The 1,153,433-nt window shown below is 42.7% G+C and overlaps 2 protein-coding genes and 1 long non-coding RNA gene across 10 annotated transcripts; 1 reads left to right on the forward strand and 2 right to left on the reverse strand.

The window, feature by feature from the left end:
* The first annotated feature begins 6,195 nt into the window (after positions 1–6,195).
* On the forward strand, positions 6,196–936,561 carry UNC5D (unc-5 netrin receptor D). Of its 8 annotated transcripts, none has more exons than XM_077263128.1 (17): positions 6,196–7,163; positions 293,631–293,849; positions 315,250–315,393; positions 317,136–317,239; positions 503,295–503,475; positions 537,084–537,251; positions 551,373–551,537; positions 607,019–607,051; positions 689,032–689,217; positions 730,022–730,399; positions 803,481–803,565; positions 846,358–846,530; positions 851,741–851,964; positions 864,257–864,406; positions 895,364–895,528; positions 912,656–912,834; positions 932,659–936,561. In XM_077263128.1, exons 1-17 carry the CDS (start codon positions 7,073–7,075, stop codon positions 932,861–932,863), a joined length of 2,850 nt encoding a protein of 949 aa, XP_077119243.1. In that variant the 5' UTR covers positions 6,196–7,072; the 3' UTR covers positions 932,864–936,561. The 8 variants fall into 8 exon arrangements, with proteins under 8 accessions (XP_077119243.1, XP_077119244.1, XP_077119245.1 ...); XM_077263129.1 differs by having other exon boundaries at positions 846,358–846,526; positions 851,737–851,964; XM_077263130.1 differs by having other exon boundaries at positions 551,376–551,537.
* LOC143773387 (uncharacterized) lies at positions 240,445–260,834 on the reverse strand. Its single transcript, XM_077260850.1, has 4 exons — positions 260,424–260,834; positions 259,714–260,222; positions 258,006–258,958; positions 240,445–240,647 (listed from the first exon to the last, which is right to left on the reverse strand). Exons 2-4 carry the CDS (start codon positions 259,839–259,841, stop codon positions 240,445–240,447), a joined length of 1,284 nt encoding a protein of 427 aa, XP_077116965.1. The 5' UTR covers positions 259,842–260,222; positions 260,424–260,834.
* LOC143775241 (uncharacterized) lies at positions 732,654–733,859 on the reverse strand. The gene is made up of 3 exons (XR_013215603.1): positions 733,812–733,859; positions 733,593–733,655; positions 732,654–733,495 (listed from the first exon to the last, which is right to left on the reverse strand). It is a non-coding gene; the product is annotated as an uncharacterized LOC143775241 (long non-coding RNA).
* Positions 936,562–1,153,433: the final 216,872 nt, after the last annotated feature.

Consider the following 1,153,433-nt stretch of genomic DNA (forward strand, 5'->3'; position numbering starts at 1 on the left):
ACCAATGTAGATAGCTTCTCATCAGCACTGGACAGCTCCTTAAGGCAGTTCCTACCAATGTAGATAGCTTCTATTCAGCACTGGACAGCTCCACAAGGCAGTTCCTACCAATGTAGATAGCTTCTAATCTGCACTGGACGGCTCAATAAGACAGTTCCCACCAATGTAGACAGCTTCTTATCAGCACTGGACAGCTCCACAAGGCAGTTCCTACCAATGTAGACAGCTTCTCATCAGCACTGGAATGCTCCACAAGGCAGTTCCTACCAATGTAGATAGCTTCTCATCAGCACTGGACAGCTCCTTAAGGCAGTTCCTACCAATGTAGATAGCTTCTATTCAGCACTGGACAGCTCCACAAGGCAGTTCCTACCAATGTAGATAGCTTCTAATCTGCACTGGACGGCTCAATAAGACAGTTCCCACCAATGTAGACAGCTTCTTATCAGCACTGGACAGCTCCACAAGGCAGTTCCTACTTCCTACCAATGTAGACAGCTTCTCATCAGCACTGGAATGCTCCACAAGGCAGTTCCTACCAATGTAGACAGCTTCTCATCAGCACTGGACAGCTCCTTAAGACAGTTTCCACCAATGTAGACAGCTTCTAATCAGCACTGGACAGCTCCATAAGACAGTCTCCACCAATGTAGATAGCTTCTCATCAGCACTGGACAGCTCCACAAGGCAGTTCCTACCAATGTAGATAGCTTTTTATCAGCACTGCACAGCTCCATAAGGCAGTTCCCACCAATGTAGACAGCTTCTCATCAGCACTGGACAGCTCCATAAGGCAGTTCCCACCAATGTAGACAGCTTCTAATCAGCACTGGACAGCTCCATAAGACAGTCTCCACCAATGTAGATAGCTTCTAATCAGCACTGGACTTCTCCATAAGACAGTTCCCACCAATGTAGACAGCTTCTCATCAGCACTGGACAGCTCCATAAGGCAGTTCCCACCAATGTAGACAGCTGCTCATCAGCACTGGACAGCTCCATAAGGCAGTTCCCACCAATGTAGACAGCTTCTCATCAGCAATGGACAGCTCCATAAGACAGTTTCCACCAATGACGATAGCTTCTAATCAGCACTGGACAACTCCATAAGAAAATTCCCACCAATGCAGACAGCTTCCCATCAGCACTGGACAGCTCCATAAGACAGTTCCCACCAATGTAGATAGCTTTTTATCAGCACTGGACAGCTCCACAAGGCAGTTCCCTCCAACATAGACAGCTTTTCATCAGCACCGGACAGCTCTATATCCAGGGTTTTGCTTCAGATTGTTCTCTATTTCTATTTCAGCTGTGGATGGCATTGTATGCAGGTCTATAGAACAGTGTGGTGTTGGTATCTGTACTTCTGTAGGAAACTGATGAATATGTCCACTACTTCAAAGAAGGTGCAGCACACCACAGACCAATTGGTTCAATTGAATGTGAAATGGATTTTTATAATAATATAGAATTGGACCAGAGTAGTTAGTATAAAAAATGACGATTTTGAAAAAGGAAACCAGGCATTAGAATAAGGATTATAAGATGCGAAAATGGAAATTGTGAGCAAATACAGAAAATACATTGTGCAAAAAGTGACCATAATAGTGGATATAAAGAAACTCCCTGCTTTCCTAGAATTCTGATAAGCTCTAGAAAGCTGAGTACAGAAGATAAAAAAATGAGACATTTGAAAAAAGGGAACACGGCAATAAAAAAGACAATGAGATGTAGACACTTCTTGTTCCCTTATACATAAGCGACAAAAGGCAAATCTGCAATGGTTATAACCAATCCTATCTAAAGTAATGGTACAAACAATCCTATAGAAGTAAAGTGCAAGTAATTATAAAGTGTTCTAGGCAGGTGAGGACGTAAAAGAGTATACAGACATAACAGCAGGGGATCGCAAACAATTCTTTATTTGAAGTAAAACATTGTTTAAAAACAGGCAGGGAAATGTTTTACCTCACAAAACGAATCAGCTGTGATCCCGTGCTGTCCTGTCTGTATACTCACTTTTGCTTCCTCCCCAGCCCAGGAGCTGTGTTATGATCAGACCATGCTCCTGTACGGTCAGGCACCGCCATTTCACAGTACACAGCAGGGGCACAGTGATAAGATTATCTCGGCACAGGAACATTTTATTTAAACACATCCAATTGTGGAAATTATTATTATTCCAAGATCTGTTGATTAAAATTCACTTTTATTAATGAGAAAACCTTTTAAATCATAAATTATTAGAATCCCTAGAAAGCTGGCACCTTTCTATAACAAATAATGTGGTCCCAATTTACATTTATTTTTTCCTCTTTTGCGTCTAAACTGCCTCAAATTTGATACTTTTAATTTTTATCATTAGCCCCCAGCTTTCTAGTGTCTATATTAACTCTATGAAAGCTGTAACTTTTTATTCTAACATTGCATCCTATTTACTCCCCATATTCCCCAAATTGTACTCTCCATACATCTGTTATTGCGTCTACCTTTCAGAGCCGTAGGGAGGTTGGATCACTGGCGAACTCATTTCAATAGACCACAGCCGACAGCTTTGTTTAACACTTCACATTCCCTCCAGTCATTTGCCCAGCAGTGTTGTTAGCAGCATGCTGCTCAATGACTCCTTTCAGTCTGGCCAGGCAGCCGCGACCAGCAGCTAGAAGGAAACAACAGACCAATGAAGCCTGAAATTTGGATCTGTTGCTAGGATAAGTGAATGGTGTTTATGCACAGTGAGTTTTGTACTATTTGTACTTGCAATTTGTTATTGCTGTTTATATTGAGATTTAAAAAATAAACTACATACTGATGTGAACCAACTGTTCTGCGGTGTGCTGCGCTTTCTTTGAAATTTCCAACATTTTAAGCAGTTTCCCCTGTGCACCAACGCCACACAATCTGATTGATCTTCTAGCAAAGTTGTCAATTAGATAGTAAAGGACCTAGAAACTTTCTAGCACAGCAGAGGTTCAGTGTCAGACCGTTCTTCAGAACAGCAGAGTTGGAACTTTAGACCGTTCTCCGACACAGCCTAGGTGCAGGTTTAAACCGTTCTCTGGCACAGCACAGGAGCAGCTTAATACTTTTCTCCAGCACAGCACAGGTTCAGCTTCAGACCGTTCTCAGGCACAGCACAGGTATAGCTTTACACCGTTCTCCATCACAGAACAGGTGCACATTCAGACCGTTCTCTGACACAGCACAGGTGCAGCTTTAGGCTATTATCTGGCATAACACATGTTCAACTTCAGACCATTCTCTGACACAGCACAGGTTCAGTTTCAGACCATTCTCAGGCACAGCACCGATGCAGCTTTAGGCCAATCTCAGGCACAGCACAGGTGCAGCTTTAGGCCAATCTCAGGCACAGCACAGGTGCAGCTTTAGGCCAATCTCAGGCACAGCACAGGTGCAGCTTTAGGCCAATCTCAGGCACAGCACAGGTGCAGCTTTAGGCCAATCTCAGGCACAGCACAGGTGCAGCTTTAGGTCAATCTCAGGCACAGCACAGGTGCAGCTTTAGGCCAATCTCAGGCACAGCACAGGTGCAGCTTTACACCATTCTCTGACACAGCACAAGCATAGCTTCAGACTGTTCTCTGGCACAGCATAGGTACAGCATCAGACCATTGTCTAGCACAGCTTCAGATCATTCTCTGGCACAGCACAATTACAGCTTCAGACTGTTCTCCGGCATAGCACAGGTGCAGCTTTAGACCATTCTCTGGCACAGCACAGGTTCAGCTTCAGACCATTTTCTAGCACAGCCTCAGACCATTCTCTGGCACAGCATAAGCACAGCTTCAGACTTCTCTGGCACAGCACAGGTACAGCTTCAGACTGCTCTCTGGCACAGCACAGGTACAGCTTTAGACTGTTCTCTGGCACAGCACAAGCACAGCTTCAAACTGTTCCCTGGCACAGCACAGGTACAGTATCAGATCGTTCTCTGGCACAGCACAAGCACAGCTTCAGACTGTTCTCTGGCATAGCACAGGTGCAGCATCAGACTGTTCTCTGGCACAGAACAAGCACAGCTTCAGACTGTTCTCTGACACAGCACAGGTACAGCTTCAGACTTTTCTCTGGCACAGGCACAAGCACAGCTTCAGACTGCTCTCTGGCACAGCACAGGTACAGTATCAGAACATTCTCTAGCACAGCTTCAGACCATTCTCTAGCACAGCACAATTACAGCTTCAGACTGTTCTCTGGCAAAGCACAGGTGCAGCTTTAGACCATTCTCTGACACAGCACAGGTTCAGCTTCAGGCAGTTCTCTGGCACAGCACAGGTTCAGCTCCAGACAATTCTCTGACACAGCACAGGTACAGCATCAGACCGTTGTCTAGCACAACCTCAGACCATTCTCTGGCACAGCACAAGCACAGTTTCAGACTGTTCTCTGGCACAGCACAGAAACAGCATCAGACTGCTTTCTGGCACAGCACAAGCACAGCTTCAAGCTCTTTTCTGGCACAGCACAGGTACAGCATCAGATCGTTCTCTTGCACAGCACAAGCACAGCTTCAGACTGCTCTCTGGCACAGCACAGGTACAGCATCAGATCATTCTCTGGCACAGCACAGGTACAGCTTCAGACTGTTCTCTGGCACAGCACAAGCACAGCTTCAGACTGTTGTCCGGCATAGCACAGGTGCAGCTGTAGACCATTCTCTGACACGGCACAGGTTCAGCTTCAGACCGTTCTTTGGCACAGCACAAGTATAGCTTCAGACTGTTCTCTAGCACAGCTTCAGACCATTCTCTGGCACAGCACACTTACAGCTTCAAACTGTTCTCTTGCACAACACAGGTGCAGCTTTAGGCCATTATCTGGCACAGCACAGGTACAGCTTCAGACCATTCTCTGGCACAGCGTAGGTGCAGCATCAGACCGTTCTCTAGCGCAGCACAGGCACAGCTTCAGACCATTCTCTAGCACAGTACAGTTACAGCTTCTGATTGTTCTCTGGCACAGTACAGGTACAGCTTCAGACTGTTCTCTGGCACAGCACAGGTACAGCTTCAGACTGGTCACTGACAGCACAGGGGCAGCTTTAGACCTTTCTCAGGCACAGCACAGGTACAGCTTCTGACCGGTCACTAACACAGCACAGGTGCAGCTTTAGACCATTATCTGGCACAGCACAGGTGCACTGTTAAGGTTTAAGCACCGGGCAACTCCAGTCTATAGAAACCTGTATCTGGCTTTAGTGGTAGATATCTTTGTATATGGGTTTTAGTGTTTACAGGTGCAGCTTTAGGCCATTCTATGACACAGCACAGGTTCAGCTTTAAACCATTTTCAGTCACAGCACAGGTACAGCTTTAGACTGTTCTCTTGCACAACACAGGTGCAGCTTTACACCGTTCTCTGACACAGCACAGGTACAGCTTCAGACTGTTCTCTGGCACAGTACAGGTACAGCTTCAGACTGTTCTCTGGCACAGTACAGGTACAGCTTCAGACCGTTCTGAGGCACAGCACAGGTACAGCTTCTGACCGGTCACTAACACAGCACAGGTGCAGCTTTAGACCATTATCTGGCACAGCACAGATGCACTGTTAAGGTTTAAGCACCGGGCAAGTACAGTCTATAGAAACCTGTATCTGGCTTTAGTGGTAGATATCTTTGTATATGGGTTTTAGTATTTAATTCCTACAATCTGTTAATAGAATTATGTCTCTTCCTGGCTTCAGAGCTTCTTATCTTAGCATACTTTCGGTTCAGATACACATCCATGTAGCCCTCACTGACATAGCATTGGACAGCCGCTGGCTTCAGCACCATATAGCTGTAAATGGAGGTTTCAGCACAGAACAGCTCCCTTTCTAGGATGTAGAGCTGCAAAGGCGAGTCTCAGCAGCTAATGGCTATTTGGCAATCAGTCCTATCAAGTGCACATTGAAATGTACTTAAAGTGTGTTTGTGTACATATATATATATATATAGTAATACAACAATCGTTCCATATAACAGAATAGCACAGTAATACAAAGCATCTCCTAGTGCAATGCTTCTAATGCAGCTCTCTGGATGCTGACAAAAGTCAGCCAGCAAAGACACATATTCTACTCTATGGACAGCAGCAATCCTTCAAGACACACCCGCCACACAGCTTCAAAGCACCTATTGGCTGAAGGCAAGGGCATAGATCATTAAATATTCAACAGCTTCTTGTGGTCTGTGGCGGAGAATGCTGAAGCTTGGCAATGCTGCCAAGGGAAGAGAAGAGGAGGGAGGTATACTACAAGAATTGTCTGAGCCAGCGCAATATCAAATCCTTAGGAGTATGGCTTGCAGAATAGAACTGTAGGCAGTCAAACTTGTGAGAAAAACATCGCAAAGAAAATACTAATGATTCTGTGTCCAAGAAGAACCAAGAATTATCAGTACAAGAAGCCTCAAGCATAGCAAAGAACTAATAAACCTATCCAAAGGTGATGAAGAAATGCAGCACTACAAGCAAAGTACAGCACAGAGAACTGAGGAGACAGTGAAAATGTAACACTTGGTATTGATGGCACTGGAATATTTCGAGTGTTCCTTGGTCAGCAGCAATCAACCAGACCAATAAAGGCTCTCCAGGGACAGTGGTGTCTCTCTTGGCCATCATATCGGAGGAGTGTAACTCTCCTTGTGTAGAATTTATCAGGCCATTGGATAAACCATCTATCATTCACTAGATTCGTCCAACTCTTTGTGTTTAGAACAAATCTACGCCAGCAATGTTTGCCATAGTGCACATACGGGATCACATAAAGGAAGAGAAAGAAAAAAACAGATGTGTACAGAAAGAATGACTCAAGTGATCCTTGAAAACACGTATTGCCAACAGACTGAGCAAGGAATAATCGCATGCTTGTTTTGAGAACTGCTTTCATCCATCCTACACCCAGCTCTGAAATGCTTTCAGCTGAACAATTGCCCAGCTAGGTGCTCGCTGAATGAAGTATATTCTATAAGACGACTGCAGCATTCTGGGGTTTGAGATCCCACACTAAGGCTGCAGTGTTCCAGAGACTGGGGATAAAGAAGACTGGAGATGGCTGATGGTGACCTGTGATGAGGATGGAGACAGAGCCTCGACATTTCCTGACTTACCAGATACTCCTTTTAGCTGTAGGATTGTACTTAGCCGGAGCTGCACAAAGAGGTACACATTGATCTAAGTCCATCATCAGGTGTCTTTGCTTGTGACGGGGTATGCAGTAATGCATCATTTCAATATGCTACGTTGGATCTGCTTGTGTGTCTGTCGGAATATGCTTCCCTATGTGTGATGACTACATGACTTATGAGCATGCAGCAGACATTGACTAACCGCCTCATGCTAGAGATGTATATGTGAAGTATGTTGGCATGGATTTGTATAGGTGTGTGCAGAAATGCCATGCTAACATTGAGGCTGCACATATACTATCCGCAGTCAGATGCTACTTGTGGCTAACAACGATTAGATGAATGTGCAGCACAAGGCTGTGGAGCTGTACTGCAGTTTATCTGCTTCTTCCTACCACCCTCTGCACAAAGAGTTAAATGCTTTGTGCAAACCGCTTCCCCCTGATCTACCTAAGGCCATATTTAATTTCTACTTAGGCCACGGGGGAGTCAAAGCAATAAGACCCAGTTATGTGTGATAACCGATATTAAACAATTCATATATGAACCCAAGGCTAATGAGTTGCAGGCTTGACTAGTTCAATTTATGTGAAACATGTGTGGGAAGACCAGGCTCAGTGCATACATTATACAAGGTGCTGTAAGGACTTGGAGGGATTCAGGTGGCTACAAGAAGTGTAAAGTGGACATCGGGAATTAGTAATCTATACAAATATGGTGGATTTATACATGTAGGGTTCCATAGTATATCCACAGGTTATAGGACAGGTTACGTCCGTTCTCACCGAAACTCACCGGAAAGCAGTTCCATTGTAAGTGCCAAATGTTCAGCAGAAATGGATGAGAATATATGATGGGGCATAATCAGGAGGGACAGATCATTGCGATGATATATAATGTGGGGTGTGGAGACTGAGTGGGAAACAACTCTACGTTCCTCATGGTATGGACGGTTCATGGTGTAGAAATAAATCACAGTTTGCGAATGCTGCATTTGCTTTACAGTAAAGTAGAACTTTCTTCAGGGGTAGGATGATTGCATTATATGAATTAAATCACCTCCAGAGCCACAGGTTGGCTCTAATCCCTAAAAGCACAAAGAAATTATCTAAAAAAACTGTAGGGACCTGGATGACTTTCTTGGAAAGTATAATATTGCAGGCTATGGGTAGACTTTTATGATGGGACGATGATCCGGGGAACCAATCTGACTGCTGGATGTGGAGTCGGGAATACATTTGTCCACTATATGGGGTAATTAGCATCTGTCTCGTGAGGTTATTGTCTTCTTCTGGATCAACATGTTAGAATATAGGTTGAACTCGATGGACTTTTACTTTCAACCCTCAAAAAAGCCTATGTATGGAAATATTAACATTGTCAGGAAACTAGGTGTGTTTTGCTGCCCCCAAAATGAAATAGATGTTCTTGAGTTTCCGCTAAGCTGTTGTCAGCCATTTCATTATAATGGAAGACATGACTGAACTAAACTTTAGCATTGAGGGAAGAACAGTGACAAGTCTATCAGGCATTACACCATTTAGACTGTGTGTCCCCTACTGCCGCTGGATCCAGTCTAGTCTGGACATCTTGCTGATTGCTGCAGTTCTTCTATGCATCTATCGACACACAGTTTTCTTTGAATGGTGAAGTTCAGAGAACTACATTTCCGACCTCCTGGGAATTTTGACATTTCAATGCTCAGTCTTGACTATTGTGTCAGCTTTCTTAACCAAAAAAAGCAACAAAAATCTGTGGTGTAGTCTAGACATTTATTTCTGTCTAATGAGAGGGATTATAGAATGCAAAATTCAAAGTATATCATGGAGCTGAAAGAGAAAAAAAACATGAGACAAATATCATTGTTTAAAAAAGGGCAAGTTCTTCATCTCGAACCTGATCATCCCATCTATCACATATGATTCCAACAAGAAGTCCAGTAGGTGCTCTCTGGAAGAGCTCATTTACTGTATGTGAAATGTGGTCACATAGTTCTGCCAGTTATGAAGATAAACTAGACACTTTCTATTACTAGACTTGATGCTTTACAGATCAAGGTGCCTCTTTAGTCTTTGTGGCAAGTGACCTACTATTTCCTTCATAGACAAGGAGTCGGACTAGGTTTAGTTTAGTATTGTAACAGAAAATCTGCTGTTTAGAGTTCATAGGAACTTTTAGTCCCATATTGACTCAACATCAACCAAGACGGGATGCCACGTCTGATCTAAAGATGGAAAAAATAGCGTACTACTGTCTTGACCTAACATTACTTCGATTGATAAAATCTGATTGCTTTATATGTATGATTATTTTTTATATTATTTATTGTCTATACTATTATTTTCTCCCTCTCTTTATATATATATATATATATATATATATATATATATATATATATATATATATATATATATATATATATATATATATATTTTTTTTTTTTTTTTTTTTACACAATTCATATTATTATACTATATTATACTATTTTCTAGATAATTATTTCTTGAATTTCTTTGTAGATTTAATATAACGGATTTATAGAATTTGCTAAATTATTATAATATAACTATATTATCATAGTTATAGAGATAGAATAAACTTCATTGGTTCGATCTTTACTGAAAATCACAGCAATTCCAACATTAGAAACCAGAACTTTTCAGTCTTCGCTCCCCTACACAGATGCTTTAGCAGGTTGATTCTTCACATTTTTTGAGAATCAACAGAGAAGAGTGTTTTTATTTTATATTTCTCTGCTTCCCTTAATCTTAAAATTGAAAAAAAAAATGGTTAAATCAACTTTTGTTTCCCCTTCAAAGACATAAGAGCTGAATTGAATCAAATAGCAGGTGCTACGGGAAAGACGCTGTGAGACAGAGGAGGGCAGCACTGGGTAGTTGTTCCAAGGTAATGTCATGTACGTATTGCAGTGCCGTGTATACATGGGAGAATAATACTGTACATCGCATTTGTAGGATGAGATTATTTTTATGAGCTTTAATTGCCGATTGTAATTTTTTTGTTCTATTATTGATATCTGATATTTGATGTCAATTGACTTGGCATTATATAGATGAGTTTACTAATTTGTGTTTTGCAGTGTTTTTTTCCATTATATAACATCTAAAGATAAATCTGATGCCATTCATCCAGCCTGGTAGTCCTCAATATGTTTACACATAGAGAGTATCTAATTTTTCACCTAGTAGTTAGTCAGCGTTAGTTAAGGTGTTTATGGTGATTTACTATAAGCAATGACATGTGAACACATTAAATGTGCCCATGGTGGGATCAGAAGACTTATTTTTAGTAGGTTGTGAAATATATACTTTAACGGCAGCACGGTGGGTCTGTGGTTAGTGCTGCAGCCTTGAAGTGCTGGGGTCCTGGGTTAAAATCCCACCAAGGACAACATCTACAAGGAGTTTGTATGTTCTCCCCGTGTTTGTGTGGGTTTCGTCAACGTTCTCTGGTTTCCTTCTACACCCCAAAGACATACTGATAGGGAATGTAGATTGTGAGCCCCAATGGGGACAGAGATCACTGTAAAGTGCTGAGGTATATGATGGTGCTATATAAGCAATGCATAGTAAATAAATAAGACGGTCTATAACAAATTTGCACCAAGAGGGCTGAACATGATCCAATAATTCAACCAATGAAAAGCCTAGCTATCAGTAACTATCCCAGAACTTCCCACAAGTGTAAAACTGGAACGATCCTAATGGCACGTGCGCTGTCCTTCATATTGTCTTCTTGTCAACATGGTATGAAATGAACAAGGGGCATAACTATGGTGGGGGAAAAGTTGTGGAGCCTAGAGGAACTCTAACAATCCCCATGCACATCAGCATTAAACAATACTATAGTTGAGGGCCATACAACTGATCTTTCTAAAAATGACCCACTTGCATCTTTAGGGTGACACCATGAAAAGAGCAACTCTGGGTGTATGATCCTACTGTGACCTTACAAGCTATGACATATATTAGCTGATGTGGATCAGTGATCCCAATATATGCAGCAAATGCCGGGATTACGGCATATCACAGCAGCGCAGTCATGTAATCACCTGGAAAGTACACGGCGTCATGTTAGTCTCAGGTGGGAGAAATGTCTGCAGGATTGAGGCTGCTTTCATCAGACAGCCACATACTCGGGGACAGGGATCTGCGATCCTGCTGCCAGCACCCCATGCCGAGTTCTGTCAGGAGCCCTGCGGGAGCATCTACTGTACGTGTTCACTACTCCCCACACAAGTGTCTGAGCCAGCCCTTTATACCCTATGTGTGATAGACGCAGCAGGGCTACTTCTGGCTTTATGACATCAGATACTGCTGTATCTCCAATGAAGGTTTGCATTCCCAGCTTAGTTCTTCATAGGATGTTACTTTAACCAAAAAAATCAAACAGAAGCTACTTGCATATATAAGTCCTCAATCAGCTTTATTAAAGGGAATCTGTCACCAAGATTTTTCTGCCCTATCTGAGAACAGCATGACATGGAGACAAAGACCCTGATTCCAGTGGTTTCTCACTTACTGGGGTGCTTGCTGCAGTTTTGATAACACTACTGAGTTCTCTGCTGCAGAGCTAGCACTTCTCTGAATACTGAGTTCTGTGTTACCCCGCCCACACCTCTGATTGGCAGTTGTTGTATACACTTTGCATAGGTAGAAAGTTACCAATCAGTGGTGGGGGCGGGGTTATGCAGAGCCTATGAACATAGAGGACTACATGGCAGCAGATTGACTAGTCCTCTATTGATAATGAACTGGTTTATAAGCAGAAGATAATCTAAACTACAGCAAGTGGCTCCATAAGTGATATGTAGCTGGAATCACGGTTTCCATGTCCACTTTTTATGCTACTTTCAGATTAGTTAGCAAAAACCTGGTGATAGATTCCCTTTAAGTTATTATAAGCGTTAGAAATAATTAAAAAGAAAAGACAAACAACTTAAAGGTAACATGTCAGGTCCTCCATATCTTCCAACCCAGCAGCATTCACATTTGTATGAGCAAATTTCCGGTCTAAGCAGCCCTGTATAATGTTATTGAGTAGAAACAAGGTATAAAAAACATTTATAATGTCCCCATTTCCTATGCTAATTAGGGTTTGACAAGTCGATGGGGTGTTGACCCAGACTAGTTAACACTCTTTCTATGTTATCACTCCCCTGTTGGCGTGATAACATAATTTGCACAAGCGGCGTCATAGCTGTTCATGCAGATCTTGCGCATGTGCACCACTCATTTCAGCAGTGACACAGAGGCACAGAGGCACAAAGGCACGGAGCTCATGCAAATTATGCCGTCACACCCACACAGGCGTGATAACAAGGAAAAAAAGCTGACTAGTCTGGGGAAACTAACGCCCCATTGAATAGTCAAAGCCCTCATTAGCATAGGAAATGTGGACATTAAAAATATTTTGTTAATAATAATGTTATACAGGGCTGGTTAGGCAGGGAATTTGCTCATACATAGATGATTGCTTCTGGGTTAGAGGGCATGGGGGACCTGACGGGTTCCCTTTAAAAAAAAAGGAGGAGTTGACGAGACAGGAAATAGATACAGTGGTGTGCTGCAAAGATCGGGAAATTCACTACTATGAAAGCGCTAATGCAAATACAATCCAGGCTGTAATTAAAAAAGTAAACAAGCCAACTATAAGAATAATGCCTAGTGCAACGGTCTGGAAAGAGTATGAAAGAAATATCGACCATTTTGCTCAACCTGAACTGGGAAGAATGAGGTAGAAGAAATCTCACAAAGACAATAAGACCAGAGTAAATAGTGGCACCCCAACACGCGCCTCTTCAAAGGAAATGCATAAGGTGGTGGTGATAGTTTGTTACTTGTAAAGCTTTCATAATTAATCAAGATTGAAATGTTTCTATGGTTTGAAATATGGATAACAGCAAAAGACCAGACTTTGCCAATGGCACAACCTGAGTTTTAGGGCTGGCGGAACGCACCGAGTAAATATAGATATTATTATTGGTGCGTTCGCAGCCCAGGGTCCACCGTGCAGGAGGAACCTGCTGCTAGCAAATGACGGCACTATATGGCAGTATAAGCGAACTCTATTACTTCACAGAGTCGCACAGAAAGAAGACACTGTGCCCTGTTAACGTTACAGGGGAACACAGGTAACTGCTGAGCTGATGGCAGTCAGTGGTCACGCACTTAGAGAAGCATACAAACACTCTCTAGAGGCTATGAGTCAGCCCTGAATACATTCATACAAAATTCCTCACCGGAGGTGCCGGTATTCTAGGGGCTTATTTCAGCCAAACCCTGTCCACATTCAGCCATAACCACAATAGCAAAGCTCATACACATGTTGATGCGGCCATGCGAACCTTTAATAGCTGCAGCAACTTCAGGACCTTCCTAGAGGACCAATGGGAGCTGCCACAGGACCTGAGCATGTGACCCCTGACCTCCAATGAGAGATCTTACCTTGGGCATGCTCAGAAGGGCAAAAGGAGGACTCAGTCCCAGAGGCGTCTGCTCGCCGCTGACCAGTACTGGCTATAATGGCAGAACCTGGAAGAACAGCAGTAACCAGGTGCAGAGTATCTGCCTGAGTCAAATGCTGGGACCAACGTCTCTGCTGAGTAGGCTCCACTGCATCTGGAGAAGGATGGGAGACCGCAGCAGAGATGGCTCGAGATTCCCCCTGTGCAGAGGCAGAAATGCGACACCTAACACTGAGCTTGTTAATGGAGTGAACCCCTCCATGATATCAAGATGCATTTCTGTAAAAAAAGAACAGTAAACTTACTGACTTATCTTAGCTCAGTGAATGATCTCTGGACACTGAAAGTCCAAATGCTATTTTTTTTAATAAAAATAACACATCACACTTACTGTATATTGTCAATGGTGGATACTTAGAAGGAAGGAGCCCCATACCATGCATAATGTCAATAAGAACAGATGAGCTCGCTGCTTGTCACCCTCCTTCTAATTTTGTTATCCTTTAAATATTCTCCATAACCAATAGCAAAAGCTTGGAAAAAACAAAAGCAACATTTTTCTGTTGGTGCCCAATAGCAGCCATTGAGCAGCCCCTGATATTACACATATGTCCTTGTTAGTGTTCAAAGAGAGCATAAAAATGGAATGCGAAAAATTCCTGCCTTGAGATCTCAAAGATCATCAGCAAAATGGATTGACTCTTGGACTCTGCATATCAATAAGGGCTCATGCTGACATCTGATTTTCAAGTACGAGCTCCATATTTTTCCACTACAGTACTCGTACCTGCAATAGTCTATGGGGCTATTCACATGTTTGAGATTTTTCATGGATCAAGTGGTCCACAGAAAATCGCGGAGACATGTCTGATTTTCAAGTACAAGTGTTATCCATGTTTTTCCTGGATAGTACTCGTACCTGCGGTAGTCTACATGGCTATTCACTTGTTGAGATTTTTTGTGGACAAAGTTATCCACCAAAAATCGCAGACACATGTCTGATTTTGATCCGAGGATCGGATCAAAATCGTCAATGCAAGTCAATGGGTACTTGAAAATCAAACTGCTCTCGGATGACATGGATTGACTGAATTGAGAAGGTGGAGAAACTTTTTTTTAAATTTATCCACATATGAGAAAAAAATGGATAACAAAGTCTGATCCAAATAATTGGTCTGTTTTTCTTGTACGTGGAAAAATCAGACTTGTGACTGAGCTCCCAATATGACCACTGCACATTGTCTGTTACTACGTTGTTATGTTTGGGGGGCTGTGATGAGCAGAGACAAGAAGGTGCCGTGGTAAGTGTTAAAGCTTTTCGCTGTGTGTGCTTCGTCTCTGTACAGCATGATATGACCGCTCTAGTTTGGGTCTGATTGATTTTCCCTGTATCCTCCATGTTGTTGATTATGAAGATAGTCACTTCTGCTGAAAGGTGAAATCTACAATACACCAAAAGACAATTTGCATATGTGTAATATAAGTATACAAAGGGTATAAAAATGCTCCAATCCTATTCAAATCTTTGTACTCTCCGTAAAAAAGTGAATTATAATAAATATATCCTGCACAGATTTAATTAGGCTTGTCGCGGCCATATAAACGGAAGAGCTGTACATGGCTCACTTGAAAGAGAAGGGGTTAAAGCAATCGTTGTGGATCCATACTTGCACACGTCTACGGTTAAGCAGCCAGCTGTAGAAGTGAGAGTCTGTGCTTACCATTCTGTGTGATGCTTCCCTGTATAAACCATTAACTTGGCGTTAGGGATATTGACAGTGACTGGGCGGCGATAGTATTCTGTGGTAGACTATTTTGAGTAGAAAGATGAATCTGTTCTTTATAAATGAGCTCTTTGTGATCCTTTGGTTTTAACCACAATACACAAGAGCTGTTTAAATCAGAGCTTCTTGGAATTGTCTTACATGTGTACAGTGCAAAGATAAGAGCTGGAGATTTCTGAAGATGTAGGAAGGGGTTGCCATCCAAACGAGTTCTCATTGTGTAACAACTTGTAAGCTGTAGTGTTCATTGGATATTGATAAGTCTGATCTTTAGAACTAGAATCTATTGTACTATTTTTATGTTAGTAACAGAATATTTTTAGATTTTAAGGGAACCTGTCACCCCCCCTCTGGCGTTTGTAACTAAAAGAGCCGCCTTGTGCAGCAGAAATGCAGCATTCTGACAAGGTGGCTCTTTTAGTTATGATGCCTGCACACGCTGAAATAATCACCTATAAAATGTGCCCCCTCATACCCTGAAATTGCCAGGGAGGCGGGTCTTTCCTTCCTAATTAGACGCAGCACAGCCGTCATTCCGGGCCTGTGCGCACCGGGCGCCACCTCCTCTTGCTGCATTATCGTCTCCGGCGCCTGCGCTGTAAGTGCAAAGGGCAGCACAACTGTGCATGCCCGAAAAAAAAACTTAATGCGCAGGCGCCGGTGTTTTATCTGGGACATTCAGAGAGAGTTAGGGTCAGCAGCCGTGGAGCGGGGGCACCAAAACCTTGTCAGTTAGGGTGCCAAGCTCCACTGTCAGGCAGAGTAGGAATATGGATCTCTCAAGGATCCATAGGCCACAGGTGGTGAAGCCTGAGATCTTTTAGTACTCCACAACCAAACACATCTGTTCCTCTGAATAAGTGTCTTTTATCTACCTGATATTTTACTAATCTCATATAAGGAAGGGGAGACAGAATATGTGTTGGTTGTTGGATTCATTAACTGGTAGGGTTTGAATTATCCCGATTTCCATTTTTTTGGTCTCATAATTCATTCCGGCATGTTGTACTGCTGTCCACTACAGAGTTTTTCTAGGTATTTTTTTAAGAAAGTGAACATTTGGCTTTATAAAAAAAAATATATACATATAATCTAATTGGTTTCTATGGGTAATTTCTCCACTTTTGCATAATTTTTTTATAACCCCCCCCCCCAGTGTGTCTATTCAAATTATGAGTATGGTATTTAGCTTTATTGATCAAACCTAGCATAATGGATATGTATTTGCATGTATGTGTAGATTTGATCTTACTCACTTGGATTATTTTCTCTTGCTTACAATGAATGTTAAATCCCATGATGACAAGTAAAAATAAATTGCATGCAATAGTTTCAAGGGTATTTTATGAGGCTGGCAGTCAAGCTTTGTAAATAACTCCCAATGTAAACAATGATGCTGAAGACTATCCTGTCGTTCATTCCTGAGCCTCTAAGGGTACCGTCTCACAAAACGATTTACCAACGATCACGACCAGCGATACGACCTGGCCGTGATCGTTGGTAAGTCGTTGTGTGGTCGCTGGGGAGCTGTCACAGAGACTGCTCTCCAGCGACCAACGATGCCGAGGTCCCCGGGTAACCAGGGTAAACATCGGGTTACTAAGCGCAGGGCCGAGCTTAGTAACCCGATGTTTACCCTGGTTACCGTCGTAAATGTAAAAAAAAAACAAACAGTACATACTCACATTCCGGTGTCCGTCAGGTCCCTTGCCGTCTGCTTCCCGACTGACTCCTGGCTGTAAAGTGAAAGCAGATCACAGCGGTGACGTCACCACTGTGCTCTGCTTTCACTTTACGGCCGGGAGTCAGTCAGTGCAGGAAGCAGACGGCAAGGGACCTGACGGACACCGGAATGTGTGTATGTACTGTTTTTTTTTTTTTACATTTACGACGGTAACCAGGGTAAACATCGGGTTACTAAGCATGGCCCTGCGCTTAGTAACCCGATGTTTACCCTGGTTACAAGCAAACGCATCGTTGGATCGGTGTCACACACACCGATCCAACGTGGACAGCGGGAGATCCAGCGACGAAAGAAAGTTCCAAACGATCTGCTACGACGTACGATTTTCAGCGGGGTCCCTGATCGCTGCTGCGTGTCAGACACAGCGATATCGTATGGATATCGCTGGAACGTCACGGATCGTACCGTCGTAGCGACAAAAGTGCCACTGTGAGACGGTACCCTAAGAGAAAGATTATTGAAAGCAAATTAGAAAGGAAAGGCAGGAATCAGATACAAGCATTCTTAATACTATAAAGACATACCAACTGCCCCTCCTCCCCATTATGTAGCAATGTTCCCCATCCTGGGCTCCCTCCTGGTATATATGTCCTCTATCTTGGGCCGATTTTAGTATCTATGTCCCCCATCCTTGTATATATGTCCCTTATCCTGGCCCCATCCTGATAGATGTGACCTTCATCCTGATATATGTGCTCTCCATCCTGGTATATATGACATCCATCCTGATGTATATGTTCCCCATCCTGGTATAAATGTTCCCCATCTTGGGCCCATCATGGTGTATATATTCCCCATCCTGGTATATATGTTCCCTATCCTAAGCCCCATCCTAGTGTATATGTTCTCCATCCTAAGTCCATCCTGGTACATATATGTTCCCCATTCTTGGCCCATATATACTGTATGTCTCCTATCCTGGCCAGTGGCCACATCTTGGCATATATGTTCCCTATTCTGGTATATATGTTTTGTAGCCTGAGCCAGATCCTGTTATTTACATATCCCCCTTCCTGGCATATATGTTTTCCATCTTGGGCTCATGTTCTGTAATCCATATATAAAAAAATGATTGGACTCACCTTTCTTGCTCCCCACCGCATGGCATCCTCATCTGAGATTGGTAGCTGACTTCAGTGTGCAAGACGTCCCTGCCATGCACCCCCAGTCATGTGCATGCCAATGTCAGCTGTAGGTCTTTGATTGGCTGGCAGCATGTATTGCAAGGCACGGACCCAGCAAGTCCCCTGTGCCACAATACATTTCAGCTGAATGTGTGCCTGAAGATGCACATCCGGTTGAAGTTTGCGCTGGCGTTGGCTGATCCCCCATCCGCATGGGCACAGTCATGGTTGCGACCGTTATGACTGCGATCATTACACCACTGCAAACAGTATAATATTGAAGCCTTGTGAGTGTTTGGAGTAAGAGGAATGTGTCAATGTTAAAACTGCACTTTATCGTTCTGAAACTGAACCTTTCCCCAAAGAAACATTCCAGAATGGAAAATTCTCAAATTACTTCAACCATCATGCCACCATTTGTACTCTCTCCAGTGTAAGAGACTGGTGGCACTCTTCCCAGAGAATTCATTGGAGTCGAAGTGCTGGTAGTGTGCCATCAATATGCAGATGTAGTGTATTCATCCTTTGACTGACGCTTCTGTTCCCATCCATAAATTTCTCATTAGCTTGTGAAGCTGGTAAGTGAATAATTACAATGGGAAGCTCCAGTGTCCCTTATGTTGCTCCATCCACTGTTAAGATGCCATCATTCCATGAAACTTAAAAGAGTTGTACGATTCTACTCAAGTCTACATCAGGATTTGCATCGACTGATATTATGGGTGTGTCTAAAAAATAGTGCAGTTTTGCATGACACTTGGTGATCATGGATGCATCTCACCAGGAATATGCAACTGCAACATAATTTGTGCCACTCACCTCTACATGTACAAGTGAGCGGTACTGGACAATCCCTATGAACATGAAAACCAGTGCAGACAAGAACTAGAGGTGTTCCTCGCAGCAAAAATCTGCCTTATTAAGGATGTCAGCATCTCCTCCTTGTGTGCTAATCGATGAAAGCACATAAGCCACATAAGTTTGTGCAATATCCCACCATTAAGAAATTAATTTTCTCTTGCTCCAACTACTCAAAACAACTTAGCAAAAAAGACCCTGGTGGGGTTAAAATGTCTTAACTTTGTCTCTCATACCCAGAGCTATAACTTTGTCCTTACCCGCTTCCACAAATTTTTTGCACTTATGAAATAAAGACTGTGGATGAATTTCTCTTACTTCAAATTTTAGGAGTCATGTACCCAGTTACACCTGCAACTCGACAACTGACCGAGTGCCATCCTCTGAATCTAATCTTTATTAAGGGCTTCAGCATCTCCTCCTTGTGTGCTAATCGATGAAAGCAAAGAAGCCACATGTAGTCTTTATATGGAAACAAGATTATTCGAAAGAAGAATGTGTCTCTCTGAGAATATCTCAGCTCTTCCCAGGGTTTCTTAGATTATTTGTTAATGAATCAGTCTACTGTGGACTAGTTTACAATAATTTTGAGTGAATACTAAACGTCATTTGATTACAGATGAGCGAATCTTTGGAAATTTGAATTCACTGACTTTGATACATTTTGATCCAAAATTTGATTTGTGGAGAATAAATTTGTATAAATCTAAATATTAGTAAACTTGTCATTGCTCAGAAAAAAACACTTGGGGTAAAGAGACAGAAAGAACTCTGCTTACCTTGAGAGTCTACACTCTACAGAAGAAAGAGACCTACCTAGTTATTCTGGAGAAGGAGGACGACTCTGCCGTCATAACTGTGCTCCACTGGGAACTGATCTGTGATGACCCAGGTACTGACCACAATGATAGAAGACATGATGATCTGCTAGATGTCATAGCTGCAGGGTAATATGTGGAGGTCCAAACAGCAATGCAGAATATTGCTAGCATCAGTGGTGTGACAGGGGTGCCAGCCGGGCAATTATTCTTTTTTGTGAACTGCAAATCGAATATCAAAATGTTTGCATTCACGAGAAATCACAAATTTCAGGAAATTTGAATCGAATGTATCCTCAGAGGATCAATTCTCTTATCTCTACTTTTGATCCCCTTTAGATCTTTGATATAGCGGGAAGGCATCAACAAGATGACTGTGAAGTGCTACAGGGATAGCAGAAGGAGCCATGCTTTTTGCATCATTCACCACAGAATCACAGTGAACGAAAACACTGGCACTCTACACATCAGAAGTGTAATGGCTGACACATCTATTTAATGATTTCAGTGGAATAGCTATAGTGCTGTAATACATGCTATACTTCCATACATATGACTGTACAACATTTATTTTTTGATGCCTTCTCCCTTTCAATATAATGTTTCAACTCTTTTTATAATGTCTTGTCTTACATCACATATATTCAAAGTTATCATTCCGTAAGCTCATGTATCCCATATGGTGACTTAAAATTGTGTTTCATTAAAAAGAACATTATGCTCCAAAATCCATAATCATAAAACTCTACACTCAGTGCTACTCAGACAGATTTTTGATCCTTTTATGTATTTGCAATATACTGTACCGTGAGAATGAATGTGGGGCATAAGAGAACTTAAAAAAGAAACAGCAATATCATTTGTAAAGTGTCATAAACAATTTGCAAATATGTTTTATCTACAACCGGTGCCTTTATATCAAGAGAACTCTTCATGTCTAAGTTTACAGAAAAAAAAATAGAATTACAGTTAAACACCATTCATCAATAATAAACCTGTTATTGTGCAGTTTTTGTTTTTGATACTGAAGTATAATAATAAAATGTCGATAAAAGTCCTAGAATAAGTTTAAATTCAATGATGCTTACTTTCTATTTGTTTTCCTCCATGTTTGATACTTACCTGTTTTTTTTACAAAATCACATTAGATGTTTTTCACTTATAAGTAGAAATGTGAGAATCGATTGGTGTCCACCATTGGTTCAGCCATAGAAGGATAACGGGCCGTTACCGCAGGTCACTCTCATGTTGCATTCCATATAAGAATGACCAGAATTACATCGAGTCGTTTTCATTCAGCAGCCAACAAGAATATCGTTGAGATTCGCAAGTTGAAGTGACTTATAATTATTTGTCGGCAGCTTCAAACCAAGTTAATCGATTTACTCATCTCTAATTAAGAACATCTTCGATTATTCTTATCCTTATTCCTTCCAGGTATCTTCTGATAAAAAATGTATTTAGTGCATAGTCCGTGAACAGCAATCTAAATATTTAGAAAAGCAAAAAACTATTGGCATTAGGTTGTCCATATAGCAGATTAAAGGAGTCAACTTTTCCATTTAGAAATCAATGATTTGTCAGTGATGTTGCATTAAATTCTTCGACACAAATGCTGGATAAATGTTCTATCTGCGCTTAAATAAAAGACCTGTAAAATATCATTTATTTTTCCTCATGGAACAGGGTCCCTGAGAAGAGATGTCGTAAGTCCTATTGTTTTAGTGAAAAAACCTTTATAGGGGGTTGGCCATTTTGTAGTCAGACATAAAATTGCCTAAAATGTTATCCCCTGATATAAGCAATCATAAATATCACCATTGTTTACTCTTGTGCTACTTTTTAATACCTTGTTGTTATACATGGATCAGTAGCAGGGGTGTAACGATCTTAGTCAGAGAAGATGCGACTGGCTCCCATGTAGGAAGAGGGCACGCCAACACCAATTACACCTGGATGCGCATCCTCTGACGCACATTCAGTTGAAATGCATTGCAGCACATAGACCCACCATTTCCTTGGGCTGCAATACACGCCACCGGCCCATCAGAGGACAAAGCTGACGTTGGCTTGCCAGTGACCAGGAAGCTCCAGGAAGGGGCCCAGCGTGGGACAAAATGTTATAGCATGGGACTAAGGATGGGGAAATTTTTACAAGGAGCCAGGATGGGGGACACTACTACATGGGGGGGAGGACATGTATGTCTTTATAGGATATAGAACACTAGAAAGGCCCTTACATGCAGGTGGGGGCCCAGGTCCAAATTTGTCACCTGGGCCACTGATCACTAGTATTAAAAGACACTGTGTACTTTATTCAAAGCACTCAATATAGCGAGCCAATAAGATTAAGATTTACTCACATGATTGCTTCCTCAGTTAAGTCCATTTCTCCACTGCTGCTGAAAGCGTTCATCTGTTGTACAGATATAAGAGATTTCGCTACTTGTATATTTCTATGCACTAAATGTGTTTGGCACATGGACAATAGAAGATTGAACTGGGGGGACTGATGAGCGGTGTGGGCTCAGTGACTGCCACTATCGGGTTTTACATTTACCCCTCAACTGTGGGCAGCAGAGCAGCACTGAAACACAAGGATAGGCTATGGGAGGTTTTATGATTGCTGCAACAATTTAGGGCATTTTATAAACTTGCCTAAAAAGTGTATCAATATCCCACTATTGGGCATTATACATAAAATATTTATAGATTTAGTTAATAAAAAAGAAATATTCTGACGTTTGTTTAGTTTGGGTTTTTTTTTTCTGGTGACACTAACTTTTTAGATGATATGGAAGATAGTAGAATGACAGACTTTTCCGAAGCGGTCTCGATACTCCTCGACTAGCATGACGTTTTATGAAAAGGCCTGGGATAATTCTTTTGTGATTTTCACATCTGTTCACATCTTAGATGCAGGTGCAAAAATTGCTCATGGACTGCTGTGTCACATTAAACTCATTAACATACTCTTACTATTTTTTTTAATGGCTGTGTATCATCTAATTGTAAAAAAGGAACAGCGGCAAAAATAGCGCTGACTCAAGGGATACATTTTGGCTCCAGCATGCCTGGCACCAAGCACAATAAAATCTATGCTACGTGTACAACGGCCCAGATTATTTAACTAACTGAATTGCTTGTTACGCCATTATATAGTCTGGCAAGGATGTATTAACCCTACATCACCAGTGTAGATCTGAGTCAAATAATGTGATAAGATAAAAAATATATTAGATTTTTTTTCTGTTGTAAGTAATGTCAGTCTAATATATGATAGAATATTGTATTTATTCAACTTTACCATGTTATCTATGATAAGTGCCATTACATACGGCTTCTGCTTACCACTCATCAAATGAGCCTCTTTGCCTCTTCTTCCTTATCAGTTAACATGGACAGAGACTCAACAGCGTAATATTTAACCCCTTTCCGACATTGAGGGTAATAGTATGCCGATATCAAACTCCCCGTTTGGTGCTGGCTCCGGCGCTGAGCTCACACCTTTCTGGGCACAAGACAGCGGATCTATACAGCTGACATGTGCCTGCAACAGCCATACGTGGAATCACGATCCACCTGCAGCTGTTATCTAGTTAAATGCTCTGACAGCGGCATTTAACTCACGCTTACCAGAAGCGCATCATAAATCCCGCCTATCGATGACACCGTCACATGATCGCAAGTCACCGATGAGTCGACATAAGAACCAGAGATCTTATGCAGACATCTACGTTTGTCATTGCTGGATTTCTACGAGCGCCGCCCTATGGTCAGCACTCATAGCGAGTGAGCAATTCTGCTACACATAGGCGATCTGATCATCGTCAGTGTATAGCAGAGGTGATCGAAGTACTGAAACTTCTCAATAAAAATGTCAGCTCGGCGCGCAAAAAATAAGCACTCATCCAGATCATGAAAAATGGAGATGCCTCAGGTCTCGGGAAATGGCGCCAAAAAAAAAAAGAAATGTGAAATTGCACTTTTTTTGCAATTTCATTCCATTTTTTTCCGTGTTCCAGTATACGATATGCTAAAACCAATGGCGTTGTTCAAAAGTGCAACCTGTCCCATAAAAAACTAGCCTCATGAGGCCATTTTGACCAAAAAACAAAATAGTTATGGCCGTAGGAAGAAGGGGAGAAAAAAATGGAAAAGCAAAAAGTGGAACTACCCCTGGTCCTTAAGGGGTTAATTCCCTGGGCTCACTTTGTTTACCTGTGGCCCTATCAAGCTTGACAGCTCCCTGTGCTTTATTATCTAACCTCACAGCCAGAGCTGGCACGCTCCATTCGCCTCATTCAAAATAAAACAACAACAAAAAATCAAATATACACATACACAATCACCCGAACTATCAATATATAAAAAGAATTAACCCATCCTGTAAACGGCGTAGCGAGAAAAAAAAAATTGAAACACCAGAATTACATTTTTTTGGTCGCTGCATTGTTGCAATAAAATGCAATAATGGGAGATCAAAACATCGCATCTGCACCACAATGGTATCAATAAAAACATCAGATCAGCGAGCAAAAAAATAAGCCCTCATCCAGCCCCAAATCCCAAAAAATGGAGTCGGAAAATGGCAACTTAAATAAAAAAGAACCTAGACATGTTTGGCGTTTGTGAACTTGTAAAGACATGGAGAATCATAATGGCAGGTCAGTTTTAGCATTTAGTGAACATAGTAAAAAAAATCCAAAAAACAATTGTGGAATTGCACTTTTTTTGCAATTTCACCGCATTTGGAATTTTTTTCCCATTTTCCAGTACACAAGATGGTAAAATCAATGGTGCCATTCAAAAGCAGAACTCATTCTGCAAAAAACAAGCCATCACATGGCCATTTTGACGGAAAAATAAAAAAGTTATGGCTGTGGGAGGAAGGGGAGCAAAAAAATGGAAATGCAAAAATGGAACTACCCCTGGTCCTTAAGGGGTTAATTCCCTGCACCCAGTTTGTTTACCTGTGGTTCTACCAAACTTGACAGCTCCCTGAGCATTACTGTCTAACCTCACAGCCAGAGCTGGCACCACAGGCCTCAATGTTTTTTTTTGTTTGTTTTTTTCCCATATTTATTTTATTTTCAAAAAGTAACACATGACAACAAAAACATAAATTATTTCCATTGCAAATTATAATTACATAATAAAAAAAAAAATAATAAAAAAAAAGATTAACAGCTATGTTAAGACAAATAATATTTACTCACAGTCCAGGTTTGCCAAATCTTTGCTACCTTTTTTCTCCTAGTGCGAGACTGAGACAACATTAATTATAGTGCTTTGGAACAAAGCACTATACTGTTATTCCACCGTGGTAAACTTCTTCTTATTCTTATTATTCAGTCCGCACGTAATGCGGCCCGAACCGCTAAACTCACAGACTCCAGTGAGGTGTCATTTCGAAGCCAGCGTCCCCAAGAGGTGTGCTAAGTATTTTTCGTGTCGATCGGATTTGTAGTATTTGCGCAATTTGTGTTTGAAAAAAGTCTTTCAATGCGTTTCAATGGAGAAATTGTCCCATACGTTTATAATGGGCTGGTTTCTGAGGCAATTTCTAAAAATAACTGCCACCTGGCTGATTAGCTCATTGATATGCGCAGTCAGACACAGTTACTATGCCAACGCCTATGAAATCTACATCAGCTCACCAGGTCACAAGTTTTGTCAGATAATATCAGCTCTTAAAGTGACAGTACAGCACAATTCCAAACCACTATCCGTAGTCTTATGATTATTAGACTGTGGCCCGATTCTAACTCATCGGGTATTCTAGAATATGCATGTCCACGTAGTATATTGCCCAGCCACGCAGTATACAGTGCAGAGCCGCGCAGTATAAAGCGCAGAGCCGCGCAGTACACAGCGCAGAGCCGCGCAGTACACAGCGCAGAGCCGCGCAGTACACAGCGCAGAGCCGCGCAGTACACAGCGCAGAGCCGCGCAGTACACAGCGCAAAGCCGCGCAGTATAAAGCGCAGAGCCACGCAGTACACAGCGCAGAGCCGCGCAGTACACAGCGCAGAGCCGTGCAGTACACAGCGCAGAGCCGCGCAGTACACAGCGCAGAGCCGTGCAGTACACAGCGCAGAGCCGCGCAGTACAAAGCGCAGAGCCGTGCAGTACACAGCGCAGAGCCGCGCAGTACACAGCGCAGAGCCGTGCAGTACACAGCGCAGAGCCGCGCAGTATAAAGCGCAGAGCCGTGCAGTACACAGCGCAGAGCCGCGCAGTACACAGCGCAGAGCCGCGCAGTATAAAGCGCAGAGCCGCGCAGTACACAGCGCAGAGCCGCGCAGTACACAGCGCAGAGCCGTGCAGTACACAGCGCAGAGCCGCGCAGTTTAAAGCGCAGAGCCGCGCAGTACACAGCGCAGAGCCGTGCAGTACACAGCGCAGAGCCGCGCAGTATAAAGCGCAGAGCCGTGCAGTACACAGCGCAGAGCCGTGCAGTACACAGCGCAGAGCCGCGCAGTACACAGCGCAGAGCCATGCAGTACACAGCGCAAAGCCGCGCAGTATAAAGCGGAGAGCCGCGCAGTACACAGCGCAGAGCCGAGCAGTACACAGCGCAGAGCCGCGCAGTAGACAGCGCAGAGCCGTGCAGTACACAGCGCAGAGCCGCGCAGTATAAAGCGCAGAGCCGCGCAGTACACAGCGCAGAGCCGCGCAGTACACAGCGCAGAGCCGTGCAGTACACAGCGCAGAGCCGCGCAGTATAAAGCGCAGAGCCGTGCAGTACACAGCGCAGAGCCGTGCAGTACACAGCGCAGAGCCGCGCAGTACACAGCGCAGAGCCATGCAGTACACAGCGCAAAGCCGCGCAGTATAAAGCGGAGAGCCGCGCAGTACACAGCGCAGAGCCGAGCAGTACACAGCGCAGAGCCGCGCAGTAGACAGCGCAGAGCCGTGCAGTACAGAGCGCAGAGCCGCACAGTATAAAGCGCAGAGCCGTGCAGTACACAGCGCAGAGCCGCGCAGTACACAGTGCAGAGCCGCGCAGTACACAGCGCAGAGCCGCGCAGTACACAGCGCAGAGCCGCGCAGTACACAGCGCAGAGCCGAGCAGTACACAGCGCAGAGCCGCGCAGTACACAGCGCAGAGCCGCGCAGTACACAGCGCAGAGCCGCGCAGTATACAGCGCAGAGCTGCGCAGTACACAGCGCAGAGCCGCGCAGTACAGAGCGCAGAGCCGCACAGTATAAAGCGCAGAGCCGCGCAGTACACAGCGCAGAGCCGCGCAGTACACAGCGCAGAGCCGCGCAGTACACAGCGCAGAGCCGCACAGTACACAGCACAGAGCCGCGCAGTACACAGCGCAGAGCCACCCAGTATACAGCGCAGAGCCGCGCAGTACGCAGCGTAGAGCCACGCAGTATGCAGCGCAGAGCCGCGCAGTATACAGCGCTGAGCCGCGTAGTATACAGCGCAGAGCCCCGCAGTATACAGTGCAGAGCCCCGCAGTATACAGCGCAGACACGCGCAGTACACAGCACGGACACGCGCAGTACACAGCGCAGAGCCGCGCAGTACACAGCGCAGAGCCGCGTAGTATACAGCGAAGAGCCGCGCAGTATAAAGCGCAGAGCCGCGCAGTACACAGCGCAGAGCCGCGCAGTACACAGCGCAGAGCCGTGCAGTACACAGCGCAGAGCCGCGCAGTTTAAAGCGCAGAGCCGCGCAGTACACAGCGCAGAGCCGCGCAGTACACAGCGCAGAGCCGTGCAGTACACAGCGCAGAGCCGCGCAGTATAAAGCGCAGAGCCGTGCAGTACACAGCGCAGAGCCGCGCAGTACACAGCGCAGAGCCGTGCAGTACACAGCGCAGAGCCGCGCAGTATAAAGCGCAGAGCCGTGCAGTACACAGCGCAGAGCCGTGCAGTACACAGCGCAGAGCCGCGCAGTACACAGCGCAGAGCCATGCAGTACACAGCGCAAAGCCGCGCAGTATAAAGCGGAGAGCCGCGCAGTACACAGCGCAGAGCCGAGCAGTACACAGCGCAGAGCCGCGCAGTAGACAGCGCAGAGCCGTGCAGTACAGAGCGCAGAGCCGCACAGTATAAAGCGCAGAGCCGTGCAGTACACAGCGCAGAGCCGCGCAGTACACAGTGCAGAGCCGCGCAGTACACAGCGCAGAGTCGCGCAGTACACAGCGCAGAGCCGCGCAGTACACAGCGCAGAGCTGAGCAGTACACAGCGCAGAGCCGCGCAGTACACAGCGCAGAGCCGCGCAGTATACAGCGCAGAGCTGCGCAGTACACAGCGCAGAGCCGCGCAGTACAGAGCGCAGAGCCGCACAGTATAAAGCGCAGAGCCGCGCAGTACACAGCGCAGAGCCGCGCAGTACACAGCGCAGAGCCGCGCAGTACACAGTGCAGAGCCGCACAGTACACAGCACAGAGCCGCGCAGCACACAGCGCAGAGCCACCCAGTATACAGCGCAGAGCCGCGCAGTACGCAGCGTAGAGCCACGCAGTATGCAGCGCAGAGCCGCGCAGTATACAGCGCTGAGCCGCGTAGTATACAGCGCAGAGCCCCGCAGTATACAGTGCAGAGCCCCGCAGTATACAGCGCAGACACGCGCAGTACACAGCACGGACACGCGCAGTACACAGCGCAGAGCCGCGCAGTACACAGCGCAGAGCCGCGTAGTATACAGCGAAGAGCCACGCAGTATATAGCGCAGAGCCGCGCAGTACAAAGCGCAGAGCTGCGCAGAGCTGCGCAGTATACAGCGCAGAGCCGCGCAGTATACAGCGCAGAACGCGCAGTACACAGTGCAGAGCCGCGCAGTACACAGCGCAGAGCCGTGCAGTACACAGCGCAGAGCCGCGCAGTACACAGCGCAGAGCCACGCAGTATACAGCGCAGAGCCGCGTAGTATACAGCGCAGAGCCGCGTAGTATACAGCGCAGAGCCACGCAGTATACAGCACAGAGCCACGCAGTATACAGCGCAGAGCCACGTAGTTATACTGCCCAGTCACGTAGTATATTGTCCAGTCACATAGTATACTGCATATCCCTGTTAAAAAAAAAAAGAATTAAAATAAAAAAGTTACATACTCACCTCCTGGAGCGGCCGGTATCTGATGGTTGTTGCACCTCCTAGAGCGGCCGGTACACGATGCTTGTTGCACCTGGAGTGGCCGGTACCCGATGCTTGTTGCGCGCTCCGGTCCCAAGAGTGCATTGCGGTCTCACGAGATGATGACGTAGCGGTGTTGTGAGACAGAAAGACGGAAGTGCCCTTAGATAATTAGATAGTAGATTACCCCGCTCACCAATTCGGAACCCGAGAGGCCCGGCCCACCAAATCGGACCCCGAGGGGCCCGGCCCACCAAATCGCACCCAGAGTGACCCCGCCCCCTAAATCAGACCCAGAGTGACCCCGCCCACCAAATCGGACCCAGAGTGGCTCCGCCCACCAAATCGGACCCAGAGTGACCCCTTCCACCAAATCAGACCCAGAGTGACCCCTTCCACCAAATCGGACCCAGAGTGACCCCTTCCACCAAATCGGGCCCAGAGTGACCCCGCCCACCAAATCGGACCCAGAGTGACCCCACCCACCAAATCGGACCCTGAGGTGCCCAGCCCACCAAATCAGACCCTGAGGTGCCCAGCCCACCAAATCGGACCGAGTGACCCCACCCACCAAATTGGTCCCTAAGGTGCCCCGCCCACCAAATCGGACCCAGAGTGGCTCCGCCCACCGAATCGGACCCAGAGTGGCCGCGCCCACAGAATCGGACCAAAAGTGACCCCGCCCACCGAATCGGACCTAGATTTACCCCGCCCACAAAATCAGACCCAGATTGACCCAACCCACCAAATCGGACCGCCTGAGGGGCACCCAAGTGTGAAAGTCTTGCAGGGGCAGCCCGGGCACCATTCCAAAGCACTATCTGTAGTTCCTTCAGGAAATACCCATCTAGTTCTTATTATTATTCAGTCCGCACGTAATGCGGCCCGAACCGCTTCACTCACAGACTCCAGTGAGGTGTCATTTCGAAGCCAGCGTCCCCAAGAGGTGTGCTAAGTATTTTTCGTGTCGATCGGATTTGTAGTTTTGGTGCAATTTGCGTTTGAAAATTTTTTTCCCCCTCATTGTAATGCATTTCAATAGGGAAATTTTCCCATAGGTTATAATGGCCGGGTTTCTGAGGCAATTTGAAATGTACCTGCCACCTGGCTAATTAGCTCATTGATATGCGCAGTCAGGCCCAGTTACTATGCCAACGCCTGCGAACTGTACATGACCACACCAGCAGTTTTGCCAGATAATATCAGCTCTTAAAGTGATAGCACAGCACAATTCCAAAGCACTAGGCCGCCAAATCGGACCCAGAGTGGCGCCGCCCGCCAAATCGGACCCAGAGTGGCGCCGCCCGCCAAATCAGACCCAGAGTGGCGCCGCCCACCAAATCAGACCCAGAGTGGCGCCGCCCGCCAAATCGGACCCGGAGTGGCGCCGCCCGCCAAATCGGACCCGGAGTGGCGCCGCCCGCCAAATCGGACAAGGAGTGGCGCCGCCCGCCAAATCGGACCCTGAGTGGCATCGCCCGCCAAATCGGACCCGGAGTGGCACCGCCCGCCAAATCGGACCCGGAGTGGCGCCGCCCGCCAAATCTGACCCAGGGTGGCGCTGCCCGCCAAATCGGACCCAGGGTGGCGCCGCCCACCAAATCGGACCCAGGGTGGCGCCGCCCGCCAAATCGGACCCAGAGTGGCGCCGCCCGCCAAATCGGACCCAGGGTGGCGCCGCCCACCAAATCGGACCCAGAGTGGCGCCGCCCGCCAAATCGGACCCAGAGTGGCGCCGCCCGCCAAATCGGACCCAGAGTGGCGCCGCCCACCAAATCGGACCCAGAGTGGCGCCGCCCGCCAAATCGGACCCAGAGTGGCGCCGCCCGCCAAATCGGACCCAGAGTGGCGCCGCCCACCAAATCGGACCCAGAGTGGCGCCGCCCGCCAAATCGGACCCGGAGTGGCGCCGCCCGCCAAATCGGACAAGGAGTGGCGCCGCCCGCCAAATCGGACCCGGAGTGGCATCGCCCGCCAAATCGGACCCGGAGTGGCACCGCCCGCCAAATCGGACCCGGAGTGGCGCCGCCCGCCAAATCTGACCCAGGGTGGCGCTGCCCGCCAAATCGGACCCAGGGTGGCGCCGCCCGCCAAATCGGACCCAGGGTGGCGCCGCCCGCCAAATCGGACCCAGAGTGGCGCCGCCCGCCAAATCGGACCCAGGGTGGCGCCGCCCACCAAATCGGACCCAGAGTGGCGCCGCCCGCCAAATCGGACCCAGAGTGGCGCCGCCCGCCAAATCGGACCCAGAGTGGCGCCGCCCACCAAATCGGACCCAGAGTGGCGCCGCCCGCCAAATCGGACCCGGAGTGGCGCCGCCCGCCAAATCGGACCCGGAGTGGCACCGCCCGCCAAATCGGACAAGGAGTGGCGCCGCCCGCCAAATCGGACCCGGAGTGGCATCGCCCGCCAAATCGGACCCGGAGTGGCGCCGCCCGCCAAATCGGACCCGGAGTGGCGCCGCCCGCCAAATCGGACCCAGGGTGGCGCCGCCCGCCAAATCGGACCCAGAGTGGCGCCGCCCGCCAAATCGGACCCAGAGTGGCGCCGCCCGCCAAATCGGACCCAGGGTGGCGCCGCCCACCAAATCGCACCCAGAGTGGCGCCGCCCGCCAAATCGGACCCAGGGTGGCGCCGCCCGCCAAATCGGACCCAGAGTGGCGCCGCCCACCAAATCGGACCCAGAGTGGCGCCGCCCACCAAATCGGACCCGGAGTGGCGCCGCCCGCCAAATCGGACCCGGAGTGGCACCGCCCGCCAAATCGGACAAGGAGTGGCGCCGCCCGCCAAATCGGACCCGGAGTGGCATCGCCCGCCAAATCGGACCCGGAGTGGCGCCGCCCGCCAAATCGGACCCGGAGTGGCGCCGCCCGCCAAATCGGACCCAGGGTGGCGCCCGCCAAATCGGACCCAGGGTGGCGCCCGCCAAATCGGACCCAGGGTGGCGCCGCCCGCCAAATCGGACCCAGGGTGGCGCCGCCCGCCAAATCGGACCCAGGGTGGCGCCACCCACCAAATCGGACCCGGAGTGGCGCCGCCCGCCAAATCGGACCCAGGGTGGCGCCTCCCACCAAATCGGACCCAGAGTGGCGCCGCCCGCCAAATCGGACCCGGAGTGGCGCCGCCCGCCAAATCGGACCCAGAGTGGCGCCGCCCACCAAATCGGACCCGGAGTGGCGCCGCCCGCCAAATCGGACCCGGAGTGGCGCCGCCCGCCAAATCGGACCCAGAGTGGCCCTGCCCACCAAATTGGACCCAGAGTGGCTACAACTACCAAACCAGCGCCTGAGGGGCACCCAAGTGTGAAAGTCTTGCTGGGGCAACCCGGGCACCATTCCAAAGCACTATCTGTAGTTCCTTCAGGAAATACCCATCTATTTCTCTCTGTTATCAGCCATTCCCCGTACTGCTGTCAGTCTATTTCTCTCTGTTATCAGCCATTCCCCTGTCCTGCTGTCAGTCTATTCTCTCTGTTATCAGCCATTCCTTGTCCTGCTGTCAGTCTATTCTCTCTGTTATCAGCCATTCCCCCATCCTGCTGTCAGTCTATTTCTCTGTTATCAGCCATTCCCCTGTCCTGCTGTCAGTCTATTTCTCTCTGTTATCAGCCATTCCCCGTCCTGCTGTCAGTCTATTTCTCTCTGTTATCAGCCATTCCCCTGTCCTGCTGTCAGTCTATTCTCTCTGTTATCAGCCATTCCCTTGTCCTGCTGTCAGTCTATTCTCTGTTATCAGCCATTCCCTTATCCTGCTGTCAGTCAGAGTGACCCGGCCCACCAAATCGGACCCAGAGTGACCCGGCCCACCAAATGGGACCCAGAGTTACCCGGGCCACCAAATCGGACCCAGAGTGACCCGGGCCACCAAATCGGACCCAGAGTGACCCGGCCCACCAAATCGGACCCAGAGTTACCCGGGCCACCAAATCGGACCCAGAGTGACCCGGGCCACCAAATCGGACCCAGAGTGACTCGGGCCACCAAATCGGACCCAGAGTGACCCGGCCCACCAAATCGGACCCAGAGTGACCCGGCCCACCAAATCGGACCCAGAGTGACCCGGCCCACCAAATCGGACCCAGAGTGACCCGGCCCACCAAATCGGACCCAGAGTGACCCGGCCCACCAAATCGGACCCAGAGTGACTCGGGCCACCAAATCGGACCCAGAGTGACCCGGGCCACCAAATCGGCCCCAGAGTGACCCGGGCCACCAAATCAGACCCAGAGTGACCCGGGCCACCAAATCGGACCCAGAGTGACCCGGCCCACCAAATCGGGCCCAGAGTGACCCGGGCCACCAAATCGGGCCCAGAGTGACCCGGGCCACCAAATCGGGCCCAGAGTGACCCGGGCCACCAAATCGGGCCCAGAGTGACCCGGGCCACCAAATCAGACCCAGAGTGACCCGGCCCACCAAATCGGACCCAGAGTGACCCGGCCCACCAAATCGTACCCAGAGTGACCCGGCCCACCAAATCGGACCCAGAGTGACCCAGGCCACCAAATCGGACCCAGAGTGACCCGGGCCACCAAATCGGACCCAGAGTGACCCGGGCCTCCAAATCGGACCCAGAGTGACCCGGGCCACCAAATCGGGCCCAGAGTGACCCGGCCCACCAAATCGGACCCAGAGTGACCCGGCCCACCAAATTGGACCCAGAGTGACCCGGCGCACCAAATCGGACCCAGAGTGACCCGGGCCACCAAATCGGACCCAGAGTGACCCGGGCCACCAAATGAGACCCAGAGTGACCCGGGCCACCAAATCGGACCCAGAGTGACCCGGCCCACCAAATCGGACCCAGAATGACCCGGCCCACCAAATCGGACCCAGAGTGACCCGGCCCACCAAATCGGACCCAAAGTGGCCTCAACCCTGAGGGGCTACAACTACCAAACCAGCGCCTGAGGGGCACCCAAGTGTGAAAGTCTTGCAGGGGCAGCCCGGGCACCATTCCAATGCACTATCTGTAGTTCCTTCAGGAAATACCCATCTAGTTCATATTTACAATTCACATTCAGCTTTTCGGTCAGCTCTTCTAGGGTTGGAGGAAAGGTCTCCTTCCATTTTCTAGCCAACAGTATCTGAGCCGCTATCAATATATGTGATATCAACCCTCTAATTTGTTTAGGAAATATTTCCAATCCAATATGTAAAATCGCCATTGAGGGTGTAATTTGTGCCATTACCCCCGTAATCTCCATAATCAGCTTCAACACACCGCCCCAGAAGGATAAAAGCTTCGGGCACAAGTACCAGATATGTCTCTGGTTGCCTACTAATCCACATCCTCGCCAACATAAATGGGAGGATTGCGGATTAAATTTTGCAATTCACAGGCCTCAATGTTCAGCACTGCCATTTGCCCATCCACTGCACACTCATTTGCTGTCAGTAATCTGCCACTGCACTGACCAATGTCATAACTCCAGTATTGGAAATAACAAAGCAGTGCCCTGTGTCTTTGGAAAGCAACACAATCACTGCACTCACATCCACAGTGTTGATAGAGCTTCACATGTCCCCACATCACATCCACAATGGTGACAGAGTGTCATATGTCTCCACATTACATCCACAGTGGTGATAGAGTGTCACATAGCCCACATCACCTCCACAGTAGTGATAGAGCATCACATGTCCCCACATCACATCCACAGTGGTGATAGAGCGTTACATGTCCCCACATCACCTCCACAGTGGTGATAGAGTGTTACATGTCCCCACATCACATCCACAGTGGTGATAGAGCGTTACATGTCCTCACATCACATCCACAGTGGTGATAGAGCATCACATGTCCCCACATCACATCCACAGTGGTGATAGAGCATCACATGTCCCCACATCACATCCACAGTGGTGATAGAGCGTTACATGTCCCCACATCACATTCACAGTGGTGATAGAGCATCACATGTCCCCACATCACATCCACAGTGGTGATAGAGCGTTACATGTCCCCACATCACATCCACAGTGGTGATAGAGCGTTACATGTCCCCACATCACATCCACAGTGGTGATAGAGCATCACATGTCCCCACAGCACATTCACAATGGTGACAGAGTGTCATATGTCCCCACATCACATCCACAGTGGTGATAGAGCATCACATGTCCCCACATCACATCCACAGTGGTGATAGAGCATCACATGTCCCCACATCACATCCACAGTGGTGATAGAGCATCACATGTCCCCACATCACATCCACAGTGGTGATAGAGCGTTACATGTCCCCACATCACATCCACAGTGGTGATAGAGCGTTAGATGTCCCCACATCACATCCACAGTGGTGATAGAGCATCACATGTCCCCACAGCACATTCACAATGGTGACAGAGTGTCATATGTCCCCACATCACATCCACAGTGGTGATAGAGCATCACATGTCCCCACATCACATCCACAGTGGTGATAGAGCGTTACATGTCCCCACATCACATCCACAGTGGTGATAGAGCATCACATGTCCCCACATCACATCCACAGTGGTGATAGAGCATCACATGTCCCCACATCACATCCACAGTGGTGATAGAGCATCACATGTCCCCACATCACATCCACAGTGGTGATAGAGTGTTACATGTCCCCACATCACATCCACAGTGGTGATAGAGCGTTACATGTCCCCACATCACATCCACAGTGGTGATAGAGCATCACATGTCCCCACATCACATCCACAGTGGTGATAGAGCGTTACATGTCCCCACATCACATCCACAGTGGTGATAGAGTGTTACATGTCTCCACATCACATCCACAGTGGTGATAGAGCGTTACATGTCCCCACATCACATCCACAGTGGTGATAGAGTGTTACATGTCCCCACATCACCTCCACAGTGGTGATAGAGCGTCACCTGTCCCCACATCACATCCACAATGGTAACAGAGAATCACATGTGTTAGGCACCAGGATTCTTCCTCTGCACAGAATGGATCCCAAGCCTTGTCTTCTCCTGCAGTCCCCCATTTAGTCTTGACCACAGTGAATACTGCTGAGCAAAGACATCCATCTCAGCATTTTGCTCAGATCCGGGCTGTACGCTTGGTTACTGCTACCTCTCCAGGTTCAGCTATAGTAGCTGCAAGGGTCCTGCTATCATGAGGCAAGTTGAGCACTTTGCCTCAGGCAGAGGTGCATCCCTTAAGCCAGGGGGTGGCAGAGCGGCGGTCAGAACACGTGGTGCTGTTGCCGACTCTAACTGTAATCCCTGCTGACCCTTGCTGACACTCACAACCTAACATGACTGCTACCTTACCAGCAGCGGCGCCCTGTCTCCCGACCCTGGGGACACACATTGCTGATTTCTGGGACTTGCAGAGCAGTAAGTAAACATCTCCTGCCCACGCTCTGCTGCTCTGCTGTATGAACCAGATTAATTTCTACCGATTTAAAAAATTTACTATGGGGGGTGTCATTTTGCAGTTCGCCTCAGGCGGCAGAGAGGCTAGGTTCACCTCTGAGTAGCTGGCAATACTCAGCAGCGAGCAGTCACTCCTGAGACAAAGTCCAGGTTTTCGCTCTACTGTTCATGGTCGTGGATCAACTTCTCGTTGGTGGTCGCCCGACACATGCTCAGGTCCTGGTCCAGCTCTGACTGGCCAGTGAGCAAGGTCCTGTCAGATTGACAGAAAATATAAAAGGATCTTTGGCGTGCCCGTCGGTGCGCTAAGATCATTTATGTTTGGTGTGTGTGTGTAACCTAACAGTAGTGTGGACTCAGCTGTGTGCTCAGCGCAGGCTCACTGCCTTTAGAATTCCGGCTTCTCCGGAGAGGAGATTGTGTGGTTAAATTCTGGGCAGGCGCCTCTGCCTTTAGAATCCTGGCCCCTTTGGAGAGGAGTTCTGTGAGTGTTTGAGTCCACTACCGGTTCCCTTGCCTCAGTCAGATAGCGAACACCTGTGAAATCAACATTGTTCATGTTTAGCATTTAATCATGCTGCGGCTGTTTGCCTTTAACATAACCCTGCTGCAGAGCATCTTTCTGTCAATGTGTGCGATTGGCACAGCCATGTGCTATTCCACTGAGTGACGTTAACTCAGTGCGAGTCTGTTACGCTTGCTGCAAGTCTCGCCATTGTCCTCTTAGCTGCAGTGTACCATCTATGCATGATGGACCCCGGGTAGTGTTGAGCATTCTGATACCGCAAGTATCGGGTATCGGCCGATATTTGCGGTATCGGAATTCCGATACTGAGTTCCGATATTTTTGTGATATCGGAAATCGGAATCGGAAGTTCCCAGTGTATGGTTCCCAGGGTCTGGAGGAGAAGAAACTCTCCTTCAGGCCCTGGGATCCATATTCATGTGTAAAATAAAGACTAAAAATAAAAAATAGGGATATACTCACCCTCTGACGCGCCCTGGTTGTAACCGCTGCAACCGGCAGCCTCCGTTCCTAAGAATGAGCGAGTGAAGGACCTGCGATGACGTCGCGGCTTGTTATTGGTCACGTGACCGGTCACATGAGCGGCCACGTGACCAATCACAAGCTGCGACATCATCGAAGGTCCTTCACTCACTGCAATCTTAGCAACGGAGGCTGCCGGTTGCAGCGGTTACAACCAGGGCATGTCAGAGGGTGAGTATATCCCTATTTTTTATTTGTATTCTTTATTTTACAGATGAATATGGATCCCAGGGCCTGAAGGAGAGTTTCCTCTCCTTCAGACCCTGGGAACCATCCAGGAGCACTTCCGATATTTGTGTCCCATTGACTTGTATTGGTATCGGGTATCGGTATCGGCGATATCTGATATTTTTCGGATATCGGCCGATACAATCCGATACCAATACTTTCAAATATCGGACGGTATTGCTCAACACTAACCCCGGGTGGCAAACACACTTCATTATTATAATTTATTTATTGCGTTCTGCCCACCCTAACAACATATCCTTACACTACCCCTGACATACAAGTACTGTAAAACATCTATAGTGATGTGTGTTATGACCTGGTGGGTACGGAGCGGTACTGAGATGACCTGGTGGGCAAAACCAATCATGGACTCGCTAAGGAGCAGCACTGAAATGACCTGGTGGGTAAAACAAAAATAGGACTAGCTCTGAGGAGGGGGTAACTTTACTGACCGCAATCCCTACTCCTAACACCAACACTAGAAATAGCCGTGGAGCGTTCCTATCTCTGCCTTGACGCCTCTGCACAGCCTAAGAACTAGCTACCCCTGAAGATGGAAACGGAAAGCTATCTCGCCTCAGAGAAACCCCCAAAGGAAGATAGCCCCCCACAAATATTGACGGTGAGTGAAGAGGGAAAATAACAAACTCAGAAATGAAACTAGATTTTTTAGCAAAGGAGGCCAATACTATCTAAATAGACAGAGATAGAAAAGGCTACTGTGCGGTCAGTATAAAAACTAAAAGTCCACGCAGAGTTTACAAAAATAACCACCACACCGACTCACGGTGTGGAGGGGCAAATCTGCGACCCCAGAGCTTCCAACTAGCCGCAATATTTCATAATGACAAGCTGGACAAAAGAGACATAAATTGAACTGAACAGAAGGTCATAAGCAGGGAAACACCCAAAAAGTAGCAGACTTATTTTAAGCTGAAAATGGACTGGCCAACAGAGAACTTCCAGGAAAGGACAGAATCCACAGGAAATACATTGACAGCTGGCATCCACTAAAGCCAAAAGCCCAGTTAAATAACAAGGCCAGGAAACCGATTAGTGAAGGCAGCTGCTAAGTACCACTTGAAACCACCAGAGGGAGCCCAAGAGCAGAACTCCCAAAAATACCATTTGCAACCACAGGATGGAGCCCAAGAACGGAATTCACAACAGATGTGTATGTATATTTACACATATACCTAAAAAAAAAAACACCTCAGCTGATGCAGAACCTCAGTTTATAGTGATGTTTACTCACTTTTGTAGAAGCCTTTTCCCTCTTCGCTCATCCAATCACCTGAGTTATTCCCCTGCTGCCTCACATTGTGTGCTGCATGGGATGCTGGAGCAGGAGGCAAGAGGGGGAAGGTTTGGGAGAGACTAGGAGTGGATACAATAAGTCTCTGCCAGACAGGAAAACTCTAGTCAAGGATTGAGCAGCTCCTCAAGAATCAGGAGACAGCTGCTCACATCACTGTGTGTGATACCTGGGACACCATGCAGAATGCTGACAAGGAGTATATTACAAACTTTCAGCATCTTGCATCCTAGGCACACACAGAAAACTATACAAAAAGCCAGAAAAAAACCTTTAACTCTGCCCCCAGTGGTTGTAGTATTTACCAAAATCTGTTATCAACCACTTTTAACTTTTAAAGGGAATCTGTCACAAGGTTTTTTGCAACATCATGTAAGGCTAGTTTCACATTTGCGTTCGAATCCGCAGCGTTTAATCCGCATCTGCAAGTGCTGGAAAAAACGCATAGAAACACGTACAAATGCAGCGTTTTTTAGACGCATGTGGGAACGCATGCGGTTAATAAAACGCCGCGTTTTCACGTTTTTCCATGCGTTTTGTCATGTGTTTCTGTTTTTTGTGTGCATGGTGGTAAATTTTACAGGAGAAAAATCTAGATAACCAGACACCGCCAATGGGACTACAGAGGGTGCGTATTATGGGATATCTATACATAGACCCTAAGACTGCTGAAATCTTAACAGTGTGCTACTGTATCCTGTGTCATGATGGATCTTCACATGGAGAGCTTTTATTTCAACCTGGATTTAAGCATCAAGCTGTTTCTTGCTTGTGCGTTTGCTTGGGAGCAACACAGAAATCGCGAAAGATGGAGAAGGAGACGGCGTAGGCGTTTTTGGCGACACCCCGTTATCGGACTGCATGAGAGCCGTGGAGCCTATCACACGCTGTATGGCAAGCTTAATGCTAACCCGGACAAATTCCCGGAATATACAAGGATGTCGCAAGACTCTTTCCGGGATTTGCTTGCTCGTGTCCAAGGAGCCATCCGGAGACAGGACACCCAGCTCCGTAGAGCGATTCCACCAGAGGAACGTCTGCTGGTTACATTAAGGTACGTAACAATTCTAAACAAATGCCAGTCCTAATTTTGGTTGTTCTGACATGTATTCTTTGTATTTTCCTTTATGTCTTTAGCAGAACAACACCATAAATAGAATTGACTGTTAATTTTTTTTTTTATTTATTTTATTACAGATTTCTGGCAACCGGAGAGAGTTTATCATCCCTCCACTTCCAATACCGGCTTGGAATTTCCACCCTGTCCGGAATAGTTGCGGGCACCTGCCAGGCTTTCTGGAATATTCTCCGGGATGAGTTTATACTACCCACCGCGGACATGTGGATTGAAATTGCTGAAAAATTCTGGATTGTGTGTGATTTCCCCAACTGTTTGGGAGCGGTGGATGGAAAGCACATCCGCATTATCAAACCAGCCAGAACAGGATCAGAGTACTTCAACTATAAAAAATATTTTTCTGTTGTGCTCATGGCAATAGCAGATGCGGACTGTCGCTTCATCGCCGTGGACATTGGAGCTTTTGGCCATGGCAATGATTCCCAGACTTTCAAGAACTCGGATATGGGCCGCCATGTGTATGGCAAAAATTTTAATTTTTCATGGCCACGACCTCTCCCCTACACTCAAGGTCCACCGATGCCATTTGTTATGGTTGGGGATGAGGCCTTTCAGATGTGTGAAAACCTACTGAAGCCATATTCCAGTCGGGACTTGAACCACACTAAAAGGATCTTTAACTACAGACTGACCATGACCAGGGCCCGAAGAACAGTAGAGTGTACCTTTGGGATTCTAGTCTCAAAATGGTGCATTCTTGCAACAGCCATTAATCTAAAAATGGAGACAGTCGATGAGGTGGTCAAAGCCTGTGTGGTTCTCTACAATTACATAATGTCTAAGGAGCAACCCAACATTGAACTGGATGAACCAGTTGGAAACGCATTGCCAGATTACCAGCATCACCCGCTGCGGTCAACTGCTGTAGTTGGCCACATGCGGGCCAATTTGGTGCCTTTTTTGATTCTCATATTGGACGTGTGTCATGGCAGGACAATGTTGTGTAAATGTCCTGTTGGGATTTGGTCTGTACCATTAATTTTTTTAAATGTTCCTAATATTTGTTGTTAATAAACTTTATTTTTTGGTATCTTGACCATGTCTCCTATGTATTTCCTCTACAAACCAAGGCTGTCGTCACACTAGCAGTATTTGGTCAGTATTTTACATCAGTATTTGTAAGCCAAAACCAGGAGTGGGTGATAAATGCAGAAGTGGTAAATATGTTTCTATTATACTTTTCCTGTAATTGTTCCACTCCTGGTTTTGGCTTACAAATACTGATGTAAAATACTGACCAAATACTGCTAGTGTGACGGCAGCCATAGGTTGTTAGTGGTAAGGTTGTTGACATCATTGCGTCCTGATTCTGTTCTGCAGTATCTATTGGACGCAGACTGAAGAGACGATGGCTGTTTAATACAAAACAGATCTATACTCATCAAGTCAGGTGTCAGAAATAGTGAACTCATGATGCACATATAACAGCCTCATGAATTCACTATTCCTGACACATGTCCAGGTGAGCATAGAATGCCTTGTATGACCGCCATCGTCCCTTCACTTTGTGTGAAATAGATAACGTACACAGAAGAGAAAATGGAGGTTATACAAGGCAGTTCTCTACTCATCAGGTAAGGTGTCCTAACTAATGAGTTTTTGGACACATGACCTGTTGAGTATAGTTCTGCATTGTATTGCCGCCATTTTCTCTTCAGTCTGCAACACTAGTCACAGACTAAGCAGAAGGAAGAGATTATGTAGAAAATACAAATATAAATTTTTTGGCCCACCTCATATCTCTATACTAAAGACACACAAAGCATGTACTTGCTAACTACTGGAGCTATGATGTGGCCAAAAAATAAAGTGTGCGGCACAGTGTTTTATTTGGCGCACGGTGTGTGTTGCCGGCGGCGAAATACACAATTAACCAAACATTTTTGGGCGCAAAAAACATTATTATTTATTTTGTTAACAAAAAAAAATTAACTGAGCCTGCTTGGGGTAGAGTGCTGGAAACGGGGGGTATGTAGCTGTGAAGCTTGACTTACTGTGGATGACGCAGGGGTGGCAGGAGAAGGAACAATTAAGTTACTGGGGTCTGGCAGATCGGGGATGGGGCTCGATGCATGAGAGGGCTGAGACACACTGAAAGGGTGAGACAAACCTGACATTACAGACACATCGGGAGGTAAGGTGGGAGGAATAGAAATAGTCCGCCTTTTTTCGATACCTTTTTTGGATTGACGCTGCGGTCTTGGGAGCCTCAGCTGGCTCATTTCTTGCGGCCTGGTCATAGTGGCTGAACTGTCAATGTCTTTGTCCCGCTGCTGCATGGTTGCCAGGGTCCTGCTGCATCGTGGTGGTGGAGCGGAAGGCCATGCCAGGGTCCTGCTGCATCGTGGTGGCAGAGCAGAAGGCCATGCCAGGGTCCTGCTGCTGCATGGTGGTGTCAGTGGAGGAGGTCCAAGCAGGAGCAGCAGTTGTCATGGTGGTGGTGGTGGGCTGTCCTACAGCACTTGGCATGGTGGTGATGCTGTAGTGGTGTCCGGCAGTGCTTGGAATGGAGGTGGCTGTGCAGTGGTATGCAGCAGAGGTCGGCATTGAGGTCAAGTGTGACAGTGTAGGCACAGGTGGATATGCCACCGCTGTCTGCTGAAAATACCAACTCTGCTGCATAGCCTGTATGTAAGCAGCATTGCAGGCCTGCATGACACTAAGCTGGAGATCAGGAGTAAGGTATTCTGACATGCCCTACTCAATTTGGTTAAAAAAATGATGTGCTGGCCTTTGGAGGTCAGCTTTTACTTGATTAAGGCTTTTGGTGACCTCCTGGATACGTGTATTCATATGGCTAATGGCAGTATCCAGTCGGTCACCCAAAGCCTTGAGTCCATCGTGAAAACCGAGCTCAAGTGCAAAAACTCGGGCATGAGTGACCTGTCCAATGCCCTCTACCACACTGCTGGGAGGAGCCCCCCAAAAAAGGGGCAGAGGCAGAGGACTGGGAAAGGGGAAGACCTGATGGACTAGCTTGCTGGTCTCCAGTTAGTGTGGCAGGCCCACTTGCTGCAGCGCTGCTGGGTGGCTGGGACGAGTCTGTGGCTGTCTGATGAAGGACCGCTCCAGAACCTGGGTCAACAGTGCTGCTCCATGTGCTGTGAAAAAAGGAAAAAAAATGAATACCAACAACTTAAAAAACGCTAACTCCTGTTGAATAGAAACATACAGATTATGGCAATACAACACAACCTAATACACCGGAAAAATACTTACGTTCTCTGGGCAAGGACCGGTCTTAAAAATGCCAGAATGCGGTGGTATTTATACTTTCTGATCCTTGCTCCAGAACCACTGGGAACATGGCGCTCTTGAAGCAGGTCCTTGTTGAAGCGGTCCTCCATCGAACGCCAACGTGTTTTGACTTTGAGCACTGTTGAAAAAACAAAAAATAATGGTTAGACAATGGACTTTTGGCCGTGCTCACACAACTGTGTGTGATGAGAGAAACTCCTGAGAGTTTCTCTCATCATACACAGTTGTGTGAGCATGGCCAAGGTCTCTGCTACTTCACACCGCATTGCAATACTTACAAAATGCATTTTGGACCCGAGTCGGGGTGTTGTCCCAGCCATCCCACATCGCTTTGGCCACCTCATTCCATAGCCGCCGGATCGTCAAGTTGTCCGAGTGCTGTGGAACTCGGGTGTCCCACCACCTCGTTGAGCTGGATTTCTTCTATATTTTGCATTCCTTACGCCTTGACACAGCGTTTCCGTGCTCCGAGCCTCCAGGGACTACAACTATGGTGAGCTGGATTTTTTTCTGGACTCGCTCATGGACCAGGGAGATGAGGATATCGTTGGCAATGAGGTCCTCATCCCGTTCTGGAACCTAAAAAATAAATTAAGACATTAATGTTGGATACATTAACATAAGGAAAAGAAAGAAAACAGAGGCTGAGAAATGGCATGAATAATGAAAGTCAAGATAAAAAAGGAGTCCAGAAGAAAAATTTAAAGAAAGAGGAAAGTAAAGAAAGGAAAAATCAAGAATACTAAAGTGAGGATACAGTAAATAGTCAGCCAGGTATACTTACACGCTGCCACATTGCCACCCGACTGTGACCCCGCTGCTCCTGCTCACTCTCTGTCGCAGTGGAAGAAGTGCTCTAAAAAAAGGGAAAAAAATTGTCACATGTGTAGATGTGACAGTGAATACTTACCAATCTGAAGAGTTGAGTACTCACTTCACTGACATGTTCGGCTTGAGAAGGCCCATGACGTTGCCCCTCATCAGAAGAAGAAGTCATTCTGATGCATGCAGAAAGAAAGAAATGGCAGCAATTAGGACATGTAGAGACAGAAAATAGAAAATAAAGGCATTGGATAGGATATACTCACATTGTTCAGTCTTGTTTCCTCCAAGGTGCTTTTGGCGTTCTGGTCTGGTTCTCTGTCTGCTGTGTAGTGACCTGCAAATGTCCACTCCCTCCCTTTATCAACTTGTATGTGGGGGGTGGCTAATTAGTGTCTAGACATGTATTTCTCTGGTGCAACGCATGCGTTCACAAAGGCAAGCAAACGCATGTGCTTGCGGCCGCATGCGCTCACATAGACAGCAATGGGTTTTTTGCCACATTCCATTCGCTAACAACCGCATACGTTTCTAGGCGGCAAATTGACGCCTCTAAAATTACTACATGCGACCCGTGCATCCCTAATGTTGAATATAGGAATACACAACGCATGCAGATAATTGCGGAAGAAACGCTGCGGACACAACCGCAAATGTGAAACCGGCCTAAGAGCAGCATAATGTAGAGAAAGAAACCCTGATTCTAGAGATGCATCACTTAGCTTACTGGATGCAGCAGTTGAGACACAATTAGACTTTTTAGATGTAGGCTGTAGCAGAGCTCAGAAAGCTGTCCCTGTACACAGTTTTCTGTGTACATTGTCTATTGACATTGAACTATTTATCAGAGGAGGGGGTGTTTGGCCTACCAGGGCTCACGTGCGCTGTGATTTCAGCAGTGATAATCTCATGGTGATAAAACCTTCATTGTATGGAAAAAACAGTACATAGTTAAAGATTTATACATCCCAGAAATCAGCATCTTAACTGCTACATTATGCTGTCCTCAGAGTAGATATCAAAAACTTGCTGACTGATTTCCTTAAACATTTGGGGCCACTCATTTCATCACTGTCATAAACTTTAATACGCACTCCTCAAATCAAAACATTTATCCTCTTAAAATATTGCAATCATCATCTCTCTCTCTCTTTCTCTCTCTCTATCCCTCCTCCTTGGAACAGGAAGTCCAAACTTTATCCCCGGGTAATAAAAAAAAACGTATCCAGCAAAAAAATTGATCCGTTGCATCAGTTTTTCACAATTTGCGCCGGATCTGTTTTTTTCAAAATTCGCCAGATTGTGCCTGATGGCAAAAAATTGATGTGTGAAAGTAGCCTAAGCTCTATGTAGGAACAGGAGGTTAATTTTTCCTGCACAAGTTATGAGTCACTGCAAAAGTCTCTGGCAGAGGGGAGGAACAGGTGGCTGGGTCAGGAGTTGTAGAGAGGGATGATAAATGCAGGGACAAGAGACTTCCTGTTTTTACATAGAGCAGAGAAAGGAGAAGAATTAGCTGGGTAGAAAGGCAAAAGGTGCAATTGTAAGTTCACAGTGCTGCATAATATGATGATTGCTATATATTAAGAGAATATAAACTTTGATAAGAGTGCTTCTTTACTTAAAGTCTGATTTCATGGGAGGGGTTCTCCACACAATTTGAAGCCCCTGGTATCTTCACAATCCTGGCTCTGGCCTGTAGCGGCTTATACTGCATGTTTGTCTGCTTTATATTTAGCACACACAGTGAAAGAAAGAACATTCTCATTTCAGATGGAATGAGATGTTTTATTATTAATCATCTCACCACCAGATGAATAATTTGAGTCATAATAGTAATAGATCAATATTCTGTACAGATTAAGTTGGAGCAAATTAATAAGGCCATCATTTTATAGAGATTGAACGTCAGTAAACTGCAGCATACTGCCCTGAAAAATAGATGAGGCTTGTTGCTGAATGGCCACAATTAAACATAAGAGAACATTGCTGTTTATTTCATTTGGTAAAACAGCGTCATTATCACATTTAACGTTTTAATGACTTTCATGACTAATACAGAGGTTAGTTACCAACTGCAAGTAAAATATTTGACTTTATACAGTAGGTAAAAGCAAAAATCCCATGAAGAATTTCTGGACCAATATTATTTACTGTGCCCTATGAATACAGATATTGCAATAGCTATTGGATTAAAGTGGATCTTTCACCAAATGTCCATGTTTAATTGGACACAGAAATTAATTGTGGCTGCAGAATGGAATAAATATTTTCTGTTATTTTCTCTCTCTGAAGCATCCCCAGATCAAGACCTGGTCATCTAATGGTTAGACGGAGACCTGGAGAAGCGTACAAGCCGCAGAGTCTTGCACCCACTGTGAAATTTGGTGGAAGATCGGTGATGATCTGGGGATGCTTCAGCAAGGCTGGAATTGGGTAGGTTGTTCTTTGCGAAGGACGTATGAATCAATGATACAAGGTTATCATGGAAAAACTGTTGATTCCTTCTGCTCAGGCAATGTTCTCCAACTCTGAGGACTGTTTTTTCCAGCAGGACAATGCGCCTTGCCTCAGAGCTACGTCAATTAATGTGTGGATGAAGGACCACCACATCAAATCCCTGTCATGGGCAGCCCAGTCTCCAGACCTGAACCCCATTGAAAACATCTGGAATGTAATCAAGAGGATGATGGATACTCACAAGCCATCAAACAAAGAAGAACTGCTTACATTTATGCGCCAGAAGCAGTGTGAAAGACTGGTGGAAAGCATGCCAAGACGCATGAAAGCTGTGATTAATAATCATGGTTATTCCACATAATATTGATTTCTGAACTCTTCCTGAGTTAAAACATTAGTATTGTTGTTTCTAAATGATTATGAACTTGTTTTTTTTTGCATTATTTGAGGTCTGTAAGCACTGCATTTTTTTTTTATTTTGACCATTTCTCACTTTCAGAAAGTAAATACAAAATGTTTTGCTTGGAGATTCGGAGACATATTGTCAGTACTTTATAGAATAAAACAACAATGTACATTTTACTCAAAAATATACCTATGAAGAGAAAAATCAGACAAACTGAACATTTTGCAGTGGTGTCTTAATTTTTGTCAGAGCTGTATATATGTATATATATACTGTATATCATATCTGATGTATCTTTTTGATTTAAACATCCACTCTAACACATGGGAGAGGACGTCTCCGGCAGTAATTTACAATTTTTATTATTTTATTTATCCTTCAAACCCATAGTATTAGGCAAATTTTGATTATTATTGTCTATTCATGGTTTGGTGGATGTACCAATACCCTTCAGTACTTTTTTCTCTGTCCCTTGTATGTATATATATATATATATATATATATATATATATATATATATATATTGAACGCTGTTCAGCACAGATGGCTCTGTGTAAGGACAGATGGCGTACGATTGGGGACAGCACTGGCCTACTGATATAGGGTGCCAACCTCCATGGTTAGGATGGGGCAGTTTACGGGATAAGTAGTATCAGTTTTCCCTTTTGGATACCTTATAAATGCACAAACCTGGGACGTCAGTGAGTGGAAACCTAGCCTCTGTGAAGTGGTGGCAATATTGTTGACACGTCATGTTGGTTCGAGGGGTACAGTCTAAGACCTAGTGGATGCATCTTATCCTCTATAATCATTCATTCATTCTCCAATTGCATATTTTTTCTTGGTCCTGAACCCACTTACCCTGTAGGGACATACAGGGATGCCAAGGGACATGTGAGTGGGGGCGCTAGTGGCGTGCTGAATTAGAATGCCAACCTTTGCGGACAATAAGGGAAATTTAGGGGAACCTAGAATAACAGTCAATTCCCTTTAGTCTCCTATATACCTTGAATATATTGCTAAGCGGTTTTTCTAAGCACCATACCACCACTGAGGGAGCAGATAGAATCCACTGAGCGTTATATCAAATTTTAATGAAGTTCTTGTAAGCACTTTATTCACTCATAGGTGGTATTTTTTGTTTGGAATATTTTAAAATCTAATATATAAAGCTGAATGTGTGTATGTGTGTATGTATGTATGTGTGTATGTATGTATGTATGTATGTCCAGGATTGGCATCTGAACCGTCGCAGCTACAGCCACAAAATTTTGCACAGTCACACGTCTGGACCCCGAGAGCGTCATAGGCTATGTTGTGAGGTGAAATTTTAACCCCGCGCTTTCCAATTCACCAAACAATTTTGCCCCTATCTACATAATGGGGAAAAAGTGAAAGGAAAAGTGTTGGAGGCGTCGCAGCTACAGGCACAAAATTTTGCACAGTCACACGTCTGGACCCCGAGAGCGTCAAAGCTAAGTTGTGAGGTGAAATTTTAACCCCGCGCTTTCCAATTCACCAAACAATTTTGCTCCTATCTACATAATGGGGAAAAAATGAAAGGAAAAGTGTTGGAGGCAAATTAACAGCTGCCAGATGTGAACAAGGGGGACTTAAAGAATGAGAGCGATGGCGCCAAAGAGTATATACTGTACAGTTGCTAAGGTGGGGCCCCGACATGGGATAATCACCACACCACCACGGGGATATGAACACACACACAAAATGCGCCACACACTACCACGTGCTCAAACACATATACCACCCTCAGCGCACATTTCACCACACATACACCAACCTCGCAACATAAAAGTCAAAACACAAGTCGCCGCTCAAAACTCGCCACACGCAAAACTCTCCACATGCAAAACTCGCCACACGTGCAAAACTCGCCACATGGAAAACTCGCCACACGCAAAACTTGCACACACAGAAAAATTGCCACATGCGCAAAAGTTGCAATACATGCAAAAGTTGCCTCACACAACTTGCACATACTCAAGAGGCACCACACATAAAACTCGCCATGCGCAAAACTCGCCATGCGCAAAACTTGCTGCACACAACTTGCTACACTAACCTGTCACATGCAACTCGACACACAAAAAGTTGCTACACGCATATCGCCACACAAAACTCATCTCACAAAAGTCGCTACATGCATGTCGCCACACGCAACTCAACACACACAACTTGACACACGAAACTCGCCCTAAAACACACACAAGTCTGGTATTATCCTTCAAAAATAAAAATCTGATTAATAAGCAGACAAACTACAAGAGCAGCAAATGTACCATATAGGAATCCGGCAGCTGTCAGTCACATGACCAGTCTATTATGTGTATGTGTGAGCTAATATATACTGCCAGGGGGTGGGCTTCCTTTAGGCTGGGGATTTATCAGGCTGCCAATTTAGCTTACAAATACTGAGGTAAAAATACTGACCAAATAACGTGTGAACGAGGTCTAAAACAGGAGGAGATGACATACAGATATATACTATATACAGGAGGAGATGACATACAGGTATATACTATATACAGGAGGAGATGACACACAGGTATATACTATATACAGGAGGAGATGACACACAGATATATACTATATACAGGAGAGATGACACACAGGTATATACTATATACAGGGGAGATGACACACAGGCATATACTAAATACAGGAGAGATGACACACAGGTATAAAGTATATATAGGAGGAGATGACATACAGGTATATACTATATACAGGAGGAGATGACACACAGGTATATACTATTTACAGGGGAGATGACACACAGGTATATACTATATACAGGAGGAGATGACACACAGATATATACTATATACAGGAGAGATGACACACAGGTATATACTATATAGAGGAGGAGATGACATACAGGTACATACTACATACAGGAGGAGATGACATACAGGTATATACTATATACAGGAGGAGATGACACACAGGTATATACTATATACAGGAGCAGATTACCTACAGGTATATAGTATATACAGGAGGAGATGACATACAGGTATATGCTATGTATAGGAGGAGATGACATACAGGTATATACTATATACAGGAGGAGATGACACACAGATATATACTATATATAGGTGAGATGACACACAGGTATATACTATATACAGGAGATTACATACAGGTATATCTAATATATAAAGCTAAATGTGTGTATGTATGTATGTGTGTATGTCCGGGATTGGCATCTGCACCGTCGCAGCTACAGCCACAAACTTTTGCACAGTCACACGTCTGGACCCCGAGAGCGTCATAGGCAAAAATAAAAATCTGATTAATAAGCACATAAACTACAAGAGCAACAATTGTACCATATAGGAAATATGGCAGCCGTCAGTCACATGACCTGTCTATTATGTGTATGTGTGAGCTAATATATACTGCCAGGGGGGAGGGCTTCCTGTTGGCTGGGGATTTATCAGGCTGCCAATAGCAACCAATCACAGCTCAGCTTCTATTTTGCTACAGTTAATTAATCTGAGCTCTGATTGGTTAATATAGGCAACAAATACATTCTCAGTATAACAAAGCTAATATATGTTAAGAAATGCTTCTATTAGCTTAGTTTTTGCCTTTTAATAATTACATTTCTATCTATTTGTTTTGTGGTTTTTGTGTGCAGAATAAATTTTTGTTATCACATTCTATTTTGCTAACAGCAGTCATTAACACGGGCGAAGCCGGGTAGTACAGCTAGTATATTTAATAAAATTACATTTTAAAGGTGTCACGTTAAAAATGACATAACTAGAAAAAAAAATCAAAACACCAGACATTTTCCTTACCACCGCAACATTGCAATAAATGCAATAACAGGTGATCAAAACATTGTATCTACCCCAAATATTATCAATAAAAACATCAGCTCAGGTGACAAAAAGTAAGATCCCACCCAGCCCATGATCCCGATAAATGAAAACACTATGGATCACGGAAAACGAAAACGTAAGCAAAATTATGTTTTCTCATTTGGATTTTTTTCACGTTTTTCAGTACACTATATGGTACAAAATCTATGGTGTTCAAAAACTAAAACTCTTCCCACAAAAAACAAGCCCTTGTACGGCTATATTGATGTAAAACAAATAGTAATGGATCTTGGAAGAAGGGGAGGAAAAAATGAAAGCGCAAAAGCGGAAAATTGCAAGGTGATGAAGTGGTTAGCTCACCAACATACAAATAGGGCAGACAGTGTTATGATCCTAGTGGCTGAGGATCACAAAACGGACTAGCTAAGTTTATGAACATAGACACGAGCTCTAGGGAGGTGGTAACTGGACTGACCGCAAACCTGATCCTAACCAATACACTAAAGGAAGCCGGTGAACGTGCCTAAAATCCTGGACGTCTCGACGCAGCCTGAGAAACTATCTACTCCTGGAGGGAAAGTAAGACCTCACTTGCCTCAAGAGAAATCACCCCAAAGATATAGGAAGCCCCCAACAAATAATAACGGTGAGGTAAGGGGAAAACACAAACGTAGAAATGAAAACAGATTAAGCAAATGAGGCCCGCTAATACTAGATAGCAGAAGACAGATAGGGAACTGTGCAGTCAGTAAAAAACCCTATGCAAAATATCCACGCTGAGAATACAAGAACCCCCACACCAACTAACGGTGTGAGGGGAGAAACTCAGCCCCCTAGAGCTACCAGCAAGCAAGGAAATCACATATTAGCAAGCTGGACAAAAATAAACCAATAAACATGTGACCACTGATGGTCAAAAAATGAACCAAGCAAAACTTAGCTTCTCTTGAAGAGACTGATAACGAAGGACTGCAGGAGAGCTCCAAAATAGCACTGAAGACATTGACAGCAGGCATCAACTGAGAGTCCAGGTGAACTAAATAGGGACAGCTGATCCTGCCTCAGACCTGCAGAATGACACAAAGAACCACCAGAGGGAGCCCAAAGACAGCACTCACACAGTACCAGTTGTGACCACAAGAGGGAGCCCAAAAACAGAGTTCACAAGAAGACAGTATAGATGAGAAAATGTTTTGAAAGTCCATCAGAAGAAATCATTGAAGGTATTATAAATGCATTAAAAATCCAAAGTGCAGAAAGCAAGGTGCAAGCTAGGTGTCGCTTACATGTTTCAAGCTGCACTCAGAACTTAGTAATGGGTGAGTACATCATAAAATGTAAGTGACACCCAGCTTGCATTTTGGATTTTTAATACATTAAAAATAAATTTGATGTTTTATCATGATGCGAGACTCAATTTTCCACTAATTTACAAATTAATAATACAATAAAAACATTATCTAACCCCATTGGTTAAACCATTGCTAAATTCACGGTTCAAAAAGCACTCCTCCTCCAATCAAAATTTTTATCCTAGGAAAAACAATGCAGTAATCAAATTATATATTTATCCTGAGTACTTACAATTGCTCCTTTTGCCTTTCTACACAATTATTCTCTTTTCCATTTTGTATAGGATCATGTGATAAAAACTGACTAGCTGAATCCTTCTAAACACTATGTAGTAAGAGGAAATCTATTTTTCTTAAACGAGTCATCACTGCAAAGTCCTTTGGGAGGAGGGAGGAGCTGAGTCAGGAGTTTAAAAGGGGGTGGAGCTTGACTGCCAATGATTTTGCACTGATGTAGAATTGTATTTCTAATGATGAATCATACAGGGAAAATTGACTTCCTGTCTCTACATAGAGCTTAGAAGAATTCAGCTAGTCAGTTTCTAAGCACATGATGTCATAGATCTAATGAAAAAAGAGAAGCATGAACAGGATAGAAAGGCAAAATGAGCAATTGTAAGTATATAGTGATGTGGAATATCAGTGTAATATATTAAGAGGATAAAAACGTATGACGGGCGTGCTTCTCTTAATAAGGAATTTTCTCTTTACTTTTCCTTCCTGTTTGAATGTTCATGTAAACATTTCCTTAGGACAGTACAACTAAAATACATTTTCAATTAAGCAATAGTTCATATCCCTTGTACGATTCACTAGAAGCTTCTCTTGCCCTAAGCGGATAAAACTTGGTGTCAGGACACCGATTTCCGATTATTGCTAATCTTGTATTCCTCATATCACTGTGTTTAAGTGACTACAAATTCATGTCCAGCTTCATTCCAAGAGATTTTGCAAGCCTGGCTATCACGAAGATGGAAAATATAAACCCGATGTAGATAAAAGGCTAGAGAAACAAAGTATTCATGTCTCCTAGAGATGGATACAGAATCCGATCCCTGAAATACTGCAATCCTGTTCCAGCTAAATCAAAATGCAAATACACAGAGGAAATGTCGGCATTGATAAATCCTGCTGGTAAAACTCATATCATAGAAGTTGTACTATACCATCTGGTGCCATCGCAATGTATCACCGCTACATACAGATACCCTGGCAACCCTCATTCATCATTACACAGACGCCAAACTCTGCAAGGCCAGAGAGGGACTAGCAACCACTCTTGGCTTTGTCAAGCCAAGTATCTACATTCATGTGGCTTCTGTTTTTCTACTTATAATGCTCGGCGGGTTGTCATATTTACCGGCTCTCCAGCTTTCCTGTGGATTTTGTCTGGATCTTGGTAAAGTGTCAAGTTATCAGGATTTATATGCAGACAACGAAGCCTATAGCCGATGCAGCTGGACATGTACGTCGTATATTGGCCATATAGAGGGAGGGAACTTTAAAGTACACAATTTTATGCCTTAGATACATATATACATACCTCCAAGATATTCTCTTTGATATTAGATAGTCAGAATCTATGCAGGATTCAACTCTCCGGTAGAACTGCACTATTAGTAAGCAATGTTAAATGCAACAGGGGCACAAAAGTCATGAAAATGGTATAAAGGGCAGAAAAAGGCCTCTCTAATGCATAAAAATATTCTGTGTGATACCTTAAAGAAGCACTTCCATCAAAATACTTATATTTCAGTCATCATATTATATAACACTATGTACTTACTATTGCTCATTTTGCCTTTCTACCCAGATAATTCTTTTCCATAAGAACTATCACATGATTAAAAACTGCCTAGCTGAAGAAAAAGGAAGTTTATTTTTCCTGCATGAGTCATCACTGTAAAAAATCCCTGACAGGGAGAGGAGGAGGGAGCAGCTGGATTAGGAGTTGGAAAGAGGGATGACTCATGCAGGGAAACGAGACTTCCTGTTTCTACATAGAACAGAGAAACAAGAAAAGAGAAGAATTAACTGGGTAGAAAGACAAATTGAGCAAATGTAAGAACACAGTGCTATGTAGTATTACTATTGCAATATATTTAGTGGATAAAAATGTTGACGAGAGTGCTTCTGTAATAGTGATGGGGTTGGTGCTTATTTTAAAATATTTTGACATTTGCACATTACTTGTTGAGCAATTTTAGAAGTGCAAAAGTAAAGGCAGAACTAGGGGCTAAAATCCTTGCGTGAAGCAGATGGGATTGGGCTTTGTATAGAGTCAACAGCAGAATCTCCCACTTACCCGCCCTTAGGATCAAGTAGTGACGTAGATCTTACACAAAATCTGGAGTGAGTTACTGTTTAGTTATGAAAAGGGAGTAGTTAATGAATGTTGTGTGGAACAGTAGGTGGATTATTAGAAGAGATAACAGGAGAGATATGGTCACAGTAGTATTGGCAGTGTGGCATCCTTGGAGGTGGTGGAATAACGGCTCCGGTAATTTGGTGGAAGGATCAAGTAAGACTCTGTACTTCCCAGTTGCGGTAAAATGGATGGTGGTCTGGGGTAACACTGTGGGCTAGTGTTGGACTTTTGCTCATGATTGTTTGTTTTGAGCGATCATTAATACAAGGACCTCCACCCTCGGTGGGTTGATACTTGGGTTTCAAATGGTATTCAGGAGATATTTTAGTTCTTAATATTCATGTTATTTTTTTAACAAAATGGTTTATAAAATCACTTTGTGGAGTCTTTAATGTAGTTAGGGGGGAGGGTACAGGATAAGGAAAAAGGAGCAGAACAAATCTAAAACACGCTAGTCATGTAGCAACCGGCAAATGATCTTCCAAGGAACACCAGGGTGCTCAAATAAATGAGCCATTTGTGCACTAAAGGTACCGTCACACTAAGCGACGCTGCAGCAATATAGACAACGATGCCGATCGCTGCAGCATCGCTGTTTCGTCGTTGTGTGGTCGCTGGAGAGCTGTCACACAGACAGCTCTCCCGTGACCAACGATGCCGAAGTCCCCGGGTAACCAGGGTAAACATCGGGTTACTAAGCGCAGGGCCGCGCTTAGTAACCCGATGTTTACCCTGGTTACCAGTCGTCGTTGCTTTTGCTGTCAAACACAACGATACACGCCGATCTGACGACCAAATAAATTTCTGGACTTCTAGCTCCGACCAGCGATATCACAGCGGGATCCTGATCGCTGCTGCGTGTCAAACACAACGATATCGCTATCCAGGACGCTGCAACGTCACGGATCGCTATCGTTATCGTTGTTAAGTTGTTCAGTGTGAAGGTACCTTTAGTTGTAGAATGCTATCATATTAATGTACAGCAGGCTATGTTAATAAGGTAGAGTCTTGTTAAAATCATAATAAGATTTTTGGTGACTGATACAACAGGACATTTCATTATTTATCTTACTTTGATCTTGGGTTATGACTTGGTTTGTAGTCCAGAGCAGCATTCACACTACTGAAACTTCAGAGCTGCATTTTGTCAGCATTCTGTGTCATCTGTTTGTGGAAGTCATCAGATAAGAGGCGATTCTCAGGCTGATTTCTGATGTGGTCTGTAGACTTGGTCCTCAATCAATTCTCACCAACTCTAGATGGCTGACACAAGGGTATATTGCATTACCTGACTTTGATCATGGGTTATGACTAGTGTTGAGCATTCCGATTCCGCAAGTATCGGCCGATACTTGCGGTATCGGAATTCCGATACCGAGTTCCGATACTTTTGTGGTATCGGGAATCGGTATCGGATCCATATTAATGTGTAAAATAAAGAATTAAAATAAAAAATATTGATATACTCACCTCTCCGGAGGCCCCTGCACCTTACCGCTGTTAACCGGCAGCCTTCTTTGCTTAAAATGAGTGCGTTTAGGGCCTTCCATGACGTCATGGCTTCTGATTGGTCGCGTGCCGCTCATGTGACCGCCACGCGACCAATCACAAGCCGCGATGTCATTCTCAGGTCCTAAATTCCTAATTCTAGGAATTTAGGACCTGAGAATGACGTCACGGCTTCTGATTGGTCGCGTGCCGCTCATGTGACCGCCACGCGACCAATCTCAAGCCGCAACGTCATTCTCAGGTCCTAAATTCCTAATTCTAGGAATTTAGGACCTGAGAATGACGTCACGGCTTCTGATTGGTCGCGTGCCGCTCATGTGACCGCCGCGCGACCAATCACAAGCTGCGACGTCATTCTCAGGTCCTAAATTCCTAAACGCGCTCATTTTAAGCAAAGAAGGCTGCCGGTTAACAGCGGTGAGGTGCAGGGGCCTCCGGAGAGGTGAGTATATCAATATTTTTTATTTTAATTCTTTATTTTACACATTAATATGGATCCCAGGGCCTGAAGGAGAGTTTCCTCTCCTTCAGACCCTGGGAACCATCAGGATACCTTCCGATACTTGGTGTCCCATTGACTTGTATTGGTATCGGGTATCGGTATCGGCGATATCCGAAACTATCGGCCGATACTTTTCGGGTATCGGCCGATACTATCCGATACCGATACTTTCAAGTATCGGACGGTATCGCTCAACACTAGTTATGACTTATAATATAGTCCAGTGCAGCATTCACAATATTGATGCTTCAGAGCTGCATTTTTCCAGCCTCCTTTGCTGGTTTCCTATCTAAAACTAAACTGTACCAATATATTAAACTATAAAATAATGATCAATTAGGAACTTATGCTCTCAAAATATGGAAAAACATTGGCTCCTCTTCACTTATTGTCTCTAGAAAATCTAGAATTAGGAAGAAGAAAATGAAAACCTCCAACAACAGAAAGAACAAAATGATAGTAAATCCTACCAGGCTACAGGAAGAATTTATGAAAATAGCTATTAGGCATAGTTTTTTTTCAATGGAAATTGTAAATTTGGTCTTACCCAAGATAAAAGTCCTTTTTTTTTTACTTTGTTATATCCAAAAACATTTGGCTCACAATTTCAAGGAAGATTGAAGAGACATATGTGTCTGTCAAAAGCCTGAGTCATTAAGCAGAGATTGATTTCCTTGATCTAGTTAATGGTGGATTTACCAGTGCTTACAGCCTTAGTCATTACACTAGCTGAATAAGCTCGAGTCAGTTGGGCCTGACATTGCTGATAATCCTCTAACATCTCATTACACAGAAATGAGTTCAATTTCAGCATTAAATTACAGTGCAAACAAGGAGACAGAGACTGCGATCTGTTCAGTCAATGTAGCGACAAGAAGAGTATTGGTGCACACCACAACCGGAAGAGGGCGAGCTCATGGGACTGCAGTACTGCTGTATGAAAAAAGCCAAACATTAGGATAAACTTTCCAATTTATAGAATAGATAGTCCATTATGAGAATTCAGTGTTCTCTGGATCGTTCTCTGGGTATGTTCAGTTAGTTTAGAGATGTGAAGGGTGTTCGAGCTTTTGACCAAAAATGGTCCCAGTTTGGTCGAAACAACATGTATCTGCTGATTAAGATATGTACAGGGGGCTTGGCTTTTGATTCATGAGTCATGATTACTGGTGCACCATCATGTAAAAATGCTTTTATGGCAAGAAAGCCAGCTTTAAGAGAGCATAGGGACCATTTACTTTACTTGCACTATGGCCCCTTGATGCCTACGTCCCCCTCTGGACAATTTGCTAACATGTTGTAACTGTACCATGGCAGATTTCAGATCAAAAGCAGAAAATTGGAATTCTTAGAAATTGTGGACAATAAGTTGCTTTTATGATGCATTTGGGATGAAAATAGGAAAAAGAATCATCTCTCTGGTGCCTTGGAGACAATGTGTCTCTGAATTTGCTGGTAACTTGGTGGGATGTTGCCCCAAGGAAGCTCGGAGCCTGTGGAGTGGTGCAAAGAGAAATACCGTTACGGACACCATACTACCTACGACCATGGTTTGATTAGAGTGTAGATTGTAAAATTGACTCCATTCTCTCAAATGAGAGAATTTACGCTAGTGTGACCCTAGCCTAGCTCTGTAGGAATTGGCACATCTGTGTATGATAAGGTTGCTGATTGATTTCAATGGGGACTGTGTAATTCTTCATTTCTCCTGGGGTGGCGCTGTAGAGAAATGTAAACACTTATTGCTAGATGTCCCAGATATAACTTATAGCTAAGAATACCAGTAGTAGTGAACTCTGAGATTAGCTTTGGGGACCCTTTTATCAAAAATGATTGTGTGAACTGGAGAAAAATTTTGAAGGGGTAATCCAAGAGTGAGATCCTTTATTTTTGAGACATGGATGGTTTTAAAATAATATATGAGGACTTTCTCACTTTTCATCACCCCACAGATCCAGCGCAATCTAAACTGCACTAGTTCTGGAAGCAATGTCTTCCCTCTTCAAAATTCACAAGATTGCTGCAGCCTATGATTGTCTGCAGTGGTCACCTTTCTAGAACAGTGGATCATTGGATGTTTTTTGGCTTCCGAACAGAGCAGACATTGCTACCGGAGTTGGAGCAGACCTCCAGAGCAGCCTAAGCTGGATCCTTGAGGTCTTCGAAAGGTGTGTATGCCTCTTTTTATTATTTTAAAAATTATCCTTGCCTGCACAAAATATATATATTTCACTGTTGGGTAACCACCAAGGCATGGCTTTTATCTTGCAATTTATTTGATATATAAATATACTTTTTGCAGGGATGGATGAATTTATCTATTTTCTAATTAAGAAATCACAGTGTAGTTGTATTTTTGTGGGAAGGTAAAAGCTGACTTATTAATGGGTTTCCCTGGTCTTTAAGTGTTTTATGAACCTCCTGCTCAGCAGAACTCACTAAATAGGCACCTGTTATATGGCTATTTAAAATATACTCAATCTGTTGGTATTTTGGCAGGGAGCGTGCTCCAGCACTAAAAAAAAAAAAAGAATGAAATAAATAAAACGCTATTTATTTCTCTAGCACACAGTGCTCAAATGTGCCCTGGAGGCCCATTACAGACACATTATGGTGCATTATCTGCAGATGATCCACCTCGCCGCCTTAGATCAATGAGTGGCTAGACCCTCTGGCAATGAAAGGGTAGGAAGGCATATCTCTCGTCAGCATGTAAAGTGATAGCAATTAACAACTCAAATGATTTATTAATATTTCAGCTATTAGTATTTTGTTTGATAGATTCTCGGAGGGGAATGCCAGCCCTTCTGGAGGATCAGGCTATAGTGTCCAAAGTGCAGCAGAACCTCACAGCAATGTACGCTTAGATTGTATTTCCAACATGTCTGTCGCCTGCGCTTATCAAAAATGGTACAATATATAAAGGGTAACAGACAAAAATGAAAAAGGAGGTCAGAATTGGTCTCCAAAATCGTCTCTAAACTTCCAAGGATATATCTTGAAGTTCAAGAGCGCCAAAGCAAAATCTGTCAGAGCACCCCTGCCTATGATCTATTTATAATATCCATCTTCTTAGGTAGCAGAGGATCCTTTGGGTTCCTTGGGCAATGGATCTTAAATGGAACCTATCGTTAGGTTTTACCAATATAAAGTAGGGCCACCACCTTCAACGCCTTTTTTTTAAAGGATTCTAGGAAGATGTAAATGAGTCTCCAACCTACTTTGCATAGCCCCTTAAAGCATGTCTTTTATAATGCCACCATATGGCTAATGGGCGTCTCTGGTCTTAATCCGGCACCTCCCCTCTAGTCATCCTTCTTCCCTGCTTTATGTGTCCAATGTCATCCACATACAGTAGTGTCCCCCAGTTGGGCTTCTGCTTAGTCATGCCTCGTTCTGAGGGCAGAGAAAAGTGCGGTAATGCGCATGCTCCGGCTTTACTTCCGGGTCATTGTCGCTCTTTGGCCTGTCCTGGCGCATGCATTTTACAGTGCTTTGCTCTGCCCTCTTGTGAGCAAAGAGAAGTCCACCTGCGCAGGAGCATGACTGCGGTACACTGTGTTGATGACATAGGACTCGTCATTGTCATGAACGAGGGAAGGAGAACAGCATTGCTGTTCACAGAAGAGGCGCTGGATCAAGATCCAAGATGCCCAGCGGGACCGGGCTGCGTCATATGGGGGCACTATAAAATATATATTGGGGGCTATGCAGAAGGAGTTGGAAACTCATATACATCTTCCTAGAATACTGTGGAACAGGTGGTGGCTATAGTATATATTGGGAAAACCAGGTAACAGTGTCCCTTTAAGAGCAACTGCTACTTCTGTACCCCTCTAACTCCACTCAGGGGTCTGTTATTTTTAATGTACTTGAACTTCACTACTATTTGTGATGTTGGCTATCTCCATCCAAACCTCATCAAGTTTTAGGTTGTTTTGTTTTTACGGGATCCATTATGTATCTTAATGACTTATTTTATTTGATTTTATTTGATTTATAATGGATCCCAGAGGCTTCCATCAACATTCATCACAGAAGAAGGACACCTGATACAATGGACATCATGACACTAGTGTGAACAGAGCTTTAGAGATTTAAAAGCCACAAATATATTTTTGTGATACTCTGTCGGGAGTTGTTTTGCTACATGTGTCTATACGCTGCCACTCAGTGGCGATGGTGTGAATTGCAGCCATTGAAGATTTTTTTTTGTTTTGCCAATATATCAAGAAAATGTCTTGAATTTCTAGGAGAAAATTTTAAGAACATTTGTGGAAAGATAAGGGAAGGGGGGAGTCTCTATAATATAGGGATGGCAAGGCATGCTAAATGAGGCCGATAGGGTAGGGTTATCATCGCAACTCCACAGGAAAAGTGACGTTTTTACCCAATGCAACCAATCACATTCCTGATCAAATATTTCCTTTTTTGATGAAACCTTCAACTTGATTGGCTGCTATGGTCAAAGGCACCGTTTTTTTTAGCATTAATTAAGGTTTAAATTCGAAACCTGAAACATTTGGTGTCATGAATGAAATCGTATCCATCATCAGTTAGTGCCATGTTCTGAAATCATCTTTATAGTCATTATTGTGCTAGTTTTAATCCTTAGTAAAGTATATTGTGTTATTCCTTTCATCTGCTCTGTTATGACTATCCTACATCTATGCTTCCGTACATTGCCATTTGCTACATGTAGCATCTGTACTTTCATGGCTTTTCATTCCTTGCTGCTGAATTTATTATGCAATATGGCATACTAGATTTATTTTATTGCCGTAATGGCAGCAGCATAATAACTTTTACAAGCACTAAAAGGTGTTTGCATGTGTAAGCAATAAGAAAAAGTATTGGTTAACCGTTTAGGTGCATGGCAGGAAATGTGTCAGCTTGCTCTCCTTCGTTGTATCTGTAGGTCATACAGGTTATGCACAGACAAGCTTTACCCTGAAGGACCCTGTTTATCTAAAGAGACAGTTCTTCTATGTTAGGAAAGGTAAGAAGAGGTGGATCCGGCCAATGGGACATATACTACATATGGCCCTGAAATGCAATAAATGTAATAGAATGTAGTAGAAAAGCACTATGGTATCTAGCTTATCCCAGTCTAATGTGTACAATATCTCATTGCTGAGCATGTAGTAGACCAATATCTTACATAAGACTGGGGTGAATTCCATATCTCCAATACATCTGTCTGGGTGTAATGACCATCATCTGAATTGTGTTATTTGTTATATGGTGAAATGATTGAGAAAACATCCTTATAGGAGTTTTTTTTTGCTATGGACCTAAGAACTAACAGGCAGTTAGTTGCTATCTACCTCTCTTTTGTGCCCGATGCTGATCCCTGCCCTCACATAGCTGTCATAGACTTCTCCCAGCGGTGATTCAGCAGCTCACATCACGTCGAAGAGCAGTGGCTCCTTTTCCACTCTGCTCTTTTGATGGGACGGGAGTGCTGACGTCATGCTGATTGACAGCTGGCTCCCTGCTGCCTAACTGCGGGGAAACGGCTGTCAACCAGCATGAGTTTGGCAGTAGCACCCTGTCAACAGAGCAGCCTGGAAGAGGACGAAATGTTCTGTTGACATGGAGCATTTGAATCATCAACAAGAACAGTCGCAACTAGTGATGAGCGAATATACTCGTTACTCAAAATTTCTCGAACATGCTCGGGTGTCCTCCGAGTATTTTTTAATGCTCGGAGATTAAGTTTTCATCACCGCAGCTGAATGATTTACATCTGTTAGCCAGCTTGATTACATGTGGGGATTCCCTAGCAACCAGGCAACCTGTTGTGAATTCCATTCTTGAACTCCCTCCTGTGGTCATGAATGATACTTCGGCGAGTTCTGTCTGTGGACTCCCTCTGGTGGCTGTGAGTGGAGCTGCTGGTTCTGAGGTCGCTTCCTCAGCTGCCCTCGTTTGCGGCTAGGCTGGCTTCTCTATTTATCTCCACTCAGATCGTTACTCCATGCCAGCTGTCAATGTGTTAGCACAGGTTCAGATCTCTCTCGGATCTTTCTGATGACCTGTCTACTCCAGCAGAAGCTAAGTCCCTGCTAGTTCATTTGTTGTTCATTTTGCACTGAATATATTTCTTAGAACTTGCTAAGTTCTTGTCCAGCTTGCTAACATGATATTGCCTTGCTAGCTGGAAGCTCTGGGTTGCAGAGTGGCACCTCCGCACCGTGAGTCGGTGCGGGGGTCTTTTTGCACACTCTGCGTGGCTTTTTGTAGTTTTTTGTGCTGACCGCATAGATCCCTTTCCTATCCTCAGTCTATCTAGTAAGTCTGGCCTCCTTTGCTGAAACCTGTTTCATCCCTGTGTTTGTGACTTTCCTCTTAACTCACAGTTAATATATGTGGGGGGCTGACTTTACCTTTGGGGAATTTTCTCTGAGGCAAGGTAAGGCTTATTTTCCTATCTTTAGGGAAAGTTAGCTCTTAGGCTGTGAAGAGGCGTCTAGGGAGAGTTAGGTACGCTCCACAGCTATTTCTCTACCAACTCCAATATCCTTTCTGGCCGTGATCCTGTTCCTGTCCTACAGCTACTCCGAGTCTGTACCTTCATCCCTGTTTCCTTGGAGTCTGCTGCTGCCGTTCCATGGTCTGTCCTGGAGTGGTACCTGGCTACCACCTGCGGCTCAAGTGTAACCACACCATCAGGGCCTCTAGTGAAGAACCAGGTGGTCACTTTTTATGCCCCTCTCGGTTCTCCCCATTTTGCTGCTCAATGTGTCCAAATGTCCAAACCCTTCAGCTTGACAATCTGTTTTTAAAAAAGTGATTTGAAGCAAAGAAGTTTTCTGAAAGTATTCCGACCATTTAACTGCGACTTTACATTTCAATCCAATATTTCTCAGGAAATAAGACCTTTTTTTAGAATCATTCATTCAAAGTCTGAAGATCTATTCCTGAATGTCTACTTTTTATCTGAAGATAACATGATGGTGTTTCTCCTTTTCATACCCTTTAGTACAGGTCTCGGACAAGCGACACAGTATTTATAAGAAATCCCTGCAGATATAAAAATCGATGGCAATAAATAAATAACACACTCAGATATGATTTATGGGCAGCCCGAACAAAATCACTCTGAAGAGAAAATGGAGAAAGCGACATTAGCAATTTAACTCTTTTACTGACTCAGTGAAGGATTTTTTGATCTTTAAGGTTAGGTTATCTTGATTTTAACGAAGTAAAATGAAAAGTTGTTCAATCAATTTCTAACCAGAAAAATGTGCAGATAATAGATTAAGTACCCACTAGTAGAAGACAGATTACAAGGACCCCAATACTGCCAGATGACTACTATATATCGAACAGTGCAGTCATACATAAAAGGATTGCAGCAAAAATCAAACTTTTGTAGACTGCAGATTATGACACTGTGGCCACAGTCCTACTGATGTTGTTTAATGTGGTTTTGATCCACACATACACTATATGCTCCAGCCTTTTTATGCAGCCCAAAATATTGCTCTCATTGGTCATATAGAAGCCAACAGTACTATTCTAGCTACTAACTAGGCAGTAGGAAAAAAACATGAGTACAAAGACATACTGATAGGGAATTAAATTGTGAGCCCCATCGGAGACAGCGATGATAATGTGTGCAAACTGTAAAGCACTATATAAAAATAAAGATTATTATTATTATTATAGTACATCCCTTTGGAAAGTAAGATTTGAATTAATATTTCACTGAACTCAAAAACTACTAAATCTAGTATTTTGTGACCTTCATGATTTGTAAGGACAGAACCAAGTCTTCTGGGCATGAAATTAACAAGTTGGTGACATAATACAACATCTTTCTTTTTTCCATTCTTCAATAACAACCTATTTTATAGCCTGGATGGAGAGCGATGACAACTAGTCTCTTTAGAGTTCCTCATAGGTGTTCGATTAGGTTCAGATCTGGAGATACTTGGCCACTGAATCACTTTCAGCCTATTCTTCTTGTTTTGTATCATTGTCTGGTTGGAAAAGTGCACGTTTGCCAAGTGCATGGAGTGATGTTAGCATTTTCTCTTTCAATATAGAGCAGTACATCTATGAATTAATGATGCCATCAATGAACCGGAGCTCCCCAACACAAGGAGCGCTCAGACAGCCCCACATAAGGACACTGTGAACACCATGTTTCACTGTAGGCACCATGTTAGTTCATGGTGCCTACAGTGAAACATGGTGTTGACAGTGTCCTTATGTGGGGCTGTCTGAGTGCTCCTGGTGTTGGGGAACTCCGGTTCATTGATGGCATCATTAATTCATAGATGTACTGCTCTATATTGAAAAAATTACGCCCACTGAGGTTTAGACGCCATATCGTTGGACATACAAGTCTCCACATATACCACCAGGGTAGGCTCCCACCGTACACCATGGGACATACTGTATGGCCTATTGTCTCATTATAATCTTACCAAGATACCTTTTTACAGGCCCCTGTCACAGATCTACCAATCACTGGCAAAGAATATCCCATGACATATGACAATCAACCGAATTGTCAGGGTAGGTCTCAATTACCCCTCTACATTGTATCATGCACCATGGTGAACCCCTTTCCCTTGCTCTTTTGGGAGATCCGCATACATATGCCCCTTTCTGTATATTTTCTTCTGACAGGGGATTACATTTTCGTATTCAACACTACCATCCCAAAATCAAGATAGACTCTCCATATTGTAGGTAGGCCACCTTGTTGCCTTATTCATATGTTTTAGCACAGACATCACTATATGCATTTCCTTGGACTTATCTCTCGTCACACATATGTCTTATTGTTTTCCTGATCGACGTATGTTACCCTATGACGTCTCTCCACAGGGTCACGCAGAGACATTTCTCTGCACATGAGTACCACATTTGTATATATTGTATAAAAGTGTACATTTCTTGTTATATGTATATACACCAATCGTTGTATATAGCTAATTGTAAATATTTGTATTTTTTTCAGCGACGTTGTGACCAAGGCTATATACTAGCCGAAACGTCAATGCTTACCAGTCGCTTTTTCTGATAAAATAACCACTATAAATAAAATTTCCACACTAAGCATACCTTCAACTTGTACGTGTGCAGTGATCTTCATATCTACTATATTGAAAAAAGACATGAACATCTACCAAGTGCACAGAGTGATGGTCACATCTTAGAATATAAAGCAGTACATAATTAAATTCAAGATACCATCAATGAAATGTAGCTCCCCAACACAAGCAGCCCCATATAAGGACACTGGCACCGCCATGATTCACTGTAGGCATCTTGCATTTAGAAAATGAATCTAGAAAAAACTGCACTGCTGACAGAATTTCTTTAAAAATTACATGAGATCAATTTGCATTAAATTGATTTGCTCACAGCATCTAAGAAACTGTGTTATTTAGTTAACCATGTTTCCTATGACTATTATTACACTAGATGGTGGCCCGATTCTAACTCATCGGGTATTCTAGAATATGTATGTAGTTTACAGCCACATGTAAATATAGCACAGCCACATAGTATATAGCACAGCCACATAGTATATAGCACAGCCACGTAGTATATAGCACAGCCACGTAGTATATATCACAGCCACATAGTATATAGCACAGCCGCATAGTATATAGCACAGGCACGTAGTATATAGCACAGCCACGTAATATATTGCACAACCATGTAATATATTGCACAGCCACTTAGTATATAGCACAGAGACATAGTATATTACACTGCCCATGCAGTATATAACACAGGCCACGTAGTATAGAGCACAGCAATGTGGTATATTGCCCAGCCACGTAATATATACCACAGCCACGTAGTATATAGCACAGCCAATATAATATAGCACAGAGATGTAGTATATAACACAGCCCACGTAGTATATAGCAATGTGGGCACCATATCCCTGTTAAAAAAAAGAATTAAAATAAAAAATAGTGATATACTCACCCTCCGTTGGCCCCCCGGATCCAGCCGAGGCATTTACCGATGCTCCTCGTGTCACTCCGGTCCTAAGAGTGCATTGCGGTCTCGCGAGATGATGATGTAGCGGTTTCGCGAGACCGCTACATCATCATCTCGCGAGACTGCAATGCATGGATCGGTCACCGGAGCGTAACGAGGAGCGGGAAAGGCCTCGGCTGGATCCTGGGGCCCACGGAAGGTGAGTACATAATGATTTTTTATTTTTTTGATTATTTTTAACATTAGATCTTTCTACTATTGATGTCGCATAGGAGCATCAATAGTAAAAAGTTGGTCACACAGGGTTAATAGCAGCTTTAACAGAGTGCGTTACACCGCGGCATAACGCGGTGTGACACAGCCATTAACTCTGTGTGACCGCTGACTGGGGGGGAGTATGGAGCGGGCAGTGACGGCAGCGGAGTAGGGAGCGGCCATTTTGCCGCCGGACTGTGCCCGTCTCTGATTGGTCGTGGCCATTTGCCGCGACCAATCAGCGACTTGGGATTTCCGTGACAGAAAGAAAGACAGACAGAAGGACAGACAGAAAGACGGAAGTGACCCTTAGACAATTATATAGTAGATATGGGTTATATAATAAATTATACAGTAATATTTTGTAAGAAATCTAGATGTGGCAAATGCTTTCTCATAGCACTACAGCATGCTCAATGTTATATATTAATATTAGATACAAAACGAACATTCACTAATAAAGACTTATGAGTATGTGCATACATAGGCAATATATCATGCACCCTACACAGGCCGTAATATTCAAGACCATCATTTCTAATTAATTAGACAACATAGTGTAAAACAGCAATTTGCATATAAAATAAAATAAGAGCTTAGGGGTAAAAAAAAAAAGATCCATACTGAGAAAATAAAGAATAGTCTGTGCCCATTCAAGAGGCAAATGTACAGATGGGCATAAATAGTCATAACTATATCATTCACGTAATCATGGCCAGACCTGAAGAAAATACACGGCAGGTAGTTCGGCTTTCTTCAGTATGGCATACAGTACCCTGGTCACTCTAGCTACATTCAATGTGCACTCACCCCTCGATGTCAGGTGTGCCACTTATAAGCCACTGGGCAGGAGGTTGGCATTTACACTCCTTGCAAAATTAGCCACTAATTCTTAAGGAAATAAAGTATTACATGCTTTAGAGAGTTGTCTTACCAGCACCATCTGTTAACAAACCTCCTGGGGTCTTGTAAAATTCCCAGTAGAAAATAAATTGAGGCAAAATAGCCTGAAGCTAGAGATTGGGAACATGGTAATGTCTGTGGTTGGCATCACCTGTCAATGAGCTAGCTGAGATTGCCTCAAGGCTTAACCCCTTACCTGCATAAAGAAAGTCAATCCACTCAAAAATGCGACATTACTGCAGTAACAACTTTTTCATGGTAAAACTGGATGAGAGCTGAACACAGATGTCCACCGGCTATTTCATTTTGATGGATCTCATCATGGATCTATTGTTTTGGCTATGTTGGAAGGAATTAGGGGAGGTTAATTACCATGACTGCTTTCATGCAAAAACAGCGCCCTGGTTGTCCACAGGATGGGTCTGGAATTACACATAAACCCCCGTTCATTTAAAAATAGGAGTTAGAACATGGCCATGAATTACAATTTTGTGGAAGAAAGCAGGCATGTGTTTCTGATCCTATATATTCCCTTTAATGATGCATCAATATCTCATCTCCATTACCCCATGAAGACCCAAATATACGGACACATGACAGCCTAGTACATGTAATCAATATCCCAGGGTTATAAGCAGTTGTAACAGTTTCACAGGCTTTTCACTGCCCTTACAGATTGGTCAATACTTACCGGTCACCTTGGCTCAACATAACCAAGCACAAGATTCCCATCTTTAGAAGAATATGATATTACAGTACTCTGTCATAAGATGCTTATGTTATATGTGTACAGCTGACCAAAAAAAGCACTACATTTCCAAGAAGCTGGTCCTGCAGCCATGTCGGTAATCCATGGATGCCAGACTAGAGTCTTGCAATCCTCCTTTAACCTCCCAACATATTTTAGGATTCGAAGGCTTGTCATGACGCATGCATAATGTAGTTCCGTCCCTAATTTTCAGAAGTGGTGCCATGAATATCGGCAGGTAGGAGAAGGCTAGCAGGGATCCAATCTGGCGGCCACCGACTATCAATGTGCCCAATGGATCATGGTCAGGCAGATCTTTTACTCAACTCTATACATATCTATATGTGACCACCCAGTGGTTATAATGTGAGCTTTCGATACTTTTGCTTGTCTGTTATGATAATGGGGAGATTTACTAACAACTTTTTCCAAAATTCTGTCTAAAGTTGAGACAGAATTTAAGGCTCTGAAATGCCTCATTAGAAGTGAGGAGGCTGGTAATGTGCCTCTGTCTCCGTATTGGTAGGGGTTCCACCAGTGATCAGTGGTGGGAAGATAGGTGATAACTTGCCAAGACAGTACCTTGCAGCAGATATTGCATGACATGTTTAGATAGGGGATTACCTATGGGGTAATTGCAGGAATAATATTTCCTCCTGAAATAAGCTTTATTCTATCATGTATTTTGTCTTGTTTTTTAGCATGATAAAAAACAGACTGTTTTGTGCCTGATCCGATATGAAGCCATTTTTTGGTCCATATGCCAGTTTTTTACATCAGTGTGGCATGAATTTGTGCAACATGCGTCTTTAACCCATTAAACATTAATATGAACAGCACTAAGATGGCGCATGGATGGTATCTGCATGCTATTCATATTTTTCACAAACACATTGACCAGAATAGAAGGTCTGCAGCAAGGAGCAAAAACAATTACATCTCTGTTGGTTTCCTTTGGTAGACACTTGGTCCACAAAACAAAAAAGGTCATGTGAACGGACTATAATGAGTATGGTTTCTATTAGTGACACACACAAAAATGTATGTCAGACACTGATGTCTGAATGAAGGCTAAGCTTTAAAGGGGATGTCCTCTTTCAGGCAATGCTGTGAACTGGCTGCAGTTTGTTAAAAAAACAAAAACAACGCCCTGTACTGACATTCTGGAGGTCCACCAGCAAGTCTCCGCAACTGTGCCTGGCTTTAGTTACGGCGGTGACATCATGTCAACAATTAGTGAGTTCAGTGGCTATCCCCATGTATATGTAATGCCCTTTTCAGAGCTGATTAGCTCACTGATTGGCTACCAAGAGTGTTGATGACAGTGACATCATGTCAACAGCCAATCAGTGAGTTCAGCGGCTCTACCCGTGTAGATGTAGTGCGCTTTCAGAGCTGATGAGCCCACTGATTGGCTGCTGAGAGTGTTGACGGTGGTGACATCATGTCAACAGCCAGTCACTGAGTTCAGCGGCTCTACCCATGAAGATGTGCTGCCCTTTCAGACCTGATGAGCTCACTGATTGGCTGCCAAAAGGGTTGTGGTGACATCATGGCAACAGCCAATCACTGAGTTCAGCGGCTCTACCCATGTAGATGTGTTGCCCTTTCAGAGCTGATGAGCTCACTGATTGGCTGCCGAAAGGGTTGTGGTGACATCATGTCAACAGCCAATCAATGAGTTCAGCGGCTCTACCCATGTAGATATACTGACCTTTCAGAGCTGATGAGCTCACTAATTGGCTGCCGAGAGTGTTGACGTGATTTCAGTATAGCAGCCAAAGCCAGATACTATGAGCAGAGAGGTCACTTGCTGGTGAACTAAGGGAAGTTGAGAATAGTGCGGTATGTTATTTTTTTAACAAAAGACAGCTGGGGCAGAACATTGTCTGACAGGGAACGACCCCTTTAAAGTCGCTGAACTTAACAGAAGAAATTTAATTTCGTACCTTTCAATCTTTTTTTTTACTTCTACACATACTATAACCTGATGCCACTGCATTCAGAATATTAATCAGGAATATATGGGATATTGATTTCTTAAACTGTGTAGTGATCCGTAAACTGTCAACAATCAGGAGATGCATAAAATCAAAGAGGATTTTTTAAACCCCATAAGTGCGCACCAGCCGAGCCGTCATTTTCCTCTATTAGCGACGTAGGTTATTTCTTTGCACTCTAGAACAAAACACGGAAAAGCTTTTTAATGTCAATTTACGGAGAGATTAGCCCCTGTTTAAAGTTATTCCCACTTATTTGGTCTTTAAAGCAGCTTTTTACATCACACGCACTGGCAGCTAATGAAATCAAGACCTTTATCACTGAATAGACTAGATTTTAATGATTAAAATATGGAACCTTATTACTTTGAAAGAATGTTTACACAAAACGAGGATTTGGCTTAATATCCTACATATAGCAATTTGTATTTCATGGACTCTGCAAATATGGATTTCATTATGTCTTGTGTGCTGTCAGAGAGATTAAAGAGAAGGTTTAGAAAACAGAGTGAGACAAATTTCATGGTGTCAACTCCGGCAAAGCTACTTAAAACTCCTCGCTTAATGAGAAAGTGTCACTTTTTACAGTATTGTGGATTAAAGTCACATTTTATTGTGATTAAATTGTACGTAATTTTCTTCTATGTGGAAACAATAGCAAAGTCCTGATTCATGTTTCTGAACCCTGGTATAAATGATGGGAGAATCTGAGTCCTTTTTTTTTTTTCCAACCACTTTCCTCAATATGATGCCCTTAATTTTATATGTGACACTCCCATAGGTCTCCATTGAAAAAGAAATACCGGTAAGTATATGCTCACATTATATGTTTCCTCTTGTGGTGGCCCTCTGTATAAGGCTTAAATCAGATGTTATTTATTTTCATGTACGATAAAAATGAGCATTTTTTATCAGATTTTCAAGTTCTTCTCTGATAGGAAAAAAATAAAGTTCCTCCAACTTCTCATATCAGTACACGGGTGGCATCCAAGCGTTGTCTGATTTTTTATGGACCCATAGATTTGCATTGTCAAATTTGATCCAACTCTTGGATCAATATTGAACATACCTCTGCAATTTTTGGTCAGAGGAAAAAAAAATCAGATTTGTGAAGTACCCCATAGACTAGTATGGCCTTTTAATGAGAAAAACTAAAGTCTAAATAAGGCGTTAGAAAGATTTTTTTGTGTAGGTTATCTATGCATACCCAAACAATTGTTAAAAAGGTATGCCACTGAGCTACCCCGGTACCCGTTCTACTGCTGCTGAGCAAAACAGTTGTAGTGTAGTAGTAGATCTGTTCCAGTGTGCCGGAATTACCTTGGCCCCTTTGAGTTAGTGGAGACTGGGGAGAGACACAGGAGAGACGGGGGAGACTTTGTTGAGACTCATGGAGACTCAGGGGAGACTCGGGGCATCCTGGGAAGAGATTCAGGGGAGACTCTTTCCCCTGAAGAAGCTGCCCCTTTGCAGTGATACAGTTGTGCTCAAAAGTTTACATACCCGGCAGAATTTTTTCTTTTTTGGCCTTTTTTCAAAAAATATGAATGATAACACCAAAACTTTTTCATCACTCATGGTTAGTGGTTGGGTGAAGCCATTTATTGTTAAACTACTGTGTTTTCCCTTTCTAAATCATAATGGCAACCCAAAATATACAAATGACCCTGATCAAAACTTTACATACCCCATTTCTTAATACCGTGTATTGCCCCCTCTAACATCAATTACAGCTTGAAGTCTTTTGTGGTAGTTGTTCATGAAGTTCTTTATTTTCTCAGGTGGTAAAGTTGCCCACTCTTCTTGGCAAAAAGCCTCCAGTTCCTGTAAATTCCTGGGCTGCCTAGCATGAACTGCGTGCTTGAGATCTTCCCAGTGTGGCTCAATGATATTGAGATCAGGAGACTTTAATGGCCACTCCAGAACCTTCACTTTGTTCTGCTATAGCCAATGACAGGTCAACTTGGCCTTGTGTTTTGGATCATTGTACATAGATACAGCGGGAGAGCAGCAGATACCTTCTGTGGATGACAGCCATTTTGCGCTAGCTGCGCTTCAACAGGTCCTATGTTCAATGGGTCCACATAGGACCTGTTGAAACGCAGCTAGCACGAAATGACTGTCATCCACAGAAGGTATCCGCTCCTTCAATGTTATATCAATGTTGTGTAGAAGAAAATTATCAATGTTTATCAATTTATCAATGTTGTGTAGAAGAAAAGCTATCTTTGTTGACAATAGCAACCAATTACAGAGCAGCTTTCAATTATCCAGAGCTGTTCAAAAGCTGAAAGTTGGACTCTGATTGGTTGCTATGGATAACAAAGGTAGATGTTCATTTAGATAGATTTGATAAATGATGCCCATAACTATAGTAAAATGGAAAAGTATTACGAGGATTCTTATCACCAGTAATTAGAGAGATAAGGGAGTGAGATCTGAGATTTTTTTATCAATTAGGTTAGACCTACACAATGACATTGACTGACATTGACTGCGGCACAGGTCACATGACCAAATATCTCTGAACAATATGATGCAGGTGAATGGGGTCACATTGTAAACCTCAAGGACACAGAAAATCTGTAGCAGTTGAAGCCGCAATATTTTGCGGGTCGCAATCCCACCCCATTTTCTTGCATCACGCTGTGATGTATTAGTGGCACAAAGCAACCTTTGTGTTCCGAAAAGTGTTGTTGTATTGTCGTTTTTTGTTTGTGTGCTGAGCAATTCTAAATGCTTTTTGCCTGATTCATCAATTCCTTATTTTTAAAAGTCGCAAAAGTTGGCACATCTTCACTCCAGACCCCCCAAATCTGGTATGTTTTTGAGTACGCCAAAGAGTTATCTTAATTTGTTTTACTACTTTTGGCGCCTATGTGTGAGTTTTCAAAAAAGAAGTCTAGCACTCATCTTCAGCAAACGTGGAATAGATTTATTTGTAGCACTTGAAACGTTTCAGTCCAAAGGGACTTTCATCAGTCACGTGCTAATGATAGCCAGTAGGGCTGTGTTCATGGGGAAAGAAACAGTACCCAATCAATGTACAAAGACGCCGCCACACTATAGGGCACAAAGGATAGGAGTAATATAACTTAGGCAGAGTGCTAGTATGGTGGGGCGATGACCACCTATAAAGTAAAACACCTGCAATCTGAGGATGATGGTAACAGGAGAAAGCGAGGAATGGCCTCCAGACACGGAATCCACCGCAAGTCCACTTGCGGTGACCTTGCGCCAAATTCATGAATTGCGTTATTATCATGGATTTTGCGCCCAAAACAACTAATACCACAACATTAAAAAGGAAAGCGACTTAAAATAAATCCAAATGAATCCGGGCTGACATGTCAGCCTATTTTGAGAGCTCAATAGGCAGTGAAAACTGCAAGTTTTCAAGATTTATTACATTATTTTTTCATATGTATGGCGACATGGAAAAAGAGTACAAATTTTTGAAAATTTTATTAAAGACCCTGCATAAGGAGTAGACATCAGGGAGAACTTTCCTTTCTGACATCTACCTAATATGAAAAAAACAGAGACACAAGAGTCAGATTACTTCCCCCTATCGCTGGCATATCTTACGGACACAACAGACATGTGTTCTGTGAGTCGTGGTGATAAACTGGCGGCTGCAGACAGCGCCAACCAGCTGTAATAATGGGCCTGAAATGTAGAGTGTGTACAGATGGCACAGCCAAGGCTTGCTGCACCTATGAGCTGTGAATGCTGAGCAGACCCACCTCAGACATCTCGCCTTTTTTCTAAGCAGATCAAGAATACATTAGAGGAGGATTTTGCTTTTAATAAATATTTCATGCCTTTCATCCTCTGGCGCACAAACACCCGTGTACCACACAGCATCGCTCACAGCTGGATTATGTTGGGAAAAACAGATTTAGACCAGCTCAGCATAACACAGTGTTCCACATAGAACTAACCTCGTGCTCCCTGGGGGCAAGCTGCCCCACTAAATCTCAGCATATCACAGGCTCAGAACCATCTTAAAGCAACAAAAATTCTTTACTAAGTTTTAATGAGGCAAGCTTCCATTATATGTACCTGCAAGGATTACATAAGAAGTTAGATTGGAATTATTCACAAATCACAATAGCTTTTGGAAGATTGAAAGTAGCTTAATTCCCACAAACATCTCATATGTTTGTTCTTGGATATATCTAAGCTAGTCAATTATTTCAGCAATGACAACCACACCAACCAGCAGACTGATAGCATAAAAATGGCTTTCCAACGAATATCATTCCATTTTTTTCGGAATTAGTGAAATATTACTATTAGGATTAGATAAAGTATGGTTTATTTAGCTGTTTATGGTGGGGTCTCATGATCTGTCTTAAAGGAGCTTGCTTGTGTCCCTTGAAGGACATCTATTTTACTCAATGATGGACATGCACAGAAGATGACCCTTGTGCAAGAACAGTGTATGGGCCATTTGCAGGCCAATAGCTCATCACGATGTACAATTCCACCTGTTTTGAGGTGTAAGTGGGACCCCTTACCTCTTGGACCCCTTTGTGACTGCACAGGTTGCACCAATGATTTGTCCTCCCCTGAATTTACTACTAAAACTTGTCATATGGCTGTAAAGGTCACAATACTCAGTAAAAATGATACCTGTTTTCGAGTGACCTGATATAATAGTGCTGAGAAATAAAGCTTTGACTGAAGCCATCTGCAAAGTAGTATTGAAGTGTGTTGTTGGCCTATTGGTAAAGTACATCAACATGTCCTGAATGCACTTCCAGGCTTCAAAATATGATTTTTTTTAACACACTGAATTACAATAGTAAAAAAACAGGAATCATTTTAAAGCAACCCTCCACTCAAACGGGAATGTTAGTGGCAATACATTTCTATTGTATAGTCACTAGAGGTGGTGAGAATTGATTGAGGACCAAGTCTATCGACCACATCAGAAACCAGCCTGAGAATCGCCCCTTGTCTGATTACATCCACAACTCTTCTTTTGATTCGTCAGCCTGGCTCAACATCTAATGTGCAACACACAGCAATGATGATGTTGTATCAGACTGGGTAATGCAAACAATGGCAACAGATGCCAGGAGATAGCAGGCAGATCTCTGGGTTCCCATCCATAGGGAACAGATCAGGAACGTGGCCACTGGACTAGGTCCTGCAAATGGATTTACACCAACTGTAATAGTCACTTTATATAATGGCCTCTGCTCTGCCTACATAGCTGCAACATTCTTGTGTTTCCTTCGTTGAAAACAGCTGTTGTGATTTTCATTCTAAAATAACACAAAGATAAATTAACATAACCAAAAATGGAGGGCAGGACAAGCATCTCCAGGACCCAACAAGGGGAAGAGGAGGATCTAGGTTGCCACCCGACTAATATATCAGGTAAAGGGGGGTGGGCGGCTGACGTAACACCACAGACTCTCATTGGCCATCGCAAAGGGGGAAGGAGGGGGCTATACCAACATAACATTGACCAATAGGGAGGGAGAGGGGTGAACCACCCTGGACTGAATGAAGGGGGAAGAAAAGGGGAGGGGGCACCGCAGTCAGTGGTGCATTCTCTAACCAGTGCCGTGCCATCAATAATGGACTTTTACTTCTACATCCAATAGTGACGTAACTCTTGAAGGTCATGATTCTTAATACATAATGCACAGAACGCTTTATGGTTGCAATACACACCTATTAGGCATATGTGAAATTTGCTCAGAAAACATACCTGATTAATTGAGGATCTGCTGCTAATGTATTTTCATGCCACGGGACACTTTCACAGGTCTTGTGAAGTCTGTGCCTCAATGGGTCAGAGGTTTTATTTGTATGTCTGGTCAGTACACTCTTTGCCCCATCCATGAGTCTGAATGTTGTGTAAGCTATGTAAAACATTCTGTAATGTCCTCCTTTATAGTAAAAAAAATATTATGTGGATGAAATCTGCTGCTTTTTAATGGTCATGAAAACAGCTATCCAGCTGTTGTATCACCTCATTAATGTGACTTGACCACTTTGAGAGATCACTGCTTTTTCTGGAGCACACCTTGAAGAATTTCTAATTGTTAATAAACCTGATTTTATACTCTGTTTACTGCATTATTTTGCACTGGTTTTAATTGTAAGAACAGACAGATCAGAAGGGTTTCACATTTTTATGATTATTGCATGCAATATTTGCTGTTAAATAAGTAATAAGATTATCACCTATTGATGGAACGCGTTGAGTGTGATCTCTTATGGGATATTAAACAGATGGCGGTGTATTTTTAAACATGACACAGTTCTTGATGTTTGCTTTGTAAAATCTCACTAAAAAGAGGGTCAGTACTAAAAATAGTTCACCAACACCATAAGACAATGATGAACAATTGACACGGTGGCCAGATAATTGTATAGATTTAGGGTAAGAAAGGTATATAATCTTATAACGAGAAATAAACCTAGAAGGGAACTAGGTCACACAATATGAGATACTAATACTCAAATAAGGTTGGCCTGCTGTATCTGAGGGGCCAACTACAGAGCACGGAATTAATACCTCTACAACAAGATTAATGACAAAATTAATTTCATTTTTAAAGAAAAATGTTATCTGGATATAAACTTTGAGCTCAACTAAGTCATGAAACTCAAAGGCCATACAAGTATTGCTAGCCATTTATGATTTGCCATCAAGTGGATGTCAAAATCGAGGTGGACATCTGGAGCTTACATATTATGGAACTGAATTAATGTCCAGGATTTTAACTAGTAAACAATGAAAACCATATAAATAAATAAATATATATATATATATATATATATATATATATATATATATACACTCACTGGCCACTTTATTAGGTACACCTGTCCAACTTCTTGTTAACACTTAACTGTCCAACTTCTTGTTAACACTTAATTTCTAATCAGCCAATCACATGGCGGCAACTCAGTGCATTTAGGCATGTAGACATGGTCAGGACAATCTCCTGCAGTTCAAACCGAGCATCAGTATGGGGAAGAAAGGTGATTTGAGTGCCTTTGAACGTGGCATGGTTGTTGGTGCCAGAAGGGCTGGTCTGAGTATTTCAGAAACTGCTGATCTACTGGGATTTTCACGCACAACCATCTCTAGGGTTTACAGAGAATGGTCCGAAAAATAAAAAAAATCCAGTGAGCGGCAGTTCTGTGGGCGGAAATGCCTTGTTGATGCCAGAGGTCAGAGGAGAATGGGCAGACTGGTTCGAGCTGATAGAAAGGCAACAGTGACTCAAATCGCCACCTGTTACAACCAAGGTAGGCCTAAGAGCATCTCTGAACGCACAGTGCGTCGAACTTTGAGGCAGATGGGCTACAGCAGCAGAAGACCACACCGGGTACCACTCCTTTCAGCTAAGAACAGGAAACTGAGGCTACAATTTGCACAAGCTCATCGAAATTGGACAGTAGAAGATTGGAAAAACGTTGCTTGGTCTGATGAGTCTCGATTTCTGCTGCGACATTCGGATGGTAGGGTCAGAATTTGGCGTAAACAACATGAAAGCATGGATCCATCCTGCCTTGTATGGAGCATCTTTGGGATGTGCAGCCGACAAATCTGCGGCAACTGTGTGATGCCATCATGTCAATATGGACCAAAATCTCTGAGGAATGCTTCCAGCACCTTGTTGAATCTATGCCACGAAGAATTGAGGCAGTTCTGAAGGCAAAAGGGGGTCCAACCCGTTACTAGCATGGTGTACCTAATAAAGTGGCCGGTGAGTGTATATATCTACATTTTATATCACATATGTATATATCTTTTGTTAGAGATGATCATAAATAGAAAACTATATGTTTGATACAGTGTTTCGATAATGACGGGACTTATGGGATTGGCTTACAGATGTGTGCACACTTACTTTTTCTTGATGTGGATAAGGATTATAAATTTCTTATGAGACAAATTCAAGACATTATGATGCCATGCTAGCAAACTACTTGACTAACCATAATACACAGCACAATTACTGGTTGGGGACATGCAGACATTTATAGCATGATCGTCTCCTGACGGATAGGGTTGAACGACCTTAACTTTTATAGGATCGGGTCGGGTTTCACGAAACCCGACTTTCTCAAAAGTCGGGTCGAGTGAAATCGGCCGATCCTATAAAAAAAGTCGGGGTCGGGGTCGGCCGAAACTCGAAACCCAATGCACTGCAATGTGATACTATGGTTCCCAGGGTCTGAAGGAAAGGAAACTCTCCTTCAGGCCCTGGGATCCATATTTAAGTGTAAAATAAAGAATTAAAATAAAAAATATTGATATACTCACCTGTCCGGCGGCCCCTGCAACTTACCGAGGGAACCGGCGGCCTGCTTTGGTTAAAATGAGCGCGTCCAGGGCCTTCCGTGACGTCACGGCTTTGTGATTGGTCGCGACGGCCCATGTGACCGCCACGCGACCAATCACAAGCCGTGGACGTCATTCTCAGGTCCTAAATTCCTAGAATTCTAAATTCTAGGAATTTAGGACCTGAGAATGACGTCCACGGCTTGTGATTGGTCGAGTGGCTGTCACATGGGCCGTCGCGACCAATCACAAAGCCGTGACGTCATCTTAAGGTCCTTCACGCACTGATTCTTAAGAAGGAAGGCTGCCGGAAAGAAGCAGGGCGCGTCTGAGGGTGAGTATATTCCTATTAGGCATATACTCACCCTCGGCTTCTTTCCGGCAGCCTTCCTTCCTAAGAATCAGCGCGTGAAGGACCTTAAGATGATGTCACGGCTTTGTGATTGGTCGCGACGGCCCATGTGACCGCCACGCGACCAATCACAAGCCGCAGACGTCATTCTCAGGTCCTAAATTCCTAGAATTTAGAATTCTAGGAATTTAGGACCTGAGAATGACGTCCGCGGCTTGTGATTGGTCACGTGGCGGTCACATGGGCCGTCGCGACCAATCACAAAGCCGTGACGTCACGGAAGGCCCTGGATGCGCTCATTTTAACCAAAGCAGGCCGCCGGTTCCCTCGGTAAGTTGCAGGGGCCGCCGGACAGGTGAATATATCAATATTTTTTATTTTAATTCTTTATTTTACACTTAAATATGGATTCCGATACTGATTCCCGATATCGCAAACATATCGGAACTCGGTATCGGAATTCCGATCCCAGATTCAGAAGATCACCGACCTCATGGCCGACCCCACACAGGGGTTGGGTTTCATGAAACCCGACTTTGCTAAAAGTCGGCGACTTCTGAAAATGGCCGACCCGTTTCGCTCAACCCTACTGACGGAGTATCAGGAAATCATGTTTTTTTAAAAGCTAGTAATCTAATACCACAGATCTTATGAGAGGTTGGGATAAAAGATCTAAGGAGATAAATATTTCTAATTATAGATTCAGGGACCCACAGCAATTGTCAGATTGGAGGTCCTAAAATCTACTGTGTAAATGGATGGATAGTGCATATGCTTGACTGCAGCTCCTTTTACATTTTCTAACTTTTCAACTTCAAGAAGGGTCTTGATTGCTTTCTTGAAAAATCTATTACAGGTTATGGACACTACATTCTATGATGGGATGTTGATAAAGAGAACTAATCCCATTACTATATGTGGAGTCGGGAATTATGTTTTCCCCTAATAAGGAGCTATTATTGTCTACCTCATTGGGTTTTTACCTTCCTCTGGATCAATATGTTAGACTATAGTTTGAACTCGATGGACTTAAGTCTACCTTCAAGCTTAAGACTATGATATTATAAGACTTCATTCTTTTAGAACATGTAACTAGAGATGAGCGAACCCATACTGTAAAGTTTGGGGTTTGTACCTTGTCTGGTGCTGAACTCCGAACACGGACTTCTCCTGGAAGTCTGTTTTAGTGTTTGGAGTTCAGATGCTGAGTACCGAGAGAAAGAGAGATAGCCTTTTGAAGCCATCTATCCCTTACTACAACCATCTTATAGCACCAAAGTTTGAGTCCCCATTGACTTCTATTGGGTTCGGGATCAAGTTCGAGTAGAGTTTGGGTACCCAAACTGAACTTTGAACTACGGTTGGCTCGAAACCATCAAACCCAAACATCCACACATAGGTCTGCTCATCCCTATTTGTAACAGCAAGCTCAGCAATCTCTTCTTTCATATAATGGACTTTGAGAGTCCCATTATTGTGATTGTAGGGTGACCATGCGCCCAAACAGTCACTTATCCTATAGGCAATACATTTATTTAGTAAGATACCAGATTCTTTCAGAATGTTGTGGGAGCCCAGGAAATCATTATTCTCAAACGGAATGCATTTAAAAAGAAAATTAAAATATATATTTTCATTTGGATAAATTTTACTTGTGCCGAAAGGTTAACAAACAATACCTAACTTCCACATTTTCTTATCCAACTGAAACTACACCCACCTGAGTGGCCTAAAGCTTTGCAGAAGAGCGTCTCCTAATTTTGTCTGTGTGAATTTCCTTGTGCTTTATAAGCTTTCTCTCGCTTCAGGACCCCATCACTTAATCACCCACCTCACACACAGGTAAGAAGCATTTTAAAGATTCAGCTCGTGAGTGTTTCAAGGGTTGCAGGTCTCCAGCTACCCTTGAATTTTAATGCTGGTTTCCATTTTCATAGTAGGATCAAACTCATTACTTTACTCTGACAAGCCTGTTTGTCTAACCTGAGCATCCACAGCCTTTCCAGTGTAACTAATTCCTCCAAGGAATTAGTTTCAGATCTGTGAAATTCCAATGTATGCCACTTTTTTCAATGCACGTCTAATTTGATTCTTAAAAAGTAGCACAGTCACTCACCTCTGACCCGCAAATCCATCAGGCAGGAGGGAGATAGGAGGAGGGTTACCGGAGCTGCTGCAAATTACGCTGGATTTTTCTCTTATTTGCTTAGGCTGTATCTTCACAATATCTGCATGCGCAACCTGATCTTTCTTTTCTCTTACTTAAGGCCCCGTCTCACATAGCGAGATCGCTAGCGAGATCGCTGCTGAGTCACAAGTTTTGTGACGCAACAGCGACCTCCATAGCGATCTCGGTATGTGTGACACGTACCAGCGATCAGGCCCCTGCTGCGAGATCGCTGGTCGTGTCAGAATGGCCTGGACCTTTTTTTGGTCGTTGAGGCCCCGCTGACATCGCTGAATCGGTGTGTGTGACACCGATCCAGCGATGTCTTCACTGGTAACCAGGGTAAACATCGGGTTACTAAGCGCAGGGCCGCGCTTAGTAATCCGATGTTTACCCTGGTTACCAAAAAAAACAAACAGTACATACTCGCCTTTCGGTGTCCCTTGCCGTCTGCTTCCTGCTCTCACTGACTGCCGGCCGTACAGTGAGAAGTGAGAGCACAGCAGTGACGTCACCGCTGCGCTCTGCTCTCAGTGTACGGCGGCTCAGTGAGAGCAGGAAGCAGACGGCAAGGGACACCGAAAGGCGAGTATGTACTGTTTGTTTTTTTTGGTAACCAGGGTAAACATCGGATTACTAAGCGCGGCCCTGCGCTTAGTAACCCGATGTTTACCCTGGTTACCCGGGTGCTGCAGGGGGACTTCGGCATCGTTGAAGACAGTTTCAACGATGCCAAAGTCGTTCCCCTGATCGTTGGTCGCTGGGGAGAGCGGTCTGTGTGACAGCTCCCCAGCGACCACACAGCGACTTACCAACGATCACGGCCAGGTCGTATCGCTGGTCGTGATCGTTGGTAAATCGCTTAGTGAGACGGGGCCTTTACTGCGAAATATAAAAGTTGGCAGGAATATATGGTGATTCCTTTTCATGTCTACTCAAGTGAGTAGAAATAGAATAATGTCTTTTTGTGAGCAATTTTCCCCTGAATTTCTTCTCTCATCCAAATTCTAAAATGTTATCAGTCAGTGTATTTGTAAATTGTTTCACATATTTTTACATAAGACTCAGCGCCACTCTTGTCCTTGGGCATGTCTGGTAGTGCAGCTCAGGCTCAGGGCTAATTCACACATCCGATTTTCACAAACAAGTGATATATGTGTTTTTCACAGATCACACTCCTACCTGTTATAGTCTACAGGGCCATTCACATATTCGTGATTTTTTTTGCAAATCAAGTGGTCCATGGAAGACTGGGGAAGTCATGTCCTATTTTGATCTAAGGGTCGTATAAAAAGCAGCAATGCAAGTCAATGGGTCAGTGAAAAATTGGACTGCATTCAGATGACATCCGAGTGGTGACTGATTTTCACTGTTAGAATGGAGAAAGTTTTGGTGCAGTTATTGCAACTAGAAGTCAGCAAATAGATATTAAAGTTAGGGGGGCAAAAATATTTTACGGAGGGGGATATGAGTTTTGGTTAACAATATTGTGTTAGTAATAATAATAATTTGCTACTTTTGTCCAATATCATATTTTAGATTAAAGGGATATTGAAAGACAATCATGAGTTATGCATATACACTCACTGGCCACTTTATTAGGTACACCTGTCCAACTTCTTGTTAACACTTAATTTCTAATCAGCCAATCACATGGCGGCAACTCAGTGCATTTAGGCATGTAGACATGGTCAAGACAATCTCCTGCAGTTCAAACCGAGCATCAGTATGGGGAAGAAAGGTGATTTGAGTGCCTTTGAACGTGGCATGGTTGTTGGTGCCAGAAGGGCTGGTCTGAGTATTTCAGAAACTGCTGATCTACTGGGATTTTCACGCACAACCATCTCTAGGGTTTACAGAGAATGGTCCGAAAAAGAAAAAAAATCCAGTGAGCGGCAGTTCTGTGGGCGGAAATGCCTTGTTGATGCCAGAGGTCAGAGGAGAATGGGCAGACTGGTTCGATCTGATAGAAAGGCAACAGTGACTCAAATCGCCACCCGTTACAACCAAGGTAGGCCTAAGAGCATCTCTGAACGCACAGTGCGTCGAACTTTGAGGCAGATGGGCTACAGCAGCAGAAGACCACACCGGGTACCACTCCTTTCAGCTAAGAACAGGAAACTGAGGCTACAATTTGCACAAGCTCATCGAAATTGGACAGTAGAAGATTGGAAAAACATTGCTTGGTCTGATGAGTCTCGATTTCTGCTGCAACATTCGGATGGTAGGGTCAGAATTTGGCGTAAACAACATGAAAGCATGGATCCATCCTGCCTTGTATGGAGCATCTTTGGGATGTGCAGCCGACAAATCTGCGGCAACTGTGTGATGCCATCATGTCAATATGGACCAAAATCTCTGAGGAATGCTTCCAGCACCTTGTTGAATCTATGCCACGAAGAATTGAGGCAGTTCTGAAGGCAAAAGTGGTCCAACCCATTACTAGCATGGTGTACCTAATAAAGTGGCCGGTGAGTGTATATATATATATATATATATATATAGTATATACCGTATATATGATGCGACTCAACGGTGTTTTATATTCCCTATCTTTAAATGTAGTAATGTCCTTCCTATGTTCACAGAGGACAGTCGTCTCTATGTTAAACACACCTGTACACTATAGACTAATATTGGCCAGAACCACAGATATCAGCAGACTTGGCCAACATTCTGGTGTGTACGGGGCGCTGGCTAAGTGATTGCGGGGGAAGATGTCGATTGGGCATTTACGATTTAGGATTGGGCATGTCCGCATGTCTTTGCTTTCCCAACTGAAACCGCAGGAAGAAATGTCAGTCGGCGTCTTTCTCATAGAGAACACAAGAGTTCTTGGCTGAACGAGAAACTCTCTGTATGGGAGGGATGGCTGGGCTGGCCAAGATAGGCAACTGAAGTACCATTCAACTGACAGCCATTTAATGAGTATGAGGCTTTTACATTGTACTATATATGACGTGTGTGATAATGGATATATACATATATACAGTTTATATATATTATTATTATTATTATTATTATTATTTATTTATATAGCACCATTAATTCCATGGTGCTGTACATCAGAAGGGGTTACATCAAAATACAAATATCACTTACAGTAAACAAAACTAACAATGACAAACTGGTACAGAGGGAAGAGGACCCTGCCCTTGCGGGCTTACATTCTACAGGATTATGGGGAAGGAGACAGTAGGTCGAGGGTTGCAGTAGCTCCAGTGGTGTTGAGGTGGCTGTGTGGTCTTTACAGGCTGTAAGCTTCTTTGAAGAGATGGGTTTTCAGGTTTCATTTGAAGGATCCAAAAGTAGTGGATAACCGGATGTGTTGGGGCACTGAATTCCAGAGGATGGGTGATATTCGGGAGAAGTCTTGGATGCGATTGGGTGAGGAGTAGTGTTGAGCATTCCGATACCGCAAGTATCGGGTATCGGCCGATACTTGCGGGTATCGGAATTCCGATACCGAGATCCGATACTTTTGTGGTATCGGGTATCGGTATCGAAACAACATTAATGTAATAATGTGTAAAAGAGAGAATTAAAATAAAAAATATTGCTATACTCACCTCTCCGACGCAGCCTGGACCTCACCGAGGGAACCGGCAGCGTTGTTTGCTTAAAATTCGCGCGTTTACTTCCTTACGTGAAGTCCCGGCTTGTGATTGGTCGCGTGCCGCCCATGTGGCCGCGACGTGACCAATCACAGCAAGCCGTGACGTAATTTCAGGTCCTTCAGGATTTTAAAATTACGTTCTGGCTTGTGATTGGTCGCGTCGCGGTCACATGGGCGACGCGACCAATCACAAGCCGTGACGTCACGGGAGGCTGGACACGCGCGCCTTTTAAAATGCGCGCATGTCCAGCCTCCCGTGACGTCACGGCTTGTGATTGGTCGCGTCGCCCATGTGACCGCGACGCGACCAATCACAAGCCAGAACGTAATTTTAAAATCCTGAAGGACCTGAAATTACGTCACGGCTTGCTGTGATTGGTCGTGTCGCGGCCACATGGGCGGCACGCGACCAATCACAAGCCGGGACTTCACGTAAGGAAGTAAACGCGCGAATTTTAAGCAAACAACGCTGCCGGTTCCCTCGGTGAGGTGAGTATAGCAATATTTTTTATTTTAATTCTTTCTTTTACACATTAATATGGATCCCAGGGCCTGAAGGAGAGTTTCCTCTCCTTCAGACCCTGGGAACCATCAGGGATACCGTCCGATACTTGAGTCCCATTGACTTGTATTGGTATCGGGTATCGGTATCGGATTGGATCCGATACTTTGCCGGTATCGGCCGATACTTTCCGATACCGATACTTTCAAGTATCGGACGGTATCGCTCAACACTAGTGAGGAGCGAATAAGCGTGGAGGAGAGGAGGAGGTCTTGGGAGGACCGGAGATTACGTGAGGGAAGATATTGAGAGATTAGTGTGGAAATATACGGAGGAGAAAGATTGTGAATGGCTTTGTAGGTCAGTGTTAGTAATTTGAACTGGATACACTGAGAAATTGGGAGCCAGTGAAGGGATTTGCAAAGAGGGGAAGCAGGAGTGTAGCGAGGAGAGAGATTAATTAGTCGGGCAGCAGAGTTAAGGATGGACTGGAGGGGTGTGAGAGTGTTAGAAGGTAGGCCACAGAGGAGTATGTTGCAGTAGTCGAGGCGGGAGATGACTAGGGCATGCACGAGCATTTTGGTAGAGTGTGGGTTGAGGAAAGGACGGATTCTGGAAATATTTTTGAGCTGGAGGCGACAGGAGGTGGCGAGAGCTTGGATGTGCGGTTTGAAGGACAGGGCAGAGTCAAGGGTTACTCCGAGGCAGCGGATTTTGGGGACAGGGGAAAGTGTGATTTCATTTATTTTGATAGATAGATCAGGTAGGGAAGATATGCGAGATGGAGGATAGATAATTAGTTCAGATTTGTCCACAATGAGCTTGAGGAAGCCAGAGGAGAAGAAGGAGGATATGGCTTATAGACACTCAGGGATTCTGGAGATCAGAGAGGTGACATCTGGGCCAGAGAGGTAGATCTGAGTGTCATCGGCATATAGATGGTACTGGAAGCCATAGGACCTTATGAGTTGTCCCAGGCCGAGTGTATATATTTAGAAGAGTAAGGGTCCTAGGACAGAGCCTTGAGGGACACCAACAGAGAGGGGGCGAGATGAAGAGGTAGTATGGGAGAAGGAAACGCTAAATGTGCGGTTGGCAAGGTATGAGGAGATCCAAAATAGGGCAATGTCTTTGACCCCAAAGGAAGAGAGGATCTGTAGTAGGAGGCAGTGGTCAACTATGTCAAAGGCAGAGGACAGGTATACAGTATATACATGGAGCGTATAGTTATTATTGACCATATTGTGTGTATCAGGCTTTTGTGTCTTACGTTAGGAAGTTTATCCATGTCCATGGCAATTTAATTTATTTTTTCTCCATCAGCATGGCTCGCAAATTTGTAGCCAGCTGGGAAAACTGCTTCACAAATAATGATATTTGTTCATACAAATGTAGCCACCCTTACACATACAGGACAGATACCATATATAGACATACAAGACATACAGTATGATGCAGAAAGACAGAATGCCATTGCACTTATTAGATCAAATGTTGAGTAGCGCTCTTAGTATTCTGCATCGTGATATCTTTGTCATGACTACATCAAGAATACAGCAAAGTAGTATAAATTATGACGGAAGAAAACTAAATCTATCAGATCTCCAACATTTCTACACTTTTTGTTATGATTTTTCTCCACAAACATTTGTTGTGGCAGAAGCAAAACATGACCTACCAGCTTTGGGCTATAGTACGTTAAGTTCCTACTGGACAACTAGAGGATCCTCCAGTGAGCTCTGACATGATGACAAGCCCTAGTAAAAACAGTAATATACAAAAGATGGCAGCACTCCTTAGTCGCAGAAGAGAGAATATAATGTTTTGATCTGTCAGAATGTCATGTTTAAGAGCACCACACTTTACAAATTGTCCAACGTTTTTGTTTTTCCAACCTTGATCACGACCTGTTAGGATCAATGTTGTGGATGCCAAGTTTGTTGTTAGCCTTTTCACTGTGCATTCATCACAATGTTTCTAATAGGCCCTGATCAAGGTCTGGGAGGGCCGAAACATTAGCCATGTTGTAAAGAGTGGTCCTCTCGGACATGACATGCTGACAGATCAAGAAATGATATTCTCTTCTATGCAGCTAAGGCATGCCGTGGTCTTTTCTATCTTACCATAAGGGTATTTATGCTACCACTAAGCACCATCAACCACCCTTTACCAATTACAGTGGGTACGGAAAAAAATTCAGACCCCTTTAAATTTTTCACTTTTTGTTTCACTGCAGCCATTTGGTAACATCAAAAAAGTTCATTTTTTTCTCATTAATGTCTACTCTGCACCCCATCTTGACTGAAAAAAAGCAGAAATTTAGAAATCTTTGCAAATTTATTAAAAAAGAAAAACTGAAATATCACGTGGTCATAAGTATTCTGACTAGTGTTGAGCATTCCGATACCGCAAGTATCGGGTATCGGCCGATATTTGCTGTATCGGAATTCCGATACCGAGATCCGATACTTTTGTGGTATCGGGTATCGGTATCGAAACAACATTAATGTGTAAAATAAAGAATTAAAATAAAAAATATTGCTATACTCACCTCTCCGACGCAGCCTGGACCTCACCGAGGGAACCGGCAGCGTTGTTTGCTTAAAATGCGCGCTTTTCCTTCCTTCCGTGACGTCACGGCTTCTGATTGGTCGCGTGCCGCCCATGTGGCCGCGACGCGACCAATCACAGCAAGCCGTGAAGTAATTTTCAGGTCCTTCTAGGCATTCAGTATTTTAAAATTACGTTCCGGCTTTGTGATTGGTCGCGTCGCGGTCACATGGGCGACGCGACCAATCACAAGCCGTGACGTCACGGGAGGCAGGAGACGCGCGCATTTTAAAATGCGCGCGTGTCCAGCCTCCCGTGACGTCACGGCTTGTGATTGGTCGCGTCGCCATGTTGGCCGCGACGCAACCAATCACAAAGCCGGAACGTAATTTTAAAATACTGAAGGACCTGAAATTACGTCACGGCTTGCTGTGATTGGTCGCGTCGCGGCCACATGGGCGGCATGCGACCAATCAGAAGCCGTGACGTCACGGAAGGAAGGAAAAGCGCGCATTTTAAGCAAACAACGCTGCCGGTTCCCTCGGAGAGGTGAGTATAGCAATATTTTTTATTTTAATTCTTTATTTTACACATTAATATGGTTCCCAGGGCCTGAAGGAGAGTTTCCTCTCCTTCAGACCCTGGGAACCATCAGGGATACCATCCGATACTTGAGTCCCATTGACTTGTATTGGTATCGGGTATTGGTATCAGATTGGATCCGATACTTTGCCGGTATCGGCCGATACTTTCCGATACCGATACTTTCAAATATCGGACGGTATCGCTCAACACTAATTCTGACCCTTTGCTCAGTATTGAGTAGAAGCACCCTTTTGAGCTAGTACAGCCATGAGTCTTCTTGTGAATGATGCAACAAGTTTATCTTACCTGAATTTCGGGATCCTCTGCCATTCTTCCTTGCAGATCCTCTCCAGTTCCATCAGGTTAGATGGTGAATGTTGGTGGACAGCTATTTTCAGGTCTCTCCAGAGATATTCAATTGGGCTTAGGTCAGGGCTTTGGCTAGGCCAGTTAAGAATGGTCACAGAGTTGTTCTGAAGCCACTCCTTTGTTATTTTAGTTATGTGCTTAGCATCATTTTCTTGTTGGAAGGTGAACCTTTGGCCAAGTCTGAGGTCCAGAGCACTCTTTAAGAGGTTTTCATCCAGAATATCTCTGTACTTGGCCGCATTCATGTTTCCTTCATTGACAACCAGTCCTCCTGTCCCTGCAGCTGAAAAACACCCCCATAGCATGAAGCTGACACCACCATGTTTCACTGTTGGGATTGTATTGGACAGGTGATGAGCCTGGTTTTTCTCCACACATACTGCTTAGAATTATCACCAAAAGTTCTATCTTCGTCTTATCAGACCAGAGAATCTTATTTCTCATAGTCTAAGAGTCCTTCATGTGTTTTTTAGCAAACTCTATGCTAGCTTTCACATGTCTTGCACTGAGGAGAGGCTTCTGTTGAGCCACTCTGCCATAAATTTGACTTTGTGGAACTTTCTCCCATCTCCCTACTACATCTCGGAAGACTTCTGGTGGTCCCAAACTTCTTCCATTTAAGGATTATGGAGGCCACTGTGCTCTTAGGAACCTTTGGTACTGCAGAAATTCTTTTGTAACCTTGGCCAGATCTGTGCCTTTCCACAATTCTGTTTCTCAGCTCCTTGGCCAGTTTCTTTGACCTCATGATTGTACTTTGGTCTGACATGCACTGTGAGCTGTGAGGTCTTATATAGACAGGTGTGTGCCTTTCTAAATCAAGTCCTATCAGTTTAATTAAATACAGCTAGACTCCAGCGAAAGAGTAGAGCCATCTCAAGGAGGATCACAAGGAAATGGACAGCATATGACTTGAATATGAGTATCGGAGCAAAGGGTCTGAGTACTTATGACCATGTGATATTTCAGCTTTTTTAATAAATATGCAAAAATTTCTTAATTTCTGTTTTTTTCAGTCAAGATGGGGTGCAGAATGTACAGTACATTAATGAGAAAAAAAAGAACTTTTTTGAATTTACCAAATGGCTGCAATGAAACAAAGAGTGAAAAATTTAAAGGGGGTATGAATACTTTCCATACCCACTATATATTCTTTCTACTCCCAGTCAAAACAGTATTCATGATCATGAGGTATTGCCTTGGATTTACCTTAAACTGATACTTGCTGTTTGGTATTTTTACTAAAGTACATATTATGTAACTTATCTTTCTATCCTTAGTGAGGGTTTAGACATTACGAATGGTATGTGAAATCATAATGGTGGGTGTTTGTTGAAAAAAGGTAGCTGGTAGTAAATTTATTTAGAGGATGAGCCCTCAAAAAATTCTGTGTTGAAGCCCAAAAATGTCCAACACTGATGGCATCTGCATATGGTAATATATGGATGACCATTATAGATCCACTCTACTCTGGCCTGTATCATAGTCTTTCATATTGAGAATATCATTATATATGGGGCATGTATAGCCACCAAAACTAGTGCCCTCCTCTGCTGCCATTTATACAATTATAGAGCATTTCCTTTGAAAGCAGGAGACGGCATTAAGAGGGCACCAAGTTTGTTGGCTACACATGCACCATTTTTAGTCAAATTTTCAGGTCCCACTGTGTGAGGGGGGAAGATTCACCATAATATATCGAATTCGGACACAATTTTCTGTGGAACTGCAAGATTTTTCATAAAGAGCTATGCATGTGTAAATGATTGAAATGACCTTCTTTCAACCTTTCAAGTAGTGTTTGGTTTTTTATTTTTGGATGAAAAAAATTGAGGATTATACTATGTAGAAGCACATTCTTCAGAGGGTGAAAAAGGTACCCCTTCTCCTTTAAGTGTGTTTGTGATTTGTATTGGTGGAATGTAATGGGATTTAGTTACAGATGAGCTGCCTTGGATACCATTCAATAAGTCTGGGGTCACTGGGTGTTATAGGGGGCACTGAGCGCCTATGTTAAAGCTTGATATTGAGTAACCTCCTGTGGAATCACAGGCTGGATGCTGTAATGTAATGTGCCTGGTGTTATGAAAAGCTAATTTTGGACTGTCAGGGAACTGTACCAATCTGTCCCTTTTCGCAAACAATTTTTCCTGGGAGCTTGACACTCCATCAATACAAATAATGGGAAAAGTCTCCCTGAAGTGAATTTTTAAAAGTTGACATCTGTGTTCTTACCACTGGCATTCTATATGGATCTAAAATTTCATTTATCAACATCAGTTACAAAGACAAAAAAGAAAACGGAGACTTCTCTGTTGACAAAGTGACGTTCTTCATCACCGATAGCAACTGGAGGAGAATCGTCGCCCTGGAAAACAAGTTAACATGTCATACACCAGTATATTCTACCTGATGATCAAATATCACTAAGATCAAATAGTCACTATTGGCCTATGATGACACTTGGGAATGTAATTCTGATGCGTGTTTCCACGACAGAAATCTGAGACTAACCCTTATATTCTGCCGTGGATTAGATCTTCACCAGAATCAGTCCTGTTCTCCTTCAGTAGAATTTATGCGAAACATAAAATCCGATCAAGATAAGTAGCGTGCTGCATATTTCCACTACAGATTTTCCTTTTTTTGGCTTGCCTATTATTCTGAAGTTTTATGTTAACGGGGTTGAAAAAAAAACATTTATATGCATGGGATGCCACAGAATCCATACCAGAAATCTTTCCAAATTCCAATCTGTTGTCTTCATATAGCATCAACAAACTTTGCGGTGCCGTACAACAGTTATACTGTTATGCTCAGGATTAATAATATATAGCAGAGTTAGGACTAGAGATGAGCGAATTTGATCTGGTCCTTGCTTATTCGGTAAGCTATAACCTGTGTGTTGGGTTCTCCATGCATGTGCTGTGACTGTCACAAGGCTGTGACACATGCAACTGCGGCGCCAAGCAGCTGATCAGCCAGTGCTCTCCATGTATCTGGGTTCCTGCTGTAGCTTATTCGGTAAGCGCTCTAGCTTGCCGAATTAGCAGGGACCCGAGCAAATTTGCTCATTTCTAGTTAGGGCAGGTTGCAATAATTTTATTTGGGCACCAAATCCTATATTGTAAAGTCAGGCATTAATAGAGGTTAATTCACATGGCACATTCAAATGCCAAGCCGGGTTTTTGCCTTCAAAAGTTAAGTACAATGCATCTTACCAAGTTGGTTATTCTCATAACAGGCATACCATTGGTGCAACCTGTTCAGCCACACAGGGACCCAAGAATAAAGAGGCCCAGTTCTTTCTCCAAGGCACGTGGAATTGTACATTGCGATGAGACATTGAGCTGCAAAGGGCTCATATATTGTTATTGGAAAGGGGTCCTCTTATGTCTATGGAACATGTGGAAGGTGAGTCTTTCAGCCCCTTTCACTCAGTGTTAGCGCAGAGTGGTGGTCATTGATGCTGTGCCTGTGTGGTGGTGTGGTGGTGTTGCTTGGATCTGTAAGGACTTTGCCTTGCAATATGGTTGTTGTGGGGTTCCTCTGTTGGTGTGCTGTAACATCAATGGTGGTCGGCTCGTGGCACCGCTCGTTTTAGGTTAGGAATTAGGAACCAACTAAGAGAGGTCTGCCATGACTGAGTAGTGGGCTTCATACAGTCTGATCAGAATGCTAAATTAAAAACCTGAAGTTCAGTTTTGTAAATTTTCACCTATCAGCATTAGATCAATGTATGGTCTTTGGATGTGCGGCACATGTCTTTTTCTTCAGTTATAGCTCTGTGTCTGCCCCTGGATAGTCTGTTTGCCTTACATAAATGCAATATAATGTTTGTGTTTGTTACAGTAGGTCACAGGATAAAGCTTATTGTTCCAGATACATCTCTGCAGTTTTTTTTAATGCTTTTGAAGAAGTGTTTAATGGTCAGGCACCAGAGTTTGCATAAGTAAGTATTTCTGCACGGTGCCATAAGAGCCCAATTTTCGCAACTCCGGTACAATTTAGGGTAATTTTTGTGTCAAACGTCCTGTTCTTCTGTTTATCCAAACATATTTAAAGCTATTAATAGAAAAAAAAGAGCAAAACATATTTTTTTGCTTGTATACGGTGAAAAGACAGCACATAGTTAAGAAAAAAGGAAGACAATACATTTTTATTACTGTCAGTACAAGGATAATAAAAAAAATATATGTTGCTGATTGTTCTCTTTTTTTATAACTTATATCATTTTATGTTTTCAAAACAAAAACAATGTAAAAGTTAGTGAATTTGCTGTTAATCGTTTATGTAGGGCAATTTAGTACTCTCCAAAAGCCCTGGATCAAATTACCAAAGTTGCAAGGTGACCAAAAATGAAAGCAACAGGTAAAAACATTTTTTTTTTAGTAATTGTGGCTTTTATATTTTTAGGCAAATTGTTTGTCTAAGAAAAAATTCCTTTACTTACTGTATGACATTGACAGCCAGATGTATCAGAACAGGTACAATCCTACTGCCCAATGTCATAAAGATGAAGATATTATAAAAGATATATTGTCAAACCATCAGTCCATGGTTATTGACAAGTTATTTAAAGGGCACCAAGATGACAGCAGTTAAGATTAGAAGACTATTTTGGAATTTTCAGCAAAGTCTCGATAATTTGGGATCTTTTCCCAATTTGTTGATGGTCTTTGATTACACAGAATCATGTGCAGTTGGGATTAAATTGTCTCATACAGGCAGTGCCTTGATATTTATTGCCCATGTGGATATAGTGAAGTGCAACCCTCAACTGTCTCTTATTCTGTAACAAATGCCATTTATAGGACCCCCTTCAAGACTTCAAGACCCTCCTTCAAAACTTTTATATTCCTGCTAAATTTTGTTACAATGTGGTAAGGAAAATCATAGATGGAAAAGTGAAGCCTATGGTATTTTGTCAGAATGATATCCAATAACGGAGGATTGAAAAGTCAAGTTATCACTATTTTTTTTATGAAGGAAGTTTTAGCTATACAGAATTATATTAAGGGTACCCACCCAGGGCAAGATGATAGCATGGGCAAAATAGTAAATGCCATAGGTATTCCATCAGATAGGAATCTCCATCATTTTATCCCTGGCAGGTTATCACGAATGTATGTAAGGCAAATTCATAGTATTGTTGCACTTTTGGCATTGCAAAATGGTATTATTTGTGGAAGACTCAAGTATGTGGGAAGTATTATGACAGTACAGTTTAAAGAAACCTATCACAATGAAATTAAAGTCCAGTGGGTCCAGTAGGCAGTCCTATCCGTGACTTATAGGACTGCCCACTGGACCAATATTACTTGAAAAGCAGAGGTTTAAATGATGAAAACACAGGTTATAGTGAATCTTTTCTCACAAAACTATATATCATCAACGTGCTCCACTCATCCTGCTCTATAACATCCTGCCTGCAAATTGGACGGCATTTTCATGGTGACAGGTTCTCTTTGATATTCAGCCTTCTGCTTTTCCAAATATGGGAAGGAGCCTCTATATAAAAATAAAACCGCCACTTTAATCACTCCTCATGGGCAGATTGAGAGGTCAACAGTCTTCTGGTGACCATGGGGCTGTTAGATTGTTATTTCATTATTTCATGACCCCATATTGTCTTATAGACGTCTCTCCATTACTAAGTCATGTGCTTGATATCAGCTGTCATAAATAGCTGACATCAACCCCAAGTCTATGTCTCACTTGCCACCGCACTAAGGCAAGTGGGAAGAGGGATGTGTCATTTCTGGGGTGGCTAGGAGGTGATGTTCTTAGTCTGAGAGGGGGACAATATCCATGACCTCTTTCCTAGGCTATTAATATCAACACACAGCGGTCTGTTTAGCCTTCTCTGGTTATTGAATAAAAATAGTGTTGAGCGATACCTTCCGATATTCAAAAGTATCGATATCGGATAGTATCGGCTGATATCCCCAAAATATCGGATATCGCCGATACCGATACCAATACAAGTCAATGGGACACAAATATCGGAAGCTATCCTGGATGGTTCTCAGGGTCTGGAGGAGAGGAAACTCTCCTTCAGGCCCTGGGATCCATATTCATGTAAAAAATAAAGAATAAAAATAAAAAATATGGATATACTCACCCCTCCGACGGACCCTGGCTCTCACCGATGCAAGCGTCTGCCTCCGTTCCTAAGAATGCAGTGAGTGAAGGACCTTCGATGACGTCGCAGTCACATGAGCGGTCACGCGACCAATCACAACACCGCGACGTCATCGCAGGTCCTACACTCACTGCATTCTTAGGAACGGAGGCTGCCGGTTGCACCGCTGAGGTCCAGGGTCCGTCGGAGGGGAGAGTATATCAATTTTTTTAATTTGTATTCTTTATTTTTTACATGAATATGGATGCCAGGGCCTGAAGGAGAGTCCCCTCTCCTGCAGACCCTGGGAACCATACGCACCGCACACGCCTGGGAACTTATAGGAACTTCCGATTCCGATTTCTGATATCACAAAAATATCGGAACTCGGTATCGGAATTCCGATACAGCGAATATCGACCAATACCCGATATTTGCAGTATCGGAATGCTCAACACTAAATATAAGGGGACCCACATCATTTTTTGGGGGGTTCCCCTTATATTAACCAGTAAATGCTAAGCAAACAGCTGTAAGCTGATATTAATAGCCTGAGATTCTTTATGGATATTTACACTTTCCCAGAATATTTACATGAGCTGTCAGCTTTCCCTCAGTTGGTTATGAAAAATATGGTGACACCATGCCATTTTTTTCATTTCTTTAAATTTATTCAATAAGTACATTGTAAAATAAAATACACATGCACTGATTGCACTATTTCACGCTGACATCCTTATCATAATGCACAGGCGCCTTCTGATGAGAGTACTACTTTCATCAGCGTCACCTGCTCTCGCTCCTATCACTGAGAGCAGGCATACGCTGATGAGAGTAGTACTCTCATCAGCCGATACCTGACCAGTGGTAACCTTTTTTACTGCCGGTCACAGCTGCTGGGCTGGCTCACATACTGTCATCTGTTTTACAGTGTGAGAACTGCAGCGCTGTGACGGGCAGTAACGTGTAATGTTACCGCAGTTCAGAGATGCTGTTTTTCACGCTGTCATACAGATGACAATGTGGGAAATGCCTGATGTTCGGGCCCCCCATTCATTTAAATGGGGTTCGAGTACCTTTCTGGTACCCAAACCAAACTTTTTTAAAAAGTTCGTTTGAATCTGCCGGACCCGAACATTCATCTGTTCACCCATCACTAGTGCCATTGATGCACATTATGCTCAGTACGCAAGTCAAGCAGTCCAACGTGCTCTGTTCGAGTACTGAGCACACAAGCAGTTTACTGCTAGCTCATCACTAATAGTATGACTCATCATTAATAATAATATATGTTCATGTCAGAAGGGACAGAACAGTAACCCCCCAATCAGAGATTAGGTAGTAATTAGAATATTGTACATCAGAACTGTAAGTTCGTTATTTAACTGCTCATTACACTATGCACTACACCATTTCATTTTTTTCTCTGTAATGAATGTTAACTGATAAGTTTAGTACTTATTACTACCTAACTTAGCTATTTGTAAATTTCGTACATTTAGCGATACTCGCTTTAAAGAAAACCATGCATGCAGCCTATTAGGCGCTGAGTCACCGACTCATACCGCGGCCGTGAATATTTTTAGCTATATGCTGTTCTAGAGTTACAGCCCTGGAGGGAAGCTCCATAAAGATTATGATTCAGGGACGGTCTAACAATTATTAACACCATGATTTCCTAGGATCCTGAGAGGTTCGTGTAAAATAACAGAAACAGCTAGTGACACAGACCTGAAATCACACGAATGTGAGGCCCCAGGAGCACAGGAAGCAGAAGATGGCAGCAAAGCTCGAAAACTTTGCCATCTTTAACTACTATTGCTTTGTCAGCAGCCTGAATGCTCCGAGTATATTGACTGTACCATTACGACGAGTATAGCAGGATCCATGTAATCCTTTATTCAACCTTGCTTTGCAAAATCAGTGGATAAAAGCTGTTCAATTCCCTAGGTAATTCCCATCCATTCAACGTCAGGAGTAGTCTCCGCAAGATAGCACATTATATAAGAGATGATTTGAGTTTCATAAGTAGATTTTGTTATCCTATACTGAGCCTTTACGGCCTGTTACACGCCTCACGTTAACAATGACAATACTGCCTACCTCATTAGCTTCCCATACCACAGAAATGTCTTTTCACAAGGGATCATATCTCAGCCGCGGCGAAGTATAATTCTTATGGTTGGTCCAACAAAAGGTCTAACGAGAGATATAGAGAATCCAATTTTCTCTGAGATCAATAGACCTTCTTCTAATATACTGCATCACGAGACCTAATGCTGGGAATTGCTGGAACGAGGGAAAGTGGAGTGAGGTGACAAACTGCTCTGCAATTCCTTAGTCCCTTCTCGTGCAGCGCTTCACTCTTCGGTGATAAAAGTTTACATTGCAGAGAATGAATAAGACAGTAAGCCTCTTTAACTATTGGTTATCTACTTTGTTAGCCAAGTTCATTGGTCAGGTATCTAACCACATCCATTTTTATGTCTTAAATATAGAGGTTTAACCAGTGACGGACTGGGTTGCCAAGGGCCCACCAGTAACATTGAATTTGAGGAGCCCACTTTTCACCTGCATACAATTACTACACTACCCTCGTTCACAAATTTTCCTGTATCTCTATATAATAGTGAACTGGGTAGTTTGGTTAGTGAATAATGAGATGCTGCTTTTTTTCTGTAAAAAGTGAATCAAGTGAATTAAGCCAAGTACTGTCCATACTGTGGGGTTGGGGGCCCAGATCTGCACAGGGGCCCACCAGGGGATTCCCCTGTTACTCTATGGGCCAGTCTGAGCCTGGATTTAACTATATCTGATCCAGTAAGGTGGTTCATTGAATTAATATATGCCAAAGCTCCTTAAAATACAACATTGTGGTTTGGTTCACCATTAGTGGGGCTATACATTGATTTTTACTGCTAGAACGGAATTTAAAGGGAATCTGTCAGCAGCTTTTTGCTGTGTTATTTGATAGCCACATGATGTAGTGCCTGAGAGTCTGATTTCAATGATGTGTCACTTATCAGGCTATGAGTTGTTGTTTCCATACAATCAGTGTTTTATCAATAGGAGATTATCATTATAGGACTAGGTGTTTCATGCATCCTAGTCCTCCTGCTCTATGTAACCCCGCCCCTTGCACTGATTAGCTGCTTTCTGCTCACATACAATGTACACAGAAAGCTACCATTCAGTGGTGTGTGGTTGGGCTCATACAGGGCTCAACATTCTGAGCACTGCTAGATTTGCAGCAGAGAAAACAATGATTGTATCAAAATGACAGCATTCACAGCAAAATCCTGCTGACAGACTCCCTTTAATGATAATTATCTTCAGTACGGGCCCCCTGGTGGTGACTCCAGGCAGTCAGAATATTTATTAGTGGAGAATTTATCTCTATAGCTGTGTGATGGACAGAAGGGGATTGAAAGCTCTGCTTAAAAAGAAAAAAATCAGAAGTGAATCTGCCAGCAAATTTGTACTTATATATAAATTTAGGAATAAAAATATAAATAATATATAATAAAGAGATAAAAGGAAACTATAGATACTATTTACTTTGTTGTCTCTGGTTTGCAAGCAATGGTTGTCTCAAATGAAAATAGCTAAAATCCTCAAAGCTAGTCTGAAGTGTTTGATATTGATTTGCTTTTTTAAGCTTTTTACATGGTAGGTTGCATGAAAAAATAAAAAGACTTTTTAGAACTCCAGCCTACAGTAATGTTAAGTGTCAGTGGTTAAGGTTTGTGGTTTACATCAATAGACAAGTTTACCTTGGTGTTCGTCCCAAGATTGTATATGTCTTTGCTCTAGTAGGATATCATCATCTTATAGGGACTACGGTACTGGCAGCGTACAGTATTAGGGAGATTATATTGAAAGCAGAAAATTCAATATAAAATATATTTGTTATTAACATAAGTATAAACATCTAGCCATAATATTAATAAATGGTAAGAGAAAGAGCACATGACCATAGGCAGAAAAAAACCCAAAAAATAAAGCAGACGGCCAAAGAAGCAAACATCACTTGTTCAATTCTAATTTTCCACCATGGGGTCCCCATACCCTAGTTATAGATAGGAGGCCTAATCCATAGTTTGCATTGCAATCTAAGTACCTATAGACATGGAGGGGCACGAGGAGAGATCACTGTGCTAGCAACCCGAGCGTTTCACTTCTTCATTAGGAGGAGATTACAATTGAAAATCAGAACCTTTAAAAAACCCCATCAATAAATGTCAGTCAATGACCCAGAGATAACAATGACATCATTGTCCTTCCGCGTCACTTTGCAGATAGAGAAGATAGAATCACCCATGCTGCCACTTCCACCCAAACCATAACTTGTGGTTGAGCTGTAGCCAAGATTACCGAAGTGCATTTATGTTAGCCATCCGCTCCATTGATAAAAGTATATTGTGGAAATGTCTAACTAAATGTCCACACCCTACAAATCATATTATGATCACTGGACGTTCACACATAGGCTCAAGTAGCATCAGTGTCGGACTAGGGTGCTAAGGGCCCACCAGTAACAGGATTGTTAACCTGCTAAATTCTGCTATCAATCTCTGACAACGGCATCTAACACATGCCAACATGGGGCACCTATCACCGCGCCTGTGACATAATTGCAGGTCACTGATGGCTTGCTACGAAAGCTGGGGGACTGCTGAAGACCCCCATGCTTCTTATTGTGATGCTCATTAGAGACCCTGCCTGTGGCTGGGCTTTGATGTACACTGTGATTTTTGCCATATGTTTGCAATATTGTGGCATTGCTGCATATAGCACAAGCAATCAGACGATTCCCCACTTTCCGGTACAATTCGGAATACCTGAACTTTAACCAACCAGAACCTGAACCCCATTGAAAACTAGGAGGACGAGAACTTTTGAGCTGGAAAACTCTCTCTCCTCCCTGGAACTCCAAACATTAAAACGGACGTCTGGTAGAAGCCTGTGTTCGGAGTTTAGCACCGAACATTAAATATCCGGTACAACCCGGGGTTTGCTCATCCCTAATTCTTATTCATCCGTAGCCATATCATGGAGGAGTTAAATATCAAAGCGGTATAGTGTAAAAGAAAGATTCTTAGTTATCTCGTTCTTAAGATATGTCAAGCCAAGAGAAAAGAAAAAGGAGGACACATTTATAGCAATTTTAATGCTCCACATCATATCGATTTGTGATATGACACCTATAGAATTCTAAGGGCCTATAAAGTATAATTTATATACCTTTGATTTAGTTCAGAGGCAAACAGAGGATTATTGTTTTTCACATATTCACATAGGTGCATGCCAAATTACTTTGATAGTCCCCCCTAGCAGCAGCGTGGTGCCTCACGGAGGCACCATATGGTGGCACATGGGGTACCTGTAAATGCACACTGGTATACAAACCTATAGGAGATGGATATATTTCTATTGAGAATCCCGGAGAGCAACTGTCAAATAAAGGAAGACATAAAAAAAACTTTTAATAAAGGTAAAACAAACACTTTTTTCCCCAGATGATGCTAAATAACAATGGCTCTGCCTATAATCATGTTATTTTCTTCATCAGTGTCTTTATATTCGGGAATTTTAGCTGTAATTCTACATAAAGCGCTGGTACAGTGCACACTCAGATGGCTGCAATCACAGCGGAGGCTGATTTAATGTTTGTATTACTTTCTGTTACATTGTTTTAAGATGCATCATTTTCAGACACATATTCCACGTCTGTCTCAGTTGCTGCGTTTTTATGATTTCTTCTTCCATTATACAGCTCGTAATTGATTTCTCGGATACAGTTTGTCTGGAAGACAGAGCACACGCTAAAGCAGTAGCAGCACCTGTTACAGAGTTAATTACAACTTCAATAAAGCCAAATTGCTCTCACATACAACACTTGCTCCGCTGTCTTAAGCGCAAGGTTCATAAGATATGTTAATTAGCTTTCTTAATATAGGCAGAATGCCAAAGGCCACAATACATGAGGTTGAAAGTGTATCCTGTGGTTTCTGGGGCAGGACGGCGCCCAATTAACTTGCAATATCTTATGTAAATGTATGAGATTGTCTTCATTTTTTGGCCCCATTGGGAGATTCACGTCGTCATACGTCTTTTATATCGTATGGAGGAACATTTCCTAAAAGAGACAAGTTTATCTTTCCCAAAATGACATTCCTAAACAAAACTTTTCAATGCCCCCTCTCCTGTAAGTCACCATCCATGAGCTTTTGTTAATCTTGTCTATCTTGTCTTAGTAAAGCCTATGCATAAGGCCTCCTTCACAAGTCCTGATATTTCCAGTACTGGAAAAAACAGTATTGGTGTTATCCGTTTCCGTGTTTATGTGAGTGTCATTCAGGGTACCAGCCAAGGTAAAGCAGACAGCTGTGGGCTGATACTACCAGGCTGGGAAGGTCCCTGATTATTGGGCCCTTCTCAGCCTAAGAATACCAACTCGCAGCTGCCCCAGAATTTCTGGCGTTTTGCTCTGGTGCATTGACAATCGGGGTAATGGCAGTTGGGGTTGATGTTAGCTGTGATTTGTCAGTAATTGGGGTTGATGTTAGCTGTAATTTGTCGGTAGGTGGGGTTGATGTTAGCTGTGATTTGTTGGTAGTTGGGGTTGATGTTAGCTGTGATTTGTCAAAAATCACAGCGGTCATCAAGCCCTGCAGTTAGCAATGTAGAGGTGTCTATAAGACACCCCCATTAATAACCCAGTAATAATAATAATAATTATAATCTTTATTTATATAGCACCAACATATTTCGCAGAGCTTTACAGTTAAACAGTTTCAAACACAACAGTCATAAAAGATGGCGTTAACTATAATAAAATGATTAAAGTAAGATAAAACAACTCTGCTCGTGAGAGCTTACAATCTATTAAAAATAAAAACACACAAATAGTTTACTTGAATAAATACTCTCCCACGCTATCCCTGGTTCACCAATTTATTTTGAAAAAAACAACAATCAGGTCCGATGTAGTGCTTGGAATCTGACGTCGTCCAGAAATGGATACCCGAAAAACATAAAAAGAGAGAATCTACACCGGTGTGAGCGAGCCCTAAAGCTGGATATAGTGGCACCATCTCTGACAGTCACTGGTGAAAGGTTACTGTGGGCAGGTGTTGAAGTTCCTTTTCGGTCCACCTGACACGTACGCGCACTACTCTACTCTCCTCCTGCCAGCATTGATTCTATGTCAGCTGCCTTAATATTGATCAGATGGTTAAAAAAGAAAATTGCTTTTATATAGTTTGAAAGCAGCAGACGCACAGCTGGAAGACTTAGCTATTTAGAAAGCGCCTCTGAAAATTAGGATTTTTGTAGGTTTTTTTTGTTTTGCAGCCCTTTAACCATATGGAATTTAATAGAAGGCCTACAGAAAGGACAATCATGCCGTTGTTAAGGAATGGTCCCTTCAGGATTGGCTGTGCTCTGCAAATTCCAAATGGATTATTTATGGGATCCACTGGTTTATAATATTGCTCTGCCATGCTTTAAAGGGTTGTCTGGCCTTTAACTAAAAGTCTGCAGTCACTCTACGTGCATAACCATCATTGTAACCCTGCCTCTGATGATAAAGAACAGAAAGCATGAGCATACAGTAAAATAGCCTCAAAGGACAATGTGAAAATTGCAAGGTTTCTAAAAAAATGTAATCATGTAAAAAAGATGAGCCCAAAGCTAAAAAAAATACACATAAAGCAAAATTTAAATTATTAAAATAATTAATTTAATTATTTAATAATTTAAATAATAATTAATTTCCTGCTGATACATCCCTTTAAAGGCTATGTACATCTTTTTTTTTACTGTTCATTGCTTAATACAGATTTAATTTTTTCATACGTACCATCCGTGTGCTGTCCGTATGAAATCCGTTTTTTACAGCAAAAGCTATTAACCATCTAAAAGACCATATACAGTTTCCTACATTACACAATTGCAATGTATCCATAAAAATCAGGTGTCATACTGTGGAATTCAATTTTTTTCTCAAACCCATAGATTTCTGAAGGAAAATCATGCATGCTGCAAATTTTCATACTTCATACAGTCAGTGAAAAAAATCACTCATTTACACTGCCCCATTGAATAACATTGCTCTGTGTGCAATCCAATTTTATTTCTCACACCCATAGACTTGAATGGGTGAGCCTCATCTAATTTCCAGAGTCAAGTCGTACATGCTGTGATTTTTTTTTTCATAAGCCGAATCAGTAATATACACAGCTCCATAGACTAATATTGCTCCATTCCGAGTGTGATCCATTATTTTGTCGGATCGCACTTGAACAAAAATACGCTCATCTGCAGCTGCCTTTAACCTCTTCATGACAGGCGGTATTTTCGTTTTTGCGTTTTTTTGTGGGACGAATTGTACTTTTGAAAGACACCTGGGAAACTGGAAAAAAATTCCAAGTGCGGTTAAATTGCAAATAAAGTGCAATCTCACAGTTGTTTTTTTGTTTTGCTTTTTTGCTATATTCACTAAATGCTAAAACGGACCTTCCAATATGATTCTCCAGGTAATTACGAGTTAATAGACACCAAACATGTCTAGGTTCTTTTATATCTAAGTGATGAAAAAAAAAATGGCAAACTTTGTTAAAAAAAAAAAACACAATTGCTCCATTTTCTGATACCGGTAGCGACTCCATTTTTTGTGATCCTGGGTTGGGTAAGGGCTTATTATTTGTGAGCTAAGCTGACATTTTTAAAGATACAATTTTGGTGCAGATACGATCTTTTGATCGCCTGTTATTGCATTTTAATGCAATGCCTCGGTGACCAAATAAACGTAATTCTGCCGTTTTTACTTTTTTCTCGCTACTCCATTTAGCGATCAAGTTAATCCTTTTTTTATTGATAGATCGGGCGATTCTTAATGCTGTGATACCAAATATGTGTATGTTTGATTTTTTTATTGTTTTATTTTGAATGGGGCAAAAGGGGGTGATTTTAACTTTTATATTTTTTTATATTTTTAAAAACATTCTTTTCACTCTTGGTATGCTTCAATAGTCTCCATGGGAGACTAGAAGCTGCCATAAGCAGATCGGCTCTGTTACATGCAGGTGATAATCAGATCACCTGCATGTAGCAGAATACCTCACGTGCTATGAGCGCCGACCACCGGGTGGTACTCATAGCAATTCAGTAGTGGTTGTCATGCCAACACATCGGTTCACCGATAGGCAGAATTCTGGCAGGATTGCTGGAAATGCATGTTAAATGCCGCTGTTAGCATTTGACAGTGGCATTTAACTGGTTAAAAGCCGCAGGTGGATCGCGATTCCACACGCGGCTGTTCCGGGCACATGTCAGCTGTTCAAAACAGCTGAAATGTGCTGGGAAAGATGTGAGCTCACCGCCAGAGCCCACATCAAAGGGAGGGAGTCTGACGTGAGCGTACTATTACGCCCAACATCAGGAAGGGGTTAAACTGAGATAAAAGAAATCAACTTACAGGCAAACTGCAGCAGCAAAGTAGTTGAACATTTTTAAAGCACCACTCTAGTGTTTCTTTTTAATTTCACCTTTTGTGTGGTGCCACTAATGTATACTTACCAACCACTGTCTTCTGCTTTTCTCGGTACCACTTTGGTCCCATGCAACCATCTTGTGACCACAAGTTCTAAGTAACCAGAAGTCAGAGGTAATCGGTCAGTTTATTGCTTTAAACTAGAGCAATATGGGATGGAAAATACAAGGCCAGAACAAAATATGCAGCTAATTAATTATTTTGAGAACCCTGCTATTAGAAATGGAAATAAAACAAAAACAACAAACTCTGAATTAAAATGGAAGAGCAAGAGAAACCAGCTACAAACTAAAATGTGTCTATACAAATGCATAGAGCATGGGAAACAAACAAGTAGAATTGGAGCTGCTAACATATGAAGAGAGATATGATTCCATATGCGTCACTGAAACTTGGTGGGATTATACACATGATTGGAATACAAACCTTACTTATTAGAAACAGAATTAACAAGAGGGGAGGAGCAGTTACATTGTTTGTTAGGAAAACTTATATCTCTACAGAGATCCAAGCTTCAGAGACTGGTAGATCTGTAGAAACTGTTTGGGTAAGAATACAAGGAGTGAAGAACAGAAAGAACACTATTGTAGGTGTTTATTATAGGCCACCTGGACTGACTGAAGATATTGATGACCTATTTTTAAATCATAAATCCCTGTCCTCAAAAAGTACAACATAGTGATCACGGGAGATTTTAACTATCCAGATGTTTGTTGGGAATCTCTCTCAGGCAAAAGTAATAGGTCCAGAAAAAGCTTGTTGTCTCTTGCTGACAACTTTGTCTTTCAAAAGGTAGAAGAAAAAACAGGAGGATCTGCAATCTTGGACCTAATTCTTACCAACAGGGAGGAAATGGTTGAGGAAGTAAAGGTGGCTGGGATTCTAGGAGGCAGCGATCATGCTTTCCTCGAATTTCAGATTACAAGAGGAGGAAGACCAGCAAGGACTCATACTTTATAGTTGGACTTCAGAAAGGCAGATATAATGGATTCAGAAAAAGGGTAGGAAAGGTCCAGTGACTAGATGTTCTAAAGGACAGAAATGTCCATGATGCATGGGAAATTTTGCTCAATGACATTCTCACTGCACAATCGATAACAATTCTGAAAAGAATTGTAAGCATTTAAAGATACCAGGATGGATGAACTCAGAACTTAATCACTTCTTACAAAGGAAAAAATAAATGTATTTTAAATGGAATGAAGGGGCATATCTAAAGAAGAATATAATGCTGTTTGCAGGGAATGCAGGGCAAGCATAGCATTAGTAGAGCTAAAGCTAGTAATGAATTAAGGCTTGCAGAGACCAAAAGCAAAAGAGAAGTCAAAGATTCTATAAGATTTTTACAGGGAGAAGAGAGTGATGTGGTCAAAAATGATATAGAGAAGGCCAAACCTTTAAATTTCTATTTTGTATTTGTGTTCTGTAAGAAAGCAATTGTAACATCAACAGATCGTCACAGTGCCATCAAAGGAATAAAATAATCCACATTATCTATAAACAGAGAGATGGTGAGGGAACACTTAGCAGATTTAAATTAATTTAAACCTCCTGGTCCAGATGAACAGGAGAAGTACCAGAACATTGGAGAAGGGCAAATGTTCTCCCTATCTTCTAAACAGGAAAGAAGATGGAGCCAGGATGTTACAGGCCAGTGAACCTTACTTCTATACCAAGAAAGATATTTGAACAAATTATTAAATAGCATGTATGTAAGTACTTGGATAAAAATACAGTAATTACCCAGAGCCAGCATGGGTTTGTAGCAAAAAAGTCATGCCAGACTAATCTAATTTCCGTCTATGATGGAATCACTGACTGGGTGGATCAGGGAAATGCGGTTGATATAGTGTAATTCAACTTCAACAAAGCAATTGCTAAAGTATCTCATACTATCCTTATTGAAAAACTAAGTATGGGATTGACAAAGCTACAGTTAGGTGGATTCATAACTGTCTCAGTGATTGTACTCAAATATTGGTAATAAATGGTTGCACATTCAGTTGGAAGAGTGTTTCAAGTGGGGTACTACAAGACTCAGTCCTGGCTTCAGTGTTGTTTAATATTTTTTATAAATTATCTAGATAAGGGAACTGAAGGTAAACTAATCAAATTTGCAGACAATTCATAGCTAGGAGGGATAGCTAACACCAGAGAAAACAGAGAATCTAAATGCTGTGGTGAGTGGTGACATCAGTAATATCTGTCTATTTATCTATCTATGTTCCTCATAGCTATTTATTTCTATCTCTGAACATTTTTGATACATAGTGCTCTTTAATTTCTCTGCTGCATTTCATTCCATGCGTATCACACTGACAGCACACGGACTCACAGATATGGACAGCTAGATAGATAGATAATAGATAGATAGATGGATAGGTCCTCCAGTACTTTTTCCTTATGTAGAAGATTTTTCATTAGAAAAAGTTTCAAGCAGTTTCTTTCAATAATTTATCATTTTCTGAAACAGCTATAATTATCATTTGCTTCTATTTTATGTTCTATGAAGATGAAATATTTTATTGCAGTTTTATCTGTTACTTTAATCAATGGTAAAATCAACAGCTATTATAATGTAGCAGAAATCCCTGTAGCATTGCTTGTCCAGTGAAACATTCACAGGTGTGTAGCACTGTGTAGGTGTTTATAATTGTGCAGATGTGTAATGTAATTGTGTGTTTCATCAATCATTTTGTTCCATTGTCTCCTAGAGACAGATAGTTTCATACCTTTATCTTCAAAGGGTGATATATGCAGTACTGTGCAAAGATTTGACAGGTGTGGAAAAATGGTGCAAAGTAAGACTGCTTTAAAAATTAGGAGCTGTAATACTTTATTTTTATCATTTAACAAAATGCAAAAGTGAATGAACAAAAGAGAAATTAAAATCACATCAATATTTGGTGTGACCACACTTTGCCTTCAAAACAGCATCAAAGCATGAACTCTTCTAGGCACACTTTCTCACACCAACTTTCAAACATCTTGGAAAACTAACCACAGATCTTTCGAGAATGATCCAGCAGTTCCATGAACAGAAGAAAATCAGTACCATTGTTGCGAAATTGTCCTAGAAGACAAGCTTATTTCTTTGATAACTACTGTTTATTCTTCAATAAAAACAAGGCATTTTGGGAATCTTCCATAGTCAAACATACTAGCTAGATGTATTGACTTTTTCTCCCTGTCTTTTTGCTTTCAGCAATTTGCTGCTGTGGATATAGGGTTGCTCAAATTCTTCTATCTCTTTATGTTTCACATAGACTTGACGATATTGAGATCAGGGCTTTGTGGAGGCCATATCATCACTTCCAGGACTTCTTATTCTTCTTTATACTGAACATAGTTCTTAGTGACTTTGGATGTATGTTTGGGGTCATTGTCCTGCTGTAGAATTGGAGAATCAAATGCCTCCTTGATGATATTACATGATGTTTAAGTAACTGCCTGTTTTTCTCAGCATTAAAGACACCAATAATTGGATAATGTTGAAGGCTGCAAATGCAGTGGCCAAGGAAACTTAGTGCAGCAGATTATAGACACATCATGCTTGCTTCCCTTCTAAATCGGAAGCTGCCCAGCAGTGCCATAAGGTCAGAACGGTCAACAATCAGTGAGACACAACACATGTACTGTTCAGAAAAGTCTAACCACAAGTAGTCTTCATGAATTATGTAATGCCAAAGACCATAATTTTAAAATAGAAACAAGGCCACCTGATTCAACTATTCACGATAACATAGGAACTAGGGTGCAGAAAATTTGCAGCAGGTGCTCATGACTGGAGTTTCTTCACTAAAGTGCTGGAGGGTGGTACAATAATGAGGGTTTGCATGCAACAGTAAAGTATGATGGAGGTTGTTTGTAATTTTTCAGCTGCATTTCAGCAAATGCAGTTGGGACTTTGTCAAGAGTAATGATATCTTCAAAGAAACAAATTGTGAGCCAATGCAAAGTCCCAAACCACGGTACAACCTTCAAATACACAGCACTGTATTGTGGGAAATCGAGGATACTGTTAAAGGACACTGGTGGCACAACATCACGTCATGGGGATAATAGCAAACTCCTTTATGGAAGAAAAGAAACATGACACTCACCAGAATTCTTTAACTTTTTATTTATCCAGTGGTCAAAAAAGTCTGGTGAGTGCCATATGTATTCTTCAAAAAGGAGTTAATGATGTCTTCATTGCTAAGAAATACATACTGTAAGCCTATTTATCCATTATGCAATGCCATCTGGGAGACGTCTGACTGGATCCAAATGTATTCTGCAGCATAGCAATGAACCAAAATATACAACCAATGTCATTAAGGACTATCCTCAGTGCAAAGATCAAGGAGACTTGGAAGTGATGACATGGTCCCCAGAGAGCCATGATCTCAACATCATCAAGTCTATCTGGGACCACACGATTAGAGATAAGGAGTTTTGCGCATCTATATCCACATAAGATCTGCGATTAGTTCTCCATGATGTTTGGAACAACATCTTTATTGAATTCTCCCACAACGGTATGCAAGTATAACTCAAAGTATTGTTGATTTGATGAAGGTTATAGGCGGTCACTAGGGATGAGCAATTCAAATTCAGCAAATTACGCAGATTTTACAGCAATTTTCCACTTCTGACTCTAACTTTTGTACAGTACTATATATATATATATATATATACTTGTATATTTTCTTAGTTTTATAATACTTTTACTTTCACAGAAAACAGTGTTACATGGTTCTGACCACATCCTTCGCCTCTGTACATTTTCTGGCAGGTAAAGTTATTTAGTAGCATAAAGTAAGCTGTAAAAAAATAAGCAAATCTTAAGCGTTCAGCTAATGGAAGACAACCATACAGGATGCAAACACCCATTACGAGTCGTAACGCAAAGCCGTTTGGTAACAATCATCTTTCGCAAGGTTATTTCTCTTTATAGAGGGCTGTGTGTCTCTATTATACCTATCCATATTTCCTGCACATCAGAATACATTATGTCTGGAGTGGATGTTCCCAGAATGTGTCTTTCTCAGCAGCCGGCAATAAAATACACAGTAATGTTTGCTCTGCTTAGAGACTTTTATAGGTGTTCTGGAATCTAATTTTTTCTATCTAATAGACAGAATTACATTTGAAATTTGGTTTGTTTGGAACGAAAAGGAGCCAAAAGACTTACTTACACCCATAAGTAAACCTGTAAGTTATAGATTTTGATACAATAGCGATATTTCTATTCATATGTATTAAATTGATTACTTAAAGGGGTTTTCCACATTCAGAAAACCTGAAAAAATCTCTTTACAGGTGTACTTTAAAAAAAACCAAAAAAAAAACCCAGACTTATCCTTACTCAACCTCTCCAGGTCCAGCTCTGAGTCACCACTACCGCACCTGATATTTGTTATTAACTGCATCGCTGACTTCACATTAACAGCACTGCAGTCAATAAGTTAGCTAATTGGCTCCGCCCAAGTAGGTGGCACGAGGCTCTAAAAGCCGTTGAGCTTACTGACTGGCTGCAGCGGTGCCAATGTGATGTCAGTGCTGCAGACAATAAAAGAAAAAGGGAGCAGTGATGGAGGCTCAGTGTTGGACCCAGGGATGGTTAGTAAAGAACAGTTGTTTAGTATAACTGAGACCTCTATGTTATCAGGATATTATCATTGTCCAGTTTGGACGATATATTTATTGTCAATAAAATCTTCGCTACAAAAATGATAACAGATTGTTCTGCTGCAAAGACTCCAAGTGATCAGCTGTAATTTGCAAGCAAAGTGATCTCCTCCTTGCAGCACCCCCACAGGAAAATGGTGCTTTGCATGGTACCCAATGGGCTATCCAAGTATTGCCTTACAATTTATGGAACTCCACAATTTGGAACTTACTTCTATTAGAGAAATGGATGATTTGAAATAACTTTTATAACCAGGGAAACCCCTGTAATGAGCTAACTCAAGGTTCATCCTCATTAAGAGTCCTGCTTCTTCGCTGGAATAGAAGGTCTTAGGATCAGCTAAATGAAGTAAAAGGGTAGGACTAAATTAATAGATAATTAATACATTAATGCATTTTTTTTTAAACATTTCCAATTTTATTTTCAGGAAGCTTTATTTTCCTGTTTTATATAGAGTAGATATATTTTTTAAACTTCACAAAAAGAGAAGTGGAATTTTTCTTTTGATACTTGGCAGCCATATTTTAACAAGCTTCTGTTAAACTAATAAAAAACAGGGTATTGTGTATTCTGCCAAATCATCATGCAGATGTGTCCTTCCCTAAAGGGTAGTCCCTTTTATAATGTTATTGCACCATAGGGTCATAGAGGCCTAAAACAACAAACAGATTCCATGATTTTAAGTAATCTGGAATAAATAAAATTAAATTTTTACATATCGTGAATAGTGTTGAGCGATACCTTCCGATACTTGAAAGTATCGGTATCGGATTGTATCGGCCGATATCCGAAAAGTATCGGATATCGCCGATACCGATACCCGATACCAATACAAGTCAATGGGACACAAGTATCAGAAGGTATCCTGGATGGTTCCCAGGGTCTGAAGGAGAGGAAACTCTCCTTCAGGCCCTGGGATCCATATTCATGTAAAAAATAAAGAATTAAAATAAAAAATATGGATATACTCACCCCTCCGGCGGCCCCTGGACCTTACCGATGTAACCGGCACCCTCCGTTCCTAAGAATGAGCAGTGAAGGACCTTCGATGACTTTGCGGCTTGTGATTGGTCGCATGACCGCTCATGTGACCACTCATGCGACCAATCACAAGCCACGACGTCATCGCAGGTCCTAAACTCACTGCATTCTTAGGAACGGAGACTGCCGGTTACATCGGTAAGGTCCAGGGGCCGCCGGACGGGTGAGTATATCCATATTTTTTATTTTTATTCTTTATTTTTTACATGAATATGGATCCCAGGGCCTGAAGGAGAGTCTCCTCTCCTCCAGACCCTGGGAACCATACACTGGGAACTTCCGATTCCGATTTCCGATATCACAAAAATATCGAAACTCGGTATCGGAATTCTGATACAGCAAATATCGGCCGATACCCGATACTTGCGGTATCGGAATGCTCAACACTAATCGTGAATGGTTGTGCATTTCCTTTCCTTGACCCTTTGGCTGAGCTTCACCAGCAGGACCGGCACCGACACATAGATTTTAGCCTCCAATATCGGATGACATGGCATGGTGAGCTTCAAATATCCCCACCCCTCTTCCCAAGTAACAAACAGAACAGTTACTCTCCTCTCAGGATACAGCACTGCTTATCCATTGCTGCTCCAGTATTTGTTGATTGATTGCCATGGTGACATCATGTCTTCAGTGACATCACTAATCTTAGCGACTTCTACTATCTACATCAGCAGAGTTGCTGAGTCTTCTGATTTGCTATGGAGCCACTGAGTCTACTGAATGGCTTCAGTGGTTATGAGTGCTATAGACAAGTTTTCACCACTGCAGCACATCAACAAAGACCAGAGCAACTAAGCAGCAGAAGCAGCCCACGGCCTGGTGAGAGTAACAGCTCCATATGTTATTTTAAACCTCTGTAACTCTATGGTATAATAACATTTTCAAACAGACAAACCTTTCGTCTTATCGCTAAACCCAACATATCACAGGTAGTATGATTCAGTTTTCATTTAATGGTGTAGTTGAATAGTTTAAGTCACTAGACCAAACCTGGGAGACTAAAGTTGTAACTAAAGTGACCTGAGTAAAAATAAATATCTTTTCATAACCAAATGGCTCTATGAGAGGATGAATCTTTTCTACTATGTCCAATCGATGTGAATACTTTTCTGCCCAATAATGACAGAAGTATTCTAGGAGTGATACCTTTATTGGCTAACCAGAAAATAATATGTTTGCAAGCTTTCAGAGCACAGTGGCTCCTTCTTCAGGCAAGATTACAAATAGATTAATAAGAAACAAGCACAACATTTAAAGAATACTACAGGAGGACATTTGTTAGGGGGTGGGAAGTGTGATGAATCCATAGATAAGCCAAGGTAATCAAATTAGGCATTTTCTTACAAATGGAGAGGCAGTGGGAAAAATGTTCTTAGTTATCTGGAGTCCATCTGTTGGAGGTATGAATTGTATCCACATAGTGACTCATAAATCCAGGTGTTAAATTGAGTCCTAGTGTCAACGAATTAAACATATTAATTAGTTTGTATTCCCAAATTTTTCTTTCCCTGTGATCCTTAAAATTACCTTTTAGTATTAAGACTTTTAAGTCTGTCATACTGTGTCCAGGTCCAGAGAAATGTTTTCCAGATCATTCCTGATTGTGTGTCTGTGTAGATTCATCCTAGTTTGTAGTCTTTGCATAGTTTCTCCAATATAGATACTTCCAGGGCACCTCGTACATTGTATCATGTACACCACGTTGGAGGATGTACAAGAAAAGGAAAAGGAACAGATATAGTCTGTGTACCAAACACAAATCAGGACTATAAGGTCATGGGTTCCTTTTCTTGTACATCCTCCAACGTGGTGTACATGATACAATGTACGAGGTGCCCTGGAAGTATCTATATTGGGGAAACCATGCAAAAACTACAAACTAGGATGAATCTACACAGGCACACAATCAGGAATGAAATGGACACACCTGTGGGAAAACATTTCTCTGGACCTGGACACAGTATGACAGACTTAAAAGTCTTAATACTAAAAGGTAATTTTAAGGACCACAGGGAAAGAAAAATTTGGGAATACAAACTAATGAATATGTTTAATTCATTGACACTAGGACTCAATTTAACACCTGGATTTATGACTCACTACATGGATACAATTCATACCTCCACCAGACAGACTCCAGATAACGGCCATTGGAACTGGTTCAGACTTCTGGCCTGGGTATTAAGCCCCCACAGGTACCGCCGATACAGCCACAGGGTACAGGTATCGCAGATGCAATTTTGAGATTTGAACACAACTGAAGTGGTCACAGTAACCAAGGACAAACTATGGCGGACTAATGGGAGCACAGGATACGGGATACTAACAGACTAGGGATGGGGGATCTGGCAATATACAGTTGCATACACACCAACGACCTAACACAAAACTATAGCAGTTGCTCAAGCATCTTCCAGTTGAGAGGTAGACTTCTATACAAGGTGCCTCCAAAATATATATTACAAATTATCTTCATAGATATGTAAAATGTAAACAAAAATGTAAACATTTATATATCACCCCACTTTTCCCCAAACAAATAGCAAAATTAAAAAAAAAGAAAATGTATTTGGTATTGCTGCCTGTGTAATTGTCTGAACAAATAAAATATTTAAGAATTTATCCCATAATGTGAACTCTGGAACAAACAAAAAAAATGGTTATCAATGTCATATTACCACAAAATGGCATCAGAAAATGGCAACATAAATATTGTTTTCTGAAGTTCTGAATATTTTAAACTACCAAAATATTTAAAAAAATGAAAACGTTTGGCATCACCGTACCACTATAATCGTACTCACCGGAAGAATAATTTTTCCAGGTCACTGTTATCGAACAATGAACGCTGTTAAAAAAAAAGGCAAAATTGTGTTTTTTCACCATTTCCTTGCACTTTTTTATTTCCTGTTTTTCAGTACAGTTTATGTTAAAATGAATGGGATTATTAAAAAATAATACCTGTCCTTTCATTAATATATCAATGTAAATATTAAAGTTATGGTTCTCGGAAGAAGGGGAACCCCCCCCCCCAATGAAATAACAAAAAATGAAAAACTGTCCAGTCCTTAAGGGGTTAATAGCACTTCAGCTCTTCATGTGACATTTCTAAACAGCAAAACAACAATCTTTAAGATATTTATGACTTCATATTCCATTCCATTATGCTAGTGTCAGCAAGACTGTCACTGATCACTAAGGTGTGAGCGGGAGAATGGGTGCACAGAGGTGGAGGACACGGTGTATTTGTAAATCAAGGCAACGTGCAGCTACTGATTATTATGTCTGCATCTAGCAGTTAATGCTTCAGAGCATCAGACATTAAAATTTAAAAGGAAATATCAAGGTGCAGCTTTTTCCCCGGAGCTGGATTTCTACCCTCTCACTTCGCGAGTCAGCAGGAAATCTGTGTTGTCTTTATTTTATTTTTTTGCCTGCTGTTTTATTTTTAAGCTTACTTGCTTATTCTCTTCATTTTATCCCCCTCGGTGTTATGTTTACATCTTGCCCCTGGAGGTTTGAGCATAATTGGCTTATTGGGAGTGGGGCACCTGCCCGGTGCTGCTCCATCAGCACTTATGTCTTTCCACATTGCCGCAGATCATTGCTCTTTTGTTTTGACACATATGGAGTATTTTATGAAAGTCTCCCTCCTGGAATAATCAGCAGATTGTACTTTTTCCTTCAGGACCTTTTGTAGCTTTGGGATTCTTAATCCAGTCTGTAATAGATAAACTACAACAAATACCCTTGGTAATCTGTATTCATTCAGCAATGTGATGGTCTATGTAATTGTTAGCAGGAGGAAATACCATAGAGCAGAGAGTCAGGAAATGTCAAACATGATTGATCAGTGTCAGGTTCTCGATAAACAATTCTCAGTATACTCAATAAACGACTCGCTGAGGCGGGAAACTGGCTTTTTTTTATAAGCACTCACCGGAGAGGGACATTCTGACATTTATTTAGATCAGACGCAGAGATCAGTGCTAAATGGAGAAGGCCTGTACATCCATTTGCTTTTCATACTACGTGTAAGAATACTGTAGATATACCATAATGTTACCAATACTACGTGTAAGAATGAATAAACCAGAATGTTACCAATACTACGTGATGACCGAGCACTGAAATACTTGAGTGTTCGTTACTCAAATCGACCACGTTGGACATTCGGACAGACTCGAGTTAAGTAACGAGCATAATGGAAATTAATGGGAAACTTGAGCATTTTTCCGGGGGACCCTACCTAGAGAGAGAAATAGAGAGACGCGCAGCTCAGATGATTACAATGAGCTTCTTACGGGGACCTGATCACTCGAGCACCACAGGAAACTATGCACTCTCGCCCATCACTAGTTGTGGATAGGATCATAAAATCATAGAATGTTAGAGTTGGAAGGGACCTCCACGGTCATCGTGTCCAACCCCCTGCTCAATGCCAGATTTACTAAACCTTCTCAGGCAGGTGTCTGTCCAGCTTCTGTTTGAAGACTCCCCAACTAATTAATTATTACAGATGCGTCTAACCATTCCTTTCTGTAAACATCATAACGACTCCGAATATTTTCAAAATGCAAACTCAATATATTTCAACATTCCAGCAAAAATCTGTCTGCAGTCCACATTACAACCACTAGGTGGCCACTTATAAACACATGCAGCATATGCAACTCCCAACAGAGTAACATAAAATATTTATTTTCAACCGGGAACCTTGCATTTGTCATCAAGGGAAATGTGAGACAAAATAAAATATAAGCAAGGGCACATTTTCTACTATAATTAAATGTACAATTATATACTAGGAAATGGACTAGACAAGCAGCAGGGGACTGCCAAAATAACTCCGATTTATTTTGCTCTTCCACAAGTAGCCTCTAGGTTTGGAAAAAAATGACCTTATGACACAATTGTCTGTATGACAAAAAAAGTCACCAAAACTGCAAATACAAAGCATATTTACAAACATCCAGAAATATTTTCCCTGCAGTTACACACGTATAGTGTATGGATCTATTACATGTATGTATATCGACATGTGCACTGACCTTTTCATTTTTTGACACATTTTTCTTTATTTTTTGGACTAAATATGTGATTAGACTGGCTCCCCATTGCCCAGAGACTCCAAAACCCTAACCATGACATACAATGCCATCCACAACCTGTCTCCTCCATACATCTGTGACCTCGTCTCCCGGTACTTACCTACACGCAACCTCCGATCCTCACAAGATCTCCTTCTCTACTCCCTTCTTATCTCCTCTTTCCACAATCGCATACAAGATTTCTCTCGTATATCACCACTACTCTGGAACCCTCTACCACAACATATCAGACGCTCACCTACCATTGAAACCTTCAAAAATACCTGAAGACCCACCTCTTCCAACAAGCCTACAACCTGCAGTAACCACCGATCGACCAAACCGCTGCACGACCAGCTCTATCCTCACCTACTGTATCCTCACCCATCCCTTGTAGATTGTGAGCCCTCGCGGGCAGGGTCCTCTCTCCTCCTGTACCATTGTGACTTGTATTGTTCAAGATTATTGTACTTGTTTTTATTATGTATACCCCTCCTCACATGTAAAGCGCCATGGAATAAATGGCGCTATAATAATAAATAATAATAATAATAATAATTAGACGTCATCTTAAAGTCATTATGGAAATATTAAAATTCTCAGTGTTTTTTGTGTCATTTTTTTCTTGACTTATGGTTCATCTTTGGGGCAACTGCATTTTTTTTCAATATGCAGTATGCTTTAGATATGTCATTTTTAATTCATATTTCCCTTAGTTTGTCTATAGGGTTTAAAAAAATGTATGAAAAGGTGAATGAAAAAAACACACCTTAAAATAGACATTGCAAAAGCACTAAAATTTGCAGCATTTTTATTAAACAAAAAAAAACTGTATATAGGAACAAAGATAAGACAAAATAAAAATAATCGGAAGATTAAGAAAACTGGAATATTTTTCACCTTTAATTATATGCCGCACGCTAGTAACGGAGCCCTCTAATGATTTATTCCATATGCTACCAGCTGTACTTTATAGAGATCCTCTAAGAACTCTTAGTAAGACTTCACTGCATTAACGTAAAATATAAAGTACAAAGAATCGTTTTACAAGAACAAACTATCAATTTATCATTTGAAGCCTTCTATCAATTCTACCTCCAAATAGGAATGCTAAGGAAGAACTATATACCGTATATACTCGAGTATAAGCCGAGATTTTCAGCCCAAATTTTTTGGCTGAAAGTGCCCCCTCGGCTTATACTCGAGTCACGGTCGGTGGTGGGGTCGGCGGGTGAGGACTGTCATATACTCACCTAGTCCCGGCGTTCCTGGTGCTCCCCCTGCCCGTCCCACGGTCTCCGGGTGCAGCAGCCTCTTCCCCTGAGCGGTCACGTGGGACCGCTCATTAGAGAAATGAATAGGCTGCTCCACCTCCCATAGGGGCGGAGCCGCCTATTCATTTCTCTAATGAAGCGGTGCCGGTGACCGCTGATAGAGGAAGAGGCTGCGGCACCGAAGACCAGCTGTCCGGAGGAAGGAGCGGCACGCCGGGAGCAGGTAAGTATCGCATATTCACCTGTCCTCGTTCCACACACCGGGCGCTGTCTCCATCTTCCCGGCGTCTCTCTCTCTCCTCACTGACTGTGCAGGTCAGAGGGCGCGATGACGCATATAGTGTGCGCGCCGCCCTCTGCCTGATCAGTCAGTGCAGGGAGACGCCGGGAAGATGGCGCCGAGGAGCTGCAAGAGAGGTGAGTATGTGTTTTATTATTTTTATTGCAGCAGCAGCACAGCTATGGGGCAATAATGGACGGTGCAGAGCACTATATGGCAGAGCTATGGGGCAATGGTGCAGAGCACTGTATGGCACAGCTATGGGGCAATAATGGTGCAGAGCACTGTATGGCACAGCTATGGGGCAGTAATGGTGCAGAGCACTATATGGCACAGCTATGGGGCAGTAATGGTGCAGAGCACTATATGGCACAGCTATGGGGCAGTAATGGTGCAGAGCACTGTATGGCACAGCTATGGGGCAATAATGATGCAGAGCACTGTATGGCACAGCTATGGGGCAATAATGGTGCAGAGCACTGTATGGCACAGCTATGGGGCAATAATGGACGGTGCAGAGCACTATATGGCACAGCTATGGGGCAATAATGGTGCAGAGCACTATATGGCACAGCTATGGGGCAATAATGGTGCAGAGCACTGTATGGCACAGCTATGGGGCAATAATGGTGCAGAGCACTGTATGGCACAGCTATGGGGCAATAATGGTGCAGAGCACTGTATGGCACAGCTATGGGGCAGTAATGGTGCAGAGCACTGTATGGCACAGCTATGGGGCAATAATGATGCAGAGCACTGTATGGCACAGCTATGGGGCAATAATGGTGCAGAGCACTGTATGGCACAGCTATGGGGCAATAATGGACGGTGCAGAGCACTATATGGCACAGCTATGGGGCAATAATGGTGCAGAGCACTATATGGCACAGCTATGGGGAAATAATGGTGCAGAGCACTGTATGGCACAGCTATGGGGCAATAATGGTGCAGAGCACTGTATGGCACAGCTATGGGGCAATAATGGTGCAGAGCACTGTATGGCACAGCTATGGGGCAATAATGGATGGTGCAGAGCACTATATGGCACAGCTATGGGGCAATAATGGTGCAGAGCACTGTATGGCACAGCTATGGGGCAATAATGGTGCAGAGCACTGTTTGGCACAGCTATGGGACAATAATGGTGCAGAGCACTATATGGCACAGCTATGGGGCAATAATGAACGGTGCAGAGCACTATATGGCACAGCTATGGGGCCATAATGAACAGTATGGAGCATCTATTTTTATTTTTGAAATTCACCGGTAGCTGCTGCATTTTCCACCCTAGGCTTATACTCGAGTCAATAAGTTTTCCCAGTTTTTTGTGGCAAAATTAGGGGGGTCGGCTTATACTCGGGTCGGCTTATACTCGAGTATATACGGTATTTTAAAATAACAATTAAGAATTATCCAATTGTAAAAGCAGCAGACATCTACCCAAAACAAAACAAGAGCAATTAATCACCCTTTAAAATGATAATTAACTAATTAAACATAATTAACTAATTACAATTAATAAATCAGACACCCAAACTGAAATGGAGAAAAACACAGGAGAATTTGCTAATAAGATCACGTATCATTGAACTTAACAATGACAATAATCAGGGATGATATATAAATTATTATTGGCAGCCGATTGGAGAGAAAAAATTGGGAAAATAGAACAAAAGGCTTAGGACGTGGTTGGCATAAAAAAAAAAATCTGTTCTAGCTAAAAGGAGACATGTCTAATAAAATCACATTTCTTCATTTGGAAAACTTTCATTCTTCTTTGAGAGGGTTATCCGGGGTTAGAAAAACATGGCTCCCTTCTTCCAAATATAGTGCCACCTCTGTATACATTATGTGTCTGGTTTTGTAGCTCCTGTTATGGAAGTTAAAGTGAACCTGTCCTTAGGATTTTGCTAAGTTAGCTACAGGCATTGTCAGGTTGGTGCCATAACACTGATTAAAATGATATCTTGGTTTGATGAAATCCATCTCGTGGTTGTTGTTTGATTTGTATTTGCAGTTTTTCGTTAATTAGATTCTTCTGGTACATGGTGGCATGTGGAGGGTCTTTTATTGGTGCTGTGTTCACATATTCATCTTTATGGGCTCAACCGACTCCTATTTTAAATACCACATATAATAGTGTTGGCTTTGAAAAAAAAAATTACCTCAAGCAAAATGGCTCCAGCACCTAAGCTTACCGATAGATGCTACTGCACATGCGTTGCTGCCATCTTGCTGGAGCCCAATTTTTTTTTGCTCCAACAAAATGGCAGCAGTGCAAGTGCTCTAGTATCTAATGCTTCCCGATAAATGCTATTGTGCATGTGCCTGCTGGCACCATTTTATGTAGGTAAAAAATTGGCTGCAGCAAACTGGCTCTATTTTTTTAATCTTTTACATTTTAAAAATTACAAAAAGTAAAATGGGCCATTGCAAAAGTTTTGGCAACTTGTATTGGTTAGTACCTAGTAGCACTCCATTTTGAAAGTATCACAGCTTGTTAATGCTTTTTGTAGACAGACAAGAGTCTTTCAATTCTTGTTTGAGGGTTTTTCATCCATTCGCCCTTGGAAAAATCTTCCAATTCTGTGAGATTCCTGGGTCATCTTGCATACACTGCTATTTTGAGGTCTATCAACAGATTTTCAATGATGTTCAGATCAGGGGACTTTGAGGGTTCATAGTAAAACCTTCAGTTTGAGCCCTTTGAGGTAGTCTATTTTGATGTGCATTTGGGATTATCATCCATTTGTAGAAGTCATCCTCTTTTCAACTTTTTCAGCTTTTTTACAGATTATGTTATATTTGCATCAAGAAGTTGTTGAAATTTCATAAAATCCATTCTTCCCTCTACCCAGGAAATGTGCCATTGGTTGCAGCGCAACCACAAATCATAAGAATTCCAACTTAATGCTTAATGGTTGTCGAGATGTTCTTTTCTTAATTCAGAATACCACAACTCCAGAGTCTGCTAAAACTTATCTTATCACCTCAATCCATTACAGATGATCGGATACATAATTTTAATTTTATGTTTATTAAAGTATTTAATTCAAGATCTGTCTGCTTTTGTTATCTTTTGATATCAGGAGAGATAAGCCACCAATGGTATCTGGCAGCAGCTTACTCTGCTCTACCCATTGTAACTGAATGTCAGCTTAAATCAGACCAGGGGGCATGTGTATAGATAGACCTGGCGGAATAGCTATTTGCTAACTTGGCATTCCTTCGACTCCTCTTCAAGGGGAATAGAAACGTTGAAGGAATTAACAATGTATATAAGTAAGGCCATGTTCACATATTCAGTATTTTGTCATATTTTCTTACCTCAGCATTTGCAAGCCAAAACCAGGAGTGGGTGATAAATACAGAAGTGGTGACGTGTTTCTATTATACTTTTCCTCTGATTGTTCCACTCCTCCTCTTGGCTTACAAATATTGATGGAAAATACTGACCAAAACTGAACGTGTAAATGTGGCCTAAGACGATCATTTGCCAATGTTTGTTAAACAATGGAACCAACCTGTACATTGGACAGGTCTCATGGTCTTATGGTCTTAAATTCTAAATACAGTAGAAGCACATGAATCATTGAGCTCTATATGGAAGCCTATGCTCCTGTGCCAGTGCTTGCTTTAGTTCACTCTTTGTATGATAATGTCTTATGTATTTTATAATTGTCCTTCAGAGCAATGGTGAACTTTTCCAGACTTGACCTTTAACTACATCAACCAATCTGCACAAAAAGAGCTGCAGTCTAAAGCATGGCCAATAGACAGTCCAACTGGTATGATTATCATGAGGGATTTGTTACTCGACCTTTAGAATCTCAAGACCCAAGGTCAGCACTATACAGAGTAAAGCAGTTCTCCAATAAGGAGCCTCTTATTTTGCATAGAGGCAGCATTGAATGTGAAATTATAGTAATTTTTACAGTGAAAATAAAAGTGGAAATTTCCAGCTGTAGATGAAGAAGGTCATTTGCTTTACAACGCTCCATTTCCACCTGAAAGCATTGCTGCAACTTTCGCGACATTACGTAAGTTAGGGATGAAATGAGCCTTCTGACATATAGTGAATTTCACAAACATCTGGGAAAATGAGGCTTACAGAAGCATTAACCTTTGCAGCAAACCTTCCTGCTACAGAACAGATGTAAAAGAGTCACCAAGGTGCAACCCAGAGAGAAAGGGCCGTAAATCCCAAGGTGTTCAGGCTGAGTGACACCTCTCAGTGTGCTCGCAGTGCAGCTGTAGGTGGGAGACATTTATTCCCTGACCCCATAAATAACACGCACTTTAGCACACGCTGACTCTTTTTTTCTACACATTTTCTCCTGACATTTTCTCACAAGTGTTCTATATATTGACTTTGAAATAAAAGTCGATGTGCTTAGTCATTTAACACTTTGACTTCCACCTTCTTTTACACGTCTGCAAAAAATTCTAACAGAAAGTTTCTGGAAAGTTGTATTTTTCCCCTCAAAGAACTGGGACAATGTCAGGCTTTCTCTATGACTTGTATTAAATCTACAATATGTTTTTGAGAAAACAACATGTTTTATTAAATGCTTTATTATTTAAAATACCTATTCGATATGATGGCCTAGAAAGGCACATGAAGGGTCCATGGCTGAAACCATGTGTATGGTAATTACATGCATGGCCCCGCATTTTCTTCCTTATACTGTACATCTATTGGTAAAATGTAATGGATCTACTGGACAAATGGCTGATATCAATATTCTGCAGAGATGTCGATTGTGCTTATTTGATTTTGCGCTGTCAATCGGATTGTTAAAAAGCCACCAGCCGACGAGTCAGCTGGAGGATTTCTCCTAGACAGCACAGGAGCACTTGGCCGAGCGAGCTCTTTTGTGTATTGGAGAGTCAGCTGAGATGAATATCTGTCGGACAAATGATTGACCATATCATTGTTCGGCCAACAGCCCTTTAATGTGTATGACCAGATTTACTCTCCACTTATCACATGAGCTTTTCAGAAAAATAAGGTCTACCATTGTTACTTAAACATTTTAATGGCATATTCCTTGTCCAAACATCTCAGGTATCAGGGGCTCGTATTGTACCGTATTTATATATCAGTTTTCATAAATTTTTAAGGTAAACCTTGCCTTCAAAAGTCAAATTTGTGAAAAAGGTGCGCCTTTTTCTTGACACTCAGAAAATTTTAAAAGTGCTGACAAAAGTAGACATTTTTTTTTCCAGGAAGTTGCTGTCGAAGTTTTAGACAGATTTACTAAGATTAAAGCTAGAAAATGGTGCAAATTTTTTGGTTTGTTAATTTATTCCTGCTCATTGCAAGGTGTGATTTCATAGCTTTTTAGACAGTCTAACAAAATTAGAAAGCATTTTGGTGGAAAACACAATCATGGTCTTCATCAGCTTAATTTTTTTTAGGTCATTCTGGCCGAATAGAGTGCATTTTGGAGACAATATGCACTGTCTGAGCTTTTTAATAATGGGGTATGGCTTAATTTTGTGTGGGTATGATTTCACTGACAAAGTGATGGGACTTATGGTAGGGTCAAAGAACCGATTTGTCCACAGCTGTGAAAAATGGTCCAATTATACTGAATAGGCTTTGATCAGAAGTTGATTAGAGCGGTATCAGTTTTTCTTGGTCACGGAGAGCAGAAAAAAAGTTTCACGACTTTCTCCCTTCAGTCAGTCTGTGAAAATCTGACCAAATTTTGATGGCATTCAAATGCAATACCACTTTTTTCATTGCCGATTTTGATCTGACACTCGGCTCAAAATTGAACATGAGTTTGATTATTTTTTGCAGACTACGTGATCCGAGGAAAAAATTGAACATGTGCATAGCCCCATAGAATATCATAGGTATGACTGCTCTCTATGAAACCCAAGGATAGCACTCATCCAGAAAATCGGTCATGGGCGTGAGCCATTGAATTGAGAGCCAAAATTGGAAAAATTAATGCACAAAAAATTAAGCCATTCAAAATATGCTGTAAAATTAGAGAGAACGCAATAATTGTGTGCCACATCTAACATCCAGAGTGAGCCACTGTGATAAATCCGACATATTTTCTGGTTTTGCTGCATCATGTTCTTATGTTTGTTACACAGCACATCATTTTTAGTGAATTGGTGGCATACTGTACAAGACTGAAAAATGTGTTTGCAATGACAATTATCATAATATTAATAAAGTGAATCAAATAACGCACATATGTCTAAATAATACAGAAGCAACCTGCAGATATTCATCAACTGAAACAGAGCCCTTGGATTTTAAAGCTTTACAACTTCCAGTACGGCAACTGCAGTGATTTACACCATGTGTCAGGCTGGGGAAGCGGAGAATAGGGGAAAAGTTTGTTTTATTGACAAAATATTTCTGCAAAGTGTTACCCTGCAGTGCCTTGAAAGTCTTCATAGCACTTAAGGGACACCGACCCTTTTGCAACCATCTGATGGAGGGTTTAGTTATTGACAAACTCCTGTTAAGTGACTGCAATGTGCTTTCTCAAATATCTCAGAAATGAATTATAGCAATCAATAAAATTTCAGCCACTGCACATGGCGGGAGGTTCAACAGCTCAGCTGGGTTTGCACTGGTGAACAATGCTAAATTGATTGGTTTCAATCCAATGCTCCCTAGAAGCATCTGTCCTAAAAAGCTATCGAACTGCTGGAACAAGGCATAGAACACAGTGTATTATCTGCAATGACACAGTCTGACGTCTCATCAGCCCCACAAACTAGAAACCACTTCTATAAAATGCCGAATCAGCAATGGGGCTATCCTAATTAAGTCAGAAGAGATGAAGAGAGAAGATCATCAAAATATTATTATTTTTATTATTATTATTAGTTTGCATTTTTATATGACAGATAAGTTTGTCCTTTACATATCATGGTAGAAAAAGACTTTCCTTGCAAGATGTAGGCAGAAGTCGAAAATGCTTGATCAGTGGGTCACTTGCTAGTTGAATGAAGAATCCCCTTTACTGCATTGTCCAGCACATCACAGTAAATATGAGTGAGGTTCCTCTCATTGATTTCTGGTGAGGCCTCTGTAAGTGGGATCCGCACAGATCATACATAGATGGCAAATCTTAAAAAAGCACTACCATCAAAATTTGTATAATCTTAAAATATTGCAAACATCTTATTGTATAGCACTGTGTACTTACAATTGCTCATTTTTCCTTTCTACCCAGCTAATTCTTCTCTTTTCCATTATGTCTGTGACATCACATGATTACAATCTTACTAGCTGAATCCTTTTAGGTACTATGGAGAAACATGAGTTATCACTGCAAAGATCCCTGACAGGGGGGAATAGGGAGCAGCTTGGTCATGAATTAAAGAGGGGAATGATAGATGGAGGGAAAAGAGACTTCCTGTTTATTCACAGAGCAGAGAAAAGAAGAATTAACTGGGTAGAAGGTTAAAATGAGCAATTGTAAGTACACAGTGCTGTATAATATGGTGAGTGCACTATTTTAGGAGGATACAAACGTTGATGAGAGTGCTTCTTTAAGGACAGACTATGAGTTGACCATCATGGAAAACTCAGAACCCAACAAAGCAACCACCCCTCATTATAATTCCCATGAAACCTCACTTGATCAATGAACCGATAGAAGACTGAGTCATTTAACCCTGTTTATGACCAGCCGAATTTTAGTTTTTTTTTTCATACATGCGGTTTAATTTTTTTTTGTCATTTAGACTTTCTGTTAGTTTTTGTGTTTTTTTTGTGACATATGAGGCTTCATTTTTATGTCACTGTCATACTGTCAAACTGTCTATGCCTTCATTACGGGGACTCTACTCCCACAGTTACATGATTGCGCTTAGCTGTGCTACCATGCAGATGTTTAGAGTCTATGGGCAGTCTACAAGAAGATGAACAGTTTTTCATTTTTACACCCCTTAACTTTAACCCCTTGTCTTATTTCCTGTTGCAGAGCTAAATTACTCATTATTATATAAGACAACCAGGATAAAAAGTGGATCAAAGTTTTATTGTTTGTCTCTGTTTGTGTTTTATGTGACAGTCAGTATATGGCTTTATAACAGGAAATCCACTTGTCAATCAAATGTCAGCTAAAGCAATTTTTGCCCAGCCCTATGTCACATCCCATGGAACAGAGACAGCATTAACAAAAATTTGTATAATTTTGATTCACCAAAAATGTATGTAGACCTTGGTGCAAAAAATAGTTTGTTGAAAACATGTGCAACAAATCAAGCCTGGAGTGGGCATCTAGGGAACATTGACCTGACTGTACAGCATTGTGGCCACTCTTTTATGACTTTATGCCAGGTAATTTACATACATCCTGTAACAACTACAATATATTAAATTACTCATAACATGCATCTTAATAAACATATTAACACCATAGATCATAGTATGACAGCATTCATAGTCTGTAGAAATATGTAAAAATAAAAATCAAGAAGCGCTAACTGTGTAACACCATCTACAACAGGTGAAGGTGAGTCGGAGGGCTGGTCGCTCATCTGATCAGGTTGTGCGAGGTTCAACTACATAAAGAGTGATGTATAATCCAATCATGGCTGCTGCCACAGCGGCAGCAGCATGGCGGACGGTCACTATACTCACATCAAATGGAGAGCGCACATAACAAGTAAAGGAGAGGAGTGCGGTGTGATGGATCTTGAGCAGAACACTGACAATAGTTAGTCCAAGTGGTAAGTACTGTATAAAAAAACTTCCAATTTATAATCAACTAGCTGAAAAGCCTGGCATTGCCTGGGCATAGTAAATATCTGTGGTTAGTTATAGCACCTCACTTCTCTTATTTTCCCATCACACCTCTCATTTTCCCCATCACATCTTTCATTTTCCCCCTCACATCGCTCATTTTCTCCCTCACACCTCTCATTTTCCCCCTCACTCCTCTTATTTTCCCCTCACTCCTCTCATTCCCCCCTAACACTTGTCATTTCGACCTCACATCTGTCATTTTCCAATCACTCCACTATTTTCCCTCACTCCTCTCATTTTGCACTCACACCTTTTCATTTTCACCTCACACCTCTCATTTTCACCTCAGTATATACATGTTTGTCATCTCCCTTATATATAGTATACACCTGTATGTCATCTCCGGTATATAGTATATACCTGTATGTCATCTCCCCTGTATATAGTATATACCTGCTGTGTGTCATCTCCCCTGTATATAGTATATACCTGTATGTAATCTCCTCCTATATATAGTATATACCTGTATGTAATCTCCTCCTGTATATAGTATATACCTGTAGGTAATCTGCTCCTGTATATAGTATATACCTGTGTGTCATCTCCTCCTGTATATAGTATATACCTGTATGTCATCTCCTCTTGTATGTAGTATGTACCTGTATGCCATCTCCTCCTCTATATAGTATATACCTGAGTGTCATCTCTCCTGTATATAGTATATATCTGTGTGTCATCTCCTCCTGTATATAGTATATACCTGTGTGTCATCTCCTTCTATACATAGCATATACCTGTATGTCATCTCCTCCTGTATATACTATATACCTGTAGGTAATCTGCTCCTGTATATAGTATATACCTGTGTGTCATCTCCTCCTGTATATAGTATATACCTGTATGTCATCTCCTCCTGTATGTAGTATGTACCTGTATGTCATCTCCTCCTCTATATAGTATACACCTGAGTGTCATCTCTCCTGTATATAGTATATATCTGTGTGTCATCTCCTCCTGTATATAGTATATACCTGTGTGTCATCTCCCCTGTGAATAGTATATACCTGTGTGTCATCTCCTCCTGTATATAGTATATATCTGTATGTCATCTCCTCCTGTATTAGACCTCGTTCACACGTTATTTGGTCAGTATTTTTACCTCAGTATTTGTAAGCCAAATTGGCAGCCTGATAAATCCCCAGCCAACAGTAAGCCCACCCCCTGGCAGTATATATTAGCTCACACATACACATAATAGACTTGTCATGAGACTGACAGCTGCCGGATTCCTATATGGTACATTTGTTGCTCTTGTAGTTTGTCTGCTTATTAATCAGATTTTTATTTTTGAAGGATAATACCAGACTTGTGTGTTTTAGGGCGAGTTTCGTGTGTCAAGTTGTGTGTGTTGAGTTGCGTGTGGCGACATGCATGTAGCGACTTTTGTGAGATGAGTTTTGTGTGGCGACATGCGTGTAGCAACTTTTTGTGTGTCGAGTTGCATGTGACAGGTTAGTGTAGCAAGTTGTGTGCAGCAAGTTTTGCGTGTGGCGAGTTTTATGTGTGGTGCCTTTTGAGTATGTGCAAGTTTTGTGTGAGGCAACTTTTGCATGTGTTGCAACTTTTGTGCATGTGGCAATTTTTCTGCGTGTGCAAGTTTTGCGTGTGGCGAGTTTTCCATGAGGTGAGTTTTGCACGTGTGGCGAGTTTTGCATGTGGAGAGTTTTGCGCGTGGCGAGTTTTGAGCGGCGACTTTTGTGTTTCGACTTTTATGTGGCGAGGTTGGTGTATGTGTGGTGAAATGTGCGCTGAGGGTGGTATGTGTTCGAGCACGTGGTAGTGTGTGGCGCATTTTGTGTGTGTGTTCATATCCCCATGGTGGTGTGGTGATTATCCCATGTCGGGGCCCCAACTTAGCAACTGTACAGGATATACTCTTTGGCGCCATCGCTCTCATTCCTTAAGTCCCCCTTGTTCACATCTGGCAGCTGTTAATTTGCCTCCAACACTTTTCCTTTCATTTTTCCCCATTGTGTAGATAGGGGCAAAATTGTTTGGTGAATTGGAAAGCGCGGGGTTAAAATTTCACCTCACAACATAGCCTATGACGCTCTCGGGGTCCAGATGTGTGACTGTGCAAAATTTTGTGGCTGTAGCTGCGACGGTTCAGATGCCAATCCCGGACATACACACATACACACATACACACATTCAGCTTTATATATTAGACTAGCTGTACTACCCGGCTTCGCCCGGGTTAATGACTGCTGTTAGCAAAATAGAATGTGTTAACAAAAATTTATTCTGCACACAAAAACCACAAAACAAATAGATAGAAATGTAATTATTAAAAGGCAAAAACTAAGCAAATAGAAGCATTTCACAACATATATTAGCTTTGTTATACTGAGAATGTCTTTGTTGCCTATATTAACCAATCAGAGCTCAGGTTAATTAACTGTAGCAAAATAGAAGCTGAGCTGTGATTGGTTGCTATTGGCAGCCTGATAAATCCCCAGCCAACAGGAAGCCCTCCCCCCTGGCAGTATATATTAGCTCACACATACACATAATAGACAGGTCATGTGACTGACAGCTGCCGTATTTCCTATATGGTACATTTGTTGCTCTTGTAGTTTGCTTATTAATCAGATTTTTATTTTTGAAGGACAATACCAGACTTGTGTGTGTTTTAGGGCGAGTTTTATGTGTCAAGTTGTGTGTGTTGAGTTGCGTGTGGCGACATGCATGTAGCGACTTTTGTGAGATGAGTTTTGTGTGGCGACATGCGTGTAGCAACATTTTGTGTGTTGAGTTGCATGTGACAGGTTAGTGTAGCAAGTTGTGTGCAGCAAGATTTGTGCATGGCGAGTTTTGCGCGTGGCGAGTTTTATGTGTGGTGCATTTTGAGTATGTGCAAGTTTTGTGTGAGGCAACTTTTGCATGTGGTGCAACTTTTGTACATGTGGCAATTTTTCTGTGTGTGCAAGTTTTGCATGAGGTGAGTTTTCCATGAGGTGAGTTTTGCACGTGTGGCGAGTTTTGCGTGAGCCTAGTTTTGCATATGGCGAGTTTTGCATGTAGCGAGTTTTGAGTGGTGACTTTTGTGTTTCGACTTTTATGTGGCGAGGTTGGTGTGTGTGTGTGGTGAAATGTGTGCTGAGGGTGGTATATGTGTTCAAGCACGTGGTAGTGTGTGGCGCATTTTGTGTTTGTGTTCATATCCCCGTGTGTGGTGAGTATCCCATGTCGGGGCCCCACCTTAGCAACTGTACGGTATATACTCTTTGTCGCCATCGCTCTCATTCTTTAAGTCCTCATTGTTCACATCTGGCAGCTGTCAATTTTCCTCCAACACTTTTCCCTTCACTTTTTCCCCATTATGTAGATAGGAGCAAAATTGTTTGGTGAATTGGAACGCGCGGGGTTAAAATTTCACCTCACAACATAGCCTATGACGCTCTCGGGGTCCAGACGTGTGACTGTGCAAAATTTTGTGGCTGTAGCTGCGACGGTACAGATGCCAATCCCGGACATACACACATACATACATACACACATTCAGCTTTATATATTAGATATACCTGTATGTAATCTCCTGTATATAGTATATACCTGTGTGTCATCTCACCTATATATAGTATATATCTGTGTGTCATCTCCTGTATATAGTATATACCTGTATGTCATCTCCTCCTATACATAGCATATACCTGTGTCATCTCCTCCTGTATATACTATATACCTGTAGGTAATCTGCTCCTGTATATAGTATATACCTGTGTGTCATCTCCTCCTGTATATAGTATATACCTGTATGTCATCTCCTCCTGTATGTAGTATGTACCTGTATGTCATCTCCTCCTCTATATAGTATATACCTGTGTGTCATCTCTCCTGTATATAGTATATATCTGTGTGTCATCTCCTCCTGTATATAGTATATACCTGTGTGTCATCTCCCCTGTAAATAGTATATACCTGTGTGTCATCTCCTGTATATAGTATATAGCTGTATGCCATCTCCTCCTGTATTAGCCCTCGTTCACACGTTATTTGGTCAGTATTTTTACCTCAGTATTTGTAAGCTAAAATGGCAGCCTGATAAATCCCCAGCCAACAGTAAGCCCACCCCCTGGCAGTATATATTAGCTCACACATACACATAATAGACTGGTCATGTGACTGACAGCTGCCGGATTCCTATATGGTACATTTGTTGCTCTTGTAGTTTGTCTGCTTATTAATCAGATTTTTATTTTTGAAGGATACCAGACTTGTGTGTGTTTTAGGGCGAGTTTCGTGTGTCAAGTTGTGTGTGTTGAGTTGCGTGTGGCGACATGCATGTAGGGACTTTTGTGAGATGAGTTTTGTGTGGCGACATGCGTGTAGCAACTTTTTGTGTGTCGAGTTGCATGTGACAGGTTAGTGTAGCAAGATGTGTGCAGCAAGTTTTGCGCATGGCGAGTTTTGCGCGTGGCGAGTTTTATGTGTGGTGCCTTTTGAGTATGTGCAAGTTTTGTGTGAGGCAACTTTTGCATGTGTTGCAACTTTTGTGCATGTGGCAATTTTTCTGCGTGTGGCAATTTTTCTGCGTGTGCAAGTTTTGCGTGTGGCGAGTTTTGCACGTGTGGCGAGTTTTGCATGTGGAGAGTTTTGCGCGTGGCGAGTTTTGAGCGGCGACTTTTGTGTTTCTACTTTTATGTGGCGAGGTTGGTGTATGTGTGGTGAAATGTGCACTGAGGGTGGTATATGTGTTCGAGCACGTGGTAGTGTGTGGCGCATTTTGTGTGTGTGTTCATATCCCCGTGGTGGTGTGATTATCCCATGTTGGGGCCCCACCTTAGCAACTGTACAGTATATACTCTTTGGTGCCATCGCTGTCATTCTTTAAAGGGAACCTGTCACCACGTTTTTGGAAGATGGGATAAAAATAGCGTTAAATAGGGGCAGAGGTGGGCGTTACATTAGTGTGTGTGTTATGCGTTTATTACCCACCTAAGTTGCCGAAATAACTTTGCAAAGTCTCCGTTTTCGCCTGTCAATCAGGCTGGTCAGGTCGCATGGGCGTTGTCTTCCCCCAGATTTGGCGTAGTTTTCCGTTGGTGGCGTAGTGGTGTGCGCATGCCCAAAGTCCGGAATCCTCTTCCAGGGGATTTAAAATAGCGCGGTGTTCGTTATTGCATTGGTGATCGGTGGGCGCGGCCATCTTCCTTTGGCCGCGCGTGCGCAGAAGCGGCGCTCTGCTGGCCGCGGCTTCAGGAAAATGGCCGCCGCGATATCCATCTGCGCACGCGCGGCATCCCGCGGCCATTTTCCTGAAGCCGCGGCCAGCAGAGCGCCGCTTCTGCGCACGCGCGGCCAAAGGAAGATGGCCGCGCCCACCGATCACCAATGCAATAACGAACACCGCGCTATTTTAAATCCCCTGGCAGAGGATTCAGGACTTTGGGCATGCGCACACCACTACGCCACCAACGGAAAACTACGCCAAATCTGGGTGAAGACACCACGCCCATGTGACCTGACCAGCCTGATTGACAGGCGAAAACGGAGACTTTGCAAAGTTATTTCGGCAACTTAGGTGGGTAATAAACGCATAACACACACACTAATGTAACGCCCACCTCTGCCCCTATTTAACGCTATTTTTATCCCATCTTCCAAAAACGTGGTGACAGGTTCCCTTTAAGTCCCCCTTGTTCACATCTGGCAGCTGTTAATTTGCCTCCAACACTTTTCCTTTCATTTTTTCCCCATTATGTAGATAGGGGCAAAATTGTTTGGTGACTTGGAAAGCGCGGGGTTAAAATTTCACCTCACAATATAGCTTTGACGCTCTCAGGGTCCAGACGTGTGACTGTGCAAAATTTTGTGCCTGTAGCTGCGACGCCTCCAACACTTTTCCTTTCACTTTTTCCCCATTATGTAGATAGGGGCAAAATTGTTTGGTGAATTGGAAAGCGCGGGGTTAAAATTTCACCTCACAACATAGCCTATGACGCTCTCGGGGTCCAGACGTGTGACTGTGCAAAATTTTGTGGCTGTAGCTGCTACGGTTCAGATGCCAATCCCGGACATACATACATACATACATACATACACACACACACACATTCAGCTTTATATATTAGATTTCACAACAAACTACCTTGATTCTCACGTATAATACTCATTTTAAAGCTGTTTCAAGTTTGAAATATAGCCAATTGTAACTTACGTATTCTCAGAGATGATATTATTATGGATTCCATACTAAAAGATGGTATAAAAATTGTTTCTAGAAGTGCACCAACCATTGGAAAGCTTTTGTCACCAAGCCTATAGTGTTTGGAAACACATAACCGTCCTCAGCATTGGCATTCCATCAATGGTTATTTTAAATATGGTCAATCCCCTTGTAAGGCATTTGTCTATGCTGTGAAGAAGCGAGATGTGCAGCATCTGTAACAACGGATACTGGAAGCCTGTGCTAGCATTTCTTCTGTGGTGTTGCTATCCAAGTGTGTCAAGAGTGGGAGAAGAGGGTTGCATTGACAATCCAACACAATGGGCAACACTTTGAACACATTTTGTAAGTAGTTATAAACTTCCAAATAACTAATGAAAAATAAAGTTATGTTAAAACAAAGCACACCATTGTTTTTCTTGTGAAATTCTCAATAAGTTTGATGTGTCACATGACCCTCTTCCCTTTGGAAAAAATAAAGTTGGATCCAAAAGGGCCGACTTCGAAATGGCCGCCATGGTCACCACCCATCTTGAAAAGTTTTCCCCCTCCCATATACTAATGTGCCACAAACAGGAAGTTGAGATCATCAACCATTCCCATTTTATTTCGGTGTATCCATATAAATGGCCCACCCTGTACTTCTTGACAGGTCCAGGGTTAGGCCTTCTCAGATGCCTGGTAATTAATTAGAAAAATATTTAGAATTGAGAGTCCTCAGTGGTTGATACCTTTTAATGGCTAACTGAAAAGATGGTAACAAATTGCAAGCTTTCGAGACTACATACGTCTCTTCATCAGGCAAAGACTAAAACAAATTCTGAAGAATCACATATTTATGCACAACATAGTATAGAAAAAAAAAAAAAAAGAGGGGAAAAAAAACCATCGATAAGCTAGGTGACATGAAGCAGAATTACCATGGGTGATAAACAGTTACGTCCATAAATATTGGGCCAATTCTTAGATAAGGATTGTTTTATTGTCCTGTGATTAGGGTCTCGTTCTGTTGTGATGACCCCACATGGTCTGAGGGGCAAGTTCATTAGTTGATGTAATGTGATGTATTTTTCTATCTACTGGCTAACACGGTACCAAGATATATTTCTTTCCTGTATGGTAATTAATTAATGATTCTAACTATGTGGTTACTTTGAAATCCCATCCTGTCTGACTCTCACTTCATGAGGCCAAGTTTATCAATGCAGTAGTTGTTCGAAACACGTCCGGCTTTCACCACCTCACACCCTTATCACCAAGTATGCCTATCTCAAGGCATGCCAAAATGTTGCCACAGTATTACTATGCTTATTTTATTTTAGAATTTTGATTTTCTGGATCGAAGCTGGATTCATTTCCTTCACAAGTGATTCTTGTTATGCCTGAGGAAGGAGTAGGTTTTATTCAGAAACGTGTTGCAATAAATTTGAAGTTTTTTATACTTTCTGCCTGGATTAACCTTTGTCATCAGCAGTGCCCGGGATCCACAACACTCCTCTCTCCTTTAAGTATGGAGAAATAGGAAGAGGTCACCTTTATATGTGAACTAAATGAAGTGACTATAGCATCCAAACTGCCCAATCTCTTAGCTGTTGATGAATATATATGAGAATTAAAAATGTTCCGCCTTTTTCAACCTCTTCTCCTACAGACATATAAATAGATTCAGGGCACTTGCTTTATCATTGTATCATTGTTTTCTCTGCTGGCGGAACACTTCCAGAGAATTACACATGAAATGAGAACAAGGTGATAAAATCTAAAGTATAAAAACTCAAAATACATTTGTAATGCAAACATCTAAAATAATATAAAACAAATGTATCATAATAACTGCAAAGTGTGAAATTATAATTGAAGGGATAAAAGGAAGTAAAGTATATAATTTGATTTTCCAGATGTGGATGAAGTGTAAAGGTTTCTTTTTTTTTTTTTTTTTTTTCTATTTTAGCAACCAATTCCAAATGAATACAATTATCTAAGCTGGCAAAGGGGCTGGTAAAAGAAAATAAAATGTGTGAGCTGAGTTTTCACACAATTTAAAGAACTGGAGAATAGCAAAAAATAATTAATTAATAATTGAATCATCTATACTGATATGAGATATTATCAGGGACTATATAACGACTTGGGTTTTCTTTTTTGACTTATAAGACCATATAGGACAAGAGGAATTTTTTACTACCGTGTTCATTGACTATTATGAAGTTCGGATTTGTGTTTGTGCTTTTTTGGGTTAAAGGACAAGTAAAACCATTTGGATAATGCAGTCATAGTCAATCCCCAAAATAGTGCTGGTTTATGGTGTTGAAATGTGTCAACTCTTTCCACTATTACTTTCTATTTCTAATTATCCTAATTTTTCATTGCGACATATTTGCAAATGTCCATTAAATGTTCCTTTGTAAGCTGCTTCCAACTGCTGCTTAGCAAGCATCATACACCACATTTAATCATACATCTATGTACAAGAATTACTCTGTCTGAGTATGGGGAAGAAGAGAAGCTCAGACAAGGAAAGTCTTGTACAGAAGGTGTTGCAGTTGAGAGCAGCTTCTAAAGGACCATAAACTGGGCATTGAAACATTAAAACAACACTGAGGCATAGTGCTTGGAACAGAAATAATCAAAATCAAAGTCCTGGAGGATATATATATATATATATATATATATATATATATATATATATATATATATATATATATATATATATATATATATATATATATATATATGTACTGTACATATGTACACCATGTTCCTAATTATTATGCAAATTATATTTTTCTCGGATTTTCTTACATGGTCTGTGCAAATGGCAGTCAGGCTAATAAAAGTAATCACCCATTAGAGTATACATCAAATTTTGTTGAATAAACCTCCCAATGATAACAGTATAATCTCCAAAATGAATGAAAACTCAAAATGCACTGTTCCAAATTATTAGGCACAGTAGAATTTCTAAACATTTGATATGTTTTAAAGAACTGACAATGCTCATTTGTGGAATTTGCAGCATTAGGAGGTCACATTCACTGAACAAAAAGCTATTTAACGCCAAAACATCCTAACAGGCCAAGTTACATGTTAACATAGGAACCCTTCTTTGATATCACCTTCACAATTCTTGCATCCAGTGAACTTGTGAGTGTTTGGGGAGTTTCTGCTTGTATTTCTTTGCATGAAGTCAGAGGAAAGAGGGAGACACAAAAGCGCAAATAGGGTCTTATCAAACTTTACACAGAGTTGCCCACCAAGAGAACTACTCACCTGGTGAGATTGAAGGAAGGACATATATTAATGGCAGCTGCTGCAGATCCACAGGTCAGTGCGAGACCTGATTGAAACATACACTTTGGTAGGAAAAAAGGATCATCCCTGCGCTGCCGCAAGAAGAATTCCAAAAATTGTAGAGGTTTCGACGTGGTTTTTTCTATGCGTTTCAGGGTTCAGGTGACCCCTTCATCAGGACATACCACAAATATTGCATCCATTGAACTTGTGAGTTTTTGGAGAGTTTCTGCTTGTATTTTTTTGCATGAAGTCAGAATATCCTCCCAGAGCTGCTGTTTTGATGTGAACTACCTTCCACCCTCATAGATCTTTTGCTTGATGATACTCCAAAGGTTCTCTATAGGGTTGAGGTCAGGGGAACATGGTGGCCACACCATGAGTTTATCTCCTTTTATGCCCATAGCAGCCAATGACTCAAAGGTATTCTTTGCAGCATGAGATGGTACAATGTCATGCATGAAGATGATTTTGCTCTTGAAGGCACATTTCTGCTTTTTAGACCATGGAAGAAAGTTGTCAGTCAGAAACTCTATATACTTTGCAGAGGTCATTTTCACAACTTCAGGAAACTTAAAGGGCCCTACCAGCTGTTTCCCCATGATTACGGCCCAGAGCATGACTCCTCCACCTCTTGCTGATGTCGCAACCTTGTTGGGACATGGTGGCCATCCACCAACCATTCACTACTCCATCCATCTGGACCATCCAGGGTTGCTCGACACTCATCAGTAAACAAAACTGTTTGGAAATTAGTCTTCATGTATGTCTGGGCCCACTGCAACTGTTTCTGCTTGTGAACACTGTTTAGTGGTGGCCGAATAGTAGGTTTATGCACCACAGTAAGCCTTTGAAGGATCCTACACCTTGAGGTTCCAGGGACTCCAGAGGCACCAGCAGCTTCAAATAGCTGTTTGCTGCTTTGTAGTGGTATTTTGCCAGCTGCTCTCTTAATCCAATGAATTTGTCTGGCAGAAACCTTCCTCATTATGCCTTTATCTGCATTAACTCAGTCTCTGTTCTGTTTCAGTCACAAATCTCTTCACAGTATGACGATGACTCTTACGTTTTTGTGAAATATTTAATGTTTTCATCCATTGACCAATGCATTGCACTATTTGATGCTTTTCGGTAGCAGAGAGATCCTTTTTCTTTCCCATGTTACTTGAAAACTGTGGCCTGCTTAATAATGTGGAACATCATTTTAAGTAGTTTTCATTTAATTAGAATCGCCTGGAAAACTAATTATCACATGTGTTTAAGATTGACATCAGTGATCCATTGAGCCCTGAGACCCAATACCATCCATGAGTTTATTTGAAAAACAAAACAACAAAACAATTAAATCTTTATGACACTTAAATCCAATTTGCATAATAATTTGGAACACGGTGTATATATGTATATGTATATGTATATATATACACTCACTGGCCACTTTATTAGGTACACCATGCTAGTAACGGGTTGGACCCCCTTTTGCCTTCAGAACTGCCTCAATTCTTCGTGGCATAGATTCAACAAGGTGCTGGAAGCATTCCTCAGAGATTTTGGTCCATATTGACATGATGGCATCACACAGTTGCCGCAGATTTGTCGGCTGCACATCCCAAAGATGCTCCATACAAGGCAGGATGGATCCATGCTTTCATGTTGTTTACGCCAAATTCTGACCCTACCATCCGAATGTCGCAGCAGAAATCGAGACTCATCAGACCAAGCAACGTTTTTCCAATCTTCTACTGTCCAATTTCGATGAGCTTGTACAAATTGTAGCCTCAGTTTCCTGTTCTTAGCTGAAAGGAGTGGTACCCGGTGTGGTCTTCTGCTGCTGTAGCCCATCTACCTCAAAGTTCGATGCACTGTGCGTTCAGAGATGCTCTTAGGCCTACCTTGGTTGTAACGGGTGGCGATTTGAGTCACTGTTGCCTTTCTATCAGCTCGAACCAGTCTGCCCATTCTCCTCTGACCTCTGGCATCAACAAGGCATTTCCGCCCACAGAACTGCCGCTCACTGGATTTTTTTTCTTTTTCGGACCATTCTCTGTAAACCCTAGAGATGGTTGTGCGTGAAAATCCCAGTAGATCAGCAGTTTCTGAAATACTCAGACCAGCCCTTCTGGCACCAACAACCATGCCACGTTCAAAGGCACTCAAATCACCTTTCTTCCCCATACTGATGCTCGGTTTGAACTGCAGGAGATTGTCTTGACCATGTCTACATGCCTAAATGCACTGAGTTGCCGCCATGTGATTGGCTGATTAGAAATTAAGTGTTAACAAGAAGTTGGACAGGTGTACCTAATAAAGTGGCCAGTGAGTGTATATATATATATATATATATATATATATATATATATACTTCCTGCTCACCACCAATGGGGGTGGTCTTTTTTGTCCTTTCTCATTCTCGGGTCTTCTACCAGAAGCCTGGGAGTTTGAGGGATCTTAGTTCCCAGCATTGCGCTTTTTTGGACAGAGATTTCAGATATTGCTCCTGGGATCTGTTGTAGCCATTTTCCCAATTTAGGGGTCACTGCTCCAAGTTTTTCCTATCACCACTGGCATCACTGTTGCCTTCAGCTTCCACATCTTCTACAGTTCTCCTTTGAGGCCCTGGAATTTCTCCAGCATCTCATATTCCTTCTTTCTGATGTTGCTGTCACTTGGCCTGCCAAATCTGCTGTCTTCTGATCCTTGTCTACTATCACAATCTCTGGTTGGTTAGCCAACACCTACTTATCCATCTGGATCTTGAAGTCCCACAGGATTTTAGCCCTTTCATTCTCCATCACTTTTTCTGAGGTCTCCCACCTGGACTTAGCGGGACTTAGCCCATATGCTGTGCAGATGTTCCTGTATACAATTCCCACTGCTTGGTCATGGCATTCGGTATATACTGTTCCTGCTAGCATTTTGCATCCTGCCACTATGTGTTGGACGGTTTTTGAGCTTTCTTTGCATAGTCGGCACTTTGGGTCTTGTCTTGTGTGGTAGATTCCGGCATCTATGAATCTGGTACTTAGTGCTTGCTCTTGTGCTGCTATGATTAGTGTCTTTGTGCTGTCTCGGAGTCCAGCTTTCTCCAGCCATTGGTAGGATTTCACCTTGTCAGCCACCTCCATTATCTGTCGATGGTACATCCCATGCAGCGGTTTGTCTTGCCATGGTGCTTCATGTTCCTGTTCTTCTTTCCAGATCTATTGTTGTTGCTGCCTTAGGCTTTCTCTCAGCATATCATCTTTTGGTGCAATTTTTCTGATGTATTCCTGGATACTCCTTGTTTCATCTGTGATGGTGACTTGAATGCTTATCAAGCATCGACCGCCCTCCTTTCTGTTGGTATACAATCTTTGGGTGTTAGACTTAGGGTGGATCCCTCCATGCATTATGTGGAGCATTCGTGTATTCACATTTGCAGCTTGCATCTCTACTTTTAGCCAGCACACTATGCCAGCAGGGTATCTGATATCTGGCGGGCATATGTATTGATGGCGTGGATTTTATTCTTCCCATTGAGTTGGCTCTTCATGTGCAACCCCCTAAATATAAAACTTTAGTTACTCTTTAAGACCTATAAATTGTGAGATTTAGGCCTCTATTGATCTGACTTGTTTTCCAGCAGATCTCGCAGGCACTCAATCAGCTTGAGATCTTGGTCGGCTAGAGACTGATATTCTCTCACATTTTAATTTTCTAGATGTATACAGAGGTAAAGTGAATATGCAAGAAGGGACCATTCCTTTCTAAAGTGTAAGGCTATGTTCACACTTTGCGGTTTTTGCTGCGGATCCGCAGCAGTCTTCCATGCAGGGTACAGTACAATGTTACCCTATGGAAAACAAAAACCGCTGTGCCCACATTACGGAAAATCCCGGAAAAAACGCGCGGAATTGCTGCGGAAAAAAAAGAAGCAGCATGTCACTTCTTTCTGCGGATTCCGCAGCGGTTTTCAACATGCACCAATAGGAAAGTGCTGTTGAAAACCCGCAGAGGAATCCGCAGAAGAAACCGCAGGAAAATCCACAGTGAAAACTGCAGCGGTTTTGCACTGCGGTTTTTCAAAATCCGCTGCGGAAAAATCCGCAGCAAAATCTGCAAAGTGTGAACAAGCCCTAACACTGACATATCTTTGTGATCTCAGCTTTCTGTTCTGCTTTGAACTATTACCAATGAGAGTTGGAATAAAAAAAAAAACTGAAATGCAAAAGTGAGAAAAGCAGTCTTTTTAACCCATTCTGCCAGGGTTAATGGATACCGCATTGAAACAGCTGACACACAACAGCCATAATTTCATTTCTGATTGTACTTCATGCTATCCATTTTCTGGGGAGTGCCTATAAAAACCGATCACATTTCTGAAAGCTTGAAAGCAGTCCAGCTTGTAAGGCAGAGTATCGGCGGACTGAATTATACCTCATCCCCCGCTCCTTGATTACCATATACTGATATTGCTGCAGGGTGTAATATAAAAACCAATGAAATTGAACTCAATATGAACCATGACAGTCGTCCTTTATGTGCTTTGCGCCTTAGCCTTGAATAGCAGTCTAGCACTTTATTACTCTCAATGTGGATAAAGTGATATATAAGGTTTCTAATGGCTGAGTAAGTGAAGCACATTGTCTTGTAGCAGCAGGTGACGGAGTACCAGGACAGGGAGGGAGAAGAGGCTATGTGCTTGGTGTTCATGTGGTCATATACCGTGTGAAGGAATTCTGTGTTTCCTATCTGTGGCCAAATCCAGGTCTACACACACAGTATGTGCATCCTACAAGATATGCATCCTTCTATGCAAAGACGTACCAGCGGGCTTGTATACCTGTAATAGACCAGATTGTGTTTTCTATGGAAATGCATATAGCTAATTTATATTTAATGTTCCCATGATTATAACTCCAATTAAATATATATATATATATATTGTAAGGCTGCAGTAGCATCGCACGCAGTGAAGAGGCAGTGACCCACAAAGTTCCAACACAAAAGTATCTTTAATATGTTTCCTCACAGCATTAAAGTCCAATTCAAACAAATGCATATAACTTCAGTGTATATTATCAGTGTTCAGTTCTCACCAGTTCATAGCAATGCATATCATATGGCTTTAGATTTGCAGTCCCTAAACAGGCCAGACTTCCCTTGTCCAGTTTCCCTGGGCAACCGCACGCCACATTACAGTCTCCATACACACAGCCTCATATGTTGCAGACACTACACATGCCAGCCCCCTCCGAATAGTTTCCGTGAGGGTCCTGCATCACTATATCACAGTGTCTCAAAATCTCTTTACTCATACAGCCGTACACAGCCCAAGATATCCTCTGGATAGCAGCTGGGCAACATATCCATCCTGTTTGCAATTGTTATACATGCTAGTCCTATTTTGGGCACAGGACATCCACCTCTGGGCAAAGGACTGCCACATCCATCTCTTTTGGGCACAGGACATCCACCTCTGGGCACAGGACTGTCCACATCTGACTCCTTCGGGAACAGGACATCCACATCCAGGCACAGGAGTGTACACATCCGAGACCAGTACCATGGACGATTTGCATAGCTGTATACGCTGCGGGTGCCAGGCTTTTCAGCTGCCCTGGGTGCTGGCTCCGCTGGCCTGTGCCCCCATGCACTCAGCCAGCACTCTGCAGGCCTCTGCTCGCACCAGACTGACACTGAGGTTGCACCTCACATACCTGACACACCCACACCCCTTGCTGCAGGGCTTTTAACACATGTAAACCTGTGGCCTTCAGCCACATGTAAAATCTGGACCGGAAATCCGTGACTCCCATGCACACCTATGGACTTCATCTGTCTGCATGCACAACCTGGGAAGAACACACAGCGACCCCCACCTGTGACACAAGTAACTACCTCACATTGCAATCACAGCTACACCTGCGACTGCCATGCAAACCTATGGCCTTCATACGTCTCTGTTTGCATTCTGGGGAGCACAAACAGCACCCCCTAGCTATAACAGGGGGAGCTGCCTCACAATATATATATATATATATATATATATATATATACACACATTACATTGCAATTCGGTGTATGCATGTAATGGTGAACTCTACATTTATTATAGTGTGCAATGATGTGTTGTGGCGGTCAAACTGTCAAATTATTATTAGTGTCATAAGGGACTGAAATTATATTGTTTTGGCTCCATTTACTTCTACTACTATATTCCAACACCATATGTTGTTTATTATGCAGTGCCATCTAAAATCATGTAGAATTAGAGGACACATTAGAGATCTTGAAACACAAGTGCTACCTAGAGAAGGAGTGTGCATGATGGCTACAGCTTTACAGCTGTTCAACATTTAATAATGGAAGGAAATTGATTTGTACTGCCATAAACTGATATGTATATATATACAGTATATATATATATATATATATATATATATATATATATATATATATATATATATATATATATATATATATACAGTCATATGAAAAAGTTTGGGCACCCCTATTAATCTTAAGCTTAATGTTTTATAAAAATTGTTTTTTTAGCAACAGCTATTTCAGTTTCATATATCTAATAACTGTTGGACACAGTAATGTTTCTGCCTTGAAATGAGGTTTATTGTACTAACAGAAAATGTGCAATCTGCATTCAAACAAAATTTGACAGGTGCATAAGTATGGGCACCCTTATCATTTTCTTGTTTTAAATAATCCTACCTACTTTTTGCTGACTTACTAAAGCACTTTTTTTGGTTTTGTAACCTCATTGAGCTTTGAACTTCATAGCCAGGTGTATGCAATCACGAGAAAAGCTACTTAAAGTGGCCACTTGCAAGTTGTTCTCCTGTTTGAATCTCCTCTGAAGAGTGGCATCATGGGCTCCTCAAAACAACTGTCAAATGATCTGAAAACAAAGATTATTCAACATAGTTGTTCAGGGGAAGGATACAAAAAGCTGTCTCAGAGGTTTAACCTGTCAATTTCTACTGTGAGGAACATAGTAAGGAAATGGAAGAACACAGGTACAGTTCTTGTTAAGGCCAGATGTGGCAGGCCAAGAAAAACATCAGAAAGGCAGAGAAGAAGAATGGTGAGATCAGTCAAGGACAATCCTCAGACCATCTCCAGAGAGCTGCAGCATCAACTTGCTGCAGATGGTGTCACTGTGCATCGGTCAACTATACAACGCACTGTTTTTTGCCGCCATGCATAACGCCTTTTTGTATTACCAAACAACTCAATCTTGGTTTCATGAGTCCACAGGACCTTCTTCCAAAAAGAAATTAGCTTCTCCAAATGTGCTTTTGCATACCTCAGCCGACTCTGTTTGTGGCGTGCTTGCAGAAACGGCTTCTTTCGCATCAATCTCCCGTACAGCTTCTCCTTGTGCAAAGTGCGTTGTATAGTTGACCGATGCACAATTACACCATCTGCAGCAAGTTGATGCTGCAGATCTCTGGAGGTGGTCTGAGGATTGTCCTTGACTGATCTCACCATTCTTCCTCTCTGCCTTTCTGATGTTTTTCTTGGCCTGCCATTTCTGGCCTTAACAAGAACTGTACCTGTGTTCTTCCATTTCCTTACTATGTTCCTCACAGTGGAAATTGACAGGTTAAACCTCTGAGACAGCTTTTTGTATCTTTCCCCTGAACAACTATGTTGAATAATCTTTGTTTTCAGATCATTTGACAGTTGTTTTGAGGAGCCCATGATGCCACTCTTCAGAGGAGATTCAAACAGGAGAACAACTTGCAAGTGGCCACTTTAAGTAGCTTTTCTCATGATTGCATACACCTGGCTATGAAGTTGAAAGCTCAATGAGGTTATAAAACAAAAAAAAGTGCTTTAGTAAGTCAGTAAAAAGTAGGTAGGAGTATTTAAAACATGAAAATGATAAGGGTGCCCATACGTATGCACCTGTCAACTTTTGTTTGAATGCAGATTGCACATTTTCTGTTAGTACAATAAACCTCATTTCAAGGCAGAAACATTACTGTGTCCAACAGTTATTAGATATATGAAACTGAAATAGCTGTTGCAAAAAAACCAATTTTTATAAAACATTAAGCTTAAGATTAATAGGGGTGCCCAAACTTTTTCATATGACTGTATATACATGTATATATATATATATATATATATATTATATACATATATATATATATATATATATATATATATATACACTCACTGGCCACTTTATTAGGTACACCTGTCCAACTTCTTGTTAACACTTAATTTCTAATCAGCCAATCACATGGCGGCAACTCAGTGCATTTAGGCATGTAGACATGGTCAAGACAATCTCCTGCAGTTCAAACCGAGCATCAGTATGGGGAAGAAAGGTGATTTGAGTGCCTTTGAATGTGGCATGGTTGTTGGTGCCAGAAGGGCTGGTCTGAGAATTTCAGAAACTGCTGATCTACTGGGATTTTCACGCACAACCATCTCTAGGGTTTACAGAGAATGGTCCGAAAAAGAAAAAAAATCCAGTGAGCGGCAGTTCTGTGGGCGGAAATGCCTTGTTGATGCCAGAGGTCAGAGGAGAATGGGCAGACTGGTTCGAGCTGATAGAAAGGCAACAGTGACTCAAATCGCCACCCGTTACAACCAAGGTAGGCCTAAGAGCATCTCTGAACGCACAGTGCGTCGAACTTTGAGGCAGATGGGCTACAGCAGCAGAAGACCACACCGGGTACCACTCCTTTCAGCTAAGAACAGGAAACTGAGGCTACAATTTGTACAAGCTCATCGAAATTGGACAGTAGAAGATTGGAAAAACGTTGCTTGGTCTGATGAGTCTCGATTTCTGCTGCGACATTCGGATGGTAGGGTCAGAATTTGGCGTAAACAACATGAAAGCATGGATCCATCCTGCCTTGTATGGAGCATCTTTGGGATGTGCAGCCGACAAATCTGCGGCAACTGTGTGATGCCATCATGTCAATATGGACCAAAATCTCTGAGGAATGCTTCCAGCACCTTGTTGAATCTATGACACGAAGAATTGAGGCAGTTCTGAAGGCAAAAGGGGGTCCAACCCGTTACTAGCATGGTGTACCTAATAAAGTGGCCGGTGAGTGTATATATATATATATATATATATATATATATATATATACATATATATGTATATACAGGTGTATATAAAGTTAGAATATCATCAATTAGTTAATTTATTTCAGTTCTTCAATACAAACAGTGAAACTCATATATCATGTAGAGTCATTACAAACAGAGTGATCTATTTCAAGTGTTTATTTCTGTTAATGTTGATGATTATGGCTTACAGCCAATGAAAACCCAAAAGTCATTATCTCAGTAAATCACAATATTTAGTAAAAAAAAAAAAAACACCTGCAAAGGCTTCCTAAGAATTTAAAAAGGTCCTTTAGTCTGTTTCAGTAGGCTCCACAATCATGGGGAAGACTGATGACTTGACAGATGTTGCAGGAGGCAGTAACTGACACACTCCACAAGGAGAGTAAGCCACAAAAGGTCATTGCTAAAGCAGCTGACTGTTCACAGAGTGCTGTATCAAAGCATATTAATGGAAAGTTGAGTGGAAGGAAAAAGTGTGGTATAAAAAGGTGCACAAACAAATGGGATAACTGCAGCCTTGAAAGGATTGTTAAGAAAAGGCCATTCAAAAATTTAGGGGAGATTCACAAGGAGTGGTGTCATGGTTCCCAATGGCAGGGGAACATCAAAACACAAAAATAACGGACTAGCTCTGGGTGATGGAATCTCGAGCTGACCGTGAGCTAAATCTACCACACAACTAATAGCAGCCAGGGAGCATACCTATGATTATCCCTAGATGCCACGCGCCAGCCGGAGGACTAACTACTCCTGGTAGAGGAAGAAACAGACCTGGCTTACCTCTAGTGAAATACCCCAAAGATGATAGAAGCCCCCCACATATAATAACGGTGAGTTCAGAGGAAACTACATACACAGTATGAAAGTAGATTTAGCAAAGAGAGGTCCACTTACTAGATAGCAGAAGGATACAAAAGAGGACTTCACGGTCAACTGAAAACCCTTTCAAAAAACCATCCTGAAATTACTTTAAGACTCCTGTGTCAACTCATGACACAGGAGTGGCAATTTCAGCCCACAAGAGCTTCCAGCTACAGAGAATTACAAAACTGCAAACTGGACAAAGATACAAAAACAAAAGGACAAAAGTCCACTTAGCTGATCAGCAGACTAGTAGCAGGAACATGCAACCGAAGGCTCTGGTTACAATGATGACCGGCAAGGAAATGACTGGAGAGCAAGGCTAAATAGGAAACTCCCAAACACTGATGGGAGCAGGTGAACTGAGACCGCAAAGCACACACAAGTCATCAGTACCACCAGCAACCACCAGGGGAGCCCAAAAGCGGATTCACAACAGTACCCCCCCTTAAGGAGGGGGCACCGAACCCTCACGAGAACCACCAGGGCGATCTGAATGAGCCCTATGAAAGGCACGAACCAAATCCGAGGCATGAACATCAGAGGCAGTTACCCAAGAATTATCTTCTTGACCATAGCCCTTCCATTTAACCAGATATTGAAGTCTCCGTCTGGAAATACGGGAGTCCAGGATCTTCTCTACAACGTACTCCAATTCACCCTCAACCAGCACAGGAGCAGGAGGTTCAGTAGAAGGAACCACCAGTACCTCATACCTCCGCAACAACGTCCGATGGAATACATTATGGATAGCGAAAGATGCCGGGAGGTCCAAACGAAAGGACACAGGGTTAAGAATCTCCAAAATCCTATAAGGACCGATGAACCGAGGCTTAAACTTAGGAGAAGAAACCCTCATAGGGACAAAACGGGAAGACAACCACACCAAGTCCCCAACACGAAGGCGAGGACCAACACGACGACGGCGGTTAGCAAACTGCTGAGTCCTCTCCTGGGACAACTTCAAATTGTCCACCACTTGTCCCCAAATCCAATGCAACCGATCCACCACAACATCCACTCCCGGACAATCCGAAGATTCCACCTGACCAGATGAAAAACGAGGGTGAAACCCTGAATTGCAAAAGAAAGGGGAAACCAAAGTGGCAGAACTAGCCCGATTATTAAGAGCAAATTCTGCCAACGGCAAAAAGGCAACCCAGTCATCCTGATCCGCAGACACAAAACACCTCAAATAAGTCTCCAAAGTTGGATTAGTTCGCTCAGTCTGGCCATTAGTCTGAGGATGGAATGCAGACAAAAAAGACAAATCAATGCCCAACCTGGCACAGAATGCCCGCCAAAATCTAGACACGAACTGGGTTCCCCTGTCAGAAACGATGTTTTCCGGAATACCATGCAAGCGAACCACATTTTGAAAAAATAGAGGGACCAATTCAGATGAGGAAGGCAACTTAGGCAAAGGTACCAAATGAACCATTTTAGAAAAACGGTCACACACCACCCAGATGACAGACATTTTCTGAGAAACAGGGAGATCAGAAATAAAGTCCATAGAGATGTGCGTCCAAGGCCTCTTCGGGATAGGCAAGGGCAACAATAACCCACTAGCCCTAGAACAACAAGGCTTAGCCCGAGCACAAACATCACAAGACTGCACAAAAACACGCACATCTCGAGACAGGGAAGGCCACCAGAAGGACCTAGCCACCAAATCTCTGGTACCAAAATTTCCAGGATGACCTGCCAGCGTAGAAGAATGAACTTCCGAGATGACTGTACTGGTCCAATCATCAGGAACAAACAGTCTACCAGGCGGACAACGATCAGGTCTATCCGCCTGAAATTCTTGCAAAGCACGTCGCAGGTCTGGGGAGACAGCAGACAAAACCACCCCATCCTTAAGGATACCAGCAGGTTCAGAATCCCCAGGAGAGTCAGGCTCAAAACTCCTAAAAAGAGCATCTGCCTTCACATTTTTAGAACCCGGTAGGTATGAGACCACAAAATTAAACCGAGAGAAAAACAACGACCAGCGTGCCTGTCTAGGATTCAGGCGCCTGGCCGACTCTAGATAAATCAGATTCTTGTGATCAGTCAAAACCACCACCTGATGTCTGGCACCCTCAAGCCAATGACGCCACTCCTCAAACGCCCACTTCATGGCCAAAAGCTCCCGATTACCAACATCATAGTTCCGCTCGGCGGCCGAAAATTTTCGAGAAAAGAACGCACAAGGTCTCATCACTGAGCAGTCGGAACTTTTCTGCGACAAAACCGCCCCTGCTCCGATCTCGGAAGCATCGACCTCAACCTGAAAGGGAAGAGAAACATCAGGCTGGGGGCAACACAGGGGCAGACGAAAAGCGGCGCTTAAGCTCCCGAAAGGCCTCCACAGCAGCAGGGGACCAATCGGCAACATCAGCACCCTTTTTAGTCAAATCAGTCAAAGGCTTAGCAACGCCAGAAAACCCAGTTATAAATCGACGATAAAAATTAGCAAAGCCCAAGAATTTCTGAAGACTCTTAAGAGAAGTAGGCTGCGTCCAGTCACAAATAGCCCGAACTTTGACAGGGTCCATCTCAATAGAAGAAGGGGAAAAAATGTACCCCAAAAAAGAAATCTTTTGAACCCCAAAAACACACTTTGAACCCTTTACACACAAAGAACTAGCCCGCAAAACCTGAAAAACCCTCCTGACCTGTTGAACATGAGACTCCCAGTCATCAGAAAAAATCAAAATATCATCCAAATACACAATCATAAATTTATCCAAATATTCACGAAAAATATCATGCATAAAGGACTGAAAGACTGAAGGTGCATTAGAAAGGCCGAAAGGCATTACTAAATACTCAAAATGGCCCTCAGGCGTATTAAATGCGGTTTTCCACTCATCCCCCTGCTTAATTCGCACCAAATTATATGCCCCACGAAGATCAATCTTAGAGAACCACTTAGCCCCCCTTATGCGAGCAAACAAATCAGTCAGCAAGGGCAACGGATACTGATATTTGACTGTAATTTTATTCAGGAGTCGATAATCAATACAAGGCCTCAGAGAGCCATCTTTTTTAGACACAAAGAAAAAACCGGCTCCTAAAGGAGATGAAGAAGGACGAATATGTCCCTTTTCCAGGGACTCCTTGATATACTCTCGCATAGCAGTATGTTCAGGTACAGATAAATTAAACAAACGACCCTTTGGAAATTTACTGCCAGGAATCAGATCTATGGCGCAATCACAATCTCTGTGGGGAGGGAGTGAACCAATTTTAGGCTCCTCAAAAACATCACGATAATCAGACAAAAACGCCGGAATCTCAGAGGGAGTAGATGACGAAATGGAAACCAAAGGTACATCCCCATGAGCCCCCCGACATCCCCAGCTTATCACAGACATTGTTTTCCAGTCAAGGACTGGGTTATGAGATTGTAACCATGGTAATCCAAGCACTAAAACATCATGTAAATTGTACAACACAAGGAAGCGAATCACCTCCTGATGGTCTGGAGTCATACGCATAGTCAATTGCGTCCAGAACTGTGGTTTATTCATAGCCAAAGGTGTAGAATCAATACCCTTCAGAGGTATAGGGACTTCCAGAGGCTCTAAATCAAACCCACAGCGCCTGGCAAAGGACCAATCCATAAGACTCAGGGCGGCGCCAGAGTCCACATAGCCATCCACGGTAATAACTGATAATGAACAAATCAAGGTTACAGACAGAATAAATTTAGACTGTAAAGTGCCAATTGAAATAGACTTGTCAACCTTCTTTGTGCGTTTAGAGCATGCTGATATAACATGAGCAGAATCACCACAATAGAAGCATAACCCATTTTTACGCCTATAATTCTGCCGCTCGCTTCTGGACAGAGTTCTGTCACATTGCATATTCTCTGGCATCTTTTCAGAAGATACCGCCAAATGGTGCACAGGCTTGCGCTCCCGCAAACGCCGATCAATCTGAATAGCCATTGTCATGGACTCATTCAGACCTGTAGGCGCAGGGAACCCGACCATAACATCTTTAACGGCATCAGAGAGGCCCTCTCTGAAATTTGCCGCTAGGGCGCACTCATTCCACTGAGTAAGCACAGACCATCTACGAAATTTTTTGGCAGTATATCTCAGCATCATCTTGCCCTTGAGATAGGGCTATCAAAGCTTTTTCAGCCTGAATCTCCAAATTAGGTTCCTCATAAAGCAACCCTAAAGCCAGAAAAAACGCATCCACATTGAGCAACGCAGGATCCCCTGGTGTCAATGAAAATGCCCAATTTTGAGGGTCACCTCGCAGCAAAGAAATTACAATCTTAACCTGCTGGACAGGATCTCCAGAGGAGTGAGGTCTGAGAGAAAGGAATAATTTACAATTATATTTGAAATTCAGAAACCGAGATCTATCTCCGGAAAACACCTCTGGTGTAGGAATTTTAGGTTCAGACATAGGAGTATGTATAACAAAATCTTGTAAATTTTGAACCTTAGTAGCAAAATTATTTAAACCTGCAGCCAAACTCTGAGGATCCATCTTTAAACAGGTGAGATCAGAGCCATTCAAGGATTAGAAGGAGAGAAAGGCAAAGGCTTTAATTAGAGCTGAAATACAACTGATCCAACTATGGAGCAAGCATAGGGGAGAAAAAAAAAAATCTGCAGACTTCTTTTTCTCTCTTTTCTTCTGCCAATAACTTTAACACATGGCCGGTCATACTGTCATGGTTCCCAATGGCAGGGGAACAACAAAACACAAAAATAACGGACTAGCTCTGGGTGATGGAATCTCGAGCTGACCGTGAGCTAAATCTACCACACAACTAATAGCAGCCAGGGAGCATACTTATGATTATCCCTAGATGCCACGCGCCAGCCGGAGGACTAACTACTCCTGGTAGAGGAAGAAACAGACCTGGCTTACCTCTAGTGAAATACCCCAAAGATGATAGAAGCCCCCCACATATAATAATGGTGAGTTCAGAGGAAACTACATACACAGTATGAAAGTAGATTTAGCAAAGAGAGGTCCACTTACTAGATAGCAGAAGGATACAAAAGAGGACTTCACGGTCAACTGAAAACCCTTTCAAAAAACCATCCTGAAATTACTTTAAGACTCCTGTGTCAACTCATGACACAGGAGTGGCAATTTCAGCCCACAAGAGCTTCCAGCTACAGAGAATTACAAAACTGCAAACTGGACAAAGATACAAAAACAAAAGGACAAAAGTCCACTTAGCTGATCAGCAGACTAGTAGCAGGAACATGCAACCGAAGGCTCTGGTTACAATGATGACCGGCAAGGAAATGACTGGAGAGCAAGGCTAAATAGGAAACTCCCAAACACTGATGGGAGCAGGTGAACTGAGACCGCAAAGCACACACAAGTCATCAGTACCACCAGCAACCACCAGGGGAGCCCAAAAGCGGATTCACAACAGAGTGGACTGCTGCTGGAGTCATTGCTTCAAGAGCCACCACACAGAGACGTATCTAGAACTTGAGCTACAAGTGTTGCATTCCCTGTGTCAAGCCACTTCTGAACCATAGACAATGCCAGAAGAGTCTTGCCTGGGCCAAGGAGAAAAAGAACTGGACTGTTGTTCAGTGGTCCAAGGTGTTGTTTTCAAATGTAAGTAAATTTTGCATTTCATTTGCAAATCAAGGTCCCAGAGTCTGGAGGAAGAGTGGAGAGGCCACAATCCAAGCTGCTTGAGGTCTAGTGTGAAGTTTCCACAATCACTGATGGTTTCGGGAGCCATGTCATCAGCTGGTGTAGGTCCACTGTGTTTTATCAAAACCAAAGTCAGCGCAGCCATCTACCAGGAAATTTTAGAGCACTTCATGCTTCCCTCTGCTGACAAGCTTTTTGGAGATGGAAATTTAATTCTCCAGCAGGACTTGGCACATGTCCACACTGCCAAAAGTACCAATACCTGGTTTAAAAACAACAGTATCACTGTGCTTGATTGGCCAGCAAACTCACCTGACCTTAACCACATCGAGAATCTATGGGGTATTGTCAAGAGGAAGATGAGAGACACCAGATACAACAATTCAGATGATCTGAAGGCTGCTATCAAAGCAACCTGGGCTTCCATAACACCTCAGCTGTGCTAGAGGCTGATCCCCTCCATGCCATGCCGCATTGATGCAGTAATTGATGCAAAAGGAGCCTGACTAAGTATTGAGTGCATTTACATACATTTCAGTAGGCCAACATTTCAGATTTTAAAATCATTTTTCAAGCTGGTGTTAATAAAGGCTTTGACTACATGAATAGTCATCAATATGTCTCATTTACTAACTGATCAAGAATCAACCTGTGTATGTAGCAAATTGATACTCCATTAGAGTGATGAGACCCACATTGGCTTCAAATGCATATTAACTTCATCCACAGGCACAAAATTGGTGAGAAGAACAAGAGAACAGCACTGGCTTGAGTCATAAAATAGCTAGGTAGGAGTGGAAGAGGGTCTCATTTTTTCCTAATGGCCCAATCTCCTTTTTGCATTATCTTTTAACTCATCAGGTTTGGACAGAGTAACCAAAACATGCCATATCTGAAAAAAAATACCATTGTGTGTCTTCAATTTGTCCAAATTGCTTGAAATTCCTTTTTATTCTGGGAAAATTTAGTACACTTTTCGATTTTTACCTACATTGTTTTTTATTTTATTGGTGCTTTAAAGCCCAACATCATGTTTCTTTCTCACTGTAACAAGGAATAAAGATTTCCATGAAACTTTTTATGGATAATGATGTAGATTCCTAGTGCCCCGTGTAACCTGCCTCATGCACCCACTTCTTCCAAGCGCTGGATGTTCACATCTACTGTGGTTCCATTTTAGAGCCGAATTACATATATAAGGGTTCAAAGTGCTCTTATTTAATGAGCAAAAATAGTACTGCATGTTCAAGATGTGAAGGACACAACTAGGTAAGAGAATAATCTCTAGGGATAGGATCGGGTGTGTTATAATATTTTGATACCGAACAAAAATCTTTAACTTTTCTTCTTGTGAATGGAGAATATTTTATAGATATATTGGATCTGCTTACCTTGTAACCTTGTCATAACTGTTAGAGCTCAGGCCAAGTCACAAGAAGTCTCCTCCAGCTCTCAATCCGCATAACAAAGTAGTCAGCGTATCACTTTTTATGGAAGCACTCCAATATAACTAAAAGCCTACATTTACATTTAATATCCCACAATAATGGATCATCGCTTACACTTTATAATGTGGAAGAACTTGAGAAGTTTAATAGATCACGAATATGGTTTTATCCACTGTATTATATATTTTTTTTAAAACTGTCTTCGAATTACTTCTCCAAGAGGCTCATCAGCTTGATTCTTTGCAAAACTGCAACAAGGTGAATTCATGTAGATTATATAAAATAAATCATAACCACATACAGTATATATATAATTCTATGTCTGAGATGAGCCAGTTCAGACTGAGCAAACTACTTCTACCATTCACAGAAGTGTACTTCCAGACTTGGCTTCTTACAGCAAAAAATAAAATGGTCAATAGTCAATCCATACAGATTCTTCTACAATTTTTTGTTAAGCACTCCAATTTCTTGTAATCATCGGGTGGCCAAGCATAGGCACATATAACATAAATATCTACCGACTGAGTTTAGACATTTTTTTTTAACTGGTTATCTCCCTGCGTCATATCACATGATATGTCGAGCCAACAGTGAAGGTAACAAAAGGCGCATCTGTAGAAACAACTAGTGGTAAAACATGAGATATTGATATAAATAAATGACAGAAAGCAGCATATATATGACATTAAAATATGGCAATGACATTATATTTTAAAAGGGTTGTGCAGTCAGCAGATACTGATGATCTATCCACAACTATTGAAAGATAAAATTCAAGAATGTAGGGAGTTGTTCTGCATTACCAAGTAGCAGCCACTTCATATGAAATGGGGATACACCACTACTGGAACTATAAATCAAAATTTTGAGGACAAATGGGCTTTGGAGGGGTACATAAATTATTAACAAATTGGAGAGAACCCCAAATAAACCTTCACTTAAAAGCCTAAAACTAAATTTTATTAATTATTATTATTTAAAATTCAGGGAGGGTGGGGTAAAAAAGAATGTCCCAAATCTGACTGCTTATTCATCTATTTATAGTGAGCTCAATGCTATTTTTGTACAGGCGGGTAACACCCCGGGGTTCTCTCCAATTTGTTAATACTACTGGAACTAATAACAGCTGATAATGAGGGTGCCGGGTACTGTCATTCCCCCACCGATCTGATAGTGATGACCTATTCTAACAATACAATAGATCATTAGTACCTTCTGACTGGACATCCCCTTTTACTTGTCAAACATGTTCCTGTGATTGGTGAGGGTACCTTTGATCAACAACTTCTCACTTATTTTATAGATTGTAAGTGTGGGACATTAGCTTTTAAGGGCTTTCCATGTTTTTAAATTATTTTTTTAAAGGCTCCTCTAAAAATAAGCTAATGAAAAGCTGTCCTTTCTTGAACCCCAACAATTTTTTGTTGTCTTCACGGGAACCCAAATGTAACTTATTTCCTGGCAGCGCCACTGCGGGTAACATAAAACACTATACAGTTCCCATTGATATTATTGTCATACTTGGAGTTACCATGTCCTCCAGAAGTGAGACGTTTATGTGCTCCCTGATCTAGCTAATTTATGGAGGTTATGATTGAAATCATGTTATAATAGGGTATTCATCAATGTTTTCTTAACCGTACAACCCAGGGGCGGACACTAACAGCTTGGGGCCCCTGTGCAGCTGCACCGGCTGCACATGCGGTATGTCCGCCCCTGATACAACCCTTCATACCATGTGCAAAATCTAATTTGTATTTTTTCCATATGCTTTTAATTATAGTGAATGCTTTGCTTTCTACATATCCACTCCATTAATTAACCTTCATTTCAGTAAGGACAAAATGCATCCCCCCCTTACCTGCCATCTTGTAGCGTGACCTTTGATGGTATAACATTCATCTTTGTGAGTGTTCATATTAGCATTCAATTAGGAATTTATAGCTGTTTGCACCCCTGAGAAGCAGCAATGCATCATATCACCTGGTAATCTCTGAGAATAGTATTACAGTATATGAATGTAAATATATACTCCTATACATTGCGTTCAAGTTAATGATGCAGACTCAGTTATCTTTGCCGGCATATGGCGGTATTTGAGTTTATAGCAACAGATGGATTTGATCTGTGCATGGATCAGCGGAATAACTTTTTAATATTTAATTTCCATTGAATCTTTAATATCACATCTAACTAATTGTACTGCCGTATTTCTGCCAAGCCGCTTCTATGCAAGAGACGGAAAGTGAAAAGTGACAGGAGAGTGGTTAAATTGAAGCAGTCATTGCAGGGAATAAAATGTAATTACTTCAGAGGGGATTCTTTAACAAACTTGTTTAACTCTTTCTGTAGCATAGATGGAAGCTAAAATATAGAAATCGGGAGAATTTCTTCCCTATGTGCTTGTCCGTAAACATCACATTTATTGCTCCCTTTATGGTACCTAATCCAAATTTTCTACATAAAATCTATCATCTCAAAGGAGACAAAGATGGTGTGAAGATCTGGGGTTGTGTGTTGTAATAATTACCTAGGCAGGTTAGCAATGCAACTATTTTTATTCCTTACATTCATAGTCTTACAGGAATTCCGGGTAGATGGTCACAATGCAATGTCCCAAGCACACAACCTGTTCTCACATTCCCTAATAGCTCAATGTGTTATTCTGTTGATTCCCAAGTGAAAGGTCATTGGTTTGAATCGAGGAGCAGCCATGAAAAAGATTTCCCAAGAAAAGAGAAACGGCATCATCCAGCTCATCATTGTCGGTCTCTTGGCCAACAAAATTGCCAAACTGAATCATAAGTGCCATGACAGCTGGAAGAATACAAAATGAAGTTCGTCCATCCATTCAGAAGCCAAAAGGTGGATATCCAGGCAAAATATCAGAGTCAACAAGTCAGCTTATCCCAAGGTCTATCAGTTCTGGTGCAACAAACACGGCAGTGAAGGTGGCTCATATGCTTTATAATAGTGAGATCACAGGCAACGATCCAAGCACTGTGCAACGCACATTACACAAGTCTGGAATGATGGCCCGAAAAAGGTAAAGATGCCTCAAATTCAATATTGTCATAAGAAGCATTGGCTCGAATTTGCAAACAAGTACGAAAAGTGGATATTTAAAGATTTGAAATGAGTCATTTGGAGCAATGACACAAAAGTCAATAGACTAGGCTCTGATAGGTGCAAATGGGTCTGAAAGAAACAAGGGAAAAGGGGGTTGACGTATTGAAAAATTGAAGAAAATGTCAAGTTCAGTGGAGAAAGCTTGATGATATGAGGGTGTTTCACAGACAAAGGAATTACATGCTTGATCAGGATCAATGGTGGTCTCAATGCTGAGCTATATGTGAGTATCCTGCAAGACGAGTTACTTTGTACACGTCAAGATTGGCGAAAAAATGGTTTAATGACAATGAGGTAGAGGTGCTGGAATGGCCCCCACAGTCCCCAGACCTCAACCCAATCAAAGACTTGTGGATAGAATTGAAGAAAAAACTGTATACATACCTAAGTGAGTCGACCTGTATGCACCAACTTTTGGAACTTGTAGAAGAGACTTGAGATCCAATTTCGATTGACACATGCTGGAATCTGATCGAGAGCATATCCAGAAGGATTCAGGCAGTGTTGAAAGCCAAAGTTGGATTTACAAAAAGCTAACAAAATAATTAAAAAAAATTAAGATCTTTAGGGACAAAACAGTGACATGACGAGAATCTGCATAACTAATCATATGCTAATTAGTTGCAAGTCAATTTTAAGTATGAAATATCCAAGATGATTGCCCATAAAATGATTATAGTCTCAAGTTCAAAGCAGAAGTGGATGGTGAGATATGGAGCCTGAAAGTCAAAAGTTCAAACCATTGTTTCCCTTTAGCTCTTCACTGTATAAAGAAACATGCCTTACTTGATGTTATCCATTGGGCATAGATCGCTCATGGACTTCCATGTTATAAAAGAAACATTCCTATTTTTCAATTGAATCACATGAGATTTTATTGAATTGGCCTCATAGCAAATTGTACAACTTAACGTAATTCATGAAAAGTTAAAAGGTTGTTTAAACTGGAGGACAGGGCTCTGGGACGCCCTATGGTAATGGAGCAGTGAGTGTTCATGTCTGTGTTCAATCAATTATTTATAGGACTGCCCGAGATGGCAGAATGCTGTACTCAGTTATCTTCAGCAATCACTTAAACATTCAGTGAAATGGTGCCTCAGATGCATGGCCAATAAAAAAGAGCAAATCAATTCTACACCAAATAATTTTGCTAGGAATTTTCCCCAAAAATTCAGATCCTATCAAATTTGAATCTTTTGCACTTGGTTTTTCATAAAGCCCAATAGTGGGCAGCCTGCTACCATTCTCCTGAATCATAAGGGCCAGGAAAGGGTTAGAAAAATCAATAAACTATGCAACTCCTCAACTCTTTTAGGATCTGCTTCTTAGTACAGATCTCCCTGTGGGTGCCACCACTGACTAAGCCCACCGTGGTCATGGGGGCACAATGCACATCAATTATGCAAATAATATCTCATGTGACCACGTCAGGGGGCAACACTTGTCATTTATATCAATTACATGTGTAGGCATGTAAAGTGGAGTGGCAGAGTAGGTATGGAGATGGCAAACGGGAAAGGGAATCTGACAGCAGGGTTTTGCTATGTATTCTGAGGACAGAATAAAGTAGGATTTAAAGCACTGCATCCAGTAATGTGTCACTTATCAGGCTGTGTGCTGCTACAGTATTTACTTACAATGAAGTTTTTATCACCTGGACATTATCATTGCTGTGACTAGCTGCCGTGTGCCAAGACTTCTGACCACACCCCCTTCTCTAATAAGCAGCTCACTGTCAATAGACAATGTGCATAGAGAGCCTGGTGTGGGCGTGGTTAGCTTTCTCAGCTCTGCTTCATGCTGCATCTAAGAACTCCGATTGTGTCACAGTTGCAGCACCCAGTAACTTAAGTGATACATCAATGGATTCATTGTCTCTGCACCTACATTATGTTGCTTTCAGACGAGGTAGCAAAAACCTGGTCCAGATTCCCTTTAAGAGTTTACTTTTTCACCTCAGTCTGGCAGTTTCACTTAGCAGTGAATTTGATGTGATTTTGATGGTAATTAAATAAATCACCTCAAAAATGTAGCAAATATGTCCTAAACGAATTTCAGGGGATTCACTCAACTGCAGTGACCTCTACTTCATTACTTCATTTTTAGGTGTCCTAGTAATGGGTCCCCGATCTATCAGAAAGATTTTATTTATCCCATAGGTTGGGGATAATTTATTGAGTTTGGAAAGCCCCTTTAAGAATGGACACAACCATAATCCATACTTTTAGTTTTTGCTGGAAGTTACAGACATCTTTATGATTTTTGAATAAACGCCTCAAATAGATAATTTCAATTTCCACCTACGGAGGGAGAAAAATATTGCATTTATTATTACTTTTTAAAGAGAAACATTTTGAGTCCAAATATCTTTTCTCTGCAGCAAAATTGAAGTAATAGACCAGATGAGCTCACACCTCTCATAGACACCTCTCTACAAAGTCCATTATAACCCGGCTCCTGGAGCCTATTACATATAGTTTCTCTTGATCGTGCTATTGCATGCTATAAATGTAACTGCTAGGACTCTCGATTATGCCTTGTGATGGTGGGAAATAGCCATCAAGCTATTGCTCCCTTGGGTTTTCTGCTTCCAGTTTTATAAGGCACGCTCAGACAGGCCGTGTTTTATGTTCCCTGGAGGGAAAACTTTCAATGAGTTCTAATAACAGCAGCAAGCACGCTGCAAGCTAATCCTGTCTAAGTTAACGTTAATGCTAGCTATGTATAAATAATGAGCAGTGCGGATGGTAGATGAGATAAGTCCGTGTCTATAAGGCCATTTACAGAAAAGTTATTGCTGAAGTGTTAGCTAGAAAACAAGTCGTTCCTTCCCTTATTAGTCACATATACATTTGTGGATTGTACTTAGAGACCAAAAATAAATCATCAAGTTGACATAATATCCCTGATATAGTGAAGGATATATTCCAGTATTTCAGCAGGATGTGACTAAGGCTTCTTTCACACTAGCGTCGGGCCGAGGTTCCCGACGCTAGCGTGGTCTCCGACGCACAACGGGGGCAGCGGATGCATTTTTCCAGCGCATCCGCTGCCCCATTGTGAGGTGCGGGGAAGTGCGGAGAGGTGGGGGCGGAGTTCCGGCCACGCATGCGCGGTCGGAAAAAACGGACCGTCGGGAGCAAAAAACGTTACATGTAACGTTTTTTGGTCCCGACGGTCCGCCACAGCACGGCGCAACCGTCGCACGACGGTTGCGACGTGTGGCAATGCGTCGCAAATGCGTCGCTAATGTTAGTCAATGCTGAAAAAACGCATCCTGCAAGCACTTTTGCAGGATGCGTTTTTTCGGCAAAACGACGCATTTGCGACGTATTGCAGTTAACGCTAGTGTGAAAGTAGCCAAATATGTTGAAAAAAATGACTTTGTCGTTAACCAATTGGAGGAGTACAGATCTGGTTTTAGTTAATCGCATGGTCAGAGTTAGTAGGGATCACCAAGAAATGGAACGCAAAGTGATATTACAAGATGACACACTGTAATGAATTTAGCTCAATCTAATTAGATTCATAATTACAAAATTAAGGAACTGTCCTCACTGAAGCAATCTCCATCATCCAGCTGCCAAATTGCATCGAAACCAAAAGCTGTGGTTAACATGACACAATGTAGCAATAATTGGGTTTGATTTTAAAGAAATATGTCATAAAAAAATACTCACCTATTGTTCAAATGGAGTTTTTGTGTTGTAGGTATATTCTCATATTATTAAATTGCTTTAGCTAGTTAGCTTTACAATAGGCAAGTTTGCAATTAACTAGCTTGTTCTATTTACTTTCATTTTTCTGCTGAGAGAGCTTTTATCTTACATAGTGTACAGCTTGCATTCAAGTAGTGTGGTCACAAGAGCCTGATCAAGTATGCTCAGTAATTACATTATAGGCTGAGGCGTTACTACTTAGATATCAGTTTACTCTCTTATTTTTCTATACAGCAGTTGGGTGCTCACCCCTCTACACTCAGCTCCATACCGAGCTACTTTTATCAGTACTGCATATTCACAATATCCCAGCCCTCAGCATCTGCAGTTTACAGAGCAGTTCTCCTGATCATGTCTCTCACTTTGCTGAGCTATGTGCTTGTCCAAATGCACTGATATCTCCATATACAAGTGTAGTGATAAAAGTGTAGACTTAGAACAATAACAGACAAAGAAGCAGCCAGAAATTTTTCTCAATGAGGACTGCCAACCCCTGTTAAGGAAGTAAAGAGACTGCAGAGGGGTGAGCTGCTTAAGAGATAACTTTACAATACTCACTTAAATGTATTTTTTTAATTGCTGACATTGTTTTTTGTCATATCACAATCTGTGCTAAAAATAAAAATAGAAATCTTGCAATTTTCACATTAACCACTTGGAATCCTGCCTGTGATGGTAATGAGATATCTGAAAACCCTTCCTGAAAGAATTGGAAGTATAAGCATAAGATTATTATTATCTTATTTAAAAAATATCATCACATGAATAAAAAGCTTACCAAAAAGTGTAAAGAACACATTTAACACAAAAATCAGATTTAAGCAATAGGTCACTTTTTGATGAGACATTCCCTTTATTATATAGATGATATGTTGCCTTGAAACCTGGAAGTATTATTTCAAAGAAAACTAAGTATAGTGACCATCCAAGCATAAAGGGTTCCTGGAAATAATGCAATAAATGATTTACTCTTCTTTTCTTTTTCCTTCTATTCGTGACTGTAATCTTGGATAGTTTAGACTTTATTGTAAGAGGTTTAACAGGTTCTATAATTCCGAGTATCTAGGACTCTTAAATTTTTGCCCAGCACTATTACTGTAATACGTGATTTTGTTCATGTGTAATCAGGAAAAAAGAGTTAAAGCCTAGATGCCAAGTTTTAGGCCACGTTCTAATTGTAACAAGTGTAAGTCAAGCTAGTCATGGAGAGCTCAGAATAAGTGGTTAATCATCAATTACTCTACTTGATGAGTTATGTGTGTCTCTTTCGCCATCACTTCTATGGCCTGCGGTATTACAAAAACTACAGACAGTCAGTAGAAGAATTAAACTTAATTCATGGTATGGAATAACTAATCCCCCATTTTGGTTCATAATTCAAATTTTGTTATTTCATTGTTGTATAGCTGGCATATCAGGGGCGGACCTACCGCCGGTTCAACCGGTGCAGCCGCACCGGGGCCCGGAGGTGGAGGGGGGACCTTGCAGGCAGGGACATACAGGGGCACGGCTTTATGCTGCTGCAGTAGATCGGTGCACGGGTGCAGGGCCCGCACTGTATTAGCAGTGTACAAGTGCCGGCCGGCATCCTCCTATTGCAGACACAGCAGGAGCCTGTGTGTCTGCTGATCTGACGTCACCTGCGCGCCGGAGAGGAGAGATGAAGTTAGTAGAAAGCCATGGGGTCCCGGGCAGGAGGTATGTGACGGGCTTCATCTCACTCCTGCTTTCTTATCTGCTTTCTGTAGAGGATCTCTCTGTACTGTGAGATTTATTGCACCACCTTAAGTTTACATACAGATAAGGTCTCGGCTCCAGCGTCACCCGATCTGCATGTAAGCTGAAGCTGCAGCAATAAGTCACAGTGATCCTCACCCTGCACTGTGTGACCCTGAGCCCGGCTCCAGGACATCCCACATTATATATCAGATATATATTTGTACTATGTGCACATATATAGTGTTATGTGCACTGAGCACTGACCAGGCTGCAGGAACTCACATTATAATATAGTATATTATAATGTGAGTTCCTGCAGCCTGGTCAGTGCTCAGTGTATATAACACTATATATGTGCACATAGTACAGTGCACAGTATATACAGTATGGAGCCTCATGTGCAGTCATTATACAGTATGGAGCCTCATGTGCAGTCATTATACAGTATGGAGCATCATGTGCGGCCATTATACAGTATGGAGCATCATGTGCGGCCATTATACAGTATGCAGCATCATGTGCGGCCATTATACAGTATGGAGCATCATGTGCGGCCATTATACAGTATGCAGCATCATGTGCGGTCATTATACAGTATGGAGCATCATGTGCGGTCAATATACAGTATGGAGCCTCATGTGCGGTCATTATACAGTATGGAGCATTATGTGCGGTCATTATACAGTATGGAGCATTATGTTCGGTCATTATACAGTATGGAGCATCATGTGCGGTCATTATACAGTATGGAGCATCATGTGCAGTCATTATACAGTATGGAGCCTCATGTGCAGTCATTATACAGTATGGAGCATCATGTGCGGCCATTATACAGTATGGAGCATCATGTGCGGCCATTATACAGTATGCAGCATCATGTGCGGCCATTATACAGTATGGAGCATCATGTGCGGCCATTATACAGTATGCAGCATCATGTGCGGTCATTATACAGTATGGAGCATCATGTGCGGTCATTATACAGTATGGAGCATCATGTGCGGCCATTATACAGTATGGAGCATCATGTGCGGCCATTATACAGTATGCAGCATCATGTGCGGCCATTATACAGTATGCAGCATCATGTGCGGTCATTATACAGTATGGAGCATCATGTGCGGTCAATATACAGTATGGAGCATCATGTGCAGTCATTATACAGTATGGAGCATCATGTGCGGTCAATATACAGTATGGAGCATCATGTGCAGTCATTATACAGTATGGAGCATCATGTGCGGTCAATATACAGTATGGAGCCTCATGTGCGGTCATTATACAGTATGAAGCATCATGTGCAGTCATTATACAGTATGGAGCATTATGTGCGGTCATTATACAGTATGGAGCATCATGTGCGGTCAGTATACAGTATGGAGCATCATGTGCAGTCATTATACAGTATGGAGCATCATGTGCGGTCAATATACAGTATGGAGCCTCATGTGTGGTCATTATACAGTATGGAGCATCATGTGCAGTCATTATACAGTATGGAGCATCATGTGCGGTCAATATACAGTATGGAGCCTCATGTGCGGTCATTATACAGTATGGAGCATTATGTGCGGTCATTATACAGTATGGAGCATCATGTGCGGTCAGTATACAGTATGGAGCATCATGTGCAGTCATTATACAGTATGGAGCATCATGTGCAGTCATTATACAGTATGGATCATCATGTGCGGTCAGTATACAGTATGGAGCATCATGTGCAGTCATTATACAGTATGGAGCATCATGTGCGGTCAATATACAGTATGGAGCCTCATGTGCGGTCATTATACAGTATGGAGCATTATGTGCGGTCATTATACAGTATGGAGCATCATGTGCGGTCATTATACAGTATGGAGCATCATGTGCGGTCATTATACAGTATGGAGCATCATGTGCAGTCATTATACAGTATGGAGCATCATGTGCGGTCAATATACAGTATGGAGCCTCATGTGTGGTCATTATACAGTATGGAGCATCATGTGCAGTCATTATACAGTATGGAGCATCATGTGCGGTCAATATACAGTATGGAGCCTCATGTGCGGTCATTATACAGTATGGAGCATTATGTGCGGTCATTATACAGTATGGAGCATCATGTGCGGTCAGTATACAGTATGGAGCATCATGTGCAGTCATTATACAGTATGGAGCATCATGTGCAGTCATTATACAGTATGGAGCATCATGTGCGGTCAGTATACAGTATGGAGCATCATGTGCAGTCATTATACAGTATGGAGCATCATGTGCGGTCAATATACAGTATGGAGCCTCATGTGCGGTCATTATACAGTATGGAGCATTATGTGCGGTCATTATACAGTATGGAGCATCATGTGCGGTCATTATACAGTATGGAGCATCATGTGCGGTCATTATACAGTATGGAGCCTCATGTGCAGTCAATATACAGTATGGAGCATCATGTGTGGCCATTATACAGTATGCAGCATCATGTGCGGTTATTATACAGTATGGAGCATTATGTGCGGTCATTATACAGTATTGACCATCATGTGTGGCCATTATACAGTATGGAGCACTGTGTGGCCATATTTTTTTTATTTATAATTATTCTTTATGAAAGTGCGATCAGCAGTGCTAAATGGGTGTGGTTGGGACGTGGATATGGGTGTGACTAGTTATGAATGGGTGTGGCCAGAGGCGTGGCCTAAAATTTGCCGCGACGCGCGTTGCGCGCCGCAAGCTTTATCCCTCTTTCCCATCTTCAAAAGTTGGGAGGTATGATGCTGGGCAGGGAGGGGGGCCCAGACACATTTTTTGCACAGGGGCCCAAAGCTGTCAGTGTCCGCCACTGTGGCATATCATGTAACAGGAGAAAGGCAACAAACGATTCCTTCCATCATACTGAAATAAGGAAAATTTTGCTCATCCTTACCTTTGCTCTGGGCTTGAAATATTTTACGAAATTCATATCAGAAGATGGTCAGCTTTGGGAAAAAACAATTTCTGTCAGCAGTTGTTTATGCAGTATGTATCTACATGTGGCCAACTGTAGTTCCCTGTACATCTGGGTGGCCAGGAAGACCACATCACCTTGGCCTCTTTAATTGTAAGAATGATGAGGGTCTCAAATGTCAGCCCCCAGCCAAAGATAAAATGCTGGTATTTCCTAGCGATATAAGATGAGAAAAAGCCATGAGAGCTGGCACACAGTGACCAGTGTTATATCTAGAAAATGGTACATTTCTACCCAAGACTGCTCTATTGATGCCTCCTTCTGTAGCCAGGAGTCGCCTTTTTGTACCCTGTGTGCAGCTCTTGTATTGGAGGAGTCATCATAATCAATGTTAGCTCAATGGAAGTCATCAGGATACTGCTGTGGGCAGTGGGGCAGTAAACGACCCTACGTAGACTCCCAGCTTTTTGCTGGGCGTTGCTAGTTATTGTTTTAGGTTCTCCTGGTTCACTGATGCTATTCACGATGTTCTTCTCCTGATTTTTACATAACTTGTAATCCTGACCATTGTTTTCTGTAGTTCCACCTGACTCTGACGCTGGCTAGCTTGACTTCACTTTGATCAACCATCTTGTATCTCACACTGGCTTTTTACCAGCATATGATTTCTCTCTTGATTCTGTCCGTGGTTCTGTTCCTCTGGTTGCCCACCCAGCTAGTTAGACTACTCTGTCCTCAGATTTGCTTTTCTTGCCAGCAACCATTCTGTAGTTGCAATCCATGATGTCCTGTTGTAAATCCAGAATAGGGATAGTGAAAGTTGGGGTTTTCCTAGAATCTGACAGTTGGAGTAGCAAGCATGAAGTCTGTCTGAGGTAGCCTTTTTATGCTGATGGCCATAGACAAACTTAAAAAAAGTAACAGCTTCCTGTACCCTAGAACTAGTTTTGCATTAGGGCACAGAAGTTGCAGTCTAGGTGACAAAAATAAGTCCCAGGAGACAAAACAATCTATGCAGAATTCCTTCAGGTAATCTTTTGAATTCACTCCTAGGACTATAATCCATATGCAGAAGTCAGATAGTGTTGGGTTACAGTCATGTGTTGCAGACACTACAGACTAGACAACCTTTTAGACTTTATAACACTAAGAAAAGCCTTTTAGTGGCAAGATACAAATCACTAAGACTTGGCAGAACATAGACCCTTGTCTGTTGCTGTGAGGAGGCAGAAGACAGAGCAGTAGTTACAGATGTGTCAGCTCGGTGTTGTCTTCCTCACAGTCCTAATCAGTCTTTTTGGCACACAAATGTTTGGGGTTTTTCATTAACAACTCATCGTAGTGTAATACAACGAAACAGGCTTGTAGAGATGGGCAGATAAATCAAAGAGTGCAAAAAAAGATTGTAATAAAATATTGGGTTAATCTAAAAAGAAAAGGTTTGCATTAGTATACTGTATGTTACCATTGGGACTTTATCAATGCTACACTGGTTTCCAGGTCATTCAGTACCATTTGAAGGCTTATCACTAGTGTTGAGCGATACCGTCCGATACTTGAAAGTATCGGTATCGGATAGTATCGGCCGATACCCGAAAAGTATCGGATATCGTCGATACCGATACCCGATACCAATACAAGTCAATGGGACACCAAGTATCGGAAGGTGTCCTGTATGGTTCCCAGGGTCTGAAGGAGAGGAAACTCTCCTTCAGGCCCTGGGATCCATATTAATGTGTAAAATAAAGAATAAAAATAAAAAATATTGATATACTCACCTCTCCGACGCAGCCTGGACCTTAGCAGTGTAACCGGCAGCTTCCGTTCCTAAGAATGAGCGCTTGAAAGACCTTAGATGACGTCGCGGCTTGTGATTGGTCGTGTGTCGGTCACGTGACTGCTCACGCGACCAATCACAAGCCGCGACATCATCTAAGGTTTTTCAAGCGCTCATTCTTAGTAACGGAAGCTGCCAGTTACATCGGTAAGGTCCAGGCTGCGTCGGAGAGGTGAGTATATCAATATTTTTTATTTTTATTCTTTATTTTACACATTAATATCGATCGCGATACCGATTCCCGATATCACAAAAGTATCGGATCTCGGTATCGGATTCCGATACCGCAAATATCGGCCGATACCCGATACTTGCAGTATCGGAATGCTCAACACTACTTATCACAGTTAAAAGCAATAATGGATAGGTGATCATTCCTAGACGATTAGTGAGTCAATAATTGAGATTTGCTCTGATCTTTATAATTTTTGTTCCTATTTGAAAGTAGTGGAAGTTGTGCATGCCCTATGCCACTCAATATATTAGCTATGGAACCGCCAGAGATATTGTAGCTGAGTATACCATTAGCTTATCTCTGGCAGTTCCATATAGAAGGAATAGCATGGCCACCACTCTGTTCCTATGAGGATTTCAGAACCCCATTCTCAGTAAGTAATCTTATAGGCTATGAGCTGCCAAACTGGGAATAACCAATTAACTAAGACTACTCCATGATGTGTACCACCTTTGACTTCAATAACCAATGAAGTAGGAAGAAATTTAAGCACACCCCATTTAAACTGGATCCACCTTAGCAGCTTGAGGGGTGAAAATTGCATAAAGAAATTTTGGGTTACTGGACTAAACAAAATACCAACTTGACATCAAAGGAGTCTGTACATTACATTAACTTTTTGTCTCAACCTACAGTATCCGAAGATACTAAAATGACCAGCTTTGAAATACAAAATCATTATTTTTCAATAGTCTGTTGGGAGATGTTTATGCTATGTGTTTCTATAAGTGGCCATCCAGTGGATGTAATATAAAGCATATCAAGGGTTTATCTAATATGACACAATAGTGTACTACATTTTTATTGCAATGAGATTTGTGGAACGGTAAAATGGAGGAACCATCGCTACACAGAAATATTATTTACATATCATTACATAGGGCCTGATTCATCCAAGCTTGCACAGCAGAATTCTGACATAAAAGGCTTTGAAAAGTCTCAAAGTTTTTGTGCAAGGAGAGGATGCGCTAACATTTTGTGATTTTTACTGTTTTTGCATTATTTTCACCTAGCTCTGACAAAGTGGGGCAGGACAGGGCGCGGAGAGCCTTGCTCATGAAATTCTTGGCAAGCCGCAGCATATCCTATGCCAAAAATGTTATTTCAGTCCTGGATTGGAATAAAATTTGTAGTGAGGCACATATAGGGGCGCATAACATACCATTTTTCAGATGCTCCTGATTCATTAAGAGGGGTGCGCCTTTTAGGCCATGTTCACACGTTCATAATTTGGTCAGTACTGTACCTCAGTATTTGTAAGACAAAACCAGAAGTGGGTGATAAATACAGAAGAAGTGACGTGTTTCAATTATACTTTTCCCCTGATTGTTCCTCTGCTGGTTTTGGCTAACACATACTGAGGTAAAATACCGACAAAGTATTCAACATGTGCACGTGGCCTTAATGAATCAGGGGCGACTGATTCCAGCAGGTCCCTTCATCAAGACTAGGAACAATTCCAGCATCCAAATATTCATAAAATCACTCTTTATTGTAGAAAATATAAAAAATTCTGTAGCTAACTATTACAAGCAAACACATTTCAGACTGCTGTCTCATATTCATGGCCTGAGTATGGACCACAATGTTGGGACCAGCATTGGGACCCCTGCCTTAACTCAACTCACCTCCCTCATAAAAGTCTATATAGCTGTTGATTTCTGATCAGGAGACCAAGAGCCGGTCTATATTCAGACTGTAAATATCGGAAGTGTGAAACCTGTCTTATGGCTCTTTTCATTTTAAAAAACAGCACTGTAGATATCAATGTCCGCATGTACGTGTGTGTAATACTTGTGGCATATGTGTGAACACTGTGTGCTGCCCATGTGCTGCATCAGTACCACACGTACTGGCACCTGGGAAGCAGCGGTACTGTTCGCGCTGTTCCCCGGCGCTAGATGCTGAAGACCACGCTCATCATTCTCCCACTCTTGCGCTGCAATCAGCACTAGCAGGGGACAATGTTGAGAGTTGCATTCATTCAACTGATAATAGTGACTATTCATCAGCCTACACCTGCGCTATAAATAAATATTTGTAAAAAACAGCATAGTTCCCCTGTATTTTTGATAACCAGCCAGGCAAAACTGACAGCTGTTGGCTTCAGCAAGGCTGGTTATCATGAATAGAGGGATCTCGTTGTTATCAGTTGAATACATATCTTAACATTTTTCCCTGCTAGTGCTAATCACCGGCAAAGCAGGGGAGAATGATGAGAGAGATGTCTTAAGCACTCGACGCCTGGGAACAGCGCAAATTGTGCCTCTGCTTCCCAGGTTCTGGTACGTGTCACACTTTAGACACACAGATGTCATCCATGTGTCATCAGTGTGCATGTATGCAGGACATTTTGGGGCATGAATGCAGACATGTCAGCATATTTTGCCCACAGGCACACGGTCAGTGGAAATACACTGACATGTGCACAGACCCAGTCACAGGTCTACATGTGTAAGTGTCCCCAGTATGTGTGAAAACTGTGACCGCATGTCCTGGACACACAGAAAGAGCCCTAAGGATGATATATATTGCTTCCCTTGAACATCCTGGGATTGCATGATAAATAGTTACTATATATATCTCAGTACTATGAGTATATCTACCCTTTAGCTGAGAACAATGAGTTTTTTACGGGTTTACTTAATTTATTTGATGTGATATAACGTGACAGCACATATAAAAGTAGCAGATCTGAAGATGATACCTGATATCCTCTTTGACATGGGCAGGTTAACTGACTTTATTATTCTGATTCACTGAGTTATCATGACGTGCAGATGATGCAGCTCCATAAAGAAAAATGTCACATTCAGTTGGTTGCACCTGTATTTTCCTCACTCAATTTATATTTCATTTTATCCTCTGCCATCTGTAGTAAGCCTTACTTCACTGCCAATACTCAGCACACATGCAGCAATGGTTAAAAAAAAAAAATCAAATTTGGAAAGCTGGGATATTCCAATAAATATGTATGGAAAAATAAGAGAGGGTTCCCATTGACCTCAGAGATGTGATAGGCTGTGACATGTAATTACAAATATTCTAGAGTATACCCATATTTATGAAGGGACTGATGAGATATTTAGTGCACTATCAGGGTCCCATCTGGTCCCAAGATAGGGGTCACCGCATTCACATTTTGTTATTATGCCTTGATTCAATAGCCCTATAATATGTCTACATTTACTTCCCACTAGGAAAACTGGTTTGAGGAAATGCGTAGACTCAGTAGACCTAGTCCCTCTAGTAATATAATCCTTCAATTACAGAATAAAATATTAACAGCGAGCAATGGTGCAGAAGCTGATATTGCTTTACACACAATACAGTAGATTCATTTAATTGCAACCTCATGCAATCACATTGGCCTCTGAAGCACTGGAAGCATTCAGATTAGGATCAGAAGAGCGAAATGTGACCCTGGTGCAAACTAAGGTGTGCTGCTTCAAGGGCGGTGAATTCTGACAGTTGACATGCATTATTCACAGAAACCCAATCCACGGTATAGCAGTTATCTTACAGATCTAAAAGCTACAGTCTGAGCTGAGTAACTTGTAGGAAAAGTCAGTGATAGATAAAACAGCGTAGGGGACATTAAAGAAGATTTTGGGGTCTTCTGTTTGTGCTAATTTTTGCCATCACACTCCATCATGCACCCTACACTTGTTGCTACCTCTGTACTGATGCACCGAATCACCTGTCGATGTGGTCAACATTCTGTTCTGTCACATTACTCCAACAACTCCATCAGTCAGGTGTATACACTGCTGTCTCCCTGCAAAAAGGGCTAGCAAGCATCAATGACCTTTGACTTTGGCCATTGCCCATGGGATTTGGGATACATATGGGATTTGGGATACATAAGACACCCTGCCTCACACTCTAGGTCTAAACTATGAGGTTTGTTTAATTTAGCCCTCTACTAAGGTCTTATACGTTTTATTCTACATTTGGCTTCTAAATTTGACCTTGTCCATCAGTCTTCGGCCTGTAAGGATTATTCCATGCTGTCTGCCTGAAAACTATGTCCTTTGACTTGATGTCATCTGCTTTGATTTACATCAACTATTGCTAAAAACGACTATGCCTAAATTGCTCCCTACCCCAATTGTGAGGTTTAAGGTGAAGAACTCATAGAGACTCCCATGTTTAGGGCTTATTCAAAGTCAAATTCTTCAGCAACCCTGAGATTGCACATCTTACAGCCTCACTATACTCTCACATGCTTTTAATTACTAGTATTACAGAATAAGTATTTTTTCTTATTGAGATACTGTATGTCTGTCAGATTCACAGACACCATAAAAAGGTATGTTGGCCCTCTACTTGAGCTGTGTGGGCTTCCTCTATGGTACATGCTAATGTAGGTATATTTGTGAGGGCATATGTAGGTATATCATTTACATAGAGAGCATACGTAGGTATTCAGCATTTTCATTGTGCAATAATAATGACCCAGGTACGTCATTCCCCAGTTCAGTACAATTTTGGCAATACTAAATATGTAAAACATTTTCTTTGATTTAAGGTGTGAAGTAAAATTAGGTAGGGAAAAAAATCCGAAATTAAAGAAAAAAATTGTTTTGTGCTTTTCTGAAATTCGTAATATTTTCTTTTCTCCATAACTGGAACTTTGAACAAATTGTTTTTGTGGGATGAGCTGCCATTTTTATTGGTACCATTTTGGTGTGTATTTGATGATTCAATTGCTTTTTATTGCATTTTTTGTGGAACGCACGATAATTTAAAAAATGGCAATTCTGGCATTTCAATTTAGAATTTTTTGCATGACGGCATTTATCATATGGGTTAAATAATTTTATATTTTGATAGATCTATCTTTTATGAACATATTAATACAAAATATGTTGTTTTTTTAAACTGGGAAAAGAGGGTGATTAGAATTTTTAAAAACATACCTTTTTTTCATTACTTTGTTTTTGAGTCTTTTTAGAGGATTTGAACCTGCTATCGCTTTTTTTAATATTCTGCAATGCTAGTGTAAGTAGAGCAATGCCCTGTCCCTGCCCCTGAGGACAGCATAGAAGGACAAGAGTAGTATTGGGCAGTTTTACTGCGTTTTATCGTCCCATGTGAAGTGTGTAACGTGTCATGCTGTTTTTAAGCAATGTAATGTAACTAATGTATAGGTTGCAAGTAGTGATGAGCGAACATACTCGGTACTCGAGATTTCCCGAGCACGCTTGGGTGACCTCCGAGTACTTTTTAGTGCTCGGAGATTTAGTTTTTCTTGCCGCAGCTGAATGATTTACATCTGATAGCCAGCATAAGTACATGTGGGGATTCCCTAGCAACCAGGCAACCCCCACATGTACTTATGCTGGCTAACAGATGTAAATCATTCAGCTGCGGCAAGAAAAACTAAAACTCCGAGCACTAAAAAATACTCAGAGGACACCCGAGCGTTCTCGGGAAATCTCGAGTAACGAGTATATTCACTCATCACTAGTTGTCAGTACTAATGCTGCTGTGTGAATACTATCAAGGTAATAATGCCTATTGTAAGTAATATGCACTCTTCTCAGGTGTAGGGAAAGTATATTACAGAGATAGTGACTGTAGATACAGTGGGACAAGATACAGTTAATGTTTGGGACTACCCCAGATAGAGTAGGGCTAGGGCAAAAGGGACCTTCTTCCTGGTTTAGTCAGTAAGAGAGAGTCAGTGAGAGAGTTTATGAAAGTGTTTGTTGGAGGCAAGGTGAAGTTCAAGGTGCACTGGGCTGGAAGAACGGTGTGTACAATACAATCTGGTGGTATGAGGTTATAGAAAACTCCCATGTGGACATTCCTGCAACGTCTAAAGTTCAAGGCTTGAGTCAGGGGCTATGGAGAGCACCGACCACCCTTCCGTACATAGGAAGATGAATGTGGATCCATGTGAAGGAAACATAGCGGATATCAGAAATACTGAGATGCCGGACTGTAAATCCCTAGGACTAATAGGATCTGTTAAAATAGGGATACTCTGAGGTGAATGTAAGAAAATAGTGGAAATGTACTGTGTGAACGATGCAAATGGAGACGGGTGCTGTGCCCGATACTGCGTGTTAAAGACTGATGTAATTGAACTGTTCGGTAAAGTTGAACTTGTTAAAATGAACCGGGTGTCCCTCAAGTGTGTCCTGGACTAAGGATGTGGAGACAGAGAAAGCCTCCGGAATGCAAGTGAGTGTAACTCACCTATCACAGCACAACGCATGTGGACTGGGACACAATTTGTTTGTAAAGAGCCAGGGCGTTATGGAGCAGCAGCTCGTCTATGCCCACCATCCTGTGCACCTTACACCAGAGTATTGCAATATGTAGGGAAATGCATGGTCTAGGCGTCACGGCAATACCAACTTGGCAGCCACAGGGGCCTTCAGCATGAAACAGTATGACACCGGGATCACATACCCTAATATCTGGTGACAGTGGCATTAAAGGAGTTAAGCAGCAACGATCGGCAGTCTGTGGAATGGGCTCAGCTTCTGAGTCTGCTCTATACAACTGGCACCCGACATGTACATCCCAGGTGGGAAATGAGTAAATGAGGATCTATTGGCAGATTTCACAGTATAAACTGAATAGATTATTAAATAAATTATGAATTTATGAGACATCATCACTTTAGGGAAGGAAAATGCTGGCCGGGACCACCGCAGTCTCGGCACTGGAGCTGCAGGTGATTGCATAGTGGGAGTAATGGTTATTTTTTGTTTTATCACCTTTCTTGCTGTCAATTATATATATTTTTCTATATCCTGGACTTCCCCTGCTAACCTTACCATGTTATTATATTCCTGCTGTTATTATATAAAGCCTGGACATCGCTTCTGGTCCAGTGTCCAATTACGAGCACATGAAGGATGTTCTGGGAAGCTCACTACAGTTAAATCTGCAATTGTTATTGTGGAAATCCAGATCTCCAATTCTCTCGGTCAGCGCTTTCGGAGGACGATGAGGAATTCCTTGTCTCAGCAACTGAGAAATAACGGATCTAATCAGTTAGTGTTTAAAAGGCAGAGTCCGGGAGCAGATTACTGCCCGCCGCCTGCAATGTTTTCTCATTCCACATCGGAGTGTTTTTTCTGTACTATAGTGATTGCACAGCACCGGGCTGACAACGTCTGCCATACTGCATTTTTCTATGACATTTGACATTTTTGTTAAGGCCCTGAATAAAAGACCTTAAACACCTTACACCAGGGCTATGCTATGACATTAATTACACCTTACACCAGGGCTATGCTATGACATTAAATACACCTTACACCAGGGCTATGCTATGACATTAAACACACCTTACACCAGGGCTATGCTATGACATTTAATATACCTTACACCAGGGCTATGCTATGACATTAAATACACCTTACACCAGGGCTATGCTATGACATTTAATATACCTTACACCAGGGCTATGCTATGACATTAAACACACCTTACACCAGGGCTATGCTATGATATTAAATACACATTACACCAGGGCTACGCTATGACATTAAATACACCTTACACCAGGGCTGTGCTATGACATTAAATACACCTTACACCAGGGCTATGCTATGACATTAAACACACCTTACACCAGGGCTATGCTATGACATTTAATATACCTTACACCAGGGCTATGCTATGACATTAAATACACCTTACACCAGGGCTATGCTATGACATTTAATATACCTTACACCAGGGCTATGCTATGACATTAAACACACCTTACACCAGGGATATGCTATGACATTAAATACACATTACACCAGGGCTACGCTATGACATTAAATACACCTTACACCAGGGCTATGCTATGACATTAAATACACCTTACTCCAGGGCTACGCTATGACATTAAATACACCTTACACCAGGGCTACGCTATGGCATTAAATACACCTTACACCAGAGCTATGCTATGACATTAAATACACTTTACACCAGGGCTACGCTATGACATTAAATACACATTACACCAGGGCTATGCTATGACATTAAATACACCTTACACCAGGGCTATGCTATGACATTAAATACACCTTACACCAGGGCTATGCTATGACATTAAATGCACATTACACCAGGGCTATCCTATCACATTAAATACACATTACACCAGGGCTATGCTATGACATTAAATACACCTTACACCAGGGCTATGCTATGACATTAAATACACCTTACACCAGGGCTATGCTATGACATTAAATACACCTTACACCAGGGCTATGCTATGACATTAAATACACCTTACACCAGGGCTACGCTATGACATTAAATACACATTACACCAGGGCTATGCTATGACATTAAATACACCTTACACCAGGGCTATGCTATGACATTAAATACACATTACACCAGGGCTATGCTATGACATTAAATACACCTTACACCAGGGCTATGCTATGACATTAAATACACCTCACACCAGGGCTACGCTATGACGTTAAATACACCTTACTCCAGGGCAATGCTATGACATTAAATACACCTTACACCAGGGCTATGCTATGACATTAAATACACATTACACCAGGGCTATGCTATGACATTAAATACACCTTACACCAGGGCTACGCTATGACATTAAATACACATTACACCAGGGCTATGCTATGACATTAAATACGTCTTACACCAGGGCTATGCTATGACATTAAATACACCTTACACCAGGGCTATGCTATGACATTAAATGCACCTTACACCAGGGCTATGCTATCACATTAAATACACCTTACACTGGGGCTATGCTATCACATTAAATACACCTTACACCAGGGCTATGGTATGACATTAAATACAACTTACACCAGGGCTACGCTATGACACTAAATACACATTACACCAGGGCTATGCTATGATATTAAATACACCTTACACCAGGGCTATGCTATTACATTAAATACACCTTACACCAGGGCTATGCTATGACATTAAATGCCCATTACACCAGGGCTATGCTATGACATTAAATACACCTTACACCAGGGCTATTCTATCACAATAAATACACCTTACACCAGGGCTATGCTATGACATTAAATGCCCATTACACCAGGGCTATGCTATCACATTAAATACACCTTACACTAGGGCTATGCTATGATATTAAATACACCTTACACCAGGGCTATGCTATGACATTAAATACACATTACACCAGGGCTATGCTATGACATTAAATACACCTTACACCAGGGCTATGCTATGACATTAAATACACCTCACACCAGGGCTACGCTATGACGTTAAATACACCTTACTCCAGGGCTATGCTATGACATTAAATACACATTACACCAGGGCTATGCTATGACATTAAATACACCTTACACCAGGGCTACGCTATGACATTAAATACACATTACACCAGGGCTATGCTATGAAATTAAATACATCTTACACCAGGGCTATGCTATGACATTAAATACACCTTACACCAGGGCTATGCTATGACATTAAATACACCTTACACCAGGGCTATGCTATCACATTAAATACACCTTACACTGGGGCTATGCTATCACATTAAATACACCTTACACCAGGGCTATGGTATGACATTAAATACAACTTACACAAGGGCTACGCTATGACACTAAATACGCATTACACCAGGGCTATGCTATGATATTAAATACACCTTACACCAGGGCTATGCTATTACATTAAATACACCTTACACCAGGGCTATGCTATGACATTAAATGCCCATTACACCAGGGCTATGCTATGACATTAAATACACCTTACACCAGGGCTATTCTATCACAATAAATACACCTTACACCAGGGCTATGCTATGACATTAAATGCCCATTACACCAGGGCTATGCTATCACATTAAATACACCTTACACTAGGGCTATGCTATGATATTAAATACACCTTACACCAGGGCTATGCTATGACATTAAATACACATTACACCAGCGCTACGCTATGACATTAAATACACCTTACACCAGGGCTATGCTATGACATTAAATACACCTTACTCCAGGGCTACGCTATGACATTAAATACACCTTACACCAGGGCTATGCTATGGCATTAAATACACCTTACACCAGGGCTATGCTATGACATTAAATACACCTTACACCAGGGCTACGCTATGACATTAAATACACATTACACCAGGGCTATGCTATGACATTAAATACACCTTACACCAGGGCTATGCTATGACATTAAATACACATTACACCAGGGCTATGCTATGACATTAAATACACCTTACACCAGGGCTATGCTATGACATTAAATACACCTCACACCAGGGCTACGCTATGACGTTAAATACACCTTACTCCAGGGCTACCCTATGACATTAAATACACCTTACACCAGGGCTATGCTATGACATTAAATACACATTACACCAGGGCTATGCTATGACATTAAATACACCTTACACCAGGGCTACGCTATGACATTAAATACACATTACACCAGGGCTATGCTATGACATTAAATACACCTTACACTAGGGCTATGCTATGACATTAAATACTCCTTACACCAGGGCTATGCTATGACATTAAATACACCTTACACCAGGGCTATGCTATCACATTAAATACACCTTACAGTGGGGCTATGCTATCACATTAAATACAACTTACACCAGGGCTATGTTATGACATTAAATACAACTTACACCAGGGCTACGCTATGACACTAAATACACATTGCACCAGGGCTATGCTATGACATTAAATACACCTTACACCAGGGCTATGCTATTACATTAAATACACCTTACACCAGGGCTATGCTATGACATTAAATACACCTCACACCAGGGCTACGCTATGACATTAAATACACATTACACCAGGGCTATGCTATGACATTAAATACACCTTACACCAGGGCTATGCTATGACATTAAATACACCTTACACCAGGGCTATGCTATGACATTAAATGCACATTACACCAGGGCTATGCTATGACATTAAATACACATTACACCAGGGCTATGCTATGACATTAAATACACCTTACACCAGGGCTATGCTATGACATTAAATACACCTTACACCAGGGCTATGCTATGACATTAAATACACCTTACACCAGGGCTATGCTATGACATTAAATACACCTTACACCAGGGCTACGCTATGACATTAAATACACATTACACCAGGGCTATGCTATGACATTAAATACACCTTACACCAGGGCTATGCTATGACATTAAATACACATTACACCAGGGCTATGCTATGACATTAAATACACCTTACACCAGGGCTATGCTATGACATTAAATACACCTCACACCAGGGCTACGCTATGACGTTAAATACACCTTACTCCAGGGCTACGCTATGACATTAAATACACCTTACACCAGGGCTATGCTATGACATTAAATACACATTACACCAGGGCTATGCTATGACATTACATACACCTTACACCAGGGCTACGCTATGACATTAAATACACATTACACCAGGGCTATGCTATGACATTAAATACACCTTACACTAGGGCTATGCTATGACATTAAATACACCTTACACCAGGGCTATGCTATGACATTAAATACACCTTACACCAGGGCTATGCTATCACATTAAATACACCTTACACTGGGGCTATGCTATCACATTAAATACACCTTACACCAGGGCTATGTTATGACATTAAATACAACTTACACCAGGGCTACGCTATGACACTAAATACACATTACACCAGGGCTATGCTATGACATTAAATACACCTTACACCAGGGCTATGCTATTACATTAAATACATCTTACACCAGGGCTATGCTATGACATTAAATGCCCATTACACCAGGGCTATGCTATGACATTAAATACACCTTACACCAGGGCTATGCTATCACATTAAATACACCTTACACCAGGGCTATGCTATGACATTAAATGCCCATTACACCAGGGCTATGCTATCACATTAAATACACCTTACACCAGGGCTATGCTATGACACTAAATACACCTTACACCAGGGCTATGCTATCACATTAAATACACCTTACATCAGGGCTATGCTATGACATTAAATACACCTTACACCAGGGCTATGCTATGACATTAAATACACCTTACACCAGGGCTATGCTATGACATTAAATACACCTTACATCAGGGCTATGCTATCACATTAAATACACCTTACACTTGTATGTTGACGTGGATCTCAGTGACTGCACAAAGGGAAATAAGACAACAATGAATGCGCCCCAAGGTTGCCATCCCTCCAGAAAATCTAGGTCAGTCCGTACAAATAGAGCACTTTTTTGCTTTTTAAATAAATAATTATTACGGCATGATTTTTTGGAAGCTGAAGAACAGTAATTTATGCAGATAATTTTGACTGTAGTTTTCATCCTTTTACAGTTTGTAGTGCATGCCACTGATGTCTACCCATCAGAGTTGTGGGCAGCAGACATATATCACTTAAAATCATAATCATTTATTATAGTTTTCCAATGTGTTTGTGAAAAATATTGTCTGTTCATAATTTTTTGATAAGCTGTTCGGAAAACATGAAGACTCAAGTTGGCAAGCCTCATGAGCCCTGTAATTAGGAGAGTTATCGGGATTGGGAGGATTATGAGATATGATAATGTTGACATGATTTCCCATAAAACATATAAATCTCACTGAAGGAGTTCACATTTATATGTAGTGTGCTGAATATTCAGATTCAGACACTCTTCTATTAATTATACTCAGTAATACTCAAGAAAAAACAATGGAGGGCGATTCATGAAGGTACTAATGCCAGAAATCTGTTATACACACCTTAATAAGTCACAGACACGCCTGATTCATTAAGTGGCACACGCCCCTAAACCCCTTGACGTCTGTGGGATTTTCCATTTTTGAGTTATCGTTTTTTTGTTCCTCTTCCTCCCAGACCCATAACTTTTTATTTTTCCATCAATATGGCTATGTGAGGGCTTGTTTTTTTTGCAGGACTAGTTATACTTTTAAATGACACCATTAGTTTTACCATATAGTGTTCTGGAAATCGGGGAAAAAAATTCAACAGCGATGAAGGTGCAACACTTAATAATTCACTCTCATAGTGTCAAAATCTGTTCTTTGATGAATAAAAGGAGATGGACGTTTCTTGTTGACTGCTATGCTGCTGGAAAAGTAGTCATTCCACACTGTGTATCAAGTTTGTACCAAATTCTTTTTAAAAGAATAGACTCAGCACATATACTATGTAATATACAAAAGATATGGAGTCTATATTTTGAAAATTAGTTTGTTATGAACTTGGAACACATAACAAAGCTAATATTAAATACTATACAGTGTGGAACAACAACTTTTCTAGCAGCAGTGCAGTCAACCAGAAATGTCCATCTCCTTTTACTCCTCAATATATTTGCAAATGAAAATTTCCTTCAATTGATGGGTGTGACTGCAGCGGCTATATACTCTATGGGCAGTTAATGGGGTTTTGACATTAGATTAACCCCTATCTGACCTCGAATGGATAGTACGTCCGAGGTCAGAGCCCCTGCTTTGATGCGGGCTCCGGCGGTGAGCTTGCATCAAAGCGAGCCCATAATAGTGGCGAGTGGAATCGCGATTCACCTGCCGCTATTAACTAGTTAAATGCCACTGTCAATCGCTGACAGTGGCATTTAACTAGCGCTTCCTGCTATCCGGCCAGAAATGCGCACATTGCTGACCCCCGTCACATGATCGGGGGTCAGTGATGCATCGGCATAACAACCAGAGGTCTCCTTGAGACCTCTATGGTTGTTGATGCCGGACTGCTATGAGCGCCACCCTGTTGTCGGCGCTCAAAGCAAGCCTGTAATTCTAGTACATAGGAGCGATCTGAGCTTCGCTCCTATGTAGCAGAGCCGATCAGGCTATGCCAGCTTCTAGCCTCCCATAGAGGCTATTGAAGCATGGCAAAAGTGAAAAAAAAGTTTTAAAAAATATGAAAAAAAAATATAAAAGTTTAAATCACCTCTCTTTCACCCCATTCAAAATAAAACAATAAAAAAAATCAAGCCTACACATATTTGGTATCGCCGCATTCAGAATCTCCTGATCTATCAATAAAAAAAGGATTAAACTGAAACGGCGTAGCGAGAAAAAAAAATTGAAAACGCCAGAATTACATTTTTTTTGGTCGCCGCAACATTTCATTAAAATGCAAAAACGGGCGATCAAAAGAACATATCTGCAGCAAAAGGTATCATTAAAAACACCAGCTCGACATGCATAAAATAAGCCCTCAACCGACCCCAGATCACAAAAAATAGAGACGCTACGAGTATCGGAAAATGGCGCTTTTTTTTTTAGCATAGTTTGGAATTTTTTTTCACCACTTAGATAAAAAAACAACCTAGACATGTTTAGTGTTTATGAACTCATAATCACCTGGAGAATCATAATAGCAGGTCAGTTTTAGCATTTAGTGAACCTAGTGGAGCGCCCCCACGTTAAGGGCAGTGGGGTACTCGGTACCGGGTCCTTCGGTTCGGGGCATGTCACGGTGGCCTGGCCCAGTCTGTGGCCCTTTTGAGGGGTGTCCAATTAAAGGTGTAATTTGTCTAGTGTTCGTGACACCACCTGTGGTATTCGGTCAGGGTGACCGACGCTGCTAGGGGTCCGCTGGGGTGATGGAATGGCAGCTAGATAGTATACCTTCCCACAGATGAAGTATGTCCCCAGGGCTTCCCAGATGTGTAGGTGGTGATGGTGGACGATGTAAGGCGCAGTGAATAACGAGGACACAAGTTACAGTCTCTTTACCTTTTACTGAAGACTTCAGCATCCACAGCCCAGAGTACAGATCACAGGGCAGGCAGAGTCCGGCCGGTCTGAAGGCAAATCCAGAGTTCACTCATCCAGGTGGAAATCAATAGCCTTCCTACTATCGCCCGTGTGTTCTAGTACTTCCCTGCTGAGCACCACGGGATAGTCCTCACAACCTTTGTAGATATTCTAGATGTTATTTCTTCCTCTCTGTCCCCCAGATGGTATGGATAGGACAAACCCATTTGACTGATGGCCTGAGGCTTGTTTATAGGGACCCTAGAGACGCCCCGACCCCCACAATTTGCCACTGTGTCTTCATAGGTATTTAGGTCGGGCAGCCAACTTGGAATCGACTGTCCTGCCGGTCTCTGAAGTAATGCGTAGAGTCAATTACTCCCTCGGTGTTCCGGTCACCGGCTACACGCCTCAGAAGGAGGCAGCCTTTACAGGGCAGAACTCCTCCCGGTGTTTTCTCCTTGTGCTGTGACTTCGTTTCTCACTCTACAATACAATTCTCTTCGTGTCCTTTCTTAGGATGCTGCCGCACGTGGGGCAGGCGCAGCTCCGTAGCTTTCTGTCTCGTGCTAGGCCTCTGCCAGGATCCCACCTGTTGTGTATCCGCTTTTTGGGCTCCCCTGGTGGTTGCTGGTGGTACTGGTGACTTGTTTGCACTTTGCTTCTTCTGTTCACCTGCTTCCATCAGTGTTTGGGAAGTTTCCTATTTAGCCTTGCTCTCCAGTCATTTCCTTGCCGGTCATCATTGTAACCAGAGCCTTCGGTTGCATGTTCCTGCTACTAGTCTGCTGATCAGCTAAGTGGACTTTGTCCTTTTGTTTTGTACCTTTTGTCCAGTTTGCAGTTTTTGTAATTCTCTGTAGCTGGAAGCTCTTGCGGGCTGAAATTGCCACTCCTGTGTCATGAGTTGACACAGGAGTCTTAAAGTAATTTCAGGATGGTTTTTTAAAGGGTTTTCAGTTGACCGTGAAGTCCTCTTTTGTATCCTTCTGCTATCTAGTAAGTGGACCTCTCTTTGCTAAATCTACTTTCATACTGTGTATGTCTTTTCCTCTCAATTCACCGTTATTACATGTGGGGGGCTGCTATCATCTTTTGGGGTATTTCCCTAGAGGTAAGCCAGGTCTGTTTCTTCCTCTACCAGGCGTAGTTAGTCCTCCGGCTGGCGCGTGGCATATAGGAAGCCGTAGGTATGCTCCCTGGCTACTGTTAGTTGTGTGGTAGATTTAGCTCACGGTCAACTCGAGTTTCCATCACCCGAGAGCTCGTTCGTTACTTATATGTTTCTTACGTTCCCTTGCCATTGGGAACCATGACAGTATGACCGGCCTGTGTTAAACTTATTGGCAGAAGAAAGGAGAGAAAAAAGAAGTCTGTAAATTTTTTTTTTTTTCCCTTTTTCCTCTATGCTTGCTCCATAGTTGGATCTGTTGTATTTCAGCTTTAATTTCAGCCCGCAAGAGCTTCCAGCTACAGAGAATTACAAAAACTGCAAACTGGACAAAAGGTACAAAACAAAAGGACAAAGTCCACTTAGCTGATCAGCAGACTAGTAGCAGGAACATGCAACCGAAGGCTCTGGTTACAATGATGACCGGCAAGGAAATGACTGGAGAGCAAGGCTAAATAGGAAACTTCCCAAACACTGATGGAAGCAGGTGAACAGAAGAAGCAAAGTGCAAACAAGTCACCAGTACCACCAGCAACCACCAGGGGAGCCCAAAAAGCGGATACACAACAGTACCTATTTTTGAAGAGCCTAAGATTGGTTCACTCCCTCCTCACAGGGATTGTGATTGCGCCATAGATCTGATTCCTGGCAGTAAATTTCCAAAGGGTCGTTTGTTTAACCTATCTGTACCTGAACATGCTGCTATGCGCGAGTATATTAAGGAGTCCCTGGAAAAGGGACATATTCGTCCTTCTTCATCACCTTTAGGAGCCGGTTTTTTCTTTGTCTCTAAAAAGGATGGCTCTCTGAGGCCTTGTATTGATTATCGTCTCCTGAATAAAATTACAGTCAAATATCAGTATCCGTTGCCTTTGCTGACTGATTTGTTTGCTCGCATAAGGGGGGCTAAGTGGTTCTCTAAGATTGATCTTCGTGGGGCGTATAATTTGGTGCGAATTAAGCAGGGGGATGAGTGGAAGACCGCATTTAATACGCCTGAGGGCCATTTTGAGTATTTGGTAATGCCTTTCGGCCTTTCTAATGCACCTTCTGTCTTTCAGTCCTTAATGCATGATATTTTCCATGAATATTTGGATAAATTTATGATTGTGTACTTGGATGATATTTTGATTTTTTCTGATGACTGGGAGTCTCATGTTCAGCAGGTCAGGAGGGTTTTTCAGGTTTTGCGGGAGAATTCTTTGTGTGTAAAGGGTTCAAAGTGTGTTTTTGGGGTTCAAAAAATTTCATTTTTGGGGTATATTTTTTCCCCTTCTTCTATTGAGATGGACCCTGTCAAGGTTCGGGCTATTTACGACTGGACGCAGCCTACTTCTCTGAATGGTCTCCAGAAATTCTTGGGCTTTGCTAATTTTTATCGTCGATTTATAGCTGGTTTTTCTGGCGTTGCTAAACCTCTGACGGATTTGACTAAAAAGGGTGCTGATGTTGCCAATTGGTCCCCTGCTGCCGTGGAGGCCTTTCGGGAGCTTAAGCGCCGCTTTTTGTCTGCCCCTGTGTTGCGCCAGCCTGATGTTTCTCTTCCCTTTCAGGTTGAGGTCGATGCTTCTGAGATCGGAGCGGGGGCGGTTTTGTCGCAGAAAAGTTCTGACTGCTCAGTGATGAGACCTTGTGCGTTCTTTTCGCGAAAATTTTCGGCCGCCGAGCGAAACTATGATGTTGGTAATCGGGAGCTTTTGGCCATGAAGTGGGCATTTGAGGAGTGGCGTCATTGGCTTGAGGGTGCCAGACATCAGGTGGTAGTTTTGACTGATCACAAGAATTTAATTTATTTGGTGTCTGCCAGGCGCCTGAATCCTAGACAGGCACGTTGGTCGCTGTTCTTTTCCCGGTTTAATTTTGTGGTCTCGTACTTACCAGGTTCTAGGAATGTGAAAGCAGATGCTCTTTCTAGGAGTTTTGAGCCTGACTCTCCTGGGAATTCTGAACCTGCTGGTGTCCTTAAGGATGGAGTGGTTTTGTCTGCTGTCTCTCCAGATTTGCGACGTGCTTTGCAAGAATTTCAGGCGGATAGACCTGATCGTTGTCCGTCTGGTAGACTGTTTGTCCCTGACGAGTGGACCACTAGAGTCATCTCGGAAGTTCATTCTTCTACTCTGGCAGGTCATCCGGGAATTTTTGGCACCAGAGATTTGGTGGCTAGATCCTTCTGGTGGCCTTCCCTGTCTCGAGATGTGCGTGTTTTTGTGCAGTCTTGCGATGTGTGTGCTCGGGCCAAGCCTTGTTGTTCTAGGGCTAGTGGGTTGTTGTTGCCCTTGCCTATTCCGAAGAGGCCTTGGACGCACATCTCTATGGACTTTATCTCGGATCTCCCTGTTTCTCAGAAGATGTCTGTCATCTGGGTGGTGTGTGACCGTTTTTCTAAGATGGTTCATTTGGTGCCATTGCCTAAGTTGCCTTCCTCATCTGAGTTGGTCCCTCTGTTTTTTCAAAATGTGGTTCGCTTGCATGGTATTCCGGAAAACATCGTTTCTGACAGGGGTACCCAGTTCGTGTCTAGATTTTGGCGGGCAGTCTGTGCCAGGTTGGGCATTGATTTGTCCTTTTCGTCTGCATTCCATCCTCAGACCAATGGCCAGACGGAGCGAACTAATCAAACTTTGGAGACTTATTTGAGGTGTTTTGTGTCTGCGGATCAGGATGATTGGGTTGCCTTTCTGCCGTTGGCGGAGTTTGCTCTTAATAATCAGACTAGTTCTGCCACTTTGGTTTCTCCTTTCTTTTGCAATTCAGGGTTTCATCCGCGTTTTTCATCTGGTCAGGTTGAATCTTCGGATTGTCCTGGAGTGGATGCGGTGGTGGATCGGTTGCATCGGATTTGGGGACAAGTGGTGGATAATTTGGAATTGTCCCAGGAGAGGACTCAGCAGTTTGCTAACCGTCGTCGTCGTGTTGGTCCCCACCTTCGCGTTGGGGACTTGGTGTGGTTGTCTTCCCGTTTTGTCCCTATGAGGGTTTCTTCTCCCAAATTTAAGCCTCGGTTCATCGGTCCTTATAGGATTTTGGAGATTCTTAACCCTGTTTCCTTTCGTTTGGACCTCCCGGCATCTTTCGCTATCCATAATGTGTTCCATCGGTCGTTGTTGCGGAGATATGAGGTACCGGTGGTTCCTTCTACTGAACCTCCTGCTCCTGTGCTGGTGGAGGGTGAATTGGAGTACGTCATAGAGAAGATCTTGGACTCCCGTATTTCCAGACGGAGACTTCAATATCTGGTTAAATGGAAAGGCTATGGTCAGGAAGATAATTCTTGGGTAACTGCCTCTGATGTTCATGCCTCGGATTTGGTTCGTGCCTTTCATAGGGCTCATCCAGATCGCCCTGGCGGTTCTTGTGAGGGTTCAGTGCCCCCTCCTTAAGGGGAGGATTCTGTTGTGTATCCGCTTTTTGGGCTCCCCTGGTGGTTGCTGGTGGTACTGGTGACTTGTTTGCACTTTGCTTCTTCTGTTCACCTGCTTCCATCAGTGTTTGGGAAGTTTCCTATTTAGCCTTGCTCTCCAGTCATTTCCTTGCCGGTCATCATTGTAACCAGAGCCTTCGGTTGCATGTTCCTGCTACTAGTCTGCTGATCAGCTAAGTGGACTTTGTCCTTTTGTTTTGTACCTTTTGTCCAGTTTGCAGTTTTTGTAATTCTCTGTAGCTGGAAGCTCTTGCGGGCTGAAATTGCCACTCCTGTGTCATGAGTTGACACAGGAGTCTTAAAGTAATTTCAGGATGGTTTTTTAAAGGGTTTTCAGTTGACCGTGAAGTCCTCTTTTGTATCCTTCTGCTATCTAGTAAGTGGACCTCTCTTTGCTAAATCTACTTTCATACTGTGTATGTCTTTTCCTCTCAATTCACCGTTATTACATGTGGGGGGCTGCTATCATCTTTTGGGGTATTTCCCTAGAGGTAAGCCAGGTCTGTTTCTTCCTCTACCAGGAGTAGTTAGTCCTCCGGCTGGCTCGTGGCATATAGGAAGCCGTAGGTATGCTCCCTGGCTACTGTTAGTTGTGTGGTAGATTTAGCTCACGGTCAACTCGAGTTTCCATCACCCGAGAGCTCGTTCGTTACTTATATGTTTCTTACGTTCCCTTGCCATTGGGAACCATGACACCCACCCCTGACAGGGACCCTCTGTCTGCAGCTCAGATGTTCCTCCTTTCCCCCTGTCTGCCTGACAGGTGTTGCCTGGGCCTAGCCCAGTCAGCTTCTCACTGACCAGATGTTACCTGGGCGAAGCCCAGTCTGCTTCTCTCTGACTTCCTATCCAACCCACCAGTTTTACCCTTCTGTGAGGAGTGCCCTACTAGATAGGAGCATGGCTCCCCCTGGTGGTCTGGAGTGTGAAGTGTGTTGTGATGCTGTGATACCTGGAAAGATGAGCTCCTTTATTACCTTCGGATGTAATTTCACCCCCCCTGGTGGAAGAATAATATTACTGCAGCAACCAGGACTCTGGGGCGACGCACTAGCAAAAAAAGCCAAACAAAAAACAAGTGTGGGATTGCACTTTTTTTGCAATTTCACCGCACTTTGAATTTTTTTCTGGTTTTCTAGTACATGACATGTTAAAACCAATGATGTTGTTCAAAAGTACAGCTCGGCCCACAAAAAATAAGCCCTCACATGGCCATATTGACGAAAAAATAAAAAAGTTATGGCTCTGGGAAGGAGGGGAGCAAAAAACAAAAACAAAAAAACGAAAATACCCCGTGTCATGAAGGGGTTAAACTCTTTTTTAGAATTCCCATCCACTACCATTGTATCTCTGGAGCACCCATCCCATAGGTGGAATGCTGTAAATGACCAGCTCATTTATTTCAATGGTTCTCATTTATGGAGCTTGAAAACTTTCTGCCAGGTTCCCCATTAAAACGAATACCTGAGGTTCTGAAGGATAATGTGTAGGATACACGACACTCCATCCTAGTGGGTGAGCAGGTAGGACACCAATAATAAGGAGATGAGCAAAAAAGACCCCAACATTCTTTTTGTGTAGATAGTAAAGTTTCTTTTAATATGCAATCCAACAGTACACATCACCTTTGAAGCTACGTTGGTAGACATTCATCAGATAAATTGCCACAGCAGATCATAGAATGTAGGCTGATGAAAAACAGCGATGTCAGGGATATTGATGACCATTGCCAGCAGCTACAGCGCTTCACCCAGCACCATCCTTGTGAGACACAGTTCACACACAATGATTTTTGGAAGTTTTCCTGAGCTCTTTCAGTAATTTACATGACCAATTCATTTCTGTTTTTAATGCATTGCTGACAAATGGCCCGTAGATCATGAGCATCCAGCATTGACCATCAATCTTGTCGTTTGTGCATATAGATTTCTCCAGATTTTACATTGAGGAACATTTTTCAACCATTGTTCCCCAATTTTTTGATGCAATTGTTCACAGATAGATGAGCCTCTGACTATCTTTGCCTCTGAGAGACTCCACCTCTCTAACCTGCTATTTTTATACAGCCATATGACTTAGTTGAACTTAGGCCCTTCACCTCTTTTTCGTTAGTACCATTTAGTTGTTCGCCTTTTATTAACAATATCCCAACTTGTTTTGCGATGTGTTGCTGCCATCAATTTCTAAATTAGATAATATTTTGCAAATTAAATGGAAAAATGCCTAATGCTCAGCTTTTGATCTGTGATCTATGTTCTGTCATGAATATAAAATATGGCTGTAAGAAATTTCCAAATCATTGCATTCTAGTTTTCTTTACATTTCACATAGTGTCCTAACTTTGAGGGAAATTGGGTTGTATATCGATTTACTGAATATGACAATAAGTTATATGTTCATTACAATTTACATGACATATTCACATCAGGCATCTGTCACCTATAGTGTATTATGGCATCTGTTTAAATGATGCAGCATGCGAAGCTCATGATGCCTATTAGAGATGAGCAGATCTTTTGAAATTCAAATTTGCTGACATGGCAGAATTTTCCTCTAAAAATTGATTCACGTTGAATAAATTCACAAGAATCTCAATATTGGAAAGCTTGTAATTTCTCAGAAAATACACATGATGAACAGGAAAGAGAGAAGCTCGCTCACCATAAGAGCTTGCACATTACAAGTGAGAGAGAACCTCGCTGACCATAAGAGCTAATATACTATAGGAGTGAGAGAAACTAAAAGAGATTACACTCTACAGGAGAGAGAGAGAGAGAAGGAAGACCCTGCTGACCATAGGAGCTCACACTCTACAGGAGAGAGCGCTACCACTGACTGCAAGAGCGTACACTCTACAAGGGAGAAAGAATGTACCTCACTGACCACAAGAGCTAACGCTTTACTGGAGAACGAGGACCCTGCTGACCATAGGAGCTCACACTCTACAGGAGAGTGCGCTACCACTGACTGCAAGAGCGTACACTCTACAAGGGAGAAAGAATGTACCTCACTGACCACAGGCGCTAACGGTTTACAGGAGAGAGAGGACCCTGCTGGCTGTAAAGCCTACACTCAACAGGAAAGAGCATAGACCCTACTGACTATAAGACCTTACGCTTTACAGGAGAGCGGACCCTGCTAACCATAAGAGCTTATACTCTACAAGAGAGAACGTCTTACCCAGAGACTCAGGAGATAAAAAAAGACTATACTGAATACATTTTGATCCACTGAGAATTGCTGATCTGTGATGGGCCAGGTATTGACCACCACTATACAAGGTCTGATAATCTGCAAATTTTCATGGCTGCAGAGCATTATGGGGAAGCCCGCTTGGCAATGCAAAATGATAATAGCGGGCAATGTGGAAGATGGTGCTGGGAAGGTTTTTTTTTTTGCAAGCTGTGAATTGAATCTCGAAATGTTCGAATTTGCGTGAAACAGCAAATTTTAGACAATTTGTGTTGGACTTGATCCTCCGCAAATTGTTCTACTTATTTGTAACGTCTAGATATAATGAAGACACAAAAGAGCATAGCAAAACCAAAAACACTCAGTTTCAAAAAATCACAGTAATTCGCAAGTGCTAGTAAAAAGATGTAAAAAAACAGGGTATTTGGTTGATACGGTTTTTGCAAAAAATGTATAGTAAGCTGCTCCACCAAATGTCAAGGTATACCCATATAGAGCAGTCCTAACTGATGTATGCAATCCCTATCTGATGTATTTAAAAACCTGATCATCTGTATATTACCTGTGTGAACAGGGTTCAGAGAGGAAATGTCCATGTGGACACGCTGAGTGAACAGCTTTTGTGCAGATAGCCCACAAGGAGTGGTGGGTAACTCCCTAGTCTAGATATAATGGAGAATTGTGATGCATGCAATGAGTTTACCTCCAGCACCCATGGGTTACTTTGTTATAAAAAACATATTGCGTGGTATGGCTTTTTTTAGTTTAGCAAAGCATATTTGGCAGACAGAGGCCAAAAGGACTCTCTTTTGGCTTTCGCCTAAATAATGGACCATTATGGACACGTTGAGCAAGATATCCAAAAACATTTCGGATGTAAATTTGCTGAAACATGAACAAGAAGCCAGTTGTAAAAAGGCACATAAACTAATAAAACCTCTTTACAGACTCACTGCTACAGTGAAGAGAGAATGATGGATTATTATTATACATGCTTTACATTCACATGCAATAGTAACTGTTGACTAACCGAGATATTTATTGAATGGAAACTGTAACCTATACTAAAGTGAGGCATTGCTCAAGCAGAAAACAAGAAAATCAAAATTCAAAAGAAAAGTCTATATTGTTTGTTTTCGTCATTTTGTGATGTCTTTGTGTTTTCTATCACTTTATATATAGAGGCACTTGGATTGCACCCACTCCCAGCTGTAAAAAGTTGGCAGCTAAAATAATAGGAAGGTGGCAGGAGCTGAGGATGTAATGTGCTGTCTCCATGGCAAATTACAGAGAAGTATGGAAGATGATACCTCTTGAAGTATGAAGGCCATTTTGCCAGAGCCATGGGATGGCCAGAGTCGTGGAAGGGCATAAGGCTTAAGTACTATTATTAGCCGAGTTTAGGCTTGGTGTTTCTTATCACTCTCAGGGCAGTGATAACATTTATTATCACTATTCCTGCCGGAAGGGTCTGACTTGTGCAACCAGCTCCTTCTGAGATTTATGGTTACAGTCCTCACCAAGAACAGTCATTCTGCTTCCGTGGCTTGGCTCCAAACAGCCACTTAACACATTGCAATTGATTTCTCAGGAACAAACTGTGTCTCACGAGGTGTTTAAAGGTAGAAAGGGCTTGTCCTCCTGTCTGCAAGCCAGCTATGGTTGCTCTTAAGTGTTGTCCCCTGGTCTCCCCTGCTGAGATGTTCATATTGTAGTGTGGAAGCTTTTGTCTTTTAAGCTGTATAACCTTCTTATTTCCATGGGGAAGCTGAAAGCAAAGACGTTGTTTCTTTTTTTTTATATACTTGCGCCTTTATAATGATTTCTCTATTGATGCATGAAATGGCTCAAAATAACAGACAACGGCACTTTTGTGCAATCAGAGGCCTCCTTTTATGGGTTAATATTTCCTGTGGTGAAAGCACTCAGGAGTTAGGAGCTGTTAGCGCAAAGCCATAAAATCGGGATGTTTGCTAGAAATCTCATTCTAAGTCTCAGTGTCAGCAAACGCATGTGACCTTAAACATGTCACTTTATTGCTGTGTGTTGTCTTAACAAGGAACCTAACACAAGCCAAGAAGTGAACAGAGACGTTCTAATATCTCATTGACATTTCAATGTCACAGAAGGAATCTTGTATTTCAGATGTGGGTATTTGACTATTGTATGAGGACCCATTATTTGCATTGATATGTAATATTACTTACTAATGACAATTTAATCTTCTGCTGTATTAATCTAATATTATTTTAATGTTTTCTTACATTATAAGGATAGTCTACAGCCACTTTATTATTGGGACAACAAATGTGACTTGACCAGAGCTTAAGCTTTTGGATACATGACCTCATATTTGACTCTAAAATACTTTAATATATATAAAAGTTCATGGACGACTCAATGACTTTGAAGAGCCAGGTCCTATGGGTGCCAAAGAAAACCAAATCATACCTCCACCATTATGATCAAAGACATTCTGGCCAAACATCTCCATTGGTCTTTTCTTTCAGAAATATAAATATATTTCTGACAGTGTTACACAAATTGTTACTTTTACTAGCAAAAGATGATCAAATCTGCAGATTCAAAGTCAGCAAATCTTTTGAATACCGTACGTCAGTGAAATTCGATTTGCATGTTCCTTACTATGCATAGAGGTCTTTTTTCATAGACTGTAAAAAATATTGAATGCTCAAGTCACCGCTTACCTATCTCACCACCCCTCGCCATTCAGTCCTCTGCACCTCCTCTTTTTCCCTTCCTCAGTTACCTACATTTTCATCAGCCTCCTTCATTCTGGGCCACGACTAGGCCTCTGACACTCTTGCACTCCATGCCATCATAGTGAACATAAGGGCAACATGGTGGCTCAATGGTTAGCACTAGAGATGAGTAAACTTGTTTGGAAAACATTTGCCAATCTTTAATTCTGCATGAAGTTGCACATTTGGATTCATGTTGGGATTCCCAAGCTTTTTCCCTAAAAATGAGCAAAAGTAGGCCAAATTTCGGTAAATGATTGAGTTCACTAAGGGCTCTTTCAGATGTCTGCGTTGCCGGTAGCTGCATGGGCCTCAAAATGTCACGCAAATGGGTACACTGATGACACATGGATGACATCCATGTGTCACCAATGTCAGACGTACCGGCATCTGGGAATCAGCGGTACTGTTTGCGCTGTTCCCAGGTGCCGGGTGCTGAAGTGAAGACAGCTCGCATCACTGTCCCATGTTTGCGCTATGATCAGTGCTAGCAGGAGACAATGTTAAAAGTTGTATTCAATTGTTAACAGCGAGAGCAGGCGGTGGCTGATGGGAGTATTTAGCGTGGGCTAAAAATAAATGAGTAATTAAAAAAATTAGTTGGTTTCCCTGTATTTTTGATAACCAGCCGGCAAAACTGACAGATGTGGGCTGCAACCCTCAGCTATCAGCTTCAGCAAGGCTGTTTATCAAGAATAGAGAGGTCCCCAAGCTGTATTTTTTATTTAAATAAATAATTTTAAAAAATGATGGGTCCACCCAATTTTTGACAATCAGCCAAGCTAAAGCAGGCAGCAGGGGGCTGGTATTCTCAGGCTGGTAAGGGGCCAGGGATACTGCCTCCCCAGCCTAAAAATAGCAGCCTGCAGTCACGCAGAAAAGGCTCATCTATTAGATGCACCAATTCAGGAGCTTTTTTCCACTTGCCCCGTGGCAGTGGCAAGTGGGGTTCCTATTTGTGGAGTTGATGTCACTTTTTTATTCTCCGGTGACATCACCATTACTAATACTATAGTTTTATTGTAAATAAACACACACCCAGAATAAAATCATTTAATTGAAAGAATGACACAGACTTCTTTAATGACTCTAAATTTAACCATACTCATGTCACCGTCAAGTCCACAGAAGCCATGGTCTCCTGTCCCGCAACTGGTCTAGCTCTGTTGCATGTAGATGGCAGGCGACATTGTTGCATGATGCGACTATACAGCATGTCATTCAGCAGAGACACTGAGCAGCGTGTGCTACCAGCTCAACTCACTAATGTCAGCGTGAGCGCCTTGGAAAAAGTTGTGAGGAATATTATTTTTTATTAATTTAATTCTGTTACAAGAGACATTGGCTTCTGTGGACTGAGCGATGACATAAGTATGGTTTAATTTACTTTCATTAAAGGAGTCTGTGTCATTCTTTGAATTAAAGGACTTTCTCCTGGGTGTGTATTTTTTATACAATATTACTATGGTTTAAGTAATGGGGGTGGCTTTTTAACCTATTGTCGGTCTGCTATAATTCAGTAAAACAGCATCCAGCTGGCATGGAGCAAATAAAAAAAAAAAAAGACCGTATTCTGGAGTATACGCATTTTTGTAAATTTGTAAGTAGAATTAAATTCTACTTGAATAAATTCACTTATCCCTATTGCTTTGGTCTATTCTTAAAATATTGCCTGTGAGATACATATTAAAATTGCAGCAAAAAATATATTCACTGTAATATGTTGAACTTGTAGCCAGTCATTGTCTTATGTAACCAACAAAAGCGAAACGTTGAGTCAGCTGCTTGACGCAATATATTTGTTGCACTGAATAGTCTTGTCTAATGTTATTAGCGAATATAATATACATTGTCAAGGACTGGCCTTCAAACTATACAATAAAGTGACCTAAGTCCTGTGGGATGACAGCAACAAGAACAATGAGGCATGTACAATATGGCCTGCTGAGTTTGTCCTTCGGACTACAGGTTATTGCAGCAACATTGACACTGAAAAGGCGTATGGCCCATTAAATGTGATCCTTTTACAGCAGAGCAATGTGGCAAAGCAGACAACATAGTCATCAAAGGATGCTTCACTCAGCTGTGTCCCTCCTGTTGAGTCACATTGAAATAAGCACAAATAATTCTATTTCCCAGTGAGTCTATGGAATCAGAGAATGACAAAATACATGACCCATGAAGTTTATTAATGATATCGTGCACAGCCGAGAGGAGTCAGGACACATTTTACTGCCTGGTACTAGAGACGGATCTTAGCACTATATCATAAATGCGACAATTGGCTTTTATTAATGTTGTTACTTATGTAACACCAGCATATTTTGGATCACTGTACACTTATACCAATACCTGCCTTCATGAGATTGTATGTGTCCGCTCAGGAGTCCATACTCATATCATTATTACATAAAAACATGTCAAAAGTTCTAAAAAACAAAATGAGCATATACCCTGTAGTAAGTAAATAAGAAAATATTAATAGTAAATGTATATAATATAGGGCACGTAGTTAACACTATTTTGATCAAAAAATCATAACCATCCCACCGCGACAAGATGCACCCAAGCTTGTGGACAAGTGTATGGAGCAAGGCAACACCCACTGGCCGGGCTCTGGCCGGGAGTATGTACAGTATAGCGCATAAATACCCTCTGGCCCTGGCTCAGAAATCGGCAAATCTCCGCACACAGTGTGCGCACTGGAGGGATTCATAAGTCTGCAGCCCCACAGAGTGACTGCAGACTTGTCGGTTTGGACCGGACAGCCCCTTTAAGACTTTATATTAGTGTGGTGTCTAATTTTTCTCTCTTCGTCTGATTATGTGGCTGTCACTGAGTTCAGCACTAGGATATTGTGGACAGCTCCTGTGCTCACAGACTGTGGCTCAATACATCTTACTACTGTTCATCAAAAAATAAAAATAACGCATTGGTCCACAGGGACTAGCTGCCATTTTTTGGTCTGTGGGACAAGCCCAAAGTCCTGCAGCATGAGTGCCACAGTACAACTTTAGACTTGGGTCTCTTCTAGCACTCGGTTAGAAATTAATCACAAATGGTTTATTTACTGTTAATAGTTGCAGTTTTAGCAAAATTCTGCAGCCACTAACAAGCCGGCAAATTGCACTTGTGCAGCGATACGGTAGGAAGATGAAGATGCATACTTCTACATGGCCGCATTTTAAAGCTTGTGGAGTGACTGCAGTTATACTCCTCTCAGCCCCCTCAATATGCTATCCCACTCTGTAATATGTCACACCTCAGCATTTCTATATACAGCCCCCTCCTGCAGTACATCACTCTTTAACCCCTCTTAATACAGCCCCATCACTCCTCCAACACACCACCTCCATTTGCAGTGCATCAGTTTTCATCCCATGTATAAACATCCTCTAAATGCAGGACTTCACTCCTTAGCCCCTTAATACACTGCCTCCATCTGCAGTACAGTACACCTCATCCTCTGTGTACACAGCCTCCATCTGCAGTACATCCCTCCTCAGCCTCTGTGTACACAGCCTCCATCGGCAGTACATCACTCCTCAGCCTCTGTGTACACAGCCTCCATCTGCAGTACAGTACACCTCATCCTCTGTGTACACAGCCTCCAGCTGCACTACATCACATCTCAGCCTCTCTATACACAGCCTCCATCTGCAGTACATCACTCCTCAGCCTCTGTGTACACAGCCTCCATCTGCACTATATCACATCTCAGCCTCTATATACACAACTACGTCTGCAGTACATCCCTTCTTGGCCCCTGTACATAGAGCTCCATCTGTACATTGCTCTTCAGCCCCTGTATACACAGCCTTCATATGCACTACATCACATCACTAGTTCAACCATACTTAGAATACTGTGCACAGTTCTGGTCTCCGGTGTATAAGAAAGACATAGCTGAACTAGAGCGGGTGCAGAGAAGAGCGACCAAGGTTATTAGAGGACTGGGGGGTGTGCAATACCAAGATAGGTTATTACACTTGGGGCTGTTTAGTTTGGAAAAACGAAGGCTAAGGGGTGATCTTATTTTAATGTATAAATATATGAAGGGACAGTACAAAGACCTTTCTGATGATCTTTTTAATCATAGACCTGAGACAGGGACAAGGGGGCATCCTCTACGTCTGGAGGAAAGAAGGTTTAAGCATAATAACAGACGCGGATTCTTTACTGTAAGAGCAGTGAGACTATGGAACTCTCTGCCGTATGATGCTGTAATGCGTGATTCATTACTTAAATTTAAGAGGGGACTGGATGCCTTTCTTGAAAAGTATAATGTTACAGGTTATATATACACTAGATTCCTTGATAGGGCGTTGATCCAGGGAACTAGTCTGACTGCCGTATGTGGAGTCGGGAAGGAATTTTTTTCCCCAATGTGGAGCTTACTCTTTGTCACATGGTTTTTTTTTGCCTTCCTCTGGATCAACATGTTAGGGCATGTTAGGTTAGGCTATGGGTTGAACTAGATGGACTTAAAGTCTTCCTTCAACCTTAATAACTATGTTACTATGTTACATCTCAGCCTCTCTATACATAGCCTCCATCTGCAATACATCATGGATACTTTTGCTCCCAAATCTGATGTACATGCCATGTAACATATGTATTATATGATTTAGATACGTTCTAACACTCACTAAGCAAAATGGTCTAGTCTAGAATAGAAAAGGTATTTTTTCCCAAAAACTAAATTTCCAAAATTGAAAACAAATCGGTGCTAATTTTGTCATGAAATCATTCAATCAATAGGAGGTTTAAACTTTGATAATAATATGTAAAGATGCATCAAAGTTTAACGAGCGGCATGAGCCATTGCGACCAATTTGGCACACTTCTAGACTGCTTTTGTAAGTTTATGCTGTCTGAAAATTTATCAGAATTGATAATTAAGTCTTCATGTACCCTCAAAGGGATTTTTTAGGTTTGGAAAACTCATGTCACCCGGCTGCAGTTTGTTTTAATAAAAAACAATCTGCGTTTGACTCACAACCCCTGGGTCCAGCGTTGAGTCTCCGTCACTGCTCCCGCTGTCTGTTATTGTCTGCAACGCTGAGGTCTCGTCAACAGCACTGAAGCCAATAACTGATCGCGTTGGCTCTGAGCAGCTCGTGCCGTCAACTTGAGCACACTTATTGGTAGCGGCACTGTCAACGTGATGTCAGCGCTGCGGGCAATCACAGACACTGGGAGAAAGCACTGGACCAGTGACGGGTGAGTCAAGACAATTTTTTTATCAAGCTGCAGCCAACGGCCAGGGGGTTGCGATGGGCAAATAGGGCATTGACTTCTCATAAAGTTTACATTTTGGAGGAAGAGAAAGTAATAGTAAAATCCCCAAAACACAAAAAAATATATTATGAACAAATTCATATCTAGTTTAGTTTCATTATGTTGCATCTATAACCAAGGGAGATCATCATGAACAAATTCTGGACATTATGTCACAATATTATGTTCTTTTAGATTTCGCCATAATCGGTGCATGTAAACACCCACAAATAAAGCGTCCCATTCATGGGCTATAATTGCACTTCATGCCGTGTTGCCATATGTCTGGATTCGTTAGATTTGAGGCACTTTAATAGATCTGGCTCAGTGACATACAGTAGATAATTGGTAAGCCTCCACTTAGTGACCTGACATTGAATTATGATTTCTTTTTCTGATACTGACATGGAACAAAATGGAAGAATATTGTGTACATGAAAGATTAAACCTCGGGCATAGCTCATGGAAATCTGAGCGCTTGTAATTACCGAGATGGAATTCTGTTGCTGATGTTTTTCTGTGTGTCACATTGGGAGACGCATTAATTTCTCATACTAGTGTTAGCACCCTGCTCTTAGCGGGGGGCACAGATTTATTAAAATACTGCTGGCACTGGGAATCATGTCGCTTACTATGCTATGTTTTCCGACTAGCTTCTCAGCTGAACATCGAGAGTTTTGTGCAATGCAGCAACTAGGTTCATTTACTCCATCCCAGACTTTATCCTTTGAGGCTATTGTACTTTGCGGGGCCTGTCTCATGTCATTATAAAAAAATAAAGCGCTGTGTTAGATATCTATTAAAAAATTGCCTGATGTTTTTGTGACTGGTTACAAGCAAAATAAGGGTCATATCAAGGAAGGATGCAATTCCTCTGCTCACCTCATTTTATCATCCCATCCTAGTTTGTGTTAAACTTCCTTGTTGGCACGTTAGGTGATTCATCATTTTGCTGTTCATTAGGATGCCTTTCGTTTTTTATGCCAGGAACTTTAATTTATCAGCATAACATGTTGTCTATAATAGGGTATACATAATCTTGAAAATCCCATAGGTTTAGGAAAATAAAAAATGATAGCTAAACTACATCTTTTATGCGCGTGTAAATATTTCTTTGAATTGACAAGGCTGTTGATCACGTTTCTGGAACGTAGACCTAACATTTACTAGAATGAATAGTTAAAGGCTATACGTAGATACGTTTACATATTTTCTTTTTTTTTATTTGCATACAATGTATTCAGTAAAAAAAAAATCCTGATTTTCATTAATTTTCATTTCTTATTAATTAATCATTTTGTGTGTGTAGCTTGCATGTATTTCAATACACTGCATGCTGCTCAATGACACTCTGTCTGATGGTCTGATGCAAATCTAAGGTCAAGTGTAATATAATTTAATATGATCAGGAAGTAGTTTAGAAGTAAGGAGATTGGATTAGGATTCTGGAAACTGAGCTAAAGAGGAGCCTGGCTATTGGAATTGTCACTGAGCATCGTCCAGCAGCTTACAATGTATTGTTTTACATGCAGAAGCAAAACTATGTGCATGCGGAAAAATAAAAGCCAAGCAGAATGGGACTAGTTTGTAGAAGAGCCTCCCAGTGGACTCTTCGCATTGTGCCCAGACTCTTCTTCACTTGGCTGGCCCAAGCTGTTTTCTCTGAAATGCCATGATGTTTACTAATAAAACATACAATTGCTGTTCATAATGAGAAAGCTAATCAGAATAAAGCGGCAGACAAGACCGTTTTATTATCTTCTTATTATGACAAATAATTTGTGACATATTCTGCAGTATTGGAAACATTTTACATACAGCTCTGGCAAAAATTGAGAGACCACAACATCAAAACCCCTGTCATGGGCAGCCCAATCTCCAGACCTGAACCCCATTGAAAACCTCTGGAATGTAATCAAGAGGATGATGGATAGTCACAAGCCATCAAACAAAGAAGAACTGCTTAACTTTTTGCGCCAGAAGCAGTGTGAAAGACTGGTGGAAAGCATGCCAAGACGCATGAAAACTGTGATTAAAAATCATGGTTATTCCACCAAATATTGATTTCTGAACTCTGAGTTAAAACATTAGCACTGTTTTTTTTTTGTTGATTTTGACCATTTTTCTGTTTCAGAAAAAAATGCAATTGGGAATTCGGAGACTTGTTGTCAGAGGTTTATAGAATAAAGGAACAATTTACATTTTACTCAAAAATATACCTATAAAGAGAAAAATCAGACAAACTGAACATTTTGCAGTGGTCTCGTCATTTTTTGCCAGAGCCGTACTGTATGTGTTTAGTATATCCAGTATACGGTGTAGAGTATGGTATATTTTGTGATTGTTTCAAGAGGCGAATTAGATTAATATACCGTAAAAATGCAATGCATAAATCTTTAGTAGCTGTCTTATAATTCTTTCAAGTGTTAACATACGGAAATCCCATATAGATAAATCCAGCAGAGTAGAGGTTAAGCTTATTTACTATTTCCAGGATTTAACAAGTTCAGTGTTAATGGTGCATCCTGCTGGTTTTAATTAGTCTTGCTCAGCACCAGGATGGGTGTTGAAGGGGCTGGGGGATTACAAAGCCTAATGATCTGCATAGGTTCGTCTATGGCTCTTTAACAGCTTTAGCAGTCAAGGGGTTATAATTCACTATATGCCATCACCTTTAACGAAGTGGAGTCCCCCACTGAGGCTGTTTATAGGCAGCTTTATCAGAGTGCTGTCAGCAACGGTTCCAGCCACAGGCACCAGCCCGCTTTCCATCTGCAGTGAGCTGGCCGGCATTACCAGTAAGAACCAACACTGCCTTGTTCCTACCTGCAGTACAGGCCTACATGGTCAATGTTATTAGGTTTGTCACAAGCAGTTGGAAATCTTTTCCTGCATCAGTCCTCTCTCCCTCCTCTGTGAAGACTCTGGAATTATGGTACTTCATCACATATGTGCTGCCGCTGACATCTTCTCAATTAACCTCTCACGATAACTACAGTATCTTTCTCGCTACTAACAAATCGTTTACCAACAATGCATTGTAATGGATAATGCATTACATATTTCATAGGGTGACAAGAATGGGATATATGGACGTTAGTTTGATATAGGGTACTGTGCAAAAGTTTTAGGCAGGTGTGTAAAAATGCTGCAAAGTAAAACGTATTCCCAAAATTCTTTGACATTTTTTTCTCAATTAATTTTTTTTAAGTAAACATAAAAAGTAAAATCTAAATCAAATCAATATTTGGTGTGTCCAACCATTGCCTTCAAAATGGCATCAATTCTTCTCCAGTAGGTACACTTGCACACAGTTTTAAAGGAGATTGTAACACACATCTTGGAGAACCACAGATCTTCGGTGCATGTAGGCCAATGATTCTGTCTCTTCATGTAATCCCAGATAGACTTGATGTTGCTGAGGTCAGGGCTCTTTGGGCTCTATGCCATAATTTCTTGGACCCTTTGGTCTTATTTACATTGAAAATAGATCTTAATGACATTGGCTGTAAGTTTGGGGTCTTTGTCCTACTGCAGAATGAATCTGGAGCCAACCAGATGCTTCCATGGTGGTATTTCGTAAAGGGTGACTATCAGCCAGTTTTTCTCATCATTGATGACTCCATTAAGTCTTACACAATCGCCATCTCCATTTTATGAAACACAGACCCAAACTTGCAAAGAATCTCCACCATTCTTCACTGTTATCTGCAGGGTACAATTCGATCCCACTAGTTCCTGCCACATCTGAGCTGATGGCATTGCTAGATATTTTTCAATTTCACAATGAAGTGTGTCTTTCATCTGCTTCACTAAATTTCCTTGACCAACCACTGTGTTTATGATCCTCAACTTTGCACATTTCTTGGCTTATTTTCAAAAGAACTTGAAACCTCAGTCTGATTTGAAATATTCACCTGAGAAAGACCTTGCAGATGAAGTATAATTACCTTTTGTCTTGCTGCTGTGCTTAATCTTGTCAAGGTCTAGGACCAGTGACATGAAAAATCTGGCTTTCACAAACTCATTTTGGTGGCATGGTTATGCTTTCTTCCATAAGTTTTTAGCTTTTTACACAGCTGTTTTTGTTTCATTTAATGGCTGTGTTTCAACGTACCGTACATATAAAATTATGATCATTATCACGTTTGCTATAATTGGTTACATACTGTATATACCTAATTATAATCCTACAAAATGTACTGCTTTGAAAGCAACAGGTGGTCACAACAAATATCAATTTGCTTTATATTTCTCTTTTGTTCATTTACTTTCCATTTTGTTCATTAATAAAAATAAAGTATGCTATTTTTTAAAACAATCTTACTTGCAGCATTCTTTTAACACCTGCTGAAAACTCTTGCCGAATACTACAAGGATTTTGTCATGTCAAAAAAATCAAAGCAATGAAAATCATATCAAGCCTTTTTCCACCTTTAGTGTCACATATAACCTATACAATTCAATTGGTGGAAAAAAGAAAAAAAACCTGAAATAATGTGGTTGCATAAACATACACACCCATAACCCCTTAACGACCGCCAATACGCCTTTTAACGGTGGCAGTTAAGGGTACTTAAACCACAGCGCCGTTAATTAACGGCGCTGTGGAAAAAGTGAATAGCGCCCCCCAGAGTCAGATTTTCTCTGGGGTCTCGGTGGCCGGGGGTTGCCGAGACCCCAGAGAACATGATTCGGGGGGGTTTTACCAACTCCCGAGTTGCGATCGCCGGTAATTAACCATTTACCGGCAGTCGCAACAACAAAAAACGCGATTTGCCATTTAATTTCTCTGTCCTACGATGTGATCGCACATCGGAGGACAGAGAAATGGGGTCCCAGATCGGCCCCCGATACTTCCCTATCTCCACCGGAGCTCCTCGTGGCTCCCGATGGGCGCCGCCATCTTTTTCCGGGGGTAGCCGAGACCCCAAAGAACATGATCGGGGTCAGGTTTTACCGACCCTTGTTTTGCGATCGCCGGTAATTAACTGTTTACCGGCGACCGCAAAAAAAAAAAAAAAGCGATGTTATTCTCTGTCCTCTGATGTGATCGCACATCAGAGGACAGAGAAATAGGGGGATCAGCGATCCTGTTATACTTACCGGTGTCCCTGGGTCCTCCTGCTTCTCCTGCTGGCCGCTGGCTTCTTGCTCCGGTAAGAAAATGGCGGGCGCATGCGCAGTGCGCCCTCCATGATCTGCCGGCCAGCAGAGGAAAATTCATCCTCTTGTTTTATTTTGGTCACTTTGAGATCCTATCACAGTGATCAAAATAAAAAAAATAGTAAATAACCCCCCCCCCCCCTTTATCACCCCCTTAGTAAGGAAAAAATAATAAAATAAAAAAAATGTATGTATTTCTATTTTCCAATTAGGGTTAGGGGTAGGGTTATGGGTAGGGTTAGGGTTAGGGGCAGGGTTAGGGGTAGGGCTAGGGGTAGGGTTAGGGTTAGGGGTAGGGTTAGGGGAAGAGTTAGGATATGTGCACACGTAGAATGGTTCTCTGCAGATTTTTCCGCAGCGGATTTGATAAATCCGCAGGTGTTGTGAATTAGACTTTTTGGCTCCCTCTTGTGGTTACTTGTGATATGACTCTGGGATTGTCTTTCCTCAGTTTGGCACCCACCTGGGTCGTTAGTCCAGGGGTGTTGCTATATAAACTTCCTGGATCCTTAGTCCAGTGCCTGGCATCGTTGTAATCAGATCCTTTCTGTTTGCTCCTGTCTGCTGGTCCGGTTCGTGCAAAATTAAGCTAAGTCCTGCTTCTTTGTTTTTTGGTTATTTGCTTTGCTCTTATTTCTGTCCAGCTTGTACTAAATGTGATTCCTGACTTTGCTGGAAGCTCTAGGAGGCTGGTGTTCTCCCCCCGGGCCGTTAGACGGTTCGGGGGTTCTTGAATATCCAGCGTGGATATTTTGATAGGGTTTTTGCTGACCATATAAGTTATCTTACTATATTCTGCTATTAGCTAGTGGGCCTCTCTTTGCTAATACCTAGCTCATTCTTACGTTTGTCTTTTCCTCTTACCTCACCGTTATTATTTGTTGGGGGCTTGTATCCAACTTTTGGGGTCTTTTCTCTGGAGGCAAGAAAGGTCTTTCTTTTCCCTTCTAGGGTTAGTTAGTTCTCCGGCTGGCGCGAGACGTCTAGAACCAACGTAGGCACGTTCCCCGGCTGCTGCTATTTGTGGTGCTAGGATTAGATATATGGTCAGCTCAGTTACCACTGCCCTATGAGCTGGTTTTTAGTGTTTGCAGACTTAGTAATTATTTCTGAGACCCTCTGCCATTGGGGTCACAACAGTATGCCAGGCCGACATTGAATGTTTAATGCATTGCAGAAGTGGGATAATAAGAAAGGAAATTCTAAGTTTTTTTTTTTTTTTTTCCTCTCTTCCTTCCCTTTACCTCTGAGTGGCTTGTGCTTGCTGCAGACATGAATGTCCAGACCTTGATTACAAGTGTAGACCAGCTTGCTGCTCGTGTGCAGGGCATGTCTGTCATCTGGGTGGTATGTGATCGCTTTTCTAAAATGGTCCATTTGGTGCCTTTGCCTAAGCTGCCTTCCTCTTCCGATCTGGTTCCTGTGTTCTTTCAGAATGTGGTTCGTTTACACGGCATTCCTGAGAATATTGTGTCTGACAGAGGATCCCAGTTTGTTTCCAGGTTCTGGCGATCCTTTTGTGCTAGGATGGGCATTGATTTGTCGTTTTCGTCTGCCTTTCATCCTCAGACTAATGGACAAACGGAGCGAACTAATCAGACTCTGGAGGCTTATTTGAGGTGTTTTGTTTCGGCAGATCAGGATGATTGGGTGACCTTCTTGCCGTTGGCTGAGTTTGCCCTTAATAATCGGGCTAGTTCCGCTACTTTGGTTTCGCCATTTTTCTGCAACTCTGGTTTCCATCCTCGTTTTTCCTCGGGACATGTGGAGCCTTCTGACTGTCCTGGGGTAGATTCTGTGGTGGATAGGTTGCAGCAGATCTGGAATCATGTGGTGGACAACTTAAAGTTGTCACAGGAGAAGGCTCAGCGTTTTGCCAACCGTCGCCGCGGTGTGGGTCCCCGACTTCGTGTTGGGGATTTGGTATGGCTGTCTTCTCGATTTGTTCCTATGAAGGTCTCCTCTCCTAAATTTAAGCCTCGCTTCATCGGTCCTTACAAGATATTGGAAATCCTTAATCCTGTGTCCTTTCGCTTGGATCTTCCGGTGTCGTTTGCCATTCACAACGTGTTCCATAGGTCTTTGTTGCGGCGGTACGTTGTACCTGTGGTTCCTTCTGTTGAGCCTCCTGCTCCGGTGTTGGTTGAGGGCGAGTTGGAGTACATGGTGGAGAAGATCTTGGATTCTCGTCTCTCCAGACGGAGGCTTCAGTATCTGGTCAAGTGGAAGGGCTATGGTCAGGAGGATAATTCCTGGGTGGTTGCTTCTGATGTGCATGCGGCCGATTTAGTTCGTGCCTTTCACGCTGCTCATCCTGATCGCCCTGGTGGTCTTGGTGAGGGTTCGGTGACCCCTCCTTAAGGGGGGGGTACTGTTGTGAATTAGACTTTTTGGCTCCCTCTTGTGGTTACTTGTGATATGACTCTGGGATTGTCTTTCCTCAGTTTGGCACCCACCTGGGTCGTTAGTCCAGGGGTGTTGCTATATAAACTTCCTGGATCCTTAGTCCAGTGCCTGGCATCGTTGTAATCAGATCCTTTCTGTTTGCTCCTGTCTGCTGGTCCGGTTCGTGCAAAATTAAGCTAAGTCCTGCTTCTTTGTTTTTTGGTTATTTGCTTTGCTCTTATTTCTGTCCAGCTTGTACTAAATGTGATTCCTGACTTTGCTGGAAGCTCTAGGGGGCTGGTGTTCTCCCCCCGGGCCGTTAGACGGTTCGGGGGTTCTTGAATATCCAGTGTGGATATTTTGATAGGGTTTTTGCTTACCATATAAGTTATCTTACTATATTCTGCTATTAGCTAGTGGGCCTCTCTTTGCTAATACCTAGCTCATTCTTACGTTTGTCTTTTCCTCTTACCTCACCGTTATTATTTGTTGGGGGCTTGTATCCAACTTTTGGGGTCTTTTCTCTGGAGGCAAGAAAGGTCTTTCTTTTCCCTTCTAGGGTTAGTTAGTTCTCCGGCTGGCGCGAGACGTCTAGAACCAACGTAGGCACGTTCCCCGGCTGCTGCTATTTGTGGTGCTAGGATTAGATATATGGTCAGCTCAGTTACCACTGCCCTATGAGCTGGTTTTTAGTGTTTGCAGACTTAGTAATTATTTCTGAGACCCTCTGCCATTGGGGTCACAACACGCAGGGCCAAAACGCTGCATTTTTCCTGCGGATTTACCGTGGATGTACCGTGGTTTTTGTGCGGTTTTACACCTGCAGTTTGCTATTATGGAGCAGGTGTAAAACCGCTGCGGAATCCACAGAAAGAAGTGACATGCTGCGGAATGTAAACCGCTGCGTTTCTACGTGGATTTTTCCACAGCATGGGCACAGCGTTTTATGTTTCCCATAGGTTTATATTGTACTGTAAACTCATGGGAAACTGCTGCGGACCCGTAGCTGCGGAAATACTGTGGATCCGCAGCAAAATCTGCAACGTGTGCACATAGCCTTAGGGTTAGGGCTAGGGTTAGAGCTTGGGTTAGGGCTAGGGTTAGGGTTAGAGCTAGGATTAGGGTTAGAGCTAGGGTTAGGGCTAGGGATAGGGTTGGGGCTAAAGTTAGGGTTAGGGTTGGGGCTAGGTTTAGGGCTAAAGTTAGGGTTTGGGCTAAAGTTAGGGTTAGAGTTGGGATTAGGATTTGGATTAGGGTTGGCATTAGGGTTACATTTGGGATTAGGGTTAGGTTTGGGATTAGGGTTAAGGTTAAGGTTGGCATTAGGGTTAGGGGTGTATTGGGATTAGGGTTAGGTTTTGAGGTTAGGGTTGAGATTAGGATTAGGGGTGTGTTGGGTTTAGGGTTTTGATTAGGGTTATGGTTAGCTTTGAGATTAGGGTTAGGGGTGTTTTGGGGGTTAGGGTTGTGATTAGGATTATGGATCGGGTTGGGATTAGGGTTAAGGGTGTGTTGGGGTTAGGGTTGGAGTTAGAATTGGGGGGTTTCTACTGTTTAGGTACATCAGGGGGTCTCACAGCCAATTTTGCGCTCAAAAATTCAAATGGTGCTCCCTCCCTTCTGAGCTCTGCCGTGCGCCCAAACAGTGGTTTACCCCCACATATGGGGCATCAGCTAGATAAGTTCCTTGGGGGGTCTAGTTTCCAAAATGGGATCACTTGTGGGGGGTTTCTACTGTTTAGGTACATCAGGGGCTCTGCAAACGCAACATAACGCCCGCAGACCATTCTATCACAGTCTGCATTCCAAAACGGCACTCCTTCCCTTCCGAGCTCAGCCATGCACCCAAACAGTGGTCCCCCACACACATGGGGTATCAATGTACTCAGGACAAATTGGACAACAACTCTTGTGGTCCAATTTCTCTTGTTACTCTTGTGAAAATAAAAATTTGGGGGCTAAAAATCTTTTTTGTGCAAATTTTTAATTTTTTTATTTTAACGACTCTGCATTATAAACTTCTGTGAAGCAAGTTCCATGGAGGGTCTAGTTTCCAAAATAGGGTCACGTGGGGGGTTTCTACTGTTTAGGTACATCGGGGGCTCTGCAGACCATTCTATCAAAGTCTGCATTCCAAAATGGCGCTCCTTCCCTTCCGAGCTCTGCCATGTGCCCAAACAGTGGTTTACCCCACATATGGGGTATCAGCCTACTCAGCATAGATTGCACAATAAATTCTGGGGTCCAATTTCTCCTGTTACCCTTGTGAAAATAAAAATTTGGGGGTAAAAAGATAATTTTTGTGGAAAAAATATGATTTTTTTATTTTCATGGCTCTACATTATAAACTTCTGTGAAGCAGTTGAGGGTTCATAGTGCTCACCACACATCTAGATAAGCTCTTTGGGGGGTCTAGTTTACAAAATGGGGTCACTTGTGGGGGGTTTCTACTGTTTAGGTACATCAGGAGCTCTGCAAATGCAACATGATGCCCGCAGACCATCCCATCAAAGTCTGCATTCCAAGCAGCGCTCCTTCCCTTCCAAGCCCCGATGGGTGCCCAAACAGTGCCTCCCCCCACATATGGGGTATCAACGTACTCAGGACAAACTGGGCAACAGATTTTGGGGTCCAATATCTCCTGTTACCCTTGAGAAAATAAAAAAATGCAGGCTAAAAATCATTTTTGAGGGAAAAAAAAGGATTTTTCATTTTCACGGCTCTACGTTATACATTTCTGTGAAGCACCTGGGGGTTTAAAGTGCTCACCACACATCTAGATAAGTTCCTTAAGGGGTCTAGTTTCCAAAATTGGGTCACTTGTTGGGGTTTCTACTGTTTAGGAACATCAGGGGCTCTCCAAACGCGACATGGTGTCCGATCTCAATTCCAGCCAATTCTACATTGAAAAAGTAAAACGGCACTCCTTCTCTTCCAAGCTCTGCGGTGCGCCCAAACAGTGGTTTACCCCCACATATGGGGTATTGGCGTACTCAGGAGAAATTACACAACAACTTTTGTGGTCTAATTTCCCCTGTTACCCTTGTCAAAATAAAAATTTGGGGGCAAAAACATCATTTTTGTAGAAAAAATGCGATTTTTTATTTTCACGACTCTATGTTATAAACGTCCGTGAAGCACCTGGGGGTTTAAAGTTCTCACCACACATCTAGATAAGTTCCTTAAGGGGCCTAGTTTCCAAAATGGTGTCATTTGTGGGGGGTTTCCACTGTTTAGGCACATCAGGGGCTTTCCAAACGCGACATGGCGTCCGATCTCAATTCCAGCCAATTCTACATTGAAAAAATAAAACGGCACTCCTTCTCTTCCGAGATCTGCAGTGCGCCCAAACAGTGGTTTACTCCCACATATGGGGTATCGACGTACTCAGGAGAAATTTAACAACAACTTTTGTTGTCTAATTTCTCCTGTTACTCTTGTGAAAATAAGAATTTGTGAGTGAAAAATCTTTTTTGTGTAAACAAATGCGATTTTTTATTTTCACGGCTCTACTTTATAAACTTCTGTGAAGCACTTGGGGGCTCAAAGTGATCACCACACATCTAGTTAAGTTCCTTAAGGGATCTAGTTTCCAATATGTTGTCACTTGTGGAGCTTTTCCACTGTTTAGGCACATCAGGGGCTCTCCAAACACAACATGGCATCCGATCTCAATTCCAGCCAATTCTGCATTGAAAAAGTCAAACGGCGCTCCTTCTCTTCCAAGCTCTGCGTTGCGCCCAAACAGTGGTTTACCCCCACATATGGGGTATCGGCGTATTCAGGAGAAATTGTACAATAAAATTTATGGTTAAATTTCTGTTTTTACACTTGTGAAAATAAAAAAAAATGGTTCTGAATTAAAATGTTTGCAAAAAAAAGTTAAATGTTCATTTTTTCCTTCCACATTGTTTCAGTTCCTGTGAAGCACGTAAGGGTTAATAAACATCTTGAATGTGGTTTTGAGCACCTTGAGGGGTGCAGTTTTTAGAACGGTGTCACACTTGGTTATTTTCTATCATATAGACCCCTCAAATAGACTTCAAATGTGATGTGGTCCCTAAAAAAAAATGGTGTTGTAAAAATGAGAAATTGCTGGTCAACTTTTAACCCTTATAACTCCCTAACAAAAAAAATTGTTTCCAAAATTATGCTTATGTAAAGTAGAAGTGTGGGAAATGTTATTTATTAACTATTTTGTGTGACATATCACTCTGATTTAAGGGCATAAAAATACAAAGTTTCAAAATTGTAAATTTTTTTGCCATATTTCCATTTTTTTCATAAATAATCACAAGTAATATCGAAGAAATGTTACCATTAACATGAAGTACAATATGTCACAAAAAACATTCTCAGAATCAGCGGGATCCGTTAAAGCGTTCCAGAGTTATAACCTCATAAAGTGACAGTGGTCAGAATTGTAAAAATTGGCTCGGTCATTAAGTACCAAATTGGCTCTGTCACTAAGGGGTTAAACTAATAATTTGTTTAAGTAGCATTTCAATTTATAAAACCTTTCAGACTTTTTGGATAAGAATTTGCCAGCATGGCACATCTAGAATTGGCCATCTTTACTTTATCTTCCTTACATTAGTGTTCCAAATCTGTCAGAATGCTGTGGGAGCTAGAAGAAGATGTTGGGTCAATAAACAGATAATGTGAATAGTATTATATATGAATGTTTTATGGTTACATCTTTTTGATAAAGAGTTTTGCATTTTATCCTTATGGCCGTTTGTGCCTCAGTTTTCCTGGAGGCTTTATCTCAAGGCCATTCCTGGGGATTGGAGAGGTCTCTCCACTAAGGAAACTATTACAAATCATAGGGATATAGTTTGTATCACTGAGGGTAGTATATCGTTAACAGCAAGGGAATATCCCATACACTGGAAGGGGTTAGATCAAACAAGAAGGGGAAGCATTTCCTCATTTAGTCAGTCAAGGAGAGTCAGGTTGAGAGTCAAGTTCAGAGTCAAGTGCTGATGGAGTTCAGTCAGAGGATGTACTAGACAGAAAAGTGTTTGACAGGTTTCAAGGCAGTGAAACAGCAGCTGCAAAGTGGTCCTGTCAGTGCCAAGTCTCCAAACAGTATGAGGATGCATCTGAAGCTTTGTTATGATCCCGGGACAGTCTTGGGCCTAGGGCCAGGAAGAGGCATTGTGTGCCATGTCTCTGTCGTCTCTGTCTCCTCTATGAGGAAGATGTCAGCCGGTTCTCAGCAATAGGGAAGGATGGTGGGCCTCAGCGAAGCTGTTCTGCCACATAACAGGTCCCTGGTACCAACAGGAGCTGTTGAGGTGGGGGCAAGTTGGGAAGAATGAAGTCAAGGACTGATAGTACACTGGACAAAGGGAATATCATCTGGTGGGGATGTTGTCTCATTCTGTGTGCCGCAGCCGCTTGTTTCCAAATTACACAGTAAAGCTGATCCTGTTGAACTGGACCTAAGGTCTCCTGGCATGTCTCTAGCTGTATTTGATCCCATGGATGTCGGGGTAACAGGGACTAGCGAACTACAAGTGAATAAAGAAAGCCCACACAACTCGGATTCCTGTTTAGAAGAGGGTATTCAGGGAAAAGAACGCTCTGTTCTGGCCCACAGCAACCAGCCCTGGGCCCCCTTCAATGCAAGGAGATCTTTTGTGCACAGCGCCCTCTTCAGGTCAACCTACAGGTTTTCAGTTAGCGTTAGGTCTGTGTTCTGGCTGCGCTCTTCCAAAACTTTAATCTTTTTCTTGTGAAGGTATTCTTTTGTTCACTTGGGGGTATGCTTAAGGTCATTATTGTGCTGAAAGGTGAAATTTCTCTTCATCTTCAGTTTTTAGCAGAGTTCTGAAGGTTTTGTTGCAAAATTAGCTAATATGTGAAAAGTTCGTAATTCCTTCCACCTTGGCCAAAGTCTCAGATTGAGCTGCTAAAAACCAGTCCCAAAGCATAATGCTGTCTCCACTGTGTGTAAGCTGTTCTTTTGGTGATGCATATTGTTGGCCTTGCACCAAAAATATCTGTTGGAATTGTGTGTGAAAAGTTCAACACTGATGAGATAAGACCATAACACATTTTCTTTCCCACATGCTTTTGGCTTTTTTACTTGATGCGTTTTTGGCAAAATGTGGCTGGACTTAGATTCTTTTCTTTGTAAGAAAAGGCTTCCATCTTACCCACTATCCCACATGCCAGACATTTGAGGAACACGGGAGATTGTTGACACATTAGGTACATAACTTGTGTTTGACAGAAATTCCTGCAGCTCCTTTAATGTTGCTGTAGGCCTCTTGGCAGCCCCTAAACCAATTTTCTTCTTAACTTTTCATAAATTTTTGAGGGATATGCAGTTCTAGGTAATGTGTCTGTTGATTGTTGTGTCATAATTAAGCCACTTCTTGATAAGCGTTTCCATAGGGTTCTATGGTATACTAGCGCATTTGAGATCTTTTGTACCCTTCCCTGACTGATAACATTCAATAATGAGATCAATTTGCTATGTTGTATGCTGTTTATTCACCATTTCCTTGCTTGTTTAATACAACTTAGAAATTATCAGGAAAGCTTTATATGAATTTAATCACTATATATGATTGCAGCTGTGTACCGAATGCTATTTAAAACAAGTTGAAATGTTTTTGGCTAATTCTAAACACAACTGCATCCAACATTCACACTTATGCAACCACATTATTTAAGATTTGCTATTTCCATTTTCCTCCTCAAAATAATTTCAACTTCTTTCTTAATTGATTTGTGAAGATTATGATCTACAATAAAGGTGGGAAATGTTTTGAAATGATTCTTCCTGGTATGGTTTGTTGACGTTGTAAAAACCTGACATAGTAACAGGGACTTTCTACATCCACTGTATATGTACAGATAAATACAAGTGAAGGCACTTGTGAGTCTTACATTGACCATTCAGTTGCAATCATTCTGGGTGACTGTACACAGCTCACTACTATTTAATGAAATGACTTTACTGCGCAGGCAGCTGAAGAGGGTGGGCGATCAGCCCCTGGTGGAGTGGATTTATTTATTCACCAAATTAAAAGGCAGACAAGTCAAAGCAGTAGTATTACTCAACTGAGTTTATTGACTATCCTTGTGTGTCTGGTTAACCAGCTGCCAGGCTGCCGGAATATGATAAATAGGCCTTCTGTCCAGTCACTTAGCTTTCCTTGAGGTGAAATATGTCTGGCGTGATTTATCTTTCCACTCTTACCCCCACTGCTTCAGTAGCCCCCTCTGCATTATTCTATTCTTTCCATTGCATTTTCACATTTTTTTCATCATAATTACTAGAAAATGCTTTCCTTTGCTAGTATAGGAAATACAAAAGGTAGAAAATATAGGACAGGACATAGTTTGCGTTTTCCAGGAATCTGGAATCTGGGCAATAAGCATATTGTTGAATATTAAAAAAAATTGCCATAATGAATTTGTGTTGCCATCAACATGCCATCAACATTTTACTGAGCTTCCCCAAATAGCAGAACCCAATTTCTGGTATTTGGGAAGGCTCAGTATAATGTGGATTGTAATGCGAGAGTTTGCCAATGTGGATGTCAAAGAATAATGCATTTTATAATCTTCAGATAGCCATTAGAGATGAGCAGATCACTTCCCACTATCTTGGTCCATGGTCTAGGTCAATAGTCTCTAGGTATGTACAGGAACAGCATGAACTTCATTTACTTTTAGGGTTCATAAGCTAGGTTTATGATTAGCCGGGCTGGTGTGATGTGACCTGTGAGCCGCATACTTCACGGATGATGTCACGCCAGACCGGCGCATGAAATGCTGCGTTGGGTTAGCATTACCAGAGAGCATTGATCTGGACCATGGATCTGGGTCGCAGCTGATTAATCTCAGCTGATTATTTCTGTGAGATGAAACATTTTCCTGCCTGTGTTTAAGCAATGTTTTACCTCACAGAAGGCAGCAGCTGTGATTCCCTTCTGTCCTGTCTGTATACTCTCTTTTTCTTGATCCCTTGCCCAGGAGTTGTGGTATGATCAGACCATGTTCCTGTACGGTCAGACACAGCCATTACACAGTACACAGCAGGGGCACATTTATAAGATTATCTCAGCACAGGAATATTTTTTTAACACATCCAATTGTGGATCTTATTTTTTTTCCCAAGAACTATTAATTAAATTGTACTTTGTTCATGGAACAACCACTTTAATGAATCAGAAGCCTCACACTCCACCACGCCCCCTCATCGAGCCCACCATGAAAACTGCAAGTTTTGATAAATGGGGATATAAATATTTCTAGCAAAACAGCTGATTCCTAGTTCATGAAGAAGTGTGGCATAACCTAGTGTACAATATTTTTCTGTAAAGAAAAAAATCCTCCTACTTATGGGGGATAATCAAAGGACTGTACTGCTCAGTATAGAAACAGTAATAAGACTTTTTGGGCTCAACGCAACAAACTCTTGTGCTTCCCATTTAGTTAGTTATTGCCATGTTAGCCGTAGTCATAAATTGCTGATCGGTGGGCCATTGACTGGTCCAAAAAATATGGCTTTGAAATGAAAAAGTGATGATGTCTATTCGCTGTCATTGCTGCATTCAAGGATGCCACATAAGAGCCCCATCGCCAAGATTGATGTCCAAGCAGTAAGACTCCTTGCAATCCTTAGGATAGCTGGTAAGTTGCCAAAATGCAAATAACCCGTAATTCAAGGTTATGCTAATTGTAAGGAAGTGACCACTATACATACAGCATTACTGGCATCATTCCACATATATATTGTTTTGTTAGTAATGACTGAAATTTTTCTGATACTGCAGGCAAGAATTTAGTTTTCTGTGCTTTTAATATTGAGCTATGAAAAGGATGTGGTCCAAACGGAAAGGTGCCGGCACGCACAAGTTCACAGTACAACCCCTATAAATCAGACACGCTGGTGTCACGGTGAAGTGTCCTTTACACTCCTGTCGTTTGTATAATTGTTATCATTATTAATAAACCAATAGAGGATCTCTCCTTTTCGCAGTTTGTGTGTGAAATCAATAGGAAATGTATATGGATCACAGGAAGCACTTAGCTGTGCAATAAAAAAGTAGAATAAATGGTTATAAGCTGCAAACACGAGTGGGCAGCTGCCAAGAGAAAGAAGCACAAAAAGGTACAAGATCAGAGATTAAAAAGTAATTGCTGTTTTATTGTATAAGGCATGAAGTCACAAGATATAGTCACCTCCTTATATCAATGGTGGGGTCCTAAAACGCAGGGAAATTCTAGGTAAAATAAATGTACTGTCACGGCCGAGAGGGTTGGCACCCATCAAATTGTTCCAGAAAATGAAATATTTCTTCAAGAAAATTATTGCAATTACACATATTTTGTTATACAGGTGTTTTTTTTCTATGTGTGTATTGCAGCAACATGAGAAACAGAGAAAAAAAGGCAAATTTGGCACAAAAACCTCCAAAATAGGCCAGATAAAATTGTTGAGAGACGCAGAGATATAGCAAAAAAATCAAATGTATAAATTTATCTACAAAAATAACATAAATCTCTGGATAACCTGGTGATTCAATATCCAAGTTATGCTGTCCTACAGAATATAAGCTCTATTTGCTCTAAGTGGGGCATCTGTGGATGGTTAGGGAAGCATCAATAATAGTGATGAGCGAATATACTCTTTACTCGGGATTTCCCGAGCACGCTCGGGTGTCCTCAGAGTATTTTTTAGTGCTTGAAGATTTCGTTTTTCTTGCCGCAGCTGAATGATTTACATCTGTTAGCCAGCCTAAGTACATGTGGGGATTCCCTAGCAACCAGGCAACCCCCACATGTACTTATGCTGGCTAACAGATGTAAATCATTCAGCTGTGGCGATGAAAACTAAATCTCCGAGCACTAAAAAATACTCGGAGGTCACCCGAGCGTGCTCGGGAAATCTCGAGTTACGAGTATATTCACTCATCACTAACCAATAAGATTCTTTATCGACCCATAATGTGCACTGTTCAACAATATAAGACAATCGGCTCTCGTTAACAGGCTCTCTTCCATAGCTGATTCAATCTGCGTAAGACCAAATATACAAATGTTTGGTTCCTGTAAAATTTGCATGTTGTCAGCTGCTGTCAATAATTATTTCTTCAGGCATAAAAATTTCAATTAGCTAATGGACAAGTGTTTGCTCAATTATTAGCTGTTTATTGCCCTGTTCCCAAGATGTTCTGATCAGTAACAGGAAATGTTATGCTTAATTGACTAATTATAGGCCCAAAAAAGTGCCTTAAAGGCATTGTTGAGGTTTGGCATGAAAGTCTGTAGTCACTATATGTGACTGCAGACTTGTGAGTCCTCACATCATGCACACTAAGAGATCAGGTTTCTCTGGTGTAATACTCCCAGCTACATTCTGACTAGATGTGCGCTGCCTTGCTCAACACAAGTAACTTGATTGAGGCTGTGCACATCTATTCGGAATATGGCCAAGAGTGTGCATATCAAATACTTGCAGTAATGTGACCTCCAGGTCGTGCCGCTGGCATCGGATGATTCTGACAGCAGGCACTTTGCCCGATATGAGGATTCACAAACCTCAAAACACCCTTCAATCCCAAATTTTTCTCATTGCTTGGACTAAATAAACCAAGTAAATCTATTCATCTATATGAGAAAGTGTTAAATTAACTGCTAGTGTGTTAGTAACTGGAAGAAGCAGTTGGGTTCATTACAGAAATAAGCAAACTTTTTCAAGTAGAATTGTATTCTGCTTAGATTTTTTGTGATTTGTTCTGAGATTTCAGCAAAATGGTGTCAGCAGGCCTCCATTTTGAGGAATTGTAGAGGGTCGACAAAAGTTTAAAAAAGGAAAAATTGACAACACCTCACGGCTCACCTGTTTTGCCATCTCCATAGCCTGTCGTCCCGTTCTCTGTGCTTCTCCCCGCCGTCCCCCACACCACACATCCTTTTTGGCCTGCTTCACTCTGTGCAGGAATTTCTGACAACCAAGCCTCTGACGCTACTGTGCATCATGCACTTTGTCACATCATAACATGTAGGCCCGAGGTGCTGAATAGGCCACAGGCAATGCACGTCAGGACATTTTGGCGTCACAACGTGTACCGCGACAGCACAACGTGCAGCAGTATAAGAGGCCTGGTTAGAGTGAAGGTGGCCAAAGAGGACGCACACAATGGGGGAGTTCAAAAAGATTTCAATGAATAATAATTTTCCTGTCAAATTTGAGTGATTTGCTGAATTTGAATCTCGACAGATTCGATAATCTCTGGTTTATAATTATTCAGTGTCTTTCTGTACTGCACATATGTCGGAGAACTTTCTTCTGCTTTTAACTCAATATATTTTTCATTTTTTGATTTTTTAACCATTGTTATTTTCTCCATATGATTCCATAAATGTTAGAAAGCGTATCGGGTCTATTGTCTGTGTATTTCTCAGTTGCTATGCAGCTTTTCTGCTTATTGATTTCCAGTCACTCCGGTGCGGTCTGTTTGTTTTGGTGTGAGTGACTGGCAGGGGCTGGCTGGCAAATTTTAGCCTGGGGGGCAACCACACAGCAGTGGCCCATGAGTCGCGGCCCATCCTTAAAGGGGTTGTTGGATCTTAAGCTACATGTCTACAGTCACTGTGTGTGAATCCCCATATCGTGCGCACTGTGAGGATTCTCTGGTGTCGGCGCCGGGAACAGGTGGTCTTGTGACTGCAAGCATGTGAATGAATATAATATATATATATATATATATATATATATATATATATATATATATATATATTTTTATATATATATATATATATATATATATATATATATATATATATATAACACACACACAGTCCTACTGTATACAGTGACAGTCACACACACAACCCCACTGTATAATGACAGGCACAGCCCCACTGTATAATGACAGGCACGGCCCCACAGTATAATGACAGGCACAACCCCATTGTATAATGACAGGCACAACCCCACTCTATAATGACAGGCACAGCCCCACTGTATAATGACAAGCACAGCCTCACTGTATAATGACACACACACGCACAACCCTACTGTATAATTAATGACACACACACAGCCCCACTGTATAGTGACACACACACGCACGCACAGCCCCACTGTATAATGACACGCACAGGCCCACTGTATAATGACACGCACAGCCCCACTATATAATGACAGGCACAGCCCCGCTGTATAATGACACACACACGCACAGCCCCACTGTATAATGACAGGCACAGCCCCACTGTATAATGACAGGCACAACCCCACTGTATAATGACACGCACAGCCCCACTGTATAATGACAGGCACGGCCCCACTGTATAATGACAGGCACGGCCCCACTGTATAATGACAGGCACAACCCCATTGTATAATGACAGGCACAACCCCACTGTATAATGACAAGCACAGCCTCACTGTATAATGACACACACACGCACAACCCTACTGTATAATTAATGACACACACACAGCCCCACTGTATAGTGACACACACATGCACGCACAGCCCCACTGTATAATGACACGCACAGGCCCACTGTATAATGACACACACACGCACAGCCCCACTGTATAATGACAGGCACAGCCCCACTGTATAATAACAGGCACAACCCCACTGTATAATGACACGCACAGCCCCACTATATAATGACACACACAGGCCCACTGTATAATGACACGCACAGCCCCACTGTATAATGACACGCACAGCCCCACTGTATAATGACAGGCACAGCCCCCACTGTATAATGACAGGCACAGCCCCACTGTATAATGACAGGCACAGCCCCACTATATAATGACATGCACAGCCCCACTATATAATGACACGCACAGCCCCACTGTATAATGACAGGCACAGCCCCACTGTATAATGACAGGCACAGCCCCACTATATAATGACCCGCACAGCCCCACTATATAATGACAGGCACAGCCCCGCTGTATAATGACACACACACGCACAGCCCCACTGTATAATGACAGGCACAGCCCCACTGTATAATAACAGGCACAACCCCACTGTATAATGACAGGCACAGCCCCACTGTATAATGACAGGCACAGCCCCACTATATAATGACCCGCACAGCCCCACTATATAATGACACGCACAGCCCCACTGTATAATGACACGCACAGCCCCACTGTATAATCTCACACACAGCCTCACTGTATAATCTCACGCACACACACTGTATAATCACACACACAGGGCCGGACTGGGACAAAACAAAACATCCCTGCCACACAAACCCCACCAGCCCACATACTATAACACTCCCCATCCCGATCAGTGAATTTTGCTATACTTTGTCCTGCCCTCCAACACTCCTCTTAAAGGCGTTATTTGAAGAGCCACATGTGAATGGCGCCGCAGTGCGCATGATCGAACACAGGTCCATTTACATGGTGCTCTTTACACTGCAGGCAGGTATCAGGGACACCATGGGGATGAGGAGAGCCCAGAGGATGGCAGAGGACTGAGGAGGACAGCGCCCAGTGACCGCTCTGCAGAGGACTCACAGCAGAGGCGCCATCTCCCTCACAGGGGACCAGCGCTCCTCCTGCCACCCAGCAGTCTCTGCTCTGGAGCCAGGCGCCTCCTCCTCTCCTTCATTAGTGCCCCCGGCGCCTGCGTTGGAAGTTGGAAGGGCAGCGCAAGCTGCGCATGGCCGAAAAAAAACTTACAGAGCAGGCGCTGGGGACGCTAATGAAGGAAGAGGAGGTGGCGCCTGGCACTCAGAGTACTGAGGGAGGCGTTTGTGTCAGGGGGGAAAAGACATGCCCGCCTGACAAACTACAGGTATGACAGGCAAATTCTAAAAATGATTACTTCAGCGTTGGAAGGGACCAGAACTAAAAGAGCCACCTTCACAGAATGCAGCATTAGAGCTGTACAAGGTGGCTTTTTAGTTAAAAACGCCGGGGGGGGGGGGGGTGACAGGTTCCCGTTAATACAGGTGCTCATTAGGGTGGAATAACACTAGCGTATGGCATTGGATGTGATCTGCCAATGATACTTGGCTCTTGCTCTGCTGTGAGCATGATCCGAGTGTCCGTGCTCCAATGCTCTCGCAGCACAAGTGTGGAGGAGACGGAGAAATTAATTTCTCCATCTTCTCAATGGTCTGACTCGCCGTGTATCAGACTGCAACATCTGCTGAGAAAAAAAAAAAACTACTGCACACGGACAGCAAGTGAGAAGAGAATCGTACCACTTTTGTGGAAGAAAATGAAACCGATTTTTTTTTTATACTCTATATTAGTCCATGTGGCAACATTTCACTTCCATATCAGAGAAATGTGCAGTTATGGATCCGAAACGTTGCCACATGGGTCATTAAGGAGTACGCTACTTTTCTCACAATTAATCGGAGTGATAGACAGATACACACACATACATAATAAGAATAGATACTGAGAATTACACCATTTATGCAGGACAGTAGAAGTATACACAGCTCCACAATATACGGTATATACTTGAGTATAAGTCGACCCAAGTATATGCCGAGGCACCTAATTTTGCCAGAAAAAAACTGGGAAAGCTTATTGAGTTGAGTATAAGCCAGGTATGCATTGTCTCCACATCCCCGTCCTTGTATGCATGGCTCCCCTGTCCCTGTATGCATGGCTCCTTATCTCCGTCCTTGCATGCATAGCTCCTCATCCCTGTCCTTGTATGCATGGTCCCCCCATCCCTGTCCTTGTATGTATTGCTCCTTATCCCAGTCCTTGTATGCATGGCTCCTTATCCCCATCCTTGTCTGCATGGCTCCCCCATCCCTGTCCTTGTATGCATTGCTCCTTATCCCAGTCCTTGTATGCATAGCTCCTCACCCCCATCCTTGTCTGCATGGCTCCCCCGTCCCCGTCCGCATGGCTCCTCATCCCAGTCCTTGTATGCATGGCTCCTTATCCCCGTCCTTGTATGCATGGCTCCTCATCCCCGTCTTTGTATGCATGGCTCCTTATCCCCATCCTTGTCTGCATGGGCTCCTTATCCCCATCCTTGTATGCATGACTCCTTATCCCCGTCCTTGTATGCATGGACCTCTTATTCCCATTTTTGTATGCATGGCTCCTTATCCTCGTCCTTGTATGCATGGCTCCTTATCTCCGTCCTTGTATGCATGGCTCCTTCCTTGTTCATGTATGCATGGTTCCGATAAAAAAAAAAAAAAAACACATCCTACTTACCTTCCCTGCATGCCCTCGCAGCATCTCGTTTTGGTGCCAGCAGCTCCTGTGGCCGGGTGATCACGTGTCCCCCACTCATTAAGGTAATGAATATTTACCCACGCCTATGGGAGTGGAGATGGGTGAATACTCATTACCTTAATGAGAGGAAGACACATGATCGCTCGGCCTGAAGAGCTGCTGGCGCCGGAACAAGATGCAGCGAGGGAGCGCAGGGAAGGTAAGTAGGATGTGTGCTGGAAGCCGGCGGCTGTGGCTGTGAACGCTATAAGAGAAATTAATATTCACGGCACTGGAATATTCTGTGACTCGCTGCTCCCCCTCCGTTTTTCTGGGACAATGACTCGTGTATAAGCCGAGGGGGGTGTTTTCAGGACAAAAAAAATATGCTGAAAAACTCGGCTTATACACGAGTTTATACGGTATACTAAAATCTATTATATACACTGAGGCATATTATATACCGTGTTAAGGAATATAGAGCGGTGTATATATTATACTAGATGGTGGCCCGATTCTAACGTATCGGGTATTGTAGAATATGCATGTCCACGTAGTATATTGTCCAGCCACGTAGTATATTGCCCAGTGACGTAGTATATTGCCCAGAGACATAGTATATTGCCCAGCCACGTAGTATATTGCCCAGTTACGTAGTATACAGCACAGAGCCACGTAGTATATTGCACAGCAACGTAGTATACAGCACAGAGCCACGTAGTATATTGCACAGCGATGTAGTATACAGCACAGAGCCACGTAGTATATTGCACAGCGATGTAGTATACAGCACAGAGCCACGCAGTATATTGCCCAGCCACGTAGTATATTGGCAATCACGTAGTATATTGCCCAGCTACGTAGTATATTGCCCAGTGACGTAGTATATTGCCCAGCCACATAGTATATTGCCCAGCCACGTAGTATATTGCCCAGCCACGTAGTATATTGCCCAGCCACGTAGTATACAGCACAGAGCCATGTAGTATATTGCCCAGCCACGTAGTATATTGCCCAGCCACGTAGTATATTGCCCAGTGACATAGTATATTGCCCAGTGACGTAGTATACAGCGCAGAGCCACGTAGTATATTGCACAGCGATGTAGTATACAGCACAGAGCCACGTAGTATATTGCCCAGCCACGTAGTATATTGCCCAGTGACGTAGTATATTGCCCAGTGACATAGTATATTGCCCAGCCACGTAGTATATTGCCCAGCCACGTAGTATATTGCCCAGCCAGGTAGTATATTGCCCAGCCACGTAGTATATTGGCCAGCAACGTAGTATATTGGCCAGTCACGTAGTATATTGCCCAGTGACGTAGTATATTGCCCGGTGACGTAGTATACAGCACGGAGCCACGTAGTATATTGCACAGCGACGTAGTATACAGTACAGAGCCACGTAGTATATTGCCTAGTTACGTAGTATATTGCCCAGCCACGTATGTCACAGGTTAAAAAATAAAACATAAACATATACTCACCTTCCGAGGGGTCCCTTGTAGTTCCGTCGCCTGTGTGCTGTGCAGGCGGCAGCTTCCGGTCCCAGGGTGTGATGGCGTCGCAGTCACTTGACCGTGACAGGTCCTTCTCGCAGACCATCCTTGCCAACGGAACCTGCCGCTTGCATGGACCGGTCACCGGAGCGTCGCGAGGAGTGGGAAAGGCGGCGGAAGGTGAGTATATAATGATTTTTAATTTTTTTATTATTTTTAACATTAGATGTTTTTACTATTGACGCTGCATAGGCAGCGTCAATAGTAAAAACTTGGTCTCACAGGGTTAATAGCGGCGGTAGTGAAGTGAGTTACCCGCGGCATAACGCGGTCTGTTACCGCTGGCATTAACCCTGTGTGCAGTGACTGCGGGGAAAATGGAGCGGGCGCCGGGCACTGACTGCAGGGGAGTAGGGAGAGACTAATCGGACTGTGGTCGTCGCTGATTGGTCGCGGCAACCATGACAGGTGTCATGGTTCCCAATGGCAAGGGAACGTCAGAGAACTTAAATAACAGACTAGCTCTTGGGTGATGGAATCTCGAGCTGACCGTGAACTAAGCCTACCACACAACTAACAGTGGCCGGGTGACGTACCTACGTTTTATCCCTAGATGCCCAGCGCCAGCCGGAGAACTAACTAACCCTAATAGAGGAAAAAACAGACCTGGCTTACCTCTAGGGAAATTCCCCCAAAAAGGAGACAGAAGCCCCCCACATATATTGACGGTGAGTTCAGAGGAAAAGACATACGCAGTATGAAGGTAGGTTCAGCAAAGCGAGGTCCGCTTACTAGATAGTAAGAAGATACAATAGGGAACTTCACGGTCAGCTGAAAACCCTATTAAAATACCATCCAGAAATTACTTTAAGACTCATGTGTCAACTCATGACACCGGAGTGGTAATTTCGGCCCACAAGAGCTTCCAGCTACAGAAACATAACATAACTGTGAACTGGAACAAAAATGCAAACAAACTTAGGACTAAGAGTCCAACTTAGCTGATAGTAGTCTAGAAGCAGAAACATGCAACAGAAAGGCTCTGGTTACATTGATGGCCAGCACTAAAATAACTGAGCAGCAAGGCTAAATAGGATACTCCCACATCCTGATGGAAACAGGTGAACAGAGAAAGTGAAGCACACAAGTCCAGTACCACCAGCGACCACCGGGGGAGCCCAAAAACCAAATTCACAACAGTACCCCCCCCTCAAGGAGGGGGCACCGAACCCTCACAAGAACCACCAGGGCGATCAGGATGAGCCCTATGAAAGGCACGGACCAAATCAGAGGCATGAACATCAGAGGCTGTCACCCAAGAATTATCCTCCTGACCGTAGCCCTTCCACTTGACCAGATACTGAAGTTTCCGTCTGGAAACACGGGAGTCCAAGATCTTCTCCACAACGTACTCCAATTCACCCTCAACCAACACCGGAGCGGGAGGCTCAACGGAAAGCACAACCGGTACCTCATACCTGCGCAATAATGACCGATGGAAGACATTATGGATAGAAAAAGATGCCGGGAGGTCCAATCGAAAGGACACAGGGTTAAGAATCTCCAAAATCTTATAGAACCACTTAGCCCCTTTTATTCGAGCAAACAAATCAGTCAGCAGTGGCAGAGGATACTGATATCTGACTGTAATTTTATTCAAGAGTCGATAATCAATACACGGCCTCAAAGAGCCATCCTTTTTAGATACAAAGAAAAAACTGGCTCCTAAGGGAGATGAAGAAGGACAAATATGTCCCTTTTCCAGGGACTCCTTAATATATTCTCGCATAGCAGCATGTTCAGGTACAGATAGATTAAATAAACGACCCTTTGGAAATTTACTGCCCAGAATCAGATCTATGGTACAATCGCAATCTCTGTGAGGAGGTAGTGAACCAAGCTTAGGCTCCTCAAAAACATCACGATAATCAGATAAAAATTCCGGAATCTCAGAGGGAATAGATGACGAAATGGAAACCAAAGAGAAGTCCCCATGAGCCCCCTGACATCCCCAGCTTAACACAGACATTGCTTTCCAGTCAAGAACTGGGTTATGAGATTGTAACCATGGCAATCCGAGCACCAAAACATCATGTAGATTGTACAACACAAGGAAGCGAATCGTCTCCTGATGGTCTGGATTCATACGCATAGTCACTTGTGTCCAGTATTGTGGTTTATTACTAGCCAATGGTGTAGAGTCAATACCCTTCAGAGGTATAGGAACTTCCAGAGGCTCTAGATCAAACCCACAGCGCCTGGCAAAGGACCAATCCATGAGACTCAAAGCGGCGCCAGAGTCGACATAGGCATCCGCGGTAATTGACGATAATGAACAAATCAAGGTCACAGACAAAATAAACTTAGACTGTAAAGTGCCAATTGAAATAGACTTATCAACATTTTTTGTACGTTTAGAGCATGCTGATATAAGGCTGGTTTCACACTTGCGTTTTTATCTGCATGCGTTTTTTAAAAAAACGCATGTGTGAAAAACGCATGTAAACGCGGTAAAACGCATGCGTTTTTTAGACGCATGCGTTTTTATAGAAAAACACAAGAAAACACAAGAAAACACAAGAAAAAACAAGAAAACCCTAACCCTAACCCTACCCCTAACCCTAACCCTAAACGTGACTGAAATACGTGGCACTGAAATACGTGCAACTGAAATACGTGGTACTTAAATACGTGGCACTTAAATACGTGGCACGTGGCACTTAAATACGTGGCACGTGGCACTTAAATACGTGGCACGTGGCACTTAAATACGTGGCACGTGGCACTTAAATATGTGGTACTTAAATACGTGGCTCTTAAATACGTGGCACGTGGCACTTTAATACGTGGCACGTGGCACTTAAATATGTGGCACGTGGCACTTAAATACGTGGCACGTGGCATACGTGGCACTGAAATACGTGATACGTGGCACTTAAATACGTGGCAATATGACTGTCAGAAAATATTCATTAAACGGTTAGGGGTGAGGTTAGGGGTAGATTAGGGTTAGGGTTTGGATCCCTTTATCACCTTGATGGTGGTGGGTGGCTTTTCAGTGTGTTTTCTGGTTTTTTTCTATAAAAACGCATGCGTTTTTAGCGCAAACAAAGGCTACGTTCACATTTGCGTTGTGCGCCGCAGCGTCGGCGCCGCAGCGCACAACGCAAACGAAAACGCGGCAAAACGCACGCTAAAACGCTGCGTTTTGCGCCGCATGCGTCCTTTTTGGCCGAAAGTTGGACGCAAAAAAAATGCAACTTGAAGCGTTTCTTGCGTCCAACGCTTGCGGCCATGCGGCGCAAAACGCAGCACAACGCATGTCCATGCGCCCCCATGTTAAATATAGGGGCGCATGACGCATGCGGCGCCGCTGCGGCGCCCGACGCTGCGGCGCTGACCGCAAATGTGAACGTAGCCAAACGCATGTGCTTAAAAACGCATGCGTTTACATAGACAGCAATGCATTTTTTTGCCGCGAAAAAACGCATGCGTTTTTTCGCGGCAAAAAAACGCGCAAGAAAATACTGCAGGTAGCATTTTTGAAAATGAACGCATGCAGACAAAAAACGCATGCGTTTGAAAACGCGACCAAACGCATGTGCAAAAAAACGCATGCGTTTTCAATGTTAAATATAGGGGGGAAAAACGCATGCGTTTTTTGTGCAAAAAATGCTGCAGACAAAAACGCAAGTGTGAAACCAGCCTAACATGAGTTGAATCACCACAATAGAAGCACAACCCATTTTTTCGCCTAAAATTCTGCCGTTCGCTTCTGGACAGAATTCTATCACATTGCATATTTTCTGGAGCCTTCTCAGAAGGCACCGCCAAATGGTGCACAGGTTTGCGCTCCCGCAAACGCCGATCAATCTGAATAGCCATTGTCATGGACTCATTCAGACCTGTAGGTGCAGGGAACCCCACCATAACATCTTTAATGGCATCAGAGAGACCCTCTCTGAAATTCGCCGCCAGGGCGCACTCATTCCACTGAGTAAGCACAGACCATTTACGAAATTTTTGGCAGTATATTTCAGCTTCATCTTGCCCTTGAGATAGGGCCATAAAGGTTTTTTCAGCCTGAATCTCTAAATTAGGTTCCTCATAAAGCAACCCCAAAGCCAGAAAAAACGCATCCACATTGAGCAACGCAGGATCCCCGGGTGCCAATGCAAATGCCCAGTCTTGAGGGTCACCCCGCAGCAAGGAAATTACTATCCTAACCTGCTGTGCGGGATCTCCAGCGGAGCGAGATCTCAGGGAAAGAAATAATTTACAATTATATTTGAAATTCAGGAAACGAGATCTATCCCCGGAGAAAAATTCTGGTATAGGAATTCTAGGTTCAGATATAGGAGCATGAATAACAAAATCCTGTAAATTTTGAACCTTCGTAGCAAGATTATTCAAACCTGTAGCCAAACTCTGAGGATCCATTTTAATCAGGTGAGATCAGAGCCATTCAAGGATTAGAAGGAGAGAGAGAGGCAAAGGCTGCAATTAGAGCAGAAATGCAACTGAGTCAACTATAGAGCAAGCTCAGAAGAAAAAAAAAAAAATCTGCAGACTTCTTTTTCTCTCCTTTCTTCTGCCAACGGTTTTAACCCTTGGCCGGCCATACTGTCATGGTTCCCAATGGCAAGGGAACGTCAGAGAACTTAAATAACAGACTAGCTCTTGGGTGATGGAATCTCGAGCTGACCGTGAGCTAAGCCTACCACACAACTAACAGTGGCCGGGTGACGTACCTACGTTTTATCCCTAGACGCCCAGCGCCAGCCGGAGAACTAACTAACCCTAATAGAGGAAAAAACAGACCTGGCTTACCTCTAGGGAAATTCCCCTAAAAAGGAGACAGAAGCCCCCCACATATATTGATGGTGAGTTCAGAGGAAAAGACATACGCAGTATGAAGGTAGGTTCAGCAAAGCGAGGTCCGCTTACTAGATAGTAAGAAGATACAATAGGGAACTTCACGGTCAGCTGAAAACCCTATTAAAATACCATCCAGAAATTACTTTAAGACTCATGTGTCAACTCATGACACCGGAGTGGTAATTTCGGCCCACAAGAGCTTCCAGCTACAGAAACATAACATAACTGTGAACTGGAACAAAAATGCAAACAAACTTAGGACTAAGAGTCCAACTTAGCTGATAGTAGTCTAGAAGCAGGAACATGCAACAGAAAGGCTCTGGTTACATTGATGGCCGGCACTAGAATAACTGAGCAGCAAGGCTAAATAGGATACTCCCACATCCTGATGGAAACAGGTGAACAGAGAAAGTGAAGCACACAAGTCCAGTACCACCAGCGACCACCGGGGGAGCCCAAAAACCAAATTCACAACAGACAGGTAGCTGGCGAGACCAATCAGCGACTTGGATTCCATGACAGACAGAGGCCGCGACCAATGAATATCCGTGACAGACAGACAGAAGGACAGACAGATAGAAGTGACCCTTAGACAATTATATAGTAGATAGTGTAGAGATGTGGCAGCAGTGTATATATAGTGTGAATTCCACACTATATACATAGCGCCATACTATATAAACATCTCTACACTATACAAACATCTCTACACTCTCTCTCTCTATATAATATATATATATATATATATATATATATATATATATATATATATATATATATATATATATATAAAAAATATATACACACACACATCTCTACAATATACGGTACTTAGGACAGCATTATACTATGTTATGATGGATACATCACGTAGGAGACACCGAGGCTGATGTACATAGGAGACACCACGACTGCTGAATATATATCACATTGAAGCTACTGTATATACAATATATAGTTGACACTGCGACTGATGTGTATAGTTGTAGTATCACCTATATATTGTATGTGATACTGTGACTGGTGTACACACATTATATAGATGAAACTGAAAAAATAAAATTATATGTATGTATATATATATATATATATATATATATATATATTAGACACGGATAGATAGTGCTGCTATACACAGCAGTATCACCTATACAACGTATATGCAGTAGTGTATACATTATACAGGTGATCCTGCAAATGTTGGATACACGATATATAGGCGATACTGCTACTGCTGTATATAATGATAGTATCACCTATAGATCATGTATACAGCAGTCTATATACATTATATAGACAATACTGCTACTGATGTGTATATATGTTATATATAGGTGATACTGTTGTGTATATATGTATGTGTGTGTGTGTATACACACACACACACCAGTATCGCCTATATAACGACATATATACACAGCAGTATCACCCATATGCACATCAGTAGCGATATTGCCTATTGCCTATATAATGTGTATAGACTACTAAATATACATTATATAGGTGATACTGATGTATATAATCACTATACTACCTATATAATGTATGTACAGCAGTCTACAGCTTATATAGGTAACACTGCTACTGATGTGTATATACATTATATAGGTGATACTGCTGTGTATACATGTACATATATGTGTATACATACATGTGTGTGTACAGTATACTGTATATACAGTATGTATACACACACACTGCAGTGTCACCTATATAAGGTATATACGCATCAGTAGCTGTGTCACCTATATAATATATAGACTGCTATACATACATTTTAGTGGTATAGTGATTATATACAGCAGTATCACCTATATAACGTATATATAGCAGTCTATACACATTATATAGGTGCAACTGCTGTATATACATTAAAAAATCATCTTGGGACTCACCCAGGTCCCTGAGATTGGGGGGGAGGTCGGGAGGATGAAGGGCTGAGGTGGGTCGGGTCCTCTCCAGCGTCGGCGGTGAAGAGGATCCCAGGCATTGGTGAGCAGTCTTCTCTGACGCTGGTACAGGCCGGCCAGCGTCAGACACAGTCAGGTGGAGGCGTCCTATGCGCGCTCCGGCCTTTTCAAATAACATGTGCGCGCATGGTCTCCTGCTTGCCCGCGCTGACACGGGCAGCAGACGAGCATGCACAGGAACTACGACCGCGGCCGTGCTCGTGCACTAGCGTGGGCCGCCGCGGCCCTTATCAGCGTGGGCAACGCGCGCACACAGGACCTGGCTTAGTTTTAAAGGGCCGCTGGAGGGATGCGGCGCTCTATGTATTAAAATCGCTGCCGGTCCTCCAGCGGCCCTGTGCAGCTGCTCAGGCACCGGCCCGGGGGGCATATGCATTCCTGCCACCCGGCCCAGTCCGCCCCTGGTGACTGGATTGTCCGGCTACCTCAGGTGCTGGAAAACACAACCGCCGGCCTTTATATTTTGCTGCATTAATACCAAGGTTACTTGGCTGGCTCGGCTTTCTGTGGAGTAGGTTGTATGCTTACAAAGTCAGTGTTTGCTCAGTACGTCTATGCCGAATGCATTGTATTTACATCCACAAATACATTGTGCTGCTTACATTCTATGTTTTATGTGTCTTATCACCAGAGCTATTGGCTTTATTGAAATAGCATTTTTTATTTTTGTTTTAGACATGGCTACAGTATATGAGGCCTTGTTTTGTGTGCTGTAAATTGGATTTCATTTTTGACACAGTTTCGGGTTCAGTACACGTAAATTAGATAATACAGCATACATTTCAGCATCGCTATTATGCTTTCACATTAAATAACGTGTTATTTTTCTAAGCTATTTTTGTCATGTATATACCAAATATATGTATAGCTATTGTATTAACGTAATGTACTGAACATTCAGGAAATTATATTATGATATACAAATTAATTTTACATTTTTTATAACATTTTTAATTTTTAATTATGTTTTCATTAGGTTTTATGACATTTTTTAAACTACATTAGGGGATTACTATATTACAAATACATGTGAAACCTAGATTTTATAAGCATACCCCTATATAGTGATACATGATAATCTGTGTTACCTTGCCACAGGCAAGTGTTAGAAGCAACACTCGCCCTAAAAGCAGATCAGTGTATGAACAGCTCTGGGGTTCTTTCTAGACAGCCATAACTTATGACATTATGATTTGATGGTCCTTGATTGTTTTCCATCAGGTCACCAAGTTTCGATAGTACAGAGTCCTCCTCGACCATGACACCATGAAATGGTAAAAACGAATCTGTCAGCCTGTATTCCTATGTAATCTGAGAGCAGCATGATATAGAGGCAGAGGGCCTGGTTCCAGCGATGTATCACTTACTTGGCTGCTTGGTGTAGTTTTGATAGAATCCCTGTTTTGCCTGTTGTAGATGTAGCAGTGGTCATAATGCTGATCTGTATATAAACCCACCCACGTCCCTGATTGGTAGCTTTTTTTGTAAGCTGGGGTGGAGTTACACAGATTAGTCTGACTGGCCAGCATGTGAGACCTAGTCAGGCAGTGATAATCTCCTGCTGATAAAATACTTATTGTATTGAACTTACAATTCGCAGCCCAGTATGTGTTACATCCCTTGAATCAGGTGCTCTTGCTCTGTATTATGTTGCTTTCAGAAAACATCTGCTGACAGATTCTCTTTAGATAACCAGGATCAGAATGTTTTCTGCTGTTAGAGCAGGATCTATTTTATCACTAAAAAACTAAGTGCGCGCATCAGGGTAGCATAGGACATCAATGTAAAACTTATTTTACAGCTGTATAAAAATATAGCTCTAATATTGAGGCCTTCTTATGACCAATGATAAGAGGAATTATGTCAGTAATTCTTTACTATCACCCTCTCTTTTGGCAATCCTTATAACCAGGCCCAAGCATATGTGCTTCCAACCAAACCCTATAATGCCTCAATCAGACGTCAGTCTTTCAGGTAGAGGGGTTTTCACAGATAGAATATGAACCTTTATAGTCTATGGGGCTGTTCACATGTCCGTGTTTCTTTGCAGACAGTGTAGAATATTTGATTAATTGATGCGTAATCAAAGATGCTTATTTTTTAGCTCCTTTTGTGCCTTTCTATAGTAAAAAATTGTAATGTCCTTTCAACAAGCTTTAAAATGCTGTAAATTAGTAATAGTGTACCAAAGTACAAATGCACAAAAATGTTTGAGAAGCTTCAAATGATCAATAAGGTGTCAATATATTGATAACCAAACCCACACCTACAGTGCTGAACAAAAAAAAAACGCAGCCAAAATCATATAAAGTTAAACTTTAAAACAGAGCACAAATGAAATAAAAAATAAATGAAAAAATTATGAAAAAATAAAAAACAGACTTCTAGGCTATGTGCACAAGTTTTCTTACTATGTTTTTAGAGCAGAAACTAAGCAGAGTTTTGAGATTGCAGGAGGATTTGGGGAGTTTCTGCTTGGTTTCTACTTAGTTTCTGGTTCAAAAATTCTTCATCAAGCTCAGTGCACGTAGCCTTACTCCAGAAAAAAGGCACAAAAGAAATGAGTCATCACCTCCTAAATGACACAGTAATACAGTAAATCTGTAATAAAACAAGTATGGACACAATAACAAAAAAAAACATGTGTGGAAGGAAACCGGAGAACCCGGAGGAAACCCACGCAAACACGGGGAGAACATGCAAACACCATGTAGATGTTGTCCTTGGAGGGATTTGAACCCAGGACCCCAGCGCTGCAAAGCAAAAGTTCTAACCTATGTATCACTATAAAAATTATGTAAAATTAATCACCCCCAGAATGTTAAAAATGGGCCTAAATGAATCAATTCCATGTCTTGTGTCATACCTTTGTATCATTTTTGCAAACTGTGCCGATTCAGCTTCTGTAAAAACATAGAAAATAATTACCGTTCACAAACACTCAATACCTCTTATTATTTTGCAAAGATGAAAGCAATTTTGTAAAGATTTGGATTGAACCAGTGTTTGCACCGGGTTGTTTAACACGCATAGAGAGTCATTCTGCCGAATTAATTTATGCTAAATGACTTTCATCACGAGAGACCCATTTTAACAAGATGTGGAAGTCGGAGTCATCAAATGAAAGCGAAAAAAAAAAATCTTGAGGAAAAATAATTGCTCATCAGCATTGGGTTGGCAGGACAGTGTCTCTTCTAAGCGTAGGGCTCGCTGTAATTAACACAGTGACGTGCCCCCGTGTTTTGTAATTAATAGCATGTTAACTGAGTCTTTGCCATTCAGGTCCTGGATACTGAATTACAGGGGTTTTTTCAGCTTTTGTTTAGAATGGGAGATAAGCAGTGAGTGTGAGAATAGGACACCTACTGATCACAAAATATGGTGTCCTTTTGGAACCATATGTCTTTAATCTTCTTTTCTAAAGTTATTTGGGTGCATTGGCTTTGCATGTGCAGTGTATATTTGTTATAGGCCATAGAAAAGCTCCCAAATTCTAAATCAAGTGCATTAATAACCCCCATTCACAAGACTGAAGCCACATAGTGAAGTCAACTGTATGAAAACATACCATTCAAAAACATAAAAAGGGAAGCCTTTGGCAAGTACATGTCACAGCATGCCTACACAGGAACATACAGATCTAGAAAAAGTTAACTTGACTCAGATAACACAGCACTGGGGTACAAGAGCACACAAAAAATGAAATTTTGACCCCTAATTTGATATGGGTCAATGGCTTTTGCAGTGTTAAGTTATCTCAATCCTCTTATGTCGGATAACCTTCGGTGACAAGTTATCAAGATAGAGCCTTATTAGTCATGATAACCTGTGTTACATTTATTTTTTGGAGATATAAATCAATAAAGAAATCCTCCCAACCTTTAGCCCTTATATTCACCTGAATCTTACAAGAGAAGAGATTCCTAATTTTTCTCATCTTACTGTACCCTCTTCTGCCAATAAATGGTCTGCTCCTATTCAAATTGCTTACAAATGAAAGTGTCCCCAAAATTATTTATTAAAAAGACTTCCTAATGAATAATTACCACGGAAACGTTAAAGAGGTTGTCCACTACTTTTACATTGAAGGCCCATCCTTAGAATAGGTTATCAATGTCCTATCGGTGGGACTTTAACATCTGATGCCCCCACTGATCAGCTGTTGCCGGTGTCTGGTCTCTGAACTGCTCAGTTACCGAGCTGCACAGTACTGCTTCATCAACTCTACATTGGTCGTGGACAGATACTGCCCCTTATTCAAATCAATTAGGGGCTGCGCTGTGCAGTTCCGTAACTGAGCAGTTCTGGCCGCCACCGACACTGATAACAGCTGGGTGCCGGGTGTCTCACGTCCACCATTCAGACATTGATGACCCACACTAAGGATAGGCCATCTTTATTTTTATTGGAGTAAAAAAATATATAAAACCAATAAAAATTGCAGTTCTTTTTTCAACTGTATCTGAACTTGTGTACAGTAAAATAGTTAATACAATACGAGCAATAAGTCATGGATACATGGAGCAGATTCAATTACACAAAACCTCTTGACATAAGGCACTTGCCGCTTGCATGGAAATGAAGGAGCAGGAGCAATAAGACTTCCATTACCTGTAAAGGCCATATCTGCTTTCATCTACAAAGTCACAATGAAGAACCATATGAATTAAACAGGAGCTCCTGTCATTACTGCCTATGCTAGATATTTCATATATGGCTTTTTTCCAAATGCTAGATCAAAGATGTCTCATGACAAGGGTTGTATTTACCAAAGAGGCTTAAGGATACATATTCCATGTCCAGCCTCATTAAAATAGAATTTTCATCTAAACACGGTAGATCTTGAAGGCCTAGACTGTTACAGAAGTTTAAGAACTGTGGATGGAAAAATCAAAGATAGTGCCAATACAAACTAATGAGACTTTAAAGAAATTGTGTAGAAATAGGAAAAAATGATGTTTTTTTTTTTTTCAAAGAAGCGGCACATTTTTCTGTTGCTTGTTTCTGTATATAAGCTGAGCTCAATCATTTCAGGAAGTTTGACTGAAACAAGGAAAAGACTGCATTTGTTGTCCTTTCTCATGGTCTGGAAGACCCAGCACATTGATGTAGTCTAAAGGAATTGATCTCTTAATGTAAGTTAAGCTAATCGGTGGTTGTGCCATCCTTTGACATGATGTTGCTCATAGAGATGGGCCAATTGGATCTTGGTGTCCTGGTCCGGCATCCAATCCGGGATTCTGCGGCAATCGGCCTTCACTTCTGTGCCTGGCATACTAGGCACCTCTAGTGCTTCCTAGGCAGCACAAAATCATGATGTTACGTAGCGGTTGTATGTTGCAACATGATGCATTAGGGCCCCTTCACACTGTGCAATCAAAGTCTGAACGAGCGTTCGATTTGTGACGTTTATCCGTCCTCGTTCCGAGGTTGCAAAGTGTGACATGGCGTTACGATTTGCGACGCAGCCCAGCATCGTACGATGTGAAAGAAAGAGCAGAACTTTCTTTCGTCGTAAATGTCTCGCTGTGTCGGTCGAAATCGTAGTATGTGACGGCGGTCATACGAGCTCGTAATGCGACTACGTGGGTTGGGCTTCCGCATACCTGTCTCCTGATTGGGCGTGACGTTTTAGCACGCCCATGCTGGTAATACGTCACGCTCGGAGTCGTAGGACTATGGCGGTGTGAAGGGTAGCGTACGATTGCGACGCGTGACGTTCACATCGCAACTACGTCAGAAAAAGCGTTAACATCGTAGAGTGTGACCGCTGGCTACGAGCTCGTACTGCGATGTCGAATATGACGCAAATGCGTCGTAATCGTAGCAGAATCGACCAGTGTGAAGGGGCCCTTAGTGTGGAAAAACTCCCTTAAATTATTGCCAAACTAATAAGATATTTCCCATAGTTGTTTTTAGCAAGTTTGAGTTGAAAAATGCAGATAAAAAGGAAAAGAGAAGATGGATATGAAACGCAGCAAAAACAATCATAACCGTGACATACTGTATAACTTGGAATATGCAACAATGAACCGAGACCTACGGAGGAGAATCAAGCTTTCTATTCAATGATATATCATAAATAAATACCCATTTGTTTTTAGTGTATGGAACAAAAATGTTACCTCTTAATTGTCAAATTTTTCATTTTTCGGCTTCCATGCCAAAGGCATCCGATCAAATGCTAACCAAAAATAAACACATCCTGTAGAAAAAAAATAAGTAAAAAAAAAAATCAAGAACCTTTATCTGAGTATAATGGTTATGTGGAAGCAGTTCTACAGTGTGAAGATTTTCTTGGTACTAAATAGCTCGAGGGAGGGATTTGCAAAATGGGAGAAGAAAAAAGAGAACTTTTATCAAGCAAATTTAAATTACAAAACAGAAAAGCGCCATGTGAGATTCCAAAGCCTTAAATGCAATCTGTCTATTTAATTGCACGCTTTTGCTTAATTAGCATAACCGCTAAGCCTGGAAATATAATGACTCATCAAAACAACAACAACAAAAAGGCAGAATCTAGATTGAGACCCCAACACATCCTGCATATCTGAGACTCCGTACCCATCAGAAACTAACACTGTGCCTACTAATCACATATACAAGAGTAATAACTCATGTCTATGTCATATCTGATTATACTGGAGACAATTTGGCCAATAAATTAACACAAGACAGTGTGGACTTAAAATATATGATATGGTCAGGAGTGCTGCTAGGGTCCTAAAAGAACAGGGGCGCAAACCCCAAGTTTTGATATAGGAGAGGCGGCATGACAATTTTCATAACACATAATGCTCAACTCAGCTCTGAATGGTGAAAAGTGTTAACAGCTAAATCCAGTAATCACTCCTTTGTAGTCATCCTGTTTTCCTTTTTCTGCTCTCTCTGGGCCCAGACCACCATGAAGACTTCTTCCAGCCTTGATTCATCACTGCTACAGTGAGGGAAATAAGTATTTGATCCCTTGCTGATTTTGTAAGTTTGCCCACTGACAAAGACATGAACAGTCTATGATTTTAAGGGTAGGTTAATTTTAACATTGAGAGATAGAATATCAAAAATAAAATCAAGAAAATCACATTGTATAAATTATATAATTTTATTTTTCTTTGTCAGAGGGCAAACTTACAAAATCAGCAAGGGATCAAATACTTATTTCCCCCACTGTATCCACCTTGCTGCACTTAACATTTCCTCAAAGTAAAAGTGCTCCCCTGTGTACCCCAAACAATACTAGTGCCCGCTATTTTGATCCACATAGTAAAAATCCCACCACACAATAATACCCCTTCTGTGCCCCCATACACTAACACTTAAGTCGAACGTGTTCGGAAAACATCTTATCCAAGCATGCTCAGGTGTTATCCGAGTATCTAGGGTGTGCTCGTATATTATGTTCTTGTCCCTGTGGCTGCTTGATTTGCAGCTGTTAGACAGCCTCAACACTTGTAGATTCCCAAACAAACAGGCAATCCTCGCTTGTGTTCAGGCTGTCTAACAGTCGCAAATCTTGCAGCCACACGTACTCAAACATAATATACGAGCACACCCTAGATACTCAGATAACACCTGAGCATGCTCAGATAAGACTAATCCTTAGTCTTATTCTTTAACTTAACTAAGAATGTCTAGTTCTTTCTAAAAGATACTCACTTTGTGCCCTTTGCATTTTACTACTGACCTCTTTTGAGCTCCCATACTAATACCCCAATATTTCTCCAAATAGTTATCCATCGTTGTGTTTCCAGAAATTAATAGTGCACATTTTTGTGCCCCTGAAAGTAAGATTATCCCCTTTGTAGCCCCAAAAAGTTATAGTGTCTCATCTACAGCCCCAAAATTAATAATATCCCTTCAGTAGCCCAAAAGTATTTATGCCCCTTGAGCAATTTTCCCTTTGATTCCTTCATTGTGTCATTCACAAAATACTAGTGTCAGCATTTATACTGCCAAAGAAATAAAATCTTATTTTCACCTAATTCTGATCCCACATTGAGCAAAACAGCTCTAATTTCATACAACCATCATTTGGTTCCGGCCAGGTGTAGGCATAATGCAGTAAAGCCAATGCACTATCTGTGCCAACTCTTAGGACTGGCGTAACACACCAAATAGTAATAGAGAATATGAGGTGCGTTCGCAGTCCGGGGTCCACCGTGCAGAGATGACACCTGCTGCTGAGTAATGGCGGACGGACACTTGCTCACACGTGGGTTTGACCTCACCCAGTGTGAATAGAAGCGAACTCGGTTGCTTCACTGAGCCGTCAAACCAAAATACGCTGCGCCCTGTTAGCAGTCAAGGGGAGCAGCTGAAAGATACTAGTGGGATCCCTATGAATCACCCCCACTAAGCTGGTGATTGAACCCGCTCTGACCCTCGGTAGCTTTTGAGATCGCGCCTGAGGACGCCCTGAGTCAGATGCTGAGTCCAAGCAGGAATTCCCACCCTACACTGACAGGCTGTCAGGAAAGCGCACTGATTGCGCACGGTGCTGAATAAGCGGGCACTGCAAAGGCACTGTAACGTGTGCTTGGTGTGCAGATGGCACTGTCGAGCGCTAGATAGCAAACATCCACCATACGCGAGCAGACAACAAACTAGAAAGGGGATGAGTAAAGAGCGACTTACACACATCAGCACACACACGTTTTCAAGTATACACTAGTGCATGGCCGAGCGGCCATGCGAACCTTTTATAGCAGTAGTGCTACGGGACCTTCCAGATGGTCCAATAGGAGCTGCAACAACACCTGAACATGTGACCCTTGACCTCCAATGGGAGGTCATCCCGTGGGCATGCTCAGTATGGGAAAAGCAGGACTTAGTCCCTGAAAGACCTGCTTGCTGCTGATCAGTGCTGACTACAAAGGCAGAGCCTGGAAAGGCAGCAGTAACCAGTTGCACAGTATCAGCTTAAGCCAGACGCTGGGACCGACGTCTCCCCTGAGCAGGCTCCACTGTGGCTGGAGAAGAATGGGAGACCGCAGACATGGTTCGAGATTCCCCCTGTGTGGAGGCGGGAACTTGACACATAACACCAACTTTGCAGCTTATATCCTCTAACACCCAGTGGGTAGAGGAATCCCAAATATGTCATTGTATAATGGCACCTGTGACAGTCGCATATAGTCTGCAATAAACTGCAATTCGAAAGTACTGGAGCCGGAAATGAAAACAGTTGATTTGTGGCGATGCCAAATATTGGACCCCCTTTCTGATGTTACATTGATGACCTATCCTAAGAATTGGTTAGAAAAATAATTGGCCTGAAAATCTAGCTGTACAATTTAAAAAATATCACATTTTGTCCAAACTGGAAGATACCGTTGGGAAATTTCTAGTTTTTTTCCTACAACACAGGGGGTCATTCAAAAATATTTTTGAAAGGAACTAGGTGAGGTTCCATAAGGTCCCCAGACAGCCAACAATATTACACTGAGCCCTATCCCTGCATTTTATTCAAGTGTCTAGTGTGACAAAATTTGAGAGCTATGATGGGCAAATACATTTTTTTAACCACTTATGATATGCTAATTGGCCAGGACTAATATGGTGGGGTATTTATTCCTACTGACCAGTCTTACCCTCTGTAACAACCCTGCCAGCATCACTGCATGGCCTTCCATCCCCCACCTGCCTGATACATCAACTCACTCACCCCGGGCCATGCTGTGAGTTCTGTCTACTGCCGGCTCCATGTTGTGTGCCTCATAGCTGCTTGCTCTGTGTACACTTCCTGGCTGTGTGCATAGGGGGGTGGCGCTGGCAAATCCAGATTCTTATTGAGACTGTGTGCACCTCCATTAGGTGTCCCCAGCCAATTGCCTAGAGGCCTCTGATACTTAAGCCGTCCTCACCCATTGGAGGGCACCTGAGCAAACTATTTCCCTGGCAGTTAGTATTTGCTACTGAGCTGCCAGGTCGTGTTCTATTTCCTGTCTCTGAGGGCTGCAATACTCAGACCTATCTGTGTCCAGTTCTAGTATCCATGTCTGTTCCTGTCTGAACTCTGGTCTATGTCCGTTCCTGTTGTTTTGTTGTTTGCCATTTCCCACTCTGCTGTGCGGACCTCTGTGGTCACTCCTTTGCTCGCCACTATCCATGGCTCTGCACTTCTCTGCTCTGCTTGCCACTACCTGTGGCTCTGCACCTCTCTGCTCTGCTCGCCACAATCAGTGGCTCTGCACATCTGCTCTGCTTGCCACAATCAGAGGCTCTGCACCGCTCTGCTTGCCACTACCAGTGGCTCTGCACCTCTCTGCTCTGCTCACCACAACCCGTGGCTCTGTGCTTCACTGCTCTGCTCGCCACAACCCATGGCTCTGTGCCTTCTGGATCTTGACTTTGCCTCCTGGTGTTCTGCTCTTGGCTCTGCCTCCAGCTGTTCCGCTCTTGGCTCCACCTCCTGCGGTTCCACTCTTGGCTCCGTCTCCAGCGGTTCCGCTCTTGGCTCCACCTCCAGCGGATCAGCTCTTGGCTCTGCCTCCTCCTTCTTTGCTCCTAGCTCTGCCTCCTCCTTCTCTGTTCTTGGCTCCGCCTCCTGTTCTTGGCCCCACCTCCTGCATTTCTGCTCTTGGCTCTGCCTCCTGTGGTTCTGCTTTTCATCTGCTCTTGCGGTCTTGCTCTATCTCCGTTCAGCAACTGTCAGAACAGGTTCCTATCTGTTCCCATCTACTCTCCAGTCTGGACAGGTTCTTACCTGTTTCCATACACCCGCCTGTATACCGGTTCCTACCTGTCTTACCAGAGTATCAGCCCTGTCTGCCTGTCCTGCCAGAGTACCTGCCATGACCGCCTGCCTGCCAATATCTCTGCCGTGCCCGCCTGTCTACCAGAGTGCCAGCCGTGCCGGCCAGCCTGTCAGTGTCTCAGTCGTGCCCGTGTTTCCGCTAGTTTCTCTGCCATACCCATCCGCCTGCCAATGTAACAGCCATGCCTGCCTGCCTGTGTTCTGTCACCTGGTGGTATCAGCAGCCATAGCCAGACACCACCCTGGAGTGGTACCTGGTAGCTACCTGCCGCACAAGTCTGATCTCACCATCAGAGGCTCCAGCGAACACCTAGGAAGCTACTTAGTTATGCCCCTTCCAAAGTAGTCTGGTCAGTGGTCCAGTGGGGCCACACCCCCGGACACCCGCGCCTACCAGTCTGGGCATGAGCGTTACACCCTCAGCATGATTTATTTCATTTTCAGTCAGAATTTCAGTGCAGGAGCTCTAACCTATTTCCATAAAGACTAGATCCTGCACTGATACTACGAGGGAGAACAGTAAATATGTCAGTCACACAGAATGGGCATTATTACAGCAACACAGCCTAGGACTAGTCCAGGGGTATAGACGCCTCACCTGACTAAGGCTCAGGTCACACTACCATATTATTTCTCATCTGAGAGAATAGAGCTGATTATGGTGATCACACTATGGTCAAACTCTCATCAGAGTTTAATAAGAGTGTGCTCAGAGTGTGATCCAATTTTCTCAAATGAGGAGAAGGTGGAGAAAAAAAATCCTCCATTCTGTCAGTCCATGAAAATTGGACTGCACTCAGATGTCATCCGAATACAGTCCAATTTTTCCCATTGGCTCATTGACTTGCTATCATGAATGTACCGCATTCTGCTGGGACCTGTCGCACATCTGAGCTTAGAAGATTGCGCCGATCTCAGGTCCTCTTTAAATCTACACTGCCATTAATTAGCTAACAGGTTTCTTGTGGCATTGAAAGGGTTTTGAGTTCTTCCTGGTCTATTGGCTGTGCTGCTTATTGGAACCACACCCTTCCATTATATAAACCTGTGCCTGGCTTCCCTCCATGTGAGCAATAGAATCTTCATTCTGTTCCTGGCTTAATTGAAGAAAGTGTTCTGGAGAGTCGCTCTTGTCAATCGGATGCAAGTCGAGCCCCATAGAATAACTTTGGTCCAGATGCAATCCAATATTTTGTCGGGCTGGATTCAGACAAAAAATAGAGTCATCAGAGCAAAACCCTAAAGCTGGCTAGCTAAAGTCAAGAGAGGCAAAACAAAAGGTTTTTTCAGCTCTCATAAATCCAGAGTTTTCTCTCTCCAGACACCTGACTAAAATGTAGGGGTAGAGCTCTTTATGATACTGTTGTGGCAGTTTGGGGCTATAGGCAGCCTGACACGTTCCCATTAAATACTGGACATCCTCTATACATTGAGCATCTGTAAATGCATAATAAATGATTTAGCCATTTATTTAGAATCCTGCATCATCAGTGAATAGGTAAACTTGCGCTGAATTTCTGAATTTTTTTCCCATAATCGTAAATAAATTACAGATATGCTGAACTTTTTTTTTTGCTGCTGCATAAATACACATTTCAGTTTAATGTAATGATATGGAATCAAAAACAACAATTTGCCGGAAATTCTGTGGAATCTGCAATGTACCAGAACACAAATGAATAACAGACATGCAGCGTCTGATATTCTTAGTACTTTTACAGATCTTAATATATTCACATTATAATAGGCAGTCTGCAAAGCGAAAGCACTATTTAAAGGTTCCTGTAGGGAATTTCTGTGCTAGAGCGGATAATTGAGGGGAGGGAAAGTTTTTCCCACAGATTTTCATTACATTAATAAGACAGTTTAAAATGGGGCACTGAGGTTTTTCTCGGCATGTTGAATACATCTTTGGTAAATGACTCTTCTGCGAGTACGGCAAACCGAGCCAATGCATTCTGTGGAGTGAAAGTGCAGATACATTTGCTGGAGCTCTCTGAATAGACACAAACGTGTATTGCATGGCATCTCATATTGTAATTATTCAGAATTACTTATGGAATGAATGCTTTCCTCACGTTTTAATAATTCATAGCTCTCATGTCAAGTGGCACGGAAACAGAGAAAGTTATGAAATTTTCATTGTGGCTTTCTAGCACAAATGATATTCGTTCTTGGACACAATCAGAGTTTGTGCGTTAGAGAGGATGTTTCACCCCAATCATATCTTACCATATTTCCTAAAGGACCTATAGACATCACAGTGATAGCTCTATGTTCAAAATCTACCGAAAGTCCACAAGCCAAGGAATTATTTGAATACTTATACAAATGAGGAGCCCTTTTTATTAGATATCGTCTGAACGCCAGTTCCCTCTCCTAACTCATCACTTGGCTCAGTCTTGTATTCATGTATTTTCAATGGGAACAGAGTAGAAATCTGCTCTCAGACACCTCTGGCAACTGAATATCTCTTGTAGAAGCAAAAGGATCAGATGTGTAAGCTCACACTATCTGATTCCTCTTTGCCCTGACATCATCTAGGAGAGATCATCTCATTAGATGGTCAACCAGTACCACTGATAATGGAGACTTCAGACAACTTTAATCAGAGTAGAGAAGGGCAAATTCATTCTATGCAAATCAAATTTGTGTAGAATTTTTAAGAATTTGCTGATCCAGGTGGATTCAAATAATTTACAATTAACTTTGTGTGAATGGCCTAAAATGCCTGCCTCCATTTTACACATTGCAGAAGACTGCATCATCCAGAAAGGAAGGCTGACATGACCTCAAGAATAGTTAGGCAGGCTTCTTCATAATTCCTTGCAGCTATAACATCAGGGGAATAAATTGGATCTAACAATGCTGTGAGAGGAGTGCTGCAGCAAAAGAGAAGTTTGTAAGGAGACAATGCTCAGCACTGCTGTATGCTCCTCCCCCACACTGACTGCTGTGAGATGAAAGCTGAAGTAGTGTTAGTAATCACACATATTTCCACTTTACTCCAAGCACTTGTAATCATTCTATTTATGCAGGCAGCAAAGTACACACTCTCAGAGAAAAATCTCTGGTAATGCCCACATGGATTTATGATAAACTATAATCTAAGATAATATCTTCACAACTGGGAGGACAAAATAAAAAATGAAAACTACATTTTACTCAGATTTACAGCCACTATTTCATGATGTTGCCAATTGAGCAGGCTCAAACTGGTGAAAGATCCTGTCTAAGAATGTTTAAACTAAAAGGACATACTAATATAGCATGAGATATTTTCCTAATTGCAAAATTAAGAACAAATGTGCTTTCCCTTAACCTTTTTACAAATTGTTTTATGGACTCTAATCTTCTGCTCTACGAACAAAACATAATATTACATCATGCAAGCAAAACCTTTGAAAGGCTGCAAAGCACGGTAGAACCTACTGAGTGGTTACATACAGACACATATAGCACAACTATCTCCCAGAAAAATCATGCTTCTTTTTTGGTATATTTTTTTTACTGGTCAACATACAGTTGGGTATATCAAGGAAGGAACATTAACTATTTCTTCAGCTAACATATTTTGCATTCAACATGCTGCTGGGTAAGAGAAGTGACCAGTGTATAAGAATTTTTCTGGCACAGAGGTGCAGATCATGTTTAGAGGCAGTTGATCAATAATGGTGGAACCGCTCCAACATCCTCATAGTATCTCTGTGTCCTATTCTTCCATCAATCAGTTGGTTGTCGCACAGAGAACCAATGACATCTCTAGGTCCAGTTCATCATCACATAAAATACAAATCAGTAGTAATGACAGAACGGAGGCATAAGACACCCATTTATCATCGAGATTGAACATTTCCAGTTCATTAGTACTAACCTTCAGAAACTAGCATAGAACAAGAAACGGCATCGCATACATGTAGAGCCACATTCATATTCTGTTTCCTATGTGAAAACTCCTAAGTCAATCAAAATGCTTATCTCAAGCTACTTAAGATTTCTTCCTCTTGCAAAGAAATTGACAGCAGGTTTTAGAACTGTAGAGTTACGGAAATAGATGAGTGGCCTTATACATGCGCTGAGTTTAGGATCCACTATTAGTAATTTCATACATAAATTGTCTTTGGCCAGGCAGGGCTAGTTCTAGGACCGCCTAGTGATTCTATAATTTTTTCCCTATACTTGGTTTAAAAAGTAACCATTACTGACTACCACATTTTTTGTTCTTGATTTCTTTTAGTGTTTCTTAAAGCCAGAAAGTTGCCATTTGAAATGACTTTATTTTTGTGCCATGTCTGTGATCAGCTTTTTTTCTACAAAATTAAACAACTGAATTAATATCCTCCAAGGCCGGTGATTCCATAATTTTTGTCAGGGGATGTAGCTAATTTTCCAATACTTATGTTTGTGTTTGTCCATTCCCTCTATTTTCCCCATTATCTAATATACAAGTTTGTCAGGAAGACTCAACTGAAAATATCTCAAATATTCTCAAACTTTTTTCCAAAATAGTTCTACTTTAAAGTTTTTCTCCTTAGGTCCAAGATTGCAGATCCTCTTGTTCTGTCTTCTACCTTTTGAAAGATAAAATTGTCAGAGAGAAGATAAGAATTTTCTGGACCCATTACTTTTGCCTGAGAGAGAGCCGCAACAAATATCTTCCATGATCATTATGTCATACTTTTTTGAGAACAGAGACATCTGATGTAAAAAGGTTCATCCATATCTTTAGTCTGTCCAGGTGACCTATAGTAAACAAGTACAATAGTGTCCTTTCTGTTCTTCTCTACTCGTATTTTTACAGAAACAGTTTCTACAGAGCTACCAGTCTCTGAAGCTTGGATTTCTGTGGAGATATGTTTTCTTAACATACAATACAACACCTCATCCCCTCTTGTTAACTCTGTTTCTAATAAATAAGTTGTAGTGAGTGAGCAGTGATTAAAATATATAACTTACGTATTTAATTTATAATTTACATAACTTAATTTTCTTTGTGGAGACAATCTAACATGAATTAAAGAGTTTAATTTTGTTTTGTTTTCATAAATCAGCAATACACATGAAAATAAGAAACTTTGTAAGATATCTTATTATAGAAATCTGCTTCTTTCTTCACCAGGAATGATCATTCATTCTCAGAGCTCTCATTACTGAGATAGGAGATGACAGTTGGTGCTCATAAAGTTCTATGGAAGTTGCCACAGAATGTCTGTCTTTATTTTTTTCCTTTATTCTCTCCATAGAACCTTGTGAGCAATATCTAATATTTTCAATCTCAGTAATGTGAAATCTGTCTTTTTCAAATACAGCAGATTTTGCAGCTTTTATCCATCCTAGAGGAGAAAGAAGCACATTTCTCTGATAAGATAAATTGCATAGTTGCCTTTTTTCATGTGTAGTATTGATTCATAAAACAAAAAAATAAAATGACTGTTACTGTTTAAATACTATTGAGTTGATTAATACTTTTTAATGACTAACTGAAAAGATGGTAATAAATTGCAAGCTTTCAAGACTACTCTGGTCTCTTCAGCAGGCACAGTATGTATGTAGTTCTGCTATGCCTGATGAAGAGACCTGAGTTGTCTTGAAAGCTTCCTATTTATTACCATCTATTTAGTCAGCCATTAAAAGGTATCAACCACTGAGGACTCTCACAATTTAATATTTTTCTATCTACTGTCTAACAAGGTACGAACACTTATTTTTCCTGTACTATATCTGCTGGTAATTCCTTGGTGGACACAAATACAAGAGGGCCCCTGTACAAGAACAATATATGGGCCATTTTTAGCCATATAGCTCATCATAATGCTCAATTCCTAATGCTTTGATGGTGGAAATGGGCCCCTTACCTCTTGGACCCTTGTGCAGCTGTACAGGTTGCACCGATATGTCCACTCTGGCTTCCTTACACATCATGGTTGCTTTTCTTAATATTTCAGACAAGCACTTTCTGTATGAAGACTCATTTAATCAGAAATCACACCTAAGTGTACGCATCCTAGAACTAGGGTGCAGTAAACCATGATAAGGAATGGCTTTGTATCCTTCCCTTGTCTTATTAAAGTAAAAATTGGCATTTGTTTTTTTGCTTCCAGATTATCAAAAAAGCAATTTTATCTTAAGACAAGATGCTAAAGGAGGTAATGGAACTAAATTGTATCAGTCAGGTCCCTCTACATCGGGCAGTTTTCTGCCAATTAGATCCGATATTGTCTCATCCTAGTTTGGCCCCCCTAATATAATCCTGCTTTTCTCTGTCTCTGTTACCGATTTTACATTTTGAATTGTTTTTGTGTCTTGTTCTGATAACATAAAACTTAGCTTAAAGTCAAACCTAAAGGTGTCATTTCACAATGAGCTGAAAACCATTTGACTTGTTCAAGAAGTTGTCTAAGATTACGATACTGATGAACTAGTCCCAGGATAAAAAATAAATATCAGACCATTGATGGTACAACAGCCGCTACCTGGTTAAGCTTTTTTTGGATCATGCCCCAGCCACATGGGGTATCCATGAACAACTCAAATCCATACACTGTGAAGTGCCTGTTCTCTAGTACTCTCTGTGCCTGTTCTCATGTACTACTGATCAGCTCCACTAAAGGGAATCTGTCAGGTCCGATAAAATTATGAACCTACAGATATAGGGTAAATTTGCAGGTTAATAGCAATATGGAAGTGCCCGGCTGCAGTACTGAAAGTGCGGCACATGGAGAAAAAAAACCTTAGTTCTCCCAGGAGCCACCAGCTTTCAGGCACTCAGGCTTGCCTGTAGCGATTATAGTCACCACTCACAGCATTGAAAGCGGCAGCAGTAAGTATACCCTGGCATTGATGTAAAGCTCACTGTCAGTCAGTGCTGGTACGTTCTTATGGATGTGACTCTCAGTCTGGTAAGCGGTAACTGTAGCTACGCCATCACACCTGTACGACTGAAAGCCGGTGGCTTCTAGGATAAATAAAGTTTATTTTCTCCCAGCTACTGCACCTTCAATACTGCATCCAGGCAACTTTATGACGCTGTTAACTTGCAGATTATCCCTATATCTGCAAGTTAATAGCGATATCAGACCTGATAGTTTCCCTTTAAGTGAAAGGGTGAAATCTGAGTATAAAACATATATCTTCCATTCCAGTTCTAGTATGTGTAAATGTACAGTGCTCAAAACAATAAAACAAATGAGGAGGCAAAGCAAGGACAGCTACTGTTTTATCGGAGTCAATATGTTACACGGACGGACATTGGTTTGAAATGACTCCTTATAACACTAAATTATTGCAATTATAGGTTTTTTTTCACCAACTAAAGCTTGCTGCTTGGAATAAAGGAGATGGCTGCTTTGTTACAAGTTTATTTATTTAAATAAGTAATATAAAGTTATGTCACTTCTAATGTGAATTCTGCTGCATCCACAAAAGTCCTAATGCTGACCATCCATAATAGCACCACGCTGTATTCATCATGCATCACTTCTCATGCAGTGCATGTGTATTAGAAGCATAAGATAGTGTGACACAATGTCTAGAGAGCATGCACCGGATGATAGATTCAGAGCATGGACATGTGGGTCATGCGATTGATCATCTGCTCCCTCAGGGCTTCATGTCACATGGACTGGAGCCCTTGAATGATTAGTAAAGAGGGGACTGTTTATGAGGACACAACACTAAGCAAGGATGGGACTTTGGTTGGATTCAAGCTGAAAGTACAGTCTGTAAACAAGTTTTATAACTTTAGATCATGTATTCTATTAAATTAAATATATTTATAACAAAGCAGCCACATCTTTAAAGAGACTAGATCTAAAGAGATCAGCTGATCTAGGACAACTGTATTGTAAGAAGGAGTTGTCCAGCTGATATAACTGCATTTAACCAAATTTTTGAGTTTGTATAGTACAGGTAAAAAGTATTGAGACCAATTAATTAAGACCGATGTAGCACATGTTCAAGTTATGCCAGTCATGCTGGAGTCCAGGGCACCAAATTTATTAAGAAAGCAAACACCACTTAATAAAATTGGCACAATTCCCCTGTAGGTGTGCTCCTCTGTGCACTTTGCCAGAAATGCCTCTCCAGTCAGGATCAGAAATAACATTTTTGGCACACAAACTTAGTACCGTGATGAATTTGATGAGCAGATGTGGCCACGTCCTCGCCCCACCAGGTTCCTCTCAGCTTCATACATTTCTGTGGAATTGATTCAAATTGACGTGACAACTCCAAAAGTCAGAACACTTTTTAGCAATCCCTTGTTAGACATACATTTTGCAAATTTTCAAAACTTCTACACTGATTTTCTGTCGTAAAAGCTTTTGATGAATTGGCCCCATAGTGTTCTGTTCAATGCTAAAAAGTCTTAAAACTGAGAAATTATATGTAAAAGTGAATGTAAACAATAATATTCCTAAGTAAATAAGGTCCCGAAATTATAACAAGGAAGCTCTCATTAGCAACTCATACTACAATGTATGATCAAGATATTTGTGATTAACAAAAGCTTGCTAAATGTTTAACAATGTAATTTTCCCTTTCACAAGTGAGCAATTGTTATGGAAATGGACTACAGAACTATAGAAAACAGAATATAAAATAAAATTTGTTTTGTTTCTAATCTACAATAGTTTTTCACTAATTTCCCTCCAGCAGAATGACGGCAGATCAAAGATTGACTTTTCTTTGTGCAAACAAGAATGGTTTCGTAATGAAAGTAGTTCCTGTAGAGTTGGTTGTAGCTCATTCAACCGATCTCTATTAAAATATATATGAGCTCATGTATTTATTCATATATGCCACATTTGGGAGTACTGAGCCTGGAAATTATTTGATTCCTGTAGATTGCATAGATTTTGGTTGAGGCTCGGAAAGAAAAAAGCTGGTAATCATTCAGCAAGAATAGAAAGTAAAATAAACCAAATAAAAAAAAAATCTACCCTTCACATACGCATACTGCGCATCGTAAACTTTTCTAACAACTGAAAACCATTTCTAGCATACATGTCCTTGCTTCTTCTCCTTTTTAGGTGCCTGCTCTTGCTGATCTCAAAACAGCCCAGTACATTCTTTCTTTCTTTCTTTGAAGGGCCTACAAATAATACCTAGGTCAGCTGATAGTCTAATCTGTATTGGGGCTTCTCAACTCTCCCTTGACCAGATGATGTTGGAGGAGAGATGGATCCGACTTATTGACTTTCAAAGGCCAAATCCATTTCCTCTCTTTGGAATAAGTCATCACCAGAAGAATTTGGCAGTGGTTCTCTCATAAAGAACATGGCATTGCTTGGTTGAAATGGCACAACACTGTGTTTTTCGGAGATGTGAGTGATAGCTGTTGGCTGATAGCTATCGAATGTGTATGGGGGATGTGACATGCAAGAACAGCAGACCGGTGAACTATCAAAAAACTTTTACTGGGACTGGGAGAATATTCCGCCAGACATAGACATGTCTAGAGTCTGCAATACACCTGCAACAAAAGAAACAAATCCGATGATGGAGCCACCTGGTAATCTGATGCCAAGGAAAATGCAACACTGATCCATTGAATAGCTCCTCTAATCTTGCAGGGTATCCAAAGTGGGTGACAAAATACTTTGCAGATGATCTCCAGTCTCTAAATGCCCAAGTAGTGGTCTAAAGATCTGGCCTCAGCAGTAAATTCTAGCCCTTTTAATATAAAGCACCAATAATGACCCCCCCCAACATGTGTCTTTCCTTTTATACATTTTTCTTGGAAATAATCAAACTCCACAATTTTAAAAATCTGGTACAAGTTCAAAAAGTGAAAAAAGGTCCCTAAAATCTTGTCTTAAGGTACCTTCACACTCAGCAACTTTACAACGAGAACGACAACGATCCATGACGTTGCAGCGTCCTGGATAGCGATCTCGTTGAGTTTGACACGCAGCAGCGATCTGGATCCTGCTGTGATATCGCTGGTCGGAGCTAGAAGGCCAGAACTTTATTTGGTCGTCAGATCGGCGTGTATCGTCATGTTTGACAGCAAAAGCAACGATGTCAGCAATGTTTTACATGGAGCTAACGACCTGTGAGAACGATAAGTGAGTCACCGTTACGTCACAGGATCGCTCCTGCATCGTTGTGGAGCTGCTGTGTTTGATGTCTCTACAGCGACCTAAACAGCGACGCTCCAGCGATCAGCTCGTTGTCTATATCGCTGCAGCGTCGCTGAGTGTGACGGTACCTTTAGGCCAGTCTGTAATGTTGTGTATGATGGAGGCCCCCTGCAGACAGAAACAAAGACACAAAAAAAACTATTAGTTGCAGGACAGTGAATGCTAATGGAGGTCTAATTCCATTATGCTCCATAGGGCCTAATTACGTTATGGTCCATGGATGCTGATTGTGGTGACACATTGTTACAGGGGGCCTTTCACCGACCACTTTCAACAAATTCCTTACTACCTTTTCCACGTAAGATTATAAAATCTATCATTTGGTTAGACTTAAGTCAACGCTAAATGAAAAGTCTACTCTCCAGCATTATCTAGCTTTGAATGACTGTTAAGCTGGCTGCACACATAAGATTATGATCAGTCAGAATGTAATAAATCAATTGCTCATTGGATCATTCATAAAGAAAAAAATGATAATCAACTCAGGTTAAACTAGGCGATCAAGAAGAATGTATGTCATGATCCAAGCCGGGTTTTAGTGTTATCTTTCCTTTCCCGGGCTGGTCATGTCAGGGGTTAACTTTCACAGCTTTGTTCCTGTGTCCTGTCTGCTATATATCTGTGCTGCTACCTGTTGTTCAGTGCCAGCTATATTGCTTGCTTTCGGCATGCTAGCTGGCTCTGGTGAGTTCCTGATCTGTCCTGCTGCATTCAGTTAACCCGACCCGTGTTTATTTATCTCCTGTCTACCTGTCTCAGCTCCTGACTTCCCTGTTTGTTTGGATTTCCCGCTACCTGACTTTGGCTTGACTCTGATTTGATTTTGTCTCTCTCCACTGGTATTCCTGCTACTGACCGGAACTGACCCTTGCACTCCTCTGACTCTGCGCCTTGGTTTTTCCCTTTTGTACTGCATTTTCCTCTGGTATTGACTCGGCTCTCTGACTATTTTACTGCCACCTAGTGGTGACTTCACTGTACTGCTGTGGGTCTGCTCCTCATCAGGATATTCAGCTCAGTCTCCACTCTGTTGCCATCTAGTGGAGCTTGCATTACTCTGCATTAATCCTCAGGAGTACAGCGTGACAATGTATCAATGAAAACAGAGTGGCCTTTGAACAAGGTGGCAAATGATCAGGTGAACATGGCCAATTATACCAGACATGTAGCTTCATACAACCTGACGAATCCTATTTTGGCAGGCAATACTATCTGTCATTGGCCATTGTGAATGATTGCTAGTGTAGATTTCACAACTAACTGATCTTCTGCTTAAATTGTCAAATATTGTCAATTTTGGCCTTTTTCATTAGATGAGTTTGGGCAGTTTTATAGTAGCACCCATTTAGATAAGCTATTCTTTAAGGATGATGAGAGAATATCCAAATACAAGGCATTATAACATGATAAAAAGTAATAAAACTGATATTAATAATAGTGCTATAAAATATAGTGTTCCATAACAACTATAAAAGTAGAGGAAAAATTGGAAATTTCTAAGACAGGTGGTATGTCCTAACATTTGCATGTCAGGCATGTCATTCTCCACAAGGAGAAACCTCCCACTTAGAACTCAGTCAGAAGCCTCCCATACATCCAAATCAGATCTCATGCTTTGCACTGAGGAGGGAAAACACCCCGAAACATGTGCCTGCCAATTGAGATTCTGGTTTTGCTTTTATCCTAAGTCATATGGCAAGGCTCAATAAAGAGTTGATATCGACTTGTAGGATCGCTACTTTCAATAGGTGGCACTAGAGCTCAAGTCCTCTTCCTCTCTGCAGGTACAATTTGCATATCTACATCTTAAAAGACACGTCAGTAATGGCAAACGTGGAAAGATTCCAGAGATCAGTGGACATGAAATACTCACAGGGTTCTGGGTAAGTATGCTCTACGTGACACCACTACCCCAGAAGACTACATACTGTACATTAACAGATACATAGTACAGATATATCTACTCTTACCCTGCTATGATTTTGGTAAAGACTCATTTTTTTATAAGTGAATGTATAATGTTTAATAACCAATACAATAGTAATCATGACTGTAATTCTTAGCAGGAGACTTTAAGTGGAAAAGAACAGTTGTATGTTCTATCGGAGTTAGATACAAGGACAATATATCTGTTGTCTTGCTAGATCATGCATTTGTTTTTTGCTGTATTAGTTTTTCTTCCTTTTATTGCGTATTTTATCACCAATTGACCTTATTTCTCTCAGAGTAAATAGCACAAGTTCAATAATCTGATAAATCATGAATGGTGGATACATTAGCAGAGCACAGTGATCACACAAGTGTTGTTTTGAGCACTTGCATTGGGGCTGATTGATAACTGTGAAAAATACATAGGGCAGGAGATCTCCGAGTATACGTGGACATACAGTAAGCCAAGTGTGTAATCTGATAATGCTTTGAGTGTAGCAAATCACATTTACAGCTAATAAATGTACATTTAGAATTTATTCCTCGGGGGAAATTTGAACAAAATTAATGTTGTCTTAAATTACTGGAGTATTAAAACAGTAATTTCCATTACTGCAAGCAGGCAGATTAAGTGTAAGCATGGAGTAAGCCAACAAAGATGTATGGCCAACAACAATACCACAATGACTTGCAGTCTCTTACAGTGGGGAAAATAAGTATTTGATCCCTTGCTGATTTTGTAAGTTTGCCCACTGACAAAGACATGAACAGTCTATAATTTTAAGGGTAGGTTAATTTTAACATTGAGAGATAGAATATCAAAAATCAAGTCCAGAAAATCACATTGTATGAATTATATACATTTATTTGCATTTTGTAGTGAGAAATAAGTATTTGGTCCCTCTGGCAAACAAGACTTAAAACTTGGTGGCTTGATGTAGTTGATGATGAGGTTTGCGCACATGCCAGGAGGAGTTTCAGTCCACTCCTCTTTGCAGATAATCTCTAAATCATTAAGATTTTGAGGCTGTCGCTTGGCAACTCGGAGCTTCAACTCCTTTCATAAGTTTTCTATGGGATTAAGGTCTGGAGACTGGCTAGACCACTACATGACCTTAATGTGCTTCTTTTTGAGCCATTCCTTTGTTGCCTTGGCCATAACCCATTTTTAATGCCGTGGTGGAGGGAAGGAGGTTATCACTCAGGTTTTTACTGTACATGGCTCCATTCTTTCTCCCATTGATGCGGTGAAGTAGTCCTGTGTCCTTAGCAGAAAAATGACCCAAAACATAATGTTTCCACCTCCATGCTTGACAGTGCAGACGGTGTTCTTTGGGTCATAGGCCACATTTCTCTTCCTCCAAACACGGTGAGTTGAGTTAGTGCCTAAGAGCTTAATTTTTGTCTCATCTTACCACAGCACCTTCTCCCAATCACTCACAGAATCATCCAGGCATTCATTGGCAAACTTCAGATGGGCCTGCACATGTGCCTTCTTGAGCAGGGGGACCTTGAGGGCACTGCAGGATTTTACACTTTTACGGTGTAATGTCTTACCAATGGTTTTCTTGGTGACAGTGATCCAAGCTGCCTTGAGATCATTAACAAGTTCCCCCGTGTAGTTATAAGCTGATTTCTCACCTTCCTCAAGAGCAAGGATACCCCACGAGGTGAGGTTTTGCATGGTGTCCCAGATCGATGTCTATTGACAGTCATTTTGTATTTCATCCATTTCCTTACTAGTGCACCAACAGTTGTCTCCTTCTCACCCAGTGTCTTACTTATGGTTTTGTAGCCCATTCCAGCTTTGTGCAGGTCTATGCTCTTGTCCCTGACATCTATATAAAGTTGTTTGGTTTTGCCCATGTTGTAGAGGTTACAGTCTGACTGATTAATTGAGCCTGTGGACAGGAGTTTTTTTTATAAAGGTGACTATGTTAAACAGCTGTCTTTAATGCAGGTAACGAGTTGATTAAGAGCATCTAACTGGTCTGTAGGAGCCAGAACTCTTAATGGCTGGTAAGGGATCAAATACTTATTTCTCACTGCAAAATGCAAATACATTTATATAATATATACAATGTTAGGGGTCGAGTTCCCACCTCTGCACAGGGGGAATCTCGGGCCATCTCCACTGCGGTCTCCCATTTTTCTCCTGCTGCAGTGGAGCCTGCTCAGCGGAGACGTCAGTCCCAGCGTCTTGCTCAGTCCCACTCTGTACAAAGAGTTACTGCTGCTTTTCCTGCTTCTGCCATTGAAGTCAGTGCTGGGCAGCGGTGAGCAGACGCTTCTGGGACTAAGTCCTGCTCTTCTCATTCTGAGCATGCCCTGAGTAAGATCTCTCAGTGGAGATTGAGGGTCACATGGTCAGATACTGCAGCTAAGTCCATTGGTCCTTTCAGGAAGGTCCTTTAGGTGCTAGGACTAAGTCCTGCTTGGCACACACTGAGCATGCCCAGGGCAAGATCTCTCAGTGGAGATTTAGGGTCACATGTTCAGGTATGGCAGCCTCTCATTGGTCCTTCTGGGAAGGTCTTTTACTTGCTGCAGCTATATAAGGCTCGCATGGCCGCACGGCCATGCGCTAGTATTGCTTCATTTATGTACTTTGCGCCAGTGTGGCCTTGTATGTGTGTGTTCAGGGACCCGGCTGAAATAAGCCCCTAGAATGCTGGCACCTCCGGCGAGGAGTTTGTATGCTTGTGTGCTCAGGGACCTGGCCGAAATAAGCCCCTAGAATGCTGGCACCTCCGGCGAGGAGTTTCGTGTGCGTGCAAGACCACTGACTGCTCTAGTTTAGACAGTTAACCTGTGCCACTGTGGAGTCTAACAGGGTGCAGCGCTTTGTGTTCATGGCTGCTCTGTGAAGTAACAGAGTTAGCTAACACCGTCATTTAGTTCCGCTATTTACTAGCAGCAGGTTCTCCTGCACGGTGGACCCCGGGCTGCGAACGCATCTATCCTAATAAATATATACTTTCATTAGGTGCGTTCCGCTAGCCCTATCATAACATACAATGTGATTTTCTAGATTTTATTTTTGATATTCTATCTCTCAGTGTTAAAATTAACCTACCTTTAAAATTATAGACTCTTCTGGCCTTTGTCAGTGAGCAAACTTACAAAATCAGCAAGGGATCAAATACTTATTTCCCCCACAGTACTATCATTGTCAGGGGAATATTTTTCTATGTCTTGGGGCTACAGCAATTTTGCTCTGGTAAAATAAATAGTACAACTCTGAACATCGATATGACAAGGCTTTTTTTATAACCTAAGACTATTTATAGTGATGGGTTACTGATAGCGTTCCAGGTCTTGGATGTGATATGAATGATAACCACTTTATATGGCCAGCTCGAGTACTCATCACAAATATGTTACTAATAATTTGTCTTGTGATCTCTCCTCGCACTTATCTGGTAGCTAAGGCTACTTTCACATTAGCGTTTGAATCTGCAGCGTTTAATCCGCAAACGCAAGGACACGAAAAACGCATGAAAACGCGTGTAAACGCAGCGTTTTTAAAACGCTTACGGTTACCGCATGCGTCATTAAAACGCAGCGTTTACATGCTTTTGCTTGCGTTTTCTATGCGTTTGAGTTTTTTGTGCGCATGTCGCAAAATTTTACCAGAGAAAAATTCTAGATGCAAGAACCAGCCAATGGGACTACAGAGGGCGTGTATTATGTGAAATCTATATATAGACCCTAGGACAGCTGAAATCTTCAGATTTTGCTCCTGTGTCCTGTGAGAAGATGGATCTTCACATGGATAGCTATTACTTTAAACTAGATCTGAGCATCAAGATTTTTCTGGCATGTGCGTTTGCTTGGGAGCAACACCGAAACCGGGAAAGACAGAGAAGGACAAGGCGTAGGCGGTTTTGGCAACACCCCATTGTAGAACTGCGGGAGAGCCGTGGTACATATCACACCCTGTATGGCGAGCTCAATGAGAACCCAGAAAAATTCCCAGAATATACCAGGATGTCACAAGACTCTTTCCGGGATTTGCTTGATCGTGTCCAAGGAGCCATCCGGAGACAGGACACACAGCTCCGTAGAGCCATTCCACCAGCGGAACGTCTCCTGGTTACCTTAAGGTACGTAATAATTCTAAACAAAAGCTAACCAAAATTTTTTGCAGGTCTGATGTTTTTTTGCCTATTTTGTAAATTATTTATTCTTACTACAGATTTCTTGCAACTGGAGAGAGCTTGTCATCCCTTCATTTCCAGTACCGCCTTGGGATTTCCACGCTGTCCGGAATTGTTTTTGAAACCTGCCGGGCTTTATGGACCATTCTCCGTGAGGAATTTATACCCATACCCACGGAGGACATGTGGAAAGAAATTGCTGACAAATTTTGGACTGTTTGTAATTTTCCCAACTGTTTGGGTGCGGTGGATGGGAAGCACATCCGGATTACCAAACCAGCCAGAACGGGATCACAGTTCTTCAACTACAAAAAATATTTTTCAGTAGTTCTTATGGCAATAGCCGATGCAGACTGTCGCTTCATTGCTGTGGACATTGGTGCTTTTGGCCGTGGCAACGATTCACAGACTTTTAAAACCTCTGATATGGGCCGACGTGTTTATGGCAAAAATTTTAATTTCCCACAGCCACGACCACTCCCCTACACTCAAGGCCCACCGCTGCCATTTGTAATGGTTGGGGATGAGGCCTTTCAGATGAGTGAAAATCTCCTGAAGCCCTATTCAAGTCGGGACTTGAACCGCACAAAACGGATCTACAACTACAGACTAACCAGGGCACGCAGAACAGTAGAGTGTGCCTTTGGGATTATGGTGTCCAAATGGCGCATTCTAGCAACTGCAATAAATCTAAAAATGGAGACAGTGGATGAGGTAGTTAAAGCCTGTGTGGTTCTCCACAATTTCATTCTGGCTAAGGAGCGACCCACCATAGAACTTGATGAACCTGTTGCCAACCCTTTGCCTGATTACCGTCATCACCCGCTGCGGTCAACAGTTGAAGTAGGCCACATGCGGGACCAATTTGCAGCGTTTTTTGATTCTGACATTGGACGTGTGCCATGGCAGGACAATATGGTGTAAAATGTACTGCTGGTTTCGGGTCTGCAAATTTATGTTTGGAATGTTAATGTTTTTTCAAATAAAATAATTGTGATTTACTTTCTTCACCATGTCTCCTATCTATTTCCTTAACAAACCACTTTGGGTTTTTGGGCTTAGGTTGTTGACGTGAGTCCTGTCTTGGTTCACCATTAGCTTTTTGCCGCAGACTGTATAGACGATGTCCGTTATTGTCTCAGTATTTGTCCAGTACTTAACATCAGTATTTGTAAGCCTAAACCAGGAGCGGTAGTTAAATTCTTTTAGTGGTGCATATCTGTTTAATGTACTTTTCCTCACATAGTTCCACTCCAGGTTTAGGCTTACAAATAGTGCTGTAAAATACAGAGCGAATACTGACAGTGTGATGGCAGCCTACACCAGAGATCTATAGTCATCAAGTCAGGTGTCTGAACTAATGAATTCATGATGCTATTTGCTCTTGAATTCATTTTTCCTGACACTTGTCCGGGTGAGTATAGATTTGCCATGTACATTGTTCCTTCACTTTGTGTGAAATATATGTATATGTACCAATAAGATAAAATGGAGGTAATACAATGCATTTCTAAAATCAGCAGGTCAGGGGTCATAAATAATGTTTCGGATAAGAAAGGACCTGTTGAGTATAGTTGTGCTGTGTATTACCACCATTTTGTCTTCTGTGTGCGACCAAAAGTCACGGAGTAAACAGAAAGAACTGTTTTTGGAGAAAATACAAGTGTTATTTTTGGGGGCAACCTCATATCTCTCAACCAAACACACCAAGCTTCAGTGTTCTGCTAAGTAGGTACTGGAGGTTGGAGGTGGCCCCCAAAAATGTGTTTGACGCATAATTTGTTATTGGCGCATGCTGTGTGGTGACGGTGGCGAAATACACAATTAACCAAACCTTATTGGGGCAAAAAACACAGGTTTATTAAACACACACAAACCAAAAAATTAACTGCGCCTGCTTGGGGTTGAGTGCCGATATTGTGGGGTGTTGAGTAGTGAGGTCTGGCTTACTGTAGCCGACATAGGGGTGGCAGGAGAAGGCGCTATGAAACTACTGGGGTCAGGATATTCAGGGATAGGGCTAGACACATGAGAGGGTTGAGACACACTGGAAGGGTGAGACAAACCAGACATTACAGACACATTGGGAGGTGAGGGGGGAGGGATAGCTATGGTTTTTTGTTTTTTTTTGCCTTTCCCCTTCCTTGTTTTGCGCGGGCACGTTGTCGTGGTGGCAGGGAACGCCAGGGCAGGGTCCGGCAACAGCAGTCTGGTAGTGGTGGTGCCAGAGAACGCCAGGGCAGGGTCCGGCAACGGCAGTCTGGTAGTGGTGGTGCCAGAGAATGCCAGGGCAGGGTCCGGCAACGGCAGTCTGGTAGTGGTGGTGCCAGAGAACGCCAGGGCAGGGTCCGGCAACGGCAGTCTGGTAGTGGTGGTGCCAGAGAACGCCAGGGCAGGGTCCGGCAACGGCAGTCTGGTAGTGGTGGTGCCAGAGAACGCCAGGGCAGGGTCCGGCAACGGCAGTCTGGTAGTGGTGGTGCCAGAGAACGCCAGGGCAGGGTCCGGCGGCGGCAGTCTGGTAGTGGTGGTGCCAGGAAACACCAGGGCAGGGTCCGGCGGCAGCAGCATGCTGGTGGCAGTGGAGGAGGCCCAAGCAGGAGCAGCAGTTGTCATGGTGGTGGCGGTGGGCTGACCCACTGCACTGGGCATGGTGGTGGTGCTATAATACGGTCCGGAAGTGTTTGGAATGGAGGTGGCCGTGCAGTGGTATGCAGCAGATGTCGGCATTGATGTAAAGCGTGACAGTGTGGGCACTGTTGGAAATGTCCCCACTGTCTGCTGAAAATACCGACTCTGCTGCATAGCCTGCACGTAAGCAGCATTGCAGGCCTGCATAACAGTAATCTGGAGCTCAGGACTAAGGTGTTCCGACATGCCCTGTTCTATCTGATTAAAAAAATGATGTGCTGGCCTCTGGAGGTCGGCTTTCACTTGGGCAAGGGCTGTGGTTACCTCCTGGATACGTGTGCTCATATGACTAATGGCAGTATCCAGTCGGTCACCCATCGCCTTGAGTCCCTCATGGAAGACCGAGCTCAAGTGCAAAAACTCGGGCATGAGTGACCTGTCTGCGGCCCTCTGCCGCTGCCGGGAGGAGCCCATAAAAAATTGGCTAGAGGCAGAGGACTGGGGAAGGGGAACACCTAATGGACCAGCTTCCTGGTCTCCAGGTTGTGTGGCAGGCCCACTTGCTGCAGCGCTGGAGGATGGCTGGGACGGGTCCGTGGCTGACTGATGAAGGACCGCTCCAGAACCTGGGCCAACAGTGGAGCTCCAAGTGCTGCGGAAAAAAAAAAAAAAATATTACAAAACATTTACAAAAAGATAACTGAACAGTTAGATACACATTCAGATAGGGAAAGGTCACACTACTATTTGTAGTGAATTTTACATCAGAATTTGCAAGCCAGGAGTTCAACAGTAGGAATAAAAGTTTCATAAAACAACATGCTATACTTCTGCATGCATCGACCAGTCCTTGGGGATTAAAAAAACTGATGTAAACTATGAAGAGATGATGGAGACAATACAAGCCATATCTCTATACAAGGTATTGGTATGCCAAAACCTGGAGAGGAACTATGTGAGGGAAAGTATTTAAAGAACACGTACCCCACTGCTGCATCTATCAATCAATCAAGGTTTCGGATTACAAATACTGATGGGAAATACGAATTGACGACAGAGGACATACAAGCCTCCTGTATACTCACCAGGACAAGTGTCAGGAAAAATGAATTGAGGAGCCATTGGCATCCTGAAATCATTATTTATGACACCTGACTTGATGAGTATAGATCTGTTGTGCAGGCTGCCGTCACACTCTCAGTATTTGATCAGTATTTCAAATCAGTATTGGTATGCCAAAACCTGGAGAGGAACTATGTGAGGGAAAGTATTCAAAGAACACGTACCCCACTGCTGCATCTATCAATCAATCAAGGTTTCGGATTACAAATACTGATGGGAAATAATGACCAGCAACAAATTGCATTATACACCATTTTTTTTTTCTTTTTTAACCAATATACTTACGTTCTTCGTGCAAGGACTGGTCTCAAAAACGCAAGGATGCGGTGGTACTTGTATTTGCGTATCCTTGCTGCAGAACCACTTGGAAGCCGGCTCTCTTGGCGCAGGTCCTTGTTGAAGCGGTCCTTCATCGATCTCCAACGTGTTTTCACTTTTGACACTGTTGGCAAAACAAAACATAATAGTTAGGACAATGGTCTTTTGACCATGGTCACACAACTGTATGTGCTGTGAAAAAGTAATGACTTTCTGACATCATACACAGTTGTGTGAGCATGGCCAAGGTATTGACTACATCACACTGCATTGCGATACTTACCAAATGCAGAACGGACCCGAGCCGGGGCATTGGCCCAGCCATCCCACAACGCTGCGGCCACCTCATTCCAAAGCCTCCGGATCGTCACATTGTTGGCGTGCAGTGGATCCCGGGTGTCCCACAATGCGACTCGCTCGTGAACCAGGGAGATGAGGTGTTCATTCTCAATTAGGTCCTCATCCTCCTCTGGAACCTAACAACAAAAAGTACATTAATATAGGAGGCGTTCACATACGGAAGACAGAAAACAGAATCAGAGGAATGGCATGAATATTGAAGTAAAAAAAAACACTGGTGCTGAAGCAAAAGGGAAAGAAAGAGAGAAGTAGAAAGAAATGAAGATTCAAGAATTATAAAGTGAGGATACAATACACATTCAGCCAGCTATACTTACACGATGCCGCCGTCTTGCCCGGCCATGACTACGCTGCTCCTGCCCAGTCTCCTGCCCAGTCTCTTCCGCTGTAGAAGAAGTGGTCTGAAAAAGGGAAAATATACATTGTCATATGTGTAGATGTGACAGTGAATACAATCTGAGGAGGTGAATACTCACTTCGCTGACATGTTCCCCTTGTGCAGGCCCAGGCGTTTCCTCATCAGAAGAAGAAGACATTCTGATGTGTGCAGAAAGAAAGGAATGACAGAAATTAGGGCACATAGACACAGATTATAGAAAAGAAATGCATTGGATAGGATATACTCACATAGTTCTGAGGCTTGTTTGCTGATCCAAGGGGCTGTGGGGCGTCTCGTCTGCAAGGCAGTCTGCTGACTAGTGACCTGCAAATGTCCACTACCTCCCTTTATCACCTTGTATGTGGGGGGTGGCTTATCAGTGTCTAGACATGTTTTTCTCAATTGAGACGCATGCGTCGGTAAACGCAAGCAAACGCATGTACTGAAAAACGCATGCGTTTACATAGACTACAATGTGTTTTTTGGGCGCAAACCTTGCGCAATCAGCCACATACGTTTCCAGGCGGCAAATTGACGCCTCTAAAAATTACTACATGTTGCATTTCCGCGCCAAGACGCAGACGGCTAGACGACGCATGCGTCGTCAAACGCGGCAAAACGCGAACATAGAAAAACGCATGCGTCGTTAATGTTAAAGATAGGAATACACAACGCATGCAGATATTTGCGGAAGAAACGCTGCGGACACAACCGCAAATGTGAAAGCGGCCTAACCGCACAAATCAACCAAACACAGTGGGGAGAAGGAGTTAAAACTTTACAAACATTTTAGAAGTAAGATGCAGCACCACATCTTGTTTATTCTTTTGAATAATGAATAATGTTGAACAAGATATGGCTGAGCACCTACAGGTCTTCTTTCGGCATTCATCATTGCTGCACTCCTCATAGACATCTACAAGGGAGTGCCAACTGCATTTAGATAGATATCAGGTAAAAGCAAATTTTTCATAATGGCTAGTCCTTCTGACACCCCTAAATGCTTGTTTAGCTAAGGTCTTGAAATCTAACATATTTGATCTTTCTCATATACTGTACATACAGTATCATCTGATTCTACTCTAATATCACTTTAAAGGAAGCCTGTCAGTAAAAAAGGGTTATTCAAATCAAGATCATGAACTCTATGCACCTTTGGTGTGGCCAAGAAGTTCAATGTGCCTTCCTGGTTACAAAAGTAAAATAAGTAGAAAGGCACCTCCATTAACCCCTTTCTGACATTAGACATACTATCCCGTCGAGGTGGTGTGGGCCCGTATGACCACCGATGGGATAGTACGTCATATGCGATCGGCCGCGCTCATGGGGGGAGCGTGGCCGATCGCGGCCTGGTGTCAGCTGACTATTGCAGCTGACATCCAGCACTATGTGCCAGGAGCGGTCATGGACTGCCCTCGGCACAATAACCCCCGGCACACCGAGATCAAACATGATCCCAGTGTTCTGGCGGTATAGGGAAGCATCGCGCAGGGAGGGGGCTCCCTGCGTGCTTCCCTGAGACCACTGGAGCAACACGATGTGATCGCGTTGCTCCGAGGGTCTCTTACCTCCTCCTCGCTGCAGCAGGCCCGGATCCAAAAAGGCCGCGGCATCCGGGTTCTGCAGGGAGGTGGCTTCACAGTGCCTGCTCAGAGCAGGTGCCGGGAAGCCTCCAGGAGCTGTGCATGTTAGATCGCCGATCTGACAGTGCACAGCAGAGTGTCAGATCGGTGATCTTACACTATAACATAATGCCCCCCCGGGGTAATGTTATAGTGTAAAAAAAATAATATTCACATGTGTAAAAAAAATAAAAAAAAATTCCCCAAAAAAATTCCAAAAAAAAAAATTATATATTGTTCCTATAAATACATTTCTTTATCTAAATAAAAAAAAAACAATAAAAGTACACATATTTAGTATCACCGCGTCCGTAACGACCCGACCTATAAAACTGTCCCACTAGTTAGCCCCTTCAGTGAACACCGCAAAAAAAAAAACGAGGCAAGAAACAATGCTTTATTATCATACCGCCAAACAAAAAGTGGAATAACATGCGATCAAAAAGACGGATATAAATAACCATGGTACCGCTGAAAATGTCATCTTGTCCCGCAAAAAAATGAGCCACCATACAGCATCATCAAAGAAAAAATAAAAAAGTTATAGTCCTCAGAATAAAGCGATGCAAAAATAATTATTTTTTCTATAAAATAGTTTTTATCGTATAAAAGCGCCAAAACATAAAAAAGATATAAATGAGGTATCGCTGTAATCATATTGACCCGAAGAATAAAACTGCTTTATCCATTTTACCAAACGTGGAACGGTATAAACGCCTCCCCCCAAAAAAATTCATGAATAGCTGTTTTTTGGTCATTCTGCCTCACAAAAATCGGAATAAAAAGCGATCAAAAAGTGTCAAGTGCCCGAAAATGGTACAAATAAAAACGTCAATTCGTCCCGCAAAAAACAAGACCTCACATAACTCTGTGGACCAAAATATGGAAAAATTATAGCTCTCAAAATGTGGTAATGCAAAAAATATTTTTTGCAATAAAAAGCGTCTTTCAGTGTGTGACGGCTGCCAATCTTAAAAATCCGTTAAAAAACCCACTATAAAAGTAAATCAAACCCCCCTTCATCACCCCCTTAGTTAGCAAAAAATTAAAAAATTTAAAAAATGTATTTATTTCTATTTTCCCATTAGGGTTAGGGCTAGGGTTAGGGCTAGGGTTACAGCTAGGGCTAGGGTTAGGGCTAGGGCTAGGGTTAGGGCTAGGGCTAGGGTTAGGGCTAGGTTTAGGGTTAGGGTTAGGGCTAGGGTTAAGGCTAGGGTTAGGGCTAGGGTTAGGGTTAGGGCTAGGGTTAGGGTTAGGATTGGTGCTAGGGTTAAGGCTACAGTTAGGGTTGGGGCTAAAGTTAGGGTTAGGGTTTGGATTACATTTATGGTTGGGAATATAGTTGGTATTAGGGTTAGGGTTGTGTCAGGGTTAGGGGTGTGGTTAGGGTTACCATTGGGATTAGGGTTAGGGATGTGTTTGGATTAGGGCTTCAGTTATAATTTGTTTCCACTGTTTAGGCACATCAAGGGCTCTCCAAACGCGACATGGCGTCCGATCTCAATTCCAGCCAATTATGCGTTGAAAAAGTAAAACAGTGCTCCTTCCCTTCCGAGCTCTCCCGTGCGCCCAAACAGGGGTTTACCCCAACATATGGGGTATCAGTGTACTCAGGACACACTGGACAACAACTTTTGGGGTCTAATTTCTCCTGTTACCCTTGGAAAAATACAAAACTGGGGGCTAAAATATAATTTTTGTGGAAAAAAAAGGATTTTTTATTTTCACGGCTCTGCGTTATAAACTGTAGTGAAACACTTGGGGGTTCAAAGTTCTCACAACAGATCTAGATAAGTTCCTTGGGGGGTCTAGTTTCCAATATGGGGTCACTTGTGGGGTGTTAATATGGTTTAGGTACATTAGGGGCTCTGCAAATTCAACGTGACACCTGCAGACCAATCCATCTAAGTCTGCATTCCAAATGGTGCTCCTTCCCTTCTGAGCTCTCCCATGCGGCCAAACGGTGGTTCCCCCCACATATGGGGTATCAGCGTACTCAGGACAAATTGGACAACAACGTTTGGGGTCCAATTTCTCCTGTTACCCTTGGGAAAATACAGAACTTGGGGCTAAAAAATAATTTTTGTGGGGAAAAAAATATTTTTTATTTTCAAGGCTCTGCGTTATAAACTGTAGTAAAACACTTGGGGGTTCAAAGTTCTCACAACACATCTAGATAAGTTCCTTGGGGGGTCTAGTTTACAATATGGGGTCACTTGTGGGGGTTTCTACTGTTTAGATACATTAGGGGCTCTGCAAACACAATGTGATGCCTGCAGACCAATCCATCTAAGTCTGCATTCCAAATGACGCTCCTTCCCTTCCGAGCTCTGCCATGTGCTCAAACGGTGGTTCCCCCCCACATATGGGGTATCAGCGTACTCAGGACAAATTGGACAACAACTGTTGGGGTCCAATTTCAACTGTTACCCTTGGAAAAATACAAAACTGGGGGCTAAAAAATAATTTTTGTGAAAAAAAAGGATTTTTTATTTTCACAGCTGTGTTATAAACTGTAGTGAAACACTTGGGGGTTCAAAGTTCTCACAACACATCTAGATAAGTTCCTTGGGGGTCTAGTTTCCAATATGGGGTCACTTATGGGGGGTTTCAATGTTTATGCACATCAGTGGCTCTCCAAACGCAACATGGCATCCCATCTCAATTCCTGTCAATTTTGCATTGAAAAGTCAAACAGCGCTCCTTCCCTTCCGAGCTCTCCCATGCACCCAAATAGTGGTTTACCCCCACATATGGGGTATCAGCGTACTCAGGACAAATTGTACAACAACTTTTGTTGTCCAATTTCTTCTCTTATCCTTGGAAAAATAAAAAATTGGGGGTGAAAAGATCATTTTTGTGAAAAAATATGATTTTTTATTTTTATAGCTCTGCATTATAAACTTCTGTGAATCACTTAATGGGTCAAAGTGCTCACCACACATCTAGATAAGATCCTTAGGGGGTCTACTTTCTAAAATGGTGTCACTTGTGGGGGGTTTCAATGTTTAGGCACATCAGGGGCTCTCCAAACGCAACATGGCGTCCCATCTCAATTCCAGTCAATTTTGCATTGAAAAGTCAAATGGCGCTCCTTCGCTTCCAAGCTCTGCCATGCGCCCAAACAGTGGTTTACCCCCACATTTTGGGTATTGGCATACTCAGGACAAATTGGACATTAACTTTTGGGGTCCATTTTCTCCTGTTACCCTTGGTAAAATAAAACAAATTGGAGCTGAAGTACATTTTTTGTGAAAAAAAGTTAAATGTTAATTTTTGTTTAAACGTTCCAAAAATTCCTGTGAAACACCTGAAGGGTTAATAAACTTCTTGAATGTGGTTTTGAGCACCTTGAGGGGTGCAGTTTTTAGAATGGTGTCACACTTGGTTATTTTCTATCATATAGAGCCCTCAAAATGACTTCAAATGAGATGTGGTCCCTAAAAAAAAATGGTGGTGTAAAAATGAGAAATTGCTGGTCAACTTTTAACCCTTATAACTCCCTAAAAAATATATTTTGGTTCCAAAATTGTGCTGATGTAAAGTAGACATGTGGTAAATGTTACATATTAAGTATTTTGTGTGACATATCTCTGTGATTTAATTGCATTCAATTCAAAGTTGGAAAATTGCAAAATTTTCAAAATTTTCGCCAAATTTCCATTTTTTTTCACAAATTAATGCAGGTAATATCAAAGAAATTTTACCACTATCATGAAGTACAATATGTCACGACGAGAAAACATTGTCAGAATCACCGGGATCCGTTGAAGCGTTCCAGAGTTATAACCTCATAAAGGGACAGTGGTCAGAATTGTAAAAATTGGCCTGGTCATTAACGTGCAAACCACCCTTGGGGGTAAAGGGGTTAAAAAATCTTCAACTTTATTTCATATCAAAAATGGAGAATAAAATTTCAACATTTTGGCAGTAGAACACTCTGACACGTTTCTGACACTTGGTTTGCCCTTAGTCTTAGAGCCTTCCCACCAACTTCTTTTCTATCTATCTCTGATTCTGTCATAACTGTCCATCAAGAAAAAGGGTGTGGAGATAGATGGAAAACAAGTAGGTGGGAAGGTGCACTGAACTTTTTGGCCACACCAGTTCTGTACCCTGTGCTGACATACTCACTCAATAGTAGCCTCAATATATGTTTCATATTTGTCCTAGAAGAAGGAAACCAAGCTCATTTTTTTAGATATCATCTCACTAGGCCACGAGAACACAGTTAATCTTCCAAAGAATGAGCTGAACAAATAGAGATACGAGAAGAACTCAACCTACTGTACATATCAATTGACTGGAAAAGTTGCTGTATGACAATACTCTCAGATATGGGTTGCCTCAATGTCAGCAACAAGCAGTCACTAAAAATGTAACATCCTTGACAATAATAGCTCTTTATTATAAAAAGACCATCTTCAAGCCTCTTGACCCAGCAAGAATGTAATTAACCTCCTCCAACTGCTCAAAATCCAGACTTCAGGGGGAAAGAAAGCAATGTGTCATCTTCTTTTCCACAGAGATTTGTTGTAACAGCAGCTTCATCTCGAAATCCATATGGAAGCCAGGACCCTCCCCAGTTGGTGGAGACATAGATCTCACAGATTTCCCTGACATTGTAGATTAGTGAATGATTCATTAGGGAAACATTAAAAATGAGTGGGTGCCGATAGTGATATTTTTATGCTTTTCTAGTAAATAGAATACTTTTCTTTACTACTGCATTAGTAGTACAGTGAGTTTTCACTGCAGCAAGTTATTTAAGCACACTAGTCCTGTTACTTTTTCTATATGTTATCCAGGACAGAAAGGAAAGGTTTGTGGATGGTTTCCAAGCTTGCTGATAAATGATGAGACATATATCCCAGAATGTCAAATGAAAATTGTAGTTTTTTCTATGCATTTCAAAGTACAAAAGACTTATTCATCAGGAAGGACCACAAGTATCAGTATACATGAATGGGAACAATGTTTTTCTGAAATGTATGTGGTAGAGGAACATGTAACTCGTATATACAGGTGCACAAACAGGAGCCCAGTCCGTAGCAATATGTGATAGAAGATCTTGGCACTCTAATCTTAGGAATTCAAGGGAATTCATCTGAAATTGCAATCCACAGTGAAAACGTAATGTTTCAATATGTTCATAGACCCTCCTCAGATATACGGATTGCCACCAAAGAAATGAACAGTGCTGTGAAAGACTCCAGCGGTATACACCTCTATAGAAGAGTGGAAATCCATTGTAGGTGTGGCACCCTTGGAAAGCTTTCACAGCAATGTTCTATTCATTTCTCTGATGACAATCCGTGCATTTCATGAAGGTCTATGAATGGACCAAAATGGTATGTTTTCACTGTAGATTGCAATAGACGCACCTGACAGGGCCGTGCGGTACCCGGCATCAGACCGGTCAGTTCTATGGGGAAGTTTTGCAGAGAATTTGGCCAAATTGCGTGAGCCCATCAACCAGCGTCAAGGTGGCCTCATTAATCTGATGGGTCCCTGACCTCCCTGTCCAAATGTGAACACTTACCCTAGGCTAATGTCTGTATGCATGGGTGAATGTGGACACCTTTCTCAGTAAAGCCTACATATATGGGTTGGCAGGAACCAAGTGTGATTAGATGTACTTAAAAACCACATGGTGACGGGAGGAGTGCTCAGTCAGTAAGCTAACATAGAAATGACAGAAAAATGACTGGCACATCCAGACTAGTGTGAATAGGTGCATACCAGGAGCAGCTACATCCATATACAATATACAAAAAAAGGTTGCACTCTATCGTGCCAAAGCATGTAGAATATGAAATACATGAAATATGAATAGCAAAATGGCTTTTTGAACATTAGGAAAAATATTTATGAGACACTTTGCACAGAATTTGGCCAAATAGTGTGAGCCCATCAACCATCGTCAAGGTGCCTCATTAATCTGATGGGTCCCTTTTTTTGTATATTGTATATGAGGCAGCTTCTCCTGGTATGCACCTATTCACACTAGTTTGGATGAGCCAGTCATTTTTCTGTCATTTCTATGTTAGCTTACTAACTGAGCACTCCTCCTTTCACCATGTGGTTTTTAATTACATCTAATCACACTTGGTTCCGGCCAACCCATATATGTAGGCTTTACTGAGAGAGGTGTCCACATTCACCCATGCATACAGACATTAGCCTTAGGTAAGTGTTCACATTTGGACAGGGAGGTCAGGGACCCATCAGATTATTGAGGCCACCTTGATGATGGTTGATTGGCTCAAACTATTTGGGCAAATTCTGTGCAAAGCGTCTCATAAATATTTTTCCTAATGTTCAAAAAGCCATTTTGCTATTCGTATTTCATGTATTTCATATTCTACATGCTTTGGCATGATAGAGTGCAACCTTTTTTTTGTATATTGCATATGGAGGTAGCTGCTCCTAGTATGCACCTATTCACACTAGTTTGGATGTTCTAGTCGTTTTTCTGTCAGTTCTATGGGGAAGGTCACGGGGCCATGATCCGTTTCCATGGTCCTGGCCATGTCATAAAATGGAGGATAATTATGTGGTGTTTGGTCGTGACACCACCCGTGATGTTTGGCAATGGGTGGCCGATGCTGCGGTTTAGGTCAACTGGGGCTGATGGTGACACAGCAAAGATGGTTCAGCTTCCAAAGGGTAGAGTGGGGCACCGGGCAAATATATTTGATTGTTCAGATGGTGGTGAATGTTAGGATGCAGAGAATAAGTAAAGGACACAGAGAGGTACAATTTTCTTATCCTTTTGCTTGAAAGTAGATGAAATTTGGGTACTAATTACAGATGATGGATTGAGTCCAGCTTGCCTGGAGGCTTTCAGAGGATCCATCCTGTTCCAGGCCAGAAAGGGGAGCTTCCTTATAAATTCTAGCTAGCAGGTGGGGTTAGTGAGTGAAAAAGAAGTCAGCTGAGAGAGTAAACAGGGGAGTTGTCATGGAAATGGGAGCCAGCTGGAGCTCCTGACAGGACAGTGAGAGAGGAGAGTTGGCAGTTGGTCTGTGGAGAGGGAAGGGCCAGCAGCAGAGACAAGAGCTCAGGGGAATAAAAACTGAGTATAGCTGACCCCAGAGTGGAGCGCTGATAAAAAGGGACGCCAGAGTCCTTGGCTGTGCGGGTGCTGTATGCCCTGACAGCTGAATCTGGATGGCAGGGGACTGCAAGTTCCCTGGCCACACCAAACACCTTAAGGCACAGTAGCAGTCCAAGAGCCCGGGGCTGACAGTGAAAAGGACAGTGCCCGTGAAATAGGTTCATGCTGTCTGCCATACAGGTTAGAAATCATCATGCAGAAGAGGGCCGCATCTCTCTCAGTGTCCAGTGTCTGTACTCCCAGCCCATATGACTGACAGCCTGAGCTTGTCTTGGGCACTGCCTTCTCACTGGCAGCCCCAGGCTCCTGACCTGCTGTGTTGCCTCCGGGTGTCATTTGGGGCCAAGAGACTTGGAATCTCCTGCCCCCTGGATTTGTTGCTGTGTATACAATCCTCTCACCACCACAGACTCCGGTGTCAGGTCTCTTTGTGCTTTATCTTGGGGTGAGCCCAATTGCAGCTCCCCACCCCAGGCTTCTCTCTCTTCTTGCCTCCTCTCCCTTCAGTGTCTCACACAAAACTCTCTAACTCCACCTCCAGACCAGAATTTATAGGGAAGCTCCCGTGAAGGTGGGTTTAGAGCTCCCCTTTCTGGTCTGGAGTCAGGAAGATGTTACATGTAATTGTTACCTAATTAGGGAATCCCTCCTATCATCCAGGCATGACATCACCCCCTTCCCCTGTGAGGAAAGCAATGCCATTGTGGCAACCGGACTCCTGGGGTGCTACACAATTTCAAATAAATGCCCTTGAATTCCTAAGATTGGAATGCCAAGTTCTATCACATATTGCTACGGATTGGGCTCCTGCTTGTGCACCTGTATATTATTATTTTTATTTATTATTATAGCGCCATTTATTCCATGGCACTTTACATGTGAGGAGGGGTATACATAATAAAAACCAGTACAATAATCTTAAACAATACAAGTCACGACTGGTACAGGAGGAGAGAGGACCCTGCCCGCGAGGGCTCACAATCTACAAGGGATGGGTGATGATACAGTAGGCGAGTGTAGAACTGGTCGTATTCCTCTACCACATAAATTTCAGAAAAACATGCATCCCATTCTGTGGATTTCTCCAATTATTTCTATGGAAGTACTGAAAACATGCTCACTGCTGAGCTGCCATAAAATGTCTGTTGAAAGCTGGCCTATTATCAAGGCTTAGGCTTCTTTCACACTTACGTCAGTATGCGGCGGTCGCTAAGCTTTGGCGCGACTTACCGACTGATGTTGTGAAAATTCGGCACAATGTGGGCAGCGGATGCAGTTTTTCAATGCATCCGCTGCCCACTCTAAAGTCCCGGGGAGGAGGGGCGGAGTTTCGGCCTCGCATGCTCGGTAGGAAATGGTGGACCCGACGTACGAAAAAACGTTCCCTTGAACGATTTTTCGTGCTGACGGTCCGTCAAAACACGACACATCCAGTGCACGACGGATGCGACGTATAGCCATACGTCGCGATCCGTCGGCGATACAAGTGTATGGGAAAAAAACTCATCCTGTGGGCACATTTGCAGGATGCGTTTTTTTCCCAAAACGACGCATTGCGACGGAGGCCAAACGATGCAAGTGTGAAAGTAGCCTTCGGTGTAGAGATGAGTCCCACATCTATTCAACATTCATGACCTATCTTATCAATAGGCCATAAATATCCCAAATAGGATGACCCCTATAAGTGCCATGTAACACAACTGCCCTAGCACTTCCAAATCGGAGCAATAGTATTTAGATAAAATCACAGACTGAGGTACCATCTTTTGCCTAATTTTATAAAATAATATATTTTTTTAAGCATAAGTTTTAACTATAATTAATGGGGTTCAAAAATAATTGATGGGTTAATTGGAAAGGACTATTTGGGAATAGTACCATTTCAGTAGAAGGAGATTTATTGACCATGTTTTTACAAATAATTAAATCTTGTCCATGTACCAAAAAATACAACGTTGTGATGCCACTTTATGGTACATGGACAACAGGTAAATGCTCACTGGGTCTTTAAACAGTACCGCCTGTATGGCCCTGCAATACCAGTGTAACCAGTCCCCATGTGTAATATTTTACAACAAACATATATGATGATATATCATAGCGACTCCAGCATTGACCAAACTGTTTATTGCTCTCCACGGAGACCAGAACAATGGTGTTCCTCCACTTTTTTTTTATTTTTTTATAAAACCATCCTGATCCTGTGTGTTCCTATTTGCAGGCAATATCTTCTTCCTAGCACAGAGCTGAAAGCTAGTCTTACTACCTGGCAATTGTGCATGCTTATTTCCCTGCTGAGAGTAAGGTATGATTCACTCAGCCCAGTGGTAGACCACTCTCCACAGCGGAGGTAACAGCGGTGCCCCTATCAAAACGTGTAATCACAGTGAGTCAGTTCCTCAGACTGGCCACAGCAGAATTATGCAAAACCTGGAAAACACTTAGCCCTGGAGATCAGTATGGAAAAATATAATAAGCCAGCAAAACAATATACATTCATTATATTTCATATTGTCCCGCTGTTCACAGCTGTAAGGCTCACAGACAAGCACCGAAATGTTGTGTTTAATGGTAGTGCACTTGGCAACAAATCTGAATCCGATGATATTTCTTTCTCTCGTTTTTATTTTTCCGACGGTCAGTTTAGATCATTTAAATGCTGGCATGGCAGTACTTTTAGACATTTTTCTGCAGGGGGTTCACTGTATATCTAAAGAACTTTATAGGACACAGCTGCATTAACAATGAGACAATGGCTTCATCTTCCTCTGTTGATACAGTCCATTGTGTATTAACGCCTTTGCCACTATTACTATTATGTATCACTCCCTCATTTTTTAACATTTCATTTTCTCCATACATACGATTTAAGTGATTAATGAATATATAGGTTGCAGTAAGGTATCATCAATTGTACATGTCTACAGAGGATTAATTACTCTTTAGATCTTAATGCATAAAAATTCCAATAAATCTGAAAAAAATACAAACAGAAACAACCAGTAACTAATAATGGATAGTTAATTAATCAAGACATTAAAGAGCAACTAACTATGGTTTTGTCTCATAAATAAACAGTATCAACAAACATACAAAATTGTGCAATATTTCTAATTAGAGAAAAAATGCTTCTTTTCCACTTATTACTCATTTCTTCTCTTATCCCATCCATTTTCTGCATTGATCATCAAACTTGTCTTTGCATCTGACTTCAGTGAGGGATCAAATTACTCTAAAATCTATTTAGGAGGCTGGGGGAGAAGTAAGGCAGAGACAGAAGCAGAGATCCCCAAAGAGACACTGCTGCAGCTTCTAGTGTTTATGTCTCCGGAAGAGAAAACCTTTAAGAAATGCAAGAAGCAAGTCGGAAATAGTGTTATTCATCAAGTACATACACAATAGTTTCACAGAAAACCCCCACAAATATTAAAAATCTCTTTATTATCCAATAAATTAAAAATCTAGTGTATACAAAACCATCACCAGATAATCGACACTTGAAAATAGAAAAAGAACCTAGGGAGGTGCCTATCCCTATTACCTATCACTTGGAATACACCCTAGCTATCAGCGGAGGTTGGCACCCTAAACCTGCGCTGTGGCGCCCCCACTCACCGTCGACTATCCCTTCTGATCTAGAATCCCCTGATTGGGAAGGGAAGAAAAAATGTATATGTAAGGTGCTAGGAGGTGGGCGAAGATGGATGCTGTCCCTTAGAAATCACCCTACCTACCAGCGTGGGTTGGCACACTAGACCTGCGCAATGGCGCCCCCGCTCCTCGACGGATGTCCCAACAGTAGATTACCCTATTCCCTTCCCTTCCCAATCAGGGGGACATTAACCCCCGGCACACCACGATCAAACATGATCGCAATGTGCCGGCGGTATAGGGAAGCATCGCGCAGGGAGGGGGCTCCCTGCGGGCTTCCCTGAGACCCCCAGAGCAACGCGATGTGATCGCGTTGCTCCGAGGGTCTCCTACCTCCTTCCTCCCTGCAGGTCCCGGATCCAAGATGGCCGCGGCATCCGGGTCCTGCAGGGAAGGAGGTGGCTTACCGAGTGCCTGCTCAGTGCAGACGCTGGTAAGCCTGCAGCCCTGTCAGTGAGATCGGTGATCTGATAGAGTGCTGTGCACACTATCAGATCATCGATCTGTGATGTCTCCCCCTGGGACAAAGTAAAAAAGTTTAAAAAAAAATTTTCCACATGTGTAAAAAAAAAAAAAAAAAATCCTAAATAAATAATAATAAAAAAATATATATTATTCCCATAAATACATTTCTTTATCTAAAAAAAAAAAAAGAAAACAATAAAAGTACACATATTTAGTATCACCGCGTCCGTAACGACCCAACCTATAAAACTGCCCCACAAGTTAACCCCTTCAGTAAACACCGTAAGAAAAAAAACGAGGCAAAAAACAACGCTTTATTACCATACCGCCGAACAAAAAGTGGAATAACACGTGATCAAAAAGACTGATATAAATAATCATGGTACTGCTAAAAACGTCATCTTGTCCCGCAAAAAACAAGCTGCCATACAGCATCATCAGCAAAAAAATAAAAAAGCTATAGTCCTGAGAATAAAGCGATACCAAAATAATTATTTTTTCTATAAAATAGTTTTTATCGTATAAAAGCGCCAAAACATAAAAAAATGATATAAATGAGGTATCAATGTAATCGTACTCACCCGGAGAATAAAACTGCTTTATCAATTTTACCAAACGTGGAACAGTATAAACGCCTCTCCCAAAAGAAATTCATGAATAGCAGGTTTTTGGTCATTCTGCCTCACAAAAATCGGGATAAAAAGTGATCAAAAACGGTCACGTGTCCGAAAATGTTACCAATAAAAACGTCAACTCGTCCCGCAAAAGACAAGACCTCACATGACTCTGTGGAGCAAAATGTGGAAAAATTATAGGTCTCAAAATGTGGAGACACAAAAACTTTTTTGCTATAAAAAGCGTCTTTTAGTGTGTGACGGCTGCCAATCATAAAAATCCGATATAAAAAACGCTATAAAAGTAAATCAAACCCTCCTTCATCACCCCCTTAGTTAGGGAAAAATAATAAAATTAAAAAAATGTATTTATTTCCATTTTCCCATTAGGGCTAGGGTTAGGGTTAGGGTTAGGGCTAGAGTTAGGGTTAGGGCTAGGGTTCGGGTTGGGGCTAAAGTTAGGGTTAGGGCTAGGGTTAGGGTTAGGGCTAGGGTTGGAGGTAAAGTTAGGGTTAGGGTTGGGGCTAAAGTTAGGGTTAGGGTTTGAATTACATTTACGGTTTGGATTAGGGTTGGGATTAGAATTATGGGTGTGTCAGGGCTAGGGGTGTGGTTAGGGTTACCGTTGGGATTAGGGTTAGGGGTGTGTTTGGGTTAGGGTTTCAGGTACAATTGGGGAGTTTCCACTGTTTAGGCACATCAGGGCTCTCCAAACGCGACATGGCGTCCAAACGCGACATGGCGTCCAATCTCAATTCCAGCCAATTCTGCGTTGAAAAAGTAAAGCAGTGCTCCTTCCCTTCCGAGCTCTCCCGTGCACCCAAAAAGGGGTTTACCCCAACATATGGGTTATCAGCGTACTTGGGACAAATTGAACAACAACTTCTGGGGTCCAAGTTCTCTTGTTATCCTTGGGAAAATTTAAAATTTGGGGGGCTAAAAATCATTTTTGTGAGAAAAAAAAGATGTTTTATTTTCACGGCTCTGCGTTATAAACTGTAGTGAAACACTTGGGGGTTCAAAGTTCTCACAACACATCTAGATAAGTTTCTTGGTAGGTCTAGTTTCCAATATGGGGACACTTGTGGGGGGTTTGTACTGTTTGGGTACATCAGGGGCTCTGCAAATGCAACGTGACGCCTGCAGACCAATCCATTTAAGTCTGCATTCCAAATGGCGCTCCTTCCCTTCCGAGCTCTGTCATGCGCCCAAACAGTGGTTCCCCCCCACATATGGGGTATCAGCGTACTCAGGACAAATTGGACAACAACTTTTGGGGTCTAATTTATCCTGTTACCTTGTGAAAATACAAAACTGGGGGCTAAAAAATCATTTTTGTGAAAAAAAAAAAGAGAATTTTTATTTTCACGGCTTTGCGCTATAAACTTTTGTGAAACACTTGGGGGTTCAAAGTTCCCACAACACATCTAGATAAGTTCCTTTGGAGGTCTAGTTTCCAATATGGGGTCACTTGTGGGGGGTTTGTACTGTTTGGGTACATCAGGGGCTCTGCAAATGCAACGTGACGGCTGCTGACCAATCCATTTAAGTCTGCATTCCAAATGGCGCTCCTTCCCTTCTGAGCTCTGTCATGCGCCCAAACAGTGTTTCCCCCCCACATATGGGGTATCAGCGTACTCAGGATAAATTGGACAACAACCTTTGGGGTCTAATTTATCCTGTTACCCTTGTGAAAATACAAAACTGGGGGCTAAAAAATCATTTCTGTGAAAAAAAAAAAATTATTTTCACGGCTTTGCGTTATAAAGTGTAGTGAAACACTTGGGGGTTCAAAGTTCTCACAACACATCTAGATAAGTTCCTTGGGAGGACTAGTTTCCAATATGGGGTCACTTGTGGGGGGTTTGTACTGTTTGGGTACATCAGGGGCTCTGCAAATGCAATGTGACGGCTGCAGACCAATCCATTTAAGTCTGCATTCCAAATGGCGCTCCTTCCCTTCCGAGCTCTGTCATGCGCCCAAACAGTGGTTCCCCCCCACATATGGGGTATCAGCATACTCAGGACGAATTGGACAACAAATTTTGGCATCCAATTTATTCTGTTACCCTTGTAAAAATACAAAGCTGGGGGCTAAAATATCATTTTTGTGAAAAAAAAATATATATATATTTTCACGGCTCTGCGTTATAATCTGTAGTGAAACACTTGGGGGTTCAAAGTTCTCAAAACACATCTAGATAAGTTCCTTAGGGGGTCTACTTTCCAAAATGGTGTCACTTGTGGGGGGTTTCAATGTTTAGGCACATCAGGGGCTCTCCAAACGCAACATGGCGTCTCATCTCAATTCCAGTCAATTTTGCATTGAAAAGTCAAATGGCGCTCCTTCCCTTCCAAGCTCTGCTATGCGCCCAAACAATGGTTTACACCCACATATGGGGTATCAGCGTACTCAGGAAAAATTGCACAACATTTTTTGGGGTCCAATTTTTTCTCTTACCCTTGGGAAAATAAAAAATTGGGGGTGAAAAGATAATTTTTGTGAAACAATATGATTTTTTATTTTTACGGCTCTGCATTATAAACTTCTGTGAAGCACTTGGTGGGTCAAAGTGCTCACCACACATCTAGATAAGTTCCTTAGGGGATCTACTTTCCAAAATGGTGTCAATTGTAGGGGGTTTCAATGTTTAGGCACATCAGGGGCTCTCCAAACGCAACATGGCGTCCCATCTCAATTCCAGTCAATTTTGCATTGAAAAGTCAAATGGCGCTCCTTTTCTTCAGAGCCCTGCCATGCGCACAAACAGTGGTTTACCCCCACACAAAAATTCCTGTGAAACACCTGAAGGGTTAATAAACTTCTTGAATGTGGTTTTGAGCACCTTGAGGGGTGCAGTTTTTAGAATGGTGTCACACTTGGGTATTTTCTATCATATAGACCCCTCAAAATGACTTCAAATGAGATGTGGTCCCTAAAAAAAAATGGTGTTGTAAAAATGAGAAATTGCTGGTCAACTTTTAACCCTTATAACTCCGTCACAAAAAAAAAATTTTGGTTCCAAAATTGTGCTGATGTAAAGTAGACATGTGGAAAATGTTACTTATTAAGTATTTTGCGTGACATATGTCTGTGATTTAAGGGCATAAAAATTCAAAGTTGGAAAATTGCGAAATTTTCAAAATTTTCGCCAAATTTCCATTTTTTTCACAAATAAACGCAAGTTATATCGAATAAATTTTACCACTAACATGAAGTACAATATGTCACGAGAAAATATTGTCAGAATCGCCAAGATCCATCAAAGCGTTCCAGAGTTATAGCCTCGTAAATGGACAGTGGTCAGAATTGTAAAAATTGGCCCGGTCATTAACGTGCAAACCACCCTCGGGGCTTAAGGGGTTAAAGATCATTAGTCCAATACTTATCATTATAGTCAAGTTACATTAAAGGGGCTGTCTACTTTGGGACAAACCCATCTTAATAGTTTCACTGCCCATCATAAAATAAAAAAACACTGTATACAGTACTTATGTCACAGACTGGAGCAATTCCTCCGATGTCAGCGCTGTGTTTTCTATGGGTAATGTGACGTTGTTATGTCACATGACAACTGCAGTCAATGAATGCTGCAACCAATCAGATTCCAATTTCTCTGAATGGCTGCAACCTACAATATTCTGCCAGAACAAAACTATGGATGGGTGTAACCCCTTAGTGACCACTAGTGATGAGTGAATATACTCGTTACTCGAGATTTCTCGAGCATGCTCGGGGGTCCTCCGAGTATTTTTTAGTGCATGGAGACTTAGTTTTTCTTGCCGCAGTTGAATGATTTACATGTAAAGCATAAGTACATGTGGGGGTTGCCTAATTGCTAGGCAACACCCACATGTAATTAAGCTGGCTATTAGATGTAAATCATTCAACTGCGGCAAGAAAAACTAAATCTCCAAGCACTAAAAAGTACTTGGAGGACACCCGAGCATGCTCAAGAAATCTCGAGTAACGAGTATAGTCACTCATCACTAGTGACCACCAATATGTTTTTTACTGACCTGAGATATAAGAGAATAGCATCCCCATACAGGTGACAATCCAGTATATTTCAGCTGTACACTACAGCTGACAACTTGCTGCATGAGACACTATCAGAGTTCGTACCAACTATAGTCATTTAATCCCTTAAATGCTGATGTCAATAATGACTTCAGCATCTATACGCTGAACAGGGTGTGGGGCTTCCTCTTTAACCCCATCGGCACCCTGAGATCTTGATCGTGTTTTCCTTATGTTTGCTATAGCAATTCATGGCCAAATAATGGCCTTAGAGTCTGCCGGCTGTAGTGACCTGTTCAGAAGTTCTCAACATTTAAATAGTGAAAACACATTTCTTCATTCCTGTTATGTCACTTAGTATTAATTGATGAAAAGCACCTGAAGGGTTAATTAACTACCTGGAAGCAATTTTGAACACATTGAAGGGTGCGGTTTTTTTAAAATGGTATCATTGGAGTTTCCAATATATAGGACCCCCAAAGTCACTTACAAAAAAAAAAACTTAATTGGTCCCTAAAAAATATTTTTTGGCAAATTTCCTTGAAAAAATGAAAAATGACTGCTACATTTTTAAACAATGCTAACAAACTAAAAGAACATTTTACAGATGGGGCTGATGTAAAGCAGACATGAGGGAAATGTTATTTATTAATGTTTTTATGTGGTATGACTATCTGGATTAAAGAGATAATCAGTAAATTTTAAAACTTGCTAACTTTTTGAAATTTTGGTAAAATTTCTGATATTTTTATAAATAAACACAGAAAATGTCGACATAAATTTACCGTTATCATAAAGTACAATATGTCATGAAGAAAACAATCTCAGAATCAATGGGATGTGTTGAAGCGTTCCAGAGTTATTACCACATAAAGGGACACTGGTCAGATTTTAAAATTGTTTCTTTCATTTTTTGCCGTTAGGGTTAGGGTTGGGCTTAGTTTTAGGGTTGGGCTTAGGGTTGGAGTTTTTTAAAAAATAAAATAAAACATGATTTCAACATGATGACCTAATATTATCAAATTCTGTGTAGTACATAGGTTCAAAATGCTCACTATACCCTTGGATCTAATCCTTGAGGGGTGTAGATTCCAAAATCGGATTAGTTGTAGGGGGTTTCTGCAGTTGGGCACCATAGGGGCCCTGCAAATGCAACATGATGTCCACAATCTTTTTCAGGCTATTTGTTTTACAAATTACAAATATTTCTCCTTCCGTTCTGATCCGTGCCATTTGTCCAAACAAAACTTTTTTACTAAATGTGGGGTATTGCTTCGCTTGAAAGAAAGTGAGTAACAAACTGTGGGGTTCACTTTTTAGTCTTACCTCTTACAAAAGTGAAAAAATTGGGGCTAAAGCTACATTTTAGAGGTAAAAGTTAAATTGATTTCTTTTTCATTCCACTGCATTAATTTCTGTTTAGCACGTGAAGGGTTCAAAAATTTCTTGACAACATTTTAGAGGTATTTGAGGGGTGTAGTTTTAAAATGGCATCAATTCTGGGGAGTTTCAAATATATACGCCCCTCAAGGTCCATTGAAATCTGAATAGGTCCTTAAAGAAACCGATTTTTTTAATTTGTTGAAAAAAAATGAGAAACTGCTGCAAAATGTAAAATCCCTCCAACATCCTAACAGAATAAAATGACATTTGAAAAATGATGCACATGTAAAGTAGACGTAAGGGAAATGTTACTTATTCATTATTTTGTACAGCAAGACTAACTGGTTTAAGGATATAAAGATTAAAATGTATATTTTCATGAATAAACACAAGTCATATTGAACAAATTTTACCTCTATCATGGCGCACAATATGTCACGAAAAAACAATCTCGGAATCAATCACTGGGGTATACTGAAGCATTCCAGAGTTATTATTACCTCATAAATTTACACTGGACAGATTTTTAAAATTTGGTCTGGTCATTAAGGTCAAAATTAGCTCAGTCACTAAAGGGTTAGTGAATAAATGAGCATGTCGAGAATTGAGGTCTAGAATCTCTGTTCTAGACTACAAGGAATGATACATTTTCAAGAATCATTGTGTTTTCTTTGCCCAAACATCTAGATTATCTCATCGAAATTCACAAAACCTTGGAACACAATTTCCCTAATTCCATGATGCCCTTGAAATTCAGCCTCTTTCATGTATTCTCAGTTGTTACTCATGTTCCCGATGTGAGTCACATCTTTACAGGCAGCTCCAGGGGGCTGATATAGGATTAAAATATGGTAATGAGATATTGCCGGTACTGGTGCCAGAAAACGTTGAGTATCTACATGAATATGAAGCAACAGATGTTTATTCACAATGTTTTCTTATTGTTCGTATCTGAAATGATGGAGTAAAGAAATCATTTCTATCTGATCTCTCTTCCCAAAGCTGAATCCAAAAGTACGGCGGGAACCTACCCACCCTTATATCGATGTGCTTCACAGATCTCTCTATTGCTTGATACGGGAAGGTATTCTTCTCTGTCTTAGGCTTGAATGATTTCGACAGAGCTCAGCAATTTCATTAGTCAGCTAGCTGCATGACTGTGTGTTCTGTACAAAGAGCAGCGGATCATTAAAAGTATGTGTAATTACGAGTGCCATCAAGCATCTCAATGACTATCATTCCGGTGGACTTTTTCCAGATTCTTTCTCGTTCATCTCCTACAGAACAAGTAATAAAACCCAATGTGGTGGTAAGCCAATTATTTGTACACCTTCTGATTGTGATGGTGGGGTGGGGCATGCACTGTCAGTGAGTGCGGTGAAGTCCAGACCTATATCTTACTACTTGATGCAAAATCAATCATCTGTCCATCTATGTTTTTATATACTGTATATTGAATCTGTCATCATATTTTTGCCACATAATCTGAGATCAGCATAATGCAGAGACGAAGGCCCTGATTCCAGCAATGTGTCTCTTACTAGGCTGCTTTACTGTAGCTTTTGATAATATCACTGTTGCATCAGCTGCAGAATATCACTAGAGGAATTGTGCCCTGTAGTCCTCTATATTCATGAGCACTATATAACCTGACCCATACCATTTTCTGTCTATGCACAGTGCACACAGAAAGCAGCTAATCAGTGGTGTGGATGGGGTTATACAGCGCTCAGCATTTAGAGAACTGCTGGATCTGCAGGAGATAAAAGAGTGACTTTATCAAAATTGCTGTAAGCATCAAAGTAAGAGATACCTCATTGGAATTAAAGTCTATCGCTCTATAGCAGAGGTCATCAACCTTTCTGACCTTGAGAGCCACATTCAGCTATGAAAGAGGGTCTCCTTCCACACACACAGTAGTGACACCCAGAGCCCCCATTATCGGTATAATGACAACCAAAACTTTTCCACTGAAATCAAAACAAGGTAGTATGCCAAGCTCCACAGTTTCATGTCTCACCCCATTCAGATCTATTCTTCTGTACAGGGCTACACACAAAAGTCACCATCTAGAAATCTGCTCTTAATAGCTATTTACACTTGATGCTAATGCACCCAGCTGGCAGCCAACCACGAGCCACACATCACGGGCCCGCGAGCCACATGTGGCTCCCGAACTACAGGTTGGGGACCCCTACTCTACAGCATGCTGATCTCCGCTGGGGTAGCAAATACCTGGTAAAAGATTCCCTTTGAAGTCAATCTCAAAGACTATATTGCACTGCACAGAGCAGGCTCAGCTCCTGAGCCTGCTCCATATTGTCATAGGACACGGCCACAATACATTTACAGTGGATGTCATAAAAGGGTTGGCTGGATAGATAATATTCATGATCTCTCTGGAGAATAGGTTATTAATTTCAGTTTTATGTCACTCAACACCAATAACCCTACTGATCTGCTGTTTTCAGCATGGCAATGACCAATTGTATACATTGAATGGTGCTGAACTCCACAGATCTGTGCAATGTGTATCAACTGCAGAGCAGATTAGCTCTCTTTTTACATAATATGGGCATGCAATTCCTTTCATACAACAAAGGTAATATAAATTGTGCCAATTGCTTAATGAATTTCAACACTGTCATAGGATAATTTGACAACCATAATGTGGTGGTGCACCATCTTGGGTGTCAGGTCCGAGCATTCCTACATGAACAGTTTCCTGGAAAGTGAATTGGTCATCATGGGCCAGTTGAATGGCCATGAAGGTCTCCAAATCTAACCCCCTTAGACTTTTATATTTGGGGTCATCTGAAGGCAATTGTCTATGCTTTGTGGATACGAGATGTGCAGCATCTGAAACAACGGATACTGGCAGCCTGTGCAAGCATTTCTTCTGTGGTGTTGCTATCAGTGTGTTAAGAGTGGGAGAAGAGGGTTGCATTGACAATCCAACACAATGGGCAGCACTTTGAACACATATTATAAGTGGTCATAAACTTGTAAATAACTCATGAAAGAATAAGGTTACATTAAACCCAAGCACACCATTGTTTTTCTGGTGGGTGAAATTCTCAATAAGTTTGATGTGTTACATGACCCTCTTCCCATTGCAAAAACTAAAGTTGGATCCAAGATGGCTGACTTCAAAATGGCTGCCATGGTCAACACCCATCTTGAAAAGATTTCCCCCTCTCATATACTAATGTGCCACAAACAGGAAGTTGATATCACCAACCATTCCCATTTTATTTAGATGTATCCATATAAATGGCCCACCCTGTAGTCTTCAGACAAGCAGATGGAGGTGGTGCTGGGCAGGTAAAATAGCTGGAGTGACAGAAGCTTCACATATAGGTTTTCAGCCTCATTTTCATATCAATTCAAACACTTACCATATTTTGCAGATTATAAGACGCACCAGATTATAAGACGCAGACCAAATTTTGAGGAGAAAAATAGGAAAAAACCTTTTTTTTTAATAAAATAGTGGTGCTTCTTATAATCCACGTGTCTTACCGGGGATGGTGGCTGCGGTGAAGCGGGGTCCCAGGGTCTCTGCTGGAGGAGGCAAGAGTTGAGAGTTGCTGCAGGCCGCAGGCTGGGATGAGGGGGTGTTCAGATATGCGGGTGTTTGGTGTCGCAAGGGCTCTGTCGACATTTACAGAGTCCCCACACTTACATGGTTTACTATGCAGTGGACTCCAGGAAAATGGCTGCCGGGGGTGGCGCATGCGCAGATTGAGATCTCGGCATCAAAATCTCTGGAGATGAGATCTCAGAGCTGATAGGATGGACCCCCTTTGCAGTCTACTGCTAATTAAAATCACCTGTGCTACATGGGAGGAGCTCACGTCTGAAAAAGAAAGGACAGATCATGCAATTAGATAAAAAACAGAATGACAGCATCTCCAAAACTCATACACTGATTTAATGCCGCTAGGCAAAAAAATATATAACCGGACATGAGGTTTTTAGTTTAACATTCTGATCAAACTTTATGAAGCCCACTACACACAGTTAAGGTCCATCAAGCGGTAAATCCTATTGCTCACCTCTCCAGCCACTCCAGTCCTCACTGTCACAATCTGGTTGTTGTTGTATCCTCTGATCCACACCACTCGTGTTCAAATTCCCGGGCCTTTCACACTAAACCAGGAATTCTGGCTCTGATTAGGCAAGGAAGAGTTCTGCGCAGGCATGCGCAAGGTTGAGCCACACTTCCTTATATCATGACCTTTCGCGTGCTTACACAGAACCCATCCACTTCTTTCAATATTTAATAAAAATCCCAATACTCTGACCAGTTTTGAAAAATTGAGGACTTTTTCTTTTGGCTTTGGGAAAGGACAAACCAAAATTGATGGTAATTTTGTCATCAGGCATGGATGGAAAATCTGGACTGTAAAGGGTTATTTTGCATGCAGTGAGGCAGTATCAAACATCATAGAAAGTCAGCTTGTGTCTTACAAATGCCTGATCAGGTATAATTTGATCGTTAGTGAAGGTATAAGCTATCATAAGATATTGACGTGTATGTTTCTTATCAGACAGTAAAATCAGCTGTGGGATAGAGAAAGTGAAGCGATCGGATGACTTCAGAATCATTACCAACCACAAATCACATACAGCTCGCTTCGAAAAACATGTCAACCCTACAATTTAATGGATAGACACTGGACCATGAGAGCATAGCACTAAAAGCTGTTCAGCTTTATCATCTATTTTTCAATATTTCTCCAATTAATACTATAGCAATTTATTGTTTGCCAAGTAATATTTAGTGTGGCTAGCTGATGATACGGCTGAGACACACCAGCGAATGATTTTGCTGTAGTGGTCCAGCGAGCCAAGATTTTATGGAGAACCCTGTCTCTTCATCTCCTACTTCTTTCCCCATAAGACGGGAAAGATTAAGTTAAGCGTAGGTTCCTTTCCAAAATGCTGCAGCTGTCACCACGCCGATCCTCAGCTCTGGCCGTCATCCCTGCCTCAATGCTCGCTTTCCTTCAGCTCTCCCGGCATATGTGGGTTGTTCACTTCTGAAGCCAGCTGGCAATGCCAGTGGTTATTTTTTAAATATTAATAAGAAGAGTTCTGAAATATATCTCCCATTTACAGTATTGACTCATAAAGAGAGAGGAGGCTGGATTAAACCATGATTTGCAGAAATGTATTTATCATTTCTAAGGTTTCAACATTTTTGTGAGTTATCAGCGCACGCTGAACAGTTAAATTACAAAATTATGACCGCTATATCTATACTAAGCGGAAATGGATTTGCTCGAAAGAGAAAATTATATTAATGACTTATTTTTCATCTATACGAGACACGTTCACTTTTAATTACATCATAATCACTGCTGCTATTATTGCACACTAGATAAGAGCGAATCAATTCGGAAAAAATCAAGTTCACCTCAAATTTTGCAAAAAAAAAAAAAAATGGGGGGGGCATTTGCTTCTGTTATTTTGCTGGATTTTAAGCATGAAAGGGTTAAAACGTTTACTCATCTTGATGTCCACCTGTCCCACTTTTGCAGTTCCTTGACGACCAGTCATTAGATCTTTCCCTGTGGTTTTATTGTCTTGTTTCTTCAGGTCTAATGATGGATATTGTCTTCCAAATCTTCAGTCTTCACCAACACTTCTGTTGCCGACTAAGCCTCAATGACGCAGTCATGACCTCACACTATCAAGATGTGCATCACCACACACGTTGACTTTGGATGACACACGTCATGATATTTTGATGCCGTGATGTCACAACGTCTTGACGTGTGCTGTAAGACCTAGTCAGTAACAGAAGCACAAAGACGAAATAACTAGAGCCAAAGGGAAAAATCAGATGACTGGTAGGGAGCTGAAGTGGTGGGACAGGTGAAAGGCCCCTGATTATGATAAGACACATTCAATTTGCATTGAATAAGCTCTATGCAATTCGAATTTCCTGGCCAAATTTAAGAGAACACATCTTTATTACACATATATCATCATTAAGTTTTTATGAAGAGACCAATACGAAACGACCTGTGTGTGGCTTATAAATAAGTGGCAAATGGCATTGTCAATGTTGTTTACATAGATAGATCGATCGATAGATAAAATGTGGATCTTGGGTACACTTATAAAAAGTCTTCTATTACCTGTGAACTAAAAAAAATTGGTTTCATTATTAAACAGTGTCCTAGACCCATCGCTTCCACTAAGCGCTTATGACTGAATTCACATCATCTTCTCAGCCTGTTGGTTGTTTTCTCAGCTTTCCCTCATGCGTGAGTGTTTCAGTCTATTATCTGAAGCGATGTCATCCATAAAGCATCACGCCTGTCAGACTCTTAACTTTCCCGTTGGAGAGGACATGAATCTTGCTTCGGCATAATACGACTTTTCAGACTCATGAAGCCTGCTGCTGCTGCTGAGGCTGTTGCTGCGCTCTTCTGCTGACGAGGCAGCCATACCAACCGGTTTGAAACTCGGGCTGACGTCTCATAAATCTTTACCGTTTGACTATATGAACAGCTATATCTTGGCAGGAAACTCACAGACGACTGAATGTCTATAAATGGGCCTTATTCTCACATGAACGAAAGACGCAATCACATTTCTAGGGGGCTTGATAAGCAGGAGTGAGACATTTACCGACACGCTGTATGAATGTGATAACTTTTTTTCCCCTCTTTTGTATAATAATACAACCAGATACCAACCTCATGTCGATGAAGTTTTTTCTCTGCCACAAAATTGCAAGGGGAATTGATTTTTTGTCCTTCATAGTTGCGCAGGTGGCAGTGCAATTTTCTTTCTGTCACCCGGGTATTTGATGGGAGGAGTGTGACCTATGCATGGGGACGTTAATACATTCTCGGAAAATGAGCAAAGACAGATAAAGGCTCATGTCCTGATAGAGAGGCAGGTCAATTTAGTGTATGAGGCCCATGCAATTTTCGCTCAGAGATACCGGTGACAGAGCTAAACTAAAGGAACCGCTAGCGTCAAACCAATTTTAATAATATTCAAGTATTGTAACTCCTTCATGTCTAAGGGGATTAAGTTTATCCCATTAGTCATCCTTAATACAGCCTAAAACAAAGGTTGCAGAAGTAGAAACTATCAATTCTTACTTGGGCAAAAGACTGGGCAAAAAAGATTGGCCGTAGAAATTTACAATGGGCTACAGTCAGTAGTGGAGGTTCTGTAGCAGGTCCAATTCTTCTTAATCTGTTTATTAATGACATTGTGTTACGCCCAGCAGTGGCACATGTGGATTTGTGGAAACACTGTGCCAGAGGGCCAGGCCTGCCCAGGAAAGGAGGTAGATAAGCGGCTATTTGGTGTTCACTGGAGCTCCTCATGGAGGAGTCAGACTGGGTTGCAGGTAGCCACCAGGTACCACTCCTGAACAGAGCCCGGTACTGCAGCTGCTGACCCCAGGGGTCAGGTTCGCTGACACTGATTATGACAAGTTCTCCATTCAGATTGGTAATTCCTGGCCCCTCTACAGAACAGTTACTGACATGGATTCAGGCTCAGATCAGACCCATAGGTCTAGGATACTGTTTCAAGGATTGGCTGCACATGGACCATGGGACAATGTTCAGACACTGGCAGAACATAGACCAGGTGATGAGGTTCAGGCAATGGCCGCTCCAGGACCAGGGGATGAGGTTCAGTCACTGGCCGCTCTGGGACCAGGGGACAAGGTTCAGGCACTGGCTGCTCCAGGACGAGTGGACGAGATTCAGGCACTGGCCGTTCCAGGACCAGGGGACTTCGAATCCAGGACTGGCCACACCAGGACCAGGTGATAATGTTCAGGGCATTGGTAACACACCGAGACCAAGGGACCCCACAGCTCGCTATTAGTACACCTTACTCACTAAGAATTCTACATGTTGCTCAGCGGCTTTCTTAGGTGAGAGGGAGTCTTTTATGGAAGATGCTTCCTAGCTATTGGCTGAGAGCCATCATGCAGGTGCAGTAAATTGTACTAAATGCCTGTCAGCTACAAGCTGAGGACATTTACTATATGTGCGCTGCCAATTTAAGAGCAGGGGAGTGTGTGCACATGCGTAATAGGTGCGCCGCCAGAACTGCGGTGCCCACACAGGAAGCAGAAGCACGCCGGGGACCGCGTCAAGGGCCGGAGCGGTGAATAAGCCAACATCCCTGCATGGAGAGAGAAGGGAACACCATGCAGGGGCGCCGGAAGCAGCGCTACACCTTGTAATTGGAATTCAAACAGTTTTTGCTGATGAGACAAAACTATATAAAAATATGTAAAACTCAGCTTAATTGTAAAATATTACAGAAACGAGCTGACAACCTGGGCAAGTACACAGCAGATAAAATGGCTTAATAATATATGTATAGGAATACATATAGGATGCACTAAAAAGATGGATGTATATACATTAAGAGTAACTTAACTGAGGCTACCATGGGAACAAGGAAAGTTTTGGGGTAAAATGGTAACCAGTAATCTAAGTAGGTCAAAGCGAAAGCTTTTGTTATTCTCAAGTTTGGAAGTTATCCCTTATTTATTGGATAGTGGATAACTTTGGGATCTGACCACTGGGACCTCTGCTGATTTCGAGAAAAAAGAGCTCCAAAGAGCCTTGTAAAAAGGAGCTGTGATTGATCATGTATTCTGCTTATTCCGTTCATTCTTTTGAGAGTGTCAAAGAGTCAGACCTGCCAAGAGCAGCGCTCATCTATCTCCTGTGCTGATCCCATTAAAGGGGTATTCCCATCTCCTTTACCCATATGTAGTAGGTGTAGTAATGATAATAGTAGCAAATATCTCCATTTAGAAATGTAGTATAGTTCTCCTGATTAGCTATGTCGCTTTCCTTATGTGCAGGGCATTGCAGTAGCTTAGGTATCCATGGTTACGACCACTAATGTAGTGAAAGCTAGTAATTCAGTTAGTTGTAAGTGGTTGTAGCCATGGATGCCTTGCATATGCGGTAAGCAACATAGAGAATCAGAAGAACTACTACTTTTCTATTTGGAGGTATTGGCTAACCTACAACATATTGAAATAGAATCTAGGAGATGGGAATACCCTTTTAAGAATGAATGTGTGTGATTGACCAGTGGTCCATTCGCACAGAGCTCATCAGAGCCTCGGTTCTCTGGACACAAGTGATCAGGAAGTTACTCACTACTCAATAGTTAGAGGATAATGTCAACACGTGAGGATAACCCTCAAGCACAATTAACATTTTACAAGCCATTGACCGATATCACTATAGGTGTCAAATGGTACTTTTATATTCCATAGTATCCCACTTCTGTGTTTTCTGAGTACTGGTAACCATTGCTAAGTCCGCACATGTGCAGCCATACAGTATTTATGCATATTTTGCAAAAGTGATAAAAGTTTTTCCCTACCACATTATGATATATGATGAATACTGTACATTATCTTACAGACTCATTCCCTATGGGATCTTGGGAAGATGGGGTTATTCCAATTATTTTTTTCCCTGAAGTCATCTAATAGATATTAACCTTTCACAAATTCTTCTTACACAATGCTTTCTATAGCTTTGTCAGAGCACATCATGTCACCAATTACATTTTAGCTGCCCTGGGTGATGCAGAACTCCTGAAGCGTAGTCTGACCTTTCACAGCAGTAAATTTCAAACACTATAAATTGAATGTTGGTAAGAAGTCCCTCACCAGTTTTGCATATGGATATGCCAGGTAAAATAATATAAATGATAAGAATTATGGTAGGAGAGATTTTAATATCTGGTTAATCGCTGCAACAAGCAATGACCCTCCGGGAATTCTAGTGTAGTTTGTATCCTGGGTAAATGGGTGATACTGTACGAACATATAAAGCAAATTTTGCCCAAGTCAATAGCGATTGCACAAGGAAGGTGACCAATGTTCGGGTGATGTTCTGAGCTCCAATTATCGTTTGCAAAAATGGCACGGACGTCAATTATATAAGGATTATATATGACGTACATTGACTTTTACTTAACAGCTGTTACCCTCTTAAGGGCATGACGGCCAATTGTCAAAAGTAAATAGCTGAAAATAGGATGTGACTCACGTATTCTCAAACTATTAGATTACACTCATGTATCTAGGAAATCACTGGATGCAATGGACAGTGTCATTCCATCAGACATAAATGGACATACAATGGTAAATATATACAAGCATACTCAGTCAGCACCAATCAAATGTGCTGCGCAATGTGTATATATATATATTATATATATATATATATATAGTAGCAAAGCCAGGAAAGTCTGGGTTAAATCCTAGTACTGCAAGACTTAATTAGATTCACCTGGCTAGCTTTGACTATGAACTAGGAAATGGTTTCACCCTGTGTCGTTCTGCTGGATATTGAGCAGAGCGCAGGGTGTTGAAGCTGGTGAGTGACCAGCCAAAATGTAAGCTATAGAGACAAGCCAGGGTTTCTTTCTGAATGGAGACTGCATGGGTCAGCTAAATAAGCTGAGCAGTCTGTGTGTTGCAACTGCAGAGTACCGTGTAGAAGCTGCAGCCTGTTCAATGTAAACTGTGCCTGGAGTTGAACACTTCTGTTTGTCGCTGAAAGCTGCTGAAGCTCAGACTGACGGTGATTCTGAGACTGGTAGGACCATACCTCTATTTGTGAGTAAAGTTTGCTCCAAGAGAAACCAATGTAATCTGTCCGGGTGAGCCTGCACTGACATAAATGTGCCTGCTGAAAGAACTGTTTAGTTTCTTTTAAACCTTTGTGCCCAGAAGAGGCTGTTTTTGGTTTTGGAATCTATATATACTTCATACCAGTCTGCATTGTAGGGATTTTATGGGAGAAATATTATTGTTTTTTTTTTCTTCCTGTCTGTTATATTCGCACTATAACCTGTTTTGAGGAAACACAGACATATTCTTTTTTTCTATTATTTTACTGAACAGAAGAGTCAGTAGCCCAAAAAGATGCATGGGGTGTTTATATATGTAATTATTTTTACATGGGCTTCTTAGAATAATAGAATGTTAGAGTTGGAAGGGACCTCCTGGGTCATCGTGTCCAACCCCCTGCTCAATGCAGGATTCACTAAACCATCTCAGACGGATGTCTGTCCAGCCTCTGTACGAAGACTTCCATTGAAGGAGAACTCATCACCTCATGTGACAGCCTGTTCCACTCATTGATCACCATCATCTTCTTTTTAGAACTAGTGAATAAATGCATGTTACAAGAGGGGGAATAGATAAAACTGCACAACAAAACTCCTGTGAAAAATGTTTGAAATTCAGAGCATTTTTTACAAGCTGAAAATAAAGTTTATGAAGGAAGTTTCAAGTTTTATTCTGTCGCTTCTGTTTCACAGGTGGAGTCAGGGGAAAAAAGAGCTCACGTCTTTATCGGAATATTACTATAGACACACTTGAAAATCCATGTACAGATTTATATCCTGTCCCCCAATAAGGTGCTTTGCTGTTATGTACAGCGACAAGGCACAATAACAAATCAATATAGAGATAGTGCATCACTGATTGCCTGCCAGTCACACGTGGTCATTAGTCTTCTTATCTTCCCATTACACTTCTCTTATGACCCAGATTTATATTTGGGTGTAATCGGATAATTAGGCTTCTTTGACATTTCTGTTAGCCAAATAAAAGAATGTGCATCTGGACCCAATGATGTATGTTTCTAATCTCCCAGGTTAAAATAAATATAAAAATCTCTCCCTGGGCAAGAGATTGTCTGATGTGTATCTTAATAAGGCATCTATCAGTACGGTCTGGGAATTAGGATAACATGAGAGACGTGTGTGTCCTAAGGAACCAGAAGCTACAGTATACTTGCTTTATAGATCATGCTTTATTAAATGTAGTTGGTGTCCAGTAATTGCTGCACTCCCTGCCTGGTTGTGGTTTTTATCTAACATACATAAGATGATCATTCAATTTTTAGTATAACAACCAGATCTAAAAATTATAGAAGCTATTGAACACTTCTGTTACATTTTATAGGGTTTCTGCTTTACACAATTTGTTTTAATAGAAGGGTCTTCAACAATAAGCTTTTCACAGGTTGTGCTGCTACAAGATCCCCAGAATACAGCTGTCTAATTAATCAGCAGTGCCTCCGCAGGAGAAATGAAGAATTACACACTTCTCTTAGTTACCATTGGGCTATCCATTTAACACATGGGCATGTTGGATCATTCAGTCTCATATGTTCAACATACTCCCTCTCTGTTTTGGCTGCTAATTGATAGCCCTGATCACTGGTCGCTAATAGGATAATGTTTAGCCACACCACCTGTTTAAAACATAAAGTCCCCAAAATCACAGCCATATGCTTTGGCATCTGAAGGACAGGATTAAAGATGAGTGAATTGATTCCTAAAAAAATTAATTTATGATGTATATCCCAAAAATATTTCTTTCACCAGAGTCCCACATTTTTCCAATTTGATATGTGTGAATCTAGCAAAAACAAGGCCATTGGGCCAAATTTTGCTGGGTTCTTTGGAAAGCTTGGAATGGTCTAAAAACTAGTTGAAGATTATACTCATCTGCCCTAGGTCCACCCCTCACCTGTCCTGCCGCCTTGGCTCATATAGTCTTCTCACTGTGGATTGTTTTTTGGTCATGATCTTTTGATGCCGACTAGGCCTCATGCTGTCACCTAGGCACAATGCACATCATTGATGGGGAGACACGAGAGGTGGATGGTAACAATTGCTTTAGTTATTTGGACCAGCCATAGTGTAAGGCTCGGGTGTTCATGTAAAGCTGCATGAACCAGTTAACAGCCTAAGTATGTAGCAGTACAGACACAGAGGGCTATTAACTGCATAAAGTGTATGAGAACACGATGCGAGGAACCTGATTATGTGTTTGTTTGTTTTTTTTTCTATTTTTAATAGGCCACACAGGGATAGTTAGGTTAATGCGTTGAGGCGGTAGGCCAGTCTGAACAAATGCGTTTTTAGGGCTCGCTTAAAACTGTGGGGATTGGGGATTAATCGTATTAACCTAGGTAGTGCATTCCAAAGAATCGGTGCAGCACGTGTAAAGTCTTGGAGACGGGAATGGGAGGTTCTGATTATTGAGGATGCTAACCTGAGGTCATTAGTGGAGCGGAGGGCACGGGTAGGGTGGTAGACTGAGACCAGAGAGGAGATGTAGGGTGGTGCTGAGCCATGGAGTGCTTTGTGGATGAGGGTAGTAGTTTTGTACTGGATTCTGGAGTGGATGGGTAGCCAGTGTAATGACTGGCACAAGGTAGAGGCATCAGTGTAACGGTTGGTGAGGAATATGATCCTGGCAGCAGCATTCAGGACAGATTGGAGCGGGGAGAGTTTGGTAAGAGGGAGGCCGATTAGTAGAGAGTTACAATAGTCCAGACGGGAATGAATAAGAGAAACAGTAAGAGTTTTTGCAGAGTCGAAAGTAAGAAAAGGGCGAATTCTAGAAATGTTTTTGAGATGCAGATAAGAAGAGCGAGCCAGTGATCGGATGTGGGGGGTGAATGAAAGCTCGGAATCAAGGATGACCCCAAGGCAGCGGGCATGTTGCTTTGGAGTAATGATTGAACCACACATGGAGATGGCGATGTCAGGCAAAGGTAGGTTAGTAGAGGGAGAGAAAACGAGGAGTTCAGTTTTTGACAGGTTCAGTTTCAGATAGAGGGAGGACATGATGTTAGAGACAGCGGTAAGACAATCACTGGTGTTTTCTAAGAAGGTCGGAGTGAAAGCAGGAGAAGAGGTGTATAATTGGGTGTCGTCAGCATAGAGATGGTACTGGAAACCAAATCTACTGATTGTTTGTCCAATAGGGGCAGTATACAAAGAGAAGAGGAGGGGGCCTAGGACTGATCCTTGAGGAACCCCAACAGTAAGGGGAAGGTGAGAGGAGGAGGAACCAGCAAAACATACAGTGAAGGATCGGTCAGAGAGATAGGAGGAGAACCCTTTTTTGAGCCTCTCTGTTTAATGATTTGGCTGTGGAAGACCATGGAAAATAATAAACGTCTTTAAAAATTCCACTTAGACTGAATTTTATTTGGACCAAATCAAATTTATCTGTCAATTGAAGCAATTCTGTCTGAAACAAATTTGAGGACATTCACATATCTCTAGTCAAGATGTAGTGAACTATTTTGTCTTCTGTATGTAAAATGTTAGAATGAAACTTTTTGTGAAGTAATGAACTTGAGGCAGTTATACTTTAGAAATTTAATTCATACATTTTATAATGTCTACAAAATTTCCTTTTTTTTTTTGCCAGGAAACAACAATGGAGAAGCTGTACCAGACTCTGCTCCCTCTGGGCTTGGTACCCTTCCCTACTTCCAGATGGAGCCTGAAGATGCCTACATTATCAAAAGTAATCCGATCATCCTCCGCTGCAGAGCCATGCCAGCAATCCAGATTTTCTTCAAGTGTAATGGAGAATGGGTGCACCAGAACGACCACTGGTTTGATGAAAGTGTCGATGAAGGCTCTGGTAAGGACTCGAAGATGTTTCAAAGAGACTTCTGATTGTTAAGGGACTATCACTTTCCAATGTGACACTATTAGAAAGTAAGGCACTACAATTAATTATGTACCATAAAAATCGACGTGAAAGTAAACGTAACTAGAATACGGTGAAATCTTTTGACCAAGCTTTTTCTGAGACAAGCGTAGAGATACAGGATATGTATTCAATTATAAAAAAAAAAAGCGACGCATTGTTCCTGTGATTTATATTGTAAAAGTGAAGAACCTGAAGGATGGATGTCAGTGTAGAATACACCTTGCTGTGTGGTAGTTTCTCATAGTTAACAATCTCCATCATATGAGTAACCGGGAATGTGTCACCAAGCTGCCTGAAAATAAATTCAATTAAACAAAATCTGACGTCCAAGCATTGTTCAGCCGCCTGCAGGATTGACGAGGGAACATCCTTTTGACAGCGGTGATTAACGAGGCAGGAAAGTTTGCTTCCACATCAGAAAGTTAGCACCTGTCATATTAACTTCTGCCTCATTAAAATAAGGAACAACAACAAAAAAAATGGAACAAAGAAACAAGGGAATGCTTGATGATGCACCCCAAAAGATTGGGTGAAAAAAAAGTCATAAAGAATGATATCAGTTATCCATGGGTTCATCATCGTATTAACATGATAGAATGACGGATGTTTCACTCAGTCGACAGTCAGGATGTGCAATGTTTCAACTTTCTGCATGGAAGCCATTTATGGTAGACGACTCGGAGATGTCATTTTATAAGGAGATATGCAATTAACTGTTCGTAAATTTAATCAATTAACCACAAGTCTGTTTTCGAATCATGAGAACGGTCCCATGTTTTCTGTGGACCAGTCTCCTATTTTGCTAATAATGCAATGATGACTGGGATACTGGTATGAAATCAAGGTTGCCCACCATCCATTAATAGAAGTCAAATTTTAACATTGTAAGAATTAAAGGGAATCTGTCAGCAGCACGAGGTAGGGACAGAGGACTGCAGTGATGAATCACTTATTTTACTGGATGGAGCAGTTGTGGTAGAATCACAGTTTTCTCTGTTGCAGATTTAGCAGAGCTCACATGCTGTGCTCCGTATAACCCCGCCCACACTACTGATTGGCAGCTTTCTATGTACAATGTACTGTGTATTAGCAGAGAGCTGCCAATCAGTGGAGGGAGGCGTGGTTGGACTAGGAGACACGAGACACCTAGTCCTATAGTGATAATCTCCTGCTGATAAATGATGATTTTATTAAAATGGAACCTACCCTAGCCTCATAAACAGTCACCATGTCGGTATCGCACCCTTTTCCAGCATTTTAACAAGCCACTTTATGTGGTTATCAATTTCTGTATCAATATGAAATTAACTTTAAAGCTGATCTTGTGCTATGGATGATTTTTCCAGATCAATCCTCCCTCTTATCATGTAAGCATGCCCCGGTGGGCGTGAATAATGTGAAATGACCAAGATCGTTGCTGTGGAGCTTCACATTTTACTTGCCAAAATCTAAGGCCGGTCTTACGGAGCCCATATGCCACCAATGAAGCACAACAATGAAAACAATACTTACACGGACATTTTCTGCCGTTATATGTGGAGCTCCTCAGTGGCTCCAAGTCCTACGTCACTGCTGCCCCCTAGAGCGTGCGCAGTGATCTGATGAAGCCAGGTTTCACTAGGTTTCACCAGGCTTCACCAGGCTTCATTTACACATTAAAGAGAAGAGAGAACATGGCGTCCATTCATCATTTTTGCAAGAAGTCGGCAGTGATGTCACTTTTGAAATCATATAGTTCACGATCACAGCGGTGTGCCTACATGATGAGAAGGAGAATTAGTTTCCCTGACTACTCAACAGGTTTACCAACCTGACCTTTTATTTTCTCTGGACAGTTTATGAAAAAAATCATGGACAAAAATTTTTATGGACACATTGGAAACCAATAATAATGTATGAGTAATCCATGTCTACAGTTCATAATACACTATCTACGTTCACTGTCAACTGCAAAATGAAGATAGCTGCAGTAAAAGTAATCTGTATAAGTTTCTACCGCTTATAATAAATCACGGAAGCCTTAAACTTTTTTTACGGACAGGGTAAAAAAATTAAACAATTTTTACAGACTGTCCTCGAATTTCTGGATAGTTGGCCACCAGCTACTCAACCATTAATATTTATAGTGCAAATGTAGATTCAAAGCTACTTTTATATATATCCAGCAATCTATAAGCCACATAGAGGGCACATATAGGGGCTTTGTTAGAATGCAGGAAAATTTGCTATACATACAGTTTATGGTGTGGCTTTGAGGTAGCTGACAAGTTCCTTTTAAGAAGGCTGTCATACGAAACATCATCTGGTCAACAGTTATCTCTCCCAACACCCTTATATAGTCACATGGCTAAACTTTAGGTCCACTTTTTTTGAAGATCACCATAAATGAGTTTTATTTGCTGCAAACTTTAGTTGCAGCCTATTCATGTCTAATGAAGATGTGGAGAAGCGAAGAATAAGGAATATAAAATATAGCCTGATCTTGGCAGAATTCAATAATTTATCATTCTTTGACGACATGATTTTCACATTAACTTCATCTGTACAGTTCAACTACCCAGAGAAGTCAACTTTGCTAAGGGCGACCTTTAACCGGTAAGGTTCTATGAGGGAAGGACCACATCCATTACGATACAATGACATGTCCTCCATACAGTCCTTCCTCGCAGAGTTTAATTTCTCATCATTCTATATTACCACGCGCTTGCTATTTTAGCTTGCCTTCAGACGTGGAGTTGCTTAGCAATTGTGTGACTAAAATCATCAAAGAATGTTCATAAACTATATCAAGCCTTTTCATCTAGATCCTTCTTCACCCTTCTCCGCAGATTACAGATAAGAAAACACACAAAGGGTTATGCCAACAAATTTTACACTTTCCCTTCAGCATTCCGGAGCATTAAATAATAATGGCACCAATAATATAAAACCCATAGAATTATCATACAACCTCCAGGTAAAGTAGCCTATAAAGACCAAATGCAGCATAACTAATCCAGCACAGTAACAGAATTCTCTTCGTAGCTACTGTATAAAATAAAGGAATATCCATGGAAAATAATTTTTATTTTCATTAAATAGTCCAAAATATTCAATGCACATCAAAGTCTAATTATAGGCAGATTCCGATGCGACTGATGACGAGTAACGTCCAAACGTTGGCAATACTTAAAGTATAGTGTTATTAAGACTCATGGGGCAAGCAAAATTATTTAGAGATGAGCTTAGTATACATTCAGAAGTTATTACAAGGAATCTGTCTCATATAAATTACAGCCATCACTTTTAAGGCCTCTTTTACAGCATTCGGGTATGTTGCATGTATGTCCTCAAACCCCTCTTCAAGACCTTTTCTTATACTCCCATATGGTGCGGTCCAGTACGATGGCCATCTTTGTTCTTGACCAGGCGCCTCCTCTCTTCCTTCAATTGTCGACCTCCTTCCCTGCTTCATGAGGATGACGTCCTATATCATCCACACGGTGTCCTCCATCGCGCTCCTGTGCAGCCGCACTTCTCCCTGCCTTGCCAAGGTCAGAGCAAAACTCTGTAGTGCGCATGCAACAGGAAAGGCCAAAAAGTTCTGATAAACCGGATTAAAGCCAGCGCATGCACATTCTTTCTAGCTACTTTTCTTTTTCGTTTTGTGGTATTCGTTGACTTTTTTTGTACCACGTTCTTCAAAATAAAGCAAGGGGTTCAGAAACAAAATGCATGCAGAGGATCCATTGCAAACAGCACCAGATGAACCCCATTGACTATAACCAGGGCCACCTGCGTTCCATTATGGTGTCTGTCATTTTATCATGGTGAACTTTTTTCACCTAAAATGATGGACACCATAATAAAATCCCGGCAGACCATAGTATAGTCAATCAGGTCCATCTGGTGCCAGTTGCCTCCATTATCTACCTGATTCAATCATTTCTCCATTCCTAGGATGCAACTGAGAAAAAGATGTTCAAAACAGAACTTTAACTGTTACGTAGCATTAGTGTTTGCAGAGACGTTCAGTACCAAGTAATATGCTGCATTTCAAAGCGTGGAAGTTAAAGAAGCACTTCTCCATCAAAATTGCAATGCTCTTGATATATGGCAATCAACATATTATATAGCACTGTGTACTTACAATTGCTTATTTTGCCTTTCTAGCCGGTTTTTGCTTCTCTTTGCCTTTAGGTCTGTGCAATTACGTGATTAAAAAACTAGCTGAATCCTTCTAAGCTCTTTGTAGAAACAGGAGGTCAATTTTCCCTGTATGAATCATGAGTGACTGCAAAAAGTCCATGGCGGGGGGAGAAGGAAGCAGCTGAGTCAGGAGTTGAACAGGGGATGATAAATAGAGGGACAAGAGACTTCCTGTTTCTACATAAAGCAGAAAAAAGAGAAGAATTAACTGGGTAGACAGGCAAAATCATCAGTTGCAATTACACAGTGCAATATAATATATTAATAGCATAAATATTTTGATGGGAGTGCTTCTTTAAGATCACGCAGTTGCAAAACAGATGTAAAGTAGTTGGTGGTTTCTGAAGCTGAATGTACAGTGAAGCTTAAATAAGTAAACATCGCCATCTAGTGGCCAGAGATTGTAAGAACAGGAACAAAAAGAGAGGAAGCAGGAACTGCAAAGCGAATCGTGAGTTTCCTGGAGGGAATAGATAAGAAGACACATCAGGTCAAGTGATAGCTGTTTTGCAGTTAGTAAATATAAAAACCCATAAGGCCAGGACAGAGAAGAAGTCATCTCCTGGATCTGTGTCCGGTCAGATGTGCAGTATTAGCTGAACTGGCTTTCAGACACATCCTAAAGAGTTAAGAACAGCAGGATGGGATCTCTGGCCCAGACAAAGAGGAAGCCTGGTTAAAGGCAGGAAGCCTATTTAAAGGAATGGACGATCTTGTGACCGATTAAAGGCAGGAGGTCTTCTTAAAGATACGGACAGTCGTGTGAGTGGGATGTTCAGGAAGCCTTCTTAAAGAGATGGTTATGTGTGCGGGAAGTACAGGAAGGCTTCTTAGAAGGACAGTCGTGTTTGTGGGAAGAGCAGATGACTTCTTAAAGGGACAGTCATGTGAGCAAGAAGTGCTGGAAAACTTAAAGGGATGTCGTTAAGTGGGAAATGCAGGAGCTTTCTTACAGGAAAATGGACAATCCAGTGAGCTGTTAAAGGGATACAATCGAGTCAGTGGTTAAAGATTTGGATGACCCAGTGAGCTGAAACCCAGAGACCTAGGCGAAGATACTAATGTACATGGTTTGTTGTGATCCAAAGTCAGACATGCTGGATTACTAGTGACGCCGAATTAAGAGAAGAGGCAATGAAATAACGAACGTTCGCACAAAAGAATGCACACTTGTTGTGAGCAAGTCATTTTTTGTTTATTCGTACCAGAATGCTGTCACTTATACCATTTACAGCATTGTAACTCAATGTAACTTATGTAGCCCCCCCCCTTTACCCAGGTCATGATGACTTTATTTGCCATGCACCCAAAACATGTTTTTGCAAAATCTTAAAAATGTTGCATATGAGATAAGAAGTATAAAATCCTTGAATATGAGACTTTAAGGCCACATTCACACATTCAGTATCTGGTCAGTATTTTACATCAGTTTTTCTAAGCCAAAACTAGGAGTGGGTGATAAATGCAGAAGTGGTGACGTGTTTTTATTACTCTTTTCCTCTGCTTATTCCACTCGTGTTTTTTTCTTACAAATACTGATTAAAAATACTGACGAAATACTGAATGTGTGAACATGGCCTAAGGCTGGTTAATATTAAAGCAAAATCTAGAAGAGAAAGGAAAAACATTAACACTTCTAAATCAATTCCAAGAGGACCTGAGCTGCGTTGTAGGAGATGGAGGCAGCTGGAAGGACATGTTGGTGAAGTGATTCATCAGTATATTACGGCAATAGACCGCTGAGTCTTCCTCCTTTGCGCCATTGCATCTGCATACCTGTTTACGCCGGTTTCACACATCCTGATATTTCTGGTACTGTAAAAAACGGTACCGGAGATATCGGTATCCGTGTGTCTGTGTGTGTACTACGTGCTGCACACGTGTGGCAACAGTGTGCCACCCGTGTGCCGCATCAGTACCACAGGGACGGCCACCGGGGAAGTGGCGCTACTGTAAGCGCTGTTCCCCTGCGTGTGGTTCTGAAGCCAGCTGTCATCCCTTCTCCCCGACGAGCAGCGCGAGCAGGAGAGAATGAATGAATGATACACAGTGGTCACAGGCTAGGTAACTAGCGGTGACGTCACTGAGTCTGTGCTCATTCGCCAGCATGAACTCCTGCAACCTCAGGACCGTGGGAGAATGCAAGTGATGAGGTCACTGTGACAGAGCTTGAACTGTCGTGACCTCATCACTTGCATTCTCCCACAGTCCTGAGGTCACAGGAATTCATACTGGCGAGTGAACACAGATTCAGTGATGTCACCGCTAGTTACTGAGCCTGCGCCCGCTGTATATAATTCATTCCCCAGTAGTTTACAGTCGGGCTGGTCGCATTAGCACCACTCCCAGTTGTAAACTGAATATACCCCAGATATGGATTACGGTGTGGGACTGACTTAACGCCGGACAGGTATGGGTATATTGTTGGTTTGCTATTTTTATTTTTGTTACAGAACACCATCTGGTATCAGAGGCGTAGCAAATGAAGGTGCAGAAATTACACACCTGGGCCCTGGAGCTTAGAAGAGCCCCAAAACACACCTTTTAGTCCATAGGAGAAGACCATTACTATTACAGACCAATTACAGTTGGGCGCCCTTATGGATAATTTCCATTGGGGTTCTTGAAGTTGAAGTTACGCCACTGCCTGGTTTCCAGAATTTTTCTGGGGGTTTCATACCATTCCTAGTACATTTATATACAGTGAGCACTGATAAAATGTCTTCTGAATATTCTCTTTGTTGTCCACTGCATCCTTTGTAAAACATCCTCCCTCCAAGGTTATAAACAATGGTGGCAACATTAATTGTTACTACCGAAAAATCTATAATATGAAATTGCAGGAGTTGTTTTTGCAGCATGTGCATGGATTGCTGCATACTTTCCTGTCTGATTTCCTAGCATGTTTTGGTTCTGAACACTTGCATATAGATAAATGTCCATTTTCAGATGCATTGAGCACAATGAGAAGCTCAGCCTGCAAATGGATTTCTAAATTGCTGGGGGCGAGACATTCAGGTTAAATCTGTCCCTTCTGAGTGGATAATTTTATAGAGAAGAAACAACTGCATGCGGAGCACTTAGCAATGGGCAAGGAGTGTGACAAAAGGGACTGGTCTGACATTTCGGAGGGTTATTAATTAATTTCTCCACTTATAACCTTTGTTTATTTCAAAGCAGAGGCCAAAAGCTGACAATTAGACAAGCTAATGGAGGCCAATCACGTATGTCATTGTGAAGGCAATACAGTGTATAGATCTAGACAAGTGAAGCGCAGCTCAATTGATAAAGTATCTTTCCCGAGTGCTCAAAATACTAACGTTGTTGAGAATGTCATGCTTAAAATGCTAACTTTGCTGAGAATGCTAGAGTAGGTTGTCCTTACCTATGGCTGGGGAGCCACATGTGGCTTGTGTGTCCATATTGTGTGGCTCACAGCTGTCTGCCAGCTGCATTAGCACCAGGGCTTACAAACAGCCATAAAGGCATTTTTTCGTGGACACACAATCAGCAGCGCAGGCTAACTACATCTCCTACCACTTCACAACCTCTGGTTGTAGATCTAATGCCCATTTGAGTGGTGGGGCACAAGTTCTCAGTGGGCTTTCTGTGAGAAGATTTTGGCTCTCAAAGTAAGAAATGTTGGTGACCATAGAGTTAGAGTAATCCAATACATTTTACTTCAATCTTCTAAAATACCACTGATAATATTGTGACATCATGCTGAACTTAGACCCATGTATCCTTCCTTACGTTTCATCTTGGCTGAAGACAGCCTGAGATAAAAGACATTAGATGACAAATTTAAAAAAATGATTTTGTGATACTCTGTTTTGAGATATTTATGCTCTATTTGTCTATAGTATATGTGTCAATATGTGGCCACCTAGTGGTTATGATGTGAGTTGCACCCTGATTAGTGTTTACCTGGCATGTTGAGATAATATAATGAATTAGCTTCAGTCATATGAAATAGCACTGATCACATTAAAACATCATCACAAGCTCAGAAAAGCTACAGTTATTTACGTGAGCCATTCTCAATCTTTTTTTCTCCCAGCTCAGTATATCCCTGTATAAGTGGCCTGAGATAATCAACAATGAGGAAAAAAACATTATTTTACATAGCTCTGTTCAGAGAAGTGTACAATATATATACAGCTCTGGCAGAAATTAAGAGACCACTGCAAAATTTTCAGTTTGTCAGATTTTTCTCTTTATAGGTATATTTTTGAGTAAAATGTAAATTGTTCTTTTATTCTATAAACTTCTGACATGTTTCTGAATTTCCAAGCAATAAATTTTGTATTTATTTTCTGAAAATGAGAAATGGTCAAAATAACAAAAAAATGCAGTGCTTGCAGACCCCAAATAATGCAAAAAAAAAACAAAACAGTTTATAATCATTTAGAAATAACATTACTAATGTTTTAACTCAGGAAGAGTTGAGAAATCAATATTTTGTGGAATAACCATGAATTTTAATCACAGCCTTCATGCGTCTTGGCATGCTTTCCACCAGTCTTTTACACTATTTCTGGGTGACCTTATGCCACTCCTGGTACTTGTATGTGGCTTGATTCATACGACCTTTGCAAAGATTAACCCGCCCAATTCCAGCCTTGCTGAAGCATCCCCTGATCAACACCTGGTCATCTAATGGTTAGATGGAGACCTGGAGAGGTGTACAAGTCACAGTGTCTTGCACCCACTGTGAAATTTGATGGAGGATCGGTGATGATCTGGGGATGCTTCAGCAAGGCTGGAATTGGGCAGGTTAATCTTTGCGAAGGACGTATGAATCAAGCCGCATACAAGGTTATCCTGGAAAAACAGTTGATTCCTTCTCCTCAGACAATGTTCCCCAAGTCTGAGGACTGTTTTTCCAGTAGGACAATGCGCCATGCCACACAACAAGGTCAATCAAAGTGTGGATGAAGGACCACCACATTAAATCTCTGTCATGGGCAGCCCAGTCTCCAGACCTGAACCCCATTGAACAAAAAAATGCATTGCTTACAGACCTCAAATAATGCAAAAAAACCAAGTTCATAATCATTTAGAAACAACAATACTAATGTTTTAACTCAGGAAGAGTTCAGAAATCAATATTTTGTGGAATAGCCATGATTTTTAATCACAGCTTTCATGTGTCTTGGCATGCTTTCCACCAGTTTTTCACACTGCTTTTGAGTGACCTTATGCCACTCTTGGCACAAAAATGTAAGCAGTTCTTCTTTATTTGATGGCTTGTGACTATCCATCTTCCTCTTGATTACATTCCAGAGGTTTTCAATGGGGTTCAGGTCTGGAGACTGGGCTGCCCATGACAGAGATTTAATGTGGTGGTCCTTCATCCACACTTTGATTGACCTTGTTGTGTGGCATGGCGCATTGTCCTACTGGAAAAACAATCCTCAGAGTTGGGGAACATTGTCTGAGGAGAAGGAATCAACTGTTTTTCCAGGATAACCTTGTATGCCCTTGTATGTGGCTTGTCAACGCTGCAGTCCTTCACAAAGATTAACCTGCCCAATTCCAGCCTTGCTGAAGCATCCCCAGATCATCATCGATCCTCCATCAAATTTCACAGTGGGTGCAAGACACATTGGCTTGTACACCTCTCCAGGTCTCCATCTAACCATTAGATGACCAGGTGTTGATCAGGGGATGCTTCAGCAAGGCTGGAATTGGGCGGGTTAATCTTTGCGAAGGTCGTATGAATCAAGCCACATACAAGTACCAGGAGTGGCATAAGGTCACCCAGAAATAGTGTGAAAGACTGGTGGAAAGCATGCCAAGACGCATGAAGGCTGTGATTAAAATTCATGGTTATTCCACAAAATATTGATTTCTCAACTCTTCCTGAGTTAAAACATTAGTAATGTTATTTCTAAATGATTATAAACTTTTTTTTTTTTTTTGCATTATTTGGGGTCTGCAAGCACTGCATTTTTTTGTTATTTTGACCATTTCTCATTTTCAGAAAATAAATACAAAATGTATTGCTTGGAAATTCAGAGACATGTCAGAAGTTTATAGAATAAAAGAACAATTTACATTTTTCTCAAAAATATACCTATAAAGAGAAAAATCAAACAAACTGAAAATTTTGCAGTGGTCTCTTAATTTCTGCCAGAGCTGTATATATATTGTACACTTCTCTGAACAGAGCCATGTAAAATAATGTTTTTTTCCTCATTGTTGATTATCTCAGGCCACTTATACAGGGATATACTGAGCTGGGAGAATATAAGATTGAGAATGGCTCACGTAAATAACTGTAGCTTTTCAGAGCTTGTGATGATGTTTTAATGTGATCAGTGCTATTTCATATGACTGAAGCTAATTCATTATATTATCTCAACATGCCAGGTAAACACTAATCAGGGTGCAACTCACATCATAACCACTAGGTGGCCACATATTGACACATACCGATATACTGTAGACAAATAGAGCATAAATATCTCAAAACAGAGTATCACAAAATCATTTTTTTAAATTTGTCATCTAATGTCTTTTATCTCAGGCTGTCTTCAGCCAAGATGAAACGTAAGGAAGGATACATGGGTCTAAGTTCAGCATGATGTCACAATATTATCAGTGGTATTTTAGAAGATTGAAGTAAAATGTATTGGATTACTCTAACTCTATGGTCACCAACATTTCTTAAGGCCCCGTCTCACATAGCGATTTACCAACGATCACGACCAGCGATACGACCTGGCCGTGATCGTTGGTAAGTCGTTGTGTGGTCGCTGGGGAGCTGTCACACAGACAGCTCTCTCCAGCGACCAACGATCAGGGGAACGACTTCGGCATCGTTGAAACTGTCTTCAACGATGCTGAAGTCCCCCTGCAGCACCCGGGTAACCAGGGTAAACATCGGGTTACTAAGCGCAGGGCCGCGCTTAGTAACCCGATGTTTACCCTGGTTACCAAAAAAAACAAACAGTACATACTCGCCTTTCGGTGTCCCTTGCCGTCTGCTTCCTGCTCTGACTGAGCCGCCGTACAGTGAGAGCAGAGCGCAGCGGTGACGTCACCGCTGCGCTCTCACTGTACGGCGGCTCTGTCAGAGCAGGAAGCAGACGGCAAGGGACACCGAAAGGCGAGTATGTACTGTTTGTTTTTTTTGGTAACCAGGTTAAACATCGGGTTACTAAGCGCGGCCCTGCGCTTAGTAACCCGATGTTTACCTTGGTTACCAGTGAAGACATCGCTGGATCGGTGTCACACACACCGATTCAGCGATGTCAGCGGGACCTCAACGACCAAAAAAAGGTCCAGGCCATTCCCACACGACCAGCGATCTCGCAGCAGGGGCCTGATCGCTGGTATGTGTCACACATAGCGAGATCGCTACTGAGGTCGCTGTTGCGTCACAAAACTAGTGACTCAGCAGCGATCTCGCTAGCGATCTCGCTATGTGAGATGGGGCCTTTACTTTGAGAGCCAGATTCAGTTCAGATGGATTGTAACGAGCAACATCCAGCACCACCCCACAGCAGTGACACACAGAGTCCCCATTACCAGTATAATGAAGGCCAAAATCTTCTCACAGAAAGCCCACTGAGAACTTGTGTCCCACCACTCAAATGGGCAGTAGATCTACAACCAGAGGTTGTGAAGTGGTAGGAGATGTAGTTAGCCTGCGCTGCTGATTGTGTGTCCACGAAAAAATGCCTTTATGGCATAAAATAAATACAAAATGTATTGCTTGGAACTTTGGAGACATATTGTCAGTAGTTTATAGAATAAAACAACAATTTACATTTTACTCAAAAATATACCTATAAAGAGAAAAATCAAACAAACTAAACATTTTGCAGTGGTTTCTTAATTTTTGCCAGGGCTGTGTATATATAGTCATCGAGTGGCTATGATGTGGAATGAAGCCTGTTGAGGGCTTTGCCTGTATGTTACCATATTGTATTGAATTTCTTTCATGCAAATTGCCTCTTCAAAAACTAGGATGACTCGATCTCTAGCGCCAATTATTGGAAGTAGCAATCTTAAAAGTCAAATACTTACCCTTTCACATGACTTAGGACAAAAGCCAAAACAGACACCTGCTTTGTGGTGCTGCCCCTCCTCAGTGCAAAGCTTAAGATCTGATTTGGCTGTATGAAAGGCCTCTGACTGCAGTTTAAGAGGTAACATCTCTCTTTGTGGAGAGATATATGCTTGACATGCCAGTTTAAGGAGACTTATAGGCCATGCAATGTTCCTCTGGGAAATTTATATTGTAATTCTTTGACAAACTTCACAGAAAAGTAAAGGTAGATACATTTTTATATCCGTATGGCACCAGAGTGATGACTTGACTTGAAATGGTCTTTGTATTGTAATTGTGGATTACAATGGCTTCCGCATTAACATGCAGACGTCTGCGCTCAGTGAGCCTTGTAAACTGCTTTGAAGACTGGAGAAGCTGCTCCATTTATCATCCCTGTGCCTTCACAGCCCAAGCCAGGTGCAAAGGAAGAAAACACATTGGCATGAGAAGCCCCAGCACACCGCTGCTGATGGACATTTCAAAGCAGTGATAATGAGCAGGAGATAAGGGGATTATGGGAGCATATGCTTGGAAGAAGCCTTGTGACTACTAAACACCAGGTTTAGGCCAAGCAAGGCTGGTGTCCACATACAAGATAAAGGCCGGCTTTTCAACCTGCAGACCTGGCACTGAGTCATCCATCTTTCTGTTTGGGGGAAGGAGGAAGGTTGTAAGCAGTGGATGTGAACAGTTGCTTTCATGTCCCTTATAGCTTGCATGTACAACACATCCTGCATGCCGTCATTGCATAGATTGCATGGAAACCATCATTTATGTCTATGATTAGATAGCACTTTGTTCTGCTACCTGAAAATGAAAATTGAGGGAAAATTTGGGAGGAACTCGTCAACTGTTATTTTATACACCCGTCCTAAAGATAACCTGACTGTCCTCAATGACTAATATAGAGATTTCTAAAATCAGATAAGGTGTTTTATTAATCTTATTATCGCTGCAGTGTTTGAAAAAATAACTTTAATCCTGAAGTATGGATACGCTAATAAGACAGGACTAGTTCGGGTGAGCGCCTATTCCCTGGACTAGTCCTACCAAAGATTGTCTAATCACACCTCTTTGGGCATGAATGACAACCTGAATAGCAGCGCTACCATAGCTGGCAGTGTGCGCAGGCTGTCAGTCATTCTCAAGGATGTGTGATCGTACAATCCAAAAAATAGGCAAGGGAAGAGGCGCACCCCCTGTCTCATTAGCATAAACAGCCATGCCGGATCATAGTTATGGTGTTAAACTCTCCAATGTTTGTGAACCCCATGAAAGACCTTACCTGAATTAAGAAATCCCAGTGCATTCCATTACATTAGTGGGTAGGGGCAGTCAGGGGACCTGATAGATCCCCTTTAATGAAGATTCTGCTGGGATAAGATCTACCAAATTCAGTAAGTGATGCAAAAATGTGTTTCTTTGTCAATCCCCTTTCTTTAAATGGTTAAATATCTGTTTTAAAAGGGATTTTCATCTTTTAGCATTTCTGTCTGAGTTAGAAATCATAGAAACAGCCTGTACTCACCTTCCCCAGGTCACTGCATCTCCACTGCTGTTCTTGTGATTGCTTACTGGCTGCTATGGTGATGTCACATCAACAACGCTGCAGTCAATCACTGATTAGTGATTGACCGCAGTGCTGTTGATGTGATGCTACTGCAGTGATGGCAGAGATGTAGCATTTGATCAAGGTAGGCTAAGTAGTGGCTGTTTCTAATATTTTTAACACAGACTCGTAGATGGCGTGCGTTTTTACAAATGCTCATTAACCAATTATTGGCTCTTGTAAATGGTCCTTTAGCAAAGCCTCTGCTCCAGGGTAATCATTTTCCTGCTATGCCTTTGTTGTGATATGTTTCTGATGATGGGTAAATGCTTTTGATTGACCACTAAATGAGTGAGTCGATCTGCGGAGGATCAAGTCTGAGTCTAATTTCCTGAAATTCACAGTTTCACGCAAAGTTAAACATTTTGAGATTTGATTTGCAAAAAAAAGAAGGAAAACACTTCCCCAGCACCATGTCCCATATTGCTGAAGCATCAGAGAGCAGTGTAACATCATTTTGAATTGCCAAGCGGGACTCCCCATAATGTCCTACAGCTATGACATCTTATGGATTTTCATATCTTGTACAGTAGTGGTCAGTCCATGGGACATCATAGATCAGAGGTTCCCAGTGGAGCACTGTTTGCATGGCAAAGTAATTTTCCATCTCCAGAGTTAATGGGTAAATCTCTCTCTTCTGTGTAGGGTAAGCTCTTATGGTCAGCTGGGTCCTCTCTCACTCTCCTGTATAGTGTAAGGTATTCTGGTCAGCAGGTCCTATCTCTCTCCTGTAGAGTGTAAGGTCTTATAGTCAGTGGGATCCTCTCTCTCCTGTAGAGTGTAAGCTCTTATGATCAGTGGGTCCTGTCTCTCTCCTGTAGAGTGTAAGCTCTTATGGTCAGTGGGGTCCTCTCTCTCTCCTGTAGAGTGTAAGCTCTTTTGATCAGTGGGTCCTGTCTCTCTCCTGTAGAGTGTAAGCTCTTATGGTCAGTGGGGTCCTCTCTCTCTCCTGTAGAGTGTAAGCTCTTATGGTCAGTGGGGTCCTCTCTCTCTCCTGTAGAGTGTAAGCTCTTATGATCAGTGGGTCCTATCTCTCTCCTGTAGAGTGTAAGCTCTTATGGTCAGTGGGGTCCTCTCTCTCTCTTGTATAGTGTGAGCTCATATGGTCAGCTGGGTCTTCTCTCTCTGGTAGAGTGTAAGCTCTTTTGGTCAGTCGAGTCCACTCTCTCTCTCTCTCTTGTAGAGTGTAAGCTTTCATGGTCAGCGGAGTCCTCTCTCTCCTGTACTGTGTAAGCTTTCATGATCAGCGGAGTCCTCTCTCTCCTGTATGATGTAAGCTCTTATGGTCAGTGGGATTCTCTCTCCTATAAAGTGTAAGCTCTTATGATCAGCGGAGTACTCTCACGCTGTATTTATCTCACATGTAGATTGTAAGCTCTTATAGTTAGCAGGGTCCTCTCTCTTTTTCCTCTAGTGTGTAAGCTCTTATGGTCAGTGAGGATCTCTCTCTCCTGTATAGTGTAAGCTATAATTATGGTCAACGGGGTCTCACTCTCCTGTGCAGTGTGAACTCTTATGGTCAACTGGGTCCTCTCTCTCCTGTATAGTGTGAGCTCTTTTGGTCAGTGGGGTTCTCTTTCTTTCTCCCCTCTCCCCCACAAGTACCGTATTTTCTGAGCAACTACAAATTTTCCAGTATTGAGATTTGTGTGAATCTGTTTGGCACAAATCAAATTTTGCGAAGTCAGCGAATTTAAATTTTTAAAAATCCGTTCATCTCTAATGACCACCTCTGTACTTACTTAGGTCTTTACCAGTGTTTCCAGTCCTCAGTTATACCCAGCAGGTGATGTTTCTGGCATTTCCACAGGTGATAGAATAATTGTCAGTGTATCCGGCACTGCCATAGATGTTTTCCTATAGAATAATGTTGAGCTGTATCTGTATGGTGAGTACTTGTTGGACTGGAGCTGGGAAACACGGGCCAAAGATACTGGTAATAACCATTACATATACTGTATATGGAGAAACTCAGACACTGGCGCAGTATTACAGTAACTCTATATTCTCTCATTATATTGCAGCGATGTTCAAAGAAGCATTGTGCATTTGTAAAAAGATAATAAAATAATATCCTGATCACCTTAATACACAAAAATTAATTGAATTTCATACAAGCTTTGATATAACCATGCAATTCCAGTATATCTAAGGAAAGGCTTCATTATTTCCCCCCTCACCCTTTACACTCCTGCATTATGTTGTTGCTATATTTGCGCTTTATGAAATCTTTTGTAATTTGCTATAATTACTTCTAGAATACATACCATATATAAAGACAGCTCTTTCATGTGGTGTGAGCATAAATATGAGCTTAATCCAAGAACTGCTCATTTTTAACATAGTACTAATGCTTTATTAATATCCTATTGAATTTCATTGCTGCAGTATATACAGTAGATGTATACGCGGTATGGGGGTGCATGGGGGACAAATCGCTGCATAGCCTCAGTGCACTGTCTCAGAGGCTCGATGGACCCCATACAATTTATTTAAACTCTCTGCCTATCTCTGTGTGATCTCAGAGGAAATCCAGTAGAGGCCTCAATAGCAGATCCATTATTGCAACGCAGAAAAGGAAGCCATGATATGGCTTTGTGCATGAGAGAAAGCTGTATTCATGCACTATGTGGTGATCACCCAAAGCTTGTATGTGCCAATTCCCACTGTACAGAGTCAATAGGATATTAACACATTGATGGGAAGGAAGGAAGTTAATGTTTTCCAAATTAAAGGGGTTTTCCCACTAACAAAGTTAATTTTCATTAATATTTTAATCAGTAGATCTTTGATTAATAATAAGTTCCACAATTGGATGCGTTTAAATAAAATGTCCCTGTGCTGACATAATCTTATAAATGTGCCCCTGCTGTGTACTGTGCAATAGCTGTGTCTGACCGTACAGGAACATGTCTGATCATGCCACAGCTCCTTTGCAGGGGAGGATGCAAAAGAGAGTATACAGACAGGACAGCATAGGATTGCAGATGATTCTTTCTTTGAGGTAAAGCATTGCTTAAAGACAGTCAGGGAAATGTTTTGCCTCACAAAAAAAATCATTTTGAGTCCCATGCTATTCTGTCTGTATACTCTCTTTTGCTTCCTCCCCTGCCCAGGAGCAGTGGTATGATCAGACCATGTTCCTATACGGTCAGACACAGCCATTACACAGTACACAGCAGGGGCACATTTATAAAATTATCTCAGCACAGGGACATTTTATTTAAACACATCCAATTGTAGAACTTATTATTCTAAGATCTATTGATCATTGTGTACTTTGTTTGGGGAACAACCCCTTTAAAGACCTTCATACACTTTGGCATAAAGAGGACCTGACACTGGGTCAAAAGTGGACAGTTTTTGAAAAATGTTTCTGTTCTTCACAAGGAGGCAGGACTCACATGGTAATTATGCAGAACACACTCTCAGGGAATCTTGTGAGCCATAAGACCATAAAAATAGGCACAAGATAATGAGGCGCATATCTCTGAAACCATATGGCCAATTAAAAAAAGAATCAGAAAGACAGAACACTCAGGGGATCAGTGGGAATGGAGTTAGAGCACATACTGGACACGTTTTACCTGGTGACAGGTCCTCTTTAGAGTATGTTTCTGGTTGAATGATCATAATGCCAACACAGCCATACACATGATAGACCATGGCACTCATTATGTTTGTCAAAACTTGGCCATGGATATTTGATAACCAGGCAATGAATGAATGATCTTAGAAGTATTCTTTCAATAAAAGCTCTTTCCTTCAACTTTGGAAAGAAAAAATTTAAACCCGGCCCATTTCATTTTAAAACATGACGGTCTGCGATTTTTATGTTATAACTTTGTAAGCTTAGATCATATTTTTCCAAAAATAATCTCTTTTCATCAATTGTAATTAGATTGTCCCGCTAAATGTTTTCATCAACACGGTGCTTCCATGCCTCTTTGTGTCCTCTAGCTGGGAGTTGGGCAATCCTGCATAATTGATTGTTCAAACTATCGTTACGATGTTGTCCCCAAACTGTGCCCTCATCAATGTTATGTGAGGAGGTTTGGCTTCTGCAGAATTAGAGGAGCACATTAGCAGTGAAGCTGGTTGGGATGAGAAGCTAGCAGTACACTCCAGCCATTCAGGCCAGCTTCAGTGCAGTGCTTACAAGCTCACTATGATAGATTATAAGCACTGCTTATGTTCGGCCACTTCTGCTGGACTTTGTCAGTGGCCAGTAACCTAGACAATAAACCTCGAAGGGTTGTCCACTTCTAGGACAACCCCTTCTCATTTGCCATGTTTGGCCCTGCTAAAAAAAACCATCTAATCTCACCTCCCGTGCTGTCATCTTTCCAGCGGTGTCGTCACAACCTCACATGAGCCCAGAAATGGGAGTGCCGACACTACTGGAATGGCACTGGCACAGGACATGACATTAGGGTTTTTATCTTAATGGGGCCAAACATGGTATAACTGTCCCCGCCTTCAGACATGAGAGCTGCGGCTCACCGTTCATTTCCTGTTGATTACTTTTACTGGTCAGAAGGTGGTTGAGGACAGTGACATCAGCATTGATTGGCCTCCAGGAATGTAAGCACCGACACCGCGATAACAACACCGGCATGGGAGACGAGTATAAACTTTTTTATTTTAACGGGGCCAAACATGGGGAATGAAAATTAGTTGTCCAAGTAGTGGACAACACTTTTACATGATAAAAGAAAACAATTGCTCTATTCATGAAAATGAAGAGGAATTTTAATAACAAGTAACTCGCAAAGTTGCTTGTTTGTACAAGCAATTTGTAATTTTACTTATCTAAGATGATAGGAATAACCCTCTAATCCAAAGTGTATGGGACCCTTAAAGCATTTACCACCTATCATCTAAATGCTAGATCAGTAATTATCTAACTTTTGGGAAATCACTCGCCCCAATCACTGAAATGGAGAAACAAGGTCCCCCATTGCATCCAGCTTCAAGACCACACCCAGGAGGAGCTTTACTGGATAGGTAGTCGAGCAGGTGTCCTATCACTTCATTTAGAGTATAAAAACCCAAAGGTATGAACTTGGATAAAGACTGGTGTGCATGCAGCGTGTAAGTGCATGTTCACACTGGCCACTGAACAGAAAAAAAAAGAGAGAAACTTAATGATTAAATACCCTGCAGTAAATAAATAAATAAATAGCACAGTGCATGAAAATAATATATGGTACTTAGTTAACATGTTTTTTGATAAAATAAAATTTGAAAGCCGTCTCCCCTCTTCATGGTGACCAAAACTGGGACAGTCCTTTTTAATATTAGAGTTAGGACTGTCCCAATTACGGTCACCATGAAGAGGTGGGATGGCTTTCGCATTGTCTTTGTTTTTTTCTGTTTAGTGGCTAGTGTGAACGTATGCTTACATGCTTACATCAGTTTTTATCCCAGTTCATACCTTTTGGGTTTTATGCAGCACTGAGAGTAATACATTCTTAACATTTCAGTTTTCTTTTTAAGAACTGGGAAAAAAGCAACAATTGATATTATTCTTTTAACAGCAAAATTGTCTGCAGTCATAAGAACCTGAAGACCTACCTCTTCCGACAAGCCTACAACCTGCAGTAATCTCCGATCGACCAAACCGCTGCACGACCAGCTCTATCCTCACCTACTGTATCCTCACCCATCCCTTGTAGATTGTGAGCCCTCGCGGGCAGGGTCCTCACTCCTCCTGTACCAGTTGTGACTTGTATTGTTCAAGATTATTGTACCTGTTTTTATTATGTATACCCCTCCTCACTTGTAAAGCACCATGGAATAAATGGCGCTATAATAATAAATAATAATAATCTACTATATAATTGTCTAAGGGTCACTTCCGTCTGTCTGTCTGTCATGGATATTCATTGGTCGCGGCCTCTGTCTGTCATGGAAATCCAAGTCGCTGATTGGTCGTGGCAAAACGCCCACGACCAATCAGCGATGGGCACAGTCTGGTGGCAAAATGGCTGCTCTTCCTCCCCGCAGTCAGTGCCCGCTCCATACTCCCCTCCAGTCATCCAGTCAGCCCTCACACAAGGTTAATGCCAGCGTTACCGGAGCGCGATGTAACGCACTCCGGTTACGCAGCTATTAACCCTGTGTGACCAACTTTTTACTATTGATGATGCATATGCAGCATCAATAGTAAAAAGATCTAATGTTACAAATAATAATAATAATAAAAAAGGTTATTCTCACCCTCCGACGTCGCCCGCTGTCCTCGGCAGTGCAAGCGGCAGGTTCCAGTGCCAAGGATGCTATGCGAGAAGGACCTGCCATGACGTCACGGTCATGTGAGCGCGACGTCATCACAGGTCCTGCGCTCATACCAATCCTGGGACCGGAAGCTGTCACGTCTGTTTATCGTGGTTTTTGGTGGCTGGCACTGAGGTAACTTGGCAGCGGAGTCCTGGAATAAGCCCCTGAAGCAGTGGACTCCAAGACCCGCTCACCTACCTGGAGGTGAACCGGGTGTTCGTCATGGTGAGCGGGTGTCTTCCCTTCTCCCTACAGAAGACACTGAGGCTCTGTATCTGTACTGCAGGTCTCTGCTGCGACCCAATGTCTGAGCTAAGGCTGGAAATGCAGTGAGGCACAGACTCCAGGAGGTCCAAGTGTCTAATGGGCGAGGGCAGGGTATGATGGGCAAAGTTTGGTGTGCAGGGTACAGTGAGAAAGGTACGGTGGGCAAGGTGCTGTGTGTAGGGTATGGTGTGCAGGGTATGGTGTGCAGGGTACGGTGGGCAAGGTGCGATGGGCAAGGTACGGTGTGCAGGGTACGGTGGGCAATGTGCTGTGTGCAGGGTATGGTGTGCAGGATACGATGGGCAAGGTGCGGTGGGCAGGGTACGGTGTGCAGGGTACAGTATGCCATCTCACAAGGATCTCATCTCCTGATGGTCCTACATGATAGGCTCTAGGAGAACTGATCTGTGACTACAGCAACAGTTGGCATCAATGTGGCTGTTTTTCTCATCCCCTTTGGCACATTTGTGCCTGTCTGATGCTTTTGTGACCAGACTGTGCAATATACTACGTGGCTGGGCAATATACTACGTGGCTGGGCAATATACTACGTCGGCTGTGCAATATACTACGTGGACATGCATATTCTAGAATACCCGATGCGCTAGAATCAGGCCACCATCTAGTAATATTAATAATAAGGGCTCGGAGTAACTGTTGTTAATTTGGTAAAAAATCATGGGTAACTACTGTAAATATAGAGAGTTGTATAATATGTTAATCATGCCTTGTATTAAACTCATGTACAGCACAGGGTAGATACACTGGAGGGATCAAATTGTCACTAAATACTATAAAATTACATTATTAACAGTGTGGAGTTAGATCATCTGGATATAAAATTCATAAAACTGCTTTTACTATGGAACATTGAGGATTCTGATTATTTTATATCTTGTCTTTTCTCTATGCCCCTCCAGGTCTCAAAGTTCTAGAGGTTCTGATCAATGTGACCAGGCAGCAAGTGGAGGATTTTCATGGTTCTGAGGATTACTGGTGTCAGTGTGTTGCTTGGAGTAATCTGGGGACCTCCAAAAGTAGACGGGCATCTGTGCGCATAGCTTGTAAGTATTGTGATGGCAAAAGAGAAACTCTCTCAATGCTTCTAAAATAAAAATAGGAGACAATGTCACTTCTCCCCCTGCATGATGTTAACTAGTTATAAACAGGCAATCACATGTGATGGAAAAATAAAAACTCCCCACAATAGCTTAGAGCAGATTTCTCAGTGTGAGACATGTAATGACAGACGGTCTGATCTCCACATTGATCTCTCTGCAAAGCTGTGTGTGATTACAAAATGCCGGTAGTAGAGCAGAGATTACTTATGCCTTTCAGCTTTTATCTCACAGTAGCCAGTGTCTGGGGAGGGGCAGGATTGACCTGACCGCCGCTGCTACTTCTACAGTCCCTATAACTAAACTCCTGCATTAGTGATTGTGCTTTAATTCTGAACTACAACTTGCATTCATTTTTAACCTCTCCACAATATATTTAACCATAATGGAACAAGCTCAAGAACTGAACCGGAAGTGGCCAGTTGGGCTATTGAAACCCCAGAATAATAAGGGTTTTTTTGCCACTCCTTTGCATAGCCACAAAAAATGCTATGCAAAGTGTTAAAAATATGTGTAGAGAAGATGAGCGGATCTGGCAAGATTCAAATTTTCCAAGTCATGCAGATTTTAAATAGAAAGACCTAAGGTGTCCCAGGCCTAGTTGTAGCCGGAAGTCCCGGCCTAAAGTGTACATCACTTTCAAATAGCAACATGAGAATATATTGACCGGTTTCTTGTTTGTTTGTTTTTTGGGTGGGGGAGGTTGTAGATCATTCTTACATATATCCTTTAAGTTACATTCAGATTTCTGTTATGGGAAACTGCATAGGAGCCATCAATCCTGTAGGCCGAGGCACTACTGCAAATTCAGCCGAGCTACTGTTAAAGAGGATGTCCACTACTTTTTCATTGGTAACTCATCCTAAGGATGGGTCATCAATGTCTGATCGACCAGGGTCCCTCGATCAGCACCCCTGACTATCTTGGCGACGGTGGCACCCGGACAGAAGAACTCGCTTGTGGAGCTGGCAGTCTTATCATAATGGCCGCGGCAGGGAACTGCACATCCTCCTCCTATTGATTTGAATAAGAGGTGGATGTGCAGTACCAAGCTTCAGCCACTATCAGAAGACAGCCTGCCCTGCAAGCGGGTACTTATGGCCGGCTGCCGCCGCCACTGCCGACATGGTGACAGCTGTTTGGCAGGGTATCGGGTGTTGTATCCCAGTTGAACAGACTTTGATGACTTATCTTTAGGATGGGTCATCAATAAAAAAGTAGTGGACAACCTCTTTAAAAACAATGAGTTACTTGGAAGATTACAGCTCCAGAGCTTGCAGAATTGAATATAACTCTGTCTTCAATATATTGTAAAAATGTATGTTTTATGTAGATTTATTCTATATGTATTAGTGAAAGAACTTTAAAAAACTTAAAGCAAATTGAAAGACTTTTTTAGAGCTTGTTTTTATTTTCTATTGACCTTGAATGTATGTGATAAGCTGCGCTAAAGACATGTTTTTCCATCTGATGCTCTAAAGCAACAAAAAATATTATATTCATGGCTGGAATCGCTCAGTCAAGGCACATTGTCCCCAAGGCAGCTATTTCTTCTGTTATTGCCTCTACGGCCCCGGATTCAAAGTATGTATGTGCTGAATAAGAAATGTGTAAAACGTCTTGTTTTCTACCACAAAAGCTCATTTCAGTCACAGCAAGTCTGTAATTTTGCCCTTTTCTCCCTACAGACTTGAGGAAAAATTTTGAACAAGACCCTCAAGGAAAAGAAGTCCCCATTGAAGGAATGATTGTTCTCCACTGTCGACCACCAGAGGGGGTACCCACAGCTGAGGTTTGTAAATGACTAGTCTGTGCGATAATCCACGTTCTAGCAACTAATGGTTTATGCAAATGACTAATAACACAGAATACAGGAGCTTCTTTCTGAAAAATGACTGTTCCCGAATTCAGGAGAATATCAGCAGGGAAATTCTTCATGTTAATATGATTTAAGGTTGGAGAGCATCCTCAGCAAGATTTAATCCAAATAACACAATGATATATAGCGTTTATTCTTTACACACTTTTCCTAATTTGTCCAAAATTGTGCAACTCTTCTGACTTTAGTTTTCATGAGATGCTTGAATTTCGAAGGACAATTCAATTTGCATTAAACAAAATTGGTGCTAATCAAATTTGCAGGGAAAGGGTTATAGAATATCTCACAATCCCTTCTTCCACCACTGTTAACCCTCAGCTACTCTGTTTTCTATCTTCTTCTCATTCGGTTCTCTGGTGCTGCCGTTCTTCACCAGACCGTCACCGCATCAATGACAAGAATTACGCCCCGCGTGACAGCATGTAGGCTAGTGAAGAACAACAACTGGGGGGCTCAAAATGAGAAGACCATAAAGGAGCAATCTGAGAACGTTTGACTTTTAGGGCTCATGCAAATCAGTCCGAGAATGGACCACAATCCGGGCACTGGCCTTGGATCTCCAGACCTTAGTGTCACATCCTCATAGACGTACATGAAACTATTACGCTCAGATTGGGAGAGCCGCAACCTGTCTATGCATTGTGTGCTCACGTTGCATGGGCATCTGCGTGAGTCCTAATAGATTAATGTTTTTCAGAATTCAGGTAATTTCAGCTGTCTGGCAGCTTTGCTGCATATATACAAATCGAATCACTGAAAATTCTGATTTATTAGTAACTGAATTTTTGGGGAAGTTTCAGTGAATTTGATAAGTTTATAATTAATTTGCTCACTTCTAATATTGTTTTTTGACTGATCTGCATAGAACCCAAACTGGTGTTTTTATGTTACTGATGGCTTCATATACACAATGGCAGAACTGGATAAGGAGGCTAAGAGGCAGCCGAAAAGGACATTATAGGGCTACGTAATACAGAGTTGCAATGACTTCTTGTACTGTCGTATTGTTTACTTGCATTTCTAAGCTAATGAAACGCTAAAATAATTTTTTAGTAGTATTATGATAGCTGTAAAGTAATGGTAACTAAAAGGCAATAGTCTTCCTGTGTAATTAGTTTTCTTACACTTAAGTTGTGCACTTACATTTTGAACACATGTAATAGAAGCAGCTGGGACGCGTGATCTCCAGTGAGACTACCAATCCAGTACACGCTCCTGTACTAACTCTCTGTGAACTATAGGATGTCATCATAACTATCAAATCCTTCCTGGCAGCCCTCTGAGTCCTCATCTTCACCCGTCTCTACAGGCCTTGTTCCTCTGTATGTACCTCTATTCAGATAGTGTACAAAGTGAGTCCATACAATAGCTGCAGTCACACAGCTCCCCTGGCTTACACTGATAGTAAATACTATATATAAGTACTGTGTGCAGAATTTCCAGTGTGTTACCGTGATATGCAGCTTCACACTACTAACTAGGGTTGAGCGAAACGGGTCGTTAATTTTCAAAAGTCGCCGACTTTTGGCAAAGTCGGCGTCTCATGAAACCCGACCCGATCCCTGTGGGGGTCGGCCATGCGGTACGCGATCTTGGCGCCAAAGTCGCGTTTCGTATGACGCGATTAGCGCCATTTTTTCAGCCAATGAATGAGCGTGGGCAGAGTGATGACATAGGTGTTAGGGGAGTGAACGCCTATCGTCATGATATCGCTTGTGCGCAGGAGCGATTTGGAATGTGCAAATCGAAATTTTCTGTTCTGGGACGGAGGAGGGAGAGAGAGAGAGAGAGAGAGAGAGAGAGAGAGAGAGAGAGAGAGAGAGAGAGAGAGAGAGAGAGAGAGAGAGAGAGAGAGAGAGAGAGAGAGAGAGAGAGAGAGAGAGAGAGAGAGAGAGAGAGAGAGAGAGAGAGAGAGAGAGAGAGAGAGAGAGAGAGAGAGAGAGAGAGAGAGAGAGAGAGAGAGAGAGAGAGAGAGAGAAAAAAAAAAAAAAAAAAAAAAAAAAAAAAAAATATCTTCACTGGGTTTCGTGTTTCGGCTGAAACCCGACTTGTCACTGTGGTCGGCCGATTTCACTCGACTCGACTTTTAAGACAGTCGGGTTTCACAAAACCCGACTCGACCCTAAAAAACTAAAGGTCGCTCAACCCTACTACTAACAGCTGACAGAGAGAAACCTGTTTCAAGCAGGAGACAGGGAAAAAAGACTGAATGAATATTACATTGAATACACTGAGACTCTGCAATGTGATTCAGGGGATAGCAGATTTATCTCACTGACCTATCACTCCTGCTCCTGAGCAGAACTAAGAGCAAGTGCAATATAATGAGACTCTACTCTCTCTGCAAAGCAATAGGCAAATGTGGATTGGAAACTTGATTTGCACTGAGTATAGTCAATATAATACAGAATACAGCATTAAATACGTTGTTTATTATGCTCTGCGGCCTTCAGTCCCCAAAGTATGCTAACCCCGTAACGTCCAATGACAGATAAATCTGACATTGGACGCCTCCCCCTGTTTGGTGTGGGCTCCAGCGATGAGACCACACCTTTTCCGGCACATGACAGCTGATCTGATCAGCTGTCATGTGCCCCTAACAGCCACGGGTGGAATTGTGATACACCTGTGGCTGTTAACATGATAAATGCCACTGTCAAACTCTGACAGCGACCTTTAAAATGCACGTGCATGTCGCATAATCGCGGGTCAGTCGCTAATGGGTTGGCATGACAACCCGGGGTCTGCAGGAGACCCCTGTGGTTGTCATAGCTGGATAGCTATGAGTGCCATCCAGTAGTTGGCGCTCTTAGCAAGTGAGCATTTCTGCGACATAGAGCAGGGCTTTGCCGAATTCGAATCTCGGCACCTTTACTCATCTCTAGTTGTGATGTCAGCTCATGTCGTGATGTCAGATTGTGCATCAAGAAGACCTACGTGGCTTTGGATATGCTGTCAGAGAGTGAAGAGACCAGCTCAGGAGAGGGGCTAGCATGGCTGGGAGCTGTGGCTGCAGGGACACATGAGTGGAAGGGCTCGTTCACACGTATTTTCGGATTGAGTCCTGTCAGTTAAAAAAACAGATCACACTCGGACCAATGCTATTCAATGGGGCAGTGCGGGTGAGCGATTTTTTTTCACTGGCTGAATCTGTTTGGTCAGTATACAATTTTCTTCCAGAAGTTGGATGAGAATCATGTCTATGGAGGCAAGATAAAAATCTTATGAACAGGGTAACATCCGATTTTTATGGATACATTGCAATTCTGTAACATAGCAAACTGTAAATGATTAAGGCTGTGTGCCCACGTTGCGTTTTTAATGCATTTCCGCCTCGTTTTTTGCCGCAGCGGAAACGCTTAAAAAATGCATAGGCAGCATCAATAGTAAAAAGTTGGTCACATTTGTCAAGCACTATGCTTGACAAGTGTGACCAACCTGTCAGTCACTTTTCCAAGCGATGCTTCAAATCACTTGTAAAAGCGCAAGCATTCTGCAAGCTAAAAACGCTTGAGTTTTGCGGGAAAATGCATGCGAATTCCGCATGCGTTTTACCCGTGGCAGGGAGTTGCGGAAATGCTGTGGACATTTCCGCAGCATTTCTGCAACGTGGACACATAGCCTAATAGCTGCTGTGAAAAAATGATTGTACATGAATGACAAGTGGGAAGAAAATCATCCAACTTTTCTGGATGAAACCCAAAATGATTTTTTATACTATCTTACCTGCAAAATGAGTATGATTTTATTCTTTAACCCCTTCCCAGCCTGGTTAGCTGCCATTTTGCTGGGTCAACCAAATTCCCCCAAATTTTTCCCAGATTTCCAGATTTCCTAGAATTTGGAAATGATAAATTTGATGGAATTGAATGGAAACTTTCAATGATCACTACCAGAGGATAACAATAAAGCGACCGATCTGATAACTGCACTGTGACTGGACCCGTGTGATCGTTACAGGGTAAGGACTAGACATACAGTAAGGACTAGTGAAAGATATAGGGAATATCCAGCAGCAGGTGCGGACGTTCAGTAAAGCAATCTTAGGCATGTTTTCAGAAATGCTTCCCACTGCTTATGGCATTTTCTCTTCTGGAGCTAAAGAAATGAAAATTCCAGACCAGCGGCCATTGTGCATTCAATAGGACTTTGCGTGTATGTTCTTGCATGCTGGGTATGATCAGTTCAGAAACATCACCTGCTGGACAGCAGAAAATGGCATGGTGGGGTTATAGAGCAATGCAATCGGGTAACACAAGATGTGACACAGCCTCAAACATATTGTAGTAAAAGTAATATTCGTGTCTACATGTGAAAAATATGCTCTGCCTGTGCTCAGGTTATATCTAGTAATGGGCCTGAGTATATTTCTTGTACTCATCTGAATTATATAACTGAATGTACTATATGGGATTTAGGATTGTCATTTAGGCTATAGATGCCAATGTTACAGGAACTCTGACAGCAGATTATTGCTATGTAATCTGAGAGCAGCATGATGTAGGGGCAGAGAGACTGATTCTTGCAAAGTGTCACTTACTGAACTTTGTGCTGTTATCAATGAAATCAGTGTTTTATCAGCAGGAGATTATCACTAGAGGACTATTTGTCTCATGCCATGTAGCTCTCCTGCTCTGTGTAAACTTGCCCCCACAGTTGATTGGCAGCTTTCTGCCTATGCACAGTTACACAGAAAGTAGCCAATCATTGTTGTGGGCAGGGTTATACACAGCTCAGCAGTCAGAGAAATGCTGGATCTGCAGCAGACAGAAATGTAATTTTATGAGAATGACCGCATGCAGAGCAGTAAGTGACACATCACTAGAATCAGGGTCTTTGCCCATACATCATGTTGCTTTCAGATAACATGGAGAAAACCTGCTTACAGATGCCCTTTAAAACACTTTTTGTTGTGTTGCACTGTCAGCCAAAACCATGGCCCCCCTTATACATAATAATCATGAGCTTCTTATCTCTTACTTCTTTCCTGTCCTGCTGTTATTCTGATATAGTGATCCATGAACACGTCACATACTGTCACGGATCCTCCTTTTAACTGATAGTATAGTATTTGGTCTGTTGCAGCAATTCTTTATTTGCACATTTTTACAGGCCTGTCAGTCATGACATACAGTATTGATTGGCATCCGGTATCAGGTTTCTTAGATGTAGCTCCGGTGTCAGATTTTTTTATTTTTCCACTTTTAATCTCGCTTGTTTAAATGGTCAACAAACTTTTCATAAATCAATAGTACAGGCAAATATAAGAAACTCTGTAATATATCTTATCAGAGAAATCTGTTCCTTTCGTCACATTTGAGCTAGTGCTTCTCCTCCCGCCACCTCCTGAGCTCAACATTCACTCTAAAAAAAAAACCTGTAAAAATTCATCCTGCTTAAGACTAAGGCTACTTTCACACTAGCGTCGGCCCGGTTCCCGACGCTAGCATTGTCTCCACCGCACAACGGGGGCAGCGGATGCATTTTTCCAGCGCATCCGCTGCCCCATTGTGAAGTGCGGGGAGGTGGGGGCTGAGTTCCGGCCGCGCATGCGCGGTCGGAAAAAGCGGACCGTCGTGAGCAAAAAAACGTTACATGTAGCGTTTTTTGGTCCCGACAGTCCGCCACAACACGGCGCAACCGTCGCACGACGGTTGCGACGTGTGTCAATCCGTCGCAATACGTCGCTTAATGTTAGTCTATGGGGAAAAACGCATCCTGCAAGCACTTTTGCAGGATGCGTTTTTTCGGCAAAACGATGCATTGTGGCGGATTGCAGTTAGCGCTAGTGTGAAAGTAGCCTTAGAGGACTAGCAGCTCACTGAGGGATCAGGTTACAAGTATCTATGGATGTCTGTAGGAAGGAGGTGGAGCAAAGAAAAAGTATAGACAGAAGGAGACACTGACAGATCGTGATGCAGCTTTCTAGTACGTGTTTATCTCACCCCAGTGCTGGATTCACAGCTACGCAGTGCAGAATAAGCAGCGAGTCTCATTTCAGAAAACACAATGTGACTAAGTACTCATGGCTTTTTCTGTTGGCTCAGCATGTCTTAAGATGAGTGGCCAAAAAATGACTAGCTTTGAATAGGTATGCTTTTTATGATCCTCTGTTGGGAGATGTTTATGATATTTGGGTCTATATGGGGTCACTCAGTGGATGGGATGGGATTTGCAGCAAAAACAGGGTGACATAAAAAATAATGACATACAAATATATTGGATTTGTATGTATCTGTGTTATAGATTTACCCATTTATTGGAAAGAATCTATTTCAGGCTATGTTCACACGTTGCAGATTAGCCTTAGGAATTTCTGGTGCAGATTCTGCCTCTCCTGGCAGAAAACGCAGCTGCGGATTTGTCGCGGTTTTTGTGCGGATCCGCAGCATTTTTTGTGCAGTTTTGCTGCAGTATTTTTGCAGATTTACTGCAGTTTTTACCCCTGCGGATTTCTATAATGGAGTGGGTACAAAAACGCTGCAGATCCGCAAAAAAGAAGTGACATGCTACCTCTTTTAATCCGCAGCGTTTCTGCACCGGATTTTCCGCAACGTGTGCGCAGCTTTTTTTTTCTCATTGATTTACATTATACTGTAAATCAATTGCGGATCTTCAGTGTTTCTGCACCGCAAAAAAATGCTGCGGATCCACAGAAAATCCGCAACGTGTGCACATACCCTAGTGCCAAATGTACACAGACACAGCTTCTCCAATAAATATTAGCTTATCTGTGGGTTTATATCAGCAGGAATCCTTAGGCTAGGTTCCCCTGGAGTTTTTTTAGAGGTAGAAAAAGTTGTTCAAGAGAAATCCACTTCAGTAAACGTTCCTTTTTTTTCTTTTATTAAAGCATTTTTGTAAAAAAAATATTTAGTGTTTTGAAGTCTTATGACTTGTCAGAATCAAGTGTGGAGCGGATTCCACAAAGAATCCAACTCTGAAATGTGACGTATCTCTTCTTTTATTCTGTGACAAGGTCTTCAACACTTCATTGCAAAAAACAGATCAAAAAACTTGTATGAACAGCAAAGTGGATTTTCCATTGAATTGAATGGGAAGAATATTCAAAGACTATTTGAAGGGGTTTTTGACAGACCCACTTCAATATTTTCCTCCTTATACAGTCTTTATATTGTTTCTTAGGCCCCTTTCACACATCAGTTTTTTGCCATCAGTCGCAATCCGTCAAATTTTGAAAAAAACTGATGCCACTGGATCCATTTTTCTCATAGACTTGTGTTAGCGATGAATTGCGACGGATGGCCTCACGTTTCATCCATCGTTCATCGGTTCCATCGAAAATTGTTTCTCCGGTGGCCAGAGACAACGGACAAAGTAATCTTTTTTTGTGTACGTCGAAAAAACGGACAGAGACAGATCCATTGCCGTCCATCGTTGGATAGAATGGAAGCCTATGGCACCGGATCCGTCAAATGACAGAATCCGGTGACAGATTCTGTTTTTTTTTAAACTGAGCGTGCTCCGATCCAATTAGCCAGATCCGCTAGTTGGATCCGTCCAAAAAACAGATCCGTTGCATCAGTTTTTCACAATCTGCGACGGATCCATCGATCCGTTGACCCAACGGATGGTGACTGGCAAAAAACTGATGTGTGAAAGGGGCCTTAGGCTAGGGTCACACAAGCATATTTTTACTCATCCGTCAAGAATCGGGTCAATTATGCAAATCACGTTATGCTGTTGATTTAAAAAATATTTGTTGGAAAAATAGTGCTACTTTGACATTGCTCCTGATGGAATATAATCCAAAGTGTAAAAAATTTGTGAGGAAAACAATATTTTAAAATGCTTACAAACCGCTTCAGGAAACCAAAACCGTATCCAAAAACTGTCCAAAGAATGAATGTTTCCTGAAGCAGTTTATAGTAGAACTTATTGCTTTTGACAGCCTGAAAACAACCCTGTGTCCACATACCCCAAGGATCTAGGTTTAGGCTCAGGTCACACGTCCTTATTTTCCCTCATCTGAGAAAGTCCAATTATGCTAATCGCACTTTGATCATAGTGTAATCTGCTTCTCTCAGACGAGAAGATGTTGAAAAAATATTCTCCGTCATCTCCATTCTATCAGTTCATGGAAATTGGACTGATCTCAGATATCATCCGAATGCAGTCTAATGGTTTCCACAGACTCATTGACTTGCATGGCCGAGTGTTATCCAAATATCAGATCAAACTCGGGCATGCTGTGATTGTTTACTGGTACTGGTTCGGTCCAAGGAAAATATCAGACATGTGGACGGCTCCATAGCATAATATTGGTCTGAGTGAATATTTTGTCGGATGGAAATAACAGCCAAGTACATGACGAGCCCTTAGACCATGTGCACAGAATGAGTATTTGGTCAGTTTTTTACCTCAGTATCTGTAAGCCAAAACCAGGAGCGGGTGATAAATGCAGAAGTGGTGGCATGTTTCTATTATACTTTTCCTCTGATTGTTCCCCTCTTGGTTTTGGCTTACAAATACTGAGGTAAAAAAATTCACCAAAAATGAATCAAGTGGAATAGTTTTTTTTGTATAGAGCACTCATATTAAATACAAAAGAGCAAATGATAAACAATAATTCAAAAGAAAAAACAATGGGAGGAAAAATAGAAGAACCTAAAGCTTGCTGTGACTCTGGTATTGACATCCTTTACATTAAGTTAGTATGTAAACACATTTTGGCTCGCCTGAGGTAAATCACTATTGAGAATCACCTGTGATTAATTGTCAGTGCCCACGTGACATGAATTAGCCAACAAATGGTGATTTCAGTGTTTTAAATACCCACATGGTAGGACCTGTTCCTTTGTCACAATGGTGAAGACAAAGCAGCTGTCTGAGTACATCAGAACTGCTATTATTAGCAAATACAAGACTTCCAAAGGGTATAAAACCACCTCCAATGATCTTGGTATCCCAGTTTCAACAGTGCACAATGTTATTAAAACGTTTGCCAAGCATGCATTCGTCAAGAACCTCCTTGTACGTGGGGGAAAGAGAAAACTTGACATGAGATGTCTTCAAAGGTTGGTGCGAATGGTGGAGAAAACACCACTTTCAAATATCCAAATACCTGAAGGCCAACCTGTAACAGTCTAGAGTCATGGTTTCAACAAGTACCATACGCCGCACACTAAACTAAGCAGAGCTTCATAGGCTAAGGACAAAGAAGAAACCATTGCTGAAGAAAAGACATAAAAAGGAATTACTAATCTTTGTCAAAGAGTACCTTGACAAACCACAATCCTTCTGGGAAAATGTTCTGTGGACAGATGAAAAAAATTTGAGCTTTTTGGCAAAGCACAGTAACTGTTTATATACAGATGGCTTAATTAAGTTTATAAAGAAATGAACAACCTACCCCCAGTTAAGCACGTTGGAGGATCCAAGGATCCATAATACTGTGTGGTTGCTTTGTTGAATCTGGTACTGGAGGCCTTGACCGTATCACAGGAATTATAAGATCAGATAATTATGAGATCAGAGAATTATCAAGAGATTTTAGAGTAAAATGTACTACCCAGTGTGAGAAAACTTGGCTTGAGTCAAAGATCATGGGCCCTTCATCAAGACAATGACCCAAAGCACTCATCCAAAAGTACATAGGAATGGTTGAAAAATAAAAAAATGGACTGTGCAAGAAGCTTACAGATGGCTACAAGAAACGTAATTAAAAAATCTTGAGGTACACTGACGAACTATGGTACATTTCCATTTATTTCTGAAGCTATTGTATGTCTATGAAAAAATGAAGGGGTGCCAGTAATGGTGATCAGCACTGGATTTTGCTTAATAGGTGCAGAAATTGTGCAAAACCAAAAACTCACCAAAAGCTCATCATGGGAACGTAGCGTAATATCATGATCCAAAAATTTAATCTAGATATAGAGCGAGAAATAAGAGATATTAACGAGGTGAAACAAGCCTAGTGATCACTCCTGTGTCTGCCATCACAAACCTTCATACCTGCCACAACAACACTATATAAGATGCAAGGACTGGATTTCACAAGATCACAAAATTCAAGGAAGAACATCTGCCAGACGGCTACCCTTCTGTGCACATCTCTTTCATTTATCGGTTTGGAGCAGATTATCGTCTGCGCAGAAGCTAGAAAAATAAAGATATGAGCTGAACGAGCCTCTCCCTGCATAAGTAGCTGACACTGCAGCAGAGATATGGATGGGAAGGTTTAATGGCTTCTTTGGAAAAATGCAGCCTTTCTATCGTTACCATGACAGTCATTTATTCAGTCACACTAAAAGCTCCCGCTCCAGCACAAGAGGAACAATTTGGTTTCCCTTTGAACATTTAACTTGTTGATGTGAACTTTTAAGAACATTTATAATGCAAGAGAACACAATCTCAACACAAGACACTTGTTATTTCATGGAAACCAATTTATCGGCTCCAAAACAATTCATTATTCGCGAAATGCAGGTTATTCTACTTCACAGCCCAGGCGGGAGAACCCATCACTCCTCGAGAAAGTGTTGTGGAGAAAAAGAAATGGAAATGTGATGTTTTAATCTGCAGTGCAAAGCTTCCCTCCTTACATTTCTTGTGATCTGATTCTGTAAACCTTCTTTGCCAATATTCTGATTAGTGTTACCCAAACTTGGTACAACTTAATTAACTAAACTCTATAAACAGCAAAAAATTTAAGGTGTAACCTCATAGAAACGGCGCCACTCCTATCCACAGGCTGTGTCTGGTACTGCAGCTCACCAGATTTACTCAATGGAGGATTCTTACCTCAGACATTGATGAATTGTGCCGTTAATCCTGCTAATCATCACAAAAGCAGTTGCCAATTTTACTTATTAAAATGGCCAGAACATTGCCATACAGATCGTCAATAATCCAGCCTCAATGATTTAGTCACAGATCATGAAAAATAAAAATCGCAGCATGTCAGTGAAAAAAAAAGTCCATCTGTCCTGCCCCGATGAATAACACTGGTTGTTGCACTATTGGACATAACATCGATTAGCACTCGTCCGATTTACACGGTGGAGTGAACCAGCAATGAAACCGTAACTCCCTAATGGAACATCATTTTCAACCCTTTCCTCCGCTTTGATGCATTGTACATCAAGTGCTTTTGGTTGTAAAGACACCTTGACACAGGCCTGGACTGACCCACAGGAGAATCCTCCGGTGGGCCCCTGGGCAAGAGTTTACCACCACCCTCTTATATGAGCAGTACTTGGCACAATATTCATGAATCACTATGTACAGACAATGGCGGCATCTTATTCATTTACCAATCTGCCCAGTCCATTGTTATATAAATTTGTGAATGAGGATAATGTCAAGTTTGCATGTAGCTGAAACTTGGGACCCTGGAGATGGTTACAGGTGGCACCCCAGTCTGACATTACCTTGACATTCTACTTTATCAAGGAGATCACTTGGGCATTACCACTGTGTCTGCACAATTCCTAGTAGCAAGTCTGCAGTAATATGCAGCTGCACTCACATGGCTCAGCTTAAGAGCTCGGGCACACAACTGTATTTTCGGTCTGAGTGCTAGCGGCTTGCACTCAGACCAATGTTAGTCTATGGAGCCGTGCATGTCTGACTTTTTTCTTGGACAGAACTAGTCGGAAGAAAAAAATCACATCATGACCAATTTAGATCCAATATTTGGATTGCACTCAGCCATGCAAGTCAATGAGTCCATGGGAGAGACGGGACCACACTCAGAAGAATTTTTTTTTTTATCTTCTCCACATCGGAGAAAAATGCGTCACGCTTTGATCAAACTGTGGTCAAGATATGAAAAATTTCTTATGCTGCTAGCGGTGACATCATGAAGGTTATCACAGCACATCTGCCAGCTCACACTGACCTGACCATGGGAACAGTTGGATGTGACCTGCAGTATCGCTCCTCACTGCAGCTGCCTCCTAAGCTCACCTTAGTCTCTCCTGAATTCATGGCTAAACAGTCACATCATGCCACCGCGTGGCCATGCAATCCGGATGAAGCATAGTTGGGCTCTTCATGGGACAAATGAATTGTTTTCGGACAGGTGAGGAATATGATGTTTAATATTTTCAATTTTACAGTAATAAATGGGAAAAAGAGGGTACAGAGTGTGGAAAAGAAAAACAAAAGTTTCTCCATCTTCTCCATGCAGTCAGTTCGTGAAACTCAGACCGCACTCATATGTCATCCAAGTGCGGTCCAGTTTTTTTCACAGACTCATGGACTTGCAGGCGAAGTGCAATCCGAATAGCAGAGTCAAATTGTGCATTGCACATGTGCACAGCCTCACTCAGTAACGTTAAACCGAATGCGGTCCGATGTTTGGATGGATCGCACTTGAACTGAACATATGGTCGTCTGCACAAGCCGTAACAGTTTAGCTGGCCTTGAACATTAAATACCTGTAGGCTAAACAATCGTTTGGTGACAGCTTTCTCTTGTGTTCTCTATGAAAGAACTGCTGCCTATATTACCTGCTGAAAAACAGGTTTCATGTGCTTGAATTCCCGTTGTCCAAACCATATCTGTCGGGGGACAATAAGGAAGCCTTTACACACGTTATGTGGTCAGCTGATCCTACCAAAATTGGTGGTTCCATCTTTCTATAATGTGGTGGTCCTTAGTCAATTCAGTGTTACAATTATATTTGATAACAGAACTGAAAATGGATGTTCCCCTTGTATCACTGAGTGCTGGTGACATGATTGCCAGACCTGGGATCAGTATGGGGGCAATGATGCCCAAGACCATCTTTTGTTAAGGCCCGTTAGGACATGAAAGGTGAATTCACAAACTCATGTGCACAGCGCAATATATTGTTGTATATAAATAAAAAAGTAAATAAATAATGATAAAACCTGCACAAATTCGTGTAAGATTAAGAAATAAACTAAGCATAACAAATGACAGAAAGTCTGTTTTTTAAGACTATCCCCCTCAAACAAATTAAATTTATAGGATTAAATGCCATATAAAAATCACAGCTTGTCATGCAAATAACTGCGCCCAATAAAAAAAGTTGTTTAGGCTAGGTTCATACTCATACGCTGTGCTTCGATGGGCACTATGATAGGTCTCCTGTCGGAATCCTAGAAAAACAGGAACCCTAGACGGAGAACAAATGGAGTCAGTCACTTTAATGAAGCCAACGGAGTCCCTGAGGACACTTTCTGGTCTTCATCTCGTCTTTCTCAGACATTCGCAAAAAACGTGTTCTGCCACGTGGCTCTGTCGGGGTTTTTCACCACAATATTGTCTTTCTGGGATTCCAATAGAAACCGTGAGATTGTGGTCAGTGGAGAGAACTGTATGTGATAATCTAGTCTTAAAAACAAAAAAAAACAACATACTGTGGCCCTGAACAAGTTAATATGCATTGGCACTCGACATATAAAAATTCTGCCCCGTATATTGAGCCACCCCATTACTATTATGGTTTTATTAAGTCCCATACAATGTACTGACTCATACAAATTTTCAGGGATTTTTCACATTTTTGCGTTCTTGCATACGTCTTCAAAGGAAAGTGAATACCAAGTATCCACACAAACCCTAAATTCCTTTTGTGTGCTAGTTCTGCAAGAGACCGCCTTTGTACAGACAGAAATAACAAATGCATTTCGGCGGCGTCGTTGTTTATGTCCCTTTAGAGAAGCCATTGATTTAATTCACCTTGCTGTGAATATGCACTGGAGCTCGGGCTCATTTGCAGACAGACACTCTTATCTGCTCAGATTACTCATCCTGTGTCTGACGGGCAAACCCACGATTTCTGCCAACGGTACAAATTGCCAAAACAACAGCACATCAGTAAATAAGAGCATCGTTTAGGAGACAGACGTGACATCAGAGATAAACCTTAAAACAATCCCACCACGAGAGCTCACAATGAGGAACGTTGGACTAAATTGTTTAATGTCTTAATAGAAAGCTAATGGTCTTTGAAATGGAAACATTTGATTGGTTAAATACTAGTAATTAAGGGGCATTTAATGCCTGCTTGGAGCGGCGAGCATTTGAAAGGAATTGTCTCAGTAATGAGAAAATTGTGGAAAAGACCCATATTGATAATACCCATTATTTAAGGAAGCGATGGTTTGGATTTTATCGTTGGGACTCGTATTTTATTCATACCATTGAGCTCAAGGCTTAAGAAATGAGCTGGAATGTCTTCTGAGAACATTTTCTCCTTGGAAATCATTAATTCTGATTATTTCGAGTGTTACAACTCTTCTAGGGCTTTATACATATGGCTTATGAAATTTAGCTCAGCAATAGATATGGAATTAATATCTGCAGACATAACATTGTTTTTCAAGGCATCTGTTTATTCTTACACTGCTTATTTCATCTGCATTCTTATTTTGTGTGCAAAAAAATCAGTGTTGAAGGCCTAATTCAGACGTCCGTAATTTTTCTTGTATGTAAAAGACCAGATCGTTAGTCTTCAGTGTTTTGGATCTGAGTTTGGTCACTGTTGGGGCTCATTCATAAGTCAAAAAGAAATATTAGCAAAAAACAAAAAGTGGTTTTAAAACATAACTTTTACTAGTTAGGTTGTTAAAAGGAGGTCCATAGCCTCCATAAAATCAATGTGAATATTGAACCATAACACACATATATCTTAAACCCCTGTTTGGGGGAAATAATTAAAAACCCATCTCATTTAGAGATACACAATTTTTTTTTTACTTATAGGTATTTTGCTGAAATAATATAAAACCCAAAAGCCCAACTGAGGCAATCAGTTTGAGATTAAACCTATTATTCACATGTACCTTTCCATTAGGAGGATTTATCTGTCACATATCATCGTATGTGCCATATAGAAAATACATCTGGAACAATCTCACCATTTGTTGTCTCCTTTCTTTTTCTTTTTCCTCCTTTCACCACAGTTTATGGAGTCTGGGTCGCAGTCACAGTCCCTGTTAGACCCTATTTTTGGCTGACCCTGATAGCCCAAAAGACTCCTGCCCTTACAAGGGCAGTCCATAGCTAGCCCTCTCCCTAGCCAGCCCTGGACTGACCCTGTGTGCCTCCCGACGCGTTTCTTCAGCAAAGTGATTCATCAGGGGACTGGCACATTAATTCTTATTAGCAGTTTCTGGGCAACATCTCCCTTCTGTCAGGAGAAAAAGGCAGTGGCTCATAAGTCAGTTTTTCACCTACAAGTGCTGTCTAGATAGCACTCATACCTATCACAGTCTATGGGGCTGTCCACATGTCAGATATTTGTCTGAGACCAAATGGTCCGTGCAGAATCATGGAGACATGTCCGATATAGTGTTAGATTAAAATCAACAACGCAAGTCTATGAGTCCATGAAAAATCGTAAAGCCCTCGAATGCCATCCATGTGCTCTCCATTTTTCACTTAATTTTTTTTTCTTAGGCTACGTTCACGCAGCGTCGGCGACGCAACGCACAACGCAAACAAAAACGCAGCAAAACGCATGCACAACGCTGCGTTTTGCGACGCATGCGTCCTTTTTTTGGTTGATTTTGGACGCAGCAAAAATGCAACTTGCTGCGTCCTCTGCGCCCGGACGCGTGCGCCGCAGTGACGCATGCGTCGCAAAACGCAAGTGCAACGCATGTCCATGCGCCCCCATGTTAAATATAGGGGCGTATGACGCATGCGGCGACGCTGCGGCGCCCGATGCTGCGGCGCAGACCGCAAATGTGAACGTAGACTTACTCATAAATGAAAAAAAGCCTGATTAAAATCTGATGACCTTAGTTTTTACCATCAGTGTTTTAACAGTAATTTTCACGTATGGAAATATAAATGAGTTGCCGAAAGAATGATCATGTCACCTTTTTTTTTAACACTTTTGGGTTTCCAGAGCCTAAAGTAGTTAAAAGAAGTGACAAAAAGCAAAAAAAAATGCACAGTGCTGTCCTGTTGACCTTCCTCTGCACCTTGTTCATTTTATGGGGCACATTTACGATGCCCATAAAAAAACACCATATGAATAGTGTTGAGCGATACCGTCCGATACTTGAAAGTATCGGTATCGGAAAGTATCGGCCGATACCGGCAAAGTATCGGATCCAATCCGATACCGATACCCGATACCAATACAAGTCAATGGGACTCAAGTATCGGACGGTATTCCTGATGGTTCCCAGGGTCTGAAGGAGAGGAAACTCTCCTTCAGGCCCTGGGATCCATATAAATGTGTAAAAGAAAGAATTAAAATAAAAAATATCGCTATACTCACCTCTCCGACGCAGCCTGGACCTCAGCGAGGGAACCGGCAGCGTTGTTTGTTTAAAATTCGCGCTTTTACTTGGTTACGTGAAGTCCCGGCTTGTGATTGGTCAGGGCGGCCATGTTGCCGGGACGCGGACCAATCACAGCAAGCCGTGACGAAATTACGTCACGGCTTGCTGTGATTGGTCCGCGTCCCAGGAACATGGCCGCCATTAACCAATCACAAGCCGTGACGTCACGGGAGGCTGGACATGCGCGTATTTTGAAAAGCGCGCGTGTCCAGCCTCCCGTGACGTCCCGGCTTGTGATTGGTTAATGGCGGCCATGTTGCCGGGACGTCACTGGAGGCTGGACACGCGCGCTTTTCAAAATACGCGCATGTCCAGCCTCCCGTGACGTCCCGGCTTGTGATTGGTTAATGGCGGCCATGTTGCCGGGACATCACTGGAGGCTGGACACGCGCGCTTTTCAAAATACGCGCATGTCCAGCCTCCCGTGACGTCCCGGCTTGTGATTGGTTAATGGCGGCCATGTTGCCGGGACGTCACTGGAGGCTGGACACGCGCGCTTTTCAAAATACGCGCATGTCCAGCCTCCCGTGACGTCCCGGCTTGTGATTGGTTAATGGCGGCCATGTTGCCGGGACGTCACTGGAGGCTGGACACGCGCGCTTTTCAAAATACGCGCATGTCCAGCCTCCCGTGACGTCCCGGCTTGTGATTGGTTAATGGCGGCCATGTTGCCGGGACGTCACTGGAGGCTGGACACGCGCGCTTTTCAAAATACGCGCATGTCCAGCCTCCCGTGACGTCCCGGCTTGTGATTGGTTAATGGCGGCCATGTTGCCGGGACGTCACTGGAGGCTGGACACGCGCGCTTTTCAAAATACGCGCATGTCCAGCCTCCCGTGACGTCCCGGCTTGTGATTGGTTAATGGCGGCCATGTTGCCGGGACGCGGACCAATCACAGCAAGCCGTGACGTAATTTCGTCACGGCTTGCTGTGATTGGTCCGCGTCCCGGCAACATGGCCGCCCTGACCAATCACAAGCCGGGACTTCACGTAACCAAGTAAAAGCGCGAAATTTAAACAAACAACGCTGCCGGTTCCCTCGCTGAGGTCCCGGCTGCGTCGGACAGGTGAGTATAGCGATATTTTTTATTTTAATTCTCTTTTTTACACATTATTACATTAATGTTGTTGCGATACCCGATACCCGATACCACAAAAGTATCGGATCTCGGTATCGGAAATTCCGATACAGCAAGTATCGGCCGATACCCGATACTTGCAGTATCGGAATGCTCAACACTACATATGAACTGAACCTAACACTGCACCACGGGTTGTTGCTTGCAAACTTTACTTTGGCTTTCTTAGCTTAGCATTTAGGCTAGGATAAATGCATTATTCTCCATTCTCTAAAGTAGAGGAGATTGGTATCATCTTTACATCTCAAGCTTAGTTCGATAACTGTCCTTTGAAAAGGTTTTCCAATTCAGTGATTATTTATTAATTTTTACAAAAAGTATGATTATATTGAATAACAAAATGATTCATTCTCAATCCCTGACTCTTCTGTTTCCAAAGCTATGTTGCTCCATCAATGTTTGCATTGCCCTGTTCCAGTGATGATGTGACATGCCTATATGCAGCCATTAACTGGTTGTAGCAATGATGTGTGGACATCAATAAGTCATGAGGCCAGCGATTGGCTGCAGTGGTCACATATCATCAGGTCACTGCTGAGACTGGGTGAACAGAGACCGGTGGGGGATCAAGTAAGCATTTTCATGCGAGTGGCAGGAATTGGTACAGAGCAAATTACATTTCTATTTTTTATACTATTTTGTAGCTATTTGAAAAAAAGAATAAGTTATGGAGTTGGAAATCTCTTTTAAACACACTTAAAGGGGTGGTTCAAAATACAAATGAACTTTAATCCTAAATGCCTCTCTATTTGATATCAACTCTTTTTTCTAATATACTTTAATTAAAAATTCCCTATCCTTCCCTCACTACACTATCTAGCTGCTTTACTTTTTACTACTACCTCTTTGATGTCACTTCATTTGAGAATCCCAGGGCATGTTGGGATATTCAAACAAAGTGTCATCGGGTATAAAATTTGGGAGAACGTGGTCCTGTTCTACGCTGTTGAATCACTAAAAGTACAGACGTATTAATAATTGTGGTTTTTATTCAACGCGTTTCAGAGTTTCACAGAACTCCTTCATCACGAAGTACCACAAGAATGACCAAGTGAGCGTAGTGTCAGTGCACACTGTAAGATGATCTGGTGTGTAACGATCAGCACCGCTCCTGCAAGTTAAGTTACTTGTAAGAGCAGCACTGGTGTCTTCACACCAGGTATTCTTACAATGTTGATTGACAGTGTACTATGTTGCCAGCTTGTACTTCTGATAAGTCGACTGAGTGCACTGTCACTGTGCATATTGCACAGTGACAAGAATCTACACAGCATTCACTTGACAATTTAATTGACGCATGCTCAGCATAGGAGAGATCAGCCCGAACCATGAAACGGAGATCTCTATTGACGCTTCTTTTGGGTTTCCAGACATGCATTGGGATCCTCAAACAAAGCATCATCAAATAGGAAGTAGAAAAGAAAAATAAAGCAGTTACTGTAGTGAGGGAAGGATAATGAATGTTTAATTAAAGTGTATTAGAAAAAAAGATTCGATCAAGACATTAACTAGATAGGCATTTGGGATTAAGATAAATTTGTATTTGGGACCACCCTTTTAAGATTACCCTTTTGATAAAGTTGCAAAACTTCAGTAGTTTTCCGAGATCTTAGCAGAGCTTAGCAGCGGTGCTCCAGGTGCGCCGAACGTCTGTGGAGAAAATCTAATCTACCCGAAGATTTCATCCATTATAAGTTCATGCTAAAAACATACAACTCTGCCCTTCACCTCTCCAAACAAACCTATTTCAACACCCTCATCACCTCACTGTCCAATAACCCTAAACTTCTCTTCGACACTTTCCAGTCCCTACTCAACCCAAGAGAGCAGGCCCCAACCACAGATCTCCGCGCTGACGATCTGGCCAATTACTTCAAAGAAAAAATTGAGCACATTCGACAGAAAATCATCTCCCAATCTCTTCATACCAGGCACTGTCCTCCCTCCCCCACTGCATCTAGTTCACTCTCTGACTTTGAACCAGTTACTGAAGAAGAAGTAAGCAGGCTCCTTGCATCTTCTCGCCCGACCACTTGCACCAGTGACCCCATTCTGTCACATCTCCTCCAGTCCCTTTCCCCGGCTGTCACCTCTCACATAACAAAAATATTCAACCTTTCCCTCACTTCCGGTATTTTTCCCTCCTCATTTAAGCATGCCATCATACATCCATTACTTAAAAAACCCTCCCTCGACCAAAACTGTGCTGCTAATTATAGACCTGTCTCTAATCTTCCCTTCATCTCTAAACTCCTGGAATGCCTGGTCCACTCCCGTCTTACCCGCTATCTCTCAGATAACTCTCTTCTCGACCCTCTTCAATCTGGCTTCCGCTCTTTACACTCTACTGAAACTGCCCTCACTAAAGTCTCTAATGACCTACTAACAGCTAAATCTAATGGTCACTACTCCATGCTAATTCTCTTGGATCTCTCCGCAGCATTCGACACTGTGGATCATCAGCTCCTCCTCACTATGCTCCGCTCCATTGGCATCAAGGACACCGTTCTCTCTTGGTTCTCCTCCTATCTCTCTGACCGATCCTTCACTGTATGTTTTGCTGGTTCCTCCTCCTCTCACCTTCCCCTTACTGTTGGGGTTCCTCAAGGATCAGTCCTAGGCCCCCTCCTCTTCTCTTTGTATACTGCCCCTATTGGACAAACAATCAGTAGATTTGGGTTCCAGTACCATCTCTATGCTGATGACACCCAATTATACACCTCTTCTCCTGCTTTCACTCCGACCTTCTTAGAAAACACCAGTGATTGTCTTACCGCTGTCTCTAACATCATGTCCTCCCTCTATCTGAAACTGAACCTGTCAAAAACTGAACTCCTCGTGTTCTCTCCCTCTACTAACCTACTTTTGCCTGACATTGCCATCTCCGTGTGCGGTTCCACCATTACTCCAAAGCAACATGCCCGCTGCCTTGGGGGTCATCCTTGATTCCGAGCTTTCATTCACCCCCCACATCCGATCACTGGCTCGCTCTTCTTATCTGCATCTCAAAAACATTTCTAGAATTCGCCCTTTTCTTACTTTCGACTCTGCAAAAACTCTTACTGTTTCTCTTATTCATTCCCGTCTGGACTATTGTAACTCTCTACTAATCGGCCTCCCTCTTACCAAACTCTCCCCGCTCCAATCTGTCCTGAATGCTGCTGCCAGGATCATATTCCTCACCAACCGTTACACCGATGCCTCTACCTTGTGCCAGTCATTACACTGGCTACCCATCCACTCCAGAATCCAGTACAAAACTACTACCCTCATCCACAAAGCACTCCATGGCTCAGCACCACCCTACATCTCCTCTCTGGTCTCAGTCTACCACCCTACCCGTGCCCTCCGCTCCGCTAATGACCTCAGGTTAGCATCCTCAATAATCAGAACCTCCCACTCCCGTCTCCAAGACTTTACACGTGCTGCGCCGATTCTTTGGAATGCACTACCTAGGTTAATACGATTAATCCCCAATCCCCACAGTTTTAAGCGTGCCCTAAAAACGCATTTTTTCAGACTGGCCTACCGCCTCAACGCATTAAACTAACTATCCCTGTGTGGCCTATTAAAAATAGAAAAAAAAAACAAACACATAATCAGGTTCCTTGCATCGTGTTCTCATACACTTTATGCAGTTAATAGCCTCTGTGTCTGTACTGCTACATACTTAGGCTGTTAACTGGTTCATGCAGCTTTACATGAACACCCGAGCCTTACACTATGGCTGGTCCAAATAACTAAAGCAATTGTCACCATCCACCTCTCGTGTCTCCCTCATAGTTTGCAAGCTTGCGAGCAGGGCCCTCATTCCTCCTGGTATCTGTTTTGAACTGTGATTTCTGTTATGCTGTAATGTCTATTGTCTGTACAAGTCCCCTCTATAAGTTGTAAAGCGCTGCGGAATATGTTGGCGCTATATAAATAAAAATTATTATTATTATTATTATCTTATATCAGTTCAGTGGTAGATACAAATAAAATATCATACTAATACCTCCTACGTGGGGCATTTCTGTATGTATCCCTTCTGTTACAGTTTAAAACTGTAGAATTGATTATAAGTGGAAGGATACTAATAAATAAAATATGGCAAGGCAAAAGCAGAATAGAGTAGATGAATTATTATTTATTAGTACAAAATATGAAAAAATAATAAAATTCACACAACTAAAATATAAAGTGTCAAAAACTCGTTAAGTTCTCTTCATGGAAGCCTAAAACATCTCGTAAAGACTTTTTAGATTACTTGCTGACCAGGTTAATAAAGGTCTGTAATATCCTTCCAGAACACAAACAGTTAGTGCCCGCATACGAAATCTTGCATGTTTCACCAGCCGTACAATATTACCTTCCAGACTTACCAGATTAATATTTAAAATATTTGCTTTTTGGTTTGTAGAATATCACAAGTTGCTAGAACAACACTGAAATGATCGTTCTGAATAATACATTTACTGGTGGAGAAAGCCTACGTAGCCCTGCTGCTACAGTTGGTATCTGAGTGGGAAAAATATATGTAAGTTAGACTATATGCTCCATGGGATATGTTTTCCTGCTCTTCATTTTAAGATGTTTGGAGACTTGAATTTTTTTATGATTTATTATTTTCTTAAATTTACAAATAACAACATAAAATAATGCGCACTGCATAGTAAACCTCACTCGGCAGTCTCTGCTTCCATAGCTTCCAACATGGCAGGAGCCTTGTGATTTACCCTACGACCATCTTCCCCGCTGTGTCATCTTATGCGCAAGCACTAAATAAATTCAGCACAGATATGTTCATGATATAATTCCATGAAGTGTCCATCAGCTATGTAAGAAGGACAACATCAGTGAAGATTGGGTATGGCACCCTCACAGATATTTGGAAAAATGATCATTTACTTGAGATGAGCGGATCTTTTGAAAGCCAAATTCACTTGCTTTGCCAAAATTTTTTTAGGGAACTTTAGTACTGGAAAGCTTGTAAATCCACGTAAAATACACGTTAGGGAAAGGAGAAAGAGAGATAGGGCCCCGCTGACCATAAGAGCTTATACTCTACTGGAGAGAGGACCCTGCTAATCTTAGGAGTTTAAACTATACAGAGAAAGAGAGAGGTCGCTATTGACAATAAGGGCTTACACTCTTACAGTAGAGGGAAATAGAGAGTAAGAGGACTCCGCTGACCATAAAAGCTTAGACTCTACAGGAGAGAGAGGACCCTGCTGACAATAAAAATGTACATTCTGCAGGAGAGAAAGACTTAGGGTACCGTCACACAGTGCCATTTTGATCGCTACGACGATACGATTCGTGACGTTCTAGCGATATCCATACGATATCGCAGTGTCTGACACGCAGCAGTGATCAGGGACCCTGCTGAGAATCGTACGTCGTAGCAGATCGTATGGAACTTTCTTTCGTCGCTTGATCACCCGCTGACATCGCTGGATCGTTGTGTGTGACAGCGATCCAGCGATGTGTTCGCTTGTAACCAGGGTAAACATCGGGTAACTAAGCGCAGGGCCGCGCTTAGTAACCCGATGTTTACCGTGGTTACCAGCGTAAACGTAAAAAAAAACAAACAGTACATACTTACATTCCGGTGTCTGTCCTCCGGCGTCTCAGCTTCTCTGCACTGTGAGCGCCGGCAAGCCAGAAAGCGAGCACAGCGGTGACGTCACCGCTGTGCTTTCCGGCTATGGCGCTTACACAGTGGAGAGAAGCAGAACGCCGGGGGACAGACACCGGAATGTAAGTATGTACTGTTTGGTTTTTTTTACGTTTACGCTGGTAACCAGGGTAAACATCGGGTTACTAAGCGCGGCCCTGCGCTTAGTAACCCGATGTTTACCCTGGTTACCCGGGGACTTCGGCATCGCTCCAGCGCCGTGATTGCAACGTGTGACCGCAGTCTACGACGCTGGAGCGATAATCATACGATGCTACGACGTCACGAATCGTGCCGTCGTAGCGATGTAAATGGTACTGTGTGACGGTACCTTTACCCAGTGTCTCGTGAGATGTAAAATGACTCGGCCTACAATCTTTGCTTTGTTGGGAACAGCTGATCTGTGATGGCCCAGATACTTGTTGGAGAAAGTGAGCACATTAGGTGAGGTGGATCCCCTAAGGTCCGGATGGTCACCCGAGCCACAGGCGTTGGTGTAGCAGGCAGATGTTACAGATGGAAAACAGAGTTACTGGAAGAAAACGAATAGTCTTAAGGGGCTCCTAGAAGTCGCAAGCAGACAGGAGATGTCCTGCAAGCTGAAGGAGGACATGTAAAGGCAAACTGAAAGTCTTAAAGGGATTCCTGAAGCAGCAAGTGGACAGGAGACACCCTGGAAGATACAGGCGCACAAATGGAGGTAATCTGAAAGTCTTAAAGAGGTCCTTGAAGCCACTAACAGGTAGCGGGTTACTGGAGTCCACCAACAAAAAGATGAAGTCCTGAAGACCACTGACAAGCAGCAAGGTTACTGGAAACTGCACACAAGTAACTCAGGGACTGGAAATCACAGGTGATTGGGAGACAGTCTGGAGTCTGTAGACAGGAACTGTGTACAGACCAACTGAGAGGGTTACTAGAACGTCTTAATACAATACCAATACACAGATGTCTTTCTTTTGGAGGGAACAGTTTTGCTTTTTTGGGGAACACTACGGGGCTATTAAAACTTTCTGAAGGGGCACTAAGGTGGGCATTATTTGTTTTAAGAGCCACTCAGAAGCCATTATTATTGAGATAGAGAAAGCAATACTTGCCTTTTCCTAAATGAAACAATAGCGGGTGTAAAGGTGGAAAGTCTCCTTTGTCACATATGAAGACACGAGTATCATATACTAGATGGTGGCCTGATTCTAATGCATCAGGTATTCTAGAATATGTATGTATATAGCAGCCACATAGTATATAGCACAGGCCACGTAGTATATAGGAGCCACATAGTATATAGCAGCCACGCAGTATGTCACACATCCACGTAGTATATAACACAGCCCACATAATGTATAGCACAGGCCACGCAGTATATAACACAGGCCACGCAGTATATAACGCAGCCCACGCAGTATATAACACTGTCCACGCAGTATATAACGCAGCCAACGCAGTATATAACACAATCCACGTAATATATAGCGCAGCCCACGCAGTATATAACACAGCCCATGTAGTATATAACACAGACCACGCAGTATATAGCACAGTCCATGCAGTATATAACACAGCCCACTTAATATATAGCACAGCCCATGCAGTATATAACACAGCCCACGCAGTATATAACACAGCCCACACAGTATATAACACAGCACATGCATTATATAACAGCCCACTGTTATGGACCTGGTGGTTAGGAGCACCCGGAATGACCTGATGAGTAAACTAGAAATTGGAACAAGCTCTGGGAAAGTGGGAACTCTGCTGACCGCAAACACTACTCCTATCACACACACACTAGAAATAGCCTTGGAGCGTACCTAACTCTCCCTAGACGCCTCTTCACCGCCTAAGAGCTAACTACCCCTAAAGATAGAAATAGAAGCCTAACCTTGCCTCAGAGAAATTCCCCAAAGGTAAAGGCAGCCCCCCACATGTATTGACTGTGAGTTAAGAGGAAAGTCACAAACACAGGAATGAAACAGGTTTTAGCAAAGGAGGCCAGACTTAACTACTTAGTCAGAGGATAGAAAAGTGAACTATGCGGTCAGCACAAAAGACTACAAAAAAACACGCAGAGTAAGCAAAAAGACTCCCCACACCGACTCACGGTGTGGAGGTGCCACTCTGCACCCCAGAGCTTCCAGCTAGCAAGGGAATATCATGATAGCAAGCTGGATTAGAAATAGCAGTACTAAGAAATATATTCAGGAAGCAGTAACAAAAAATGAACTAGCAAAGACTTAGCTTCTGCTGGAGTAGACAGGTCCTCAGAGAAGTCCAAGAGAGATCTGAACCAATACTGAAACAACGTCAGCTGGCATGAAGTAACGATCTGAGTGGAGTTAAATAGGGAAGCTAGCATAGCAATAAACGAGAGCAGCTGACAAAGCCAACCTCAGTGACCAGCAGTTCCGCTCAAAGCCACCAGAGGGAGTCCAAGAGCAGAACTAACCAAAGTGCCATTCATGACCACAGGAGGGAGTCCGAGAACGGAATTCACAACAGCCCACGCAGTATATAACACAGCCCATGTAATATATAGCACAGCCCTCGCAGTATATAATACAGGCCACGCAATATATAACAGCCATGCAGTATATAACACAGCCTACGCAGTATATAACACAGGGCACGCAGTATATAACACAGCCACGCATTATTTAACACAGCCCATGCAGTATATAACACAGGGCATGCAGTATATAACACAGGGCATGCACTATATAAAACAGCCCATGCAGTATATAACACAGGCCACGCAGTATATAACACAGGCCACACAGTATATAACAGTGGCCACGCAGTATATAACAGTGGCCACATAGTATATAACACTGCCCACGTAGTATATAACACTGCCCACTTAGTCTATAGCAGCTACATAATATATAGCACAGCCCACGTAGTGTATAACACAGCCCACACAGTATATAACACTGCCCACATAGTATATAGCAGCCACACAGTATATAACACAGCCCACGTAGTATATAGCAGTATGGGCACCATATCCCTGTTAAAAAAAAAATAATTAAAATAACAAATAGTTATATACTCACCCTCCGGATGCCGGAGGGTGAGTATATAACTCGGAGGGACTAATTCTCAGCCGGGCTGTGCCTGTCGCTGATTGGTCGAAGGCCTGGCGGCTGCGACCAATCAGCGATGAGGGATTTCCGTGAGAGACAGACAAACAGACAGACAGACAGATAAACAGACGGAAGTGCTCCTTAGACGATTATATATATATAGATGGCACATAGTAGGTAAGGGGCCTGTTAAAAGATATTGCACTGGGTTCCAGGAGCTTTAAGTTCTTCTTCTGCATATATTTTATTCTTTCTGATAAATTATTTATTCTTAGTCTCTCGAATATTTATAAAAAAGCCTGACAATGGGCAGAAGTTACAAATGAAAATGTTTCTATTCTGTTATTAAGCACGCAGCGCACAGATTTAATACAAGCAATGCCGAATAAGAAAAAGATCATAAAGATTACATTTGTTTGTATCTGTTTATTGTTAGAAATTACAAAAGAAAATGCGTGTTCATGAAATTGCTTTGGGTTTTTAAAGTGAAATTGTAAATATTTGAAGAGTTCAGGAGTTCTGCAAATTGGCAGAAATAAAACTGAATGCAAACATAGTCCTTGGATGCTTAGCGGATTGCACAGAAAATTGTTGGCTGGGGGGTTTATCATTGTGCTTGCCTATTTTTTGTTTTAAATTGCAACTTTTTTTTAATTATTTTTTTTCGGATTGGTTTTGGATGCTTTTGCACCTTTTTCTCTTTATGTGAATCATGCACATCAGTTTCTTATCTTTTCAGCCTGAGAATGCGATGTATATGGCTGCCGTCGTCACACTATCAGTATTTGGTCAGTAGTTTACATCAGTATCTGTAAGCCAAAACCAGGAGTGGGTGATAAATGCAGAAGTGGTGCACGTGTTTCTATCATACTTTTCCTCTATTTGTCCCACTCCTGGTTTTGGCTACAAATACTGATGTAAAATACTGACCAAATACTGATAGTGTGAAGGCAGCCTATTGCTTGTGATTTAATTTTTGCTGAAATGTATTTCGAGGATATAATAGTATAAAAAGACTAACCTCCTAGTGAATGGTATGGAACTGACCTGATAAATAAATAATCTTTATTTTTATATAGCGCTAACATGTTCCGCAGCGCTTTACAGTTTTGCACACATTATCATCGCTGTCCCCAATGGGGCTCACAATCTAATTTCCCTATCAGTATGTCTTTGGAATGTCGGAGGAAACCAAAGAACCCTCAGGAAATCCACGCAATCATGGGGAGAACATACAAACTCCTTGCAGATGTCCTTGGTGGGATTTGAACCCAGGACTCCAGCGCTACAGTGTTAACCACTGAACCACTGTGCTGCCCTGATGGTGAGCTTTGGGCAGTACCCATCAAACTTTGGCAAGTTCAGGGGCCCAGAGCACATGGTGGGCCTACTCTGCCCAGGATTACATTTACAACATTCACCAAACATGTGCGCTGGATGGTAATACTGCGTGTATGGAGTAGGCTCAGGAATGGCATCTGATTATAACAGTTTAACCTTTAGATGCCACTTTCAAAAGAGACTGAGGAATATAAGAGGCTTGAATTGGAGTAAGATATTTCATAAAACATCATGATTAGTGTAGCACCAAAAACATTGTCTTGACATCCAGGAGACCTTCTAAGACTCCCATATCTGCCATTTTACTGCAACTATGAAGCTCAACCTGTGGCCAGGGTTCATAAGAGATAGTTAAAAAGGTTATCCACTAGTTTTTTTTATTGATGATGACCTATCCTTTAGATAGGTCATCAATGTCTGATCAGCCAGTGGTGGACACGCAGCATTTCTGAGGATTAGCTGCTCTCGGTGGTGGCTGCGGCAGGCGAATGGAACTGCTCAATTGCGGAACTGCTTCACCTTATAGTAGCCGCAGCAGAGTACTACACATCCGCCTCCCATTAATTTCAATAGGAGGCAGATGTGTAGTATCAAGCCCCGGCCACTATTAGAAGACGGGGCAGCTCCGGCCGCAGACACCAAGAACAGCTGAATGATGGGGGTCCCAGAGGAATGGGGTGGTACCGGACCTATCCTAGTAGTAGATAACCTCCTTAGTTCTACAATACCTTGCAACATTCCAGAAGTGGGATATATTGTACAAGCTGTCAAATGATTGTAAGCGCACCAACAAAACATGTAAATAAATAAATAAATTAAAAAAAAAAAAAAAAAAAATATATATATATATATATATATATATATATATATATATATATATATATACATGCAGTATATATTTTAAAAAAAATTAAAAAAATATCAAAAAGTTCTTATCCTTTTTTCCAAAATGTAAATAAAATCTAAAAAAAATAATAAATAAATAACAATTATAATAACTTGGTAGTGCAGCGAGGGTGCCTGTCCAAACTGAAATATTATAACCTCCCCATAACATTAATGTTACAGATTGTATAGCAAAAAAAAAAAAACAAGCCGTCATACAGCTCTGCAGATTCACACATAAAAAAAAGTTACAGTGTTTGAAAGGCGATGAGAAGAAATTGAAAGAGCGGCCCACTGGGATTTTGTCACCCAAAAGCTCCACATAAACTCGGAGTCAGCTCTGAATTTTGTAGCAAATATATAATTTAAGTGTTAAATGCGTCAGCGCAGATTATAGAGGAGTTTTATCAGCCAGCAATTTTTTTCATGGCACTTGGAAATGCCTGACTGATACTTAACAAAATAGCCACAACCACCAGAAAGTTGCTCTGATCAGCAGTGAAGCTGATGCTAGAGACTTATGGGCAACACAGGTTTCTATACAGTACATTTCCCCCCTGCTCTTTTTTCGGCAGGACTTTTCATTCTGAGATTGCCTCCTGCACATTATTTTATTCTTCACGCTTACTTATGTAGAGCTATTAATTCCACAGCGCTTTACAGACATAATCATTGTCCTCATGTACCCAGAGGAAAACCACAGAAACACAAGAAGAACATACAAGCTCCTTGCAGATGTTGTCCTTGGTGGGATTTGAATCAAGGACCCCAGTGCTCCAAAGTAACAGTGCTAACCACTGAGCCACCATGCTTCTAATATAATATTCCCGGTTGCACCTACTACTAATCGCTGCTGATGGATGGACGTGACTGTCAGTCCTTTTATGCGTAGAGTAATATTAATAAATGTACTATAAAAGTATATAAAGTACACACTTGGAGATTAATTTTATGCTTCACAGATAACAATACTGCATTTTTGGTTTGACATTTTTGACAGATTTCTCTTCTGTGTCATGAAACATGCTTTCGGCCAACTTTACAATGTAACTATTTTTACAGTGCCTCCCCCTCCATTCCTCTAGCAGAAAACCCTTTTCCTCAGCCCTGTACAGGACCCTAGGATGAATTGGGACCTCAAGTTCACTGTCTCTACATCTGAACCTCTAGTCTCCCTAACATTTCCGTAGCAGGACAAGTTTGCTCTTTACTGGTAACCAGGTCATAGTCTAATTACTGCATAGACTTGAAGCAGTAAGTTCTCGTACCCATGACGGTTAGTCTTCACTGCCAAAATGTTCCAAACCTCCTCCTTTTATTGGGATTTTAAGTACTCCTACCTGACGCAATGGTGGCAAAATGCATTGGCATCACCCTGTAGCCCACCATTAAAATCAAGTCATCGGGACATTTTCAGAGGTGATAGAGGTGGTTTCCAACTTTTACTTCCTAGGATATTTTCAGTTATGTCATATTCATCAGACAAGACTGTCACAAAAAGTCACACCGTAGAATAGTAGCAGAGGGGAAAAGTACTGAAGTCTTGGGCTGTAGATAATGAGGACCAGTTGAGATATTATAAGCTGAGGAAATGTTCTAAGTTTGGCTGTCTACAGCCCAGCAGTTGGTAGAGATTGTGTTGTTGGAAAAAGCGGTGGAGGAACATCAAGATTTTGTCTGGCATTGAGAGCACCTATTGGTTGGGTTTGGTTTGATTCTCAGAGGTCATCATCAGTCGATAGGAAGAAGGTCTGGGAAAGCAGTTATCATTATTTGGATTTGAGGGCAGATCAAGGTTATAACAACCCATCTGTGAGCAGAGATTGATTTTTTTATAGCTGGTTGGTGTTACAGAGTGTGCTGCCTCCCAGAAACTGGTGTTAATATTATCGAGCTGGGCTGTCCCAGTGGGGATTTACCCCTGGCATTTTGTTTATCACAGCTATTTATTCTGCCATTTATTTCACACTTACAGTATGTATACCAATTGTTCTCTTCCCTACAACTTTAGTTTGTTCATGCTAGCAGCAAAATATTACTGATCCTTGCACTTGGATAGCAGCTATACATTTAAACCAGTTATATTATTAAATCGTACCTTTATGGGATCTCACCTTAAGGCCATTATGATATATTACCACTTTCAACCATGTTGTTAATGATTCATAATTTCTCCAGACATATTCATCAAGTGTTGACAATTGAACTGCATTGATATTTACCTCTTGGACGTCATGAATATTTGATGCTGACATATTTGAGTCCAATTGAACATTTTTTTTTCCTTGCGCTTGTGTCATAAATAAAATATGTATTTTTGTACCGTGAGAGGTTTAAGTTGCATTTTATGATTTCTCACTTGCTGATTCTGAGTTGAAAACTGATTTCTTGGCATTCCTGCTTGGGGAACTACAAGTTCAGAGCTCAGCAGGCAATCCGTGTGTAGCTTACTCTCTGTAGCTCATCCTATCTAGCCTGTGACTTGTTTGAGAAAATAAGAAAATGTAACTCAGCCTCCTTAAGGATTTGTAGCATAGGGTGTTTAGAGATTACTGACCATCACTAATTACTTGTGCCTTTTCACTGTCAAGGAGTATGTTAGTAAGAAGCACATGGCTGCAGGATCATACTATATTTTCTTTGTAGTCAATAACCTTGGAGTATAAGAGGTACACACACAAAATCTATGGTTTATATATACTATACTGTATGTGTATTTTTATACTACCCACAAAAGGTTAGGGGCATTTGGCTTTTGGCTGAAATTTCAGGATAGACTTGTGAATCCACATTTCCAGCTGTTCAATGTACTTTTTACACAACTTTCTGTTCTCTAACAATGAGATTGATGGAAAAATTCATAACAGGTGTTTGATCCATTAATCGTCCAATAAATATTAGGGTTCAGTTAGAATTAGTATTAAACAGTCCTCCACATCATGCTGTTCACATTTTGTCATCATGAGACCAAGACGACACCTAACAATTGATCAACAGTATCTCGCCATTGCGAGGCTTCAAACAGGATGTTCTCAGATGGAAGTGGCCACTGATCTTAGAGTGTCACAGAGTCATCAGCAGGTTGTAACAGCGATACAGAGAGACTGGAAGAGTCACAGAACGGCAGAGAAGTGGGCGTCCTTTGGCCACATCCCACACTGATGACTGTTTCCTTGTGAACAATGACCTTCGGGAACTGGAAGATGAATGCCACACAATTCCAGGCTCATTTAAGAGAGATGAGAGGCACACAAGTGTCACTTAAAACCATTCAAAACCATTTACATCAGCTTGGTCTGCATGCTAGACTACCTGCCAGGGTATCTGACCACAACACCAGGCACAGTGGTAATCTATGCTGGACAAGGGATTAGTAGGCCTCAGTGCTGTTCACGGATGGAAGTCAATTCACTCTGAGCAGAAATTATGACCACCAACGATGTTGGAGATGTCAAAGAAAGCGCTATGCATCAGACACTGTTGTCACCAGATGAGCCTTTGTTTGTGGTGGTGTTAATGTGTGCAGTTGTGTCAAGTCAATACAGAACTGCCCTACACTTTGTAAACGATACAGTGACAAGACCATACAACTTGAATAACATCATTAATCCAGTCATTGTGCCTCTGCATATGCAACTCAGGCCTAAGTTCATCTTCATGGATGACAATGCTCTAGCTGGTCGAGGTTCCATCATTAGGAAACAGCTGTTGGAGACTGGGGTAACTCAGATGGAGTGGACTGTACTTTCTCCAGACCTAAATCCAAAACAAATCCTATGGGATCAGCTGAGTCACTGTGTAGAGGTTTGTAACTCTTTACCCCAGAACCTAATGACCTGAGGGTTGCTGTTCAAGAAGAGTGGGATGCCATGCCACATTAAACAATAACTCCACTTTTTATCAGCATGAGGCATCATTATCAAGCTGTAATTGATGCTCCAGGTCACATGACAAGTTATTGAGACATTGATTTTTTTTGGTGGAGGTGGGGGTGAAGGGTTATAACTAGGGTTGAGCGACTTTTATTTTTATAGGATCGGGTCCGGTTTCACGAAACCCGACTTTCTCAAAAGTCGGGTCGAGTGAAATCGGCCGATCCTATAAAAAAGTCGGGGTCGGGGTCGGCCGAAACACGAAACCCAATGCAGTGCAATGGGATACTATGGTTCCCAGGGTCTGAAGGAGAGGAAACTCTCCTTCAGGCCCTGGAATCCATATTAATGTGTAAAATAAAGAATCAAAATAAAAAATATTGATATACTCACCCTCGGACGCGCCCTGGTACTAACCGGCAGCCTTCCTTCCTAAGAATGAGCGAGTGAATGACCTGCGGTGACGTCGCGGCTTGTGATTGGTTGCGAGCGGTCACATGGGCGGTCACGCGACCAATCACAAGCCGCGACATCATCTAAGGTCCTTCACGCGCTCATTCTTAGGAAGGAAGGCTGCCGGAAAGAAGCAGGGCGCGTCCGAGGGTGAGTATATACCTAATAGGAATATACTCACCCTCGGACGCACCCTGCTTCTTTCTGGCAGCCTTCCTTCCTAAGAATGAGCGCGTGAAGGACCTTAGATGACGTCGCGGCTTGTGATTGGTCGCGTGACAGCCCATGTGACCGCTCGTGACCAATCACAAGCCGCGACGTCATCGCAGGTCATTCACGTGCTCATTCTTAGGAAGGAAGGCTGCCGGTTAGTACCAGGGCGCGTCCGAGGGTAAGTATATCAATATTTTTTATTTTGATTCTTTATTTAACACTTAAATATGGATTCCGATACCGATTCCCGATATCGCAAACATATCGGAACTCGGTATCGGAATTCCGATACCAGATTCAGAAGATCGCCGACCTCATGGCCGACCCCACACAGGGGTCGGGTCGGGTTTCATGAAACCCGACTTTGCCAAAAGTCGGCGACTTCTGAAAATGGCCGACCCGTTTCGCTCAACCCTAGTTATAACTACTACTGTTCTTGGCTTTTATTTCAATAAATTATTTGAGATGAGGAAATCCTGCTAAACTATCACTGGAGCAGGAACTATTTCCATAAGTTTCGCCCGGAAGCCAAGTATACTCTTTTTTTGTGAGTAGTGTATATACACTAATGAGCAAAGGGAAATAATACACTTTTAGACCAAGATGAACATGATGTTGTAATGACTGATTCATTACTAAAACTTGAGAGAACTGCATGGCTTTCTTGAAAAATATAAAATTACAGATATTACAGGTTATGGGCACTTAATTCTGTGATTGGCTGGTGATCCAGGCAACTAGTTTGTGGAGTTTCTCTCCTAATATGGAGCTATTAATATTGCCCAATGGGATTTTTGCCTTCCTCTGGATCAACATGTTAGGCTATAGGTTGAACTCGATGACCTTCAACCTTAAAAATTATGAATCTATGAAACATATACTTCTAGGAGGGGATGTGGCTATGATTCACAATATTGCAGTGCTACAATTAGGTTTAGTTCATGTTTTTTTAAATATTGAATGAGTTTTCCTTCCCTAAAACAGAACAATGCTACATTTTAGCATTACTTTAGGCTTCTCTGTTGCAATTGGAAAGTCATTCTTCTTCCTTCCTAGAGATAAGCAAGAAACAGTAATAGACTATTGTACTACACAGATGTAATCTAAAGTAAACCAAAGAATTGTCTTCTTCTAATTGTTATAAAAAAACAAGTATCTGTCTCTTGTACAAAAGAGCCCTGCCAGAGAATGTGATGTAGAACTATGCAACCATGTCACACATGTCAACATCTAGGGGAAAAATTTAGCAAAGAAGATTCATTATATTTAGTTTTCCACAGACATGCAAAACAATTAAAATGAGTGAATTCCATAAAGATTGCAGAAATAACAAAATACATTTTGCGGCTTAGAAAATATGATGGGGGAGAGGCTAGTTCAAGAGAATGCTGCTATCATTTATACAGTTCTAGGAGGACACCCTCAACAGAGGGGCTTCTTGCTTTCTAACTGACACAGTAATTTGATGGTTCATGTGATATGTCTGGCGTTGATCGTTGTAACAACTAGAGAAGAATGGGTCGTTTAAAATTCAAATTTGCCAACTTCACCAAATTTCCTCCCAAAATTAGTTTTATGTTGAATAAATTTGCCCCAAATTGCAATACTGGAAAGCTTCTAATTGCTGGGAAAATGCATACACATAACAGTTAGTTTTAGAGAGAGAGACAGAAACAGTTATATAGAGTGACATAATCAAAATAATTTGTAAATGCACTTACCTACTGAATCTGAGGATGGAATCCAACTCTGCTGCACAAACTGCCAGACCTGTGCCCGCAGTGCTCTACTTGAACCTGCTGATCTTTGATAAACCCAAGTACTGGACACCACTATACAAGGTTTAATAATCCATTTGATAAACTGAGATAGACCATGTGATGTCTTAGCTGCAGGACATTATGGGGAGGCCTGCACGGCAAGGTAAAACATCATTAGCCTGCACTTTAATCCTTCAGAAGTGTGGGAAATGGTGTGATCCTCTTGAATTAAATATCAAAAGGGGGCTGCATCACACAGCTGTCAGTTTTATATTGGCTGGTTATCAAAAATAGAGGGGTCCCAATTACTTTTTTTATCATTTAAATAAATAATTAAAAAAAATGCAGAGTTGTGTCTCCCCATGGCTTGGGTGGTTCTCAAAAATTGGGGGAATCCCACGCCGTTTTTTTAAATTATTTATTTAAATGATTTTTTAAACATTATGTGAGACCTCTCTATTTTTGATAATCAGCCAATATAATGTTGACAGCTGGGAGCTGTAGCCCACAGTTGTAAGCTTTACCTGGGCTGGTTAGTAAAGATAGAGGTGTCCCACACCATTTTTATATTTTATTTATTTATTGCACAGGCGCCAACTGAAATGAAGACCAGATGTACGATGATGTAATCTGTGGGAAACGTGTGGCGTGGGAAATGCCAGATGTTCTGGCCCCCATTCATTTGAATGAGGTCCTGGTTCGGGTACTGTTCTAGTACCCAAACTGAACTTTTTAAAATTGTTCAGCCAAACCCGACAGGCCTGAACATCCATGGGTCCGACCATCACTAACGTTGGACCCTCTGTGAGAACAGATTACCTTTACTCAATCTAAAATTACTCTTCTTGGTCACAAATAGTTCAAATGTGGCATAAAGAGAACGAAAGAGCTGGTACTTGTGGCATACAAGAATCATTTATTTCCACATAGTAGAACCAGAAACATGTCACATTATTTGTGGATTATTGTGAATGTCTAGTCAAGAAGACCTCATAAAAACTGGAAAAACAAACGGGTTATTCTGCCATAGAAGAAAGGATGAGAGATACCAATTCAATTGCAGGTGGTTTTATTCGTCAACGCGTTTTGAAGAATACAAATTCGTCCTTTTGGTTTGTCCTTATGAAGAAGTTGTACACTTCAAAACGCGTTAACGACTAAAACCACCTGCAATTGAATTGGTATCTCTCATCCTTTTGTACTATAGCAGCACAAAATAACCGACTGTTTTCCTGTTTCTTCTTCTAGTCAAGACTTCATACATTCTTTATAAGTAAGTAACTGCATGGGGGATTGCTTGCTTTTCATTTTCCTGAGCTCTTGGTGATAGGCGTTTTCTATAACAGCTCCATTAGGACAAGTCTATGATGTGTGACTACACTTTAGCACCACTGTCTGTAGGCAATCTACAGTAGTCTGAGACATGCCTCCTGCCCCATTGTTGACTGAGTCCGCTGTCTCCCCGTTCTAATCAGCAATTTTATCTGTCTCCTCAGATTGACTAATGTTTATAAACACGGGTTTACCAATTTGAAAAGTGTTTTTTGCAGTATAGCAACAAAAAATGATTGCAAAATCCAGATTACTGAACTAATTAGAAACAAGGTTAGCACATATTATTAGAGGAATGCGCCTACATTAAATCAACTTAGAGAGCCACTTTATTAAATTAGTTATTTTAGTAACACATGTAGATCTTCGTTTTCAAGTAGACCATGTTCCCCTGGACGATAGGCCATTATTTTTTTTCTTTTAGTTTTCGTATTAGTTTTATCCATTTGCTGCAATTACTATATTTTTTTGTTTCTATTTAGTTTAGGATAAGTTCACACTACACTTTCCATTTTGTTTTATTCTATGACAGAAAATTATTTAGGATTTTCCTTCTTACCATACTATTGTGAGTTTGAGATATAAATAATATTCCTTCAGGTACTGTACATCAGTTTTCCACTTTATTCGATACCAAAAGAAACTCTGTCGCAGACAAAAAAATAAAGACACATCTTCTCACTTCCCCCTTTCCTCTGATGCAAAGTCTGGACTCCAAAACTCATGAAACGTATACTTGAATGATTCACTCTCTTTGAGTATGTCTAATCAGTCTTCTTTAGTGTAATCAGCTGAAAGTGGGTTTGTTTATTGATTTCATGCTTTTCAGCTGCCTACTAATGTTCCCTTCTCTCAGGGTTTGATCTGAAGACGTTTATTTTTTTCATTCTAATGTTACATATGAGACCTTACTACTTCAAACGTCGCTCTCTTTGATTCCCCCCTCTCTCTCACTCCTTCCACCAAGACTTTTTGTGCAAGGAGAAAAACATTTAATAACAAGTTCATGACCAAATGTAGAAGGCTTGCGAGCTCATCTATGACTTAATAGAAGACTATCGAGTACTGTACACATTTTGAGAAAATTCATGGAGCCAAATGGTCTGAGTTGTAAGAGAGGGACTACAAATGCATCATGTAACCCCAACTGATTGTAGTACTACCTTCATTTTGCTGATAGAGTGGTGTCTCAATCATGTACAATTGAAGTTCAATTACCTGTGCACAAGTACTTATCTTCTTGATGACGGTAATGTTGGGGAGAAAATTGTCACAAATAATCCAATTCTGTCAGGTAATCTTTCAAATCAAAAAGAAGCCAGGAAGGAATCAATCTATTGCCTTATTTCATATCAGCTTAGGATGTGAAAAAGCCAAATTATTGTCTCCAGAGTGTAATTGCTTCTTGATGAGTTTCATGTTTGCATGGTAAAGTCCAACGTTTCTTTTAGACTTTATGTTCTGAATGTTCGTGACACACCAACCAATCAATGTTCACAACCACAGAGGTCTTGGAAAATGACAACATAGCTCTTAATTCATCAAATAAAATTAGAAATCTATTATTAATCCTTCAAGGTGGAACACTTTCTTCAAAATGGAATACGAATGAATTTTGTACAATTTCAATCAAAATTATTTGTTAGGTTTATTAGCAAAATTTAAAACATTCTTCTGTTGGCAATAAACCACACAAGGGCAATTTTAAAATCTTAACACAGCTAGTATAACATGTGGTTTCTCCAAATTTTGTACAAAATGCCAATTTTACTGACTACTGCTGCCTCAGAATTATTCAACCCCCGAAAAATAATCCCTTATGAGGGCACACATTTGTAAATTACATGTTGTCTCATTAGTTTCATTAATTATATCAGAATTGCGTGAGGTACTGTAAAACACATCATTTACCAGGACTTGTTGACTATGATGCTTGACTGATCTTAAGGGCAGCATGGTGGCTCAGTGGTTAGCACTATTATATTCTTACAATGCTTGGATCCTGGGTTCAAATCCCACCAAGGAGTTTGAATGTTTCCCTCATGTTTGCATGCGTTTTCTTTGGTTTCCTCTTCCTCCAAAGACATACTGATAGAGACTTTAGATTGTGGGACAGCGATGATAATATATGTAATGCAGTGTGGAATTAATGGCGCTATATAAATAAGTTAAACAAAATAAAAGATAAGTCAAGGGAATGATCCAAAAGATAAGAGATCATTGCCTTGTGCAAAAAAAAAATACAAAAAGATACAAAGGTATTGAATGTTCTTAGAGATACAGTTAGAAGCAGAGTTCTCAAGGTTCAAAGTTTTAGGGTACCGTCTCACAGTGGCACTTTGGTCGCTATGACGGCACGATCCATGACGTTCCAGCGATATACTTACGATCTCGCTGTGTCTGACACGCTACTGCGATCAGGGACCCCGCTGAGAATCGTACGTCGTAGCAGATCATTTGAAACTTTCTTTCGTCGCTGGATCACCCGCTGTCATCGCTGGATCGTGTGTGTGACACCGATCCAGCGATGTGTTTGCTTGTAACCAGGGTAAACATTGGGTTACTAAGCGCAGGGCCGCGCTTAGTAACCCGATGTTTACCCTGGTTACCATTGTAAATGTAAAAAAAAAACACTACATACTCACATTCCGATGTCTGTCACGTCCCTCGCCGTCAGCTTCCCGCACTGACTGTGAGCGCCAGCCGTAAAGAAAAAGCAGAGCACAGCGGTGACATCACCGCTGTGCTGTGCTTTACGGCCAGCACTGACACAGTCAGTGCGGGAAGCTGACAGCGGGGGACGTGACAGACACCGGAATGTGAGTATGTAGTGTTTTTTTTTTTACATTTACAATGGTAACCAGGGTAAACATCGGGTTACTAAGCACGGCCCTGCGCTTAGTAACCCGATGTTTACCCTGGTTACCCGGGGACTTCGGCATCGTTGGTCGCTGGAGAGCTGTCTGTGTGACAGCTCTCCAGTGACCACACAACGAGGTCGTATCGCTGGTCGTGATCGTTGGTAAATCGTTTAGTGTAACGGTACCCTTAGGAACACTTTAGGAAGCCATCACCTGTTGTTACCAGATTTCTAAGGAGGCAGGTCTTCAAAAATCCTTGAGTGAGTGAAGAAGACCTGCATCAAGATATGGAGCTGCAGGCACTAAGGTTTCAGTTTGAACAGCAAGGCCCTGTTTGTCTTGCATTTCTGCAGTGGGTTCAGAGATTCCATCTAAATCATCCTAAAAAGAGGATTCAGGTGGACTCCATCCATGTCATTATACTATTGTCCCATCTGGAGTTGGGATGAGCTCTGTTTTATTTTCTGAACATGTTCATTTATTCAGATGAGCAAACTAATGTAGAAAGATTCAGGTAAAAAAGGCATAAAAATAACTAATTTGTACACTATTCTTGTGTAGGCTGTCTATATTCATATCTGGGGTCCATCTGAATCCCATAGGAGGCTTGTTTTTAGGGGAGATTCAGATGAAACCCCAGAACACACTGCTTAAATGCAGTGTGAACAGAGCCTGAGGCTCACATTAAATGCTAAACATTGAAGTTCTCCATGCCCAAACTTTCAGAAACCTATTTACCCCAAAACACAAGAAATGTTGGTTCTAATAGGCTCAGAACCATATACATAAGTCAAATTAAATAAACCAAATAATTTGTGGGATTCTTTTCTCTGGAGTGAAGAAGCAAAAAATTAACTTTTTGAGTTTGTGGATCAGTAATATATTTGGAGAAGGAAGAATGAAGCATAAACCAAAAAGAACACCCTGCTTACCATAACGCATGGTGGTGGCTCAGTGATGCTCTTGGGCTACTGTCCTTCCTCTTGCAGTGGAAATCTAGAATTTTCCAACATGAGACAGAGCCCAGGAATACCTCAAAATCCATCAAGGCATGGTTTCTGAATAAATCCTAGAAATGTCTAAAGTAGCCATCATAGTCATGTGATTTGAATCGCAAAGAGAATATTTGATTGGATTTAAAGAAAGCTGTCTGGCTTTTGAATGGTATACTGAAAATTGGTCAGTGCGTTCACTCTGACGGGAGTAATTATAGCATTTTACAGTATTTTTCTGAGTTCCTCTTTGTTGATTGATGACTGTAAACGACATCAAAGTGGAGCTGAACTTTGTGGTAAAAATCAGTTGAAAAGAGCTTATGAAATGATAGATAAAAAAGTTTTTAAAAAATCCGCAATAAAATCAAAACATGTATTTCTATTTATTTACTTAGTGCAGTGTTTCTGCTCATTGGTTTTATTCTAGGTTGTATAAACTCTCCAGTGAGAATGAGCTTGCTGACAGTTACTCAGTTAGCTCATTCATCAGCCTGCAATGTGCAGGAAAACAAAACACTTTGTAAAAACTAAATGTTGCAAAATTTTTACTCAACAGCAATTATTTTTAGACCAAAATATATCCATTTAACAAAAAAGTCACCAAAAGCATACATATCCAACAAAGCCAACCCATACCATCCAAACTGTCATGTCTTCCATAGACCAAAGTTTAGGAGATGCCAAATTGTCTCTGCCTCAAGCACAGATATGACACAAACCTCTTACATAGACCATATTAATGGCAATTATTATTCTAGTAAACTTTTACATGCATTGGATGGCTGTCGAACCAACAGTCAATTCAATTTACATGCATTTTTACAAGTTGAAGTGAAGTGGGGAAGTACAACCCTCCAGTTTTTTCTTTATAGAAAGTTCCATAAACCAGTAATATTTTGGAGGTGGGAAATCCTGGCTTTAGGATATCCTGTTGTATTGACTACCTAAAGGTACCTTCACACGAAACGATATCGCTAGCGATCCGTGACGTTGCAGCGTCCTGGCTAGTGATATCGTTTCGTTTGACACGCAGCAGCGATCAGGATCCTGCTGTGATGTCGCTGGTCGCTGAATAACGTCCAGAACTTTATTTGGTCGTCCGATCGCCGTGTATCGTTGTGTTTGAAAGCAAAAGCAACGATACCAGCGATATTTTACACTGGTAACCAGGGTAAACATCGGGTTGCTAAGCGCAGGGCCGCGCTTAGTAACCCGATGTTTACCCTGGTTACCAGCGTAAAAGTAAAAAAAACAAACAGTACATACTCACCTGCGCGTCCCCCAGCCTCTACTTCCTGACACTGACTGAGCTCCGGCCCTAAAGTGAAAGTGAAAGCACAGCGGTGACGTCACCGCTCTGCTGTTAGGGCCGGAGCTCAGTCAGTGTCAGGAAGCAGACGGCAGGGGACGCGCAGGTGAGCATGTAATGTTTGTTTTTTTTACTTTTACGCTGGTAACCAGGGTAAACATCGGGTTACTAAGCGCGGCCCTGCGCTTAGCAACCCGATGTTTACCCTGGTTACCTGGGGACCTCGGCATCGTTGGTCGCTGGAGAGCCGTCTGTGTGACAGCTCTCCAGCGATCAAACAGCGACGCTGCAGCGATCGGCATCGTTGTCGCTATCGCTGCAGCGTCGCTTCGTGTGAAGGTACCTTTAGTCTGATCAGGTTGAGAAGATCAGTGTCTATGTTAAATAGTTTACATTGCTTAATAAAGTATAAAAAGCCTACACAAAAGTAAAGGGAAACTTTTCTTTTTTTTTACAGGTAAATAATGTTCTTGTTACCTAGAATAGATCTCTATCCACTATTCAAGACAGCATTACATAAAAAGGTTTGGAGATATGATGCATTCTTACTAACCATAAGCTTCATCAGAAATACTCTCAACATCCTATATGGCAAAGAATGGTCAACTTACAGTATTGTCCAGTTATGACTTTCCACCTAGCAACAACAATATAAACATTGTGCTGTTTTTTTTAAAAAGAGAATCTATCATCAGAAAATTACCTATTCATTAAATCAAGATCTTATATTAAATATACACTCACTGGCCACTTTATTAGGTACACCTGTCCAACTTCTTGTTAACACTTAATTTCTAATCAGCAAATCACATGGCGGCAACTCAGTGCATTTAGGCATGTAGACATGGTCAAGACAATCTCCTGCAGTTCAAACCGAGCATCAGTATGGGGAAGAAAGGTGATTTGAGTGCCTTTGAACGTGGCATGGTTGTTGGTGCCAGAAGGGCTGGTCTGAGTATTTCAGAAACTGCTGATCTACTGGGATTTTCACGCACAACCATCTCTAGGGTTTACAGAGAATGGTCCGAAAAAGAAAAAAAATCCAGTGAGCGGCAGTTCTGTGGGCGGAAATGCCTTGTTGATGCCAGAGGTCAGAGGAGAATGGGCAGACTGGTTCGAGCTGATAGAAAGGCAACAGTGACTCAAATCGCCACCCGTTACAACCAAGGTAGGCCTAAGAGCATCTCTGAATGCACAGTGCGTCGAACTTTGAGGCAGATGGGCTACAGCAGCAGAAGACCACACCGGGTACCACTCCTTTCAGCTAAGAACAGGAAACTGAGGCTACAATTTGCACAAGCTCATCGAAATTGGACAGTAGAAGATTGGAAAAACGTTGCTTGGTCTGATGAGTCTCGATTTCTGCTGCGACATTCGGATGGTAGGGTCAGAATTTGGCGTAAACAACATGAAAGCATGGATCCATCCTGCCTTGTATGGAGCATCTTTGGGATGTGCAGCCGACAAATCTGCGGCAATTGTGTGATGCCATCATGTCAATATGGACCAAAATCTCTGAGGAATGCTTCCAGCACCTTGTTGAATCTATGCCACGAAGAATTGAGGCAGTTCTGAAGGCAAAAGGGGTCCAACCCGTTACTAGCATGGTGTACCTAATAAAGTGGCTGGTGAGTGTATATATAATATATATATATATATATATATATATATATATATATATATATATATATATATATATATATATACATACATATGCAGTACAGGCCAAAAGTTCGGACTCATCAAGAGAATGCCAAGAGTGTGCAAAGCAGTCATCAAAGCAAAAGGTTACTACTTTGAAGAACCTAGAATATAAGACATAATTTCAGTTGTTTCACACTTTTTTGTTAAGTATATAATTCCACATGTGTTAATTCATAGTTTTGATGCCTTCAGTGTGAATGTACAATTTTCATAGTCATGAAAATACAGAAAAGTCTTTAAATGAGAAGGTGTGTCCAAACTTTTGGTCTGTACTGCATCTATCTATCTATCTATCTATCTATCTATCTATCTATCTATCTATCTATTTAATTTGAAATTTTGATTTAATGAATAGGTCATTTTCTTATGATAAAAAAATAGATTTATATCTCCACAATGGAAATAAAAAAGAAAGCCAATAATAAAAATAATGAAAAAAGTTTTATTCCTGTTTACAGCCATTATTATATCTTGTTTCCAGCTATCTTTAAAGCAGTATTCCACTACTTTAATTTAAAGCATGACATGCACCAAAAAGAGAAAAAACACATTGTCAAATACGTGATAAAAATACATGTAAAAAAAAGCGCGCCCAAAAATGCAATGAAAAACCGCAAGTAACTTAATCTAGCTACTAGGTGCAGAAATTGTGCAGAAAAATTGCAAAAACAAAAACTCACCAAGAGTTCATCATTGGAACCTAGCCTATGATATGTAAGAAAAAAAACAAGCAACAGAAAATATATATATATAAACAACTGCCAAAAATAAAAAATATCTACAGCTCTGGCAAAAATTAAGAGACCACCACATCAAAACCCTGTCATGGGCAACCCAATCTCCAGACCTGAACCCCATTGAAAATCTCTGGAATGTAATCAAGAGGATGATGGATAGTCACAAACCATCAAAGAAGAACCTCTTAAATTTATGCACCAGAAGCAGTGTGAAAGTCTGGTGGAAAGCATGCCAAGACGCATGAAAGCTGTGATTAAAAATCATGGTTATTCCACAAAATATTGATTTCTAAACTCTTCCTGAGTTAAAACATTAGTATTGTTGTTTCTAAATGATTATGAACTTGTTTTCTTTGCATTATTTGAGATTTGAAAGTACTGTTTTTTTATATATATATTGACCATTTCTTCATTTCAGAAAACAAATACAAAATTTATTGTTTGGAAAATCGGATACATGTTGTCAGTAGTTTATAGAATAAGTGAACAATTTACATTTTACTCAAAAATATAACTATAAAGAGAAAAATCTGACAAACTGAACATTTTGCTGTGGTCTCTTAATTTTTGCCAGAGCTGTATATATTCCCATAATGAGGTTTTGGTGAGTTTTTCATTTTGGTCAAAATATCAGCAAACATCATTGTCCAATTGCCCTGCATTTCCGTCATCCAGGATAATGGCACAACATGTTACAACGAACATCAACTGAAAAGTAAAAATTTCAGGCTCATACGAACAAAAGTCTTTGTTTTCTTGACCAACCAGAAAGAAACACATAAATTCAAAAGTCAACATATAGATGACAGTCTGTTCCTCCTGGCTTAATGAAAATAGACGTCTGGTTAATTAAGATAAAATGCTGTGTCTTCACAACATATTTATTTCCTTTGTGCACAATGGAAAAACAGAAAAAAAAGCTGATAAAAAAAAGCAAATTGGACATAATTTCAAACAAAACTCCAAAAATGGGTAGGACAAAATTGTTGGCGCCTTTCCAAAATTGTGGGTAAATAACTTTGTTTCAAGTATGTTATGCTCTTTCAGATTCATCTGTGGCAAGATGTGGGCAATATGAAAATCAGGTACTGTAAAAAGGGGAAAAGTTGACTCAATCTTTCCACTGAGCAAGGAAAACAGCGGAGAAGAGAACTATCTAAGGATAGTTTTGGGGGTTTTGTGTGAAATTATGTCCAATTTTCCTTTTATACTGTTTTTTATGTTGTTCCAATACACACAAAGGAAATAAACATGTGTATAGCAAAACATGTGCAATTGCAATAATTTTCAGGGAAAAATACTTCATTTTCTGAAACAATTTCAAGGGTGCCAATACTGTCAGTCATGACTGTATACATCAGATGTTATAGTCATCATTGGTTTGTATTGTTTGCACTATGGTCCTGAGTTTAGATCAAAGTCATCATCTGCATGGTTTTCACATACAGGTGCTTCTCACAGAATCAGAATATCATCAAAAAGTTAATTTATTTCAGTTCTTCAATATAAAAAGTGAAACTCATATTATCTAGAGTCAATACAAACAGAGTGATCTATTTCAAGTGTTTATTTCTGCCAATGTTGATGATTATGGCTTACAGCCAATGAACCCCCAAAAGTCATTATCCCAGTAAATTAGAATACTTTATAATACCAGCTTGAACAATGATTTTAAAATCCGAAATGTTGGCCTACTGAAATGTATGTTCAGTAAATGCGCTCAATACTTGATCGAGGCTCCTTTTACATCAATTACTGCATCAATGCGGTGTGGAAAGGAGTCAATCAGCCTGTGTCACTGCTGAGGTGTTAAGGAAGCCCAGGTTGCTTTGATAGCAGCCTTCAGCTCGTCTGCATTGTTGGGTCTGGAGTCTCTCATCTTCCTCTTGACAATACCCCTTATATCCTCTATGGGGTTAAGGTCAGGCGAGTTTGCTGGCCAATCAAGCACAGTGATACTGCTGTTTTTAAACCAGGTATTGGTACTTTTGATAGTGTGAACAGGTGCCAAGTCCTGCTGGAGAATGAAATTTCCATCTCCAAAAAGCTTGTCGGCAGAGGGAAGCATCAAGTGCTCTAAAATTTCCTGGTAGACGGCTGCGCTGACTTTGGTCTTGATAAAACAGTGGACCTACACCAGATGACATGGCTCCCCAAACCATCACTGATTGAGGAAACTTCACACTAGACCTCAAGCAGCTTGGATTGTGGCCTCTCCACTCTCTCTCCAGACTCTGGGATCTTGATTTCCAAATGAAATGCAAAATTTACTTTCATCTGAAAACAACACCTTGGGCCACTGAGCAACAGTCCAGTTCTTTTTCTCCTTGGCCCAGGTAAGACACGTATGCTGTTGTCTATTGGTCCTAAGTGACTTGACACAAGGAATGTGACACTTGTAGCCCATGTCCTGGATATGTCGGTGTGTGGTTGCTCTTGAAGCAATGACTCCAGCAGCAGTCCACTCCTTGTGAATCTCCCCCCAAATTTCTAAATGGCCTTTTTTTAACAATCCTTTTAAGGTTGCAGTTATCCCGGTTGCTTGTTCACTTTTTCTACCACACTTTTTCCTTCCACTAAACTTTCCATTAATATGCTTGGATACAGCACTCTGTGAACAGTCAGCTTCTTTATCAATGACCTTTTGTGGCTTACCCTCTTTGTGGACTTTGACAATCACTGCCTTCTGGACATCTGTCAAGTCAGCAGTCTTCCCCATGATTGTGAAGCCTACTGAAACAAACTAAGCGACCTTTTTAAATGCTTAGGTAGGCTTTGCAGGTGTGTTTTGTTAATTATTCTAATTTACTGAGATTATGACTTTTGGGTTTTCACTGGCTGCAAGCCATAATCATCAACATTAACAGGAATAAACACTTGTAAAAGATCACTCTGTAATGACTATATTGTATAATGAGTTTCACTTTTCGTATTGACGAACTGAAATAAATTAACTTTTTGATGATATTCTAATTTTTTTAGAAGCACCTGTACGAACTTGTGTGGCTTTTCTACAGTTACTCCAGTATTCCCTTGTATTAAAAAGATATATTGATACATAATTTGACTTTCTAATAAATTGTTGCGTGTTGGAAAACTTAGATTTTGAGTTCCCGAATGGTGATCATATCTTTACCACCTGAGAAGACCTTCATTACTTGTTCCATTCTTTCTCTTGCCATAGACAACGTTGACATTGGAACAGCAAATAGATAGAATAAGTTAACTAAGAAGGAGGAATATTCTTGTTCTTTAATATTAAGTATTTACCAGAGATTTTTTTATGAAGACATCTCAAATTTTTATAGCAAATTGATGCTGCTAGCTCTTTTGAAACGTATATGCTGCAGTCACCTAGATATCAGTTGAGTCTTTTTCACCCTTGTGGAGATGAAGTGTCTTGTGTCACACGATGTGGTGCATTAACCATGTTCAATGCAAACGAGCTGCAAAATAAGTGTGGTGTCATAGTGTAACAGACATCTGTGAAAAGATACACAAGACCCAGAAGCAAGTGTGCCAGGCTTATTCACTGCACAACATATGCTCTCCGTCATTTTCTTGGTGCCCAGGCTCTAGGCTTGATAATAAACCATTTCTATTCTCTGCAGCTTCTCATCTCTTCTACCCTGAAGTGCTGATCTCTCCTATCTTCTAAATTGCCTTATATTAGCATTCTCCAGATGTATGTTAGGAGATCTCTTTACCAGCACACAAGACTGTTCTGTTCCCTGTCCCCAGATCTGGCTCCTTTTGATTCTCTTCACCTGACTTGTATTCCATATGTTTCTATATTTTGCAGCCTATGAAGCCTAGTCACCATTTCTCTCCTTTCCCTTGAATAAGTAGCTATAACTGAGGATATTTTTAGTATTACACAGTTATATTTCACATTCTACATTCCATTTATCTCAAATTATATCCTTCCTTCCAGTTTTCTATTATTCCTACCATCAGGATACTGTAACAGGCGGTATTGTAAGGTTAGAATGTGATCGTAGACCAAAGTCTTCCGAAATCACTCCCCGGTCAAGGTAATGGGACTTATTTTGAAATTAGTTCTGTGATAATCTACTACTTACTTAATAGTATAATGTTAGCATTTAGTGATATGTAACATAAATATATCTCGCTTTAGTGAGTTTATGAATAATCTCAAATCTTTGAATATGACAGAAGTCTATCGTTGTACTAGTAGCAAGTGACAACCCCTAGGGTAGATTTAGATAATTAGTGTTATCTTCAAGTTGTAAAAATTAGGAGGCACCAGAAGAATCCCGGATATTCATTAATGAACATCTATTGAAATGGAGAACATTTCATGCTTTTTTTTAATCTTGGGAGGTCTAAAAACTTTGTACTAACCCCCAAATGTTCCTTCTCAGGTGATTATTGCTTGCATCACCACAAGGGTCATGGTACATCTTGTAATTATCACTTAGTTTCATGACACAAATTAATTAGCCAGAAAGTTCCACATATATATTTGAGTTTGAGCTTTTGGATCAAATATCATTGAGACATTGACTGGTAGGTAGGGCTGGTATCCCAGGCATGCAGCAGGGTAATAGAGGTCTAGTCCAGCACTCGGGTGTATCTTGTAGAAACATTCTTTTTTTATTTAATTAGTCCACAAAAAGCATATGATAAAAAAGAATGGGATCCAAGAAAAATAAACTATGAGTAAGGGTGGTCTATCCACTTGAAACTTGTCAGCTTTTCTTGGATTTTACACATTTTTGTCTTTGGATTTTACCCTTTATTCCAATGTATACTATGTTTACAGGCCATTTTCTTTGAGAAGAACACCCTTTTAGAGGACCATTTTTTGTTGGTCAACTCAAAGAGGTTTGGCTGTATTAAACACGTGTCAAACTTCAAACAAATGTTTGTACTATGTGTCTGCTCCTTGCATGGTTTGGCCACCCTTTACCAATGGCCAGAATTTGCAAATTGCATAGTGTGCCGTAGCACAAAATGAATGTTTTCTGGACATTTTCCTGTAGTTTTTTTTCAATGTTTTGCCTTCAGTATTGGCAGTGTCTACTGTACACATCTCACTTCTTATTTTTTGAAAAAGCATGTAAAATCTAAATCTTACCTCCAACCTGCAGCATCCCCAAGTTGGGCTACCAAGATCAGGCTTAATTTCTACAGACACCACAAAGATCTGTCAGGTTACAATATTAATGTTCTCTAGATTAATGTTGGTAATTTTAAAACCATAACTACAGGAACTGGTTCTGAAGCCTCAAAATCATACTTGCCAAATTTCAGTGATGGCTTTTTAGAAGGCTGTTAATTGCGGCATGCAGACCCCACTGACGGAGTCATGCACAAGAAGCCTTCAGAAAGATTTTCTTTCCAGGAGATTTCAACTATGGCAATGGGATTTTCCAATTTTTTTCAGATTTCCTCCTTTTCCTGAATTTTTCGACATGTTCCAGTAGAGTTGGAAAATATGTCCAAAATAATGGCAATTCAAAATAAGAAGTGGCTTTCTCACTTTAGACATTTATGTGATAAACACCGGATATAATATAAATGTCTAAAAGTTACAGGTCTCATGTCCAGAACCAACATCTATATAAAGAAAAGGGATCTCCTGACCCATCAGGAGGAACAATGGACAGAGGACCCTGGTACTAGAGATAGATATGACCCATATCTATCAGACATTGTTTGCTTGTCCTGTGCATAATTATATTTATCAGGGAAATGCACATTGACTTGATTTCCAGCCAGTCACATGTAGGTGGGCACTGCCTGTAGCATCTTTAGTTAAATGAGGCTTTTGTAACTAGGGGGACCACTCTATATGGAATAGGCATAGCATGAGCTCTTTTACTTTAATTAAGTTTATCGAATGTGATAAAGCCACTTTCAGCAAAGGAAGTATTTTTCTCTGTATAAATAAATCTCTGTAGATTTAATACTGTATTACAGATCTGACAACAGTCAGGGCACTGATGTGCAGCCCTCAACAGCTGCAGGCAATAATACAAATCCAAAAATACAAATCCACCAATTTGACAGATACTTCCAAAACCTCCAAGTGTTAGTGTGGCAGGACAAGAATGACATACACACTGGGGTTTGAAATCCTTCCAAATAATCAGCAGTTTAAACCTCCAAGCTGACATCTGGTTGGATCCTGACAAGACGTCTTTTGAACTAGAAGCCAGGCCACTTCCTTGGATCTGAAACAGAAGAAAAAACTTGCTTAACCCAACCTGCCAGATAGTTCCCTCAGTCAGCAGATGCTCAGATACCGCTGTGACGCCCCTCACTGGCGCTCTGATTTAGGCAGTTTTACTTCCCTATCTAATGGTTCCTAGTTCTGTTACATACTACACTGCTGGCAACCTCAGTGCAAGAAAAATAAGACTCTAAGGATGTAAGAAAAACTCAAACTATTTAAGAAGCACTCACATGTATATTTTTTAATAAAAAAGTGTGCATTTGTACATGTAGTCGTAGTGTACCGTACTTTGCCTCTTCTCCGTGACGTCATTGCTCTACAGACTCTCTGTGTGTGACCCAGAAGTGGCTTTTACAATGTAGTTCTATGGAACGTCAGCATAATGTGAGATGGTTAGTCACAATTGTGGTCACATCACTCAGAAGCAAAGCAGAACACCAGAGAGAGCTGTGGTTGGTGAGTATATTAATACACTAGCATTACATTTAATACACATATACACACATTTAATAAAATAATATACAGTGGGTACGCAAAGTATTCAAACCCCTTTAAATTGTTCACTAGTTTTGAGCATTCCGATACCGCAAGTATCGGGTATCGGCCGATATTTGCGGTATCGGAATTCCGATACCGAGTTCCGATATTTTTGTGATATTGGAAATCGGAATCGGAAGTTCCCAGTGTATGGTTCCCAGGGTCTGGAGGAGAGTAGACTCTCCTTCAGGCCCTGGGATCCATATTCATGTAAAAAATAAAGAATAAAAATAAAAAATATGGATATACCCACCTCTCCGGTGGAGCCTGGACCTTAGCGGTGTAACCAGCAGCCTCCGTTCCTAAGAATGCAGTGAGTTTAGGACCTGCGATGACGTTGCGGCTTGTGATTGGTTGTGTGAGCGGTCACATGAGCGGTCACGCGACCATTCACAAGCCACAATGTCATCGAAGGTCCTTTACTCAGCATTCTTAGGAACGGAGGCAGACGCTTGGACCGGTGAGAGCCAGGGGCCGTCCGAGGGGTGAGTATATCAATATATTTTTTTTTATTCTTTATTTTATACATGAATATGGATCCCAGGGCCTGAAGGAGAGTTTCCTTTCCTTCAGACCCTGGGAACCATTCCGATATTTTGTGTCCCACTGATATGCATTGGTATCGGGTATCGGTATCGGCGATATCCGATACTTTTTGGGTATCGGCCGATCCAATCCGATACCGATACATTTGCATATTGGAAGGTATCGCTCAACACTATTGTTCACTCTTTGTTTCATTGCAGCCATTTGGTAAATGCAAAAAAATTTTTTAGGTATTCATCTATGCGGCTTCTGACAGGCCACTCATCCCTCACTGACCTGCCCCCCAGTTTACATAATGAATATATTTACATACTGGTAAAAAAAAAAACCTTCTGCAGCGCAGGTGGCAGCCATGGCATCTGCGCTGCAGCATAATCACGTGTACTGTGTTAATAGTAAATGTGCTTGAGGTTATCCTCAGTAGTATAAAAAAATCAATTTGAAAATGGCAGACGCCGTGCCTGCGCAGTAGCAGCTATCGGTATGTATAGAGATCCGGCAGCTGCTATTGCAGCTATCGGATCACCTCTATATACACCAATAGCTGCCATTGCACAGGCGCTATGGAAGCCATTTTCAAATGTTTTTTTTTTTTTTTATGATCAGGATAACCTCAAGCGCATTTATTAGTAACACAGTAAACATGCGGTTATGCTGCAGTGCAGGTGCCACGGCCAGCACCTGCCTGCAGAAAAGACTTTTTTTTACAATATGTACATATATTCATTATGTAAACTAGGGGGCAGGTCAGTGAGGGATGAGTGACCTGTCAGCAGTCTGCATTATGAATTTCTAGTCAGAGCACCACTTGAAGCCCCCTCACAGGCCGTCCCGGAGCACGAACATATCATTAACTCAAAACTGCTAATAAAGATTAAACAACAACCACAAGACGGATTTCATCAACCAAGGTATCATTTTCATCAGCATAACAGCACCGACCTGACATTGTCTGTAGGTTAGTGTGCACAATCCTGCTGATAGGTTCCTTTTATGGTTAGTAAAAAAAAGAAGGTATTTCCACCCTGTACATTTACAGTGGCATATAAAATGTAAAAGTTTGGGCACCACTGGTCAAAATTACTGTTATTGTGAACAGTTGAGTAAGTTGAAGATGAAATGATCTCTAAAAGTCCTAAAGTTAAAGATGACACATTTGTTTGGTAATTTAGGAAAAAAAACTATATAGTCATTTTTTTTACATTTTTAAATTTATAAAAACGAAACTAGACCCATGCAAAAGTTTGGGCACCCTTGGAGATTTGTGTGCTCAGATAACTTTGACCATGGTGTCAGACCTTAATTAGCCTGCTAGGGTTATGGCTTGGTCACTATCATCATTTAGAAAAGGTCAGGTAATCCAAATTTCCAAACTTTATAAAAACCCAGTGTCCTCTAACCTTGTGCTAAAAAACAGCGGCCATGTATTCTTCTAAGCAAGCTGCTTAGTACTCTAAAAAAGGAAAATGTTGGAGGCCCAAAAAGCAGGAGGAAGCTAAAATAAAGGTAGCAAAGCATTTTCAAGTTGCACTTTTCTAAGTTTGAAACGCAATTAAGAAATGTCAGTTAACAGGAACAGTGGAGGTCAAGATAAGATCTGAAAGGATATGCAAAATTTCAGTGAGAGCTGCTCTTAGGATTGCTAGAGAGGAAAATCAGAACCCCCGCTTGAAAGCAAAAGACCTTTAGAAAGATTTAGCAGACTCTGGAGTTGTGGTACATTGTTCTGCTGTTCAGAGACACCTGAGCAAATATGGCCTTTATGGAAGAGTCATCAGAAGAAAACTTCTCCTGTGTCCTCACCATAAAATTCACCATCAGAAGTATACAAAAGAACATTTAAAACAAGCCTGATGCATTTTGGAAACAAGTCCTGTGGACCAATGAGATTAAAATAGAACTCTTTGGCCACTATGATCAAAGGTATATGTGGAGAAAAAAGGGCATAGAATTTCAGGAAAGGAACACCTCGCCAACCATTAATCATGGGTGTGGATCAATCATGCTTTGGGGTTATGTTTCAGCCAACGGCACATGGAAAATTTCATGGGTAGAGGGAAGAATGGATTCAATGTAATTTCAGCATATTATTGATGCAAACTTAACACCATTTGTAAAAAAAGCTGAAGTTGAAAAAAAGGATATCTTCTACAAATGGATAATGATCCTAAACACAAGTCAAAATCCACAATAGACTACCTCAAAAGGTGCAAGCTGAAGGTTTTACAACGGCCCTCACAGTCCCCTGATCTGAACATCATTGAAATTCTGTGACTGGAAATCAAAATAGCAGTTCATGCAAAACAACCCTGGAATCTCACAAAACCTGAAGAATTTTCCAAGGAAGAATAGATGAAAATCCCCCAAACAAGAATTGAAAGACTCTTGCCTGGCTTCAAAAGCATTTACTAGCTGAGATACTTGCAAAAGGGGGTACTAACCATGCAGGGTGCCCAAACTTTTGCATGTGTCTATTTTCCTTTTGTCATTTTTTGTAATGTAAAAAATGACAATATATATAGTGTTTTGCCTAAAATATAAAGCATATGTGTCATCTTTAATCTTAGCATCTTTAGAGGTAATTTCATCTGCAAATTTCTTAACTGTTTACAATAACAGTAATTTTGACCAGGAGTGCCCAAACATATACATGCCACTGCATAGCATATCCACAGACCATGCCATAAATATGCGGTAGATGCTATTTATACTAATGGGATCTTCATCTTTCCTGAGAATGCGGCTATGCTGTCAGTGGAGGGTGGTCAGTATTTTTATTCATTTATAATGGAACACCAACTATCTCTCAGCTAAGAACAGCACATAATGTGGCACAGTTCTTGAGATAGATGCAGTTCCCATTGGTGGGACTCACATATACCATACATTTGTGGCACATTCTGTGGACATAACATAAATATAGGGGATAAAAATACCACTTTAAGCACTCAGCATTCATTTGGTTGTGCTAATTCCATACAGGTTTAATGTATACATTTATACATTGGGAAATTGTAATTAGCACATTGCAGATAGCTATATATGTTTTTTTAATGATCCGTTTCTGTGCATGATTTATCTTCATCCATAATGTACGACAATGTGAACTAGAAATGAAAATGAGGCATAACACATAAGATATACTAATGATAATTTCTAGATCACATTACGGTGGTTCTACGAGATCAGGCCCATACTGAGATCAAGTGCTGATGGAGCACTTTGTTGACCATGTTGGAATTTCTAAAAGGTGAAGCTGTCTGATATTATCCTAGGTTGTTTTACATGTAGAAGTGGCAGTCAAAAAAGAGAGGAAAAAGAGCCAGCACTTTGGAAGGTGAATGAAATAAATGTCCAAAAATATTTAAAAAACTAACCCAATCAGGTGTGTGAAGTCCAAACAGGTAGGAAGCATTCATATAGCCCTATCTCCAACAGATACCTTATGTGCCTGGAAACCTGGTTTAAATAGTAAAATAAATTCCCAATGGGAATTGTAAGAGACAAAAAAGTGATACAGCCAACAGTAATAAGTTAAGATGTTTTTTTTTTATAATGCAACCCAGACTTGTACTTCTCAACAACTTTGTCCATGACCTGTTTGAAGATATCCTTGGTCTCCATGGTGTTGTCTGGTTAAGCCTCTTTCATACTTCTGTCTTTGAGCTCCTGTCGAAATCCATCGATTTTTGAAAAAACAGGATCCAGCAAATTTTTCTGCTGTATCCTGTTTTTTCCCAAAGACTTATATTAGCGATGGATTGAGACAGATGGCCATCCATTTCATCCGTCGTGCACTGGATCCGTTGGAAAATCGCTGTCCGTCGGGTGGAGAAAACGTACAGAGGAACGTTTTTTCTGCCCACCAGAAAATCGTTCAGCGATGGATCCTGCACTGCCCGTCGTTGGCTATAATGGAAGCCTATGGTCGCAGGATCCGTCACTGACTGTCAAAGCAGGAATCCAGCGACGGGTTCCATCTTTTGAAACTGAGCATGCGTGGAAGAATTTCCAGTCAGGGAAATTCTCTCTCGCTCTCTCTCTCTTTTTACTATTGATGCTGCCTATGCAGCATCAATAGTAACAACATATAATGTTAAAAATTAAGAAATCGCAATATTCTTACCTTCTGGCATCCTACGCAGCGTTACCAATGCCCGCGATGCTCCCGGCAGCTGGCATTCCCAGAAATGCATTGCGAAATGACCCAATGACGTCGTGGTCTCGCGAGACCTCTACAACATCAGAGGTCATTGCACGCAAGGCATTACTGGGAATGCCAGCTGCCGGGACGTCGGAAGGCAAGAATATTGCGATTTTTTTTATTATTATTTTTAAGCTGTGTTGTGTTGTGTATGCATTTTTGCAGCGGAAAACAGCTGCGAAGATGCATACACAACAGGTGCACATAGCCTCGACGGGTCCATCAGAAAAACGGGCCCAGAGCACCCGTTTTTTACAATCTGCACAGGATCCGTCATTTTAACATTTTGACGGATCCTGTGCAGATTGTAAAAACGGAAGTGTGAAAGAAGCCTTAGAGGAGCCTCTTGCTTACTGGTGTTGCAGCCTCTGTGGTCTTTCAGAATAGGTAAAGTGTGTATCCTGATAGACCATGTGACACTTAGATTGCACACAGGTGGACTTCCTTTCACTAAGCATGTGACTTATGAAGGTAATTGCTTGCACCAGAAATTTTTACGGGCTTCATAGCAAAAGGGGTGAATACATATGCACAATATGCAGAATATGTACATATGATAATTTTTAGTTATTTGATCCCATAAATATAATTTATGACATTTTTGTCACTTCACTTCTCCAACGTAGACTATTTAGATCTGATGCATCGCACACAAATCAGATAACAAAAATATTTAAACACAGGTTGTAATGTAACAAAATATGTAAAAAGCTAAGGGGGAAACTCGCTGAGAATAAAACGGATATCAATTCATTATACCCTGGATTCTTTGGATATCTTTTATTCCATACTGATCAGCAGTGCAGCACAACTGACACAATTGACATCTAGATGAAGGAGCCTTCAAATCAGGGTTGAATATATCATATTTTGAGCCTTTGCAGGACAAGACAGAGCTTGTAGGTGAAGCATTCTCATCATTTTTTTAATGAAAGATTACAGTACTTTTTATCACATTTCATGTATGGGCCTGCACAAATTATTGATCCTTGTATGATTTGCAGTACACCCAAAAAATTGGTGAAGGCTTTACCTGAGAGCCGCAAAGGTCTTGAAGAAAAAAAAAATAACTTGCTTAACTTTTTGGCACATAGCTATTTAATAGTGGTCATCCCACGTCCATTTCTGCACGTACCTGAATACGTGTCATGAAGGAAGTTTACAACTGATAGATTTTTTTCTTACGATCTATATGTATATGTTGCAGAAATATCTGCAATTGACTTCCAGTATAAAAGAAGATATATTTTAAGGTGCACATTTTTGTGGTACGCTAGTATTTGTAGTCAATTGTTTTCAGTGCTATGGGGAAAAAAGTTAACCTTCGAAAAGTAGCCAAAAGGCACTTTTTGGCATATGTCAACACAATAGAGGCTGATACTGTGTAGTATGTTATGTATGTATTCTTTTAAATACAAAATTGAATTAAACCAAAAGTGTTGTATTGTAAGAGCCGAACAACCTTATTTCTAGACAGAAAAAAAGAATTGATTTGCCCTCGAAACGAAAGTCTATTCCCACGAGAACTAGTGATTGTGTATCCATGTGACACATCCAAGAGCCATGAGTTTCAATGCTGCAGAAACTGAGGCTGGTGAAAGTGCAAAGAAATTTATCAGGTTCTTTATTCTGCCTACAGTGACAAACTCATTTAAGTCTCTCTGTCAAACTATGAAGAATAGGGGGAAAAGCCTCTGCCATTCTGTGTCACTGCTGTGCTAGGGACGGCAAAGATCAATAAGACTAATGGCTTTCAGCTTTGTGTGATAGTAAGCCAGGAAACCGTCTCCTCATTTACTTCTGTCCAAGTGTCTGATGGTAATTTTTCAAGTATCTGAAAATAATGAACTATTTTCAGTTCATTATAATAATATACATTTTGGACATTTTTCAAGCATGAGAAATTCATAGGGAATAGATAAAAAAGAGAGAAATTTTTTTTTGAGGATTTAATGATAAACTTGAAAGTGATTGCAACATTTTTAGCCCCTTGAGATTATGGAAATTGTAGGGCTGCCCATGCTGGTGGTGACTCTTGTAGGGTAAGTATTTTAACTTTCCACCAACTAGACCAGTTTCCCCAACGATTGTTCTCTTAAATGTTGGTGGCTCTAGGAACCTGTCGAATGGTTTTCCAGGGAATATCAGCCCTGTAATTTGTAACAGTAGAGATGGAATATTACTTTCATTCTGTTCAAAGACGCTTATAAGTCGTGTCACTCCAAATCTGTTATACTTTAGCACTAGAAAAGAATTATAGATGTTTTACTGTCCACTTGTCAAGATCAAGAGTGTGGATAAACCATCGACCCATTGTGTCACCATTAGATTTGATTTAGGACTACACTGGAAACATATTCTAAAGGATTTAGGGAATTTGATCTTAAACAAAACCCTTACTGAGATATGGGACTTCAAGTTGTGGCCCTGACGTAGTCACTAACATCATCTTCTGGTACAGATTATATTTAAAAAATGAAGTAAAGAAATTAGCAATATCGAAACAAATTTTAAGATGATGCTGACTGAAGTCGTGCTATACAATACATAAGAAAAGACCAGTAGATCAAAAAGTGGAGGTAAAAAAATGTTCAGATCAAATCGAAAAAACAAAACCCCTTCATTAATGAACAGGAACCAAAGAAAGTAGTACAGAGCAGTAATAAATAGATCCATAGGCTGGGCATTAACAGGTGCCCTTCTAGATGTCTGTTGACACAGAGATATTGGGAGCTCTAACACAACATAAAGGACAGACAGTCATCATACAGCTGGAAATTGGTCTCTTGTAATTTTGGTTTTGTTATCAAAGGCATTGCTTTAAATTGCTTCTGTACAATATTTGTAATAGGGCCCCTAGTAACCATGCATTACTTATAATCTTGGTGTCCTCCTATATGTCAGAGGGGAAGGTAAATCCACTCAGGCACAATGACAATTTCATGGATATTATTAGCACTGTTCTTTCTTGGCTTGCCAAAACTAAATTACTCAAATACTTTCAATGAACGAACCGATATGAAATGCTCATGTCATAAAATGAAGAATCCACCACTGGTGTGCGCCTGTAGGCGATAACAGGTAACCCAGCTTTTTCCTCTATCATGTTAAAACTTTCTGTATTGACTTCCCACTGTCTTGCTGTAGAGCCTCAGGCAGGACTTTCATCCCACTACCCTTTGAGCCATCATTACAGTTTTTACATGACCAATTCTCTCTCTCTCTCTTATAAAACTACCGATTGAGTGGGACTAAGAAAAGATTGCTGAGGCTACACACATCATTAACATCTCAACATAGGCATGTCTGTCCGGTATATTAAGGCTGTATGACCATACAAATTAAGGTCCTAACACCCAATAACCGTGTCCGCCCTTGCATTAATTTCTACCGCCAACAGTAAAAACATTGATTTCATCTTAACAACAGTAGGAGATACGGTCAGGGCTTCATTAATGATGCTGCAGCTAAGGTCAAGAAGGACATTTATCCATCAAGGCCTAGCTACAATATCACACAGTTTAATTGGCATAGATACTCATTCTATGCCTGTCATTATATACAGTAGATACTGGGGTAGACTAGTGAATAACATCAATGAAACATTTTCTAATGATGTCTAGTAAGGAAAAAATATTGAATCTCCAGATGTATCAGCATTATGCTCTGTAGACTTTTTGACATGACCCTCCCTTTACATGTCAGCTGCTATATGACTATGGCAATAGATTACATTTCTTAATGTATTATTCATATCATATTACTTTATTTTACACAGCCATTATTAGCAGGGGAAAGGCTCAAAAAGTAACTTTTTTATAATCTGTATTAACAAATTGATGTGCTTTTATACTCTAGCAAAGCTCAACTCCATGAGTAACACATGAATAAAATATATCGCTATGATTCACTCTACTATTTTTTACAGAGGTATGATCTATGCAAACCATGTGTATAAATCCCATATTGTAGCACATCGGGTCAGATGTTAGAGGTCAGTGGACACTTGTTATACCACAGTCTTACATCTCTGAGAAGCAACATATTCGATCCTTGAACAGAGGAGCACACAGAGATACAATATGGGCCTAAAGGTGTCTATGGGTCACATAACCAATCTGTATCACACAGATCCATAATACTGGCATGGGGCCTTGTAGAACGAGGATTTAAATACCTTTAGAGCTTAGGGCTTCACATTGACTTTAGTTTTTCAGTGTTTGTAGTAATTGTCGTAAGATGTGATTTTTTAGGATTTTACATTCTTATTTAGAGTCAACAGATCAGCCCCCTATTTCTAGAAAATAGGACCATTGAAGATTTTTTTAATGTAGTGGTTGATAACTTCTCTGATCCTCCAAGTTGGAAGTAGTGATTCCACTTTGTTCTGCGGAGTCCATCAACTTGCTGAGTGTTTCTAGTAGGGCTACATGAAGATGTGAGGGTTGCACAGCCGAGGTGTGCTTTCACGACTCTTGGCTCCAATGACATGGGATCCTCTGAGAAAGTATATGATGATATTCCCATCATGTGGTTTCCTACTCAGGCCGCATACTCTCAAATGTCACAGGAAACCCAGATGTCATGCAATAGCAAGGAAGGATCCAATCCATTTTATAAAAATAAAGTGAACTTTACTGTTAGAATAGGTGAAACAATTATAGAGTAGGTAGCAGATGCAAAGCTTATTGTTCACATTTCAGCAATAGGACATAGGTGACTTGAATACTCAAATTTAAATAACTGTCCTTCATTGACCGCAGCCCACTTGCATGTTTTATTCATCCCCTAGCGTGGCAAGTCCGGTATTTCTTTACTAGGATGTCCAGGTCCAGTCTACCCGTTGCCTTTTGTACATCTTTGCTTTCTCAGAGTTACCCACAACCCACATCTATACCTCCTTGGGCTCCTGGTCATACCCACTGTAGCTGACATCTTCTTTCTTGTTGTAACGGGGTCTACCGTGCTGGAGTACCTCTTTCAGTACCACCCCGTGTTTCAGGAGGTCCACTCTGCTTTGGCTGGAGTCTGAATGAAGGACGCTGCCTGGAATTGCTTGGTTACATGGGCGCATATAAAAGATCACTCCTTCTCCACGTAGTTCCAGTGTGACAACACTTTACTCACAGGACACAGAATATATCACATAGATACAGAGGGCGGGCCAATTGAAAAGCTGCAGGCCAGACATATATTACAATAGCCGCAGGTGGCCGGAGCCTGCCATTATTTACTGTGGGAATTACAAAGGTGGGGGAGGTCAAAAGGGGGATATCTTGTCCCCTCTGCCCAGGGGTGCAGCCTGTGGGCTGATGCATTAGGGACATGCATCTCACATGGAACCTATTATACATACATATAACTGCACAACATATTCTGGGTGCTGGGGGGTTCCGTAACACTTGTCTTTTCCATTTCCCAGGATGTTCTAGCTGTATTAAGATCTGACACTTTATCCAATACAGTAACAGGGCTTGCTACCTCAGAAAATATCTCCCTTGCACACACACAGTATGTGGGGCCTAGTCCCATCACCTAGACTTTCACACTCCCTGTGACTGGTGTTGTGAATTCTGTTCTCGAACTCCCTCCGGTGGTTATGAATGGTACTTCGGCGAGTTCTGTCCATGGACTCCCTCTGGTGGCTGTGAGTGGAGCTGCTGGTTCTGAGGTTCCGTCCTCAGCTGACCTCGTTTAGTCCTAGGCTGGCTGCTCTATTTAACTCCACTTAGATCGTTACTTTATGCCAGCTGTCAATGTCCTAGTACTGGTTCAGTTTGCTCTTGGATCTTTCTGATGACCTGTCTACTCCAGCAAAAGCTAGTCCCTGCTAGCTTCTTTGTTTACCACTGTTTTTTTGTCCAGCTTGCTATCATTATTCTGCCTTGCTAGCTGGAAGCTCTGGGATGCAGAGTGGCACCTCCACGCCGTGAGTCGGTGTGGGGTCTCTTTTGCACACTCTGCGTGGTTTTTGGTAGTTTTTTATGCTGACCGCAAAGATATCTTTTCTATCCTCAAGTCTGTTTAGTTAAGTCTGGCCTCCTTTGCTGAAACCTATTTCATTCCTGTGTTTGTGACTTCCATCTTAACTCACAGTCAATACGTGTGGGGGGCTGCCTATTTCTTTGGGGAATTTCTCTGAGGCAAGTTAGGTCTTATTTTCTATCTTTAGGGGTAGTTAGCTCTTAGGCTGTGAAGAGGCGTCTAGGCAGAGTCAGGTACGCTCCACGGCTATTTCTAGTTGTTGTGATAGGATTAGGGGTTGCGGTCAGCAGAGCTCCCACTTCCCAGAGCTTGTCCTGTATTACTAGTTTGCTCATCAGGTCATTCCTAGTGCTCCTAACCACCAGGTCATCATAACAGTACAGCTGGCCCGTAAAGTGTTAATGCATCTCAATAGAGGGATAAAGGAAGTTCTGAGACAATTTTTTTTTTCCTCTGCAGCGTGTTTTGTTTTTCTTTTCCCCTAAATCTCTGGGTGGTTCAGGACACAGGTGTAGATATGGACATTCAAGGTCTGTCCTCTTGTGTGGATCAACTCACTGCAAGGGTACAAGGCATTCAAGATTATGTAGTTCAGAACCCGATGTTAGAACCCAGAATTCCAATTCCTGATTTGTTTACTGGGGATAGATCTAAGTTCCTGAATTTCAAAAATAATTGTAGACTGTTTTTTGCTTTGAAACCCCGCTCCTCTGGTGACCCCATTCAGCAAGTAAAAATCATTATTTCTTTGCTACATGGCGACCCCTCAGGACTGGGCATTTTCCCTTGCGCCAGGAGATCCTGCATTGCGTAATGTAGATGCGTTTTTTTCTGGCGCTTGGGTTGCTTTATGATGAACCAGATTCAGTGGATCAGGCAGAGAAAATCTTGCTGGCTTTGTGTCAGGGTCAGGATGAAGCGGAGGTATATTGTCAGAAGTTTAGAAAGTGGTCTGTGCTTACTCAGTGGAATGAGTGTGCCCTGGTGGCAATTTTCAGGAAGGGTCTTTCTGAAGCCCTTAAGGATGTTATGGTGGGATTCCCCACGCCTGGCGGTATCTTCTGAGCAGAGGCCTGAGCCTATGCAATGTGATAGGACCTTGACCAGAGCTGAATGGCAAGAATACACAGACGTCAGAATGGGCTGTGTTTTTACTGTGGTGACTCCACTCATGCTATCTCTGATTGTCCTAAACGCACTAAGCGGTTCGCTAGGTCTGCCACCATTGGTACGGTACAGCCAAAATTTCTTTTGTCCGTTACTCTGATTTGCTCTTTGTCGTCCTATTCTGTTATGGCATTTGTGGATTCAGGCGCTGCCCTGAATTTGATGGACTTGGAGTTTGCCAGGCGCTGTGGTTTTTTCTTGGAACCCTTACAGTATCCTATTCCATTGAGAGGAATTGATGCTACGCCTTTGGCCAAGAATAAGCCTCAGTACTGGACTCAATTGACCATGTGCATGGCTCCTGCACATCAGGAGGATATTTGCTTTTTGGTGTTGCATAATCTGCATGATGTGGTCATTTTGGGTTTGCCATGGCTACAGGTCCATAATCCAGTATTGGATTGGAAATCAATGTCTGTATCTAGTTGGGGTTGTCAAGGGGTACATGGGGATGTCCTATTGTTGTCAATTTCATCTTCCCATCCTTCTGAAGTCCCTGAGTTCTTGTCAGATTACCGGGATGTATTTGATTAGCCCAAATCCAGTGCCCTACCTCCTCATAGGGATTGTGATTGTGCTATTAATTTGATTCCTGGTAGTAAGTTTCCGAAGGGCCGACTGTTCAATTTATCTGTGCCAGAACACGCCGCTATGCAGAGTTATGTAAAGGAGTCCTTGGAGAAAGGGCATATTCGCCCGTCGTCGTCACCGTTGGGAGCAGGGTTCTTTTTTGTGGCCAAGAAAGATGGTTCTCTGAGACCTTGTATAGATTACCGCCTTCTCAATAAAATCACCGTCAAATTTCAGTACCCTTTGCCGCTACTGTCTGATTTGTTTGCTCGGATTAAGGGGGCTAGCTGATTCACCAAGATAGATCTTTGAGGGGCGTATAATCTTGTGCGTATTAAACAGGGCGACGAATGGAAAACAGCATTTAATACGCCCGAGGATCATTTTGAGTACCTGGTGATGCCATTCGGGCTTTCTAATGCTCCATCTGTGTTTCAGTCCTTTATGCATGACATCTTCCAAAAGTACCTGGATAGATTCATGATTGTATATTTGGATGATATTTTGGTCTTTTCGGACGATTGGGAGTCTCATGTGAAGCAGGTCAGAATGGTGTTCCAGGTCCTTCGTGCTAATTCCTTGTTTGTGAAGGGGTCTAAATGTCTCTTTGGAGTTCAGAAGGTTTCATTTTTGGGCTTCATTTTTTCCCCTTCTACTATCGAGATGGACTCTGTTAAAGTTCAGCCCATTTATGATTGGACTCAGCCTACTTCTGTGAAGAGCGTTCAGAAATTCCTGGGCTTTGCTAATTTTTACCGTCGCTTCATCGCTAATTTTTCTAGTGTTGTTAAACCATTGACTGATTTAACCAAGAAAGGTGCGGATGTGGTCAATTGGTCCTCTGCGGCCGTTGAGGCTTTTCAGGAGTTGAAGCGTTGTTTTTCTTCTGCCCCTGTGTTGTGTCAGCCAGATGTTTCGCTCCCGTTTCAGGTCGAGGTGGATGCTTCTGAGATTGGAGCAGGGGCTGTTCTATCTCAAAGAAGTTCTGATGGCTCGGTGATGAAACCATGTGCTTTCTTTTCTAGAAAGTTTTCGCCTGCTGAGCGCAATTATGATGTGGGCAATTGAGAGTTGTTGGCTATGAAGTGGGCGTTCGAGGAGTGGCGACATTCGCTTGAAGGAACCAAGCATAGCGTGGTGGTCTTGACGGATCACAAGAATCTGACTTATCTCGAGTCTGCCAAGCGGTTGAATCCTAGACAGGCTCGATGGTCGCTGTTTTTCTCCCGCTTCGATTTTGTGGTTTCGTACCTTCCGGGTTCTAAGAATCTGAAGGCTGATGCCCTTTCAAGTAGTTTTGTACCTGATTCTCCGGGAGTTCCTGAGACGGCTGGTATTCTCAAAGAGGGGGTAATTTTGTCTGCCATCTCCCCTGATTTGCAGCGGGTGCTACAGGAGTTTCAGGCTGATAGACCTGACCGTTGCCCAGTGGAGAAACTGTTTGTCCCTGATAGATGGACTAGTAGAGTTATCTCTGAGGTTCATTGTTCGGTGTTGGCTGGTCATCCTGGAATCTTTGGTACCAGGGATTTGGTGGCTAGATCCTTTTGGTGGCCTTCCTTGTCATGGGATGTGCGTTCTTTTGTGCAGTCCTGTTGGACTTGTGCTCGGGCTAAGCCCTGCTGTTCTCGTGCCAGTGGGTTGCTTTTGCCCTTGCCGGTCCCAAAAAGGCCCTGGACGCATATTTCCATGGATTTTATTTCAGATCTCCTTGTCTCTCAAAGGATGTCGGTTATCTGGGTGGTTTGTGATCGCTTCTCTAAGATGGTCCATTTGGTGCCTTTGCCTAAATTGCCTTCCTCCTCTGATTTGGTTCCGTTGTTTTTCCAGCACGTGGTTCGTTTACATGGCATTCCGGAGAACATCGTGTCGGACAGAGGTTCTCAGTTTGTTTCGAGGTTTTGGCGGTCCTTTTGTGCTAAGATGGGCATTGATTTGTCTTTTTCTTCAGCTTTCCATCCTCAGACAAATGGCCAAACCGAACGAACCAATCAGACTTTGGAGACATATCTGAGATGCTTTGTTTCTGCTGATCAGGATGATTGGGTGTCCTTCTTGCCTTTGGCTGAGTTCGCCCTTAATAATCGGGCCAGCTCGGCCACTTTGGTTTCGCCTTTTTTCTGTAATTCTGGTTTCCACCCTCGTTTTTCTTCAGGACAGGTTGAGCCTTCGGACTGCCCTGGTGTGGATTCTGTGGTGGACAGGTTGCAGCAGATTTGGACTCACGTGGTGAACAATTTGACATTGTCCCAGGAGAAGGCTCAATGTTTCGCTAACCGCCGTCGCTGTGTTGGTCCCCGACTTCGTGTTGGGGATTTGGTTTGGTTATCGTCTCGTTATGTTCCTATGAAGGTTTCGTCTCCTAAGTTTAAGCCTCATTTCATTGGTCCTTATAAGATTTCTGAAATTCTTAATCCTGTGTCATTTCGTTTGGACCTTCCAGCTTCTTTCACCATCCATAATGTGTTCCATAGGTCGTTATTGCGGAGATATGTGGCTCCTATGGTTCCCTCCGTCGACCCTCCTGCCCCGGTGTTGGTTGAGGGGGAGTTGGAGTATGTGGTGGAGAAGATTTTGGATTCTCGTATTTCGAGATGGAAACTTCAGTACCTAGTCAAGTGGAAAGGTTATGGTCAGGAGGATAATTCTTGGGTGGTTGCCTCTGATGTTCATGCTGCCGATCTTGTTCGTGCCTTTCATTTGGCTTGTCCTGATCGGCCTGGGGGCTCTGGTGAGGGTTCGGTGACCCCTCCTCAAGGGGGGGTACTGTTGTGAATTCTGTTCTCGAACTCCCTCCGGTGGTTATGAATGGTACTTCGGCGAGTTCTGTCCATGGACTCCCTCTGGTGGCTGTGAGTGGAGCTGCTGGTTCTGAGGTTCCGTCCTCAGCTGACCTCGTTTAGTCCTAGGCTGGCTGCTCTATTTAACTCCACTTAGATCGTTACTTTATGCCAGCTGTCAATGTCCTAGTACTGGTTCAGTTTGCTCTTGGATCTTTCTGATGACCTGTCTACTCCAGCAAAAGCTAGTCCCTGCTAGCTTATTTGTTTACCACTGTTTTTTTGTCCTGCTTGCTATCATTATTCTGCCTTGCTAGCTGGAAGCTCTGGGATGCAGAGTGGCACCTCCACGCCGTGAGTCGGTGTGGGGTCTCTTTTGCACACTCTGCGTGGTTTTTGGTAGTTTTTTATGCTGACCAAAAAGATACCTTTTCTATCCTCAAGTCTGTTTAGTTAAGTCTGGCCTCCTTTGCTGAAACCTATTTCATTCCTGTGTTTGTGACTTCCATCTTAACTCACAGTCAATACGTGTGGGGGGCTGCCTATTTTTTGGGGGAATTTCTCTGAGGCAAGTTAGGCCTTATTTTCTATCTTTAGGGGTAGTTAGCTCTTAGGCTGTGAAGAGGTGTGTAGGCAGAGTCAGGTACGCTCCACGGCTATTTCTAGTTGTTGTGATAGGATTAGGGGTTGCGGTCAGCAGAGCTCCCACTTCCCAGAGCTTGTCCTGTATTACTAGTTTGCTCATCAGGTCATTCCTAGTGCTCCTAACCACCAGGTCATCATAACAGACTGGCTTCACTCCATAACTCACTTTCACCAGGAAATTACAGGACAATAGAACTTTCACACTCCCTATCTATGAACTGTTCCAGTATTTAAAGCCACAACTGTTTTTTCCCTGTCCCACACTGATAGTTGCTTCACATCACTTGTCTTATCTATTGCATTATTCCTATGTCTTCTTGTGCCTAAATATGTGACAGTTCAGATTTTTTGTTATTTTATGATTGATGAAGAGACCTTAGTAGTCCCGAAAGTTTGCAATTTGTTACCATCTTTTCAGTTAGCCATTAAAAGGTATCAACCAATGAGGACTCTCAAATCTTAATATTTTTCTCACCAGGATGTAACTTTCCTCCTACCCTCAAAAACCCCTCCCATTAGCAGTTTTGGCTACCTGTTAACTCTTCTATGACCGGCATCCTCTGTGTTCCTTTTACTTTCCCAACACAAGTGCATAGAGCGCCATTCATTGCACATAAAACAATTGCATGAAACATCAACATTTGAAAAATGCAGTAATAAAACAGATATCTAAAACTTTAACAATGTTTTATTTTTGGTCACATATTGCAAGTTGCAATCGGTTTTGCCCCATATACTATAATGATAAGAATAATCTTTATATTTATATAGTGCCAACATGTTCTGCAGCGCTTTACAGTTAGCACACATTATCAACTACAGACATGTGCAAATTGCAACACGCTGAGAAGTAGTTGAACAAACATTTTTGATCAGACAGATTTTAAGAGAATTGTTTTTTGCACCTCCAGAGCCGTTATATAATATAGTCCTAGTCTTAAAGTTGTGTCAACAGATTTGAAATTGATCTCTTGACTGTGATTGGGATCAGCCCTATTGACATGGCATAGTTCATTTCTGAATCTTGGTGATTTATATTTATGTGCCTATTTACTTTTTCAGCTATAAAAATCTAAAAATTAATAAAATGCTATGGTTTACAGTATGGTTGTGGCAGTACTGATAGTCCTTGCGGCGACCACCAGATAGAATATAGAGACTTCTAATTTAGGCAATGCTCTTTGGGAAAATGCAAGTTAGCTCTCTTTCAGGCAGATAAATGTTTTATGTAGTTATACATGTTGGAAGTAGTTACCCTGTAATGAGCCTTGCAACTTGACTTAATCCCCTCCTTCACAGTAGATAGCTATCAGCTATCACTCTCGAGTTCATCATACACAGAAACGCTTGGTCCAGCCGATGGCACTTTGGGAAAATGAAAATTAGCTCTCCTTTAGGAGGTGGAATGTTTTACACAGTGCCAGCAATTGGAAGTAGTTATCCTGTAATGAGCCTTGCGATTTGACAAAAGCCCCTCCTACACAATATATAACTGATGCCGAATAGGGTTGAGCGAAACGGGTCGGCCATTTTCAGAAGTCGCCGACTTTTGGCAAAGTCGGGTTTCATGAAACCCGACCCGACCCCTGTGTGGGGTCGGCCATGAGGTCGGCGATCTTCTGAATCTGGTATCGGAATTCCGATACCGAGTTCCGTTTTGTTTGCGATATCGGAAATCGGTATCGGAATCCACATTTAAGTGTAAAATAAAGAATTAAAATAAAAAATATTGATATACTCACCTCTCCGGAGGCCCCTGGACATCGCCGCTGGTAACCGGCAGCCTTCTTTGCTTAAAATGAGCGCGTTTACGGCCTTCCATGACGTCACGGCTTCTGATTGGTCGCGTGCCGCTCATGTGACCGCCACGCGACCAATCACAAGCCGTGACGTAATTCTCAGGTCCTAAATTCCTCATTCTAGGAATTTAGGACCTGAGAATTACGTCACGGCTTGTGATTGGTCGCGTGAGCGGTCACATGGGCGGCCACGACCAATCACAAGCCGTGACGTCATCTAAGGCCCTTCACGCACTCATTCTTAAGAAGGAAGGCCGCCGGAAAGAAGCAGGGTGCGTCCGAGGGTGAGTATATACCTAATAGGAATATACTCACCCTCGGCTTCTTTCCGGCAGCCTTCCTTCCTAAGAATGAGCGCGTTCAGGGCCTTAGATGACGTCACGGCTTGTGATTGGTCGCGGCCGCCCATGTGACCGCCACGCGACCAATCACAAGCCGTGAAGTAATTCTCAGGTCCTAAATTCCTAGAATTAGGAATTTAGGACCTGATAATTACGTCACGGCTTGTGATTGGTCGCGTGGCGGTCACATGAGCGGCACGCGACCAATCAGAAGCCGTGACGTCATGGAAGGCCCTGAACGCGCTCATTTTAAGCAAAGAAGGCTGCCGGTTACCAGCGGTGATGTCCAGGGGCCTCCGGACGGGTGAGTATATCAATATTTTTTATTTTAATTCTTTATTTTACACATTAATATGGATCCCAGGGCCTGAAGGAGAGTTTCCTCTCCTTCAGACCCTGGGAACCATAGTATCCCATTGCACTGCATTGGGTTTCGTGTTTCGGCGGACCCCGACCCCGACTTTTTTATAAGATCGGCCGATTTCGCTCGACCCGACTTTTGAGAAAGTCGGGTTTCATGAAACCCGACCCGATCCTATAAAAATAAAAGTCGCTCAACCCTAATGCCGAATGATCTGACAGATATATCTCTCAAGTTCTTCATACACCGGATTGCTTGGCCTAGATAATGGCTTTGTGTTCTCTATGAGAGAGCTGCTACCAAACTCCTCTAGTGATGGCTTATTTTCCGGAGAACACTAAGATCAGCCACCAGAACTCAAACATGCCCGATCTCTCTCTCTTCCAACATTATCTTTACGGAAATAGTCAGTCAATCCCATTGATATTGGTGGGTTTGGCCAACTTGAATCCAATGTGTATTAGTGTCTTTCAGGTTATTTAGCCAAACTAGAGCCTTTTTCAAAAGGGAAAGATGCTTCTTGTCAGTTCAGCATATAGTACTATTTGGCTATTGGAGAAGACATTTTCACGAAGGTCTAAGACAGTACTGTTTCTTCTAGTTGTCTTCCTTTTGGAGAACATTCTGGTTTGCTTGCAAAAAGTTTGGATATTAACTAAGGTTGGTGCCAAGAAACCAGATTTCTTCTTACTGAAGAAGAGTCAGTTAAGTAATAGCAAACAGTGTCTTTAAAGCATTAGAAATACAAGCTGCAGGCTGCAAAAACATCTTCTTAAACTATTATCATATCTACTAGATGGCAGCCCGATTCTAAAGAATCGGGAGTCTAGAATCCATATACTTTATTTATTCAAATGTAAGAATAATACAATTAATAAATAATAGTAAGAAAGAACAAAAAATGGCTGCACTCACCAGCTCTTGACAATTCTTGACAGTACGGCACATTTCTGATTGGTCGCTCGCGGCAGGCGGCAACCAATCAGAAAAGTGCCGCGCACCACGAAGGCATATATCTTTGTCCACCCTGAGCGGGTGTAGGACGCTGGTGACGTCACTTATCTCAGGACATTATCTCCGGACAAAGCCACGGAAGTTGGCACAAATTGCTGGAAGTAGTATTCTAGGCAATTATATATTAGATTTTAATGTTTTCAGTGTTTACCTTTGAACGTTTATATTGTATTGTCCTGTCACCAGCCATGTGTACGATTATCGGCCGAAAGCCTCTCTGGAACCAATAATCACCCCATGTAAAGGTATCTTTATAAGTTAAAGATTCAGAATACTATGACTTTTATCATATCCTGAACAGTCAAGTTTTTTATGAACCGTTAAGGTTTTCTGATTGAAGTAAAAAAAACTCTGAGTGTTTACAGTTTGAAACCATAAAATGTTGAAAAATTATGTCATTCTTGAGTATATCACTCAATGGTGCTCATAAACGTGTCAAATTTGATCTATAATATACTTTAATATACGTTACTTTAATCTTTAATATACTTAAGAACAGGGCCCCAGACATCACACAGGGGGTCTGAAACACCGCACAGTGGTCCAAAATATCGCTGTGCTCTGCCTGGGGCCCCATATGCTGCCTGGGGCCCCTGTGCTCTGCCTGGGGCCCCATATGCTGCCTGGGGCCCCTGTTTTCTGCCTGGGGCCCCTGTGCTCTGCCTGGGGCCCCATATGCTGCCTGGGGCCCCTGTGCTCTGCCTGGGGCCCCTGTGCTCTGCCTGGGGCCACTGTGCTCTGCCTGGGGCCCCATGTTCTGCCTGGGGCCACTGTGCTCTGCCTGGGGCCCCATAAGCTGCCTGGGGCCCCTGTGCTCTGCCTGGGACCACTGTGCTTTGCCTGGGGCCCCATATGCTGCCTGGGGCCCCTGTGCTCTGCCTGGGGCCACTGTGCTCTGCCTGGGGCCCCATATGCTGCCTGGGGCCACTGTGCTCTGCCTGGGGCCCCATATGCTGCCTGGGGCCCCTGTGCTCTGCCTGGGGCCCCATATGCTGCCTGGGGCCCCTGTGCTCTGCCTGGGGCCCCTGTGCTCTGCCTGGGGCCCCTGTGCTCTGCCTGGGGCCCCATGTTCTGCCTGGGGCCCCTGTGCTCTGCCTGGGGCCACTGTGCTCTGCCTGGGGCCCCATATGCTGCCTGGGGCCCCTGTGCTCTGCCTGGGGCCCCATATGCTGCCAGGGGCCCCTGTGCTCTGCCTGGGGCCCCTGTGCTCTGCCTGGGGCCCCATATGCTGCCTGGGGCCCCTGTGCTCTGCCTGGGGCCCCTGTGCTCTGCCTGGGGCCACTGTGCTCTGCCTGGGGCCCCATATGCTGCCTGGGGCCCCTGTGCTCTGCCTGGGGCCCCATATGCTGCCTGGGGCCCCTGTGCTCTGCCTGGGGCCACTGTGCTCTGCCTGGGGCCCAATAGGCTGCCTGGGGCCCCTGTGCTCTGCCTGGGACCACTGTGCTCTGCCTGGGGCCCCATATGCTGCCTGGGGCCCCTGTGCTCTGCCTGGGGCCCCATATGCTGCCTGGGGCCCCTGTGCTCTGCCTGGGGCCACTGTGCTCTGCCTGGGGCCCCATATGCTGCCTGGGGCCCCTGTGCTCTGCCTGGGTGTAGGACACTGGTGACGTCACTTATCTCCGGACATTAGCTCCGGACATTAGCTCCGGACATTAGCTCCGGACATTAGCTCCGGACAAAGCCACGGAAGTTGGTACACATTGCAGGAAGTAGTATTCTAGGCAATTATATATTATATACCCCTTGAAAAATAGAACACTCTTCATTAAAAACATTAAATTAAGTACTGTAATTATTACTTATGCAATTCCCAAATATACTTTTTCAAGTAGCTGTTCATTAAAATTTGATTAATGGAGTTGCTTACTCTACAAATATAAGACAATATAAGTCAAACATACAAAAAGGTGTTGTATAATTTGATCTTCGAAACTAATGTTCTTCTACAAAAATCTTAGTCCTTGTCATGACTGTACCGTACGAGGCAGATTATCCAGATTCTTCTAAAGATTTTTCTATGTGACTGCGATGGTCATGCCACTGTCACCGAGGCTTTAAATGTCTTTTCTCTTTAAATAATTATGTGTGCCCGTCAGCGGTGAGGATTTAGTGCAGATACAGAAGTAAATTATTATTGATTGGCAAATGCTGTGACATCGCAATAAGGTGTTAGAAAGGAGAAAATGAAGGAGTGATCTGTTAGCTTTAGCTCCGTAAGACCGGTTTATAAGGCTTGTGAAATTTTGTCGTTGGCATCAATAAATACACCTAAATTACTGTACTGGCCTACTGCTCTGTGTACCAAGCAGCAGATCTTTGTATGCAGGAGGTGCCCCATACCTATCATTCATAAAGCTTTCTGTCACAGCTCTGAGCTCTGCAACTTAAAATCTGTCTTTTCTCAGGATAATAAAAATGTCCAACACAGTTTACCAGAGATGTAAATTTACGTTTTTAATTTGCCAGTATGAGCCACGGAGAATAACACAAGAGCTGGGGGGAGGAAGAAGTTTTATCTCTTCACTGCAAGACATTACAGTGCATCGGACCGCTCCACGGATGGATGGATGTAGCAAAGCATAGTATATATATATATATATATATATATATATATATATATATATATATATATATATATATATATACATGAGTGGCAATGCTACACAAATAGCATAAGGGCCATCGGTAAAGATGGCTTTTGCTACATGTTTAACTACAAGGACAGTAGGCAAGCTCAACAACTAAGGGGGTCCAACTCTACTCAGAAAGAAGATGTTATTAGCATTGATTATGGATTATGGAAGAGGGTATGGAATTATGAATTGGACCCATAGTTACGTTTTGTTATAGCACCCCATTTCTTGTAATGCTTTTGGCCATACACATTATTCATCTACTTCTCCATTGATTCTTGGATTTTTCTTGCGTCATAAGATCAATAAATCTGTAATATCAATATATTGTATTGCAATCAGCATTGTGTGACTTATACCTGTACTATGACTTCATTGCTATTTTTTTTCCTTTTTGCCGTGAGGTCACCATATGGATGGTGACATTTTTATATGCGCTGTTAGGTGCTTTGTAATTTACAGAAAGTGAGGGATGAAATACCAAAAAAGATTAGGGGTTTTTAATATATTGAAAAATTAGAATCTATTAATTGTCTATAAATATATCAAAGGTCAATATAGAAAGGATTTTGTGAATATAACAAAGGGGAAATTCTCTATATCTAAGAGAGAAGGCTTCTACATCTAAACAGAGGATGATGCTTTACTATAAGAGCAGTGAAATTATAGATCTTTCTGCCCGAAGAATCTGTAAAGAATACATCATTGAAGGAGTTTAAAATGAGCCTAGATGTTTTTCTTGAATGCATCAACCTTACAAGTTATGTTTGGAGATGGGTTGCTGATCCAGGGATTGATTATACACTGGTCAACAGCATTTTTGGTGCCAAAGATATTTCATCGAATTTGGGGTATTTTTGGGGTGCTGATTCTGAATATGTCATCAGTTTTGCCAGATTGGCTCAAGTTTTTGAGATTTTTGGTATCTTATTTATAGCACTTGTTGGTAAATGCGACGCATCATCTCATTAATTTCTTTGGATTAGTACTTGAACTGAGCAGTTCTCAATATAGTTTTGTGTTAATTAGTATTCTAAAAGTTTGTTCATAGCTTGATTTTTGCACTAACTTTATGTTGTTGTCTGTTTTCCAGTGAAAAGCATGAACTCATCAAGAAGAAGTTGTCTTAACGATCCAGACTCATTCTGTTACATTTGTGGTGAATACACACTGCCAAAACATAGAAGAAACATAACAGACTTCGTAAAAAAAGTGTATTTTGCCTATTTTGGGGTTATGCTTGGGGACCAAGACAAGTTTTGGGCACCACACATAGTGTGCAAAGCATGTATCAAATTATTACGAAAATGGAGCAAAGGACAAAGAAAAAGCTTCAAATTTGGTGTTCCAATGGTGTGGAGAGAGCCAAAAAATCATCATGATGACTGTTATTTATGGTAAACACAGGTACAGGCACATCTTCACAATGAGGGACAGGCCTTCTTGCAGATTCCATGTTACTCCCATTTTCGTTTCTTATGCTTATTGAATCCTTGCACTTGCACTGCACAGAAATAACAGTCATCATGATGATTTTTTGGCTCTCTCCACACCATTGGAACACCAAATTTGAAGCTTTTTCTTTGTCCTTTGCTCCATTTTCGTAATAATTCAATACATGCTTTGCACACTATGTGTGGTGCCCAAAACTTGTCTTGGTCCCCAAGCATAACCCCAAAATAGGCAAAATACACTTTTTTTACGAAGTCTGTTATGTTTCTTCTATGTTTTAGCAGTGTGTATTCACCACAAATGTAACAGAATGAGTCTGGATCGTTAAGACAACTTCTTCTTGATGAGTTCATGCTTTTCACGGGAAAACAGACAACAACATAAAGTTAGTGCAAAAATCAAGCTATGAACAAACTTTTAGAACACTAATTAACACAAAACTATATTGAGAACTGCTCAGTTGAAGTACTAATCCAAAGAAATTAATGAGATGATGCGTCGCATTTACCAACAAGTGCTATAAATAAGATACCAAAAATGTCAAAAACTTGAGCCAATCTGGCAAAACTGATAGCATATTCAGAATCAGCACCCCAAAAATACCCCAAATTCATTAAAATATTTTGGACACCAGAAAAAAATTTTTTTTTGTTGACCTGTGTTATGATACCATGTTTTAATTTGGGAAGTCCCTTTCCAAACCAAAGATGGTGATAGCCATATTTTGACTTTGACTCATGAGGGGTTTTGCTTTCCTCTTCTATCTGGAAGGAGTGAGATTCACATTTTGGACATCAGACAGCAGACAGTGCAGATTCTATAGATCAGTGTTGTCTGTAGAGAGAGGGAGTGTTATAGCACCACCTTATCACTAGAAAATGGGGGACATACAGACAGCTGGTAAATTAGGGCGATGTCTATTAGAGGAGAAAGGAACCCTGAGAACTCTAGTCCTTTACATTGGTTATTCTACCCATACTAGATCCTAGCAGCATGGAAACAAATATGCTGCACAGACATGATAATGTAATGAAAGTGAATAGGAAGTACTTTGAGGCACTGTGTTATCATCTGCTAATTATACAGTCTAATTTAGGTGTTTTTGGAGGTTTTAGACTTGGAAAACCAACATAAGGTAAAAGTAACTGCCTTCCTAAAAAATCTTCTACAAAGTTTAGTTTTAGAGATCCTGCTTCCGTATTGTCAGCAATGATACCTTTAGCAAAATTGTTGACTTGGCTTTATACCAGTGTCCCTTTTATTCAAGAACAAATTTCATCCATGTAAAAAAGAACAATTGAAATTCAGAGATTACATAGAAAAATACAACATAAAGGATCTAGGTGCAGCTCGTTGCTCTTCTACGTAATTTTCGGTATAAAAATGGTAATGAAGTTTGTTATTGTCACAGGGTAAGTTGTACTTCCGACCAGCTCAAGGAAAGTCGTTCATTTCCATTAGTAAATTTTGCTATCAGATTTCAAGCCAAGTTTCCTACATACATTTTTTCGTATTCGCAGCACAATGGAAGGTTTCTTAATTTTTCTAGGTTTCTGCAGGAGCTGTTTGTATAACTGATGAAGAGAGCTACAATATAATGTGCTACTTGTTGAGAAAAGCCATTACATCGCCAGCCCTGAACTGACATGGCAGACACTGCACTAATTTCTGTTATGACTTTCGTCATTATTTGTTAGAAATGGAGAACGAGCGGCAAATCCTGTAATTACTGCAATTATAGACCTTTGTATGTGGAGACTAAAAGCCTATACAGTCTTGGAGATGTCATGATAGATCAGACCAGCTTTACCGCTCCCCAGGCAACGTCTTAGCCACAGACACCACCTCCAGCCTGCGCATGCTGTGCCGTATGATTTGTTCTTGTAAGCGATGTTGATAACCTTAACCCCGCAGCATGGAGGACTGGGTCTCCAACACTAGAAAGAAAAATGCAACAGACTTGGAATATGGTGCTTGTATGATTTTTAGAAACCCCTCAGAAATTGTATATATGACAGTTTTATAGCTTGAATATTGTAACTAGCCAAAAGAACAATAGTAAAATTTACGGTTGGGGAAGACGACTGTCCATTGTTATTGCACAGTTTGAAATATTGGTGCAATTTAGCCATTAAAGGCCTTGCAATATTGTAACATCACTCCCATTGTAAGGGTCTGTAAAGCAGACCATCCAAAGTAGCAATATTTTAAGGGAACCTGTCAGCTCTGGACTCTATGTTAGTAAAAGCAGAGCATGATAGAGGTGATATTAAGCTTCTAGAGCATGAGTCTGTACCAAGTAGCAGTCATCGGAGAAAGGAGGAAATGCTATTCTAATAGGGCTACATCCTGATCCTTTCCAGTCATCTGGACAATGCACAGGACTGAGCAGTCACTGCTGTTCTCGAATCATGCCCACTGTTGCATAGTTACATAGGTTGAAAATAGACTTAGGTTCATCAAGTTCAACCTTTCTCCACCAATTGTACTTTTGTTACTAATTTAGCTATAACCCACAATGTTCTGTGTACTGAGGAAATCGTCCAGCCCTTTCTTAAAAGCTGTTATAGTGTCTGTCATTGCTATCTCTTGTACTCTTCCACCCATAATTAGTGCCCCTTGGTCCTTAGATAAGTCTTTGGATGGAATAAGTCATGGGCCAGTCCTTTGTACTGGCCACACATATATTTATACACATAAATGAGATCCCCTCTGAGGCATCTTTTTTCTAAGCTTAACAAGCCCAACTTTTACAACCTCTCCTCATATGAGAGACCTTCCATCCCTTGTAATAATCTAGCTGTCCACTTTGAACTCACTAACTTGTGAATATCCTTTTTTTTTCACGGCTACCACATGTACATAAGATAACTTATTCTGCTCTAGCCATGTCCTTGTTTTTACATGGATTGTATGCCTGTGTAAACCACACTGAGACATACGTTTTTCACCGGCAGCATGGATGGCAAGGGTCAATACAAGTCTATGAGATTGGGTAAAACACGCTCAGCACATGGATAGCATCTGTGTGACATCTGAGTGCTGTATGTATTTACCAATACCAGTTTTATATGGACGTGTGAAGAGGTCTTAGCATGTAAAAGCGCTAAGCAAGATATAAATCAGCTCAACAGTGGGCATGATTGGAGAACAGTGGTGACTGTTTAGTGTTGCGCCATGACTGGGAAGGTTCAGTGATATCATACCATTGTTTTCTCCCCTCACGGATGACTACTACTCATGACAGTCTCATGCTAGAGATGCTAAGAATTACATCTGTTGCTTTCTTTTTACTTACACCTGACCTGTTCCCTTTGAGGTGAAGGTTAGGATTTACGTACATGCAGTGTCATGTTGGCTGATAATACTACCTTGTTACCAACAGGGCCAGCAAAATATGTGTTATGTCGTAATGATATTCATGCTTGGAGTTTACTCATGGGCTGACCTACATTGAAAGGGTATCTATAATTTCAAGTATCTTTTCAGAATAAGCTGTCTATCTACATGATAAATATCACTAACTTTGGCCTCTGTATGACTTGTAGCCTGCATAGCCAGTCATAGAGGCGCTGCTCAGTACACAGTGAGTGGTGGCTGTAACCCCCACACTGACAGCCATCTCTATACTGATGCACTACTGAGCCGGCTGTCATCAGCACTGAGCCAGCTGTCAGTCAGTGCCAGGGCATGGTTACAGCCACCACTCACTGTGAACTGAGCAATGGCTATAACTGTGTCGGCCACGGCTCTATGAATTAAAGCTGGCAGCTGCTGGGAAGAATAAAGTTATTTTTCTCCCAGTAGCCATGTTTTCAGTGCAAGAGATGCACATTTTTAGAATGTTACTAACCTATAGATTAATAATATTTTTGCTTTCAGAAAGGCTAAATCACTTAGTAATGGACTTTTAACTACAAGCACTGTTTTTTTTGACCAACTGGAAACGAGTTTCCTTTCCGAACATTTGTGCCTACAGGTTCTTCAGATATAATTCCTTTTATAGATGTAAAATTAAGTAACAACCAGATTTTTCAAGCAATGTCCCTTTCTTATTCTCCCAAAATGCTCACAAAATGTCACACAAAAATGTGAATACCTACCATTCCATTAGAGGTCCATTTGGCGGGATAGTATTAAACATATTTTGCTTGCTCTGGACAGGATATTTATGCAGGATGTAATAAACATTGTGTGTATGTCTCAGATAATTTTTGTTAAAAAAACAGCCATCCTGTTATTTGGTCACCTGACCATATAAGGCCTGTGATTGGCTGCAGTGGTGCAGTGACTTGAAAGGGTTGAGCAACCCCTTTAAGTGGAAGATAGTAAGCAGTAATATAGCAATGCAATGTAATCATGGGATAATTCATTGCAGTAAATACCAAAGTAACAAACCAATACAGAGGTAGGCAATCTTCTCAACCCCATCTGTTTGCTCCTGCCAATGCATCTCCCCTGGCTGAACATCTTTGAGAAAGCAGTTCAGTAACAGCTGGGTCTCGAAAAGAGCCGTAATTCCTCTATAGAAAAGAAAGCAATGAATGGTAAGCCATTCTTAATGGTTGGTGGGCTCCGTAAATATCCTGTAATGCAAACAGGAGACCTCTCGTAGGACTTTTCATGTAGCACGTGAGGCAGAGTGTACATTAGATTTATTCAGTTATGCAGATGGGTTTCCAGGCGGCCGTTTCGGGATTTCTATTTGTACCTAATAGAAATGCACTTCGCTGCAGATGGGGTGACGAATTATCAGAATCAGAGGTAATGTAGAATTGGATTTTTTCTGCGCCTGGACTGAATACAATATTTCTTTTCATCTGCAAGCTCATCTTTTCTCTAATACACGCACTTGTAGTGTCATCGCCACTATGGTTCAGCAAAGATAATAATGCTATACATTAATAACTCCATGGTAGCTGCTCGGTTCATTCTAGTCTATCCATTTTAAGGGGATCTGTGCATCAAAATAAACATTTTATCCATGCTGTCTGCATACTCATGTATAACAGCTTTGCACTTTCTGATAAGACACGTCTTAGGGCTCAAGCACATGACCATAAAAATTGGACTAGTGCTATTTGTCAAAACGAAATCGGACTAATGCTATCTGTCAAAACAAGATCGGACCAGTGCTACCTGTGAAAACGAGACTGGACTAGTGCGATCTATCAAAACGAGATCGAACTAGTGCTAACTGTGAAAAGGAGACTGGACTAATGCTATCTGTCAAAACGAGATTGGACTAGTGTTATCTGTCAAAACAAGATTGGACTAGTGCTATCTGACAAAATGAAATCAGACAAGTGCTATCTGTCAAAATGAGATCGGACTAGTGCTATCTGTCAAAACAAGATTGGACTAGTGCTATCTGTCAAAACAAGATTGGACTAGTGCTATCTGTCAAAACGAGATCGGACTAGTGCTATCTGTCAAAACAACATTGGACTAGTGCGATCTGTCAAAAAGAGATCAGACTAGTGCTATCTATCAAAACGAGATCGGACTAGTGCTATCTGTCAAAACAAGATCAGACTAGTGCTATCTGTCAAAACAAGATCGGACTAGTGCTATCTGTCAAAACGAGATCGGACCAGTGCTAACTGTGAAAACGAGATTGGACTAGTGCGATCTGTCAAAACGAGATTGAACTAGTGCAATCTGTCAAAACGAGATCGGACTAGTGCTATCAAAGCGAGATCGGACTAGAGCAATCTGTCAAAATGAGATCGGACTAGAGCGATCTGTCAAAACAAGATCGGACTAGTGCTATCTGTCAAAACGAGATTGGATTAGTGCGATCTGTCAAAACGAGATCGGACTATTGCTATCTGTCAAAACGAGATCAGACTAGTGCTATCTATCAAAACGAGATCGGACTAGTGCTATCTGTCAAAACAAGATCGGACTAGTGCTATCTGTCAAAACGAGATCGGACCAGTGCTAACTGTGAAAACGAGATTGGACTAGTGCGATCTATCAAAATGAGATTGAACTAGTACTATCTGTCAAAACGAGATTGGACTAGTGCTATCTATCAAAACGAGATTGAACTAGTGCTATCTGTCAAAACTAGATTGGACTAGTGCTATTTATCAAAACGAGATTGAACTAGTGCTATCTGTCAAAACGAGATTGAACTAGTGCAATCTGTCAAAACGAGATCAGACTAGTGCTATCAAAACGAGGTCGGACTAGAGCGATCTGTCAAAACGACATCAGACTAGTGCAATCTGTCAAAACGAGATCGGACTAGTGCTATCAAAACTAGATCGGACTAGAGCGATCTGTCAAAACAAGATCGGACCAGTGCTAACTGTGAAAACAGGATTGGACTAGTGCGATCTATCAAAACGAGATTGGACTAGTGCTATCAAAAAGAGATCGGACTAGTGCTATCAAAACGAGATCGGACTAGTGCTGTCTGTCAAAACGAGATCGGACATGTGCGATCTGTCAAAACGAGATGGACTAGTGCTATCAAAACGAGATCGGACTAGAGCGATCTGTCAAAACGAGATTGGACTAGTGCTATCAAAACGAGATCGGACTAGTGCTATCTGTCAAAATAAGATCGGACTAGTGCTATTAAAACGAGATCGGACCACTGCTATCTGTCAGAATGAGATCGGACTAGTGCTATCTGTCAAAACAAGATCAGACTAGTACGATCTGTCAAAACAACGAAAAGGACTAGTTTGATTTTTACCGTCGTCACTTTGTTTCTCATCCCTATATTATTCTTTGGTGTTGTGCAGTTGTCTGATTTCTTCGGTCATAGGAAAAATTTGCAGCATGCACAATTTTCATCCGATTATTGGATCGCACTTGCAGTTTTGGTACAGAAAATAATCTGCAGAGTGTAAATTCTCTGTGCATTTTTGCCCTGCGTTTTCGCTATTCATTTCACTGAAATTAGTCAAAAATACGGCAAAAATGCACCAAAACGCATCACAAATGGGGCAAAATGCTCCAAAAACGCATCACAAATGGGGCAAAAATGCACCAAAAACGCATCACAAATGGGGCAAAAATGCATCAAAAACGCATCACAAATGGGGCAAAAATGCATCAAAAACACATCACAAATGGGGTAAAAATGCACATTTTTGCAGCTTCTTTTTTCCTTCCGAGAGATGCAGAAATTTTTCTCAACTTGTGCACATGCTGTAACTCATCCTGCAAGAAAACAATCTCTGTTTTGTCTATTTATCTGGAAAAATGAAAAGTTATGACTCTTAGGGGTGGAAATCAAGAAAAAGCAAAAGTGAAAATTGCCTGCATCGTGAAGGGTTTGATAAGCAATATGTATACTGCTCTGTATATCATTGATCTAAGATACACGTCTGCCATTATTTAACATTACAATGGCAGCATCATGTACAGTAGGTCATAACTGTGTGTATTACGTCGCATATGATAATCTCTGCTGCCCCTAGTGGCCTGCTGAAAAAAGAAACTTAATTTCAGTACCACTTGATTTCCTCCAGAATGATGGTTTGGGTTTAACCCAATATGTGCTAGTGCAAGACCAATGTGCAGCTAAATGTCTTTATGTCTAAGCCATAGAGACATGGAGAAGATGGAGAGCATAAGTTCTCCATCTTCTCACCTGTGTTGTGATTCTCTCATCCGAAAGAATCAGATCACAGTAAGATGACACTAGGATCAAATTCTGACAGAGTGTAAGCTGGGTGTCATTAGCATAATCAGCCCGATTCTCAAGCAAGAGGAAATCTACGCCAATGTAACCCTGCCCTTAGTCCATTTTTTGCTCTCTGACATTAAGGGATCCTCTACCGATGCCATTTATGAGACCTTCTGTGGTTCTCATGATTTTATAACCCTTTCCTGACATGACCAGTTGCTATTTTGGCGTTTTAGTTTTTTTTCCCCCCTCCTTTAAGGAGGTGTAACTGTTTTACTTTTCTGGTCACATAGACATATGGGGGCTTATTTTTTGTGGGGCGAGTTGTACTAGAATAATGCCTTGTTACCACATGGTGTACTGAAAAACTGAAAAAAAAAACTCCAAATGATGTGAAATTGTGAAATAGAATGGCAATTCTGACATTTTTTTGGGGAAATGATTTACGGCGTAGTTTATGTGGTAAAAATGGCATCACAATATAATTTGCTTTGTCAGTACTATTACGCTGATGCCAAACTTGTCCATTTTATTATTATTATAGTAGTTAAAAAAAAATTAGAAATTGGTAAAAAAATGTTTTTTTTTTCAAAACGTGTCGCCAATTTCCAAGACCTGTAACACTTTCATTTTCAGTTGGTGGAGCTGTGTGAGGACTTAATTTTTGCAAGGAGAGAAGTTGTGTTATTGATATCATTTGGGGATATACTGTATATGGTGCTTTGATTGCTCCTTGAACGATTTTTTTGCAGTGTTGCAGCGACCAAAAAAGAAAATCTAAATTTTTTATTATTTTGGGCTTACAGTGTTTCTTGAACGTGTTATCTATTTTTATACTTTAATAGATCGGGCTTTTCTGGACACAGGAGTACCACATATGTGTATTTATTTATTTTTATTTTTTTTCATTAGGGCAAGGGGGTGGTTCAAACTTTTAGATATTTTTTATTTTTCATATATTTTAAAACTTGTTTTTACTTTTTGCTGTATTTATTAGTGTCATTCGGAGACTTGAACCTGTGACTATCTGATTGCTTGTACAATATACAGTAATACCACAGTATTGTTGCATATAGCAAAAATCATGGTCTCCTTTGAAGGCTGTCTATTAGTGCTGAGCGAGTGCACTCGTTGCTCGGGTTTTCCTGAGCACGCTAGGGTGATCTCTGAGTATTTGTTAGTGTTCTGAGAATTATTTTTCATAGTGGCAGCTGAATGATTTACAGCTGTTAGCCAGCCTGAGTACATGTGGGGGTTACCTGGTTGCTAGGGAATCCCCACATGTAATCAAGCAGGCTAGTAGCTGTAAATCATGCAGCTGCCGCGATGAAAACTAAATCTCCGAGCAGTCATAAATACTCGGAGACCACCCGAGCGTGCTTGAGAAAACCCATCACTACTGTCTATATGTTTTCAACAGACCCCCGGCTCTTGTAGCAACCCATCCGTACCCCGTGCCCACATGCCGGAGTGCTGATATGCCGTATGTCAGAGTTTGGCAGTGGAATTTAACAGGTTAACAGTCGCCAAAGGAGGTGTGCGCCATCTGCAGCTGTTAGAGGCAGGTCCTGGCTGTGTGTAACAGCCTTTGCCTGCAGGGTGTAGGGCCCGTTCCATACACCCTTACTGATTTGCGCCCGACATGTACAGCGGATGTCGGTAAGGGGTTCAGGAAGAATCTATGATTCCAATTGATTGAAGATTTCACACCAGCATTCTGCTGTAAAAACTTTGCGAAGTTGCACAATTTAGACACAACTTGAATTTGCACCAAAAATTTGTGACTTTTGCCATCTTCACTTTCTGAGCGGAAAAATGGGCAGATCTGAAGTGGGACGGGGGCACGGCGGGGACATAAAGCCACAGCTTGTTTAATCTCGATAAGCTGTGGCAAGTACCTGATGGGACAGAGATCTCTAGCCTAGAGCACAGAGGTACACGCCACTTCTCAGATGCTCCATATTCATGAAGAGGTGTGCAACTCCTCCTAAGTCAGATGTGTCTGACTCCGGTACACCCCCTCATCAAGACCAACGTGAACAATCCCAATCCTGATAAATCAGGCCTTATGTGTTACTTATTGGCACCAATATATGTATAACATCCTTGTACAGAATGGTACGTGACATCATTAAGAGTTTGACTCAGCTGGTTGTTTTAGGGCTCCCTCACCCAACCATATAACATGGCTGAGTGCTACCTGGTGTTTTATTGGATCACACTTGGCCCAATGTTATACAGTGGGGCAGTGCTGATCTGCTTTTACTTCATATGCTGATTCGGTTTGAGAAAAGCTTGCAGCATGCTGCAAATGCATCTATGGTCACCCATCCAAGTCTATGGGTGCATGCAAAACATTGGACTGCACTCAGATGTTATCCAAGGGCAGTCCAACATCTACCAACTTAGACAATGGAGAAGATGGAAAAATTAAGTTCTTCTTCTTCTCCTTTCCCGTGATGTGATTCTGGAGAATCAGATCACACTCAGATGACACTGGGCTCAAAGTCTGACAAAGTGTAACCGAGTGTCATTAGCGTAGTTGACCTCATTCTCTTGCATACGATCATCTAACAGACGCCCAGTTTCCGGATCTATGGTGGAAAATAAAGCTGTACATCAGGCAAAATTCCTCATTTTCCATCTGAGGGTGTGTGTGAAAGAAAACAAACTTCATACGGACAGCACTAGAGCTAATGTAGTTCAATTGGGCTTTTTAAGTAAGAGATTTTTTAGCAACACAGAACAAATATCAGCGTGAAAAAATTGCAGCATGCACTGGTCTCTTCCATATTTCGGATGAGATTTGCCTACTCAGGTCTATGAGTGCGCCCAAAAAAATTGTTTCCCATTTATCTCAACCATTTTGCATCTGATTCTTACGAACACATTGCCCTTATTAAAAATTCTCCAGTTTTTCTGCATTAAAATTGGACGTTTTTTATACGTTGGTGTGAACTTAGCCTGACAGTGGCTATATCGGGATGCGATGACGACGAATAGTTCCTCTCATTACAACCTTTATTAACTCTTTTACTTCTCGGCTTAGGAGCAGCTGAAGTATAAAGTCTCCTTCATACATATTCAGCATTGCAGACTTTTTTACATACACGATCGTGACGATAAAATGTCATAAAGCAACTTTATTCTGTCATTTACCAGATCCAAGGGCTGATGATATGAGTAAAACAAGCCCGCATTGTATAAAGCGTTGACAATAGACAAGTGTTTGAAAGTGACTGGTAAGATAATCACTTCTCCGTCGCTCTAATTCTTGATTTGACTTTTCTAGCACAAGAAGTCTTTGTGTCTATACACTTCATACCAAAGACTAACTAGCTTTTTATTAATCTGTAACAACTCTGAATATGCTGGAAAAGTCCCCAATGACATGAAGCTCTCGGTAGGCCTCGTCTTTTCCAATCTGAACCTTCCTCTGTATTCAAATTAAGCCATCTGAGCCGCAATATACAGTAAGACAGCTAATGAATGTGTCTCCTGAATATCAAATATGCAATCAACTGCACCTCATTAACTCAACCATTCAAGCCATTAACAGCTAACAGAGCTTCTTGCTGACAAGAGAGCAATGAAATACTTGTACGGCTCTGTAAGAAATTGGGACTGGACACTAGGACATAGAAGTGATTATGTTCCGTACTTCACTGAATAATTGGCAACTTAGGTTTCTGCTGTGATGATTTCTTATATACTTTATGTATATTGGAAAAGTCGGTTTTCTGAAGTGGAATTTGAAATCTTTCGACACATTTATCAAGTTCATAAAATATGGCAGCCCATGATGGGGTGTCTGCTACCGGCAGCCCCATGATTTCTGCCCTACTGGAGCATGGTCAGTTACGCGGTTCCTTCTATGTCTTGATAATTATAGATGTAGCAAGTGTCATACAAGCATTCATATCATTCTTAGGCGATTTGCACAGCTTTTCAGCTTTTAAATTGTATTAAGAGCTGAATAAACAGATTTGAGTGGAATTGAAAGTTGGTTGTTTTTACAAAAAATTTGCTATTGCCAAAACACAGATTTTGGGGGGGAAATTACTACTGTGGTCGTTGAACTATAAAGGGATCATGAAAAGGTTAATAAAAAAAGAAATCGTTATACTCACTGCTCATCGTCATCTATCCAATCCTCATTGAATATTAGTGATGAGCGAGTGTACTCATTGCTTGGATTTCTTCGAGCACGCTTGAGTGGTCTCCGAGTATTTGTAACTGCTCGGAGATTTAGTTTTCCTTGCTGCAGCTGCATGATTTGCGGCTACTAGACAGCTTGATTACATGTGGGGATTCCCTAGCAACCAGGCAACCCCCACATGTACTCAGCCTGGCTAGCAGCCATATGTCATGCAGCTGAGTCAACAAAAACTAAATCTCCGAGCAGTCACAAATACTCGGAGACCACCCGAGCATGCTTGGAGAAAACCCAAGCAACGAGTATACTCGCTCATTACTATTGAATATTTTTGGCCCCCTCTCCAAGCACTGAAATCTCTGGGCCTCTAGGGGTGCAGTCAGACGCATTGTAATGCCCATCTGTGCCATAATCAAATTGCCTATATTCAGTCAAGGAAGTCGAGATGCTGAAGAGACAAGTCAGACTGGCAGAATCTAACCTGATTGACGTTTCTGGGGACAGGGATTATCAAACAAGATTGGGTGGGATTGGGACGTAGACAACTTGAGTTGTCTTGATAGTATCTCCTCCATCTTTATGGTAAACAGGTCATTTACATACATCATGCGTGGGTATTATTATACTGCTTTAGTAAAATTAAGGTTCTGCTTGGTAAACTAAGGGCACCATGAAAACTAAAGGAACAGTTATATAGTGGTTTTGGTTTGAGGAGCAACAAGCAGCATTTGAAAAAAAGCTATCACAACAGCCTAAAGTGCAGCAGACAAGTCGAAAAGGATATCCGACTGCAGTTAGATATACACTTTATTAGCTCATACTTGCACCCTGTGCCCTGGTCCTCCAAATTTTAGCGCTAATTAAAGCCTTTTCCAATGAGGATGGGTAGCAACATTCACTCCTGATAGATGTTTCATTAAAAGAAATGAAGGCACAAGACATAATGTTAACCAGCCAACACTAGATAGATTCCAGGGGCAAAAATAATGATAGTCTACTTATTCAAATGTGTCCCTACACAGAAATAGGAGAAAAATATGAAAACGTGAATCTCAAGAGGTAGTGCTAATTGGAGGATAACTAATAGGGACTGTTATATGAGAGCTATATTTTTATTCTTCACTTGACAAGCAGTGACTTTTCAAGGCTGCCATAAATCGCCTATTCCTTTAACCCCTAGGATTACCATGTACTATAGGACATTAAAGACTCAGAGAGACAATGGCTTCTACAGCTCTTTAGCAGACATATTGGAAACACACAAATGAATTATTATTTTTAATGTGTGGGTTATGAATAGATACAATCAAGCTTGGATAATAAAAGATGTCTAATTGTATATACAAAAGGTTATTCATCAGAAGCTCAGCAGCCTCTCTCGCAATGTCACTGACACAGCCACACAACGACTTCTCGCCGGAGATGGCGTTTAGCCCCGTACATTGTAAGCTATGATGGAGAAATTAATTAAAATGTGAGAACAAAAGACATTCAGTAATAGAGTGATTTGGTAGTATTGTAATTTTATGTTACTGGATTTTATTTTTTACTCTGATTTTTATTTCTTTTGCCCCATACCTTCAGTGGAAATGTTTCATTTGCTTTCATAAACAGAGAAATATGCAGACATAACATGAAACAACCTCACTAATATTTTGAAGGTCACCCTTTCATTTTTCCAAAGTAGCTTTGTTTGGTCAAGGCATGGTCTCCAAAAAAACTACAAAAGTTGCCCTCAATAATATCTAGTAAAAGGTTTAGCAGTGGTTCCTTAATTCTAGGAATTTAGGACCTGAGAATGACGTCGCAGCTTGTGATTGGTCGCGTGGCGGTCACATGAGCGGCACGCGACCAATCAGAAGCCGTGACGTCATGGAAGGCCCTAAACACGCTCATTTTAAGCAAAGAAGGCTGCCGGTTAACAGCGGTAAGGTGCAGGGGCCTCCGGAAAGGTGAGTATATCAATATTTTTTATTTTAATTCTTTATTTTACACATTAATATGGATCCGATACCGATTCCCGATACCACAAAAGTATCGGAACTCGGTATCGGAATTCCGATACCGCAAGTATCTGCCGATACCCGATACTTGCGGTATCGGAATGCTCAACACTAATTCTGTGATGTCTCCTCTTCCTCCCTATTAAAGGGAACCTGTCACCCCCAAAATCGACGTTGAGCTAAGCCCACCAGCATCAGGGGCTTATTTATAGCATTTTGTAATGCTGTAGATAAGCCCCCGATGTAACCTGAAAGATGAGAAAAAGAGGTTAGATTATACTCACCCAGGGGCGATCCCGGTGCGGTCCGGTACGATGGGTGTCGCGGTCCGGTCTGGGGCCTCCCATCTTCTTACGATGACATCCTCTTCTTGTCTTCATGCTGCGGCTCTAGCACAAGCGTACTTTGTCTACCCTGTTGAGGGCAGAGCAAAGTACTGCAGTGCGCAGGCGCCGGACCTCTCTGACCTTTCCCGGCGCCTGCGCACTGCAGTACTTTGCTCTACCCTCAACAGGACAGACAAAGTATGCCTGTGCCTGAGCCGCAGCATGAAGACAAGAAGAGGGCATCATCGTAAGAAGATGGGAGGCCCCGGACTGGACCGCAACACCCACCGCAACGGGACCGCCCCTGGGTGAGAATAATCTAACCTCTTTTTCTCATCTTTCAGGATACATCGGGGGCTTATCTACAGCATTACAGAATGCTGTAGATAAGCCCCTGATGCTGGTGGGCTTAGCTCATCGTCGATTTTGGGGGGTTACAGCTTCCCTTTAATAAGGAGGAAATGAGACCAGTTGCAGTATGCATTTGGTGGCACCATTGGAAAGTCTTTCTGGCTCCTGTCATGTTGCTTTTTCTGCTGCTATCAGCTCTGACATTCTTAGTCAGGGGGTGTTTTTTTTCTTTCTTATTCTACCTGGACCATTGCCATTGAGACTTTATCTTTTATCTTACTTAATAACGCAATAATTATTCTTTTTTAAATCTTTACAACCCCAAATATTCAACCTTTGCCAAAAAGAATATTAGACACATGTTCAGAAAGCAAAATGAAGCAGCAAAATCTGGTTGTGAAATTGGACTAGTAAAACATGGTTGCAAAATCTGACAGCAAAATTAATTTTTTTCCCAAAGGAGAGAAAATAAGAAATACCAGGAAGTTACATAATGACAAACCAGCATCTAATACAAGGTGACATATTGGTGTGGCATGTACTGATGTAAGACTAATAAAACAGATATGAAAGAATATTGTTTGCAATATGCACGCTTTGTGAGGTAGACACTCGCAGTTACTTGTCTGAATTTTACTGAATTTAATTTTGCATTTTTAAAAAACAATTATTCACCTCTTCACAAAAGGGATTGCAAAAGCAACGCAAAAACTAAGTGCAAGCAATTACACTGACTGACACAAATTTTAGATTTTTTTTCTGCAAATGATATTTTGTTGTCTTGTTTCTGCTTTCAACTGCAAGAATGAAGAAAAAATGGCGCAATACTTATTAAAATGCAACAGGACAAATGCCAGCTTCACAATATCACTGCTCAATCACACCGAGTCTGGGGCTGCTGCTTAGCACCTCCCTTATCTCTTCCTATATCAACTGAATCTTTGCATTTTTTTTTAATTCTACAGTGCTGGAGTTATACAACACATTACTTTGTGGAATACGTTACATAATTTTCCCTTTATCTCTATTGCTGAGCTTATATCTTCTTACTATTCTAAACCATCCTAAAAATGGCTGCTTCATTCCCTGCCCAGGCTTTTATACAGGCTATGATTGTCCCTCCTGATATTCTGCAATAAGCCATGTGATGTGATAACTAGAAGGCAATATTGTGAAGCATGGTCATGCCTGAGGTCATGTCAGCCTTCTGTTACTGATGTTATCTACCACAGGCATTTTTTGACAATTTGCTCTAATTGAATTGCAAATTGTTCGAAATGGCCTGTATTTGTGAATTTCACAAAATTACATGTGAAATTAAATTGTAATTAAATCAGTTTGATCATCTCTAATTTCCAGGTGCTATAACAAGCTCCAGCCTTTAATAGCCACAAATTGAACAAAGTGCAACCACAAGACATGCTCAGTATGAGGAAAAATGATGTTGTACTAATTCCTGTCTACCTGGAGAAATCACATTTCTCTTTGTTGATGAAAAAATTCTGTATTTAGAAGGATACTGCTGTATTTTTGTCAGAAAGCAGTATGTCTAACATTGCCAACACAGAAAATTGATCTCAGCTGTGGAGCACTCCTGGGTTATGTACGCCAATGCGAGTGTTAATGTTTTTCACTTTACGGTTACAGCAGAACAAGTCAGAAATATAAGAAATGTAATAGCAACCTTCAATCTATGTACTCTTGATGCTGCTTAGCATGCCAGTTTAACCCAGTTGCAGATTTTAAGTCAGATTTTTATAATATGTTCCAATTGAATTTCCATGGAACAGCGAGTTTCAGGAGATTTGACTCAAACACAAACCTCGCAGATCGATCTTCTCATCTAGTAGTTGCATCTTATGCTTTTCTGACATCTCATTAGAAATATGTGGGGTGTAGGAACCTTTCATGAGGGCTATAATCACCATAGTATGAGCTTAAAGAGAACCTGACTGCACAATTTTGTAATATTGATTACATTAATACCTTTGGTGAAGAAATCCACTTCGTTGTTCTTCTGTAGTGAGCATTTGAAGTCTTCGACAAATTTGGTCTTCTCCACCGTGTCTGTGACTCCCGACCCCTCGGCCTGCTCCCAGTCTGTAAATGACAGGTCACTGCTGGGATTTCAAACCTAAGGTGCAGGTCATTCAATGACCAGAGGCAGACGATGGGTCTGGGGATTCACAAACATGGAGAAGAAGACCCAGTTCAAAGTCTGGCCCCTGTGCACAGAAATCTAATTAGCTAAAGCTTCAAATGTTGATTAAAGAAGAATCACAAAGCAGATTTGTTCACTAAAATCATGATGGTTTTAAGGAAGAGGAAGGGATATGCTGTTGGGAGGTATGAGGAGCATCTATAGATTTTTGTTATCTAGGTTTAAAACACCAACAGATATATTTTTGAGTACTATGGTACATCTATACATGGTCATGTTCACTTTATTTTCACTGGAATAATTTATGTTATGAAGAACTGCATCAGTAACATCTACTAGGCTATTTGTGATTTATCCTATAAAATGTAGTCCCAAATGCTGCATAATTGACCACAATGTCAGCTTTACGTAAAGTTGTCTACTCCTTGTCCTTTGTGGTCCTATTTTAGTAGGAGGTCAATATTTTTATCAGAAAAGGTTTAAGTGGGGTCTTTTCACTTCTGTCAACACATTATGGCTGCCTTTACTTATATTATGTAGAGTAATAAACTTAACTTTTGAATGGCAGTATTTTTCTACTGTCTACCATTAGGTTCAATCAGATCAAAAAGGACTGACGATGCTGTCCATAAAATTTGACAATGGTTCACTCTTGCTAAAAGTGGTCAAATGAAGATCAACCTGAAGTCATGGTTACCTACTTCGTCTCTTTCAATGCTTAGAGGACTAATGAAGGTCATGACTTCGTGGAGTCATTGCAGCTGTTTTGGTAGCAGAAGGGGATCCTACACAACATTAGGTTTGAAGTTATTGGAGAACACTGTATGTTACCATTCTATCTACTTTATTTGAATGTGCTTTTGAAAGACAACAATGTATTGACTGAATGCAGATTTTCACAGTTACTTTCATACTTGGGAAATTGTGAAATTCTTTTCCTTGCCAATACGTGTAATATAGACCCCCCCCCCATCCTTTACTGCAAAAGTCATTACTCACATGTTGACAGTGTGTATTGAAATTAATGCATTGTTAGCCATGTGTAAACAGCTTCTCACAAAGCTGGACTAAGGCCTCGGTGTTTTACAGTTCAACACGGAAGACAGCCTGCAGCTGTCCCAGAGAAGGGGATTTATGCCGAAAACATAGACAGATGGAGTGGGGTCTCGAAACAGTGGGCATGAGAAGAGTTAGGGGTGAAAACCTGAATATGTGCAGCAGAGGAATGGTGTAGGAGCTCAGTAAAGCTGTTCAAATAGAATTTGGCAGACACACCAGTCTCATTTGTATGGGAACATAGAGTACGCCTGCTGACAATTGTTAGTATATCTGACCTTGAGTATGTATTTAGGGGCAGTAATAAAGTCATTTACCATTAATGTTAATCTTCCTTTGATCTACAATATTACTCACAAGCTTTGGCTGCCATACAGCAGAACTGTGAAAACAGATATCATCATTGCATGTGGAGATGTGAGGCTGATAGGGCTGGGGCGGAAGGAAGGAGCGCTCAAACTTTTGAGTCTGTCCTATGGCGCATACATGTGTTTGAAGTCCAATGTCGAAGAAACAAGGGACCCAATTTCTTTTCTAAAGCAAATATTTGAACGTCTTTAATCACTAGGTTCATCTCTGAATTCCCTGCTCCACTTTGATTCTTGTGCATAAAAAAAGATGTGGTGTTCCATGGCTTGTAGAAAGTCTAATCCTTTATTTAAAAATCCCAACAGACCTGAGTTTATTTCTTTCATTTAGTTATCTAAGTGGTTGCACGGTTAGTGTGAGAATGCCACCAGAGGCTGGAGCTACACTTTGGCCCGATGAAGACTTGGATTTACCATCAAAGACTGTGCACGGCTGTGATCTGTTTATAAGCTTATTGCCATAATTCTTCTTAATGTGAGAAAGCATGGTCCTTCTGATCTGCACTCTAGATGGAAAAGTGGGCACACTTTAGCTTTTGCATTTAGAGAGGCCAGAACACTGGTTGCCGTTTTTCAAATGTGACTCAATGTTGATTAACCTCATCTTTTCAGCCGAGTCCTTTAGTTATTGATCTTTTTGGTAAGTACAGGAGATCAAAGCAGCTGACTCCATCTCATTCTTGTTTTTACACTTGAAATATCCGTTTCCCATCACAATAGGAATTTTAATTTAATGCAACACTTGAAGCTTGTGCTCATTGATGATTGAATCAATCACCACAGAAATATTTTTTTCTGTTCTCCTTGTCTGAGACGATAAGGAAGAGCAATCTACAAACCATGACCCTCATTAGAGCAGATCTGGGTTATATAGTTCTCGGCATTTATATTAGTCTGGAGCAGTTTTTTAATGTTTATATTCTATGCCAAGGATGCCTTAAATTGCATTAAAGTACCCCCAATTATATGATAGTATACAGTGCCACTTGGCATTAGCACAGTGCCCCTCAGACTTTTCATAGAGCATGAGTGTTATGGTTACTCTCCTGTGCTGCTTCGCACAATTCAAGTTTCAGCAGCATAATATCATTTCCACTACAGAGATAAGTCAATGAGTGTTTGGCAGCTGCTGTCACCTATTTCATGAATTGAGTTTCTAGAAATAGCTTTCGATGACTGTAGACGCTACTTGTCACCAGTGTTTACGACAAGCAACTCCAACTTTTACTATATAGCTCTACGTCAGGCACTGCATTGTATATATCGCCATGATAATATCTATACATGCAATTTACATGTATGGCTTGGGGACTCAATGTAACATGACGATAAAAGACATTGTTAGGGCTAGCGGAAAGCACCAAGTAATAGAGAGATTGATAAGAGGTGCGTTCGCAGCCCGGGGTCCACTGTGCAGACATACCTGCTGCAAAGTAATAGCGGATGGACACTGAGCTCACACGTGGGTTAAACTTCACCCCGTGTGAAATGAAAGCGACCTCTGTTGCCTCACAGAGTTGCGCTGTACACAGAAACTATTACCTTAACTAGGGTTGTGCTTGCTCTGGAACTCTTCTGTTCTAACCGCACACATGAAGGAACCAGATGCTAAGCCAAGGCTAATTGCCCCCACTGACACTAGCTGCCTGCCTGAGTGTACAGCCCATAGGCTAAACAGACTCACACCACTTATATACAGTGTGGCAGAGCATCCACTGGCAACAGACAAACACAAATCATACTAGTGCATGGCCATGCGAACCTTTTATAGTTATAGCTCTCCAGGACCTTCCTAGTAGACCAATAGGAGCCACTACAGGACCTGAGCGTGTGACCCCCAACCTCCAATGAGAGGTCCTCCCTTGGGCATGCTCAGAAGGAGAAAAGCAGGACTTCGTCCCAGGAGTGCCTGCTCGCCGCCGAACAGTACTGGTTATAATTGCTGAACCTGGAAGGGCAGCAGTAACCAAACATGCAGTATCTGTCTGAGCCAGGCGCTGGGACCGACGTCTCTACTGAGCAGGCTCCACTGCGGCTGGAGAAGAATGGAAGACTGCAGCGTACATGGTTCAAGATCCCCCTGTGCAGCGGCAGGAACTCGACACCTAACAGACGTAAAAATGAATGCCGGCTCCAGACCCTGGCACAAAAGCATACGTATTTGCATCAAAGGACAGCAATGTACATTTCAATTATGTAAATGTCTAATGGAATGGTGTGAGATTAACCATTAATTAATATAATCACACAATCTATATGTGGATCAGATATAAGTAACAATCGTCAAGTTCAGCAGGTATATACTGTAAGATTTGTCATGTAGTTTTTTTAGTGTCTCTGTTAGACATGCACTATAGAGTTCACTGCAGAATTATTAAAATCAGTGGTATTTATTCCTGTTTTCGAAGATTCCATTGAAAACTGGCTACAGTGTTTGAAATGACGTTTTCTTATGGCTTTTAATAGTTATTTAGAACTTTTTGTGATAACATTTTAATGCAAGTGTGGGAAATGCACTGCATTATGAAAGTAAAAAAATAATCTTCGTTCTGCATTCAACATGAAAAAAAAATACACCTAGTTGGAATTGACAAAACCATTACATCTCATACTATAAAAATATCATGTAATGGTAATGGTAATGGTTCACCGGTTAATCCTTTGGATCATTTTTGGTCAGTACTAACCATGGCATACCAGGAAACCCTGGAAGACTTGACATTTTGTAAATGTTCTGATCCAGTCAATTAAATATTAAAATTTGACCTCTGTCAAAGGTGGTCAGATTATTAACTCATCATAAACAAGTGATGGCTGTCAGCTGACCAGTTGTTCGGGCAACAGCTATCACGGTCAGCTCTCTCAATGAAAGTAGCACTCATCTGGTTGAGTGCTCCTTGGTTCTATGAAAGAACCGCTGCTAGACATGTCTGGTGGTGGTTTATTTCCAGGAGAGCAAAAGAAACAATAGCCTTAAATTGGAAATGCCAAATCTGTACCTCCCTCAACAAGAAATTGTCGAGTCTCGAATACATATTAGAGAGTCGGCTGAACCTCTCAATATTAGCAGGCTCTGAAGACATTAGTCTATTATTTATGAAGCCGTTTACACTTGGCCATTTGAATTCTTTCTTTACACACATTTACCACAACAACTGACTGTTCATTTGTTACCTAATACATTCTACCCATCACCATTATGACAGTATAATTAATTCCTCACCTACATCTGCCGTACATGTATGGTGCAAGTCATGAGCGAGTGTATGAAGCGGTCTCAAGGCATGAGCTTGCCTGTACTCAGCAGTTAACGGTTGTATGTTACAGCCAGGACCTGCCTCTAAGGCCGGGGTCACACTTGCGAGTGCAATGTGAGAAACTTGTGTGAGCCTCTCGCATCAATACACAGCACTGTATTTCCATGCAGCTGAACACTTTGGTTCCGAGTGCCGGCGGCAGTCCCGGGTATTGATGTGAAAGACTTGCGCGAGTTTCTCGCAGTGCTCTCACAAGTGTGACCCCGGCCTAAAAGTTGCGGCTGTCACATAGCACCGCCCCAATGGTTAACCTGTTAAATTCTGCTGTCAAAATCTAATAGTTGCTTTAAAGCACTCTGACATGTGGGTACTCATTCTATTCACCTATTAGCTCTCCCATGGTGTGATTGTGGGGCGCTGATAGGTTGCTATGATATCCAGTGGTTTGTTGAAAACCTCCATGTTTGTCATTATGGAGTTCTTTTGAAACCCAGCCTGTGGCCAGGCGCCAAAGGATACCGTGATTTTCCCTATAGGCAGCAATACTGTAGTACTGCTGTATACAGTAGAATACAAATGATCTAATGATCATAGGTTCAAGTCCCCTAAGGGGACTCATGAATACAGTGAAATGTACAAAATAAAATTTTTAAAAATATGGAAAAACCGTAAGTTCAAATCAACCCTAAATTTCCCCATTAAAAATAAAGATACATGTAAAAAAAAATACACGTGTGATATTGCTGCTTCGAAAAAAGTCCAATCTATCAAGATATAACAATTGTTAACGTAATCAGTAAACACCGTAAACATACAAAAAATGAAAAAACATGTTTTTTCGGTTGCTGCAATACCAAAATATAATGCTATGCTATTCCGCATCGGGAAAGTCTGCAGCATGGGCACAGCAACTGCGGAATCCCATAGGATTGCATGGGAATGCGGTTTCTAAGCTTTTCCGCTGCTGCAAAAAACACGGCAGAAACGCATAAAAAACACAACATGGGCACACAGCCTAAATGTTACAGGTCTCAGAAAATGGCAACACAACCCCCTAAATTTTTTTTTTTTCCAAGTTTCTGATTTTTTTCACCACTAAAATAATTAAAAAACTGTACATGTTTAGCATCACTGTAATCGTACTGGTAAGGAAAATTATATTGCGAGGATATTTTTCACACACCATATAGGCCATGCAAATAATCACCAAAAAATATTGTTCACCTGACTTGGTATTTTTTTCCCAATTTCCAGTATGCTACGCGGTTAAATGAATGGTGCATTTCAAAAGTACACATAGTCCCTCAAAAAACAAGCCCTCTTACATCTTTGCTTATAGAAAACTAGATGGTGGCCCGATTCTAATGTATCGGGTATTCTAGGATATGTAGGTAGTATATAGCACAGGCTACGTACTATATTGCACAGTGACGTAGTATATAACACAACCGACGTAGTATATAACATAGCTACGTAGTATATAACAGAGCTACGTAGTATATAACATAGCGTACGTAGTATATAGCAGAGCTACATAGTATATAACACAGCGAAGTAGTATATAACATAGCCACGTAGTGTATTGCACAGGTATGTAGTATATTGGTCAGCCACGTAGTATATAGCAGAACCACGTAGTATATAACATAGCCACATAGTATATTTTAGAGCCACATAGTGTATTGCACAGGCACATAGTATATTGCACAGCCACGTAGTATATAACACAGTCATGTAGTGTATTGCACAGCAACGTAGTGTATTGCAGAGCTATGTAGTATATTGGTCAGCAACGTAGTATATAGCAGAGCCACGTAGTATATTGTAGAGGCACGTAGTATATTGCATAGCTACGTAGTATATTGCACAGCCACGTAGTATATAACAGAGCCACGTAGTATATTGCACAGTCGACATAGTATATAACAGAACCGACACAGCCACATAGTATATTGCACAGCTATGTAGTATATAACACAGAGCACATAGTATATTGTACAGCCATGTAGTATATTGGACAGTCACGTTGTATATTGCACAGTCATGTTGTATATTGCCTAGCTACATAGTATATAGCACAGAGATGTAGTATATAACAGAGCCTGAGTACCAGAAAAACCGGCGCACAGCCATAAAAATCATGTGCAAAATAGAGGGTGCAAGTAGCAGCAATAGGTATACACAAAAAAGGAGAAAAAAGACACTGCTACAAAAAATGCACACCACCAATTATATAAACATACAAAACAACACTTTATTGGCATAGACAATAAAAACAATTAAAATCAATACGCCACTGCGGACCACCTGGATACATGACATATATATACATGCAAATAGTATACAGCCTGTCAATATATCTCATTTACAGAGACACCTATGATTAGACAAGCTGAAGTATCCACCCGGCCCCCTGGATACTTCAGCTTGTCTAATCATAGGTGGGTTGCATTCTGCTGTGGGTATCATACCTTTATAACCCGGACTTGTGTCCCACTATATATATGGGAGTTTTTGTGGTCATTTAGATTCCCCATGAGCCGCTAGGTAGGATGCTATTATCATATTTGTCTCTGTAAATGAGATATATTGACAGGCTGTATACTATTTGCATGTATATATATATGTCATGTATCCAGGTGGTCCGCAGTGGCATATTGATTTTAATTGTTTTTATTGTCTATGCCAATAAAGTGTTGTTTTGTATGTTTATATAATTGGTGGTGTGCATTTTTTGTAGCAGTGTCTTTTTTCTCCTTTTTTGTATATAACAGAGCCCATGCAGTATGTAACACAGCCCACGTAGTATATAGCAATGTGGGCACTATATGCATGGTTAAAAAAAGACTTAAAATAAAAAATAAACATATACTCACCTTCCGAAGGCCCCTTGAAGTCCTGGCACCGGTGTGCAGCGCACGCGGCAGCTTCCGGTCCCAGGGTTGGTAGGAGCGCAGGACCTGTGATGACATCGCATACACAGCATCAATAGTAAAAAGTTGGTCACATAGGGTTAATAGCTGCATTAACGGAGTGCGTTACACCGCGGTCCGTTAACGCTGACATTAACCCTGTGTGAGTGCTCAGTGCTGGCTGCAGGGCAGTAAAGCAGCGGCCATTTTGCTGCCAGACTATGGCCATCGCTGATTGGTCGTGGCAATGGTCGTGGGCGTTTTGCCACGACCAATCAACGACTTGGATGTCCATGACAGACAGAGGCCATGACCAATGAATATCCGTGACAGACAGAATTACAGAAGGAAGTGACCCTTAGACAATTATATAGTAGATTAAGAGTTATGGTTTTTGGAAGAAGGGAGGGAAATACCAAAGCGCAAAAACGGAGGGGTTAGTCTGATAAACTATTTGGTTTAAATATTATTATGGTCGTTCTACATGTAAGAACGAAGAAGTATTTTTAGCATGAACAATCAAATGGTTCTTAGTGTAAGTAATACCAACCATCTGCAAATAACACATCACCTGATGTACACGAAGCTGTCATCAGAATACTATCTAAAAATATTCACAAAACAGCTTAACGCGATAATGACTTTTGAATGCCCAATTTTATGCATCGCTGTTCTTCTATGAGATAACCATTTGGTCAAATCTGGTAGACTAATGAGAATTCTGCTATCCCGGCTCCAGTTTCCCAGAGGTGGTCAAGCTAAACGTGTTCCTTATGTGGCAAAGGTCGTTATCTTAGTAAAAGTTAATTAAGTCACAGAAAGCACACTGCTGTTTCAGCTTCGGCTTACATCCTCTCCCAGAGTGAGTGAAAATTGCTGGTCTCTTTGTTAAAGCAGACCTCTGACCAACAGACGAGTCTTTTGGGGACAGGACCGCCTCGGGCAAAGGGAACATTGCCCAGTAATGTGCTTGTAGCACCTTGATGGTTAATTATCTTTCCATAAGATTACTGTAGCTCTAGATGCCAGTCATTTTTATTACATTGACAGTAGTATAAAGTCACTTATTGAATTATTTTTCAATACAAATATATTATACATCAATATTTTACTGCTTTTTTTGTTAATATGAAATGTATATTAAGTTACAAAATTTATGGGCAGCCTCCAAGGATTTTGTGTTCTCTATAGAGAGTTGTTAAAAACAATATAGGTCTCTCTCGTAGGTCAATTATATACATTGATGCTAAATCCCCTGTAAAAAAAAAAAAAAAAAAAACATCTTTCACTGATTTCTCTATTAGAGGTTCCTGCTTCTATGTCTTACCGCTGCCCAGGGTCGCCAACAGTTCAGGAATTCTAAGACAGTCCGTAAAATAAGGCACTTTTTTTGCCCTGTCCGTCAAAACAATTTAAGGCATCCATGAATTTTTGGAAGCTAAAGAAACTCATACAGATCATTGTGACTGTAATTGTCATCGTTTTACAGTTTACGGCGAATGCAGCTTATGTCTTCATATAAGAATTATGGGCTGTAGACATGGATCACTGATAATCATAATGGCTTATTATGGTTTTCCAATGTTCGATACAAAATATTGTCTGTCCATGAATTTTTAATAATCTGTCCATAAAAAAATAAGAAAACAAGTTAGCAAGCCTGGCTCTGCCTGAAAGAAAGAGAAAGGATACAGCAAGACTAAGCAGAAGAGGCAGAGCACAGCTTCTCTTTTCCGGTTTTAACACTAGGCCAGGGCTTCTGGCCGTGAACAAGTCCAAGAGATCACTGGGCAAGCTCTGGATCAACTCATAGCCGGAAGTCACAGCCTAGAGTGAACAGCGGGCTGGAGATGTGACACGACATAGGAGCGGAGGATTGGACAATGAGAGAGGAGCAGCAGAGAGTCCGGAAAAGAGAGCAGTTAGGTAAGTTCTATTTTTCTACAACCTTTGCCAACCACTTGCCTCTAAATAAGCTCTTGCTGCTGCCTGCCCACTGTATGGCTTCTGTACTTCCATTACATCGCATTTCTCACCAGATATTCACTTTAGTCAAGGGTCTTTGGCCAAGAGCAGGTCTTGAAGTTCACTGTGCATGCTCTGGCACCCACTCACACACAGAAGTCCCGGCATAGAATGAACACTAGGCCGTGACCTCTGGCCATCTGGAGTAAGATTTGTGGCAAGCAGTTACGGACTGGGGCTGAAATTCAGCCCTGGCATTTGAAATCACACAGGCCATGCTGTCCCTGTCCCCAAGCACTAGATGAGATATATTACTAATATTACCCTGGATGGAGGAAAGGAAGATTTACCACAAGACCAATATTTCTAATGATACCAGTGGCCTGGTGGGGTAAGTGACAGAGTCAGCGACTTTGTGCTCCATCACAACTCTTAACAATATGAGTGTCTTGAGAACACCAATTCTATTAACAACATAGCAGACAAGGCGGCCCACAACCAGACAGGCCCTTTTAGCATTTGCCATCATTGCCAGATGGCCAGTCGGCTGGTAGAGCCATATGCCATTTTTTCAGTTGACCAAATTCATTAAGTGTGTGCCTCTTTGTGAATCAGGAACTTCTTACTCCGCCACGACTACACATCAAGACCAGTGTTATGATAGTTGGTTGTTATTAATCGGGTGCAGGGCCTTTGTCTTTTTATGTGTTTCTCTTCGCTATCTTTATCTATGTACACATAGCTCCATACAATAATTAAAGTGAGAATCGCAAGTAATTAGCATTAGTCGCTTAGCATGTTGACATGATTTAGATGCTGACTGGAGACTCTGCCATCTTTTATTATATGGATGGTGTAATTGTATTTTGATTAATTGTATGTGTGTTTGCTATGCAAGATTTCTGTAGCTGATGTTAGAAAATTAGATTTGACTGAGCTATGAATCAGTGACTTCTTTATTCATCTAGAGAAAGAAACTTCCACAGGAAAGTAAGCAAACATCGGCAATGTATGAATATTCACAATATCTGTATTAAACACTTTGCTAGTCAGTCCCTTCCTATCTCCTGCTGCTGTGAACGACTAAAGTGTCAGGACCATGACATACTGCAACAATCAAACAGCAATTCTATTCAGCTAGGTCGTTACTAAGGTTTACTGATTTATTTCTTTATGTGTTTATTAACTTTATTTTCTTCTCTGCTCTTTGACACAGAATTGCAGGTGAATCTATCTTTACTCCACACTATGGTCACCTGTGGATTTAGTCTCTGACTGATCATGGCTGCCAGACCCTTGCATGCTTTTTCATACTCTCTCCTTAATAGGGTCCTAAATGGTTGTATTACTGTTATCCTGGCCTGGGCATACTACACCTTCACAAAACTAATAAAAGGTATAATGGAGCATCATTGTCAGGAGACTCTGGTGAAACAGCTGCTCGTAGTCAATCAGTTGTGTTTTTGGTAATCCTGACTGGCTTTGAATAGATGACTGATATATGTCATTTTCAGTTTACGGGATTCACAGTATAAAGCATCTCACGACTATGGCGCTTTTAGTACATATATCTATTCCAATGATGATCACATGAAATCGTAGCTGCTAAGCAACCTAATGTATCCCAGTCAGCAGAATAAACTCTTGCTGGTTGACATTTTATTTGCAGTCAGCAAATCACTATATATTTAACCTTAAAAAAACAAGGAATTGAGCATAGGTTGATATAAAGGCAACGCACAGGAGCACAATCACACTGTGACCTTCTAACAGACAAACACAAAATGAGCATGTACCCTATAGTAAGTAGATAAGTAAGTAAATAGTAAGAGTATATGTAAACAACATAGGGTACTCATTGATTAATGAATACAATAACTTCCCTTTCCTTGAAATTCCCCCAATTTTCTTTTTTTTATTAATTTAGTTTTCCAATTGTTTAAAATTGTGAGTACCAGTCCATTTCTTGACATAGATCAATCAACTGTTTGAATTTGACTTGCTGGTAGTGAGGCAAATAGGCTTTAGCTTGCAGATGTAGCAGACCTCATGTCTGACTAGTTGGTATATTTGCATGTAGTGAGTGTTCCTGTGGCAGGAGGGAGACAAGAGGAGTGGATAGTAAGACTCTGCGGAGACAGAGAGAAGTGATTGAGAAGTTGTATAGCAGCTCAGAGCCGGAACAGAAACTGAGAGAGAAAAAGGAGTGCATTGAAGTCTGGTTCAGGAAGCCCAGCAGAATGTTATGGAGTCTTTAAGCTGGAAACATAACAGAATGAGTAAGGGAGAGGGAAGCTAAAAGAAGAAAAAGTGTTTTGCGTGGTGGATTAGGTTCTTCAGTAGAAAAACGAAGCTGAGCATACCATATTGGCATAGATAGCACTCCTACAGAGAGAAGGATGCAATTCCGCAGTTTGAAGTGTAGAACTCTTACTGGACTTTAGTGAAGTTAACTGGAGAACATGGACGCTTCTAAGACAGTGTGCTGAACTGGGCTAAAAGTTGAGTGAAGATTAGAACAGAGAGAGCCAGAGTGATTTCAACAAGACAGGAAATTAGTGATGAGCAAGTGTACTCGTTACTCGAGTTTTCAGAGCATGCCCGGGTGTTCTCCGAGTATCTTGGATGTGTTCGTAGATTATATTTGAGTCCCCGCAGCTGCATGATTTGTAGCTGCTAGACAACCTGAACACATGCCTGTTTGTTAGGGAATCCCCACATGTATTCAGGCTGTCTAGCACCACAAATCATGGAGCTGAGGTGACTCAAACATAATCTATGAGCACGCCCAAGATATTTGGAGGACAACCGAGCATGCTCGGGAAACTCGAGTACCGAGAACACTCGCTCATCACTACAGGAAATGTGTATCATGTTATATACTACTAAAGAAATGTTCATGACTAGTGTTGAGCATTCCGATACCGCAAGTATCGGGTATCGGCCGATATTTGCTGTATCGGAATTCCGATACCGAGATCCGATACTTTTGTGGTATCGGGTATCGGTATCGAAACAACATTAACCCCTTCCTGACATCGGACGTACTATCCCGTCGAGGTGGGGTGGGCCCGTATGACCACCGACGGGATAGTACGTCCAGCGCGATCGGCGGCGCTCACGGGGGGAGCGCGGCCGATCGCGGCCGGGTGTCAGCTGCCTATCGCAGCTGACATCCGGCACTATGTGCCAGGAGCGGTCACGGACCGCCCCCGGCACATTAACCCCCGGCACACCGCGATCAAACATGATCGCGATGTGCCGGCGGTGCAGGGAAGCATCGCGCAGGGAGGGGGCTCCCTGCGGGCTTCCCTGAGCCCCCCGCAGCAACGCGATGTGATCGCGTTGCTGCGAGGGTCTTACCTCCCTCCCTGCCTGCTCCAGACCCGGATCCAAGATGGCCGTGGATCCGGGTCCTGCAGGGAGGGAGGTGGCTTCACAGAAGCCTGCTCAGAGCAGGCACTGTGAAGCAGCCTGCACTTCTCTCAGATCGGTGATCTGTCAGAGTGCTATGCAAACTGGCAGATCACCGATCTGTATTGTCCCCCCCTGGGGCAAAGTAAAAAAGTAAAAAAAAAAATTTCCAAATGTCTAAAAAAAAATAAAAAAAAATATTCCAAAATAATGAAAAAAAAAAAAATATTATTCCCATAAATACATTTCTTTATCTAAATAAAAAAACCAAAACAATAAAAGTACACATATTTAGTATCGCCGCGTCCATAACGACCCGACCTATAAAACTGGCCTACTAGTTAACCCCTTCAGTAAAAACACCGTAAGAAAAAAAAAAAAAAAAACGAGGCAAAAAACAACGCTTTATTATCATACCGCCGAACAAAAAGTGGAATAACACGCGATCAAAAAGACAGATATAAATAACCATGGTACCGCTGAAAACGTCATCTTGTCCCGCAAATAACGAGCTGCAATACAGCATGATCAGCAAAAAAAGAAAAAAGTTACAGTCCTGAGAATAAAGCGATGCAAAATCAATTATTTTTTCCATAAAATAGTTTTTATCGTATAAAAGCGCCAAAACATAAAAAAATAATATAAATGAGGTATCGCTGTAATCGTACTGACCCGAAGAATAAAACTGCTTTATCAATTTTACCAAACGCGGAACAGTATAAACGCCTCTCCCAAAAGAAATTCATGAATAGCTGGTTTTTGGTCATTCTGCCTCACAAAAATCGGAATAAAAAGCGATCAAAAAATGTGACGTGCCCAAAAAGTTACCAATAAAAACGTCAACTCGTCTCGCAAAAAACAAGACCTCACATGACTCTGTGGACCAAAATATGGAAAATTTATAGCTCTCAAAATGTGGTAACGCAAAAAATATTTTTTTGCAATAAAAAGCGTCTTTCAGTGTGTGACGGCTTCCAATCATAAAAATCCGCTAAAAAACTCGCTATAAAAGTAAATCAAACCCCCCTTCATCACCCCCTTAGTTAGGGAAAAATAAAAAAAATTTATTTATTTCCATTTTCCCATTAGGGTTAGGGCTAGGGTTGGGGCTAGGGTTAAGGCTACAGTTAGGGTTGGGGCTAAAGTTAGGGTTAGGGTTGGGGCTAAAGTTACGGTTAGGGTTTAGATTACATTTACGGTTGGGAATAGGGTTGGGATTAGGGTTAGGGGGTGTGTCAGGGTTAGAGGTGTGGTTAGGGTTACTGTTGGGATTAGGGTTAGGGGTGTGTTTGGATTAGGGTTTCAGTTATAATTGGGGGGTTTCCACTGTTTCGGCACATCAGGGGCTCTCCAAACGCGACATGGCGTCCGATCTCAATTCCAGCCAATTCTGCGTTGAAAAAGTAAAACAGTGCTCCTTCCCTTCCGAGCTCTCCCGTGTGCCCAAACAGGGGTTTACCCCAACATATGGGGTATCAGCGTACTCAGGACAAATAGGACAACAACCTTTGGGGTCCAATTTCTCCTGTTACCCCTGGGAAAATACAAAACTGGGGGCTAAAAAATAATTTTTGTGGGAAAAAAAAGGATTTTTTATTTTCACGGCTCTGCGTTATAAACTGTAGTGAAACACTTGGGGGTTCAAAGTTCTTACAACACATCTAGATAAGTTCCTTGGGGGGTCTAGTTTCCAAAATGGGGTCACTTGTGCGGGGCTTCTACTGTTTAGGTACATTAGGTGCTCTGCAAACGCAATGTGACGCCTGCAGACCATTCCATCTAAGTCTGCATTCCAAATGGCGCTCCTTCCCTTCCGAGCCCTCCCATGCATCCAAACGGTGGTTCCCCCCACATATGGGGTATCAGCGCACTCAGGACAAATTGGACAACAACTTTTGGGGTCCAATTTCTCCTGTTACCCTCGGGAAAATACAAAACTGGGGGCTGAAAAATAATTTTTGTGGGAAAAAATTTTTGTTTTATTTTTACGGCTCTGCATTATAAACTTCTGTGAAGCCCTTGGTGGGTCAAAGCACTCACCACACATCTAGATAAGTTCCTTAGGGGGTCTACTTTCCAACATGGTGTCACTTGTGGGGGGTTTCTACTGTTTAGGTACATTAGGGGCTCTGCAAACGCAATGTGACGCCTGCAGACCATTCCATCTAAGTCTGCATTCCAAATGGCGCTCCTTCACTTCTGAGCCCTTCCATGCGTCCAGACGGTGGTTCCCCCCCACATATGGGGTATCAGCGCACTCAGGACAAATTGGACAACAAATTTTGGGGTCCAATTTCTCCTGCTACCCTCGGGAAAATACAAAACTGGGGGCTAAAAAAATACTTTTTGTGGGAAAAAATTTGTTTTATTTTTACGGCTCTGCATTATTAACTTCTGTGAAGCCCTTGGTGGGTCAAAGCGCTCAAAACACATCTAGATAAGTTCCTTAGGGGGTCTACTTTCCAAAATGGTGTCACTTGTGGGGGGTTTCAATGTTTACGCACATCAGGGGCTCTCCAAACGCAACATGACGTCCCATCTCAATTCCTGTCAATTTTGCATTGAAAAGTCAAACGGCGCTCCTTCCCTTCCGAGGTCTCCCATGCGCCCAAACAGTGGTTTATCCCCACATATGGGGTATCAGCGTACTCAGGACAAATTGTACAACAACTTTTGGGGTCCAATTTCTTCTCTTACCCTTGGGAAAATAAAAAATTGGGGGCGAAAAATAATTTTTGTGAAAAAATATGATTTTTTTATTTTTACGGTTCTGCATTATAAACTTCTGTGAAGCACTTGGTGGGTCAAAGTGCTCACCACACCTCTAGATAAGTTCCTTAGGGGGTCTACTTTCCAAAATGGTGTCACTTGTGGGGGGTTTCAATGTTTAGGCACATCAGGGGCTCCCCAAATGCAACATGGCGTCCCATCTCAATTCCTGTCAATTTTGCATTGAAAAGTCAAATGGCGCTCCTTCGCTTCCGAGCTCTGTCATGCGCCCAAACAGTGGTTTACCCCCACATATGGGGTATTGGCGTACTCAGGACAAATTGTACAACAACTTTTGGGGTCCAATTTCTTCTCTTACCCTTGGGAAAATATAAAATTGGGGGTGAAAAGATAATTTTTGTGAAAAAATATGATTTTTTATTTTTACGGTTCTGCATTATAAACTTCTGTGAAGCACTTGGTGGGTCAAAGTGCTCACCACACCTCTAGATAAGTTCCTTAGGGGGTCTACTTTCCAAAATGGTGTCACTTGTGGGGGGTTTCAATGTTTAGACACATCAGGGGCTCCCCAAACGCAACATGGCGTCCCATCTCAATTCCAGTCAATTTTGCATTGAAAAGTCAAATGGCGCTCCTTCGCTTCCGAGCTCTGTCATGCGCCCAAACAGTGGTTTACCCCTACATATGGGGTATCGGCGTACTCAGGACAAATTGTACAACAACTTTTGGGGTCCATTTTCTCCTGTTATCCTTGGTAAAATAAAACAAATTGGAGCTGAAGTAAATTTTTTGTGAAAAAAAGTTAAATGTTCATTTTTATTTAAACATTCCAAAAATTCCTGTGAAGCACCAGAAGGGTTAATAAACTTCTTGAATATGGTTTTGAGCACCTTGAGGGGTGCAGTTTTTAGAATGGTGTCACACTTGGGTATTTTCTATCATATAGACCCCTCAAAATGACTTCAAATGAGATGTGGTCCCTAAAAAAAAATGGTGTTGTAAAAATGAGAAATTGCTGGTCAACTTTTAACCCTTATAACTCCCTAACAAAAAAAAAATTTTGGTTCCAAAATTGTGCTGATGTAAAGTAGACATGTGGGAAATGTTACTTATTAAGTATTTTGTGTGACATATCTCTGTGATTTAAGGGCATAAAAATTCAAAGTTGGAAAATTGCTAAATTTTCAAAATTTTGGCCAAATTTCCATTTTTTTTTGCAAATAAACGCAGGTAATATCAAAGAAATTTTACCAGTATCATGAAGTACAATATGTCACGAGAAAACAGTGTCAGAATCGCCAAGATCCGTTGAAGCGTTCCAGAGTTATAACCTCATAAAGGGACAGTGGTCAGAATTGTAAAAATTGGCCCGGTCATTAACGTGCAAACCACCCTTGGGGGTGAAGGGGTTAATGTGTAAAATAAAGAATTAAAATAAAAAATATTGCTATACTCACCTCTCCGACGCAGCCTGCACCTTACCGAGGGAACCGGCAGCGTTGTTTGCTTAAAATTCGTGCTTTAACTTCCTTACTTGAAGTCCCGGCTTGTGATTGGTTGCGCGCCGCCCATGTGACCGTGACGCGACCAATCACAGCAAGCCGTGACGTAATTTTAGGTCCTTCAGGATTTTAAAATTACGTTCCGGAGTTGTGATTGGTTGCGTCGCGGTCACATGGGCGACGCGACCAATCACAAGCCGTGACGTCACGGGAGGCAGGACACGCGCGCATTTTAAAATGCGCACGTCTCCTGCCTCCCGTGACGTCACGGCTTGTGATTGGTCGCGTCGCCCATGTGACCGCGACGCAACCAATCACAACGCCGGAACGTAATTTTAAAATCCTGAAGGACCTAAAATTACGTCACGGCTTGCTGTGATTGGTCGCGTCGCGGTCACATGGGCGGCGCGTGACCAATCACAAGCCGGGACTTCAAGTAAGGAAGTTAAAGCGCGAATTTTAAGCAAACAACGCTGCCGGTTCCCTCGCTGAAGTCCAGGCTGCGTCGGAGAGGTGAGTATAGCAATATTTTTTATTTTAATTCTTTCTTTTACACATTAATATGGTTCCCAGGGCCTGAAGGAGAGTTTCCTCTCCTTCAGACCCTGGGAACCATCAGGAATACCGTCCGATACATGAGTCCCATTGACTTGTATTGGTATCGGGTATCGGTATCGGATTAGATCCGATACTTTGCCGGTATCGGCCGATACTTTCCGATACCGATACTTTCAAGTATCGGACGGTATCGCTCAACACTATTCATGACGATGTTGACTTACTATCCGCTATGTTCAGTTATTGTTCAGTAAAAAGCTTATTTTTCAACTGTGGTCTCCTTCATTTAACTCCTTAACACCTGGTCCTGGCCAGCTGAATATAGCAGTCTGCAGATGCTTATCGCTAAAGTTACACAAGTTCACTCATTCAGACAGAACCCCTATTTTCAAGTAGCATGCTGGAGCATGGAAGATAAGTACCTTACCCACGGCTACCGCTACATGCCAAGCTACATTGAGATACATGTATAATAAGTAGGTGGTAAAATGCGCTAATCTGATCAGCCATTTGTAGAATGCATCAAGTGCTTGTATTTAGTTTGATCAGTAATTTTATGCTGATGGGATCCCTCAAAGTAAGTGAGACTGGGCAAATGCCCTCTTATTTACATGGCTAATCGATGTGGGTGACACGCATCAATCTTATATTGATTGCCTATGCTGAAGAAAAGGCTCTGAATTTAAAAAAAATTGGAAATCTCTTCAAAAATATTGTGTATTAAAGCAAGGTTATGCGTTGGTCATTTTTGAGGATTGAAAACATAGGCAACACGGCAATGATATACAGTACAACAACTCAGCAATGAGATACTGTATTTCCTTTATTGAATTATTCATCTCCAGAGAGATGAAAATGAATATATATATATATATATATATATATATATATATATATATATATATATATATATATATATATATAACACTGAAAAAGCATTAAGGCTAACCAAACATGAATCTTTCCCTGTGCTAATCCAGATCCTTCAGGGATCCCTGATGTATTGTAAATTACCGTCAAATGCTGCTAACCTGCAAATATGTGATTCATGGAACCTGAAGAGAAAATAAAATTGTTGCTGAAATTAATGTTCCAACTGTTTTCTCAACAGCAAGATACCGTAAGTAAAGAGGTTGTCCACTAATGGATAACCCCTTTTTAATGCCCCTAATATAATTAAAGAAAGATTTACTTAAATACCATTCTTCTACCCTGAGCAGTCTTCAAACATTGTTTATGCCATGTGAGCGCTGCAGCCTATCAGCGACCACTGATGGGCTGCGGCCTCCACATTTTGGTCAGTTGGAAGTGACATAAATAATGTTGTGAAATCACGGGGGACTTAGTATTTTGAGAGTAGAGGAGTGGTGCTGGTCCGGAAGATTAGTATGCTTTTTTTTATTTTATTATATATATTGTGAATGGGTTGTCCTGTAGTAGACAATCCTTTTATTTTTCTCCGGGGTCTAGTTTGTTCAAAGATCATTCATAGCCGTTTTTAGGTCAAGCCATAGAGTAAGAATTGTATATCCCTCTTTTAGAGACTCAGAAAGCTGGAGGGTGATGTAGACATTAGACACCATTTCTGACCGAGTATGTGGTACTTTCAAAGTACTGACAGATAAACCTATTAGTTTAATGTACACTGAGGGATCTGTGGATCAAGGAAGTTTTTACCATTAAATTAATGAAAGGAAAGCCATTTTAACTTGCATCAGTTGGAGTCAATTAAGTTTTTTTTCTCCTTCTGTGATGTGCTGGAGCTTTTGATATAAGGAGAGTAAGAAGATTGTTGTGGGGATATGTAGTATTAAATGAGACTTATCTGAATTTGTGATTTTTTTTCTCCTCATTTGGGACACTTACATAATTTGCAGCAAAATTAGAGTTCATTTTCACTTTTTTTAAGTTTATTAAATGATCAAAAAATAAGATGAGGAAAGAAAAGGAAGCAGAACAAAGACTATAAAATGACAACATGATGTAGATAACATAACTCACACTTGGCTAAATGACGAATGATTAAAGGATAAATCAACTCGATGTTGTGTCTAATTAAAATCATCATTCTGAGTATTAAATCTTACAGTCATAAAAGCTTGTTCTTAGTAATGAACACTTTTGCTTAAAATTAAGTGAAATCTCAGAAGAACGTGATGGGCAGCAAGTAGTCTGCAAGTTTTCTACTGTATTTTACCTCAAGATTGTGGAAGGCTTCTTATTTTAGATTACCGTACTTGTGCTTTTTCCCTCTTAAAGCATTTTTATTGCTGTTCTGGAGTAGTGCTACTAATGTAAGGCAGCTGCACTTAGTTCTTACACTTATCATCTGCCGTCTTCTGGTATTGGAGACACTCCTGCTGTCTTCTGTGGGTTATGACCTGCCGAATTGCTCTAGTGTTTTCTAGAAAATCCGTGAGTCGCAACTTAATGTAAGTATAAGAGAAACAGAACAATGTTTTCATAGACTTTAAATGAGAGTTTATGACTGTTACTTCTCACTTCTTGTCAGTCAGAAGTTGTGGTCAAAAGATAGTGGCGTGGGACCAGAGCGGTGCTGGGATTACCTAAAGATGGTGGTTAGTGAGTATAATATTAGGTGCAGGTACCTTACATTAGTAGCACCACTCCAGGGCTGCAATAAAAAACTGCTGGACTGGTGCTTTAAAAACTTGTACAGATTTGTCAAGCCTTAGCTTTGCTTTAATTTGGTTGAAGAGATCGGCCACTGTCACGATCAGCTGAAGCCACTGATGCGGCCCAGCCCAGAGACGCTGACCGACCTCAGAAGGCGTGGGGCGCGCATCCCCCGGGGACGCAATACAGATCCTTTATACCGCAGAGGGGGACCCGGGCCTACCTGAACTAGGGGAGGGCAGAGACCGGGGTTCTGTGGCAGCTGAGCATGTGGACAATGAAAGAGACACATAGGACTAGATTACACTGCACAACTTCAGGTATAGAGAAAGTAAAGTTTACTAAAGTAAAGTCACACAGTACATAAACAAAACATGATGATGTCAGGCTCCCGATTCCACACCTCCCAGAAGGGTACCACCCAGTGGACCCCAAGGCATCAACGGACTCGGGCCTGGATATACCACCTCCAGGACAGGCGCCAGAACAGGACAAAACAGGAATCAAGGCAAGGACTTTGGTACCAAAACATAGACAGGAGAGGTGCAGGAAAACAAACACACATAGCAAAGTTCAGGAGCTTTGTGAGTAGCTCAGGCCCCGCCCATAGGGCAGGGGAACTTTATATAGGAGCTGCCCCTCAGCAATTGGCTGGGGACAGCATTTCAAGTACACACCCTAACCCTGATAAAAGCAGGGGAGGTGTGGCCGCGCATGCCCTTAGCACAAACAGAAACTATTACAGCACAATAAGTGCAGGAACTGTGGCTTAGGGCACCTGGCTGTGACTGCATGCACTGACACACGGGGAAAGTCATGCACCAGCTGCAAATGACCTCGCAACCCGCGGACAGCTTCCACAGTGGCAACCAGGGACCGCACATGCGGATGGTCATGCAACAGGGCAAAGACCTAACCACCCATGTATGGCTGTGCAGCAAAGCAGAGAACTCAATTTATTATGGAAAAAACATGACACTAGAAACACAACAATTTAAAAACATTTAAAACAGTTCTGAAAATCCACAAAGGCCATGTCCAATAATATGGATCATGGACATCCCGTAACTACCAAAAATATGCTTGATGCTGTGTTCATGGACTCAACAATAAATTTTAAATACAGGAAAAAAATTATCAATAAGAGCAGCCCCATCTATTCACAGTACCATATAAAATATGTGGTGGGAAAGGGTATATATATGCATATATGTCCTATACAAAAAAAAAAATGGACACAAATAAATATATGCAGGCTTTTTTAGCACACAATAAAGACCATACTCGGACAAAAAGGGAATAATAGTAGATGTAAAACAAGGTCTTGAAAGAAGACTTAAATGACACTTTCTAATGACCCAACTGTGTGTATCTGGTCCATTGCCCCAGTCCGGTTGCTATACAAAACCTGTTATCCACCTAACAAATGAAGAGACAGAGAAGGAGGCCAGTGCTCAGATCCCATGAATGGGACACCTGGAAGTCCAGCAAAGAGCCATGTGAGCAAGAGGTAGTAGCGGGTGAACCCCACGCGTATCGCCACTAACAATGTGGCTTCTTCAGGGGAGGAAGTTCACGTATTTAACATTTATTGTTGTTGAGTCCATGTACACAGCATCAAGCATATTTTTGGTAGTTAAGGGATGTCCATGATCCATATTATTGGACATGGCCTTTGTGGATTTTCAGAATTGTTTTAAATGTTTTAAAATTGTTGTGTTTCTAGTGTCATGTTTTTTCCATAATAAATTGAGTGTTTAATTTGTTTGGGTGTTCTCTACGTATGTGGGCATTCTTTTTCTTGTGTTTTGCATGTTATATACTTATACTGCCCATGGATGAACCCCATTCTTTAAAAATCTTCTTCATTATCATATAAGTGGTGCCCTCCACATCTTCTTTAATCACTGCAAAGCAGAGAACTGAGAAGGCTCCATCCAGGTAATAGCCAACAGTATCCCAGCTCAAATTAGGGGGAATAGAGTAAGGCCATGTGCACACGTTGCAGTTTTTACTGCGGATCCGCAGCGTTTTTGACGCTGTGGATCCGCAACAGTTTTCCATGCGGTGTACAGTACCATGTTAACCTATAGAAAATAAAATCCGCTGTGCACATGCTGCGGAAAAAAACGCGCAGAAACGCTGCAGTTTATTTTCCGCAGCATGTGAATTCTTTGTGCGAATTCTGCAGCGGTTTTACACCTGCTCCATATTAGAAAACCACAGGCGTAAAACCGCAGGTGGAATCCGCACAAAAACCATGGTAAATCCGCAGTAAATCCGCGATAACTCCGCAGGAAAAACGCAGTGTTTTTGCCCTGCGGATTTATCAAAATCAGTGTGGAAAAATCCGCACACCAGTCCGCAGCGTGTGCACATACCCTAAAGGATTAAAGCAAACATGTGCATTGTCACGCCGAAAACCAGATACAGACAGAACGGCGTGGCAGCCGCCTTCTCTTGTTAATGCAACTTTTCTAACACACTGAGAACAAATTCACTCCGTAAATGGCTGCTGGTGGACGAGCTTGTGACCAGACTGGTCAATGAGCCTCCTCCAAATGAAAAGCAGCTTTCCCATGTGAGGTTGTAGGAATCTGATGGACAGGTCTGGTCACATGGGCATCTATAATACTTAGCATCATTGCTGCGTACATTGGTTTAATGGTGCCACTCATACTGTATATTGTTGTTACTAACTCTATTTATGCCCAGGTGCATACCCATACAACTTTGTCTGTATGAGTTAGCTCAGTAACTTAGACATAGCATACTGTATATAACTATGATAACTACTTTCATATTTTTCACAGTCTATGTGACCCATTCTTATACTGTTACAGCCATTTTCCTTCTTGTGTTTCTACAATGTCTACTCTGTTTTTGTTGTTTATTGTAAGTATTTTTAATCAAGATAATTATTTAATTTAATATATATTTTATTGATATTGTGTATAAGTGTCTGGCATCCTCTCTTTTTGTGCTATACTGTTTTGATTATGCTCTAAGGCATAGTATTTGGCTAAGATATTGCCCTATAGGAATACTTACAAATACTATTGTAAAATATTGACCAAATACTGAGCGTGCTGAACATAGCCGTAGACGGTTAATTTCACTCAAGTCACATTGGGATATGTTGAGCTGAAAGGAAAGGTAAGGGCCCTTTTACATGGCGAGTCAATCTGGGGCAGTAAATGACCATCAATCAGCTGCGTATTTGCTGATCGGCGGTTGTTTACTTGTCTTTTTACCCAGGCCAACCCGGCTACAGATGCACACTGAATGATCAGCAATAGATTGTTCATTGTCCATAGACAGCGCAAATGCAGGCAGTACAAAAGATCATTCTACCTGATGAACAAACCTTTAGCTCATTTGGGAATTGATCATCAGTCCATTTATACTGCAAGTTTATCGTGAAGCGATCATTCCAAGGAATGGCTGCGCTCACACCAATTGTACAGTGGAAATAGACTTTAAGAAAGGTCAAAATGGGAGATATCTTATTAAATATAGAGATACAAGAAACCATTTTAGTCTAACATCTAGCACTGTTTGGAGTGTACATCATGTCTACTACGTTCATGTCTACTACAATGTCATGTCTACTACATGCATGTCTACTACAATGTCATGTCTACTATGTTCTTATTTTGCATTGTAGCTGGTTCATAGGGCCAAACCCTTCTACAAAGCCACAGTGCTGGGAGTAATTATTTATAATAAGGACACAGTCAGACAGCCATATAACAAGGACGATGATCGCATCGCTGTGCAGGACCTGGCCAGTGGCTCTTTTGACCCAAACGTGACAGCTCCATAGACTCGCATGACGTTGTCACGCTCAGGTCGGGAGAGCCGCCTGTCAGTCCGAGAATCACGATGCAATCATCTTCAATGTTATACGGCCATCTGACTGTGCCCATAGGCTTCCAAGCCATTGGATAGAGATCACTTTTTTAAGTCCCAACATATTTTCAAAGAAATTCTCTCCTAGTAACATTTATTGTAGGAGAGAATGTTGTGCCTTCTGAAAACACAATATAGTTGAATATGGAGTGCCTACAGGTATGACATATGGACACATAGCTACTAGGCGCACTACTGTTTAGGCCAGCCTGAAATCTGGAAGGCAAAGTGTTGCATTAAACATTGTACATAAATTAGCCTCCATCTATGAAAAGTTTTACTGTGGAATACAAGCACTATGTAAATGAGTTTCTGAATATGTCACTTGTATATGTAAAGTAACGTTATTGTGAAATGACATGTAAGTACCTGTCTTAGCCTCTTTTATTACTCTAATTTAATAATCAGGACAGACATGAATGAACATCAAAAGCTGCTGGATTAGGCTCACATTATATAAAACATACCCTAAAAAGAATCTAATTGTAATTGTTTTAGATGCATCCTGACAGAATTCACTGTTCTTATTCATCAACATTCAAAAAAAGTGGTTGAACAGAGATTTTAGCAAGAATAATATTGTTAAAGGGAACCTGTTACCTGTTTTTCCAAAATAAACTAAAGCCACCAACTTTATCTGGTTCAAGAAATCCCATGCCCACAATGCGTCCACAGACGCCGGCTGCTCATCTGCGGAGACAGACATGTGGTGCGTCTCTCAAGACTGGAGGATGTCAATTTCTCCTGCAGAGACGCGATACTCCGCAAGACAATTTTCACCAATAGAATGTACTGGATGCGGTGAACCCACACGATTCAGTGAACACATGTGGATTCACCTGTGTTCAATAGACGGCAGCGCTTTGGATGCAGCAAACATGCGTTGCGTCCAAAGCCCTGCCACTTCCGGATCGTGTGCACACACCCTAAAGTGATAAATTAATATATTTCCGCTCCCTCTCCCACTTCAGTTAATTTTTATTACCACAATCCACAGCTTCTTTGTGAATCTCTCAAACTCTTTAGATTGTATTATTTACCTCCATCCAATATAAGTATGACATGGATTGTATGATTCAACTAAAGTAATTCAATTAAATAAAAATAATTCAAATATTTGTAATTTTCACTTTACTACCTAAAAGCTAATATTACAATTACTATATTACAAGGCTCCCTATAGAGACCTAAAAGTGATTCTCAGGATGGAGGCAGAAGTTTGTGGTGAGCTGAGGCAAGAAAGGATTTGTTCACACTGCGTCTTTGTCCTGCAGTCAAAATCATGCGTTTTTCAAACAGTAGAAGCTTCAGGAATCTTTCCTTTTCTCTGGAGTGCTATAAACTTGAAGCCTCTTTTTTAATGTTTTTTGGTCTTTTCCTAAGTACTTTTTTGCTTTTATTTTCGGCCAGCTAGCTTTTTTTTTTGCTGTGTCTTAGCATTTTCGTTTTTCTTTTTACTAAAAATGCTGACAATAAGCTCAAAAGGACTCTGGGGCATCGTATAAAGTGTTCTCCTCACAGAAAACCCAACACTGTACAAGTTACTTTTTACCGTCTTTGTAGACCTAAAGCACTGAAAAGTCGCTCGTAAGCCTGAACACATGAACGGCAAGTTGTTTTCCCATAGAAATTAATAGGACCATTATGTTTTTATTTATATAGCGCCAACATATTCCACAGCACTATACAATTAGATGGGGAATGAAGAGGGAAACATACCCGAAGAAAGAAAATGGTTAAAGATTTTAGTTAGATAGATAGTGACCACTGGAGAGAAGAACTGTAGGAGATGTGAGGGAATAGGGTCACTGGTGCAGGTTATAAGGAAAACAATTCATGAACCCTATGGTCATTAACCTTATTCTTGGCAATTTTCAACAATCAAGTAGCTGATTATTATAATATTAGAGTTCTGTTAATGACTTCCCATAGTCATCATAGTAAATCATGTCAAATATACAAGTAATGTGGATTCTGAAATGTATCCTTTATGTATTCGCTGTCAAAGCTTCACCAAGATGAAAGATTTCCATTATTGATATTGCTTCCCATTTGCATGTACAAAAAGTACAAGTCGAAAAGTTTTCAGAGCAGATTCTGTCCTACAATCCTTTAAATTAACACCACAGTATCTTGAGAGGAAAAGTTATCAGAGTCCTGGTGAATGCAGCCATTTTTTTATAGTTTACATCACAGAGGCCTCAGCACAGATTGTCAGATACATTGGATTCCCTTTATCAAGTAGGTGGTATCCTCTACAGCCTTCCGTTTCCATTCTCTGCAAGTCCTCCTTTCATTTCCACTACATTGTGAAAATCTCATTTTCATATAAATGCCATAATCTATATAGTAGTGCAGTCTGTTTAGGGTACTCATATGTACATTTTCCCTTCAGCAGGCCCCTACCCCCAAGGCCACCTATAGGCACAGAGCTACTTTGTCTGTAGGTAAGGGCCATTTGCTTGAGCCGACCTGGGGCACTAAATGACCACTGATCAGTTGCCTGTTTGTGGATCGATGGTTCATTTTAACCCTGTTTTCACAGACAGACCATGTTTCAGATACAATCTGTAATAGATCATTCACTGCCGAAAATGATAATTTGTGCAAATGATAATTTCACAAAGAAAGAGCATGTTGCTCAATTGTTAGGTATTCCGCCGCTTGTTTACACTACAAGATTTTCGTGAAGTTAGCATCATTAGAATCATTCGTTCTTTATTATCTTGCATCATAAATATACCGTATTTTTCGGACTATAAGACGCACCGGACGATAAGACGCACCCCAAATTTTCATAATAAAAATAAGGAAAAAAAAAAATGTTTCAAATGGGGGTACGTCTTACAGTCCGAATTCAGCTTACCAGTGAAGGGCTCGCCACAGGTGGAGAAGTGGTCACAGGGGCCTTTCGGTGGTCCAGGCTGGTGCGTTGGCCTCCAGGAAATCCCATCCCAGGCTGGTGCTCTGTGCTTGGGCAGGGGTGGAGGCTCTGTGTCCGGGGCAGGGGCTGGGCTCCGGGGCACAGGCTGGGCTCCGGGGCACAAGCTGTGCTGCGGGCAGTGGCTGGGCTCTGGGGCACAGGCTGGGCTCTGGGGCACAGGCTGGGCTCTGGGGCACAGGCTGGGCTCTGGGGCACAGGCTGGGCTCTGGGGGCACAGGCTGGGCTCTGGGGCACAAGCTGTGCTGACGGCAGTGGCTGGGCTCTGGGGGCACAGGCTGGGCTCTGGGGGCACAGGCTGGGCTCTGGGGGCACAGGCTGGGCTCTGGGGGCACAGGCTGGGCTCTGGGGGCACAGGCTGGGCTCTGGGGGCACAGGCTGGGCTCTGGGGCACAGGCTGTGCTGCCAGCAGTGGCTGGGCTCTGGGGCACATGCTGTGCTGCGGGGCTGTGGCAGCGGCTCTCTGGGCTCAGTGGGGGCTCCGACGGCATATACTTACAAATTATGCAGCAGCAGCAGCGGCGGCGGTCCCAATGCAGCCATGCTGGTGCAGCTGTGGACGTGCTGCGGGCAGGGACTGTGCTGCAGGCAGGGGCTGTGCTGTGGGGCTGTGGCAGCGGCTCTCTAGGCTCAGTGGGGGCTCCGACGGCATTTCTTCAAAGCCCGGAGGCCCCCCGCTCATCCGACATGTTGCGGTGGCCTCCGAGAACATAGGCGCCAGGAAAATGGCCGCCGGGCCGGCGCATGCTCAGATTCAGATCTCGTTGACGAGATTTGAATCTGAGCGTGCGCCGGCCCGGCGGCCATTATCCTGGCGCCTATGTTCTCGGAGGCCACCGCAACATGTCGGATGAGCGGGGGGCCTCCGGGCTTTGAAGAAATGCCGTCGGAGCCCCCACTGAGCCTAGAGAGCCGCTGCCACAGCCCCACAGCACAGCTCCTGCCTGCAGCACAGTCCCTGCCCGCAGCATGTCCACAGCTGCACCAGCATGGCTGCATCGGGACCGCCGCCGCTGCTGCTGCCGCATAATTTGTAAGTATATTCCGACTACAAGACGCACCCCCATTTTCCCCTTACATTTTTGGGGAAAAAAGTGCGTCTTGTAGTCCGAAAAATACGGTACTTAAATATTTTCTGAATACAAAAAAAAAAAATTTAAGCAAAAAGTGTAAAGAAGACTCGTTGACTGTACCAGAATTACTCAATACATTATATAGTTTTGGAATAAAATGCAATATAACCAATCATTTCTATATAATGGGCAGCACGGTAGCTCAGCAGTTAGCATTGCAGCACTGGAGTCTTGGGTTCAAATCCCACCAAGGACAACATCTGCAAGGAGTTGGTATGTTCTCCTCGTGTTTGTATGGGCTTCCTCTAGTTTCCTCACACACTCCAAATACATACTGATCTAGATTGAAAACCCCTATGGGAACAGTGATTATAATGTCTTTAAAGCGCTGTGGAAATAATGGCACTATATAATTAAGTAAAATAAATATCAGTTCTTGGCTGATGATATTAAAAGCCATTAAGAGGAGCATGTTTGTTCCCTTGTTACAATATTTTACTCTGAAATGCTTCAACATTCAAAAACAGCCAGACACGAGAAGAGAGTAGTCCACTTTGTGGCTTATTCTGGCTTCACCCAAACTGGCTTAGGCCTCCTTCACATGTCAGTGTCTCCGGTAGGTGTGGTGACAGTTTTAACATGTACCGGAGATCCTTACACATGTACACCACTTCAAATGAATGGGTCGGCACTCATTTCAGTGTTTTGTGCACAGATCCTGTGAGTCATCCACGGATTATATCTTTGCGTCATCAGTCTAACACGTACCAGTGCCTGGAAAAAAGCAACACAATTTGTGCTGTTCCCATGCGCAGGGTACTCAAGATAGCTCTTATCATTGTCACCTGGTCTCCCTGAGATCATCGCCACCAGGCATCAATGCTCGGAGTTGTATTCAGCACCCGTTGTATACATCGTGTATAAAATAAATAATTAGTAAAAAAAATGGCATAGGCTACCGCATAATTTTCATAACCAGCAAAGGGAAAGCTGACCGCTGGGGACTAATGTTAACAATATGGGAAAGGGGCAAATATCCCAAAAGGTTCCCAGGCTATTAATAACAGCTTTCAGATGTTTGCTTAGCCTTTACTGTTTAGTTTACAGGGCATCCCCCCAAAAAATGACATAGGCTCCTCCTATTATTTCTAACCAGCAAAGGCTAAACAGACAGCTGTGGGCTGATATTAAAGCCTGGGAAGGGCCAGTGATATTGGTCCCCCTCCCAGGTGAAGAACACAAGGCCTCAGCCACCCCAGGAATGACGCACCTGTAAGATGCACCAAATCTGGTGCTTAGCCATGCTCTTCCCATTTGCCCTGGTGCAGTGGCAATTGGGGTAGTAGTGTTGCGGTTGATGTCAGCTGTTTTATAGCTGCGGACATCAAGCCCAGGGGTTAGTAATAGAGAGACATCTATAAGATACTCCCATTACTAACATCATTGTCATTTTGTAAAAAATACATTGCCAGAATAAAGTCCTTTAATTGAAATACACACTCTTTTATTTGAAATAAACACTCCCCACCCTCTTTTACCCATTTATTGCTATAAAATTAAACATAAGACACCATATTCCTCACCTGTCTGTCGACAATCCATTTGTCCCATGAAGAACTCCAACTCTGCTACATCTGGATTGCATGGATGAGTGGTGGCATAATGTTACTTCTCAGCCGTGAATCCTGAAGACATTGAGCTGAGCTTGGGACCCAGCTTCTGTGACAAGCGGTAATGCCATTGAGGTTACCGCAGGTCACAGCAAGCTCTTCCCATGCTCAGTTTAGTGTGAGCCGGCCTATGTACTGGTGTAACATTCATGACGTCACAGCTAGCATCGTGAGAAATTTCAGGAACAATTGGGAAAAAAAGGGTGAGGAGTGATTATTTCAAATAGAGGAGTCTGTGTACAGTGCAAACTGTACAGCTTTTCCCAGGCATGTGTACACTGATGCGGCAGACAGGTACGGGTATACTGATACGGCACACGGATGCCACACGTATGCCGATTGTATGTAAAACACGGACTCACAGGCACGAATAGCTCCGGTACTGTTTTTTCCAGTACTGGAAATATCAGGATGTGTGAAGGGGGCCATAGTTTGATTGACAGGTCATATCCTATACACATAGAGGACTTGGATTAGGTCCAGACATATTATTGCTGCATCCTGTGCAGCGATACAGGGGCCCAAGAGGTAAGGGGCCAATGTATCCCTCTAAAGCAGGTGGAATTGCGCATTATGATCTTTTGAAAGGCCCTGACTCCCCTTGTGGAGATCCAGCTGGTGTGACAAGGTTTACAAGAAAAAGTGTGCAAGTTTTGGAAAAAGCTAATGCAATATGAACCTGACAAAACATTCAAGTTCTTACCACAGTCAATGAAATGTTAATAAACAGGAAGCTCACAAAACCTGACCTGTAACAATGTATCAAAGATAGAAACATGCCCTGAGAATCAAGAAATTACTTTTTGAACCTACACTATAATATTAAATATCCTTCCATACAAAACAAACATTAAACATACATACATGCCCTTCCTTATCTTTCCTCTTGGCTCAACATACCCTAAGATGAGTGAAGCTAGATGAGCAGGTTAAGAAAAACCAATCAATAGCGAAATGTTTATGCTAGATATGTATCTGTTTGTAGTCATCTCATCTGATTGCTTGGATGTGAACAGTAGCCTTCTGAAGGACTAGTAAGCATGTTGGAATATTGCATTGAATTTGAATCATGAGAAATTGAAGTTCTTAACAAAATGTGTAGAAAGTTAAAAGGTCCACAACTAGGACAGCCCTTCTCATTCCTCATGTTTGCCCATTAAAATAAAAATGCTAGCACTGATTGGGCACAGGACTCACGTGACGTGACAACCTCATGTGTTCCCCAGAAACTGAAGTGCCAACCCTGATGGAACGGCGCTGGCACGGGAGGTTAGTATAAATGTTATTCAAAAAGAGAAGTGGTCGTCCTAGTAGTGGACAACCCACTTATAAGGGTTATACCGGAATTTTTTATTCCCTACAGGGCTAAGCACTTATAGGCAGGTATTTGCTAACTATCTGCCTGGTCTGCCCTGTAAGGAACTCTCCTGGGTCAGAGTGATCCTGGATTTCTCCTGAGGGCAATTTTACAGGTTACCATGACATCACTTATACTGAGCAGTTCCTTCTCTTCTGCTCTGTTGATGGTGTGCCAAAGGTAACGTCATGTTCATTGACAGCTGGCTCCCTAATCTGAGCCACGAGAGATAGTCGCAGGTCAAAACAAGCAGGTAGTTAGAAACTACCTGCCAAATAAAAAGGTCCCTGAAACTCCTTTAAGGGCGTTCATTCAACTTCTAGTACAAGTACAAAACAAGTCTATAGTAGTGACCCCTGGAAGAAGGCACTGCTGTCGAAAAGCATTAGGGTGGGTGTCTCCGCGGCTATACCGGTAATCCCCTTGGCTCCATATTATTTGGTACATCTATGATTCCAGGTCTAGCACTTTGCTGCCTTAATGGCTGTCAGCCTTTGTGTATTTTCTGCGTAATGAGTGTTTCACCACTAGTGGTATATATATATAATTTTTGCACTATGCTACACTTTATAGCACTATACAACTGCACTTTATGACCTGCTTGTCCTATTAACTTGGCCTGGGTTTCTTGCAACTTGCTAACCTGTTTTACCACTGTGGTTTCATCCTTCGGCGTACCATTGTCCTGTCCCTGTTTGTAAAAATACTTGATTACAATCTGTTGTGCAATAATAAAGTTTATAACTTTTAGCATATTTTGGTTCATTTGGTGCTTCTTTTCTTGGATGATTTTAGTGGTGACTATAGGTAGCGACGGGTAATGTCTGCTGTGTGGGGTTATATGACAATGATCTTTAAACCCATAGCTAAGATCATGAATGCATGATAGCAATGATATTCACTGCATTCCATGTATGTGAAATGATATACCAGTGGATGGCGCTATTGGGAGTTGCTTGGCTGTCTTGTAGTGAAACAATATATAAAACATAACCTGGTAATAGTGAACACATATTCTGTATACAAACTGTTTTCTATCAATCAGGCTCCAGACTCGAGAAGAAGGCCTTGACTTCATTAAAGCATTGATCACTCTGTGAAGGGATTTCTACCCAGGTGCTACATAAACTGCATGCCTGCCTTTCACGAGAGGTTAAACAATACTGATCAATTAGTCACTTGTATGAATGGTTAAATCTGCAGAGAAATTAGAAATTATTGGCCCTCACCTTCATGCATTGACGGTAGCACTTTGTCAGAAGGCTGCCTGGAAGCAGATAACAGGGCAGGATATTACTGGCTTTGTTAGGACTGGAGAGGAAGCAATGATTGCCAGTTTAGCTGGCTAGCCCAATCTCGATAACGGTGTTGTCGACAGGGCTGACGCTGTCCAGCTCATCTGTCAAGGTTATTGAGGCTCCAGGAATGGCAGCAATTTCCTTATGCCAAGTAGCTACCACCAGAAGATCAGGAAGATGAAGATGCAAAGTGTCACTTATCTTCGATTATGTAATATCAGAAAGGGTGCTCCACTCCTGGGTGTATCTTATTGTTAATCGAGAAACAGTGTGTTATCTAGAATCCTTCTTATCATGAACATATTAAATCAAAAAGAAGCTGTGTGAAAAACAACTGTTGTGATGAGGATAACATGTCTGATCGTGCCCTTTTAATATTCATTAACAAAAGCATATCAAACTAATTATTAATTGCACATTGTGTATTGTTTTATTAGAAGTCTAAAAAGGTTGGCTGTACTTTTACTACAGTACTTGAGCTCAAAAGTATAAGCTGCCACTTGCCACTTCTATGGGATATGGAAACATAACCTGCATTTATCTCAGTCATGGAAATGATCAGGGCAAGTGAGAGGCCCATGAAAATGTAGTGCCCAAACTTACCCTTAGACCTCATTTACATGTCCATGTTTAAACACACATGCGTGGAACAGTGGCACCGGTATCTTCAGTGTTTTGCATTATTGTACGTGTGTCCATTTTTACTGTCAGTGTGTCATCAGTGTTTTTCAGGTATGGATAAAGAAAGAAATTAGAAAGCTTCTCCTATACTTTTCAATGTTAAACACGGACAACACCTGGATGCCATCCGTGTGCAGTACGTGTTTTTCACGGACCCTTAGATTTGCATTGGCCCTAGTCATCCGTACTGCCAGAAAAAAAATAGATATTTCTCCATGTGTTTTACATGGACACATGGATACAACACGTACCTGCAACATGGATCTCTGAATGAGGCCTAAGGTAGATACTGATCTTGTGGCACCTTTAGGCTTCTATCCATACAATGGCTGATGAACACGTGACCAGACCAGTCCAGCAGCTTCATCCAATATAAAAGCAGTTTTCCCCTGTGAGATGTTTTACAACTGGAGAAGACTGATGGACAGGTCAAGAGAAAGTGGCCAACTACGTGATAGTTAGGTTACTTGGTGAATAGTGTTGAGCATTCCGATGCTGCAAGTATCGGGTATCGGCCGATACTTGCTGTATCGAAATTCCGATACCGGGATTCCGATACTCTTGTGGCATCGGGTATCGGGTATCGCAACAACATTAATGTTAAAATGTGTAAAAGAGAGAATTAAAATAAAAAATATCGCTATACTCACCTCTCCGACGCAGCCGGGACTTCAGCGAGGGAACCGGCAGCGTTGTTTGTTTAAAATTTGCGCTATTACTTGGTTACGTGAATTCCCGGCTTGTGATTGGTCAGGTCGGCCACGTTGCCGGGACGCGGACCAATCACAGCAAGCCGTGACGAAATTACGTCACGGCTTGCTGTGATTGGTCCGCGTCCCGGCAATATGGCCGCCCTGACCAATCACAAGCCGTGACGTCACGGGAGGCTGGACACGCGCCCATTTTAAAATGAGCGCGTCCAGCCTCCCGGCTTGTGATTGGTTGACCGCGGCGCAACCAATCACAAGCCGTGACGTCACGGGAGGCTGGACACGCGCCCATTTTAAAATGAGCGCGTCCAGCCTCCCGGCTTGTGATTGGTTGACCGCGGCGCAACCAATCACAAGCCGTGACGTCACGGGAGGCTGGACACGCGCCCATTTTAAAATGAGCGCGTCCAGCCTCCCGGCTTGTGATTGGTTGACCGCGGCGCAACCAATCACAAGCCGTGACGTCACGGGAGGCTGGACACGCGCCCATTTTAAAATGAGCGCGTCCAGCCTCCCGGCTTGTGATTGGTTGACCGCGGCGCAACCAATCACAAGCCGTGACGTCACGGGAGGCTGGACACGCGCCAATTTTAAAGTGAGCGCGTGTCCAGCCTCCCGTGACGTCACGGCTTGTGATTGGTCAGGGCGGCCATATTGCCGGGACGCGGACCAATCACAGCAAGCCGTGACGTAATTTCGTCACGGCTTGCTGTGATTGGTCCGCGTCCCGGCAACATGGCCGACCTGACCAATCACAAGCCGGGAATTCACGTAACCAAGTAATAGCGCGAATTTTAAACAAACAACGCTGCCGGTTCCCTCGCTGAAGTCCCGGCTGCGTCGGAGAGGTGAGTATAGCGATATTTTTTATTTTAATTCTTTCTTTTACACATTTATATGGTTCCCAGGGCCTGAAGGAGAGTTTCCTCTCCTTCAGACCCTGGGAACCATCAGGAATACCGTCCGATACATGAGTCCCATTGACTTGTATTGGTATCGGGTATCGGTATCGGATTGGATCCGATATTTTGCCGGTATCGGCCGATACTTTCCGATACCGATACTTTCAAGTATCGGACGGTATCGCTCAACACTATTGGTGAACAAAACAAAAATTGGTTCCATGGCCTGGAAACTAATCAGATCTCTCGTTGAGAACCTGTGGTCAGTCAATCGGATAAATCACAAATGATGAATCGGGGCCTTAGAGTCTTGTGTGTTTAGTAGCGTTTTTACCAAAACAATCATCTAGAATGATCTAGGTGGAGCATGCACTTTACATTCCCTATAGAAATAAACTAATACAAATGTGTAATACTGATAAACTCAAGGAAATTGAGCAGTTGGGCATAATCCAATTCCAGATAATGAAAACTGACATCTTCAGACACTATCACGAGGAATCTCTTGCGAAGATGGTTTGTGTTCACGCTGCATCACTGAGCTGAGACATTGTGGCCAGACTCCGTGCTGAGCGCGTACATAATAAATGTGAGTCATAGAGCAGTGTTTGAGCTCTGCCGCTGACGGATGAACTCGACTCAAAACACCCAAGTATGGCAGCGTGTCGTCGTTAACCGCTTGTATCTGACATGAGAGCTCTCTGAACTCTATGCGGTTGCACCATTCTAAATAATTAAAATAGGAACGCAATATATTTTACATTCTCATTCATTTATATTTGTAGCCATAAATCTCTGTATGATCATACAAAATGAGAATGTGGAATTGTACTCTCGGAAAGCGACAGGCTTTCCTATTTTATGGCTTTTGACACTATAAGGTGAAAACAAATGTTGTGGGATGTGGCCAGATCACATCAAAGCCATAGTTCTAAATATTTTTCTTAATCTGTGATCAGAGAAGTAGAGATGCCTGGTATGTGAGTTTACACAGGACATGCAAGAAACTGCACTGTGTGCACACCATGTATGTCAGAGGCAGTGTGCAAACGTCCATGGTGTGGAGGGTTAGGCAGGAAGTATCAGTTGGCAGCAACCTTGCCTTCTACAAGTCAAGAAAAGAAACAAAGACAGCAGCAGAATACATAGTCATAGATTTCCACATGCTGCCTGACATTATAGTTAAAATTAACAAGAGGAAGCAGTTGCGTTAGAAATAATTATTAAAGAGGAACTTGAACATTGGAAATTATGGTTTGAATGTAATAGTAATATTATTAAATGGGTTCTTCCATCTGGTAATGACATTTGTTATTGTCATTGGGGATCAAACCACTGGGAACCCCCTCTGATCCTGAATGAAGAAGCTGCAGTGACCTCCTTCACGTTTTCCCTACACAATGGCATGTTAAGCTGTGCGGCTGGTCCCAGACACTTTAAAACAGTGAAAAGAACACAGTAATAATGGCGCAGTCAGACAGCCGTGTAAATCGGAGGGAGATCTGAATACAATGCTCGGACTGGCCAGTGGCTCTCCCAACCTGAGCATGACAGCTGTATAGAAATACATGAAGCTGTCATGCTCAGGTAGTGAGAGCTGCCGGCCAGTCCGAGCATTGCATTCTAATCTCTGTCCGATTTATACAGCTGTCTAACTGTGCTCTAAGGCAGCTAGTCATTTTCAGAATAAGTGGCGTTGCCACATATACAGTAAATGATAATAAATTACTTTTTCACATCTGTTTGGATGTTCCATTTGTCCATTTTGATTTGACAACAAAGAAATCAAATAAGTAGTCTGTTTCAGTTATGCAATTGGAAGAAAAAGAGGTCTCATTGATTATTACGGGGTTGGTCTGGGTTCTGTTTTTAAGGAAAAGTTTTGCATGAAGGACTTTTACTTTCCATTCTAAAAAACAGTCACCAAATGAACCCCAAAATAGTCAATGGTCCTCCTCTTTGTCTATTGACATAACTGATGTAACAGGTCGAATATCCCACTTGCCAGTCCCTAAAATGGGACAACACCCACTGTCCATTTACGCTTCATGAGAAAGATTGACTCATCGATAAAGAGTTGAGATTAACACACAAACCCTTAGAAACAATAGAAACAATGAAACCATGGTCATGACAAGTATATGATGGACAAGGGATCCAGGGAGCAAGAAAGCATAACATTGTATAGAAGAATGTGTGCTAGGCACATGGTCACCATGTTCCTCTACTTGAAGATAATCAGTGTCTGACATAACTTGATTTTCTTACTTTAAAACACGAGTCCAGCCTTTTTTCTTATTTGAGTTCTTTAGTGGTGCCAATAATCTGAGCTCCCTGACCTTGGTTTTATACTCACCAGTTGCCATCCTCAGCTCTTCCCGGCGCTGCTCTTGTCCCGCTCCACCATCTTCTGACCGCAGCTTCTGACTGATCGAAAGTCAGAGTTAATGGTCACAAGCTCTCAATGTCAGTCTATGGGAGCCTAGTTTTAGCCTCATTCTGGCTTTCAGACTTACATTGAGTTGTGACGTCGGTCATGCAAACTGCGGAGACCGACCACTGATGATAACTGAAGAAGACGACAACTCGTAAGTTTGAGACAAAGCGGAGGAACTTAAATTAGTTGCACCACTGATAAAAAAAAAATGCTGGAGTGATGCTTTAAGCAAGCTGTGTTATTTGCAAAAAGGATGCATTTTCCACCCAGTGAAGTGGTGAACTGAATACAATATGACAACTGCCAGCGTGACCATTTCGCAATTCTTCTTATTTATTATATGAATCTTTCCATTGAACTCAGCATTGTGCTATTCCTCTGTTATTCCTCTTAGATATTTATAAATGAATGGACAAGTCTTGTTGTAATCTGTTGGGAAAGGGGTGTATTTGCACACTGGAAAGTGTCCGATCAGTTTTTACATTGCCAGACTGAGCACGGACACCCCCCTGATAATGAGAAAGGTAACACCCATTTGTCAATGTATTCATACTTTTCTAAGAGGAATTACAGTAGAATATACAGGCGCTATACAGAGATCTACGAAAAGATTCTCCATAATTGTTAGCTCATTGGAAATACAAGTATTTACTAACATTAGTCTGTCTGAAGAGATGACCGCACCTCCTTAAAACTAGGTCAGAACTGGGGAACCAGGTGATAAAAGGCAATGTAGCATTTTCTGATCCCAGTCTTTGAGGGTCAAGTGCAATAACTCACGCAACGGATGAGTGTGAACAGCCCCATAGTAAACTATGGGATTTGTTCAGCATCAGTTTCCCCCCATCCTTTCACTGCCTCGACGCACGGAAAAAGAGTTGGATGGCGGAAAGATGGGAAGGGCACCTTACATGCTTTCTCGTGTGTCCTTCAGGCTTTTTTCAGCAGAAGCTCTTGACTTTCAATAATATCGACATTAACAATATTTGTGCTGTAACATAAATTAACGTGAGTGCCGCTATAAGAAAATATACAGGGGACGTTCTAATATTAAAAGAATATCCCAACAGCTGGGCAGGAGCATATTAGCGCCTGGAGAAAGTACCTGGTCTCTGTCAGTAATAACTCACATTTGGGCCTCTCCACACTGACAGGCTACAAGAACAAACCTTTAATTTGCTGGGAATACAAATTATAACAGTAACTTGAGCTACCTCTGATGGAGCCTAAACACCCTTCCCCAGACATCCTGTAAATGAGAAAAAAAAAAAGATTAATTAGAAGAAAGATGTTTCCATTAATGTCATCCCATCTGTGTGATCAGGCCCAAAAAGACATCATTTGGAGATTAGATCTCCCTGTGTGATACTGGGAGCTGTATCTGTAGACTTTCCCCAAAACACCTACACATATGTTTCCAATCATTATGCCGAGCGCCAGAAGAATACCAATCATTCTGCTGTAATTAGGACGGAGACAATAAGGAGGGGAATGGATTTCTGATGGAGAAGATGCATGATTTAGCAGACTCAAGGACACCTGTATCAGTAAGCTACCGGTCAGATTCAGAAATCGGTAGAAAGCAGAATGGATGTACAAAAGCGTCAGTAATCAAACCTGCTATGACCTGTATGTAAGACAAAACAGTAGAGAATCACACAATGCTGATAGAAGATGCTGCTGCCGGAGACATGGGGAGGCAGAGAAGAGGTGCAGGGAGGTCATTGCTGGATATAACGGTCATTTTCCACTGAAATTACATGTTTCCCTGGCATGAACAGACACAAATGATGATGCACTTACACAGAGATTATATTTTCAATACAACAATAACAGAAGACCTTGGGCAGATATAATGAAAAGCATAGGGTTACTCAAAGCTTGTGTGATTGTGGGCACTTATGAATTATGCATGGTGTGTGTCTACGCTTAGCTTTTACCATGTCAACTAACTGACGTACATGGGACTCGTGTGTCCAAGTGTACTTTTAACCCTTGAAACACGATTGTTCTCACGGTTTACCAGGTTTGTGCATGCAGGGACGCTGCCCAATTCCTTATGCTGGTTTATGCCAATGCACCCTCAAGTCTGAGACAATAGGTCGGATAGATGTTGGCTTTCTCAATCAATCTATCTTAAAGGGCTTCGTCGGGTCCATGATTACATATTATATTGATTGTAAAGATCAAAACAAATGTATATAATCTGTAGTTTACATGCTGTTAAATAATGATTCAATGAAGAAAAACTCACCTGTCCTGGGTCCTCCTCCTGTCAACTTCATTCACCCTCTTTTACACATGAGATCACCTCTGAGGTCAGTTTATTTGACCTTATAGACCGGCTCTGGTGGCTGGTCACTTGGCTTCCCTTGGCTAAACTCTTCATAGTATCTACTGACTTTTTCAGCTCTGATATACAGCTGGAGATTCTGCTATAATGCTGATCATCTCTGAATTAAACTTTTCTTAACATACCCATCCCATCCCAGGACTGAGATCTTCGAAGATCCACTAGGTGGGACTTAACGTGCGTCATGATGACATCTTCTAACTTAGTATGCTGTTAAATGATGTACAAAATGTATGCAAATGTACAAGTCAATCCAATGGGCCGAACGCTCAGTCACTCATAGGCCTCATTCACATGTCAGTACTTTTGCATCAGTGTTTGTATGCCAAAGCCAGGAGTGGAACTTACAAAGAAAAACACTAACAGAAAGATTGATGCCTGTGTTTTGGAGACACTCCTGGTTTTGGTATAGAAACACTGATGCAAAGATACTGACATATGAATGAGACCTTAGTGATTTGCAGGGAAGTAATCTGTTTCTATTGACAGCTTCCCATGTACACCTTGTTCTGTTTTTGGGCCAGTATTCCACTATTGGCAGGAATATTTAGGGATATGGTAGGGAAAGTTTGTTATTTCTCCTTGACCATCTCTTATTTCCATTCCGAGTTTTGGTTAGTGTTATTTACTACATATAGTCCAAGACTTAAAAAATTATATTGACGGCTTAAGGGGTTTGCCAAGATAACGAGAAGCTGCACACAGTCAGCCATTCATGTAAGATAATAAAATAATATATACTCACACTTTTACTCCAGGCAATCACGCAGGAGACAGCTAAGGCCAGTACGTGACTGCAGTGGTGATTTGGGGTATACGTACATGACATTTGTAGCCAAAGAAAGCACAGAACGAGTATTGGGGAAGCAGGGCTCGAGCAGTCGGGAATATAAGAGTGAGTATATATTATTTGACATGTATTGCTTCACGTGAGAAGCTTTTTCAATATCTTGAACAGCACCTTTAAATTTTATTTCTAGCCATCTGGGATTTTTCATTTATTTTCATTCCCCTTTCATTTTTATTGTGACCCTCTGATGGCTTGTAGTTCACCTGTAAGAACTGAATTGCTATAACAAGGATGGACTGGCATAGACGGGTTATATTTAAGTAATGAAGTATAAATTAGATTGGTAACAATGGCAAAGGTAGAGTAAAATAGACTAGTGGCAGTTTTATATAGGTGGTAGAGAAAATTAAAATGTCCATTTTTTACAAATAAATTCCATACAGGCATGTGGTGCATCAAGGTGCAGCCACTATAAGGTCGATAAACATAACTTGCAAATCAGCATGGTCTGCAAAAATGGGCTGCTGTGGCCACAACTAGAGATGAGCGAACCCAAACGTAAAAGTTCGGCTTTTGTACTGGACAGTTAGGGTCTGGTTCTAAACGCCAAACACGAACTGTACTAGGACATTTATCCCAATGTTAGGAGTTCTGGGGGAAGTCCGCTTCAGAGAGAGAGAGATTTTTTTTTTTCACCCAGACGCAAATTTGGGTTCCAATACTTTTCTATTGGGCTCGGGTTCTGGTACAATTTTGGGTATAGTTCTAGTATCTGAACCAAATTTTGGAATAAAGTTCAGGTTGGATACCAGAACCCAAACCTCCTTAGGTCCACCCATCCCTAGCCACATCGTGTGGATGCAGCCTGTTCAGAAAACACTATTAGTTATGTGACAGAAATATTCCGTTGTATAAATTGCTGCCAACATCCGCCAAAACAACAGCATTTCTGCAGCAAAACCCACATGTGTGACAACGGAAAAAGTCTGGACTTAGAGGATATGTTCACATACGGCAGGTTTGTTGTGAAAATTCTGCAACTATCTCGTTCTACTTCTAGAGATCCATATACATGCTGCTTTAAGACCCCCATTCAGATGTAGGGAACCACTTTTACGCTTGAAAAATGTGAATGATGAAAAAAGAAGGATTAAAACACACACTTTTAAGTGAGTGCATCCCCCAATCTGCTCCCTTTATCCTCATCACTGGGGTGGAGGGTCTATGTGCTATCTAAATTTGGAGAACCAAACAGACACAGATGGGAAGACAGTGCGGAGAATTATTGCTGGTTTGTCACATTTGTTATAATGAGAAATTTATTAAATCTAATGAACTGAAAATATGCTTACTGGAGCAGGGTGGCAGCGCATTGATTAAAGATCTTCTGTTCCTCTGTGGACTACGGTAATTTAGACAATGCTGTAGATAAGGTAACTTGTGCCCCCCTTCTTATCCACCCATGGTGTCACTGACGGGTTCTGTGCAATGAAGATAAATGTCTATGTTCTATTGATGAAATTGTTCCAGTTTTAGAGGAGGAATTGCAGAAATAAAAATATGCGTTACCTAAAGTGTAGATCATAACTAGTGATGAGCGAATATACTCGTTACTCTAGATTTCTCGAGCACGCTTGGGGGTCCTCCGAGTATTTTTTAGTGCTCGGAGATTTAGTTTTTATTGCCGCAGCTGAATGATTTACATCTGTTAGCCAGCATAAGTACATGTGGGGGTTGCCTGGTTGCTAGGGAATCCCCACATGTAATCAAGCTGGCTAACAGATGTAAATCATTCAGCTGCAGTGAAGAAAACAAAGTCTCCGAACACTAAAAAATACTCGGAGGACCCCCGAGCGTGCTCGGGAAATCTCGAGCAACGAGTATACTCGCTCATCACTAATTGGTATGTGCATGGAGACTTTTTTTTAGGAGGTTTTATAGCAATTTCACTTCAAAATCGGCTGAAAAGTGGATTTACCTTAGTAAATAACAACACGAGTTTTCCAAGCAATTTTTAAGAATTTTGTAGAATATCAGCTAAAAAAAACTTTTGAAAACTCCTTGAGAGCCTAACCTTGTAGCCTGCAGAGGTCACATTGGATGAGACAACATAGGAGGTCACATTGTACAGAGAACATAAGGCGACCAGGCAAGGGGGCCACAGAAGCGTCATGGGAGGATTGTAAAGATGGGGTGCAGATTTTCATCCTGGATGTCCCTGTAATTCTTAAATGAATTTTGGGGGAGTTTTGGTAATATTGTAATCATATCATCTTGGCAAACAGACATATTGTATCTTTTGTACTGCATGGTAGGCACCATTATAAAAAAAAGCATTGCAGAATTGATTCATTTTTCTATTTTTTTTCCAAAAAAATTAAATTTGTAATACTTTATACATATTCCAATATGGTTTCTTTATAATATACAACTCGTCTCTCAGAAATAAATATGCCTACATGTGTCTATGGCATGGCCGGGACTAGGTATTTTGGTGCCCTAACCCCCCCACTCCCAAAAAACCCTAAGCACCCCATAAAGAGAATGGGTCAGAGACTAAGGTAACAGGACCCCTAAAGCCACCAGCCTCCCCTTCAATGGGTCTGGTAACAAGCTCTGATGTGCCTACCCTGCCTATCCCCCATCCCGGCCCTAGGCTATGGATATAGATATGGGAAAATGAAAATTTGTTATAGCTCTTAAAATATAGAGATTAAGAAAAAAGCCATAAAGGACCAAACTGGCTGCAACCTTAAAGGAATAATGAGAAGAAGAGCACTAAAATATTTGTCAATTTTTTTGGTAAAAAAAAAAAAAAAACTTAAAAAAAGTATTATGCAACTTACTTCAAACATAAAGTGATGCCTATGTAGCAGGTCAGGTTCTGGTATATGAATGTCTAAAATTTCCACCAATGTGTTAGAATAGTATTAATTTAGTTGAAATTATGTCTATTAGTATTTTTGTTCTTAATTTAGACACAGATTTCCTTCAAGACCCACACCGTCAAGCTATGGCTGGCAATTAGTCTGGTAGCTTCTTGTCAAGGCTTTCCAAGTCTCGTAATTGATGTACACATGGATAAATTGGCTTTATTGTGCACTTTTTTTTTTTTTTTTTTTTTTTAACTCGACAGCTGCCTTAAAGCTAATTGTATCTAACAATTTCCACCCAGGCTCATCATGTTGAGCGTGGCTTCCTACTCTGGCAGGAAATGTATGATTAATGACAATAAATTCTTACAGTTGCAGATTTCTGGTGTTGACTTGCAGTCAGTGTGCTAATTATAAGACTTCTTATCAATATTCCTAGACTTTACTAGTGAGAAGAAAAGAGGAGTAAACTCGTGACACGGCTGTACCATCACATGATAATCAGACACTAACAGTCAGTTCTCCTGACATAATAGCGTATTTACTATGTGGATTGCGGGTGGTTGTTTTTATTTTGACTTTGATGTTTCAGGGTTCCCGTGGTTAATTAGAGATCTGATTTTGAGTATCCTACTGTTAGGGGCACAACCCTATAAAAATGAACTACGCCATTATCGTCTATGTCACTAGACATTGCATAGGTCTGGTAGATGGACTCTTATGACTAAGGCTGAAACAGAACGTGCGCGGCTAAAGTATTTATTAAAAAATGGTGCACAATGAATACAATCAGCAAATAATAAAATATGGCCTAACAATATATTTTTGGCTCTTACCATAAAATGATAGCATCATATATAATATAGCAGTACAATGGCAACACAAACAGGCTTCTTTTTTTTCATTTATAATGTAAAAGAAAGAGGAATAATTAATGGTTATGTAAAATTTTGAAATAATTTGTTTTTCCGAAGTATCTAAAATAAAAAAGCCTAATTTTTGAGAATAAATGTTGATTAAAATACACCATTTTTTTTTTACATTTTCTATGCAGCAAGCGTGTTGCTCCTTTGATATTCCTCATTTTCTCAGTAATCTGCAGACAGATGAGAAGGTAACAGGTGAAAGAGTTAAAGGGAATCTGTCAAAAGGTTTTTGCTATTTAATCTGACAGCAGCTTGAGGTAGGGACAGAGACCCTGATAACAGCAATGTATCGCTTAGTTTACTGGGTTCAGCAGTTATGATAGAATCAGAGTTTTCTGTTGCAGATATAGTAGAGCTCAGGTGATAGCCAACACCACAGTTTTCACAGTGAAAGAGAGCTGCTGTTCAGTGTTGGGGGCGTGGTTGGACTAGGAAGCATGAGACACCTAGTCCTCTAGTGATAATCTCCTGCTGATAAAACACTGATTGTATGGAAACAGGAAGACACACCTCAGTAAGTGACACATTGCCCTAATCAGGGTCTCTGCTTCAATATTATAGTACTCTCAGACTATATAACAAAAAACTGCTGACAAATTTCCTTTTAACATGAATGCCAACTGCAGAGGCAAGGCTGGACTGCTGCCACAAAAGATAAGAGGCCCATTAGGTTCATAAAAGCTTAAATGCAGATAAAAGAGAGCTGCTCTGTATAGCTGGATAGCAGATCCTCAGTATTGCCCCCTTTTAGGATAGGCACAAGGAGTTACAGTATCTAGGACTTTGCTTGCTTTTTTCTATAGGGCCAGTAACTTACATGCTGGCAGTTGTTAACTGTCTGCCTGGTACCGATCTCTGCTGGTTTCTGCTGATGTCACATTGGCAGAGCAGCTTTCTCTCTTCTGCTCTGCTCTGTTCACGGGGCACCTTTGCCGATGTCACGCTCCGCCTAACTGCAGAAAGTCGGCTGTCAATCAGTGTCACGTGAAGCAGCAGAATCACAGGCAGTAGAAGTCCCTGACTTCTTTGAGTCATCAGATATCGGTGCAAGGCAGAATAGCAACTACCTTCCTGTAAATTCTTAGTCCTATAGGAAAAAATAAGCGAAGTCCAGGATTTCCCCTTTAGGGTACGTTCACACAGGACTTTTTTGCTGCGTATTTTTGCTGCGTTTTTTTATGCTAATTTTCAGCTGCTTTTTACAGTACCAGCAAAGCCTATGAGATTTCAGAAATCTCATGCACACACATTGGGTTTTTGTTTGATCAGTATTTTCTGCTTTGCTGCGTTTTTTGGACATAGAGCATGTCACTTCTTTCAGCATTTTAGCTGCGTTTTTGCAGCGTTTTTTCACCCATTGACTTGCATGGGTGATGGAAAAAACGCTGCAAAAACGCAGCAAAAACGCATGTAGCATTATTTGCTGTGTTTTTTGTGCAGAAAAATCATGGCCAGCAGGAAGGGATCTCACAGCCAAGAGCTTAGGGGTGTGGTTAGTGAGGTGTGAAGAGCCATTGTGAGCTGTGAAGAGCCATTGTGAGGTGTCCTGATTGTGATCTATTGTGAGGGAGTTTCTGGTAGTGAGGTGTTAGCTATGTCTTGGTATAGGAGGATGAGCATTATTGTTTCTCAACTAATCATGGAGGTAATATTTTTTTTAATTTGTGATATATCTATCTATCCGATTGTTTGCAATGGTACACTTTGCGATGCTCATGTGCTGTTATGTACATGTTCATGTGTTCTGCATGTGTATGTTTGTATCTTCCTTGTCATGAATGTTGGCTTCATTTCATCTTGCATTTGGTAATTACTTTTTCATTTATTTTTCCAAGGTGGAAGCAATGCCTGTAATTTGGGATGTAGCTTGCCCAAACTACAGTGATCGTCAAAAAAAGGCCGATGCATGGCATGTAATTCGCCGTAAATTGTTCCCCCACTGGGATGAAGGCGATGCTAAGCTCCACTGGGGTCACTCAACTTTATTATCATGCACAAATAGACAAAAAAACGCACCAAAACCGCACAAAAAAGGCATCTATAAGCAGCTGAAAATTGGCATAAAAAACGCAGCAAAAATACGCAGCAAAAATACGCAGCAAAAAAGTCCTGTGTGAACTTACCCAAAAAACGCACCAAATGCGCACCAAAAAAACGCACCTAAATTAGCATTAAAAAACGCAGCAAAAATACGCAGCAAAAAAGTCCTGTGTGAACGTACCCTTAAAGTTATCACAGTCCTGTACACAAGGTTTACTCATAGTCAATAAGTAGTGATAAGAGATACATTGACAGACAATATTAGTAAGCTGTACTACCCTACATAAGATTATAGCAGCTAAATTATTGTAATGCAGGTTCCTATTTTGCCTCTTTTTCTGATATTAACAACAATTTGATCTAAAATAAAAATTGATAACAAAACCTTAGGAAAACCATTTTTTCTTAATTTATTTTGTAACTATGGAGATACTTAAAGGGGATTTCCTATGAGCAAAAGTTAATTTCAAAGTTGGTTTTAATCTATACATCTTGGCATAGTAATAATATCCACAACTGGATGTGTTTAAAAAAAATGTCCCTGTGCTGAGATAATCTTATAAATGTGCCCCTGCTGTGTACTGTGTAATGGCTGTGTCTGACCGTGCAAGAACATGGACTGATCATACCACAGCTCAAGGCAGGGGAGGAAGCAAAAACGAGTATACAGACAGGACAGCATGGGATCACAGCTGATTCTTTTCGTGAGACAAAGCATTTCCCTGCCTGTTTTTAAAAAATGTTTTACCCCCAAAAAAGAATTATTTGCGAACCCATGCTGTAATATCTGTGTACTTTTTTGAATCCTCCCCTGCCAAGGAACTGTGGTATGATCAGACCATGTTCCTGTATGGTGAGACACAGCCATTACACAGAACAAAGCAGGGGCACATTTATAAGATTATCTCAGCACAGGAATATTTTATTTACACACATCCAATTTTGGAAATTATTATTATTTCATGATCTATTGATTAAAATGAACCTTGTTCATGGAAAAAACATTCTAAGTCTGCATAGGAGCTGTAAACACAAAATGGTAGGGCATTTTTTCAATCAAGACTATTTGAAATGTTGTTTCATTTTATGCCAGATGCATTAGAGCAAACAATTGTGAAATAGGAAATGCCCTTGAATGAATTGAATATATATTATGCCACTAAAGACAACATTCTTGTAGTCTAGGTTCATATTTACATATTTACAGACATTAACCAGCCGTGGCCTTTTATATGGTTTATGCAAATTAAGTGATGAAAATAAAAATCAGAATTTTTTTTTTTTTGTGTGTTCGCATTTCTTAGATTAAGAGCATCGATTCATTGTCCTTCTGTAATCAGAGAATAACGATGGTGAAATGTAAATCTATTACGGCTCCGTATTGACATCTGACATTATATTTAATGTAATGTTCGGTTATAGTATTTGATGGAAATCATTATATGAAAAAGCCTAATTTGTTATATCAACCCTTAACAATGGAAAATTATGTAATCTTCTTGAGTAATGGTTCTCAGCGGAGGACCCCTCTGAATCCACCAGTGTATTTATTATATCATATTACATTTGTGGACTGCAAGGAAACATCATTGATCTGTGGACATACTGTAGGCAATTGGATCAATACTCTCAAACATTGTGCAAGGGGGTGCACGCCGAGCTGTGGTTCCTATGCCCCATGAGTGATGTCATGTTATTGAAAAGCAGTCTGGGTAATTCCCGCAAGGTCAGTGGGTTAGGTCAATCAATAGAGATGTCTCCGGTTTACCTTTCTTCTGTACACTTGCCTTTTGTCAGTTCCAATGATAATCAATTCATCTCGAAGTCTGAGTCAAAGTTGCATTACAGTCAGTTTGCAATTCCTGTAAATGTTACATATCTATGTTTTCATATACTAGATGGTGGCCCGATTCTAAGTATATAAATGTTAGGTGTCGAGTTCCCACCTCTGCACAGGGGGAATCTTGAACCACCTCAGCTGCGGTCTCCCATTCTTCTCCAGCCGCAGTGGAGCTTGCTCAGCAGAGACGTCGGTCCCAGCATCCGGCTCAGGCTGATACTGGGCGACTGGTTACTACTGTTCTTTCAGGCTCTGCCTTTGTAGCCAGTACTGGTCAGCGGCGAGCAGACATCTCTGGGACTAAGTCCTGCTTTTCCCCTTCTGAGCATACCCAGGGTAAGACCTCTCATTGGAGGTCGGGGGTCATATGCTCAGATACTGCAGCAGCTCCCATTGGTCCTCTAGGAAGGTCCTGAAGTTGCTGCAGCTATAAAAGGTTCGCATGGCCACACGGCCATGCGCTAATATCAAACCAATGTCTATGAGCTCAGCGCCAGTGTGGTCATGTCTGGATGCAGTTAGGGTTTGGCTGAAATAGGCCACTAGAATACTGGCACCTCTGGTGAGGAGTTTGTATGAGTGTATTCAGGGCCTTGGCTGAAATAAGCCGCTAGAATACCAGCACCTCCAGTGAGGAGTTGTTTGTCTGTTTTCTCTGACTGCATGACCACAGTTTGCCAGTTTGCTCTGGTTGGTAGCTGTGTACCTCTGTGAGATTAACAGAGCACAGCATCTTGTTCCTAGCGACTCTGTGGAGTTAACAGAGTTCACTCATACCGCCATATAGCACCGCCATTTGCCAGCAGCAGGTTCCTCTCCTGCACGGTGGACCCCGGGTTGCGAATGCACCTAATAATACATGTATATATATATATATATATATATATATATATATATATATATATATTTTTTTTTTTTTTTTTTTTTCGGTGCGTTCCGCCAACCCTAACAATATATATATATATATATATATATATATATATATATATATATATATATATATACTACATGGTGGCCCGATTCTAACGCATTGGGTATTCTAGAATATGTATGTAGTTTATTTATGAAGATTTAAGAATAATGCAATGGATACACTGGATTTTCCGTGTAAAATATATACATTATCATTACATTTGATTGCTCATAGGACTTAATACAACTGAACAAAATTATTAAAAAGATCATCAAAATATATAGACCATTACATGAATATCTAACTGTATTTAAATAAATCATCGGACGAAAGAAGTACATCGACACTATAATAAACTGTGTGCAGAATTATTAAGCAGGTTGTATTTTAGAGGATTATTTTTATTATTGATCAACAACTATGTTCTCAATCAACCCAAAAGACTCATAAACATCGAAGCTTAATATTTTTGGAAGTTGGAGTGGTGTTTTTTTAGATTTGGCTATCTTAGGAGGATATCTGTTTGTGCAGGTAACTATTACTGTGCAGAATTATTGGGCAACTTAATAAAAACCAAATATATTCTCATCTCACTTGTTTATTTTCACCAGGTAAACCAATATAACTGCACAAAATTTAGAAATAAACATTTCTGACATGCAAAAACAAACCCCCCCAAAATTAGTGACCAATATAACCACCTGTCTTTATGATGACACTCAACAGCCTTCCATCCATAGATTCTGTCAGGTGCTTGATCTGTTTACGACCAACACTGCGTGCAGCAGCCACCACAGCCTCCCAGACACTGTTCCGAGAGGTATACTGTTTTCCCTCCCTGTAGATCTCACATTTTATGAGGGACCACAGGTTCTCTATGGGGTTCAGATCAGGTGAACAAGGGGGCCATGTCATTATTTTTTCTTCTTTGAGACCTTTACAGGCCTGCCACGCTGTGGAGTAGTTGGAGGCATGTGATGGAGCATTGTCCTGCATGAAAATCATGTTTTTCTTGAACGATACCGATTTCTTCCTGTACCACTGCTTGAAGAAGTTGTCTTCCAGAAACTGGCAGTAGGTCTGGGAGTTGAGCTTCACTCCATCCTCAACCCGAAAAGGTCCCACAAGTTCATCTTTGATGATACCAGCCCATACCAGTACACCACCTCCACCTTGCTGGTGTCTGAGTCGGAGTGGAGCTCTCTGGCCTTTACTGATCCAGCCTCTGGCCCATCCATCTGGCCCATCAAGAGTCATATAAACTAGCTGGGTACAAATCCAAGAGATTAATAGTATATAGCTATTGGATAAAACGTAACCTTTATTAGGTCTGAGTATTAAAATGAATAAATATACCAAGATCAAAAAAAGAAAAAAGGAAGGGAAACCCTAGTGCCCATGTGACCCTACCCGACACAGATGGGGAAAACAAACCAACAAAACAGAAAAAACACACAACACAAATTCCTGACAGCACCAATGCAGCTAGCCAAGATATGAACAACTATTGTGTAGTTGTCATAATGACCTAAGTTACACTAGCTGCATGTATATGGCTTAGCATAATCCAAGGGAATATATCCTGATGTATAATTCCAATTCCTCGATGTACTAATTAGTTCCAAAGGTCAATTAGTCACCCTATAACTGTCCTGTTTTGGCCTACACCCGGAACATATGTGTTGGACCATAGAGCAATGTCTGCTATTCAAACCATAATTGAAACTAAGTACATACTGGATATGTGGAACTATATACAAACGGTGCTATAATCAATCAGTGCCATATGAAGCTGTCAGTAATATATAGCAGCAATTAAGAGGCATATATCACAAACTACCTAGAACCATCGTTATACCCAAACACAATCGGGACCCTGCAGCCCCATGACCTATTCATGAGCATCCCCCTAGTGTATGCTGGTATGGTTCCGGTGTTTGTAAATGAACAACCTATGCAGGGTCAAGCACCATCATGTGCCAATATATAAAACAACTTAATGGAATGATCTCACCCGGGTGTTGAAGGGAAACCTCCTGTCTCTCATCGGGTAAGAATGCCTCTACTGCAACTAGCGTCTCCCGACGCGTTTCGTCCGTTATGGACTCATCAGGGGAGTATGATAAGCTGTGGCTGCCGCTTAGTCAGTTTCCCCGCTTCTGTGATTTATAAAACTTCATGCACGGAGGTGCGTCCATGCGGCTCCGCCTCTGGCGTGTGACGCACTTCCCATGCTTCACAAAATACTTCCGGTATTACGGAGCGTTCGTACGGACCACATGGCGCCGGTTACTATGGAGATGAAAACGCTAAGCGCTCATATCCACGCCCCGGTGCTGCCCGGAGTACTGTCATTAATGCCCCGTATCGTAAAGTATATAATGTAAGGCCCGTCAACGGACCTATCACACTATGTGCAGATACATTCCTGTCTGTGCACCAATATATAATTTGGACAGAGACAATGTGCCACACTTGCCGAATGGACAGTTTTTCATACTGTCCCATCCGCCCAAAGATATGGTCAGGTACTTAGCAGGCTATGATGTTACAAATGATTCAGAAGTCTGCAGAGACCCGATGCTGTCCTTAGTACGGATACTTAATGGGCCAATAATAAAACCAAATGGTATTAAAGAGCCCAACTCAAAGGTGACACTAACAAATGTGATTACTCACTAAATATCTCGACAAACTTGGTACTCGCAAATGACAGCGATGGTGAGGAGAAGGAGAGAAACCGGTATATTGTTACAAAGAAGGAATGGGGATTCAAACCAGTGACCCGAATGTGTTAATACGTGAGGGACACCACCGACATTAGGATTTCCTACTGAAAGAAATGAAGGAAGGCGCCCTATTGTGCCCTTTCAGTGTTCCTGCGTCTCTTGTGCCCTACCTATTGCGGAGGTTGGCACCCTAAGAGACCCTGCGCAGATGGCGCCCCCACTCAACGTGGACTGTCCCTCCCTATCTGTCCCTATTATCCCTATTTAGGACAGCCAGGGGAGAAAAGATGTATTAAGGCATGATGTATAACATATATCTAATAAATCTTGATCATAAACAATAGAGGGTAGGTGGATATATGTACCTAGATAATGTTAGGGATAACAGCTCACCTGCCTGCCGCGGGGGTTGGCACCCTTAAACCTGACGCCTTGGCGCCCCCACTCCTCGACGGCTCTCCCTCCCTTAGTCCCTGAAGCCTAATCAAAGGCATGTTGTGGTGTATAAGGAGGGGAAAGGTTTATAAGAAACAACTGTAGGGCTGCATTTCATTCAGTCCCATTGGTTGGACCGTTTTTAGATAAAAAATCCATCTACTTTCCCTCTGAAGAATTAACTTGTCCCAATCACCTCCTCTGTTGGGCGGTAAAACTTTGTCTATGCCCACGAAACTTATCTTTTTAGGATCACCATTATGAAACACATTCATATGGGTTGCCACCGGGGTCTCTCTCTTTTTGGCAATATCTCGAAGATGTTCACCCACCCTTTTCCGAAACTCCCTTTTAGTTTTTCCCACATATTCAATGCCACACTCGCATTTGGCTTTGTAAATGACACCCTTTGTACGACAATTAATGAAATGTCGAATGAGATAAGACATTCCCGTTACATTGCTTGAAAAATTTTTTGTAATCTGAATGGAAGGACACATCTTACAGTTACCACATCTAAAACAGCCCTTGGTATGATCCAAATGTGAGTTCAAACTCTTTGTAGGATCATAGTAACTGTGGACCAGCCTGTCACCCAGGGATCTCCCTTTGCTATAGGTGATTTGTGGATAAGAGGCAACATGTGCCTTGATGTCTTGATCCATCAGAAGAATTGGCCAATGTTTTTGGACAATGTCTCTGATGTCATTTGCTCCATTACAATACCTTGTAATCAAGCGAATGGTAGTGTCAATTTCTGATTTAGGTTTAGATGTCAATAAATCTTTTCTTTCTCTCTTGATGGTATCCTTGTAAGCCTTTCTCAATACCCCTTCCGGATACCCTCTGTCCAGAAACCTGGTGCGGAGGTCATTGGCCTGTTCCTGGAAAGAGCTCTGGTCCGAGCAGTTTCTACGAATTCGTAGATACTGGCCTTTAGGAATACCCCTCTTCAGTGGTACAGGATGGTTACTTTCCCACCGAAGAAGTGAATTCGTGGCCGTGTCTTTCCTATGAGTTTTGGTGAGAATTGCTCCGTTACTACCTCTCTCTATACAAATGTCCAAAAACGCCAACTTCGTTGGGCTTGCCTCATGTGTGAAGTGGAGGCCAATATTGTTCTCATTCAGGCCTTCTACAAAGGTATTGAATTCCCCAATTTCACCTTTCCAGATAACCAGCACGTCATCAATGTACCTTAGCCATAATATTATCCTTTCGTCAAGACCAGAGGTACATTCTCCAAAGACCGTTGTTTCCTCCCACCAGCCCAGGAGCAGATTGGCATACGAAGGTGCACAAGGGCTACCCATCGCGGTGCCCCTGAGCTGGTGGAAGTACTTACGGTCAAATAAAAAAACATTTTTTGTGAGACAAAACTCCAAAACCTCCAGTACAAATTTGTTGTGTCTAGCATATTGTGTGCCCCTTGTGCTGAGGTAATAATTCACAGCCAGCAGACCTTTACTGTGTGGGATGGAGGAATATAGCGCTTCCACGTCTATGCTAGCTAATATCATGTCATCCTCTAAAAAAATCCCATCCAATTTACCTAAAAGGTCGGTAGTGTCCCGCACGTAAGAGTCCAAAGCATATACAAAAGGCTTGAGGATTTTGTCTACATAAATCCCTAGCCTCTCCGTGAGGCTGTTGTTACCTGAAACTATAGGTCTTCCTTTGAGGGGGGTTACCCCTTTATGAATTTTCGGGAGACAGTAGAAGGTGGGGGTAACCGGATTTTTTGGTATGAGAAAGTCTCTCTCCTCCTTCCCCACCACACCGTCCCTAAACCCCTTCTCAATGATAGCAGTCAATTCAGATAAAAAAGGGACCATGGGATTGTAACCCAGAACCCTATATTCCTCCTTCCTGTCCAATAGTGAGAGGCACATCGTTCGGTAATCATCGGTATTCATAATTACCACATTCCCCCCTTTATCGGAGGGTTTTATTGTGATGTTATGATCTTTCTCAAGTCTACAGAGACATGCCATTTCACCCTTAGACATGTTAAATTGACCCCTTCTCTTGTTTTCAGGCAATTTCATAATATCCTCAGTGACTAGGTTAAGGAAAATGTCAATAGATCCAAGATCACCCATTGGAGGGGGCATCCTGGTACTTTTATTTCTTAGGTCCGTAAAAGGGCCAGTTCCATCCTGATTAGGGATGGGATCGCTCAAATGAAATAATAATTGTACATCTGGGAGCAGTTCATCCGAAATGCCCAATTCAGTGCATTTTCTCCTATCCTCTTTGAGAAAAAACTTTTTCCATTTCAATTGTCTCACAAATAAATTCACGTCCTTAATTACCTCGAAAATATCCATGTCCGAGGTGGGGACAAATGACAGGCCTTTACTTAATAGACACATTTCCTCAGAATCTAAGGGTCTAGATGATAAATTAATGACCCGTAGGTTTATGTCGGGGGATTGGTGCGACTCCTGAGAGGGTAACTGAGTTCTAAAAAACTATTTTTTGGGGGGGATTTTTTGTTACTGCCTCGCCCCCAGCTGTTACCTCTACCTCTCCCTCTCCCTTTTCCCCTCTGTCCACTTGGTCGTGTATCGCAATCAGAAAACTCGGCCTCCGAAGAGGAGATGTCCGTCTCTACTCTCCGGGTAAACCTGGTTGTGGAGAAGGAGTATGCTCTATTTTCTTTAAAGTCCTGAAGGTCTCTAATAAAGAATTTATGCTTTTTATCTTTAAGATGGTATTGAAACCTTTCCAGTGTATTATGCAATAATATTTCCTTTTTTGAAAACTCTGATTCGGAAGACATTTTTTTTGTGGTTTCTATTTGTTCCTTTAATAAATCGTTCAGACCAGTCAGGTTTTGTTTTTCTTCCTCTAACAATAATTTCATTAGTCTCAAAGAGCTTTCAGTCGCCTCCTTCTCCCACTTACCAAGTAAAGCCGGATTCTTATAGCGATACCCAGGTGCCAAAGTAATTCTGAGGTGTCGAGGAACAATTCCGGACCTAATGTAGTTGTCTAAACTCTGTACCTCCCACCAGGACGCTATTTGATCTTTATAAGTTTTTGTCAATTCTTTGAATGCTCCATTAAATGAGGGGACATATTTCTTCTGCGTATAGGTTTTATCAGAGAACACATCTGAAGCCTCTGCAAACCACTGATTTGTGTCAATGCCTGTAGTCAAAAAACCTGCCATATCACTCAAATAATATAAACTAGCTGGGTACAAATCCAAGAGATTAATAGTATATAGCGATTGGATAAAACGTAACCTTTATTAGGTCTGAGTATTAAAATGAATAAATATACCAAGATCAAAAAAAGAAAAAAGGAAGGGAAACCCTAGTGCCCATGTGACCCTACCCGACACAGATGGGGAAAACAAACCAACAAAACAGAAAAAACACACAACACGAATTCCTGACAGCACCAATGCAGCTAGCCAAGATATGAACAACTATTGTGTAGTTGTCATAATGACCTAAGTTACACTAGCTGCATGTATATGGCTTAGCATAATCCAAGGGAATATATCCTGATGTATAATTCCAATTCCTCGATGTACTAATTAGTTCCAAAGGTCAATTAGTCACCCTATAACTGTCCTGTTTTGGCCTACACCCGGAACATATGTGTTGGACCATAGAGCAATGTCTGCTATTCAAACCATAATTGAAACTAAGTACATACTGGATATGTGGAACTATATACAAACGGTGCTATAATCAATCAGTGCCATATGAAGCTGTCAGTAATATATAGCAGCATTTAAGAGGCATATATCACAAACTACCTAGAACCATCGTTATACCCAAACACAATCGGGACCCTGCAGCCCCATGACCTATTCATGAGCATCCCCCTAGTGTATGCTGGTATGGTTCCGGTGTTTGTAAATGAACAACCTATGCAGGGTCAAGCACCATCATGTGCCAATATATAAAACAACTTAATGGAATGATCTCACCCGGGTGTTGAAGGGAAACCTCCTGTCTCTCATCGGGTAAGAATGCCTCTACTGCAACTAGCGTCTCCCGACGCGTTTCATCCGTTATGGACTCATCAGGGGAGTATGATAAGCTGTGGCTGCCGCTTAGTCAGTTTCCCCGCTTCTGTGATTTATAAAACTTCATGCACGGAGGTGCGTCCATGCGGCTCCGCCTCTGGCGTGTGACGCACTTCCCATGCTTCACAAAATACTTCCGGTATTACGGAGCGTTCGTACGGACCACATGGCGCCGGTTACTATGGAGATGAAAACGCTAAGCGCTCATATCCACGCCCCGGTGCCGCCCGGAGTACTGTCATTAATGCCCCGTATCGTAAAGTATATAATGTAAGGCCCGTCAACGGACCTATCACACTATGTGCAGATACATTCCTGTCTGTGCACCAATATATAATTTGGACAGAGACAATGTGCCACACTTGCCGAATGGACAGTTTTTCATACTGTCCCATCCGCCCAAAGATATGGTGAGGTACTTAGTAGGATATGATGTTACAAATGATTCAGAAGTCTGCAGAGACCCGATGCTGTCCTTAGTACGGATACTTAATGGGCCAATAATAAAACCAAATGGTATTAAAGAGCCCAACTCAAAGGTGACACTAACAAATGTGATTACTCACTAAATATCTCGACAAACTTGGTACTCGCAAATGACAGCGATGGTGAGGAGAAGGAGAGAAACCGGTATATTTTTACAAAGAAGGAATGGGGATTCAAACCAGTGACCCGAATGTGTTAATACGTGAGGGACACCACCGACATTAGGATTTCCTACTGAAAGAAATGAAGGCAGGCGCCCTATTGTGCCCTTTCAGTGTTCCTGCGTCTTTTGTGCCCTACCTATCGCGGAGGTTGGCACCCTAAGAGACCCTGCGCAGATGGCGCCCCCACTCAACGTGGACTGTCCCTCCCTATCTGTCCCTATTATCCCTATTTAGGACAGCCAGGGGAGAAAAGATGTATTAAGGCATGATGTATAACATATATCTAATAAATCTTGATCAAAAACAATAGAGGGTAGGTGGATATATGTACCTAGATAATGTTAGGGATAACAGCTCACCTGCCTGCCGCGGGGGTTGGCACCCTTAAACCTGACGCCTTGGCGCCCCCACTCCTCGACGGCTCTCCCTCCCTATTAGTCCCTGAAGCCTAATCAAAGGCATGTTGTGGTGTATAAGGAGGGGAAAGGTTTATAAGAAACAACTGTAGGGCTGCATTTCATTCAGTCCCATTGGTTGGACCGTTTTTAGATAAAAAATCCATCTACTTTCCCTCTGAAGAATTAACTTGTCCCAATCACCTCCTCTGTTGGGCGGTAAAACTTTGTCTATGCCCACGAAACTTATCTTTTTAGGATCACCATTATGAAACACATTCATATGGGTTGCCACCGGGGTCTCTCTCTTTTTGGCAATATCTCGAAGATGTTCACCCACCCTTTTCCGAAACTCCCTTTTAGTTTTTCCCACATATTCAATGCCACACTCGCATTTGGCTTTGTAAATGACACCCTTTGTACGACAATTAATGAAATGTCGAATGAGATAAGACATTCCTGTTACATTGCTTGAAAAATTTTCAAATTTTCCGGGGCGTGGATATGAGCGCTTAGCGTTTTCATCTCCATAGTAACCGGCGCCATGTGGTCCGTACGAACGCTCCGTAATACCGGAAGTATTTTGTGAAGCATGGGAAGTGCGTCACACGCCAGAGGCGGAGCCGCATGGACGCACCTCCGTGCATGAAGTTTTATAAATCACAGAAGCGGGGAAACTGACTAAGCGGCAGCCACAGCTTATCATACTCCCCTGATGAGTCCATAACGGATGAAACGCGTCGGGAGACGCTAGTTGCAGTAGAGGAATTCTTACCCGATGAGAGACAGGAGGTTTCCCTTCAACACCCGGGTGAGATCATTCCATTAAGTTGTTTTATATATTGGCACATGATGGTGCTTGACCCTGCATAGGTTGTTCATTTACAAACACCGGAACCATACCAGCATACACTAGGGGGATGCTCATGAATAGGTCATGGGGCTGCAGGGTCCCGATTGTGTTTGGGTATAACGATGGTTCTAGGTAGTTTGTGATATATGCCTCTTAAATGCTGCTATATATTACTGACAGCTTCATATGGCACTGATTGATTATAGCACCGTTTGTATATAGTTCCACATATCCAGTATGTACTTAGTTTCAATTATGGTTTGAATAGCAGACATTGCTCTATGGTCCAACACATATGTTCCGGGTGTAGGCCAAAACAGGACAGTTATAGGGTGACTAATTGACCTTTGGAACTAATTAGTACATCGAGGAATTGGAATTATACATCAGGATATATTCCCTTGGATTATGCTAAGCCATATACATGCAGCTAGTGTAACTTAGGTCATTATGACAACTACACAATAGTTGTTCATATCTTGGCTAGCTGCATTGGTGCTGTCAGGAATTCGTGTTGTGTGTTTTTTCTGTTTTGTTGGTTTGTTTTCCCCATCTGTGTCGGGTAGGGTCACATGGGCACTAGGGTTTCCCTTCCTTTTTTCTTTTTTTGATCTTGGTATATTTATTCATTTTAATACTCAGACCTAATAAAGGTTACGTTTTATCCCATCAAGAGTCACTCTCATTTCATCAGTCCATAAAACCTTTGAAAAGTCAGTCTTAAGATATTTCTTGGCCCAGTCTTGACATTTTGTCTTAGGTTTCTTGTTCAAAGGTGGTCGTTTTTCAGCCTTCCTTACCTTGGCCATGTCCCTGAGTATCGCACACCTTGTGTTTTTTGTTACTCCAGTAACGTTGCAGCTCTGAAATATGGAAAAACTGGTGGCAAATTGCATCTTGGCAGCTTCACGCTTGATTTTCCTCAATTCATGGGCAGTTATTTTGCGCCTTTTTTGCCCAACACGCTTCTTGCGACCATGTTGGCTATTTGCCATGAAACGCTTGATTGTTCGGCAATCACGCTTCAAAAGTTTGGCAATTGAAAACTGCTGCATCCCTCTGAAAAACATCTCACAATTTTGGACTTTTCAGAGCCCGTCAAATCTCTCTTCTGACCCATTTTGCCAAAGGAAAGGAAGTTGCCTAATAATTAAGCACACCTTATATAGGGTTTTGATGTCATTAGTAGTGTTGAGCGATACCTTCCGATACTTGAAAGTATCGGTATCGGATAGTATCGGCCGATACCCGAAAAATATCAGATATCGCCGATACCGATACCCGATACCAATACAAGTCAATGGGACTCAAGTATCGGAAGGTATCCTGGATGGTTCCCAGGGTCTGAAGGAGAGGAAACTCTCCTTCAGGCCCTGGGATCCATATTCATGTAAAAAATAAAGAATTAAAATAAAAAATATGGATATACTCACCCGTCCGGTGGCCCCTGGACCTTACCGATTGTAACCGGCAGCCTCCGTTCCTAAGAATGAGGAGTTTAGGACCCTCGATGACGTCGCGGCTTGTGATTGGTCACGTGAGCGGTCACATGAGCGGCACGTGACCAATCACAAGCCGCGACGTCATCGAGGGTCCTAAACTCCTCATTCTTAGGAACGGAGGCTGCCGGTTACAATCGGTAAGGTCCAGGGGCCACCGGAAGGGTGAGTATATCCATATTTTTTATTTTAATTCTTTATTTTTTACATGAGTATGGATCCCAGGGCCTGAAGGAGAGTCTCCTCTCCTCCAGACCCTGGGAACCATACACTGGGAACTTCCGATTCCGATTTCCGATACCACAAAAGTATCGGAACTCGGTATCGGAATTCCGATACCCGATACTTGCGGTATCGGAATGCTCAACACTAGTCATTAGACAACACCCCTCCTCATTACAGAGATGCACATCACTTGATTTACTTAATTGGTAGTTGGTTCTCAAGCCTGAACAGCTTGGAGTAGGACAACATGTATAAAAAGTATCATGTGATCAAAATACAACTTGCCTAATAATTCTGCACACAGTGTATGTCTTCAAGATTAAACAAACACATGGAAGAACATATTATACCCATCCTGGGCCTTCCCTTTCACAAGTTTACTAGTAATCATTTTGATGGCAACCCTTGATATTTCATTTGGTCTCATTTTCATATTTAAGAGTGAACCCTCGCCATCCTTATGTATTGGTTGAAATTGCAACTAGATAGAAACCATCGGAACAAGCTCTCCTAATCTGCCATTTAGATTGTGCCACTCAATCAGTTAATCAGGTAATCAGTTCCTGCATCTAAAACTACTTTGTACCACAGTGGGCATTTGGCCATCAGACATTAAAATCCATTTAGAATCATGGGCAGCGTTATTGATGAAACTGCTCTTAAGGGTCTAATTCACAAGGTATAAAGAATTGCAGATCACAGGCCTCTCTTTAGCCACAACATTGCAGCCTCCTCCCCATTTGATAAGCTGGTTTTCATAATTACCTCCTGTAATTGGAACAAACACATAATACTAATTCACCGCCCGCTGCCCCTCGGTGAGGAAGCTCAGTTAATCCATGGCTGTCCTTGCATCTCTCCGGCATATTATGTGATTAGCCTGTGCCGTTGCACTGATGGGAACATTTTCATTCAGAGCAGGCTTGGTACTGGGAGAGGAATTGTTTAAAGCATGTGGTTTATTACAGACAGGGGGCCTGCAGTTCATGATACAAGCATTAAAACATCCTTAGCGGCTCTAATCCTTTGAGAGCTGGGTATTTAACTGTATGCGTTCACTCAGGGAATCATAAAAAGAGGAGAACTATCCCTAGCAATATGGAAACTTATATATGCTGAACAGCTTAATTTGTTATTTAACTGTTCCTTCAAAATATTTTTGTAGCTTCACTTGTGGTTCTTTAGAAACTACTGACAGCACATTGTACAAATCACTTTTAGCTGTGCTGAGATTGTCATTTAAAGTGGATCTATCTCCACTTCTGACTTGTCTGTCTAAGTAACTACTTGTATTCCCCATGAAATGCCAATTCTGGAATATCTTTTCCATAACTCAGTGTTGTTCGATTCTTCTTTTATTCTTCCTATAAACTTGGGAATGCAGCAGTAAATCAAAGACTGGGTGATACAATTCTCATTCTTAAATGGGCGCATCCTTACACATCAAAATACCGGCAGCACTGATTGGACAATGTCAGACTGTGCAGGGACACTGACTAAAAATCAATCAAAACTCCAAATGTAGCCTAAAATCTCAGAAAATGGCAAAACAAATATATTTTTTTTACAAATTTCTGAATTTTGTTTCGCTACTAACATTTTAAAAAAAACTGTACAAACTCGTTATCACCATAATTGTACCAAATTTAGTAATCCTAATATCCTTATTATTTAATGGCCTTTAGGTCAATCTCAGGCCATGTTGACTTGATGGATGAATGATATGTAGGAAGTTTGATAGGTCCATCATGGTCTTCTGCACCCTTATCTTGATAGTATCCAGACATCGGGCTGCTGGTCTTCCTCTTCGCCTTGTTCTTTTCTATTGCTCCGACCATGATGTCCTCTTCCAGTGATTGCACTCTTCTCATGATGTGTTCAAAGTAGTCAAGTCTTAGTTTGCTAATCCTTGCTTCGAGTGACATATCTGGCTTGATTTGTTCCAAAATTGATTTGTTTATTATTGTTTCCATCCATGGTATTGAACATCCTTCTCCAGCACCACATTTTGAAGGCATCAGTTCTTCTTCTGTCTTGTTTCTCTATCGTCCAGGGTTTGAATCCGTATGTTACCACAAAAAAAGACCAAACTATGTTCAAGGCGTGTCTTCGTCACCAGTGAAATGTACCTCGATTTGAAGAACATTGTCAATTGACTTCATTGTGATTACTCAATGAATGCCATGAAAACCAAAGCTAAAAATCAATTATGGAATTGTTTTCTTTCCTCAACCTTTCACCACAAATATTTTTTTCTTACCTGTAGATTTTATGGTAAAATTAAAACATGCTATAATACAACTCATCTCTCAAAGGGCTATGTCAACAAAAAAAATGTAAGGTAATACATTTATATGAAAATTTTTGGGCACCCCTATTAATCTTAAGCTTAATGTTTTATAAAAATAGGTTTTTTTTGGCAACAGCTATTTCAGTTTCATATATTTAATAACTGTTGGACACAGTAATGTTTCTGCCTTGAAATGAGGTTTATTGTACTAACAGAAAATGTGCAATCTGCATTCAAACAAAATTTGACAGGTGCATAAGTATGGGCACCCTTATCATTTTCTTGTTTTAAATACTCCTACCTGCTTTCTACTGACTTACTAAAGCACTTTTTTTGGTTTTGTAACCTCATTGAGCTTTGAACTTCATAGCCAGGTGTATGCAATCATGAGAAAAGCTACTTAAAGTGGCCACTTGCAAGTTGTTCTCCTGTTTGAATCTCCTCTGACGAGTGTCATCATGGGCTCCTCAAAACAACTGTCAAATGATCTGAAAACAAAGATTATTCAACATAGTTGTTCAGGGGAAGGATACAAAAAGCTGTCTCAGAGATTTAACCTGTCAATTTCCACTGTGAGGAACATAGTAAGGAAATGGAAGAAAACAGGTACAGTTCTTGTTAAGGTCAGAAGTGGCAGGCCAAGAAAAACATCAGAAAGGCAGAGAAGAAGAATGGTGAGATCAGTCAAGGATAATCCTCAGACCACCTCCAGAGAGCTGCAGCATCAACTTGCTGCAGATGGTGTCACTGTGGGTGGGTCAACTATACAACGCACTTTGCACAAGGAGAAGCTGTATGGGAGAGTGATGCAAAAGAAGCCATTTCTGCAAGCACGCCACAAACAGAGTCGGCTGAGGTATGCAAAAGCACATTTGGAGAAGCCAATTTCTTTTTGGAAGCAGGAACTGTGGACTGATGAAACCAAGATTGAGTTGTTTGGTCATACAAAAAGGCGTTATGCTTGGTGGCAAAAAAACACAGCATTCCAAGAAAAACACTTGCTACCCACTGTAAAATTTGGTGGAGGTTCCATCATGCTTTGGGGCTGTGTGGCCAATGCCGGCACCGGGAATCTTGTTAAAGTTGAGGGATGCATGAATTCCTCTCAGTATCAGCAGATTCATGACAATAATGTACATGAATCAGTGACAAAGTTGAAGTTACGCAGGGGATGGATCTTTCAGCAAGACAATGATCCAAAACACCGCTCCAAATCTACTCAGGCATCCATGCAGTGGAACAATTACAATGTTCAGGAATGGCCATCCCAGTCCCCAGACCTGAATATCATTGAACATCTGTGGGATCATTTGAAGAGGGCTGTCCATGCTCGGCGACCATCAAACTTAACTGAACTGGAATTGTTTTGTAAAGAGGAATGGTCAAAAACACCTTCATCCAGGGTCCAGGAACTCCTTAAAAGCTACAGGAAGCGACTAGAGGCTGTTATTTTTGCAAAAGGAGGATCTACTGAACATTAATGTCACTTTTCTGGTGAGGTACCCATACTTATGCACCTGTCAAATTTTGTTTGAATGCAGATTGCACATTTTCTGTTAGTACAATAAACCTCATTTCAAGGCAGAAACATTACTGTGTCCAACAGTTATTAAATATATGAAACTGAAATAGCTGTTGCCAAAAAAACAATTTTTATAAAACATTAAGCTTAAGATTAATAGGGGTGCCCAAACTTTTTCATATAACTGTAATTATGGCTGTTGGAAATAGAGAAGGAAAAACACAAAAAAGACTTGACTGTGGTGCAAAGAGGTTAACATGGTAGAGCCGTATTCACCTGAAGTATGGTATATACATACTATCTGTAACAATTAGGGCTGAGCAACTTTTATTTTTATAGGATCGGGTCGGGTTTCACGAAACCCGACTTTCTCAAAAGTCGGGTCGAGTGAAATCGGCCGATCCTATAAAAAAGTCGGGGTCGGGGTCGGCCGAAACACGAAACCCAATGCAGTGCAATGGGATACTATGGTTCCCAGGGTCTGAAGGAGAGGAAACTCTCCTTCAGGCCCTGGGATCCATATTTAAGTGTAAAATAAAGAATTAAAATAAAAAATATTGATATACTCACCTCTCCGACGCAGCCTGGACATCACCGCTGGTAACCGGCATCTTCCGTTCCTAAGAATGGCACTTGAAAGACCTTTCGATGACGTCACGGCTTGTGATTGGTCATGGCCGCCCACATGACCGCTCAGCGACCAATCACAAAGCCGTGACGTAATTTTCAGGTCCTAAATTCCTCATTCTAGGAATTTAGGACATGAGAATTACGTCACGGCTTTTGATTGGTCGCTGAGCGGTCATGTGGGCCGCCGCGACCAATCACAAGCCGTGACGTCATCGAAAGGTCCTTCACGTGCTCATTCTTAAGAAGGAAGGCTGCCGGAAAGAAGCCGAGGGTGAGTATATTCCTATTAGGTATATACTCACCCTCGGACGCGCCCTGCTTCTTTCCGGCAGCCTTCCTTCTTAAGAATGAGCGCGTGAAGGACCTTTCGATGACGTCACGGCTTGTGATTGGTCGCGGCGGCCCACGTGACCGCTCAGCGACCAATCAAAAGCCGTGACGTAATTCTCATGTCCTAAATTCCTAGAATGAGGTATTTAGGAGCTGAAAATTACGTCACGGCTTTGTGATTGGTCGCTGAGCGGTCACGTGGGCGGCCGCGACCAATCACAAGCCGTGACGTCATCGAAAGGTCTTTCAAGCGCCATTCTTAGGAACGGAAGATGCCGGTTACCAGCGGCGATGTCCAGGCTGCGTCGGAGAGGTGAGTATATCAATATTTTTTATTTTAATTCTTTATTTTACACTTAAATGTGGATTCCGATACCGATTTCCGATATCGCAAACATATCGGAACTCGGTATCGGAATTCCGATACCAGATTCAGAAGATCGCCGACCTCATGGCCGACTCCACACAGGGGTCGGGTCGGGTTTCATAAAACCCGACTTTGCCAAAAGTCGGCGACTTCTGAAAATGGCCGACCCGTTTCGCTCGACCCTAGTAACAATGTCTTCACACTGTTATTACTTAGTAAAATGCGCTAATTAGATTGTCAATATACTGTCCCAAATATAGCGTAATGATCATTACAAATTGTGACTATACTTTCAGATGACTTGATTAGACAAATAGGCAATGACTGCAAATTACTTTTAGTTAAAATTATGTTGTCTTCCTCCCCAAAAAATCACTCCAAAGTGTCAACCACTGGGAGTCTCCAATATAAGTTGTTGTCCACTGCCTGTTGTTAAATGTAACTCAAAGTAGTAGTCAGAGTGACAAATGCTGTGCTACATCCACTCAGATATACTTCCCTGGAACATTTATAGAATGTCTGTTTAAGACATGTCTGTAAGACTTATGGTCGTACCGGCCCCTACGTCAGGACAATTACATATGCTTGCATTGTCTGTGTGACCCTGAAACTCATAGATATTTCAATAAAATGAGACTCTCTGAATGTTCCATTGGAGTATATTTGTAGCGAGACATTTGTCAACCTGATTATGCTACTTTTGAATTCAACTTTCCTTTTGGACAAGGCTGGCAGAGGGGATGCCACTGATATCTTGTCCAAAGATATTGCACAATAAACCGTGTCACAAATCTAAGAACCATTTGCTCTTTCTCTTTTTACTGCTACTACTTATTTCAGGGGATATCTCTCCCACCCTCTGCCAACGTCAACCCCTCCCCATCTCACATCAAAACCTGCTAACCTTATTAACATTAGCTGTACTCCTTTATCACCTTATTTTAATTGTGTACTTTGAATTCACAGTCTATATATCACAAGCTTGCTTACCTGGACAACTACTTTCTGAAGAAGTCTCTTAATCTCCTGGCCCTCACCAAAACCTGGATTCAGGATTCTGACACTGTCTCCCTTGTAGCTATTTCTCATGGTGTATTACATTTTTTCCATTCCCTGGGACCAGCAAACAGATTTAGTGGTGGAGTCAACTTACTCCTGTCACAATGCACTTTCCAGGTCATTCTCCTAGTTCCATCACTCTCATTCCCTTCGTCTGAGGTCCACATCATCAGGCTCTTCCATCCCCTCTTCCTCAGAGTGGCGGTCATATATCGTCCTCCAGGCTCACCCACCCAGTTCCTTGACCATTTTTCTGCCTGGGTGCCACACTTCATGTCCTCAGAATTACCAACCCTTATCCTGGGAGACATCAACATTGCCATAAACAGACCCACTTCCCCATCTGCATCTTCAGCTTTGCAGCTTCTATCTCTAACCACTTCTTTTGACCTCTTACAGCTTTCAACCGCTGAGACCCTCAAAGATGGTAACACTCTTGATCTGGTCTCTATTCAATCTCCCACCTAGATAACTCACATCTTCCCCTCTGACCACAACATTATCTCCTTCATGCTCACAAATCCTTGCGCACCCCAGCACACTCCTAACTATCACACATTCTGAAATCTACAAGCCATTAACCCTCCTCCACTTACAGACTCCCCACACTTATCACTGTCCCCAATCTCCCCTTTTTCCTGTCTTAATCTAATCTAATCTTAATCTAATCTAATCTATGAAGCACCATGGACAAAGTAGCACTCCTCACCCTCAGAACCTCCAAACAAAGTAAAACAGCCCTGGCTCACATCGCAAACTCGATTTCTCCAGCAATGCTCCAGAAATGCCAAACGACTATGGAGGAAAACTAGCACACAATAACATTTTATAAACTATAAGTGTATGCTAAGAGCCTATAACTCTGCCCTTCATCTTGCCAACAGACCTACTCCATCACCTTGATCTCTTCACTGTCCAGCAACCCAAAAAAACTCTTTGACAGTTTTACTCCCTCCTTAGTCTTAAAGCGCTGGCCCATATCACAGACATGTGTGCTGATGACAGAAAAATAGGAAATATCCATCAGGAAATCAGCTCCCAACACCAAGTACCATGACTCCCATCCCTGCCCACCTCTCCTCTGGCTCACTCTCCAGATTTGAACAAGTCACAGAAGTAGACGTCACCAGTCTCCTCTTTTCTTCTCATCCTAATACATGCATTACTAACCCAATCCCTCACACCTGCTACAGTCTCTCTCAATCCAGTCATCACTACTCACTTAACTAAAATCTTCAATCTCTCCCTCTATTCTGGTATCTTCCCCTCCTCCTTACTCCATTATTAAAAAAAACCCTTTCTTGACCCATCCTGCACAAATAACTACAGACCAGTCTCCAATATCCCTTTCATCTCTAAACAATTGGAGCACCTGGTCTACTCCTGCCTTACACAAAACCTCTCCACTCTCTCCTAGATCCATCACAGTCTGGTTTATGCACCCTATATTCTTATAATGGACTGGGTGGTGGAACCACTGTGCCAAAGCCCAAGGAAGACCTGGAGGGGCGTGACTAGGAGCCTCACCCAATCTGACCATGGACATCCAGCAGCTAATGCCACTGAGATACATGGAGAGACAAGGGAGGTGATCCAGGTGCTACTCCAAGACTGACCTTGGGTAGATGGCAGCTGATCCCTAGGAACGTGTAGCTGGGATGGCCCGGGGGGAATATCCAACAGATGCGGGTAGGCAGAGAAGGTGATTTGAATTGCAGGTGCAGACAGGACAGTCTGGTGGATTCATCTGGTGGGTGCATCTGGATCGGCTGATATTGAGGTGAGCACTGGCGGGTGCAGCTGGCTCTGCTGCCATTGAGGTGAGCACTGGCCAGTGCAACTAGCTCAGCTGCCATTGAGGTGAGCACTGGCCAGTGCAACTGGTTCAGCTGCCATTGAGGTGAGCACTGGCAGGTGCAGTTGGCTTGGCTGCCTTTGAGGAAAGCACTGGTGGGTACAGAAGGCCAAGATACAAGTACTGGGACCTGAGAACTGACAAGCGTTTTAGAAACAAACTCACAGCATTGCACAGGCACCTCCATGTTGGAGGAGGCACATTAAATAGTAAGTGACCTCTAGCTATTGGCTGGGGACACTTTAGAGGAAGGTGCATGGCCCTTTTAAGAAAAAGGAAGTGTGTACGCACACACGCTCCAAGCACAGTGCCTGGAGACCTGCTAGGAGTGCACACACCCCAGGCAGCAGCAGACCCGGAAGGAACAGGAAGGGAGCCTCAGCGGTGAGTACGCTGGTGTCTCTGCAGGTAGAGAGGGAGTGCAGGCAGAGATGCAGGCGCTACAATTCGGCAGAAACCAAACTCATCAAAGTGACTAATGACCTTTTGACAGCAAAATGTTACGACTACTCTACTCATTGTTCTTGACCTCTCTGCATCATTCGACACTGTTGACCGCAATCTCCTACTTTCCATGCTCCACTTAATTGCCAGAAAGGACTTTCATATCTCCTAGTTCTCTTCCTAGTTTTCTGACCACTCTTTCAGTGTATCGTTCACTGGCTCCACTTCTTCTCCTCTTCCTCTCACTATTTGGGTCCCTCAGGGTTCAGTCCTTGACCCTCTTCTCTCTCTACATGGCCCCAGTTCGACAGACCATCAGCAAATTTAGCTTTCAGTACGATCTTTATGCTGATGACACACAACTATACTCTTTATCTCCTGATCTTACACCGACTGTACTACAGAAAACCAGTGATTATCTGTCCTCAGTTTCCAACATCATGTCTGCTCTCTGTCTGATACAAAGTCTTTCCAAAACTGAACTTCTGCTCCTGACGTTTACTTACCTCCCTAAATCTGACATCTCCCTCTCCGTGTGTGGCACCACAGTAACGCCTAGGCATCAGGGTCTCTGTCTGGGTGTTATGTTTCTCACGAATCTTTCCTTCACCTCCTATATTCAATTTGTTGCTTGCTTTTGCCACTTGCACCTGAAGAACATCTTTAGAATCCGCCCCTTTCTCAACATGGAAACAACAAAAATCCTCACTGTTGCCCTGATCCACTCCTGCCTTGACTACTGTAATTCTCTATTTATTCTCCTCCCCCTCACTCAACTTTTCTCTCTCCAGACCATCCTTATTGCAGCAGCCAGTGTCATCTATCTGGCTAATCGTTTGTCAGACACTTCCGCTCTGTGCCAGTCATTGCACTGGCTGCTCATACATTATAGAATCCAATTTATATTGATTATTCTCACTCACAAAGCTCTCCACAGTGCGGCACACCACTCTCTATGCTATGCAAGTGACTTTCGACTAACATCCACACTAATCCATATTTTCTACTCCCGGGTCTAAGACTTTTCCAGAGTTGCACCACTTTGGAATGCTCTACCCCAATAAATTAGGACTAACCACAACCTACACAGTTTTAGGAGGTCCCTAAAAACACATCTGCTTAGGGTGTCCTATCATGTTCCCTAATCAAAGTACTTTTTATGTATAGCCCATTCACTATTTCTCTGAAAATAATTCTCCATCAAACTCCACCACACCCAAAAGCACTATAAATATTGGCTGGTGACTAGATCTTGCAGCCTTTATCTATCCCCCATTCCCTCAAGATAGCTGGACCATCGATGTAAATAACCACTCGGAATTTGTGTCACCCCCACCTCATTGTAGATTGTAAGCTTTCACAAGCAGCGTCGTCATTATTGTATTATCTTTATGTTATGAGTTACTGTTCTACATGATCCTCTGAATTGGAAAGTGCTGCAGAATATATTGGCGCTCTGTAAATAAAGATTATTATTTTTTGTCTGCTCTGAGTTATATCCTGATCTTTGTTGATGACCTTGAAATTACTTTCTGACCATCCGTTTGACTTACCTCTGTGTTTTGATCCTCTACTTTCCTGATACCCTGACCTTGGACTGTCTCCTGACTATGCTTTTGTCATTTCCCCCTCTCTATTGCAAGCCCTATTTTTAGTGACCCCGGACCTCTTGACTAGGGTTGAGCGACCTTTACTTTTATAGGATCGGGTCGGGTTTCACGAAACCCGACTTTTTCAAAAGTCGGGTCGAGTGAAATCGACCGATCCTATAAAAAAGTCGGGGTCGGCCGAAACTCGAAACCCAATGCAGTGCATTGGGTTTCCACTGGTTCCCAGGGTCTGAAGGAGTGGAAACTCTCCTTCAGGCCCTGGGATCCATATTTAAGTGTAAAATAAAGAATTAAAATAAAAAATATCGCTATACTTACACTCTGACGGGCCCTGGTACTAACCGGGAACCTTCCTTCCTTAGAATCAGCCTTCCAAGACCTTGCGGTGACGTCGCGGTGACGTCGCGGCTTGTGATTGGTCGCGCGGCCCCCATGTGACCGCTCGCGCGACCAATCACAAGCCGCGACGTCACCGTGACGTCACCGAAGGCCCTGGAAGGGCTGATTCTTAGGAAGGAAGGCTGCCGGAACGAAGCCGAGGGTGAGTATATTCCTATTAGGTATATACTCACCCTCGGACATGCCCTGCTTCTTTCCGACAGCCTTCCTTCCTAAGAATCAGCCCTTCCAGGGCCTTCGGTGACGTCACGGTGACGTCGCGGCTTGTGATTGGTCGCGCGAGCGGTCACATGGGGGCCGCGCGACCAATCACAAGCCGCGACGTCACCGCGACGTCACCGCAAGGTCCTGGAAGGCTGATTCTAAGGAAGGAAGGTTCCCGGTTAGTACCAGGGCCCGTCAGAGGGTAAGTATGGCGATATTTTTTATTTTAATTCTTTATTTTACACTTAAATCTGAATTCCGATACCAATTCCCGATATCTTAAACATATCGGGAATCGGTATCGGAATTCCGATTCCAGATTCAGAAGATCGCCGACCTCATGGCCGACCCCACACAGGGGTCGGGTCGGGTTTCATGAAACCCGACTTTGCCAAAAGTCGGCGACTTCTGAAAATTGCCGACCCGTTTCGCTCAACCCTACTCTTGACTATCCTGCACCACGGTAAGTCCAGATATAGTGATTAGTGCCACAACTGGCAGAATACAGATGAACATGGACTGTTCCCTCAAAAGGGATTGATGTCAAGTTACAGAGCATGAAAGTCAGTACAGTTTATGAATATATTAGACTGATATTTGTACAAAAAGCAGTTTAAACTTTTAGGGGTTTTATGGTTTCAGATAGCAATCTTCTCAGCTGCAATTTGGTTAAAAAAATAGACTGTGCTTTAGTCACTCTGCCCGAAACCTGTGCTGAGTTTTTACCGTTTCTGCTCCTGGTGTCTCTTATTGTATGTAGTTCTGATGTTATGTTTATAGCGCTGGAGTCAATCACTGAGCTCAGCAGCTCTGCCTAAGGGTACCGTCACATAGTGTAATTTCCATCGCTGCGACGGCACGATTCGTGACGTCGCAGTGTCGTATGAATATCGCTCCAGCGTCGTAGACTGCGGTCACACTTTGCAATCACGGCGCTGGAGCGATGCCGAAGTCCCCGGGTAACCAGGGTAAACATCGGGTTACTAAGCGCAGGGCCGCGCTTAGTAACCCGATGTTTACCCTGGTTACCAGTGTTAACGTAAAAAAAACAAACAGTACATACTTACATTCCGGTGTCTGTCCCCGGCGTTCTGCTTCTCTCCACTGTGTAAGCGCCATAGCCGGAAAGCAGAGCGGTGACGTCACCGCGTCACCGCTGTGCTCGCTTTCCGGCCGGCAGGCGCTCACACAGTGCAGAGAAGCTGAGACGCCGGAGGACTGACACCGGAATGTGAGTATGTACTGTTTGTTTTTTTTACGTTTACGCTTGTAACCAGGGTAAACATCGGGTTACTAAGCGCGGCCCTGCGCTTAGTTACCCGATGTTTACCCTGGTTATAAGCGAACACATCGCTGGATCGCTGTCACACACAACGATCCAGCGATGTCAGCGGGTGATCAAGCGACGAAAGAAAGTTCCAAACGATGTGCTACGACGTACGATTCTCAGCAGGGTCCCTGATCGCTGCTGCGTGTCAGACACTGCGATATCGTAACGATATCGCTAGAACGTCACGAATCGTACCGTCGTAGCGATGGAAATTTCACTGTGTGACGGTACCCTAAGTTGATGTAATAAGCTGCTGACAACATGGCATCAGTGCTGCAGACAACAACAAACACTGGAAGCAGCAGGGGAGACTCAGTTCTGGACCAACTGATGGTGAGAAATGTACTTTTTTTTAATTAAAAACAAACTTTAGCCGGTATATATGGAGTTTTCTGAAACCAGAAAATCATTTTAATGTGGTGAAAGTTGACTGCAAGACCATGTTTTTTTACAGGTTTTGTGTCAAAAGATAAACAATCTACTTTCTTTAAATAAATGCTGCACATTATGAAGCTGCGTCTGTAAAATTTACTATGTAGATATCATGTATAATTACAGACTCCTTCATGTATAATAATGTAAAGACTCCCGCACCAGTGGAAACACGCACCTTCTCCCATAATCACCACTTGAAAATGGAAGAAAAATTCTGTAATAATGAGCTGCCTTACAAATTAAGCCCTCCGTATTTTCAACTTTTTATATTACCCAATTACATAGCGTAGCTCCGTCTCCCACTAATGACCACTCACAACTAAATTGCACCTAACCTGACCCCTAGTATTCCAGTGATTCATATAAATGTTAGATAATGCTGCGTCCCTCGCTGTACTACTTCGGATAATTCACAGCTGCCCGGAAACGCGAAGGCTTAGAATGAAATTATCCAAGATTGTGAGCTTGTTAAGTGCAGAAGTAGATGAAATAATGTGAAGAAGGTAAATAAGAAGAATACTAATGAATAGCAGTTCTTCATGTGACTTCTCTTCTTTCAGGTAACGCAAATTTTTAATCATTGCCATTCAAAGAGACCTAATAATGCGAGCATTGAATAATTATGGTATGCAAGGCCATGGTGGGCAAACACTGTAATATGTCTCACTTATGATAGGAATTATGGTCAAACACTATGAATCTTATTATAATGGCACATCGAGTATCGCTTTCATGTATTATCTATAGCTTAGAATACATCTGCTCTACTGAAGTGTTAATTCTTCTGTTTTCGGACTCTTTGGAGTCTAGGATCACAAATGTATTCAACATTTTCCACACTTGAGGCAGCAATGTAATATTTATGGTGGCTAGGTTGGTGTAGAGCAGTGATGAGTACAAGTGCCCGTTACTCGAGTTTGTCAGGGGTGTTCGGGTGTGCACTGAGTGTCGCGGGTGCTCGGGTATCATGAGTCCTCGTGACCGCATGTTTCACGACTGCTAAACAGCCACAAAACATATGGGGATTACTTGACAAACATGGGCAGTCCTTGCATGTTTTGAGGATGTCTGACAGGCACGAAACTTGTGGCCTCTGGAGCTCGAACGTGTCACTGGAGCACCGTGATACTCACGCTCATCACTAGCGTATAGTTTATTGTGATAAGCTAAAGTAGATCTACGCTACGTTAGTGCCTTTTTTTGCTGTTTCCAGCATGGGCTTTGCTATTGTGTCCTGTCCGCCATAAATATCAAATAGATGCCAAAGTTGCAGACTTTGGTCTCAGTTTGACTCATTACGCTCAATGGCTCCATTGGGCTTCCAACTGAATCCCAATTTTCTAGGCTTCAAACTGACGACCCTGATGGAGTCATCAAAAGATACACTAAGGTAGCGTGGAAGCAGTTTAAAGGGAATCTGTCACAAGGTTCTTGCTACACCATCTGAGAACAGCTTGATGTAGAGTATCATTTGCTGGGCTGCTTGCTGTAGTTTTAATAAAATAGCTGAAGGTAGGAATACAGAGAATGTAGCTAAAGGCAACCAACTAGTAGGTGTCTATCAAGGAGTGCATTCTTAGGAAATGTTGATTATTCATTTATTCAATCTTGCAATATATGCACAGTGAAGCTTAATTATGTTTGTGGCATTACCTCTTCAAAGATAAGTTCACATTAGGCATTTTTCAGTGTTTTTTTCCTGCAAAAAAAACGATCTCTTGGCAAGAAAGGAGCTGCAGAAAAAAAATGTTTTCCTAGGTTTTTCCTGTGTTTTTTTTAGGTGTTTTTGATGCGTTTTTGGCACGTTTTTCTCTTGTTCATGCTGATAAAGGTTAGTGTTGAAAGAAAAGTCCTATTCTATAGAATCAGATTTTGGCACAAAAACCACAGCAAAACCTTATACTGTATCTGCGTTTTTGGTGCATTTTTTCAACAGTTTTTCAACACTCATCAAGTCAGTGGATGAAAAACGCTGAAAAAACACTGAAAGAAGTGACATGCTCTATGTCCAAAAAACCAAGCAAGAAACAAAATACAGATGACAAGAAAAACAATGTGTGTGCATGAGATTTCTGAAATCTTATAGACTTTGCTAGTACTGCAAAATGCAGCTGAAAATTAGCACAAAAAAACACATAAAAAAACGCAGCAAAAACACCTAGTGTGTATGTAGCCTGAAGGTTTGCCACACCATCATCATTCATCATCTTCTTCATTTCTATCCATCCATCCATCTCTTATCTTTAACTCATATCTATTTTTATCTGTTTGTCTATGACACACATCCATCCCTAAAAGTATCTAGTCACTGTCAATACTGGTAAAATATCGTAACTATATTTTTTGGTAAACTCGTTTAGCAGCTTAAATTGCACATCCAGGAAAATAAATGTACCTTATTAAAAAAACAAAAAAAATCCCATCTACTTCTGCCAGCGTCTCCCTTTACTTTTCTGCTCCAGAGATTCTGTCTTTCTTAAACTCGCACACAAATTAAATGCATTTGGGAGAAAAAGCCAATAGCTTAACTAGAAAAACACAGATGCACATACACAAGACGGTTCCTTCAATTTTGCAAGGGCAATGTATGAGCACCAGGCTCATAAAGATAAGAGGAGAAATTGGAAACAGCCAAACCCGATTGGAAAAGAGAGGACAAAAATCTAATTATTGCATAAAAGAGCTTCTGAAGTTAATTTAATGCTAATAAAACCAACCTCACTTGAAGCAGCAGTTATAACGGGAGGGTGGGAGGAGGAGGATTGGAAGGTTAGAAGCTGTTCTACCGAGGAGCCTGATATTACATGAAAGAGTCATTTATAATGAAATGCAGGGGTTTATTCTACATGGAAAACCTTAAGGTGACATCTCCCATCTTGGGGTAAGGGAATATTCATGCTGGAGAGTTGGTTTGGTAGTCATCGGTGGTTTTCCTTCTTCGGTTAACAAAAGTGCAGTGCCCCAGAGTCCTGGTCGTTGCAGTACTGATGCTCCGCCGCTAAGGGGAGTGATGGTATGTCTGATGGCACTTGAGGAGTTCACCTGACCAGGTATCACAGTCACACATTACACTTCACACTCTGGCCACCAGGGGGAGCAAAGGGTTCTATGTATTAGGCCACTCCTCACAATCTGGTAAAACTGGGGGTTGGCTAGGAAGTTAGAGAGAAGCTGACTGTGTTTTGCCCAGGCAAAATCCTGTGGCAGAGGGTGTTGCGGGGAAGATTCAGGGGGGTCTCTGTCAGGGGTGGGATCCTGACAGCGGCCTAGCGAAAAGGACAGAACGTTACGGAACCGCGCCTGCACTTCATTGCGGCGGTATCTTAAGAAAGGATAAGAAGCGAGGTTTATTGTGGAGAAGTGAGAAGCAAGATCACAGCACAAAGGAGAATAGAACCAGTAGGAGTCGTGCCTTAAGATCGTGGCAACTAGGGTTGAGCGAAACGGGTCGGCCATTTTCAGAAGTCACCGACTTTTGGCAAAGTCGGGTTTCATGAAACCCGACCCCTGTGTGGGGTCGGCCATGAGGTCGGCGATCTTCTGAATCTGGTATAGGAATTCCGATACCGAGTTCCGATATGTTTGCGATATCGGGAATCGGTATAGGAATCCATATTTAAGTGTAAAATAAAGAATCAAAATAAAAAATATTGATATACTCACCCTCGGACGCGCCCTGGTACAAACCGGCAGCCTTCCTTCATAAGAATGAGCTCGTGAATGACCTGCGGTGACGTTGCGGCTTGTGATTGGTCGTGTCAGCAGTCACATGGGCGGTCACGTGACCAATCACAAGCCGTGACGTCATCTAAGGTCCTTCACTCGCTCATTCTTAGGAAGGAAGGCTGCCGGAAAGAAGCAGGGCGCGTCCGAGGGTGAGTATATACCTAATAGGAATATACTCACCCTCGGCTTCATTCCGGCAGCCTTCCTTCCTAAGAATGAGTGCATGAAGGACCTTAGATGACGTCGCGGCTTGTGATTGGTCGCATGACCGCCCATGTGACCGCTCACGCGACCAATCACAAGCCGCGACGTCACTGCAGGTCATTCACGCGCTCATTCTTAGGAAGGAAGGCTGCCGGTTAGTACCAGGGTGCGTCCAATGGTGAGTATATCAATATTTTTTATTTTGATTCTCTATTTTACACATTAATATGGATCCCATAGTATCCCATTGCACTGCATTGGGTTTCGTGTTTCGGCCGACCCCGACCCCGACTTTTTTATAGGATCGGCCGATTTCACTCGACCCGACTTTTGAGTAAGTCGGGTTTCGTGAAACCCGACCCGATCCTATAAAAATAAAAGTCGCTCAACCCTAGTGGCAACATCCTACTGAGGCGCGTAGCCGGTGGCCGGAACACCGAGGAAGGATTGGGCTCCAAGCATTACTTCAAACAGCGGCAGGACAGTTAATTATAGGTTGGCTGTCTCACCTAAATCACCTAAGCAGACATAGGAGGCAATTGTGGGAGAGGGGCGTCTCTAGGGTCCCAGAATAACTCCAGGCCTACCCGACATACGGGTGCGTCCTAGCCAAATCATCTGGGGGACGGAGAGAAAAAACATCAGAAACAGAAACAACAGTTGTGAGGACTATCCCGTGGTGCTCAGCAGGGAGGTACTACAACACACAGGTGCTAGAAGGTAGGCACTGATTTCCACCTGCAAAGGGAACTCTGGATGTGTCTTCGGACTGGCCGGTCTTAGCCAGCCCTGTTAGCAGTGCTCTGGATTGCGGATTCTGAAGCCTTCAGTAAAGAGGTAAAGAGACTGCAACCCTGTGTCCTCGTTATTCATCGCACCTTGCACCACGCACCATCATCACATCTTTCATTGGACGCCTCTTAGCAGGGTCACAGACTGGGTCTAGCCACCGTGACAACCCCAGGACCGAGACAGAGAGGCCCGGTACCGAGTGCCCCGCGGCCCTGCATCTGGGGGCGCTCCAACTTAATGGCTCTACTCTACAAGATCAAGGACTAAATATTCACCTGTTGAGAAACCTATTTAAATACTTCCACATACTTCTTCTCCCTGGTTCTTTTTGAGTGTTAAATGAGAGGACAGTTAAGTGAAATTTTCAGGTTATAAGTAGTGTTGAGCATTCCGATACCGCAAGTATCGGGTATCGGCCGATACTTGCGGTATCGGAATTCCGATACCGAGATCCGATACTTTTGTGGTATCGGGAATCGGAATCAGAAGTTCCCAGTGTATGGTTCCCAGGGTCTGAAGGAGAGGAAACTCTCCTTCAGGCCCTGGGATCCATAGCCATGTAAAAAATAAAGAATTAAAATAAAAAATAGGGATATACTCACCCTCTGACGCGCCCTGGTAGTAACCGGCAGCCTGCTTTGCTTAAAATGAGCACGTTCAGCACCTTCCATGACGTCATGGCTTCTGATTGGTCACGTACCGCTCATGTGACCGCCACGCGACCAATCACAAGCCGCGACGTCATTCTCAGGCCCTAAACTCCTCATTCTAGGAATTTAGGACCTGAGAATGACGTCACAGCTTGTGATTGGTCGCGTGGCGGTAACATGAGCGGCACACAACCAATCAGAAGCCGTGACGTCATGGAAGGTGCTGAACGCGCTCATTTTAAGCAAAGCAGGCTGCCGGTTAACAGCGGTAAGGTGCAGGGGCCTCCGGACGGGTGAGTATATCAATATTTTTTATTTTAATTCTTTATTTTACACATTAATATGGATCCCAGGGCCTGAAGGAGAGTTTCCTCTCCTTCAGACCCTGGGAACCATCAGGATACCTTCTGATACATTGACTTGTATTGGTATCGGGTATCGGTATCGGCGATATCCGATACTTTTCGGGTATCGGCCGATACTATCCGATACCGATACTTTCAAGTATCGGCCGGTATCGCTCAACACTAGTTATAAGGCTCAGAATGTTAACTTTTAAGACTCAACTCAGTCATCATGACACTTTAGGGAATTAAAAAAGATCATGATGATGAGATCCTCAAACAAGGTATAGGTCCTCCAACTTATGGTTAAATGAATATGGACTGTCCATATGTAATAAAACAATGGGGCCAGTACATCAAGGCATTTATGACAGAATTCTTTCATAAAACACCTTATAGTCTACTATTAGAGGTTCCTACTGCCTCTAGTCTAACACTGTATTCCTCCCATTAAAGGGAACCTGTCGCCCCCAAAATCGATGGTGAGGTAAGCTCACCATCATCAGGGGCTTATCTACAGCATTCTGTAATGTTGTAGATAAGCCGCCAATGTTACCTGAAAGAGGAGAAAAAGACGTTAGATTATACTCACCCAGGGGCGGTCCTACTCCGATGGGCGTTTCAGGTCCGGTACAGCGCCTCCCATCTTCATTCCATGATGTCCTCTTCTGGTCTTCATACCGCGGCTCCGGCACAGGCGTACTTTGTCTGCCCTGTTGAGGGCAGAGCAAAGTACTGCAGTGCGCAGAAGCCGGAAAGGTCAGAGAGGCCCAGCGCCTGCGCACTGCAGTACTTTGCTCTGCCCTCAACAGGGCAGACAAAGTACGCCTGCGCCGGAGCCGCGGCATGAAGACCAGAAGAGGATGTCATCGTAAGAAGATAGGAGGCGCCGGAGTGGACCTGAGACGCCCATCGGACCGGACCGCAGCGGGACCGCCCCTGGGTGAGTATAATCTAACCTCTTTTTCTCCTCTTTCAGGTAACATCAGGGGCTTATCTAAATATTATCTTATCTTATCTGTAAGCCCCTGATGACGGTGAGCTTACCTCACCATCGATTTTGGGGGTGACAGGTTCCCTTTAACCAATTCTACTTGCCCATACAAATTGCAGGTTTATAGCTCAAGAGTGACAGATTTGTCCATTATTGTAGGCATTTTAGCCCTGGAGTGACATGTTCAGTAGGAAAGGAAAGTGGTATGATAGGACCCATCAGAGAAGTGTCACCTTGCTGTGGTTGATGGGCACAGTTTATGGACTAAGAGCCTTCATTTTTTTGTAATACATCTTACTGAGTAACAATACAGCTTGGAATTAATGTTTCCAGTGTTTCTGTATGTTTTGGCCATCAAAGAGTGCTGCTGTGTTTTCTTTTTACATATTGTGCAGTCATTGCAGCTTGTACCTATCTACAATAAGTAGATGAGGGTCAGGTTTTCTAAAAAAAATATTAAAAATTGGAAAAAAATGTTGTACACCTTGGAAGTCACACAAAAATGTCATGACTTGGCATTTTCTTGCCAGTTCCCACAAGCTTTACCAAAATGTGCAGAGCATGGGCAGGATGAGCTTTCTTATTTATGAAAATTGATGCCACTTTAGCGGTGTAAAGTTCAAAATGACATGTTAAATTTCACTGCCTGATCCCATTGAGAAGACATACAGGCAATATGTTGTTGTTTTTATGCCACCATCTCTCTATTGGATGAGAATTACAACTTTTTTTGTGTCTTCTTAAAAAGTCGCAATTTGCAACTTTGGCTTTAATCTAATTGCCTTGTTTGTGTCCAGTTTTCATCACAATTTTAAAAGTGGTGACAGTAGCATAAAATCTTGAAAATTCTGCAGCAAAAACAATGTGCAACAGAATGTATTCCTTCTTTACATCTGAAAACTAGTAAAAGTCTTTATAACTTCCCCCTAAATGTCTTGCATCTTCCTAATTAGAAAGTGTTTTAACTCTTTTATATCCATATTTCAGACTTAAAAACAACAGCTTAAAGCATCTTTGCTATGCTTTATTTTTTAGCACAGCTTAAAACTAGAGATGAACAAATCATTCAATGTGAGCCACATTTGTGTCGAATTTCAATAAATGTGCCTGCGCTGACGAAAATGAACAATTTGCAACTCGATCAGCATGAATTGTCTTAAAAAATGCTAGGGTAAAGTTCACACATTGCAGAAGACTGCGGTCAGCTACAGAAGGCTCACATGACCTCAGGCTTAACATTGATGACTTACCCATAATGCATCATTTGGTGTAGCGCAGCAAATCAAGAGGGACTATCATAACTTGCATAAAAGCCAAGGCAGGAATTTCAGTAAGGATGTTAGGGTGATTTAGGCTAATGAGGGAATGTCAGAGATCACAACTTAACAATAGAATGATGAAGATAAAGCCCCCCCAAAATGGACAAATACTCCAGACAGTAATATGTTGTATAACTGCAAGAGTGAAGAAAATGACAGTCTTTGTCAGGCAATAGTTTAGAGATTCAGTTGATAGGCAGTTAGAGATAGGAAAGGTGCCAGAAGAAGTGCCAGAGTGTAATTGATCAGTGATATGGTGTAGCAATAATCAGACATAAGGTGTAGCTGGCATTTGCCCTGCTTTATTTGAATTAGAATCACGGATATTTTCTTCATTCTTAGAGCACTAAAAGCAGAAGCAAGACAGCACTATAGTTTTTTTTACAGAAAAAAATGTCTGAAATCAGTGTCAATAAGTTGGTGTGCTTGCTTGCTTATCACCATCAAATATGTTTTCGTATTTATTGAGCAATTCTTTTTGTGAAGGAGGAACAATTGTTTCTTTTTAATGCAAAAAAATTCCCCCAAATCCTGACATTTTACTTGAGCCTGTCTACTAGTGTTGAGCAAACGTGCTTGGATAAGGTGTTAATTGAGCATGCTCGTGTGCTAACCGAGTATCTTCAGCGTGCTCGAAAAATATGTACGAGTCCCATTGGCTGCATGTCTCGCGAGTCGCTGCTGTTAGACAGTTGCAACACATGCAAGGATTTCCTGTTTGTTAGGCACTCCCTGCATCTGTTGTGGCTAACAGCCGTGAGACAGGCAGCTGGGGGGACGCAACCTTATCCGAGCTAACACCTTATCCGAGCATGTTCGCTCATCACTACTGTGTACCTCATATAGTGTGTAAATTGCATGTGTTTTGTAAATCAAATTTTAAATTCATACACACCACACCTTTACAGTGCCCTGTTACAGATGCATGTATCTGCATAACATTTCTTATCACATAATTTTTATAAAAGGCTTTGAATTTTGTAAAATTAAAGAAATAATTTGTTTTGAAAATGAAGACATTTAACTGTGTACATATTTTTGACCAACTGTTTTATAAGTCCAGTTTTACTGTACATGCCACACCTGAGGCCTGGTGTCACATTTTGCTCTCTGTACAGGTACCCACGTAACTACCTTTTTTATTACATCCTGATGGCAAGGTTTGAATAATTTGGGTTGAAAAAATTGTCAAAAGTTAAGGGGGGAAAAAGAAATGGAGATGACAGTGTAAGCAGAAAAAAAACTTGCAGTGGCTAAACTAAAGCCAGAGCACCATCCCTACCACCTGCCATCTGGGCAGAAGAACGTCCAAACAAAGGCTACAATTGGCCTTCTTCGCCCCCGCTAAGTATATCAGTGAAAAGAAAGTGGAGGACATTATAGAATATGTCACACGTTACTAGTCTCAATCACAGCATGATGTTCCCTCTGACAGCGACACCATCAGTTTTAGTCAATGTTATGCACAGAATCATCTGCTTGATGACATATAATTAAAAGGGATAGTTATTGGCATGTATTTCAACTTTAAAAAAAAAATGAAAAGTCTGCTGTGATTTTAAATGAGCTGTTAGTTACTACCAGGGTTACCATCCTTTCTAAGGTGAGGTCAATTTGACATTACTAAGGTGAGCTTGTTTTGAAGACCTTAAATGGGGTTGGCTGCAATCATAAGAGACCTCAGAGTGTCATGAACATCTATTCCAGACAATTAATGGATTTGCATTATTGCGATTCTCAGTGTATTGATTTGCAGCAAAAACAATTAAAAAAAAAAAAATTCAAACATGGCAAATTTGAATTTTAAAATATTTGATCATCTTTACTGTTAACATGACTGCCTGAATTTATTTTAAGGATTTTCTATATACTCTGTGACTTACAAAGATGACCTTGGTGGATTGCACTGATGATAGTGTTAATGTTTAGTCCTGTCTGTAAAATGACCTCTTCCTTCAAACTCTTCCTACTTATTTCTAAGTCTTTACTCTTTATCTCTACTCTACAGAATGAAATGTGAGACATTAACTTTATGCCTGCAGAATATTAAAGAGGACCTATCACCTCCACACATATTATGGTATAGTACAGTAAGGAGACTATAGATATAAATAAACATGAAATAAATTACCTTTGGAAGAATGACTAGAATTACTTGAATTATGAAATAAGAGAAGCACAGTTTATGTGGGCTGCCATCCTGGGATTGGCAGCTTAGCGATGACATGAGTAAGACTTCTTATTGCAGTCGAAACGCGTTGACTGGATCTTGTCAACCATGTACATTTTTCTTTTATATGCACTATAATTTCTATCAAAAAATAAAAAGAAAAGGAAAATCCAGTCCTGTTGAGCCAGACTCCAATTTTTTTCTATTATCCCACAGGTAAAGTTCTCTGAATCCCGGACTTGAAGGGTAACCACTTCAATCATATAAGGACCATGTTGATTATACACTCCCCACTTATGATAGAAGTTCCCATCATAGAAAGGAATGGCATATTGCCTATAGGAACCTCTCTAGTCCTGAGACAGTAGAGCCACCGCTCTACTGTAATGATGGGTCCACTTTACTGTTCTTCGCTGGCAAATCAGCCTTCGGCCATGTGGCTGCACAGGGGAACTCCAGTAGGACCTTACTGAGTTGAATGAGGCCGGCTATACCAGCATTGCTTCAGCTTCAAAATGGGGCCTGGGATTTCGATTTCACCAATTACTTCAATAGCATGTGAGGTCCTTACTGTGACCTTGTCATGTAGAGAGGGTAAAATCTACTTGTACTACATATTGTGTATAGTTTGGAAACATGTTTTCTTAGCAAATAATAAACTTTACTTTGCTTCTACTTTCCATGAAACATATCAAGGAAAAAAAGTAAATTAATTCACTCCAAAGACAAACTAGTAGGGAACCTAGATTGTGAGCCCTAATGGATACAGTAAAGATGATAGAATCAATTGTGCTATATAAATTACTAAAATAAATAAAAAATATATCCATTTTACAATTTTATATAATCACATTATACAACTTAATATGTAATAATTACGGATATACTACAGTGACAAACACCCAAATGTTCTAAAAATAAGAGTGCAATAATACAACAGTGTCTTCATCTCAGCTACGGTATGCCATAAATGCCTCACCGAACCAGGCCCCATCATCATCACATTGCCTTTATCTCAGCCACGGTGCCCCTATATCTGCCTTAGTTCACCATCACAGTCACCGTGACCACATCACAAGAGAAGGGTCAAGCTATCTTGCTGTACTACAAAGCACAGTGCCTCCATTTCAGTCTCATTTCCCATTTTTTCCAGCTGAAGAGCCATTACATCCACAGTGCCACTCCACAGACAGGATCACAAAGACGCTGATCTTTAAAGTCTATAAAGTTTGCTATAATACTACGACCAGATCAATGATATCGCTCCACGTCGCAAGAATGAGAGCACACCAAAAGTGACCTTCATACTATGCTGTCGTTCTCTGCTACCTGGTACTGTTACGTGGCTCCATTGTGGCTCCATGACTCAACTTTCATTCTGAGCAGACAGTCGACTACAGCAGGAATCCTCACAACCCACTTGGCTGGGTGTCCAGGTTTTTGTACCTTACCTTAGCAGTCCCAGTACAATCACAGAGATCAGAGGATTTTGGATTACACACTTCACAAGGCTGTTGAAGCTCAAGAAGCCTTACAAAAAGCATAAACATTCATGGCATCCTGTAATATATACGTCATGCATAACAGTGGCAGCATACATGTCAATGGGAATCCTACTGTTTATTGTTCTGTTTTCAAAGGATTTTTTTATTTTTTTATCGCTAACAAAAAAGAAAAATAGGCCCAAAATACAATAAAATTCTTTTTTTATAGTTATTATCTATATACAGTATAAGTGTGTTTCCTGCAGAGATACTGTACTACTGTGTGTATGCATGTAGGAATAAATACTATGTACCACCATGGTAGATAGCAACTGCTGCGTTATAGAAAGTGTGACTATAGTGCTCAGTGATCCCACCACAAGCAGAGAGAGATACAATATAAATTTATACCATTGTTTATTGCGTATATTTCTGATGCAGTTTCATAGAGTAAAGTGCCATAAAGTCATGATGCATGGCTAGCGCTAGAGATATATTAAAATCTTAAAGCCTACAGCAATAAAGTAAAAAAGAACGAAGATCTGATTTTGCATACATGTTATCATTAACTCAAAACAAGTCATCATTTATCTAAAGAATAGGTGATAACTTAGTGATCAGTGGCCATCAGACCTTAAGGACAGCCACCAATCGGCAGATTGGGAACATTTTATCCCCGATAGAAAACGTTTACCCCCATTACAAAGCAGAGAGGTTGCTTTATTCATTTTCTACGAGGTTTACTATGGAGGGGCGATTTAGAATGCCAACCACCCCTCCATTCTAATGAAGATAATGATTCCCTTTTCTGTCAATAGGTGCAGGTCTCAGCAAATGGACAACCACATATCAACAAGTTTTCTCCTTATCCTTTAAAAATAAGTTATAGTTTATTTTCATTAGACCTCTTAAATTGTGTCCGCATTCTTTTTAAATCATGGTAGTCTACTGTTAAAAACCTAAAATTGTTGCCTGTAAAGAGGAAGCGTTTCATTGAAATATAATATATGTCAATTTTTTTTGCCAGAAATTATAGTAAATTTCTCACATGGCAGTTGCCACTGGCCTCCACAACTCACTAGTCCCCACCCACTTCTTAGACAAAATGTAGAGGCTCGAGCAAAATTGTAAAAAGGTGCATTTTTTGGGGTGAAATTGTGGCTTGTCCAAACATTCATAACTTTTCATGCTAGAAAATTGAACAGGGAAGGATACAAATCCATTCATTGTATTTGAGAGGGGTTATTTTTACTTTTTTAATATATATATTATTTGTTTTTTGTATTTGGTTTTTATTAACTATGCCTTGCCATAGGGTCTTTTGTCAGGGTGCAGGAATGGTCAGCCTGGCAGATCTTCCCCAGTCTAATGGGTGGGGTCTGAGAATGTGTTCATACATTTGTTCAAATGAATTAGTAATAAGACAACCCCATTTTTAAGATTATTGTTTATTTAGGACAATTTCCTCTTAACCCATTATCTACCAATGTCCAAGTTTTACTCAGCTCTACAGCCACTATTTCGTGATATAGCCAGTTTAACATGCTAATTCTGATAAAAGTCCTTTTTAAGACCTCCTTCACATATCAGTCTATTGCGCATTTGTGACAAAAAGCATTAATATTTATCAGTTTGTAGATCAGATTTTTATCAGTGTGTCCCTTTTTACCATTACTGTTTCATAACCGATTTTCTTATACGCCAAAAAAATTGCAAAGCTTCACTAACTCAATACAATGTTGAAAACAGAACAAGTATGGTATCCGTGGAAAATCCATGATTTTTATTGACCCATAGACTTCTATGACTGATTTTGTTGTCTGCAGAAAAAAGAGGGGATAGACACGTTCAAATAAAATCTTCAACCTTTGTTTCATATAAATCGGATTAAAAATTCCCCACAGTGATGACAGCGATGGTAATGAAACATACTATGACGCGTTTCTGGTGCCCACTGTGCCCCATAGTCATAGAGCATGATGTTGTTCTGTGACTCAAATGACAAATTGACAATTCTGTATTTTTTTGCAGTCACTCAGTCCATCAAAAACCAAAGACATGTCAAAAACCCCATAAACCATGATCTGTACGTGTTCCATACAAAAAACGCAGAAAGAACATGTATGTAAAAACGAATATTTGAATAAGGTCGAAAGTAGGTAAAGATATAAGGGTTTGCTAAGGCAGCTAGTTATGAACACTCTAGCTCCAATTGATCAAGACTGGTGATTTTCACACCGGTCTTGTTGAGGAGACGTGGTGGAATAAGACGCTCCTGATTGTTGAAAAGAGGTTGTTTGATCAGTGGTTATGCACCTCCGTGCACCACTCCAGAAATCACACTCCAGTCCCTGATGTAGAGAACATCACAGTTTGTCAGTAATTAGACAAGCTGTGGTATCACGCCCCGGCCGTGCCCCATCCCACCACAGCTCTGCCCATGAGCTGGGAGAAACCGGTGTAGAAAAGGCAAAAGTCAAAAAACGTTTGCCCCGAAATTTTCCAACTTTTCAAAGTAAATTACTAAGAAATTCTGGCAAAATTGCTTTAATGAATAAAGGCCGATGCATCCTTCATGCTAGGGCAATATTTTTGTGCAGCAGCAAGCATGATCGTGAGATTTTATTATATCAATACATAAGTGTACAGAGTATTGCCTATTGTTATACGACCCTGGCACCCGGGATGTTGTTTTTATGTAAAACAATTGTCTTAATTTTGTGATTATAATGTCTCATTTCATGCCACTGGCAATATTGGGCTGCAGTTTGCGGGGTTTTTTTTTTCTTTGCAGAAGGGATTATGTTTTTTTTTTCAGTTTCCCTTTAATGTTTTCTGTAAATGTATTTTGCAGAAAATCATCAACCGTAATGCACAGCAGTAATTTATGCAAACTTTCTACAGTACAGCTGTGGTTTTACATAAATGTAAATATCTGTACGTACAAAGCTTTACCAATGTGCCCAGATGCTGCACAGAAGACTGACGATAAGTGTCACATGCATGGGTTAAACATCACTATGCAATTAACATACATGTTCTCTAGATAGTTTGGATATAGAGAAACATTTTCTTAGGTTCTGGTGTCTCCTTCTGTGAAGTGAATACTATTCTTATAAGTTATTGGCAGTGCTTTTTACAGAAATGCCCAGCTGATTCATGGTGCCCAAATGATGGGCATGAACCAAAGTCTGGAGGCACAATTGCAGCCAGTTGTATATATATTTTTGGAAATATAGTTTTATAAACTGACTGGGAAACATAGCTAGAGATGAGAATAGTCTTGCACCGACCCTGGCTTTTCCCATTGCAGGTGATTGACATGTCTCTTGTTATGAACACACACGGGAGAGACCTGTCAATCACCTGCAGCACACTGGGAAAAAATGGCAGAGGATGGCACCAGACTAGTCTAACCCGACCAGATCTTCAAACTATATTTTGTCTGAAACATCGGATTGTTTCAGAGAAAAATATACCTGTCTGTAATTGCAGAGAAAGGCTCTGATTTATGCTGCCCGTGGTTTGGGCAGCATGAATCAGCAATCATGCTCCCTTTAAGGAGTACGGGGTATAAGGATTGTTCTTCAGAGATACAATGCTGTATAATATTTCCATTCTGAATATGTGATTCAGCCAACAATTAAGTGATTCTTTAATAAATTAATTGAAAATCCATGATTAGTATTCAGAATGCTAAGGATTCATGCACATGGCCATATGGATGTATGACCTTGATACTGGGGGTTGACTCGAGGGGAATGAGGACTTAATCAGGAAAATGAAGCAGAACAAGCTGAATATTTTACAAGTACAGTATAGACAGGTTTCCTTTACTGGACTGGTGGAACAAGGACTATGGAAAGTGTATTTGAACCTTAACACAAATGTATGAGCCATTTAAAGAAGCAACCCTCCCATCAAAGTTTTCATCCTCTTAATATATTGCAAAAATCATATTATATAGCACTATGCACTTACAATTGATCATACTGCCTTTCTACACAGCTAATTCTTCTCTTTTCCATTAGGTCTATGACATTATGTGATTAAAACTGACTAGCTGAACCCTTCTAATCTCTATGTAGAAACAGGAGGTCAATTTTTCTGCATGACACAAATGTAAAGTGACCACAGGCGATAGTCATGACCAAGCTGCTGCTTCACATTGCCTCAGCATTTACAGGAAAATCGTGTCCCAGTCCCAATGTGCCGCCTAGGGGTCCATCACACTCACATGTAGACCACAGGCCTTCACTGTCTCCAGACCTCCATCTTCTGGATCCTCCACACATAACTCAGGGGACACAATGTTCATATTAACCAACAACATTTTACTGGACAGTTCAAGTTCATCAGATTGCAACATGCCGTTTTGGGAACAAAACTTCTTGTTCCTTCTTTCCTTAACATAGTGAATTTCCTTAACACAGTCTATTTCCCCATTGCCCAGAGACTCCAGTACAAAACACTAACCATGAGATACAAAGCCATCCACAACCTGTCTTCTCCATACATCTTTGACCTCATCTCCCGGTACTTACCGGCACAGAACCTCCGATCCTCACAAGATCTCCTTTTCTACTCCCCTCTTATCTCCTCTTCCCACAATAGCATACAAGAGTTTTCTCGCGCATCACCCCTACTCTGGAACCCTCTACCACAACATATCAGACTCTCACCTACCATTGAAACCTTCAAAAAGAACCTGAAGACCCACCTCTTCCAGCAAGCCTACAATCTGCAGTAACCACCGATCGACCAAACCGCTGCACGACCAGCTCTGCCCTCACCTACTGTATGCTCATCCATCCCTTGTAGAGTATGAGCCCTCGTGGGCAGGGTCCTCTCTCCTCATGTACCAGTCATGACTTGTATTGTTTAAGATTATTGTACTTGTTTTTATTATGTATACCCCTCCTCACATGTAACACGCCATGGAATAAATGGCGCTATAATAATAATAAATAATAATAATAATTTCCAACACTACTATCCGTTCCTCCAGGACTAGCCCTCTGTTGGCTCTTCCTGTCTGTCACGGGTTTTTTTAGCCCAGTTCCACAGTGCACACGTGATCCACTACCTTCCCTTTTTGCAGTTCCATGTCCATCATCCCCTGTATGCTAGAGGATAAGCCACTCCTCCCAGTACCTATACCGTGCCCTGAGCTCCAGATGCTGCAGGAATATCCCACTGCACTTGAACTTGACCCTGGCTACAGCACTTCTCTATCTATCAGGAAGTAGTCTGCTTTACACTTCCATTAGCCCCATCCCATTGTGGGCTAGTCCTAAACATTAACTGTATTAACTGTCCCATGCTAACTGCAGTTGCTGTCCAGTGCCAGTAGGTACTAACCCTATTGTTCTAAATCCTCATCTAAATCTTACCCTATGATTTACACTACCATTTCACAGTCTATTCACAATATACACTCACTGGCCACTTTATTAGGTACACCTGTCCAACTTCTTGTTAACACTTAATTTCTAATCAGCCAATCACATGGCGGCAACTCAGTGCATTTAGGCATGTAGACATGGTCAAGACAATCTCCTGCAGTTCAAACCGAGCATCAGTATGGGGAAGAAAGGTGATTTGAGTGCCTTTGAACGTGGCATGGTTGTTGGTGCCAGAAGGGCTGGTCTGAGTATTTCAGAAACTGCTGATCTACTGGGATTTTCACGCACAACCATCTCTAGGGTTTACAGAGAATGGTCCGAAAAAGAAAAAAAATCCAGTGAGCGGCAGTTCTGTGGGCGGAAATGCCTTGTTGATGCCAGAGGTCAGAGGAGAATGGGCAGACCGGTTCGAGCTGATAAAAAGGCAACAGTGACTCAAATCGCCACCCGTTACAACCAAGGTAGGCCTAAGAGCATCTCTGAACGCACAGTGCGTCGAACTTTGAGGCAGATGGGCTACAGCAGCAGAAGACCACACCGGGTACCACTCCTTTCAGCTAAGAACAGGAAACTGAGGCTACAATTTGTGCAAGCTCATCGAAATTGGACAGTAGAAGATTGGAAAAACGTTGCTTGGTCTGATGAGTCTCGATTTCTGCTGCGACATTCGGATGGTAGGGTCAGAATTTGGCGTAAACAACATGAAAGCATGGATCCATCCTGCCTTGTATGGAGCATCTTTGGGATGTGCAGCCGACAAATCTGCGGCAACTGTGTGATGCCATCATGTCAATATGGACCAAAATCTCTGAGGAATGCTTCCAGCACCTTGTTGAATCTATGCCACGAAGAATTGAGGCAGTTCTGAAGGCAAAAGGGGTCCAACCCGTTACTAGCATGGTGTACCTAATAAAGTGGCCGGTGAGTGTATATGTTACACTAATGTATTACCTTTATATAACTCATGCTCTATACATTATCAATATACACCTTACTCTATCACAACCTATAATACTATACAATACTTATGCACTACAATACCCTACATTACCAAGTGCCTGGTAGCAACACATCACATTCTGTACATTTTACAAACATGAAGGACACATAACATTGTTCACATTATGATACAACTTGATTGATGACTTCAAGGGTTGGAACCCAATAGTATAATCCACCATTCTTACACATGAGTCACTGCAAAAGTCCCTGGCAGGGGGAGGAGGAGGGAGCAGCTGGGTCAGGAGTTGAAGAGGAGGATGAGTTTTGGAAGCAAAAGAGACTTCTGGTTTCTTCATAGAACAGAGAAAAGAGATTTTAATGGGCAGAAAGGCAAAATGAGCAATTGTAAGTACACAGGGCTGTATAATATGATGATTGCAATATATTAAGAAAATGAGAATTTTGATAGAAGTGCTTCTTTAAAGGGGCTTCTGACCTTAAGCTACAAGTCGGCAGGCACTCTATGTCATTGCAGCCTTATGAATCCTCACATCGTGTGCACTGCACATTGTGAAGATTCTACGAGACATGTGTGGTCCCTCTCAATATAAGTGAGTAGAATGAGGCCAGATATGTCTAGTCAGAATGTGACCAAAAGTAGGTAAAGCACATACTTGCGGTCACATGACTGCACGCTCCCGGCGCTATAACCAAAGAATCCTCACAGTGTGCAGTGTTCGTGATGTGAGGATTCACAGTTCTGCTGTCACATACACCAAAGGTGGGCTGATCAACCTTCAATTTATGGCACAAAGCAGAGATTGAGTGTTTATTCCACTGGAGCAGACAACCACTACTCCTTACTTCATCAGAAAATTAATAGTTTCTATAGGAATAGCACATCAAGAATAGGCACAGAAAGGAATTCATTTTCAAATGTTTTTTAAATTCGTTTACCTTCATATTAAAAAAAATGATTGCACCCAAGAGTGAAGTATTGGAGGTAATGTAGCCTTTGTCAGGCTAAAAGTAGGTTAGATGTGGAATGGCATTCCTGGACAGAAAAAAATGCAAAAATACACATCTACGAGTATATGAAGGAATTGGATGTTCCGCACATACCCTACTCATAGTCATAACGGGAGAGAAATTTTGGGAAATAACGTGACGGCAGCACCTAGATCACAAGTGAGCACATTCCTTAGGTGCAGCCCCTTCCACAGCTAGAATCCATACTCCAAGTACATACAAATTTAGTACGGATCATAAACCCCATTCCACCGATGGTTTCAAGAGCATGTCATGAGGAACTTATGGTAAAAGTTTTTTTTTTGTTGTTTTGTCTGGGGATTAAATTTTGTCAAAAGTGCCCCCAAAAATTTCCTATCATTTGTCCAAAAAAGCAGTAATAATGAAGACCCGGATCTGAAAGCTTCACTTGTACTTCCCCTCTTGACTCCATTTAGCCTTTAACTGAACATACACAAAAAGATATAGCAGAGCTGAATATGTCATTATATTTTTTGGTAAAATCTTAAAAAGCCGCTGTCTTTTTAAACTATTTTAATATAATCATATGGGCCATTGCGACTAGTGAACTGACCATTCGAAAAGTCTTCGCAGCGAGTCTGGTAGCTGCAGCTCAATGTCTTGGGAAACTGAGCTGTCAGTTACGGTTCTGCTTCATGAAGTCTTTACCTAGCAGAGTGTCAATTGCACAGGTCTTCATGTCTAAAAGGAGTAATGGGTTTTATCCACTTCTGGCTGCAACAAAACCACAGGGAATGTGCTGTGAAATATACCTAGAATCCTTTGGAATTAAACGTAAAGTTATAAAATCTGGTAAATATGGCATGTAAACAGTTCTTCGTATTGCTAGCACAGATGGGTAGGCAAAAAGTGGATAATTTGGCCTAATTTATGGACTTTTTTCTTCCCTCTTGGCCATTGAATGCCTCTTGCTTTTAAGATTCTGATACTGTACCCGACGTTGAAACCTGGCCAAAGTGTTAGAAGAATTGTTAACATTGATGACTGCTATAAAAATCAGGCATTACATCTTCATTCCCACAAAATGGGCCATAAAACAGAATAGTATAAAGCATCATCAAGACCTTGAAATGCTTTCAGTCTGACCCCGCATTGACCGGCTATATTTACTCTATATGATACCGTCACTTCCAATATTGGTTTATTTGCAGTTACTGCTTTTGTTGTTTTACATCTTTCTCTTAACTCCTTAAATTTCTAACTATGAATTAGAAATATGAGACAGCTAGAAACATAGAATTGCCCATTTCTGAGGTTATTTAGATATCCCTTAGCTGGCTGAACTACTTAATGTAACCCATGTAGCACATTGAGTATTAAAGGAAACTCGTCACCAGATTTTCACAATGTATTGTCACCACTTGTAAGGCCTCTTTTATATTATTCTAGTAAGCTGTATATATGACCTCAAGCCCCTCTGCATATCATAAAAAAGCCATTTTATTATACTCACAGATGGATCAATCATGCCTAATGGTCGTTGTCTCTGGTCTTGATCTGGCGCCTCCTGTTTTCCACGCAGTGTCCCCCATTGTGCTCCTGTGCGGGCGCACTTCTCTCTGCCTTGCTGAGGGCAGAGCAAAGTAATGTAGTGCGCATGAACTGGCTTTACTTCGGAGTCATCGGACCTCTTTGTCAGTTCCTGACACATGCGCTTTGCAGTGCTTTGCTCTGCCCTCAGTGGGGCACAGAGAATTGCACCTGCAAAGGAGTGCAAATGGGAGCCATTCTGTGTATGGCATAGGATGCATCATCCACATGATGAAGGCAAGAGAAAGGTAATTATAAGAAAAGAGCAAGATCAGAGATGCCCATCAGACTGGAGTGCATCATCTGTAGGCAAAATGAAAGAGCTTATTTGAGCTATGCAGAGGAGCTTGGGGACATACAGCTTATTAGAAAGGAGGATTTAGAGGATTTAAAGGTGAGGTCCATACTTTATATTGGGAAAACCTGGTGACAGGTTCCCATTAAGACTATCTCTCAATCCCTTACACGTGTCTCCCCAGATACTGGACTGGAAGCTGCTGATGGTGTTGTCAAAACAATGGAAATATTGTAGTTGTTTTATAACCAGGCTCCTTTAAAGAAACAAAAAACAAGTACAAAGCGCTTCCAAATTAGGGAATACTAAATGTCGAAAAGTTGGTGCCAATCACCCATTTTCTAAATTTTAGGCAATAATAAGTTCATTGTGAACTGAGCTGGTTTAGCTTATCTCTCATCCCAGGTGAATCACAGATAACACTTGGGTACAACCCTCCATTCAATGAAATATGTCAAGTATTCTGTGGACCTGAGACATTGGAATTGAATGGCGGGGATATACCCATAATTGAATTGGAAAGGAGATATGCAAAATCACCTCGGTTCCCGTTGAACTTGCTATTTTCTGAATTGAGAAATGGTGATGAGCAATTGGCACCACCTTTTTACACATTTATTCTTCCCTAATATTTTGTTTCAGACTTGGGATTTAAAGACTTACCCTATTTATTAGAAGTGGTCAGCTCCACTAGGGTAAATGGACTGATGTGACACCACAGTTATTCATATTAACCCTTTAATGACGTGCCCTACCACACCCCGATTTCCCAACTGTAACCTGAAGTTGAAGCATCCTGGCACCACCCACAAAAACCTTCAGGACTCAGAGACCCAGAGATTTGCCAACTCTTCCAAGAGTTAAAGGAATTAAAACAAGTTATCAACTATCTGCAGGATAGGCAATAACTCAATAAATCAATGGGGGGGAACAGTTGGGACCAGCTTGATTAGCAGGAGGGGGCACTTTTATCCCCATTACAAAATGGAGTGGTAGATCAGATGCTTGATCACAACTCCATTCATTTTCATGTGGGGTTGTGAGAAAATGCTGGACTCAGCAGGGATTAAATGGCATAGTGTAGAGCAGATGCACTGCCGCTCCATTCTAACAATGATAAAAATGTCCCATTCTATCAATGAGTGGGGGGAGGACAAGTAGTCGGACCCCCTTCGATCAACCAGCTCTCATCCGTCCTGTGGATTGATAATAATAACTTGTTTTCATGGGACAGCCCCTTTAAGAAGATCTACTTCAATGAGAGGCATCTCCCAAGGGAGTTGGCAAGTATGACCACTGTGTACCAATAAAACCAGGGACATTGTAACTGGGATCTTGCACGAGGGTCAAAATCACATCAGAATAATATCTGTATTCTGTTGATTGGTCTAACACAACATTACAAATTTAAAGAGGCACCTCAATCAAAAAGAAGAGAAACCTCTGCAGTAGGCAATTGGCTTATGAGAACTTCTCAGAAATAATATTATCTTGAGGTTTCTTGTGTGTGCTACCAAGATGCTTTAGGATCATACTGGACCTCAGTATCCAGATACACATTTGTGGGAAGGGAAGAGGGAGCATCAAGGGGTTTGATAAAAAAAAGGTGGAGAGCTTACGCACAAAAATGAGCACTACACATTGGAGTCTCCAAAAGAGGATATCTCAAAATGTTGGCTACATGAGAACTCAACATATCTGCTGTCGTTGAACTTGAAAATCCTGGATCCCGTTAAACCACCACTAATAATGGTAATAATCTTTCTATAGCACCAAAATATTCTGCAGAACAAACAGAACAGTAATGTAACATCTTTGTGGATTGCTCTGTGGATCCAGGAGACAAGCGATAGCCAAAGTGTCTCTTTTTTAGCAGCCTTTGAGGTCAAGATAAATGTACTGTATCTGGTTGTGCTTGTATCTGGGCAGCTGTCATTTTTCTATAGGTAGCTAAAAATATAACACTAATTAAAGTCAGTATCTTACTAAATGCAATGGAGTTGACAACTACAGTATGTGAAGAAATATGTAAAATGTATATGAACAATCAGTGACAGCTACCGTCTGCTGACCATGAACGATTCAATTACCATCTTTTTCTAATGATGTATTTCAGGTTGAATGGTTTAAAAATGAAGAACCAATTGACACCCTGCAGGACGAAAATATTGACACCAGGGCAGATCACAACCTCATCATACGACACGCCCGTCTGTCTGATTCTGGAAACTACACATGTATGGCATCCAATATTGTCGCTAAAAGGCGGAGTGCATCGGCTACAGTGGTGGTGTATGGTCAGTATCTCCATTTCTTTTCATTTAATTGCTAATTTTTACCTCGATATTACATTTAGTACCAGAAATCTAACCAAAATGTATTCAAATTATTACACAATTGTGTATCAATTTTATTTTTCACCAAACAGTCCAGATAATCCTAAACAAATCTCCCTAAATGTCTTGTAAGTAACATGAATTGAATACTTTTAAAATACAAATTTCATTGGAGAGAAGGATTTGGATATGGTGAATATCAACTCCAAATCCTTTCATCTGCAGGAAGATAAGATGCTGAAAGAGGTGACTGGCACCAACTTACTCCTCTCTCCAGAGGAAGAACATATGCATGCTCGGAGAAACCAAGCAGATGAGTAAAGGGTCAAGACTCAAGAGAGACGGTAGTTGTCTGGCGGCCATCACATGTATATAATATACTGTAGCATTGTATAGCTCAGTCTAATTAGTGGGAATCTGTCAGAAGATTTCACAACACAAACTATTTACATGTGCATGCACATCTTTCAAAGACAAATCCAGCAATATGTTTCCTTCCTTACAGAGAAATCACGATTTGAATTGATATGCAGTTAATACTGAAGATCTATTTGTAGATCTGATGCCCCTGTCACTTCAGTTCTGTTTCCTGCCTAGTGCCATCTCCTCCTTCCTGACTAACGTCTCCTTTGTCTGAAGTCACAAAACAAAGAGACTGTCAGTTAAGCAGGATGAGCAGAAACTGGGCTGGGAATAGAGCCGGAGTGACAAAGGCTTCAGATCTACCATAGCTCTTCAGCATCATCTGCATATCAATTCAACCATAGTAATGGAAGAACAGACTGGCTATGTAAAGGTAATGCATGCACAAATAAATGGTTTGGGGTGAGAAATTCAGCTGACAGATTCCATTTAAATTGTCTATATAGTGATTGGTGTATAGATAACCTACCCCCAAATATAGCAAAGATGTTGATGGTTTTTACAGACTCAAACCCAGAAGAGACCCCAATCTATAAGATAACAATAGAAAGTAGACTACTACCACTCCATCATAGGAATGGGTACATTCAACAAAATCAAACATTTAATTTATGATGTCTGAAATATTGGGGTGGAGACCCCATACACATTAGATGACAGGCCAAACCAGCTGACTTTGGCAGCGTAACCTTGGACCCATTGTATGTGGGGTCCTCCCAACTTTCCCCTTCTGGAATTCCAATATACAATCCTTATTGTAGGGGAAATAAGGCATTGGCAATCAATGACAACAAAGAGGGTGCTCCATCATGTAAAGTGCAAGTATATACGTAGAAAGGGAAGAGGAAAGGCAGAACATAAGCGATGGGCACACCTGACATATATTGAAAGAACACCATTGAAAAACACAGCTAAAAACATTTAAAAATTGTGCATAGAAATTGTGAAGACACCTAATGGTCCATAATAGACCCAACAAATCAATAATCTTCCCCAACAAAATAAACACATATGGTATACAAGATATGAAAAAATGTATACAGTGTATGCAAAAAAATATAATTAAGGAGGAATAGTTACCCATGGGAAATGGTAAGCAATCTCAAACCATGCATGTAAGTGTTAGGTGTTGAGTTCCCGCCACTGCACAGGGGGAATCTCAAACCATGTCCTCTGCGGTCTCCCATCGTTCCCCAACCGCAGTGGAGTCTGCTCAGTTGAGACGTCGGTCCCAGCGTCTGGCTCAAGCTGATACTGTTTGGCTGGTTATGGCTGCTGTCCCTGGTTCAGCCTTTGTAACCAGCATTGATCAGCGGCGAGCAGACGTTCCAGGGACTAAGTCCTGCTTTTCATCTACTGAGCATGCCCGTAGGATGACCTCTCATTGGAGGTCGGAGGTCACATGCTCAGGTCCTGTAGCGGCTCTGATTGGACCACTAGGAAGGTCCCGGAAGGCTACATCTATAAAAGGCTTGCATGGCCGCTCGGCCATGCGCTAGTATAGAACTGAAACTGTGTGTGTGTGGATGTATGACTGAAACTGGTGAAAGCTCCTTAATCATTCCCATCCCTAGTGTTGTTGAAAGTAATTGGGTGATTGAGCTACCTAGCGCCAGATTGTGCCATCCAGCACTAGACATGCTGCACCGTGTGCAATCAGTGCGCTAGTTAGGGTGGTTGGTGGCGTCCGCCAGAGCGGCGCAGTACGTACTCTGTGCAGTAAATCTTTAATCAGTCCTGACAACCGGTCAGTGTAGGGTGGGAACTCCCGCTTGGACTCAGCATTTGACTCAGGGCGTCCTCAGGCGTGGGCTCAATAGCCACCGAGGGTCAGAGCGAGTCCAATCACCAGCATAGAGGGGGTGAATCATAGGGATCCCACCAGCTGCACTCTATGACTATTAACAGGGCACAGCGTTCATTTAAGCGACTCGGTGAAGCAACAGAGTTCGCTTCCATTCACACTGGGTGAGGTCTAACCCACGTGTGAGCAAGTGTTCATCCGCCATTACTCAGCAGCAGGTTCCATTTCTGCACGGTGGACCCCGGACTGCGAACGCACCTTAAATCTCCCTTTATATTATTTGGTGCGCTCCGCTAGCCCTAACAGTAAGGGGCCATACAAGACAAAGAAATTAAATTGCTTCAAATGGAGAAAGATAGTTAGTAACGCCTGATGTGTTTAGGCGCTATCTATTGTGACAGTTTATTATACATACATTTTCATGTCTTGCATACCATTTTTAGTGGCTCAGATATTCTCTACTGTAAGAATGTGAATATTTTGGTGAAAATTATTGATTTATCGCTTGTCGTTTTTTTTTATGGGCCATTGGGTGTCTTCACAATTTCCATATGCAAATCACACAGTGGCCATTTAACAAGCTCAACCTAAGATAAAAACAAAAGAGCAAATACCCTGCAGTAAGTAAATACATAGTAATAGTACATGGAAAGAACATAAGGTACTTATTTAACAATGTTTTGATTAAAAAAAACGTAAAAGTCGTCAAACCATGGCAAGGTGTACTCCAACAGTATTAACCAATGGCCAACAAATGTCTTAATGACATGTTAGATGATTTTGATGAAGTTTTCCTCTTATAGTTATTCTGAGCTTTTCTGTTTTATCCTTAGTTCGCATGTGAACAGTCTAAACATTTAAAGATGTTTTTATAAATCTCACCACATCCACAGTCCAGTTCTGCTATTTCACTCATTATAAAAACATGAAAACCACCATGGCTGGGAATGTCATCCATATATTTATCTTCTCGTGTATAAAAACTTGATGGCTTATCCATATTTAATAAGGACAGCCTTTGGACCACAAGGCTTTTTCTTCCAACAGGGTTCATCATGAATCATCATCTTTATCTTTGTCTGTACACATGTCTAAGTTCTACCTAAATAGTATGACATATTATTGCACTCGTTGATGTCCACCATGAACTTCATGGCCTTTTACAACGTGCCTTTGAGAATGAGATCCTATGCTTTAGCTGTATATGTATAACTTCTAAAATCTGAATCATATAACCAGCTTTGGGAGAAAAGGTCATCTGCATTGATGCAGTCTTCCCAAGCATGACCTAAAAGGAAAGATACTTATCTCTGGTGAAGCTTTCATCTCTTTAAAGATTCCTTTCCGAATGTAAGCCATAAGCCTGCTTCATCCCTTAGCATATGGCTAACTGGATGTGCTATCTAAAGTAGTATTATTTTTCACAGGCCAAAGAACGATAAGCCAACTTTTCTGTCTATTCATTGCATATCCATGGATTTCAATGACTCAGTGTTGGAAAATATTGTACTTTCTTCTACTGCCTTAGACATATGGATGACAACTTCTTGGATTTTTTTAACTATATCTATTTACTAGACCAGAGCAGGTGACATCCTAGGTTTACCTTTTCTTTCTCACTAAGCCTGTAGAAAAGTATGGTCTATCTACTCAATTCTCACACAACAAAGCAAAACTGCTTTTTCTGCATAGAACAGTATAATATGTACATGAACTGTCAAGATTTTCATGCGGTGTAACTTCCCATCTATTCTTTTTGGGTTAACATTTTCATTACTACTCAGCACTATGTGAGCTGGAACTTCCTATTCTCTCCAAACATGATTAGCATTTCATCTGCTGTGCGTGCCTGCTATTTGTCTAGGCTGGAAGCCTGCCTCTCTGTTATGCCTGTGCGCAGGTTGACAGACTGGAGAACAGAGAGACAAATACTTGACCTCACCTTCTGTTACCTGTTCAGCTTCTCTGCTGCCAGACTAGAGATGGCTTACGCTTGTCAAGAAGCTGTCTACAGCCAAATACACAGTAAGGAAACACTAAATCCAAGCAAGTTGTAGTGATTTTTTTAAGGTATAGACAACATGATTTGTAAATAAATAATATAGAAATAATAAAATATAAAATCATGTAGCCTGTATAAAAGCTGAGGCAGGGAATGCAGCACAATAACCATTTTGAGGTGAATCTATATAATGAGAGGATGTCACACGTCACAGCTTAGCAAAACAAAAAGGAATAAAAAGGTAACAAAAATGTGTATATGTATGTGTATCTTTGTGTGTGTGTGTGTATTGTAGGGATCTGTAGTCAGTTGCTCTTGAGGTAGGCACAAGGGATGGTTTTAATTCAATAGTCCAGGCAAGTTTATTTCATATCATAAACCGCTGTGGGAGGCAAAACAAAACAGGGCCTTGTCAGGCACAAAGTGAAAACAAAACTGAAAACAAATAGTCCATATGGTATTGCAGGTCTGCCCGTGCAGGTCAGTGCCTTTTGCAAAACACACCGAAGGTGAACACGAACTGCAGGTAAGCAGTCCATATAGCACTACGGGTCTGCCCACTCAGGTCAGAGTCTTTAACAACACAAACTGGAGATCTCCTCACCTCCAGCCAGACAGCGAATGAGAGACCTGACCTCCATTTTATCTGCCAAACCACACCCCTGGGGTTGGGATATGTGAGCAGTCATTCCCACCCATCTCTTATGACCACTCATAAAACCCAGCCCTGGATTGGCCAAATAACTCTCTCAGCACTATGTGTGCTGGAGCATGCTTCCGAGCTCAAATCACTGCAGCTAACAGCTGCGATGACACATATCTCCCCTCGAGGACTTGTCCGGCGGTACTCTTACAATATGCGTGTGTCAAAAACAGCTCTGAAGAACGAATTCCACATGGACTGGATACAGTCCAAGGAGACCTTAGAATATTTGTCTTTTCAGGTCAAATGGAGCTCCAGCAATTCATGGCAAATTTATTTGCCATGAATCAATTTTAATGAAAAAATTCACCAAAACTGGCAAATTCAAATTCAGGGAGCTTGCAACGTAGCGGTGAACCTGTCCAAATGAGGCTGAGTCAAATGAGTTGCAGATGTGTGCCGATCCCGCTGGTGAGCGCGGCCGCAGTAGTGAACAAACAAAAGGGATTTCATCTGGCACATCAAACCGGTGAGTAAAATCAAAACTTTTATTAGGCATATCAAGCCATGGTTAAAAAGATAAGAACACCTGACGTGTTTCTGGAGCTGTAAAAGTGCCCTTAGTCATAGGATACAACAATGGCAATACATGTGATCATATATAGAAATGATAACAACCGGCAATCAAAATTGCATTAATATGCACAATGAGTGTGCTACGCCGATGTCACAAAGCCGCGGTGCCGGAAAAGAAAACATGTTAGTATATGGAAAATAAGTCATTTCTAATATGCATCCCTTTCAGGTATTTAGTATCCAATTTAAGGATCCAGAATGGTTCTCTCATAGTTATAGTTGATTAACTATAAGAGAAGCATTCTGCATCCTTAAATTGGAAACTAAATACCCAAAAGGGATTGTGGAGAAACGGGTTCAGTGGGTACTCTTGTCTGCTGGCCCGGCTGTCTTTAGCAAGACTGCATGGACCACGGCTCATACCACTGAACGCCCGCTCTATCTCCCCGTTGGCAATACACTACACAGACAACACAGGGTTAAGGTAAAACAGTGTGGCAATACTTTATTGAACCACAACACACAATAGCAAACAGAACAATCCCACCATGGCTGGAATTGTTTGGTTACATGGGCGCATATAAAAGGTCACTGCTAGGGTTGAGCGAAACGGATCGGTCATTTTCAAAAGTCCCCGACTTTTGGCAAAGTCGGGTTTCATGAAAGCCGATCCGATCCCAGCGTGGGATCGGCCATGCGGTACACGATCTTCGCGCCAAAGTCGCATTTCCTATGATGCTTAAAGCGCCATTTCTCAGCCAATGAAGGTGCACGCAGAGTGTGGACAGTGTGATAACATAGGTCCTGGTCCCCACCATCTTAGACAAGGGCATGGCAGTGATTGGCTTGCTTTCTGCGGCGTCACAGGGGCTATAAAGGGGCGTTCCCGCCGACCGCCATCTTACTGCTGCTGATCTGAGCATAGGGAGAGGTTGCTGCCGCTTCGTCAGAAGCAGGGATAGCGTAAGGCTGGGTAAATTAACCCCAAAACCGCTTGTGCTGTAGCGATTTCCACTGTCCAACACCAACTTTTCTTTGCAGGGACAGTGGAGGCAAGATTTCTGTGCAACAGCTCTGTAGGTTATAAGGCTCCCTGATAGCTGCGTTGCTGTGTGTACGCCGCTGTACAAACCAACTGCTTTTTTCAAAGCACAAATCCTGTTGCTCCTTCCTTTCTGCACAGCTATCTTGTTTGTCCACACTTTTTGTGTGCAGCAGTCCTTTTTATTGCTGCCTGCCATACTTTTCTGAGATTACTGTAGGGAGATAGTAATTGTAGTACAGTCCCTTTTTTTTTTTTTTTTTTGTTATATCTCTTCAAGCCACTTTCTGCCACAGAAAATATACTCTAATACAGTGGCCCAGATTTATTCACTAGTCTCCCTGAAAAAAAAAAAAAAGGGGCAGATTAAAATTGGCAAATCTGCATCAGTGCCAGTCCTGTCTGTGGCATCTGTCTTTCATTTTCTGCCACAGAAAACCTACTGTCTAACAGTGGGCCTGATTTCTTCACAATTCTCCCAGAAAAAAATAAAACAAGTGGGAGATTAATATTGGCAAATCTGCATCAGTGCCAGTCCTGTGTGTGGCATCTGTCTTTCTTTGTCTGCCACAGAAAACCTACAGTATAACAGTGGGCCTGATTAAGTCACTTGTCTTCCATATTCAAAAAAAAAATTAAAATAAAGGGAGAATAATCTTGCCAAATCTGTGCACCTGTGCCAGTGCTGTCTGTGGTATCCGTCAGTCATTTTGTGCTACAGGAACTATACCGTGATATAGTGGGCCTGATTAAATCCCTTGTCTCCCATATAAAAAAAAGAGGGACATTTCTATTGCCAGTGTGTGCATCTGCGTCAGTCCTGTTAGTGCCATATCTGCCAGCCTCTTTCTGCCAATCAAACTGTGTAGTGTAAGTACAGTGGGCCTGATTTTTCCCTGCATTCTCCCACACATAAAGAGGGACATTTCTATTGCCAGTGTGTGCATTTGCGTCAGTCCTGTTAGTGCCATATCTGCCAGCCTCTTTCTGCCAATCAAACTGTGTAGTGTAATACAGTGGGCCTGATTTTTCCCTGCATTCTCCCACACATAAAAAAGGGTGATTTAAATTCACAACAAGTTCACGTACACCTTCTACCTGGTTTTACAGGACCACATAACGGTTGTTAGTTTGGTTACATTTTTCCAAGAATGAGGAAGTCTAGTGGAAGAGGTCGTGGCCATGGGCGTTCATTGCCAGCTGGTAATGATAGTAGTGGTGGTGGTTGTGGACAGGGGCTGGCTGGCACTTTTCAGCCTGGGGGGCAATCACAAGGCAGTGGCCCTCGAGTTGCGGTGGCCCTCCTTTTCCCTGCTTACCTCTGACCATTGTATTAAAGCAGCAGACATAACAGGCTTTAAAAACAGGCTGGTACAGAGATATGGGAACAGAACTGAGCTTGCTGCATAGATATAGGAGCAGAACCGAGCTTACTACAGAGATATGGGAGCAGAACCGAGCTTACTGCAGAGATATGGGAGCAGAACCGAGCTTACTACAGAGATATGGGAGCAGAACCGAGCTTACTACAGAGATATGGGAGCAGAACTGAGCTTACTACAGAGATATGGGAGCAGAACCGAGCTTACTACAGAGATATTGGAGCAGAACAGAGCTTCCTATAGAGATATAGGAGCAGAACAGAGCTTACTGCAGAGATATGGGAGCAGAACGGAGCTTACTACAGACATATGGGAGCAGAACGGAGCTTACTACAGACATATGGGCGCAGAACGGAGCTTACTACAGAGCAGTATAATATAGTAAAATATATAGATGAATTAGAAATGGCGACACACGCAAACGTCATCTGCATTAGTAATACATGCACCATTACATAATTAGTTGTAGGCTGGGTTCACAAGAGTGAAGTTTACATTCTGTATACGCACCACAACCTCCAGCCTCGCGGAGGGTATCCCTCCTGTAAACCCAGCCTGACGGGGACAACCCCTTATAAATGGAAGTGTGCTCCTCTAAACCATGCAATCACTGCCAATCCTCCAACCGTAAGTGGTGAATTTCCAGAGCTGGGAAATGGAATTTCAATATTAGAACACGTCAACTTTGGTTCCCGTCCCTCCTCAAGGAAGTAAGGCAGACAGGTGTGATAAGACTATTAGAAAAACTACTGCCACACACACGGCAGTACATACTGGCAGAAGTGTGAGGGCATTAGTGCCTGTGTATGGACATGTCAGAGGCTAGAGAGAAGAAAGCTTGGTCCCTCTTAGCTTCTGGCAATGTTTTACCTCAGCTCACATTTGGGCCATACCATTGTAAAACAGGTAGACACATTTACCCACTGACCCTACTATTCATAAGGAACTGCTGTCTACCCCTTAGTTGCCCACTGTATATAGTCAGTGTGGGGATGTGGGCTACAGAACAACACAGGGCGATGACACTGCTACCTGAACCCTTCAGCTGCCCTACAATATGCAGGGAATAAAACCAGTACAAAGTATGGCAGCCTCCCTGCAGAGCTGTCCAGGGCCGGACTGGGACAAAAAAGGAGCAATGCCACACAAACCCCACCAGCCCACAGACTATAAAGGTACCTTCACACTCAGCAACTTTACAACGATATCGCTAGCGATCTGTGACGTTGCAGCGTCCTGGATAGCGATCTCGTCGTGTTTGACATGCAGCAGCGATCTGGATCCTGCTGTGATATCGCTGGTCGGAGCTAGAAGTCCAGAACTTTATTTGGTCGTCAGGTCGGCGTGTATCGTCATGTTTGACATCAAAAGCAACGATGTCAGCAATGTTTTACATGGAGCTAACGACCTGTGAGAACGATAAATGAGTCGCCGTTACGTCACAGGATCGCTCCTGCATCGTTCTGGAGCTGCTGTGTTTGACGTCTCTACAGCGACCTAAACAGCGACGCTGCAGCGATCGGCTCATTGTCTATATCGCTGCAGCGTCGCTGAGTGTGATGGTACCTTAACACTCCCCCCACACCCGATCAGTGAATTTTCCTATACTGTGTTGTGCCCTTCAACGCTCCTCTTAAAGGCGTTATTTGAAGAGCTATGTGTGAATGTCGCCACAGTGCCCACGATTGATCGCTTCTTTAGAGCGCCGGTTCTCGAGATCATGGGGGTCCCAGCGGTCGGACCCCAGCAACTACAAAGTTCTCGGGAAAGGGGATTACTTGGTATAATCCATTTAAATGTGTTTTCCAATATATATATATATATATTTTATTTTCCCATAGTATTCCTGAAAATAATAAACCAATATTAACCCTCCCAAAGACCAATGTCGCCTATCCGAGAACAGGACAGGAACAGGATTGGCAGGAGGAATGGTACTGTGCAGTGTATATATACAGGACAGGTGGAGGGTACTGTGCAGTGTATATATACAGGAGGAGTGGTACTGTGCAGTGTATATATACAGGAGGAGTGGTACTGTGCAGTGTATATATACAGGAGGAGTGGTACTGTGCAGTGTATATATACAGGACAGGAGGAGTGGTACTGTGCAGTGTATATATATACAGGACAGGAGGAGTGGTACTGTGCAGTGTATATATACAGGACAGGAGGAGTGGTACTGTGCAGTGTATATATACAGGACAGGAGGAGTGGTACTGTGCAGTGTATATATACAGGACAGGAGGAGTGGTACTGTGCAGTGTATATATACAGGACAGGTGGAGGGTACTGTGCAGTGTATATACAGGAGGAGTGGTACTGTGCAGTGTATATATACAGGAGGAGTGGTACTGTGCAGTGTATATATACAGGAGGAGTGGTACTGTGCAGTGTATATATACAGGACAGGAGGAATGGTACTGTGCAGTGTATATATACAGGACAGGAGGAGTGGTACTGTGCAGTGTATATATACAGGACAGGTGGAGGGTACTGTGCAGTGTATATACAGGAGGAGTGGTACTGTGCAGTGTATATATACAGGAGGAGTGGTACTGTGCAGTGTATATATACAGGAGGAGTGGTACTGTGCAGTGTATATATACAGGACAGGAGGAGTGGTACTGTGCAGTGTATATATACAGGACAGGTGGAGGGTACTGTGCAGTGTATATATACAGGAGGAGTGGTACTGTGCAGTGTATATATACAGGACAGGAGGAATGGTACTGTGCAGTGTATATATACAGGACAGGTGGAGGGTACTGTGCAGTGTATATACAGGAGGAGTGGTACTGTGCAGTGTATATATACAGGAGGAGTGGTACTGTGCAGTGTATATATACACAGGAGGAGTGGTACTGTGCAGTGTATATATACACAGGAGGAGTGGTACTGTGCAGTGTACATATACAGGACAGGAGGAATGGTACTGTGCAGTGTATATATACAGGACAGGTGGAGGGTACTGTGCAGTGTATATATACAGGAGGAGTGGTACTGTGCAGTGTATATATACAGGAGGAGTGGTACTGTGCAGTGTATATATACAGGAGGAGTGGTACTGTGCAGTGTATATATACAGGAGGAGTGGTACTGTGCAGTGTATATATACAGGACAGGAGGAGTGGTACTGTGCAGTGTATATATACAGGACAGGAGGAGTGGTACTGTGCAGTGTATATATACAGGACAGGTGGAGGGTACTGTGCAGTGTATATACAGGAGGAGTGGTACTGTGCAGTGTATATATACAGGAGGAGTGGTACTGTGCAGTGTATATATACAGGAGGAGTGGTACTGTGCAGTGTATATATACAGGACAGGAGGAATGGTACTGTGCAGTGTATATACAGGAGGAGTGGTACTGTGCAGTGTATATACACAGATACTTAGATTTACACCACGCAAGCAATATATATATATATATATATAACTGAGCAGCACCAAATATATAAGGGCTTGTCCACTACTAGGACAACCCCTAAATGTTCGGCCCCGATAAATTAATAAAGCCTATACTCACCTCCTGTGCTGCGCCGTTCCCACAGTGGCTGTGATGTGGTGTTATGACATGTGATGCCCGGAACCAATCAGTGCTGGTGTCACTGTCTCAATCTTCGCACAAACTGAACATGAAGAGGACGTCCGGGATTAAGCAGCTCATCCTGCATTTCCTCTTCATGTTCAGTTTGTCTGAAGGCGGGGACAGTGACACCAGCGCTGATTGGTTCCGGGCAACATGTGGCATAACACCACATAACAGCCACTGTGGGAACGGCGCGGCACGGCAGGTGAGCATAGGCTTTATTAATGTATCGGGGCCGAACATTCAGTTTAAGACGAGGTTGTCCTAGTGGGAGACAATCCCTTTAAGCAATGGACTCATTAGCCCATATTCTTGGCCATATTCTCGGAGTCCACTGCACACACACAGGGAACCGTGGAATTTCCGGGGCTCTGGCCTGTCGCAAAATGGCAGCGCCGGACACCCACGCAGCACTGCTGGGCCCCGGAGACACCCGCAGCACCGGCCAGCAACCGCCAGGCACCCAGAGACACCCGGCAGCAGCATCGGACATGCACCAGCACAAGACCCCCCCACACCATCACGTCGCTCATCAGAGCCCCCCTCATCCTGGCCTGCAGCATCACCCCACTCCTGCCTCCTCCAGCAACGACCCTGAGACCCCCCTTCACTGCACCCACTACTCCCAGTAAGCAATAAGACGCATGGATTATAAGAAGCACCACCATTTTATTAAAAAATATTTTTTTCTTATTATTTGGGGTGCGTCTTATAATCCGGAGCCTCTTATAATCCGAAAAATAAGTGGTGTGTATAATATATATATATATATATATATATATATATATATATATATATATATGTATATATATATATACACACACACACACACACACACACACACACACACACATACACACACATATACACTGCGGCTGACCTATATGGGCTATACACAGCGGTCGCAGTATATTACACACAGTGGTATCACCTATATAATGTATGTACCGCAGTTTCGCCTATATAATGTATATAGACTGCTGTACATACATTATATAGGTGATACTGCTACTGCGGTATATAATCGCAGTATCACTTATATATTGCATATACAACAGTCAATATACATTAGACAGGTCAAACTGCAAATGCTGCATATACATAAAAAAGTTTTCATCTTGGGTCTCATCTGAGATAGGGGAGGATGAGGAGGGTCCACTGTCCAGCCAGCATCGGAGGTGCGGAGGATGTGGAGCAGATGCAGGCCGGGGATTGGTGAGGAGAGCACTGTTCTCTGACACTGGTTCTGGCCAGGGTCAGACACAGTGAGGCTCAGGCGTCTCTGCGCGCGGTGGCGGCCTTTTCAAACCTTTGCACAGGCCCTGGTGCGTGCGCTCTCCTGTTTTCCCTCACTGACAAAGGCGGCGGCCATGTACGCAAGCAAGAACGAGGGCTGTGCTCATGTGGGCCGCCACGGCCTTGGTCAGCGCGTTCACCAAGAGAGCACGCACCATGGCCTGTGCAGAGGATTTAGAGGGCCGGCGGCCCATTTTGTAGCTCAGCGTGCTTAGGGGCCCCTTAGCACTCTGGGCCCCGCTGCAACCTCTGTAGTTACGCCCGATAGGGGTATACTATAGGCACAGGTACACAATGTTATATACACTGGATGGATCAATCCTGCACCTGGCCCAGGACATACAGTGGGGCAAAAAAGTATTTAGTCAGTCAGCAATAGTGCAAGTTCCACTACTTAAAAAGATGAGAGGCGTCTGTAATTTACATCATAGGTAGGCCTCAACTATGGGAGACAAACTGAGACAAAAAAATCCAGAAAATCACATTGTCTGTTTTTTTATCATTTTATTTGCATATTATGGTGGAAAATAAGTATTTGGTCAGAAACAAAATTTAATCTCAATACTTTGTAATATATCCTTTGTTGGCAATGACAGAGGTCAAACGTTTTCTGTAAGTCTTCACAAGGTTGCCACACACTGTTGTTGGTATGTTGGCCCATTCCTCCATGCAGATCTCCTCTAGAGCAGTGATGTTTTTGGCTTTTCGCTTGGCAACACGGACTTTCAACTCCCTCCAAAGGTTTTCTATAGGGTTGAGATCTGGAGACTGGCTAGGCCACTCCAGGACCTTGAAATGCTTCTTACGAAGCCACTCCTTCGTTGCCCTGGCGGTGTGCTTTGGATCATTGTCATGTTGAAAGACCCAGCCACGTTTCATCTTCAATGCCCTTGCTGATGGAAGGAGGTTTGCACTCAAAATCTCACGATACATGGCCCCATTCATTCTTTCATGTACCCGGATCAGTCGTCCTGGCCCCTTTGCAGAGAAACAGCCCCAAAGCATGATGTTTCCACCACCATGCTTTACAGTAGGTATGGTGTTTGATGGATGCAACTCAGTATTCTTTTTCCTCCAAACACGACAAGTTGTGTTTCTACCAAACAGTTCCAGTTTGGTTTCATCAGACCATAGGACATTCTCCCAAAACTCCTCTGGATCATCCAAATGCTTTCTAGCAAACTTCAGACGGGCCCGGACATGTACTGGCTTAAGCAGTGGGACACGTCTGGCACTGCAGGATCTGAGTCCATGGTGGCGTAGTGTGTTACTTATGGTAGGCCTTGTTACATTGGTCCCAGCTCTCTGCAGTTCATTCACTAGGTCCCCCCGCGTGGTTCTGGGATTTTTGCTCACCGTTCTTGTGATCATTCTGACCCCACGGGGTGGGATTTTGCGTGGAGCCCCAGATCGAGGGAGATTATCAGTGGTCTTGAATGTCTTCCATTTTCTAATTATTGCTCCCACTGTTGATTTCTTCACTCCAAGCTGGTTGGCTATTGCAGATTCAGTCTTCCCAGCCTGGTGCAGGGCTACAATTTTGTTTCTGGTGTCCTTTGACAGCTCTTTGGTCTTCACCATAGTGGAGTTTGGAGTCAGACTGTTTGAGGGTGTGCACAGGTGTCTTTTTATACCGATAACAAGTTTAAACAGGTGCCATTACTACAGGTAATGAGTGGAGGAAAGAGGAGACTCTTAAAGAAGAAGTTAAGGTCTGTGAGAGCCAGAAATCTTGATTGTTTGTTTCTGACCAAATACTTATTTTCCACCATAATATGCAAATAAAATGATAAAAAAAACAGACAATGTGATTTTCAGTATTTTTTTTTCTCAGTTTGTCTCCCATAGTTGAGGTCTACCTATGATGTAAATTACAGACGCCTCTCATCTTTTTAAGTGGTGGAACTTGCACTATTGCTGACTGACTAAATACTTTTTTGCCCCACTGTACATGCACTGTATATATACAGGGCCATGTGTATAGCATGTGATGTCCAGTCACCAGGTTCAGGCGTGATCACTCCAGTGCTGGGTTCTGTAGACAGTCTCTGCTCACTCTCAGTATAGGGAGATTTATTGCAGGAGACTGAACTTTCCTGCAGTCTGGTAACTCTGGAGCCGATGACCTGGCACTGACAGGGTGAAAGTTGAGACTCCTGCAATAAATCTGTGAGCATCAGCAGAGCGGCCACTGATACTATAGGGACCGGCCCCGGACTAATCAGGAGGTGAGCAGCCGCGTCCATCTCCTCTCCACACACAGAGCTGAAGGTACTCACTGATGTCTGAGCCGGCCACATGCAGATCTCCAGCAGTTACATGCAGCAGTGTTCCCTCTTCCTCAGCAGCCGGCCGGCCGCACACAGGGGGCAGGGGGCGTGTCTGCTCCACTGTGAGGCAGCTGCCAGGACATAGAGAACACAGCGCGGGCCACCAGCAGCCCGAATCAGCTGCTTGGTGACCGGCCCGGGGGGCACATGCCCCTTTGCAACCCGGCCCAGTCCGCGCCTGGTTGTGGAGCATCAGGTGGTCGTGGGAAAAGAAATATAGCCCCTAAGTCTCGAGTTGTTGAGCCATCATCATCGTCTGGCTACACAAGGCCTTGAAGGCTCCCTTTTCTGGGAGTAGGAAAACCGCTTTTGAAGCCGGAGCAGGAGGAACAAGTATTGGCTTTCATTGCTGCCTCTGCCTCTAGCTCTTTCGCCTCCTCCTCGGAAAGTGCCAAATGTCAGAGCAGTGCGTCGTCAGTGGATGCTCCCAGTCAGGAACAAGTCGCTTCCTTGTGTCCTTCACCCAGAACAACAGTGAAGGATGCGTCAGGCGACACAACAGGTTACTCCATAGAGCTCTTTACACATACCGTGCCTGGGTTAGAAAGGGAAATTATTAACAGGCCATGCCCATTACAAGATGAATCGGACATGGAGTGCACAGATGCACAGCCACAGCCAGATTATTGTGCTGTTCCTTTGACTCAGATCAGAACATTGCCCTCGCAGTGTACTGATCCAGAATCTGACCCCGAAGAGACTATGGAGCCCTGTCACGAGCGCTATAGCACCGGCTTACATGGTGACCCAGAGGAAGGTGCACAGGACATAGAAGAGGAGGTCATAGATGACCCAGTTGTTGACCCCGATTGGCAGCCATTGGGGGAACAGGGTGCAGGCGGCAGTAGCTCTGAAGCGGAGGAGGAGGAGCCGCAGCAGGCATCAACATCTTAACAGGTTCCATCTGGCATGCCCGTATCTGGCCAAAAACGTGTGGCAAAACCAAAACCAGTTGTAGGACAGCGTGGCCATCCAGTTAAAGTAGCTCAGTGTGCAATGCCTGAAAAGGTATCCAATAGTAGGAAGAGTGCAGTCAGGAATTTTTTTAACCAAGATCCCAATGATCAGTGCAAAGTCATCTGTAAGAAATGCTCAAGGACCTTCAGCAGAGGTCAGATTGTTAAAAATCTAAATACAAGTTGCATGCGTAGACATTTAACCACCATGCACTTGCAAGCCTGGACAAACTACCAAACGTCCCTTAACGTTGTAGCACCCTCTCACAATGAAGCTAGTCAGCAACGCGACATCCCTTCCCTCACTGTAAGCCCACCGTTTACCACACCACCTGCAGGTAATGTGGCGGTTTCGTCGCAAGGCCAAAGCAGTCAGGGAATCACCAGGTTCGTGGTAGGAAAAACTGTATGTAGGGCAACAGCAAGAATACCATCACCAACCCTCTCTCAGTCACCCATGTCCACCGGCACCCCCGCTAGTTCCACCCTATGCAGCTCTCCATTCCAGCTCACCCTACAGGAGACTCTTGTTAGGAAAAGGAAGTACTCATCCTCGCATCCGCGTACACATGGTTTGAACGCCCACATTGCTAGACTAATCTCGTTAGAGATGATGCCCTACCGGTTAGTTGAAAGCAAAGCTTTCAAAGCCCTGATGGATTACGCTGTACCACGCTACAAGGTACCCAGTCGACACTTTTTTTCGAGAAAAGCCATCCCAGCCCTCCACCAGCATGTAAAAGACCGCATTGTCCATGCGCTCAGGCAATCTGTGAGTAGAAAGGTGCACCTGACAACAGATGCATGGACCAGTAGGCATGGCCAGGGGCATTACGTCTCCATCACGGCACACTGGGTTAATGTGGTGGATGCAGGGTCCACAGGGGACAGTAATATTGGGACAGTTCTGCCTAGCCCACGGTCTAGGAAACAGTTGGCTGTAGGCGTAAGTCCCCCCTCCTCCTCCTCGTCCTCCAGCAGAAGCAAGAAGTCATCCACAGACCGCAGTCTCACGACCACTCCATCCGCAGCTGCCACTGTTGCACACGAGGTGTCCAATTATGGAACAGCTAGTGGCAAGCGTCAGCAGGCTGTATTGGCAATGAAGTGTTTGGGCAACAACAGACACACCGCGGAAGTTCTGTCCGAGTTCTTGCAGCAAGAAACTCAGTCATGGCTGGGCACTGTACATCTTGAGGCAGGCAAGGTAGTGAGTGATAACGGAAGGAATTTTATGGCTGCCATAGCCCTTTTACAACTGAAACACATTCCTTGCCTGGCTCACACCTTAAACCTGGTGGTGCAGTGCTTCCTGAAAAGTTATCCGGGGTTACCCGACCTGCTGCTGAAAGTGCGCAGACTTTGCTCTCACATCCGCCGTTCGCCCGTACACTCCAGCCGTATGCAGAACCATCAGCGGTCTTTGAACCTTCCCCAGCATCGCCTAATCATCGACGTTGCAACAAGGTGGAACTCCACACTGCACATGCTTCATAGACTGTGCGAACAGAGGCGTGCTGTTATGTATTTGTGGGAGGATACACATACACGGGCAGGCAGTTGGATGGCAGACATGGAGTTGTCAGCTGTGCAGTGGTCGAAGCTCCAAGACCTGTGTCAAGTCCTTCAGTGTTTTGAGGAATGCACATGGCTGGTTAGTGCAGACAACGCCGTAATAAGCATGAGCATCCCCCTAATGCATCTGCTGATGCAAAGTTTGACGCACATAAAGGAGCAGGCGTCTGCAGCCGAGGACGAGGGAAGCCTTGATGACAGTCAGCCATTGTCTGCTCAGGGAAGTCTACAGGACGAGGTGGCGGGTGAAGAGGAGGAGGACGAGGAGGATTATGGGGATGAGTATTTTTTGGATGAGGAAGCTTCTTAGGGGGCAATAGAAACTGCTGGCGGTGCAAGGCCGGGTTCAGGGTTTTTGAGGGAGACAAGTGACGTTGATTTGCCAGAAAGTGCTCCTCAACCCAGCATATGCACTGACTTGACAACTGGAACATTGGCCCACATGGCGGATTATGCCTTGCGTATCCTCAAAAGGGACCCACGCATTATAAAAATGATGACCGATGACTAGGGTTGAGCGACTTTTATTTTTATAGGATCGGGTCGCGTTTCACGAAACCCGACTTTCTCAAAAGTCGGGTCGAGTGAAATCGGCCGATCCTATAAAAAAGTCGGGGTCGGCCGAAACACGAAACCCAATGCAGTGCAATGGGATACTATGGTTTCCAGGGTCTGAAGGAGAGGAAACTCTCCTTCAGGCCCTGGGATCCATATTAATGTGTAAAATAAATAATTAAAATAAAAAATATTGATATACTCACCTCTCCGACGCAGCCTGCACCTTACCGAGGGAACCGGCAGCCTTCTTTGCTTAAAATGCGCGCGTGAATGGCCTTAGATGACGTCACGGCTTCTGATTGGTCGCGGCCGCCCATGTGACCGCCACGCGGAATGTGGATTCCGATACCAATTTCCGATATCGCAAACATATCGGAACTCGGTATCGGAATTCCGATACCAGATTCAGAAGATCGCCGACCTCATGGCCGACCCCACACAGGGGTCGGGTCGGGTTTCATGAAACCCGACTTTGCCAAAAGTCGGCGACTTCTGAAAATGGCCGACCCGTTTCGCTCAACCCTACCGATGACGATTACTGGTTGGCCTGCCTCCTTGATCCTTGCTATAAAGGCAAATTGCAAAATATCATGCCACATGAGAACCTCAAACAAATATTGGCAACCAAACAAGCTACTCTTGTAGACCGTTTGATTCAGGCATTCCCAGCACACAGCGCTGGTGATGGTTCTCACAAGAGCTGCAGGGGGCAACAGGGCAGAGGTGTTAGAGGTGCACAAATCTGAAGTGGCATAGGACAGAGGGGTTTTCTGACCAGGTTGTGGAGTGATTTCGCAATAACCGCAGACACGACAGGTACAGCAGCATCAATTCAAAGTGACAGGAGACAACATTTGTCCAGTATGGTTACTAACTATTTTTCCTCCATTACCGATGTTCTCCCTCAACCGTCATTCCCCTTTGATTACTGGGCATCCAAAATAGACACCTGGCCTGAATTGGCCGAATATGCATTGCAGGAGCTTGCTTGCCCAGCAGCTAGTGTGCTATCAGAAAGAGTATTCAGTGCTGCTGGTTCAATACTGACTGAAAAAAGGACTCGTCTGGCTACCCAAAATGTTGATGATCTAACCTTCATTAAAATGAACCACTCATGGATTTCAAATTATTTTGCCCCACCTTTCCCGGCTGACACCTAGCTTTCCTGTAAAAAGGTCTTGCTTTGGGACTGGTGTTACTGACTGTTCCAATCTCTTAATTTGCAGCTGCTGTTTGTCCAGCATACGACATGTTTACACCTCCCTAAATGGCCTAACTCCCCCCACGGGGCCGTGGTCTCGCCACTTGGCGCAAGCACACATCAGAGTGCCGTTTGTCTGAAGAGGTGGGTGTGCCCACTTTTGGTCGACGGCACTGGCACTGGGTCCCTCATAGTACAATGAAGTGTCTCTGGCGGTGGTGGCGCGCACCCAACGTCAGACACACCGTTGTAACATGAGGGGCCCTGGGCTTGTAACGCCGGCCAGGAGAGCGTGTCCCCCCCCAGGTCAAACTGTGCTCTACCACTTGCAAAATTATCTCTCGCTGCTCCACCACTGTTTAGTCTATGCGCTGAAATCCTTCAATGACTGGCACAGACAATAACAATTTGTTGACATGTATGATGCTAGTTAAAATAGTCAGGGGCCCTGTCCTACATTTACACCAGTAAATACTTTGCGCCAAATTACAATGTCTGAAAGTCAGCATAGGAGCACACCCCTGTACCTAAGTATGCCACCCTTTTTTTTTTGTTTTTGTTTTTGTTTTTTTTTGGGAGACATTAACATCAATTTAGTTTTTGGGAGTACTTACTGTGTCAGACACTCCTTCCAATTGTCCTCCGCTGACCACACCAATGCTGCCTGTGTACCCCTGCCACATAATGGAAGCTGCAAAGGGCCTATTTTATTATTTTAGGCCTAGGAAGTCTGTCTGCAGTCCCTCCTTCCAATTGTCCTCCGCTGACCACACCAATGCTGCCTGTGTACCCCTGTAGCCAAATTTAAGCTGCATAGAGCCTATTTTATTATTTTGGGCCTAGGAAGTCTGTCTGCGGTCCCTCCTTCAAATTGTCCTCCGCTGACCACACCAATGCTGCCTGTGTACCCCTGCCACATAATGGAAGCTGCATAGAGCCTATTTTATTATTTGGGGCCTAGGAAGTCTGTCCGCGGTGCCTCCTTCCAATTGTCCTCCGCTGACCACACCAATGCTGCCTCTGTACCCCTGCCACAAAATGGAAGCTGCATATAGCCTATTTTATTTTTTTAGGCCTAGGAAGTCTGTCTGCGGTCCCTCCTTCCAATTGTCCTCCGCTGACCACACCAATGCTGCCTGTGTACCCCTGCCACATAATGGAAGCTGCATATAGCCTATTTTATTATTTTTGGCCTAGGAAGTCTGTCTGCGGTCCCTCCTTCCAATTGTCCTCCGCTGACCACACCAATGCTGCCTGTGTACCCCTGCCACATAATGGAAGCTGCATATAGCCTATTTTATTATTTTTGGCCTAGGAAGTCTGTCTGCGGTCCCTCCTTCCAATTGTCCTCCGCTGACCACACCAATGCTGCCTGTGTACCCCTGTAGCCAAATTTAAGCTGCATAGAGCCTATTTATTATTTTGGGCCTAGGAGGTCTGTCTGCGGTCCCTCCTTCCAATTGTCCTCCGCTGACCACACCAATGTTGCCTGTGTACCCCTGTAACCAATTTAAAACTGCATAGAGCCAACTTTTTTAGTTAACACATACTACCTTTGTCTGTCTGCGCCACTCAATCACGCTGTCCTCCACTGAAAAAGCTGAGCTTCAACCTTCAGGCTCTCATTAAGTAGTTGTTAATGTAACACTGCAGTTGCCCTACTACTTTGGTTGGGGCCAAGTAACGGTGTCTGCCGCTCCTTGGTGTTCTCCACCAGGTTTCCTTGTCTGAGCTTCAACCTTCAGGCTCTCATTAAGTTGTTGTTAATGTAACACTGCAGTTGCCCTACTACTTTGGTTGGGGCCTAGTAACGGTGTCTGCTGCTCCTTGGTGTTCTCCTCCTCCTTGGTGTTCTCCTCCAGGTTTCCTTGTCTGAGGTTCAACCTTCAGGCTCTCATTAAGTAGTTTTTAATGTAACACTGCAGTTGCCCTACTACTTTGGTTGGGGCCTAGTAACGGTGTCTGCCGCTCCTTGGTGTTCTCCTTCAGGTTTCCTTGTCTGAGCTTCAACCTTCAGGCTCTCATTAAGTAGTTGTTTATATAAGACAGCAGTTGCCCTACTACTTTGGTTGGGGCCTAGTAACGGTGTCTGCTGCTCCTTGGTGTTCTCCTCCAGGTTTACTTGTCTGAGCTTCAAGCTTCTGGCTCTCATTAAGTAGTTGTTTAGATAGCACTGCATCAGGCCTACTAGTTTGGTTGGGGCCTTCTAACGGTGTCTGCCGCTCCTGGGTTTCCTCCTGTTTGGTTTTCTTGAGCTTCAACCTTCAGGCTCTCATTAAGTAGTTGTTAATGTAACACTGCAGTTGGCCTACTAGTTTAGTTGGGGCCTAGTAACGGTGTCTGCCGCTGCTTGGTGTTCTCCACTGAACAAAGCAGTGCCGCCTGTTTCCTACTGTTACCAATTTAGAACTGCATTTAGCCTAGTTACTTATTTGGCCCTACTCACTGTGTCAGCCTCTCATTACAGTTGTCCTCCACTGAACAAAGAAATGCCGCCTGGTTAGTCATGTTACCAATTTTGAACTGCATTTAGCCCACTTTATTATTTGGGCCTAGATCTGTGTTTCCTCCTCATCCTGCCCATTGCCCAGCCACTGCTAGATAAGTCTGCTGGTACATTGACCCAGACCACTACATTTCCCTTGCACTCTACACAGCCAGAATCTGACCCTGCTGAAAGTCAGGTTCCTCTTCCCGCATACTATACCACCTTACATGGGGACAAAGAGGAAGGTGCAGGTGAAAGTGCAGGTTCCTTCATCAGGTGGGGGGGCATACTCGTTGGTGACATCACTGGCACAGGGCCCCTCATAGTATGCAAAAGTGTCGCTGCCGGTGGGAAGCGCCCCCGCCGTGCAAACACACCGCCATACTGTGAGGGGCCCTGTGCCAGTGCCAATGCGAACGAGTGGGCCCCCCCTGCTTGCTCAGGATCACAGCACTTGCAACATTGAAATACTTACCTCTCCCTGCTCCACCGCAGTGATGTTGTCCATTTTTCCTGGGCCTACTAAAAACTTTAAGCAGCCCTACCCCCCACAACTTTAGCCAAATGACCCCCAATTTCCAATGCCTAACTATTATTATAAAGTAAATTAATATTGACAAGCTTCAGTAACAAGAATGGATGTTTTTGCCATTAAAATGGGCACTGTAGGTGTTTTCCTGGCCTCCACTCACTGCCGACTATGCTTCCCCATTGACTTGCATTGGGTTTCATGTTTCGGTCGATCCCCGAATTTTCGCGATAATCGGCCGATTTCACTCTACTCAACTTTTGACAAAGTCGGGTTTTGCAAAACCCGACTCGACCCCAAAAAAGTAAAAGTCGCTCAACCCTAGTCACTGCATCTCCACGTATTTCCAGTATGACCTGATGTCAGAGCTCCCAGGGTCGCTACTCCATCTGTGGATGAACGCACAGAGAAGGGGTCAGGGCCGGCGTCAACACCCGGCCTAGCCGGGCAATTGCCGGGGCCCTGACGAGACAGGGGGGCCCACTCACACAGTCATAGAGCCATCTGGCTGCTTTAACCCTTTCTACCCTTTCAATTTGCGCTGGCACAAGCATCTTCTCACTGTCAGTGCAGGGCCAGGCACACATAGGGGTTAATTAAGGACACAGCCAGCGTGACATTGTGGGCGGAGAGTTCTCCTGCTCTGAATCTCCTGACTGTGTGCACTCCTGAACTTATCAAGGAGACCGAGCTCCTACCAGCACCTGAGTGAGGGCAATGCTATATCGCTGTATGTTCTGACAGTCTGGGACTGGGTGACCTGGGGCGGCCATGGGCTGGGCGGCTGCAGCTGATATATATATACTACATCAGCCTCCCAGCCCAGGCCCCCAGCACAGCCTGTATAGATACAGTGTATATAATATATATACAGGACAGGTGCTGGGGGCCTGGGCTGGGCGGCTGTTGAAGTATATACACTGCACAGTACCACTCCCCTGTATATATACACTGTACAGTACCACTCCTGTCCTGTATATGTACACTGCATAGCACCACTCCTCCTGTATATATACACTGCACAGTACCACTCCTCCTGTCCTGTATATATACACTGCACAGTACCACTCCTCCTGTCCTGTATATATACACTGCACATTACCACTCCTCCTGTCCTGTATATATACACTGCACATTACCATATCTCCTGTCCTGTATATATACACTGCACAGTACCTCTCCTCCTGTATATATACACTGTACAGTACCACTCCTCCTGTATATATACACTGCATAGCACCACTCCTCCTGTATATATACACTGTACAGTACCACTCCTCCTGTATATATACACTGCACAGTACCACTCCTCCTGTATATATACACTGCATAGCACCACTCCTCCTGTATATATACACTGCACAGTACCACTCCTCCTGTATATATACACTGCACAGTACCACTCCTCCTGTATATATACACTGCATAGCACCACTCCTCCTGTATATATACACTGTACAGTACCACTCCTCCTGTATATATACACTGCACAGTACCACTCCTCCTGTATATATACACTGCATAGCACCACTCCTCCTGTATATATACACTGCATAGCACCACTCCTCCTGTATATATACACTGTACAGTACCACTCCCCTGTATATATACACTGCACAGTACCACTCCTCCTGTATATATACACTGCACAGTACCACTCCTCCTGTATATATACACTGCATAGCACCACTCCTCCTGTATATATACACTGTACAGTACCACTCCCCTGTATATATACACTGCACAGTACCACTCCTCCTGTATATATACACTGCATAGCACCACTCCTCCTGTATATATACACTGTACAGTACCACTCCTCCTGTATATATACACTGCATAGCACCACTCCTCCTGTATATATACACTGCACAGTACCACTCCCCTGTATATATACACTGCACAGTACCACTCCTCCTGTATATATACACCGCACAGTACCACTCCTCCTGTCCTGTATATAGACACTGCACAGTACCACTCCTCCTGTATATATACACCGCACAGTACCACTCCTCCTGTATATATACACTGCACAGTACCACTCCTCCTGTATATATACACTGCACAGTACCACTCCCCTCTATATATACACCGCACAGTACCTCTCCTCCTGTATATATACACTGCACAGTACCGCTCCTCCTGTATATATACACTGCACAGTACCTCTCCCCTGTATATATACACTGCACAGTAACTCTCCTCCTGTATATATACACAGTACAGTACCTCTCCCCTGTATATATACACTGCACAGTACCGCTCCTCCTGTATATATACACTGCACAGTACCTCTCCCCTGTATATATACACTGCACAGTACCACTCCTCCTGTATATATACACTGCACAGTACCTCTCCCCTGTATATATACACTGCAGAATTTACAATAGCTATCACTCATGTAAAAAGTGAAATCTGGCATTGTACTATACCTATATTTCTCCGCTGTATCTGGGCATCATGAATCGTGGTATATTTTAAAGGGGGGGGGGGGCCCACTGAGACTCTTTCGCCCGGGGCCCTCAAAAACCTGGAGCCGGCCCTGGAAGGGGTAACGACAAGCATATGGAGATGACCAAGAACTGTCCATAGAGTCCATACAAGGTCCAAAGCCAGTTGACACGATGTCAGAGCTCCCAGAGTCACATGGGCGCATATAAAAGATCACTGCGTCTCCATGTATTTCCAGTATGACACGATGTCAGAGCTCCCAGGGTCGCTACTCCATCTGTGGATGAACGCACAGAGAACGGGTAATGACAAGCATAGGGAGATGACCAAGAACTGTCCATAGAGTCCATACAAGGTCCAAAGCCAGTTGACATGAGAGTCACCACCTGGCTTAACTGACCATCTCCATGGAACCAGGCGACCAGCGGGTCCCAACCCTGGCTTTATCCAAACATATCCATGGCTCAGAGATGGTCACTGGATCAGATCTGTGTCTTTCCAACTGGAGCCGAAAACCCCTAGGTTGTATCCTATAGAATCCTAGATCAGTGTCCCTCGTGATGGTGCCATGATGAATTGGCTGCAGTCCTTTCTCTTGTCTGTTGGGTGGTTTTCAGAATATCTGGCTGGAAGCTCTGTATTACTTCAGACTTCCAGGATGTGATCTCTGAGTCTTTTTTATACCCAAGGCATGTAAGCTATTTTTAGAATTACCCAGGATCTTTCAGTCCAACATCAAGAAAAGGTAAACAATGGTGATGGGATTAAGTAGCACTATTAACATATAAGCACACATCAATAAACAAAGCTTAACACACTCAATGTACAGTCACTATTACAGACATACACAGTAAAGGTACCTTCACACTAAGCAACTTTGCAGCGAGAACGATGACTATCCCTGACGTTGCAGCATCCTGGATAGAGATCTCGTTGTGTTTGACACGCAGTAGCGATCTGGATCCCGCTGTGATATCGCTGGTCGGAGCTAGAAGTCCAGAACTTTAGTGTGATGCCGATACAGCGATGTGTTCACTTGTAACCAGGGTAAACATCGGGTTACTAAGTGCAGGGCCGCGCTTAGTAACCCGATATTTACCCTGGTTACCATTGTAAAAGTAAAAAAAAACAGTACATACTCACCTTCTGATGTCTGTCACGTCCCCCGGCGTCCACAGAGTTACGCGCTGCTGCTCAGAGCTTCCTGCACTTTTTACTTTTACAATGGTAACCAGGGTAAATATCGGGTTACTAAGCGCGGGCCTGACTGGTAGGTGGTGGAGTTGAGCAGCTGGGTCAGGAGTTCAATAGGGGGGGGATGCAGGGAAAAGAAACTTCCTGTTTCTACATAGAGCAGAGAAAAGAGAATAATTATCTTTGTAAAAGGGCAAAATGAGCAATTGTAAGTGATTGCAATTTATAAAGAGAATAAAAGATTTAATGGGAGCACTTCTTTAACATAGTTACACTTCTATCACATATGCTTTAGGATGCTCACTGCACAAGGATTCATACATCTATATATATAATTGTCTAAGGGTTTTTCCGTCTGTCTGTCTGTCTGTCTGTCTGTCTGTCTGTCTGTCTTTCTGTCTGTCTGTCTGTCTGTCTGTCTGTCTGTCTGTCCTGGAAATCACTCCATATAAGGTATGGTCTACAAACAGGATACCTTATATGGAGTGGTCGGCGGTTTGTAGACCATACCTTATATGGAGTGGTCGGCGGTTTGTAGACCATACCTTATATGGAGTGGTCGGCGGTTTGTAGACCATACCTTATATGGAGTGGTTGGCGGTTTGTAGACCATACCTTATATGGAGTGGTCGACGGTTTGTCGGGCGGCCTCGACCAATCAGAGATGGGCACAGCATGGCGACGATGATGTCATAATGGTTGCCATGGCGACGATGATGTCATAAAGGTTGCCTCGACCAATCAGCGACGGGCACAGTCTGCCGCGAATCACATACTACGGGGACATGCATATTCTAGAATACCCGATGCATTAGAATCGGGCCACAGTCTAGTAGCTATATACTTGTACTTTATGCAGGGACCTCTTCTAGAAAACCAAAAATATGGAAACAAAAATAGTTTGTGTCATCATATTCCAAGAACCGTAACTTTTAATTTGTTTGTTAAAGCTGTACAAGCCTGTGAGTTGGACACAGCACGTGGCAGCTTTTATTAGTACTATTTTGAGTGCCATGAATACGACTTTTTGATCACTTATTATAATTATTATTATTATTTTAGCTATTTTTAAGAGAGATGGTGGAGAAACAACAATTGTTGACAAAAATTATGATATTCATAGTGTGGGATGAATAATGTTGTAGGGTTCTGCAGATGTAGAGTAGTTTTTATGTAGACGTTGAAGCGTTTCCTCTTTTAAATCCACTTTTAATGATGTTTCAAATACTATTCAAATACACTTTGATGTGGATTTTCAAGTGCATCCTATTCAAAATCCATGCAAAAAAACTCCATATGAACAGACTCTAAAATAGGCAAAATCATTGAACAGCCTTTTGAAGGTAGAAGAAGCATACAGTAAATTAGTTTTAGAACTCCAGAAACTTTGACCATTGGCCTTGAGTTTTTGTCAATCTGGAAGACTTCTAATCTAATTTAGTAGGGGCTAGAATGTGCCATATACAGCATAGCCATGTTGATAAATAAGTTCCGAGCCTGAGCTCTAGAATTTTTTGACCACTTATTTGTGATTTTTTCACGTTTACAGTTCTGCTGTCAATTAACTGCTGTGACTTGCAGGAGGGAAATTAGCCATGGAACAAGAAGTTCAGATTCTGTTATTCTATTAATTACTACAATTACCAGAATGTTACGCATGACGCCTGCATGTAATAGAAACCAGTATGTGGTGGAGAGATCCAAAAATACCTGAACCGCAGTTCCATACGATCAATATTATTTACACTGTATTCCACGGTGTGAAGCCTTGAGGGACTGCAGAATCCACTTCTCTATCCTCTTACCTCTCTACAGCTACAATTCAAGCCCAGCTGTGTCTGCATCAGGCTAAAGGATGGAGAAGAAACGTGCAGACAGCCCCAGTGTGTGCGTAACACCGTGTACCGGCAGCATATTGAGCAGTCCTGGGGCGTCTACATCACGTGTGCGTCATTCTCCACTGTTCTGGCTCTGACAGATGCACATTTAAAGGGAATCTGTCAATCATCACAACACCCTGGTAACATTTACATCACACAGTAGTTTTAGCTTTACAACAGAGTTACCTCGTAAGGATTATCTTCCCTACAGGTATAGCACTGGGAAAATGTGAAATACAATAATACCCAAAGCTAATTCCTTGAAGCATCAATTGTTGGAATACAATATTTTTTGTTCACTTATTCTTGCAGGCACCTATAGCCTTTTAACTAGTTCAGGACACGTTCATTTTCCCACTTTAACAACCTTTTTTGTTTGGATATTCACAGAATTTTTAATTCATTTTTTTTGTGATACATGGGAATTCATTTGCATGTTAAATATCTTTACATATATTGGAAGTGCCAGTATGGTAATAGGGACAATGGTTGTTTAGTTTAATCTTACATATATGTAGATAATGATAGATACATTTTTTATGGTATCAGGCAAAAATCTAAAGAAAACATTATTCAGTTTTTGTTTTTCTTTTGCTTTCTTTAATTAGTTTTTTTTTTTTAATGTCACATACTGTACTTGCTATAAAGTCTTTAAAGACCTTTGGGGCATCTTAAAATATTTATACATTTTATTTGTTGCATATTTCCCTTGTGACTGGGACATTAACCCCAGTTACAGGGGAAATGTATTTATTTATTTTACTCACTTATATAGCGCCATTAATTCCACAGCACTTTAAAGACATAATCACTGTCCCCATTGGGGCTCATAATCTAGGTTACCTATCAGTATGTCTTTTCAAAATTCAGCCTTATTCCTATATCTGAGCTGACTTGATCTCCTAGGATCCAGATGTTCCTGCTCCCCGCCCTACACCTAATCATATCATTAATAGTTCCATGGGAGGAAGAACTGTCAGTGCATCCTAAGTTATGTACACAATCGTTGGTTCAGTATAATGTATCAAGTCATGCAGACAGCAAACATGGTGATAATCCAAGTTTGTCTTTTCTTTGGGAAGTCTGGCTGTCTATTCGAGCCGGTTGCCCGACCCCACAGGTACACAACCTTGTGCAGGCCTCTTACTCTGCACTGATGTCTTAGAATGTCACTGCTGAGATAAGTGTGGACCGCCCAGACGTTTACAGTTTATGGACAGTCCCGAATTAGTTAAGGAATTAAATATTAAATATTGTTTCTGAATTGCATCTATCATATAAATTAGGTGACACAACATGCAACCAAGGGCCACATAAGGTCCACAATGCAATTCTGTGTGGCCTTAACCCACTGGTCATAGAAATGTTTGTCTCTTTTCTGGTGGCACTCACGTGTGTTTTCCATATTTAAGAAATGATAAGTAGTGCATAGACTGGTGTAGTGATGGACGAATACCATGTGGACTCTGTAGTCATTAATTGAACCCCCATGCAAATGCATACATTTTAATTCCATGTGGATTAGTGGCCACTTTGATCAAATAGTACTGGCATTCTACAGTAAGCTTGGCATTTGCTACACTTATATATCACCGGAATGATGGTTTGCCTCCTGTGTGACAGTCCAGAAAGATAAAGTGTAAAGGCTGCCATACAAATGTTTGTGTATATTAATCCTAGGTTTATGATACTAAATACACTAAGTCATTTCTGCAATTTCATATAGAATACAAGGAAGAAGGAGCCCTTCATTCTTTCAAAAAGTAGGAGTCTTCAAATTTGAACCGGCACTTAAAGAATATTAATGGCATATACAGTGCCTTCAATATACCATCAATGTCTCAAACGGTAATACCCCTTAAAATATATTATTTCCTTCGGCACTGTTTTAATCTGACAATGTGGCCCTAGGGCCAGGAGAGATTGTGCCCCCCAGCTACTGATCACACACTTTTGTACACTACTGTTCTTCAAATCATATGGCTTTAAACCTACTATTGATTCGCCTCGAGGGTCCAGGAGGAATTGCATTCGGCAGGAGACTTTACACAGCTACAAAGCAAGTGGAAAATGTCAAAATTAATATTCATCATTTTTGTGCTTTTATTTCCTAAATGGGTCAGAACTCTCTATGAATTATTTTCAATTTATTTTACAGGGTTTGGATCTCCAATGGAATTTGACAATTACCTACTTCAGTATCCTATATAATAAATCAACAAAATAATAAAATATCCTAGCCTATACAGCCCCACAGTTTAACGGGTTATCTGGGATTAGAAAAAGGATTCCCTTTGTTTCTAGAATGGTACCAATCTTGTTTATGGGTCAGATCTGGTAGCTCAGCCCTAGTCACAGATGCCTAAAAATTAGGTGGATATTCAATGTATTATTGGGTAAAATAGGCAAGACCTGTACACTTATGGACTCATGTGCCTTCATTTACAAATCAAGCCATGAACACATCTACAAATCAAACAACTAGTGTGTGTCATGTAAAATTGGGGGATTCCCGTGATGGTGCCGCACTTTTTTTTTTAAGTAAAAAATCCAGTAAGCAAAAAAGTATTCATGCCACAGGTGGATATGTAAAATTCTTGACATTTAAACCTAGATACTAAAATACAGGAAATAAAATATATGACATATACTGTATCAGTCTTACTGATATAAGACAAGAGAAAACAGAGGCGATCACATCAAACTAAATAATGGGAGCAGCTCCAATGTTCCCATAGACAGGAATTTGCAGACATAGATACAGCCGAATTGGATCCATTTCTATATCAGTCCCCTCCTAATGATATCTTTAAAGAGGTTGTTCACTACTTTAACACTGATGACCTATCCTCAATTCTCCAGGTCCGTATGATTACGGCGATACCAAACTCGCAGTAAAAAATTCAGCAGTTTATAAAACAAATCTTTGGTTTGTATCGCCATTTTCCGAACCTAGTAAAATTTAAATTTTTTCAGCGAATGAGCTGTGAGATGGTTTGTTTTTGCATAGCAAGCTGATGTTTTTATTGAAGCTAATTTGGGTAAATTTAACATTTTTCATTTCATTTTGAGTTGTGATTGAAAAATTGCAATTTTGCCATGTTTTTTTTTTCCTTGTTACGGCTTTTACCAATCAGGTCAATTAATTTTATGTTTATACAATGATCGTTTATAGGCTTGAAGATCCCAAATATATATATATATCTGGTTTTTTTTTCCAATTTATTATTATTGGGAAACAAGTGATTAAATTTGTTATATATTCAGTTTTTTCTATATATATTTATTTAAGAATTGAAAAAAAAATGTTTTCACTTTATCATTTAGACCCCTTATAGGAACCTGCAATTGTCTTATCACATTTAATATGTACTGCAAAACCATTGGATTGCAATATATATTGAAAACCTAATTCCCCTATGCAGCTCAGGCTGTAAATTAGAGCACAGACCTAACAAGATAGCAGCCACTGATGCTTTCAGCAGGCCTCCGGATTCAATGGTAACCCATTGGCTCTATGCAATCATGTTTTGGGGCCTAATGGGAGCATCGGTGCGCGTCCCATTTACGTACTTCTGTCAGAGATTGAAAGTGGAATTTTTATGTTAAGAGCATAGATCAGAACACGGGGAGGTTAGTAGCCACAGGAGGCACCGAGATAAACAGTCATCTACCTATAGCAACAGGGAAATCAATGCTGGTTCCTACTGCTTTGAAGTAAGTGCTAGTTACAGCACGCACAGGCACTGAGACTGCTTGTCCACAGCAATTGACGTCAAGAACAGAGTTAGCCTATAGCTTCTGCTAAGCAGTGTCAGTGCTTGTGTGGGCTGTTACTAGTGCTCACTAGAGATGAGCGAACCCGAACTGTAAAGTTCAGGGTTCGTACTGGACACGTGGTGTCCAGTGCTGAAGTCTGAACATGGAGAGAGAGAGCACATTTGGCAGCCTCCTAGCCCTTACTATGACCATTTTACAGCAACGCAGCTCGGGTCCCCATTAAATTCTATGGGGTTTGGGCTAAAGTCTGGGTAAGTTATGGTACCCAAATCGAACTTTGGACTAAAGGTCGGTTGAACCCGGCGAACCCAAACATCCAACATGCTTTCGTTCATCCTTATTGCTCACTTGAAATCCAGTAGGAAACAGCATTTGTATATAATACCTAGTGAGTAGGGCGATGTGAAATTATTTGCATGCCCCATTCTGTCAGCCACGACAATGGTCTGTGGCCGCTGAATGGAAGAGAGAGTACTGTCTCTTATGTGGCGGCATCTGTGGTTTTCCTTTTGATTTCCTGGCCTTGCACAACACATGTCATCACGCTGATGTCACGCCAGGCAAGCTAATTAAAAAAAGAGTCACAGATACCGCCAGGTAAAAGGTGGAACTTCTTGTCCCATGTAGAAGCCACAGACTACTGTCAAGGTTTATAGAATGAGATGGGCATCATTGGGTGGTCAAGTCAATGCATAGTAGAGAGACTCATGTTGCGGCAATGGTGCAATGCCACAAAAGCCATATTAACAGATTTTTTTCCTTCAGATTGCATCTCAGTCATGTGATATGAAGAAGTAAACAAAAAGTTGACTGACAGCACTCACTTAGTGGGGCGCCCGTTCCATGTCCAGGGAACCTTCCTAGATATCCCAAATAGTCCAAAGCGAATGAACAGCGCTCCAACTAGGTGTAATAGTATCAGAAGAAAATATTTATTCAGCCATGGTAAAGCAGCAACGTTTCAACCACAACTTGGTCTTTTTCAAGCTTGAAAAAGACCAAGTTGTGGTCGAAACGTTGCTGCTTTACCATGGCTGAATTAATATTTTCTAGTGATATGTTGTAGTGTCCTAGGCACTGGCTGACCACTGCCTATTTTTAATCATGACCCTGACAGGTGGTTTTATTGTTATGACTGATTTGTATATTTATTTGGTAAAGTGAATATATATATACATATATATATATATATATATATATATATATATATATATATATATATATATATATATATATATATATATACTGTATATATATATATATATATATATATATATATATATATATATATATATATATATATTTCACTGCTTACAATTCTGCACTCACTATAACTTTCTGAAGCGGAACAGGCTTTTCTTCAGCTGTGAGTGATAGTTCATAGTTCCATTATAGTGAGTCCTGTAAAAAAAAATATTGAGGTGCTAACCTTGGAATTCCCGACAGGTTACTACTGTCAGTCAGCCCTCAGCATGCTGTAAGCTTGTAGCCAAGAAGGACCAAATGAAAAGTTCACTGGCTGAAACTATTGATTGTGGCTGAAATATGTGTTTCTTGTAACAGAAATGTCAGGATACTTGTGAGGAAAATAGCTGTCAAGGAAATTGGGGAGTAAAAGAGTCTGACTAAAGCTTTAAGGTAAATAAGTCATGAGAAAGGCTGTTTATTCTGAATACCGCCATCAGATGGATTTCATTGCCCGGTTTCTGCATTCTCTAGCTACATTCTTGCCCCGTAAAATGTCATTGTTTTATATAACAGCAGTTGTCATGGGTTTTAATGAATTCATAAGCTGGATTCCTAGCACATATTTAGCAACATATATACATATAAGTATACAACATTTGTTTCTTTGTTATAGTGAACGGAGGGTGGTCCTCATGGCTAGAGTGGTCAGCATGCAGTGTAAGCTGTGGCCGTGGAGTCCAGAAACGTTCCAGGACCTGCACTAACCCAACACCTCTGAATGGCGGGACCTTCTGCGTAGGATCATCTATGCAGAAAGTTAGCTGCTCCTCACAATGTCCAGGTGAGTGGCGTCATACTTGTATAATGTATTTTATTCATATAAAATTGCCAAGTTATAGATGTGTCCATCCTTAACTTTCTTCTTCCCTCACAATTACCTGAGGTGAGAAGAGTGAGATGGCCATCTTTGTAAAAAAAAAAAAAAACCCTCTTTGCGTTAGGGAGGAAAACGATCACAGTCTGCTTCCTGCTGGGCATTTGGTCAGTGGTCCAGTCTGAATAATCAAAACACAGTATTCAGACGCTCCCCTTTGTAACCACTCACTAAAATGAGGCAATTGGAGTTTAAAACATGAACCTTTTAACTACAATTGACCTTTCCTGTAGTGTCCCTTTTATTTAAAGTAATGTCTGTCTTCATTGTGCCATGAAAAAAAGATTGAGAAAATTTAAAAGAAAATAAAAAAGTCCAAATTTTAGAATTTGCCCCATTTTATATTCAGGGGTTTGTCAAAATACTGTTTTTCAGCTATTTAGATGGAACACTCAAAAAAGTACAGAATGTGATGTGATCTCTCCCTAACGGGGGTGTCGGGAGGAATAGCTGATGACCAAGGACAGTTAAAATAAGTAAGGTCTTGTTAGATTGGTATAGGATTAGTGATGAGCGAGTATACTCGTTGCTCGGTGTCATGCTCATGCCCTGACTGGTGGGCGTGAGCCAGGGGGTTTGTGGCCCCACTGTGCCATGAACCAGACTACCGTGGAAGGGGCGTAACTATGACAGCTGCCTTGGTCTTCACTGAAGCCTCTGATGGTGAGGTCAGGCTTGTGCGGCAGGCAGCTGCCAGGTGCTACTCCAGGGTGGTGTCTGGCTGTGGCTGCTGATCCAACTTGGAGAACAGGAACACTAGGACAGGTGCAGGCATCAGGCAGGACTAGCAGATGAGCACGGATGAAACTCAGATGAGTAGGCTGGCACGGCTGAAACACAGGGCTGGCAGAGACACAGGACTGGCAGGAACGGCAGAGGCACAGGGATGGCAGGAACGGCAGAGACACAGGGCTGGCAGGTTGGTGTGTATGAAGGAACAGGTAGGGACCTGTTCACACAGGAGGTGCAGGTATGGATATGAAGTATGAAGGAACAGGTTGGGACCTGTTCACACAGGAGGTGCAGGTACGGATGCCAACAGGAAAGAACAGGTATGAAGGAACAGGTTGGGACCTATTCACATTGGAGGTGCAGGTACAGAAACAAGCAGGAAGGAAAGAAGTATGAATGAACAGGTTGAGACCTGTTCACACAAGAAGAGAACCGCAAGGCTGCGGATAGAAGCTGTAGAGCAGCAAGAGATAGAGCAGCAACAGAAGCTAAGCTGAGCGGAACCGCAAGGAATGCGGAGAGGAGCTGCAGCAAGAGATTTCTACAGTAGCAGAAGCTAAGCAGAGCCGAACTGCAAGAAATGCGGAGAGGAGCTGCAGCAAGAGATTTCTGCAGCAGGAGCAGAATAGAACGAAGCAGAACCGCAGGAGTGCGGAGCAGAGGTAAAGCTGCAAGAGAGCAGAGCAAAGGCAAAGTCAGAAGGGTACAGAGCAGACAGAGCCGCAAGAGTGAGGAGCATAAGCAAACAGAGAGGACACAAGGAAAGACACAGCAGGGAAGGAAGCCACTGACAAGGAGACAAAGGTAGGACAAAGTTCAGACAAGGTAATGGAACGAGACAAGGCACAAGAACAAAGAGACAGGGACCAGGATATTCTGCCTCCTGGTGTTAGGAGTCGAGTTCCCGCCTCTGCACAGGGGGAATCTCGGGCCATCTCAGCTGCTGTCTCCCATTCTTCTCCTGCCGCAGTGGAGCCTGCTCAGCTGAGACATCGGTCCCAGCGTCTTGCTCAGTCTGACTCTGTACAGAGAGTTACTGCTGCTTTTCCTGCTTCTGCCATTGGAGTCAGTGCTGGGAAGCGGCGAGCAGACTCTTCTGGGACTAAGTCCTGCTTTTCTCGTTCTGAGCATGCCCAGAGTAAGATCTCTCAGTGGAGATCGAGGGTCACATGATCAGACACTGCAGCTAAGGCCATTGGTCCTTCAGGAAGGCCCTGTAGGTGCTCACGCTCTGTGGCAGCCTCTCATTGGTCCTTCTAACTTAAGGTCCTGTACGTGCTGCAACTATTTAAGGCTCGCATGGCCGCACGGCCATGCGCTAGTATTGTTCTAAGTTATGTACTTTGCGCCAGTGTGGTCATGTATGATTGAGTTCAGGGACCCGGCTGAAATAAGCCCCTAGAATGCTGGCACCTCTGGCGAGGAGTTTGTGTGTATGTGTATTCAGGGACCTGGCTGAGAAAAGCCCCTAGAATGCTGGCATCTCCGGATAGGAGTATTGTGTGCGTGCATGACCACTGACTACTCTCGTTTGAGTAGTTAGCCTGTGCCACTGTGAAGTCTAACAGGGCACAGTGCTTTGAGTTCACGGCTACTCTGTGAAGTAACAGAGTTAGCTCATACCGCCATATTGTTCCGCCGTTTGCTAGCAGCAGGTTCGCCTGCACGGTGGACCCCGGGCTGCGAACGCATCTATTATAATAAAATCTCTATATTCATTTGATGCGTTCCGCTAGCCCTAACACCTGGAGGGCAGATAGACCAAAACAAGGCAAAGCAAGGACACAGACACTGAGAGCAGGATATACAGCCTCCTGGAGGGCAAACCAACAAGAACAAGGCAAAGCTAAGAGTAGAACCTCTGTTGTGAAATTGGATTTTGGGCTCCCCCGGTGGCCACTGGTGGAATTGAACTGGTGTGCATCATCCTCTCTGTTCACCTGTTTCCATCAGGATGTGGGAGTCGCTATTTAGCCTTGCTCCTCTGTCACTTCCATGCCGGTCAACATTGTAATCAGAAGCCTTTCTGTGCATGTTCCTGCTGCTAGACAACTCCCAGCTAAGTTGGACTTTAGTCCTTGTTTGTTTTTGCATTTTGTTCCAGTTCACAGCTGTAGTTTCGTTTCTGTGTCTGGAAAGCTCTTGTGATCTGAAATTGCCACTCTGATGTTATGAGTTAATACTAGAGTCTTAAAGTAATTTCAGGATGGTGTTTTTATAGGGTTTTCAGCTGACCATGAAAGTGCCCTTTCTGTCTTCCTGCTATCTAGTAAGCGGACCTCAATTTTGCTAAACCTATTTTCATACTACGTTTGTCATTTCATCTAAAATCACCGCCAATATTTGTGGGGGCCTCTGTCTGCCTTTCGGGGAAATTTCTCTAGAGGTGAGCCAGGACTATATTTTCCTCTGCCAGGATTAGTTAGTCCTCCGGCCGGCGCTGGGCGTCTAGGGATAAAACGCAGGCTACGCTACCCGGCTACTGTTAGTTGTGCGGCAGGTTTAGTTCATGGTCAGTTTAGTTTCCATCCTTCCAAGAGCTAGTTCTTATGTTTGCTGGGCTATGTTCTCTTGCCATTGAGAACCATAACAGTTTGACCGGCCAAAAAGGGTTAAATTAATTGACAGAGAAAGGAGAGAAAAGAGTAGTCTGCTGAAGATTTTTATTTTTTTTTTTTCAGTTCTAGTGTGCTTGTAATTGAATCTCTTGCAAGTCTGCCTATATTGCAGCCTTTTTCTCTCTCTCTCTCCTTCTAATCCTGGAATGGCTCTGTGTTTACCTGTTTAAAAATGGATATTCAGAGTTTAGCTGCAGGTTTGAATAATCTCACCACGAAAGTTCAAAATTTACAAGATTTTGTTGTTCATGTTCCTATATCTGAACCTAGAATTCCTTTGCCTGAATTTTTCTCGGGGAATAGATCTTGCTTTCAAAATTTCAAAAATAATTGCAAGTTGTTTTTGTCCCTGAAATCTCGCTCTGCAGGAGATCCTGCTCAGCAGGTCAGGATTGTAATTTCCTTGCTCCGGGGCGACCCTCAGGATTGGGCTTTTGCATTGGCTCCAGGGGATCCTGCGTTGCTCAATGTGGATGCGTTTTTTCTGGCCTTGGGGTTGCTTTATGAGGAACCTCAGTTAGAACTTCAGGCGGAAAAGGCCTTGATGTCCCTATCTCAGGGGCAAGACGAAGCTGAAATATATTGCCAGAAATTCCGTAAATGGGCTGTGCTTACTCAGTGGAATGAGTGCGCCCTGGCGGCGAATTTCAGAGAGGGTCTCTCTGATGCCATTAAGGATGTTATGGTGGGGTTCCCTGTGCCTGCGGGTCTGAATGAGTCCATGACAATGGCTATCCAGATCGATAGGCGTCTGCGGGAGCGCAAACCTGTGCACCATTTGGCGGTGTCTACTGAGAAGACGCCAGAGAATATGCAATGTGATAGAATTCTGTCCAGAAGTGAACGGCAGAATTTTAGACGAAAAAATGGGTTGTGCTTCTATTGCGGTGATTCAACTCATGTTATATCAGCATGCTCTAAGCGTACTAAGAAGCTTGATAAGTCTGTTTCAATTGGCACTTTACAGTCTAAGTTTATTCTATCTGTGACCCTGATTTGTTCCTTATCATCTATTACCGCGGATGCCTATGTCGACTCTGGCGCCGCTTTGAGTCTTATGGATTGGTCCTTTGCCAAACGCTGTGGGTATGATTTAGAGCCTCTTGAAACTCCTATACCCCTGAAGGGGATTGACTCCAGCCCATTGGCTAGCAATAAACCACAATACTGGACACAAAAAGCAGAAAGACAAACAGCAGTCTAGAGTCCAATTATATTCAAAATAGAAAAACAATCTTTATTAAGGTTAAAATGTGGACAGAATAGCAGGGAAGGATCCCTCACAGTATTCTCGACAAGCATAAATCGGGTGCATGCAGATGCAGATAAAAGTATGCTTTGTTAATAGTAATGTACCGAATAGACAACGTAATGCAGACCTAGCTGCCACTTCAAATAACTAATAGTACCCATAGTCATTATTTAAATAATAGTACATACCGGTATAAAGAGAATGTAAAGCACACCGCACTCGCTGCTGCGCCCTCCCCGACGCGCGTTTCGGCTTAGATGCCTTTCTCAAGGGGTAACCTGTACTGCTTACGGATTTGCTATTTATAGCTACCGGGTTAGGCATATTTGCGCCAAACGTCTCCTTCCTATTGCATCATCAATGCCGGTCATCGGCGCACACAGTGCGGCGACACCGGAAACACATGGGCCCATGTGATCCGGGGTCACCAGCCCTGCAGCGTCCGAGACCGGAAATGACGCATATGCACATGCGCATTGCATCGAGCGGACGCCATATTGGTAGAGGAGATATCACAGTACGGTAACTTCATGTCAGGAGATTACAATGACATATATGCCCATGCGCACACAAATCAATGCCACATTGGCTCAAAAGACATTACCATATGGCCGCAATAGTATAAATAAAAATAAAAATATACAAAATATCAAAATTGACAAACATAATAACAAATAGTGACAGCAAAAAATTATATTGCAACAAAACAGTCCTAATATCAGTGGCTCATAGTGCACGGAAACAACAAGGATATATACCCTAACATATACCCGGAGCATATCATAGATAAACTAAATACTACATTGTGGAACATCCTTCTACATGTATAAAGGAAAAAAGGGGAAAAGGGGAGGGGGGAAAAAGGGAAGGGGAAAGGGAGGAAAAAGGGATCAGGGGGGGGAAGGGGGGGGGGGAGGGTAAAAATGTGCGGGTTGAGCCAAGTGGATATAATAAACATATGTATACACGTTGAAAGGAGGACAGAAAACACCCATATTTCAATATGCAAAAAACAGGCATTGCACATATATCATATTACACAGATGTCATATATAGAGTCATTATAGAAACGAATATATATAGTATCCATATCCCCGATATACATATTATTATAACAACTAGTATCCAAATGATTACAGTGTTGTAAATCCAACTGCATTAAATTAACAGGTATTCATATAGATATAGTATAGTAACAAATGTCCATTCAGACATAGTATATTGGGTCCTAATAGATATACAAGGATGGTAACAAAGATATCCAGATTTAGACAAAATCTATACATTTATAAACATATGTGCTCATCTACTTAGTTTAATTATCCACCGAAGATGTCCAGTTCATAATCCAGCAATGGTGGTATCCTCACGTAGCTTGATAGACGACCCGCACGGAAGATGCCACAACAGAACTACTAAAGAAGATAAAAAATCCTTTAAAAACAAATATTAAAAACACGCTAGAAGAGAACACCGCTAGGAAACACACCCACCAGTGGACTCACAAAAATGGGACAAAGGATAAATTTTCATTCAGACCGTCCGGCTGGACGGTCTGGAGGCGCCATATCCATTGTGTTTCTAATTTACCCAACCGTTTGGATAATTGGCCGCCTCTAATATTGATTTTCAGGGCATCTATGCCCCGAACTTTCAATAGCGATGAATCACAGTCATGAAGCTCCCAGAAATGCCTTGGTAGAGTTTTGAGCATAGATCCATCCGTGTGGCCAGAGGCCGCCTGTATTCCAAGTACGTGTTCCCTAACCCGTACTTTTAGTTGGCGGGTAGTCAAACCAACATAGATCAAATTTACAAGATTTTGTTGTTCATGTTCCTATATCTGAACCTAGAATTCCTTTGCCTGAATTTTTCTCGGGGAATAGATCTTGCTTTCAAAATTTCAAAAATAATTGCAAGTTGTTTTTGTCCCTGAAATCTCGCTCTGCAGGAGATCCTGCTCAGCAGGTCAGGATTGTAATTTCCTTGCTCCGGGGCGACCCTCAGGATTGGGCTTTTGCATTGGCTCCAGGGGATCCTGCGTTGCTCAATGTGGATGCGTTTTTTCTGGCCTTGGGGTTGCTTTATGAGGAACCTCAGTTAGAACTTCAGGCGGAAAAGGCCTTGATGTCCCTATCTCAGGGGCAAGACGAAGCTGAAATATATTGCCAGAAATTCCGTAAATGGGCTGTGCTTACTCAGTGGAATGAGTGCGCCCTGGCGGCGAATTTCAGAGAGGGTCTCTCTGATGCCATTAAGGATGTTATGGTGGGGTTCCCTGTGCCTGCGGGTCTGAATGAGTCCATGACAATGGCTATCCAGATCGATAGGCGTCTGCGGGAGCGCAAACCTGTGCACCATTTGGCGGTGTCTACTGAGAAGACGCCAGAGAATATGCAATGTGATAGAATTCTGTCCAGAAGTGAACGGCAGAATTTTAGACGAAAAAATGGGTTGTGCTTCTATTGCGGTGATTCAACTCATGTTATATCAGCATGCTCTAAGCGTACTAAGAAGCTTGATAAGTCTGTTTCAATTGGCACTTTACAGTCTAAGTTTATTCTATCTGTGACCCTGATTTGTTCCTTATCATCTATTACCGCGGATGCCTATGTCGACTCTGGCGCCGCTTTGAGTCTTATGGATTGGTCCTTTGCCAAACGCTGTGGGTATGATTTAGAGCCTCTTGAAACTCCTATACCCCTGAAGGGGATTGACTCCAGCCCATTGGCTAGCAATAAACCACAATACTGGACACAAGTAACTATGCGGATTAATCTGGATCACCAGGAGATTATTCGCTTTCTTGTGCTGTATAACCTACATGATGTGTTGGTGCTTGGATTGCCATGGCTGCAATCTCATAACCCAGTCCTTGACTGGAAAGCTATGTCTGTGTTAAGCTGGGGATGTAAGGGGACGCATGGGGACGTACCTGTGGTTTCCATTTCATCATCTATTCCCTCTGAGATTCCTGAATTCTTGACTGAATATCGTGACGTTTTTGAAGAACCTAAGCTTGGTTCATTACCTCCGCACCGGGAGTGCGATTGTGCCATAGATTTGATTCCGGGTAGTAAATACCCTAAGGGTCGTTTATTTAATCTGTCTGTGCCTGAACATGCTGCTATGCGAGAATATATAAAGGAGTCCTTGGAAAAGGGACATATTCGTCCTTCGTCATCTCCCTTAGGAGCCGGTTTTTTCTTTGTGGCTAAGAAAGATGGCTCTTTGAGGCCGTGCATTGATTATCGGCTTTTGAATAAAATCACGGTTAAATATCAATATCCGTTGCCACTGCTGACTGATTTGTTTGCTCGCATAAAGGGGGCCAAGTGGTTCTCTAAGATTGATCTCCGTGGGGCGTATAATTTGGTGCAAATTAAGCAGGGGGATGAGTGGAAAACCGCATTTAATACGCCCGAGGGCCACTTTGAGTATTTGGTGATGCCTTTTGGTCTTTCAAATGCCCCTTCAGTCTTTCAGTCCTTTATGCATGACATTTTCCGTGATTATTTGGATAAATTTATGATTGTGTATCTGGATGATATTTTGATTTTTTCGGATGACTGGGACTCTCATGTCCAGCAGGTCAGGAGGGTTTTTCAGGTTTTGCGGTCTAATTCCTTGTGTGTGAAGGGTTCTAAGTGCGTTTTTGGGGTTCAAAAGATTTCCTTTTTGGGATATATTTTTTCCCCCTCTTCCATCGAGATGGATCCTGTCAAGGTTCAGGCTATTTGTGATTGGACGCAACCCTCTTCTCTTAAGAGTCTTCAGAAATTTTTGGGCTTTGCTAACTTTTATCGTCGATTTATTGCTGGTTTTTCTGATGTTGTTAAACCATTGACTGATTTGACTAAGAAGGGTGCTGATGTTGCTGATTGGTCCCCTGCCTAAGTTGCCTTCTTCTTCCGAGTTGGTTCCTCTGTTTTTTCAAAATGTGGTCCGTTTGCATGGTATTCCGGAGAATATCGTTTCTGACAGAGGTACCCAATTCGTGTCTAGATTTTGGCGAGCATTCTGTGCTAGGATGGGCATAGATTTGTCTTTCTCGTCTGCTTTCCATCCTCAGACTAATGGCCAGACCGAGCGGACGAATCAGACCTTGGAGACATATTTGAGGTGTTTTGTGTCTGCAGATCAGGATGATTGGGTTGCTTTTTTGCCTTTAGCGGAGTTTGCCCTCAATAATCGGGCCAGCTCTGCCACCTTGGTGTCTCCCTTTTTCTGTAATTCGGGGTTTCATCCTCGATTTTCTTCTGGTCAGGTGGAATCTTCGGATTGTCCTGGAGTGGATGCTGTGGTGGAGAGGTTGCATCAGATTTGGGGGCAGGTAGTGGACAATTTGAAGTTGTCCCAGGAGAAGACTCAGCTTTTTGCCAACCGCCGGCGTCGGGTTGGTCCTCGGCTTTGTGTTGGGGACTTGGTGTGGTTGTCTTCTCGTTTTGTCCCTATGAGGGTTTCTTCTCCCAAGTTTAAGCCTCGGTTCATCGGCCCGTACAAGATATTGGAGATTCTTAACCCTGTGTCCTTCCGTTTGGACCTCCCTGCATCTTTTTCTATTCATAATGTTTTTCATCGGTCATTATTGCGCAGGTATGAGGTACCGGTTGTGCCTTCCGTTGAGCCTCCTGCTCCGGTGTTGGTTGAGGGCGAGTTGGAGTACGTTGTGGAAAAGATCTTGGACTCCCGTGTTTCCAGACGGAAACTCCAGTATCTGGTCAAATGGAAGGGATACGGTCAGGAGGATAATTCTTGGGTGACTGCCTCTGATGTTCATGCCTCCGATTTGGTCCGTGCCTTTCATAGGGCTCATCCTGATCGCCCTGGTGGTTCTGGTGAGGGTTCGGTGCCCCCTCCTTGAGGGGGGGTACTGTTGTGAAATTGGATTTTGGGCTCCCCCGGTGGCCACTGGTGGAATTGAACTGGTGTGCATCATCGTCTCTGTTCACCTGTTTCCATCAGGATGTGGGAGTCGCTATTTAGCCTTGCTCCTCTGTCACTTCCATGCCGGTCAACATTGTAATCAGAAGCCTTTCTGTGCATGTTCCTGCTGCTAGACAACTCCCAGCTAAGTTGGACTTTAGTCCTTGTTTGTTTTTGCATTTTGTTCCAGTTCACAGCTGTAGTTTCGTTTCTGTGTCTGGAAAGCTCTTGTGATCTGAAATTGCCACTCTGATGTTATGAGTTAATACTAGAGTCTTAAAGTAATTTCAGGATGGTGTTTTTATAGGGTTTTCAGCTGACCATGAAAGTGCCCTTTCTGTCTTCCTGCTATCTAGTAAGCGGACCTCAATTTTGCTAAACCTATTTTCATACTACGTTTGTCATTTCATCTAAAATCACCGCCAATATTTGTGGGGGCCTCTGTCTGCCTTTCGGGGAAATTTCTCTAGAGGTGAGCCAGGACTATATTTTCCTCTGCCAGGATTAGTTAGTCCTCCGGCCGGCGCTGGGCGTCTAGGGATAAAACGCAGGCTACGCTACCCGGCTACTGTTAGTTGTGCGGCAGGTTTAGTTCATGGTCAGTTTAGTTTCCATCCTTCCAAGAGCTAGTTCTTATGTTTGCTGGGCTATGTTCTCTTGCCATTGAGAACCATAACAAACCTCCAGAGAAGGAGGAACACAAAGCAAGGCCTGGCAACTCAGAAGCTAGACACTAACTGAGTTTAGACATTTCACAGGCCCAGTCCACAGGGTGGAGCTGCCCTAAATACTGGAGGCCTCTCGGTAGTTGGTCAGGAACAGATTAGACAGGTGCGCCCTGACTCCATAAGAACCAGAGAGTTATGGTGCCACCCCCCTATGCACACAGCCAGGAAGCATGCAGAGAGCAGAGGCACAGAATATGGAGAGGGCATCAGACAGAACACAACATGACATGGAGCATTGAGTAAGATGGTGTGTGAGGGATGGGAGGCCATGTAGTGATGCCAGCAGAGTTGTTACACTCGGGTTTTCCCGAACACGCTCAGGTGGTCTCCGAGTATTTGTAACTGCTCTGAGATTTAGTTTTTGTTGATGCAGCTGCATGATTTAGGGCTGCCTGCCAGCCTGAGTACATGTGGGGGTTGCCTGGTTGCTAGGGAATCCCCACATGTATTCAAGCTATCTATCAGCTGTAAATCATGCAGCTGAGGCAATGAAAACTAAATCTCCGAGCAGTTACAAATACTCGGAGACCACCCGAGCGTGTTCGGGAAAACCAGAGCAACGAGTATACTCGCTCATCACTATTAAGGACATTTAAGATTTTAAGTTTGCATTTCACTAATTCATTATTAGAGCATGTGTACACGTAAAGTATTTACTGCAGACATTTCTGCATCAAAAATGTGACTCTTGGCAGGAAAATTCTCCATAAAAACGTGCACTTTTGTCATGATTTTACATGCATTTTTAAGCATTTTTCCTGGTTATTAGAGTGAAATTGCTACAAAAAACCCTGAAAGAATTCACGTACCACAGATGTGAAACTGCTTCAAATCTGCAAGGGAAAAATAAGTAACACGTGCATGAGATTTTAGAAATCTCATTCGCTTTGCTACGACAGTAAAATGTTATATTTTCATTTAAAAAACGTGTGGGGGAAGAAACACAGTTAAAACCTGATGTGCACATACCCTTAGATTCCCACCAATCATACATTGAAGATGTATTCTAAGAACAGGCACAAATATTATATCCTATAAGGACAATCCCTCCTCAAAAGACAGTTCACATCTGATCATAGAACACTCAGCTACGGAGACCCGCAATGATGAGCTAACATTTAGAATGACATCACCCAAATGAGTAGAAGACCTCAATTACAAGTTAAATCCTTAAAAAAAATCACTCTCCTGATAATACACATGCACACTGTGCTCCATGGACAGTAGATACCCCAAGAAAGGAGTATCACAGTTCTAGACTCCATCGGAGAATGCAGAGATCTCTGGTGACATGATGGGGTCAATTCATTTGCAGTCATTTCTCGACTAAAATAAACACAGAATTAGTTTGTTCTGGACGTGAATGGGCACTTTATATATTATCAAAATATATCTTTGATTTTTTTTTTTCTTGGCATAAAGGAATTAGGAAATAAAGCAGAGATAGCCGTTATCTCATTTAGTGTCGTATAGTATACAATAGCTTGAATACCTGTATTTTTGAAAGCCATAGTATTTGCACCAGATAATGAGCACTATAGCTCCTGTTATTATGAGATGCTGTCATTGGTCCCCGATGTCATCTGTTAGGGCCATTATATCAATGGAACAGATGATTTTCACTGTAGATGGAAAAAGACATAGTGAGCCACGGGTCATTTCTGTCATGCCCTGGCTGTCAACACCTTTTACCTGTTTTATCATTACCATTAACTACGATGGTAGTGAGCGAGAGGTTTATACCTAGCATGCATGGTAATTATTTGTCTGCACATTAGTCATGAATTAGTGTAAAGTTATTTCTCCTGGTCAATATCGTAGTGAGGTAAAGGGCTGCAATGGCTTCTGTCTTCATAGATTTAGTCCATTCAGGTTCCCCTGACTCTCAGATAACCTCCCTAGTCCCTGCCGTTTTGTTTCCACTCGTGTGCTTGACATAGAGTAGCGCTATTGACTATAAGGGTACCCAGTGGAATTGAAATATATAAGGAAGTTACAAAACAACCTCCGTGATGCTCATTTATTTGACATATGTAAATTGATTTGCATTGCCCTGGTCCAGGGGTCCGGTCTGGTCCTTCATGAGAGCCAGTATTTACTTCTGCACCTGGCAACCTTGGCACAAATGCTGCATACTAGGCCCCACAACATCATGATGTCAAGTATAATCTATCCCTTAGGATTAATGTCATATCATAAAAGTATGCGATAATGACTATGCTCTTCGTTGAGATTCCAAAAGTACAAAAGTCTTTTATTTCTCCATACAAGTAGTCAATATCAAAGTTTTGACCAATTTGGTCTTTATCAAGCTCCAGAAAATGTCCCACAACATCATGAAGTCACACCAAATCTAACCCTTAGGACTAACTTCATGTTGTAAAAGAGTTTGGTAAATACAGCCCACTACAAGAAGATTCCAAAAATACAAAGTCTTTTATTGCTCTATACAAGTAGTTAATGACGTTTCAACCTATCTGGTCTTTATCAGGCACCACAAAATGGCCCATAACATCATGATGTCACATAAAATCTAACCCTTAGGACTAACCGCATATCATGATGTGCCACACTGTGACATCAACATCACAGGACCTACCAAGCGTCCGAGGTGCATAGGATTCATACAAGTGAAGACCGGCTGCTGTAGAGGACCGGACTGGACAGCGGGCCAGAGCAGCGCTCATCTCTGTTATTTATCCATAATTATTTTGGGTGGACCACCACTTCAAGATCATTTTTGATCATTTTGCTATTAAAGTGGATATGTCACCGGGTTTCACAATACATAAAGAGACCTCTTATTCCTTTATACGTTTTGAAAATTTTCCTGCCTGATACAAAAAGGAACTTTTTATTTGTCCACTTGTAATTAAACTCATAAAATGCTCATTTTAATATCTAGAGAAACCACTTCCAAAAAGGATTGTACTGCCATTCTGACAAAGGTTTTAAAGCTAAGTACATCAGGTGGAGTGTGAGGTCAGGCTGCAGGAGCTGTGTGATGGTGTTTCTGATGGGTCACTATGCAATTTAGTATACGTTATGTGGTTATGGTTATGTTTCTTATTGTCAATTAATTATCATCTGTTTATATGTCCCAGCTAAATGATATGGTCCTCTTAGTTTAGAGATTTAATATAATTTCTTATTGAGCCATAGTTACATATCTACTGTAGTATTGGATGAATTACACTATAACAAATGTTAATTTTTTTTTTTGTTCCTGGGTCCAAAGTGTGTTCTCTTAACCCGATATGCCTAAAATAAATAGAAAATAGTTGTTGTTCCACAAAAACTTTGCTTCTGTGATCAGGACAATGAAGACTACTCAGTATTGAATATGAATAGAGAATTTTCCTGAAAACAGACAAAGTTTTTGTGGAACAACTATTTTCTGCTTGTTTTAGGCATAACAGGTTAGGAAAACACACTTTGGACCTAGGAACAAAAAATAAATAAAAATCTGTTATAGTGTAATTTCCTTTTTTTGACACAATATATTCGGAATTTTTTCTGGCCTGTGGTCATAAAATCAAAGTTTGTGCTGAATGAAATCGTTTTTCCATAGTCTTTAAACATAAGCAGTTGAAATATTACACTTGGTGTAGACAGGAACAAAAATTGTGCTACATAGTGCTATTTATGTACAGTGTTATGATGTACTATATGTTGTACAGTATATATATTTATATATTTGTTTTCTTTTTACATAATTTATTATTATATATTTGATGAATTTTGTATATTTTAATCATCCTCCTGTTTCTAGTAGAAGGACAATGGAAGGAGTGGGGTGACTGGTCTGTCTGTAGCTCAGAGTGCGAACACCAGCATGAAAGAGAGTGCACAATACCTGCTACAACGAATGGAGGAAAGCCATGCGACGGGATGAGCCAAGAATCAGAAAACTGCACAGATGGATTGTGCATTCAAGGTGAGAAACACAAGCATTCAAGAACTATTGATAATATAATATATAATTGATAATAGATATGTGTCAGATAATATACATACAGGTCAAATAATGTACATATGGGTCAGAGAATATACATACAGGTCAGATAAATAATAATAATCTTTATTTATATAGCACCAACATATTCCGCAGCGTTTTATAGTTTAACAGCTTCAATAATGTACATATGGGTCAGAGAATATACATACAAGTCAGATAATATATATACGGGTCAGATAATACACTTATGGGTCAGATATCTGGCATGTATGTATATTAATACATATACGGGTCAGATAATATACAAATGTGTCAGATAATATACATGCAAGTCAGATAATATATCTATGGGTCAGATAATATACAGATGTGTCAGATAATATATATGAGTCAGATAATGTACGGGTCAGATTCCTCCATGGCGCACTAGAACCATCTATATCATCTGAATCACCACTTCATAATACTACACTTCAACTACAGGGAAACATATCTGGTCAAACAAAACTTCCCTTGCAAAATCAGCTACTTCTCGGCAATCAGTCACTTACCTCAACAGATGCTGTGGAGACAGGGGGGTGAGCGGGTACTCTATTCCGCTAGCCTGAAACCGAATGGACCAGGGCTCATCTCACCAAACGCCAGCTCTCCTCTTACCATGGGCATAATATTACTCAGAGAACACAGTATGAGGGTGAAACAGTGTGGCAATACTTTATTGAACCACAAAACAGGCAAATAACACATAGAACAGTTCCAACAAAATACCCAAGATGGTGCAAAATTACATAGTCTCACCCTTCCACTGAATTGCCTAGATAAGAGAAACTGTAACTTCACAGCTTCCAGGGCCGACTACCCTCACCTGTGGCATGCACATGCAGCACCCCAGAGTTCTGGTCGTTGCAGTAATGTCATTCTTCCACCAGGGGGAGTGATATTACGTCTGATGGCAATAAAGGAGATCTTCCTACCAGGTATCACAAACCATACACCACACTTCACACTCCAGTCCACCTCAGGGAGCCTTGCTCCTATCTACTAGGGCACTCCTCACAATTAGGTAAAACTGGTGGGTTGGATAGAAAGTGAGTCAGAAGCTGACTGGGCTTTGTCCAGGCAACACCTGTCAGGCAGACAGGGTGAAAGGAGGAACATCGGAGCTGCAGACAGAGGGTCCCTGACAGGGGTGGGATCCTGTCAGAGGCCTAGATAGAAGGCTACGGAGCTGCGCCTGCCCCACGTGCGGCAGCATCCTAAGAAAGGACACAAAGAGAATTGTGTTGTAGAGGGTGAGAAACAAAGTCATAGCACAAGGAGATAAAACCAGAAGGAGTTCTGCCCTGTAAAAGGCTGCCTCCTTCTGAGGCGCAGAAGCCGGTGGCCAGAACACCGAGGAAGCAACCGTCTCCAAACCTTGCTCCAGAGACCAGCAGGTCAGTCAATTCCACGTTGACTGTCCGACCTTATACCCAGGAGGCACGGTGGCAACTTGTGGGGGTCGGGGCATCTCTAGGGTCCCTGTAAAAAGCCTCAGGCCATCAGTCATATGGGTTTGTCCTATCCATACCATCTGGGGGACAGAGAGGAAGACATAACATCTAGAACACCATCAACAGTTGTGAGGACCATACCAAGAAGCTCAGCAGGGAGGTACTACAACACACAGGCGCTAGAGGAAGGCTACTGATTTCCACCTGGATAAGGGGACTCTGGATTTGCCTTCAGACTGGCCGGACTCTGCCTACCCTGTGGTCTGTGCCCTGGACTGTGGATGCTGAAGTCTTCAGTAAAGGTAAAGAGACTGCAACCTTGTGTCCTCGTTCTTCACTGTGCCTTACATCATCCACCATCACCACCTACACTTCTGGGAAGCCCTGGGGATACACTTCACCTGTGGGAAGGTATACCATCTTGCTGCCATAACATCACCCCAGCGGACCCCTAAGCAGCGTCGGTCACCCTAACCGAATACCACAGGTGGCATCACGAACATTTCCTCTTTAAAGACTGTTCCCCATCTATCAAACGGATGTCCCCCTAGGGCCACGGACCGGGTCAGCCACCATGACATCCCCTGAACTGAAGGACCCGGTGCCGAGTACCCCATTGCCCTAACCTGGGGGGCGATCCACACACACAGGAGGTAATGACAAGCTTCGCAAGCTGACAGTGCATTGAGATACAAGGCCAGGTGACTGGAGGATCACAACCTGGCTTCTACGAACATCTTCATGGAGCCATGTGACCGGTGAGTCCCAATCTTGGCTTCCCCAAACGTATCCAGGAGTGCAGTGGTTGTCAATGGAGCAGATCTGTATTGTTTCAGCCGGGACTGTGGTCCCATAAGCTGACATCTTGTAGAATGTCAAATCTGTGTCCCTCGTGATGGAACCATGATGCCATGGCTGCTGTCCTGTAGAGTGTTCCCTGCTGTTGTTTTGTAAAGAGTCTCTGGTTCTCTGGGATCTTTGGGTAGCTTGTTACAGAGGCATATGCCCTTTTTATAGCTCACAACTGTTGGCCTTCAAGCCATCATCCTCAGGTCAAGGGGAAGAGGAGATGAGGTTAACCACATTGTTTGATTATTTATAGTTTATCAGTCAATGTTTGCAAGTTAACAAGCCACAGGACCCACAGGATGGTCAATCAACATATTAGGCATGCATCCATTGTTCAATGACCCTGCATCACTATCTTACAAAGATAGCAGACAATAAACTGTAGAAGCTTATGTAAGAGGCAAGCATCAGCCATTCAAAACATATAAAAAAAATCAACGTTTAAGATTCATGTGACAACAATGTATTAGTCAACATATAGATAACAGTTTATGCCTCCTGGATTATTGAGTTTATGCCTCCTGGATTACTGAATGCTGGATAATTAAGAATTAATGCTGTGTTGTCACAGAAGCCATCTGATTAGGTTTGTTTCCATTGAAACATCCCCTTGAATTCACATTTAGAGTCACGTATAAGAAGAGTTCTAATAATTTTTTCTCTTTAAGAGAATGAATCAGCATAGTTCACACCTCAATTCATTAATTGTTTCTGCTTAGACAAAAACTTCACATTCCTCCACTGACAAAAAACCTCTTAGTGATTTGCAGTGATTTTTACTGAAATATAATTTTGCCACCGAATGTTCGACTCGTTCTTTATCATAGATGTCAGACTTTGGCCAGAAAGTATTTGAATAATTCAGGTGACCGATGCATTAAAACATTTGCTCTGTCACAAAAATGGATGACACCGATAACAAGTCAGGCTTTCACCTTTCATATTCACCTATCCTCCAGAGAAAGACAATTGTTTCAAAGAATTTAAGAAATTACATTTTTGTCCTTGATGCTGGCAAAGTATGATTTTTAGGAAAGCTAAGATGAGTGCAGGGAAATCTTAAGTCTGAAATACGTTTCCTCATTATTCAGCCCCGCCTAGTTAATTTTTTGTATATTACATGTATATAATCTCCCTTAAACATTGGGGTCTATGTATATTATATGCTGCATCTATAGATCTGTATGTGTGTGGTGTGATGCAGTGACCACTATTATAGCTAGGGGGCGCTGCGTGTGCTCCTTCGGATACACATGTAGGTGTAATGGTGATAATAAGATAGTGTCCGGCATGATTGTAAGTGGCTGGAATGTGTCGCAGAGGATAATCCTCTGTGCTGTAAGCCGATAACATTGTTCTGGGATCTGTAGTCACACAAGTATTATTGTGTAGCTTTAAAGGGAGGTTACAGGGTTAGTCGGAGAGCTGGGCAGGTCTGACTAACCACACACCTCCCATCTATGGGAGTGGTTACAAGTAGGGTTGAGCGAAACGGGTCGATCATTTTCAAAAGTCGCCGACTTTTGGCTAAGTCGGCGTCTCATGAAACCCGATCCGACCCCTGTGCTTGTCGGCCATGCGGTACGCGACTTTCGCGCCAAAGTCGCGTTTCAATGACGCGAAAAGCGCCATTTCTCAGCCAATGAAGGTGAACGCAGAGTGTGGGCAGCGTGATGACATAGATCCTGGTCCCCACCATCTTAGAGAAGGGCATTGCAGTGATTGGCTTGCTGTCTGCGGCGTCACAGGGGCTATAAAGGGGCGTTCCCGCCGACCGCCATCTTACTGCTGCTGATCTGAGCTTAGGGACAGGTTGCTGCCGCTTCGTCAGAAGCAGGGAGAGCGTTAGGCAGGGTCCACTAACCACCAAACCGCTTGTGCTGCAGCGATTTCCACTGTCCAACACCACCTTCGGTGTGCAGGGACTGTGGAAGCTATTTTTTTTTTTTTTTCCCCTCAGCCCTGTAGCTCATTGGGCTGCCCTAGAAGGCTCCGTGATAGCTGTATTGCTGTGTGTACGCCACTGTGGAAACCAACTACTTTTTTCAAAGCACATATCCTCTTGTTCCTTCCTTTCTGCACAGCTATCTTTTTTGTTTGTCCACACTTTTTATTTAATTTGTGCATCAGTCCACTCCTATTGCTGCCTGCCATACCTGGCTTAGATTACTGCAGGGAGATAGTAATTGTAGGACAGTCCCTGTTTTTTTTTTGTTTTTTTTGTGGGAGATTAAGATTGGCATTTCTGCTACAGTGCCATCCCTGTGTGTGCCATCTCTCACTGAGTGGGCCATAGAAAGCCTATTTATTTTTTCCGTGATTTGTGTTCTAAATTCTACCTCAACACAAAAACACTACATCAATCAGTGGGAGAAAAATATTGGCCTCAGTCAGGGCTTGTGTGCCACTGCTGTGTGTGCTATCTCTCATTCAGTGGGCTATAGAAAGCCTATTTTTTTTTTTTTTTTTTTAATATTATTTGGTTTCTAAAGTCTCCCTGAAAAAAAAAAAAACCTAAAAAAACAGTGGGAGAGTAATATTGCCCTTTCAGCTTGTGTGCCAGTCTTGACTCCTGGGTGTGCCACCTCTCTCTCTCATTCAGTGGGCCATAGAAAGGCTATTTTTTTTTTTGGTTTTTTTAATATTATTTGGTTTCTAAAGTCTCCCTGAAAAAAAAAAAAAAAACATAAAAAAACAGTGGGAGAGTAATATTGCCCTTTCAGCTTGTGTGCCAGTCTTGACTCCTGGGTGTGCCACCTCTCTCCCTCTCATTCAGTGGGCCATAGAAAGCCTATTTATTTTTTTTTTTAAATATTATTGGGTTTCTAAAGTCTCCCTTAAAAAACAAAAAATACATAAAAAAACAGTGGGAGAGTAATATTGCCCTTTCAGCTTGTGTGCCAGTCTTGACTCCTGGGTGTGCCACCTCTCTCTCTCATTCAGTGGGCCATAGAAAGGCTATTTTTTTTTTGTTTTTTTTTAATATTATTTGGTTTCTAAAGTCTCCCTGAAAAAAAAAAAAAACATAAAAAAACAGTGGGAGAGTAATATTGCCCTTTCAGCTTGTGTGCCAGTCTTGACTCCTGGGTGTGCCACCTCTCTCCCTCTCATTCAGTGGGCCATAGAAAGCCTATTTTTTTTTTTAAATATTATTGGGTTTCTAAAGTCTCCCTTAAAAAACAAAAAATACATAAAAAAAACAGTGGGAGAGTAATATTGCCCTTTCAGCTTGTGTGCCAGGCTTGACTCCTGGGTGTGCCACCTCTCTCCCTCTCATTCAGTGGGCCATAGAAAGCCTATTTATTTTTTAAAAAAATATTATTGGGTTTCTAAAGTCTCCCTTAAAAAACAAAAAATACATAAAAAAACAGTGGGAGAGTAATATTGCCCTTTCAGCTTGTGTGCCAGTCTTGACTCCTGGGTGTGCCACCTCTCTCTCTCATTCAGTGGGCCATAGAAAGGCTATTTTTTTTTTGTTTTTTTAATATTATTTGGTTTCTAAAGTCTCCCTGAAAAAAAAAAAAAAACATAAAAAAACAGTGGGAGAGTAATATTGCCCTTTCAGCTTGTGTGCCAGTCTTGACTCCTGGGTGTGCCACCTCTCTCCCTCTCATTCAGTGGGCCATAGAAAGCCTATTTATTTATTTTTTTAAATATTATTGGGTTTCTAAAGTCTCCCTTAAAAAACAAAAAATACATAAAAAAAACAGTGGGAGAGTAATATTGCCCTTTCAGCTTGTGTGCCAGTCTTGACTCCTGGGTGTGCCACCTCTCTCTCATTCAGTGGGCCATAGAAAGCATTTTTTTTTTCCTTGATTTGTGTTCTAAAATCTACCTCAACACAAAAACACTACATCAATCAGTGGGAGAAAAATATTGGCCTCAGTCAGGGCTTGTGTGCCACTGCTGTGTGTGCTATCTCTCATTCAGTGGGCTATAGAAAGCCTATTTATTTATTTATTTTTTTTCTTATTATTTGGTTTCTAAAGTCTCCCTGAAAAAAAAAAAACATAAAAAAACAGTGGGAGAGTAATATTGCCCTTTCAGCTTGTGTGCCAGTCTTGACTCCTGGGTGTGCCACCTCTCTCTCTCATTCAGTGGGCCATAGAAAGGCTATTTTTTTTTTGTTTTTTTAATATTATTTGGTTTCTAAAGTCTCCCTGAAAAAAAAAAAAAAACATAAAAAAACAGTGGGAGAGTAATATTGCCCTTTCAGCTTGTGTGCCAGTCTTGACTCCTGGGTGTGCCACCTCTCTCCCTCTCATTCAGTGGGCCATAGAAAGCCTATTTATTTTTTTTTTTAAATATTATTGGGTTTCTAAAGTCTCCCTTAAAAAACAAAAAATACATAAAAAAACAGTGGGAGAGTAATATTGCCCTTTCAGCTTGTGTGCCAGTCTTGACTCCTGGGTGTGCCACCTCTCTCTCTCATTCAGTGGGCCATAGAAAGCCTATTTATTTTTTAAAAAAAATATTATTGGGTTTCTAAAGTCTCCCTTAAAAAAAAAAAAAAAAACATAAAAAAACGGTGGGAGAGTAATATTGCCCTTTCAGCTTGTGTGCCAGTCTTGACTCCTGGGTGTGCCACCTCTCTCTCATTCAGTGGGCCATAGAAAGCATTTTTTTTTTTTCCTTGATTTGTGTTCTAAAATCTACCTCAACACAAAAACACTACATCAATCAGTGGGAGAAAAATATTGGCCTCAGTCAGGGCTTGTGTGCCACTGCTGTGTGTGCTATCTCTCATTCAGTGGGCTATAGAAAGCCTATTTATTTATTTATTTTTTTTCTTATTATTTGGTTTCTAAAGTCTCCCTGAAAAAAAAAAAAAAAACATAAAAAAACAGTGGGAGAGTAATATTGCCCTTTCAGCTTGTGTGCCAGTCTTGACTCCTGGGTGTGCCACCTCTCTCCCTCTCATTCAGTGGGCCAGAGAAAGCCTATTTATTTTTTTTTTTAAATATTATTGGGTTTCTAAAGTCTCCCTTAAAAAACAAAAAATACATAAAAAAAACAGTGGGAGAGTAATATTGCCCTTTCAGCTTGTGTGCCAGTCTTGACTCCTGGGTGTGCCACCTCTCTCTCTCATTCAGTGGGCCATAGAAAGGCTATTTTTTTTTTTGGTTTTTTTAATATTATTTGGTTTCTAAAGTCTCCCTGAAAAAAAAAAAAAAACATAAAAAAACAGTGGGAGAGTAATATTGCCCTTTCAGCTTGTGTGCCAGTCTTGACTCCTGGGTGTGCCACCTCTCTCCCTCTCATTCAGTGGGCCATAGAAAGCCTATTTATTTTTTTTTTTAAATATTATTGGGTTTCTAAAGTCTCCCTTAAAAAACAAAAAATACATAAAAAAACAGTGGGAGAGTAATATTGCCCTTTCAGCTTGTGTGCCAGTCTTGACTCCTGGGTGTGCCACCTCTCTCTCATTCAGTGGGCCATAGAAAGCATTTTTTTTTTTTTCTCCTTGATTTGTGTTCTAAAATCTACCTCAACACAAAAACACTACATCAATCAGTGGGAGAAAAATATTGGCCTCAGTCAGGGCTTGTGTGCCACTGCTGTGTGTGCTATCTCTCATTCAGTGGGCTATAGAAAGCCTATTTATTTATTTATTTTTTTTCTTATTATTTGGTTTCTAAAGTCTCCCTGAAAAAAAAAAAAAAAACATAAAAAAACAGTGGGAGAGTAATATTGCCCTTTCAGCTTGTGTGCCAGTCTTGACTCCTGGGTGTGCCACCTCTCTCTCTCATTCAGTGGGCTATAGAAAGCCTATTTTTTTTTTTTTTTTTTTTTTAATATTATTTGGTTTCTAAAGTCTCCCTGAAATAAAAAAAAAAACTTAAAAAAACAGTGGGAGAGTAATATTGCCCTTTCAGCTTGTGTGCCAGTCTTGACTCCTGGGTGTGCCACCTCTCTCTCTCTAATTGTGGGCCATAGAAAGCCTTTTTTTTTTTTTTTTTTTTTTTTAATATTATTTGGTTTCTAAAGTCTCCCTGAGAAAAAAAAATAAATAAATTAGGTGGGAGATTAATATTGACATTAGTGCTTGAGTGACAGTCCTGCGTGTGTGTCATCTCTGTGATTTTGTGCCACAGAAAACAGAGTGTGTAACATTGTGCCTGATTTTCCTTGTGGTCTCACCAACCTGTTAAGGGATATTGAAATCATACTGAAGTTATAGCTCACCGTGTAAGTTGTTTGACAGCAACAAATAAAGTTACTTTGGTTAAGATTTTAAAACAATGAGGAAGTCTGGTGCAAGAGGTCGTCGTGGGCGTTCATTGTCAGCTGGTAATGATGGTAGTGGTAGTGGAGCATCAGGTGGTCGTGGGGATAAAAATATTCCACCTAAGTCTGGAGCTGTGGAGCCAGTTTCGTCGTCAGGCTACACAAGGCCTCGAACGCTCTCTTTTCTGGGAGTAGGAAAACCGCTTTTAAAGGCGGAGCAGCAACAGCAAGTTTTGGCTTACATTGCAGACTCAGCCTCTAGCTCTTTTGCCTCCTCTTCCGAAACTGGTAAATGTAAAAGCAGCGCGTCGCTTGTGGATGTTCACGGTCAGGGACAAGTCGCTTCCTTGTCCTCCTCAGCAAAAACTACAACAAGAGAGAAGGATGCAGCAGGCGACACAACGGGTCACTCCATGGAGCTCTTTACACATACCGTCCCTGGCTTAGAAAGTGAAACATTTAACAGGCCATGCCCATTACAAGTATATTCTGACATGGAGTGCACTGATGCACAGCCACAGCCAGAGTACTATGCTGCTCCTTTGACTCAGACCACCACATTGCCCTCTCAGGGTACAGATCCACAATCAGACCCTGATGAGACTATGTTGCCCCGCCACGAACGCTATACCACCGACCGACACAGTGACACAGACGAAGTTGCACACGAGCTCGAAGAGGAGGTAATAGATGACCCAGTTATTGACCCCGATTGGCAGCCATTGGGGGAACAGGGTGCAGGCGGCAGTAGTTCAGAAGCGGAGGTGGAGGAGGGGCCGCAGCAGGCATCAACATCGCAACAGGTTCCATCTGCCGGGCCCGTATCTGGCCCAAAACGCGTGTCAAAGCCAAAACCTGTTGGAGCACAGCGTTGCCATCCGGTTAAAGCTCAGTCTGCAATCCCTGAAAAGGGATCCGAGTCTAGGAAGAGTGCAGTCTGGCATTTTTTTAAACAACATCCAACTGATCAGCGCAAAGTCATCTGTCAAAAATGTTCAACTAGCTTAAGCAGAGGTCAGAATCTGAAAAGTCTAAATACTAGTTGCATGCATAGACACTTAACCACCATGCATTTTCAAGCCTGGACTAACTACCAAACGTCCCTCAAGGTTGTAGCACCCTCGGCCAATGAAGCTAGTCAGCAACGCAACATCCCTTCCGTCACTGTAAGGCCACCATTTTCCGCACCACCGGCAGTATCTGTGCAGGTTTGTTTGCCAGCCAAAAGCAGTCAGGGTCAGGGAATCACCAGTTTTGTAGGAGGAAATATTGCATCTAGGGCACCGGCGGAAACAATACCGTCTCCAACCGTCTCTCAGTCTGCCATGTACACCGGCACACCCGAAAGTTCCACGATCTCCAGCTCTCCAGTCCAGCTCACCCTACATGAGACTCTGGTTAGAAAAAGGAAGTACTTATCCTCGCATCCGCGTACACAGGGTTTTAACGCCCACATAGCTAGACTAATCTCGTTAGAGATGATGCCCTACCGGTTAGTTGAAAGCGAAGCTTTCAAAGCCCTGATGGAGTACGCTGAACCACGATACGAGCTACCCAGTCGACACTTTTTTTCCAGAAAAGCCATCCCAGCCCTGCACCAGCATGTTAAACAGCGCATCGTCCATGCACTCAGGCAATCTGTGAGTACAAAGGTGCACCTGACTACAGATGCATGGACCAGTAGGCATGGCCAGGGACGTTATGTGTCCATCACGGCACACTGGGTGAATGTGGTGGATGCAGGGTCCACAGGCGACATCAATTTAGGGACAGTTGTGCCTAGCCCACGGTCTAGGAAACAGTTGGCTGTAGGTGTTCGCACCCCCTCCTCCTCCTCCTCCTCGTCCTCCTGCAGAAGCTACAGCTCTTCCACAGAACGCAGTCTGCCAACCACTCCATCGGCAGATGACACTGTTGCACACCAGTTGTCCCATTATGGGCCAGCTACTGCCAAGCGTCAGCAGGCTGTATTGGCTATGAAGTGCTTGGGCGACAACAGACACACCGCGGAAGTTCTGTCCGAGTTCTTGCAACAAGAAACGCAGTCGTGGCTGGGCACAGTAGATCTTGAGGCAGGCAAGGTAGTGAGTGATAACGGAAGGAATTTCATGGCTGCCATCTCCCTTTCCCAACTGAAACACATTCCTTGCCTGGCTCACACCTTAAACCTGGTGGTGCAGTGCTTATTGAAAACTTATCCTGGGTTCTCCGACCTGCTCCTCAAAGTGCGTGCACTTTGCTCACATATCCGACGTTCGCCTGTACACGCCAGCCGTATGCAGACCTATCAGCGGTCTTTGAACCTTCCCCAGCATCGCCTAATCATAGACGTTGCAACAAGGTGGAACTCAACACTGCACATGCTTCAGAGACTGTGCAAACAGAGGCGTGCTGTTATTTATTTGTGGGAGGATACACGGGCAGGCAGTAGGATGGCAGACATGGAGTTGTCAGGTGTGCAGTGGTCTAAGATACAAGACATGTGTCAAGTCCTTCAGTGTTTTGAGGAATGCACACGGCTGGTTAGTGCAGACAACGCCGTAATAAGCATGAGCATCCCCCTAATGCGTCTGCTGATGCAAAGTTTGACGCACATAAAGGAGCAGGCGTCTGCACCAGAGGAAGAGGAAAGCCTTGATGACAGTCAGCCATTGTCTGGTCAGGGCAGTGTACAGGACGAGGTAGCGGGCGAAGAGGAGGTGGAGGACGAGGAGGATGATGGGGATGAGTATATTTTTAATGCCGAACCTTCCCCGGGGGCACAGGAAATTGGTTGCGTGTCACGGCCGGGTTCTGTTTTTTTGAGGGACACAAGTGACGTAGATTTGCCTGCAACTGCCCCTCAACCAATCACAACCGGAGATTTGACAACTGGAACTTTGGCCCACATGGCGGATTATGCCTTACGTATCCTAAAAAGGGACACACGCATTACGAAAATGATGAACGATGACGATTACTGGTTGGCCTGCCTCCTTGATCCACGCTATAAAGGCAAATTGCAAAATATTATGCCACATGAGAACTTGGAACTAATATTAGCAACCAAACAATCAACTCTTGTTGACCGTTTGCTTCAGGCATTCCCAGCACACAGCGCACGTGATCGTTCTCACACGAGCTCCAGGGGGCAGCAGACTAGGAGTGTTAGGGGTGCACACATCAGAAGTGGCGTTGGACAGAGGGGTTTTCTGACCAGGTTGTGGAGTGATTTTGCTATGACCGCAGACAGGACAGGTACTGCTGCATCAATTGAAAGTGACAGGAGACAACATTTGTCCAGTATGGTTACTAACTATTTTTCATCCCTTATCGATGTTCTCCCTCAACCGTCATTCCCATTTGATTACTGGGCATCAAAATTAGACACCTGGCCTGAATTGGCAGAATATGCATTGCAGGAGCTTGCTTGCCCGGCAGCAAGTGTCCTATCAGAAAGAGTATTCAGTGCTGCAAGTTCAATATTAACCGAAAAAAGGACTCGTCTGGCTACCCAAAATGTTGACGATCTAACATTCATTAAAATGAACCACAACTGGATTTCGAAATCTTTTGCCCCACCTTGCCCGGCCGACACCTAGCTTTCCTATGAAAGGCTCTTGCCTGTGAATTACTTTTCTAATGTCTAATTTGCTGCAGCTGATTGTACAGCATACGACATGTTTACACCTCCCTAAATGGCCAAACTCCCCACACGGGGCCATGGTATCGCGACTTGGCGCAAGCACCCGTGAGACTGCTGTTTGTCTGAAGAGGTGGGTGTGCTCGCTTTTGGTTGACGGCATTGCTACTGGGTCCCTCATAGTACAATGTAGTGTCTCTGGCGGTGGTGGTGCGCACCCAACGTCAGACACACCGTTGTAACATGAGGGGCCCTGGGGCGGTCCCGCCGGCCTCTAGAGAGTTCCCCCCTACCCCAGCTCAAAATGTGCTCTACCACATGCAAAATTATGTCGCACAGCTCCACCAATCTTTAGTCTATTCGCTGACATCATTCAATGTCTGGCACTGACAATACAAATTTGTAGACATCTATGATGCAACTTAAAGTAGTCTGTGTCTGTGTCCTATATTGGCACCATTAAATAGTTACTGCCAAATTACTATGTCAGAAACTCAGCAGATGAGCCCACCCCTGTACCTAAGTATGCCACCTTTTTTTTTGTTTTGGTTGTTTTGCGAGACATTGACATCTATTTATATTTTGGGAGTACTGGGACAGACACTCCTTGCACTACTCCTCCACTCACCACCAAGCTGCCCGTGTATCCATGTAACCGCTGTAAAACTGCCATGAGCCTATTGTTTGTTATTTTAGGCCTTTGAAGCCTGTCTGCGGTCCCTCCTTCCACTAGTCCTCCACTGGCCAGACCACTGCTGCCCGTGTACCCCTGGAACCAATTATAAAGTGCCTACAGCCAGCCCATTTTTTTATGTTAGGCCTTTGAAGCCTGTCTGCGGTCCCTCCTTCCACTAGTCCTCCACTGGCCAGACCACTGCTGCCCGTGTACCCCTGGAACCAATTATAAAGTGCCTACAGCCAGCCCATTTTTTTATGTTAGGCCTTTGAAGCCTGTCTGCGGTCCCTACTTTAAATACTCCTCCACTGACCACCAAGCTGCCTGCCCGTGTATCCATGTAACCGCTGTAAAACTGCCATGAGCCTATTGTTTGTTATGTTAGGCCTTTGATAGCCTGTCTGCGGTCCCTACTTTAAATACTCCTCCACTCACCACCAAGCTGCCTGCCCGTCTATCCATGTAACCGCTGTAAAACTGCAATGAGCTATTGTTTGCTATTTTAGGCCTTTGATAGCCTGTCTGCGGCCCCTACTTGCAATACTCCTCCACTGACCACAATGCTGCCTGGAGTGCCTGCCTGTGTATCCATGTAACCGATGTAAAACTGCCATGACTGCCTACTGTTTGTTATTTTAGGCCTTTGATAGCCTGTCTGCAGCCCCTACTTGCAATACTCCTCCACTGACCACACCAATGCTGCCCGTGTACCCCTGGAACCTATTTAAAAGTTCATAGAGCCTAGTTATATATTTTATTTACTATTAATAAGGCCATGTTGGACTACGCTGTACCACGCTACAAGCTAACCAGTCGACACTTCTTTTGCGAGAAAAGCCATCCCAACCCTCCACCAGCATGTAGAAGACCGCATTGTCCATGCACTCTGGCAATCTGTGAGTACAAAGGTGCACCTGACAACAGACGCATGGACCTGTAGGCATGGCCACGGAAGATTACGTGTCCATTACGGCGCAATGGGTTAATGTGGTGGATGCATGGTCCACAGGGGACAGCCTACTAAGTCTGTCTGCAGTCCCTAATTCAAATTGTCCTCCACTGTCTAAATCGGAGCTTCCACCTTCTGGCTTTCGGCCTATAGTATCAGAAATTAAACTGCATTTGGCCTTCAACTTTGGTTAGGGCCTACTAACGGCTTCTGCCCCTCCCTGGTGTTGCCCTCAACTAAATAAAGCTGAGCTTCAACCTTCTGCTCCAAATTACCATTTTAAAAAATGCAATAGGCTTTTCCAGCCTACTAAAGGTGTCTGTCTGTGTGCCCCTGCCTGGTGTTGTCCTCAACTAAATAAAGCTGAGCTTCAACCTTCCGGCTCTCATTAAGTGGTTTTAAAAAAAATAAATGGTGGTTAGGGCCTACTAACGGCTTCTGCCCCTCCCTGGTGTTGCCCTCAACTAAATAAAGCTGAGCTTCAACCTTCTGCTCCAAATTACCATTTTAAAAAATGCAATAGGCTTTTCCGGCCTACTAAAGGTGTCTGTCTGTGTGCCCCTGCCTGGTGTTGTCCTCAACTAAATAAAGCTGAGCTTCAACCTTCTGCTCCAAATTACCATTTTAAAAAATGCAATAGGCTTTTCCGGCCTACTAAAGGTGTCTGTCTGTGTGCCCCTGCCTGGTGTTGTCCTCAACTAAATAAAGCTGAGCTTCAACCTTCTGCTCCAAATTACCATTTTAAAAAATGCAATAGGCTTTTCCGGCCTACTAAAGGTGTCTGTCTGTGTGCCCCTGCCTGGTGTTGTCCTCAACTAAATAAAGCTGAGCTTCAGCCTTCTGCTCCAAATTACCATTTTAAAAAATGCAATAGGCTTTTCCGGCCTACTAAAGGTGTCTGTCTGTGTGCCCCTGCCTGGTGTTGTCCTCAACTAAATAAAGCTGAGCTTCAACCTTCTGCTCCAAATTACCATTTTAAAAAATGCAATAGGCTTTTCCGGCCTACTAAAGGTGTCTGTCTGTGTGCCCCTGCCTGGTGTTGTCCTCAACTAAATAAAGCTGAGCTTCAACCTTCTGCTCCAAATTACCATTTTAAAAAATGCAATAGGCTTTTCCGGCCTACTAAAGGTGTCTGTCTGTGTGCCCCTGCCTGGTGTTGTCCTCAACTAAATAAAGCTGAGCTTCAACCTTCTGCTCCAAATTACCATTTTAAAAAATGCAATAGGCTTTTCCGGCCTACTAAAGGTGTCTGTCTGTGTGCCCCTGCCTGGTGCTGTCCTCAACTAAATAAAGCTGAGCTTCAACCTTCTGCTCCAAATTACCATTTTAAAAAATGCAATAGGCTTTTCCGGCCTACTAAAGGTGTCTGTCTGTGTGCCCCTGCCTGGTGTTGTCCTCAACTAAATAAAGCTGAGCTTCAACCTTCTGCTCCAAATTACCATTTTAAAAAATGCAATAGGCTTTTCCGGCCTACTAAAGGTGTCTGTCTGTGTGCCCCTGCCTGGTGTTGTCCTCAACTAAATAAAGCTGAGCTTCAACCTTCTGCTCCAAATTACCATTTTAAAAAATGCAATAGGCTTTTCCGGCCTACTAAAGGTGTCTGTCTGTCTGCCCCTCCCTGGTGTTGCCCTCAACTAAATAAAGCTGAGCTTCAACCTTCTGCTCCAAATTACCATTTTAAAAAATGCAATAGGCTTTTCCGGCCTACTAAAGGTGTCTGTCTGTGTGCCCCTGCCTGGTGTTGTCCTCAACTAAATAAAGCTGAGCTTCAACCTTCCGGCTCTCATTAAGTGGTTTTTTAAAAAAAAAATGGTGGTTAGGGCCTACTAACGGCTTCTGCCCCTCCCTGGTGTTGCCCTCAACTAAATAAAGCTGAGCTTCAACCTTCTGCTCCAAATTACCATTTTAAAAAATGCAATAGGCTTTTCCGGCCTACTAAAGGTGTCTGTCTGTGTGCCCCTGCCTGGTGTTGTCCTCAACTAAATAAAGCTGAGCTTCAACCTTCTGCTCCAAATTACCATTTTAAAAAATGCAATAGGCTTTTCCGGCCTACTAAAGGTGTCTGTCTGTGTGCCCCTGCCTGGTGTTGTCCTCAACTAAATAAAGCTGAGCTTCAACCTTCTGCTCCAAATTACCATTTTAAAAAATGCAATAGGCTTTTCCGGCCTACTAAAGGTGTCTGTCTGTGTGCCCCTGCCTGGTGTTGTCCTCAACTAAATAAAGCTGAGCTTCAACCTTCTGCTCCAAATTACCATTTTAAAAAATGCAATAGGCTTTTCCGGCCTACTAAAGGTGTCTGTCTGTGTGCCCCTGCCTGGTGTTGTCCTCAACTAAATAAAGCTGAGCTTCAACCTTCTGCTCCAAATTACCATTTTAAAAAATGCAATAGGCTTTTCCGGCCTACTAAAGGTGTCTGTCTGTGTGCCCCTGCCTGGTGTTGTCCTCAACTAAATAAAGCTGAGCTTCAACCTTCCTTCTGCTCCAAATTACCATTTTAAAAAATGCAATAGGCTTTTCCGGCCTACTAAAGGTGTCTGTCTGTGTGCCCCTGCCTGGTGTTGTCCTCAACTAAATAAAGCTGAGCTTCAACCTTCCGGCTCTCATTAAGTGGTTTTAAAAAAAAAAAATGGTGGTTAGGGCCTACTAACGGCTTCTGCCCCTCCCTGGTGTTGCCCTCAACTAAATAAAGCTGAGCTTCAACCTTCTGCTCCAAATTACCATTTTAAAAAATGCAATAGGCTTTTCCGGCCTACTAAAGGTGTCTGTCTGTGTGCCCCTGCCTGGTGTTGTCCTCAACTAAATAAAGCTGAGCTTCAACCTTCTGCTCCAAATTACCATTTTTAAAAAATGCAATAGGCTTTTCCGGCCTACTAAAGGTGTCTGTCTGTGTGCCCCTGCCTGGTGTTGTCCTCAACTAAATAAAGCTGAGCTTCAACCTTCTGCTCCAAATTACCATTTTAAAAAATGCAATAGGCTTTTCCGGCCTACTAAAGGTGTCTCTCTGTGTGCCCCTGCCTGGTGTTGTCCTCAACTAAATAAAGCTGAGCTTCAACCTTCCTTCTGCTCCAAATTACCATTTTAAAAAATGCAATAGGCTTTTCCGGCCTACTAAAGGTGTCTGTCTGTGTGCCCCTGCCTGGTGTTGTCCTCAACTAAATAAAGCTGAGCTTCAACCTTCCGGCTCTCATTAAGTGGTTTTAAAAAAAAAAAATGGTGGTTAGGGCCTACTAACGGCTTCTGCCCCTCCCTGGTGTTGCCCTCAACTAAATAAAGCTGAGCTTCAACCTTCTGCTCCAAATTACCATTTTAAAAAATGCAATAGGCTTTTCCGGCCTACTAAAGGTGTCTGTCTGTGTGCCCCTGCCTGGTGTTGTCCTCAACTAAATAAAGCTGAGCTTCAACCTTCTGCTCCAAATTACCATTTTAAAAAATGCAATAGGCTTTTCCGGCCTACTAAAGGTGTCTGCCCCTCCCTGGTGTTGTCCTCAACTGAACAAAGCTGAGCTTCCACATTCTGGCTTTCGCCCTATACTATCAGATATTAAACTGCATTTGGCCTACTAGTGTGGTTAGGCCCTTGAAACAGTGTCTGCTGCTCTTGGGTTTGCTACTCCACTGAACAAAGCAATGCCGCCTGTTTAGTCCTGTTACCAATTTTGAACTGCATTTAGCCTACTTTATTCTTTGGCCCTATATCTGTTTCCTCCTCATCCTGCCCATTGCCCAGCCACTGCTAAATGAGTCTGCTGGTACATTGACCTAGACCACTACATTCCCCTTGTACTCTACACAGCCAGAATCTGACCCTGCTGAAAGTAAGGTTCCCCTTCCCGCATGTTATACCACCTTACACAGGGACAAAGAGGAAGGTGCAGATGAAAGTGCAGGTTCCTTCATCAGGTGGGGGGGCATACTCGTTGGCGACGTCACTGGCACAGGGCCCCTCAGAGTACGCAAAAGTGTCGCTGCTGGTGGGAGGCGCCCCCGCCATGCAAACACACCGCCGTACTTTGAGGGGCCCTGTGCCAGTGGCAATGCGAACGAGTGGGCCCCCCCCTGCTTGCTCAGGATCACAGCACTTGCAACGTTTAAATACTTACCTTTCCCTGCAACACCGCCGTGACGTAGTCCGCATTTCCTGGGCCCACGAAAAACTTGAGCCAGCCCTACTCCCCCCACAACTTTCCCCCAATTCCCTATGCCCAACTATTATTATACAGTTAATTAAGATTGGCAAGCTTCAGAAACAAGAATGGATGTTTTTGGCATTAAAATGGGCACTGTAGGTGTTTTCCTGGCCTCCACTCACTGCCGACTATGCTTCCCCATTGACTTGCATTGGGTTTCGTGTTTCGGTCGATCCCCGACTTTTTGCGATAATCGGCCGACTGCACTCGACTCGACTCTGGACAAAATCGGGTTTCCCAAAACCCTACTCGATCTTAAAAAAATGAAAGTCGCTCAACCCTAGTGGCAACATTGGCTTGAGGGAGCCAAACATCACGTGGTGCTCCTGACTGATCACAAGAATCTGACTTACCTCGAGTCCGCCAAGCGGTTGAATCCTAGACAGGCTCGATGGTCACTGTTTTTCTCCCGTTTCGATTTTGTGGTCTCATACCTTCCGGGATCTAAGAATGTGAAGGCTGATGCCCTTTCTAGGAGTATTTTGCCTGACTCTCCGGGAGTTTCTGAGCCGGCTGGTATTCTCAAAGAGGGGGTGATTTTGTCTGCCATCTCCCCTGATTTGCGGCGGGTGCTGCAGGAGTTTCAGGCTGATAGACCTGACCGCTGTCCAGTGGAGAAACTGTTTGTCCCTGATAGATGGACTAGTAGGGTTATTTCTGAGGTTCATTGTTCAGTATTGGCTGGTCATCCTGGGATTTTTGGTACCAGAGATTTGGTTGCTAGGTCCTTTTGGTGGCCTTCCTTGTCACGGGATGTGCGTTCTTTTGTGCAGTCCTGTGGGACTTGTGCTCAGGCCAAACCTTGCTGTACTCGTGCCAGTGGGTTGCTTTTGCCTTTGCCTGTCCCGAAGAGGCCCTGGACGCATATTTCCATGGATTTTATTTCTGATCTTCCTGTCTCTCAAAGGATGTCTGTCATCTGGGTGGTTTGTGATCGGTTTTCTAAGATGGTCCATTTGGTACCCTTGCCTAAATTGCCTTCCTCCTCTGATTTGGTTCCATTATTTTTTCAGCATGTGGTTCGTTTGCATGGCATTCCGGAGAACATTGTGTCGGACAGAGGTTCCCAGTTTGTTTCTAGGTTTTGGCGGTCCTTTTGTGCTAAGATGGGCATTGATTTGTCTTTTTCTTCAGCGTTCCATCCTCAGACAAATGGCCAAACCGAATGAACCAATCAGACCTTGGAAACCTATCTGAGATGCTTTGTTTCTGCTGATCAGGATGATTGGGTGACCTTCTTGCCATTGGCCGAGTTCGCCCTTAATAATCGGGCTAGTTCTGCTACTTTGGTTTCGCCTTTTTTTTTGCAATTCTGGTTTTCATCCTCGTTTTTCATCAGGGCAGGTTGAGCCTTCTGACTGTCCTGGTGTGGATTCTGTGGTGGACAGGTTGCAGCAAATTTGGACTCACATGGTGGACAATTTGACGTTGTCTCAGGAGAAGGCGCAACGTTTTGCCAACCACCGTCACTGTGTTGGTCCCCGACTTCGTGTCGGGGATTTGGTTTGGTTGTCTTCTCGTTATGTTCCTATGAAGGTTTCTTCTCCTAAGTTCAAGCCTCGTTTCATTGGTCCTTATAAGATTTCTGAAATTATCAATCCTGTGTCGTTTTGTTTGGCCCTTCCAGCTTCTTTTGCCATCCATAATGTGTTCCATAGGTCGTTGTTGCGGAGATATGTGGCGCCTATGGTTCCTTCCGTTGATCCTCCTGCTCCGGTGTTGGTTGAGGGGGAGTTGGAGTATGTGTTGGAGAAGATTTTATATTCTCGTATTTCGAGACAGAAGCTTCAGTACCTGGTTAAATGGAAGGGCTATGGTCAGGAGGATAATTCCTGGGTTGTTGCCTCCGATGTCCATGCTGCCGATTTGGTTTGTGCCTTTCATTTGGCTCGTCCTGATCGGCCTGGGGGCTCTGGTGAGGGTTCGGTGACCCCTCCTCAAGGGTGGGGGTACTGTTGTGAATTCCGTTCTCGGGCTCCCTCCTGTGGTCATGAATGGTACTTTGGTGAGTTCTGTTCTTGGACACCCTCTGGTGGCTTCGAGTGGAACTGCTGATCTTTGAGGTTGGCTTTCTCAGCTGCCCTCGTTTACTGCTGCTGCTGGCTTCCCTATTTAACTCTGCCCAGGTCGTTAGTCCATGCCAGCTGTCAATGTCTCAGTACTGGTTCAGATCTCTCTTGGATTTCTCTGATGACCTGTCTACTCCAGTAGAAGCTAAGTCCTTGCTAGTCTATTTGCTGTTCATTGGTTTTTTGAATATATTTCTCAGTACATGCTATGTTTTTGTCCAGCTTGCTATTATGATATTTCCTTGCTAGCTGGAAGCTCTGGGGGTGCAGAGCTGCACCTCCACACCGTGAGTCGGTGTGGAGGTCTTTTTGCACACTCTGCGTGGTTTTTGTAGTTTTTAATACTGACCGCATAGTTCCCTTTCCTATCCTTTGTCTTTCTAGAGAAGATTCGGCCTCCTTTGCTAAAATCTGTTTCATTCCTGTGTTTGTTACTTCCCTCTTAACTCACAGTCAGTATTTGTGGGGGGCTACCTTTACTTTGGGGAATTTCTCTGAGGCAAGGTAGGCTTCTATTTCTATCTTTAGGGGTAGTTAGCTCTTAGGCTGTGAAGAGGCGTCTAGGGAGAGTTAGGTACGCTCCACGGCTATTTCTAGTGTGTGTGATAGGATTAGGGATTGCGGTCAGTAGAGTTACCACATCCTCAGAGCTTGTCCCAGGTTTTCTATTTTAACCATCAGGTCACTTCGGGTGCTCCTAACCACCAGGTCATAACACATATCCTCACAGAGCCCCTGACTGAGGAAGATTGAAAGTCATCTTGTGTTTCTTCCATGTTCTAATAATTGTGCCAACAGTTGTTACCATCTCACCAAGCTTCTTTCCTATCGTGATGTAGCTTATCCCAGCCTTGTGCAAGTCTATAATTTTGTCCCTGGTGTCCTTAGACAGCTCTTTGGCTATGGTGGACAGGTTGGAGTGTGATTGAGTGTGTGAAGAGAAGTCTTTTAAACAGGTAATGAGTTAAAACATGTGCAATTAATAGAGGTAATGAGTGCAGAGTAGTAGATCTTCTTAAAGAAAAACTAACAGGTCTATGAGAGTCAAAATTGATGCTGGTTGAGAGGTGACCACATACTAATTCCATGCAATAAAATGCAATTTAATTACATAAAATGTGATTTTCAGGTCTTAATTTTTAGACCCTGTCTCTCACAGTTGAAGTGTATCTGTATTAAAAATTACATACCTCTCTATACATTGTAGGTGGGAAAATAACCCATTTTCCATTGTTCCTGGACAAGTCCGTGTTCGGAGTCCGTGCCCAAATAGTAGGTGTTCGGTACGGACCCTTTGGTTTTATATATTATATGGGTATAAAGTTATCAGTAGTATTTATTTATTTTTTTGTGCATTGCTTATATAGCGCTATCATATTCCTCAGCGCTTTACATACAATATCATCGCTGTCCCTCATTGGGGCTCACAATCTAGATTCTCTATCAGTATATCTTTGGAGTGTGGGAGAAAACCGGAGAACTCGGAGGAAACCAACGCAAATACGGGGAGAACATACAAACTACTTGTAGATGTTGTCTTTGGTGGGATTTGAACCAAGGACCTAAGTGCTGCAAGGCTGGAGTAGTAAAGGTTCCATATGGGCAACCTATACATGCTGTATTGAGTTCAGTAGCTAAAGGGTCATTCATCAGAAAATTTTAGGCACCCATTCTCTTAGTTATTTGAGGGAGCTGGGAGGACTGCGACCCATTAGCAGCCTGCCATATAACATAACATCACACGAGCACTGGGAGACAGAATGCCAACTTCACTGCTATATTGTCAGTGCTGGAGGGGAGTATAAAAGTTTTTTATTTTTCCCGAGGGACTGCAACATTTAAGAAGGAGTTATGAGTAAGACTGCATAGTGCAGTTGAAATGCGTCGACTGGGTCATGTTGGCCATGTACATTTTTCTTTTGTATGCACTATATCTTTATTTGAAAAAGAAAAGGAAAATCGAGTCCTGTTGAGCCGGACTCCAATGTTTTCTGACGAAGGCTTCTTAAACGCGTGGGTGGGTGGGTGCTGTGGTTCTGTGTCTCCCTGTACATCTTCAAGGTATATATCTTGCTATGTTTGATCATCAATCATTTGCAACTCTGGCTAATATTGCCATTATTATGTAATTCCTTCTATTCTCTTTGTTGTGCTACCAACATGGGTCTGTGTTTTGCCTTTACACATTTGACCACATAGTCTAGATGTCAGGTCAGTTAGCGATACATGGTTGTCATGTTTGCAGTGTGTTCTCACTATAGACAGATGCTGAATTTACCACATAATGTGACCACTATTACCATTACACTGCCCCCTGTGCCCCTTTGTGTACCAATTGCCTGTTCTGCACCTATTCCCTCCTTTCCTGTATCAATTTATACATAGGTTTTATCTATTTTGGTATCAATAACATTAATATATTTTATTTAGACCATGTGATCATCCCCTTTTTTCTCCTTTTTTGTTCTATAAACATTTAAGAAGGGGTTGTTCATTACTTTAATCATTCATCTGTGAAGGTTGTCATTGTTTTACATGAAAATGCCATAAGTCAATGCTACAATTTAGTCAGTTACTGTGATCTGTGGTCTGGGCTTCCATTGATAAGATTGTATGTTCGATAATAAACTTTTTGATAGATATATCTGCCATCGACTGGCATCTCTCATATTCATTCATAATAGTTGGCATAAAATGTGCCAGTTTGGCACTTTTAGCTGTCTTAAATCTCTAGTAGAAAGGCACCATAAAAGGTTATTCCCAAGATTGTAAGTTATCCTGTAACCATTACATAGGGGATAACTTACTAATTAATAGCTGGGATCTGAGCACTATACCCCCTTCAATCCCAAGAACAAGGCTCTGGAACCCAGGAACTGGACTCTGCAGAGCCTCATCTTGAGTGGGCGGAGTTGTGGATAGTCAACTTCTGCAACATTCATTTGTGACTGTCAAGGAAAGGAGAACATAACGCTCCGCTTTTTCCTGCAATCCCATGGACAATGAATGTGGCAGACAGAGGGTGAGCATGCAGAGCCCGATTCTTCGTGTTAGTGAGGGTCCTAGCAGTCAAACCCATGGTGATCAGTAAATTGTTCCCTATACAGGTCCTTCTCAAAAAATTAGCATATAGTGTTAAATTTCATTATTTACCATAATGTAATGATTACAATTAAACTTTAATATATTATAGATTCATTATCCACCAACTGAAATTTGTCAGGTCTTTTATTGTTTTAATACTGATGATTTTGGCCTACAACTCCTGATAACCCAAAAAACCTGTCTCAATAAATTAGCATATCAAGAAAAGGTTCTCTAAATGACCTATTACCCTAATCTTCTGAATCAACTAATTAACTCTAAACACATGCAAAAGATACCTGAGGCTTTTAAAAACTCCCTGCCTGGTTCATTACTCAAAACCCCCATCATGGGTAAGACTAGCGACCTGACAGATGTCAAGAAGGCCATCATTGACACCCTCAAGCAAGAGGGTAAGACCCAGAAAGAAATTTCTCAACAAATAGGCTGTTCCCAGAGTGCTGTATCAAGGCACCTCAATGGTAAGTCTGCTGGAAGGAAACAATGTGGCAGAAAACGCTGTACAACGAGAAGAGGTGACCGGACCCTGAGGAAGATTGTGGAGAAGGACCGATTCCAGACCTTGGGGAACCTGAGGAAGCAGTGGACTGAGTCTGGTGTGGAAACATCCAGAGCCACCGTGCACAGGTGTGTGCAGGAAATGGGCTACAGGTGCCGCATTCCCCAGGTAAAGCCACTTTTGAACCATAAACAGCGGCAGAAGCGCCTGACCTGGGCTACAGAGAAGCAGCACTGGACTGTTGCTAAGTGGTCCCAAGTACTTTTTTCTGATGAAAGCAAATTTTGCATGTCATTCGGAAATCAAGGTGCCAGAGTCTGGAGGAAGACTGGGGAGAAGGAAATGCCAAAATGCCTGAAGTCCAGTGTCAAGTACCCACAGTCAGTGATGGTGTGGGGTGCCATGTCAGCTGCTGGTGTTGGTCCACTGTGTTTCATCAAGGGCATGGTCAATGCAGCTAGCTATCAGGAGATTTTGGAGCACTTCATGCTTCCATCGGCTGAAATGCTTTATGGAGATGAAGATTTCATTTTTCAGCACGACCTGGCACCTGCTCACAGTGCCAAAACCACTGGTAAATGGTTTACTGACCATGGTATTACTGTGCTCAATTGGCCAGCCAACTCTCCTGACCTGAACCCCATAGAGAATCTGTGGGATATTGTGAAGAGAAAGTTGAGAGACACAAGACCCAACACTCTGGATGAGCTTAAGGCCGCTATTGAAGCATCCTGGGCCTCCATAACATCTCAGCAGTGTCACAGGCTGATTGCCTCCATGCCACGCCGCATTGAAGCAGTCATTTCTGCCAAAGGATTCCCGACCAAGTATTGAGTGCATAACTGAACATTATTATTTGATGGTTTTTTGTTTGGTATTAAAAAACACTTTTATTTGATTGGACGGGTGAAATATGCTAATTTATTGAGACAGGTTTTTTGGGTTATCATGAGTTGTATGCCAAAATCATCAGTATTAAAACAATAAAAGACCTGACAAATTTCAGTTGGTGGATAATGAATCTATAATATATGAAAGTTTAATTGTAATCATTACATTATGGTAAATAATGAAATTTAACACTATATGCTAATTTTTTGAGAAGGACCTGTATATCTTATACCTTACTTTTTGGGGAATAACCCTTTAAAGCACCACTTTATCAGATTTATTTCAGTGCTGGAGTGGTGCTTCCAATATAAGGTTCCTGCCCCCAGTCTTATACTGACTGTAGTGGCCGTAACTTAGAAGTTACGCCACAAGCTATGCTTGCAAGTCTACATTATGAAAGCCAGAATGAGGCACTCAGAGTTGCAACGAGCGATCCAGTGGGTCACAATCCGCCAGAGACCATCCATAATTGCGGCAATAAAAGGTGAAGACGCTGGCAGGTGAGCATAGGAGTAGGGTCAGGGACCTTAGATTAAAACTACCATTAAAATGCTTTAAACTAATGTTATATCTCACAATTACTTGTGAATTGCTGAAGAGTAGTGATGAGCGAATATACTCGTTACTCGAGATTTCCTGAGCACGCTCGGGGGTCCTCCGAGTATTTTTTAGTGCTCGGAGACTTAGTTTTCATTGCCTCAGCTGAATGATTTACAGCCTTTAGCCAGCATAAGTACATGTGGGGGTTGCCTGGTTGCTAGGGAATCCCCACATGTAATTATGCTGGCTAGTAGCTGTAAATCATTCAGCTGCGGCGTAAAAAACTAAATCTCCGAGCACTAAAAAATACTCGTAGGACACCCGAGCGTGCTCAGGAAATCTCGAGTAACGAGTATATTCGCTCATCATTACTGAAGAGACATCTGTGTGGAACTTTTAGAGAGCTAGAGACCAATACTGTGTACTGTTCTTACCGGCAAGCTCTCTGCACCTGGATAATACACATTGCCTACATAAAACTAGTATCTTTGATTTCCAGGTTCATTGCATTGTCATAGAGATTAAATTGCATAGTTCCAAACATTGATGTGCTCATTTACAAAGCTCAAAAGTACTTTAGGGCAATTTTTGGAATTGCACAATTGCAGTATACGCAGCAAAAGTATGCAAAAGAGTATGGTGTAGTAGATGTGAGAGGGATGTCAAAACTCCATCTACACATACAACAAAAAAAATGTAGGGGTATGCTGAGAAAATATTACTCAGTTTCATAGCAGATTTCACCATTTGCAATCCAATCCGCAGAAAAATCCACTGCATAAAATACTGTTCCTATCCAAAAGGGAAAGATCACTATGTTAAGCACAGGTGCCTTTAAGTATATAAAACACCATGGCTTTTGTACTGTCAGTTCAGATGGGACTTCAGTAAGGAATAAGATGTGGCTGGTATTCTCTGCACATACAATGCCTGATGTTCAGTGCAGACATGCATTACAGTACATCTATATGGTAATCACTGCTTATTAAAATCAAAGGAAAATATCTGATCTGAAAAGTATGGGGTTGCTTCAGCAATAATGACCTATAAACCCACACTTTCGGTGATCTTTTCAGCATTGTGTCCTGCCTGAACCCATTAAAAATCTCCTTGTAGAAGAGCATTTTATTTTTGATTCAGAAAGTGAGGGATTATTATTTAACTTAACCAAACCTTTCTGCGTTTCATCATTGAGGCTCTGACTCACAATATCCTCTGGCTAACAGTGTCCTTCCATTAGCAAATTAGTGAGCCTTGACATTATTGTACACCTCATGAAGAATAGCTGTAAATGTGATCTCTTATAAAAAAAAAGGGAAAAATGTGTTGTGTCGAATGGTAAAATATGCAGTTATTAATTATCTGTAATATTGTAGCCAATTCTCTGAATAATATGTTATGGAACAAACTAATATCGATTCTGCCAGAAAACATTATATAGAAGAATTATTTATTATTTTGAAAGCATGTTAAGAAGTAGCTATTAGATTGTAGAGTATTTTCAGTGAGGGTTGTCTTTAGCCCCAAAATTGGTACTAAGAGTATAGATTTTTTGGACCTTCAAGTGGTCTTGTCAAAGTGGTTTTGTCAAATTGTAACATCAATGTAATTAAAAAAAAGTGGAATCCTATAGTTTTCTTAAAGGGAACCTGTGACCGGAATTTGGCGGGACCGGTTTTCAGTCATATGGGCGGGGTTTTCGGGTGTTTGATTCACCCTTTCCTTACCAACTGGCTGCATGCTGGCCACAATATTGCATTGAAGTTCATTCTCTGTCCTCCGTAGTACACGCTTGCGCAAGGCAATCTTGCCTTGCGCACGCGCAGTATGCTTTGCCCAACTGCGGGCAAAGCCGAAAAGCATTAGTGCACATGCGCCGTCACACTATGTCCCGGAAGTATTTTGCTGTGTTCTGGGACATAGTGCGCCGGCGCATACGCACCAATGGTTTTCGGCTTTGCCTGCAGTTGGGCAAAGCATACTGCGCGTGCGCAAGGCAAGATTGCCTTGCGCAGGCGTGTACTACGGAGGACAGCGAATGAACTTCAATCCAATATTGTGGCCAGCATGCAGCCAGCGGGTAAGGAAAGGGTGAATCAAACACCCGAAAACCCTGCCCATATGACCGAAAACTGGTCCCACCAAATTCCGGTGACAGGTTCCCTTTAAGCATAAGAGTGGACATTTTGACAAATGGATGTGCCCCATCATAGTTATTTCCAACTTATTAGTAATAAGTTTTATAGATATTGGACACTAGAGTCAAGATTCCACCACTCACTGTGTCCTGTGTGCAGGGAGTGGCAACTCAGCTTCCCTAAAGGATCAGGGTCCTACTGAGCTATCAGCATTGCAAGTGACAGCTCAGCCATCCAATCTGGGGCAGGGGTGTGCTGAGCTATCAGTATTGTGAGTGATAGTCCAACCATCAATCAGGGCAGTGGGGGGCTGGGCTTCTTCCAAGTGTCTCCTGTTCTGGGTGTTTGCCTGGCTATTTAGCTGACTGTCTGAAACTGATTATTGCCAGTCATAGCTATAGTTCGGTGGTGTGTGTTTTCCAGTGCTGTGTTTCTGACCTTTTGCTGCCCAACTTTGGACTTTGCCTTTGACCATCCATTTGCCTAGCCCCTTTGTCTTGATCCATTATCTTCCTGGAATTCTATTCTCAGACTGTAACCTGACAATGTCTTTGTCTTACCCTTCTGTTTATGATGAGCTCTTTCTATATCTGACCCCAGACCTCTTGAATACTACGTCTCACAGCTTGTTCGTTAGTAGCGACTCATCACAACTTTAAGAACAATTGGTTATTTTATCTAAAAAGTTTATTTAAAAATATTATCTAATATCTGTTAAGTATATCAGCAGAATATGAAAGTCAAATAAAGAGATTATCTAAAACAGGAAGGAAACCATAGGAAAATGTATGAGGGAGATAAACTATAGCAGCAACTTTTTGACAGCTTTTAATAGGAATAAAGATCATACTTGTCAAACATTGTAAAATTTTGAAATTGGATACCATTTTGGAAAACCATGTTACAATTAGGCCATCAAAAATATTTAGATAAGCACAAACTATAAAAATAGAATGACTCTTAGTTGGCCCAGAAAGTTGAAATCTCATGATCAAAAGGGAATGTTAAGTTTTTCTCCAATGGTTTATTTTAGATGTCGGAAAAAACTGCTCATTACGTTGTGAAAACATTTCTAATAATATAAAAACTTTTGAAATCTAATATAACTCAGGATTCAGGAATCTTCACAAATAAAAAAAATTCTCAATTGTAGCTTTACATTTGTAATCTACATGTTTTAGTATGGTTGTGAGCTACAGTATGTCTGTCGGATGAGACAATCACTCAGAAAGTGCTGTCACGCCCAATGGTGGTGCAAGTGGATTTGTGGACCCACTGTGCTGCAGGACCGGGCCTGCCTAAGAAGGGATATACCTAAGTGGCTACCTGGTGTTCAGTGGAGCTACTGATGGTGGAGGCAGACTAGGCTGCAGGTAGCCGCCAGGTACTATTCTTAAGCAGATTGTGGTACTGCAGCTGCTGACACAGAATAGGGCTATGTTCAGACACATTGGTCTAGGATAAAGAATCAGGGACTAGCTACACAAGGATCGGGCCACAATGTTCAGGTCATGGCTGCACTGGGACCAGAGGACTTCAGGAAAAGGACTGGCCGCATCGAGACCAGGTGACAACAATCAGGCACTGGCCAAACTGAGACAAGAAATTCTGGTTCAGGTTACTGGCCACACTGGGAGCAGGGATTCGGGTTCAAGACACTGGCCACACCGGGATCTGGGGCCAACTTTCAGGACTCTGGCCGCTTCGGGACCAGAGGCCAATGTTCAGGACAGAGGACACACCGAGACCAGGCATATGGGTTCAGGACTCTGGCCATTCTGGGACCAGGGGACTGCATTCAGTGCAGTGATCTGTGCAGTACCGACATCTCATTATGGAATAGATATACTACTGAAATAATACAACCATTATGACAAATGAGAATACTGTATAGTGCCAAAGTGTCACCACCATATAGTGGCCAAATTTACATTATTAGCAGAGTCAATATTCGCACATCAGAACAACAGATGTAGCCAAATGAACAATAGGTAGGGAGTCCTGCTATGGCAATATTATAGTCACTTACTCCATTTGAGTGGGCAGAGGCTAATTTACTTTGAAAAAGGGTGGAAATGCTACTCAAATATCATTAGTGCTGCAATGTGAAAGTTTTAATAGAGTAGCATCAAGTAGCGACCTGTCATGCACCCTAAATGCACAGATTGCACAACCGTAAAGTCAGGGATGCACGTCTCAAGGAGATGTTGTGTTTCCAGGGAGGTAAGAACAGGTCTACCACTATGGAATATTCAGTAGCTCCAACTCACAGGAGATTAGGTAGAAGATTGTTTGAAAAGCCATATGGAAATTGAATCATGTTTGACATACAGTACGAAGAGAAACTATTGTTGGTATGATAAGTAGATTGATACAACCAAGAAAGAGCTTATGAAGAGGTAATGTACCATAGAGAGTAAAAGGGGCTAAGGAGAAGAGATGGACAGCAGCCTCCTCCTCACTTTCCAGGAAGATTTTAGATAAGGAGATGAGGTCACATCAAGGTAGATATAGAAAAAGTAAGTTGGGCTAAAGTTTAAAAACATGTAAAACTGTGCATATTTTATTAATGTGATGCATACGAAAGTCATTTTTTTTTTAAATGTAAGGACATTGTTGGGTTCCTGTGCTGATACCCTATGGGGAGAAATGGGTGGATTGAAATAGAGCATATAGTACACTATGCAATATGTACCAATTAAGTGAGATGAGTTTTCTGATGTCTATTCTTATAGGCTTTGTGTTAGGGTTGGCAGATTACACTAAATAAAATTAATAATAAAGTGCAATTGCAACAGGGGGTCCACCGTGCAGAGATGTATAACTGCTGCTAGAAAGCAATGACGGAACTCTCAGCGAGCGATTGCTTGTACACACAGTTAACTCCACTCAAAGGGAACAGGAGGTAGAGTTCCAAGCTCTGTTACTCCACAGAGAGGAAGCAGCACAAACGAGTACTGAGTGCTATGTCCAGTTAAACGTCCCTGACCAAGCACATGGACTGACCTCGCACTGCAACTGAACAGTGTCACTCGCTCCCAGGAGCGAAACAGATGCTGAGTATAATACCCTGACTAGGGTTGTGCTTGCTCTTGAACTCTACTGTGGTAACCGCACACATGTAGGAACCAGATGCTAAGCCAATTGCTAATTGCCCCCACTGATGCTAGCTGCCTGCCTACGTGTACAGTCCCAAGTCTAGACAGACACACAACACCTGCAGATAGAGTGGTAGAGTATCCACTGGCAACAACCACACATAAATGATACTAGCGCATCGGCGTACGCCTCTGAGAACCTTCTATTCACTAGACTCATCACCAGAGCAGCTGACATCTGTTCACAAATGAGAAGAGGCCACCTCACGGACATGGTCAGTAAGGTGATTTCTGGACTTAGACTCCAGAGCGCAAGGCTTCAGCTGCCTATCGCTGCTTGCTATAAACTTGCTGGAGAGCCAGCAGTAATCAAACGAACACTGTGAGCCTGAGCAAGATGCTGGGATCGACGTCTATGCTAATCAGCACCCGCAGCGACCGAGTCCGAATAGGAGACCACAGAGGCAGATAAGGCTTGGGATCTATCCCGTGCAGCGGGAAGATCCTGACGCCTAACACTTTGTTTTGGAAAATGAATTCAACAAAGGGGAATAATCAGACAAGATGTCACCATCTGCAAATACCAGGATATGCTATTTGCAAATATTGTATATATGGATTATTTTACTTTGCATTATTTCTGCTCCTATTTATGTACTTTTACATGTAAAATCATTAGCACATATTTTGATCAAATTGTGCAAGTCTACAAATAACTGTAGGAAAAGGTGGTTGTAGAGGTTAATATACCTGGGTCATAACTTAAAAGGTTGTCCACCCCTTCTCAGTCAGTATGCTTGCCCCAGTAAAATAATAACACTTATTCTCACCTTTGGTGCTGGCACCATTCCAGCGGTGTTGGCATTCACTCTCCTGGGACTCTCGTCACATTACATATGGCAAGCTCTGCCCGCAATCAGCTTTTGGATCAATCAGACATCAAGATGAAGTCAGAGGTGCGACTGCCCACTCACTTCCTCTTGATGTCTGTTAAATCCAAATGCAGGGAGAGGGACTGTGTAGAGTGCTCGCAGGACATAACAATGTGCCATGAGACCCAGGAGAGAAAGTGCTGGAACAGCCCCAACACCGTTGTTGAGTTTAAGTGTTGATATTTTACTGGGGGCAAACATGCTGATGGAGAAGGGGTTGTCTGAGTAGTGGACTACTCCTTTAAATAGGTTTACTGGGATTGAGATAATAATGACCTATCTTTAGATTAGGTCATTAATATTGGATCATGAGCACTTACCTTTCCCACAGATCAGCTGACAATTGGTCCAGCAAAACTACAACATCACAGCTCCTTACACAGTGTATTGGCCATTTTCAGGTACAGTTCTCTTAGTTTAGATCGTTTTTAGTTTAATTTTAAGGATACTAAAGATCAGGGATGGGGAAACTCAGGCCCGCCGGCCGTTTACAGCCCTCAATGACCTTTTATCCGGCTCCTGAGTAGATTCCCAGAGACTGCAATGCTTGGGCCAGCACCTGTATTTTAACGACCCCTCTTATTATTAATTTCTTCTTGCTCTGTGAGCATACGCAATGTTCAATATTCAACGCTGAGGTGCATGCAGTGAAAGATTACGACCTGACACCAGTGCCAGCATCAGGACATACTTTGTGGGCAGAGTTAGTGTGCAATTTGTACGGCCCCGGAAGGATGGTATAAATATCCAAATGGTCCTTGGTAGAAAAAAAGATTCCCCAACCCTGCTATAGGTTATCAGAATCTCAGGTCCAGACAACCCATTTAGGAATATAACATTAAGACTTGAAGAAGACCAGTCAGTTCCCCTAATTTGCCTGTTTAAGTAAATTGTGTCTCCCACACAAATAACAATTCTGGAGCATATTTTCTACATCTATAAGTTGCACAGTTACTCTGTTATTCCTCCAATAAGTCAATGAATAAACTAATATCCGGCCATTACCATTCCTCTATTCAAGGAGGTGGGTCACATTGCTCATTCTGATATTGGCACTGTTTGGTTGATGTCACACCCAACTGATAACACCCAGTTGTCAATTAATACACTTATTAGAGATGATAACAGGAACAGCACAGCACAGAGATCTAAGAAAAGATGCTCCAGAAATGTTATGTAACGCGGAATACACACGGGCACATGATAATTTTTTATCTTTTTCTATTCCGATGTTTTGGAGGCAGAATGAGAAAAAAAAACCAGCAATTCAGGAATTATGTTTTTCTATTTAGGGGGATTTATGCCATTACATGTGTGGTAAAATTGACAAGGCAGTTTTATTTTCGGATCAGTACGATTACAGCGATATCTCATTTATATTGTTGTATTTTATGTTTTGGCGCTTTTACACTATAAAAACTATTTTATAGAAAAAATAACTATTTTGCATTGATTTATTCTGATAGCTCTAACTTTTTTATTTTGCAATGATGGAGCTGTATGGTTGCTTATTTTTTGTGGCACAAGATGATGTTTTCAGCTGTACCATGTTTATTTATATCCGTCTTTTTGATCGCGTTTTATTCCACTTTTTGTTCGGCGGTTTGATGATAAGACATTATTTTTTGCATTGCTTTTTGGTTTTTTTTATGGTATTCACTAAAGTGGTTAACTAGTGGAGCCATTTTATAGGTCGGGTCGTTGTGGACTCGGCGATACCAAATATGTGTACTTTTATTATTTATATTTTTTTCATTCAAATATTTATTTATAGATACAATATATTTTGATTTTTTTTATACTTTTACAATCATTTAAACATTTTTTTTTTTACTTTTTTTTACTTTGTCCCACTATGGGACTATAATTTTTTGCAAGCTGATGGCTTCTACAGCATGGAAATGCAGCAGAATCCTCATGCTGAAGAAACTGTCAGCTCTGCACTGACAGAGAGACTTGATGATCATGAACTGCACCTGATCAGCATGTTTCCTAGCTATCGTGACCCGGATGTAGTAATGACAACATCCGGTCACTACGGCAATAATCGTGACCCCACGTCACGCCGCGGGATCTCCGATCCAAAGGCAGATAGGCTGTCAGCCCTCTTCCGGCACCTGGAATGCTGTGATCATGTTTGATAGCAGTATTTTGGGGGTGGAAGTGCCGGGAGTGGTCTGTGACTGCTCCTGGCACTTAGTGTCGGGTGTCAGCTGTCAGAAACAGCTGGCACCTGGCAGCGATCGCCCCCTCACCACCCGTATGCGCGGGCGATTGCACAGACGTAATAATCCGTCTGTGGTCAAATAGTGCCAGGTCACATGGACAGGTTATTATGTCCGATGTCAGAAAGGAGTTAAACATATGGCCATAAACATGAGCATAATAAGTATTCATCAGAAAACTTATGAAATGTGCCTCTTTGGACCACTCTGGCAGTCACACAACATATACCCCTAAACATGATATGGTTAATGTCTCCTTGAATATCAGTGATATTTCCACAATTTATAGAGCATTTCAGCACAAGAGTAATTAGTCTTTGAACATTAAAATCACAGTTATTGAAGAAGCCAGACATTAGGGTTTATAATACACCATACTGCATCAAAAACTATTTATCATATAAATGTTATCAAAGTACAAGAGGAGTAATCTCTGATTACAACAGAGCTTATCTCCGTTGCGAGGCTGATCTTCGCTGCTTCTCATACAGCAGCCATTCAAGGGCTATAGTTAATACTGAATAGCTGCATTCTTCAAGCTCTTCTCAGTAACTGATTGCAGATGTGGAGGTGAAAAGATCTCAGCCCTTCATTCATTATAATAGCAGCAAGGTCCCAACAGCACAAAACAGCATCTGTGATCACTTGGGCATTCAGATTTCTTACTTTGTTTGAAGCTTTTTAATCCCTTCAATAGTGGAAGGCCATCTGCATTATGTCTGATGCCCCTTCTACCAAGATCATCTTTAATATTCAGTCGATGCCTGCTCATACAATTAGTAGGAAAACAACAACAGTGAATGCCATTCAAAAGACAGGATTTTGTCTTATTAATTCCATTCATTTCAGTGGATTAGCAGATCAAGTACAGTATCTCTATAAATTGACTTATTTTGCATGGGCTGGACCATATGCCATGTATAATGCATTGGATGTATTTCCAACTTAAACTAAATCGAATTAAAGATGTCTCACAATATCTTATCAAGCTAAATGGACTTTTCCTTGGGTTCCTTCTATATGTTAGTGCTGCTGCATTAGCTCCTACCAGTATATTTTGTCCATCAATGAATTACTTTAACCCCTTTCCGATATCAGGCATAATAGTACACCGATGTTCGACTCCCTCCCTTTGAAGTGAGCTCCGGTGCTGAGCCCACACCTTTTCCAACACACATCAGCTGTTTTGAACAGCTGACATGTGCCTCTAACAGCCGCGGGTGGAATCGCGATCCACCCATAGCTGTTAACTAGCTAAATGCCACTGTCAATCTCTGACAGCAGCATTTAACGTGCTCTTTCGGCAAGTGCTCTGGAAATCCCACCCATCGATGACCCCGTCACAGGATCGTGGGTCACTGATGGGTTGGCATGACAACCAGAGGTCTCCAGCAGACCTCTATGGTTGTCACTGCCAGATTGCTATGAGTGCTGCCCGGTGGTCAGCTCTCATAGCAAGTGAGCAATTCTGTTACATACAGGTGATCTGATCATCGCCTGTATGTAGCAGAGCCGATCGGATTATGGCAACTTCTAGTTTCCACTGAAGACTATTGAAGCATGCCAAAAGTAAAAAAAAAGTTTTAAAAAATATTTAAAAAATATATAAAAACGTTCAAATCACCCCCCCCCCCTTTGCCCCATTCAAAATAACACAATAAAAAAATCAAATATGCACATTTTTGGCATCGCTGCATTCAGAATTGCCCGATCTATCAATATAAAAAAAAGGATTAACCTGATCGCTGAACAGTGTAATGAGAAAAAAGTCAAAACACCAGAATTAAGTTTCTCTGGTCGCCACAACCTTGCATTAAAATGCAATAACGGGCAATCAAAATATCGTATCTGCACCAGGATGGTATAATTAAAAATGTCAGCACAGCACACAAAAAATAATCCCTCACCCAACCCGAGATCAAGAAAAACGGAGACGCTACAAGTATCGGAAAATGGCACAATTTTTTTTTCAACAATATTTTGAATTTTTTTTCACCACTTAAATAAAAAAGAACCTAGACATGTTTGGTGTCTATGAACTCGTAATGACCTGGAGAATCATAATGAAAGGTCAGTTTTAGCATGAAGTGAACATGGTAAAAAAAAAAAAAAAAAGCACTGCGGATTGTAATTTCAAATCTACAGCATGTCAATTTTTGCCGCGTTTTTTAAGCTTGTTTCAAATGCTGAATTAAGATGGGAAAAACATATAAAAATCGTATGCAAAAACATGCAAATTTTACGCAGCATTTTTACTGCCAAGAGAGGCGTCCATGGTGCTGAAATTTTTGCATGCACCCTAAAGCTGCCGGCAGGTTCCCTTTAAAAGACAACTGTAATCATATTCGATGAAATTGTATTTACTAGTTGGGTTTGAAACTTTGCTCTCTGCGTGCAGTTTTATAGAAGTAATCGCAGAAATAAATGTTGTGCTCGTTGCCTTTCTTAAAACTTGGCAAAGTCCTCAAGAGTGTTTAGTTACTCTGTCCCTCAATAGATATCGATAGACAGCTCCATCTGACAACCGGCATGTGGCATCCTAATTACTGTCTTGTATGCCTCTATATTCCTTTGTACCAAGCCGTACTCCATGGGCAGACAATGAATTCAGACTCTTAGCTCCTCCATGGTGCAAACACCTGTGAGGAAACAGCTTCCCGCTTGTGAAATTGAATATGTATGAGTCTTCCAGGTCCCTGGGCTGGCACAATCTCATGCCAAGAAGACCGTCTTGCATGGCTTTACAGGGCTGAGGATGATTATTATGCCTGGGAGCTGAGGTGAGTGTGACATCTATCTGAGATGGGCTTAAAGTGAATGTGTCATCAGAAAATGAACTATTGTTAAAATCAAGTTTTTGTGCGGTTTATTTTTTTTACATTTTTTATTAAAAACAAAATTTCACATAACATAATCTTGCAATTTTCACACTGGCTACAGGGGCTTTTTTTGGAGTCATCTGAAGGAAATGTTTCACTAAGCTCCTTAGTAGAGATGAATGAAAACGAATTCGGGAGTCCAGGGAGAGAGGGAGATTTTCCAGCTCCAAAGTTCAGGCCCCCATTAATGTCAGCAGATTACAGGTTCAAGTTGGGGTGCAGGTCTGGGACTGAGCCTAACTTTGGACTAAACGTCAGTTGGGTACAATGATCTGAACTTCCACAGATCAGCTGATCCCTACTAGAGATGAGCGAATATGCTCAGAAACGATTGCTGAATCCGAATTTGCCATATTAGTGCCATATTGGTAACCTATTCGTGCCGAATTTATGCTTTACCATCGTTTCCGAAAATATTTGCTCATTTCAACTCCTTAACTCCAGTGGGGTTCGGCTATATTTGATGAATACTGCAAAAACAATATTCGTCAGCGATCATAGCCCGAACCGAATATTGAAAAATTTGCTAAACTCTAATCCGTACTTATCAACAAAGGCAGGATTACAACGGCAGGTAACACCTCTGTACACAACTGATAACATATCATCCACCTATCACAATAGGCGAGTTCACAGTTCTCCTAGCTCCTCTGCACTTCACAATGACCTTTGCACACTACTCATTAGACACTTCATTGGGTCAGAGTCTGTTCAGAGACTAATGCCCATGAAGATTTCCAGAAACAACAGAAAGTAAAAAAAAATGTCCAACTGGTCAGTGTGAAAACTGCAAGATTTCTATTTTTATTTGAATAAAGATTGTGATATGGGGAAAAAAACATTGCCAAAAAAAATATACTGTATATATATTTAACACAAAAACTTGATTTAACCAATTCAAGAGCGGTCCATTTACTCCTGTTGCTGACCAGGCACATTTTTTTTTTCGTAAATGCATTTAAAGAGCTATGAAATCTTTTTTCTTTCAGATATTAAAATAACGTTTAGTGTTGAGCATTCCGATACCGCAAGTATCGGGTATCGGCCAATACTTGCGGTATCGGAATTCCGATACCGAGATCCGATACTTTTGTGGTATCGGGAATCGGAATCGGAAGTTCCCAGTGTATGGTTTCCAGGGTCTGAAGGAGAGGAAACTCTCCTTCAGGCCCTGGGATCCATATCCATGTAAAAAATAAAGAATTAAAATAAAAAATAGGGATATACTCACCCTCTGACGCGCCCTGGTAGTAACCGGCAGCCTTCTTTGCTTAAAATGAGCGCGTTCAGCACCTTCCATGACGTCACGGCTTCTGAATGGTCACGTGCCGCTCATGTGACCGCCACGCGACCAATCACAGGCCGCGATGTCATCTACGGTCTTTCAAGCGCTCATTCTTAGGAACAGAAGCTGCCGGTTACATCGGTAAGGTCCAGGCTGCGTCGGAGAGGTGAGTATATCAATATTTTTTATTTTTATTCTTTATTTTACACATTAATATGGATCCCAGGGCCTGAAGGAGAGTTTCCTCTCCTTCAGACCCTGGGAACCATACAGGATACCTTCCGATACTTGGTGTCCCATTGACTTGTATTGGTATCGGGTATCGGTATCGGCGATATCCGATACTTTTCGGGTATCGGCCGATACTATCCGATACCGATACTTTCAAGTATTGGACGGTATCGCTCAACACTATAAATAATCCTAATTTTGCTAATCTCTATAACCATTCATATACTGACAGCTAATTGGCATTTAGTTGTCTTAGTGGCTGCACATTGGGCAAGCAACATGGCAAATCTAAAGAATTATACTAAATTTCTAAATGGAGGTATTTTCTAATATTATTATTATTACACCTAACACCTATAGGGATAGGTATATTTTACTTGTTATTTTCTACTTTCTTATTTTTAATTTATCTTACTCATTGTGACCACCCATGAACCCACAATGTGTAGACGTTTCGGTGGCATTTCAATATTACTTTTACTTTTATTTTCATCTTATTTCCCTTGTAATAGTGGCTGGTATATTAATCCCAGTTACAAGGGAAATGCAGCCTCCTGGCTTCATAGAAGAGCTGTCTTGGTCTCCTATGATCCAGCAGCTCCTGCTCCCTCACTATACACAATGATCACTTTGTACACTTTATACACTATGTTGTGATGTTTTTACAGAGTAGGACCTGTACCATCCAGACATTTAACACTAGAACTACTGCATGTTTCATAATACCTATAACTTCTACAATGGGTCATTTTGATCCCATTCAAAAGTACTGATTCTAGAAAAAAAAACTTTTTGTCAATAAAATTAAAAAACATTTATTTTTGCTTAGTAGGAACAGTGTTGAGATCAAGTACAACAGTTTTAATGCATTTTTCTTTTACATGGTCATGGCATCCGGTATCCAACAGTTACTTTTTTCACTTTCCCAGTGCATTTTCCACAGACTGATTTGTTGTTACAGCTTGCACAAGTTTCAATCATTTTGTTTTCGCTGCATCTTCCAACTCCACATTTTCAACGCTTATGGATTCCTAGTCCTTTTGTTTGTTGTCCAGACATTGCAGATGATTGGCCACTTCTTGATTCCAAATGATTCTTGTGAGCTAAAGAATTAACTCTCATCTGCTAATACAGTATAGATCACGTGAAGTCATTATTGCCCTCTACTCCTCTTTGGTCAGACGTCATCTGGAATACTGTGTCCAGTTATGGGCACCACATTTTAAAAAAGACATCAACAAACTGGAGCAAGTTCAGAGAAGAGCGAACATAATGGTGACCGGTCTGCAAACCATGTCCTATGAGGAACGGTTACAGGATTTGGGAATGTTTAGCTTGCAAAAAAGAAGACTGAGAGGAGACTTAATAGCTGTCTACAAATATCTCAAGGGCTGTCCCATTGTAGAAGGATCATCTTTATTCTCATTTGCACAAGGAAAGACTAGAAGCAATGGGATGAAACTAAATGGGAGGAGACAGGGCCGGCTCCAGGTTTTCATGGGCCCTGGGCGAAAGAGTCCCGGTGGGCCCCTTTAACACATACCACAATTCATAATGTACAGATACGGCAGAGAAATATAGGTATAGTACAATGCCAAAGATTTCTCTTACTTCTTACATTACATGAGTGATATCTATTGTGCATTCTACATTAGCTCAGAAACCGGACAGTATAGTCCTCTATACAGAATAATGATCCCCATATAGTGCTCCAAACAGAATAATGAGCCCCATATATTGCCCCATACAGTATAATGGCCCCATATAGTGCTCCATACAGTATAATTGGCACCACATAGTCCTCTATACAGAATAATGAGCCCCATATATTGCTCCAAACAGAATAATGAGCCTCATATAATGCTCCATACAGTATAATGGGCACCACAGAGTACTCCAAACAGAATGAGCCGCATATATTGCTCCATACGGAATTGACCCCATATAATGCTCCATACAATACAGTGAGCCACATATAATTCTCCATGCAGTATATGATGGGCCCCATACAGTATACTGAGTCCAATATATTGTTCCATACAGAATGGGCCCCATATGATGCTCCATACAGAATGGGCCCCATATAATACTCCTTACAGAATGGGTCCCATATAATGCTCCAAAAATAATTGGCCCCATAAGATGCTCCATGTATAATGGGCCCCATATAATGCTCCATATATAATTGGCCATATAAAATGCTCCATATATAATTAGTCCCATAAGAGGCTTCATATATTATTGGCCCCATATACTGTTCCATATGTAATTGGCTCCATATACTGCTCCATATTGAATTGGCCACATAAGATGCTCCATATTAAATTGGCCCCATATAATGCTCCCTATAGAATTGGCTTCATAAGATGCTACCTATATTATTAGCCCCATAAGATACTCCATATAGAATTAGCCCCATATAATGCTCCATCCTTCTGATGGTCCCCATATATTGCTCCAAATATATATAAAAAAATGAAATACTCACCTCTCGTTGCTTGACGCTGCTCTGCTCTGGACTCCTCAGCATCGGCGTCTTCCTGCTCTCTGTGCTGTGACTGCTCAGGCAGAGGTCGCGCACTGGTGACGTCATCGCACCCTCTGACCTGAACGTCACAGTCAGAGGATGGAAGACGGTGCAGCGCTGGAACCGGGAGAGGTAAGTATCGCAAGTGCTGGGGCCCGGAGCAGGCAGGGGGTCCACTCGCGGGGGTCAGCACTATAGCACGCCAGTGTCCCCGAGGGCGAGTGGGCCCCCTGCCTGCTCAGGGCCCCGGCACTTGCCCGGGTGCTGACGCCAGCCCTGGGAGGAGACACAGATTAGATATTAGGAAAAACTTTTTGACAGTTTGGGTGATCAATGAGTGGAACAGGCTGTCACGAAAGGTGGTGAGTTCTCCTTCCGTGGAAGTTTTCAAACAGAGGCTGGACAGACATCTGTCTGGGATGATTTAGCGAATCCTGCTTTGAGCAGGAGGTTGGACCAGATGACCCAGGAGGTCCCTTCCAACTCTACCATTCTATGAATTTGACTGCCAGTTGCTGTTCCATAGAGTATTCTTGTGTTTATATCTGCTAAATCAAGTACATTACAAAACACCTGAACAGGCCATTGGCGGCTTCCAGATTTTATGGTGTACTTTTGAGCCTTCCGGTCTACTGTGTCCTCTCCAACCTTTATTTTGTTGTAAAATGTTACTGTTTCCAGTTTTTTTCTTGTCTGGGTGAAGGCTACTATATCTGGGTGAAGGCTACTGAGCAAAATGACATTCTTGTTTGGCTTACCTTGGTAAACTCTAAGGGTACCGTCTCACAGTGGCACTTTGATCGCTACGACGGCATGATCCGTGACGTTCCAGCGATATCCATATGATATCGCTGTGTCTGACACGCAGCAGCGATCAGGGACCCCGCTGAGAATCGTACGTCATAGCAGATCGTTTGGAACTTTCTTTCGTCGCTGGATCTCCCGCTGTCATCGTTGGATCGGTGTGTGTGTCACCGATCCAACGATGCGTTCGCTTGTAACCAGGGTAAACATCGGGTTACTAAGCGCAGGGCCGCGCTTAGTAACCCGATGTTTACCCTGGTTACCATCGTAAATGTAAAAAAAAAAAAACAGTACATACTCACATTCCGGTGTCCGTCAGGTCCCTTGCCGTCTGCTTCCCGCACTGACTGACTGCTGGCCGTAAAGTGAAAGCACAGCGGTGACGTAACCGCTGTGCTCTGCTTTCACTTTACAGCCGGCAGTCAGTCAGTGCGGGAAGCAGACGGCAAGGGACCTGACGGACACCGGAATGTAAGTATGTACTGTTTTTTTTTTTTTACATTTATGATGGTAACAAGGGTAAACATCGGGTTACTAAGCGCGGCCCTGCGCTTAGTAACCTGATGTTTACCCTGGTTACCCGGGGACCTCGGCATCGTTGGTCGCTGGAGAGCTGTCTGTGTGACAGCTCCCCAGCGACCACACAACGACTTACCAACGATCACGGCCAGGTCGTATCGCTGGTCGTGATCGTTGGTAAATCGTTTTGTGAGACGGTACCCTAAGAGTGATATTATCATTTTTCATCAGAGTAGTCTCATATGTATTTGTTGTTTTTTGCCCAAAATGGAATCTATTTCTTTGCATGATTCATCGTTCCCACAATGCATGATCTCTTTGCTTCCAGCGAATTGGCAAGTTTCAATGAGTTAAATAAGTTATCTGTAGTAGCATTTCATGCCTTGTTCAAAAATGGATCCATTAGTTTGAAAACAACGTGTTCTGAGAGATAGAACAGCCGGTCGTTGCTCATCCTTTCCCAAATATGGAAACCCATTGCAGATGTATTTGGATTCTACGTCAGCTAATGACCCTAATTTTATTTCAAATTTGTCTGGCTTATTGGCTATATATTGGGTGAAAGAACATCTTGACTTAGTTGGAAAAAGCTGTTCATCAACTGTAAGGTTTTGTCAAGGTTTGTAACATAGTATGCAATTTCCAATGAAGCAATTCCACACTTCAGAAAATAAAGCAAACTTGTCATTCTTCAATGTATTAGATTAGGTGTATTTTATGTCAATTCCTACAAATCACATGAATTTATCAAACCTACTCTTGGCATAGTGTCCTGAAAGAAGCGAGGTCCACAAGGTTTTTGCAGAAATATCATTGGCGTTATATGCGCCCAGCACATATTATAATGCAATAAATCTATCAAGCTTGATTAGAGAAAACTGTCCATTTATCATCTTCAAGATTATGACCAGCCTCTATTTCTGTACAATTTTCAACCTCCAAGCACTTGATAATTTCTCATTGATGATCTCCCGTTTGGCATAAGGGGGGTCTCGTAGTATGTTTTGTTGGGACAGTTGGCTGGTAGAAGCAGAAGCACTTTGGACAACTTCCCACACAGTTCCAAGTCTTTTTATGACCTACAGGAGGTTGAATGTCCATTGTACCTTTCTTTCTCCTTCTGTATCCAACATCTTGTAGTTTGGCCCCTCTTTCTCTTCCTCTCCGTAATTGTGGTATTGCCGTACATCTTGTTGACTTAGTAGTACGTCCATCATCTTGTCCTTATTTTTCAGTATCATCAATTATATCATTGTTACTGCTTGACTCTTATTCTTAGAAAATGTCATGATGAGGTGAAATATCCTTCATCAGACTCTGAGTCTATTTGTTCATGATTTTTGTCTCCTGACTGATTTTCAGATGAAATTCTGAAGACATTTCAAAATTTTACCATTTCTCAGATCCTATGCTTCCTCATGCTTCAAATATAAATTGCAAAAAGTGAACTGTAAGATTACAGAAATAATACAATTACACTATACAAATATGCAGAGTTGTAACTACAACTGTAATGTTTGCTACTGAAATGCAGACAAAATTGCTGGTAGACACATTGATAAAACCAGTTCAGACAAGTTTAGACAAAACAAAGGCTGAATCATCCCTGAAATGCAATGACACAATTATACTCTACATCTAGGGTGAAGCACTGAGATTTTCAGTACTCTGTAATATTAGGCGTATTACCTACTCCTACTTTTATGTATGGGATCAAATTGACCCCTTCAGTATTTATAGGAATGAAATTGTAAAATCTGAGCCCCTGAAAAAGTGACAATTCATTTTTGTGTCCTAAAATATACGCTACCATGATAAATAAAAGTCACAAAAACTCAGAACCCTTTTGTTAAAATTTTAGATATTATAAGAAAAGTAAGTAGCAAAAGGATCACAATGTTCTAGTGTAGGTAGTTCTAGTGTTAAAGGCAAATGGTGGTCCTGAGGCAATTAAACAACATTTCTGATGTTAGGTTGGCGGAACTCACCGAGTATATATTTATATATATCTATTAATAGGTGCGTTCATAACCCGGGGTTCACTGTGCAGGAGAGGAACCTGCTGCTGGCAAATGGCGGCGCTATATGGCGGTATAAGCAAACACTGTTAATGCCACAGATTCACTAGAAACAAGATGCTGCGCCCTGTTAACCTCACAGAGGTACACAGCTACCAAACAGAGCAAAACTGTGGTCATGCAGTCAGAGAAACAGGCAAACAACTCCTCACCTGAGATGCCGGTATTCTAGCGGCTTATTTCAGCCAAACCCTAACTGCATCCAAATATGACCACTGTTGTGAATTCCGCTCTTGGGCTCCCTCCGGTGGTTGTAAGTGGCACTTTTGTGAGTTCTGCTCTTGGGCTCCCTCCGGTGGTTTTGAGTGGTATGGCTGCTTCTTGGATTTAGCATCAGCAGCTGCTTCCACTGATCATCTTTCTGGCTCGGCTATTTTAGTCTGGCCTTATCCCTCAATCAATGCCAGTTGTCAATTGTTCCTGCTTGGAGTCACGGCTCTTTTGGATTTCCCTGACACTTTGACCAGTTCAGCAAAGATAAGTCCTTGCTTGTCCTTTTGCAGTCCACTTGTAGTGGACTTTATTGTTCAGCACATTCTATGTTTTTCTCATTTGTCCAGCTTATCAGTATGGATCTATTCAGCTCAGCTGGAAGCTCTGGGCAGCAGATTTTGCCCTCCACACCTTAAGTCAGGTGTGGAGATTTTTGCATTCTCTGCGGTGGACTTTTTCTAGTTTTTATTACTGACCGCACAGTGTTCTGTCCTGTACTATCTATCTAGCTAGAAGTGGCATCCTTTGCTATATCTTGTTTCATTCTACGTATGTCATTTCCCTCTCCACTCACAGTCATTATTTGTGGGGGGCTGTCCTATCCTTTGGGGATTTTCTCTGAGGCAAGATAGCTTTCCTGTTTCTACCTTTAGGGGTAGTTAGTTCTCAGGCTGTGACGAGGTGTCTAGGGAGTGACAGGAACATCCCACGGCTACTTCTAGTGTTGTGTTAAGATCAGGAACTGCGGTCAGTATAGTTACCACCTGCTCAGAGCTAGTCGCATGTCGCTCCTAAATCACCAGACCATAACAGACCACACTGGCGCTGAGCTCATAGACATTGGTTTGATACTAGTGCATGGGCATGTGGCCATGCGAACCTTTTGTAGCTGTAGCAGACAAGGACCTTCCAAGTGGTCCAGTAGGAGCCGCTACAGGGCCTGAGCGTGTGACCCCCAACCTCCACTGAAAAGGTCCTCCCGTGGGCATGCTCAGTGTGTGCAAAGCAGGACTTAGTCCCAGAAAAGCATGCACACCGCTGACCAGTGCTGGCTACAAAAGCAGAACCTGGAAAGGCAGCAGTAACCCTTTGCACAGTATCAGGCTGAGCGAGACACTGGGACCGATGTCTCCGCTGAGCAGGCTCCACTGCGGCTGAAGCTGAATGGGAGACTGCAGCAGACATGGCTCGAGATTCCCCATTGTGCAGCGGCGGGAACTTGACTCCTAACATCTGATAACACATTCCGTTAAATATCCATGATTAATGAAACAAGAAAAGGTAAAATGTTATCTTTGCTTGCATGAACGCCATAGAGTATATATCAGATAGTTTTGATTGATGAGCGAACATGCTCAGATAAGGTGTTATCCGAGCATGCTCGTGTGCTAACCGAGTGTCTTCAGCGTGCTTGAATAATTTGTTCCATCCCCTGTGCCTGCATGTCTCGCGGCTGTTCGACAGCTGCAACACATGCATGGATCACCTGTTTATTAGAGACATGCAGCTGCGGGGACTCAAACATGTTTTTTGAGCACTCTGAAGACACTCGGTAAGTACCCGATCATGCTCGGATAACACCTTATCTGAGCACGTTAGCTATGTAGTTTATTTTTAAATTATTAATTAAAATAGTGTTTGTGTCACAAAATTTATGAAGATTTTTTTCATTAGTTAATTTATAATTAAATTAAAATATACCGTAATATTACCTTGGTCAGTGTCACTTGGAAGAAAAATTGGAAGGTGGCTAATAAATTGCTGAATAGGACAGAGATCATCTAAAAAGCCAACAAACTTATCTAAGAATTGCTTGTTTGTACAATCCTTTTTTTCTAGGATGGATCTCACTGCAACAGAAGGAAGTCTCGTCGATCAGCTGTAATTAGTTGAGAAACCTGACAGTGTGCAAGTGTTCAATTATTTTGTAGCACCACCACAGGACAAATGAAGCATTACATTGTCACCATTAGATTGAGCAGTCTATCTGTGTAATACAAGGGTATACAGAGTCCTCCATAACAAGACGTGCTCTTTGTAGCCACTTGCCACTAAATAATAGATTCTGGACCTTAATGGGAATTTTCGTAAATGGGTTTTTTAAACCTTAGTATTTACAGCCATTTCCCATCCCATCTCCCCCTTTTTACAATCATGTGTTAGACTATAAGACAACTGGCTTAAAAATATAGGGACGTGCTGGGGTCAGAGTTACAGTATCTGATTTAGTTAGAGGTGCACCCCTCTTAATGACTCAAACTCATCATGAATTAGACGAGGGGGTATCGCAGTGCCCCATGTCGTCCCAGCTCTGGACATTTTGAAAAGCTGGCCAAAATTAGTGTGAAAACTCCAAAAGTCACAACTTTTTCCACAAAAAAATATCCCCCAAAACGCTAATAAATCAACAAAAACAGGTATGTAAGGGAACTATTTACGGTAATCTTTTTGGGTCAATGCAATATTGGTGATACATCATGTTTGTGATATTTAATCTCATGATGGGATCTGATATTTACCAATAATTGTCATGTTTTTTTCATCTAAGGGGCTAATGTAGTATCTTTAATATGGAAAATGGATTCTTTACTCATAGGATATTGATTTGCTTGTAAACAGCTGTAAGCAAAGGCATTGTCTGCAAGATAACAGAACAATTAGTGGAGCTACAATCCTTCACATGAGTAATCCCAGCATCAAAACTAAGGTTATCTGCCAAACTTAACAAGATAATGAAAATGTAACTAATAACTTCAGAGTAGAGATGAACAAGAAAATTTGAGAGGAATTGACTTTTACTCGAAATTTACAGGAATCTTCATTCGCCAAAATGTTGATTTTTTTTTGCAATTTGCTTCCACACAGATTCAGCAAAATGGTGGCCAACAACAAAGGGCCATTAAAAGATTAAAAATAAATCCTTATACTCAACGTTCCACTCCTCAAAGTCACGCATCAGGTCCTCGATGAATTTTCTTTTCCTGAATATGAATGCTGAAATACTGGGGACTGTAAGGCCGGCGTCACACTAGCGAGTTCTATGGACGTATGAGCGCAGAAAATACGTCCAGAAAATACGCATTGCATCCGTAATATACGGTATGTTATGGGCGTAGAAAATCGCAGCATGCTGCGTTTGTCAGCGTATTGCGCAAAAAATCCGCCAATGAAAGTCTATGGGGGCGAGAAAATTACGGATTACACACGGACCATGTGTGTGACTTGCGAGAAATACGCACCGGTGTTCAATTATGACACCTCTCCATTATTAATCTGGCTTAATGTCACCCTACAATAGCAAGGTGACATTAACCCTTCATTACCCCATATCCCACCGCTACACGGGAGTGGGAAGAGAGAGGCTAAGGGCCAGAATAGGCGCATCTTACAGATGTGCCTTTTCTGGGGTGGCTGGGGGCAGATGTTTTTAGCCAGGAGCGGGTCCTATAACCATGGTCCCTCTCTAGGCTATTAATATCTGCCTACAGTCACTGGCTTTACCACTCTGGCAGAGAAAATTGTGCGGGAGCCCACGCCAGTTTTTTCCAGAATTTAACCCTTTAATTTAATAGCTAGAGACCACAAATTTTACACAGAGACATTTGTTACATTAGTAAAGAGGAATATGTAATAAAAGAAGGGATATGAGAATATGAGACGGTTTACTGTATGTAAACCATGTGTCATATCCTGTCGGGTTTGTGAAGGAGATAGGAAAAGCCGGCAATTGAATTACCGGCTTTTCTGCTATCTAGCGCTGAATTAAATCTAAATATATATATATATATATATATATATATATATATATATATATATGTGTGTCTCACTGACATATATATATATATATATATATATATATATATATATATATACAGGTCCTTCTCAAAAAATTAGCATATAGTGTTAAATTTCATTATTTACCATAATGTAATGATTACAATTAAACTTTCATATATTATAGATTCATTATCCACCAACTGAAATTTGTCAGGTCTTTTATTGTTTTAATACTGATGATTTTGGCCTACAACTCCTGATAACCCAAAAAACCTGTCTCAATAAATTAGCATATTTCAACCGTCCAATCAAATAAAAGTGTTTTTTTAATAACAAACAAAAAAACCATCAAATAATAATGTTCAGTTATGCACTCAATACTTGGTCGGGAATCCTTTGGCAGAAATGACTGCTTCAATGCGGCGTGGCATGGAGGCAATCAGCCTGTGACACTGCTGAGACGTTATGGAGGCCCAGGATGCTTCAATAGCGGCCTTAAGCTCATCCAGAGTGTTGGGTCTTGCGTCTCTCAACTTTCTCTTCACAATATCCCACAGATTCTCTATGGGGTTCAGGTCAGGAGAGTTGGCAGGCCAATTGAGCACAGTAATACCATGGTCAGTAAACCATTTACCAGTGGTTTTGGCACTGTGAGCAGGTGCCAGGAAGCATGAAGTGCTCCAAAATCTCCTGATAGCTAGCTGCATTGACCCTGCCCTTGATGAAACACAGTGGACCAACACCAGCAGCTGACATGGCACCCCACACCATCACTGACTGGGTACTTGACACTGGACTTCAGGCATTTTGGCATTTCCTTCTCCCCAGTCTTCCTCCAGACTCTGGCACCTTGATTTCCGAATGACATGCAAAATTTGCTTTCATCAGAAAAAAGTACTTGGGACCACTTAGCAACAGTCCAGTGCTGCTTCTCTGTAGCCCAGGTCAGGCGCTTCTGCCGCTGTTTATGGTTCAAAAGTGGCTTTACCTGGGGAATGCGGCACCTGTAGCCCATTTCCTGCACATGCCTGTGCACGGTGGCTCTGGATGTTTCCACACCAGACTCAGTCCACTGCTTCCTCAGGTTCCCCAAGGTCTGGAATCGGTCCTTCTCCACAATCTTCCTCAGGGTCCGGTCACCTCTTCTCGTTGTACAGCGTTTTCTGCCACATTGTTTCCTTCCAACAGACTTACCATTGAGGTGCCTTGATACAGCACTCTGCGAACAGCCTATTTGTTGAGAAATTTCTTTCTGGGTCTTACCCTCTTGCTTGAGGGTGTCAATGATGGCCTTCTTGACATCTGTCAGGTCGCTAGTCTTACCCATGATGGGGGTTTTGAGTAATGAACCAGGCAGGGAGTTTTTAAAAGCCTCAGGTATCTTTTGCATGTGTTTAGAGTTAATTAGTTGATTCAGAAGATTAGGGTAATAGGTCGTTTAGAGAACCTTTTCTTGATATGCTAATTTATTGAGACAGGTTTTTTGGGTTATCAGGAGTTGTAGGCCAAAATCATCAGTATTAAAACAATAAAAGACCTGACAAATTTCAGTTGGTGGATAATGAATCTATAATATATGAAAGTTTAATTGTAATCATTACATTATGGTAAATAATGAAATTTAACACTATATGCTAATTTTTTGAGAAGGACCTGTATATATATATATATACATAGATATATATATATATATATATATATATATATATATATATATATATAGACTGTATATATGTTTTTAAGAATATTTGAGCTGATGGATCCATGAAATGTCCATTTTGCAAGCCTGCGAGAAAAAAATCGCCGTACGGAAGCCATACAGATGACACACGGATAAATTTGTGAGTAAAAATCGTATCCTCGCATTGAATACGGAACAGTGTTTTGGGACAATTGCTGCGTATTACGGCCGTAAAAAACGGACCGTATTTTCATACGCCTAATGTGACGCCGGCCTAACACTGAGCTGAGACTTCTACCTCTGACATGGCCTACGACGGTTCTGCACATGCACGCACAACTTCATGGTTCATTTTGTGATATTATGATATTGTGAACTTTCACATGTTTGCATAGAACCCTTGTGGGCCTCATAGTATCCGAATGTGGTGGCTCACTGTGTGAGGATCAGGAATTTCAGCACAAGAGGCTGGGATCAGAAAATGCATCAAGGTATACAATGACAAGAGTATAAGGATTTTTCTTTATTTTTTGCATGTTACATTTATCATGCTTTGTAGTCTGAAGAGACCCCAGAGCATATTAACCCCTTCACACCATGGCTATTTTCAGTTTTTTTGTTTTTTGTTTTTTCCTGTCCTCTTTCCAAGAGCCACGACTTTTTTACATTTGCTCCCATATGGCTGTATGAGGCTTGTTTTTTTCCAGACAAGTTGTAATTTTTAACTACACCATTTATTTTATCATACAGTGTACTGGAAAAATGTAAAAAAAATTCCAAGTGCGGTGAAATTGCAAAAAAAAAGTGCAATTCCACAATAGTTTTTTTGGCTTTTTTATTTACCTTGTTCACTATATAGTAAAACTGACCTAGTAACATGATTTCCCAGGTCAGCATGAGCATGTAGATACCAAGCATATATAGTTTATTTTTTACTTACGTGTTTTATTTTCTATTGGGTAAAATGAGGGTAATTTGAACTTTTGTGTTTTTTTATTTACATTTTTAAAAACATTTTATTTTCACTTTTTACTTTATTTAATAATTAGACTTGAGTGATCTTGCAATTGCTTATGCTATACATTGCGGGGCTTCGGCATTGCTATGTAATGCAGAAATCACAATCTCTTATGAACACCGATCAGGAGCCGGTATTTACAGGACATTCACAATGACAGGCACGGGGGTCTTCTGCTGGCCAACAGCAGTCATGACAACACATTGCCACTCCACGATCATGTGACAGAGGCACCGATGGGCAGGATTTGTGAAAAGCTTCAGGCGGATGAGTGTTAAAGGGGTTGTCCACTACTACCACAACCCCTTTTTGATCAAAATGCTTGGTGGCAACACAGGTGCAAAATACTAATGAGACAATAGTATGGGTGTCACTAATAGGCTGTTAGCCAGATACTGTGCATCACCTTTGTGTGACCAGCGCCCTATACAAGCCTCTTTTGTGCACTCTAATACTAAGCAGTCACCCCCTTCATGAACTGGAAGGTTATGAGTGGTTGTCTCCTCAGTGTTTTGCTCCTGTGTTGCCGCCGTCTTTACATGGGTTTGCTGCATCCGGAGAGTGCATCAATTCTGAGACCTGGTCAGGTAAATACTGCTGCCTCTTTTTTTCTGTGTTTATTCTTTATATGCTTGCAAATCTTGGCCAAAATATAGACCAATAACCTCATATATTATGTATATATTTTTTTTCACTTAATTTTTCAGGGTGCCCATCATTTTTGGCCTTGTATACTAGGATGTCTGTTCTCATGAGTTTCACATAGATAGTGCTGGGCAGCCCGCCTCATCTAATAGTATGGGTATCACTAATAGGCTGTAAGCCAAATACTGTGCATTACCTGTGTGTGTTACCAGCACCCTGTACAAGGCGCTATTATGCCATCTAATATGAAGCAATCCTTTCCTCCATGAACTGATAGGTTGTAAGTTGTTGTCTCATCAGTGTTTTGCTCCTGTGTTGCCGCCATCTTTACTACATGAGTTTGCTGCATCCTGACAGTGCATTAGTTCTCAGACCTGGACAGGTAAATACTGCTGCCTCTTTTTTGCCCCCATAAAATGATAAAGCTCATATTCACCTCCCATTCTGGCGCCATTCCCACATTGTCAGCACTTGTTGTCCCGAGGCTCTCGTGCAGTTGTTGTGACACATGAGCCCGGCACCCAATCAGCGCTAGCGTCACTGTCCTCACATTTGGATAAATCAAACATGAAGAGGAAGTCAGGGCTGCAGCTGATCTCAGAATTCCTCTTCCTGCTCAGTTCAACAGTAGGTGGGGACAGTGATGCAGGCTCTGATTAGGCATCAGTGTCACATGTCACAACAACAGCACGGGAGCTCCAGGACCCTAGTGCCAACACCGCAAGAATGGCGCCGGCACGGAAGGTGAGTATAAGCTTCATTATTTTATGGGGGCTGTTGTGAATTCCGTTCTCGGACTCCCTCCTGTGGTCATGAATGGTACTTCGGTGAGTTCTGTCCTTGGACTCCCTCTGGTGGCTGTGAGTGGAGCTGCTGGTTCTGAGATTCCTTCCCCAGCTGCCCTCGTTTAGGGCTAGGCTAGGATTCTCTATTTAACTCCACTCAGATTGTTATTCCATGCCAGCTGTCAATGTTCTAGTACTGGTTCAGATATCTCCTGGATCTTTCTGAGGACCTGTCTACTCCAGCAAAAGCTAAGTTCCGGCTTGTTCATTTGTTACTTATGGTTTTTCTTGCTAAGTTCTAGTCCAGCTTGCTTTTATGAAACTGCCTGGCTAGCTGGAAGCTCTGGGGGTGCAGAGTGGCACCACCGCACCGTGAGTCGGTGTGGGGGTATTTTTTGCACACTCTGCGTGGTTTTTGTAGTTTGTTGTGTTGACCGCAAAGATCCCTTTCCTATCCTCAATCTGTTTAGTTAGACTGGCCTCTCTTTGCTAAAGCCTATTTCATCCTGTGTTTGTGATTTCCTCTTAACTCACAGTCAATACATGTGGGGGGCTGCTTTTACCTTTGGGGAAATTTCTTTAAGGCAAGTGAGGCTTTGTTTCCTTTCTTTAGGGGTAGTTAGCTCTTAGGCTGTGAAGAGGCATCTAGGCAGAGTCAGGCACGCTCCACGGCTATTTCTAGTTGTGTTGATAGGAGTAGGGTTTGCGGTCAGCAGAGTTCCCATTTCCCCAGAGCTCGTCCGATTCCGTGTTTAACTATCAGGTCATTCCTGGTGCACCTAACCACCAGGTCCATAACAGGGGGCCAAGCAAGGGTATGAGAAGACGTTGTCCAAGTAGTGGACAAATTCTTTAAATTTGGCTGTCAGAGATTGACAGGGGGACGTAACTGATTAAAAACAGCAAGTGAATCTAGGATCCACCCACGGCTGTTAAAGGCATATGAAAGTTGTTTAAATCGGCTGTCATGTGCTGGGAAAGATGTGGGCTCAGCACACATCAATATCATGAAGGGGTTAAGAGTCATTGAATTGCTGTAGAATAACTCCACAAATCGATTTTCCCTGGAAAATTCATGTCAACCGACAAATTAGCATTTTGCCTGATCTGCTCACCTCCACTTATCATATTGTGCCATCACTTTTCGAGCATTAACACATACAGTAATTACTGTAGGTGCTATTTGATATTTTTTACATTTCAAGCTTGGAAAACCCATTTATATTTACACTGTGCAGATGATGACTGATGACTTTCTGCCATGACTTGTCTTCTGATCTGGTGTTCTTTCATTTGGCATAAACCACAACATCTACAGCACGTGACAACTGCAGATAAACTGTTCGTTCATTCAGGTCACTGAAAAAATCTCATGGCGAGCTACAAAGTAGTGTAAGTCAACTGCTGTCTAGTATGGCTTTCTTTCTGCAACAACGCCATATAATTTGTTTCAACATGATTTAGATGTGAAATCGTTATTTTGTTTTGCATCATGTCTACCAGCATCAAGTTGGCAATCAGTTTATGATTAGTTACATCCTTTCTATAGAAAGCCATTTTTATTCTCAAACTCAATCAAGATATCATGTTTCTTATAAAGTGCTGTCAACATCACAGCCTTGACCATTTTGTGTGAGAAGATAAGAGCACAAAAAGCATATAATTGCTATCCGTGGAAATTATTTGGCTATCAGTCATGAAATTCAGTCCTGCAATTCGTCACAAGTTTCTAGAAGAGACAATTTCACATATTTTTCAAAATGCTTCTTTGTAAGACTGGATAATTGACATGAGGTCAATTTTTAGTGTTTTAGCTTTTAACTTTAAAATCTTTATTTTAGTATTGCACATAAAAAATACAGTCTCTCTACCAGTAGACTTTTAGGCCTAACATGGAAGTGGATACAGAAGACATTAAATGTATCAATCTTTACTCTTTCCTTTTACTTCCTGTTGCGTCTACTATTGATGTTCACTAATAAAATGAGATCAACACTGCATTCATGAATACAGCCTATAAGTGGCTATCCTGTCTTGGAGACGCAAGTGGGAAGATTGGATTATGGAGGCTGATCGTATAGTCTAGTTAGCAGTATAGAGAGCATGGCTAAGGTGGTAGACAGTGATGAAGGACAAGATGTGGGATCTTGTAGAATGGTGGAGGCCTTTTTGGGTTGAATGATAAGTTTAAGATGTATTCTACAGCAGATGGGTAACCTGTGCAATAACTGGCACAGGGTAGAGACATCGGTGTAGCAACTGGACAGAAATAAGAGCATTCAGAATGAACTGGATACAAGAAAGTATAATTAGGGAAAATAAATTAATTGTAGTGTTGATTGAGTAGTGAAATGCTTGGACCTGCTCCACTTGAGTACTGAGCATAAGGGAAGTGAATGGTAGACTTTGAGCATTTTTCCAGAGGATGGAAATTCTCTCTCTTTCCCCAACGCCTCAGATAATTAACTTACGGATGACCAAGCACTCAAGTATCACGTGATACTCGGCACTGCTTGCTACTTGATCAAGCACCCCGATGCTCGATCGAGTATCGAGCAGTGCTGAGCAAGCTTGACCATCACTAATTAGTAATGAGCTATTAGCATAATTATGTTTTTAAGGCCATATGATGAGGCAATATAGTCAATGCAGCTTCCACAAAATGCAGAGGGGAGACATTTGGAAATTGAGTAGCATCACACTTATTTAGCAGTTACATCTTTACTGCTTGGACTAGGATATCAGATGTTACCAATATGACATTGATTTTTGAGACTACCCTACTAATAGCAGCATTCTTTTGTGCAGTATCTATGTCTTCTCTTAACGATTTGGAAGGTTAAAGGTTTTAAAGTAAATATAAAATAATCTTGATTCAACCTTTCAATCTATTATTCTCATGAATCTAGTGTCAAGGAATCTTTAAAACAATATCAAATTAGAGGAGGGTTTTGTGTGGTAATATCGATTAATTATACATACCGTATAATGCTGCATAATTTCATGCAAGATTATATTAACATTTAAATACTTTAGCAACATAGTTGGAGACAGCTTTGACAATCTCATTCATTTTCAAGAAGAAGACTGAGGTTGTCACATAGGGAGGTGTATGTGTGTAAGTATAAGCGTGAGTAAAATCACACATAAAGTAGAGTATTATAAATATCCATAACCATTGAGCTTTTAGGAACATTTAGAATATTACAGGTAGTGCAGTCTTTTATTTTAATTCTTAGATATTATTGCTGTGACCAGAAACTTTTTTAATATGACTTTAAGAAATATTTTTTCACATTTTGAGTCTCTATTATAAATTGTTATAATGGCTGATGTTCAGATACATTGGATTCCAAAAGTGGCAATGACCTTGAACTGACAAAATCGTCACCTCGTATATAGCTTCTATGCTGATTTATGCAAATACATTTTTTACATACTTAACATATCAGACAATCTGTACACTGAATATAGTCCCAATATTAAGTACACCTTTCTCCTATTTCTTTTTTTTTAGAGAAAAAACCTCTCCATGAGATAAGCCCTGAAAGTAAGTCACTTTTTTATTATTTTCTACAAGGCAATACAGTATAGTAGTGAGATAGCATATCTAATACACAGGAATACACTACTAAATATGGAAGGGGCACTTCTGGGGGCACACCGGATGTCATAGCATACATGTAGGAGACCGTAGAATGGAATGAGTTTTTCACGTGCGGTGTATTCTGCAGGGAGGTCTATTTGAGTGGGGTCATACAACGTTGACATTTCCATAGTCATTTCCAAATATGCATGCTTGGAACATTCACTATTAATTTTAATATGTAATTACCTGTCAAATTACTTTTATGCAAGAAATTAAGCCCTGGCATCGTGGTAACCTCAGCTCTGTCACTAACCATTAATTTGACAAATTCTAGGTTATATGGATTTTTATTCTACATGTCATTATGCACAGTCTACTTCTGAGGAACACCAATGTATTCATTTTGTTTCACTGTTTTTGTTCTATTAAGGCTTTTATTTTTTTTTTAAACTTGGCTGGATATGTGGAAAGACTCATGTCTAGGGTTGAGCGAAACGGATCGGTCATTTTCATAAATCGCCGACTTTCGGCAAAGTCGGGTTTCATGAAACCCGACCCGATCCCAGTGTGGGATCGGCCATGCAGTCGGCGATCTTCGCGCCAAAGTCGCGTTTCATATGATGCGTTCAGCGCCATTTCTCAGCCAATGAAGGTGGACGCAGAGTGTGGGCAGTGTGATGACATAGGTCCTGGTCCCCACCATCTTAGAGAAGGGCATGGCAGTGATTGGCTTGCTTTCTGTGGCGTCACAGGGGCTATAAAGGGGCGTTCCCGCCGACCGCCATCTTACTGCTGCCAATCTGAGCATAGGGAGAGGTTGCTGCCGCTTCGTCAGAAGCAGGGATAGCGTTAGGCAGGGTAAATTAACCCCAAAACCGCTTGTGCTGTAGCGATTTCCACTGTCCAACACCACCTTTTGTTTGCAGGGACAGTGGAGGCTAGATTTCTCTTCCTCAGCGCTGTAGCTTATTGGGCTGCCCTAGAAGGCTCCCTGATAGCTGCATTGCTGTTTGTACGCCGCTGTGCAAACCAACTGCTTTTTTAAAAGCACAAATCCTGTTGCTCCTTCCTTTCTGCACAGCTATCTTGTTTGTTTGTCCACACTTTTGTGTGCAGCAGTCCTTTTTATTGCTGCCTGCCATACTTTTCTCAGATTATTGTAGGGAGATAGTAATTGTAGTACAGTCCCTTTTTTTTTTTCTTTTTTTTTTTTTTTTTTATATATCTTCAAGCCACTTTCTGCCCCTGAAACTGTGTAGTGTAAAACAGTGGGCCTGTATTTTTCTGCACTGTCCCACACCTAAAAAGGGAGATTAATATTGCCAAATCTGTGCATTTGCGCCAGTCCTGTCTGTGGTATCTGTCAGTCATTTTCTGCCACAGAAACTATTCTGTAATACAGTGGGCCTGATTTATTCGCTAGTCTCCCATATAAAAAAATGGGGAGATTAATATTGGCAAACCTGTGCATCTGCGCCAGTCCTGTCTGTGGTATCTGTCAGCCATTTTCTGCCACAGAAACTATTCTGTAATACAATGGGCCTGATTTATTCACTAGTCTCCCATATAAAAAAAAGGAGATTAATATTGGCAAATCTGTGCATCTGTGCCAGTCCTGTCTGTGGTATCTGTCAGTCATTTTCTGCCACAGAAACTATACTGTCATACAGTGGGCCTGATTTATTCAGCACTCACCCACACATAAAAAGGGAGATTTATATTCACAACAAGTTAACATACACCTTCTACCTTGTTTTTCAGTACCATATAACGGTTGTTAGTTTGGTTACATTTTCCCAAGAATGAGGAAGGCTGGTGGAAGAGGTTGTGGCCGTGGGCGGTCATTGCCATCTGGTAATGCTGATGGTGGTGGTGGTGGTGCTGGTGGAGCATCGGGTGGTAGAGGGAAAATCAAAATAGCACCTAAGTCTCGAGTTGTTGAGTCAGCGTCATCGTCCGGCTACACAAGGCCTCGAACGCTACCTTTTCTGGGAGTAGGAAAACCGCTGTTAAAGCCGGAGCAGAAGGAAAAATTTTGGGCTTTCCTTGCTGACTCTGCCTCTAGCTCTTTCGCCTCCTCTTCGGATAGTTCAAAATTGAAAAGTAGCCAGTCATCGGTGGATGCTTCCGGTCAGAAACAAGTTGATTCCTTGTGTCCTTCCCCCAAAACAACAGTGAAGGATGCGTCAGGCGACACAACAGGTTACTCCATGGAGCTCTTTACACTTACCGTGCCTGGGTTAGAAAGGGAAATTGTTAAGAGGCCATGCCCATTACAAGAGGAATCGGATATGGAGTGCACAGATGCACAGCCACAGCTAGATTATTATGCTGTTCCATTGACTCAGATCACAACATTGCCCTCGCAGTGTACCGAGCCACAATCTGACCCTGATGAGACTATGGTGCCCCGTCCCGAATGCTATAGCACCGGCTTACACGGTGACACAGAGGAAGACATAGAAGAGGAGGTGATAGATGACCCAGTTGTTGACCCCGATTGGCAGCCATTGGGGGAACAGGGTGCTGCTGGCAGTAGCTCTGAAGCGGAGGAGGAGGTGCCGCAGCAGGCATCAACATCGCAACAGCTTTCATCTGGCAGGCCCATATCTGGCCAAAAACGTGTGTCAAAACCAAAAACAGTTGTAGGACAGAGTGGCCGTCCGGTTACAATAGCACAGTGTGCAATGCCTGAAAAGGTATTCGATAGTAGGAAGAGTGCAGTCTGGCACTTTTTTAGCCAAGATCCGAATGATCAGTGCAAAGTGATCTGTAAGAAATGCTCAAGGACCTTTAGCAGAGGTCAGAATGTCAAAAATTTAAATACAACTTGCATGCGTAGACATTTAACCGCCATGCACTTGCAAGCCTGGACTAACTACCAAACGTCCTGTAACTTTGTTGCACCCGCTCACAATGAAGATTGTCAGGAACATAGCATTCCTTCCCTCACTGTAAGCCCACCATTTACGACACCACCTGCAGCAAATGTGGAGGTATCATCGCAAGGCCAAAGCAGTCAGGGAATCACCAGGTTCTTAGTAGGAAACACTGTATGTAGGCTAACAGCAAGAATACCATCACCAACCCTCTCTGTCTGCCATGTCCACCACCACCCCCGCTAGTTCCACCATATGCAGCTCTCCAGTCCAGCTCACCCTACAAGAGACTCTCGTTAGGAAAAGGAAGTACTCAGCCTCTCATCCGCGTACACAGGGTTTGAACGCCCACATTGCTAGACTAATCTCGTTAGAGATGATGCCCTACCGGTTGGTTAAAAGTGAAGCTTTCAAAGCCCTGATGGCCCACGCAGTACCACGCTATGACCTACCCAGTCGACACTTCTTTGCGAGGAAAGCCATCCCAGCCCTCCACCAGCATGTGAAAGACCGCATTGTCCATGCACTCAGGCAATCTGTCAGTAGAAAGGTGCACCTTACAACAGATGCATGGACCAGTAGGCATGGCAAGGGACGTTACGTGTCCATCACGGCACACTGGGTTAATGTGGTTGATGCAGGGTCCACAGGGGCCAGCCCCAGTGGGACAGTTCTGCCTAGCCCATGGTCTAGGAAACAGTTGGCTGTAGGCGTTCGCCACCCCTCCTCCTCCTCCTCCTCGTCCTCCAGCAGAAGCGAGAGCTCGTCCACAGACCGCAGTCGCATGATCACTCCATCTGCAGCTGACAGTGTTGCACACGAGGTGTCCCATTAAGGAAGAGCTTGTGGTAAGCGTCAGCAGGCTATGTTGGAAATGAAGTGTTTGGGCGACAACAGACACACTGCGGAAGTTCTGGCCGAGTTCTTGCAGCAAGAAACGCAGTCATGGCTGGGCAGTGTACATCTTGAGGCAGGCAAGGTAGTCAGTGATAACGGAAGGAATTTTATGGCTGCTATAGCCCTTTCACAACTGAAACACATTCCTTGCCTGGCTCACACCTTGAACCTGGTGGTGCAGTGCTTCCTGAAAAGTTATCCGGGGTTACCCGCCTTGCTCCTGAAGGTGGGAAGACTTTTCTCGCACATCCGCCGTTCACCCGTACACTCCAGCCATATGCAGAACCATCAGCGATCTTTGAAGCTTCCCCAGCACCGCCTAATAATCGACGTTGCAACAAGGTGGAACTCCACACTGCACATGCTTCAGAGGCTGTGCGAACAGAGGCATGCTGTTATGTATTTGTGGGAGGATACACATACATGGGCAGGCAGTTGGATGGCAGACATGGAGTTGTCAGGTGTGCAGTGGTCAAAGCTACAAGACCTGTGTCAAGTCCTTCAGTGTTTTGAGGAATGCACACGCCTGGTTAGTGCAGACGGTGCCATCATAAGCATGAGCATCCCCCTAATGCGTCTGCTGATGCAAAGTTTGAAGCACATAAAGGAGCAGGCGTCTGCAGCCGAGGACGAGGGAAGCCTTGATGACAGTCAGCCATTGTCTGCTCAGGGAAGTCTCCTGGACGAGGTGGCGGACGAAGAGGAGGAGGACGAGGAGGATGATGGGGATGAATATTTATGGAAGGAGGAAGCTTCTCAGGGGGCAATAGAAACTGGTGGCGTTGCAAGGTCAGGTACAGGGTTTTTGAGTGAGACAAGTGATGTTGATTTGCCAGAAAGTGCTCCTCAACCCAGCACAAGCAGTGACTTGTTACCTGGAACATTGGCCCACATGGCGGATTATGCCTTGCGGATCCTAAAAAGCAACCCCCGCATTATAAAAATGATGACCGATGACGATTACTGGTTGGCCTGCCTCCTGGATCCACGCTATAAAGGGAAATTGCAAAATATCATGCCACATGAGAACCCTGAGCAAATATTGGCTACCAAAAAAGCAACTCTTATAGACCGCTTGGTTCAGGCATTCCCAGCACACAGCGGCGGTGATGGTTCTCACACGAGCTGCAGGGGGTAACATGGCAGAGGTGTTAGAGTTGCACAAATCATAAGTGGCGTTGGACAGAGGGGTTTTATGACCAGGTTGTGGAGTGATTTCGCAATGACCGCAGACACGACAGGTACTGCAGCATCAATTCAAAGTGACAGGTGACAACATTTGTCCTGTATGGTTACTAACTATTTTTCCTCCCTTATCGATGTTCTCCCTCACACGTCATTTCCATTTGATTACTGGGCATCCAAAATAGACACCTGGCCTGAATTGGCAGAATATGCATTACAGGAGCTTGCTTGCCCAGCGGCTAGTGTGCTATCAGAAAGAGTCTTCAGTGCTGCTGGTTCAATACTGACCGAAAAAAGGACTCGTCTGGCTACCCAAAATGTTGATGATCTAACCTTCATTAAAATGAACCAATCATGGATTTCTAATTATTTTGCCCTACCTTTCCCTGCTGACACCTAGCTTTCCTGTAAAAAGGTCTTGCTTTTGGTCTCATCTTACTGACTGCTCCAATTTCTCCATTTGCAGCTGCTGTATGTCCACCATATGCCATTTTCACACCTCCCTAAATAGCTGATTTGGCCCACGGGGCCGTGGTCACCACTTGGCGCAAGCACCCGTACGAGTGCCGTTTGGCTGAACAGGTGGGTGTGCCCACTTTTGGGCGACGGCACTGGCACAGGGTCCCTCATAGTACAATGAAGTGTCTCTGGTGGTGGTGGTGCACACCCAACGTCAGACACACCGTCGAAATATGAGGGGCCCTGGGCCTGTACCGCCGCCCACGAGAGAGTGTTCCCCCCCAACTCAAACAGTGCTCTACCACTTGCAAAATTACCTCTCACTGCTCCACCACTGTTTAGTCTGTGCTGTTAAGTCCTTCAATGGCACTGCCAATAACAATTTCTTGACATGATTGATGCTATTAAAAATATTCAGGGGCCCTGTCCTACATTTACACCAGTTAATACTTTGCACCAACTACCACTGTCTGCAAGTCAGCAGAGGAGCCCACCCCTGTACCTAGGTATGCAACCTGTTTATTTGTGACATTTTTTTGTGGCAACACATTAACCTCACTTTATAATTTTGGCCTACTAACTGTGTCAGACACTCCTTAGAGTTGTCCTCCACTGAACAAAGCTAGGCCGCCTGCATACTCCTGTAACCGATTTTTAACTGCACTTTGCCTATTACTTTTTTGGCCCTACTAACTGTGTCTGCCCCTCGGTGCAATCGGCCTCCGCTGACCACACCAATGATGCCTGTGTACCCCTGAAACCTATTTAAACCTGCATAGAGCGTGCTTTTTTATTTTAGGCCTAGGAAGTCTGTCTGCGGTCCCTCCTTGCAATCGTCCTCCGCTGACCACACCAATGATGCCTGTGTACCCCTGTAGCCTATTTAAAACTGCATAGAGCCTGCTTTTTTATTTTAGGCCTAGGAAGTCTGCCTGCAGTCCCTCCTTGCAATCGTCCTCCGCTGACCACACCAATGGTGCCTGTGTACCCCTGTAGCCTATTTAAACCTGCATAGAGCCTGCTTTTTTATTTTAGGCCTAGGAAGTCTGTCTGCGGTCCCTCCTTGCAATCGTCCTCCGCTGACCACACCAATGGTGCCTGTGTACCCCTGTAGCCTATTTAAACCTGGATAGAGCCTGCTTTTTTATTTTAGGCCTAGGAAGTCTGTCTGCGGTCCCTCCCTGCAATCGTCCTCCGCTGACCACACCAATGCTGCCTGTGTACCCCTGTAGCCTATTTAAACCTGCATAGAGCCTGCTTTTTTATGTTAGGCCTAGGAAGTCTGTCTGCGGTCCCTCCCTGCAATCGTCCTCCGCTGACCACACCAATGCTGCCTGTGTACCCCTGTAGCCTATTTAAAACTGCATAGAGCCTGCTTTTTTATTTTAGGCCTATGAAGTCTGCCTGCAGTCCCTCCTTGCAATCATCCTCCGCTGACCACACCAATGGTGCCTGTGTACCCCTGTAGCCTATTTAAACCTGCATAGAGCCTGCTTTTTTATTTTAGGCCTAGGAAGTCTGTCTGTGGTTCCTCCCTGCAATCGTCCTCCGCTGACCACACCAATGCTGCCTGTGTACCCCTGTAGCCTATTTAAACCTGCATAGAGCCTGCTTTTTTATTTTAGGCCTAGGAAGTCTGTCTGCGGTCCCTCCTTGCAATCGTCCTCCGCTGACCACACCAATGCTGCCTGTGTACCCCTGTAAACAATTTAAAACTGCATAGAGCCAACTTTTTTATTTAACACTAATAATACTGCCTTTGTCTGTCTGCGCCACTCAATACCGCTGTCCTCCACTGAAAAAGCTGAGCTTCAATCTTCAGGCTTTCGGCTTGTATTTAGAATGTTAAACTGCATTTGGGCTACTAGTTTGGGTGGGCCTAGTAACGGTGTCTGCCGCTACTGGGTTTTTTCATGTTTGGTTTTCTTGAGCTTCAATCTTCAGGCTTTCGGCCTGTATTTAGAATGTTAAACTGCATTTGGGCTACTAGTTTGGGTGGGCCTAGTAACGGTGTCTGCCGCTCCTGGGTTTTCTCCTGTTTGGTTTTCTTGAGCTTCAATCTTCAGGCTTTCGGCCTGTATTTAGAATGTTAAACTGCATTTGGGCTACTAGTTTGGGTGGGCCTAGTAACGGTGTCTGCCGCACCTTGGTGTTGTCCTGTGTTGGTTTTCCTGAGCTTCAATCAGGCTTTCGGCCTACATTTTAAATATTAAACTGCATTTGGCCTACTCGTTTGGTTGGGCCCTATAATGGTGTCTGCTGCCCCTTGCTTGTCTCCTCCACTGAACAAAGCTGAGCTTCAATCTTCAGGCTTTCGGCCTATATCAGATAGTAAACTACATTTGGCCTACTAGTTTGGTTGGGGCCTACTAACGGTGTCTGCCGCGCCTTGGTGTTCTCCTGTGCTTTTCTTCTGAGCTGCAATCTTCAGGCTTTCAGCCTGTATTTAGAATTTTAAACTGCATTTGGGCTACTAGTTTGGGTGGGCCTACTAACGGTGTCTGCCGCTCCTTGCTGTTCTCCTCCACTGAACAAAGCAGTGCCGCCTGTTTACTACTGTTACCAATTTTGAACTGCATTTAGCCTACTTACTTATTTGGGCCTACTCACTGTGTCAGCCTCTCATTACAGTTGTCCTCCACTGAACAAAGCAATGCCGCCTGGTTAGTCCTGTTACCAATTTTGAACTGCATTTAGCCCACTTTATTATTTGGGCCTATATCTGTGTTTCATCCTCATCCTGCCCATTGCCCAGCCAGTGCTAGATGAGTCTGCTGGTACATTGACCCAGACCACTACATTCCCCTTGCACGCTACACAGCCAGAATCTGACCCTGCTGAAAGTCAGGTTCCTCTTCCCGCATACTATACCACCTTACACGGGGACAAAGAGGAAGGTGCAGATGAAAGTGCAGGTTCCTTCATCAGGTGGGGGGGCATATTCGTTGGCGACGTCACTGGCACAGGGCCCCTCATAGTACGCAAAAGTGTCGCTGCTGGTGGGAGGCGCCCCCGCCGTGCAAACACACCGCCGTACTGTGAGGGGCCCTGTGCCAGTGCCAATGCGAACGAGTGGGCCCCCCCTGCTTGCTCAGGATCACAGCACTTGCAACATTGAAATACTTACCTCTCCCTGCTCCACCGCCGTGACGTTGTCCACGTTTCCTGGGCCTACTAAAAACTTTAACCAGCCCTACCCCCCACAACTTTAGCCAAATGACCCCCAATTTCCAATGCCTAACTATTATTATAAAGTAAATTAATATTGACAAGCTTCAGTAACAAGAATGGATGTTTTTGCCATTAAAATGGGCACTGTAGGTGTTTTCCTGTCCTCCACTCACTGCCGACTATGCTTCCCCATTGACTTGCATTGGGTTTCGTGTTTCGGTCGATCCCCGAATTTTCGCGATAATCGGCCGATTTCACTCTACTCGACTTTTGAGATCTTAAAAAAGTAAAAGTCGCTCAACCCTACTCATGTCCCCTACTGGCTGTTACAGTCACAAGACTTAACAATTTCTAGTAATCACCTTGAGACACAGAGCAAATTTTGCCAATATGGGAGGTGTTTATTTTTTTTTTATTTTATGTTATAGACTATTGCAGGTAAGAAAGGATAATCCAGTAGTGGACAACTCCTTTAAGCACTGTTGCTCTTTCACAGTTTTTCCCTGCACAGTGATGCTCCAATCACCCAATGTAGAGGCCACTAAAACCCATTTCCATTTTGTGACCAAATAATGCCGATTTTCAGAGCATAAGTCTAAGTGAATTCTGACCCTTCCTTTTCATAATCATCTGTGTCTCCGAGGTTGGACCCCCCTAGGATCATAATTGTTAAGGCATATTTTAGTGATTTGATATGACGTTGTAAGGAAGTGCACATAGAGTTTTTCTGCTGAGTTTTTGGGACAGAAACTTAGCAGAAACTCAAAAATGAGGAAGAGCTTTGAGATTGGGTGGATGACTTGGAGAGTTTCTGCAGTTTCAGCTCCAAAAACGAATACAAAAAAAACTCTGTGCAAACAGAGAATACTCCTAAGGGCTTGTTTCCACTTGTGAGAAATGCATGTGGAAACCAAGCTCTGGTGCCGGAACTCCAAAGCGGAGCGTGCGGCCGCATAGGAACACACAGAGCTGCATGCTCCGTTCCCAAGTGCCGGCGCCAGAGCTTGCTTTCCACATGCGAGACACGGACGTGTTTCTCGCAAGTGGAAACAAGCCCTAAAATAACAAAAATTGTACAAAAAGTTTCCTTCCTGATATCACTATTATGATCAGTGGTTGGTTGCAACAAAGTCATATCTGGACACATTGTAATAAAAAAAGGAGTAGGCTGAAGGAACTGACAATGCAGAATGCTAGGAAGTTAATAATGATTGCTGTGTCTCTGCTGTAAAAAATATTACATTACACTATTAAAGTTCCTCATTAGTCAGAATATTTTTTTTACATTCATTTCTCTTTGTTATTCATGGTGAATGCTGCAATCAATGTGTGAGGGAATTTGTTAAAACCAGATAAATATTACTATTAAATCATCATTTTAGGTCACCTGGTTTCATTTTCCGGTAGTAGATTTTTCATTATTATTTTTAATTCTGCTTTCTGTGTGTGGTTATGGGGCCAGGCCAAGATACGTATACTTTACTGCAGCCAGACTGACCATAGGAAACAATATACTTGTTCATTGACTTCTGTGGGAGAGTTGTCTAGGCATGCTGTACGACCTATGCAGGCAAACGCAAGTGTGAACTTAGCCTCACAGATCCACTGCCTGAAATGTTCACTTTCTGGAGTTCGCCCTCATATTGCTTTCTTGTAGAGGGCTCGGTGACAGTATTGTTCATGGCATTGGACTTGGTCTGGTTACTTAGGTACATTGCCATTCCTTTCTACCCCTGAGGATATATTCAGTAATTGGAGGTCCTAAGGGCATCCATGTCTATAATTTGGCTGATATGTACCTAAAGGTGGCAGAAGAGAACAGTTATCAGAAGGACTGCTAATTTTTCTACAGCTAGTAAAATGTTTCCTCTGGAAATATGTTTTATTGGTGCGAATGCTGAAGTACTCTTAGTGATCTCTATGTGAGAAACAGACAAATAAAGTCCCCATGAAGAGTTTCTATAGAACGCTTTATACTCTTCAACACAAAGGGACTGAGACCTCATTAATGCCCCTATGCGTGTAAAACACCCTGTCAATACGCAGATAGGATTCAGCGCCTGCCACATCCTGCAACGCAAACGCTTCCCTTGTCTGAAAGAAATAGATGCATCAATAAAGTCAATACTGGTGTAAGAGATATGAAGCCCAATGTCAGCTCCCCTTACAATGGGAATACCAAGCCTATTCTATGTAACGACAGTGCAGCAATTTAGTTGAAAGGGTGCTTCGCTTAACGGCACGTGACTCAGCCATGAAGCAAAATCAAAGGCAATTATGGAGATAATTGAAGAACAACCTGTTCTGGTAAATATCAATGATATGCACAGTGTGTCTCAGGTGCCAGAAACCTGCTATGATAGATAGGACAACATGGGGAAGGAAACAAAACTCTCTACTTGACATTTTATTTAACCTTTCCCACACCGACTGTACAAAGTATCCATTGTTATACAGTACATGCACATCTCTGGAATTAAAATAATTAAAATTACAGTAGATCCACAAGTTCCAATAAGTATTAAAAAAAAAATAGATGATAGATTTTTCAAAGTACTAATTAGTAGAGATGAGCAAAATTCTGATTTGCCTGTTTGTGCTTTTTCCCGGAAATTCACTTTGGTGGAGCAGTTATATTCCACTAATGTAATATCTGTTATTGTGCTCTGTTGCCTCTCTAATAACTGTAACATATCAAAAATAATACAAATCTTTACACTCAGCACTTTGCTTTCTCCGTTCCTCATTGCGACTTGTCCAGTCTTCATCACATCTTTGGATTGGCGATGGTGATGCTGAAATCCCCAAGGTCTAGGTCGCTGGGTCATGGCCTATGGGTTTTCTAAGCCTGGGAGGTTTCTGCACATGCATCCACGGTGTGGTGGTGCATGCTGTGACATTATGGACCATGATCATGGCGGGAGTATGCTCAGAATCCTCCCAGGGTTTTGGGGAATTCAGCTCTGCTGACACTGATATGAATATGCGAAAAGGACCAGAAGGGTGGTGATGAGTAGTGGAGGGACTAGAGAGGTAAATATAATGCTTTTTTTCTATTTTTATGGCTCAGAATCCATGCAGAAGTGAATTACAAAAAAAATCTACATTTTGCCTAATTCAATTTTTTGCATAATTTGAGTAACATTCTTGTTAGGGGTCGAGTTCCCTCCTCTGCACAGGGGGAATCTCAGGCCACCTCCGCTGTGGTCTCCCATTCTTCTCCTGCCGCAGTGGAGCCTGCTCAGCAGAGACGTCGGTCCCAGCGTCTCACTCAGTCTGACTCTGTACAGAGAGTTACTGCTGCTTTTCCTGCTTCTGCCATTGAAGTCAGTGCTGGGCAGCGGCGAGCAGACGCTTCTGGGACTAAGTCCTACTTTTCTCGTTCTGAGCATGCCCAGAGTAAGATCTCTGTGGAGATCGAGGGTCACATGATCAGACACTGCAGCTAAGGCCATTGGTCCTTCAGGAAGGTCCTGTAGGTGCTCACGCTCTGTGGCAGCCTCTCATTGGTCCTTCTAGGAAGGTCCTGTACGTGCTGCAACTATTTAAGGCTCGCATGGCCGCACAGCCATGCGCTAGTATTGTTCTATGTTGTACTTTGCGCCAGTGTGGTCACTGTTATGACCCCAATGGCGAGGGTCTCAGAGGAACGTGGAAGTCTGCAGAATACAAAAATCCAGCTCATAGGGCAGTGGTAACTGGGTTGACCATATATCTACTCCTAACGCCAACACTAGAAGTAGCCGGGGATCATTCCTACGTTGATTCTAGATGACACGCGCCAGCCAGAGAATCTAGCTACCCCTAGTAGAGGAAAACAAAGACCTTTCTTGCCTCCAGAGAAGGGGACCCCAAAGCTGGATAGAAGCCCCCCACAAATAATGACGGTGAGGTAAGAGGAAATGACAAACACAGAAATGAACCAGGTTTAGCACAGAGAGGCCCGCTTACTAATAGCAGAATAAAGAAAGGTAACTTATATGGTCAACAAAAACCCTATCAAAATCCACACTGGAAATTCAAGAACCCCCGAACCGTCTAACGGTCCGGGGGGAGAACACCAGCCCCCCTAGAGCTTCCAGCAAAGGTCAGGATATAGATTTGGAACAAGCTGGACAAAAATACAAAACCAAAACAAATAGCAAAAAGCAAAAGGCAGACTTAGCTGATATAACTGGAACCAGGATCAGTAGACAAGAGCACAGCAGACTAGCTCTGATAACTACGTTGCCAGGCATAGAACTGAAGGTCCAGGGAGCTTATATAGCAACACCCCTAACTAACGACCCAGGTGCGGATAAAAGGAATGACAGAAAAACCAGAGTCAAAAAACTAGTAACCACTAGAGGGAGCAAAAAGCAAATTCACAACAGTACCCCCCCCTTAGTGAGGGGTCACCGAACCCTCACCACGACCACCAGGGCGATCAGGATGAGCGGCATGAAAGGCACGAACTAAATCGGCCGCATGAACATCAGAGGCGACCACCCAGGAATTATCCTCCTGACCATAGCCCTTCCACTTGACCAGGTACTGAAGCCTCCGCCTGGAGAGGCGAGAATCCAAGATCTTCTCCACCACGTACTCCAACTCGCCCTCAACCAACACCGGAGCAGGAGGCTCAGCAGAAGGAACTACAGGCACAATGTACCGCCGCAACAAGGACCTATGAAATACATTGTGAATAGCAAACGACACAGGAAGATCCAGACGAAAAGATACAGGATTAAGGATTTCCAATATCTTGTAAGGCCCAATAAAACGAGGTTTAAATTTGGGAGAGGAGACCTTCATAGGAACAAAGCGGGAAGAAAGCCATACCAAATCCCCAACGCGTAGTCGGGGACCCACACCGCGGCGGCGGTTGGCAAAGCGCTGAGCCTTCTCCTGTGACAACTTCAAGTTGTCCACCACATGATTCCAGATCTGCTGCAACCTATCCACCACAGAATCCACCCCAGGACAGTCAGAAGGCTCCACATGACCCGAAGAAAAACGAGGATGGAAACCAGAGTTGCAGAAAAAAGGCGAAACCAAGGTGGCGGAACTAGCCCGATTATTAAGGGCAAACTCAGCCAACGGCAAGAATGTCACCCAATCGTCCTGATCAGCAGAGACAAAACACCTCAAATAAGCCTCCAAAGTCTGATTAGTTCGCTCCGTCTGTCCATTAGTCTGAGGATGGAAAGCAGACGAAAACGACAAATCAATGCCCATCCTACTACAAAAGGATCGCCAGAACCTGGAAACGAACTGGGATCCTCTGTCTGACACAATATTCTCAGGGATGCCGTGCAAACGAACCACGTTCTGAAAAAACACAGGAACCAGATCGGAAGAGGAAGGCAGCTTAGGCAAAGGAACCAAATGGACCATCTTGGAAAAGCGATCACATATCACCCAGATAACGGACATGCCCTGAGATAGCGGAAGATCAGAAATGAAATCCATGGAGATATGTGTCCAAGGTCTCTTCGGGACAGGCAAGGGCAAGAGCAAACCGCTGGCACGAGAACAGCAAGGCTTAGCTCGAGCACAAGTCCCACAGGACTGCACAAATGACCGCACATCCCTTGACAAGGAAGGCCACCAAAAGGACCTTTCCACCAGATCTCTGGTGCCAAAAATTCCCGGGTGACCTGCCAACACCGAGGAATGAACCTCGGAAATGACTCTGCTGGTCCACTTATCCGGGACAAACAGTCTGTCAGGTGGACAAGACTCAGGCCTATCAGCCTGAAATCTCTGCAACACACGTCGCAGATCCGGAGAAATAGCTGACAAGATAACTCCATCTTTAAGAATACCAACAGGATCAGCGACTCCAGGAGCATCAGGCACAAAGCTCCTAGAAAGAGCATCGGCCTTCACATTCTTTGAACCTGGTAAATACGAGACAACAAAATCAAAGCGGGAGAAAAACAATGACCAGCGGGCCTGTCTCGGATTAAGGCGTTTAGCAGACTCGAGATACATCAGATTTTTGTGATCAGTCAAGACCACCACACGATGCTTAGCACCCTCGAGCCAATGACGCCACTCCTCAAATGCCCATTTCATGGCCAACAACTCCCGATTGCCCACATCATAATTTCGCTCGGCAGGCGAAAACTTCCTAGAGAAAAAGGCACAAGGTTTCATAACAGAGCAACCAGGGCCTCTCTGCGACAAAACGGCCCCTGCCCCAATCTCCGAAGCATCCACCTCAACCTGAAAGGGAAGTGAGACGTCAGGCTGGCACAAAACAGGCGCCGAAGTAAACCGGCGTTTCAACTCCTGGAAAGCCTCCACGGCAGCAGGAGCCCAGTTAGCTACATCGGAGCCCTTCTTGGTCATATCCGTCAAAGGTTTCACAATGCTAGAAAAATTAGCGATAAAACGACGGTAGAAGTTAGCGAAGCCCAAGAACTTCTGAAGACTCTTAACTGACGAGGGCTGAGTCCAATCAAGAATAGCTCGGACCTTGACTGGGTCCATCTCCACAGCAGAAGGGGAAAAAATGAACCCCAAAAAGGGAACCTTCTGTACACCAAAGAGACACTTTGAGCCCTTGACAAACAAAGAATTTTCACGCAAAATTTTAAAGACCAACCTGACCTGCTCCACATGCGAATCCCAATTATCAGAAAAAACCAAAATATCATCCAGATAAACAATCAAAAATTTATCCAGATACTTCCGGAAAATGTCATGCATAAAGGACTGAAAAACTGAAGGCGCATTGGAGAGCCCAAAAGGCATCACCAAGTACTCAAAATGACCTTCGGGCGTATTGAATGCGGTTTTCCATTCATCACCTTGCTTAATGCGCACAAGGTTGTACGCACCACGAAGGTCTATCTTGGTGAACCACTTGGCACCCTTAATCCGGGCAAACAAGTCAGACAACAGCGGTAAAGGATACTGAAACTTGACAGTGATCTTATTTAAAAGCCGATAATCAATACAAGGTCTCAAAGATCCGTCCTTTTTTGCCACAAAAAAGAATCCCGCACCAAGAGGGGAAGAAGACGGACGAATATGTCCTTTCTCCAGAGACTCCTTGATATATGAACGCATAGCGGTATGTTCAGGTACCGACAGATTAAACAGTCTTCCCTTAGGAAATTTACTGCCTGGGATCAAATCTATAGCACAGTCACAGTCCCTATGAGGAGGCAGTGCACTGGACTCAGACTCACTGAAGACATCCTGATAATCAGACAAATACTCCAGAACTTCCGTAGGCGTAGAGGAAGCAATAGACACAGGCAGGGAATCCCCATGAATACCACGACAGCCCCAACTTGAGACTGACATAGCCTTCCAGTCCAGGACTGGATTATGGGTCTGTAACCATGGCAGCCCTAAAACAACCAAATCATGCATTTTATGTAAAACCAGGAAACGTATCACCTCGCGGTGTTCAGGAGTCATGCACATGGTAACCTGTGTCCAATACTGCGGTTTATTTGCTGCCAATGGTGTAGCATCAATACCCCTAAGAGGAATAGGATTTTCTAATGGTTCAAGAGTAAAACCACAGCGCTTAGCAAATGAGAGATCCATGAGACTCAGGGCAGCACCTGAATCTACAAACGCCATGACAGGATAAGATGACAGTGAGCAAATCAAAGTTACAGACAGAATAAATTTAGGTTGCAAATTACCAACGGTGACAGGACTAACAACCTTAGCTATACGTTTAGAGCATGCTGAGATAACATGTGTAGAATCACCACAGTAGTAGCACAAGCCATTCCGGCGTCTATGAATTTTCCGCTCATTTCTAGTCAGGATTCTATCACATTGCATTAAATCAGGTGTCTGTTCAGACAACACCATGAGGGAATTTGCGGTTTTTCTATCACATTGCACCGAATTAGGTGTCTGTTCAGACAACACCATGAGGGAATTTGCGGTTTTGCGCTCCCGCAACCGCCGGTCAATTTGAATAGCCAGTGCCATAGTATCATTCAGACCTGTGGGAATGGGAAAACCCACCATAACATTCTTAATGGCTTCAGAAAGGCCATTTCTAAAATTAGCGGCCAGTGCACACTCGTTCCAATGTGTCAGCACGGACCATTTCCGAAATTTTTGGCAATACACTTCAGCCTCGTCCTGCCCCTGAGACATAGCCAGCAAGGCCTTTTCTGCCTGAATCTCAAGATTGGGTTCCTCATAAAGTAAACCGAGCGCCAGAAAAAACGCATCAAGATCAGCCAATGCCGGATCTCCTGGCGCCAGCGAAAAAGCCCAATCCTGAGGGTCGCCCCGTAAGAACGAAATAACAATTTTTACTTGCTGAGCAGAATCTCCAGATGAACAGGGTCTCAGGGACAAAAACAATTTACAATTATTCACGAAATTCCTAAACTTAAACCTGTCTCCGGAAAACAGTTCAGGAATCGGTATTTTAGGTTCTGACCTAGGATTTCTGATAACATAGTCTTGTATGCCCTGCACACGAGTTGCCAGCTGGTCCACACTTGTAATCAAGGTCTGGACATTCATGTCTGCAGCAAGCATAGCCACTCTGAGGTAAAGGGGAAAAAGAAAAAAAAAACTCAGAATCTTCTTTCTTATAATCCCTCTTCTGCAATGCATTAAACATTTAATACTGGCCTGGCAAACTGTTATGACCCCAATGGCGAGGGTCTCAGAGGAACGTGGAAGTCTGCAGAATACAAAAATCCAGCTCATAGGGCAGTGGTAACTGGGTTGACCATATATCTACTCCTAACGCCAACACTAGAAGTAGCCGGGGATCATTCCTACGTTGATTCTAGATGACACGCGCCAGCCAGAGAATCTAGCTACCCCTAGTAGAGGAAAACAAAGACCTTTCTTGCCTCCAGAGAAGGGGACCCCAAAGCTGGATAGAAGCCCCCCACAAATAATGACGGTGAGGTAAGAGGAAATGACAAACACAGAAATGAACCAGGTTTAGCACAGAGAGGCCCGCTTACTAATAGCAGAATAAAGAAAGGTAACTTATATGGTCAACAAAAACCCTATCAAAATCCACACTGGAAATTCAAGAACCCCCGAACCGTCTAACGGTCCGGGGGGAGAACACCAGCCCCCCTAGAGCTTCCAGCAAAGGTCAGGATATAGATTTGGAACAAGCTGGACAAAAATACAAAACCAAAACAAATAGCAAAAAGCAAAAGGCAGACTTAGCTGATATAACTGGAACCAGGATCAGTAGACAAGAGCACAGCAGACTAGCTCTGATAACTACGTTGCCAGGCATAGAACTGAAGGTCCAGGGAGCTTATATAGCAACACCCCTAACTAACGACCCAGGTGCGGATAAAAGGAATGACAGAAAAACCAGAGTCAAAAAACTAGTAACCACTAGAGGGAGCAAAAAGCAAATTCACAACAGGTCACGTATGATTGTGTTCAGGGACCCAGCTGAAATAAGCCCCTAGAATGCTGGCACCTCCGGCGAGGAGTTTGTGTGTTTGAGTATTCAGGGACCTGGCTGAAATAAGGCCCTAGCATGCTGGCACCTCCGGCGAGGAGTTTGTGTGCATGCATGACCACTGACTGCTCTCGTTTGGGTAGTTAGCCTGTGCCTCTGTGAAGGTTAACAGGGCGCAGTGCTTTGAGTTCACGGCTACTCTGTGAAGTAACAGAGGTAGCTCATACCGCCATTTAGTTCCGCCATTTGCTAGCAGCAGGTTCTCCTGCACGGTGGATACGGGGCTGCGAACGCATATATTATAATAAAGTCTCTATATCCATTTGGTGCGTTCCGCTAGCCCTAACAATTCTATTCCACTCACATATATATGCTCATCTCTACTACATAGTAACATTTTTGGGGTCTTAGTTTTCTATGACTGAGTAATTTTCTTTAGGCCACGCTCACACAGTCAGTATTTTACATCAGTATCTGGAAGCCAAAATCAAGAGTGGAACAATCAGAGGAAAAGTATAATAGGAACATGTCACAACTACTGTATTTATCACCCACTCCTGGTTTTATCATACGAATACTGATATAAATTACTGACCAAACACTGAGTGTGTGACTGTGGCCTTAGGAAGAATGTAGTTTACCAATTCCAGGTATATCTGCTTAAAAGAAGCCTGTTATTCGATTCATGCTGTCAAAATTTTGGGCACCTTGATTCAGACACCGGCTTTCGATTTTGGAACTTCAATTACATATCATAGAGATGGAGACTAATAGAGATAATAACCAAAAAGAAGTACTGCTATAAGGTAATTTTAAATTAAAAGTTGCATTTAGGATTACTTCTTTTTGGATATTACCGGCTGCGCGATTACAATCCAGGTATATATTGCACTTTGAATTGCTGCAGGATTTCAGATTATACATATTTTAATAGCCGGGAATTATATATCTTGGCTGACTAGCTCAAGGCATACCCCGGGAGCTTCTCCCCACACTGCTCCCAGTCCCTATGACTGATATTAGAAGAGACCTGTCAGTCAGCTATAGAGGTTATAAACATAAGGATCAATGACCTCGGGGAGACCAAAACATCCAACACCGTGATCCAGAACACTGCCCCCATCTCTTATGGGAAATATGCAAATGCATGTAGAAAAGCCGCGGAGACACCATCACGTGCTTCTCAACGCAAGCAATGAATAGCCAGGTCTTTCACCGGGAAGGAACAACCACGGGAAGGGCAGCATCCGATAAAGGAAAACCACCTATGCCAAAACATGGTATCCATCCACAGACAGCTGTTTTGGGGTATTTGCCCCTCATCAGTGTGGCATAGGAAACTGGCTATTAGGAGCAGTGCCTAGTGAAAAGGCTATAAACATAAGGATGAATGACCTTGGGGAGATCAAAATTTCCAACACCGCGGAGACACCATCACGTGTTTCTCAACGCAGTGATCCAGAACACTGCTTGCGTTGAGAAACACGTGATGGTGTCTCCGCGGCTTTTCCACATGCAGTCAACTATAGAGGGGTGGGACTTTTCAAAGTGGGTGGAGCTGGTCAGTACTAGGACTGTGAATCGGCCCAAAGTATCCACATTCCCATACTACGTAACCCCATACTTCACATACAGTGTATAGTCATAGATATCCTCTGTGTCATTAATGTTTTTTGGTCATCATGGCAGGGTGAAAGCCAGACACAGTTGACAAATTCCTAATAATTTAACCAATAAAAGCCAGGCTTTCTGAATCGGCATCTTTCTGTGCTGACTTCCAGGCTTGGTACATACAGCTCTGATGTATGAATGAGGGTTTTAATTTATGGAAAACTTATCAAGAAAAGTTGCAATTTTTTAATCCATATATTACTAAGTACAACCATTGTATTGCTTTGTTGCGGTTCTATTTGAGGCTGGACTGTTTGTTGTATTCCTTTAGCCTATTATAGCAGGGTTTTTTACCATTTAATTAAACCTATTGAAGATTATCCCACAATACATTATTGTCTTCCGTTTTTCTATCCACCAGATTATACATATTATACACATTACCCGGAGCTTACATTTAATAGCCTGTCATTCCCTCCTCACTTATTCACTTTCCTTCAATGTTCTATCAGAGAATATAATTGCTGTAATATTAAAGGCACATAATATTACCATCATTTTTCTAAAAAAAAGACATTTGTTTCATTCAGAGGTACTGTAATATCTCAATATGGGCAAGTGTATCATTTTAGTATTATATTCCTATTTTATACTTCTAGCCACCATTCTACCATTTTCCAACACAATCATTATACATTATATTCCATAGATATCATTTTGGCTAAATATTTTGGGATCACAGTAACAGGCGCAAATATTGTGCTTCTTTATGTTGATTAAAGGTATAAAGTGACATTATGGTGTATCACTAGATCTGCCAATACTAAAACCAGTCTGGCAATTATAGGGAATCTGTGAGCAAGTTTTTGCTACATCATCTGAGAGCAGCATGATATAGGCAAAGAGACCCTAATTCCAACCATGTATCACTTAGTTTACTGGGTGCAGTAGGTGGGTACAGAGCAGAGGTGTCAAACTGCATTCCTCGAGGGCCGCCAACAGGTCATGTTTTCAGGATTTCCTTAGCATTCCACAAGGTGCTGGAATCATTCTGTGCAGGTGATTAAATTATCACCTGTCCAATACAAGGAAATCCTGAAAACATGACCTGTTGGCGGCCCTCGAGGAATGCAGTTTGACACCTCTGGTACAGAGATTTTAGATGTAGCATATAGCAGAGCTCAAAGGCTGTCACTGTCCACAGCTTTCTGTGTACGTTGTCTATTGACAGTAAGCTGCTAGTCAGAGTAGGGGGTGTGGTCAGACCAGGGTCCACAAGACCATCAGTCCAGGCAGTGATAATCTCCTGGGGATAAAACATTCATTTTATAGAAATAACAGCACACAGTCTAATAAGTGACACATCGCTGAATTCTGTTTCGCAGCCCCTACACCATGCTGTTGTCAGATTACATAGCACAACCTGCTGACATATTCTATTTAGCTGATCACTGCAGTTATGGCTTCTGGAAACCCTAATAGAGCTGGACAGAATTGCAAATTGACATGCATTCCCTGACCATGTTATATGTAACATTACACTTTAGTCATTCAGATGAATAACTGTCCATGAAAAAGGTGATGCACCTGAATCCTTCACCGAGTGCTGCAGAGGAGTGACTTTGCTGTATGACAGTCATATGCCCTATTAAATCATATGGAAAGGGGTTTTCCTGTTAATCATGGGGGTCAAAACTAAGAATGTCTGCAATATTTCCCTGGTACTCTAAAATAGCTAAAAGCACAAAAAGAGGATTCCAAGATCCTCCAAAAATGAGAAAAAACAGCAAAACAAGGCAGAGATGCTTACCTGCCTAGGCCTCCAAACAAATGCACTATCAGGATGCAGTGGACCCATGTGGTGGAAAAAACACAGGTACAGCATAACCGATGAGGCAGCCACTCACAACCTACCAAACTAATGGAGGGGGTGGCTGCTTGGCACATTGCTGCACAAAAAAGACTTGTACGTGGCGCTGTTCACACAATGGAGATGCACAGCATCCAGGCAGGCCTAGTAGTGACACCCTTCTATTAGATCAGGCGGGCCTGCCCAGCGCTATCCAAATGCACCCCATGTGAACAGACACCACAGTTTACAAGAGAAAAATGGGCCCAACTGCACCCCGGAAAAAAGTGCAAAAAGCACATAAAAAATGTTTTTATGTGAGGTATTAGTTGATATTTTGGCCAAAATAAAGAAGCTCATGACCCACGTCAAGGGTCCCCACGCTCATGAGTCCTAACTCTAAAATAGCTAAAAGCACAAAAAGAGGATTCCGAGATCCTCCAAAAATGAGAAAAAACAGCAAAACATGGCAGAGATGCTTACCTGCCTAGGCCTCCAAACAAATGCACTATCAGGATGCAGTGGACCCATGTGGTGGAAAAAACACAGGTGCAGCATAACCGATGAGGCAGCCACTCACAACCTACCAAACTAATGGAGGGGGTGGCTGCTTGGCACATTGCTGCACAAAAAAGACTTGTATTTTGGCCAAAATTACAACTAATACCTCACATAAAAAAAATGTTTATGTGTTTTTTGCACTTTTTTTCCGGGGTGCAGTTGAGCCCATTTTTCTCTTGTAAACTGTGGTGTCTGTTCACATGGGGTACATTTGGATAGCGCTGGGCAGGCCCGCCTGATCTAATAGAAGGGTGTCACTACTAGGCCTGCCTGGATGCTGTGCATCTCCATTGTGTGAACAGCGCCACGTACAAGTCTTTTTTGTGCAGCAATGTGCCAAGCAGCCACCCCCTCCATTAGTTTGGTAGGTTGTGAGTGGCTGCCTCATCGGTTATGCTGCACCTGTGTTTTTTCCACCACATGGGTCCACTGCATCCTGATAGTGCATTTGTTTGGAGGCCTAGGCAGGTAAGCAATATTTCCCTGGTACTAGCATAGAGTAGGTGTCAGACTGTCCAGGAAAAAGTACACTGCTCAAAAAAATAAAGGGAACACTAAAATCCACATCCTAGATATCACTTAATGAAATATTCCAGTGGTAAATCTTTATCCATTACATAGTGGAATGTGTTGAGAATAATAAAATCTAAAAATTCTCAACGTAAAATGAAGTTACAGGCTGATCCAACTTTAGTGGAAATGCCTCAAGACAAGGAAATGATGCTCGGTAGTGTGTGTGGTCTCCACGTGTCTGCATGACCTCCCTACATTGCCTGAGCATGTTCCTAATGAGGCGGCGGATTGTCTCCTGAGGGATCTCCTCCCAGAGCTGGACTAATGCTTCTACCAATTCCTGGACAGTCTGTGGTGCAACGTGATGTTGGTGGATGGTGCGAGACACAATGTCTCAGTTATGTTCAATCGGATTCAGGTGTGGGGAACGGGCAGGCCAGTCCATAGCTTCAATGCCTTCATCTTGCAGGAACTGCTGACACACTCTAGCCACATGAGGTCTGGCATTGTCCTGCATTAGGAGGAACCGCACCAGCATATGGTCTCACAGGGGGTCTGAGGATTTCATCTCAGTACCAAATGACAGTCAGGCTAACTCTGGCAAACACAGAGGGCTGTGCGGCCCTCCAAAGAAATGCCACCCCACACCATTACTGACCCACTGCCAAACCGGTCATGCTAAAGGATGTTGCAGGCAGCAGATCGCTCTCTGCATCTGTGGACGTCGGGCACTCAGACAATCCTCATGGAGTAAATTTCTAACCATTTGTGCAGACACATGCACATTTGTGGCCTGCTGGAGGTCATTTTGCAGGGCTCTGGCAGTGCTCCTCTTGTTCCTTCTTGCACAAAGGCTGAGGTAGCGGTCCTGCTGCTGAGTTGTTGCCTTTCTGTGCCCCCTGCACATCTGCTGGTGTACTGGCCTGTCTCTTGGTAGCGCATCCAGCCTCTGGATACTACACTGACAGACACAGCAAACCTTCTTACCACAGCTCGCATTGATGTGCCATCCTGGATGAGCTGCACTACCTGAGCCACCTGTGTGGGTTGTAGAATCCGTCTCATGCTTCCACGATTTTGAAAGCACAGCCAACAATCAAAAGTGACCAAAACATCAGCCAGAATGCATTGGTAACGAGATGTGGTCTGTGGTACCCACCTGCAGAACCACTCCTTTATTGAGTGTCTTGATAATTGCCAATAATTTCCATCTGTTGTCTATTCCCTTAGCACAACAGCATGTGAAATTGATTGTCAAACAGTGTTGCTTCCTAAGTGGACAGTTTGATTTCACAGAAGTTTGATTTACTTGGAGTTATATTCTGTTGTTTAAGTGTTCCCATTATTTTTTTGAGCAGTGTATATAAATTGACTATTGATATTTAGAAAATTTGTATAATTATGGGTAGAGATTTGTGAAAATTATGAAATGTAATCCCTTAAAATTAGAAATTAAAAAACTAATAAAATGACTCAATGCAATTACGCTCATGTTTAAATTTAAATGACCTATAGTTTTGGTGGTGAAATATAATCTCAAGCCTTCTATATATTATTGAGGAATAATGCTTTCTTACATTAATCCATTACAGTTGCAGTTTTATAAACATAAGATTATCTATCTGATTGACTAACAAAATTGCAAAGTGCTTTTTTTGTCCCAAATGACATTTTTGATAAAAAGAACCATTCCTAAGTCTTGGCCTCTACATGTCTTCCTTCTTTTTAACTTGTTGTTCACTGCCTGTTGTCATGTGTAATCCATGCATCAGTAGAGACACTCAGATGAATTCCAGAAAGTGGAGATTTTGTACCTCTACTCCTATTCATCCATTGATGAAACTGCTTACGGCTAGTGTTGAGCGATACCGTCCGATACTTGAAAGTATCGGTATCGGAAAGTATCGGCCGATACCGGCAAAGTATCGGATCCAATCCGATACCGATACCCGATACCAATACAAGTCAATGGGACTCAAGTATTGGACGGTATTCCTGATGGTTCTCAGGGTCTGAAGGAGAGGAAACTCTCCTTCAGGCCCTGGGATCCATATTAATGTGTAAAAGAAAGAATTAAAATAAAAAATATTGCTATACTCACCTCTCCGATGCAGCCTGAACCTCAGCGAGGGAACCGGCAGCGTTGTTTGCTTAAAATTCGCGCTTTTCTTTCCTTACGTGAAGTCCCGGCTTGTGATTGGTCGCGTGCCGCCCATGTGGCGGCGACGCAACCAATCACAGCAAGCCGTGACGTAATTTCAGGTCATTCAGTATTTTAAAATTACGCTTCGGCTTTGTGATTGGTTGCGTCGCAGTCACATGGGCGACGCAACCAATCACAGCAAGCCGTGACGTAATTTCAGGTCCTTAAGGATTTTAAAATTACGTCCCGGCTTTGTGATTGGTTGCGTCGCAGTCACATGGGCAACGCAACCAATCACAAGCCGTGACGTCACAAGCCGTTTTAAAATGCGCGCGTGTCCAGCCTCCCGTGACGTCACGGCTTGTGATTGGTTGCGTCGCCCATGTGACTGCGACGCAACCAATCACAAAGCCGGGATGTAATTTTAAAATCCTTAAGGACCTGAAATTACGTCACGGCTTGCTGTGATTGGTTGCGTCGCCCATGTGACTGCGACGCAACCAATCACAAAGCCGGAGCGTAGTTTTAAAATACTGAATGACCTGAAATTACGTCACGGCTTGCTGTGATTGGTTGCGTCGCCGCCACATGGGCGGCACGCGACCAATCACAAGCCGGGACTTCACGTAAGGAAGTAAACGCGTGAATTTTAAACAAAAAACGCTGCCGCTTCCCTCGGTAAGGTCCAGGCTGCGTCGGAGAGGTGAGTATAGCAATATTTTTTATTTTAATTCTCTCTTTTACACATTTTTACATTAATGTTGTTTTGATACCGATACCCGATACCACAAAAGTATCGGATCTCCGTATCGGAATTCCGATACCCGCAAGTATCGGCCGTACCCGATACTTGCGGTATCGGAATGCTCAACACTACTTACGGCATAATAGGCAGGTGAGCTTTCAATTCAGGATAGGCAACTCATTGGACAATGAACAATTAAGGTAGGTGACATCATTAGGACCAGCAATGATTTCTGGATCAGCAGAGATGATGCAATGATGATTTAGGTAAGTAATCATTTTTTATTTTAAGACCATTTACTTTGTTTTTTAGAATGGTTTACAATGCTTTTAAGCCACCTTATACATGTCCTAATTTTAAAGGATCGACATTGTTTAACGATTCTCCTTTAAATCTTCATAGGTTTTTAGAAATTAATTATAACTTTAAAAACTCATGTACAAATATCTAGAGGATACTTTCTCTACCCCTGAATAAAAAAAAGTGTATTTCAAAGAGTGGGAGAAACACATAATTATTCATGTAAATTAAAAACAAAAGCTTAATCCCGTCATGAGTAATCTAAAACTAAACTTGCACAAAGAGTGAATCTCGTAACAATTAGCACCGCAACAAAGAAGGAATGTATCAACAATGGATAGCAATGAATCCTAGTTACAATTAATTCATGGAACACAAAAGGATTCTGCTAGCTGAACTGAAGGGATTTGTCTTTACAATTAAAATAATTGAACCTTGCAAAAGTTATATCATATAGATTGTTACGGTTCACTACAAGGTCACGGGCACTGCATTTCTGGGTGTGCGCTTGGTATGTTAATGTTTTCCTAGCGATGCAATTACTATAGAATAAATATTATTATTATTATTTTTACTAAGCTCTTTTTCATTATCACTTTAATTTAAATTACCCCAAACATTACAAGTATTCAGCTCCCTGAAACTTTTCAACATTTTCCCACATATCATGCTTCAAACACAAAGATACCAAATGTAAATTTTTGGTGAACAATTGTGAAGTTGAACAAAATTTATTGGTTATTTTAAATTTTTGAGGAAATTCAAAAACTGAAAAGTGGTGCGTGCAATATTATTAGACCCCTTTACTTTCAGTGCAGCAAACTCACTCCAGAAGTTCATTGTGGATCTCTGAATGATCCAATATTGTCCTAAATGCCTAGTGATGATAAATATAATCCACCTGTGTGTAATCAAGTCTCCGTATAATTGCACCTGATCAGTGATAGTCTCAGGGTTCTGTTTGAAGCACAGAGATCATCATGAAGATGAAGGAACACAACAGGCAGGTCCGTGATACTGTTGTGGAGAAGTTTAAAGCTGGATTTGGATACAAAATTATTTCCAAAACTTCAAACATCCCAAAGAGCACTGTGCAAGCGATCATATTGAAATGGAAGGAGTATCATACCACTGCAAATCTACCAAGACCCGGCCGTCCCTCTAAACTTTCATCTCAAACAAGGAGAAGACTGATCAGAGATGCAGCCAAGAGGCCCATGATCCCTCTGGATGAACTGCAGAGGTCGACAGCTGAGGTGGGACAGTCTGTCCATAAGACAACAATCAGTCGTACACTGCACAAATCTATCCTTTATGGAAGAGTGGCAAGAAGAAAGCCATTTCTCAAAGATATCCATAAAAAGTGTTGTTTAAAGTTTGCAACAAGCCACCTGGGAGACACACCAAAATTGTGGAACAAGTTGCTCTGGTCAGATGAAACCAAAATCAAACTTTTTGGCAACAATGCCAAACAATACGTTTGGTGTAAAGGCAACACAGCTCATCACCCTGAAGACACCGTCCCCATGTGGTGACAGCATCATGGTTTGGGCCTGCTTTTCTTCAGCAGTGACAGGGAAGATGGTTAAAATTGATGGGAAGATGGATGAAGCCAAATACAGGACCATTCTTGAAGAAAACCTGTTGGAGTCTGCAAAAGACCCGAGACTGGGACGGAGATTTGTCTTCCAACAAGACAATGATCCCAAACAAAGCTAAATCTACAATGGAATGGTTCACAAATAAACATATCCAGGGGTTAGAACGGCCAAGTCAAAGTCCAGACCTCAACCCCATCGAGAATCTGTGGAAAGTGCTGAAAACTGCTGTTCACAAAGGATCTCCATCAAACCTCACTAAGCTCGAGCTGTTTGCCAAGGAAGAATGGGCAAGAATTTCAGTCTCTCAATGTACAAAACTGATAGAGACATACCCCAAGCGACTTGCAGCTGCAATCGCAGCGAAAGGTGGCGCAGCAAAGTATTAAGTTAAAGGGGCCGAATAATATTGCATGCCACACTTTTCAGCTTTTGAATTTCAACAAAAATTTAAAATAACCAATAAATTTCGTTCAACTTCACAATTGTGTTCCAGTTGTTGTTGATTCTTCACCAAACATTTACATTTGGTATCTTTATGTTTGAAGCATGATATGTGGGAAAAGGTTGAAAAGTTCCAGGAAGCCAAATACTTTCGCAAGGCGTTGTATATTGTCAATCAGTCACTAAGGATTAAGGACACAGTTGGTGACCGACAGATCGTGTCAACATATAATGGCGTCTTTGAGGTTCAACCGCTGCATGCAGCACTCACTATTTTTTCTCTAAAAAAAATGGGATCTGTTATAGAAGTTCCTGATGAAGTCCCTAATGTAGGCATACATTTAATTGTCTCCAAGGTCAGTGTCTGATTTTTCAGTCAATAATGTAGCTCAAATCTCATGACCACGTCCAATGGAGTTTTACAGTCTCCAATAAGTCCTTTGTCTCCAGAAGGCAAGGAAATTGATTGCTTTGAAGCTCTCTATCAGGGGTGTGCAAACTTTTTTGTTCCAAGGGCCACATTTTCTTACTGAACCATTCCCAAGTACAGCAATAAAAATGAAAGGTGTACTACCTTTTGTGACATGACGCATCAAGTAGATACCTTAAATGTCGGATAGGTGCAAGATCCACTTACAGATCACTTACCTCCACCAATGAGCACTTTAATGGTAAATTTACACCAAGTTTTATTTTTACAAGAATTTAGAAACAGATTATGCTCTGAAATCCACATCAATGACACTTCAAATGTTCTTTCTATAATTTTCTGGTTGATATTAATGGGAAAAGGCTCTTATACTGAAGACAACATTGTTGTTCACAAGTTATTTTGAACATTTCCCATTAAAATAAATCTGAAGATTATTCAAAGAGTATTTGGAGCAATTTGCATGCATATTTTTCAGTAAACTCTGCTTCTAAATCTTCATAGACAAAACGGTGTAAATATACCCTAATGAGGAGGGGTTCATGGATGCACATGACTCTTTATAACAGCGTTATTGCTAAAAATGTAATAACTCCCATAAATTATAGTGGAGAGAGTCATTGGCACAGAGAGCCACCTGTCTAATTCACATTCTTATATTAACCCCTTCACGACTATGGATACGTCCAGACAGTGTCGGACTTGGGTGCCAAGGGCCCACAAGTGACCAACTCCAGGGCCCCAAGTTTCAGCTACATGCAAACGTGACATTATCATCAATCACAAATTGATATAACAATAAACTGAGTAGATTGTTAAATGAATAAGATGCTTCCTTTGTACATAGTGATTCAAGAGAATTCTCCTGTTCTCTTGTGGTTCAGTACAAGCCTGCATCCAGGCGATTTTGCACGCACCGGAGCTGTGCACGCTATCGCCTATGGGTGCTCAGCTGAGATCACAGTTGACACCCGACATTCAGTGCCAGGAGTAGTGCCCATACCAATCCAGGCAGAATAGCACCCTAAATTCAGTGATTGATATTGAGCTCAGCATTTAGAGCCCCCTCTCCACTCCAATTGGTGCCCCTGCAGCATCGTGGCGGGGGCCCGATCATTGGCATGGAGACCCGATGTCGTTATGATGACATCCAGGTCACCACGCTCTAGCAAATCAGTTAGATCATTTGCAGTGCAGCATTGACTGTTGCAAAGCATAGCAAGTCTCCAGCAGTGCTATCCTTTATAACTGCAATTAGAGTGGTGAAAGTCAGTCGCCTAGTGGGACTAAGAAAAAAAGTAAAAAAAAGTTTAAAAAAAGTTGCAAAAATATATTTTTTAACTCACAAAATAATTATGAAAAAAAATATACAGATTAGTGAAGAAGTGTTTACCCCTTCCCAATTTCCTATTCTTTTGCATGTTTATCATTTATCAGTTAAATGTTTCAGATCACCAAACAAATGTAAATATTAGACCAAGACAACACAACTAAAGAAAAAATGCAGTTTTAAAATGAAGGTCTTTATTATTAAGGGAAACATAAATCGAAACCTACAAGGCCCTTTGTAAAAAAAAAGTGATTGCCCTCCCGACGTACCCCTTAAAACATTAAATTAACTGTGGATAATCAAATCTTTGGAAAGCAGAGTTTTAATTCCCTAGCCACACGCAGGCCTGAATACTGCCACACCTATTCTCAATCATGAAATCACTTAAACAGGACCTGCCTGACAAAGTGAAGTAGACCAAAAGTTCCTCAAAACAACAAGTTAGATACAATGTAATTGAGATCTATCAGTCTGGAAAAAGATATAAAGCCATTTCTCAAACAAATGGCGAAAACATGGAATAGTGGTGAACCTTCCCAGGAGTGGCTGACTGACTAAAATTACCCCAAGAGGGCAGTGATGACCCCACAACAACATCCAAAGAAATGTAAGCCTCACTTGCCTTAGTTAAGGTCAGTGTTCATAACTCCACCATAAGAAAGAGACTGAGCAAAAATGTCCTGCATGACAGAGTTTCATGACGAAAACTAATGCTGAGCCATAAGAACATAAAGGCAGTTTTGCCAGAAAACATCATGATGATCCCCAAGAACGACTTTTGGGAAAATACTCTGTTGACTGATGAGACAAAAAAAGGTGAACTTTTGGATGGTTTATGTCCCATTACAGCTGGCATAGAAGTAACACATAATTTCAGAAAAGAAACATTATACCAACAGTAAAATATGGTGGTGGTAATGTGCTTGTCAGGGGCTGTTTTGTCCCTTCCAGAGCTGGAAGGCTTCCTGTGGTAAATGGAAACATGAATTTTGCTGTATGCCAAAAAATCCTGAAGTAGAATGATCGCCCATCTGTTTGTGACATCAAGCTGAAGAGCACTTTGGTTATGCAGCAGGACAATGTCTCAAAACACACCAGGATGTCCACCTCTGAATGGCATAAGAAAAATAAAATTAAGGCTTTGGAATGGCCTATTCAAAGTCCTGACCTTAATCTGATTAAGATACTGTAACATTACCTTAAAAAAGCAGTTCATGCTCAGAAACCCTCCAATATGGCTGAATAGCAACAATTCTGCATAGATGAGTGGGCCAAAATTCCTCCAGAATCATTGCCAGTTATCGCAAACGCTTGATTGCAGTTGTTGATGCTAATGGTGACCCAATCAGTTATTAGGTTTTAGAGGGCAATCACATTTTCACACTGGACCCTGTAGGTTTGGATTTCTTTTTTCCCTTAATAATAAAGACCTTCATTTAAAAATTGCATTTTTTTTATTACTTGTGTTATCTTTGTCTAATATTTACATTTTGTTTGGTGAGCTGAAACATTTAGTGCCAAAACCATGCAAAAAAGTAGGAAATCATGAAGGGGCAAACACTTTTTCAATAAACTGTATATAATGTACATTTAAATAATTTTTTATGAAAAAAGTATACATTTTGTATTGCCGCATCCGGAATGACCCACCATATAAAAGTGTCATACTAGATATCCCATTCAGTGAAAGCCATAAAAAAATAACTAAAAATGAGTCAAAAAGCAATGCTTTATCATCATATCACCTAACAAAAATTGGAATAAAAAGCCATCAAAAACGAATGCAAATAAAAATGATATAGCTGAAAACGTCATCTTGTCCAGCAAAACACAAGCCATCATACAGCTCCATTTGTGGAAAAATAAAAATTTGTAGCACTCGGAATAATTGATGCACAAAATATATATTTTTTTTCTATAAAAGTTTTTGTGTAAAAGCACCAAAACACAAAAACACTATATAAATGTGGTATTGCTGCAATCATACTGACCCAAACAATAAATCTGCCTTATCAATTTTACCACATGTGCATAAAAACCTCCCAAAGAGTCAAATTCCTGAATTACTGGTTTTTATTCATTCTGCCTCCCAAATATTGGAATAGAAAGCAATAAAAAAAGCAATGTACTCAAAAATGGTACCAATAAAAAAAAACATTAAGGCTGCCGTCACACTAGCAGTATTTGGTCAGTATTTTACATCAGTATTTGTAAGCCAAAAGCAGGAGTGGGTGATAAATACAGAAGTGGTGCATATGTTTCTATTATACTTTTCCTCTATTTGTTCCACTCCTGGTTTTGGCTTACAAATACTGATGTAAAATACTGACCAAATACTGCTAGTGTGATGGCAGCCTCACTCGTCCCGCAAAAACAATTCGCCACATGACTCTGTTTGCAGAAATATTGAAAAATTATAGCTATCAAAATATGGCAATGCAAACTAGTTATTGCAAAAAAACTATTGTTGCCCTGCTGTTGACTCCCAAAATTGGCTGGTAGGCTTGACTCACATTTATCCTTCTCTCTGCTCTAAGCACTTACACCGAGGTTTCCGTGTAAATCTGTGAAATAAGTGATTGAGACGGAAGCTCAAGCAGAAGATTCCCTATAATGAGGCAGATGGGGACACTGTGGACACAGTATGACTTGTGATCCAGCAGTGTCCGTCCTTTTAGGCGTGCATAGAAGTGCCATCGGACACAGTTTTTGTACACTTCTGAAAAGAAGGACAACACTGACAGAGGCCAGGTGGAGTCCAGAGTAACTCTGCTGCTGTATTAACCCCTTAGTGACAGAGCCAATTTGGTACTTAATGACCGAGCCAATTTTTACAATTCTGACCACTGTCCCTTTATGAGGTTATAACTCTGGAACGCTTTAACGGATCCCGCTGATTCTGAGACGTTTTTTTCGTGACATATTGTACTTCATGTTAGTGGTAACATTTCTTCGATATTACTTACGATTATTTATGAAAAAAATGGAAATATGGCGAAAATTTTTAAAATTTTGCAATTTTCAAACTTTGTATTTTTATGCCTTTAAATCAGAGAGATATGTCACCAAAATAGTTAATAAATAACATTTCCCACATGTCTACTTTACATCAGCACAATTTTGGAAACAAATTTTTGTTTGTTTTTGTTAGGGAGTTATAAGGGTTAAAAGTTGACCAGCAATTTTTCATTTTTACAACACCATTTTTTTTAGGGACCACATCACATTTGAAGTCATTTTGAGGGGTCTATATGATAGAAAATAACCAAGTGTGACACCATTCTAAAAACTGCACCGCTCAAGGTGCTCAAAAGTTGCTCAAGAAGGTGCTCAAGAAGTTTATTAACCCTTTATGTGCTTCACCGGAACGAAACAATGTGGAAGGAAAAAATGAACATTTAACTTTTTTTTTGCAAACATTTTAATTCAGAACCATTTTTTTTATTTTCACAAGTGTAAAAACAGAAATTTAACCATAAATTTTGTTGTGCAATTTCTCCTTAGTACGCCAATACCCCATATGTGGGGGTAAACCACTGTTTGGGCGCACTGCAGAGCTCGGAAGAGAAGGAGCGCCGCTTGACTTTTTCAATGCAGAATTGGCTGGAATTGAGATCGGATGCCATGTCACGTTTAGAGAGCCCCTGATGTGCCTAAACAGTGGAAACGCTCCACAAGTGACACCATTTTGGAAACTAGACCCCTTAAGCAACTTAACTAGATGTGTGGTGAGCACTTTGAGCCCCCAAGTGCTTCACAGAAGTTTATAAAGTAGAGCCGTGAAAATAAATTGCATTTGGTTACACAAAAATGATTTTTTCACCCGCAAATTCTTATTTTCACAAGGGTAACAGGAGAAATTAGACCACAAAAGTTGTTGTGCAATTTCTTCTGAGTACGTTGATACCCAATATCTGGTAGTAAACCACTATTTGGGTGCACCGCAGAGCTTGGAAGAGAAGGAGTGCCATTTTACTTTTTCAATGTAGAATTGGCTGGAATTGAGATCGGACGCCATGTCGCGTTTGGAGAGCCCCTGATGTGCCTAAACAGTGGAAACCCCCCACAAGTGACACCATTTTGGAAACTAGACCCCTTAAGGAACTTAACTAGATGTGTGGTGAGCACTTTAAACCATCAGGTGCTTCACAGAAGTTTATAAAGTAGAGCCGTGAAAATAAAAAAATCACATTTTTTCTACAAAAATGATCTTTTTGCCCCTAAATTCTTATTTTCACAAGGGTAACAGGAGAAATTAGACCACAAAAGTTGTTTTGCAATTTCTCCTGAGTACGTCGATACCCCATATCTGGTAGTAAACCACTATTTGGGCGGACCGCAGAGCTTGGAAGAGAAGGAGTGCCATTTTACTTTTTCAATGTAGAATTGGCTGGAAATGAGATCGGACGCCATGTCGCATTTGGAGAGCCCCTGATGTGCCTAAACAGTGGAAACCCCCCACAATTGACACCATTTTGGAAACTAGACCCCTTAAGGAACTTAACTAAATGTGTGGTGAGCACTTTAAACCACCAGGTGCTTCACAGAAGTTTATAAAGTAGAGCCGTGAAAATAAAAAATCACATTTTTTCTACAAAAATGATGTTTTTGCCCCCAAATTTTTATTTTCACAAGGGTAACAGGAGAAATTAGACCACAAAAGTTGTTGTGCAATTTCTCCTGAGTACGTTGATACCCCATATCTGGTAGTAAACCACTATTTGGGCGCACCGCAGAGCTTGGAAGAGAAGGAGTGCCATTTTACTTTTTCAATGTAGAGTTGGCTGGAATTGAGATTGGACGCCATGTCGCGTTTGGAGAGCCCCTGATGTGCCTAGTGGAAACCCCCACAGTTGACACCATTTTGGAAACTAGACCCCTTAAGGAAGTTATCTAGATGTGTGGTGAGCACTTTAAACCCCTAAGTGCTTCCCAGAAATTTATAACGTAGAGCCGTGAAAATAAAAAAAATCCTTTTTTTTCCTCAAAAATGATTTTTTAGCCTGCAATTTTTATTTTCTCAAGGGTAACAGGAGACATTGGACCCCAAAATCTGTTGACCAGTTTGTCCTGAGTACGCTGATACCCCATATGTGGGGGGGCACTGTTTGGGCACCCATCAGGGCTTGGAAGGGAAGGAACGCCGCTTGAAATGCAGACTTTGATGGGATGGTCTGCGGGCATCATGTTGCATTTGCAGAGCTCCTGATGTACCTAAACAGTAGAAACCCCCCACAATTGACCCCATTTTGGAAACTATACCCCCCAAAGAGCTTATCTAGATGTGTGGTGAGCACTATGAACCCCCAACTGCTTCACAGAAGTTTATAATGTAGAGCCATGAAAATAAAAAAAAAATCATATTTTTTCCACAAAAATTATCTTTTCACCCCCAAATTTTTACTTTCACAAGGGTAACAAGAGAAATTGGACTCCAAAATTTATTGTGCAATTTATGCTGAGTAGGGGGGTATGTGGGGGTAAACCACTGTTTGGGCGCCGCATGGCAGAGCTCGGAAGGGAAGTTGCGCCGTTTTGGAATGCAGACTTTGATAGAATGGTCTGTGGGTGTTATGTTGCGTTTGCAGAGCCCCCGATGTACCTAAACAGTAGAAACCCCCCCACAAGTGACCCCATTTTGGAAAATAGACCCCCCAAGGAACTTATCTAGATGTGTTGGGAGAACTTTGAATGCCCAAGTGCTTCACAGAAGTTTATAATGCAGAGTCGTAAAAATAAAAAATAAAAAATTTTCCACAAAAAAATATTTTTTTAGTCCCCAAATTTTTATTTTCACAAGGGTAACAAGAGAAATTGGACCCCAAAAGTTGTCCAATTTGTCCTGAGTACACTGATACCCCATGTGTGGGGGGACTGCTGTTTGGGCGCATGGCTGAGCTCGGAAGGGAAGGAGTGCCGTTTTGGAATGCAGACTTTGATAGAATGGTCTGCGGGCGTTATGTTGTGTTTGCAGAGCCCCTGATGTACCTAAACAGTAGAAACCCCCCACAAGTGACCACATTTTGGAAACTAGACCCCCCAAGGAACTTATCTAGAAGTGTGGTGAACTTTGAATGCCCAAGTGCTTCACAGAAGTTTATTAATGCAGAGTCGTGAAAATAAAAAATATTTTTTTTCCACAAAAAAAGATTTTTTAGCCCCCAAGTTTTTATTTTCACAAGGGTAACAGGAGAAATTAGACCCCAAAAGTTGTTGTCCAATTTATCCCCTGATGCCCCATATGTTCGAGTAAACCACTTTTTGGGCGCACGGCAGAGCTCAGAAGGGAGGGAGCACCATTTGACTTTTTGAGCGCAAAATTGGCTGTGGCATTTAGAGACCCCTGATGTACCTAAACAGTGGAAACCCCCCAATTCTAACTCCAACCCTAACCGAAACACACCCCTAACCCTCATCCCAACACCATCCATAATCCTAATCACAACCCTAACCCCCAAAACACCCCTAACCCTAATCCCAAAGCTAACCATAACCCTAATCAAAACCCTAAACCCAACACACCCCTAATCCAATCTCAACTCTAACCTCAAAACCTAACCCTAATCCCAATACACCCCTAACCCTAATCCCAACCCTAACCTTAACCCTAATCCCAAACCTAACCCTAATCAACCCTAATGCCAACCCTAATCCAAACCCTAATCCCAACTCTAACCCTAACTTTAACCCAAATTCTAACTTTAGCCCTAAACCTAGCCCCAACCCTAACCCTTGCCCTAACCCTAGCCCTAACCCTAAGGCTATGTGCACACGTTATGGATTTTGCTGCAGATCCACAGCGTTTTCGCAGCTGCGGGTCCGCAGCAGTTTCCCATGAGTTTACAGTACAATGTAAACCTATGGGAAACATAAAACGCTGTGCCCATGCTGCGGAAAAATCCAAGCAGAAACGCAGCGGTTTACATTCCGCAGCATGTCACTTCTTTCTGCAGATTCCACAGCGGTTTTACACCTGCTCCATAATAGAAAACCGCAGGTATAAAACCGCAGGGGAATCCGCACAAAAACTGCGGTACATCCGCGATAAATCCGTAGAAAAAAGGCAGCGTTTTGGCCCTGCGGATTTATCAAATCCGCTGCGGAAAAATCCGCAGAGTACCATTCTACGTGTGCACATATCCTAACCCTTCCCCTAACCCTAACCCTACCCCTAACCCTACCCCTAATTGGAAAATAGAAATACATACATTGTTTTATTTTATTATTTTTTACTAAGGGGGTGATAAAGGGGGGGGTGATTTACTATTTTTTTTATTTTGATCACTGTGATAGGATCTCACAGTGACCAAAATAAAACAAAAGGAAGAATTTTCCTCTGCCGGCCGGCAGATCATGGCGGGCGCACTGCGCATGCGCCCGCCATTTTCTTACCGAAGCAAGAAGCCGGCGGCCAGCAGAAGAAGCAGGAGGACCCAGGGACACCGGTAAGTATAACAGGGTCCCCGATCCCCCTATTTCTCTGTCCTCTGATGTGCGATCACATCAGAGGACAGAGAATGACATCGCTTTTTTTTTGTGGTCGCCAGTAAACAGTTAATTACCGGCGATCGCAAAACAGGGGTCGGTAAAAACTGACCCCGATCATGTTCTTTGGGGTCTCACCTACCCCCGGCAGCCGAGAACACAAAGATCTTCCGGGTGCCGGGCGGCGGGCACACTGCGCATTTTTTTCCCGGAAAAAGATGGCGGCGCCCATCGGGAGCCAAGAGGAGCACCGGGGGAGATAGGTAAGTATCGGTGGGCAATCTGGGACCCCATTTCTCTGTCCTCTGATGAGCAATCACATCGGAGGACAGATAAATTAAATGGCAAATCGTAGGTTTTTTTTGTTGCGACCGCTGGTAAATGGTTAATTACTGGCGATTGCAACTCGGGGGGTCGGTAAACCCCCCCCAAAATCATGTTCTCTGGGGTCTCGGCTACCCCCGGCCACCGAGACCCCAGAGAAAATCCGACTCTGGGGGGCGTTATTCACTTTTTCCACAGCGCCGTTAATTAACGGCGCTGTGGTTTAAGTACCCTTAACTGCCGCCGTTAAAAGGCGTATCGGTGGTTGTTAAAGGGTTAAAGTGAATAGTTCATCTTAATCATGTTATTATTTTTTTTATTTATTATACTTAGCTTATATAGCTTATTCCACAACGCTTTTACATACATTTTCATCGCTGTCCCCTATAGGGTTCACAATCTAAATTCCCTATCAGTATGTGTTAGAAGTGTGGGAGGAAACCGAAGTAGCCGAAGAAAACTCATGCAAACATGGGGAGAACACACAAAATCCTTGCAGATGTTGTCCACTGAGCCACCTTGTTGCCCGTTGGAAACCTCAGTATAAGTGCTCAGCATACAAATGTTTTGTAAAATGTTCATAACAAAACCTTCAAATCAATCCACAAAAAAATCCCGACTCAGGTCAATCATTTGTCAATGGAAATGTAGGGGGCTTCCTCATGCACTCCGGTCCCGAATACCGGCGGCAGTGCCGGGTATTGAGGTGAGAGATTTGCTCACATTGGAGTTGCAAGTGGGACACCGGCCTAACTCTCTCTCAATTTCTTTCTCTCTATGTCTTTCTGTCACTCTGTCTCTCTCCATATTCACCTCGCCTGTCAAGTAAAAGTCTGCCAAAAAAATATTCGACTTCTTCATTGACGTACATTATGCTCGGTACTGAAATGTAGCACCCAAGCATTCTAAAGTGCTCAAAGTGAGCATTGAGCACTCAAGTAATTCACTCTTCACTAGAGTTGAGCGACTTTTACTTTTTTCGGATCGAGTCGGGTTTCGCGAAACCCGACTTTGTCAAAAGTCGGGTCGTGTGAAATCGGCTGACAATTGCGAAAAGTCGGGAACCGACTGAAACACGAAACCCAATGCAAGTCAATGGGGAATTAAAGTCGGCAGTGAGTGGAGGACAGGAAAACACCTAGAGTGCCCATTTTAATGCCAAAAACATCAATTCTTATTCATTAGGCTTGTCAATAGTGTTGAGCGATACCTTCCGATACTTGAAAGTATTGGTATCGGATAGTATCGGCTGATACCCGAAAAATATCGGATATCGCCGATACCGATACCCGATACCAATACAAGTCAATGGGACTCAAGTATCGGAAGGTATCCTGGATGGTTCCCAGGGTCTGAAGGAGAGGAAACTCTCCTTCAGGCCCTGGGATCCATATTCATGTAAAAAATAAAGAATTAAAATAAAAAATATGGATATACTCACCCATCCGGCGGCCCCTGGACCTTACCGATTGTAACCGGCAGCCTCCGTTCCTAAGAATGAGGAGTTTAGGACCTGCGATGACGTCGCGGCCTGTGATTGGTCGCGTGAGCGGTCACATGAGTGGCACACGACCAATCAGAAGCCGCAACGTCATCGAAGGCCCTTCACGCGCTCATTCTTAGGAACGGAAGCTGCCGGTTACAGCGGTAAGGTCCAGGGGCTGCCGGAGAGGTGAGTATATCCATATTTTTTATTTTAATTCTTTATTTTTTACATGAATATGGATCCGATTCCGATTTCCGATATCACAAAAGTATCGGAACTCGGTATCGGAATTCCGATACCGCAAGTATCGGCCGATACCCGATACTTGCGGTATCGGAATGCTCAACACTACATGTCAATCTTAATTTACTTTATAATAATAGTAAGGCATTGAAAACTGGGGGTCCTTTGGCTAAAGTTGTGGGGTGGTAGGGCTGGCTCAAGATTTTCGTGGGCCCAGGAAACGCAGAATACATCACGGTGGTGGAGCAGGGAGAGGTAAGTATTTCAACTTTGCAAGTGCTGTGATCATGGGCAAGCAGGGGGGGCCCACTCGTTGGCACTGGCACAGGGCCCCTCATAGTACGGCGGTGTGTTTGACGGTGGGTGGTGCCTCCCACTGGCAGAGACACTTTTGCATACTATGAGGGGCCCTGTGCCAGTGATGTCACCAACGAGTAAGCCCCCCCATCTGATGAAGTAACCTGGACTTTCATCTGCACCTTCCTCTTTGTCCCCGTGTAAGGTGGTATAGTATGCGGGAAGGGGAACTTGACTTTCAGCAGGGTCAGATTCTGGATGTGTAGAGTGCAAGGGGAATGTAGTGGTCTGGGTCAATGTACCAGCAGACTCATCTAGCAGTGGCTGGGCAATTGTCAGGATGAGGAGGAAACACAGATAAAGGCCCAAATAATAAAGTAGGCTAAATGCAGTTCAAAATTGGTAACAGGACTAAACAGGCGGCATTGCTTTGTTCAGTGGAGGAAAACTGTAATGAGTGGCAGACACAGTTAGTAGGCCCAAATAAAAAAGTAGGCTAAATGCAGTTCAAATGTGGTAACAGGATTACACAGGCGGCATTGCTTTGTTCAATGGAGGAGAACTGTAATGAGTGGCAGACACAGTTAGTAGGCCCAAATAATAAAGTAGGCTAAATGCAGTTCAAATGTGGTAACAGGATTAAACAGGCAGCATTGCTTTGTTCAGTGGAGGAAAACTGTAATGAGTGGCAGACACAGTTAGTAGGCCCAAATAATAAAGTAGGCTAAATGCAGTCCAAATGTGGTACAGTTATTTGAAAAAGTTTGGGCACCCTTATTAATCTTAAGCTTAATATTTTATAAAAATTGTTTTTTTTGCAACAGCTATTCCAGTTTCATATATCTAATAACTGTTGGACACAGTAATGTTTCTGCCTTGAAATGAGGTTTGTTGTACTAACAGAAAATGTGCAATCTGCATTCAAACAAAATTTGACAGGTGCATAAGTATGGGCACCTCACCAGAAAAGTGACAATAATATTTAGTAGATCCTCCTTTTGCAAAAATAACAGCCTCTATTCACTTCCTATAGCTTTTAATGAGTTCCTGGATCCTGGATGAAGGTATTTTTGACCATTCCTCTTTACAAAACAATTCCAGTTCAGTTAAGATTGATGGTTGCCAAGCATGGACAGCACTCTTCAAATGATCCCACAGATGTTCAATGATATTCAGGTCTGGGGACTGGGATGGCCATTCCAGAACAGTGTAATTGTTCCTCTGCATGAATGCCTGAGTAGATTTGGAGCGGTGTTTTGGATCATTGTGTTGCTGAAAGATCCATCTCCTGCGTAACTTCAACTTTGTCACTGATTCATGAACATTATTGTCAAGAATCTGCTGATACTGAGAGGAATCCATGTGTCCCTCAACTTTAACAAGATTCCCGGTGCCGGCATTGGCCACACAGCCCCAAAGCATGATGGAACCTCCACCAAATTTTACTGTGGGTAGCAAGTGTTTTTCTTGGAATGCTGTGTTTTTTGGCCGCCATGCATAACGCCTTTTTGTATGACCAAACAACTCAATCTTGGTTTCATCAGTCCACAGGACCTTCTTCCAAAAAGAAATTGGCTTCTCCAAATGTGCTTTTGCATACCTCAGCCAACTCTGTTTGTGGCGTGCTTGCAGAAACGGCTTCTTTCGCATCACTCTCCCATACAGCTTCACCTTGTGCAAAGTGCATTGTATAGTTGACCGATGCACAGTGACGCCATCTGCAGCAAGTTGATGCTGCAGCTCTCTGGAGGTGGTCTGAGGATTGTCCTTGACTGATCTCACCATTCTTCTTCTCTGCCTTTCTGATGTTTTTCTTGGCCTGCCACTTCTGGCCTTAACAAGAACTGTACCTGTGTTCTTCCATTTCCTTACTATGTTCCTCACAGTGGAAATTGACAGGTTAAATCTCTGAGACAGCTTTTTGTATCCTTCCCCTGAACAACTATGTTGAATAATCTTTGTTTTCAGATCATTTGACAGTTGTTTTGAGGAGCCCATGATGCCACTCTTCAGAGGAGATTCAAACAGGAGAACAACTTGCAAGTGGCCACTTTAAGTAGCTTTTCTCATGATTGCATACACCTGGCTATGAAGTTCAAAGCCAGTGAGGTTACAAAACCAAAAAAAGTGCTTTATTAAGTCAGTAAAAAGTAGGTAGGAGTATTTAAAACAAGAAAATGATAAGGGTGCCCATACTTATACACCTGTCAAATTTAGTTTGAATGCAAATTGCACATTTTCTGTTAGTACAATAAACCTCATTTCAAGGCAGAAACATTACTGTGTCCAACAGTTATTAGATATATGAAACTGAAATAGCTGTTGCAAAAAAAACAATTTTTATAAAACATTAAGCTTAAGATTAATAGGGGTGCCCAAACTTTTTCATATAACTGTATCAGGACTACACAGGCGGCATTGCTTTGTTCAGTGGAGGAAAACTGCAATGAGTGGCAGACACAGTTAGTAGGCCCAAATAATAATGTACGCTAAATGCAGTTCAAAATTGGTAACAGGACTAAACAGGCGGCATTGCTTTGTTCAGTGGAGGAAAACTGTAATGATTGGCAGACACAGTTAGTAGGCCCAAATAATAAAGTAGGCTAAATGCAGTTCAAATGTGGTAACAGGACTACACAGGCGGCATTGCTTTGTTCAGTGGAGGAAAACTGTAATGAGTGGCAGACACAGTTAGTAGGCCCAAATAATAATGTAGGCTAAATGCAGTTCAAAATTGGTAACAGGACTAAACAGGCAGCATTGCTTTGTTCAGTGGAGGAAAACTGTAATGAGTGGCAGACACAGTTAGTAGGCCCAAATAATAAAGTAGGCTAAATGCAGTTCAAATGTGGTAACAGGACTACACGGGTGGCATTGCTTTGTTCAGTGGAGGAAAACTGTAATGAGTGGCAGACACAGTTAGTAGGCCCAAATAATAAAGTAGGCTAAATGCAGTTCAAATGTGGTAACAGGACTACACAGGCGGCATTGCTTTGTTCAGTGGAGGAAAACTGTAATGAGTGGCAGACACAGTTAGTAGGCCCAAATAATAAAGTAGGCTAAATGCAGTTCAAAATTGGTAATAGGACTAAACAGGCGGCATTGCTTTTTTCAGTGGAGGAAAATTGTAATGAGTGGCAGACACAGTTAGTAGGCCCAAATAATAAAGTGGGCTGAATGTCTTCCAAAAAATTGTTCATAAATAAACAGGTGGCATAGCTAGGTACAAGGTTGGGCTCCTCTGCTGAGTAGCAGACAGTGGTAGTAGGCGCAAAGTATTAACTGGTCTAAATGGAAGCCAGGGCCCCTGTATATTTTAACCATCATCTATCATTTCAACAAATTTGTATTGCCAGTGCCATTGAAGGATTTAACAGCACAGACTACACAGTGGTGGAGCAGGGAGAGGTAAGTATTGCAATTGGTAGAGCACTGTTCGAGCTGGGGGAACACTCTCGTGGGCGGCGGTACTGGCACAGGGCCTCTCATATTACAATGGTGTGTCTGACGTTGGTTGTGCACCACCACCGTCAGACACACTTCATTGTACTATGAGGGACCCTGTGCCAGTGCCGTTGCCCAAGAGTGGGCACACCCACCTGTCCAGGCAAACGGCACTCGCACAGGTGCTTGCACCAGGTGGTGACCACGGCCCTGTGGGGGGAGTCAGCCCATTTAGGGAGGTATAAAAATGGCCTATGGTGGACATTCAGCAGCTGCAAATGGAGGAATTGGAGAAGTCAGTAAGAGGAGGCCAAAAGCAAGACATTTTTCAGGCAAGCTAAGTTTCAGCAGGGGAAGGTGGGGCAAAATAATTTGAAATCCATGATTGGTTCATTTTAATGAAGGTTAGATCATCAACATTTTGGGTAGACAGACATGTCCTTTTTTTGGTCAGTATTGAACCAGCAGCACTGAAGACTCTTTCTGATAGCACACTAGCAGCAGGGCATGTGAGCTCCTGTAACGCATATTCTGCCAATTCAGGCCAGGTGTCCATTTTAGATGCCCAGTAATCAAAGGGGAATGACGTGTGAGGGAGAACATCGATAAGGGAGGAAAAGTAGTTCGTAACCATACTGGACAAATGCTGTCTGTCACTTTGAATCGATGCAGCAGTACCTGTCGTGTCAGGTACTGGTACTGACTGGCATATGGTATTGTAAAACAAGGTAGAAGGTGTATATAAACTTGTTGAGAATTTAAATCTCCCTTTTTTTTGGGAGACTGAACCAAAACTCAGGCCCTGTGCATAAAACAACACAATGTAAGTGGCAGAAAGTGGCTGGCTGATATACGACAAACTAACAGGACTGAAGTATATCCACTTTGTGAGAATTTGAATCTCACTTCTTTTTGGGAGACTGAACCAAAACTCAGGCCCAGTGTATAAAACAACACAATGTAAGTGGCACAAAGTGGCTGGAAGATATATGAAAAAATACAAGGACTGTCGTACAATTTCAATCTCCCTACAATGATCTCAGGACAAGTATGGCAGCAGTAAAAAGGACTGCTGCACACAAAAGTGTGGACAAATACACAAGATAACTGTGCAGGAAGGAGCAACAGGATTTTTGCTTTTAAAAAAGCAGTTGGTTTGCACAGCAGCGTGCAAACAGCAATGCAGCTATCAGGGAGCCTTATAAGGCAGCCTAATAAGCTACAGAGCTGATGCACAAAAAAATATAGCCTCCACTGTCCCTGCAAAAAATAGGTGGTGTTGGACAGTGGAAATCGCTACAGCACAAGCAGTTTGGGGGTTAATCTTCCCTCCCTAACTATATCCCTTCTTTCTCCCTATGCTAAGATCGGCAGAAGTAAGATGGCGGTCGGCGTGCACGCCCCTTTATAGCCCCTGTGATGCCGCAGAAAGCAAGCCAATCACTGCAATGCCCTTCTCTAAGATGGTGGGGACCAGGACCTATGTCATCACGCTGCCCACACTCTGCGTCCTCCTTCATTGGCTGAAAAATGGCGCTTAAAGCGTCATACGAAACGCGACTTTGGCGCGAAGATCGCCGACTGCATGGCCGATCCCACACTAGGATCGGGTCGGGTTTCATGAAACCCGACTTTGCCGAAGATCGGCGATTTTTGAATTTGTCCTATCCGTTTCGCTCAACCCTACTCTTCACTATTCTAAATTTATTATCTTTGGAAAGGCATGGGCTTGGAAGCCACATATGCATTTTATAACAGGAATGAAGATAAGTCTCCAAATAAAGTGGTTTTCAAATTTTCATAACTTTTTTTTCTGTTTAAACATTTTTTTACATGAATTTATGAATGCCTATTCAGTCATTGTAGTAATGGTTCAGTTTTCAGTATTGGAACAACACAACAATTAGATGGGGAACCCTCACTCTTGTTCTGTGAATGCTATCATCTACCACAGAGACAAGTGTTATTAAAATAATAACAGCAAATTGGAGTAAATTACAGCTTTATAGTCCCTTTCACCTTCCAGTAATTAACATGAATTTCCATTCATTGTTCTTCCTCCTCAGATTGATCTTTTGCATACTTTTCATACTTGCGTAGGAGCAGTTGTACTTTCTATGATTTTTGTATTTTGCAGTAATTTTATATTATGCCTAGTTTGATGGTCCTTTTTTATCATTCTGCTTCAAGATATAACTTACATTTCCATATCTTCTATATATACCCAGATGTATTTTACTATATGTTGCACTATGTCATTATTGCGCCTTCTAAGCACAGTGATGAGAGAAAAAGAAACATTGGAAAATGGAAACTTTCTTGCCTGTATTTTACTGATAAGACCCAGATTTTATCCCCTGAGAAACATTTATTACCACAATCCACAGGATGGTTGATAAATTTATCACGAGATGCATACGATACACATGAGATAAAATTCAGCCAAACTTGCTGATTTCATCAGGACCAGCCAACAATCTGATGTGTACAGGTCCAGCAGAAGAGAAGGATCAGTCCTTTAGAATTTCAGCAGCTTTTTTTAGGGGAGATAAGCCACTTCCAGAGGAATCCTCTCTTCCTTTTCAAAACATGAACGCTCCATGTGTATGGAGGAGTTGCTAAAGACAGTGGTCTGCTGAACAAACATTCAGTCCACAATTGTCTCATGTAACTGACCAGCTTTATCAAAATGTGGTGCTGGAGAAGGATGTTATTAATATCATGGATGGCAAGAAGAACAAGTAAATCAATTTTGGAACAAATCAAGCCAGACATTTCACTCAAAGCTAGTATCACCCAGCTATGGACTTGCCTACTTTGAACATATTATGTGAAGAAAACAAATTACTGGAGAAGGGCATTGTCTTATGAAGAATAGAAGGAACAAGATGAAGAGGAAGACCAGTGACCTGATTGCTTGATACTATCAAGATGAGAGTGGAGAAGACCCTAGTGGACCTATTTAAACTTGCACAAGATCGATGATCCTGAAGCTAGTTCATCCATCAAGTCGCCATTGCTCAAGTTTGACCCTGGATGATATTTTTTTTTTTTTAAAAAGAAGAAATAAGTAAGTGGCTAGCTGTAGGAGACCCACTCATTACTAGAACAGGATCCCAAGCTATTAGCTCCTGTAAAGTTTCTTTGAATAGGTGAAAACAAAAGTATGATAACTGGAAGCTCCATTACTAGTGCCTACTGATCATAAGAACAAGGGGTCTTGTTCCCCTTGTTCATGAGTAGAGTTGAGCAGGGTTCATACCGGACACCAAGTGTCTGGTGCTGAACTTTGAATACAGACTTCTTGGAGATAAAGAGATTTTCCTGCTTCAAAGTTTGGGACCCCATTGATTTTGAGCTTGGGTACAGACCTGGTACCTAAACCAAACTTTGAACTAAAGATTAGTCGAACCAGACAGATCAGAATTTCCACGAGTCCGCTCATCTCATGAGTAGTTTCTTTAAATCAGGGATCGCTTTATCATAGAAATGTCTAATTGAGGAAATAAGTAGGGCACAGCATGAGGCCACTTTCAGACATGATTGATTTTTTGCAGATCTTCAGTACACATTCTACAAAGACCTTCCCCAGTACAATATGTACAGTACTATACAAGTGGATGGAGTAAAAAAAGCCAATCATATATAGAAGAGGAAAAAAGTTATCACCGTTATTAGGGCATGATGCAGATATTGAATTTCATGGCAAGCTTATTATTTTGTGTATGTTACAAATTTGCAATGTTAAATCTATTGCATAACCACAGCATGTATCAAATGCAAATATTTAAATCAATTTTCTGTGCATCAGCAGTAAAAATCAAGGCAGAATATTTTAAATACCTGGACAGGTGAGCTGATGTTAGGGCTGGCGGAATGCACCAAATAATAAAGAGGTAGATATGAGGTGCGTTCGCAGCCCGGGGTCCACTGTGCAGAGATGGTACCTGCTGCTGAGTAATGGCGGATGGACACTTGTTCACACGTGGGTAAGACTTCACCCCGTGTGAATAGTAGCGAACTCTGTTGCTTCACAGAACCGCCAAAATAGGCTGTGCCCTACTAACAGACACAGGGGGCAGCTGCAAGACACTAGTGGGATCCCTATGAATCACCCCCACTAATCTCGTGATTGGATTCACTCTAACCCTCGGTGGCTTTTGAGCCCGCGCCTGAGGACGCCCCGAGTCAGATGCAGAGTCCAATTCCCACCCTACACTGAGAGGCTGTCTGGAAAGCGCACTGATTGCGCATGGTGTCGTATAAGCGGGCACTGCAAAAGGCACTGTAACGTGTGCGAGGTGTGCAGGTAGCACTGTCGGGCGCTAGATAGCTTCCACCATTCGCGAGCAGTCAACACTAGGAATGGGAATGATTAAGGAGCTTTCATCCATCGACAGTCATTCATCTACACACACGTTATCAAATTTATACTTGCGCATGGCCTTTCGGCCATGCAAACCTTTTATAGAGGAAGCTCTCCTGGACCTTCCTAGTGGTCCAATAGGAGCTGCTACAGGACCTGAGCATGTGACCCTTGACCTCCAATGAGAGGTCTTCCCTTGGGCATGCTCAGTAGAGGAAAAGCAGGACTTAGTCCCAGGAGCATGTAAACAAGACACAACCAACAGCACCAGAATGCTGGGATGCACGCTCCAAAGTTCAAGGATCCAATTTGAACGATACTCACAACTGTAGAAAAGGAAGCAGCATCCGTTCCAGGTGAAAAGTTTGTCAAAAAGAGTCTTTATTCTGCCATAGAAACATACAACGTTTCGGCCATATTGGCCTTTATCAAGTATACATTATACCTCACCTGACCACCTTAAATAGTGTGGAGCCAACACCAGCACCAATCACTAACGGAAGGCGGCCCTAATACATTTATATAAATAAGTACAAAAAACATGTGTGAAACACAAATATAAAACCACAGTGTGAAACACACATTAATAACATATCATATGGTGCAAAGAATTCTCAATATTTAATAGGGACTAATCCGCTGTTCAAGCCGTAGGCCAATCACAGTCTTGCTGTTCCGGTTGTCATAGTAACCATCCACCGAGTGTTTCAGTCTCATCTCTGCGGTGTGCAGCCTTCGATCACATCTGATCATCTTGTCAGTGCACCACCTATAAGTTATAAATGCCCTCACATCATAAAAAACCTTTTCATATCTACCTTAGAATCCGCCGATCGGAAGCCGCCAGAGACAGCGTGAGGGCACATCACGTGCAAGAGGTCACATGACCGCCGCACCGAAGGGCCCCACAGCGCATGCGCCAGCCGCATCAGATCAGAACACTCCCAGCAATGTCAGGGCTCACACGCAACCGCACCAGAGGAAGGGAGGAGCCCGGGCGAACCGCCCAGCCACATCCCTAACCTCTAAGTGACGCAGTTTAACCCTTCCATGCACGGGAGAAACAGACCCAGCCAACTCCATGGCAACCAGGGTCAATGGCGATTCAACATATAAAGAAAAGGGAAAAAGAAAACCAACAGGGGGCACTTTGCAATCAAATCAGATAACAGGACAACACTCATTGCACATTTAGTCCCATATATGTCCTAGTGAAAAAAATTCAAACCAATGTTAAAAGCAAATATACAGATTTAGGCACCACCTAAAGAGGGAAGGAATTAGGAAATACATATTTGTAAATTGTATTCAATATTCAACCCTTTTGGTTGCAATGTCTCCAAAATGGAGATCCATCTCAGTTCTTTCTGCTTCAGCAACTGTACCCTATTCCCACCCCTTCTCAATGTAGGGACCCCATCGATCACTCTGAATCTAAGCTGATTAACAGAGTGTCGACACTCGTCAAAATGTTTAGGGACTGGTAATTCGAGTAGTTTAGTTCTTATTGTGCTCTTATGTTTGCTTATGCGGGCTCGAATCTCCATTGTAGTCTCACCTACATACATCAGTCCACAGGGACATACTATTAAGTAGATTACATAACTTGAGGAGCACGTATAACGATCTCTAATCAGAAATCTTTTCCCTGTTTGAGGGTGGAAAAAACTATCACCCTTCAGCATGTTGCTGCAGCAGGCACAATTGAGACAAGGAAAGTTGCCCATCCTGGGTGGACATAAAGTCCTTTGGAGGGCAACCTTCCTGGTCCCAACATCCGACCTTACCAGCCTGTCTTTTAGATTACGTCCCCTCCTATATGAAAGAATAGGTCGTGAGTGAAATTCTTTAATCTGCGGTAACCCTCTATTCAAAAGACCCCAATGCTTATTCAAAATATTAGCAATCCCCCCACTTGCTGGACAATAAGTGGACACAAAAGGGACCCGTTTCTGCATTGTCTTGTTTTTTTGAGTATGTAACTCAACTTGACTACTGGTGAGTATGTTGGGACCAGGAAGGTTGCCCTCCAAAGGACTTTATGTCCACCCAGGATGGGCAACTTTCCTTGTCTCAATTGTGCCTGCTGCAGCAACATGCTGAAGAGTGATAGTTTTTTCCACCCTCAAACAGGGAAAAGATTTCTGATTAGAGATCGTTATACGTGCTCCTCAAGTTATGTAATCTACTTAATAGTATGTCCCTGTGGACTGATGTATGTAGGTGAGACTACAATGGAGATTCGAGCCCGCATAAGCAAACATAAGAGCACAATAAGAACTAAACTACTCGAATTACCAGTCCCTTAACATTTTGACGAGTGTCGACACTCTGTTAATCAGCTTAGATTCAGAGTGATCGATGGGGTCCCTACATTGAGAAGGGGTGGGAATAGGGTACAGTTGCTGAAGCAGAAAGAACTGAGATGGATCTCCATTTTGGAGACATTGCAACCAAAAGGGTTGAATATTGAATACAATTTACAAATATGTATTTCCTAATTCCTTCCCTCTTTAGGTGGTGCCTAAATCTGTATATTTGCTTTTAACATTGGTTTTTAATTTTTTTCACTAGGACATATATGGGACTAAATGTGCAATGAGTGTTGTCCTGTTATCTGATTTGATTGCAAAGTGCCCCCTGTTGGTTTTCTTTTTCCCTTTTCTTTATATGTTGAATCGCCATTGACCCTGGTTGCCATGGAGTTGGCTGGGTCTGTTTCTCCCGTGCATGGAAGGGTTAAACTGCGTCACTTAGAGGTTAGGGATGTGGCTGGGCGGTTCGCCCGGGCTCCTCCCTTCCTCTGGTGCGGTTGCGTGTGAGCCCTGACATTGCTGGGAGTGTTCTGATCTGATGCGGCTGGCGCATGCGCTGTGGGGCCCTTCGGTGCGGCGGTCATGTGACCTCTTGCACGTGATGTGCCCTCACGCTGTCTCTGGCGGCTTCCGATCGGCGGATTCTAAGGTAGATATGAAAAGGTTTTTTATGATGTGAGGGCATTTATAACTTATAGGTGGTGCACTGACAAGATGATCAGATGTGATCGAAGGCTGCACACCGCAGAGATGAGACTGAAACACTCGGTGGATGGTTACTATGACAACCGGAACAGCAAGACTGTGATTGGCCTATGGCTTGAACAGCGGATTAGTCCCTATTAAATATTGAGAATTCTTTGCACCATATGATATGTTATTAATGTGTGTTTCACACTGTGGTTTTATATTTGTGTTTCACACATGTTTTTTGTACTTATTTATATAAATGTATTAGGGCCGCCTTCCGTTAGTGATTGGTGCTGGTGTTGGCTCCACACTATTTAAGGTGGTCAGGTGAGGTATAATGTATACTTGATAAAGGCCAATATGGCCGAAACGTTGTATGTTTCTATGGCAGAATAAAGACTCTTTTTGACAAACTTTTCACCTGGAACGGATGCTGCTTCCTTTTCTACAGTTGTTAGTCCCAGGAGCGTCTGCTCGCCGCTGTACAGTGCTGGTTACAATGGCTGAGCCTGGAAAGGCAGCAGTAACCAAGCGCACAGTATCTGCGTGAGCCAGATGCTGGGACCGATGTCTCTGCTGAGCAGGCTCCACTACACCTGGAGAAAAATGGGAGACCGCAGTGGAAGTGGTTCAAGATTCCCCCTGTGCAGTGGGGGGAACTCGACACCTAACAGCTGATTGCTCCTTTTTCATATTTATACTTAAAGCAATGTGAAGTAAGTACTCTTTAAAGCGACCAGCTGGGTATGGAGTCTTACAGGCTATGCTCCATTGGCGAAAAGTTTGCAAATTAGCTTACTGATGGAGGATAAGAAACTATCTGGCAAGAACTGGAGAGGCAGCAATGGCTTGGCAACATGTGTGTGCCTTCCTCTCATTTCACCGTCAATACATGTGGGGGGCAACTATATCTTTGGGGTTAATTCCTCTGGAGGCAAGTGAGGTCTTTGTTTTCTCTGCAGTACTAGTTAGCTCTTAGGCTGGTGCGTGGCGTCTAGAACCAACGTAGGCACGCTCCCTGGCTATCTCTAGTTGCGTTTGTCAGGCGTAGGGCAGCGGTCAGCCCAGGTTCCATCACCCTAGAGCTCGTCCGATATTTATTATACTTTGCTAATCCTGTGCTATCCCTAGCCATTGGGGATTCATGACAGTATAGCAGGCCCCAAAGTGTTAATTGTTTGGGCTGAAGCAGGAGAAAAAGAAGTGTTCAAGGGAATTTTTTTTTTTTTCCCTTCAGAGTTTTGCTGCCTAGCCCTTAATTGCTGTCTAGCTGCTTCTTACCTCCTCTTAACCCTTGAATGGCTCTGATCTTAGCTGTTTATCATGGATGTCCAGAGTTTGGCTTCCAGCCTGAGTAATCTCGCGGCAAAGGTTCAAAACATACAGGATTTCGTTGTTCACACTCCCATGTCTGAACCTAGAATTCCTATTCCAGAGTTTTTTTCTGGAGATAGATCTACCTTCCTGAATTTCAGGAACAATTGTAAATTGTTTCTCTCTTTGAAATCTCGCTTCTCTGGAGACCCTGCTCAACAGGTCAAGATTGTTATATCGTTCCTACGGGGCGACCCTCAGAATTGGGCATTTGCATTGGCACCAGGGGATCCTGCATTGCTCAGTGTAGATGCGTTTTTTTCTGGCATTGGGATTGCTCTATGAGGAACCTAACCTAGAGATTCAGGCTGAAAAGGCTTTATTAGCCCTCTCTCAGGGGCATGATGAAGCGGAAATATATTGTCAGAAATTTCGGAAATGGTCGGTGCTTACTCAGTGGAATGAGTGCGCCCTGGCTGCAAACTTCAGAAATGGTCTTTCTGAGGCCATTAAGGATATTATGGTGGGGTTCCCTGCGCCTACAGGTCTGAATGAGTCTATGGCTATGGCCATTCAGATTGATCGGCGTTTACGGGAGCGCAAACCCGTGCACCAGTTGGCGGTGTCTTCTGAACAGGCACCTGAGACTATGCAATGTGATAGAATTCAGTCCAGAAGTGAACGGCAAAATTATAGGCGGAAAAATGGTTTGTGTTTTTATTGTGGTGATTCAGCTCATGTTATATCAGCATGCTCTAAACGCACAAAAAGGGTTTATAAATCTTTTGCCATTGATACTCTGCAGTCTAAGTTCATTTTGTCTGTGACTCTGATTTTTTCACTGTCTTCCATTTCCGTCGATGCCTATGTAGATTCAGGCGCTGCCCTGAGTCTTATGGATTGGTCATTTGCTAAACGCTGCGGTTTTAGTCTAGAGCCTCTGGAAGTTCCTATTCCTCTGAAAGGAATTGATTCTACACCATTGGCTATGAATAAACCGCAGTATTGGACACAAGTGACCATGCGCATGACTCCCGTTCATCAGGAGGTGATTCGCTTCCTTGTTTTGTATAATTTACATGATGTACTAGTGCTTGGTCTGCCATGGTTACAAACTCATAATCCTGTCCTGGACTGGAAAACAATGTCTGTGCTAAGCTGGGGATGTCAGGGGGTTCATGATGATGCACCTCCGATTTCTATCGCTTCATCTACTCCTTCGGAGATCCCTGCGTTTTTGTCGGATTATAGGGATGTTTTTGAGGAGCCTAAGCTCAATTCGCTCCCTCCCCATAGAGAGTGTGACTGTGCTATAGAATTGATTCCTGGCAGTAAGTTCCCTAAGGGTCGTTTATTTAATCTGTCACTGCCAGAGCATACTGCTATGCGGAATTATATTAAGGAGTCCTTGGAAAAGGGACATATTCGTCCATCTTCGTCCCCTCTGGGAGCAGGTTTTTTTTTCGTGGCAAAAAAAGATGGTTCCCTGAGGCCTTGTATAGATTATCGCCTTCTGAATAAGATTACAGTCAAATACCAGTATCCATTGCCATTATTTACTGATTTGTTTGCTCGCATTAAGGGGGCTAGGTGGTTCACTAAAATAGATCTTCGTGGTGCGTATAATCTGGTGCGGATAAAACAGGGTGATGAGTGGAAAACCGCATTTAATACGCCTGAGGGCCATTTTGAGTATTTGGTAATGCCTTTTGGACTCTTCAATGCTCCGTCAGTCTTTCAGTCCTTTATGCACAATATTTTCCATGAATATCTGGATAAGTTTATGATTGTGTATTTGGATGATATTTTGGTGTTTTCTGATGACTGGGAGTCTCATGTTCTACAGGTCAGGAAGGTGTTTCAGGTTTTGCGGGCCAATTCTCTGTTTGTGAAGGGCTCAAAGTGTCTCTTCGGAGTCCAGAAGATTTCTTTTTTGGGGTACATTTTTTCTCCTTCTACTATTGAGATGGATCCCGTTAAGGTTCAGGCTATTTGTGACTGGACACAACCTACATCTGTTAAGAGCCTTCAGAAGTTCTTGGGGTTTGCTAATTTTTATCGTCGGTTCATTGCTAATTTTTCCAGTATTGTTAAACCTTTGACTGATTTGACTAAAAAGGGTGCTGATGTTGCTGATTGGTCTCCTGCGGCCGTGGAGGCCTTTCGGGAACTTAAGCGCCGGTTTTCTTCTGCTCCTGTGTTGTGTCAACCAGATGTTTCACTTCCTTTCCAGGTGGAGGTTGATGCTTCCGAGATTGGAGCGGGGGCGGTTTTGTCACAGAGAAGTTCTAATGGCTCGGTGATGAAGCCATGTGCTTTCTTCTCTAGAAAATTCTCGCCCGCCGAGCGCAATTATGATGTGGGTAATCGGGAGCTTTTGGCCATGAAGTGGGCATTTGAGGAGTGGCGTCATTGGCTTGAGGGTGCTAAACATCGCGTGGTGGTCTTGACTGATCACAAGAATCTCATTTACCTTGAGTCTGCCAGGCGTTTGAATCCTAGACAGGCTCGTTGGTCGTTATTTTTTTCTCGTTTCAATTTCGTGGTTTCATACCTGCCAGGTTCAAAGAATGTGAAGGCAGATGCTCTTTCCAGGAGTTTTGTGCCTGACTCTCCTGGAGACACTGGGCCTGCTGGTATCCTTAGGGATGGGGTAATATTGTCCGCCGTATCCCCAGACTTGCGACGCGCATTGCAGGAGTTTCAGGTGGATAAACCGGATCGATGTCCACCAGAAAGACTGTTTGTTCCGGATGATTGGACCAGTAGAGTCATCTCCGAGGTCCATTCTTCTGTGTTGGCTGGTCATCCTGGAATATTTGGTACAAGAGACTTGGTGGCCAGGTCTTTTTGGTGGCCTTCCTTGTCTAGGGATGTGCGTACCTTTGTGCAGTCTTGTGAAGTGTGTGCTCGAGCTAAGCCTTGCTGTTCACGGGCTAGTGGGTTATTGTTATCCTTGCCCATCCCGAAGAGGCCTTGGACGCACATTTCCATGGATTTTATTTCTGATCTCCCGGTTTCACAGAAAATGTCCGTTATCTGGGTTGTGTGTGACCGCTTTTCTAAGATGGTTCATTTGGTGCCCTTGCCTAAGTTGCCCTCCTCCTCTGAGTTGGTTCCTTTGTTTTTTCAGAACGTGGTTCGTTTGCATGGGATTCCGGAGAATATCGTTTCTGACAGGGGATCCCAGTTTGTGTCTAGATTTTGGCGGACGTTTTGTGCCAAGATGGGCATTGACTTGTCTTTCTCGTCTGCATTCCATCCTCAGACGAATGGCCAGACGGAGCGAACTAATCAGACCTTGGAGACTTATTTGAGGTGTTTTGTTTCTGCTGATCAGGATGACTGGGTTGCTTTTTTGCCACTGGCCGAGTTTGCTCTTAATAATCGGGCTAGTTCGGCCACGTTGGTCTCTCCTTTTTTTTTGTAATTCGGGGTTTCATCCTCGTTTTTCCTCTGGTCAGGTGGAGTCTTCGGATTGTCCTGTAGTGGACGTGGTGGTGGACAGGCTACATCACATTTGGAATCAGGTGGTGGACAATTTGAAGTTATCTCAGGAGAAGACTCAGCAGTTTGCTAATCGCCGTCGCCGCGTGGGTCCCCGACTTCTTGTTGGGGACTTGGTGTGGTTGTCTTCTCGTTTTGTCCCTATGAAGGTCTCTTCTCCTAAGTTCAAGCCTCGGTTCATCGGTCCTTATAGGATCTCGGAGATTCTTAACCCTGTATCTTTCCGTTTGGATCTCCCAGCATCGTTCGCTATTCATAATGTGTTCCATCGGTCGTTGTTGCGGAGGTATGGGGTGCCTGTTGTTCCTTCGGTCGAGCCTCCTGCTCCGGTGCTGGTGGAGGGAGAATTGGAGTATGTTGTTGAAAAGATCTTGGATTCTCGTGTTTCCAGACGCAAACTCCAGTATTTGGTTAAGTGGAAGGGTTATGGTCAGGAGGACAATTCCTGGGTGGTCGCCTCCGATGTTCATGCGACTGATTTGGTCCGCGCCTTCCATAGAGCTCACCCTGATCGCCCTGGGGGTTCTCGTGAGGGTTCGGTGACCCCTCCTCAAGGGGGGGGTACTGTTGTGGATTCTGTTTGCGGGCTCCCTCTGGTGGTTACTGCTGGTACTGGGTGACTTTGGTGGGTTGCGGCCTTTGGTTTCCATCTGTCCATCAGAGGCTGGGTGTTTCCTATTTTACCTGGCCTTTCTGTCATTTCACCGTCAATACATGTGGGGGGCAACTATATCTTTGGGGTTAATTCCTCTGGAGGCAAGTGAGGTCTTTGTTTTCTCTGCAGTACTAGTTAGCTCTTAGGCTGGTGCGTGGCGTCTAGAACCAACGTAGGCACGCTCCCTGGCTATCTCTAGTTGCGTTTGTCAGGCGTAGGGCAGCGGTCAGCCCAGGTTCCATCACCCTAGAGCTCATCCGATATTTATTATACTTTGCTAATCCTGTGCTATCCCTAGCCATTGGGGATTCATGACATGGTATATGACCGCTACTCTGAGGGAAAGGGGACAAAAGAGCCTGATGGTGTGGACCTCAAAAGAAGGGCTGCAACCCTCAGCTGTCAGCTTTATTATGGCTGGTTATCAACAATAGAGAGGTCTCCACAAGGTTTTTTATTATTTAAATATGAAAAACACAGCTTGTGGCCCCCCATTTTTGACAACCAATGAAGCTAAAGCAGACAGCTGGAGGCTGGTACTTCCAGGCTGGTAAGGGGACAGGGATATTGCCCCCCCAGCATAAAAATAGCAGCCCACAGCTGCCCCAGAAAAGGTGCATCTATTAGATGTGCTAATTCTGGTGGTTTTCCTTGGCTTTTTCCCCTTGCCCTCTGACGGTGGCAAGTGAGGTAATAGTTGTAAAAAAACAGAAAATAATAAACAAGAATACTCACCTTATACCTAATCCACTGATGTCCATGTCCCCTATAAAAAAAAATAAAAATAAAAGATAACCATATCCCTCACCTGTCGTAACGGCAGGCATAGGCTGATGGAAGTAGTACTCACATCAGCTGACACCTCTGTGACCAGATCACAGCAGTGCTCTGACGGACGGTAATAATCTTAATGCTGATCAGAGCTGCTGGTGTTTTTTTCGTGCTGTCATGCACCATATATTCGTGGTGCCAAGCCCGAACAGTGACTTCCTGGAGAGGTCCATATTCGGGGTCTGTGCCCCAACAGTAGGTGTTCGGTATTGAGTCCGAAGTTAACTGTTCGGGTTCGCCCATCACTGTTGACCAACTTTATATGTGACCTCAACTACTGTAACAATGTTAGTACTACAATCCAAGTCTTAAAGATAGCATACACACTACTGTGTGAAAAAAAGTAAATGACTGTGAATTAAGATTGTTGTTTTGTATGCCAGTGTGCAATGGAGTAAATCTGATGTAAATTTTGGCATAAAACCTTTGATGAATCGGGCTCAAGAGCTTGCAGGATGTTTGGGTCCCTATATCACTGCCACATATTTATCTTCCCTGACTGGAAGAATTGGCCACGGTGTAGAGGATCAGATAGAAGCACCAATAATAATAATCTTTATTTTTATATAGCGATCACTTATTCCGCAGCGCTTAACAGACATTATCATCGCTGTCCCCATTGGGGCTCACAATCTAAATTCCCTATCAGTATGTCTTTGGAATGTGGGAGGAAACTGAAGTACCCGGAGGAAACCCACGCAAACACAGGGAGAACAAACCAACTCCTTGCAAATGTTGTCCTTGGTGGGATTTGAACCCAGGACTCTGGTGCTGCAAGGCTGCAGTGCTAACCACCGAGCCACCGTGCTGCCCACCAAGAAAAATAACAGAAAAACCCTCCCGTCATTTCATGAAGGAATCCATAGGAAACTTTATTTTAGAGCAGCATTTTGCTTGAAAACACTCTACAGTTTGGCATCTTTCAGCTCATTTGATATTTCAATGTTAATGCAGAAAAGTCGCTATAATTGTGACATTACTTTAATCAGTAAACCATGATATTAGGTATAGAAATACTTATCTCAGACACTGGCCAAAAATCTTCATGTTGCGTTCTTCGGGGTTTAATCTATTCCATAGATAGGTAGTTTTATTTCCAACACATGCGACTATAAGCGGCATCTTTGAACTGGTTCTATGAATATAAAATCTTTTAAGAGGTTTACAATAAATTGCCTGCAGCAATGATCGTTTATTACATTGTGTTTTAGATCCACGCTAACAAGCAATCCAAATGGCAAAAAGATGACTTCCTCATCAAACACAAGTGGATACTGTAAATGACTTCATTTTAATCAATTATGTTTTCTAATGTACTAAGCACAGTCTTCCCTTCCCAGCTTGTGCACATCCTAAATTATCTTCAGGTGCGTCCCGAATGTATAATCAAATTTAATAGAAACTTTCGCTTTGGGTTAATATACATTAAGTAAGTGTTTTCTAACATTCACTCTAGTGACTGACACAACACACGGAACAGTCCCCACGAGAGGAGCGAGAGAAATCGGCTGTTTTGTACAATATGTTTGATATTTGCCAATGTACTTATGTTACATAATGTAAGACTAACAGCCTGCAGCTTGTGGGTATGTTTATTTTTCATTGCTTGCAATGTATTAGGGCTGAAATGTAATTTGTCTAGTTTGTGGATCCATTGCTGGATAATCCAAAGACAGAGTACAAATTAAGAAGAGGCGGATGACAGAGTAATTTTAAGTGAAACTTATAGCTATAGTGATGCTATTATTTATGTAATCAGAGCACAAATTTATATAATTTGACTATCCGTAGGTATTGGCAATAGTACTGAGACCTGGCGGCCCACTCTGCTTTTGGGTTCAAATGGTGAAAACCGGAGTACATGGACAGCAGAAGTGCACACTGCAAGTATAGAGCAGGCCCAGGAGCTGTGATCATATAGTGTGGGGCTGGGTGAGTTATTGAGCCGGTATTCGAGTCCAACTGCTTCAATTTGAGTGGGCTCCTATTCCAGAAGTTTAACCTCCTAGATGCTACTATCAATCAGGTCATTGGTATTGGAGAGGTTACAAATGTGGGAAGGTGTCCCTTTGAGAAAAGAATGGCATTGATTTTGCAAATGGATAAGGGGGGCCCCAATATCTGCCATACTGGTCAACTTTTGAAGCTCAGCCTGTGACTGGGCTTCATAGGACATTGCTAATTTTGCAATACACAGCAAAAAAAAATCTAAATTGTAGAATCAATCTTTTTTTTTCTTTGCTGAGTCTCCCATAAAATTAAATAAAAAGAAATTGAAAGTCGTTTGGACCCTAAAATGGTAATAAAAATTACAGCTCATATCACTAAAACAAGCCATCATACAACTCTATTATATGAAGATTAAAAAGCTATAACTTTTGGAAGGAGATGAGTAAAAGGAGAAGCGGGGCCCCATGGGACTCTGTGTACTAATGCGCCACATAAAACCTACAGCCTGCCTTCCATATTTTTACTAGTAGACCTAAAGGGGTTGTCCCTTTTCAGGAAAAGTTCTTTCATAGGTTGCTTTACCTATTCAAAAAGAAACCAAGTATACGCTTCTTGAGTTCAATGCTGGCTACTGGAATCTGTTGTTTGTCTGCAGTCACATAGATTTGACACCTGTCACATTATTCGGAATTATACTACATACTGTAAGGATTGTGCTCACTCAGATGCGTAGGAGGAAACAGGAGGCACATTCTCTTCAACATCCATGTGTGTTTATTTGCTTCATAAACCATTAAGTCAGCAACAAAAAAAAGTAAACAGTCTTTACATCAGGCCGACACAGTATTAATGTCCATAGCAGATGCTCTGCTCTCTCTGGCCTGCAGGCACACAGGGTGTGCAATGTCCAGCGCTCAGGCTCTATCTGGAGCCGTGGATGCAGAAAGGCTTCTCCCTCTCAAGACACAGACCACACTGTAATGTCCAGCCTGTACACATGGAAGTCTGTCCACACTGGCAGACTCCCAAACACTCACATGTGCCAAACACACCTCCATTAGGTAGCCTGTATCCACACCCACAGGTGAGGTAACATCACATGCACTGGTCACGTGATCACGACATCACTGCAGGTCCTCAAAATCCTGCAGGGAAAAGGGTACAGTGAGCACCCTCACCCAGAGGTGAGGTATGTGGGTAGCCAGACCCTCCCATCTCTCATAGCTACCCGCAACCCAGACCCAGGTGCACTAAATGACATCTTTAGTGCTCATGTGCACTAAAGACAAAATACTCCGGGTTGCATCACAGGGAGCATCAATCCCTGTGACACATACCTCCCATTAACCACACGACCACCAGTCACACCACAATACATTATTACCATGCACAAATTGGATTGTAGTCCAGCAGATGGATTATCTCTCTTTCTTATCTTGATACCGTTGCTACTGCTTGACTCTTTCTTAAAGGGAATCTGTCACCGTGTTTTTGCTACCTCATCTGAGAGCAGCATAATGTAGGAAATACGACCCTGATTGTAGCGATGTAGCACTTAGTTTACTGTGTGCAGCAATTGTGACACAATCACAGTTCTTAGAAGTAGCATGTAGCCGAGCTTAGAAAGCTGCCCCCACCCACTCCACAGATTTCTGTGTACGTTATTGACAGCTGCCTATCAGAGAAGGGGGCGTGTCCGGACCAGGGCTCACTTGCACTGTGGTCCAAGCAATGCTTATCTCCTGGTGATAACATTCAGTATATGGAAGCAACAGCACAAAGCCTAATAAGTGTCACATTGCTGAATTCAGTGTAACAGCTGCTACCTCATGCTGTCCTCAGATTACATAGTATAAATCTAACACAAAAGAGAAATGGAGTAGACATAAAATCTCAAAAATCATTATAAAAATGCTCGATTTATTACATAAATACCGAAAAACAATTCAATCATATAAATATAGTGTACAAAATACAGGAACAATCCAGGAGTAAACTAGTGGTATACAGAAAATTCATGGGAACACAGACCAATAAAGTATTTCAACCATGGCACGAGCCCAGCATATATGCCAGTGTACACAATAGGGGGCACAGCATGTCATCAGATGCATTATCACACAATGTCAGTTACAATGCCGCCGCCCACAGAATACACCGGTGTAACCATAAAAGCGCTTACCCATGGAGAACAGTCGGTCCCACGAACTCCCTGACACCCCTGACGCGCGTTTCGCGGTCCAGCTTTTTCGAAGAGGAGACACATATAGGCAGGTCTCATGAGTTTATAAAGGGGGAGAACCGGAAGTGTCTGAAAACAGCGGCGCACATGTTCCGGACTACATTTCCCATCACCCCAGCGGCCGTCATAGAGGAAGTGCGCATGTGGGCGGAACTCCAGCCTCTGACGTCACTAAAACATGCGCAGTCCACATAAATAGATAGCCACCAGGATAAGGGGAATGTAGCAGCCCGGATACATGTGCACACCAACAGACAACATCAGGGGACATGTCATACGGCTCAGATATTAGAATTAAGTGGAGGGGAGAAGGAACCTCCCCACCATCATACTAAACCCTATATATCGCACAATATAGTGAACGTGACATGTATCACAGACAAAAATGTAGTGACGTGTTAATACAGTTGAAGTATGATGCAAAGTGCAAAATAGTGCAAGATTTTAAATAAAGTGCAACCATGCAAAGCAAATGAGTTACTATTCATAAATAAGGGTTAAATGCATACCCCTATATCTAATATTAGTGTAGATCCATATATAGTGACACCAAGGTGTGCCATTACAGCATAACTAGAAAATATAAAAGAATAATACAATAATATAGAAACATAATGGACAATAGTGGGTTTCTTCCTCCTCTGAATCTCCCCTCCATGACGGCCGAGATCATTATCACATAACTAGTGTTGAGCATTCCGATACCGCAAGTATCGGGTATCGGCCGATACTTGCGGGTATCGGAATTCTGATACCGAGATCCGATACTTTTGTGGTATCGGGTATTGGTATCGAAACAACATTAATGTGTAAAAGAAAGAATTAAAATAAAAAATATTGCTATACTCACCTCTCCGACGCAGCCTGGACCTCACCGAGGGAACCGGCAGCGTTCTTTGCTTAAAATGCGCACTGTTATGGTTCTCAATGGCAAGAGAACATAGCCCAGCAAACATACGAACTAGCTCTTGGAAGGATGGAAACTAAACTGACCATGAACTAAACCTGCCGCACAACTAACAGTAGCCGGGTAGCGTAGCCTGCGTTTTATCCCTAGACGCCCAGCGCCGGCCGGAGGACTAACTAATCCTGGCAGAGGAAAATATAGTCCTGGCTCACCTCTAGAGAAATTTCCCCGAAAGGCAGACAGAGGCCCCCACAAATATTGGCGGTGATTTTAGATGAAATGACAAACGTAGTATGAAAATAGGTTTAGCAAAATTGAGGTCCGCTTACTAGATAGCAGGAAGACAGAAAGGGCACTTTCATGGTCAGCTGAAAACCCTATCAAAATACCATCCTGAAATTACTTTAAGACTCTAGTATTAACTCATAACATCAGAGTGGCAATTTCAGATCACAAGAGCATTCCAGACACAGAAACGAAACTACAGCTGTGAACTGGAACAAAATGCAAAAACAAACAAGGACTAAGTCCAACTTAGCTGGGAGTTGTCTAGCAGCAGGAACATGCACAGAAAGGCTACTGATTACAATGTTGACCGGCATGGAAGTGACAGAGGAGCAAGGCTAAATAGCGACTCCCACATCCTGATGGAAACAGGTGATCAGAGAGGATGATGCACACCAGTTCAATTCCACCAGTGGCCACCGGGGGAGCCCAAAATCCAATTTCACAACAGTACCCCCCCCTCAAGGAGGGGGCACCGAACCCTCACCAGAACCACCAGGGCGATCAGGATGAGCCCTATGAAAGGCACGGACCAAATCGGAGGCATGAACATCAGAGGCAGTCACCCAAGAATTATCCTCCTGACCGTATCCCTTCCATTTGACCAGATACTGGAGTTTCCGTCTGGAAACACGGGAGTCCAAGATTTTTTCCACAACGTACTCCAACTCGCCCTCAACCAACACCGGAGCAGGAGGCTCAACGGAAGGCACAACCGGTACCTCATACCTGCACAATAATGACCGATGAAAAACATTATGAATAGAAAAAGATGCAGGGAGGTCCAAACGGAAGGACACAGGGTTAAGAATCTCCAATATCTTGTACGGGCCGATGAACCGAGGCTTAAACTTGGGAGAAGAAACCCTCATAGGGACAAAACGAGAAGACAACCACACCAAGTCCCCAACACAAAGCCGAGGACCAACCCGACGCCGGCGGTTGGCAAAAAGCTGAGTCTTCTCCTGGGACAACTTCAAATTGTCCACTACCTGCCCCCAAATCTGATGCAACCTCTCCACCACAGCATCCACTCCAGGACAATCCGAAGATTCCACCTGACCAGAAGAAAATCGAGGATGAAACCCCGAATTACAGAAAAAGGGAGACACCAAGGTGGCAGAACTGGCCCGATTATTGAGGGCAAACTCCGCTAAAGGCAAAAAAGCAACCCAATCATCCTGATCTGCAGACAAAAAACACCTCAAATATGTCTCCAAGGTCTGATTCGTCCGCTCGGTCTGGCCATTAGTCTGAGGATGGAAAGCAGACGAGAAAGACAAATCTATGCCCATCCTAGCACAGAATGCTCGCCAAAATCTAGACACGAATTGGGTACCTCTGTCAGAAACGATATTCTCCGGAATACCATGCAAACGGACCACATTTTGAAAAAACAGAGGAACCAACTCGGAAGAAGAAGGCAACTTAGGCAGGGGAACCAAATGGACCATCTTAGAGAAACGATCACACACCACCCAGATGACAGACATCTTCTGAGAAACAGGAAGATCCGAAATAAAATCCATCGAGATGTGCGTCCAGGGCCTCTTCGGGATAGGCAAGGGCAACAACAATCCACTAGCCCGAGAACAACAAGGCTTGGCCCAAGCACAAACGTCACAAGACTGCACGAAGCCTCGCACATCTCGAGACAGGGAAGGCCACCAGAAGGACCTTGCCACCAAATCCCTGGTACCAAAGATTCCAGGATGACCTGCCAACGCAGAAGAATGAACCTCAGAAATGACTTTACTGGTCCAATCATCAGGAACAAACAGTCTACCAGGTGGGCAACGATCAGGTCTATCCGCCTGAAACTCCTGCAAGGCACGCCGCAGGTCTGGAGAAACGGCAGACAATATCACTCCATCCTTAAGGATACCTGTAGGTTCAGAATTACCAGGGGAGTCAGGCTCAAAACTCCTAGAAAGGGCATCCGCCTTAACATTCTTAGAACCCGGCAGGTAGGACACCACAAAATTAAACCGAGAGAAAAACAACGACCAGCGCGCCTGTCTAGGATTCAGGCGTCTGGCGGACTCAAGATAAATTAGATTTTTGTGGTCAGTCAATACCACCACCTGATGTCTAGCCCCCTCAAGCCAATGACGCCACTCCTCAAAAGCCCACTTCATGGCCAAAAGCTCCCGATTCCCAACATCATAATTCCGCTCGGCGGGCGAAAATTTACGCGAGAAAAAAGCACAAGGTCTCATCACGGAGCAATCGGAACTTCTCTGCGACAAAACCGCCCCAGCTCCGATTTCAGAAGCGTCGACCTCAACCTGAAAAGGAAGAGCAATATCAGGCTGACGCAACACAGGGGCGGAAGAAAAGCGGCGCTTAAGCTCCCGAAAGGCCTCCACAGCAGCAGGGGACCAATCAGCAACATCAGCACCCTTCTTAGTCAAATCAGTCAATGGTTTAACAACATCAGAAAAACCAGCAATAAATCGACGATAAAAGTTAGCAAAGCCCAAAAATTTCTGAAGACTCTTAAGAGAAGAGGGTTGCGTCCAATCACAAATAGCCTGAACCTTGACAGGATCCATCTCGATGGAAGAGGGGGAAAAAATATATCCCAAAAAGGAAATCTTTTGAACCCCAAAAACGCACTTAGAACCCTTCACACACAAGGAATTAGACCGCAAAACCTGAAAAACCCTCCTGACCTGCTGGACATGAGAGTCCCAGTCATCCGAAAAAATCAAAATATCATCCAGATACACAATCATAAATTTATCCAAATAATCACGGAAAATGTCATGCATAAAGGACTGAAAGACTGAAGGGGCATTTGAAAGACCAAAAGGCATCACCAAATACTCAAAGTGGCCCTCGGGCGTATTAAATGCGGTTTTCCACTCATCCCCCTGCTTAATTCGCACCAAATTATACGCCCCACGAAGATCTATCTTAGAGAACCACTTGGCCCCCTTTATGCGAGCAAACAAATCAGTCAGCAGTGGCAACGGATATTGATATTTAACCGTGATTTTATTCAAAAGCCGATAATCAATGCACGGCCTCAAAGAGCCATCTTTCTTAGCCACAAAGAAAAAACCGGCTCCTAAGGGAGATGACGAAGGACGAATATGTCCCTTTTCCAAGGACTCCTTTATATATTCTCGCATAGCAGCATGTTCAGGCACAGACAGATTAAATAAACGACCCTTAGGGTATTTACTACCCGGAATCAAATCTATGGCACAATCGCACTCCCGGTGCGGAGGTAATGAACCAAGCTTAGGTTCTTCAAAAACGTCACGATATTCATTCAAGAATTCAGGAATCTCAGAGGGAATAGATGATGAAATGGAAACCACAGGTACGTCCCCATGCGTCCCCTTACATCCCCAGCTTAACACAGACATAGCTTTCCAGTCAAGGACTGGGTTATGAGATTGCAGCCATGGCAATCCAAGCACCAACACATCATGTAGGTTATACAGCACAAGAAAGCGAATAATCTCCTGGTGATCCGGATTAATCCGCATAGTTACTTGTGTCCAGTATTGTGGTTTATTGCTAGCCAATGGGGTGGAGTCAATCCCCTTCAGGGGTATAGGAGTTTCAAGAGGCTCCAAATCATACCCACAGCGTTTGGCAAAGGATCAATCCATAAGACTCAAAGCGGCGCCAGAGTCGACATAGGCATCCGCGGTAATAGATGATAAAGAACAAATCAGGGTCACAGATAGAATAAACTTAGACTGTAAAGTGCCAATTGAAACAGACTTATCAAGCTTCTTAGTACGCTTAGAGCATGCTGATATAACATGAGTAGAATCACCGCAATAGAAGCACAACCCATTTTTTCGTCTAAAATTCTGCCGTTCACTTCTGGACAGAATTCTATCACATTGCATATTCTCTGGCGTCTTCTCAGTAGACACCGCCAAATGGTGCACAGGTTTGCGCTCCCGCAGACGCCTATCGATCTGGATAGCCATTGTCATGGACTCATTCAGACCCGCAGGCACAGGGAACCCCACCATAACATCCTTAATGGCATCCGAGAGACCCTCTCTGAAATTCGCCGCCAGGGCGCACTCATTCCACTGAGTAAGCACAGCCCATTTACGGAATTTCTGGCAGTATATTTCAGCTTCGTCTTGCCCCTGAGATAGGGACATCAAGGCCTTTTCCGCCTGAAGTTCTAACTGAGGTTCCTCATAAAGCAACCCCAAGGCCAGAAAAAACGCATCCACATTGAGCAACGCAGGATCCCCTGGAGCCAATGCAAAAGCCCAATCCTGAGGGTCGCCCCGGAGCAAAGAAATCACAATCCTGACCTGCTGAGCAGGATCTCCAGCAGAGCGAGATTTCAGGGACAAAAACAACTTGCAATTATTTTTGAAATTTTGAAAGCAAGATCTATTCCCCGAGAAAAATTCAGGCAAAGGAATTCTAGGTTCAGATATAGGAACATGAACAACAAAATCTTGTAAGTTTTGAACTTTCGTGGTGAGATTATTCAAACCTGCAGCTAAACTCTGAATATCCATTTTAAACAGGTGAACACAGAGCCATTCCAGGATTAGAAGGAGAGAGAGAGAGAAAGGCTGCAATATAGGCAGACTTGCAAGAGATTCAATTACAAGCACACTCAGAACTGAGAAAAAAAAAAAAAAAAAAATCTTCAGCAGACTTCTCTTTTCTCTCCTTTCTCTGTCAATTAATTTAACCCTTTTGGGCCGGTCAAACTGTTATGGTTCTCAATGGCAAGAGAACATAGCCCAGCAAACATACAAACTAGCTCTTGGAAGGATGGAAACTAAACTGACCATGAACTAAACCTGCCGCACAACTAACAGTAGCCGGGTAGCGTAGCCTGCGTTTTATCCCTAGACGCCCAGCGCCGGCCGGAGGACTAACTAATCCTGGCAGAGGAAAATATAGTCCTGGCTCACCTCTAGAGAAATTTCCCCGAAAGGCAGACAGAGGCCCCCACAAATATTGGCGGTGATTTTAGATGAAATGACAAACGTAGTATGAAAATAGGTTTAGCAAAATTGAGGTCCGCTTACTAGATAGCAGGAAGACAGAAAGGGCACTTTCATGGTCAGCTGAAAACCCTATCAAAATACCATCCTGAAATTACTTTAAGACTCTAGTATTAACTCATAACATCAGAGTGGCAATTTCAGATCACAAGAGCTTTCCAGACACAGAAACGAAACTACAGCTGTGAACTGGAACAAAATGCAAAAACAAACAAGGACTAAGTCCAACTTAGCTGGGAGTTGTCTAGCAGCAGGAACATGCACAGAAAGGCTACTGATTACAATGTTGACCGGCATGGAAGTGACAGAGGAGCAAGGCTAAATAGCGACTCCCACATCCTGATGGAAACAGGTGATCAGAGAGGATGATGCACACCAGTTCAATTCCACCAGTGGCCACCGGGGGAGCCCAAAATCCAATTTCACAACAGCGCACCTTAACTTCCTTCCGTGACGTCACGGCTTGTGATTGGTCGCGTGCCGCCCATGTGGCCGCGACGCGACCAATCACAGCAAGCCGTGACGTAATTTTCAGGTCCTCAATGCCTAATTCTAGGCATTCAGGATTTTAAAATTACGTTCCGGCTTGTGATTGGTCGCGTCGCGGTCACATGGGCGACGCGACCAATCACAAGCCATGACGTCACGGGAGGCAGGAAACGCGCGCATTTTAAAATTACGTCACGGCTTGTGATTGGTTGCGTGCCGCCCATGTGACCGCGACGCGACCAATCACAGCAAGCCGTGACGTAATTTCAGGTCCTGAATGCAGAATTCTGCATGGACGGTATCGCTCAACACAACACATAACTCGTATGGAACTGTCCAGACAGAAGCCCCGTTTCTCCCTTTTTATATATATATATATATTTATACAGAACTAAAAGAGACAAGAACATAAAAATTAAAAAACAAATAAAAACAAATGGTGGATAACACTCCAGGAACGAGCGGAAAGAGCATAACTAACCCAAAGCTGGGTTTAGGAATAATACCAATAGTTAATTGACTAATTAATTAGATGGTGGAACAGGAATATCATGCTAATAAAGACACGAGAAGAGAAGTCATAAGAACGGAAAAAAACTCACATTCTCGTTCAGCCCATTTGGTGTCAAAGTGTCAAGGGTGACAATCCATCTGCACTCACGCTGTGCTAAAAGCCGATTCAGATTGCCACCCCTGACACCTCCATGGATAATTTCGATCCCCCTCACCATCAGAAGGCGAGGGTCGGATCCATATATTCACGAAAATGTCTAGGTAAAGTTTTCAACGTAGATATGTCAGTTACGTCTTTAGTGGCTCCAATGTCCCTTACATGTTCGCGTGTCCTAACCTTGAGTTCCCTTGATGTAAGTCCAACATATATACGTGTACACGGACAGGTGGCATAATAGACCACGTGTGTGGTATTGCAAGAGATGAAATCCCGAATTTTATATTCTCTCTTGCCATCCGAAGATGTAAATGTCTTACATCTGAGAATGTTAGGACACGCGACACATGAACCACATGGAAAACATCCATGTTTGGGACCGCCAAGACCAAAAATGGTTTTTTGTTTTGCCACATAGTGGCTCCTAACTAGATTATCCCTGAGGTTCTTACTTCTATGTTGTGTCATCCTTGGTGTCACTGATAATGCTGCTGCCAAGACAGGATCGGTACGTAATACCGACCAATGTTTGGACAGAATACCATGGATACGATCCCAATGACAGTTCGACGTCAAGATGAACCGAACCATGGGTTCATCCTGTTTGGTTTTTTTGGACTGTACGAGTAAATCTTCTCTTCTCGTGTGCTTTGCCCTTCTATACCCTGCCCTAATGCACCGACGGCTGTATCCCCTGGCACGAAAACGATCAGTTAGGGCAACGGACTGTCTCTCAAAGCGCTCTTCTGTAGAGCAGACCCGCCTATTCCTAAGAAACTGTCCAACTGGGATGGCCTTAATCGTTGAATAGCTGTGTGCCGAAGAGGCATGGAGCAATGAATTTACGGATGTCTCCTTCCGGTAAAGATCTGTTTCAATCGCACCATCCCCTCCGACACACAAGCTAATGTCCAAAAAATCAATTTTATTCTGGTGCCAAATGTAAGTAAATTTCAAATTAAATGGATTGGTATTGAGGTACTGCATGAATTTGGATAGGCTGGTATCATCTCCGTTCCAAATTAATAGAACATCATCGATGTATCTATAACAGCCTACCACTGGGTCAGCGGCCTGTGCCCCGTCGCCATGGAAAAGCCACCTCTCCCAGAACCCCAGGAAGAGGTTGGCATACGACGGGGCACAAGCCGCCCCCATGGCAGTCCCTTGTATCTGTAAATAAAATCGATCCTTGAAAACAAAATAATTGTGAGTTAACACAAATTCCAATAAATCCAAAATCAGATCAATAAGATGGCCATCCCAGTTGGTCATCTCCAGGAAGAAGCGGGCCGCCCTAATACCATCAGCATGCTTAATTGAGGTGTATAGAGATTCAATATCGATTGTCACTAATAGCATGCCATCTTCCAGAAACAGACCGTTGACCTTGGTCAGTATATCCGTAGTGTCTCTGACATAGGAGGGGAGCGTTTCAACTAGTGGTTTTAAATAATGATCAATAAGTTTGCATACATTATCGCTCAACCCCTCTATGCCAGAGACAATCGGTCGGCCTGGGGGATTAACAACATCCTTGAGCACTTTGGGCAAAAGGTAGAAGGTAGCCACTTTTGGATGTGAAGGTAGTAGCCCATCCAAAATCTTCCCTGGGACAATACCCGACTCCTTAGCACAGAACAACAAGTGTTCCAATTTATTGGAGAAAAGGTGTGTAGGATTCTGATACATAGTATAAATCTGCCTGAAGATTCCCTATAACTGCACATTGAATAGCAAGTGTAAAGTCCAAAGGTTAGACATAAGGAGCTTGAAATTGTTGAATTTGCCAGGGCCACCATAAAGTGTATGAAATATTTGTCTGACATTCATCATATGTTAGGGAGAATAAGGATTGGCCATATTGAATCTAAACACATCAAATTCTTTGTTCCCATGTGTGACAAACCAGTGTTGCAGATTATCCCGCTCCTAAAAACACATGCGCATTCACGTGTCATGTGCATGGGGAAGTAATTGAGATAACTTTTGGTCAATAGCTATTGAATGAGCATAGTCATCAATATGCCAAAATAGCAATGCAATCTATCATAGTTATCATTGAAAAGTTGTTAAGTCCTGCTACTCCTTCTACAGTAATGATGTTTCCCAAAAATATACACAACTTTCACCTAAGGCAGATGCCCATAGTTCCCATCCAGTCACTTTTATATCTTGATAAGAAGGATGATATGTAATGACGTGTTACCCCAAAAATAAGTCCTATCAGTATTTTACAGGATTTTTGGAGTATTCTTAAAATATAAGCCCTACTACAAAAATATGCCCTAGTTAAAGTCAGGGCTGGTTTGGGGGGAGAGCAAACTGGGCAATTTTTCAGGGCCCCCACACTCAGGGTTCCTCAACATTTCAATTCTGAGGTTAAGGCTGCTTAAGGATGTTTGGTGACAATTAGGGTTGAGCGACCTTTACTTTTATAAGATCGGGTCGGGTTTCACGAAACCCGACTTTTTCAAAAGTCGGCTCGAGTGAAATCGGCCGATCCTATAAAAAAGTCGGGGTCGGGGTCGGCCGAAACTCGAAACCCAATGCAGTGCATTGGGTTTCCAATGGTTCGCAGGGTCTGAAGGAGCGGAAACTCTCCTTCAGGCCCTGGGATCCATATTTAAGTGTAAAATAAAGAATTAAAATAAAAAATATCGCTATACTTACCCTCTGACGGGCCCTGGTACTAACCGGGAACCTTCCTTCCTTAGAATCAGCCTTCCAGGACCTTGTGGTGACGTCACGGTGACGTCGCGGCTTGTGATTGGTCGCGCGGCCGCCCATGTGACCGCTGCGCGACCAATCACAAGCCGCGACGTCACCGTGACGTCACCGTAGGTCCTGGAAGGGCTGATTCTTAGGAAGGAAGGCTGCCGGAACAAAGCCGAGGGTGAGTATATTCCTATTAGGTATATACTCACCCTCGGACATGCCCTGCTTCTTTCCGGCAGCCTTCCTTCCTAAGAATCAGCCCTTCCAGGACCTACGGTGACGTCACGGTGACGTCGCGGCTTGTGATTGGTCGCGCAGCGGTCACATGGGCGGCCGCGCGACCAATCACAAGCCGCGACGTCACCGCGACGTCACCGAAGGTCCTGGAAGGGCTGATTCTTAGGAAGGAAGGCTGCCGGAAAGAAGCAGGGCGTGTCCGAGGGTGAGTATATACCTAATAGGAATATACTCACCCTCGGCTTCGTTCCGGCAGCCTTCCTTCCTAAGAATCAGCCCTTCCAGGACCTACGGTGACGTCACGGTGACGTCGCGGCTTGTGATTGGTCGCGCAGCGGTCACATGGGCGGCCGCGCGACCAATCACAAGCCGCGACGTTACCGCGACGTCACCGCAAGGTCCTGGAAGGCTGATTCTAAGGAAGGAAGGTTCCCGGTTAGTACCAGGGCCCATCAGAGGGTAAGTATAGCGATATTTTTTATTTTAATTCTTTATTTTACACTTCAATCTGAATTCCGATACCAATTCCCGATATCTTAAACATATCGGGAATCGGTATCGGAATTCCGATTCCAGATTCAGAAGATCGCCGACTTCATGGCCGACCCCACACAGGGATCGGGTCGGGTTTCATGAAACCCGACTTTGCCAAAAGTCGGCGACTTCTGAAAATTGCCGACCCGTTTCGCTCAACCCTAGTGACAATGATGTCATCATCAAACATCTTTTAACTGGAGGAGGCTAGATGAACTGAAGAGGAGATAGGCTGTTATGTGTGTGTGTGTGTGTGTGTGTGTGTGTGTGTGTGTGTGTGTGTGTGTGTGTGTGTGTGTGTGTGTGTGATATTTGAATAAATGTAGATTTTTATTGTTTAAGAATGAATGTGAATTATTTTTCATGGGAAAAATATAAGACAATCCCTTAAAAGAAACCCTAACCCATCTTTTGGACCAAAAAAATAAGACACCATCTTATTTTTAAGGAAACATTGTAGTAAACTCAGTATTTAGAAGCTCCAGAAAAGATATCTGAAAGTCTACTCTCTGCAAAATGTAGGAAAAATACCGGTGCTTCTCATAAAATTGTAATATCATCAAAAAGTTAATTTATTTCAGTTCTTCAATACAAAAAGTGAAAGTCATATACTATATAGAGTAATTACAAACAGAGTGATCTATTTCAAGTGTTTATTTCTGTTAATGTTGATGATTATGGCTTACAGCCAATGAAAACCCCATAGTCATTATCTCAGTAAATTAGAATACTTTATAACAGCAGCTTGAAAAAATGATTGTAAAACCCGAAATGTTGGTCTACTGAAACGTACGTTCAGTAAATGCACTCAATACTTGGTCGGGGCTCCTTTCGCATCAATTTTTGCATCAATGCAGCGTGGCATAGAGGCAATTAGCCGGTGGTACTTCTGAGGTGTTATAGAAGCCCAGGTTGCTTTGATAGCAGCCTTCAGCTCGTTGTCGATCACTGTTTGTAATGACTCTATATAATATACGAGTATCACTTTTTGTATTTAAGAACTGAAATAAATTGACTTTTTGATGATATTCTAATTTTAGTGAGAAGCACTTGTACATAGTTATATTTTTTGTAGGGAAAAGAAAACCTTTGTAAAACTTTGTCCAACATGTTATTATGGGAATCTGTGTTCCTAGGAAAAGATCTGGTCTTCATAGGTGATTTGAATAAAAAGTGTATTTAGAATAAAAGCTACAAGATAGGATATAATGACTCAATACCACAGTGAGGCTATGTTCACATTTTGTGTTTTTGCATCTTTTTAATGCAATGTTTAAGCTGCTTACAAAAGCAAGTTTTGCTTAGTTTTTGCTGCATTTTTTTGCTTATTTTTCTGCTGTGATTTTATTGTTGCATTTCTGTCTGGGTACATTTGTATCTTGTGCATGCTGATAATGTTTAGTGCAGGGAAAAATAATCTGATTCGATTTAAGCCAGTTTTGGCACCAAAAACGCAGCAAAACCCGATACCTGCGTGTTTTTCCCAGCGTTTTTTGTATTATCCATTGCTTTCAATGGGTGAAAAACGCTGAAAGAAGTGACATGCTGCATTTTGCAAAAACGCAGCTCTTTGACAAAACAGTAGGAAAACAAAAAAAGGTGTGTGCGTGAGATTTGTGAAATCCCATAAACTTTGCTGGTACTGTGAAACACAGCTGAAAATTTGCATACAAAAGCAACAAACAATCACTGCAAAAACGCAACATGTGTACATAGCCTAATAAAAAGTACATAGCCTAATGAAAACCACGAATAGCACTTGTAGGAAAAATTCGGACATGTGATCGAGTCCTATGTCATTCCTAGCATAAAATAGGCTGTAGAACATGACAGCAAGAGTTTTCACTATCTTCTATATCATCTTCTAAAACTTAGATAAAAAGCAGATTCACAAGATCAGTCACTACCAAACTGTTTTCTGGCCAATTATGCATTATCATTCGTGAATATAATCTTTAATTGACATTTAATCCTTGACTGCTTCCCGTTTACTGTGGTGAGTGCGCAGACTTGAAGCATGAAATTCAGTGAGATTATCTTTTGAGTACATACCAGTGAAGGAAAGAAAGGTGTGGTGTTTTCAGTGATCCTTCGGATTAGCCGGAGATTTTCATTTTGTGCGCACTCCGCATGTATATATGAAGAGAAATGTTTCTTAATCGCATGCTAATGCTTTTTAATCTGTGAAAGAACTACTTTATATCATTACCATAATACTGTAAAAAATATGAGGCAATATGAGCTAACTGTGTGTGTGCAAGTTAAGGTCAGATATGTTCTAAAGAGAACCTTCCTGTTTCCTTCCATGCTTTTTTAGTGAATACTAGTGTGATCCATGAAATAACAATTCAGGATTATCTTGTGTATGACTCTGTATTGTAAAGGTTCCTTTTTTAATCCTTCTTGAAATGTATGAATTGACTGACAATTGGGTGTCGCCCTTCTTTTAGGGGTGTGTACCTCTATAGTCTGTTTCTGTCACCACTGATTGGATAACTACAGAGTGTATAAGGCCGGCGTCACACTCAGCGTATGAAAATACGGTCCGTATTTTACGGCTGTAATACGCAGAAATGTTCCAAAAATAGTGATCCGTATGTCCTCCGTAGGCAGGGTGTGTCAGCGTATTTTGCGCCTGGCATCCTCCGTATGTAATCCGTATGGCATCCGTACTGCGATATTTTCTCGCAGGCTTGCAAAACCGACATCTAATGGATTTATGTGCTCAAATGTTCGTTAAAAAACATATACAGTATATATATATATATATATATATATATATATGTCATTGAGACACATATATATATATATATATATATATATATATATATATATATATTTCTCCTTCACAAACCCGACAGGATATGAGACATGGTTTACATACAGTAAACCATCTCATATTCGTTTTTTTTTTTGTATATTACACACTACTAATGTTAGTAGTGTGTATGTGCAAAATGTGGGCACTCAAGCTTGTAAAATAAAGGGTTAAATTGCGGAAAAAATTGGCGTGGGCTCCCGCGCAATTTTCTCTGCCAGAGTGGTAAAGCCAGTGACTGAGGGCAGATATTAATAGCCAGGAGAGGGTCCATGGTTATTGCCCCCCCCCCTGGCTACAAACATCTGCCCCCAGCCACCCCAGAAAAGGCACATTATTATTATTATTATTATTATTATTCATTTTTATAGCTGGAAGATGCGCCTATTCTGGCACTTGGCCACTCTCTTCCCACTCCCGTGTAGCGGTGGGATATGGGGTAATGAAGGGTTAATGTCACCTTGCTATTGTAAGGTGACATTAAGCCAGATTAATAATGGAGAGGTGTCAATTATGACACCTATCCATTATTAATCCAATAGTACGAAATGGTTAATAAAACACACACACTTTTTTTACAAGTATTTTAGTGAAATAAAGACACAGGTTGTTGTACTATTTTATTATACTGGTAATCCACCTGATGACCCTCGTTCTGTAACAAAGGAAAAATAAAAACTCAACAATATCTCATACCTTCCGACGCTCAGGTCAAGTCCCACGAAGTAAATCCATCTGAAGGGGTGAAATCATTTTACAGCCCTGGTAAAAGTTCCCACGCTCGAGTTCATATGAGGACATCCAGCAGAGGGCGCCTCACCACAACTCAAAGTAACTACAGGTCATTCCCCTGCAATCCATTCATTCCCGGGGGTTTTACAGCCACGAGCACTGCTTTAGCACAGCTCCTGACTGTAAAATGATTTAACCCCTTCAGATGGACTTACTTAGTGGGACTTGACCTGAGCGTCGGAAGGTATGAGATATTGTTGTTTTTTTTTATTTTTCCTTTGTTACAGAATGAGGGTCATCAGGTGGATTACCAGTATAATAAAATATTACAACAACCTGTGTCTTTATTTCATTAAAATACTTGTAAATAATGTGTGTGTGTTTTATTAACCAATTCGTACTATTGGATTAATAATGGATAGGTGTCATAATTGACACCTCTCCATTATTAATCTGGCTTAATGTCACCTTACAATAGCAAGGTGACATTAACCCTTTATTACCCCATATCCCACCGCTACATGGGAATGGGAAGAGAGAGGCCAAGTGCCAGAATAGTCGCATCTTCCAGATGTGCCTTTTCTGGGGTGGCTTGGGGCAGATGTTTGTAGCCAGGCAGGCCAATAACCATGGACCCTCTCTAGGCTATTAATATCTGCCCTCAGTCACTGGCTTTACCACTCTGGCGGAGAAAATTGTGCAGGAGCCTACGCCAATTTTTTCCGCGATTTAACCCTTTATTTTACAAGCTACAGTGCCCAAATTTTGCACATACACACAACTAACATTAGTAGTGTGGAATATGCAAAAAAAAGGGATATGAGATGGTTTACTGTATGTAAACCATGTCTCATATCATGTCGGGTTTGTGAAGGAGAAATGAAAAGCCGGCAATTGAATTACCTGCTTTTCTATAGAACACTGCTGCGTATTTCTCGCAAGTCACACTGCTGGTCCGTGTGTAATCCGTATTTTTCTCACCTCCATAGACTTTCATTGGCGATTTTTTGGCGCAATACGGTGACAAATGCAGCATGCTGCGATTTTGTACGGCCGTACAAGACCGTATAATACGGATCAGTAAAATACGGCTGATAGGAGCTGGGCCATAGAGAATCATTGGGCCGTGTGTTATGCGTATTTTACGGGTGTATTTTCTGCGCTCATATGTCCGTAAAACTCGCCAGTGTAACGCCGGCCTAAGAACACACCCCCAGCACCCACTTGTCAGTTTATTCCCAAATTTCTAGAAGGAATAACAGATTATTACTGTACATCAAAGTATGTTCCAAAATAGTTATCTAATGCAAAATACTAAACCGGTTCTCTTCAGAATCTGTACTTGTTGCCTATACAACATGAACAACATTCTAGATGATTTTATGGCTACCTGCATCATTTATTGCACACTTGTAAATTGTCTCTTTTGCTGATGAACCTCTTAAATCGTGGGTGATTTTTCAATTTTGCGCTTTCATTTTTACCTTACCTTCTTCCAAGAGCCATTACTTTTCTATTTTTTTTCTGCTAACATAGATAATTTCATCTCTTCTCTTAGGAACAATTTTGTTAATATGAAGTTCACTTTAAAATGTAAAGAAAATGTAGAAGCTAAGTCATGTGTATTGACAATGGCATAGTTTACACCATGACGTAGAGAAACTAATTTCTACTAATTCTCTCTATCCCTATAATAGGATTAATTCTCAGCACATTAATAGATCAACCCAATATAGTGAGGTTTTCACGTCTTCGTCACACATAATACATATATATGTTTATTTTTTAACATTACTTTTACATTATACTTCACCTTCATCTGAAGGTGGATTCACTTTCTCCACCTTCAGTTGAATCAGAGATAAAGAGGAAGTGAGGCGTTACCTGCAGGTATCAATTCCTCCTGATGTCTGATTCTTTCATAGAAGTGGAGATGTCACCCGATCCCTGGGAGAGCCAGTTCCAACTCCGTTGGAACCGCACCGGCACTGGAAGTGAATGGAAAACCTCTTTAAACACTTACTAGAAAGCAGCAGCACCATTTCTCCGCATTTATTGCTTAATCTGCTCTTCTCTTCCCCACCCTTCCATATACTTTAATGGGATGCTGTAATCTGCAACCTCAATGAGCCGGCAGCCCCTCTCACCTCCTTTTTAGAGTGAATAACATGTTCAGGAGCCAGGAAAAAAAGGAAAAAAAAGACTCATAAGTGGAGAAGTATATTTCTCTAATCAGATATATTACAAACATTTCTTAATATTTGCCTGTTCTACTTATTTCAACGAAACCTCTCTGAGTGTTTTACTCTTACCTTTCGAGCAATAAGATTTCCAGTATTGCCAGCATTACGATTTGCAATTTATTTGATGCAAATCAAATTTATTGGAAAATTCGGAGAAGCCGACACCATCAAATTTCAACCAATCTGCTCATTTCTATCTATTACTAAATGGATGAGCACCCACAAAGTGATCAAATAACAGATCTACTACAATAACAAATTAAGCAGAAAACAGTAGTACAATTAGCTATTATGGTTACATAAAAGATGCAAATTGATGTAAGGTTATATAAAGTTAGCTATAATTACAAATGAATTAATAATGCATATATTAATATCACCGGAGTTCTAGTGATGTTTTGCATTCTGAGCTGTAACCGTATCCCTATTGTTGTAGCTAACGTAATTTAGAATTTGTTAAGTTAATGCAGTTTAGATGACGCTTCCTACTGTGTCTTATAAGAGGTTTGTATTCTACGACACAGTGTGGATTCATCAAGGTAACTTTTTAAAGCAAACTTCAAATAATTAATCCTTTTCTCAACATCCAATTGTGACGGAGAACATATTAACTCAATGCTGCTTCAGGAGCAATAGCGACTGACTCTACAATTACTTGACTTTTTTCCATAGAAGCCATGTTGGTCTCGTCTAAACTACACTATTGTTAAAGGGGTTGGTTGTTTTAAAAAGCCTGTTTTCAAGTACTCTCATCCCCTGGCCTGGAAGGAAAGTGGCCTCAAAGATCATGCCGTCACCGCATTTCTTAGAACTACGTGGACAGCCCATCAATTTACGTAAAACTACTTCACGTTCTTGTACTGGTGCCACAAAAAAACATTTATTGCAGTGCCATTACCATTACCAATACCATTGGTATTGCAGTACCAATGGAAATACCATTAATGGGAAGGAATTCTACTGAAAATAATCTAATACGTAGATAGGTCTAAAGTAGGTCTAAACTTGAGAGTTTGAAGAAGCCTGGATGGATGGTGTTTATTAAGGAACTCCCATTAACCTTTTACTCCCATCAACCTTTTTATCCTTATTGAGATTACATACTGAATCTTTAATTAATAAAATTGCACTATTAATAATTTTGCTATTTCAGTGGTGTCCATAGTGTTTAATTTACCCTGCATCTTGATTTGCAAACCTTCAGAGATCTAGAGCTCTATCTGCTCTCCACCATCGATTGTGACAGCCTAAATGGGCAGAATTTCCATTCAGTGGTCAGTAGAAACATTCACATTCTGGATACACGCAACACCTCACACCCACTATTGTAGTTTTAGTGTCAGCATAGTTTGTTGTCACCCATTTTCCTTGAAATATACTGCATATTTGCTTATGAGATTGTTTATTTTTTACATGCTGAAAAATGTGGCCAGACTGAGGTTTGATTCTCTGATTGGCAAAAAAATATACAAGAAATTGGAGTGGTTTGTGCCAAATTTGTTAAAAAATTTGTTATAGTTGGAACTGCCTAAAATCAGAAAATTAAATCTGTGTTTACTATAAGCAGAAATGAATTTGAACCAAAATATACATTTCTGGTTTTCAATTTACTAATAAAGTCATTGTCAGGTAAAAATAAGTTATCACCTATCCACAGGATAAGTTGATCGGTTGGGATTGGACCACTGGAACCCTTACTGATCACCAGAATGAAGAACTTTTATCCCCATAAGAATGGAGCGGCAGAGCTCATGTGGACCTCAGGTCCATTCATTCCTTGTGGGGCTGCTGAGTACTGTGCACATCTTTTTCCAGTAGCCATATAGAAAATGAATGAAAGAAAAGAATGCCGGAGGGTGTTCAACCTATTGAGCCATTTTATAACGGGGATAAAAGTTCTCCAATCTACTAATGATGTGAGTCCTGGTTATGAGATGCCCACCAACCATCAAATTAAAATCTACCCTATGTTTTCACTGAACAACCTATTTAAAAAGGGACAACTAGACCAAGTTTTTGTAACTGCGGCATAAAAATTAAATTTTTGCACAATTTTAATGCTTTGATGATCTTTAACTGTACCAAAAATGGTCAAAATGTCCAAAGAATTGAGCAAATATATTTATAAATGAGGTCACTCGTGTATCTACTGAATGAGCTACACAGATATGCCTGCTTACACCTGATGTAGCTGACCATCATTGTTTAATACAGAATAGTTATGGAAATCTTTAGCAAAGTGTAAGACGTGCCATTCACACCCTGTTTCTCCTATGCGTAAAGAACATATGTATATCTTAGGAAAAGTAGAATTTGCCCTTTTCTTACTTTCGACTCTGCAAAAATTCTTACTGTTTCACTCATTCATTCTTGTCTGGACTATTGTAACTCTCTACTAATCGGCCTCCCTCTTACCAAACTCTCCCCTCTCCAATCTGTCCTGAATGCTGCAGCCAGGATCATATTCCTCATCAATCGTTATACCGATGCCTCTACCTTGTGCCAGTCATTACACTGGTTACCCATCCACTCCAGAATCCAGTACAAACTTATTACCCTCATCCACAAAGCACTCCATGGCTCAGCACCACCCTACAGCTCCACTCTGGTCTCAGTCTACCACCCTACCCGTGCCCTCCGCTCCACTAATGACCTCAGGTTAGCATCCTCAATAATCAGAATCTTCCACTCCCGACTCCAAGACTTTACACGTGCTTCGCTGATTCTTTGGAATGCACTACCCAGGTTAATATGATTAATCCCCAATCCCCACAGTTTTAAGGGTGCCCTAAAGATGCACTTGTTCAGACTGGTCTACCGCCTCAATGCATTACCTAACTATCCCTGTGTGGCCCATTCTAAAAACTTCAATCATAATCAGGTTCCTCGCTTCATGTTCTCATTAGTGTTGAGCGATACCGTCCGATACTTGAAAGTATCGGTATCGGAAAGTATCGGCCGATACCGGCAAAGTATCGGATCTAATCCGATACCGATACCCGATACCAATACAAGTCAATGGGACTCATGTATCGGACGGTATTCCTGATGGTTCCCAGGGTCTGAAGGAGAGGAAACTCCTCTCCATTTTAAAATGCGCGCGTCTCCTGCCTCCCGTGACGTTACGGCTTGTGATTGGTCGCGTCGCCCATGTGACCGCGACGCAACCAATCACAACGCCGGAACGTAATTTTAAAATCCTGAAGGACCTAAAATTACGTCACGGCTTGCTGTGATTGGTCGCGTCGCGGTCACATGGGCGGCGCGCGACCAATCACAAGCCGGGACTTCAAGTAAGGAAGTTAAAGCGCGAATTTTAAGCAAACAACGCTGCCGGTTCCCTCGGTAAGGTGCAGGCTGCGTCGGAGAGGTGAGTATAGCAATATTTTTTATTTTAATTCTTTATTTTACACATTAATGTTGTTTCGATACCGATACCCGATACCACAAAAGTATCGGATCTCGGTATCGGAATTCCGATACAGCAAATATCGGCCGATACCCGATACTTGCGGTATCGGAATGCTCAACACTAGTTCTCATACATTTTATGCAGTTAATAGCCCTCTGTGTCTGTACTGTTACCTATTTAGGTTGATAACTGGTTCATGCAGATTTACATGAACACCCAATCCTTGCACTATGGCTGGTCCGAACAACGAAAGCAATTGTTACCATCCACCTCTCTTGTCTCCCCTTTTTCCTCATAGTTTATAAGCTTGCGAGCTGGGCCTTCACTCTTCTTGGTAATGTCTATTGTCTGTACAAGTCCCCTCTATAATTGTAAAGCGCTGCGAAATATGTTGGCGCTATATAAATAAAATTATTATTATTACTAAGTAGATATGGTAGACTTAAAGCAGCACTCCTATCAACATTTTTATATACTTATTATATTTCTGTCATCATATTATATAGCACTGTGTTCTCACAATTGCTCATTTTGCCTTTCTACCCAGATAAGTCTTCTCTTCTCCATTAGATCTATGACATCACATGGTTAAAAACAGGCTAAGTGAATTCTACTCTGTGTAGAAACAGGAAATCTATTTTCCCTCCATGGGTCACCACTATAAAAGTCCCTGGCAGGGGAAGAAGTGAAGCAGCTGGGTCAAGATTAAAAGAAAGGGATGACTCATGCAGGACAATGAGACTTCCTGTTTCTACATAGAGCAGAGTAAAGAGAAGAATTAGCTGTGTAGAAAGTCAAAATGAGCAATTGTAAGTGCACGGTGCTGAATTATATGATTGCAATATATCAAGGCAATGCAGACTTTGATGAGATTGCTTATTTAATAAATATGGACCTCATCTATGGTGCCTTTCATTTCACTGCAGATATTGCATTAGATAAATGTTTCCCATACAACTATCAGTAGAAATCTTGTATTTGCATAGATTTTAAGAAGTTAATTTCCTTCTAACACTTTTCAATAGATGTTTCCAATAAAATCATGTTTTTGTACAGAGTTGTACAATATAAGGCTGTGATCTCTCTCTCTCTCTCTCTCTCTCTCTCTCTCTGCCATTTGACCACATAGTCCCTCAGCAGTGTTGATTTCACTGAACAACTTGAAGTAATGTGTCTCGTTTTCTTTCTCTGTCTTCTTATTTTCTGTACAGGTGCTGAGAATGCTAGTGACATTGCTCTGTACTCTGGTCTTGGAGCTGCCATCATTGCTGTTGCTGTGCTAGTGGTGGGAATTACGTTGTATCGAAGGAGCCAGAGCGAGTATGGCGTGGATGTTATTGATTCGTCTGCCCTGACAGGAGGCTTTCAGACTTTCAATTTCAAAACTGTCCGACAAGGTTGGTTTGCTGTGACCTTGGTCTTTTTTTTCACCTAATGAACCCATATACCAGTATTTTCTGTACTGTTCTAAGTGGACATGGTGGACTTTAAAATGTACTGGCTTTCAAAGATTATTCCACATTATGTCATCATGTAAAGTACTGTATGACGTCCAAATTAAATTTACTATGCAATCTAATACTGTAAATATACCATATTAAAGAGGACCTGTCACTTCCTGAAAAAACAATGTAGCTAGAATATACATTTTTCTCAAATACTTATTATTAAAAAAGGTAAAAAAAAAGCAAACCTCTGTTTTATTGGTAAAAGCTGTGACTCATTAAAAAAAACAGAAATGTAAACAGAAGTACGTTTTTGACTACTCTGTGAGAATTCCTGCTTTTTAGCTGGGAGAAACTAATGGCAGGGGGAAAGTGTGCAGCATGTAAGCTTTGAACCATTTCTGGGGCAGCTGAGAGCTGATGTTTTTTTTTTTTTTGGAGAGGGCCAATATCCATGGATCCTTCCTAGGCTATTAATGTCAACAAGCAGCTGTCTGCCTAGCCTTTGCTGGTTATTAATTATAGTGGGACCCCACGTCATTTTTGTTAAGGAGGCTCTCATTTTAATAACCAGTAAGGGTAGGTATACAGCTGTTAGTTGATATTAATAGCCTGCGAAGATCTATGGGTATCACCCCCTTCCCAGTCTATAAACATCTGCCCCCAACTGTCAGCTTTCCCTCTGCTGGTTATTAAAATTTAGGGGATCCCAAGTCATTTTATTTCGGGATCCCCCATTTTAAGACCAAGTTAAGTGTAAACATAAAACTGTTTGATGATAATAATAGTCTGGGAAATTCAATGTTTCTATCACATATTCATAGACTATGATAATTGGCCCACACTTTCATGCTGATGTTTTTTTAGTGTTGTGTGTTTTTCTTATTTTAAACCAAAAATAAAAAAAAAAACTGTATAAAACAAATGACAAAAATTACACAAAAATGCCTTTTGTAACCTTTTTCTTTTATTATTGCACATTTGGATACCAAATTAAAAAAATGGCATATTATTACCATATGCTAAAACAAACGGCTGAATATTAGCAAATAAAAAAGAGCAAAAGAATAAAGAGGAACAATTTACAAATTATAATTACAAGGGGAAAACTTACATCAGAGCCTGTACTGTGTGTGGAAAAAGGTGGTGGAGATTAAATGGGAGTGGCACATAGGGGGTAACAGATAGTATTGGACTAAAGGGTCGGAAAAGTCCATGGTCCAGAGTCTCTGGTTGGTTTTCTTCATTTGTGTACATATTCCACCCTGGGAAAGTAAACATTGGCTGGATAGCTGGAAGGGATGGTGTTTTGTTTTCCGAACAAATTGGACCAGAATGCTCTGGTTGTATCTGCTGGCTGTGGGCCACAGAAGGAGGTGACTGCAGGCTGTGGACCACAGAAGGAGGTGGTGAATGTGGCTGCAGGCTGTGGGCCACAGAAGGAGATGGCAGAGGTGGCTGAAGGCTGTGGGCCACAGAAGGAGGTGGTGGAGATGGCTGCAGGCTGTGGGCCACAGAAGGAGGTGGCTGCGGGCTGTGGGTTAGAGGAGGAGTGAATTGCTGGAGGGAGTCTGACAATGGAGGTGGCAGATGTCAGCCAACTGGCTCAGCTGACGGCCCTTCAATGGCAATTTTTTGTCTCCCTGAGAAAGCTGCCACTTTTCCAGGAAATAAAAAAACAACATTGTACTGTTTGGGGTGTGGCAGAAATCAGGACAATTTGGATTGCTGCCCTGTTCTGCAGCCACAACCCAAACATTGTGCCAGACTCAGACAGAAGCCCTCTTCACTTTTTCTGTCATATAAACCTTGCTGGCTCTATTGGCATTGTTGTTGTTGGGGGCCCTCCTTCAAAGGTGTGCCAAAGGATGACTGGTGGCTGTGTGGAGCTGTCCATGGTGTGGCTTGGACTTTCTGTATTGAGTGTTTCTTCTTCATCCTGTCCACAAACTCCTGTCTTCATTTTGGAATGAACGCCGGCCTCCTCCACCTCCGAACTCAGTACATTTCTCTTTTTAAATCTGAAATGTAAAGAAGAATAAAATAAAATTTCAATTGTGTAACTTATAGCATAATAAAAACATTAGAAGCCTAAATAAATAAGGTAGACACTTATGGGCGCATGTGTAAGACTGAGGCCAAAAATTGGAGGCGTTATGGTATGGCCTCTTTTTTATATCAATACCCCCGCTGTTGGATCAAAGCTGTCTCTCTCGGCGGAACTGGTCCCAGCAACTTCTCCATCTTGTAGTGACTGAACCCACTGTAAAATATTGTAAAGTATAAGATATTTGTTTACAAAATATAATACCACTCAATGATAGTGTATGGCATAAAATGTATTATTTATTTTGGAAACTTCTTTCTAGTATGGTATACTATTATATTAACGGTGTTATATTTTTTTTAATGGTTTTTGAAGAATTATATAACAACACTAAAAAATGTAAACGTTATGGCCACGAAAAAAAAAACAGGACACATATATTACATACAGTGCCTAAAAGTAGTATTCAACCCCCTGCAGATTTAGCAGGTTTAAAGGCCCCGTCTCACATAGCGATTTACCAACGATCACGACCAGCGATACGACCTGGCCGTGATCGTTGGTAAGTTGTTGTGTGGTCGCTGGGGAGCTGTCACACAGACAGCTCTCTCCAGCGACCAACGATCAGGGGAACGACTTCGGCATCGTTGAAACTGTCTTCAACGATGCCGAAGTCCCCCTGCAGCACCCGGGTAACCATCGGGTTACTAAGCGCAGGGCCGCGCTTAGAAACCCGATGTTTACCCTGGTTACCAAAAAAAACAAACAGTACATACTCGCCTTTCGGTGTCCGTCAGGTCCCTTGCTGTCTGCTTCCTGCTCTGACTGAGCCGTCGTACAGTGAGAGCAGAGCGCAGCGGTGACGTCACCGCTGTGATCTGCTTTCACTTTCACTTTGCGGCGCTCAGTCAGAACAGGAAGCAGACAGCAAGGGACCTGACGGACATCAGATGGTGAGTATGTACTGTTTTTTTTTTTTTTACATTTACGCTGGTAACCAGGGTAAACATCGGGTTACTAAGCGCGGCCCTGCGCTTAGTAACCCGATGTTTACCATGGTTACCAGTGAAGACATCGCTGGATCGGTGTCACACACACCAATTCAGCGATGTCAGCGGGACCTCAACGACAAAAAAAAGGTCCAGGCCATTCCGACACGACCAGCGATCTCACAGCAGGGACCTGATCGCTGGTACGTGTCACACATAGCGAGATCGCTACTGAGGTCGCTGTTGCGTCACAAAACTAGTGATCTCGCTAGCGATCTCGCTATGTGAGACGGGGCCTTTATAAGATGCAAATAAGTTAGAGCCTTCAAACTTCAAACAAGAGCAGGATTTATTAACAGATGCATATATCTTACAAACCAAAAAGTTTTGTTGCTCAGTTAAATTTTTATAAATTTTAAACATAAAAGTGTGGGTCAATTATTATTCAACCCCTAGGTTTAATATTTTGTGGAATAACCTTTGTTTGCAATTACAGCTAATAATCGTCTTTTATAAGACCTGATCAGGCCGGCACAGGTCTCTGGAGTTATCTTGGCCCACTCCTCCATGCAGATCTTCTCCAAGTTATCTAGGTTCTTTGAGTGTCTCATGTGGACTTTAATCTTGAGCTCCTTCCACAAGTTTTCAATTGGGTTAAGGTCAGGAGACTGACAAGGCCACTGCAACACCTTGATTTTTTGCCTCTTGAACCAGGCCTTGGTTTTCTTGGCTGTGTGCTTTGGGTCGTTGTCTTGTTGGAAGATGAAATGATGACCCATCTTAAGATCCTTGATGGAGGAGCGGAGGTTCTTGGCCAAAATCTCCAGGTAGGCCGTGCTATCCATCTTCCCATGGATGCGGACCAGATGGCCAGGCCCCTTGGCTGAGAAACAGCCCCACAGCATGATGCTGCCATCACCATGCTTGACTGTAGGGATGGTATTCTTGGGGTCGTATGCAGTGCCATCCAGTCTCCAAACGTCACGTGTGTGGTTGGCACCAAAGATCTCGATCTTGGTCTCATCAGACCAGAGAACCTTGAACCAGTCAGTCTCAGAGTCCTCCAAGTGATCATGAGCAAACTGTAGACGAGCCTTGACATGACGCTTTGAAAGTAAAAGTACCTTACGGGCTCGTCTGGAACGGAGACCATTGTGGTGGAGTACGTTACTTATGGTATTGACTGAAACCAATGTCCCCACTGCCATGAGATCTTCCCGGAGCTCCTTCCTTGTTGTCCTTGGGTTAGCCTTGACTCTTCGGACAAGCCTGGCCTCGGCACGGGAGGAAACTTTCAAAGGCTGTCCAGACCATGGAAGGCTAACAGTAGTTCCATAAGCCTTCCACTTCCGGATGATGCTCCCAACAGTGGAGACAGGTAGGCCCAACTCCTTTGAAAGGGTTTTGTACCCCTTGCCAGCCTTGTGACCCTCCACGATCTTGTCTCTGATGGCCTTGGAATGCTCCTTTGTCTTTCCCATGTTGACCATGTTTGAGTGCTGTTCACAAGTTTGGGGAGGGTCTTAAATAGTCAGAAAAGGCTGGAAAAAGAGATAATTAATCCAAACATGTGAAGCTCATTGTTCTTTGTGCCTGAACTACTTCTTAATACTTTAGGGGAACCAAAGAGAATTCTGGTGGGTTGAGGGATTGAATAATAAATGACCCTCTGAAAAAACTTTTCCCAATTTTAAAAAAAAATAAACAAAGAAATAATATTCTTTTTTGCTGCAGGGCATTTCACACTTCCAGGCTGATCTACAGTCCAAATGTCACAATACCAAGTTAATTACAAATGTGTAAACCTGCTAAATCTGCAGGGGGTTGAATACTACTTGTAGGCACTGTATATAGTATAATGTTTATATTTTTGGAAACATTTGCTTATATTTTCCTGAACTTTTTTGGAGCTGTTCTGAAAATTTGCAAACATATCGCTGCAAATCTGTGTCCAGACTACAAGGCACTGACTCAGGTCTGCATAACCTACATCTCTGGTGCCCCATAATACTGGACTCTGTGGCACCAGAACTGTCTCCATTAATGATGCGTGTCATCTTCCTGCTTTCCATCGAGGTGTTGTTTTTTTTTGAAACTTCACATTTATAACAGCACTTGTGACAAATGATGAGCTTCTTGGTTTGTCCTAATGCAATTTCTTTGATTTTGGATACATGCTTTTTTTTTAACGGATCAAAATTGGAAGACAATCGCATGGTTTGAGTGCCGTCCGATTTTTTAATAGCATCCATTGACTTGCATTGACGAGTCTCATCACGCGGCTCATCGCAGCATGCTGCAATTTTTTTCTCAGTCCGATTTCAGCTGAGAAAAACTTTTACAGATGAGCAGGAACTCATAGATTAACATTGGTCAGAGTGCAATCCGATTTTTTTTATTGGATTGCACTATCCGTTTTACTCATAAATGAATATGAGCCCTTAGGCTTCAATCCTGCTCTGCTCTTATTCACATTCAGATTGTTTTTAACAAGGTAAGGTTTTAATATTAGAGATAGTATGGGACCATCCTGATGTGGGTACACCTGGCTATGGTGGTATGGCTGTTAAACTTTTTTTAATCAAAAACAGTGTGTTAGGGGTCATGTTCCCGCTCCTGCACAAGGGGAATCTCGGGCCATCTCTGCTGCGGTCTCCCATTCTTCTCCTGCCGCAGTGCAGTCTGCTCAGCAGAGACGTCGGTCCCAGTGTCTCGCTCAGTCTGACTCTGTGCAAAGGGTTACTTGTTGTGAAATTGGATTTTGGGCTCCCCCGGTGGCCACTGGTGGAATTGAACTGGTGTGCATCATCCCCTCTGTTCACCTGTTTCCATCAGGATGTGGGAGTCGCTATTTAACCTTGCTCCTCTGTCACTTCCATGCCGGTCAACATTGTAATCAGAAGCCTTTCTGTGCATGTTCCTGCTGCTAGACAACTCCCAGCTAAGTTGGACTTTAGTCCTCGTTTGTTTTTGCATTTTGTTCCAGTTCACTGCTGTAGTTTCGTTTCTGTGTCTGGAAAGCTCTTGTGATCTGAAATTGCCACTCTGATGTTATGAGTTAATACTAGAGTCTTAAAGTAATTTCAGGATGGTATTTTGATAGGGTTTTCAGCTGACCATGAAAGTGCCCTTTCTGTCTTCCTGCTATCTAGTAAGCGGACCTCAATTTTGCTAAACCTATTTTCATACTACGTTTGTCATTTCATCTAAAATCACCGCCAATATATGTGGGGGCCTCTGTCTGCCTATCGGGGAAACTTCTCTAGAGGTGAGCCAGGACTATATTTTCCTCTGCCAGGATTAGTTAGTCCTCCGGCCGGCGCTGGGCGTCTAGGGATAAAAAACGTAGGCAACGCTACCCGGCTACTGTTAGTTGTGCGGCAGGTTTAGTTCATGGTCAGTTTAGTTTCCATCCTTCCAAGAGCTAGTACTTATGTTTGCTGGGCTATGTTCTCTTGCCATTGAGAACCATAATAGTTACTGCTGCCTTTCCAGCTTCTGCCATTGTAGCCAGTACTGGGCAGCGGCGAGCAGACTTTTTTGGGACTAAGTCCTACTTTTCCCCTTCTGAGCATGCCCAGGGTAAGATCTCTCATTGGAGATCGAGGGTCACATGCTCAGATACTGCAGCAAATCCCATTGGTCCTCTAGGAAGGTCCTGGAGGTGCTCAACTTCTGTGGCAGCCTCCCATTGGTCCTTCTGGGAAGGTCCTGTACTTGCTGCAGCTATAAAAGTTTTGCATGGCTGCACGGCCATGCACTAGTGTACATTTGAAAACGTGTGTGTGCTGATGAGTGCAAGTCGTTCTTTAAACATCCCCTCCCTTGTGTATGACTGCTCGCAAAAGGAGGATGTCTTCTGTCTAGCGCCCGACTAAGCTATCAACATAAAACATATGATACAGCGTCTATTGCTGTAACCGTCAGTGCGGCGCCGTGCGCTATTAGAGAGCTTCTCTAACCCAAGTCTGGGTGGTTGGTGGCATCCGCCAGTGCGGCACTGCTCGCACTCTTGTGCTTTAATTTACTATTATTTGTTATAGTCTGACACCCCAGTAGTGGTGTCGAGCGCAAGTAGTCTAGACTAACTCTATTCCTGAGTCTTGGGATTGAGTTCTGTGACTCCTTGCTTGCACTCTTTGTGCGGTACCGCAACCCTGTGACGTAACAGAGTTCACTTCCACCGCCATATAGTGCCGCTATTTGCCAACAGCAGGTTCTCTCCTGCACGGTGGACCCCAGGCTGCAAAACGCACCAAATATCATCTCACTATTTACTCGGTGTGTTCCGCCAGTCCTAACACAGTGTTTACTAAGTATCCTATGTTGTTTACTATATTTAATATTACTGTATATACCCGAGTATAAGCCGAGGCACCTAATTTTGCCACAAAAAACTGGGTAAGATTATTGACTCGAGTATAAGCCGGGTATGCATTGTACCCTCATCCCAGTCCTGACATGCGTGGCTCCCCCGTTGCTGTCCTGGTATGCATGGCTCCCCATCCTGTCCTGGTATGCGTGGCACCCCCCTTCGCTGTCCTGGTATGCTTGGCTTCCCGTCGCTGTCCTGGTATGTGTTGCTCCCCCTGTCGCTGTCATGGTATGCATGGCTCCCCTGTTGCTGTCCTGGTATGCGTGGCTCCCCCTTCATTGTCCTGGTATGCGTGGCTTCCCTGTCCTGTCCTGGTATACGTGGCTCTCCCCCTCCCGTCCTTGTATGCATGCCTCCTATTACAAAAAAAAATCCTACTCACCCTTCAGCGTGCCCTCGCAGCATCCCATTGGGGCCGGCTTCCAGTTGCTCTTCCTGTGCTGAGCGATCACATGGCACCGCTCATTAAGGTAGTGGAGACGCGTGCATATTTATTACCTTAATGAGTGGTGCCATGTGAATGCTCTGCACAGGAAGAGCAACTGGAAGCCAGCACCAATAAGATGCTGCGAGGGCAGGCTTTAGCCACAGCCGCTGGCTCCTGCCCCTGTTACCCACGGCTCTGCCTCTCCCCCTTCCCTGCTGGCTTTCTGGGACAGTGACTCATGTGTAAGCCGAGGGGGGCATTTTCAGCACAAAAAAGTACTGAAAAACTCGGCTCATACATGAGTATATACAGTATTTTTTACTTGCATTAAGGGTTTTTGATCATTTTGTGTCTATCTTTGGTTTTGTCACTTAAATGGCCAATGAGAAAATGCTCCTATACTTTGCATGCATACCAACTCATGCTTTGGCTAATTTTTCTGGTTTTGCAATGGGCATTACGTTGCCCAGAAGATAAATCTCTCCACGCCCTTCATCTCTATATATCTCGCCTCCAATCAGCATCGCTCTGTCCCTGTGATGTTGGCCGCTTGAGAAGAAGTCTCTCACAAGCGCATTACTGTTTTTATTTACTCCGCAGGAGGAATAATACCAAGGATATATATATATATATATATATATATATATATATATATATATATATATATATATATATATATATATATATAATATATAAAGCTGAATGTGTGTATGTATGTGTGTATGTATGTCCGGGATTGGCATCTGAACCGTCGCAGCTACAGCCACAAAATTTTGCACAGTCACACGTCTGGACCCTGAGAGCGTCAAAGCTATGTTGTGAGGTGAAATTTTAACCCCGCGCTTTCCAATTCACCAAACAATTTTGCCCCTATCTACATAATGGGGGAAAAATGAAAGGAAAAGTGTTGGAGGCAAATTAACAGCTGCCAGATGTGAACAAGGGGGACTTAAAGAATGAGAGCGATGGCGCCAAAGAGTATATACTGTGCAGTTGCTAAGGTGGGGCCCCGACATGGGATAATCACCACACCACCACAGGGATATGAACACACACACAAAATACGCAACACACTACCACGTGCTCGAACACATATACCACCCTCAGCGCACATTTCACCACACATACACCAACCTCGCCACATAAAAGTTGAAACACAAAAGTCGCAGCTCAAAACTCGCCACGCGCAAAACTCTCCACATGCAAAACTCGCCACACGTGCAAAACTCACCTCATGGAAAACTCGCCACACGCAAAACTTGCACACACGGAAAAATTGCCACATGCACAAAAGTTGCAACACATGCAAAAGTTGCCTCACACAAAACTTGCACATACTCAAAAGGCACCACACATAAAACTCACCACGCACAAAACTCGCCATGCGCAAAACTTGCTGCACACAACTTGCTACACTAACCTGTCACATGCAACTCGACACACAAAAAGTTGCTTCACGCATGTTGCCACACAAAACTCATCTCACAAAAGTCGCTACATGCATGTCGCCACACGCAACTCAACACACACAACTTGACACACGAAACTCGCCCTAAAACACACACAAGTCTGGTATTATCCTTCAAAAATAAAAATCTGATTAATAAGCTGAAAAACTACAAGAGCAATAAATGTACCATATAGGAATCCGGCAGCTGTCAGTCACATGACCAGTCTATTATGTGTATGTGTGAGCTAATATATACTGCCAGGGGGTGGGCTTACTGTTGGCTGGAGATTTATCAGGCTGCCAATTTAGCTTACAAATACTGAGGTAAAAATACTGACCAAATAACGTGTGAACGAGGTCTAATACAGGAGGAGATGACATACAGATATATACTATATACAGGAGGAGATGACACACAGGTATATACTATTTACAGAGGAGATGACACACAGGTATATACTATATGCAGGAGGAGATGACACACAGATATATACTATATACAGGAGAGATGACACACAGGTATATACTATATAGAGGAGGAGATGACATACAGGTACATACTACATACAGCAGGAGATGACATACAGGTATATACTATATACAAAAGGAGATGACACACAGGTATATACTATATACAGGAGCAGATTACCTACAGGTATATAGTATATACAGGAGGAGATGACATACAGGTATATGCTATGTATAGGAGGAGATGACATACAGGTATATACTATATACAGGAGGAGATGACACACAGATATATACTATATATAGGTGAGATGACGCACAGGTATATACTATATACAGGAGGAGATTACATACAGGTATATACTATATATAGGAGGAGATGACATACAGGTATATACTATATACAGGGGAGATGACACACAGCAGGTATATACTATATACAGGGGAGATGACATACAGGTATATGCTATATACAGGAGATGACATACAGGTGTATACCATATATAAGGGAGATGACAAACATGTATATACTGAGGTGAAAATGAGAGGTGTGAGGTGAAAATGAAAAGGTGTGAGTGCAAAATGAGAGGAGTGATGGAAAATAGTGGAGTGATCGGAAAATGACAGATGTGAGGTCGAAATGACAAGTGTTAGGGGGGAATGAGAGGAGTGAGGGGGAAAATAAGAGGAGTGAAGGGGAAAATGAGAGGTGTGAGGGAGAAAATGAGAGATGTGAGGGGGAAAATGGAAGATGTGATGGGGAAAATGAGAGGCGTGATGGGAAAATAAGAGAAGTGAGGTGCTATAACTAACCACAGATATTTACTATGCCCAGGAAACGCCGGGCTCTTCAGCTAGCTTAGATTTACAATCTCCATGCTTTTCTCATGGTCAACTTTATGTGGCCTGTTCAAGAGTTGGAACAGCCAAAAATCTGTTTGTCTTTGCACCTGAAGGAAAAAATAAGAATGTCGTTTATCAAAAGGCTCTCGAATAAGTAGTAGAAGATTACTTCACATTACTTGGCCAATTTAGTTAAATCTGTGTGGAATATCTCTGGTGTTGAAATATATGTTGTAAAATGCTTCTATTAGCTTAGTTTTTGCCTTTTAATAATTACATTTCTATCTATTTGTTTTGTGTTTTTTTTGTGCAGAATAAATTTTTGTTAACACATTCTATTTTGCTAACAGCAGTTATTACCCCGGGCGAAGCCGGGTAGTACAGCTAGTCTAATATATAAAGCTGAATGTGTGTATGTGTGTATGTATGTATGTATGTGTGTATGTCCGGGATTGGCATCTGAACCGTCGCAGCTACAGCCACAAAATTTTGCTCAGTCACACGTCTGGACCCCGAGAGCGTCATAGGCTATGTTGTGAGGTGAAATTTTAACCCAGCGCTTTCCAATTCACCAAACAATTTTGCCCCTACCTACATAATGGGGAAAAAGTGAAAGGAAAAGTGTTGGAGGTGTCGCAGCTACAGGCACAAAATTTTGCACAGTCACACGTCGGGACCCCGAGAGCGTCATAGGCTATGTTGTGAGGTGAAATTTTAACCCCGCGCTTTCCAATTCACCAAACAATTTTGCCCCTATCTACATAATAGGGAAAAAATGAAAGGAAAAGTGTTGGAGGCAAATTAACAGCTGCCAGATATGAACAAGGGGGACTTAAAGAATGACAGCGATGGCGCCAAAGAGTATATACTGTGCAGTTGCTAAGGTGGGGCCCCAACATGGGATAATCACCACACCACCACGGGGATATGAACACACACACAAAATGCGCCATACACTACCATGTGCTTGAACACATATACCACCCTCAGCGCACATTTCACCACACATACACCAACCTCGCCACATAAAAGTTGAAACACAAAAGTCGCAGCTCAAAACTCGACACACGCAAAACTCTCCACATGCAAAACTCGCCACACGTGCAAAACTCACCTCATGGAAAACTCGCCACATGCAAAACTTGCACACACGGAAAAATTGCCACATGCACAAAAGTTGCAACACATGCAAAAGTTGCCTCACACAAAACTTGCACATACTCAAAAGGCACCACACATAAAACTCACCACGCACAAAACTCGCCATGCGCAAAACTTGCTGCACACAACTTGCTACACTAACCTGTCACATGCAACTCGACACACAAAAAGTTGCTTCACGCATGTTGCCACACAAAACTCATCTCACAAAAGTCGCTACATGCATGTCGCCACACGCAACTCAACACACACAACTTGACACACGAAACTCGCCCTAAAACACACACAAGTCTGGTATTATCCTTCAAAAATAAAAATCTGATTAATAAGCTGAAAAACTACAAGAGCGACAAATGGAATCCGGCATCTGTCAGTCACATGACCAGTCTATTCTGTGTATGTGTGAGCTAATATATACTGCCAGGGGGTGGGCTTACTGTTGGCTGGAGATTTATCAGGCTGCCAATTTAGCTTACAAATACTGAGGTAAAAATACTGACCAAATAACGTGTGAACGAGGTCTAATACAGGAGGAGATGACATACAGATATATACTATATACAGGAGGAGATGACACACAGGTATATACTATTTACAGGGGAGATGACACACAGGTATATACTATATGCAGGAGGAGATGACACACAGATATATACTATATACAGGAGAGATGACACACAGGTATATACTATATAGAGGAGGAGATGACATACAGGTACATACTACATACAGCAGGAGATGACATACAGGTATATACTATATACAAAAGGAGATGACACACAGGTATATACTATATACAGGAGCAGATTACCTACAGGTATATAGTATATACAGGAGGAGATGACATACAGGTATATGCTATGTATAGGAGGAGATGACATACAGGTATATACTATATACAGGAGGAGATGACACACAGATATATACTATATATAGGTGAGATGACACACAGGTATATACTATATACAGGAGGAGATTACATACAGGTATATACTATATATAGGAGGAGATGACATACAGGTATATACTATATACAGGTGAGATGACACACAGCAGGTATATACTATATACAGGGGAGATGACATACAGGTATATGCTATGTATAGGAGGAGATGACATACAGGTATATACTATATACAGGAGGAGATGACATACAGATATATACTATATATAGGTGAGATGACACACAGGTATATACTATATACAGGAGGAGATTACATACAGGTATATACTATATATAGGAGGAGATGACATACAGGTATATACTATATACAGGGGAGATGACACACAGCAGGTATATACTATATACAGGGGAGATGATATACAGGTATATGCTATATACAGGAGATGACATACAGGTGTATACTATATATAAGGGAGATGAAAAACATGTATATACTGAGGTGAAAATGAGAGGTGTGAGGTGAAAATGAAAAGGTGTGAGTGCAAAATGAGAGGAGTGAGGGAAAATAGTGGAGTGATCGGAAAATGACAGATGTGAGGTCGAAATGACAAGTGTTAGGGGGGAATGAGAGGAGTGAGGGGGAAAATAAGAGGAGTGAAGGGGAAAATGAGAGGTGTGAGGGAGAAAATGAGAGATGTGAGGGGGAAAATGGAAGATGTGATGGGGAAAATGAGAGGCGTGATGGGAAAATAAGAGAAGTGAGGTGCTATAACTAACCACAGATATTTACTATGCCCAGGCAACGCCGGGCTCTTCAGCTAGCTTAGATTTACAATCTCCATGCTTTTCTCATGGTCAACTTTATGTGGCCTGTTCAAGAGTTGGAACAGCCAAAAATCTGTTTGTCTTTGCACCTGAAGGAAAAAATAAGAATGTCGTTTATCAAAAGGCTCTCGAATAAGTAGTAGAAGATTACTTCACATTACTTGGCCAATTTAGTTAAATCTGTGTGGAATATCTCTAGTGTTGAAATATATGTTGTAAAATGCTTCTATTAGCTTAGTTTTTGCCTTTTAATAATTACATTTCTATCTATTTGTTTTGTGTTTTTTTTGTGCAGAATAAATTTTTGTTAACACATTCTATTTTGCTAACAGCAGTTATTACCCCGGGCGAAGCCGGGTAGTACAGCTAGTCTAATATATAAAGCTGAATGTGTGTATGTGTGTATGTCCGGGATTGGCATCTGAACCGTCGCAGCTACAGCCACAAAATTTTGCTCAGTCACACGTCTGGACCCCGAGAGCATCATAGGCTATGTTGTGAGGTGAAATTTTAACCCCGCGCTTTCCAATTCACCAAACAATTTTGCCCCTATCTACATAATGGGGAAAAAGTGAAAGGAAAAGTGTTGGAGGTGTCGCAGCTACAGGCATAAAATTTTGCACAGTCACACGTCTGGACCCCGAGAGCATCAAAGCTATGTTGTGAGGTGAAATTTTAACCCCGCGCTTTCCAATTCACCAAACAATTTTGCCCCTATCTACATAATAGGGAAAAAATGAAAGGAAAAGTGTTGGAGGCAAATTAACAGCTGCCAGATATGAACAAGGGGGACTTAAAGAATGACAGCGATGGCGCCAAAGAGTATATACTGTGCAGTTGCTAAGGTGGGGCCCCAACATGGGATAATCACCACACCACCACGGGGATATGAACACACACACAAAATGCGCCATACACTACCACGTGCTTGAACACATATACCACCCTCAGCGCACATTTCACCACACATACACCAACCTCGCCACATAAAAGTCGAAACACAAAAGTCGCCGCTCAAAACTCGCCACGCGCAAAACTCTCCACATGCAAAACTCGCCACACGTGCAAAACTCACCTCATGGAAAACTCGCCACACGCAAAACTTGCACACGCAGAAAAATTGCCACATGCACAAAAGTTGCAACACATGCAAAAGTTGCATCACACAAAACTTGCACATACTCAAAAGGCACCACACATAAAACTTGCCATGCGCAAAACTCGCCATGCGCAAAACTTGCTGCACACAACTTGCTACACTAACCTGTCACATGCAACTCGACACAAAAAGTTGCTACACGCATGTCGCCACACAAAACTCATCTCACAAAAGTCGCTACATGCATGTCGCCACACGCAACTCAACACACACAACTTGACACACGAAACTCGCCCTAAAACACACACAAGTCTGGTATTATCCTCCAAAAATAAAAATCTGATTAATAAGCAGACAAACTACAAGAGCAACAAATGGACCATATAGGAATCCGGCAGCTGTCAGTCACATGACCAGTCTATTATGTGTATGTGTGAGCTAATATATACTGCCAGGGGGTGGGCTTACTGTTGGCTGGGGATTTATCAGGCTGCCAATTTAGCTTACAAATACTGAGGTAAAAATACTGACCAAATAACGTGTGAATGAGGTCTAATACAGGAGGAGATGTGTTGTGAACTATACTTCTTGGCTCCCTCTTGTGGTCACTAGTGGTTGGCACTTGGATTGTCTTTCTCCAGGTTGGTACTCACCTGGTTCGTTAGGCCTGGGGTGTTGCTATTTAAACTTCCTGGATTCTCAGTCCAGTGCCTGGCATTGTTGTAATCAGTTCATTTCTGTTTGCTCCTGTCTTCAGGTCCTGGTTCCTTGCAAGATAAGCTATGTCCTGCTTTCTTATTTTTGTTTATTTGCATTGTTCTTATTTTTGTCCAGCTTGTACAAAATGTGATTCCTGATTTCGCTGGAAGCTCTAGGGGGCTGATATTCTCCCCCCTCACCGTTAGTTGGTTCGGGGGTTCTTGGATATTCAGCGTGGATATTTTGTAGGGTTTTTTGCTGACCGTATAAGTCATCTTACTATCTTCTGCTATTAGTCAGTGGGCCTCTCTTTGCTAAAATCTAGTTCATTCTTACGTTTGTCTTTTCTTCTTACCTCACCGTTATTATTTGTTGGGGGCTTGAACTATAACTTTGGGGTCTTTCTTCTTGAGGCAAGAGAGGTCTTATTTTCCCTGATAGGGTTAGTTAGTTCTCCGGCTGGCGCGAGACGTCTAGGATCAACGTAGGTACGTTCCCCGGCTACTGTTAGTTGGTTGTGCTAGGATCAGATATACGGTCAGCCTAGTTACCACTTCCCTATGAGCTGGTATTTATGTTTGCAGACTTTGCTGAAATCTCTGAGATCCTCTGCCATTGGGATCATAACAGAGATGACATACAGATATATACTATATACAGGAGGAGATGACACACAGGTATATACTATTTACAGGGTAGATGACACACAGGTATATACTATATACAGGAGGAGATGACACACAGGTACATACTATATACAGGAGAGATGACACACAGGTATATACTATATAGAGGAGGAGATGACATACAGGTACATACTACATACAGGAGGAGATGACATACAGGTATATACTATATACAGGAGGAGATGACACACAGGTACATACTATATACAGGAGCAGATTACCTACAGGTATATAGTATATACAGGAGGAGATGACATACAGGTATATGCTATGTATAGGAGGAGATGACATACAGGTATATACTATATACAGGAGGAGATGACACACAGATATATACTATATATAGGTGAGATGACACACAGGTATATACTATATACAGGAGATTACATACAGGTATATCTAATATATAAAGCTGAATGTGTGTATGTGTGTGTATGTATGTATGTATGTATGTCCGGGATTGGCATCTGAACTGTCGCAGCTACAGCCACAAAATTTTGCATAGTCACATGTCTGGACCCCGAGAGCATCATAGGCTATGTTATGAGGTGAAATTTTAACCCCGCGCATTCCAATTCACCAAACAATTTTGCCCCTATCTACATAATGGGGAAAAAGTGAAAGGAAAAGTGATTAATAAGCTGAAAAACTACAAGAGCAACAAATGTACCATATAGGAATCCAGCAGCTGTCAGTCACATGACCAGTCTATTATGTGTATGTGTGAGCTAATATATACTGCCAGGGGGTGGGCTTACTGTTGGCTGGGGATTTATCAGGCTGCCAATTTAGCTTACAAATACTGAGGTAAAAATACTGACCAAATAACGTGTGAACGAGGGCTAATACAGGAGGAGATGACATACAGAAATATACTATATACAGGAGGAGATGACACACAGGTATATACTATTTACAGGGGAGATGACACACAGGTATATACTATATACAGGAGGAGATGACACACAGATATATACTATATACAGGAGAGATGACACACAGGTATATACTATATAGAGGAGGAGATGACATACAGGTACATACTACATACAGGAGGAGATGACATACAGGTATATACTATATACAGGAGGAGATGACACACAGGTATATAGTATATACAGGAGGAGATGACATACAGGTATATGCTATGTATAGGAGGAGATGACATACAGGTATATACTATATACAGGAGGAGATGACACACAGATATATACTATATATAGGTGAGATGACACACAGGTATATACTATATACAGGAAATTACATACAGGTATATCTAATATATAAAGCTGAATGTTTGTATGTATGTATGTATGTGTGTATGTCCGGGATTGGCATCTGCACCGTCACAGCTACAGCCACAAAATTTTGCACAGTCACACGTCTGGACCCCGAGAGCGTCATAGGCTATGTTGTGAGGTGAAATTTTAACCCCGCGCTTTCCAATTCACCAAACTATTTTGCCCCTATCTACATAATGGGGAAAAAGTGAAAGAAAAAGTATTGGCGGCGTCGCAGCTACAGGCACAAAATTTTGCACAGTCACACGTCTCGACCACGAGAGTGTCAAAGCTATGTTGTGAGGTGAAATTTTAACCCCGCGCTTTCCAATTCACCAAACAATTTTGACCCTATCTACATAATGGGGAAAAAGTGAAAGGAAAAGTGTTGGAGGTAAATTAACAGCTGCCAGATGTGAACAAGGGGGACTTAAAGAATGAGAGCGATGGCGGCAAAGAGTATATACTGTACAGTTGCTAAGGTGGGGCGCTGACATGGGATAATCACCACACCACCACGGGGATATGAACACACACACAAAAAGTGCCACACACTACCACGTGCTTGAACACATATACCACCCTCAGCGCACATTTCACCACACATACACCAACCTCGCCACATAAAAGTCGAAACACAAAAGTCGCCACTCAAAACTCGCCACGCGCAAAACTCTCCACATGCAAAACTCGCCACACGTGCAAAACTCACCTCATGGAAAACTCGCCACATGCAAAACTTGCACACGCGGAAAAATTGCCACATGCACAAAAGTTGCAACACATGCAAAAGTTGCCTCACACAAAACTTGCACATACTCAAAAGGCACCACACAAAACTCGCCACGCGCAAAACTCGCCATGCGCAAAACTTGCTGCACACAACTTGCTACACTAACCTGTCACATGCAACTCGACACACAAAAAGTTGCTACATGCATGTCGCCACACAAAACTCATCTCACAAAAGTTGCTACATGCATGTCGCCACACGCAACTCAACACACACAACTTGACACACAAAACTCGCCCTAAAACACACACAAGTCTGGTATTATCCTTCAAAAATAAAAATCTGATTAATAAGCAGACAAACTACAAGAGCAACAAATGTACCATATAGGAATCCGGCAGCTGTCAGTCACATGTCCAGTCTATTATGTGTATGTGTGAGCTAATATATACTGCCAGGGGAAAGGGCTTCCTGTTGGCTGGGGATTTATCAGGCTGCCAATTTAGCTTACAAATACTGAGGTAAAAATACTGACCAAATAACATGTGAACGAGGTCTAATACAGGAGGAGATGACATACAGATATATACTATATACAGGAGGAGATGACACACAGGTATATACTATTTACAGGGGAGATGACACACAGGTATAAACTATATACAGGAGGAGATGACACACAGATATATACTATATACAGGAGAGATGACACACAGGTATATACTATATAGAGGAGGAGATGACATACAGGTACATACTACATACAGGAGGAGATGACATACAGGTATATACTATATACAGGAGGAGATGACACACAGGTATATACTATATACAGGAGCAGATTACCTACAGGTATATAGTATATACAGGAGGAGATGACATACAGGTATATGCTATGTATAGGAGGAGATGACATACAGGTATATACTATACACAGGAGGAGATGACACACAGATATATACTATATATAGGTGAGATGACACACAGGTATATACTATATACAGGAGGAGATTACATACAGGTATATACTATATATAGGAGGAGATGACATACAGGTATATACTATATACAGGGGAGATGACACACAGCAGATATATACTATATAAAGGGGAGATGACATACAGGTATATACAGGAGATGACATACAGGTGTATACTATATATAAGGGAGATGACAAAAATGTATATACTGAGGTGAAAATGAGAGGTGTGAGGTGAAAATGAAAAGGTGTGAGTGCAAAATGAGAGGAGTGAGGGAAAATAGTGGAGTGATCGGAAAATGACAGATGTGACGTCAAAATGACAAGTGTTAGGGGGGAATGAGAGGAGTGAGGGGGAAAATAAGAGGAGTGAGGGGGAAAATGAGAGGTGTGAGGGAGAAAATGAGAGATGTGAGGGGGAAAATGAAAGATGTGATGGGGAAAATGAGAGGCGTGATGGGAAAATAAGAGAAGTGAGGTGCTATAACTAACCACAGATATTTACTATGCCCAGGCAATGCCGGGCTCTTCAGCTAGTCTAATATATAAAGCTGAATGTGTATGTATGTATGTGTGTATGTCCGGGATTGGCATCTGCACCGTCGCAGTCACAGCCACAACATTTTGCACAGTCACACGTCTGGACCCCGAGAGCGTCATAGGCTATGTTGTGAGGTGAAATTTTAACCCCGCGCATTCCAATTCACCAAACAATTTTGCCCCTATCTACATAATGGGGAAAAAGTGAAGGGAAAAGTGTTGGAGGAAAATTGACAGCTGCCAGATGTGAACAATGGGGACTTAAAGAATGAGAGCGATGGCGCCAAAGATTCTATACCGTACAGTTGCTAAGGTGGGGCCCCGACATGGGATACTCACCACACATGGGGATATGAACACAAACACAAAATGCACCAAACACTACCATGTGCTTGAACACTTATGCGACCCTCAGCACACATTTCACCACACACACACCAACCTCGCCACATAAAAGTCGAAACACAAAAGTCACCACTCAAAACTCGCTACATGCAAAACTCTCCACACGTGCAAAACTCACCTCATGGAAAACTCACCTCATGCAAAACTTGCACACACAGAAAAATTGCCACATGTACAAAAGTTGCACCACATGCAAAAATTGCCTCACACAAAACTTGCACATACTCAAAACGCACCACACATAAAACTCACCATGCGCAAAACTCGCCATGCGCAAAACTTGCTGCACACAACTTGCTACACTAACCTGTCACATGCAACTCGACACACAAAAAGTTGCTACACGCATGTCGCCACACAAAACTCATCTCACAAAAGTCGCTACATGCATGTCGCCACACGCAACTCAACACACACAACTTGACACACGAAACTCGCCCTAAAACACACACAAGTCTGGTATTATCCTTCAAAAATAAAAATCTGATTAATAAGCTGAAAAACTACAAGAGCAACAAATGTACCATATAGGAATCCGGCAGCTGTCAGTCACATGACCAGTCTATTATGTGTATGTGTGAGCTAATATATACTGCCAGGGGGTGGGCTTACTGTTGGCTGGGGATTTATCAGGCTGCCAATTTAGCTTACTAATACTTAGGTAAAAATACTGACCAAATAACGTGTGAACGAGGGCTAATACAGGAGGAGATGACATACAGATATATACTATATACAGGAGGAGATGACACACAGGTATATACTATTTACAGGGGAGATGACACACAGGTATATACTATATACAGGAGAAGAAGACACACAGATATATACTATATACAGGAGAGATGACACACAGGTATATACTATATAGAGGAGGAGATGACATACAGGTACATACTACATACAGGAGGAGATGACATACAGGTATATACTATATACAGGAGGAGATGACACACAGGTATATACTATATACAGGAGCAGATTACCTACAGGTATATAGTATATACAGGAGGAGATGACATACAGGTATATGCTATGTATAGGAGGAGATGACATACAGGTATATACTATATACAGGAGGAGATGACACACAGATATATACTATATATAGGTGAGATGACACACAGGTATATACTATATACACTAGATTACATACAGGTATATCTAATATATAAAGCTGAATGTGTGTATGTATGTATGTATGTATGTGTGTATGTCCGGGATTGGCATCTGCACCGTCACAGCTACAGCCACAAAATTTTGCACAGTCACACGTCTGGACCCAGAGAGTGTCATAGGCTATGTTGTGAGGTGAAATTTTAACCCCGCGCATTCCAATTCACCAAACCATTTTGCCCCTATCTACATAATGGGGAAAAAGTGAAGGGAAAAGTGTTGGAGAAAAATTGACAGCTGCCAGATGTGAACAATGGGGACTTAAAGAATGAGAGCGATGGCGCCAAAGAGTATATACCGTACAGTTGCTAAGGTGGGGCCCTGACATGGGATACTCACCATACACGGGGATATGAACACAAACACAAAATGCGCCACACACTATCACGTGCTTGAACACATATACGACCCTCAGCGCACATTTCACCACACATACACCAACCTCACCACATAAAAGTCGAAACACAAAAGTCACCACTCAAAACTCGCCACGCGCAAAACTCGCTACATGCAAAACTCGCCATATGCAAAACTAGGCTCACGCAAAACTCGCCACACGCAAAACTCACCTCATGGAAAACTCACCTCATGCAAAACTTGCACACACAGAAAAATTGCCACATGTACAAAAGTTGCACCACATGCAAAAGTTGCCTCACACAAAACTTGCACATACTCAAAACGCACCACACATAAAACTCGCCGCGCGCAAAACTCGCCATGCTCAAAACTTGATGCACACAACTTACTATACTAACCTGTCACATGCAACTCGACACATAAAATGTTGCTACACGCATGTCGCCACACAAAACTTATCTCACAAAAGTCACTACATGCATGTCGCCACACGCAACTCAACACACACAACTTGATACATGAAACTCGCCCTGAAACACACACAAGTCTGTTATTATCCTTCAAAAAAAAAAATCTGATTAATAAGCAAACTACAAGAGCAACACATGTACCATATAGGAAATACGGCAGCTGTCAGTCACATGACCTGTCTATTATGTGTATGTGTGAGCTAATATATACTGCCAGGGGGTGGGCTTACTGTTGGCTGGGGATTTATCAGGCTGCCAATTTAGCTTACTAATACTTAGGTAAAAATACTGACCAAATAACGTGTGAATGAGGGCTAATACAGGAGGAGATGACATACAGATATATACTATATACAGGAGGAGATGACACACAGGTATATACTATTTACAGGGGAGATGACACACAGGTATATACTATATACAGGAGGAGAAGACACACATATATATACTATATACAGGAGAGATGACACACAGGTATATACTATATAGAGGAGGAGATGACATACAGGTACATACTACATACAGGAGGAGATGACATACAGGTATATACTATATACAGGAGGAGATGACACACAGGTATATACTATATACAGGAGCAGATTACCTACAGGTATATAGTATATACAGGAGGAGATGACATACAGGTATATGCTATGTATAGGAGGAGATGACATACAGGTATATACTATATACAGGAGGAGATGACACACAGATATATACTATATATAGGTGAGATGACACACAGGTATATACTATATACACTAGATTACATACAGGTATATCTAATATATAAAGCTGAATGTGTGTATGTATGTATGTGTGTGTGTATGTCCGGGATTGGCATCTGCACCGTCACAGCTACAGCCACAAAATTTTGCACAGTCACACGTCTGGACCCAGAGAGCGTCATAGGCTATGTTGTGAGGTGAAATTTTAACCCCGCGCGTTCCAATTCACCAAACAATTTTGCCCCTATCTACATAATGGGGAAAAAGTGAAGGGAAAAGTGTTGGAGAAAAATTGACAGCTGCCAGATGTGAACAATGGGGACTTAAAGAATGAGAGCGATGGCGCCAAAGAGTATATACCGTACAGTTGCTAAGGTGGGGCCCCGACATGGGATACTCACCACACACGGGGATATGAACACAAACACAAAATGCGCCACACACTACCACGTGCTTGAACACATATACGACCCTCAGCGCACATTTCACCACACATACACCAACCTCGCCACATAAAAGTCGAAACACAAAAGTCACCACTCAAAACTCGCCACGCGCAAAACTCGCTACATGCAAAACTCGCCATATGCAAAACTAGGCTCACGCAAAACTCGCCACACGCAAAACTCACCTCATGGAAAACTCACCTCATGCAAAACTTGCACACACAGAAAAATTGCCACATGTACAAAAGTTGCACCACATGCAAAAGTTGCCTCACACAAAACTTGCACATACTCAAAACGCACCACACATAAAACTCGCCGCGCGCAAAACTCGCCATGCTCAAAACTTGATGCACACAACTTACTATACTAACCTGTCACATGCAACTCGACACATAAAATGTTGCTACACGCATGTCGCCACACAAAACTTATCTCACAAAAGTCACTACATGCATGTCGCCACACGCAACTCAACACACACAACTTGATACATGAAACTCGCCCTGAAACACACACAAGTCTGTTATTATCCTTCAAAAATAAAAATCTGATTAATAAGCAAACTACAAGAGCAACAAATGTACCATATAGGAAATACGGCAGCTGTCAGTCACATGACCTGTCTATTATGTGTATGTGTGAGCTAATATATACTGCCAGGGGGTGGGCTTACTGTTGGCTGGGGATTTATCAGGCTGCCAATAGCAACCAATCACAGCTCAGCTTCTATTTTGCTACAGTTAATTAATCTGAGCTCTGATTGGTTAATATAGGCAACAAAGACATTCTCAGTATAACAAAGCTAATATATGTTGTGAAATTCTTCTATTAGCTTAGTTTTTGCCTTTTAATAATTACATTTCTATTTGTTTTGTGGTTTTTGTGTGCAGAATAAATTTTTGTTAACACATTCTATTTTGCTAACAGCAGTCATTAACCCGGGCGAAGCCGGGTAGTACAGCTAGTCTAATATATAAAGCTGAATGTGTGTGTGTGTGTATGTATGTATGTATGTATGTATGTCCGGGATTGGCATCTGAACCGTAGCAGCTACAGCCACAAAATTTTGCACAGTCACACGTCTGGACCCCGAGAGCGTCATAGGCTATGTTGTGAGGTGAAATTTTAACCCCGCGCTTTCCAATTCACCAAACAATTTTGCCCCTATCTACATAATGGGGAAAAAGTGAAAGGAAAAGTGTTGGAGGCGTCGCAGCTACAGGCACAAAATTTTGCACAGTCACACGTCTGGACCCTGAGAGCGTCAAAGCTATATTGTGAGGTGAAATTTTAACCCCGCGCTTTCCAAGTCACCAAACAATTTTGCCCCTATCTACATAATGGGGAAAAAATGAAAGGAAAAGTGTTGGAGGCAAATTAACAGCTGCCAGATGTGAACAAGGGGGACTTAAAGAATGACAGCGATGGCACCAAAGAGTATATACTGTACAGTTGCTAAGGTGGGGCCCCAACATGGGATAATCACACCACCACGGGGATATGAACACACACACAAAATGCGCCACACACTACCACGTGCTCGAACACATATACCACCCTCAGTGCACATTTCACCACACATACACCAACCTCGCCACATAAAAGTAGAAACACAAAAGTCGCCGCTCAAAACTCGCCACGCGCAAAACTCTCCACATGCAAAACTCGCCACACGTGCAAAACTCGCCACACGCAAAACTTGCACACGCAGAAAAATTGCCACACGCAGAAAAATTGCCACATGCACAAAAGTTGCAACACATGCAAAAGTTGCCTCACACAAAACTTGCACATACTCAAAAGGCACCACACATAAAACTCGCCACGCGCAAAACTCGCCATGCGCAAAACTTGCTGCACACAACTTGCTACACTAACCTGTCACATGCAACTCGACACACAAAAAGTTGCTACACGCATGTCGCCACACAAAACTCATCTCACAAAAGTCCCTACATGCATGTCGCCACACGCAACTCAACACACACAACTTGACACACGAAACTCGCCCTAAAACACACACAAGTCTGGTATCCTTCAAAAATAAAAATCTGATTAATAAGCAGACAAACTACAAGAGCAACAAATGTACCATATAGGAATCCGGCAGCTGTCAGTCACATGACCAGTCTATTATGTGTATGTGTGAGCTAATATATACTGCCAGGGGGTGGGCTTACTGTTGGCTGGGGATTTATCAGGCTGCCATTTTAGCTTACAAATACTGAGGTAAAAATACTGACCAAATAACGTGTGAACGAGGGCTAATACAGGAGGAGATGGCATACAGCTATATACTATATACAGGAGATGACACACAGGTATATACTATTTACAGGGGAGATGACACACAGGTATATACTATATACAGGAGGAGATGACACACAGATATATACTATATACAGGAGAGATGACACACAGGTATATACTATATAGAGGAGGAGATGACATACAGGTACATACTACATACAGGAGGAGATGACATACAGGTATATACTATATACAGGAGGAGATGACACACAGGTATATACTATATACAGGAGCAGATTACCTACAGGTATATAGTATATACAGGAGGAGATGACACAGGTATATGCTATGTATAGGAGGAGATGACATACAGGTATATACTATATACAGGAGATGACACACAGATATATACTATATATAGGTGAGATGACACACAGGTATATACTATATACAGGAGATTACATACAGGTATATCTAATATATAAAGCTGAATGTGTGTATGTATGTATGTGTGTATGTCCGGGATTGGCATCTGTACCGTCGCAGCTACAGCCACAAAATTTTGCACAGTCACACGTCTGGACCCCGAGAGCGTCATAGGCTATGTTGTGAGGTGAAATTTTAACCCCGCGCGTTCCAATTCACCAAACAATTTTGCTCCTATCTACATAATGGGGAAAAAGTGAAGGGAAAAGTGTTGGAGGAAAATTGACAGCTGCCAGATGTGAACAATGAGGACTTAAAGAATGAGAGCGATGGCGACAAAGAGTATATACCGTACAGTTGCTAAGGTGGGGCCCCGACATGGGATACTCACCACACACGGGGATATGAACACAAACACAAAATGCGCCACACACTACCACGTGCTTGAACACATATACCACCCTCAGCACACATTTCACCACACACACACACCAACCTCGCCACATAAAAGTCGAAACACAAAAGTCACCACTCAAAACTCGCTACATGCAAAACTCGCCATATGCAAAACTAGGCTCACGCAAAACTCGCCACACGTGCAAAACTCACCTCATGGAAAACTCACCTCATGCAAAACTTGCACACACAGAAAAATTGCCACATGTACAAAAGTTGCACCACATGCAAAAGTTGCCTCACACAAAACTTGCACATACTCAAAATGCACCACACATAAAACTCGCCACGCGCAAAACTCGCCATGCACAAATCTTGCTGCACACAACTTGCTACACTAACCTGTCACATGCAACTCAACACACAAAATGTTGCTACACGCATGTCGCCACACAAAACTCATCTCACAAAAGTCGCTACATGCATGTCGCCACACGCAACTCAACACACACAACTTGACACATAAAACTCGCCCTAAAACACACACAAGTCTGGTATTGTCCTTCAAAAATAAAAATCTGATTAATAAGCAAACTACAAGAGCAACAAATGTACCATATAGGAAATACGGCAGCTGTCAGTCACATGACCTGTCTATTATGTGTATGTGTGAGCTAATATATACTGCCAGGGGGGAGGGCTTCCTGTTGGCTGGGGATTTATCAGGCTGCCAATAGCAACCAATCACAGCTCAGCTTCTATTTTGCTACAGTTAATTAACCTGAGCTCTGATTGGTTAATATAGGCAACAAAGACATTCTCAGTATAACAAAGCTAATATATGTTGTGAAATGCTTCTATTTGCTTAGTTTTTGCCTTTTAATAATTACATTTCTATCTATTTGTTTTGTGGTTTTTGTGTGCAGAATAAATTTTTGTTAACACATTCTATTTTGCTAACAGCAGTCATTAACCCGGGCGAAGCCGGGTAGTACAGCTAGTAATATATAAAGCTGAATGTGTGTATGTGTGTATGTGTGTATGTCCGGGATTGGCATCTGAACCGTCGCAGCTACAGCCACAAAATTTTGCACAGTCACACGTCTGGACCCCGAGAGCGTCATAGGCTACGTTGTGAGGTGAAATTTTAACCCTGCGCTTTCCAATTCACCAAACAATTTTGCCCCTATCTACATAATGGGGAAAAAGTGAAAGGAAAAGTGTTGGAGGCAAATTAACAGCTGCCAGATGTGAACAAGGGGGACTTAAAGAATGAGAGCGATGGCGCCAAAGAGTATATACTGTACAGTTGCTAAGGTGGGGCCCCGACATGGGATAATCACCACACCACCACGGGGATATGAACACACACACAAAATGCGCCACACACTACCACGTGCTCGAACACATATACCACCCTCAGCGCACATTTCACCACACATACACCAACCTCGCCACATAAAAGTCGAAAGACAAAAGTCGCCGCTCAAACTCGCCACGCGCAAAACTCTCCACATGCAAAACTCGCCACATGTGCAAAACTCACCTCATGGAAAACTCGCCACACGCAAAACTTGCACACGCGGAAAAATTGCCACATGCACAAAAGTTGCAACACATGCAAAAGTTGCCTCACACAAAACTTGCACATACTCAAAAGGCACCACACATAAAACTCGCCACGCGCAAAACTCGCCATGCGCAAAACTTGCTGCACACAACTTGCTACACTAACCTGTCACATGCAACTCGACACACAAAAAGTTGCTACATGCATGTCGCCACACAAAACTCATCTCACAAAAGTCGCTACATGCATGTCGCCACACCCAACCCAACACACACAACTTGACACACGAAACTCGCCCTAAAACACACACAAGTCTGGTATTATCCTTCAAAAATAAAAATCTGATTAATAAGCAGACAAACTACAAGAGCAACAAATGTACCATATAGGAATCCGGCAGCTGTTAGTCACATGACCAGTCTATTATGTGTATGTGTGAGCTAATATATACTGCCAGGGGGAAGGGCTTCCTGTTGGCTGGGGATTTATCAGGCTGCCAATTTAGCTTACAAATACTGAGGTAAAAATACTGACCAAATAACGTGTGAACGAGGTCTAATACAGGAGGAGATGACATACAGATATATACTATATACAGGAGGAGATGACACACAGGTATATACTATTTACAGGGGAGATGACACACAGGTATAAACTATATACAGGAGGAGATGACACACAGATATATACTATATACAGGAGAGATGACACACAGGTATATACTATATAGAGGAGGAGATGACATACAGGTACATACTACATATAGGAGGAGATGACATACAGGTATATACTATATACAGGAGGAGATGACACACAGGTATATACTATATACAGGAGCAGATTACCTACAGGTATATAGTATATACAGGAGGAGATGACATACAGGTATATGCTATGTATAGGAGGAGATGACATACAGGTATATACTATATACAGGAGGAGATGACACACAGATATATACTATATATAGGTGAGATGACACACAGGTATATACTATATACAGGAGGAGATTACATACAGGTATATACTATATATAGGAGGAGATGACATACAGGTATATACTATATACAGGGGAGATGACACACAGCAGATATATACTATATACAGGGGAGATGACATACAGGTATATACTATATACAGGAGATGACATACAGGTGTATACTATATATAATGGAGATGACAAAAATTTATATACTGAGGTTAAAATGAGAGGTGTGAGTTGAAAATGAAAAGGTGTGAGTGCAAAATGAGAGGAGTGAGGGAAAATGGTGGAGTGATTGGAAAATGACAGATGTGACGTCAAAATGACAAGTGTTAGGGGGGAATGAGAGGAGTGAGGGGGAAAATAAGAGGAGTGAGGGGGAAAATAAGAGGAGTGAGGGGGAAAATGAGAGGTGTGAGGGAGAAAATGAGAGATGTGAGGGGGAAAATGAAAGATGTGATGGGGAAAATGAGAGGCGTGATGGGAAAATAAGAGAAGTGAGGTGCTATAACTAACCACAGATATTTACTATGCCCAGGCAACGCCGGGTTCTTCAGCTAGTCTAATATATAAAGCTGAATGTGTATGTATGTATGTGTGTATGTCCGGGATTGGCATCTGCACCGTCGCAGCTGCAGCCACAAAATTTTGCACAGTCACACGTCTGGACCCCGAGAGCGTCATAGGCTATGTTGTGAGGTGAAATTTTAACCCCGCGTGTTCCAATTCACCAAACAATTTTGCCCCTATCTACATAATGGGGAAAAAGTGAAGGGAAAAGTGTTGGAGGAAAATTGACAGCTGCCAGATGTGAACAATGGGGACTTAAAGAATGAGAGTGATGGCGCTAAAGAGTATATACCGTACAGTTGCTAAGGTGGGGCCCCAACATGGGATACTCACCACACATGGGGATATGAACACAAACACAAAATGCGCCACACACTACCACGTGCTTGAACACATATGCGACCCTCAGCACACATTTCACCACACACACACCAACCTCGCCACATAAAAGTCGAAACACAAAAGTCAACACTCAAAACTCGCTACATGCAAAACTCGCCATACGTGCAAAACTCACCTCATGGAAAACTCACCTCATGCAAAACTTGCACACACAGAAAAATTGCCACATGTACAAAAGTTGCACCACATGCAAAAGTTGCCTCACACAAAACTTGCACATACTCAAAACGCACCACACATAAAACTCGTCACGTGCAAATCTCGCCATGCACAAATCTTTCTGCACACAACTTGCTACACTAACCTGTCACATGCAACTCGACACACAAAATGTTGCTACACGCATGTCGCCACACAAAACTCATCTCACAAAAGTCGCTACATGCATGTCGCCACACGCAACTCAACACACACAACTTGACACATGAAACTCGCCCTAAAACACACACAAGTCTGGTATTGTCCTTCAAAAATAAAAATCTGATTAATAAGCAGACAAACTACAAGAGCAACAAATGTACCATATAGGAATCCGGCAGCTGTCAGTCACATGACCTGTCTATTATGTGTATGTGTGAGCTAATATATACTGCCAGGGGGGAGGGCTTCCTGTTGGCTGGGGATTTATCAGGCTGCCAATAGCAACCAATCACAGCTCAGCTTCTATTTTGCTACAGTTAATTAATCTGAGCTCTGATTGGTTAATATAGGCAACAAAGACATTCTCAGTATAACAAAGCTAATATATGTTGTGAAATTCTTCTATTAGCTTAGTTTTTGCCTTTTAATAATTACATTTCTATCTATTTGTTTTGTGGTTTTTGTGTGCAGAATAAATTTTTGTTAACACATTCCATTTTGCTAACAGCAGTCATTAACCCGGGTGAAGCCGGGTAGTACAGCTAGTATATATATATATATATATATATATATATATATATATATATATATATATATATATATATATATATATATATATATATATATATATATACACTCACCGGCCACTTTATTAGGTACACCTGTCCAACTTCTTGTTAACACTTAATTTCTAATCAGCCAATCACATGGCGGCAACTCAGTGCATTTAGGCATGTAGACATGGTCAAGACAATCTCCTGCAGTTCAAACCGAGCATCAGTATGGGGAAGAAAGGTGATTTGAGTGCCTTTGAACGTGGCATGGTTGTTGGTGCCAGAAGGGCTGGTCTGAGTATTTCAGAAACTGCTGATCTACTGGGATTTTCACGCACAACCATCTCTAGGGTTTAAAGAGAATGGTCCGAAAAAGAAAAAAAATCCAGTGAGCGGCAGTTCTGTGGGCGGAAATGCCTTGTTGATGCCAGAGGTCAGAGGAGAATGGGCAGACTGGTTCGAGCTGATAGAAAGGCAACAGTGACTCAAATCGCCACCCGTTACAACCAAGGTAGGCCTAAGAGCATCTCTGAACGCACAGTGCGTCGAACTTTGAGGCAGATGGGCTACAGCAGCAGAAGACCACACCAGGTACCACTCCTTTCAGCTAAGAACAGGAAACTGAGGCTACAATTTGTACAAGCTCATCGAAATTGGACAGTAGAAGATTGGAAAAACGTTGCTTGGTCTGATGAGTCTCGATTTCTGCTGCGACATTCGGATGGTAGGGTCAGAATTTGGCGTAAACAACATGAAAGCATGGATCCATCCTGCCTTGTATGGAGCATCTTTGGGATGTGCAGCCGACAAATCTGCGGCAACTGTGTGATGCCATCATGTCAATATGGACCAAAATCTCTGAGGAATGCTTCCAGCACCTTGTTGAATCTATGCCACGAAGAATTGAGGCAGTTCTGAAGGCAAAAGGGGGTCCAACCCGTTACTAGCATGGTGTACCTAATAAAGTGGCCGGTGAGTGTATATATGTGTGTATATTATCAGCCATGACGTTGAGGAAGAAGAAGAAAAATAAGACAGTGGATCAAGTCAATAGAAAGGAACACTCTTTATGTCTATGGGTAGTCAAGAAGTCCAAGGTCAATAGCCAGGAGGGTATGTCATAAACAGAAGAAAAAGACAAAGGTGTAGTCCGGCAACGGTCTGAGGTCAGAATACCAGGAGGATAACCGATCAGAGCAAAGGGAGGAGGCAAAACAAATGGTCAGGATGAGGTCCAACGTCAGGAAGCAAAAACGTTCACAACAAAGCACAAGGCACAGAGAAAGAAACCACACAGAGCTGAATCTAAGTCTGGTAGAGATCTGAGACTGACAGCCCAGCAAAGTAGCTGGGCAATCACTTAGGACAGGGAACACATGACAGCAGCCCAGCACCTCCCAGTCTCAGATTGGATGGCTGATCTGTCAATCAAAACATGGAGAGCTCAGCACGCCCCCCAATTTTTTTTACAAATTTCAGACATTTTTTTCACCACTTAAATAAAAAAATATATGAATGTTTGGTATGTGCGTACGTACTGACCTAAGGAATCATATTGCTAGGTCAGTTTTACCGTATAGTAAACAGGGTGAATAAAAAATGCCAAAACAATAGTGGAATTGAACTTTCTTTGCAATTTCAACACACTTAGAATTTCTTCCCTCTTTTCAATACATTATGCGGTAGAATGAATGGTGCATTTCAAAAGTACAACTTGTCCTGCAACAAACAAGCCCTCATACGACCATATTGATTGAAAAATAAAAAAGCTAAGAATGGGAGGAAAAAAACAAAAAAAAGAAAATCACCCAGGGGTGACGGAAAGTATTTGTTTCCTGAGGGTTACTTGATATTATTAAAAAAACTGCATTACAGTAACAGCTCCAGGGGAAAAAAAAGAAAGCTCTTCCCGGGAGGAAAAAACCTTTGACTCAACACAAATCCGACAAATAATCACCTTACTATGAACTGAGAGGAAAAATAACAAATCAGCCTCTTAAACATCAGTGTCCGGTTTGGCTGATGTCACATTGTTTCCTTCCTTTAGGAAGATAACTACTTTGCATAGTTTCTATTAAGTATGTTTGAACATAAAATAATTAATCTAATTGGTGGCTGTGAACAACTTCTCCACTTTTATTTTAAATCATTTTTATTTTATAATTCTCCATATTGTTTTAATTTTGCACTGAACACATCCCCAATATGAGTCCAATGAACTTCTAAAACTTAGCTTCCTAGTTAATTTTGAAAGTGTTACAATTGCCATATCGATGCACAGCAATTAAAGTACAGAAAAACATAGTAATAATGGTAATAATTCCACAGATATAGTGAAAAAAAATCTCTTGTAGTGACACTAACATATGATTACATTTATGAATTGTTGATGATGTGAATGGAGATTGTCGAAGACACAATGGAAAAGAAAGCTACGGGATTAAAATGGCTATAATTATGTTATCCTAAATTCAATCTCAAATATTAAAAAGAAAATGGATGCTCCCAGTTCTTCTCTCTCACTGCAAGCTGCTTTTTGGATTTCATTGCAAGAGAATTATACATAGGATGCAAAACACCACTTAAACATAGAGAACAGTTCTCGCTCATTAGGGGAAAAGTCTTGTTACACAGTGCTTTAGCAATGTAGAAGAATAAATAAAATATTATGCTCCAGGAAGCCTCAAGGCAAAGGATAAAAATAAAAACACAAGCATTTTTTTTTTAATTTTGTAACTGGTAACTCTCATTTACCCTGGAGACAAGTTCTGCGACAGCTTAACCTTACGAATCAAGAACACATCACACATGGAAGGTGTTACTTCTAACTGTTGTTGTGCGGTCTCTTTGGTCAGAATAGTTTTTGGGACTGGCATTGGCTGAACATGGCTGATATGCAATACCAAAAACGTACGTTGATCTCATGGGGCCACCATGTTTTTCATTTATTGTAAGTTCAAAAACTGGGATTGTGAAAAATGTTCTTGTTGACCACTGCCAAACTTTTAAATGGGGAACCCAAATATGCTACCCCAAGATCAAACCCCAGACAAAAGCCACAGGCATTAACATACATCTCCTCACTCTCATTGGCTTCTCTTAACTTCAGGTCTGCATAAGGACCTTGTGTTCTGGAATGTAATAGTTTGATTTGTCAAGGAAGCCAGTGTCTCTTGGGAGCATGGGTCCCAGTAACAAGTGGAAAGACCCCCAGAGCTACTTCTTCCCTGGAAAGTATAATGGTCCATAGTCAAGTGAAGTGATAGGATACAATCAAAACAAAATAGTGATAGGATTAAATCAAATTGCACTTGGGCAACCTGTCGTTGGTGAACTATGCAAGCGACAGGGGGCCAACTTGTAACCCTAAATTTGGTCATGGACCTTAATCAAAAATTTACCCAAAATGTTTTTGTCTCTCAAATTCTGTACTTGCCAACCTTTGAATGGGAAGCAACCACAGATGCACAATCTCCCCATTAATAACAGTGACATCAGTAAGTTAGAGACATCATGTACTGTACAAACATGAAAAATACAAAGAACACAATTTTTTGAATTCTCTGTATCAGGACATATTAAAGAAGAATGTGGTCCTCCAAAAGTAATAAAGTAACTACAACCACAAAAGAACTCTGACAAATTTCACCTTTGTAGGACCACCTTTATTAGTAACTAGCTGTTTCCAGCCAGCTAACGCTCGGCACGCTCATTGCTATGTAATTAACGCTGCTGGTGATTAAACTAAAGTAAATAATGACAACATTCAATAGCGCTTACGCAGGTGGTAAATTAACTTAAAATGAAGATAATAACAATAATATCTCTCTCTGTCCTTATCAATCTGCTCAGGTGTTCATTGTTGATAACCAATCCTACAATTTAGTCGATATTGTTGTTGTTGATCAGCTACTGCATCATTGTCCGTATTTTCCTGCGGCCTGTGAGATGGACCTGGCGACTCTTCTTGGCTCATATTGTTTGGGAGAATGCGGATGCAATTAAATGTACATTTACCTTGGCTGAAGTGGTTAAAATACATAGAAAGGAAGTGCTGCATGTGGTAATGTGGGGGGCGGAGCCTCGTGTGGTAATGTGTGGGGACGGAGCCTCATGTGGTAATGTGTGGGGACGGAGCCTCGTGTGGTAATGTGTGGGGACGGAGCCTCGTGTGGTAATGTGTGAGGACAGAGCCTCATGTGGTAATGTGTGGGGACGAAGCCTCATGTGGTAATTTGGAGGGACGGAGCCTCGTGTGGTAATGTGTGGGGAAGGAGCCTCATGTGGTAATGTGGGGACGGAGCCTCGTGTGGTAATGTGTGGGGACGGAGCCTCGTGTGGTAATGTGTGGGGACGAAGCTTCGTGTGGTAATGTGGGGGGACGGAGCATCGTGTGGTAATGTGTGGGGACTGAGCCTCGTGTGGTAATGTGTGGGGACGAAGCTTTGTGTGGTAATGTGGGGGGACGGTGCATCGTGTGGTAATGTGTGGGGACTGAGCCTCGTGTGGTAATGTGTGGGAACGGAGCCTAATGTGGTAATGTGGGGGGGCGGGATTATGTGTGTTAATGTGGTGGGGGGGCAGGATTATGTGTGGTAATGTGGTGGGGGGGCAGGATTATCTGTGGTAATGTGGTGGGGTGGTGGGATTATGTGTGGTGGGGGGTGGGATTATGTGTGGTGATGTGGCGGGGGTGCGGGATTATGTGTGGTGATGTGGCGGGGGCGGGATTATGTGTGGTAATGTGGTGGGGGCGGGATTATGTGTGGTAATGTGGTGGGGGCGGGATTAAGTGTGGTAATGTGGTGGGGGCGGGATTAAGTGTGGTAATGTGGTGGGGGGTGGGATTATGTGTGGTGATGTGGTGGGGGGTGGGATTATGTGTGGTAATGTGGTGGGGGTGGGATTATGTGTGGTAATGTAGTGGGGGGTGGGATTATGTGTGGTAATGTGATGGAGGTGGGATTATGTGTGGTAATGTGGTTAGGGGCGGGATTATGTGTGGTGATGTGTTGGGGGGCAGGATTATGTGTGGTGATGTGTTGGGGCGGGATTATGTGTGGTAATGGGGAGAGGGGGTGGTATTATGTGTTGTAATGGGGTGGGGGGCGGGATTATGTGTGGTGATGTGGTGGGGGCGGGATTGTGTGTGATGATGTGGTAGGGGCGGGATTATGTGTGGTGATGTGGTGGGGGGCGGGGTTGTGTGTGGTGATGTGGTGGGGGCGGGATTATGTGTGATGATGTGGTGGGGGGCGGGGTTATGTGTGGTCATGTAGTGGGGGCGGGGTTATGTGTGGTGATGTGGTGGGGGACGGGATTGTGTGTGGTAATGTGGTGGGGGCGGGATTGTGTGTGGTAATGTGGTGGGGGGCGGGATTATGTTTGGTAATGGGGTGGTGTGTGGGATTATGTGTGGTGATGTGTTGAGGCGGGATTGTGTGTGATGATGTGGTGGGGGGCAGGATTATGTGTGATGATGTGGTGGGGGGCAGAGTTGTGTGTGGTGATTTGGTGGGGGGCGGGATTATGTGTGGTCATGTGGTGGGGGCGGGGTTATGTGTGGATATGTGGTGGGGGGCAGGGTTATGTGTGGTGATGTGGTGAGGGGCGGGAATGTGTGTGGTAAGGTGGTGGGGGCGGGATTATGTGTGGTGATGTGGTGGGGGCGGGATTATGTGTCGTGATGTGGTGGGGGGCAGGGTTGTGTGTGGTCATGTGGTGGGAGGTGGGGTTATGTGGTGATGTGGTGGGGGGCGGGATTGTGTGTGGTAATGTGGCAGGGGCGGGATTGTGTGTGGTAATAGGGTGGGGGGTGGGATTGTTTGTGGTAATGGGGTGGGGGGCGGGATTGTGTGTGGTAATGTGGTGGGGGGCCGGATTGTGTGTGGTTATGTGGTGGGGGCGGGATTATGTGTGGTGATGTGGTGGGGCGGAGCTACTGTGCAGGGGGCGGGATAAGCGAGTAATCACGATGCCTCTTATATATATTTAGATAACTGTAGGTAATCATTTTCTGCATGACTTTATCCATCTCTTATTTCATTCTGGAGGAATACTGGCACACAATTCTTTACAACTTTGCTTAAGTTAATTGAGATTTGTGCATTTGTTTATGTACAGCTCTCTTATGGTTCCCCCAAAGCATTTCAGCAGGTTTGAGAATTGGAGCTTGACTGGACCATTCCTTTTTCAGCCATTTTGATTTAAATTTACTATGTGTTTGGGATCATTATCCTGTTTCATGAACCAGTTTTGGCCAAGCTTTAGCTTTTAGATAGATGACTTCACATCTAACTCTATAATACTTTGGTATATAGACGAGTTCATGTCGACTCAATGACTGCAAGGTGATGATAAAAAAGACCAAATAATGAAAATCCTGTAAAAGAAGCCAAATTATCCCTGCTCCACCATCACACATAACTGTTAGTATGAGATGTTTGACTTCATATGCTGTGTCTGGTTTTCACCAAGCAGGTCACAGGGTATTATGGCAAAATATTTCCTCATTTGTTTTGTCTGTCCAAAGGAAATTGATTCAGAAATATTGAGGCTTGTTCAAATGTAACTATGCAATATTCTTTTTAGAAAGAAGATGCTTTCTTGTGGCAACACATCCAAACTAACCATATTTGTTCAATGTTCAGTCTATCTTCAAAATATGACATGTACTGCAATAAACAAACATTTAACATGCTAACAAATGCCTTTAGAGTCTGAGCTGTAGCTCTTGGGTCTTCTACAATTTTTCTAAGGATTGTCTTGTCAGACCTTATTGTGAATTTGCTAGAACATTTACTCCTGGGAAGTTTGTCAACTGTCTTCAATGTATTTCACTTGAGCATAATCTTTCTCACTATATAATGATGGACTATCAATTGTTTGGAAATGGCCTTATAAAACATTCCAGATTAATGGGCAGTAATAACTGCTTCTCTAAGAATATTAATAATATATTTTCTCCCTGGCATTGTTCTAAGACTCACCTGAATGATCCAAACCAGTAAACTGCCCAAACATCTGCTTTTACATAGGTTTATCAGTATTCTTGTTGATATACTGTTATTCAAGGGCATTCGATTAGCAGAACCTTGCTGCTACTTTTTAAGAATTACCGGTAACTTAATTTTTCATACGGCTTCTGAATTTTGGCCTAGTTTTTATTTAAAATATAATGATACCGTGTAATTTGCTATGCGTTGTTGTTCATCTGAGGTTGCTTTAACCCAATAAAACCATCTACAATCCAAATGTTATTTTTATTATGTTCTTATTAGTGATGAGCGAATATACTCGTTACTCGAGATTTCCCGAGCATGCTCGGGGGTCCTCCGAGTATTTTTTAGTGCTCGGAGATTTAGTTTTTCTTGCCTCAGCTGAATGATTTACATCTGTTAGCCAGCATAAGTACATGTGGGGGTTGCCTGGTTGCTAGGGAATCCCCACATGTCATCAAGCTGGCTAATAGATGTAAATCATTCAGCTGAGGTGAGGAAAACTAAATCTCCGAGCACTAAAAAATACTCGGAGGACCCCCGAGCATGCTCGAGAAATTTCGAGTAACAAGTATATTCGCTCATCACTAGTCCTTAAGTATAAAACTATACAACTCAAAGAGAGCGCACTTAGTTAATATCATGAAGTACAAGTATGTGCAAAGAGCAAATGATAATTTTCATAGCGCTCAATATCATACACTCTGCACTTATAAAGGTATAAGGCTCCATTACTACAGTATATTCCTACTCATGTTACTTTTATTCCAAGCCATAGATATTGGAACTGTCAATAATAATTTAGCTCTACACTAAAATGCCTAATAATGTACATTAAATACAGTGGTTCTTTAAACACATGAATTTATTGCTCTTTTAGTACGTCTGTAATCAGTGCCATCATCATCATGGTTAACATAAATAAATATTCACAAGCTTCACATGACAGTGCCAGACTACACTCTGTATTGAGCCTATATGCTCAGAGGTATTCCTCATTTAGTGCTGACAAGAAGTGATTCTTGCTTGTTTCATATCTGGCTTCCCTAATGCACTGATGAGAAGTCATATGAGAGATTTTTTTTTTCTTCTATCAAACTGCTATATAAACAACTCATTCATAAAATAATATATTAATAATATAATTGCTCATCGTGATGGCCAAATCAGCTACCATCAAGGGCTTAGACTGTTCTAAATTACTACAGTTGGATATTAAAAAATGTTGTTGACTTGGTTCTGTGGCCAATTATTGTATTTAATGGAATTTCCTGTCCGCTGGATTAAACAGGGTAATAATATAGTTCTACTTATGGTACGTTCACACAACGGTTTTCTCTCCATCCGAGAAAAACAGTCCAATTCTTATCAGACTGAGTGGCGTCAGTTTTTCTCAGACATGGAGACAAAAAACAAAGGTTTCCAAGTGCCAGTCTGTGAAAATTGGACCTCAATCGTATGTCATCCAAGTGTGGTCCGATGTTGTTCACGGACCCATAGACTTGCATTGCCAATTTTGATCTGACACTCGGATCAAAATTGGACATGTCTTCGATTTTTTTATACGGAACACTTTGTCCAAAGAAAAAATTGGATATGTGTAATTCCCCATAGAATATCATGGGCATGAGTTCTATCCGTGAAAACCATGTCTAGCACTCATCCGAGATAAATGGTCCTATGCACGAGCCCTTATGGAAAAAGATACAGTATTTTCTTACCAGGGCACAGGGATCGGACGTGCAAATTATGGTGATGATGTTGCTTCTAGATGTTTGCCCTCCTCATAGAACAGACTGTATCTAGCAGTGACAATACAATACCTTACCCTTTGTAAAGTTTGTTTGAATTCTATAAAAGAAAACAAAAAACCTCCTAACTTGGGGATTTTTAAATTCGCAGGCACATGTGTCCACCTTTACCTTTCTGTAAACCCCATTAAGGTCTTCAAGTGCTCATGAAAATAATTTTTTATATCATCTAGCTAAACCTTTAACAGGCTGTAACTCACATCACAAACACTAGGTGGGAAGAATAAAAGCGGAATAGGGTCTTATCCAATGACAATAGGGTGTCGTGGAAAAGTAAGATACACTTACCTTGCTGAGTTGCTTAATGGCAACACAGGAGCGGCATGTAACGCCTGCTGCACAGATACTGGTTGAGAGGATGACCACTGGTATGAGGAAAATGTTGGGAGGTATTGATTACTCTTTGCTGAGATGAAAATCCTTAAAATCAAATCATTTATTAGAACTGGTTTACTAGTCGACGCGTTTTGAGGTCACACAGGACCTCTTCATGAGGGCAAACCTCAAATATCTTCTGACTGAGTATCGGGAAATCATAAATACTTTTTAGAGATGCTCAACTAACCTCAGGTGGTATCGAGTCCAGAAGAATGGCATGAAGGGACATACCGGTATTTTAGATTCATGCCTTCTGCATGGGTTGATGTGCACCTTCTCATTTGATATCGAAGACTTTCTGTATAGGTGATCACATTGCCTTTATATGCAATAAACATAATACTTGTGGCCAATAATTCTGTTCACCACTAAGGACCACTTATTTTACAAATGAAATTAAGCAAAATGGAGCCTGGTTATTGCATAAGAGAACAGTCTCTAAAGAGAGGAAAATGAAAGGTCGACTTCTCCAGGATTAGCTCTTTAAGCTGTTAGCTAAAATTTCATTGAGAATGTGAAATGCTGTTTATTAAACCATTTCGGAGCTGTAATTATATTTGCCAGGTACCTATTGGCCAGAAAGTTACATTACATTAGCTTGAGCTTCTGTAACAAAGTCGCAAGCTGGCTTCACCCATGCATAATACCGCAGTTATGACATGTGTATCAAATAGAGACACCATAATGGGGAAGACATGACTCGGTGTATAAGTGCAGAGTAAAATTACATTAACCGAGAGACAAATGAGTGCACACTCTGTAATTCCCTTTACGCGTAGGTGGCTTCTATCACATAGGATTTAATGGTATGGGTTTAAGTTAGAAATCCTTGTACTATGGATTTGCAAAGTTGAATAGGTTTTATTCATTGATGGAAAATACTTGACTTTTACTGTTTTGCTATCTACACATTATAATATAATCATCATTGTATTGCCAACTTAGAAACTATTCTTTGTCTTTCAGGTAACTCACTTTTATTAAACTCCTCTCTTCAACCTGACTTAACAGTGAGCAGAACATACAGTGGTCCAATTTGTTTCCAGGACCCTATGGACAAGGAAATAATGACTGAGTCTTCAATATTTAACCCTCTGACAGACATCAAGGTCAAGGTGCAAAGCTCCTTCATGGTCTCACTTGGTGTGACCGAGAGACCGGATTTTCATGGAAAGACAATTTCGGGGACCTTTCCGCATGGTAACAATAGGTGTTTTGGTACCATACACAGCAGGAATAAAACTCCTTATATTCAGAACCTGTCATCTATTTCATCCAAGCCAGAGATGAGAGTTTGTGGAATTTTTGGCCATCAAGGAGGACGACTGGTTATGCCAAATACAGGTCTGTTTCAATCATAATAACAAATACAGTAGTTTTAAGCAAAGAAATACTTTTATTAAATGTGAGATAAAATATTTAATGAACCGAAAGCCATAAAAGATGATAAAAACCAGAGTATTGGCAACAGAGCAGTTGAAATAGCAATGTAAAATAGGGGTAAAAGATGTAAATGTATTGAATGTCAAATAATAGAAACAGTGGTCAGAAAATACATTGTATAAAAACATACATGCACCCACTCATATGTATGTAGCAAAAAAGCTTTTACCCATAATGTGTTGCACAGTGCAAGAATATCGCAGAAGTGCATTCCCAAATGTATGTTTCGATCTCGCTTCTTCAGAGGGTATCTTGTTTGATGTACTAATCAATATTTTAGCAATTAAGAGTACCAAATAATTTTGTATCACTCAGTATAAATCATCATTACTTGTGACCATTTACTTAAATGGTTTTTCAGGGTTTAGCTATTGATGGTTTACCCTGTGGATAGGCCAACAATATTTTATTTGAGGGCGCCCAAGACCAAGTGGCTGTTTCCAGCTCCAAGAGAGATCAGATCAAAACTGAAGTGCACAGCTCGATTTACTGTGTACTGTGTAATAGCCATTTCCGCGTACTGCAGCTCAGCACCTTTTAATTCTCATTTGCGCTAAGCCCCCTTAAAGAAGTTGCCCACTTTGATAATCCTTATTTGTTAGAAGATGCCATTGAAAAGAATTTGTCTCCATGCTGGGAGTCCAATCAGATAAGGAACAGGCACAGGGCAAGAACAAAATATTGGCCCTCAACAGTCCAATAGCTCATCGTAATGTGCAATTCCACCTACCTTGGAAGTGGAAATGGCGCCTTATCTCTTGGTCACTTATGCAGCTGCACAGGTTGGACCAGTGTTATGTCTACCCTTCAATCAGATGTAATCTGTCAGAAAAGCCAAAGTAATTCCCTTGCTGTGTGACAGAGGAAATTAAGCATAACACAGTGCCAAATCAAATCACTAGGCATTTTGTGTAATACAGGACATGTCCTCCAGGGAGAGAGAAGCTTTTGAAATATTGCGTAACTCTGGCAGAGAAATGGGTAACCTAAGCAGAGGACCACCTTTGTTAACACAAAATTCTCTGATAGAGTATATGAGAAACATTTTTCTAATTACCCCTGTAATCGCTTCCCGACATTGGAAGTTCTAATTCATTGAGGTCCTAATGCAGCTTCAGGAGCTGAGCCTGCATCATACTGGGAGTTTGACATTTCAGAATTTTTTTGTTGATAGTTAAATATATATATTTTTTTTAACAAGTTTGATATCGCCGTAATTGTACTGATCTGCTGACAGAGTCACTTTAAAACTCCTGGGTCCAAATGTAAAATCTGCAGCAGGTCTGAGAACCCACTGTTCTCTTCACATCCCATACGGTTTTGCTGTTTGTCAGCACTCCATTGAAATGAATGGAAATTTGTGAAAATTGACTTTCTAGGTTATATATTATATTATCATTAAGATCAATAACAATTTCCTTTCTTCCAGTTCCTGTACCTGCAGAATACAAGGTGATAATTATAACATGTCTGAGAAAATTCTTTTAACCCTAAGGCCACGTTCACACACTCAGCATTTAGTCAGTATTTTACCTCCGCATTTGTAAGTCAAAACCAAGAGTGGCTGAAAAATAGTGACGTGCTTGTAATATACTTTTCCTCTGATTGTTCCACTCCTGGTTTTGGATTACAAATACTGAAGTAAAAAACTGACCAAATACTGAACACGTGCACGTGGCCTTTGGGTATGTGCACACGGCAGGCAGGTTCTGATGGGAATGCAGCTGAAAAAGCCCTGCACAACATGAACATAATGTACTGCAATGTAAAAACGACATTACGGTTCACATGTGATCTTTTGCTACTTCTTTCAACCACTTCAGGGTTCGCAAACCGTAAAGCGGTTAGAGGAAGTAACAGTTTAATTCCTCTGAATGAAGACGCCCCCTCTTTATAGTTGAAAGTACAGGGAGAAGACGCCAACAGCGGAGAAGCTCCAAAAGAACGCCAGCAAAGCCGCCTCTGTAAAAAGATCATGAGCTATCTTTTGAAGCAGATTTGACTAGTGAAACCTCAGCGGCTCCACCGTCAGAATAAAGTCATTGTATGCACAGACCCTGGGGTATATTCATATGGGAGAAATTTGTTTGGAGTTGTCCATTCAGATTAAAGTGCAGAATATACACTGGCCCATTTGAGAATCGTATCAAATAGGGCCAGAAACACTCTTTTTGAGACCTCGGTCACTTTCTAGGCTGTAGTTTTGATAATCATGCTAAAGCACTATTTCATCTCCTGCAGCTCTACTAGTTGTCTCAGTTCTGAGATCCTGCAATATTCAGAAGCTCCTGCTGTCCCCGTCCCATAAGTTGGTAACTATCTGCCTATGTCCAAAGTAAGAAGAAAGCTTCCAATCAGTGATGTTGGTGGGGTTCTACAAAGATCATTATTGAGAGGACTAGTAGATCTAGAGTAGATAAAACAGTGAATCTGACAAAACTACAGCAAGAAGCCCAGCAAGCAGCGTATTGCTGGAATCTCTATCTATACTACATGCTGTCTTCAGATTAAGAGGTATAGACCTAGTGATGGACGAATGCCCATTAACCACCCAAGAATAGTGATTGGACTGGGGGTCTGTATGAAAATGATGTGTAACATGGCGTGACCTTTTGCACATGGTATAAAAAACAGCATGATTTAATTGCATGATTACTGTATGTCATTTTTTTGTAACATTATCATATTAAAGGTGTTGTCCACCTTGACCATTTTCAATGTTCGCATAATCATGGGCCTCTTTTAAATACAAAGTAGTAAACAATCCCTTTAGATAAATGTTAAAAGCCATGTCCACTTCATCACACGTCTGTTTTTTAGGTCAACAAATTCAAATCTTCTGTATAGTGTGATATTCTGCTGTTTTGAGTTTGCTGAATTCTGCGTAGGTTTCCTCCAGGTTCTCCGGTTTCCTCCCACACTCAAAAGTCATGCCGATAGGGAATCTAGATTGTGAACCCCAATGGGGATGGAGATGATGATGATGTCTGTAGAGCGCTATGGATTTAACGGCACTATAAAGTAAACAAAATATATAATAATAATAATAATAATAATAATAATAATAATAATAAAAAAGGTAAAATAAACTCACTGAGAAATTGTAGCATAGAACTCATGTTCTGACTGAATTGCTTTTTGTCAGTACAGGTGTGATCTGTGACACATCGCATAAATAAGTTAGGACCTGTTAGGAGCTGCATCTTGTTTATCAGCTAAAACAGTGAATAATTTACAAGAAATACTAGTAGGGTGGTGTCCCAAAATAGACATCCTTTCTACGCACAGATACTTTACATGGATGATCATGTACCTTGTCAAGAGGGCAAGCGGCTCAAAGTGTTAGATCCTGTGGCATCACTGCACAAGAGTAATCAGTACAGTTACTGTATATAGGGTGAAAAGCACAGTGATATAACCATACCGGCAAAATAAAAATAATAAAGTCACAATACAGAGATAATTAACACAGAGATGACCTATCATAGGAGAAAACACAAAATAGTGTCACAGTAGAGGGAAAGGAAGCAATGTCAGGCCGCAGTGATAGTAAGCAGTGTTGTCAGAGTTTGGTGAAAATAAGACTTTTCATCAAACTTTACTTGTTGAGCTGCAATGCCGGCTGCGGAGCAGAATAAAACGCTTTTGTGTTTTTAATTTCTCCCCTCCATTGCAAAGATATTAGCAATGATAGGATTTGGCACGTAATGAGTTAACTTTTGTTCAGCAAAGGGGGTGTTTTTACTGGGGGAGTGTACTTCTCCCTGTATAACTTGCTATCTGATAGTACACACTTGGACTTAACAAAAGTTAACTCATTAGGTGCCAAATATTTGATTGCTAACATCTCCGCAATGGAAAGGCGAAATTAAAAACAAACACAAAATTTTTATTCCACCCTGCGGCCACTATTACATCCTGAGTCCAATTCCAAAAATTTGGTGCAAAGTCATAGTATAGGTATAATAAATACAGTAATGTTACAGTATTAGGATGAAGGCCACAGAGATGTCATAGAACAGGGATAATAAACACAGTAATGTGACAGGACAGGGATAATAAACACAGAGATGTCACAGGACAGCGATAATAAACAGTGATGTCACAGTACAGGGATAATAAACAGTGATGTCACAGGACAGGGATAATAAACAGTGATGTCACAGGACAGGGATAATAAACACAGTGATGTCACAGGACAGGATAATAAACACAGTGATGTCACAGGTCAGGGATAATGAACACAGTGATGTCACAGGACAGGGATAATAAACACAGTGATGTCACAGTACAGGGATAATAAACACAGTGATGTCACCAGACAGGGATAATAAACACAGTGATGTCACAGGACTGGGATAATAAACACAGTGATGTCACAGGACAGGAAAAATAAAAACAGTGATGTCACAACACAGGATATTAAACACAATGATGTCACAGAACAGGGATAATAAACACAGTGATGTCACAGGACAGGGATAATAAACACAGTGATGTCACAGGACAGGGATAATAAACACAGTGATGTCACAGGACAGGAAAAATAAAAACAGTGATGTCACAACACAGGATATTAAACACAATGATGTCACAGAACAGGGATAATAAACACAGTGATGTCACAGTACAAGCATAATAAACGCAGTAATGTCACAGTACAGGGATAATAAACAGTGATGTCACAGTACAGAGATAATAAACACAGTGATGTCACAGTACATGGATAATAAACGCAGTGATGTGACAGGACAGGGATAATAAACAGAGTGATGTCACAGTACAGGGATAATAAACACAGTGATGTCACAGTACAGGGAAAATAAACGCAGTGATGTGACAGGGCAGGGATAATAAGCACAGTGATGTCACAGGACAGGGATAATAAACACAGTGATGTCACAGGGCAGGGATAATAAACACAGTGATGTCACAGGACAGGGATAATAAACACAGTGATGTCACAGGACAGGGATAATAAACACAGTGATGTCACAGGACAGGGATAATAAACACAGTGATGTCTGTAGTGAATTCTGTTCTCGAACTCCCTCCGGTGGTTATGAATGGTACTTCGGTGAGTTCTGTCCATGGACTCCCTCTGGTGGCTGTGAGTGGAGCTGCTGGCTCTGAGGTTCCTTCCTCAGCTGACTTCGTTTATTTCTAGGTTGCTGCTGTATTTAACTCCACTTAGATCGTTACTTGATGCCAGCTGTCAATGTTCTAGTACTGGTTCAGCTCTCTCTTGGATCTTTCAGATGACCTGTCTACTCCAGCAAAAGCTAAGTCCCTGCTAGCTTATTTGTTTACCACTGTTTTTCTTGTCCAGCTTGCTATTATGATTTTGCCCGGCTAGCTGGAAGCTCTGGGATGCAGAGTGGCACCTCCACGCCGTGAGTCGGTGCGGGGGTCTCTTTTGCACACTCTGCGTGGTTTTTTGGTAGTTTTTTATGCTGACCGCAAAGATACCTTTTCTATCCTCAGTCTGTTTAGTTAAGTCTGGCCTCCTTTGCTGAAACCTATTTCATTTCTGTGTTTGTGACTTCCATCTTAACTCACAGTCAATATTTGAGAGGGGGGCTGCTTATTTCTTTGGGGAATTTCTCTGAGGCAAGTTAGGCTTTATTTTCTATCTTTAGGGGTAGTTAGCTCTTAGGCTGTGAAGAGGCGTCTAGGCAGAGTCAGGTACGCTCCACGGCTATTTCTAGTTGTTGGTGATAGGATTAGGGGTTGCGGTCAGCAGAGCTCCCACTTCCCAGAGCTTGTCCTGTATTTCTAGTTTGCTCATCAGGTCATTCCTAGTGCTCCTAACCACCAGGTCATCATAACAGTACAGCTGGCCAGTAAAGTGTTAATGCATCTCAATAGAGGGATAAGAGAAGTTCTGAGACCATTTTTTTTTTTCCTCTGCAGCGTGTTTTGTTTTTTTTTTCCCCTAAATCTCTGGGTGGTTCAGGACACAGGTGTAGATATGGACATTCAAGGTCTGTCCTCTTGTGTGGATCAACTCACTACAAGGCATTCAAGATTATGTAGTTCAGAACCCGATGTTAGAACCCAGAATTCCAATTCCTGATTTGTTTTCTGGGGATAGATCTAAGTTCCTGAATTTCAAAAATAATTGTAGACTGTTTTTTGCTTTGAAACCCCGCTCCTCTAGTGACCCCATTCAGCAAGTAAAAATCATTATTTCTTTGCTACGTGGCGACCCTCAAGACTGGGCATTTTCCCTTGTGCCAGGAGATCCTGCATTGCGTAATGTAGATGCGTTTTCTCTGGCGCTTGGGTTGCTTTATGATGAACCAGATTCAGTGGATCAGGCAGAGAAAATCTTGCTGGCTTTGTGTCAGGGTCAGGATGAAGCGGAGGTATATTGTTAGAAGTTTAGAAAGTGGTCTGTGCTTACTCAGTGGAATGAGTGTGCCCTGGCGGCAGTTTTCAGAAAGGGTCTTTCTGAAGCCCTTAAGGATGTTATGGTGGGATTCCCCACGCCTGCTGGTCTGAATGAGTCTATGTCCTTGGCCATTCAGATCGATCGACGCTTACGTGAGCGCAAAACTGTGCACCATATGGCGGTATCTTCTGAGCAGAGGCCTGAGCCTATGCAATGTGATAGGACCTTGACCAGAGCTGAACGGCAAGAATACAGACGTCAGAATGGGCTGTGTTTTTACTGTGGTGACTCCACTCATGCTATCTCTGATTGTCCTAAACGCACTAAGCGGTTCGCTAGGTCTGCCACCATTGGTACGGTACAGCCAAAATTTCCTTTGTACGTTACTCTGATCTGCTCTTTGTCGTCCTATTCTGTTATGGCATTTGTGGATTCAGGCGCTGCCCTGAATTTGATGGACTTGGAGTTTGCCAGGCGCTGTGTTTTTTTCTTGGAGCCTTTACAGTATCCTATTCCATTGAGAGGAATTGATGCTACGCCTTTGGCCAAGAATAAGCCTCAGTACTGGACTCAATTGACCATGTGCATGGCTTCTGCACATCAGGAGGATATTCTCTTTTTGGTGTTGCATAATCTGCATGATGTGGTCGTTTTGGGTTTGCCATGGCTACAGGTCCATAATCCAGTATTGGATTGGAAATCAATGTCTGTATCCAGTTGGGGTTGTCAAGGGGTACATGGGGATGTCCCATTGTTGTCAATTTCGTCTTCCCATCCTTCTGAAGTCCCTGAGTTCTTGTCAGATTACCGGGATGTATTTGATGAGCCCAAATCCAGTGCCCTACCTCCTCATAGGGATTGCGATTGTGCTATTAATTTGATTCCTGGTAGTAAGTTTCTGAAGGGCCGACTGTTCAATTTATCTGTGCCAGAACACGCCGCTATGCGGAGTTATGTAAAGGAGTCCTTGGAGAAAGGGCATATTCGCCCGTCATCGTCACCGTTGGGAGCAGGGTTTTTTTTGTGGCCAAGAAGGATGGTTCTCTGAGACCTTGTATAGATTACCGCCTTCTCAATAAAATCACCGTCAAATTTAAGTACCCCTTGCCGTTACTGTCTGATTTGTTTGCTCGGATTAAAGGGGCTAGCTGGTTCACCAAGATAGATCTTCGAGGGGCGTATAATCTTGTGCGTATTAAACAGGGCGACGAATGGGAAACAGCATTTAATACGCCCGAGGGCCATTTTGAGTACCTGGTGATGCCATTCGGACTTTCTAATGCTCCATCTGTGTTTCAGTCCTTTATGCATGACATCTTCCGAAAGTACGTGGATAGATTCATGATTGTATATTTGGATGATATTTTGTTTTTTTTCGGACGATTGGGAGTCTCATGTGAAGCAGGTCAGAATGGTGTTCCAGGTCCTTCGTGCTAATTCCTTGTTTGTGAAGGGGTCTAAATGTCTCTTTGGAGTTCAGAAGGTTTAATTTTGGGGCTTCATTTTTTCCCCTTCTACTATCGAGATGGACCCTGTTAAAGTTCAGGCCATTTATGATTGGACTCAGCCTACTTCTGTGAAGAGCCTTCAGAAATTCCTGGGCTTTGCTAATTTTTACCGTCGCTTCATTGCTAATTTTTCTAGTGTTGTTAAACCATTGACTGATTTAACCAAGAAAGGTGCGGATGTGTTCAATTGGTCCTCTGCGGCTGTTGAGGCTTTTCAGGAGTTGAAGCATCGTTTTTCTTCTGCCCCTGTGTTGTGTCAGCCAGATGTTTCGCTCCCGTTTCAGGTCGAGGTGGATGCTTCTGAGATTGGAGCAGGGGCTGTTCTATCTCAAAGAAGTTCTGATGGCTCGGTGATGAAACCATGTGCTTTCTTTTCTAGAAAGTTTTCGCCTGCTGAGCGCAATTATGATGTGGGCAATCGAGAGTTGTTGGCCATGAAGTGGGCGTTTGAGGAGTGGCGACATTGGCTTGAAGGAGCCAAGCATCGCTTGGTGGTCTTGACGGATCACATGAATCTGACTTATCTCGAGTCTGCCAAGTGGTTGAATCCTAGACAGGCTCGATGGTCGCTGTTTATCTTCCGCTTCGATTTTGTGGCTTCGTACCTTCCGGGCTCTAAGAATGTGAAGGCTGATGCCCTTTCAAGGAGTTTTGTGCCTGATTCTCCGGGAGTTCCTGAGTCGGCTGGTATTCTCAAAGAGGGGGTAATTTTGTCTGCCATCTCCCCTGATTTGCAGCGGGTGCTGCAGGAGTTTCAGGCTGATAGACCTGACCGTTGCCCAGCGGAGAGACTGTTTGTACCTGATAGATGGACTAGTAGAGTTATCTCTGAGGTTCATTGTTCTGTGTTGGCTGGTCATCCTGGAATCTTTGGTACCAGGGATTTGGTGGCTAGATCCTTTTGGTGGCCTTCCTTGTCACGGGATGTGCGTTCTTTTGTGCAGTCCTGTGGGACTTGTGCTCGGGCTAAGCCCTGCTGTTCTCGTGCCAGTGGGTTGCTTTTGCCCTTGCCGGTCCCGAAAAGGCCCTGGACGCATATTTCCATGGATTTTATTTCAGATCTCCCTGTCTCTCAAAGGATGTCGGTTATCTGGGTGGTTTGTGATCGCTTTTCTAAAATGGTCTATTTGGTACCTTTGCCTAAATTGCCTTCCTCCTCTGATTTGGTTCCATTGTTTTTCCAGCACGTGGTTCGTTTGCATGGCATTCCGGAGAACATCGTGTCGGACAGAGGTTCCCAGTTTGTTTCGAGGTTTTCGCGGTCCTTTTGTGCTAAGATGGGCATTGATTAGTCTTTTTCTTCAGCTTTCCATCCTCAGACAAATGGCCAAACCGAATGAACCAATTAGACTTTGGAGACATATCTGAGATGCTTTGTTTCTGCTGATCAGGATGATTGGGTGTCCTTCTTGCCTTTGGCTGAGTTCGCCCTTAATAATCGGGCCAGCTCGGCCACTTTGGTTTCGCCTTTTTTCTGTAATTCTGGTTTCCACCCTCGTTTTTCTTCAGGACAGGTTGAGCCTTCTGACTGTCCTGGTGTGGATTCTGTGGTGGACAGGTTGCAGCAGATTTGGACTCATGTGGTGGACAATTTGACATTGTCCCAGGAGAAGGCTCAGCGTTTCGCTAACCGCCGTCGCTGTGTTGGTCCCCGACTTCGTGTTGGGGATTTGGTTTGGTTATCGTCTCGTTATGTTCCTATGAAGGTTTTGTCTCCTAAGTTTAAGCCTCGTTTCATTGGTCCTTATAAGATTTTGGAAACTCTTAATCCTGTGTCATTTCGTTTCGACCTTCCAGCTTCTTTCGCCATCCATAATGTGTTCCATAGGTCGTTGTTGCGGAGATATGTGGCTCCTATGGTTCCCTCCGTCGACCCTCCTGCCCCGGTGTTGGTTGAGGGGGAGTTGGAGTATGTGGTGGAGAAGATTTTGGATTCTCGTATTTCGAGACGGAAACTTCAGTACCTAGTCAAGTGGAAAGGTTATGGTCAGGAGGATAATTCCTGGGTGGTTGCCTCTGATGTTCATGCTGCCGATCTTGTTCGTGCCTTTCATTTGGCTCGTCCTGATCGGCCTGGGGGCTCTGGTGAGGGTTCGGTGACCCCTCCTCAAGGGGGGGTACTGTTGTGAATTCTGTTCTCGAACTCCCTCCGGTGGTTATGAATGGTACTTCGGTGAGTTCTGTCCATGGACTCCCTCTGGTGGCTGTGAGTGGAGCTGCTGGCTCTGAGGTTCCTTCCTCAGCTGACTTCATTTAGTTCTAGGCTGCTGCTCTATTTAACTCCACTTAGATCATTACTTGATGCCAGCTGTCAATGTTCTAGTACTGGTTCAGTTCTCTCTTGGATCTTTCAGATGACCTGTCTACTCCAGCAAAAGCTAAGTCCCTGCTAGCTTATTTGTTTACCACTGTTTTTCTTGTCCAGCTTGCTATTATGATTTTGCCCAGCTAGCTGGAAGCCCTGGGATGCAGAGTGGCACCTCCACGCCGTGAGTCGGTGCGGGGGTCTCTTTTGCACACTCTGCGTGGTTTTTTGGTAGTTTTTTATGCTGACCGCAAAGATACCTTTTCTATCCTCAGTCTGTTTAGTTAAGTCTGGCCTCCTTTGCTGAAACCTATTTCATTCCTGTGTTTGTGACTTCCATCTTAACTCACAGTCAATATTTGTGGGGGCTGCTTATTTCTTTGGGGAATTTCTCTGAGGCAAGTTAGGCTTTGTTTTCTATCTTTAGGGGTAGTTAGCTCTTAGGCAGTGAAGAGGCGTCTAGGCAGAGTCAGGTACGCTCCACGGCTATTTCTAGTTGTTGGTGATATGATTAGGGGTTGCGGTCAGCAGAGCTCCCACTTCCCAGAGCTTGTCCTGTATTTCTAGTTTGCTCATCAGGTCATTTCTAGTGCTCCTAACCACCAGGTCATCATGACAGATGTCACAGTACAGGGATAATAAACACAGTGATGTCATAGGACAGGGATAATAAACAAAGTGACATTACACTTCTTTAACTACGTAAATAGTAAGAAACTAATAAATGAAAGTAGTGGCCCCCTTAAAAATAGTCTGGGGGAAATAGTGGATGAGGATGTGGAAAAAACCAATATGCTAAATGAATTTTTACACAAAAAAATCCCATGTCAGACAATACGATCAGTGATAACAAAAATTCCCCATTAAATGTCACCTGCTTAACCCAGCAGGAAGTACGGCGGTGTCTAAAAATCACTAAAATTGACAAATCTCCGGGCCCGGATGGGATACACCCCCGAGTACTGCAGGAATTAAGTACAGTCAGTGATAGACCATTATTTTTAATCTTTAAAGACTCCATAATAACAGGGTCTGTACCACAGGAGTGGCGTATAGCAAATGTGGTGCCAATATTCAAAAAGGGGACAAAAACTGAACTCAGAAATTATAGGCCAGTAAGCTTAACCTCTACAGTGGGTAAAATCCTGGAGGGCATTCTAAGGGATGCTATACTGGAGTATCTGAAGAGGAATAACCTCATGACCCAGTATCAACACGGGTTTACTAGGGACCGTTCATGTCAGACTAATCTCATCAATTTCTATGAAGAGGTAAGTTACGGACTGGACCAAGGGAACCCAGTGGACGTAGTATAAATGGACTTTTCAAAAGCTTTTGACACGGTGCTACACAAAGGTTGATGCATAAAATGAGAATAATGGGGATAGGGGAAAATATGTGTAAGTGGGTTGAGAGCTGGCTCAGGGATAGGAAACAAAGGGTGGTTATAAATGGAGCACACTCGGACTGGGTCGCGGTTAGCAGTGGGGTACCACAGGGGTCAGTATTGGGCCCTCTTTTTAAAATATTTATTAATGATCTTGTAGGGGGCATTCAGAGTAGAATTTCAATATTTGCAGATGACACTAAACTCTGCAACTCTGCAGGGTAATCAATACAGAGGAGGACAATTTTATATTACAGGATGATTTATGTAAACTAGAAGCTTGGGCTGATAAATGGCAAATGAGCTTTAATGGGGATAAATGTAAGGTCATGAACTTGGGTAGAAGTAATAAGATGTATAACTATGTGCTTAATTCTAAAACTCTGGGCAAAACCGTCAATGAAAAAGACCTGGGAGTATGGGTGGATGACAAACTCACATTTAGTGGCCAGTGTCAGGCAGCTGCTACAAAGGGAAATAAAGTAATGGGATGCATTAACTCCTTCATGACCTTGAGATTTTCCTTTTTCCATGTTCGTTTTTTGCTCCCCTCCTTCCCAGAGCCATAACTTTTTTATTTTTCCGTCAATATGGCCATGTGAGGGCTTATTTTTTGCGAAACAAGTTTTACTTTTGAACGAGATCATTGGTTTTAGCATGTCGTGTACTAGTAAATGGGAAAAAAATTCCAAGTGCGGTGAAATTGCAAAAAAAGTGCAATCCCACACTTGTTTTTTGTTTGGCTTTTTTGCTAGGTTCACTAAATGCTAAAACTGACCTGCCTTTGTGATTTTCCAGGTCAGTACGAGTTCACGGACACCTAACATGACTAGGTTATTTTTTATCTAAGTGGTGAAAAAAAATTCCAAACTTTGCTAAAAAAAAAAAAAAAAAAAAAAAAATTGCGCCATTTTCCGATACCCGTAGCGTCTTAATTTTTCATGGTCTGGGGTCGGTTGAGGGCTTATTTTTTGCGTGCCGAGCTGGCGTTTTTAATGATACCATCTTGGTTAAGATACGTTCTTTTGATCACCCGTTGTTGCATTTTAATGCAATGTCGCGGTGACCAAAAAACGTAATTCTGGCGTTTCGAATTTTTTTCTCGCTACGCTGTTTATCGATCAGGTTAATGCTTTTTTCTATTGATAGATCGGGTGATTCTGAATGCGGCGATACCAAATATGTGTAGGTTTGATTTTTTTTATTGATTTATTTTGAATGGGGCGAAAGGGGGGTGATTTCAACTTTTATATTTTTTTTGTTTTTTTCACATTTTTTTTAACTTTTTTTTTTACTTTTGCCATGCTTCAATAGCCTCCATGGGAGGCTAGAATCTGGCACAACGCGATCGGCTCTGCAGCAGAAATGCAGGTGTGCTATGAGCGCTGACCACAGGGTGGCGCTCACAGCTACCGGGGATCAGTAACCATAGAGGTCTCAAGGACCTCTATGGTTACTCTGCTGAAGCATCGCTGACCCCCGATCATGTGACGGGGGTCAGCGATGCGCTCATTTCCAGCCGCCCGGCCGGAAGCGCCGGTTAAATGCCGCTGTCTGCATTTGACAGCGGCATTTAACTAGTTAATAGTGGCGGGTGAATCGCAATTTCACCCGATGCTATTGCGGGCACATGTCAGCTGTTCAAAACAGGGGGTTCTGACCTCGGACGTACTATCCCGTCCGAGGTCAGAAAGGGGTTAAAAGAGGCATAGATGCTCATGAGGAGAACATAATTTTACCTCTATACAAGTCACTAGTGCGACCACACTTAGAATACTGTGTACAGTTCTGGTCTCCGGTGTATAAGAAAGACATAGCTGAACTAGAGCGGGTGCAGAGAAGAGCGACCAAGGTTATTAGAGGACTGGGGGGTCTGCAATACCAAGATAGGTAATTACACGTGCGGCTATTTAGTTTGGAAAAACAGAGGCTAAGGGGTGATCTTATGTTATTGTATAAATATATGAGGGGACAGTACAAAGACCTTTCTGATGATCTTTTTAATCGTAGACCGGTGACAGGGACAGGGGGGCATCCTCTACGTCTGGAGGAAAGAAGGTTTAATCATAATAACAGACGCGGATTCTTTACTGTAAGAGCAGTGAGAATATGGAACTCTCTGCCGTATAATGCTGTAATGAGTGATTCATTACTTAAATTTAAGAGGGGACTGGATGCCTTTCTTGAAAAGTATAATGTTACAGGTTATATATACACTAGATTCCTTGTTAGGGTGTTGATCCAGGGAACTAGTCTGACTGCCGTATGAGGAGTCGGGAAGGAATTGTTTTCCCCAATGTGGAGCTTAACCCCTTAACGACCGCCGGTACGCCTTTTAAAGGCGGCAGTTAAGGGTACTTAAACGGCGCTGTGGAAAAAGTGAATAGTGCCCCCCAGAGTCAAATTTTCTCTGGGGTCTCGGTTGCTGGGGGTAGCCAAGACCCCAGAGAACATGATTCGGGGGTTTTTTTACCGACCCCCGAGTTGCGATCGCCGGTAATTAACCGTTTACCGGCGATCGCAAATAAAAAAACAAACAAACACAATTTCCCTTTTAATTTCTCTGTCCTCCGATGTGATCGCACATCAGAGGACAGAGAAATGGGGTCCCCGATAGCCCCCCGATACTCACCTGTCTCCCCCGGTGATCCTCGTGGCTCCCCATGGGCGCCGCCATCTTTTTCCAGCAAAAAAATGGCGGGCGCATGCGCAGTGCGCCCGCCGGCCGGCACCCGGAGGATCTTTGGAGTCTCGGCTGCCGGGGGTAGCCGGGACCCCAAAGAACATGATCAGGGATGGTTTTTACGACCCCTGTTTTGCGATCGCCGGTAATTAACCCCTTCATGACCCAGCCTATTTTGGCCTTAATGACCTTGCCATTTTTTGCAATTCTGACCAGTGTCCCTTTATGAGGTAATAACTCAGGAACGCTTCAACGGATCCTTGCGGTTCTGAGATTTTTTTTTCGTGACATATTGGGCTTCATGATAGTGGTAAATTTAGGTCGATAATTTCTGAGTTTATTTGTGAAAAAAAACAGAAATTTGGCGAAAAATTTGAAAATTTTGCAATTTTCACATTTTGAATTTTTATTCTGTTAAACCAGAGAGTTATGTGACACAAAATAGTCAATAAATAACATTTCCCACATGTCTACTTTACATCAGCACAATTTTGGAAACAAATTTTTTTTTTGCTAGGAAGTTATAAGGGTTAAAATTTGACCAGTGATTTCTCATTTTTACAACAAAATTTACAAAACCATTTTTTTTAGGGACCACCTCACATTTGAAGTCAGTTTTAGGGTTCTATATGGCTGAAAATACCCAAAAGTGACACCATTCTAAAAACTGCACCCCTCAAGGTGCTCAAAACCACATTCAAGAAGTTTATTAACCCTTCAGGTGTTTCACAGCAGCAGAAGCAACATGGAGGGGAAAAATTAACATTTAACTTTTTAGTCACAAAAATGATTTTTCGCAACAATTTTTTTATTTTACCAAGGGTAAAAGGAGAAACTGGACCACGAATTTTGTTGTCCAATTTGTTTTGAGTACGCTGATACCTCATATGTGGGGGTAAACCACTGTTTGGGCGCACGGCAGGGCTCGGAAGGGAAGGAGCGCCATTTGACTTTTTGAATGAAAAATTGGCTCCAATCTTTAGCGGACACCATGTCGCGTTTGGAGAGCCCCCGTGTGCCTAAACATTGGAGCTCCCCCACAAGTGACCCCATTTTGGAAACTAGACCCCCCAAGGAACTTATCTAGAAGCATAGTGAGCACTTTAAACCCCCAGGAGCTTCACAAATTAATCCGTAAAAATGAAAAAGTACTTTTTTTCACACAAAATTTATTTTAGCCTCAATTTTTTCATTTTCACATGGGCAACAGGATAAAATGGATCCTAAAATTTGTTGGGCAATTTCTCCTGAGTACGCCAATACCTCATATGTGGGGGTAAACTACTGTTTGGGCACATGGTAAGGCTCGGAAGGGAAGGAGCGCCATTTGACTTTTTGAATGAAAAATTATCTCCATTGTTAGCGGACACCATGTCAGGTTTGGAGAGCCCCTGTGTGCCTAAACATTGGAGCTCCCCCACAAGTGACCCCATTTTGGAAACTAGACCCCCCAAGGAACTTATCTAGATGCATAGTGAGCACTTTAAACCCTCAGGTGCTTCACAAATTGATCCGTAAAAATGAAAAAGTACTTTTTTTTCACACAAAATTTATTTTAGCCTCAATTTTTTCATTTTCACATGGGCAACAGGATAAAATGGATCCTAAAATTTGTTGGGCAATTTCTCCTGAGTACGCCGATACCTTATATGTGGGGGTAAACCACTGTTTGGGTGCACGGCAAGGCTCGGAAGGGAAGGCGCACCATTTGACTTTTTGAATGGAAAATTAGCTCCAATCGTTAGTGGACACCATGTCGCGTTTGGAGAGCCCCTGTGTGCCTAAACATTGGAGCTCCCCTACAAGTGACCCCACTTTGGAAACTAGACCCCCCAAGGAACTAATCTAGATGCATAGTGAGCACTTAAAACCCCCAGGTGCTTCACAGAAGTTTATAACGCAGAGCCATGAAAATAAAAAATTATTTTTCTTTCCTCAAAAATGATTTTTTAACCCACAATTTTTATTTTCCCAAGGGTAACAGGAAAAACTTGACCCCAAAAGTTGTTGACCAGTTTCTCCTGAGTACGCTGATACTCCATATGTGGGGGTAAACCACTGTTTGGGCACATGCCGGGGCTCGGAAGGGAAGTAGTGACGATTTGGAATGCAGACTTTGATGGAATGGTCTGCGGGAATCATGTTACGTTTGCAGAGCCCCTGATGTGCCTAAACAGTAGAAACCCCCCACAAGTGACCCCATTTTGGAAACTAGACCCCCCAAAGAACTTATCTAGATGTGTGGTGAGCACGTTCAACCCCCAAGTGCTTCACAGAAGTTTACAACGCAGAGCCGTGAAAATTAAAAATCATTTTTCTGTTCTCAAAAAAGATGTTTTAGCAAGCAATTTTTTTTTCACAAGGGTAGCAGGAGAAATTGGACCCCAATATTTGTTGCACAGTTTGTTGTGAGTATGCTGGTACCCCATATGTGGGGGTAAACCACTGTTTGGGCGCACGTCAGGGCTTGGAAGGGAAGTAGTGACATTTGAAATGCTGACTTTGATGGAATGGTCTGCGGGCGTCACGTTGCATTTGCAGAGCCCCTGATGTGCCTAAACAGTAGAAACACCCCACAAGTGACCCAATTTTGGAAACTAGACCCCAAAAGGATCTTATCTAGATGTGTGGTGAGCACTTTCAACCCCCAAGTGCTTCACATAAGTTTATAACGTAGAGCCGTGAAAATAAAAAATAATTGTTCTTTCCTCAAAAATTATGTTTTAGCAAGTAATTTTTTATTTTTGCAAGGGTAACAGGAGAAATTGGACCCCAATAGTTGTTGCCCAGTTTGTCCTGAGTACGCTGGTATCCCATATGTGGGGGTAAACCACTGTTTGGGCGCAAGTCGGGGCTTGGAAGGGAGGGCGCACCATTTGACTTTTTGAACGCAAGATTGGCTGGAATCAATGGTGGCGCCATGTTGCGTTTGGAGACCCCTGATGTGCCTAAACAGTGGAAACCCCTCAATTCTAACTTCAACACTAACCCCAACACACCCCTAACCCTAATCCCAACTGTAGCCATAACCCTAATCACAACCCTAACCCCAACACACCCCTAACCACAACCCTAACCCCAACACACCCGTAACCCTAAATCCAACCCTAACCCTAATCCTAACCCTAATCCCAACCCTACCCACAACTGTAACCCCAACGCAACCCTAACCCTATCCTTAACCCTAACCACAAGCCTAATCTTAACCCTATTTCCAACCCTAGCCCTAATTCCAACCCTAAGGGTACCGTCTCACATAACGATTTACCAACGATCACGACCAGCGATATGACCTGGCCGTGATCGTTGGAAAGTCGTTGTGTGGTCGCTGGGGAGCTGTCACACAGACCGCTCTCCAGCGACCAACGATGCCAAGGTCCCGGGTAACCAGGGTAAACATCGGGTTACTAAGCGCAGGGCCGCGCTTAGTAACCCGATGTTTACCGTGGTTACCAGCGTAAAAGTAAAAGAAAACAAACCGTACATACTCACATTTCGGTGTCCTTCAGGTCCCTTGCCGTCTGCTTCCCGCTCTGAGTGAGTGCCGCCGTACAGTGAGAGCAGAGCGCAGCGGTGACGTCACTGCTGTGCTGTGCTCTCACTTTCCGGCCGGCAGACAGTCAAAGCGGGAAGCAGACGGCAAGGGACCTGAAGGACACTGAAATGTGAGTATTTACGTTTTTTTTTTTTACTTTTACGCTGGTAACCACGGTAAACATCGGGTTACTAAGCGCGGCCCTGCGCTTAGTAACCCGATGTTTACCCTGGTTACAAACGAACGCATCGCTGGATCGCTGTCACAACGATCCAGCGATGACAGCGGGAGATCCAGCGACGAAAGAAAGTGCCAAACGATCTGCTACGACGTACGATTCTCAGCAGGGTCCCTGATCGCTGCTGCGTGTCAGACACAGCGATATCGTATGGATATCGCTGGAACATCATGGATCGTACCGTCGTAGCGATCAAAGTGCCACTGTGAGACGGTACCCTAACTCTAATTCCAACCCTAACCCTAAGGCTATGTGCCCACTTTGCGGATTCGTGTGAGATTTTTCCGCACCATCTTTGAAAAATCCGCAGGTAAAAGGCACTGCGTTTTACCTACGGATTTACAGCGGATTTCCAGTGTTTTTTGTGCGCATTTCACCTGCGGATTCCTATTGAGGAACAGGTGTAAAACGCTGCGGAATCCGCACAAAATTGACATGCTGCGGAAAATACAACACAGCGTTTCCGCACGGTATTTTCCGCACCATGGGCACAGCGGATTTGGTTTTCCATAGGTGTACATGGTACTGTAAACCTGATGGAAAACTGCTACAAATTCGCAGCGGCCAATCCGCTGCGGATCCGCGGCCAATCCGCTGCGGATCCGCGGCCAATCCGCTGCGGATCCGCGGCCAATCTGCTGCGGATCCGCGGCAATCCGCTGCGGATTCGCAGCCAAATCCGCACTGTGTGCACATGCCCTAACCCTACCCCTAACCCTACCCCTAATTCTAACCCTAATTCTAACCCTAATTCTAACCCTAGTTCTAACCCTAACCCTAGTAGAAAAAAAATATATATATATTTTATTTATTTTTATTATTGTCCCTATGGGGGTGATAAAGGGGGGTAATTTACAATTTTTTTTTATTTTGATCACTGTGATAGGCTATATTGCAGTGATCAAAATACATCTGAAACAAATCTGCCAGCCGGAAGATTCGGCGGGCGCAGTGCGCATGCACCCGCCATTTGGAAGATGGCGGCGCCCATGGAGAAGCCGGACGGACACCGGGAGGCCCGGTAAGTATGAAAGGGGGGTGATCGGATCACGGGGGGGGGGGACCGGAGCACAGGGAGGGGGGACCGGAGCACGGGGGGAGCGGACAGGAGGACAGAGGTGCGGACAGGACGACTTAGGGGGGCGGACCACGTAACGGAGCACTGGGGAGGAGATCGGTGGGTGTGGGGGGGACAGATTAGGTTTTCCAGCCATGGCCGATGATATTTCAGCATCGGCCATGGCTGGATTGTAATATTTCACCGTTTTTTTGGGGTGAAATATTAAAAATCGCTCTGATTGGCAGTTTCACTTTCAACAGCCAATCAGAGCGATCGTAGCCACGAGGGGGTGAAGCCACCCCCCCTGGGCTGAAGCACCCCCTGTTCCTGGAGATCGGGTGAAATTGGAGTTAACCCTTTCACCCGATCTGCAGGAGCGCGATCCCTCCATGACGCATACGCTGTGTCACAGGTCGGATTGGCACCGACTTTCATGACGCAACGTATGCGTCAAAGGTCGGGAAGGGGTTAACTGTTTACCGGCGGTTGCAAAAAAAAAAGCGATCTGTCATTCTCTGTCCTCTGATGTGATCGCACATCAGAGGACAGAGAAATAGGGGGATTCGGGGACCCTATCATACTTACCGGTGTCCTTGGGTCCTCCTGCGTCCCCCGGCTTCTTCATCGGGAAAGAAAATGGCGGGTGCATGCTCAGTGCACCCGCCATCTGCCGCCATCTGCCGGCCGGCAGGAGAAAGGAGTTAGGGCTAAAATTAGGGTTAGGGTTAGCGTTAGGGTTGGGGCTAAATTTAGTGTTAGGGTTAGGGTTAGGGCTAGGGTTAGGCTTCTTTCACACTTGCGTCGGTACGGGGCCGTCGCAATGCGTCGGCCTGACGTACCGATGCACGTTGTGAAAATTGCGCACAAAGTGGGCAGCGGATGCAGTTTTTCAATGCATCCGCTGCCCAGTCTATGTCCTGGGGAGGAGGGGGCAGAGTTACGGCCACGCATGCGTGGAAATGGTGGACGCGACATACAAAAAAAAGGTTACATTGAACGTTTTTTTTGTGACGACGGTCCGCCAAAACACAACGGATCCAGTGCACGACAAACGCGACGTGTGGCCATCCGTCGGCAATACAAGTCTATGGGAAAAAAGGCATCCTGCGGGCACATTTGCAGGATCCGTTTTTTGTCCAAAATGACGGATTGCGACAGATGCCACATGACACAAGTGTGAAAGTAGACTTAGGGCTAGGGTTAGGGTTGGGGCTAAAGTTAGGGCTAGGGTTAGGGTTAAATTTAGGGTTAGGGTTAGGGTTGGGGCTAAATTTAGGGTTAGGGTTAGGGCTAAAGTTAATGTTAGGGCTAGGTTTGGGGCTAAAATTAGGATTAGGGCTAGGGTTAGGGTTGGGGCTAAAGTTAGGGCAAGGGTTGGGGCTAAAGTTAGGGCTTGGGTTGCGGCTAAAGTTAGGGTTAGAGTTGGGATTAGGGTTAGGGTTTGGATTAGGGTTGGCATTAGGGTTACGTTTGGGATTAGGGTTAGGTTTGGGATTAGGGTTAAGGTTAGGGTTGAGATTAGGGTTAGGGGTGTATTGATATTAGGGTTAGGTTTGAGGTTAGGGTTGAGATTAGGTTTAGGGGTGTGTTGGATTTAGGGTTTTGATTAGGGTTATGGTTAGGGTTGAGATTAGGGTTGTTTTGGGGTTAGGGTTGTGACTATCGTTAGGGTTGTGATTAAGATTATGGATCGGGTTGGGATTAGGGTTAGGGTTGGATTTAGAATTGGGGGGTTTCCACTGTTTAGGTACATCAGGGGGTCTCCAAACACGACAGCCAATTTTGCACTCAAAAAGTCAAATGGTGCTCCCTCCCTTCTGAGCTCTGCCGTGCGCCCAAACAGTGGTTTACCCCCACATATGGGGCATCAGCGTACTCGTGATAAATTGGACAACAACTTTTGCGGTCCAATTTCTCCTGTTACCCTTGTGAAAATAAAAACTTGGGGGCTAAAAAATCTTTTTTGTGGAAAAAAAATATTTTTTATTTTCTCGACTCTGCATTATAAATTTCTGTGAAGCACTTTGGCATTCAAAGTTCTCACCGGACATCTAGATAAGTTCCATGGGGGGTCTAGTTTCCAAAATGGGGTCACTTGTGGGGATTTCTGCTGTTTAGGCACATCAGGGGCTCTCCAAACGCGACATGGTATCCGATCTCAATTCCAGCCAATTCTACATTGAAAAAGTAAAACGGCACTCCTTCTCTTCCAAGCTCTGCGGTGCGCCCAATCAGTGGTTTACCCCCACATATGGGGTATAGGCGTATTCAGGAGAAATTGCACAACAAAATTTATGGTTAAATTTCTATTTTTACACTTGTGAAAATAAAAAAAATGGTTCTGAAGTAAAATGTTTGCAAAAAAAAGTTAAATGTTCATTTTTTCCTTCCACATTGTTTCAGTTCCTGTGAAGCACGTAAAGGGTTAATAAACTTCTTGAAGGTGGTTTTGAGCACCTGGAGGGGTGAAGTTTTTATAATGGTGTCACACTTAGTTATTTTCTATCATATAGACCCCTCAAAATGACTTCAAATGTGATGTGGTCCCGAAAAAAAAATGATGTTGTAAAAATGAGAAATTGCTGGTCAAATTTTAACCCTTATAACTCCCTAACAAAAAAAAAAAATTGTTTCCAAAATTGTGCTGATGTAAAGTAGACATGTGGGAAACGTTATTTATTGACTATATTTTATGACATATCTCTCTGATTTAAGGGCATAAAAATACAAAGTTTGAAAATTGCAAAATTTAAAATATTTTCGCCATATTTCCATTTTTTTCATAAATAATCGCAAGTAATATCGAAGAAATGTTACCACTATCATGAAGTACAATATGTCATGAAAAAACAGTCTCAGAATCAGCAGGATCCGTTAAAGTATTCCAGAGTTATAACCTCATAAAGTGACAGTGGTCAGAATTGTAAAAATTGGCTCGGTCATTAAGTACCAAATTGGCTCTGTCACTAAGGGGTTAATCTTTGCCACATGGATTTTTTTTGCCTTCCTCTGGATCAACATGTTAGGGCACATTAGGTTAGGCTATGGGTTGAACTAGATGGACTTAAAGTCTTCCTTCAACCTTAATAACTATGTTACTATGCTACAAGGATAATAAACACAGTGATATTACAGGACAGGGATAATAAACACATTAATGTCACAGGACAGGGATAATAAACACTGATGTCACAGTACAGGGATAATAAACACAGTTATGTCACAGTACAGGGATAATAAACAGAGATGTCACAGGACAGGGATAATAAACTGTTGTGAATTTACCTTTTGGCTCCCTCTAGTGGCTACTAGTGTTTTTACTCTGGGTATGTCTATCATCCCTTGTATGCTCACCTGGGTCGTTAGGTCAGGGGTGTTGCTATATTAGCTCCCTGGACCTTCAGTTCAATGCCTGGCAACGTTGATATCAGAGCTAATCTGTAGTGCTCTTGTCTACTGATCCTGGTTCCTGCTTGATTAAGCTAAGTCTGCTTTCTTGCTTTTTGCTATTGTTTTTGTTTGCATTTTTGTCCAGCTTGTACATAATCTGTATTCTATCCTTGCTGGAAGCTCTAGGGAGGCTGGAGTTCTCCCCCCGGGCCGTTAGACGGTTCGGGGGTTCTTGAATCTCCAGTGTGGATTTTTGTAGGGTTTTTGTTGACCATATAAGTTATCTTACTACATTCTGCTATTAGTGAGTGGGCCTCTCTTTGCTAAACCTAGTTCATCTCTGTGTTTGTCATTTCCTCTTACCTCACCGTTATTATTTGTGGGGGGCTTGTATCCAACTTTTGGGGTCTATTCTCTGGAGGCAAGAGAGGTCTTTGTTTTCCTCTTCTAGGGGTAGTTAGTCCTCCGGCTGGCGCGAGACATCTAGCGACCAACGTAGGCATGTTCCCCGGCTACTTCTAGTGTTGGCGTTAGGAGTAGATATATGGTCAACCCAGTTACCACCACCTCTGAGCTGGATTTTTGTACTTCGCAGACTTGCTGATATCTCTGAGACCCTTGCCATTGGGGTCATAACAGTTTGCCAGGCCAGTATTAAATGTTTAATGCATTGCAGAAGCGGGATTATAAGAAAGAAAGTTCTGAGTTTTTTTTTCTCTCTCTCATTTTTTTTTCTTTTCCCCTTTACCTCTGAGTGGTTTGTGATTGCTGCAGACATGAATGTCCAGACCTTGATTACAAGTGTGGACCAGCTTGCTGCTCGTGTGCAGGGCATACAAGATTATGTTACCAGAAATCCTATGTCAGAACCTAAGATACTGATTCCTGAACTGTTTTCCGGAGACCGATTTAAGTTTAGAAATTTCAGGAATAATTGTAAATTGTTTTTGTCCCTGAGATCCTGTTCCTCTGGAGACTCCGCTCAGCAAGTGAAAATTGTTATTTCTTTTTTACGGGGCGACCCTCAGGATTGGGCTTTCTCGCTGGCGCCAGGAGATCCGGCATTGGCTGATATTGATGTGTTTTTTCTGGCGCTCGGTTTGCTTTATGAGGAACCCAATCTTGAGATTCAGGCAGAAAGGGCCTTGCTGGCTATGTCTCAGGGCCAGGACGAGGCTGAAGTGTATTGCCAAAAATTTTGGAAATGGTCCGTGCTGACCCAGTGGAACGAGTGTGCATTGGCTGCAAATTTTAGAAATGGTCTTTCTGAAGCCATTAAGAATGTGATGGTGGGTTTTCCCATTCCTACAGGTCTGAATGATTCTATGGCCCTGGCTATTCAAATCGACCGGCGGTTGCGGGAGCGCAAAACCGCAAATTCCCTCATGGTGTTGTCTGAACAGGCACCTGAACTAATGCAATGTGATAGAATCCTGACTAGAAATGAGCGGAAAATTCATAGACGCCAGAATGGCTTGTGTTACTACTGTGGTGATTCTACACATGTTATCTCAGCATGCTCTAAACGTCTTGCTAAGGTTGTTAGTCCGGTCGTCATTGGTAATTTGCAACCTAAATTTATTCTATCTGTAACTTTGATTTGCTCACTGTCATCGTATCCTGTCATGGCGTTTGTGGACTCAGGTGCGGCCCTGAGCCTTATTGATCTGTCATTTGCCAAGCACTGCGGATTTGTTCTTGAGCCATTGGAAAATCCTATCCCTCTTAGGGGTATTGATTCTACGCCATTGGCAAAAAATAAACCGCAGTTTTGGACACAGGTTACCATGTGCATGACTCCCGAACATCGGGAGGTAATACGTTTTCTTGTTCTGCATAAAATGCATGATTTGGTTGTTTTGGGTTTGCCATGGTTACAGACCCATAATCCAGTCTTGGACTGGAAGGCTATGTCAGTGTCAAGTTGGGGCTGCCGTGGAATTCATGGAGATTCCCTGCCCTTGTCTATTGCTTCTTCTACGCCTTCGGAAGTTCCGGCGTATTTGTCTGATTATCAGGATGTCTTCAGCGAGTCTAAGTCCAGTGCACTGCCTCCTCATAGGGAATGTGACTGTGCAATAGATTTGATCCCTGGCAGTAAGTTTCCTAAGGGGAGACTGTTTAATCTGTCGGTACCTGAACATACCGCGATGCGTTCATATATCAAGGAGTCTCTTGAGAAGGGGCATATCCGTCCTTCTTCTTCCCCTCTTGGTGCGGGATTCTTTTTTGTGGCCAAAAAGGACGGATCTTTGAGGCCTTGTATTGACTATCGGCTTTTAAACAAGATCACTGTCAAATTTCAGTATCCTTTGCCGTTGTTGTCAGATTTGTTTGCCCGGATTAAAGGTGCCAAGTGGTTCACCAAGATAGACCTTCGTGGTGCGTACAACCTTGTGCGCATTAGGCAGGGCGATGAATGGAAAACCGCATTCAATACGCCCGAAGGTCATTTTGAGTACTTGGTGATGCCATTTGGGCTCTCTAATGCACCTTCAGTTTTTCAGTCCTTCATGCATGACATTTTCCGGAAGTATCTGGATACATTTTTGATTGTTTATCTGGATGATATTCTGGTTTTTTCTGAGGATTGGGACTCGCATGTGGAGCAGGTCAGGATGGTTTTTGAGATTTTGCGTGAAAATTCTTTGTTTGTAAAAGGCTCAAAGTGTCTCTTTGGTGTACAGAAGGTTCCCTTTTTGGGGTTCATTTTTTCCCCTTCTGCTGTGGAGATGGATCCAGTCAAGGTCCGAGCTATTCATGATTGGACTCAACCCTCGTCAGTTAAGAGTCTTCAGAAGTTCTTGGGTTTTGCTAACTTCTACCGTCGTTTTATCGCAAATTTCTCTAGCGTTGTTAAACCGCTGACGGATATGACCAAGAAAGGCTCTGATGTAGCTAACTGGGCTCCTGCTGCCGTGGAGGCTTTCCAGGAGTTGAAACGCCGGTTTACTTCGGTGCCTGTTTTGTTCCAGCCTGACGTCTCACTTCCCTTTCAGGTTGAGGTGGATGCTTCGGAGATTGGGGCAGGGGCCATTTTGTCGCAGAGAGGCCCTGGTTGCTCTACTATGAGACCTTGTGCCTTTTTCTCTAGGAAGTTTTCACCGGCAGAGCGAAATTATGATGTGGGCAATCGGGAGTTATTGGCCATGAAGTGGGCATTTGAGGAGTGGCGTCATTGGCTCGAGGGTGCTAAGCATCGGGTGGTGGTCTTGACTGATCACAAAAATTTGATGTAACTCGAGTCTGCTAAACGCCTGAATCCTGGACAGGCCCGCTGGTCATTGTTTTTCTCCCGTTTTGACTTTGTGGTCTCGTATTTACCAGGTTCTAAGAATGTGAAGGCCGATGCTCTGTCTAGGAGCTTTGTGCCTGATGCTCCTGGAGTCGCTGAACCTGAGGGTATTCTTAAGGAAGGAGTTATCTTGTCAGCGATTTCTCCAGATCTGCGACATGTGTTGCAGAGATTTCAGGCTGGTAGGCCTGACTCTTGTCCACCTGACAGATTGTTTGTGCCTGCTAAATGGACCAGCAGAGTCATTTCCGAGGTTCATTCCTCAGTGTTGGCAGGGCACCCGGGAATTTTTGGCACCAGAGATCTGGTGGCCAGGTCCTTTTGGTGGCCTTCCTTGTCAAGGGATGTGCGGTCATTTGTGCAGTCCTGCGGTACTTGTGCTCGAGCTAAGCCTTGCTGTTCTCGTGCCAGCGGGTTGCTCTTGCCCTTGCCTGTCCCGAAGAGACCTTGGACACACATCTCTATGGATTTCATTTCGGATCTCCCGGTGTCTAAAGGCATGTCTGTCATCTGGGTGATATGTGATCGTTTCTCCAAGATGGTCCATCTGGTTCCTTTGCCTTAGCTGCCTTCCTCTGCTGATCTGGTTCCTGTGTTCTTCCAGAACGTGGTTCGTTTGCACGGCATTCCTGAGAATATTGTGTCGGACAGAGGATCCCAGTTTGTTTCCAGGTTCTGGCGATCCTTTTGTGGTAGGATGGGCATTGATTTGTCGTTTTCGTCCGCTTTTCATCCACAGACTAACGGACAAACGGAACGAACTAATCAGACTCTGGAGGCGTATTTGAGGTGTTTTGTCTCTTCTGATCAGGATGATTGGGTGACCTTCTTGCCGTTGGCTGAATTTGCCCTTAATAATCGGGCTAGTTCTGCCACCTTGGTTTCGCCATTTTTCTGCAACTCCGGTTTCCATCCTCGTTTTTCCTCGGGACATGTGGAGCCTTCTGACTGTCCTGGAGTGGATTCTGTGGTGGATAGGTTGCGGCGGATCTGGAATCATGTGGTGGACAACTTGAAGTTGTCACAGGAGAAGGCTCGGCGTTTTGCCAATCGCCGCCGCGGTGTGGGTCCCCGACTTCGTGTTGGGGATTTGGTATGGCTGTCTTCTCGATTTGTTCCTATGAAGGTCTCCTCTCCCAAATTTAAGCCTCGATTCATTGGTCCTTACAAGATATTGGAGATCCTTAATCCTGTATCCTTTCGCCTGGATCTTCCGGTGTCGTTTGCCATTCACAACGTATTTCATAGGTCCTTGTTGCGGCGGTACGTTGTGCCTGTGGTTCCTTCTGCTGAGCCTCCTGCTCCGGTGTTGGTTGAGGGCGAGTTGGAGTACGTGGTGGAGAAGATCTTAGATTCTCGTCTCTCCAGGCGGAGGCTTCAGTACCTGGTCAAGTGGAAGGGCTATGGTCAGGAGGATAATTCCTGGGTGGTCGCCTCTGATGTGCATGCGGCCGATTTAGTTCGCGCCTTTCACGCTGCTCATCCTGATCGCCCTGGTGGTCTTGGTGAGGGTTCGGTGACCCCTCACTAAGGGGGGGGTACTGTTGTGAATTTACCTTTTGGCTCCCTCTAGTGGCTACTAGTGTTTTTACTCTGGGTATGTCTATCATCCCTTGTATGCTCACCTGGGTCGTTAGGTCAGGGGTGTTGCTATATTAGCTCCCTGGACCTTCAGTTCAATGCCTGGCAACGTTGATATCAGAGCTAATCTGTAGTGCTCTTGTCTACTGATCCTGGTTCCTGCTTGATTAAGCTAAGTCTGCTTTCTTGCTTTTTGCTATTGCTTTTGTTTGCATTTTTGTCCAGCTTGTACATAATCTGTATCCTATCCTTGCTGGAAGCTCTAGGGAGGCTGGAGTTCTCCCCCCGGGCCGTTAGACGGTTCGGGGGTTCTTGAATCTCCAGTGTGGATTTTTGTTAGGGTTTTTGTTGACCATATAAGTTATCTTACTACATTCTGCTATTAGTGAGTGGGCCTCTCTTTGCTAAACCTAGTTCATCTCTGTGTTTGTCATTTCCTCTTACCTCACCGTTATTATTTGTGGGGGGCTTGTATCCAACTTTTGGGGTCTATTCTCTGGAGGCAAGAGAGGTCTTTGTTTTCCTCTTCTAGGGGTAGTTAGTCCTCCGGCTGGCACGAGACATCTAGCGACCAACGTAGGCATGTTCCCCGGCTACTTCTAGTGTTGGCGTTAGGAGTAGATATATGGTCAACCCAGTTACCACTGCCCTATGAGCTGGATTTTTGTACTTCGCAGACTTGCTGATATCTCTGAGACCCTCGCCATTGGGGTCATAACAATAAACACAGAGATGTCACAGTACAGGGATAATACACACAGTGATGTCACAGGACAGGGATAATAAACACAGTGATGTCACAGGACAGGGATAATACACACAGTGATGTCACAGTACAGGGATAATAAACACAGTGATGTCACAGTACAGGGATAATAAACACAGTGATGTCACAGTGCAGAGTTAAATACTCTGATGTCATAATAAACACATAAACACAGTGAGGCCATAGTACAGGCATAAACACAGTGATGTCACAGTATAGGAATAATATGAGGTCACAAGAAAAGTGGAGGGAAAGAAGCACTACAGGAAAAACAGTGAAGCTACAAATGAACATAAATAATAAAGTGATGTCATAGCTGAGGTAACATTCACACTATGACGGGGTTTTGACAACAGAGTTATGCTACGTGCACATTTGCGTTGTGCGCCACAGCGTCGGCGACGCAACGCACAACGCAGGAACAACGCAGGAACAACGCATGCACAACTCTGCGTTTTGCGACGCATGCGTTCTATTTTTGAACGCAAAAAAAATGCATCATGCTGCGTCCTCTGCGCCATGCCACTTGCGCCAAAAAGGACGCATGCGTCCCAAAACGCAACGCATGTCCATGCGCCCCCATGTTAAATATAGGGGCGCATGACGCATGCGGCGACGCTGCAGCGTCCGACGCTGCGGCGCACAACGCAAATGTGAACGTAGCATAAGTTGTTTAAAACTAGAGTATTAGAGACTGTTGTCACAACTAATTGCAATATCACTATAATAGGAATCTAAGCACCATGATCATATAATGAATGGATCAAATACTTGTTAATTATCGTCATGGATTGGATGTGATTGTAATCTCTGCCCCCTCTAGAGATGAGATAATTTTTCAATAATTGGTTTGGATTACGATCGGCGAGTTTGCAATATTCGCCGATCATAGCCGGACACCATTGGATTCAATGGGAATAGAGATGCGAAAATATGTTCGGAAACAATCGTCAAAAGTAAATTTGGCATGAATAGGGTATTAATATGGAATGAATATGGCAAATCTGGATTGTGCGATCGTTTTCCGAACATATTCGCTCATCTCTAGTCCTCTCCCCCATGGTTACAACTTTGCCCAACTTTCTGGAAGTAAAAAATAGATTGGTTTGGTTCTTCCTGTTACACCCGTCTTTCTCAGTTGTAGAATATCATTGTGAGCTCTTTTGTGCTGTCCACATTGTTGTATTTAATGTATGCACATCTGACTTCATCCTACATCTTATTATACTTATGACATCATTAATAAATATGTTACATGACCATCTTTCTAATTAGCTTTTTTATGTTCATTTCCATTCACATCACTAAAAACTAAAAGCAACAAAGTGAGATGATAATAGTTAGAAAGAATCTAGACATTTGCTAATAAATTCTGCAGTCTAAATATAAGTGTAATGATGATACCATGAAGGGTGTCCAGGAATAGCTCATCTCTGCTCCTGTGCTGGAGAACTGTTGATAGATTGGATAGTCCTTGTTCTGTCAGGGCACAGAAGAAGCCTTAATACAATCAACATTTCAGTGTGACTTCATGGCTGTCACACAAAGACCCAGAGACAGGTGACGGTGACACAGTCCCCTCCATTGCTTAATTCACAAGCATCTCACCGACCTTTCAAACTTGTCTTTTTACCTGTCGCATTCCGCTCCTGTATATATAAACTAACTGTCAAGTGTGGCTCAGTGCCAGCGCCTGATAATTAGCAGCTTCCTATTGCTCTCTCTGGGGAAATGAGGTTTCTGTTGAGAAAAGTCCTTTGTAGCAACCATAGGTTGGTGTCCATGCAGATAAGCGATGTTCTCAATTCTGGACCAAACTTGCGTTTCAATTAATATTTATTTATTTTCCTTATTAAGTGGGATCAGTAAAATATTATTTTGTAAACATAGTAAAAGTAATTTTCCTGAATTCTTATTTTCTAAAACTATATGAAAAATTCAGAATATTCAATTTTCTGGGAGTAGACTTTTTTTTTTTACAGTATTTCTCATTGTTCCCAATAAATAAAGTCAAATAAGGCACATAAGGTGGCTGCTATGGGTCCATTGATTTGAGCACTCAGTGTTGAATGACCATGCGTCCTACCCAGTATCCTGATTATATAGGTATCTGCATTGTCAGCAAATAGATAACATTATATCACCTCTTCAGCAGGTTTTTTTTTATTGCAGCGCTAGTGTAAGGGGTTACAAGGACTATGCGGTACCCCCTAACCCCTTAAGCCATGTGTAATGATACTGCAGGACAGAACGCGGCAGGACAGATAGGCGGGTCACTCCGGATGTGGAGATCGCTAACACGTGTGGACTCCCTTGGTCACACTTGGTGCCGGGGTGAAACGGCTAGCAGCCATAAATTATCCAGCTGTGGCAAGGAAAACTAAATCTCCGAGCAGTCAGAAATACTCGGAGACCACCTGAGCATGCTCGGGAAAACCCGAGCAACGGGTATACTCGCTCATCACTAATAGAAATGCTTCAAAGGAAAAGGAATATGAACAAAGTGCCATACTGCTGGTAATAAATTTGAAAGTCAAATGGTGAAGAATCAGCTTCAGTTTAATCACTGCGTTTCTAGGCCGTACCAACCTCTTCATCAGGATGTTTACCATTACTAATCAAATTATAGAAAAGTATTGCAGAGTAAATCTAAAAGATTATATATATACTAGATGGTGGCCCGATTCTAACGCATCTGGTATTCTAGAATATGTATGTAGTTTATTTATGAAGTCAACGTGACTGAACTATGTGGCACTGTGAGTGACAGAACTTATTCAGTAATTGTGACTGAACTACGTGACACTGTGACTGACAGAACTTGTTCAGGAAACGTGACTGAACTATGTGGCACTGTGAGTGACAGAACTTATTCAGTAATCGTGACTGAACTACGTGGCACTGTGACTGACAGAACATGTTCAGGAAACATGACTGAACTACGTGGCACTGTGAGTGACAGAACTTATTCAGTAATCGTGACTGAACTACGTGGCACTGTGAGTGACAGAACTTATTCAGTAATCGTAACTGAACTACGTGGCACTGTGACTGACAGAACTTGTTCAGGAAACGTGACTGAACTACGTGGCACTGTGAGTGACAGAACTTATTCAGTAATCGTGACTGAACTACGTGGCATTGTGACTGGCAGAACTTGTTCAGTAAATGGAGTAAACTATGTGGCACTGTGACTGACAGAACTTGTCCAGTAAATGTGACTGAACTACATCACACTGTGACTGACAGAACTTGTTCAGTAAAAGTGAGTGAACTGTGTCGCGCTGTGAGTGGGGGTTAAATTCCACACCAATATCACTGATTGGTCGCGGCCGGCTGGCCAATCAGCGACGCAGGATTTCCATTACAGACAGACAGAATTAGACGATTATATAGTAGACTAGATGGTGGCCCGATTCTAACGCATCGGGTATTCTAGACTATGTATGTAGTTTATTTATGAAGTTTTCAGAATAATGCAAATTATACACAGGATTCGGCCGGCCGGGCACGACCAATTAGCGAAGCATGGTTCAAATTCCGCGCCAATTCACGGCTGGACTGTGCCTGTCTCTGATTGGTCACACCCAGCCGCGAACAATCAGTGAAGCCATGCAGTATGTAACACAAGCCACGTAGTATAGAACACAGCGGTGCAGTATATTGCCCATCCACGTAATATATACCACAGCCATGTAGTATATAGCACAGAGACGTAGTATATGACACAGCCTATGCAGTATCTAACACATCACACGTAGTATATAGCAATGTGGGCACCAGTGCCCCTATTGATGCTGCATAGGCAGCATCGATAGTAAAAAGTTGGTCCCACAGGGTTAATAGCACCGTTAACGGACTGCGTTACACTGCAGCATAACGTGGTGTACCACAGCCATTAACCCTGTGTGAGCGCTGACTGGAGGGGTACTGAGAGAGTAGGAAGGGGCGAATTCATGGCCGGACTGTGCTCGTCGCTGATTGGTCGCAGCCTGCTGGTAGCCCCTGCGCACTCCATGATAATAGTGCTTAGTAGCAGCAAAGTAGTGACCAGAGCCCGCAGAAATAAGAAGCCAAATGGCTCATAGCTACAGTAATAGCCCAGAGAAATACCTTATCAGCTGATGACACGGGGAGAACGTCCGCTCCAGGCCCACCCATATTTTCTGGATTCTGTTGCACCAATTTTTCCTTGTGGTTTTGCTTTTGCAGTACTTGGTGTGTCCTGCATTATTCCATGTACAGGCGTTAGCCACCTCTTGCATATACTGTACTTACGCTACCATGAGCAGAGGGTATATATGGTTTTGCCTGTTTTGTTTTCCTTGCCCTTACCATATATAGATATAGAAGCACCCTATTATAAATTATTGCACTATGCATTCCACTTTATGGGCTTTTTTAGTTTTGAGGTTTTGACGCACATATATGTATATATATTTTTTGAACCTTTGTTGGTGTAATATCTACTGTGTATTTTGTAAGCAGATTTTAACCCACTACTATCTTCTGATTCCTTGTTTTGCATATTTATATTTAATAAAGATTTTAGCATATTTTCTGGATTCTGTTGCACCAATTTTTCCTTGTGGTTTTGCTATATCTATATATGGCCTGCTGTGTATACCTTAATATGGTGTATACATAAAGTGCATTGTGCTGTGCAGAGATAAATACCACCAGTAAACTAACAGCAGCTCACATAAGGAAAGGACATAATATGCTATTGTGGATGACAAAGTCAAAATGTACCACAGCGTATGTATTCTACTACTCACATCAATGAGACCATCAGTGACCCCGACAGCGCCGTGTCGCCATACTGGCTTCCTCAAATGGGGGCGTGTAATGACCTATAAAAGTTTGTAGAAAAAATGAGAAGAGACAGTGAAGATGGATTGAAAATGACCAATAAAATATATACATTTAATTGGTTAGTGCAGGGTGACGTTTTTTTTTTCCTTGTGTAACTTGCTTTACAGATAATGCCATCCAGCCCATTATAGAAATAATGAATGTCTCATTAAAATACAAACATTATTTCATTTCAATTATAATTATTTGCAAACCGATACAGTAATAACGATGTAATAAATTAGCTATGTGTCAGTATTAATAGGAGACGTCCAAAAATAATATGTGCTTAGATCAGTAAATGTATCTTTCCAGCACTGATTTACTGCATGACTTGCTGGCAGCTTATTGTATCTGTTCTCTATCCTGAATACTGAATACCTTTCTCAGCAAAAGAATACACAAAAAAGCCAACCAGGCCAAACACGGCTTTTTTTTTAGAGCCTGACCAATATAATAGCGGCAACCAATAGACAAAAAATATATACTAGCGTGGATTGTAAATTCAGCTAAAATTAATTTTAGGCTGTTGGAATTGATAGAATTATAATGAAATGTGACATGTTTTCTATAAATGAAACATAGCATTTCAAAAAGAAAAAAAGGTAGCCGTTAGTGATGAGCGAGTGTACTCGTTGCTTGGGTGGTCTCCGAGTATTTATGACTGCTCGGAGATTTAGTTTTCATCCCAGCAGCTGAATGATTTACAGCTACTAGCCAACTTGAATACGTGTGGGGATTCCCTAGCAACCAGGCAACCCCCACATGTACTCAGGCTGGCTAGCAGCCATAAATCATTCAGCTGCTGTGATGAAAACTAAATCTCCAAACACTAACAAATACTCAGAGACCACCAGAGCGTGCTCGGGAAAATCCAAGCAACGATACACTCGCTCATCACTAGCAGACATCAATTGTGTGTCTAACTTCTCATCTGTTTTTTTCTCCCTGAATGCCTATTTGTTAAATGATCTCTTTCTGTTTGATGGTAATAGTTCTGTGCACAGCTTTTTGAACAGTAAGATGTCTTCTCACTGCAGCTTCATCTCCCCTCTCACAGCAGTCACTCACAGATACAAAAATGGAGAGAATTACAGTACTATTGTATATTCTGTTGGAAATGTCATGTTTTACTAAATAATTATAATGAGTATGACAATTTAAAGCGAAAAATACCATTATCCAGACTTTGTAAATGCAAGTAATCTTGTCATTGGATTAACCGGCCTCAAACACATATAGTATGTAGCACAGATCAGTGAATGATCTCCATCAATCCCAAGAACTGAAGTTGGAAATGTTTCATAGAAATGAAGCGATGACTGTGCATGTGTGGAAAATAAAATAGAAATTAGCCAATCTTTTGAAATACAAATTCATTGATTTCATAGAATTTTCCCCAAAAATTTCATTTGCAGTGAATAAATTTGCATGAATCTCAATTCTAAAAAGCTTACAATTGCTCAGAAAATTACACCTGGGGGAAAAGAGAGTGAGATAGAGAAAATCCTTCTGTCCATAAAAGCTGAACCCCTTCAACCCGAGCCTGTTTTGACCTTCCTGACCCAGCCAGATTTTACAATTCTGACCAGCATCACTTTATGAGGTGATAACTCTAGGAATGCCTCATCATATTTTAGTGATTCAGAGATTATTTTTTTGATTACATGTACTTAATTTTAGTCATAAATTTTGGTCGATATGATTTGCGTTTAATTATGACAATATAAAAAATTGTACTGAAAATTTTAAAATTTTGCAATTTTCAAAATTTTAAATTTTTTGTGCTTAAATCAAATGGTTATACTACACAAAATAGATAATAAGCAACATTTGTCAGATTCATACTTTACATCAGCATCATTTATGAAACCACTTTTTTCTGTTAGGAAGCTAGAAGGATTAAAAGAGTATCAGTAATTTTTCGCTTTTCCAGCAAAATTTACAAAAATAATTTTTTAAGGGACCACATCATATTTGAAGTGGCTTTGAGGGGCCTCTGTTAGAGAAAATACCCAAAAGTGCCATCATCTTAAAAGCTGCACCACTCAAGGGTGCTCAAAACCACATTCAAGAAGTTTTAAGTCCTCTAGGTGCTTCACAGGATTTAAAGAAATATAAATTAAAATTTTTATTTTCCCATAAAAATGTTGCTTTAGCCCCAATTTTTTTTTTCATTTTCACAAGATAAACAGAAGAAAATGGACCATACAACTTATTCTGCAATTTCTCCTCAGTACACCAATACCCCATATGGAAAACTACTGTTTTGTCGCATGACAACGCTTGGAAGGGACAGAGCACCATTTGACTTTTGAAGCGCAACATTCGTGGGAATAGATGGTGAACACCATGTTGCATTTGCAGAGCCCCTGACGTGCCTAAAACAGTGGAACTCCCCCACAAGTGACCGAATTTTGGAAACTATATCCCTCAAGGAACTCATGTAGATGTGCAATGAGTGCCTTGAACTCACAGATGCTTCATAGAATTTTATAACATTGAGCTGTGAAAATGAAAAAATAAATTTTTCCCCTCAAAAATCTTACTTTAGACCCATATTTTTCATTTTGACAAGAGTAACAGGAGAAAATAGAAGATGCAATTTGTTGTGCAATTTTTCCTGAGTTCACCAATACCCCATATATGCTGGAAAACTACTGTTTGGGCACATGGCAGGGCTCTGAAAGGAAGGAGCGCCAATGAAATTCTGGAGCGTAATTTTGTCTGGAATAGATTGCAAAGGCAATATCACATTTGATGAGCCCCTTACATACCAAAACAGCTGAAACACTTGCAAGTGACCCCAAGTGACTACACCTCTCAAGAAATTCAACTAGGGGCATAGTGGGCATTTTTAACCCTCATGCGATTCATAGAATTCTATAACACTCCATTGATTGAGTCAATGGAAAATTACAATTTTTTCACTAAAAAGAAGATGCTTCGGCCCCAAATTTTTGATTTTCAAAAGGGATAATAGCAGAAAATGAATGTTACAATTTGTTGCACAATTTATTACACAATTTATCCTGAGTACGACAGTACCCATATGTGGTTGAAAACTACTTTTTGTTAGAGTTCAGATTTTGGAGGGCACAATGTCACATTGATAGAGCCTATCAGGTGCCAGAACAGCAGAACCCCTCCATAATGACCCCATTTTACAAACTGCACCCCCAACAAACTCATTATGTTGACACTACATGTGCCTAAAATAATTTGATACTATTGAGTGATGAAGAAAAATAATTACGGTTCATTTTTACCACTAAAATGTTGTTTTAGCCCCAAGTTTTAAATTTTATAAGGACTAATAGAAAAAAATGGACCTCATAGTTTGGTGTGCAAATTGTGTGTCCATACCCTACTTTTAAGGCAAAGTGAAAAGCTCAGAAGGGAAGGAACACCAAAATATAGTTCATATTGTTGCAATTTCACCACTCACGGTGTCTAAGGCCACTGTGACTGACAGCAGAGCCGCCCTATAATGATCAGGGTCATGCTGAGTTGTCATAATTGTGAGTGAAAGCTTAGCTACCCAATCTGTAACACAGGCATACTGATCTGCCGGTAGTGTGAACAACAGCTCTTCTGACCAATCTGTACGGGCCTGTGGGGGTTTTCTCCAGGTGTCACCTGCTCTGTTAGATTATCTGGTTATTTAGCTGCCTGGCAAGTTCTATTTTAGCTCAAGTGGTGGGTGTTTGCTTTGTGCTCTGAGTTCTCATGTTCTGGTTTTTGTTGCCCAACCTTGGATTTGCATTTGACTATTCTTTTGCCTAACTCCATTGTCTTCATCCGCTACTTTCTTGTAATTTTGACCCAGGACTGTGACCTGACTATGCCTCTCTTTGTTCATGATGCATCCTCTTGGCTCTTGACTTCATACTCCTTGACTTCCTCGACTCACAGCTTGTCCATGAGAAAAGATTTAGTGTCACACAGATTTTGCTCTTGTGATTTGAGGGTACCATGACCTACTGGGAGAGCCCCTGAGGTGCCAGAGCAGCAAAACTCCCCCATAAGTTACCACATTATACAAACTACAACTCTCAATGAATTCAGTTAAGGCTGCTTTCACACATCAGGTTTTTTGTTTCAGGCACAATCCGGCAAATCCAGAAAAAAACGGATCCGTTTTTTTTACACGCCGGATCCGTTTTTTTCCCATAGAGTTGTATTAGTGCCGGATTGTGCCTGAAGGACATGCATTTCATCCATTTTGTGCTGGATCCGTCCCTTCAGGCTTTTTTGCAGGACACAAAAAACGTCCCCTGCAACGTTTTTTCTGTGCGGCGAAAAAGCCTGAAGGGACGCTACCATCAATAAACGCATGAAACGGATGTGTGAATGAACGATTCCGGCTACTGAATCCGTTTTTACACATTGGGCATGCCCAGAAGCTTTGTTTTCGATTCTGGCATGGGGAAATCTCTCTCTCTCTCTCTCTCTCTCTCTGTTTTTTAGCAAATTTGCAGGATTTAGCCTGAAACAAAAAGCCTGATGTGTGAAAGCAGCCTAAGGCCGGTTTCACACGTCAGTGGCTCCGGTACGTGAGGTGACAGTTTCCTCACGTACCGGAGCCACTGACACACGTAGACCCATTAAAATCAATGCATCTGTGCAGATGTCATTGATTTTTTGTGGACCGTGTCTCCGTGTGCCAAACACGGAGACATGTCAGTGTTCGTGGGAGCGCACATATTACACGGACCCATTAAAGTCAATGGGTCTGTGTAAAACACGTACCTCACACGGACAGTCTCCGTGTGGCGTGCAGGAGACAGCGCTACAGTAAGCGCTGTTCCCCCACATGTGTTGTGAATTTGGATTCTGGGCTCCCCCGGTGGCCGCTTGTGGAATTGGACTTGTCATCCTCTTTCTTGTTTCACCTGATTCCATCAGTAGTGGGTGTCGCTATTTAAGCTCATTTCTCTGGTGGTTTCTTGCCGGTCAACAATGTTATCTGATGCCTCTCAGTGCTTGTTCCTGCTTCTAGACAACTCTAGATAAGTTGGACTTTTGTCCATGTTTTGTTTTGCCTATTTGTTCCAGTTCACAGCTGAAGTTTTGTTACTGTGTCTGGAAAGCTCTCGTTGATCAGGGATTGCTACTCTGGCGTTATGAGTTAATGCCAGAGTTTAAGGTAATCTCTGGATGGTGTTTTGTTAGTGTTTTTCTGCTGACCATGAAAGTATACTATCTGTCTTCTGCTATCTAGTAAGCGGACCTCAAATTTGCTAAGACTATTTTCCTGCTGCGTTTGTTGTTTCATCTGAACTCACCGTCATTATATGTGGGGGGCTACTGTCTTCTTTGGAATATTTCTCTAGAGGTGAGCCAGGTCTTATATTTCCCTCTGCTAGCTATTTAGGTCTTAGGCCAGAGCTGGGCATCTAGCGATAAATAGGAAATGCTACCTGGCTATTTCTAGTTGCGCGGCAGGCTTAGTTCATGGTCAGTATAGTTCCATCTTCCGAGAGCTTGTCTCCCTATAGGCTTGCTATGATCTCTGCCTGCAGAGATCATGACAGTTTGACCGGCCAGTAAAGTGTTAAAGACCCAGGTTGAGAAAGGAGAGTTATAAGAAGTCTGCTGGAATTTTTTTTTTTTTTTTTTTTTTTCCTCCAGTCTGCCTTGCTGCAGTCTTTTTTCTCTCTCTCCTCCTAATCTCTGTATGCTCTGTGTGCACCTGACAATAATGGATCTCCAGAGTGTAACTGCGGGTTTGAATAATCTCATCACGAAAGTACAAAATTTACAAGATTTTGTGGTACATGCTCCGGTATCTGAGCCGAGAATTCCTTTGCCGGAGTTCTTCACAGGGAATAGAGCTAGCTTCCAGAATTTCCGAAATAATTGTAAGCTTTATTTGTCCCTGAAGTCTCGTTCAGCTGGAGACCCTGCTCAGCAGGTTAGGATTGTGATTTCCTTGCTCAGGGGTGACCCTCAAGATTGGGCCTTCTCATTGCCAGCAGGGGATCCTGCGTTACGCGATGTGGATGCGTTTTTTCTGGCCTTGGGCTTGCTTTATGAGGAACCTCATTTGGAACTTCAGGCAGAAAAAACTTTGATGGCACTATCTCAGGGGCAAGACGAAGCTGAAGTTTTCTGCCAAAAATTCCGTAAATGGTCTGTGCTTACTCAGTGGAATGAGTGCGCCTTGGCGGCAACTTTCAGAGAAGGTCTCTCTGATGCCGTTAAGGATGTTATGGTGGGGTTCCCTTTGCCTGCAGGTCTGAATGAGTCAATGACAATGGCTATTCAGATTGATAGGCGTCTGCGGGAGCGCAAACCGGTGCACCATCTGGCGGTGTCTATGGAAAAGACGCCAGAAAGTATGCAGTGTGATAGAATTCTGTCCAGGAGCGAGCGACAGAATTTTAGACGGAAGAATGGATTGTGTTTCTATTGTGGGGATTCTACTCATGTTATTTCGGCTTGCTCTAGGCGTACAAAGAAGCTTGATAAGTCTGTTTCCATTGGCACCATTCAGTCTAAGTTTATTTTGTCTGTAACCCTGATTTGCTCTTTGTCATCCATTGCCACGGACGCCTATGTTGACTCTGGCGCCGCTCTGAGTCTTATGGATTGGTCCTTTGCCAATCGTTGTGGTTTTGATTTAGAGCCTTTGGAGACTCTTATTCCTCTGAAAGGGATTGACTCCACCCCATTGGCTAATAATAAACCACAATACTGGACACAAGTAACCATGCGTATCAATCCGGATCACCAGGAGATTATTCGTTTCCTGGTGCTGTATAATTTACATGACGATTTGGTACTGGGATTGCCATGGTTGCAGTCTCACAACCCAGTCTTGGACTGGAGAGCAGTGTCTGTGTTGAGCTGGGGATGTAAGGGTATTCATGGGGACGTACCTTTGGTTTCTATTTCGTCGTCCATTCCCTCTGAAGTCCCTGAGTTCCTCTCTGATTATCAAGACGTCTTTGACGAACCCAAGCTTGGGTCGTTACCTCCGCACCGTGAGTGCGATTGTGCCATAGATTTGATACCGGGTTGTAAATATCCAAAGGGTCGTTTGTTTAATTTGTCTGTGCCGGAACATGCTGCTATGCGGGAATATATAAAGGAGTCTTTGGAAAAGGGACATATTCGTCCATCTTCTTCTCCCTTGGGAGCTGGGTTTTTCTTTGTCTCAAAAAAAGACGGCTCTTTGAGACCATGTATTGATTATCGGCTTCTGAATAAGATCACTGTTAAGTATCAATACCCATTGCCATTGCTTACTGATTTGTTTGCTCGTATAGAGGGTGCTAAGTGGTTCTCTAAAATTGATCTTCGTGGGGCGTATAATTTGGTGCGGATCAGGCAGGGGGATGAGTGGAAGACCGCATTTAATACGCCCGAGGGCCACTTTGAGTATTTGGTCATGCCTTTTGGTCTTTCTAATGCCCCTTCGGTTTTCCAGTCTTTTATGCATGATATTTTCCGCGATTTTCTGGATAAATTTATGATAATATATCTGGATGATATTCTGATTTTTTCTGATGACTGGGACTCTCATGTCCAGCAGGTCAGGAGAGTTTTTCAGGTTCTGCGGTCTAATTCTTTATGTGTGAAGGGGTCTAAGTGCGTTTTTGGGGTCCAGAAAATTTCCTTTTTGGGGTATATTTTTTCTCCCTCTTCCATTGAGATGGATCCCGTCAAGGTGCAAGCTATTTGTGACTGGACTCAGCCCTCCTCTCTTAAGGGTCTTCAGAGATTTTTGGGCTTTGCCAACTTTTACCGCCGATTTATTGCTGGTTTTTCGGATGTCGTTAAACCACTGACTGATTTGACCAGACAAGGCGCTGATGTTGCTAATTGGTCCCCTCATGCTGTAGAGGCCTTTCAGGAGCTTAAGCGCCGTTTTGCCTCTGCCCCTGTGTTGCGTCAGCCTGATGTGAATCTGCCTTTTCAGGTTGAGGTTGACGCTTCGGAGATTGGAGCTGGGGCAGTGTTGTCGCAGAAAGGTTCCGACTGCTCCGTCATTAGGCCTTGTGCCTTCTTTTCTCGCAAATTTTCGCCCGCAGAGCGGAATTATGATGTTGGGAATCGGGAGCTTTTGGCCATGAAGTGGGCGTTTGAGGAGTGGCGCCATTGGCTCGAGGGGGCTAGGCATCAGGTGGTGGTATTGACTGACCACAAAAATTTGATTTATCTTGAGACTGCCAGACGCCTGAATCCTAGACAAGCGCGCTGGTCTTTATTTTTTTCTCGCTTTAATTTTGTGGTGTCATACCTACCGGGTTCTAAGAATGTTAAGGCAGATGCCCTTTCTAGGAGTTTTGACCCGGACTCTCCTGGTAATTCTGAACCTACAGGTATCCTTAGGGAGGGAGTAATTTTGTCGGCCGTTTCTCCTGATCTGCGGCGGTCCTTGCAAGAGTTTCAGGCGGATAGACCGGATCGTTGTCCGCCTGATAGACTGTTTGTTCCGGATGATTGGACCAGCAGAGTCATCTCTGAGGTACATTCTTCTGCATTGGCAGGTCATCCCGGAATTTTTGGTACCAGGGATTTGGTGGCAAGATCCTTCTGGTGGCCTTCTCTGTCACGAGATGTGCGAGTCTTTGTGCAGTCATGTGACGTTTGTGCTCGGGCCAAGTCTTGTAGTTCTCGGGCTAGCGGACTGCTGTTGCCCTTGCCTGTTCCTAAGAGGCCTTGGACACACATCTCGATGGATTTTATTTCAGATCTGCCTGTTTCCCAGAAGATGTCTGTCATCTGGGTGGTCTGTGACCGTTTCTCTAAAATGGTTCATTTGGTTCCTCTGCCCAAGTTGCCTTCTTCTTCTGAGTTGGTTCCTCTGTTTTTTCAGAATGTTGTCCGATTGCACGGTATTCCTGAGAATATTGTTTCTGACAGAGGTACCCAATTTGTGTCTAGATTTTGGCGGGCATTCTGTGCTAGGATGGGCATAGATTTGTCTTTTTCATCTGCTTTTCACCCTCAGACTAATGGCCAGACCGAGCGGACTAATCAGACCCTTGAGACATATCTGAGGTGTTTTGTCTCTGCTGACCAGGATGATTGGGTTGCTTTTTTGCCATTGGCAGAGTTCGCCCTCAATAATCGGGCCAGTTCTTCCACCTTGGTGTCCCCGTTTTTCTGTAATTCGGGGTTTCACCCTCGATTTTCCTCCGGTCAGGTGGAATCCTCGGATTGTCCTGGAGTGGATGCGGTGGTGGAGAGATTGCATCACATCTGGGGACAGGTTATGGACAATTTGAAGTTGTCCCAGGAGAAGACTCAGCGTTTTGCCAACCGTCATCGTCGTGTTGGTTCTCGGCTTTGTGTTGGAGATTTGGTGTGGTTGTCTTCTCGTTTTGTCCCTATGAGGGTCTCTTCTCCTAAGTTTAAACCTCGGTTCATCGGCCCTTATAGAATATTGGAGATTCTTAATCCTGTTTCTTTCCGTTTGGACCTCCCTGCGTCCTTTTCCATTCATAACGTTTTTCATCGGTCGTTATTGCGCAGGTATGAGGTACCTGTTGTACCTTCAGTTGAGCCTCCTGCTCCGGTGTTGGTTGAGGGTGAGTTGGAGTACGTTGTGGAGAAAATTTTGGACTCTCGTGTTTCCAGACGGAAACTCCAGTATCTGGTCAACTGGAAGGGTTACGGCCAGGAGGATAATTCTTGGGTCAATGCATCTGATGTTCATGCTTCTGATCTTGTTCGTGCCTTCCATAGGGCTCATCCTGGTCGCCCTGGTGGATCTGGTGAGGGTTCGGTGCCCCCTCCTTGAGGGGGGGGTACTGTTGTGAATTTGGATTCTGGGCTCCCCCGGTGGCCGCTTGTGGAATTGGACTTGTCATCCTCTTTCTTGTTTCACCTGATTCCATCAGTAGTGGGTGTCGCTATTTAAGCTCATTTCTCTGGTGGTTTCTTGCCGGTCAACAATGTTATCTGATGCCTCTCAGTGCTTGTTCCTGCTTCTAGACAACTCTAGATAAGTTGGACTTTTGTCCATGTTTTGTTTTGCCTATTTGTTCCAGTTCACAGCTGAAGTTTTGTTACTGTGTCTGGAAAGCTCTCGTTGATCAGGGATTGCTACTCTGGCGTTATGAGTTAATGCCAGAGTTTAAGGTAATCTCTGGATGGTGTTTTGTTAGTGTTTTTCTGCTGACCATGAAAGTATACTATCTGTCTTCTGCTATCTAGTAAGCGGACCTCAAATTTGCTAAGACTATTTTCCTGCTGCGTTTGTTGTTTCATCTGAACTCACCGTCATTATATGTGGGGGGCTACTGTCTTCTTTGGAATATTTCTCTAGAGGTGAGCCAGGTCTTATATTTCCCTCTGCTAGCTATTTAGGTCTTAGGCCAGAGCTGGGCATCTAGCGATAAATAGGAAATGCTACCTGGCTATTTCTAGTTGCGCGGCAGGCTTAGTTCATGGTCAGTATAGTTCCATCTTCCGAGAGCTTGTCTCCCTATAGGCTTGCTATGATCTCTGCCTGCAGAGATCATGACACACATGGTGCTGAAGCCGCGATTCATATCTTCTGTGCAGCAGCGTTTGCTGCATAGAAGATATGAATAATAGTGTTTAAAAGAAAGATCTATCTGTCCGCCGCCCTCCCACCCCCTGTGCGCCCCCCCGCTGTTCTGAAAATACTCACCCACTTCCCTCATTGGCTGTCGCTGCTTCCTGTCCTGACCGCACCTTCTACTGTATGCGGTCACGTGAGGCCGCCAATTACAGTCATGAATATGCGGCTCCACCTCCCATAGAGTTCCTTTTTATATAACATTTTGGATCACATTTATTCTGTGCTGTACGCTAATATCTTACATCAGGGTTTCTATCTAAATCTTCAAATGATGTGATTCAGATGAAAACCTGGAGGGATCTATTCACTATAGTGAGGTTGCAGAGTTACTCTGGACTCTGTCTGGCCTCTGTTCTGTGTCCTTATTTTGAGAGGTGCACAAAACTATGGCGGACCACTAGTGATGAGGGAGTATACTCGTTGCTCGGGTTTTCCTGAGCACGCTCGGGTGATCTCCGAGTATTTGTTAGTGTTTGGAGATTTAGTTTTCCTTGTGGCAGCTGTATGATTTACAGCTACTAGACAGCTTGATTACATGTGGGCATTCCCTAGCAACCAGGCAACCCCCACATGTACTCAGGCTGGATAGTAGCTGTAAATCATTCAGCTGCCGCAATGAAAACTAAATCTCCAAACACTAACAAATACTTGGAGATCACCCGAGCATGCTCGGGAAAACCCGAGCAATGAGTATACTACTGACCACGCTTTTTTAAATAGACAGACACCACCATATCATAGGTCTGTCAACATCCACAGTGACTCCATCTGCTATATTATAAGGAATCTTTCCCTGAGGTTCCATCTAAGTCACCTATTTCAGAGATTTACATGGAAACCCTGAAGTAAGCACACATGTGAGCAGAGCTAAATGTGAGCAGAGCCTTCTTGCGATCTTTGGGAAGCAGAATAAACAAATCAACAGCAGGTCAAGAATGTGTTCTGTTTTTTATGGCGTTTATTGTGCAGTATATATGATTGGATGAGTCGGTGTGCTTACAGCAATATCAGATTTATATCCTTTCTTATGTTTGACTGCTGTCATACATTAAAAAATCCTTTTTTTTTTTGCAAAAAAAAGTTTTTGCATCTCCATATTTTGAGAGCTATAATTTGTCTATGTTTCTGCTGGCAAAGTCATCTACGGGCTTCTTTTTTGCGGGACAAGTTTCAATTTTTAGTGATACAATTTTTCAGCCACGCAACATTTTTGATTGCTTTCTATTCCGATTCTAGGGAGCCAGAAAGAACAAAAAACAGCAATTCAGAGGGTTTTTTTTAATACCATTCACCTTGTGGTAAAAGTGATATAACAGTTTTATTCTTCGTGTCAGTGCAATTACAGAGATTTACTGTATATTAAAAAGAATTGCATCATTCTGTTCTGAAAGCTATAGATTTTTCAATTCTCTGTTGTTAGAGCTGCATGGAAGCTTGTTCTTTGTAGGTCAAGATAGCATTTTCAGCAATACCATCTTTATTTACATTCATTTTGTGATAGTGTTTTATTCCACTTTTTGTTCAGCGATACGAAGAAAAAAGCATAGTATTTTGCCTTTTTTATGGTGTTTTATGAGGTTAACTATTGTGACAGTTTTATGCTAAGGGTTGTTCCAGATGTAGTGATACCAAATATGTGTACTTTTTTGTTTATTTTTTATTTTATATAAATATACATACTTATTAGTAAAACGTTTTTTGTTCTTTATTCTGGGATTTATTTATTATAAATATTTGTACAATTTTTTCAACTTTTTTTATCACTTTTTTACTTAGTCCCTCTATGGGACTTTAACTTCCATTACATTTATCACTCGTATAATGAGTATACTCATATACTCAAACTCATAATAGTACGCTAATGCATTACACCTGTCAGCTTTACAATGACAAAACACCTTTTAAACCATACCTTTGGCATGGTCCAAATAGGCCACTGTAGCTGGCACACTCAGAGGTCGTCATTTGACCTCGGGTTGGCATGACAATTATTGTCATTGTGATAACGTTGCAGTGCTGATTAAAAGGTAGAGGTAGCCCTCCTACCTCTCCTAGCCATCTAAATGTTTCAATCGCTATTGATCACAGCATTTAGAAGGTTAAACAGTTGGAGGCGGTGCAGGCACTGCTACTGGTTGTGACAAATGGGGTTCGGCTATCGCTTAAGGCGAACTACCAGCAATGGTCACACGGGGACACACCTCCTGTGCCTGCATGATTACGAGAATATACCGGTATGTTTATTTGTGGGAACCCACTGCAAGAGAGGATGTTCCATTACGTACAATGTTATGAATTGGTAAAACTTTACATGCAAGAAAAAGAGGACCCTGCTAACTCACACTCTGCAGTAGAGAGGTGACCACTGATGATAACAGCTAACACTCTATAGAAGAGAGACAGAGAGCGAGAGGACCCCACTGATAACAATAGCTTACACACTACAAGAGAGACTTCTGGTGGCCGGAAACAACTCTGCCGTACAAACTGTGCTCCCTTGGCACCGCTGATCTGTGATGACCCATATACTGATACCGCAGAACAAGGTAAGATGTCATAGCTGCAGGCCATTACGGGGAAAGGCCACTGAAAAAAGACATTAGCCCGCTCTCTGATACTGCATCAGTCTGGGAAATGGTGTTGGGCAAGAAATTCCAGGAAAATTGCCTTGAACTTGATTCTCGGTGAATTTAATCTGTTCATCTCTATAGAAAAGCCCTGGTAGTTTCTCTACTGTATATCTAAGATCTGATGGGATGAATGACAGGTGTATTTTGTATTCAGCCCATATCTGTTTATTTTGATGCTTAGGTACTGAAGCTATTAATGAACTGCCTTGTGCTATATTAAATATATATTACTGTTTCACAACAGACTATTGGCATCACGCTCTGGGTAAAGACATAAAAAAATCTAATAAACCAAGTATCTTGGTAACGTATGTAGGTGGCTAAAGAAACTGAAAAAGTAAAGGTTTACATGTATAAAAGATCAGTCCAGAAAAATAAAAGTTACAAATTATCGAAAGTCAGGACCTGAAATTTCCTGCCAGAATTGTCTTCTACTCTTTATACCCCGGATTATCAATGAGGCAGACTGGCTATGGCCAAATGCTCGTACAATGTGAGCACAATATTTATATGGCCATGAATAGAAGGTCTTGGTATAGTCTCCCGTGTTATATTCCATTGATGGGTTTGTACCTGGAGCATAACATGTAGCTTCAATGTCCCTACGGAAAAAAATATATACAGCTATCATGTGCAATTTATGCATACAGTATATTATCCTCTTAATGGGACCAGCTATTGACATATCCTCAACAACCATCTGTCTCCACAAATAACAGAAAAAAAAAAAATGTATATATATATACACTCACCGGCCACTTTATTAGGTACACCATGCTAGTAACGGGTTGGACCCCCTTTTGCCTTCAGAACTGCCTCAATTCTTCGTGGCATAGATTCAACAAGGTGCTGGAAGCATTCCTCAGAGATTTTGGTCCATATTGACATGATGGCATCACACAGTTGCCGCAGATTTGTCGGCTGCACATCCCAAAGATGCTCCATACAAGGCAGGATGGATCCATGCTTTCATGTTGTTTACGCCAAATTCTGACCCTACCATCCGAATGTCGCAGCAGAAATCGAGACTCATCAGACCAAGCAACGTTTTTTCCAATCTTCTACTGTCCAATTTCGATGAGCTTGTACACATTGTAGCCTCAGTTTCCTGTTCTTAGCTGAAAGGAGTGGTACCCGGTGTGGTCTTCTGCTGCTGTAGCCCATCTGTCTCAAAGTTCGACGCACTGTGCATTCAGAGATGCTCTTAGGCCTACCTTGGTTGTAACGGGTGGCGATTTGAGTCACTGTTGCCTTTCTATCAGCTCGAACCAGTCTGCCCATTCTCCTCTGACCTCTGGCATCAACAAGGCATTTCCGCCCACAGAACTGCCGCTCACTGGATTTTTTTTCTTTTTCGGACCATTCTCTGTAAACCCTAGAGATGGTTGTGCGTGAAAATCCCAGTAGATCAGCAGTTTCAGAAATACTCAGACCAGCCCTTCTGGCACCAACAACCATGCCACGTTCAAAGGCACTCAAATCACCTTTCTTCCCCATACTGATGCTCGGTTTGAACTGCAGGAGATTGTCTTGACCATGTCTACATGCCTAAATGCACTGAGTTGCCGCCATGTGATTGGCTGATTAGAAATAAAGTGTTAACAAGAAGTTGGACAGGTGTACCTAATAAAGTGGCCGGTGAGTGTATATCTATATATATATATATATATATATATATATATATATATATATATATATATATATATATATATATATATAATTTTTGCCATATTCATTAACCCTTTGTATTTTTAAATAGTTTTCTCACAATTTGCTTTCAAACTTTGGCCAGACAGAACAATGAGAGAGTCAGAAAAATCAAGGTATTAAGATGCAATCTAAGTATATAGTGTGGTCTGTCATATTTGTGTTTGTACAGACCAGTGGTCCCTAACCTTTCTGACCTTGAGAGCCACACTCGGCTCTGAGAGAAGGTCACGAACCACATTCAGTTTTGAGAGAGAGCTGTGAGCCACATCCAGATCCCGGCCCCACCACAGTAGTGACACACAGATCCCCCAGTACTGGTGTAAAGACAGCCAAAACTTTTCCACACAAATCCCCCCAAAGCAGTACACCAAGATCCATGGGTTCCCTGAATACCCCCTTTCAGTATTCTTGCCTCAAGCACTCCCACCACACTTTTGCATCCAGCTCCAAGCACCAGGTACTATCCTCCTGCCTCTATACCATACCATACTCTAAACACTCGAGGTCAATACATGTGTATCCAGATCTGCTTTTCTGTGCAGGGCTACTCTGAAAAGTCACCATTTAGAGACCTGCTCTTAATAACTGTTGCTAGACCAAGTGCTAATGCACCAAGCAGGCAGACAGCCGCCAACCACACATCTCGGTACCACAAGCTACAGGTGGCTCCGGAGCTATAGATTGGGTACCCCTGGTATAGACAGTTCTAGAAAAACAATCAGCTCCTTAAGGAAATAAGAAAATATTTATAAAATATCAGTAGAGAATCCACAAACTCTATTGGGCAGTCTACCTGATGCCACTTTTTTTAAGAAACTACTTTTTTGTCTGCCACCATCTACTTCAGAATTCTAGAAAAGTTGACTAGCACACAGGCATGCCGAAACTAACACGCCTAGGCTTTAGTTTCCCTTTTCATGGGTAACTTTGCAACAGCAAAGAAAATAATACATTTTAAAGGGGTTGGCCACTACTCTGAAATCCTCTTCTCAGTTGTAATATTCCCCATTATAAAATGAAAACAGCATTTACTGATGTACAGTGCCGGTAGTATTCCTGCAACATCAGTGCCAATGCTCCCTGGGCTTGCATGACGTTGTTATGTCACTTGAGCCCTGCAGTCAATCAGCATAACGTTCACTCTTAACTTCCTTCAGATGTAACTGACACACAGAGAAAGTCAGAGAAGCAAGAAGACTCTTTTCTTCCAGGTGTCAATTTCGTCCAAAGGAAGTGAGAATGAAGATGACGCTGATAGACTGCAGGGCTCACTTGACATAACATCATTCGAGACCCAGTGCCATCATCACTGGAATGGTGCTGGCACCGGAAGTGGAAATAGGCTTTATTTTATAAGGGGCAATATAACAATTGAAAAGAGGTTGTGCTATTAGTGGACAAAGAAAAAAGTCCTTGCAAATCCTTGCAAAAAATGATTTAAAAAAAACAGCATAAACAAAAAATGAAACAGCTACAAAAATAAAGCAAAATAAAATAAAGACTAATTCTTACCTGTGGACTTGTGGGCAGAACTGCAATCTTGGTTGCATCTATTAGGTTTGGCCTTTCCATCTCTACGTTCACACGAACGTATTCTCATTGCTGTCCTTGAAAAACACTACAGTCCTCAGGCCAATGTTGTTCAACAAGGTTGTTCAATTATAGTTTTTTCATGGACCAACTGTCCACTTTAAGAAAATTTACAGCAGGGACTAGTTTTTTCCATATTTTGGATTAAACTTGACTATTCAAATTTATGGATGTGGGAAAAAAAATGGATCCCCCAAAATCCGATTTTTATGGACTTTGCAATTCCTCAACATAGGAAACAGTATTTGGTCTTGTCAATTTTATTAACTGTTGATGTATAAAAACAGATGCCATACAGATAATACAGGTTAAAATAATTTTTTTGGATGAAAATTGTACACATTTTTTATACGTTTGTGTGATCTTAGCCTTATTGAGAGGTCTTAATTCTCGTAACTCATAATAATCTCCAATAATAATGGTTGTTATTATCATTCAGAAAATAATTATGTCAACTATACAGTCAGCTTATTTCACGTTCACTGCTTCTGTTTTCAGTGGTAGCACTGTTTAGTAGATATATGGCCAAAACCATAATCCTAGACAGGAAAATGGAACATGAAAAAGCACATTGTATTTTGTCAACCATATATCACAGCAACATTGTGTTCTGTATTCGCTTTCACATTCACAATGAGAACCCCACAGAGAGACAGATCGCAGACTCGATTTTGTGCAGGTGTCAAAAAAAAGAAAAAAAAAATGGTAAAAAGAAGTGAAGATAACAAAACAATGTGAGGGGCTTCAAGCTGCAGAGACATCTTGTTTTATTGGGAGGAGAACGACAGCCGCTAGAAATCTAAAACCAGAAGAGCAGACATTTATAAAACACAATAGTTAGACAATTTGTTCTCCCTAGGGTGTCAGCAAAGTGTCATTTTAGGCCTATTGGATGCAGAGTAGGCGGCAAGGAGGGAGAAGCATGAGCTGGAGACAGAAGTGCAACAATTACAGAAAATGACAGCACTTATATCTGTCCAGTGGTTATAAGCCATCAGCTGTCGGGCAACTAATCTAGATCTTAGGAAATAGCATCCACCATGGGTGGAAAGAAAGGTTTACCCCCCATCAGCCATCATCACATAGCAGCTCCTATAAAGAAAGCATAGGTTATGGGAAAATCAGGAGAGATAGCAAGAAAAATGTTTATATCTTATAATGAAATATAAGGTACAGAAGAGAGATGAGCGAATCTTTTGAAATTCAAATTTGCTGGTTCGTCAAATTTTTCGAAATAATTTAATTTGCGGAGAATAAATTTGCGCAAATCTCAATACTGAAAAGCTTGTAATTGTTCAGAAAATACATGTGGGCGAGAGGAGAGAGAGAATCTTGCTCATCGTAAGAGCTTACACTCTATAGAAGAGAGAGGGAGAACTCTGCTTGTTATATGAGCTTACACTCTATGGGCAGGAGAGGAAGAGATAGAGGACCCTGCTGACCTTAACAGCTTATACTCCACAGAAGAAATATATATATATATAGAGAAAGAGAGTACCCAATGGCCTTAAGAGATTACAAACTACAGAATAGAGTGTGTGTGAGAGAGAGGGTGAACCCAGATGACGCTAAGAGCTTACACTCCACAGAAGAAAGAGAGAAAGAAAGGACCCAATGGCCTTTACAACTTACACACTACAGAATAGAGTGTAAAAGAGAAGACCCTGCAGATCATAAGTTTACACTCCCGAGGAGGAAGAGAGAGAAGACCTCACTGACCTTAAGAGCTACACTCCATAAAATAAAGAGAGAGATGACCTGATGGCCTTAAGAGCTTCAATTTTTCAGGATAGAGAGAGAGGACCCCGCTGATCATAAGAGCTTACACTCCACAGGAGAGAATGAAAGAAAAAGAGAAAGATTGGACCATGAAGACCATAAGATCTTACACTATGAAAGAGAGGGAACCCTGCTGCACCCGGCTGATCATAAGAGCTTACACTCTACAGGAGACAATGAGAGAGAGAGAAAGAGAAAGAAATGACCCTGCTGACCATAAGAGCTTACACTCTACAGGAGAGCATGAGAGAGAGAGAAAGAAAGGAAGGACCCTGAAGACCATAAGAGCTTACACTCTACAGGAGAGAATGAGAGAGAGAGAGAGAGAGAGAGAAAGAGAAAGGAAGGACCCTGAAGACCATAAGAGCTTACACTCTACAGGAGAGAATGAGAGAGAGAGAGAGAGAAAGAAAGAGAAAGGAAGGACCCTGAAGACCATAAGAGCTTACACTCTACAGGAGAGAATGAGAGAGAGAGAGAGAGAAAGAGAAAGGAAGGACCCTGAAGACCATAAGAGCTTACACTCTATGAAAGAGAGGGAACCCTGCTGCACCCTGCTGACCATAATAGCTTACACTCTACAGGAGAGAGAAATAGAGGAGCTCACTGACAGTAATAGGGTATACACTACTGAAGAGACTTACTGTCACGTGTGTATCAGAGGCTGCAGACAGTTGCACTTCATCTGGCTGCAGAAGGTCTCAGTGGTTGACCTTGCAGACTAGTGGCCACCTTCCCGGCCTTAATGGTGTCACCTGGATCTGGGTGTTTATAACTCCCAACTTCCTGTTGGGAGTTGAGGGTGTTATTTTCTATTTGCACTTTCCTGGTGAGGCTTGGAGCTGCAGCAGTCTTCTAGACTCCTCTTTGGAGTTTAAAAGGTCTACGGTGTTTCTCTCTGAGTCTACTCAAGCTAAATTTCCCCTTGTTTTGTGTATTCTAGCTGTCTTTAGGGTACTGTCACACAGTGCAATTTTGATCGCTACGACGGCACGATTCATGACGTCGCAGCGTCGTATGATTATCGCTCCAGCGTCGTAGACTGCGGTCACATGTTGCAATCACGGCGCTGGAGCGATGCCGAAGTCCCCGGGTAACCAGGGTAAACATCGGGTTACTAAGCGCAGGGCCGCGCTTAGTAACCCGATGTTTACCGTGGTTACCAGCGTAAAAGTAAAAAAAAAAAACCGTACATGCTCACCATCTGATGTCCGTCAGGTCCCTTGCCGTCTGCTTCCTGCTCTGACTGAGATCCGGCCGTACAGTGAGAGCAGAGCGCAGCGGTGACGTCACCGCTGTGATCTGCTCTCACTTTCCGGCCGGCAGACAGTCAGAGCGGGAAGCGGACGGCAAGGGACCTGACGGACATCAGATGGTGAGCATGTACGGTTTGTTTTTTTTTACTTTTACGCTGGTAACCACGGTAAACATCGGGTTACTAAGCGCGGCCCTGCGCTTAGTTACCCGATGTTTACCCTGGTTACCAGCGAACGCATCGCTGGATCGCTGTCACACACAACGATCCAGCGATGACAGCGGGAGATCCAGCGACGAAAGAAAGTTTCAAACGATCTGCTACGACGTACGATTCTCAGCAGGGTCCCTGATCGCAGTAGCGTGTCAGACACTGCGAGATCGTAACGATATCGCTAGAACGTCACGAATCGTGCCGTCGTAGCGATCAAAATTGCACTGTGTGACAGTACCCTTACTGTTAGTGGGGTTCGACCAGCGATCACCCCTTCCTTCCCTAAGCAGGGCTTACCGCTAGGTTCTGACAGGGACTAGGTATCCTGCTCGGCTATAGGTACGGAACATATTTAAGGTCTCTTAGGGCAGACAGGGTGACGTTAGATCTGCCTAGGGGTCTCCACTCCCCGCTTCCCTAGTGTTGGGCCCTCTTCCCCTTATCCCTTTGCGTTGCACTTAGTCTGTCCTACACTGTGCGTGACACTTACCCAATGACCCTAGAGAGGGAAAATGCCATACAAACTGTGATCCACTGAGAGCCTCTGATCTGTGATGTCCCAGGTACTGACCACCACTGTACAAAGTATAACAATCCGTAAGATGTCATAGCTGCTGGACATTATGGGGCAACCTGCGCTGCCACATATGAAGACATTAGCCAGCTATCTGATGCTTCACCAGTATGGGAAATGGTACTCATCATTAGCAAAGAACTTTTCCAATGTCTTGTCTAGTAAAGGACAACTCTCTATATCTATTTACAGTAAATATATAATATCAGTAGCTACTTAAAAAAACTCAAACTAGAAATAAAAATCTCCACACAAACTTTTTTTGAGACCAAAAAATGACTGACAAGATAAGACCCAGTGTGTTGTACTGTAGCCATTGATGCAGTAAACTGATTGGAACTTGACCCCTACATAGAAGTGTATGAAAGTTGTAAACTTCATGAACTCTAAGGGTACCGTCTCACAGTGGCACTTTGGTCGCTACGACAGCACGATCCGTGACGTTCCAGCGATATCGTTACGATCTCGCTGTGTCTGACACGCTACAGCAATCAGGGACCCCGCTGAGAATCGTACGTCGTAGCAGATCGTTTGAAACTTTATTTCGTCGCTGGATCACCCGCTGACATTGCTGCATCGGCGTGTGTGACGCCGATGCAGCGATGTCTTCACTGGTAACCAGGGTAAATATCTGGTTACTAAGCCCAGGGCCGCGCTTAGTAACCCGATGTTTACCCTGGTTACCATTGTAAATGTAAAAAAAAAAAAACACATACTCACATTCCGGTGCCTGTCACGTCCCCGGGCGTCTGCTTCCCTGCACTCCTCCTGCATCCTGTGTCAGCGCCGGCCGGCCGTACATCAGAGAACAGCGGTGACGTCACCGCTCTGCTTTACGGCCACGCTTACACAGGATGCAGGAAGAGTGCAGGGAAGCGGACGCCCGGGGACGTGACAGGCACCGGAATGTGAGTATGTGGTTTTTTTTTTTACATTTACAATGGTAACCAGGGTAAACATCGGGTTACTAAGCGCGGCCCTGCGCTTAGTAACCCGATGTTTACCCTGGTTACCCGGGGACCTCGGCATCGTTGGTCGCTGGAGAGCTGTCTGTGTGACAGCTCTCCAGCGACCACACAATGACTTTCCAACGATCACGGCCAAGTCGTATCGCTGGTCGCGATCGTTGGAAAGTTGCAGAGTGTGACAGTACCCTAAGGGTATGTTTCCACGGTCAGGATACGGCAGCGCTTTGCACGCAGCACATGTCTGCTCCGTCAAAAGAGCTGCCAGCTTTTGTATTTCGGGGCGCGGGTGCGTGCACGTGGATTCGAGTATGGGTAAGGATCTTTGATGGGTATATGTTTTTTTGATGGGACATCGGTATATTCACTTTGCAATGAGATAGCCTTATTATTATTGGCACTTTATGCACTAAGCACTTTAGCAGTTTTTACCTATGGCTCCTTGATATTTCCCATCCAGATGCCCATGCTGTTTCCATGGTGCAGCACATTTTAGTGGGTGCACCCATTTCTCCTCATTAATTGTACTCTGGTTATGTCATAAATTATTGTTAGTCAACGTGTGACTTGGCACTGTTCTTGTATATTTTTAAATGAATTACAATAAAGGTATTTATTTTATCATTACTTGGTGTGGTCATGTGCTTCAAAGCTGTGTTCTAATCAGCTTTTGTATGTGCAGTGATTCTGCTTGTGTTTATTGAACCATGTGGAATCACCGAATCCTATACATTTGACTGTGATATTTAACTCACGGAGACAGAGCGTGTCCGCAAGATAAATTGACATGCTGCGGTCTAGAAAGAAACGCTGCATGTGCGTATATGCAGGGAAGCCGGAGGCATCCCTGCACGCATAGTGGAGATGGGATTTCATAAAATCCCATCCACTATGTTGTAACATCTGGCCGCTGAGGATTGGACGCTGTGGCTATATGCAGTGTCCAATCCGCAGTGTTTACTGACTGTGGAAACATACCCTAAAGGGCTGCATTGTATCAAAGCTGATACTTTTGAACTCCCAAATGAATCCCCACAATATTGACTCAATGACCAATCAAAATGTAGATTACCGTATTTTTCAGACCATAAGATGCACTTTTTTCCCAAAATATATTTGGGGAAAATAGGGGTGCGGCTTATGGTAAGAATATACTTACCAAATCCTGTGGCGGTGGTCCCTATGCAGGTTCCCGTCCAAGGTTGGTGCGGCGGTGGCGGTGCACTGTGGTGTGGTGGTGGCGGGGCTCTGTGGTGGCTGCGGGGCTCCATCAGCATTTCATCAAAGCATAGAAGCCCCCAGAGCTCCGTTGCCGCGGTGGTCTCCAGCAAAATGGCCGCCGGGGCGGCACATGCTCAGATTCAGATCTCGGCAACGAGATCTAGTCTGATGAGATTTTGGGACAAGATCTCGCTGCCGAGATCAGAATCTGAGCATGTGCCATCCCTGGTGATCATTTTCCAAAGCCACCGCATCGCAGCATTGGAGCTGCGGGGGTTTTCAGGCTTTGATGAAATGCTGGTGGAGTGGAGCACCACAGAACCCTGCCACCACCACACGACCACAGATCCCTGCCACCACCACACCACCTCAGAGTGCTACCGCCCTGCCACCCCACAGAGCCCAGCCACCCCACAGAGCCCCACCACCCCACAGAGCACCGCCACCCCACAGAGCCCAGCCACCCCTCAGAGCACCGCAACAGCACAGAGCACCGCCGCAACACAGAGCACCACCACAGCACCAGCCTGGGATTTCCCGGATGCCACCGCACCAGCCTGGACCACCGAAAGACCCCTGTGGCCACTGCTCCACCTGTGCTGATCCCTTCCCTGGTAAGCTGAATTCAGACAGTAAGACGGACCCCCATTTGACACATTATTTTTTCCCCCTATTTTCCTTCTGAAAATTTGGGGGTGCATCTTATGGTCCGGTGCGTCTTATAATCTGAAAGATATGGCACTTGAAACTAAATATGTACAATGATATGCAAGAGGCATGTACAGTATATGTGTCTGATCTCTAGCTCTTTAAAGAAATAGAGATGAGAACTAGCGATCTATAAAGAACCTGGTTCTATGCTCTCGCTTCTCATCTTGCAATTGAAAAATGAGCTTCAAATCACTATGTAAATGCTGGGAGCGACTCTATTTTGTCATAGTGATGGGTACAATAAAGACAACATGTATCATGAAACACCTTCCTAAAAAGACAGTATGAATCAAAGGCTGTTTTGCATTATCTCTAATTCAACAATCAAAGAATCAAGAAAAATTGCTAATTATTGTTTTTAATTTTTTCTTCCGTGTTTTTTCTGCCTGACAGTGTCCTTGTCACCATGGTACTAGAATTTGAGCAATCATGTGGTATTAGGGGCTATGTGGGATGCTGGTGTCAATATAGCGTTACATGAAACTGCCAAGCATAGACTGAATCAATGATTTTTGAATATTTGGCACCATTAAGACTAGTTTCTATGGTAATAAATGGTCATATCAGGTACTTTATTGCATATTCCCCCTTGAAGAAGCAGTTAATGTGAACAGCGAAATGCGCAGGAGACACTGGGGATCTTCTTTTGACTGCCTCTTTGGTGCCTTCCACTTTCATTGATGTGTCTGAGGCCTAACTCTCAGTACAAGTGTGGCTTTACTAATAACATGGTGGTACCTTTTTGTTATTACCCCTTAGGGTACGTGTCCATTATCAGGAAATAGCAACGCTTTGGATGCAGCATATTTTTTCTGAGTTCAATCACGCAGATAAATCCGCATGTGTTGACAGAACAATGCAGATTTACCGCATCCAGCACATTCTATTGTGGAAATTTACACACTGCGGCTCGAAAACCGGCGCTATGTGTGAGTTTACGCAGCATTAAATAGAAGCACAGTGAGCAAAGGATTTCTATAAATTCCATCCATTGTGTTTGTATCGTGGAATGTAGCGTTTTGGACACAGTGCAGGTGCGCTGCGTCCAAAACGCTGCTATTCCTGATTGTAGGCACGTAGCCTTATGGAATTTTCATTATGCTCATGTTTACTTTCCGCATGTATCTATGCTTCCCTGCAAATCAATTGTTGCAATTAATTTAAGGCGAACCTGTCAGCAGGGTTTTGCTAAGTAGACAACAAGCATTGTCAGGTTGCCACTGATACAATGATTAAAAGGATACCTGGGGTAACATAGTAACATAGTAACATAGTTAGTAAGGCCGAAAAAAGACATTTGTCCATCCAGTTCAGCCTATATTCCATCATAATAAATCCCCAGATCTACGTCCTTCTACAGAACCTAATAATTGTATGATACAATATTGTTCTGCTCCAGGAAGACATCCAGGCCTCTCTTGAACCCCTCGACTGAGTTCGCCATCACCACCTCCTCAGGCAAGCAATTCCAGATTCTCACTGCCCTAACAGTAAAGAATCCTCTTCTATGTTGGTGGAAAAACCTTCTCTCCTCCAGACGCAAAGAATGCCCCCTTGTGCCCGTCACCTTCCTTGGTATAAACAGATCCTCAGCGAGATATTTGTATTGTCCCCTTATATACTTATACATGGTTATTAGATCGCCCCTCAGTCGTCTTTTTTCTAGACTAAATAATCCTAATTTCGCTAATCTATCTGGGTATTGTAGTTCTCCCATCCCCTTTATTAATTTTGTTGCCCTCCTTTGTACTCTCTCTAGTTCCATTATATCCTTCCTGAGCACCGGTGCCCAAAACTGGACACAGTACTCCATGTGCGGTCTAACTAGGGATTTGTACAGAGGCAGTATAATGCTCTCATCATGTGTATCCAGACCTCTTTTAATGCACCCCATGATCCTGTTTGCCTTGGCAGCTGCTGCCAGGCACTGGCTGCTCCAGGTAAGTTTATCATTAACTAGGATCCCCAAGTCCTTCTCCATGTCAGATTTACCCAGTGGTTTCCCATTCAGTGTGTAATGGTGACATTGATTCCTTCTTCCCATGTGTATAACCTTACATTTATCATTGTTAAACCTCATCTGCCACCTTTCAGCCCAAGTTTCCAACTTATCCAGATCCATCTGTAGCAGAATACTATCTTCTCTTGTATTAACTGCTTTACATAGTTTTGTATCATCTGCAAATATCAATATTTTACTGTGTAAACCTTCTACCAGATCATTAATGAATATGTTGAAGAGAACAGGCCCCAATACCGACCCCTGCGGTACCCCACTGGTCACAGCGACCCAGTTAGAGACTATACCATTTATAACCACCCTCTGCTTTCTATCACTAAGCCAGTTACTAACCCATTTACACACATTTTCCCCCAGACCAAGCATTCTCATTTTGTGTACCAACCTCTTGTGCGGCACGGTATCAAACGCTTTGGGGGTGAAGAAATCCATCTTGTGGTTCTTGTGTAACTAGTGTTAGAAGTTTTCAGTTAATGAAATGCCCATGCTCTGGGGCCGGACAGTAGGTAGAGTGTTATATTCCTGCTCTAGGCCAGAGAAGTGAAGGAAAGATCTACCCACAATGCCCTGAAGCTCAAACAGTCTATCTCGAAGATGAAGAACATGTTTGTGCTTCAGGGCAGCCCGTGGGCAAGTCTTTCCTTGGTTTCTCTTGCCGGAAGATAAGATTCTGCCTACAGTCCCACAGCAAGGCATCTCATTAGCTGAAAACTTCTAACACTGATTACATAAGAACCACAAGATGGATTTCTTTACCCCAGGTATCATTTCCATCAGTATAACAGTGGCAACCTGACAATGCCTGTAGTTTATTAGCAAATTGCTCCTGACAGATTCCCTTTAAACATTTCACTTAATGGGATAATTGCTATGTCTATTCTTATTTCTTAATGCAGTAGGAATCATATTATTGTGGTTGATCCCATCTATTGAATTTATGTGAGCTCTGGCAAAAACTAAGGGACCACCACATCAAAACCCTGTCATAGGCAGCCCTGAAACCCATTGAAAACCTCTGGAATGTAATCAACAGGATGATGGATAGTCACAAGCCATCAAACAAAGAAGAACTGCTTACATTTTTGCGCCAGAAGCAGTGTGAAAGACTGGTGGAAAGCATGCCAAGACGCATGAAAGCCGTGATTAAAAATCATGGTTATTCCACAAAATATTGATTTCTGAACTCTTCCTGAGTTAAAACATTAGTAATGTTTCTAAATGATGATGAACTTGTTTTCTTTGCATTATTTCAGGTCTGAAAGCACTGCTTTGTTTTGTTTTAATTTTGACCATTTTTCTTTGTCAGAAAAAAAAATGCAAAAATTATTGCTTGGAAATTCGGAGACATGTTGTCAGAGGTTTATAGAATAAAAGAACAATTTACATTTTACTCAAAAATATACCTATAAAGAGAAAAATCAGACAAACTGAACATTTTGCAGTGGTCTCTTAATTTTTGCCAGAGCTGAATATGTTTTATAACATTTGTACTCATTAAATACTGTTATATTTGAAGCATTTTAAGACTCCAAATATCCTTCTAGAGAAAGAGATGAGAATTAGCCATCTATAAAGGAACCTGGTTCCATACTCTCACGTCTCATCTTGCGATTGAAAGATGAGCTTCAAATCCCTATGTTAATGCTGCGAGCGACTCTACTTTGTCATAGTGACGGGTACAATAAAGACAACATGTATCATGAAACACACTCCTAAAAAGGCAGTATGAATAAAAGGCTGTTTTCTTTTTAACATGATATCTCAGTAAACAATCAAAGAATCAAAAGATATCGCTGACATTCATAGCTTTTTTTCTTTTTCATCACAGCTCAGAGCTCATGAGGGGTAGCTTTAAAACTGGAGAACATTTTTTTGTGAATATTTGTGAGGTTGTGTACTGCAAGAACATATCAGTATATGTGCATATACAGTACAGACCAAAAGTTTGGACACACCTTCTCATTTAAAGATTTTTCTGTATGTACATGACTATGAAAATTGTACATTCACACTGAAGGCATCAAAACTATGAATTAACACATGTGGAATTATATACTTAACAAAAAAGTGTGAAAGAATTGAAATTATGTCTTATATTCTAGGTTCTTCAAAGAAGCCACCTTTTGCTATGATGACTGCTTTGCACACTCTTGGCATTCTCTTGATGAGCTTCAAGAGGTAGTCACCGGGAATGGTTTTCGCTTCACAGGTGTGCCCTGTCAGGTTTAATAAGTGGGATTTCTTGCCTTATAAATGGGGTTGGGACCATCAGTTGTGTTGTTCAGAAGTCTGGTGAATACACAGCTGATAGTCCTACTGAATAGACTGTTAGAATTTGTTTTATGGCAAGAAAAAAGCAGCTAAGTAAAGAAAAACGAGTGGCCATCATTACTTTAAGAAATGAAGGTCAGTCAGTCCGAAAAATTGGGAAAACTTTGAAAGTGTCCCCAAATGCAGTGGCAAAAACCATCAAGCTACAAAGAAACTGGCTCACATGAGGACCGCCCCAGGAAAGGAAGACCAAGAGTCACCTCTGCTTCTGAGGATAAGTTTATCTGAGTCACCAGTCTCAGAAATCGCAGGTTAACAGGAGCTCAGATTAGAGACCAGGTCAATGCCACACAGAGTTCTAGCAGCAGACACATCTCTACAACAACTGTTAAGAGGAGACTTTTGTGCAGCAGGCCTTCATGGTAAAATAGCTGCTAGGAAACCACTGCTAAGGACAGGCAACACGCAGAAGAGACTTGTTGGGGCTAAGAATACAAGGAGTGGACATTAGACCAGTGGAAATCTGTGCTTTGGTCTAAATTTGAGACCTTTGGTTCCAACCACCGTGTCTTTGAGCGACACAGAAAAGGTGAACGGATGGACTCTACATGCCTTGTTCCCACCGTGAAGCATGGAGAAAGAGGTGTGATAGTGTGGGGGTGCTTTGTTGGTGACACTGTTGGGGATTTATTAAAAAACTGAAGGCATACTGAACCAGCATGGCTACCACAGCATCTTGCAGCGGCATGCTATTCCATCCGGTTTGCATTTAGTTGGACCATCATTTATTTTTCAACATGACAATGACCCCAAACACACCTCCAAGCTGTGCAAGGGCTATTTGACCAAGAAGGAGAGTGATGGGGTGCTACGCCAGATGACCTGGCCTCCACAGTCACCAGACCTGAACCTAATCGAGATGGTTTGGGGTGAGCTGGACCGCAGAGTGATGGCAAAAGGGCCAACAAGTGCTAAGCATCTCTGGGAACTCCTTCAAGATTGTTGAAGACCATTCCTGGTGTCTACCTCTTGAAGCTCATCAAGAGAATTCCAAGAGTGTGCAAAGCAGTCATCATAGCAAAAGGTGGCTACTTTGAAGAACTTAGAACAGAAGACATATTTTCAGTTGTTTCACACTTTTTTGTTAAGTATATAATTCCACATGTGTTAATTCATAGTTTTGATGCCTTCAGTGTGAATGTACAATTCTCATAGTCATGAAAATACAGAAAAATCTTTAAATGAGAAGGTGTGTCCAAACTTTTGGTCTGTACTGTACAAAGGGACACAACACAGATATATACTGCCATACTTTTTTATTGGATTCATGACTATCATTGATAAAGAAAGCTTGGTTGATACTCTGCCAGAAAATGTTTATACTATATGTGTCTGCACGCAGCCACCCAGTGTGATATGTTTTCTACCCTGTTGACAATAACAATGTAATAACCAAAATGAATACTAATAGTTCAAGTGCTTCTCACTAAGTTAAAATATCATCAAAACATTAATTTATTTCAGTTCTTCAATACAAAAAGTGAAACTAATATATTATATATAGTCATTAGAAAGTGATCTATTTCAAGTGTTTATTTCTGTTAATGTTGATGATTATGGCTTACAGCTAGTGATGAGCGAGTGTACTCGTTGCTCGGGTTTTCCCGAGCACGCTCGGGTGACTTCTGAGTATTTGTAACTGCTCGGAGATATAGTTTTCATGGCGGTAGCTGAATGATTTACAGCTACCAGCCAGTACATGTGGGGGTTGCCTGGTTGCTAGCAAATCCCCACATGTAATCCAGCAGGCTAGTAGCTGTAAATCATTCAGCTGCCGCAATGAAAACTAAATCTCCGAGCAGTCATAAACACTCCGAGGTCACCCGAGCGTGCTCGGGAAAACCCGAGCAATGAGTACAATTGCTCATTACTGCTTACAGCCAATGAAAACCCAAAAGTCATTATCTCAGTAAATTAGAATACTTTATAACACCAGCTTGAAAAATGATTTTAAAATCTGAAATGTTGGCCTACTGAAATGTATGTTCAGTAAATTAACTCAAGACTTGGTTGGAGCTCCTTTTGCATCAATTACTGCATCAATGAAGTGTGGCATGGAGGTGATCAACCTGTGGCACTGCTGAAGTGTTATGGAAGCCCAGGTTACTTTGATAGCAGCCTTCAGCTCATCTGCATTGTTGGGTCTGGTGTCTCTCATCTTCCTCTTGACAATACTCCATAGATTCTCTATGTGGTTAAGGTCAGACTAGTTTGCTGGCCAATCAAACACAGTGATACTATTGTGTTTAAACCAGGTATTGGTACTTTTGGCAGTGTGGACAAATGCCAAGTCCTGCTGGAGAAAGACATTTTTATCTCTAAAAAGCTTGTTGGCAGAGGGAAGCAGGAAGTGCTCTAAAATTTCCTGATAGATGGCAGCGCTGATTTTGTTCTTGATAAAACACAGTGGACCTACAGCAGCAGATGACATGGCTCCCTAAACCATCACTGATTGTAGAAACTTCACACTAGACCTCAAGCATTTTGGATTGTGTGCCTCTCCACTCTTTTCCCAGACTCTGGGACCTTGATTTCCAAATGAAATGCAAAATTTACTTTCATCTGAAAAGAACACCTTGGACCACTGAGCAACAGTTCAGTTCTTTTTCTCCTTGGCCCAGGTAAGACGCTTTTGTCATTGTCTATTGGTCATGAGTGGCTTGACACAAGGAATGCGACACTTGTAGCCCATGTCCTGGATACCTCTGTGTGTGGTGGCTCTTGAAGCAATCACTCCAGCAGCAGTCCACTCCTTGTGAATCTCCCCAAAATTTTTGAATGACCTTTCTTAACAATCCTTTCAAGGCTGCGGTTATCCCGGTTGCTTGTGCACCTTTTTCTACCACACTTTTTCCTTCCACTCAACTTTCCATTAATATGCTTGGATACAGCACTCTGAACAGCCACCTTCTTTAGCAATGACCTTTTGTGGCTTAACCTCCTTGTGGAATGTGTCAATGACTGCCTTCTGGACATCTGTCAAGTCAGCAGTCTTCCCCATGATTGTGGAGCTACTGAAACAGACTAAGAGAGCTTTTTTAAACGCTTAGGAAGCATTTGCATTTTTTTTGTTAATTATTCTAATTTACTGAGATTGGTTATTTTGGGTTTTCATTGGCTTTAAGACATAATCATCAACATTAGCAGAAATAAATAATTGAAATAGATCACTCTGTTTGTAATGACCCTATATATATGAGTTTCCCTTTTTGTATTGAAGAACTGAAATAAATTATTTTTTTGATGATATTCGAATTTAGTGAGAAGTACTTGTACCAACAGAGGATAAAAAATAGAAAAAGAGAAATTCATGTAAAAGAAAGGTGTGCTCCCACTTTCAATGCCCAAAAACTCAGTATACAAAGCAGCATATACTAAAAGCATGAGCTACCTTCATGCTGAATAAAATGAATAACCGGCGAATAGGAAGATATGCGCTAATGTGAAGAGGCAAAATAAATTAGATGAATGCTTCAATCAGACCTGAAGGTATGAGTCCAAAGAGCCCTGTTCTGAACTACCTCTATGCTTGGAGACATCCTCGAAATCAATGCTAGTAGATAGCCATGTATTTTCTCCATGTTCTTCTGGGTGAGGGGATCAACCAAAGTCCATGGTGCTGTCAATACTCAGCATTCCAGCCGGTCACGCTGGATGAAGCCTCCCACGATTCAAAAAAACTGCTCCCCTATGACGTCACCAACTACGGACTCTTATACAGACAAAAAAGGTGGGTATGCCTCTAATCATATGCATCCTCCCTTCTCATGGATGCTAAAATGAAATGTTGTGTGGTTATGAAGAGGTTAATAACCTGAAGCTGTAATACCAGATATAACCCATAGACACTGGTCCCCATCTATGGAATCAGCCATGTGTTTCTAATCCTGGAAAACCATTTTATGGCAGCGGGATATTTTAAACTCTACTTTTGAGGCGTGCAATGATTTGGTTCATTCATTGAAATCGTAGGTATAGTAACATTATAAAGGCGTGATTCATGACCTACAAGCTGATGTACAGAACAAAAACATAAGTGCAATTCCCGAGATCATGAATATAAAGGGGGGAGAAACACAGGCGTCATGATATGTGTTTGTTTTTTTTTTTCCTTTTACTCTTGTGCCATTGTTGAAAACACGATGACTTGTTCAGCTGCCAGATTGGATAAAAGGCAGTCCTGGGTAACAGGTGTTCAGGTTAATCAAAGCTAGCTCGTCGGATGACACAGAAGAGAAAAAGTGGCAGCTTCTTCTAGCTCTACACAGAGTGCTATCAGTCAACACACTCTGCATGCTATTTGGATACACGCTTGACTAAACGCTAAGCTGAATTTGATCATTTCCAGGCTAATTTCAGATTCCTCTCAGGGTTGGAAGAAATGAGTAAATAGATGTGTGCTCTCAGATAGCAGGACACATACAGGAGAAGGCCTTCAGACACGCTACATGGACCCTGGGCCATTGCCCAGCGCATGGCTGCATTTACATTGAGCTCAGCTGGTTCAAGAAACCAAATTGAATTACTTGTGATGCAGCCAGGAGATGTTGGCCCTCGTCTGAATCCTGTTATTGCTTCTACCTGTTTGTCGAAGGCTAAGTGCACAATGAGTTTTTGGCTACTGTCAGTCGTAAATGCCCAGGAGGTACACATCCGATACAGTCGGAATGGATGTCATTTGTAGAGTCCTTACTATAGGGACCATTTAAAGATAAGAGTATACTCAATTTGCTGCATTTTACAATGTCGATTAAATAAGCAATATGACGCATATCAAACAGACAGAGGCCAAAAAGGCATCAATCTGGTTAACGGAGGCTGACTGGAATGCTAACGTATGTTCCAGGAGCTTTGCTCAGGATTTAAGTGCAGCTCGATGAAGAATTGCAGTGTGTATTTAGACAAAAAAAGTTCATGTCTTATAACTAGTGTTGAGCGATACCGTCCGATACTTGAAAGTATCGGTATCGGAAAGTATCGGCCGATACCGGCAAAATATCGGATCCAATCCGATACCGATACCCGATACCAATACAAGTCAATGGGACTCAGGTATCGGACGGTATTCCTGATGGTTCCCAGGGTCTGAAGGAGAGGAAACTCTCCTTCAGGCCCTGGGAACCATATAAATGTGTAAAATAAAGAATTAAAATAAAAAATATCGCTATACTCACCTGTCCGACGCAGCCGGGACCTCGGCGATTGTAAGCGGCAGCGTTGTTTCTTTAAAATTCGCGCTTTTACTTGCTTACGTGAATTCCCGGCTTCTGATTGGTCAGGGCGGCCATGTTGCCGGGACTCGGACCAATCACAGCAAGCCGTGACGAAATTACGTCACGGCTTGCTGTGATTGGTCCGCGTCCCGGCAATATGGCGCCGTGACCAATCACAAGCCGTGACGTCACGGGAGGCTGGACACGCGCGCTTTTCAAAATAAGCGCGTGTCCAGCCTCCCGTGACGTCACGGCTTGTGATTGGTTAATGGCGGCCATGTTCCTGGGACGCGGACCAATCACAGCAAGCCGTGACGTAATTTCGTCACGGCTTGCTGTGATTGGTCCGCATCCCGGCAATATGGCGCCGTGACCAATCACAAGCCGTGACGTCACGGGAGGCTGGACACGCGCGCTTTTCAAAATAAGCGCGTGTCCAGCCTCCCGTGACGTCACGGCTTGTGATTGGTTAATGGCGGCCATGTTGCCGGGACGCGGACCAATCACAGCAAGCCGTGACGTAATTTCGTCACGGCTTGCTGTGATTGGTCCGAGTCCCGGCAACATGGCCGCCCTGACCAATCAGAAGCCGGGAATTCACGTAAGCAAGTAAAAGCGCGAATTTTAAAGAAACAACGCTGCCGCTTACAATCGCCGAGGTCCCGGCTGCGTCGGACAGGTGAGTATAGCGATTTTTTTTATTTTAATTCTTTCTTTTACACCTTTTTACATTAATGTTGTTTCGATACCGATATCCGATATTACAAAAATATCGGATCTCGGTATCGGAAATTCCGATACAGCAAGTATCGGCCGATACCCGATACTTGCAGCATCGGAATGCTCAACACTACTTATAACGCTATACTGTACAGCTTGCTGAGGTCTGTTTAGGACACAAGTACTACAGAATAGGGCAATACCGCAAGGGAAATAACAAAGGGTGAGAGTGATGGTGGTGCCCACCTGGGTAGTTGTGTAGGGACTAGGGTTGAGCGACTTTTGCTTTTTTAGGATCGAGTCGGGTTTCGTGAAACCCGACTGTCTCGAAAGTCGGATCGTGTGAAATCGGCTGATTATTGTGAAAAGTCGGGGGGCCGACCGAAACACGAAACCCAATGCAAGTCAATGGGGATTGATATATATATATTTTTTTGTTCTCTCTCTCTCTCTCTCTCTCTCTCTCTCTCCTCCGTCCCTGCAAAATTTGTGTGTCACGGTGGGAATCGCTATATCCCAAACGTTAAGATGGCGGTTTTACCCCTTGTGATGCCGCACAAAGCAAGCCGGAACCCATGTCATCACGCTGCACACACTCCTTCATTGGCTGAAAAAAATGGCGGGGAAAGCGTCATACGAAACGCGACTTTGGCGCGAAAATCGCCGACCGCGTGGCCGATCCCACGCTGGGGTCGGGTTTCACGGCGACTTTTGAAAATGACCGATCCGTTTCGCTCAACCCTAGTAGGGACACAACACCTGCAAGAGCCTTAGAATCCGCAGATGCAGCTCCATTGCTGGAGGAGAAAATCTCCCAGGTAGCAACTCACTTCAGTCGAGGTATCACCGTACCTGAGCTGTGTTTGCAGGAATGGAGAATCCTTGATGGTATAAAATAAGGTTTTAATTCAACTAACACATTTTGGCACCGGACTGATGTCTCTTTGAAGTAAAAAAGTGTAGTCCAGGGCCGAAAAGCATTGGTTAAATAAAAACCTTAATTTTATACCATCGATGATTCTTCATTCCTGCAAGCGCAGCCAATGTATTGTGATACTGTACAGCTCATATCTCCTATAGTATTCATTTTCACATTATATCACATGATAGTTAACCTTACGGTTGCATGCTGTGAGTTGTAATTTTACAGCTGTTACTCAGAAGGGCCCCAGGTTGATGAGCCATATTAGAGGGAGTGCAAAGCTATGAGTGGTACCCAGTCTTACCCAGCCTGAGGTGGACCACAAGGGTCATCCACTACAAAGAGTCCAATGAATGACATGTTGGGCCAGTTTCACACATCTAATATTCACAGTCCATTTACAGAATGCAAGGTTCGGACAGGCCTCTTGTGTTTGGATTTCCAAACTAAAGAGGCTTAAAGGCATATATAGGACTCTAGAGTTCAGGTTGAGAGACTGAACTCAGGCTGAATCGCTTACCGCAGTTGGTGCTCAGAACGTGAATGTCAAACATTTGAAACAGACCTAAAATTTGGGGGCTTTGTTAGGGATTAGATCTCAGAATCTTCAAGGTAAAGACTTGCCATGATGGCCATACATATGAGGTATTTAAAGGGAATGCTTAAGCAGGTTTTTGTATTGTAATCTGGGGACAGTTTGAGGTTGGGGTTAAGACACAGAATTCAGTGATGTTTCACTTATTAGGCTGCATTCTGTTATTTACCTACCATGAAGATTTTATCACTCTGAGATTATCTTTGCTGGGACTGGTACTCGTCCGACTCCTCCCCCTCCTGTGATAAGCAACTCACTGCCAAAAAACAATGTACATAGAGAGCCTGTTGTGGGCGGGGTTAGCTTTCTCTGCTCTACTTCATGCTAAATCTAGAAACTAGGATTGTGTCAGAACTGCTGCACCCAGTAAACTAAGTGATACGTCATTAGATTCAGGGTCTCTTTGTTTCCATCATGCTGCTCTCTGATGAGGTAGCAAAAACCTGCTAACAGTTTCTCTTTAATAGGTTGATGTAGCTAAATTTGATGAGATTTTCTGAAAATCTAATATTTGTGGTAGTCAAACTATAAGGTTAAAAGTATATGCCACTAAGATAAACTGGATCTGTCAATGATCAGCAGATAAACCTCAAGTATGGCCAATTTCAGACCTCATACACATGTCTGCATTACAGATCTGAGTGGTACATATTCATGATATGGCATTTATATAATTCTGTTAGTCTATTTTAGCCATTTGGCTCATTTGGAAATCCTTGCTTAATGTACGTGTTCTACCCATGATTTTCTCAGACAGAACTTGAACCAATTATAGTCTATAGTCTATCACTGAACTGTGACTTTTACATAAAAAAAATCTATACAATAGTTTTGTCACAAGTTTACTGAAACAGAGAGGGCCAGAAAATCGCAGTGTCTGAATTCACGTAATCTAGCACTAGTTAGAAATACTTCACCATCATATTAAACAGTGCTGGTTTCTGCTAACAGTACAACGGTTAATCTGTTCAGTTGAGAGCTCCTGAAGCTTTACTGCTTTGATGGTCTCAGTTGTTCAGTGTTGGTCACTTCTCTCTGGTATATATTCTCACCTCTGGCAATCAGGGATTGCCAGTGTTATCTTCATACTGCCTGGTTCTGGAGTTGGAGGTGTTGGTTGTTTGAAGAGGCATTTGGAGTGTTGTTCAGAAGACTGCTGCTTTTTGATTTGTCTGTGTGCATATCCTAATCCTCTCCTATTTGTTTTTTCACTCCTTTACATGGAGTTGTCCACTCTGTTGTTTGTGAGCTTATATTAGTACGATTGGTAATTTCATTAACCCCTGTTCATCTCCCCTTGTTAGTCTGGTTTGTGAATTCTTATATACTATAACTCTCCACTTCCCTGAGTGAGGGAGGAAACAAATAAGGGCTGATTGAACTCAGCAAGGCACGTTGTTCCGGCGTCTTCATCATCAGAAGTAATCTGGGGAGCAGTGATAGATAGGGCGCCCCTTGCTTTAGGGATAGGGAAGGAGCCCCTGGCCCCATGATATCCTGCAACAGTGCCTTGATAAGTTTGTTGGCAAGGTGCTATGGTCTCCCATGGATGTTTGGCCACCACCACATGCAACATTAGTCCCCTCAAAATTTGCAGCTGTTGCACCATAGGGAGCCGAGTGACGATCACCATGATGGGATCTTCATCTAAGTCAGTGGAACGCAGGTGCCATTGGTATCCATTGTAGAAGGATTTGGAAGAGCATAGTGGCTATTGGTATGAACAGATAACACAACCTAGTTATGAACATGACCTTTTCTCACCATCTTTTCTAAGCAAGGAGGTAATATTCATTCTAATTTTCCAGAAAATAGTGCTGAAAATAATATTGATAAATAGATGCCATTATATTATGGGATAGCATCCATCATTTGCATATGTAATCTAACATTTTTATGATAGTTGACTGTTACCTAACGTATGTTTTCTGGATTGTGTATACAGCCTATTGACATGAAACATAACATAACTTGAGAAAACGGCCTGGCTCTCCGCTCACAAGAGCTTTCAATCAATAAAAAATGACTGCTATAGATGAAGAAGTGAGAGATGACTTGTGCCACCCATTAACACCTCCTATGGAGCGCCGGCCGGACATAATCCACATTACCGCTTGTCATTAATATTAATAACTTACACAAATGTTCCATAAATCCATCAAACAAATCTCCATGTTGTAAAAGCACAATACAGTTACTCATCTAGTACTCACAGAGGTCAGTTCATCGAGACTCGCTATCGATTATCCGACTTCATTTCTAGCAACGCTTTAATTGATGCCACAATTAGCGGTGAGTTATCATAATATTGCTATTACGCAGTTACAAATGGGACAACATTGGATGGTGTTTATTGAACAAACGCCGTCTGTAAAAGAATTCGCATTAGTGAATAGAATGGATATTCATTTCTGGAAATGGAGTTTTAATGAGGTTTTAAGAGGTTTTAGCTATGCTGATCGTATCCAGTACATTCTGACCATACAGTATTTCCTAGTCTCAAGCAGCGATGTCCAGCTTACTCTATTACAGCTGTCTGCTGCTATAATAGACCGGCTGCTCAGCTAAAGCTCTTTTCACACTTTTCACATGTGCAACTGCAGTTTCCATATACCCATTGATGAGATAGCGCTAATAAGTGTGTTGGTTTGGCCTCCATCTGTCTCACATACATTGGGGCTCCCAGGTTTTGAATATATGGCAAAGCGGAAAAATGAAAACTGATCTACTCCATATTTGCATTGTGATATACATTTTTTTTACGTAGTATGACATTCATCAGTCTTCCATTTAACATTTATGTCGGACTCGTGACTGTTTCATAAGATTTTCACGACATACATGTTAAGAAGAGGGATTACAAAAAAATGTATTCTGTTTCCATTTAGTCAAAATGATGTCTTGGCCTCCACATCTGTAGTGAAAGTCCTTCCTCAAATGAAAAAGATCTTTCAATGTCCCTTTCTTAGCCTCCTGAACCCAATATAAGATTATAATAAGTACAGAATTAGTCAATTATGTTAATAATGCAGACATTTCTGCAGCCGTAGTAAGGAAACTCATACACAACTAGGGGAACCTCATAGAATAAGATTAATCATTGGTAAACAGAGGCCATGTTAGCTCATGAAATCGTAAAAATACGTTTTGTATGAAGAAGAGGAGCTTTGACAGCGAACGTCAAAATTGGCCTCCGCTCATTACTGTATATGGAGTAATACTTAAAACTAGTATCATCCTGCCATCCAAAAAAAGAGTATAACCTACAGTAAATCAAAGTTTACTTCCCCAAGTGCTGGTTTAGACTACATCACACTCCTGTCCTGAGATAACAGATCATGGTGCTTGTTTACACCACTGTCTGAAATAAAATATGAAGAAATTCTCGACATCATATGTTTGATGAAACCTTATTATTTACCATCAAAATCACAAATAATTACAAATAATTTCTAAAATCGAGTTAACGTACGAATATATTAATTGAAAAAATAAAAAAAAGCTTTTATAAAACCTAAATCTAAAATAATCATCTAAAATCCTAATAAAAGTAATGATAATAATAATACATATATCCAAATGCAATCAATTGCAATCCAGGAGATGTATCAGATATTTCATGAGGCCCTCACTGTTTCATAATATAATCAGTTATTTTTATTGAATATTTAATTGGATAAAAATATTCCATCAAGGTCCCATGGAACATCTGGTTTTGCTGCTTAGTTTGAGAGCCGAGATCCTGAATATAGGGATGTGTCGCTTACTGGACTGTGTTTTTGCTGTTTCAATACAACCAGTGTTTTATCAGCTGGAGATTATCACTACAGGACAGCTTGAGGTAATCTAACTCCGCCTCCAGCACCGATTAGCAGCTCTCTGTCACTATGCATTGTACGCAGAGAGTTGCCAATCAGTGGTGTGTACAGGGTTATACACAGCTCAACAACTGAGCTCTGCTAGATCTGCAGCAGAGAAAACTGTGACTCTATAATAACTGCTGCACCCAGTAAACAAAGTGGCACATCACTGCAATCAGGGTCCAAAACTACTGGCTACTCTCAGATTATACAGCAAAACCTGCTTGAAGATTGTAGAAACTTTTAGGCATGTGTTGCTGTAATATTATATTAGATGCAAAATTAATCTTAACACAGACTAAATTTACTACTACATTTTATAGTTAGTGTTCCGTTTACTGCAGGCCTGACATTATACAAGGTATATTATACTTTGGCCAAATAAAACTTCCAAACACTTGCCAAAATAATAATAATATTATACAGTGTTCCCACCATAAAAAATAATGCATTGTCCAGTGTCTGAGTAGTAGCCCCATAATGTCTAAGCAGATAGCACCATACTAGAATTAAATAACATCAAAATAACAACTCCACACAAACTAATATAATAAAATAGCTAAAAAATGATTAAAGGGGTTTTTCTACTAACATAATTTATCTTCTAATCTCACGTTATATGATGAATATACAGTATGATTGCTGGTGGTCCAACTGCTCACTGATCACTGAAGTGCAAGGCCTTTTAGGTCACCCCTAAGTGCAATAGGTCATACACGCCAGAGGCCGGACCCTATTGGAAGTTGTTGAATGGTCAACCATGGGCAGTTGGATTTCAAGTCCCCCCTTCATATATGCCACCATCCACAGTTTCCATATGCTCTCAATCTTAGAAGGGGCCATACTGTTAATAGTAATGCATTTGGAAATCTCTGCTTTCGTAAAACTGCAATATATTCTCCAAATTAATATTTGTAATGTATTATTCACATTCATTTTACTTTTTAACTTTGAGTTATGGGTCCGTAAACCAAACACACCAAAGTAAAGGGTGCTGAAGCTTTATGTATTTGTCCTGTCATGTACTTCGTAGGGAGATGAAGTTTATTGATGTCTGTTCTCGTCAGGCATTCTCTCCCTGATTTTATCTCTAAGCCCGGTCTTGTTATTTTCCAGGGGTGAGCCTGTTGATCCCGCATGAGGCGATTGCAGAAGACAACTCATGGGAAATCTATCTGTCAGTCAATCAAGGGGAACCAAGGTAAGGAGAATGATGGGCATGTGTTAATGGAAGCAAACAGAAGAGTCTGAAATGAGAAAAGTGTTCTTTGTTTCAGGTCAGTGATACAGAGTGATTGGAGAGGGAGCCTCGAATGGCTCTAGTTGGATCTCTTGACAAGCCCTTTAGATAGAGTATAAGTGATTTATATTTTTATATGGTTTAGATTCAGTGATAACCAAACCTACATATCCAGGAATATATTTTCAGGAGATGCAGGAAGTAACACTTTTGTCCAGCTTATTAGCACACAACTAGAGCAGAGGCTATGCAGAGTCTTACTAGAAGGAATAACACGAGCATCAGGTTCTGCTTTTTTTAAACCCTCATTGAAGGACATCAGCACATTATTACAGAGATATTAATTGTTAAGGATTAACTGTACATTTTACCAATGTATGTTTTTACTAACATCCCATAATAAAAGTTAGGAAATGTTATTATTATTAAAAAAAAAAAAAACAAGATGAAAAGAAAATTGTATTGCATGGGTTCAGGCCAGGGGTGGGAAATTAATGTTCCAAGACGTCACGTCACATGAGAACTTGTGACTGTTGAGGTGGGCCAAACCAATATTCTGCTCAATATTAATATTAATACACTACTTATAAATATTTTATATTAATATTAATTATTATATAACTTAATATTGAGCAGAATTAAGTATGATGACACACCCCGATATACAGTGTGAGCCCCACTTAGTCTCCAATATACCTAGGAGCCCACACACAGCCTCCTATATAATGTATGAGACTTCACACAGCTACTACATACAGTATGAGCCCCCACATAGCCCCCGAGTATATAGTATGAGCACCCACATAGTCTCTCTGTATACAATATGAGCCCACACGTAGCCCCCTATATACAGTATGAGAGCTAAATAGTCTCCTATTTTAGTATGAGTTTCCTACATTCAGTATGAGCCCACACATGGCCTCCTATATACAGTATGAGCCTCCACATAGCCCCCTAATTACAGTATGAGCCCCAAACATAGCCTCCTATAAACATGCAAACATTCCATCTATATTTGCAAAAAAATACCCAACACATACCTTGTTCCTGTTCCCCCGAAGCTGTGCTCCTGTCTCCAGTGTGCTGATTATCTGCACCATAGAAGCAATGAAGTGACAACAGCACGCCAGCCCATTTAGTTGCACATGCTGATTAGTAGAATAAGGAACTGAAGGCTCTGCCTTCCACAAATGTAATCACTGTAGTCTGCATCCCGAGAATACACATAGCAGTGACATTAGGAGATGGCTGTCAGGCGAGGGCATAGTACTGCCCATAGTCCACTGTTTATGCCCTTTTGGCTGTCACAGGGCCGGGCTGGAACTGCTAGAGGGCCAGATGTGGCTTGTGGAATGCAGTTTGCCCAATTCTGGTCTAGAGCTTTATGTGTAACTACAGGATAATTCTGAAAATCAGTATATAATAAATTGCTCCTCTATTAGGTGTATTTTCCGAGTTCTGCACTTTTGCACTCACTTCTATGACATGAGAATTGCAACAAGGGTCTTCTTATCATCATGGCATACCTCTATTAAATTAACATAAGTTGTGCATTGAGCAAAGTGGCTACTGTGTCCAGACATGGAAGCGGTAGATGGCTCCAGTACTAATTTGGTTAAATGTAAAAATTCATCATAATGCATAATTCAATTGTACAGTACATAATAAACCTTGTTTGTACAGTTGAAGATAATAAACCTTGTAATAAATATTTTCTGAGAAATTAGCTTCCTTCTACATTTACTAGCCATTTCCGCTCCTCCCTGCTACCTAAACTTGCCATTTACTCTAAAAAAAACCCTCTGATTAAAGGCTGAGTCACACATAACGAAATCGTTAACGATATCATTGCAACGTCACGCTTTTGGTGACGTAAGCAACGATCCCGCTAACGATCTCGTTATGTGTGACAGCGACCAACGATCAGGCACCTGCTGGGAGATCGATTGGTCGATGGGAATGATCAGGACCTTTTTTTGGTCGCTGATCACCCGCTGTCATCGCTGGATCGGTGTGTGTGACGCCGATCCAGCGATGTGTTCACTTGTAACCAGGGTAAATATCGGGTTACTAAGTGCAGGGCCGCGCTTAGTAACTCGATATTTACCCTGGTTACCATTGTAAAAGTTAAAAAAAAAAACACTACATGCTCACATTCTGATGTCTGTCACGTCCCCCGGCGTCCACAGGGTTGACTGTGTCAGCGCCGACCATAAAGCAGAGCACAGCGGTGACGTCACCGCTGTGCTTTGCTTTATGGCCGGCGCTGACACATTCAGTTCAGGGAAGCTCTCGGCAGCAGCGCGTGCATATTAGCAGCGCTCCTGCCGAAAGCAGTTTTAACCCTGTGGACGCCGGCGGGGGATGTGACAGACATCAGAATGTGAGTGAGTATGTAGTGGTTTTTTTTTACTTTTACAATGGTAACCAGGGTAAATATCGGGTTACTAAGCGCGGCCCTGCACTTAGTAACCCGATGTTTACCCTGGTAACCTGGGTGCTGCAGGGGGACTTCGGCATCATTGAAGACAGTTTCAACTATGCCGAAGTCGTTCCCCTGATCGTTGGTCGCTGGAGAGAGCTGTCTGTGTGACAGCTCCCCAGCGACCACACAACGACTTACCAATGATCACGGCCAGGTCGTATCGCTGGTCGTGATCGTTGGTAAGTCGTTAGTGTAACGGTACCCTAAGACTGATTGAGTGCTCAGTGGGTGTCATGTTACAAAGCCCATTATACTTTCTGAAGATGGGACAGAGTAGGAGTGAGGAGCAGAGTGAGGAAACAAGTAAAGGAAAACATAAAAAGATTGTGGTGAACTTTCTAAGAAATCTTTTACCTCACTCCAGAGCTGATTCACATCGCAATAGCTGAGTACTAGTATAATTTCCTCCATTTCCTCCTTGCATCTGTATGATACAAAAATGAACAAAGAGCAGAATTCTCTCTCTCTGTGTTGTAGTGTGCATAGCAGAGATCACAGCAGCCAGCCTTCCTTCTCCAGCTCCCAGTGGATTACAATTTAAGAGATAAAACATGCAGAGGGGAAAACTGGTGAGTTAGGATACCAGTCATATCATGGTGAGAAACAATGTTATTCCTCACATGGAGACACAGGGGTCAGTGGATGCTATTGTCCGCTGGCCCGGCTGTCTTTAGAAAGATGGCATGGACCAGGGCTCATACCACTGAATGCCTGCTTTCTTTCCCCATGGGCAGAACACTACTCAGACAACACAGGGTGAGGATAAAACAGTGTGGCAAAAATTTATTGAACCACCAACACAAAATAGCATACAGAACAGTCCTAGCAAATACCCAAGATAGTGCAAATTACAGAGTCTTACCCTTCTGCTGACTCACCTGGATTACAGCTGCTTCCAGTGTTGCATACCCCCCACTAGTGGATCCCCACTTTTGGCGGGCCCCCACAGCGAGGAGGTAATGACAAGATTAGGAAGCTAACCGCGAGCAGTGAGGTATGTGGCCAGGTGAATAGATTGTCCCAACCTGGATTCTTTAAGATGTTTCTGGGATTTCAGTGATGGTCAATGAAGCAGTCCTGAGTTCTTCCAGCTGGGTCCGTAGTACCCTAAGCTGACATCCTGAAGAGTCACCCCAACTGGAAGAAAAAGTCTTTTTATACAGTGGCATGTAACCTATTTTTAGATTTAACAAGTGTCCTTCAGTCCAGCACCACAGGTAAGGGGAAGAATGGTGATGAGATCAAGTAGCATTACTTGATTATTTAAACTATTTGCATAGTTTTTCCTTCTCCGCTTTTGAAGTCGACAAAGCGGCTCCATAACATAATGTATAATTAGCATATCAGCAAACATCATTTTTCAGTGACCGTGTCTTAGGGTACCGTCACACATTGAAATTTTCATCGCTGCGACGGCACGATTCGTGACGTCGCAGCGTCGTATAATCATCGCTCCAGCGTCGTAGACTGCGGTCACACGTTGCAATCACGGCGCTGGAGCGATGCCGAAGTCCCCGGGTAACCAGGGTAAACATCGGGTAACTAAGCGCAGGGCCGCGCTTAGTAACCCGATGTTTACCCTGGTTACCAGCGTAAACGTAAAAAAACAAACAGTACATACTCACCCATCGGTGTCCTTCAGGTCCCTTGCCGTCTGCTTCCTGCTCTGAGTGCAGCCGTACAGTGAGAGCAGAGCGCAGCACCGCTGCGCTCTGCTCTCACTTTCCGGCCGGCACTCAGAGCAGGAAGCAGACGGCAAGGGACCTGAAGGACACCGACGGGTGAGTATGTACGGTTTGTTTTTTTACGTTTACGCTTGTAACCAGGGTAAACATCGGGTTACTAAGCGCGGCCCTGCGCTTAGTTACCCGATGTTTACCCTGGTTACAAGTGAAGACATCGCTGGATTGCTGTCACACACAACGATCCAGCGATGTCAGCGGGTGATCAAGCGACGAAAGAAAGTTCCAAACGATCTGCTATGACGTACGATTCTCAGCAGGGTGTCTGATCGCAGTAGCGTGTCAGACACAGCGATATCGTAACGATATCGCTAGAACGTCACGAATCGTAACGTCGTAGCGATGGAAATTTCAATGTGTGACGGTACCCTTACTGTTTTACAAAGATAACAGAAGATAAACTGTAGGAGATAATATTAGGGGTTAATATTCGTCCTACAAGAGTCACTACTTCAGACAACAGTTTATGATTCTGGGTCTACACAATTTACATCTGGCATAATTAAGAAACAATGTGGAGTCATCACACCTCATATATATTATTGTGCTCTGAGATCTAAAGTGATCCCAGGACATGGTAATTGTAAGATGTAGAAAAAAAGTGCTAAAAACCAATGAATTGTTAGAATCCCCAGTATGGTCTTTGGCACCTCTTTTACCACTGGCGCAAGCTAAAGCCACTTGGTCTTGACTTCCGGCCATGACTGCAAACGAGTTGTCCCTAGTATCATACAGTAGTTTGTACCAGTAATGCAGTTCCATAGCAATAAACTAATATTTACCAGTTATTGCTTTTTTCTTGAATGTTATTAATAGAAAACAGGAAGAATCTGTGGATTTGTTTGAATGCATCGAATAAACTCTATATGTCTTATTAATTATCTGAAATTAGAGTCTTTAATAATTAGCAGCGAAAAAAAGTCCACAAATCCTTCCTGGCTTCTATTGTAAATGGTTTGATGACCGGCGTATCCACAGCAGCTGAACAACATTCTAAAACGCACAATTCTATGGATCAGGTGAGCATAATCTGCTATTCTCAATTCTGAATATTTATCGAAAAAGACTCTATTACACTATTTTTTCTCAAGGTTATCTACTTGGATTTTTTTTAACATTCAATGTTTGTAGATTATTGATATCGTGTAAGTAATACAACAGTATCAAATATATAAATACTGTATATACTGCTTTTGCCATGGGAAACTGGGTAAGCTTATTGACCCGAGTATAAGCCAGGTATGCATTGTCCCCTCATCCCTGTCCTGCTATGCGTGTATCCCTCTGTCCTGTCCTGGTATGTGGCTCCCCCTGTTGTATGCATGGCTCCCCCATCCCGCATTGCTCAGCTCCCCTGGTCCCGCATTGCTCAACTCCCCCAGTCCCGCATGGCTCAGCTCCCCCAGTCCCGCATGGCTCAGCTCCCCCTGGTCCCGCATGGCTCAGCTCCCCCGGTCCTGCATGGCTCAGCTCCCCTCCTTCCCCTGGTTGTATGCATGGCTCATATTGCCCCACCTGTCCAACTCAACCTCCTCGCGCCTGAATCTCCGTCCCTGCATCTCTGTTGTCCGGCACCAATGGCTCTCCTCTCCTCTGCTCAGCGGTCACGTGGTACTGCTCATTATGGTAATGAATATGCGCTCCATGCCTATGGGAGTGGAGACGCGTCCACATTCATTACCTTAATGAGCGGTAACACGTGACCACTCAGCACAGGAGAGGAGAGCTACCAGCGCCATGACAACAGGGATGCAGGGACAGAGATGCAGCGACGGAGGGTGAGTATGATGTCTTCTGATAGCCAGCGGCTGCAGCTGCAGCTGTCACTGTGCCACAGTTGCCGGCTCCTGCCGCTGCTCCGCTGCTCCCCCTCCCTCACCAGCGTTCTGGACAATTTACTCGTGGATAAGCCAAGGGGGGCGTTCTCAGCACAAAAATTTGTGCTGAAAATCTCGGCTTATACACGAGTATATACACTATTTTTACTGAGATATTTCCCTGGGTAGATGTTATTCCCTATCCACAGAAACAACAGTACCCCCAATTATTGTCAAAACTGAGCACTTGTATCTCCTTTAGGCCAGGATCCCACTAGCGAATCACATCTGATGCAAGAGAATCGGATGTGGTATACTAATGACACTTGGCGTGTCAGTGCTCTGCGCTCCGACCCTCGTGCATGAGAGAAAATGAGCATAGGTGCGGAAGAGATGGAGAAATTAATTTCTCCATCTTCTCTGCTTCTGGCGTCGGTGGGAATCACACTGCACTCAGGTGATATCTGATTGCAGTATAATGTTTCACCCGCAACAATAGACTTATGTGGGTGCGATTCTCGGGTGCAATCGCAGCATACCGAATCGGCAATAAAACAAAACGCACTTTTCCATTTTCATTTAAAAATAACAAACACAGTTATACTCACATAGCGCCTAATCCCACTGAATCCCTTGCCTCCTGTAAGAAAACAAAAATAAAAAACAACAATATCCCTCACCTCTCCGTTGTTCTGTCCCATGCTGTAATCCTTGTCTGGCGATGAATAGTTTTCAACCTGGATGGAGCCAAGATGCAAAGATCCAGGCTGAGAACCACTGGTGAATGAGGTGCTCTGAGCGAAGCTTTAGTGATGAGGTCACCACAGATTACTTTCCAGCTCAGTGACTTTTCCGCAGATCACGATGAGAAATATCCATGGCCTCTTACTAGCCTGAGAATACCAGCCGCCAGATGTCTGCTTTAGCAAGGCTGATTGTCACAAATGGGAGGAACCCATGCCATTTTTTAAAATTATTTATTTAAATAATTAAAAAACAGCGTGGGGACCCCTCTACTGTATTTTTGATAACCAGCCTTGCTGAAGCCCCCAGCTGTGAGTTTTGCCTGGCTGGGTATCAAAATTACAGGGGAACCCACGCCAAGTTTATTTTTAATTATTTATTTACAGTGAGGAGCCGGCTGATGAATATACCCATCAGCAGCTCCTGCTCTCACTGTTATTAGCGGCAGCAGGCGGCAGCTGATGGGAGCTGTAGTCCCATGAGCTGACACCAGTGACTGGAGGTAAACTTTATACCTCCGATCACAGCTGCGAGCTCACGCTGTCTTTTGACCACGTGGGAACTGCGGCTCTCTGACCAGCGTGGATGATTTCACCGCCGATTAGAAGGGGTGTTTGTCATGCACATGACAGCGCAATAAACACCTGGTGTTTGGGCAGCCAATCATAGTAATGCCGGAACGAAAGATGGTGCCAGCATTACTATGATTGGCAAGTAAATAAAGCGCCAAGCATGCTGCACGGGTCACCCAAATACACCGAGGTGGATACCAAATCACTTACTGAGTAACAAATAGCGTACTATTTGTGCAAGAAACGAATAGTGCCAAATGTATGCGCTCATCACTAAGTGTAACTTTTTGAGCAAAGTCACTCCTACTCCATTATATGGCAGGCGTGCTGCCCTTGTATTCACAGTTCAGATTGTCAGTCAAAAAAAGCCTTTGCTTTGCTGTAGATTTTCAGATAAATCCCATTACAATGTGTAAAAGAGGTAACGTCTCCTGTTAACAGCATTCTACAATTTGCCAGCAAAACCACACGGGACTGACTGATCACAGCTTCAGTATTTAACAAAGACAGAAAGTGCAGCCGCCACTCGCCCTTTCATCTATGGGAGGTTTACAATGCACATCCTACAGTAGGTCAAATGGGATGAAGAGATGTCCTTATGTCATTAATATAAAATTGCAAAAGGTAAACAATATATATATATATATATTATATTAATATTATATATATATATAATCTCCATGTGTCTGTCAATAGCATGAAAACAATAATCGGATGTAGGAAGGAACTAATGTGATGAATCAAACACATCAGTTTCACACCATGACTGACAGAGTTCATCCCTATTTGACACATGCGTTGAGCATGGCATGCATTTTATTTGGTAGTCATAAGAGCACAGGATCGAGTTCAAGGGTGGATTATAAAGCAGTAAATACATTTATTGGACTACACTACCCCAAAAATTGACAAAAACTGTGTTTTCTTAGTTTAGAAAAAAAAGTTTATAACCAGGACTGTAATAATAATAATACAGCCCCCTTATAGTATTATGGTCCCCACAGCCCCAGATAGTATGATATTACAGAGCATGGAGCTGTGGCTCTGTGTGTCACCGCAGCTGTTAACATTATCATTGTAGTGAAGATGCCGATATTGTTAATATTATCACAAATGATGTGGCCAAAGGCTGAGTTGGTCCATCTGGCATTTACCAAATTTGCTTGATGGCCAGCATGGCCCTGAAGAGAAGTGACCCTTTTCTAGATGAAGTTATCAGAGGAAGTTGTCACAGTTAATTCATTACAAGAGTTTGAAAAGGCACCTGAATAACTTTCTTGAGAATGAAAATTAGAGATGAGCAGAAAAGTTTGATTTACCCTTGTCTGGCCTCCAAACCAGTCCTCTCTGGCAGATGGACCAGGGCAGTCTTCACTCTGGGATGGAAAATCTCTGCCTATGATTCTGGGTGCCGCTTACTAAGCCCTCAATAAGACATGATGTAGCAATGTGATGTTCATCAAGTTGTCGTGTCAGGCCTACTGACTACATCTAATGAGACATCAGGATGTTTTGGTGGACTAGTAAATATCAAAGGCCGAAAATTGTCGGTTTAGTAGTGAATAGTGTTGAGCGATACTTTCCGATATCGGAAAGTATCGGTATCGGAAAGTATCGGCCGATACCGTCAAAATATCGGATCCAATCCGATACCGATACCCGATCCCAATGCAAGTCAATGGGACGAAAATATCGGAATTAAAATAAACCCTTTATAAACTTGTAGGTTCATTCTACATGAAGGAAAACAACTAAGAATAATGTAGGATGTATTGGGGGACGTGGCGGAGACATTAAAGGCACAGAGGTTTAGCCCAATCTAATAGAATAGCAGGTTTTTGGTTTTTTTTATGACGTTCGGCGGTAGAAAGATTTAGACTATGTTAATTTTTTTTTATTTTGTCAGATATTGATGTTTCACTACTTCCACGCCCTTCACCTTCTTTTTTACTTCTCCCACACTTTCTTCTTCATTATCCTCATCATCAGCTTCTTTGACATCAACTTCTTCACCTTATTCATCTTCTTCTTCATCTTCTACCTATTATTTTTTTGGTTACATTGTTCATATTCTTTTTATTTTACTATTATCTTCATCATATTCTACTTCTTCATCATATTCTTATTTGTGACAGGCATTCCCGTAGTTGTTATCTATAAAAGTTTGAAGATTACACCTTCCGTTCTGCCTGTCACAAAACAGTTACATTTGTCCGCGTTCAGTTTGGCCTGCAGCATCAGGCTTTATCCAGGGGCACCACGAGGAGGAACGGACTCACCCCCATACACTGCTTAGTCTTCTTCTGCTTATAATTTAGATAATATTTTTTGCTCTGATATTTAGTGTTATGCTTAATGTTCTTCTGCTCTTTGTTCTGCAGCCTCTTGTTCTTCTGCTTCTCGGTCTTCCAGGTCGTCGTCGTCTCCAGGGTCGTCGTCTCCGGGGTCGTCGTCATCGGGGTGGTCTTCAGGGTCGTCGTCTCCGGGGTCGTCGTCATCGGGGTGGTCTTCGGGGTCATCGTCTCCAGGGTCGTCGTCATCACGGTGGTTGTCGTCTCTGGTGTCGTCGTCATCTTAGGGGTGGTCTTCCGGGTCATCGTGTTTAGTCTCTTGAACTTGGAAATGTAGCAGAAGGTACAAGAAGGCTGAGAAAATGCCGAGAACCAGCTGATGGAACTGGAACTCGGATGGCTACCCGAAGGTCCAAGAGCCAATGGAACTACCGAGGACCAGCTGACGTTACTGGAACCCGGTTACTAAGCAGGAGGTACCCGTGCCTGAAAGCACTACCAAGGACCACCTGACGTTGGTGGAACTCGGATACCCAGAGGGAGGCACCTAAGCCAAAGGCTCTGCCCGGAACCAGCTGATGGTACTGGAACCAGGATGGGGAGCAGAAGGTACAAGAGCAAAAGACACTGCCGAGAACCAGCTGACGGTGCTGGAACCCGGATGGGTAGCCGAAGGTCCAAGAGCCAATGGAACTACCGAGGACCAGCTGACGTTACTGGAACCCGGTTACTAAGCAGGAGGTACCCGTGCCTGAAAGCACTACCAAGGACCACCTGACGTTGGTGGAACTCGGATACCCAGAGGGAGGCACCTAAGCCAAAGGCTCTGCCCGGAACCAGCTGACGGTACTGGAACCAGGATGGGGAGCAGAAGGTACAAGAGCAAGTGTCTGCGTGGCTTTTGCAGGACACGATGCCGGCTGCACAGCAGGGGAACAGCTGGCGGTGCTGAACCCCACTGACACATTGGCTGGTGTTTTTCTCTGTGCAGCTAGCAGTACCGGGCCCCAACTGGCGGTGTTGGAGCCCGGGGTCAGCAGGAGGAGGAGATGGAGCAGAGTGTAGGCCGAAGCCTGCACTGGCGGCAGCTTTTGGGTCTGTTGTGCCTGCGTGGCAGTTGCAGGACACGTTGCCGGCTGCACAGCAGGGGAACAGCTGGCGGTGCTGAACCCCACTGACACATTGGCTGGTGTTTTTCTCTGTGCAGCTAGCAGTACCGGGCCCCAACTGGCGGTGTTGGAGCCCAGGGCTCTGCAGGGGGAGCAGAGTGTAGGCCGAAGCCTAATTGAACCAATTTCAAAGGTAACCTTTAACCCCCCCTCAGGGGTTACAAAGTAGAAGAGCCACAGCTTATGCAGCAGTAGTGCTGCACAAGTCAAAGGTTGCTCTTTTAATTTCGCTCCTTGCACACGCTGAATGAAACACGTATAACATTTAGCCCTTTAAACAGTCAAACTGTGTTGGAGGCGCGAGTTCCCTTTGTAATGAGACGCAGCACAGATGTCAAGAATCCCACCTTGGTGCTGGGTGCAGCCTCCTGAGCGTTGTTATTTGCTGTACAGGAGTCTGCGCTGTCGTGTGATCCCCTGGCCTAGCGCTGTTAGCGCTGCCCATGTTCTGGCATCATTTAATGTCGGCCGGTGCGGTTCGCGATGACCATGAATCCCAGCCCCGCAGTGTCTTAACATTGTTAAAACACTGCGGGGCTGGGATTCAGGGCCTGGCGCAGCACATATGTTCGCCTCTCACACTCGGGTCCTTACACCCGCTTCAGACTGTGCGGCATCATCTGATCCCTTATCGCATGCCACGGCCATGAAGCCGCACAGTCCGCAGAAGGCGGAAGGAGATGAGGGACAGGCGAACTGATGCACTGATCATGCCCGTCAATCACACCCTCGCAGTCCCAATAAATAAGACAACGAGGGGCGTTGTGTGGGTCAGGGCGGCCACAGAGGCGCAGGCAGCCAAACAATGATGCCAGAAGACGGGCAGCGCTACCAAGGGGGTTGCAGCGTGTCATTACAAAGGAAAGTCACACCACCGGGACGGTTAAATGGTCACACAGAGGACACATTTTAGACGTGTTTTCAGTTCCACATGTGCGAGGAGAATACGTTTATGAGCCACCTTGCACACATGCAGCATTACCGCTGTACAAGGTGGCCTTTAAAACGTACAAACGCCTGGGGGAGGGGGGACAGGTTCCCTTCAATTTCAGTTCTTGTGTCTGCGTGGCTTTTGCAGGACACGATGCCAGCTGCACAGCAGGGGAACAGCTGGCGGTGCTGAACCCCACTGACACATTGGCTGGTGTTTTTCTCTGTGCAGCTAGCAGTACCGGGCCCCAACTGGCGGTGTTGGAGCCCGGGGTCAGCAGGAGGAGGAGATGGAGCAGAGTGTAGGCCGAAGCCTGCACTGGCGGCAGCTTTTGGGTCTGTTGTGCCTGCGTGGCAGTTGCAGGACACGTTGCCGGCTGCACAGCAGGGGAACAGCTGGCGGTGCTGAACCCCACTGACACATTGGCTGGTGTTTTTCTCTGTGCAGCTAGCACATCTGGGCCCCAACTGGCGGTGTTAGAGCCCAGGGTCAGCAGGAGGAGCAGGGGGAGCGGAGTGTAGGCCGAAGCCTGCACTGGAGCAAGTTGAAAGGAAACCTTTAACCCCCCCCCCCCCCCAGGCGTTTGTAGCTGGAAGAGCCATCGTGTACACCACTAATGCTGGAAAAGGTAAACTTAGCTCTTTTAATTATGGTCCTTGCAGATGCTGAACCTAACACTTATGAAATGTGTCCCCTCACAGCGTTCAACCGTCCGGTAGGTGGAACTTTCCTTTGTCATGTGACGCAGCACAGCCGTCATTTTTACCCCCTTGGCGCCGTGCGCCGCCTCCTCAGCGTTGTTTGAATCTGTCCCGGAGCCTGCGCTGTTAGGTTACCCCTTGGCCATTCACACATTTCGCGCTGCCCGTCTTCTGACATCATTTGCTGTCAGGCTGGCTGCGCCTGTGTGGGTGCGCTGTCCGAGATTCAGCCTCGCGGTGTCGTGTAATGTAATCCCACCGCGGGCCTGGGATCCGTGGCCATGCGCAGTGCATATCCTCACCTCTCACTCCCCTCCCTACGGCTTCTTCAGACTGTGCGGTGTCACAGCCGTGGCATGCTATTAGGGATCAGCTGACACCGAACAGTCTTTAGAAGCCGTAGGTAGGGGAGTGAGAGGCGAGGATATGCACTGCGCATGGCCACGGATCCCAGGCCCGCGGTGGGATTACATTACACGACACTGCGAGGCTGAATCTCGGACAGCGCACACACACAGGCGCAGCCAGCCTGACAGCAAATGATGTCAGAAGACAGGCAGCGCGAAATGTGTGCATGGCCAAGGGGTAACCTAACAGCGCAGGCTCCGGGACAGATTCAAACAACGCTGAGGAGGCGGCGCACGGCGCCAAGGGGGTAAAAATGACGGCTGTGCTGCGTCACATGACAAAGGAAAGTTCCACCTACCGGACGGTTGAACGCTGTGAGGGGACACATTTCATAAGTGTTAGGTTCAGCATCTGCAAGGAGCACCACGAAAAGAGGCACTTTTTCCCTTTGCATCATTACTGCTGCACAAGGTGGCTCCTTCAGTAACAAACGCCTGGGGGGGGGGGGGGGACAGGTTCCCTTAAATTTAACTTGTTGTGCCTGCGTGGCGGTCTCAGTACACGTTGCCGTATACACAGCAGGGGAACAGCTGGCGGTGCTGAACCCCACTAACACATTTGCGAGGTGTTTGGCTCTGTGCGTACAGCACTTCTGGACGGCAACTGGCGGTGTTGGAGCCCAGGGACAGGTGGAGGAGGAGGAGGTTGGAGGAGGTAGGAGGGATTGCCACACACACAGCAGGGGAACAGCTGACGTTACTGAACCCCAATAACAGAGGAGGGACTGTTGACTGTGCGTACAGCACTTCTGGACGGCAACTGGCGGTGTTGGAGCCCAGGGACAGGTGGAGGAGGAGGAGGTTGGAGGAGGTAGGAGGGATTGCCACACACACAGCAGGGGAACAGCTGACGTTACTGAACCCCAATAACAGAGGAGGGACTGTTGACTGTGCGTACAGCACTTCTGGACGGCAACTGGCGGTGTTGGAGCCCAGGGACAGGTGGAGGAGGAGGAGGTTGGAGGAGGTAGGAGGGATTGCCACACACACAGCAGGGGAACAGCTGACGTTACTGAACCCCAATAACAGAGGAGGGACTGTTGACTGTGCGTACAGCACTTCTGGACGGCAACTGGCGGTGTTGGAGCCCAGGGACAGGTGGAGGAGGAGGAGGTTGGAGGAGGTAGGAGGGATTGCCACACACACAGCAGGGGAACAGCTGACGTTACTGAACCCCAATAACAGAGGAGGGACTGTTGACTGTGCGTACAGCACTTCTGGACGGCAACTGGCGGTGTTGGAGCCCAGGGACAGGTGGAGGAGGAGGAGGTTGGAGGAGGTAGGAGGGATTGCCACACACACAGCAGGGGAACAGCTGACGTTACTGAACCCCAATAACAGAGGAGGGACTGTTGACTGTGCGTACAGCACTTCTGGACGGCAACTGGCGGTGTTGGAGCCCAGGGACAGGTGGAGGAGGAGGAGGTTGGAGGAGGTAGGAGGGATTGCCACACACACAGCAGGGGAACAGCTGACGTTACTGAACCCCAATAACAGAGGAGGGACTGTTGACTGTGCGTACAGCACTTCTGGACGGCAACTGGCGGTGTTGGAGCCCAGGGACAGGTGGAGGAGGAGGAGGTTGGAGGAGGTAGGAGGGATTGCCACACACACAGCAGGGGAACAGCTGACGTTACTGAACCCCAATAACAGAGGAGGGACTGTTGACTGTGCGTACAGCACTTCTGGACGGCAACTGGCGGTGTTGGAGCCCAGGGACAGGTGGAGGAGGAGGAGGTTGGAGGAGGTAGGAGGGATTGCCACACACACAGCAGGGGAACAGCTGACGTTACTGAACCCCAATAACAGAGGAGGGACTGTTGACTGTGCGTACAGCACTTCTGGACGGCAACTGGCGGTGTTGGAGCCCAGGGACAGGTGGAGGAGGAGGAGGTTGGAGGAGGTAGGAGGGATTGCCACACACACAGCAGGGGAACAGCTGACGTTACTGAACCCCAATAACAGAGGAGGGACTGTTGACTGTGCGTACAGCACTTCTGGACGGCAACTGGCGGTGTTGGAGCCCAGGGGCAGGTGGAGGAGGAGGAGGTTGGAGGAGGTAGGAGGGATTGCCACACACACAGCAGGGGAACAGCTGACGTTACTGAACCCCAATAACAGAGGAGGGACTGTTGACTGTGCGTACAGCACTTCTAGACGGCAACTGGCGGTGTTGGAGCCCAGGGACAGGTGGAGGAGGAGGAGGTAGGAGGGATTGCCACACACACAGCAGGGGAACAGCTGACGTTACTGAACCCCAATAACAGAGGAGGGACTGTTGACTGTGCGTAGAGCACTTCTGGACGGCAACTGGCGGTGTTGGAGCCCAGGGACAGGTGGAAAAGCAGAGGAACACAATGTAGGCCGAAGCCTGAGAAAGTCGAAAGGGAACCTTTAACCCCCCCCAAGGCGTTTGTAGCTGAAAGAGCCAGCTTGTGCAGCACAAAAGATGCAAAAGGAAAAGGTGGCTCTTTTCATCATGCTCCTTGCAAACACAGAACTAAACACTTATAAAATGTGTCCCCTGCAACCGTAGAACCGTCCTGGAGGTGGGACTTTCCTTCATAATGTGACGCAGCACAGCCGTCATTCCTACCCCCCCGGCGACGCGCACTGGCTCCTCAGCGTTGTTTGATTCCGTCCCGGAGCCTGCGCTGTTATGTTATCCCGTGGCCAGGCACACTTAGCGCTGCCCGTCTTCTGGCATCATTTGGTGTCAGGATGGCTGCGCCTGTGCGGCCGCACTGGCAGAGAGCCCGCCTCGCAGTGTCTTCTGATTTAATCCCACCACGGGCCTGGGATCCATGGACATGCACAGTGCATATCCTCGCCTCTCACTCCCCTCCCTACGGCTTCTTAAGACTGTGCGGTGTCACGGCCGTGGCATGCTATTATGGACCAGCTGACACCGAACAGTCTGAAGAAGCCATAGGGAGATGAGTGAGAGGTGGAGGTTCAGATATGCACTGCGCATGTCCATGGATCCCAGGCCCCCGGTGGGATTAAATCAGAAGACACTGCGAGGCGGGCTCTCTGCCAGCGCGGCCGCACAGGCGCAGCCATCCTGACACCAAATGATGCCAGAAGACGGGCAGCGCTAAGTGTGCCTGGCCACGGGATAACATAACAGCGCAGGCTCCGGGACGGAATCAAACAACGCTGAGGAGCGGGTGCGCGGCGCCAGGGGGGTAGGAATGACGGCTGTGCTGCGTCACATTACGAAGGAAAGTCCCACCTCCGGGACGGTGTTACGGTATCAGTGGACACATTTTATAAGTGTTAAGTTCTGCGTGTGCAAGGTGCTAAACAAAAATAGCTACCTTTTCCTTGTGCAGCATTACTGCTGCACAAGGTGGCTCTTTCAGTAACAAACGCCTTGGGGGGGGGGACAGATTCCCTTACATTTCAGTTGTTGTGTCAGCGTGGCGGTCGCATGACACATTGCCGGCTACACAGCTGGGGATCAGCTGACGTTACTGAAACCCAATAACACTGGGTCGTATGTTTTGACTGTGCAGACGGCACTTCTGAGCCTCAACTGGCGGTGTTGGAGCCCAGGAATTTAAGTTCAGGTGGTAGAAAGATGAACACAACAGGAGACCTGGATAACGTATACAGTGACCTAATTATTTAATCAGGAGGAGGAGTGGCAAATTCCTGCGAGATCCAGGCCTTGTTCATTTTCAGGAAAGTAAGCCGTTCAACGTTATCGGAGGATAGTCGCATGCGACGGTCAGTTAGTACACCACCTGCAGCACTAAAGACACGTTCCGATAATACACTGGCCGCAGGGCAAGACAGCACCTCCAATGCATACTGGCTTAGCTCTGGCCATGTATCCAGCTTTGAGACCCAAAACTTGAAAGGGGAAGAGCCGTCTGGGAGTACAGCAAGAGGGCAAGACATGTAGTCTGTCACCATCTGACGGAACCGTTGCCTCCTGCTGACTGGAGCCGTCTGTGATGGTGTAGACTTTTGTGGGGGGCACAGAAAACTGTGCCACAGTTGGGCCATACTGGTCTTGCCTTGGGCAGAGGCACTGCTTCTGCTCCCTCTTTGTGCAGAGCCTCCACCACTGCCTGGACGCACTGAGCTGCTTTGGAATGCACTAGCAGAACTTCTCTCAGTTGGAATGGAGAAGATGATGGAATTGACCAGTGTGTCTTGGTACTCCCGCATTTTTCGCTCCCGGTTCAACGGTGTGATGAGGCTTTCTACGTTGTCCCGGTAGCGAGGATCGAGGAGGGTGAACACCCAATAATCAGACATGTTGAGAATGTGGGCGATGCGGCGGTCGTTTCTCAGGCACTGCAGCATGTAATCCACCATGTGCTGCAGACTGCCAACTGCCCAAGAAACGCTGTCCCCTGCTGGAGGCGTGATCTCTGCCTGCTCGTCATCACCCCACCCTCGCTGTACACACTGAGTACTGGACAATTCGGTAACTCCCTCCTCTGGACGGACGTCTTCCTCCTCCATTGACTCCTCCTCATCCTCCTCACAAACTGTCCCCTGCCTACGCGTTTGTGAGGAACCACGTGGCGCTGACTGTCCAGAAGATGATGGAAATGGTGAATCCTCATCCTCCACCTCTTCCACAACATCATCCCTTAGCGCTTGCAGTGATTTTTCAAGCAGGCAGATAAGGGGGACAGTCATGCTGACTAGTGCATCATCTGCACTCGCCATCCGCGTGGAATAATCAAAGGGACGCAAAACCTGGCAGACGTCATTCATAGTGGCCCACTCTGTGGTTGTGAAGTCTGTACGGCGCTGACTGCGACTTTTTTGCGCCTGAAGCAGCTGGTACTCCATTACAGCTTGCTGCTGCTCACACAACCGCTCCAACATATGTAACGTGGAATTCCACCTGGTAGGTAGGTCACATATGATGCGATGTTCCGGCAGGCGGTGTCGGCGCTGCAGAGCCGCAATGCGCGCTTTTGCCGTGCTGGAACGCCGCAAGTGAGCACACTCTAGGCGGACCTTGTGCAGCAGTGCATCAACATCCGGATAGTCCCTCAAAAAGCTCTGCACGACCAAATTGAGCACATGTGCCAGACATGGGATGTGAGTGAGGTTGCCGAGGCCCAGAGCTGCCACCAGATTTCGGCCATTATCACACACTACCATGCCTGGCTGGAGATTCGCTGGCACAAACCACACATCGCTCTCCTGCTTGATGGCATTCCAGAGCTCCTGCGCTGTGTGGCTACGATTCCCCCAAAAAATTAATTTCAACACGGCCTGTTGACGTTTGGCCACGGCTGTGCTCATGTCGGTCGTAACAGGTACACGTTCATCACGGGTCCATGTGGAGGTGGACTGTGACGGCTCCTGCAGCGATGATTCTGAGGAACTGGTGTAAGAGGAGGAGTCAATGCGTACAGAATGGATTCCTGCAATCCTTGGAGTGGGCAGGACACGTCCTGCGCCACTCGCACGGTCTGTACCCGGCTCAACGACATTAACCCAATGGGCAGTGAGGGAAAGGTATCGCCCCTGTCCATGTTGACTGGTCCACGCATCGGTGGTGAGGTGGACCTTGCTACTGACGGCGTTCAGTAGCGCGTGTTTTATGTGTCCCTCCACATGCTTGTGCAGGGCAGGGACGGCTTGCCTGCTGAAGTAAAAGCGGCTGGGCACATTGTACTGTGGGACTGCCAATGACATCAAGTCACGGAAGCTGTCAGTCTCCACCAGCCTGAATGACAGCATTTCCAGTGACAGAAGTTTGGCAATGCCTGCAGTCAGAGCCTGTGCTCGTGGGTGGTTTGACGAGAAAGGCCGCCTTTTCTCCCATGCCTGTACTACCGATGGCTGTAGACTGGGCTGGGAGTGTGTGGATGACTGGGAAAGTGGTGCTGCAGGTGGAATTACAGCGGGTCTCTGGACAACAGGGCCAGAGGTTCTTCCACGGCGATCCTGGGAGGAAGCCGAACCAGCTGCGTGTGAGCTAGAGGAAGAGGCAACACGAGCTGAAGAGGTGGTAGCTGCCGCTGTTGGTTGGCCTACCTCTTCAGTGTGTTTTTCTAACTCCGCCGGGTGCCTGTTGCGCACATGTTTCCACATGTTGGAGGTATTGAGGTTGCTGACATTTTTCCCTCTTTTGACTTTTTGATGACACACCTTGCATCTGACATAGCAAATGTCATCTGCAACTGTGTCAAAAAAGGACCAGGCACTGCAAGTCTTGGGAGCGCCCTTTTTGGCTTTTGGAAGAGACATGCTCCTAACGGGTGCCAAAGCGGAGGCTGCAGGATCCGCAGTCTTCCCCCTCCCTCTTTGGGCCGTACGGGGAATCTCTTCCTCAGAGCTGCTCCCACCACCTTCCTGTCCCTCACGCCAAGATGGGTCGAGGACCTCATCATCTACACTACCCTCTGCCCCCAACTGCTCCTCCTGGGTAGTCTCAGCAGCAGAGCACGCACCAGTAAGTGGCACCTGAGTGTCATCATCAGCTGATGCGGCCTGCGATGTGGTGACCGGAGCCACTGGCCCACCCGCCTCTTCAGAGGAAGACAGAAAAAGCTGTTGGGCATCACTGCACCCTGCCTCTTCTTCCATTTCTCCAATGCTGCTTGGCTGGCCCCCTGTTTTCAAGCCAAGAGATTCAGAGAACAGAAGTAGAGACGGCTCCTGTCCTGGGCTCTCTGTCTGCCTGGGCAATTTGGCAGGTGGTGAAGAGACAGATGGCTGCTCTCCAGTGCTCTGTGTCTGAGAGGATGTGGCACTAATGGAAGTTGATGCATTAGCTGCCATCCATCCGACAACAGCTTCAATTTGTTCTTGACGTAGCAGCGGTGTACGGCGCTCTGACACAAAGCTGCGCATGAACGACTGTTGCCTGGTGAAAGTGGGTGCTGATGAGTCACCGGTGCCCGCAGCAGGCACAGAATCCCCACGTCCCCTCCCTGCTCCGCGCCCACGCCCACGCCCACGTGCCTTACTCACTGCCTTCTTCATCTTGGTTGACTGATAAAGATAAGCAGAAAAGTACTAACGGATTTGTGTGCTTATTCCTGAGCAACTCCTCCTAACAGGTATAAGAAACACTAATTTTCTAAAGTGTGGACTAGACTTTAATATGAGCTAATGTGGCCTACACAAATGTAAAGTGGTGTCACTGGTGTGTTTGGTGAACTTTATTATTTATTTATTTTTTGGGGGCTGAACTGACAACAGATAGAGCTGCAGTCACACGGAGACCGTGCAGACAGACGTAAACGGCGCTGCAAGGCCCAAAAACCCTCCTCTACGTTATCCTATGTAGTGTTTTTCCACAAGTTAGCTGGAGACGGGTGGAAAGACACTAATAGGATTTTTTTAAATAAATTAGCAGCAGACTACACTACTTGAAAAAAAATTAAAATTGATTTGGCGGTATGACGCAGTGAACAACCCTGAGCTGGAGACAACCAGGCTATGGCTGCTCACAGACTACAGGGCGAGCTGCAGTCACACGGAGACCGTGCAGACAGCCGTAAACGGCGCTGCAAGGCCCAAAAACCCTCCTCTACTTTATCCTATGTAGTGTTTTTCCACAAATTAGCTGGAGACGGGTGGAAAGACACTAATAGGATTTTTTTGAATAAATTAGCAGCAGACTACACTACTTGAAAAAAAAAAAAAAAAAAAAAAAGAACAGTATGAGGCAATGAACCACCCTCCCTGAACTGAATACAACCAGCTATGGATGGCCTATGTGGCTGCACTCAGACTAGAGAGTGGGCTGCACTCACACACACACACACACACAGACCTTGCAGATCGCTGTGAAAACAGCGCTACAAGGCAAAAGCAAGGTGAATAGTAGGTGAACACAGCGGTTGCTAAATTAGCCTTTGGAAAGCACAAAGAAGCAAATCGCTATCTCTAAACTGTCCCTCAGTCAGCAAACAGCGTCCTGTCACTAACTGAATTCACAGCAGAGTGATCGCAAAATGGCGCCAGCGACTTTTAAACTGCAGCATGACATCATTTCAGCAGCCAATCACAGCCTTGCCAGTAGTTTCATGCCCTCCATGCTAAACAGGATGTGCCCAGCCCACACTTGGAATCATTCTCATTGGCTGAATTTCTGCATTTTGAATCTTGGAACTTCCGATTCCGGTATCCGATACGCGGCAAGTATCGGAATCCCGGTATCGGAATTCCGATAACACAAGTATCGGCCGATACCCGATACTTGCGGTATCGGAATGCTCAACACTAGTAGTGAACACTGCTCCTCTCCGGCTGTCATGGAGGACCGAACTTGAAGTAGGACCAGGGTAGTTTCAATATTTTTATTCACCTCTAGTAATAGTAACACAAATTATGGTTGCGAGATAGAAATGGGTTATTGACCAAGGGTTTTAGAGTCCGTAGAGATTTCTCGCCAAGATGAGAAAAGCTTACTGTTTTTTTGCCTTTCTCTGGTAGGTTAAATTGGATGGACTTATGTAGTTTTTCAACCATGTCAAAAAAACTATTTTGTTCCCTATGTTTAATGGTGTTTAGATGCAGCAAAGGTTTAGGGTTAAGAATATCAGAACTAAAATAGTTGTTGTTTCCCCAGAAAAATTCTTATGTGTTGTGCAGATCATGTCTGGCTGAGGCTGCTTTCACACTAGCGTCGGCCCGACGTACCAACGCACCAACGCATACTGTGACAAAAATGCCCGATGTTGGTAGCGGAAGCAGTCTTAAGATGCTTCCGCTGCTTCGTTGTAAGGTCCGGGGAGGAGGGGGCGGGGTTTCGGCTGCGCATGCGCGGTCGAAAATGGTGGTCCCGATGCACAAAAAAAGTTACATGTAACTTTTTTTGTGGCGGCGGTGCGCCAAAATACGACGCAACCGTCGCACGACGGTTGCAACGTGTGGCAATGCGTCGCAATGCGTCGGTAATGTTAGTCTATGTTGAAAAAACGCATCCTGCAGACAACTTTGCAGGATGCGTTTTTTCTCCTAAACGACGCATTGCGACGTGCAGCCAAAAACGCTGGTGTGAAAGTAGCCTTAAATAGTTTTGAAAAGTCACACATTGTTTTCCCAATGCAATGTTGTGCAAAATTTTTTTGACTTTTGGCGTTTTAAGGGTAAGTTCACACAGAGCGTTTTTGGTATGTTTTTTTCCTGTGTTTTTTTAATGCAAATTTTCAGCTGCTTTTTACAGTACCAGCAAAGCCTATGAGATTTCAGAAATCTCATACACACATTTGTTTTTTGTATGATCAGTATTTTGTGCTTTGCTGCGTTTTTTGGACTTAGATCATGTCACTTCTTTCAGCTTTTTTGCTGCGTTTTTTTCAACTTTTTTCACCCATTGACCCATTGAGCAAAAACGCAGCAAAAACGCAGGTATCATTATTTGCTGCGTTTTTGCTGCTGAAAATCCAAGGACATTAGCATGGACAAACAGAAGAAAAACACACACAAAAAAGCACCAAAAACGCAACAAAACACATCAAAAACGCACCCAAGCCTGCTTTTTTGACGCAGCTTCTTTCCTGCCAAGAAGATCAGGATTTGCTGCAGAAAAAAGCAGCAAAAACACCCTGTGTGAACTTACCCTAATGCTGTTTTCCGGCAAATGGGTGGGATGGGGGTGTGACAGGATATGATGTCGATTTCAGCTTATTCCTGATGAATGACGGCATTAGCTACACCACATATCTTACTGCAAACACAAAACCCAGCTGCATTTTAAATGCAGGAGGGGGATATCACACAGTGGTGGTTCACCCTCAATTCAATTGCCCAACTCCATAGCATTGCATAACAAAGCAGGAGGGCACGGAGTACATAAGTGCATATAAAAAAAATTTGTAATTTTATTTGTCTATCAGAAGATATATGTATAAAAAAAATTACAATACAAAAAACATTCAGGGAAACACAGAGATATTGAGGTCACTGTCTATAGTTGTATAAACATGCACTCGCACATGATATCAAACAATCACATGGATTCAGTGTTATTATGTCAGTGCACCAATACGGGTCAGAGAGGCACTAGGTCAAGCAATCGTATCTATATATGTATTTGTATCAAAATGTGCATCATGATTCAAAAGGCCGTGCCAAAACCTGATAAGGTGTTTCCCACCTGAGGCATGAAGGTGCTGCAACCAGTGTCTATTACAAAATTGCACATGCCCCGCAATCTACCCAGCAAGGGAAAGAGGGAAGAAAAAAAAAAGGTGCTACAGTGCAGTGTCAGGGGAAGGTACCATTCCATGGAGCAAATGTATTTAGTTAAAGTAACTATTTACTATACCTATCGATCATCGGTCCTTACCCAGAAGCAAGATAGTGACCCCCCTGGTCAGGTGCAGCAGTCCCACATATCTTACTCCAGCTGGGATCGAAGAAAGGTTTATGGCAAAGTGCACATGGAGATAAGTTCCACTTCGTGCACCTCTTAATGAATCAGGTTCCTTGTAATCTGCCCCACCTTCATCATCAAAAAAGTTAGTTTTTCACATCATTCTTGATTATTTGTGCATTAAATGCTATATTTGGAGAAAAAAGTACAAATCAGTTTAAAATATTAATTAACAGCCATTTGGGATTTCTAATATGAATTTGCTTCGTGAGACAACACCTGGATTCAATTATTGCTTGACATTTTTTACTAAATAACCTACAAAAATGAATATATATATCTATATATATAATTGTCTAAGGGTTTTTCCGTCTGTCTGTCTGTCTGTCTGTCTTTCTGTCTGTCTGTCTGTCTGTCTGTCTGTCCTGGAAATCCCGTGTCTCTGATTGGTCGAGGCCGCCAGGCCTTGACCAATCAGCGACAGGCACAGTATCGACGTAGATGTCATAATGGTTGCCAAGGCGACGATGATGTCATGAAGGTATACTACGGGGACATGCATATTCTAGAATACCCGATGTGTTAGAATCGGGCCACAATCTAGTATATATATATACAGGTCCTTCTCAAAAAATTAGCATATAGTGTTAAATTTCATTATTTACCATAATGTAATGATTACAATTAAACTTTCATATATTATAGATTCATTATCCACCAACTGAAATTTGTCAGGTCTTTTATTGTTTTAATACTGATGATTTTGGCATACAACTCCTGAAAACCCAAAAAACCTGTCTCAATAAATTAGCATATTTCACCCGTCCAATCAAATAAAAGTGTTTTTTAATAACAAACAAAAAAACCATCAAATAATAATGTTCAGTTATGCACTCAATACTTGGTCGGGAATCCTTTGGCAGAAATGACTGCTTCAATGCGGCGTGGCATGGAGGCAATCAGCCTGTGACACTGCTGAGATGTTATGGAGGCCCAGGATGCTTCAATAGCGGCCTTAAGCTCATCCAGAGTCTTGGGTCTTGCGTCTCTCAACTTTCTCTTCACAATATCCCACAGATTCTCTATGGGGTTCAGGTCAGGAGAGTTGGCAGGCCAATTGAGCACAGTAATACCATGGTCAGTAATCCATTTACCAGTGGTTTTGGCACTGTGAGCAGGTGCCAGGTCGTGCTGAAAAATGAAATCTTCATCTCCATAAAGCATTTCAGCCGATGGAAGCATGAAGTGCTCCAAAATCTCCTGATAGCTAGCTGCATTGACCCTGCCCTTGATGAAACACAGTGGACCAACACCAGCAGCTGACATGGCACCCCACACCATCACTGACTGTGGGTACTTGACACTGGACTTCAGGCATTTTGGCATTTCCTTCTCCCCAGTCTTCCTCCAGACTCTGGCACCTTGATTTCCGAATGACATGCAAAATTTGCTTTCATCAGAAAAAAGTACTTGGGACCACTTAGCAACAGTCCAGTGCTGCTTGTTTATGGTTCAAAAGTGGCTTTACCTGGGGAATGCGGCACCTGTAGCCCATTTCCTGCACACGCCTGTGCACGGTGGCTCTGGATGTTTCCACACCAGACTCAGTCCACTGCTTCCTCAGGTTCCCCAAGGTCTGGAATCGGTCCTTCTCCACAATCTTCCTCAGGGTCCGGTCACCTCTTCTCGTTGTACAGCGTTTTCTGCCACATTGTTTCCTTCCAACAGACTTACCATTGAGGTGCCTTGATACAGCACTCTGGGAACAGCCTATTTGTTGAGAAATTTCTTTCTGGGTCTTACCCTCTTGCTTGAGGGTGTCAATGATGGCCTTCTTGACATCTGTCAGGTCGCTAGTCTTACCCATGATGGGGGTTTTGAGTAATGAACCAGGCAGGGAGTTTTTAAAAGCCTCAGGTATCTTTTGCATGTGTTTAGAGTTAATTAGTTGATTCAGAAGATTAGGGTAATAGGTCGTTTAGAGAACCTTTTCTTGATATGCTAATTTATTGAGACAGGTTTTTGGGGTTTTCAGGAGTTGTATGCCAAAATCATCAGTATTAAAACAATAAAAGACCTGACAAATTTCAGTTGGTGGATAATGAATCTATAATATATGAAAGTTTAATTGTAATCATTACATTATGGTAAATAATGAAATTTAACACTATATGCTAATTTTTTGAGAAGGACCTGTATATATATATATATATATATATATATACATACATATTGTAAGATTGTGCTTACCGCATGTGTTCGGGGACACTCGCTTGGCACGGGATTCAAGCACACGGGCACGGTTTTTCGCTTAAACACAGTCTACGCGGTTTATTAAAGTGTCATAAACCAGGTTATGCACAGTTCATTATATACATTTCATAGAACACAATAGGCACCAATCGGTGACATTAACTTGCAGCTTTATCTTAGACACTAAACATGCTGGACCTCTCACTTCGTCCAATTACCATGGGTGTCCATACGCCGAACAGCTCATCAATGTCCCTAGTCATAAAATGCACATGACATTGGGTCGAGGACTCTAAACACGCTGAACTTCACTTCGTTCAGTTACCATGTGAGACCACACAGTTCATAGAATAACACAAGCACCAACTGTCAATGGTACCTTATGGGAGCTCCTGCTCCACCTGCTGACTCCTCCTCAGTCCTCTCTCCTGGGGAAACTGCCTTACGGGGTTCACCAACTTGCCTGGCCGGCACACATCAGTCAGTCCAGAGCCACCGAAGGACGGTAGCTTCCCCAACACAGACCATCCAGGTCCACAGTCTCTCAGGTGCTCCAGGAAGACTCCACTCACAGGACCTTCCAACACAGACTGTCCAGGACCACAGTTTCACTGTGCGCTATTCAGGACGTCCATCCCACCTGGGACCGTCCATCACACTGGCATGTGCTCTTCAGGACTCCTACTCCTAGGACATCCAACACAGGTTGTGCTCTTCAGGAAGCCTACTCCCAGGACTTCTAACACAGGTTACTCAGTGCACTCTTCAGGACGTCCGTCCCTACCGGGGACCGTCCAACACACAGGCATGTGACTTGTCCGGGTCCTATTCAGAGTAAACAACAAGACGTGCACTCTCGCTGGTAATGGTGCAGACTGAACGTGGAGGGGTCCTCCAATGTATAGTCTTAAATATCAACAGTCGCACTCAAAAAAGTATCTTCAGAGTGTTATTAGCCAAACAAGTGGTATTTTTATTATTAGGACATGAGTCCAACACTCCAGGCCACCAGGTCCAAAGCCCCACCATGAGTTCTTCAGGGAAACGACACTCCCAACACATAGGCTCTCCAGGACCTTCCAGGATAGACCATTCAGGTCCACACTCAGCGACCATACAGGAGCCATGTGACCCACACCCTGGTCACATTATACACCTGTAACCACTCCCCTAGATGGGAGTGTGTGTGGCTAGTTTGACCCACCCATCTCTCATAACTAGCCCAGTAAGTCTCTCTTGACAACTATACAAACACTTGTGGGACTACAGGTCCCAGAACAACAACATTACATCAGACTTACCACGCAGACTCCCTCTGTGACACATATCGGCCACTTACAATTCTGCCAGTCACTGTTTCACCACCATTGTAACAACAGATACGCCTCCATGCATATCCAGAGGAGCACGCACAGCGCCCCCTAGCTGCCACAGGGGTCACTGCATCACAATATATAAATATACAGTATATATATATATATATATATATATATATATATATATATATATAGTGAAAAAATTGGAACAGCATCAAATTACTACCTTGCAAGGCATGCAGAGCTCTTCCGACCAGCAATCCAATGGTCAAAAAGTAATAAACTCAAAGAAAGGAAAAGCAGCACAAAATAATTGAAAAAAAGTGGACTTTAATGCCTGAACGGCGTGGCAACGTTTCGGATGTGTTATCCTTTGTCAAGCTTTGTGCTGCTTTTCCTTTTTTTGAGTATATATATATATATATATATATATATATATATATATATATATATATATATATATTTAGCACTGCAGCCTTGCAGTGCTGGAGTCCTGGGTTCAAATCCCACCAACATTTGCAGGGAGTTTGTATGTTCTCCCCGTGTTTGCGTGGGTTTCCTCCAGGCACTCCGGCTTCCTAATGCATTCCAGAGACATACTGATAGGGATTTAGATTATGAGCCCCATCTGTGACAGCGATGATAATGTGTGCAAACTGTAACGCGCTGCGGAATATGTTAGCGCTATACAAAAATAGAGATTATTATTATTATAGATTATTATATGCAGACCCCTTTAAATATTTCACTCTTTGTTTCATTGCAGCCATTTGGTAAATTCAAACAAGTTCTTTTTTTTTCTCATCAATGTACACTCTATACTGCATCTTGACTGAAAAAAGAGAGAAATGTAGAAATTTTTGCAAATTTATTAAAAAAGAAAAACTGAAATATTACATGGTCATAATAAGTATTCAGACCCTTTGCTCAGTGTTGAGAAGAAGCACCCTTTTGAGCTAGTACAGCCATGAGTCTTCTTGGGAATGATGCAACAAGTTTTTCACACCTGGATTTAGCAATCCTCTGCCATTCTTCCTTGCAGATCCTCTCCAGTTCCCTCAGGTTGGATGGTGAACGTTGGTGGACAGCCATTTTCAGGTTCTCCAGAGATGCTCAATTGGGCTTAGGTCAGTGTTCTGGCGCTGGGCCAGTCAAGAATTGTCACAGAGTTGTTCTGAAGCCACTCCTTTGTTATTTTAACTGTGTGCTTAGGGTCATTGTCTTGTTGGAAGGTTAACCTTCAGCCAAGTCTGAGGTCCAGAGTACTCTGGAAGAGGTTTTCATCCAGGATATCTCTGTACTTGGCCGCACTCATGTTTCCTTCTATGACAACCAGTCGTCCTGTCCCTGCAGCTAAAAAACACCCCCATAGCATGATGCTGCCACCACCATGTTTCACTGTTGGGATTGTATTAGGCAGGTGATGAGCCGTGCCTGGTTTTCTCCCCACATACCTCTTAGAATTATCACCAAAAAGTTCTATTTTCGTCTTATCAGCCAGAGAATCTTATTTCTCATTGTTGGGAGTCCTTCATGTGTTTTTTAGCAAAATATATGCAAGCTTTCGTATGTCTTGCACTGAAGAGAGGTTTCCGTTGGGCCACTCTGCCATAAAGGCTGCCATAAAGAGTGTTGGAGGGCTGCAGTGATAGTTGGCTTTGTGGAACTTTCTCCCATCTCCATACTGCATCTCAAGCTCAGCCACAGTGATCTTGGGGTTCTTCTTTACCTCTCTCACCAAGGCTCTTCTCCTACGATTGCTCACTTTGGCTGGACAGCCAGATCTAGGAAGACTTCTGGTGGTCCCAAACTTCTTCAATGTAAGAATTATGGAGGCCACTGTGCTCTTAGGAACCTTGAGTAATGCAGAAATTCCTTTGTAACCTTGGTCAGGTGCATGTCTTGCCACAATTCTGTCTCTGAGCTCCTTGGCCAGTTCCTTTGACCACATGATTCTGATTTGGTCTGACATGCACTGTGAGCTGTGAGTTCTTATACAGACAGGAATGTGCCTTTGTAAGAAGATGAACCGGACCGGGGGTACCTCTCTTGCGCTGGTTCCGGAACTGTTGGGATTGTCACCATTGTTGCAAGGGGGAGAGCTTTCTGGCCTTGACTGACCTATGCACTTGTCAGCAGGGGGTGGGTCAGATATAAAAAGGGCTGCGTGGGGGAAAAAGACAGGAGTCCCAGCAGAAAGACAGAGCGCGCAGCAGGGTGAGGTGCAGGCCTTGTTGGCGGAGCATCTCGTGAGAGTAGGCCCATCTTACACATTCCCTGTGACCGTGTCCATTTCTCTCAGACACCAGATGACTATGTACCCACTGTCCTCCGTACCTGGAGATGAGTCACTCGTGAGTCCAGTGACTGCTGCATGCGCACAGCCTAGGCAAGATCAGGTAAATAGGCCAGAGGGTTCCGATTCCTCACCCGCATACACCACAGAGTAGAGCCATGCTCCAGAGGCGTCACATAAAGAACTGTGTTCAGCAAAGAGTCCCTGCCTGCATCGTGGAACCAGACCTCCGTCTACCCAGGACGACCCCGAAAAATCACGTGCCACTGTTGATGGTGCCACCATTGGAGACCGAGATACCAACAGACTGATAAGTTTTACTCTATTTCTCTTTGGACATTTGCCTCGCCAATGTTTTCTCCTATACATCCCTCCAGTTCCAGTATTGCTACATACCCTATCTCCCATAATTACAGTACAGTCCAAAAGTTTGGACATACCTTCTCATTTAAAGATTTTTCTGTATTTTCATGACTATGAAAATTGTACATTCACACTGAAGGCATCAAAACTATGAATTAACACATGTGGAATTATATACTTAACAAAAAGTGTGAAACAACTGAAAATATGACTAATATTCTAGGTTCTTCAAAGCAGCCACCTTTGCCTTTGATAACTGCTTTGCACACTCTTGGCATTCTCTTGAGGAGCTTCAAGAGTTAGTCACTGGGAATGGTTTTCACTTCACAGGTGTGCTCTGTCAGGTTTAATAAGTGGGATTTCTTGCCTTATAAGTGGGGTTGGGACCATCAGTTGTGTTGAACAGAAGTCTGGAAATTATAGGCCAGTAAGTCTAACCTCTACTGTTGGTAAAATATTTGAAGGGTTTCTGAAGGATGTTTTTCTGGATTATCTCAATGAGAATAATTGTTTAACTCCATATCAGCATGGGTTTATGAGAAATCGCTCCTGTCAAACCAATCTAATCAGTTTTTATGAAGAGGTAAGCTATAGGCTGGACCACGGTGAGTCATTGGAAGTGGTATATCTCGATTTTTCCAAAGCGTTTGATAACGTGCCGCACAAGAGGTTGGTACACAAAATGAGAATGCTTGGTCTGGGGGAAAATGTGTGTAAATGGGTTAGTAACTGGCTTAGTGATAGAAAGCAGAGGGTGGTTATAAATGGTATAGTCTCTAACTGGGTCGCTGTGACCAGTGGGTACCGCAGGGGTCGGTATTGGGACCTGTTCTCTTCAACATATTCATTAATGATCTGGTAGAAGGTTTACACAGTAAAATATTGATATTTGCAGATGATACAAAACTATGTAAAGCAGTTAATACAAGAGAAGATAGTATTCTGCTACAGATGGATCTGGATAAGTTGGAAACTTGGGCTGAAAGGTGGCAGATGAGGTTTAACAATGATAAATGTAAGGTTATACACATGGGAAGAAGGAATCAATATCACCATTACACACTGAACGGGAAACCACTGGGTAAATCTGACAGGGAGAAGGACTTGGGGATCCTAGTTAATGATAAACTTACCTGGAGCAGCCAGTGCCAGGCAGCAGCTGCCAAGGCAAACAGGGTGCATTAAAAGAGGTCTGGATACACATGATGAGAGCATTATACTGCCTCTGTACAAATCCCTAGTTAGACCGCACATGGAGTACTGTGTCCAGTTTTGGGCACCGGTGCTCAGGAAGGATATAATGGAACTAGAGAGAGTACAAAGGAGGGCAACAAAATTAATAAAGGGAATGGGAGAACTACAATACCTAGATAGATTAGTGAAATTAGGATTATTTAGTCTAGAAAAAAGACGACTGAGGGGCGATCTAATAACCATGTATAAGTATATAAGGGGACAATACAAATATCTCGCTGAGGATCTGTTTATACCAAGGAAGGTGACGGGCACAAGGGGGCATTCTTTGCGTCTGGAGGAGAGAAGGTTTTTCCACCAACATAGAAGAGGATTCTTAACTGTTAGGGCAGTGAGAATCTGGAATTGCTTGCCTGAGGAGGTGGTGATGGCGAACTCAGTCAAGGGGTTCAAGAGAGGCCTGGATGTCTTCCTGGAGCAGAACAATATTGTATCATACAATTATTAGGTTCTGTAGAAGGACGTAGATCTGGGGATTTATTATGATGGAATATAGGCTGAACTAGATGGACAAATGTCTTTTTTCGGCCTTACTAACTATGTTACTATGTTACTATGTTACTATGGTGGATACATAGCTGATAGTCCTACTGAATAGACTGTTAGAATTTGTATTATGGCAAGAAAAAAGCAGCTAAGTAAAGAAAAACGAGTGACCATCATTACTTTAAGAAATGAAGGTCAGTCAGTCCAAAAAATTGGGAAAACTTTGAAAGTGTCCCCAAGTGCAGTTGCAAAGCAAAGCAGTTGTTCAAGCGTTACAAAGAAATTAGCTTACATGAGGACCGCCCCAGGAAAGGAAGACCAAGAGTCACCTCTGCTTCTGAGGATTAGTTTATCCGAGTCACCAGCCTCAGAAATCGCAGGTTAACAGCAGTTCAGATTAGAGACCAGGTCAATGCCACACAGAGTTCTAGCAGCAGACACATCTCTACAATAACTGTTAAAAGGAGACTTTGTGCAGCAGGCCTTCATAGTAAAATAGCTGCTAGGAAACCACTGCTATGGACAGGCAAAAAGCAGAAGAGACTTGCTTGGGTTAAAGAACACAAGAAATGGACATTAGACCAGTGGAAATCTGTGCTTTGTTCTGATGAGTCCAAATTTGAGATCTTTGGTTCCAACCACCGTGTCTTTGTACGACGCAGAAAAGGAGAACGGATGGACTCTACATGCCTGGTTCCCACCGTGAAGCATGGAGGAGGCGGTGTGATGGTGCGGGGGTGCTTTGCTGGTGACAATGTTGGGGATTTATTCAAAATTGAAGGCATACTGAACCAGCATGGCTACCACAGCATCTTGCAGCGGCATGCTATTCCATCCGGTTTGCGTTTAGTTGGATCATCATTTATTTTTCAACCGGATAATGACCCCAAACACACCTCCAGGCTGTGTAAGGGCTATTTGACCAAGAGGGAGAGTGATGGGGTGCTACGCCAGATGACCTGGTCTCCAAAGTCACCAGATCTGAACCCAATCGAGATGGTTTGGGGTGAGCTGGACCGCAGAGTGAAGGCAAAAGAGCCAACAAGTGCTAAGCATCTCTGGGAACTCCTTCAAGATTGTTCTCATCAAGAGAATGCCAAGAGTGTGCAAAGCAGTCATCAAAGCAAAAGGTGGCTACTTTGAAGAACCTAGAATATGACATATTTTCAGTTGTTTCAAACTTTTTTGTTAAGTATATAATTCCACATGTGTTAATTCATAGTTTTGATGCCTTCAGTGTGAATTTACAATTTTCATAGTCATGAAAATACAGAAAAATCTTTAAATGAGAAGGTGTGTCCAAACTTTTGGTCTGTACTGTATATACTCCCTGCGTGGAGTTCCCATCTGTTAATAAATTTGTTAACTCTTGATCTGCCTCCTGTCCATGACAACATCCTTATCCCTGCACTTCTACACCTTTACAAATCAAGTCCTATAATTTGTAGGGGTTTCACTCACTCAGGTGCGACGGCTGACACTCAGGATGCAGGTTCCAACAAAAGTTCAAAGGTTTATTGTTCCATAAACCAGTTAGCATAAACAGAAAACAAATAGCCTTTAGCTCAGGCAAATGAAAAAAACAAGTGTCCATTCCTTCAGGCTCAGTCCTGGAGCCTTAACACACCCTGGAGGCTAGCACCTCCACACATATATCCTGTGTTAAGCATTAGCCTGTCTTATATAGAGCTAACCACACCCAGTAACCCATCACATGATTAGCCATGTGGTCTGACATAACCACAGGTCCTGAAACACATATATATACATGGTTATATACAACAAAGAAACACTGCGGGCTACATTACAGCAACAAGGCACTTATGTGGCACATACCTCCCGTCAACTACACACCCTTTAGCCATGCTACAAATTATATAGTTATAATTTAACACAGCTGGACTGCAATGAAGAAGTAGAACCATCTCAAGGAGGATCACAAGGAAATGGACAGCATATGGCTTATATATGAGTGTCTGAGCAAAGGGTCTGATTACTTATGATCATGTGATATTTCAGTTTTTCTTTTTTAATAAATTTGCAAAAATGTCTACATTTCTACTACTTTGAATTTACCAAATGGCTGCAATGAATCAGAGTGACAAATTTAAAGAGGTCTCAATACTTTCTGTACCCACTGTATCTCTCTCTCGCTCTCTCTCTCTATATACACTCACCGGCCACTTTATTAGGTACACCTGTCCAACTTCTTGTTAACACTTAATTTCTAATCAGCCAATCACATGGCGGCAACTCAGTGCATTTAGGCATGTAGACATGGTCAAGACAATCTCCTGCAGTTCAAACCGAGCGTCAGTATGGGGAAGAAAGGTGATTTGAGTGCCTTTGAACGTGGCATGGTTGTTGGTGCCAGAAGGGCTGGTCTGAGTATTTCAGAAACTGCTGATCTACTGGGATTTTCACGCACAACCATCTCTAGGGTTTACAGAGAATGGTCCGAAAAAGAAAAAAAATCCAGTGAGCGGCAGTTCTGTGGGCGGAAATGCCTTGTTGATGCCAGAGGTCAGAGGAGAATGGGCAGACTGGTTCGAGCTGATAGAAAGGCAACAGTGACTCAAATCGCCACCCGTTACAACCAAGGTAGGCCTAAGAGCATCTCTGAACGCACAGTGCGTCGAACTTTGAGGCAGATGGGCTACAGCAGCAGAAGACCACACCGGGTGCCACTCCTTTCAGCTAAGAACAGGAAACTGAGGCTACAATTTGTACAAGCTCATCGAAATTGGACAGTAGAAGATTGGAAAAACATTGCTTGGTCTGATGAGTCTCGATTTCTGCTGCGACATTCGGATGGTAGGGTCAGAATTTGGCGTAAACAACATGAAAGCATGGATCCATCCTGCCTTGTATGGAGCATCTTTGGGATGTGCAGCCGACAAATCTGCGGCAACTGTGTGATGCCATCATGTCAATATGGACCAAAATCTCTGAGGAATGCTTCCAGCACCTTGTTGAATCTATGCCACGAAGAATTGAGGCAGTTCTGAAGGCAAAAGGGGGTCCAACCCATTACTAGCATGGTGTACCTAATAAAGTGGCCGGTGAGTGTATATACTGTATATACTGTATATATATATATATTTATTAGTGATGAGCGAATATACTCATTACTCGAGATTTCTCGAGCATGCTCGGGGGTCCTCTGAGTATTTTTTAGTGCTCGGAGATTTAGTTTTTCTTGCCGCAGCTGAATGATTTACATCTGTTAGCCAGTATAAGTGGGGGTTGCCTGTTTGCTAGGGTATCTCGAGTAACGAGTATATTCGCTCATCACTAATATTTATGCAAATTGGCAATATTTTTTATGATATCATGACATAAAATATGCAGAATTCAATAAAAGCAGTAATATCATCATGGTAATAGTTTTACCCCAGAAAAGAAAGATATATAAAACACAGCATGCACACATGACAATTACAAATGAGTATCTAAGACAAATATTGTCTGTTATGCCAGATCATATGATTACAAAAAATCATTAAGGTGACACTATAGCAATTCTTAGTATAAAATACATGCCATACAAAGATAGGGATAGAAAAAAAAATATATATATATATATACATAAAGTGAGCATAGTGCAAGTACTTATAGATCACAGGGCTGTCGTGGCTAACATAAATAGCATAGTTACAAAGGTACATAGTAAGCATGGTGTATGATATATTATCTTTATGATGCCCGACGCACATTTTGTTGTGGCTTCTTCCAGAGGCGATATCTAAAACAAAAGGAGCAAAAATGCTCAGTCAAGCAAATCTTGCCTGTATATTGAGCCCATTCCTTTGTTTTATGGATCAGTGTGTGGGTTTTGGCCACTGGACTCAATTGATTAAACATCTGACATTTTCCTTTGTTGTCAAAAGTTTTTTTAATGACTTACATTTTAAGATCAGTAGAAGCTAATCAACAAAGCACTACAATGTACTCTAAATGGCTAGAGAAAGATGGATTGAGCCCGAGATTGAGTAAATGGACAGATTGTAAGGGTGCTACGTGTTGGTGGATTGCACTAAATAAAATATGATAGTAAACTGCAATCGCAACCCGGGGTCCACCGTGCAGAGATGAACCCTGCTGCTAGTGATAACAATGACGGAACAAAACAGCAAGTGTTACCTTGAACACACTGAGTTAACTCCACTCGGTGTTAACAGAACACAGAGTACCAAGCTCAGTTACTTCACAGAGAGGTATGGCATGGCAGCACGAGTATGTGAAGTGCTATACCCTGTTAACGTCACAGGGATAATAGCACGAGGATTGGGTTAGCTCTGCAACTAAATGGTGAAAACCGCATACACGAATGAAGCAGATGCTGAGCCAAGAGAGAGAGCTCTTTGATGCTAGATACAATACCCTGTCGCTTTCACTGAGAAGTATAGCATAAGGGTTGAGCTTGCTCTATAACTGAACTGTGCCAATCGCGCACATGTACGAAAGAGATGCTTAGCCAAGCCGCTAGTTACCCCAGTCCTGACACTACTGAACCTGTGCTTAACCGGCACCATAAGCATGTAGCAGACTAGAGACTCAGGCGTAGAGCCAAGGGTACAAAACCGCATAAGTGTGCAACCTACCTGCCAACATGTACAGTCTCTGAGCAAAGACACACACACATAAATGTGCAGACAGAGAGGTAAAGTATCCACCCACACACACCAAACATAAATAATACTAGCATGCCCGTGTGCACCACTGAGAGCCTTTTATACACTAAGCCCCACCACAAACACTCACGCCCTGTCAGCCAAGACATCACCCGCTGGCCAATCCGGAGCTGCGACACCACTGGAGCAGCTAGCATCCGACCACCAATGAGAAGACGCCACATCACGGACATGCTCAGTAAGGTGATCTCTGGACTTAGACTCCAGAGCGCAAGGCTGCACCTGCATATCACTGGTTACCAAAGACTTGGCTGGAGAGCCAGCAGTAACCAAACATATACCACGAGCCTGAGCAAGATGCTGGGACTGACATCTGTGCTGAGCAGCAATTGTAGCGGCTGGACCTGAATGGGAGACCGCAGAACTAGATAATGCTTTGGATCTATCCCGCAAATCCCGACGCTTAACACTACTACATAATGTATGCCTCCAGTAAGTGTATATGCCCGAAAATAATACACAACAGAGCACACACTGACTCCATTGACGTATATGCCCGAAGCCCAAATAATATTTCAGAGAGTTCATGCGTAAGCCCCGATGGGACCACTTAACGTGGTGAAGAACACAGTGTGAAAGCACCCAAAGACACAAAGGACATGAAAAGATGTAGTGCATGTACACTGGGTTAATAATTGAAGATGGCTATACATGTGAGATTTTGAGCTGAGCTATTGGCTTACAGCTATCTCTTCGGTCATCCCCATGCATGATTTCAGTGAGCAAAGGGGAAAAAACTGATGACAGAAACTTCTGTATCTTCTCTGAAAATTGCTTGATCCTTCTCATTCACAAGTTGTGACGCTCCGATGCACATCAGATGTCATCTGGTTCCCCCAAAACTGTGACCTTTATCTGGTGTTTATGGGGACCATTATAATAATAAATCCCAGTGAATATAAAACTAAATGGCAGTAAAAACTGGCAAAGATAGTTTAATAATGCATTTTCTTTAAGTGGTGAAGAGATTGGTTTGCAATTTACAAACCCCGTTATCCCATTACTTCTGATAGGATAGAGATTTTACCTGTATTTTTCCAGTTAATTTAGTATCTGAATATGTTTTTTTACTGCTCAGAAGGGTAAAATATGGCATACAAGACAACAGAAACAGCGTACTACATTACCTTTCAATAATACCTTTCATATATTTTGTCATGAATGATCCACTATGTTGGCTATTTTCATCATCCATGGATTCTTTACATCTGAAAATGTCACATTAGCAGCACTAACGTTTTGGTTAGCCTTGGATGAGATGAGCACGATGACATCTTTTACTCTGGAAACATCAACAACAAAAAAAAACATGTCTGCCGAGATGAAAAACCTTGACTCCAACACCTTCTGAACGCTGAGATTTCAGTCCGTTTACCTTTTCATTAAATTACAGGAAGGCAGGACTTCAAACCTGTTCCATCTGAACTAGTTCTGACAAGACTATGAGAAGGACACAATATTTTTTCCTTATTTTATGTCGGAAATAAAAACGCTCTTCTCATTTCTTTTTTTTTTTTTTTTATCAATGTCTGGTATATAGATTAACTGAATTACTCTCCTAGCTGGTGTTAACCTGGAGTGAGAAGAGATTATTTCTAATATCAGGCATCTGACTTTCGTATCTGTAGCAAAACAGACAGGAAACATAGGGAGTTGGGATGAAATATCAACAGGCATTAGAGTAGAATGGTAACTGGTAATGGACATGGATTTTCGGTCACACACTCAAAAAAATCTATTAAAAATGTAAAGTTCCTATTTAAATCTAAAAATTAGAAATAACTAAGGACAAAAATGGATAGTCAATTAAGAAAACATCATACCTTCATGTTGCTTAACTCCATTATTGTTCTAATACTGTACTTACAAAAAAACTGTAATATCCATCCAATTGTAATATCCATCCAACAAAACCTACCCAAGATACTTTTTTGCCTTCTAACTATTAAGAGCTCAAAGTTCAATTCATTAAAGGAAATCTGTCAGCAGGATTTCACCCCCCAAATTATTTATATGCACTTGTAGCTCCTTGAAAGGCAGAGTCCAGCAATAACTTTACAGTTAATAAGAAATCAGCTTTTGTATTAATATGCAAATGAGGCTGAAGGTTTATGGTAGATCTGAAGGATCTGTCACTTCAGCTCTATTTTTTGCCCAGCACCACCTCCTTCTGCTTGACTGAATACACATAGAGGCTGTCAGTCAAGCAGGAAGAGACAGTGCTGGCCAGGAAATAGAGCTGGAGTGACAGAAGCTTCAGATCTACCAAAGCTCTTCAGCTTTATTTGCATATTAATTTACATGCTGATTTTTCAGTAACAGAACGTACTGTCCATGTAATGATATTGCTGGACTTGACTTTGAAAGAGCTAAATGTGCTTATAAATAATTTGGGGCGTTAAGGATTGCTGACAAATTCCTATTAAAACTGATACATCAATCTTATAGAAAAGGTGTGACGGAGTAAGAGCAGCCTGATTAATTAAAAGACAAACACCACTTTCAGGGACTCTGTCACCCCAAAAATCATATCTGACCTAAGCCCACCGGCATCAGGGGCTTATCTACAGCATCCTGTAATGCTGTAGATAAGCCCCCGATGTAACCTGAAAGATGAGAACTAAAGGGTAGATCATACTCACCCAGGGGCGGTCCTGGTGCGGTCTGGTCTGATGGATGTCGTGATCCGGTTCCAGCGCCTCCAGAGCAAAGTACTGCAGTGCGCAGGCGTTGGCCTCTCTGACCTTTCCTGGTGCTTGCGCTCTGCAGTATCTTGCTCTGCCCTCAACAGGGCAGACAAAGTACGCCTGTGCCGGAGCTGCTGCAAGAAGACAAGTAGAGGACGTCATCGAATGAAGATAGGAGGCGCTGGACCCCGATCGCGACGCCCATCGGACCGGACCGCCCCTGGGTGAGTATAATCTAACCTTTATTTCTCATCTTTCAGGTTACATTGGGGGTTTATCTACAGCATTACAGAATGCTGTAGATAAGCCCCTGATGCCAGTGGGCTTAGCTCAGATACTATTTTTGGGGTGACAGGTTCCCTTTAAGAAATCACATTTTAAAAGTGGAGTGTGTCTCCGTGCACCCTGCTAGGAATCTTACTTCAGTGAAAAACACCATGTCACGTAATGATGGTCATTGCTGCACTAACTCCGTTTTGCACAAGTTGACGGATCTGTCCATGACTGTCATGAAATTACCAAATACCGGAAAACTTTTGCGCAACTGAAAAAAATCATGACATTTCAAAGTGATTTTTAGAACTGGTTTAAACACTTGGATTTATAGACTCCAATATTTATAAAACATCTCTAATCTATTAATATTATGTTTAAAAATTGAAACCAAAGCCTTGCGGACTCAGAAATTAGAAGTGAACGTGCCTTAATGTCTGGCCACCAAGGAATATCAGACCGACTGACTAAATGTGATTTGTACGGTATAGGAAGGATCAGGGAATGCAGTTAATCCAGTATTGTTTGTAATCAATAGGAGCCTATGACCTATGAACATTATACTTCCTCTCCTTTTATCTGCTCACCTATCTCTTCCCATTCATCAATCTTTCTATCTGTTACACTCTCGATTTTCTAATCTATCTGCTACTTTCTTCCAGCTGGGGATCATAGATCCTGTCTTGCGTTCTCCTCCTTCCCTTTCTCTCTCCTCTATACTTCTGCTGACCTTCTTTCTCTTCTTCTTGGCTCCATTAATGGTCTCCTGGGACTCTCTTCATACTTTCATGTATCTTGAATGGGACCTAATGGGTTTTTAGCACCTGTCTTTGAATTAAAAGCTTTTACCAGCTGGAAAGGTGAAGAAGAAAACCACTATTAAATGGGAACATACACAAGGGACTAAACAATCCCCAAACACCACTTTTGTGTTTTCACATTTATTCGTTCAACACTTTTTAGATGGTATACCCTAGAGCAATGCCCTCCGCATCAGTCTAAAAGCATGTACAGTCCGTTACGCAATCCTATTCTACGTCCTTGCACAGCTATGATATATAGATTACCCTACAGGAATGAACTATGAACTGAATTAGAGTTCTTAGGTTAAGAAAATAAAACAAAAATATATAATCTGAACCGTTCCTCAAGGTGAGAAGTACTTTTTAGTCAAAGAACCTTCTTTGGTCTCAGAGGAAGCATTTTTTCTCAGGTTTCTATGAATAACATTACAGGGACATACAAAAACCAAGTATAAGACTACAGCAAAATCCAACAGTCTGGTCTTCACAGTTGACTGTTTGGAGTAAATGCAGATCCTTGTTTATCACATTCTCTAGGTTGTTAAGTTTTCTTAAATGCCCTGATCTGTAGTAATAATGTTATAGAGCTGGAAAGGCTGATCAGAATGATATGCATGTCTGTGGGAACATTTTTAGTAATTCCTGCTGTTTTTACCGATATGAGTCCAGTGACTGGTCCTATCCAGTGATTTCTAGTTTCCCCTGTTTGACTGTGCAGACAGTTTTCAATCACTGAGTAGTACCACCCAATAGACTTCAAAGGGCATCATGGGGGCTCAGTAGTTAGCACTAGGGTTGAGCGAAACGGGTCGGCCATTTTCAGAAGTCGCCGACTTTTGGCAAAGTCGGGTTTCATGAAACCCAACCCGACCCCTGTGTGGGGTCGGCCATGAAGTCGGCGATCTTCTGAATCTGGTATCAGAATTCCGATACCGAGTTCCGATATGTTTACAATATCGGGAATCGGTATCGGAATCCATATTTAAGTGTAAAATAAAGAATAAAAATAAAAAATATTGATATACTCACCTCTCCGACGCAGCCCGATGTAACCGGCAGCTTCGGTACCTCAGAATGAGCGCTTGAAAGACCTTAGATGACGTCGCGGCCTGTGATTGGTTTCCTCTCCTTCAGACCCTGGGAACCATAATATCCCATTGCACTGCATTGGGTTTCGTGTTTCGGCCGACCCCGACTTTTTTATAGGATCGGCCGATTTCACTCGACCCGACTTTTGAGAAAGTCGGGTTTCGTGAAACCCGACCCGATCCTATAAAAATAAAAGTCGCTCAACCCTAGTTAGCACTATTGCTTTGCAGTGCTGGGGTCCTGGGTTCAAATCCTAGGAAGGACAATATCTGTAGGGAATTTAGATTGTGAGCTCTAACGGAGACACCAATGTTGATGTCTATAAAGTGCTATATACGTGAGTAAAAGAAATAAATCTGTATGCAAACAACAGGGATTTCAATGAATTAAATGCAAGTTTTACTGATTTTTTTTCTCAACAACTCTGTATATCATTCTCAGTGGCGTAACTTGAAATCTGTGGGACGTGATGCAAAGTTTCTAATGGGTCCCTCAATTATTACAAATTGTCAATATCTATGGTCTTTTCATAAAAGCCAAAGGGAACTTTTTGGCCCCCTAGGCTTCAGGGCTCCAGTCCGAGTGCAACCTCTGCACCTTGTATAGTTATGTCCCTGATCATTCTTCCCCTTCTTTAGACCATGATGTCCACTAATCAGATTGCGAGTACAACGTGACAGGTTTCCTTTAAGATGACCTTGGATAAATTGGTAGTGCCTGGAAAAAGCAAAGTTTGCAAGAGTTAATAAGTCTAAAAAACAGAAACAGTAGCGTCTGCTTTCAAAATGGCATGCTATATGATAAACCTGTAAGATTTACTGGCTGCTACAAGCCAAAGCCCAGTTATCCAGCTGTCAGAGGATCTAATCCTGTGATTACATTGTCCAGCCAATACTACTGTATAAAAGCAATCAGGCGTGGACACTAGAAAACCCAGTGTTTAGTCATCAGAGCTTTAAGTTGACTGCAAAGAACAAACACGGTATAAATGGGAAATAGCCGTGGCTTACAAATAGTAGAACAAAACTCTGGTAGGACAAAAGAGCAAACTTTTCCCGGTGAATACCCTAATAATGTGTAATATTTCACCATGAATTTAATGCTTGGAGTGAACATATCCTCTCTGAGGATAATATAATATAATGTGTCTCAAGACATGAGCACTGCTTCATTTCATTTGTTCTTCTCACTGATTTTGCTATATGCCAAGTCACAACTTTGGTATTGTGGAGGCTTCCTTCCAACTCACCCCTTTTATATCAACCCCCCTCTTTTATTACCCGGCCCCGCTCCCACGGAATACCCCTTCCCCCAAACGAACACTTGTAACACCTTTATCTTTGGATAAATTGGCCAAATCTGCCTTTTATTAAAAAACATGACAATAAATACCTTTTAGTAAGGAGATTCTTGGAGCTCCAAAACCTGGGGAAAACCAATAAATAATAATTAACCATCCAGAATTACCCTCAGCCACGACTACAGGCTCGGGGGCACCTTTGTTGCCGGAAAACCTTTTTCATAACACCAACTCACAGGGACTTCATCCTGTAGAGTCTCAAAATCAGTCAGGCAATTAATCATAATACAGACATAAAGAGTAGGTTACCCGCCACCTGATTTACAACTCCCCCACCACAATTTTGCCACCAACGCCAAGAACCCCCTCACCACCGCTCACCGAAATGACCAAATAATATCATCATCCATCATTTTGATATTTTGCCCTACTAGAACCCCTAAATTAAAGGTCGAGTCCTTTGCTCTTGGTGCCTCATTTGCTAGCCCCCACCCCTTCTCAGACAGATACACCCTGGTCAATTGTAAACAATCCCCCCTATTGTCTAACCCCTCTAAACTTTGACCCCACAGAGCCTATACTTATACCCATATTTATTATTTAACCCCTGCTTGCCCTACAAACCAAGTCATTGGTTACTCCGCCCATGGCTTTATTGAGGGCTATGTTTTTCCTTTCAGAAGGTTTGACCATGTTGGAAAGGGTAGGGTGGTTGATGTTGTTGATTTTGACACCACATAATTTTTTATGTCTCTCGTTTTCTGTTAATAGCTTGCAACTGGAAGGTTCAGAGGTTCTTCTGGGACCAGAAGTGACCTGCGGACCTCTTGATATGACCTTTTCTACTCCCGTGGCCTTAACCATCCCTCACTGCGCTGAAGTAAGCTGCGAACATTGGAATGTCAGGCTCAAAAGAAGATCCCAACAGGGCAAATGGGAGGCAAGTAGTTTTTGAACCATTCAATGGGACAGATTTATCAAAACTGTGCAAAATAAAAAAAATGTCTTTGCTGCCCAAAGAAAGTAATCGCAATCCAGATGTAATTTTTTTATACCTGTTTAAAAAAAATTGAGTAGCTATTGGTTCCTGTCGGCAAGAAAAAGATTTTTCCTGTATGTGTGATTTTGATACAATTAAGGCTACATTCCCATGAGGATCTTCGGGTGCTTTTGTTAGGGTATGTTTCCACGTTCAGGATTGCATCAGTCTTTGGTCAGGATTTTATGCAAGTAAAATCCTGACCAAAACTGCACCTGAGGTCACTGGCAGGTCACCTGCGGTGTACCTGCGTGTTTTGCTCATAGTAGCAACATGCTGCGTTTTGAAAAAACGCACAACGCATGCGTTTTCGCGGCAAAAACGCATGCGTTTTTAAACGCATAGTGGAGTCTGGATTTCATAAAATCCCATCCACTATGCTGTAACATCTGGACGCTGCGTTTTTGACGCAGCAGAAAAAGGCAGCGTCAAAAACGCAGCGTTTCCTGAACGTGGAAACATACCCTTACGCTGCAGAATTTCTGCTCCAATTTTTATATTACATTACTTGCATGTTTTTACTGCATTTTTCTGTGAGGTTTTGTTCACATGCATTTTTAGCACCTTTTTGACGCTGAAGTTGTTTTCTCTTGTTGGTATGTCATGCTTTAACCCCTTTCTGACGTCGGACGGGATAGTACGTCCGACATCAGAAGCCCTGCTTTGAGGTGGGCTCCGGTCGTGAGCCTACCTCAAAGCCACGACATGTCAGCTTTTTTCAACAGCTGACATGTGCCCACAATAAGCGTGGGCAGAATCGCGCCTGTGGTCGGCGCTCATAGCAATGCTGTAATTCTACTACATGGGGCGATCTGAGGGGATTGAGTTGTGGCAGCTTCTAACCTCCTATGGAGGCTATTTTAGCATGCCAAAAGTAAAAGAAAAATGTGTTTAAAAATATGAAAAAATATAAAAAACAAAATCGCCCCCCTTTCGCCCCATTCAAAATAAAGCAAAAATAAAATCAAACATACACATATTTGGTATCGCCCGATCTATCAATAAAAAAGGATTAACCTGATCGCTAAACGGCATAGCGAGAAAATAGTCAAAACACCAGAATTACGTTGTTTTGGTCTCCGTGATATTGCATTAAAATGCAATAACGGGCGATCAAAGGAATGTATCTGCACCAAAATGCTATCATTAAAAACGTCCACTCGGCACAGAAAAAATAAGCCCTCACCCGACCCCAGATCACGAAAAATGGAGACGCTACGGGTATCGAAAAATTGCACTTTTTTTTTTTTACCACAGTTTGGATTTTTTTTCACCACTTAGATAAAAAAGAACCTAGACATGTTTGGTGTCTATGAACTTGTAATGATCTGGAGAGTCATAATAGCAGGTCAGTTTTAGCATTTAGTGAACCTAGCAAAAAAGCCAAAAAAAAAAACAAGTGTGGGATTGCACTTTTTTTGCAATTTCACCTCACTTGGAATTTTGTTCCAATTTTTGAGTACACGACATGGTAAAACCAATGGTGTCTTTCAAAAGTACAACTTATCCCACAAAAATAAACCCTCAAATGGCCATATTAATGGAAAAATAAGAAAGTTATGACTCTGGGAAGAAGGGAAGCAAAAAGCGAAAACGCAAAAACGAAAAAAGCTCCAGTTATGAAGGAGTTAAACAAAGCTGCTTTGTTATATACTTCCTGGTATTTCGCTTTGTCAAAATTTTATTGACCGACTCAGGTGCGCATTACATTTGTTTTTCCGCCACGTTTGTTTTTTTTAAGCTGCTGATTTTCTGCATCTAGTGTAAGTCTATGGGAAAAAATTCAGAAAACTCAGCGTACCAACAAGATAAATTGACATGCTGTGCATTTAAAATACGTACCACAGGTCAATGAGGCCACTGAGCATGAATAAAGCACAGTGGGCTGGAGATTTCTATAAATCCCATCCACTTTGCTGGAACTGTAATAGGACACTGCCGTTTTTGATGCAACAAAAGTATGCAGCGTCAAAAACATACCAAAAGCTCATCGTGGTAATGTAGCCTTGTAATAAAATATTTTAGCATGTGCTGGAAATTACTAAAACACTTATGGACTGTGATTACACTAGACATCATCATAGATCATTGAGGAATTGCTAAAAGTTATCTCCGTCCAAAAATGTATTTACTGACAAAAGTAAAAGTGAGCAGAAGTTGAGTGGGACCTTCTTCTTGACGCCCGTATCTGCTCTCAGGTCTTTGATACAAACTTCCTAGCAGAGAATGAGGATTATGGTCCAGAAATCTAGATATGGACGTTCTGGAGTCCACTGCAGATGATCGGAGTTGTCTGGTCTGAAATGTCAAATCTGCAGTCACTCTGTGTGACTGCAGACTTGTGAATCCTCCCAGTGCATTCACTGTGTGCTGCAAGGATTCACTGGTGTCTGTGCCAGCCACAGCTGTCAAGTATGCGGTATGCATACTCCAAGCTAGAGCCTGCTTGGTGAATGTGGCCTCACATACTAGACCACCGTTCCCAGCGCAGATACAGGTGAATCCTCGCAGAGCACAGCATGTGTGCTGGGAGGATTCACATGTCTGCAGTCACACAGAGTGAATGTAGACTTATCATTCTAGACCGGACTACCCATTTAACGTAGCTTTGCAATATAGATGTCTGGTATCGATTATTAGCAAATGGAGAAACAATCTTCTAATTAAGTACATTGCATGGAAACTTGCATAAGCGCGAACCAGAAGGTGCACTTGGCATCTATGCAAATGCAACCTCCCTTTTTGGAGACCAGTTAGGTCTTCTACTTGTATTGTAAGGATATTCCCAAAATAATCATTTATAGCACATCCATTCAATATGTCCTGATTGCGCCGTACGTGATGGTCCCAACTCTGAAATCCATCTATAAATACTGTGCTGTATGCTGAGCACCGCATTGGTTTTCTGCCTAAATACTCCCCCAAAAACAGAATTTCAACCGAATCCTTGATGGAGCCACTCACTGTAATAAGGGAGATGGAGTCACTTTGTACTGGTGTCCGTATTTTGCATTTTCATTGTCTAACACTCTTGTGTGTCCGCGTAAAAAAGATGTTACAGAATGGAGTCAAGAAGGTGCACAAAGTGACTTGTCTGCCTCATTATAGAGAATATCTCCATCCGGGTCTCTGTTGTCAGTTCCACCTGAATCCCATTTTTCATGGATTTAGACAGAAACCCTGACACAGTGCTCAGCGGAGAGCAGAGTATAAATCTGAACCCGGTATCAGAAGTGCACATTAGAAGAGTAAGTTATTTTTATATTTCTTATTCACAAAAAGGAGATAATTCTAAAAAAAAAAAAAAAAAAATGGAGATATATATCAATATCTAATGTCTTTTGTATGGGTGTGTGAGCTGTTTATGTTGGCAGATTATTAACAATATGTGTTATCCAACATAAGAAATGTTGAGTTGTAGCTGTCTCATGAAAACTGATGTATCCGCTGAGGTAGTATTTTTCTGCATCAGTAGTCCGTGATCACAACATCATTCTTTCCAGTTGGTTGCTATGTTAGAAATATATTTTGTGTAGCATAAAATTTCATTGTCTATGGATAGAGAGGAATATATTACAATGAATAGAGCAGTATGCGATATTTATAGGGAACACACTATGCAACCAGCTTCTTATTGCTGCCAATTACTAATAGTACAGAATCCATTGAATGCTATAGATGTTTTTCTAGGCTCATCATATTGATAAAAATCACATTTTTGTTTCCCCAAGATAAAAGTCATACAAACAAATGACAGGTAGCAGATAAGGTCCTGACGCATTTCAAGCACTCCAGTTCTTACTCATGGCTTCAGCTTAGTACGTGCTGGTCCCAACTCCGACATCTATTTAGAGACAGGCACAATTAATTATTTGCTCTTTCTGTAACTCTTAGGCTACTTTCACACTAGCATCGTGCACTGCACGTCGCAATGCGACGTTGCGGCGCACCGACGCAAACTGTGAAAGCGCCGCACAACGGGGGCAGTGGATGCAGTTTTACAATGCATCCGCTGCCCCATTGTGATGTGCGTTCCGGCCGCGTATGCACGGTTGGAAAAGACGGTCACGACGCACAAAAAAACGTTACATGTAACGTTTTTTGTGGCGACTGTCCGACGCAACATGACGCAACCGTCGCACGACGGTTGCGACGTGTGGCAATGCATCGCACTGCGTCGCTAATGCAAGTCTATGGAGAAAAAACGCATCCTGCAAGCAATTTTGCAGGATGCGTTTTTTCTACAAAACGACGCATAGCAACGCAGTGCACGATGCTAGTGTGAAAGAGGCCTTATTGACTTCCATTATTAGAGGGGGAAGCTCGAATAGATGAATGGGGGCCATGAGTATGAACTGGGGGGCTTGAAATGCGTTGGAGATCCTGTATGTTCCTTGTCATCCTTCTTTACATGATTTTTTATCTTGGAAAAATAAAAGTGTGATTTTGAACATGAATAGTGCTGAAATGCATATTTATACCCACTAAATGCCTGGCCGACAGGATCCTTTGCCCTCATTCCCAGGTGGTGAAGATTTGGATTGGAAACGATGAGGTATTTTGCTTACTCAGAATAATGATAGTTTATTCTCATGGAAGACCATCAATCGTTGCTCGTTATGGGTTCAGCTATCGGCACCCAACACTGACCAGCCATTTAAAGAGGCCAAGATCTGCACTCTTTACTCCTCTGTTTCCCTGAACCTGGTACAATGACCATGGTCATTTAAGTGAATGTGACGACGCAGGTAAATAAGGCAGATGAGGCTGCAGTGATCAACAAGAACCACTGCCTCTTTAAATTGCTGATTGACATGGGTGCAAAGACCAGGATCACCTCTAAACACAAAACGGCATCGATAGACTTTTCTAAGGATTGGCCTTTAATGTTCTGGACCTGGAAAGCCACTTTGAGGAACTGACTTTTATTGTTACTTGAGGTTGATGCATTTTTTGGAATGATAGAACATATGTGTTGATTTCTTAGGATTATTTTTATCTTGCCCATGAGTAAACATGTCAATAATATAATGACTAATTCTATATATGTAATGTATGTACGGTCATTGGTTAGAAAAGTGGTTGAAACTAGCTCTTTCTTTCCTCTTTAGGAAGTAATGTCAACCGATGATGAAACCACTTCCTTTTACTGCCTTTTGGATCCCTTTGCTTGTCATATATTAATGGACAGCTTTGGCACTTATGCGTTGGTGGGTGAACCGCTCACAGACTGTGCAGTGAAGGATCTCAAAGTCGCCGTGTTTGGCTGTATGTCCTGTAATTCCTTGGATTACAACCTGAGGGTTTACTGTATTGACAACACCCCATGTGCATTCCAGGTAAGAGCTCAGGCAATCATTACATGTCTTAAATTTAGGGTGTGTGGTCAAATGTTTGTCCTTTTGTTCCTAAACTAAAGAATGACATGGCCATTAGTGATGAAATATGTTTTATATTGGAAGGTCAAGTTCTGCCACAGATTCTAGATCAGTCACATCTACAAGAATGGCGCATTTTGAAATCTCTAATGTAAAATTTCTCTCCACGCCTCCAAAATTTTCTGTGGGAGAATGAATCTTTATATACATTTGAAGTGAATCTATCAGCAGGATTTCACCTCCCCCCCAATTATTTATATGCACATATAGCTCTTCCAAAGACAAGTCCAGCAATACCTTTACATGATCAGTCAATTCCTCTGTTACTGAGAAATCAGGGTTTAAATGGAGATGCAAATGAGGCTAAAAAGCTTTCAATAGATCTGAAGCCTCTGTCACTCCAGCTCTACCCTTCACTCTGCGCTGCCTCTTCCTGCTTAGGCTTCTTTCACACTTGCGTCGTGTGACGTACGTCACAATCCGTCGTTTTGGGAAAAAAAACGGATCCTGCAAATGTGCCTGCAGGATGCGTTTTTTTTCCAATAGACTTGGATTGCTGACGGATCACGACGTATGGCCACACATCGCATCCATCGTGCACTGGATGCGTCGTGATTTGGCGGACCGTCGGCACAAAAAAACATTCAAGGGAACATTTTTTCTTACGTCACGTCCGCCATTTCCTACCGTGCATGCACGGCCGGAACTCCGCCCCCTCCTCCCCGGACTTTAGAATGGGCAGCATTCGCTGCCCATGTCGTGCATAATTTTCACAATGTGCGTTGGTACGTTGCGCCGATGCTTACCGGCAGACCCGTACCGACGCAAGTGTGAAAGAAGCCTCAACTGACAAGCTCTATGCTGTGTGACTTTAAGCAAAGGAGAGTGTGACTACTAGAAAAAAATTAACTTAATTCCTTATGGATCTGCCACCTTTCATTCTTGTGGGAATGCACCGAGTATCTATCATTGCTGACAGCACCACTCATTCTACGGCTGCAAACACGCACCAGCACTTTGATTGACTTCTTATTCTGCACAGATGCGCTATAAATCAAAGTGTTGGGACGTACTATGGTCGCTGCTCACAGTATAGAGAGAGGTGCTGTTAGCATTGACTGTAGCCTATCCGGGTACTCCCACATCACCGAAAATCAGCGGCTCCAGGGAGGAATTCAACTCATTTCTCCAGTCCGGTATCTGCACTTTCATTAAAGTGGCCAGGCAGCATTAACCCAATATCTGCAGGTAAATGCCATTATCTGAAGTGACAAGTTCCCTTTAACTCAAAGCAAAACACATTTGTTTTTCCAAGATGAGACTCGGCAGTCTTATACAGCATGAAAAGTCACAGGATCACGTGGATTCTAACAAATTTTGACACTGTGCAATTCACATGAGATTGCACTCAGTTTATATCAGCGAGTCTGTGATTAAAATCTGCAAATGAGACTTTTTGTGCGACACAGTTCTCTTTCCAGGATAGTGTAACTCATGGAAGTGACGCCAATAATGTGCCTATCGCCGTGTGCCACCATTCCCTCAATGTTGTCATTAATAAACGAGGCGACTTTGAATTTTGTTTTTTCACACGTGACGTCCCTCTACGTATAGAGGATGGTTGCCCTCTAGATAGAAATAATACCTGATAAACATTTGCGCACGGGGCTGCTCTCAATGATTCTATTTTCATCATCTCTCTTAAATTTATACTTGGGAAATAGAAATTGGGCATTAAAATTAAGCAATGGGAAAGACTTCAGGAGCAGGAAGATGTCCTCCTCGTCCTACCGCCGTAAGTGAGCAGCGGTATAATGATCTGCGATGGTACGGAGAGCACTGACTGTGAAAGTAGAGAAGGAACGGTTTTTTTACAGCCTGCAAATTGCGTTCATTTTAATCGGAGACAAAAGGACAAAGTTTCAGTCTCGTCAGGTTGATCGGATGAAGGACAAATCAAAGCCACTTCTCTGCCTTTGTTCTTATACTAAAATGAGAGTGTCAAACATGGCAATTGCTCACTTTCCGAAAATGATCTATGCATCGGATCCTCTGTGCCCCTTCCTGCGGGCAGCCAGTGCTCCACTGCACATCCAGGCCCCATCTTCTCTATATACCGTGCCTGCAGAGTATGCGCTGACTACATGGGGACACACGTAATGTATTACAGCTGTCTTCACTTCTAGAATAGCTTCTCTTCTAAGAAATCATATTTGCAAGCTATTGAAACAAATGTATTCCGATTACCTTGCACACACTTACTAGAGAAGCAAGAAGATTAATTAGACTAACAAATTGTTTACTGTGTAGATAAGCAAGTCTTATTTTCAGCCCTTTTTAACACTTTTTTTCATCGTAAAAAAACAGATTATCTCAGTAAAAATGGAATAATTTTGCAAGTTATTCTGAAAGTTGAAAATATCCTGTTGTTTTTTTTATTTGTACAGCACCTATGCACATCCATGTTTCTCAAGGGTTACAGATTGCAAACAAATCCTATATAGTCTGACCCTGTAATTATGTTGCCTTATATTTTCATTAAAAGTCATTGTCTGGTCCTCTAGTAAAAGTCTGCAGACACTTTATGTGATTGAAAACGTCTGAAGCCTGACAGCACTCGGTGCACACGCTGTTAGGATTCACCAATATTGACGGAAAGAGCGGGTGGTCACATGACCGCAAGTATTCAAATTGAACACATCCGGTCGCATGCTGACTAGACTTAATTGGCTTCTCTCAGTTCACTTGTGTTGAGAGAAGCCAGATACGTCTACTTGGAATGTGGCAAGAAGTATGCAAATTGCATACTTGCAGTCTTGTGACAGCTTGCTCTCTCTGGCATTGGAGAATCTTGGCAGTGTGTGCACCACACCCTCTCAGGATTCAAAAGTCTGCAGTCATAAGGAATGTCTGAAGACTTTTATCAGAATATCAAAAATTAAATTTCAGCACTATGAGAACACCTCTAATACAACACATAGCACACACCACATTACTGAATGAATATCTTGCTGCTCATCTTAATAAGAGACAATTTTAATAACTGCTTCAAATATAGAAAAAAATGTTTTATTTAAACATTAAAAACATACTGGGGTGAAAGCAGAGGACCAAAAATCCCCTTTAATTACAATATAACAATAATAATTTGTTGTAAAAGTTTATTTTTCCTCTTCAATATTTTTGATCCACTGAACCATAATTCATGCTTCTGCTAAAAATCACACACTTTTGCCAGCTCATTGCATTTAATTTAAATGGTGTATATATATATATATATATATATATATATATATATACACTCACTGGCCACTTTATTAGGTACACCTGTCCAACTTCTTGTTAACACTTAATTTCTAATCAGCCAATCACATGGCGGCAACTCAGTGCATTTAGGCATGTAGACATGGTCAAGACAATCTCCTGCAGTTCAAACCGAGCATCAGTATGGGGAAGAAAGGTGATTTGAGTGCCTTTGAACGTGGCATGGTTGTTGGTGCCAGAAGGGCTGGTCTGAGTATTTCAGAAACTGCTGATCTACTGGGATTTTCACGCACAACCATCTCTAGGGTTTACAGAGAATGGTCCGAAAAAGAAAAAAAATCCAGTGAGCGGCAGTTCTGTGGGCGGAAATGCCTTGTTGATGCCAGAGGTCAGAGGAGAATGGGCAGACTGGTTCGAGCTGATAGAAAGGCAACAGTGACTCAAATCGCCACCCGTTACAACCAAGGTAGGCCTAAGAGCATCTCTGAATGCACAGTGCGTCGAACTTTGAGGCAGATGGGCTACAGCAGCAGAAGACCACACCGGGTACCACTCCTTTCAGCTAAGAACAGGAAACTGAGGCTACAATTTGTACAAGCTCATCAAAATTGGACAGTAGAAGATTGGAAAAACGTTGCTTGGTCTGATGAGTCTCGATTTCTGCTGCGACATTCGGATGGTAGGGTCAGAATTTGGCGTAAACAACATGAAAGCATGGATCCATCCTGCCTTGTATGGAGCATCTTTGGGATGTGCAGCCGACAAATCTGCGGCAACTGTGTGATGCCATCATGTCAATATGGACCAAAATCTCTGAGGAATGCTTCCAGCACCTTGTTGAATCTATGCCACGAAGAATTGAGGCAGTTCTGAAGGCAAAAGGGGTCCAACCCGTTACTAGCATGGTGTACCTAATAAAGTGGCCGGTGAGTGTATATATATATATATATATATATATATATATATATATATATATATATATATATATATACTTTTCAGTCCTTTTGTTGTTGGCCTACATTGACTTTCATTTCACAAATTCTGAAATACATTAGAAAGATTTTGTAAATTCTTTTGCTCAAGAACAAGAGATTATAAGGGTTCACAATGGCAGCTTTCTCTTGAAAGCCACAAAACAACTAATTTGATTTTGCACCTTGCCGACTCCGAAAAGTAGAAACTGTTTTAGATGCCAAATCATTTATTGTTGGAGCTATACCTCTGAGTTGGCAACACATGGCAAGCATGCCCATGGGCAAGTCATGCTTCTTTTCACAGAAGATATCATAACAAAAATATGATGCATTATACACATAAGAAATGCTGACTTTTGGCAGATGGTTTTTCCCCTGATTTGCCATGAAATAGGTCATTTTCTTAATAGAGGAAATGCTTTTTATTGTTATTATTTATTTAAATTGTTTTATTGATTCCATGGTGTTGTACATGAGAAGGGGTTAAATACAAAATACAGATATAATTGACAGTAAACAGCCCTAAGAATGACAGACTGGTACAGAGGGAAGAGGACTCTTCCCCTGTGGTCTTACATTCTACAGGATGATATGGGAGGAGACAGTAGGTTGGGGTTGCAGTAGCTTCGGTGGTGTTGATGTGGCAGCGGGGTTATTGTAGGCTGTCAGCTTTGTTTAGGAGATGGGTTTTCAGGTTCCATTTGAAGGATCCGAATGTGGTGGATAATCGGACGTGTTGGGGCACAGAATTCCAGAGGATGGGAGTCTTGGAGGCAATTGCGTGAGGAACGAATAAGTGTGGAAGGGAGAAGGAGGCCTTGGGAAGACTGGAGATTACGCTTTTTAAAAACTGTTGTTAGGAAACTTTCCTCTAAGGTAGGGATGAGCCTGTTGTTTCTGAGGGATGATGCTAGCATTGACTTCTGAGTGGTGGCAGCATTGACTCCTTGCATAGTATTTCTCATTCTCCTGAAATCCACACAGCGATGCATTTTCCAGAAGCAGAAAGAAAGACATCGGGCAATGGTGTAACACTAACTTCTAGCCATGTTGCACACCAATATCCCTCCTTCTGTCGCGAATTGAGCTAACTGGTTACCATACCACATTCTCCCAGTAAGCACCTCCATGGGCTCACTCCAAAACCCTACTAGGGCCGTTTGTTCCCACTTCTTGCTTCATAGTGATGCAGTGCAGATGGCCTGGTGGTAATGGAGCGGCCCCCAGATGCAGGGCAGCGGGGTACTCGGTACCGGGTCTCTCTTTTGGTTCTGGGGATGTCACGGTGGCCTGACCCGGTCCGTGGCCCTGCTAAGGGGCGCCCAATTAAAGATGTAGGAGACAGTGTAGGTCGCAGTAAATAATGAGGACACAGGGTTGCAGTCTCTTTACCTCTTTACTGAAGGCTTCAGCATCCGCAATCCAGAGCACTGGTAACAGGGCTGGCTGAGACCAGCCGGTCCGAAGGCACATCCAGAGTTCCCTGTGCAGCTGGAAATCAGTAGCCTACCTACTAGCGCCTGGGTGTTGTAGTACTTCCCTGCTGAGCACCACAGTATAGTCCTCACAACTGTCGTGTATGTTTCTGTTCTTTCTCTCTCCGTCCCCCAGATGATATGGATAGGACGCACCCGTATGACGGGGTAGGCCTGGAGTTATTTTATAGGGACCCTAGAGACGCCCCTCTCCCACAATTGCCTCCGTTGTCTTCATTAGGTGAAAAAGGTGAGACAGCCAACCTAAAGTTAACTGCCCTGTCGTTGATTCAAAGTAATGCGTAGAGTCTGTTACTTTCTCGGCGTTCCGGCCACCGGCTACGTGCCTCAGTAGGATGTTGCCGATCTCGGGGCACGACTCCTTCTGGTTCTATCACCTTTGTGCTGTGATCTCGTTTCTCACTTCTCCACAATATACTTCGCTTCGTGTCCTTTCTTAAGATGCCGCCGCAATGAGGTGCAGGCACTGCTCCGTAACAATCTGTCCTTTCGCTAGGCCTCTGTCAGGATCCCACCCCAGAACAGGGACCCCCCTGGATCTTCCCAAGTAACGCTCTCCTCTCACTAGATGTTACCTGGGCAAAACCCAGTCAGCTTCTCCCTAACTTCCTATCCAACCCCCAGTTTTACCAGAGTGTGAGGAGTGGCCTAATACATAAAACCCTTTGCTCCCCCTGGTGGCCGGAGTGTGAAGTGTAATGTGTGACTGTGATACCTGGTCAGGTGAACTCCTTTAGTGCAATCAGACATAACATCACTCCCCTTAGAGGCAGAGCGACATTACTGCAACGACCAGGACTCTGGGGCGCTGCACTCCCCCCCCCCGGTTAAATCCAGTACTCCCGGACTGGGAAAGAAGAACAACAATACATGTTAGCAAAAGACATACAAAATTTTGAAATGCAATAAACAAGTAAATTTAACAGTGCTTCCCTTTATGGGAGGTGAGGACACTTGAACGTTACAAACAAAAACATATTTACATAGTGCTTAAGATTTTAAATAACATTTATTAAATAACGTACTATAAATAACGGTCATTATTACCCAGCCGGGCATTCTATCTACTAAGTGCAAATTCTGAACAATAATTTAACTTTTCCTTTAAGGGCGTAAGGCAGGTACCCACTAAAGGCATACTACAAGACTAAAAGTGCAAATCAACATTTTCCTGAGCTCTCTTTCTCCTATGCAGGACTCTCTCGTCTACCCCCACGGGCCTACTGCATCTTTCCTTGGCTCTCTATCATTAGTTCCGATAATCACTTTAACTTCAATTTTATTCACATATCATCATCAACATTTCTATTCCTTATCACTATCTTTCTATCTACACACTACTACTAGATAAAACATTATTACTATTCAACTTTCTTAAGGCAACATTATATTTTGGCTAATTGCAACAGTGAACGTTCCCTTTAAGAGGGACATCTCAAGTCTCTTTGAGGTAGTGCAAACTATCAATTTGCAAGTCTGATAAAGCAAGAACTTCTGCGCTGTAATCCGGATCAGTCTCTTCAAAAAGCTCTTCTTTTTGTAAAACCAGTATGGGGCACCTTTAAGAAGGTGCAACTATATACAGCAACAGTTTGCAAATCATTCACCGTCCATGATTCGGCAGTCTTTGATAAACGTAGACAACTTGTGCAAAAACAAACATAAAAAATAGGGATCCCGGGTCAACAAAGGGATCCCTTTAAGAACTAACCCTAGACAGGTTTTAAAGCAGCAAGACAAGAAAACAAACAGTTAACTATTTACAAGCCATGGTTCCGAGGTTTATTGCAGCTCTGGCGGTAGCACTGGTGGAGGTAACCCGGTTGGATACTGGCGGCTACCAGGTGCTACATAGGGTGCTCCCTCACTCCAGACGTAGGTCTGAGTACCCACAGTGTTCCGTTCAGGGGTAACCTGGGCACCGGTTACCATTGGAGTTGGCTCTGTGGCCACGACAGTTTCAGTATTTGTGACAGTGCACACAGTTGTCTTAGTAAAGGTACAAGCAGGCGTAATAGTCGTAGTGTTGAGACCTGCTAGTTCAGAGGCTAGGGGGTTAATGTCGTTAGTCTTAGTTGTGGCAGCAGGTAGCGCTGCTGCAAGATCAGTCACTGGAACGGAGTCAGTAGCGGTGGCACGAGCAGTCGCTGGAGTGGTGTCAGTCATCAGGGCAGGGTCGTTCTTCATACCTGCTTCAGATGCGGTTCCTCCGGTGCCGGTCTGCTCCATCTCCGCTGGGGTCTGGAACGCTGGTTGCAGGGCCTTGTGCTGCGGCGTTGTCATCTCTGTTGGCAGCATCTCGCTTTCCGGCAGGGCCTTGCTTTCTGGCTTCGGAGCGCTGGAACTTCTTTCCTGCTCCGGACCAGATGAGGCTGCTGACAGGCGTCTGGCGAGGCTCCCGATAAAGGTCTTCTTCCACCCAGCCTCAGTGCTCAGCTGTGTCCACAGGAGTTGGTCGCTGAGCTCTTCCACGCCGGCCTGCAGGAAATCAGCATCAGCGGTGGAGGCCTGGTTACGGTGCCCCTCCGGGTAGCTGGGGGAGTCCTCTGCTCCGTCCCCACGCTCTGGCTCCGGGTGGCTGGCCATGGCGTCCTCCACGTGGCTGACTTCTTCTTTGTCCTTTTCTCACTCTCTCCTTTGTGGGCGGTTTCGCTTTCTTTGTCTCCGCCCTCCATTGAGAATCAGGAGGTGGATCTCGGCTGCTGACGGACACGTCCTCAAGGTACAGAAATAAGACTGGGCGGCCATTGTCTTTCGCGCTCTTCAGTTCATTCACGCCCACAAATCCACGCCCTTCTTCTTCTCCTGCACTCCTTGTGGCGCTGTAATGGCGGCGGTTTGGGCGGGAATTTTTGGCAGCAAATAGCAATACACAGTCTTTGCAATAAATCACGGTTCAAGCACAATTCAATCACAGTTCCAAGGCACACATGACCTGATTCCTCAGGCTTAAGTAGATCCTGTTCGTGATGCCAAGTTGGAGCGGCCCCCAGATGCAGGGCAGCGGGGTACTCGGTACCAGGTCTCTCTCTCTCGGTTCTGGGGATGTCACGGTGGCCTGACCCGGTCCATGGCCCTGCTAAGGGGCACCCATTTAAAGATGTAGGTGACGGTGTAGGTCGCAGTAAATAACGAGGACACAGGGTTGCAGTCTCTTTACCTCTTTACTGAAGGCTTCAGCATCCCCAATCCAGAGCACTGCTAACAGAGCTGGCTGAGACCGGCTGGTACGAAGGCACATCCAGAGTTCCCTTTACAGGTGGAAATCAGTGGCCTTCCTACCAGAGCCTGGGTGTTGTAGTACTTCCCTGCTGAGCACCATGGGATAGTCCTCACAACTGTCATGTATGTTTCTGTTCTTTCTCTCTCTGTCCCCCAGATGATATGGATAGGACGCACCCGTATGACGGGGTACGCCTGGAGTTATTTTATAGGGACCCTAGAGACGCCCCTCTCCCACAATTGCCTCCGTTGTCTTCATTAGGTGAAAAAGGTGAGACAGCCAACCTAAAGTTAACTGACCTGCCGTTGGTTCAAAGTAATGCGTAGAGTCTGTTACTTTCTCGGCGGTCTGACTTTGACATGATTACTATTAGTGAGTCTGATATGAGCTGACGATGGTGAATGCTTTTATAGTTACATAGTTACAAAAGTTGAAAAAAAGACCTAGGTCCATCAAGTTTAACTTTTCTCCACCAATTGTACATTTTGTCACTGATTAACTGTAACCCACAATGTTATGTTTACTGAGGAAATCATCCAGCTCTTTTTTAAAAGCTGTTATAGTGTCTGTCATTACTACCTCCTGTGGTCGGTCATTCCACAGGCTGACTGCTCTAATTGTAAAGAACCCTTTCATATTTAGCTGCCAGAATCACTTTTCTTCCACCCATAATGATTGCCACTGCTCCTTAGTATGGACTTTAGAAGGAATAAGTCATGTGCCAGTCTTTTGTACTGACCACACATACAAATCTGGCAAAAATTAAGAGACCACTGCCAAATTTTCATTTTGTCTGATTTTTCTCTTTATAGGTATATTTTTGAGTAAATTGTTCTTTTATTATATAAACTACTGACAACAAGTTCCAAGCAATACATTTTGTATTTGTTTTCTGAAAATGAGAAATGGTTAAAATAACAAAAAAATGCATTGCTTGCAGACCTCAAATAATGCAAAAAAAAAAAACAAGTTCATAATCATTTAGAAACAACAATACTAATGTTTAACTCAGGAAGAGTTCAGAAATCAATATTTTGTGGAATGACCATGATTTTTAATCACAGCTTTCATGCGTCTTGGCATGCTTTCCACCAGTCTTTCACACTACTTCTGGCACAAAAATGTAAGCAGTTCTTCTTTGTTTGATGGCTTGTGACTATCCATCTTCCTCTTGATTACATTCCAGAGGTTTTCAATGGGGTTCAGGTCTAGAGATTGGGCTGCCCATGACAGGGATTTGATGTGGTGGTCCTTCATCCACACCTTGATTGACGTAGCTCTGTGGCATGGTGCATTGTCCTGCTGGAAAAACCAGTCATCAGAGTTGGGGAACATTGCCTGAGCAGAAGGAATTAACTGTTTTTCCAGGATAACCTTGTATCATTGATTCATACGTCCTTCACAAAGAACAACCTACCCAATTCCAGCCTTGGTGAAGCATCCCCAGATCATCCCTGATCCTCCACCAAATTTCACAGTGGGTGCAAGACACTGGCTTGTACACCTCTCCAGGTCTCTGTCTAACCATTAGATGACCAGGTGTTGATCTGGGGATGCTTCAGCAATGCTGGAATTGGGCAGGTTAATCTTTGCGAATGACGTATGAAACAAGCTGCATACAAGGTTACCCTGGAAAAACAGTTGATTCCTTCTGCTCAGGCAATGTTCCCCAACTCTGAGGACTGGTTTTTCCAGCAGGACAATGCACTATGCCACACAACTAGGTCCATCAAGGTATGGATGAAGGACCACCACATCAAATCCCTGTCATGGGCAGCCCAATCTCCAGACCTGAACCCCATTGAAATTTTTGCCAGAGCTGTATTGTAGGGAATTACCCAGTGTAAGTAATGCCAACATTACTTTTGCTAATGGTTATTTTAACTGTTTAATCACACAGTGAATTTTCATATCCCGCTTTCTTTTTTTTTTCTCTTCTTCCAAGAGACATTATTTTTTATTTCCTTGCAGTGTTTACCACGCTTTTATGGACACTGCAGAACTAAATATGCTTATAGTTTAATTTTTCTTTCTTTTCCTTATTTTGGACAAGGTAAATGAATTAGGTGCGGCGACCAAACAGGCAGTTTTGGCATGTCAACTATTTTGTATTTACGGTATATTGTTTACCATATAGGTTCAATGATTTTATATTTTGATTAAAAGTTTGAATCAATCAAATATTAATACAAATATGCCTATATTTTAAAAATTATTAATAATATGAAATATTATTAATTTCTTTATTTCTGGATGGGATAAAAGGATAAAGGAAGATGATTTAAGATGTTATGTAATTCAATGGAAGAAACTATACAAATATATACAGGTTGAAGTTCATGGACTTTTTTTCTGAGGGACTTTTTCAACCATTGTAACTATTTCTAAAATAGTTACTATATATATATATATATATATATATATATATATATATATATATATATATATATATATATATATAGTATAGATAGTATAGTATATATATATAGCATATAGTGTATATATAGTATATATATAGTGTATATATATAGTATAGATAGTATAGTGTATATATATAGCATATAGTGTATATATATATATAGTATAGTATATATAGTTAAGTATATATATATATACTTAGTTACAAATATACAATCTCCTATGAAGGCCAAGCTTCATGCTGTTGGTGTGCTAAAATGGCCTTCAGTAGGCTCTTTGCTGCCATGGCAACTCATCGGCAACCCCAAAATTCAGTCGCTTGATGGGATATTGGGTGTCGAAATTCACGGTCAACTGGGATTTGTACCACCACATCACTTGTTTTTATGGGGAGACGAACTATTGACAAAAATGAGTGCTCATTCCCATAAGATCTTTTTCAGATGATTGTGTAAAGGGGCATTTAGAGAGGACTCTGATTTATCATTTAGCATTGTACTATCCAGAGGGACCAGCAGCCCCAAACTGTTAATAACAAGTTTGGCTCTGCTACATATCCTGCTATAAAGCAATCATCTGTGAAGTGTATCAGCGGCCATTACCTGAGGTAGTCGGGGCTGCAGGGCCGGAGGTGTACCGGCGATACATGAGACGGTTATTAGAATTCTGCCAGCATTCCATTACAGCAAAAAAGACAGCCGGAGTAAAATGTGGCCGTGCCTGACACTAATAGCATCCGTCTTTTGTCTTTCCAGCCATTTTATGATCATTTTAATATTGCTTGGTAAGGAAGATGACATTATACCAAACGCCACTCAGGCACCTTATAAAGCCCAGTGGGTCCGTCCTCTTATTGATTTCTCCCGTTCCTGTTGCAGGAAGTGCTTTCTGATGAGAGGCATCAAGGTGGACAGCTGCTGGAAGAACCAAAGTTGCTTCATTTCAAGGGGAATACCTTCAGCATCCAGATTTCTGTTCTCGACATCCCTCCTTTCCTCTGGAGGATCAAACCATTTACTGCATGTCAGGTACGAGAACCATTTGTCTTTGCTGCTATAGATCTTTTCTCTCTTGACGTGCCGCAGACTTGGTGAACAACAATCTAGCCTTTTTTTTTACTTAATACTCATTGATTAATAGCTAATGCATTTAGTGCTGCTGGAAGGATATCAGATGAACAGCAGTAATGATTATTAAAGACTCCGGAGTCCATCTGCGTCTGATGCTAGAAGTATCCCATCCCTGAGAGTTACAGACTGAAGATGATGGTGTCAGCAGATCTAAGAGTACAGGACAAGTATGGAAGCCAGAGTCTTATAGTATTCGATGCTTGGATCAAATGTAGCACTCAAATTGGGGGATTTTTGGTAGCGTGCCTATACATTACAACTATGGATCCAAGGAAGACATATATGATATATATAGTCGGTCATATCTATCAAGCCTGTATCTTAATTAGATAGTGCAAACATAGACTAGACAGTCTCACTATGTGCCAAAATTGGTACAGTGGTTTATGCTGTTTGTTAAATAGAATTTTATGACTGTCTATTCTGATGGCCTGTGGAGACATAGTGGTCAGTGGGTACTCTCATCCGCTGGTCCAATACTGCATGGGCCAGGGCTCATTCCACTGAACCGCCTGCTGTCTTGTGGGCAGAATACTACTCAGACAACACAGGGTGAGGGCATAACAGCGCGGTAATACTTTATTGAACCACCAACAGACAAAAACATATAGCACAGTCCCATCAAACACCTAAGATGATGCAAATTACAGACTCAGCATTCCGCTGACTTCCCCGGAATAGAGTAGCTTGGCCAACTATCCCAAACAGTGGCACCCTGCCTTTGGCGGATACCCATAGAAAGGAGATTATGTGTCCAGGTGACCTGATTGTCTCCACCTGGATTCTTCAAATGTCTTTGAGGGTTTAGTGCTGGTCAATGAAGCAGCTCTGCATGTATTCTTTTATGTGGAGACATGATACCATGACTACTGTCATGTAGAGTCTCTCAAAGCAGAAGCAAGTCCTTCTTTTGCAGTTCACAGCTCTCATTCAGGCATTTTTCCACAGGATTGGAGGAAGATGTAAGAAAGTCATTCCTCATTGCTCAAGTATTCAAAAAACATCCATACTTTGTCCTTCATATTTGAAGAGCAAACATATTAACAAACATTGATTGTTTAATGGCTCTGCGTCTCTGTCCTCCAAAGATAGCAGAAATAGCCTGTAGGAGCTGATGTAAGAGGTAAACAACAGCCATTCAACAATTCACAAACATCAATTCAAGAGTCAAAGTTCAGACTAAGACTATTGTTCATTTATGTCTGTTGACCTACTGAAAAAAAAAACATCTTGCATAATTAAGATTAAATGCCATCACAAGGCCCAGTTCATCAAAACTTTTACACCAGACTTCTGGCACAAAAATCTTTCAAAAGTTTCATAATTTTGGAGAGGCAGGGCTAAAAATCTTGCAATTTTTGGCGTTCTTACATTATTTTTGCCCATCTCCACAGAAATTAGCCAAGCTGGGGAATGGCAAACTTCGATCATCAACTTTATGACTAGCTGCGTCATGCTTTTTGCCACAAATCTTACTGCAGTCTCCAACTGAAGTAAGATTTTTGGAGAGGTGCACACAGGGGTGCCTGTCACTTGTCAATCACTGCTGATTCATTAAACATCCTTAATATATTAGGGGTGTCTGATTTCAGCATGCCACTGCCGGCCTTGTTGAATCAAGGCATGAGTTTATGCCACCTAGTGGTTGGCTTACATTGTGCCTAAAATGTGCTCCATAATTTTGATGCATTTTTTGGAACATGTGTCATGTGAAGCCAATCCCCCTTTCTCAGCAGGTCACCCCACTTTTAATGAGGCTATGTCCCTTAGTTGTAAAAAGTGTCTACAACACATAATAAATATGGTGCAAGTCATGAAAATGTTCTGTTGGCAGAATTACACTAGAAATCTAGTGCATTTAGCTAGTTAAATATTCCATGATGAGTCAAGGACAATGACAAAGGCTTACTTACAGTTGAAAACAAGGGATACGGGATGTAAAAGACTGATTCATTACATGCATACACCTATAGACTGATAGAGAGAGAGATAGCTAGGAAAATACAAAAATATAGGCAGCTCTGCCGGTAAGCTGAAAAACATAAAAAAGTTTTATTCGCCAATGTGCAACATTTTTGCTCATCGACAGTCAAGCTTTTGCTAAATAATTACGGTATATGGTGGAGAGCCGTGATTTATGTAGGAACAGCCTAATTTACATACATGTAACATATCCATCAGAGAAATAGATAGATAGATAGATAGATAGATAGATAGATAGATAGATAGATAGATAGATAGATAGATAGATACAAGATCTAAAGATAGATGGATGGATGGATGAATGGATGGATGGATATATAGATAGATACCATGCAAAGAATACAGCAGTACTGTAATGCTCTATGAAATATGCAAACATTGAATGTAAGAATTGCTGCTGCATAGACCATATTTATGAAATTAAGATACTTATCACTTAAATTGGCCATTGTGAATGGACCCTTACCATTTATAGCAGTTATGACTCTCCCAGACTGAAAGCCTAGAAAATTATAAGGCTTGTCTAGCCTAAGGTTACAAGTCTGCAGTCACTTTATGTGACTATAGACTTGTGAATCCTCACATCGTGGGCACTTCATGCTATGAGGATTCTCCTGTGCTGGGAGTGGGCGGTCATGTGACTGTAAGTATATAATTTGCATATTTCCGGCCAAATTCAGAATAGACTGTGTCTGGCCTCACTTACTACACTTGCTTTGAGCGACGCTGCATCCATCTAGTCCTCACGTGACTACATGTATACAGATCACCTGTTTGCGGTCATGTGCCCAGCACCAGAGTGTCCACACAGCATTCACTTAGGAGGTGCTGATCAGGCTTTTGCTTCTTGCATTATTATTATGTTTATTATCATTTTTAAAGCACCATTAAATCCAGGGTTCTGTACATGCTAAGAGCGGCACATACATATTACATAGGGGGAGAGGACTCTACTCTCATGGGAGTACAATCTATAGGGTAAAGAAGAAGGAGACAGTAGGTTGCGGGGTTGCAGCAGCTCCAGTGATTGTAAGGTGGCAGCGGGTTGATTGGAGGGTTTAGGTGATTCTGAAGAGGTGCGTTTTCAAGTTAAATCTCAAGGTTCCAAACTTTCTTTGTGGATAGATATGTGAGGGGCAGATCCAGGGCCGTTGCTGTGGCTGAAAATATCTTGTTAAGCGTGCCCTGGCCTCCTGACACATATAAACAATGTCCCTTTTCTTGCATACCTTCTGCTGCACGCTCTGCACCATCAAGGTCCCATTGGCTGTTGATGTTGTTGAGCACAAAGAGACAGAGTCCATTTCAAACTTTTAACGAGGAACTTTACTTGATTCCAATTGCAGCACATTCACATTAGTTACAGCATCAACACAGAGTACAGCATCGTTCACATCCTTTTCTCTCCCTGTGTCTTCACTTATTTCTCCCAGGGTGTCCCCAGGACATACCGACCCATACTGCAGCGTCCTCCCTGTTCAGCATGACTACTTTTTGGAGTTCCTTAGTCTGTTTTGCTTCAGACAGAAGGGCGTCTGCCCACGTAGAAAGCTGCCACATCTTGGAGTGACCTGCGTCTTTATTCTGCTGCAATTCCTAGGTTGTAACTCTCTGACCTGCTGGCACTGGACGGCTGGACCCTTTTCATCAAATGTTGTGGTGCTGCTGCACTGTCCCAGGCTCTTAAGCCCTTTGGGATGCCTGGGGCTCCCTGGCCCCGTCTGAGTTGTAGCAGCTCCCTGTCTTCACTGAACACTTTCAGGAAATGCCCCTGTCTTAACCACAGCTGGCCCCTCCTGTAATAACTAGTAACTATAGTAAGCTTATATTACCTAATCCTACTGTGCCCCATCTAGTGTCTCAATTAAGGTACTGCTCTTTCCCTAAGTAACCTTCAACATTAAACAGCACTAGTTATGGCATTTACCTACAATATACACTTTTTGAACATATATCATTTAATACTAGCTTCAACAGGGACGTGCTTAAAGGGGTGGGGGCATATACCAGTCTCTGTCACCCCTTACAGATACAGTATACATTAGATATAGTATAGATGAAAAGATAGATAGATATGAGATAGATAGATAGATACTGTAGATGATAAATAGATAGACAGATAGATAGACAGATAGATAGATAGATAGATAGATAGATAGATAGATAGATAGATAGATAGATAGATACTGTAGATGATAAATAGATAGACAGATAGATAGACAGATAGATAGATAGATAGATAGATAGATAGATAGATAGATAGATAGATAGATAGATAGATAGATAGATAGATAGATAGATCTAAGCTAATCTATGGAACTTGAGGATGGGACTTTTTTTTCCAGGATGTATGTGTTCAGGGGGTGTGACGCATGTGCTATATGTGTCCATCCGTTGACTATATATGCAATATTAGCACAGCATGAGTTTTCCTATTAACAAAATGTAGACTAAAATACAATAAATCGTTCTTTAATAAATCATAAATTATATTTATCTCAATGGCTTGAAAAAAATGTTGCAGATTTTTTTTGTATTTGTATAACAATATAAGTTAATAGAACTAAAAAATTAATTGATTTACTGATTTATTAATCAGTATAATACAATATTACCATAAACCCTCTAGTTCTCCTAAATAGGATTTAAACAAAATACAAGCTATCCAACAAAAGGTGGCTAATTTCCCTGCAAGTGCCATCATAGGGGAAATTCGGAATTGCATAGTGCCAATGAGTCAGTTGACTGTATGTTGCAGGACAGGACACGTCATCTGCAGTCAGAGACGCTCTTTGTAATCACTCCCCAATGTGGCTAAGAGATGATAGAGCTACTGTTACTATGCCAAGAAATGAGGATGGCTTCTAAATCAGTTATTACAAAATTAGTTTTCTAAATGGGATGATCCCTTTTATTAATTTTCTTTAGTATTAGCCTCAATCACAGTTTTAATATAGAGTGGCGAAACAATGTCCTCTGAAAAACCCGTACCCCACCATAAACACCATTGAGAAGCTATCGTAGAGCTAACTATTCTTGACTCTCTTCCAATACAATGCATGGTATACATATATTTGTTTCTTCCCACGCACCTTTACAAGTCAAAATCTATCCTATTTCCAAACATAAAATGAAACTTCAGGGTGCGATGAAAAGTGAGAGAGGCATTATAACAATGTAGATTCTTAGGCATTAATCTTTATGGTGTATCCAATTCATATAGTGCTAAAAGTTCCATGAGAGCCGTAGACCTAAGTAACTATTAAAATTTACAACCTAGAGATAAAATGCAGATGAAAGAACCATTACTTTATAACAGCACAGTATATAAAAAGGGAAGTGAAATGCTGAAGTATCATAAAACCCGCCGAGAAGAAATGGCGTACAGAAGTTGCGGTGATTTAGGGAACGGGGCCTTAGTTTTCGAAACTCAGAGGCATTTTAAGGGTCGCGCAGAATTATGGTTTACTGTGGGGTTGAAGCAATGAAGAGTCTTTTTATCTTAGACTCCTGAATAAGAAAAAGGAATTTTCACTGTAATGTATTCAGCCGGCTGAATTTTTCTGTGTTTATGGTGCTTTTAGTAACAAGAATTAAATAACATACATATTATATCAAATTCCACCATTCCGCCTGTCACACGCTGTGACAAGCCTAATGTAGGTACAATAAAGAAGTATTAGCTTTGCTTTTTAAAATGGCAGCAATTTTAGCAAACACATGAAAGAATTACATTGTGATTTCTATTATGGCATTCTTTCCAAAGCCCGTTGCTGCCATCAGCGTCCAACAATGCAGAGACTACATTAAGCAGATATTCATACCATGAATTGGACAAAAAGGTAAAGAGATGTGAAAACAGAATAAACTTCAGATAAGAAATATACATAATGCGAAAGTGCGAAAAACATAAAACCAATATAAAACAGGCATAAACAATGCACCAAAACCTTACTGAAAATGCTGTTGTACTGTGTTTTGCATCTTAGCTTGCAGAATTTAATTGGATCGGATTTAGATGATTGTAGTATTTGGTGGTGACTAGGGATGAGCGGAACTTAACCACTTAGTGACAGAGCCAATTTGTTATGTAATGACCAAGCCAATTTTTACAATTCTTTAAGATTGTTTTTTCATGACACGTTATACTTTATGATAATGGTAAATGTAGGTCGATATGTTTTGCATTTATTTCTAAAAATGTCAGAAATTTGATAAAAATGTTTAAAAATGTGCAATTTTCGAAGTTTCAATGATTATTAGTGATGAGCGAATATGCTCGTTACTCGAGATTTCCCGAGCACGCTCGGGTGAAAAAGTTTATTTTTACCACCTAAATGTTGAAAACTTCTGAACAGGCCACTGTAGCTGGAAGGCTTTAAGGCCATTATTTGGCCACGAATTGCCATCACAAACAACATGACAACACGATCAACATCTCAGTATGCGATGGGATTAAAGAGGGACCCCCCATCTGTCCAAGGAAAAAATGGCACCATGCATGATTTGCATCTGTAAATCGAATCACACTTGACCATTCAAGTCAATGAGTCCGTGGAATAAATTAGACCGAACTCGGATGACATCTAAGTGAGGTCTAATTTTCACCGACTGACAAAATGGAGAAGATGGAGACATTTGTTTTTTACATCTTCTCCTCATCCGAGAGAATCGGATTACACTCTGGTCAAACACTGATCAGAGTGTGAGTAGTATAATAACACTGATTTTCTCATATGAGAGAAAATACGATTGTGTGACTCTAGCCAATGATAGGATTTTAGTCACTTGCCAGCCTATGCCACATCTGCTCAGGTGTCTATACTAGGGGACAATGAGCCTTGCTCTGTTTCGCTAGCACTACAGCATTTTTCCATGATCCAATACTGATCCATACAATTACTCTCAGCAAACAAATATAAAGTGGGATTCGACACGGAGGCCCTCAACGATCTATTAATATTTTGGATGAGACCATTCCTTTAAATTAGTAATTGTAGGAGAACCACTCCTTTAAAAATTATATACACCTGGAATACATTAGTATATAACAAACTAGATCAATTAAAGTCTTAAAGGGAACCTGTCACCCCCCAAAATTGAGGGTAAGCTAAGCCCACCGGCATCAGGGGCTTATCTGCAGCATTCTGGAATGCTGTAGATAAGCCCCCGATGTATCCTAAAAGATGAGAAAAAGAGGTTTTATTATACTCACCTGAGTGGGTGGTCCGATCTGATGGGCGTCGCGGTCCAGTCCAGGGCCTCCCATCTTCATAAGATGACGTCCTCTTCTGGTCTTCATGCTGCGGCTCCTGCGCAGGCATACTTTGTTTGCCCTGTTGAGGGCAGAACAAAGTACTGCAGTGCTCAGGTGTCAGGAAAGGTCTGAGAGGCCCAGCACCTGCGCACTGCAGTACTTTGCTCTGCCCTCAAAAGGGCAAACAAAGTATGCCTGCGCAGGAGCCGCAGCGTGAAGACCAGAAGAGGACGTCATCTAATGAAGATTGGAGGCGCCGGACCGGACCGTGACACCCATCGGAAAGGACCGGGACCGCCCTGGGTGAGTTTAATCTAACCTCTTTTTCTTATCTTTTAGGATACATCAGGGGCTTATCTACAGCATTCCAGAATGCTGTAGATAAGCCCCTGAAACTGGTGGGCTTAGCTCACCCTCGATTTTGGGGGTGACAGGTTCCCTTTAAGCCTCACAGATTTTTAGCTGATTCTCTTGACTGGTAAAACACTCTCGGAATTTAACACTTTTTTGTTGCATTGTTCAATTGTTTTTGTGCATTTTTTCTATCATATTCATAATTTTCTATTAGTCTATAATATTTTTACCATGCATTTATATTTTGCATTTTGAAGTCCTTTTGAGAAGCTATGGAGAATCTCAGGCAGAAAAAAAACCAAAGCAGAGAGCACTGTTCTCCTCTAACACTGTGTATGGGCTCCATGGACTATCTATTGAGACCATTTTTAGCCTTTGAGGAATGCAGCACTGGTTGAATACTTCTGCTACAAAGAATATATGTATTAAAGGGAAAAAGGTGTAAATCATAAATTAAATACCCTAACATTAAAATACTTTTATTGTTAAAACCAAGGCAAGCTAAAGTGACCAAAAACACAAACAAAACAAGTGCTCAAACAAAAATACCCAAAACCTAAAGGGGAAAACTAGACACCCCTAGCTCAGGCATCTATAATCGCCCCTACCTGGCTGCGGAGGTTGACGCCCTAGGGGGGAATGTTGTGGCGCCCCCGCTCCACGATGGCTGACCCTAAAGGCCCTAATGAACCCTACCGCCGCTAGTGAGAGCCTCTACCCACAAACTAGAGGGTCCTCTAACACTAAACAGAGGGCTGCCTGTGCTAAGGAAAAGCTAGATCCCCAATAAATATAAAATCAATGTATGAACACATGGTGCGTACTGATTTAAACACCAGATGATACCGCACTATAGGAAAGAGCTTCTGTTCCAGCCTGAGTGGTTTAGATATCACTCTTACAAATATCCCACATGGTAGAGCAAGGGTCACCAGGTCACCTGTATATTCCACACAGATAGATGCAGTGCAGGATAACTCTTACATTTGACTAGATAAATGCATCATTAGTATATATCCCCTGCAGACCGATCCGGTGCTGGTAGCGCAAACACCTTGCATGAAAATCAAAATATGTGGGATACATATATGCTCATCTCAAGATGTGTCAGCGGTGGTTCACCATACACCATTACTATTTAACACCTCAACGCGTTTCACCCATTTAGGCTCATCAGGAGGCCTGATGCAAGGATAATATGTGTCATATCTGATGATCGATAGCCATCGATGGCTATCGATCATCAGATATGACACATTATCCTTGCATCAGGCCTCCTGATGAGCCTAAATGGGTGAAACGCGTTGAGGTGTTAAATAGTAATGGTGTATGGTGAACCACCGCTGACACATCTTGAGATGAGTATACTGTATATGTATCCAACATATTTTGATTTTCATGCAAGGTGTTTGCGCTACCAGCACCGGATCGGTGTGCAGGGGATATATACTAATGATGCATTTATCTAGTCAAATGTAAGAGTTATCCTGTACTGCATCTATCTGTGTGGAATATACAGGTGACCTGGTGACCCTTGCTCTACCATGTGGGATATTTATAAGAGTGATATCTAAACCACTCAGGCTGGAACAGAAGCTCTTTCCTATAGTGCGGTATCATCTGGTGTTTAAATCAGTACGCACCATGTGTTCATACATTGATTTTATATTTATTGGGGATCTATCTTTTCCTTAGCACAGGCAGCCCTCTGTTTAGTGTTAGAGGACCCTCTAGTTTGTGGGTAGAGGCTCTCACTAGTGGCGGTAAGGTTCATTAGGGCCTTTAGGGTAAGCCATCGTGGAGCGGGGGCGCCACAACGTTCCCCCCTAGGGCGTCAACCTCCGCAGCCAGGTAGGGGCGATTATAGACGCCTGAGCTAGGGGTGTCTAGTTTTCCCCTTTAGGTTTTGGGTATTTTTGTTTGAGCACTTGTTTTGTTTGTGTTTTTGGTCACTTTAGCTTGCCTTGGTTTTAACAATAAAAGTATTTTAATCTTAGGGCATTTAATTTATTGAGTACTTCTGCTTCAACATTTTATGGTTTTATGGCATGTTAAGTTTTGGATGAAAGCAGCAGTTGGCTGAGAATTTCTTCTCTATTGTTTTATGGTATGTTTAATTTTTGGAGGAAATAGGAAGGATGCGCACTCAGCTACTTGTGGGGGTGCTGGCCGAACTGAACGGATCCAAGTAAGCAAATCGAGGGAAGTCAGCTGCACTCACAGGAATTTTGCAAGAAGTGTCTTTTATTGTACAAACAATATTCATACACCACAGTGTTCAATATAGTTGATAATCGGTAGAGTGATATATAAGGCTATGTTTTGACCCAGCCTGGGTCTTTCTCAAACATCGCTAAATCCAGTTGTATAGAGAGTAGGGAAGCTGCCTGGTGAGGTTTTGAAGAAGGGTATGGTGTCCTTGGTATGGTATCCAAGAGGAGGGCATATGGAGAGATGGCCAGGGTTCTTCAAAAGCTCACCAGGCAGCTTCCCTACTCTCTATACATCCGATTGTATCAATGTTTGATAAAGACCCAGGCTGGGTTAAAATGTAACCTTATATATCGCTCTACTGATTATTAACTATATTGAACACTGTGGTGTATGACTATTGTTTGTACAATAAAAGACACTTCTTGCAAAATTCCTGTGGGTACAGCTGACTACCCTCAAGATTTGAGGAAAGTAGCGCTTGGCTGAGTACTTCTGCTTTACCATTTTATGTCATGTTAAGATTTGGTGGAAAGCAGCACTTGGCTGAGAACCTCTGCTCTATCGTTTTATGACATGTTTAGTTTTGGAGAAACACAGCACTTGGATGTGTACTTATGCTCTGTCATTTTATGACATGTTCAGTTTTGGAGGAAAACAGCACTTCACTGAGTACTTCTGCTCTATTGTTTTAGAACAGATCAAAAGTTTTTAAACTTACATTTATGCTTTAAGAAGGGTAACATAATGCATACCTATGCTAATACTAACTAGAAAATGCCAAATTAATATATATTTGACATACATTTGGAAATATAATGCCCAAAGTGTGAGCCTACCCTTACTCAGTGTGCTTATATCAGACTAGGACACGTATACAATAAGCGCCAATGAGGTGGTATATAACCAATGCATATGCGCCTACTACACTTCTAAAATCCAGAGTGTGTTGTTTTTTTCACTGACATTTCTAACTTTTCATCAATCTATAATTTCCACGCTTTGCTAAGCTTAAATAAGTCTATTGTACCTTACCTCATTTTAATATGGATCTTTCGGGGTAATTAGACAAATTTTTCTAGAAGGCAATTTTATATATGAAGACTTGATCTGGGTTTCATGTAACTTAGACATTTCAGGCTTAACAAAGGAAATAGAACCTTAAAAAAGTCATGCTATCAACAAAGGGTTAAGGTTTCGACTTTATCTTGGTGTGGCCAGAAAGAGTACAAGAACTGAAAAGCTTCTCTATTTCACTTAATCTTTAAAGAGAATAAATCTGTGAAGTAGCTCAGCTGAGGCCTTGAGGGTTTAATTCCTAGAAGCCTATGTCAGACCTCGAGAGTCAACCCAATAAAAAGGTATCACTATTTTCGAACAATTTTTTTTATTTGATACTTGAGGCTTGATAAGTCTCACTCACTTCACAAAAACATCAATCACCCTGTATTACCGGCTCAGTGGAGACTTTTCAACTTAGGAGGTTTCTTCCTTTTACCTTTTCATAAAGAGATAGTAAGTGATGATTTTCTGATATTCTTATGAAACATCGCTTATCGTTTATGTGTTATATAAACCATGAAAGTGAGGAGCATCAAGAAGATCTTCATAACGTGGCATTTTATGCATTCAATACTCTAGGAAATCTAAACTTAGCAGCAATCTCTTCTGCCAGAAATGAATGCGTACAGAGTTTTGTTCTGTTAGGTTGATTTACTCATCCATGACCACTCTACTCAATCATTGGGTTGGCCTAACACGAGGCAATAACATCTGGTGTCCATAGAGCCACAAACATAGTTGGAAGAAAATATGGCATCATGTAGTTCAGGTTTTTGAAGTTCAGAGTAAAATTTTAATTTTGTAAGTTTAAAGGAAATAGCTTCCCATCCACATTTTTTAAAGGGAGTCTATCACCTGTTTTTTGTCATCTAAACAGAGAGCAACAAAATGTGACCCTGATTAGAGTGATGTGTCACTTACAGGGCTGCTTGCTCTAGTCTTGATAAAGTCACTGTTATATTAGCAAGAGATTATTGCTGCTAAACTTGTTGCCATGTAGTCCGCTATACTCAGCTTTGTATAGCTCGCCCCCAGCACTGATTGGGAGCTTTCTTCGTATGCACAGTGCACACAGGAAACTGCATATCAGTGGTGTGGTGGCTAGGATATACATATCACAGCATTCAGAGAACTGATAGATCTGCAGCAGAAAAAAAAGTAATTTTATCAAAACTGCAGCAAGTAGACCAATAAATGATACATTGCTGGACTCAGGATCTCTGCCCCTACATCATGCTGCTGGGGTATCAAAAACCTGGAGAAAGATTCCCTTTAAAACAGCCTTCAAGGCTTCTTGTTATATTTTTGGAGCGCCCCCAGACGCAGGGCCGCGGGGTACTCGATACCGGGCCTCTCTGTCTCAGTCCTGGGGTTGTCACGGTGGCTAGACCGGTCCGTGACCCTGCTAAGGGGCGTCCAATGAGAGATGTGATGATGGTGCGTGGTGCAGGTCACGATGAATAACGAGGACACAGGGTTGCAGTCTCTTTACCTCTTTACTGAAGGCTTCAGGATCCGCAATCCAGAGTACTGCTAGCAGGGCTGGCTGAGACCGGCTGGTCCGAAGGCACATCCACAGTTCCCTTTGCAGGTGGAAATCAGTGCCTACCTTCTAGCGCCTGTGTGTTGTAGTACCTCCCTGCTGAGCACCACGGGATAGTCCTCACAACTGTTGTGTCTGTTTCTGATGTTCTTCTCTCGCAACTCTTATCTATTCTCATGTTCTTCTCCATCCCCCAGATGATATGGATAGGACGCACCCGTATGGCAAGTAGGCCTGGAGTTCTTCCGGGACCCTAGCATCGCCCCTCTCCCACAATTGCCCCCTATGTCTGCTTAGGTGATTTAGGTGAGACAGCCAACCTAAAATTAACTGTCCTGCCGCTGTTTGAAGTATTGCTTGGAGCCTAATACTTCCTCGGCGTTCCAGCCACCGGCTACGCGCCTCAGTAGGATGTTGCCTCGATCTTACGGCACGACTCCTACTGGCTTTATCTCCTTTTTGCTGCGATCTCGTTTCTCACTTCTCCACAGTAAACCTTGCTTCTTTTCCTTTCTTAGGATGCCACCGCATTCGAGTGCAGGTGCGGCTCCGTGACGTTCTGTTCTGTTCGCTAGGCCACTGTCAGGATCCGACCCCTGACAGAGACACCCCTGAATCTTCCCCTGCAACACCCTCTGCCACAGGATGTTGCCTGGATCAAACTCAGACAGCTTCTGACTAACTTCCTATCCAGCCCCCAGTTTTACCAGATTGTGAGGAGTGGCCTAATACATAGAACCCTTTGCTCCCCCTGGTAGCCAGAATGTGAAGTATAAAGTGTGACTGTGATACCTGGTCAGGTGAACTCCTTAAGTGCCATCAGATGTACCATCACTCCCCTTAGTGGCGGAGCAACAGTACTGCAACAACCAGGACTCTGGGGCGCTGCATTTTCATTTCATGCACAGTTGAAATATAAAAATACACATCTGCATGTTTTTCTTAATATCTGACATGAAATCAGAATAAATCTTTCCCATTTTAGGTCAATTAGAATTACCATAATTAAAAATATTTGCCAAATGCTAAAATAATGAAAGGGAGAATGTTTTAAGACATTTTTATTACTTCAAAGTTAAGTTTACATTTACACTAAGATTACTATGCCTTTAAACAATTCTGGACTGCCCATATGATGATGTCATGTATTTGAAAGCTTCTGAAATGTTTTTGGCAACATTTGAGTTAATTAGAGACACACCTGTGAATGTATATTAATGCAAACCTGAAACACACTGATTCTTTGTGTAGCATCATTGGAAAGTCTAAAAGATATCAGCCAAGATATCAGGAATAGAATTGTGGACCTGCACAAGTCTTTTTCATTCTTGGGTACAATTTCAAGAAACCTGAAAGTGCTTCGATCATCTTTGCAAACAATTATACGCAAGAAAAAACAAGGAATGTCCAGCCATCATACCGCTCAGGAAGGAGATGGGTTCTGTGTCCCAGAAAAGAGTCCTGTATCAACATGGGCTGAAAGACCACTCTGCCAGGAAGAAGCCATTACTCCAGAAGAAACACAAAAAAGCCAGATGAATGCTTGCAAATGTACACAGGAGGAAAGACCTTAATTTTTGAAGACATGCCCAGTGGTTTGATGAAACTAAAATGTAACTTTTTTGGCATAATGACCATCGTTACGTTTGGAGGACAAATGGAGAAGCTTGGAAGCCTAAGAACTCCATTCCAATTGTGAAACACTTGGGTGGCAGCATCATGTGGGGTTGTTTTGCTGCAGGAGGGACTGGTGCATTTCACAAAATAGATGGCATCATGAGAAAAGAAGATTATGTGGCAATACTGAAGCAACATCTCAAAACATCAGCCAGGAAGTTAAAGCTTGGGTGAAAATGGGTCCCCAAATTGACAATGACCAGAAGCATACAGCCAAAATGCTAACAAAATGGCTTAAGGATAACAAAGTCAATGTTTTGAAGTGGCCATCACAAAGCTCTGATCTCAATCCTATTGAAAAATTATGGGCAAAGCTGAAAAGCAGGTTCGAGCAAGGTGACCTACAAACCTGGATCAGTTACACCAGAACTATTGTCAGAAACTAGTGGAACGATGTCCCAAATGTTTGACCCGGGTCATTCAGTTTAAGGGCAATGGTACCAAATACTAGTGAAATGGATGTAACCTTTTGACTTTGCAGTAAGTAATGAAAATACCTTAAAAACATTCTTTCTCTCTCATTATTCTGGCACTTGGCAAATATTAGTAATTATGGTAATCCTAATTGACCTAAAACGGGAAAGGTTTATTCTGATTTCATGTCAGATAATAAGAAAAACATGCAGATGTGTCTTTTTATAGAGTGTAAGTAAACTTCTTGTTTCAATTGTATGTGTAGCAATCACCTGAAAACTGTATTTTTATACTAGTTTTATAACTGTACCTTAGAATAATTTTGCGCTTCCTATTCTGGAAAGCTCTTCATGAACTGACTTTCTGATGAGCCTGTGACTGACGTATTTATATACAGGAGACCCCAGTGGTTGTCATTGCCGAACTGCTATGAATGCTTCTCCGTGACGGCGTTCATAGCAGATGAGCATTTTTGCTACACATAGCAAGACTGGAGCTCTGCTATGTGTAGAACAAGCAATCAGATGATCGTAGCCTCAAGTCTCCTAAGGAGACTATTAAAGCAAGTTAAAATGTAAAAAAAAGTTTAAAAAAATAAATAAAATGTGAAAGTTCAAATGACCCCCTATTTTGCCTCATTCAAAATAAAACACACCAAAAATATCAAAAATACACATATTTGGTATCATCGTGTTTAAAATGCCAGATCTATTAAAATGTAAAAAAATAATCTGATCAGTAAATGACATAATGAGAAAAAAAATCAAAATGCCAGAATTATGTTTCTTTGGTCGCCGATACATTGCAATAAAATGCAATAACAGGCAATCAAAAATCATATCTATCCTAAAATGGTACCATTAAAAAAGGCAGCTTGGCACGCAAAAAGTAAGTCCTCACTCGGCCCCAGATCCAGAAAATTGGAGAAGCTACGGGTCTTGGAATATGGCACCACTTTTTTTTTTTTTTTTACAAAATTTGGATTTTTTGTGCCACTTAAAGAAAAAAGAAAAAAGAAAAAAAAGTTTGGTATGTTCGAATTCGAAATGGCCTTAATAATCATAATGACTGCTCATTTTAGCATTTATTGAACATGGTAAAAAAGAATAAATAACAAAAATGGAATTGCATTTTTTTTTGCAATTTCACCGCACTTGGAATTTTTTTCCCTTTTTCCAAGACACTATATGGTAAAATAAATGGTGTCGTTCAAAAGTACAACTCGTCTTGCAAAAAACAAGCACTCACATGGTCTTATTGTTGGAAAAATAAAAAGTTATGGCTCAGGGAAGAAGGGGAGCAGAAAACGAAAACACAAAAACGGAAAAACTCAAGATGGTAACAGGGTTAAAACCAGTGCGACACCTGTTTAGAGGTTCTGCGTAACATTCTAGATCTGCTCCATTAATTGTGTAGAGCTACAATACCACATACCATTGTCCTTTTGTTTGCACCGAACATGTGTCTGTGTAAGTCACATGGAGACATGTCCATTTCTTACCAGCAGCATGGATGACAATAGCCAATACAAGTCTATGGATCGAAGTAAAACATCTACAGCACATGGATGACGTCTGTGTCATCAGTGTGCCGTCCATGTGCAAAGTATAGGAGAAACTTTGGAATTGATTTTTCTTAAGCCATACTAGAAAAAAGTGTATGGCATACTGATGACACACTAATGGCACACTGATCTAAAACACTGATGACACCGGTACGGTGTTGTCTGGCACTGGTATTATACGGACGTGCGAAGGGTGCCTCCATTACATTTTTAATTTTAATTTCCATAAACAATAAACTTGACTACTGAGCTATCACACACTACATGAACAGTTTCTTTAGTGTTTCATAGTGGTCCCTTCCTATCTCTATGACTAGACTATCAGCTGTGACTCTCATTATCCAAATTTAACACAAATCAGATACTGCATTCCCTGCCTTTACTTTTATGCAGTCTCATGAATGGCTGTGCTACACAATGTGATGAGATAGCTGTAAAATTCTCTAGATAAAACAATCTCCTAAAATATGTAAAATAGTGGGGACCATTTCAGGTATTTCACACTTAGGAAATTGCATATTGTTTGCATTAGAAAACTTCAGAGTCTCTTGTGGCTCTTAAAAAGGGCTTTGTGGCTCAGAAAATACTGTCAGACGCACCTAAGTTTTGGAGGAGGAAGTTAGGGGAAACAAATTGAAGCAAAACATGTGGTCAATTCTGTTCTTAATATCCCCTATCCTGGTATATATGGTCCCCTCATCCCCATCCTGATACACATGGCCCCTTCATCCCTCCCCTGGTATACATGGCTCCCTCATCCTTATCCTGGTGTGCATGGACCCCTTATCTAGTATTCATGGCCCTCATCCCCATTCTGGTATGCATGCCTCCTCATCCCTAGCCTGTTATGCATGTCTCCCTCATCTCTAGCCTGGTAGGCATGACCCCCTCATCCCTATCCTGGTATTCAGGGCCCTCTTCCCTATCCTGTTATGAAGGACCACTATCTCATCCTAGTATTCAGGGCCCCATCCATAAGCTGGTATGATTGGCCCCATCTCGGTCTTGGTATGCATACCTGGTATGAATTGTCCCATCCTTATGCTGGTATATTTGTCCCCCACCCCCATCCTGGTATGGGGGTGGGGGACAATCAGAAAACATAAAAAAGCTATCAAAAAAAATAAAGAAACAAACAAACCATTACACTTGCTGTACCTTCCCATGGGCGTGGAATGCGGTGAATATTCGTTCTCTTTAGTAGCGGCACACGTGACCGCCTGCAGCTTCAGGAAGGCTCTGACTGACTATTAAAGAGCAGTGAATACTCACTGCTCTCCACGCACACAGTCCCGATGTGCAGAGCAGTGAGTATTCCTGCAGCTGCCCTTCTGCTTTCAAGCAGCGGATGACGTCCCTGACATGCGCTGCTTACAAGCATAAAGCAGCTGCTGGCATCGGAGCAAAAGGCTGCAAGGGAGTGCCAGGAAGGTAAGTGTAATTTTTTTTAGTGTTTTCTGATGGGGCCATGCATGCCAGGATGAGTTTGGGGGCCAATCATACCAGGATAAGGATGGGGCCATGCATACCAGGATAAGGATGGGGCCATGCATATCAGAATGTGGATTGGGGCCAATCATACTGGGATGCTATTAAAGAGAAATGAATATTCATTGCCCTCCACGCCCATGGGCATAGAATGCAGTGAGCATTCATTTCTCTTTAGCAGCGGGCACAGGATTTAGCCGCAGCAGCCGACTCCTGCCTCTGTGACCCCCTGCTTCACCAATGCCGCACCCGCACATCCCCACCACAGCCAGAGCCGCTACATCCAGACTATAAGACACACCCACCATTTTGCTCCACATTTTTGGAGGAAAAAAGTGCATCTTACAGTCTGAAAAATACAATAATTTCTCATACTTTGCTTGCATAATTCAAGCTGTTTCCACAGTATTTGATATCTGTCAACATTTAAATATTTTAGGATTTTCTAGTGCTGAAGACTGGTTTGGATGGAGCTCTGATAAAGTAAGATCTTAGTTATACGCTGTAATAAAGCATATGAAGAGTTCTCTGCAGCAGAAAACCTACATAATGTGCCAGTCCGGTAGTTTGACACATGCTACATTTGTAGATGACCTCAATTTAACTAAATTAATGGGGAATTGAAAGTTAAAAATAGAAAATTGAATCAAAGTACATCTTTATAGAAAAATTAAAAACTTTTCATCTTTGGTCTTAGCAGGGACATATGTTTAATGCACCATTATGAATTTAATTAGCTTGTGGTGCCTCTTTTATTCTGCTTGAAAACTTGCTCTGCAAAAACACAAGATCAAAGGCTACTTATCATTTCAAAAGATTCTGTCTTTATCAAATTGTCTAAATCTAGAATCCAGGTATGGATCAGTGCAATAATTTACAGTTCCAGATCATATCTCAATTCCTTGACTGATCTGCAGATTGTTGTCTACTTTTGTAATTCAGCATCAGTTTTCATTTTACACTGGGGCCGATTCATCAGTGTCGGAGTACAAGGTGCCAAATTCATTAAGATGCACACTCCACTGAATTAATTATGCACCACTTCAGAGTGGCATGCCAGAAATGTTACCTCTGTCAGTGACTGGAGAAGCATTTCTAGCATACAAATCGCCATCACTTTTAATGAATTTGACAGGTGGATGGAGCCACGCCCTTTCCCGCCCAGACTCCTCCCCAACTCCACCCATTTCAGTGGCGCGGATTCAAACTGGAGTTAAAATCAACAAACGTCACTACATTTATGTGCAATTTGGTCTTGTGATAATTTTGAGACTTTTCAAAGCCTATGTTTTTGCTCAAAATCTTAGTGAAAATATTGAGACTTTTCAAAACCAGTTGTTTTGCGCAAAATCTTAGATGAATCCGCCCCCAAGTGATTTTATGGATGTAATGATACACAGCACGTGTGTAAGCCTAAGGGGGTGCTTTAGCAGAGAACACAGGCCAGCGGGGAAGTAGTGAGAGCACTGCAAGGTGCAGTACACACCATACCGAAGCCCAGCAGGATGTGCGAGGCCAGACAGAAGGATGGGGGCGGACCCAACCACCACACGACGGAACTGGAGTCGGCTGGAAGTGGTAAACGGGGACATAGTCAGGAGCAAGCACAGGGTCGGAAGCCAGACAGGGTTCGCGGGCTCTGAAGGGTGAAACAAGAGAGAAGTCAATAAGGAGCCGGGGGTCAGAGGCCAGGCAGGAGCGTGGTATCCGAAGGGGAGGACAGAAGAATTGTCAGGAAAGGAGCCGAGTGTCAGAAACCAGAGAAGTTAGGACAGTACAGAAACAGGAGACAGAAACAAGTCAAGGAACAAACCGGGTCGCACACAGATAAGCACACACATACAGAAGAACAACGATAGCTAACTGAGTAACCTGGGTCAGCTACATTAGCCGAGAACAACGGAAGTATCACCGACATGAGAACAACCAGCATTAAATAGCCACCCCAGAACCAAAGAGAGGCGAACTAGCATTAACCCTGACCTGACCAGGATGGAGGCAGAACAATCCTGTCTTGAGTCATGACAATGGAGTTTTCTAGCATTTATGTAAATGGTCTGGTTGCTTCCCTCTTATTTAATGCAGCTTTCCAATCATCCTCTTTGAAGACCATGGATATGAACTGCTTAAAGGGAACCTGTCACCCCCAAAATCGAAGTTGAGCTAAGCCCACCGGCATCATCCTGAAAGATGAGAAAAAGAGGTTAGATCATACTCACCCAGGGGTGATCCCGTTGCGGTCCGGGGCCTCCCATCTTCTTCCGAGGACGTCCTCTTCTGGTCTTCATGCTGTGGCTCTGGCTCAGGCGTACTTTGTCTTCCCTGTTGAGGGCAGAGCAAAGTACTGTAGTGCGGAGGCACCGGGAAAGGTCAAAGAGTCCCAGCACCTGCGCACTGCAGTACTTTGCTTTACCCTCAACAGGGCAGACAAAGTATGCCTGCGCCATGGCCAGAGCGTGAAGACAAGAAGAGGACGTCATCGTAAGAAGATGGGAGGCCCCGGACCGCGATGCCCATTGGATCGGACCACAGCGGGGACCGCCCCTGGGTGAGTATAATCTAACCTCTTTTTCTCATCTTTCAGGATACATCGGGGGCTTATCTACAGCATTACAGAATGCTGTAGATAAACCCCTGATGCTGGTGGGCTTAGCTCATCGTCGATTTTGGGGGTGACAGGTTCCCTTTAACAAGACTTGGCTGAAGGACAAAAGTGTTGCTGTTTTTGGATAAAATGCAGACAATTTATTATGTTGTAGACCCCAATTTATAGAAATATTCAAATGTTTTGATGTTACATCTGAATTCTTAAATATCTTCAGTTTTAATTGCCATAATTTAGTCTTTAATCTAGTCCAGGATTGGCGCAGAATAGGCTTTTTAGTTGGAGATTCTAGTACATGAAAGATCTGTAAGCCACAGAGACAGTTATGGAAGCTGCTATGGTGCCCATGAGAAGAGTGACCAAGTTTGGTAGCTCTAGAGCAGTGGTTCACAACCTCTTTTGGTCTGAGGACCACAGAATATTCCTCTTGCAAGAGGTGTAAGCAAATTTAAAGGGGTAATCCCATTTAAGACAGATAGAAAGATAACACAATAAATATCTATTAAGAGAGTGTTCCACTTTTCATTTCAGCTCCATAAGGTAAGGACAACGACCCTGATTCCAAGGATGTATCACTTAGTTGACTATGTACAGCAGTTAGGATGGAATCACAGTTTTCCCAGTAGAGCCGTTGAGCTGTGTATAACCCGCTCACATCACAGCTTTCTGTGTACATTGTACAGTGACAGAGAGCTGCTAATCAGAGCCTGGGGCCTTAGGCTAGTTTCACACTAGCGTTAACTGCAATACGTCGCAAATGCGTCGTTTTGCCGAAAATACGCATCCAGCAAAAGTTCTTGCTGGATACGTTTTTTCGTCATAGACTAACATTAGCGACGCATTAGCGACGCATTGCCAAACGTTGCGTCCGTTTTGCGACGCTTGGGCGTGTGTTAGCGGACCGTCGGGAGAAAAAAACCTTACATGTAACGTTTTTTGCTCCCGACGGTCCGCTTTTTCCGACCGCGCATGCGCGGCTGGAACTCCGCCCCCACCTCCCCGCACTTCCCCGCACCTCACAATGGGGCAGCGGATGCGTTGGAAAAATACATCCGCTGCCCCCGTTGTGCGGCGGAGACCACGCTAGCGTCGGGAACGTCGGCCCGACGCACAGCGATGGGTCTTTCCCGACGCTAGTGTGAAAGTAGCCTTAGTTTGACTAACCTGCACATGACAATGGTCCTGTAATGATAATCTCCTGCAGATAAAATGCTGATTGTATTGAAATAGCAAAATACAGTCCAGTTAGTGACACATCACTGTAACCAGGGTCTCTGCTGCTACATTACGGTGCTCTTATATTATGCAGGTGAAAGATTCCCTTTAACATTGTGGGGTAAACTGACAGGAACCTTATTCAGTCAAGGATTCCAACTGGGTTTTGCTAAGTGGAAAATACTGAATTTTTGTTATTATTTTTTTTGCATAATTTAATTTTATGTAAATTATGGGTTTAATTTATTCCAGATAAATGGGTTGTAAAAAATTAGAAAAACAATGCTAATTTCTCATAGATTTTGTGTGCTATTTCAACTCCGCTTTATTGAAGTGAGTGTGACTGAGCTGCAATACCGCACCCAACCTCTAGATAGAAATGGTGCTGTTTTTGGCAGCTAACAACCATGTCTTTGTAATCCTATAAAATCCTTTTTTTACGATACTGCATTTCTTCCTAACCCTTTCCCTATTGCTGAGAGTAGGCAAAATGGCTTATATTCTCTAAATGACGTACAAAAAACGATTTTTCATTTGGCCAGATTGTCTCATATGTTACCATTTGGAAAAAAATATGTCTGGTGTAATCACCTCTATGATGTTGCAATGGAAATAATCACTCATAAAATTGTCTGAGACGTAATAATGCATTGCCCTTCATTACATTTGATTGATGCAGTGGTCTGGAACGAGCTTTAGGCTTGGAAACCTGCTCCATAATTATAAGTAGCTGTGGATAGGTTACGGGTCCCTTCTGGGTTATTCACCATGTAAATGAGACCAGGTGTCAAATCAAGTATTTTACAGGAATCTTCTATCCACTTTAGTAAAAATTCCCTGCAGCGGCACTTATCTAAGCGTAACTCGCCTACTGGCATTGCATTGCCCTCGCTATATGGGAAATCAGTGTCTTACTATTGAAGGAAATCTGTCACCAAGTGTTTGCTACCCCATATGAGAGCAGGATGATGTTGGGGCAGAGACCCTGATTCCAGTAATGTATCACTTACTGGGTTGCTTCCTGTAGTTTTGATAAAATCCCTGTTTTACCTTCTACAAATCTAGCAGCTTTCTGAATGCTGAGCTCTGTATAACCCCGCCCATGCCACTGATTGGTAGCTCTGTACACTGTGCATAGGCAGAAAGCTGCCAATAAGGGGTGGGGATGGGATTATGCAGAGCATATGGATATGGAGGACTACCTGGCAGCAGGTTTGCTACTATTTTAACGATAATTTCTTCCTGATGAAACAGTAATTTTATTCAAACTACAGCAAGCAGCCCAGTAAGTGATACTTCACTGGAATCAAATCAAAGTCTCCGTCTCCACAATATGCTGCTCTCAGATAAAGTGGCAAAAACCTGTAAGATGTTACTATTTGCTGAATTGGGAAAGGTAATGTTAAGTAGATTTTGTTTTAGATTACTCCTATAATATAGCTTGATGATAATTGGAGATGAGTAAATAGATTTGATGCAAATCAACTTGATGTTGAATTTCATCAAATTTGCAGATCCTGGAAACATTGAACAATTTGTGATTTGACTTATGTAAATCATAAGAAACATACTTGATGCCATTTTTAATAAAGATTGCATCAGTCAGAGCGCGACACAACTCCTCGGGCAGAAACCACACGGGCATCTCCATATTACCTGTGTCAAATATGGGGTGATCAAAACTAAAATCACTATATATATATATATATATATATATATATATATATACCGTATATGTACATATATTTATATATATATATATATATATATATATATATATATATAAATATATGTACATATACGGTATATATATATATATATATATATATATATATATATATATATATATATATATATATATATACAGTATATATATAGATATACTGAAAAAAGCATAAATGAAACACTTCGGTTTTTGCTCCCATTTTTCCTAAGCTGCACTCAAAGATCTAAGACTTCCTTACAAACACAAAAGGCCCAATTTAGAGTGGCTTTTATTGAGGCCAGCGTCACACTAGCGAGTTTTACGGACGTATGAGAGGTGCAGAAAATATGGATTGCATACGGTACAATGATTCTCTATGGCCCAGCTCCTATCAGCCGTATTTTACGGATCCGTATTATACGGTCTTCTACGGCCGTAGAAAATCGCAGCATGCTGCGTTTGTCACCGTATTGTACAAAAAAATCACCAATGAAAGTCTATCGGGGCGAGAAAAATACGGATTACACACGGACCAGCAGTGTGACTTGCAAGAAATACGCAGCGATGTTCTATAGAAAAGCCGGTAATTCAATTGCCGGCTTTTCATTTCTCCTTCACAAACCCGACAGGATATTTGACATGGTTTACATACAGTAAACCATCTCATATCCCTTTTTTTTTTCATATTCCACACTACTAATGTTAGTAGTGTGTATGTGCAAAATTTGGGCACTGTAGCTTGTAAAATAAAGGGTTAAGTCATGGAAAAAATTGGCGTGGGCTCCCGCGCAATTTTCTCCGCCAGAGTGGTAAAGCCAGTGACTGAGGGCAGATATTAATAGCCAGGAGAGGGTCCATGGTTATTGGCCCCCCTGGCTACAAACATCTGCCCCCAGCCACCCCAGAAAAGGCACATCTGGAAGATGCGCCTATTTTGGCACTTGGCCACTCTCTTCCCACTCCCGTGTAGCGGTGGGATATGGGGTAATGAAGGGTTAATGTCACCTTGCTATTGTAAGGTGACATTAAGCCAGATTAATAATGGAGAGGTGTCAATTATGTCACCTATCCATTATTAATCCAATAGTACGAAATGGTTAATTAAACACACACACATTATTACAAAGTACTTTAATGAAATTAAGACACAGGGTGTTTTAATATTTTATTATACTGGTAACCCACCTGATGACCCTTGTCACCTGAAATAAAGTAAAAAAAAAACAAACAACAATATTCCATACCTTCCGTTGTTCCGTCAGTCCCACGATGTAAATCCATCTGAAGGGGTTAAATCATTTTACAGCCAGGAGCTCTGCTAATGCACCCGCTCCTGTCTTTAAAATGTTGTGAATGAAAGGAGTGCAGGGGAATGTCCTGTAGTTACCTTGATTCGCAGTGATGCGCCCTCTGCTGGATCTCCTCATATGAACTTGAGCGTGGGAACTTTTCCCAGGAGAAATGAAAAGCCGTCAAATGAATTACCGGCTTTTAGGATATCTAGCACTGAATTAAATATAAATACAGTATATATGCAGCGCCATAGAGTCCTGGTCATTGCAGTACCGACGCTCCACCACTAAGGGGAGTGATGGTACGTCTGATGGCACTAAAGGAGTTCACCTGACCAGGTATCACAGTCACACATTACACTTCACACTCTGGCCACCAGGGGGAGCAAAGGGTTCTATGTATTAGCCACTCCTCACAACCTGGTAAAACTGGGGGTTGGATAGGAAGTTAGAGAGAAGCTGACTGGGTTTTGCCCAGGCAACATCCTGTGGCAGAGGGTGTTGCGGGAAAGATTCAGGGGGGTCTCTGTCAGGGGTGGGATCCTGACAGCGGCCTAGCGAAAAGGACAGAACGTTACGGAGCCGCGCCTGCACCCGTTGCTGTGGCATCCTAAGAAAGGACACAAAGCGAGGTTTATTGTGGAGAAGTGAGAAACGAGATCACAGCACAAAGGAGAGTAGAACCAGTAGGAGTCGTGCCTTAAGATCGTGGCAACATCCTACTGAGGCGCGTAGCCGGTGGCCGGAACGCTGAGGAAGTATTGGGCTCCAAGCATTACTTCAAACAGTGGCAGGACAGTTAATTATAGGTTGGCTGTCTCACCTAAATCACCTAAGCAGACATAGGAGGCAATTGTGGGAGAGGGGCATCTCTAGGGTCCCAGAATAACTCCAGGCCTACCCGTCATACGGGTGCGTCCTAGCCAAATCATCTGGGGGACGGAGAAGAACATCAGAACAGAAATGATAGTTGTGAGAAAGAACATCAGAAACAGACACAACAGTTGTGAGGACTATCCCGTGGTGCTCAGCAGGGAGGTACTACAACACACAGGCGCTAGAAGGTAGGCACTGATTTCCACCTGCAAAGGAAACTCTGGATGTGCCTTCGGACCGGCCGGTCTCAGCCAGCCCTGTTAGCAGTGCTCTGGATTGCGGATCCCGAAGCCTTCAGTAAAGAGGTAAAAAGACTGCAACCCTGTGTCCTTGTTATTCATCGCACCTTGCACCACGCACCATCATCACACATTTCATTGGATGCCCCTTAGCAGGGTCACGGACCGGGTCTAGCCACCGTGACAACCCCAGGACCGAGACAGAGAGGCCCGGTACCGAGTACCCCGCGGCCCTGCGTCTGGGGGCGCTCCATATATATATATATATATATATATATATATATATATATATATATATATATATATATATATATATATATATATATATATATATATATGTCTCAATGACATATATATATATATATATATATATATATGTATATATATATATATATACTGTATATATGTTTTAACGAACATTTGAGCCGAAAAATCCATTAGATGTCGATTTTGCAAGCCTGCGAGAAAATATCGCAGTAAGGATGCCATACGGATTACATACGGAGGATGCCACGTGCAAAATACGCTGGCACACCCTGCCTACGGATGACATACGGATCACTATTTTGGGAACATTTCTGCGTATTACGGCCGTAAAATACGGACCGTATTTTCATGCGCTGAGTGTGACGCCGGCCTAAGGCATACCCATGTGGACGGATTTTCTCGGCAAAGGAGAAGTGCTCACTAACACAGATTTAGACACATTTGTGAACAATATTTGAGAAAGCTAGGCCTTTTTTGTATACAGAGAAAGTCTTAGATCTTTGATTTCAGCTCCTGAAAAATGGGAGCAAAAAACATACTAATAAAATATATATATACATATAATAATTATATATATAATAATATACTAATTATCAACATGAATCATGTAAAAAAATAGAACACAGATACAATGGTGTAAAAAAAATGTTTTCCCGTTTCCTGATTTCCTTTTCTTTTGCGTGTTTGTCACACTTAAATGTTTCAGATCACCAAACAAATTCAAATATTAGACAAAGATTTACGCAAGTGAACACAAAATGCAATTGTTAAATGAAGGTCTTTATTATTAATGGAGTGGGAAATTCAAACCTACAGGGCCCTGTGTGAAAAAGTGATTGCTCCCTAAGCCTAATAACTGGTTGAACCGCCCATAGTACCAACAACTGCAAACAAGCGTTTGCGATAACTGGCAATGAGTCTTTTACAGACTCTCTGGAGGAATTTTGGCCACTCATCTTTGCAGAATTGTTGTAATTCAGCCACATTGGAGGGTTTCCGAGCATAAACCGCCTTTTTAAGGTCATACATAAAATCTCAATCGGATTAAGGTCAGGAATTTGACTAGGCCACTCCAAAGTCTTAATGTTGTTTTTCTTAAGCCATTCAGTGGCGGACTTGCTGGTGTATTTTAGATCATTGTCCTGCTGCATAACCCGAGTGCACTTCAACTTGAGGTCATAAACAGATGGCCACACATTTTCCCTCAGGATTTTTTAGTAGGCAGCAGAATTGTCCATTTACCACAGCAAGTCTTCCAGGTCCTGAAGCAGCAAAACAGACCCAGATGCTCACACTACAATGACCATATTTTACTGTTGGTATGATGTTCCTGTCCAAAAATTCTGTGTAACTTCTATGCCAAATGTAATGGGACATACACCTTTCAAAAAGTTCAACCTTTGTCTCGTCAGTCCACAGAATATTCTCCCAAAAGTCTTGGTGATCATCAAGATATTTTTTGGCACTACTGAGACAAGCCTTTATGTTCTTTTTACTCAGCAGTGGTTTTCATCTTGGAACAATGTAGTACAGGTCATTTTGGCACCGTCTCTTTATTATGGTGGAGTCTCGATCACTGACCTTAATTGAGGAAAGTGAGACCTGCAGTTCTTAGTATGTTGTTATGGGGTCTTTTGTGTCCTCTTGGATGAGTCACTGCTGTGCTCTTGATTTTGATGGGCCAGCAACTCCTGGGAAGGTTCGGCACTGTTCCGTAATTTTTGCCATATGTGGATAATGGCTCTCTCTGTGCTTTGCTGGAGTCCAAAAGTTTTAGAAATGGCTTTATAACCCTTTCCAAACTGACAGATCTAAACTACTTTGTTTCTCATTTGTTCAAGAATTTCTTTGGATCGCGTCATGATGTCGAGCTTTTGAAAATCTTTTGGTCTATTTCAGTTTGTCAGGCAGATCCTATTTAAGTAATTTCTTAATTGACAACAGGAGTGGTAGTAATCAGGCCTGGGTGTGGCTAGGGAACTTGAACTTGAACGCAGATGTTACAAACAACAGTTAGCTTGTGTTTTAAGGGGGGGGGGCAGTCACTTTTTCATACAGGGCCCTGTAGGTTTGGATTTCTTTTTTCCTTAATAATAAAGACCTTCATACAAAAACTGCATTTTGTGTTTACTTGTGTTATCTTTGTCTAATGTTTACATTTGTTTGGTGATCTGAAACACTTAAGTGTGACAAACATGCAAAAGAATAGGAAATCAGGAAGGGGCAATAACTTTTTCACACCACTGTATGTATCAAATATGAGGAGAGGCAGGACAAGAGCAAAAGTGTGAAATTTGGACACAATGCAAGAAAATCTATCCAAAGGAGAAGTGTCATGGCCTAATGGTAATCATATTGGTAAAGACCATGGACATCAGTATAATACCCAGTTACATGGCCATAATAGGAAAGTCTCATTATTAGATTATGTCATTCAAAGTCTCATCATTAGATTATATCATTCAAAGTCTCATCATTAGATTATGTCATTCAAAGTATCATCAATTATATTACTGAAGTGTCACAAAAACATACAGGAATGTACTATGGTCACATGATATGTTTTATTTTACCGGATAGTTTATGGTAGGAGTAGTATAGATGGCAATATGTATCAGCACTGGCTTTCGCGGAGATCTTGTGACATTGTTATGCCACACAATCCCTGCGGCCAATCAGTGCTGACTTTACTCTCTCCGCCTTCCGACTTTGGACAAATCAAGACATCCGGAGGAAGTCAGAGCTTCTGCTGCTTTCTCAAACCCTCTGGATGTCAGTTACATCTGTAGTAGAGGAGAGTGAAGATACCTCTGACTCTAGGCAGGGATTGCATTGTTATTTTGGCAGTGTCCAATCTCTTCCTTGCAGCCTTTGCTTCCCATTTCTGGAATTGCATGACCTAACAATCTCATGTGATCCCTGGGATAGCCAGTGCCGACACCACTGAAACAGCACCGGAGGTGTGTGTTATTATTTAGAGGGGGAAAGGGATTGAGAAGGGGTTGTATAAGTAGTGGACAACCCCTTTAAAGCATTCTGAATTGTTTTGATGGAAAAGCTTTTTTTTCAGTATTGAACCACTGCAGAAAATGTTTAAAACAGATTTTGTAAGTTTACCGGCTGCTGGTACTCATTAGTGTACATCTACGTGTACTGGATTTAAAACTAAGCAAAATAAATTCACACTATATTGTGGATTTTGGTGCAGGTATGTTTTGGGATAGTCTTGCTTAAAACAGTGGAATATCTTAAATTAAAAAAATAAAAAAAATAAAAATAATGCAATGTTCATATTTTATAGTGCTTCTATGGCAACAGTTGTACTCTGTACATTGAGCTCATGGGGGAAAAGGGGCAACAAATCTATGACCAATGTGTACTAAGCTTTGACAATAGTGAATGTAAAAATCTGCTTGAAAAGTTTTTTCTGCAGCTTCTGTATGATTCTTATTTTCCTTTAAAAAATTGAGACAGAAAATCTGAAATCAACAACTTTTCTGAATCCTACATTACGATATTCAGAGTAAAATACTGATTTAAATGATATAAAAATATATAAAAAGTAATGTTACTGACTGCCGTTACTGTAGTTATCAGGTAACACTGCAGAAGTAACATGTTTTTGTGCCAGTAGGTAAATGAAGCCGGTACTGGCTCATAATAACATTGCAAATGGTTGAATTTCCCAGAGAGAAAACCCATGTGCAGCTGACTCTTTATTAGGAACCAATAAACAGTAAAAGCAGACATAATTATGCTTTACTAGTCAACTAACAGTCAAGGTATTAATCTGACGTTAAGTGTAGGAATAGTTCTAATAACGTGGAGAGCATTAGCTACAAATGGAGCGCCGGTAGAAGTGTAATTAGGATATGTTCCCAATGTAATCAGCATTGTTTTATGCTGTGAAAAGCCATTCGCTTGTGAGAAATATATACTCTCTAATAGGAGAGGACGGGATACGGCACAGGCAGGAGTGCTTAAAGTATTTTAGAAAATGTTTTATTTTAATTCTTAATATAATGAGACTTCCAGCCGCCAAAAGAAATAGAAATTATTGGGCCAAGCGAAACCATATTTATTTCTTTTACATCTTGAAAACTGGTTGTACATATTTTTCACACTAATTACTTAGAAAGTATTAAGAAGTGTTTGAAAAGAACCTGAGCAAACATGTTGTTCTTGACTTTGTGCCTTGTGAGCAAAAAGTTTCTGTGCACAGTTTTTAGAATGTAAAGAATTCTTGGTCGAAAAATATATTGCTGTGGCATTGAGCTACCTTACCTATGAGTGTGATTTGCTACAATAATAATCATCTAAAAGAAATCTACATTTGTACATTAATTACCTATGCTTAGGATATGAGTAGTGATAAGTAAATGTGCTCGGATAAAGTGTTATCCAACTATCTTGGGTGTTATCCGAGCATCTTTGGTGTTATCCAAGCATCTTTGGTGTTATCCGAGTTTCTTGGGTGTTATCTGTTATATGAGTTTCTGGGGTGTTATCTGTTATCCGACAATCTGGGTGTTATCCAAGTTTCTTGGGTGTTATCCGAGTTTCTTGGTGTTATTCGCATTTCTTGGGTGTTATCTGATTATCTTTGGTGTTATCCAAGTTTCTTGGGTGTTATCCAAGTATCTTGGTTGTGCTCAGTTAATATGTTTGATTCCTTGCAGCTGTATGTCTAATAGCCGCAAGCACATGCAGGGATTGTCTGTTTGTTAGTCCGCAGGGACTCAAACATATTATCCGAGCACGCCCAAGATAGTCGGATAACACGTTATCCAAGCACGTTCGCTCATCACTAGATGTGAGCATTGGAGTTCCTACACCGCTCTGTCATTCCATTTATGTGAAGGTTCCAAGACCCTGATAGCTTAATTGAGTTTTGGGGGTAACAGACTCCCTTTATATGTTCAATGCATATTAGTTGAGTCAATGAACCAGCTCAACTCCAATTCCTACTTTCAGCACCATGGAAAGTAGAAATGAGAAAATGCCTGAGAGAACTTTGTGCAGAAGCTGTCCTCAGTGTTAATGATCATTATCAAAGGTGTCTTTTCTGCAAGCAGTTGACCACTCGTGTTTTTTATATTTCAGGAGGTCCCTTTTTCCCGTGTCTGGTGCAGTAACCAGCTGCCACTGCACTGTGCCTTTTCCTTGGAGAGATACACGCCAGCGACTACCCAGCTGTCTTGTAAGATCTGTGTCAGACAGGTCAAAGGGCATGAGCTGATTCTTCAGGTGCAAACATCAATTCTGGAGGTAAGACAGCAATATTTTAGTTACCTAACTCTGACCTTGGTAATTTAATTTGCAAAAAGATTGTTAAAATAAAATTTATACTTTGTATCAATAACCCATGGCTCTTATTTACTCTGCTCCAGAATACTGTTGTTTAGATAAGAGTCATAACAGTACTAGAGTATATCAATGTTTTAATCGGCCGTGTCTGTAATATGCAGCCCTGAGAACCATTTCTAACCTAATGCCATCCGTGGTTCCTCTTTTGAGTAGCCAACCTAGCACATCATCACACGACAACGTCACAGATACTGCACCAGGCTAACTAATGAAAAGAGGAGCTGGGGATACTGTCAGGTGAGAGTCGGTTATCAGATCACTGACATGACTGATGGACAAGGGCTTGTGAATTGATTCACACTAAACTCTAGTTACGAAGCTAAATATGATCTTTTATTTTTTTGTTAACGGCCTTCGGCTCAGTCTCGAGCCATATCAATAAATTTTACTACTCCAAAAAGAAAGCCTGCCCCCTGTCATTATGTCCATATACCTTCCATCAGTCATCAGTTGAGTTACGATAAAACTATGCAATAGAGGGAAAACTTGAAATATTTATTGTGTTCTGTTAGAAGACCACTCTAAGACCACTACCATTACTGTGTACATACCAATTCTATAATGCTGACTTGTCTGATATTAGTGTTGCCATATCTAGGGGTACACCTATAAGAAAGCAAGACCTTTTGGGCCCCAAAAAACTATGTATCATATGTCAATCGTGGGGTATTTTTGTTGGAATATATCATAGACGAAAAATGTGTCAATTGCGATGTACTGCCTGACATCCATCTAAATGGACATGATGAGAGAACAAGATATTTGGTAATGATGTTGACCATAATGACCATTCTAACTGATCTTACTTTTTCAACTTTTTCTTTACAACTGATCTTACTTTTTCAACTTTTTCTTTATAACTGATCTTAGGCTAGGGTCATATTGCGTTAGGGCAGTCCGTTTAGCGCATAGCGCTACGGACTGCGCTAACACAATGTCCTAAAAGGGATCGCGTTAGCTGATCCCGCTAGCGCAGATCCCCGATCTGCGCTAGCGAGGAACGGAACGTGAACGCTGCAAGCAGCGTTCGTGGGCCGTCACTCAAATGATGGCACATCGCTAGCGCTTGCCCAATGTGGGTGTGCGCTAGCGAGGTGTTCGCCATTACAGGCAGTGGCGGCGTTAACGGAGTACGTTACACCGCGTTACGCCGCGGTGTAACGTAGTCCGTTAAACGCGGTCACATAACGCAATGTGACCCTAGCCTTACTTTTTCAACTTTTTCTTTATACTAGGGTTTATAAATTAATTCCTTTATTTCTAAGTAAAACCCTACTCATATTATAAACCCAGAACAGAACTTGTCCAGATTCACACAATCTATGAACCAGATCAATAATCTGGCACCTGAGATCTACTTATAATCCACACCAGACCTTGTATTTATCACATAGAGTAGAGTAAGCTTCACCATTGTGGCTATCGGACCCCTTCAGACTCCAAGACCTTGGTATAACTATAAGCTTTGCACCCGTTTCAGTGACGTCTCTGCCATGACCAGTGAGCATTAAATTCTTAACTTTGCCAATAAATGTTAACTTCACAATTAAAGCAAAATAAAAACAAAATGTTAATTAAGAAAAAAAATATCAGCCATACTGTTTAACATTCCAACGATTTTGTGACTATGGCAAGGACATGTAAATCCTAATTTCTACCTGGTTGCATGCAGCGTTCACACCTCCTTTAGCAAAATACGCATCAGCATGTGAAAAAAGATAGCAGGTAGCATTCAGAATCATAAGGGAAAGTGAATCTGCAATTTTAACTTCACCAAAATTCATATTCATCAAAGTGGCATTTAAAGCACAAGGCAGATAGAAGGCAAGAGATGGAGCCGGGACCTGAAATTGATGTGAGCTGTCTCCAGTCAAGATATCAGCATTATTAACTGTCATTTTCTTTCACATTAGAGCAAAGTCCCATCTGCCAGTTACATCCCACAACTCGGAAGATTGGTACACGCGGAGTGCGACTGCTACCTAGAGACCGTTTTATATCCCAGAATGAATAGGTTCAGCTGAGGATTAATAATGCCGATAAATGCAGTATATGACATAGGTCTTTGTCATGGTGTGATTCATTGCAGTGGCTCCAGATATAACGTTACCTCTTGTTAGCAGGACTCCCCTCCCATATCAGCCCTATAGATTCCCATTTATCAATTTCTGCCCAATTCTCTTTATAAAATGACTTTGGCTCCCATTTGCGTGTTGCATATTTATCTCCCGTCATCTCTTGGGAGTCTCAACTAATGACAATAGATTTCTGCAAATCTTTTTTACCTGGACAGAATTTTAGAAAAATCATAGTCTTTTTTTTTTGTTTTTTAACAAGACATTTTCTCCCTTTAACAAGAAGCTGTCAACTTTCCAGACACATAATTTAGTAAACATTTATATTCCATGCAAAATAATTTATTTTCTTAGAAATCTGGGTAGTTTCATTCATTCATTATTCCTGCTCAAAATCTATCAATAAACTGACGAATAGATTATACCAGTTGGCATAACTTAAGGCTTGAGGGCTACAATGAAAAATCTCCAACAGGGCGCCCAACTATCAATGGTCTTTAATAAAACTGGTTCTACATGGACTAAAGGAACCTTTTAGGCCTACCTATGCTAGAGGCCTTAGATGTGACCTCAACTTCTGCATCCACATTAGTTACATCTATGCCAGTTAGGGTCCAATCACACTGTTCAATCATTGTTGGCAGTATCAGATTATGCAGGAACACACCAATTTGACAAGAGGAATGGAACAACCTAGATGTCAGAAACATTTCCTAAAAATAAAAGAAGAACAGCACAATGTAGAGATAGGGAATTCAAGTAGCTACCAAACCAGACTTGTCAAGAGAGATGGCAAATCTCTTTAAATGTGAGCGCAGAACAAGACAATAGTTGAACAATCAACTCCTTTATAACAATTGTCAAGAACTCTATGTCCCTCATAGAAGTCAATGGCATTTTTTCTTTTCACTGAAGAACAAGGCCATTTTGACTTAAAAGTTGATGAATTGAAGAAGGATCGAGGATAAATATTTCTTTAGATTCCATAAATAATAGTAGCTCCAGATTAGTTGTAACTAATAAAAGGAAATAGACAAATTGTATATACACTATGAAATAAAACCTTTTATATTTTATTTAACAAATGTCTAAACCTTTGAAGTGTTTTTTTCACATTTCATTGTCCTAATAATTAAAAGCAGAATGAAGGTGTCAGGGTCCTTGAACCTCCACAGATCTCTCAAACACACACTCGCAACCTGAGAGTTGCGCAACTCAAGAGACAGGTACAAACAACTCCTCCCTGAGAGCTTGTACAGCCAGGTGAAAAAAATCAATGAAAGACTACAAAGCCTATAAGGAAGGGAATGGCTGGTGTAAGAGTGATCAGTGACAACCCCAGGTCCTGTGCCACACCCATCTGTTTGTAATTATTAGGAAAAAAATATTTCTAAAGTTTAGACACTTTTTAATATGAATCTGTTATGTATTTCTAAATCTGAGTCACATTGGTTGCAAAACCTTAAAAGGAACCTGACAGCTGGTACAAGCTACCCAAGCCATGGGCATCATGTGTCAGGCACTGGCTATATCATCCCAGCCAGGTATGTTTGACTCTGAAATGCTACAGTGTTTCAGATAAAAATATACTTTAAAAGCCTATATGCGCACATATGTGTTAGGGGTTGTGTTCCCACTTCTGCACAAGGGGAATCTCGGGCCATCTCCGCTTGCGGTCTCCCATTCTTCTCCTGCCACAGTGGAGCCTGCTCAGCGGAGATGTCGGTCCCAGCGTCTCACTCAGTCTGACTCTGTGCAAAGGGTTACTGCTGCCTTTCCAGCTTCTGCCATTGTAGCCAGTACTGGGCAGCGGTGAGCAGACATTTTTGGGACTAAGTCCTACTTTTCCCCTTCTGAGCATGCCCAGGGTAAGATCTCTCATTGGAGATCAAGGGTCACATGCTCAGATACTGCAGCAAATCTCATTGGTCCTCTAGGAAGGTCCTGAAGGTGCTCAACTTCTGTTGCAACCTCCCATTGGTCCTTCTGGGAAGGTCCTGTACTTGCTGCAGCTATAAAGGGTTTGCATGACCACACGGCCATGCGCTAGTGTACATTTGAAAACGTGTATGTGTTGATGAGTGCAAGTTGTTCTTTAAACTTCCCCTCCCTTGTGTATGACTGCTCACATAAGGTGGATGTCTGCTGTCTAGCGCCCGACTAAGCTATCAGCATTAAACATACGATACAGCGTCTATTGCTGTGACCGCCAGTGCGGCGCCGTGCGCTATTAGAGCGCTTCTCTAACCCAAGTCTGGGTGGTTGCTGGCATCCGCCAGTGCGGCACTGCTCGCACTCTTGTGCTTAAATGTACTGTTATTAGTTATAATCTGACACCCAGTAGCGGCGTCGAGCACAAGTGGTCTAGACGAACTCTACTCCCTAGTCTTGGAATTAAGTTCTGTGACTCCTTGCTTGCGCTCTTTGTGTGGTACTACGGCCCTGTGACTTAACAGAGTTCGCTTCCACCACCATATAGTGCCGCCATTTGCCAGCAGCAGGTCCTTTCCTGCACGGTGGACCCCGGGCTGCGAACACAGCAAATATCATCTCAATATTTACTCGGTGCGTTCCGCCAGTCCTAGCAGAACACTAGCGCCAGGGTCTGGCTAGTAAATTGCGGACGATCAGTGTCTACAGCGGTACATCCAGCAGCTGGAGGGTAGGTTGGTGGCTCTAGAACGCACAACCTCAGCTGTGTATGTTACCGCAGTCGCTGTTCAGGCTGCAAGTGTAGCTGCAGCCAGTTTGTCCTCTGCCACCCCTGCTCCGACTTTATCCCGTCTCCCTCTTCCAGACAAGTTTGCTGGTGACAGTAAGCTATGTCGGGGATTCGTGAGTCAGTGCTCCATACATCTAGAGCTTCTGGCTGCACGTTTTCCTACGGAACGGGTGAAAGTGGGTTTTATCTTATCCCTTTTGATGGGCAGGGCGTTGGAGTGGGCAACGCCGCTGTGGGATTGTGATGATCGTGTGGTGCAGAGTGCTCCTCTCTTCCTGGACTCTCTGAAACAGGTCTTTTTAGGACCTCGTGTCACTCACGATACGGTGCTCCAACTGTTGGCAATAACACAGGGTTCGTCTGTGGTCAGCCAGTTTGCCATCCAATTCCGGACTCTGGTCTCAGAGCTGGAGTGGCCGGATAAAGTCCTTATTCCGGTGTTCTGGAAAGGACTGGCAGACCATGTGAAGGACACCTTGGCCACCAGGGAGATTCCTGCCACACTGGAGGAGCTTATTACATAATCTACCCGCATCGACCTCCATTTTAACGAGCGGAGGTTAGAGCGGACCCAGTGTAGGCAGAGGTTCCAGCTGGCTCCCACCATTGTCAGACCTCTAGAATCATCCGTTCAGGCATCCGACTCCCATGAGGCCATGGAGGTTTCTCGAGCAGGACCTAAGTCCCGGGCCGCTCGAGTACCCATTGTTTGTAATGTTTGCCAACAGTTAGGACATTATGCTAATAAATGTCCACAGCAGTCTGGAAAATGATCGCGTCTAGTAACCATTGGAGGTGGTTCACTAGACACAGCGGCATTTTCCTCCAAGCTGTTCTTTAAAGGGACAATCACGTTAGGCTTATCCACTCTAACAGTCGAGCTTTGTGTGGACTCTGGAGCAGAGGTGAATTTCATGTCCCCTGCTTTTGCTCTGCGCCATGCAATACCTCTGGTGATGCTCGCCAAACCGGTGACTGTGAGAGTAGTGAATGGGTCGACACTTCCATCACAAATCACACACCAGACTGTCCCTTTCACATTATTCATGTCTCCTCCCCACCAGGAGATTATTTCCCTTCTTGTCCTTCCCGAGGGAATAGATGAGATTCTGCTGGGAATACCCTGGCTCTGTTTCCACTCCCCACATATTGAGTGGACCTCTGGGAGGATACTGGGTTGGAGTGAATCATTTAAGGGCAGATGTGTGAGGGAGCGCGTTCAGGTTTCCGCTACTGAGGTACACGCAGATCTTTCCTCCCTTCCCAAGTGCTATTAGTCCTATGCAGATGTCTTCTCCAAAAAGGCTGTGGAGACCCTTCCGCCTTATCGCCCCTATGACTGTCCTATTGATCTCATGCCTGGAGCAGAACCTCCTCGGGGACGGGTCTATCCCCTCTCTCTCCTGGAAATGGAGGCTATGTCCCAATACATCCAGGAGAATCTGGCAAGAGGGTTCATTAGGAAGTCAGTGTCACCTGCAGGGGCGGGGTTCTTCTTCGTGCAGAAGAAGAACAGAGAATTACATCCATGCATAGATTACAGGGGTCTTAACGCCATCACCGTTAAGAATAAGTACCTGTTGCCCCTGATTTATGAGCTCTTTGATAGACTGCGGGGAGCAAGGGTATTTACCAAATTAGATTTGCGGGGTGCTTATAACCTGATTTGCATCGGTGAGGAGGATGAATGGAAGATGGCTTTTAATACCAGGGATGGGCACTATGAGTATCTGGTGCTGCCCTTCGGGCTCTGTAATGCCCCAGCCGTTTTCCAAGACTTTGTTAACGATATCTTCCGTGATATGCTCTCCACCTCGGTCGTAGTCTATCTGGATGATATTCTCATCTTCTCTCCAGATATTGACTCCCACCGGAGAGATGTTGGCAGAGTCTTCAACCTCCTACGGGCAAATTCCCTCTATGCAAAGTTGGAGAAGTGTATGTTTGAGCAGGAGTCTTTACCTTTCCTGGGCTATATCATCTCCGCCCAGGGATTGGCTCTGGATCCTGCCAAACTACAGGCTGTGATGGACTGGCAAGAACCCCATTCTCCTAAAGCGGTGCAGCGCTTTATGAGGTTCATTAATTACTATCACCAGTTCATTCCCCACTTCTCAACTTTGGTAGCTCCCTTGGTAGCCCTCACCAAGAAGGGAGCAAATCCCAAATTGTGGTCTGAAGAGGTCTCCAAGGCTTTCTCTTCTATTAAGTCTAATTTTGCTTGCGCTCCCATCCTACATCGTCCCGATGTTGATAAGCCGTTTATAATGGAGGTGGATGCCTCATCCGTTGGTGCTGGAGCAGTCCTCTTCCAAAAGGATGCTCAAGGTCGGAAGCATCCTTTCTTCTTCTTCTCCAAGACCTTAACACCAGTGGAGAGGAATTATTCCATCGGGGACAGGGAGTTGCTAGCAATGAAGTTGGCCTTCTCGGAGTGGAGACTTCTTTTGGAGGGGGCTCGCTTTCCCTTCCAAGTCTTCACTTGGAAGTGTCCCCCGAAGTAGCAGCAGCGAAACATGCGTTGGGGTATCTGTGCAGTGTCTGGTGATATCCTATGGGTAAGATGTACCTTTTTTGCACATGCCTTTGATCTGGGTTCCTTCCCCTAGGGGTGTATGTACATATTTACTTCTTGTCTTCGGTCTTGTGATTTTATCACATTTCATACCCATTGGGGGGATAACCTTTTGGTACTATGTGGTTTCTGCCCATTTTTATATATTGAGGTTACTCATGTATATGCTGTTATAATTCGAGTGATATACGTATATTTTTGATATATGCTGAGTTTCCCGCTGTTACGAATTGCCAGTCACTGCCTGTTTGCATCATCGTCTGTTTTACCTGTCCAGTGATTCTAATTTTACTATCTGCACTTAGTGTTGGCCTGTTTTTTGTATTTAAATACTAATAAAGTTGTATATATATTTTTCTAAATTACTTCTATGGCAACTAGTATTTATTGAGTATACTATGCTTACATTTGGGGATTATAGGCTCTTTTCTCCTCTATGATTATCATACACGTGGAGAGTGTCCGTTAGCCATGGGAAATTACATAGGCAGGCAGCTAGCGTCAGTGGGGGCAATTAGTCACTTGGCTTAGCATCTGGTTCCTTCATGTGTGCGGTTAGCACAGAAGAGTTCCGGAGCAAGCACAACCCTAGTTAGGGTTTTAGTCCCACTAATTATTTCACGACTCTGTGAAGCAGCAGGGTTCGTGCTGATACTGACCGAGTGACGGAACTCGCGTCTAATCTAACATTGTACTGCCATATAGGGCTGCCATTTCTCTAGCAGCAGGCTTCTCTTCTGCATGGTGGACCTCGGGCTGTGAACTCACCTATAACAACTCATATAATTACTCGGTGCGTTCCGCCAGCCGTAACAGTATGTTTGATGATTTGTTCCGAACATATTGGGTAATTTCTACTCCCATTGACTCTAATGACGTTCGGCTGTGTTCGACAAATATTGCAAAACAATATTCAATGCCAAGCGTATTTGGAAACAAATCCAAACAAATTTGCTCAACTTTACTCAGAAGATTACCATTAGCAAGAAACCTGCTATGACAAGAACAAAATGGAGAGTATAGAAAAGTAAAGGACGATATATGCAGATAAAGACAGAAGAATGATATCTAAATGGATGAAATGATGTCCATAGTGCTGGAGGCTTCACTTTCTACAAGCAATGAAGTCATCATTGCCATTAATACCATTAAAAGGATTAGAATCTACTTGCTAACATTAAAAGGTTCGTTTCTGACAGATGCCCAATCAAGTGGCGTTAGCTCCTCCTACATTTCAAAGTCATGTTCCTCCAAACTCTGTTCTCTGCCTTATTGGAATATTTCGGAATTGCTGGAGGTATCAGATTCCAACTCTTGGGCGATCTGGGAGGTCTCATGCTTTCCAGGAGAGTTGGCAAGAGTGGATTAAAAACACATGGCTGCTATCTTCCAAAAACAGCACCACACCAATCCACATGTAGCTCAGATGAAATACCAGACACAACTCATGGACAGGTGAGGTGCTAGGAATCATAGAGGATAATCTTTAATTTCTTGGTAACAGAAATGATTCATTAAAGCTAAGTTTACATATCGACAAAGGCTACGACACAAGTTGCATGGCCAAAGAACACTATGTGTTGCAGCTATATTGATGTACAATACAATTGACTGCAGTCATGTTGCCACCCCTAGACAATGTGAAAACAACTAGCAGGTTGTAAAAAATCAGACCAGGTTGGATTTTGTACGACTTGCTTGTTGCGGTCACAGAACTTATGGGGTTGCGATGCGAACCTGTTCACTTGTATTGCTCTGCAACGTACCAGAGACACGTAGTAGTCTGTGTTGTGGCATGAGTTATCGTGTTGCCCTAACGTAAGGTTAACCAGATCTGACATTATACTTGCAAGATATTGACATTAAAGGTTCATTCACACGACAGTATTTTTGGTCCAAATGGTATCCATTAAAAAAACAAATTACACCCGAACAAATGTTATTCCCTAAGGCAGTGCAGATGAATGATTTTTACACTGACGGAATCGGCACCTGATTTCCTCCATAAATCAGATGAGAATCACCCATTCAAGTCAAAGGGCGTAAGGAAAAAATTGCATGCTGTACGGAACCATCAGTATATCATCTGCTTGATACAGATACATTACAATTCTGTAACATAGGAAACTGTAAACGGTCCTGTAAATGATTAGTAGCTGCTGAGTAAAAAACAGGTTTACAGACAACACAAGGGTGCCAAGTTAGAAAAAAGTTATCCCAATTTTCTGGATGAAATTTTGAACGATTTTTATCATGTGACCCTAGCTTAGAACTTCGGAGTCCTACTTGCTTCTAGAATATCCAGTAACTGTCGTTAACATTTTCATACCGCATGCCCACAATTGTCACCTTCATACAAAAGTTTTTATTTGTCAGTCATCTTTTCCTATGTAAATTATATATTTTAATTGGTTTTGATGAAGAGACGTTACCACTTTAAAAGAGATTGAATTGGAAAGGCTTATGCCGCAAAAAGGAGTTTTGTGTTTCACTACCCAAAGGCATATTCTACAATTGCACCCTCATGTCCTGTTCTTGCAAAAACACTGCCAGGGATACACTGCATCTGAATCATAGCAGATTTATTTTTCTAAGTGAGATCCTGGAGGTAAGAATTCAGTCCTTAATTTCAAACAGATTTGTTAATGCTGAATGCCTGGTTCCTTGTCTCAGGAGGTGATGGGGAAACAGGATAGAGACAGCTGCATTATTCTGCCAAAGAGAACAGCTTGCTTGCTTTACAGTCCCCTAGGGTATTGAAATGTTTTATCTTAGATGTGCAGATTACAAAACCTTCCATTCCCCTGCAGATTCTATTTAAACTGATATGGCATGTTATGCGCCCTCGCCGCACCAGTTCTGGGCGCTCACAGCTGAACTGGCGAAACAGTACATCACTAAAACCCAAGCTGTAGCCATTCATGGGACAAGGCCCTCACACCATAAACCTCATGTACATGTAAATGCGACAAGTACTGAATATTGTATCTGTTATTTATACAGCTCCACCACATTCAGCAGAATCTATCATCTAAATTGCGTTATCGCCCTTGTGTGCCTGGCAATGTAGTTCTTGTACACGGCCAGTTTTATAGGAAACCAAATAATACATCGGTATTTTTACCATGCGGAAAAAAAAAACCAAGAACATGTGAACACTATGAAATGTAGAGGATGATTCTGCTACATTTAATACTTTTTGCACTGGTGCTTTTTGCTGAATATAGCTAATAAAATTTTAAGGCCACATTCACATGGTCGGTATTTGGTCAATATTTTACCTCAGTATATCTAAGCCAAAACCAGGAGTGGGTGATAAATACAGAAGAGGTGACGTGTTTTTAATATACTTTTCCTCTGACTGTTCCACTCCTGGTTTTGACTTACACACAGAATTGTCCTGGGGTACCAAGGGTCCCCCAAGTAACCAACTCCACAGCTCTACTTTTCAGCTACATGCAAATGTGACATTATCCTCAATCACAAATTAATATAACAATTAACTGGGTAGATTGTTCAATTAATAAGATGCCGCCTTTGTCTGTACATAGAGATCCAAGTACTGCTCATATAAGAGTGTAGCCCACTGCTGCACAAGGGCCCACCAAAGGATTCTCCTGTTCTGCTGTGGGGCAGTCCCATCCTGCTAACAAATACAAATAGATGTAAAGTACTGACCAAATACTGGACATGTGAATGTGGCCTCAGGAATACCCCCAAAAAGAACACTTTTTGGTGCGGTTTGCCTAAGCACCTTCATTTTTTCTTCTCAAGAAGCAGGACTTTGTCAGGAAAAGCAAGACTGCCAGCAAATAAGTGCCAGTAAGGCAATTGTTCTGTTTAGTGACTATGGTGAAGTCTTTTGTACCATTGCTACAGACTGAGTCGCATGATTATTCAGGTGCCATGCATTTTTTGTGATGGTGATATGTACAGGACCTAATTTATCACGTGTCATTCAAGAGGAGAGATAGGGGGGTAGAGTGGGACAAGTGAGGTACACACAGACAGTATATTGATTCCAACAAATTATACGTATGTATTTTTTGCTGATAAACTATACAACATACAGTATATCCAGCATTGGCCAAGCAAACACATGTGCCCGCTACTTAAGAGAATGAATATTCATGGTATATAAAAAAAAAATAAAAAAAAAAATAAATAATTCATGGCAAGTGCAGTAAATATTCATTTCTTTTTAGCAGCAGGCACATGCGATCGCCAAGCCGCCACAGCTGCTGGCATCAGAACAAAACGCTGCAAGGGAGCGAAGGGAAGGTAAGTAGGTTGGTTTATTTTTTTGAATGTTTTTCTGATGTGGATCCATCCATACCAGGATAGGGCTGAGGGGGCCATACATGCCAGGATAGGGTGAGGGGACAATGCACACCTGGCTTATGCTCGAGTCAATAAGTCTTCCCATTTTTTGTGTTAAAATTTGGTGCCTACGCTTATACTCGGTTCAGCTTATACTTGAGTATACACATTAAGTTCTAGCAGAAGATAAAGAGAACCAAATAAAACAATAGAGTAAAATATATATATATATATATGTATATATATATATATATATATATATATATATATATATATATATATATATATATATACACTCACCGGCCACTTTATTAGGTACACCATGCTAGTAACGAGTTGGACCCCTTTTGCCTTCAGAACTGCCTCAATTCTTCGTGGCATAGATTCAACAAGGTGCTGGAAGCATTCCTCAGAGATTTTGGTCCATATTGACATGATGGCATCACACAGTTGCCGCAGATTTGTCGGCTGCACATCCCAAAGATGCTCCATACAAGGCAGGATGGATCCATGCTTTCATGTTGTTTACGCCAAATTCTGACCCTACCATCCGAATGTCGCAGCAGAAATCGAGACTCATCAGACCAAGCAACATTTTTCCAATCTTCTACTGTCCAATTTCGATGAGCTTGTACAAATTGTAGCCTCAGTTTCCTGTTCTTAGCTGAAAGGAGTGGTACCCGGTGTGGTCTTCTGCTGCTGTAGCCCATCTGCCTCAAAGTTCGACGCACTGTGCGTTCAGAGATGCTCTTAGGCCTACCTTGGTTGTAACGGGTGGCGATTTGAGTCACTGTTGCCTTTCTATCAGCTCGAACCAGTCTGCCCATTCTCCCCTGACCTCTGGCATCAACAAGGCATTTCCGCCCACAGAACTGCCGCTCACTGGATTTTTTTTCTTTTTCGGACCATTCTCTGTAAACCCTAGAGATGGTTGTGCGTGAAAATCCCAGTAGATCAGCAGTTTCTGAAATACTCAGACCAGCCCTTCTGGCACCAACAACCATGCCACGTTCAAAGGCACTCAAATCACCTTTCTTCCCCATACTGATGCTCGGTTTGAACTGCAGGAGATTGTCTTGACCATGTCTACATGCCTAAATGCACTGAGTTGCCGCCATGTGAATGGCTGATTAGAAATTAAGTGTTAACAAGAAGTTGGACAGGTGTACCTAATAAAGTGGCCAGTGAGTGTATATATATATATATATATATATATATATATATATATATATGTATATATATATATATATATATATATATATATATATATATATATATACAGGACCACAGTCCACACATCATGATACCCTCCAATCTAGTAAAAATATTAGACTGTAATTTTTTACATGTGGAAAATTATTCAATGTCACATGTTCATTAGTGGCAAACGTATTTTAACATTTAATATTAGCAGATAATTTAAAGGTGAAATTAGAGTCTTGTGCTTGGCATTCCATTCATTGATATCAGGAGTGCATGGGCTACCTGTGTTGTTTACAGAACCGGGGTCTATCAAAATTTGATCTTCACAACACATTAGTGGAAGTGTATCATGGAAGGAACACAAATGAATTCTGAGGACCTCCTAGGAAGAGTTGCAGATTCTCATCAGGCTGGAAAAGGTTACATATCTGTCTCTAAAGAGTTTAGACTTAATCAATCCACAGCCAGACAGACTGCACAAATTGAGGATGCTCAAGACTATTAATACCTTCCCCATGTCACTTTATCACAAAAATCACCCCAACAGTAAGAAATGTAATTGTCCGCGAGGTAACAAAGGAAAGCAAGGTAGATTTGTTAACAATCTCATGTTTATGAGGCCCTGCTCACCATTCATTCAGGACAGGAGGACAGGAAAGAAGTGTGCCATGTTGGTTTTGGTATCTACTAATAAAAGGAGTAACTTAAAGCTTTAGAGCATGTAAGGGGGTGTGCAGGTGGCTGGTTTGAGCCCTGCATTCCTGTGCATGCCTACCTAATGAAACCGGGTACGTTTTGTGTTTTCTGTGTGCCCTGTGAAGTTTATGATAGTTGACACTGTGTAATATGATAATGGCTGACACTGTTCTGATATCTGTGTGTTAGGGACAGGAATAGGGACAGGCAGTGGTAGGTCAGTATTGGTAAGGGTTATGGCAGTGTAGTTGCAGGTTAGTGTTAAGGGGGCACTGTAGAGTAAGAGATTAGATTGTGTTAAGAACCGGTTTCAGTCAGAGTAGTGACAGTTGAGAAAGGGGGCCGAGCCAGTGTAGGGGAGAGTGCTGGGGATGGAGGTTGCGGTTCCCGAGATCGGACATCTGCATACAAGGTCTGGGGCTTTGGGGTCTCAGGCAAAAGACTAAAGGCAGGAATGTCCATGACAGTGGGCCTATTCTCAGGGTTGCAGCGGCTGGACGACACGGGAAGAAGTCGCAGCGGTGGAGGAGGATACCGACAGCAGCAAAGCAATCACAGTGGAGCTGCCGGTGAGTGTCGACTGTCCCTATTCCTGTCCCTAACACATAGATATCAGAACAGTGTCAGCCATTATCATATTACACAGTGTCAACTATCATAAACTACACAGGGCATACAGTAAACACAAAATGTGCCCGATTTCATTAGGTAGGCTTGCCCAAACCAGTCGCCTGCACACCCCCTTACAAGCACAATACAAAATTTGTAACAGAATCTCCAACTACCATATGGCAATGATAACATTTCTCTTGAGACAGAGAGGTCAATGGTAACCCTAAAGCACCAGGACCTATTTGCACCTGCTAGCTATGTTCTAGTACTAGTATGTGTAGATAACTTACTCACCTCTCATCTCAGTATTGTGAGACTTATCATCAGATTTTTAAACAATTGAAATAACAGCTGTGATAACAGCTGGCCATATCATTTTTTATGATTTTACAGAATCACATTAAAGGAATTATCTGAGTAGTGAATCTCCAAAATCTCTATGTCCCTCTTCCCCCCAGTAAAATAATACACCTACTGTATTTTTCTGACCATAAGACGCACTTTTTTCCTAAAAATTTGGGAGGAAAGTGTGGGTGCGTCTTATGGTAGGGATGTAGCATGTGGGGAGGGGGGCAGCAGCGAGTGGGATCGCACTGTTATCCCACTTCAGGAGGCAGAAAAATGTCCCCACTGCCGGAATCAGTGCTGGGGAAACCCTGTGGTCCCGATGATTAAGTGCAGTGAATATTCATTAGCTGCATCCCTGCCCACCTATCAGCTGAGTGGTGAGCAGGGAGCAGCAAATGAATACTGCACTTAAGCAGGGACACACATGGTTTCCTCAGCGCTGGATTCCTGCAGCAGCTGGGGAGATCTGTGTGTCCGGGGAAGGAGGAGGCAGCAGCAGCAGGGGCCAGGGGAGAGGAGATCGCTGCATATCTGCCTGGGCTGGATGCTGAGTGCTGTGCACAAGGAGGACCTGTGTGATGTCAGAAGTGGGCGGGCTGGAGCATCACATGGCAGCTCAGAACCCTCCATCTTCTTGACATCATCACAGGTCCTTCAGACTCCCCACTAGAATCTGCAGGCTTCCTCTTATAACCTGTGCTGTGGAAAGGCAACAAGAGGGAGGGCTCTGTGTGTGCAGTCATGGGATGCATTTACCTTACCACAGTGGCTGGCTGCCACAATTAAGAGGTTAGTCTTTTCAAAACACAATAAAGCACTCTGCCACTCCTTTGGTGAACTATAACTCCCAGCATGTCATAGGATCTGCAGGACATGCTGGGAGTTATAGTTCTCCCATGGGATTTTAAAGCAGCAGTCCAGTGTTATTTTGCAGTGCTGGAGTGATGCTTTTAATATAAGCCCTGTGCCCCCATTCTTATACTCACCCTCCAGCATCTTCATATAGTACTTCACAGACACCACACTGGTCCCGCAGCTTCCAACATAATAACATACTATTATATATAACAACACCACATATAATAGTATGTTATTTATGTTATTAAATATTTTACCACATTTTTTTGCTTCAAATATTTTTTTTCCCTATTTTCCACCTCTAATACCTGGGTGTGTCTTATAGTCCGGGGCGTCTTATAGTCCGAAAAATACGGTATTCTTACCTACGATGCTGGCATCGTTTCAGTGATTTAATCACTGGCTCTCCTGGGGATCACATGACATTATGTCACACGATCACTGCTGCCAGTCAACGCTGGCTCACTCTCCTCTCCTTCGGAGAAATCAAGGAGGAAATGAGAGAGCAGCCACAACTCTCACTTCCTCCAGATGTCAACTACATCCTTAGAAGAAAAGTGTCAGCCATTGATGAATGGTCACTAGTGTTGAGCGATACCGTCCGATACTTGAAAGTATCGGTATCGGAAAGTATCGGCCGATACCGGCAAAGTATCGGATCTAATCCGATACCGATACCCGATACCAATACAAGTCAATGGGACTCATGTATCGGACGGTATTCCTGATGGTTCCCAGGGTCTGAAGGAGAGGAAACTTAAAATACTGAATGCCTAGAAGGACCTGAAAATTACGTCACGGCTTGCTGTGATTGGTCGCGTCACGGCCACATGGGCGGCACGCGACCAATCAGAAGCCGTGACGTCACGGAAGGAAGGAAAAGCGCGCATTTTAAGCAAAGAACGCTGCCGGTTCCCTCGGTGCGGTCCAGGCTGCGTCGGAGAGGTGAGTATAGCAATATTTTTTATTTTAATTCTTTATTTTACACATTAATGTTGTATTTTACACATTAATGTTGTTTCGATACCGATACCCGATACCACAAAAGTATCGGATCTCGGTATCGGAATTCCGATACAGCAAATATCGGCCGATACCCGATACTTGCGGTATCGGAATGCTCAACACTAATGGTCACAGAGATCATGTGACAAAACAATGAGATCTCTAGGAGAGCAAGTGCCGACACCACTGGAATGGTGCTGATATCGCAGGTAAGTATAGGTGATATTATTTTACTCTGGGGAGACAGAAATTCAGAAGGGGTTGTCCGAGTAGTGGTCAACACCTTTTTGATACATTAAAGGGAATCTGTCACCTCCTGGAACGTATATATGCTATTATTATGGGCATACAGGTGATAGGATTGTTAAAATAGTCCTAGCTGTATGCCTCACAGCTGTTGTCTTGTTGCTGAGAAACCAACACCCAATGTGACAACTAGAAGGATCCAACCCATGCCCCTTGTACCGTGTTCACCACGCTCCAGGTGTCACATTGACATCTTTTCACAGGTGTTGAATGTTTTTTTTACACTGGAATGTTTTACATGACCAATATAGTAGTATTAATTCCTATTTAGCTACTCTAATTAGCATCTCTTGTTAATTTCCATGCAGAATGAGCGTGAAACCATAGCTTTCTTTGCACCAGAGGACAGCAATTTCCTGGCACACACTGGTCCGAAAGCCTTCAAGATCCCACACTCCATCAGGCAGCGGATATGCGCAACGTTCGACACACCTAACTCCAAAGGAAAGGACTGGCAGCTGTTAGCACAGAAACTTTCTATAAACAGGTGAGTGATTTTGTATTGCACCCTGCACTTCTTATCTTGAGCTACAGTACATGGCACTCTGGTGTTATAAAATATTCTTACCTGATACCCAGTGGAAGGTGCATTTCACCTCTCAGCTCTTTTTGTATAGGACATCTTAGGCTATGTTCCCATATTCTGTGAATTTTGATGCTGCGTATTATTGCTGCATCAAAAGCGCATTATCTTACTGTTCCAGAAAAGTAGATGGGAGTTATAGAAATGTCCTGCCCACTGTGCTTCTTTTAATGTGTAAAATGTCAGTTTCCCTTGCGGGTTTGCTGAGTTTTCTGGTCAGAATTTCCCTTTAGACTTGCATTAGGTGCGGAAATTCCACAAGTATACAACGCACATGCTTTTTAAGTGTGTTTCCACTTTGAAAACGCATAAAAAACGCATGCAATCTGCACCTAAGTTTATCAAAAAGTTCTGTCAAAGCCAAATACCTGGAAGTTTCTAAAACAAAGTAGCTTTATTTAAATCATGGCACACCAACAAGAGGGAAAAACCGCTGCATCAAAACTACAATAAAAACGCATGTTAAAAAATGCTAGTAAGGTAACATAAATAAAAGGTTGGGAAATTTTGCAGAAATTCTGCAACATCAAAAACGCACCAATATCTCATGGTGGGAACATAGCCTTACAGGTATGGTCTACTTTCGGCACATGGTAGATTAGTGGAATTTTCCACCCGGCAGGTGGAATTTTATTTTATTATTATTATTATCATTATTATTACTCAGCATGCTACCAAATCAAAATTCTGGTTAAAGGGGATGTGCAGTATAGAAAGCCTATCTTCACATACCCAATTAGAGAAATGAATATTGGGACACCCCTCACGCCCTCTCGTGGTGCCAGTTATGAGGAGCCATTGTAAAGAACATCTCTCACTCTGAAGAACAAGCCCTTTCCTACATTTTAGAGACACTGACTTGATATGGCACAGTGTAATGCCGAATGGGTGGCGTTGCAGGACAAATGAAACACTTTGTATAAATCACTCTTCCCTTCACATAACAGATGGTCCCTGTTGGCCTTAACATGATGACACTTTTTGATCAATTTATTTTTAGGGGATCCTTCCAAAAATTATGGATTGTTCAAAGCAAGGAGCCTCTTTAATACGGCTATGAGTAGTTGTCTATTACAGCATGTTGCTTTATTTTGTAGCTGGGTTGCCATAGATTACTGTGATAATTTATTTCCTGCAGGGGGATGGCCAAATCAGTACATTCTCTTGAACCGACTCTGTAACATGTTAAAGGGAGTGTGTCTCCTCACAAAACACTATTTAATTGTAGATATAGGGTTAGTCTGCAGACAAATAGTCTGGTCTCCTTACTTAAAGGGGTTGTCCACTACTAGGATAACCCTTTATTAAACTAATTGTTTGGCCCCAATAAAATAATAATGCCTATACTCACTTCTCGTGCTGGTGCCATTCCCGTGGTGTCGGCACTTGATCTCCCCGCGGCTGTGATGCCATGTTATGACGTGATGCCGGCGCCCAATCAGCACTGCGTCACTGTCTCCGCCTTCTGACAAACTGAACATGAAGAGGAAGTCCAGGCAGTAGCTCATCTCGAACTTTCTCTTCATGCTCAGTTTGTCTGAAGAGGGAGACAGTGACGCTAGCACTGATTGTGTGACGGAAATCACATGTCATTCCACCATATAATTGCCGCGGGACTGCGAGCGGCGACACCGCATGGGAGGTGAGTATAGGCTTTATTATTTTATCAGGACTGAACATTTAGTTTAAGAAGGGGTTGAACTAGTAGTGGACAACCCTTTTAAAACGGGGGGTTACCAAGAGAAAATTAACTTATTTCTTCCTGGGTGCTGCCAGCTTTCAATCATGGGGGGTGCACTGTCAACATTCACTTCACTGCTCACTGTCCTGCGACCAGTGGAAGATGTCAGCAGTGAGATCAGTAAAGATGAATCTTTATTAACACCTCCTTGGTCTGTGAGACTGATGAAAAGACATCTGTACAGAGCAGGAACTATCCGTCTAGTGTAAAGGCCTAATGACCAGTGGACATGATTTTAATTTTTTAATGCAGATAGCGATATCAAAATGTAATTAAAATATTATAAAACATTAAAAAAATATATATTTTACATAAAAACCTGATTTAAACAATAGATCTGTCCCTTGATGTACTTTCCTTAATAGTTACTGCTGTAGATGAAAACATATGTCCCCCATAATAAACCGTTCAGCATATGTATTCATAATGTGTTTTAATCACCCACTGACAAGTATCTTTTCCTTCTAGGTACATAGCAGAATTAGGCTTGTGGCCATCGAGAGCAGACGTTCATTTTCTTTTGTGTGCAATGAAAATAGGGCACTCGCTGAATAAGAATATTTACAGCAAGACGTCTATAGACATATAGACTTGTATGACCGGAGGGCATTACCACCCACAGGAGCTTACAATCTAAGTTCTATTTGAAATAATTTTTCAGGGCAACATTTTTTAATCTATAAGAATCATAATGAAGACATTCTGTATTCTGCAACCCCTCCCAAATCATTTATATATATTCGTGCCTCAAGGCCAAACCTGATGAAGGCAATATTAATGGTTGAGCTTTATTACTAAGCTTTCCTTTGGGGGATTCTAATGAACACATCCTGTTGCTGAAAAAAAATGAGATTTATTCTGCCTCCCAGCTTTGGAATACATACATAAATAAAGAGTTCTTTCATACAGGCAAATCTATGGATCAGTGTTGATGATGGATAAATTGTAATCCAGACCTCTAGCACTGAAATTCCAAGAGAATTGTAAGGTGCACGTTTCTGACATATAGGGGCTGAAAGATGCTGAAATCCTTAAGTTATGGGTATGTAAATCTGCTGTTATGTATATTATATGAATAATTGCCTACTTTATAATCTGGCATGAATTCCATAAAGAAATTATTTTTCTCTAAGGCAGCACTCTACTTCAGCTCCTTGCAGTATCAGGAAAGAGTCTCCCATGAAAAAAAATGCATTGATAATGCAGCATCCAATGGAACATACCTATGCCTCTATATGAAATTGGAGCCAGACCCAGCACCCATATGTTAAGTTGCAGTTCAGTAATCCATGTGTTTGCATTTACAACTCAAGAGCCCATATGCATAATATACTTAGCACTTTAGGCCTTAGGGTACCGTCACACAGTGCCATTTTCATCGCTACGACGGCACGATTCGTGACGTTGCAGCGTCGTATGATTATCGCTCCAGCGTCGTAGACTGCGGTCACACGTTGCAATACACGGCGCTGGAGCGATAATTTCATGACGTATTTGCGATGTAGAAGCCGTTGGTTACTGTGCGCACATCGTATACAACCTGTGTCACACGATGCAAACATGCTGCCACAGCGGGACACTAGACGACGAAAGAAAGTTTCAAACGATCTGCTACGACGTACGATTCTCAGCGGGGATCCGGATCGCAGTAGCGTGTCAGACACAACGATATCGTAACGATATCGCTAGAACGTCACGAATCGTGCCGTCGTAGCGATGAAAATGGCACTGTGTGACGGTACCCTAAGGCACATCAACTGGTCACACCCTCTAATGGTATTTCAAACTGAAAGTGCCCATATCCTTCAGATAGTAGGAAAGGACCCCATACACATTAGATTAATGGTGGCCAAACCTGCTGATATCATTAGGTTCGCCAACAGTCTATGATTGATAAGGAATATAAAGATTCAGTTTGTCTCATTTTTGAACTAGTGATCCTTTTGTTCTCTAGAGATAAGTCACTGCCAGAGATGTCTGGCAGCAAATCTTACAGAGAAAGCACAAGGATGCTAAGCATAGCAAGCACACTTTTTACAGATACATTGGCGTGAGATATCTACCAGCTTTATAACTCACCAAAACCATCGTTTGACTGACAGCTATCTAAAGTGAATAGGCATTTTAGTCAAAATTTGTTTGCCTGACATATGTGGCCTTATGCAGACAGCTGTATTTTCAGTCTTTATGTTGTCCATGGTTGCAACACACAGCAAAATCAACCTATAATCATCTATTATCAAATAAAATAAGTTAAGGTTTACTGCATGTATAGTACTACTGTATCAGAATCACCATTGGTACATAAATACATTAAAATAACCAACATCAGCACAAGAATACAGCACCAGAACTACAATCAGTACATGAATATTGTACCAGAACTATCATCAGTACATTAATATATCACCAGAAACATTATCAGGATGTGAATACAGCACCAGAACCAACATCAGTACATGAATACTTCAACAAAATAACCAATAGTACATGAATACAACATCAGAACCACCATTAGTACATCAATACATTACCAGATCTATCATCAGTACACGAATATATAGGCAGAACTATCATCAATACATGGACACAGCACCATGCTTAGTACAGCGATCAATTGCAATGTCATGTCAGTCTCACCCATGTACAATTGTATTGCATAAATCTATAACTCCCAGTATGTCCTTAACAATTGTAAGATGATGAGATGTTGGGAATTGTTATCAGCCATGCAGGAACCACAGTACTGATTATGCAAGCAGTAACACTTTTAAACATTTCAAAAGTAACTTAATGTTTTGGGAGATATATTATTATGTTTTAGTCCTTTAGTTCTGAGCAGATTGGAAGGGTCTCGGTCCTTATTGATTGCTTCAAACTCATCTTAAAAGTGTGTAGTTCAGGAGACAGAAGCCTATGACTTTCCATTGCATCCATACTCTGCTGTGTGTGTTCCTGTCTCCTCGCTAAGTGGTATTTTGAACAAATGCTGATGGTCTCACGACTCGATCCTCCTCTGATCTGCTCAGAATAGACCTAACACATAAAAAAATCTCAAAACTTTTGTTACTTTTTAAGATACATTTACATTTACACAATTATGGGCCTATCTAAACAGGTTATCTATCACCTGATTCATGAGTGATTATATTGTTACTAGCTATTGAACCCGTTCTACGCCCGGGTGGCGAGCATTTATATTGGTATATGGTCTCCATCCTGGTATGTGCTGCTCCCATCTTGCTCTCCCATCCTGTCATGTGCTGCTCCATCCTGCGCCCCATCCTGTCATGTGCTGCTCCATCCTGAGTCCTCATCCTGTCATGTGCTCCCATCCTGCGCCCCCATCCTGTCATATGCTGCTCCATCCTACACCCCCATCCTGTCATGTGTGTGCCCCCATTCTGTCATGTGCTGCTCCCATCCTGTGCCCCCAATCTGTCATGTGCTGCTCCCATCCTGTCATGTGCTCCCATCCTGCGCCCCATCCTGTCATGTGCTCCCATCCTACACCCCCATCCTGTCATGTGTGCGCCCCCATTCTGTCATGTGCTGCTCCCATTGTGTGCAATCATTCTGTCATGTGCTGCTCCCATCCCGCGCCCCCATTCTGTCATGTGCTGCTCCCGTCCCGTGCCCCCATTCTATCATGTGCTGCTCCCATCCTGCGCCCCCATTCTGTTGTAATGTGCTGCACCCATTCTGCCTGTTCCTGTTTCCATTCTGCCATATGTTGCTCCCATCTTTCTCTCTCCGGCTCTACTGCCCACGGGCGGCTGTGCTGGGTGTGGGCGGCTGTGCGTGGCTGTGCTGAGTGCGGGCGGCTGTGTGTGGCTGTGCTGAGTGCGGGAAGCTGTGCATGGCTGTGCTGAGTGCGGGAGGCTGTGCGTGGCTGTGCTGAGTGTGGGCGGCTGTGCGTGGCTGTGCTGAGTGTGGGCAGCTGTGCTTGGCTGTGCTGAGTGCGGGCGGCTGTGCGTGGCTGTGCTGAGTGCGGGCGGCTGTGCGTGTCTGTGCTGAGTGCGGGCGGCTGTGCGTGGCTGTGCTGAGTGCGGGCGGCTGTGCGTGGCTGTGCTGAGTGCGGGCGGCTGTGCGTGGCTGTGTTGAGTACGGGCGGCTGTGTGTGGCTGTGCTGAGTGCGGGCAGCTGTGCGTGGCTGTGCTAAGTGCGGGCGGCTGTGCATGGCTGTGCTGAGAGTGGGCGGCTGTGCGTGGCGGTGCTGAGTGCGGGCGGCTGTGCATGGCGGTGCTGAGTGCGGGCAGCTGTGCGTGGCGGTGCTGAGTGTGGGCGGTTGTGCGGGGCTGTGCTGAGTGCGGGCAGCTGTGCGTGGCGGTGGTGAGTGCGGGCGGCTGTGCGTGGCTGTGCCGAGTGCGGGCGGCTGTGCTCAGTGCAGGCAGCTGTGCGTGGCGGCTGTGCGTGGCTGTGCTGAGTGCGGGCGGCTGTGCATGGCTGTGCTGAGTGCGGGCGGCTGTGCGTGGCTGTGCTGAGTGCGGGCGGCTGTGCGTGGCGGTGCTGAGTGCGGGCGGCTGTGCGTGGCTGTGCTGAGTGCGGGCGGCTGTGCGTGGCTGTGCTGAGTGTGGGCGGCTGTGCGTGGCTGTGGTGAGTGCGGGCGGCTGTGCGTTGCGGTGCTGAGTGCGGGCGGCTGTGCGTGGCTGTGCTGAGTGCGGGCGGCTGTGCGTGGCTGTGCTGAGTGTGGGCGGCTGTGCGTGGCTGTGGTGAGTGCGGGCGGCTGTGCGTGGCTGTGCTGAGTGTGGGCGGCTGTGCGTGGCTGTGGTGAGTGCGGGCGGCTGTGCGTTGCGGTGCTGAGTGCGGGCGGCTGTGCGTGGCTGTGCTGAGTGCGGGCGGCTGTGCGTGGCTGTGCTGAGTGTGGGCGGCTGTGCGTGGCTGTGGTGAGTGCGGGCGGCTGTGCGTGGCGGTGCTGAGTGCGGGCGGCTGTGCTCGGCTGTGCTGAGTGCGGGCGGCTGTGCGTGGCTGTGCTGAGTGTGGGCGGCTGTGCGTGGCTGTGGTGAGTGCGGGCGGCTGTGCGTTGCGGTGCTGAGTGCGGGCGGCTGTGCGTGGCTGTGCTGAGTGCGGGCGGCTGTGCGTGGCTGTGGTGAGTGCGGGCGGCTGTGCGTGGCGGTGCTGAGTGCGGGCGGCTGGGCGTGGCGGTGCTGAGTGCGGGTGGCTGTGCGTGGCGGTGCTGAGTGCGGGCGGCTGTGCGTGGCTGTGGTGAGTGCGGGCGGCTGTGCGTGGCTGTGGTGAGTGCGGGCGGCTGTGCGTGGCTGTGGTGAGTGCGGGCGGCTGTGCGTGGCTGTGGTGAGTGCGGGCGGCTGTGCGTGGCTGTGGTGAGTGCTGGGGGCCTGAGCAGGCGGGGACACCGGCGCGCTGTGGGGGTCAGGTGCCGGAGTCGCCGCTAGCTCAGGCCCCCAGCACTTGCTATACTTACCTGACTGTCCCGGTCCACTGCTGCGTGCCGCTTCATCCTCCACATCCTCTGGCTGTGACTGTTCAGTCAGAGGGCGGCGCGCATTAAGCGCGTCATCGTGCCCTCTGAACTGAATGTCACAGGCAGAGGATGGAGCAGCGCGCATCGGTCGAACGGGACAGTCAGGTAAATATAGCATACTCACCCCCTCCTGGCTGGTACCTGCTTCTCTGTTGGAGATTGCGGTGTGCGTTCAGTTCTTACGCATACCGCGATCTCCTGGGAGCGTCACTCTGTGGGGTCCAGACTGCGCCGGCGCTTGCGCTTGCGCAGTCTATAAAGGCTTCGGACAGAGTGACGCTCCCAGCGTTATATTATAGATGTCTCGTGATACCTGTGGCCAGTTAGCAGCCACTTCACTAGCCACTCCTTCAGACTAATCAGACATCTAAAGGAAATGAGAGCTGCGGGTGCTCCTGACTTCCTCTGGATTTCTGATTTGTTCGAAGGAGAAGTGCCTGCTAATTGTCTGCATGGATTGCTGACATAACAATATCACGTGAGCCCCAAGAGAGACAGTGCCAACACTGCTCAAATGGCGCCAACACTGGAGGTGAGGATATGTGTTATTATTTTACTAAGTGGCAATACAGGGATTGAGAAGGGTTTGACAGAGCAGTGTAGAACCTATTTAATTGGTCTATTACCACAGTACATATACCGTTATAAGTGTCCCACACTAACTATATGCTAAAAAGCAAAATCCAGTCCAATGTCATTAATTAATTGGTCTTGGGTCTGCGCCTCTTCTATCTGCAGAATCGCCATCATCCTGCCTTCTTCTATGTGCACAATGTTTCTTACATCATCTACAGGTCCCTGCCTATCTTGCTTCTGGTCAGTTGAAGCTCAGCCCTCTGCAGGCACAAATTGCTCAGCCATGGGCAGAGCAGAGTCTTGAAATGTCCATTTGAGTGCACCAACTTAACCTTCAGTTCATAGGTGCGGGAGCATTACAGGACTTTGAATTGCTGTTACTAAAGCAGAGCACGTGCACCTGTGAAGGCCGGTGCAACAGTGCAGGCGCAAAATTTGTCAAGATCTGTGGATGACATAGGACACATCATTCACATCAATTAAGGCAGGAGGATGGTGATTCTGCTGTTAGAGGAGGTTGAGTCACCAGACTACTGTCACGCATTTGACATGATTGTGCTCGTCAGCACACAGCTCAAGGGACTGGCAAAAGGTGTGTTTTGGGGATAAACTGGGAAGTTGGAGTCTTGTATACAGGTTGATGAACTGTAGTAATAGACCAGATAAATGAGGTGCTTTAGCTTATATTGAGAAAACCTGGTGACAAGTTGTTTTTGAATAATGTTCTCAATTTGAACATGTTTAAGTTGAGTTGTTTGAAGATATCAAAGACAGAACTTGTCATCCTACTGATAATTGCTTTACTCTTATTGTGAATGTCAAGTAATCTGTCGTATACATGCCCCTATCTACCAAGGAATAATATTTTATTTTACTCTGTAGTTCTTAATATTAACTATAACTAAAATGATTGTTGGCAAAAAGAAGAGCCTGATATGGGACCGCAGAGAAGCTGAACTTACGCCATGTGTAGTAGTCACACACCATTTCTGCCATCAACCAACCATAAGGCAGAGCTACCTATAGTTTTGAGCCTATCTCCCCTTATAGAAAATCTAGCTCCGGTCTGGAAAAATAAGCTACAAAATAAATTATCTAGAATAGCTCAATATTTTCTTTGGGCTAATTTTGCCTGAACTAACCACCTGGATTGATGGCTGGGTATTTCTACACATATTAATGGACGCCATTTTCTGCCAAAAGTAAGATTAGGTATAATCTTGAGATTTACCCTTTATGGTCCAGTGTCTATAAGACACACATCTAAGCCTTGCTCTTTATCTCTAAAAATACAGAAGATACAGGTAATAAAAGTACAGAACACGGGCAAATAAATGCTTTCTGCACATAGTAATCTGCCTCACCTCCATCCAAACACTTTTCTTAGTCTGCAGGTTTCTAAAAACCCAATTTTAGCTTGTGCTTCGATCTGGCCTTTTATCTTCCTACTTACAGGCACAGTAACACAGTACAGCTTGTTTCCATTTGAACAGTGCCCGCTTTGAAAAATAACATTGCCAAGATGTTTGTGATGGGAATAGCTTGCAGCTCAAGTGGCCCTACTGCCGCTTTGACATTTCGCTCTGCGATTTGATTATTTCCTGTATTCTTTTTGTCACTGGGTGAGCATTTTTTTTAAAGAAAAATAGTCACAGCTGTCTCCCTAAAAGGAGCGGAGAAAGAGAGTCTTAGAAAATTGTGCCTGCTTGCCTTTTCAGCGAGCGGCAGGCAGAGTGCAGATCACCCAGTAGTCATACATTTGCTCAGCAGAAATGTCTTCAAGGGCCAGCAGCCTTTCCTGCATGGTATTATTCACATTTTCTAATCTGCCGGTGGGTTATAAATTCTCCAAATTCGAGCTGTGCACCTGCTGTAATAATGACAGTTCAGGGCTCTCAATTATATGTCTGTATGGAGGAGATGAAGCCAGAGGAGCTGGACAAGTATACTGTGCAACTGGCAGCAAAATCTATAGGTGATGTCAAGGTAATTTGGGTTGAACTTAAAACTTCATGGTCTTTGGCTGAAAGCAGCAAATGACTAATATTGTAAAAATGTAATTCTTAAAAGTAAATTGCAGCCACTTGACGCACTCTCAAACAGCCTCAATCTTCGCAGTCAGCCACACTTTGCGAGTCACAATCATTCTGCAAAAATAAAGGAGAAATCGATTACCCAACCTGGCGTGGTGTACAGACTGTAAACATGGATGTATAGCACAGATCTTAGCATGAATCTCATTTAGGCTAGGGAAGTGGTCCCCAATCTTTCTGACCTTGAGAGTCACATTCAGCTCTGAGAGAGAGTTGTGAGATACAACCAGCTTACGCCCACCTCAAAGTAGTGGCATCCAAAGCCCCCATTATGGGTATAACAATAACCAAAGCTTTTCCACAGAAATCACCCTGAAGCAGTATACCAAGATCCAGGGGTTCCCACAATTCAGTATTCTCCCATCAAGCACTTCCACCACACTGTCACATCCAGTTTCAAGCACCTCCTCTGATAGGTAGTATCATTCTGATTCCAGCTTACCATACTTAAATTATCTCCAAACCCCCAATATCAGAATATGTGCATTCAGATCTCCTGTTCAGGGCTGCTCACAAAATTCACCATTTTGAGATGTGCTCTTCACACCTGTTTGGTAGACCTAGAGTTATTGCACTAAGCTGGCAGACAGCCGCAAGCCACAATTCACTGGACAGCAAGCCACATGTGGTTCCCGAGCTACAGGAAGGGGACCCCTGGGCTAAGATCACACAAGCATATTTTCTCTCATTCAGGAGAATCGGGTCAATTATCACACTCTGATCAAATTCTGGTCAGAGTTTGATCAGAGTGCCAGCATAGTGTAATCCGACTCTCTCGGAAGGGGAGAATGTGGAGGAAAAATGTATCCATATTTTATATGCTGCTAGTGTTAGGGATGGCAAAACGCACCGAGTATATATATATATATATATATATATGTGTGTATTAATAGGTGCGTTGGCAACCCGGGGTCCACCGTGCAGGAGAGGAACCTGCTGCTGGCAAATGGCGGCGCTATATGGCGGTATAAGTGAACTCTGTTAACTCCACAGATTCGCTAGAAACAAGATGCTGTGCCCTGTTAACCTGTTAACCTCACAGAGGTACACAGCTACCAAACAGAGCAAAACTGTGGTCATGCAGTCAGAGAAACAGGCAAACAACTCCTCACCGGAGGTGCCGGTATTCTAGCGGCTTATTTCAGCCAATGCCCTGAATACACACATACAAACTCCTCGCCGGAGGTGCCGGTATTCTAGGGGTTTATTTCAGCCAAACCCTAACCACATCCAGATATGACCACACTGGCGCTGAGCTCATAGACTTTGGCTTGATACTAGCGCATGGCCGTGAGGCCATGCGAACCCTTTATAGCTGTAGAAGACAAGGACCTTCCAAGTGGTCCAATAGGAACTGCTACAGGTCATGAGTGTGTGACCCCCAACCTCCAATGAGAGGTCCTCCCGTGGGCATGCTCAGTGTGTGCAAAGCAGGACTTAGTCCCAGAAAAGCCTGCTCGCCGCAGACCAGTACTGGCTACAAAAGCAGAACCTGGAAAGGCAGCAGTAACCCATTGCACAGTATCAGGCTGAGCGAGATGCTGGGACCGACGTCTCCGCTGAGCAGGCTCCACTGCGTCTGATGCAGAATGGGAGACTGCAGCAGACATGGCTCGAGATTCCCCCTGTGCAGTGGCGGGAACTCGAGTCCTAACAGTTAGTCCCTGGAAATTGGATTGCAGTCAGGTGTCATCTGAGTACAGTCCATTGGTTTCCATGGACTCAATGACTTGCATGGCTGAGTGGAATGAGATTATCAGATCAAAGTCGGGCATACAGCCCGTCCAAAGAAAAAATATAGTGCGACCCGATGTTTTGTAAGATTACACTCGGACCATGTGCATGATCTCTTATGCAGCATAAAGATGTCATATCTAACCCATAATTAACATATATTCCCCTTACCCTCACTTTCATTTGTTGCCCTAGTCCTGGATCTATGTACCATTGTCAGGGTAGTGTGGCTTGTTAGCGATTGTAACCATAGGTGCTGAGGAGGCTAAAGGCCATTTTCTAAGTCATTGGGAGATCACTTATGGATCAACTAACGATAAAAACAAAAGGAACATGACATAAAGTGGCCATACACACTAGATAAACATTAGATGATTGGTACCATCCATGTAATCTGTATGGGGAGTCTTGACCGGCAAATGTTAAGGTAAAGAAGGGTTAGGTACAATGTGTTGGATTTCAACCATTCCTGATCTTTTCTTTTTAAGGGTCCTTTTACAGCTGTATTCTTAAAAAGAGTGCAGAAAGAGAGACTTAGAATATTGTGCCTGCTTACCATTTCTGTGAGCGACATACAGAATGCAGATCACACAGTAGTCATACAAGAGCCAGCAGCCTTTCCTGCATGGTATTATTGACACGTTCTAATCCGCATGTGGGCTATAAATGAAGAAAATCTGAGCATTTTCTCTTACATTCAGTAGTCCCCTCGGGATTTATGTCTGAACCTCCCAACAAAATGGAATTCAAGTGTATGCGCCTTAGGGGCCTTTGCCTATAATGGTGCAGACCGGGCTGCCGTGTGCACTGTCAAACATCATTTCTGGCTGAATGTGCCTGATTGAGGAGGACAGGTAGACGTGTTCCACCTCCAATAGGCGTATACAACCAAATCACGATTCGCTGGGGGTTCTAACTTCCTGACTCAGTGAGACCACTAAACATAGAAGAAAACACAATGTAAGAGGGGCCTAAGAAGATAATCTGCCGTCAGAGGTTTCTGGCAGAATCTATTTCTCCTCATGGAAAGCAAAAGTATGCTTGGCTAAGCAGGATGTGCATGTGTAAGGTGGAAAGAGGAGCAATAGCGTTTGGCAAATTAATATTTAACTGCCAGCTATCGAAAGCCCAGTTCTCATCATGTTTGGGATGGTCATTCAGAGTTTATAGGGTCATATTAGCCAGTGTCTTCTTGTGCTCTGTCTGCCCCAGGATATTCCAGGATTTAGCAAAATAGGATGGAAAGGCATAGTAGACTCCTGCCAGTTACAACGTTTACCCAGAATCGCAATTGTTTTTAACCTTGGATGTCTACAGGTGAAGAATGCCACTATACGTCATCCATCACAGACTCAATTTACAATATGTGGGGAGAAAAGAAGTGTAGAAACAGCCTTACTGCATATATAGATCCTATTACTACTATTGTATTTTATTCCTCCTCCCCCAGAGTGGTGAGCACTCGTCTGGAGGAAAGAATCATGACACATTTATTGGTGTGAAAAAATCTATCGAGGACGGATCAGCCAATTACTGCTATAATGTAAAAACCAGGGAACAAAGGTTCTTGAAAACGGTCATAATTAGTAGTAGCACCTGGCTATTAATTCCATATTCTGTCACATCATTGTCTTCTCAGGTTGTCACGATATTTATGATACCAGCTTGTGGGAGTTCTGAGGAACACAGGCTAGCTTGACCCTGACATTCCGGATTCTCTGGATTTACCGTGATCACGTTAAATACTCAGAAATCTTATATCACGGTCCTGTAAAGTTAGATGACAAGACTGGTTCATCTCTGAATTATTTTACTGTTTGCTGTAAATCAACTTTTTACACAACCATAACATTATTTTCACACAAGAATCCAAACCATATTTATTGAAAATGGGTTGTCATGGTAACATACCTTTGATTGACACCATGTGAATGCATTCGAGACGCAGATACGTAAGTGTTGCTTAATGATTTCTCACTCAGTTTTGCTTGCCCTACACTCCCTTAAATGGGTATTCTCAAGTTTGGAAGTTATCCCCTATCCATGGGAATGCAGAATAATTTCCCAATCACTGGGAGGTCCGACCAATCCCAAGTACCGGGCCTATGAAGAGCCCCATGTGAATGGAGAAGTGGCAGATCATGATCATGGCTGCTGCATTCCTTCTTAATAGGATTAAGGGATAGATGAACGCTGGTCTATGGCGCTTGAATAAAAATGAATGGAATGACAACACACATGATCAACCTGAGATTACGGATGAGTGGATCCGTGCAAGTTTGGGTTCTGGTACCCAACTCGAACATTATTCAAAACTTTGGTTTGGGCACCAGAACTTTTCAAAAACGTGAACCAGAACCCCATTATAAACAATAGGGATCCTGACATTGGATCTCTCTCTCCATTGCAACGGACTTCCAGGGAAAGTCCATGCTCGGCATATTTTTGGCACTGGACAGTAACTCTCCAGTACGAACACCAAACTTTAAAGTTTGCATCCGCTCATCCCTACCTGAGATCCATTCACACAGGGCTCTTTATAGCTGTGGGTTTGGGGATTAGTTGAATTCCCAGAAGTTTGACCCCAGTGATCGGGAAGTTATACATGAGGGTTTTGTTCGCCTCAGCATCTTCAAGATAGCGCAGGGGATTGAAGAATTTTGCCCACAGTAAAAAGTGTTCTTTTTTATTTTCTTTTTCCTTTTTTTCACTTTCTTAGAGAAAAGTCACATAATCCTTTAAAATGTAGCACGTTAGATTTCAACTGCAAGAAAATAAAAATCCATCCTAAAATTTAGTCCAAAAAAGGGACTTTTTAAAAAAAGTCTCCTATTAAGAGTTTGTCTAAAACATTTGGATAAGCAAAGTTGCCAAGAAAGAATCTAGAAAGACTTATAAGAAAAGCTAATTCCTACTTTTAAAAAATGGGGTACTTCAGTTTTTGAATTTCCGTTTTTTGCTCCCCTTCTTCCAAGAGCCATAACTTTTTAATTTTTTGGAAAATATTGGCCATGTAAGGGCTTGTTTTTGCGGGATGATAAAAAGTAAAAAACTCAAATCTTTATTTTAGAAAGCCTACTTTAAAAAGGGATATCTTTATAAAGCAATTATTATTGTGTATAGAATGAGAGCACCGGTTTGGCAATGGCATATTTAACAATAGGTTCCCTTTATGCAGCTATTGACCGTTTTTTATATTGGTATTCTGTAAAAGGATGTTGAATTGTTAAGATCCAATGTACTTTTTCTGCTGCAGAAAATAGATAAAGTTGATATAGTAGATCGACTATATACAGAATCCAGATATAAGCTCTAGTTTGTAACTTTTGACCTTGAAAGTGACAAGGAACAACTGAAGGAACTGATACGGTGATGTTGTCAAATTCTGTAGTACATTGCACATTGTTACTGCCTTATACATAAACAAACATCTAAGAGATCCACCAGGGGGGCCAGATGGAAGAACGAAACGAATCTCCTAAGTACCATCCTTATTCCCCAAAAATCACTTAACCAAACAGTGTTCAGAGTGTTGTACTAATAAAGCATATGGCAGTGCCGTACTGTCTCTCATTGGCAGTCATAGAAGACGAGGGCTGGCTACGGCACTGTAAGCCCTTCTCCGCTAACCTATCCACCTCTCATTAGGGGACATAAGGACATGGGAAATGTTAAGCCCTTTACTAGTACATGGAGTAGTTACTGGTGAAAAATTGTTTCAGTTGTGGCTTGGCAGTGACTAAAGTCATCAATAGTACTTGCCTCCTGACAGACGGGGGAATAAACGTACGGAATTAACTGCCTGAAACATTTATGCCAAAAGGGAGCCGTTATACTGGAAAAGGGTCTTATTTTTACCACTAGAATTACAATCATTTTGTAAAAGCAACTATGCCTTCTGAATGACAAAAAAAGCCAAAAATGAACTGCAAAAGTGCATTTCTTTGTATTATGTAGTGATTAGTGTTGAGCATTCCGATACCGCAAGTATCGGGTATCGGCCGATATTTGCTGTATCGGAATTCCGATACCGAGATCCGATACTTTTGTGGTATCGGGTATCGGTATCGAAACAACATTAATGTGTAAAATAAAGAATTAAAATAAAAAATATTGCTATACTCACCTCTCCGACGCAGCCTGGACTTCAGCGAGGGAACCGGCAGCGTTGTTTGCTTAAAATTCGCGCTTTAACTTCCTTACGTGAAGTCCCGGCTTGTGATTGGTCGTGCGCCGCCCATGTGGCCGCGACGCGACCAATCACAGCAAGCCGTGACGTAATTTTAGGTCCTTCAGGATTTTAAAATTACGTTCCGGCGTTGTGATTGGTTGCGTCGCGGTCACATGGGCGACGCGACCAATCACAAGCCGTGACGTCACGGGAGGCAGGAGACGCGCGCATTTTAAAATGCACGCGTGTCCTGCCTCCCGTGACGTCACGGCTTGTGATTGGTCGCGTCGCCCATGTGACCGCGACGCAACCAATCACAACGCCGGAACGTAATTTTAAAATCCTGAAGGACCTAAAATTACATCACGGCTTGCTGTGATTGGTCGCGTCGCGGTCACATGGGCGACGCGACCAATCACAAGCCGGGACGTCACGGGAGGCAGGACACATGGGCATTTTAAAATGCGCGCGTCTCCTGCCTCCCGTGACATCACGGCTTGTGATTGGTCGCGTCGCCCATGTGACCGCGACGCAACCAATCACAACGCCGGAACGTAATTTTAAAATCCTGAAGGACCTAAAATTACGTCACGGCTTGCTGTGATTGGTCGCGTCGCGGTCACATGGGCGGCGCGCGACCAATCACAAGCCGGGACTTCAAGTAAGGAAGTTAAAGCGCGAATTTTAAGCAAACAACGCTGCCGGTTCCCTCGCTGAAGTCCAGGCTGCGTCGGAGAGGTGAGTATAGCAATATTTTTTATTTTAATTCTTTATTTTACACATTAATATGGTTCCCAGGGCCTGAAGGAGAGTTTCCTCTCCTTCAGACCCTGGGAACCATCAGGAATACCGTCCGATACATGAGTCCCATTGACTTGTATTGGTATCGGGTATCGGTATCGGATTAGATCCGATACTTTGCCGGTATCGGCCGATACTTTCCGATACCGATACTTTCAAGTATCGGATGGTATCGCTCAACACTAGTAGTGATCATATATGTTGATAGTTAAATTGAATCTGTCACCACATTTGACCCATCTAAACATTTAATATGGGCATACAGGTTATAGACTGCTGAAAATATCCTTATGTGCCTCATATCAGCTCTGTTGTTGCTGAGAAATCATCTTTTATCACTGTATATGAGCGATCTTTTCCAGACTCCAGGGCGGATGCTGCCTGGTGATAACTCTGCCTCCTGGAGATAACTCTGCCTTCAGGAGATAACTTTGCCTCCATTCTGCCTCCTGGAGATAACTATGCCACATGCCATTGTGTGTTACATTTGGAACGCCCAACAGGGCTGTGGGGAACTAGGTACCGGGTCCAGTATTCACAGGGGGATGTCATGGTGGTCCATGGCCCTGGGCGCCCATGTTAAAGGGAATGTTCTTAAAGGGGTTTTGAATAAAGTTTGTGTTCGTGACTCCACCTGTGATATTCGGTCAGTGGGGACCGACGCTGGTTAAAGGGGTCCTCTGGGGTAATGTTATGGCAGCTGAGATGTTATAACTTCCCACAGGTGAAGTATGTCCCCAGAGCTCCCGGCGTATAGATGAGGATGGTGAGTGGTGCAGTAAAGAACGGAGGACACGGATTTGTAGTCTCTTTACCTGGTTTATCGAAGACTTCAGGCAGCCACAGTCCAGGGCACTAGATCACAGGAACAGGCAGGGTCCGGCCAGCTTGGAAGCGAATTCAGAGTCCCCTTTACCAGGTGGAGATAAAAGCTTTCCTCATAGCGCGGTGATGTTGTAGTCCCTTACTGCCTATGGCTTCTGATAAGGTCCTCACAGTTCTCTCTGTCCTCCATAAAGGTGGGACACAAACCCGTATGGCAGGTAACTCGAGCCTTTTACAGGGTCTCTATCACGACCCGAGCTCTATGTGCCACTGTGCCTTCTGGGTATTAGGGCATACAGGTGGTGTGTAATCCAGCTATCCTGACGGTTTCTGCTGTAAGTCTTAGAGTCCATCACAACCTCTGTCTTCCGGCTACCGGTACTCTGTGCTTCACAGGGAGATAGCTCATTTGCAGCTGTTCTCCCCAAATGTCACTCTCCTGTGCTTCGCTCTTCTGCACGCTCACTAAACAATATTCTTCCTTTCGTATTCTTTCTCCAGGAGCTGTAGCAACTCTGGCTACACGGCTCCTTCAGTCCTTCTGACACTCAATGTCTGACTGCTCTCTTCTCTGTCCTCTGACAGACTGCCTTCTCTCTTTCCCTCCGGACCAGAATGTATTTATGGAGGAGTTCACCATAAACTAGGTTTAGAGTGCTCCCCCTTCTGGCCTGGAGTGTGAACATGTTGAGTATATTGTGGTTACCTGATAAAAGAGATCCTTCATCGCTTCCAAGCGTGACATCACTCTCCCCATGAGGAAAGCAAAGCCACTGTGATGACCAGGACTCTGGGCATCACACATTTATGTTATATTTACGTAGCATGCCATTCAAGCATAACGCTAAAAGGCGCCTAATAAAATTAGTATTTCTGGCACTTGAAACATCTGTAAAATAAATGCCCAACAGTTTGATTTACCCAGCTCCTAAATATACATGCGAGTTTACAGCATCTCCTATGAAAACAAAAAAAATTACAATTCTGTACAATTTTTGTTTCTCATATTGTTAAATCTGTATCTGAATCATCTCCCACAACCTCTAGGCGGCTTTGCGCTTGCCCTACTGATGATACTGGTACTGAAGATAATTGATGTGGGCATTGCTCAGTTTTACATTAGTCTGGGACTTTTGAGAGACAGGAAGTCTTTGTTTTACTGCAGGGTGTTGATTATTTTTTTGTAATCATCTCTCTGCTATGGGCTTTGGACAGGGCCACTCCCTATTTAAACCCCCTGCAGCTACTTCTACGATGGCCTGTAGGTTTCTTTAGCCTTTGTGTCCTGAATCTCTTACTGTTTCTAATCTAGGTTTATTTTTATGATTTCCTGACTGTCTCATAATCGTGTCCCTGACTTTGACCTCCTGGTAATGACCCAGCTAGAAGACACTTCTCTCTGCCAGTTTGCTCCACCAGCCAGCAGCCACTTTGTATATGTAATCCAAGGGCCCTGCATAAATTCACAACCCTGTATAGAGGGCTAAAGAATGAAGACAATGTTTCTCCTGGAACCAGCTAAAAGGAATGCCTTGTGCAAATTATTTCAGTGGAAGCCCTATTAAGAGATTCCCACCTTCTACCTACAATGCAGCCTTACCTATATTATCTGCTACGTAATAGGAGACCAAGCGGAAATAACCAATCCCTTCGATTTTCATCTAATGGCCAATTTTTATTTACAATTCCAATGAGTATCATCATTTTTATGAGAGTTGACTCCCACAATTTGTACAAACTGCTTCAGTCACAGTGAATATCAAGCTTAAACCCTCATCATATCTAAAATAATAGGTTGTGGTTTTATTTCATTTTACAAATTAGCGTTTTTAAGAACAAAATGTCATGCTTTGACATTGGTAGACAGTCTTAAAATGTGCCAAATTGATCTCCATGGTTTGTTTGATGACTGATTTTGTGCATCTTTGTATAAGTTTATGCCATCTATTAGTTGGCACACTTTTTATTGGCACACAATGATGCATATTAGGTTGCTCACCTTTCCAACTAAACCACACACCCTTGTCAAGTGAGGCAAAAAAAAGGTGTCTAAAACACATTGGAAATGTCTGCTACCAGTTTCTGGTGCAAATTCGCCCAGATTTGTGGTGCATTTAGTTTGGTAAAATACCCAAAACTTGGATTGGGTCTCCACTCTACTGTTATAGCACCATAGACATATTACATGACATTCTCAAAATAATAAAATACTAGAGTCAATGTATAAATATTGTGCGAACACAAAGCTTCTCTCTGTTATTGCACCTTGAATATTGATTTATAATCATCTTGTTTCTGTTTGTAGGAACTTGTGCTACTTTGCAACAAAAAACAGTCCATCGGCCGTCATCTTGGACCTTTGGGAAGCGCGACATCCCTATGACGGAAGTTTGGATTCCTTGGCATGTGCATTGGAAGAGATAGGGAGGACACAAACCAAACTGTCACTGGTATCAAACACTCATACAGAGGATCCTGACTTCAGCTACAGCAGGCAGAACGGACTTTGAGAGGATATGTTTATCCTGGATTGTGGAGGCCTAGCTCCTAGATGGATTCCAGTCTTTTAACAGGGAGAAAAAAGTGAAAGGAGATAAAATGGAAACATCATTCGTTTGTTTTCTACTTCTGAAATGAGGCTAAGAAGGTATTAATGATAAAGACAGCAAGGCTACTCCATGGATCAGTTGTGCAACATTCTTTGAAGGAACCTTAATTGTTCAAAAAGGTTTTCAGAAAAAGCCATCCACCAGCTTGGGAGTTTGGAAGCATAGACGCTAACAGCTTCCTTTTTCTCTGTGGTCTAAGAAGCTTACTTTTAAGAAAATATGGTCTTTGGTTATTTAAATCACCAATGTAAGGTCAGGGTGAAAAAGGATGAATTATCATCTTTAAAAGGACGTGTTACACTTTATTATGATGCTAAGTAGACTCCTTCTGTATACAGCTTCCCCAAGCTGCTTTGCCTTAGAGAGAATAGAATGCAATAGCCAACACAAATGATAATCCTTGGCATGTAGATTTTGTGTGATGTCTCTGCAGGACTGAATCTCATTGTACAATGCAAAGTTATTACTACTACCGGTAATTGCGATTGTTGGCCAAAGTGAGTGTTTGCAGGTTAGCATTCCTTTCGCAGAAGTGTTTTTCGGACAGTGTGTAAATATATTGTGCAGTGTAGTCGACTATCAATAGAATCAGAATTAAGAGACAAATGCTCGGAGTATCTGTCAATTGCGCAAAATACCAGAGTTTTATTTGTTTGAACTTTATTCCACCACATAAGCACCATGTATCAATCCATCAGCTGGCCATGCACATATAAATGTGTCCTTCCTTACCTTTTCTCTTGGATGAACATATCCAGAGATGAGTGGCTTCTAAAAAACTTGATTTTGTAATACTCTGTCAGGAGATGTTTATGATGTATGTATCTAGATGTGAGTACTAAATGGTCGTAAGCTGGATGGCTGCCCATCAAAGGTATCGATAGGATGTCATGACAGTGTACTAAATTTGTATTGGGACAAACTGAAGTCGCTAACAAACGTAAGGGTGAACACAAACATATGTCAGCATTGGTAGAACCCTTTGGCGTTGGTAGGATCAGCCAACAATCTAAGAGGGCCACCTTGATAGTAGATGTTGGATGATTGAAGAATAAGGCATATTTTAACATTCCTTTTTGCTAACCCCTCATCTAAGAATTTGTGCTCAAAGGGGAGTCAGGAGAGAGAACTGTGTGCAGAATAAGACTTAGACCAACAGCTATCTAATGTCTATAGCTTGCTTTCGTGATGGCACCAGTTATGGATGAAACTACATGATGGTGGATGCTTTTTGGAGTAATTTGGGTGACTTTATGCTTAATATTTAGATGAAAACAATGGTGGGAACATTGGTGTTGTCATACTGCTACATAATCATTCATAGTGTCTTCTCTAATTCTATACTTAATTTTTCATGAGAACGTTCTTTACTTTGAATGCTAAATGTTTTAGTTGTGAGTCTGTATTTTTGGTCTAAGTATTAATTCAATACAGAAAGTTTAGAGAAGAAAAATTCCAAAAGAGAACATTTGAAAGTAATCTGAATTTCACATCAGAGCTTTCAAGCAGCTACTGTTCTGAGAGTGATCTCACTATACATTTGTAGTCCTAGTTGGGTCTGATGGTGCCTAACCTCTACTGTAGCTGCACTGCATCGTGTTGTTCCATTATTTGTAGTTCAGTATGGAAATACTACAGTATTAGTTAGCAATGAAAGTGGTCTTACTGGTAATCTGTCTTGCGTATTGGGTACATGCACTTTGTGAATATGACAATTGGAACAGTACTAGAGATGATGCACACTGAGATGCAGGACCAGGTCCAGTGGCCACGTCAGTAATTTGTAGCCACCAGATGGTAGCTCTGTGAGCAGCCTTCCTACCTGCCAGCATGCGCGGCTCTTCTCTTGATTGTTGGCCTGACATGATGTCAAATGTGTGTCAGCAATGATGTTACGCCGAACTGGCTAATCAAAAGAGTAGCTGGAGATGCCATCAGCTATGGGACTGCCAGCCAACTGATAGTTGGGAGAGATTTCGATCACGCTTGTTCGATTTCAGACTGCCAATCACATTGTTCTGCTTGAGATAAGCTGTCAGCCAGCATGTCAGTCAATGGTTTTCTCATAGAGAACAAAGGAGCGCTCGGCCAAATGAGAGTCGGCTGGGATGGCTGTCAGCTGAATGATTGGCCAAAGCATCATTCATCCGGCAGCTTCTAATGTATATGGGCAGCCTGGACAGTGACCAGATATTATTGATGTGGCCAGTGGACCACGTCATGCAAATCAATTCCCACCATCTCTTAACAGAACACTTCAGATAAAGTGAAGTAAGCACTAGAGTCTTGAATTAGAGTCCCAGAATCATTTTAGGCAATTGATATTATTTTTATTACCCTATACTAAAATGACTGGTTTTGGCATGAGCATATTTGGGGTGCTAAATCCCATATCCATAATGACATGTCGATGGTTTGGATGCCTCAAAATTAGTGATAGGTTCCCTTTTACAATACTGTAAAAAATGATAATGTTGACTTAATGAGTAACTCAGCTACTGTATTGACAGTGATGGAATTGCCTAAAGTGTCATACATATCATGGTTATCATTGTTAGTTAACCCATTGTGTACCATCAAATGCGTGTCCTTACTAAGCATAGGTACTGTATGTACCGTCACCAATAAATAATCTTCTTTGCAATGACTCCTGTAGGACAATAACCATTGAAAAGATGGTTTGGGCTAATGAGTGCACCCCAAACAAGTAAAACACTGCATTCAATCCACACACAGAAAAGACCCAATAGTAGTCGTTAAGGAACCATAGTCCTTCTCCAGATCTCCACATAGTGACACAATCTGAGCAGGTTAAGTGTTTGGAGGAAAATAAACAAGGGCTAACACTGAGCCATGCCAAAATGATCATGCCAAGAATTCACTGTATGGAATCAGATACATTATTTTCCTTCTTAGGATGATGCGAGTTATAGTTAAAGGCCAGATGTTTTAAAATACAATTTTGACATTTACATTGCCCTCAATAACATAATGTAACACAAATAATAATAAGCCTTAAAATTCTTCAATAAAAAAAGAAAAGGTTATACATAGAGAAAAAGTAGTTTAGATGGATTTAGGAAAACTACCTTCTAAAAAAACCCCCTATATTTAGTGAGCAACTTCTCAATGTATTAATGGGCTTTTCCTATCTTCTAAGAGGAGTACATTTGCAAAGTGCCTGTAAAAAGAATCAACTTTGCAATTTACTTATTATTAATATGTGGCCCTGTTCTTCAAAAATGCTTATTTTTTTATTTTTTTGGTTACTGCTTATTGTCGAATAGACCGGCCACCTCTGTGGTTTAGCAGCAGTGGTCGATATGTGCAGTACTTACAAGTTTTATCATAGTGAGCTTGTAAGCGCTGTGCTGACACTGACTGGGATCACTGGAGCGCAATGTTAATCCAGCCTCAGCCCCAATATGCTCCTGATGCTGCGGAGCTAAGAGTCCCTCAAGTAGCAGCATCGGGGGTACACAGGTCATACCAGCAGACAACGATGACCGTGGCATGAACTGTAACTCAATCAGCAATGCCCATTCCCAGAAATAAGGATGAGCTGGGCACTCCTGAAAAAAAAAAAAAAAAAAAAAAAAAATATATATATATATATATATATATATATATATATATATATATATATATATATAAGGATTGCTTTATAAATAAAAGCCTTTTTTCTTTTTAGGGTATGTGCACACGTAGAATGGAGCTCTGCGGATTTTTCCACAGCGGATTTTAGAAATCCGCAGGTAAAAGGCACTGCGTTTTACCTGCGGATTTACCACGGTTTTTATGCGGATTTTGTGCGGATTCCACTGCGGTTTTACACCTGCAGATTCCTATTATGGAGCAGGTGTAAACCGCTGCAGAATCTGCACAAAGAATTTACATGCTGCGGAATGTAAACCGCTGCGTTTCCGCGCATTTTTGTTCCGCAGCATGGGCACAGTGTTTTCTGTTTTCCATAGGTTTACATTGTACTGTAAACTCATGGGAAACTGCAGATCCACTGCGGAGCCACAGCACATTGTGTGCACATAGCCTTAAACTCTGGGAGTGCCGAGTATCTTATATATTAGCATGTGGAGTAGAATCTTAATTCCTAAAAGTTCCGTACACCCATTCATAGTGCCTGAACAAAAAATATGTAATTATGCCTTTAAAGGGAATCTGTCACCAGGTTTTTGCCATCTCATCTGAGAGCAGCATAATGTAGGAAACGATACTCTGATTCTAAAGATGTGTCACTTAGTTTACTGGGTGCAGCAGTTTTGACACAATCAGAATATTTAGAAGCAGCATGTAGCAGAGCTCAGAAAGCAAACCCCACCCACACCACAGATTTCTGTGTACATTATCTATTGACAGTGAGTTATTTATCAAAGAGGGGGCGTGTCCGGACTAGGACTTAGGTGAGCTGTAGTCCAGGTAGTGATAATCTCCTATTGATAAAACCTTCATTATAAGTAAACAGCACACAGCCAAAAAAAGGTGACACATGGCTTAAATTAGTGTTTCAGCCCTGATGTTCTACTGTCTTCAGATTATATAGCAAAAACATGCTGACAGATTCCCTTTAAATACTTCTAAATTTAAGCTATGGTAAGAATAAATGTGTTAAAGTGATCACAGTCCATCTAATATTACTGTACCTTGCAGCCACATAAGTGACTGTATTAAAATTATACATCTAGCAACATATTGATATGAAAACACTGCCTACTAGCGGTTGACGAAGGCATTCATGCCATGGCATTCACTGAGAAAGTGCAATTACATTTGATGAGAATAAAATGGAGCCTTATGTCAGTTCTTACACAAATGCATTACAGCAAAGGGGATGTATGAGATTAGAAATATGCAGCTGCCATCTTCCAGACACAGCGCTATCCATTTTTCATGGCCAAGGTATGGCATTGCTTTGCAGCCTCATTCACTTGCATAGGGTCAAGCCAAAAAAAGTAATCAATGCCCAAGAAAAAAAAAAAAGGCTCTGTTTATGGAGGAAAGTAGCCATGTTTTTCTGATCTCATATAACCCACTTTCAGATAGGTCAATTTTTATCTTTGCTCAACATATCCCGAGATGAATAGAGTGAGATGACCAGCTTTGAAAAATAAAAACATGACTCTGTCGGATGATGTTGATGCTGTATGTGTCTTCATGGTGGTTGCTCCCTGGTGGTTGCAATGTGAATTGGAGCCTGTAGAAAGTTTCTGCCGAATTTTGTGATATTTTAATCAGTTTTATTCATGAGAGATTGGAGTGATTAACAAAATGTATAGAAAGGTAAGGGTGGACTCCACTGTTGAATGACCACCTCCCGGTAAAACTGGTCTCTCATGAAATGTCTAGTGCTTGTCTAAGGCTCCTTTCACACGTTTGATTTTCTTGTACATGTTTAATCGATGTTTTTAGCTGATAAATACACATAGTCAGTTCATACTCTGCTCCCATCTTTTTTATTGGCAGACCAGTTGTTCACAGAAAAATAGAAAAATGGAGACATCCAATTTTTGATCCAATTTGCAAATCAAAATCACCCATTCAAGTCATCGGTTTGTGAAGAAACAGACAGCACATGGATGTGATCCTTTTGTCTTCCGAGTGCTGTCTGTGTTTACATAATTTACCCCAGGAGAAACTTTAATGTTGCATTTTTCACCTTTTGCTTAAGAAAAGAAATGGATGCTAAACTAAAAGTAAAAATACACAATGAGCCCCAAAAATCAGATAAACAACGTTGATGAAAATTGACCAATTTTTCTTGTTTGCAAAATGAAAAAAAAATGTGTGAAACTTGCCTTAGTCTGAGGGGTTGGAACAAGACAGGAACTAAAAAAAATTGGATTTCCTGTGTCACGTGCCAATGTCCTCCACTTGACATAGATTTTGCCTGCAAGTTATTTTTTTTCTATTTTGTAATGTGAAAATAAAGCATATTATGTCATGTATAGATAAGCATACTAAAATAAAAAAGGAAAGGATAAAAAAAATCTTTCAATGCAAAAAGTGATTTCACCCGTCATCCATTCTTCATCAGTGGAGATCCTGAGGACAGGATGCATGTTTGGTAATGAAACATGGATTCGCCAGTTTAATTAAACACAAATGAAGTGTAAAGTTCAGACACGTCAATCTCAGAGCAAAGAAAGAACGAAATTAGGATAATAAATAAGTCCCTTCTGTAGAAGGAGTAAACTAAGAACGATGAGTTCACACAGTGTCAGGATACAGATACTCTTAAGGTGTTTCTAGGCCGTGTGTACAAATCAGCAGAAAGGAACACCTGCTATTGAACATGTTCCAAAAGCGAAATAACACGTTATAACCAGGATTATTGGTAGCGAGTGCCTCCAAAGCATTGTAAAACCCATAAAATGTGCCCTTACATGCCCAGATACATAAGCATGCCCCAAGCTAATCAATAAAAAATGTCCATAAACTCTCATAGCTTCCACGCTGTTTTACCTTCAAAACTAAGGTCATTGTGATTCAGTCTGGAGAACAAAATTAGCGCAATATTAGTACAAAACATCTACATAAGTAAAGGTATATCCAGTAAAAATAGTATTTTTATGTAAGGTAAATGTAGTGCACACTACTGAGCAGTCAAGGCTGGGACTCACCCTAAACTGGCCACCAAACTGCACAAGTCTGAAAAATAGCCCATAATCTGCTGGTGGACTGAAGGGGAACTGAGGGAATTGTGAATTTCTGCTTTTTAAAGAGAATCTGTTAGCAAGAGTTTGTAATGTAAAGTCATGGCTGTAACGGAGCCATAGTACTGATTACATTGATACCTTTGAAGAAATCCACTTTGTTGTTCTTTATTAATCAGCATTTGAAGTTTTCTGCTATCAAGATTTCGGTGCACAGGGGTCAGACTGGGTCTTCTCCTGCCTTTCTGATTCACCAGTCTCTCCTCCTGCCTCCACTTTATGAATGACCTGCCTCCTGTAATGGAAGGGGTGGAAGTACTGTGCTGTGGTCCGAGGAGAGCCTGGAGGGGCATGACTACTACTATGTTCATCTTACTTTTCATTAGAGCCCCTGATGGTGGGGTTAAGCTTGGCTCCCGATGAGAACTAAGTGCTACTCCAAGACAGACAATGGACATATGCCAGCTGACCCCCAAGGGACTTGTAGCTGAAATGGCCAAAAAGGAGAGGACAGCTGATGCAGGTAGGCACTGGTGGGTCTGGCTGATATACAGATTGGTACTGCAGGTGCTGGCGTGTTCGGATGACATACAGACTGACAAGTCAAGTGTTGGCAAGGAGGTTTAGGGACAGACAGACACTAGCAGAAACTATCAGACTGGGACCTGAAAACTAGCAACATTGCACAGACACCTCCCATGAGGTGGAGGTACCTTAAATAATAAGTGTCAACCAGCCATTGGCTGTCCCTTTAAGAGGGTGGCACCGCACACACCCTAAGCACAGTGCCCAGGGATCAGTGAGCCATGCTCAGACCCCTGGCAGCAGGAGAAGGAGGAGGGAGTGTGGGGCCTCAGCAGTGAGTGAGCTGACGTCCCTGCCGGGGGAGAAGGGCAGTGTGCAGGAATGATGGCACTACACCTTTCTTGTTAAAATCTCAGCAATGACCTGTCATTCACAGACTGGAAATAGGCGGAGGGGCAATCACAGACAGGGAGAAGACCCAGAGGCCCCTGTGCATGTAATTAGCAGAAAACTTAAAATGGTGATTGAAAAAGAACAACAAAGCAGATTTCTTCCCCCAAGGTATCAATGTAATCTGCAGTACAACGCTATTACAGCCACATCCATGTCTTTACTTTACGAAATCTTTCTAACAGATTAACTTTAAGAGGGTATGTAAAAAAAAGAGAGAGATGTAATTATTATACTCCAATGACCTCTGATTGGACCAAAAGTAATTACTTTCTAACCACCCGTGCTCTGTCTCCAGAGGCCAATGGTATTCCAGGTCAGCTGACTACCATCACTTCTGGTCCCAACCAAGGTGATTAGAGCATTAGTGCTGGAGAGTCAGAGAATGCTCTGTGAACTTATCAAAAAGAACTGTAAGGTGGTAGGATAATAGGACTATTTTATGGTGTTAAAATTTATAGAATGTCTTAAAAATTCATACAATATCTTAGATCTGATGAGTCTGGTATAATGACTTTGAAAAAACTATGTAAGCATGTCTTTATAGTCCTAGCTCTACAGGAATCATAAAATGATTGCTTTAAGATAAGAAAGGACATTTTTCAGAAAGGATGATACAGTCTTTCTGACATGGAGTTTCTAAAAAGTAATTACACCAGTTGTATCAGGTCTAACAGATACAGCTAGTATTATAAAATCTGGTGACACATCTTTAAATATATAAATTATATTTTGCGTGTACTCAGGGGCAGTATGTTGTGCGTCAGTTAGTCCAATGAGAAAGCCACAGGATCCACAGAAAATTATGCTCCAAAGTATGTCTTGCATTTAATTTAGGTAACATTGCTGAAAAAATCTGTGACATTTTAGCCCATTTGGGCTTTCTAGGTTTAAAGCTTGAGAATGGTCATAAAGGCAGTAATGTTACCATTCCTTGTTGACATTTTCAGTACATACAGTAATGGAACACTTCCTGGTGCACTGGACTTCTTCTCCTTGGACTCTACAACTTGAGGTTGCAATGCCCCACATTCAAGCATGAATGTCCACAACTTTCCTCCTGGACTAGCACCTGGTAAGATTAATAGTGAATAGATAAACTGCTCACAGAATATTGGTCCAGTCCAATAAGTAATTATTTGTATAAATGACAGATGCTCTTGTCCACCATTAATGCAACCTCATAACGTTCTAGGTAATGCTCCATGTAATTAATTTACTTGGTTATGTATCATATTTCAATTTAATTACATATTCATATATTTTTTTCCTATAATGAGGTAATGAACCTACAGTTATCTCAAAACACATAGATGGCCATGCAATATGTGAAATATTATTATTGGTATGTGCCCCATTATATGTGATACCTAAAAATCAATATTTGATCATTATTAGAACTGTCCAGCAAATGCTCTTAAAAGTGATTCCGGGATTAGAAAAAAGGAATTACTTTTTTTTAGAAAAAGGTTTGGTATTTTTTTCTTAAATAGCTGCTGTCTTGTGCATGAGGGGTTTCTGGTATTGAAGTTTATCCCTATTTAAAGGAAACAGATCATGTATAAACACTATTACCCTCCAGATATGGGGTTAATCTGCAGGTTAATAGTGTTCTGAAGCTGACTGGTGCCTGAACTGAGAGCCCCGCTGCCAGGAGGAAATGGACTTCATTCTTCCCGGCAGCCTCGAGGTTTCAGTCATATCATTGGTTGGCATGGCTTCAATCACTGCTCAGTGCATAGTGTGTGGTGGATGTAACCATGCACTGGCAATGATTAAAGCTGCGTGGGTTGCACCCCTATGACTGACAACTCTAGGCTGCCGGTAGGAATAATTCATTTCCTCCGAGCAGCGAGGCTCTCAGTGCCGCCACCAGACAGCTCCTTTACACTTTTATTCTACAGATTAAACCCGTAACTGCAGGCTAATAGTGTTCTGAAGCTGACCGGAGCCTACACTGAGAGCCCCACTGCCAGGAGGAAATAAACTTCATTCTTCCCTGTAGCCCTGGGCTTTCAGTCATATGGTTGATTGACATGGCTTAGTACATAGTGAGCGGTGGTTGTAACAATGCACTGGCACTGCCTGAAGCTGTGCCGGCTGCACCCCTTTTACTGACAGCTCAAGGCTGCCGGTAGGAATAGTTAATTTACTACCAGCAACGGCGCTCTCAGTGTCGGTGCTGGACAGCCTCAGAACACTGTTATTCTGCAGATAAACCCCATAACTGCAGGTTAATAGTGTTTTGTTATGTGACAGGTTCCCTTTGTTACCTCTTCCCTTTTAATAAATGGGGCTGAACTGAAATACCAGACTTAACCAATGGACAAGTCTTTTGGTATTTAAAAAAATAAAAAAATAAAGCAAAAAGAAGGACATACCCATTTCCTCATTTTGGGGAACCCCGTTAAAGTTGCAAGCTTGGCCTTGATACTTGCTTTCAGTTGTTGGGCTGGTTTAGTGCCTACAGAGGTCTATAACCAAGGTAAAGAATGACTAGGATGACTAAAAATAATAATAATAGACTGTATTGGGGGAAAAACAGGTTCAAACCTTCTGAAGTCACTGGGATCCATAAAATTCTGCTTTTCAGGCTCCCATGGCATCTAGATAGTTATTCAGCCTCAAGACCAGTCAGCAGACGCTGTTTTTGGCTGTATACTGTACTCTCTGTGCCTTGTCCAATCAAGAAAAATCCTGAATGTTACATATGAACATATGGATGGATTCCTAAAAAATAAAGAAAAAGTGTGCACTTGCAACTTTTTTTCAGCACATGTACATAACTCTATAAATATATATATAAATGAATATATATATGGATATATTTGGTAATGCCAAACAGCTGTGTTATATTGTATTGAAAATGACCAGAAATACTGAGACAGTCTGGATGTTTTTTCTTTCTGTAGAGTTTGCAAAACTTGTATGGCTGCTGCCTTTTGAGAATCAATGTACAGAAGTCAATTCTTGCATATTATTTACTATTAAAGAGGGTCTTTTATCGATGGCTGTGTTGTCTTCTTCAACGCTTGGGAATATAATGGTTTGAAAACTCATATTTGGCATCCAGCTCCAGATGAAGTTTAGTTGGAGCTCCATCCTCACCTCTGGGGTCTGGACTCCACTTGGCCCCTATCATAGACACCTAGGTGGGATAGCTATGGATGCTAGTGGTCTACTCCAATTCAGTCTATAGGAGATGTAGAAACAGTCAAGTCCATTAGACATAAACCTACCATGGTCATTCTCTGTTAAATGGAATGTATTATCAGAAAAATACTAATTGTCTTAATCAAGTTTTTTGTACATTTTATCACAAACTGTATTAAAAAAAGGAAATCTTACAGCGTTTATCATAGTCAAGGCTATTGTAGACTCATACAGTATTTCCAATTATTTATAGAAGACTTTGCAGTAGTCTCATTATCATCACAGACAGGATTATAGTGACATGTAACACTTTGATATCTCATTACACAGGACTACAATTCGTAATACATGGTTTCACAGCTCTGCTTGCTCTTCTACCCTTCAAAATGACCTTTGCACACACTCATTAATGCTTTAATAAAAAATGTAGGGTTAGATTCAGGCTAGTGCTTTTAATGCACATGTGGATTTCCTGAAATAATAGAAAGTATGAGTCTAAAATATTCCCATTAGCCATTGTGAAGATTTAAAATTTTTTAACACATGTCGTCATGTAAAAAAAAATCAGGGGCAAAATTTGAAGAACGTATACATCTGAAATTAAAAAAAAATTAAACAAAAGGTCTAATTTTCTGATTACACATTATTTTTAAAGGCAGGAAAGAATCTCCAAGCAGCCATAACAGTGGATAAATGTGAAGGCCTTCTTGGTCCCAAGGTGGCAGAAGCTCGTAGGCATATGTCTTATAATCCAACCCTTATAACATGTACCTTTCGGTGACATTTATCAAAACTTGTATAAAGGAAAAATGGAGGAATTATTCATGCTAATGAACATAAATTTCAAACATACATCAGTTACCATATGTCTTTCATTACTTTTGATAACTGGTTTCCATAATTTTTACACAAAAACAATTCCCAACATTTAACACCAGTGGAAGGCCTCGATGTATGCCGCTTGTAGAGCAGCAGGGTTGGTGCAGTGTAACAGAGAGGCAGTGACCCAGGAAAGTTCAAAAAGAAAGTATCTTTTAATGGTCAGTGTACTCACAAACAGAAAGTAAATAGGATTCTCCAGATTGCAGCATGGAAAACAAGACAATACATAACCGGGACCAGTTGCAGTGGGCGACTGCACCGCCATGTACGCTGAGGGTGCCAGGCCTTTTGGCTCCACTCTGTCTCTGTGTTGCTTCACGCAGGTTGGCTCTGCAGAGCCTTCTGCTCTGCACGCTTGCAAAACCTAAACTGACACACCCAACCCTTTCCTGCAGGAGTTATTTACAAGGAACCTGTAGCCATAGGCCACATGGAAAATCCGGCCGGGAAGGAAATGGACTGCCCCACTATCATCTTGTAGTCCATTTAAAAAAATAAAAGCCCAGAGCAGGTTTTCTTAAATCTGTCTTGAACAAATAGCTTGCCCAAGACCAACACTCACTTTTATTCTGCGTTGCAATCACAGCTAAGCAATTTAATCCTATGGTTCTGTTTTCAATAGCGTTTTTTTCCTTGTCCGATCAGACAGGAAAAAAACTGCAGCATGCCTCGATTGCATGTCAAATTCAGATCGCACACACCCACATAGGTCTATATAAACTTATATGTTTAAGTCCATGTAAATATCACACTGCACTCAGCTATCACCGGGGTGCAGTGCGAGTCCTGCTTATGCCAGCAATGGAGAAGATGGAGAAATTAATTTTTCTGTCTCCTCCGCAGCTGTGCTGCCATCTGGATCAAAGCACGGAGCACTGACACTCAACTCCCATTCACAGCAGAGCAGGAGCCGAGTGTCATTAGCATATTGCATCCAATGTGATATAATAGTGTGACTCCGGGCTAAGGGTAACAGTGCCCTCTAAATTGCTTGGAGAGCTCCTTATTACATGGTTAGAGACATCAAACAAACACATACATCCATTTTGAAAAATACTGCCACAACTTGCGGTCATCAGACTTTCTGTGCTATAACAGCTCAGAGGGTCTGATGACCACAAGTTGCCGCAGTATTTTTGAATGGTGGTAATGTAATCCAGTAATACGGTTTGCCTCCCATGATGACTCAAATAGAGGAAATGCATTGGAATCCATTTGTATCATTCAGAACCAGTCAGCCCGAATGGGAGATGATTCAGCAGGACTTCAACTTCTATGTTCTCAGGTTTGGGAGTCGCTCAACAATTCTTAACTAGTGACGAGCGAATATACTCGTTACTCGGGTGTCCTCCAAGTATTTGTAAGTGTTCGGAGATTTAGTTTTCATTACCGCAGCTTAATGATTTACAGCTACTAGTCAGCATAAGTACATGTGGGAGTTGCCTGGTTGCTAGGAAATCCCCATATGTAATCAAGCTGGCTAACAGATGTAAATCATTCAGCTGAGGTGAGGAAAACTAAATCTCTGAGCACTTACAAATACTCGGAGGTCACCTGAGCGTGCTCAGGAAATCTCGAGTAACGAGTATATTCCCTCATCACAATTCTTAACACTTATAAGATTGTTCCATCTCTAATACTCAATGACCAATATGGATGTATATGCTTGTTTGATGTCTCTTACCATGTAATAAGGAGCTCTCCCCATGCTGCTAAATTTACAGGATACCATTACTCTTTGACAGGAGCGAATAATGCTCTAGTTGATCTAGATGATCAGTTGTCTCGTGAAGGGATAGAGGATGTAGTTCCCCTTCCATTTTGTCAGCCTTGTAGAGATGTTTTCTTTGATGTTTTTTCTGATAAGTGCATCTTTAGGACGTTGTGCTTACTGTTTTGTTAAGTCTTTTCTTGTTCATTTTAATTGACCAGAGTAAAAGTTATATTTTAAATTTTCCACAAACTGCTATTTTATATACCGTAAATTCTTTAGCTGTGTTTTGTAATTATACCCAATTGCTAATATGATGTGACCCTCTTGTGAAGCAATAACTGAATCTAAACATGTCCGTTAATTGTTGATTAGTCTGGCTCGTCGGAGTGCACGAATTCTAGCCGATTCTTCTTTTCTAGGCTGTTTCAACTTTGTATTGCTGGTGGGTTTTATGCCGTGAAAAGCTTGTTTCCGTCCATCCTCAACATTTGTGTAGGATTAATAGTCTCACGACTTTGACTTGGCCATTCCAATTCTTTAACCTTATTCCTCTTAAACTATTCTTTTACTGAATGACTTGTGTGCCTTGGGCCATTGTTTTGCTGCATGAGCCACGTTCTCTTAACATTAAAATCATATATGGATGTCTAGACATTTTCCTTTACAATTTGCTGGTATAATTCAAAACTCATTTTTCCATCAACGATGACCCAGATGCGATGCAGTAAAACAGGCCCAAACCATGATACTACCACCGCCATCACTGTGATTCACAGATGGTATGAGGTTTTTATGCAGTAGCACGGTGTTTTTCTTTATCCATACATAACTCTTCTCATCTTAAATAAAAAATATTTGAACAATCTTTTTTGGTCTCATTCATCCATAAAGCCTCGTTACAATGCTCTTATCTAGGTGATCTTCAGCAAAACTTCAGATGGGCAGCAATAATCTTTTTCAGTAGCCTCAGAATGCGCTATTTCCTGGCACAGGATGTGCAGCATTCACATTCAGGACTCAAAGTAGATACAAACACTGAACACACGAGATCTGAAATGTATTATTGCTAAAAGAAATGTACTTACAAAAATAAATGTTTTTAGAAGTGATCAGCGAGCACTAAAATGCCCGCTTACTGGTTACTCGAGTCGAGCAAATCGTAATGCTCGGGTGCTCGACCAGCATAACAAGTATAATGGAAGTCAATGAGAACCTCAAACATTTTTCTGGTGGCCCTCCCCACCCCCCGATGTCTGAGATGCTGAAAACCATGGAAACAGTGCTGAAATGACAGAAGAACAGTATGGGGAGACCCCTGGAAGCATATCTGAATCTTAGGTCGCAGCTACGAACAATGTTGTCAGAGTTTTCCGCCACTTTTACAGACTGACAATAAAATATACAAAACCGCAGGTAAATATGATTTGACTGGGGAAAATGTTAAGAGACATTCTTTCAGGATAATGAGTTGTATATAGGGCAAAATAAATAATCGAAAAAAAAAGCTCCTCCACACCTTGGGCTATGTTGACACATAGTGTTTTTGCTGTGTTTTTGCAGTGTTTTTGCATGTTTGCATTGCTCTCAAAGGTGAAAAAAACATTCTACATGTAACATTCTAAATGTAATTTTATCATTTTAATACCTTATCTGGCCATGTGGTGTGTGAGACATGATCAGACACATGCATGCTGTTTAATTTATGAAGGAGGGACTCTGAAAGTCTCCATTGTTTTTTTTCAGGGCCATCAGGTGACCATCACTATTTGAAGAGGGCCAGCAACCAGCCCTCACTAGGAATTTTGTGAGTGCCAGCAGACGGCTATGTTTGCATAGCTGTATATAGCTACTGCAGTATAACTTATACATTTGAGGTGGACAAATTTCCTTTTTTGTATTAACCTCTTTCTGACATCCAGGTCACCAGAGCTAGGAAACATGCTGATGATGCGCAGTGCATAATCAGCAACTTTCTCTCTCAGTGCAGAACTGACAGTTTCTACAGCATGGGGATGCTACTGCATCCCCATGCTGTAGAAGCGATCAGCCTGCAAAAAATGATAGGCCCATAGTGGGACTAAGTAAAAAAGTTAAAAAGTTTTTTAACCCCTCTCTGACCTTAGACATACTATCCCGTCGAGGTGACCTGGGCCTATCTGACCCTCAACGGGATAGTACGTCATATGCGATCAGCCATATGGGGAGCATGGCCAATTGCTGCCGGGTGTCAGCTGATTATCACAGCTGACATCTGGCACTATGTGCCAGGAGCGGTCACGGACTGCTCCTGGCACATTAACCCTAGGAACACTGCGATCAAATATGATCGCAGCGTTCCCGCAGCATAGGGAAGCATCGCGCAGGGAGGGGGCTCCCCGCGTGCTTCCCTGAGACCCTCGGAGCAACGCAATGTGATCGCATTGCTCCGAGGGTCTCCTACCTCCTCCTCCCTGCAGGCCTGGATCCAAAATGGCCACGGGGGCCTTCCGGGTCCTGCAGGGAGGTGGCTTCCAAGCGCCTGCTCAGAGCAGGCGACAGCAAGCCTGCAGCACTGCCTGTCAGATCGCTGATCTGACACAGTGCATTGAAAGTGTCAGATCCGCAAACTGTCAGTATAATGTGATGTCCCCCCCCGGGGCAATGTAAAGAAGTAAAAAAAATATATATTTACAAGTGCAAAAAAAAATAAATCCTAAATAAATAAAAAAATATATATTGTTCCAATAAATACATTTCTTTGTCTAAATACTAAAAAACAATAAAAGTACACATATTTAGTATCACTACGTCTGTAACGACATGACCAATAAAATTGTCCCATGAGTTAACCCCTTCAGTGATCACCGCAAAAAAAAAAAACGAGGCAAAAAACAACGCTTTATTATCATACAACCGAACAAAAAGTGGAATAACACATGATCAAAAAGACAGATATAAATAACCATGGTACCACTGAAAATGACATCTTGTCCCGCAAAAACGAGCTGCCATACAGCATCATCAGTAAAAAAAATAAAAAGTTATAGTCCTCAGAATAAAGCGATGCAAAAATAATTATTTTTTATATAAAATCTATTTTATCGTATAAAAGCGCCAAAACATAAAAACATGATATAAATGAGGTATTGCTGTAATCGTACTGACACGAAGAATAAAACTGCTTTATCAGTTTTATCAAACGTGGAACGGTATAAACGCCTCCCCCAAAAGAAATTCACAAATTGCTGGTTTTTGTTCATTCTGCCTCACAAAAATCAGAATAAAAAGCGATCAAAAAATGTTACGTGCCCGAACATGGTACCAATAAAAATGTCAACTCGTCCCGCAAAAAACAAGACCTCACATGACTCTGTTGACCAAAATATGGAAAAATTATAGCTCTCAAAATGTGGAGACGTAAAAACTATTTTTTGCAATAAAAAGTGTCTTTTAGTGTGTGACAGCGGCCAATCATAAAAATCGGCAAAAAAAAACCCTCTATAAAAGTAAATCAAACCCCTTTCATCACCCCCTTAGTTAGGGAAAAATAATAAAATTTTAAAATTGTATTTATTTCCATTTTCCCTCTAGGGTTAGGATTGGGGCTAAAGTTAGGGTTAGGATTGGGGCTAAAGTTAGGGTTAGGGTTGGGGCTAAAATTAGAGTTAGGGTTGGGGTTAAAGTTAGGGTTAGAGTTTGGGCTAAAGTTAGGGTTATTGCTACAGTTAGGGTTGGGGCTACAAATAGGGTTGGGGCTACACTTAGGTTTAGGGTTGGGGCACCAGTTAGGGTTAAGGTTGGGGCTGCAGTTAGGGTTGGGGCTAAAGTTAGGGTTAGGGTTTGGGCTAAAGTTAGGGTTAGGGATGGGGCTAAAGTTAGGGTTGGGGTTGGGATTAGGGTTAGTGTTGGGATTAGAGTTGGGGATACAGTTAGGGTTACGGTTGGGGCTAAAGTTAGGGTTGGGGCTAAAGTTAGGGTTAGGGTTGGGGCTAAAGTAAGGGTTAGGGTTAGGGCTACAGTTAGGGTTGGGGTTAAATTTAGAGTTTGGGCTAAAGTTAGGGTTAGGGTTTGGATTACATTTATGGTTGAGATTAGGGTTGGGATTAGGGTTAGGGGTGTGTCAGGGTTAGGGGTGTGGTTAGGGTTATGGTTGGGATTAGGGTTAGGGGTGTGTTAGAGTTAGGGGTGTGATTAGGGTTGGGATTAGAGTTAGGGGTGTGTTGGGGTTAGGGATGTGGTTGGGATTAGGGTTAGGGGCATGTTCGGGTTAGGGGTGTGGTTAGGGTTATGGTTAAGGTTGGGATTAGGGGTGTGTTTGGGTTAGGGTTTCAGTTAGAAAAGCGACATGGCATCCGATCTCAATTCCAGCCAATTCTGCATTGAAAATGTAAAACAGTGCCCCTTCCCTTCCGAGCTCTCCCGTGCGCCAAAATACTGGTTTACCCCAACATATGAGGTATCAGCGTTCTCAGGACAAATTGAACAACAATTTTTGGGGTCCATTTTCTCTGGTTACACTTGGGAAAATAAAAATTTGGGGGGCTAAAAAAATATTTTTGTGGGAAACTATTTTTAATTTTCATGGCTCTGCGTTATAAACTGTAGTGAAACACTTGGGGGTTCAATGTTCTCCCAACACATCTAGATAAGTTCCATGGGGAGACTAGTTTTCAATAGGGGGTCACTTATGGGGGGTTTCTACTGTTTAGGTACATCAGGGGCTCTGCAAACACAATGTGATGAATGCAGACCATTCCATCTAAGTCTGCATTCCAAACAGCGCTCCTTCCCTTCCGAGCTCTGCCATGCACCCAAACGGTGGTCCCCCCCACAAATGGGGTATCAGCGTTGTCAGGACAAATTGGACAATAACTTTTGGGGTCCAGTTTCTCCTGTTACTTTGAGAAAATACAAACCTGAGGGCTAAAAAATAATTTTTGTGGAAAAAAAAAAATTATTTTCACGGCTCTGCATTATAAACTGCAGTGAAACACTTGGGGGTTCAAAGTTCTCACAAAACATCTAGATAAGTTCCTTGCGAGGTTTAGTTTACAATATGGGGTCACTTGTGAGGGGTTTCTACTGTTTAGGTACATCAGGGGCTCTGCAAACGCAATGTGACGTCTGCAGACCATTCCATCTAAGTCTGCATTCCAAACGGCGAGCCTTCCCTTCCAAGCTCTGCCATGCGGCCAAACAGTAGTTTTCTCCCACATATCAGGTATCAGCATACTAAGGACAAATTGGACAACAACATTTGTGGTCCTATGTCTCCTGTTACCCTTGGGAAAATACAAAACTGGAGGCTAAAAAAGAATTTTTGTGGAAAAAAAAGAATTTTTATTTTCACGGCTCTGCGTTATAAACTGTAGTGAAACATTTGGGGGTTCAAAGTGCTCACCACACATTTAGATAAGTTACTTGGGGGTCTACTTTCTAAAATGGTGTCAATTGTGGGGGGTTTAAATGTTTAGGCACATCAGGGGCTCTTCAAACACAACATGGTGTCCTATTTCAATTCCAGTCAATTTTTCATTGGAAAGTCAAACGGCGCTCCTTCCCTTCCGAGCTCTGCCATGCACCCAAACAGTTGTTTAACCCCACATATGGGGTATCAGCGAACTCAGGACAAATTGCACAACATCTTTTGTTGTCAAATATTTTCTATTACCCTTGGGAAAATAAAGAATTTGGGGCAAAAATATATATATTTTTTAAAAATATGATTTTTTATTTTTACGGCTCTACATTATAAACTTCTGTGAAGCAATTTTTGGGTCAAAGTGCTCAACAAACATCTAGATAAGTTCCTTAGGGGGTCAACTTTCCAAAATGGTGTCACTTGTGGGAGGTTTCAATACTTAGGCACATCAGGGGCTCTCCAAACGTGATATGGTGTTCCATCTCAATTCCAGTCAATTTTGCATTGGAAAGTCAAACTGTGCTCCTTCCCTTCCGAGCTCTGCCATGTGCCCAAACAGTGCTTTACCCCCACATATGGGGTATCAGCATACTCAGGACAAATTGCACAACAACTTTTGCAGTCCAATTTCTCCTGTTACTCTTGGTAAAATAAAACAAATTGGAGCTAAAGTAAATTTTTTTGAGAAAACAAGTTAGATGTACATTTTTATAAAACATTCCAAAAATTTCTGTGAAATACCTGAAGGGTTAATAAACTTCTTGAATATGGTTTTGAGCACCTTGAGGGGTGCAGTTTTTAGAATGGTGTCACACTTGGGTATTTTATATCATATAGACGCCTCAAAGTGACTTCAAATGTGATGTGGTCTCGAAAAAAAGGTGTAAAAATGAGAAATTGCTGATCAAGTTTTAACCCTTATAACTCCCTAACAAAAAAAATGTTGGTTACAAAATTGTGCTGATGTAAAGTAGACATGTGGGAAATGTTACTTATTAAGTATTTTGTGTGACATACCTATGTGATTTAAGGGCATAAAAATTCAAATTTGTAAAATTGCAAAATTTTCAAAATTTTTGCAAAATTTCCATTTTTTTTCACATATAAATGCTGGTAATATCAAAGAAATTTTACGACTATCATGAAGTACAATATGTCACGAGAAAACACTGTCAAAATCACTGGGAACCGGTGAAGCGATCCAGAGTTATATCCTCATAAAGGAACAGTAGTTAGAATTGTATTGGCCTGGTCATTAACGTGCAAACCACCCTTGGGGGTAAAGGTGTTAAATAATTGTAAAAATATTGACAAAAAAACTAAACAATAAGAAAAAAAAAAGCAAAACATATTGTATCTATAAATAAATATTTGAATTAAAAAAGATATAAACAATAAAAGTACACATATTTGGTATCGCCACATCCGCAACGACCCGACCTATTTATCTGTCCCAGTAATTAACCCCTTTAGAGAACACCATAAAAACAACTCTAAAATAAGTAGAAAAGAAATGCTTTATCATCATACCACCAAACATAAAGTGTAATAAAACGCGATAAAAAACCGGATATAAATAAACATGGTACCACTGAAAACATCATCTTGTCCCGCAATACAGTTCCATCAGTGAAAAAATAAAAAAGTTGTAGCTCTCAGAATAGAGCGATGCAAAAATAATAATTAATTGTGTGAAAGAACCAAAACATATAAAAAACATATAAATGGTGTATCGCTGTAATCATACTGACCCGAATAATAAAACTGTCTTATCAATTTTACCACACACAGAATTGCATAGCCTCCACCAAAAAAATCCTGAATTGCTGTTTTTTGTTCATTTTACCTCCCAGAAATGGGAATAGAAAGCAATCAAAAAATGTGATGTGCCCAAAAATGGTACCAATAAATTTGTCCCGCAAAAAACAAGCCATCACATGACTCTGTGGGCCAAAATATGGAAAAATTGTAGCTCTCAAAATATAGTGATGCAAAAAAAAGCATTTTTAGTGTGTGACAGGAGCCAAACATAAAAACCAGATATAAATCTGTTATGGCTGTAATTACACTGATCCGAATAAAAAAAGTCGCCTAATCACTTATACCACATGATAAATGGTGTGAACAATAAATAAAACCAATTCTTCACCCGCTGTTGAGCTTTTCATTCTGCCTCCCAAAGATTGCAGAAAGTCTCAGAGCACATTCATCCTGCTCTCTGCGCTGTGCGCTTGCTTTGGGGTAAATCTCTGAAATATGTGATTCAGACGGAACCTCTGATGGAAGATTCCCTTTAATGAGGCAGATGGAGGCACTATGGATGCCGTCTGACCTGTGATCCGGTGGTATTCCACTTTTTAAGATTGCATAAAGTGCCTTTGGCCACAGTTTTGTGGACTTCTGGAAAGAAGGACACCGCTGAACAAAGTAATAATAATAATATTTGTTTTTATATAGCGCTAACATATTCCGCAGCGCTTTAAAGTTTTGCACACATTATCATCACTGTCCCTGATGGGGCTCACAATCTAAGTTCCCTATCAGTATGTCTTTGGAATTAAACCGGAGAACCCAGAGGAAACCCACGCAAACACGGGGAGAACATACAAACTCTTTGCAGATGTTGTCCAAGGTGGGATAAGAACCCAGAACTCCAGTGCTGCAATGCTATCCACTGAGCCACCATGCTGCCCAAAGTAACTCTGCTGTCTCATTATAGTGAATGAATCCCTCTGTTGTTTCATCTGAATCACATCACTGAGAGATTTAGATGGAAACCCCAAAGTAAGTGGTCAGCGCAGAGCGCTAGATAACTGTGATCCAAAATGTTATGTAAAATGTTCCCAACAAAAGCTTCAAATCTATCGACAAAAAAAGCAACTCGGACCCATCATCTGTTATCGGAAATATAGGGGGCTTCCACATTACTGGTAGTACAAAGACTCTGGAAAAGAGAAATGGCTCCTAACCTGCCAAAAGAAACTCTGTAAATTCTGCACACTCAAATCCAAATGCCCCCTTCCCTCTGAGGCCCACAATGTACCTAAACCACATATATCAGCCATGTTTGGCATTTCTGAAGGAATGAGAGCCACCTAACGTATGGGTGCATGTGTTAGGTGTCAGGATTCTCCCACCATGTGGGATAAATCCCTAGTGTTGTCAGGTGCTGTGGTCTCCCATTCGGGTCCAGCCGCTGCGGTTGCTGCTCAGCACAGATGTTGGTCCCAGCATCTTGCTCAGGTCAGGCTCGTAGTATACATTTGGGTACTGCTGGCTCTCCAGTCAAGTCTATGGTAACCAGTGATATGCAGGTGCAGCTTTGAGCTCTGGAGTCTAAGTGCAGAGATCACCTTTCTGAGCATGTCCGTGTTGTGGTGTCTTTCCATTGGTGGTCGGACGTTAGCTGCTCTGATGGTGTGGCTGTTCCAGATCGGCCCACAGGCGATGTTTTGGCTGACTGGGCATGAGTGTTTGTGGTGGAGCCTAGCATATAAAAGGCTCTCAGCGGCGCTCATGGGTGCGCTAGTGTCATTTACGTTTGGTGTGTGTGGGTGGATATTCTACCACTCTGCACATTTGTGTGTCTGCCTTTGCTTTGAGCCTGTACATGATGGCAGGTAGGTTGCCCACTAATGCAGTTTCATACCCATGTCTCTCCACCTGAGTCTCTAGTCTGCTGCATACTTTGGGTGCCAATCTGGCATGGGTTCAGTAGTGTCAGGACTGGGGTAACTAGCTGCTTGGCTTAGCATCTGTTTTGTTGTTGTGTGCAGTTAGCACAGTCCAGTTACAGAGCAAGCTCAACCCTTTCGCTATACTACTTAGTGAAGACGACAGGGTATTGGTCCTAGTGTCATAAGAGTTCTTTCTATTGGCTCAGTATGTACTTCATTCGTGTGCGATTAGCACAAATTAGTTGCACAGCAAGCCTAATCCATGTGCTAGCGTCCCTGTGATGTGAATTGGGTTTAGCACTTTAGCACATTAAGTGCAGTACTAGTGATGGGCGAACCCCCCGATGTTTGACAAGAACTTGCGTCTGAACCTGGAACTTGGACTTTACATATATGGGATGGGGGAGCTGTAAAAAAAGCTGAAAATTAATAATAAACATTATAATTATACCGTATTTTCCGGCGTATAAGATGGCTTTTTAACCCCTGAAAATCTTCTTAAAAGTCGGGGGTCGTCTTATACGCCGGGTATCGCCTTGTACGCCGGGTGTATATGGTGAATGGGGGGGGGAAGTGGTCCTGATGACGACGAGGGGGCGTCTCATAGGAAAGTGAGTATCCCCCATTACCTCATCATAGCGCTGCAGCGTGGGGTCTTTGTGCCGGGAGCGGCGGCTGCTGTGCTGTGGGGCGGCGGCTCCTCTTCTGCAGTGTGGGGCCTCTGGTGCTGTGGGGCGGCGGCGTATCTTCATGCAGTCGGGGCTCCTCCGGCATCGCAAAGCTTGGAGGCCCCGCTGGCAGCTCGTCTCACGAGATCTGAATCTGAGCAGCGGCCATTTTCCCGGAGGCCACCGCATTGTACCGATGGAGCTGCCAGCGGGGCCTCCGAGCTTTGCGATGCCGGAGGAGCCCCGACTGCATGAAGATACGCCGCCGCCGCCGCCCCACAGCACCAGAGGCCCCACACTGCAGAAGAGGAGCTGCCGCCCCACAGCACAGCAGCCGCCGCTCCCAGCACAGAGACCCCACGCTGCAGCGCTATGATGAGGTAATGGGGGATACTCACTTTCCTGTGAGACGCCCCCTCGTCGTCATCAGGACCACTCCCCCCCCAAAAGGCACATATTCACCGGCCCTATAAGACGACATAGGGTGTATAAGAAGACCCCCGACTTTTAAGAAGATTTTATATTTTAACTGGTAAAGTTGGGGGGTCGTCTTATACGCCCAGTCGTCTTACACGCCGAAAAATACGGTACTTACCTATCCATCGACGCGTCCTCCCGTCCCGCTGTCTCCAGTCTGCATCTGCTTCTGGGGCCGCTCATTTATTGCCGGCAGTATTCACTCCACTCATCAGTCTTCGGCTTTTTCTGGCAGTGTTTGTGACATCACCGCACGAACACTGACGGAAAAGCTGAGTGCAGTGAATACCGGCAGATGGTGATGAGTGGCCCCGAAAGCAGATGCGGCCTGGAGACAGCGGGACAGGGCTTCCCAAGGAAACCGGTGTTTGGGACCGTGTGACCGAACACTACGTGTTCGGTACGGTCCCAAACTTTACAGTTCAGGTTCGCCCATCCCTATGCAGTACCTCTCAATGAAGTAACTGACCTTGGTACTCCGTGTTCCGATCACACTGTGTGGCATTAAGACAGCGTGTTTAAGGTAATGCTCGTTGTTTTGTTCCATCATTATTCACACTAGCAGCAGGGTTCTTCTCTGCACAGTGGACCACGGGCTGCGATTGCATTTTATTTTATATTTTATTTAGTGCAATCCGCCAACCCTAACAGCATGACTCTGGAAGCACGGGCTGGGCATAACGTACTGTTGACTGCAACATACTGGTCACTACAGCGTATTGGTCACTATAACAGCAGTTTGCAATTTTCACTCGGCAACATTCATTGCTGCTTGCTTCTATAAAATATCCATGGAGACAAAATAAGCACTTCACCTGTACATAAATTCCCCAAGGGTTATAGTTTCCAAAATGAGGTCACTTGAGAGGAGATTCTGCTCTTCTAGCAATTATGGGCTCTGTATATGGAATCTGCAAACTATTTTAGGAAAGTCTGCGCTCCAGGAGGCAAATAGCACTCCGATTCTCCCGAGTTTTTCCGTATTGCTAAATAATAACATAAAGACACATATGGGGTATTGCCATGTTCAGTAGAAATTGTGGGACAAATTTTTGTGCCATTTTTAACCACTTACTGTGTGAACTGTAAAATCTGGGGCTAAAACAAAATTTGGATTATAAAAGTGTAGTTATTTTTTCTTCACTGCCCAATGGTATAAAATTATGTGACACACTCATGGTGTCAATATGATCACTGCATCCTTAGATCAATTCATTGAGAGGTGTTGTTTGTAAAATGGGGTCACTTATGGGGAGCTCTGCTTCTGTTCTGGCACCTCATGGGCTCTCCCAGTGGGTCAAGGCACCTGCAAACAATAACAGTAAAATCTGGCACTCCTTGCCTACTGAGCCTTGCACTGTGCCTGAAAAATATTTCCCGATTATATGTAGGGTATTGGTCCTCAGTTTGTTGAAAAAAAAAATCATATTAGCCCTTAGAAAAATTAAAAACTTGAGGCTAAACCATTTTCTGGCACCTCAGGGTCTCTGCCAGTGTAACATGGCAGCCTCAAATCAATTCAGCAAAATCTGAACTCCAATATGGCGCCTCTTACCTACCGAGCTTTGCACTGTGCCTCAAAAGTAGTATTCCCTCACATATGGGATATCGGCGTGCTCAGGAGAAATTGCACAACAAACTGTATTGTGCAATTTCTCCTTTTACCCTTATGAAAATGCAAAATTTGGGGCCAAAATAACATTTTCGTGGGGGAAATTGAGATTTTTTTTTATTTTCACAGCTCAACATTATAAACTTTTGTGAAGCACCTGCAGGTTCAAAGTGCTCACTGCGCATCTAAGTACATTCCTTGATGGGTCTAGTTTCAAAATTGGGGTCATTTGTGGGGATTTCCACTGTATAGGCACATCAGGTGTCAAAGTCAAATGATGCTACTTCCCTTATGAGCCCTGCCATGCACCTAAACAGGAGTTTTCTCCCTCATAAGTGGTACTGGCGTACTCAGGAGAAATTGCACAAAAAATTGTATGGTGCAATTTTTCCTGTTACCCTTATGAAAATGCAATATTTTTTGCTTAAAACATATTTGTGCAGAATATTTGATTTTTTTCATGTTTAGAGCTCAACGTTAGAAGCTTCTCTGAAGCATCTGAGGGTTTAATGTGCTTACCACACATCTAGATCACTTTTCTGAGAAATTAGTTTACAAAATGGTGTCACTTGTGAGGATTTTTATTATTTAAACACATCAGGGGCTATACAAACGCGACATGGCATCTGCCAATTATTCCAGCAAATTTTGCATTCAAAAAGTCAAATGGCTCTCCTTCCCTTTCGAGCTCTGCCGTGCACCCACACAGTGGTTTTCTCCCTTATATGGGTTATCGTCATGCTCAGTAGAAATTACACAGAAAATTTGGATGTCCATTTTTTCTTGTTACCCGTGTCAAAATAAAAAAATTTGAAAAAAGTTATTTTTTTTTTAAATTCATGCTAAGCACCTAAAGAGTTGCAGTTTTTACAATGATGTCACTTTTGAGCATCTTCTATCAAATAGTCCCTTCAAAGTGACTTAAAATGTGATGTGGTCCCTAAAAAAAAATGGTTTAGTAAATTTTGCTGCAATAAAACAAAAATCGCTGGTCATATTTTAACGCTTATACCTTCCTAACAAAACAAAATTGGTTCCAAAATTGTGCTGATGTAAGGTAGATATGTGAGAAATGTTATTTATTAACTATTTTGTGACATATCTGTCATTTAAAGGAATGAAAATTCAAATTTGGAAAATTGCTAAATTTTCGCCAAATTTCTGTTTTTTTTTCACGAATATACGCAAGTCATACGGAAAAATTTGAAGTTCATGAAGTTCAATATGTCACCTAAAAACATTCTCAAAATCACTGGGATCCGTTTAAGCATTCCAGAGTTATTACCTCATAAAGTGACAATGGTCAGAATTGTAAAAATTGGCCCAGTCATTAACATGCATACCACCTTTGGGGGTAAAATAGTTAATACTGTAAAGTTTGAAACTTGGAAGGCCAACAGGTAGCCTTCATAATTTATAGAGGGACAGTAGACAGCCCCCACTATTTTCGGTGGACAGATGAGACCAAGATCAAGTTTTTTGGTAAAACACATAATTCTACTGATTACTGTAAATTGAATGTGGCCTACAAATAAAAGAACACAGTACTTACAGTTAAATACATTGGAGGTTCAAAGAAATTTAAGGGTTGATTTGCTGCTTCTTGCACTGGGTGCCTTCACTGTGTGCAAGGCGTCATGAAGGGTGAAGATTCCTAAAGGATTTTGGGTTGCAATGTGGTGCCATGGGTCTGAAAGCTGGGTTTGCATCCTAGGTCATAGGTCTTCCAGAATGACAATGACCTCAAACACACTTAAAGAAGCACCCAGAAATAGATGGAAAGAAGGCACTTGAGAGTTCAGGTGTGGTAATTCCAGCTCCAGTAGCGTAAAGTGTCTCACCACTACCTGTTACATACAGATGCTAGAGAGAAACTGTGAATTGACACAATAAATCAGTTAATTTTGCCTGCTTTTCTGAATTTCTGAGTACAGATCACTGTGAACATGAATTGATCAATGAGTCCATAGAAAGAAGCAACAGCAAGGCTTAGAATTTATAAGGCAATAATTCCTGACTAGATGCCTGTCAAGGGCTATATCTATTGCAACGTATCACTGTAGACAAATTGCAGATAAGAGAGGTATTATTGTAGAATATAGAAGGGATTTTAACTGGCCCTGAAAATATTTTTTCTTGTACGGGGCAGCAACACACTCTGGAGGATCGCAAGTAGCACTGCCAGCTTTGATAAATTTCACCAGATCACCATTAAAAATATGAATCGGTCAATTAGTCCATAATAAAAAGCAGCAGCAAAGCTTAGAATTTATAAGGCTATAATCTCATACGCTATCACTACAGCTACACCTCATCATAGACGAAGTGAAGGTAAGAGCGGTATTATTATAACAGAAAAGAATCTATTTGAACAAGCCCTGGAAAAAGCAATTAGTTTAATGTAGCAACATCAAGGACTGTTATTTTATCAACCCTGCTGGGGAATGTAGTGGAGTGTTTTACATCTACTCAGCCTGATATGTAGAATGCCAGGATCAACTGTAATTACTGTACAAACTCTTCTGTCATGGCTGTGAAATCCCACAGTGATAACTTCCTATGTGACCACCAACTGACAGCCCACAACAAGGCACTGGATCATATACTAACAGAACCCACAGGCTAATTTGGTTTTTAAAAAAATCATTTATCTAAAATGTGGATCCTCAGAAAAGCATTTTTTCCCTTTACCAAGAAGTGGGTCTCCTACATTGCTAAAGTGTATGCACTTGGTGCAAAAGATGTAGAAAATAAGAAAGAGGAAGTTCAATACCTCTTTGAAGAGATGTAGTGGAGGGCCCCATAAAACATTTTTTCCCATTATTAAGGAGTGAGTATCCCATACTGGTAATGTCAATGCACTAAGTGCATGGGCTGAAGAACATTTACCCTTGAGGAGTATGCATACAGCTCTGGCAAAAATTAAGATACCACCAAATCAAAATCTTATCATGGGCAGCCCAATCTCCAGACCTGAACCCCATTGATAACCTCTGGAATGTAATCATGAGGATGATGGATAGTCACAAGCCATCAAACAAAGAAGAACTGCTTACATTTTTGCACCAGAAGCAGTGTGAAAGACTGGTGGAAGGCATGCCAAGACGCAAGAAAGCTGTGATTAAAAATTTTGGTTATTCCACAAAATATTGATTTCTGAACTCTTCCTGAGTTAAAACATTAGTAATGTTTCTAAATGATGATGAACTTGTTTTCTTTGCATTATTTGAGGTCTGAAAGCAATGTGTTTTTTTTTTATTTTGACCATTTTCCCTTTTCAGAAAAAAATATAAAATTTATTGCTTGGAAATTCTGAGCCATGTTGTCAGAAGTTTATAGAATAAAAGAATAATTTACATTTTACTCAAAATATACCTATAAAGAGAAAAATCTGACAAACTGAACATTTTGCAGTGGTCTCTAAATTTTTGCCAGAGCTGTATATAAAAGAATATTCAAGTTAGGCCTCTAAAAATTGTTAATCATAAACACCCCTGGTCAGAGCGCAGTGACCTCATCTAAGGCCCTTCAAGCGTGCATTCTTAGGTACAACGGCTCCCGGTTATGGCGGTAAAGTCCAGGCTGCGTCGGAGGGTGAGTATATCCCTATTTTTTATTTTAATTCTTTCTTTTACACATTGATATGGATCCCAGGGCCTGAAGGAGAGTTTCCTCTCCTTCAGACCCTGGGAACCATACAGGATACCGTCCGATACTTGGTGTCCCATTGACTTGTATGGGTATCGGGTATCGGTATCGGATTAGATCCGATACTTTGCCGGTATCGGCCGATACTTTCCGATACCGATACTTTCAAGTATCGGACGGTATCGCTCAACACTAGCTATGTTCTTAAGGAACAAGAATGTTTCCTTTTTAATTGTTTTTAAGTGTGTGTTTTCTTTATAGCTTGTTTCATATGTACTGTAGTATATTAATAAAACCATGTCTACTTTTGCTGAATCCATTGTGTGGTGATCCCCATTTGTATGACCTCTACTCTCTTCTTTGCTTTTTTTGGGCTAATTATAGTGTCATCGCCATCTTGGTCAAGTCTTAAAAGTTTTGAAGAGCCGCACAGATGTCAGACATCCATGCCCACTCATCAGCTTTTATGTGTGGAGGCTGACCAGAATACTGACATGCATGGTGTAGCTGGTATTCAACTACTACTAGTGTTGAGCATTCCGATACCGCAAGTATCGGGTATCAGCCAATATTTGCTGTATCGGAATTCCGATACCGAGTTCCGATATTTTTGTGATATCGGAAATCGGAATCCGAAGTTCCCAGTGCATGGTTCCCAGGGTCTGGAGGAGAGGAGACTCTCCTTCAGGCCCTGGGATCCATATTCATGTAAAAAATAAAGAATAAAAATAAAAAATATGGATATACTCACCCGTCCGGCGGCCCCTGGACCTTACCGATGTAACCGGCAGCCTCCTTTCCTAAGAATGCAGTGAGTTTAGGACCTGCGATGACGTCGTGGCTTGTGATTGGTCGCGTGAGCGGTCACATGAGCGGTCACGCGACCAATCACAAGCCGCGACGTCATCGAAGGTCCTTCACTGCTCATTCTTAGGAACGGAGGGTGCCGGTTACATCGGTGAGGTCCAGGGGCCGCTGGAGGGGTGAGTATATCCATATTTTTATTTTAATTCTTTATTTTTTACATGAATATGGATCCCAGGGCCTGAAGGAGAGTTTCCTCTCCTACAACCCTGGGAACCATCCAGGATACCTTCCGATACTTGTGTCCCATTGACTTGCATTAGTATCGGGTATCGGCGATATCCGATATTTTTTGGATATCGTCCGATACCATCCGATACGATACCTTTGAGTATCGGAAGGTATCGCTCAACACTAACTACTACCCTCTGCAGTTCACAAAGCCTTTCCAAACATAAGTAACATTGAGTTCCAATGCATGGTGACAGTACACAAGTCAGTGAGCTGGAAGTTGCCAATGCTGCAGCAGCTCCTACAGAGCGGCAGCAGCTGTAGCCAACTTGTAAAAATGGGCACACATGTGGCGTACTTTCACAAGTATATCAGGCAGAGCTGCGAAGGTTTTGAGAAACCGCTGAGCCACTACCCTGAGCACCTGGGCCAGGCATGGTACATGAACGAGGTTGCTGAGTTTCAGAGCTTCCACCAGCTATGGCCATTGTCATACACAACCATGCCTTGTTATAGGTTCAGGTGTGTGAGACACAGATCAGTGTGGTCTGCTAGACCTTTCAACAACTCCGCGGCATTGTGCAGTTTGTCATCTAAGCAGATTAGCTTCAGCAGACCTTGTTGCCGCATGGCTGAGGCAGTGCTGCAGTGCTTCCAGCTTGAGACTGATGTTGACATTTCTGAGATGGAGGGTGAGGAGGAGGTGCAGGAACTGCTGTAGAAGGTGTGGTCAAACCTGATTGAACCAGGGCCCACAATCCACGGTGTTGGTAGCACATGTTCCATCTCAGGGTCAGACTTGGTCCCAGCTTCCACAATGTTCACCCAGTGTGCCATCAGGGAAATGTAGCATCCTTGGACAGAAGCAGTTGTTCAGGTGTCCATAGTTAAGTGGACCTTCCAAGTCACAGCACTGATCAGGGCACGGCTGATGTTATGGGACATGTGCTTGTGTAAAGCAGGGACAGCACACTGGGAAGAATAGAGGCTGGTGACAAAGTACCGAGGGACATCCGCCATGAGGTCATGGAAAGTTTCTGTCTCCACAAGCCTAAACAGCAACATTTCCAGGGCAAGTAGTCTGGAAATGTGTCTATTTAGTATTGGCCTGTGGGTGGGTGGCTGCATATTTATGCTTGTGTTCTAATGACTGAGGAAGGGACAACTGAACACTGCGGTGGGACAAGGAAATTAATTTTGTTGATGATGGTGATGGCAGCTGTGCAACGACAGGTGCAGGATGTGATGCTTCATCTTCTACATCATGGAGATTGGATTGGCATGCTCGTAGAACAGGGGTAGAAGCAGTTGTGTCACCCACAGATACTGTTTCTTGATCCTGGCATTCGGCCTGAGTAGTCAGGTGCTTGCATGTGCCTGAGCATGCTGGTGGTGGTGGTCAGGCTGGTAGCTGTGCTGCCCTAGAAGATGCTGGCATGACAGATGTTGGAAATGGTCTTTTTTGAATTAGCTGGATTGTCTTTAAAAAAGCGCCAGACTTCGGAACCCTTGCCTTGGCAACTTCACCCGTGTTGGTGATCTGGGGAACAGTTGCTTGCCTTGCGTCTCTGGCCAAGCCAATGCCTCTTTCTGCCTGTTGTGATGTTCTATGTCCCTCCCTGTTGTGAATTAGACTTCTTGGCTCCCTCTGGTGGTTATTAGTGATATGACTCTGGGATTTTCTTTCCTCAGTTTGCACCCACCTGGGTCGTTAGTCCAGGGGTGTTGCTATATAAACCTCCTGGATCCTTAGTCCAGTGCCTGGCATCGTTGTAATCAGATCCTTTTTGTTTGCTCCTATCTGCTGGTCCTGGTTCGTGCAAAATTAAGCTAAGTCCTGCTTCTTTGTTTTTTGGGTTATTTGCTTGCTCTCATTTTTGTCCAGCTTGTACTAAATGTGATTCCTGACCTTGCTGGAAGCTCTAGGGGGCTGGTGTTCTCCCCCCGGGCCGTTAGACGGTTCGGGGGTTCTTGAATATCCAGCGTGGATATTTTTGATAGGGTTTTTGCTGACCATATAAGTTATCTTACTATATTCTGCTATTAGCTAGTGGGCCTCTCTTTGCTAAATACCTAGCTCATCCTTACGTTTGTCTTTTCCTCTTACCTCACCCTTATTATTTGTTGGGGGCTTGTATCCAACTTTTGGGGTCTTTTCTCTGGAGGCAAGAAAGGTCTTTCTTTTCCCTTCTAGGGTTAGTTAGTTCTCTGGCTGGCGCGAGACGTCTAGAATCAACGTAGGCACGTTCCCCGGCTGCTGTTATTTGTGGTGCTAGGATTAGATATATGGTCAGATCAGTTACCACTGCCCTATGAGCTGGTTTTTGTGTTTGCAGACTTAGAAACTATTTCTGAGACCCTCTGCCATTGGGGTCATAACAGTATGCCAGGCCAACATTGAATGTTTATTGCATTGCAGAAGTGGGATAATAAGAAAGGAAATTCTGAGGTTTTTTTGTTTTTTTTTTCCTCTCTTCCTCCCCTTTACCTTTGAGTGGCTTGTGCTTGCTACAGACATGAATGTCCAGACCTTGATTACAAGTGTAGACCAGCTTGCTGCTCGTGTGCAGGGCATACAAGATTTTGTTACCAGTAGTCCAATGTCTGAACCTAAAATACCTATTCCTGAACTGTTTTCTGGAGACCGATTTAGGTTTAGGAATTTCAGGAACAATTGTAAATTGTTTCTTTCTCTGAGACCTCGTTCATCTGGAGATCCAGCTCAGCAAGTGAAAATTGTTATCTCTTTTTTACGGGGCGACCCTCAGGATTGGGCTTTTTCGCTAGCGCCAGGAGATCCGGCATTGGCAAATATCGATGCGTTTTTTTCTGGCGCTCGGATTGCTTTACGAGGAACCCAATCTTGAAGTTCAGGCAGAAAAAGCCTTACTGGCTATTTCTCAGGGCCAGGATGAACCTGAAGTGTATTGCCAAAAAATTCGGAAGTGGTCCGTGCTTACTCAGTGGAATGAGTGTGCTCTGGCCGCAAATTTCAGAAATGGCCTTTCTGAAGCCATTAAGAATGTGATGGTGGGTTTCCCCATTCCTACAAGTCTGAATGATTCTATGGCGCTGGCTATTCAAATTGACCGGCGTTTGCGGGAGCGCAAAACCGCTAATCCTCTGGTGGTGTTGTCTGAACAAACATCTGATTTAATGCAATGTGATAGAATTCAGACTAGAAATGAGCGGAAAAATCATAGACGTCAGAATGGGTTATGTTTTTACTGTGGTGATTCTACACATGTTATCTCAGCATGCTCTAGACGCCTAACAAGGGTTGTCAGTACTGTCGCCATTGGTAATTTGCAACCTAAATTTATTTTGTCTGTGACTTTAATTTGCTCATTGTCTTCTTACCCTGTTATGGCGTTTGTGGATTCAGGTGCTGCCCTGAGTCTTATGGATCTGTCATTTGCCAAGCGCTGTGGTTTTGTTCTTGAACCGTTGGTAAATCCTATTCCTCTTAGAGGTATTGATGCTACGCCATTGGCGGAAAATAAACCGCAGTTTTGGACGCAGGTAACCATGTGCATGACTCCTGAACATCGGGAGGTGATTCGTTTTCTTGTTCTGCATAAAATGCATGATTTGGTCGTTTTGGGTCTGCCATGGTTACAGACCCACAATCCAGTCTTGGATTGGAAGGCAATGTCTGTGTCAAGTTGGGGCTGTTAGGGAATTCATGCTGATTCCCCGCCGGTGTCTATTGCTTCCTCTACTCCTTCGGAAGTTCCTGAGTATTTGTCTGATTATCAGGATGTATTCAGCGAGTCCAGATGCAGTGCTCTGCCTCCTCATAGGGACTGTGACTGCGCCATAGATTTGATTCCAGGTAGTAAATTTCCTAAGGGAAGATTATTTAATCTGTCTGTACCTGAGCATGCCGCAATGCGTTCGTATATCAAGGAGTCTCTGGAGAAGGGGCATATCCGTCCATCCTCTTCCCCTCTTGGTGCGGGATTCTTTTTTGTGGCCAAGAAGGACGGATCTTTGAGACCTTGTATTGACTATCGGCTTCTGAATAAAATCACTGTTAAATTTCAGTATCCTTTGCCTCTGTTGTCGGACTTGTTTGCCCGGATTAAAGGTGCCAAGTGGTTCACCAAGATAGATCTTCGTGGTGCGTACAACCTTGTGCGCATTAAGCAAGGAGATGAATGGAAGACTGCATTTAATATGCCCGAAGGTCATTTTGAGTACTTGGTGATGCCTTTTGGGCTCTCTAATGCACCCTCAGTGTTTCAGTCCTTTATGCATGATATTTTCCGGAAGTATCTGGATAAATTTATGATTGTTTATCTGGATGATATTCTGGTTTTCTCTGAAGATTGGGACTCACATGTGGAGCAGGTCAGGATGGTGTTTCAGGTTTTGCGTGAGAATGCTTTGTTTGTTAAGGGCTCAAAGTGTCTCTTTGGAGTACAGAAGGTTCCCTTTTTGGGGTTTATTTTTTCCCCTTCTGCTGTGGAGATGGACCCAGTCAAGGTCCGAGCTATTCATGATTGGACTCAACCCACGTCAGTTAAGAGTCTTCAGAAGTTCTTGGGTTTTGCTAACTTCTACCGTCGTTTTATCGCTAATTTTTCTAGCGTTGTTAAACCTTTGACGGATATGACCAAGAAAGGTTCTGATGTTGCTAACTGGGCTCCTGCAGCTGTGGAGGCGTTCCAAGAGTTGAAGCGCCGGTTTACTTCGGCGCCTGTTTTGTGCTAGCCTGATGTCTCACTTCCCTTTCAGGTCGAAGTGGATGCTTCTGAGATTGGGGCAGGGGCCGTTTTGTCACAGAGAGGCCCTGGTTGCTCGGTAATGAGACCATGTGCTTTCTTCTCCAGGAAGTTTTCGCCTGCTGAGCGGAATTATGATGTCGGCAATCGAGAGTTGCTGGCCATGAAGTGGGCATTTGAGGAGTGGCGTCATTGGCTCGAGGGTGCTAAGCATCGTGTGGTGGTCTTGACTGATCACAAAAATCTGATGTATCTCGAGTCTGCTAAATGCCTGAATCCTAGACAGGCCCGCTGGTCATTGTTTTTCTCCCGTTTTGACTTTGTGGTCTCGTATTTACCAGGTTCAAAGAATGTGAAGGCTGATGCTCTTTCAAGGAGCTTTGTGCCTGACTCTCCTGGAGTCACAGAACCAGTTGGTATTCTTAAAGAGGGAGTTATCTTGTCAGCCATTTCTCCTGATTTGAGACGCGTGTTGCAGAGATTTCAGGCTGGTAGACCTGACTCTTGTCCACCTGACAGACTGTTTGTTCCTGATAGGTGGACCAGCAGAGTCATTTCCGAGGTTCATTCCTCGGTGTTGGCAGGTCATCCGGGAATTTTTGGCACCAGAGATCTGGTGGCTAGGTCCTTTTGGTGGCCTTCCTTGTCACGGGATGTGCGGTCATTTGTGCAGTCCTGTGGGACTTGTGCTCGAGCTAAGCCTTGCTGTTCTCGTGCCAGCGGGTTGCTCTTGCCCTTGCCTGTCCCGAAGAGGCCTTGGACACACATTTCCATGGATTTCATTTCTGATCTCCCGGTGTCTCAGGGCATGTCTGTCATCTGGGTGGTATGTGATCGCTTTTCCAAAATGGTCCATTTGGTGCCTTTGCCTAAGCTGCCCTCCTCTTCCGATCTGGTTCCTGTGTTCTTTCAGAATGTGGTTCGTTTACACGGCATTCCTGAGAATATTGTGTCTGACAGAGGATCCCAGTATGTTTCCAGGTTCTGGCGATCCTTTTGTGCTAGGATGGGCATTGAGTTGTCGTTTTCGTCTGCCTTTCATCCTCAGACTAATGGACAAACGGAGCGAACTAATCAGACTCTGGAGGCTTATTTGAGGTGTTTTGTTTCGGCAGATCAGGATGATAGGGTGACCTTCTTGCCGTTGGCTGAGTTTGCCCTTAATAACCGGGCTAGTTCCGCTACTTTGGTTTCGCCATTTTTCTGCAACTCTGGTTTCCATCCTCGTTTTTCCTCGGGACATGTGGAGCCTTCTGACTGTCCTGGGGTAGATTCTGTGGTGGATAGGTTGCAGCAGATCTGGAATCATGTGGTGGACAACTTAAAGTTATCACAGGAGAAGGCTCAGCGTTTTGCCAACCGCCGCCGCGGTGTGGGTCCCCGACTTCGTGTTGGGGATTTGGTATGGCTGTCTTCTCGATTTGTTCCTATGAAGGTCTCCTCTCCTAAATTTAAGCCTCGCTTCATCGGTCCTTACAAGATATTGGAAATCCTTAATCCTGTGTCCTTTCGCTTGGATCTTCCGGTGTCGTTTGCCATTCACAACGTGTTTCATAGGTCCTTGTTGCAGCGGTACGTTGTGCCTGTGGTTCCTTCTGTTGAGCCTCCTGCTCCGGTGTTGGTTGGGGGCGAGTTGGAGTACGTGGTGGAGAAGATCTTGGATTCTCGTCTCTCCAGACGGAGGCTTCAGTATCTGGTCAAGTGGAAGGGCTATGGTCAGGAGGATAATTCCTGGGTGGTTGCCTCTGATGTGCATGCGGCCGATTTAGTTCGTGCCTTTCACGCTGCTCATCCTGATCGCCCTGGTGGTCTTGGTGAGGGTTCGGTGACCCCTCCTTAAGGGGGGGGTACTGTTGTGAATTAGACTTCTTGGCTCCCTCTGGTGGTTATTAGTGATATGACTCTGGGATTTTCTTTCCTCAGTTTGCACCCACCTGGGTCGTTAGTCCAGGGGTGTTGCTATATAAACCTCCTGGATCCTTAGTCCAGTGCCTGGCATCGTTGTAATCAGATCCTTTTTGTTTGCTCCTATCTGCTGGTCCTGGTTCGTGCAAAATTAAGCTAAGTCCTGCTTCTTTGTTTTTTGGGTTATTTGCTTGCTCTCATTTTTGTCCAGCTTGTACTAAATGTGATTCCTGACCTTGCTGGAAGCTCTAGGGGGCTGGTGTTCTCCCCCCGGGCCGTTAGACGGTTCGGGGGTTCTTGAATATCCAGCGTGGATATTTTTGATAGGGTTTTTGCTGACCATATAAGTTATCTTACTATATTCTGCTATTAGCTAGTGGGCCTCTCTTTGCTAAATACCTAGCTCATCCTTACATTTGTCTTTTCCTCTTACCTCACTGTTATTATTTGTTGGGGGCTTGTATCCAACTTTTGGGGTCTTTTCTCTGGAGGCAATAAAGGTCTTTCTTTTCCCTTCTAGGGTTAGTTAGTTCTCCGGCTGGCGCGAGACGTCTAGAATCAACGTAGGCACATTCCCCGGCTGCTGTTATTTGTGGTGCTAGGATTAGATATATGGTCAGATCAGTTACCACTGCCCTATGAGCTGGTTTTTGTGTTTGCAGACTTAGAAACTATTTCTGAGACCCTCTGCCATTGGGGTCATAACACCTCCCTGTGCGCTGCTATCATTGCTCCGCATGTCACCTTCCCATGTTGGGTCAGTGACTTCATTGTCCACCATCTCATCTTCCACTCCCACACCCTGGTCCTCCTCCTTTCTGATGTAACAATACCATTTGTTGGCAATTGTGTCTCATCATCATCAAGCTCTTGCGACAGTAATTGCATTTTCCCATCACCTTCTTGTGACTGTGACTGCTGAAATATTTGAGCATCGGTGCATGCGATCTCCTCGTGTCCCACTTGAAACGGGCAAGGCGAGAGGCCAGAATCTATAAATGGAAATGTGAACAGCTTTTCAGAGTGTCCAAGTTTGGGATCACTTGTCTTTGGTCACTTTGCATGGTGGGAGGAAGGAGGATCCGAGTGAGGATTATGTGGTCCAAATTCAGCTACTGAGACTGGACCATGTGGAAGACAGGGTGGTGCTGGTAAAGTGACTAAAAGCATTGTCCATCCTTTTCACACTGGTCTATCTTCAAGATTGGTGTTCCATGTCCCCCTACAAAGTGGAACAGGAAGCTAGATCGATATGATTTGTGTGTTTATAATAAGAGTACCAGTTTCACATACTGAGTGTACCCCTATATTGGCCAATCATAGCAATCAAAATAACAAGGAGAAAAGGAGTCAGTTTATGCCATTAAAAATATGGTATAAAATTGTATTAACATAAATGTTATGAAAAATGCCAAACATATGCAGTAATACAATGGATACGTATAGGTCTCTGTACGTATGACCCAAGGTAAAATAAGGGGTACCAATGACAGGTCAGGACAAGTTAATGTATGTCCAAATCTGTTTGCATATAAAGAGCTATGATAGCTTTTACTAATATATATATATATATATATATATATATATATATACACTCACTGGCCACTTTATTAGGTACACCTGTCCAACTTCTTGTTAACACTTAATTTCTAATCAGCCAATCACATGGCGGCAACTCAGTGCATTTAGGCATGTAGACATGGTCAAGACAATCTCCTGCAGTTCAAATCGAGCATCAGTATGGGGAAGAAAGGTGATTTGAGTGCCTTTGAACGTGGCATGGTTGTTGGTGCCAGAAGGGCTGGTCTGAGTATTTCAGAAACTGCTGATCTACTGGGATTTTCACGCACAACCATCTCTAGGGTTTACAGAGAATGGTCCGAAAAAGAAAAAAAAATCCAGTGAGCGGCAGTTCTGTGGGCGGAAATGCCTTGTTGATGCCAGAGGTCAGAGGAGAATGGGCAGACTGGTTCGAACTGATAGAAAGGCAACAGTGACTCAAATCGCCACCCGTTACAACCAAGGTAGGCCTAAGAGCATCTCTGAACGCACAGTGCGTCGAACTTTGAGGCAGATGGGCTACAGCAGCAGAAGACCACACCGGGTACCACTCCTTTCAGCTAAGAACAGGAAACTGAGGCTACAATTTGTACAAGCTCATCGAAATTGGACAGTAGAAGATTGGAAAAACGTTGCTTGGTCTGATGAGTCTCGATTTCTGCTGCGACATTCGGATGGTAGGGTCAGAATTTGGCGTAAACAACATGAAAGCATGGATCCATCCTGCCTTGTATGGAGCATCTTTGGGATGTGCAGCCGACAAATCTGCGGCAACTGTGTGATGTGTCATGATCTCTGCAGGCAGAGATCATAGCAAGCCTATAGAGGGACAAGCTCTCGGAAGATGGAACTATACTGACCATGAACTAAGCCTGCCGCGCAACTAGAAATAGCCAGGTAGCATTTCCTATTTATCGCTAGATGCCCAGCTCTGGCCTAAGACCTAAATAGCTAGCAGAGGGAAATATAAGACCTGGCTCACCTCTAGAGAAATATTCCAAAGAAGACAGTAGCCCCCCACATATAATGACGGTGAGTTCAGATGAAACTACAAACGCAGCAGGAAAATAGTCTTAGCAAATTTGAGGTCCGCTTACTAGACAGCAGAAGACAGATAGTATACTTTCATGGTCAGCAGAAAAACACTAACAAAACACCATCCAGAGATTACCTTAAACTCTGGCATTAACTCATAACGCCAGAGTAGCAATCCCTGATCAACGAGAGCTTTCCAGACACAGTAACAAAACTTCAGCTGTGAACTGGAACAAATAAGCAAAACAAAACATGGACAAAAGTCCAACTTAACTAGTAGTTGTCTAGAAGCAGGAACAAGCACTGAGAGGCATCAGATAACATTGTTGACCGGCAAGAAACCACCAGAGAAATGAGCTTAAATAGCGACACCCACTACTGATGGAACCAGGTGAAACAGGAAAGAGGATGACAAGTCCAATTCCAAAAGCGGCCACCGGGGGAGCCCAGAATCCAAATTCACAACAGTACCCCCCCCTCAAGGAGGGGGCACCGAACCCTCACCAGATCCACCAGGGCGACCAGGATGAGCCCTATGGAAGGCACGAACAAGATCAGAAGCATGAACATCAGATGCATTGACCCAAGAATTATCCTCCTGGCCGTAACCCTTCCAGTTGACCAGATACTGGAGTTTCCGTCTGGAAACACGAGAGTCCAAAATTTTCTCCACAACGTACTCCAACTCACCCTCAACCAACACCGGAGCAGGAGGCTCAACTGAAGGTACAACAGGTACCTCATACCTGCGCAATAACGACCGATGAAAAACGTTATGAATGGAAAAGGACGCAGGGAGGTCCAAACGGAAAGAAACAGGATTAAGAATCTCCAATATTCTATAAGGGCCGATGAACCGAGGTTTAAACTTAGGAGAAGAGACCCTCATAGGGACAAAACGAGAAGACAACCACACTAAATCTCCAACACAAAGCCGAGAACCAACACGACGATGACGGTTGGCAAAACGCTGAGTCTTCTCCTGGGACAACTTCAAATTGTCCATAACCAGCCCCCAGATGTGATGCAATCTCTCCACCACCGCATCCACTCCAGGACAATCCGAGGATTCCACCTGACCGGAGGAAAATCGAGGGTGAAACCCCGAATTACAAAAAAAACGGGGACACCAAGGTGGAAGAACTGGCCCGATTATTGAGGGCGAACTCTGCCAATGGCAAAAAAGCAACCCAATCATCCTGGTCAGCAGAGACAAAACACCTCAGATATGTCTCAAGGGTCTGATTAGTCCGCTCGGTCTGGCCATTAGTCTGAGGGTGAAAAGCAGATGAAAAAGACAAATCTATGCCCATCCTAGCACAGAATGCCCGCCAAAATCTAGACACAAATTGGGTACCTCTGTCAGAAACAATATTCTCAGGAATACCGTGCAATCGGACAACATTCTGAAAAAACAGAGGAACCAACTCAGAAGAAGAAGGCAACTTGGGCAGAGGAACCAAATGGACCATTTTAGAGAAACGGTCACAGACCACCCAGATGACAGACATCTTCTGGGAAACAGGCAGATCTGAAATAAAATCCATCGAGATGTGTGTCCAAGGCCTCTTAGGAATAGGCAAGGGCAACAGCAGTCCGCTAGCCCGAGAACTACAAGACTTGGCCCGAGCACAAACGTCACATGACTGCACAAAGACTCGCACATCTCGTGACAGGGAAGGCCACCAGAAGGATCTTGCCACCAAATCCCTGGTACCAAAAATTCCGGGATGACCTGCCAATGCAGAAGAATGTACCTCAGAGATGACTCTGCTGGTCCAATCATCCGGAACAAACAGTCTATCAGGCGGACAACGATCCGGTCTATCCGCCTGAAACTCTTGCAAGGACCGCCGCAGATCAGGAGAAACGGCCGACAAAATTACTCCCTCCCTAAGGATACCTGTGGGTTCAGAATTACCAGGAGAGTCCGGGTCAAAACTCCTAGAAAGGGCATCTGCCTTAACATTCTTAGAACCCGGTAGGTATGACACCACAAAATTAAAGCGAGAAAAAAATAAAGACCAGCGCGCCTGTCTAGGATTCAGGCGTCTGGCAGTCTCAAGATAAATCAAATTTTTGTGGTCAGTCAATACCACCACCTGATGCCTAGCCCCCTCGAGCCAATGGCGCCACTCCTCAAACGCCCACTTCATGGCCAAAAGCTCCCGATTCCCAACATCATAATTCCGCTCTGCGGGCGAAAATTTGCGAGAAAAGAAGGCACAAGGCCTAATGACGGAGCAGTCGGAACCTTTCTGCGACAACACTGCCCCAGCTCCGATCTCCGAAGCGTCAACCTCAACCTGAAAAGGCAGATTCACATCAGGCTGACGCAACACAGGGGCAGAGGCAAAACGGCGCTTAAGCTCCTGAAAGGCCTCTACAGCATGAGGGGACCAATTAGCAACATCAGCGCCTTGTCTGGTCAAATCAGTCAGTGGTTTAACGACATCCGAAAAACCAGCAATAAATCGGCGGTAAAAGTTGGCAAAGCCCAAAAATCTCTGAAGACCCTTAAGAGAGGAGGGCTGAGTCCAGTCACAAATAGCTTGCACCTTGACGGGATCCATCTCAATGGAAGAGGGAGAAAAAATATACCCCAAAAAGGAAATTTTCTGGACCCCAAAAACGCACTTAGACCCCTTCACACATAAAGAATTAGACCGCAGAACCTGAAAAACTCTCCTGACCTGCTGGACATGAGAGTCCCAGTCATCAGAAAAAATCAGAATATCATCCAGATATATTATCATAAATTTATCCAGAAAATCGCGGAAAATATCATGCATAAAAGACTGGAAAACTGAAGGGGCATTAGAAAGACCAAAAGGCATGACCAAATACTCAAAGTGGCCCTCGGGCGTATTAAATGCGGTCTTCCACTCATCCCCCTGCCTGATCCGCACCAAATTATACGCCCCACGAAGATCAATTTTAGAGAACCACTTAGCACCCTCTATACGAGCAAACAAATCAGTAAGCAATGGCAATGGGTATTGATACTTAACAGTGATCTTATTCAGAAGCCGATAATCAATACATGGTCTCAAAGAGCCGTCTTTTTTTGAGACAAAGAAAAACCCAGCTCCCAAGGGAGAAGAAGATGGACGAATATGTCCCTTTTCCAAAGACTCCTTTATATATTCCCGCATAGCAGCATGTTCCGGCACAGACAAATTAAACAAACGACCCTTTGGATATTTACAACCCGGTATCAAATCTATGGCACAATCGCACTCACGGTGCGGAGGTAACGACCCAAGCTTGGGTTCGTCAAAGACGTCTTGATAATCAGAGAGGAACTCAGGGACTTCAGAGGGAATGGACGACGAAATAGAAACCAAAGGTACGTCCCCATGAATACCCTTACATCCCCAGCTCAACACAGACATTGCTCTCCAGTCCAAGACTGGGTTGTGAGACTGCAACCATGGCAATCCCAGTACCAAATCGTCATGTAAATTATACAGCACCAGGAAACGAATAATCTCCTGGTGATCCGGATTGATACGCATGGTTACTTGTGTCCAGTATTGTGGTTTATTATTAGCCAATGGGGTGGAGTCAATCCCCTTCAGAGGAATAAGAGTCTCCAAAGGCTCTAAATTAAAACCACAACGATTGGCAAAGGACCAATCCATAAGACTCAGAGCGGCGCCAGAGTCAACATAGGCGTCCGTAGCAATGGATGACAAAGAGCAAATCAGAGTTACAGACAAAATAAACTTAGACTGAATGGTGCCAATGGAAACAGACTTATCAAGCTTCTTTGTACGCCTAGAGCATGCTGATATAACATGAGTAGAATCCCCACAATAGAAACACAATCCATTCTTCCGTCTAAAATTCTGTCGCTCGCTCCTGGACAGGATTCTATCACACTGCATACTTTCTGGCGTCTTTTCCATAGACACCGCCAGATGGTGCACCGGTTTGCGCTCCCGCAGACGCCTATCAATCTGAATAGCCATTGTCATGGACTCATTCAGACCTGCAGGCAAAGGGAACCCCACCATAACATCCTTAACGGCATCAGAGAGACCTTCTCTGAAAGTTGCCGCCAAGGCGCACTCATTCCACTGAGTAAGCACAGACCATTTACGGAATTTTTGGCAGAAAACTTCAGCTTCGTCTTGCCCCTGAGATAGTGCCATCAAAGTTTTTTCTGCCTGAAGTTCCAAATGAGGTTCCTCATAAAGCAAGCCCAAGGCCAGAAAAAACGCATCCACATCGCGTAACGCAGGATCCCCTGCTGGCAATGAGAAGGCCCAATCTTGAGGGTCACCCCTGAGCAAGGAAATCACAATCCTAACCTGCTGAGCAGGGTCTCCAGCTGAACGAGACTTCAGAGACAAATAAAGCTTACAATTATTTCGGAAATTCTGGAAGCTAGCTCTATTCCCTGTGAAGAACTCCGGCAAAGGAATTCTCGGCTCAGATACCGGAGCATGTACCACAAAATCTTGTAAATTTTGTACTTTCGTGATGAGATTATTCAAACCCGCAGTTACACTCTGGAGATCCATTAGAGTCAGGTGCACACAGAGCATACAGAGATTAGGAGGAGAGAGAGAAAAAAGACTGCAGCAAGGCAGACTGGAGGAAAAAAAAAAAAAAAAATACCAGCAGACTTCTTATAACTCTCCTTTCTCAACCTGGGTCTTTAACACTTTACAGGCCGGTCAAACGGTCATGATCTCTGCAGGCAGAGATCATAGCAAGCCTATAGAGGGACAAGCTCTCGGAAGATGGAACTATACTGACCATGAACTAAGCCTGCCGCGCAACTAGAAATAGCCAGGTAGCATTTCCTATTTATCGCTAGATGCCCAGCTCTGGCCTAAGACCTAAATAGCTAGCAGAGGGAAATATAAGACCTGGCTCACCTCTAGAGAAATATTCCAAAGAAGACAGTAGCCCCCCACATATAATGACGGTGAGTTCAGATGAAACTACAAACGCAGCAGGAAAATAGTCTTAGCAAATTTGAGGTCCGCTTACTAGACAGCAGAAGACAGATAGTATACTTTCATGGTCAGCAGAAAAACACTAACAAAACACCATCCAGAGATTACCTTAAACTCTGGCATTAACTCATAACGCCAGAGTAGCAATCCCTGATCAACGAGAGCTTTCCAGACACAGTAACAAAACTTCAGCTGTGAACTGGAACAAATAAGCAAAACAAAACATGGACAAAAGTCCAACTTAACTAGTAGTTGTCTAGAAGCAGGAACAAGCACTGAGAGGCATCAGATAACATTGTTGACCGGCAAGAAACCACCAGAGAAATGAGCTTAAATAGCGACACCCACTACTGATGGAACCAGGTGAAACAGGAAAGAGGATGACAAGTCCAATTCCAAAAGCGGCCACCGGGGGAGCCCAGAATCCAAATTCACAACAGTGATGCCATCATGTCAATATGGACCAAAATCTCTGAGGAATGCTTCCAGCACCTTGTTGAATCTATGCCACGAAGAATTGAGGCAGTTCTGAAGGCAAAAGGGGTCCAACCCGTTACTAGCATGGTGTACCTAATAAAGTGGCCGGTGAGTGTATATATATATATATATATATATATATATATATATATATATATATATATATATATATATATATATATGAGTTACAATCTGGTTGTTCCCGTTCCCCAACGTACATTTCATGTTTGTCGCTTCTTCAGGGAACGGGGTCCTGCCCTGTCATTGGTTCCCTTTGTTTTACCTTGGGGAATACCTACAGAGACCTATATGTATACATTGTATTATGATATATGTTTCACATTTTTCGTAACATTTATGTTAATAAAATTTTGTACAGCATTTTAAATGGCATAAACTGACTCCTTTTCGCCTTGTTATTATGATTTGCATGTTTGTTATGCTAGCGCATCAGGCACATGTTCACCTTGCCCATGGTATCAGCCTTTGCACTCACCATCCGCATCACGTTTACTTCCCAGTCCTTTACATTTCGCCTTGCCCATTTTAAATTACATATGATATATCCCTGTTGAGAAAACATTGCAGTCAGTATTACAATGCCAGCAAAATGTGCCCACTACAGATGGACATACACTCACCGGCCACTTTATTAGGTACACCATGCTAGTAACGGGTTGGACCCCCTTTTGCCTTCAGAACTGCCTCAATTCTTCGTGGCATAGATTCAACAAGGTGCTGGAAGCATTCCTCAGAGATTTTGGTCCATATTGACATGATGGCATCACACAGTTGCCGCAGATTTGTCGGCTGCACATCCCAAAGATGCTCCATACAAGGCAGGATGGATCCATGCTTTCATGTTGTTTACGCCAAATTCTGACCCTACCATCCGAATGTCGCAGCAGAAATCGAGACTCATCAGACCAAGCAACGTTTTTCCAATCTTCTACTGTCCAATTTCGATGAGCTTGTACAAATTGTAGCCTCAGTTTCCTGTTCTTAGCTGAAAGGAGTGGTACCCGGTGTGGTCTTCTGCTGCTGTAGCCCATCTGCCTCAAAGTTCGACGCACTGTGCGTTCAGAGATGCTCTTAGGCCTACCTTGGTTGTAACGGGTGGCTATTTGAGTCACTGTTGCCTTTCTATCAGCTCGAACCAGTCTGCCCATTCTCCTCTGACCTCTGGCATCAACAAGGCATTTCCGCCCACAGAACTGCCGCTCACTGGATTTTTTTTCTTTTTCGGACCATTCTCTGTAAACCCTAGAGATGGTTGTGCGTGAAAATCCCAGTAGATCAGCAGTTTCTGAAATATTCAGACCAGCCCTTCTGGCACCAACAACCATGCCACGTTCAAAGGCACTCAAATCACCTTTCTTCCCCATACTGATGCTCGGTTTGAACTGCAGGAGATTGTCTTGACCATGTCTACATGCCTAAATGCACTGAGTTGCCGCCATGTGATTGGCTGATTAGAAATTAAGTGTTAACAAGAAGTTGGACAGGTGTACCTAATAAAGTGGCCAGTGAGTGTATAAAACTGCAGTATTGTAATGCTATTTGTAACCAAACATTTTTTTGGAGGGGGGGGTTTGAGGCCCAACTTTAGCATGACAAATGCAGGAAATTTTGCACACCCGAGATGGACTGGTTACACTGCAGGAGCAATATACCGATGCTATTGAGATCCAACCAAAAACAATACTTACAAAAACAATCAGCATGGTACCATATAGAAAAGAAAATATATGTAATAGAATTATTAGTCATAACAAATAACCAGCTGAATGAACCGGACTTCTTCAATGCGGACTAGTCGCTACACAGAATACTGAAAAGAGACACATGGCATAAAAAAATGCCAAGAAAAACGACCAAAGCAGTCCAATGTACGTATAAAAGTGAAAAAACTTTATTAATACATAGTGGTAATAAGGACAAAAAATGCCATCAGGCCAAGAGATGACATGCAATACATGAAACCAACATGACAATGGTAAAAACACGGCAGGTGTGCACACATGCCAGAACCACACAACACAAAAAATGGTACTGCCAGAAAAAATCTCCCCGTCACAATATGGCGGTATAAGAGAGGGTGCCCAAACAAATGTAATCATACAGCAACCAGAATAAAAAATGCTCCAAAAAATCAGAGCACATGTTATATCAAAAAAGGAAATAGACAATGTACATGTTAGAGATACTACCTTATTTGATAAATGGCACCAATGTGGAGGTTCCTGGAATGTGTGCACACACCCCAACGCACGTTTCGGATGTTATCCTTCCTCAGGGGGCATAGTGAATGGTGTCGCTAGCTGGTTTAAATAATAGTGGGCAGCGGAAATACACATCACCTGGGAGGCCGGAAATGCCCAAGTTGCCATGGTAACCATGATGCCTCTAAACTGCTCGAAGATTACAGCAAACTACAATCATTGAGGGGGGCTAAACGACCACACTCCCCATGTGGAGACGCACACTGGTGAGCAGATGCAGGAAAAACCGCATCTCCCACCAGACATGGCGCAATGAATAAAGACGCCAAACAAATGGGGGCGGAGCTAAGCCGCGCACGCTCAAACAGGCGCAGAGATAGAACGGCGCCATCAAACAGACTGGTAATGAACACAGAAGATTTAACCGGCGGAAGTGTACCTAGCCTGCACCGGAAGTAAAGCCGCCACCACAAAAATCACAGTATGATGAGCGGCAAAAAACATTTTTTACGCCGAATATAGCGGCGCTCGCTGTGCACTCCACCACAAATTGAAGAAGTGACACGGGGCCCCATGTACTCTACAACTGGGTGGGCAACAACAGAAGCGCCTGAAATTAAGGAGTGGAGACAGACACTGCGCCTGCGCATACCGGCGCCACAGCAAAAAGGCACCATGGTAGGTATTGGCAAAAAAAAGGGCAAATGTAAAACCAATTGCCAATTAAAGGCAATTACACCCAGGTAAAAAAATAGAATATAAAAATGTGTATTAGAACAGACCATTACGCCACAAAACACAACAACATGAGAAATACAATTAAATATATGAAGTACATACAAAAATATAAGTCATCATCGTATGAGAAATACACACTGAGATTAGGTGTCAGTCCATAATAATAGTCCATCGTGTGAATAATAATCTATATTTGCAAAAAATCATTGGGACATTCCTCAAGATTCTTCATCCATGAAGTTGATAGATTTGTTCCCATGTTGCAGGAAGATCGAACAGCGGAATAAGCCACACCATCAGAGACGCCAAAACTAATCACATGAATCAGGTAAACACACGAGTAATAACCACAATATCTAAAATCAATAATAAAATAAATTAAAATCAAATACCATAGCATGATGGAAAACACAGATGATAACACGCACAGCAAATAAGCGATCACAGGAATGGGGCGAAGCTGAGGCTCTCATTCAGGCCGCGTGGATGGACAGTATCCAAAGTCCAAATCCACCTCGACTCTAATTGATTTCCCAACGATTATCTCAATTAGAGTCGAGGTGGATTTGGACGTTGGATACCGTTCATCCACGCGGCCTGAATGAGAGCCTCAGCTTCGCCCCATTCCTGTGATCGCTATTTGCTGTGCATGTTATCATCTGTGTTTTCCATCATGCTATGGTATTTGATTTTAATTTATTTTATTATTGATTTTAGATATTGTGGTTATTATTCGTGTGTTTACGTGATTCATGTGATTCGTTTTGGCGTCTCTGATGGTGTGGCTTATTCCGCTGTTCGATCTTCCTGCAACATGGGAACAAATCTATCAACTTCATGGATGAAGAATCTTGAGGAATGTCCCAATGATTTTTTGCAAATATAGATTATTATTCACTCGATGGACTATTATTATGGACTGACACCTAATCTCAGTGTGTATTTCTCATCCGATGATGACTTATATTTTTGTATGTACTTCATATATTTAATTGTATTTCTCATGTTGTTGTGTTTTGTGGCGTAATGGTCTGTTCTAATACACATTGTTATATTCAATTTTTTTACCTGGGTGTAATTGCCTTTAATTGGCAATTGGTTTTACATTTGCCCTTTTTTTTGCCAATACCTACCATGGTGCCTTTTTGCTGTGGCGCCGGTATGCGCAGGTGCAGTGTCTGTCTCCACCCCTTAATTTCTGGTGCTTCTGTTGTTGCCCACCCAGTTGTAGAGTACACGGGGCCCCGTGTCACTTCTTCAATTTGTGGTGGAGTGCACAGCGAGCACCGCTATATTCGGCGTAAAAAATGTTTTTTGCCGCTCATCATACTGTGATTTTTGCGGTGGCAGCTTTACTTCCGGTGCAGGCTATGTATACTTCCGCCGGTTAAATCTTCTGTGTTCATTGCCAGTCTTTTTGATGGCGCCGTTCTATCTCTGCGCCTGTTTGCGCACGCGTGGCTTAGCTCCGCCCCCATTTGTTCGGCGTCTTTATTCATTGTGCCATGTCTGGTGGGAGATGTGGTTTTTCCTGCATCTGCTCACCAGTGTGCGTCTCCACATGGGGAGTGTGGTCGTTTAGCCCCCCTCAATGATTGTAGTTTGCTGTAATCTTCGAGCAGTTTAGAGGCATCATGGTTACCATGGCAACTTGGGCATTTCCGGCCTCCCAGGTGATGTGTATTTCCGCTGCCCACTATTATTTAAACCAGCTAGCGACACCATTCACTATGCCCCCTGAGGAAGGATAACATCCGAAACGTGCGTTGGGGTGTGTGCACACATTCCAGGAACCTCCACATTGGTGCCATTTATCAAATAAGGTAGTATCTCTAACATGTACATTGTCTATTTCCTTTTTTGATATAGCATGTGCTCTGATTTTTTGGAGCATTATTTATTCTGGTTGCTGTATGATTACATTTGTTTGGGCACCCTCTCTTATACCGCCATATTGTGACGGGGAGATTTTTTCTGGCAGTACCATTTTTTGTGTTGTGTGGTTCTGGCATGTGTGCACACCTGCCGTTTTTTTACCATTGTCATGTTGGTTTCACGTATTGCGTGTCATCTCTTGGCCTGATGGCTTTTTTTGTCCTTATTACCACTATGTATTAATAAAGTATTTTCACTTTTATATGTACATTGGACTGCTTTGGTCATTTTTCTAGCCATTTTTTTATGCCATGTGTCTCTTTTGAGATCCAACCAAGTCTGGTTGTGACTTTTGACTCACAACTTCGGCAGTATAAATTATGTATAATATTTCCCTGCTCATAACAATTTGCATGATTAAGAGCAAAAGGATTATTATTAGCCCGGAGAAAGGTTTTTGGTATGAGTTGCAGGCTGCAGCATAAAGGACATGCAATTCACCCCATCCTGTCCTACAATATTCCTTCAGCAGAATCTGTCCCCAAGTGCTGCTAACAGCAGTATTACTATTGTTTATCATTAGCCCTAAGAAGGGTTGTTGTACTTAAAAGTTCTTAGCCTATAAATTGACCAATTCATATGTGGTCATCAACCACGGCAAGGTGACAGTTCTCTGATGGATGCCTACTCTGATACTTATTAAGCATGCCTCTCCTAGGCTATGAGCCTACACTTTAAATGTTCAGATAGGAACAAACACTAATTAAAAACACTCTTGAGCTGATGGAACGATCCAGGAAAGGAGGCAGTCACAACCTTCAAGCACAGCAGCACTCTATAAGGGCCAAAGTATATGCAAACACTGAATACATGAGATCTGAAATGTCATGTAAATGATGGTCTTCGGTAAGGAAGAGGGGCCTCAAACTGTCCCTGGAACATTGACCCTAACTATCCCAGTCCCAAGCTGCTCTTGAAGGTAGAGAGGTCTGAGTCTCTCACCATACTATGCTCCTGTAAAGCCTTGATCTGTCCCCTTCCCCTAACCCATGAGGCATGGGATAGAGGTTTTCTGTTATCCCTGTTTTGTCTTTGTGTCTTGTTTACCTTACTTTTCTATCATGCAAAAGCACTAACCAACAATAGGTAGGAGGATAGGGACAGGGAGGAATAAACTAAATGGGAACAGCGACCATGAGATAAACACACATGTACTACAGCAATCCACAGATCACTTCTACAACAACTCTACTCCAACCACTTAGGTTTAGCACATGAAGACAAATCTTTCACCTACAGGGACAAGAAGGTTTGGCCAGTTTTATAGGAAGAGGTAATGACCAGATCAGAAGCAGCTGAAATGCAGCTGCATGTTTCTGACCAGCGCAGAAAGGGTTGTTAACCTCTTCAGCACCAGAGAATACTAGATCCATTTAATATGGGACACAAACCACACCATCTCTAAAGAAGACCGGCAATTCATTACCCGACATGACCATCTATCTGCACGTCTTCCAGGGGGACGTGACACCCTCGTAAAAAATGTATTACTGCTAAATAAAATGTACTGCTGTGCTCTCTCTTTTGGTATATTGTGCAGTCATTGCAGCTTGCACCTATTCACATTATTATTCACATTCACGGGGTTTTGTTTTCTGCAGTTCACTGTTATCAATAAAGACATAACACATTGCAACATGGCACTTAAAAGATAATTAGCAAGTGACTTTGATGTGAAGATATAAATGGATATAAAGTCCAGATCATTTTTCATTAGTTTATTCTTTCTACTGTCTGCTCACGTTGAAAATACATCCATGGTTTTTTTGTCATAAATAGTTAATGTTAAAACCTCCTTCACAAACAAGAATCCAGAAATAACTCAAGAAAAAAACAAAATGAGCAAATACCCTGCAGTAAGTAAATAGTAGTAGTGCACGTAAATAACATAGGATATACAAAGGGGCACAGAGGCCAGGGGGCTTATTTACACCTCCAAAGTGAGTACAAGTGTTTATTGTGATGAGCTATTGGATGGCAAAGAGCCCACATACTGTTTTTGCACAGGGACCTTTTCTGTATGTGTCCCCCAGTGGCTCCGCCCTTATATATATATTGAGCTCCACTGACACAAGGTAAGGTTTTAACACAAGAGATAGGATAGAACCATCCTGATGGGGTACACCGTGTCATGGTGGGATGGCTTTAATGCTTTTTTGGATCAATATAGTGTTAACTAAGTGCCCTATGTAATTTTCATGTACTATTACTATTTATTTCATGTACTATTACTATTTAGCTACTTACTTAGGCCGGGTTCACATTAGTATTTGAGTCTGCAGCGTGGTGCTTCGGACTTCTTTCCTTAGGCTCCGCCTACTTCGGCATGCGTCCTGCGTACCTATCTTTAACATTGTGTACACAGGGACATGTGTTGCATGCGGATGCGTCTGGATGTTGCATTTTCTTGTGCTCGGTGGCACGTCAAAATGACGCATGTGGACGCACCGCATACAACGAATGACCCTGCGTACACAATGTTAAAGATAAGTATGCAGGACTCATGCAGAAGTAGGCGGAGCTTAAGGATAGAAGTCCGCAGCACCACCCTACAGACTCCAATGCTAATGTGAACTTAGCCTTACTGCAGGGTATATGCTCGTTTTGCTTTTCTCTTGGGCTGTGTCTGTGAAATGGCCACAATGTGAACGTGCTCTTACACACTGCATGTATGCCAGCTGATGCACCGGTTCATTCTTTGGTTTTGCTGAAGAATTCATACATTCAAAAAACATAATACAATAATACTACTATATTTTATAAGTAGATATCAAATCGTCCAAAGATACAACATTTATCATTAATGATCAACTATTTTTTTCATCGCTTATATTTGCTAATATTTGTATTAATACGGTGTGCGTGTACTGCAAATCTAGCACTATGGCAGACAGTTGCTGCATTTCTACAGGTCTTAGCTGATATTTTTATCGATAGCACTGCATCAATGATGTATCCATTCCCTATTTAATACTAGATAGTCACCACATTGTACAAGAAAGTGCAGCAATATCATTAATTGTTAACAAAGCACCTCGCATTACAAGCTATTTTATACAATAAAAATAAATCAAACGACCCACCTGGCTAATAACGGGTTAAATAATCTTGGACCTGAATCACCTCCTGTGTAATGAAATAGACCCCATGGACTTTAAAGGGTTTAAGCACTGTCCTTCTTTACTTTCTAATCACAGAAATAGTCATCGTTCCCCTCAAGCTCCATCGGAAACCAGAGAATTTTCAACAACACAATTAAAATGATAATTATTTCTGCTCTCTTTGTACTCTTCTGGGGATACGCATGCTACTGAGCTCGGAGGAAACATATGCTACAAGAAAAAAGGATGCTCTTCTCTCTCAGACAGGTTTTATATCCAACGGGCTCCATCATGTGGATTTACTGACTCTCAAAGAACCCTCTGAAGGCTAAATAAGAAACACTGGGGCAATTTCTAAATTACATAATCCTGAATAAATCCTAAATAAATTACATTTAAAATATTGAGGTTTGTACTAAACCAAACAACCCCTTTAAAGAGAAAACAGAAGTAATAAGTGGTCTATAAATATGGCCATCAAGAGATGTTTTGCAAAGGAAAAGGACAACCAGAATACAACTTGTTTAATGCAGTACAAAATTGTTGGTGCAACTGGGTCTGATGAATTTATATCGAACTCATGGATAGACGTGACTTCTGTGACTCGATCCAATTGTTATAAGGTACGAGCAACACTGCTTGAAAACCATCATGCCACTTTTGTTTTCTATGGCTCCACTTTGTTCTCTGCAGGATGCTATATGGATAGTTGTTATCGCCAAGGGCCACCATCTTAGCTGCCCAGAGAAATCTGGCAACATGGGATTGGCAAGGTGATTTTGTATTTTCATTTTCTTAGACAACTTTTACAAGTTGAAAAGTCAACATTTTTACTGACACATTGAAAAACCATAATGAACCAGAAGGGTGATGACGATGGATGTCTGTGCCTTAATATGAAGACTGGTATAAGGCATTACGTCATTTTTTTTCTTGCAGACAGTGTCTTTTATGAACAATTGGCAACCATGTAAGAGTATGGCAGAAGAAGAAATACCCCTGAAGATATTATAACTGTAATGTGTTATGTTGCTGCATTTTCTATGTGTGTTTGTGTGCAATTGTTTAATGTGTATTAATGCCCCTATATGCACATACATTTGGAAAGTGAAGATATAGTGTAGATACAAAACATTGACGAGATAACACTTAGCCGGCACTGAAGTTGGGAGAAGAATTTAGGACTGAGAAGTCTGTTGCTTTCTGGAACCAGTGAGTCAGCAGCCAGTGAGTAGTTCTGAGAGAAGAAGAACATGGGTCACATTACTGGGGGGTGTGTGTAATAGGAAGATTTCTGAGGTAGCAAGTCCTGAAAGTAACTGTACTGAAGGAAAAGTAGCAGGGAAAACCAGACAGGGCCAGAAGATCCTTGGCACTGAGAAGGGAGCCTGACAGTAAGGATTCAGCTGTAGTGAATATAGCCTGAAGCCAGAAATAGAGTTGTGGGTTGTGGACCCAAGGCAGCTAAAAGGAGTGGGGCTGAAAAGGCCAAGTGTAAGCCAGACATGGGAGTTATAGTGAGGAAACACTGAACATGCCAGGCTTGGGCAAGGGTAGAATTGCAAAACTGGGCTGTAGCTCGATAAGAAGGAATGCAACATAGAGATTTAGAGTTCAAGATGTTTATGAAGTGTAATTGACAAATACTTGCTATGGATAAGTCTGTGCCTCTGAGTTAAACAGAAGATGAAGTGAAAGCCAAGCCTTGTACTTGCTACCTACTGTATATCCGTTATTCCAGTTCCTACAGTAAAGACTGTTCTATATTAACAAAGTATACTGAGATCTTCCTTAACTGCATAAAACGGGCAACCCTATATCATCATACAGTATGTGACCTGAGTTAGGGGTACCAAACTCAAACTGTAACACACAGACCCTCAAAGGAACCTTGACCCACTCTACACTTTGACCCATGTGACCTTAAAACATGGAGCAGAGCCATCAGTAGACAAAGTGGCACAGTATTTTTCTAGCATCAGTGCCATCCCGGTAATTAGTGATAGTCATAGCAATATGGTGGAGGGTAATAAAGAAGAATTATTATAGGGGATCTTGGTAGCTTGCTAAGCCACTACCTATAAAAGTCACAGACAATACAACCTGATTATACCTTCTCATACCACGTGGCAAACCTAGTTTCTGCACCGATAGATGAATCCAGCAGTTCTAGTACTTTGATGGTTGCACTTTTATTTCCAATCTTCTTTCTACTAATCAAACACTGTATCCTTAAATCCTCACTACAACATTGAGGTCAGGCTTAACAATACTATTGCAATATCATCCTTAAAAATAAAGCGGAAGTGTCAACGGAGAGTAAAAAAGAACACAACTTGTCAACTAATAACCTTTCTTTAAACCCAGCAAGAAGCTGTCTATGTTGATTAGCAGAATCGGTGTCAGCTTTACTGAAAAGGCCCAGGCGAGCGGTCTCCGCGTTCAAAACAGAATACTTCTAATTACTTTTCCCAGACGGTGGGTTAAAGATATGCAGTCCCACGGTGGCTTATATCTTTCCAGTGGGTTACTTTTTCTCTCAATACAATTCAATTTCATTTTCTCAGAAGTGAAGGCGATTTTACATTTGCTTGAAGGAACTGATGGATTGTGATAGAGATGAGCTGATGGTAATATGATTATAGTCATTAGTTTTATGTTGCATTATAAAAGGGCAGTAGGAACACAGGAGATGAGATACTATATTAACCGAATTGTAGGTTCAGACTTGAAAGGAAGAAAAAAAAAGAACTTGAAAATAGCAGCGGATAAGACTCGGGAACAGTGGTAATAGAAGGAACAAGATTTTCAAGAAACAACAAGGGAAAATGTCAAAGAATTTTTCAATACTTTTTGATAGGCACAGCATGTCTAAAGTCATTCTATTTCATAGAGATAAGTCTATTTGTTTTTTTAGTGATAATACCATTCTAAGCCGAATTATCCATGGTCTCCCAAAGGTTTAATAAGCTAGCAGAGCAAATCTGGATATTACTGTTTGCATGACTTTTTTTTTGTAAAAATAACATTGAACAAGGATACACATTTTTTTTTTATTTATAGTGTGTTGTTCAAGAATGTAATAATCCAGGCTTCAGGTTGAAGATTGTTTCTGATAATATGCAACAAATCGTTTTACCACCTTTAAGGTTTACAATGAAAATGAAGCCTTTTAATTTAATGTCCTAAATAATATCAGCCAAGTAGGACTTTGGTGTAATGGCCTGTGATGTATTAGGTATTATAGGAGTAACTGATTTTTTGGTTCTGGTGCCATTTCCAATGTGGAGGATATTCAAGACATACAGTGTATTACTTTGTTTCTTGAGGAGAATACAAGAGAAAACAAAAAAACACACAAGACACTGATTCATAGTGATTGCCATTTTGCAGCCTTAAAAGGTTTTCTGGCCTTAGCTTACAGGTCTGCAGTCATTCTATTTGACTGCAGACTTGTGAATCCTCACATCACATGCATCTGCGTGCCAGGATTAGGCGGTCATGCGACTGCAAATATGCAATTTGCAAACTTCCAGCCACATTCCGACTAGACGTGTCCGGCCTCGCGCAATACGCTTGCATTGAGTGAGGCTGTGCATGTCTAGTCGGCACATGTGTCCGCATGTATGCAAATCACATACTTGTGGTCACGTGGCAGTCATAGGGCACAGTGTGTGCGCTGTGAGGATTCACAAGTCTGCAGTCACGTAGCATAACTGCAGACTTGTAACCAAAGTTGAACAAGCCTATTAATGAATGGGGTGCAGAATTAGGATGCACCAAATTAGTTTTAAGAGACCTGCACCTTTTTAATGAATCTCGCACATCATTCAACTGTCAAGCACCACAGCAAATAATGTTCACCAGTCAAAGTACTTTTTTGCCCAAATCTACACCCCCTTTTGGTGTAAATTATGATGATATTGTCTTTAATGCTTGGACATGCTCTGCTTATGTGAACTTTTAAAAAGTTAGTAAATCTGAAAAAGACTTGGGTGTACAAAATGCAAATTGTTGTACAACCTCGAGTTGTGCACAAAATTTTGTCGAACTTTGCCCAGTTTTACTCCGGATTTCTTGTGGAAACTGATGAATTGTCCCCAAAGTTTCCACCAAAATCAGTTGAGGAGCTAAGGGCATCATGGTAGCTCAGTCATTAGCACAGCAGCCTTGCAGCGCTGGAGTCCTGGGTTCAAATCCCACCAAGGACAACATCTACAAAGAGTTTGTATGTTCTCCCCGTGTTTGCGTTGGTTTCCTCCAGGCACTCCGTTTTCCTCCCACATTCCAAAGACAGACTGATAGGGGATTTAGATTGTGAGCCCCATTGGGGACAGTGATGATAATGTCTGCAAAGAGCTGCGGAATATGTTAGCGCTATATAAAAAAATAAAGATTATAAGGAGTAGGAAGGACAGAAAGTGGCGTAAGGTAATAAACTGAAGTAGTGGATTTATGTCAAAATTACCACAATTTTGTTACAATTCTTTAGTTAAGGAGATAAGAAAATATTTGTGAACACAGTTGAGGAGAGTTAAATGGTCACTGTAGTTTCAACAAGCTTTGTATAAATCAGTAGTTCAAGCAAATTAACAAACCTTTGTGCCATATCTTAACAGGAAAATATGCTTCATTCTTCGCTTCTATGCCACTTGTCCCATTGAATCCTTAACAGATATTTCACTCAGAATTCCTGCTCAAATTCCATTTGCTCAAGACAAGATAAACTCCCAACTCACCGAGGAACTGGGTCATATCTTCCTATTTAACTTAATGTCAAGGAGAAGGAGGAGGATGAAGAATTGAGGCATAAACATAGACATTTCTGCTGCTTTCTAGTAAGCACTTTATCTAAACCCAGTGCTGGACTCACAGTAACACTGCTAAGTACTGTTGCATAATATCCTCTATGCAGCTGCTGCTTCTGAATATGTGCTACGTAAAGACAGGAGAGCATAAGTACCTCATGTCTCTGTGTGCTGTGTTTTGGCAGTTATCATTAGAGCCAGTCTCCACCTATTTATGCAAAAATAAAAGGACATATAGAGCATGTAGGTTGTAACACATCTCAAATGCAGGATACAAGAATGCAGCTTATCAGAATAATTTTATGTTACCCAACGGTAAATATTTCCCTTACACTATATATTCTCTTTTGGAATATATACAGTAAAAAGAAGTTAGTACAAGAGAAAAAACCTTTGAAGAATCAAGACTTGAACAACTGTATATCCCCAGAACTGACTGAATATGAATCACATACATAAACATTTGAAACCAGAAGTTTACATACACTATATAAAAAGACACATATGAATGTTTTACTCAATATCTGACCTGAAATCAGGATAAGGGCTCATTTCCACATGCGAGAGACAAAACGGTCCGATTAACGGACTGAAAAAACGGAGGAAAATCGTGCGATTGTCATGCGAGTGTCATGCGATTTTTTAATCGCAACATCCGTATGACATCCGTATTGCTGTCCGATTTTTACGCACCGGTGTCCTTTGAAAAGCCGGCAAATCAGTGCTGTGTACAGTAAAATCACACTGACAGGTTAGAATAGAGTAGATATATACACATAGAATAGGTATATATACATATATATATATATATATATATGTCAGTGAGACACCTATATATGTATATTTATATTTAATGCAGCGCAAGATAGCATTAAAGCCGCTAATTCAATTACCGGCTTTTAATTTCTCCTTCCCAAACCCGACATGATATGAGACATGGTTTACATACAGTAAACCATCTCATATCCCCCTTTTTTTTTGCATATTCCACACTACTAATGTTAGTAGTGTGTATGTGCAAAATTTCGGCGCTGTAGCTATTAAATTTAAGGGTTAAATCGCGGAAAAAATTGGCGTGGGCTCCCGCGCAATTTCCTCCACCAGAGTAGTAAAGCCAGTGACTGAGGGCAGATATTAATAGCCAGGAGAGGGTCCATGGTTATTGGCCCCCCCTGACTACAAACATCTGCCCCCAGCTACCCCAGGAAAGGCACATCTGGAAGATGCGCCTATTCTGGCACTTGGCCACTCTCTTCCCACTCCCGTGTAGCGGTGGGATAATGAAGGGTTAATGCCACCTTGCTATTGTAAGGTGACATTAAGCCAGGTTAATAATGGAGAGGCGTCAATTATGTCACCTATCCATTATTAATCCAATTGTATGAAAGGGTTAAAAAAACACACACACATGATTAAAAAGTATTTTAATGAAATAAACACACGGGTTGTTTTAATATTTTATTGCTCTCTCAATCCATGTGATGACCCTCGCTTGGAAAAATAATAAACCAACAATATACATACCTTCAGCTGACCTGTCACGTCCCACGAGGTAATCCATCTGAAGGGGTTAAAATATTTTACAAGCAGGAGCCCTGCTATAATGCAGCTGTGTGCTCGTGCTTGTAAGCCCCGGGGAATGAAGGAAATGTAGGTCAATGACCTATAGTTACCTTCAGTCGCGGTGATGCGCCCCCTGCTGGTTGTCCTCATATGACCTCGAGTGTGGGAAAAAGTTCCCAGGCTGCTGTTCATGAAGACATCCACCAGGGTTTATTATTTTTCCAAGCGAGGGTCATCACATGGATTGAGAGAGCAATAAAATATTAAAACAACCTGTGTGTTTATTTCATTAAAATACTTTTTAATCATGTGTGTGTGTTTTTTTTAACCCTTTCATACTATTGGATTAATAATGGATTTATAATAATATAATATATAATTTATATAGTGTATGTAAACTTCTGGTTTCAACTGTAAGTAGAAACATACACAACACATACATTTATGTACATACATACACCGCAGCAATATCATTTCTGCTTTACATTCCTCCCACAGCAGCACAATGTTGATCTCATTTTAAGTATTCCAGTCACCCACTACATACAGTTTTTGCTTCATGTTCTATCCAGGAGATAGGCCTTTGATTAATAAGTCATAGCGATGAGTAAAGATACAGTAGAAGCCAGGATTTTATTGGGCTGTAGGTGATCCCATTTTTACTTTGACATTGCTGCAGGGCATTTCCAAAATCTGTGTCTCATCTGCCAGATCTCTGACTTATACTCAGCCATCACTAAGAACTTTTTTTCTCTATGATACCACTGTAATTGTCTATACAAGCCAAAAAGGGTGATAAACAATGACTTGTCTCTAATAAAGATTAGCCACATGTAGATTCAGGAGCCACATTGATTCTTCTACTTCCAGCCTGCGTTTCTCTTAGCTATTTACTTTCCTGACAGTTCTCAATTGCTGAATTCCTGGTCACCAATCTTTTAAACACCCCAGGCTTTAGAAATTCTATTTATGCTGGATGTAAAAGTAGTAGCAGTGTGAACATTTGCTTGTTTTGATATTGGGAACTTAAACGTGAGACAGAGTAGAAAGACTAATGGTATAATTATCAATTTGTGCTGCCCATAAATAATTGCCACCGTTCCTTAGAATAAAAGGACACTAAAAAATGCAAAAATAACTGTATACACTTAACACCTAAAGAAATACAACTACTCATAAGTTAAGTAAAAATGATGATGAAGCTGCCCAATATTAAATATCCTTTCATCTTTAAATGAGTTGTCTACTACTCAGACAATCCTTTCTCAATCACGTTTCCCCCAGGAAAAATAATAACACTCGTATTGACCTCCGGTGCAGGTGCAATTCCAGCGGTGTCGGCACTGGCTCTCCCAGGGATCGCGTCCAGGGATCGCGTGACATTTTTATGTCACGCAATCCCTATGGTCAATATTAGTGGCCGCTTCACTGACCCCTCCTTTGGGTGTAAATGACAGGAAGTGAGAGAGCAGCCGCAGCTCTGACTTCCTCTGGATTTCAATTACGTCCATAGGAGGGGTCGGTGAATTGGCCGTGGATTGGCCCCAGGGATTGTTTTGTCATGTTAGGCCTGGGAGAGCCAGTGCTTACACCACTGGAATAGCACCAGCACTGAAAGTGAGTATGTGTTATTATTTTACTGAAGGGAAACACAGAGATTGAGAAGAGATAATCAGAGCAGTGGTCAACCCCTTTAACTGTAAGAGAACAGAATTGGTACGAAGTTTAGCCTCTTAGTGACAGGGCCAATTTTTTAAATTCTGACCAACAGTGGGGTATCTGGGGGGGGCAGCCGAGGCATGTGCCCCGGGCACAGTCGGCAGGGGAGCACAGTTGGGCCGCCTAATGTGGCGGTCCACAGTGTCTCCCCCGGTGGCTGCATTCTGCCGCCCCTGGTCTGGGAGTCAGCTGTTCTCTGTGCCGACTGTCAAGCTGACAGCCGGCACAGAGAAGCTGCAGAGCGCTGGCTCCCAACATGTGTGGAGATGGAGGGGGCCCCTGCAGGGTGGCTGCGGCGGGCAGGGAGAAATCCCTGCAGCTCCGCTGCCTACAAGAGAAAATAGCAGCGAAGCTGCAGCGATCTGTCATCCTGCTTCCTGCCAGCGCTTCCTCTCACACAGATGCTCTGCTGGATGACGTCATCATTCAGCGGCCAGCTGTGTCAGAGGTAGGCGATGGAAATGCTGTGGCAGAGTGTGAGGGGAGGTGTGAGGATGGTGTGTGTGTGTGCACATGTGTGTGCGTATGTGTGTGTGCGTGTGTGGCATGCTGCAGGGGAATGTGCATAGAAGTAAATGGTGTGTGTAGGGGGAGGAGAGGGCAATGATGTGGCTGATGGGGAGAGGGCAATGATGGGGCTGATGGGGAGAGGGCAATGATGGGGATGGTGGGGGAGGAGAGGGCAATGATGGGGCTGACGGGGAGAGAGCAATGATGGGGATGTGGTGGAGGAGGAAATGATGGAAGTGGTGGAATGGGCAAGGATGGGAATGGTGGGGGAGGAGAAAAGGATGGATGTGGTGGAATGGGCATGGATGGGGATGGTGGGGGAGGAGTAAATGATGGAAGTGGTGGAATGGGCAAGGATGGGGATGGTGGGGGAGGAGAAAAAGATGGATGTGGTGAAATGGGCAAGGATGGGGGAGGAGGAAAGAATGCATGTGGTGGAAAGGGCAATGATGGGAATTCCGGGGAGGAAATGCTGGAGGTGGAGAGAGCAATGATGGGGTGAGGTAGAGGACAATAATATGTGTGTGGACAATTTCAGTGGAGATAGGAGGATTTATTATGTGTGGGGAGAATTTGGGGATGGTAGAATTTATTATGTGTTGGGTGAGATTTGTAGTGGGGATGGGGGATTTAATGTGTGGGGGAAATTTGAGGACACAAAATGAAGAGCAAAAGGGGAGATGGGGGCATATATGAGGAAACAGTACAGGGGAATGGGGGGCATGTATGAGGAAACAATATGGGGGAATTGGGGGCATGTATGAGGAAACAGTATTGGGGAATGAGGGCATGTACGAGGAAACAGTATTGGGGAATGGGGGCATGTATGAGGAAACAGTATGGGGGAATTGGGGGCATGTATGAGGAAACAGTATGGGGGAGTGGGGGGCATGTATGAGGAAACAGTATGGGGGAATTGGGGGCATGTTTGAGGAAACAGTATGGGGGAATTGAGGGCATGTATGAGGAAACAGTATGAGGGAATGGGGGGCATGTATGAGGAAACAATATGGGAGAATGATGGCACAGTATGAGGAGCGATGAGAAAAATGTATGTGGACAGAGTACGGGGAGTGTGGGTGATGGGATGTGTGCAGACACAGTATGGGGAGTTAGGTGAGTAGGTAGTATAGAAAGTGAGGGGGTAAATATATGAGGATACAGTATGGTGAACAGGGGGATGTGAGAGGAGACAGTGTGAGGAGGGAGGGGAATAGTGTGAGGAGACAGCATGGGGGGACAAAATTGAGTGGGCACAGAATAGAAATTGAATAGTGGGGGTATAGCATGAAGGGACAGTGTGAGGGCACAGCCAGGAGGGGACAGTATACCAGGAAGGGGAAGTGTGATGATAGAGTACAGTATAAATACTGGGCCCTATAGGGGGACACAGTATGAGAGGACAGTGTGAAGAGGGGGCCAGTATGGAAAGGAGAGGTCAGTGTGAAGAGCATGTACCATAAGAGGGACAGTGTGGAGGTTATATTTTGTACAGACAATATAGTGAGGGGCAATTTTTTATTCAGGAGCATTATAATGACACTTGTATCTTTAAGGGTATCATGTGGAAATTTTCTGCAAAAGACCGGAGAAGATGGAAGTCTGCAGAGACGAGCTGTGGATGAGAAAACGCATCATGGGATCTGGACAAGATGAAGAAAAGAAGGAGAATGACTCCAGAGACGACGTCATCTGTAAGGTACCTCGATGAAAATGTTATTTGTGATACTGACTAACTCTCATGTTTTTATTTATGTTATGAGCTTTAAAGGGGATGTCCAGGTTTGTAATGAGTCTGCAGTTATTCTTTGTGGCTGCAGACTTCTGAATTCTCACAGTGCGCACTGCACACTGTCAGGATTCTCTCGTGCTGGCGATTTAGATACATGCGGTCACGTGCTGACTAGACATGTGTGACCTCACTCAATGAAAATGAACTGAGTGAGGCCGGGCACGTCTAGTCGGAATGTGGCCAGAGGTATACAAATTGCATGCTTGTGCTGACATGACTGTCCACTGGCAAGGGAGAATCCTAAAAATTCAGAAGTCTGCAATGTCAGGTTTCAGCTCTGCAGGTTCCAATAGTCGTCACATGGACACTTCACTCATATGCGACTTCCATACTTATGGTCCTGTGACATCGAGCTTCTCTTCCTGCTTCTCTCAGTTTTTCACTGATCATTGAGAGCATTAGGGAGAGGAGCTCGTCGGTACATGACTAAGTGTGAATATCACATATGTCCTTGGTGGGGGGGGCACCAAAATGAATTCTTGCCCCAGGTGCCATAAACCCTAGATACACCTCTGCTGACCAATGTCACTTTATGTGGTGATAACTCTGGAACGCTTCAACAAATCCCATTGATTTTGAGATTGTCTTTTCATGGCACATTATCATTTATGATAATAGTAAATTTAGGTTGATATGCTTTGTGTTTATTTATAAAAAATATCAGAAACTTGAGAAAATGTAAAAAAAATTGCAATTTTCAAACTTTGAATGATTATCCCTGTAATCCAGATAGTCATATTGTTAGGACTGGTGGAAAGCACCAAATATAAATAAGAGGCAATATAAGATGCGTTCGCAGTCCGGGGTCCACCCTACAGAAAAGACACCTGCTGCTCGGTAATGACAGACTATATGGCGATATTAAGAGAAGACACACATGGGTTAGCTTCACCCGGTATGAAGGAAGCGAACCCTGTTGCGTCACAGGGCCGCGATACCGCACAGAGAGCGCAAGCAAGGAGTCACAGAACTCTGCCCCAAGACTCAGGGTAAGAATCCCTCTAGACCTCTTGCGCTCGACACCGCTACAGTGGTGTCAGGAGTAAGCTAAACTTAAATAGATTTAGCGCACTGGGTGAGCGCAGCACCGCTCTGGCAGACACCACTAAATGCCCTAACTAGAGACTGGAAAGCGCACTAGTTGTGCACGGTGCCGCACTGGCTAATACTGCTAACAGATGCTATAAGATGGTGCCTTGTGCTGGATGGCACTAACTGGCACTAGACAGCTCCAACATTCACAAACATTCATCAACACTAGGAATGGGTATGATTCAGAGCTTTCACCAGAAGAGGCATACATCCACACACACACGATAACTGGTTTATACTAGTACATGGCCGTGCGGCCATGCAAACCTTTTATAGCTGTAGCTCTCCAGGACCTTCCTAGTGATCCAATAGGAGCTGCTACAGGACCTGCGCATGTGACCCCCGACCTCCATTGACAGGTCGACCCGTGGGCATGCTCAGTAGGGGAAAAGCAGGACATAGTCCCTGGAACGTCTGCTCGCCACTGATCAGTGCTAGCTACAAGGACTGAGCCTGGAAAGGCAGCAATAACCAAGCGCACAGTATCTGCCTGAGCCTGATGCTGGGATTGACGTCTCTGCTGAGCAGGCTCCACCGCAGCGGAGATGGTTCGAGATTCCCCCTGTGCAGCGGTGGGAACTTGAAACCTAACACATACCACACAAAAACATTAATAAATAACATTTCCCACATGTCTGCTTTACATCAGCACCATTTTTAAAACGCTAATTTATTTTGTTAGCCTTTTAGGAGGTTAAAAAATGTAGCAGTAATTTTTCATTTTTTCAAAGAAATGTACAACATTTATTTTTTTGAAGGACCTAACCAGGTTTGAAGTGACTTTGGGGGTCTTATATATTGGAAAACCCCAAACATGATACCGTTTTAAAAACAGCACCCCTCGACATATTGAAAATTGCTGTCAGGATAGTTTATTAACCCTTCAGGTGATTTTCAGGAATTAATGCAAAGTGGTATAGCAGGAATGGAAAAGTGTTGGTTTACCACCTAAATGTCGCTAACTTCTAAACTGACCACTATAGCCGTGAGACTCTAAGGCTGCTATTTGGCCATGAACTGCTGTGGCAAACATCAGGACCACATAATCATGATTATTACTATTATTATTATTATTAATTTATATAGCATCATTAATTCCATGGTGCTGTACATGAGAAAAGGGGTTACGTACAGGGTTGATCTCGGTGTGTCAATTAGATTAAAGCGGAAGCCACCACAATCTATTATTAACAATTTATTTGATGTAGTCACTTTTGACAGCACCAACTAAGGGATTAAACAGATATGGACGGTGCCAACACCGATCGTTTGTGATACAGCAAGTTGTCAACTATGGTGTACAGTTCACAGCTGCTGAATTGTCACCTGTATGGGGATGATATTCTCTTATATCTTAGGTCAGTAAAAAGACGTATTGGCTGTCAGTAAGGGGTTAAATCCAGCTTTTGCTTTGTGCATAGGCAGCAACAAGATAATTTGTATTCAAAGACAAATATCTGTAGTGAATTGTGAAAAAGTTTCCTGGAAGCAACTTCACTATGCACAATTATTAGGCAATTTATATTTTTCAGGATTCATTTTATTATCTAACATCTACAGTGCTGTTGGTGACTCCTTTTAATTCTAAAAAAAATCTGAAAGTAAAAGTGAGATTTTGTATTTCTTAGACTCCCTTCACACATCTGTAGACAGTACTGGTGTCATCAGTGTTTTGGATTAATAATAATAATCTTTATTTTTAAATAGCGCTAACATATTCCACAGCACTTTACACACATCATCATCGCTGTCCCCAATGGGGCTCACAATCTAAATTCCCTATCAGTATGTCTTTGGAGTGTGGGAGGAAACCGGAGTACCCGGAGGAAATCCACGCAATCACGGGGAGAACATACAAACTCCTTGCAGATGTCCTTGGTGGGATTTGAACCCAGGACCCCAGCGGGGCAATGCAACCACTGAGCCACCGTGCTGCCCATTAATGTGTCATCAGTGAGCAATCAGTGTTTTTCTGGTATAGATAAAGAAAGAATGTCATTTCCAAGCGTCTCCTACACTTTACAGCACACAAATGCCGTCCGTGTTCTGTACGTGTTTTTCATGGACCCATAGCCTTGCATTGGCCTTTGTCATCTGTGTTGCCAGTAAAAAACAGACAAGTCCGAAATAAAAAAACTGACCGATACAGCCGCCATTCTTTTCAATAACCAACTCAAGTCTTCCATGCATGAAGTCTGTCAGTTTCTTAATCTGTTGACAATCAACTTTTTGAGTAGAGAGGTGATTGTTTTCCTTCACGGTAAATCTTCCATATAAGAAGGGCCCACAAGTTCTCAACATGGTTTAGGTCAGGTGAGGAAGTGGTCATGCCATTATTCTTTCATCTTTAAGGCCTTTACTGGCAACCAAGCAGTGGATTATTTTGATGCATTTGATGGAGCATTATCCTGCAGAACAATTTTTCTTTTTTCAAAGATGCAGACTTTTTGCTGTACGTCTGGTCGAAGAAATTGCCATTTAAAAACCTGGAGTTAAATTTGAGTCAATCTTCAACCTAAAAAGGTCTAGCTAGCTCATATTTAATAATATCAGATCTATTTCCACCATGTTGGCATTTCAGTCAAAGTGGAGGTGTATGCCTATTATTGATACATTCACGGGTCCATCCATCTCGTCCTCAAATGTCACTCTAATATCATCAGACCATAAAACCTTTGAAAAATCTGTCTTTAGACCTTTTTTGGCCCAGTGTAGACATGTCATCTTCTGTGTCTTGTTCAGTGGTGGTCGGGTTTCAGCCTTCCTTCTCTCGGCCATGTCTCTGAGCACTGAACACCTTGTATTTCTAGGTCCTCTGGGGAAGGCTGATGCATCCCTCTGTAAGACTTGTAACAATTTTTGAGTTTTCAGAGTCAGTTCAATCTTTTTTCTCCCATTTTGCCTGAAGAAAACCAGCTGCCCAATAATTCTGTACAACTTGTTAAAGGGTACTAATATTATTAGGTTATACCCTACCTCATTACACAAATATGCAGCACCTGATCTGCTTCATCCAATAAGCACTCAAGTTTATAGTTTATACAGCTTGGAGTAAAAAAATTGGTATAAAAATTATGATATAGTAAAAATAGTTTATAATATTTTTCTTCTTTAAAGTAATTTGATAGGAAATCAAAATTGTAAAACGTTGTGAAATTAATAAATAAGAAATATGAGGACTTAAAGGGAACCTATCACCCCGTTTTTTTCGGTATGAGATAAAAATACTGTTAAATATGGCCTGAGCTGTGCATTACAATAGTGTAGTTTGTGGACCCCGATTCCCCACCTATGCTGCCGAAATACGTTACCAAAGTAGTCATTTTCGCCTGTCAATCAGGCTGGTCAGGTCGGATGGGCGTGGCTTCTTCCCCCAGATATTGCGTAGTTTTCCGTTGGTGGCGTAGTGGTGTGCGCATGTCCAACGTCCCCAATCCTGCACGGGGGGGTGAAAATAGCAGCGATGTCCGTTATTCCATTGGTGGTCGGTGGGCGCGGCCATCTTCCTTTGGCCGCGCGTGCGCAGAAGCGGCGCTCTGCTGGCCGCGGCTTCAGGAAAATGGCCGCCGCGATCTCCATCTGCGCACGCGCGGCATCCCGCGGCCATTTTCCTGAAGCCGCGGCCAGCAGAGCGCCGCTTCTGCGCACGCGCGGCCAAAGGAAGATGGCCGCGCCCACCGACCACCAATGGAATAACGGACATCGCTGCTATTTTCACCCCCCCCGTGCAGGATTGGGGACCTTGGACATGCGCACACCACTACGCCACCAACGGAAAACTACGCAATATCTGGGGGAAGAAGCCACGCCCATCCGACCTGACCAGCCTGATTGACAGGCGAAAATGACTACTTTGGTAACGTATTTCGGCAGCATAGGTGGGGAATCGGGGTCCACAAACTACACTATTGTAATGCACAGCTCAGGCCCTATTTAACAGTATTTTTATCTCATACCGAAAAAAACGGGGTGATAGGTTCCCTTTAATTCATAATTTTTGCACAAACATCCTAAATATATAAAATAGAAAGTCATACTTGATGGAATTCCCAAACCCTGATATTTGTAGGATATTTGTGGCATGTGCCATAAATGTCTGATAAATGTGGGTCCTACCTCTGAGGTTCACACCTACCTGGAGAGAGGCGGTCTGAGTTGGGTGTATCCACTGATCAAAAAATGTAAGAGTACAATTAAATTATCGTACACAACAAATTTCCATGAACAAAAGATTCTAGGTGAATTCTTGACCGATATAAATTGTATAGTTGAAAGCTAAATATGTGATGTAATATATTTCAGTAAATTAATGAGAACTGAACTCCAATTCACCATAAAAATCAGAGTAAAGAAATATATCAAAGGAAGATTCAATTTATTTGAATTTCATCACGTCAAATCATAATGTGACTTAGTAGTATGCATGGCCTCTGCATGTCTGTATACACTCCTGACTTTATGGCATGTTCCTGGTGAATTTGGGTGTGGTGTCCTGGAGGACTCTTATTAGACTTAGATCAGCGAGCATCTGGATGACCTGTGTGGCTTCTTCGCTGTGTATGATGCACTGATACATACCGTCCCTCGATACATATTGTCTCATTTAGATTCATTGGGGATCGTGAAGACCAGTCAATGCATTCATTCATACTACATTCAGGACCTGAAATTACGTCACGGCTTGCTGTGATTGGTCGCGTCGCGGTCACATGGGCGGCACGCAACCAATCACAAGCCGTGACGTAATTTTAAAATGCGCGCGTTTCCTGCCTCCCGTGACATCACGGCTTGTGATTGGTCGCGTCGCCCATGTGACCGCGACGCGACCAATCACAAGCCAGAACGTAATTTTAAAATCCTGAATGCCTAGAATTAGGCATTCAGGACCTGAAAATTACGCCACGGCTTGCTGTGATTGGTCGCGTTGCAGCCACATGGGCGGCACGCGACCAATCACAAGCCGTGACGTCACGGAAGGAAGTAAACGCGCGCATTTTAAGCAAAGAACGCTGCCGGTTCCCTCGGTGAGGTCCAGGCTGCGTCGGAGAGGTGAGTATAGCAATATTTTTTATTTTAATTCTTTATTTTACACATTAATGTTGTTTCGATACCGATACCCGATACCACAAAAGTATCGGATCTCGGTATCGGAATTCCGATACCCGCAAGTATCAGCCGATACCCGATACTTGCGGTATCGGAATGCTCAACACTACTGACAATAGCTCTAATGAGTTCAGCCATTTACCTAACAGCAATAAGGGCATTGCTGGTTATCGCATGGAAGTTTGGGTGACCCTCCTAGAGTATGTCTTTCTCCAGATCATTACTGACCAACCGCCAAACCAGTGATGCTTGGATCTATAGCCTTTAAACTCCACTGATTTATGTTACCTCTATCATACTTCCACTTTCTTTATTAACTGCTTTGTCTGTGTGAGGGTTCTGTGAGATGAAGTATTTCTTAAATGCATGTCCCCACCTGACTAGCCCTTCACATTGCTCTCTTAATTGGAATCTTATTTGGGAAGTACGTTTATCCCTGGACAATATGACTTTCATTTATAGGACGCAGGTTTCAAGCTTCTCATTTTTACAACATCTGTCCTTCATATATACTGTTTGTTTTGCTGCCTTGATCTACGATCATCTCAGCAACATTCCAGTGAAGGGCATCTATAAATAAAAAAAGAATCTTTATTTTTATATAGCGCTAACATATTCCGCAGCGCTTTACAGTTTGCACACATTATCATCACCATCCCCGATGGGGCTCACAATCTAAATTCCCTATCAGTACTGTATGTCCTTGTTATGTGGGAGGAAATTGGAGAACCCGAGGAAACCCACACAAACACAGAAAGAACATGCAAACTCTTTGCAGATGTTGTCCTTGGTGGGGTTTGAACCCACAACTCCAGCGCTGCAAGGCTTCAGTGCTACCCACTGAGCCATCACTGCTCAGCAGACATTCTAGCAGTATTGTGACAGTCAGGGTCTCCTGCCTCTTACCTTTGGCTTACCAAAGTGCGGAGTACTATGCTCATTAAGGCTATCACTGACTGTCTACATCATGCAACTGACAAATTCATGAAAACATGGCTGCATTGGACCTATTTTATGACAACGGATAGCTATATATCAGTTCATTCATTATTAGAGGTCAACAAGAACTTAGAATAGCTTTCTCCTCTAAGGACTATGTTGGTCCATCTGATATTTTGAGTATATAACTGGATATCTTTGTTTTTTTCACTCTCTTATTTTTTTTTTCTTTTATGTTGTTTATGATATTGAGTTCTTTGACATCCTGACCTGCGAGCCTACAGTAAATGCTTATTCTAAAGCTTTTGGCATCTTATATCAATTTGAATAAGTAATTAATAAAAATAGATAGTCATTTAGGTAATTTGTTTTTTTTTCATAGCATGCCTCAGCTAAATAGTATTATGGTAAAATTTGTCAAATCTGTTGGTAGTGTCCAATGTTCAAGGTAATTTTACCACTGTTATGCTTAAAGTATTAACTATGCCTATGATAAAACTCTCAGTGATCTCAGTGATGCATATTTATGCAATTATTCATCTGAAAGGATATCATGATCTATAGAGTTAAGGCCAATAGGTTATTCTCATGTTGTTTTGAAAACAAATTGTTTGTATGCTTCTTCTGGCCTTCAACTTTAGAAATCAAATTTCTGTTGTAAGTGAGGCCTGTTGTTTGCTAATTGGATGAGCGCTGTTTGGTCTAGGAGTATTTGGGGGGAATTTGAGCCTTAATCAAACACGTAATGCACTGATTCTGCAGTTTTCTAGCTTCCCCCGTGGAGTTTGTAATGAATAATCCATAAGAGGAAGAGGCTTTGCAGAAACACGGACAGTGCTTTAAGCACACCGAACGTGGCACAGAGATTGACACAAGATTTCACTTTGGATGTCCCTGCAGACGAGATATTAAGACAGTACTATCTAAACAGGGAAGGCTGCTAAGAAAGCTATCAAAACACATTTAGTTTGAAGCAGAAAGTTGCGGAGGTTTTTTTAAGTGAAGCATGGGCTTTTCAGACAAGATCTCACTTAATTCTGTTTCCTCAGCGATCAGACATTTCAAGTCAAATGCTTTGTTTGCCAATCACCAGAGCCTATCAAGAAACTGTTATTTTTCATGCAGATTACTCATCCATAGCATGCCCTTTACCTTTAGATAAAGCAATAAATAAGGAACATGTGATCATTTGTAATGCCCATTGTCTATGTCTGACTTTCATTCGGGAAGCTGACTGCACCTTGCTTAGCTCCTAAAATTGTAAAGTAATTGTACAAACAATAAAGTTTGTAATGTCCTTGTTTCTTCAAAATACTCTCCATTCTCAAGAATTGTATTTGCTATTTATTGTTTACTGTTTGTTGCCTAGGTTACCAGTCATCACAGTCTATCAGTGGTGGTCGGTCTCCTAGGCAAGTAGCACAGCCCTTAGATGCTCGTTTCAATGGAGCTTGCAAGTGTTGCTGACAAGCAGACCTGAGAAAATGATCCAGCCATGTCTGGTACCACTGCGCTTTTCCAAGCTGCCTCTTCTTTCAGCAATAGAGAGTGAGTTCGCCTTTGGACCACCTCAGTAATAATTTCACTGCTTCGGACTGTCATTTATTCAGCAGTGCACCGCCCCTCAGAAAGCAGGAAACTAGGAGAAAGAAGAGCAGTGCACTCCTAAAAACATATGTTGAGACAATCCCTTCCCGACCCATGACGCCTATGTGGCGTCATGGAATGATCGCGTCCCTGCAGATCGGGTGAAGGGGTTAACTCCTATTTTACCCGATCTGCAGGGAGAGGGGGAGTGGTACTTCAGCCCAGGGGGGGTGGCTTCACCCCCCCGTGGCTACGATCGCTCTGATTGGCTGTTGAAAGTGAAACTGCCAATCAGAGCGATTTGTAATATTTCACCTAAAAAACTGGTGAAATATTACAATCCAGCCATGGCCATGGCTGGAAAACCTGAAGTGACCCCCCCCCACCCCACCGATCGCCCCCCCAGTGCTCCGTTATGGGGTCCGGTCCCCTCCGTCCTGTGCTCCGCTCCCCCGTCCTCCTGCCCGCTCCCCCCTGCTCCTATGTCACCCCCCGGTGCTCCGACGACCCCCCCGTGCCCTGATGAAGAAGGACGCTGCTCCTTCGAAACGCGTCGGTAGTTTGGTCTCTGCATTACCCCGTACTTCTTACGAGCTCAGTGACGTCACGCGCTGAGCCCTCGCCAGCGAGCTCCCTCCTCTACTCCTTTCCCGCTCGTATCCAGGGACGCTACCGGCCGGAGTTGTCCCTGGCTCTACGCAGCTTCCGCATCGCACGCCACTCTGCGGTTACCTTCCCCTGCTCGCCGGTGTGCTTGCCTGCACACCCACCAGACGGACCCCGCCATCTCATCCGGACATCACCCTCCACCATACATTGAGTCCCCATTAAATACGGTGAGTCCGCTATTCATTTACTGTTTTGGCCCTCTGGGCACATACACATTTCTGGTCCCAGTTGTATTTTTATTCAATTTAGGTTGGTCCATGGTGTCTGTTGTGCTGTGCTGCGGCACACATTTCCTTTACCCCTGCATTATCTATTTATTGACACACTGTGTATCTATCTAGCGGAGCACCTTCCAGGCATTTTAGTACACATCCAGGTGTATCTTTGCTTGTCTATTATCACTGTAGCGCGGATCCATTCATTTTTATTCTAACAATTATTTTTTATTTTCACGGCTTTACCCCCACATATGGGGTATCAGCGTACTCACAACAAACTGGGCAACAAATATTGGGGTCAAAATTCTCCTGTTACCCTTGTGAAAATAAAAAATTGCTTGCTAAAACATCTTTTTTGAGGAAAGAAAAATGATTTTTTATTTTCACGGCTCTGCGTTGTAAACTTCTGTGAAGCACTTGGGGGTTGAACGTGCTCACCACACATGTAGATAAGTTCCTTGGGGGGTCTAGTTTCCAAAATGGGGTCACTTGTGGGGGGTTTCTACTGTTTAGGCATATCAGGGGCTCTGCAAACGTAACATGATGCCCGCAGACCATTCCATCAAAGTCTGCATTCCAAAACGTCACTACTTCCCTTCCGAGCCCCGACGTGTGCCAAAACAGTGGTTTACCCCCACATATGGGGTATCAGCGTACTCAGGAGAAACTGGACAACAACTTTTGCGGTCCACTTTCTCCTGTTACTCTTGCAAAAATAAAAAAATTCTGGGCTAAAAAATATTTTTGAGGAAAGGAAACACATTTTTTATTTTCACGGCTCTGCGTTATAAATTTCTGTGAAGCACTTGGGGGTTCAAAGTGCTCACTACACATCTAGATAAGTTTCCTTGGGGGTCTAGTTTCCAAAATGGAGTCAATTGTGGGGAGTTCCTACTGTTTAGGCACATCAGGGGCTCTGCAAACGCAACCTGACGCCCGCAGAGCATTCCATCAAAGTCTGCATTTCAAAACGTCAGTACTTCCCTTCCGAACCCCGACGTGTGCCAAAACAGTGGTTTACCCCCACATATGGGGTATCAGCATACTCAGGAGAAACTGGACAACAACTTTTGGGGTCCAATTTCTCCTGTTACCCTTGGGAAAATAAAAAATTGTGGGCTAAAAAATCATTTTTGAGAAAAGAAAAATTATTTTTTATTTTCATGGCTATGCGTTATAAACTTCTGTGAAGCACTTGGGGGTTCAAAGTGCTCACCACACATCTAGATATGTTCCTTGGGAGGTCTAGTTTCCAAAATGGGGTCACTTGTGTGGGAGCTCCAATGTTTAGGCACACAGGGGCTCTCCAAACGCGACATGGTGTCCGCTAATGATTGGAGCTAATTTTCCATTCAAAAAGCCAAATGGCGTGCCTTCCCTTCCGAGCCCTGCCGTGCGCCCAAACAGTGGTTTACCCCCACATATGGGGTATCATCGTACTCAGGACAAACTGGACAACAACATTTGGGGTCCAATTTCTCCTATTACCCTTGGGAAAATAAAAAAATTTGGGCTAAAAATCATTTTTGAGGAAAGAAAAATTATTTTTTTTATTTTCACGGCTCTGCGTTATAAACTTCTGTGAAGCACCTGGGGGTTATAAGTGCTCACTATGCATCTAGATAAGTTCCTTGGGGGGTCTAGTTTCCAAAATGGGGTCACTTGTAGAGGAGCTCCAATGTTTAGGCACACAGGGGCTCTCCAAACGCGACATGGTGTCCGCTAACGATTGGAGCTAATTTTCCATTCAAAAAGTCAAATGGCACGCCTCCCCTTTCCGAGCCTTGCCGTGCACCCAAACAGTGGTTTACCCCCACATATGAGGTATCGGCATACTCAGGAGAAATTGCCCAACAAATTTTAGGATCCATTTTATCCTGTTGCCCATGTGAAAATGAAAGAATTGAGGCTAAAAGAAATTTTGTGTGAAAAAAAGTACTTTTTCATTTTTGCGGATCAATTTGTGAAGCACCTGGGGGTTTAAAGTGCTCACTATGCCTCTAGATGAGTTCCTTGGGGGGGTCTAGTTTCCAAAATGGGGTCACTTGTGGAGGAGCTCCAATGTTTAGGCACACAGGGGTTTTCCAAACGCAACATGGTGTCCGCTAACGATGGAGATAATTTTTCATTTAAAAAGTCAAATGGCGCTCCTTCCCTTCCGAGCCTTACCATGTGCCCAAACAGTGGTTTACCCCCACATGTGAGGTATTGGTGTACTCAGGAGAAATTGCCCAACAAAATTTAGGATCCATTTTATCCTGTTGCCCATGTGAAAATGAAAAAATTGAGGCTAAAATAATTTTTTTGTGAAAAAAAAGTACTTTTTCATTTTTACGGATCAATTTGTGAAGCACCTGGGGGTTTAAAGTGCTCACTATGCTTCTAGATAAGTTCCTTGGGGGGTCTAGTTTCCAAAATGTGGTCACTTGTGGGGGAGCTCCAATGTTTAGGCACACGGGGGCTCTCCAAATGCGACATGGTGTCCGCTAATGATTGGAGCCAATTTTTCATTCAAAAAGTCAAATGGCGCTCCTTCCCTTCCGAGCCCTGCTGTGCGCCCAAACAGTGGTTTACCCCCACATATGAGGTATCAGATTGGAAAACAACGTCCGTGGTCCAGTTTCTCCTTTTACCCTTGGGAAAATAAAAAATTGTTGCTAAAAGATCATTTTTGTGACTAAAAAGTTAAATGTTCATTTTTTACTTCCATGTTGCTTCTGCTGCTGTGAAACACCTGAAGGGTTAATAAACTTCTTGAATGTGGTTTTGAGCACCTTGAGGGGTGCAAATTTCAGAATGGTGTCACTTTTGGGTATTTTCAGCCATATAGAACCCTCAAACTGACTTCAAATGTGAGGTGGTCCCTAAAAAAAATGGTTTTGTAAATTTTGTTGTAAAAATGAGAAATCACTGGTCAAATTTTAACCCTTATAACTTCCTAGCAAAAAAAAAATTTGTTTCCAAAATTGTGCTGATGTAAAGTAGACATGTGGGAAATGTTATTTATTAACTATTTTGTGTCACATAACTCTCTGGTTTAACAGAATAAAAATTCAAAATGTGAAAATTGCGAAATTTTCAAAATTTTTGCCAAATTTCCATTTTTTTCACAAATAAACTCAGAAATTATCGACCTAAATTTACCACTGACATGAAGCCCAATATGTCACGAAAAAACAATCTCAGAATCGCTAGGATCCGTTGAAGCGTTCCTGAGTTATTACCTCATAAAGGGACACTGGTCAGAATTGCAAAAAACGGCAAGGTCATGAAGGGGTTAAGGAAATATTTCTATCTCATTAATAGATTAGCTATTATTGGGATATAGCATCTCTGAGTGATCACTGCAGGCCTCATCTCTGGGACCCCTGGCAATTTTGGCGCCATTTACCCAGCTACTCCGGTCGCATTACATGTGCGCCTACGTGGACAGGACTTCTTGCTGCATCCAGGCTACCCTACCAGTATTGGAATTTCTAGAGACAGGATTAACGTTTCTCCCTGCACCAGATCTTTTATATTTATTCTGATGAAAGTCCGGATGTGGACCGAAAAGTTCGACTTGCCTTTATGGATGCACATCAATAAACCTTTTGCATATGATAATTATTCATCTAGAGTGCCAAGTTTTTTCAGTTTTGGATTTGTTGGGCTGGATACCCTACTTGAGCACCTACTCTATACACTACTACGAGAGCCGTGTTGTTCTATTATTACATATTATGTTCCTGTATGGTCAGACACAGCCATTACACAGTACAAAGCAGGGGCACATTTATAAGATTATCTTCGCACAGGAACATTATTTAAAGGGAACCTGTCACCAGGTGTGGCCGATACGAGTTACTGCCATCAGCTTTCATGGCTTAAATACAGCATTCTATATTGCTGTAGATAAGCCCCCAATCCGACCTGCAAGAGGAGAAAAATAACCTTTATTATACTCACCTGGGGGCGGTCCGGTCCGAGGGTGTTGCTCTTCTTGGTCCGGTGCCTCCCATCTTCTTACCATTCCCATCCACCTACTTGCTTTATGTGGATGATAAGTTCCTGCATCATCCACACAGACTCCCCAGCATCGCGCTCCTGCACAAGCACACTTATCTGTCCTGTTGAGAGCAGAGAAAAGTTCTGCAGTTTGCAGGTGCTTGGAAAGGTCAGAGAGGCCCAGAGCCTGCGCACTGTAGGAATTTGCTCTGCCCTCAACAGGGCAGATAAGTACGCCTGCGCAGGAGCGCGATACCGGGGAGCCTGAGAAGCAAGCAGGAGGGTTGCATCACAAGAAGATGGGAGTCATCACAAGAAGATGGGAGGCGCTGGAGTAGGACCTGCAACATCCATTGCCCCGCAGGTGAGTATAATTAAACTTATTTTTCTTCTCTTGCAGGTCAGATTGCGGGCATATATACAGCATTATAGAATGATGTAGATAAGGTGAAAGGTGGTGGCCGTTACTCATATCGGCCAAACCTGGTGACAGGTTCACTTTAACACATCCAATTGTGGAACTTATTTTTACTCCAATATCTATTGATTAAGTTTGACTTTGTTTGTGGGAAAACCCCTTTATATGAATGAAGTCTGCTTCAGTTTCCTGTTCAGCTGGATAGCCAGAAACTCCACTGTCAAGAAAAAAAAACTGTAAAGGTGACACAACTTCGCAGGCCCTTCACACTTGTGATTACCGATGTCCCAGAAGAAATTTAGGCAATATGTTATTGCTTACTACAAAGGGAATATTTCTGAAAAAATGGCACAACTCCAGTTTATCAATCATTTTCCTCCAGTTCCACCATGGAATTTACACTGCTCAAAAAATAAAAGGAACACTTAAAAAGCAGAATATAACTCCAAGTAAATCAAACTTCTGTGAAATCAAACTGTCCACTTAGGAAGCAACACTGTTTGACAATCAATTTCACATGCTGTTTTGCAAATGGAATAGGCAACAGATGGAAATTGTTGGCAATTATCAAGACACACTCAATAAAGGAGTGGTTCTGCAGGTGGGGACCACAGAACACATCTCAGTACCAATGCTTTCTGGCTGATGTTTTGGTCACTTTTGAATGTTGGTTGTGCTTTCACACTCATAGAAACATGATACGGACTCTACAACCCACACAAGTGGCTCAGTCAGTGCAGCTCATCCAGGATGGCACATCAATTGGAACTGTGGTAAGAAGGTTTGCTGTGTCTGTCAGCGTAGTGTCCAGAGGCAGGAGGCGCTACCAGGAGACAGGCCAGTACACCAGGAGATGTGGAGGGGGCCGTAGGAGGGCAACAACCCAGCAGCAGGACTGCTACCTCAGCCTTTGTGCAAGGAGGAACAGGAGGAGCACTGCCAGAGCCCTGCAAAATGACCTCCAGCAGGCCACAAATGTGCATGTGTCTGCGCAAACGGTTAGAAACCAACTCCATGAGGATGGTCTGAGTGCCCGACGTCCACAGATGGGGTTGTGCTCACAGCCCAACATCGTGCAGGATGCTTGGCACTTGCCACAGAACACCGGGATAGGCAAATTCGCCACTGTCTCCCTGTGCTCTTCACAGATGAAAGCAGGTTCACACTGAGCACATGTGACTGACATGACAGAGTGTGGAGACACCATGGAGTGCAATCTGCTGCCTGCAACATACTTCAGCATGACCGGTTTGGCAGTGGGTCAGTATTGGTGACAGTCACCACAGACTGTTCAGGAGTTGGCGGATTCTTTAGTCCAGGTCTGGGAGGAGATCCCTCAGGAGACCATTCACAGCCTTATCAGGAACATGCCCAGGCATTGTAGGGAGGTCATACAGGCATGTGGAGGCCACACACACTACTGGGCATCATTTCCTTGTCTTGAGGCATTTCCACTGAAGTTGAATCAGCCTGTAACTTCATTTTCCACTGTGATTTTGAGCATCATTCCAACTCCAGACCTCCATGGGATATTAGTTGTGATTTACATTGATAATTTTAAGTTTTATTGGTAATGAATAAAGATTTACAACTGGAATATTTCTTTCATTGATATCTAGGATGTGGGATTTTAGTGTTCCCTTTATTTTTTTGAGCAGTGTATAAGAAAAATCATTTTTCCCACTCAAATTTTTGGACTGCCTGTATAATGTGTTGACAGAAAAAGTCAAGGTGCCATAGGAATAAGTGAAACACTTTGCTGCTGCCTTTATCATTGGCTAATTAATCACACTTTGCTTTATAAGGGACCGCTAGAGATAAGTGAACTTTTTTTTTGCACACCTATTTTGCTAATCAAGTTTTACATCCGTACACACCATACCTGTACAGTGACCTTTTGGACATTTAACTAACTACCTCGCATTTCTTGATACGTCCTTTTTGGTAAGGGGGAATAATATGGGTTGAAGAGATTGACTAAGGTTAATTACAAAAATACACTTTGTGCCAGCAATGCACACTGCAAGTAAGGAATATATTATTACTATGCACGTTAAAAAACATGAGATCCTTAATTATTATTTTCCTCTTTTAAGATCTGAAGAAGCCATCTAACCACGACAAAGTGATCACATATGGATGGACCCTAACTGTTTTGACTCCATGTGTCCAGACAGGCCTCAAATAAATTAGGGTAAGATAGATTCCAGGCTAAGCTCCAAAAAGGAATCTGTCACCAGTTTTTTTCCACATAACTTGAGAGCTGCATAATGTAGATACAGAGACTCTGATTTCAGCAATGGGTCACCTACTGGGCTGCTTGCTCTAGTTATGTTGCAAAGACTTTTATGAGTGGGAAATTATCACAAAAAAACAAGTGCCGCTATGTAGTCCTCCATATTAGTATTATTATTATTATAGTGCCATTTATTCCATAGCTCTTTACATGTGAAGAGGGGTATACATAATAAAAAACACGTACAATAATCTTAGGCAATTCAAGTCACGACTGATACAGGAGGAGAGAAGACCCTGCCCGCGAGTGCTCACAATCTACAAGGGATGGGTGAGGATACAGTAGGTGAGGGTAGAGCTGGTCGGGCAGCAGTTTGGTGGATCGGTGGTTATTGCAGCTTGTAGGCTTGTCGAAGAGGTAGGTTTTCAAATTCCATATTTATGACCTCTGTAAAAGCCCACCCCTACCACTTATTGGGAGCTTTCTGCCTATGCACAGTGTACACAGAAAGCTGCCATTAGTAGTGTGGTGGGGTAATGCAACATTCAGAAAACTGATAGATCTGTAGCAGAGAAAACAGTGATTTTATCAAAACTACAACAAGCATCCCAGTACGTGACGCATCATTGGAATCATTGACTCTGCCCCTACAGCATGCTGCTCTCAGACAGGGTAGCAAAATAAATGGTGACATATTCTATTTAATTAAACCCTTTTTGGGAAAGACGGGTGGATAACGGTGCACAGCCAACGAGGGGGACCACATCTCCCAATGCACAATACATAAAAATAATACAAAAAAGTACCAGCACACAGTAATAAACAAACATGCAGGTGCACATATACGCCGTGTTGAGTATACTAACATAAACATACGCAGCGTGTCGGAACACTGTGACTAATGAATATGTTAATTCTACTATTACTATGAACTTACACTCACCAGGACCAGAAACTTTCCTAAAATTTGAAACAAATTCAATTGGCATTGATTTCATTCGCTTATTAGCAGCTGTTATTTCAGGGTTATGTGTAGCCCGGTTTTGCAAATATACAGATATTTAATGTACAAGTGCAACTCAAACAGCTTCATAAGTGTCTATATTAATTATAAACCAATGTTATTAACGCCTAAAACACTGGCGATTAAAAAGACCTAAATATCTAAGAAATATTGGAGGATTCCAATAGTAATTCCTTTTTTTACTCTGGAAACAATGGATGGCGCACATAATTCGTCGGGAGGAAGGAAGATGAAGGATTCTCAGTCACTTTGAGAAATATAACTCGCTCATTACAGTGGAACAAGGAATGTTTTATGAAAGAACCATAGCTCTAAAGATTTACATTCACATCCATTTTGGGCTGTGTTGCTCGTTTCTATCCTCGGAGTGTGTTAATGGTCCTTCCTTTGGTCGGTATTATGTTGGCAGAAAATGATAAGATAAATCCTCTTCATTCTTTCCCTTTAAATCACTCAGCTGTCTACTAGAACCAGGGCAGGACATGGACAGGGGTGATATAGTGCTTGTACTCTGGGAGAGTCCTAAATCAACATCACTTCGGTGGGAACAGAACGGTGATAAATTAAGGCCACGTTTCGTAAAATGTCATCTGTAAAATTGATCAGTCAAGTGCGTTGTAAATTCATTGAATATTCAGTGTACATTTCTAAAGACCCTCTTAGTTATAATAGGAACTAAAACTACAAAGTGATGCCATTACGGTGAATAATAATGAATCATGATGACCCCTGATTTATTCCGGTTCAAGCCTCATTCAAACATTCATCTTTCATGCATGTGTTCGGTTAGTGCTTTTCTCAGAAAGAACATGGACCTTTTTTATTTCTTAGGGCTGCTCACATGCCAATATCTTCTACAGACTAGGTGTCCGCCAGGATGTACCCTTCAGGATATATGATGGAGGAGTGGGTAATAACGATGAGTTAAGAGTTCTGAGATTCTTGATGTTTGAAGAACATTGAGCTTTCCTCAAAGCGTTTCAAAGGCTACCTGACCTCAGGTAGCACCACGGTTGAAGTGGTGCCACTTCACTTTACTGAAGATATCACGGTACATGGCTATGTTTGCAGGAATGAAGAAGCTTCAATGATAGGCAATGAATGTTTTTATTTACCTCAACGCGTTTTGACCCTAGACTGGCACTTTTTCAAGATAAAAAAAGGTTTTTGATCCTTGTTGCAGATCAAATTTATTTAAAAAAAATGTTTTTTGTTCATTTTCTATCCATTTTTAACTATTGGATGGATAGTAGATATTTGGAACTTCTTTTCCTTTTTTCTTTTTTCAAGGTGAGAAAAAAATAGACACACAGACTAAGAATCAATGAAAATTAAATCCAGCACACTGATGAAAAATGGTCCATATGCAAAAAAGTTTAAATTAGTCTTTAAGAAGTGATTTTTTTTTTTACAATTTACTGTTTGATTTCTGTGTTGAGGGTAAAATATGTGTTATATGGACAGACATAGTCCACCAACACAATTTGATCTTTGCTGGCTAAGGGAGCATTTGTTAGGTGTCGAGTTCCTGCCACTGCACAGGGGGAATCTCGAACCATGTCCGCTGCGATCTCCCTTTCTTCTCCAGCCGCAGTGGAACCTGCTCAGTGGAGACGTCAGTCCCAGCACCTGGCTCGGACAGATACTGCACGTTTGATTACTGCTGTCCTTCTAGGTTCAGCCACTATAACCAGTGCTGTTCGGCAGTGAGCAGGTGCTCCTGGGACTGAGTCCTGCTTTTCTTCTTCTGAGCATGCCCCAGGGAAGACCTCTCATTGGAGGTCGAGGGTCACACACTCAGGTCCTGTAGCAGCTCCTATTGGTCCACTGGGAAGGTCCTGAACTGCTACAGCTATAAAAGGTTCACATGGCCACATGGCCATGCACTAGTATCATTTGTGTTTGGCTGTTGCCAGTGGATACTCTACCACTCAGTTTATATGTAGTGTGAGTCTGTTTAGCCTTGGGACTGTACACTCAGGCAGGCAGCTAGTGTCAGTGGGGGCAATTAGCCTTGGCTTAGCATCTGGTTCCTTCATGTGTGCAGTTAGCACAGAAGAGTTCTAGAGCAAGCACAACCCTAGTTGGGTATTATTCTCTGTGTACAGCGCGACTCTGTGAGGCAACAGAGCTTGCTTTCATTTCACACGGGGTGAAGTTTAACCCACGTGTGAGCTCAGTGTCCATCTGCCATTACTTTGCAGCAGGTATCTCTGCACGGTGGACCCTGGGCTGCGAACGCACCTCGTATCAATCTCTCTATTACTTGGTGCGTTCCGCTTTTCCTGACAGCCTTGGTCACCATCATAAGTTCATCACTGAGGTTATGGTCATTGCTGTCATAAATTGTGCTCCCCATAAAAATTAAAAAATCTAAGATTGGCGCCATTGCCAACTACACTGTTATAATGAGCAGTTGACAGCCAGTTATATGTTCTGTGTTGGATGGCAGTGGTACCAAAGGAGTTCAAAATTGGCAGCTGAGATGTGACAAGAAAGTGAAGCATAGGAACCTTAAATTAATACCAGAACTCCAGTTTTATGACATAATATGGACGTTCCATCCATGTAGATACTCAACAGTGAGAAACATAAGAGCTTGGCAACCCTATAAGAGGACAAAATAAAAATTCACAAGATCACTATGATTTTTTGTACTTTCAAAGTATACAGATAGATCTATTAACTCGTCGTTTCTCTTTCCCTCTAAACTCATCTTAGGGAGGCGGAGATCATCTTGTCTAGAAAATTAAAACCAGTCTATTTATAATCCAAAATATTAGACAACATTTTTTTAAATTCTATTGAAAAAAAATGAATTTTTTTAAAATCATTTCGACCAATTTTCAAAAATACGAAATTTGCATAAATCATTCTAAAGGGGTCTGGTAAATCACAATTATTTTAAGTGACTTTTTGGGACCAGTAATATTAAATTTGATGCTATAATGCTGTATATTCTGTTGCTCATTTTCAATATGAAAAAGAGGCGTAGTCGCCTTAAATCGTTTATGGCGCCACCAATTCCATTTCCTACTGGCTGGACCGTTGGATTGATAGATTTAATGATGTTACAGTAACTTTATAAACTAATTTTTTTTATCTTGAATTAGCTTCTGCGCACAAGACTCTCCATTACTGTTTTCAGGATGATCTTTTTTACCCAGGTTATATATCTAGATAAAGAGTAAAAATGTTATAGGTCATCATCAGCAATAACTTAACTTTTAGCACATTTTACATATGGAAGTAGCGGTATAGGTGCTTATCCCCCATTAAAAAAATACATTTTTAAAGCTCCTGTATGCAGTTCATGAGAAGCTTAGAATATTTATGCAAATCAGGCTTAGAGTGCACCAGGGCATGTCAATGGACAATCAAACAGCACAGTCCAAGTGCACTGTCATGCCTACAATGCACTTCTAGCCCAAACTGTGTATGGTTTCTACATTATTCATGACAGAAAAGCAAAAAAAATTAAGCCATACCACTATGGATAAGATCTACTACTAGGCAGTACAAATATTTATATGACACAAACAGGTCTCTGTATAATAGCAAAAATCTTTTAGCCAATATTTTTATGATATTAATTTTATTCAAAGCAATCTCTAGGCAGTAGGTAAAAATGGAATACTATAGAAATGTTGTCATATGTATCTTATATTATTTTAAGTAAGGAATATAATTCTTGACAGAATTATCCTATCATCTACATAAATTATCTCTATGGCCAGTTTTTTTTTTTCTTATTTTATTCCTGCCTCTCCCCAGAGAATTCTGTTTCTTCTTATTTTAAATTTGCTTTATGGTTCCAGAGATATGAACATTTTTATATAAGTGATACATTTAATGTTATTTTTTTATTTAAGAAGGTGTGACCCACAAGATTCTGTGAGGCGGGGTTTCTAGGCTTCTCTGTATTATTACCCTGCTAGCACCACCCCCTTGATAAAGACCAGAAAAATTAGCACTAAAGAAAAGGCTCGTACCTACTTACTGTAACCATCTGTAGATTTAAAAAAAAAAACAAACAAAAAAACCCAGAATATTCAGGGGGGCAAAAAAATAAAATAAGAGCAAAAACTGGGCACCTTTGACCTGGTAAAACGTCATCTTAAAGGGGGTTTTCACAGATTGACTGTGGGGGCCTTGATAATCCCGAGAACTAAGTTCAGAAATTCAGATTAGACTAGATTGATGTCTGCAAATGAGCACGACTTCTTTATTCTTCATCTACGGAGCTATAACGGGAACAGTCACACAGATATCTGTCCGACATCTAGCAATCAGCAAGTCATCACCTATCTTTTAAATAGGCAATAACTTGCGGAAATGGAACAGCCCTTTAAGCCACAGTTTTAGATTCAATGAAGTCATATGGTCTTCTTGAGGCTGGGGTCACACTTGGTGTAAGACAATACGCCACGTATTATACGTCCGTACTACGGCCGTAATACGGAGAAATGTTCCCAAAATATTGATCCGTAGTCAGTGGGACGTGATCTGACATCAGAAGGTATGTATCTTGTGCGTTTATTATTTTGCCAAGCGAGGGTGTTGCTGATGGATTGAGAGAGCAATAAATTATTAAAACAACCGCTGTGTTTATTTCATTAAAATACTTTTAAATCATGTGTGTGTGTTTTTTAACCCTTTCATACAATTGGATTAATAATGGATAGGTGTCATAATTGACGCCTCTCCATTATTAATCTGGCTTAATGTCACCTTACAATAGCAAGGTGGCATTAACCCTTCATTACCCCATATCCCACCGCTACAGGGAGTGGGAAGAGAGTGGCCAAGTGCCAGAATAGGCGCATCTTCCAGATGTGCCTTTTCTGTGGTGGCTGGGGGCAGATGTTTTTAGTCACGGGGGGGCCAATAACCATGGACCCTCTCCTGGCTATTAATATCTGCCCTCAGTCACTGGCTTTACCATTCTGGCGGAGAAAATTGCGCGGGAGCCCACGCCAATTTTTTCCGCCATTTAACCCTTTATTTTAGCAGCTACAGCGCTGAAATTTTGCACATACACACTACTAACATTAGTAGTGTGGAATATGCAAAAAAATGGGGATATGAGATGGTTTACTGTATGTAAACCATGTCTCATATCCTGTCGGGTTTGTGCAGGAGAAATGAAAAGCCGGCAATTGAATTACCGACTTTTCACTAACAGCGCTGCGTATTTCTCGCAAGTCACACTGCTGGTCCGTGTGGAATCCGTATTTTTCTCGCCCCCATAGACTTTCATTGGCGATTTTTTTGCGCAATACGCTGACAAACGCAGCATGCTGCGATTTTGTACGGCCGTAGAAAGCCGTATAATACTGAACCGTAATATACGGCTAATAGGAGCAGCCCCATTGAGAATAATTGTGCCGTATGTAATGCGAGTTTTACGGACGTAGTTTCTGCGCTCTTACGTACGTAAAACACGCATGTGTGACCCCGGCCTGAATATCTGACTTTCAGAATTCCTTCTACAGATTATTCAGAAGTTTGCTTCTACTACCAAATAGAAAAACTGCATCTGTTACCCATAGCAGCCAATCACAGGTCAGCTTTCATTTCGTACACTGCTTTTCAAAACTGAAAGCTGAGCTGCAATTGGTTGCTATGGACAACACAGACAACTGTCATTTAGACCGTTTCTTAAGTCTTTTCCTGTACAGCTACACGTTTTTCGAGACATTTCACCAAAGAGGTGTCGAGAGCGACTTTGCAAAACACTATAGAAAAAAGAATGTGCATGAAGTCAACTTTTACAAAAGTTCAATGTTGTTCCATTTTGTTGGTTTACATTTGATGCAGTGTAACAGCATTTGCCGTCAGACCACCACTGCCGGCCACATTGTACGCAGCACTCTTATGGGATTTTATTTTGCATACAATTGTGTCAAAATTCTATCGGACTTTTCCTGGGGAGAAACTTATTTGTATTAATGCAGAGAGGTGTGAACATTTCCCTGGCCAGAAAATAGCTTTCAGTAATTGGTCCAAGCAATGGCATGCAATGTAAAGATGTGTTAGAAAAAGTACGAAGAAATACAGTGTGTTATGCTCTAAGAATCAGGCTGCACTCAGATGTCATCCGAGTGCAGTCCAATTGTGAGTGACGATTCAAAGAGGGAAAATAGGAAGTGGACCCTCTAGACTGCAACGACAAACCCCTCACGGACGAGCTGACCAGATAGATCGCCCCCTATACAGGGAGAGTTAGGGGCAGGCCCGTGAGGGACTATCGCCATGGAAGCTGGAGGACCAGGACGGGAGAAGACAAAGAAGAGGCGGAGATAGTAGGACCACAGGATAGGTGAGTACTGCAGAGACACAGGACTGATGGGTAAACTGCAGCAGTGCAGGGACTGGCGGAGGAACTGAGGGAACGCAGAGGCTAGCAGGATACAGGAAAGACAGGATAAACCCAAAGTCAGAGGGAAAACGAACTTCACAGAGACTAAGAGTGGCCAGGAACATCTGAAGGAAACAAATGATAACCAGGCACAGAGGGACGGCAGGAAGCAGTTTAAATACCTAAAGGCAGGGTAGCACTTCCGGGTAACAGACCTCCAGAACCATAGAGAGGACAATAAGGAGGACCGACTCCCGGGTACTAGTCCTCCAGAACCATAGAGGAGACGAAGAGGAGTGCCGACAGAAGATCAGAAGTGCACACGTGCAGCACTGAACCTGGTATGCGCGCGCGCACGAGAAGCAGAGGCCGGAAACGAGCGCGGAGGGAGAGATGCTGCAGAAGGAGAGGCGCGCCAGGACACCGAAGACAGGTAAGTAAGACAGGACTGGGGAGGCGGCAGCAGCGGTATGATACAGCGTCGTAATAAAGCAAATATACTGAACCGTTTTTATGCTCTAAATGCTCTTCCATGTCCAGATTGCTAGCAAATCTGCACTGCCACATGCAAAATGGGACTTTCTTTGCCTCAATTATCCCTATTGACCAAGCTACAATATTTCAATCTACAGACATCAAGAGTCCATGACTTATTTTTAATGAATTAGATCCAATGTGGTCTATTAGTTGACTACTATCCAGCCAGCTGATTGGCAAAGTGTAATTTTGTTTTACATAAATAACTGGCTATTTTATTTGGGGACTTTAACGGCCGTTTAGAGGGTGCAGTTGCGCTTACAAGCATAGTAGTCATAGGAAGATTATAATGAGGGAAATCTGGGCTACGGCCCAGGACCCAAGGCTATAGGGGGGACCATGACCCCATTTCCCTCTTTACAATTTTTTGTGTACTGCCATCGTTGGTGCTAGGGGCCAGCTGGGCTGGGGGGCAAATGCCCTTTAGGCCTGTCCTCCAACAACTTTGAGGGCCACCCGGCAACCTCCTACATTAGCAGCTGCTGGGTAGCACTGTAACTTTAAATACAGCAGCCTGAGCTTGGCTGCATGACAACACAACATGCTTGATTACACAGTTCACGCTGCGTGGCCACGTCTGCTTCATTCATGTCACACGGAGCCCCTGAGATTTCCGGGTGTCTACTCCTGCAGCTCGAGACCTTTATGGTGCTCAGTGCTGGCTCCACTTCCCTGCTCATCTTGTAGTGCTGCCTTGCTGCCTTTCAGTGATTTCCTCCTGTTGCCAGCTCCTGGTGCCTGGTGATGGTAAGATGCAAACAGCAAATGATAGATCGTGTGCTGTGAGAGAGGGATGTGGGTAGGTTACCTTGGGGGCTGCAGAGCATGTGACCCTGAGGGCTGCTGGGTATGTTACCCCAAGGGTTTCAGGGTAGGGGCTGCACAGTATGTTACTTTGGAGGCTGCAGAGCATGGGTATGTTGCCGTAGGGGGCTGCAGTGCATGTAAGGGTACCGTCACACCGTGCAATTACGATCGCTACGACGGCACGATCCGTGACGTCGCAGCGTTGTATGACTATCGCTCCAGCGTCGTAGACTGCGGTCACACTTTGCAATCACGGCGCTGGAGCGATGCCGAGGTTCGCTGGTAACCAGGGTAAACATCGGGTTACTAAGCGCAGGGCCGCGCTTAGTAACCCGATGTTTACCGTGGTTACCAGCGTAAAGGCCCCGTCTCACATAGCGAGATCGCTAGCAAGATCGCTGCTGAGTCACAAGTTTTGTGACGCAACAGCGACCTCCATAGCGATCTCGCTATGTGTGACACGTACCAGCGATCAGGCCCCTGCTGCGAGATCGCTGGTCGTGTCGGAATGGCCTGGACCTTTTTTTGGTCGTTGAGGCCCCGCTGACATCGCTGAATCGGTGTGTGTGACACCGATCCAGCGATGTCTTCACTGGTAACCAGGGTAAACATCGGGTTACTAAGCGCAGGGCCGCGCTTAGTAACCCGATGTTTACCCTGGTTACCAGCGTAAATGTAAAAAATAACAAACACTACATACTCACCATCTGATGTCCGTCAGGTCTCTTGCCGTCTGCTTCCTGCACTCACTGACTGCCGGCCGTACAGTGAGAAGTGAGAGCACAGCAGTGACGTCACCGCTGCGCTCTGCTCTCACTGTACGGCCGGATCTCAGTCAGAGCAGGAAGCAGACGGCAAGGGACCTGGACACCGAAAGGCGAGTATGTACTGTTTGTTTTTTTTGGTAACCAGGGTAAACATCGGGTTACTAAGCGCGGCCCTGCGCTTAGTAACCCGATGTTTACCCTGGTTACCCGGGTGCTGCAGGGGGACTTCGGCATCGTTGAAGACAGTTTCAACGATGCCGAAGTCGTTCCCCTGATCGTTGGTCGCTGGAGAGAGCTGTCTGTGTGACAGCTCCCCAGCGACCACACAGCGACTTACCAACGATCACGGCCAGGTCGTATCGCTGGTCGTGATCGTTGGTAAATTGCTTAGTGAGACGGGGCCTTAGAAGTAAAAAAAAACAAACAGTACATACTGACCATCTGATGTCCGTCAGGTCCCTTGCAGTCTGCTTCCTGCTCTGACAGTGCCGGCCGTACACTGAGAGCAGAGCGCAGCGGTGACGCCACTGCTGTGATCTGCTCTCACTTTCCGGCCGGCGCTCACAGTCAGAGCGGGAAGCAGACTGCAAGGGACCTGACAGACATCAGATGGTAAGTATATACGGTTTGTTTTTTTTCACTTTTACGCTGGTAACCACGGTAAACATCGGGTTACTAAGCGCGGCCCTGCGCTTAGTTACCCGATGTTTACCCTGGTTACCAGCGAACTCATCGCTGGATCGCTGTCACACACAACGATCCAGCGATGACAGCGGGAGATCCAGCGACGAAAGAAAGTTTCAAACGATCTGCTACGACGTACGATTCTCAGCAGGGTCCCTGATCGCTGCTGCGTGTCGGACACTGCGATATCGTAACGATATCGCTAGAACGTCACAAATCGTACCGTCGTAGCGTTCAAAATTGCACTGTGTGACGGTACCCTTACCCTGGGGGCTACAGATTATGTTATCCTAGGGGCTGCAGGGCATGTTACCCTGGGGGCTACAGATTATGTTATCCTAGGGGCTGCAGGGCATGTTACCCTGGGGGCTGCTAGGGTCTGCAGTCATGTTGCCCTGAGTGTTGCAGCGTATATTACCCTGGGGGCTTCAGGGTATGTTACCTTGGGGGCTGCAGAGTATGTTACCTGGGGGGGCTATAGGGCATGTTACCATACGGGCTGCAGGGCATGTTACCCTAGGAGCTTCAGGGTGTGTTACCATGTTGGTTGTAGGGTGTGTTACACTGGAGCTGCAAGGTATGTTAATATGGGGGGTTACAGGGTATGTGTGGGCTTATACTGTATATAGGATGCTATAAGGGGGTTCATATTGTATATAGGGAGCTATGTGCAGGTTCAAACTTTATATAGGGAGCTATGTGCGGGCTCATACTTTATATAGGGAGCTATGTGCGGGCTCATACTTTTTATAGGGAGCTATGTGAGGGCTCATACTTTATATAGGGAGCTATGTGTGGGCTCATACTGTATAGGAGGCAATGTAAAAGTAGAGGACAACCTCTTTAATGATGTCTGGGTCCAATAACTGAGTGATTGATCATGAAATTGGAGGTTACTTATGTGAATTAAGTATTAGTGAGCATGTGCAACCACTGATCCATTAAAGGGGTTTTCCACTACTGGGACAAACCCTTTCTCAATCACTATGTTTCCCCCTTTTAATATAAATACACTCATACTCACCTCCGGTGAAGGTGCCATTCCAGTGTTGTCAGTACCATTCCTCCAGGAAACCACAATAACAGTGTGACACACAGACTCCCTGCGGCCTATAAGCAGCCACGTCACAGTCCCTGCCATTGGACAAATAGCTAACATCTGGTGGAAGTGAACACTGCTGCTCTCTCTCTTCCTCTGAATGTATGTGATACAGGGCCGGACTGGGACTAAAATTCAGCCCTGGCATTTGAAGTTACACAGGCCCACTTGTCACATGGTGACTGTATAATATCTTTGTACACTTGTAGGCAGGGCCGGTTTTAGGCAAAGTGGGGCCCTAGGCAAAGTTTAAAATGGGTCCCCAAATGCTAACATATTGCACATCACACAGAAGCCTTTCTGTTGTATTTACGTGCGCTGAGTTCAGGCCGCTAAACGAGTTTGATCGACAATACTGAAGTTGTTCAACGCTTGTTTCCCGGCCTCTTTCCACCAGCTGAGGAATAATGATGAGACAGAACGATCACTAATAGATCACCATACAGTATCATGTTTTCAGCAGCACATCTACAGTTTACACTGGCAATGTGCTGCTGACAACAAGGCTTTTTGTTCCAGCAAAAACAATCCGAATATGCAGCATTTTACTTGTTTAGTAAAATACACCCCATAGTCCTCCATATATTATAATGTGCTCCATAGTCCTCCATATAGTATAATACACTCCCTATAGTCCTCCATATATTAAAATACACTGCTCAGTCCTCCACATAGTATAATACACTCCTCATAGTCCTCCATATAGCATAATACAATCCTCATAGTCCTCCATATAGCAAAATACAATCCTCATAGTGCTCCATATAGTATAATGCACCGCCACAGTCATCCATGTAGTACAATTCACTTCCCATAGTATAATGCACCCCATAGTTCTTCATATAGTATAACGTATTCCCCATAGTCCTCGATACAGTATAATGCAGCCCACATATAGTATAATGCAGCCACCCCAGAGTATAATGCAGCCACCCCAGAGTATAATGCAGCCACCCCAGAGTATAATGCAGCCACCCCAGAGTATAATGCAGCCACCCCACAGAGTATAATGCAGCCACCCCAGAGTATGTAACCCCCATAGAATATAATACAGCCCACCTCCCCATAATATATAATGTAGCCCCCCATAGAATATAATGCAGCCCCCCATAGTATATAACGCAGCCTCCCCCATAGAATATAATATACCCCCACAATAGTATATAACACAGCCACATAGTACATAACATGGCCTCCCCCATAGAATATAATATACTCCCCATAGTATATAGCAAAGCCCGCATATTATATAGCACAAACCGCATAGTATACAGCACAGCCTGCATACTATAGCACAGCTCGCGTAGTAGATAACACAGCCCACACAGCAGTATTCAGCACAGACCACACAGTAGTATACAGCACAGACCACACAGTAGTATACAGCACAGCCCACGTAGAAGTATACAGCACAGTCCACACAGTAGTATACAGCACAGCCCACAGAGTAATATATACAGCACAGCCCACAAAGTAATATATACAGCACAGCCCACAAAGTAATATATACAGCACAGCCCACAGAGAACTATATACAGCACAGCCCACAGAGAACTATATACAGCACAGCCCACAGAGAACTATATAAAGCACAGCCCAGAGTACTATATACAGCACAGCCCAGAGTACTATATAAAGCACAGCCCAGAGAGTACTATATACAGCACAGCACAGAGAGTACTATATACAGCACAGCCCAGAGAGTACTATATACAGCACAGCCCACAGAGAACTATATACAGCACAGCCCACAGAGAACTATATAAAGCACAGCCCAGAGTACTATATACAGCACAGCCCAGAGTACTATATAAAGCACAGCCGAGAGTACTATATACAGCACAGCCCACAGAGTACTATATACAGCACAGCCCACAGAGTACTATATACAGCACAGCCCACAGAGTACTATATACAGCACAGCCCACAGAGTACTATATACAGCACAGCCCAGAGAGTACTATATACAGCACAGCCCACAGAGTACTATATACAGCACAGCCCACAGAGTACTATATACAGCACAGCCCACAGAGTACTATATAAAGCACAGCCCAGAGTACTATATACAGCACAGCCCAGAGTACTATATAAAGCACAGCCCAGAGAGTACTATATACAGCACAGCCCACAGAGAACTATATACAGCACAGCCCACAGAGAACTATATACAGCACAGCCCACAGAGAACTATATAAAGCACAGCCCAGAGTACTATATACAGCACAGCCCAGAGTACTATATAAAGCACAGCCCAGAGAGTACTATATACAGCACAGCCCAGAGAGTACTATATACAGCACAGCCCAGAGAGTACTATATACAGCGCAGCCCACAGAGTACTATATACAGCACAGCCCACAGAGAACTATATAAAGCACAGCCCAGAGTACTATATACAGCACAGCCCAGAGTACTATATAAAGCACAGCCCAGAGAGTACTATATACAGCACAGCCCAGAGAGTACTATATACAGCACAGCCCAGAGAGTACTATATACAGCACAGCCCACAGAGTACTATATACAGCACAGCCTACAGAGTACTATATACAGCACAGCCCACAGAGTACTATATACAGCACAGCCCACAGAGCACTATATACAGCACAGCCCACAGAGTACTATATACAGCACAGCCCACAGAGTACTATATACAGCACAGCCCACAGAGAACTATATAAAGCACAGCCCAGAGTACTATATACAGCACAGCCCAGAGTACTATATACAGCACAGCCCAGAGAGTACTATATACAGCACAGCCCAGAGAGTACTATATACAGCACAGCCCAGAGAGTACTATATACAGCACAGCCCAGAGAGTACTATATACAGCGCAGCCCACAGAGTACTATATACAGCACAGCCCACAGAGTACTATATAAAGCACAGCCCAGAGTACTATATACAGCACAGCCCAGAGTACTATATACAGCACAGCCCACAGAGCACTATATACAGCACAGCCCACAGAGTACTATATAAAGCACAGCCCAGAGAGTACTATATACAGCACAGCCCAGAGAGTACTATATACAGCACAGCCCAGAGAGTACTATATACAGCACAGCCCACAGAGTACTATATACAGCACAGCCCACAGAGTACTATATACAGCACAGCCCAGAGTACTATATACAGCACAGCCCACAGAGCACTATATACAGCACAGCCCACAGAGCACTATATAAAGCACAGCCCAGAGAGTACTATATACAGCACAGCCCAGAGAGTACTATATACAGCACAGCCCAGAGAGTACTATATACAGCACAGCCCAGAGAGTACTATATACAGCACAGCCCACAGAGTACTATATACAGCACAGCCCACAGAGTACTATATACAGCACAGCCCACAGAGTACTATACACAGCACAGCCCACAGAGTACTATATACAGCACAGCCCACAGAGTACTATATACAGCACAGCCCACAGAGAACTATATACAGCACAGCCCACAGAGTACTATATACAGCACAGCCCACAGAGTACTATACACAGCACAGCCCACAGAGTATTATATACAGCACAGCCCACAGAGAACTATATAAAGCACAGCCCAGAGAGTACTATATACAGCACAGCCCAGAGAGTACTATATACAGCACAGCCCAGAGAGTACTATATACAGCACAGCCCACATAGTACTATATACAGCACAGCCCACAGAGAACTATATACAGCACACAGTAGTATACAGCACAGAGCACAGCCCACAGAGAACTATATATAGCACAGAGCACACAGTAGTATACAGCACAGAGCACAGCCCACAGAGAACTATATACAGCCCACAGCAGTATACAGCACAGAGCACAGCCCACAGAGAGCTATATACAGCCCACAGCAGTATACAGCACAGAGCACAGCCCACAGAGAACTATATACAGCCCACAGCAGTATACAGCACAGAGCACAGCCCACAGAGAGCTATATACAGCCCACAGCAGTATACAGCACAGAGCACAGCCCACAGAGAACTATATACAGCCCACAGCAGTATACAGCACAGAGCACAGCCCACAGAGAACTATATACAGCCCACAGCAGTATACAGCACAGAGCACAGCCCACAGAGAACTATATACAGCCCACAGCAGTATACAGCACAGAGCACAGCCCACAGAGAACTATATACAGCCCACAGCAGTATACAGCACAGAGCACAGCCCACAGAGAACTATATACAGCCCACAGCAGTATACAGCACAGAGCACAGCCCACAGAGAACTATATACAGCCCACAGCAGTATACAGCACAGAGCACAGCCCACAGAGAACTATATACAGCCCACAGCAGTATACAGCACAGAGCACAGCCCACAGAGAACTATATACAGCCCACAGCAGTATACAGCACAGAGCACAGCCCACAGAGAACTATATACAGCCCACAGCAGTATACAGCACAGAGCACAGCCCACAGAGAACTATATACAGCCCACAGCAGTATACAGCACAGAGCACAGCCCACAGAGAACTATATACAGCCCACAGCAGTATACAGCACAGAGCACAGCCCACAGAGAACTATATACAGCCCACAGCAGTATACAGCACAGAGCACAGCCCACAGAGAACTATATACAGCCCACAGCAGTATACAGCACAGAGCACAGCCCACAGAGAACTATATACAGCCCACAGCAGTATACAGCACAGAGCACAGCCCACAGAGAACTATATACAGCCCACAGCAGTATACAGCACAGAGCACAGCCCACAGAGAACTATATACAGCCCACAGCAGTATACAGCACAGAGCACAGCCCACAGAGAACTATATACAGCCCACAGCAGTATACAGCACAGAGCACAGCCCACAGAGAACTATATACAGCCCACAGCAGTATACAGCACAGAGCACAGCCCACAGAGAACTATATACAGCCCACAGCAGTATACAGCACAGAGCACAGCCCACAGAGAACTATATACAGCCCACAGCAGTATACAGCACAGAGCACAGCCCACAGAGAACTATATACAGCCCACAGCAGTATACAGCACAGAGCACAGCCCACAGAGAACTATATACAGCCCACAGCAGTATACAGCACAGAGCACAGCCCACAGAGAACTATATACAGCCCACAGCAGTATACAGCACAGAGCACAGCCCACAGAGAACTATATACAGCCCACAGCAGTATACAGCACAGAGCACAGCCCACAGAGAACTATATACAGCCCACAGCAGTATACAGCACAGAGCACAGCCCACAGAGAACTATATACAGCCCACAGCAGTATACAGCACAGAGCACAGCCCACAGAGAACTATATACAGCCCACAGCAGTATACAGCACAGAGCACAGCCCACAGAGAACTATATACAGCCCACAGCAGTATACAGCACAGAGCACAGCCCACAGAGAACTATATACAGCCCACAGCAGTATACAGCACAGAGCACAGCCCACAGAGAACTATATACAGCCCACAGCAGTATACAGCACAGAGCACAGCCCACAGAGAACTATATACAGCCCACAGCAGTATACAGCACAGAGCACAGCCCACAGAGAACTATATACAGCCCACAGCAGTATACAGCACAGAGCACAGCCCACAGAGAACTATATACAGCCCACAGCAGTATACAGCACAGAGCACAGCCCACAGAGAACTATATACAGCCCACAGCAGTATACAGCACAGAGCACAGCCCACAGAGAACTATATACAGCCCACAGCAGTATACAGCACAGAGCACAGCCCACAGAGAACTATATACAGCCCACAGCAGTATACAGCACAGAGCACAGCCCACAGAGAACTATATACAGCCCACATCTCTTCTCTTCCTCCCCTCACCTCCTCCGAGAATGGCCCCACAGTCCAGAAAAACAAAAAACTCTCCTCACCTCTCCTCGTGCCCAGCGTTGCTTCCTGGTTCCTGCTCCTGTCTCAGCAGCTGCAGTCTGCCCGGGACACAGCAGGTGCGCGATGATATGACGTCATCGCGCACCCGCAGTGTCAGAGGCAGAGCGGGGAATGATGGGAGAGGAGCGTCTGTAGACGCTCTCTCCTCCATCATTGCATTCAACTGTACCGGCGTCTATACGCCGGTATAGTTGAATGCGACGGCGGGGGCGGCGGATTGAGCGGCCCACCACTGGCACCGGCCCTTCTGGCATTTGCCAGAAGTGCCCTATGGCCAGTCCGGCCCTGATGTGATACATCTGAGGATGGGAAGTGTGAAGCAGCCACTGATTGGCAGCAGGGTTTGCGTGATACTACACTGTTACGTGATTGCCGGGACTTGGGAGAAACAGTGCCAATACCGCTAGACTGGCGCCGCCACTGGAGGTAAGTATAAATGTTGTTATATTAAAAGGGGGAATCACACAGATTGAGAAGGGGTTGTCCCAGTAGTGTCTTAATTTGAGACTCCTATTCTTAGAATCACTGGAGTCATAGCAGAGCAGTCTAACCACCAGAACTCATAAAGTTAACAACTATATTTTAAGTATCCCATAATAGAAAGAAGTATGACAAACTATCTCATCCTTTTTACCTGTCCTGTAGAGACGAGCAAACCCGAACTTAAATGTTCGGGATTTGTACTGGACAGTTTCTGTCCGGGGGTAAACGTCATCCATGGACTTCTGGATTTCCTTTGAAATGTTCGAAGTTCTGGGGAAGTTTGGGAGGAGAGCGAGGGAGAGAGAGAGAGAGTTTTCCAGCTAGAAAATTCGGGTCCTTTTTGCTTTCAGTGAGGTGTGGGTTCTGGTTCACATTTGGGTACAGTTCTGTTACTCAAACCGAACTTTGGAATAAAGTTCGGGCGTAGAACCAGAACCCGAACTTCCACAGGTCTGCTCTTCCCTAGTCGTAAGTAACAGTGGAACCTGTTGACTTAGAAATAGGGTTCTTACTCAAAATAAATTTACTATATGGTTTCTTTGTAATGTAGATATTACAGGCTATCTTCATCCTATGGGAAAAAGTAAAAAAAAAATACAAACAATGTGACAAATTCATAAAATTAATGACTGAGAAGTTGGCACAGTTTTCCTTTGCACTAGCCTTTATATTGCTTTTTTCAATGCAAATATGATCTTAAATACAGTATTATCCCATCTGCTAATGCCTGTGCTTTCCTGCCTATTAAGGTGGGTCTCTGGCTAGGAAAAATGAATATTGCTCTAACAGTTGTTTGCACTGATGAAAAGCAGAAAATGAACATAAAGTTACATTTCTCTTTAATTTGCATGTCACACTTTTTTGTACATTAGATGCATAAAACATGAGATTCAGATTTTTTTTTCAAGTTCAAATGAAAATGTCAAAAGAAAATGTAAATAAAGAGCATCATTTATGCATAACTATCGCTAAAACACTGAACATGTAACTGTGCAGTCACGCACAATGTATTTCAAAAAGATATTACATTACAAACACTATACTGAAATGATTCACTAAGTACATGTGCTCGCAGGCATAAAGCAATATTAGGAAAAGTGCACGGTGCTAATTTTATTCTATATTATTTTATTTAAACCGCACATCTTTCCCATACAAGTAGTATTTTCTATATCCTGGCACCAAAAAATCAGAAATTCACCCTATGTACAGTATTAATGGGTCACTGGCCAATAACGTGCACAGAAATGACGAATTTTATTGCACGTCTGTCTATTTAGGGATTCCCTTTTGTCTCTCTATTGCAATACCAATACATTTGTTTGTCCAAGGTATATCTCTTTAGAGTGGACATGCAACCAGATTGTATCATAGAGCAAATGCATATAGAATATAGTATTAAATTGATCTCCTAAACCTGATAAGTCAGGAGTTCATACTCTGAAAATCCATTTCAGAATGGCTGTATGATCCTGGTATTAAGATGATCATTTGTAAGGACTAGCTAAGTGTATCCAATCTACACCCACTCAGCTTGACTGCTGCTGACATCATGCTGATAGACAGCTGGCTCCCCGCAGTTAGGCAGCGGGGAGCCGGCTGTTAATCAGTATGACATCTGCAGTAAGGCTCCATCAACAGAGCAGAGGGGAAGAGAAGAAACTGGTCTGTTGATGTGACATCATTAGAAGCAGGAGAATTGCCGGCAGGAGCAGTCCGTGGCCACTCAGATAGTTGCAGGACAAAACAAAATAAGCTAAGTCCCAGATGATCCCTTTAATTCAAATTAAAAAAATATTTAGCAGTCATTCTGACAAAGATTAACAACAAAAATTACACCAGTCTCATCAGGTCTATTATATGTAATTATTAATGTGTGTGTGGTTTACAGTGATGAACAAAAGGGTAACAATGTTTTGAACTTTTGACTTTCAGGCTCCATATCTCATCATCCACTACTGCTTCGAATATGAGTCTAACATTATTTTATAGACAATCATCTTGGCTCTCATACATAAATTTGACTTGCAATTATTTTGAATACAATTAGTTATGCAGATTCTTGTCATGTCACTGCATTGTTACTCTTTTGCTCCTAAAAATCTAATTTAATTTTTTATTAATTTATTAGCATTTCATAAATTCATCTTCGGTTTCCAAAACACTGCTTAATCCTTCTTGTCATGCTCCCAGTCAGATTCAAACATGTCTTGACTAAAAATCTGAACCCAGGTCTCTTCTATACATTCCCAAAGCTGGTGCATACCGGTTGACTCGCTTGGGTATGTATGCAGATTTTTCTTCTATTCTATCCCCAAGTGTTGGATTGGGTTGAGGTCTGGGGACTGTGGGGTCTAATCCAGCACCTCTACTTCATTGTCATTGAACCATTTCTTCTCCAATCTCGATGTATGCTTTGGGTCGTTGTCCTGCTGGAAAAAAAGTTAATTCATTTCAGTTCTTCAATACAAAAAGTGAAACTCATATATTATATAAAGTCATTACCATCAGAGTGATCTATTTCACGTGTTTGTTTCTGTAAATGATGAGGATTATGCGATCAGCCTGTGGCACTGCTGAGGTGTTATGGAAGCCCAGGATGCTTTGATAGCAGCCTTCATCTCATCTGCATTGTTGGGTCTGGTGTCTCTCATCTTCCTCTTGACAATACCCCATAGATTCTCTATTGGGTTAAGGTCAGGCGAGTTTGCTGGCCAATCAAGAACAGTGATACTGTTATTTTTAAACCTGGTATTGGTACTTTTGGCAGTGTTGACTGGTACCAAGTCCTGCTGGAGAATGAAATTTCCATCTTCAAAAACTTGTCGGCGAAGGGAAGCATGAAGTGCTCTAAAATTTCCTGGTAGACGGCTGCGCTGACTTTGTCTCTTTTGTACAGCGCTTCTGGAGCTGTCTATTGGTCATTAGTGGCTTGACACAAGGAATGCGACACTTGTAGCCCATGTCCTGGACACGTCTATGTGTGGTGGCTCTTGAAGCAATGACTCCAGCAGCTGTCCACTCCTTGTGAATTTCCCTCAAATGTTTGAATGGCTTTTTCTTAACAATCCTTTAAAGGCTGTGGTTATCCCGATTGCTTGCGCACCTTTTTCTACCACACTTTTTCCTTCCACTCATCTTTCCAGTGTGTCAATTACTGCCCTTCGGACATTTGTCAAGTCAGCAGTCTTCCCCATAATTATGAAGCCTACTGAAACAGACTAAAGGTACCTTCACACGAAACGACTTTGTAACGATATCGCTAGCGATCCGTGACGTTGCAGCGTCCTCGCTAGCGATATCATTTCGTTTGACACGCAGCAGCGATCAGGATCCTGCTGTGATGTCGCTGGTCGCTGAATAAAGTCCAGAACTTTATTTGGTCGTCCGATCGCCGTGTATCGTTGTGTTTGAAAGCAAAAGCAACGATACCAGCGATATTTTACACTGGTAACCAGGGTAAACATCGGGTTACCAAGCGCAGGGCCGCGCTTAGTAACCCGATGTTTACCCTGGTTACCAGCGTAAAAGTAAAAAAAACAAACAGTACATGCTCACCTGCACGTCCCCCAGCGTCTGCTTCCTGCACTGACTGAGCGCCGGCCCTAAAGTGAAAGTGAAAGCACAGCGGCCCTGCGCTTAGCAACCCGATGTTTACCCTGGTTACCCGGGGACCTCGGCATCGTTGGTCGCTGGAGAGCGGTCTGTGTGACAGCTCCCCAGCGATCAAACAGCGACGCTGCAGCGATCGGCATCGTTGTCGCTATCGCTGCAGCGTCGCTTCGTGTGAAGGTACCTTAAGGGAACTTTTTAAATGATTAGGAAGCCATTGTAGATGATTTTTTGTTAATTATTCTAATTTAATGAGATAACGACTTTTGAGTTCTCATTGGCTGTAAGCCATAATCAACAACATTAACAGAAAAAAAAACTTGAAATAGATCACTCTGTTTGTGAGACTCTTTATAATATGTTTGTATTGAAGAACAGAAATAAATTAACTTTTTAATGATATTCCAATTTTGTGAGAAGCACCTGTAACTGTCTTATAAATATTCAGTGTCTGCACATATAAATTATAAAGTCTATATGTGTAAGACTCCAGGTAACCGGTTGTTACAGTGATGTGCCTTCCCTTCAGGGAGGGTGATGTCATGCCTTGAGGCAAGGAGGATTCCCTTTACCACGTAATACACCTATATGCGATATATTCTGAATCCAGGCCAGAAGGGGGAGTTCTGAACCCGGATACAGGGGAGCTTCCCCAGATATATATATATATATATATATATATATATATATATATATATATATATATATATATATATATATATATTCTGGTCAGGAGGAGGAGTTAGGTAGTTGTTCAGAGAGAGAGGAGAGAGGAGTGTGAGCAGAGAGTGGGGCCGTGCAGCCACGTGTGGTGCTGCAGCTCCAGGACAGAAGAGAATCAGACAGGTTGCAGTTTTAGCAAGTGTGAGAGGGGAGAAGCAAAGGAGAACAAAGGAGCTCAGAGGGGAACTGTGATTGGGCACCCTCTGAGCTGAAACACAGAAACCGGGCACCGGGAGCCTGAGGCTGTGTCGCACTTCACGTCCTACAGCAGAACCGGGGGGCGAAGACTTTATTTAGCCTGTCCGCACCCACACCCGAAGGTGCAGCAGTACACAGAGAGCCCAGGTCGTGATAGAGACCCTGTAAAAAGGCTCGCATTGCCCACCATACGGGTACTGTCCCAGGACAGGAGGGGACCTTGTAAGGGAGCCGCAGGCAGCAATAACCTCGCCTAAGAGCGCGAGAAGGAAGGCCGACAAACCTCACCTGGGAGAGGGATCCAACATTGCCTCCAGGCCGACCGGACCATACCATCACCCTGGACTTAGACTGTCTACATCAGTAAACCTAGTAAAGAGACTGCAACCCAACACCTCGGGAGCCCTGGGGACCCAGTTTCAACTGTGGGAAGAAATACCATCTTTGCTGCAGTAACATCACCCCCAGAGGACCCCTTTAAGAAGCGTCGGTCATCCCTGACCGAGTACCACAGGTGGCATCACGAACATTTCTATTTTACAAACTTTATTCAAAGCTCTTTAAAGACTGTCCCTTTTACTTGGGCGCCCAGGGCCACGGACCAAGTCACCGCCGCCGTGACACATCACCATAAAGTACCATACCCAGTATCGTGTATCCCATGGCCCTGGTGGGCATTCCATATGGATATTGTATAGTGCAACCATGGAATAAACGAATTAGACCCAACATGGCATCAGTTACTTGACTCCCCTCTTCCAACACAATCACACACCTCATGTAACCCAGGACATAATCATCTTCTCCTTTCCTCATGGATGTTTTTTGTCCATTGTGCTTTACAATGTCTTGAAGCATATGATATAACCCCTTTGCAGTCAGAATGCCAGACACGGCATCACTTGTGAGGATCAAGATACTGATGTCATAATTAATACTATTATATTATCCAATAGACGCTCCATATGGGACACATCCATGGGTAATGCCAATACATTCTGTAAGAACAAGGGTCTACAACACTGGTAAAATAAACGTAAATGATCAGTATTTTTAATACACATATATAGGAAAATTACAAGGGTTGACTATCAATTTTCCCATATTACCCTACCTACAGTGCCTACAAGTAGTATTCAACCCCCTGCAGATTTAGCAGGTTTAATAAGATGCAAATAAGTTAGAGCCTTCAAACTTCAAACAAGAGCAGGATTTATTAACAGATGCATAAATCTTACAAACCAAAAAGTTTTGTTGCTCAGTTAAATTTTTATAAATTTTAAACATAAAAGTGTGGGTCAATTATTATTCAACCCCTAGGTTTAATATTTTGTGGAATAACCTTTGTTTGCAACTACAGCTAATAATAGTCTTTTATAAGACCTGATCAGGCTGGCACAGGTCTCTGGAGTTATCTTGGCCCACTCCTCCATGCAGATCTTCTCCAAGTTATCTAGGTTCTTTGGGTGTCTCATGTGAACTTTAATCTTGAGCTCCTTCCACAAGTTTTCAATTGTGTTAAGGTCAGGAGACTGTCTAGGCCACTGCAACACCTTCATTTTTTGCCTCTTGAACCAGTCCTTGGTTTTCTTGGCTGTGTGCTTTGGGTCGATGTCTTGTTGGAAGATGAAATGACGACCCATCTTAAGATCCTTGATGGAGGAGCGGAAGTTCTTGGCCAAAATCTCCAGGTAGGCCGTGCTATTCATCTTCCCATGGATGCGGACCAGATGGGCAGGCCCCTTGGCTGAGAAACAGCCCCACAGCATGATGCTGCCACCACCATGCTTGACTGTAGGGATGGTATTCTTGGGGTCGTATGCAGTGCCATCCAGTCTCCAAACGTCACGTGTGTGGTTGGCACCAAAGATCTCGATCTTGGTCTCATCAGACCAGAGAACCTTAAACCAGTCAGTCTCAGAGTCCTCCAAGTGATCATGAGCAAACTGCAGACGAGCCTTGACATGATGCTTTGAAAGTAAAGGTACCTTACGGGCTCGTCTGGAACGGAGACCATTGCGGTGGAGTACGTTACTTATGGTATTGACTGAAACCAATGTCCCCACTGCCATGAGATCTTCCCGGAGCTCCTTCCTTGTTGTCCTTGGGTTAGCCTTGACTCTTCGGACAAGCCTGGCCTCGGCACGGGAGGAAACTTTCAAAGGCTGTCCAGGCCGTGGAAGGCTAACAGTAGTTCCATAAGCCTTCCACTTCAGGATGATGCTCCCAACAGTGGAGACAGGTAGGCCCAACTCCTTGGAAAGGGTTTTGTACCCCTTGCTAGCCTTGTGACCCTCCACGATCTTGTCTCTGATGGCCTTGGAATGCTCCTTTGTCTTTCCCATGTTGACCATGTTTGAGTGCTGTTCACAAGTTTGGGGAGGGTCTTAAATAGTCAGAAAAGGCTGGAAAAAGAGATAATTAATCCAAACATGTGAAGCTCATTGTTCTTTGTGCCTGAACTACTTCTTAATACTTTAGGGGAACCAAACAGAATTCTGGTGGGTTGAGGGGTTGAATAATAAATGACCCTCTGAAAAGACTTTTCCCAATTTAAAAAAAAAAATAAACAAATAAATAACATTCTTTTTTGCTGCAGTACATTTCACACTTCCAGGCTGATCTACAGTCCAAATGTCACAATGCCAAGTTAATTCCAAATGTGTAAACCTGCTAAATCTGCAGGGAGTTGAATACTACTTGTAGGCACTGTATGTACAGCACAAGAAAGAGGAAGAGACACAAAGCTTCTGTTCTCTATTTTTTAAATGAGCTTTTACATTTTTCATGCACATTAGGGTTACCAAAGTCTAAAATAACAAACAGAATGCTTACTTACCCTTCCCGGTCCTAGCCCCTCCTTTCTGTCCCTGCACTTTGTTGATGGGCTGCATCAATAATGTCACATCTACAGTGCTCCTATCATTGGGCTTGGGGGATTGTGCCACCTACACTGGCATAGCCATTGAGCTCAGTGTGTGGCTGCAGGCGTTATGAGTGCTGTAAATATGACCTCATGCTGATGCCAATCAAAAAAGGCTGAAGTAACGATGGAGAGGAATTGCTTCTTCCAGAAAGGGTGAATGCCAGCTCCTTCTGTTTCTTTCCCAGAACTCTGGTACAATAAAATGTTATGAGGGTAATGCCATTATTTCATTATTTTTCTTAAAGCAACTCAAATTACAGCTAAGCCTCATGGAAAAATGATGTGAGTCTTTCATCCCCCTACCCTCACACGGTGATTGACAGATTTTCTTCTCTAATTGTGTATATAGCGGAACTTCCATTGGATGAGCCCTGGTAATACCTTACAATATATATATTTTTTTAAGTAAAAATGAAAAATATGAGATTATATATAAGGTATAAATTATATATTAAATGAATTAAACCACCTTAAATAAACCATGGAATGTACGAGGCATTAGAGACTGCTATAACTCACAGTCTGAACACATTGCTTTCAGCTTTTTATTTCTGCCAGCATAAGAAATGTTAATTCTGTCCTCAGCTAATAGTACAAATACAATCTCTTTCCCTGGCATTTCAAACATTAAATTTTGCATTCCAGCAAATTTCTTCTTCCTGTTCATAGCAGAAGAGGAACATATGGATTGCCCGGCAGGCTACAGTCAGTACCAGAAGTCTGCATGGCGTCTCGTGTGCAGGGAAAGGCTGAGGCTTGAATGATAGACAAACATGGATGGCAAGCGCATAGACCAGTTGTTAAAGAGAATTACTGTGTTGGAATACATGGCCACCCTTCTGTTATGTCTTGGAAGTTCACTGTGCACATTGTAACTCATTATCTTAATTGGAAAAAATATAAATTGTCTGTATTGTGAATGAGGGTAAATCCATGGGAGAAAAATTGAAACCAAAATTGCATTTTTTAATACAATAATAAGCCCATCTATCCCTCAGGGATTACTGTAGGGTTACCTTATGAAAAGTTCCCAATGTACTTAGTGTTCAACTTTGCTTATAATTACTAATGTTTCTGGATTAGAATTGTATAAATATTCAGATCCATTGACTCCAAAATGCTGAAAAGGAAACATAATCATGACAGATTTTTGCCCTTTGGCATTCATATAAGTTTACATATGAACTATTTTGCATATTATTTATTCAATATTACCCATCATATTATATAGACCTGTGTACTTACAATTGCTCATTTTGCCCTTCTACCCAGATAACTGTCCTCTTTTCTCTGCTCTACCTAAAAGCAGGAAGTCTCTTTTGCTTGCATGAGTCATCCCCCTTTTCAAATCCTTAGTAAGATGACCCTTTTATTCAACTTAACATAGATTGATTTTTCTGACCATATGTATTAAGGGGGCAGTATGGGAGAGGAATCCCCAGAGAAGATTCTACAACAGCCACTGGGCTATATTGATTAATGTCCTCCCTCCATTAACCTTTGGGAGCAGGTGGATGGACATTGTAGGTGATGGGGTCCTTAAAATATCATGTTGATTGAAGCCCTTTAGTATTACATTTATTACTGAGTTAGGCCAGTGTTGGTGTCCTTTTTAATCGCATATTTTAAATTTTGTTCGTTACTATATGTTTGATGGTCTGTTTCAATAAAGGTTGTTATAGAAATTTTGCCAAAAACTCCAATGTTTCTCCTTTTTTAATATAATTATCATGGAGTGGCATGTAAGTAGCTAGGCATTAATTGCTTGGCATACTGAACAATATGAGTCTGGGTATTTTTGCATTGATCCATATCACGATAATGTATTTAATTTCAATGTTGAGAAATTGGAGCTCTTAATGGAATTCAGGGAAAGATAAGGTAAGGGTACCGTCTCACAGTGGCACTTTGGTCGCTACGACGGTACGATCCGTGACGTTCCAGCGATATACATACCATCTCGCTGTGTCTGACATGCTACTGCGATCAGGGACCCCGCTGAGAATCGTACGTCGTAGCAGATCGTTTGAAACTTTATTTCATCGCTGGATCACCCGCTGTCATCGCTGGATCGGTGTGTGTGACACCGATCTAGCGATGTGTTCGCTTGTAACCAGAGTAAATATCGGGTTACTAAGCGCAGGGCCGTGCTTAGTAACCCGATGTTTACCCTGGTTACCATTGTAAATGTAAAAAAACAAAAACACTACATACTCACATTCCGGTGCCTGTCACGTCCCTCGCCGTCAGCTTCCCGCACTGACTGTGAGCGCCGGCCGTAAAGTAAAAGCAGAGCACAGCGGTGATGTCACCGCTGTGCTGTGCTTTACGGCCGGCACTGACACAGTCAGTGCGGGAAGCTGACGGCGAGGGACGTGACACCGGAATGTGAGTATGTACTGTTTTTGTTTTTTTACATTTACAATGGTAACCAGGGTAAACATCGGGTTACTAAGCGCGGCCCTGAGCTTAGTAACCCGATATTTACCCTGGTTACCTGGGGACTTCGGCATCGTTGGTCGCTGGAGAGCTGTCTGTGTGACATCTCTCCAGCGACCACACAACGACTTACCAACGATCACGGCCAGGTCGTATCGCTGGTCGTGATCGTTGGTAAATAGTTTAGTGTAATGGTACCCTTAGTCTGATTCACAGGAAAGCCATTGAATCTTCCATTGGGCCCCTGAAGTGTGAGCAGGCCAGGCATCCACCTCTCAACCCCCGAAGTAGCTACAAGGGTGGATTATAATGAGGACAATATGGGGTATTATTGTAGCCCAAGGCTCCAGTTGGGCCAAATTACCCTTATTATTGCATTCCATACTGCGCATCGCCTGACAGGGTATTGCTGCAGTTTTACTGCTTGCAGTAGAGATTCGCAGGAGAGTTTCCTGCCCAAAGCTTTCTCCTCTTGAGCCATCTAGCACATGCCCGGCCAGAAAGCGTCTATGCTGTTGAAGGAAGCAGCATTGTAGGGGATCTTCTGGAGAAGTAAGTCATTCCTTTTCTTATTTTTAAAACATTTAGGGATAGGACATAGGACAGAGACTGTCAATGAATTGTGACAGGAAAAGTGAATGGAGATAGGACACATCACAGGGACTGGTAATGAATTGGGGAGGAGGGAAGGAGGACATAGGGCAGGGACTGATAATGAATTAAGAAGTATTAAGGGCCCAGGATAGGGACTGGTAATGAATTGGGGGGAAAAAACACAGAACAGAGTCTGATAATAGATTGTGGAGGAAAGAAGACATAGGTTAGAGACCTGCAATGAATTAGGATGGAGAAGGGACAAAGTAAAGGGGCTGAAAATGAATTGAGGATGAGTGAGGACACAGGACAGGGACTGGTAATGAATTGTGGGAAAGAGGACACAGGGCAGAGTCTGATAAAAAAAATTGTGAGGGAAAGAGGACATAGGATAGGGTTCTGTAATGAAATGGAGGGGAGAGAGGCAGGACAAAGTAAAGGGACTAATTATGAATTTGGAAAGGGAAAGATGATACTTGACAAGGACTGGTATCAATTAATATTTTGAATGGTCCATTGCACAGAGGCTAAATTGGCATTAATTGGTAGTGTGTGAGATTTTGTATATTGTATGATAAAAGAAAGTGGAGTTGCACCAGTCTTGTAAAATGTGAGTGCAGTCCATAAAATCCATTAGCAAATGAATAATGATAAAAGTAGGAGAAAGAGAGGTTGCACTCCAAGTATAGCAAAAAGACGTGAAAAAAAGTTAACACGCCATTGTGGTTCGTGGACCCAATGTGCCACAGACAAGACATACCTTGGAGTAGTGTGACTCAGCAGCTATCTTGGTGTTTACTGGAGCCTTTGGTGGTAAGGTCAGACTTATGTGGCAGGTGGCTGCCAGGTGCCACTCCAGGGCAATGTCCGGCAGTATCAGCTGACCCCAAGGGTCTAAGCCATCAATCCAGATTCCTGGATAGGGCAGGACATCCAAGTGGGACAGGATCAGACTGTGGTGAGAAGACGGCTTCTTAGGACAGGATCAGACTGTGGTGAGAGAACAGCCACTGGGGACAAGTATAGACAGTGCAACCTCCAGATAGCAGACTGGACAGCCATAAAGACAGGTTTAGACTGTGCGATCTACAGATAACATATGGGATGGCCACAGGGCCAGTTTCAGGCTGTGCTGACAGGACGGCCACGTGAACAGATTAGACAAACTGGTCTCAGGAAACAGTTCAGGTACCAAAGATGTGGTTTCAGGGTACAGACACCACCAAAGTGGACACAGGAACAACAATTAAATATACTGGACTAAAGGGAAACAGGATAATGTTCAAGACCTCACAACTCACTAGCAGTGCACCTTACTAACTAATGCTTTACTATGTTGCTTGGCAACTTCCTATGAGAAAGGATGTCTTTTATACAACATGCCTCCCAGTATTTGGCTGGAAGCCATCTTGCAACTGTACTACAGTATATCAAAATGCCTCTGAGCAAAAGTAGAGAGCATTTGGTATATGCGCTGTGCCCCTTTCAGAACAGGGAGCGCGTGCGAACAATACGTGCCACTGCGAACTGTGCCAAGCACAACAGGAAGCAGGAAGGACATACCAGGAGACCATGCCGCTGGGCTGGGGCCATGAGTAAGCCAACGTCCTGGCATAAAGGGAGACGGGGACATGATGCAGGGGCACTGACCGCAGCACTACAGTACTCCCCCTTATGCCCCCTCCTCTTCAAGCCCGCAAAGACTCTCTGCAGAGAAGTGGGAGGCCAACATCTCATCACGGACTCTCTCTATTTCTCATCAGGACCACAACTTCTTCTGTCCACTAGAATAAAAGTGACATCTCTCACCATCTTCACGATGCTTCTCTCCATCAATCCATCCTCAGCAGTAGTACCAGGAACTTGGCCTTGGGAAGTCTCACTCGATTTGTTGAGATTATGTACCACCCCGGACGATTCAATGACTAACTGGAGTTACTCCGTCTGGTTGGTGGGTTAAAGAGACTTGGAATATACCACTGCCCTGATGTTCTCTTCACCAGATCTACTGGAGACTGAAGATACCTGCTCAGGATACGTCTTCAGCCTGGTCTCCAAGACGACACATCCACGAGGCAAGGAGGTTCCTGGGGGTAAGTTATTAGTATGTCAACAATGTTTATACATAGTTTTGAAGGTAATCACTTAGCAAGAACATGAAGAACCTTTTAAACCACCAGTTTTATTAGATATATTAAAAGAAAAAAGTTCACAAAACAAAAACATCATCAAATGTCACCACACAAATTCCTTAAGTGACCCCTAGATCTGGATCTACTTAACAGCGGAGGTTGGCACCCTATAATAAATGAGAATTGGCATCCCCACTTCATGACGGCTGCCCCTATGTGACCCTGAGAATCCCTAAGGTAGAATTAAAAATCAACAGCCTAAACAACAGTCATACAATATATGAGATATAGCCTGCATACTAGAGAGACAGGAAGAAATTTGAGCAAAAGGAAAATGGTAAATGTAGGCTGAGTTCCCATAAAAATCTTTTGCAAGAACAAGAACTTAGCACTGCATTTAGCGACAGTGCACAATACATCCACAGAACCCTACTGACAAAGTGAAAAATGCAGAACAAAATGTCTAATGTTGTTTTCAATGTATGCCTGTATATGTGGGAATCACATGAATAAGTCTCATCACAGCCCACTATAAAGACTGAACCCTTTCCCCATACATGTATTCCCAAGTTCCCAGCCAGAATAGAGTACAAATAGCCTGATTAAATATTGATGCTTCCATAGATCTTATGAGCTAAAGTCATTAGTGCTCATTCTAAAGAGAGAAAAAACAACCAATTATCATGAACTCATAAGACATATAACAAACAGAAAAATGAATATAATCTCTGTATCGCTGTACAATCACAATGCCAATGATATACATCATTTCTTGAACAATTGCTATCTGATTTGTCATCTGTCTAGGGATATTCACACTATGTCACTTTTATGTGGTTTATCATTGAGTATGGGGTGATACCATGTGAATGACATTACTGTCTATACCCATCTGCTGGACACTTGGGCATGCTATCCATTTAGTAGAGACCATCAGTGATTGATTATACAGGGATACAGCAAAAGCTGAGGGCATTTAGTATATGCACAGACTGCTCCTCTAAGAAAAGGGGAGCGTGCACACGTGCATATTAAAATTGCGGCGAGCACACCAGGAAGCAGGAGGGAAATGCCAGGAAACCTTGCCATGGGGATGGAGTGGTGAGTACGCCGGCATCCCTGCGTAGAGGGAGAAAGAGACACCATGCAGGGGCGCCAGCCGCAGCGCTACCATACATAACGTTTTGACTCAAGGTGGGAGCCTTGATTAAAGCTAAATCAGCAGATACGAGTCATGATTAAAAGATGTTGACATGACGGCGTAATCAGAAAGAGATAAAATAAATAAATAAATTATTCTAATTAGATGAGACATCACCATTAAATTAATGGGTGTAAATATCTGTTACTTTTCTACACTGTATAACTAATAGATGATGGTAGTAGTACTCTAATTTGTAAAAAAGACTCCCTTATTATGCATAGTGTCTCTTAGTTTGTAGCATACCCTCTTTTTATGTATAATGCCATCTCTAATTAGTGTCCTTTCTTTGTTCTGCATATTGCTGTCCATTATTGCATAGCATCATCTGTTATGTTTAGTGCTGTTTTTTCTTGTAAAGCGCCCTGTCTTATACAGTGGGTACGGAATGTATTCATACCCCTTTAAATTTTTCACTCTTTGTCTCATTGCAGCCATTTGGTAAATTCAAAAAAGTTCTTTTTTCTCTCATTAATGTACACTGCACCCCATCTTGACTGGAAAAAACAGAAATGTAGTAATTTTTGCAAATTTATTAAAAGAGAAAAACTGAAATATCACATGACCGTTTGCTCAGACACTCATATTTAAGTCACATGCTGTATATTTCCTTGTGATCCTCCTTGAGATGGTTCTACTCCTTCATTGGAGTCCAGCTGTGTTTTATTAAACTGATAGGATTTTATTTGGAAAGGCACACGCCTGTCTATATAAGACCTCACAGCTCACAGTGCATGCCAGACCAAATGAGAATCATGAGGTCAAAGGAACTGGCCAAGGAGCTCAGAGACAGAATTGTGGCAAGGCACAGATCTGCCGAAGACTACAACAGAATTTCTGCAGTACTTTCTGTACCCACTGTATATAAGGAGAAACTCCTACACCTATCAGCATAAGGTGATTTTAATTAGCTGGATCCTTCCTGCCCTATAAATTGTTGGCTTTTCAGTCCAGGAGAGGGACAATATTAGGTAAGGCTCCCTACAAAAAGGCAAGTCTTGTCGGTGGCTGTTGGGCTCTAATGAATTGTCCAATTTATGCAAAAATTACCTACATTTTTTCATTTCTTATGTAACAATAATTACTAAATTAATTAAAATAACTGCAGGTACTGCTTATTCTAGTTATAATTGCAAAAACATTTTTATAGAAAGTAAAATTAAAGAGTTTATTGAAAAATAAGTCTGCTTTCCAGAAATAGTGCCACTCTTGTCCATGGGTGGTACCACGTATTGCAGCTTAACCTCATTCAAGTGAACATGGACATGGTGCATAGAAATTAGTACATCCCGCAGATCCTAGAAGAATATCAGACTTGGCTTATTCTGTTTGTACCACAGAAATTTTATACATTAACTAATGTAGTAAAATCAGTAAAGACAGTGTTTGTGGGTAGGAATCATTTTATCATTAGACATTGACATGTCATTTTCTTAAAAATTACATGCTTTTCTATGACTGCACTTAGTGTGCCAGAACTTTAAAGTTATTAAATAAGATACTTTAACTTTGAAGATATATTTTTATATATCTGCATTTCCATCCGCCCTTGCAATCTTGTAGCTATTTGCACTATAGGTAGTTTAAAAACTGCAAAGTAAACATAGAGTCATAGAGTCATAGAATGGTAGAGTTGGAAGGGACCTCCTGGGTCATCTGGTCCAACCAACAGCTCAAATCAGGATTCACTAAATCAACCCAGACAGATGTCTGTCCAGCCTGTTTGAAAACTTCCATGGAAGGAGATCACCCTAACTGTCAAAAAGTTTTTTCTAATATCTAATCTGTATCCCCTCCTATTCAGTTTCATCCCATTGCTTCTAGTCTTTCCTTGTGCAAATGAGAATAAAGATGATCCTTCTACAATGTGACAGCCCTTGAGATATTTGTAGATAGCTATTAAGTCTCCTCTCTGTCTTCTTTTTTGCAAGCTAAACATTCCCAAATCATGTAACCGTTCCTCATAGGACATGGTTTGCAGACCGGTCACCATTCTGGTCGCTCTTCTCTGAACTTGCTCCAGTTTGTTGATGTATTTTTTAAAATGTGGTGCCCAAAAGTGGACACAGTATTCCAGGTGAGGTCTGACCAAAGAGGATTAGAGGGCAATAATGACTTCACGTGATCTAGACTGTATGCTTCTGTTAATACATCCCAGAATTATATTTGCCCTTTTTGCTGCTGCATCACACTGTTGACTCATGTTCAGTTTATGATCTATTAGTATATCCAAGTCTTTTTAACACCTGCAGTTGCTTAGCCCTATTCCTCCCATTCTGTATATGCTTTTCTTCATTTTTATTGCCCAGATGTAGTACTTTGCATTTTTCCTTGTTAAAAACCATTGTTAAATGTATCCCTATGTGCGCTCCAGGAAGACCAATAACTGAACATGAGGATAAAGATACCTGTCCTATGCTATCACATTTTCAAGATTGTAATTTACATTCTTTAATGGCCTAGCTAGTGATGGTTGGACGTATACCATTATATGCACTATTCAGAAAATAAAGGGAACACTTAAACAGCAAAATGTAGCTCCAAGTCAATTACACTTCTGTGAAATCAACCTGTCCAGTTATGAAGCAACACTAATTGTCAATACATTTCTTCTACTGCCTTGTAAATGGAACAGACAACAAGTAGAAATGATAGGCAACTCCTATAAAGGCTTGGTTCTGCAGGAAATGCCCATAGACCATTTCTCTGTTCTCATTCTTTTTGGCTGTTGTTTTGGTCACTTTTGCATTTTGTCATTGCCCTGAACCCTAGAGATATGTACAGTAGCATGATGCGGTGTCTACAACCAACAGAAGTTGCTCAGGTAGTGTAGCTCATCCAAGATGTCACATCAATGTGACCTATGGCAAGAAGTGTAGCTGTGTCTGTCAGCACAGTGTCCAGAGTGTGAAGCAGATAACAGGAGACAGGCCAGTACACCAGGAGATGTGGAGGGGGCCATAGGGGGCAACAATCCAGTATAGATAAATAGTCATGTTTGCGTATCCTGCAGGCTTTGCGCAAGTCGAACAACTGCTAGATAAAGATGCGCTATTTATTAAACCAATAGAAAATTATGATTTTTCTTATATTGCCTTGCTGACAAACTGCGATAGCGGAGTAATTAAAATTATTGCCACTCATAAATTGTGACATTTGCTTAATTTATCTCTACCCGGATTGCACAAGTTGCACAACTGCTGCATAAAAATACGCTATTTTTTTAACCAATAGAAATTCTGGGGGATTTTTTTTTACATCGCCTTTATGAGAAACGCCAACAAGAGACTCAGGGAGCATACTGGTAAATAACATTAGTGATGTTTCCATAGCTCAACAGGTTTTGCGCCAGTCGCACAACTGCTAGAGAAATATTAGGTATTTAAGCAATAGACGAGGAATATTATTTAGCAATTAGCTTTTAAAATGGATGTTACTATATGCTGGCACTGTGGAATATTATTTTGTGGTAAAAAAAATGATAGCCTGCTACACAGGAATATCATGTAGCTCCAAAGTAAATAGTTTTGTTTATGCTTGGTACCCTCCCTATTTCACCCTAATCCCACAGTCTGTTCCAAGTACTAAACTATACACAGTGGAAAATAGCAGAGATCTACAGCATGTACTTGTAATGAATAAAACACCCAGGTGCTTGCCTTTTACTTTCCCTCCTATTAAATCTCTCCCTACGCTATCCTCACCTAACAAAGTGTAACAACTCTGCTGGCATCACGGCATGGCCTCTCATCTCTCACACTATCTTACCCACTGCTCCAGGCCATGATGTGGTTTCTGTTTCATGCCAGCTGCATATTCTGTCTCTCTGCTCTCTGCATGCTTCCTGGCTGTGTGCATAGGGGGCCGGTGCCTGAACTCTCTGGATCTTATAGGAATCAGGTGCATCTGTCTAATCTGTTCCTGACCAATTGCCAGGAGGCCTCCAGTATTTAGTGCAGTTCCACCCAGTGGACGGGCCTGTGCAATGTGTTAACTGAGTTTGTGTTTAGCTTCTGAGTTTGCCAGGCCTTGCTCTGTGTTACTCCCTTTCTGGAGGCTTTACTCTGTATTCTTGCCTTGATCTTTTGTCCGCCCTCCAGGAGGCAGAATATCCTGGTCCCTGTGTCTTTGTCCTTGTTTCTTGTCTTGTTCCATTTCCTTGTCTCAACTTAGTCTTATCTCGGTCTCCTTGTCTGTGGCTTTCTTCCCTGCTGTGTCTTTCCTCATGTTCTCAGTCTGCTTACACTCCGCACTCTTGCGGCTCTGCCTGCTCTGTACCTTTGTGGCTTTACCTCTGCTCTGCACTCCTGCGGTTCTGCTCCTTTCTACTCTGCTTACCTCTGCAGCTGCCATAATCTCTTGCTGCAGCTCCTCTCCGCATTCCTTGTGGTTCTGCTCTGCTCTGCTGCTGCAGTTATCCCTTGCTGCAACTCCTCTCCACATTCCTTGTGGCTCCGCTCTGCTTAGCTTCTGCTGCTGCAGTAATCCCTTGCGGCAGCTCCTCTCCACATTCCTTGTGGCTCCGCTCTGCTTAGCTTCTGCAGAAATCTCTTGCTGCAGCTCCTCTCCACATTCCTTGCGGTTCTCCTCATGTGTGAACAGGTCCCTACCTGTTCCTTCATATTTCATATCCGTTCCTGCACCTCCTGTGTGAACAGGTCCCTACCTGTTACTCAATACTACATATCCGTACCTGCACCTCCAGTGTGAACAGGTCCCTACCTGTTCCTTCCTACACCACATCAACCAGTCCTGTGTTCTCTGCCGTGCATTCTAATCCAGTGTTCCTGCCAGTCCTGTCAGTCCTGCTGTTTCCTGCCGTGCCTTCCAGTCCTGTGTTTCCTGCCGTGCCTTCCAGTCCTATGTTCCTGCCATTCTAGCCAGTCCTGTGTTTCCTGCCAGATGCCCGCACCAATCCTGGTGTTCCTGTCTCCCAAGTGGGATCAGCAGCCACAGCCAGACACCACCCTGGAGTAGTACCTGGCAGCTGCCTGCTGCACAAGCCTGACCTCACCATCAGAAGCTCCAGTGAAAACCCAGGCAGCTGTCATAGTCATGCCCCTTCCATGGTAGTCTGATTTGTGGCACAGTGGGGTCACAAACCCTCCGAGCTCATGCCCACCAGTCAGGGCGTGAGCATGACACAAAGAACTAATCTTCACAATCTTCAGCTCTTATGAAATGAGTTACTCTCCATATACACTGCTTTCACTCTCCCTATGCTCACACTATGCTCTCTCTACGCTGTTTCCGGCTGCAATGTGTGCAAGATGGCTCCGGCAGCCTTTAAATATCCCTGTTATAAACTTAGTGCTAAGTGCAGTGGAGATCAGTATCATGGGTCAGAAAAGAAGCCGAGAGACAACAGGTTAAGAGTTCAAGAATATTTATGATGGTATGCAGGTAAACAGCTATGACACAGCAGGTTAGTAGCAGACAGAGCTGGATAAGCAGTAAGCACGTGTACAGACCGTGGAAGTCCAAGTATGTCAGGTCCAGAGACCTGGAGACCAGGCCAGGCCTCCTAGCAGGGAACAGTCCAGCAGCAGAGACGAGTGCAGAGCAGATCCAGGGAAACAAGTCTTACGATGAAGAGATGTAGATCCGGAGACAGATGGGGTATCCCAAAGTAACGAAGAAACCAGCAAGATAGCAGTTCTTCCAGCTTGATCACAAGTCCAGGAACAAGATACTCAAGCAATGAGTAATATACAGAGCTCCCTTATATACACCACAGACAGGAACAGGGAAAGTCTGACAGGAAGCAAGATGGCCCCCGTGAGGCCAGTGACTCCATCTTAGGTAAGGGCAAAAGTAACCGAACTGAGGGCAACAGCAGACAGGAACAGATGTACAGTCCAAATCCTTACAATCCCCTATGACGCTGGAATTCCAGCCAATCACAGTAATGCCACACCAAAGACTTTGTTACTGTGATCGGCAAGCCAGCAAAGCATGTTACTAAAGCACCAAACATGTTGGGAGGGTCACTTGAATATTCCGAGGCGAATACTTAATTACCCGCCAAGTAACAAATAGCCCGAATAGTGTACTGTTCGTGCGAGTAACAAATAGTGCCGAATGTCTTCGCTAAGCACTAGTGGTCAGCCAAGCAAAAGAGAATCCATCACCAAATTTATGCTATGTAATCTGACAGCTACATGATGAGTGCAGCAGTAGTGATAGAATTAGTTTTCCCTGCAGAACTTGGGATGGCAGCTATTTGTGTACATTGTATATTGACAGAAAGCTGCCAGTATACAATGTGGTCCAGTGGTGATGACATGCTTGGACTAGGAGGCATGTGACACTTCATCCTCCACTGATAATCTCCTGCTAAGAAAAAACACTATTTTTATTGAAAAAACATAGCCTAGTAAGTGAAATATCACTAAAATCAGGCTCTGTTATGTTTTGTTTGTGGTTGTGCTTTGTTATGTTGCTCTGATTACATAGCAAAAATCTGCTGACAGATTCTCTTTAAGTATGTGACTCTGAAGAAATCCAAAGATAGCCAAGCCTGCGCTTGGCTATCTTTATCAGTGTCACAGACTTGAATGGAGTGGATGGGCATATGTACAACTTACTACTTCATTAAAGGGGACCTCTCAAGTCCCCAAAAGCTATTAACCTGCTGATATAGGGTTAGCAATACAATGTTGTCCTGCTGCCTTACTGAAAGCATAGAGAAAATTAACTGTATTCCTCCTGAGAGCAGCTGGCTTTCAGTCAGAGAGGTGTGCACAGATCGGCTACAATCACAGCTCAGTGCACAATGAGTGGCAGCTTTAAGCCCCCCTCAGAACTTTGATTGACAGCTAGCTCTGCAGTGCACCAGATAAATCGAGCTGTCACTCAAAGAGCTGGGGTGAGCTTACAGTCACCACTTACAATTTTTGTGAGCGTTGACTATAGCAACTCTTTGAATGTCCCCATGACTGAAAGCCAGTGGCTCCCACTAGGAATAAAATGTATTTTTCCCAGCAACCATGCTATCAGTAAAGTGGCCAAACAACATTACACCATTGTTTACCTACAGATTAACCCTGTCTCCACAGGTTAATAGTGTTTGGGAATATGAGGCCATGTGCACACGTTCAGTATTTTTCGAGTTTTTTTCGCGTTTTTTCTCTATAAAAACGTGATAAAAATGCGAAAAAACTGCTTACATATGCCTCCTATTATTTACAGTGTATTCCGCATTTCTTGTGCAAATGTTGCATTTTTGTCCGCGAAAAAATCGCATCGCGGAAAAAAAAGCAACATGTTCATTAAATTTGTGGAATTGCGGGGATTCCGCACAACTAGGAATGTGTTGTGAATTCTGCTCTTGGGTTCCCTCCGGTGGTTGTTGGTGGTAATACAGTTGTCCCTGGGTTGCAATCCTGAGCAGGTGTCCCTGCTGATTGCAGCTCTCTCTGGGTATTTAGGTTTGCAGGATCCATTAGCCCTTGCCAGTTGTCCATTGTTCTTGGAGGTCTTACATCTCTGTCTGGTTCCTCCTGCCCTGCTGCCAAATCAGCCAAGATAAGTGTCTGGGTTTTGTTTCTGCAGCACACATGCTGTGTGCTTTACTATTCAGTACTATTCATTGTTTTTTCTTGTCCAGTTTAGACTGTGTTTGGATTTTTTCAGTCATGTTGGATTCTCAGGAGATGCAGATATACATTCCATGTCTTTAGTTAGATGTGGAATTTTTGTATTATCTGCTGTGGATATTTTTAGGGTTTTAATACTGACCGCTTAGTATTCTATCCTATCCTTTTCTATTTAGCTAGAGTGGCCTCTTTTGCTAAATCCTGTTTTCTGCCTGCGTGTGTCTTTCCTCTAATATTCACAGTCAATATTTGTGGGGGGCTACCTATCCTTTGGGGTTCTGCTCTGAGGCAAGATAGAATTCCCATTTCCATCTATAGGGGTATTTAGTTCTCCGGCTGTGTCGAGGTGTCTAGGATGTGTTAGGTACACCCCACGGCTACTTCTAGTTGCGGTGTCAGTTTAGGGTTTGCGGTCAGTACAGGTTCCACCTAATCCAGAGAAAGTCTCATGTGGCTCCAAGGTCACCGGATCATAACAGTACAACTGGCCAACAATGAGTTAAATGCATCTCAGAAGAAGGGAAGAAAGGTGTTGAGCCATTTTTTTTTCTGTAGCCTGTTTTGTCTTTCCTTCCCTCTTTTTCTCTGGGTGGCTGAGGAGTCTTGTGCTAGCATGGATGTTCAGGGATTAGCTTCTCGTGTAGACCAGCTTGCTGCTAGGGTACAGGATATTTCTGATTATATTGTTCAGACTCCAGTTTTAGAGCCTAAGATTCCTACTCCTGATTTGTTTTTTGGGGACAGGACCAAATTTTTGAGTTTTAAAAACAACTGTAAACTGTTTTTTTCTCTGAAACCTTGATCCTCTGGTGATTCCATTCAGCAGGTTAAAATTGTCATCTCCCTGCTGCGTGGCGATCCTCAGGATTGGGCATTTTCCCTGGAATCTGGGAATCCGGCCTTGCTTAATGTAGACACCTTTTTTCAGGTTTTAGGATTATTATATGATGAACCAAATTCTGTGGATCAAGCGGAGAAGACCTTGTTGGCCCTGTTTCAGGGTCAAGAAGCGGCAGAATTGTATTGTCAGAAATTTAGAAAATGGTCTGTGTTGACTAAATGGAATGAAGATGCTTTGGCGGCAATTTTCAGAAAGGGTCTTTCTGAATCCATTAAAGATGTTATGGTGGGGTTTCCCACGCCTTTCGGTCTGAGTGATTCTATGTCTCTGGCCATTCAGATTGATCGGCGCTTGCGGGAGCGCAGAACTGTGCGCGCTGTGGCGTTGTCCTCAGAGCAGATGCCTGAGCCAATGCAGTGTGATAGGATTCTGTCTAGAACAGAACAACAAGGATTCAGACGTCAGAATAGGTTGTGTTTTTATTGTGGCGATGCTTCTCATGTCATTTCAGTCTGCCCTAAGCGTACAAAGAGGATCACTAGTTCATTTACCATCAGTACTGTACAACCTAAATTTCTGTTATCTGTGTCCTTGATTTGCTCATTGTCATCATTTTCTGTCATGGCGTTTGTGGATTCAGGCGCCGCCCTGAACTTAATGGACTTTGAGTTTGCCAGGCATTGTGGTTTCCCCTTGCAGTCTTTGCAGAACCCTATTCCTTTAAGGGGCATTGATGCTACACCTTTGGCTAAAAATAAGCCCCAGTTTTGGACACAGGTGACCATGTGCATGGCGCCAGCCCATCAGGAAGATTGGCGTTTTCTGGTGTTGCATAATTTACATGATGCTATCGTGCTGGGTTTTCCGTGGTTGCAGGTACATAATCCTGTGTTGGATTGGAAGTTTTGTCTGTGACTAGCTGGGGTTGTCATGGGGTTCATAATGACGTTCCTTTGATGTCAATCTCCTCTTCTTCCTCTTCTGAAGTTCCAGAGTTTTTGTCTGATTTTCAGGATGTATTCGATGACCCCAAGTCCAGTTCCCTTCCACCGCATAGGGACTGTGATTGTGCGATTGACTTGATTCCAGGCTGTAAGTTTCCTAAGGGCCGACTTTTCAACCTGTCTGTGCCTGAACATACCGCCATGCGGAATTATGTTAAGGAGTCTTTGGAGAAAGGGCATATGCGGCCATCTTTTTCACCGTTGGGAGCGGGATTTTTTTTTTTTGCTAAGAAGGATGGCTCCTTGAGACCCTGTATTGATTATCGCCTCTTGAATAAGATCACAGTCAAGTTTCAATACCCTTTACCTCTGCTTTCCGATTTGTTTGCTTGGATTAAGGGGGCAAGTTGGTTTACGAAGATTGACCTTCGGGGGGCATATAATCTTGTTCGTATTAAGCAAGGTGATGAATGGAAAACTGCGTTTAATACCCCCGAAGGCCATTTTGAATACCTTGTGATGCCATTCGGGCTCTCTAATGCTCCATCTGTTTTTCAGTCCTTCATGCACGATATCTTCCGGACTTATCTTACATAGTTATTGAGGTTGAAGGAAGACTTTAAGTCCATCTAGTTCAACCCATAGCCTAACCTAACATGCCCTAACATGTTGATCCAGAGGAAGGCAAAAAAAAACCATGTGGCAAGGAGTAACTCCACCATGGGGAAAAAAATTCCTTCCCGACTCCACATACGGCAATCAGACTAGTTCCCTGGATCAACGCCTTATCAAGGAATCTAGTGTATATACCCTGTAATATTATACTTTTCCAGAAAGGTATCCAGTCCCCTCTTAAATTTAATTAATGAATCACTCATTACAACATCATACGGCAGAGAGTTCCATAGTCTCACTGCTCTTACAGTAAAGAATCCGCGTCTGTTATTATGCTTAAACCTTCTTTCCTCCAGACGTAGAGGATGCCCCCTTGTCCCTGTCTCAGGTCTATGATTAAAAAGATCATCAGAAAGGTCTTTGTACTGTCCCCTCATATATTTATACATTAAAATAAGATCACCCCTTAGTCTTCGTTTTTCCAAACTAAATAGCCCCAAGTGTAATAACCTATCTTGGTATTGCAGACCCCCCAGTCCTCTAATAACCTTGGTCGCTCTTCTCTGCACCCGCTCTAGTTCAGCTATGTCTTTCTTATACACCGGAGACCAGAACTGTGCACAGTATTCTAAGTGTGGTCGAACTAGTGACTTGTATAGAGGTAAAATTATGTTCTCCTCATGAGCATCTATGCCTCTTTTAATACATCCCATTATTTTATTTGCCTTTGTAGCAGCTGCCTGACACTGGCCACTGAATATGAGTCTGTCATCCACCCATACACCCAGGTCTTTTTCATTGATGGTTTTGCCCAGAGTTTTAGAATTAAGCACATAGTTATACATCTTATTACTTCTACCCAAGTGCATGACCTTACATTTATCCCCATTAAAACTCATTTGCCATTTATCAGCCCAAGCTTCTAGTTTACATAAATCATCCTGTAATATAAAATTGTCCTCCCCTGTATTGATTACCCTACAGAGTTTAGTGTCATCTGCAAATATTGAAATTCTACTCTGAATGCCCCCTACAAGGTCATTAATATATATGTTAAAAAGAAGAGGGCCCAATACTGACCCCTGTGGTACCCCACTGCTAACCGCGACCCAGTCCGAGTGTGCTCCATTAATAACCACCCTTTGTTTCCTATCCCTGAGCCAGCTCTCAACCCACTTACACATATTTTCCCCTATCCCCATTACTCTCATTTTATGTATCAACCTTTTGTGTGGCACCGTATCAAAAGCTTTGGAAAAGTCCATATACACTACGTCCACTGGGTTCCCTTGGTCCAGTCCGGAACTTACCTCTTCATAGAAGCTGATCAAATTAGTCTGACATGAGCGGTCCCTAGTAAACCCGTGCTGATACTGGGTCATGAGGTTATTCCTCTTCAGATACTCCAGTATAGCATCCCTTAGAATGCCCTCCAGGATTTTACCCACAGTAGAGGTTAAACTTACTGGCCTATAATTACCGAGTTCAGTTTTTGCCCCTTTTTTGAATATTGGCACCACATTTGCTATACGCCACTCCTGTGGTACAGACCCTGTTATTATGGACTCTTTAAAGATTAAAAATAATGGTCTATCAATGACTGTACTTAGTTCCTGCAGTACTCGGGGGTGTATCCCATCCGGGCCCGGAGATTTGTCAATTTTAGTGATTTTTAGACGCCGCTGTACTTCCTGCTGGGTTAAGCAGTTGACATTTAATGGGGAATTTTTATCACTAGTCATATTGGCTGCCATGGGATTTTCTTTTGTAAATACTGATGAAAAAAAGTCATTTAGCAGATTGGCTTTTTCCTCATCCTCATCCACCATTTCACCCAGACTATTTTTAAGGGGGCCAACACTGTCATTTTTTAGTTTCTTACTATTTATATAGTTAAAGAATATTTTGGGATTATTTTTACTCTCTCTGGCAATGAGTCTCTCTGTCTCAATCTTTGCTGCCTTGATTTGCTTTTTACAGAATTTATTTAATTTTCTGTATTTATTTAATGCCTCATCACTACCTACTTCCTTTAATTCTCTAAATGCTTTCTTTTTGTTCCTTATTGCGCCCCTAACAGCTCTATTTAGCCATATTGGTTTCCTCCTATTTCTAGTATGTTTATTCCCATACGGTATATACTGTGCACAGGTCCTATCCAGGATGCTAATAAACGTCTCCCATTTTCTTTGTGTATTTTTGTGTCTCAGGATATCGTCCCAGTTAATTGCACCAAGATCCTCTCTCATCCGTTGGAAATTTGCCCTCCTGAAGTTTAGTGTCCTTGTCACCCCCCTACTACCCATCTTATTAAAGGTTACATGAAAACTTATTATTTTATGATCACTAGTCCCCAAGTGACCCCCAACCCTTATATTTGATATGCGGTCTGGCCTGTTGGTTAATATTAGGTCTAGCAGTGCCCCCCTCCTTGTTGGGTCCTGAACCAGCTGTGAAAGGTAATTGTCTCTCATAGTTGTCAAAAACCGATTACCTTTGCTGGAACTGCAGGTTTCTGTTCCCCAATCTATTTCAGGGTAGTTGAAGTCCCCCATAATAATGACTTCTCCTTGAGTCGCAGCTTCATCTATTTGCTTTACGAGGATATTCTCCATTGCTTCCATTATTTTTGGAGATTTATAACAAACCCCTATCAGTAATTTATTATTTTTTCCCCCTCCTCTTATCTCCACCCACAGGGACTCCACATTTTCATTAAATTCACCTATATTATCACGCAGGATGGGTTTTAAGGAAGATTTTACATATAGACACACCCCTCCCCCTCGCTTATCTGTACGGTCATTTCTGAACAGGCTATAGCCCTGCAAGTTAACAGCCCAGTCATGGCTCTCATCCAGCCACGTCTCAGATATCCCCACCATGTCATAATTATGCTCCAACAACATTAGTTCTAATTCGTCCATTTTGTTGGCGAGGCTTCTGGCATTAGTATACATGCACTTGATGTTACTCTCTGTACCTCTATTCTTTCTTAAATTATTAACTGTTCTAACCCCACCCCCCATGCCACCGCCACCCCCAACTTCCTTATTTGTGCCCAGCTCTCTATCTGCACTATCTTCCCCTCCTATAAAATGAATACCCTCCCCCCCAATCCCTAGTTTAAACACTCCTCCAACCTTCTAACCATTTTCTCCCCCAGCACAGCTGCCCCTTCCCCATTGAGGTGCAGCCCGTCCCTAGCGTAGAGCCTGTAGCCCAAATTGATAAATTCATGATTGTATATTTGGATGACATTTTAATTTTTTCCGATGATTGGGAGTCTCATGTGGAACAGGTCAGGATGGTATTTCAGATCCTTCGTGATAATGCTTTGTTTGTGAAGGGGTCTAAATGTCTCTTTGGAGTGCAGAAGGTTTCTTTTTTGGGCTTCATTTTTTCTCCCTCATCTATGGAGATGGATCCGGTTAAGGTTCAGGCCATTCATGATTGGATTCTACCCACATCAGTGAAGAGCCTTCAGAAATTTTTGGGCTTTGCTAATTTTTATCGCCGTTTCATTGCTAACTTCTCCAGTGTGGTTAAACCCTTGACCGATTTGACGAAGAAAGGCGCTGATGTGATGAATTGGTCCTCTGCGGCTGTCTCTGCCTTTCAGGAGCTTAAACGCCAATTTACTTCTGCCCCGGTGTTGCGTCAACCGAATGTTTCTCTTCCGTTTCAGGTTGAAGTTGACGCTTCTGAGATTGGGGCAGGGGCCATTTTGTCTCAGAGGGATCCTGTTGGTTCCTTGATGAAACCGTGTGCCTTCTTTTCCCGTAAGTTTTCGCCTGCTGAACGCAATTATGATGTCGGCAATCGGGAGTTGTTGGCTATGAAGTGGGCGTTTGAGGAGTGGCAACATTAGCTTGAGGGAGCTAAGCACCGTATTGTGGTCTTGACCGATCATAAAAATCTGATTTACCTCGAGTCTGCCAGACGGCTGAATCCTAGACAGGCTCGATGGTCCTTGTTTTTTTCCCGTTTTGATTTCGTGGTCTCGTATCTTCCGGGTTCTAAGAATATTAAGGCTGATGCCCTCTCTAGGAGTTTTTTGCCTGATTCTCCTGAGGTCCTTGAACCGGTCGGCATTCTGAAAGAAGGGGTGGTCCTTTCTGCCATTTCCCCTGATTTACGACGGGTTCTTCAGAAATTTCAGGCTGACAAACCTGACTGCTGTCCAGTGGGGAAACTGTTTGTTCCTGATAGATGGACTAGTAGAGTGATTTCTGAGGTTCATTGTTCTGTGTTGGCTGGCCATCCTGGTATTTTGGTACCAGAGATTTGGTTGGTAGGTCCTTTTGGTGGCCTTCTTTGTCACGTGATGTGCTTTCTTTTGTGCAGTCCTGTGGGACTTGCGCGTGGGCCAAGCCCTGTTGTTCCCGTGCTAGTGGGTTGCTTTTGCCTTTGCCGGTCCCTGAGAGGCCCTGGACGCATATTTCTATGGATTTTATTTCTGATCTTCTGGTTTCCCAGAGGATGTCGGTTATTTGGGTTGTTTGTGACCGGTTCTCTAAGATGGTTGATTTGGTGCCTTTGCCTAAATTGCCTTCCTCTTCTAATTTGGTTCCGTTGTTTTTTCAGCATGTGGTTCGTTTGCATGGTATTCCGGAGAATATTGTGTCCGACAGAGGTTCCCAGTTTGTTTCTAGATTTTGGCGGGCCTTCTGTGCTAGGCTGGGCATTGATTTGTCTTTTTCTTCCGCATTTCATCCTCAGACAAATGGCCAAACCGAGCGGACTAACCAGACTTTGGAAACTTATTTGAGATGCTTTGTGTCTGCTGATCAGGATGATTGGGTGGCTTTCTTGCCATTGGCTGAGTTTGCCCTTAATAATCAGGCTAGTTCGACTACCTTGGTTTCGCCCTTCTTTTGTAATTTTGGTTTTCATCCTTGTTTTTCTTCGGGGCAGGTTGAGCCTTCTGACTGTCCTGGTGTGGATTCTGTGGTTGACAGGTTGCAGCAGATTTGGGCTCATGTGGTGGACAATTTGGTGTTGTCTCAGGAGGAGGCTCAACGTTTTGCTAACCGTCGTCGGTGTGTTGGTTCCCGGCTTCGGGTTGGGGATCTGGTCTGGTTGTCTTCCCGTCATGTTCCTATGAAGGTTTCTTCCCCTAAGTTTAAGCCTCGGTTTATTGGTCCTTATAGGATTTCTGAGATTATTAATCCGGTGTCTTTTCGATTGGCCCTTCCGGCATCTTTTGCTATCCATAATGTCTTCCATAGATCTTTATTGCGGAAATATGTGGTGCCCGTGGTTCCCTCTGTTCATCCTCCGGCCCCTGTGTTGGTTGATGGGGAGTTGGAGTATGTGGTTGAGAAGATTTTGGATTCTTGCTTTTCTAGGCGGAAGCTTCAGTACCTTGTCAAATGGAAGGGTTATGGCCAGGAGGATAATTCTTGGGTTTTTGCCTCTGATGTCCATGCTGCTGATCTGGTCCGTGCCTTTCATTTGGCTCGTCCTGATCGGCCTGGGGGCTCTGGTGAGGGTTCGGTGACCCCTCCTCAAGGGGGGGTACTGTTGTGAATTCTGCTCTTGGGTTCCCTCACCGCAGGTCTTGGAAGGCTGATTCTAAGGAAGGAAGGCTGTCGGAAAGAAGCAGGGCGTGTCCAAGGGTGAGTATATACCTAATAGGAATATACTCACCCTCGGCTTCGTTCCGACAGCCTTCCTTCCTTAGAATCAGCCTTCCAAGACCTGCGGTGACGTCACGGAGACGTCGCGGCTTGTGATTGGTCGCGCGAGCGGTCACATGGGGGCCGCGCGACCAATCACAAGCCGCGACGTCACCGCGACGTCACCACAGGTCTTGGAAGGCTGATTCTAAGGAAGGAAGGTTCCCGGTTAGTACCAGGGCCCGTCAGAGTGTAAGTATAGCGATATTTTTTATTTTAATTCTTTATTTTACACTTAAATATGGATCCCAGGGCCTGAAGGAGAGTTTCCGCTCCTTCAGACCCTGGGAACCATTGGAAACCCAATGCACTGCATTGGGTTTCGAGTTTCGGCCGACCCCGACCCCGACTTTTTTATAGGATCGGCCGATTTCACTCGACCCGACTTTTGAAAAAGTCGGGTTTCGTGAAACCCGACCCGATCCTATAAAAGTAAAGGTCGCTCAACCCTACTGGCCACAATTAGGTAGAAAGAGTGGAACCGTTAAAACAAGTACATCTTTCTGGCACTCGTGAAGGTCTTAGAAGGGATCTTCACCGATCTAACCTCAACCATCCAGTGGATAGCTGATAATGTGTTCTGAAATGGCAATTACATGAAAAATCACTGGCTTAATATCTTTTTATAGACAACATACAAAGCTTTTAACATTTTTGTAATATCTAGTAAATTTAATTTGGTCACATGAAAAGATAAATGGTTAAAGATTCTTGCTCTTTCCCAATTCGGGGGCAGAAAAAAGAATAGAAAGTGAGAGTAATCAATTCTCCATATTCCACAGCCCGAAGCTCATCCACTGCATGTAGCCAAGTATAAATGAGCCCATATATTTCTACCTCGTAACGAAAGCCCTGAAAACCAAGATCTCTTTAACAATGGACAAATATCTCTTTAGCAGAATCTTGTCGAGTTATCCTGACAGGATAGAGAGGCAAACATACAAAGAAATCTCAAGCAAATCCATTTCCTGCTGTCTGTTTAAGGCCCTGCGGATAAAACAAAGTCATTTCAACGTCAGGGAGGATTCAGTGCTCCATGGAGCTACCTGACCTCAAATCCTGACAGATCAGAGAGCGGGGATTGTTTCTTAAGTCACATTTCTTACATTGTTCGGTGCATCTTGAAAACAAAAGCATGTTTGTATACCGAATCGTTTCTAGTTAATACCTTTAGATCTCAGGGAAAGGCAGTTCCTCAAATGGATTTTTTTTATTCCTAATAAAACAGTATCACAATTGTGTTTTGTTTTTTAATCTACAGCGTTACACATAATACAATGCTTAATGGAAATAGTTGAAGGCCATTGTCATCCTGGACTGCTTGGACCTTTCTATTCCTTATATAACAACTACTTATTCTTCAACATTAATTGTCACACATCAGCCCCTAAATTAAATTTATCTGAGACTCCCTGCCGCAAGGTCAATTTCATAGAATGTAAATCACCCTATGGTTAGGTGCAGACAACCATATGGTTTCTCATCCAAGAAAATCAACTTAATTATGCAATTCATGTTCTGATTAAACTCTGTTCAGAGTGAGCATAGTGTGATTAGATTCTCTTAAATGAGAAGAAAGTCTCCATCTTCTCCATTCTGTCAGTTAATGGAAACCAGACTGCACTCAGATGTCATCCAAATGCAGTCCGATGTTTCCCATGGACTCATTAACTTGTATTGCTTAGTGCGATACAAATTTTTCATCTAACGTGAACATGCAGCAATTTTTTCCTTGGACCAGCTCGGTTTGAGGAAAATACTTGACATATGCACAGCCCTATAGAATAACATTGAATAACATTGATCCGAGCATGATCTGATGTGCTGTCAGATGGCTCTCAGACTAAAAATAGAGTCGTCTGCACCTGCCTTATAAGTCTTTAAATTAGCCAGAAACCAGAATCCCTAAAGCTATGGAGTAATAAAGTGTGTCTTTTTCTACATGGTCTTGGTTCTCCATTTATGCCACGTGAACCACAGTAGGTGCATGCCATATTGTTAACCCCTTTCTGACATATGACGTACTATCCCGTCGAGGTGGGGTGGGCCCGTATGACCACCGACGGGATAGTACGTCATACGCGATCGGCCGCGGTCATGGGGGGAGCGCGGCCGATCGCGGCCGGGTGTCAGCTGCATATCGCAGCTGACATCCGGCACTATGTGCCAGGAGCGGTCACGGACCGCCCCCGGCACATTAACCCCCGGCACACCACGATCAAAAATGATCGCGGTGTGCCGGCGGTAAAGGGAAGCATCGCGCAGGGAGGGGGCTCCCTGCGTGCTTCCCTGAGACCCCCGGAGCAACGCGATGTGATCGCGTTGCTCCGAGGGTCTCCTACCTCCTTCCTCGCTGCAGGTCCCAGATCCAAGATGGCTGCGGCATCCGGGTCCTGCAGGGAGGGAGGTGGCTTACCGAGTGCCTGCTCAGAGCAGGCGCTTGGTAAACCTGCAGTGCTGTGAGGCAGATCGGTGATCTGACAGAGTGCTGTGCACACTGTCAGATCACCGATCTGTGATGTCCCTCCATGGGACAAAGTAAAAAAGTAAAAAAAAAATTTTTCCACATGTGTAAAAAAAAAAAAAAAAAAAATCCTAAATAAAGAAAAGAAAAAAAAAATATTAATCCCATAAATACATTACTTTATCTAAATAAAAAAAAAATACAATAAAAGTACACATGTTTAGTATCGCCGCGTCCGTAACGACCCAACCTATAAAACTGCCCCACTAGTTAACCCCTTCAGTAAACACCGTAAGAAAAGAAAAAAAAAAAAAAACGAGGCAAAAAACAACGCTTTATTACCGTACCGCGGAACAAAAAGTGGAATAACACGCGATCAAAAAGATGGATATAAATAACCATGGTACCGCTGAAAACGTCATCTTGTCCCGCAAAAAACGAGCTGCAATACAGCATCATCAGTGAAAAAATAAAAAAGTTATAGTCCTGAGAATAAAGAGATACCAAAATAATTATTTTTTCTATAAAATAGTTTTTATCGTATAAAAGTGCCAAAACATAAAAAAATGATATAAATGAGATATCGCTGTAATCGTACTGACCCGCCGAATAAAACTACTTTATCAATTTTACTAAACGCGGAATGGTATAAACGCCTCCCCCAAAAGAATTTCATGAATAGCTGGTTTTTGATCATTCTGCCTCACAAAAATTGGAATAAAAAGCTATCAAAAAATCTCCCGTGCCCGAACATGTTACCAATAAAAACGTCAACTCGTCCCGCAAAAAACAAGACCTCACATGACTCTGTGGACTCAAATATGGAAAAATTATAGCTCTCAAAATGTGGTAACGCAAAAAATATTTTTTGCAATAAAAAGCGTCTTTCAGTGTGTGACGGCTGCCAATCATAAAAATCCGCTAAATAACCCGCTATAAAAGTAAATCAAATCCCCCTTCGTCACTCCCTTAGTTAGGGTAAAAAAAAAAAAATGTATTTATTTCCATTTTCCCGTTAGGGTTAGGGCTAGGGTTAGAGCTAGGGTTGGGGCTAGGGTTGGGGCTAGGGTTGGGGCTAGGGTTAGGGCTAGGGTTAGGGCTAGGATTAGGGTTAGGGCTAGGGTTAGGGCTAGGGTTAGGGTTAGGGCTAGGGTTATTGCTAGGGTTAGGGTTAGGGCTAGGGTTAGGGCTAGGGTTGGGGCTAGGGTTAAGGCTACAGTTAGGGTTGGGGCTAAAGTTAGGGTTAGGGTTTGGATTACATTTACGGTTGGGAATAGGGTTGGGTGTGTCTGGGTTAGAGGTGTGGTTAGGGTTACTGTTGGGATTAGGGTAAGGGGTGTGTTTGGATTAGGGTATCAGTTATAATTGGGGGGTTTCCACTGTTTAGGCACATCAGGGGCTCTCCAAACGGGACATGGCATCCGATCTCAATTCCAGCCAATTCTGCGTTGAAAAAGTAAAACAGTGCCCCTTCCTTTCAGAGCTCTCCCGTGTGCCCAAACAGGGGTTTACCCCAACATATGGGGTATCGGCGTACTCAGGACAAATTGGACAACATCTTTTGGGGTCCAATTTCTCCTGTTACCCTTGGGAAAATACAAAACTGGGGGCTAAAAATAAGTTTTGTGGGAAAAAAAAATATTTTTTATTTTCATGGCTCTGCATTGTAAACTGTAGTGAAACACTTGGGGGTTCAAAGTTCTCACAACACATCTAGATAAGTTCCTTTGGGGGTCTAGTTTCCAATATGGGGTCACTTGTGGGGGGTTTGTACTGTTTGGGTACATCAGGGGCTCTGCAAATGCAACGTGACGCCTGCAGACCAATCCATTTAAGTCTGCATTCCAAATGGCGCTCCTTCCCTTCCGAGCTCTGTCATGCGCCCAAACAGTGGTTCCCCCCCACATATGGGGTATCAGCGTACTCAGGACAAATTGGACAACAACTTTTGGGGTCCAATTTATCCTGATACCCTTGTGAAAATACAAAACTGGGGGCTAAAAAATCATTTTTGTGAAAAAAAATAATTTTTATTTTCACTGCTCTGCGTTATAAACTTTAGTGAAACACTTGGGGGTTCAAAGCTCTCAAAACACATCTAGATAAGTTCCTTAGGGGGTCTACTTAATTCCAGTCAATTTTGCATTGAAGAGTAAAATAGCGCTTCTTCCCTTCCGAGCTCTGCTATGCGCCCAAACAGTGGTTTACCCCCACATATGGGGTATCGTCGTACTCAGGACAAATTGCACAACAACTTTTGTGGTCTAATTTCTTCTCTTACCCTTGGGAAAATAAAAAAATGGGGGCGAAAAATCATTTTTGTGAAAAAAATATGATTTTTTATTTTTATGGCTCTGCATTATAAACTTCTGTGAAGCACTTGTTGGGTCAAAGTGCTCGACACACATCTAGATAAGTTCCTTAATGGGTCTACTTTGCAAAATGGTGTCACTTGTGGGGGGTTTCAATGTTTAGGCACAACATGGGCTCTCCAAACGCAACATGGCGTCCCATCTCAATTCCAGTCAATTTTGCATTGAAAAGTCAAATGGCGCTCCTTTCCTTCCGAGCTCTGCCATGCGCCCAAACAGTGGTTTACCCCCACATATGGGGTATCAGCGTACTCAGGACAAACTGTGCAACAACTTTTGTGGTCCATTTTCTCCTGTTACCCTTGGTAAAATAAAACAAATTGGAGCTGAATTAAATTTTGTGTGAAAAAAATTTAAATGTTCATTTTTATTTAAACATTCCAAAAATTACTGTGAAACACCTGAAGGGTTAATAAACTTCTTGAAAGTGGTTTTGAGTACCTTGAGGTGTGATGTTTTTAGAATGGTGTCACACTTGGTTATTTTCTATCATATAGACCCCTCAAAATGACTTCAAATGAGATGTGGTCCCTAAAAAAAACTGGTGTTGTAAAAATGAGACATTTCTGGTCAACTTTTAACCCTTATAACTCCCTAACAAAAAAAAATTTTGGTTCCTACATTGTGCTGATGTAAAGTAGACATGTGGGAAATGTTACTTTTTAAGTATTTTGCTTGGCATATGTCTGTGATTTAAGGGCATAAAAATTAAAAGTTGGAAAATTGCAAAATTTTCAAAATTTTCGCCAAATATTCATTTTTTCACAAATAAACGCAAGTTATATCGAATAAATTTTACCACTATCATGAAGTACAATATGTCACGAGAAAACATTATCAGAATCGCCAAGATCCGTTGAAGCGTTTCAGAGTTATAACCTCATAAAGGGACAGTGGTCAGAATTGTAAAAATTGGCCTGGTCATTAACGTGCAAACCACCCTTGGGGGTGAAGGGATTAATACTACCCTAATTCTGGGCTTTTGATGTGAGCATAGTTTATGATTATGACTATAGGGATGAGCGAACCTGAACTGTAAAGTTCAGAGACAATTCCGGACACCTAGTGTCCTGTACCGAGCCCCGAACATGGACATTTAACAGGATGTCGGGTTTTCTGTTTGGTTTCAGATGCCTAATAAAGTTTGTTTAAAGGCTGTGGGCACAAGATTTTAGGCTATGGGCACTTTCAGAGCCATCACAGCCATGGCAAATATTGACATGGGTGTGATTGGCCGGCACACCACGTGACCAAGCCTGTATAAATGCCAGGTCACGAGTGCCGCCGTCATTCTGCTCTGATTAGTGTAGGGACAGGACACAGCTGGAGTGAGGGACAGAGTACTGTGCCAAAAAGCTGCTGTGTGTGCTCTGGAACCCCGCCTGAGGGAGAACTGTGTCAAAAAGCCGCTGTGTGTGCTCTGCACCCCTACATCTGGGAGTACTGTGCCTTTTTGAGCCTTTGTATGTATTCTGCAACTTCGCTTGTGGCAGTGCTGTACCAAAAAGTCTGTATGTACTCTGCAACACCACCTGTATGAATACTGTGCCAAAAAACCTCTGTATCTTCTCTGCCCCTCAACCTGTGGGAGTACTGTGCCTTTAAGCCTCTGTGTGTACTCTGCAGCTGTGCCTGTACGAGTAAGCCTCATAAAGCCATCTCTTTACCATTTATAGGCCAAACAAATAATTTTACTGTACCGCTGTGTCTATACGACATAAATAACTCATGGAATATGATAGTATGTCAAACATGGGGACTGTATAAAAGAAATGAGTGAACACTATTCTATTAGGTAGAACATGCAGATTATTATAAAAGGACTATTATGCATGCGGAAAAATCACCAAAGAAATACATGAAAAAGGCAACAAAGCAACGATCGTGAGTCCTAAATAATAGTAAAAATTCCAAAAACCTTATTAGAGTAAAAATACAAGGTAGGGGAAAGGGAATGCACAAACATATGGGGAAACAGGAAGATGCACAGGAGAGGAGTATAAATATATGTAAATGCTGTCACATCATCGCAAGAAATAATCCATACAATTGTAAGTAGTAATGTCACACATAATCAGGTATCATGCAAGTAAACCTAATGGTCAGATGTCAGGAAGTAAATAACAGCCACAAATATACACTCACTGGCCACTTTATTAGGTACACCTGTCCAACTTCTTGTTAACACTTAATTTCTAATCAGCCAATCACATGGCGGCAACGCAGTGCATTTAGGCATGTAGACATGGTCAAGACAATCTCCTGCAGTTCAAACCGAGCATCAGTATGGGGAAGAAAGGTGATTTGAGTGCCTTTGAACGTGGCATGGTTGTTGGTGCCAGAAGGGCTGGTCTGAGTATTTCAGAAACTGCTGATCTACTGGGATTTTCACGCACAACCATCTCTAGGGTTTACAGAGAATGGCCCGAAAAAGAAAAAAAATCCAGTGAGCGGCAGTTCTGTGGGCGGAAATGCCTTGTTGATGCCAGAGGTCAGAGGAGAATGGGCAGACTGGTTCGAGCTGATAGAAAGGCAACAGTGACTCAAATCACCACCCGTTACAACCAAGGTAGGCCTAAGAGCATCTCTGAACGCACAGTGCATCGAACTTTGAGGCAGATGGGCTACAGCAGCAGAAGACCACACCGGGTACCACTCCTTTCAGCTAAGAACAGGAAACTGAGGCTACAATTTGCACAAGCTCATCGAAATTGGACAGTAGAAGATTGGAAAAACGTTGCTTGGTCTGATGAGTCTCGATTTCTGCTGCGACATTCGGATGGTAGGGTCAGAATTTGGCGTAAACAACATGAAAGCATGGATCCATCCTGCCTTGTATGGAGCATCTTTGGGATGTGCAGCCGACAAATCTGCGGCAACTGTGTGATGCCATCATGTCAATATGGACCAAAATCTCTGAGGAATGCTTCCAGCACCTTGTTGAATCTATGCCACGAAGAATTGAGGCAGTTCTGAAGGCAAAAGGGGTCCAACCCGTTACTAGCATGGTGTACTTAATAAAGTGGCCGGTGAGTGTATAGTCCAGTTCACTATGTAATTTCGCCGGAATTTTCTGGAGAGTTTCAAATATGTACATTTTTGGAAAGGCTATGGTATAAGCAATAAGAAAAACAATGTTTCCATTTGCCCCGAGTCCTAAGTGGCCGCCATCTTGGATTTTACAAAATGGCTGATTTACATCGATTTTCGTTAATATCTCAGCTTGTAAGTAACGTAAAACTTAAATTTTGACAGCTAAACATACATTTTGAGTACTAAGAAATGCAGTGGTATCCAAATAAATACTCTATATACGACTACAAATTGTATCGGTTTATATTTGAACAAATTTTCGAACTCGAAAAGCAGAGAGTTAATGTTTTTAACTTTTGAACAACCAGAGTGTCTTTACATATCGCCACCATCACTGTCATCATCAGTTTCATATTTGGTCTGAGTGTCCTCGTCATTCATACACTCGCTGTCACACTGACAAAGATCAGTACAGGATAAGTTATTTTTTCGGCACGAACACCTTGAAGAAGAACAGTCATGTTTGCATTGACAACTAATCATCTCGATTATTGCTTTTGGAGCTGGAAGAACATCTGTCATGGTTGGTTTCAACTGTCCATCCAACCCTTTGTGATAGCCATTCTTCTCGGGATCCAGCTGAGAATCCTGCAAAGCAATGTTAGCTTGTCCCCACACTCTGGCTTGGATATGGACTCTGAGGACATGTTGTTTTAGAGCTCCGAGTGTAGGAGGTAACCTGTCACTTTCTGCCATATGCTTGCAAAATAGATGCCATCGCAGTTCGGGAATATTCTTAATAAAAATGCCTTTTGGAGAGTAAGCAAAACATACGAAGGTAGCAAGAGTTGACAACATAGTTTCGCTCACTTCTTTTTCAGTCGAAAGCATCTGCAGAGAACTGATTACATCTGGTGTTGCGTTCATGTAAGCTTGCAGCCAGATTGCTTTGCCAATTCGAGAGAACCTTCCAGTTGTGTCAGCACCAGTGAATGCATGGAAGGCTGTCAAAGCCTTTGCTCTGTCTGCCCCTATGACTCTCCTTATTGGCTCTATCTCGATCATCCCAGAGACCATTGAAATCGATGTATTCTTCAGCATGAGGTCATAGTTAGCTATGACCAACACCAGTACATCGGTATCAGGGGAGAAGAAAACCATCCTTGCATCCGGTGGGTTTCGTTGTGTTGCCAAGACAGCTTGGTAGATCAACAGTGTGTCTGCTTCTTCGTGATTGTTGTCGTCGAAAACTAAGTTTTTGTTGCTCCTGGTACACCCTGAAGAACAAGTGATGACCAGTTTTTGTGATGAACTGTTGAACTCTAGAGTCTTTGCAGCAAGATAGTTGGTCAGGTCAGCCTTTGTCTTGTCATGTGAAAGGAACCTGTTCATTGGAATATGATTAATGTTTGTTTCATCTCTGACCTGGTACTGAATTGGTGCCTTTCCTTTTCTTCTTTTATCCCTGGTAGCATCCTTGAGAGAATTTTCCCTATACGTATCAAACACAAGGATTATTTCATCGTAATTTTCTGTGAGAGACATAAGCCTGTCATTGATGATTCGGTTTTTGGCTTGTAGTTGACCTGGCGTTTTGATTTGAATTCATACATGATGTTCTGACTCATAGTGAGTGCTGCTCGGTCAACAATTTTGGTCCTTCTTTGAGTTTCAAGGCTGTTAATCGGCCCTGTTATGATCCAACGGATAGCGGAATATAATTCTGCTGGAACGTCGTGTATGTCACTAGTGACCGTTATGGTGTTTTTATCATTGACTTCCGTTGTAAAATTAGCAATGCTCTTCCTAATTAACTGTGCTGCTTTGTAGATTGTCTGCATGTTGTCTGCATCATCACTACGACATTCCATTGCAGAATTAACCATGATTTCCTCACAGGCTTCTGGTGAATAAAGAACTGCTGATTCCCTTCTGTTTTTTGAAAGACAGGATTTCAGATGTGGCAAGGCATTCATTATAATTTCTTTGAGCCACTTTCTAGTGAATGTAGGTTTGTGATTTTCCACGCCTTCTATACCAAGCATATTCAAATAAGTGGTTTCGATATCTTGTATAGATAGATATGATTGGTTCTGTGTTTGAATATCCACTAGGTTTAGCAACTCTAGCAGACTTGCACGTTGTAATAAGGGTTCTTTGTGGTCTGTTCTGTTGGTACTACGTTCTCGTTGTCCATGAAAAACATGCTTTGTCCAACAGCTTTTGTGGTACCGGACGTCAATAGAATGTGCATCCCCTGGTGCAATGCATGTGTTCAGTCTTGTTTTCAGTGTTAAATTATCTGATGTTTCAATAGCTTGTTTCAACGATTTCCCTGCGTTGACTGTCCTCACATTATAAAGCTTCTCATTCTCATCGTTCTGACAAAAGAAACATTTTTCCTTATCCAGTGGCCATGTATGTGACCTCGTGAATGGTGATGAAGAGTCAGATGTTAATGAACCTGATTCGTCCATTTCAGCACGTCCTCTTTTTAATCCTCGTTTCTTGGTAATGTGGCTACCAGTAGCTAATGCATGTGCATAACGGTCCCGGGCTCGTTGTATTTGGTCGTTGTTAATTGCATTTGTGTAACAACTTCGATGGTAGACTGCCTGATGTGTAGCGATTGTGTCTTTCCTGTTGCTAATCCGTCGATGGATATCAACATAGTTGCCATCTTGTAAACTTGCCCTCTCTGCTACTATGTCCAAAACGCGCTGGTAAGACTGTATCCGAGGATTTTGCACCAACTTCTCATTGCCATTGGAAGACTGACAGAGCATACATAGCTTCCAGTTGATAGGTGCCTCACCTTCACAAGTGACTTCAGTAGCTTGTGGTTTGTCTGTCATGTTCAACTCCTGTAATAAAAGAAAAAAAAAACGTGATTCCTGTCATTATGTATTATTATGTCAATACTAATTAATTATAAAAAACTGCTGTAGTAAATATCTAAAACACATCTGCAACTAGTAATATTGCATTTCTTAGCCCTAAAATGTATGTTTAGCTGTCAAATTTTATTTTTATGTTATTTATAAGCTGAGATATTAACGAAAATTGGTTTTACGTCAGCCATTTTGTAAAATCCAATATGGCGTTCACGTGGGACTCGGGGCAAATGGAAACATTGTTTTTCGTATTGCTTATACTATAACCTTTCCAAAAATGTATAGTTTTCAGACTCTCCAAAAAATTCCGGCGAAGGCCTAAATCAATACATAGTGAACCGGGCTAGTACGTATGTAAGTAGATGGTATACTATCTATAGCAAAACACTGACGGGTAGATGGATAGTATAACACCTGAAACTGACACCACTGTGTACAAGGGCTCCTGAGTGACTGTTTGTCTGCCATGATGAGTGTTTCAAACCAGCCTTTGTCAGGGGACAGGAAGTGTGCCCCCCAAAAATTCAACTCTGCAGCCGCTTCTTTGCCAATCTTTTGTCCAAAAAAAGTAATTCTACCCTACAGCTGTCTTTTTTACCATTTATAGGCCAAACAAATAATTTACTGTACTATATGAGTAGTGTGGCAAAAAAATAATTCTACTTTGAAGCCGTGTCATTGCCATGTTTTCTCAAAAAAATAATTCAGAGCTTGAAACGAAGCAGAAATCTTCTGAACCTGAGCACCATAGGCATAATGAGACATCTAAATTCCAAGCATAAGATGGAGTACACATCTTATAACAGATCTGAGATTCCTCCTGCTCCCTCTTCTGCCGCAGTCTCGGCCTATTCTTCCTGCTCACGAACAATAGGCCCACCTGCCACCAGAGAGTATGTGATAGCCCCACCACCAGTGTCACCGAGCATCTCCACACCATCCCATGGAAGTGTTCAGCTTTCCTTCCTTGAGAAAAAAAGAGGAAATACCCCCTCTACCCACTCACAAGCCTTGGTCCTGAATTAATGCATTTCCAAATTACTGGAATTTGAAATGCTGCCATTACGGCTGGTCGAGATGGATAGCTTTAAAAAACTGATGGCAGTGGCTGTCTCACAGTACATTCTTCCCAGTCGACGCTGCTTTCCCAGTTGGGCCATCTCTGCACTACACACATGTTGAGGACAAAATAAGGCGTGCACTGTGCAACGGGATCAGTGGTAAGTTCAGTAAAACCAATGATATGCGGACTAGTAAGCACGGCCAGGGACATAACATCTTCCTAACTACCTACTGCATAAATGTAGCAGCATCTGGGACAGAGATGGAAGGTGTTTTTGCCCATGTCCTATCCACCAAGGATTTCTGGACGTTTCTCTGTCTAGGTTACCTCCTATACAGCCCCCCGAGGATGCCCACGCGAAACGCGCGTTGGGACTGCACAACTCAGTTTACTGTAGTGGAGACCATGGGTAAGATGTCATGATCTCAATGGCAAGAGAACATAGCATAAGCATATATAGGAACTAGCTCTTGGAAGATGGGAACTGAGCTGACCATGAACTAAACCTAACGCACAACTAGCAGTGGCCGGGTAGCATGCCTACGTTGATTCTAGATGCCCAGCCCAGCCGGAGGACTAAATAAAGCTAGCAGAGGAAAATATTAGTCCTAGCTCACCTCTAGAGAAATACCCCGAAAGGAGACAGAGGCCCCCCACATGTATTGGCGGTGAGTTGAGATGAAATAACAAACGTAGTATGAAAATAGGTTTAGCAAATTTGAGGTCCACTTACTACATAGCAGAAGACAGAAAGGACACTTTCATGGTCAGCTGAAAACCCTATCAAAAAACACCATCCAGAAATTACTTTAAAACTCTGGCATTAACTCATAACACCAGAGTGGCAATTCCCGTTCACAAGAGCTTTCCAGACACAGTAACGAAACTACAGCTGTGAACTGGAACAAAATGCAAAAACAAACATGGACAAGAGTCTAACTTATCTAGTAGTTGTCTAGGAGCAGGAACAAGCACAGAGAGGCTTCTGATAACATTGTTGACCGGCAAGCAACTAACAGAGCAGCAAGGTTATATAGCGACTCCCACATCTAGATGGGAACAGGTGAACAGAGAAGATGAAGACACCAGTTCAATTCCACCAGTAGCCACCGGGGGAGCCCAGAATCCAAATTCACAACAGTACCCCCCCCTCAAGGAGGGGGCACCGAACCCTCACCAGAACCACCAGGGCGATCAGGATGGGCCCTATGAAAGGCACGAACCAGATCGGAGGCATGAACATCAGATGCATTCACCCAAGAATTATCCTCCTGGCCGTATCCCTTCCACTTGACCAGATACTGGAGTCTCCGTCTGGAAACACGAGAGTCCAAGATTTTCTCCACAACGTACTCCAACTCACCCTCAACCAACACCGGAGCAGGAGGCTCAACGGAAGGCACAACCGGTACCTCATACCTGCGCAATAATGACCGATGAAAAACGTTATGAATAGAAAAGGATGCAGGGAGGTCCAAACGGAAGGAAACAGGGTTAAGAATCTCCAATATCTTATACGGGCCGATAAACCGAGGCTTAAACTTAGGAGAAGAGACCCTCATAGGGACAAAACGAGAAGACAACCACACCAAATCCCCAACAGAAAGCCGAGGACCCACACGACGGTGGCGGTTGGCAAAAAGCTGAGTCTTCTCCTGGGACAACCTCAAATTGTCCACCACCTGCCCCCAGATCTGATGCAATCTCTCCACCACAGCATCCACTCCAGGACAATCCGAAGATTCCACCTGACCAGAGGAAAATCGAGGATGAAACCCCGAATTACAGAAAAACGGGGACACCAAAGTGGCAGAGCTGGCCCGATTATTGAGAGCGAACTCCGCCAATGGCAAAAAAGCAACCCAATCATCCTGGTCAGCAGACACAAAACACCTCAGATATGTCTCCAGGGTCTGATTAATCCGCTCGGTCTGGCCATTCGTCTGAGGATGGAAAGCGGACGAAAAAGATAAATCTATGCCCATCCTAGCACAGAATGCCCGCCAAAATCTAGACACGAATTGGGTCCCTCTGTCAGAAACGATATTCTCAGGAATACCATGCAAACGAACAACATTTTGAAAAAACAGAGGAACCAACTCGGAAGAAGAAGGTAACTTGGGCAGAGGAACCAAATGGACCATCTTAGAAAAACGGTCACACACCACCCAGATGACAGACATCTTCTGAGAAACAGGCAGATCTGAAATAAAATCCATCGAGATGTGCGTCCAAGGCCTCTTAGGAATAGGCAAGGGCAACAATAATCCACTAGCCCGAGAACAACAAGGCTTGGCCCGAGCACAAACGTCACAAGACTGCACAAAGCCTCGCACATCTCGTGACAGGGAAGGCCACCAGAAGGACCTTGCCACCAAATCTGTCATGATCTCCATGGCCAGAGAACTAGCATAAGCCTCTATAGGAACAAGCTCTTGGAAGATGTAACTATACTGACCATGAACTAAACCTACCGCATCATCTAGAAGTAGCCAGGTAGCATGTCCTACTTTTTATCCCTATATGCCCAGCGCCGGCCGGAGAACTAAATAATGCTAGCAGAGGGAAATATAAGACCTGACTCACCTCTAGAGAAATGCCCAAAAAAAAAGGAGACAGAAGCCCCCCACATATATTGGCGGTGATATGAGATGAAACAACAAACGCAGCAGGAAAATAGTTTTAGCAAATTTGAGGTCCGCTTTCTAGATAGCAGAAGACAGAAAGCATACTTTCATGGTCAGTAGAAAACCCTAACAAAACACATCCAGAAATTACTTTAGGACTCTGGCATTAACTCATAATACCAGAGTGGCAATTCCTGATCAACAAGAGCTTTCCAGACACAGTAACGAAACTGCAGCTGTGAACTGGAACCAAAATACAAAAACAAAACATGGACGAATGTCCAACTTATCTAGTAGATGTCTGGGAGCAGGAACAAGCACAGAGAGGCTTCTGATAACATTGTTGACCGGCAAGCATCTAACAGAGAAGCCAGGTTATATAGCGACACCCAGATCTAATCAGAACAGGTGAACAGGGAAGATGATGTCACAAGTTCAATTCCACCAGTAGCCACCGGGGGAGCCCAGAATCCAAATTCACAACAGTACCCCCCCCTCAAGGAGGGGGCACCGAACCCTCACCAGAACCACCAGAGCGATCAGGATGGGCCCTATGAAAGGCACGAACCAGATCAGAGGCATGAACATCAGATGCAGTGACCCAAGAATTATCCTCCTGGCCATATCCCTTCCACTTGACCAGATACTGGAGTCTCCGTCTGGAAACACGGGAGTCTAGGATTTTTTCCACAACGTACTCCAACTCACCCTCAACCAACACCGGAGCAGGAGGCTCAACGGAAGGCACAACCGGTGCCTCATACCTGCGCAATAACGACCGATGAAAAACGTTATGAATAGAAAAGGATGCAGGGAGGTCCAAACGGAAGGAAACAGGGTTAAGAATCTCCAATATTTTATACGGACCGATGAACCGAGGCTTAAACTTAGGAGATGAGACCCTCATAGGGACAAAACGAGAAGACAACCACACCAAATCTCCAACACAAAGCCGAGGACCAACACGACGGTGACGGTTGGCAAAAAGCTGAGTCTTCTCCTGGGACAACTTTAAATTGTCCATCACCTGCCCCCAGATATGATGCAATCTCTCCACCACCGCATCCACTCCAGGACAATCCGAGGATTCCATCTGACCGGAGGAAAATCGAGGATGGAACCCCGAATTACAGAAAAACGGGGAAACCAAGGTGGCAGAGCTGGCCCGATTATTGAGGGCGAACTCCGCCAATGGCAAAAAAGCAACCCAATCATCCTGGTCAGCAGACACAAAACACCTCAGATATGTCTCCAGGGTCTGATTAGTCCGCTCGGTCTGGCCATTAGTCTGAGGGTGAAAAGCAGACGAAAAAGACAAATCTATGCCCATCCTAGCACAAAATGCCCGCCAAAATCTAGACACAAATTGGGTTCCTCTGTCAGAAAGGATATTCTCAGGAATACCATGCAAACGAACAACATTTTGAAAAAACAGGGGCACCAACTCGGAAGAAGAAGGCAATTTGGGCAGGGGAACCAAATGAACCATCTTAGAAAAACGGTCACACACCACCCAGATGACAGACATCTTCTGAGAAACAGGCAGATCTGAAATAAAATCCATCGAGATGTGTGTCCAAGGCCTCTTAGGAATAGGCAAGGGCAACAATAATCCACTAGCCCGAGAACAACAAGGCTTGGCCCGAGCACAAACGTCACAAGACTGCACAAAGCCTCGCACATCTCGTGACAGGGAAGGCCACCAGAAGGATCTTGCCACCAAATCCCTGGTACCAAAAATTCCAGGATGACCTGCCAACGCAGAAGAATGCACCTCAGAGATGACTTTACTGGTCCAATCATCAGGAACAAACAGCCTATCAGGCGGACAACGATCCGGTCTATCCGCCTGAAACTCCTGCAAGGCCCGCCGCAGGTCTGGAGAAACGGCTGACAAGATAACTCCCTCCTTAAGAATACCTGTGGGGTCAGAGTTGCCAGGTGAATCAGGCTCAAAACTCCTAGAAAGGGCATCCGCCTTAACATTCTTAGAACCTGGTAGGTACGATACCACAAAATTAAACCGAGAAAAAAATAATGACCAGCGCGCCTGTCTAGGATTCAGGCGCCTGGCGGTCTCAAGATAAATCAAATTTTTGTGGTCAGTCAATACCACCACCTGATGTCTGGCCCCCTCGAGCCAATGGCGCCACTCCTCAAACGCCCACTTCATGGCCAAAAGCTCCCGATTCCCAACATCATAATTCCGCTCAGCGGGCGAAAATTTACGGGAAAAGAAGGCACAAGGCCTCATCACGGCGCAGTCAGAACTTTTCTGCGACAACACTGCCCCAGCTCCGATCTCAGAAGCGTCGACCTCAACCTGAAAAGGAAGAGTCACATCAGGCTGACGCAACACAGGGGCAGAAGAAAAACAGCGCTTAAGCTCCTGAAAGGCCTCCACAGCATCAGGGGACCAATTAGCAACATCAGCACCCTGTCTAGTCAAATCGGTCAATGGCTTAACGACATCCGAAAAACCAGAAATAAATCGACGATAAAAGTTGGCAAAGCCCAAAAATTTCTGAAGACTTTTAAGAGAAGAGGGCTGCGTCCAATCACAAATAGCTTGAACCTTGACAGGATCCATCTCAATGGAAGAGGGAGAAAAAATATATCCCAAAAAGGAAATTCTCTGAACCCCAAAAACGCACTTAGAACCCTTGACACACAGAGAATTAGACCGCAAAACCTGAAAAACCCTCTTAACTTGCCGGACATGAGAGTCCCAGTCATCCGAAAAAATCAGAATATCATCCAGATACACTATCATAAATTTATCCAAAAAATCGCGGAAAATATCATGCATAAAGGACTGGAAGACTGAAGGGGCATTAGAAAGACCAAAAGGCATCACCAAATACTCAAAGTGGCCCTCGGGCGTATTAAATGCGGTTTTCCACTCATCCCCCTGCCTGATCCGCACCAAATTATACGCCCCACGGAGATCAATCTTAGAGAACCACTTGGCCCCCTTTATGCGAGCAAACAAATCAGTCAGCAACGGCAATGGGTATTGATATTTAACCGTGATTTTATTCAAAAGCCGATAATCAATACATGGTCTCAAAGAGCCGTCTTTTTTTGACACAAAGAAAAAACCGGCTCCTAAGGGAGATGACGATGGACGAATATGTCCCTTTTCCAAGAAATCCTTTATATATTCTCGCATAGCAGTATGTTCAGGCACAGACAGATTAAATAAACGACCCTTTGGGTATTTACTACCCGGAATTAAATCTATAGCACAATCGCACTCACGGTGCGGAGGTAGTGAACCAAGCTTGGGTTCTTCAAAGACGTCACGATAGTCAGACAGGAACTCAGGGATTTCAGAGGGGATAGATGATGAAATGGACACCAAAGGTACGTCCCCATGAGTCCCCTTACATCCCCAGCTCAACACAGACATAGCTCTCCAGTCAAAGACTGGGTTGTGAGACTGCAGCCATGGCAATCCCAGCACCAAATCCTCATGTAGATTATACAGCACTAGAAAACGAATAGTCTCCTGGTGATCCGGATTAATACACATTGTCACTTGTGTCCAGTATTGTGGTTTATTATTAGCCAATGGGGTGGAGTCAATCCCCTTCAGAGGAATAAGAGTTTCCAAAGGCTCTAAATCATACCCACAACGATTGGCAAAGGACCAATCCATAAGACTCAAAGCGGCGCCAGAGTCGATATAGGCGTCAGTAGTAATAGATGACAAAGAGCAAATCAGGGTCACAGACAAAATAAATTTAGACTGTAAAGTGCCAATGGAAACAGATTTATCAAGCTTTTTAGTACGTTTAGAGCATGCTGATATAACATGAGTAGAATCCCCACAATAGAAACACAACCCATTTTTCCGTCTAAAATTCTGCCGCTCGCTTCTGGACAGAATTCTATCACACTGCATGCTTTCTGGCGTCTTCTCAGTGGACACCGCCAGATGGTGCACTGGTTTGCGCTCCCGCAGACGCCTATCGATCTGAATGGCCATTGTCATGGACTCATTCAGACCCGCAGGCACAGGGAACCCCACCATAACATCCTTAATGGCATCAGAGAGACCCTCTCTGAAAGTAGCCGCCAAGGCACACTCATTCCACTGAGTAAGCACAGACCATTTACGGAATCTTTGGCAGTAAATTTCAGCTTCATCTTGCCCCTGCGATAGGGACATCAAAGTTTTTTCTGCCTGAAGTTCCAAATGAGGTTCCTCATACAGCAAGCCCAAGGCCAAAAAAAACGCATCCACATTGCGCAACGCAGGATCCCCTGGTGCCAATGCAAAAGCCCAGTCTTGAGGGTCGCCGCGGAGCAAGGAAATCACAATCCCAACCTGCTGTGCAGGGTCTCCAGCAGAACGAGATTTCAGGGACAAAAATAGCTTACAATTATTTCTAAAATTCTGAAAGCTAGATCTATTCCCTGAGAAGAATTCCGGCAAAGGAATTCTCGGCTCAGATACCGGAGCATGAATAATAAAATCTTGCAAATTTTGTACTTTCGTGGTGAGATTATTCAAACCTGCAGTTACACTCTGAAGATCCATTATTAACAGGTGAACACAAAGCCATTCAAAGATTATAAGGAGAGAGAAAAAAAAGAAAGACTGCAGCATAGACAGACTGGCAAGTGATCCAATTAAGAGCACAGAAAAAAAAAAAAAAAAAAAAAAAAACTCTCAGCAGACTTCTTATTTCTCTCCTTTCTCAGCCAAGGATTTTAACCCTTTAGTGGGCCGGTCAAACTGTCATGATCTCCATGGCCAGAGAACTAGCATAAGCCTCTATAGGAACAAGCTCTTGGAAGATGTAACTATACTGACCATGAACTAAACCTACCGCATCATCTAGAAGTAGCCAGGTAGCATGTCCTACTTTTTATCCCTATATGCCCAGCGCCGGCCGGAGAACTAAATAATGCTAGCAGAGGGAAATATAAGACCTGACTCACCTCTAGAGAAATGCCCAAAAAAAAAGGAGACAGAAGCCCCCCACATATATTGGCGGTGATATGAGATGAAACAACAAACGCAGCAGGAAAATAGTTTTAGCAAATTTGAGGTCCGCTTTCTAGATAGCAGAAGACAGAAAGCATACTTTCATGGTCAGTAGAAAACCCTAACAAAACACATCCAGAAATTACTTTAGGACTCTGGCATTAACTCATAATACCAGAGTGGCAATTCCTGATCAACAAGAGCTTTCCAGACACAGTAACGAAACTGCAGCTGTGAACTGGAACCAAAATACAAAAACAAAACATGGACGAATGTCCAACTTATCTAGTAGATGTCTGGGAGCAGGAACAAGCACAGAGAGGCTTCTGATAACATTGTTGACCGGCAAGCATCTAACAGAGAAGCCAGGTTATATAGCGACACCCAGATCTAATCAGAACAGGTGAACAGGGAAGATGATGTCACAAGTTCAATTCCACCAGTAGCCACCGGGGGAGCCCAGAATCCAAATTCACAACACAAATCCCTGGTACCAAAAATGCCAGGATGACCTGCCAACGCAGAAGAATGAACCTCAGAGATGACTCTACTGGTCCAATCATCAGGAACAAACAGTTTATCAGGTGGGCAACGATCAGGTCTCTCCGCCTGAAACTCCTGCAAGGCCCGCCGCAGGTCTGGAGAAACGGCTGACAATACCACTCCATCCTTAAGGATACCTGTGGGCTCAGAGTTACCAGGCGAGTCAGGCTCAAAACTCCTAGAAAGGGCATCCGCCTTAATATTCTTAGAACCCGGTAGGTATGACACCACAAAATTAAACCGAGAGAAAAATAATGACCAGCGCGCCTGTCTAGGATTCAGGCGCCTGGCGGTCTCAAGATAAATCAAATTTTTGTGGTCAGTCAATACCACCACCTGATGTCTGGCCCCCTCAAGCCAATGGCGCCACTCCTCAAAAGCCCACTTCATGGCCAAAAGCTCCCGATTCCCAACATCATAATTCCGCTCAGCGGGCGAAAATTTACGGGAAAAGAAGGCACAAGGCCTCATCACGGAGCAGTCAGAACTTTTCTGCGACAACACTGCCCCAGCTCCGATCTCAGAAGCGTCGACCTCAACCTGAAAAGGTAGAGCAACATCAGGCTGACGCAACACAGGGGCAGAGGAAAAACGGCGCTTAAGCTCCCGAAAGGCCTCCACAGCATCAGGGGACCAATCAGCAACATCAGCACCCTTCTTAGTCAAATCGGTCAATGGCTTAGCAATATCCGAAAAACCAGCAATAAATCGACGATAAAAGTTAGCAAAGCCCAAAAATTTCTGAAGACTCTTAAGAGAAGAGGGCTGCGTCCAATCACAAATAGCTTGAACCTTGACAGGATCCATTTCAATGGAAGAGGGGGAAAAAATATATCCCAAAAAGGAAATCCTCTGTACCCCAAAAACACACTTAGAACCCTTCACACACAAAGAATTAGACCGCAAAACCTGAAAAACCCTCCTGACTTGCTGGACATGAGAGTCCCAGTCATCCGAAAAAATCAGAATATCATCGAGATACACAATCATAAATTTATCCAAATAATCGCGAAAAATATCATGCATAAAGGACTGGAAAACTGACGGAGCATTAGAAAGACCAAAAGGCATCACTAAATACTCAAAGTGGCCCTCGGGCGTATTAAATGCGGTTTTCCACTCATCCCCCTGCCTGATTCGCACCAAATTATACGCCCCACGAAGGTCAATCTTAGAGAACCACTTGGCCCCCTTTATGCGAGCAAACAAATCAGTCAGCAACGGCAATGGGTATTGATATTTAACAGTGATTTTATTCAAAAGCCGATAATCAATACATGGTCTCAAAGAGCCGTCTTTTTTTGACACAAAGAAAAAACCGGCTCCTAAGGGAGATGACGATGGACGAATATGTCCCTTTTCCAAGGACTCCTTTATATATTCTCGCATAGCAGCATGTTCAGGCACAGACAGATTAAATAAACGACCCTTTGGGTATTTACTACCCGGGATTAAATCTATGGCACAATCGCACTCTCGGTGCGGAGGTAACGAACCAAGCTTGGATTCTTCAAAGACGTCACGATAGTCAGACAGGAACTCAGGAATTTCAGAGGGAATGGATGATGAAATGGAAACCACAGGTACATCCCCATGAGCCCCCTTACATCCCCAGCTCAACACAGACATAGCTCTCCAGTCGAGGACTGGGTTGTGAGATTGCAGCCAAGGCAATCCTAGCACCAAATCATCATGTAGATTATACAGCACCAGAAAGCGAATAATCTCCTGGTGATCCGGATTAATACGCATAGTTACTTGTGTCCAGTATTGTGGTTTATTATTAGCCAATGGGGTGGAGTCAATCCCCTTCAGAGGAATAGGAGTCTCCAAAGGCTCTAAATCATACCCACAGCGTTTGGCAAAGGACCAATCCATAAGACTCAAAGCGGCGCCAGAGTCGACATAGGCGTCCATGGTAATAGATGACAAAGAGCAAATCAGGGTCACAGATAGAATAAATTTAGACGGTAAGGTGCAAATGGAAACAGATTTACCAAGCTTTTTAGTGCGCTTAGAGCATGCTGATATAACATGAGTAGAATCACCACAATAGAAACACAACCCATTTTTCCGTCTAAAATTCTGCCGCTCGCTTCGGGACAGAATTCTATCACACTGCATACTCTCTGGCGACTTCTCAGTGGACACCGCCAGATGGTGCACTGGTTTGCGCTCCCGCAAACGCCTATCGATCTGAATAGCCATTGTCATGGACTCATTCAGACCCGCAGGCACAGGGAACCCCACCATAACATCCTTAATGGCATCAGAGAGACCCTCTCTGAAAGTCGCCGCCAGGGCGCACTCATTCCACTGAGTAAGCACAGACCATTTACGGAATCTTTGGCAGTAAATTTCCGCTTCATCTTGCCCCTGAGATAGGGACATCAAAGTTTTTTCTGCCTGAAGCTCCAAATGAGGTTCGTCATAAAGCAACCCCAAGGCCAGAAAAAACGCATCCACATTGAGCAACGCAGGATCTCCTGGTGTCAATGAAAAAGCCCAGTCTTGAGGCTCGCCCCGGAGCAAGGAAATCACAATCCTGACCTGCTGTGCAGGGTCTCCGGCAGAGCGAGATTTCAGAGACAAAAATAATTTGCAATTATTTCGAAAATTCTGAAACCCGGATCTATTCCCCGAGAAAAATTCCGGCAAAGGAATTCTCGGCTCAGATACAGGTGCATGACAAACAAAATCTTGCAAATTTTGTACCTTCGTGGCGAGTTTATTCAAACCTGCAGTTACACTCTGAAGATCCATTACAAACAGGTGGACACAAAGCCATTCAAGGGTTAAGAGGAGGTAAGAAGCAGCTAGACAGCAATTAAGGGCTAGGCAGCAGAACTCTGAGGGGGGAAAAAAAAAAAAAAAAAATTTCCCTTCAACACTTCTTTTTCTCCTGCTTCAGCCCAAACAATTAACACTTTGCGGGCCGGTCAAACTGTCATGATCTCAATGGCAAGAGAACATAGCATAAGCATATATAGGAACTAGCTCTTGGAAGATGGGAACTGAGCTGACCATGAACTAAACCTAACGCACAACTAGCAGTGGCCGGGTAGCATGCCTACGTTGATTCTAGATGCCCAGCCCAGCCGGAGGACTAAATAAAGCTAGCAGAGGAAAATATTAGTCCTAGCTCACCTCTAGAGAAATACCCCGAAAGGAGACAGAGGCCCCCCACATGTATTGGCGGTGAGTTGAGATGAAATAACAAACGTAGTGTGAAAATAGGTTTAGCAAATTTGAGGTCCACTTACTACATAGCAGAAGACAGAAAGGACACTTTCATGGTCAGCTGAAAACCCTATCAAAAAACACCATCCAGAAATTACTTTAAAACTCTGGCATTAACTCATAACACCAGAGTGGCAATTCCCGTTCACAAGAGCTTTCCAGACACAGTAACGAAACTACAGCTGTGAACTGGAACAAAATGCAAAAACAAACATGGACAAGAGTCCAACTTATCTAGTAGTTGTCTAGGAGCAGGAACAAGCACAGAGAGGCTTCTGATAACATTGTTGACCGGCAAGCAACTAACAGAGCAGCAAGGTTATATAGCGACTCCCACATCTAGATGGGAACAGGTGAACAGAGAAGATGAAGACACCAGTTCAATTCCACCAGTAGCCACCGGGGGAGCCCAGAATCCAAATTCACAACAGTAAGAGCTTTATCTGGCACTCTCAGTAATGTGAATGGTTTTTAAAGTGATACACACCCAATTTTTTTTTTCACTTTGACTGGTTGGATTGTCATTCTGCTCTCCACTTATGTGCAGCATTTACACTTTGATATCATTTTTCTTTATATACTTATTTAGGGCTGCAATGGCTGTTATTTTGAACAGTATGATTTTCCCTGCCAATGATAACCTTATACCCACTGCACTGGCATTTTCTGATGTGGTGTCTTTTTCTGCCTTCCCATCCACTTTAATATATGCGGTTCCTGGGTGTTACACCTGTGATATCAGTTATTCCACTTTGTCTATGAATTTTTTTGTGGTTACTTTGTTCTGTTTACATGTAATTTTGAATACATTTTTATTCTGATTTTATTCGGGACTTTTTGTGCTCTTTCTTTTTTTTTTTGTTGTATGGCTATTTGAGAGCGTCCTGTGCTATTGTAGCACCGCTACAATAGGAGTTAAGGGGGATATGAAATTAGGAAATGTTTGCTGCTCTGAAGATTGTGCTTCTTCCTTTTAGGTTACCTCCTCCGCCTACTCCACTTCCTCCATCGCCTCCTCATCTTGTCACAGTAAGACCTGCACCACCAACTTCAGCACAACCAAAGTAAAATGACAGCAGGCTCTTGTCAAACTGTTTGAGTGACAAATCCCACACCGTGCAGGAGCTGTGGACGTGGATCAAACAGCAGGCAGAAGAGTGGTTGGTGCAGGTGAACCTGAAGCTCGGCCTGGTGATGTGCAATAGCGGGAGAAATCGCGTAGCAGCTCTGGACCTGGCAGGTTTGACTCACATCCCCTACCTGGCACATGTGCTGAATTTGGTGCTGCAGAGCTTCCTGAAAAACTCCCTATATGTCAGAGCAGCTGCTGAATGTGCTGGCAGTGTTTGCGTGCTTTCAGCATTGTAATCCTGCTGCTGCTTGCCTGTCTGCGCTGCCTTGAGGCAACACCAAGCTGTCCTCAGTGGGAGGTGTATCGTATGGGTACTCTCTTTCCCTCCAGCCATGCTCCAGTGATGCCATGAGCTGATCTCACTGTCATCTTTGCTGTGAACTTGATTGTTCCTCCTCCTCTTCTCATCTCCTCCTCTTCCTCCAAAACTGTCACTTGGCTGTACAGTTTGGTACCTGGCCACTATTGGGACATTTACCCACCCTCCGAGCCATGTATGGACAACAGGCCTGATAATGGTGTGAATTGGACATGTTCCTCCTGCTCCTTTTCCTTCTGTGCCACCACCTCATCCAGCATTGCCTGATTTGTTTGTTCCATCAGGCATATAAGTGGTATAATAACACTGATGATGGGATCATCAGCGCTGCCCATATTGGTGCAGTATTCAAAGCAGCGCAACATGGCACACACGTCCCTAATGGAGGCCCACTCATTGGTGGCGAAATGGTGTTCTGCAGAATGACTCGCCTGTGCATTGTCCCTATTGGGGTTTACAATGTTGATTACTTAGCAGTATGTCTTTGGAGTGTGGAAGGAAACTGGGGTAACCGGAGGAAACCCACGCAAACACGGGGAGAACTTAAGTTACAGACTATATGATGGGATTGGAAACCAGGACAGCAGCGCTGTAAGGCTGCAAGTGCTAACCACTGAGCCACCGTGCAGCACAAGATTAACTAATTTAATGACCATTCAGAGTTTCACTGAACCATCCGTGTATGCGCGATAGTGGTTGGACACTTAACTGTATGCCACTGGAGCTGTAATTACAGTGGACGCTGGCATCAGATTTTCCCTTCTATAGATGTTCATTAAAGGATTTAACGAAGCATTCCAATTATACATCCTCTTAATTGTCATGGACGACTATTGTGTCTTGCAACATAATCTGCTTATTCAGTTGAGGAGTGGATAATTAGTTTCACTGCTGCCTTCCTTAGATGTAGTACGCATTTGTCAGTCTGCCTTTTCAGATTCAAACCGTGATTCACTATACACCAGATACCAGCATGTAACGGAGCCCTTACGACACCGGGGGTGGGAGGAAGAATGGGAGAGCTGCTCGCTGTGCTGGAAGGTCCAGAAGTGGCAGGTGGAGAGAAAACTCCCCAAAGGTGAGGTGAGTAGCTCCCAAAGACAACACAGCCACCCTGCCTAGTCAACCAAGTCAATGCACAGAGTCGCTCAGGAAAGAGACAAGGGGATGGGGGCCTATGCATCATTTCTGTCAGACTTTCCATGAATTCCATTACTGGGTCATAATTTTACTGCAATCTCTAGCCAAAATGTAAAAAAAATGTAATCCAAAGTGACTGATTTAATGACCATTCAGTTTCACTGTGCCATCCTTGTGTATGCGGCCATTGTGGCATAGGGATTCACCTTCAGAAATATTTTTAATCTAATCCACTTAACAAACTTTTTAGATTTGTGCCAAAATTTGTCTTTTTTTAGGGGGAATTCTGTTATTTTAACTCCTTTGCCTCCAAGCCTGTTTTCACCTTCATGACCAAGCCAAATTTTACTCTTCTGACCAGAGTTATTTTATGTTGTAATAACTCTGAAACGCTTTAACAGATCACACTAATTCTGAGATTTTTTTATTACATATTGTACTTCAAAGAAGTGGGAAAGTGGTAAAAATTTGTTCAATATGACTTGCGTTTATTCGTGAATTATTCGTGAAAAAAATGGAAATTTGGTGAAAATTTTGAAAATGTCTCAGTTTTCAAACTTTTTATTTTAATGCCCTTAAATCAGAGAGTAATGTAACACAAGGTAGTTTAAATAAAATTTTGCACATGTCTACTATTACATCACAACAATTTTTGAAACATAATTTTTTTGGGGAAGTTAGAAGGGTTAAATGTTGACTAGCGATTTCTCTTTTTTCCAACAAAATGTACAAAACTATTTTTTTTCAGGGACCACATCACATTTGAAGTAACTTTGAGGAACTTATATGACAGAAAACGCACCCCTCTAAGTACTCAAAACCACATTTAAGAAGTTTATTAACCCTTCACATGCTTCACAGGAAATATTGGAATGTTGAAGGAAAACATGACCATTTTACTTTTTTTCCGCAAAATGTTTACTTTAGGCATCATTTTTTTTAATTTCACAAGGGTAATAGAAGAAAATGGACCTCATAATTTGTTGAGCATTTTTTTCTAAGTATGACTATACCCCTTATGTGGGGGAAATCTACTGTTTGGACACACACCAGGGTTCAGAAGAGAAGGAGCACCATTGAATTTTAATAGACATGTGGTAATCACCTTAAACCCACAGGTGCTTCACAAAATTTTGCAATGTTGATCTGTGAAAATAAAAAAATATATCTTTCTCAGATAAAAATGTTACTTTATCCCCATTTTTTTCATTTTCAGAAGGATAGCAGAAGAAAATGGACCCCAAAATGTGTTGTGCAATTTCTCCTGAGTACTCTGATATCCCATATGTGGTTGAAAATGACTTTTGAGTGCAAAGCTCAGAAGGGCAGAGGTGCCATATTGAAGTTCAGATTTTGTTGGAATGATTTTAGGATGCCATGTCACATTGGCAGAGACCCTGAGGTGCCAGCAGAGCAGAAAACCCCCATAAATGACCTCATTTTACAAACTTCATTGCTAAAGAATTCATCTAAAGGTACAGTTATTACATTGACACCACATGTTCCTCACAGAATTTTATACCATTGGGTGGTGACTGGTGAAGAAAGAATAATTACATTTTAACCAATAAAATTATGTATTAGCCCCAAATTTTTAATTTTTCTTAGGGCTAATAGGTAAAAATAAACCTCAGTTTGTTGTAAACATTTTTCCTGATTTTGTCATTATCCTGCATGTAATCATAAAATGTTTTTCAGACACAGTACAAAGCTCAGAAGGTAAGGAGTGCAGATTTTACTGTAATGGTTTGCGGGTGCTATGACCCACTGGGAGAGCCTCTGAGGTGACAGAACAGCAGAACCCAGAAAATACACATCTCAATGAATTCATTCAGCGGTGCAGTGATCATATTGACACAGAACTCCTAATTGCTAGGAGAGCAGGATTCCCCCCAAGTGACCCCATTTTGGAAATTATACCACTTTGGAAATTTATATACAGACCGAAGTTGATATACAATACACAGTATGTCACAGTCAACACCTGTGCCCATACAGGGGATAAATGTACAATAGAAATCCCATGCAACAATATAAATTAAATCCTACATAGAAAAAATTGCACAAACAGGATCAAAATCCAACAAAATAATATTTATTAAACAAACCACATATAAAATTAATTACAACCAATCTATGGGATACTCTGATGAGTGACAACTACAATGGGGCCATAGGTTGGAGGCAAAAAACATGCATAAGTAACACAAATATCCCTAATAGGTAACAACACATGTGCATAGTGAGTTCCTATATAATAGAACTAAATCCACTAAGCTAGTAAAGAGCATCCAGCAGCACCATAGAAACAGATATTAGGGAGATTAAAACAAAATGTGCAGCATATTTACCTCAGACCTGTGGCACCACCACCCCTACGTGCGTTTCGGCATGTGTGCCTTCTTCCGGGGGATGATTGCGGGGCCTGAACATCCATTGTTTCCCACTCTGTCATCTGGTGAGCTCATCAGGTCAGGTGTTTTATTATTTTTTGTTTTACAGGGGACATGGGGATCAATGGATTGTCTTCTTGTCGAGCAGTTGAGTATAACTTTGCTTATAGAGGCCTCTCCATTACTAACCTGTGGGCTTGATGTCAGCTGCCATAAAACAGCTGACATCAACCCCACAAGTAATAAATCACTTGCCATCGTACCAGGGCAAGCGGAAAGATCCGGGCACAGCGCCAGAATTGGTGCAGCTAATAGATGCACCTTTTCTAGGGCATCTGTGGGTTGCTATTTTTAGTTTGGGGGGCAATATCCCTGGCCCCTTACCAGTCTGAGAATACCAGCCACCAGCTGTTTGCTTTAGCTTGGTTGGTTGTGAAAAACTGACGGGACTTTACACCTTTTTTCAAATTATTTCAATAATTACAAAAAAATGGAGTGGGACCCCTCAATTCTTGATAACCAGCCATGATAAAGCTGGAAGCTGAGGGTTGCAGCTCGCAGCTATCAGTTTTGCCTGCGTTGGTTGTCAAACATACAAGAGACCTAAAGTCATTTTTTTTATTGTTATATATAGTTCAGATTCTGGCTGATGAATACTCCCATTAGGGTGCCTGCTCTCACTGTTGTCCTCGACAGCAGGTGTAGACTGATGGAGTAGTACTTTCTCATTAGCCGATGCTTGTGACAGGAGGTAATTTTTTTACCGCCGGTCACAGCTGTTGGTTCATGCTGTCAACTGACAGTGTGGGAAACCAGCTCTCCAACCAGCAGTAATGATGTCACTGCTGATCAGAGTCACCTGTGTTTCTTGCCTTGTCATGCAGATGACAACGTGGGAAACACCCGACATTTGGGGTTCCTAACCTGAACAGTGATACAAACTTTCTGGAGAAGTCCGTGTTCGGAGTCTGTGCCCGAACACTTGGTGTTTGGCACAGACTCCGAACTTTAATGTTCGGGTTCACCTAACTTTAGACAGGACGTTCTGATGCAGGACCAGACTAGGAATTAAGCAGAGTTAACAAGGAAAACTTACAGAGCTGCTTTGCAGAAGTTCAATGCAGAGCTGGCAATGGTAGAACAGATTTGACTCAGCCACATTAATGAATGCACATACTCTACCTAGTGAAATCATAAACATAGATAGTACAAAGTCAAATATAATAATACCAACCAAAGCTAAGGGGAAGACAAGATCAAACCAATGTGTGTTTTACACAATGTGCTTTACTAGGGCCTGACCACTGCTCCTTGATGAAGTACGTTCATCAGGGCCTGGAACTGACTGAGATAGTCACAGGATACAATTTAGAGCTGTTCGCAAAAAGGCAGAGTTTATTTAGCAGTATGGTAGAGGTGAGTTTATTACAGGGTCCATTATAGCAGAACTGGCCAGTGATAAAGCAGAGGAAGGTTTGTCACAAGGTCCAAGAGCTGAGGCAGTACATAGTAACAGCATAGACACAACTGTCTGAATGCTCAGGGGGAAATCCATAACCTCAGCCAGCCTATAAGGCATGGAACTATGTTACAACTATGTCTTACGTGCATGCTGAGTTGCCATGGCAAACAAATGCACCAAGAAACAGAGAAAGCTGTCATTAGTAGGAGGAGAACTGTCTGGTGCTGGATCCAGGAGAGCTGCGTAACATAATCAATTAGTGACCTCAGCGATCTTGTACCATTTTACCAATATCGCTGCTCTGGGTGCAGGCACTGCATGCCTTAGCTCGCAGCTTGAAACAAAAACAAGCAGACGACTGCCAAAGAATTTGCACTGAATTGCTGGGGAATAGAAGAAATGAATGTGGTTTCTTATTTTCTTTTGTTTTTGTGTTTGCTTATTTGCTGTTCTTTCTTTTTTTTCAATGAGGCAGACAATACATTTAAGCATCTCACGTTCCAATTAATGTGCAGCACTCTGAGCTTTGTTTTGAAATACTCATGAGTCGAGAACTACACCGCTATTCAAACAAAATCTCCAACATATTGCCCTGCTTGTGGCCTGTGGTACTCATATCATAAGGTGAGAACCTAGACCCTAAATAAATAGTCACTCTGAATAAATGAAAGTCCACACTTGGCAACCCCTTAATATTTAGTGAAAATGTTCTACTAAGCTATTGTGCATAAATTGTGTTTCAAACAATTTGTTCCTGCTATACATGATTGTTATGAATTTTCCACATATACTGAAATTGGTCACTTTTAATAAACTGTCTATTTTCCCACTTCGTCTATAAGGCTTGCTCTTTCCTCTTTTGATGATTTATCCTTTTTATCTTTTTTATGGTACATGGGATTCCAGTTACCCCACAAGTAATAAATGAGTGAGCTTATGTCTGCAGATCTTGGCGGCTACTACACTGGACAATGATGAACAATCTAGCAGTAGGAAACTCGGAAAGCCATTCTCAGTATATTGAGAATTTTGCGCTCCCCATGAGTTATAGAGTCTAGAGATGGTGTTTGTAGCTGGAGATTTATCTTTCTTACTGCTGTGTTCAGTGCCTCAACCTGAACTATACCACCATTAGTGTATTATGTTTAATAATATTTGATCTAGACTTGAGCTAAAAGATTCACAATACCCTGTGCACTCATCTGTAGACCATGGCGGCCAGTCCAAAGCACTGCAAATCTACTAACTTCTAATTAGTAGGCCTTGTGATGTCATTACAGTTTGGAGGAACACACACATGATTTCACATCAAGCCACCTAAACAGAAAGAGGTGCCGGAGATGATAGCAGGTGAGGAGAGGTTCATAGGATTACCATGGTCTACAAACTGTGGACTACCAATATGAACACTTGACCAAGGCCCTGTGAGTCTTTTTGCTCACCTCTAATCTGATCATATCTTTTGGGAATGACTATGATAATGTCTCAGATCCTTGATCTTTTGGCTAAAGCAAAATTGAGAAATCTCCTCAGCAGATACTTTTGGATAGGTAACCAAAGCACAAAGATACATTATGCAGTTCTTAAACTTTAATGCATACATATCTAATGGAAGCAGCTAGAATAAACAATATACCATGTGGAGGGTTATTGCTAATGTATCTTGGTTTAAGAAAAATGAAGTCTGTCACAGAATCCAAAGGCTTCATGTTCCCATGTATTTTTCCTCAAAATCGGCAAAATTCACCCAAAGCTCAGTAAATCATTGAGTTTCCACTAATGCTTTTGTTAGGACTTTGGACAGGATAGTGGTACTGTATGATGAGCAGAGGGAACATGTTTGATGAGGGGAGTGGGTGGGGATATGTCAGAGCAGCAGCGGACTGTATTTCTAAAAAAATAACTTAATGTGTGGACATTCCAGCAGCCAATCAGGGTGCAGAAACTATCCACAACGTCCAGACATAAGGGTTTCTCTCATTGACTGCCGAAGTCACATGTCCCTCTTAAGATAAAAAGCGGATGTGTAGTTTTTGCACCACTTTGTCAGTGATAATGTCACTCTACTGAACAATCGCCAGCTCGACCTATACAAAGACAACTGACAATTTTTGTTACTAGACAGGCTACTCCCTTTCTTTGGCAGCTGCACAGTGGTACACATTGTAGATGAAGATGAGAAAGAGCATGTACTCCAGTGGATTGCAAGCGCTACATAAAATGGCCTCTCCTCCTCTTCCTCCACCTTAATATCAAAGTACAGTCCTCAGAGTTTGCACCCCAATTACTCTTGTTTCCCCAGTGTCTCAACTCTTCAACCACCCAACTGAACCAGAGTACAAATCGTATAATTGCGCAGCATGGATGCATGGGGCAGGTCTTGGACCAGTATTTCTAGGTTAAACATTTATTAGTAACAGGTGGATGAGAGACAGATGTAGGCCTGGTGCTCTGAGAGCCTTACAAATTCAGGCAACACATATGAAGGAGACCTAACTTGAAGTCCAAACATTTCCAAAACATTTCCCAGCTCAAGGAATATACAGGGCTTAGGTTTCCCGCTTGGCTATTGGTGTGGAACCAATATAGGGATGGTAGGGTAGGCAGGGTGCTATTAGATCTGCCTATGGGACTCCACCCCCCCATTCCCTAGCATTTGGGCTTCCTTCCCCTTTTCCCTTCATGTTGCACTTGATCTTTCCAACACTGTGCATGACGGTTATTAAGTGGTTTGGTTTTCCATTCCCAAGCCCTAAAAGCCTTGGGGATTCCAAGACTTGTGGAGTAGACCCTTCCCCACCTGCACCCACAGCCACCAGAGTCACCAAGTGCCCAGTCACAGAGTTGTAATATCAATGGCCATGCTTGCTTGTCCAATTGTCAATTGTGAAATTAACTTTGTAAGACAGGGAATTTTTGCAAGAATTGGGTGATGTTGTCTGTGACATGCTGGTGTAGTGCAGGGAAATCTTTCTTAGAGAAGTAGTGGCGACTGGGCAACGGTACTGGAGGATTGTGACAGCCACCAGCATTCGCAAAGCATCTGTATACACCAGGCGGAAAGACAGCATTTCTGTGGACAATAGATTGGAGATGGTGAAGTTCAAGCTATTAGCTTTGACATGTGGAGAGGGAAACAATCTTTTACATGACCACAACTGTGGGACCGAGAGCTGGTTGCTGTGCTGAGAGAGGGTGGAGTAGGATGAACACAACAAACTGCTGGACTATGAATGAGGTGCAGACGGAGATGTTGTGGTGGATTGGGAAAGGTGTGATGTGCTCAGTGTCTGAGGTCGGTCAAAAACAGCAGGCATGTCCACTTCCGTAACAGCTGACAGGCTCATACTCACCCTGACTGTAGCTGAAAAGCAAATAGAGATTCTGCGGCCAGAGACGTGTATGAGAACACTTGCTATGGTGATAGAGGAAGAAGCAGCGGATGCGATTGATTGAGTGGCCGGTGGTTGGCGAGGCCGGCTGGGCCACATCATAGTGCAGTGAGATTCCCAGACTAACACATATTAATCATGCATTTGCTAGTTCATGCATGCAGTAGTCAATTTATTAGAATTTTTGCCCCTACTGAGTCTTTTTTTTTACAAAGTTGTAAGATAACATAAGTTGGGTCATCATTTTCAGTCTCAAAAAATCCCAGGCTAGAAAATCCTTGCCGCTCATGCAGACCCGCGACCACTGCTGGCCACAGCCAGAATTGTAATGAAGATGCAGTACTTGTCATGGTTGCAGCACTCTGTTTGTGCAGGAAGCTGCAACACAACCTCATCTTCCTCTTCCTCCACCTCCTCTGCTGTGTGCCTCTGGGTTCACATCAAGTGGTATCTACAACCTCATTGTCATCCTCTCTGTTCTCACATTCCTCGCCCTGAGAGTCACCCTACTGTTCTTCCTGCTCTGACAGCACTGTACAGTCTGTGTGCACAGCAGGTATCTGAGTGTCATCAGGATCTCCTCCACCCCTGTGGGGGTTAACGTCTGATGGTCTGATGATGAGGGTCTAGATTCTGCTCTGATGCTACTTAGTCCAGTCCCGGATCCAACTTAAAAAAAATGTTGGGCATTGATGCAGCGCATACCATCCACTAGAGCACATGTTTTTCTGGCCCTCATCTACAAGGCGTAGATGAGGGCGACCCACAAGCTCACTGCCATGGGGTAACCCTGGACTCTGATCTCAACTTCAACACATATCCATGTCCAAAAAAATGAAAGCGGCGCTGGAGGTGTAGGGTATAATTACCTGCTGTAGAATTAAACAATCCCCACAAGATTGTAGAAAATAAATAATAGCTGAATGCAAATTCGCGCTGGTAAACCCAAAAGCTGCTAGGGCACTAATTATATACCAATAAATCAGTGAACCTGCTTCACACAGTATGCGTTGTCTGGTAGAGAGTATTATTCAGGTACCAGAGTCCGTGATATACCCAGTCTATGCACGGAGCTGTAGGTGGCACTCTGTTGCTGTTAGCACCATAGGTTAGAAAGTGCTGGTGACGCGCTCAATAAATAAAAACAAATAGAAGTCAGTACCTTCTAGGAGTGGAAACAGGTGATCTGCTGCTTCTGGAGATTCTTAGAAGAGCTGGATAATGTAGCAGAAGTCTTCAATAGATCGTGATCCCGGAGAGCTGTTCCAGCCGGTAACAGCTACTACGAGTGTAGGAGTCCAGCAAGGGGCGTGGACGCACCGTCTACGGCCAGCGACGCTACAGTGTGCGAGTGATGTGAGCGGCGCATACAAGACCTGTGGGACGTGTGAGTCAGGTGACCGCCCCACGTGGCTGCAGAATTAGGTACGGATCGCAGTAAGGACCAGAACAAACCAACGCGTTTCGAAAACAACTGTTTTCTTCCTCAGGGCTCTGACTGACTTCTATTTGTTTTAATTTATTGAGCGCGTCACCAGCACTTTCTAACCTATGGTGCTAACAGCAACAGAGTGCCACCTACAGCTCCGTGCATAGACTGGGTATATCACGGACTCTGGTACCTGAATAATACTCTCTACCAGACAACGCATACTGTGTGAAGCAGGTTCACTGATTTATTGGTATATAATTAGTGCCCTAGCAGCTTTTGGGTTTACCAGCGCGAATTTGCATTCAGCACATATCCATGTCCTTTCCACTTTCTGCTGACTACAGCTCAAAAATATTTCTCACATCTGTACATTCCTTGATTAAGAATCTTCAAAAACCCTTTACCATGCACTCATTATCTCCTGCCTCGCAACCCTCCAATCTATCCTAAACTCTGCTGCCCTACTAATTCACCTATCCCCCTGCTATTCCTCAGCCTCTTCTGTCACTTCCTTCAATGGCTCCCCTTTACCCAGAGACTCTGTTTCAAAACCCTATCCATGGAAAACAAAGCCATTAACCTGTCTCCTCCATACATCTATGACCTAGTCTCCCGGTATTTACTTGCATGCAAACTCCGATCCTTATAAAATCTTATCTACTACCCTCTTATTTCCTCTTCCCACAATCACATTCTCTACTCCAACATATCAGACTCTCGCCTACCATGGAAACCTTCAAAATCAACCTGAAGAATCTCCTCTTCTGACAAGCCTACATCCTACAGTAACCATCGTTCCACAGTACCGCTGCACAACCAGTTCCACCCTCACCTATTGTATCCATCTCTTGTAGACTGAGTCCTCAAGGGCAGGGTCGTCTCCCCTCTTGTACCAGTCAGTGAATTGTATTGTTTAAGATTATTGTACTTGTTTTTATTATGTATACTCTTTTTCACATGTAAAGTGCCATGGAATAAATGGCGCTATAACAATAAATAATAATAATACCACTCTGCGTCTGCCAAAGATAGAGAGTCGAGTAACCAGTCCAGTAACAGAAGTTGTCAAAATGCTGCTCAGTTATACTATTTCTACTGTGGGGAAATTGGTGCCACTTAGTGGTGTGTGGCAATAATTTTTTCAAAAGTGGAGACTCCAGGTTGGGTCTCCATCTTGGGGGTTGCCTGTAGTGGCAGGGTTGTCAGAGCCCCATTATTCTATTTCTAATTGATGCCACTTTAGTGGTGTTTGCCCCTAATTTTTGGAAATGTTTGGACTCCAAGTTGGGTCTCTTTTTATGTGTGTTGCCTGTACCAGTAGGGCTCTCAGACAAGCAGACCTGCACTTGCTTTGCATCAACTACCTGTATTACTATCCTTACATTTTTCTACCAATAGTAGTCTACGAAAATGAAGTTTGTGCCACCTGACTGTGGCTGAGCAGAAAAGCAGTTTGAGCTGTTGCATGAGGTATCAGAGCTCCAAGTACAGAATGCCTTCACCGGTTCCTTACCAGTCACCACCTCTTAATTTAATTTGAACTTAAATTCAAAGCTGTAAATGCTGGCACAGACCCAGATACCTCAAGTATGGCCCATGCCTGACTGCTGCTGTGCATTTATAAAATGTCTATTATGGGTCAATTTATGTCACTTTTCCTGGTTTCTGCCACTAATATTGAAAATGGTTGGACTCCTTGTTGGGTCTCCTTCATTTGTTTCATTCATGTGTGTATGTCTCTCAGAACACCAGGCCTTCATCTGTCACTCATCCACCTGTTACTGATCAATGTTTAAGCTAGAAATGCTGGTCCAAGCTCTGTCCAAGGACCTGTCTCATGCATCCATGCTAAGCAATTATACTATTTGTACTCTGGGTCAATTTATAGCACTTTTCCCAGTGTCAGCTCCTAATTTGAGCTGTTTTGGCAGCTTTTCCCCCCTTAAGGTTTTTTGCCTCCCATTGAATTAAATGGGGTTTACATATGTTCGACGATGTAGCGCACGCATCTCTGCCTGCAGTCCCTCTCTCCCTGCAGACTCACCTCTGAGGCTCCCGTCCTGCTCCTTCTGGGTCTGCTGCTGCCTGGGGTGCGTGCACTTCTGGCAGGTCTCCAGGCACTGTGCTTAGGGCATGCGCGCGTGCACCTCCTCTTTCTTAAAAGGGCCATGCACATTTTTCTAAAGTGTCCCCAGCCAATAGCTGGAGGTCACTTACTATTTAAACCACCTCCTCCAACATGGAGGTGCCTGTACAATGTTGTGAGTTTGTTCCTAACACGCTTGTCAGTTCTCAGGTCCTAGTACTTGTATCCTAGCCTGCTGCACCAGATAGTGCTTTCCTCAATGGCAGCCAAGCCGCTGCACCCGCCAGAACTTTCCTCAATGGCAGCCGCACCAGCTGCACTCGCCAGTGCTCACCTCAATGGCTGCTGAGCCAGCTGCACCCGCCAGTGCTCACCTCAATGGCAGCTGAGCCAGCTGCACCTGCCAGTGCTTTACTTAATGGCAGATGAGCCAGCTGCATCCGCTAGTGCTCACATCAACAGCCGCCGAGCCAGCTGCACCCGCCTGTGCTTTCCTTAATGGCAGATGAGCCAGCTGCACCCACCAGTGCTCACCTCTATGGCAGCTGAGCCAGCTGCACCCGCCAGTGCTCACCTCAACAACAGCCAAGCCAGCTACACGCGCCAATGCTCACCTCAATGGCAGCTGAGCCAGCTGCACCTGCCAGTGCTCATCTCTCTGTCAGACTGTCCTGTCTGCACCTGCGGTTCCTGTCATCTTCTCTGCCTGCCTGCATCTGTTGGATATTCCACCGGGACATCCAAGCTACCTGTTACTAAGGGATCAGCTGCCACCTACCGAAGGTCAGTCCTGGAGAGGCACCTGGATCACCTCCCTTGTCTCTCCACAGATCGTGGTGTTGTTAGCTGCTGCATGTCCATGGTCAAATAGGGTGAGGCTCCTAGTCACACCCCTCCAGGTCTTCCTTTGGCTTTGGCACAGGGGTTCCACCACCCAGCCCATTACAGACAAACAGTTTGGCAAACATCGGGACGTTCTCCAATCCGAACAGTACTGAACCTTGAAAAGTTCGCTGTTCTCTAGTACAGACCAAGGCTAGGTTCACATCGCGTTAGTGCCATCTGTTTAACGGATCCGTTAAACGGATGCGCTAACGATGATGCCCGAAATTGCTTTTTTGATACAATCATGCTAGCACATGGTACCATTGCATTGGCATGCGTTAGCAATAGAGGTCTATGCACAGCGAACGTGTCCGTTCGCTGTGCGTTAGACCTAATGTACCCAAAAACACGGTAAACCGCGTTCAAGGGTGCATCACAAAGTAATGCATCATCACTAATGCATGCCGATTTTGACATGTGTTAGGATACATTATGAAAATGTAAGTCTATGGGCGCGTTAACGGATCAGTTACATTGTGTTAGTGTTACTAAGTAGCGGGTCCATTAAACGGATTGCCCTAACGCGTTGTGAACCTAGCCTTAGTTTATAAATGTGGCTATTAGATCAAAGTAAAATTCTCATAGTTAATTAAATGATGACTATTAGCTACTTCAACAGGATATAAATCAAAAGCAAGAAAAAGGAGTTTTTAGCCAAAAGAATGACTTTTATCCTAAGTCATATTGCAAGGCTTGTTAAATGGTCAATATTGACTTGTAGGATTGCTGCTTTCAATAGTGGCACTAGAGTTCAAGTCCTCTTCCTCTCTGAAGAGACAATTTGCATATATAATTTCCCAGAGGATCGTGGAAGGCCTTTAAGTCTCCTCATACTTGCATGTCACTCTCCAGAAGGAGAAACCTTACCCATTAGATCCTAGCTAAAAGAATATAGCTTTTTACTGGAATTACACCATAATATTATTTGAGTTATTAAAAAAACACATGTAAGATGGCAAGTGCCAAAACACTGTAAATCTAGCAGTGGATATAGTGAATAGGGAATGGGTACATAGAAATTGTCAAATTTGCAAAACACAGACACAGTGACCAATAAGATTTATAGACATAAATCAATTAAACCCAATGTCAAGACAGATGCATCAATCTCTATTGCATGTTTCGCGTATAATGATCTTGCTTCCTCGGGTTTATCAGGATTCAGTAACTGCAAAAAGACTTAGACTGATTTATTTGAACATGCTGCTCAACAATAAGTTAGTAATTCTCTCATTGTCTCTCTTAGTAACAATCCATCCTCTATGACTATGATGGCAAATTATGGGTGTCATATTTGATATGTATCTCCACTGTCTGGTGCTGTTCGTAGTCATGTAGCTTGCTATAAGGAAAGGAGTTGTATCAACAGAGTCCTCTCGAGGTCTGCAAGCCTAGATCCTGGGTCACCACATAGAGCCTTCTCTCTGTAAACCTCACATTGGTTCTCCCTGGCTTACTTATGCTGACATGCTACTGAATTATGACAGTCATGTCCCTATCTCTACCATATGAACTGTTTAGTCTATAGGCTTTGGATCATGCTTGTTTATATTTCACAAATTGGAAACTATAATGGAAATTTTCTTACGGCAAACCAAGTACCGCGGCTTAAAAGAGTTGACCATGGGATTATTTAGACTGTAAAATGAATTTATCCCAGTTTAGTCTTCATCAAACAATGGTTTGTTATTTTGCTAGATTCTCAGTTTCTACCAAAGCGCATTACATAGCATAAAACCAAGAACATATAAAAATTCTGTAACAGAATAAAGTATGAAAAACAAATAAAAACATTTTTACATTTTTGACCCCTTGTGCCTACAGCTTATATCTTCGACTGCCATGTTTTCAAAACTGCTAATTAATAGAACTAGCAGAAGATAAGTTAATAGAGGCCAAATTGTATCCGCATGCTTCATTTTGCAATGTGTTCCCTGGAGCCATCAGAGCCCTTTATGGAACAGGTTAATCAGATGCGCTGAGTTTAATCACATTGAATAACGCCAAGTTCTGCTAATGTGGGCCCAAGGCGATAAGTACTGTACACCCAATGTGGTTCATTCCAGGGAATAATGCGAGAGGTCTGACATTATTTCATTGCTCAAAGCCTGTAAGTTCAGATGAATCCATATGGGGGCTTCGGTAGAGTTTATTCTGCTGCCAATTGACTAAATCATATTGTATCAAGAACTGCATATCATTTTCTGCTGCTATTAGGATAAAAGCAACATGACCTTGGAGATATTTTTTTAAGGGTTTTTCTAGTAATTAACAAGGATGGGCTTGTTTAGTTTAGAAAAAAACACACCTCAGAGGAGATCTCAGTTATATGTATAAGTACATGTGCGGTCAATACAAAGGACTAGCACATGACTTATTCCTTCCAAAGACCTTACAAAGGACAAAGGGACATTCGTTCTATGTAGAAGATAGACAAATTTGTTATTCAAATAGGAATGGGTTCTTTACATTTAGAATAGTGAAACTACTATGACTACTGTACTGTGGAATGTCCTACCACAAGAGGCAGTAAAGGCAAACACTATAGGCCCTATTTATCAAGACCGGTGCCAGTCATGATAAGGGGTAGTGTTGGAGTCAGAGGGGCCTCATTTATGCCCCTTAATAAATCTGGCATGACTGAACAGTATATACAGTAACTGAAAAATGACCCTTTCAAAAATTAGTAAATCTTTATTAGACAGACTCATTAAAAACACCCAAATAACTCCACAAAACTATATTTAATATTGTTATTATTATTTTTTATAATAGCGCCATTTATTCCATGGCGCTTTACATCTGAGTAGGGGTATACATAATAAAAACAAGTACAAATACAAATAATCTTAAACAATACAAGTTACGACTGGAACAGGAGGAGAGAGGACCCTGCCAGTGAGGGTTCACAATCTACAAGGGATGGGTGAGAATACAGTAGGTGAGGGTAGAGCTGGTCACGTATATATAATGGATATAGCAATGAGACCAAAGGGAGCCTTATTTGGAATAAAAAATATACACTTTACTTAACAATAATGAAAAAGCATACACATATAAAAAAGGATGACAACCAGAAACCAATCCCCGAGTCACAAGTGTCTATGAGGTTATATGTTATCATATGACAAAATTGTAGGTTTCAATGGAAAAAAGTGCAGCAGAAATGTTCTAGAGATAAACAATGCATGGGCATTGTCTATAACAGAAGTATGACTATTATTATGGATATATACAGTGGGGCAAAAAATTATTTAGTCAGTCAGCAATAGTGTAAGTTCCACCACTTAAAAAGATGAGAGGAGTCTGTAATTTACATCATAGGTAGACCTCAACTATGGGAGACAAACTGAGAAAAAAAAATCCAGAAAATCACATTTTCTGTTTTTTTATCATTTTATTTGCATATTATGGTGGAAAATAAGTATTTGGTCAGAAAAAAACAATCAAGATTTCTGGCTCTCACAGACCTGTAACTTCTTCTTTAAGAGTCTCCTCTTTCCTCCACTCATTACCTGTAGTAATGGCACCTGTTTAAACTTGTTATCAGTATAAAAAGACACCTGTGCACACCCTCAAACAGTCTGACTCCAAACTCCACTATGGTGAAGACCAAAGAGCTGTCAAAGGACACCAGAAACAAAATTGTAGCCCTGCACCAGGCTGGGAAGACTGAATCTGCAATAGCCAACCAGCTTGGAGTGAAGAAATCAACAGTGGGAGCAATAATTAGAAAATGTAAGACATTCAAGACCACTGATAATCTCCCTCGATCTGGGGCTCCACGCAAAATCCCACCCCGTGGGGTCAGAATGATCACAAGAACGGTGAGCAAAAATCCCAGAACCACGCGGGGGGACCTAGTGAATGAACTGCAGAGAGCTGGGACCAATGTAACAAGGCCTACCATAAGTAACACACTACGCCACCATGGACTCAGATCCTGCAGTGCCAGACGTGTCCCACTGCTTAAGCCAGTACATGTCCGGGCCCGTCTGAAGTTTGCTAGGCAGCATTTGGATGATCCAGAGGAGTTTTGGGAGAATGTCCTATGGTCTGATGAAACCAAACTGGAACTGTTTGGTAGAAACACAACTTGTCGTGTTTGGAGGAAAAAGAATACTGAGTTGCATCCATCCAACACCATACCTACTGTAAAGCATGGTGGTGGAAACATCATGCTTTGGGGCTGTTTCTCTGCAAAGGGGCCAGGACGACTGATCCGGGTACATGAAAGAATGAATGGGGCCATGTATCGTGAGATTTTGAGTGCAAACCTCCTTCCATCAGCAAGGGCATTGAAGATGAAACGTGGCTGGGTCTTTCAACATGACAATGATCCAAAGCACACCGCCAGGGCAACGAAGGAGTGGCTTCGTAAGAAGCATTTCAAGGTCCTGGAGTGGCCTAGCCAGTCTCCAGATCTCAACCCTATAGAAAACCTTTGGAGGGAGTTGAAAGTCCGTGTTGCCAAGCGAAAAGCCAAAAACATCACTGCTCTAGAGGAGATCTGCATGGAGGAATGGGCCAACATACCAACAACAGTGTGTGGCAACCTTGTGAAGACTTACAGAAAACGTTTGACCTCTGTCATTGCCAACAAAGGATATATTACAAAGTATTGAGATGAAATTTTGTTTCTGACCAAATACTTATTTTCCACCATAATATGCAAATAAAATGATAAAAAAACAGAAAATGTGATTTTCTGGATTTTTTTTTCTCAGTTTGTCTCCCATAGTTGAGGTCTACCTATGATGTAAATTACAGATGCCTCTCATCTTTTTAAGTGGTGGAACTTGCACTATTGCTGACTGACTAAATACTTTTTTGCCCCACTGTAAGTACCATGTCCAAAAAAGACACATACTATACTTTTGCAGGGAGTCATCTCTAATATTGCATTCTTACCCATATGGAGCCAAATAGCAGTTACCAGGACTAAAAAATTAAACCCCAACGCACGTTTTATGTGGTATATTCAGCTTCCTTCAATACCGGTGAGACCTCCTCTTATATTCGTCTATGTCATATTACAGCCCTTGTACATGAACTTGGTGCATGGCAACCTGTGAGATAAATATAGGCTATACCATGAAAGAAGGGTTTATTTAGTGGCATGCAGGGTTTTTTGCGTGGCAAGCCATTTTTGTGCAACACCTGCAGTGTACTCATTCGTATGCAAATATATAAAGCTGACGCAAGGATATAAGTCAGACAAAAAAGTAGCGATTATTTATGCTAGTCCATTTAACCTGCAATATTGTAGTCTTTGTAATTGCATCATTGTGGAGTTTACACATGATTGGGTTGAATATCCTTACCCACTTCTGTTGAATACAATAAGTGGAATTTTGTACAGCTACATCAAGGTATTCTGCCATAGGACACCAGCAACTGTTAGTCAGCCATTTTAGAGTCTTTTTTTGACCATTGTGTTCTTCATGTGTACCACATTATTTGTCTTGTCTGTCTTGGCACCTTGCATTTTAGGTTACCCATATTATTTTTATCATACTTATTAAAAGTTATATTTTACTCCAAAATGCTGACTCCAAGTAAGATTAGTTGGTTCTAACCATCTGCTATTCCAAGACTCAAAAATGAGCCTTATAATTTGTGTGTGTAAGTAAAGACTTTTTTCTATGGAGTGTACGGCTTATTGTGGTCATGTGTATGGACAGATACTCCAGTCTCTATTTGGGAACTTTGCAGCTCCTTCAGGGTTACCTTTCATCTCTCTGCAGCCTCTCTGATTAATGCCCTCCTTGGACGGGCTGAGAGTTATGGTGGGCACTCTCTCTTGGCAGGTTTGTTGTGGTACCATGTTCTTTCCATTTGATGGTGCTTTGGGGGATTATCAGAGATTGGGATATTTTTTCTAACCCAACCCTGACTTGTGCTTCTCAACAACTTCGTCCCTGACTTGTTTGGAGATCTTCTTGGTCTTAATAGTGTTGTTTGGAGATCATTTTGGTTTTCATGGTGTTGTTTGGATATCTTCTTGGTCTTCATGGTATTGTTTGGAGATCTTCTTGGTCTTCATGGTGTTATTTGGAGATCTTCTTGGTCTTCATGGTGTTGTTTGGAGATCTTCTTGGTCTTCATGGTGTTGTTTGGAGATCTTTTTGGTCTTCATGGTTTTGTTTGGAGATCTTCTTGGTCTTCATGGTGTTGTTTGGAAATCTTCTTGGTCTTCATGTGGTGTTTGGCTAGTGGTGCATCTTGCTTAACTCCTTAATCCTATATGACGTACTATCCCGTCGAGGTGACCTGGAACTTAATTCCCAGTGACAGGATAGTATGTCACATGCGATCGGCAGTGCTCACGGGGGAAGCGCAGCTGATCGCGGCCGGGTGTCAGCTGACTATCGCAGCTGACATCCAGCACTATGTGCCAGGAGTGGTCACGGTCCGCCCCTGGCACATTAACGCCCGGGACACTGCGATCAAACATGATCGCAGTATTTCAGCGGTACCGCGAAGCATCACGCAGGGAGGGGGCTCCCTGCGTGCTTCCCTGAGACCCTCGGTACAAGGTAATGTGCTCACCTTGTACCGAGCGTCTCCTCCCTGCAGGCCCCGGATCCAAAATGGTCGCGGGGCTACATCCGGTTCCTGCAAGGAGGTGGCTTACCAGTGCCTGCTCAGAGCAAGTGCTGGTAAGCCTGCAGCCCTGCATGTGAGATCGCTGATCTGATACTGTGCTCTGCAAAGTGTCAGATCAGCGATCTGACCCTATAACATGATGCCCCCCCAGGGCAATGTTATACAGTAAAAAAAAAAATATTCACACGTATAAAAAAAAAAAAATCCTAAATAAAGAAAAAAATATATAAATTGTTCCCATAAATACATTTCTTTATCTAAATAATAATAAAAACAATAAAATTACACATATTCAGTATTGCCGCAGCCGTAACGACCCGACCTATAAAACTGTCCCGCTAGTTCACCTCTTCAGTGAACGCGGTAAAAAAAAAAACAAGGCAAAAAACAATGCTTTATTATCATACCGCCGAACAGAAAAGTGGAATAACACGCAATCAAAAAGACGGATATAATTAACCATGGTACCGCTGAAAACGTCATCTTGTCCCGCAAAAAAACAAGCTGCCATACAGCATCATCAGCGAAAAAATAAAAAAGTTATAGTCCTCAGAATAAAGCGATGCAAAAATAATTATTTTTTCTATAAAATAGTTTTTATCGTATAAAAGCGCCAAAACATAAAAAAATGATATAAATGAGGTATAGCTGTAATCATACTGACCCAAAGAATAAAACTGCTTTATCAATTTTACCAAACGTCGAACAGTATAAACGCCTCCCCAAAAGAAATTCACGAAGAGCTGGTTTTTGGTCATTCTGCCTCACAAATATCGGAATAAAAAGCGACCAAAAAATGTCACGTGCCTGAAAATGTTACCAATAAAAATGTCAACTCGTCCTGCAAAAAACAAGACCTCATATGACTCTGTAGACCAAAATATGGAAAAATTATAGCTCTCAAAATGTGGAGACTGTCATGATTCTCAATGGCGAGAGAACATAGCCCAGCATATATGAGAACTAGCTCTTGGAAGATGGAAACTATACTGACCATGAACTAAACCTGCCGCACAACTAGAAGTGGCCGGGTAGCATGCCTACGTTTTTTTATCCCTAGATGCCCAGCGCCAGCCGGAGAACTACCTAATCCTAGCAGAGGAAAAGACAGTCCTGGCTCACCTCTAGAGAAATTTTCCCAAAAGGCAGACAGAGGCCCCCACATATATTGGCGGTGATTTTAGATGAAATGACAAACGTAGTATGAAAATAGGTTTAGCAAAAATCGAGGTCCGCTTACTAGATAGAAAGAAGACAGAAAGGGCACTTTCATGGTCAGCAGAAAACCCTATCAAAACACCATCCAGAAATTACTTTAAGACTCTAGCATTAACTCATAACACCAGAGTGGCAATTTCCGCTCACAAGAGCTTTCCAGACACAGTAACGAAACAGCAGCTGTGAACAGGAACAAAATGCAAAAACACACAAGGACAAAAGTCCAACTTAGCTGGGAGTTGTCTAGTAGCAGGAACATGCACAGATAGGCTTCTGATTACATTGTTGACCGGCATGAAACTGACAGAGGAGCAAGGTTATATAGCGACTCCCACATCCTGATAGGAGCAGGTGAACAGAGGGGATGATGCACACAAGTACAATTCCACAAGTGGCCACCGGGGGAGCCCAGAATCCAATTTCACAACAGTACCCCCCCCTCAAGGAGGGGGCACCGAACCCTCACCAGAACCACCAGGGCGATCAGGATGAGCCCTATGAAAGGCACGGACAAGATCGGAGGCATGAACATCAGAGGCAGTGACCCAAGAATTATCCTCCTGACCGTATCCCTTCCATTTGACCAGATACTGGAGTTTCCGTCTGGAAACACGAGAGTCCAAGATCTTTTCCACAACGTACTCCAACTCACCCTCAACCAACACCGGAGCAGGAGGCTCAACGGAAGGCACAGCCGGTACCTCATACCTGCGCAACAATGACCGATGAAAAACATTATGAATCGAAAAGGATGCAGGGAGGTCCAAACGGAAGGACACAGGGTTAAGAATCTCCAATATCTTGTACGGGCCGATGAACCGAGGCTTAAACTTAGGAGAAGAAACCCTCATAGGGACAAAACGAGAAGACAACCACACCAAGTCCCCAACACAAAGCCGAGGACCAACACGACGACGGCGGTTGGCAAAAAGCTGAGTCTTCTCCTGGGACAACTTCAAATTGTCCACCACCTGCCCCCAAATCTGATGCAACCTCTCCACCACAGCATCCACTCCAGGACAATCCGAAGATTCCACTTGACCGGAGGAAAATCGAGGATGAAACCCCGAATTACAGAAAAACGGGGACACCAAGGTGGCAGAGCTGGCCCGATTATTGAGGGCGAACTCCGCCAAAGGCAAAAAAGCAACCCAATCATCCTGATCCGCAGACACAAAACACCTCAAATATGTCTCCAAGGTCTGATTAGTCCGCTCGGTCTGGCCATTAGTCTGAGGATGGAAAGCAGACGAAAAAGACAAATCTATGCCCATCCTAGCACAGAATGCCCGCCAAAATCTAGACACGAATTGGGTCCCTCTGTCAGAAACGATATTCTCCGGAATACCATGCAAACGAACAACATTTTGAAAAAACAGAGGAACCAACTCGGAAGAAGAAGGCAACTTAGGCAAGGGAACCAGATGGACCATCTTAGAGAAACGGTCACACACCACCCAGATGACAGACATCTTATGAGAAACAGGCAGATCCGAAATAAAATCCATCGAGATGTGCATCCAAGGCCTCTTCGGGATAGGCAAGGGTAACAACAATCCACTAGCCCGAGAACAACAAGGCTTGGCCCGAGCACAAACGTCACAAGACTGCACAAAGCCTCGCACATCTCGTGACAGGGAAGGCCACCAGAAGGACCTTGCCACCAAATCCCTGGTACCAAAGATTCCAGGATGACCTGCCAACGCAGAAGAATGAACCTCAGAGATGACTCTACTGGTCCAATCATCAGGAACAAACAGTCTACCAGGTGGGCAACGATCAGGTCTATCCGCCTGAAACTCCTGCAAGGCCCGCCGCAGGTCTGGAGAAACGGCAGACAATATCACTCCATCTTTAAGGATACCTGTGGGCTCAGAATTACCAGGGGAGTCAGGCTCAAAACTCCTAGAAAGGGCATCCGCCTTAACATTCTTAGAACCCGGTAGGTAAGACACCACAAAATTAAACCGAGAGAAAAACAACGACCAGCGCGCCTGTCCAGGATTCAGGCGCCTGGCAGACTCAAGGTAAATTAAATTTTTGTGGTCAGTCAATACCACCACCTGATGTCTGGCCCCCTCAAGCCAGTGACGCCACTCCTCAAAAGCCCACTTCATGGCCAAAAGCTCCCGATTCCCAATATCATAATTCCGCTCGGCGGGCGAAAATTTACGGGAAAAAAAAGCACAAGGTCTCATCACGGAGCAGTCGGAACTTCTCTGCGACAACACCGCCCCAGCTCCGATTTCAGAAGCGTCGACCTCAACCTGAAAAGGAAGAGCAACATCAGGCTGACGCAACACTGGGGCGGAAGAAAAGTGGCGCTTGAGCTCCCGAAAGGCCTCCACAGCATCAGGGGACCAATCAGCAACATCAGCACCCTTCTTAGTCAAATCAGTCAATGGTTTTACAACATCAGAAAAACCAGCAATAAATCGACGATAAAAGTTAGCAAAGCCCAAAAATTTCTGAAGACTCTTAAGAGAAGAGGGTTGCGTCCAATCACCAATAGCCTGAACCTTGACAGGATCCATCTCGATGGAAGAGGGGGAAAAAATGTATCCCAAGAAGGAAATCTTTTGAACCCCAAAAACACACTTAGAACCCTTCACACACAAGGAATTAGACCGCAAAACCTGAAAAACCCTCCTGACCTGCTGGACATGAGAGTCCCAGTCATCCGAAAAAATCAGAATATCATCCAGATACACAATCATAAATTTGTCCAAATAATCGCGGAAAATGTCATGCATAAAGGACTGGAAGACTGAAGGGGCATTTGAAAGACCAAAAGGCATCACCAAATACTCAAAATGGCCCTCGGGCGTATTAAATGCGGTTTTCCACTCATCCCCCTGCTTGATTCGCACCAAATTATACGCCCCACGGAGATCAATCTTAGAGAACCACTTGGCCCCCTTTATACGAGCAAACAAATCAGTAAGCAGTGGTAACGGATATTGATATTTAACCGTGATTTTATTCAAAAGTCGATAATCAATACACGGCCTCAAAGAGCCGTCTTTCTTAGACACAAAGAAAAAACCGGCTCCTAAGGGAGATGACGAAGGACGAATATGTCCCTTTTCCAAGGACTCCTTTATATATTCTCACATAGCCGCGTGTTCAGGCACAGACAGATTAAATAAACGACCCTTAGGGTATTTACTACCCGGGATCAAGTCTATGGCACAATCGCACTCCCGGTGCGGAGGTAGTGAACCAACCTTGGGTTCTTCAAAAACGTCACGAAAGTCAGACAAGAATTCAGGAATCTCAGAGGGAATAGATGATGAAATGGAAACCAAAGGTACGTCCCCATGAGTTCCTTTACATCCCCAGCTTAACACAGACATAGCTCTCCAGTCGAGGACTGGGTTATGAGATTGCAGCCATGGCAATCCCAGCACCAAAACATCATGTAGATTATACAGCACCAGAAAGCGAATAACCTCCTGGTGATCCGGATTAACACGCATAGTCACTTGTGTCCAGTATTGTGGTTTATTACTAGCCAATGGGGTGGAGTCAATCCCTTTCAGAGGTATCGGAGCCTCCAATGGCTCCAAATCATACCCACAGCGTTTGGCAAAGGACCAATCCATAAGACTCAAAGCAGCGCCAGAGTCGACATAGGCGTCCGCGGTAATAGATGACAAAGAACAAATCAGGGTCACAGATAGAATAAACTTAGACTGTAAAGTGCTAATTGAAACAGACTTGTCAGGCTTCTTAGTACGCTTAAAGCATGCTGATATAACATGAGTTGAATCACCACAATAGAAGCACAACCCATTTTTTCGTCTAAAATTCTGCCGCTCGCTTCTGGACAGAATTCTATCACATTGCATATTTTCTGGCGTTTTCTCAGTAGACACCGCCAAATGGTGCACAGGTTTGCGCTCCCGCAGACGCCTATCGATCTGAATAGCCATCGTCATGGACTCATTCAGACTCGCAGGCACAGGGAACCCCACCATAACATCCTTAATGGCATCAGAGAGACCTTCTCTGAAAATCGCCGCCAGGGCGCACTCATTCCACTGAGTAAGCACAGACCATTTGCGGAATTTTTGGCAGTATATTTCAGCTTCATCTTGCCCCTGAGACAAGGACATCAAGGCCTTTTCCGCCTGAAGCTCTAAATGAGGTTCCTCATAAAGCAACCCCAAGGCCAGAAAAAACGCATCCACATTGAGCAACGCAGGATCCCCTGGTGCCAATGCAAAAGCCCAGTCTTGAGGGTCGCCCCGGAGCAAGGAAATTACAATCCTGACCTGCTGTGCAGGGTCTCCGGCAGAGCGAGACTTCAGGGACAAAAACAATTTGCAATTATTTTTAAAATTTTGGAAGTGAGATCTATTCCCCGAGAAGAATTCAGGCAAAGGAATTCTAGGCTCAGACATAGGTGCATGAACAACGAAATCTTGCAAATTTTGTACCTTTGTGGCGAGATTATTCAAACCTGTAGCTACACTCTGAAGATCCATTTGAAACAGGTGAACACAGAGCCATTCAAGGATAAGAAGGAGAGAAAGAGAGGAAGGCTGCAGTATAGGCAGACTAGCAAGTGATTCAATTAAGAGCACACTCAGAACTAGAGGAAAAAAAAAAAAAAAAATTGTAGCAGACTTCTTTTTTCTCTCCTTTCTCAGCCAGTAATTTAACCCTTTTTTTTGGGCCGGTCAAACTGTCATGATTCTCAATGGCGAGAGAACATAGCCCAGCATATATGAGAACTAGCTCTTGGAAGATGGAAACTATACTGACCATGAACTAAACCTGCCGCACAACTAGAAGTGGCCGGGTAGCATGCCTACGTTTTTTTATCCCTAGATGCCCAGCGCCAGCCGGAGAACTACCTAATCCTAGCAGAGGAAAAGACAGTCCTGGCTCACCTCTAGAGAAATTTTCCCAAAAGGCAGACAGAGGCCCCCACATATATTGGCGGTGATTTTAGATGAAATGACAAACGTAGTATGAAAATAGGTTTAGCAAAAATCGAGGTCCGCTTACTAGATAGAAAGAAGACAGAAAGGGCACTTTCATGGTCAGCAGAAAACCCTATCAAAACACCATCCAGAAATTACTTTAAGACTCTAGCATTAACTCATAACACCAGAGTGGCAATTTCCGCTCACAAGAGCTTTCCAGACACAGTAACGAAACAGCAGCTGTGAACAGGAACAAAATGCAAAAACACACAAGGACAAAAGTCCAACTTAGCTGGGAGTTGTCTAGTAGCAGGAACATGCACAGATAGGCTTCTGATTACATTGTTGACCGGCATGAAACTGACAGAGGAGCAAGGTTATATAGCGACTCCCACATCCTGATAGGAGCAGGTGAACAGAGGGGATGATGCACACAAGTACAATTCCACAAGTGGCCACCGGGGGAGCCCAGAATCCAATTTCACAACAGGAGACGCAAAAACTATTTTTTGCAATAAAAAGCATCTTTTAGTCTGTGACGGCTGTCAATCATAAAAATCCACTAAAAAAAACTATAGTAAATCAACCCCCCTTCATCACCCCCTTAGTTAGGGAAAAATAATAAAAATAATAAAAAGGTATTTATTTCCACTTTCCCATTAGGGTTAGTGCTAGGGTTAGGGCTAGGGTTAGGGCTAGGGTTAGGGTTATGGCTAGGGTTAGGGCTAGGGTTAGGGCTAGGGTTAGGATTAGGGCTAGGGTTAGGGTTAGCGCTCGGGTTAGGATTAGGGTTAGGGCTAGGGTTAGGGCTAGGGTTAGGGTTAGGGCTAGGGTTGGGGCTAGGGTTAGGGTTGGGGCTAGTTAGAATTGGGGGTTTCCTGTTATGATCCTGGTGGTAGGATCTCAAACTGACCTGACAAATATACCCTGAGTATATAGGACAAGTTCTGGGGATGTGGAAGCTGTACTGACCGCAATCCTGATCCTATCCAAACACACTAAAGGCAGCTGTGGAACGTTACCTGAAAATCTAGACGTCTCGTCACAGCCTGAGAAACTGACTACCCCTAGAAAGAAAGCAAAGACCTCACTTGCCTCAGAGAAATGTACCCCAAAGTTTTAGATAGCCCCCACAAATAATAACGGTGAGTCAAGGGGAAAACACAAACGTAGAGATGAAACAGATTTAGCAAATGAGGCCCGCTAATACTAGATAGGCAGAAAATAGATAGGTGTCTGTGCAGTCAGTACAAAAACTATCAAAAGTAAACCACGCAGAGAATACAAGAACCCCCACACCGACTCACGATGTGAGGGGCGCACTCTGCACCCCAGAACTAACCAGCAAGCAAAAAATCACATAAAAGCAAGCTGGGCTGAACTCATTATATAATGAGAAACGTTTTCAAGGAAATAATGAGAAACTGAACAAGCAAACTTAGCTTCTCATAGCAGGAGACTGGTCACAAGGAATATTCAGGAGAGCACAGGATCAGGACTGAATACACCGACAGCAGGCGACAAGTAAAGGTCCAGGTGAGCTAAATAGGCCCAGCCTAGCAGGAGATGAAACAGCTGAGCCCAGCCAAGACCAGCCATATCGCTAAAGGCCACCAGAGGGAGCCCAACAACAAACTCACACAGTACCACTCATGACCACAGGAGGGAGCCCGAGAACGGAATTCACAACAGTACCCCCCCCTAGAGGAGGGGTCACCGAACCCTCAACAGAGCTCCCAGGCCGATCAGGACGAGCCAAATGAAAGGCACGAATCAAATCGGCCACATGGACATCGGAGGCGACAACCCAGGAATTATCCTCCTGACCATAACCCTTCCATTTCACTAAGTACTGAAGCCTCCGTCTCGAAATATGAGAATCCAAGATCTTCTCCACCACATATTCCAACTCCCCCTCGACCAAGACCGGAGCAGGAGGATCACCAGAAGGGACCACAGGCACCACATATCTCCGCAACAATGACCTATGGAACACATTATGAATGGCAAACGATGTTGGGAGGTCCAAACGAAAAGACACAGGGTTGAGGATTTCCAAAATCTTATAAGGACTGATGAAACGAGGCTTGAACTTAGGAGAGGAAACCTTCATCGGGACATAACGAGAAGACAACCATACCAAATCCCCCACACGAAGTCGGGGACCCACACAGCGACGGCGGTTAGCAAAGCGCTGAGCCTTCTCTTGGGACAAAGTCAAATTGTCCACCACATGGTTCCAAATCTGCTACAACCTATCCACCACAGAATCCACCCCAGGACAGTCAGAAGACTCAACCTGACCCGAGGAGAAACGAGGATGAAAACCAGAATTGCAAAAGAAAGGTGAAACCAAAGTAGCAGAACTAGCCCGATTATTGAGGGCGAACTCAGCCAATGGCAAAAAGGTCACCCAATCATCCTGGTCAGCAGAAACAAAACATCTCAAATAAGTTTCCAAGGTCTGATTAGTTCGTTCCGTTTGACCATTCGTCTGAGGATGGAAGGCTGACGAAAAAGACAATTCAATGCCCATCTTAGCACAAAAGGATCGCCAAAATCTGGACACAAACTGGGATCCTCTGTCGGACACAATGTTCTCCGGAATACCATGTAAACGAACCACATTCTGAAAAAACAATGGCACCAAATCGGAGGAGGAAGGCAACTTAGGCAAGGGTACCAAATGGACAAATTTGGAAAAACGATCACAAACCACCCAGATGACAGACATCTTCTGAGAGACAGGAAGATCCGAAATAAAATCCATGGAAACATGCGTCCAAGGCCTCTTCAGGACATGCAAAGGCAAAAGCAATCCACTGGCACGAGAACACGAAGGCTTGGCCCGAGCACAAATCCCACAGGACTGCACAAAGGAACGCACATCCCGCGACAAGGAAGGCCACCAAAAGGATCTCGCCACCAAATCCCTGGTACCAAAAATCCCAGGATGACCCGCCAACACCGAAGAATGAACCTCGGAAATAACTCTACTGGTCCATCTGTCTGGGACAAACAGTCTCTCCGGTGGACAACGGTCAGGTCTATTGGCCTGAAACTCCTGCAACACCCATCGCAGATCAGGAGAGATAGCAGACAAAATCACCCCCTCTTTGAGAACACCAGTCGGTTCAGAAACTTCCGGGGAGTCAGGTACAAAACTCCTAGAAAGGGCATCAGCCTTCACGTTTTTCGAACCCGGAAGATATGAAACCACGAAATTGAAATGAGAGAAAAACAGCAACCATCGAGCCTGCCTCGGATTCAACCGTTTGGCAGACTCGAGATAAGTCAAATTCTTGTGATCCGTCAAGACCACCACATGATGCTTGGCTCCCTCAAGCCAATGTCGTCACTCCTCAAATGCCCACTTCATTGCCAACAACTCTCGATTACCAACATCATAATTCCGCTCGGCAGGCGAAAACTTTCTTGAAAAGAAAGCACATGGTCTCATCACAGAGCCATCAGAGCTTCTTTGCGACAAAACAGCCCCTGCTCCAATCTCCGAAGCATCAACCTCGACCTGAAAGGGAAGAGAGACATCGGGCTGGCGCAAGACAGGAGACGAAGAAAACCGACGTTTCAACTCCTGAAAGGCCTCCACGGCCGCAGGAGACCAATTCGTCACATCAGAACCCTTCTTGGTCAAATCCGTCAAAGGCTTCATCACACTAGAAAAATTAGTGATGAAGCGACGGTAAAAATGAGCAAAACCCAAGAACTTCTGAAGACTAGTGTTGAGCGATACCGTCCGATACTTGAAAGTATCGGTATCGGAAAGTATCGGCCGATACCGGCAAAGTATCGGATCTAATCCGATACCGATACCCGATACCAATACAAGTCAATGGGACTCAAGTATCGGACGGTATCCCTGATGGTTCCCAGGGTCTGAAGGAGAGGAAACTCTCCTTCAGGCCCTGAGATCCATATTAATGTGTAAAATAAAGAATTAAAATAAAAAATATTGCTATACTCACCTCTCCGACGCAGCCTGGACCTCACCGAGGGAACCGGCAGCGTTCTTTGCTTAAAATGCGCGCGTTTACTTCCTTCCGTGACGTCACGGCTTGTGATTGGTCGCGTGCCGCCCATGTGGCCGCGACGCGACCAATCACAGCAAGCCGTGACGTAATTTTCAGGTCCTGAATGCCTAATTCTAGGCATTCAGGATTTTAAAATTATGTTCCGGCTTGTGATTGGTCGCGTCGCGGTCACATGGGCGACGCGACCAATCACAAGCCATGACGTCACGGGAGGCAGGAAACGCGCGCATTTTAAAATTACGTCACGGCTTGTGATTGGTTGCGTGCCACCCATGTGACCGCGACGCGACCAATCACAGCAAGCCGTGACGTAATTCCAGGTCCTGTATGCCTAATTCTGCATTCAGGACCTGAAATTACGTCACGGCTTGCTGTGATTGGTCGCGTCGCGGCCACATGGGCGGCACGCGACCAATCACAAGCCGTGACGTCACAGAAGGAAGTAAACGCGCGCATTTTAAGCAAAGAACGCTGCCGGTTCCCTCGGTGAGGTCCAGGCTGCGTCGGAGAGGTGAGTATAGCATTATTTTTTATATTAATTCTTTATTTTACACATTAATGTTGTTTCGATACCGATACCCGATACCACAAAAGTATCGGATCTCGGTATCGGAATTCCGATACCCGCAAGTATCGGCCGATACCCGATACTTGCAGTATCGGAATGCTCAACACTACTGAAGACTCTTCACAGATGTAGGTTGAGTCCAATCATGAATAGCCTGAACCTTGACTGGATCCATCTCGATAGTAGAAGGAGAAAAAATAAAGCCCAAAAAGGAAACCTTCTGGACTCCGAAGAGACATTTAGAGCCCTTCACAAACAAGGCATTGGCACGCAGGACCTGAAATACCATCCTGACCTGCTTCACATGAGACTCCCAATCATCAGAAAAGACCAAAATATCATCCAGGTACACAATCATAAATCTATCCAGGTACTCTCGGAAGATATCGTGCATGAAGGACTGAACACAGAGGGGGCATTAGAAAGCCCAAAAGGCATCACCAAGTACTCAAAATGGCCTTTGGGCGTATTAAATGCTGTTTTCCATTCATCACCCTGCTTTATGCGCACAAGATTATACGCTCCACGAAGATCTATCTTGGTGAACCAACTGGCCCCCCTAATCCGGGCAAACAGATCGGACAACAGTGGCAAGGGATACTGAAATTTGACCGTGATGTTATTTAGTAGGCGATAATCTATACAGGGTGTCAGAGAACCATCCTTCTTGGCCACAAAAAAGAACCCCGCACCCAAAGGGGACGAGGACGGGCGAATATGTCCCTTCTCCAAGGACTCCTTTATATAACTCCGCATAGCGGTATGTTCTGGTACAGACAAATTAAAAAGTCGTCCCTTAGGGAACTTACTACCAGGAATCAGATTTATGGCACAATCACAATCCCTATGAGGAGGTGGGGCACTGGATTTGGGCTCATCAAATACATCCTGGTAGTCCGACAAAAATCCAGGGACTTCAGAAGGAGTAGAAGAAGCAATTGACACCAAAGGAGCATCGCCATGAATCCCCTGGCACCCCCAACTTGACACAGACATTGCTTTCCAATCCAGGACTGGATTATGAGCCTGCAGCCATGGCAGACCCAACACGACAACATCATGCAAATTATGTAGCACCAGAAAGCGAATTACCTCCTGATGTACAGGAGCCATGCACATGGTCAATTGAGTCCAGTACTGAGGTTTATTCTTGGCCAATGGTGTAGCATCAATTCCCTTTAGCGGAATAGGGAATTGTAAAGGCTCCAAGATAAAACCACAGCGCCTGGCAAATGACAAATACATCAAATTCAGGGCAGCACCTGAACCCACAAAAGCCATAACTGGGTAGGATGACAGAGAGCAAATCAAAGAAAGTAACAGACAAAATGAATTTAGGTTGTACAGTACCAATGGTGGCAAACTTGGCAACCCTTTTTGTGCGCTTAGAGCATGCTGAGATAACATGAGCAGAATCACCACAGTAAAAGCACAACCCATTCTGACGTCTGTGGTTTTGCCGTTCAACTCTGGTCAGAATCCTGTCGCATTGCATAGACTCAGGTTTCTGCTCAGAAAATACCGCCAGAGGGTGCACAGGTGTGCGCTCCCGCAAACGCCGATCAATCTGAATGGCCAAAGACATTGACTCATTCAGACCCGCCGGCGTGGGGAACCCCACCATAACATCTTTAAGGGCTTCAGAAAGACACTTTCTGAAAATCGCCGCCAGGGCGCACTCATTCCACTGAGTGAGCACTGACCACTTCCTAAACTTCTGACAATAAACCTCTGCTTCATCCCGACCCTGAGAGAGAGCCAGCAAAACCTTCTCTGCTTGGTCTACAAAATTTGCCGGATCTCCTGGCGCCAAAGAGAATGCCCAATCTTGAGGGTCACCCCGCAACAAAGAAATAACAATTTTGACTTGCTGAACAGAGTCGCCAGATGAGCGAGGACTCAGAGAAAGAAATAACTTACAATTATTCTTAAAGTTCAAAAACCTAGATCTATCTCCGGAAAACAGCTCAGGAATAGGTATTTTAGGCTCTGACATAGGACTGCGGACTACATAATCCTGAATGCCCTGTACCCTTGCAGTGAGATGATCCACACTAGAAGACAGACTCTGAATGTCCATATTAGTAGCTGCATACAGAACCACCCAGAGATTAAGGGGAGGAGAGAGGCAAACACAGTGCAGAGGAAAAAAAAAAAATGACCTTAAGATTTATTTTCTCCCTCTTTAGCTGCATTAACACTTTCGGGCCTGCTGTACTGTTATGATCCTGGTGGTAGGATCTCAAACTGACCTGACAAATATACCCTGAGTATATAGGACAAGTTCTGGGGATGTGGAAGCTGTACTGACCGCAATCCTGATCCTATCCAAACACACTAAAGGCAGCTGTGGAACGTTACCTGAAAACCTAGACGTCTCGTCACAGCCTGAGAAACTGACTACCCCTAGAAAGAAAGCAAAGACCTCACTTGCCTCAGAGAAATGTACTCCAAAGTTTTAGATAGCCCCCACAAATAATAACGGTGAGTCAAGGGGAAAACACAAACGTAGAGATGAAACAGATTTAGCAAATGAGGCCCGCTAATACTAGATAGGCAGAAAATAGATAGGTGTCTGTGCGGTCAGTACAAAAACTATCAAAAGTAAACCACGCAGAGAATACAAGAACCCCCACACCGACTCACGATGTGAGGGGCGCACTCTGCACCCCAGAACTAACCAGCAAGCAAAAAATCACATAAAAGCAAGCTGGGCTGAACTCATTATATAATGAGAAACGTTTTCAAGGAAATAATGAGAAACTGAACAAGCAAACTTAGCTTCTCATAGCAGGAGACTGGTCACAAGGAATATTCAGGAGAGCACAGGATCAGGACTGAATACACCGACAGCAGGCGACAAGTAAAGGTCCAGGTGAGCTAAATAGGCCCAGCCTAGCAGGAGATGAAACAGCTGAGCCCAGCCAAGACCAGCCATATCGCAAAAGGCCACCAGAGGGAGCCCAAGAACAAACTCACACAGTACCACTCATGACCACAGGAGGGAGCCCGAGAACGGAATTCACAACAGTTTCCACTGTTTAGGCACAAGAGGGGCTCTCCAAACGCGACATGGCGTCTGATCTCAATTCCAGCCAATTCTAAGTTGAAAAAGTAAAACAGTGCTCGTTCCCTTCCAAGCTCTCCCGTGCGCCCAAACAGGGGTTTACCTCAACATATGGGGTATCAGCGTACTCAGGACAAACTGGACAACAACTTTTGGTGTCCAATGTCTCCTGTTATCCTTGGGAAAATAAAAAACGGGGGCTAAAAAATAAATTTTGTGGAAAAAAATGATTATTTATTTTTACAGCTCTGCATTATAAACTGTAGTGAAACACTTGGGGGTTCAAAGTTCTCACAACACATCTAGATAAGTTCCTTGGGGGGTCTAGTTTCCAATATGGGGTCACTTGTGGGGGTTTTCTACTGTTAAGGTACATTAGGGGCTCTGCAAACGCAATGTGATGCCTGCAGACCATTCCATCTAAGTCTGCATTCCAAATGGCGCTCCTTCCCTTCCGAGCTCTTCCATGCACCCAAACGGTGGTTCCCGACACATATAGGGTATCAGCATACTCAGGACAAATTGCACAACAACTTTTTGGGTCCAATTTCTTCTCTTACCCTTGGGAAAATAAAAATTTGGGGGCAAAAAATAATTTTTGTGAATAAATATGATTTTTTATTTTTATGGCTCTGCATTATAAACTTCTGTGAAGCATTTGGTTGGTCAAAGTGCTCACCACACATCTAGATAAGTTCCTTGGGGGGTCTACTTTCCAAAATGGTGTCACTTGTGGGCGGTTTCAATGTTTGGGCACATCAGGGGCTCTCCAAACGCAACATGGCGTCCCATCTCAATTCCAGTCAATTTTGCATTGAAAAGTCAAATAGCGCTCCTTCACTTCTGAGCTCTGCCATGACCCAAACAGTGGTTTACCCCCACATATGGGGTATCGGCGTACTCAGGACAAATTGTACAACAACTTTTGGGGTCCAATTTCTCCTGTTACCCTTGGTAAAATAAAACAAATTGAAGCTGAATTAATTTTGTGTGTAAAAAAGTTAAATGTTTATTTTTACTTAAACATTCCAAAAATTCCTGTGAAACACCTGAAGGGTTAATAAACTTATTGAATGTGGTTTGGAGCACCTTGAGGGGTGCAGTTTTTAGAATGGTGTCACACTTGGTTATTTTCTATCATATAGACCCCTCAAAATGACTTTAAATGAGATGTGGTCCCTAAAAAAAAATGGTGTTGTAAAAATGAGAAATTACTGGTCAAATTTTAACCCTTATAACTCCCTAACAAAAAAAAATTTGGTTCCAAAATTGTGCTGATATAAAGTAGACATGTGGGAAATGTTACTTATTAAGTATTTTGTGTGACATATCTCTGTGATTTAAGGGCATAAAAATTAAAAGTTGGAAAATTGCGAAATTTTCTAAATTTTTGCCAAATTTCAGTTTTTTCACAAATAAACACAAGTCTTATCGAAGAAATTTTACTACTATCATGAAATACAATATGTCACTAGAAAACATTGTCAGAATCATCAGGATCCATTGAAGCATTCCAGAGTTATAACCTCATAAATTGACAGTGGTCAGAATTGTAAAAATTGGCACGGTCATTAACGTGCAAACCACCCTTGGGGCTTAAGGGGTTAATGGTGTTGCAGCCTCTGTGGCCTTTCAGAAAAGGAAAAATGTCTATATACTGACAGACCATGTGACTCTTAACCCCTTACTGACCTCGGACGGGATAGTACGTCCGAGGTCAGCTCCCCTGCTTTGATGCAGGGCTCCGCGGTGAGCCCGCATCAAAGCCGGGACATGTCAGCTGTTTTGAACAGCTGACATGTGCCCGCAATAGCGGCGGGTGAAATCGCGATTCACCCGCTGCTATTAACTAGTTAAATGCCACTGTCAAACGCAGACAGCGGCATTTAACTACCGCATCCGGCCGGGCGGCCGGAAATGACGTCATCGCCGACCCCCGTCACATGATCGGGGGTCGGCAATGTGTCAGGACAGTAACCATAGAGGTCCTTGAGACCTCTATGGTTACTGATCGCCGGTAGCTGTGAGCTCCACCCTGTGGTTGGCGCTCACAGCACACCTGCAATTCTGCTGCATAGCAGCGAACATGAGATCGCTGCTATGTAGCAGAGGCGATCGGGTTGTGCCTGCTTCTAGCCTCCTATGGAGGCTATAGAAGCATGGCAAAAGTAAAAAAACAAGTAAAAAAAAATGTGAAAAAAATAAAAAAATATAAAAGTTTAAATCACCCCCCTTTCGCCCCATTCAAAATAAATCAATAAAAAAAAAAATCAAATCTACACATATTTGGTATTGCCGCATTCAGAATCGCCAGATCTATAAAAAAAAAAGCATTAACCTGATTGCTAAACGGTGTAGCGGGAAAAAAATTCAAAACGCCAGAATTACGTTTTTTTGGTCGCCGTGACATTGAATTAAAATGCAATAACGGGCGATCAAAAGAACATATCTGCACCAAAATGCTATCATTAAAAACGCCAGCTCAGCACGCAAAAAAAAAGCCCTCAACCGACCCCAGATCATGAAAAATGGAGACGCTACGAGTATCGGAAAATGGCGCAATATTTTTTTTTTTTTTTTTTTTTTAGCAAAGTTTGGAATTTTTTTTTCACCACTTAGGTAACAAATAACCTAGTCATGTTAGGTGTCTGTGAACTCGTAGTGACCTGGAGAATCATAATAGCAGGTCAGTTTTAGCATTTAGTGAATCTAGCAAAAAAGCCAAGCAAAAAACAAGTGTAGGATTGCCCTTTTTTTGCAATTTCACCGCACTTGGAATTTTTTTCCCGTTTTCTAGTACACAACATGGTAAAAACAATGATGTTGTTCAAAAGTACAACTTGTTCTGCAAAAAATAAGCCCTCACATGGCCAAATTGACAGAAAAATAAAAAAGTTATGGCTCTGGGAAGGAGGGGAGTGAAAAACGAACACGGAAAAATGAAAAATCCCAAGGTCATGAAGGGGTTAAGGTACCTTCATACTGAACAACTTAACAACGACAACGATAGCGATCCGTGACGTTTCAGCGTCCTGGATAGCGATATCGTTGTGTTTGACACGCAGCAGCGATCAGGATCCTGCTGTGACATCGTTGGTCGGAGCTAGAAGGCCAGCACCTTATTTCGTCGCTGGATCACCCGCTGACATCGCTGGATCGGTGTGTGTGACACCGATCCAGCGATGTCTTCACTGCTAACCAGGGTAAACATCGGGTTACTAAGCGCAGGGCCGCGCTTAGTAACCCGATATTTACCCTGGTTACCACTGTAAATGTAAAAAAAAAAAAAACACTACATACTCACCTTCTGATGTCTGTCGCTTCCCCCGGCGTCCGCTTCCCTGCACTGTCAGTGCCAGCCGGCCGAAAAGCAGAGCACAGCGGTGACGTCACCGCTCTGCTTTAGGGCCGGCGCTTACACAGTGCAGGGAAGCGGACGCCGGGGGACGCGACAGACACCGGAATGTAAGTATGTAGTGTTTGGGTTTTTTTACATTTACACCAGGGTAAACATCGGGTTACTAAGTGCGGCCCTGCACTTAGTAATCCGATGTTTACCCTGGTTACCCGGGGACTTCGGCATCGTTGGTCGCTGGAGAGCTGTCTGTGTGACAGCTCTCCAGCGACCACACAACGACAAAACAGCGACGCTGCAGCGATCAGCATCGTTGTCTATATCGCTGCAGCGTTGCTTAATGTGACGGTACCTTTAGATTGCACACAGGTGGACTTCCTTTCACCAAGCATGTGACTTATGAAGGTATTTGCTTGCACCAGAAATTTTTAGGGCTTCATAGCAAAAGGGGTAGATTCATATGCACATGCCCATTTTTAGTTATTTGATCAAATAAATTTAATTTATGCCTATATTTTTCTCATTTCACTTCACCTAGACTATTTAGTGCTGATGCATCACACACAAATCCGATTATTAAAATATTCAAACACAGATTGTAATGTAAGAAAATAGGTAAAAAGCCAGGGGGGGTGATGATTAATTTAGCAAACTCCTGTATACATCATTATTTTAGAAAAGCAACAATAATATTAATGCCAAATGCTAACACTCAGATATTTGTAGAGGGGTGGTAAAGACACACAAATGCAAAACGTTAAAAACAATTGAACACCAGCAGCTTAGAACAAAATACAATGTGCATATCCTTATAAATTCCCAATGGAATGAGAGCGGTAATGTCCTAAGGTTTCAATAGCTATAACTTTGTCAACATTCTTATAAACAATTTTTCATTTATTGGTTTCTGCAGGTGAAATATAGCTAAAAATAACAAAATCAATTATAAAAAAATCAATCTTAAATGTGGAAGTGAAATTTCCTGCTGCTAGTTTATGCTGCGATCCTTCTCTTTAGGTATTTGATAACAACTTCTCATTGGCATCACCAGCCGCAGCTCCATGGTGTGAGTCAATCATTTTCCAAAGACAGTGTCCTAAAGCTATCACAGATGTCACTTTCTCTCATGATGGAGGAAAAAAATATCTCTTTTTCTGATGTAAGATTATGTTGTAATAACAGAAATACTTAGAAACATTAAAGTTACAACCTGATGGACATCACACTGTCCTGAAATCATATAAAAATAAATCAGCAGGTAGCAGAATACCCACCATAGTCAAAGTTAGGTTCCTTCTAAAATATGCAGAATATCTAACCCCTTTATAAATAGGCGATTTTCCTATTTTGCACATCTGCTTTTTTTCTCCCTCTCCACAACAACAATAACTTTTTTCCCGTTGACAGAGTTAAAAAGGGCTTTTTTCTTTTTTGCGGGATAAGTTGCAGCTTTAAATGAGACCATTCATGTTGCCATTTAATATACTGGAAAACAGAAAAAAATGTGATTTCGGTAATACATAGCACTTCTAAAGCCCGGCTAATGGAGATCGAATGATTACAGCTTCAAGTCTCCTAAAAGGACTATGAAATACAATAAAAAGTGAGAAAAAAAGTTTAAAAACAGGAAAAAAATACAAAAGTTCAAATCAACCCCCATTTTCCCTATTAAATAAATAAACTCCAAAAGATTTCAATAAAATGCAATAATAGGTGATCAAAGCATCATATCTACCCCAAAATTGTACAAATAAAAATGTCAGCTTAGGGCACAACAGATTTTCCTTTATCGAGCCCCATATCCTGAAAAATGAAAATATTATGAGCATCGGAAAATGGCAACAAAAGCTTTTTTTCTTACAAATTTCCCAATTTTTTATCCATTTTAATTTAGTGAAAAGATACATATTTGATATCTCCGTACTCATACTGACCTGGATTGTCGTATCAGTCTAAAAAAAATAAGTGGAATGTCACTTTTTTTGCAATATCATTGCACTTGGAATATTTTTCCCATTTTCCAGCACACTGTGTGGCAGAAAAAAAATGGGGTCTTTGAAAATTACAACTCAGTCAAAAAACAAGCAGCCATATGAATGGAAAAATTTAAAATTATAGCTCTTGTAAGAAGGGGAAGAAAAAATTAAAAAGAAAAAAAAACGGAAAATCGCCCTGATTGAAAGGGTTAAAGAAGCACTCCTAGCAAAGCTTTTACCAGCTTAATCATATTATATAGCCTTGTGTACTTACAATTGCTCATTTTACCTCTCTACCCAGTTAATTCTTCTCTTTTCTCTGCTTGTTGTACCCATCTGTGCCCCATGATCACGTGATAGGCTTGCCTATGTGCATATTAATTGCCACTGTCTGCGCGTGTTAATTGTCACTGTCAGTGACTGACAGTTGTATTAACTGGTTAACAGCTGAGACGCACCTGGCACTTGATTAAGTCAGCTATAAAAGTGATGGAAAAGATGTGGACTCAGCGTTTGAGTCCGCTTCAAAGGCAGGAACATGGACGATGATGTAAAAATGGGTCATTGGTCATGAAGCGGTTAATAGATAAGAAAAAAAATCCGGATTGCCCACAGATCACAAGTGAGAAAAAAAATGGTCTCACTTTGGAGAGTGCTTTGTATCCTCTACCTTGGCTGATCACCGTGCCCAGATTTCTGTGGGTAACGCGAGGCCACTGACTCCTGCACTTATGGCACAGGCCAGTGCTGAGCGCAGAGGAAAATGGCTTTCATCAGGGTGATTATATTATTTGGAATTAATGAGCTGTGCAGTGTTAACAAGCAATTGAATGCATTTAACCCAAGTGGCGGCAGAATGACCCAGCAAGCTTTGCTTTTCCAGGGTTAATTTTCAATCGGTGTAAGAACAAAAGCTAATTAAGCCTCCCTGTACCTGTAGCAGTACAACACTTTGTGGAGCTCAAATCCTGAGCTATTGACATATCTGTCTGGATGTCTCGTTACACAGAATCAATCGACTTACAACAGCCACGAGCAATATTGAATATGATAATTACATCTGCTGATCAGAAATGCCGGCCGCTGCTCATAGATCAGTACTGGAAATCTGAGTGTGGGGTTATTGTGAGATCTATGGGTAAGGATACACTAGAACCAGAAATATGACATGCTGAGCAAGTTATAAGAAGTACTTGATTTTAATAAGAAGAAATCTCCTAAGCCTGCTTTCTAAACAAGTACCGAGTGCCAAAGTTTCAATTATAATCTGGCATGTTAAACTGAACGGCAGGTTTGCACAGACTGGTGTCCTGCTCGTAATTACGGGACCAAACCATATGGGTCGATAACTCTACGGGATTAATTAGACCTAATTTATATGTTGAATGCTGGATACACGGTTACAAGAAAACACAGAAGTCCTCGACATTTGCATAGACAATATTGAATTTAGAACATCGGTACGATTGTGTGACACTAAACGTGTACAGCTTTTCTTATAGTTTAGTGGTAAAAAACAGTTCAGAACTTCATAAAAAAGATGGCTCTATAGGGGTTCTAGTCTTAGCATGGGAAACTGACATTTTTATTGACTATTTAGGGTATATGATGTTTTGTTCAGGGGTGGACAGAGGAATAGGGATGAGTGGATCTGTGGAAGTTCGGGTTCACCTGGTTCAACCAAACTTAAGTTCAAAATTTGGTTCGGATACCAGTACTGTACCTAAACTTGATCCTGGACCCAAACCCCAAAGAAATCAAAGGAGACCCAAATTTTTAAGCTTGAAAATCTCTTTCTCTCTCACTCCCTCTCTCTCTCCTCCCCGAACTCCCAAACTATATAACGGACTTTTAGGAGAAGTCCGTATTTAGAGTTCAGCGTCACAAACCCTGAACTTTCCAGTGCAGGTTCAGTAATCTCTACAGAAGAAGGCTCCTTTTCAAGAACAGAGTATAGACACTTTACAGTCATCACAATGCTGCACTTTTATGTGTCTTTATGGTATACTAGCTGTACTACCCGGCTTCGCCCGGGTTAATGACTGCTGTTAGCAAAATAGAATGTGTTAACAAAAATTTATTCTGCACACAAAAACCACAAAACAAATAGATAGAAATGTAATTATTAAAAGGCAAAAACTAAGCAAATAGAAGCATTTCACAACATATATTAGCTTTGTTATACTGAGAATGTCTTTGTTGCCTATATTAACCAATCAGAGCTCAGGTTAATTAACTGTAGCAAAATAGAAGCTGAGCTGTGATTGGTTGCTATTGGCAGCCTGATAAATCCCCAGCCAACAGGAAGCCCTCCCCCCTGGCAGTATATATTAGCTCACACATACACATAATAGACAGGTCATGTGACTGACAGCTGCCGTATTTCCTATATGGTACATTTGTTGCTCTTGTAGTTTGCTTATTAATCAGATTTTTATTTTTGAAGGACAATACCAGACTTGTGTGTGTTTTAGGGCGAGTTTTATGTGTCAAGTTGTGTGTGTTGAGTTGCGTGTGGCGACATGCATGTAGCGACTTTTGTGAGATGAGTTTTGTGTGGCGACATGCGTGTAGCAACATTTTGTGTGTTGAGTTGCATGTGACAGGTTAGTGTAGCAAGTTGTGTGCAGCAAGATTTGTGCATGGCGAGTTTTGCGCGTGGCGAGTTTTATGTGTGGTGCATTTTGAGTATGTGCAAGTTTTGTGTGAGGCAACTTTTGCATGTGGTGCAACTTTTGTACATGTGGCAATTTTTCTGTGTGTGCAAGTTTTGCATGAGGTGAGTTTTCCATGAGGTGAGTTTTGCACGTGTGGCGAGTTTTGCGTGAGCCTAGTTTTGCATATGGCGAGTTTTGCATGTAGCGAGTTTTGAGTGGTGACTTTTGTGTTTCGACTTTTATGTGGCGAGGTTGGTGTGTGTGTGTGGTGAAATGTGTGCTGAGGGTGGTATATGTGTTCAAGCACGTGGTAGTGTGTGGCGCATTTTGTGTTTGTGTTCATATCCCCGTGTGTGGTGAGTATCCCATGTCGGGGCCCCACCTTAGCAACTGTACGGTATATACTCTTTGTCGCCATCGCTCTCATTCTTTAAGTCCTCATTGTTCACATCTGGCAGCTGTCAATTTTCCTCCAACACTTTTCCCTTCACTTTTTCCCCATTATGTAGATAGGAGCAAAATTGTTTGGTGAATTGGAACGCGCGGGGTTAAAATTTCACCTCACAACATAGCCTATGACGCTCTCGGGGTCCAGACGTGTGACTGTGCAAAATTTTGTGGCTGTAGCTGCGACGGTACAGATGCCAATCCCGGACATACACACATACATACATACACACATTCAGCTTTATATATTAGATATACCTGTATGTAATCTCCTGTATATAGTATATACCTGTGTGTCATCTCACCTATATATAGTATATATCTGTGTGTCATCTCCTGTATATAGTATATACCTGTATGTCATCTCCTCCTATACATAGCATATACCTGTGTCATCTCCTCCTGTATATACTATATACCTGTAGGTAATCTGCTCCTGTATATAGTATATACCTGTGTGTCATCTCCTCCTGTATATAGTATATACCTGTATGTCATCTCCTCCTGTATGTAGTATGTACCTGTATGTCATCTCCTCCTCTATATAGTATATACCTGTGTGTCATCTCTCCTGTATATAGTATATATCTGTGTGTCATCTCCTCCTGTATATAGTATATACCTGTGTGTCATCTCCCCTGTAAATAGTATATACCTGTGTGTCATCTCCTGTATATAGTATATAGCTGTATGCCATCTCCTCCTGTATTAGCCCTCGTTCACACGTTATTTGGTCAGTATTTTTACCTCAGTATTTGTAAGCTAAAATGGCAGCCTGATAAATCCCCAGCCAACAGTAAGCCCACCCCCTGGCAGTATATATTAGCTCACACATACACATAATAGACTGGTCATGTGACTGACAGCTGCCGGATTCCTATATGGTACATTTGTTGCTCTTGTAGTTTGTCTGCTTATTAATCAGATTTTTATTTTTGAAGGATACCAGACTTGTGTGTGTTTTAGGGCGAGTTTCGTGTGTCAAGTTGTGTGTGTTGAGTTGCGTGTGGCGACATGCATGTAGGGACTTTTGTGAGATGAGTTTTGTGTGGCGACATGCGTGTAGCAACTTTTTGTGTGTCGAGTTGCATGTGACAGGTTAGTGTAGCAAGTTGTGTGCAGCAAGTTTTGCGCATGGCGAGTTTTGCGCGTGGCGAGTTTTATGTGTGGTGCCTTTTGAGTATGTGCAAGTTTTGTGTGAGGCAACTTTTGCATGTGTTGCAACTTTTGTGCATGTGGCAATTTTTCTGCGTGTGGCAATTTTTCTGCGTGTGCAAGTTTTGCGTGTGGCGAGTTTTGCACGTGTGGCGAGTTTTGCATGTGGAGAGTTTTGCGCGTGGCGAGTTTTGAGCGGCGACTTTTGTGTTTCTACTTTTATGTGGCGAGGTTGGTGTATGTGTGGTGAAATGTGCACTGAGGGTGGTATATGTGTTCGAGCACGTGGTAGTGTGTGGCGCATTTTGTGTGTGTGTTCATATCCCCGTGGTGGTGTGATTATCCCATGTTGGGGCCCCACCTTAGCAACTGTACAGTATATACTCTTTGGTGCCATCGCTGTCATTCTTTAAGTCCCCCTTGTTCACATCTGGCAGCTGTTAATTTGCCTCCAACACTTTTCCTTTCATTTTTTCCCCATTATGTAGATAGGGGCAAAATTGTTTGGTGACTTGGAAAGCGCGGGGTTAAAATTTCACCTCACAATATAGCTTTGACGCTCTCAGGGTCCAGACGTGTGACTGTGCAAAATTTTGTGCCTGTAGCTGCGATGCCTCCAACACTTTTCCTTTCACTTTTTCCCCATTATGTAGATAGGGGCAAAATTGTTTGGTGAATTGGAAAGCGCGGGGTTAAAATTTCACCTCACAACATAGCCTATGACGCTCTCGGGGTCCAGACGTGTGACTGTGCAAAATTTTGTGGCTGTAGCTGCTACGGTTCAGATGCCAATCCCGGACATACATACATACATACATACATACACACACACACACATTCAGCTTTATATATTAGATACGAAGGCCTACCAAAAGACCGCGTTCAGTATCTGGTCAGTATTTCACATCAATATTTGTAAGCCAAAACCAGGAGTGGATGAAAAGTACAAAAGTGGTGACGTGTTTTCTATATGTTTCCTCTGATTGTTCCACTCCTGGTTTTGGCTTACAAATACTGAGGTAAAATACTGACCAAATACTTAACGTGTGAATGTGGCCTTAAGCAGACTTTGCATGGGCAAATCAGGCAGTAACATTTTAATTTCTGCATGCTTAAACAGGTGTTCTAGATTTAATCTTCTGCTTGTGATACATGAGGTGTCACTAACAGTAAAAATCCAATGTGTCTTACAAGACTTGTGACAGATGGATGCACCTGGGGGCGAGTAACTTCTGAACACCTCATCTTCTGTCATTAGATCTCACTTCTATTTCTACAGTTGTTTCTAGAATTGGTGACATTTATTGAGCAAATGAGCAAATGAGTCTAGTTTTCAAGTTTGGATATAGGTTAATTTAGCAACAAAAAAACCCAAAAAACACTAAAATACAGCCACACCGAGAGGACAAAATATATGCAAACATTGCAAAGTTGAATTATTTGAAATTGCATCCTTCTCGATTTTTCTATCCAAATTATGATATTTTATTAGATTGGCTTTATTGCAGTCAGCAACAACAAATATCTGTATTGTGCTTTTCTCACAATGGACTCATGGAGCAGATTTGCATTATGCTAATGATACTAGGCTCAAACTCTGTTATCTTAATGTGATCCAATTCTCTTGCATGAAAGAATCGGAGCACAGGTGTGGAGAAGATCGAGAACTTAATTTCTCCATCTTTTCCATTGTCTGAGTCCGGTTGTCAGACTACACTTGGATGACATTCGAGTGCGGTCTAATGTTTCACATGCCCCCACAGACTTGAATGGGTGCACGTGATCTGAATTTTGGAGCCACTCGCAGCATGCTGCAATTTTATCCTCATGACGAAATGCTAACACGTTTATGTGAGAAAGGCCTTTAGCTCAGCTTCAAAGAAGACCAAGATGACAGTGACAGGGACCATTAGCAGACCTTTGAGTGTTGCAGCAACCCATCGGTCCTCAATGATCTATTCCGGTGGTACGCATTCCATTAAATCATTTAAATCATTAGGAGCTATGGCTGGAGCTCTACACTGTCTGCAGCTGATAGGGACAGACACTAACTATGTAACATTATTCGCTGAGCCCCCTTCATACCCGTGGACCACTTCCTAAGATGTTAGTTCACATTCTACTGGAGGAAAGGGTTAATCATTGAAGCCATCCATCTGCTATTCATGATTTTCATGAACCGTAGAGGGCCAGTAAAAGGTTAAAAAAAACTTAATGCTCTCCTATGCTTCTTGCTTTTCTGTGTATCCGACCTTGATGTATTTTCTTACCACCGCCACGTGATGCTCTCAGAGACTTCCTCAGTCTTGTTGTGCCCGGAAGTCTTGGTCCAGCATGAAGATGGAGCACGCGGTGGTCAGAAGATGTGCCAAAGACCATACAGAGGACAGTGAACAGCAGAAGTGAGTAATGAGGTGAGTTACTGGTGGTTGGTTTTTGTTTTTATTTTTCACTTCAAACTACAACTTGCCCAGGAAAAAACTAGGAATCCTATGATTATGTCAATATAGACACTAATACTTACCGCTCACCTCCACTCCTCACTCACACTCGTACCAGTCCTTGGAGTATCTTCTTGCTGTTGCCGAGTGTTGCATTTGCAGTGTCCTCTCAGGGTAAGTCTAGGCCGGAAGTCCCAGCCTACTGTGAAGATGCAGCGTGTGGCAGTAAGAAGACCGCCTCAGACCATACTGGGCACAGTGGGCAGTGGAGGAGAGCACTGAGGTGAGTTTTTCAACATCTTACGTCAATTATGTCCTTGGGTCCCTCAAGACTCCAACACATAATAAGGGAAATCCTGTTAGTGGGAAATACATTTTCAGCAAATCTTGAAAGATTGTGAGGAAAAAATGAAAGTGCAGAAATTAAAATTCACTAGTCCTTCAGTGGTTAAAAAAAAGCTAGAAAAAAATGTAGAAATGAAATAGTTGTATATTCTTCTGAGACTAAAAAAAATAATGTATGGAAAGTTCAAAGATTGTGTTTATTATGTCAAAACTAGGTATATGACAAGAAATACCAAAACAAAAGCTCACACAACACTTGAGAAATGAAAAAGTTATGGCAGGCACGTGTCTCAAAAGAGCAAAACAGTTCTTTTGGGACTGTACTTGATTTCAGTTATGTTTCACTTTGGTGTGATGTTAGGTTGGTATTCAATACCACAGTACCATACATTACTAAAAATTAAAAATTAATAATAACAACATGCAATTTTTTTTTCTTCTGCACTATGTACCTCTTTTATTGTGCTTATGCGCCTTTTTGCTATTTTGGAGTTGTGCAATAAACAATCAAATCAGAATGGTGCACGTATGCGCGCGCTTCTTGTACTCATTTTAAATATATGGGGTCATTAGCATGTACATAGCCCGTGTTTTGGTGTGGGTCTCTTATTAGTGCTTTTGAATAGGCTATGCTCAGAAAAGTCTTGACGGCCCTGGTCTTTGAGCATGCCATTGTTTTGCGTGAGCACTCTGGTTTCCACCCACGTCTGTACATGGATATCATACTGTATGTCCAATTTTTGAACTACGGCAGTAATTGAACTAAATTAGTCCTTGGACTGTTAAACACTTCCCTAATCAGTGCTTTGGAAAGTGTTACAGTTGCTAAGTAACAGACATCCATTATTTTTAATGGATGCTGGTTTATGTTATACTTCTTTAGGAACACATTGACCGCATGTCTGTCTGAAGTTATCAAGTGGGTTATGTTTGAGCTGTCTATGACATACAATGACACAGGACTGTAGTACATGTTCATTCTTGCACATACACCCCGTGCATATGATGTTAAAATGTCAAAATATATTTCCTTTCTCCAGAAAGGTTATTACCTCTAGTAAGTAGAAATTGTTTTATTGCTTTTCGACATATGTGTATATATTCTCCCTGGCTTGGCAATGTCTCTCTATGCACCTAAACATCATGCCTTTATTATCTCCTGTATATCTGTATATATTTGTACTTATTCATTTATTTCGTTTGTGCTGGATATATAAGTACTAGATAACGTTGAGATGATTGGTGGTCCAGGCACATGTGTGTATGGAAAGCATATGTAGTTATTACGTTGCTTCTGGAATGGCATTGCGCGTGCACCGGCATTCTTCTTCTTGCGCATGCGCAGCAGGGATTACATTGAGTATCTCTATGAGCTGCTGGCGCGCGTCGCCCTTTCAACTCGGCGCATGCGCAGTAGTTATTTCGCGTAACTTTATTACATAGTCCGGAACTTGGACATGCACAAGATGGCCGTGGTTGCTCAGCGCTCCATGTGTGCAATCCCCGGAGGCTCTTCACGCAGGTGAACACCTTTAATCATGATGTATATATATTTCTGAAGGACGCTCAACATGACATGCCATTTTTTTTCCCTGAGGAAGCCGCGATTTGGGCGGCGATACGCGTGGGCACCTATCCCACACTCTGTTCCCCCACTGTTTACATGGCTCCATTCAGCACTTTTGGACTGTTGGTATGAGGGCACATTGGCTTGAGGATTGGGTTCATTCATTTTTAGTTCCCTATCCCCTTGTCTCTCTCCACATGTCTAACCAACTTTCCTTATGTTTTTGATGCTTTGAATTGCTAAACACTTTGCGCTAGAATTATGCACCTTATTTTGGGTCTGTATGGTACTGTGATATTAACATAGTCATGCATATTGCATAATATGGTTCTGATTATTTGCATTTTGGGAGCAACATTACATTGATATCTTTATTGTGGGGGATATCTGTTTGTGGGTTGTCATTGCCCCCTATTAGGGCATGACATGTGTATAGGTATTCATTGCAAATCTGCAATTTTTAAGTGTTTTTAATATTTTTGTGTTTTGTTCTTCATATATCTTTTGATGTTTGCCAATAAAATATTACATTTCTTATATGTGGAGGTGTTCCTATGTATGTGGGCATGATCTTTGTCTTGTTCTTTGTCAAAAGAGCAAAACATAATGCACCATGAAAACTAAAATGAGTCGTGTTTTAAATAATAATGAGGATAAAATTATTAATATTAATTATTTCTGCCTGCTAGGGAGCTTGCACCTTCTAGTATGGTATCTTGCCTTCAAAATATCTTAATACACAGGAATCATTTTTTTTTACACATCCAACTGTCCCGATCCACCTCCGCAGATAATAATTCATTGTTTATCAGCCCACCCTGCAAAGGGTGAACATTAACACCAGAATTGCATTCTCTTCTCCATCTGACAGCTACTCAAATGAAATCTTCAGCGAGTAAGGGTTTGTCTAGCAGATTAAATGGCTGCTTGAGGAATAAAGGACCGCTGTGTTCTACATACAAACACATCACTTAGACACAAACAGAGAGTGCTGCTTCACTAACACCCAACATCAATACGAAGGAGACGAAAACAGCAAGATGTAAAACACACAGCAGATTCCCCACAAAGGTTATTACTCGCCCAAACACATCAAATGCTGTGATTTTTTTCTGTATGTGTTGTTTAGAACCTGTGAAAATACATAAGCGGCACAATTTTTCATCAGTATTGTGATTATTTCAGATTTTACTCAGGAATAAACACAGACAGCAAAGGATCTTAGTGTAAATCTAATATATGGGTGCCCCAAACTATCCAAATGTTCTCCAGGGACCACCCCCTTATCCGTATTAAGTGCAAACTATAAAATTAATCATCATACTTTTACAGGCTAGGTTCAGACTAACATTTGGACTTCCATTATTTTTGTTCTGTCATAAGAACAGAGAAATCAAACTTATAAAGGAAACAGATTCAGCCAGTAGTGTAGCTACAGGGCTGGCAATGGGTGTGGTTGCCCTCTCGGTGGGGTCAACCTGGAGCTACGCTACCCTTAACTGTATCTATAATGAACGTGAGCACTACTCCAAGGGTGCACAGGTAGGTTCTCACACCATGTGTAATAGATTCAAAAAGAACCTGGCACTCAACTTAAATGTAAGCAACTCCGTATTTTTATTGTAGTACCAAAAATAAACGTTTCGGTCTAAGAGACCTTCCGCAGTTGCGTACTCTACTTTTAGGAGCGAAAATGTCACCGCTTGGTCAGAGTCTAAACAAAAACCACCTCCTCTTAGGTGGTTGTATGGTAAGTATGACCCTCCGGTCAGGTAGAGAGGGGTGAAGTATCGCAAGATGCTTGCTGGCTGTGTATCCTGGAAAATGACCCGGTGTCCACCGCTAGTCTTGAGACCCAAATCAATAACAGTAGAGTGTTAGATTCATACCCATGTAGAGATGCAAAGAGATCAAGCAATAATAGTGCAGAACTATTTAAATTAGTGCATAATGAATACCAGACAGGTTTTTGTTTGACTGCAACTAAAATAGATTATTTTGATACAGAAACAGTGAAGATATAGAGAATAAACAAGATATGCATCTATGCACATGTATGGGTGTATATATGTATGTATGTATGTATGTATAGACTTCTCCAAAAAATAAAGGGAACACTAAAATCCCACATCCTAGATATCACTGAATGAAATATTCCAGTTGTAAATCTTTATTTATTACAAAGTGGAATGTGTTGAGAACAATAAAACCTAAAAATGATCAATGTAAATCACAACTAATATCTCACGGAGGTCTGGAGCTGGAATGATGCTCAAAATCAAAGTCGAAAATGAAATTACAGGCTGATGCAACTTCAGTGGAAATTCCTCAAGACAATGAAATTATGCTCAGTAGTGTGTGTGGCCTCCAGGTGCCTGTATGGTCTCCCTACAATGCTTGGGCATGCTTATGCGGATGGTTTCCTGAGGGATCTCCCCCCAGAACTGGACTAAAGCATCCACCAACTCATGGACAGTCTATGGTGCAGCGTGACGTTGGTGGATGGTGCGAGACATGATGTCCCAGTTGTGTTCAATTGGATTCAGGTCTGGGGAACGGGCGGGCCAGTTCATAGCTTCAATGCCTTCATCTTTCAGGAACTGCTGACACACTCCAGCCACATAAGGTCTGGCATTGTCCTGCATTAGGAGGTACCCAGGGCTAACCGCATCAGCATATGGTCTCACAAGGGGTCTGAGGATCTCATTTTGGTACCTAATGGCAGTCAGGCTACCTCTAGTGAGCAAATGGAGGGATGTACGGCCCTTCAAGAAATGCCACCCCACACCATTACTGACCCACTGCCAAACTGGTCATTCTGAAGGATGTTGCAGGCTGCAGATCAAAAGCATTGGTACTGAGATGTGGTCTGTGGTCCCCACCTGCAGAACCACTCCTTTATTGAGTGTGTCTTGATAATTGCCTATAATTTCCATCTGTTGTCTGTTCCATTTGCACAACAGCATGTGAAATTGATTGTCAACAGTGTTGCTTCCTAAGTGGACAGTTTGATTTCACAGAAGTTTGATTTACTGGAGTTATATTCTGTTGTTTAAGTGTTCCCTTTATTTTTTTGAGCAGTCTCTCTCTCTAAATATATATATATATATATATATATATATATATATATATATATATATACTAGCTGTACTACCCGGCTTCGCCCGGGTTAATGACTGCTGTTAGCAAAATAGAATGTGTTAACAAAAATTTATTCTGCACACAAAAACCACAAAACAAATAGATAGAAATGTAATTATTAAAAGGCAAAAACTAAGCAAATAGAAGCATTTCACAACATATATTAGCTTTGTTATACTGAGAATGTCTTTGTTGCCTATATTAACCAATCAGAGCTCAGGTTAATTAACTGTAGCAAAATAGAAGCTGAGCTGTGATTGGTTGCTATTGGCAGCCTGATAAATCCCCAGCCAACAGGAAGCCCTCCCCCCTGGCAGTATATATTAGCTCACACATACACATAATAGACAGGTCATGTGACTGACAGCTGCCGTATTTCCTATATGGTACATTTGTTGCTCTTGTAGTTTGCTTATTAATCAGATTTTTATTTTTGAAGGACAATACCAGACTTGTGTGTGTTTTAGGGCGAGTTTTATGTGTCAAGTTGTGTGTGTTGAGTTGCGTGTGGCGACATGCATGTAGCGACTTTTGTGAGATGAGTTTTGTGTGGCGACATGCGTGTAGCAACATTTTGTGTGTTGAGTTGCATGTGACAGGTTAGTGTAGCAAGTTGTGTGCAGCAAGATTTGTGCATGGCGAGTTTTGCGCGTGGCGAGTTTTATGTGTGGTGCATTTTGAGTATGTGCAAGTTTTGTGTGAGGCAACTTTTGCATGTGGTGCAACTTTTGTACATGTGGCAATTTTTCTGTGTGTGCAAGTTTTGCATGAGGTGAGTTTTCCATGAGGTGAGTTTTGCACGTGTGGCGAGTTTTGCGTGAGCCTAGTTTTGCATATGGCGAGTTTTGCATGTAGCGAGTTTTGAGTGGTGACTTTTGTGTTTCGACTTTTATGTGGCGAGGTTGGTGTGTGTGTGTGGTGAAATGTGTGCTGAGGGTGGTATATGTGTTCAAGCACGTGGTAGTGTGTGGCGCATTTTGTGTTTGTGTTCATATCCCCGTGTGTGGTGAGTATCCCATGTCGGGGCCCCACCTTAGCAACTGTACGGTATATACTCTTTGTCGCCATCGCTCTCATTCTTTAAGTCCTCATTGTTCACATCTGGCAGCTGTCAATTTTCCTCCAACACTTTTCCCTTCACTTTTTCCCCATTATGTAGATAGGAGCAAAATTGTTTGGTGAATTGGAACGCGCGGGGTTAAAATTTCACCTCACAACATAGCCTATGACGCTCTCGGGGTCCAGACGTGTGACTGTGCAAAATTTTGTGGCTGTAGCTGCGACGGTACAGATGCCAATCCCGGACATACACACATACATACATACACACATTCAGCTTTATATATTAGATATACCTGTATGTAATCTCCTGTATATAGTATATACCTGTGTGTCATCTCACCTATATATAGTATATATCTGTGTGTCATCTCCTGTATATAGTATATACCTGTATGTCATCTCCTCCTATACATAGCATATACCTGTGTCATCTCCTCCTGTATATACTATATACCTGTAGGTAATCTGCTCCTGTATATAGTATATACCTGTGTGTCATCTCCTCCTGTATATAGTATATACCTGTATGTCATCTCCTCCTGTATGTAGTATGTACCTGTATGTCATCTCCTCCTCTATATAGTATATACCTGTGTGTCATCTCTCCTGTATATAGTATATATCTGTGTGTCATCTCCTCCTGTATATAGTATATACCTGTGTGTCATCTCCCCTGTAAATAGTATATACCTGTGTGTCATCTCCTGTATATAGTATATAGCTGTATGCCATCTCCTCCTGTATTAGCCCTCGTTCACACGTTATTTGGTCAGTATTTTTACCTCAGTATTTGTAAGCTAAAATGGCAGCCTGATAAATCCCCAGCCAACAGTAAGCCCACCCCCTGGCAGTATATATTAGCTCACACATACACATAATAGACTGGTCATGTGACTGACAGCTGCCGGATTCCTATATGGTACATTTGTTGCTCTTGTAGTTTGTCTGCTTATTAATCAGATTTTTATTTTTGAAGGATACCAGACTTGTGTGTGTTTTAGGGCGAGTTTCGTGTGTCAAGTTGTGTGTGTTGAGTTGCGTGTGGCGACATGCATGTAGGGACTTTTGTGAGATGAGTTTTGTGTGGCGACATGCGTGTAGCAACTTTTTGTGTGTCGAGTTGCATGTGACAGGTTAGTGTAGCAAGTTGTGTGCAGCAAGTTTTGCGCATGGCGAGTTTTGCGCGTGGCGAGTTTTATGTGTGGTGCCTTTTGAGTATGTGCAAGTTTTGTGTGAGGCAACTTTTGCATGTGTTGCAACTTTTGTGCATGTGGCAATTTTTCTGCGTGTGGCAATTTTTCTGCGTGTGCAAGTTTTGCGTGTGGCGAGTTTTGCACGTGTGGCGAGTTTTGCATGTGGAGAGTTTTGCGCGTGGCGAGTTTTGAGCGGCGACTTTTGTGTTTCTACTTTTATGTGGCGAGGTTGGTGTATGTGTGGTGAAATGTGCACTGAGGGTGGTATATGTGTTCGAGCACGTGGTAGTGTGTGGCGCATTTTGTGTGTGTGTTCATATCCCCGTGGTGGTGTGATTATCCCATGTTGGGGCCCCACCTTAGCAACTGTACAGTATATACTCTTTGGTGCCATCGCTGTCATTCTTTAAGTCCCCCTTGTTCACATCTGGCAGCTGTTAATTTGCCTCCAACACTTTTCCTTTCATTTTTTCCCCATTATGTAGATAGGGGCAAAATTGTTTGGTGACTTGGAAAGCGCGGGGTTAAAATTTCACCTCACAATATAGCTTTGACGCTCTCAGGGTCCAGACGTGTGACTGTGCAAAATTTTGTGCCTGTAGCTGCGACGCCTCCAACACTTTTCCTTTCACTTTTTCCCCATTATGTAGATAGGGGCAAAATTGTTTGGTGAATTGGAAAGCGCGGGGTTAAAATTTCACCTCACAACATAGCCTATGACGCTCTCGGGGTCCAGACGTGTGACTGTGCAAAATTTTGTGGCTGTAGCTGCTACGGTTCAGATGCCAATCCCGGACATACATACATACATACATACATACACACACACACACATTCAGCTTTATATATTAGACTAGCTGTACTACCCGGCTTCGCCCGGGTTAATGACTGCTGTTAGCAAAATAGAATGTGTTAACAAAAATTTATTCTGCACACAAAAACCACAAAACAAATAGATAGAAATGTAATTATTAAAAGGCAAAAACTAAGCAAATAGAAGCATTTCACAACATATATTAGCTTTGTTATACTGAGAATGTCTTTGTTGCCTATATTAACCAATCAGAGCTCAGGTTAATTAACTGTAGCAAAATAGAAGCTGAGCTGTGATTGGTTGCTATTGGCAGCCTGATAAATCCCCAGCCAACAGGAAGCCCTCCCCCCTGGCAGTATATATTAGCTCACACATACACATAATAGACAGGTCATGTGACTGACAGCTGCCGTATTTCCTATATGGTACATTTGTTGCTCTTGTAGTTTGCTTATTAATCAGATTTTTATTTTTGAAGGACAATACCAGACTTGTGTGTGTTTTAGGGCGAGTTTTATGTGTCAAGTTGTGTGTGTTGAGTTGCGTGTGGCGACATGCATGTAGCGACTTTTGTGAGATGAGTTTTGTGTGGCGACATGCGTGTAGCAACATTTTGTGTGTTGAGTTGCATGTGACAGGTTAGTGTAGCAAGTTGTGTGCAGCAAGATTTGTGCATGGCGAGTTTTGCGCGTGGCGAGTTTTATGTGTGGTGCATTTTGAGTATGTGCAAGTTTTGTGTGAGGCAACTTTTGCATGTGGTGCAACTTTTGTACATGTGGCAATTTTTCTGTGTGTGCAAGTTTTGCATGAGGTGAGTTTTCCATGAGGTGAGTTTTGCACGTGTGGCGAGTTTTGCGTGAGCCTAGTTTTGCATATGGCGAGTTTTGCATGTAGCGAGTTTTGAGTGGTGACTTTTGTGTTTCGACTTTTATGTGGCGAGGTTGGTGTGTGTGTGTGGTGAAATGTGTGCTGAGGGTGGTATATGTGTTCAAGCACGTGGTAGTGTGTGGCGCATTTTGTGTTTGTGTTCATATCCCCGTGTGTGGTGAGTATCCCATGTCGGGGCCCCACCTTAGCAACTGTACGGTATATACTCTTTGTCGCCATCGCTCTCATTCTTTAAGTCCTCATTGTTCACATCTGGCAGCTGTCAATTTTCCTCCAACACTTTTCCCTTCACTTTTTCCCCATTATGTAGATAGGAGCAAAATTGTTTGGTGAATTGGAACGCGCGGGGTTAAAATTTCACCTCACAACATAGCCTATGACGCTCTCGGGGTCCAGACGTGTGACTGTGCAAAATTTTGTGGCTGTAGCTGCGACGGTACAGATGCCAATCCCGGACATACACACATACATACATACACACATTCAGCTTTATATATTAGATATACCTGTATGTAATCTCCTGTATATAGTATATACCTGTGTGTCATCTCACCTATATATAGTATATATCTGTGTGTCATCTCCTGTATATAGTATATACCTGTATGTCATCTCCTCCTATACATAGCATATACCTGTGTCATCTCCTCCTGTATATACTATATACCTGTAGGTAATCTGCTCCTGTATATAGTATATACCTGTGTGTCATCTCCTCCTGTATATAGTATATACCTGTATGTCATCTCCTCCTGTATGTAGTATGTACCTGTATGTCATCTCCTCCTCTATATAGTATATACCTGTGTGTCATCTCTCCTGTATATAGTATATATCTGTGTGTCATCTCCTCCTGTATATAGTATATACCTGTGTGTCATCTCCCCTGTAAATAGTATATACCTGTGTGTCATCTCCTGTATATAGTATATAGCTGTATGCCATCTCCTCCTGTATTAGCCCTCGTTCACACGTTATTTGGTCAGTATTTTTACCTCAGTATTTGTAAGCTAAAATGGCAGCCTGATAAATCCCCAGCCAACAGTAAGCCCACCCCCTGGCAGTATATATTAGCTCACACATACACATAATAGACTGGTCATGTGACTGACAGCTGCCGGATTCCTATATGGTACATTTGTTGCTCTTGTAGTTTGTCTGCTTATTAATCAGATTTTTATTTTTGAAGGATACCAGACTTGTGTGTGTTTTAGGGCGAGTTTCGTGTGTCAAGTTGTGTGTGTTGAGTTGCGTGTGGCGACATGCATGTAGGGACTTTTGTGAGATGAGTTTTGTGTGGCGACATGCGTGTAGCAACTTTTTGTGTGTCGAGTTGCATGTGACAGGTTAGTGTAGCAAGTTGTGTGCAGCAAGTTTTGCGCATGGCGAGTTTTGCGCGTGGCGAGTTTTATGTGTGGTGCCTTTTGAGTATGTGCAAGTTTTGTGTGAGGCAACTTTTGCATGTGTTGCAACTTTTGTGCATGTGGCAATTTTTCTGCGTGTGGCAATTTTTCTGCGTGTGCAAGTTTTGCGTGTGGCGAGTTTTGCACGTGTGGCGAGTTTTGCATGTGGAGAGTTTTGCGCGTGGCGAGTTTTGAGCGGCGACTTTTGTGTTTCTACTTTTATGTGGCGAGGTTGGTGTATGTGTGGTGAAATGTGCACTGAGGGTGGTATATGTGTTCGAGCACGTGGTAGTGTGTGGCGCATTTTGTGTGTGTGTTCATATCCCCGTGGTGGTGTGATTATCCCATGTTGGGGCCCCACCTTAGCAACTGTACAGTATATACTCTTTGGTGCCATCGCTGTCATTCTTTAAGTCCCCCTTGTTCACATCTGGCAGCTGTTAATTTGCCTCCAACACTTTTCCTTTCATTTTTTCCCCATTATGTAGATAGGGGCAAAATTGTTTGGTGACTTGGAAAGCGCGGGGTTAAAATTTCACCTCACAATATAGCTTTGACGCTCTCAGGGTCCAGACGTGTGACTGTGCAAAATTTTGTGCCTGTAGCTGCGATGCCTCCAACACTTTTCCTTTCACTTTTTCCCCATTATGTAGATAGGGGCAAAATTGTTTGGTGAATTGGAAAGCGCGGGGTTAAAATTTCACCTCACAACATAGCCTATGACGCTCTCGGGGTCCAGACGTGTGACTGTGCAAAATTTTGTGGCTGTAGCTGCTACGGTTCAGATGCCAATCCCGGACATACATACATACATACATACATACACACACACACACATTCAGCTTTATATATTAGATTGCTAATGTCAAAGATAAGCTGAATCTCTAATAACCTACATAAAGACTAAAGTTGAGCGAATTTCTTCGGGTCACCGCTTATTTGGCAAGCTATAGCGCTTACGAAATAAGCTGCAGAGGGAACTGCCTGTGTTTTGGGTGCTCCATGCATGTGCTGTGACTGTGACATAGCCGCGACACATGCAGCTGCCGAGCCGATCAGCTGATCAGCCGGCACTCTCCATGTATCCGAGTTCCCTCTGCATCTTATTTGGCAAGCGATAATGCTTGCCGAATAAGTGGGGTCCCAAAGAAACTCGCTCAACTCTAATAAAGACTGTTCGAATGAGGCAACAAAGAGAGATCTGCTTTCATGCTCAATGTATAAGCGTAGCTCTTCCGTGCACGTAGTTGAATATTACAATTTAACTTTTTCTTTTCTTTTTTTTCTCTCTACCTTTCCTCTCTCTTTTGCCTTTTCTCAATGTCTTAATAAGTGCTACTGTTCCTGTTTTTTACTGTGATGATCTATTGTGTTGATGTCTATATGCACAAAATTGAATAAAAAAGATGTTTAAAAGAACAGGAAAAACATCTCAGGACGTCCCACATTATGTGGCGACGACAATAGCTATGAATAAGGAAGTTTACTTCTAAAACACGTCAGATGTTTGGTGACCTATTTTCAGTGGTTTTAGAAAACATGGAATAAAGTTACAATAAATATGGAGTTTCTCAAGGACAGAGTGCTGGTTTTTCTCTTAATGGATTATATTGACGGTATGTTCAAGCTACCGAGCACCCTGGGTGAACCCATTATAGGTGTGGTGAGATGTTCATTTTCTTATGTTGGAAGTATGCACTTTTCAGTCACGCTGCAATATTTTGATCAGTACTTTCTATAGTTTTTGTAAGCCAAATCAGGAGCGGACCAATCAGAAGAATAGTATAATAGAAACACATCACCACTTCTGTATTTTTCACCCACTCCTGATTTTGGCTTACAAATATTGATGGAAAATACTGACCGAACACTAAATGTGTGAACGTGGCCTAAGTTAGCCTCTGGAATTAAATATAGATCTGAAAAGGAAATATTGTTTTTTTCTATTTATTAGAGCGTTATTCTTAAGTTCTAAAAAATGTAAAATTGCAAAAGACTTGTGAAAACGTAAAAAAAAATCTATTCTCATTTTCGAGGATGTTTTAATTATATAGTTTACTGCTAGTTGCTTAGATTATGGACCACCCTTACAGTCTATCAGAAGTGGCTGGAAACCAATGCGAGATAGCAGGTACGGAGGATGCAGTAATGGACTGTACACAGACCAAGGGTGGTAGGGAATTATTAAACAACAGAAACTCCATGCAGGGAGAAAACAGAGGGACAATATTCCCTAATATAGTAATTGGCTAATGGGGTTAATAAAAGAAACAAGGACAAATAATATAGCAATCTATATATATAATTGTTTAAGGGGTACTTCCGTCTTTCTGTCTGCAACTTCCGTAACGGAAATCCTGCGTCACTGATTGGTCTCGCCAGCTGCCTGTCCTGGCTGCCGTGACCAATCAGCGACGGGCACAGTCTGATTAGTCCCTCCCTACTCCCCTGCAGTCAGTGCCCGGCGCCCGCTCCATACTCCCCTCCACTCACCGCTCACACAGGGTTAATGCCAGGGGTAATGGACCGCGTTATGCCGCGGGTAACGCACTCCGTCACCGCTGCTATTAACCCTGTGTGTCCCCAACTTGTTACTATTGATGCTGCCTATGCAGCATCAATAGTAAAAAGATGTAATGTTAAAAATAATAAAATAACAAAAAACCTGCTATTCTCACCTTCCGTCGTCCAACAATGCTCTCCAGACCGCTAAGTCATCTGGGTAATTTCGTAATGCATCCTGGGAACGGAAGATTGTGGCTGGCGTGTGCATCGCCAGAGCTTCGCTGGATCCCGGCGGGTGAGTATATAACTTTTTTTTATTTTAATTATTTTTTTAACAGGGATATGGTGCCCACACTGCTAAATACTACGTGGTCTGTGTTATATACTGCGAGGCTGCTATATACTACATGGGCAGTGTTATATACTGCGTGGGCTGTGTTATATACTGCGTGGGCTGTTGTTGTGAATTTGGTTTTTGGGCTCCCCCGGTGGTCGCTGGTGGTACTGGACTTGTGTGCTTCACTTTCTCTGTTCACCTGTTTCCATCAGGATGTGGGAGTATCCTATTTAGCCTTGCTGCTCAGTTATTCTAGTGCCGGCCATCAATGTAACCAGAGCCTTTCTGTTGCATGTTCCTGCTTCTAGACTACTATCAGCTAAGTTGGACTCTTAGTCCTAAGTTTGTTTGCATTTTTGTTCCAGTTCACAGTTATGTTATGTTTCTGTAGCTGGAAGCTCTTGTGGGCCGAAATTACCACTCCGGTGTCATGAGTTGACACATGAGTCTTAAAGTAATTTCTGGATGGTATTTTAATAGGGTTTTCAGCTGACCGTGAAGTTCCCTATTGTATCTTCTTACTATCTAGTAAGCGGACCTCGCTTTGCTGAACCTACCTTCATACTGCGTATGTCTTTTCCTCTGAACTCACCGTCAATATATGTGGGGGGCTTCTGTCTCCTTTTTGGGGGAATTTCCCTAGAGGTAAGCCAGGTCTGTTTTTTCCTCTATTAGGGTTAGTTAGTTCTCCGACTGGCGCTGGGCGTCTAGGGATAAAACGTAGGTACGTCACCCGGCCACTGTTAGTTGTGTGGTAGGTTTAGCTCACGGTCAGCTCGAGATATCATCACCCAAGAGCTAGTCTGTTATTTAAGTTCTCTGACGTTCCCTTGCCATTGGGAACCATGACAGTATGGCCGGCCAAGGGTTAAAACCGTTGGCAGAAGAAAGGAGAGAAAAAGAAGTCTGCAGTTTTTTTTTTGTTTTTTTTTTCTTCTGAGCTTGCTCTATAGTTGACTCAGTTGCATTTCTGCTCTAATTGCAGCCTTTGCCTCTCTCTCTCCTTCTAATCCTTGAATGGCTCTGATCTCACCTGATTAAAATGGATCCTCAGAGTTTGGCTACAGGTTTGAATAATCTTGCTACGAAGGTTCAAAATTTACAGGATTTTGTTATTCATGCTCCTATATCTGAACCTAGAATTCCTATACCAGAATTTTTCTCCGGGGATAGATCTCGTTTCCTGAATTTCAAATATAATTGTAAATTATTTATTTCCCTGAGATCTCGCTCCGCTGGAGATCCCGCACAGCAGGTTAGGATAGTAATTTCCTTGCTGCGGGGTGACCCTCAAGACTGGGCATTTGCATTGGCACCCGGGGATCCTGCGTTGCTCAATGTGGATGCGTTTTTTCTGGCTTTGGGGTTGCTTTATGAGGAACCTAATTTAGAGATTCAGGCTGAAAAAACCTTGATGGCCCTATCTCAAGGGCAAGATGAAGCTGAAATATACTGCCAAAAATTTCGTAAATGGTCTGTGCTTACTCAGTGGAATGAGTGCGCCCTGGCGGCGAATTTCAGAGAGGGTCTCTCTGATGCCATTAAAGATGTTATGGTGGGGTTCCCTGCACCTACAGGTCTGAATGAGTCCATGACAATGGCTATTCAGATTGATCGGCGTTTGCGGGAGCGCAAACCTGTGCACCATTTGGCGGTGTCTTCTGAGAAGGCTCCAGAAAATATGCAATGTGATAGAATTCTGTCCAGAAGCGAACGGCAGAATTTTAGGCGAAAAAATGGGTTGTGCTTCTATTGTGGTGATTCAACTCATGTTATATCAGCATGCTCTAAACGTACAAAAAAGGTTGATAAGTCTATTTCAATTGGCACTTTACAGTCTAAGTTTATTTTGTCTGTGACCTTGATTTGTTCATTATCGTCAATTACCGCGGATGCCTATGTCGACTCTGGCGCCGCTTTGAGTCTCATGGATTGGTCCTTTGCCAGGCGCTGTGGGTTTGATCTAGAGCCTCTGGAAGTTCCTATACCTCTGAAGGGTATTGACTCTACACCATTGGCTAGTAATAAACCACAATACTGGACACAAGTGACTATGCGTATGAATCCAGACCATCAGGAGACGATTCGCTTCCTTGTGTTGTACAATCTACATGATGTTTTGGTGCTCGGATTGCCATGGTTACAATCTCATAACCCAGTTCTTGACTGGAAAGCAATGTCTGTGTTAAGCTGGGGATGTCAGGGGGCTCATGGGGACGTACCTTTGGTTTCCATTTCGTCATCTATTCCCTCTGAGATTCCGGAATTTTTATCTGATTATCGTGATGTTTTTGAGGAGCCTAAGCTTGGTTCACTACCTCCTCACAGAGATTGCGATTGTACCATAGATCTGATTCCGGGCAGTAAATTTCCAAAGGATCGTTTATTTAATCTATCTGTACCTGAACATGCTGCTATGCGAGAATATATTAAGGAGTCCCTGGAAAAGGGACATATTCGTCCTTCTTCATCTCCCTTAGGAGCCGGTTTTTTCTTTGTATCTAAAAAAGATGGCTCTTTGAGGCCGTGTATTGATTATCGACTCTTGAATAAAATTACAGTCAGATATCAGTATCCTCTGCCACTGCTGACTGATTTGTTTGCTCGAATAAAAGGGGCTAAGTGGTTCTCTAAGATTGATCTCCGTGGGGCGTATAATTTGGTGCGAATTAAGCAGGGGGATGAGTGGAAAACCGCATTTAATACGCCCGAGGGCCATTTTGAGTATTTAGTAATGCCTTTTGGTCTTTCAAATGCCCCTTCAGTCTTTCAGTCCTTTATGCATGACATTTTCCGGGAATATTTGGATAAATTCATGATCGTGTATCTGGATGATATTTTGATTTTTTCGGATGACTGGGATTCTCATGTCCAACAGGTCAGGAGGGTTTTTCAGGTTTTGCGGGCTAATTCCTTGTGTGTGAAGGGTTCTAAGTGTATTTTTGGGGTTCAAAAGATTTCTTTTTTGGGGTACATTTTTTCCCCCTCTTCCATTGAGATGGATCCTGTCAAGGTTCGGGCTATTTGTGATTGGACGCAACCTTCTTCGCTTAAGAGCCTTCAGAAATTTTTGGGCTTTGCTAATTTTTATCGTCGATTTATAACTGGTTTTTCTGATGTTGCTAAACCTTTGACTGATTTGACCAAAAAGGGTGCTGATGTTGCTGATTGGTCCCCTGCTGCTGTGGAGGCCTTTCGGGAGCTTAAGCGCCGCTTTTCTTCCGCCCCTGTGTTGCGTCAGCCTGATGTTACTCTTCCTTTTCAGGTTGGGGTCGATGCTTCCGAGATCGGAGCTGGGGCGGTCTTGTCGCAGAAAAGTTCCGATTGCTCCGTGATGAGACCTTGTGCGTTCTTTTCTCGAAAATTTTCGCCCGCCGAGCGAAATTATGATATTGGTAATCGGGAGCTTTTGGCTATGAAGTGGGCTTTTGAGGAGTGGCGTCATTGGCTTGAGGGGGCTAGACATCAGGTGGTGGTATTGACCGATCACAAGAATTTGATTTATCTTGAGTCTGCCAGGCGCCTGAATCCTAGACAGGCGCGCTGGTCATTGTTTTTCTCTCGGTTTAATTTTGTGGTCTCATACTTACCAGGTTCTAAAAATGTGAAGGCGGATGCCCTTTCTAGGAGTTTTGAGCCTGATTTCCCTGGTGATTCTGAACCTACAGGTATCCTTAAGGATGGGGTGATATTATCTGCTGTTTCCCCAGACCTGCGACGGGCTTTGCAGGAGTTTCAGGCGGATAGACCTGATCGTTGCCCGCCTGGTAGACTGTTTGTTCCTGATGATTGGACGAGTAGAGTCATCTCGGAGGTTCATTCTTCTGTGTTGGCAGGTCATCCCGGGATCTTTGGTACCAGGGATTTGGTGGCTAGGTCCTTCTGGTGGCCTTCTCTGTCTCGAGATGTACGAGTTTTTGTGCAGTCTTGTGATGTTTGTGCTCGGGCCAAGCCTTGTTGTTCTCGGGCTAGCGGATTGTTGTTATCTTTGCCTATTCCAAAGAGGCCTTGGACTCACATCTCTATGGATTTTATTTCTGATCTACCTGTTTCTCAGAAAATGTCTGTCATCTGGGTGGTGTGTGACCGTTTTTCAAAGATGGTTCATTTGGTGCCCTTGCCTAAGTTGCCGTCCTCTTCCGAGTTGGTTCCTCTGTTTTTTCAAAATGTGGTTCGCTTGCATGGTATTCCGGAGAATATCGTTTCTGACAGGGGGACCCAGTTCGTGTCTAGATTTTGGCGGGCGTTCTGTGCTAGGATGGGCATTGATTTGTCTTTTTCGTCTGCGTTCCATCCTCAGACTAATGGCCAGACTGAGCGAACTAATCAGACCTTGGAGACTTATTTGAGGTGTTTTGTGTCTGCGGATCAGGATGACTGGGTTGCCTTTTTGCCGTTGGCGGAGTTTGCCCTCAATAATCGGGCTAGTTCTGCTACTTTGGTTTCTCCTTTCTTTTGCAATTCGGGGTTTCATCCTCGCTTTTCTTCTGGTCAGGTGGAGTCTTCGGATTGTCCTGGAGTGGATACTGTGGTGGATAGGTTGCATCGGATTTGGGGACAGGTGGTGGACAATTTGGAGTTGTCCCAGGAGAAGACTCGGCATTTTGCTAACCGCCGTCGTCGTGTTGGTCCTCGTCTTCGTGTTGGGGACTTGGTGTGGTTGTCTTCTCGTTTTGTCCCTATGAGGGTTTCATCTCCTAAGTTTAAGCCTCGGTTCATCGGCCCGTATAAGATTTTGGAGATTCTTAACCCTGTGTCCTTTCGATTGGACCTCCCGGCATCTTTTTCTATCCATAATGTCTTCCATCGGTCATTATTGCGCAGGTATGAGGTACCGGTTGTGCCTTCCGTTGAGCCTCCCGCTCCGGTGTTGGTTGAGGGTGAATTGGAGTACGTTGTGGAGAAGATCTTGGACTCCCGTGTTTCCAGACGGAAACTTCAGTATCTGGTCAAGTGGAAGGGCTACGGTCAGGAGGATAATTCTTGGGTGACAGCCTCTGATGTTCATGCCTCTGATTTGGTCCGTGCCTTTCATAGGGCTCATCCTGATCGCCCCGGTGGTTCTTGTGAGGGTTCGGTGCCCCCTCCTTGAGGAGGGGGTACTGTTGTGAATTTGGTTTTTGGGCTCCCCCGGTGGTCGCTGGTGGTACTGGACTTGTGTGCTTCACTTTCTCTGTTCACCTGTTTCCATCAGGATGTGGGAGTATCCTATTTAGCCTTGCTGCTCAGTTATTCTAGTGCCGGCCATCAATGTAACCAGAGCCTTTCTGTTGCATGTTCCTGCTTCTAGACTACTATCAGCTAAGTTGGACTCTTAGTCCTAAGTTTGTTTGCATTTTTGTTCCAGTTCACAGTTACGTTATGTTTCTGTAGCTGGAAGCTCTTGTGGGCCGAAATTACCACTCCGGTGTCATGAGTTGCGTGAACGTTCTCTCAGCTTGACCATGCCACCTTTTCTTGAGTACATGGAGCAGTCCTGTATTTGAAGCTTTCCCTCCTGTAATTTAGGTGACAACCCCGATGGTACTGGACCCATTACTGAGGAGATATGCCTAATTGGTTCCCCTTACTACAACACAAGAATTACCACACTTACATTCTCTTTACTTTATAGAATGTAGCTGATCCATTGTAGCTGGATGTGAGCAATGTCTGTATATGCAACCTCAGAGAATTCAATTTGGACTAGGAGTGCCACCATGTTGTCAATCAATTCGGAGAGCATTACCCCCTGACAAGCAGGTAGCTGAGAGGCTTTGTAGCAGTGCACTACTGAAGAGCCAACTTGAGACAAAACCCTTTAATATGTTGAAGATATATACTTGTAGATATGCAGTATATACATTTTCTTCCGCTTCCTATTGAAACAATTCCAGAGGGATTTTATTTGCAATGTCTTTGATTTTTATTGTGTCCAGAAAGTGTTTTCCCTTAATTCTAATCCAAATTCTGCTCCAATCCACCTTATTATCCTCTCAGAAAACAAGATATTCAGTTATCTTATGCATAATGTTGCTTTGCTGTCGCCATGTCACCCTTCTTCCCTTTTTCTTTCTCAATGGTTTTCTTAATTTCCATTACCTGTTTTTGAAATCATGTCAGGTTGTCACAAGTCACTTTATGCTGAACTTTGCATCGGCGAGGTACAGTAGATTTATCACTCATAAATATATTAATGGCAGCCACTGACTCGTCATAAATGATTGATTCCTGGCAGTTCACTGACCTTTGCTGCAAAAACCTTTATTAAAATTAAACCTGATGCCATACAAAACCTGACCATTAATTGTTAATTATAGTATTTATCCAGAGTACACTTTTCCACACTTCCAAAGTCTAGTAGCTGTGAGCTTAACATCACTTTGGCCGACACTTGGCATTAGGCATGGTGATCCCAGGCTTGTGTGCACTTTGTCAACTCTAGAAACCCAAATTCATAAAGCTCCTGATGAAGTTTTTATGTTGAAGTTACTTCCACAGAAAGTTTGAAACTCTACAGTAATGAAATAGAAATAGATTGTTCAGAGTTGAGCTATTACTCCTGGACATTTCTGCTTCACAATACTGACAGCTAACAATCACAAATTTTAGAAAGCCTTAAAATGTAACCTTTATTAATTATCTATATTAAAAATTACTTTAGAGTATAAAAATTAGTTCCCTAATATTCCTAAATTTGTTTACATTAAAGTGCTCAATGCTCTATTTACTATGCGTAATGGGTAGCACCCTGGGGTGCTAACACCTGTCTGGCAGAATAGGACATATACATTTTTTGCTCTAGTCCCCCCAACAAATTTCACCACGTTAGCGGCGTCATCAGGGGATGGGACACTTGTTTCTGGAACAAATTTAGGAAGATTGGGTCCTAATTTTTATAGCCTAAAGTAATTTTTAATATAGATAATTAATAAAGGTTACATTTTAAGGTTTTCTAGGAAGGGTTTATCTGGGGTTCTCCCCAATTTGTTAATAATGAATGCATCCCTCCAAAGCTTTTTTCATCCTCAGATCTGGAGTTTGTTATGAATCATAAATTTTGCAAACTGACTTATGGAATAGGTCATAAAGGGGTTGTCAGATCTTATGCAACAAGTCTGTAGTCACTCTATGGGACAGCAGACTTGTGATTCCTCATTGCAAATGTATTAAGTGAGGTCAGATACAGTCTAGTTGAATTTTATGGAAATAGCATACTTGCGATCGCATGACTTCCCACTCTGAGCACCGGCACTTGAGAATCCTCACAGCAGTGCGCTCAATGTGAGGATTCACAAGTCTCACATCACATAGCATAACTCTAATATATTTAATTTATTTTCCATCTCTAATACTGCATTTATTGATCGATCAATTGGTCAATTAAACAATCTGTGTATCTAATGTGGCAATGCAACTAATGCATGTTTGTGCCATTGAAGTGCCACATTTTTGGCAACCAGGGAGCATTTACAGCAAAACAACTCTTTTCTCCTATCGAATTGAGTTTATATATTAGAATAGTATCTGGGTGTTGGAGGTGGAGTACAGAATGTTGGTTTGAGATGGCCAATAAAGAGGCAGATGAGTGGAGGTGGGAGTGGGGAATGGCTAGTTCTTTAATAAATGATGGAGAACTTTGCCCACGATGCTCTAGGATGAGATAAGCTGTGCCAAGGCTTGTAGGAGTCACCAGTATGGGACATGGGATGGACTATGATGTGCTTTCAGGGCCCAGGACAGATCCTCTGTATGCAAGGTCACTAAGAAACATGGTAATCCAAGTATATTTCCAGTTGGCACTCAGGAAGGTAGAAGCACTAAGTGACAACCGGGTCACACAAAAGTTGAAATGAATTCAGAGTTTCTTCAATATTCTTCAGAACATCAGATATGGTTAAGCCGAAACGCGTCATGCCTAATGTTCTGGAGAATATGGAATAAACTCTGAATTAATTGCAACTTACATGAGAGCCTATTTTTATATATTTTTAAGAAAGATGGTAAGTGTCCCGATGGCCTAGAATTTATATTTACATTTATATTTGCTATACATAAAGATAATAACACTGTTTGTGGCAAGTTTAATACCTACTTGATTATGCTGCAGTGAAAGTATTTTATGTACCCACCACCATATAATCCATAAAATAGCAAATGGGAGAGCTAATTGACCACTTGATTATAACACCATCTATTATTAAAATCATTTGATATATTTGATTTTCACTAAAACACATAATTACACAAGTTGTAACTCAAGCGTTTGTAGTGGAATATTATTATGATCTTCAGTAGTCTACAGATATAATGTATTAGAACACATAGACTTGTATCACATCACAATAACAAATGACACTAAGTGTTGCCTATGCTTTTATTCTCTGCGCTGGCACAATTAATTATCACACGGCACATTTCCCACTGGCGTTACTCATTCCAGTAGTTCCAGGATGTATAGACTGCACAGCCGGCTCCTTTGAAACACCAGTAATCCTGACAGTGTTATTAACTGCTGCCATGTTGTCAGTAAAAGTTTTCTAATAGATGATTTGGTTTGAGGTGGCGTTGAATGCTTGAACTGGAAAATTGAGCAACGGCCAATTGAATTAAATTGAATATAGTGGTTTAGTGAGCAGTGAGGTGAGCAACATGCAGAACACCAGAGAAAGCCCGCAGGCCTGACAATGAAATCTGTCCTCACATGGGTGGAAAGATAAGGAGGAAAAGTGCAGCCATTGCGTCCTTATACTTGAGAATACACTTGTATAATGGCATATTATTAAACTTACAAACCTATACAGCTACGGTTCTGTTAGAAATAAAAAAGTCCTGGCTGCAGTAAATATATGTTTGTTAAAGCTATGTTTACAGAGATAATGGCTACCATATGAGCTGACAAGGCTGAACATTTCCACAAGTGACTAACTAGCTATATTTCAGTACTGGTAATTATGTTCATATTATTAGCCATAACTAGAAATGATTTAATCAAATTGAGACTAATCAAATTCACCTAAAATTTTCCCCAAAAAAATAGATTTACCAAAATTTGCTTTAGGGTATGTTCCCATGATTAAGAAATAGCAGCGCTTTGAATGCAGCATATTTTCACTGCATCCAAAACGATGTATTCCAATCATGCAGGTAAACCCGCATGTGTTCACTAGTGTTGAGCGATACCGTCCGATACTTGAAAGTATCGGTATCGGAAAGTATCGGCCGATACCGGCAAAGTATCGGATCCAATCCGATACCGATACCCGATACCAATACAAGTCAATGGGACTCAAGTATCGGACGGTATTCCTGATGATTCCCAGGGTCTGAAGGAGAGGAAACTCTCCTTCAGGCCCTGGGAACCATATTAATGTGTAAAAGAAAGAATTAAAATAAAAAATATTGCTATACTCACCTCTCCGAGGGAACCAGCAGCGTTGTTTGCTTAAAATTCGCGCTTTTCTTTCCTTACGTGAAGTCCCGGCTTTGTGATTGGTTGCGTCGCAGTCACATGGGCGACGCAACCAATCACAGCAAGCCGTGACGTAATTTCAGGTCCTTAAGAATTTTAAAATTACGTCCCGGCTTTGTGATTGGTTGCGTCGCAGTCAAATGGGCGACGCAACCAATCACAGCAAGCCGTGACGTAATTTCAGGCCCTTAAGGATTTTAAAATTACGTCCCGGCTTTGTGATTGGTTGCGTCGCAGTCACATGGGCGACGCAACCAATCACAGCAAGCCGTGACGTAATTTCAGGTCCTTAAGAATTTTAAAATTACGTCCCGGCTTTGTGATTGGTTGCGTCGCAGTCAAATGGGCGACGCAACCAATCACAGCAAGCCGTGACGTAATTTCAGGTCCTTAAGAATTTTAAAATTACGTCCCGGCTTTGTGATTGGTTGCGTCGCAGTCACATGGGCGACGCAACCAATCACAGCAAGCCGTGACGTAATTTCAGGCCCTTAAGGATTTTAAAATTACGTCCCGGCTTTGTGATTGGTTGCGTCGCAGTCACATGGGCGACGCAACCAATCACAAGCCGGGACGTCACGGGAGGCTGGACAAGCGCGCATTTTAAAATGCGTGCGTGTCCAGCCTCCCGGCTTGTGATTGGTTGACCGCGACGCAACCAATCACAAGCCGGGACGTCACGGGAGGCTGGACAAGCGCGCATTTTAAAATGCGCGCGTGTCCAGCCTCCCGGCTTGTGATTGGTTGACCGCGATGCATCCAATCACAAGCCGGGACGTCACGGGAGGCTGGACAAGCGCGCATTTTAAAATGCGCGCGTGTCCAGCCTCCCGTGACGTCACGGCTTGTGATTGGTTGCGTCGCCCATGTGACTGCGACGCAACCAATCACAAAGCCGGGACGTAATTTTAAAATCCTTAAGGGCCTGAAATTACGTCACGGCTTGCTGTGATTGGTTGCGTCGCCCATGTGACTGCGACGCAACCAATCACAAAGCCGGGACGTAATTTTAAAATCCTTAAGGACCTGAAATTACGTCACGGCTTGCTGTGATTGGTTGCGTCGCCCATGTGACTGCGAAGCAACCAATCACAAGCCGGGACTTCACGTAAAGGAAAGAAAAGCGCGAATTTTAAACAAAGAACGCTGCCGCTTCCCTCGGTAAGGTGCAGGCTGCGTCGGAGAGGTGAGTATAGCAATATTTTTTATTTTAATTCTCTCTTTTACACATTTTTACATTAATGTTGTTTCGATACCGATACCCGATACCACAAAAGTATCGGATCTCGGTATCGGAATTCCGATACCCGCAAGTATCGGCCGATACCTGATACTTGCGGTATCGGAATGCTCAACACTAGTGTTCACTGAACCAATAAATTCTTTTGTTGAAATTTCTGATGTCTCTACAAGAGAAATTGACATGCTG

The sequence above is a fragment of the Ranitomeya variabilis genome, chromosome 5 (assembly GCF_051348905.1).
Source record: "Ranitomeya variabilis isolate aRanVar5 chromosome 5, aRanVar5.hap1, whole genome shotgun sequence".
Classification (NCBI taxonomy): domain Eukaryota; kingdom Metazoa; phylum Chordata; class Amphibia; order Anura; family Dendrobatidae; genus Ranitomeya; species Ranitomeya variabilis.

Coding starts and splice junctions, on each gene's coding strand:
- UNC5D (XM_077263128.1), top strand. CDS start 7,073: ATGAGGATGGAGACAGAGCCTCGACATTTCCTGACTTACCAGATACTC. Junction 551,538..607,018: donor AGATGGATTGTGCATTCAAG/GTGAGAAACACA, acceptor CTTTTTTTTTAG/AGAAAAAACCTCTCCATGAG. Junction 730,400..803,480: donor ACTGGTTATGCCAAATACAG/GTCTGTTTCAAT, acceptor GTTATTTTCCAG/GGGTGAGCCTGTTGATCCCG.
- LOC143773387 (XM_077260850.1), bottom strand. CDS start 259,841: ATGAAGGACCGCTTCAACAAGGACCTGCGCCAAGAGAGCCGGCTTCCA. Junction 258,959..259,713: donor CCAGTCCTTGCACGAAGAAC/GTAAGTATATTG, acceptor TTTTTTCCGCAG/CACTTGGAGCTCCACTGTTG. Junction 240,648..258,005: donor CCCTGCCCTGGCGTTCTCTG/GCACCACCACTA, acceptor GTCTGAATCCAG/CCCGACAAAATATTGGATTG.